At 42.3% G+C, this 1,153,433-nt stretch overlaps 4 protein-coding genes and 3 pseudogenes across 4 annotated transcripts; 3 read left to right on the top strand and 4 right to left on the bottom strand.

The window, feature by feature from the left end:
• Nucleotides 1-136,429: 136,429 nt before the first annotated feature.
• Nucleotides 136,430-136,547, top strand: LOC126482558 (5S ribosomal RNA; annotated as a pseudogene).
• A 77,825-nt stretch (nt 136,548-214,372) lies between these two features.
• Nucleotides 214,373-794,823, top strand: LOC126480783 (protein jagged-1b). The gene is made up of 19 exons (XM_050104094.1): nt 214,373-214,505; nt 339,225-339,518; nt 666,542-666,596; nt 684,896-685,150; nt 691,125-691,185; nt 737,197-737,330; nt 769,232-769,468; nt 781,389-781,502; nt 782,084-782,296; nt 782,579-782,706; nt 782,895-783,045; nt 783,847-783,993; nt 784,081-784,194; nt 784,319-784,546; nt 784,747-785,091; nt 785,553-785,752; nt 788,758-789,105; nt 790,517-790,679; nt 791,149-794,823. The coding sequence occupies exons 1-19, from the start codon at nt 214,419-214,421 to the stop codon at nt 791,847-791,849; spliced, it is 3,975 nt and encodes a 1,324-aa protein (XP_049960051.1). The 5' UTR covers nt 214,373-214,418; the 3' UTR covers nt 791,850-794,823.
• Nucleotides 280,875-280,992, bottom strand: LOC126482809 (5S ribosomal RNA; annotated as a pseudogene).
• Nucleotides 734,977-735,094, bottom strand: LOC126482922 (5S ribosomal RNA; annotated as a pseudogene).
• Nucleotides 794,824-862,073: 67,250 nt separating the features above from the next.
• On the bottom strand, nt 862,074-863,261 carry LOC126481367 (serine palmitoyltransferase small subunit A). Its single transcript, XM_050105076.1, has 2 exons — nt 863,047-863,261; nt 862,074-862,928 (listed from the first exon to the last, which is right to left on the bottom strand). Exons 1-2 carry the CDS (start codon nt 863,144-863,146, stop codon nt 862,777-862,779), a joined length of 252 nt encoding a protein of 83 aa, XP_049961033.1. The 5' UTR covers nt 863,147-863,261; the 3' UTR covers nt 862,074-862,776.
• A 218-nt stretch (nt 863,262-863,479) lies between these two features.
• On the top strand, nt 863,480-970,306 carry LOC126481366 (ADP-ribosylation factor-like protein 2). Its single transcript, XM_050105075.1, has 5 exons — nt 863,480-863,664; nt 870,714-870,824; nt 894,716-894,878; nt 940,691-940,771; nt 970,057-970,306. Exons 1-5 carry the CDS (start codon nt 863,600-863,602, stop codon nt 970,189-970,191), a joined length of 555 nt encoding a protein of 184 aa, XP_049961032.1. The 5' UTR covers nt 863,480-863,599; the 3' UTR covers nt 970,192-970,306.
• LOC126481988 (leucine-rich repeat-containing protein 74A-like) lies at nt 970,111-1,152,862 on the bottom strand. Its single transcript, XM_050105952.1, has 7 exons — nt 1,152,806-1,152,862; nt 1,141,116-1,141,291; nt 1,140,378-1,140,646; nt 1,083,475-1,083,625; nt 1,054,216-1,054,408; nt 1,053,961-1,054,124; nt 970,111-970,647 (listed from the first exon to the last, which is right to left on the bottom strand). The coding sequence occupies exons 1-7, from the start codon at nt 1,152,860-1,152,862 to the stop codon at nt 970,344-970,346; spliced, it is 1,314 nt and encodes a 437-aa protein (XP_049961909.1). The 3' UTR covers nt 970,111-970,343.
• Nucleotides 1,152,863-1,153,433: the final 571 nt, after the last annotated feature.

Genomic DNA, 1,153,433 nt, shown 5'->3' with positions numbered 1-1,153,433 from the left:
GAAAATATTTCAGACACACCGTCGCTGAGAATCGACACGAAAAGGCCTCAAGGCCCTAAGTAATTGGAATCAATACAACTACCACTTTCCCTGGCTGTTGATTCCTTCACATCTCAAGGCTGAGAATGACAGTTCACAGTTTGATGAACAACAGGAAGATGGTCATTTTGCTCTCGTGTACAGTTTGGAACCACTAGCGATCGTTCAAAACCATTCGAAGAAACCTGAACGCGATCTTAAAGTGGTCCGAAACAGCAAAGAGTACTTACGTTTTCTTCAACCCTCTTGTTTTTGCTTCCTCATGGGCCTTGATCACGTGGAAATGCAGTATCAGCATGTGTATGAAGAAAACGGCAAAGGGTACCTCTGAGAACTCTCATCTCGGCAACACCTTCGGTGCCACCCACGTAAATTTGTTCAGCACGTTCCAAATGTACCTGTCAGCAACTTCTGTACGAAGTCTGTCTGACGATTGCTCTAGCGCCTGAAGGTAGGCAAATGCCACTCACTGGGTTATCGAAGGCGTTGCCTAACCCTCGTACATTTCTAACGGCTCAACAAAGATGTGTATGACACTGACGGTGTAGCCAAAATGGGGGTTCTTAGAGGGACACTTTTCCGTTTTTTTTTCCACGCACTTCCACGTGATCATGTCACATGAGGGCGTAAAAGAGGAGGCTTTAAAAAACATACACTATATCATCAAAAGTATCCAGAAACCTGGCTGGAAACGACTGAAACGTTCGTGGCACCCTCCATCGGTAATGCTGGAGTTCAATATGGTGTTGGCCCACCCTTAGCCTCGACGACAGCTTCCACTCTCGCAGGCATACGTTCAATCAGGTGCTGGAATGTTTCTTGGGGAATGGCAGCCCATTCTTCACGGAGTGCTGCACTGAGGAGATATCGACGTCGTTCGGTGAGGCCTAGCACGAAGTCGGCGTGGCGATACATCCCCGAGGTGTTCTAGAGAATTCAGCTCAGTCCATTACAGGGATGTTATTGGCTATTGTCGTGTAACCGCTCCGCCATAGGCCGTGAATTGTGATAAGGTGTTCGATCGTGTTGAAAGACGCAGTCGCCGTCCTCGAATGGCTCTTCAACAGTGGGATCAAGAAGGTGCTTAAAAAATCAATTCAGGCCTGTGCTGTGATAGGGCCACGCAAAATGACAAGGGTTGCTAGCCCCCCTCCATGAAAAACACGACCACGCCATAACACCGCCGCCTCCGAATATCACTGTTGGCACTACACAGGCTGGCAGATGACGTTCACCCGGTATTCGTCATACCCACACCCTGCCACATTGTGATGCGTCTCCACACAACGTTTTTCCATTGTTCAGTGGTCTAATGTCCGCTGCTTACACAAAGCGAGGCGTCGTTTGGCACTTACTGGCGTGGATGTGTGGCTTATGAGCAGCCGCCTCGACCATGAAATCCAAGTTTTCTCACGGCCCATCTAACTTTCATAGTATTTGCAGTGGATCCTGATGCAGTTTGGAATTCCTGTGCGATGGTCTGGATAGATGTCTGCCTATTACACATTACGATCCTCTTCAACTGTCGGCGGTCTCTGTCAGTCAACAGATGAGGTCGGTCTGTATGCTCTTGTGCTGTACGTGTTCATCCACGCTTCCACTTCACTGTCACATAGCAAACAGTGGACCAAGGGATGTTTAGGAGTGTGGAAATCTCGCGTACAGACGTATGGCACAAGTGACACCCAATCACCTGACCACGTTCAAAGTCCATGAGTTCCGCTGAGTGTCCTATTCTGCTCTCTCACGATGTCTAATGACTACTGAGGTCGCTGATACGAAGTACCTGGCAGTAGATGGTATCACAAAGCACCTAATATGAAAAATGTGTGTTTTCGGTGGTGTCCAGACACTTTTGATCATATAGTGTAAGTACCCTTTGCTGTTCCAGATCGCGTTCAGATCATGTTCAGATTTCTTCGAATGGTTTTTAACGGTCCCAAGTGGTTCCAACCTGTACACGAGAGCAAAACTTGCAGTCCCGCCGCTTTTCAAAGGGACGCGATTACGTTCAATGGGTATTCAGCCCCACAGAGTCCCTAGTGAAGGGATGAAACGTTCGAGGTGTCATGAGTGTCAAAGATTCTCAATGACACCTTCTTGTTGCTCATCACACTGCGAACCGTCGTTCACAACCGCGAAGCTTTTAGGAGTCAACGCCCAGGGAAAGATGTGGTTTCATTGACTCCCTTTAAGTCACCCATAGAGGTCTCTAGGTGTCGAATCCGAGCGGCGCCACCCATAAGAAAACCGTGTTATTTCCATACTGGGTGTCGCGGTTCCCGCCTCTATCGCATTGACGACAAAAGAAGGAGTGAAATGTGGGTATGAGGGGCTTTGACGATCTTTTCACCGTGTGATAAGTCAACGGTGACGTTGGGCAGAATTGTGGTGACATCGTTAACCCACTTTACAGCCCAAAGGAGCTTCTGAGCTCTCAGTTTCTTTCCGCACCTGTCAACACTTTTAAGTTTTGCCAACCTCGCAGGTGACGTCACGGGGCGACACTCTTTTGTATCATTACAGAGGAAGAGTGTAGGTAACTTTCAGCCAGATTTCTAACTTAAGTGTTGCAATTGGTGGCAGTTACGGTGTTTCGAAAAAGTAATCAAAAATGGGTCAAATGGCTCTAAGCACTATGGGACTTACCATCTGAGGTCATCAGTCCCCTAGACTTAGAACTACTTAAACCTAACTAACCTAAGGACATCACACATATCCATGCCCGAGGCAGGATTCGAACCTGCGACCGTAGGAGCAGCGCGGTTCCGGACAAAAAGTAGTCCTTTGAGTCTGTCACCAGTGTATATTAATAATTTAACAGGATCGATTATTAACGTTGCTTGATAGATACATCTCTTCAACAATATTATTTCAGTAGTTGCATAAACTATCGCCCATCCGTTCTCGGTAGGGCGTAGATAGCCTCTATCTGATAGTTTCTTTTCACTTACAACATTACCTCTCACTTGATTCCATAACGCAAGTTATTTGTTGAACTGAATGACTCTCGTGTTAATAATACTTGCCTCAACAATGTCCGTGCTTCGCCACTCTCGCCTGCAACATCGGCACGTGTGCTAAACCCAGCTCTTTATAGCTTACTGCAAGCTTATCTCGTCCGAAGGAAACGTGGCTCGCGAGCAAGCGTTATGGCTAAACCACAGTGACAGAAGGCGCAGCACTTCGCGATAGCCCGTTCAGAGGTTAGAATCAATCTCCGTAGCGGCAGGTAATGCCTGCACGACCGCCATAACGCAGACCTGATTTACTCCGCGGCCTCCGTGCCGTTTGATACCCGAGACGCGGGCAACTACCGACGATAAATCTGGCTTTTACGGCGGGCACCGCGTGGGAGAGAATCGGCTGCCGTCTGGCTTGCCCCAGATCAAATACCGACCGCGAGTGATAACAGCGGGACCGTTCGAGATACGGAAATGCACTTGTAGTCGTTACTGCCACAGCCCTCAGTACAAGGAAAGCACGAGAGCAGGTGACCCCATAGCTGGTCACCCCCTGCAACTTGCTACTTGCGATTGTATCTGCCTCACCAAGATTGGATTTCTGATTTAAGTATCACCACGCTCTAACCTCAATCTATGCTAGGTCACTTTAATCACGATCTCACAAATTCCCAACAACTCACAGTGCGAGATTCGATCTTTACGTGGAGACTCAATTAGGGTTGATACGGAAATAATTCACTTCGGACAGGACAAGATTTACGCAGCTGCCAGTGGCTTCGACTACCTCCAGCGAAATATTAAGGAGAGATGCCGTTATGGAATTAGTGATCGGAGAGTGACAACAGTTTTCTTCCTTTACCTGTATAGTTGTAACATGCTTGAATCGCAGTGTGTGTGTGTTTGAAACACTTCCGGGCCAACTAACATAAGCAACATAGAGCTACGGGAGCAAAGATAGTGAAATGAGGTGTTCACTGTTAGTGGTCTGTGCGGCCACTGAGCAAGGTAGGGTGAGGCAGTTGAAAAAGGTACAATGGCGACTACAGTGAAAGAAATACGCATGTTGTATTTTCAGGTTAACCACGTAACAGAACAAACAGAAGATGGATGCATCCCGCAATAGCGAAACAAAACACACGAAAGCACGAGGTGATAGTGGTTCCTCACAACACAGAAAAGTAAATATATTTAGTGCGGTGAATGTTTTGTGTGCTAAAATCTAACATACACATATGGAAGAACAGGAAGAATGACGTACACAACACAAAACCGTGAGCTACGATACGAATTAACACTGGGTATAGTAGTAAGTAAAGCAAGCGATCTGTTCACGATCCTAGCAAACAAAATTAAAAGAGAGAAAAAATATATTGTTACGGTGACTACTCAAAAAGCTTCAGAATAAAGCGAAACGTGTTTGGTCTTAATAAGACTTTCATTGCAGTTGTATTTAACCTATACAACCTGTTTATCTGCAAGTGCGGAAAAAAGTGGCCGAAAAACAAAGAAGACAACATGTTAAGTGTATGTATACGAGATGTAGCAGCTAATATAGGGCACTTCATATATATTCAGAAAAAGTACACACATCAACGGGTAGTTTTAGCCAAATTGTCGCATGACGTGTGATGAATTTTCTGATGACCCAAATAATTTATGATGTTCATAAATGGTTCAAATGGCTCTAAGCACTATGGGACTTAACATCTGAGGTCATCAGTCCCCTAGAACTTAGAACTACTCAAACCTAACTAACCTAAGGACATTACACACAACCATGCCCGAGGCAAGATTCGAACCTGCGACCGTAGCGGTCGCGCGGTCCCAGACTGAAGCGCCTAGAACCGCTCGGCCACACCGGCCGGCCATTGTTCATAGCTGCCTAGTTTAACTCTAACTTTTTCTTTTCTTTGGAACCTCTAATATTTTTACCTGTGTCATTGGGTATAGTCTTCGAAGACATGTGAGGATCTTGTTCAGATAGTAATAAGCAATGTCACAAACCACTGTTCCGCCCACAGGAGATGTCGCAAAACGTCTCGGGATGTCAAATGTAACCCGACACGAAACTCAGGTGTGGTTCGTGGGCTTAGTTTTACCACTGTCTTACTAAATGCTCTAAATTTTGAATCTGAACGGTTTCTATTCTGAACACTGAAATTATCTGCCGATGTCTTTGGAAGTGGGTATGGATATAGCGGCAGGCTCGGATACCTATGGTTGATGGCCGAATGCAAGAGAATAGGACTGTTGGCGGAAAACTTTCGCTGCATAGGTCGAGTGAGGGGAGTTGGAGTTGAATCGGAGGTAGGTTAAAAGCTTAAACACCTGACTCGGTGCGTGACCACTTGTCGTTTATAAATTGAAGCACCAAAGAAACTCGTATACGCTTGCATATTCAAATACAGAGATACTTAAACAGGCAGAATAGGGCGCTGCCGTCGGCAACGCCTATACAGGGTGGGTCACCTAACGTTACCGCTGGATATATTTCGTAAACCACATCAAATACTGAGGAACCGATTCCACAGACCGAACGTGAGGAGAGGGGCTAGTGTAACTGTTTAATACAAACCATACAAAAATGCACGGAAGTATTTTTTTACACAAACCTACGTTTTTTTAAATGGAACCACGTTAGTTTTCTTAGCACATCTGAACATATAAACAAATACGTAATCAGTGCCGTTTGTTGCATTGTAAAACGTTAATTACATCCGGAGATACTGTAACCTAAAGTTGATGCTTGAAACATCCGACGTTCAGTTGCGTGTTGTAACAAACACGGGCCACCGTCGGCGAGCAGCATCTGCAGGGACATGTTTACGATGACGACCGTGTTTACGAGTGTGGCTGTAGTGCACTGTTGTGATTTGGTCTAGCTGTCGCAGTGTCTGCATGTAGCGCTTGCTGCTATTGTTATTCTGCATTCGCCTCCGCACGCAGACCAACTGTAGTACACCGTGTTACCAGACGTCTGTGATAGTGTAGTGTTGTAGGAACTGTGACCATGGTGTATCCGAACTCTGAAAAGGCGGAGATGATACTCATCTATGGCGAGTGTCGACGAAATGCAGCTGAAGCCTGCAGGGTGTATGCAGAACGGTACCCGGACAGAGAGCATCCAACGTGCCGCACATTGCAAAACATCTACCGCCAATTGTATGCAACAGGTATGGTCGTAGCACGCAAACGGGTCCGTAACAGGCCCGTCACAGGAGAAGCAGGTGCAGTTGGTGTGTTAGCTGCTGTTGCCATGAACCCACACATGAGTACACGGGACACTGCGAGAGCCGGTGGACTGATTCAAAGTAGTGTCATGCGCATACTGCATCGTCACCGCTTTCACCCGTTTCATGTGTAGCTAGATCAGCAATTACATGGTAATGACTTTAATCATCGAGTGCAATTCTGTCAATGGGCATTAACAGAGAATGCGTTGCAGTTCTAACTGTTTACCGATGAAGCGGGTTTCACAAACCACGGGGCAGTGAATCTACGGAACATGCATTACTGGTCCGTGGACAATCCTCGCTGGCTCAGACAGGTAGAGCGACAGAGACCGTGGACTGTAAATGTATGGTGCGGAATCATTGGCGACCACCTCATTGGTCCTCACTTCATTGCAGGGGCCCAAACAGCTGCAACATACATCGCGTTTCTACAGAATGATCTGTCAACGTTGCTCGAAAATGTCCCACTGGAAACGCGTCGACGTATGTGGTATCAGCATGATGGTGCACCTGCACATTCCGCAATTAACACTAGGCTGACCCTTGACAGGATGTTCGACGGGCGTTTCATAGGACGTGGAGGACGCATAAATTGGCCAACCCGTTCTCCTGATCTTACACCTCTGGACTTCTTTCTGTGGGGTACGTTAAAGGAGAATGTGTACCGTGATGTGCCTACAACCCCAGAGGATATGAAAGAACGTATTGTGGCAGCCTGCGGAGACATTACACCAGATGTACTGCGGCGTGTACGACATTCATTACGCCAGAGATTGCAATTGTGTGCAGCAAATGATGGCCACCACATTGAACATCTATTGGCCTGACATGTCGGGACACACTCTAGTCCACTCCGTAATTGAAAACGGAAACCACGTGTGTACGTGTACCTCACCCCTCATGGTAATGTACATGAGCGTCAGTGAAAAAGACCAATAAAAAGGTGTTAGCAGGTGGACGTAGTGTGCTGTTCCAGTCTCTTCTGTACCTAAGGTCCATCACCGTTCCCTTTGGATCCCTACGTAGTTCGGTGCTCTCCGATACACACGATCGAACAGCGGAGGAGTGGCACCCAAGCGTCAACTTTAGGTTACAATATCTCTGGATGTAATTAACATTTTACAATGCAACAAACGGTACTGATTGCGTATTTGTTCATATGTTCAGATGTGCTAACAAAACTAACGTGGTTCCATTTAAAAAAACGTAGGTTTGTGTTAAAAAACATACTTCCGTGCATTTTTTTATCGTTTGTATTAACCAATTACACTAACCCCTCTCCTCACGTTCGGTCTGTGGAATCGATTCGTCAGTATTTGATGTGGTTTACGAAATATATCCAGCTGTAATGTTAGGTGACTCACCCTGTATAAGACAACAAGTGTCTGACGCAGTTGATAGATCGTGTGCTGTTGCTACAATGGCAGGTTATCAAGATTTAAATCAGTTTATTATAGTCGGCACAGGAGTAATGGGACACAGCATCTCCCACGTACCGATGAAGTGCGGATTTTACCGTACGACCATATCACGAGTGTACTGTGAATATCAGGAATCCGGTAAAACATCAAATCTCAGACATCGCCGCCGCCGGAAAAACATCCTGCAAGAACGGGACAAAAGGCGACTGAAGAAAATCGTTCAGCGTAAGAGAAGTGCAACCGTTCCGCAGATTTCAATGCTGGGCCATCAACAAGAGTCTGCGTGCGAACCATTCAACGAAACATATTTGATATCGGCTTTAGAAGCCGACACAAAGCCTTAAGCCTCGCCTAGGCCCGTCAGCACCGACATAGGACTGTTGATGACTTGAAATATGTTGCCTGGTCGGGCGAGTCTCGTTTCAAATTGTATAGAGCGGATGAACGTGTACGGGTATGGAGACAACCTCATGAATCCTTGTACCCTACATGTCAGCAGGGGACTACTCAGGCTGATGGGGGCTTTGTAATGGTGTGGGGTGTGTGCACTTGGTGTGATATGGGACCCCTGATATGTCTAGATACGACTTAGAGACGTGACACGTACGTAAGCATCCTGTCTCATCATCTGCATCTATTCATCTCCGTTGTGCATTCCGATGGAGTTGGCAATTCCGGTAGAACAATGCGATGCCCCACGCGTCTATAATTGCTACAGAGTTGGTCCAGGAACAATCTTCTGAGTTTAAACACTGCCGCTGGCCACCAGACTCCTCTCACATAAACATTATTGAGCGTATCTGGGTTGCCTTGCCAAGTGCTGTTCAGAAGAGATCTCCAACCTCTCGTGCTCTTACGGGTTTATGGACAGCACTACAGGATTCATGGCGTCAGTTCCCTGCATTACTACTTCAGACTTTAGACGAGTATATGCCACGCTGTGTTGCGGCACTTCCACGTGCTCGCGGGGGCCCTACATGATATAGGCAGATGTACCAGTTTCTTCAACTCTTCGGTGTAGCTTCAGCTGAGCAGTGCCCATGGCGGCAGCCGCACTGGGAAGTGCACGTGTGTTGTGGCTACCAACTTTGAATTACTGTCCGTTGAGCGGATGCACTGTGGGTCCTTTCACAACTGCACTTTCTGGTGAACGACAGACCTGTGGATATAGTCTGTCTCTATTGATTCAGCATTCTGTTCACCAGGAGTCATTATTGTGAGTATTGAATACGGCAGGTGTAAAGCCCTTAATGGCGTTTCAATATGTATTAAACTGCTTCGCTGTTATAATATTTACGTAATTGTAGCGAGTGGTTATATTGTGAACAAATGTGTGTGCCTTATACTGTTTAGGACAGTTAGTTTCCAGCAGTTTTGTGTTGCTTCTTTCGTGTGTGTAATTCGTGTTGTAAGTTTCAGTCAGCCACGCCATTAAGCTCCTGAACCATAAAACCTTGACGGGCACATTTCGTACTTAGGTCACAGACTGTACCATTTGGTTAAGCAAGTGGTCTTGCAGGCTGCGAGCTTGCGGCTATTTGTCTATTGCGGCTGCAGCTATCCCAAAAGGTGAATGTTTTTGTACGATTTGCTATTGTTTAATCTTGTATGTTTAGGGAGTCCTTGGGTTGGTTTTAAGGTAAATTAGTAGCTGATCTTGCGTGACTAAACTGTGTGACCCTCAGGAGTTGTTTTCATGTGCGTACACTATTAGTACTAAACGTGTTGTCGACGGATTAGTTGCTCACACTCAGGCACATACTATTGTGCCCCTATCATTTCAAAGACTGTGAACTATAAATAATGCCTCAAACTTTCTTGATCTCCTGTTGGTGCGGTTATCTGCTGAAATCTCCTTCACCGTGTCGTTAGCACTAATCTATTACTTTTTGGCTGTAACAGATCCGTTTGTCACTTACGATATGTGGTCACTTACTTTTTTTTCTAACTTTCAACTTGCAGTAGATAACATTCTCAGAAATGAATTCGATTTCGAAAGTTATTGCCATAATGCTGTTAATCGAGAGAAATATGGAAAAAATAAAATGCTCTGGAATGCAGCATCCGCAGAACATTTATATGGCTGATTCCACATGCACATTCAATCTGTCTAAAATTACATGTAAATTGCGTGCTATCATTGCTAAAATGTTTGTCGCTGTTCTCTCAACAGTTGCTGTTCTGTTACATTGTCGTGTTCCATTCTTCAGCGGTTTCTTGAATATTTTTTAATAATATTTGCAAAGACAGATCTTGAGGGTTTGATATGGCCCACCGCACCGCCATAAACGAGAACCCTATACACTTTTAACTATTGTATACGTTTTGAAAGTCTAAATAGCTTCACAGACAGATGGCCTTCGAGTGCACTGATAAAAACACGAATCGCTCCTGTGTTATGTGATTATTTTCATTTGGTACAGGTTCAAAATGGTTCAAATGGCTCTGAGCACTATGGGACTTAACATCTATGGTCATCAGTCCCCTAGAACTTAGAACTACTTAAACCTAACTAACCTAAGGACATCACACAACACCCAGTCATCACGAGGCAGAGAATCATTTGGTACAGGAGAGCAGACGTTTGTGGGACCTTTTCTGATGGGGACCAGTGATCTGTGGTGTTTTTATTTCTTACTGTTTGATAAAGTTCCACATATGTTCTGTCGTGCACATCTTCTTCATAAGATCGTTCCAATTCCACAAAAAAGTGTACAGTAACGTTTAAAACATTTCAGCCGGTGTCGTGATTCGGCACCTATAACTGTTAAAAATCACTTGTGCAACTCAGAGAATTCGCCACTGTCCACGATAATTTAGTGAAAACCGCATCTTGATACATGTGGGTTCGCACGTTTTAGCGGCTTACCTTCCATATGAATTTACTAAAATTCCCCTCTCTCGTTACTTGTGTTAGGTACGTCATTTGTAAAGATTGATTCGATAGTTTTGACGTTAATCCTATTCATAGTAAGAGTCGTAGGTGCCTTTCAGTCAAGTGTAGATGCATTTATTGCACAATGGGCGGTGTGTTTTAATTTGACGTAAAAGAGCAAATGTATATCACAAATAATTAAAAGAAGTGGACTGCAACAACACAGGATGAGATGCATGGGACATAACACCCTCATGCACAACACGACCTTCCACGTCAAATCATATCTCGTGACAACTGCGCCACATCATGACTTATAATAATTCATTAAGACAAATTATGTACGTTAAGTATGAGTCACAGGTTGGCATAATGATAACACCAAGCTCTCTCATTAAATGAAGATAGAAATAATTAACAAATGGCTCTGTAGACCAGGTCGCCAACGCATACATGTACGGTGGCGCTCGATTCTGGCGTAAGCTGTTCCGAATCCTGCTGATGCACAAGATATTCACTGCCAGTATTTGTTCAGTGGTGACGTAAGATTCCCGACCACTAGTCTTTAGGGCAATGTTCTGGATTAAATTCACAGCTCTCCACCGTGAGGGAATGTGACACTATGGGTGGAGATGCATCCGTCGGATGGGAAAGGTAAGCTCGGCTACCATTGCTTGGTGCTATTCGAGAGTGGTAGGCTATGTGCCGGGCGGCACAGGGGTTTCACACCCTCCTTTTAGGCATCATCCTCATGAAACACAAACACAACCCTACACTATACACACATTCATTACACACACTGACACTTTACAAATAAGCATATGGCACAACTCTCCCATATCAGCAAGCAAAGGGTTCAATGTGCTCGGAGGAAGAACACCTGACGACCGGTGTGGCCGAGCGGTTCTAGGTGCTTCAGTCTGGAACCGCGCGACGGCTACGGTCGCAGGTTCGAATGCTGCCTCGGGCATGGATATGTGTGATGTCCTTAGGTTAGTTAGGTTTAAGTAGTTCTAAGTTCCAGGGGATTGATGACCTCTGCAGTTAAGTCCCATAGTGCTCAGAGCCATTTGAACCATTTTTGAAGAACACCTTTCCCACAGGCGGCTAAATTCAGCCTTTGGTATATCGCAGCCAACACTGCCATACGATATTTACATCTACATTAACAAATGCTCTTAGAGTCTCCTTCCACCTTCCATGTTGCCTTTAGTTTAGTCACACTAGACGTGTGAGCTACTGAATTACACGTAGTTGCAGACAAAATTCTCCTGGCGCCATAGCATGAATCTCTAGACCTTGCATTGGCTGTCGACGAAGCTACCGAGGATACGATGGACTGTCGTCACATTTGATCTCGGCTAACACGTAGCATGCTCCATCTCCAACGTCCTGGAAGTACTACACTTTTGACCGAGCAAGGTGGCGCAGTGGTTAGCACACTGGACTCGCATTCGGGAGGACGATGGCTCAATCCCGCGTCCGGCCATCCTGATTTAGGTTTTCCGTGATTTCCCTTAATTACTCCAGGCAAATTCCGGTATGGTTCCTTTGAAAGGGCAAGGCAGATTTCCTTCTCCATCCTTCCCTAATCCGATGAGACCGATGACCTCGCTGTCTGGCTTCCTACCCCAAACAAACCAACCAACTAGACTTTTCATCCGTAGCCGTGTTAATAGTAAACCGTGTAAACTTCAGTTTGAAAGAATTCAGTCGCTAGTACCATTGTTGGCAATGGTCGATGTCGATTATAATGGTTTGTAATGGCTGATAGATGGGTCACAGGGCACTAAATCTCTCGTAAATTCATGACGACAATAATCGTGGGGCAGCCACAGCCCCATGCTATGGGGAACTGAAGCAATCATCCAATCGTGTAAATTCATTCACAGTAGGTCACAGAGCAAAATATTCTCATGGGCGTTGGAACACCGTCGTTGGATACTCAAAGCATTTACTGAAGAGTACTTTGACACACGCCAGCGGTAGGGTGGAAATGTGTTGAAAACAATAGGCGACATGTTCCGCTTGCCAACATAGCACAGGTGGTAGAGGTATCCTGTTATGAGGGATGGTTATAGGGGAAGAAACAGGGCCACATGTGACCAAAAATTAATACAGATTCGGCTTAGTATTGGGGATTATTTTAAGGAAACTGATACAGTAAACAATTATCTGATATTTTTAAAGTTGTTGGTATGTAAAATACCTCTACATGACAAAAAAGGACACAGTAAATAGTACAAGGGAAAAAATTGTAAATTGTCCATAAACCTATGATGGAATAAAAACTACAATAACACAAGTGTTTGGTAATGTACATAGCTTCACATAGCTAAACAGGATTCATTAGCGTTCTATCGTGCTCCGTTATGGTTGACAGGAATTCCTTTACTGCCGGATGAAACAGACGCCCTGCCTCATTGTTATTCGCCTGTTACTGCTCCGGATCCATCGGCAAGCAGAGGGAACGCTGGCCGGAGCCCTGGCAGCCTCTCATCAAAAACAGGTGCACAGTCGGCCTGTGGCCAGTCCCGCGGTACAGGGGGGTAGTTAGTGGGACGGCGAGCCGCGCCTGCCTTGTTAGACGCCATAAGTACCTTATACGGAGCCATAGTGACCCGCAGATAAAGCAGCAGCAGCGCAGATCAATTCGACTGCGGAAGCTGCTGCCTTCATAGCGCGTAACTAGGCAGCTCTCGTTTACGTGATATCCGATGCACACGCTCGGCGTCGTGGAATTCACTATATCCAGACTTTAACTAATGGACAGTGAAATCGATCACGCGTTGCACATTCGTAAATCCGTACCTCACTGTGCGTGATTAAATGTACGATAGAAGGAAGTGCATTACTAATTACAAGAAGCGCGCCAATACATTATTAGATTTGTAGTTGTTACTTAAATATCTTTACTTCTTGATTCTCTAATATTTTATTGTTTTTTTAAGTCACAGGCTTTTGATTGGTTTGGCGCTAATTTCCATTCAGATTTAAGTTGTGCTAATTTCTTCGTCTATCTGCTACACTCGAATTTCTCCGTAACTTCATTGTCGTTCTGTAACATAATAACTAGCAGCTGGAAGTATGGGACAAAGAACTCCACATTTGCAGAACACTTAAGAGGGCACAATCACAAACCAGTCTCTAGAGAAGAAGACATGAAAATAATTAGAATCAACAATAAAAAACGGCTCATAACTCTGCATGAAAATTACCGGATAGCAAAAAACCAAAGCAGAATAGAAAACACTGTTGACTAATCAAGTACAAGTGACAAACAGCTCACTTTCAACATTTATAGATAAAATAATACAGTAACACTCCAACAGAGGATTACTATGATAATAACACCATCCAAACACTTTCCGTTCACTTTTCCATGAACCACTCGACAAACCATTTAAACCAAAACTCAAATCAGCTGAACACCAAAATTTTCATCCCTTGTCTGTCAACTATTACATTCACATTCAGCTTTCTATAACTCGCCCTGGCTAACCGCCCTCTCACTCCCTCTCTCTCTCTCTCTCTCTCTCTCTCTCTCTCTCTCTCTCTCTCTCTCTCTCACGGGTACACACACAAACATACAGACGCACACACACACACACACACACACACACACACACACACACACACACAAATACGAGACGTAAATAGAAGAGAAATGAACAGACGTTAGTTACAGCATATACTTCGTTAGCATGGCAACATGTATGTAAACTGACCAAACAGGAAGAGACATCAAGTGAACACTCAGAAGCTACGACTTTAAATCACAATTTTTGGTAAAATGCCTACAACAAGTGACAGAAAAATAATTGTGCTCCACAACAATTAGCCGAAGAACATGAAAATTGTGAAGAAAAAAGTTCGTAACGTGAAAATGTGCTTATGCTTCGTAAGTGAAGTTACAGTGCGACTTTCAGCACGTGGCCAGATGAGAGAAAAACCAGATGCCAACCAGAAACTCGAATAATTGTAAGTAATCACTTATTTACGTAAACACAAGACTGAACTGTTTCATAATATACAGATATCGCATATGAAAACAAAACATTGTCATTCTAGATTCCACTGAACATGCCTTAAAGAAAAGGGCAGAACGCGACTGGAAAAAATAAAATACACTGCAGCAAGAAAAAGGCGGATTTTATATACAAAACGAATATTTCTGTGCTTGCTGCGGATGGAGGCCACGCAAACAAACAAGTTGATGTATGTTGGTTATGTACGTTTTTAGAGTTGTGTCTCGAAGGGTGGTTCTAAGAGAAATCGGGAACTCTCTTGTAAATGTTTTTGTTCGCTTGAAAGCCTAAAGATTTCTTTTTGTAAGGCAAACGAGATGAAATCCAGATGGATATTAAACTGTATTACGATCAAAGAGTCTGCAATTTCTCTTACCACAATCTGTTGCTAATTGTCTCTTTATCAATAAATGATGATTTGAAAATTATGTCCAGTAAAACCACCGGCACCCTCTACTCCCCACGCTCCTGGCGTCTGAAATATATTTAAAGAATGGTGTCAATGGCCCCTTAAAAGCCACTGTAATTAGTGTTTGTTCACAGAAAATCAGTTTTGTTCAAGTATTATCTTTAAATCATGGCTCAACATTGCATTCGTATGAGGGAGGGGTCCTTGGGGTTAACTACATAGCTTTTTTCAGTCATAGAACCTATCAGATAATGTTATACATTTCTCATCAATCATTAAGTGCAAAATCGACAGTCCATTGCAGTGTTCAGTATACTGTCTGCACTATTCGCATGATAACGCCGTGTGTACTTGTCACTAAGGAACCTTCCTTCTAATGAAATGTTAATTCATGACTTTAAGACACTCACTTAACCAGAAGTGGTTGTCTGTAAATAAATACACATAGGACCATCTTTTGATGGTTCCGTGATCCAATTCTTTAGACGTACTACAATATAGTTAAGGATTTTATATTCACTTCTAAAATCCAAATGTTCCTTTTGCTTGATTACAATCAAATGTATTTGTTCACGCGGTCAGTGATAATTTCGCTGAATATTTTGCACGTTAACGGAAAGTTGTATATTATAATTGCGTAGGCACCGCGTCATATTGTATAAAACTACTGCTCGAGAAAACCAACGTTTCGGCCACGGTTGCAGTAGACCCAGACGAAAGACGCTGCAACCGTGGCCGAAACTTTGATTATCTCCAGCAGTAGTTTTATAAAATATGACGAGGTACCATACCCAGAAAACTTTTATGTCGATAGCAGTTCGGATCCTTCAACTGGCCTTTACAAAACTAACCATTTTCTTCAGCTGCAGTATCTCGCGAAGCGTAGTAATAAGCAAAATCGTTTATTTTGCATAGACTAGCTACAACATCCAAACCGCTGCCGATGTTTTAAAGATGTACTTGTTGAAGATTCGAATACGTATTACGTAAATTAAAGACGTGTTGAAGACCAAAACATTTACTGGCACCAATAAAAATACATAAATATAAAAGTGGATGGGTGCAAAATCTTTTCCACTTCTTTGGCTGGCTGGTACATCAACCGTTACGAATTATTTCAAAATGAAGACACTAATAATAATTATTTAATAATGCATTTCACTCTTTTGGGAAATAATCTGATTGTATAGTATAGTATATATGATTGTGTAGTATATCTGATTGTATAGTACAATTATTTAATAACGCATTTCACTCTTTTGGGAAATAATCTGATTGTATAGTATTCTGCGCTTCTACGTCTACAGATGATAGTGTGTTTATGATTAAGGCCCCAACTTGCACGTTTTGACATGTGCTTATTTGCAAAATACTGCGTAACCTGATGATGAGACACAAGGGTGAAACGCATTATTAAGTAATCACATTTTGCAACCACGACTTTGTTTTATGAAAAAGTTGATGGGTGCTGTATTTCTAAAATAATATAATCCACGGCCACGGAACACAATAGAAACGATAAATTATAGACGTTTTATCTGTTTCATCTATTTTTAATTTTGGAATGTCATCATTTTCATATCTGTCTCTCTGATTTATCTCGTCATTAATCATTCAGTGAGATACACAATTGGTCAAGTTAACTACTTACGACGTCTTCAAGAAAAAAGAGAAAAGTAAAGGAAAAAATTACGTTTCTTGTGGAAGAGAGATGGAAACAGAGTGAAACACTGGAAAAAAGAGGAATCTGTCTCTAAGGCAAACAAAGGGCCGTTATGTTGTAAGCAGCAGCTGCCGGTATGGATGTTATGCTCTCGTGACGAATCAATACAAAACAGATTCTTGGTAACCTGCGACAGAACTGCACCATTAATAATTTTTCCTTTGTTAGGAGCGGCTGTCACGTACATTTTGAACGAAATTTACGCTATTTGACTTACGTTTTAATCTTCACCTATTTCACACTGTCGCCGTTTCAGCTGTACAGCCTTTACCATCGCCAATGTGAAATACCACAAAATCTCCAACATGCCAGAATGACATGTCGTCGTCTAAATGTTACAACATGTATCTGGTCATATAAACCGGTCGACGCATTACACGATCTGTACTCATATCAGACGTTATTTGTAATCCGTATAGTAAGAACGTGAGGGCTTCTCATAAGCACATTTTCACACAGCATACCTCGTCATATTCATCTTGCGTTCCGTAAGATACAATTTTCTGTCACGATTAATGAAATCGATTATACAAATTTTTTTACTGAGCATTTCCACTACATTCGGAAGTCGAATGAAGTCATTACAACTTGTCGACACGTGTTATATTTTGTCAAATGTTTGTAACGCAGTTCGTTAATCACATGTACAAGATGCGATCAAAAAGTTTCGTTAATGGACGTAGCTACGTAAAGCGACTCCAACGCAGATATACGAGGGGGGACCCAAAAGTAACCGGAATCGTAATTCTGCACTACTTGTAGTAGTAGGTCGCTCCACCAGAGGGTTGTAGTGGGAGCTCTGCTGAGTCATTCTGGCACGCGGCGTCTCGCCCAACAGTGAGAAGTGTGGTTTCTTTGGCAGTTCGTTGAGTGTGCGTACAGCGCAGACGTGACACGAGGAAAGGGCTAGTTCTTACGAACAATGTGCGGCAGTAAAGTTTTGTTTCTTGCTCGGCAAGAACGCAGCAGAAACTGTTGCGATGATTCAGACAGCGTGTGTACCAATGGCTTTCTCGGTTTAAAAAGGGAGAAATGGTGGTTGAAGATCAGCCCCGTTCCGGTCGACCTTCAACTGCTCGAAGCGAAGACAACATCGACAAAATCTGTGATCTCATCAGTGAAGATCGACGCAGAACAATCGACCAACTAGAGAACTTGTCCGGGTTGTCCAGGAGCTCAATTCAGCGCATCTTGACCATCGATTTGGGGATGCGAAGAGTGGCAGCAAAATTCGTGCCGAAGCTTCTTACCGGAGATAAAAGGGATCGTCGCGTTCAAGCCTGCCTCGAAATGAAGGACGCATTCAAAGATGATCCACATTTTTTCAACAAATTCATTACAGGTGATGTGTCATGGTGCTATGGGTACGATCCAGAAAGTTAACAACAGTCATCAGAAGGAAGTCACCTGGCTCACCTCGACCAAAAAAAGCTCGACGAGTGAAATCGAATATAAAAACGATGTTGATCAGTTTTTTTTTTTTTTTTTGACATCAAAGGGATCGTACACTCTGAATTTGTCCCTGAAGACCAGACAGTAAACCAGCAATTCTACTTGGAGGTAATGAAACGGCTTCGCAAAAGCTTGTCGCGAAAACGTCCGGCTTTGTGGGATTCTGGCGTGTGGTTCCTGCATGACGACAACGCTCCCGCGCACACGGCTCTCAGCGTTCGCCAGTTTTTGGGCTCAACGAAGACGATTACCTCGACCCACGCCCCCTATTCGCCGGATTTAGCACCCTCGGACTTCTTCCTATTCCCGAGGATGAAAAGAGACTTGAGAGGGAAGCGTTTTGCGGATGTGGAAGACGTAAAACGCAATGTCATGAAATTGCTAGCAGGTATCAAAGAGGACGAATTTAAAAAGGTGCTTCGAACACTGCAATGAACGTTTGGACAATTGTATTAATGCTAATGAAGAGTACTTCGAAGGAGATTAAGGTTGTATTTGAAAACAATAAAGTATATGCTTTCTAGAAAGAAATTCCAGTTATTTTTGGGTCCCCCCTCGTATAAGTCGTGTCTTTCCGGAGTGTGTGCGGTAAATGGGGAAACGTGAACTATGGCGATGTTATTACCAAATGCGTCCAAACACGACGAATGTAATGTTATTCTTTCCTTGGCTGCCGAACGACAAACACCGGTAGACATCCACCGCAGAATAAGAATGTGTATGGGTCAGCATGTCTGTCGAAAAACACCGTTCCAGAAGCGTATGCCAAGTTTATAACAAAGCACGCCCCGGTACCACAAAGATCGAGACGCAGAAGTTACGCTAACTCAAGTGGGAGACACTCAAGCACACGCCCTACAGTCCTGATCTTTTCCCATGCGATTATCACGCCCTCGGTCCCGTAAATAAGGCCTTGAGAGGTCTTCTGGCGGACGAGGGTGTGCAGCGGGCAGGTAAGGACTTATTCGCGCAGCAGGACACGGTGTTTTATACGGGTAGTTTCGACCTGGTGTTTCGTAGGACTGATTGCCTCAATGCTCACGGCTATTCTGTCTGATTGGCATACCGATTTTGTACCGCACGACCTTCGTATGGAAACGATTTGATCGGTCCTGGTACGTTAATTCGTCACAACAACAAATCATGTTAACGTGCTATATTTTTCAATGCAATAAGCGTTGCATGAACACTTATAAATATGTTTAAGAGAAATGTTAATTCACTGATTTTATGTCGTACGTTATTTATGTTGTATCTGAAACAAAAATAGATTGAGCGAAAGTTGCAAACAGTGGAGCGTCTTAGGGCAACCTAAAGGTCGCTTTGCGACATCTTTCGGTAGCTGTACAAGTGGTAGCTATTAGTGCAAACGAAACAGTAATGATTCTGCCGTAAGGCGGCTATGGAAATACAGAAGTAGGATGGACTTGCAACTGAGCAGAAAAGCACATGTCGTGTTTAGCTGTTGCTGGTGTCAACAACATATGCTCCAGGACACAATGTTTGTGAGCCAACGTAGTGACCCTCCGTGTCGATTAAGTAATAATAGTGACTTAAAATCGATAGAAACTATTACTATCGACCGTGTGCAACGCCAACATACGAAAATCGTAATATTATGAAAATAACATCTTCAACTTTTTTCATCCTTTCGTCCTCAGTTGCGTGTGATATTACTGTACATTGGCAAAAAATCACATGGCAATTATAATAAGAACAGCGCCAAAAGTGGAACAAGTAGAACTACATTCACAGAATGTGTAAGCACAATTTTAAATTCCTACTACAACATAGAAAAGCCAATCACGAGAACTGTTTGTAACCTATATATACGTTGTCCCAAAATGTTAACAAAATAGTATAAACAAAAATATGTGCATATTACAGGCCACTGAGGTGCCTTACAAAGACGAAAGGTGTCTCGCGTATGGAACGAAAACTGTGTTTCATTCAGTTGTAATTAGTCATAAAGTAAAAATTATCAACATATCGTAATATTACGAAAATAACCTCTAAACAGAAAACAAGCATTGTAAATACGAGCAAATATTGTCGAGGATGTCTGTATCGGTATGGGATATGAGTGGATATTCACTCCCGGCCAGACATCTAGCTATAGCGAATGTCGCAGCAAGGCATCTAGGCAACCACTACGTAGCGCCTTAAGGGTCGGCAACCCATCCGTCGTCCTAGTTACACTGGTGTTATCACCGTTGCTCGACACACGTGTGGTGGTGTCTCGCTATAACGTTTAACGTCCCACTGCAGTTTTCTATTAACAAGCGATATCGTCACTTCACAATGCTGAGCAGATGCTTCGCCGAAATACCGCAGATTTTGGCAACACCTTCTACATCTAAATCTACATAGATACACCGAAAACCACTGTACGGTGGGTGGCGGAGGGTACCTTGTACCACTACTAGTCATTTCCTACCCTGTCCTAATCGCAAATAGAGCAAGCGAAAAAAAACGACTGCCTATATATATCTGTATGAGCCGAATTTCTCGAATCTTACCTTCGTGGTCCTTACGTGCACTGTATGTTGGCGGCAGTAGAATCGTTCGGCTGTCGGCTCCAAATGCTGGTTCTCTAAATTTTTTCAATGGCGTCTCTCGATAAGAACGTCGCCTTCCCTCCATGGACGCACATTTGGGTTCCCGAAGCATCTCCGTAACACTTCATCTACATCTACATCTTCATTTATACTCCGCGAGCCACCCGACGGTGTGTGGCAAAAAGCACTTTACGTGCCACTGTCATTACCTCCCTTTCCTGTTCCACTCGCGTATGGTTCGCGGAAAGAACGACTGCCGGAAAGCCTACTCCCGCGCTCGAATCTCTCCAATTTTACATTCGTGATCTCCTCGGGAGGTATAAGTAGGGGGAAGCAATACATTCGATACCTCATCCAGAAACGCACCCTCTCGAAACCTGGACAGCAAGCTACACCGCGATGCAGAGCGCCTCTCTTGCAGAGTCTGCCACTTGCGTTTGCTAAACGTCTCCGTAATGCTATCACGCTTACCAAATAACCCTGTGACGAAACGCGCAGCTCTTCTTTGGATCTCCTCTAACTCCTCTGTCAACCCAACCTGGTACGGATCCCACACTGATGAGCAATACTCAAGTATAGGCAGAACGAGTGTTTTGTTGATGGACTACATTTTCTAAGGACTCTCCCAGTGAATCTCAACCTGACACTCGCCTTACCAACAATTAATTTTATGTGATCATTCCACTTCAAATCTTTCCGTACGCATACCCCCAGATATTTTACAGAAGTAACTGCTACCAGTGTTTGTTCCACTATCATATAATCGTACAATAAAGGATCCTTCTTTCTATGTATTCGCAATACAGTACATTTGTCTATGTTAAGGGTCAGTTGCAACTCCCTGCACCAAGTGCCTATCCGCTGCAGATCTTCCTGCATTTCGCTGCAATTTTCTAATGCTGCAACTTCTCTGTATACTACAGCATCATCCGCGAAAAGCCGCATGGAGCTTTCGACACTATCTACTAGGTGTTTTTCGAACGTAAGGGTAACAAATCCAGCTCCCGCCTCTGAGTGGCTTCGATGTCTTCCATCGATCCGACCTGGTACGTATCTGAAACACTCCAACAGTACTCAAAAATAGGTCTCACCAGCGTCCTATATGCGGTCTCCTTTGCAGGCGAACCACTCTCTTCTAAAATGCACCATCACATGTAAAGCCCAGTAGTCTCATTAAGATAATTACACTTAAATTGCATTTACTACTTTCTATAAGCTTAATATCTAAAAATAAATGGTATTATGAGAAGCAGTTTCTGTACTGGTGTATCATCAAGGGCTGGTCATCCTTGGAGATCTGGGATACGCGAGTTCGAATAGCATGTGTACAGACATTCATTTTAGTTACGGTGTCAAGGTCTACATCACAGCATGTCAGTAAAATGAGGGCGGCGGAGGTTATTGTACTGTTGAAGACATTGTGTACATAATCTACGTGTGCCCGGTATCCATTGCTCAAACACTGCCAACATTCTCCCCCAAATCGTCACTGGCTATATTTGAGACCAGCGGAGCTTTCCGCAGTTGATAATTTTTCACTTTGTATCTCAAAATCTTAGTAGTAGAAATTTGTTTTAATAACCGCTTTAACAAATTCTTGTTACAGCGGCAAGTAACCTTTCTACTTTGCCTCTCATAAAGTTACAGTTCCTGTAGAATACTTTGAGTTCTTTGAACGCGGGAGGCAATACTGACCCTACGAATTCTCTTAGAGGAGACGTTAAGACTGGGCAAACTTATGTTTCTAGTATTTGTAGACTTAGAAAAAGCTTTTGTAAATGTTGAGTGGGCTACTCTCTTTGAAATTCTGAAGGTAACAGGGGTAAAATGCAAGGAACAAAAGGCTATGTACACCTTGTACAGAAACCAGACGGCAGTTATAAAGAGTCGACGGGTATGAAAGGGAAGCAGTGTTTGAGAGGGAAGTGAGACAGTGTTGCAGCCTATCCCCGATGTTGTTCAGTCTGTACGCTGAACATGCAATGAAGGAAACCAAAGAAAAATTTGGAGCAAGAATTAAAGTCCAGGAAGAGAAAACAAAAACTTTGAAGTTTTCCGATGACATTATAACTCTGTCAGAGACAGCAAAATGTAGACTGTCAACGACGTGAAATGCGTCTTTGAATAAGAGAAACTAGTTAACATCGAATATAGATTTAAGTGTTAGGAAGTATTTTCTGAGGGTATTTGTCCGGAGTGAAGCCATGTCTGGAACTAAAACAAGGACTGTAGACAGTTTAAACTAGAAGAGAATTGAAGCTTTTAAAATGGTGTGCTACAGAAGAATGAAGAAGATTAGATGGGTAGATGTTTGACTAAAAGAAGGGATTAGTTGATAGGACAAATTCTGAGATGTCATGGGACCACCAATTACATACTGGAGGTAAGTGTGTGTGGGGGGGGGGGGGGGGGGAGGGGAGATAAAAACCAAGATACGAATACTGTAAGGAGTTTCAGAATAATATAGGTTCCAATAGTTATTCGGAAATGAAGGGGCTTGCACAGGATAGAGAAGCATGGAGAGCTGCATCAAACCAGTCCTCGGACTGCAGACCACAACACCTTTGGCAGAGTGAAACTTCTCAAAGGATACACGCAGTTATCGTAAACAGTCTGATTAGCTGCTGCTTTGGTGTTGAGACGGCTGTACGAGTTGCTAGCCAGTACTTCCGTGAAATGGAGTGCTTACAGTCAACCAGCCCTCCCGATGGAGTTCAGTGAGTAAAAATAATTTTCAAGCTGCCACTTATCATAAGTGGACACAATGACTCTTCTTCACAAAGCCAATAATTGAACTCAGTATGAAATTTCGTTTTATTTTTATTTATTTTTTAAATTTGTATCGCTTGTCAAAGCGAACGCTTCATAGCGAGAGCCGGTGTAATGGTCCAAATGGCTCTGCGCACTATGGGACTTAACATCTGAGGTCATCAGTCTCCTAGAACTTAGAACTACTTAAACCTAACTAACCTAAGGACTTCACACACATCCATGCCCGATCCAGGATTCGAACCTGCGACCGTAGCGGTCACGCGGTTCCAGACTGTAGCGCCTAGAACCGTTCGGCCACTCCGGCCGGCTGAGCCGGTGTAAGCAGTGGACTGTGTGTTTTCCTTTAAAAGAACTTTTTATAGTGTCTTCCTCTTTTTGCGTGTTCCATTTGCTTCTTATGAGAGTAGGGCGGGATTATGTAGAACTTGGTTCTTTACAGACGAGTCGCAGCAAGCCGGCAGTAGTACAAAAGGGCCCCCAACTGGGAATACCTGGGAGAGGATTCCCACTTCGACCTTCACCTGATAACTTACAGGAAACTCAAGTTAACCTTGGTGGGAACCAGGGATTTGGAACGATTTACATTTTGTTTTTTGGACAAACAATAATTGTGTGTGGCAGAGATATTTGAGTCAGCATATCTACAGAGAGAAAGTAAATAATTCTATCGATACGTAAATCAACTGCATCGGTGAGATTCAGTAAGGGTGGAAAGCCAAACTAATTTCATACCATACTAACTTCACAAATTATGAGTTTGCGCACGAAATTCTGAAAGGAACCATTAAATAAAAGTATACATCTTCCGCTAATCACTTCCTACCACTTTCTTTGTAATGCTCCTTTTTGCTTACAAACAAAAGTTTTAGTATTGCTCTTGTACTGTTTAGACTAGTACATTGCATATTGAGAATGATCAAAAAGATCCATCATTTCCTCAAATTTATGAAACTAAAAGGACCACACATATTTTACTCTCGTGCTAACAGGGCGTGCGGCACATTCATCGTACTTGGCCGATTTATGAGGTGGAGAGATCGCGAAGTCTGAGCTGGATAATTAGTAGGGACACAGATTTCTTTACTTGGTAAATGGCTCAGATTACTTCTTTGTAGACCTTCAGCATCGTGTGCCCGTTTCGTTGCAATACTAAAGTAGCTGCTAAGCCGGTTAAAGTTGTAGCACATTCTGACCACTAGTTCCTTTGATGACAAAATCCCAGTAGGGATTTAAATATTCTTGGTTTCCACGAAATATTTATTTTATTCGTTTGCGTGAAGACGTTGTTAATTTGTTTTCTGTTTTTTTCGTAAAAAAGCTACTTTCCAACCAAGATGAAGTTTTTAGCTTAAAGAATAGTTATTTAGAAAGCCTGGAAGACGCTTCGGGGCCAGTTTCGCGGAGAAAATATCATTACAGGCTGCAAACTGCCAACTTGAGCCGACTGCTGCCCTTTTTACGACGGGCGTAAGGCAGTGCTGAAGGGGTGAAAGGAAGAGAAAATATTCAATAGAAAATAATATTTAAAAAAAGAAGCCAGTCTCATATGAAAGGTGTGGAGTTCGATGCCCGATCAGTCCTGGGGATTTTAGCCGACTGTTAATGTTTCTAGCCTTTCGGGCAAGGTTTCCCAACGTGAGAAAAACTGTGCTCTGGAGTCCACATAAAACTACGGGTAATTCCTACAACTGGCTGGATAACTCAGATCGAAGGTTGTAGGAAGACAGGGGCTTCATCATCATCACCACCTTCATCATCATCGTCAAAGGCAGCCAAAATTACTTTGCGTTGTTAACAGCCAATTGACAGAGTCTTCTCTTAGACAATACTATGTATACGTGGATCTGAAGATGACTGGCAACGGCTGAAATTAGTTATCAAGTTTCCTACACGCGATCTTGGCAAATAAAGAGTTTACAAAGAACAGCAATCATTGCAATTACGTCTGTCCTTTCTATAGACATTTTGAAATTCTAGTTTTGGTCAGTATGTATTTCTTTGAAATTCTTCTTCTGAAGTGGCTGTTACAGTCTGGTCGTTTGAATACATCAGTGTTCTTATATCGTGGTCCCCATCTAGTTTTATTCCCTGGTTGCTTTTGTTTCCTCAATCCGATGTTTTAATCGTGTCATATACTGGGTGGTTATAATTAAACTTTCCCTACTTAACATGTTATAACACGGAAACTAATTACCGATCGAGTACCAAACTTGGTAGCATTAATCTCCAAAGTATGGGATGCGTGATTTCCATCCGTCACAGCGCCACCGTCCAGTTCCAACCCTGACCAACAGGTGTCGTGATCAGTCATCGTGATTGTAATCTCACACACCTGAACAGTCGCCGTGCACTTGTTGACGTGCCAATATGAGCTTGGACAAAAGGAGCAGGGCATTATTGGCGGAGCTCTGTTATCAAAACAATAGTAATGCTGCAGCTGCACTTCGAATATATCGCAGGCTGAAAGGATTACGGAAGGGTCCTCTTCCTCCACCTGCTGCGTGGACTATGATGAAGTAGTTCGAATCAACAGAAGAAATTTACGTTGCTCCGGGAAGAGACCGACGACCAATCAATTGCAGGTTGTTGATGAAATCACTGTTGCTATGGCAGACAACGCTCCGCGCAATTCCCGATCGTCAGGCAGTGGGAGTGCTGTGTCACGACAGTTGGACATCCCGCGGTCCACTGTACAGAAGGTGCTTCGAACGATTCTCAAATGGTATCCGTACAAGATCCATATCGTACAACAGCTTGCACCACAAGACATACAACGACGTGTTGACTTCACTCTTTACTTTCTCGCAAGGACTGAAAATGACGAAGACTGGTCCTGGACCATCCTATGGACAGACGAAGTTCATTTTCTCTGACGGGTGAGATGAACACACACAATTGCCGAGTTTGGGGATCTTCACCTCAGTCACTGTGCATGACGTTCCTTTGTATGGTGAACGTGTCACCGTGTGATGTGGTTTCACGGTTACGTTCATCATTGGCCCATTCTTTTTTGAACAGGTTGGGGCTCAATGACCAAAGTTATGAAGTGTGAATGACCAGCTTTACTGCGATATGCTTCGCCAGCATGTCATACCCGCCCTACAGGAAAGAAACGCATTGAACTCAACAGTTTTCATGCAAGAAAGAGCCCCACCGCACATCGCTCGTGATGCTCACCTGCATCTCTGAAACACATTTGGAGACGATAGAATTATCAGCCGATTTTTTCCAAGTGCTTGGCCGGCACGACCACCTGATCTCAGCGATTTCTGGTTGTGGGGCTACCTGAAGGACACGGTTTACCACGGGAACTTCCACACATGTGTTTATCTGAAGCGCAACGTATCAAGAGAAGTAGCCAGCGTATCTACGGATATGTTTCGTTCTGCTGTGAATAATGCAAACCTGTAATTTCAGCCTCTCCTGGACACTGATGGGCGCCATATTGAGCTCCTTTTGTAGCAATAATGGTTCAGGTATGTAATGGTATGATGTACCGTAGCAGCAAATTAAAATTGTTTCAATTGAATTGATTCTGCATTATTTCTCTTCGCCATGTCCTTGACATTAATGCTGCCAAGTCTGGTACTCGTACAGTAATTAGTTTCCTTGCTAAACCGTATTAAATAGGGAAGCTTTAATTATAACCACCCGGTACATAAAAAAAGTGAAATATATAAATAAAAATGAAGGAAGCTTGCCACCTTGTTTAACTCCTTACTTAGTAATAACGCCGATCTTACTTATTTTGTTCTGTTTTCATTACAAATTTAGTTTAAATGTATAAACTTCTAATGACTCATATCAAGTGTCGTGAATTCCATTTTCTCGTAATAGTTACCACGTTTTTCTCCTATTTAATCTGTTAAACGCGTTGATATAGGTGATAAAAGCTATGTGTGACATATTATTAAATTCTCTTTTATTATCTGCCAATATCTTCAAAGTAAATGTATTACCTGTTGCTGTTCGCACAAATCTAAATCCACTCTGATCTTCAGTTAAAATTTTTTCTGGTGTTGGTCTTAAAATTTTTGCATATACTTTATAACCAGCTATTAAAACACTGATTTCCCTATGATTATTACAGTCTTCTCGATCATATTTCTGAACTATTAAGTACACAAGAGCAGACGACGATCTTTCCGGTATTGTCGCTTTCTCCCATCATAAACTCAGGAAATGTAAAAAATCTTAGTTTAAGGAGAATTCTGCCACATTTCAATAACTCGCTGTTAATGCAGTCTATATCAGCCTCCCTTTCTGTTGTTCACTATTTCTAAAACTTCTTCTAACTCTACTAATGTCAGTATATCTACCCCTCTCCACCTTCATACATTTCTACTTGTTCTATTAAGGAAGGCAAGTGCATACTCCAACGGCAATAGCACGACGCCTAGTAAAGCACTATGGTATTCAATCTTCAGGTTAAAGACAACATTATTTGACATAGTAATATCCCGGATGAGTGGGACCGAGCGAAAATCATACAAGTCGAATTCGCAAAAATCGACGACCAGTTTTGCACATAAATAGATAAAAATTATGTTCATTTGCGACCAGAGACTAAAGAAAACAATTCAATTTAATTAAAAAAAGTTTAATAAAATTTAAACAATACAATAAGTTATATTACAGTACAGTAATATGCATTGCTACAATGTAAACCGAAGTTATTGAGACGTAGAAGGTTTCATAAACTCTAACAACGTCGTCTGACGAGTCAATTTTTTCTCCTAACGCAAAATTTCCTCTTAGCACGATTATGAATTTTTATTCCCCGTTTTGCAGCAGGAAGTTTATTTCCTTGGAGTCTATTTTTTCTGCAATTTCTAGCCCTTTTTTCAATTGAACTGAGTCCTTCTGTAAAGTTTACAACTTCCATTTGATCTTCCCATCGAACTGGCTGTAAAGGAACAGGCTGTTGAATGTTTTGATCTTGCTCACGCATTTCTGTAAGCTCATCCGTTGTCACCTCCAGACTGAGTGAATCCAGGATTTATTGGAAGCCATCGTCATCACCCACCTTTTCGTTTACTGTACAGCAAGTTCGACTAAATTAATTAGATTTTCAGGAGCATCGCCCGGTAAATTGTCGATTAATAGCGTCACTTTAACTGGGATTAACGTTAGACTTCAGGTAGGAAGTGATTACCAAACCAGTACTCAGAAAGGGAAGCTGTCACGCGACCTGTAGCATTTGACTTACAACTAACGGCCAATACAGCTTTAGAAGTATATTTTTAAAGCTCTTGGATTTTCTGGGAGGTAATCTAAGAGAGGTTTCAGTTTAGAATCATCAGCTGCATTCGCGCCCACCATGACTGTCAATCGATCTTTCGCGGCTTTAAAACCTGGGAAGATTTTCTCTTAAGGGCTGATAAAAATTCCTTTAGGCATCTCCTCTCAGAACACATCTTTGTTATGTATGTTTTGGCTGGTATATCCACCTTCTTCTATCGTTGGCTTGAGTTTCTCTGTATAGAGTGACGCAGTATCTTCATCAGCGTTTGCCGCCTGTCCTCTTTCTGTGATGCTAAGCCAGTTACAGCGACATTTGAATCGGCTAAACTAACCGTTACTAGCTTTAAATTTTTCATCTTTGGCCTTCTCCCCAGTTTTTCCTTTCAATTTCTCAAAACGCAGTTTAGTTTGAAAGAAAACCGTGTTCAGATCAACATGACGACTTTTCACTCTTATTTGGTTATCACACCACAATTTTAACATTGTTTACATCTCAGCGCTAATACCATGATGTTTACAAATGATACTTGAATTCAAAGACTGAGCATTTTTTAGAGTTTCGAGAATGTTTTTACCTTCCATAATTGTTCTGGCTGTTGGTTCCGGAAGATAAAACTTGTTTGCCAATTCACAAATTTTTATTTTTGCTTCAATGTCATAGATAATAGATGTTAAATTTACATTCCAAAGATAATGATATTCCGTACTCATTTCATCGTCCGCTCCCGGTAGCTGAGATATATCAATTCATGCATCCTTGCTAAAGCTTATTATACTGCCCAGCTTTTTCCAATACCGAGAATGATAGCGAGGAGAACAATGTCCAAAATCACCAACTTTTTGTGGAGAGGTGAAGTGTTCAGAGTATCTGCTAAAGTAACCACTTTAGATCCTAAAAATGGTGGACTAGGATTAACTGATATAACGGAGAAAGCCTCTGCACTTTCATCAAAAGGCAAGTTAATTTAATAAGAGACTCACGAGAAAGCATAACCAGCCAACTTTTCGAGATCATGAAACCTCGAAGTCTGCTTCCCCCGATTGACGCGCAGAATATCAAAAGTCGCTTACAGCATGTGAGGATTTTCTATGTTGAGTTTAGTTATGTCAGTGTCGAACTTAGGAAGTCACGACGCTTAACATCGAGAGCCATAATGTGGAAACGAAAGAAAAGCGAAGGAAGGAACAAAATAGAACGACAGTTTCCAAACATTGAGTGGACTGAGATTTGGAAAAACATTAGTTCTGATGTGCTCACGTCTAACATAAAAACGGCATGGTACAAGACAATTAACAACGTAGTTAGCACCAATGAAAGACTGCACGCAATCGGACTCTGTGAAACAAATTTAAGTCAACAATGCCACCTAGTTGACACAATCATTCATAGATTACTTGCAGTGGTCACATGAATAGTTGGAAGTGGATCCGGGAGCAAATAGCTCTGATTACAAGAACATCCCCTGAGTATATATCGTTGTCATTGATACACAGGCCTGAAGCACGCTATTTCTCAGAAGCAAAAAATAACGCTGTGTACTGGTTGCTGGGAAATTTTGTTAATTACGTCCTTAACAAATTAGGATCCGATAGCATCATAGATTTCAAGGTACCCATGCTGTGTGAATTCCACAAAATTTGAAGGCATACGAATCACAAGAAAATGTTCAGTAATATGTTAAAAATTGTATTTGAAAGAATGGGCATTGGTTAATATAAAAAAGAAGACTGTGTTGACAGTGATGTTTTGTAGTTACCTTAAGGATATTATTTAAAATTTTACAGTATATTTTAGGTGTGTGCTTTCTCTACTTCAAAAAGTAGATTTCGAAATTTGTAAGCTAATGTACAGAACTTATGTGACAGTGAGATTGTGTGTCTAATAGTGTCAAAACACAAAACATTAAAGGTGCATTATTGACTTATATTAGAAATCTAGAAATAGACAGTTTTTATGGAAAGGTCCTTATCGATTGGTTCAAACCATAAGATTCTATCTGATAACGTAATATTCAATGGCTGTCACATTGCCCTGTTCATTTTTGCACTGTGATGTGTAAGTCAGTTTGGCAGTGAAAGACTTATTACATAGGTATGATCACTTCAGATACTTAACATTCAATTAATGTCCAGAAAGTGTAGTTGGAGGGCTAGTCAAATTTATTATATATCTCCCTTCCGCCATTCTCAAGTATTTCAGAAATTGTCTAATATAATTATTAAATTGTTTTATATTTAAAATTATCCCACCAACTTGCTGATGTCCACCATAAAGAGCTTTTTATGCTTCTGTAAAGATTGGAGCTCATGTAAAGTGCAGATTTTATTTCTTCATGTTAAAGTTTGAATGCCTTAAAAAAAACTTTTCTTAATGCTTAACTTAATTCTTTCTGGTAATTTAGTGAGTAACACAATCTTCTGTTGTCTTTCTTTAACATCAGCATAATTGAAACGATCAAACTGTTTTTCTTTAAATAACTTCATGTATAACATGTATCCATGGTTACTACATGAACTTAGTATGTATTTGGAATGTGTAACATTGTTTTTTTAATAAATGTTTTATTTAAAAAAAGTGGTTAGCGCGACAGAATATCAAGCCTAAGGGTCTGGGTTCGATTCCCGGCTGCGTTGGAGATTTTTTCGCTCAGGGACTGGGTGTTGTGTTGTCCTAATCACCATCATTTCATCCCCATCGACGCGCAAGTCGCCGAAGTGGCGTCAAATCGAAAGACTTGCACCCGGCGAGCGGTCTAACCGACAGAAGGCCCTAGTCACATGGCATTTAAATTTATTTATTTATTTCATCCAAATGAATCAGTTCTGCTACGTCTGGATGACATTGTTAGAATCTATCAATCAAGCCAACTCCGTGCATAAAACTAAGACGTACGAAACACGTCCGGACCTGCTGTAGCCGAACACTGTGTGGGCGGAGTGAAGGAATAGAAGCGTGCGGAGCTCAAATAGAAAAATCTTGTAACTCCGGATTTGCGTAAAACGGGGTAACGTAAGTCGGGGTATTACTGGTAATAAAGACAGAGGAACATTGAAAATGGCGCACCAACAGGGCACCATAGGCTGAAAATGAAGTTAGACATAATGATACTGACGAGAGATTCATTTGATCCCAAAACAAAGTTCTATAAATGAATATAATGAGTAAAGTAAACAAAAACAGTGCAACAACAATATCGCATTGGATCGCATTGTGCTGCAGAACATGTTGCATCAAGTTCCGGCATCGAGTTGATTAGACGTCTGATGATCTCCTGAGGCAGATTCGCCTACAAATCTATAACAGCCACCTCCAGATCATGTACAGAGTCACACAGCGGGATCTGGCGATTTAGCTGACCCACACACTTTCTATAGAGGTCAAGTCCGGGGAGCAGGCCGGGCATGAAAGAATTGGAACCTGATGTAGGAGCTGTGTGGGGACGAGTATTATCTCGCTGGAAAAATGCCCCTGGTACACAATGTAGGGAAGGTCCCACGGACTTGAAGAATGTCGTCAACATAATGGTGGTCCGTTAAGGTTCCACGTACCGCAAAAAAAAGAAGAGCATTACGCCGGCTTTGCGGGCAGTGTGGCGCGTGGCTGTGTGGGTGGAACTGTGCTATTCACCACGCTGTCTCCACACCTGTATGCGGTTATCATCCGCCTCGAAAACGAATCGGGATTCATCAATAAACATTACGTTTTACGAATCTGTAGCAGTTCGCGTCTTTCTGGCTTGGTACCACTGTAAACGGAGTCACCGATGTTAACGGAAGTTCAGAACAAGGAATTTTCGATTGCAAATTTGTATCCGGAAGGCGTCTGGAAATGATTTGTGGAATATCTAGCACCCATACATCTGATTTTGTCATGAAGCGAGTCAAGTCCTGACGGCTTGTTGCACCATCCTACGATCCTCTCTCCTCCTCTTCCTGATCGCTCCAGACCCGGTATGTCCCATGTGAGTGCCGTCTCGTGTCCACCGCTCCAATATCGACTGACGAGAGGCTCCCAACGATCGACATGACGAGCCACACGCGATGACGGCCACTGTGCGGTCTTCATGCCGATGATTCGGCTCCTCTCAAACTGACTTAACTGTGAAAATTTTCTTCTAGCATGTCTTTCTGGCATTCGGCGCCTACTAACGTCCCCCTCCAGTCGGGATGCGCCGTTAAAATAGGGCCCCCTGTCCGATTGCAGCGCCACTGCAGGATCAGTGGGCTTGAGCATTGGCAACACACTTGGATCATTTGCATACCGGATCTCACTGTACTCATTTTCAAAGTTTCGCGTTTGTACCTTTCTTCCCTATGGGTATGCTTTTCTCCCGAGTGACTGCTACGGTCGCTGGTTCGAATCATGCCTCGGGCGTGGATGTGTGTGATGTCTTTAGGTTAGTTAGGTTGAAGTAGTTCTAAGTTCTAGGGGACTGCCGACCTCAGATATTAAGTCCCATAGAGCTCAGAGCCATTTGAAACATTTTATGCTATTTTCAGTGTTTATGGTGAAAATTAATAAAACCAACAAACTGCAGGGATGGATTACTGACTGGAAAGGGAGGAAAAAAGGTACAATGAACGTGTATCCAGAAATGCAGCGTTCTCACGGTAGATAGCGCAGACAAATTTAAGTTCCTCTGACCACGCACAGTGTTTTTGTTGTGTGGTACAGGTCGTGTGATCGACGCAGCGTACTGAAAGCAGCAGTATGGTCTGGTTTCATACCAGGAATAAGTGGAGATGGCGTTTGTCTACTGCCTCGCAGACAGAAACTGTCGAGAGGGAGCACAGCTATGCCAAAACAAGTTTCCTCACAGACACCAACGACATCACTTAATATTTCGACACCTTTTTGGGCGTTTGTGTGGTCATGGGTCCTTTGAGATAGGCCAACGATGTATGATGTAGTTAGTGTTTCTGATAGTACTTAGGAGTATTTTGGCATAGCCGTGCTGTCCCTACACAATAGCATCTCGGTTTGTTCCCGACATGAATACCAGACCATTCTGCTGCTTATAGCACGCTGCGTCAATCACACAGCCTGCAATACACAAGGCACGCACGGCACGTGGTTAGAGGAACTTTCATTCGTCCTCGCCATCTACCGTGGCAACGACGCATTTCCGGGCACACATTCATAGGATCTTTTTTCCTCCATTTCCAGCCAGGAATTCATCCCTGCAGTTTGTCTGTTTAATTATTTGTCTGTTTTATCATGTCCGCCGGCAGGCTAAAGGTGGCAGGCTGAAGGTCAACATCCACATCGCGTCGCAACACCACCTACCGGTAAAATGTGCCTGCGGCTCTCGTTCTCGCTATAAACTGAAGGAAATGGATCAGTGTGACTCGATCAGAAGTGCAGGATGCCTTGCAGACGTATACGCGAACTGTACCGTCAAATCAATGATTTTGAAAAACAGCGCATTATTGGCGTGAGAGAATGTGTTGCATCCATCCGGGAAATTGGTGGGACGAAGTGTTTCGGCAGTGCAACGGATGTGTGCAGAATGGTTCACTGAAGGCAGTAGAACACGACGAGATGAGTCAGGTCACACCACCCAGACCACACTCGGAGACGATCGACACCTCATCCAAATAGCACTGCTGGACAAATCTGTGTCTTCTGGCTCTGGCACAACCATGGAACAGTGTAATACATGACATGTAAATATGAAATTACTATCTCTAGTCGTTCAAGCTGTTCTGTTTTTTTTCTGAATATATAGATAGAGAGAGAGAGAGAGAGAGAGAGAGAGAGGGTGGCGGTGGGGGGTGGGTTGGGGAACTCTACCGGAGAGATCTACAGTGTACTGGGGCGGCAGCTGCGATAGTAGACTCTGAGTTTTGGTTGTTTTTTTCTTGAGTGTGTCTACACTGGTTTCACCGACATTGCTCGTGCATACAGGGTGTTACAAAAAGGTACCGGCAAACTTTCAGGAAACATTCCTCACACACAAAGAAAGAAAATATGTTGTGTGGGCATGTGTCCGAAACGCTTACTTTCCACGTTAGAGCTCATTTTATTACTACTCTTCAAATCACATTAATCATGGAATGTAAACACACGGCAACAGAACGTACCAGCGTGACTTCAAACACTTTGTTACAGGAAATGTTCAAAATGTCCTCCGTTGGCGAGGATACATGCATCCACCCTCCGTCGCATGGAATCCCTAATGCGCTGATGCAGCCCTGGAGAATGGTGTATTGTATCACAGCCGTCCACAATACGAGCACGAAGAGTCTCTACATTTGGTACCGGCGTTGCGTAGACAAGAGCTTTCAAATGCCCCCATAAATGAAAGTCAAGAGGGTTGAGGTCAGGAGAGCGTGGAGGCCATGGAATTGGTCCGCCTCTACCAAGCCATCGGTCACCGAATCTGTTGTTGAGAAGCGTACGAACACTTCGACTGAAATATGCAGGAGCTCCATCGTCCATGAACCACATGTTGTGTCGTACTTGTAAAAGCACATGTTCTAGCAGCACAGGTAGAGTATCCCGTATGAAATCATGGCGGTGAATCGAGGAAGTACAGTACATACTGACGAAACTAAAATGAGCTCTAACATGGAAATTGAGCGTTTCCGGATACATGTCCACATAACATCTTTTCTTTATATGTGTGTGAGGAATGTTTCCTGAAAGTTTGACCGTACCTTTTTGTAACACCATATATATATATATATATATATATATATATATATATATATATATATATATATTGAAAGGGTACAGTACTGCCTGACATTGAAAATAGGTACAACATACTTCATTATTTTTGTCAGAACAACACATTTTTTTTTGTAAAATAACTCAATTTCAATTAATACAGCGATGCCGGATACCAGTGTGGGAAAGAATGACAATTTATTGATTTAATTGATCACATGTGCACTCCCACAAAGTAAATCCCTACACCCAGTTTGGTGAGATCTGTGAAATGAATGAATGTATGGTCGTCTGCTAACCGCAGATAGTGAATGTGAATATATCATCATCTTTGAGACGATCCTTTGGCCACCTTTGGTGGGACCAAAGAGATGAAATTTACCTGAGCTTTGAGCGCCTGAAATGTGGCTGACCAATACGGTAGCAAGTTGCTCCCCCACTTCGACAGAGGTGTGAGAGGACCTAGAGAACGGCCATGTTTCAGCACTCTGCCGCTGGATATTGTGCTGTTAAGACCTGTTTTAGTTGTGCTCCGTAATGACGAAAGAGTGGAGACATGGTATGCATGTGGAATACTTAAGAGTAGTTTGAAATAATAATTTCTCTATTTCAGGAACTTTTGTGGGGAGAATTAATTGTCAGGCAGGTAATATTAATGGGATTGTAGTAATCTTCGGAAGTGACCAACGGTCACAATGAAACCACGTGTAGCAATAAGTTGAAATACTTCCGTGTGCTTAAGTTAAGCTGAATTACTAGCGTGTGTACAAAAAGTTGAAATATTTAAGAAATAGCGTGTGTACCATAAGTTGAAATATTTAAGAAATGGCGTGTGCACGACTTGAAATTAGAGACGAGTACTTCCACGTGGTGAGTACTGTGTGAGTCTCAAACTGGGTATGAGACAAAAGATAAAGATAAGTACTCGTCCATGGTATCAGTTGAGGACTCGCGTGTGTGATGAATGCGTTCTTAATATTACTTTTGCGTGATATGATTCCGTGTGACGCTAGATTCAAACTCTGAGAGAGAAGCAAGGTGAGTCGGCCGTCTATCCAGCAACGCCACTTGGCTTGCACTGCACAGGAAGACGTGCATATATCTCCAGAGTTCATAGTAGGAAAGTGGAATTGTGAAGTGGGGCAGTGTCGTGTGAAACTGGGATAAATATTAATTGAAGTGGGAAAGCTGAAAGTGATAATGTTGTGACTATTCTCTGTGTAGTATTTCATGTTGTAGTGTGGTGTATGTCATGTAATTTGGGTATGTGTGGTTTGCATGGGAGAGTAGCGAGGTAGTTTCAAAAGATTAGTGGGTTATGCTTGTTCTTTCGGTACCACTCGGTCTGGAGGAAAGTTTAGTGATGATGATTGTGAGAGTCGAAGTTTGAGGTATAATAAAAGATCCACCATCCTATCCAGAAAGTGCACTGTAGCGTTAAAAATAATTACGAGACCATAATATAGAGATTCACCATTGTAAAGCCATGCCCACTGGGCAGAATTTCTCAAAATGGCTCTGAGCACTATGCGACTTAACTTCTGAGGTCATCAGTCGCCTAGAACTTAGAACTAATTAAACCTAACTAACCTAAGGACATCACACACATCCATGCCCGAGGCAGGATTCGAACCTGCGACCGTAGCGGTCACGCGGTTCCAGACTGAAGCGCCTTTAACCGCACGGCCACATCGGCCGGCCAGAATTTCTCATGTGTTATTGTTGTAGGTTGTAGAATTTGTGTGTTTAGGTTATAGAATTTATCGGAATAAATAAGATAGTGAAAAGAAAAAGATTGGTGGACTTTTCCTTCGAATTGTATGTTGTCATAATGTCCCGAATTTATAATGTGTGCGCCATTCATATTCAGTGCGGTGGCCACGTGTTGACAAAAGCCGTTAAATAAAAGACAAAAAGAAAATGTGGTATTGCCAGTGCGTAGTGTACAGTCAGAGTTCTGTAAATTACTGATAGTCAGATGCGTGTTTCCGTTGCGTATTAATCATATAGGAGGATAACTTGTAACTTAAGTGTGAGTACTGGAGTTCATGTTACTCGATAAGTAAGAATGAATCCACTCGCTTGGCAGACCACTCGAGATCTTGCAGGCCTGACTGCTTGATGCCACAGTATGAGCAAGGCATGTGGGTGCCTCTCAATATATACTACACGGTAAATTACGGCGTCATCTGCAAACAATCTAAGGGGCTGCTCAGATTATCACCTAGGTCATTTATGTAAATCAGGAACAGCAGAGGGCCTATGACACTACGCCAAATATCACTTCTGTTCTACTCGATGATTCACCGTGTTTCACTACGAACTGTGACCTCTCTGAGAGGAAATCACGAATCAAGTCACACAACTGAGACGATACTCCACATGCACGCGATTTGATTAATAGTCGCTTATGAGGAACGATATCAAGAGCCTTCTGGAAATCTAGGAATATGGAATCGATCTGAGATCCCTTGTCGACTGCACTCATTACTTCAGGGGAATAAAGCGCTATGTTGCACAAGAACGAAACTTTTTAATTCGTGTTGGTTATGTATCAATAAGCCATTTTCTTCAAGGTGATTCACAATGTTTAAGTACAGTATATGCTCCAAAATCCTACTGCAAATTGAGGTCAGTGATATGGGTCTGTAATTCAACGGGTTACTCCTATTTCCTTTCTTGAATATTGGTGTGACCTGTGCTACTTTGCAGTCCTTAGGAACAGATCTTTAGTCAAGTGAATATGAACGTCCTATCTCTAGTCGTTCAAGATGATCTGCTTTTTCTGAACACACACACAGACTCACACATATATATATATATATATATATATATATATATATATATATATGCTCTGCAGAAGGACTGTGCCCCGTTGGCAAGGGATCGTGGATGTCCTGGAGTGGACAAAGGGAACTGAAGCGAAGGGGCAAGTAACGTGGGAATTCACGATGTGGAGGGCAATATGCATAGTGGCTGTGGTGGGGGTGGGGGTGGGGGCGGGGCGCCGGCTTAGTATGCAGGGGGCGCGGCGGGCGGCATGTGACCCGAGATGCGGCTGATGCGTGTTCCCGGGAAACTGAGCGGCTCAGCGCGCGGACGTGGAGCCCATGCGCAACGACACGGCCTCGTTACCGCTGCAGCGCCGAGCCGCGCCGCGCCGCCAGGAAACTGGCTCACCGTCCGCTAGCTTCGCGTCTACTCAGCTAGCCCTGTCCAGCTCTCCGATTGCTAATTGGGATAAACTGATGAACGACCCCTCCACGATGGCAGCAGTAGCATCTACGGCAGTTGACTGGGTCGACGGCGAGTTTCTCCCAATCGAGTTACCCTCCGTACATCCCGACGGGAAGGCACGAGAAGATTCCAGTTCCTCCGCGCCTTTGGATATGGAATGACCGTCCTTTCGACGTTCACGAACTGGTGCTGATTAAATGCAGTGATGCCGCGTGTCTCGATCATCCAGAACTCGACTTTCGAGTCAACGGCCAGTACAAGTTTTGACGCCGTAGAGTAAGGAGCGCCCTCTCTCTGCAGTTATCTGTAATTAAATTGGACGTAAGCCTATAACGTTGCCCTGAAATGATGTGTAACGCGCAAGTAACGGTCTGTAGTTCGGCCAGGCTCTTCGAGAACTGTCACACCACGACCTCATTATTGATACTCCGTTAGCCACGGGTCATGCCCAACAACACCTTTTTTCTTTTTTTTTTGGGGGGGGGGGCGGGGGTGGAGGGGACCAAACAGCGAGGTCATCGCTCTCATCAGATTAGGGAAGGAAGTCGGCCGTGCCCTCTCAAATGAACCATACCAGCATTTGCGTGGAGCTATTTAAGGAAATCACGGAAAACCTGAATCAGGATGGCCGGACGCGGGACTGAACCGTCGTCCTCCCGAATGCGAGTCCAGTGTGCTAACCACTACGCCACCTCGCTCGGTCCCAACAACACTGATCGTTAACCATTTCTGAGATGGACATTTTGTTTCTGCTTGAATAAAACCAAACGTGGATGTACTCCATCTTGGAAGGAATGAAACTTCATTATCCCTTTGTATTTACAAAAAACTTAATAAAATCATTTGAAAGATTTCATTCACCATTGACTGCACATTTATTAGAGTATCCATTACTGCAATTTCAATCCTTTGGTCATTTTCAGGTGGTTATAGGAGACAGAAACACAGCATACTAAGCATTACCAAAATTTAAGTGAGCCGCTATGGTCCGTGACGCTGTAAAATGATCGTTACTGACATGTGCAAGCGTCACGAATTCAATTTCAGGTATTTGTAATCTATCCACCACATAACGATGCTGTATGTGACAAAGGCTACAACGGGCCACATGGGTTTACTTCATTTTTGTTGTTTCTCTTAATAGTGACTGCTGCTGTGTTTTCAGCAACTGGAACCACCTGAAAATGACCAACTGGTCGCAACTGCAATAGTAGATATTCTAATAAATGTACATTCAATGGCGAATACGAAATCATTTAAAAAATTTAACTGTATTTTGTAAAGGTAACCATATTCTGTCGTTTGATTGGAATAATGAGTATTATAATATATAGTCAACGTCGCGTATGAAGTCTTTCAAAAAGTTCCACTTGATTGTAAGCCCAGAACAAATGTAACTGTGTAACTTAGTAAAATGTACAGCAAAGAGCAACTGACAAAAACATTAGTTACAGTGCGATTTTCGTCGTCTTAAGGATCTAAATCAGTCATTATGTCTTCATACTTGGTTCAGTATGTTAACTAAATGTATCGCATGCGTTTCAGGTGTATTTTTTCATTCGAAAATTATTTTCCTTTTGACGCTGTTTACTTCTCCTTGTATATTCTTAGCACTTTGTTTCGTTTCACTGGTGACTATTTCCCTCCATTCCTCGTAAATACCTACAATTATACCTAGGGGAAATACAAACTTGAATTTCTCCTCTGGAAGTGGTCTTGACCAGTTATTTTTTTAGAGATCGAAATAAATCTTGACGTCTTATTATATCATTTGCGAATTAGACAACTTCGAAGTTTGATGTTGAATGAAATATAAGTATTGACCATGTTTGGTACTATGGATGACACTATAGGTCAACACATCTTGTCACCTCATTTTGTTTTGTTGCAGAGTGTGATCATTTCAGGTTAGTTTCCTTATGACATTTTTCTTCGCGTTCAGCACGTAGTCGACAACGGTTCGCTCTTTACGGTATGCGACAACAAATGTAAATCTATGTGGTTCCAGAGGCCTTTCCAAGTGTCAAACTTCTATGATGTATAAATGTAGACTGAAGCAACGAATGAAAATTTGTATCGGTGGCAGGATTCGAACCTGCTCACTAGTCAGATGCGTTGTTCAAGTGCACAGACTAGTCCGGCACGCTTCCCTTTTCTATCCAAATTCACTCACGCCCCAGTCTTCTTGACAATCCCCCTAAACTCGAATGGTGTTGCAGAGACTCTCCAACAGGCCTAGTGGTTAGCATAACTGCCTCGTGAGTAACTCCTCCAATGGATGTTCGTGGGATAAATAATAAATTAAGACACATCCGTGATTTTTTTATTGATGTAAGTTATTTTGAGGTTTATGTCTTTGCCAGTAGCATCTCTCTGTAAAAATGCTGTTATGTCGCTGGACGTTTGCAAATCTCGCTTCCTCTGTGGAGTCTTTATCTCCAGGGACAGACAGGAAGACTGTTTGGTCCAATGTCAGCCTAACTATTATTCCGATGGAAGTGGCGTCCTCAAGTCGTTCATAACCTTGTCCACACCAACATTCGACTTCTTCGCATTAGTCTTAGTGAGACAGACCGATGCAGTCTCTGACATGAAACCGATATACGATATCATCAGTTGCTCACCTGCGGACGCAGACATTGGAATTGGCTCCACCGGCAATTAAACTTTTTTACCAGGACGTCGGAAGAGACAATCTCCAGTGAGATTCTTCTGCGTCGTGATTCAGCCTTCTTTCTTAATACGTAGAACAACACAGTTATGTATATTGTCGCGCATCGTGTTCATTACGTGGTGGGAAGCGGGTATAGCCTGGATCCTTGTGCCTTTTACTGGTATATTATTATAAACCATTTGACATGGCAAAGAATGCCACGCCATCGTGAGCTTTTCGTAAATGTGCTGTATCTGCTGTTTAGTCGTCAAGGAGTTGGATGAAGTGTAGAATCCCTTTTATGTCTGAATGTTGTATTTCTGTTGCCTTGGTAAACTTGACAAAAAAGAAAAGTGTTGAGTTAACGTGATTTCCCTACATCGCTTCAGGCAAATGCCGGGATGGTTCCTTTGAAAGGGCACGGCCGATTTCCTTCCCCATCCTTCCCTCACCCGAGCTTGCGCTCCGTCTCTAATGACCTCGTTGTCGACGGGACGTTAAACACTAATCTCCTCCTCCTCCTGTTGAGTTAACTTGTCTTCTTGGTACTTCCGTCATTTTCCTTTTTACGTGTATTGTTAGACAACTTATTTCCTTTTTGTGATCCTATTCATCTTTTTTTTATTTAAGTGATAAAAATAAACAAAAATTGTTAGTCTACGACTGGAATTTCTTTTTATTTTATTTATTTATTTTGTTTTTTTAAGTTGTGGAAACCATGTAGTATTGAGTCCGATTTTGTCTTTCTTTTTGGAATAGAAGTTTGTCAGGTTTCAACAAATAAATAAATAAATAAAGATAAACTAGAAACAGACCAGTACCATGTGTGAGACCAGCACTGTGACAGGCGGCGGGTGGGAGGCATCGTGGCCAGGCCTCGAAATTCGACCCCTGCCCACGTTCTCTCCACCCAGCCTGAAGCTGACTAAGGTCCATTCTCCCCTGCCGCTGCAAGGCAATAGTCTTTGCCAATAGACAAAATACCCCCCCCCCCCCTCCAAAAAAAGTGAGCGGTAGACACAGGTTAGAATTCTAGCCTTGGTACAAATTTTGATTCGTTGCTTCAGTCTGCATTTACAAGGTTTCCTGTTTATTCTTTAATTCGTCTGGAATTTGCGAGTTATTGTTTTAAGCATCTCAACTTAAGACAAACCATATTTTTGTTGTTAATATATGACGTAAATTTATTGAAGCAATAATATGTGGAGATGAGGAGTAGAAGTGTAGCAATAACGCTGCGGGTATTCCTCAGATACACGGAGACTTTTACGAATAAGTGATTTATTTTTTAAATACGACGATAAGGTGAAACAATTATGAAGTAAAATTCTGATAGTCAATCAGAAAAAGTTTAAACTACTCAAAATAATAATGCGACAATACTGAGATACGTAGTCTCTGACACCTGAGGATAGACAGGAGTGTGGTAGCAAGACTTGTGCTGCCCTCTAGTTTTGCAAGAAAATAACTGGCTTTTTTTCCTTTTTGAATAAAATCATATTCGCCGTTGACTGTGGAAAATTATTTATTTCACTTCACTATTGTAATTTCGGCCTTCGGGCCATTAGATAGCGGCACTGCAGAAGATTTTGCTGCAACACATTTCAGACTTTTAAAATCCTCCGACATTTATACATACCATCGTCAAATCTCAGCCTTTTCAGTGTAGGCTTAGCTCTGGCGATGACATGTGTACATATCGCAGGATTTTAAAAGTTTGACATGTGCTGCAGCAAAATCTTTTGCAGTATCACTTGTAATGGCCCAAAGGCCGAAATTGCATTAATGAACTGAAATAAATAATTTTCTACAGTCAACGGCGAACATGACGTCTTTCAAAAGAATCTACTTGACGTGAACTTCTACCATGAGAAGCTCATCAAAATAAATTACGTTTACATCTGTCAGAACACGGGTATTAATAGAGTCTTGCTTTCGGGCATTTAGCCGACACACTGCTGAATTACTGTTCCATTTTTTCTGTACGAGGTCCTTACAACTGACTTAGTCATATTGTTCAGTTGATACTCGCTGTGCTGCTAAGGGTATCCTCTGCCTGGACTGCGAGGTTTTGTTGACGTAGTGCTGTTTATAGCCGAGGTCGATTCCTGATGTCCTTATAACTCCCACTTATCTTTTCAGAGCCCGGACATTTATTGCGTGAAACGCTCTTGCTCCTTGTTTTCTCAAGCTCTGATGAGTGAAATGGCCTGAAATATGTTAATTATTAAGATCTGGATTTCTAGTATCGCTGAAACTGAAAACTGTGACCCTCAAATACTTGGAAATTTGTGGTAAATTCTATGGGTCCTTAGGCTTACACAATATTTAATTTAACTTAAACTAACTTACACTAAGGACAACACACACACCAATGCGCAAGGGAGGACTCCAACCTCCGACGGGGGGAGCCGCGCGAAGAGCGGCAGGCCGCCTAGACCGCACGGCTACCACGCGCGGCCTCTCAATGACGTTGCCCCAGAAACTTGGTGTTTGTAGCAAGCCCTTTGTGAAAACTGATTTGCTTGACTACTTTAGTCGAGTGTTCAAATGGTTCAAATAGCTCTGAGCACTATGGGACTTAACATCTGAGGTCATCAGTCCCCTAGAACTTAGAACTACTTAAACCTAACTAACCTATGGACATCACACACATCCATGCCTGAGGCAGGATTCGAACCTGCGACCGTAGCGGTCGCGCGGTACCAGACTGAAGCGCCTAGAACCGCTCGGCCACAACGGCCGGCTTTAGTCGAGTGTGTCGCTGACGTTCCTTACACCTCTCTTCGAATGTTCCGACAGGCTGCCCCACAGAAGACATGGCAGAAGAATGCGCCACACTTCTACATTTCGGAATCACAGTGCAGATTCCGAAAAATGAATAACCAACAAATAAGCATCAAAAGACGTGCAGGTGCCAAGACATCGAAGGGAGTTCTCTATCATGCTCCTGAAACAACTGAGGCAGAATTCTGGCCTTGTGACGCGGACAGTTCGCTGCTGGGAGATGCCATCACCCTCGGGGAAGACATCAGGCATGAAGTAGCACAGGTCGTTCGCAGTAATGCTCATTTAGTCCACAGCTGCCATGGTGCTACCACAGGTTCTATGGAAACCAAGGTGAATGTCCCTCATAGCATTAAACTGCACCCACTTGCCTGCGTCCGTGGCGCTTTGCATGTTTCAAGCAGCCATTCTCTTGGAAGACGGTGCATCCGGGACACGACCGTCGACTTCGTCTAACAAGAGACGTTAGACGTTGATCCACAGTCCTTACTCGATGAACCCATATCCACTGCAACTGTGATTGACGATTCCGTTGGGTCAACATGGAAAACCATATAGAGTTCATCTGCTGCTGATCGTCATTTTCAACAGTGTGCGCCGAACGGTGTGCTTCAGAACCCTCGTGCCTCTACCAGAATTGTACCATGTCGTCAGATCTGCCTCAGATCGCCGCCTATCCTGCTTTACAGAACGAGCGAGCCTCTGACGTCCAAGTTCTGCGATGATGCTAGACATACAACACCTCGTCATCTCTTCGTGGCTTCGCCGTCTTTCAAGCACTTCCCATACATGCTCAGGACAGCACCAAGCGAACAGCCGACCAACTTCGGCGTTTCCGAGGCTCTGGGATACAACAATCTGCCCCTGTGTCAAAGGCGCTTGTGCCAATTGATTTTCCAATTGGTGACCCGTATCGCCGCTCGAATAATTCTCTGTACGTTTCTGCTCCTCTTATACGGACTGTTTCACAATTTCTGTTACAGGCTTCGAAGTTTCTAGAAGTTGCAAAGTTTTGATAAGGAGCCCTCTTCCATAAATGCACCGTTTGGGTCCGCCACTTCATTGTACGCACACAAACTGATTGTCGAATGTCCCTGTTGTAATTATGACATCATATGCCATTTTTCATCTGGTTACAACAACGGAAGCGAGAAACTCGTGTGTTCGCAGCTAGGAGTGTTGACTGTCGTGCTGCAGGGACACGCCGAAGTACGTCACGTAGAATCTCTTCTACGTGACGTGTGGTCGAAACATGGGCCATGCCATGATCTCCTGCAAAGCATATACGGGGAAACCCAGAAGTCTGTTAACATTTGAAAATTTAGTACTTACGAAGTAATGTAAGTGGAGAGATAAAAATTGTATCACATGAAATGACATGGAGTTTTAGCGAAACCAAGAAAAGTGAACAAAACGACCAAAAAAAGGCGCTTCATATGATACAAAAGCAGTAATCAGCATAGAAACTGATTTTTAACAAAGACGATATCCTTTATAGCAAATGCTCAACATGTCGGCCACCATTCACGAACAGTACCTGTAGTCAAAAGCGTTAAAATATGTGTGAATTACTGAGGAACCAAACTGCTAAGAACAGCCGGCCGGTGTTGCCCAGCGGTTCTAGGCGCTTCAGTCTGGAACCGCGCGACCACTACGGTCGCAGATTCGAACCTGCCTCGGGCATGGATGTGTGTGATGTCCTTAGGTTAGCTAGGTTTAAGTAGTTCTAAGTTCTAGGGGACTGATGACCTCAGATGTTAAGTCCCATACTGCTCAGAGCCATTTGAATTTTGCTAAGAAGAACACATACACTCATGCCCGAGAGAGGAATCAAACCTACGGCGGGAAGGGCCGCGCATACCTGTAGTCGATCGACAATGTTGTGAACAACACTGTACGTCATTATGGCGAAAAATTGAAGTGGGATGTTGTCTTTAAGCATCCCTAACGAGGTCGGTCGATCGCAGTACACCTGCGACTTCAAGTGTTGGGCGAGTTCATTCGTTTGTGAGGAAGGCGAGACCGCCTCACAACGTTGTCGAGCGACTACAGGAATGCGTGGCCCCTCCCGGCGAAGGTTCGATTCCTCCTTCGGGCATGAGTGTGTGTTGTTCTCAGCCCACTACCGCTTACCATCCGGCGCGTATCTAGTGATAGTACTGACATATACAGCATGGCATCGCAGTTTCCCAGCGCTGTAGGCTTAGGAAAGTTCTGCATAGCCAGGCACAAGAGATTATGTACAATGTAATTTAATTTATGTCGGAAGAGGCAAAAGAGAGGTTAAAAATTCCATTATAAAGTGTCCTAGGACCGATTCAGGCTGCTACTGGTGTTTCGCCTTGGACAGTAAGAGGAGTAGAGAGAAAGGGAGAAAAAGTAGCTGCCGGTAGCTACCACGGTTTCTCTACTGGAGAGAAAAAGCGGAATAAAGAGACAAAAATTTTACATTTTTTTTACGAACGAGCTGTGCAGAGACTGATACATGTTCAATGATACAAAAAAACAGCGTCTCATGATAAAGCCACTTCTTCCCTCAATAATGCGCCTTTTAAAGTAAGTATTTTTTCATCACGGTACCTAATCGACAAGTTACCCTTCAGGTATGTGGGTAGACTTCAGTTTAAAACGGTGCTTCCCTTCCAGAGCTCAGCATTTCCCCTAAAGTGAGTTAGGTGACCCGCAACACTGCCGCTCTCCCCACGCCTGTCCAGTCGACTGCACATCTGCTGGCCACGCTATATTGCGTGCATTCTAATTGCACCACTAATAATCTAATAATCACACAGGTTGACATCGAAGGATGTGGGAGGCTAAACATGACCACAAAACGATGCAATCAGGAGATCTTCTACACATGTGACAATACGGGATCAAGCGCCATTGTACATAGAAATCACACCTTCCAGCAGGAATTTATCAGTTAGGCTACGTATGATGCGACTCTGTAGCATATCAGTGTATCTCACATCCGTCACTCCGATACATAGAAACGCAACACCGTGCATTTTTGATGTGGTAAATCCAAGGCTGTTGGCAGAATGAGGGTGACATGTTATGCCGGAAGTCTTCGGCCAGCAATGCTAATTATTAATCAAAATTTAAGCGCTGGCGGGATTCGAACCCGAAAGACTCTACCCCCTTCTTTAAAAAAAAAAACTCATATTGTTCGTTAGTGTTCGTTCTATTTGTTCGGGGCAGTTGTACCATGACGCTTGTTCAAGTTCATTGATCCATTAACTAAGTTTTTTTTTTTTTTTTTTTTTTTTTTTTTTTTTTTTTTTTTTTTTTTTTTTTTTTTTTGTTACAGAGGGCAGCTAACCCTCTGACCGAACACGTTAAGCAACCGTGCCGGCACCCCTAGACCACGGAAAAGTATTTGTACCAAGTCACATCTGCAACTGTTAGAAAGTTGTAATAGGAATTTTGAAACACTGTATACTTTCCTTACCATGTCATGAGCCCACCACAAATCCACCAAGAGGTATTCAGTCTCGCGTTGAGCAGTGGTCACAGTATTCTGAATCATCAATGTCTTCAGAACGGAGACCAGTTTGATTCGACATTCCAAGGTACTGTAACCCGTGCAAGTCTCTTCATCTCTGAATAACTACCGCAATCTGTGTACTTCTTAATCCGCTTACTGTATTCATCTCTTGGTCTCCCTGTACTATTTCAGCCACCCCCCCCCCCCTCGCCCCTCCACCACCCATCACACTTCCCTTAAATACTAAATTGGATATTGCTTGAGTCTATGTATACTATCAACTGATCCCTTCTTTTACTCTATTTGTGCCACAAATTTCGGGTCTCCTTAATTCTGTTCATTACTTCCTATGTACACTCCTGGAAATGGAAAAAAGAACACATTGACACCGGTGTGTCAGACCCACCATACTTGCTCCAGACACTGCGAGAGGGCTGTACAAGCAATGATCACACGCACGGCACAGCGGACACACCAGGAACCGCGGTGTTGGCCGTCGAATGGCGCTAGCTGCGCAGCATTTGTGCACCGCCGCCGTCAGTGTCAGCCAGTTTGCCGTGGCATACGGAGCTCCATCGCAGTCTTTAACACTGGTAGCATGCCGCGACAGCGTGGACGTGAACCGTATGTGCAGTTGACGGACTTTGAGCGAGGGCGTATAGTGGGCATGCGGGAGGCCGGGTGGACGTACCGCCGAATTGCTCAACACGTGGGGCGCGAGGTCTCCACAGTACATCGATGTTGTCGCCAGTGGTCGGCGGAAAGTGCACGTGCCCGTCGACCTGGGACCGGACCGCAGCGATGCACGGATGCACGCCAAGACCGTAGGATCCTACGCAGTGCCGTAGGGGACCGCACCGCCACTTCCCAGCAAATTAGGGACACTGTTGCTCCTGGGGTATCGGCGAGGACCATTCGCAACCGTCTCCATGAAGCTGGGCTACGGTCCCGCACACCGTTAGGCCGTCTTCCGCTCACGCCCCAACATCGTGCAGCCCGCCTCCAGTGGTGTCGCGACAGGCATGAATGGAGGGACGAATGGAGACGTGTCGTCTTCAGCGATGAGAGTCGCTTCTGCCTTGGTGCCAATGATGGTCGTATGCTTGTTTGGCGCCGTGCAGGTGAGCGCCACAATCAGGACTGCATACGACCGAGGCACACAGGGCCAACACCCGGCATCATGGTGTGGGGAGCGATCTCCTACACTGGCCGTAGACCACTGGTGATCGTCGAGGGGACACTGAATAGTGCACGGTACATCCAAACCGTCATCGAACCCATCGTTCTACCATTCCTAGACCGGCAAGGGAACTTGCTGTTCCAACAGGACAATGCACGTCCGCATGTATCCCGTGCCACCCAACGTGCTCTAGAAGGTGTAAGTCAACTACCCTGGCCAGCAAGATCTCCGGATCTGTCCCCCATTGAGCATGTTTGGGACTGGATGAAGCGTCGTCTCACGCGGTCTGCACGTCCAGCACGAACGCTGGTCCAACTGAGGCGCCAGGTGGAAATGGCATGGCAAGCCGTTCCACAGGACTACATCCAGCATCTCTACGATCGTCTCCATGGGAGAATAGCAGCCTGCATTGCTGCGAAAGGTGGATATACACTGTACTAGTGCCGACATTGTGCATGCTCTGTTGCCTGTGTCTATGTGCCTGTGGTTCTGTCAGTGTGATCATGTGATGTATCTGACCCCAGGAATGTGTCAATAAAGTTTCCCCTTCCTGGGACAATGAATTCACGGTGTTCTTATTTCAATTTCCAGGAGTGTATGTTCGTTTTATCTTACTATGAGGTTCCCTTCGATTGGATTAGTCTTGCATTGTTTCTCCTTATCTTACTTGGACTATGGAAACTAGCATTGCTATAATATAATTACTATTTCTCCTAGTGAAAGATGAAATTTACTCTACATATATCACTTTAGACAGTGAAACATGGATCAGAACATGGTCTTATGCTTACAAAACCAATGTGCCGAGGTAGTGAAAGCCTGGATTGTAAAATGAAACTCCTTTATCGGAAGGAGATGCCGAGAATAATCGGAATCTGAGGGCGAACCCCGCTTTATACCAAGGCTTAATGATCATAAAACCACATTTTTTAGAAGTTGAAATGGTGCACATATCGTATCCTCCGCACAGAATCCGGACTCGTACCAAGATCGCTGCCTTTAAAAGATTGTGGTTACCTGTTGAACGTCTCTCATTCCGGTGAAATGTTAAAATATCCAAACAAGCATCACATCTTTAAAAAGACATGAAACGCATGATGAACAACAAAATTACACACTAGGGAAGGGAACGAAGTGGCCGTCTTGCGATGAAATTCTTTTATTGCATTTTACAGCCTCGAGCCACACAAAAGGCAGTTTTCGAATTATTGATAAGTCATCATCAGATATTCTGAAGCTGTTACACAGTAATAAAAACCGACACCTGCTCGTATAGTGCAACAGCCGTGGGTGGTTACACGGGCTAGCGTAAGTGTGGTATTTTATATGTTTTTTTTACTTAGCTTAGACAAATGCTGCATTGATCGCCAACTTCCACCTCAGGGAATACTATGCTTAAGCACATAATATACAATAACATGCAGAACAAAGTTTACACGATTCAGAGACGAGCGCAGCACAAGATTTTCCTTCCTTAGGTTACTTTACGACCGGGCTGTCAGGAAGGGCATAAGGAAAATAATAAAACACATTTCGCCAAATTCTCAAAAGGCATATTTCGTACTAGACGGGAGAACCACTGTGGAAAAGAAAGGCGTAACTCGTAACTGAAGAGTTACTATGTAATTGACCCAGAAAATTTGGTGATGACTTACTAAAAGATTAGAAAGCGGTCTTGACAGTGAGCTGTTTCTGTGACTCGAAGCTGAGAAATGAAAAAAAGAACAACTGAACAAATTTTTCGCCTAAGCCTCTGTGATTTCAGCTGTGCAGTCACACTGTACGAAGGACAGCGAGATGGAAACGAGACAGATGGTGAAACTATCTCTTTAATTATTTTTATTAAACACTGACCTATAGAATTTTCCTGACAAACACAACTCAAACTTAATCTTTTCATTTATTACCCACAATATACAAGCCAAACGCAATCTGGCTGCTACACATTGACAACATGACTTCCAATAATTAACACAAAAGAACGGCCCTAAAATTGCAAGAAATCCTAACAGTAACACAAATCCAAAAAAATATGAAATGAAAGGAATATGAAACTACCTCCAACTCTGTTAATTGCCCAAACTCGTTTCAGTTACGAATCCCAACAGTGCAAACCCCGTTCTTTTTCATACGTCACTTACCTCAAAGAAAATCTTCACAACACAAACTATAGCAACTACAGCAAGTAGCAACTGCAGCCAGCTAAATAAAAAGATTCTAACTATTATAGACTGTAACTACTAGGACGCATATGGTTAGCGAAAGAAAGATTTTATTGAAGAGCAAATAATTTATTTAGAAAATTGTACCTTATCTATGTGACGTCCAGTTCCCAAAAATTATATAGTTGTCAATAATTCCACCACCCAAACAATATCAACCAAACATTCATCGTCATACATCTCCTTGCATATTTTCTTATAAACACATCATTTCATCTCACTTCACAATGCGTGTCCTACCAACACAGAGTCTTCACTAAGAATATCATGTCCATACACTTCCCTACCCACTCGCCAACTGAAAGTCCGTCCAACCACAAAATCTCTTGGCGAGGGCGCAGAGCGCTGTCAGCGGTATTAACACAGTCTATATAGCGAGGCCAACACACAAACAGGCTACTTACAATGGGAAAAAGTACGTAGACTATTTATTCTTCCAAAAGCAATCCCCTAACAGATAACAGATTTATCCCACTTTGAGACAAGACGGTAAATGCCTTCACGGAAATATATCTACGGTTTCCTGCGGAACCATGATTGTACCCAGGCGTGCTCCTCTCGTCCGAAGCAAATCGACAGGCACGAACATCTTTCTTCAGGACTCCAAAAATGTGGAAATCACATGGGGAAGGGAATGGAAGGTAAGGAGGTTATCTAAGGGCTTCCCAGCGAAACTTTTGCAACGTAGTCGAAACAAAAGGCAGGCCAGCACTGAGAATGTCGTGATGACCTTTTTCTTTCAGAGCCCCTAATTGACCTCTGGAACTCGGCGCCACAATTATCGCACAGTGGCACGTGGAGACTTTGCAAAAATTGAAGCGCGCCATCAAGTTCAAACACCTAGGAATGTTGACGGACAGCATCATTCTATAGTAGGATATGTTGCCAAAGTCGTTTCGATTACGCTGCAGTAGTTTCGCTGCGAAGCTCTTACACATCCTCGGACAGTCCCGATGTTTCCCCATGCGATATCCATAGATTTGGAGCCCTAAAGAAAAACATTCACGGCCGTCGACTTTCTTCGGATGAAGATGTGCGCGCCCGGATACAATCATAGTTCCGTAAGCAACCGCAAACATTGTTCCATGAAGGCATTCACAGTCTTTTCTCACAGCTGTATTAACAGTTTTAGCTGCTACTATTGAAATAATAAACAGTTTACTTGCGGTTTGTTTTTCATTTCTGTCATTTTCATTTGAGAGTCCCTTAACAGTTTCAACTGAAGGCCTGTAAGTTACATATGTGTTACATATTCGAAACTTAGGAAGTGACATATGAAGACTGCACATATAAGCTGCGCATGTTGAAAAACGGTCTAACTTTCCTGCCACCAACACGCTTGTCCAGCAGAACTCGTAAGATGGGAATGTCGCTGAATTACCATGAGATTGCACGTGGTGGGAACAGACAAGAGATTTAAAGCTCGATCGCCGGGACTGGCGCAGTTACAGATGTCCGATCACAAGCAGACATAAGTGGTGCGCTCAAGAGCAGGGCGTGGCCGATGAACGTGCTTCGTCGCACAAAGTGGAAATATTAACTGCCGACCAGTGTAAGAAGTACCGTCTCTAGAGGCTCTTGCCACCATAGTTCCAGTGCGTACCTCTTTGTTGCACGCCAACAGCCTGTGTGTCTAGCGAGATTCACAGGAACGTTAAGAAACCATCGTTTACCAGATGAAGGAGGACTCATCGTCCCGACATTGACAAGTAAAAGAAGGTGTAAAAATTCCCTCCGACCAGATTCCGGAGAACGAACTGAATTAATGGACGCTCCTTGTGGAAGTCTGCAGAAATACGTTGTCTCACAAAAATAAAGTCACATTAACACACTGGTAGTAGCCGCTATTAGAATCTTATAGCTGCCTGATTCTTCTCAGCAGCAAGTAGTATCATTTATACAGCGAATCAGCGGTGTTGTGTGTGCGCGTGTGCGCATGTGTGTGTGTGTGTGTGTGTCTGTGTGTGTGTGTGTGTGTGTGTGTGTGTAGATGTGTCAGAGAGAGAGACACAGACAGACAGAGGGAGAGAGAGAGAGAGAGAGAGAGAGAGAGAGAGAGAGTTACTAAGCTCTCGCAAGAGCACTGAGCGGTATTTCAGGACACCCGAATGAAAAACTGCGTATAATCTTTATTCTGTTGTTATTTCCTCTCATCGAGCTAATACGTTCGGAAGTCAGATGAGAGAAATAGAGAACTTTCATCTATAACAGTATAATTTTGTGTAAACCACTGGATCTTCTTGTGGAGCTGCTTCAAACCAGTCTTCCTATTGAAGAACACAACATCAACAAAACCTTAGAGACTACTTCATAAACAATGTGACTGAGCGTGTTAGGAAACACAATTAACACACCCTGTCGAAGCATGAAGAAACGGAATCGACGAAAAATAGTAAACTGAAGCTGCTTTGATTAGTAATAAAAAAGGCCTTGGTCACGGGGTCGAATCACGCCACCGCTTAAATTTTGATTAATAATCAGCACTGGCGGACGAAGACTTCCGGCGTAAGAAGTCATCCTCATTCCGCCAATAGCCTTGTCAAAGAGGGCGGAGGATCGGAGATCAGGGCACTGTCTTGTCCTTAAGATGGACAACTGCCCCTAAAGGCGAAAGAATCAGCAATGATCAACGCCGTGAGGATCCAGAAAGCAATGGAAACCACTGCATTAAGAAAACACACCATGTATCTATAGGACATGTGGCCCGTAATTGAAAAAGTGTCATGATGATCTCTCCAGTGGCAACAGATTCCCGAATGGTCTTCGGATCTCCGGGAGGGGACTGTCAAGGGGGCGGTGACCATGAGAAAAAGACTGCATAACCAACGAAAGGATAACGTTCTGCGAGTCGAGGCGAGAAATACCAGAAGCTTGAAAGTGGTAGGAAAGCTAGAAAATGTCAAAAAGGAAATTCGAAGGCTCAGTCTAGATACAGTAGGGATCAGTGAAGTGAAATGGGAAGAAGACAAGGATTTCTGGTCAGATGAGTATAGGGTAATATCAATAGCAGCAGAAAATAGTTTAACGGGACTAGGGTTCGTTATGAACAGGAAAGAAGAGCAGAGAGTGTGTTACTGTGAACAGTTCAGTGACAGGGCTGTTCTTATCGGAATCGACAGCAAACCAAGTCCGATAACGATAGGTCAGGTATACATGTCGACGTCGCAAGCTGGAGATGAAGAGACAGAGAAAGTATATGAAAGATGAAAATGTAATAGTCATGTTGGACTGGAAAGCAGTTGTAGGCGAAGGAGTAGAAGAAAAAGAAGAGAGAATAATTGAGTTCTGTAGTAAATTTTAGCTAGTAATAACGAGTACTCTGTTCAAGAATCACAAGAGGAAGAGGTACACTTGGAAAAGGCCGGGTGATGCAGTAAGATTACTGTTAGAATACATCCAGGCCATGCAGAGATTCCGAAATCAAATACTGGATTGTAAGGCATACCCAGGAGCAAATATACATTCAGATCACAATGTAACAGTGACGAAGAGTAGGACAAAGTTTAAGAAATTACTCAGAAAGTTCAAAAATGGTTCAAATGGCTCTGAGCACTATGGGACTTAACATCTGAGGTCATCAGTTCCCTAGAACTTAGGACTACTTAAACCTAACTAACCTATGGACAGCACACACATCCATGCCCGAGGCAGGATTCGAACCTGCGATCGTAGCGGTCCCGCGGTTCCAGACTGAAGCGCCTAGAACTGCTCGGCCACTCCGGCTGGCTACTCAGAAAGAATCGGTACGCAAAGGAGTGGGACACTAAGAAATGACGAGATACGCTTGATGTTCTTTAGGGCTATAGGTACAGCAATAAGGAATAGCTCATTAGGCAGTACAGTTGTAGAGGAACGGACATCTCCAAAAAGGCAATCACGGAAGATGTAAAGAAAAACGTAGGTACAAAAGTAACTACGAAAAACCTTGGGTAACAGAAGAAACACTGAGTTGATGGATGAAAGAAAGAAGTACAAAAATATTAGGGGAAAATCAGGAATTCAGAAATACAAAACGATGAGGAACGAAATAAGTAGGGAGTGCAGGGAAACTAGCTGCATGAAAAATGTGAAGAAATAGAAAAAGAAATGATTGCTGGAAGGATTGACACATCAGATAGAAGCATATAGAAGATGAAACAGGAGCCGATTTTGAAGAGAAAAAGGATCCTGTATTAGAACCTGAATTTAAAAGAGGTATTAAAGCCTGAAGATCAGTTGAGGCAGAAGTGATAGATAACATTCCATCGGAATTTCTGAAATCATTGGGGGAAGTGGCAACAAAATGAGTATTCACGTTGGTGACTTTCGGAAAAAATGGCTTTCGGAGAAATAGCATCAGCACACCTCCGAAGATTGCAGTAGCCGACAAGTGGGAGAATTATCGCACAATCAGCTTAACAGCTCATGCATCCAAGTTGCTGACAACAATAACACACAGAGGAACGGAAAAGAGAACTGAGGATGTGTTAGTGATGATCAGTTTGCTTCCAAAAATCAAGACACGTTCATAGGACTTGACGACCTGCAACAAGCGTTTGATAGTGCATGATGTACGAAATCCTGAGAAAAATTCGGGTAAGCTATAGGGAATTCGGGTAATATACAATGTGTACAAGTGCTAAGAGACAAGGAGACCAAGAATGATGTGTTCAATCTGTACATCGCAGAAACAATGACAGACATAAAAGAAATGTTCGAGAGTGGACTAAGATTCATAGTGAATGGATGTCAACAATAAGATTCGCTGATGTTATTGCTATCCTCGGTGAAAGTGAAGAAGAAGTATAGGATCTTATATTGAAATGGTCTAATGAATATAGAATATGGGCTTAGGGTAAATCGAAAAAAGACGAAAGTAATGGGGATTAGCAGAAATGAGAACAATGAGAAACTTAACATCAGGATTAGTTATCACGAAGTAAGTGAATTTAAGTAATTCTCTACCCAGGCGGCAAAATAACACACAAGGGGCGGAGCAAGGACGACATAAAAAACGGACTGGCACTAGTAATCCTGGTCGACAGAACTCTATTCGTACCAAACATAGGCCTTAATTTGAGGAAGAAATGTATGATAATGTATGTTTGGAGCGCAGCATTGTACGGTAATGGACTGTGAGAAAACCGGAACTGAAAAGGATCGAAGCATTTAAGGTGTAGTGCTGTAGAGTAATGTTGAAAATTAGGTGGACTGATATCTTAAGGAATGAGGAGATTCTCTGGAGAATCACTGTGGAATGTATGGAAAAGACATACAATAAGAAGGAACACGATGGTAGGGTATCTTTTAAGACATCATGGATTAACATCCATGGTACTAGAGAGTAAAAACTGTAGAGGAAGACAGAGGTTAGAATACATTTTGCAAATAATTGAGGACGTAGTTTGCAAGTGCTACTCTGAGACGAAGAGGTTGACACAGGAGAGTAATTTGTGCCTGGCTGCAACAGACCAGTAAGAAGACTGATGACAAAAAGTAAAAAATAAAATATAATATACACTAAAGAGCCGAAGAAATTGATACACAGGCCTAATATCGTGTAGGGCCCCCGCAAGCACCGCAAGCACTCAGAAGTGCCGCAACTGGACGTGGCGTAGACTCGGATAATGTCTGATGTTATGCTGGAGGGAACACGCACCGTGAAACCTGCAGGGCTGTCCATAAATCCGTAAGAGTACTGGGGGTGGGTTGGGGGGGTGGGGGGGTGGAGATCTCTTCTGAACAGCACGGTGAAAGGCATCCCAGATAAGCTGAATAACGTTCATGTCTGGGGAGTTTGGTGGCCAGTGGTAGTATCTGAAATCAGAAGGGTCTTCCTGGAGCCACTCTGTAGAAATTAAGGATGTATGACGTGTCGCATTGTCCTGCTGGAATTGGCCAAGTCTGTCGGAATGCACAATGGACATGAATGGATGCAAGTGTTCAGAGAGGATGCTTATGTGCTTATGTACGCGTCACCTGTCAGAGTCTTATCTAAACGTGTCAGGGGTCCCATATCACTCCAATTGCACAGGCCCCACACCATTACAGAGCCTGCACCAGCTTCAACAATCCTCTGCTGACAGCAGGGTCCATGGATCCATGAGGTTTTCTCCACACCCGTACACGTCCATCCCGTCGATACAATTTCAAACAAGACTCGTCCGACCAGGCAACATGTTTCCAGTCATCAAAAGTCCAATGTCAGTGTTGACGTGCCCAGGCGAGGCGTTAAGCTTTGTGTCGTGCAGTCATCAAGGGTACACGAGTGGGCTTTCGACTCCGAAAGCCCATATCGATGATGTTTCGTTGTATTGTTCACACGCTGACACTTGTTGGTGACCCAGCGTTGAAATCTGCAACAATTTGCAGAAGTGTGACACTTCTGTCTCGGTGATCGATTCTCTTCAGTCATTGTTGGTCCCGCTCTTGCAGATTTTTTTCCCGCCGCAGCGACGTCGGAGATTTGATGTTTTACAGGATTCCTGATATTCACGGTACACTCGTGAAGTGGTCGTACGGGAAAATCCCCACTTCATCGCTACCTCGAAGATGCTGTGTCCCATCGCTCGTGCACCTACTAGAACATCACGTTCAGACTCACTTAAATCTGCCGTTGTTGCAGCAGTAACCGACCTAACAACTGGGTCAGACACTTGTCTTACACGGGGTATCCCATTTATCTTGACCGCCCTAAACAACCATTTTTCCAGATGAAAATTACTAAATGTTTCAAGCAAATGTTCTTTAACCGTCAGGTAGACATCAATTGGCATGATTGCCTTTGTTGCAGCTTTGTTTTTTACAAAGATATGAACAGCGATATGACTTTTTTAAATGGAACACTGTATTTTTTATTCTGTACTTGATTTCCTCTCCTAAAGACCTATTCAAAAATGTATCGCAGTGTACCATTCACTGAAACACAACGTTATTAATTACATAACACAACACAGACTTTGAGCCCGGGATCACAACTCGTCCACTTGCTGGAATTGTCAGAAAACAAATGAAAACCAACTAAAAACATAACACAAAATTGCCTTTGACTCTCCTGTACCATTGCCCAGGAGTAGAACACTCAAAGGTGCTCAAAGTGGTGACCCTGGACACCGATAGACTGCTGCACACGTTGAATGAAAGAATTATTCACTGCTTCCAGTGTTACCTGCTGAAGAGAATTACAAGCAAGCACGATACGTTCCTGCATGTCCTCTGGAGTTGTTGGAATATCGCGATAGACAACGACTTTAATGCATCCCCAAAGAAAAAAGTCCAGAGGATTTAAATCAGGAGATTAGCAGGCCAAGTAACTGTTCCTTCTCGACCAAATTATCTGGCAGGATACCTTCGGTTCAAAACACGGTGTGCACACAACGCATTATGTGCTGAACAACCATCGTGTTGATACCACATAAGCATTCTGGCTCTTAGCGGCACTTCATCCAGAAGAGGAAGTATAATTCGTCTGAGGAAGTTGGCTTATGCTGTGCCGTTTAGACTACCATTGATGAAATAAGGGCCAATAATTGTAGTAAAGCATCCCACACCGTACTTTACCTCCCCATTGGTAATGTAAATGTTTTATGAAATATTATTTTACATTTTTTAAAGTAGATTTTATTTATGTTCCACCTGTCTAAGCCATCGCGGGTTGTCGCTGGACCAATAATGCACGTTCCTTGTATTTACTTGTCCTTCGTTTGAGAAGGAACATTCATTGGTAAATAGAACATTGGAGAAAAAGTTCGGGTTGGCGAGGATTTGCTGCTGTGCCCACTGACAGAACTGTACAGAATTCTGGAAATCATTCCCATGCAATTCTTGATGTAGGTGTACATAGTAAGGATGGAACCGGTGACGTGTAAGAATACGACGTACACTGGTTTTAGGAATACTAATCTCGTTCAAATGGCTCTGAGCACTATGGGACTTAACATCTGAGGTCATCAGTCCCCTAGAACTTAGAACTACTTAAACCTAACTAACCTAAGGACATCACACACATCCATGCCCGAGGCAGGATTCGAACCTGCGACCATAGCGATCGCGCGGTTCCAGACTGAAGCGCCTAGAACCGCTCGGGCTAATATCGTGTTCAAGCTGTCGTGTGCTCTCATGTGGATTCATAGCAACGGAAGCGAGAACAGTAGCTTCGGCAGCTTCGTCTGTGCGAGTGCTACGACGATTGCGTTGTCGTGTGTTGAAACTTCCCGTTTCCTGAAGCGTCGCAACAAGACAAGAAAACATCCGTCGGGAAGGCGGGTTGTTGTCAGGATATCACTCTCTATACAGTTCCACTACCTGCGTAGCATTTCGCCTACCTCCAACAACAACAACAACAACAACAATAAAAGAAAAATTATGTCGATGCAGTTTTTAGGACGGATAGCCTTTACTGTATGCCTACTCTACACAACAGTATTTAAAAGGACTAAACTACTGTACTAAATGTACCCACACATAAAAAAACAGTATTGCAATTACTGTTCTGCTAACTTACATTCCCCATAGGTGAGTAGCATTTCTATTTCCTCTTCGTTAGTGTACATTCTAGTCACACAACTCTTGTCGGAATGATGGGTGTGCATTCTACTTATACGTTTACATTTCTCCTCTGTCAACGTCAACAGGTGGATGTGTTCCATTACCCTGAAAACCTGCACTAAGCGCTGGGAGCGTCGATGTCAGTGTTGTGTTATGTAATTAATAACGTTGTGTTTCAGTGTACGGTACAGTGTGATACTTTTTTGAATAAGTCTTTAGGAGAGGAAATGAATTACCGAATAAAAAATGCAGGGTGCCATTTAAAAAAGTCATACCGCAGTTCATACCTCTGTAAAAAAAAAAAAGCTACAATAAAGGCAATCGTGCTGTTTGATGTCCCTCTGACGGTTAAAGAACATTTGCTTGAAACATTTTGTAATTTGCATCTGGACAAACAGTTATTTAGTGTGGTCAAGATATAGTCGTTGCCGCCGGCAGCGCTATATTCTGCCTATTTACATATCTCTGTATTTCATTAGGAATCTACAACAGTTTCTTTGGCACTTTAGTGTAAAAAGCCAGGGATGTAGCGTGTGTAGGCTTTTCCAAAGTATCTGTTCAATGGTCGACGTAGCGAAACAAAATTATTTCTCGGTTCTGTTTTACAAATACTGTATTCTCAGTCCATTTATGAAGTGGAGTAAGTACCAAAAATACCCACGAAGCTTCAATTATCACACCTACACAATAAAGTTAACTAACAAATGTTTTGTTCGTTTGCAGTCACATGTTCACAGCCCTGATTAACTTTGAAATCCCTACTAGAGCCACCGTGCATTAGAGTAGATACTGACATGTATGAGAGGAACAGACCAGAAACTCGCAGTTTCTACTTATTTACTACAGAGTGTCGTCACCATATTGTGCCCTTAGAGACCCACGAACGGCGTCTTTTAGTTGAATGGTATTCATATTTATACTCAGTTCTTAGCCATAGAAATCTTTTCTGTATACCAAGCGCACGATATATGAACACAGTTTTTTAACTACAGCAAAGAGTGATAAAAATAATAAACAAAAATTATAGTAGAGATCATTGTAAAGATCTGTTCAAAACACTGCCGATTTTAATCACATTGTGTGAATACGTTTACCAATCAGTTACGCGCATCCAATATAACATTGTTAATTGCTGCACATACAGATCTATCCACAATCAAGAAAGAAGATCTGGGCTAAATTCACCTCTACTTTGAAAGAATAAAGATAAAATTCGAAACAACGTTTTCTACCAAGGAATAAAACAGCACAATAAATAACCGAAGCAGGTTACTAAAATGAAGTTATTTAAAAGGCAGTTAAAATTACCTGTTATGCAATACTTTTATACAATGAAACATTACTTAAGAAACACAGAGTAAGGGTTTGGTATAAAATAAAGTAACACAAGTTAATATTAGTAATAACAACAAGAATAACAATTATTATAAAACATCTACCGTTTGACATTTCACTGTCACAATATATTTATTGTTCTTTTTTCTGGAAATCCTTACTTCCTGTGCTTTGGGACGCATTATCATACCTTTGCTCTTTCTAAGCCGAATGTCGAACTCATTATATTGGGATATTGACTCAGTGTCTCAGGCTAGAAAGTGGGATACTGTGGTAGACAAAATGGAAATCATACGCCATCGTTGTGACCCTGATGTCAGCTGATAATGAGTGTAGTGTTAGAATATTAATAATGTGCGTATGGTGTGTGCAGCGACTGAAAGTACTCCCTTACTCACAGAATGAGCGTAGGGGAGGAGATGCAAGATCCATGAATTCAGCGTTGCCGTCTTACTAAGGGCCTTATGGAGGTGGTTTCACATGATTCAAATGGCTCTGAGCGCTATGGGACTTAACATGTGAGGTCATCAGTCCCGTAGACTTAGAACTACTTAAACCTAACTAACCTAAGAACAGCACACACATCCATGCCGGAGGCAGGATTCAACCTGCGACCATAGCAGCAGCGCTGTTCCGGACTGAAGCGCCTAGAACCGCTCGGCCACAACGGCCGGCCGGATGTGGTTCGCCGTTTCGTTCCTTATGAAGCGTCAAGTGTATACCTGTGTCAAGCGGACCGCTGTAATGAGTGTTTGTGTAGTGTAGCGTTGGGTTTGTGTAATTATGGATGAAGGGAAGGCAGAGGATGAAACCTGGTGCCGACACAAGGCCCGGTCCTCTCGCATAGCCCCAAGGGGGCAGCCGTGTTTAACGTCCGCATCCGACGGACGGACGGATCACCGTCAACATGCTACATGCCCTCACTTCACGCAATATTGCAGAGAGATTTGTAATTTAATCCAGGAGATTTGCGCAGACAGTTGATCAGGTACTTTACTCCACAGGATCTTTCGCCCTTGCCGGCCAATTACTGGAAGTTAAAATGTTCCGCCAATAGGTTTCGCACAGGATTAGTTCCAAGAAGACCACAACAAGAAGGGCATGGATTAGCGACCTCGGCTAAAGTGGCGGGTGAGCAATGATCAGTAGTCATAAAAGAATGAACAGAGCCTCTTGCATTATTAAATAACTTTACGGAAATGCAAGCCTTTTCGGCCAATTTCGCTGATGAAATTTTTCGGGTCATCAGTCGTGTCATCGAGTCGTGTTACTGCAACGTTACTACGACTTTCCTAATCATCTCCAGACAAAGAACACGAGTAGTTTCGGAAACACGACGCCACGTCTTGGTAGAAAAACGGAGAAGATTTCTTCAGTTAAATAACTTATTTGCAAAACAGTACTGTACAGAGGATGATGATGATTTTGGTTTGTGATGTATTCAACGGCGTGGTTATCAGCGTGCCTACAAATTCCCATCTTTTCACTGTTCAGCTTCGCCATTGTTGAATGATGATGCAATGACGAGGATTACACAAACCCGCAGTCCCCGGACGGTGAAAATCCCTGTACAGTAGAGATAAGCCGAATGGGATATCACTGTGTTAAACAAATTGGACTTGTACCCCAGAGGATGGAAGTTCCATTCTTCACCCTGCTATCCTGATTTAGTTTTCCCATGGTCTGCCTCAATTACTTCAAGAAAATTCCTGCTACGTTCCCATTATGAGGCCATAGCCATCTATGTGTCCTATCCTCGTGGAACTAGACGTTTTAGTATACAGGGTGAGTCACCTAACATTACCGCTGGATATATTTCGTAAACCACATCAAATACTGACGAATCGATTCCACAGACCGAACGTGAGGATAGGGGCTAGTGTACCTGGTTGATACAAACCATAAAAAATGCACGGAAGTATGTTTTTTAACACAAACCTACGTTTCTTTAAATGGAACCCCGTTAGTTTTGTTAACACATCTGAACATATAAACAAATACGTAATCAGTGCCGTTTGTTGCATTGTAAAATGTTAATTACATCCGGAGATATTGTAACCTAAAGTTGACGCTTGAGTACCACTCCTCTGCTGTTCGATCGTGTATATCGGAGAGCACCGAATTACGTAGGGATCCAAAGGGAGCGGTGATGGACCTTAGGTACAGAAGAGACTGGAACAGCACATTACGTCCACATGCTAACACCTTTTTATTGGTCTTTTTCACTGACGCACATGTACATTACCATGAGGGGTGAGGTACACGTACACACGTGGTTTCCGTTTTCAATTACGGAGTGGAATACAGTGTGTCCCGACATGTCAGGCCAATAGATGTTCAATGGGTGGCCATAATTTGCTGCACACAATTGCAATCTCTGGCGTAATGAATGTCGTACACGCCGCAGTACATCTGGTGTAATATCGCCGCAGGCTGCCACAATACGTTGTTTCATATCCTCTGGGGTTGTAGGCACATCACGGTACACATTCTCCTTTAACGTACCCCACAGAAAGAAGTACAGAGGTGTAAGATCAGGAGAACGGGCTGGCCAATTTATGCGTCCTCCACGTCCTATGAAACGCCCGTCGAACATCCTGTCAAGGGTCAGCCTAGTGTTAATTGCGGAATGTGCAGGTGCACCATCATGCTGATACCACATACGTCGACGCGTTTCAGGGGGACACACTCTATTCCACTTCGTAATTGAAAACGGAAACCACGTGTGCACTGCGACCAAACTACCTTACAAACAGTATAATTGCATTCATAATTACCATAATTATATATACATTTGCATGCTCTTCGTATCTAGAAAATTACTTATGCCTTCTCCCATATATTCTGTCTCGGGTAAATGCGGGTTTTTTCAGTTTGCTCCTATATAAATGAATAAAGTTATTTTTATAGTAGTAACATGACATTAGCCAGGCTGTCGTTGGAGAGGTGAGCAAACGAGGCAGCTACTCCAGCCGCCGATGCTGCAGACGGTGCACAGTGTCTGATGCTGCGGCGGCGGTGGCGGCGGCGGCGGCGGCGGCCTGGCCGCCCGGCCGCGGGTTATCACCTGATCTGGGCGCCTCCTGTCAGCATACCAAGCAGCGCGCGGCCCCTTCCAGGAATGCCGGCGGTCACCGCGTCCGCATTCGGCTCACATACGAAGCTTTTTGGAAGCGTTGTTGCCCCGACGGCCACAACTGCGCCGGTCGCTGCATGTTGCACCATAAATGCTTCCGGTGACCTTTTCGGTAACCTCTCTAACAGAAAATCTTCTTAAGAATCGGTATTTGATATGCACGCTCTTTAGCAGAACATTCAGAGTATTCCCGAGCCTTATTTGATCACAGAATATGATATACGATACAGGTTGTTGCAAAAAGGTACAGCCAAATTTTCAGGAAACATTCCTCACACACAAATAAATAAAAGATGTTATGTGGACATGTGTCCGGAAACGCCTCATTTCCATGTTAGAGCTCATTTTAGTTTCGTCAGTATGTACTGTACTTCCTCGATTCATCGCCAATTGGCCCAATTGAAGGAAGGTAATGTTGACTTCGGTGCTTGTGTTGACATGCGAATCATTGCTCTACAGTACTAACATCAAGCACATCAGTACGTAGCATCAACAGGTTAGTGTTCATCACGAACGTGGTTTTGCAGTCAGTGCAATGTTTACAAATGCAAGGTTGGCAGATGCCCATTTGACGTATGGATTAGCACGGGGCAATAGCCGTGGCGCGGTACGCTTGCATCGAGACAGATTTCCAGAACGAAGGTGTCCCGACAGGAAGACGTTCGGAGCAATTGCTCGGCGTCTTAGGGACCACGGAACATTCCAGCCTACGACTCGCGACTGGGGAAGACCTAGAACGACGAGGACACCTGCAATGGAAGAGGCAATTCTTCGTGCAGTTGACGATAACCCTAATGTCAGCGTCAGAGAAGTTGCTGCTGTACAAGGTAACGTTGACCACGTCACTGTATGGAGAGTGCTACGGGAGAACCAGTTGTTTCCGTACCATGTACAGTGTGTGCAGGCACTATCAGCAGCTGATTGGCCTCCACGGGTACACTTCTGCGAATGGTTCATCCAACAATGCGTCAATCCTCATTTCAGTTCTCTTTACGGATGAGGCTTCATTCCAACGTGATCAAATTGTAAATTTTCACAATCAACCTGTGTGGTCTGACGAGAATCCTCACGCAACTGTGCGATCACGTCATCAACACATATTTTCTGTGAACGTTTGGGCAGGCATTGTTGGTGACGTATTGATTGGGCCCCATGTTCTTCCACCTACGCTCAATGGAGCACCTTATCATGATTTCATACGGGATACTCTACCTGTGCTGCTAGAAGATGTGCCTTTACGACACACATGTGGTTCATGCACGATGGAGCTCCTGCACATTTCAGTCGAAGTGTTCGTACGCTTCTCAACAACAGATTCGGTGACCGATGGATTGGTAGGGGCGGACCAATTTCATGGCCTCCACGCCCTCCTGACCTCAACCCTCTTGACTTTCATTTATATGGGGGGCATTTGAAAGCTCTTGTCTACGCAACCCCGGTACCAAATGTGCTCGTATTGTGGACGGCTGTGATACAATACGCCATTCTCCAGGGCTGCATCAGCGCATCAGGGATTCCATGCGACGGAGGGTGGATGCATGTATCCTTGCTAACGGGGGACATTTTAAACATTTCCTGTAACAAAGTGTTTGAAGTCACGCTGGTACGTTCTGTTGCTGTGTGTTTCCATTCCACGATTAATGTGATTTGAAGAGAAGTAATAAAATGAGCTCTAACATGGAAAGTAAGCGTTTCCGGACACATGTCCACATAACATATTTTCTTTCTTTGTGTGTGAGGAATGTTTCCTGAATGTTTGGCGGTACCTTTTTGTAACACCCTGTATGTCTGAGCTAAATATACGCTGGTTTCTATAACTTACCAGGAAAGTACTTGGGCTCGAACTTATGTACCTCTGAACGTGCTGGTGGGCGTCGTTTTTCTGCAAAACTCTGCAGTCATGCTCTAGATATCACTGTAGATGTAATTGTAGACGCCGTACGCAATGCAGCAATCTTAAATATAAATGTAAATGCGGAATGTCAATAAAATGCTCCGAGCAATACGAATGACTGCAAAACGCACAGTGAAGAAATGCAAGTTGATCGCATGGCGCATTTGCACATTCTATAATATCAGTGTTGAACGCCACGTCAATGACACTTTTGAAGTTGTTCACTGGTTCATCAGTTTCGTAGCCAGCGTTCTGCCACGCGTAACGAAGCATTGGTAGTAATCATCGTACACGTTCTCCAGTGTGTTGTCATCAAATGCCGTGATGATACTTGCAACTTGAACCTTCTTCTTGGGAGACGGTTGGTATTCACTGTCACTGCTTCCATCGCCTCTTCCCGCACTTGCCGTAGCACTACCGTTTGCAATGAGTTGTTCGTCATTATCATCCCTATCATCATCATTATGCGTTAGTGTTACAACAGTATCTGTTTCTAACTTATGCTCATATTTCTGCACTATAATAGATACCAGAAAACACGCGAATGATTCGTCTTCTACACCAATACCATCTTCACAAAGAAGGGTTCTTCGGAACTTCATCTCAACCAATCGCAATACATTAGCAGGATTGATTACTAATCGCCGAGCCATCTGACGCTTCAATACACTAATAATGTCACAAAACGCAACTTCAGAGGCACACTGCACCGTCCCCACTGGTCCCGACTGGCGTACCGGCAGGTCAGTGTGCAATGCGGCATGGCATACGCAGAGGCCTCTAACGGACGACTGCAGAGTTTTGCAGATGCGGGAGTATCACTAGTGCAATAAGAGACCTTTACATTATTTCTCACACGATTTTGGTGTATTTGTGTTTGTTCGGGCCCAAGTACTTTCCTGGTTAGTGAAAATTTATAGAGAAATACAGCTACGAGATGCGGTCATCAACTTTTAATTATCAGCTCGTGAATAGCCTTGATCTTGCGATTACCGTTACACACACTCTATCACTGGGCCCCGGGTTCGATTTCCGGCCAGGTCAAAAATTTTCTCCACCCAGGGCTGCGAGTGTGTGCTGTCCTCATCATCATTTCGTCACCATTGACGCACGAGTCACCGAAGTGGCGTCAAATGAAAAGTTGCACCAGGTGGCCGATGAATCCAGATAGGGTCTCCCGTCCAAAAATGTCATACGCACATTTCATATCATTTCAATTAGAACCTCGGAAAAATTCAAACTGCCATCATGAAATTTGCCACTATTTCTGTGTGTTTTATATCATTGGCATCATTATGATGTGCATTGAAATTGCTCCTTCATAACTATCAGATACATTCCTCGTTTTTATAAGACGTTGTTACCAAAGATGTCGACAGTTATTGTCTGGTTTACTTCACATTTTTAAATGATACTCTACTGAACTTTCGGACTTAGGCTATGTATTTAATATATAACTACATATGTTATGTTAACCAGGGACCTACAGACGACGGAGAGGCTCCATCCCCGCCGCAGCCGCAGTGGTCCACAACCCCACGACGACTACCGCAGTCCATTTCACCCCTCCGCCGCCCCACACCGAACCCAGGGTTATTGTGCGGTTCGGGCACACATTTTTATAATACCGTATTTTTGGTTCCTTCCTCGAAGTCAATTTTTAGAGAAACCAAAAAAATGGTTCAAATGGCTCTGAGCACTATGGGACTCAACTGCTGAGGTCATTAGTCCCCTAGAACTTAGAACTAGTTAAACCTAACTAACCTAAGGACATCACAAACATCCATGCCCGAGGCAGGATTCGAACCTGCGACCGTAGCGGTCTTGCGGTTCCAGACTGCAGCGCCTTTAACCGCACGGCCTTAGAGAAAACAGAAAATTTGTGTATATGGCTAATCGGCTTATGATTAGAATAGTGCTATGGAATACGAATTTCCAATAACAATAAACAAGGTTCAAATACAGAGAGAGAGGAGGGAAGAAGAGATGGAGAGAGAAGGGGGGAGGGGGAAGGAATGGACATAGAGAGTGGGAAAGAGCAGATGGACAAAGAGATTTGGGAGGAGTAGATGGAGAGGGACAGGGGCGGGAGAAGATAGGGAGACGACAGAAGAGGTGATGGACAGAAAGGATGGGGAAGGGGAAGAGATGGACCGAGAGAGGCTGAGGAGGTTGTGGACAGACAGAGAGGGGAGAAGGAGATTAGGATGTACATTTAATTTGCATACATATTCAGCAGTTGCGAATAATTGCTGCGTTCGCTAGTTTTGTATTGATTTTAAGCGTGTCCAAGCTAACGTGACTTCTTTCATCTGTACGCGTATAAAATACTTTCTGCATAGAGCCTTATAAATTATTAGACGATTAGTCCTATTTGAATAAAAAATTTATAACGTTATGTCATCTGCTAGAACTTCTATCTGTGTAAATCCATATTTATATTTATGCAACTTGTCTATTTTACTCTAATATATTCACTACAATAGTTGTAGTGTTAATTGTTGTTTTTTGTTTTCACTTTATAACTATATCACCTATTATATACTCAGTATATAATAGTGTTACAAGCACGAGTTGGAAGGTATGCCTTTAACATAATGATTTTCACGTAACTTTCAAACTATTATCTTCTCATTTATGGCATATACAGACTTGTACTACGTTGCTTCCATGTCAATCTTTACGTCAGTTTTGACAGCTGATGTGCATACATTACAGTTGACATTCGTTTACGTTGTTAACAGCCAATTGAAAAAGTGTCCAGCTATCGAAGACATAGCTTTTTTTTAATATTCTAATACGTGCTGTTCAATAATTTTGTTAAAATATTTTGTAAACACCAATAATGGTGGATGCAATTTCTCTCTTTTAACCCCCTATTTCAACATATTTCAGATTATGAAGATGGCAAGAACCGGCCGAAAATGGTTGTCTACTTTACTACGTGCAACCTTGGCTAATAATAATTTACAGAAAAATCAGTATTCAATGAAATTTGGTGATGTTAGTCCTCTACATGCTCATGCCTCAATTCGACAAGTTTTTCCTAATAATTAATGACTTGGCGGACACCTTGGTTGTAGGAGACCGAATTTTGGCCGATTAACGGAAGTTGCGCCTTGCAAGTCAGTTCCTCGTCTTTCTGAAAATGAGTTTTTCACCGGCGGAAAGAGGAAGAAGTGGCTGGACGACATGAATAGGGAATACAGAGGGTGAGGCAAAATTTAATAGCCTAAAGAAATAGAAGGTGTGCGTGTGTACAGTACAGAAAGAGTTACGGCATTGTCGTGGAGTGTAAGCACTCGCTTGGACATCGTCCTGCAGTATTGATAACTTCTCAACTTCTCGTAGTTTCGTCTGGAGATTCCAGTAGCGAGCTAGTGTAATCGTTTTTCCAATATGAACATAATCTTTTAGCTCCACACATTGGCAAACGGTGTGGTTCTCCCCATTTCTTTATTACTGTTTGCTTTGATTCTTGTCTTTAAATTGCAGCGACGCATTCAGCACTCCTTCACATAAAAAAAGCAATGGAAAATCCAGGATGAAATGTAACAATATTGTGAAAATGAAAGTTGTTACTCACCGTATAGCGGAGAGTGTGTGTTTGTCGTCTAATTTTGACGAAGGCCTTTCTGGCTGAAAGCTATATTTGTGACAGTCTTTTTGTCGTGCCTATCTGTGACTCAGCATCTCCGCTATACGGTCAGTAGCAGCTTTCCTTCTCACAATATTGCTTCATATAAATAAAGTGGTTATCTAACTCACCTGCACTGACATGACAGATCTGCAATATCTCAGCTACTGACTCGCTCGGGCGCCATTTTTAATTCGAGATCCTCAAAATTGATCCATTACAAATTTTCAAATATTCCCCTTTCACCTCGATTGAGATTTGTCAATCATCGAACCCCAGCGTCTCCTCTTGCTATCCCCAGTTCTTCACAGAAATATGGTCCGTCACTTCATTCTTCGCCGTTCAAATCGTTTAACCACACTGGAAGCAATTGTACTACATAACTGCTCTGTCGAATGATGTTGCACTTTTGCCATACGTTTCCAGCAACTCAGCTAAAAACTACGACCTTGTTTCTCTTCAAATACAGGAAACGAATAATGGCGTGATACTCCAGGATATCAATTGACTGTACCATTTTGTTTTCGATCATGTACAAGAGTACTAGGAATACTACAGTTCTGTGACACTGCAAGAAAACAAAAAATTATTCACGGAACCTTATTTTTCCTAGGTAACAATTAAGAATTATGGTTACCTCTCTTAGTGGCGGACACTGCAACAGTTACTTTTATGAAAATGCCAATCCTTTGTAAATAAAGTTATCGTGAACCCGAAGGTGAATTTGAACACCATAATGGTTTACTAGTCACGGTTCTATTGAGATGATTTGTCTTAGCCTCCTCAGAATTTGGACCTGACATATCCAGATCGTTGCATGGGACTTCCAATTTAACGTGGATTCCAAACCACAGTGCAGCTTCGAATTTTTCACGTGAACAAATTATTGATAAAGGTGAAAGGAGTGATAAGTTACAGAAAAAATATTAGGGACGACTGTGGGCTGACTCCCAATCATTTCGATTTGTTGTCTGACATCACCCGCTAAGCCGCAACAGTAGTTCAAATGGTTCAAATGGCTCTGAGCACTATGCGACTTAACTTCTGAGGTTATCAGTCGCCTAGAACGTAGAACTAATTAAACCTACCTAACCTAAAGACATCACACACATCCATGCCCGAGGCAGGATTCGAACCTGCGACCGTAGCGGTCGCCCGGTTCCAGACTGTAGCGCCCAGAACCGCACGGCCACTCCGGTCGGCCGCAACAGTAGTCAAAATCCAAGATGGCAGAACTAAAACAGTTGTGGTAGTAGGAAACTTTTTAAAAAAATCAAAAAATCCTAGACGGTGGAACTGACTCGATTTTACTTTGTAGTCCTTCCACTCCCCCCCCCCCCCCCCCCCCTTTGTAACGAAACTGATCAAAGGGCCATTTGGCCATTTTCATTGACAAATACTCCGACACCGGTAGCTGAATGGTCAGCGAGACAAAATGTGAATCCTCAGGCCCCGGGTTCGATTTCCGACTGGGTCGGAGATTTTCTCCGCTCAGGGACTAGGTTTTGTGTTGTCATCATCATCACCATTTCATCCTCATCTACGCACAAGCCCCCGAAGTGGCGTCACATCGAAAGACTTGCACCCGGCGAACGGTCTACCCGACGGAAGGCCCTAGTCAAACGACATTTATTTATTGACAAATACACAGAAGTAACTGATGTACTCGATCATAATAATGACTATCCAATGCACTAATTTTTCTGAGGTGGCATAAACTGTGAAATATTATTTTATTATATTCAAATACAGAAATTTATCTTGAAACGAAAGATCTAACATAAATAGTGTTAACTTAATTATTTTTCCAATAACATAATTATCTTTCGTAGTCTTGATTTAATACAAAATTGTAATTGAAATTTTTGACGTTATTCTTGTTGCTATTGAAAGGTATGTGCTGAGATTCGATCAGGATAGAGCCAGCGAAAAATGTCTATAGTTCCCAACAGCAAGGTTGGGCGAGAAGTACATCTTCGAGTAGTAAGATCTTGGACAGCTAACAGAGCTACGTGCACGCGGTAAAAGTTTGAGTAGTGGTGAGGAGATGCGCAGAGACAGCAGACGTGTTTCGAGTCGGAGCTAGATGCCTGCAGGAGGCAGCCGGGTCGTGACAGCATCAAAGTAAGAATTGGCGCTACGCACATAATAAGCTATATATTGAGCGAAATTCGGCACATACCTGGGGAAACTAGAAAGAATAATTAATAAAATAGGTTTCCTTTGGTTAAATAATGTCTAAAAGCTAGATAGAAATCCCATTGTTGATGCAATAAGCGTTTTGTGAAACTTTCTCGTAAATCCATGCTACAGAAGTTTTTTTTAGTTTTTCGCATGTGCCTTAAAAGTTTGAACTATAAATATTTTTTAGATAAAATTAGAGTTTCATCTCACACCTTATCTCGTTCTCCGCATCCTGTGCTTGCATTGAACCAAAAGGTACATTAAAGTAAAGTTCCCATGAGTTAAGCTAATAATTTCATTTATCAGAGTAGAATAATCTATATGCCATTGCACAGTCGGCAAATTATTCAGATCAGGACAGAATTTTTATTAAGTAACAAACAGGGCCAAAATGAGTAAAGTTATCTAGAATGACAATTTTATGCCATTGCACTATGGCTGAGTTGAATATATGTTTTATTATCGGCTAAACGGGAAGGAGTGCCCGAGCTAAGTCCACAGACGCAGTCAGATGCAGGTTGGTGACTTTCATTTATTTTTATCACTAAACTTTCATGCAGTCAGATGTGTATTTTGAGTATTAATTTTCCAACAATATTTTCATGCAGTCAGATAAAGTTCAGTTCAGTTAAATACGCAGTCAGATGCAAGTTTTATTAAAGACTAAAGCAGTCACGTGCAGTTCAGTCTAGTTTAAATAGAGAAGTTTTATTAACAACACTTTCACTATAATGTAATTTACTCTAGGTAACAATCTGTAAATATTTGTAAAGCAAATTATTTGCAAGATGTGCCTTTCTGTGTCTTAAAAAAACGGCTCTGAGCACTATGCGACTTAACTTCTGAGGTCATCAGTCGCCTAGAACTTAGAACTAATTAAACCTAACTAACCTAAGGACATCACACACATCCATGCCCGAGGCAGAAGTCGAACCTGCGACTGTAGCGGTCGCTCGGCTCCAGACTGTAGCGCCCAGAACCGCACGGCCACTTCGGCCGGCTGTGTCTTAAAAAATCAATATGTAAACAATGACATCTCTATAGTGTGAAATTCGCGTTTGTGGTCGCCTAAGGTAAGTTTTTTCCTCTTGACCTATCATGTTTTGGCGCATGGTAAGGACTTACTCTTGTTTTGGTGCGTCGTAAAACTAGCAGTCTTGAATCTGTGCTGTACTATTTCAGTGTGTTGGATTGTATGTGTGATGTTGTACTGTGAAATTTTGTTCTCTCGAGGAATGGAACTATACCATGTCAAGATGTGAATTAAGTATTTTATGCTACCTGCAACTCATTTCAGAGCACATATTTGAAAACCAAATCCCAGCCTCCTGCAAGCAGATGATTTCCACTGGATACTGAACAGTGACAAAGAAATCCAAGACATCTAGTCAAGAAAACAAGTTAAGTAATTTAATAATTGCTAACTAATTCTTTTCACAAGCAATACCACAAGGAAAACTTTACCTGTTTCTTTCACTGGCAAACTACATTCTGGAAACAAATGCAACGAACTTAATTGTGAGGTTTGCACATCAAAACTTAAATTGCTTTAAGTGGAAATAAAATGAGAAGCAGGTTTGACCAATCAAAAATTTTAACTTTAAGTAGAAGTGAGAAGGAGGTTTGACCTACTCCAGCCAATCTCAGCGTACTATTAGCATGAGCCATCCAATCCCAGGAGTGTAGGATTGCATTTTCGCAGGTATTAAAATGAGGCAGCCAATTACAGTTCACCTGTGAAATTAAGCAAATTTCACTTCAATTGCGCGAAAAGTTCGAAGACACTAGTATTTCCGAAAAAATTGAGTTAGATTCACTTCAATTGGTGTCATGTTCAAAATTATTTTAGTAAAATGGCGCCATGTTCGAAGATGTTTGCCTCTGAAATGTGTGAATTGGCTCCATTACACACACACATACACACACACACACACACACACACACACACACACACACACACACACACACACACACTGCATAGAGCTCCACGTTTGTAAGTTCTGTGCTGACTCATCATTAAACTTCATCTCAAACAAGTCCACGTAATACTTCCAAGTCTACTGTATTATCATCTCTCTGCTTTTTTACACCTCGTAAATTTCCTATCTTCTCCTCTCCCTCTCCATCTCTGCGTCGCCAATAAATTTATATGTGTGTGCACGCAACATCGAAAGAATTACGTACAATACTTCCGCTTCTGCCTCATCGTCATCATCATCTCTGTGAGTTACAGATCACAGTACGAATTCGAAACGGCGCACCGAGTCGAATTTTATTCTTAAAGTTGTTTTTCAGCACAGCCTCCCATACAACGTCCTCACAAGCTTTTCGGCCCGTTTCTGGCCACCGTGTATACATGTGAAAGGAGCTATGGCTTCTATGTGTGACATACTACTCACATCAAAAAAGTTTTGCATCACCTCAGTTCCTAGAGTTCCGGAACCCGCACAGAAAATTCGAATAGAGATCAACGTAAACATCATTTCCGCCCTTTTTATTACTCATGAAAACCACACTCTGTTTGTTGTACCACCATACAGTGAGACCTTCAGAGGTGGTGGTCCAGATTGCTGTACACACCAGTACCTCTAATACCCACTAGCACGTCCACTTGCATTGATGCATGCCTGTATTCATCGTGGCATAATGTCCGCAAATTGCCCGCCTGCTTAGCTGTGTGGTCTAACGCACTACTTTCCGGGCGGGAAGGCGTGCCGTTCCCCAGCACGAATCCTTCCGGTGTGCCGCCCAGTCGGTGGATGGTTTTTAAGGCTGTTTTCCGTCTGCCTCGTTGAAAGCAGGCTGGTTCCCCTTATTCTGCCTCAGTTACACTTTGTCGGCGATTGCTGCGCAAACACTTTCTCCACGTACGCGTACACCGTAATTACTCTACCACGCAAACAATGGGGTCACACTCATCTGGTAAGAGACGTTCCCAGGGAGGGGGGGGGGGGGGGAAGGGGGGGTTCCACTGGGATGGCGGTGGGGTGAGTGGACTGCTGTAGCCCCAGTTCCATACAGTACAATACAATCTACAAGTTCGTCAAGGTATTGTTGGTCCAGATTGTCCCACTCCTCAACGGCGATTCGACGCGGATCCCTCGGAGTGGCTGGTGGGTCACGTCGTCCATAAACAATCATTTTTAATCTATTCCAGGCATGTCCGATACGGTTCTTGTCTGGAGAACATGCTGGTCACTCTAGTCGAGCATGTCGTTATTCTGAAGTGGAAAGGCCACATAAAATCAGTTGTAGACAAAGGAGATCCCAGGCTACGATTGACTGGAAGAATCCTAAGGAAAAGTAATTCATTCAAGAAAGGAGCGCTTACTAGCGACTGATTCTTGAGTACTTCACGTCGTCACAAGATATACAAGATGGGGGAACGAATTGTGGTCCATGAAGACGATTGACTCGACAATATGCTGCCGATATGGTTGCACTATCGGTCGGAGGATGGCATTCACGGATCGTACAGCCGTTACGGCGCCTTGTATGACCACCAGCGGCGTACGTCGGCCCCACATAATGTCACCCCAAAACATCAGGGAACCTTCACCTTGCTGCACTCGCTGGATAGCGTCTCTAAGGCGTTCAGCCTGACCCGGTTGCCTCCAAACACGTCTCCGACGATTGTCTGGTTGAAGTCATATGTGACACTCATCGATGAAGAGAATGTGATGCCAATCCTGAGCGATCCATTCGGCATGTTGTTGGGCCCATCTGTACTGCGCTACATGGTGTCGTGGTTGCCAAGGATGTTAGGAGTGTAGTTGCGCATCATGCAGCCTATTGCGCTCAGTTTGAGTCGTAACACGACGTCCAATGGCTGCACGAAAAGCATTATTCAACATGGCGGCGTTACTGTTAGGGTTCCTCCGATTCATAATCCATAGATAGAGGTCACCCACTGCAATAGTAGCACTTGGGCAGCCTGAGCGAGTCATGCCATCGACGGTTCCTTTCTCTCTGTATCTCCTCCGTGACCGAACAACATCGCTTTGGCTCACTCCGAGACACCTGGACACTTCCCTTGTTGAGAGCCATTACTGGCACAAAGAAACAATGCGGACGTGATGGAACCGCGGTATTGACCGTCTAGGCATGGTTGAACTACAGACAACACGAGCCGTGTACCTCCTTCCTGGTGTATTGACTGGAACTGATCGGCTGTCGGACCTCCTCCGTTTAATAGGTGCTGCTCATGCATGGTTGTTTACATCTTCAAATGGTTCAAATGGGTCTGAGCACTATGGGACTTAACATCTGAGGTCATCAGTCCCCTAGAACTCAGAACTACTTAAACCTAACGACATCACACACATCCATGCTCGAGGCAGGATTCGAACCTGCGACCGTAGTGGTCACGTGGTTCCAGACTGAAGCACCTAGAACCGCTCGGCCACACCGGCCGACTGTTTACATCTTCCTGTTTACATCTTCTGGCGGGTTTAGTGACATCTCTGAACAGTCAAAGGGACTGTGTCTGTGATACAATATCCAACGTTAACGTCTCTCTTCAGGAATTCTGGGAGCCGGGGTAATAAAAAACTTTTATTGATGTGTGTATACTAAAATAAAGCTTCCCTCATACGACACTTCTGGGAGAAAGGTGGCATTTTTGCAGTACTAAATGTGGAGTGAACCATGTAGGAATGTCGAAATTTATTTGGGTCAAGTACTAAATAATGTGGCAGACTGGTTCACGAATGCGATGCAGCAGGGTGATGCAGAACTTATCCGGTGAGCGAAATATAGGCTTGTTAAACGCCATCACAAAATAAGTGCAGTTAATAAATAGAACAGAAATTCTCTGTTTATAAATTGCAGTTATTTCGTGAAGGCGTTTAGCAAGTCAATATTTTGCCCACCAAATCAATTCTGCATTGATGAAGACTATGAAACTAGAACGCATGTTTGAATATGGTAGCACAGTGCAAGATTCTTACAAATTTTCAAGTAAGTTTTCATTACTCATTCACCAAATACTTGGTTCACACTCATTGTCATAAACCTTACTGAATTTCTCTCTCAGAACTAGTAATTTATTCTTAAGAAGTACGATAGTTCTCCGTAAAACCATTTAAGTAGTATTTGGAGATGAAGAGCGTTTAAATGTACACATTATAGTTTGTTTTACTGTTACGATTGGGCCAGGTTTACGAACCCGGTGTTTGTATATAATTGGTAATTCAAGAGTTATGTGACTTTGTGATATTTAGCACTATTATGGCTCAGATGTGGTGAACATAACTATCATCCAAGTTTTTGGTGTAGAGGGTATAAAGATAATTTTCAAATGTACATTGAAGAAATGATTTTTGTATGGCCGTACTGAGGGCAGCACGTATTTCATGCAACTGTTACCAACGTATTCCATGTAAAACTTTTGTATTCTTGAGACACCATAGTAATTGCAAAGTTGACGCAGATTCTATGTCTCTATTTGAAATTCATACCTTTCATAAATTTCTATAAATGGATACAAGTTTCGTGAGACGACAGATGTGAGCAACCATAATGCCTTGTGTAGAAGTAACTTAACTAAATGTTTTCTTGTCCAATTCAAACAATATTTCATTCAGCATTACTCCTGCTCGTAATGAAAATTCAGAGATGAGCAACTAGTTAGTTACTTTCAGATCACGAAAAGTAAGTTTGCCCTGAGATGTTCTAGAAAGCAGCTGCACCATATTCCCATTAACATACTTGAGATATTGTGGAATTACAATATCCCCACGACGAAATACAATCACTTTATTGTGAACGCACAGGTTTGGATCTGTTCTTTTCTAATCAGAGGAAAATTACTTGTAGTTAGAAAGATCCAGTTTGGATTTAGTAAAGGGCAAGTTAACCAGTGGACAATATTAAATTATTTTAAGTATCAAATGTGGTATCTGCTGTGCTATTTAAATATCTGTGTCTGAAGAAAGTGAACTGAGAGTAGTCAGATTGCATTATACTAATATATGTTTGCCTTACTAATTTTCAGAAGAGTACCGTTATGTGGATCTTAACAAGCATTGAGTATTAGTCGGTATACAGACACCATACAACGTCAAGTAACAATGGAAGCTCCTCTTCAATAGAAACTATTTCATTGTCATGTGAATTATTGCCTGTCGCTTTCGAAGCTAGCAAGCAAACTAATCACTCCACCGATTCATTTGGATTATTCTTTATCTCTCTCTGTGTTTCTCTCTCCTTCTTTCATGGTTACATGTTACAAACGACCTAAAAAGCTGCACTTCGCTTTACAACAAAAATTTCAACATTGTAAAATTAGTGTGTGTCCACCCTTTGCGTTTGTGATAGCTTCAGCTCTGCTGGAGAGACTGTCAACGAGGCATCTGAATGTCTGTGGAGGAATGGCAGCCCACTCTTCCTCAAGAACTGAAACTAGAATAGTTAGTTGAGGTCTGGAGAAAAGTCGACTTTCTAACTCATCTCAAAGATGTTCCATAGGGTTTCGGGTCAGGACACAAGGCAGGCCAATCCATTTAATTAATGGTAGTGCCCAAAAACGATTGCCTCACAGATGTTCTATGACAGAGTGGATTGTCATGCGTATACAGTCATCGTCTCCAAATTGCTCCTCCGCTGTATGCAGTGCACAATTCTGTAATAGCCTCGGCAAACACCGCCGTACAGTAACACCACCATCTCCATGCTTTACTTATGGTAGACAACGTTCACAACTTCAGATCACTTGTTTCCGGTAATCCATGGTCTAGTGACATCACTCTTCACACGACCTCGCCCATCGTTTAGCAATGACCGTAGAAATGTTTGCTTTATGAGGAACTGCTTTACCGCTTCATGACTGATCCACCAGACAATAATGAGTCCAGCCAACAATTTAGGATGTACATTGCCACTACCGGGAGTGGACCATAAAAAGCCGTCATTGTTCTTGTAAATAAGGACTTGTTCGGGACTGAATCGAAGATGTGGTATCCTAGCCGGCCTTGAGTATTAATTTCAAAGTTCTGTCCAGGATAGAACTATATTTCTTATATCTTGTTGAGAATTTTAGTTTAGCCACTGGTTTTCCCACCAGAAGAACAATCTAAAGTCCAAACCATTAGTAAGATAAGCAGTTAGCATTCCGGTTCAAGAGGTTTGTGTAGTGCAGCAGCAGTTGAAACAGTGCATTTGCGGCTTTTAGGTGCGAAAGCATATGTGCAATCATGGAAGGAAAAGTACGGTCCAGCAGAAGCAGTGATGGAAGGCACAAGAGGCGTGTAGCTGTGTTTCCATTCATCCATGTGTCCGTGGGCACATACCTCGCGTCACTCCTCGTCCAAGGTGTCAGTCCACGAGAGCTGGCATCGCATCGCGACATGGTGGTAGATAGCGGTTACACATCACGTTTGCAGCGCGACAGGGAGCAACGGGAGGCGCTAGCGTGTTTGATTACATGCATGTTGCACCATGTGATCAGACTGTATCGCTCCACTTACATGGGGCAGACAACGAGGGACCGCTTCACAATGCAGCTTGGTGCAGTAGCAGGCCACAGCTTCATGTGGCGAGCGGCATCTTCATGTGACCGGCAGTGTTTTCGCGTAGCAGGTAACAATTTCGTGTGGTGGATGGGATCTTCACATAGCGGACTTTGGCTTTGCTTCAAAGTAGTAGCAAATACCATCATCGCATCGCACCTGCCGCAGAACTGCCAAGCCAGCATAGAGTGGGTGAGATTAAAATAAGTCTAGGCAACAGACACATTGCACAGTTTTTCTTCTTCTGATCATCATGCATGGGTGATGGGACTAAGTAGCTATTGAGTAATTGTGGGTCAGAGGGTGTAGCAAATGATTAACAAAGTCGTAAAATGTGAAGGGCAGGAATACAAATGCAAAGCCAATAGGTGGTACAAAATCTACTACCAAGTTTTGAACACTTCGAATGAATTCAAGAAGGACATAAAAACAAAGTTTGGGAACATAGGATCAAAATTTCAGATTACAAAATTCTAATAAGGCAATAATGTTCAGGGGATAATTTTGGGAATATGGAATCAAACACTAGGGAAATTATGAGAAAATGAAATCTAACTTTGGTGAACTGAAATTGGGGAGCAGTAAAACAATAAATTTAGTGAGAAATTCAATTTATTGGCGTATAGTTTCAAATGAAATGAACATACAATTTAAGAAAATGTTAAAGTGGCAGAGGGAATCAATAACAAGGTCGATAATATAGAAAAAAGACTGTCAGCAAAGGTGAAAACAGTGCAAAGTAATCTTATGGGGACGAATTGAGGCACAAGATCAGAAAGGAAAGAAGTATGAATTGGAGAAAAACTCTAAATTAAAGTCTATGAGTATATATGTGACTGGAAGTACCACAGGCATAAGGAAATAATAATAATGATAGTAATGAAAAGTTAGAAGAGGAGGAAAACAACAAAATGAGGCAAATAAATGAACTTCAAGATACATCAAATAATGTAGCAATTGGACAAGCACGTTTACTAGTGTGATAGACCACGAGGCAAAAGCTGGTGCACTACACCGTTCAATGATGAAAATAAATACCATGCCATAGGTTTCTTGGCATCCCGCAATTTTATTGCTAGTGTGAGTGACGCCGTTAAGGTACAATTTGTACAGAGGCAGTTCGAAGAGGGAAATGAGGTATGGGTTCAAATGGTTCAAATGGCTCTGAGCACTATGGGACTTAACAGCTGTGGTCATCAGTCCCCTAGAACTTAGAACTACTTAAACCTAACTAACGTAAGGACATCACACACATCCATGCCCGAGGCAGGATTCGAACCTGCGACCGTAGCAGTCGCGCGGTTCCGGACTGCGCGCCTAGAACCGCGAGACCACCGCGGCCGGCTGAGGTATGGGCTAACAAGCACATTCAGCTACTCATTAATGATAAAAATTTTGAAGTTCTTTTTTTTAAAAAAAAGAGATACTGGGATAATCCAAGAAACACCGATTGCAAAATCATTTCTTAAATGGGCCAAGTCATAAAACTGTGAAAGGTATTATGAAACAACCACGTGTCAGTGAATTAAATAAATTGTTCAGTTAGATAGACTACTGGAGATGTTGACAGAAATTTCTGCCTTAAAGAGGGATTTCACACCCATTAAAGTGAGAACTTATGCACAGTCCTACTGAATAGTATGGGAAAGAGGGACAGGGATCTGTTAGAGACCAAAATTGGCAGAGCATAGAGCGAATAATGATTACAGATATCATGACACGTGTTATAATAATAATTGATAAAAAAGAATGGGTAACATACGGAGAGCCCGCCCAGTTAACCGTGAGATCTAACACACTGCTTTCCAGGAGGGAAGGCGCGCCGGTCCCAGGCACGATTAGTGTCGAGGTCCGGTGTGCCGGACGGTCTGTGGCTGGTGTTTAGGCGGTTTTCTTTCTCCCTCGGAGAATGTGGGCTGGTTCCCCTTATTCCGCCTCAGTTACACTATATCGGCCATTGCTGCGCAAATACTTTCTCCATGTACGTGTACACTGTAATTACTCTACCACATATACATTGTGGCTACACTCGTCTGGTGTTAGACGTTCTCGGGGAGGGGGAGGGGTCCACTTGGGGCGGAACCACACAATAAACCTAGGTTCGGTGTGGGGTGGCGGTGGGGTGAGTGGACTGCTCAAGCCTGTTGGTTCAAATGGCTCTGAGCACTAAGTGACTTAACTTCTGAGGTCATCAGTCGCCCAGAACGTAGAACTAATTAAACCTAACTAACCTAAGGACATCACACACATCCATGCCCGAGGCAGGATTCGAACCTGCGACCGTAGTGGTCGCTCCGTTCCAGACTGTAGCGCCTAGAACCGCACGGCCACTCCGGACGGCTGTTGTGGAGTTACGTACCACTAAGGCTACGGCACGGACGAAGCCTCTCCGCCGTTTCTAGGTCCCCAGTTCCATACAACATAATACGACATATGGAGAAATGACAGGAAAGGGCAAAGTAGGACAGCAAGGCGAGGAGAAGAATTATGGAGGTGGAAATCGGATACGCCATACAGATGCCATTAAATGAAATTAAAAGATGTGGGGAAGCAGAAAAACGTATAACAGATGGGATAAAGGCAACAAATATAATAAATCTTACAGAAACAATAAATTAAAAGAATGTGTTAAGGAATTGTTTAGCTCAAATAATATGGTTGAACTGGAGCGTAAAGGAAACACTGTCAGTCAGGCATCTATTACAATCAACCAGATGTCGCAAACAAACGCAGTGGTGTTGCCAGAAGTAGGAGAAGATGTTAGTATGAAACTGAGGGACAATGTAGTTAGTAGAAATGAAGTTGCGGGGATGCAAAGGTGAATAATACTGTAAAGAGTGGAAATAATATTGATGATGCTTGTTCCTACCATTTTTTTTGAAGATGGACGTCACATGGTTTTGGACATGAATCTCGCTAGCTACTGGATGGAGAAAGAGCAAGTAACAGTGTGTCTTCAGTGAACGTCCATAAGATCTTAAATCCTGTGGAATGGGAGAAACAAAAGAATGAGGATTAATTATTTATGTAAGAAAGATGAAGAAATGGCGTGTGGAAGTATTTATAAAGATGTGTGCTACGGATAGGAAAAGCAGGAGGAGACCGAAGCATATTTATAGAAGGAAACTGAGTTAATGGGAGCAGCTATTGTAGAAGTTCAGCCTATTATTTCCGTGAAAGTGGGGGAAGTGAAACGTAATCTACTTTTAGATTCTGGGTCTATTTTGTCAGCTACGAGCGAATGCTGAAATTTAATGTCGCCGAGTTTTTTACTCTGTTCTCAAAATCAGTTGGGATGTTACACATTATGCGTATCACTACGCTGACATAAGTTACAATCCTTTGCCGCTAGAGGGCTCCGAATCGTAGCGTTTAACATGGCGGTGTGTAGCGTAACCATGTCGGTGTCTGAGGAACAGCGTGCTGTAATCGATTTTCGAACTCGAAGAACACTGTCTCCTTCAGCTAGACAATACCAGACCACACACGAGCTCTACAACATCTGTGGCAGTTCGACGCCTTGAGGTCACTGTCGTTGATCAACCTCCATGCCGTCTCGAATTGGGCCCATCAGATTTTTACCTGTTTCCAAAACTTAAAAAAAACCACCGAAGACCACTTTGGTAGTGATGAAGCGATACAAGTAGAGGTGAGGTTGTGACTCCTTCAACGAAGTCAAACATTGTACAGTGACGGTACCAACAAATTGTTCCCTCGTTGGAAGAAAGGTGTTCGTCGCTAGGGCGCCTATGTTGAGATAATTACGTAGACATGAAGATTAAAGATGTAGTATGTTAATAACGGTTGTTTACTTTAAATTCTTTAAGAGTTTTCACATACAAAACTCGGACGCACTACTTTTACTATTGTATTTCACAATCTTTCTGGCAAAAAAGTTGGTTGAGCTTGTGTGAAAATAAAGGCAGCAAATAGGGCATGCAGCAAGCCAGTTAAGAAAGAAACATTGATAGAATTTAAGATTTAATACATGATTCTGTCTTGAAATTAGGCCAGACAGCTTCCTAATACATGGATGGGCAGAGAGTAATATCATTCTCATCCGTTGGTGTCGTCAACTACATAATGTATGTATGACACTACACATTTGTACCACTGCCAATGTTAGTTCGTTTTCCGTTTGTACTTTCTATACCTCTTCGTAGAAGTCTTTTACCTCCTCATCAGGATGTGTGTTCTTGGGTGCATAAACATGAATGATTCACGTGAGCCGGCCGAGGTGGCCGAGCGGTTCTGGGCGCTTGAGTCTGGAACCGCGCGACCGCTACGGTCGCAGGTTCGACTCCTGCCTCGGGCATGGATGTGTGTGATGTCCTTAGGTTAGTTAGGTTTAAGCAGTTCTAAGTTCTAGGGGACTGATGACTCCGCTGTTCAGTCCCATAGTGCTCAGAGCCATTTGAACTTTTTTTTTTTTTTTCACGTGAAATATCTTTCGTTTATTTTTAAAACGAGTCTTACTAGTTTCGCTCACACCTATGATATTGTTTCAACTTTCTTGTTTAGGATAAATGCATGAACTTTATCCCTGCTCTGTCGCCATGTAATAAAATTAAGACACTACATTTGGTTCTGTTTCAATCTACGCTTCTTTCTTTCCCTTGCTGATGTCTCATGACTCTGCTACATAAAATTCTATCCTATTTAACTGCTCACCTACCTCCACTGACCTATCATCGGAGCCTGGAGTTCTGTAATTTAATTTCACTAAATAATTAAGCAGAAAAAGATGAATTATTAAAGATGCTAATAACTCTGTCCATGGAAAGGCAAATGCCTGCATGCCTGCATTCCAGCATGGAGATAAATTCTGTCCTCACAGATTGACTCATAACACTAAGCTTGTTCGACTTATACACGTGTACAACATCACTGTAATGTATGGAACAGCTTAACTTATGAGGTCGTATTTACCAGGAACCACGACTTTCACGCGAAGAAAAGCTTTTAGATCTTTAGAAACTTAACATTTATATGTTTACCTGTCGGTCTTTATTCACTCACAGTTGCAACGGTGACAGTAATTTGTCTTTACGGAGGAGTGTATTTGTGGAGAAAAGTACACAATGATAACACTGATAAGCTCACACCTACGGCCTCCCAGAGATAAACGTGCTCATACGCCAGTGCCTCTACACGGTGCCTTGGATGTCGGAGCTAACACACCAGGTATAGTTTTAGTTCCTTTAAATAAACATTTTATTTATCTGCTATGTCAGTATCACATCACTATTATCTGTGACCTATTACTGAATTGATAAAATAGACAGCCACATAGTTGCCGGACGCTTATTTGTTTAAACTTGACCCAGGTTTCGATAGTACTATGAGAATCATCTTTGTTGTTTGCTTTTGTTCAACAGTCATGCCTACCTCACTTTCAGAGTTTAGACATTTCAATTATAGTTGTTGCATGTGACTTGAGGTGGTTAGCTCGTGATTCATATAACATGTTTAAATGTAACCAAAGTACTAGCATGTACTTCTGAAAAAAATATTCGTAGAAGTCTCGAAACCTAATCCAAGTTAAAATAAATAAACTTTTGGGAACTGGTTGGATGTTTATTTCATCAACTGAAGATATTCACTGTCGTTGTTAACATCCATGTTTAAGATTCTAAGTACGTGTATGATCAATTTTCCTCTTTCCGCCCAAAGTGAGTATTTGGCATAGTTCTGTTTTCTACAGTGCTGGCTCTTAAATTCGTTTTTATGGGACAGTTGATTTCTTACTTTGCCACCACCAAACAGAAACAAAATGTTTTAGATAAATACAACCGGTGTGATAATTAGAAATGCAAAATGTGATATCTTTACTGCGCCGTTTGCTGGCGTTTATCGCATCACTTGGATAAATATAATCATTGTGACATTATCATTCCAAACGACTAGCCATTTTCTCAGTCTGTGTGCTACTACTTTGGGACAGCGTGTATACATCTTGCCTCTGTTCTTCGAATGTTCGTTTCGTATGTTCAATTACTTTTTCCTTGAACTTTTTGAAGTTTGACTGAATAGAAAAACAAGCTACTTGGTCCGCGCTAATACTATGCGAGCCCTGTGGGAACGAAATTGCGTTATAGCACATCCTCTCGTCAGGATTTTATTTCAAGGAATAGTTTTAAGTACAGGGTGTATGAAAATTATTGATTCTATTATTTCACAAGACCATAACTTCTACACGAACATTGTTTATTTAATTTAAATTATTACCTTGGTACTGTTTATCGAATTAAGTGCTGAAGTATTTCATGGCTTGCTCCCTTTATATATACTTTTTTAACTTCTTTACCAGTGCACAACCAATGACAACATTTACTGTACGTTTGTGCCTCTGTATAGATGAGTAAAATCTCTACCAATGTTGTTTACAAATATTACCACAACGTTCGTCAGTTAGGTCTCTGTAAGTCCTTCTTTATACAGATGGTTGAAATACCTCGGCTTTTCAGTATAAAATGTCGAATCAGAACACCCTAAAGCCGTCTAAATTTCCAGTTGTTATTTTATTTGATCAACTAGTTACAGCGCTACATCAGGCAATCTTCAGTCCTCCTGATCGATGTGCAGTATAAATCCCACATCTTGTCCAACCAAAATAGGATCCAGCATTCAGTGACTGGTAACCGCAGATTTTTAACATAGTGATCCCTTCGATCATCATCACAATCATGTCTGTCTAACACTCTGCAAGTATTGCTCGAAGGGATCACTGTGTCGACAATCTATGGACACCAGTCATTGAAAGCTGACCCCTATTTTGACTGGACCAGGAGTGGGAAAAACGGTAGCAGCATGCTTATAAATATATTTGTTAATCTATGTCTTTGTTTATATCCGATATATACTATTCATGAATAAATTGGTTAAATATTTACTGTGCTTTAGAAAGCACAGAGACATTAGCTACTGGACTACCTTTGTTGCTATTCCTTCGATATAAGTTTATTTAACTTGTTTATGTACACTCCTGGAAATGGAAAAAAGAACACATTGACACCGCTGTGTCAGACCCACCATACTTGCTCCGGACACTGCGAGAGGACTGTACAAGCAATGATCACACGCACGGCACAGCGGACACACCAGGAACTGCGGTGTTGGCCGTCGAATGGCGCTAGCTGCGCAGCATTTGTGCACCGCCGCCGTCAGTGTCAGCCAGTTTGCCGTGGCATACGGAGCTCCATCGCAGTCTTTAACACTGGTAGCATGCCGCGACAGCGTGGACGTGAACCGTATGTGCAGTTGACGGACTTTGAGCGAGGGCGTATAGTGGGCATGCGGGAGGCCGGGTGGACGTACCGCCGAATTGCTCAACACGTGGGGCGTGAGGTCTCCACAGTACATCGATGTTGTCGCCAGTGGTCGGCGGAAGGTGCACGTGCCCGTCGACCTGGGACCGGACCGCAGCGACGCACGGATGCACGCCAAGACCGTAGGATCCTACGCAGTGCCGTAGGGGACCGCACCGCCACTTCCCAGCAAATTAGGGACACTGTTGCTCCTGGGGTATCGGCGAGGACCATTCGCAACCGTCTCCATGAAGCTGGGCTACGGTCCCGCACACCGTTAGGCCGTCTTCCGCTCACGCCCTAACATCGTGCAGCCCGCCTCCAGTGGTGTCGCGACAGGCGTGAATGGAGGGACGAATGGAGACGTGCCGTCTTCAGCGATGAGAGTCGCTTCTGCCTTGGTGCCAATGATGGTCGTATGCGTGTTTGGCGCCGTGCAGGTGAACGCCACAATCAGGACTGCATATGACCGAGGCACACAGGGCCAACACCCGGCATCATGGTGTGGGGAGCGATCTCCTACACTGGCCGTACACCACTGGTGATCGTCGAGGGGACACTGAATAGTGCACGGTACATCCAAACCGTCATCGAACCCATCGTTCTACCATTCCTAGACCGGCAAGGGAACTTGCTGTTCCAACAGGACAATGCACGTCCGCATGTATCCCGTGCCACCCAACGTGCTCTAGAAGGTGTAAGTCAACTACCCTGGCCAGCAAGATCTCCGGATCTGTCCCCCATTGAGCATGTTTGGGACTGGATGAAGCGTCGTCTCACGCGGTCTGCACGTCCAGCACGAACGCTGGTCCAACTGAGGCGCCAGGTGGAAATGGCATGGCAAGCCGTTCCACAGGACTACATCCAGCATCTCTACGATCGTCTCCATGGGAGAATAGCAGCCTGCATTGCTGCGAAAGGTGGATATACACTGTACTAGTGCCGACATTGTGCATGCTCTGTTGCCTGTGTCTATGTGCCTGTGGTTCTGTCAGTATGATCATGTGATATATCTGACCCCAGGAATGTGTCAATAAAGTTTCCCCTTCCTGGGACAATGAATTCACGGTGTTCTTATTTCAGTTTCCAGGAGTGTATTTAATAATGTGTGTTAGAGCATGTTTATGGTCCAGCCGTAGGAATTTTTAATAAATTGAAAGTTATTTAAATGTAAATCCAGTGTTTAATTATGATTGTGAGTGTGCGTTGGCTTGAAGACAGGGCGGGAGCGCTCTAGCCAATCACAGCGCTTATGTATGGGGAGACAGGATGGAAGGGAGAGAGGAGTACGGCACAGGACACGTGAGGTGATGGACGCGACGGCGCGATGGACGGACGGTCGCAGAAGAGACTAGTAGAGTGTGTAGCTTTGCGCGTCGTCGTGGAGGATAGAAATATTTCGGAGTGCCGACCTGTGCTCTTGTGTGACTTCTGAGGATTCTGCAGTGAAGACGTAGTATGCGATCAGAAGTGAATATCTCGCGAGCTATATTGTTGTTCATAACTAATTACGTGAAGTAGGAATCTATTGTTTCCCTGTTATTCAACTTATATTTTATTTAATTGCTGGGCCATCGACACCAATAAGTGTTTTGCAGAAATATACCGCATTCTCAAAAGTACTTCTACTATTATACTCATCATATAAAGTTGTTAAGATAGTTCCTGCAGATTTTATTTAATTGAAATCTTTCATTTATAAATTTCTACATTACATTCGCAATTGCCGAGTGATAGGAATCTTTGACCACTCGATTCATGTGTATGTTCATATTGTATACTGTAGACTCAGCAGTATTTGGCTTGTAATGTGGCAACTACGTATCCTAGCCCCTAGACAATGAAACCAGCCGAAACTTTTAATATTTCAACACTGAGTCTGAGGGTACGTAGCTGACGGCCACAACATCTCATTTCATCATTTTATATGAAAGCCCGCAATCTGCAGTTCATAACCAACAAATTGTGGTCAGAGTCGATATCTGCCCCTGGAAGTGTGTTAAAATTTAAAATCTGGTTCCTAAATCTCTTTCTAACCATTATATAATCAATCTGAGACCTTCTGTTGTCTCCAGGTATCTTCAAAGTACGCAATCTTCTTTCATGATTCTTAAACCAAGCCTTAGCTACGATTAAATTATACTCTGTGGATAATTCTACCAGGAGGCTTCCTCTTTCTTTCTTTTCCCCCAGTGGGTATTCACCTGCTACTTTTCCTTTTCTTCATTTTCCTACTATCGTATTCCATTCTCTCATAACTACTTCGGCTCCATTGTGTATCTGAATAATTTCTTCTATCTACCATAAATTCCCTCAATCTCGTCATCTGCTGAGCTAGTTGGCATATAAACTTGTACTACTGTGGTGGGTGTGTGCTTCGTGTCTACCTTGGCTGCAATAACGTGTTCTCTATATTGTTCATAGTAGCTTATCCCCTTTCCTAATTTTTTACTCATTATTAAACCTACTCCTGTATTACTTCTATTTACTGTGTGGAAAATTCTGCCAGGAGGCTTCCTCTTTCTTTCTTTTCCCCCAGTTGGTATTCACCTGCTACTTTTCATTTTCTTCATTTTCCTACTATCGAATTCCATTCTCCATTCGACTTCTAATCAAGCTGCGGGCCTATGGGGTATCGTCTCAGTTGAGCGACTGGATTCGTGATTTCCTGTCAGGAAGATCGCAATTCGTAGTAATAGACGGCAAATCATCGAGTAAAACTGAAGTGATATCAGGTGTTCCCCAGGGAAGCGTCCTGGGACCTCTGCTCATCCTGATCTATATAAATGACCTGGGTGACAATCTGAGCAGTTCTCTTAGGTTGTTCGCAGATGATGCTGTAATTCACCGTCTAGTAAGGTCATCCGAAGACCAGTATCAGTTGCAAAGCGATTTAGAAAAGATTGCTGTATGGTGTGGCAGGTGGTAGTTGACGGTAAGTAACGAAAAGTGTGAGGTGATCCACATGAATTCCAAAAGAAATCCGTTGGAATTCGGTTACTCGATAAATAGTACAATTCTCAAGGCTGTCAATTCAACTAAGTACCTGGGTGTTAAAATTACGAACAACTTCAGTTGGAAAGACCACATAAATAATATTGTGGGGAAGGCGAGCCAAAGGTTGCGTTTCATTGGCAGGACACTTAGAAGATGCAACAAGTTCACTAAAGAGACAGCTTACACTACACTCGTTCGTCCTCTGTTAGAATACTGCTGCGCGGTGTGGGATCCTTACCAGGTGGGATTGACGGAGGACATCGAAAGGGTGCAAAAAAGGGCAGCTCGTTTTGTATTATCACGTAATATAGGAGAGAGTGTGGCAGATATGATACGCGAATTGGGATGGAAGTCATTAAAGCAAAGACGTTTTTCGTCGCGGAGAGATCTATTTACGAATTTTCAGTCACCAACTTTCTCTTCTGAATGCGAAAATATTTTGTTGAGCCCAACCTACATAGGTAGGAATGATCATCAAAATAAAATAAGAGAAATTAGAGCTCGAACAGAAAGGTTTAGGTGTTCGGGAGTGGAATGGTAGGGAGATAGTATGATTGTGGTTCGATGAACCCTGTGCCAAGCACTTAAATGTAAATTGCAGAGTAATCATGTAGATGTAGATGTATTTGATTTTGTATTTATAATCCTGTATTCACCTGACCAGAAGTCCTGATCCTCCTGCCACCGAACTTCACTAATTCCCGCTATATCTAACATAAACCTATCCATTTCCCTTTTCAAATTTTCTAACCAACTTATCCGATTACGCGATCTGACATTCCACGCACCCATCCGTAGAACGCCAGTTTTGTTGCTCCTGATAACGACGTCCTCCTGCGCAGCCCCGCCTCGAGATCCGAATGGGGGACTATTTTACTTCCAGAATGTTCTACCCATGAGGATGTCATCATCATTTGCCGAAACAGCAGTGCTGCATGCGCTCGAGAAAAATTACGGCTGTAGTTTCCGCTTGCTTTCAGCCGTTCGCAGTACCAACAAAGCGAGGCCGTTTTGGTTGGTGTTACAAGACCAAATTAGTCAGTCATCCATACTGTTGCCCCTGAAACTACTGAAAAGGCTGCTGCCCCTCTTCAGGAACCAAAACAGATTATGTTGAATTTTTATTCCGCGTAGATGAGTGTTGGCATACGGGCCGAATAGCTTCTACCTGGAATGCTCCCTGTGTCAGCAAAAGTGAGCTGATGTGATAGGTTTCACGAACCTCGTTTGCTTCTCCCAGTACCCGGAGTATGCTGTTTCATGAGTAATAGCATGTTCTGTATGCTAAAGGTGAAAATTTGAACATTAAAACGAAAAGTGGATCAGAGCGCTGCAGGACTCGTATCTGTGGAGTAAGGGTTGTGATTTTTAACGTTGTCTCGTGAAGTGAACGGTGTGAGATGGCGCAGCGGTAAGACACTGGACTTCCAGAGTACGTTTTCTTCACCGTAGGTGACGCAATTACGTCCTATAGACAACTGGCACGCGCAACAGAGTCGTGGAACTCGTGGGCAGCAGCCTTGGGTGCGCCTAAAAGAATTCGTAACCAAGCACAAATGGAATATGTTCCGCTGCATTGGTTTTTGCTGTGGCCCGAAATCGGATGGCTACATTTAATCGGAAATCATCCTGAGACAAACGAGAATTATCGGTGGTTGTGGCGCGCAGCGTGCAATACACGTGGTATAGCAAACACATGACAGCACGTTTGCTTTACACCCTAAACTCTACAGCACGTTTCGAGAACCCTGTATATCAGTGACGTATAATGTGCCAAGAAAACTTGCCAACTTGGCGAGAAATAAGTCTGAACTCAATGTGGCTTGTGATAGCAAAATAGTGTAGAACAATCATCAGTTCCATTTATAAGACGCTGTGTGTAGAAAATAATGTACGCTTCGTATTTGCACGCTGTATCCTAAAATTACTAACAGCACCCGTAACTTAGCGACAGGGCGATGTAAATATAGTTGTAAGAGTATAGTTGTAGGACCTTGTCTACCATCAGCTAGGCGAGACGATAAACATTTATTCCAAAGGACTTATGATTGGTTGAGATACTTTCTAAATCTTCTGTAAATCTTCGTATTTAAAATACACGATAATGACCTTAACACGTTCACAGATTTATCTTTTCTTAAGTTCTTCTATTATCGACTAAGATATAAAGATGCCTGGTAGCGGTAAAAAGACGTATAGTGCGACATTCACATTATTTGCGTCTCTTACTTTGATTTCACTTCACAGGCGAATTTTTTTTTACCTTCATGTATAAAGAAATGTAGTACCTCCAATTTTCATTCAATAATGATCATAATTGGTCTATATTACTTAGAAGCATTAAATGCGCGGACTGAACGAACTACTACTTATCTACATAATACGCTGCAAGTCACCATATGTTACACGGCAGAAGATACCTTCTGTTACTGCTCGTCATTTCCTTTCCTGTTCCACTTGCAAAAGGACCGAGGGAAAAACAACTGAATATATGCTTCCATCCGAGTCCTGACTTCTATTTATCTTGTCTCGCTGTCCTCACACCGACTGAAAGTTGCTGTCAGCCGGACCGTTCTGCGGTCTGTCACAAACGCCGTTGCTGTGAACTTTATCAATAGTGTTAACTGATTCTTCTGTCACTTCTTAGTAGAGTAACGCACTAACAGATGAAAGTCATAATATTGTGTATGTTGCACAGAATTAATTTATTTAGTTAACTGATTTTCGGCTTACAACGCCATTATCGGACTTTAACTGACTAAAATGTCGAATCAAATTACCTTCAGCCGTCTAAATTTCCAGTTGCTATTTTATTTGAGTAAACAGTTTGAGTACTACATTACGCCATCATCTGTCCACCTGATTACACCATCAGAATCGTCGTGCAGATAATGTACATGTTTCTTTTTTGAGGTATCATGATTCATCTGGCTACTCTTAATTTCTGTATGAACTGTAAAATGTCTGACATGATGGTTTCACAAACTCCGCCATCTTTGGCACTCTCGGCATACAAGTCTCTTTCATCGAGACAGTGTCACCATGGAATTCCCAGCCACGCGGCCGCTGGATCCCTTTTGCTTCTGGTAGCATTAATTTCACGCTAGGTGAGGAGAGCCATACGTCAACGTGACGTAGGCGCGCGTCATCATGAGTTTCACGAGTTGTCCTATCGACTGTTGTGAGCATTGCATTCTGTATACATCGACTGTTGTGTGCGTCTTGAATCTGCACTGTTCATTGTTCTTAGTTGATGTACAACGTGAAGGCAAAGTTAAATGGAACTAGATGGTTTAATATTTCCAGCAACATTCGGAATTACTTCGAACTTCAGTGTCTCAGTTTAACGTTTCTGCCCACATGAATTATGTACAACTCATTGGCTTTTATAAAAATACGAAACACTTTAATTTCTCCCTATTTCACGTTTTTATCCACATGATTTACGCACGATTAATCAGACTAAAAATGCCTAGACACTTTCGTTATGGTTATGATTCCTTCAATCAGATATTCAGTATGTTCATGAAACACACAATAACACCACACATTCTTTGGATTTCAGCTTAATAATTAATTATTTCATGTTTCTATCCACAGGATTTAGACACGATTCATCGGATTTTTTTTTTAAAAAATGGGGTAGCATTCATTTCAGGCTAGAAAAATAACAAGACACTTTCGTTATGGTTATGATTCCTTCATTCAGATATTCAGTATGTTCATGAAACACATAATACCATCCCAAATTGTTGGGATTACAGCTTAATAATTAATTCAACTGGGATGAGAGTAACAGATAATTCCTGTCACTTTGTTTGTACACATGTATTTACATTTAGCTTTGACGTTATCGGTACAACCGCAAAGATCGATATACGCACTCATGTAGTCGATTTAGTTTATTTACGTCACGATGACGTAGTGTTACGTCATTATGACGTAGGGTTCTCCTCACCTAGCGTGAGATGAATGCTACCCTTTTGCTTCGGCCAACGTCCGGCACCACGTGGTCGGCCTCCCGAGCGGCCGGCGCCTGCCGAGCGGCGCGTGCGGCCACGCCAAATCCGAACTTAGAATATTTTCAGGCCGCCACATCTCGCCCGTTACCTCACAAGATTAAAACTAAAGGAACTGCAAAAAGGCAGGAATTTAAGGAGATGAGACCTGGATAAACTGAAAGAACCAGAGGTTGGAGAGGATTTCAGAGGGAGCATTAGGGAACAATTGACAAGAAAAGAGGAAAGGAATGCAGTAGAAAAAGAATGGGTAGCTTTGAGAGTTAATGTAGTGAGGGGCAACACAGGATCAAATAGGTAAATAGGTACAAAGACGAGGGCTAGTAGAAATTTTGGTAACACAAGAAATATCGAATTTAATCGATTATAGGAGAAAATATAAAAACGCAGTAAATGAAGCAGGAGAAAGAGAATACAAACGTCTCAAAAATGAGTTCGATAGGAGGTGCAAAATGGGTAAGCAGGAATGGCTAGAGGACAAATGTAAATATGTAGAAGCACATATCACTAGGGGTAAGGTAGATACTGCCCTATGAAAATTAGAGACCTTTGGAGAAAAGAGGACCACCTGCATGAATATCAAGTGCTCAGATGGAAAACCAGTCCTAAACGAAGAAGGGAAGCCGAAAGGTTGAAAAGTATGTAGAGGGTCTCTACAAGGGAGATTTACTTGAGGACAATATTATGGAAACGGAAGAGGACGGAGAGGAAGATGAGAAGGAGATATGATATTGCATGAAGAATTTGACAAACCACTGAAACACTTACGTCGAAATGCGGCCTCTGGAGTGGACAACATCCCGTTAGAGCTACTGATAGGAGAGCCAGCCATGACAAGACTCTTCCATGTGATGAGCAAGATGTATGAGACAGCCGAAGCACCTTCAGACTTCAAGAAGAATATAATAATCCCAGTTCCAAAGAAAGCAGCTGCTGAGAGGAGTGAAAATTACCGAACTATCAGTTTAATAAGCCACGGCTGCAAAATACTAACTGACCCTACGACTTCTCATAGAAGATAGGTTAAGGAATGGCAAACCTACATTTATAGCACTTGTATACTAAGAGAAAGTTTTTGATAATGTTGACTGGAATACTCTTTTTCAAATTCTAATGGTGGCAGGGGTTAAATAGAGGGAGCGAAGGGCTACTTACAATTTGCACAGAAACGATATGGCAGAGTCGAGGGGCACGAAAGGGAAGCAGTAGTTGAGAAGGGCATGAGACAGGGTTGTAGCCTATCCCCGATATTATTCAATCTGTATATTGTGCAACAATTAAAGGAATCAAAGGAAAAGTTTGGGACAGGAATTAAAGTTCAGGGAGAAGAAACAAAAACTTCGAGTTTTGCCGACGACATTGTAATTCTGTGAGAGACAGCAAAGGACCTGGAAGAGCAGTTGAACGGAATGGACAGTGTCTTGAGGATATAAGATGAACATCAACAAAAGCAAAACGAGGATAATGGAATGTAGTGGAACTGAATCAGTTGATGCTGAGGGTATTAAATTATGGAATGAGACACTTAAAGTAGTAAATGGATTTTGCTGTTCGGGGAGTAAAATAACTGATGATGGTCAAAGTAGAGAGGATATAAAATGTAGACTGTCAATGGCAAGGAAAGCTTTTCTGAGGAAGAGGAATTTGTTAAGATGGAGAATAGATTTAGCTGTCAGAAAGCCTTTTCGCAAAGTATTTGTATGGAGCGTAGCCATGTATGAAAGTGAAACATTGACAAGCAGTTTAGATAAGAAGAGAATAGAAGCTTTCGAAATGTGGCGCTACAGAAGATTAGATGGGTCGATCACGTAACTAATGAGTAGGTACTGAATAGAATTGGGGAGAAGAGAAATTTGTGGTACAACCTGACTAGAAGAAGGGATCGGTTGATAGGACATATTCTGCGGCGTCAAGGGATCACCAATTTAGTTCTGGAGGGTAGCGTGAGTGGTAAAAATTGTAGAGGGAGACCAAGAGATGAATACAGTAAGCAGATTCAGAAATACGTAGCTTGCAGTAGTTACTTGGAGATGAAAAGGCTTGCACAGGATATAGTAGCATGGAGAGCTGCATCAAAGCAGTCATTGTACTGAAGACAACAACAACAACATTAATGTACAGGGTGTTTCCAGATGACTGATCTGCTTTCATAAATCTTCACATTGTACACAAATAAGCTAGAGATTTTTAGCGAAATTTAGCTTATGCATAAGAATTAAAAGTTTGCCTTGGCGCCAGTCGTAAATTTCCGGTTCATGATGGTCTCCCTGGTATAGCTAGCTTGCTCTCTCCCTCGTTCGTTGCTCATTGTGTGTCGAATTGGTCTGATCATAACACGGCAACACATGGAATCTTGCGTTCTCCGTTTCAACAGACACAGTTCAGTTACAGTCGTGCGTTGTGATTTCCGTCTGGCGTGTTTTGCGGCGACGTTTAGTGTTTAACAATGAGGCTGCGTTCCATTTGAGTTAAAGGTAAACAGCCATAGCGTAATAATACGGGGACATCAACAGCCGCACTCAACAGTCACGCACGAGGGCGACTCTCCAAAGCTACATGTGCTTTGCTTATTTTCCCGAGAAAAGTATTTCAGCGTATTACTTCATGTGTAAAAGGACGTTACAGGAATCGCTACCTGGATTTTTTGGAGGCGTACCTCTTTGTAGAATTGTTAAATCTGCCGAAAATTTCATTTTTTTGACAGTATGGCGTACAGACTTACTGGAACCTGGATGAAAGACCATTTCGTAACAGTGAATAGCCTCGACGATGGATCGTCCGCAAGGGACTTCATGATCTCACACTGTGCCATCGACCCCGACCTCCTCGCGACGTGTGTTTGGTCGACGCTACGGGTAATTAATCTAGCACCATCTTTCTAAATTACTTCGCTATGTGCTTTCAATCCGACCTGGTGGGGATCCCAAACAGAAGGGCAGTACTCAACAATACGTCGCACGCTCGTTCTATACTCTACTGCTTCATAAATGAGCCACATTTCCCTGCAATTCTCCAAATAAACATAAGTCGACCGTTTGCCTTCCGTACAACCTACCTTACGTGCTCAGTCGATTTCGTGTTTCTATGCAACGCTAGACTTAGATATTTAATAGACGTGGTACTGTCAGGCAGCACACTAGCAGTAATGTACGCGAAAATTATTGGATTATTTTTCCTAATCATTCGCATTTCCTCACTTTTAGAGCAAGTTGCCATTCATCACACCACATCGTAATGCTGTCCAAGTCATCTCGCATGCTCCTACAGTCACTTAAAGATGGCACTGTCTCGTACACTACAACTTCGTCGCTAAAAACTCATATTACTGCTTACCATACCCATCAAATCGCTTGTGTGTGTACAGAACAAGAGCGGTCCTATTACACTTCCCTGGAACACACCTGACGATTCATATGTCCGATGAACTCTTACCGTCCTGGGTTCTATTACTTAACAAGTCTCCGAGTCAATCACATATCTGAGCACCTATTCTCTATGCTCAGACATCTTCGTAAACACATAAAATATCCAAGGGGACAAGCTATACATTAATTATCAACAGGCTACACGAAAACTCAGTAGACGACTTATTATCATTCCGACTCCGCAGACTGTTGTCGACTGTGGCTTTCTCCACCACTCGCCTCCATTCACCTTCATTATCTCTTTATCTCCCCGACCATACACGTTCACCAACATCTATTTTTCGTATACGAAGTATTTTTTCCTTTAATATAAGTCCTCTTATGAGGCTCTAATTGAGATTACTTACCTAAATTTTATAATGTAACATAATATTTGATACTAGGTGCAACCCTCAACCTGGAAGACGTATCCTTGTATAAGGATGCAGTAGCTCGTACCTCTCCTCCCTCATTTCACACTCTTCTCTGCTGTATCTGGCCACATGGTGTATTATATTCCGCAGCATGAGAGTGTGGCAAATGGGCTGAGCTGAGTTCTGTGCCTCTCGTAAGTTTCTCAGACATTTACTTCAACGTGTGTATCAGCCGCTCACATGGTCTCTGAGATCTTTTCCAGCTTTTAACCACATTTTCAGTATGGTACTTCTGAAATACCTGATTTATAGTGTACACTGAAGTGACAAAAGTCATGGGTTACCTCTTAATATCGTGTCGGACCTCCTTTTTCACGGCGTGATGAAGCAACTCCACGCGGCATGGGCTCAAATTGTTGTAAGTCCCCTATAGAAATATTGAGCCATGCTGCCTCTACAACTGTCCACAATTTCGAAACTGTTGCCGGTGCAGGATTTTGTGCACGAACTGACCGCTCGAGTCGGCCAGGTGTTCTTCTAACCAATCACAAACAACATCGTTGTTTGAGAACAACAAATCCACGAATGGCTTCAAATGGTCTCCAAGTAGCCGAAAACCATTTCCAGTCAATGATCGGTTCAGTTGGACCAGAGGACCAGTACATTCCATGTAAACATAGTTGTCTTATTGACAACTTGGGCCCATGACTTCGAACGGGTCTGCACCACACTCGAACCCTACCACAGCTCTTACCAACTTAAATCGGGACACATGTGACAAGGACACCGTTTTCCAGTAGTCTAGGGTCCTACCGATTATGATCACGAGCCCATGAGAGGCACTGCAGACCGTGTCGTGCTATTAGCAAAGGCACTCTGTCACCTGCTGCTATAGCCCAGTAACGCGAGATTTTGCCCCTGTGACCTAGCGGATGCGAAGGTCGTAGGTCCCACATTGGTTTCTGTAGTCATTTCACGCAGAGTTTCTACTCTATTAGCACTGACAACTCTACCCAAACTCTATCCAAACGCCACTGCTCTCCGTCACTTCGTTTTCTGTGGTAAGAGTAATGCCTGAAATTTGGTATTCTCGACACACACTTGACACTATGGATCGCGGAGTACTGAATACTCTAACGATTTCCGAAATGGAGTGACCCGTGCGTCTAGCTCCAACTATCATTTCGCGTTCAAAGTCTGCTAATTCCCGTTGTACGGCCATAATCACGCCAGAAAGCTTTTCATGTGTATCGCCTGAGTACAAACGACAGATCCACCAACGCACTTCCCTTCTATAGGTTGTGCAAGCGACACTGTCGCCATCTGCACATGTGCATATCTCTATCCCATGACATTCGACACCTCAGTGTATGTGAAACAGTGTCCCATCGTCTTAATCGAGGACACGGACCCGGTTAGAAGCAATTTGCAGTATTGTGATTCATAAATCCCTTGTGCAGTTTTGATAGGTTTGTTGCGACTGGTAAAGATTCATAAAGGAACACTATTATCACAGTGAATTTCTTTTCGTGTACCCTGCCTAAACAACATTACATCCCACAATGGACTGGTCTGTGAGCATTGTATCTTATTAATAGTGCAGAATTAACAATAACGTCTTACTTTGCTCTCGCTGATAGTGTGTTACAGTAGTCACTCCACCATCAAAAAGTAGTCCTCTTGTTTGAGTAAGGACACGTTCAGCATTCTCTGCTTCGTCATTACGGAATTCTTTTAAAGTAAAACAGTGTTTGTCTGTTATTTATTCCAATGTCTTTAATTTAATCTATATGCAGACCGCGTTCTTCTGCGGGTATTAAATTGAGCTGGAAATGGGTCATGTTGTATTTTGACCGTATTATAGTACGGAAGCCTGCAAATATATATGTCTCTGTTTCATATGAAGGATCTACCTTTGCCAATTTCAATTAAATTTTTCACTTTTCGCTTTATTCGTTCCTGTAGGTTTTAATTTCATACAATTTCCTTGATTATCCGTGGCTTTCTTCTTGGGTGCATGCTGAACCAAATCTGAAAAGTCTGAAATGAAACACGTAAGCAGAAAAGCTTATAACGCGGTTTAAATGTCTATGTATATAATAAGCAGTTGTATTATTGAAAGGGAGATTTAGTAGCAGCAAACAACAGTAGGTTAGGTAATATGCAATAAGCTGCAATTAAAATTTGTTTGTAGTTACGTTTGCGAAATATTTTTCTTCAGTAATATTTGTTTTACATATCCTGCAGAATCGTGTAGAGTTGATTTAAGAACAAAGTCAACAGTCGCCCAGCTGAGTGACTCAAAATGTAGTCACACTATCGTAATATCAACTGTTAACTTCCTAAGGTCCTTGTCTCCAAAGATTTCACAAAATAAATAAACTAAATAATTTACAAAAAACGATAGGTCTCATAATACCTATTGTGTACCAGTAAAAAGTTTATTAACTGCTTATTGTAGCCCTAAAATGGATTTCCAACTACGGAAGGAAAAACCACTTTCTTCTACCATGAGATGCGTCGTACAACAGTCAGTGTTTTGTCAGTGCATTCCATTGACCGTGGGAGAAATCAGCTACAGCACAACTCAAGAAGACATAATCTTGTCATCTGTTGCTACACTGCTTCGGTTCATGGCATCAAGTTTGTAGCAAAACACTGCAATATTACCTGTACTACAAAAGTACTTAACCTTACCCTTATATACTGTACAAAGGCAAAGAAATGCGCAGCTAGCCCAAGTCGATCATTATAGGCCTCATGTCAAAGTGTCTTGTTTCAAACATGTCGCATACTAGTCTCAAAAACAAGGTACTTCCCTTGTAATGGCACAATGTATTTTCCTGATTCGATATCACTACATTTGTACCGACCATCAGCAAAAGCTGCCTGTTTTCCACATATTGCGTGTCTGGAGATCTCTTTCCGTAATCTAAATGTCAAGCGGAGATTAGATAGGAGGGTCGATAGATAGTTTTTATCACAATGACGTCTGATCGACTGATCACCGAATGATAAATGCGGTCTTACCGTTAGATGACGGTAGCCGAACTAAAAGGAATGTGTGACTACAGTAGTACAAGTTTATATGCCAACTAGCTCTGCAGATGACGAAGAAATTGAAGAAATGTATGATGAAATAAAATAAATTATTCAGATTGTGAAGGGAGACGAAAATTTAATAGTCATGGGTGACTGGAATTCGAGTGTAGGAAAAGGGAGAGAAGGAAACATAGTAGGTGAATATGGATTGGGGCTAAGAAATGAAAGAGGAAGCCGCCTGGTAGAATTTTGCACAGAGCACAACATAATCAGAACTAACACTTGGTTTAAGAATCATGAAAGAAGGTTGTATACATGGAAGAAGCCTGGAGATACTAAAAGGTATCAGATAGATTATATAATGGTAAGACAGAGATTTAGGAACCAGGTTTTAAATTGTAAGACGTTTCCAGGGGCAGATGTGGACTCTGACCACAATGTATTGGTTATGACCTGTAGATTAAAACTGAAGAAACTGCAAAAAGGTGGGAATTTAAGGAGATGGAATCTGGATAAACTGAGAGAACCAGAGGTTGTACAGAGTTTCAGGGAGAACATACGTGAACAATTGACAGGAATGGGGGAAAGAAATACAGTAGAAGAAGAATGGGTAGCTTTGAGGGACGAAGTAGCGAAGGCAGCAGAGGATCAAGTAGGTAAAAAGACGAGGGCTAGTAGAAATCCTTGGGTAACAGAGGAAATTTTGAATTTAATTGATGAAAGGAGAAAATACAAAAATGCAGTAAATGAAGCAGGCAAAAAGGAATACAAACATCTCAAAAATGAGATCGACAGGAAGTGCAAAATGGCTAAGCAGGGATGGCTAGAGGACAAATGTAAGGATGTAGAGGCCTATCTCACTAGGGGTAAGATAGATACTGCCTACAGGAAAATTAAAGAGACCTTTGGAGATAAGAGAACGACTTGTAATGAATATCAAGAGCTCAGATGGAAACCCAGTTCTAAGCAATGAAGGGAAAGCAGAAAGGTGGAAGGAGTATATAGTGGGTCTATACAAGGGCGATATACTTGAGGACAATATTATGGAAATGGAAGAGGATGTAGATGAAGATGAAATGGGAGATATGACACTGCGTGAAGAGTTTGACAGAGCACTGAAAGACCTGAGTCGAAACAAGGCCCCCGGAGTAGACAACATTCCATTGGAACTACTGACGGCCTTGGGAGAGCCAGTCCTCACAAAACTCTACCATCTGGTGAGCAAGATGTATGAAACAGGCAAAATACCCTCAGACTTCAAAAATAATATAATAATTCCAATCCCAAAGAAAGCAGGTGTTGACAGATGTGAAAATTACCGAACTATCAGTTTTATAAGTCACAGCTGCAAAATACTAACACGAATTCTTTACAGACGAATGGAAAAACTAGTAGAAGCCAACCTCGGGGAAGATCAGTTTGGATTCCGTAGAAACACTGGAATACGTGAGGCAATACTGACCTTACGACTTATCTTAGAAGAAAGATTAAGGAAAGGCAAACCTACGTTTCTAGCATTTGTAGACTTAGAGAAAGCTTTTGACAATGTTGACTGGAATACTCTCTTTCAAATTCTAAAGGTGGCAGGGGTAAAATACAGGGAGCAAAAGGCTATTTACAATTTGTACAGAAACCAGATGGTAGTTATAAGAGTCGAGGGACATGAAAGGGAAGCAGTGGTTGGGAAGGGAGTAAGACAGGGTTGTAGCCTCTCCCCGATGTTGTTCAATCTGTATATTGAGCAAGCAGTAAAGGAAACAAAAGAAAAATTCGGTGTAGGTATTAAAATTCATGGAGAAGAAATAAAACTTTGAGGTTCGCCGATGACATTGTAATTCTGTCAGAGACAGCAAAGGACTTGGAAGAGCAGTTGAATGGAATGGACAGTGTCTTGAAAGGAGGATATAAGATGAACATCAACAAAAGCAAAACAAGGATAATGGAATGTAGTCTAATTAAGTCGGGTGATGCTGAGGTAATTAGATTAGGAAATGAGGCACTTAAAGTAGTAAAGGAGTTTTGATATCTGGGGAGCAAAATAACTGATGATGGTCGAAATAGAGAGGGTATAAAATGTAGGCTGGCAATGGCAAGGAAAGCGTTTCTGAAGAAGAGAAATTTGTTAACATCCAGTATTGATTTAAGTGTCAGGAAGTCATTTCTGAAAGTATTCGTATGGAGTGTAGCCATGTATGGAAGTGAAACGTGGACGATAAATAGTTTGGACAATAAGAGAATAGAAGCTTTCGAAATGTGGTGCTACAGAAGAATGCTGAAGATTAGATGGGTAGATCACATAACTAATGAGGAAGTATTGAATAGGATTGGGGAGAAGAGAAGTTTGTGGCACAACTTGACCAGAAGAAGGGATCGGTTGCTAGGACATGTTCTGAGGCATCAAGGGATCACCAATTTAGTATTGGAGGGCAGCGTGGAGGGTAAAAATCGTAGAGGGAGACCAAGAGATGAATACACTAAGCAGATTCAGAAGGATGTGTTGCAGTAGGTACTGGGAGATGAAGAAGCTTGCACAGGATAAAGTAGCATGGAGAGCTGCATCAAACCAGTCTCAGGACTGAAGACCACAACAACAACAACAACTACAACAACAATTTTTTAATTACTTTTTTAATTAAACTCGACTTGTTTCTTAATCAAGATATCCGCAGTGACTCAGATAAGTATTTTAGGCAGGTCATTTGCATCAGAGGCTGTCTTTTTGACAAATCACCACAGTTGTGCACAGTGTTCGAATTTGAGTACATCTCTACTTTTGTTAGCACTCACTGACATGAAAAGGTGTGATGTTCTCAGGTAACTAAACACTGTAAGCTCATTTTTCATTTTGAAATTCACCAATGAACATTTAGATTTATAAATGTAGCACTAAAAGCACAAGGAAATATTATATTGTTCACGACAGTATTCCAGCTGTAGCACAGAAAATTCCCAAGTATATATGTGTATACATTTTAATCATCAGTTTTCTTACTGGTTTGATGCTGCCCGCCAAGAATTCCTTCCCAGTGCCAACCTTTTCATCTCAGAGGAGCACTTGTAACCTACGTCCTCAATTATTTGCTGGATGTATTCCAGTCTCTGTGTTCTTCTACAGTTTTACACTCTACGTCTCCCTCCAGAACCATGGAAGTTGTTCCTTGATGACTTAAAAGATGTCTTATCATCGTGTCCTTTCTTCTCGTCAGTGTTTACCATACATTCCTTTCCTCATAAATTCTGCGGAGAACCTCCTCATTTCTTACCTTACCAGTCCACCTAATTTTCAACATTCTTCTGTAGCATCACTTCTCAAATACTTCGATTCTCTTCTATTCTGGTTTTCTCACAGTCCATGTTTCACCACCGTGCAATGTTGTTGTCCAAACGCACATTCTCACAAATTTCTTCCTCAAATTAAGGCCTATGTTTGATACTAGTAGACCTCCCTTGGCCAGGACGTAGATAATAAGAGATAATAAATGTAATTTTAAAAACCAGGTAAATTAATTTTTGTGTGACGAATTCTCTTCTCTTCCAAAGAGCTTGTTCCGAATTGATAACATATTCGAGCGTACGAGCGCGCGCGCGCTCATATGTGTGTGTGTGTGTGTGTGTGTGTGTGTGTGTGTGTGCTTGTGTGGTGTATAACACTAAAGTTAATTTAAATTTTAATAACAATTACTACATACTAATAGCCAAAGGTAGCAACACACTGCTAAAAACCTTTTTGAAATACAGATTATAACAGTAACGCGTTTGTAAAATTTATGCAGTGAAGTTTATCATTAAGTAGCATACATAAAAGAAAAAACACAAATCGTGAAATGTAACCAGTCAAATAAACGTACGCCAACTCTGTAGTACAACAAAGCTGAATTCTGTTAGTAGGGAATTACCTGATGTTGGTAGTAAGTATCAGGACTGGTAGGAAAATGTTGCACGTTGAGTATCTTTTTCTGCTTTAGTACCGATGTGGGTTTTAAGGTCAGTGATAGTATACAACAGACAATCCAGGCCCATTTCAGGCACTAGAAAACTTATGACCCAACAGAACACGGAATTTGCCTGTTGTGGAGCAAGTTTGGAGGGAACTTAGTTCATACCTGCGGTTTTTTTTAACATTCAGAATGAGGGCGTTACTCAGAAGTAAAGAAAGTTGCTTATAAACAATTCAGTTAGCGGGACTTAAAATTGGAGGGGTCAGTCGAACGAAAAGACATACCTATGAAAACTTTTGTATAAAGCAAGCGTCTTCAACGTGCTTCTACTATAACATAGTTTGCTCCCATGGATGATGTGACACACATTACCTTCTGCTGAAATGTTGCTCATAAGCGTAAGTGACAATGATTAGTCAGGTGAATCCCAGCAGGTACCAAGAGTGGCTGAGCAGTACCCCACACTCATGCCTCCAGATGTTGCCGTCGCAGGTGCGCAGTCTTAAAGGCAGAGGCTCCCCATGTCAACATAGTGACCACACACCTTCTGTTGTGTCTAGGCAAGACAGCCTAGACACAATGGGAGGAAGCCGAAAGGCACGCGCTTAAACTCACGCAGGCTGGCGTGAGGTCTGAAACAGGATACGTAATGAATGCTATAAAGAAAAGTACGTAGCTTCTGGAATACTTAACTTTAATCCATAATCGGTGTACATCGCTCTTGTACAGATATTATCTCCATTTCACTATACAATGGTAATGGCGCCTTGCTAGGTCGTAGCCAATGTAGCTGAAGGCTATGCTAACTATCGTCTCGGCAAATGAGAGCGTAATTGTCAGTGTGGCGTCGCTAGCAAAGTCGGCTGTACAACTGGGGCGAGTGCTAGTACGTCTCTCTAGACCTGCCGTGTGGTGGCGCTCGGTCTGCGATCACTGACAGTGGCGACACGCGGGTCCGACGTATACTACCGGACCGCGGCCGATTTAAAAGCTACCACCTAGCAAGTGTGGTGTCTGGCGGTGACACCACACCTTCTGATAATGAAATCGGCTAACGAACCTTAGTAAAAATCCGCCTGCCAATGTTCTGTTTGTCTCAAAGAAACTAAAAACTAACACGCAAGCAAGCAACCGCGAGTTTCTTAACAGAATGAACATGATTCTAAATGTTAGTTTTGGAAGAACGTTACCTGCTTAGGTTTATACACCACAGAGTAAGCTGTTAAAATAATTTTGTACGTGGTAATCACTTTCATGTTATCTGTGATCCAAAATGGATAAGTGTATGAGGAAATAATGCAACTATGGTAGACTTTAATTCCATATCTAAAGCTGATACATTTAATTCTTTAATTTTATTGATATCAAATCCTACTTTTAAGTGACTTTCTTCAATTAGTCTGACTATAGTTTGTAAGCAATACGTGCACTGTTTGTCAATTAGAAATGTAATTAAAGCAAAGTAGTTCTCCCAGCCGAATAACTTAATTAAGTTATCGCTACGTAGCCTTCATCCTAAGAGTATCATCGTAATTAAATGTAATTTTTGAGAGGAATATCAAAAAAATTAAATCCTCTAATAAACGTCTTCAGCAGTGAAGTGTGAAAAGGAACTCTGTGCATATTGGCACTAAATTGCACACAAAAGGTACTAAACCCAAATCACTATTTTCAGCTGAGGACAATGAAGATGCTCCTGGTCTTAATAAGAGATACTTAAAATAAAAATAGCACTGTAATAGAAATTACAGGTTAAATAGACATATCAAACAGAGAGACTTTGAAGATCCTTATGAAGTCTGGCGGCACTCGAGAAAAGTAATTAAGTTAAAATTATATAAAGGATCTGAATTCCGTGCGTAGTTGTTCATTAATATTTGCTTCTAATTTGTAAGTCGCCTGTGTTATGATTTGTTCGCTGCTATTCATCTTCCTATCATGTTTTAACCTCTTCATCCCTATAGACACTATTTGATCAAAAGTATCCTGACACCGATCAGTGGACATTAATAACGAGGACGTCGGTACTTTGCCTTTATGACGGCTTGGATTCAGCTGGGGACACATTCAATGAGCATGTCTTTGGGGGGCTCGCAGCTGATTCTTCCTCAAGACCGGAAACCAGAGAAGTTAGTGATGCCGGACGCGAAGTTGGAGCGAAGTTGACTTTCTGCCTCATCCCAGAGGTGTTCTATTGGATTCAGGTCTGGAATCCGAAAAGGTCAGTTCATTTTAGGAATGAATTATCTCATTGTCCACAAACCATTTTCTCACAGATGCTGTTTTCTGAGGGGCTGATACAAATCATCGTCTACCAACCTTTCTTCCATTGTATGCAGTACGCCATGCTGTAAATTTTCTTCAAATCCTTCCACATTTAGCACTTTCTTAATCACAGTAAGGGACCACGGCCAAACCACAAAAAATCTCAGTACTTTAACATCATTTCCTCCTTACTTAGCTGTTAGCCGATAGCACGTAACATTCTTCAGGCATTCGCGCAAGCTAAATCCTTCCTTTAGACTGCGATAGTACTTTGCGTGATTTATCACTGTAAATCACTCATTTCCCATCGTCCACTGTCCAGTGACGTCGCTCTTTACACCTCTTCTTGGATTGTTTAGCTCTGATGACAGAAACGTGTGGCTTATGAGCAGCTGGTCGATCATTGCACCTAATTCTTTTTAACTGCCTACGCGGAGCAGTAGTGCTACCTGGACTGTTGGCAGCACTTTCAGACTCGTGAGTGACTCCTTCCGCTAATTTCACGTGATTTTTTACAAGCACGCTGCTCAATACTCGACGGCAGCTGTACGTCAGTGCATGAAGTCTGCTTGCTCGTGGTTTAGCTGTAATTGTTTCTTCGAGTTTCACTTCACAGTCGCATAACCAACGGTCAACCTGAGCAGCTTTGAAATTGTTGAAATGACCCTGATGAATCCGTTACTCAGGTGACATCCAATGACTAGCCAAAGTTCGAAGTCACTGTGCTGTTACTGCTTCTCATCTAACAACACAATCCTGCCCGCCTCCTTCTATATCGGCGGGTCCGCCTTCCAGGACATCTAGTGGTCCATTCCGCTTTACATAGGCGTGTCCGGATGCTTTTAATCAGATAGTGTGCTTATTGCACCAAAATCTGAAATAGTCTTTTTTTATTTTAATCTTTGTGTGCCCAATTGATCCCTCTTACAGCTCCGTCCATTGCCTGCTAAATATTGCTATATGAGAGCAGATGTCCCAACCGCCTTCCCTAAAAGAAATTTTGCGTGATCATTCCTTTTCATATCGCTTGTTACTATTAGCCCTAAACACCCATGTGATATGCTGCCCATCACTCTTGTACTCGGATACCGTCATGTTGTTTATATCTGTGTAGGCCTTGTCTTCCATAACTAAATTGAACTTCTTTTCATCACACCGAATGGAAATTTTGTGGAAGTCATTCGACATTCACCGAGCGAGATGGCACAATGAGTGGCACAACACACTCGTATCCTTGAGAAAAGCGTTTGAAACATCTGTCGGGCCATCCAGATATAAGTTTCCAGGGACTTCGTTATAACGTTTAGATCAAATAGCAGGACTGTTCCTCTGAAAAGGGTATTATCGATGTCCTTTTCCATCCGAGCTCTAAAGGCCTCGTCTTTGACGGGACTTTAAACCGTAACCTTCCTATCCCTTTTCTTTCGGCGTTTTCTTACAATCAACCAACAACGATACTTCATTGTAGACAACTGCTTTGTCAGCAAACACTCCGACAAATATGTGTATTGAGCAAAGCAGCTGTCCCATTATGCTTCCTTGGAGCACATCCCTTGTTACTTTCGTTTCTGTTTAGTTATTAGTTAGATATTCATCCGGTAAATCACATATGTTCGAAGATACTCCTTATGGTGGCAAGTATGGAAAGCCTTTCGGAAACTAGGAAAACGGAATCTACCAGGCACATCTCCATCTCTTCCCTCTCTCTATCCATCACTTCCTCCCCCTCTCTCTTTCCATTTTCTCCTCCCCCTCTCTCCCAACCTCCTCTCCCCCTCTCCAGTCCACCATATCCTCCCCCTTTGCTCAATCTCTACTCCTCTCTCTCTCTCTGTCGATCTCCTCCTGGCCCCTCTCTCTGTCCATTTCCTCCTACTCCTACTCCTCTGTTCATCTGCTCTTCTCTCCCCTCCTCTCCCTCTCCCTCTCTCTCTCTCTCTCTCTCTCTCTCTCTCTCTCTCTCTCTCTCTCTCTCTCTCTCTGTCTCTGACGTTGTGTCTTGTTTATTTTTATTAGAAATTCAGATCCTGCTGCAGTATTCTAATCCTAAACCTATAAACCATAAAAACAACTTCCCTCTTCGCTAACAAAGTTTCTCTATTTTATATTCTACACGTATATAAATTCATGTATTAAAAACTATATAGTCATTATGTGTCTACACGTTTATCACAGATAACCTTTATTACAGACTGCATTTATTACAGATCACCTTCATATGTCATATGTATTAAAACATATGTATATTAAATAATTATGTACCTGAAACAAGCCCATATTAGAATTCAACAATGTTTCAAAATTTCAAAGCATTCAAGAACTTTCGGAGATTAACGATTTTGAGCAAACCAACGTTTCCCTATATGTCAGATGGTGTTCCAGTAGGTATATAAAACACTTGAGTATTGAAATGCAAAGTTGTATCAAAATTTCAAAGCCATCTGTCAAGAACTTTCGGAGGTAAACGATTTTGAACAAACATACATTTACATTTTTATTTATAAAGATTTTACGCAAACACTCTCACGACCATAACATCAGTTGGCACGAAGTGTGTTCAAATGTGTGTGAAATCTTATGGGAGTTAACTGCTAAGGTCATCAGTCCCTAAGCTTACACACTACTTAACCTAAATTATCCTAAGGACAAACACACACACCCATGTCCGAGGAAGGACTCGATCCTCCGCCAGGACCATACGCACAGTCCATGACTGCAGCGCCTAAGACCGCTCGGCTAATCCCGCGCGCCTGGCACGAAGTACTAATCTAAATCTTCAATTACTTGTGTGTGTCAAATCAGTTTGTTTAGCATATTTTTATGAATTTTTCTTTACTGATAGGTCGTCCTACAAATTTTTCATCCAACAATGTACGTCGCTGAAAGTTAGTCTTACCACAGCTACTATTTTCAATTATCGATTGCTGTAAATTTCCATGTTCTAATATAGGTCATTGTCTAATCAATTGCCTGCTATGAGTAGTCAAAGTTTACTGAATATAGATTCACTCTCAACATAATTGAAAACCTGCTGAAAGAAAGGCAGTTTGAAGTTTTCATTCAGTTTTTCACTTGGATGTATCTCGCACTTCTTCCTTCAAAAACCAACTACTATTCAAAGAAAGATTTTCTTCTGACTTACGTGAAGCTTAACAAAATTTTCCTTTTGATTGGCAGTGCTGCCTCCAGCAGTGGAAGTTCGAAAGACGTCTCTCTGCAGCGGGGAGAGAGTAGCCCGAAAGCTTCTCGGAAATAACCTCTGCCTGGGCTAATGGGCAGCAGTCAAGGTCGTCCAGCTCAGAAGGCGGAAGTAGCAGACACAGTAGAAGAAGTGAGGGTGGAAGACCAGGAAAATGCCAGTAAGCCTGTCTGAAAACGTGACACTTCACGGTTACAGCTGTGAAGTTAGCTGCTGCATAATTTTAACTACTGACACTGGAAATTTATTGTCTTGCTTCATACTTTTATTAAATGGAGTAGTTTTTTCTAGTGTTTGGTCCAGAACTTTATAGTAACTTGCTTTCAATAATATTAGAACCAAGTTTACATAGTTTTTCTGTAAATAGTTTGGGTTTTTCTATTACCTTCAGTAAATTAAGGAAAAATCATAGAAATAACAACATCCTGAAGCAGTTAATGTTGAGTGTGATACCAAATACTTCCGTTATTCAAAGGCGATTCACCACCATCAAGCTCAAAATAATAATGTTTTTGTTATGGTCTTCAGTTCAAAGATTGTTTTGATGCAGCTCTCCAAGCTTCTTTTCATTTCCGAATAACTACTGCAACCTACACCCATTTCGACTTTCTTATTGCAGTAAATACTCCATCTGCCTTCGCATTTTCACCACCCTCCCCCATATCTCTATGCTATCAAAATGACGATTCTTTAACGCCTCATAATGTGCCCTGTTAACTGATCTTTTGTTTTAGTAAAGTTTAGTAAAGTTGCGCAATAATTTCGCCCCCCTTCCCCTTCCAATTCCATTCAGTACCTTCGCATTACTCGATCCATCCATCTAATCTTCATCATTCTTCTGTAGCACTCTCCCATTATTGGGTCATTTGCTTATCGTCCACGTTTAGCTTTCATACATGGCTACACTCCAGAAAAATACCTTCACAAAAGACTTACTAACACATTTATGTTAGATGTCAATAAAGTCCTCTTTTGCAGGAAAACTATTTTTGCCATTGCTATTCTGAATTTTATATCCTCTCTACTTCGCCCATCATCTATTATTTTGCTTCCCAGATATCAGAACTCATCTACTTCTAGTGTCTAACTTCCTAGTCTAATTCCTTCAGTGTCTCCTTATAATTCCACTGCATTCCATTACCTGGTTTCACTTCTGTTGATGCTCACCTGATAACTTCTTTTTAAGACACTGTCCATTCCATTCAGCTGCTCTTCTATGTCCTTTGCTGCCTCTGACAGAATTACAGTGTCATCACCAAATCCAATCATTTTATTTCTTCTCACTGAACTGTAAATCCCTCTCAAAATTTCTTCTTGGTCACCTTTACTGCTCGCGCAATCTACGGACTGAATGATATGGGTGAAATGGGATGAAGCCCTGAGTCATTCTCTTCTTATACTGCTTCACTTTGTGAGATATACGAGGGCTATTTAGAAAGTAACGTCCGATCGATTACACAAGTGGAGTAAAAATCCGATGAAGCTTTGCATAGGTGTATTGGAGATTGTCACTAGTATACCCAGCAATCGCGTCACGTCGCTCTTTTCAGTTCTGAGTACACAATGAGCAGTTAAGGATGCATAGAAAATAGGTGTCTCACGACAAGTATGATTGCCTTTGAAAAATTTCCCCTGATTTCATGCAGCCCACACAACGTAACTGTCATGCATTTCCTCCTTCCATTATCGGTCGCACACTGCAGGAGCAATGAGGACTCTGCAGCAGCGTTTGATCACCTAGCATACAGCCCAGTCTTGACACCCTGTGATTTTCATCTCTGCTCACATGAACCGTTGGCTATGGAGACAATATTCTGGCGCAGACAACAAGCTGCAGATCATCATAGAGAACTGGTAGAAAACACAGGCCCTTCCGTGAAGAGGGCATTGAAAAGTTGGTATAATGCTACGACAATTGTTTCGTCGGAGCAGTGACTACGTAGAGAAGTAGCTGGAAGATGCAGCTAACTATTGCAAACAAAATATTTTTGACTTCCACTGTGCTTTCCGTTTAGTGAACTACCGGACCTTACCTTCCGAACAGCCTTCACATGTGCACCTCAAGAGTTCAATTTTTGTATCAATGCATCGAATGATGCACCTTTATGTGGTTTTTCTGAATTATGTACGTTGAGTGAATGTGGGTGTACATTGCTCTTTGTTTGTGGTCTCAACAGTGGTCCTGATTTGGTGAGGGCCAGCATGCAAAAAGCGTGTTGCATTAGTATACACGAGAAGAAGTAGCTGTGTGAAAGCGTGTCTAGCAGGCCGCACTGGTCTGTCATGTTTATTGAACAGTAGGGCTGTCTATATGGCAGTGGCACATGGTCATTTACGAAATTAATAGCTGTCACTATGGAGGTTTTCTGGAACCGGTAAAATAAACGTAGTTGCTGTTCCGTATTTGACGACCTTTTTGCTCACGTGAGACGGTCACAGACAGTTCCTTAACCCTGTAGCAGTAGAGCCTATCAATAGAGTCCATGAACTCGCTTCCTAAGCAGCCCGAAATTTTGAGCATGACCAAAATTATACCGAGTGACCGGACAATAGGGGAAGAGCTCACACCTTCCGTGTCCTTCACCGCTTATAACTGCAGTCTGATTTCTGTGTAAGTTGTAAACAACCTTTCGCTCCCTGTATTTTTTCCCCTCTGCCTTCATAATTTCAGAGAGTAGCCTATATACCTGTCAATTTTGTCTACAGATTTCTCTAAATCTACAAATGTTACAAATGTAGGTTTGTCTTTCTTTAAACTGTCTTCTACGATAAGTCGGTGGGCCAGAATTGCCTGAAGCGTTCCTACATTTCTTAGGAACGCAAACCGATCTTCCGCGGGGTTGGCTTCTACCAGTTTTTCCGTTCTGCTGTAAATAATTTGCATTAGTATTTTGCAAGCAATTGTGAGTCTGTTGTGGTATAGGTCACTTATTAATTACACGACTTACTAAGTAGATAACTTATTAAATTTATACTACGGTAGTATTCAAACCAGTCAGCGTTTGCCTTTTTTGAATTATTTCATTCTTCTTGAAGTCTGAGAGTATTTCGCATGCCTTATATATCTTGTACACCAAGCGGAATAGTTCTCTCATTGCTGGCTCTCCCGAGGTTCTCTATAATTCTGAGGGAGTGTCGTTTACTCCAGGGGCCTTGTTTCGACTGTGGTTAGTACTTGACAACCAAAGTTTGAGCATACGCTGAATTTTTTATGAGTTAGAGTGGCAAATTTGTCACTGAGCCGTGAGGACATTTGTGCCTGTCGACATATAATCATCTTGACTCTTGATGGGAGAGGTCACTGCTAGTACTTTCCATTTCATAATATTGTTGACCGTTTGGAACGCCATCGCAAATGTCATGTGACTGTTAGTCACAAGCATCCATAAACTGCTTACAACATATACAGTCATTTGACATTCATTACTGCACAAGAAACTGCTTAAGACTTTTTTAAGCATTGCGATCTTCAGCTATTTGCATCAATATTGTTCCTTCCTGATCTCTAATGTCACCTACCCACCTTCCATTACTTCATCATCTTGATATTATCTCTTTAATTCCAGCAAGGATCTTACTTGGTCCATATATCACCCAATCACTTGGTTGCAAGTCCCTGTCATTTCCATATAATTTTAATTCCGGTCATAATCCCAGAAACACTCCAATCGTCGTGCTGGAGTATGTAACCCAGGTGTAAAACTGGTCATCCTAATCAACAGTGATCTGTTTCGGAGTAGACAGTGGGTATGAAGAGTGTAGTTGCAAATTTGAACCAATTTTTGTAGTTATCCACGTTAAAATTTCCTTTCAGTATAGAACATAGCGTTCCGATAGCTATGAGCTAGTGCTTATATACAATATAACATAATGTAATGTAACAAACATTATGCGTCCATCAATTGCAAGCTCATACAGAGCACGTTATGCTAATACCTCATATTGGATAGTTTGTGTATTTAAGGCCCATAACTCATAATCTATTTTACACTCCTACACTACATATCTACAAATCTTTTCGTTGGAATAAACAGCTGTACTCAGCAGTCGGTTGTCATCGTATGCGTTTGTTGGATGACGCCATGACCCCTTGCAATAATTACGTAGTTCAGCGACGAGGAAAAACGCCACGTCAGTCAATATAGAGGGTTTTCGGAGCGTGATTGTCGATCAGAGCTTCCATCATGATTAACTTTATGGCTGACAATAAAGTCTGATAAGATCGCTGCACGAGCTGTATTGCTGTTCAGTATAATCGCACTCCATATTGCTGTTAAAACCCAACTGCGCCGGCCGCGGTGGTCTCGCGGTTCTAGGCGCGCAGTCCGGAACCGTGCGACTGCTACGGTCGCAGGTTCGCAGGTTCGAATCCTGCCTCGGGCATGGATGTGTGTGATGTCCTTAGGTTAGTTAGGTTTAAGTAGTTCTAAGTTCTAGGGGACTGATGACCACAGCTGTTAAGTCCCATAGTGCTATAAAAAAAAAAAAAAAAAAAAAAAAAAAAAAAAAAAAAAAAAAAAAAAAAAACCAACTGCATCTGACATATGTTTGCCTGAGAACGATGCTGAGGACAGCGGACGGAGCTAACCGTCCGAACTATAGCTCGGAGGAACTGCAAGTGTAGCAAAGTTGTTGACAATGGTTTTCGTATTGTTACCGTTTGTGTAATCATACATAATCTCCAATTTTTTTGCTATTTATACCCGCGGTTGAACGAAATTTGGCTGGTATGAACTGTGAACAGGGAACTGGCCACTACTACATCAGCCAACCTTACAAGGTGAAATTCAGGACATCACTGTGTTATTGATTCCTAACAATAATTTTTTGGTCGATATTTAACCGAAATGTTTGAAAGAAAATGAATTTTCAGATATTAATTTGCTCTGTTAAGCAAAATATAATGTAACTGAAAGCATGATACTAAATTTGTTGCCAAAAGCAACGTTGATTTTGATTTTCATATCACAGTGATAGTAAAACTTCAGATTGAGCTATGATTTGTCTTAGTTGTCTTTCGAAAAAGGTCAGCTGTCCTACTACAAACTAAAGAGAAAGAGAGAAATTAAAAGAGAAGGTGAGTGGGGTGTGGAGGGAGTCATTTCGAATGTGATACCTTTAGCCTCTATGAATTCAAGTCTCGGGGCTGCCACTAGAATTATTGTCTTCTACAGGGGTACTATTTTTCTGCGAAAATGAAAATTGTGTTTCCGGTTCTGAACTGCAGCAACAAAAGGGACAGAAAAGACATAAATACTACAGACCTGTCAACTTCCTCCCTGTACATCTATATCTACATTTATACTCCGCAAGCCACCCAACGGTGTGTAAGGTGGAAGATGTTCACTAAAAATAATTAGTAAAAAAAAGGTATTTTAATCAGACTAAGGATCAATCTGGCGTTAGAAGTGAATAAAACATTATCAAGTCGTTAATGAAATTATGGATCGGAAGTGTGTGTAGGTATATGTTCTGAGAAAGTTTTACGTGGACTTTCAACAAAGGCGGTACTGACAACAACAACAAAAAGATAGCTCTGAGCACTATGGGACTTAACATCGGAGGTCATCAGTCCCTAACTAACCTAAGGACATCACACACATCCATGCCCGAGGCAGGATTCGAACCTGCGAACATAGCGGTGGCGCGGTTCCAGACTGAAGTGCCTAGAACCGCTCGGCCACCGCGGCCGGCTACTGACAACCCTTGAGGAGCAAGGCGTTAATATAACCTATGTTACAACACTGAAGAACACGACATATACGTCCATAACATCAGTTCAGAATTGAAAGGAGAGCCAGGCAAGGATTCCATACCAATAAAACTGTTATTAGCAGCCCTAGCGTAAATTTTCAGAGCCCTAAACCTAGAAAATGGGGAATGAATATGTATTAATAAATATCTGAATCAACCGTGTTCTGCTGATATCGTTGTGCTGCTCACGTTCAGGACAGATATACATCAACAACGAATGGAAGATCTTAAAAGATAGTTTGTAAATCACTTTCCGCAAGACTAAAATAATTCACAAATAAATATGGCGAAAAGAAAAAAATAGAAATCATCAATGAAGTCCCAGACCCAGGGAATAGGCTTCTATGTTTAGGGCAGAGTAGGAAGGTAAACAAACAGATGTGTAAAAAAGGCCTGGATGCTTCTTAATACGAAAACCATCTAGATCTGATGTTGCTCAACAAAGCACTCTTAGTAACAGTTAGTGGAAGATACATGAAAAAGAAATGTTTTAGGGAACAGACTTGAGTGAATTACCTTCCAGTTTGTCTCCAACATGTACATCGCCAGATTACTGTTGTAAGAATAGGACATGAACGCGAAGTAATATTTGAGAAGGATGTGAGACGGGATTGTAACCTACCCACAGCATTATTACATCTGAACATCGAGCAAGCTGTGAAGTAAACTAAGGAGAGATGTGGATAGGTAATTAAAGTTCAGAGAGAAATCTTTGAGGTTTTCCGAATGGCGTGTAAGTCTGCTATAGGAGCCAAATGACTTGAAAGATCTGTTGAACGGAATGAAAACAAAAGTGAAACAATGAAAAGTAGTTTAACCAAAAGAAGCAATGCTTAGGGAAATATTTTACAAAATGATATACTAAAAGTAGTGGGTGAATTTTCGGTTTTACTTCGAAATTTTAAGACTAGGAATGTTATGGTTAGGCCTGACATCAACTAATCCTTTTTGGAAGCGTGTGTGTGGTGTGTGTGTGGGGGGGGGGGGGGGGGGGGTGTTTACTCACCATAACTTTCCGAATCGTAAAACTTTGAAGTAAGTAACTTTTGTACATTAAGATCTGTATGGGTGCAGATGACAAACTGTGAAACAAAATAAGTGCAATAAAAAACGAGGAAATCCACAGCATTAGGTAACAAGGTATATATACAAAAGTCTTTCTGTCATTTAAATTTATAAATACTGTCTTAAAGAAACATGTCTGGGAAATAGAAAAAAATATAAAAATGTGTATTTCTCTAGAGGGCCCCCTCCAAAAACAAATCCATATGCCAAATACTCTTGTTTCATTAGCAGCGTAGGATCACATTATTGAGAGTTAAACAAAGAAATTTTAGTTTTATTTATTCAATTATATGCCGCACAAAAACGGAATTGCAGGAAAGATATCAGCACAGCAATTGAATTGACCTTGGTACTGAACTTCAACATTAGTCAAATGACAATTTTACATATATTAAGTTACCAAAGTCCCAAAAAAATATATTGATGGATAGGCTAATGGAACAACAGTATCTTGCTGAAGATAATCATTTGTGTAAATGTGGGGAAATCTTTGTTTTGGTATGTTTATTCATTTAGTATATGATTGATAACTATTTGTTTATTTGTTCCACATTAACAGAAACACGATCATTTCCTAGCTAACATCAAGCTCTACCTGACGATGTGTCACATTCCCATATTGCGTGTCTGCAACATGAGATCCTGTTTTTATAATCAATTTCCCGCGTCAATATTAATAACTTTGTTAATAATAGTTTTATACACATGGTGATAATTTTAGTGAGCTCATCTCACAGTTGTGTATTCAGGGGAGTCCTTGTATTTTTCATAGTATGTCTGTAACCAGGTTAAGTGGTTTCAGTAAATATATCGGGTTTCAGTTTTTACGTACTCACGAAGAAAACTCCGCAAGTGTCGTAACCCGATTTCCCAGTAACATCGCTCAATGGGAGAGGAGCCAAAATAAGCGAAGATTTGTCTTGGCTTATCTGTAGATACTTCATACACTCCTGGAAATGGAAAAAAGAACACATTGACACCGGTGTGTCAGACCCACCACACTTGCTCCGGACACTGCGAGAGGGCTGTACAAGCAATGATCACACGCACGGCACAGCGGACACACCAGGAACCGCGGTGTTGGCCGTCGAATGGCGCTAGCTGCGCAGCATTTGTGCACCGCCGCCGTCAGTGTCAGCCAGTTTGCCGTGGCATACGGAGCTCCATCGCAGTCTTTAACACTGGTAGCATGCCGCGACAGCGTGGACGTGAACCGTATGTGCAGTTGACGGACTTTGAGCGAGGGCGTATAGTGGGCATGCGGGAGGCCGGGTGGACGTACCGCCGAATTGCTCAACACGTGGGGCGTGAGGTCTCCACAGTACATCGATGTTGTCGCCAGTGGTCGGCGGAAGGTGCACGTGCCCGTCGACCTGGGACCGGACCGCAGCGACGCACGGATGCACGCCAAGACCGTAGGATCCTACGCAGTGCCGTAGGGGACCGCACCGCCACTTCCCAGCAAATTAGGGACACTGTTGCTCCTGGGGTATCGGCGAGGACCATTCGCAACCGTCTCCATGAAGCTGGGCTACGGTCCCGCACACCGTTAGGCCGTCTTCCGCTCACGCCCCAACATCGAGCAGCCCGCCTCCAGTGGTGTCGCGACAGGCGTGAATGGATGGACGAATGGAGACGTGTCGTCTTCAGCGATGAGAGTCGCTTCTGCCTTGGTGCCAATGATGATCGTATGCGTGTTTGGCGCCGTGCAGGTGAGCGCCACAATCAGGACTGCATACGACCGAGACACACAGGGCCAACACCCGGCATCATGGTGTGGGGAGCGATCTCCTACACTGGCCGTACACCACTGGTGATCGTCGAGGGGACACTGAATAGTGCACGGTACATCCAAACCGTCATCGAACCCATCGTTCTACCATTCCTAGACCGGCAAGGGAACTTGCTGTTCCAACAGGACAATGCACGTCCGCATGTATCCCGTGCCACCCAATGTGCTCTAGAAGGTGTAAGTCAACTACCCTGGCCAGCAAGATCTCCGGATCTGTCCCCCATTGAGCATGTTTGGGACTGGATGAAGCGTCGTCTCACGCGGTCTGCACGTCCAGCACGAACGGTGGTCCAACTGAGGCGCCAGGTGGAAATGGCATGGCAAGCCGTTCCACAGGACTACATCCAGCATCTCTACGATCGTCTCCATGGGAGAATAGCAGCCTGCATTGCTGCGAAAGGTGGATATACACTGTACTAGTGCCGACATTGTGCATGCTCTGTTGCCTGTGTATGTGCCTGTGGTTCTGTCAGTGTGATCATGTGATGTATCTGACCCCAGGAATGTGTCAATAAAGTTTCCCCTTCCTGAGACAATGAATTCACGGTGTTCTTATTTCAATTTCCAGGAGTGTATTAACCGTAAATTGCAACTGGATTTCACAAGTAATTGTCAGACATTTTTTATATAATTCATGTTTGTATGGTATTTTAAGGGTTTACAACCTTTTCAAAGTCTAATGCTCTGTTATATTTCGTTTATATCTCAGTTCTTATATAAATTCTTATATTTTGCTCTTGTCTTTACTCTGTAGGATGATTTATTGCATTGTATGATACCGATCGTACAAACATTCGAAACATGGAAATTCCGAACACCATGGACATCGCGCGAAGGCATATTGGCCACAGTGACATTTCTTTGTAAGAATGTCACCTGCGAAAGAAAGGTCGTTAAAACTGCTGAATATTTCATGCATTGGCAATAATTTCACGGCGAACCATGCATAACGGATATTTTTCCGAAAAATCGTGTTTGCAATTTGCTTATAAATCAAAATACGCTACAGGAATTTCATTATAAACAATGTCAAATAATTTTCTCATTCTTTTACTTTTTTTCAGTCACCAGACAGACATTTAGTAGACGAATAAAGACAAAGTTATTTCAACAGATATTGGAAAACATTCGTGTAGTAATCTTCCACTGACATTGGTAGATAAATGAAAAACAAAAACAAAAGTAAAGACAGTAATCGGGTTTCGAATACGGGATGCAAACCTGTGAAACTGCGACGCTAGCCCCTGTGCCACTGCTTCAGTTAAACTTATCACGTGCTAAAAGACACACAAAGCACCTCAGAAATTTTGACCGTTATTTTCTTAGGAACGGTCGAGTATCTCCTCTTAAGCCAAGACACGTGTTCGCTTATTTTGAAGCCTCTTCCAGGGAGTGAAGTTTCCGGGATACTTGGTTATGGCACTTGTCGCGTTCTTCTCGTCCGTTCCTGGGTCATCTTGCCTTCCTTCATCAGGCACACGGTGGCACCTCTCCTTACCACTCAGAGATTTCCATATCGCTGAACCACGGTACTCTGCCGAGCGGCCTCCGCATCTGGTCGCAGCTCACTGCAACAGCAGGGTTAACTCGGCCCGGAGCAAAGTCGGACTTACCTGGCGCAGCCACATCACGGCAACTTCCCAGCCGTACACCACTCAACTAAATATTCTGCGTATACTGTACCCACCACATTTAACGGACTCGCCACTCGTAACGTCACACCTCGTAGGGTAAGTGAAACGTGGACGATAAACCATAAGACAAGAAGAGAACAGCCACTCTGAAATGCGGTGATAGACGAGACTGCTGAACATTAGGTGGATAGATCGGATAACTAACAAGGACGAACTCAATTTAATTGGTGATAAAAGAAATTTATGGCGCAGCTTAACTAAAAGAGGGACCGGTTGATAGAAAGTATCTTGAGAATCGAGGAGTAAAGAATGGAAGTGTGGGGGTAAAAACTGTATACTCGCGACCACGTCCAGAATCCGCATACTCTCAACGATGTGCGGGGGCGAGACAAATAATGCGACGTAATGGTCCACGGATTTGACTGGAATAATTTACTGGCAGAACAGGATTAATTCTCTTCTGTGTTACATTATCAAATCAAAATTAGGCGCCACTGTGATCCACCAGACAGGGTTCAGCTTCTCATTACTCCATTGTCAATAGTCAAACGCCCGTAACTGCGTGACTACTTTCAAGTAACATTCCGAGATCCGACAGTTGGACTGAGATATGTTCACTCCCAACACTTCTACACATTGCTTCAAAGTGGCAACTAGAAACTCTCGCAGATAATCACCACAACGACAAAGCAGGAATGCAGTTCAAAGACAGTAGGAAAAACGCTAGACAACTCTGTCATTTTTGTCCGACTCTATCTTCAGTTAACTAATGGCTCAATGCTCTGCTCTGAGGTCGTTCTTTTCACCGAAGATCCCTTCCGGGAAAAACAGGGAAATACCTACATAGAATTCCATCCCAGGCACCGGAACCTGCTTTCTTTACTGAAGAAGTAACCACGTTTATCATGAAGGATCACTAACTCCACACCTCCGAAATGATAACCACAGTAAAACACAAACCTCACCCCAGGGGAGCACACTGTTTCTCATCTCAGCTTCACAGAGGCTGCCAGCTATCTCCTCGTGAGCTCCACATAAATTCACGACATCATTTAACATTTACAGCTGATTAGAAATAGTAGCGAATGTATGCATTCTCATTGGCGCTTCTGTAAGGTGCATCTTCCAGAGAGGTCCAAAAAGAACTCATTCTGCAGTGCGTTAGAAACACCAGCCATCATGGCCAAATTACTCGTCCTTCAAATTCGCCTAGACGGCTCTGACCACCACACATTTAGAAGTATTAGGCAAAATCCTGCCCATCATCTTCAGGCCGAACAGAAACCCCCTTCCCCCTCCAGCTAGGAACTGACAGAGGTGAGTATAAAACGTAGCACACATGGGTGGTCAGGAAATGATACGTTACAACGTATTCCACAATAGCTCTTGCGTCATCTGCAAAGACTAACGGATATAGGTTGCAGCAGCTAAGTAGGGATAAATACACTTGCCCAGGATAGACTAGCATGTAGAGCTGAAGCGAACCACTCTTTGGACAGCTCTCATGACCTTCATGCTGCCACAGATTCAGTTTTCTAGAACCCCGAAGCTGCCTGCTCAACTGGGTGAGAGCCTATGCTGCAGCATGACAAGCCTCCATTCCTCTCCTTGTGTTCTTTGCTGTGTCCAGGTGCCTCAGATGCCGCTGTAGAGCGGTGTCAAAGTGCCTCAGATGCCACCATACAGCCCTGTCCACATGCCTCGGAAGCTGCCACAGGGCTGCATCTGGATACCTCGGATGCCACTAGAGAGCTGTGTCCAAGTGCCCCGGATGCGGCCGTAGAGCCTTGTCCAGGTGCCCCGGATGCGGCCGTAGAGCCTTGTCCAAGTGCCCCAGATGCCGCTGTAGAGCTGTGTCCAAGTGTCTCGGATGCCACCACACAGCCTTGTCCACGTGCCTCGGGAGCTGCCACAGGCCTGCGTCCGGATACCTCGGATGCCACCAGAGAGCCGTGTCCAGGTGCCCTGGATGCGGCCGTAGAGCCTTGTCCAAGTGCCCCGGATGCGGCCGTAGAGCCTTGTCCAAGTGCCCCAGATGCCGCTGTAGAGCTGTGTCCAAGTGTCTCGGATGCCACCACACAGCCTTGTCCACAAGCCTCGAGAGCTGCCACAGGCCTGCGTCCGGATACCTCGGATGCCACCAGAGAGCCGTGTCCAAGTGCCCCAGATGCCGCTGTAGAGCCTTGTCCAGGTGCCTCGGAAGCCACTGAAGAGCTGTGTCCTGATGCCCTCGCTGTGGCGCCGCAGGCAGCCGCGGGCGACCCGCAACGCGCGTTCCGCCGCCGCTGGGCCAAGGTGCAGCTGTACACACACGCGCTGTGCGGCATGGGCGTGGCGGGCGCGGCCGCGTCTATCAGCCTGCCCATGATCCTGCACTGCGTCAGCTCCCAGCTGCTCAAGCACTGGTGCCTCACCGTGAGCTTCTTCGACGAGGAAGACCGCGACCGCATCTGGCTCTGCGACTTCGCCAACTCCCTCAGCTTCAAGCTGGCCAGCGCAGGGGCCTGGCATCCGCGGAAAGGTACTTTGCACTCTACACAATACATAATCCGTCAGCACGTTCTTGCTTTTTTCTTTACTGTGTGGCGCAGGAATCGTTGGGAGTGGAAAGTAGCTCGGGGTTTAGTCGTCATAAATACTTTACAAAAAAACTTTTATTAGTAACATCTCTGTATACATAAACTGAAGCTCCCTGTTCACTTTCGGCAGGTTTGGGCTAATCTCAACCAGCACTGTAGGGGTTTTGACCCAGTTTGACTAATAGTCTGATTCGCGATAAATATTCGTAAATTTAATTCATAATTATTTCTTGGTAACTGGCTGAACTACAGCGAATTAAAGTCCCCCACTGTTGTGGAAACGATGGCTTTGTCATCTAGCGGTACGTTTGCCACAACTCCAGGCAACATGGAGGCTCCTAATCAAGCCTGGTAGACCATCAGTAAAGCGCGTGCCTGAAAACCGAAAGGTCATGGGATCGGATCCCACTTTGATCATAGGTTATTCACTGTAGAGCATTCACCTCTCAGTGATATTGACACTGCCAGAATACAAACGAGATTCAGGTTTCATGTTTTTTTTTAATTTATCTTTTTTAATAGTTTTCTTTATAAATAACTCGCTACCAGTCAAGATTTACTTTATCTTATTTCTCGCACGACGCGTTTCGGGGACTGATTCCCATTTTCAAGTACGTTTTTTGTGTTTTTCATGCCATTTCAAAAATGGCCCTAAGCACTATGGGACTTAACATCTGAGGTCATCAGCCCCTAGACTTAGAACTACTTAAACCTAACTAACCTCAGGACATCACACACATCCATGCCGGAGGCAGGATTCGAACCTGCGACCGTAGCAGCAGCGCGGTTCCGAACTGAAGTGCCTAGAACCGCTCGGCCACCGTGGCCAGCTTATGTCATTTCTATGTGATGTTGTCGATGTGTGAGAGCCTCCTTCATTTCTTTAACTTTAAGTTTCCTTGTGGTCCATTTGTTGCTGAGTTTCACACACACTAAACATCACACACAACTTGTTGTACACTTTTAAACATCGAAAACATGTTTAAAAGTGTACAACAAAACATTTTAGATGTAAAATATTTTCGATGTTTAAAAGTGTACAAGTTGTGTGTGATGTTTAGTGTGTGTGAGACTCAGCACAAATGGACCATAAGGAAACTTAAAGTCAACGAATGAAGCAGGCTCTCACACATCGACAACATCACATACAAATGGTATAACAACACAAAAAACGCACTTGAAAATGGGAATCATTTCCCGAAACGTGCCGTGCGAAAAATAAAATAAAGAAAATCGTGACTGTTAGGAGATGAGTTATTTACAAACAAACCTATTGTTTTCACAGTCGCAGGCTTTCAGAACCATTTACAATGGATCAAATCAGATTATCTTTTTTAACGTATCATATTCGCCAGAAAAGAAACGTGTTTCAGTTTCCATTTTAAGTAGGTCGGCTCTTTCTGGTTGGATAATTGGCTAAAGAGATTCACCGAACTAACATCCGATTGAAAGACACTGATCCACACGTAATTATTATTGTATTTAAATAAAACAGGTCAGATTCAGGGTCACTTAATTTAATAAGAAGTTATATATATAAATGTAGGGACGGATTTCTGACTGGAAATTGAGGAAAAAATATCCTATGCACACCTGTCCCGAAATGGACGATGTGGGTGCAACGACAAAATAATCGTCCTGGAACACAGTAAGGAACTGCATGGCGTCCATGTCACAACAAATGTTCGAAGCCCTCCATGGGCTGCAGGTGATAGGGATAGTAGCGGCTTTCATACAGGATATATATAATCGTTCCTTGGCTTTGTTGGGAGGCCATTTTCCTGGAGCTTGTACTAGTTTTCGTCTCAGTGTCCTGTAGAACCAGGTCCTCCAAATCTGATGTACGCACAGTCCGCCGTCTCCCTGCACGTTCATCTGTCTGAAAGGACCCATGATCACACAAACGGCCCAAAAAGGGCCTGAAATGTTGTGTGACGTGGTTGGTATCAGTGAGGGCTCACGTTTTCGTATAGCCGTGTTGCCTCTCGGTCATCTCCTTGGTCGTACACGAACGTCATCTCGGCTTCTTCCTGACATGAATACCGGAGCATTCTGCTGCTTACAGTACGCTGCGTCAATCACACAGCCTGCGACACACGAGGAACACACGGCACTAGGTAAGGAACTGCCAGTCGTCAGCTCCATCTACCGTGGCAACGATGCATTTCCGAACACGTGTTCATAGGATCTCCATTTCCAGTCAGGAATCCGCCACTGCAATTTATTTACTGTTCTTCGCCCTGTATTTGTAGCTTTATTGCTCAGACTATAAATGAACAAGTTTTGAAGTCATCCAACTTGTGAGCGCGCGACCGTCAATTGACCATGTGCAAAGCATGATTCGCTTAAATGAACACGACAATACGGAACGTTTGATCCTGTGCTTTGTTGATGGTCATACCGTAAGCCAACTTTACTGGAATTTGGAATCGCCGTAAACAGAACGGCAATCCAGTTAATATGCAAGGTATTAGTGATACAAATACTGTCAGCCCTTTTCTTCCCAGACATTATACTGGCTTCGATTACGTTATTATGCAGTTGTTTGATGCAACGTCTTGTAATATTATATATTTTTGGTGAATTCATATTTCGCAATTAAATTTCTGGGGAATCGGCCTTCAATCTGAGGCAGTGTAACAGCATTCCTGAAACACTGAACGAATTTAAAAATTCATTACGAAAATTTCATTAGTCATACTATCGATCGACATGTAAATTTTCTCTGCTCCCAGAGTTATCTCTTGGACGGTCTTGTTGATGTCATGAAAAAATTCGTTTGGCGTAGCTAGAATAATTCGCTCACATAACCATTCTTAATTGGTATAATTTTGTACGATATCCTGATATAGTTCGCTTATAAGTTAAAAGGTTTTCGGTAAATTCTTGTGGTCTTTCATCTTCTGAGATTCTATAACATTTGGATATATTAGATTTCGGCAACTGAAGAAATTTCGTAAGAATTTAGCCGTATACATCTTGAAGAATGTAAATCTAAATTTTTTTAGTGTTTTAGAGTTATCTCTGAGAGAAAATTTTAGAATATGTTAGAAAATTCTAAAACCATTTTGAAAAATTATTAAAGATTTCAGTTGTAAATTTTTAAAAATATTTACTACATAATTCTATGAATATCTGTTTTTAATTATTAATAATTATTGTAATTATGTTACTTTAGACGCTGTTCATAAATCAATAAACACCCACTGTGACCAATCTCCCTTAGTAAAAACAGGTTACAAAAGGCTCTCTACCATCACATCCATGAGTGAATGGCAGCGGATGATAATGAAGAAAAGTGCGTCTTTACCTGCACGCTCTTGTCTTACACATATTGGTCCTCTTTCTATACATGTTATAAATTATAGTTACCCATCTATTTTTTCTACCTATATATGTAGGATAATCCTAGGAACTACGGCAGGGTTTTTAGTAAGGTTTGCATTAATAGATGCACCGATTCATTTAAGCAGAAGGTTTATGTATGAACCTATTAATGTTGATTGCAAATTGGCTAAACTACACGATTACAGTCCCCCGCCTCATTTTTCCATCTGTATGTGAAGACCTACTGTAGGAATTTTGATGCATGGCTCGTACGGGCTGCAGTTGGGTAGTCTCTCACGCTTTTAGGCGCTGCCTTACGCTAGCAAGCGGCGTGTGCTTGCTTAAATCGTTTATTTTACAAGGAAGTGATGATATTCTGTTACATACCGTTGTTCTACGATTTTCAGTTACAACTCTATGAAGCGCCCTGTAAACAAAGTTACCTTTACACCGGACAAGCCTTCTAGCCGAAGATAGTACTTTCCGTGCGAAGCCGGGCAGGCCGCTAGTAATTAGGTAAACCAAAGTGAACAAGTAAAATTGAAATGTAAGGAAAACGATCGGTGCTCAGTCAACATATATGCATTAACTTCGTACCTAATACAACATGCCAACGGTGAAACTCCTGCCCTTCAAAATAAATTTAGCTTTACAATAACAAGGAGGGCACAAAGAAGTAGGCAAGCAAAGGCCTAATAGCTATACTTGCTGTAAGGGATGACAAGAATATTAAAATAGCAGCACCAACGTCCAAAAATAAACCAACTATAGCCGACACATCTAAGTCCCAAAACCAATATAAGTATAACTAATTAACAAGAGATAATGGCAAATATTTAATTAAAGCATGCGGAAGGAGGCTACACAAAGCTGGCCACAAAACAAATCAGACCAGTAATTCAAGAAGGCCAGCAGTTAGAAGTCCTGAAGTCAATCCTTTAAGCACAATAGACAATAAAACAAGGTACACCTATAAGGTTTAATTCACACAGAATCTTCGCATACTACAATGTATACCAGATAAAACCGGTAGGTGTTGCATGTGCCCTACTGTGATGGCAAGGTAATAACTAGCACAGATTAAGCTGGCACACAGGCGTCTGCACAACGAAAGTTTTCCGCCGATCACAACTGGCCCAAAGCTCTTTTTGTGCACATCCATCAGACAAGACAGCTGGTATCTGTTTGCATCTTGTCAGCACGACCTTCCCTAGGGCCAACACACCAGGCATCGTCTGCTCTCCAGCGAAAGGAATCCCTGTCTAGTGTTAGGTCAGGCCCAGACTCCGTCTGGCTGGTTCCACCTGCTGGTTACGCAAACTTGCAGCTCCGTCTTCTCCAGCTAACTCCGTCTCAGTTGTTAACTTGTTGTTGTCTTCCCTCGTCGGCTTCGTGTATAGTGACAACATCTGCACTACAGATCATCGCAGCTCCAGCGTGGCGGCTCTGACTATCGATGACCTCTCCCTGATCAATTGACAAGTCAAAGTTGAAACGCCCCTCTAGCAGGAGGGAATACAATGTGCCCTGATTCACTCGTTCATCCGACTGTCTAAAGGTGAGTTGGCACGCAGTAATAATGCAAAACCCCACACTTGGGAAGTCCCCCTAGCCCAGAAAACTAACTGTGGGTAGTCCACGCCTTCAAGATCTACGATATGAATTTAATGAGTACAGCTTAAGCGAATTACGCGGATTTTAATGGCACTAGCTGTATATTTCAAAGCAGGGATTTAAACTCATAATAATTAAATTGGAGAGAAGGTGTCTAACAGAAGCAATATTTCATTTAAACAAGTTAATTTATTCGCTAAAAACATCAGTCATAAGCATAAATCTTGAGAAACTGTAGAATAGTTGAGACGCCTTGCTAAACCCGTAGGACAGGACAGGTAGTTGGAATTGTGGAAAGGGGCCAATATGAGCGGCTGTCAGTTACGCTCGAACACATATAACTTTATTTATTTGACCAAACATTACAGTACAAATTCTTGAACTTACTTATCGGCTGAATACGCCACACTATCTTATGCTTTAAGGGCACAACCACTTTAATTTTTTTTAAAACGGCTAAAAGCCATTAACTCAAAATTCAGACGCCAAAGAGAATATTTAGAGGGCAGAAGGCCTCACGTTAAGTACGTTCTACAATTTGGCTGAATGCCCAAAATCTAACACTTGAAAAGCAACAACCTTAATTTAAAAACGGCTGAAGGCCCCATGACTTAAAACTCAAGATAAAATAAATTTAAACAACAAAGCCTTATCTTAAATTAGGCTGAAGGCCCCAAACAATCTAACACTTGACAAGCAAGGAACTTTAATTTTATACAGCTGAAGGCCCATGACTTAAAACACCACTAAAAACAATTCAACTTTAATTCAAAACCATCGGCTATGAGCCATACTAATACACACAACAGAAAATAAGAAAAGGCAGTGCATCTAACGGCGCTCATAAGCTTTGGGGGTCGACCAGCACTTGAAATACTAACGATCACTTAGGCAGTCGGTACAACCATTCTCGATCCGACGGTAACCCAACCAACAGACAGTCAACGGACCCACTGACAAGGTAACTTGCACTCCACTCGGCAAGCACACAACCAGGAGTTCAATGCAAAACGAAAAACGCATGGAAGCCCACAACCAAGCATACATTAAGCTGTCGAACTACACACCATACTGGAGAGCGACAACACGGTGAGGAAAGGACACTGCCTAAATTTACGCCAATGGCCAGGGCAGGTAACCGGAACGTTAACGGCCACAAGGCAGAAAATTCCGCTGGTGCACTTCAATTGCAAATAACCAAATACATTTAGACTCCACCGGATAGTGGCTAAACCTTCGCCAACTCGAACACTCACTTTGTTGCTTGCGGGAATGTCCCAATAGCCAACAACAAGAACCAATTGGCACAACGTGAAAAGTCTACACTTGCTGGTAAATTAAATCCAAACTCAACTTTTGTGTCCAGGGTTGGTGAGCCACGGACGTCGTAGCGATGAGAACAGCCCCACACACTCCGACACTGCGTAGAGACCGCCAGCGGGCCCAGCCAAACCACGCCCCATGGAGATTTCCTCGCTGCTTCACGCCAACCGACCGACTTCACACATCAGCATGGAGACAGCACTAAAATAACTGAACACTTGCAGGAAGGACTAGGCAATACTAACGACAGTGACTGTTCAATCACAAGGACGAATCACGAGTCGTACACGCAGGCAACCCATAAGCGATCGCCGGCCAACATACACGTCGTTCGACTAGACGACCGACCGACGACCAACCAAGATAGTCCGCACTCAAGTGATACGTATCGGCACCGTCGGGCGAGTCATGGCGGTCCGGGCCTCACTGCAGCTGCGCCCTGACAACTTCTGCCGCGTCCTAAGTCAAACACTGCCATGTCCGAACTGCACTGCTAGCGCCTCCCAACTCACTAGCAGATCCGAACTAACTCTGAACATACGACAATCGGGAAGTAATAGTAGTCAGCAAAGAAAATACGCCAGGGCTTATATCGATAAGGGCCGCTGCTGCCACTCACGGGCAGGCAAGGTCGCAACTCAGTGACACCAGTAATTGAAATTAACATAACGAGGTTGTAGTACAGTAAAAATAGGATGTCAAATGAGATATGGCACGAACACGAGCCATGCATGGCTCAATGGTTTACAAATACAAATTCCAGAAATTGTAGTTAGTGGTAGTAATTTATTAGCAATGTAGCTGCTGACACTGACGTCAATCAGAAAGTCAGTCGCAAAACTTGTTAATCCCTGTTGAAAAACAGTGACTCCATATCTGGTTACTAATTGGAAAGCTCACACATTCCACCCAACAAGGCTGCATCTTGGACAGGTACTCGCGCAGAATTCTGCAAGTTCTGTCCAAAAATGCCCTTGAAGCCTTTGCTGCTTCCTTCCACGCACCGTGGCGTATTCACAACCAGAGTCGACACTTCAGTTTTAAGAACGAGTACGCACTACCGAAAGCATTAGAAATTGAACAGTTTTTATATCGATTACCACGATATAATAGATTCACCTTTCCATCATGAGCAGCGTGATTTACGAAAAACTGGTGGACGACGCGACTTGTGAAAAGATTGTCAAAAGGACAACAGATCTTCAATTCAGGCAGTGGGATGGGCACATTGGCCCTGTGAAAGTGGAACATGCAGGTCTCGGCCAGAGGACAGTCCACGTGTTCGAGCTGCCTTTTGAGGTGCCAGCAGAGATGATGATGGCATCGTTGAGACCCTACAGCACTGTGAGCACGTACCCTTTGAACATCGGCGGATGCTGTGCCATCGTAATTTACGACGGCCAGCCAAAGACCTGTTCGGGATGCGGGCAAGTGGGACATCTCAGATCAAGCTGTATCCAACGTCGCATCACGCAACTGCCGACGGGGAAGGAGAAGACGTCGCCTATCTAACCATGCTCCCATCTGCATACTTTGGGGCCTTCCAAACTGCTCCATTTGATCATCGACCGTCGACAGAGGCGTCGTCTTCAGTCGACACCGAGCAGCCTCCAATGCAGCGGCAGGTTACTACAGAAGGTATTTCTGCACTGCCAGAGCAAGCCTCAGCATCAGCTTCGCAATTCGAGGAGGGAATGGCTCTGCAGAAGAGGTTGGCAGATTTGGTGGTGAGAACCGATGCTTTTGTCCCTGATGGCAACGACCCCCAGTCGTTGTTTGATACCGGCACTCACGTCCGCAAACAACGTGCTCCTAATCGACGGTAGAAACGTCGAGAGGCTCCGTCTGATACCTGCAGGACGAAGCCAACAGAAGAAGAAGATCTCGTCCCCAACAGGAAAATGGGATTGTTGGTTCCCCTGATAGGATTCGATCAGCAGCGGATTCGAATAAGACCTCTCACGGTGCCATGCTTCTGGATGAAGGGCAGCAGGTCGATTCAGTATCTGAACCTGTCACGGACGTCCTGCAACCTTTGGCAGCCCCATTAATTCTGAGGGATGACTGCAACCCAAGCCTGTCCGCGTTTCCGACGATGTCGAGGTCGTGATGTCTGCTACAACAGTTAAAGCGGTTGCAGATGCTTCGCGTCACGACAGTTAAATGCCACTTGACATAGGAGGGGACCCACTGTTGACAGTGGGGCCTTCTTCCGGTCTTCCATGTCCATCTCTCCCGACAGGTGCCTTCAAAACCGCCTTCCAACGCCAGGCCTACCGAATTGGCACCATCAGCCTCAATGCCACCAGTTCTGAGGTCAAGGTGCAGGTGTTTCGTGACTTCTCGCTTGCAGCAGATCTCGACGTCGCACTAGAAATCTTACTCTTGTCCCCGTTTCCTGCGTGTCTTCACTCTAGGGATAACTGGCATGCGTCGAAGTATCATCTGTGAGATTGTGTCATAGTCTCCAAACTAGAGAATAGCTTCTACACAGCTGTTAGGCGCAAAGGATCTTTCGGTTCAGTTACTACACATATGCAACACATAAGCCTACGTGTCGTGCTGTTTCCACGAAAATCAAACATAGTAAACAACAGCTTGTGGGAGATCAGAAGACATCTTGACGGATATCCAAGTTGGCCGAATGACATCGAAGTGTTATTTACTGGACAAAATATTGTGGCGAGCCTGTAGCAGATTAGAAAGAGAGAAGACTCAAATGGGTTTGAAAGAAGCCATTGTTCCGACGATGCTTTTGTCTAATGTAAATAATTTCACAATATTGATCGCCTACAAATGTGATTTCGCGCGACGCTACCGTAGCTCCGAGGCACGAGCGAAAGGATCGTTTCAAATTCAGCGCATAGGCACGAACTTATAGCAAGATTTCCCAACATAAAAGAAACAGCGTTATTGCGATATACAGGGTGAACTAGAACACCATTGAAAAACTTTCAGTAGTGGTAGTATGGCCCAAAAGAAGAAAAGATGTCTAGTAGAAAAGGGCTCTAAAATGCATATTTTAAGAGCTATGAGCAATTTTTCGTCTTCTTTACTGCCAGACACATCTATTTTCCTGAAAGTTCCTTGCGTTCCGTATTTTGAGAGGTGGTAGCATGGGCCAAACCTAGAAAAAAGGTCTAGTAAAATTGGCTCTAAAGTGCGTACCTTAACAGCTGTGAGCAGTTTTTCATCTTCGCTACAATGGAACACATCTGTTCTACTGAACATGTGTTCGTAGCTCTTAAGCTCTGCATATTATATACCATGTTTATGATGCATTTATTCTTTTCCGTGTTACGCTCTACACCAACTCTGATTGTCTGACGGTGGAATTCCGGTTCACTGACTGTACTCCTATCAGGAGCATCGATGGTTGCAGTTTTCCCTTCCCCCCTCCTTCCGTCGGCTATTAGATAGCTGCGAGTAACTTTGCAAGAACAACGACATTCACTTCCAACGAAGCTCACTACATTGTTTTAGTGCTCCGGATAAACCAGTCCACACTGACATTGTCGTATGTCAAACAACCACACCCACTTCGTACACTTCAGATGTGTCTAAGACCGAACATAAATCCTCTGTCTCGAATTACGTTTCAAGTTTTTAGTGCTGGAGTTTTGTGTTCTCGGGTTTGAAATAGATTCATCATATTTGTCTTCTAACCCTATTTTCACTTTTTGAGATTTTCCTCGATTATGTTTATTTCTTCCAGAATGAGATTTTCACTCTGCAGAGGAGTGTACGCTGATATGAAACTTCCTGGCAGATTAAAACTGTGTGCCGGACAGAGACTCGAACCCGAGACCTTTGGCTTTCGCGGGCAAGTGCTCTACCAACTGAGCTACCCAAGCACGACTCACGACCCGTCCTCACAGCTTTACTTCCGCCAGTACCTCGTCTCCTACCTTCCAGGAGTGCTAGTTCTGCAAGGTTCGCAGAAGAGCTTCTGTGAAGTTTGGAAGGTAGGAGACGAGGTACTGATGGAATTAAAGCTGTGAGGACGGGTCGTGAGTCGTGCTTGGGTAGCTCAGTTGGTAGAGCACTTTCCCGCGAAAGGCAAAGTTCCCGAGTTCGAGTCTCGGTCCGGCACACAGTTTTAATCTGCCAGGAAGCTTCATGTGTATTTCTTATTTAATTTAAAATGTCTGTTCAGACATGTGTATCTGTAGGAAAAGGCATTGCTGACGATCCACAACTGTAGTAAATATTATGCAAATATTCGTTGATGGCGAAATCTTTCACACCAGCTTTGACACACGAAAATTTGTGCCAGACCGGGACTCGAATACCGATTTTCCGCTAATCGCGAGCGGTGTAATGCGTCACAAATAGTTAGCACATCTATACGTAAAACAGCTAATGTCAAAGAATTCGCCCTCAGCGAATAGTTTCGCATGTGTATTCCATTGCTTCATCTGTCCCTAATGCTTTACAGGCGAACGCATTAACTACATGGCGCGTCCAGTCAGCAAGCAGGCGCTGCGGAAGGGTAAGATGATGGAGCGCAAGTTCTATCTGGGCACCATACAGATCTCGGAGTACGAGCTGCAGGCCATCTGCAGCACCATGAGGCACAACGGCAAGAAGTACCACCCGCTAGCCAGGAACTGCCAGGACTGCTCCAAGGACCTGTGCCGCCGCCTCGGCCTCTCGCCGGGTGTGGCCAACGACCACCTGCTGGTCTTCCTCTGTCCGCCACTGGCGCTCCTGATAGAGCTCCTCAGTTCCTCCTACAATGCGGCCAGTAAATTCGCAGCGTCCAAAAGCACAAATGCATTCCAACAAGAAGAAATGTAACAGTTCCTTACCTAGCGCAACGGGGTTCGTGATTCTTGCGTAAATAATATTATGTTAAAACCTCTATCACGTATTGTCACAATGTTCTGAGGATGAATACGTTTTCTATAGTAAACTCAGTTATTACTGAAGAGTATTTCTAACTTGAAGCTTAGCATTTGTTTAAAGTGGAACGTAAAACCCACAGGTCAGCTTCTCGCTTGTAGAGCTCTACCTGTTGAGCAATCTGGATTTGGCTGAAGGGGCCCTGCTAAGTTTCAGTTCTACATTCCGGAATTCCAAAGATTCTCATTAGTTGACCAAACCTAACGCTGATAATAATTAGTCAGTCTGTTAGTGACAAAGAGAGAGGGATCTAACACAACGTGCAAAAAACTTTTTTGTTGTGGACTCATAAATGTTTAATTTGTACTCTTTTTCTTAAAAAATATGAACTGTATCTTGTAATTTTGCTTCACTTCTTTGCCATTTATTTAAAATTCAGGAAAGGTTATGAAAAAATGATGTACGTTTGTAATCCATACTTCACATTTCATGAACAATTTGAGGCACACTAGTCTTTAAAAAGAAGGCTTTGAAGCTGCCTAAAAGTTATCGAGGTTTATAGTTCATTTGTACATCCACCTGTGACTTCCCTGCCTGGGTAGTTTACTGGTCGGATATTTATCACCTAGCTTCAAGTGAGGCCCTAAATACAATGTTTCTGTAAAATGTGTAAAGTTCCTCTTGGTGTGAACATCTTTGAATAGTAAGCTCGCTAAAACATTATTTAATAAAAATCAAATTCAAATACGAAGATTTAGGTGATTTATGCATAAAGACTGGAGATGTCTTATATACTTATAAAATCACTCTTTCTTTTAGCCAATTATTTGTAAATTTTAGATGGCTTTCATGTACACTAAAATTTTCAACCATCCATTTACAAGTAATTGCTAATTATCACCTTTATTTTTCGATGGTATTCTGATCCACACAGGTATTTGTATCCTCGACTGAAGACACAGATGTGTCTGCCATCACAGTCTGAAGTGCTGATGAAACGAGAGATTCAGAATTCCAAATGACAAACAGTTGAAATTTTTACCATTACGGGTATAATTTCCTTTCCATTGAAAGCAGTAACAGAGCAACAGTGGATCATGTCAGACTGTATTCCTACGTGAGATTTGGACTAATAAGATCACTCACTAGAAAAAAATAAGGATTTATGAACTGCAAGAATGAAGAGTTATCGGCGGTTAGTATGTCACTACTACAGCTTCGCCACTCTATCATCAAATAGTATAGATAACTGCTACATCTCTCGGAAATAAATTACGCCTGCATATTCTTCATATAGCAGATCCCGCTAATGACAGTCCAGAAACGTTCTATAAGATCCAAACATTTTGAAATAAAACATTCTTAAGTTAATGAGTATCAGGACTGCCAGAAGGATTTTAATGAAATAGTGACTTGTCAATATTTGTAAAACTATAATTTACAGTACGTTCAGATTACTGAATCATTGATTAAAATCTTAATTTAAAGAATAACCCATACTTGTAAAAACTATAGTTCTATTTTGTCAACATACAGTGCAGATATTTTTATACATGGTGCCTTAATCTGTACACATATCAGTGGATTGGCTGGTTTTCCTCTAAGTCGAGTCTTCCCACAAACACAACACACAATTTACTGCCTGAGGTTTTCTGTAAGTTGTAACTGCACCATTAAGTGGACTGCGCCTGTCAGTATAGACTATCCGTTTCGCATCCATGAATCCACATTCCAACACCGGAGTTCCTGCCCAGGGATAAATAAGCGTTAATGACTACCAGGTACTAACCAACCTAAAAACGTGCTACTCCTAATAGCTACAATTATCAGTTGCAAATGAAATAAACACTGATGTTATGCGGTTCAGTATAATGCCCTCATAAAAATATTTGCACTTACACCCCAAACATTCTATATTTATATTCTTAGTTCCTAAAGTACAGTTGAACGTATCAAGATATAATTATGTTAGACATTTTTTCGAAGGTCTTCCAGGAGTGTTTATTCAGGTAGACAACACGTTTTCTAGTTATCTGTGATATGTGTAAGAATGATTTTATGGAAGTACGATACCACTGATACGTAAATGATTTGGCAGTCGCCAGGGCTGTGGAGTGGAAGTGGCTATGAGTTATGCGGGCACACATACATATTTGCATATACAGGGTGAACATTAATAAAGACTACAAACTGCAGGGACTAATTCCTGACTGCAGATGGAGGAAAAAAGTCCTATGAAAATGTATCCAGAAATGCTTCGTTGCCACTGTAGATGGCGATGATGAATGAAAGCTCCTCTGACCGCATGCTGTGCGTTCCTTGTGTGTTGCAGGCTGTGTGACTGGCTCAGCGTACTGTAAGCAACAGAGTGTTCCGGTATTCATATTGGAAACCGGTCGACATGGTCTTCGTGTATGACTAAGCAGATGGAAACGGTCGAAAGGCAATACGACTGTACTTAAACATGTATCACGCAATATTTCAAGACCTTCTTAGGCATTTACGTAAAACTGGGTCCTTTCACACAGAAGATCGTGAAGGAGGCGGAGTGTACTTACACTAGATTTGGAGGTCCGTGTTTTATAAGATATTAAGACAAATCCTAGTACAAGCCCTAGGCAAGTGGCCCAGCATCATAGTGTAAGCCAAACTACGATTATGTGTATCCTGCATCACAAACGCTACTATCCGTATCACCTGACCGAGTTCAATGGCTATCAGTAGCGGATTTCCCTCTGCGGAAAGATTTTTGTCGATGGTTTTTGCACCACAGGCAACGGCCTTGCCGCAGTGGATACACCGGTTCCCGTGAGATCACCGAAGTTAAGCGCTGTCGGGCGTGGCTGGTACTTGGATGGGTGACCATCCAGGCCGCCATGCGCTGTTGCCATTTTTCGGGGTGCACTCAGCCTCGTGATGCCAATTGAGGAGCTACTCGACCGAATAGTAGCGGCTCTGGCCAAAGAAAACCATCATAACGACCGGGAGAGCGGTGTGCTGACCCCACGCCCCTCCTGTCCGCATCCTCAACTGAGGATGACACGCCGGTCAGATGGTCCCGATGGGCCACTTGTGGCCTGAAGACGGAGTGCTTTTTTTTTTGCACCACACCATCACAATTATGGGATTTCTATTATCACTTCTCTTTATTGACGAAGCTACCTTTAGCAGAACTCGCATCATCGATCTGATTCATCGTCATGTGTGAGCTGCAGGCAATCCTGTTTTCTGATGATACAAGCATCATTATTAATCCAATACAAGAAACTCCAATAGAAAATTATACAAATAATGTCTTGAGAAAAGTTATTAATTGGTTTTCTGGGAATAGGCTAGCTCTGAACTTTGAAAAAAACCCTTTATATCCAATTTTCTGCTACAAGGAGTACAATTCGTTCAAAAAATATAATATATCAACATTATTCAGTAGCCATTGTAGAGCATACTAAATTTTTGGGTGTACACCTAGATGAAAATCTTAGTTGAAAAATTCATATTTTGGATCTCCTAAAGTGACTAGGTTCAGCAAATTTTGCAACCAGAATAATTGCCAATTTTGGGGATATACAAATTAGTAAGCTAACATACTTTACATACTTTCACTCTCTGATATCATACAGAACAATATTTTGGGGTAACTCAACACTTAGGCAAAAAGTATTCACTGGTCAAAAAAAGCCGTTAAAATAATTTGTGGGGCTCATAGTTGCACATCTTGTAGGAATATGCTTAAAAGGTTAGGAATTCTTAAGACAGCCTTACAGTCCATTTATCCAGCAATTAAATTTGTTCTAGCCGGCCGAAGTGGCCGTGCGGTTAAAGGCGCTGCAGTCTGGAACCGCAAGACCGCTACGGTCGCAGGTTCGAATCCTGCCTCGGGCGTGGATGTTTGTGATGTCCTTAGGTTAGTTAGGTTTAACTAGTTCTAAGTTCTAGGGGACTAATGACCTCAGCAGTTGAGTCCCATAGTGCTCAGAGCCATTTGAACAATTTTTTTTTAATTTGTTCTCAACAACATGGACCAGTTTAAAAACAGCAGTGACATTGACTTACACTATCCTCTACTTAACCTATCTTTGGCACAGAAAGGGATAAAATATGCTGCTGTAAAACTTTTCGATAAATTACCAGATGAAATAAAATCTCTGACAGACAGCAGTAACAGATTCAAAAATAAATTGAAATTATATCTCCTTGATAACTCCTTCTGCACCGTAAATGAATGCTTGAATAGGAGAAAAAGACCCACATCGTCTCAAAAACAAAAACAACAGAGCAAAATATATCTATAAAACTGAATAAAAAAACTCCAAAAACACAATTCAATGATGACCAGAGCAAAGGGAATACACTTGTACTGATGAATGAGGCAGAGTACATTAACAAAACAGAAGAATTTGTAGAACAGAACAACATCATCAAGTTAATCAATGATCCTACCATGAGGTACCAAAGAAACATTTAAAAACTCTTAAAAACCCTCAGAGTCACCATCACAGAAACTCAAGCTGAATAGATGACACAAAAGAATCCCAAAGCGAAAGCACTCAGCCTCAACAGTTTATCAAAGATACATATAAATAACTGTCCAATCACGCCTGTAATCAATTTAAAAAAATGCAGCATCTTACCACCTAGATAGACACTTTTATGCATTAGTGCAGAAATTATACACTTTCACAGACAACAGAAACCTAAATAAATATAAGTGAACTGATAGAAAAGATAATTGATATAAACATACCATCAACAGCAACCCTGGTATCTTTTGACATCACATCCATGTACACAATTGTGCCAGTAGAAGAAACAATCAGTATTGCTAAAAACCAGCTGCGGTATCAAGGGGACATAACAAGCACACACATAGATGAAATAGAAGCCACCCTAAAGATCATAACAGAACAGAACTACTTCACTTTCAAGAAAGAGTTCTATCTGCAAAAGGATGGCCTACCAATGGGCTCACCCATCAGTGGTCTACTAGCAAACATGTTTCCAAGCCACATTGAAAACAAAATATTCAGTAAAATCATACATCCAGAACAGTACAAGATTATATACTGGCACCAATATGTAGATGACATCATTTGCTTGACTGATGAAACACATAACCGAAAAAAAAGTTACACAGTGACATAAATACAGTTCACCCAAAAAAATAAAATTCACCATTAAGACAGAAGAGGGAATGAAGCTTAATTTCTTAGACATTACCATACACAGAATCAACAACAAACATATTTTTGGAATTTTCAGGAAACCTACAGCCACAAGTACAGCCATTCACATCACCTCCAACCACCCACAAACTCTCAAGTTTCAGACACATGCTACACAGGCTCAACCAATGTACGAACTCAACTACACACAGGAACTAAATACAATACACCAAATATCCAGGGAGAATGGGTACAACACACAAATAATAAACAAACTGAACAACAAAATTAAAAAACAAATTAAAAGTGAACAAACCATCAACAATCACCAGCCACAACAGAGAACCAAGAACGCAAGTTCCAGACAAACACAGGATACCAGGAAAACCCTACAAAGAGTACGGTATGGCACACACTACATACAGTTACAAAAACGTACACACGGTGGGAAATATACCGACGAAACAAGGGCTGCAAATATCATTTCACACAAATAACACAGTACAGAAGAATCTAAGATCCAAGAACACCTCTGCAGAGAAATTCTCCAAATCTGTAATAGATCAGTTAACCTGCAGTTCATGCCAGTCGGTCCACATAGGCCAAACACACAGAGATTTCAAAACGAGGTACTCCGAACACCTCAGAGCCCTAAGAAGCGATAGTACACCCTCAACATTTGCAGACCATCTAATACAAGTAGACCACCACCCGAAAAACATGGAGACTGATCTTAAGATCCTCAGAGAAAGCAACAGTCTCTAACAAAAACTCACAATAGAGGAGAACTATCACATACAAAAAGTAATAATACAGGGAAAGAGAGTTCTGAATGAAAATACAACACTGTGCAACAAATTTTTTGGATCACTCAATGAACTACACATAGGTGACTCCTTACAAAAAACATAACAGAAAAAAAACAAAAAAACCTTCTGTTTTCTTGGTTCACTCCCCACCCATCTCTCTCTCTCTCTCTCCCTCTCTCTCTCTCTCACGAACACACACACACACACACACACACACACACACACACACATTCAAAATCAGCGCCATAACAAACACAAGACCAACGATGAACAAGTGAGCAACGACAATAACATGATACATCTCACTGAGTGTATTGTCAGAAGTGTCTCATCAGACCTCATTTCGCCACATTTTGTGCAAGTGTATATGAGGTGAAGTAGTGAGCGGAAATTGATGAAAAACTGTGTGAAAGCAATACACTAATAGTAGCTGATTGAGACACCAACCAGGGACACGAAACAGGACGGATAATGTAAGTACAGAAACATACATAACCTCTACCCTCGAAACAGCTCTCCACAGATACGCAATAATTTTCTTCATGGCTAGTTTGCAGATGACATGCTGTCAAAAAAAAAAAATATTCGAAAACGAGCACTAAAATCAATGTACAATAATACAGTTCAACTAGCGATGTTATTTTAAGGTGAGTGTCCAAACAAAAGGAAGCCAATTGCAAACATTGTATTTCTTAGGCCTGCAGTAGTTAAATTATTACAAATGTGATATTGTACTTCACAGAAATAAAAATTTAACCCACAGAAGATGACACATTGATGTCGAAACATGTCTGGGGAAATATAAAAATAAACTAATTGTCTGCATAAGGCTGATTTCCAAAACATCACAGTTTTTAAATCGCAAACACGGAAGAACGAAAAGAGGAGATTCAAACCCTAGTAAAATGAGTAACATTTCTTGTTAAGCACTGCTGGACCACACAATTAGATGCATCATCTGAACTTCAGTAAAGCAGACGAGTGTTCCACTTGGAGGCTCGGCTCCACAGCCCATGTACTCCGGCAAGAAGAGTATGCAGGCAGTGGCAACCAAATCGACGGGCACGATTTCTCCAGTATTGCTCTGTGTGATCGGCGAGTTTCACTCGAAGATTATTGGGAAGTGACGTCAAAATGACGTGACTACTGACGCACTTTACGGTAGTAAGGTGTGTCACGGGGGTGGGGAGCAAGGTTGGTTAAGGGGTGGAGGATGTGGGGAGTTGTTGTTGTTGTGGTCTTCAGTCCTGAGACTGGTTTGATGCAGCTCTCCATGCTACTCTATCCTGTGCAAGCTTCTTCATCTCCCAGTAACTACTGCAACCTACATCTTTCTGAATCTGCTTAGTGTATTCATCTCTTGGTCTCCCTCTACGATTTTTACCCTTCACGCTGCCCTCCAATACTAAATTGGTGACCCCTTGATGCCTCAGAACATGTCCTACCAACCGATCCCTTCTTCTTATCAAGTTGTGCCACAAACTTCTCTTCTCCCAATCCTATTCAATACCTCCTCATTAGTTACGTGCTCTACCCATCTAATCTTTAGCATTCTTCTGTATCACCATATTTCGAAAGCTTCTGTTCTCTTCTTGTCCAAACTATTTATCGTCCATGTTTCACTTCCATACATGGCTACACTCCATACAAATACTTTAAGAAACGACTTCCTGCCACTTAAATCTATACCCGATGTTAACAAATTTCAGAAACGCTTTCCTTCCCATTGCCAGTCTACATTTTATATCTTCTCTACTTCGATCATCATCAGTTATTTTGCTCCCCAAGTAGCAAAACTCCTTTACTACTTTAAGTGTCTCATTTCCTAATCTAATACCCTCAGCATCTCCCGACTTAATTCGACTACATTCCATTATCCTCGTTTTGCTTTTGTTGATGTTCATCTTATATCCTCCTTTCAAGACACTATCGATTCCGTTCAGCTGCTCTTCCAAGTCCTTTGCTGTCTCTGACATAATTACAATGTCATCGGCGAACCTCAAAGTTTTTATTTATTCTCCATGGATTTTAATACCTACTCCGAATTTTTCTTTTGTTTCCTTTACTGCTTGCTCAATATACAGATTGAACAACAACGGGGACAGGCTACAACCCTGTCTTACTCCCTTCCCAACCACTGCTTCCCTTTCGTGTCCCTCAACTCTTATAACTGTCATCTGGTTTCTGTACACATTGTAAATAGCCTTTCGCTCCCTGTATTTTACCCCTGCCACCTTTAGAATTTGAAAGAGAGTATTCCAGTCAACATTGTCAAAAGCTTTCTCTAAGTCTACAAATGCTAGAAACGTAGGTTTACCTTTCCTTAATCTCTCTTCTAAGATAAGTCGTAGGGTCAGTATTGCCTCACGTGTTCCAATATTTCTACAGAATCCAAACTGATCTTCCCCGAGGTCGGCTTCTACTAGTTTTTCCATTCGTCTGTAAAGAATTCGCGTTAGTATTTTGCAGCCGTGACTTATTAAACTGATAGTTCGGTAATTTTCGCATCTGTCAGCAACTGCTTTCTTTGGGATTGGAATTATTATATTCTTCTTGAAGTATGAGGGTATTTCGCTCTCCCAAAGCTATCAGTAGTTCTAAGCAAAGAAGGGATGTGGGAAGACATCACTCGAAATTGAGGGGTGTTAACAGGGTCTTCCCTGAAATGATAAAGGTATTGTGATCGTTTTTTATTCTGACATCAATTCACGAAGAAAAATACGTAATTAAGACATGGAGAAATCATAACGTCTCCTGTATTCGAATTATACTTTGTCTGTTGATTCATTAGTGGTACAATATCCATTCTTCCAGAATAAGACTTACTTCAATACCAGAGTAATGAAATGCAGTATTAGTACACGAACTCCAGAAACAGTGTATGTAAAGTCCAAAATCCGTGTAATTATGCCGACAGAGGAATAAACAAGGCATTTTGTTGCGAAGCATACATTTCAGGCTGATTAAAGAAAATAAGTCGTCATACAACTCTACCACGCTACATATATTTTTTAGTGAATATATGAAACTACTCTTATCAGCACGGCATTTGTAACATTAATTATCACGATGTCTCCAAAACTTGCGCAGTTAATGTGGGTGTGGTTCAGACGCCCTCTTTTGCAATTTGTTCGTCCATATTTTCTGCCATGTTCACGAAATCGAACGAACTGACTCCTAAGTGTGAGCAGTTCTATACATATATAACATCAAATATTGCAGAACAGATTCATCTTAAAGAAATGAGGACGTTTCAGCATCATTAACAAACAGTGTTTGAATATAGTGAAACACGAACCTACTCCTTTCGACTCCATAACGCTACTAAGCCTCTATCAGCTACATCATCGCGAAGTCTCACCTCTTCTGACTTACATCTTAGGGTCTGCTGAAGCCTTTTACCACTGATTTCCTACTAAAAGATATTTGACTACATCAGATCGTACCAAAAGTGACGAGTATTTGACAGCATGTATGCCTAAGAAGAAAAACAAGATGGTGTCTCCAAAGTTGTTCATTCGTCGTATTTCCTTCCCCATCGTTTCCTAATCCGATGGGATCGATGACCTCGCTGTTTGGTCCCCTCCCCCGAACCAACCGACCAATCAATCATTTGTCGATCCCTATCGACTTTCGTCGTCGCATCGACTTTAGTGAAACACACGTCATTTTGGCGTCACTTCTCAGTAAGCTTCGAGTGACAGAGGTCACAGCAGTCGCTTGCTCATCGATATCGGTGACGCTAGCTGCCACCGCCGCAGATGCTTTCAGCGTCCCGTCTTCCGCAACAAGAAAACTGTTAAATGCAGATTTAGCGCCGGCTCCTCAGCAAGGCGGGACCTCAACTACGCCGCACACTACTTTGTCGGTAGAAAAGTACAGAGCACAAATATTTCTGGCCTCCGGACAGAACACATACGGTGTGTATACAGTTACAGAACATTCTAGTACAATGATTCTTGACATTTGTGGATACTTCTAGAATGTACTCGAACCAAATATAGAAATTAAAATTTTACAGTTTAGGGTAGTTTTTAATTAACAACCTTCCATGCCACCGTCTAGTATCATAACCACTAGACCACGGTGACTGAGCTACTCGGCTTCTCCTGCGACAATATATAGATGATGATGATGGATGATGATAATGATATAATAATAATAACAATAATAATAAAAATAATGTTTTTGTATGGTGCAGTGGCCTGATGCAAAACTTCCTACTTGACGCCACTTCGTCGACTTGGGTGCCCATAACCTACCCCAGATATCCAACAGGGTAAAGCGAGCCTAAAGTTTAAGGTGGAATCAGAACCACGTGTTGTTTCTGGCGATTGCTCCCATAGTTTAGGAGTGAGGGCTAGCTTAAAGCGAAGACTGGAATATCTGTAGTAAAATGAAACACCTGCGGCCATCGTTTTGATGTTATTTTAATCTACTGGCCATTAAAATTGCTACACCACGAAGATGACGTGCTACAGACGCGAATTTTAACCGACAGGATGAAGATGCTGCGATATGCAAATGGTTAGCTTTTCAGAGCATTCAAACAAGGTTGGCGCCGGTGGCGACACCTACAACGTGCTGACATGAGGAAAGTTTCCAACCGATTTCTCATACACAAACAGCAGTTGACCGGTGTTGCCTGGTGAAACGTTGTCGTGGTGCCTCGAGTAAGGAGGAGAAATGCGTACCATCACGTTTCCGACTTTGATAAAGGTCGGATTGTAGCCTATCGCGATTGCGGTTTATCGTATCGCGACACTGCTGCTCGCGGTGGTCGAGATCCAATGACTGTTAGCAGAATATGGAATCGGTGGGTTCAGGAAGGTAATACGAACGCCGTGCTGGATCCCAACGGCCTCGTATCACTAGCAGTCGAGATGACAGGCACCTTATCCGCACGGCCGTAACGGATAGTGCAGCCACGTCTCGATCCCTGAGTCAACAACCATCTGCATGAGATGTTCGACGACGTTTGCAGCAGTATGGACTTTCAGCTCGGAGACCATGGCTGCGGTTTCCCTTGAAGCTGCATCACAGACAGCAGCGCCTGCGATGGTGTACTCAACGACGAACCTGGGCGCACGAATGGCAAAACGTCATTTTTTCGGATTAATCCAGGTTCTGTTTACAGAATGATGATAGTCGCTTTCGTGTCTGGCGACATCGCGGTGAACGCACATTGGAAGCGTGTATTCGTCATCGCCGTGCTGGCGTATCACCCGGCGTGATGGTATAGGGAGCCATGGGTTATACGTCTCGGTCACCTCTTGTTCGCATTGACGGCACTTTGAACAGTGAACGTTACTTTTCAGATGTGTTACGACCCGTGGCTCTACCCTTCATTCGATCCCTGCGAAACCTTACATTTCAGCAGGATAATGCATGACCGCATGTTGCAGGTCCTGTAGGGGCCTTTCTAGATACAGAAAATGTTCGACTGCTGCCTTGGCCAGCACATTCTCCAGATCTCTCACCAACTGAAAACGTCTGGTCAATGGTGGCCGAGCAAGTGGCTCGTCACAATATGCCAGTCACTACTCTGTGCTATCGTGTTGAAGCTGCATGGGCAGCTGCACCTGTACACGCCAACCAACCTCTGTTTGACTCAATACCCATTCGTATCAAGGCCGTTATTACGGCCAGAGGTGGTTGTTCTGGGTACTAATTTCTCAGGTTCTACGAACCCAAATTGCGTAAAAATGTAATCACATGTCAGTCCTTGTATAATATATTCGTCCGATGAATACCCGTTTATCATCTGCATTTCTTCTTGGTGTAGAAATTTTAATGGCCGGTAGTGTATTATTTTGCAACCGGTTTTGTTGACTTAATACATCTTCACCCCCTAACTGACGCTGAAGGGGTGAAGTTCAATAGTATGTGTGATCTCATCAGTGGCCTAAATCTTTGAATTGCCTTCTGTAGAAAACTGTAAAAGCGATGTTGTGTCTGCAGCCGCAACTACCAACTTACAGTCAAACGACGGCCGTAGGTGTTTCATTTTACTATGCAAATGAATGCCCGATGGTCCGCAGACCATCTACCACAAGGATGGACGTACAAAAAGCTGATGTATCCGTGGTCCAACATAAATTAAATCCAAGAACATCTTGCGGGCACGAGCTTTACCGTTAGACCCGTTCCTGCGATACGGGGGCCTTGACAGTCGTACGGTCTGAGAGAGAGAGACAGGGAACAAAGTGAACCCCGCTAACAAAAAAAAGTGGCACTTTAAGGAACTCGTTTTTAACGACTGAGGTATGGAACAGTAGAAAACGGCGAAGAATCTAGGAGCAACTTCTGATCAGCTTCTAAACTGAACAGAAAACAGTGTGCCTATATGCAGGACGAAACTCATTTATCTCAATGTCATATGAAACGTGTATAATATATATCCATAGAATGAGAAGCAGAAGCTGGTGAATCTTTCTGTCGACTCTAGACATTTAAAAAAAGTTTTAACACCATGCGTGTTTTACATCTGTAAATGGAACACCGATCTACTTTATTTACTGTACTCACTGTATCCTTTCGGAAAAGAATAACATTTCAGACACTTCCACCAGTGCTGGGAATTTCTCTTTACCTAAAAGTAAAGGAAACGCTTTTTTCAGCGTTCAGTTACGATTTTTCTCTTCTGTCTGCGGCATCATCCATATTGTTTCCTCTCTGCTGTAACGATATCCAGGCGTTACCCCACTTCCCTCATTTCCCTCACTTTCATTTCTGTTTGTAGCTTGCTATACATACCTCCCTGTTATAAATTACCTATGAGGGCATGCTCAAGAGTAAAGCCTCCTACTTGTCATGTGAAAACTCTTAAAGCTTTTTCAACAAAACAAACGTTATTAATCTTTAGACCTACATCTACTTCTACGTACATACTCCGCAATCCACCATACGGCGCGTGGCTGATGGTACCTCGTACCACAACTAGCATCTTCTCTCCCTGTTCCACTCCCAAACAGAGCGAAGGAAAAATAACTGCCTATATGCCTCTGTATGAGCCCTAATCTCTCTTATCTTATCTTTGTGGTCTTTTCGCGAAATATAAGTTGGTGACAGTAAAATTGTACTGGAGTCAGCCTCAAATGCTGGTTCTCTAAATTTCCTCAGTAGCGATTCACGAAAAGGACGCCTCCTTTCCTCTAGAGACTCCCACCTGCGTTCCTGAAGCATTTCCGTAACACTCGCGTGATGATCAAACATACCAGTAACAAATCTAGCAGCCCGCCTCTGAATTGCTTCTATGTCCTCCCTCAATCCGACCTGATAGGGATCCCAAACGCTCGAGCAGTACTCAAGAATAGGTCGAATTAGTGTTTTATAAGCGATCTCCTTTACAAATGAACAACATCTTCCCAAAATTCTACCAATGAACCGAAGATGACTATCCGCCTTCCCCACAACTGCCATTAAATGCTTGTCCCACTTCATATCGCTCTGCTATGTTACGCCCAAATATTTAATCGACGTGATTGTGTCAAGCGCTACACTACTAATGGAGTATTCAAACATTACGGGATTCTTTTTCCAATTCATCTGCATTAATTTACATTTACCTATATTTAGAGTTAGCTTCCATTCTTTTCACAAATCCTGTCCAAGTCATCTCGTATCCTCCTACAGTCACTCAACGACGACACCTTCCCGTACACCACAGCGTCATCAGCAAAGAGCTGGACATTGCTATCCAGCCTATCCAAAAGGTCATTTATGTAGATAGAAAACAACAGTGGACCTACCACACTTCCCTGGGGCACTCCAGATGATACCCTCACCTCCGACGAACACTCACCATCGAGAACAACGTACTGGGTTCTATTACTTAAGAAGTCTTCGAGCCACTCACATATTTGGGAACCAATCCCATATGCTCGTACCTTAGTTAGCAGTCTGCAGTGGGGCACCGAGCCAAACGCTTTCAGGAAGTCGAGGAACAAGGCATCCGTCCGATACCCTTCACCCATGGTTCGCAAGATATCATGGGAAAAAAGGGCGAGATGCGTTTCGCAGGAGCGATGCTTTCCGAAGCCGTGCAGGTGCGTGGACAGCAACTTCTCTGTCTCAAGCAAATTCATTATATTCGAACTGAGAATATGTTCGAGAATCCTGCAACAAACCGATGTTAAGGATATTGGTCTGTAATTTTGAGGATCCGTCCTTCTACCCTTCTTATATACGGGCGTCACCTGCGCTTTATTCCAGTCGCTCGGGACTTTACGTTGGGCAAGAGATTCGCGATAAATGCAAGCTAAGTAAGGAGTCAATGCAGTAGAGTACTCTCTGTAAAACCGAATTGGAATCCCACCAGGACCTGGCGATTTATTTATTTTCAACCCATTCAGCTGCTACACAACCCCAGGGGTGTCTATCACTACGTCCTCCATATGGCAATCTGTACGAGACTCAAACGGCGGTATGTTTGTACGATCCTCCAGCGTGAAAGATTTCTCAAATGCTAAATTTAAAATTTCAGCTTTCGTTTTGCTGTCTTCCGTTGCGAGACCAGACTGATCAGTGAGTGACTGGATGGAAGCCTTCGTCGCGCTTACCGATTTTACGTAAGACCAGAATTTCCTTGGGTTTTCAGCCGGCCGGAGTGGCCGAGCGGTTAAAGGCGCTACAGTCTGGAACCGCACGACCGCTACGGTCGCAGGTTCGAATCCTGCCTCGGGCATGGATGTGTGTGATGTCCTTAGGTTAGTTAGGTTTAAGTAGTTCTAAGTTCTAGGGGACTTATGACCACAGCAGTTGAGTCCCATAGTGCTCTTGATCACACGGATTCTCCACTTGAGAGGTGTCATTCCTTCACCATTTCGTACGAAATTTAAATAATTCAAACACAGTTTAATTGCAACACTATCTTTTTTTGGCACCTTATTACATACAATCATTTTTTTTTCTTTTTCATCAAGTAAACTGTAGACGAGGTAAAAGTCTGAGTAGTGCCATATAGTTTTACAAAGATACTTTCTGGTACATATGAACATAAAATCATGAAGTGCTTGAAAAAAAATTACTTTTTAGTCACTTTTAACATTTCTGTATCTCCCCATATTCTCTTGCATTTGTGTTGCAATAAAATATGAAAAATTTGTATATATTTATTTAAGAGCAAGTTTTCATTCTGGACATCATAGCAAAATTTTTCAAATTATTAGTTATAGGCTCTGTGGAGAATATAAGCTTTGGAATTCTAAGAATAAAATTCTCAGGCCCCGAAACAAACGCTGTAATTTTTCCCTTCAATTTTTTAGTCAAGGAAAATAAAAGTAAAAACTTACTTAGTTCCGTATATCAATTTCATTTACAATGGAAGCCATTTTACTGTCTGATGTAGCAGTGTATCTAGTTAACGAGTCTTTTAGTGCGAGGTTTCCCTTCTCATTTCAGCTCTATGTATTTAAAATGTTCCGCTTCACTGGCTGCTAGCCTATTTGGAGGCAGTGAGACGTCGCACTTAACTGAATAGCATGTAAGGAACTGCACACTGTGAATTTAGCTGCAATCTCGTTGCGTGTGACGGAGAACTTCCCGCGGAGCGGTGAATGAGGTGCTTGCTACGGCAGCCAGTTGCTAGAGATTTTGAGGATGGAGAACGTGACCGGACAGGAGCAGCACTATGTCACGCCTCGCTGCGTATTCCTCTTTGAGATACTGTCTTTGGAGGCGACATGTAAGGAGACCGCCTAAGCTGACCTTACCCACGGTGAACGCACGTAACGAGCAGTGAACGGCGGCTGACTTACTGCGCGTGCGCCACGACAAATGACGCGCGAAGGGCGTGTTCGGCTCACCCGAATAAATCTCCGCCGCCAGCGCCAGCCCAATTACAGAAATCGCAGTCGCCGGCAGTCGGCTGCCAGTCGCCGGCGATATTCCCTCCGTCCCGCCTCCATCTCTCCGCCTCTCCTTCGCTTATTTTCCCGCCGGCGAACGGCGAGCCTACCGGTCTATTGAGAATGCGACGCGCAGCTGTTTCTCACACTTCGAGGTGGAATCTGGGCGCTGTTGTTTCCGCGGATGAGCTAATGGGCGTTGTCTGGGCGGGCATCTGGGTTCGTGACCCGGGGGAGTGGGTCTCCGCGTCTACATGCTAATGTGGAGATGGCACCGCGCACGCACTGACTCAAACCCCCTCTGCTTTCCACCCACGCCGGTTCTGTTTCAGACCGGTCGTGCTGCGGCATCAAAGCGATCGCAACGGGCGTGATTCCCGTAGAAGCTGTACGCAGGTTATCTGGCGAACGTCAGTCACACACCTCTCCTAGCTAGTGCGCCGCAGTGTAGTGTCGCCATGACGCCAGAAAGAATAGAAGTCTATGTTTCTGTCGATTATCCGTTGCGAAATCTCACCCGACACGAGGAAAGCTGCAGTCAGTTTAAAGGTTGCTTTGATAGTATGATTACATACGGGAATCATATTTGCTTTTGCAAATACTGCTAATCTCTGGCTGCAGTATGCAGTGATGACGCGAATGGCTCGGCACGGGTCGGGATTCGAATCCGGATATTCCTCTTGACGCGAGCGGTCGCCTTGACCGGCTCGGCCACCCGAGCATTCTCCTCAGACCGACCCAAACTTCCTTACATCACCATTTTCGTCTAAATTCTGTACTCGAACAGATACGGCTAATCCCGTACAGGAAGGGATGCATGATTAGAGTGGAAGCCCAGTTATTAAGCGTTAAATACTGAATTGCAATGCCTGTGTTATTCTAATGGACTTTGCGATGTCCTTCAGACATTAGAACAACACAGATACTGCAATATAGTAACATCATTACAGGTAATAAACATTTTATAAATTTTTGTTTGTGGGATATGCACAACTGTCCTGCAACACGTTCGTGGTTAGCACACTGGACTCGCATTCGGGAGGGCGACGGTTTAATCCTGCGTCCGGCCATCCTGATTTAGGTTTTCGGTGATTTCCCTACATCGCTCCAGGCAAATGCCGGGATGGTTCCTTTGAAAGGGCACGGCCGACTTCCATCCCTGTCCTTCCCTAACCCGATGAGATCGAGGACCTCGCTGTCTAGTCTCCTCCCCGAAACAACACAACCACGTTCATGGTAAACAAATCCGTCACAGTTGTAAAATACTTCTATTGACCGAATTCTTACACGACAGAAGCAGCTATACACAACCAAGGTTTCGGGGTCTTGGCCCCATCTTCAGGAGTATCTAAAATCTAGCAGTCATGTCCATGCGAACTATTTGTTTGGACGCGGACAAGAGGTCCTAATACTGTTAGATTGTGATAGCGACTTCTATCGTGTAAGACTTCATCAATAAAAATGTTTTACAACTGTGGCGGATTTGTTGACGATGAACAGAAACATTTTTGTTAATAACACGCCGTCGTCAGTCACAGTTTCCGCCTCCGAAGAGTATTCAGCCCAGACGGCCGGCATGCGGAGGACCAGCCCTATGTTCCCGGCGCGGCCAGGAATTTTTCCTTGGTGCAAGACTGTAACGGGTCCACTTAGTCCTGTTGTGCCAAGTGAGGAAATACCGGAATGAGAAATAGCGACTCCCACAACTGCAAGGCCGACAACAGCCGGGGATAGCAGTGGGCTGAGCCCACACCGCTCCATACCGCATACAAATCACGCCATAGGCAGAGGTTGACACGCCGGTCGACCGGTCCCCATCTGTCCATCTGAGTACAGAACAGTAGCGGAACCTTTTTTTTTCAGTCACAATATTTTGTCATCCTCTTCTCTCAATCAGCTGTACGTCGCACTCCGCATCACGCCTCATCACGCCCTGTTCTATATCGCCCATCTTCCCTCCCCAAGCCCCGCCCTCCTCACACAGCCATCACTGTGACATCTGCTAAACACACTAATCTAACTCACTAATTTGTCTTCATAAAATAAAAATAACACGACAATAGTGCTGCATGAGGTACACTACTGGCCATTAAAATTGCTATACCAACAAGAAATGCAGATGATAAACGGGTATTCATTGGACATATATATTATACTAGAACTGACATGTGATTACATTTTCACGCAATTTGGGTGCATAGATCCTGAGAACTCAGTACCCAGAACAACCACCTCTGGCCGTAATAACGGCCTTGATACGCCTGGGCATTGAGACAAACAGAGATTGGATGGCATGTACAGGCACAGCTGCCCATGCAGCTTCAACACGATACCACAGTTCATCAAGAGTAGTGACTGGCGTATTGTGACGAGCCAGTTGCTCGGCAACCGTTGTCCAGACGTTTTCAGTTGGTGAAAGATCTGGAGAATGTGCTGGCCAAGGCTGCAGTCGAACATTTTCTGTATCCAGAAAGGCCCGTACAGGAAGTGCAACATGCGGTCGTGCATTATCATGCTGAAATGTAGGGTTTCGCAGGGATCGAATGAAGGGTAGAGCCACGGGTCGTAACACAAGTGAAATGTAACGTCCACTGTTCAAAGTGCCGCTAATGCGAACAAGAGGTGACCGAGACGTGTAACCAATGTCTCCCTATACCATCACGCCGGGTGATCCGCCAGTACGAAGATGACGAATACACGCTTCCAATACGCGTTCACCACAATGTCGCCAACCACGGATGCGACCATCATGATGCTGTAAACAGAACCTGGATTCATCCCAAAATGTGACGTTTTGCCATTCGCGCACCCGGGTTCGTCGTTCAGTAGGCCATCGCAGGCGCTCCTGTCTGTGATGCAGCGTCAAGGGTAACCGCACCAATGGTCTCCGAGTTGATAGTCCATGCTGCTGCAAACGTCGTCGAACTGTTCGTGCAGATGCTTGTTGTCTTGCAAACGTCCCCATCTTTTGACTCAGGGATCGAGACGTGTCTGCACGATTCGTTAAAGCCATGCGGATAAGATGCCTGTCATCTCGACTGCTAGTAATACGATGCCGTTGGAATCCAGCACGGCGTTCCGTATTACCCTCCTGAACCCACCGATTCCATATTCTGCTAACAGTCATTGGATCTTGATCAACGCGAGCAGTAATGTCGCGATACGATAAACCGCAATCGCGATAGGCTACCACTTTATCAAAGTCGGAAGCGTGATGGTACGCATTTCTCCTCCTTACACGAGGTATCACAACAACGTTTCACCAGGCAACGCCGGTTAACTACTGTTTGTGTATGAAAAATCGGTTGGAAACTTTCGTCATGTCAGCACATTGTAGGTGTCGCCAACGGCGCCAGCCTTGTGTGAGTGCTCTGAAAAGATAATCATTTGCATATCACAGCATCTTCATCCTGTCGGTTATATTTCGCGTCTGTAGCACGTCATCTTCGTGGTGTAGCAATTTTAATGGTCTGTAGTGTATTTAGATTCATGAACTAAATACGTATGAACAGAAGCCAGTAGCGAGAGGGCGAGAGGGTATTCAAAATCTCACACGACGCGCCACGTGTGTGCTGTAGCTTTTGTATGCCAGTTAGTGGTACATTCTCAACTGGTTGGATCACAAGTGTCTTGTGCGAAATGGTTCGTATCGACTTTCTCTACGCCATTACACCATGTTTTAAACAGTTGCAGTTGATACGACGTATGTAAGAATACGTCATCAAAGTACTACCCTGAATTACTTTGTGTTACCTCACGCCGGCTGGAGTAGCTGAGCGGTTCGAGGCGCTACAGTCTGGAACCGCGCGACCTCTACGGACGCAGGTTCGAATCCTGCCTCGGCCATGGATGTGTGTGATGCCCTTAGGTTAGTTGGGTTTAAGCAGTTCTAAGTTCTATGGGACTGATTATCTCAGAAGTTAGGTCCCATAGTGCTCAGAGCCATTTGAACCATTTTTTGTTACCTCACATGTTAAGGAAACTCTACTAATATGAACTCTGCTGCTTCACTACACCCTAGAATCGGAAACTGAAGTCTGTCATTTGAAAAATGTAGTACAGCCATTAGCATGTTTTATTATTTCCATATTTGCACTCATACTTCAGAGTGCGATTATGGAAATTTTTCATCGAAAGATATGTTGAACATTTTGTATCTTAATAAAAGTAAACATTATTTATACGTTTTTATGTCGTCTATCACATCCGACATTTTCTTTTTTCCACGTTAATTTGACACCTGTTTCGTCATGTACCGGTAGGTGATGAACTGAAGAAGATGTAACGCCTAAACTCCGTCAACACAGTTCTTGAGAAGGGATCTGTAGCTACGAAACGCGCAAGACTAAAACAATTAAATAAAATGCGGGTGATAAAAGCATTTATAAGCTCAAAGTTACAGTCATGAGCAATGAGCAGCCTAGACGAAATATCAGTTAACAACGATCATTTGTTGCGTTCAGACTGCCTCAGTGATAATTCCTGTACTGAAGTAAAGCAGGGAACTGTCATTAAAGTTAAGAATAATGAATAGGTTGTTTCACAGGCAGCTTCAACCTGACGTCGCTGGACAAACTTCGTTTTCAGAAAATATTGCTGTTGATACTTTCCTTAAGAAAAAGATTCAACTAACGTCTGGCGAATTTTTCCGCATAGACCTTAAGCATCTCCTTAGTAGAAAGTTCGTAGGGTATCATTGAAAATGAGGCATCATTCAAATTCACAACACATATCTTTGGTGATTTTAAGTGTTGTTGTTTAATGCGTATATGCATTATATGGCTCACTCAAAGCATTTGAATGGGCAGAAAGTGAGCTTGTGCACTGGGTAATATTGTCGACACCAAAATGTCTCGGAAACAATTTTTCTGTTAGATAATGCTCAGCAGCCGCCGGCCACGACAGAGCAGCAACAGGGAAGTAAGTAATTTTGTGACATTTTACGGCTTCCCAACCAGCAAAGAATTATGTAGATTCATCGGTGTGCTTTGGTAGTTTAATTTTCGAATTTATGTTTGTTAATTTGGTATTTAATAGACACTGTTCTCGATTTTTCATTTGTGTCGGAAAGTAACCGATTTCGCAACACTCTACAAGTTCATAACCAGGAGCGAATTATTTGATCTCACCTTGGTGCTTTGGTAGTTTAGGTGTTGAATCTCAGTATGTTAAACTGTTTTATTAGACACTGTTGTTGCATTTTCGTCGGTGTCTACAGTAGAATTTCGTAGCGCGTGTCGATAGGCGTTTGTTTGTCTATGCAGTGTTGTTTTCCACCGTGTTTGGTATGGATAGGGACTGTGACTGCTGTCTGCGGATGCGGCTAAGTGGGTGACAAGTCACACTCGGATCCAAGTTGTTTTGGTTTTAGTTACGTGGTCACTCTTGTTGGCCCACTGTTGGGATCCAAACGGACGTCCAGCACCAACCACGACTCCACCGATCGGTCCGCACCAGTGGCCAGTGAGGTTGACCACTCATCTGTGGTCGAGTGGGAAGTCGTCTCGGGGAGTGACAGGCTGCGAAAGTCCTCCCGGAGGATCGAACCTAAGGCCTTCTCGGTTAGTCTGACAAACAGATTCCAAATGCTTTCTGTGGCTGGCAGTAAATCTCAGCCAGGGGAAACCTCTCAGCCTGCAAGATCCAGAATAAATTCACTCTGATGAGCACTTATATTGAGTGAGTGTCTCTCTCTATATGTTTCCCACAACACCTTGTATTTGTCTTTATATGTATAAGTGACTGTGTGTGCTCTGTTGTGTTGAATACCCACACCGTTGGTTTGATACAAGGCGATGTGTGAAACTGCTTTCAAACGACACGCTTCCGTTGTTGTAGCGATCTGCTCCAGCTGCTGCAGACGCTGTATTGAAGCTGAAAGCGTTAATCAAAGTTGCGGAGAAATACTCGTCTGGGTTCTGTTGTACAGCAATCAGATTTTCTTTCAGTTCTTAGAAATGTCCAACATTGGTGGATTTAAATAATCCGTGAAATTACTCCTTTTCCGAAGAAAGCATCAAACTATTTAATTAGAACTGAACGCTCCCGTCGGAAATGTTCTCGAGCTGGTATTCATTAATAAGTCATAATTGAAGGGTACGTCAATTGTGGAATAAACACGTACCTTCTTGAAATGAACAATCTTTTATTGACTTTTGGGTCAATGAAATTCTTATCGTAACATGAATTATCCGTTCACTGGCTTATATACAAATATATAATACAATTTCCTTCAAAATCTCGCAGTGGTGTCGATTTCTACTTCAGAAGAACGAAAACTTCTAATGAATTACTTCTTACCCAGAACAAGAACTTCCTACAGTAAGAATAATTTCCTGAGCACTAACCGCCAAAGAGTAATAAAGAATATCTTTGTCTCTCTCTCTAGCACCGTCACGCCAAGTCACGCTGCTTTCTCTCGTATTGCACGATACACCATACCAGACAGTCACAGAGAGTGGAATATTTCGTAGCTGTGAACTCCAATGTTAGGAGCGTTATGGGGTCCCTTAGGAACAGGGGTGCCAAAGAGGGAAGCAAGAAAATGTTCACTCAGTGTGTATACCAGGTGGAGTCATTCGACACGTGGAACGTGTCCTTCCGGATGCCGTGAGCAGCACAGTGTGTAGCCATCTGCAGATGGTTGCTCATGTCGGTACCAATGGTATGCGTCGCTTTGCATCGGAAGAAACTCTCTGGTTTCGAGCGGTTATCAGAAGTGGTAAAGGCTGCCAGTCTTGCGTGCTAGGTGAAAGCAGAGCTCACCATTTGCATCATAGTCGACAGGATCACAGACCTCTGGTGCAGATCCGAGTAGAGAGTCGACGCAGAGGCTGAAGACGGTTCTTGATGTAGGTACAGATGAGAACTCAGTGAAACAGCGTATTGGCAGATGATCTTGCGTCACGTGCTCACGAGGGGAAACTCCGCGGCGTCCCTCTTTAGAAAACAGCCTGTCAGAACGGAGGTTTATTGCAGCTCAGCGCATTGTGTCAGGATGTTTCCAAACAAAGTGACGGATTCCTCCGTGACCGCTCACGCGGGACGTGGCTGTGTGTTCCCCGGGGTGTTCGAGCGGAGAGTACAATGTGCCAACGTGCGGCGCGACAGGTAGCGGGATCGAGCGCCCACACGCCGGTGGGAACGCGCCCTGCACCCCGCTGGGTTACCTCTCGCTGTTCGCGACTCAGCGAAGGTGTCCCCCACAACTACCGTTCGAGCTTCCCTCGTTCAGAAATCTGGAAGTACCCGTTTCAGCGACGCCAGTCGATTCGAAAACGGAAAGTTGATGACTAATATAATGATAATATACCCCGTGGGCAATAAGAAATTAAAAAATAAAAATACTCACGACGGGGAGAAAGAATTTTATCTTGTAAATGTATTTCAGTTCGACAATATAATTGATATTTAGGTTAGGATCGTCTGTGTGTAACTGAATAACGGTTATATTTGTACGTAAATAAGTTACATAAAACTGCAACCAGTCAATTTTTTTGAATAATTATGTTTTATTCCATGGGCATGTCTTCTAAAGTGACTGGTTGCAGTTTTATGTAATTTATTTACATTCAATTAACAGACACCGGTTCCGAAATATCCATCATGGATAAGCTTGATAACATCAATATTTGTTTTACCAGGTGCTTTTCGACCAGTTTTTAAGGTATTATCAGTGAACTGAAATACACAAACTTTTTCTGAATGGAAAGGGGCTGAATGGAAATTCTTAAAGAAGCATTTTAATTCTGTTAACAACAACTATAAAATTTATTGTGTTACCTTACTACTGTCACCGATTGCAAGCACGCAGCTATTGTTTTGCTTTAATGCCCAAACATGTTTCACCACAGCTGAGGCATCCGTAGTGTTTTTTCTTTTTTGTTTTTTTCTATTTATATTTTGTTTATATTGTGTGTGTCCTGTCGCTGCCAGACAAAATCAGCCACAGATCTAAATCAATACACTATGTTATTATTGCTGTGTATGGCTTTTCATGAACTGCGGTTGGTATTTATGTGTCTTCCAAAACGTGTTTCTGTACGTTTCAATGCATAATTTACGTTTGAGGCACCGAAGAGGCAGAGCAATAGCTTCACCAGAAGAGTGCACGTAGAGCAAGATCAACGTAGTAAGTAAAGAAGTAGCGAATATACTGAGCAAAAAGTTCCTGCGTGAATACTGCTTGTAACTTACATATACAACAACGGAATATGTAAGTTAAGAGAGCTTTATACAAATGAAAATATATAAGTATTCCAGGTCACTAATGATGCCTTAATGACTTGAGGCGAAACACTTCAGAAAAAAAGAAAATGCCTTTATCGAGTTGCACACGGGCGGCCCTAACCTATAAATCTGCAATATAATATTAATAACAATCGAGAATTGATAGAACAAAAACATTAAATAAACATTTTCTATTAACAAAAACAACCGAACTATCAATTTAATAAATCAAGGTTGCAAAATACTTATGCTAATCATTTACAGAAAAATGGTTAAACTGTCAGAAGACAATCTCGGGGACGTTCGGTTTGGGTGCAGGAGAAATGTAGCAACATGCAAGACAATAATAACCGGCTTATCTTACAAGACAGTTTACAGGAAGGCAAATATACTTTAATAGCATCTGTGAGCTTAGAGAAAGATTTGGACAATGCTGAGTGGCGTACAATCTTGAAATTCTGAAGGCAACATGGGTAAAAACATATGGATCTGAAGAGTATTAACAATGGGTACAGAAACCAGACGGCACTTGTAAGCTTTACCTAGGAAAATCGCCAAAGAACCGTACGTTTTAAGAAGTTATTTTATTTTTACAGTCAGCTTCGGCTTCTCAATAATGCCATCCTCAGGGCCCATTTGCACTCCATGCACAGCCAATCAGATATATCGACATTTACATACTGGAGCCATCAATATCTGCATATCGTGAATTCGTTTATGGAGTGTTTATTTCGAAGATTTGACAACAGTCTCTCAGTTGGAGATTTCCCTTTGTAAATATTTGAGTGGCCTCTATCCCGATTCCACAATCGACCAACAGAGTCAGTTATATGAGTCGAGGGGCAAGAAAGGAAAGCAGTGTCTGAGGAGGGAGTGAAATATGATTGTAGTTTATCCCCAATGTCATTGCTTGTACAATAACTAAACAGTAGCGCAAACCAAAGAAAAATTTAGAGAAGAAATTAAAGTTCGGAGAGAAGAAATGAAATTTGCGATGTTTGCAGATGACACTGTAATTCTGTCATAGACTTGAGCAGTTGAACGACAAGGAAAGTGTTTTGAAAGATGGATATAAGATGCATACCAAGAAAAGCAAAACAATGATATAGGAATGAAATCAAGTGATGTTGAGGGTAACAGCCTAAGAAATAACTGATTATACCTTAAGCAGAAAGAATATAAAATGTATACTGCCAACGATTGAAAAAAAATATTTGTGAAGAAGAGAAATTTCTTAATATCAAATATACATTTAACTATTATGTAGTCATTTCTCAAGAAAGCCTTGTACACAAGTAGAAACCTGGTCGATAAACGGTTCAGACAAGAAAGGCACAGGTTTTGAAATGTGATGCTATAAAAGAATGTTGAAGGTCAATTGGGTAGTTCGCGTAACTAACGACAATATACTGAAGAGAACTTGGGAGAAAGAAAATTGTGGCACCACTTGTCTAAAAGAACGAATCGGTTGATGGGACGTCAAGAAATCATAAATTTGGGATTGAAGAGAAGTGTGGCGGTAAGAACAGTAGCGGGAGACCAAGAAAAGAAGAGGCTCGCACAGGATACAGTAGCGTCGAGAGCTGCAGCAAAGCAGTCTTCGTACTAAAGACCATGACAACAACAGCTTAACCACAGAGCATTTCCTGGCCTGGGAGCTCAAGTTCATATTAGTGATGTATAAAGAATTTGAGATCGTAGGCTTTCGAGGCAGAAGTCCATTCTAATAAAATCTTTTTGGGTGTATGGCAGAGTCATGTGTGAGAAAACTAAGGACGTTTCGACTACTATTGCGAGCCATTTGCATTAGGATGACTACTTGTGACTTGAGATTACTGCTTTACATATATTACTAGAAAAAGTTGGGTGTCCTGGCATACTACCGGGTGGTTACAAGTAAAACTTTCCCTATTTAATACGTATAACACGGAAACTTATTACCGTACAAGAATCAAACTTGGTAGCAATAATGTCAAGGACATGGGGAAGAGAAATAAGCAGAATCGATTCAATTGAAACACTTTCAGTGTATCGCTACGGTACATCACGTCATTACATACCGATAGCATTATTGCTACAAAAGGGGCTTAATACGGTGACCATCAGTGTCCAGAAGACTCTGAAAGCGCAGGGTTGAATTCCGCAAAACACAACGAGGCATGTCCATAGGTAGGCAGGCCACGTCTCTTAATATGCTGCACTTCAGATCAGCAAATGTGTGAATGTTCCCCTGGTAAATTCTGCCCTTCAGCTAGGCTCACAACCAGAAATCAGAGGGAGTGAGATCAGGTGCTCGTGCTGCTCAAGTATTTGGAAACGACCGCCTGATAATTCGGTCCTTTCCAAATGTGTTTCGGAGCAGCAGGTGAATTTCACGAGCGATGTACGGTGGAGCCCCATCTTGATTGAAACTGTTGAGTTCAATGCGTCCCTCTCCTGTAGGGTGGGCACGACATGCTGGCGATGCATCCCAGTAACTCTGGCCAGTCACAGGTCACGTCTTTAGTCCTTGAGCGCCAAGGTGTTCAAAAAAGAATGGGCCAATGATGGACGTAGCCGTGAAGCCACACCATACGGTGACACGTTCACCGTACAGAGGAACTTCATGCACAGTGACTGGAGGTGAAGATCCCCCCACTCAGCAATTCAGTGCGTTCACCTCACCCGTCAGAGAAAAATGAGTTTCGTCTGTCCATAGGATGGTACAGGGCCACCCTCGTCAATTTCAATCCTTCCGAGAAAGTGGAGAGCGACGTCTACACGTCGTTGTGCGTCCTGTGGTGTTAGCTACTCTATGATATGGATCTTGTATGGATACCATTTGAGAATGGTTCGAAGCACCTACAGTACAGTGGACCACGGGATGTTCCACTGCCTGACGATCGAGAACTGACCGCAGCGTTGTTTCCCACAGCAACAGCCTGCGGTGCAACCGGTCGTCGGCCTCTTCCCGGAGCGACGCCCAGTTCTCCATTTGATTGAGACCTGGTTCGAGCCTCATTCACGTGTGTAGTTGAGTACACGTGTGCAGGATACACCGACATGATCCTTATGAATGGCGAAACTCACACTACTGGAAGATCTAGTCGTCACCATTTTCAAGATCATTCTCCACCCATTTAGCCTCAAATACGCAACGGCTTGGAGAAAGGGTAACGTCAGCGGGCGTGATTGAGGTGCTCCAAGGAGACGCAACACACCTGAATCGGAAGAGGCCACGCTGCATCACATTGAATAGTACCGACAACGAGTACACGAGCTATTTGCTTGGCTAAAAATGAGTGGAACTGTAAAACGAGTGATGTGCTGCATCACGTCTGACCAATAACTTGTAAAAATGGTCGCCTTCCAACATGTTTTCAAATGGTTTCAAATGGTTGTAGCACGCAAAAGGTACTTTTCAGGAGCTGGATTCCAGTTCCAAATATTATTCACCCAGTCCCCTTCACAAGTCCTAGAAGTTAGTAACGGAAATTTCCGAACACCATTTATAAGACACCTGTAAAATTATGAAAACAATCCCACCAGAATGTAAAACTGTGATATTGGAGTTTTGAACTCAGTTCGCCTGCTTGCACAAAATAATGGTAGATTAAGGATGGGCCTGCCTTTTCGTAAGTACCCAAGTTAATGTGTGTTTCAACACAAGAATCACTTAATAAAAGCAAGTTTCTGGTCCAGACTGTATACCAATTACGTTCCTTTCGGAGTATGCTTATGCATTAGCTCCATACTTAACAGTCATATACAACCGTTCGCTCGACGAAAGCTCCGTACCCAAATACTGGAAAGTTGCACAGGTCATACCAATGTTCAAGAAAGGTAGTAGGAGTAATCCACTAAATTACAGGCCCGTATCGTTAACGTCGATATGCAGCAGGATTTTAGAACATGTATTGTGTTCGAACACAATGAATTACTTCGAAGAAAACTGTCTATTGACACACAGTCAACATGTGTTTAGAAAACATCGTTCTTCTGGAACTCAAATAGCTCTTTATTCACTTGAAGTGCTGAGTGCTATTGACAAGGGATTTCAGATCGATTCCGTATTTCTGGATTTCTGGGAGGCTTCTGACACTGTACCACACAAGCGGCTCGTAGTGAAATTGCGTGCTTATGGAATATCGTCTCAGTTATGTGACTGGATCTGTGATTTCCTGTCAGAGAGGTCACAGTTCGTAGTAATTGACGGAAAGTCATCGAGTAAAACAGAAGTGACTTCTGGCGTTCCCCAAGGTAGTGTTATAGGCCCTTTGCTGTTCCTTATCAATATAAACGATTTGGGAGACAATCTGAACAGCCGTCTTCGGTTGTTTGCAGATGACGCTGTCATTTATCGACTAATAAAATCATCAGAAGATCAAAACAAACTGCAAACCGATTTAGAAGAAATATCGGAATGGTGCGAAAAGTGGCAGTTAACCTTAAATAACGAAAAGTGTGAGGTCACCCACGTGAGTGCTAAAACGAACGCGTTAAACTTCGGTTACACGATAACTCAGTCTAATCTAAAAGCCGTAAATTCAACGAAATACCTGGGTATTACAATTACGAACAATTTAAATTGGAAGGAACAGATAGAAATGATTGTGGGAAGGCTAACCAAAGACTGCGTTTTATTGGCAGGACACTTAGAAAATGTAACAGACCTACTAAGGAGACTGCCTACACTACGCTTGCCCGTCCTCTTTTAGAATACTGTTGAGGGTTTTGTGGGATCCTTACCAGATAGGAGTGACGGAGTACATCGAAAAAGTTCAAAGAAGGGCAGCATCGCGAAATATGGGAGAGAGTGTCACTGACATGATACAGGATTTGGGCTGGATATCATTAAAAGAAAGCCGTTTCTCGTTGCGACAGAATCTTCTCACGAAATTCCAATCTCCAAATTTCTCCTCCGAATGTGAAAATATTTTGTTGATACCGACGCACATACGGAGAAACGATCACCACGATAAAATAAGGTAAATCAGAGCTCGTACGGGAAGATATAGGTGTTCGTTCTTTCCGCGGGCTATACGAGATTGGAATAATAGATAATTGTGAAGGTGGTTCGATGAACCCTCTGCCAGGCACTTAAATGTGATTTGCAGAGTACCCATGTAGATGTAGATGTAGAAGAAGTATAGATCGTTGTCAAGTGTGGAAACACACAGAAACTACCTCCATTTCTCGAAGTGAACGCTGCGATAGAAAGCTTTGTTGAAAGCTTTGTTGAAACGCATGTGCCGCGGGGAGTAACCGTGCGGTTTGAGGCGTCATCTCACGGATTGCGCGGTCACCCCTGCCGGAGGGTCGAGTCCTCCCTCGGGCATGTGTGTTTGTGTTGTTGTTAGCATAAGTTATTTAGTTTAAGGGGAGTCGTATCGTCAAAAATGACAAAATTTGACATGTTTACTTTTATGCAAACTATGAAAATATGGATGTTTATCCTTAATTAGGAGTTGGTTTTATTGAAATATTCGATTATTTACTATTTTAAATAAATGTTTGAAAATAATCAAAAATTAACATTTCCGAGAATTTTGTTTCCCATCATTTCGCATATTGACATTTTTCCCTGGAACTATATAGTCTAGAAGGCTGTGGTTTCTTTTGTTTTGTAGAGAACTGTCCGTTTCATAAGTTGCCTACACTGCTGTTACTTCGCAGTTAACTCTTTGAACTGTACATTTGTTTGTGTTTGACAACAACAGTCATCCACTAGCCGAGTTTTATGGCGCTAATGACCATAGAAGTTTTGCGCCCTAAAACCACAAACACACAAACTAGCCGAGTTTTAGTTTCTGTGTTTCCTGTGATAGTTTTCGTCTTGACTAAACCAAAAGGAGTGTTTAAAAAATACGAAACAAAGGAAACAGATATTACAGAACAAATATAGCAGCAGTAAAAAGAGTGGTTAGCGCCGAAGGGAGTGATAATTTGGTTGTAAACAGTGACAGTCCTTCTACTATTCCGAGTGCTTCCAAGAAAAAACTGCTGGGTAATGATGCAAAATACAATGCAGCAATATCATTATTAATCTCCATATATTTATTTCAGCTTTGTGTGAAGCAGTGTGTTGTTGTATATGTGGAGGGGAAATTGAAATTTCCGAAAAGCTATGTCAACATCTGGTGTGCACTTTACAAATAATGTGTTTGAACTGTAAAAGCGAAAAGACTTTCAAGACTTCAGAAGTAAGTGTAAAGAATGGACTTTTGGACACTAATCTAAGATACTTTTATGGACTTAGATGCATAGGAAAAGGCCATTACGCTGGTAAGGTCCTTTGTGGCTTGCTGAACCTCCCTAGTCCCCCTACAAAATCTATCAAATAGACTCCATAGTAAGAAGTAGTGTCAAGGCGTATGCTATGGAGTCAATGACTACAGCAGCAGAGCAGACTGTAGCAGAAAATGGTAGTTCTGACATAGCAATATCATTTGACGGATCCTTGCAAAAAAGGGGTTTCCAGTCAAAGAATTCATGTGCATCTGTTATCAGCATCGACAATGTGAAAGTGTTGGATGTTGATATGTTTACCATATACTGTCAGGGTTGTAGGCAAGCAGGCAAGAGTACTGAAAAAGCAAACTAAGCATGAAATGAATTGTCAGAGAAACTATGAAGGAACTAGTAGAGGGATCGAGGTTGTTGCTGCAGTGAAAATGTTCCAACGTTCCCAGCATGAGTGTGCTGTTCGCTACATGAGTTTTCTTGGGGATGGAGACTCACGATCGTATAAGGCAGTAGCGGAGAGTAAACCCAATGGTGATTTGTCAATAACAAAACTAGAGTGCATTAATCATGTGCAAAAGAGGATGGGCACGAGACTACGTAGACTCAAACAGCAGTTGGGAAGTACCAAGTTATCTGATGGTTTAAGTATAAGACATCGACTGACTGATAAACAAACTGATGAGATCACACAATACGGTACGGCTATTAGAAGTAACAGAGATAATTTAGATGGTATGAAGAGAGCTGTTTGGGCAATTTATTTTCACAAGCTGTCTACAAATGCTGAACCAATAAAAAACCTGTGCTCCACTGAATGGTGTAAATACTTGAAGGCAAAAGAGGAGGGTAAAGTAGACACTTTCTCGCACAATATTACTATACCAAATGCTGTTATGCTTTCCGTGAAACCTGTGTTTCAGGATCTTGCCCAACCAGAGCTGTTGAAGAAATGTCTCAAGGGCAAAACACAAAATTCGAATGAAGCATTTAACAATGTTGTATGGTCAAGGACATCAAAAAATGTGTTTGTTGGAAGGTCAGTCTTTGAACTTGGTGTTTTGGATGCTGTTCTTACTTTTAACGATAGCTATTCTGGAAGACTACAGGTTCTGCAATATCTTGGCATTCGTAAAGGTTACAACACCATTAAAAGTGTGATGCATTTGGACCAACTGCGAATCATGAAGGCAGAGATTGCAACAAACAATATGTCAAAAGAAGCCAGATCCAAGAGAAGGAGGGCAGCACTGGGTGAGGAAGATGAAGGAGGAGATCAGGACTACCATCCAGGAGGATTCTAACATATTTTTTATGTATCATTTGGCTGTATATTAAAATTTTTTCTTTAAACGCAATTTTCTCAACATGACATCTTTCAGTATAGGTGTGGCCGAGCGGTTCTAGGCGCTACAGTCTGGAACCGCGCGACCGCTACGGTCGCAGGTTCGAATCCTGCCTCGGGCATGGATGTGTGTGATGTCCTTAGGTTAGTTAGGCTTAAGTAGTTCTAAGTTCTAGGGGACTGATGACCTCTGAAGTTAAGTCCCATAGTGCTCAGAGCCATTTGAACCTTTCAGTATAAAAGCCCCTTTTTCTCAGGAACTTCTGAATCTACATCAATGAATTATTTACCACATAACATAGATAGTACAATGATGTTGTAGCTCTAGTTTAGTAGTATTTGCTGTAATAGTTAAAATTCAAGAAATTAAAATTGTGAAAATTGACACCAAAAATCTATAGGTTTAGGGAAAAAATCATAACTTTTTTCCAGTTGCTATTTTAAAGTGATTGTAGAGCAATACAGTCACAAAACATGGGAGAACATGTGATAAAAACACCACATTTATATACTCAACAGTTCCTGAGAAAGCGGGGCATTTATACAGGCAATTTAACATTGACGAGATAGGGCGGTACGGCTCCCCTTAAGTAGTTTGTAAGTCTAGGGACCGATGACCTAAACAGTTTGGTCCCTTAGGAATTCACACACATTTGAACATTTGAAACGCACTTTGCGCGTTATGGAAACATGCAGAAACTAAAATAAGTGATGCAGAAAGGCACAATGTTTTATGTACACGCCACAACCGGCCAAAGCAAGTTCAGTGTATTCCCTGAGCTAGAAAAGGAATACAGGTCAAATTTAGATTTTGTGCTGCGTGAGGACAGGGCCGGGTATATCACCGTAAAGCGAATCTGGGTGCTTTTTGTCAAGTGACAGGAATGCGATACACTGGTGTGCCTGCTGCCGCTGGTTCAGACGGAACTGTTAGTTCCAGGAAGGATAGGAGAGTGGCCGTTGCAGAGACTGGGGGCTCCCTGTGGCGAAGCCCGCAGCCGCGCTGCGGTGGACGCCCACCTACCAGTGGGAACGGCTGTTGGCGGACTCGCCGGCTGACAAAGAGCCGGCAGGTACGGCGGCTCGCGGCTGCCTCCAGGGACGCAGCAGTCGCTACTCTGCCCGCCGCAGACCTGTCGCGGCCCGACGCTGTCCTTCGCGTCACGGCCTCGCCTGCCGTGAAATCAGAATTCTAAGGACGCAAACGGACGGCGAAACGAATTGCGGGGGACTTGACCCACCGCAAGTGACACACACAGACCAGCACCTGCTTGACAGAAGACTCAACCGGCAGAGTTAGGGAAGTCAATCGGACCAATCACGTCAGCTCGACACACTACTCTAGTTTGTTTTAATACAATAATTAGCAGCTGTTCATTTAATGCTAGTTAGAAGCTACCATTTAATCAATCATCCGTGGGCTTACTCACTGCTATCGTGACCTCGTTTCTCCATTTATTGCTTAAAAAGCTGAATCTTCGACTGGACCCCACCATCCACAGCGACAGCCTTTCTTAATATAATGTGAAGAGATAGGCCAGTAATCTTCTTCGCTTGATTCAACCATCTACTTGCAGCTCTTCCTCGCGGTTTTCTGCCATTGATTTTGCCTTGTTAGATTTCTTTTCTCCACTCAAAACATGCCAAAGGAACTGGAGGTATCTTAGACTGATACGGGAAAACAAGCTTCGTATGCTGCTAAGTATATTCTATAATGGGTTCTTCTTTCTGATCATGGTAACCGTAACACGTTCCGTCAACACCACATCTCGAAGGCGCCAATTCGGCTCTTTTCACTCACTAGCTTTAATGGTTCAAGGTCCGCCCCGATAGCTGAGTGGTCAGCGTGACGGTTTGCCGTCCTACGGGCCCGGGTTCGATTCCCGGCTGGGTCGGGGATTTTCTCCGCTCAGGGACTGGGTGTTGTGCTCTCTTGATCATCATTTCATCGCCATCCGGCGTGCAGGTCGCCAATTTTGACGTCGAATGTAATAAGATATGCACCAAGATGGCCGGATCTGCCCCGCAAGGGACCTCCCGGTCAATGACACCGAACGCTCATTTCCATTTCCACGGTTCAAGTCTGACAGCGATACAGGAACACAGAAGACACCAACGAACCCATCGAGCACATCTTGTTGTTCTGTATATTGCCCACTTCTGCCAGGTCTTAGTGAGTTTTACCATTGCGTCTCGGCCAAGGATGATTCGTTTCTTTATTTGTTCAAGACACGTCCCTGTCCTATTGATCAGAGATGCTAGATATACACTATCATTCACTGCCTCCGGATCATACAAGCTACCTGTAAGGTAAATTTGATCTAAACCTTAACGGTTAATAATCATCAGTCCAGCTTTTTTTATGTGTATCTCCAGATAGAAATTTAAGCTATGCGCGATTGCTGGAAAGTAACGCGTCCGAATTTTTTTATGTGAAAGCGTTTTTAATTAAAACAAACGTTACTAGCAGTCTACATCTTTGTCCTTCATGTCTATTAAGGGAGATTCACGAAGATATGCAAATATTTTAAAATGTTATTTTACAAGTAAAACTAAAGAAAAAAGTTCGTATAAACATAGGTCCGCAAATGTTTACTTACGGCGTTACGGCTAATAAAAGATTTTGCCGGAGATTTAGCAACTTCGCTAATATGAAGCCACCGCAAAACTATACGAGTTTAAAGTAAAAAAATGATTTCCATTTATTTTGTTGTTACCGATCTGGTGAATTTATAACATGTCCCAGACGTATATCTGTAGTAGTTTTCCAGAACATCCAGACAAACGAAGATTATTTTACAAGTAAACTCTTTTACCTTCCATTAAGAATGTAGAAACGTTTATGTCATTGTTGGTAACCGTTAGTGAGTTGTTTCAGTCATATGACTTGATCCGCCAGTCTTAGGATTATGTATTTTGTGGTGTTTCAAGATAAAGGAGTACCTCTGATGCGCTGAATTATCTTACATTTATTTTCAAAATCTTCAGAAGGTGAGGGGGCACATGCTACCCAGGATTTCTTCAGAAATCCACATCGCTAAGAGATTTATATGCTTGGCAATGACATTTGCAGCCAAAAGAGTTGCAGCACTGGCATGACAGTCCTGGGTAACACACTTAATCATAGATAACGACTGTCTATTCCTGGATATGCAAAGAACTGCTTTTGCTAAGGCTCACTTCTTTGACAGAGGGATTTGTGAGTTGTTTTATAGTGCCGTTTTACAGGCTATGTTCTAAATATCACTGTTCCAGAACACGTGACACACACTTCTTTGCCTTTATTAATCATGCCATATTTCTCAGACCACCTAGTTAGAAATTCTCTGTTATACGTATCTTGCATTATGTGTTTCTTTGCCAAATTATCCATGCTGAATAATACTGACAAGTTTAAGAATGTTACTAACTATGTGTAATCTGGTAGTACGTTGCTTGTTGGTAAAGCCTGGAAGTCGTCGTTGTTGCAGCACTTGCCAGCCTATGCTATTTAACAGTGGATGACGTTGTAATATTGTTAATGCATCTCAATACACCATAACTCACAATGAATGAGCATGAGCGAAGATCTGTCATCTTCAACTTCTATGACGCGTCGGTATCGATAGCCCGTTCTCGATCAACTTTGGTACTGTTACTTCAAATGCAGATTAGCAACTCAATTATTCGATTAGATAAGTCTACCTAAATTTCTCATCTAATGCCGCGTCCAAAGTATTTGGTCGTATGCCACTAATGGAATGACTACCATTGGTTTACCATCGCTGACCTAATGCATGTGTATGTCTATTTGTCTATATGTTGAAATTAATCTTCATTAGTAGCTGGTTTGAGCTCTGGAATAAAAACATGCGAGTGCTACCCAGTTGTCGCCACAATTAAAATCTTTAAATATTATATATTTCATTCATAATTTGGCCACTGCGCACAACTGAAACAACATCTCACTCAAACAACGCTAATTTGTTCTTGATTATATTTTTTAAATAAGAGTCATGTAGTGTTTGGAGACGTTATAGGAAGTAAGATCCCTAAATGGAAGTCTCAGTACATAAATGGAAGACATCGAAAGCAAGCCTGCAGGTAATCTCCCCATAACAACTCAATACAGGAATGTGGTACGAGATGCGCACTTTATATATCTGGGAGAGAGAATCGAACCAACAGGACTGAACACATACCCCATCAAGAAAGAATCTCCAAATTACAGAAAGCATATAAACTCGCTTGGAGTCGCTACAATAAAAAATCTATTTCCGTCAATGCAAAACCAAGCCATTCAACAGAGTTGTTCTACCAGGAGCACTCCACCCTGCAGAAACTACAGTGATTCATGGTCATATCAAAATCAGAGAGATTGAAAAGCAAGAAATAAAAATTCTGAGGAAAATATATGGACTAGTTTTGGTGAAGGAATTTGGATAAAGAGGTCAACAACAGAGATCTACAAAGAGAAGGCTGAAATTTTATGGACATATCAGCAGGATGAATAAGAATAGGTTCACAAGGCAAATCTTCGACATAACAAACACTAGCAAGAACAAGACAAAGTGGATCACTGAAACAGAAGAAGACATTCAGGAAGTGGGAATTGCATAACACAAAATAAACAATAGAGAACTGTTGTTTACTGCAGGGATCTTGTATCGACTTAGATCTTTCAGTGTGATGTCAAATTCTTATCGCGATTCATATCTCCCATCTCATCTTCAACTACATCCTCTTCCATTGCCGTAAGATTGCCTTCAAGTTCTTTTCCCCACTTTATAATCTTTCCACCTTGCAGCTTTCCCTTCTTTGCCTAGTACTGGTTTTCCCACTGTTCACACAGCTGCTTCTCCTTCCCCCAAAGATCTCGTTAATTTTGCTGTAGGAGGTATTTATCTCTCCCCTAGTAATAAAAGCTCCTATATACTTACCTTTGTCTCTAGCCATTCCTGTCAATAAATTTCTTAGACATTTGTGTTCGCCTTCACCTCCTCCATTTGCTGCATTTTTAGATTTTTCCCTTTCATCAATTAAATTCAGTATCTCCTGTGACATCCATGGATTTCTACTAGCCCTTGTCTTTTTACCTATTTGCTCCTCTGCTGCCTTCACTATGACTAAAAAGCAACCCATTCCTATTCTCGTACTCCTTTCGTGTGAAATAATATAGGATCGTGAATCGATACGTACGATTCATATTACAGTGTGTACACAGTAATGACTTGCCCTGTACGTGCAAAGTACCTACGCTGGCGTGAGAGCGCAACCTTTGCCTGAAGAGTCTGGAACAATGAAAATATTCTCCATTTATGGAAGCTATGCAAACTGATAGCTGCGACTAGTAACTGAATAAAAATGTAGCTGATTGTGAGTATGCTAGAGGAACCCACAGTAAAGAAGGCAAGTCAGATAGCAGTCACTGCACGTTCCACATGCTCCACAATCAGCTGCGCACCCAGACGTAGCGTATGAACATGTTGAGTGATATTACACGTGTCTGCCACATCACAAAATCTGAAGATTTGTTCCTGCACCTTTCTCCTCGTAACGCATTCCACAAATGGTGCAGACAATAATCTGTAGACAAGCGCTGCGTACACAGTGTAGCTGCCTGCAGGATGTGGCATTAACAGTCCCTGCACTCGTCGCGATGACGTCTGTGTGCGGCGAGCATCGCTCCTCTGGGACAGATTTACTAGCCAGGGGGTATGAATTCTGAGGCGCTTATCTGCCGTCTGCCTCCACAGGTACCGCTTCATAACCGCAGCCGAAAGTGACAAGACGCTTCGATCGACGAGCTGAGACCTTGTGTTAATTAAGCGATTAAATTCTCCAGAATATTTCCGCATTACGCAGCTTACAGAACTATCAGGCGGAATAAAGGGACGTCTTCCAGATAAAGGAAACTCTTTATGCCTTTGTTTTCAGTAAGATTATGGCCGAAATGCTATACGCTAGAACTTTGGAATAAAATATGAAAACGTACATTCATAAATTACACTACGGCCCATTAAAATTGTTACACCACGTAGATGACGTGCTACAGACGAGAAATTTAACCGATACGAAGAAGATGCTGTGATATGCAAATGATTAGTTTTTCAGAGGATTCACACAAGGTTGGCGCCGGTGGCGACACCTGCAACGTGCTGACATGAGGAAAGTTTCCAACCGATTTCTCATACACAAACAGCAGTTGACCGGCATTGCCTGGTGAAACTTTGTTGTGATGACTCGTGTAAGGAGGAGAAATGCGGACTACGACGACTTTGATAAAAGGTCGGATCGTAGCCTATCGCGATTGCGTTTTATCGTATCGCGACATTGCTGCTCACGTTGGTCGAGGTCCAATGAATGTTAGCAGAATATGGCTCTGAGCACTATGGGACTCAACTGCTGAGGTCATTAGTCGTTAGCAGAATATGGACTCGGTGGGTTCAGGAGGGTAATACGGAACGTCGTGCTGGATTCCAACGGCCTCGTATCTCTAGCAGTCGAGATGACAGGCATCTTATCCGCATGGCTGTAACGGATCGTGCAGCCACGTCTCGATCGCTGAGTCAAAAGATGGGGACGTTTGCAAGACAGCAACCATCTGCACGAACAGTTCGACGATGTTTGCAGCAGCATGGACTATCAGCTCGGAGACCATGGCTGCGGTTACCCTTGACGCTGCATCACAGACAGGAGCGCCTGCGATGGTGTACTCAACGACGAACCTGGGTGCACGAATGGCAAAACGTCATATTTTCGGATGAATCCAGATTTTGTTTACAGCATCATGATGGTCGCATCCGTTCTTGGCGACATCGCAGTGAACGCACATTGGAAGCGTGTATTCGTCATAGCTATACTGTTATATCACCCAGCGTGATGGTATGAGGTGTCATTGGTTACACGTCTCGGTCACCTCTTGTTCGCATTGACGGCACTTTGAACAGTGGACGTTACATTTCACATGTGTTACGACCCGTGGCTCTAGCCTTCATTCGATCCCTGTGAAACCCTACATTTCAGCAGGATAATGCACGACCGCATGTTGCAGGTCCTGTACGGGCCTTTCTGGATACAGAAAATGGTCGACTGCTGCCCAGGCCGGTACATTCTCCAGATCTCTCACCAACTGAAAACGTCTGGTCAATGGTGGCCGAGCAACTGGCTCGTCACAATACGCCAGTCAATACTCTTGTTGAACTGTGGTATCGTGTTGAAGCTGCGTGGGCAGCTGTACCTGTACACGCCATCCAAGCTCTGTTTGACTCATTGCCCAGGCGTATCAAGGCCGTTATTACGGCCAGAGGTGGTTGTTCTTGGTACTGATTTCTCAGGATCTATGCACCCAAATTGCGTGAAAATGAAATCACATGTCAGTTCTAGTATAATATATTTGTCCAATGAATAACCGATTACCATCTGCATTTCTTCTTGGTGTAGCAATTTTAATGGCCAGTAGTGTATAACCAGCTACCTCCGCCCTGCGGTTTTGGCCCGCTAAAACAGTTATTTCTAAAAAAAGTGCTGGATATTTATTTATTCCAATCTGCCATCCATCAAGTTCTTTTCCCCTCCATATGTCTCCTCCTTCCGACTCTCTTTGTCCATTTCCTCTATCCTCTTTCTGTCCATCTACTCCACCCCTACTCTCTGTCCATAACCGCTGCCCCTCTCATGGTCCATCTCTTCCTTCCCCCTTATCGCTGCTCCTTCCTCTCTCCGTCCAGCTCCTCGTCTTTTATTTGTCTGTCAACGTCCTCTTCCCTCATTCTATCTGTTTCTTCCCCTCCGTTTCCATCTACTCCTCCCTCCCAACAGTGTCCGTCTCCTCCTTCGCCCCAGTGTCTATCTCACCATTCGCCATCTCTTTCCACCTCCTCGTATCCTGCTCTCTCCACGTTATCATCCCCACACCGATTGGAGACTGGTCGTTCTTATCCCCACAGCGTTTCTTTCCAGAAAACACATATGTGTCCCAAATTTGGTTGGAAACGTTCCAGGGGTTTAGGATGAGCTTTTTACCTGTGACTTTACCCGCATTCTCACATGTCAGATATGTTTACATGTATTTAACATATCTGACACATATCTGTACACATGTTACACCTGCATCTCTAGAGAATTTCGCCCTGCAATTTCATATTCAAGCAGCTAATGTTTATGACGTCGTACCCCGTGCAGCAATTTCCATAGAATAATATAATTTTGCAGGTACACCCAGTGGTATATGTGGCTAATGTCTTTATAATGTACTGTGAATATAGTTTGTAGTAAAGAAGTACAAAATTAATACATCATGCATGATGCGGCAGTTTTTCACGCGTCTCAGTATTTGACATCATATCTCCTGAACCATGCATCGTACAACGATATTTTCATGGGTACATTCAGCGATTATGTGGTTACTGTCTGAAAAATGTGTCCCGAATACAGTGGATAGCAAAAGTAATAAATTTAAACGCCAAACATGTTACGGCATTCTTTCGCGCAGCTCAGTGTTTATGACGTAGTATCTCCCGAACTATGTGTGAAAGATGCGTTACGAACACAGTTAGTAGTAAAGAAGTGATAAATTGAAACATTATCCGTGATGCGATAGTTTTACGGCATGAATAGAAAAAATGTAATAAGCGATAACTTTTCTTCTTTCATAATTTGCTTGTGGTTGCCAGTGAGAAAAAGCTTCCAAGTGCTTGTTATTATGCGAAAAGTTTGCTGCAATTCACTAAGTGCTCTCATCCTCAGATACTGGATGAATAAAATATGGTTACTCTCGCGTCTTAGGCACACTTCTTTTTCAATTTCATCCAGATCCGTCCAGCTCTTTCAGTGTGAAGAAGTAACAAATATACATACATACACATACACATACACACACACGCGCCAACACACACACACATACACACACACACACACACACACACACACACACACACACACACACACAAACTTTCGGATTTAAAATACAATTATTCTTGGAAAATAACATAAAGGAAGTATATGACAATAGGGAGGTAACTAAATGTGACCACAAAGATTACTCGAAAGGAGAAAGCCGGAGGGTATCTATCGCAATGGCACAAAAAATTAGTCTTGAGACTGACATTACAGTATTGCATGTTATGGAACAACAGATAATTCATTATATTTGGGAAATCTTCATTTAGATAACAGATAACAGCATTCAAAGTACCCCCTTATTCTCCCCCATAACTTATGAAATTTGTCACTACAGCAATGCTGTAAGACAAATGAATAGAGCCTTGATGAGAAAGTGACGAATCTTAAAAAACATGAAACGTTGAAGACGTTGGTGAAAGCGCACAGATGGCACTACTCACAGTTCATAAATGTTATGGACGAGGATGGTGAAAAGACAATTATTGTAGAAAGGTCAAAAACACACCATCAACAAAGAAGTCGTAATAATAATAATAATAACATTTATTCATCCTTTGGTCATTTTGTACAACTATACAGACATGTCGTTTCTAAAGACGTGTATAATACATAGAATGTGGGTCTCATTGCACGGAAACCAAATTATGTATTAATTACGTACAAAAAGAGTCATGCCTCTTCAGATAACATCACTCACGTAATCATTGTTGCACAGGGTTCAGATAATGTTCCTCTAACTCTTCCAAGTGATGATGAGCCAGCAGTTGATTGAAAAAAGATACTGAAAATTAATCGTATCAAAATTGAAAAAAGTAACAGGGTGTGCATTGCACCCAAATAAACGGCCAATTGTTGTTGCTCAGCGTCAAATCATATAATGGCTTTGCGCGTCCTCAACTGCCTGACACAGTTTAAATAGAAAAGCAGCTGAAATAGAAGAAACATTCCTTGTATGAAAGATATACACAACCAAATCACACGAATGTGACACCTGTCAAGAGCCTCAATAACCATCTTTTGCACCGCTGACGTGTAGAAAGGGAGTGAGTGAGGTTCTGGAAGATACCATCGGGCTTGTGGAATATGAAGCCATTTCCAGTGCCATGGCCAAATGCTCTAGGTTTGTCTCAGTTTAGGAACCATGGTGCGAACAATCCGATCGAGGTGGCCCCACAGATTCTCTATTGGGCTTAAATCCGGAGCGGTTGGTTGCCATGGGAGTACGGTGAACTTATCTTGGTAGCACGTTGCATTATCCTGTTGGTAGACGCCATAATGCCGAGTGAAAAGCAAGATGCTTGTTGGGTTGGACATAGTCTCCAATCATAGATGTATACTTCTATTGATAGACTGTGCCTTCCCAAATGACGAGATTACCCAGGGATCTCCACGAAAACATTCCCCAAACCATGATGCGCTCCCCTCTGGTCTGGGCCCTTCGGCTCTTGTTGCAGGGCCATACACGCCAGCGGCCACCTATCCGAAGCACGGAAGGTGATTCATCTGAAAAGGTCCCCTGTCGCCGCTCAGAGGACGTCCAGTGCAGTAGAGACTAAGATTTAAAAACGGAATTATCAAATTGATTTTATCCATTAAATCAACCTTTACAAAATTCATTTCTTATAAAGATTACTATCCTCCCGTGTAACTCATTAATGAAATGGTAAAGGAGTAGTGAATCTTTAACTGAGTTCAAGCTAAGTGAGCAGATACTTTTGCTGAATTTCGTCCGGACAATCAATTTAACCGACCCGAATCATCTAGCGTTAAAAGGTTTTGCTTTTCACATTTAACCAAATATAACATTGATGATGATAATTTATGGCAATGTTTGCCGACAAGATAAAGAATGCAACCTTTAACACTAGATTGCGCACTCACGGCAGTTCTCCTTGACCGTTTTTTGGTACGACTTGGAAAGAGAGAAAAATTAATGAATGATCGCCGATGCGTCGGTTCTCGATTGTGTTCAGGAGACGTACAGATTGATTGCGCGAAAATAGTTTCTCAAATGACCTCTTAACCCGGATTGCTTTCACGCAATCAGACTCTTCAATGAAATTACCTAAGGGACCTATTTGAATAATAAAAAAAATTGGAAATGAATGCAAAACAGTGAAATTTTGTGAAAAAAAAAGTTGTCAGATCGGAAATTGAACACATTAATGGTCTCCCAAATACAATCGAGACACCGCGATAAAGAGCGAACCTGTAACAAAGTTCATTTAAACATAAACATTATTTGTCGTTAATTTAAAGAAAAGAATAGGCATAGATTTTCTGTACAGTGAAGGATCAATATATTCTCAAAGAACAAAGGTGTTAAACTATAAACATTAACAAATTTATAATGAATACAAAACTTACATTTTTATGTTTTTCTCATACATGGAGCAGTCCAACAATCGCTGCTTTTGTATGTGTGATATTTTGTAAAAATTAAATGTCCTGGCGTGCGCGTAAGTATTTTTTATCGTCACAAGGTTTACAAAAGCGTTTTTTTTTTCTTGGTGATAACGTGGTTTTTCACACTAAATGAAATATAACTTGTAGCGGTGCTACACAACACGTCTTAACAAGTCGGCGACCAAACATCAAAGGTAATGAAGTACATGTTAACATATCGGCGACCAGAACTACAACTAACTATTATGACTCTAGAATTTTCCTAAGAAATGATAAATTGTTCTTCCTTCTGTTTCGCAGCTTCTTGCTATCAAGCGCTGCGGCAATGGTTTTAAATATCTGCGCCCAGCGAGTCATAGTGTTTAAAAGTACCTTTTAAACGATGGCCGCGTGTCTTGGTATAGGCGCACGTTATAAACAGATTTCGTTTCTTTGCTCTCGCGTTGTCATGCTTAGTATCATTACAAACTATAGCTCGATGGCTGTCCTTTTCTCATATGCAAAATGTCTGAAATTCAATAATATCACAATCAGCAAAAGGAAAATCATGCCGAAAATTTGCTTTTCATAAATTCATTATAAATTACGAGTGAGAAAGCAATGCAGCGACAACATTACCTCAATACTGCACACTTCTAAAATCAATCTCTACAAAATCATTTTTCTAAAAATCAGCCCCTTCTGCGTTTGCATTTCTCTGTCCTGCTAGTTGTTCCCAGACCTCTCAGCAGCGTGATCAACACCAGACTCTATCCCTTAATACTATCGAATGCCACTTAGCCGCCTACAATAATCCTGGCAACTAAAGATCATATTGCTTGTACTCACAATCTAAGTGGCGCAACATATCGACTTTTAAAGACATCTGTCCGAAAAAATATCCAGTATACAAGTATAATCCAATAAAAAGAGAACCCTTCACTCTCATGAAATACGAAAAGTAAGCTAGAGGCATTACAGTTGATATGAGAATAAGATTTTCGTTTCTTTGATCACTCTTTACTCCAAATTTCACATTTACTCTCCTGATCTTCCTTTTTTTTTTTTTGTTATAAAAGTAGAGATCGCGACAAACAAGCGCATCTTTGTCTCAGCTCGACATATTTTTGGTACAAATTAATAATTGTACAATAACGCTAGAGCAGGGTGGAGCTGCGAGAAATTTGTGCGTGCTTGCACAAAACGCTTGTGCATGCGTGCCTGTCAGGCATGCAGTTACGTTGTTGCAGCCAGGACAGCAGCAGCGAGCGTCGGGTTCCGGTGTTGGCCGCCATGGAAGCCCGTCAGTCAGGTGCCGCTCGCTGTGCGGCAGATTTACGGCCGCCGGCGGGGCTCGGCAAGGCTGGTCGCGCATTCCCGCTTCCATTAGCTGTGCCCGCGGCCGAACAATGGGAACACTGAGGCTCGCGTGAGCGACCGCTCTTAGCCCGCTTTCCTGGCGCACGTCACTCACTGCCCATTTCCTCGCCTCGTTTCTCCCCTTCCCTCATCCTCATTTCACGAGGAGCGCTTTCTTCATTCTCCTCTGAGAGATTTCTTCCAAATGAGGAAATGTGCGTATTTATGAAGACTGTTACAATTATCATATGCAGGGGAAACGTTTGGAGAAATTAACCGATTCACTATCTAGTCATTTACAACTTTTTCTCCTTGCTTTCTATGGTGTACAGAAATTTCAAGTTCCTCCATTAAATGCATTATATGAGACTTACAGGGGGCGAAAGGCTATTTACAATTTGTACAGAAAGCAGATGGCAGTTATAAGAGTCGAGGGACATGAAAGGGAAGCAGTGGTTGGGAACGGAGTGAGACAAGGTTGTAGCCTCTCCCCGATGTTATTCAATCTGTATATTGAGCAAGCAGTAAAGGAAACAAAAGAAAAGTTCGGAGTAGGTACCATGGAGAAGAAATAAAAAGTTTGAGGTTCGCCTATGATATTGTAATTCTGTCAGAGACAGTAAAGGACTTGGAAGAGCAGTTGAACGGAATGGACAGTGTCTTGAAAGGAGGGTATAAGATGAACACCAACAAAAGCAAAACAATGATAATGGAATGTAATCGAATTAAGTCGGGTGATGCTGAGGGAATTAGATTAGGAAATGAGACACTTAAAGTAGTAAAGAAGTTTTGCTATTTGGGGAGCAAAATAACTGATGACGGTCGAAGTAGAGAGGATATAAAATGTAGACTGGCAATGGCAAGGAAAGTTTTTCTGAAGAAGAGAAATTTGTTAACATCGAGTATAGATTTAAGCGTCAGGAATTCGTTTCTGAAAGTATTTGTATGGAGTGTAGCCATGTATGGAAGTGAAACATGGACGATATATAGTTTGGACAAGAAGAGAATAGAAGCTTTCGAAATGTGGTGCTACAGAAGAATGCTGAAGATTAGATGGAGAGATCACATAACTAATGAGGAGGTACTGAATAGAATTGGGGAGAAGACGAGTTTTGGCACAACTTGACCAGAAGAAGGGATCAGTTGGTAGGACATGTTCTGAGTCATCAAGGGATCACCAATTTAGTACTGGAGGGCAGCGTGGAGGGTAAAAATCGTAGAGGGAGACCAAGAGATGAATAAACTAAGCAGATTCAGAAGGATGTAGGCTGCAGAAGGTACTGGGAGATGAAGAAGCTTGCACAGGATAGAGTAGCATGGAGAGTTGCATCAAACCAGTCTCAGGACTGAAGACCACAACAATAACAACAAATTGAGACTTTTGGAAGTGGTGGAGTATCTTAAGAGCTTCTTCTATGTTTTCGAATGGGTGTTCAATTTTTTTTATATGTGTGTAGCAGTTGATGTGTTCAGTGTATCTAATTTGAAAATTCCTACCAGTTTGTCCTACATAGTTGCTTGAGCAAGTTTTGCATGTTATATTGATGTATTACTGTGCCTGAGAATTTATCTTTTTTTGTTCAATGAGTGGACTGATTTCTGTTGCAGTTTGTCATTTGTGGGGAAAACTACTTTCACTTAATGTGGCCTAAGTAGGTTTGCTATTTTTTGAGGAACGTTGCCTACATGAGTTATGCTACATTTGACTGTATTATTGTTTCCTGCTAAAGAGCCAGGAATTTCTTTGTTTTCTGTTATTTGTCCCTACATACTGTCTCTCATTGAGCTGGGAAAGTCATTGGCGACTGCAATTTGATTAATGATGTCTAATTCTTTCTCCCTGTCCTCTTTGTTCATCGGGATTTTCTTTGCTGAAAGACGCAAGAGAGGCAGTGCAAAAAGAAGTCGTCGTTACTTTTCGATCCTCGTAATAATTTTTTTTTTCAATTTCCTGTTTCTCTGAATCACCCTGTACATTTCGAACCTGGTCACCTGTGGGAAGCATACAGTCTCCCAGTGTGTAGTGTTCATAACGTTTTGGATAAAATAAACAAAGCATTTGTTATATATTATTCTTACTGCTACGAGTCATTGTTTATTTGTATAAACAATACGTTTCGAAGGTTTAAACCTCTATCATGAGGTGGATTTAAATCTATTAGTATGGCATATGTGTGTTGTGTTACGATTTTGGGATAGCTTGCGGCATTGTCTAGTAGAGAAACGAAAACACTATGTATATCTAAAGGCGAAAATAAAACAAATAAAACAGAATACCTCCAGTAGTCACAGATATATATATATATATATACACATATAACGTAACGCAAAAGCACTGTAACAAGTCTGACCATGTACAAGCTCTCTGTGAAATCGTAGTGTCGTAATATTTTTCTAGCATGTTTTATAGACAAACAGTGGAAGTAATGATTAGCTTGCGTATGATATTCTGTGTAATGGAGGAGGCACAATATCTGTAAGTAGACAAATAAAAATACCGTTTCTAACAATAGCATTTAAAATCAGTGAAAGATTCATTTCGTACAATTTTCCGATTCAAAAAGACGCAAAGGAGCCATAAAATCACACAAGCATACATCACCAAACATATTCAAAGAAACAAATGCACAAATACACTTGAAAATTAGTGTAAATTCTCGAAAAGCGTTGTAATAAACGTCAAAAAATAAGTAACTAGTTCAGTTTTCGTTATTTAAATCATGAATGACTCAACTGCAAGCTTTCCTGAAACATCCAATATGACGAACAAAACTAAGATGATTTTTGCTTTATTATAATTCCAGTCTTGGATCACAAACGGAAAACAACAACGAAACAACTCTACAACATATCCACACCTGATTAAAACTGAAACTGTAATGCAGTGGCGACGTCTATCTGGCTTGGATAGAGTAACGTTTCTCGCCACTGCACGCCGATATAGCTCCCTCTTGATGTGCAGTAGGTACGCTTCAGTGGTGCTCTTGGCATACCTTAGTTTTATTTGTTTGACGAAGCGGAAATAGCTAATGATTTTGTCTGCACCATCAAATGGGAGAGCGTGATATGTGCAATGGAAAACGTTTTTACTCATGTATGGACTCACTCACCATCCAGAACATTATGACCACCGACCTACTATTGACATAAACCCGTCCAGTCGATAGCGGCTTCACCTCGCGAGGAATGATTCCTAGTCAGACACAAAAATGGTGCATGTAGTACCAGTAAGCGTGCTGTCCGTGTTTAGATTGAGAAGAGGCGCCGTCTAAGTTTGGGCGATGATAGATCGTGATGACTCGGAGGCTCGGCACAAACATTTAGGAAACTGCAGGACTTGTCGGGTTTTCGAGGAGTGCTGTGGTGAGTGTCTTCATTAAGTGGCGAAACTAAGGTGAAGTAAGGTCTAGACGTCGTGGGGTTGGGAGGCAATCCCTCATTATCGATGTCGGACGCCGTAGGCTGGGCAGACTGGTAAAACAGGACAAACGGCGAATTGTGGCGGAATTAAAATCAGACTTTAATGCTAGGCAGAGTACAAGTGTGAACACACAGTGCACCGAACACTCCGAACGCTGGGCCTCCGCAGCCGCCGACGATCCATACATGTGCCTTTATTAATACCACACTATCGGCACTTGCGACTGAAATGAGCACCTGGCCATCGGCACTGCACGTTGGCGCACTGGCAGACCGTTGCATGGTCTGATAAATTCCGATACCTGCTTCATTATGACGATGGGAGGTCACGAAACCGTCGTCTTAAAGAGGAACAGCTCGCTGACACCTGTACTTATTGACGGAGATAAGCTGGTGGCGGCTCCATTATGCCCTGGGGAACAATCACGTGGACATCCATTGGACCGGTGGAGCTCCTGCAAGGCACCATGACGACCAAGGATATCGTACACTGGTTGCAGGCCACGTACACCCGTTCGTGACGATCAGTTTTGCCGACGGCAGTGGCATTTTTCAACAAGATAATGCGGCGTGTCACAAGGCCAGGAGTGTGTTGGAGTGGTGCGACGAAAACAGTGGCGAATTCCAATTGCTGCCCCCCCCCCTCAGACAGCTCGTCAGATACCGCATCTGGGATGTGACTGAAAGGCGTCGGGGCTCCCCACCAGTGCACGAGTTTTATTCGGAGGACAAAACACAGTTCCGACCCGGTGTTTCTTCGAAATGTGGGCGATTTTCCCCGAGAGTGCGCCTGTATATGGAATAAACGCAGTGCCTACCTCCTCCCTCGTGATTTCATCCATCGGAACTGTGTTTTGTCCTCCGAATAAAACTCGTACAATGGTGGGGAGCGCCAAAGATGACCTCGGTTTGAGGAAGGCCGGAGTGTATCAGATTCCGTGTCAATGTGATAAGTCGTATATTGGTCAGACAAAGCGTACCGTCGAGGATCGATGCCGTGAACACCAGAGACACACTCGACTGATTTATCCGAGCAAGTCGGCGGTCGCTGAACATTGTTTGTCGGAAAATCACGCTATGGAGTATGAACGCACGAGGATTCTGGTACAGACGTCGAGATACTGGGACAGCGTTGTTAGAGAGGCCATCGAAATTCGCACCAATGACGACCTCATAAACCGTGACTGTGGCTAAAATCTTAGCAAGGCTTGGGGACCAGCGATTGGGTTAATCAAGAGTAAATCGAGCAAACGTATAGTTGTGACGACCACGGCGGACAGAGCCATCACACCGACGTCATCTCAGAAGCCGTCGCAATCTGTTCCACCGCGCGACCGTGGTGCGGGGCGCGGACGGCCGAGGGAGTGCGCCGCGGGCGGAGGGTATTTTAAATCGGCCGCCGCCGCGACCGAAACCAGTTCCCCTGAGCAGCCATAGCGTACGGATCTCCGTACCGGCACGTTCACAGGAGCTCAGTCCGTCAGTTCACCTGATGATGGCGACATGTATGATCGCCGAAATATTGTGCCCGTTGGACACTGTAGACCGGCAGTACACCCGTGGATATTTTGATTATCAAATACGCCGGCAGAAACTCAAGATTCACACTAGGTGACTTCTATGTGCAGATGTAGTGCCAGTTGCCTCCAACGATCTACCAAGGCCCCATTGCTTCCATGCCACGACGCGTCCGTGCAAAAGGTGGACATACCAGGTGTTAGATAGAGCGACATCATTTTCTGGCTGATCAATGCATATTATATAGTTGTTTTTTAGTTTACTTTCGTATACTTAGGAGTGTTCTGGGAGTTAGGCTACCTCTATGTGCTTGTGTGTTCTAAGTCTGAAGATGCTCATTAGCGTCCGAAATTAATAAATTGATGAGAGATAAGCATTGCGATCCAAGAATGACATAATAAACACACTGGAAACTTTTTCTTGGCTACGTCACAACTTTCAAACAGATAAACTTGTACCAAGTTTTTATTTTTAATCAATGATGTAATCTCCCTCGTTAACCTTTCGCCGTCTAGTGTGCAAAATTTTAATGCCGAATCGACAAAAATCAATTGCTTTTTGAACAAAATATTTGGGCACGCCATTTTGTACATCATTCACATTTTCAAATTTTTTGCCTCTTATGAAATTTTGTAGCAATAGGAGTAAATGGAAATCCGATGGCCTAATGCCGGGCGAGTATGGTGGGTGAGGCAATACCTCCCATCTAGTTCACTGATTTTTTTTCCGGCATTTGTCTTGCTCATTGCGGTCTTTACCTATCACAGTGTAGAATAACGCGTTTTCTGTTGACAATTGCTGGGCAGTGTTCAAGATTGATTTCGTCGATCCAATTGTTTGCAGTGAAGGTTTGTATTCACACTTTGTCCTGGTTTGAGCACTGCAAAATGAACGATACCGCGAATTTTTTTTTTTTTTGAGTAACCCTGTCTTGGCTGTAGCTGGCTACGATTCATTCATTCATTCGGAAAGGGACACTCCTTTAACGTTTTGGATTATGATAGAGGACCCATTTTACATTTCCAGTGAACAAGCGATCAAAAAACGTTTCTGTAATTAACCACTGAAGCAATATATTGCATGTGGTCGATCGATTAGCTTTGTCTGTCTTTACCAATCTGTTGCAAAAGTTCTTGAATAATCGACCAAGTTTGATTAAGAGTGTTTGCCAGATTCTCGATTGCCTGACACGGATTTCCTTCCACTTCCGCATTTAACGTGTCATTGCCTAATGTTGTTGGTCTTCCAAATTTACAAGAGTCGGAAAGATCAAAATTAACGCATTTGAACTTAGAAAACCACCTTTGGAATTTACGAAATTCTAAAGCACATGGATAAGTGACCGACAATCTCGAGTTGTCGGTCCGCTACTAACAAAGTGATGCAAGACCGTTGAATGAAATGCGCTTCAACGCTAGTATTAAGAGTAAAAAAACGATACTTCTTTAAATCGATCGGATTTCAAAAGCCCAAGTCCGGAAAAAACAAAGGATCTTTTACTGATCATGCAGTATGCATCTGAGGCCACAGCAATGGCTGCCGATCAATAGCATCACTGTATCAGTAATACCGACGTCATTTTCGCCACCGACAACGGCTCTGAAAAATGCATTAAAAACAAGGTAAGGACAGGAAATATTAGCAACATTACTCCTCGTTAAATCATGTTTAAATCGAAAATAATTAGTCTAATTTATACAACGGCATTACCTATCTCTATTCGTACAAACAGATTAGATGGCAAGAGACAAATGATACTAGGAGAAGTAAGTCGGCAGTGTCAAATGTTTTCAGAGAAAAAACTTAACGAAAAAAGTCAGATAATAACTTCTTAATATCCATAGTATCTGATAATTTCGGAGAAATTATTTTTCTCAGTTTTTAATGCTCTGTTTCGCGTGAGGATGATCCGCCCTGTTGAAGCCAGCCGTCGTCAGTTTGTTGAAATATTTGTAAGTTTCGAGCATGGGAACCGTATTAGTCACAAAGCCATTCTCGTCCTCCAAAAACTAAGGGTCTATTAAGACCTATGATGACGCAGAAGTTCACGTTAATTTTGTTACTGTACATTGGATATTGATGCAGCTGAGTCGGATTTCCTTGGGTCCAATAACGAAAACTTTAGTTATTATTTCCGGCTGGGGGGGGGGGGGGGGGGCGAGCGGTTCTAAGCGCTACAGTCTGGAACCGCGCGACCGCTACGGTCGCAGGTTCGAATCCTGCCTCGGGCATGGATGTGTGTGATGTCCTTAGGTTAGTTAGGTTTAAGTAGTTCTAAGTTCTAGGGGACTGATGACCTCAGGAGTATAGTCCATCAGTGCTCAGAGCCATTTCAACCATTTTAGTTATTATTAAATCCATTAATACAGGGAGCGAAAGGCTATTTACCATTTGTACAGAAACCAGATGGCAGTTACAAGAGTCGAGGGGTATGAAAGGGAAGCAGTGGTTGGGAAGGGAGTGAGACAAGGTTGTAGACTCTCCCCAATGTTATTCAATCTGTATATTGAGCAAGCAATAAAGGAAACAAAAGAAAAGTTCAGAGTAGGTACCATCATCATCATCATCTTGGACAGTTTCCAGCCACTGGCTGGGTCTGTCGGGAACACAAGCCTCTCCATCGTGTTCTGTCTTTCCACCATTCCCCCTCTTCCACCTTCGTCCAGTTCTCTCCTCTTCTCGTCACACATTCCTTCACTCCCTTCACCCATCTATCTCTTGGTCTTCCTCTGGGCCTCTTCCCCTCCAGTTGCAGATCAAACATCCTCTTTGGAATTATTCCCTCATCCATTCTCTTCATGTGTCCATACCACTGCAGTCTTGATTTTTCTATCCTGTCCTGTACTGGTTCCTCCTTTAGTCTTTCCCTCACATACACATTTCGCAATCTGTCTCGTCTTGTTACACCCAACCTGCTCCTCTGGAACTTCATTTCACTAGCCTGTATTCTACTTTTGTCGCTTTTGTGCATTACCCATGTCTCACTTCCGCATGCCAATATGGGGACAAAGTAGGTTCGGTATATAATTCCCTTGGATTTCTGTGGCACCTCCTTGCTCCAAATAAGCCCCCTAATGCATTTGTAGAACTGCCCTGCTTTTCTGCACCTTTCATTTATTTCCATTGCGTTTCCCCCCTTACTTTCAATCACGCTTCCCAGGTACTTGAAGTTCTCTACCACTTGTAGTTTTTCCCCTCCACAAGTTATATCAACATTTGGCCTATTCGTCTTCCTTGTTGTGACAATTATTTCACTTTTCATTGCAGAGAAATGCATTCCATATTGTGCTGCCGTTGCCTCCCATGCATCTAACTGCTCTTGCACCTCCTCCTCGCAATTTCCCCATAACATCAGGTCATCGGCAAAAAGCACTGCTTTCATTTTATGATCTCCAATTGTATCTGACACTTGCTGTAGGATTTCATCCATAACAATAATAAACAATAAAGGCGAAAGTGCACTTCCCTGTCGCAGCCCATTTTCCAGCTTGAACCATGCAGTACGTTCCCTCCCCACTTTCACACAACTCTCACTTCCCTCATACATTTTTCTGACTTTTCGTGTTGTCTCTTCATCTATCCCTTTTGCGTTCAGCACATCCCAGAGCTTGTCCCTACAGATACTGTCATACGCCTTCTCAATATCTAAAAAGGCCATGATTAAGTCCTTCCCGTACTCATAGTGCCTTTCCTGCAGTTGCCTTACCGCAAATATGAGGTCCGTTGTTGATCTTCCCGGTCTGAAACCGTACTGCTCCTCTTGCAGTCTACTTTCAATACTGCTTCTTATTCTCTTCTCCAGGATCTTTTCATAGATTTTTCCACAGTGGCATAGCAGGGTGATTCCTCTGTAGTTCTCACATCTCCTTTTATCCCCTTTCTTGAAGATCGGGACTATAATTCCTTTCTTCCAATCCTCAGGAATTCTGTTCTCCTTCCACACCACCCTCAGCGCTCTGTATAGCCACTGGGTTCCTACTTCTCCTGTTGCTCGTATCATATCCACTGTTACTTCGTCCCAACCTGGTGCCTTGCCCCCTTTCATCCTCTTTATGGCTTCTTCCACTTCATTCCAAGTTAGATCATCAATTTCCCCACTATTATCATCGTCTGCTGCCTTAGGCTCTCCATCACTGTTAGTTACCCGCTTGGCAGCATTCAACAGATCTTCAAAGTACTCCTTCCAAATCTTTTTGAGCTCATGCATTTCCTCCACAACTCTTCCATTATTATCCATGATCCTCAGGCACTCGCTTCTGTCGTTCCTCTTATTTCTTACCATGGTGTAAAGTACTTTTTTGTTCCCTTCACTGTCCTCTTCTAACATTCTTGTCCATTTTTCCATCCACTTCTTCTTCTCCGCCCTTACTATGGTCTGTGCCGCTATCTTGCTTTCCTTATATTTTACCCTAGCTTCCTCTGTTCGGGTCTGGAACCATTCTCTGAAGGCTTTGTTCTTTCGAAGTACTGCCTCTTTACATATGTTGTTCCACCATGGGGTTTCCTTACTTCTCCTCTTTGTGCTAGTTCTTCCGCACACAGTCTCAGCTGCCTCAAGTAGGGCCCTCTTAAAATCCCCACATTCTTCTTCCACTGTTCTCTGATCTTCCTTTGGCAGCTTCTTCCTGATCAGTGTCTGGTACTGGGTCCTCCGTTCATCCTCTTTCAGCATCCATGTCTTCAACCTTTTCTCCTGTATATCTGTTGCCCTCCTATCTTTTTTCTCTCTCAGGGTGGCCATGGAGAATAAATAAAAACTTTGAGGTTCGCCGATGACACAGAGACAGCATAGGACTTGGAAGAGCAGTTGAACGGAATGGACAGTGTCTTGAAAGGAGGGTATAAGATGAACATCAACAAAAACAAAATGAGGATCATGGAATGAAGTCGAGCTAACTCGGGTGATGCTGAGGGAATTAGATTAGGAAATGAGACACTTAAAGTAGTAAAGCAGTTTTGCTATTTGGGGAACAAAATAACTGATGATGGTCGAAGTAGAGAGGATATAAAATGTAGACTGGCAATGGCAAGGAAAGCGTTTCAGAAGAAGAAAAATTTGTTAACATCGAGTATAGATTTAAATGTCAGGAAGTCGTTTCTGAAAGTATTTGTATGGAGTGTAGCCATGTATGGAAGTGAATTGTTGACGATAAATAGTTTGGACAAGAAGAGAATAGAAGCTTTAGAAATGTGGTGCTACAGAAGAATGCTGAAGATTAGATGAGTAGATCAGGTAACTAATGAGGAGGTATTGAACAGAATTGGGGAGAAGAGGAGCTTGTGGCACAAATTGACCAGAAGAATGGATCGGTTGGTAGGACATGTTGTGAGGCATCAAGGGATCACCAATTTAGTATTGGAGGGCAGCGTGGAGGGTAAAAATCGTAGAGGGAGACCAAGAGATGAATAAACTAAGCAGATTCAGAAGGATGTAGGCTGCAGTAGGTACTTGGAGATGAAGAAGCTTGCACAGAATAGAGTAGCATGGAGAGCTGCATCAAACCAGTCTCAGGACTGAGGTCCACAACAACAACAAGAAGCTGGAAATGGACTTCCTCCGACATCCACAGGCTGTTAATAAACTCACTTTCATCGTTTAGCTTTTCAAGTATTCGTTCACGGAATTGTCGTCGCATTAGATGATCGTACAGTTTCAGTTCCCCGAAGATCTGCACAGCTTGCATGGAGGATACTGTAAGTATTGTACCAATGTTCAATAAACTTTTGAACTATGCAACTGTAAAAAGAATATATGACGACGGATTGCACGATCTGGGCTTTTTATGACAGCAATTTGAACATCTTCCTTATTGTTTGTTCTAAGCATGGCTTATACACGCCCAGTGGTTCCTTCTTCATTGCTGAGTTCTCCTCAAAATTGCGTATCCCTTTGTTAATTGCATGTGCTGTTGGTACTTTCCGTGCCGTCATAGACTTAAATTATGAAATTGTCATTCTTTTTACAGAAACCTTTGATGGCAAAAAAACACGTTGCACACCACTCCAAGTATATATGGTATGTTAACCGAACGGCAATATGGCGAGAGCTAGTTAGATACGTCACTCAACGTGAACAAATTTCAAAATTTTTCCCGTTTCTCTAAATCACCCTGAATATAAGCGGAACAAAGGCGTTTTGCGAAATCTGTTCAGCAATTAGACGGGCTGCAAACGCGAATAAGCTGTATCCCTCTTTCATTAACAAAACAGAGCATGAAAATATGAAAATTCCTGATTTGTAACATGGAAAAAAAGATTTTCCAGACCCATGTTCTGTAACCTCCCCACCGTAATTTTAAAAGAAAGAAAATGGACAATACTTAATAGAAATGGGAGCCAAGTGTAACCTCCCCACAAAAATTTTAAAAGAAATGACGATACTAATTAGAAATGCTGATGGACATTGCTCTATGCGTAACCTGCCCACCATGAAATGTACTGACAATGGCAACCAAAAATGTGAAATTCGCAATCTGACTCAAATATAACTCCTTCAAAAAATTAAAGTCCATTCAGTGATAAGAAAATTTAATTAAACCGAAATATCGGTCTTTGGCCCTGTGTAAAACAATCAGAATTAAAGTCTTACCTCAGAATAAATGGATGTCACATATCTGCTCTTGTTGTTGCGCACCGCTTGGAGGAACTGCATTGCAAATAATAATATTCTCCTTTTTTTTTGTAATTCTAGTGAAATTTTTCTTCAAAAGAAGTGGAATGAAATGGGAAGTGCAACGAAATCTTGAGTTCAATAAAAAATTAAATTTTTGAGAAAATGCTTTTGAAATAAAAAAATTATTATTGGGAGACTTGTTGGAGAATAATTACAATAAATAAAATTTTTCATTATCTAATGATTATATTAATTAACAGTATACCTTATTCCTCATCTTGACCAGTGTTGCCGACCGCCTACATCACACAACCGCACTGGGCTGCTACTACTGACCGACCGCTCTGCATGACGACTACAGACCGAGTACTGCTCTCAACTAGACAGAGCTACAGACTCGCAACGACTGAACTGACAGACTCGCAACGACTGACTGACTACTACTGGCCTACAGCTACTAACAGACTCGCAACGACTACTGACCGACTCGCAACGCTCGCGCGGTCAAGCGCAAACTCTCTGGTCACAGATGCTACAATGCCTCGCCATCGCTGCTATGTTACATACGTGTTTCATAACCCTCCACTGGGGGGGCAAAAATTTGGCAGCGATGGTGAGTCATTTGGACTTGCCAAGCGCGGCAAAATTTTTCTTTAATTAACAAAAATTCTACAACTTACAGAATATTTAAATGTTGTGCACACGCACTAAGTACAAAATATATCAGACAAAGACAAAATGTGAGTACAAAACATAGTGGCAAATCAGAAAAATGTATATACAAATTATTTGACAGATAATAAAGTGCACAGGCACTGAAAAAATTCTTTAGCATATGCAGAACAAATAAACAGACTGGCAAGAATAATTAGATGTAGTACATAAAGTAAATGTTGTGCACACGCACTAAGTACAAAATACACTCCTGGAAATTGAAATAAGAACACCGTGAATTCATTGTCCCAGGAAGGGGAAACTTTATTGACACATTCCTGGGGTCAGATACATCACATGATCACACTGACAGAACCACAGGCACATAGACACAGGCAACAGAGCATGCACAATGTCGGCACTAGTACAGGGTATATCCACCTTTCGCAGCAATGCAGGCTGCTATTCTCCCATGGAGACGATCGTAGAGATACTGGATGTAGTCCTGTGGAACGGCTTGCCATGCCATTTTCACCTGGCGCCTCAGTTGGACCAGCGTTCGTGCTGGACGTGCAGACCGCGTGAGACGACGCTTCATCCAGTCCCGAACATGCTCAATGGGGGACAGATCCGGAGATCTTGCTGGCCAGGGTAGTTGACTTACACCTTCTAGAGCACGTTGGGTGGCACGGGATACATGCGGACGTGCATTGTCCTGTTGGAACAGCAAGTTCCCTTGCCGGTCTAGGAATGGTAGAACGATGGGTTCGATGACGGTTTGGATGTACCGTGCACTATTCAGTGTCCCCTCGACGATCACCAGTGGTGTACGGCCAGTGTAGGAGATCGCTCCCCACACCATGATGGCGGGTGTTGGCCCTGTGTGCCTCGGTCGTATGCAGTCCTGATTGTGGCGCTCACCTGCACGGCGCCAAACACGCATACGACCATCATTGGCACCAAGGCAGAAGCGACTCTCATCGCTGAAGACGACACGTCTCCATTCGTCCCTCCATTCACGCCTGTCGCGACACCACTGGAGGCGGGCTGCACGATGTTGGGGCGTGAGCGGAAGACGGCCTAACGGTGTGCGGGACCGTAGCCCAGCTTCATGGAGACGGTTGCGAATGGTCCTCGCCGATACCCCAGGAGCAACAGTGTCCCTAATTTGCTGGGAAGTGGCGGTGCGGTCCCCTACGGCACTGCGTAGGATCCTACGGTCTTGGCGTGCATCCGTGCGTCGCTGCGGTCCGGTCCCAGGTCGACGGGCACGTGCATCTTCCGCCGACCACTGGCGACAACATCGATGTACTGTGGAGACCTCACGCCCCACGTGTTGAGCAATTCGGCGGTACGTCCACCCGGCCTCTCGCATGCCCACTATACGCCCTCGCTCAAAGTCCGTCAACTGCACATACGGTTCACGTCCACGCTGTCGTGGCATGCTACCAGTCTTAAAGACTGCGATGGAGCACCGTATGCCACGGCAAACTGGCTGACACTGACGGCGGCGGTGCACAAATGCTGCGCAGCTAGCGCCATTCGACGGCCAACACCGCGGTTCCTGGTGTGTCCGCTGTGCCGTGCGTGTGATCATTGCTTGTACAGCCCTCTCGCAGTGTCCGGAGCAAGTATGGTGGGTCTGACACACCGGTGTCAATGTGTTCTTTTTTCCATTTCCAGGAGTGTATATCAGACAAAGACAAAATGTGAGTACAAAACATAGTAGCAAATCAGAAAAGTATATACAAATTATTTGACAGATAACAAAGTGCACAGGCACTGAAAAAATTCTTTAGCATATGCAGAACAAATAAACAGACTGGCAAGAATAATTAGATGTAGTACATAAAGTAAATGTTGTGCACACGCACTAAGTACAAAATATATCAGACAAAGACAAAATGTGAGTACAAAACATAGTAGCAAATCAGAAAAGTATATACAAATTATTTGACAGATAACAAAGTGCACAGGCACTGAAAATTCTTTAGCATATTCAGAACAAATGAACAGACTGGCAAAAATACTATGTTGACAAGTGACATAAGTGATGTGGCAAGAATCAGGATAGGAAAGGGAAGGATTGCATCATGGTTGTAGCACTTTAGATTGCACACAGCTGCTCTGAAAGTCCATATCTTTCCACAGAAGTACAACACCAAGTGACACAACTTGAAGTTCTTTTCCCATCAGAATTTATCAGTGTAACCTCCCCACCGTAATTTTAAAAGAAAGAAAATGGACAATACTTAATAGAAATGGGAGCCAAGTGTAACCTCCCCACAAAAAACGCTCGCGCGGTCAAGCGCAAACTCTCTGGTCACAGATGCTACAATGCCTCGCCATCGCTGCTATGTTACATACGTGTTTCAGTTCGTATAACAATTTCTTCGTCTTCGTGTGAGGAATGTGTCCTGCAGTTCGTGCCGTTACACCATGTCTCTAAACGCTTTGTTTGCGTGTTACAACTCATTTTCTCTAACTCATTAATCGTAGGAAACACACACGAAGAGAACGCACCACCATACCATATGCAACTCTTTCTCATAGACGATGTTCAATACGACCTCCATGAACATTGGTAAATGCACCAACCGGCAGACGTAGTGACTATCGGATGCGCTGATGTATCTATGGAGCATTGCGTATGGGAGTTCGGGGTTGGTTTTGGGGGAAGAGACCAAACAGCGAGGTCATCGGTCTCATCAGATTAGGGAATGACGGGGAAGGAAGTCGGCCGTGCCCTTTCAAAGCAACCATCCCAGCATTTGCCTGAAGCGATTTAGGGAAATCACGGAAAACCTAAACCATGATGGCTAGACGCGGGATTGAGCCGTCGTCCTCCTGATTGCGAGTCCAGCGTGCTAACCGCTGCAGCCACTCGCTAGCTATTGCGTATGGTTTCGCTGTCTACCATAATACGGGCACACAGGCTCTGAACATCTTGTACTGGGGTTCCATACACAGAATGATTCAAATGCCATCACAAATAAATGTCTAGTGGGTTTATGACCAAGGTGCGCGGAGGCCAGGCAATTGGTCCATCTCTAACTGTCCATCTGTCACCAAATCTGTTATTTAGAAGCTGGCGGACATTTACACTAAAATGAGGAGGTGCTCCAACATGCATGAGGTACTTGTTTCGCTCACAGCTGAAGGCACATCTGCTAACAGATCAGGTAAAACATTTTCAACGAAATTATGATACCATCATCTGTTGAGCCTGGATAGAACAAAGTGAGGCCGTACCAGTTACCAACGATGCCGGCTCAAACACTGACAGAAAATCTTTCTTAATGACTTGCTTCAACAATTTCGTGAGGATTGACGTCTTCCTATACTTGCCTATAAAGCACAGCGGTACGTCGAAGATATAGTACGCCCCGTTTTGTTCCCCTTCGTGCAAACCATCCTGGACTTACATTTCAGCAAGACAACACCTGCCCGTAAACGCCGAGAGTTTCTACTGTTTGTCTCCGTGTTTACAAACCCTACCTTGGCCAGCAAGGTGCCGGCCGTAGTGGCCGAGCGGTTCTAGGCACTTCAGTCTGGAGCCGCGCGACCGCTACGGTTGCAGGTTCGAATCCTGCCTCGGGCATGGATGTGGGTGATGTCCTTAGGTTAGTTAGGTTTAAGTAGTTCTAAGTTCTAGGGGAGTGATGACCTCAGATGTTAAGTCCCATAGTACTCAGAGCCATTTGAACCATTTGAGCCAGCAAGGTCGCCGAATCTCTCCCCAATTGAGAACGTTTGGAGCATTATGGCAGGGCCCTCCAATCATCTCGGGATTCTGACGATCTAACGCATCAGTTGGATAGAATTAAGCGCGATATACCTCAGGGTAGATCACATAACTAATGAGGAAGTATTGAATAGGATTGGGGAGAAGAGAAGTTTGTGGCACAACTTGACTAGAAGAAGGGGTCTGTTGGTAGGACATGTTCTGAGGCATCAAGGGATCACCAATTTAGTATTGGAGGGCAGCGTGGAGGGTAAAAATCGTAGAGGGAGACCAATACATGAATACACTAAGCAGATTCAGAAGGATGTAGGTTGCTGTAGGTACTCGGAGATGAGGAAGCTTGCACAGGATAGAGTAGCATGGAGAGCTGCATCAAACCAGTCTGAAGACCACAACAACAACATACCTCAGGAGGAGATCCAATTATTCTTTCGATCAATGCCAAACCGAACATCTGCTTCCATAAGGGCCAGAGTTGTACCAACGCTTTATTGAGTTGCTTAGCTTGTGAAAACTCTTTCTTCTGAACAAATTATCCAATTTTTCTGAAATGGTAAATACCAAGGGTAAAATTTTATAAATATGAAACAATCAATTTGAATATTTATTTGTACGACACAGTTATTAGGTCTCCCTTCTACCTACAAACCATCTGTTCGGGAGAAAGAGTGAGGGTAGTGAAGGTAGACGATTTTAGTTTCATTTAGCATCCAAACTGCACCGGTGCTAATTTTGACCCAGAAGACGTTCTGCTAGAACCATATACAGTTTGCCCCTTTTTGTACAGTTTTAATTGTCCTTGGCACAAGGTGCTTTGTGTAGAAATTTTAAATATTTCGGGCTCAACACCTGTAATAGCTGTATAATATACTTGGAATATATCGTTAATTCTTCAGCTACAGAATTTTTTGGCAAGTGAAATTCAGTATAGTTTTAAAACTAATTTTACAACGTGTGGACGGTAAATCCATGCTTCGTGCGCCATCTTGTACCTTCAAACAGACGATCCTTAGATACGGAAATTTTCAAATTAACTCACTTATGTTAATATCTTAACAATTTTTCTTGGAAATTTATGTTAGTTTCCAATAGTTTCAATTTCAAAATGTATTTAACTTATAACTGGCTTTTGATAATATGTCTGCTTAATTTGATTTCAGTTACTGATCGTTAGTGTGTAGTAGGGTAATAATATAACAGGTAGACGACTATATGCACTACTGGCAAGATTTTCTAGATTGAAACGCTTTGAAATTCGAATAGGGCATTGGTTCCTTGGTACACGACCATGGTTTTTTTTTCTTAATTCGGGAAAACATTAATTTTTCGGAGTGTTTGTATAATTTTGGAAGACAGCTGTGGCACACAAAAAGTGAACATCGTAATTTAAAAATGGAACTGGAAAATATCTTAAACTTCCTGTACAGAGCTGGCTAGAGATGAAGGTCCTATGATCCATAGGTACAACACTCTCATTTATTCTGATATTTATGCAACTAATAAAACAAAACACATGATATGGTAATCTGTTCCGAGCACACGTTCTATACTGGGTGCAAAAGCTTGTAACCTCGCAACAGATTAATTCCGTAACCTCGCAATAAAAATGTGACTAACCTCCCAATAAAAGTATAACTCATATATAACCTTTCAAAACAAATCTCGTAATGTAACCTTTCAATAATTATCTAACTGTGAATCTAGACTGGTAAATCTGCACGTCAGCTGTGCTGCGTCATGGCCTGAAAAATCATTCTGAATAAACAAAATTCTTACCTCAGTGATGTCGCTGGATAACGCGTATATATCTGCTACTATAAGAAATTTTTTTGGCACAGCCCAGTGCAATGCTGGCCACTAGATTTTGTTATCTATGAAAAATCAACTGATTTTATTTATGATAATTGGCATGACTATGGATATGAGAAATTAGTAAAAAATTTAAATTCAGATCAATGACTGTCAAAAGTTATCTTTATAAGAAAGATTATTATTGAAAAATTACTGAAAAATATTTAATGTGACTTTCATGTAACAATAGTACAAAATCAGTTGTAGCAATTAACATATGCGCACGGCAATAAATAACAATTATTTTGATTTTACGTTATACTACATCGCTCAGGCACCGCCATCGTTCTCCGTGACCGACCTACCCAACCACCCGACTGCGAGCTACTACTACTACTGCTGCCGACACTGCTCTCTGGTTCCGATTCTATTGTTAACTTGCATATCGCAGGCAGCGCGTGAGCAGTCCATCGAAGTTACATCTGCCCGAGTGCGTTAGCAATAAATTCCTTAGTCATGGACCTCTTACAAGCTTGCTCCATATCTCTTTTCTGCTCCGAAAGGCAGTGAAAAATGTATATCCAAATGTGTCTGTGGATCACCTGATAAGTCATGTCTTACCATTATTATTCCTGTATGAAAATCGCAATCGAAGCAGAGCACACTTTTAGGTTCAAACACGTATAATGACATCCAGAATGTTACAAACAGCTTTCTGAATAAGGAATGTCGCCTCCCCATAGGCGTCCAACGCAGTTACGAAACATGAATAAAAATAATATTGTATACGTTCGTTTGACATTTTTACATTGATTTTTATAATTATACTGAAAATGTTTCCGTTATTTGTAAATATGTATGAAATGAAACGTAGTTGTGCCACCACAGTATAACATACGGTCGTGACGCAAACTGCTGCAAAAGTTGTTGTCGTTTGACAATTGGAGCAACAATGGCGCTCCAAGCGGTGAGAAAGCAGTCGCATACGTCGTAAGAATAATGTTTGGTTTTAACTATTTTTCTATTTAATTAAATACACAGTTATTGTATTTTTGTTCTCTAGGCCTTATTAAGTTACCAAGAAACGAGTTATCCTAAATTAACTGATTCAGTGACATAAACTACAACTTATTCGTGAAGAAATCTTTCGAAATATGTGCATAATTGCAGCTTACCCAATTAAAGCATGAGAATATAAACAAATATTTCATGCATGAGAAGCATAGATTTCTGTTGTTATATTTTCCTATTATATTAGGCACTGACCCAGACCGTAAAATTTTTTTATGGAGTCTAATGATTCGCCCATTCTCACACGTCACTCGACTTTCAAGCACCCGAATATTTTTGGAAATGTAATTACCTTTACTTCAAAAGTCAATGTGTTGATTCTTGTAGGTTGTGACTCTGGTGTAGAAAACATTGTGCAATTGTTTTATTCTACGTCGGGAAACAGTGTTACTGTTTTAGGCGTTTTATACGTCTTTGTGGTTTTTCCTTCCGCTTCAGGTGTGGTGGCCTATTTGGTACATTAAATAATGTAGGTTTTACATTCCATACCAGTTTCCTACGTTCCACATTCACTGATTTGGGGGAAAGTATAGCGAGCAAAACTTCCCGCTGCAGGTTAGATACATGAAATCCTTCTGCAAAATGACAGATATTCTGCTGTTCACTAGAAATAGAAAACGATATTCTTCAGTAAATATCTGTATGTCACAAGGAAATTGTAAATAAACTCTTCTGTAATGTACCGTTTCATATCTCCCAGGGACCTTACGAGACTACAGAAACACAAATGTGGAGTCATTTATTGGTTATTGTAGATTGTACATTTATGGTACTACATACCCTCCACAAATCAATATAAACCGTACTAATCGCACTCATCCGATGTCTTATTCATATGTGTTGCTTGGTGACCACTTGGCGCGCTGCTATTGCGGTGGGTAATAAAAACAAGACGGAGTGTTGCGACTGTTATCTCAGACTGTGGTGATACTAAGAAATATATTGACGTAGGGTATTACGTAGACTCTGTGACCAAATGAAGAGGGAGGCTCTTTGGTGCAGCTGGATATCTTTAAAAACAACTGCAAAGCGAACACAACGATGCTATTAAACGTTCTTTGGGACGACGTACAATACAACGAACAACCGAAGACTAGTTTGTAAGTAACAGTAAAACTTTAGCTAAAGGTACCGCATAGTGCTTTGCAGACTTGCATGACCACAGAAAAATGTGACTGTAGCGTCTGCAGAAACTGTGTAGGGTGAGAGACAAATTAGCGCTTGAATACCACGTCATTTAGTAGCGCAGCTTCGTGTACATTTAATTTTATGAAATTTACTGTGCTTAGTAGTCCGAAAGTAGTGGAAATATTCACGGATTGATGTATTGCGCCACAATAGTCGAATCATACTAAAGCAAGCACAACAATGAAACATAATTCTTTTCGACCACTTACAGCTTTAGATTTGACTACGCCTATGGATAATTCGGTTCCTCATTTAAGTTGTAGTTATCTTAAAATTGTGGAAATATGGTTCTGCTTTGAGCAAACAGAAATTCTTCTTGCTTGACACCCAAACGTTTCAGTGAAATTTCACCAGCGTCAGTGAGTTTTTTTTATTTTCTGCCAAATAACATGTAAAGAAATTTTGCGTTATAATGTATACAGTTTTGAGATTATGGTATTTACATTTATAAAATTACAAACATATATACCTTAGTACCAAATACTCATGTTTATGTTGCCATACAGTTGATACTTCGTTGCAGTACGTCATTTGCAATTAATCAGGACTTTTCATTGTTATGTTGTATTTGCCAAAATGTTGCTCCTAAACTGAAACTATATGTTCTTTCTCTATCTGCTTTACTAATGTTAGATTATGGTACTTTCATATTCCGCTGTCTACACTGATTTGTTGTTCTGTACTTTATCATTATATATATATATATATATATATATATATATATATATATGTGTGTGTGTGTGTGTGTGTGTGTGTGTGTGTGTGTGTGTGTGTGTGTGTGTCTGTGTGTGTCTGCATGTGTGTGTGTATTTCTAGCTAGATGATATGTAGATGCTCTTTTAATATTGAGTTGTTCGCTTCGTATTGTTTCATTAGGCATCTCCTTCTGTTATTCGATTTTCCAAAGTCTTATGTGTAATCTTTGTGTTTAGGTCATCCTTCTAACAGATTTAATTTTGTTTTGTGAACTGTATGTCATTGAGGTTGACTAACCGTTTATGGGATGTGTGGTTTGTTTGACTACCGTTTCAAACCTTAGCTGGTGTGTTTCCTTCAAAACGTGTGTGGAGTTCCTGTTGTTTTTCCCATTTTCTTTCCATTAGCGTTCTTGTACGGTGTGTGCCTACTCATGATGTCATTAAATATGTCAGATATTTCAAAATGGAATGTGAGCAGTCAGAGACAGTGTGTCTTTCTTGGAATGTGAATATTTAATTTCCGGCTTCAGCCAGCCAACTTCAGCTTTGTGCTCAGCGTGTTGGGTTGTAGTTGACATAATGTTTATACTAACAAACACATAATTAGGCATAAATTTACCATCTGAAAAAAAGGCGAATACTTTCCTGTTCAAAAGTCGCTGACAGAAAATTGGGAATCAGCTGCCTCAATCCTCATTCCGCCTTTCTCAGCAAAATTTTTGGCAAGCGCATATATTCGCGCTCTTTTAACAGAGAACATTATAAATCCTCTTACCCATTCTCTCTTTGCAGTTAAACCTCCGTACTCAGCATCTCATCCATACTGCCACACACTACATATGTCTCACTCCTGTTGGCTCCTTTTTCCGCTGTTGAATTGCAGTACATCCCCTTACCAGTGTCTCCTCTCTCAGTCTCCTTTTTTTTTCTTTATTTCCCACTGCTACCGTCTCCACCATACCTCGCCAACTCAAAACTTCTACGGTGTCCAACTTTTTCAACTACACCAACGTGGGTCACATATCGTTTTTGACTAGTAATCAAAATGTCCTCGGTCCCGGGTGCGAACCTCGCCACTAGTTAAATTTTCAATAAAAATCATATGCAGTGGTAGCCGAAGACTTTCGGCATAAGAAGTCACCTTCGTACTGGCAACGGCCTTGTCAAAGAGGGTGGAGGAGCGAACAGAGCTCAGGGCGCACTCAGCCCTTGCGGTAGAAACTGTTCTGAAAGGTGGAAGAATCAGCATTGATCAACGGCATAAGGAAGCAGAAGTCAATAGAAACCACTGCATCAAAGGCACATATTGTGTATCTACAGGACCTGAAGCCTGTCACTGAAAATAATGTCATGATGGTCTCTCCATTGGCGAATGATTCCGGAATAGTCCCCCAATCGGATACCTGGGAGGGGACTGTCAAGGGGGAGCTGACCATGAGAAAAAGATAGAATAACCAACGAAAGGATAACGTTCTCCGAGTCGGCGCGTGGAATGTCAAACGTTTGAACGCGGTAGGGGGACTATTCCGGAATCGTTCGCCAATGGAGAGATCATCATGACATTTTTTTCAGTCACGGGCCTCGGGTCCTGTAGATACATAATACAGTTTTCAGATTATAGTATTTACATTTATGAAATTATTAACAAAAAATATATACCTTAGTACCACATGCTAAAAAGCTTATGTGCCCATCTGATTTTTGCGGCACAGTTCATATTTTTTTCTAGTATGTCATCTGCAATTAATCAAGCTTTTCAATGTGATGTTACGTACATTTACCAAAATGTTGGAGCAAAAATGAAAAAAAAGTGGTTTTTCTCTCTTTGATTTGCCAGTGTTAGATTGGAGTATTATATTCTGCTAAGAACACTGATCTGCTGCTTTTTGTTTAACTATCATTAGTCAGGAGACAGTTACAAGTAACAGTGTTCGAAAACGTTGCGACAATATGTTGATTAAGAATTATGTGTACGTTCCTGTGTGTGTACCTACTTGCTGTTGATTCCTCTTTTACATACCCTGTCGGGACATGCATCGAATAACAATCAAATTAATATTTGTGACCCACTTAATTTTTTTCATATATGATCTTCCTACCTCACTAGATGAGTCATCAGATAATGTAGATACAAAAACGACGCAGATTCAGTTCATTTTTATGCAAATGTGCGGTACCACCTTTATACCACTTACTCAGTTAGAGGGACTGGTAAAGGAGAATCTATTCCATGGCCACCACTCTTGCCATGGCTACCACAACAGAGAACTGTTGACTGTTTTCTGTTAGGTACTAAGACGACTTGGTGTAAACTACTCCTGTAACATCAGATAAAGATCTTATCGTAACAAACGGTCATGTGACAGAAATATTAACTGTACATACCCATTTCACAACATGTGTTAATCTCCATATCGCTTGCTAGTTGGCTTCCTTCTCCGCTCACTAAATGAATTCCGAAGCAGTTTAATAATGTACGTTGTAACTGTCCCAGATTGGTGTTAGGAACAGCGAGGCTAAAGATGTGGACCGATTGAAATTTTGAAAACGCAGACTTCATATCGGAATCTGTCAACCACTCTATGTTGTGCGATTGGTTAAAATTATAGGATTACATCGAATGACTACAGACTTAGGTCGTACGATGATAAGAGAGAAAGATAGTGAAAATTAGTAACAAAGCTACGTCAATGGCGGATCGGTGCCACCTCGAAGTGTTGCGTCTCTCTCACAAAAACCGAGCGAGGTGGCGCAGTGGTAGCACACTGGACTCGCATTCGGGAGGACGACGGTTCAATCCCGTCTCCGGCCATCCTGATTTAGGTTTTCCGTGATTTCCCTAAATCACTTCAGGCAAATGCCGGGATGGTTCCTTTGAAAGGGCACGGCCGATTTCCTTCTCCATCCTTCCCTCACCCGAGCTTGCGCTCCGTCTCTAATGACCTCGTTGTCGACGGGACGTTAAACACTAATCTCCTCCTCCTCCTCTCACAAAAATGCTGAAAAATCGAACTTGTAGATCAATGATTATTAACATATGTGGATTAGCACCGTAGGAAAGTATTCGAACACAACTCGAATGAAAATTACTTTAACATGTAATAGATTATTCAGAGCTACAGACAACGATGCTTACAAGACAAGAATGGTAAAAGACAAAAGCGAACAAGCATCTCGTAGCTGCCATCGAAGAAAAAACTGATGACCGTGCACTCGTTTATTTGTACAGATAGTATCGATATTGCCATATGGACTCTTTTTTCCTCAATCGATATATCAATTATATCTTTCTTTGCAGCAGCATACACAAAAATTTACACACAAAAAAATAATTTGTATTAAAGGGGTCTTATATCTCGATATACATACTGCATTCAAGTTAGATGTCAAAAAATTGAACCCTGTTTGTGATACACTGCACCGCATTGCAATCTTGTTGAGTTTGTTTAACGAAATGTCAAACACTAACGTATATCCACACTTCTGACGACTAATAGGAGCAGCAATATTGAATGATGAGACATAGGATGTTTTGGTGTGCATATTTAATTTCAAATTTCCTATTTGTCCAAGATACATTGCCAGATTAAGAGTTCGTTAATTGAAATATATGGCTGCCTTGGCTAGGTTTACATCCTGAAGTAAGCCGCTCAGATCATAGTCGAAGTCCTTGTATGCGTCATAGAATATAGCTTTCTGATACCGTGAGCTGACGCATGTCGACTGTGGACAGTTCGTGTGTTTGCTGCGCCGGATGAATACGCGAGGCCTACTACAGCCTTATGAATTACTTTCCACATATTTACCATGTTGCGTGAGTAAACTATGCGGGACCTATAGCCTTAATTCAATTACTGAGATTCATTGTAGCAGGTGTTCGTGGAACACACAACAATGCTGAGGACGCGTGGCACTTTTTCCCTCAGAGTGCGGTGGAGATGACGTTGATAAATACCTTTACAGTCAATTGCTTGCTCTTTACGTATAATTATGGAAATGACGGGAAAAGAGAAGGTGTAACCCTGTGCTAACACATATAGCAGCTTCTTCTTTAGCATATTGCTCAGAGAAGGTTAACGTCCTACTCATTTGGAAGCACCATCCCCATTTAAAAAAAATCACTGGCTATCTCCCAGGTTTTCACCATCCCTAGAAAGTTAAAATTAAAAGGAAGATCAGCGTTGGTCGTAATATTGATGCTTTATTGATAGCACAATCGATTTGCTATCGGTGCTGTACACATTAAACTCAGACACTGGTATCAGGTTATCAATAACCAAAACTGAGAAGCGATCACAATAATATAATATTGTGAGTCGCCAATCACATCTAGAAAGGTTAGCTGTTGGTCCTTTTCTACTTCCACAGTAATTTTTTTGTTGGCGTGGAAGCTGTTCAGATATCTTAGGAAGTCATCAAGCTGTTCCTCATCATAGCTCCACACAATCAAGGTATCGTCGACTTATTTGTACCACGCCTTAGGTTTACAAGGTGACAAGTCCAGTGCCCGAGCTTCAAAATTTTCCATGAAGAAGTTGATCACCATTGGACTAAGTGGTCTACCCATAGCGACGCCTGTCAGCTGTTCGTAAAAGTTGCCATTCTACTTGAAATAGTTCGTAGTGAGAAACGCATGAAAGATGGTTCAAATGGCTCTGAGTACTATGGGACTTAACCGCTGAGGTCATTAGTCCCCTAGAACTTAGAAATACTTAAAACTAACTAACCTAAGGACATCACACACATCCATGCCCAAGGCAGGATTCGAACCTGCGACCGTAGCGGTCGCGCGGTTCCAGACTGAAGCGCCTAGACCCGCTCGGCCACCCCGGCCCGCATGAAAGAGCTTCGTGACGTCTTGTGGGAAAATGGAACCGATTTACTCCAGAGTGTCACTGAGTGGCACTTTGGTAAACAAAGAAACTGCATCGAAGCTGAGTGGGATGTCGTTTGGTCCAAGTTTTAGTTTCTTCTGCCTCTCAACGAAATCTCCTGAGTCCTTTATGTATATTTCAGTCTTTCTCACGTGCGGCTGGAGCAGAGAGGCCAAGTGTTTCGCCAGTTTATACGTCCGTGAGCCAGGAGTGCTAACTATCGGTCTTAATGGAACACTATTCTTATGGATATTTGGTACACCATACAGCCGAGGTGATAGTGCTTCTGCGTTCCGCGCGTTCCTTTGTACGTCGACCAAGAGAAGACGCACTGATTAACAGAATCGTATTCCGTGTGATCCGCTGTGTCGGATCTGCGCTTAGGTTTCAGTACGTCACCGGATCTAATATGTCCAAGATTTTCTGCTCATAACTGACGGTCAGAATCGGCCGTATATTGCGCAAACACAGCTTAAAGACTTTTTACAAACCGACAAAGAAGGTTAAAGAGTGTCTCAGACCGGCAAAAGAGAAAAGTGACCCACTTTCAATACCACACACCATGTACATGCGGAAAGTTTATGTTGGAATTACTTGAATCAGTCAACGCCAGGTTCACTGAACGTAAGCTTCATTGCAGGTTGAGACAGGTGGAGAAATCGGCAGTGGTGAAACACATGCTATGTGAGACGGACCACATAGCGAAATACGCCGACACGGAAGTTCTTGCCGTGTAGAATAGCTATTACATCCGCTTGTTCAGAGAAGCTATAGAAATACACAAACATGACAATAGTTTCAACACGAAAGAAGAACGGATTCTGGATTCCCGTGCTACAGCGAACGACCGTCGCAGGTAGCAGGGGAGAACCGCAGCGGAAATGACCAGGGAAAACCCCTTGGACGTTGGCGCGCCAGGTACATATATCTACGGCCCCGAGCTCGACTCGAGTACACACCAGCAATGAAGGGTGAAGCTTTGACCACAGCAGCCACTTGTGCTAACGTCAGAAGAATCATCAAACATGCGCCAGCCGAGGAACCCGATACAGAAGCCAACATGTAGTTTGTCAACAAGTGGCCACGAAAGCATTAACATTTTTTGTCTCAGGGATATTGGGAAGCTAACCATTATTCTGGAATACTTCTAAAGGAAGTAACTGTCAGTAAGTGTGTCTTTCATTTAGCATGGAGGAAAAGGATAGAAAGCTAGTAACAAGTAATTCGATTTTCGGGACTCAAATCCTAAACTGACTAAGCACACGTAAAGACACGTAAGCAACAAATTTTTATGAATGATGTGGGAAACAAGAGATTTTGTTCGATTACTCCTACTGTGACACATTTGCTGCTACACCTGATCTGAACCATTTCTATGTGAACTGGAGGCTCGCTCAAAAGTAAACAGAAGCGTGACTGGTGACGACCACTGAGAGTCACTCCAGATAGATGCGTGGGCTGGTCCATTTTTTCCAGCCGCAGCCTACACAATGACGACTGCTGCCATCAAATGCAACCGTGTCGCGCACAGTATTGTGAAAGCCATTAGTTTTCTTATAACAAAAAATGGTTCAAATGGCTCTGAGCACTATGGGGCTTAACTGCTGACGTCATCAGTCCCCTAGTACTTAGAACTACTTAAACCTAACTAACCTAAGGACATCACACACATCCATGCCCGAGGCAGGATTCGAACCTGCGACCGTAGCGGTCGCGCAGTTCCAGACTGTAGCGCCTAGAACCGCTCGGCCACTCCGGCCGGCTGTGTATGATAACAACCCACTGCCTTATAATGAAATGCTGCAGCATATCTGACTAAACATTCGCCTTCAGTACTCCATTTTTCTCAAAGCCATTATTTTGGGTGTGGATAGGTGACTTACAACACATGGAACAGAAACTTGGATCCTTGAAGAAAAAGATTGTAACGTGCGTAAAAGTCTAGTGAGACCTTGACCAAGCAGTGGATGTCAAATGGCTGAAGAAGATTATGATAATGATGAAGTACCCACAATTCGTACGTGGTGCATAATGGGCAATAAATGTAGAAATAAAACGCTTATCGTGTATTTATATTTGTCCCACAGTTGGTGCATCTAGTCCTGTAATTTTATTAATAACAAACAAATAATATGCAGCAGTTTAATTAGTTTGTTTAAAAGCATTTTGTTGCACTATTAGTTAACAGAAATTTACATAAAGTAAATTAGTTCAAGCTGAATCGCATAAAAAACCTATCACCACATAAATGAATTGCCCAAAGCCCGTTCCATAAAGTGCACTAAATAGTCGTTAACTTCTTGCGTTATAGGCACTAGGTGTCTGCTTGTTCCATAGTCTGGTGAACAAGAACTGTATCTCATCTTCGCCCATTACTGATGTAAATTTCGTACACCACCTGACGCAGTTGCGTCTCCCGAACCCACTTGCATATTGCCGATCAAACGAATTGCGGGGGCTACGAAAACATGATTTTCGGTAGCTCACATAATTATTGATCGAATTCAGAAATTTTAAATGCTGTCATAATCTACTCTTTAAGAACTACAACGGTACGTTAAAGGTTTCACACAGTAAGTCAAATGTTAAAGCTAGAAACATTGTATGTCTTAAGGCAGCTTAGTTCATGACGCGCAAATTACTCACATTATACTCATCCCGTATTTGAGAATGAAAGCACTTAGCGACTTCCGACTAACTTTAACATAATTTCAAACCTTTTACGTAATTGTTTCTTGTTGACATTTCCCACAGAATAATGGAAGGAAATAAGTTCATCTCTTACTACATCTTCGCTGGTTATGCAGTAGAACTTCAGCATCAGCCATGACGTTTTAATTTTTTACTTCTTTACTACTAACTGTATTTGCAACACTTTTGCAGACAGTACCCACATACACCACCGAATGTATTTGCAAAATTGTACCTTTATACGTCACATATTCCAGGAGATACGAAATCATAAGCATTGAAATACGTGAAAGACTGTATTTTCTTAAAACGAAATGCAAAATAGCCCGGTTATACTCATCCGTTGGTTGACAATGAGAGCACTTAGCGATTTTCAAGAGACTTTAAATATAATACGAAGTTGTTTTATATATGGAAGTTCGATTCATTAAAGAATCGGAGATGGGGTATTGTGGGCTAATGCTAAACGGGCTATGAAATGACAGCTGGAAGTTGGTGGTAGAAACATTTGGCTTCAGTGTAAAAAGCAGACTTAAATGAAACGCATAAACTGCTGTTAAAGAAGTTACTTTTGAAGAAACAATATGGAGAGGGAGTTAACAACCTTTTGCTTTTTATCTTGTCGATAATGTATTGACTAAGGTTGTGACTACGTCTGGCTGTTTAGTAATGAATAATAGGCATCTACAGTGAAAACAGGTTTTTACCTTATTTCTTTTTGTCATTAATGCGCAGTGCATTTCGATCCTTGTCCTCTTAAATTAATGTTCTGTTTAAAGATACCGTAATTTCCCATATAATTTTTTTTCATTTCTGTGCCTTTTCTATATTTTTCACATCACTTTAAAACAACCTACAGGCCTAAATATATTCAAATGTACGTTTGCAATTACAGATACTGAAAATATTGACAACTACATATCATTCACACGACACTTCAGTTATCAAATGTACATACATTATCTTTCATTAAACCGCTGACTCAAAGAGAACATGTCGTAGACGTACAAGAAGAGAAGTTATATCAACGATATTCTGACAGTGTAGACTCCATGGCCATGTCTTTCTGCACCTTGTTACTTAGAGGTCTTCTTTCGGTGACTATTCTTAGTCTTTCTCCAGCTGTCTTTGCACTGAAAGGGCATTGACCCACCGCAACTTCAAATAGGGAAATAGATTTTTCGAAAGAGTAGTAACATATAATGAGATCTGAATTCATTATTATGAATCTGAACCCGACCAGCGACAATAAATATCCCATTCTGGGACCTAATTCAAGAAAAAACCATAGTATGGAAACAGGACGATCAATTTATTACAAAATTTGTGAAGTACAGCCTTCTATAATTAATCATAAACATATATGTGTGCTTAACAATACACGAAAGACTTTGATGTACAGCCAATGAAGAGTCTTTGTCGGTGACGACGGTTAATTACATGATAACTGGAGCAGAAAGTTCTGAGACAGCAATTCACGCCTTGTAGCGTGAAATCATTAACTTACTGTAAGCGGACTTACGAGCTGTATGTGCCTGCTGAATGCACGAATGACTAAAGCTTAGAATTTAACATATCGTCAGCTTACTCTCAAGAAACTAGAGGTAACAGTGGTTGAGCAGGAACGAGGAATAAATTATCCGTATCGCCAGCTCTGCGTACTGCACTGTTAGCTCAAAAATGGTACAAATAGCTCTGAGCACTATGGGACTTAACATCTGAGGTCATCAGTCCCCTAGAATTTAGAACTACTTAAACTTAACTAACCTAATGACATCACACTCATCCATGTCCGAGGCAGGATTCGAACCTGCGACCGAAGCAGCAGCGCGGTTCCGGACTGAAGCACCTAGAACCGCTCGGCCACCGCGGCCGGCTCCACTATTAGCAATGTACATAAAAGCAGGTAACGTTCTCCAGGCATTCGCCATATCCAAAAGTTTGTATCGGTTTGCCACAGGGTATAGCGTGATTCATCACTCAAGATAAGTCTTTGGCAGTCATCTACTGTCCAGTGATGTCGCTCTTTACTACTCCTCAAGTGTCGTCTGACATTGAATACACAAATGGTTGACTTATGAGCAGCTGCTTGACCGTTGTATCCCATTCTTTATAACTCCCTACGCACAATCGCTGCTCTAGCTGGACTGTTGGTAGCAATTTGGTACTCACGAGAGATTCCCTCCGCTGATCGCAAGTGATTTTTTAAAAGGACCCTCCGCGGTGCTCGACTGTTCCCTTTTATCAGTACACAAGGTCTGCCTTGACCTTTGTTTAGCCATGGTCGTCCCCTCGCATGTACACTTCGCAGTCACTTCAGCAACAGTCGACCTAAGCAGCTGCAGACGGATTGAAATATGCCTGACATGTTTGTTACTTAGGTGACATCTAGTGACTTGTCCACGCTCGAAGTCAGCAAGTCCTAACGACCGAGATATTCTGCCATTATTGCTTCTCTGCTGATAACACAATACTCGCTGTCTCCTTTCATACTGGCCCTTGTTACGTTTAGTGATCAATTCCGCATTACACAGGTGTGTAACTATTGGTTTAAGTGCAATACTTCTGAACAGATAGTGTTTTTATTTTTGGTATAAAAGTAGCGGAGGTTTTAACTTTGTCTCAGAGATCACAACGACGTTGGCGACCCTATGATTTAGTAGCGTAGCAGAGTAAAGGGTAAGTCTGAGTTCACCAGTAAACGTTTCCGAGTAGATCAACGGGACAATTGTAGCGTAATTTGTCTCGCACGCTGCACACTGGTTAGAGTGTCTGGATTCTGGTAGCGGCCGCTAGTGGGACTTAGCTTGACGCCACGGAAGCTCCAGCCGCGCGGAGTGGCCGCGCGGTTTGAAGCGCAATGTCACGGATTGCGCGGCCCCTCCCGCCGGAGATTCGAGTCCTCCCTCGGACATTGGTGTGTTTGTTGTTCTTAGCACAAGTTAGTTTAAGTAGTGTGTAAGTCTAGGGACCGATGACCTCAGCAGTTTGGTCCCTTAGGAATTCATATGCATTTGAACATTTGAACGGAAGTTCCGACGACGAAACTAAACGAACGTTTCAACTCATCGTCCGCAAAAACTACTACAGAAAGTCTGATTTGACCTATTATAAATTGTTTGTGAAGACCTGCGACTTTGAAAACAGTCGGTTTGTTTGTAAGTGACTTTTCTGCTACCAGGCACGATTTTCTTTTATTTATCTACGTCTACATCTACGTGATTACTCTGCTATTCACAATAAAGTGCCTTGCAGAGGGTTCAATGAACCACCTTCATGCTGTCTCTCTACCGTTCCACTCTCGACCGGCACGCGGGAAAAACGAGCACTTAAATTTTTCTGTGCGAACCCTTATTTCTCTTATTTTATCGTGATAATCATTTCTCCCTATGTAGGTGGGTGCCAACAGAATGTTTTCGCAATCGGAGGAGAAAACTGGTGATTGAAATTTCACGAGAAGATCCCGTCGCAATGAAAAACGCCTTTGTTTTAGTGACTGCCATTCCAATTTACGTATCATGTCTGTGACACTATCTCCCCTATTCCGCGATAATACAAAACGAGCTGCCCTTCTTTGTACTTTTTCGATGTCATCCGTCAGTCCCTCCTGATGCGGATCCCACACCGCACAGCAATACTCCAAAATAGGGAGGACAGACGTAGTGTAAGCAGTCTCTTTGGTAGACGTGTTGCACCTTCTAAGTGTTCTGCCAATGAATCGCAGTCTTTGGTTTGCTCTACCCACAATGTTATCTATGTGATCGTTCAATTTAGGTTATTTGTAATTGTAATCCCTAAGTATTTAGTTGAATTTATAACCCTCAGATTTGTGTGACTTATCGTATAATCGAAATTTTGCGGATTTATTTTAGTACTCATGTGAATAACTTCACACTTTTCTTTATTCAGGGTCAATTGCCACTTTTCGCACCATACCGTTATCTTATCCAAAGCATTTTGCAAGTCGTTTTGATCATCTGATGACTTAACAAGACGGTAAATGACAGCATCATCTGCAAACAATCTAAGACGGCTACTCAGATTGTCTCCTACGTCGTTAATATAGATCAGGAACAGTAGAGGGCCTATAACACTTCCTTGTGGAACGCCGGATATTACTTCTGTTTTACTCGATGACTTTCCGTCTATTACTACGAACTGTGACCTTTCTGACAGGAAATCACGAATCCAGGCGATACTCCGTAGGCACGCAGTTTGGTTAGAAGACGGTTGTGAGGAGCGATGTTTAAGTACGAGTAGTTATCAATGTCTATTAGTGTATACTGTGGACAGAAGATTGTGTATGATGTTTAAAATGTAAAAAAATTTACACAAAGCGTTCCCCATTTTTCAAGTGCGTTTTTCCCTGTGTACTGCGCTATTTTTACGTAATGTATTTGATATGTGAGGTTCTGGTTTGTACTGTTTCCTTTACTGCAGTATATTTAAAAAAACGCAATTTTTAGTTGGTTATCAATCTTTACATGTAGTTAATGACGAAATGTGGATAACTATTCGTACTTAAACAAGCCAACAGTTACAAGGATGTTTTAAGATATAGTCGACAGAGATAACGCTACTGGTCTTCCACAGAGTACGCTTTTGTCCAGATGGTATTTCAATTAAACACAATTTTCTTACATTTATTTTGCAATGGTGCTTCTTCCTGTGTGTTACAGGTTTATTTAAGCACACTGTCAAATCATATAAAGAAATTCACTGATTCACTTCAAGTTTCTCGTTTAATACTTTATCTTCGTATTTCCTGCAATGTGATTATATCTCCAGTTCTCCTAACAAATCCATTTTATGACCTTTATTTAGTGGCAGTTCTTTGACATTTTCTTCTAATATATCCAAATGAATGCCCTGTACTACGTATGTACTATTGCTGATGCTGTGTATCTGTTGTGTATGTAGGCTTCAATGTTTTCTGTGTACCTGATGCTGAAAACTGGTCCTGTTTGTCCTAGGTAGAACATGGAGCATTACTGGTATATTAATTTGTATAGTCCAGAGTCTGAGTATGGGTCATGATTACACTTTATATTATGTATTAGTTTTTGTTGCAGTTTCTTTGATGTAGAAAACCCAATTTAAGTTTGTTTTTTGAAAATATTTCAGGCTTGTGTTACATATTGCCAATGTATGGCATGCTAGATATGAATTTGTTTTTGTCTTTTTCTTTTGTGGTGCAGTTTGCGTCTGGATCTTACTTCACTTTGTCTAGTACTGTGTCAACCAGGGAAAAAGTACAACAATTGGCAACTGCAATCTATTCCACTAGTTTTATTTCTTGTTGTTTGTTTTCTTGGTTCAAAGGTGTTTTAGTTCTACGTAGCACTGACCTGAATGCTGCCTGTTTTAATATTTTTTGTGTGGGATCTGAAATTTAAAAACCTCTCTCACACCGACCTGATTTAGCTTCACTGATCAGGATAGTAAAAAACATGCGTATATTAAGGGAATTTTCATTCACAAAGCAGGCTTATCACATTCACACAGTTCAATACTGTTCTATCCTGATCAAATTGAGCTTAACTTAAATTCCATAAGGCAGTGAAGCAATTTCGAAGTCTCGGTGCGACGAAAATTGTCAGTCGATCTCCTGAAAACATTTGTAATAATTATTAACTTTCGGTGATCACATGGGGAAGACCGGAGATCTGCTGGTAAGACCGTGTGAGCCCATTTATTGAAAGTAATAAACTGGATATCTTGAGCGTACATACCGGCAGGTTCGTCCAGCGTAAATCAGACGTTCCCCACAGATCCCGTGCAACACAGCGTAGTAAGCTGACACTGTCAATAACAATCAGTTAAATAATACGCGAACACACTTACTTTAGTTTATTTCATGTATTAAATTCCTTCTCATACAGAATCTCATCAAGATGGCGACTATCTCAACAATACATACACATACATCTTCGTTCTTTCGCGGCTAATCGGCAAGATCTGAATCATTCTTTTCATAAGAGAAAACATAGATAGCAGAGAAGCTATTCCATGGAGTAAGTGCACGCTCCAAGGAATAATAGGGCTTGAAACTACTTTGCGTTGATAATCATCGTATATTAAAGTTTAGAAAAGAAGAGATATTTCGAGATATGTACTGAGTTATATAATTTATAAAATTTCTGAAAATATCGCGGAGAGACCGGTGCAAGAGACATTACACTGTTTATAGATGTTTGGGTGACATGAGGTTCTAGCGACTGTGGCGTTAGTCACTGTATTTGTCCTGTAAATTTTGGGTTGCATGTGTTATTCTGTCTTGTAATATTTAGCACCAGGTAGCTGATACTTTTGTCTTATTTATGTTTCACTGTTAATGTAATTTTCGCATGTAGCTTATTGAAGCAATTTGTGATGTCTCTTATGGCTTTGGCATCTCCTTCCGCTAACATTAATGCGTCATCTACATATCTCCTATAAAATTCAGTTTCCTTTGTGCATAGTTCTTGTTCCCGGTGATTTATGTATATGTCTGCTATGGTGCCAGATATACATGATTTGATTGCTAGATCAATGGTTCAAATGGCTCTGAGCACTATGGGACTTAACATCTGTGGTCATCAGTCCCCTAGAACTTAGAACTACTTAAACCTAACTAACCTAAGGACATCACACACATCCATGCCCGAGGCAGGATTCGAACCTGCGACCGTAGCAGTCGCGCGGTTCCGGACTGAGCGCCTAGAACCGCTAGACCACCGCGGCCGGCGATTGCTAGATCATCTAGTTGCTTTATGTTACCATTAAAAGTAAAGCAATTTTAAGTTAGGGTTAGCTGAAGGAGTTCCATAAATTCAACAATCTCTGTGCATGCAAGTTTTTTATGTTTCATGAGGTTCTTTTGGATAACTGTTACAGCTTCTTGTATGGGTATGTTTGAGTAAAGGCTGGTAATATTAAGCGATAAAAACTGAGTATCTTGAGGGAGCTTTTTGGCTTTTACTTCTTCAGATAGTATCATGCTGTTTTTTTTTATAGAATATGATGTTTCATATGTACAATTTTTCATCGGGTGTTTTATTTAGTTTCTGTGGCAGTTTGTTTGTTGGGGAATTTATAGAGTTTACCACGGTGCATGCCAGACTACCGTTTTTGTGTATTTTTGACTGTGCTCTAAAGTGTGGTGATTGTGGATTCATACATGTAAGATATTTGTTTTCAGTTTCTGTCAATAGCATATGTATGTTCCAGTTGTTCTGTCCCTTTGAAATTGTTTTGTGGGTCCTTTTTAAAGTGTTGAATATTGTTAGCATCGAAGAATTCCTGTGTTTTGTCAATGTAGTCCTTTTCTTTCATCACAACTAATTTACTGCTTTTGTCTGGCTTTGAAACTACGGATTCTTTACTTTTCAGTTAATTATGTATTGATTTTAGGGTTTTCTTTGTGTATCATTTATTGTATATTTATATCTAAATTTATCTTCATTCATTTCTTTCTCAAGGAGATCGCTTACTTTGTGAGCTATTGCTGCTTTTTTTGCATTTGAATTTAATTTTGCAGCAGCTGCTGCATTTTTAGTTGCAACCTAGATTATATTAGTGTATGATAGTTGTATTTTAGTCCTTTTTGGAGCAGATTATTTTCTCTTTGGTCGAATTCTACATCTGTTCTTCCAAATTTGCCTACTACATACATATACATAAAAAGCGATAACCAACTAAAACTTTCGCTGTATTTTTTTTTTATTATTATTATTGCAATGAAGTCAATAGAACAAAGTAGAAACTCACAACTCAAAAGACATTACGTAAAAATGTCATAGAACACAGAGAAAAGCACACTTCGAAATGAGAATCATTTCCCCAAACGCGTCGCGTAAAATATAAACAAAAGAAAATTGTGACTGGTAGCAGAAAAGTTATTTATATACAAATCCACTAACTGAATGAGTTCCACGGAACAGCAACGATGCAGTTACTCCACAGTAGCGACCCCCATCGAGCACTGAACTCCCCAAACGGCAAGAGTTCCCCTAAGTTGCTGCTGTTTCCGATGGGTGAAGAGGTACGGAGAAGGCCCTCCGACGCCGCGGGCGAGCGACGCTGGAGGCTTGCACGTGTAGCCCGCGGCAGGCAGGCGGCGGCCGCCATTGGCTGGAGCCAGCGGCGCGCATGCGCAGTGGCGGCTTCCCCCTCCGGGGCGCCCGGGGCCACAGCTTCCAGGCCGGCGGCGCAGTCAGTGTCCAGTGGCAGGCGAGCCGTGGCGGTATGTAGCGCGCTGACGGATGCGGCGTCGCGATGTGTCGTGCATTGTGGTCGCGTTTGTGTAGGGGCCGCCTTCTGCATGGATATGTCGTGTTCCTCGGCCTCCTGCTGTTCCTACAGGTAAACCGACGCCCTGTGGATACCGACAGAAGACACTGCCTGCTACCACCATCACCTTTCTTTAATCGTATTTGTGTGTGTTGTTTATTTTGATGTTGAGTGCCAGTGAGAAAGCTTTGACGTCTGTACTCCTCTGTGTCGTTTGTGATATATCTGCGGATGGACCACGGATTTCTCAGCAACTCGGCTAGGACCACTGCAGAATGTGTCACCGTTATGCTTCTGGATATGACAACGGCATCTCTGAGCGTTTCGGACTCGGTCCGAACATCTAAATTTCTTTTTCTTTTGGTTGTGTCCGGGCGTTAAAGGCGTGTTACACAACTAGATACTTTCGTTATTTATCACGCAGCTGCTAATGTTGGCTAGTTTTTATGCATGACGCACAAGGGGGTCGTTCTGAGCGTCTATTTCAAAACAGAAGCTGGCTGGACCGGTGATGCTACAAACGCTCTTCATCAGATGAGTAGCTGCGCTTCTATACAATCACAGATCTTGTAACACTTGCATTTCTCTTCCACTATTTGCATAAAGATGCAATTTTGAATGTAGTACAATGAGGTAAAAAGTCGCCTGTCGCTGTCTGACGCACAATCCGATCCGAAAGGCAATCGTAATGTTTTCAGCTGCAGAGTCCTGCAGTGAAGTCGACCAGCGTTAGGATTATTTGCGTTACAACGCTTTGGGAAGAGTTCTTCAATTACAGAAATTATACTTTGTTTCATGTATAATTCCTCAAACAAATGTGAGTGAAACGTGCAGTTAAGCGAACGAATGAGGTGATTTGAGCTCAAGATATTTTTTCGTGATTTTCTTAAATAGCACAAGTCAAACGACGGGTTGGTTCCTTTGAAAGGGAATACGACGAATTTCGTTTCTCAATCCGCGCTTGTGCCCCCGTCTCTGATCACTTCATAGTCGACGAGACGTAAATGAACCGTGTGTGTGGCTACGGCCTCCCATCGAGTAGACCGGTGTCGTGGTGGAAGACTTTATAGTTGACGCCACTTTGGAGACTTGCGGGTCGATGAGGATGAGATGACGAGGACAACACACCACCCAGTCTCTGAGCAGAGAAAATCTCCAACCTGGTTGGGGTTCGAACTCAAGCCCCTCGCATGCCATTTTGCAGCGCTGATCACTCCGTTGTTGAGGCGGACTTCACGAAATATTAAACCGCAATATTCCTACTTTCTTCACGTCATAGTCCACAGCTGCATGGACAGTTGCCGGATGGCTACAAAAGCAATGAGACTGTTTACATCTTCATCTGTATTCTACAAGCCATGTTACGGCATGTACCATTGTTACATCCCCACTTTGCTGTTCCAGCTGGGTATGGTGGGTGGGAGGAGCGTTTGTAGGTAAGCCTCCGTGAGAGCTCGAATCTCTCGAATTTCGTTGTAGGGGGAAAAATATTTTGGCTGACTCTTCCTAAAAAAGTGCGCCTCTTTTGACAGCAAGCCATACCATGACGCACAGCACGTCTCTTGCAGCGTCTACAACTAGAGTCGGATGAGCATCTTCGTAACGCTTCCAAGCTTTCAAACTGAACCTGTAACGAAACGCGCAGCTCTTCTTTGGATCTTACTCTCCAGAACGCGTCCGAGCCGAAGCCTGAAGGTGGCAAGCGCGCCGAGCAGCGTGTGTGAGCTCGCGGTGGCGGCGGAGCGCCTGACAGCGAAGGTTGCCGCCGTGGGACCGGCGGGTCGCTGTCCTCAGCTACGCTGCGTCGCCGGAGCGCAGGTGCGCCGCGCCAGTAGGGGGACGGACAACTCCTCGAGCTGGGCGCGCCCGCCCGTGGACCGCCACTGTGGCGGCCGCTCTGACTCACCTCCCACGGTCTCGAGCGTGCTCGCAACAGCACTGGTTACCAACACAGATCCGCGCGGCGGACAGATATATTATACGCACCGTATCGGCAAGTTCCTTATTAGCGTCGAAGGGTACTAAAATTCTGTATACCACATTAAACCGTTCGGTACGCCAGAAATCTGGCGGTACGATTGTCTCAGACCTAAATTTTCGTCTGCTGAACTCGAAACTAGTAATTTACGTTCCACACTCAACGTTCAGGGTGAGAGCGTCACCACTTTGTTCAAAAAATGGTTCAAATGGCTCTGAGCACTATGGGACTCAACTGCTGTGGTCATCAGTCCCCTAGAACTTAGAACTAATTAAACCTAACTAACCTAAGGACATCACACACATCCATGCCCGAGGCAGGATTCGAACCTGCGACCGTAGCAGCAGCGCGGCTCCGGACTGGAGCGCCTAGAACCGCACGACCACCGCGACCACTTTGTAATACAGCTTATCGTGTCATTTTCTTGGGACATCCCACAAGTTATAAATTTCTGACGTAATTGTAGGAACGAATTTTGTGAAATTTTCTTGGAGCAGTTTTACAATACTGGGAAGTTAACTGTAGTCGTGTTACAAGTGTGTCGAGACGTCTTGCATGGGAACGTGTTTCACTGTCAAAGTTCCTTGACAAATCTTTCATGAACGCGACGACCACTCTCTTCCCATGCAGGTATGATAAAGTACTCTCATCACTCTATTAAAAAAAAAAATAAAAGTCTATCATAAAAGATCACTGACAAAAATCTTTTACAGTGTAACACAGGCCATGTTAAACGTTAATCACATATTACTTTTATTAACTACACGTTAACTCCCAATAATGTTAAATCGTGTTAACGTACCACACTTCCCAATGCAAATAAGCCGTTGTAATGCGTACATATAAATGTATTTAAGAGAAATGTTGACAACTTCGTTTACGTTCAAAAATGGTTCAGATGGCTCTGAGCACTATGGGACTTAACTGCTGAGGTCATCAGTCCCCTAAAACTTAGAACTACTTAAACCTAACTAACCTAAGGACATCACAAATATCCATGCCCGAGGCAGGATTCGAACCTGCGACCGTAGCGGTCGCGCGATTCCAGACTGTAGCGCCTAGTATCGCTCGGCCACTCCGGCCGCTCGTTTACGTTATACCGAACATTACGTGTGTCATATGTGATCGATAAGCAAGAGTCAGACTATGAAGCGAAGATTCCAATGGACGAAATTTTCCTGTAGCACATTTATGGCGGTTTGTAGGACCTATAAGATTGTGTAAGGCCAAGTCCACACATTGGCGACAAGATTGTTCGTCCAATGTGTCGATTGATGAAATTGCACTGGAGCCAACGTTGGCCCCAATGTTGGTGCTAACCGTTGCTTGTCGGTATTTCGCCCAGACATCAAAGGACGTCGGGGCAGTATCGATACACCGAATACACATTGCGCCAGAGTTGTTTGTTTTCTGTCTTTGTCGTTTAGAAACCGATATTACTTGTTTGTTCATTCGTTGTCGTCGTATTTACGTTGTAGCTGAGCTTTTCGAAATGGTTCTGGAACAGTGGGGTGATATTACTCATGTTCAAAACTGCGAATGCACCGGCCTCGATCTGCGCGTCAGACGTGTTTACGATGGCTCTATACAAATTCAACTGAATGTTGACTCCAATGTGTAGGCGCTGCCCCGTGAATATTGCACAATGTCGGCGCCAGCAACGACCCCCTTGTGTGGACGAAGGATAACTCTTATTACAAATGAAACACGAACGACTCGACGTAAGTTAGTAGCTAGTTGGATGAAAACAGGATACACTACTAGAGGATACATTACTAAAAGTTAGGGAAAACCACATATCGTCCTAGCAGATTTCAGCAACACAGCTGGAAAACAATAATAATAATGATAATGATTGTTCCGATAGTATGTAACGCAAATAGATGCAAATTTTAACACTAGACTCTACCTTTTAAACGTAAAGTAGTTATTATCGTGGATATCCTCGGATATCATTGGTGCAGGAATTACTGCGGATATCCGCGGATATCTTCATTCACAGACCTCTAGTTTCCACATTTCCTTGCAAATTCAGGGATGTAACACGGGAAAAACTGCCTCTGCGATACGAAAGTAAGGACTGAATATAATATTCGTACACTGTTCACCGGGTTCAAGTCTTAGAAACTTCCAGCGAGGATCTGAAAGAGACACTCGCACCTACGTTGCAAAGTATCCCAAAGGTAGTTGTTGTGGAATTAATTAATCCTTTGTGCCTATTACCAATAGGACCGTCTTCGCAGGGCACAATTATTTTGTGTTAATGCCGCAGAAGATGTTCCATAATTCCTCCTCTTTCTTTCAATTATATAACATAATTTTCAAAGAGTTGTGGCATTTTTTCCCTTTTGCAACTGTTTTAAACTGTGATTTTCTTTTATATTTTCTTTTATCTTACTGGAGAGACATTCGACACAGTTAACGTGATTCTCCAACACTCCACGTTTGAAGGTAAATTGTGCCATCGTTCATCGGTAAAGAGCACCCACTGACTGTGACATAACTGATGAAGAACATTGAGAACATGTGAGCACGAATGATTGGGAAAGCACACGTCTTGTCTGATCCACAACATCTGCGTAGAACGAAACAATGAAACCAAATTGAAGTATCAGTTGATTTTATAAATACAGTAACAATAATATCGGGTTTAATCCCTCAAGTACCTTTGGCCTACAGTTGGAGACTCTCTAGCCACTGAAAACTAACAAATTCTGCACCACAACATCATCTGCTAGAAGGACACCATTTCAGATGTTGTGCACCAAAAACACCTTAAAAACAGTTATTAAACCTTGAAATGCGCCGTACGATATTATTAAAATCATTTCGGCTAATTATGGGTTGTAATTTGTTTTTCTACTCATAAAACTTACGTTCGCAGCAGTCCACTTGACAATGCCCAAACGACCGAAAGTCAAATACTAGATTTTAAGAATAAACAGATTTAACATTCAAATACCAAAGGTATTCCAAAAAAAATTACGTGCCTGAAACCCAAGCACAAAAAATCTGAAGGACTTGTATTTTGCTAAGAGGGAGTTTACGGAGCATCTCCATATTACTGTTGGTCTGGCCAAATAAACAGAATTGCTCTTATTCTTCCATGCCGATGCAATATCAACTCAGAGCAATCAGTGTTGGCTGAGAATGGATTGCGTAAGCGTCTTGAACGAAAATTAAACAAGGATGGGGCAGCAAATTGCTCATGGCCTTTCTGTGATAGCATCCTGACGTAGTTTAAGAAAACCAGGCAAAACCTAACACAAGACAGCGCCACAAGATTTAGAACCCGCTTCTCCACAAATGGTGTCCTGAGTCTCAACCATTGCGCTACCTTCCACGACTAGTGACAGAATAGTAAGTTTCATCCTTCCCAAATAACTTACGTGTATTCAGAATCGTTCCAAAGATTGAGACGGTCTAATATTCACTGCTCACACGGTTAAAACTAATGTCTAGCGTATTCAAACTGTCACAAAAAATTACTTAGAAGACGCCAGCACTCACCGTAGCGATTTATCACAATTATTGGGACCTTCGTCTTCTAATTCATATTAGTTCATGTTTAATCATCTTTAAAGACTTTTGGTGGTTGTGGAATAAGTGTCAAAATACAAATTCGATGCTTCCGGTAACTATTCAAGCTTTACTCTAAAAGATTTTCTGCTAGGTAGGATAATTTTTGGCTTTGGTAATGTCTACATTGGTGAAAAATTTTCAAGTTGTTCCGTGCTGTAACACTCTTCTCTACATATATTTCTTCTTCCGTGAACGTCGTAGGAGGACATGGGCACAGAGGCGCATGGCCCCTAATATTGTGAGCTTCAAACCAACCTTATGGGCACGACAGCTTTGCATACATTTAAAGAGAGTGACCACTCGTCAACCAAAACGTTTTTTATATGTCTAAAATGTCCTACATAGCACAACATTAATCATAAGAGATCTCCTCCCTTTGTATGTGCACATTATCTGCGTCTTAGTCAACTGATACTGACCAAATCACATTGTTATATTGTGAATAGTAACAATATTCTCTCATTTAGGTGAGTTATAGCCTTCACTCCCACGTGTTTCCGAATAAGACCCTCCGTCTAGGAATACGAATTGACTTCTATCCGTCAAAAAAATAGATCTCGATTCAATCATATATGTGATCGAATAATCCGAGACTGTATACGTTACCGATCTACTCATTGTGTAACTGTATCATAAACAGTGTGAAATTATATGAACGAATCTTTCACGTGACTACGTGACTTCAAGAATAAAGGGAGGGAGTCGGACTTCACAGGATAGTTGTTTCCGAAAACCGTACTGACCTCAACACTGATCTCCTACCTCGTTATACCTCAAATACGCGTGACATGCAGCTTTAGAGAATATCAAACCAGCTGTGGCAATATGAACTCCTGTGCAAAAGGTGTTCACAGTTCTTCTCAGATTCTGTAGTATCTCAATAACACACGACGAAAGGCCTACAAACTACTTCCATAGCAATTTTGTATGAACGTATATTTATTTCTGTGCTTCAACCACTACCTGTTAACGCTGGCAACTTTAATAACGTTCATGGATGGTAAATCGGTAATTTAGTTTTCCAACACTGAAGTTTGTCAAATTTATGAATACAGAATTCAGAGCAAAGAGTAAAATTTGACCATTTTATCGTTACGTCTACTACCTGTTCAACAAGGATATTGAAACAAGGAACTTCCGATAAGAGACTTCATTTTTCATACAAAACTTGTGGCTTCGTCTGTTCTTTTCCCGGAGCTATGATCCTGTTAAAATTTTGCAATCATAAATATGTTTTGAAATAGTTTTTGAAATATTTTCCATGCCGAGAACGGGGTTATTAGAGCCTGTGACGTTAAGGTACCGTGAAAGATAATCTTTTTACGTGTTATATTACCCTTTAACCCACTATGAACAGATTTTCATAATTTGTTTGCACAGTAATCCAGTACCACCATGTACGTCAAGGTTCGCACATTGCCCTTCCACGGGTTGTTCATTATGTTACACGCTTCAATGACGACTGGAATAAGAAATTTACCATGTATCGGGATCGGGCAACAATGTTTCATAGATATAGCACAAAAATTTTGTCTTACAAGTACGTCGCGTAAGGGCCAGCACTTGTACTATCCAATGTGAATGTCAGCGAATAGTGTATAACATGCCTGCAACAGTCTGCGAACGTAAAACTATCACACAAAATAACATGTAGTTATTATAAGGTGCTGATCATTACAAAATACTATAGAAACCAATGTCGAGTATTACCATGATCTTATATTGACAGACAACATAAAAAATAAATTGTTACGTTTCATAACAATTATATTGCACAATTACCGAAGTAGATTTTTAAAAAAAAATAGGTTTCTTATTGCGATAACAAGTAGAATCCATCGAAATACATACTTAAACATAAATGTAACAGATTCACCCCTAAACATTTGACACTGTGCGTGACCGATTCTATTTGCAAACATTCTGTAGCCTTATTATCTAGTTTAAAACGCCTTGATGCATAATGTGACCAACAGTATATATATCGACATCTGTATTAGCATCATAAGACGCGATTTCCCATTACTCGTTCGGTATTCTTTTGAGTTTGGTGCAATGCTGTGTATCTGGGTCCAGCGCAATTATAAATTTGTTGTAATTCATTCTCACTAGCAGTTGGTTCCGCATACAGTAAAGTGTAGGAGAAAGTTTGAGATTTAGCGGACAACTTCTGAAAAAAATTTACACTCACCAATTACGATGTGTCTAGATAAATAACGTAAAATTCCTGGTCCTGAACAAGTACCGATCCGAAATGCGCTACTATAAAACATAAATTTCTCTTACGTTTAAGTCCGATAGAAGGCTGCTTTCGTAAATAGTGTAACAAGGCCTGTATTACACTGTAAAAGAAGTTATTCAAAGATATTTTACAAAGACTTTAGAATGTTCGATAGCGAACTGGTGTGCTTTTATTGTTTGTTGCAGTTACTGATTTCGAAGAGTTACTTAGTCTTCAGATGGCTGCAGTACATTTATGAGAGGCACACATTTTTGTGTGTCCTGGCGCGCATCGGTAGACTAACAACAGTTTTAAATGACGAAATATGGAAATGAAAGCAAAACTAATTTCTGTTTTCACCGTATGACCAAATTAAATTTTTTACTCGTATACATTAAAAACTCCGCTTCTTTTTTTCGCAAGGTTCTCTGTAAACAAAGAGCCAATCATTGTCACCTCACACAAATGTACTGCAGCCTCCTGAGGACTAACAAATTTTACTGAAACAGTAACTGCAGGAAGTAATAAAGAGATTGAAACATTTCTTCAATTTAGTGTTTAGTATTCGCACAACACCTTTTCTGCGAACCACTGCCTTAGAAACTAATGTTTTAGCCAATCCATTGCAGATTCAAGAGTAGAGTTAAGACTGTGTGACGCACGAATTCGAAACCTGGTGCTTTATTAGTCATTGGTCTACTTCCAACAGTAAAGCAAGGTATCCATCGCGACTTGGAATACTGCACCCGTTGAATGTGAATTGTATTTGAAGGCGTGTAATTGCTTCCACCTCCTCGCTGGTTAGGGAGCATTCTTTTGAGGAATTTCTCGTTAACCAGTCATTGTTTCATGTTCCAAGGTGGAGGTATTACTTTTGCATGCAGCAGCAAACAAAACGCTTTGGATGTTGCAACGGTTTCGTAGTTAGCGGTTTTTTTACGGAGGTCCATTCGTAGTACGGCCGAATGCTGGGTCTTTTAATGGCGCGGGGTGCAGGTGAGCGGTGGGTCGTTTTAATTATACGCGGAATGACGCATCCTGAAATATGACACTGGCGACGGTCGTGGAACAGGTTGGCCGTGCTCCTGAGTGAGGGAGGCGACCGTGGGAACAGCCGCCGGAAGCTTATTAACGTGGAAGGAACCCGTTTTCAGGAAACGTCCTCAGGAGCTGCACAGACTCCCCGTTCACTGCACTCATTAACAAAGAGACGGAAGAGCACTGTGATAAGTCGCGGGATCTGCACGCTAGAATATGAATGTGTGAGGTTCGCCGCGATAGCGAAACAATTACAGATGGGAATCTCTCAATTTAGATGTCACCCGAACAACTTTGGGAGAGTCGTTTCGTAATACAACTCCCGAGATACTGCCTTTTATATGCGTACTGTCACAAACGGGTTACTGTTGTGAAGTCAAGCCATAAAAGAAGTTAAGATGGCTCTAAGCACTACGGGACTTAACATCGGAGGTCATCAGTGCCCTAGATTTAGAACTACTTAAACCTAACTAACCTGAGGACAGCACACACATCCATGCCCGTGATAGGATTCGAACCTGCGACCGTAGCAGCAGCGTGGTTCCAGACTGAAGTGCCGAGAACCGCTCGGCCATAGCTGCCGGCCATAAAAGAAGTAACAACATAATATGCATCATCATTACATATGATAGAAATGTTTCTTTCACTGTGCTAAAACAAAGATGCTGATAAACGTTATATATACTTTGTCCCAGAAAATTACTCAAGTGTGTGGGACCCGCATCAAATAGGACTAGCAGAAGGGCAGAACGAATCGTAGGAGGTGTGTTTGACTTGCGGGAGAGTGTCACTGAAACTTTGAAAGAAATGAAGTGGCAGACTCTTCAAGATAGACGGAAACCATGCCGTGAAAGCCTACTGACAATGTTTCAAGAGCAGGCTCTAAATGATGACTCCATGAATATACTTACAGGCCCCTATATATCGCTCTCCTTGGGGTCGTGATCATAAGATAATATTAATTACAGCACCCACAGAGGCATTTAAACTATCATTATTCCCGCGCCCCATACGTGAATGGACGGGAAAGAACCCTAATAATTGGTATAGTGCGATGTAACATTTGCCATTTACCTCACAGTGATTCACAGAGCGTAGATGTGGACGCAGATACGAGCTAACTGAAATAAAGGAATGATTTGCGAAATAACTAAAAACGCCACAAAAAGGAAATTTTGTGTTAAATGCCTGCGGTAACATTTCTACCGACAGTTAATAATTATCTTTACCGTTCTACTGTGATCGTTAGGCGTAGCTATTTTCAAGCCTTCTCTCAATTCCTTTAGACGTAGTAATATTATAGCAGCTGCATGTTGCTATTTGTGAAAAGTCTTAGGGATATGCTCGCGAATATCATCATTTTTCGAGCTATTAAATCACTGTTGTTTGCTATACTTTTGCCAATTGTAATAAATAATTCATTTTCTTGGCTTTTCAAAAGTAATATATTAAGAACACTGTTTATATTTAATGCCTGGTCGCTGCTGATAACCTACAAATTTATTTATGGACTTTTTTTTTTTTTTTTTTTTTTTTTTTTTTTTTTTTTTTTTTTTTTTTTTTTTTTTTACCTGGGAAGAAGCCTCCAACAACCAGTCATCCTTAGAGATTCTGTTTATAGCTAACGTTGGAGTGTATATTGTATGTTATATGGGCTACAACATTTCGGTAAACTCATTTCTCAAAGTAATAAGTTCGTTGTGAATTTAACTTTCGCTAAGTGATTTAAGGAACGCCTTAGTGGCAAAGACTAATTGTTGGATGTTATATTTCTATCTCAATGGAACCTACGTCGTCCTACTGTCACCCGCAAACCTTCTGCGACGAACTGTAAAAGTTGACCTTTTAATCTTCCTTACTGTTGTGAGCTTCTTACCTAGTGTATACGTTGTGAAAGCTCTCGTATGTGTTCTTCCTTAAGCCAGAGTTGTTATAGTATCATAACTCTGGAAAATGTTAAGAAATCCAGAAAACATAGATGCAGTATCAGTCTATCATCAATGGAAGAATGCACAGTGTAAATTAACAATAATCGACCATTTTCAGGTAGATACATTAAATATACCGGCGCTTGTGTAGCAAAAACATGTAGAACGTGTGCTGTTGGGTGACAACATCTGTAGAAAGCATACTCGTTATCAATCATTTTACATCCGCTTTTTGACAGATTTTTCATGACGGCTCTATACAGGACGATGTCACTTCGACGCATCAAAGCTGTTTCATATATATATAATATAATATATAAATATTATATAATATAATCATATTTCTTGATGTCGCCTACTCATCTTACAGTAATTTATCGTACAATTCGTTGCTCAAGACTAGGACACATATTGTTTTAAGACAATTGTAGTTGAAGGTAAGAAAAGTGAAATGACCGCACGTGCATTCCTAGTTTTCCTGAAAGCTAATTACAGATTCTTGTTTGAGAATTAAAGGTGAAGTTTCGTGGAGAGCATCTATGTTTGTGCAATCTGCCTGAGTGGCACGGTTTGTTCTGTAAGGCTGTGCTACATTGGGAACTTACTTTGTAAATAACGCTGTTTTATCTTCACGTAGCGTATGAACAATAATGACGTGAATTTTAGACTGGCGCAAAGTTATAAGGAAAATGAACTGCGCACTATCTGCTCAGTCTCTTGCCCACAAAAGCCTGTCAAGTTCCTCGTTGTTGAAGTTAAGTGGCATGAAAGAATTCAATTGATGTACATCATCACTTGATATTTCTAAGGTATTCTTAATATCCAATTTGCCATTCACTGATGTTTTCGAAGCTTCATACACATTGTTAATTATTTCATTGACAAATGATACGCAATGACATAACTCCATTTTCTAATCAGAAATAATTATCAAATCTCCATCCATGATTCGCGAATAATCTTTCCCGTTACACCACTCTTTCCCATTTGAACACCAAGGGAATTCCAGCGTCAACCATTCTGGTCGAAATTCACTATCTGTAATGTCCGAGATCTTTTTATATACAGGGTGGTCCCGAATTCATGGTACAAACTTTAATGGTAGGTGCAGGACATTGTAACAAGGATATATTGTATAGGAATGTATAGTCCCAGGTGACGCGGTGAGGCGTAAACAGGGGAAATAACGGCCGAAAGGAAAACGAAAGATTTTATTGAAATCGTTGTTGACAAGTGTCATGTTTACAGTAAGTGTTCAAAATTGCGTCCACCATGAGCGATACATGCTTGACAGCGTCGGTGCAGCGATTGGCGTACACGTTCAAAGATGCCTGGTATTTCACGCACACCTGCAGCAGCTACAGATATGCGAGCAACGAGATCCTCATCTGAGTCAACTGGAGTCTCATAAACAAGACTCTTAAGATGTCCCCATAAAAAGTAATCGAGGCAAGAGAAATCAGGAGATCGGGGTGGCCAAGGGACCGGTCCACCACGCCCAATCCATCTAGCACCAAACGTGGCATTCAGGTAATTCCGTACAGCAGTGCTGAAGTGTGCTGGCGCTCCATCGTGCTGAAACCACATGCGGTTACGAATGGCGAGCGGAACATCTTGCAGCAGTTCTGGTAACACTTCTTGCAGAAAAATAAGATAGCTTTCGCCACAGAGTCGCGTGGGTAGTAAGTATGGCCCAATCAAAAAGTCGTTCACAATACCAGCCCACACATTAATACCGAAACGTTGTTGATACGCATGTGGACGCGTTGCATGTGGATTATCTGTTGCCCACACATGGGAATTGTGCGCATTAAAGACACCCTCGCGTGAAAATGTCGCTTCATCTGTAAATAGCACATGACCTACGAAATCCGGCTGCAACGCACATTGCTGCAACAACCACTGGCAGAAGTTCACGCGAAGAGGATAATCTGCCGGATTCAATGCTTGTACTTTTTGAAAATGGAAGGGGTGTAAGCGATTTTCATTTAACACTCTGCATACAGTCTGATGACTCACATGTACGTCACGCGCAACAGTTCTTGTGCTTGACTCGGGTCTATCAGCCACTATGTTCAAGATGCGTTCTTCCAGTCTTGGAGTGCGTACAGCTCTTAATCGACCAGCGTCATGTCTGTTGACGTCGAACGTACCTGTTTCACAAAGTTGACGATGTAACCGTTGAAAAATTCTATGATCCGGCATTCGTCGATTAGGATACTCCGCGCGATACATTCGTAACGCAGCTCTGGCGTTACCATTTGCACGGCCGTACATGTAATGCATGTCTGCTTTTTCTGCATACGTAAAGTCACCCATCGTCTACGGCAGCACAATTGTGAATGGCGCTTGTCCCTACTGCGATACATCATGTTCATCTACTGCCCTCTACCGGCAGTGACATCAACCGATCACTCCATTTCTCTTTCCCCTGTTTACGCCTCACCGCGTCACCTGCGACTATACATTCCTATACAATAAATCCTTGTTACAATGTCCTGTACCTACCATTAAAGTTTGTACCATGAATTCGGGACCACCCTGTATATAAAAATGTATTTAGAAACTAATCTTGAAGCGGTCAAAGCAGCTTGTTTATTTATTCTTGATAGCAATTTCCGGTATACTGGGTGTCAAGAATAAATAAAAATGCTTCTTGTATTGTTTCAAGATTAGTTTCTGATAGTCGCTATAGGTCCACAGGTGCTAAAACTAAATTCTGTATGATTCTGCCGCCCTTAAAAAGTAAAATTTTGAGTTCATGTATAGAACTGCAGTTAGAGCATATTCGTAATTTAAAATTCAACGTTTTTCGTAGCCCCGGGTTCATACATCTGAACCTGTGCGTTTGAAGACACATACCTGAACAACGTACACTTTCGAAATCACTATTGTCGATTACTGAATGCCGATGACTTCGATAACTCTCATCGTTTGCTTAGCTTTTATCGCAAACTTCGAAGCATTTTTCTTCATAATGTTTGTGTAAGCACTGATTAGAGGAAACGAAAGTTATTTAGTTTATCTTCCTGGTAATTGGCTATCTTCAGCATAAACTACAAACAGAGAAGCACTGAACACTGCATAATAGTTTTCAATACGTCCAAGGGCCTCTCGAGTGCACTGCGACAATTTTTTACGACTTTCATTTTCAGATTTACTACACCCACAAAATTTTTTAAAACCTGTAACACTGCTAACTAGGTCACCAGGAAGTAATGTTTTTTCCACTTGGTGTCCAGTAAATCACATTTATTGACTCGTTGCGAGATTAACAAATCACCAGAAACGTAAGAAGAAAGGTGGAATTCTTCATTTGCACGTTGTCACATTCCGGAGCAGTTAGCTCACACACGACACCGTACTGGGTAGATGTTGTGATGAGGAGTCATTCTCGAAACGCCTCAAAAAATATGAATTATTGAACACCAAGTGAAAAAAAAAAAATATTTTCTAGGACCTAGTCAGAAGTACTCTAAAAGTTTTTGTTGGACAATGGTCGCAATCCTCCTACGCGGAAAAAATTGCTACATTCGCTGTAGAAAATATCAAATAGTAATTCAGTACAGAGTATTTTTACAAAATTTTTCTGAGTTTATAAACACACTACTTCAACATTTATTTTCTGCATATGGAAGGTACATTCCAAAAATTAAAGATCGCCTAAATCACAGACCAACAAATTAAAGATCGCCTAAATCATAGAATAGGAAATTAAATCGCCTAAGTGACAGGACAGACATGGTTTAGTTCTTGTTTTTCTGCTGCTGCTTCTTTTTAGTTTCTACTGATCGCCCAGCCTGCCTAATTACTATCTCATACTTTTAATGGATTTTTTTATATATATTATTCCGTTGTAGCTCGTTGTGGCTTACATTTCGAGTTAGATCTTCGCATCAGCAAAAGTCGTTTCCTTCCGTGAAGTGCTGACGGCCAATTTGCACTCCCCCTATTATGTACTCGCTATGTGTAGCCAAGAGGCTCGTCGGGGGGGGGGGGGGGGGGGGCTGCAGCAGAAGAAGCCTCTTGGCACGGCTTCCAGCTAGCTAGGACGTCTTTCCTTCTTTATTCCTGTGTGGATCCAGGCCCGAAGTTACGCTGCCAAAGTGATCACCACTGTTCCCCGCTAGCGGCTTTGCAAAGCAACCTAGGCGTTTTCGGATGTAGTCTTAAGGAATGGACTTTCTGTGGTTCATGAAAAGATACATCTTATGTTTTAACGCCTCCTCAAGAGGCTTACACCTTGACTATTCTGATATGTCTCGCTCTACACCTAAACACATGTTTACTTTTCTGATAGTCCCCGTTTAATATTAACGTCACAATTGTTAGAAACATACAACTGAAACCAATATTCATAAAGCGGTGCATATCGCGCTTTCCCCTTATCCCCTATATCTTGTTTTCTTTCATATTACCAAACAGAGTTAGAGAACTGGCCGTTTCACACTTGCGCAGCGCTGTATTTTTAAAATTTGTGTGTTTTGAAATTTGCCTTATGCAGAACATTTTCTTTTTCTTCACCCAGACGTGTTTCGGCACCTATATGAAATCCTCTGTGGATAAAATTTGTTTCTGTATAATATAAAGTTTATGATCGTTTATCTATTTCAGGGGTAAAAATTATATAACATATGGTATTTTCTTTGGTTTGTTTCGATTGTTCACCTGAAAATTACATTGCTAGTGAAACTTAATTTTTACGGATCGGATTTCATGCCTTTTTTTCTCTTTTTTTTTTGTATTTCTGGTGGATACCTCTTTCTACTGCTGCTGACTAAATTGTTTTCACACAGATTTTCCAGAAAACGTGATTTGAACCGAAACGTCTCTCTCCGTATTCATTGAGAGGTATTATGTTGTTGTCGCTGCTCACTTTTTCATCGTTTGCGCTATGTTTAAGGTGGCGTTAATTTTAAATGTTTCGTGAGAACTGCTGTGGTGATTATATATTTGTGTGTGTTTGAACGCGTGAAAAATACACAAAAATCTTTGTGGAAACAGTGAATAGCAGTAGCAAGAGATACCCACAACAGGACATAAAATATAGCTGTAGTCACAATCATAACTACTATCCACGAAAAAGTAGACTCCAGACAAGGAAAAACTTTTCTTCATGACTACTTTGCAGATGACATGCTGTGAAAACAACAAAAAATTACGCAAAACATATCTAAAAATACGTTTTCACTAGCAATGCAATTTTCAAGTGAGTTATCGAAGCAAACTAAACAAAATACACACTCCATAATTTTAGGCTAATAGACAAACGATTATAAACGTTGTGTTTATTACACTTCACAGGAATAAATTTGACCCACAGAAAGTTACACGCAGTGTCAAAACTTGTCTGGGTGAATAAAAAAAGATAGCGTTTTGCATAAGGCATGTTTACAAAAAATTTAAATCGCAACATGGGAAAACATCAAGAGTAGCTTAGAACCTGAGCAAGATGACTCGGTCTCTTTCTTTATCCTTTACTGTAAAACAATTGTCCTTTCCCGGATGATCTGTTGGGGAGGTCGCGATGCAGAATTCCCAATGTATCATGAAAACAAAGGGGAAGAAATAAAATAAATGATATACTGGTCTAGATACACTGTAACATGATCGGGCGCTGCCACAGTACATTAATTTAATGTGCTCTTAGGGGACGTGCCATCAACGTCGAAACTTTCTTACAGACACGTCGACGTTCCGTACCGAACCGCTGACGGGTATTCTGAATGACCCCATCTGAAACACAGGGTGGAATGTTTCAACCTAACGTGACGTAAAATCGTCACCGGTACTGAATGTATTCGTACGTTACGGCAGGACGGCGAGCGGCCGCCCGTGTGAGGAAAGGCGTTGATCGCCGGCCGATGAGCCGGTGCGCCCTCGTAAACACAAAGTGTAGCGCGGAGCGGCGGCCGGCCTCGCGCCAGCGCCATTTAGAAGGCCAATTTGTTGCAATTACTAGCCTAATAGCTGCCACAATTGTCTCTGGCTTGGCAGCGCTAGCGCGGGCCGCGCTGCCGCCCGCCGCCGACCTCTCGTATCGGTTCCGCTCCTCCAGCACTTCTGCCGTTCTGGAACACATTTATATCACCGTACGGTTCCAGAGGAAAGCTCTCACTTACGGATTTCTGCTACAAAAATCTTCAGGCAGATGCGTAAGTCGTAATTTCCTGCTGTCTAGTAGTATCTGCGGGGTTGAAAGGTTCCCTTAGAAAACTTAATGAAACGACTGTGCTGATAAACCTCTTACATTATTTGATTTTCAAACAGCTGAGCAGAACTGAACGTACTCAGACATTTCGCTCTTTGCCTATTCTGATCAACGCTAAACTGACACACAATATTTTTAGCGCAACGCAATCTGACTTTCAATAATCCCTGCAAGTGAATGGCCCTGACTAACATTTACCTATACGTTTCACAAATCACTTACCTCACAAAAATCTTCGTTACTCGAACTACTGCAATACAGCGAGCGCCACTACTGCTAACTAAATAAAAGATTCAAACTACTGAAGGCACTAACTACTGATAGGCATAGTTAGCAAATGAAAGATTTTCATAGAGAACAAACAATGTATTTACCTTAATAGTGTTCAAAAGTCATAATATATATGTATCAGTTCATGATATCCAGTATCACAAATTTACTTTTTCTGATGGACACACATCCAGATCGTCCGCTCTCAAAATTCTGCTATCTCTCTCGCCACATCCACCACTGCTGGCGGCTCACTTCCAGCTGCACAATGCTACGCGCTGTTAACAGCCAACTGCCCAACGCTACAATAGCGACTATTGGCAACAATGCCGACCAGCCTCAGACTGCACACAGCACAGCCAGTGATTTTCATACAGAGCGCTACGTGGCGTTACCAACATAAAAACCTTAACAGCCTACTTACTGGGTCTATACTAGACAAATCGGTTGTCTGGTTCTGTTCATTTTAATCCATCTCTTTGAATTATGCCATTGGCACACGCTGCGAATAAGCTCTCGCTTTGAAGTTAACGTCCGGTGCGTTTAGCCCTGCAGTATTTAAGTAATCGAGTTCTTACCGATCAAGCAATAACATGGAAGAGAAGTTAGGAAGATCCAAGTCCCATCGACGCCTGAGTCATCACAGCTGGAGGCCCGGCTCGGACTGAGCAAAGAAAATGATTGCGTCATTTTCGAAGGAACCATCCGAGCACGTGTCTTAAGGGAGTTAGATAGTCCACGGAAAAACCAAGTCTGAATCCCCGGATGGAGGTCTGAACCGCCGTTCTCCCAAATACAAGTCCAGTGCGCCACATCTCTCGGGGCAACCGATAAGAAATGTGCGCATATGCTGCACTAGGATCAAAGCTTTTGGCCAAAATTTTTCTTCACTAGCAACATCCCAAGGAGTACAATGAACTATTAATACCAAGCAATCATGTGCTTTGTTTATTTTTCACACATTTCGAGTGGTCGCTGTCTCAACCGCGCACAAAAAAAAAAAGAAAAAAGAATATGGTTCAAATGGCTCTGAGCACTATGGGACTTAACTTCTGAGGTCATCAGTCCCCTAGAATTTAGAACTACTTAAACCTAACTAACCTAAGGACATCACACACATCCATGCCCGAGACAGGATTCGAACCTACGACTGTAGCGGTCGCGCGGTTCCAGACTGTAGCACCTAGAACCACTTCGGCCGGCTCAGCTGCGTATTTACATTATTTTGCAAAAGCAGGAATGTATTATTCGCCCCTCTTTCTAGTTCTAAAGACATTTTATAGTAATAAGGCGAGACATTTTTTTATATTTGGGACCTCCTTAGTTCGCTTCGGTTACCAACGCTTTTCGTATACCTTCCCCGTTATTATCGTTCAGCACCTTTTCTTTCCTCTGTTCTTTGTTATCGGTTGATGGTCTTCATCTTCTTATCCTCTGCAGCTTGAGATCTTCCCATTCACATCATCCTTTTCTGTTATCACACTTGTCGTCAACACCTTCGTGCCTTCTAGTTTTCCGTGTGCGCTCACAAAGAGGCGTCAGGGTTTGCTGTAGCTTATCCTGCGTATCTTTTCGAGCCACATCAGTCTTCTTTCTCTAATGGAGGGTCTTTATTTTCCCAAATTTTTAACCACCTTGTCATTGTCCCCTTTAGATGCAGAGTTTTCTTCCGTTTCTCTGAGGCCCCTTTTCGAGGTCTTACTCTTTTCGTCAGCTTCCGGTTTTATTATCGTCAGTATCTATTCTTGGTGCAAGTGACAGCAGTGTCGTTTATTGTAATCGTAGTTGATTTACAGCATCATGATTTTTTTTATTGTGCAACCCATTATATCATCTTCTTTTGTATTTACTTATTTATTCATCTTTGCAGGACTAGGGCTATATGGCGCTCTCTTATATGTAACCAGGCGTTCAAGTGATTACACTAATTGCCGGCCGAAGTGGCCGTGCGGTTAAAGGCGCTGCAGTCTGGAACCGCAAGACCGCTACGGTCGCAGGTTCGAATCCTGCCTCGGGCATGGATGTTTGTGATGTCCTTAGGTTAGTTAGGTTTAACTAGTTCTAAGTTACAGGGGACTAATGACCTCGGCAGTTGAGTCCCATAGTGCTCAGAGTCATTTGAATCATTTTTGATTACATTAATTATTGTGTATTTATTACAATAGTCCTTACATTAAGTCTGGAATTATCACTTAGACGTAGTAATTAGTCGCAGTAATGGAATTCTCTTTAATGAGACTCTATAATTATACTTCCTTCATTAATTAACAATTTTCTTGTGTCATACTTGTTGGAATTTATCAGCCTTGTTAAAAATCTCCTAGCGGTTCGTCTCTCTCTCTCTCTCTCTCTCTCTCTCTCTTAAACCCGTTATATCAACGGCATCGACCATCGACCCAAGTGAGCGACCTCTCGCAATGATTCAACCATACGAACATCGTTCACATCTCCACCCACTCATCCTGATTCAAATTTTTCCGTGGCTTTCCTAAATCAGATCGGTACAAAATTTGGCTAGTTTATTCGAAAAAGGCTAAGCACCAATTCCCCCCTTCTCTTCTTCAACTTAATTAGCGCTTCGTCTCAATGTCCACACAGTCTGGATCTTCCTTCCTTCAACGACCTCGTCACTCTGAAGACGCATTCAGTTGGTTAAAATTCCTATTAGGAGGATGCCTAGAGTCCTTCCTTGTGTATGCTGGTTTCTACTCGGAAGTACAAAATAGCCTTCTGCGGAGAAGACACGCGCAGAGGCGCACACCTCGGTAGGGTGCGCGGACGCCGCCGGAAGCACCACGAGGGAGAACTGCCGGTTTTGCTGCTGGTCTGCAGGACCTCATTCCTACACGTAGGGGAGCCTGCGCCTGCACCATTCACGGTGCGCGACCAGTTCCTTCCCTGCCAACTGGAGGCCGCGGAGGGCGACAGCCGACCGCTCAGTCACGCAACACGGTACGAGTAGGGCTCCGGGTGTAACAGCCCGTCACTGTCTTCAGCCCTTTGGGACAACTCTGCGTGAATCATGTCATCTTGCACGGACATTAAGAAGATTTGATCTACGGATAGTCGTTGTAATGCTAATAATACGCTAACATACTTATATTTCAGATAAGAATAATTGTCGAAGGACGTGCCATGGAAATGTTCCCAATACAGAATAATGCCAATTCTAAATACAGTTAATTAATTCACTATGTTTACGGTATGTTCGCGTTTTACACCGAGAAATGCTAATGGGAATTGTAAATCTTAGTTAGGAATGAAACTGGAAAGTAAATGAATGCTTTGCTGGTCCACGCACTAAAGTTCCTTTTTTTACCAAACTATCGGTAGTTGTTTTAGATATTTGACGCTAGTCTTTGCAAATACTAAAAAATGCCTATTTCTTTCAACACACGCATTTTGTTCCATTGATTTAAAAAGGGTTTGCCACTGATGATTCTAGTCTAATTTCGCGTTGATTTTCAGTTCTACGTATTTTCTTGATGTAAAACTCAACAACATATTCTATTACGTCGAGGAAATGTGTAGAACTGAAAATCAACGAGAAATTAGACTGGAATCATCAGTACCAAATCGTGGAAAGTTTTTTTGAAAGATTTCATGATGCCTTCAGCTGCCGTTCTTTTTATTTCAAGTACGATTGTACAATTTCTGCCTTACACCATTTTCAAGTATTGTATGGATTATTTTTTACGCTACGAATGTCGTTGCTCCTATGACTCCATGTCATGCTCATAAAATAAATCCGAGACGTTTTACGCTATTTTAGGAGCACGTTACTGCTCGAAAGTAACATGCTCCTAAAATAGCGTAAAGCATCTCGAATTTATTTTATGAGCATAACATGGAGTCACAGGAGCAACGACACACATGGCGTAAAAAATAATCCATACAATACTTGAAAACGGCCGAAATTAATCTATCAAAAAATTGATCGCAGCTGCACACCCTATCGCACTGAAAATCCTGGAAGGTTTGTAAGACGATGAAATTTGCAGAGGTAAGCGAAAAACTAGACAAAATGGTTACTGACGGTCTTTTAAATCAATGAAACGAAAAGCGTATGGTAAAATAAACACGCACCTTGATAACATGGTACCATATTGTTGTTGTGGTCTTCAGTCATGAGACTGATTTGATGCAGCTCTCCATGCTACTCTATCCTGTGCAAGCTTCTTCATCTCCCAGTACCTACTGCAACCTACATCCTTCTGAATCTGTTTAGTGTATTCATCTCTTGGTCTCCCTCTACGATTTTTACCCTCCACGCTGCCCTCCAATACTAAATTGGTGATCCGTTGGTGCCTCAGAACATGCCCTACCAACCGATGCCTTCTTCTAGTCAAGTTGTGCCAAAACTCCTCTTCTCCCCAATCCTATTCAATACCTGCTCATTAGTTATATGATCTACTCATCTAATCTTCAGCATTCTTCTGTAGCACCACATTTCGAAAGCTTCTATTCTCTTCTTGTACAAACTATTTATGGTCCGTGTTTCACTTCCATACATGGCTACGCTCCATACAAATACTTTCAGAAACGACTTCCTGACACTTTAAATCTATACTCGATGTTAACAAATTTCTCTTCTTCAGAAACGCTTTCCTTGCCATTGCCAGTCTACATTTTATATCCTCTCTACTTCGACCATCATCAGTTATTTTGCTCACCAAATAGCAGAACTCCTTTACTACTTCAAGGGTCTCATTTCCTAATCTAATTCGCTCAGCATCACCCGACTTAATTCGACTACATTCCATTATCCTCCTTTCGCTTTTGTTCATGTTGATCTTGTACCCTCCTTTCAAGGCACTGTCCATTCCGTTCAACTGCTCTTCCAAGTCCTATGCTGTCTCTAACAGAATTACAATGTCATCGGCGAACCTCAAAGTTATTTCTTCTCCATGGATTTTAATACCTACTCCGAACTTTTCTTTTGTTTCCTTTACTGCTTGCTCAATATACAGATTGAATAACATCGGGGAGAGGCTACAACCCTGTCTCACTCCCTTCCCAACCACTGCTTCCCTTTCATGTCCCTCGACTCTTATAACTGCCATCTGGTTTCTGTACAAATTGTAAATAGCCTTTCGCTCCCTGTATTTTACCCCTGCCACCTTCAGAATTTGAAAGAGAGTATTCCAGTCAACATTGTCAAAAGCTTTCTCTAAGTCTACAAATGCTAGAAACGTAGGTTTGCCTTTACTTAATCTCTCTTCTAAGATAAGTCGTAGGGTCAGTATTGCTTCACGTGTTCCAATATTTCTACGGAATCCAAACTGATCTTCCCCGAGGTTGGCTTCTACCAGTTTTTCCATTCGTCTGTAAAGAATTCGCGTTAGCATTTTGCATCCGTGACTTATTAAACTGATAGTTCGGTAATTTTCACATCTGTCAGCACCTGCTTTCTTTATGGTACCGTGATGCACATTAATATATCGGAGTTGGAAGCGCAGCTCAAAATTATTGACGAAATAACAGTGAAGAAGGGGCTAACGCGAGCCTATTGATTGTTCCCCCAACAGGCACGATATCCCGTTACAAAGTACAGCTGCCCGTCTAAAACGCAGAAGCTCGGCGATAGACGGCGAGCTCTGCTGTACAGGTGTACTTGTTGTGGCGTTTGCCAGGCTGGGACTGTACCCGGCTGGGCAGCCGCGCCGAGGCGCCCTGTCGCGCGCAACAAGTGGTCGTCCTCCGCGTCTTGTGTCTGCTGACGGACGCGATCGCCGACAGAGCCGCTTTTTCTGCGCAGCGTCCGAGCAGTCGCTGTGCGCTTAGCTTTCCCGCAGTCCTTAACGAATTCGCTCCGCTGCTCATTGCCACGGTCACTTTACTACTTTCAGTTTGCAAGCGTTTTCTTCAACCGGAAAACACATACTACTTACCAGCTTAATTGGTCACACGAACCAAACTCCATTGAATGCCGCGATCCTTAGTCTCGGACATCGCTGTCTGTCGCTGGTCATGTTCTCGTGGGCTCCCAGGATCCCCAGGTCTCGACTCCACCTGTCCACCTCTGTTTTGATCTAACGAGGGTTCTCGTATATTCCTGCTTCCCTTCTGGCACTGTCTTCACCAATCTTTCTTCTTTTACCTGTTCCAGCAATTCTGTTCTTCTGTTGTTTATTACAACTGACGCATCTGGCTCATTACATAGCGTGTAGAATTCTGTGTTTCTCCTTCTCCTAAAAATTCCGTTCTTTAACACAAGTCCAAAGATATTTCTTAACACCTAGTTTTCGAAGGTCACAATTTTTCTCTCCATCTTCTTGCTCAGTGTCCATGTTCATACATTAATACTGGTCGCTCAGTTGTCCTGTACGTGCAGACTTTTGTTGTACTTGCCATTAGTTTGCTGCTGAATACTTTACCCATTGAGAACAGACATCTCTCTGCAGATTTTGTCCGGTTTATTATCTGCTTCTCCATGTTGTTGTTCACATCGCCATACTTCCTAGGTATGTGAAGGACCTAATCTTCTTAAATTCTACATCTTCTATTGTCAGCGATCCCTCCGTTTCCTCTTCATTGTTCCATGTTACAATCATTCACTGTGTTTCATCTTCATTGATCATCAGCCCCTTTTTCTGCCTGCTCTATCAGTAGTTTTTCTTATTAGTTCATCTTTATCATTCGCCACAGCGACCTTACCATCGGCTACCACTCACGGATTCACTTCACCAGCTACATTAACACTTCTTTCTATCGATGGTACTCTTTTTTTAGGACCTTTTCCAATCCCAAATTAGATGCGGATGCGTTTGACACCTTTCTCTACTGTAATACACTCATACTCCCTGCCTCCAAACCTCACTTCGCATTTAGTATTCTCATTGCACATTCTGGTCAGCCTGATCAGTTTGGGAGGTATTCCTGATCCTTCCATTGTCAAAGTTATGTGTAATTTGTTTCTTGAGTTCACGCGATATTTTTTGGGATATACTGGTTGTTAGCCACAGAACAGACTATGCTTGAAACAGATGCGAACCGCTTCCTTCCAAGAAGGACGGGCTGTTAGTTTTCTGCCTCAGCTCATCATACTTTAACTAAAAATCTATATTTAAAAAGAAAATTTCCATGTATTTGTGGCATTAAAGAATTAATAGCTTTAACGAAAGTTAAAGCTACTATCCATATCAAATAACCCCCTCCTGCAGATTGCATTATTGTAGATATATAAAAACCGCGAGAATATCATTTAACTATAAAGTTAACGCACTTCAGTTCTTAGAGAGTTTTTATGTGCTGGCTATACTGGTTTAGATTTTTCAGTTATAATCAATAAAAATTTATTTTTGTGGGGATCCAAAACCTCAACGAGAATAAAACCATCTGGGCGCTACAGTCTGGAACCGCGCGACCGCTACGGTCGCAGGTTCGAATCCTGCCTCGGGCATGGATGTGTGTGATGTCCTTAGGTTAGTTAGGGTTAAGTAGTTCTAGGGGACTGATGACCTCAGAAGTTAAGTCCCATAGTGCTCAGAGCCAATAAAACCATGGTTCCAGGCCGGAGTAATTTTTTTTTTTTTTTAATCCACGTAGCTAGCCAGTTTCTACCGTGGATCATTTTCAGTCACATATCTTAAGCTTCCAGCTTCATTTCTCATTCAGATACATCTCCGGTAGTGTTAACAGTAGTAGTAGAAGTTCTATGCGTATGTGACAGAAAAATAATATAACAATATGCATGATTATCGATAATGCAAAACGTGCTGTCCTTCTTAGAACTATCTCGATAAGCTCCGTTAATCCTATCTTGTAAGGATCCCACATCGCGCAGCATTACTCCAAAAGAGGAAGGACAATCGTAGTGTAGGCAGTATCTTTATTACCTCATCTCCATCTTCTAAGGGTTCTGCTAATAAAACGCAATCTTTGGTTTGCCTTCCCAACAACATTTTCTGTGTTCTTTATAATTTAAGTTGTTCGTAATTGTGATTTCTAGGTATTTAGTTGAATTTAATGCCTTTAAATTTGATTGATTTATCGTATAATCGAAGTTTCGAGATTCCTTTTAGCACTCATATGGATGACACTTTACATTATTTATGGTCAATTGCCAATTTTCGCACCATACAAATGTCTTATTTAAATCGTTTTGTAATTGGTTTTGATTTTTAAAAATGTGTTTTTTCATATCTGTGGTGTGCGTACTGTAAGACCTTCGGTACACACACCATCAGATCATTTGACTTGTCGCTCTAAGCGAAGTAGGCGAGTGTCAGAAATATGTCTCGTGGTCTTATCGTGGCATGTTTATCTTCTGCCGTTAGGTCAGACAATAGAAATGCCACTTGCACGCTTAGAGTAGCAGATTGACGGCGACCAACTTTAAACAGAACTTGATTAATTTTCACACACATTTATTAAAATAATAAAAATCATAGATATTGCGTAACTTGATTCTGGATGCTGTTTACAATTGCCAATCTGAAGTTCCTTTAGTCTTGGTACGTTAATCTTATTCTCACATATCTCTGGTACTTAACAAAGTGCCTATTCATTTATCTTCATGGCTATGTACAGGAATATGATTATATTATAAGGCGCAGACTGAAACTTGACTACAGACTAATGCAGACAAATGCAGACTAATGCAGACTGACTAATCGGAGGCCTGTAGACTCGTTATAATACCTCGAGCGTTCAGGCGTCACTGCGCGAGTGTGATCCGCGAGGAGAAAATGTTCTTCGTTAGCAGCGATCTCATTGGCTGCATTACATATTAATACGCGGATCGGCGGAAGCAGAATTTGGTCCGTCTCTATGACAGCGCCATCTCGTAGTGCGGAGACGGACGAGCGCTGCGCCTGCGCTGTTGTGCTTAGCGGGGCGCGCTCTAGTGGGAAAATTGTGTACGCGCTGACTACGCGGAACTATGTACACAACAATATCTGTTTTACATAGTTGATTCAGGTTCCAGGTGATGGTCGTTGACAACCGGTAGCAAATTAATAAATTTCTCTAAAGCAGACAAGTGTCATGAAGTTACAGCGACTACTGAAGATGCTTTAAAATATAGCGAAACGCGTGTGGTCTAATTAATACCTGTGTTAGAGTCGCAAAAGACGGTGCATAACTTGTATAACTGCGACTGGGAAAAAGAGGCCTGAAAAATAAAATATAGTAAAAAACATTTAAAAAATCTGAAAAAATAAAAACATCTGACTCGCTCCACACGGAACAAAACAGGTTCCGTAAATGTAACTGCAAACTCGTTTAGCGTCCGAAACAAACAGTGCAGTAATGGGAGCGCTTAAGCAGCTTAACCGGCGACCGGGCAATTGGGAGCGTAAGCTGTATCCCGGCGGGCAGATAGGCGCCGTGCCGGCCAGAGCGGCACGCGCCCAGTAGGTCTCGTGATGGCCGCCGGCCTACAAGCGCGCAGCCGGCACGGCGGCTCGTTTCGCCGGATTACAGAAGGTAAACACCGCTATCGCCGCGCCTCAATTTGGCCCGAGTGTCCCAGCCGGCGCGCCCCGGGCGCCGACGCCCAACCGTGGCTCTTGCCGCCGCCGTAATTGACCGCCGGTGAGCGGTCGTTACCAAATAAAGCGCGCCGTTGCGCCCCTTCGAAAACACATCTCCATTCCAGGTGTTTTAATTACCAATTCCTCCACTCTGGCTGCCTTTATTGCGTGTTCCATTACTATTGTGGTGTCCACTTAAGAAGCTTGCTGGTGGGGCGATGCGCAGTGGCAAAGTGCAGTGTACCGAGTGACACTTCGGCCAATAGCGTCATTCTGCCGCGTCTGTAGCGTGGGCTTCGGGCTACGCTTAGAATATTTAGATTTTCATAGCGGTTCATGGATAGCGTCGGTCCGTAGCTACACTACTGGCCATTAAAATAGCTACACCAAGAAGAAATGCAGATGATAAACAGGTATTCATTGGACAAATATATTGTACTAGAACTGACATGTGATTACATTTTCTCGCAATTTGGGTGCATAGATCCTGGGAAATCAGTACCCAGAACAACCACCTCTGGCCGTAATAACGGCCTAGATACGCCTGGGCATTGATCAAACAGAGCTTGGATGGCGTGTACAGAAATCAGTACCCAGAACAACCACCTCTGGCCGCAATAACGGCCTAGATACGCCTGGGCATTGATCAAACAGAGCTTGGATGGCGTGTACATGGCTGCCCATGTAGCTTCAACACGATACCACAGTTAATCAAGAGTAGTGACTGGCGTATTGTGACGAGCCAGTTGCTCGCCCACCATTGACCACACCTTTTCAATTGGTGGGAGATCTGGAGAATGTGCTAGCCAGGGCAGGAGTCGAACATTTTCTGTATCCAGAAAGGCCCGTACAGGACCTGCAACATGCGGTCGTGCATTATCCTACTGAAATGTAGGGTTTCCCAGGGATCGGATGAAGGGTAGAGCCACGGGTCGTAACACACCTGAAATGTAGCGTCCACTGTCCAAAGTGCCGTCAATGCGAACAAAAAACGCCGGGTGATACACCAGTATGGCGGTGACGAATACAAGCTTCCAATGCGCGTGCACCGCGATGTCACCAAAAACGGATGCGACCGTCCTGATGCTGTAAACAGAACCTGGATTCATCCGAAAAAAATGACGTTTTGCCATTCGCGCACACAGGTTCGTCGTTGAGTACACCATCGCAGGCGCTCCTGTCTGTGATGCAGCGCCAAGGGTAACCGCAGCCATGGTCTCCGAGCTGATAGTCCATGCTGCTGCAAACGTCGTCGAACTGTTCGTGCAGATGGTTGTTGTCTTGCAAACGTGTTGACTCAGGGATCGAGACGTGGCTGCACGATCCGTTACGGCCGTGCGGATAAGATGCCTGTCATCTCGACTGCTAGTGATACGAGGCCGTTGGTATCCAGCACGGCGTTCCGTGTTACCCTCCTGAACCCACCGATTCCATATGCTGCTAACAGTTATTGGATCTCGACCAACGCGAGCAGCAATGTCGCGATACGATAAACCGCAATCGCGATAGGCTACAATCCGACCTTTATCAAAGTCGGGAATGTGATGGTACGCATTTCTCCTCCTTACATGAAGTATCACAACAACGTTTCATCAGGCAACGCCGGTCAACTGCTGTTTGTGTATGAGAAATCGGTTGGAAACTTTCCTCATGTCAGCACGTTGTAATTTTCGACACCGGCGCCAACCTTGCGTGAATGCTCTGGAAAGCTAATCATTTGCACATCACAGCATCTTCTTCCTGTCAGTTAAATTTCGCGTCTGTAGCACGTCATCTTCGTGGTGTAGCAGTTTTAATGTCCAGTAGTGTACTTAGTGTTAGCTGACACGGCAACAATTACTTTGAGAAAGGGATTGCGAAAGTTTCAAATTTAAATTTGTGTGAATTCCTAAGGGATCAAACTGCTGTGGTCATCGGTCCCTAGACTTACACACTACTTAAACCAACTTATGCTAAGAACAAAACACACACTCCCTTGCCCAAGGGAGGACTCGAACCGCCAGCGGGAGGGGCCGCGCATTCCGTGACATGGCGCCTGAGACCGAGCGTTCGATAGTTTCCAGAGCATGTAAATGTTATCTGGAGAGTTCTAAGAAGAAACAGTGGCTCAAAGTGGTGTTAATCCCAGCATTGCCCGTGACTAGGGTAGTCAAAGGCTGGGGGGAGTGGCGTGTTGCGGATGCCCAACCGCTTTGGGTCACCCGCCATTACGCGGGAACGTGGTAGACGTCGTTGAGGTTTCGCGTTGTTGAGAGTTTGCAGTCGAGTAGCACTAAAACATATATGAACAGTTTGCAGATTTTAAGAAAAATGTGAGGCTGGAAGTGTTTGCGTCGAATGGTAGAGCAACAGTGAGTGACTAATCGTTTTATTTGCGGAGGATGCGAGTAATTACACGTGAAGTCGGTGGACAAATCAGTATCGTTGTTCTTAGTCAGTAGCATCTGTTGGCAAGCTATAAATGGTACGAGCTGTTATCCTTCCAAGACAATGAACTTTAATACTGGTAAAGAAATAATACTCATTTTCGTTTTAGGCAACGCGGTCAGATTTCATACAAAGTGTGTTCTCTCTGTTAAATAAACCTTACCAACGACCTTTCGACGCAAAGAAAACTGTACAAAGTAGGAACTAGCAAAATATAGTGAGAGAGTTGCGCTGATGCTTACATCCTTGGAATCACTGTTCATATCTATAAGAAATATGCCTTTGTCGCAAAAATTGTGGGATAGTGTTCTATTAGTATACAGTTATCGTCAAATTGTATTACTTGCAATTAATAAACGCGATTGCATGAAGCTACATTTCTTACAGTGAGGTAACACCTTGATATGATTTTAACACTATAGCACCTTGACATGATTTTAACATTATAGAGAAATAACGTAGGCATATGACTAATGAACTATATTACAAACATTTAAAAATACGCAACATGTGAGAACTGTACCACGAGTTGATCTGACTTCACAATGTCGCGGAAATGTCTAGCAGAAAATTCCACAAATTATGTCTCAGTAATTACGACAAAATGCTATAATTTGTGGAAAGTATCGAGAATGTGGCAGGCTGTGTGTACTGTAATGGTGTCACGATCGCTCTCTACGTTCTTATTCCAAGGAATGTGAATTTTGAGGTCCGTCCGCACTGTGATGAGAAACGTATAACAATTTTCTTCTCAACAAAAGGCCTTAAACTTAAATAACGAACGAGCGTGCTTAGTGCCACTCTTTGACGCAGAGAGAAATGAGTTTTAAATTGATATGAATTGAAGTATGTCCACCTGTCTATTCCAGTAAAGCTTCACAAACGAAATCTCAGACCAGGAGCAAATCTCTAAAATCTCTATTGCAGCGTAGTATACAGACTGGATTTTTTTTTTTTTTATTTTGTTTTAATGGACTTGTAGTCCGGGGTGATATGTTACAATACAGCATCACCGGGTCTATTCCGGTCTAACTGTGTTGGTGAGGCAGTAGATTTCCACAGGGCAGTGACTCCGTCAGTGCAATTCACTTTGGAGGTGTGGACTGCTTAACGAAACTTAAATACCTGCGGGAAGGAATCAGACCTGCGGGTAAGGGACTTATGGACGTCTGCACGCACCTCTGTCCATTACGTTTGACGGTGAAAGTACTTTCGAAACACTTTTTCATTACATATGTCATTTCGCTGTAAGTAGCCTTCATAGTTCACGTATTTAGATCATAAAGGAACGACATCCAAACGTAGCGTTTACAGGTTGCATTCATGCATCCATTCCCTTTCATGCAGAGTATAACGACAGAGACACATTCTTCTACATCTGTATTCTGGGAATTACTGTGCACTGAGGGATGGTACTTTTTATTTTAGCATGACAGCATTTACGCCTATATACAAGTTACTATTTCCCTGTTTGTTTTAGCATCATTTCTAGAGAGTAGTTAAGTAGAGAGCTGAAGAGTAGTCGTTTCTGCCCTGAAATATGACTCCTGAAGCTTTCTAAACATGTACTTGCTGGATGTACGGCATCTTTTGTCCGAAAATCTGCCGGTTATGATTTTTCATGACCCTTCGCTCCGTCTTTCTTAGACTGTGCTCAATCTTCCCTGATAGTCTGACTTGATATGCTTGCCATCCACTTAAGTCGCCATCATTTACGAGCTGTACAAGTATTTTTATGCAGACTCCTTCACAAATAAACGTAATTTCCCAGTATCGTGCCAATAAAAAATAGCCTACTGTTTTTGGTACTTTATTTTATATTCTACATGTTGTTGTAGCTGTAAGTTCAAATGGTTCAAATGGCTCTGAGCACTATGGGACTCAACTGCTGTGGTCATCAGTCCCCTAGAACTTATAACTACTTAAACCTAACTAACCTAAGGACATCACACACACCCATGCCCGAGGCAGGATTCGAACCTGCGACCGTAGCAGCAACGCGGCTCCGGACTGGAGCGCCTAGAACCGGACGGCCACCACGGCCGGCGTAGCTGTAAGTCATTAATTCAGAGTTCAAAGAATAGCGCGCTACTGCATTTCGCGATGTGCACAACTCTGAATTTCTCCGCATTATGAGCTAGTTACAGTCTTTGCACCAGGTGGATATTTTGCCAAGAAATGGGCTCCGTGAGACACCTGTCTTCTTTTCAACTCGCGATTACATAAAAATATGTACCCTGAAACATTCTGCGGATAACGTGTCCTCTTCCATATGAAGTTTTCAGCCAGTAATTCATAATAACACACGGTGGTTGCACCGTTTTCAAAGAAATGGAACGAGATAAGAACAAGAGAGGTTGTGCAACTTAATAATAGTGGGCATAAGCAGACACTTGAGAATGAACACATTTCATACGGCACGATCGCAATGTACACATCTTTATTGCTCCAAGATGACCGATTTCAACAGTCTCGTGCTCCCATCGTTTAAGAGGAAAGCAAAGATAATAAAGCGGGGAGGGGGGCGGAGGTGGAGGGAGAATACAGTTCATACGAAGGATATACAAAATATACAATATTCCACGTATCTTTTGGAATTTATTATAAAAATATCATGTTACATTACAAGTCAAAGCACAAAAGGAATTTCTCAGATATACATGTCTTGATAGAAATACGGGCGATAAAATATACACGCTTGGTAAAATGCACACAAATGGAAAACGCAGTTCTCTAATTTGTGACTGTGGCAGAGTACTTTCAACTGAATATTATTACAATTTTTACATTACAGAATTTACTCACAGGTGCCTGTATTGTCTGCGTAAAAACAGAGATTAAAATTAATACTATCCAGAATGAAGCTATTACCATTCCCAAAGTCAACAATGAATAACATGAACAGCAACAGTCGTATTACACTTGACTGCGGCACGCCAGATATTACTTCGGTGTCTGTAGAGGACTGATTTGCAGTAATGTGCTACGTGCAGCCTCTTGAAACGTTTTAGCAAATATATACTTCTTTTTTGTCAGTTTACACAGCATAAACTAGTTGTCGCTTGGTGACACGAGTGTGAAATCAGAGAGTTACACCTTCAAATGGCGTTGGAGACGTCTGAAATACGCTGAGACTTGACACCGTCTGTGCGAAACTGTTCAAAAGCACTATCTGGTCCTCCGTCGAAGTCAGAACGCCGTGATCCTTTTTCACGTAAGCTTGAAAGACAAATTGAGATGCTGAGTCATATTTCCTATTTTTTACACTTTTTTGCTCTATGTGGAGTCAAGAGCGTATCTGCATCAAGTGAACGCTGTGTTGGAGTGCTTGACGAAAGCAGTATTGTCTCGTGATGACTGGGTGTTGTGTGATGTCCTTAGGTTAGTTAGGTTTAAGCAGTTCTAAGTTCTAGGGGACTGATGACCATAGCTGTTAAGTCCCATAGTGCTCAGAGCCATTTTGAACGAAAGCAGTATCATACGCCGTACTTCACGATAAAAGGCGGAGAGCTTTGGGATTTAAAGGAAAATATTGGCGCAATCCGGGGATAGGAAATAGAAGCCTTTGGTCCGCCATTTTCCGCACAAATAGTAGTAATGAAAATTACTTCCACAACCGGGATTGAAGTCATTTGCCTTCAAGAGTCGAATTTTTTTCGGGTGAATGTTGGTGTAGTCACCCCCCACGACCCCCCCCCTCCCCCCCCCACCTACCCCAATCCCTGCAATATCATGGACTTTTCCGTCTCAAGATCTTTCCCAAATGAATTATCTCCCAGTCTCTTAAGTTGCGACATCGATCCAGACAAGACGTTAAGTTTTAGACATTCCCTTCCTTCTGCGTATAACACAGCCGTGCGGTATTAATCTCTTTGATGGTCGTAGCTTAGGTCAATTTGGTGTAGCTTTTCTCACGTCCTCTGGGAAAAATTACTGCTTCACCACTTTGTGACGAACGTGTTTATTCGAAGGCACTGGTATCGAAGTGGAATGAGGACAGCAAACAACGGAGGGGAATGTGTGCTCTCACGCGGTTTAACCCGGTAAGCGCTGCGTGAGTTTCTTTTCCCGGTTCCCGCGGGACGTTAAGAAGATTAACCTCTCGGCGATGACCCTATTTCCTGAAAGACGGCTGAGTAATGGTGGCGGCAGCAGGCCGTGCTTATTGACATTCGCGTGGGCCGCGGCCCGACTGCTGACACGTGAGACGGGGGAAGGACGTGCTGCCGAGTTACGACACCAGCGGCCACCGTGGGCCGAAGAGCCACACTGCAGTACGCTTACTCGATCTCTTCAAGAAACTCTGTGCTGCAGTGCTGATTTAGCCTTTGGTGCTGCACATTCATGGGAAAGGCACTAGAGAATATACCGGATAACTGTAATATGCATACCATTGAGTAACATTGTATTGTGAACATGTCATTGTTGCTCGGATTCTTCGTGTTGATTTGGGTATCCTATGTAACCTTGTCATCTAAAATTCGCATTAACCAGTTAGAGATAGCAAAGCGAGGTGTCTGTCTGGTGATTCTTCGCAGAGAAGAAGGTATCTTGCTGTATATTTACTACGAGGACGTGCTGAAACGAAATGCCTCTGAATTTTTTATTTACCGACTCTCAAAGTGTTTTAAGAAAAATATTATTAATATTCTACATCTCTATTATTCATGAGCATACATTCGCAGTCCTTTCCTGCTACTGGGCGCCGACCTGTAGCGTGTAACATCTTCTTCTTTCTTCTTTCGCTTACGCCATAGTCCCGCAGCGATCGCAGGGTCGGCGCGGTTGCAATGGATTTGGCAGTGTTAGTGTTAGGGATGGCCGGATGCCCTTCCTGCCGCCACCCCGTACCCCTCAGGACGGAATCAGTGTACCCCAACTGTCTGCGCCTAGTGTAAATCGTGAAATAGTGCGGACGTGTTTCAAATGTCTGCGACGCGTGTAACTGAGGTGGAACATGGGGACCAGCCCGGTATTCACCTAGCGGGATGTGGAAAACCGGACCTGTAGCGTGTAACATGATGTGCTGTAATCGAGTTTCGAATTCGAATAGTTCGTCCATACACGGAGCACCTCTCCTTCAGCTTGCCAATGCTAGATCACACACAACGCTAGGCCATCCATAACAATCCGACGCCTTGGGTTCACTGTCCTCGGTCATCCTTCATACGACTTCGGCACATACGATTTTCATTTGCTACAAAATTTAAAGAACACCTTCGAGGACTTCACTCTGAAGCGGTGCAAACAGAGATGAGCTCGTGGTTCCGCCAACAAAGTTAAACATTCTACAGTGACGGTGTCAACAAACTGGTCTCTCTCTGGGAGAAATGCGTTCGACGCCAGTGTGACTATGTTGAGAAATACAAAAACAGGCACGAAGAATAAAGCTATAGATTATTAATAATGTTTGTGTTATTTAAAAAGCTTTAAGAATTTTCACCTTAAGAAATCGGAGGCATTACTTTTCAGCACGCCATTGCAGAGGTAAGACTTTAAGCTAACCAGAAAGTGAAGCAAATATCATTTAAAATGAAGTAATGTACTTTTTTAAAAGCCTGTAGACACTTTTTAAAGGAAACGAATTTTATTGTTCATTGTTGAACTTTTCCCATGGAAATCTGCACAACGAATGGGAGACCGAGTTCCACCTCCACCGTTTGTGAAAATGGGGGGGGGGGGGGGGCAGTGAGGGAGGTCGTACTGTGAAATCGAAACAGAAATTGCAGGTGGCAGTCTCGTCTTGGGAAAGTGTGAGTTTTAAAGGGGCCCGTCCTTGGGTGAATTGCAGAGTTCTTTTTCTTCCTTCTTTGGTGAATCTGTCTTATGACATTACATCTCCTTCATGTTCCCTTCGGAGCACTGTCCTTTGCCTGTCCGTATGTTTGTCCATTTGTAATGTCATACATTATTCCAATTCTCTACCTACCATTTCTGAACAATCCTTCCACTTTTACCTCTATAATTGTTTGTTGCAGACAATTCCTATGCACTAATTCACAGCCAAGATATTTCCCTCTTTCTAATATTTTCCAGTAACCTTCTTTCTAGCCGTATTCCTAGAAATCCAGTTAAATCGGTTTTTCCACGCCAGTTTACCGTGATTGTTAAAACAGCTCAAAATAACCGGTTTCTGAAATAACCGATTTTCGGTTTTCTATTCCTATTATTTCCTGTAATAAACGTAGAAGTCGAACAAAGACCGAAAAAATTTGACTCTCAATTTCCATAAAGATAGAATAAAAAATATCAAATTAAATAGACAAATAGAAAAACTTAGTCCGTCCAACGTTTGCTGCTTTTCTTGAAATCAGATAAGTGGTTGAATACTACAAAACATCACCAGTATTCTCCTACTGATTCTAATTGTTTGGAACTCTACTCAAAAATCACGTTGTAATCAAGGACCAAACCACTATAAAGACAATACGAATAATCAGTGCCAAAGGATGAAAATTGAGGTTGAAGAGCTCTGTCTTTCGTCTATAATGTATCCGTCTTCAAGGACTACAAGCAGAGAAAGGCACATTGTGTAGACACAGACAGCAGATCAGCTACTTCCTCCTATTTACATTGTATACAATGAGGATTGTTGCAAAAGTTTTTAATTTTTTGCTGTTACCGTAATTTCCTTGCTCTTTCATTAGTTCGTAGAAATGTCAGACAAATCCCTAATCTTGTAAAGCGATAGTGTAATGCATCGCTACGTCACTTCGTAAAAATATTTCCAAGCTAGGGTTTGTACCATTCTGCAACAAAGTAGATGTCTGCCGAAGACAACGAGAAACTACTATGACCGGGTGGGGGCAAGTCTTGCAAGCACGAAGCCACGACACATGCCAACAGGAATGTTGTCTCAGCAGTGCTGTACTAATGCTAAAAATGTTCAAATGTGTGTGAAATCTCATGGGACTTAACTGCTAAGGTCATCAGTACTTAACCTAAATTATCCTAAGGACAAACACACACACCCATGACCGAGGAAGAACTCGAACCTCCGCCGGGACCAGCCGCACAGTCCATGACTGCAGCGCCTAAGACCGATCGGCTAATCCCGCGCGGCAAGTACTAGTGCTTATCCCATGTTTGTTGCCCGTTTCTGTCAGTGTTGTTATTAAAATATCACTGATCGCTTTCTCCATTTTCTAAAATAACGCAATATTTCAAGAAAATGCAAATTTTACGAATAAAAATTACGCCTTTTTTAAGAAAAGATTTGTTTAAAAACAAAGAATTTTAGCATTGATGCTGTGCCTAACTGATATTTCGTTTTTTTACTCGGTTATTAGCAAAAATTAAAAAACACCTGTTATAACTGAGACCAAACAAATGCCAAAAATACCGGTTATTCACAACTAAAATACAGTTATCGATTTTAACCGGTCGGTTTTTCTCATCCCTAGACAGAGTTTGTGGTACAGTGCAGCGTCTTTTACTTCATTGCTCAAGCTGCGGAAATATTATGTATAAACTAAATTTATAGCCTGCCTTGTGTTATACAGTCCTCTGTCTTGGTAACCACATCATCGGTGGGACGTTAAACTCAGAGGATAAGTGATTAACCTCAGGTAGAGATAGACTGCTGAGTCCAGTACTCAACACGTCTTGAAGTTCCTTTTATTTTCGTCTCCCTGGATCGCCATTTAGGGGTGGAAGAGGCGTGCAAAGCAGTTGCAGAAGCCATCGGCTGCGCCCACGAGCGAGCAGCGTTAGCGCCTACTAGCGTCGGCGTCGTAGTCGGTGTCGGCGCCGGCGCCGTGGGCAGAGCGAGGCCCTCACCACTGTGTCAATAGCGGCGTGAGAACCGCCTGTTAACGCCCACGCTCGGCCGGCTCTTTAGACCGGCCACTTGCTAATGGCGGCCGGCACGTAGGCTTCGCAGCTGCAGGTGGCGTGGGTTGCACTCGCCGGCTGCTGTCGAGGCGCTCGCAATGTTTATCGGCTTCAGCGATGGATAGCCACCACTGTTTCTTGCTTGCGTCATGTGGTGTCTCCTAACACGTAATTTCAACACGTACATCACCCTAGACCATGGTGTTGGTTGGATGACTGGGCTAGCAACGCCAAGGGTAGATTAACACCGAAACCTTGAAACGAATTGTTCACTCAAAAAGTACTATTGTTCTATTCAGGCGCTCAGTACAATTTAAAAATATTTTTTAAAACTGTTCTTGAATCGCTTCTTCCACTTCTTCGAGACATGTTACTTCTGATTTACGTGCTTAGTAATCCACTAGCTTTTGGTATCGACGCATACACATATATCAAGCGCTCCTGTGAAGGTAAAGCAAAGCTCCTAGTTCTGGCCCAAATGAGTCAATCGGGACCGACCAACCGACCACCATGTCTTCCTCTGCCCGTCATTGGATGCTATAGAATGACTGAGTACGATGGGACTTAACATCTGAGGTCATCTGTCTCCTAGAACTTATAACTACTTAAACCTAACTAACCTGAGGACATCACAAACGTCCATGCCCGAGGCGCAGTATTCGAACCTGCGACCGTAGCAGTCACGCGGTTCCGGACTGAAGCACCTAGAACCGCTCGGCCACCGCGGCCGGCGATGCTATAGAAGGGACGTGGGGCCAGCACACCGCTCTCCCGGCCGTATCGGCTTTGTTGAACTTAAGAGCCGCTACTTGGGTAGCTTCCCAGTTGGCATCATGAGGTTGAGTGCATCTCATTTTCCAGTCCTCCCACCAAAGAAAAATCCGTGGCAAATAAAGGGAATCGAGCCCGGGTCCTCCACGTGGCAGTGAGATACGCTGACTCCTAAGCTAAGGAGGCCGACATCTCCGCCCACTCTTTACCACTAACATTGCCACATACGAAAATCAACATGCCTACCCTATGTAGATATGAGGTAAATGCCAGGGAAAAAATATGTATGTACAGAGACGTATGGCGCATTTTCTCTGCTGTTTCAGCAAATATTTGCTGCTTAGTTTTTCCACTGCGTAGCTCGAGCACAAGTAGTGTTCATGAAGTCTTTCATACGAAGCCCTGTGTCGATAGAAAGCGTCGATTTGTTTCCCGTTACAAACGAAAATTATTTTTAAAGCGGGATTTTGCGTGGCCATTCGATAGAACGGTCCCAGATTAGTCTAGTGGTATCTTTGTTTTATCGATATGCATTAACAGGGACAGTAAAACTTGAAAAGTAACCAGTCTTCGAACAGTGACACCACTGCCCTGACCCGCGCTGCCTGTTAACGCAAAGCACGCAGCGTTTCTGAATTTATTCTTCGTGTTTCAATGTCCCCGTTAATAAATATCGATTAAACAAATATCGCACTAGAATAATCTGACACCGCTCTATCGGATGGACGTGTAACAATACGATTTTAAATTCATTTTGATTGTAATGAGAAACAAACCGGCGCTTTCAATTTCCACCGGTCGTCGCATGAAAGACGTGACTAGCAGTAATTCTTTGGACTGACTGCCAGCTACATAACGTAAAGACGAAATAGCAAACATCTGCCGAAACACCACAGAAAATGCACCTGACAAGTCTTAGGAGAGATACCTGATGACGAAACCCAGCACTGTCTGGGTATTCATTTTGCCAGTTCTGCTAGGAACGATAAGAAATGGTTAACTGTGTTTATTGTGAAGTATAGAAAAAATTTCATGTCCTTGTATTCGGGAAAACACCTTTGAAATTAGGAATCAGTTGTTCAAAGAAATATGCACAATATACAAATATATATGCACAGTATCCAAATTAAGAAATATGACCTCGGACAGTTTCCATACGCTGGACGCAGCTGCTTCCCGTGTCTACAGCGCGATTTTGTAAACGTCTCTATGGAAACACCTTTTCATATTCTATAGGTGGCTATCGTTTTCGCCTAAAGCCGTTAGCGCTTCGCAGTTGAAAGCTGTCAAAAGAGCTGCCAGGTGGCAGGGATATCCTTAAGTTGACTCGACTGCAGGATTGCCTTAACAGTAAGAAATAAACGTATTAAAACTTCATGCATGATGCGGCATTTCTCAGGGTTTATTGCGCCATATCGAACTATGTGTCGTACGGCGATATATTTGGGAAGGTACAGTCAACAACATATGTGGGTACTGTCAGAGAAATACGTTGCGAATAGATGTAGTACCAAAGAAGTGATAAATTTTAACGTCATGCTAGGTGCGGAAATTTTTTCACCCATCTCATTGTTTATGATATCATATCACCGGAACTACAATAGGTAGGTCGTTCTTACAATCACAGCGAATCTTGCTTGATATTAAGGGATATGTGTGTCAGGTTTGATTGAAATCGGCCCAGCGGTTTATGTGCACACGCACACACACACACACACACACACACACACACACACACCAGATATATCTCCACTTAAGGCATCCGTATTTTCCCTACACCAGTTCATGTGAATGCCGGGATGTTCAGTTTGAAACGGGCGAGGCCCTAAGTTATTACCATTATTTTAAATTACGGAATGGTTCTTCTGAAAAGGACGTGGCCGATTTCCTTTCTGATCCTTCCCTAATCTTAGCTTGCACAGCGTCTGTTACGAGCTCATCGCGACGGGGCCTTATATTTTCGTACATGGGAGCAGCATAACGCACACGTTTTCCTTTGACTCACACTTGATTGCTTGCTTAGGACTTGAATCAACCGTTAACCGATAAAAATGTGCTAGAGACGAAGCACAAAAAACAACAATTTGAGGAGATATCTGCTACGCTGTTGCCCAAGGATGCAGCCCAACATTCTCCTAAATTGATTAGCGTGTCTGATATGTACTATTTACTTTCTAGTGAACATTGCCTCCAAGCCCATTTTCCTGTCTCGTTACTGCTTAAAGCGAGCTTGTGCTCCTAATGACCTCAACCTATTTCTTGGTCTGGAAGCTCCTAACTAAAATGAAACGGGTTCTGAGCTAGGATATTCGTATATTATTATCAGCATCGTGCATATGCAGAGATAGAAAATAATGAAAAAGGAGAAAAACCCTCACGCTGATGGCTCGTTTATGTTCAACACAAGTGTAAACATCAAAGCCAGAGAGAAAATGAGATTAACTGTATACATAGTCATAACAGGCAAGATGTACTTGCATGACACTCCTACACAGAAATCACTGACCCCATATAATTCAGCACCTTAATCCCTGTTGTCTGTTTCAGGAAACGAAAATAATATTAGTGTCACTGTTTTGAACGTAGACGTTACGGCTTCTCTAGAAATGTGTAACCCTTCCGTTTAGGAATCGTCTATGATGGGATTATCTTCCGTTGAAGAAAGTGAGAAACTGGGCCAGTTAAAAAGTTTATGGCGTTTTACTACCGACGTTAATGTGGAACGAGGAAAAGCGTTTCCTCATCGTAGTGAACCTTCAATTAAAGCAACGATACCGCTCATCTGCAAAAGGCCGGACGAATCGATTATACATAATGATCGTCATACGAAGAACAGAAGCACAAAATTATAGAGCAGTTACGCTACCCTATCTCAGCTGATCGCGTCGTAAACCGTTGTAGGCAGTACGGCGTGCTCGGTTGGGTGAAAGGGGGGGGGGGGGGTCGATGGTAGTGGGGGGGGGGGGGGGCGGCAGACAGGGGGACAGTTCAAACGCGAGCTCTGCGACCGGTAAGGCAGCTGCAGTCGGCCAGCGAGCGGTGTTGATATCGATCCCCTGCCGGCTGCCTGCACCTTGACTGATTTACACAGTGTGCTTGACGACCAACACGCACAGGCAATTTTACGTTGGTCCCCTGTCCAAAACTTCTGATTTCATGTCAATTAAATTTGTGATATATCATAAATAGTAGCTTTAGGTTTCTAAATTCAGATCTGAAAGTCGTCAATACCATATGATCCATATCTGTCTCATCATGCCAATATGGAGTTCGATTACTGAGCCCCACTGGCGATGGAACGCTGACATGGCATCCAAAGAACATATCCGACGAAAATGTCATGACCAAAGCAAACGTAGCAGCCGAAAATTCTGTTATTGTTTCTCTCATGCAGAGTATCATACTACACTACTATAGACCACATAAGATTCAGGTGAGTTTCCATAGGCACGCAGGCAGTATCTCATATTACTGCTCAATTCGAAAAATTGCAAATGTGTGAAGGACATACAGTTTAAAAGTTTTAATGGGGCGCTCAATGAGACTCTTAACATGTAACACTCGTCATCTATGATCGTTGGCGGGCACAGATCACATAGCGTACGCAAATTTTCATGAAAACAGAGGAAATTCAGAATGTTTCTCAAAATTTCCACAATTTTTTCTAGTTTCTTTGCTAGCTTTGATGCAGCAGCTGAAACAGGACTTACGCATGTGGCGGTCTTGACGCAATGATTAAAAGCATTTTCACCCCACGGGAAAATCATCCGTTTTGGCACTTTACGAGGTGTAACGCAAGATTTTTATTTTTGCTCTTTCTACGTCTATATTTTTTAGGTGGATGGCATGTCAACTCAAATATTCGGAAGTGTATCACGAAACAACACTCAGCTATTTACCTCTAATTTTTTCTGGCCTTTGAACACCTGATACATAAAGAGATGACTGGTTCGGCGAAGAAAAGCTTAAACACGGGCAAAGATTCACGAATGAACTGTCTTTCCACAGCGGATTGGGCACTGAAATGAATCTTCTTGATAATTTAAAACAAATTTCCCAAAAGAGTCTTAGTTCCGAAGTTCTAAGATTTTGCGGATTGTGCTCTTCCAGTTAAATCAGTGATGTTTCATGATCCGACGCAATTCTCCAGAACACATGCTGGGCCCTCTCACTTCTAAAGGCCCTTCGGGGCGTTTGTGGAGAAGGTAACAGCAAAATTAAGCTTTGATTTAGCCTTGGACGTGTTCTTACGTTTCGTTCCACGTCTGTAATGACTTTGTTCGCTGAATATTTCTGTATGACTATCGCGGTTACTAAGCACGTTAGTGACGATTCGCACACTTAGGTAAATCTCTTTTACTGTATACACCGATGTGACGTAATAAGACTCCCATGTTTGACGAACAGTACTCATTTCTGTGAGCAACCTCCTTCGTGGTAAAGTACGTCACCTTAGGATTCCTGCATTCACTCTCAACTCAGTCTCAACCTTCTCCCCAATTAAATTTATGTGGTAACGCTGTTTTAAATCACTCCGAATGAGTATCCCTCCCCCTCCAGATACTTCCAGTAACTGATTGGCTTTCAGGCACTCGATCAATATGATTTTCGCTTATTTTATGTATAAAGGGCGCTCCAAAAGTTGCCATTCGTAGGCCACGCTAATGCCTTGTCTACATGTCGGTGCTTATACAGTGTGTTTCCGTAAGACCGTGCAAAAATGTCACAGGACGTAGAGGATGCTCCACTGATCAGTTTGAGGTAGGAAACCTGCAGTAGGAGAAGCCAGCTTAATGGTATATGGAAGTAAACTTGTCTACCGCATTGTCTAGTATTACTGATGATGATGATGATGTTTGATTTGTGGGGTGATAACTGCGCGGTCATCAACGCTCGTACAAGGTCCCAGTTTCTACACAGTCCATTTTTTTCACAATCCATTCTAGTCACTGTCACGAATAATGATGATGATGAACTGAGGAGACAACACAAACACCCAGTCCCCGGGCACAAAAAAATACCCAACCCGGCCGGGAATCGAACCCAGGAGCCCGTGATCCAGAGGCACGAACGCTAGCCACTAACCACGAGTTGCGAACGTCTAGTATTACTGTTTTCCAGCACAACTAATGTGCGTACAAGTTTACACGTACTGCACTGTTTATTCACGTGAACATTATTTCCTGCAAGGAAACGATGAGATCGGCCCTGATTACTAGGGAGTCGTAACGCAGGTTTTGTTAACCATAGTTTTCCGTAAGGTGGCTCTGTTGAATCGTATTTACATCGTCCCAAGACAGAACGTGCTCCGAATCAACGACAGACCCATTCATTACTCAGTGCTATTCAGAGACATACAGTACAATTCGATGTAACAGTGACGGCACAGTTTCGCGGAACTCATTGACGTGCACCTTGTGTATGCGGAAGTACGTTTCAGTGCTCCCGCTGCTGGAAGTCTGTACAGGGAACAATTTTCTAACGATTATCATACGTCACGACGAATGTTCATTTCTCTCGATCGACGAATACGGGAGACCGGTTCATTGGAAAGAAGAAACGAGGGACCTGGCAACATGAGGACCACTCGCACACCCGATTTTAAAGAGGAGTGCTGGAACGTGTTGCAGCGGACCTCACTACAAATACTAGTGGTATTGCAGGTGAAATGGGCGCAGCACGTACTAGGGTGTGGCGAGTACTCTAAGAACAACAATTACACCCGTGTCAACCACAACGAGTCCATGCAATGCTTGCGACTGACTTTGTACTTATGGTCGCATTGTGTCGGTGGTTGCTCCAACACTGGATTACACAACCAGACTTCCTCCATATCGTGCTGTTTACTGACGAGGCCTGATTTAATCGTAATAGTATCTCAAACAGCAGGAACAGCTATGCGTGGTATGAGAAAAACCCTCACGCTATAGTAGAGTCACACCATCAAGTACGTTTTGCTGTGAATATCTGGCCTGGCGTTGTAGGCGGCAATCTCACTGGGCCACATCTTCTGCCTGGTCCCCTGAATGGCCACCTGTACTTAAGGTTCATGCAAAGAGTTCTACCTGAGTTGTTGGAGAACGTACCCTTGGCTGTTCGTGAGAGGATGTGGATACAACATGACGGTGCACCGCCTCATTTCATTGCGAGGGGAGTCCGATTCAAACGGGGTCAAATGGCTCTGAGCACTATGGGACTTAACTGCTGTGGTCATCAGTCCCCTAGAACTTAGAACTACTTAAACCTAACTAATCTAAGGACGTCACACACATCCATGCCCGAGGCAGGATTCGAACCTGCGACCGGAGCGGTCACGTGGTTCCAGACTGAAGCGCCTGGACCGCACGGCCACACCGGCCGGCTGGGAGATGAAGAAACTTGCACAGGATAGAGTAGGATGGAGAGCTGCATGAAACCATCCTCTGGTCTGAAGACCACAACAACAATAATGTAAATAAAAAATTACACAGTAATGTGATTTTATTCCTACCTCCTTAAGCTGGCTTCTCTGACCCCAGGTTTCCTACCTCAAATTGTCCAGTGGGACATACTCCATCTCCCGGTTAATTTTTGCACGCTGTTACGAAAACACCCTGTGTACACGACCGGAATCGCGCTGGGTTGCATACACGCTACAGCTACGCCTCCAAGCGGAAACTTTTTGATCACCCTTATATTAAATTTGTCTGTGCTCAAGGACTGCTGGCTCTTTTTGGGCCAAGCTTTGATTGTCTGCTAGCTCTGCATTTTGTAATGGGACACCAGATTTTAGACAGATGCTCAAGAAATGTACTGACGATATCTATTAGGTCTTTTGTACATGGTATAAACAACAAAAATCATGAGGCTCAGTGAGTTATATTAGTGGCCACCCTGTCCTCAATCAGACATATCATTAGGACAGGCATGTCAACCACGCAGTGTAATAATCCATTCACCGGCAGTAGCCATAAAAATGCGCACCATCCGAACAATGACAGATTCTGAGTGCTCCCCGGTCCGGCCCCGCGGCTCCGTCGCGGTGGCTGCACGTAGGTGAGGCATCGCTGCATATCGGCGGCAGCTAATGGCTCACACTTCCGCCGCTACACACGGCCTCCGTGGTTTTTACCTGCCGCCGGCCACCGCAGAGGTGCAGCCCGGGGCCGTGGGAGCGATCGCTCGGAACAGCGTAACCAGATGCTCGGCCTCTTACAAAGGCTCTCAACTGTAAACAACCAGCCCGACATCCTTGGCTGGACGCTCGCTCGTTGTCAGCCGGCCCGAACCTGCTGTCGCTGCGTCTGCGCCTGACGGTGCGACCACCTCGGCCACCGATCGCAGACGCCAGGAGCAGGCGTAGCGAGACAATTTTCAGAAAGTGCACTGATGGAGGAGCTTAAGATTTACTTGGCATAAAAGACCGAGATGTATACAAAATTATATCAAAATTGCTTAAGAGACCAGATCATTTGCACCGATAATCTCCTTCACAGTGAGTACCGTAGCTATAAAATTATCAAATGAATCTGACATTATTTCACTTTGCCTGCATTTATTTTAATTTATTCTGCGTGCCACAACTACTTTCGGCTTTTTAAGCCATTGCCAAATCTTTCACTGTAGAAACGCGTGCCACATAACCCCTAAGAAATGGTATCACAATTATATGAGTGTAGATGAATGGATAGATAGTTACCTAGTGCAAGTGTTGTACGTATAAAAATGGCAGCGTGTTCACATTATGTGCTTCCTTATGTTTTGGTTCAAATGGCTCTGAGTACTATGGAACTTAACATCTGAGGTCATCAGTCCCCTAGAAATTAGAACTACTTAAACCTAACTAACCTAAGGACATTACACACATCCATGCCCGAGGCAGGATTCGAACCTCCGACCGTAGCAGTCGCACGGTTCCGGACTGAAGCGCCTAGAACCGCTCGGCCACCGAGGCCGGCTCTTATGTTTTGGTTTAGAAGTTAACTGGTGCTGACGTCTTGCCATTACTCGTTGGACGTAGCGCGGCAAACGTGAAAAGATGTAACTTTGACCAAAGAATAAAAGTGAGGGCACTCTTTAACAGCTCTGAACCACAAATGGTTAAAGAAATGTACAAACAAAAGGTGAAAATGAAACAAAAATCAGCCACCAGTGAGATTCCTGTATAGAGAGAGGAAAACGGCAAAACAAAAGAATAATTTCGCATTTATCCCGTTCAAACAAAGCAGCCAAAACTACCGAAAATCATAACTGGATTTCAAACCAAAAAAAAAAAAAAAAATTGAAAGTAACATACTACCTACAGAACGGAACTATTAAATGGATACACAAAACTGGATGTGGCGACTGTGAGATGATGTACATTATGCAAACCAGAAAGAAAATTCGTATTAGATTGAAAGAACACCTGAAATCTAACGAAAATAAAGTCCATCGCAATGCATCTCATAAACAACAAACTCATGAATAACAGTTTGAAAAGCCGAAATTGGTTTAGGAACGCAGAAGTTTAAACAAATACAACCAAAAGTGAAAAAAATGCGGCAACCAAAAGTGAAAAAATACGGCATTCATTTCCTATAATTAGAGATAAGGAGTCAAATCAATGAAGCGAAACGCCCATGTTAGGTCTGCTTATACGTAACCTCATGCGTAAATTTCTAAATCTCTGCGTGCCAAACGCCAGTTAACACAGGTTTAGTAATGAGCTGCTGTCTAGGCGATCCTCCATTCGTTCGTTCTTTCGTAGTTACATGGATTTAATCAAGCGTTGGTCTGGGTCACCTACCAGTCTGAATCATTTTTCTGAGTGGTTTTCTTCGTCCGTTTAGGAAATCTGCAGTCTGGATCATTATTTCTCCTTCTGATATCCAACACGTAAGATGTTATCTTTTTCTCCCTTATTTCCCAATGCCCCTTCGAAGCGCATTCCTACTTTCATTGCAGGTTGCCACTTGATGGATATTAACACTGTGTATCCGATACAGATTTCTGTACACGTTTCTACTCGTATGTACTAACTCCTCATGTGTGCCTTAATATAAGGAAAGTAATTTTATGGCCAACTGTCCGAGAAACGAGGTAATTTTGTTCTGTGTTGTGTAATTTTGCTGTTTGTGTGCTGTGTTTCCGGGACAGTAGTACCAAAACAGCTCTATGTTCACATAAGCGGATGTGACACAAAGCCTATGTACGCAGGTTGGCGTTAATCTGCAACTCGGATTCGGTCAGGATTTTTCTCACCTGCCAGTCCAACAACGTAACGACGTTGCACGACACGCTAAGCCGTCAGCTACCAACATGTAAATACTTAAATTCACAGATCGGTGATTCAAATGCGATGCAAGTGACGATTTCAGGATGAAGAAATGTCCATCGAGTACTGTCCCTCAAAACTGGGTGCCGCAGCAAATGGAAAAAAGTATAAGAAAGCAGAAAAGGGTAGGAGCATGCTCTCCTACCAACGCTTTTCCGATCGTATATTAGAAAATAATCTTAAAAGTTTTATAATAATAAACTAAGTACAGAAAGTATTTGAGTCTCCCTTCCAGATGTTACAAGTTCCCACAATTTCTCGTGATATCAAATGCAGAAAGAGTATGTGTCTGACAAAATGAGAGGCATTTTGTAAAAATCAAGCAAATGAAGGCTATTTCTCATAGAGTAACGTGCCTGACGAAGTCCCTCCATCTTTAATGACTGACCGTGGTAAACGATGTGCTAATCTATACGCAGTAGGGTGTTGGTCCTCCTCGAGAATCATTATAAATGCATTTCTCCCCAGAAGATATACTAATATATTTCACAAGATGGAAGACAAATCTGTATGACGCCAGATGCCCTGCTGGGAAGTACCACTCACTAAAATGACCTGCTAAGTGATGAAAGTCGGCTTGAGGAAACCGAGAATGTATACGTATTCATGCTTCAAACGAAGCCGAGAATTAATTCTTACGGGCACAGCTGCCGCCGTCATATTTCGTTAGACGACTATTAATTTGATTAACCCTGGAAATTCTTCACTGCCGTCCGGTTGTGGCAACATTGTATATAATACGCTTTCATGGAAGGTTCCGCCTTTTGCTTCCTCTTTTGCATAATACTGTGAGTACCTTATTTCTACTTTCTTGCACAAAATACTTTTGTACTACATGATTTACAGTTTGTCTCCTCACAAAAACAGACCAGCAAATTCAAAAATCCTCATTTGACTGTTTGCCGTTTTAAGAACATCCACCGTTTCTACAAACTATTACTCAATTTGATGTGATACTTGAGCAGCCATACTTCATTTGTTCAATTTCACCATTTAAACTTGTACAGAAATCTCTAATAGATCTAGAAATAAAGGTTTCTAGTGAAACAAGGAAAGCATCGACAACTAAAGATCATCGTCACTAAAAAGCAATAATGTAATGACTGTATACCTCGCTCACTAAAATGATAATTGTTATTACTAATAAGCATACATCAGAAAACTAAGAGCGATGAAAATATATTCATTTTCGAAGGATTTTTTATTCTGTGCTCCCGTCAAAGGAATTCGATACAGGTCTCACAAGTATCATTTATTGCTTGAGTAACAGTCTCATCTCATTTCACCTACTATATTTAAAAGGAAACAAAAATGCTGGCATTAAGCCGTAGAGTCATTTGGAAAATTCATTGCGTTGCTTTGCATGCCACTATTAGAAATGCAATTTCTTTAACGTTCACCGATCAGTGACTAAAATAAACCCAATGGCTGTCGGACAACCTATAGTTTTATACGACATCCTAATGCCATGCAGCTTCGCTTTTAGTTCATTGAAAAAAAGATTTGCCAAAAGCAAGCACACAATAAGATCCAGAAATAATCCTAACAGTGAACAAGGATCGATCCCCAAACCAATATCTTAATACTCTGTCTCTTATCTAACTGAGCTCCCGTATCCCATACATCTGAACACATGATATTTGTTCTCAGTGACGGATGGCATTCACTCCATGTGACAGCTGGATCCTGTCGTCTCTAATACGCTTCTTTCACTGTGGAATGGGTGCGACTGTTCATGGATTCATGGCGATGGGAGTTATGGGCCAGACGGAACAATGCAGGAGCGCCTGTGAGAAAGGGCAGCGTGCTGGCTGAAGCGCAGACCGTTAGAGCGCGTTGCCGCATACTGATGCCCAGTGCCCCCTCGGGTTCCTCGCTCTACCGTACGTTGAAGTCTCCACTCACTGAGGAGTACGGCTGTCTGAAATTCTTATATTTCTTGCGATCGTCTTTCGCTAAGGCTTCGGGAGTCTATGAACACTGGTTCGATGAAATAAAGTAGTTCTCCACCAATAATAGGAGCTGACAGAGCCGTGTATCATTGAGCTTCACTATGATTACCGACCAATTTTTTTGTTGCTCTAACACTTACGACGATTATCTTATATATTTTTAGAATGAAAATAAAGTTCTTATATTTCCGAAAACTATCTTCGTATATTGTAGAAGTGCTCTTCCTCTACTTGCTTTAGACAAATCTTAAAATCAGTTATGGAGACTCCACGGTATACCCCTCCGGAAGATAATTCATGAAGGCTTCCAGGGAATTATTTGCCCCACAGTGAATGTGGCAATTACGTTTACCACGACAAGGTAGTCATAATACGTGGATACAACTGTCAGTGTGTTGGAATTATTATCAATCATTTCACTGGATTTGTGATGTATGATTCACTGAGATCGTTAGCTGTGTCGATAAAGAAATCATTTAATTTGATAAGTCACTCCTTTAAGAAATCATCACTGCTAAGCTAATTGTGAATCATTGCCTAAAATATGTGCGCCGATGTTACCGATGTTGCTACCATTTACCGGTTCCGTCTTTTATTTGACATGACGCGAATGTATTTGGTTTGTCCAAAGTATTTCTTGTGCAAAATTATGGTACACTTATGTAATGAAATATATGCTGTGCTTTATATTTAAAATTATTTTTATTTTTTTTTTCACATCCCTTTTACGCTTCGATATATTTCACATGGCGTAAATCGAAACAGTCTATGCGAAGAAAATTCACTCTATTTAGTGGATCTCCCTTTATACAATGCGCAGCGTTCAGTAGTGTGGATTCAGTGTGCAGTGTTTACTGCTGTAAAATGAGTTTTTTTGTCATTCGTATGCCATCTATATTGAGATAATTACACATGTAGCACTAAACATCAATTTAAGGTAGCGAATTCAATGTGGCCTTATTAAAGGAGTAGTCTTAAAACTCTCTCGAATCAGTTTTGGAAATTCAGTGAAAGACTGAACCAGGAAACAAACATTTAACGATGGTTCATTTTGATGTATTTGCTAACAAATTATTGGTGCTGCATGTTATTGTCGGATTGTGTGGTTTCGCTGTTTTTCAGATGCTGATAACCAGTGTTTATCGCAACTTTAAACCAAGTATACAACGTGAGACAAGCTGGGAGAGACTGTGGGCTTTATAGCGGCTTGAGCATTAACATCATCGCCCGCCGGCCACATTTTCCTTGAACGAACAACCTATTGTCCCACCGTCGGACAGCTCTTTTGAAGTCTGCGTCTGACAAATAAGATAATTTACGTACTTGTTCACAAACACTCGCTACGTATGTACCATGTCATTTCTCTCCCACGTATTGAATGCTTGTATTCCCATCTCTCTCAGGTGTAGACTTTACTGCTTAAGGACTTTTCTCGTAAGGTTATGCTGTGTATGAATCAATAATATTTTAAAGAGGAAGAGGAGGGGAAGGCTATAAAAATCACTGATCATTTGTACAACATCCAACAACCTTCCATGAAGCATTTCCTAACTGACCGTAGCTGACGAAGGGAGTTTTTCTCACACTGGTAACTACAAGAAGGTAATCTGAGAATAGTGTAGCTGCTCCTCGAGGAAGGCTGAGGAAAAAAAGAGAGGCTGGATTAAATTATTACACATCCTTATGAAATGTACAATTCAGCACTCCTCGAAACATGGTGCTAATACAGAAATGAGTCTTGTAGCGTGAGAAGACAGTTTCAAAATCAAATTTCTAAATACCAAGAATCAGGCTGACTAATGTTCGTATTAAACGCATTTACACTCCAACGTTTTTGCTGCCACAAGAGTTTGAAATGACGAGAAATAAGACGTGCAGAAAATAATATGCTTCAAAATTTCCCGGCAGTATTCTGCAGGTACGATTGAAGATATTTGCACACAGTCCGCTGTGTTTGCTCATCAGTTGTACAAAAACCTTGAGGAGAATAACCACTTTAAATGTTCACCAAAATGCTGGTCTAAAAGTTTCGACGCGCTAATTATGGGAAAAATTAAGTCTTCATCAGTCCTAACAATAAGAATAACCTCTCTGCAGTGGTAGCGAGTAATACGCGCTACTATTGCGTGACAAGTTCAGTAGAGGCAAGCAGTGAAATTAGCGACTGTGTGTTCTGAAAGAGAAAATAATTTAGAGGCTTTGAACATTTTTCATTCCCCTTTTTAAAATATAGAGAGGAAATTTTGTACTGCTAGTTAGTGGCTGAGATGGTACAGTAACGTATTTAGAAATGCAGACGTGGTTCAGTTTTTCCGTGTCTCCTTAATCAGTGAGGCACGTTCTGCGGCATTCTCATGAATGATGCTTGTCTCGTTGCTTCTTGCATCCTTGTCTGCCTAAAAACTATACTTGCTGCATAACTGATTCGGAAAAGGATTTCTTTTGAATGTGACATTGGAAAGACCACAAGTTGAAAAAGGATAGATTTGCAAGAAACATCCAGGAAAAAGTTGCTTATCTGAATTCGAAATCTTATCGCTAGCACCGCGCAGAAAATTAGTCAGAATTTATTTCATGAATGCCCATCATGTGAATTTGTAATTTCTTAATTATTGGCGTACAGAGGGAGGAGGCTCAGTGATTAAGGTGATGAATTCGTGTATAGGAGGAGAGGGATTAAAACCTCCTTCTGTAAACGGTTATGTTTTCTCTGATATCTGTAACTCTATTGATGTGAACCTTGGGATAATTCCTTTGAAATAAACACTACCTATTTCCCTTCGCATCACTGTCCAATTGATGCTCCGTCCATTATAACCCCGTCGTCGACGGCGTGGTTAGCCCCAACATTCATTCCTTTCCTTTATTTGTATAACATGAAGAGCTTTTTGCAAGTCTCGCCAAAGCTAAGCTCCATATCATTCACAGAAACGAAATGTTAACCATCTGGACGCTAATGCGGTAGCGAATTTCCAGGACAATATTGAGTGCCAAGATCTTAATTACAAAACCACAGATACGGTGAGAAATGGCAAACAATGTGAGACTGCCGCTAGGTGATTCGCATAGCGCCAACCGCACAACGGTCCTTCGTCCGGCGGATCGCCTTGATTGTGTGTAATTACGCGTATTTCCTGGCGCTGCCTCGGGCAGCAATTTGTATCTTGGAAACTGGTTCCCCGAGCGCACACTGTATCTGTCGTATGGTCTTAATTCTCCGTTTCCTCCGAGCAGATGTCTTCCCCATCTGTCGCGAGGGAAAGATTGCCTAAGTGCTGTACTCAAAGAGATTTGTTCCTAAGAGAAATATTTATGATAGAATTCCAAAACACAAAAATTCTATTTTCTTCTATCCTATCTTGATGTATTTAGCATAAATCGATTACTCCTGATTAACGTTGTAGCTGCTCATACTCTCTCATTTCGCCTTAACCGTGACTCATTGTACATACATGATAACAATCTCTGATAATTGCAGCATAATATAGGAAAGTAACGACTTAATTACGTAACGAGCTTTTCTTTTGTTGAAAGTGCAGTCGAACTTCAATAAATCAAGCAGAAGTAACATATTAGTTGCTAGTGCTTGAGATGTGACTGTCAATTAAATACTTTGCCATCTATGATATTGACGTTTAGTCAGTTGTATTTTATTTACCCTAAGGTAGCTACAGAGTCGACATATATTGTGCGTAATAAGTTAACAAACAGGCTACGTTACCAGACGGCTTGACTTGCGAAAATCTTTTTCAGAGCATCGTTCATATTGCCTCTACAAAATTTCAATATCGTAAAGGTAATTAGGATAACTGGCTTGTAAAACGGCGCTTTCAATTGTGCTGTTAATTAATAAGACGTCAAAGATCTCAACAGACATTTCTCTGGCTTAAAAAGCAACTCAAAGCCATGACATCAGAGACAGCGAAACTACTAAGACTCAGCAATGGTCATCACAGGTCTGTGTTGTATCTTTCGTGATGAAATCGTCCCAGAACTGGTATCTGTGAAAATTTACGAAAATCGTGAATGAAATGCTCAGTTTCGTAGCATTTATGCACTCCATTTTCGAATTATTTAGTTTTACTTCGTTTCATTTATAACTTTATATATTCATTGTTCATCTTGCTGATGTAGTTAATAGTACTGCAGTATTTTATTTTATAGTTTTTAGTACAGTCGGAATTGGTTGACCAGCCCCAACAGCCGCGCGCGCTAGCACGTCGCTTCCTGGGATTCAGGGAAAAAAAATGGCTCTGAGCACTATGGGACTTAACATCTATGGTCATCAGTCCCCTAGAACCTAGAACTACTTAAATCTAACTAACCTAAGGACAGCACACAACACCCAGCCATCACGAGGCAGAGAAAATCCCTGACCCTGCCGGGAATCGAACCCGGGAACCCGGGCGTGGGAAGCGAGAACGCTACCGCACGACCACGAGATGCGGGCGATTCAGGGAAAAGCACCGGTCGCGGATCGAATACGCCCGGCGAATTGACAACGAGCCTGAATGTGCCTTGTGGCTTTTAGGCGGAAAAAAATTGGAAATTTGTGGTAAGGTCTTACGGGACCAAACTGCAGAGGTCAGCGGTCCCTAAGCTTACGCACTACTTAATCTAACTTAAACTAACTTGCGCTAAGGACAACACAGACAACCATGCCCGAGGGAAAACTCGAACCTCCGACGGGGGAGTCGCACGGACCGTGACAAGGCGCCTCAGATCGCGCGGCGTTTTAGGCGGTTTAGCCCACCCAGCCAAGTGAATACGGAGCTGGTACGCACATCTGGCCTCAGTTACACGACTTGCAACACGTTCTCACACTTTCCCATGGGATAAAACTAGATGCAGACGGATGGGGTACACAAGTCATCAGACCACCTTCTGCCACTAACGTTACTAAATCTGGAATAACATGGCGACCGGGGCGGAAAAAGAAGGCTTCCGTCAGAATTGGTTCTCTGCGAATTCCGTGGCAGATGCAGACGGCTTTATTCTGGTGAATAGATTTCTACTGAGTACTATCATTAAAGCGCCGCTAAACTGAATCACAGTGTAAAAATCAAACAAAATAAAAATACACTCGGGCGATTCTTATAAAAATTTTCTTCTGCACACTACTAATCTCCCGTGACACAGAAACTGTGCCTCCGTGTTAACCCTCGCAATATTTAGAAATAAATATTTATTACTTTAAATTAATTAAAATCCATAAATGTTTTAAATTTTTCAGTTGAACTAAATCCACAAATTTGCGTCATAATAGTAGTAGTGGCTTTACCCAACGAGTATCAAATATATTTTCAGGTTTAGGACCTTGTTTACAGATCAGCATCTCTTTAAAATGTGTATTGTGGGTTAAATTCGACAAATTTGTATTTTATAAATAATTTTTTAAGGTGAGCATAAAGTATCCCCCCCATACAACTCCTCCCACTCCCCATTGGCAGTATACGTTACTGAAAGTGCGCTTATATAGCTAAGAGTGTGCTAAAAGATATTTTTAGGTTCTGAACCCTACTTACTAATCAGTATCTCTTTAAAAAGTGTGTTGTTAAAATAAGTCAACAACAATTAACGAATTTTGTTGTTCTTTTCGGGTGGGCATAAAGTGCAGCTCCCCTGCCCCCCCCCCCCCCCCCCCCCACCGGTAATGTGCGTCATTGCATGCGTCGTCACTGCTAGGGTTAAAACAGGGCAAAATCAAATGTGTGTGAAATCTTATGGGAATTAACTGCTAAGGTCATCAGTCCCTAAGCTTACACACTACTTAACCTAAATTATCCTAAGAACAAACACACCCACCCATGCCCGAGAGAGGACTCGAACCTCCGCCGGGACCAGCCGCACACGCTAAGGTCGCAGGTTCGAATCCTGCCTCGGGCATGGATGTGTGTGATGTCCTTAGGTTAGTTAGGTTTAAGTAGTTCTAAGTTCTAGGGGACTGATGACCACAGATGTTAAGTCCCATAGTGCTCAGAGCCATTTGAACCAGCCGCACAGTCCATGACTGCGGCGCCCTAGACCGATCGGCTAATCCCGCGTGGCTAAACAGGACAGTTTTCAGAAATTTAGAATAGGTAAGTGTGGCAAAACAAAACGTATTTTCCATTTTTATCAAAAAAGAGCAAATGTTTTTAACGAATCCGCAGTGTCATGTAATCAAAAATTGTTATTCTTAAACATAACGATAGACGGAAGCATGATGTGTTACTTCGTCATTTGTTATTACGCCCTGTAGGTAATGCACACGGTTGAAGTCTACCGTTTTTAACCAGACAACAGACTTTCAACGCGTGTCCCGACACCTGACCGGCTCAAGAGCCTGGTAACCCGAGTCAGTGGTGGCGGGCAGCGCGGGTCATACCGGCCGCTGCGGTTGTAAAGAGGAGCTGGCAGCTTCTCTGCCGGGGAGTTTGTGGTCAGAGCGTTTAACGTGCCTGCAGCTGCAGCCGCGACGGCCCGCCGAGCCGGATCTCCCTGCTCGCCGGGGGCCGCTGAACCTGGCTGGTCTCACCAAACTCAAAGGTCAGCTGCCCAGCCCACAGATCACTTTGCTTTCGTTAGGGAGTCCCGCCAACAAACTGCACTGTAGTGGGGAGGATTCTTTGTGTGATGAGGTCGCAACAGCATCTTGTCGCATAGCAATCCTGACCTCAAAAAGTGGGGTATCAGTCTATTCTATGATTTCAAAATTAGCGGAGCATGATCTCGTACAACAACGGGGAGTAATAACGCAGGGGTGTATGAAGTCAGAGATAAATCAAGCCCAATAGTAACGGTGCAAATGGTAACCTACAAGATTGTTAGCGTTGAATCTTGCTTATTATTCGGCAAAACATGAACTTCTTCAACAGCAGTCAACTTTCCAAAAATAAGCAGGATTTCCACGTAAATAATACAAAATTAACCCATCCCCTTTCGTGGAAAGTTTGTTTCAATTTGTTGTTAGATCAAATTACCCCCTTTCTCTTACATAGTGTTTGGCTACATGGCATCATACCCCAAGAAAACTTCGCCTAAAAGAAAATCAGCCCCATCACATGTACAGCACAATCTATAAGTAATTTTAAACACGAACAGTCATCTGATGTCGAACCCGTCGGTTCGAAACGGATAATGCCACTATTCGTTATTAATAAATAACGTTATTAACGGTGGAAATGCTGTTTCTACTTTATTGTGACGGGTAGGGTAGCCGATCGGTCTGAGGCGTCTTGTAACGGTCCACGCGGCTTTCCCCGTCGGAGGTTCGAGCCCTCCCTCGGGCATGGGTGTGTTTTTCGTCCTTAACGTAAGTTAGCTTGATTTAGTAGTGTGTAAGCTTAGGGACCGATGACAGCAGCAGTTTGGTCCCTAAGACCTTAACAAAAATAAAAAAAAATACTTTACTGTAAGAATTAGCTTGTAATAATAGATACGATGAAGAAATAAATATCGGGTGAACAGCCTGGAATGGTGTGCATAGGACACTGTCCTATGCACACTCATACCAAGCTGTTCACCCGAGATTTATTTCGTCATAAAATACGCCTGGAGGAATTGAAGAATCAATAGATACAATGCCTTGTTGAAGCCTATTTAGAAAAGTTTAGAGCCGGTTTTCAGAGTGAAACTTACGAATACTCCTGATATTCTTATAGATCATTTAGAACGCTGGCAGGTTAGCAACCTAAGACCGTCATCACGCACACACACACACACACACACACACACACACACACACACACACACACACACAAACACACACACTTCCGACCTGAAGCAACCATGTATAAAGATTAAAGTAGCTTTAATTACGTTTGTCATAAAAACTGATTCTTCGAAGCATCATTCGTGAACGAAACGGGAAAACTTTATTACACGTAACAACCAAATTTACACTTTGCAACGCATCTCTGAGTGAGTAGCTAAGTGCAGATGCAGATATAAAAGGTGCACCATCGTCGCTTATCTGGATTCTTGGCAAGCAAAGCAGTAGCTCCTTCTCAAACTTCGGGACTCTTTATCTCGGCCCCATCATTTGGTAGTCTCCTCTTAGTAAATCTACCTGCAGATCATTGAACCTGCAGACCTTCCGTTATGAAACTAAAATAGTTTGAATGTGAACTGTAGCCACCGAAGTTTTTAAAAGAGCAAGATTCACAGTTACAAATTTCTTATTGAGTTTCACAACTACACCATTGCCCAGTGCAGTGTTGAATTATCGTGTTCTTTATCGGCAGTATTCACTTGTCTATTCTGAGACACGTATTTCTAGCGGATTATTACGTGTAATCTACTCTAATACGGCACGCTGCGACTAGGTGAAAAGAACAGCTTTGTACTGCTTGTCAAATTAAATTGTTTCTCTCTTATAACACGCAAAATGGTTTCGGATACCAAATGTCGAAAACCTCAGATTATGCCCCACACAATAATGTTTTAAGCTATTTCTTCATTATCTTAGCATTAAGGTGAAAGTTATTATAACTACAAGATTTGCTAAAACTTTTCCCGCCCTGGCCATTACATGCAGCTGTTCGTCTAATACGATTCAGGTACTCGATTCTATACAACTAAAGAGAGGCCTTCCATTCACACCATTCCCTCAAATCAAACTTTGTAATAGGAAGGAAGAATGAAGAAAACTTACGTTTAGAGAAAATTTAGTTAAAAAAATGTTTTCTATATGTCCTTAAGGCAACGGATCAAGTCCAATCCGCGTTTAACTTATGTACTAGATGGTGAAAGTAGAAGATAATTTATGCCCAGAAAAAGATGTTGTATCCTACAAAGAAGAGTGATAAAAATGAATGATCTCTTTTATTCACAAACAATTCTAAATGTTGATCAAGCTTACCAATAACCTCACTCTAATCGGACACAGAATTAAGGTTATAAAAATAGTAACAATGTATTGCAGTAGTCTATACAAAATGGAAAGCTCACCGACTTCAGACTATCCAACCTAGTGATAGAACTGCGTGTGAACTCATGATCTGACAAATGTATCGCTGTTTTGTTCCTGCAATTGGCTAGAGTGATTCGGAATGTATAATATGTCCACACCCGGTTGTTTTTGAAGTCTGTAGAGTAAGCCTTTAAGATAAATGATACAATTTTTAAACGAAGACAGTTAATTACCTAGTCTCAGAGAGCCGTATAAATCACTGGAGTCTTATTAGCATAGCCCCGAAGAAACATTAGACGAGAATTAGTGCTGCACGCGTCACTCCTTGTAACTCCTTTAAAGTGCGCCCAGAAAAATCGCTCGCGCCGGACAAAAGATAATTACACGATCAGCAATCAGTTCGCTCACGTCCCGTTGGCCGAGAAACGTGCGGTATATTCGGTTGCTCGATGAGTCTTCTGGGCGAGCAACAAAGAGCGCGAGGCAGACAAAAACAAGGCGCTCCTGTCGGCGATGCGCTGTGCCCACCCTCTGTTGTGTTTGTCCAACAGAGAACGAAAAGCGCCAGCGCCGGAGATAATTCAAGTCATTATGTCCGCTGTGGCATTAGCGCAATTTTGCACGGACGTCTGGTCGCTACTTTCTATATAAGGGCGCTATTGCTTTTTCTCTGCCGTTTTTTCCCCCCGTACCGGGTCTGTCTGACGTAGATTGAACGAAACATGATAGATTAACTTTAATCTGAGTTTATTAATGCATAAGATAACTATGCCTCGCGCGGCATTGGCCGCTAATGGGTCTGTCAAACGGTGTTCACCACATTAGTAGTCTTTTTGTTTGAGCTCGTGATATGGAAAAATGTGCTTCATTATACCCTGCTCTCAAAATTCTAGCTGCGGCACTTAGTTGCTGTGCCTACAGTATTAGTCCGCCCGAAGCCACCTTCGAACATCGTAGCTTAGGCAATTAATTTGATCAACGCATTATATCAAATATATACCTAATTTGCCAGCAAATATTAAAGTGTTTAAACACAGTTTAAGCATTATAGCTTACTAAGGATTAGAATTTACTTCACGAGAATATTTCGTCTTGATTAAGAACTCTTTAATTCCGTAGAGTCCCTTCGTTAGGCATTTATACTGAAACAGCCGCGGTAGCGAAGACATTTCCACAATCTTGAGAAATCGTCATGACCTGTAAAACGAAAAAGGAGAATTAATAGCATTTTCGTGTAGTATTTATATTCTTCACCTATCTTGCAGTCTTACTTTCTACATTTTTTTAATTTTATTTGTTAGTGTTCAGCACTTCGTTGATAATAAAGGTACTATAGTTCTAAGGGCCAAATGTAGAGGACGAAACCGACAGTGCTTCATTGGGAAAAGAAACTCTTCATTGGTCAGGAAAACCGGAGTGAACAGAAATTGCGATGGCCTACCGGCAGTGCGAAATTGACTGCATAACCTTCCTTATTTCTTTCATCATTTCGCAGTAAAGTATGCAGGAGATTTGGCAGTAACTGAAAATATATATTTTTTCACACGTGCATCTAAACGCTCGTTCGAAATTCCAGCAATAATCTAAAGTGCACATCGTTTGTCAGATTCGCTAAAGCATTATCTGTCGTGGCTATTAGAGTGCTGCAACGCTCAATGTTTGACCGGTCACTGCTCGCCTGTTGACGGGGGGACCGAGCCGCTCGTGTCCGGCCCCACACGACTCGGCTCGGTCACGTACTCGCCCCATGTCTGTAGTCCGGATTCCGGACACGCGGATAACCGAGCATTACCGGTCACCGCTGACGTCTCACCTCGCCTCGCCCCGGCTCGCTGCACTGTACTGTACAAATCCAACGCCTCTCCCTCTCCCTCTCTCTCTCTCTCTCTCTCTCTCTCTCTCTCACACACACACACACACACACACACAGACACAATGTATTTATCTCTGTCTCCCTCTCTTTTAATACAAAAGTAACGTTTCCAAGAACGGGTACGAGACACAGCTAAATTCATAAAGCAATTGTGAAGTAAAATGATATTTCAATACAATCGTGGATAGAAGACGAGTCTCATTTCCAAACAGAAGACATATTTTTCGTTTCATTAATAGGAAACATTAAATAAGTGTTGTCCCTGTAATCTGGAAGACAACCATCTTCATAAAGAAAGCATAAAAAGAACATTAAACATTTACAGACGTAACTTGTCATACTTTTGACTTGTTTGCAACAGAAACAAAATTATAGTTATTGTTTATCAGCAGTAAATCACTTACGCGTTCCGCATTTAATTGGCTGCGGCGATTTGTTAGTAACATGCTGGCTTTACTAAAGCATCTTTCACTAGGTGCGCTTGTTGGTTCAAATGGCTCTGAGCACTATGGGACTTAACAGCTGGGGTCATCAGTCCCCTAGAACTTAGAACTAATTAAACCTAACTAACCTAAGGACATCACACACATCCATGCCCGAGGCAGGATTCGAACCTGCGACCGTAGCAGTCGCGCGGTGGTGCGCTTGTTGCTGGGGTAGTCTGCTCCCCCACTTTATGATGTCATCATCATCTCCGGGGTACATTAAAATGTAGAGATCTACTTCATCTGCTGCGGATGATCTGTTGTTCCTCCATTCCTTGAAACGAACTCTCTTTCTGGATGGTGATGACACAGTACTTGAAGGATCTATGATAATAGAGTGTGTAAGGATTCCAGCATAGTGTACAAGCTGTTCCAGCGTGTGTAGGCCTCTAGTTTCAACGATGATTTCAAAGACGAGCAGAGGCTACTTCTCTTAATGTACCTTATAATGCATTTTGCAATATTTATTGTTAATGCGATGTTCGGGGCATGATTTAGCAAGAAGTTATCTTCATCGAAACTATGGCTAAGTGTGTCTTTATACAATGAGCAGCACAAGGAATCCTTTCGTGATTTTCCAAAGCCTTTATTACATTGGCACCCTGGTCGGAGACAAAAACAAAACTGTGCAACATGTCCGGCGAAATGTCCCAATCACCCATCCTCTCTTCAATTTCTATCATAATATTTACTCCCGTCTTCTTAACTCCCGGCAATTTTGTTGTAAATAAAACATTGTTCACAACAGACCAATCTGTGTTAATGTAATGTGTTGTAAGCGTTAAATAGTGCACCAGATTTTGCGAACCAGTCCACATATCATCTGTCGCAGCACATATTTTATTAATAACTTCTGCAATAACAGAAGGTATTATGCCGTTTTGTATTGCATCAGCTCGTTCTTTGACATGTCTGCTTATAGTAGAGGGATGTGGCATGACATCTGCCACGTTAACTTCTCCACAATGCGCACCTAGATGTGCTAATTCTTGGCCTAGTTCTCTGAAACCTTCACCGGAAACAGCATTAAAAGGTCTCATATCTTTAGCACACATGGCGACACAGTTTGCTGTAATACTATTTTTTATTACTGCCGATATCCGTGAAGGACCTGTATCTTTGTGAGGTTTCTTGCAACTGTGTTTCTTTAAATGAGTGGTTCCCGACTGGAAACGCGATAATGTGGAGCAGTTTATGCACGATACGTACCCAGTAGGCGCACTGTTTTCGTCTACAACCAACAGAAATTTACTCCATACTAGGCTTTTTAGACCTTCCAGTTTCTTCAGTGTGTAAACATTGGTTTCAATCTTACATCTTACTGCACTGGCATGGTTACAGAGAGAGAGACACACCACACGGATAATGACACGTGTAATGTGTTTGACGTTACGTGCTACGTATTCGGTCACGGCATCTATGCTCGGTCATAGAACTAGTGCGGGCAGCCTATCAGTTAGGGTGTGCTAGACCCATTTCGTATTTTGTGTTCGCTTACTCGGTCATGCAAGACTCTAGTGGCTATATTGAAAACCAGATTATGTAACAATGGACTGCTCACAATAAAAACTAAATTACATGTATATAACGCTTATTTTATTAGCACCCTTCTCTATAGCTTCTCTATAGGTCGAGTGAACAGTTTTCATCTCCACTGTCTCCGGAGAATCGTTCAGATCCCTTGAAGAGACATAGTACAGAACACCGAAATCTTAACAGCTCGCAAGCACAATCAGCATCCGTGCACTTCTGAGCCACCGACGTCTAAAGGTGGGTAGAACATATCAGGCACATGTCTCTCGAATACCGAAAAATCTGCTGTTCGGAGGAGTTCAGGAGGGTGTGAGGCAAGTGGGAAGACTCCAATTTTGCTTCAAGGATGTTTGTGAGGGAGACTTGGCTAAGGCCAATATTAATCCAAGTCGTTGGGAAAGTTTTGCTGATGACCGTGTCAAGTGTCGAGTAACTGTGCAAAATGGTGTCAAGCTTGCAGAGGACGAACGCACACAAGAATAAATCAGGAACAGGATAAGACGGGATGGGACCGGCTTCTGTTCGAAGTCCCGCACGTTTCTCGCGTGCAAACTGCAGTAGCGACTGCTGCTCTCGAGTGGGTCTTTTCAGCACAGCAGACGTTGCAGTATGCATCCTTCAAGGATGGGCGGATGCTAAGGAACAATCATTTATAAGAGGTGTCTTGCATATAGTAAAGTAATGAACGGACGCTTTCCGTTTGCTTTACCGGTAACGGCTCTGTGATCAAATGAAAGATCTCGTGTGGGATAGCCGCTGAGACTTACTTCATGCGGTTCCCGCACCGTACCTTTCGTTCAGACTCGTTCCCTTTCCATTTTCCACAAGCATTCCATCATTTTAGTGGGTAGCTCTCTAGGCACTGCTTAGGAATGGGATTAGATGGTTGTTCTGATTAGCGCGGTATGTTGTCTCTGGTATTGCTGCACGCGGGCAGCACGCGTCGGCGGTGCGTGGTGCGTGACGCACACCCCTGGGCGCGCTAACCGTCGGCAAACACCGGTCGGCATTCCTCACGCACAGGCCGGACGAGCGGCCAACTCCAACCACAGCCGTTTCCAGTCCTTTGGGCAGCCACCACAGGTAGCTCTCTGAACATAGAGGACCCTACTCAAGCCGATTTCGCGAACCATTGCGTTAGAATGCGGCTTCTCTGCAGCGTGTTATCTGAGAACCGAGGCCACATGCTCTCGAGAGCCAACTGTTGCGAATATAAACCTCACGCGACGAGACAAAACGACCGATGAATTCCAGCTGCTGCTAAAACCAGTGCTTAAAGCAACTGTTGGTGCTCTGTTGAGCAATAATACTGTTAACCAAGAATTGTTGTTTTTATCGCTTTTCGTGTTACATCCGCCCGGATAGTCGCGTCCCCTAGGGCACTGTTTCCGGGGTTCTGGGAGGCCCACCGGCCCCGAATCGAGTCCGGCCGGCGGATTAACGACGAGAGCTGAAGTGCCGGCTAACGTGAACTTGGTTTTTAGGCGATTTCCAACATCTGACCAGGTGAATACGAGGGTCGTACCCACTTCCGCCTCAGTTACACGATTCGCAGACACAAATTCCGTCGCGGAAGGGGGAGGGTAAGGGGGAGCTCTACCACTAATATTGCCGAACCCAGTTAAACATGCCGACCCCGTCAAGATACGGGATAAAGGCCAGGAAAAAGATGACGACCCGCTTCTCATGCTACATTTATTGGCATTCAGCTTCGTTAACGTAACGGCGCTATGTTTCTATATTGTTTATCTCTCTTCAAATTGCAAATTTCTTCTTCCTGATTCATTTGCTTTCTCTGTCGATTCGTGCGGATATTTTATCGTTTCCTAGATGCCATCGAGACCATATCGTTCTTCGAAGGTTTTTAAAAATTTTGTCTTCACGATATTTTTCCGTAAAGGAACCTCAGAGAATGGTAAGTGTATTATTTAGGAAAGCAAGCACAGTACTCGTATTCGGTCACCTTAAAAAGTAAACATCTCAGCCCTCACGTGGAGGAATGGATTATTCTAACCAACAGAGAAAAATTGGCCAGTTGGGATTAGGATTTGCGTATAAGCTTATGTACAAAGACAGTTCATCGATTCCAGGAATTCAGAATCTCGGCGATTTTTGACTGTTATCGACATTGATACTGGTAAGATATCCTCCGAGCGAGAAGACGCTGTGGTTAGCCCACTGGACTCGCATTCGTGAGGACGACGGTTCAAAACCGCGTTCGGCCAACCAGATTCAGGTTTTCCGTGTTCCCAAAATTGCTTCAGGCAACTGCCTGGATGCTTCCTTTGAAAAGGCACGGCCAATTTCCTTCCTCCTCCTCGACACAATCGGAGCTCGTTTTCCGTCTCTGATAACCTTGATGTCGACGGGACATTTAAACAAATCTTCTTTTCCTTTTCCCATGAATTCCAAGACTTTCGAGACTGTTTTAATTCTAAGTTTGAAGCCGCACAACAAATGACAAAATCTTTTCTTTGCGTGACAGAATTAAAAATTAACGACTTCGGATTTTTCCTTTCACTTGTACTGTGGAATCTTTCGTCTTGCCAAATTTTATGATTTCAGACCAACAGGATACGCCCTATAGTTTATGATGAGTGAGTTTGCGAGTATCAAATACGTGGCACAAATCGCTGTATCTTTTGACTGTATTGACTTAGAAGATAACGATTATTATACGGCCAAGGGACCAATCACCTTCGTATGTGAGATAAATTTCAACGTACACGTCTAACCGTTCCTGAAAAAAACGTTTTTTTCTAGACAGGTGGACAGACAGACAGTCTGACAAAAGAGACATTTTTTCCTTGTGATATAATTACAGATTAACAGTTTCGGATTTTTTCATTTGGTTATACTGTGAAACCTTGCTTCTTGGCAAATTTGATGATTCTAGGTCAACGAACGTTGCCTGGAGGTTTTAATCAGTGAGTTCGAGAGTATCAGAATATAAATGACCGTATCTTTTGACTGCATTGACTTAGAAGCTAACATTTATTACACAGCTAAGTGACTATAGCCCATAGTATGTGACATAAACTTCAACTTTCCCGTTCCTGAGAGAAAGGGTTTTAACAGTTGAACAGACAACAAAGTGCTCCTGTAACGGTACTGTTTTTACCGACTGAGCTACGTAACCCTAAAAAGAGGTAAATTTCGTAGGCTAGATGAATTTTATGAGGAGGTTCGAGTCCTCCCACAGGCATGGGTGTGTGTGTTTGTCCTTAGGATAATTTAGGTTAAGTAGTGTGTAAGCTTAGGGACTGGCGACCTTAGCAGTTAAGTCCCATAAGATTTCACACACATTTGAACATTTTTTTTTTATTTTACGCGCAAGAAATGTTACGTGCAAGAAGTGTCAAGTCTGAAAATATCAGCGACTAGGGTGTATTTTATTGAACATCCTATAATACTCATGTGTGCTGTTGAGGACAAAAAAGCGAAAGACTAAGATCACTGGTGACGAAATGGATTTTTATGCAGGAGGAACCGTGTTCGCAGGAGGAACCGTGTTCGAATCGCTGTCCAGTCATCGGGATTTCCATAGCTTTCTTAGATCGAGCCTGGGGTACTGAAAATAGTTCACGCTAATATGATGATGGTCGTTTACTTCTGTAATCGCTACGAAGCTGGCCGCAGCCAGAAACTAATAATCAAATAAATAAATGACCTACAAAGCATTTCCTCTTAGCTAAAAATTGTCGATGTATCTCTAAACAGACAAGAATCAAATTAAGAAGAATGTCTCAACAAGTCAGTTTCATTCACCAGTATCATCATATCGCACATAAATATCTGACAACGTCTGAAGGGAAGAGAGGAGGGACTGTCGTCATTATCATGTAACACCTGAGCCCTGTTTAGTCAGTGTCGTTATTACACTGTACGTGATGTTGTGACAATGCTGCCGCCATTGCATAGATAGCAAGACGCTCCTAGGGACTCATCGGCCTCTGCTGTGCAGTACTCGTCCGTCTGTGAGAGCAGGGAGAGAGCAGAGCTACTCCAAGCCGGAGAATGTAATCTGAGTCGGGAGCCGTCGGCCAGCCGTTATGTTCCGCAGGCTTAGCACCCAGAGGACGGCAGCTGGCGTGGCCTGGCCTGGCGTCCCAGCAGGTGAGGCGCTGCGAGTGAAGCCAGCGGAGCGCAGATTAGCGGCAATCTCATATCATGCCACTTGCCAGCCGAGCAGGGCTACTGCTGCTGCAGCGACAACACAGCGGCAAGGTTGCCCTGTCTCCTGGTACGCGTATCTCAGAATCGGCGTGAATCACTGTTTATAAAAACTCACGGACTAAAAATCAACCGGGAAGGGTCTTTGGTGGCATCCTGGGTTCGGACTGAGGAGAAACGCGATTAGAACTAAAGTCAAAAAGCACTCCGTCTTCAGGCCACGAATGGCCCACCGGGACCATCCGACCGCCGTGTCATCCTCAGTGGACTATGCGGATAGGAGGGGCGTGGGGTCAGCACACCGCTCTCCCGGTCGTTATGATGGTATTCTTGACCTAAGCCGCTACTATTCGGTCGAGTAGCTTCTCAATTGGCATCACGAGGCTGAGTGCACCCCGAAAAATGGCAACAGCGCATGGCGGCCTGGATGGTCACCCATCCAAGTGCCGACCACGCCCGACAGCTCTAACTTCGATCACGAGGCTGAGTGCACCCCGAAAAATGGCAACAGCGCATGGCGGCCTGGATGGTCACCCATCCAAGTGCCGACCACGCCCGACAGCTCTTAACTTCGGTGATCTCACGGGAACCGGTGTATCCACTGTGGCAGGGCCGTTGCCTAGAACTAAAGTCAAGGGATAAAAATTTAGATTTTCATAGTTTGTTTATGTCATTCCACTGAAATGTGGAGATTGTTCCATCAAAGGCCGCTTCCTCACCCTTGTGCCTTTGTGCCGCTCGCCACTGCTAGGAAATTATCAACGGTCAAGAGAAACAAGCTTGCTTATCTGTTGACCTGAAACGAAACTGTTGGGTTGTGACTTTAGCAAAGTTGATGCTTTCGTCCAGGTTAAAAGTGAGTGGTCGCCTAGAAACTAAAACGAGCATTTCCAGTAAAAACTACTGATATATCGAAACAACATTCCAAATTCCCAAGAGCCGGAGTCATCGCTTTTGTAGCCACTGTCTTCCCAAAACTTTTATCGCTTCCAAAGATAACAAACCTACAAAAATTCTGCATTGCTACTGTGCCATTCTCCATCTAAATTTACGAACAACACATTCCCACTACGGACTCACTTTTTCTTCAAGCGTTTCGTTACCCTAAACCTCCAAAAGCTTCCGCAGTAACTCATACCATCAATTTCGCACCCCTGTGTCGTAAAATCCGTTCGCAATGAAATTTCGAAATCATAACGCACTCCCTGACAATTAATCCCCCGATGTCGGGCCATGGATTCGAACTGTTCTTCTGAAAGACGAAAAGTGTGCTCCTCTGTTATCTATATTGTACACATAATGCTGTCTTCTGCTCCATTCCAGTCAGATCTATATAAGATTTCGAAGTGGTACAAAGATTAGCAATTTGCTTTAGATGTTCAGAAATGTTAAAATTGTTCGTTTCACATAAAGGAAGAACATAGCATCTTATGAGTACAATATCAATGAGTCACAACTGAAATCAGTGATCTCAGGTAAATGCCCACATGTAACAATATGAAAAGATAATAAATAGAATGATAACATAGGCTAAGTTGTAGATAAAGTATGTAGCAGACTTAGGTTCGTTGATAGGATACTCGGAAAATCCAGTCACTCAACACAGATGACTGCTTGCAAAAAGTTTTTTTGGCTCATCCTAGAATATTTCTCAAGTCCGTGTAACCAAATAGGTCGGACATGGGACACTGAATGTATGAAAAGAAGACGGGCTGCACTAATCGTCATTAGTTCAAAAATGGTTCAAATGGCTCTGAGCACTATGGGACTTAACTGCTGAGGTCATTAGTCCCCTAGAACTTAGAACTAGTTAAACCTAACTAACCTAAGGACATCACAAACATCCATGCCCGAGGCAGGATTCGAACCTGCGACCGTAGCGGTCTTGCGGTTCCAGACTGCAGCGCCTTTAACCGCACGGCCACTTCGGCCGGCTCAATCGTCATTAGTCTGCTTGACTCACGGGAGAGCGTCACGGAAATCCTCATAGATCAGAAGTAGAGGGCACTTGAAACAGATATCAAATACTTCTCGAAAGCGTACTTACAAAATCAAGAACCGGTGTTAAATGAGAAATCTAGGAACACATTTTTCCAGTGTTCTACGGATCGCTCCCATGGGAACGGCGAAGATAAAGTTAGACAAAAAGTTTACTATTTCTGGTTACAAATTATTTTATTTCCATTGCGCGTTTTAGATGTTTAATCTTTCGTCATAATCAGCTGGATTGAAGTAAATAAATGCAACATGTACATGTTTACCAATTTTTGCTAACCTCTGGCACCTATCTAACAGCAGAGAATAAAAAACAGTGTTTACAAAGTATATATGATGATGTATCTAGTATAACACGACAAAAAAAGGGAGCCTCTGACCACTTACTTAGCTATTAATACTTTTACATTTCATTTTTTGTTCATCTTTGCAATCAAGGACCACCACAAAACAATGAGCCATGTACACAGGCAGTTCGGATGTCTAGAGTACGTTTTCCTATTTGGCACAATTTCGGCGACTTGTGCGTCGATGTTGATGATGTGATGAAATGATGAGAACGACGTAAACAGTCAGTTCCCGAGCGGAGAAAATTCCCGAGCCCGCCGGGAATCGAACCCAAGACCTTAGGATCCACGAGCAGCAGCAACGATAGCCAATACACCACAACTGGCGGACACCGGTATCAGTATAAACTATTTACAGCGTGCTCAGAGATATTTAAACAGTGACCCTCCCCGCGCTACATACGCGAATCAAACCTCTAATACTTGCCTCGGGCCATGCACGTCAGATTGGTCTGCACTGTATGGATGCGTGTGTAGATACTGCTGCAGGTGGTAAACTACTTGACAGGTATTTTCACGCCATCACAGTACTGTGAATCAGTTGCACAAGCAATATATTGAACGCATCCTTCAGACTCTAACACTCTGGAAGTCGACTCATAAACTGGAAGGCCTGTCGACAAAAGGGAGAGCACACCGCAAAACCGTTTCCCGTCCAGATTCAGCAAACTTGAGAATTCACCGAGGCAAGAAACGGAAATAGCGCGCGGATCTCTTATTGGGTCGCCAGCGGGCGGGTCTTATTGGCGCTAAAGAAGCCAAAGGAAACAAAAGCGGGGAATGCAGCGGCCGGCGGGAAGCGTCTTCTCGCGCCGGTCCTCAGAGGTGCGGCGTCGCGCCCGCAAAAGACGGCGGCGGCAGACGCGAACAATGGCCACCGGTGGACGGGCTGAGCGACGCGTGTTGTTTATAGCCGCCAGCAGGACATTTTATCCAGTTCATTAAACACGGGGCCGGTCGGGCGACGTGGCCGGCATGACGCCGCGCCGCCGACCCGGCCAGCCGACGGGTTCTGCGCGCAACGCGTCTCCGCGCTGTAATGGCGCACTTGCCGCGGGCGCGCAGGAAGTGGCCTCCCGTGCTGACCGCCACCGCTGCCGCAGCACACTGCTGCCGCCATCTGTGAACACGTAACAAGAGTCCTCAGGATAGCCGCTCCCCCTACATCCACCGCATGTCGAACGTTGGGTGATTTACGAACCCCAGTCAGTACTCAGTTAAAATAGTGAAAGGTAAAGTTATGGGTTTCTGACCCTAGATGGGTCAATCGGGTCCGTCAGACCGGCGTGTCATCATCTGCCAATGGCGCCATCGGATGCGGTATGCAGCGGTATGTGTTCAACACACCGCTTTTCCGATCGGTCTCCGGTTTCTTGATCTCGGAACCGCTACTGATAAGCGAGTACCTCCTGAGTTGGCCTAACGAGGATGAGTGGCCCCCGTACCAGTCTTTCCACTAACAAGGGAACCTCCCCATCGCACCCCCCTCAGATTTAGTTATAAGTTGGCACAGTGGATAGGCCTTGAAAAACTGAACACAGATCAATCGAGAAAACAGGAAGAAGTTGTGTGGAACTATGAAAAAATAAGCAAAATATACAAACTGAGTAGTCCATGCGCAAGATAGGCAACATCAAGGATAGTGTGAGCTCAGGAGCGCCGTTTTCCAGTGGTTATGCCGGCACGGTGGCTCAGCGTTTTCGGTCAGAGGGTTAGCTGCCTTCTGTAATAAAAAAAACTGAGTTAATTGATCAACAACGAACTTAAACGGGTGTCTTACGACGTCCGCCCCGAGCAGATGCAACGAACAAAAGCTAACAAAATGAGATTAAAAAAAAAGGAAAAAAGTGGTTAGCGTGAGCAGCTGCGGATCGAGGGGTCCTGGGTTCAAGCCTTATCTCGAGTGAGAAGTTTACTTTATTTTCGCAAAGTTATGATCTGTCCGTTCGTTCACTGACGTCTCTGTTCACTGTCATAAGTTTAGTGTCAGTGTTTTGCGACCGCACCGCAAAACCGTGCGATTAGTAGACGAAAGGACGTGCCTCTCCAATGGGAACCGAAAACATTTGATCGCAAGGTCATAGGTCAACCGATTCCTCCACAGGAAAACACGTCTGATATATTCTATACGACACTGGTGGCGGCATGTGCGTCACATGACAGGAATATGTTGTCGACCCACCTAACTTGTACACTTGGCGAATGGGTAAAAAGATTCTTCTACCTTGCCCGATTTATGTTTTCTTGTGGATGTGATAATCACTGCCAAAAAAGTTATGAAAAAATAAGAGTTTGTCACATAAACGGCAACAAATGAATTCGACAGTTTCACAGTCGCACAGTTTTCCCTGTGCTGTGTCAAAACATAGTTTTTTAACGTTTTAAAATTTTTCCGTGTGTAGACCGTCAAATCCTGCATATGTCCAAGCAAATCTGAACATGTCCTGGAATTTTGGAGAGAGCGAAGTTGATTATATAAAAAATTAAACTTCTCACACGAGGGAAGACTTGAACCAAGGGCCTCTCGCTCCGCAGCTGCTCACGCTAACCACGGGACCACGGCGCCCCTGAGCTCAAGCTATCCATGATGTTACCTATGTTGCGCATGGAATACTCAGTTTGTATATTTTTCTTATTTTTTTCATAGTTCCACGCAACTCCTTCCTGTTTTCTCGATTGATCTGTGTTCAGTTTTTCAAGGCCTATCCACTGTGCCAACTTATAACTAAATCTGAGGGAGGGTGCGATGGAGAGGTTCCCTTGTAAGGAATAATCCCTGCCAGTAACAGGAACCGAAGCTGGTTTCCCCACATGACAATCAGCCGCAATGACTACACAGCTACAGTGGCGGACACTCTTCAGTTACCAGAATGAATTTTTCACTTTGAAGCGGAGTGTGCGCTAATATGACACTTCGCGGCAGACTAAAATTGTGCCGGACCGAGACTCAAACTCGGGACATTTTACCTTTTGCGGGCCAGTGCTCTACCGACTGAACAAGGCACATGACTCGTCCTCACAGCTTTATCTCCACCAGTACCTCATCTATTAGCTTACAAACTTCAAGGCAGTTCTTCTGTTAAGCTTGCACGACTAACACTCCTGGAAGACAGGGTGTTCCAGAGACTTAGCTTAGCCACAGCCTCAGGTATGTTTCCCAAATGAATTTCACTATGCAGTGGAGACTGTGCTGATATGAAACTTAACTGTACGCCTGACTGTTTGGAAGGTAGGAATGAGGTACTGGCGAAAATGAAGCTTTCAGGACCTGTCGTGAATCGTGCTTGGGTAGCTCAGTCGGTGAAACATTGCCCGCGAAAGGTAAAGGTTCCTAGAACCAGTCAGTCCGGCATACAGTTTCATGGTCGTCAGTTATCTTTCTAATAACACTTCGAGTCCCTTATCTTCCTATCTTTTTGAAAAAAATCCTTTTGGGATTAGATCAGAATTCTGGCCCTGATGGGCCAATGGGGACCAACCGATCGTAGTATCATCCTCCGCCAGTGGCATCATGCGGATGTGGTGTGTAGGGGCACAGTTTCAGCACACAGCCCTCCCAGCCGTTGTCGGGTTTCTTTACCTTGGAGCCACTATTTCTCGTTCCACTAGCTCATAAACTGTCATCACCAGGCTGACAGCGCCCCATTCCAGTCTTCCCACCTAGAAGTCCCTGGAAGCAAACCTGGGTCCTCTGTGTAGCAGTCAGGGACGCTGACTACTGAGCTACGAGGGCTGACTATTTTTAGGGGTTAGGCCGAGTCATTATGAAACAAATTTAAATAGCCGACGTTTCGGCCATCTTTGCGGCGGAGCTCTTCAGGGTGACTAAACTGCTGCGTCCTGGAAATAGTCTTCCCTATACGAGAGACAGTCATAAACTTTTAATTACCACCTTCAAAAAAGTGAGCTGCGAGTGTGAAAGTTGACGATGATGCTAGTCATTTTTACCTGCTTAACTCATCAACGGGACACATTTTTCCTAATGATGAATGACTGGACGGAGACCTTCGCTGTAGAACACGTCCCTATCTGGAAAATCACATCGTAATCTTTCTGGAAATTCCTGCAATGCAGTGGTTTCTTCATCCGAGGAAAGATCGAAAAGCTGCACTGTGCTGTGCTAGGGTTCTAAAAGCTGACAGCCTAGAGAAGCAGTGAGTATGACTTCGTCCTATGTGCGGTGAGCTGGCACTTTATCATCGAGCAAAGACTTTCCCTTGCACAGCTTCCCACGACGCTTCAGCTTGACAGCTTCCCACAATCTCGGCAGGATATTCCGGTAGCATGCACCTGTGATAGCTTTACCCCCTACAAGCAAAGTTAGGAGCACACCACGGGAGTACGGAAAACCACCCTGCACGATGATGGTTCGCCGTTTTCGGAGGTGGTGAACACCAGAATCCTTCCACCAAACCTTCCTCTTTCCCAGCTTTCATATTTAGATACCCGTTTATTTCGCTTTCAATTACTCTTTATTACTTTAATCCTTAAGCGTTCTTTTTTTTCTTTTTAAATTCTGAAAGCATATTCTGTGCTGCGCAGGTTCTAAACATACTTCCTATACAGCCAGTGGTAAATAAGTTATAGGTGTTATTCACGCTATTCTTAACACGACCTCGTCCAACTGGTTTTCGTCTTCAGTGTCCCCAGTTTGATTTTTTGGGACACTCTATGTCTTCACTATATACTTGAACAATATTACGATTTACATATTTTCTGTGCATTATAGAACATTATACGAATTTAATCTATTACTTGTAATCTCTCTCCCTCAAGAACTTAACTAAAAAAGAAATCAACTGACATAAAATTGTAGAAAGTGATGCCAATTGTTCTAATAAAGTAAAGCGGGCGACAACTTTTGACGAATGGAGTATTAAGCTAATAGGATCTGAGCAATAAGAAGTGTCGCTACTTGCTTCTAAGAAATTGTGCCACATCTGTGATCTAAACACTAAAACGCAAAAATAAAGAAATTAAAAACATTTGATAATGCCCTAAACCTGCATAAAGCACGAATGGTCCACGTGGACTTTTTTATGTCGATACATAATCTGGATAATCCTACCGATCCGAAAAATTCTGAGGACATACCTGCAAAAAGAAGAAAGATCGACGCGACCATATTCTCTACGACCAAGTAGCAAACAATATCCACCAAGTTCGGGTAGTACAGAAATAAACGTAAGATGTAGAAACAACGCCCTTGAAAAAGTACCTCATTCTGCAGCACTGTGAACAAGGTCTTCTGATATAAAGGGACGATCCAAAAGTTCCCGTTCGAAGGCCGCACAGTCCAGAATCGGTATGTCAATCAGGCAAAATCGTCGTGAGCAGTGTAGGAAACATCCAGCCGTCACACCAGGTTGAAGATACCTGTTGGGCAAAACACCGTGTCCTGCTGCGTGTATAAGTCCGTTACTGTCTTTTGCACATCCCCGTCCGACAGAAATCGCCAACCCTTCAAGGCATTCTTAAGAGACCGAAGGCTTTATAATCGCACGGGGAGAGATCAAGACTATAGGGCGCTTGATCGAGTTGTAACTTCTACATTGCGACATTTGCGATACGGGGACATGCGTTATCATCAAACGGCAACACCCCTTGGTTCACGATTTCACAATGGTGGTTTGCGAAATACATGCTGCACCACGTAGGTTCTTCATTCTCTGATGAATATCAGTCAGTGTTTGCCCTTCAACAGCCAAGAAAAAATAACAGCACATTAATCCTGTTTGGACGCCTTTGGTAACAACGCCGCCATAGTTCAAGTTTGCGCATTTAACGCACGCGTGTGGGAAGATACGAATGCCACACCAACACTAATCCCTTGCCTACATGTCAGTGTTGATATCCCCACTTCGGAATCACGCTGCGTTGCATATACACTGCAGCAACGCCCTTAAATGGAATCTTCTTCATCGCCCATTACACATTATCTTCTGTACACTCCCGACGAAACACTGACTACTGCACAGTAAAACAGAGTTGGGGTCTGGGGAGCGGCGTTGTTTCCGTTTCGAATGGAAAAACCAGTTGAAATTTTGTATCATGCATCTTGCATGAGAATCTTTTTAGTCCTTCCACATCTTGTTTTGCTGCCTCTTCAAAGGATCCGGAGATCCGAATGAAGTGGAAAATACGAGTATCCAAGTATCATGAATATCCATTGGATTAAATGATTGTTCATCAGCAGTGGAGCAAGGGATGATACCTGGACAGATGACAAAGCCCAATATTCGTATTCACAAGCCCTTTATAGCGTCATCTTGTAACACCCGCCACTATTTACCATTGTCTTACCTGAATTATGTGCTTAAATTACAGTATTACTAGGGTAAAGTGGAAAATGAACACACAAGGTCGTCAACAGGCACCAGATAACTCCAACTGAACTTCTGATGTACGTCGCAGAATTCGTGCGTAATTGAGCGAGCTTTCTGGAGAGAGTCGTTCTGCTTTAATATTCTCCCACTCAAATTTTTCGCCCTCTCGTACTTCGCCTGCGAGCTGTGAAGTGAGGAAACGGCAGTGGCATGAATTATTCACAGCGAGGTCCCCAACCACGCCGACTCCTGCTGATGGCCATCTGCCCAGAGCAGCCTCTCTCTTTATTTGGGCCCCGAGAGAAGCGAACACGGCCTTCCCGGGATCGCATTATCTCCGCCGCACCCGATTTCCCGTTAAAACTCTCTCCTGTCTTTTGACTCCCACCCAGAGCAACATTACTCGGCTTTCTTATGAACAGTCTCCGTCACGTCCGTAAAATTTTCCGATAGTCGCTTACGGAAACTAACAGATTACTGAACATTTTCAAGTGCTTTTTCTGTTTAGTTCATTTGCTCAAAAGGGCTAATAAATAATTTTTATTAGCTCATAAGCCATGTTTCTTCAAAAATGGTCCAAATGGCTCTATGCACTGTGGGACATAACATCTGAGGTCATCAGTCCCCTAGACTTAGAATTACTTAAACCTAACTAATTACTTAAACCTAACTAACCCAAACACGTCCATGCCCGAAGTAGGATTCGAAACTGCGACCGTAGCAGCCGCGTGGTTCCGGACTGAAGCGCCTAGAACCGCTTGACCACAGCGGCCGGCTCATGTTTCTTGTTTATAGTTGAAAGTGCTTTTCGCTTTTCTGGCAAGCATTCATTCAGCCAATCATTTTGCACCTGATACGATACATGAGCACAAGTTTAGATTTCTTACTTTACATAAATTCTTTATTATCCACTTTGAGCAATACAAATTCACATCGTGAAAAATAATCAAATTAATTTAGCTACAAGATTGTGCCAAAATCTTGCCTTCACCGACCACATTACGCTAAAATTACAGTTACTTCTACTGCTGAACTACTATCAATAGTATTCACGCGGCCGGCCGCGGTGGTCTAGCGGTTCTAGGTGTGCAGTCCGGAACCGCGCGACTGCTACGGTCGCAGGTTCGAATCCTGCCTCGGGCATGGATCTGTGTGATGTCCTTAGGTTAGTTAGGTTTAAGTAGTTCTAAGTTCTAGGGGACTGATGACCACAGATGTTAAGTCCCATAGTGCTCAGAGCCATTTGAACCATTTTTATTCACGCGCTGAGGTCGCACCAAAGAGAGAGAGAAAAAAAGAAGTTGCTGTCGATCACCTCGACTTCAGAGACATGCCAGGACACGCATCTTGAAAGGACGCTGCAACCAAAGATCCGTACTGGAGGGTGGGGTGGGGGGTGGTCGAGCGGCAACCTCTTGCAACGTTTCAGTGTGTTGTACAACGTTTACCTTGCCTTTCACCTAATATCAGGACGTCGGTTGAAGTTCAGAAACTGTCGTCATAAAGAGATATTGCCCAGTTTACACTGACCAATTTAATGTCCATTGCGAAGCGGAAGTCAGGTGTGTCATTACAATTCCCTTCCACCAGCAAATGCAAAATTTTGGGCCATCTTTGTGTCATTTTCAACTTTAAGCCACCACTTTCCCGTTGCCGTGTAACAAGGAGCTTCATTTTAGACTATTTCTATCCCGACTTACAGAAAATAAATTTCTATGATCACACCATAAGACAAGTAATGCAATGTGCTTCATCTTTTTTAATTTATACTGGTATAAATTACGAATAATCTGTTATTTAAAAGCCAATACGAATTGTACACAGTGACAGATTCATAGCTTTTGTTCTTTTACAACTAACACTAATTGAAGAAAAAATCTCTACTTTTGTGCAACGAAGCAAAATTTGTACTCTAGGCGCCTTGTTCTTTTTGGAGAATTTGGAATCATTTTTATTTTGAAATATTGAATATTAGCAAGTACGTACTCTCGTAACCCGTATTTTAATTTTCCTTTTTTCTTGTAGCTTGCCGATCAGTATAAACAGCAGTACTGTAACTAATTAACACTTCATAGTCACTTTTCCTCCATAACGCACAGTCTTTACCTGACTTGTATGCTATATTGTAATACGAGTATGTAGCTAGTACACTTCATACGGTATAATGACAAGGATTTCAGTAAATAATGACAAGGATTTCTTCGTTTAACAAGTTAGGAACAAACTATATACACAAAATATGTTAATCATCACCATTCATAAATCGTAATCATGAGAAGTTTGTCATTCACTATTGGATTCAGGCGTCCTCCAAACTTCTCCACACTTCGCGTCCAAGTTTGTCTGCCCGTTTATTTATATCAAAGCAAATTCAGTTAGATCGTCCTCTAAATCTTTTCTTATTATGAGCAATGAAAAACAGAATCTCCTTTACCTCCCATCAAGTCTGGCTATAGACCCAATTCATCTCCTTTTCAGTTTCAAAACTAACAATATCACGCTCTCAACATCCGTGTTTTCTTCTTACCCATTTGTTTTGTGTCCCTGCACCTTTAAGTTACGCCCAACAAATAACTTATGTCGCAACTCGCTTGGTAATGCTCAATTTCTAAATTGTCTTCACATTTATAGTAAAAGGAAGGAAGGAAGATTGGGTTTAGCGTCCCGTCGACAACGAAGTCACTAGAGACGGAGCGCAAGTTTGGATTGTGTCAAGGATGGGGAAGGAAAGCAGCCATGCCCTTTCAAAGGAACCATCCCAGCATTTCCCTTTAGTGGATTAGGGGAACCACGGAAAACTTAAATGTGAATGGCGGGACGCTGGTTTGAACAGTCGTCTTCCCGAATGCGAGTCTCGCATTTAAAGTCCATGTTTCACGTCTGTAAATTAGTACTGGCATTATACACTGCTTGTAGACCGTTTAGAGGCAACATTCAATTTCCCGCACGAGCTCGAAACCATTTTTATCCTGCTGTTTATTTCTTTACGTATCTGTTATTTTTATTTCGTCATCTTCTTTAACTTTAACATTAATATTTACTATTGTGCTACTAGCATTCTGATAGTATATTCCTTTGGTGTTACTGTAAATGATCTTCAGGTCCACTGTCATAGTTTCTATGTTCAGTTCGTCCGTGCCTTTCTGAACTTCTGAAGCAATGCGATCATCAAATCGAACGTGCTCAAGCAAGATCCGTTTATGCATCCTTAGTCATCTGAAAACCTGGCTGCATAAAATGCTTTTGCTGAAACAGAGTCACCTTTTTGAAATTTTTTCTCAGTTAAATATTACAAATAAATTTACTTTTATAAATTGTCAACTGTAGTCTCAGTGTTAGCAACACCAGCTCTCACAGGACAACAGAATATAATCATCATTTCTCTATGAAACGTTCCGTAATCTTAACGGGCACTCGCTTCAGGACAGTTTGGGGTCTGGACAGTCTTATCGCCGTGGATTAACACCGTGGTAGAAGTCCCACGGTGGCTACGTTTCCTCTGGCGTGCATTGTAGAGAACGGGTTTAATTCGAAATGCCGACAAAGGCCGTTGGCCGTTAAAGGCCTGGTGCTTTTTGTGTCGTGCCGCCTCCCCCTCCCCTCCCCCCGCCTGCCCCATCAGCTTCATCCCCTAGCCGGCTTTTGTCGAATGTCGCCCTCAGCCTCGAGAGGTAGCGGAAGCCGCACTGCAACCCCTCCGGCTTCCGACTCTTCCCTCTGTATGTTAAACGTGAGCCACGGGAAGAACTGCAGCTTAGGTAGTCCTGTCACTACCAGTGAAGACCATGATCTCATACAGTATCTTCGTAATAACGAGAAGCGATTAGAGGAGTCTAAGCGCATTGGAATTGCACGTAACTCAGTGGGACAGCCGCATTCCTACAAGGTAATGCTGAGGAATGCGTAGCGACTTGCCGTGACGCAACCATGCACACGTTTTCCGTTCCCACGGAATACATAACTTCACCAGAAACTATCGCACACGCCGTCCTTCAACAGGCCGCATTCTTGACTTGCTAATCGCACTACTGGAGGAAACAAATCCCTTTCACTTTGGAAGAACAGCGTTCTCTCGTCAGTTTCTCTAAAGAAACTGTGAACTCCTAGCTAATCCTCAACTCCGCCGTATGAGAATCAGTTTTCCCCTCACCTGTTCCATTCAAGAATGATTTGTGGTCCGAGCATCTCTCCGTAAACCAAAATTTTCTTAATTTTACTAAAGTAATAATTACGTAAGATGTATGTCGGCAGAAGTAATATGGGTTTCCAAAGTTTGTTGAGAATTTGTGAATACTTTCGCTGTGACTAAACAACGAACCGCACAGCTGCTTCTTGAATCTTCTCTTGTTGATCTGACCTTACAAGTGACCCATAACGACAAACAATACAGGTGCTAACTCAATTGCGTAACTTATTTCTATTTCGTAGCCTTAGTTTCAGCATTAGCATATTCTTTTCTTTGAACGTTGACACAATCTTCTCAGTGCATTATTGCATGAGAAGACATTCTGAACAAGCTGTCGATGACACTTTAATACATGTACGAAATACTGCAAATACTTACCAAGCATGTGCATTAATAATTTATTAAGGCTTGAACGTGGCAACAACCATTGAATAAGACTGTAGGCTTTCGGTGGGAGAGTCCTTTTCAACAAAATATTTCTTGATGTGCGACAGCGTCATGATTTGATAAAACTGTTATCGTTTACGCTACTACTGCAGGCAACCTTCATCAGGGTGACAAGAACACCCTGATGGAGACTACCTGCAATACTTTTATCATCTCACGACACCGTCACACCCTCAGAGGAATTTTAATGACATACGGTACGTCCCTTAGTCAGCGGTATGTAAAACGCATCTATTTGTAACTATGATGAATGAGATCAGAGGAAAACAATCTTTGTGTTTTACTGTTGTGTTGTGTTGTCGATTTCCATTTATGGTTCATGTCCAGAAATGACATCCTCAATTCAACGAATTTCACAGCTCGGGCAAAGAAATTTTCTGTTCTTAATCTTCCAGGTCACGCAGCGCGTTTTTTTCATTTCCTTATAAAAACGTAACAAGGCTGAAGCTGTTCTTTTAACAGCCCCCCTCCTACATGAACTGTGAAACGCCGATGAGTTTGTTTGTTTTCTTTTTTTATGTATTCCGTATCTTGACTGTGGTATTATACACCAAAACAAGGAAAAATGTCCAATAAATATAGCCTGTAAAATGCATCCCTAAAGACTTACGTGCACTCTTTCATCTTCGCTACTGTGAAAAACATCTCTTCCACTGCAAGCTCTTTGCTGTTACGAACGGGCTACAAATGCAGTGAACAAATGAGGAAGTATATTATAACACATTAGTCTGTTATTGTGAAACAGCAAAGCTTCTAATGTAATTTGCTTGCTATTACGTACGAGCTGCACTTATGAGCCATCGTTAAAAGAAATTTCGGCATGCCGTCCATTCATAGTAAGACGTGCTTCTGGCGAGACGAATATCTCGTCTATAGTTTCTTCATTTGTTTACTGCAATCTGTAGGTCGTTTATAACAGCAAAGAACTTACAGCAGAAGATATGTGTTTCACAGTAGCCAAGATAAACAAAAGCTCATAGCTCGTAAGGTACGCACTTTATAACCCACGTTCACTGGATATATTTTTGCTTTGTTTTGGTTCATATTACTTTTTTAGCACCCTGCATATATCGCTCCTTTTATACTGAAGTGCTAAAGAAACTGGTATAGGCATGCGTATTCAAATACAGAAGTATGTAAACATGCAGAATACGGCACTGCGGTCGGCAACGCCTATAAAAGACAAGTGTCTGATGAATTAGATCGGTTACAACTGCTGCAAGATATAAGTGAGTTTGAACATGGTATTATAGTCCGCGTACGCGTGATGGGACACACCATCTCATAACCAGTGATGAAGTGGGGATTTTCCCCTGAGACCATTTCACGAATGTACCGTGAATATCAGGAAACCGGAAAAGGTCCTGCAAGGACGAGACCAACGAGGACTGAAGAGAATCGTTCAACGAGACAGAAGTCCAACACTTACGCAAATCGCTGCAGCTTTCATTGCTGGGTCATCGACAAGTGTCAGCGTGCGAACCGTTCAACAAAACATCATAGACATGAGATTTTGGAGGCGAAGGCTCACTCGTGTACCGTTGATGAAGGCGAAGGCTCACTCGTGTACCGTTGATGATTTCACGGCGCAAAGCTCTACGCCTCACCTGGGCCCGTCAACACCAACATTGGACTGTTGATGACTGGAAACACGTTGCCCGGTCGGAAGAGTCTTGTATCAAATTCTATCGAGCGGATGGACTTGTACGGGTATGGAGACTACCTCATGAATCCATGGACCCTGCATGTTAGCGGAGGACTGTTCAAGCTGGTGGAGGCTTTACTGGTGTGGGGAGTGTGCAGTAGATGTGGGACCCTGATACGTCTAGATACGACTCCGACTGGTGCACGTACATAAGCATCCTGTCTGATCACCTGTATCCATTCATGTTCATTGTGCATTCCGATGGACTTGGACAATTCCAGCAGGACAATGAGACACCCTAGACGTCCAGAATTGCTGCAGAGTGGCTCCAGGAACACTCTTGCGAGTTTAAACACTTCCGCTGGCCATCAGACTCCCCAGACAAGAACATTATTGAGCACATCTGGGATGCCTTGCGACGTGCTGTTCGGAAGAGATCTCCACCCCATCATACTCTTACGGATTTATGGACAGGCCTGCAGGTTTCATGGTGACAATTCCCTCCAGCAGTACTTTAGATATTAGTCGAGTGCATGCCAGGTAGTATTGCGGCACTTCTGCGAACACGCGGGGGCCCTAGATGATAGTTGGCAGTGGTACCAGTTTCTTTGGCTCTTCACCGTACATCTGAGAGGATAAAGAAGTTTCGAGTGTTAATGGTGTGGCGAAATATTGGCCCCATTGCGAACCTTAAGTTGTCAGGAAATTTCGTTTCGGAATACTGATATACATATCTTTGAAAGTAATACGACGGCATTGCAGAGCCTTAGGGAATGTAGATATTTCTGTCGATAAATTACAAAGATCGGTGTGCGATAAGAACTGGTAATAACGACTTGTTGTCAAAAATGCTTTGTGTGACTTCGCATTCGTACAGTAAACGGTGCCTGTAAACGACTTGACTCTGGCAAGTTTTCCATCTACATTATAGAACTGGTTATACGAAAAGTGAGACAGTGTCTGTCTTTACTTGGCTGCCTGTAAATTCGGGCGTAGGTGAAGGATGAAGGCACCTGCCCCCGCGCGACTGGATGCGTGACGCGGCCAGACAATGGCGCAGCGCAGTACTGTCCGCTGTGGGCTGAATGGACAGAGCGGGTCGGCTCTCGGCCGCGCGGGCCAGCCCAGACGGGCCGGGCTAGATTCCAGCACGCAGCCAGGTACACTCAGATACACATCTTTATAGCGTCCCGCCGGACCCGTAATTGACGGATAGGCCCCGAGCGGCGAGCGACGCGCACGCTTTTATGCTGCGTTTTATTAAGTCCCTGCCGCGGCCGCGGCTGCGTGCGCCGGCCGTCCGCCCACACTCCCAAGAATGAGCCATGGGACGCCCGGAGCAGTGGCGATTAATACGGACACTAGCTGCACGGGCTGACAGTGTGTCCGCCAGCTGTCGTGAGGTGTGTTACACGTTCCTTTCCTACGGTACGTCACTCGTGTTAAAGTCTCATGCGGTAAATATATACTGATGATAGCAAAGAAGATCTGAAATATGTTGAATTCAGGATATAAAGAAGAACAACACTGAAACTTCCTGGATTACAACTGTGTGCCGGACCGAGACTCGAACTCGGGACCTTTGCCTTTCGCGGGCAAGTGCTCTACCAACTGAGCTACCCAAGCACGACACACACCCCGTCCTCACAGCTTTACTTCTGCCAGTACCTCGTCTCCTACCTTACAGAAGCTCTCCTGCGAACCTTGCAGAACTAACACTCCTGAAAGAAAAGATATTGCGGAGACATGGCTTAGCCACAGCCTAGGGGATGTTTCCAGAATGAGATTTTCACTCTGCAGCGGAGTGTGCGCTGATATGAAACTTCCTGGCAGATTAAAACTGTGTGCCGAACCGAGACTCGAACTCGGGACCTTTCCCTTTCGCGGGCAAGTGCTCTACCAGACAAAGGTCCCGAGTTCGAGTCTCGGTTCGGCACACAGTTTTAATCTGCCAGGAAGTTTCATATCAGCGCACACTCCGCTGCAGAGTGAAAATCTCATTCCAAGAACAATACTTATTCCGAAACAGTCGCCTCGTGCTCCTACCGTTGTTTCCGTACGCACGTTTAAATGGCTCTGAGCACTATGGGACTTAACATCTGTGGTCATCAGTCCCCTAGAACTTAGAACTACTTAAACCTAACTAACCTAAGGAAATCACACACATCCATGCCCGAGGCAGGATTCGAACCTGCGACCGTAGCCGTCACGCGGTTCCAGATTGTAGCGCCTAGAACCGCACGGCCACACCGTCCGGCTACGCACGTTTACTCGAGAGCACACAAATCATAGAATGTCTCCCTCCCACAGTCATAGTCACACAGTCTACGCGTTCGGAATATGCACTCCCGATGAATAGTTGTCCACGGCATTTAGTTAGCATATGGATCCTGTCACATGTGAGCCAGTGAGTGAAAGTACTTACTTGGTTAATAGTAGGATCTGAAGATGACACAAATGTTGCACTGAAACTAGACGTCTGGGTAATGAGTACTTTGAAAATACGGCTGAGGTGTTTTATTTCCATTACTTAATGTAGTCCAGTCTCATATTATAAACGACTGAAAAGTTATTTATAAGGATGTCCTACCAAAGCAAGGAAGGATAAAGAGACATTTGCACAGTGCGAATGTAGACTTAGCATCGTAGCTGAAGTCATTGTCTGCTTGCATTTGTTCCATTTATCGACATAACTGCTCTCGCGAATGATGTATCATCGAGAAGGTTGCAGCGTGCCACTTCCAGTAAAACCGCCACTGACAAATGTAACTGCAGACATACGTCAATTTACGAAACTTTAAAAGATGACATGCTGACACTAAATTGTTTTTTATATCTAGCACTTAGCTGATTTTATGCCTTGGATTCGTTGTCTTCTGAGTATATTGCCTCTGGATTTTCCTGCACAAAGAAATCTGAAACTTCCGAGAATTACAGAAGTCCGATGAATCAATAACTACAAAATAATATATTTTTACACTTTTAACTTATTTATTGTTATACACGTCAAACAACTGTAACAATAATAACCTCCATCTGCTCCCTTGAGATACACACTACATCTAACTGCAAAACATGCATACTCTATACAACCGACTTCACACGACTCTTTACTACTTTTGTCGCCAAGCGCGTGTGGGGTGAGAGAGATTACATTTTTAGCCAAGGAATCTAACTGTTCACATCGCTGGCAAACATAGCACTTAGATTAACTGATACATATTCCTCACATAAATTTCAGAAAATTCAGTGGAAATAAAATTTCCATAGTTCGATGTTAAATAAATATTATTTTAATGACATGAAAATTAAGCAGCAATTCAAGAAATACGTATAAATCGTTTTGTATCAAGTTCTTGTATTGCAAATGAAAAATTCGAGACCCACCAGCATCAGAGAGCTCATAAAAAAGTACACTTAAATTTTTACAGCGTTTATAAGTCTGGCTTACTATCAAATATAGTTTCAGAAAACATCACTGTTGTGATGTTATGTGGCTCTGCTCTCGTGGCCCAGACTCAAATTTCTTTCGAGTCTCAGTGGGTGTACAGTTTCTTTTAACAATGTCAAGTATTATAATATACATTTTATGGGGCTCGGCGCTCAGTCCGGAGCTGCGCGACTGCTACGGTCGCAGGTTCGAATCCTGCCACGGGCATGGATGTGTGTAATGTCCTTAGGTTAGTTAGGTTTAAGTATTTCTAAGTTCTAGGGGGCTGATGACGACAGATGTTAAGTCCCATAGCGCTCAGAGCCATTTGAACCATTTTATGGGGCACTCAGAACTGTTGCTAAGATTTTTTATTATGAATAAATCCGCTACAGTTGCACTTGACATATACTTTTGGATAAAATCGTACGTACGGGCTGAAATCCCATCTACAGGCGCTTGGTTGCTGAACTTTTTACACGATTGAGACGACTTTCTCGTCCGCAATCAAGCGCCTCAACACGGGATTTACGTCCTGAAACCTGGGTTATGTGTACGATGTTAACCAAATAAAAGATCTCTGAAGTACAACTGTAGCGGATTTCCTCATCATGAAAAAAAAGAGTCAAACGTTGCAATTCGTTGTTCAACAAATCCCTCGTCGACGAATATCCTCTTCTTTGTTCAATTCAGCTGCTCATTATCACGATGTTGGATGGTCGTTGGTTGTTAACATGTCCCGCCTCCTTACCTTATTAAAAGAAGGCTTGCGGGGAGGGAGTACCGATAGTACAAACACACCCACACTGCCGAGAAATCAAGTCAGTAGCCATGCAGTATCCCCACCAGCAGCCGACCCACCTACCTAACCGCAAGAGTAGCATTCACACCGACACCGCAGCCAGAGTGGTCGGTAGAAGCGCCAGCCCGACGATGCACGTAAGAAACAGAGGCACGCACCTGTAAATACTCAGAAATCATTTACAGACAGCGGCAATTTCGTCCTCGCACTGACGTTTATAATTCCCTCTCACGGCCCGAGATGTTCGATTTACGGGCAGCGCGCGGCGCAGGGAACGGCCGAATAATCTTCATGAACAAGTGAAGCACTCAGGATGGATCCTGCCGTTCACGCCCTACCCCACTCCACCCCACCCCCACTCGGCTGCTGATGGACGCGCTCTGCCGCCAACCCGGCATCTGCGGCGGAATCGGCTCGGGCGATCGCTGGCGGTCCTGGCCGATAAGCATCGGCGCGGGCCTCGTCCGGGCCTCGAACCCCGCACCGCGTCCTCCCGGATGCGCCGCGGAGCGCTAAATCAGCAGCGCCCCTCACCCCCGACCGGCCATCACCGTCGGCTTTATTGCCCACGGCTGGTGCAGCGCCACGCCACCTGCCTCCGATGCTGCGCGCCGATAGCTGTGACGTCATTTACCGGAGACCCTTTTCCCCACCTCCTATCCTCCTGATCCTTTTTTTAAAAATCGGTTTTTCCTTTTTGTTCTCCTCCCCTTTCCTTTTTCTCGCGCTGCACTATCTCGCGACGATGACGCCGGCAACCGGCCACTAATTAATAATTTTCGCCGCACGTCGCGCGGGCCCGCGCGCCTCGTCTTCTGAAGAGGCCGCGGCGGCCGCCTCTGCCTCTGCTGCCCTATCGTATGCAGATTATTACGAGGTAGTTGTTGGCCAGGTGGGCGCACGACGCGCCGCGTTTCGCTTTTATCCCTCGTTAGAAGAGTTAGGCGGCGTGTCCGGGCATGCCTGCATTTTCCTGTCTCTTGGAGGACTCCGAACGCAATCGGTTGAGTAGTGATGACCTTTGGTTCTCTGCACGGGCGAGTACTGAATTATCATCCTAGCGTTGCTAAGCGCTGAAGTTTTGCCTGTGCCTCTTGCGTGTAAATGGTTGCCTTAAACTTGCCACTGTCCCGCGGAAATCTTCCGAGGTACTTCGAAGCGGCATTTGAGAATTCGATCTGCAGGGAGAAGAGCAACTATCACTCACAAGGAGCTGGCCCGTCGGCGAAGTCTCTCAGCCGTCCGTCTCGGTAGTTTGACAGTTTGCGCGACGGATTGCTAAATGAAGGAGCCCGTGTTCAATTCCCGGCCGAGTCGGAGATTTTCTCCACTCGGGGACTGGGTGTTGTGCTGTCCTTACATTTGTATCGTCGTATCGTCTTATTCTTTACTCTTGAGGTAGCTGAATGGGTACGGCTAGAAAGCTGGTAAATTAAAAAAAAAAAGAAACCTCTTAGCGAAATGACATGCTCACCAAACACTCCTCACTCTAAAATGCGCCGCTACTGACAGTCTGTCTCTTCAGACTGTGTCTGAACAGTGCTTCTCGATTCAGTTGGGTTACTATTCTATGCACTTATACTGACCGTATCGTTGCCTACAACTGACTTTGGATTTGAACTCGAGTGGAGGTGTTCTCAAGCAATATTTCTCTCATCTAAAGAAGACTCTTCGCGGTTTGGAGGCCCTCTTTTCGAGGGACATGCACATCTATCTCTGTTTAATGCAATATATCTGTTTGAGGCTGCGCCTTAACAGAACCCACGGTCTGATATGGATCAGTAGTTAGTCACTGCGGCTACCCATAGTCTAACCCCCTCCTGGTCATACAAAGCCATTGTGAATGAGAAAGACAGGAAGAGTACGATCTGACGTCCCATCGACGTTTAACTAGTACGGTGCCTCGGTCGGGGTGGGTATGCTGGATACTGTTGACGCCATCAGGCGTTCACAAAGTACGTTGAAAGTTATAAGGAAAGGATAGAGACCATTCAAAGTTCATTATAAATCGAATTACTGAGAGCGTGTACAAAGGATACTGGTGGGAAAGGAATCGTTCCGACTTTAGCTGTAACTGATTGAGGGAAACCACTGGACTGATAAAAGTTTCGTGGACGTAGAAATCGTGACGTAGTTCAGCTGGAAGTGGAGAGATGAACGAGTAGGGTGTAGCCTTTAGAAAAGGACAGTCGTGGTACTGACCTGAAACGATTTAGGGAAATCAGGATCTGGATGGTCGGAATCAGTCCCATTTCGTGCACCCACTCACTCATTCTCATCGCTGTTTTAGTATTAGCGAGGTACCTCCGAGAAGAGCCAATATATGCTCGAAAATATTATATGCAGTAGCCAAACAAAGCCTTTAAGTTTCTAACCCATAGAAGAGACCTATCAAGTTAAACGACATTTACGTATCAACTTGAGCGATACTTCCATATTATCTGTAGAAAACTATATCGCCGGCGATAATAAAACAACCAAAGATGGCTTCAGGTGTCGATTTGGTGTAATAAATATGAACTCCACCTAACTGCAAATGTACGCAAGATAATGAACTTTAATGGGAGTCACGTCACCGACAACAATAAAGCAACCAAACATGACTTCAGATGTCGATTTGGTGTAGTAAATAGGGAAGTTATCTAACTGCAAATGCATGCAAGCTAATGAACTTTAATGGCAGTCAGTCGTGGTTTTGTTTTTGTGAATAGAATTAGTTTTAACTGCCTGCATGTCTGAAGGCAATTAGGTCATCTGTAAATATGCTAACTTTCCCTACATTTCCACAGAAGTAAATTACAGTGAATATTTTCACAAAAGGTGCACTCATCAACAGTTGGGAGTTGCCGACCAGACGGTTGAGACTGGATGTAAGGTAGCACCCCGTAAAATACCAAATTTTTCTATTCCGTTCAAAACGTGGGTCAAGAAGAAGAAGAATAAGAGTTTTGGGGATTAGTCCAAAAAATGAAAATTTAAAAATAACAACTAAAAAGTGAATAGCTCAAACTTGTTGACGAATAAAGATCAATCCTGGTTATGATTGACGCGATAAAACCTAACAATGAACCGCTCTGGAGAAACCAGAGGAGAGGAAGTAGTGGTTCAAATGGCTCTGGGCACTAAGCGACTTAACTTCTGAGGTCATCAGTCGCCTAGAACTTAGAACTAATTAAACCTAACTAACCTAAGGACATCACACACATCCATGCCCGAGGCAGGATTCGAACCTGCGACCGTAGCGGTCGCTCGGTTCCAGACTGTAGCGCCCAGAACCGCACGGCCACTCCGGCCGGCAGAGAAAGTAGTGGTTAACACACCGAACTCGCATTTGAGAGGACTGGAACGCCAGTCCCTCTCCGGCCATCGGGTTAGGTTTTTGTGGTTTTCCAAATCTACTAAAGGAAAATGGCGGGATGGTTCCTATGAGAACGACAATTCCTTCCCCACAGTTCTCCAGCCCGAACTAGTGTTCTAGTGATTCGTCGACAAGAGAACGATAGAACTTTTTAAAAAATAATAACAATGGGAAAGTGATGAGTGCTACAAGTCCTCACCAAAAGGAAACTGGAGGGTATTCCAGACGCTAAAACAAAAATAATTCGATTATAGAAGGGTTAAGAGAAAGGAGGCAGCAACGTGAAATGAACAATAAAGTGAAATTGCGGAGATGTGGAGAAAAAAAAAGAAAACCTGTCCTTGGACCAGATATTAGTGCACATAATACAAATGCTCATCATATATTGCAATTGCACGTCGCATATTGTAAATTAATACTACTCGACCACATTTGAGCAGGAGTCCGCTCACGAAGTTGCTGCCCACCAGCAAACAATTACTTCACTGAAGCTTAGAGGAAAGTAGCCGACACTGGAGCACGTTAATTATCTGACTTGCTAACTAGCATTTCTGGCTGCTCGCTTCCTGGAGCCATTAACTGCATCGCTCTTTCTTTTTCCCTTGAGCCGTTACTGAGAAGCGAATCGTCGTGGCAGCTTTCAGCGCAGCGCCGTTCGCGTGGTTTTGATCTCGCCGTCTTACTGATTTCCAGCACACCAGGCACGCTCCGCCTTACGCAAGTCGGTTAATTCACTGGTCGGAAAGCTGACAGCACATGCAGAGTGCATGGCGATGATTCATCAAAAAGAAAAGCCGTAATTGCATTCCACTGTTCCGTGGTGATTGTCAGCGCTTCTTGTAAATCTTATACTCTCAGACTGCGATGAAGATCCTCAGCTCATACAAGTAGTACCCACAATTCGATTTATTTTGGCGTCAAAATACCTGCACTTGGGCAGATATAGAGGCACTGTGATCAACATGAATACAGCAATATACAAGCACTGCATTCACCTGCTTATTTTTGACGCTCGCTCACAGTGCAGTGATTATAGTCTTCTAAAGAAGGGCACTAGGCGCCGAAAGTGGCAAAGGAATAAACTCTGCCGGCCGGAGTGGCCGAGCGGTTCTAGACGCTACAGTCTGGAACCGCGTGACCGCTACGGTCGCAGGTTCGAATCCTGCCTCTGCAATGGATGTGTGTGATGTCGTTAGGTTAGTTAGTTTTAAGTAGTTCTAAGTTACAGGTGACTGATGACCTCAGAAGTTAAGTCCCATAGTGCTCAGAGCCATTTGAACCATTTTTTGAATAAACTCTCTTTTGTGCAACTGATTGCTGATTGTTGCAGCAAATTTCTGAAATAGATTGGCCTGCGTAGAGCTCCGAGCTGAACCCAATGGAAAACCTTTGGGACGAGTTAAAAAACAGACTTCGCCTCAGATCCGGGTGTCCAACATCATTGCCATCTCCGGTTTCGACTCTTGAAGAAGGGGCTGTCGTTCCGGCACAGATATTCAGACACCTCACTGAAAGCGTCACCAGCGGAGTTAAAGCTGGTTGGTTCAAATGGCTCTGAGCACTATGGGACTTAAACTTATGAGGTCATCAGTCCCCTAGAACTTAGAACTACTTAAACCTAACTAAAGACATCACACACATCCATGCCCGAGGCAGGATTCGAATCTGCGACCGTAGCGGTCGCGCGGTTCCAGACTGTAGCGCCTAGAAGCGCTCGGCCACATCGGCCGGAGTTAAAGCCGGCATAAAGGCGAAGGGTGAGTAAACTCCAGATCAATGGCCACTGTGTCCGGATACTTTTGATAGAGTACGAGGGGCATTCAGTACGTAATACAACACATTTTTTTCTGAAAGCAGGCTGGTTTTATTCAGGATTCCAATACGCCATATTATTCATCACTCTTTTGGCTACAAAACCCTATTCTCCAATGCGACGGCCCTGCACTACGTTTACTGAGAGGGCCTATATGACCGCATGATATCACTTTACTGATGGACATCAGAGCCAACGTCTTGCCGCATCAATAAACTTCCCACCATCAACATATTGCTTCCCGAGGAGTGTCTCCATCACTCAGCGAAACCAATGGAAGTGAGAAGGTGGGTAGGCGGAAAAGAACCCAGCGGGTGCACACATTTGAGTACCCGAACTGGTGGACGAGTGTGTCAGCACTATCAACAGAGACTTGTGCAGCGAGGTGTTTCACTGTAACCTATCGCTCACTTCGAATGAGTATCCACAAATAACAACATTGCAGGAGTAGGTGCTGTGTGCGGCCGGCCGGCACGCGGAGGACTGGAAAGGTTTGCGCCCAAAGACTCGCCGTGCTTTTGTTCGCTGTCAAGTCTCCGTAGACGTTCCGCAAGCGCCACAAATATCCCCGATGCTTTGGTTTTCCACAAAAGAAACTCAATGACAGCTCTCTGCTTGGAACGCACCTCCGTTAAGCCATCGGCACACGGACCGTGCATCCGAACGTTGAGCGTTGAGCATGCCGAGTTTCTGACGTCAAAGTGTGGAATAGCACGTTCGGGAGTCTTTCCAAACGTGCAGAGCAATATCTGGAATGTCTGATATTCTGAGCGTGCGTCTGAGCGTTGATCAATGAAATGGCACAACGCCATCTATGTCACACGCACGCCGTCTCCTTTCAGTACAGAGTTGTGAGGTGCCATATTGGCATTCATTTCAACCTATATGTATATATGCCGTTTCTGAGCACCAGCAAATTGAGAATCACTGGAAAACCCGTTGTTAGTTGTGTGAATCGTTCCAATAAAACAATGAGAAACATCATATTCGTGGCAAAAGAATTATTGTAACTCGCGTATTATGAGAATAGGCTATTTGAAGGCAGCGACACACTGAAGATCCACCCAAAACGCATTGTTCTTGGTACAATTTGTTATAATTAAATTTCAATTAATAACATAATTATCTACGATTAACGTTTTTAGCAAGGGGAACACAATATTATTAAGTACGAGGAGCCTGTTGTATTAGTGTAATGAGTAGCGTATATGTCCGCCGGCACGGTAGCTCGGCGTGATCGGTCAGAGAGCTGGTTGGCCTCTGCAATAAAAAAGTGAGTGAAAGGATCAACAACGAACTTCAACGAATGTTACGTGACGTCCGCAACGACCAAACACAACAAACAAAATGGAAAAAAAAGTCCAATACTGGGTATTTGTTGGGGCGGTGGTTCGCGTCTTAACACTTCCAAAATTTTTTTCCTAACATTCGCGTTTTTATTAGGTTCTGATACTTTCTTATTAGTTTAATATAAGTATATGCTACAATATTTGATGTTATGTAAACGTAAGTTCACCTTTTTTTGAGGGGTGAGTTGGTTCGATTGGTTTAATCTACAGGACAGCTTGCGCTACTTGTATAAAGATATTTTGCTCCTTTTTCTTTTACGCTTCGTAATTCACATGTTGTAAAGATTCTGCTACTGGGTAGGAACAGTGATCAAGTAAGACTGACCTTGGGGGTTTACTGAAATGTGGGAATGATGAAATAATGTTTATCTTATGCGGAGAAGTATTGCAAATTTGTACTGCACTGTTTGTAATGGAACTTTTATAAGCCTGTGTCCTTATTGATTGGACATGGTACTTTCCTTTTCGTGAACGATGGAGGAAATGTGCGTTTTAATAGAGATAACGTGGGAATTTTACGCGCGCCCGTTGAGCAAAGAGTGTGATTTACGAACTAGAAACATCCCTCAACTGCCGCTGGAGTGCGTTGCGATCGCGTATACCACGTTGGAGCCCACGTACCGTATGCACAAGTTGCATCGTTCCTGAGCTTTCAGCAGCACGTTGAACTTGGCACGCTCAACGTTAACGTTCGACAGCACGGTCCGTGTGCCGACGGCTTTACAGACTCCCCGTACATCGTTGCCACTAATCGGAACTTCATGAAACGATAGGGGGCGAAGCTGGAATATTGCAGCACGTACCACAACAAATTCCAAATTTTTTCAACAGAAAGTGGCCGAGAAAAAAATGCGTTGCATTACTTATTGAACAGCCGTCGTGTAAAGCGATGGCTTACTTGGGATTGTCGCGGATCTCGTTTGTCTGGGAACTATTTGCTGGCAGCCCAGCAGTCGCCGTTAGCGGGCAGTGAGGTGTCTCGCGGTTGTTTGGGAAAGCTGCGTCCTTGCCAGGTCGCGGGGCGCAGCCACTTGCCAGCAGGCGTCGGGCCCGCGGCCGGAGAGCGCCCGCTGCCCGCTCATCTGCATTCAATCCCTGCAGCGGCATTCCGGGCCGCGGGACGTGCCGCCAATTGGAACGTTCTGCTGTGCTCCGCTCTAGCGTTCCGGTCGGAATGCGAGACCGGCGTGTGCGCGATGATGTAATTGCCCACCAATAACCTCAGGTGTGCGCTCTCGTTCCCCCTCCTGACAGCTGCTTTTAATGGGGGCACGCGGCGGCTGGCGGACGGGGTCACTCTCGCTGAGAGCGCGTCGGTCGGCCTTTTTGTGGAAAAAGCTCCTGGCCACTAAGTGAAGGGGTGTAGCTGTCTGACACTTAGCAGAGTCATCCCGCATGAGTCTCGTGGCGCAGCGAGACGAAATGAAACAGCATTAACGTAGTGTCAGAGTACATGGAATTTCTTGTTATATATCTGTCGATGTATTCTTTGTCAAAAGCTAAATCTGTCTTCCCCACAGTTTAGTTCAAATGGTTCAAGTGGCTCTCAGCACTATGGGACTTAACTTCTGAGGTCATCAGTCCTCTAGACTTAGAACTACTTAAACCTAACTAACTTAAGGACATCACACACATCCATGCCCTAGGCAGGATTCGAACCTGGGACTGTACATTAGAGCTGCAGGTCACCATCTACTGAAAATATATTAGTTTTTTGAGTATTGTCTGGGTGTCTCCAGATCTTACCAGATTTATTCCTTTATTTATTTTTTATTGTAGCCAATTACCCAATACTCTAAATATGCCATATTTTACGTCTACAGTTATGTTTCTAAATTTACTGTAAGTAAAATAATAACAACGACGCTATGGTTGAAGTATTACCACAAGTAGTAATCGTGGTAAGAGCCAGAAAACTAATCTAGGAGCACCGAACCTCAAACCTTTCGCAGTCTGGGACGCTTAATCACGCTGCCATCGAACCCTGTAGCAGGTTTCAAATCACCATTCACCGATCCTGGTAAGATACAAATCATATACAAATCATAACACGAAAAGAAAATTTGTCCCACAAAGTCACAATACATTAGTTCCTCACCTGTTACACTTCACGGATTTCATCGTTCTGACGACAAAGATATTTCGATGTTCCAACTGCTCGCCACCTTCAGGTGGGATTGAAGGTGCACAGTCAAATACAAGCCTTTCCGCAATGGCCGGAAATTTTATATACTGTAGGCTTCCTCAGCCCCAAATCATCTTTAAAAGATCCAAGAAGGCCTCTAGTTTTGGCCGAAGGCAAAGGACACTTTTAATATATTATTTTCTAAGGATTCTTGAAATACTCCCGGCAAAGGCTAAGCAACTGATTTACAAGTGTTCATTGTTGGTTCACATGGTGGTCCAAATTGGAAAGCAAGCAATTTTATGATCAGTATATCCATTTTTCTGACAACAAGCTTAACGTAATCCAGTTCCAGTGTCAAATTATTAGAATCCCAAATAGCATAAGCTATCCTGACCAGTGTACGTAAAAGTCCGATGCGTTGATGTGGTGAATGACAAACCGGTCGGTATGCGTAGATTTACGGTGTATACTGTATCCCAAAGTCCTATTTTCTTTTTTTATGTATTGAAACGTCCAAAAATAATTTGCCATCTTTTTCAATTTCCATATGTGAAGATCATCATCCTTCACTAATCCGGGAAGAACTACGTACTTCCTCACTTACTCTGCAAACAATTCGGTTGACCGTCTCTAGTGGCCTTAATGCCGACGTGATCTGCTTTTCTTCCTCATCACCCGCCGCTTACGCAAGCTGTGAACGGAAATGCTAATGTGGGCTGTTTTCCTCATGGAGGCTTCAGTGGCGTGCAAATGCAGAGCCCCCAGCTATCGTTAGCTACGCATGCGTTGCGCAACCGTGCTCTATCTGACACTACTCAACAGCGCCATCCTTGACGCTGAATGAATAGTAGTGGGCGGGTGGTCCAATGACGAGGAACTGCGAAACAGGCATTGTGTGGCCCACTCGCCGAGGATAAACAGGCGTGCTGGATGTGTAAGCGGCCACAGCTGGGACCATGCGCTCCTCCGGGACGACCAATTACTGGACGCAGACCCACTTCCTGGAGGCCGTGCGCGGCTCGTTAAGCTGCTGCGCCTCCGCCAGAGCCCGCCTGCCTGAGCTGTGTCGGGCGCCGCTCTCACACGAACCGCTACGTCAGCCTTATCTCCAGCAGCTCGCGGGTCTGTTCCGCTGTTTAGTGTCCTAATTTACGTCGCTATTACTGTAGACAGGCACCCAAGTTCGCACAGGACACTGAAGGAGCAGACTGCAGCAGCTCACTTCCACAGGAGGCCAAGAAAGTATTTGCAAATGTTACCTAGTAGCAACTGTTAGAAAACTTCAGGTTACCGTCCCACCTGATTGTCACGTATCCAGTTTATAAGGATGTACGTACGTCTCAGGGATCAACACTAGGTGTGACCTTCGAAATTTGATATCACCATTTTCTTGAGGAGAATAGAGCAAATACCTAATAAATAACACCTCTGGTTTTCCAAGAGCGGCATGCTGGATATATGCAACTCCATGTTGCTGTCCAGTGTCGTCTAAGGTAGAACCTGAAGCAACCGTCCGTCGAGAGAGCACTTTAATACAGCTTGATTCCGCTACGGAGTTTCTAGCTGTTTATTTGTGGCCCCTTTATGAATTTTTGGTTTATCTAGGCATATTAGTCGACCGCAATATTATTGCACCTCGTACTGAGGGATTTCGGTTGGCTTAGCTTGAGATTACATCGTAATATTTAACGAGGACATGCTGAATCATTTGGTAGTGTATGCACAATTGTCATAAAACCATTCACAGTGCGATGTTCCCTTCTTAGGCACCACCACTGTAATACTCGGGTAGTACCACTGTACAGCTGCTACCATAAGCAGACGTCAGCAACAGCTAAGAGACTACTACTGTGGTGTCACCGCCAGACACCACACTTGATAGGTGGTAGCCTTTAAATCGGCCGCGGTCCGTTAGTATACGTCGGACCCGCGTGTCGCTACTATCAGTGATTGCAGACCGAGCGCCGCCACACGGCAGGTCTAGAGAGACTTCCTAACACTCGCCCCAGTTGTACAGCCGACTTTGCTAGCGATGGTTCACTGACAAATTACGCTCTCATTTGCCGAGACGATAGTTAGCATAGCCTTCAGCTACCTCATTTGCTACGACCTAGCAAAGCGCCATTACCAGTTACTATTGATGCTGTAAAACATGTACCGTCAAGAGCGATGTTCACCATTTACGGATTAAAGTTAAGTATTCCATCAGCTACGTCCTTTTTTGCTAAAGTCTAACTTCCTTGTCCTGTTCCAGACCTCACGCCAGCCTGCGTGAGCTAAAACGCGTGCCTTTCGGCTTCCTCTCATAGTGGGTTGGCTCTCTTGCCAATCCACAACAACTACAATACCTTAAGTTAGGATAGATTTTATTGTACTCCATGTAGATTTGTATTGTAATACACACAAGTAAATATGGCACCAAATGACGAACAGAAATCCGAAACGCTTAGTACTATTTCGCTGTAAACAATAAAAACATTGAATTAACAGTCCTTCGTACCGTGTTGCAGCAATAAACAAGTAGCTTCGTTTTCGTCACGGTCACGCACCAAAAACAAAAGAAAAAGGAGTCAATATGGTTCACAGTGCTAAGGAGGTTATTGCAGTATCTTGGATGGGTAGCTGGCCGTTGTGGCCGAGTGGTTCTAGACGCTTCACTCCGGAACCACGCAGCTGCTAAGGCCGCAGTTCGAATCCTGCCTCGGGCATAGATGTGTGTAATGTCCTTAGGTTAATTAGGTGTAAGTAGTTCTAACTCTAGGGGGCTGATGACTTCAGATGTTAAGTCCCATAGTGCTTAGAGCCATTTGAACCATTTGGATGGACATATCATACTGACTAGCACTACCTATTGAAGTAACTTGTGCCACAAGAACGACACGACTGTCAGGGCTCTCAAAAGTACAAAAATGGGATGGCATTGTCATTTCAAGTATTAAGAACGTAACGGTAGACGATGGAGCAAACATACAGCGCCTTTGTTAAAGGAACCGTTCCTACAGGCGCCTGGCGTGATTGAGAAAGACCACAGGGACATAATTCAGAATTGTCGGGGTTGAGTTAGAATTACACTCCCCTCGAATATGGATCGACTTTCTTCGCTGGGCATTATACGTCAAGATGAGTTGCCTCCATAGTTAATAAGGTGTTAAAAGAAATACAACAATCAACTAAAATTAATTTTCTTCAGAAGTTTGCTAAAAGCAGCAGCAAAACAGACATGCCTACGTTAAGACAGAACAAGTGTTTCAATCGAAAAGTAAGAAAGAAACTTCGCAGAATAAAACTGTTCTGTGAATGTCGGAGGTAAGGATTCAAAAGCCACTTCGTACAAAAAAAGCTGTGGATTTGCCGACATCTGGGTGTAGATAATAGGCCAGCGTTTCCCTTGATCAAAGTAAAATAGAAGAGTACAATGTTAATCTAAGAGACATCAAACATTAAAAGAGTTAGCACAGATTTTTTTGCTTATCTAGTCGTCGACTGCACCAAAATTGTGACTAGTGGACCTTATTCAAAGTTTCGGGTAACAAATTTGTACAATTTCTGCATTTTATCAATGAGTGGTGATACGGCAAGCCCATCGAGCTTAGTCATATGTCTACATCTATACCGGGTGTCTCTTCAAAGAGGCGCCAGGCGCATTTTCTCTGGTGTTTAGGTAGTTAATCAGAGTCTAGTTTTTGCAATGTGCAGCTGGAGACAGCGCAACGAAATACTGCTCATTAGGACTTTCACGCGACGCCCGCTGTCGACGGAAAGCGTCGGTTTGCTTCCCATTAATAGCGGAATGTTATCTCCCCGTCCGACAGAGTGATCCCACATTAGTCTAGTACGATATTCGTTTCATCGATATGTATTCAGAGAAACAGTAAAACACGAAGAATAACCTAGTACTCCACGAGCGACGGAGCAGTGTTGCTGCAAGGGAGCAGCAATCAGAGTAGGCCAGAGCAGTGCCGTCGCTGGTGGGGTACTGCTTACTCTTTGTCTTTTACTGTCCCTGACAATACTTATCGATAAAACGACTGTCTGACTAGACTGATTTGGAGCCGCTCTACCGAACAGGCACCTGAAATTCCGCTTCAGAAAGAAACCGACACTTTCCTTTCACAATGGGCATCGCATGAAAGTCGTGAAGAGCTTCATTTGCTAGGGCTGACTTTAGCTACACATTGCAAAAACGACAATGCAACTATCTGCCTCAACACCAGAGAAAATGCGCCTGGCGACTCTTAGGAGAGACACACAGTTATGTAATCTCCAAGCCACTGTTCAACGAAAAGCGGAGGTTACATCTTACGTGAATTGTTGGTTTTCTATCCTATTTCATTCACGTATTAAGCAGGAGCGAAATGCCTCTTTACGTGTCCTAATCTCTCAACATACTTTCGTGATCCCTACGCGAGGTAAGTAATCGATAGTGGCAGCATAGCGGTCTTCGAACAAAAGCGCGCGCGAGCGCCCGCGCATACACACACACGTTCTAAATTTACCCAGTAGGGTTTCGCTAAACTAGTTGTGTTGGTTCCAAGCATTCCCTTTTAAGCTCCCCAAGCACTTTTGTTACACTTTTGTATGGGCTACAACTACATGCGACTATCCTACCGGCGCGCCTCTGATTTGTGCCATTTTATACACCATTTCCTTCACAGATGGATTCCAGCAAATTTAAGTCTTCCACTAGCTTTTCCTAGTACTGATTAACACGGTCGTCGACTCTATTTCTCCACAAAGCCGGTTGAAGCCCCTCAAAGAGAGCAAAGTGGTGCATTGGTAGAGCCATTGGAGTCCCAATCGAGTGCGGTTAAAGCATTGGTCTGGGCATCCTAGTCTGCATTATCCAAGACGTTGCACGCGAACACTGTTATGGTAACGTTTGGTAACGCATTCGTCGAGTTCTTCCTGCACCATTCTCGAGTGAGCTAGTGCTCCATCTCTAATAACTTTCACATCGATCTGATGCGCAACGTTTCCTCAGGTCCCTCGAAATCGATCAGCTCCATCAAGACGACATGTGAAACTTCCTGGCAGATTAAAACAGTGTGCCGGACCGAGACTCGAACTCGGGACCTTTGCATTTCGCGGGCAAGTGGTCTACCACTTCTGGGGTATTCGGGAATCCAGCCGGATATTCGCGTCGTTCTCGCACGATATTTCAACAGCGTGCCTCGGTGTCTTCTTCAGGTGCTACCTGAGACTGGTCCTTGGGTCGATCGAGTGCAGTATTTATGCCTGGAAGGAGCTGGGCGTTCCCTAATCGGTCCGCGCCGAGTCGAGTGTTCCGTCTGTGGTCCGCGTCCGCCAGACTCGGCTTCAATGGACCCCTCCAGTCGCGGATGTTCCGACTGCCGTCCGCGCCCGTTTTGGCCTTCCTCAACGGTTGTGGTCGTCATCTGAGGTGTGTCAGACCCGATCTGCGATGCCGTATACTGTGTCTCATGGCTGTTACTATGATTTCAACTTCTATTTCGTGCTGGGCGCTCCATAATAGGTCTGCGACCGCCAGACGCGGCAACATTGGCCCTCTCTGGTCGCCGGTGTTCCTATCGCCGTCCGCGCCAGACCTGGCCGTCTTCTGAAGTCGAGTTTATGATCTGGGGTGTGTCAAATCTGGTCTCTAATGTCCGACACCTTGTCTCACGGCAGTTCTCTCTGTCTCCACTTGTAGAATCCCGGAGTGTCCTGCGTTGAGTTTCCACAAGCTCAAGCGCTGGATTCCAGGACCAGTCTGAGGTAGCATCTGAAGAAGACAGCGAGGAACGCTGCTGAAATATCGTGCGAGAACGACGCGAATATCCGGCTGGATTCCCGAATATCCAAGATGCCAACAGAACGCCGGGAAAGCATGAAGAATAAGACGACATGTGTTTCATTATAATTCTCGTCCGTAACGATAGTCTCAATCGGAATTGAGAGGAGAGTTCAGACGGTCATACAATCATCGAATGTGTGATATCGGAAGTAAACTGATTGGTCTCAATGGCACAATAGCCGTTGAAAACGCGATTGTCGTCCTGTCAATCGAAACGCCGCCTGTTGTTTCGCGGAGTACCTGCTCCGGACTGTACCGGGAGAGCAGAGTGCGACGGTAATTGAGCTGGGCGGACGTTTACGTGTGCTGTGTCTGGGCAGCGCAGAGTGCGTCCTAGGGACTTCCCGTCACGCGGCCTCGTTATGAGTGCGGGCTGCCAGTGGGCGGCACCCGGCCACGCAAGTCGCTGCCACCGCCGCCGCCGCTGTCACCGGCTCCGCAGTTACCTGCAGGCCGGCTCGTGCTTCGAATACCTGATACTTCAACGTCTCTGTCTCTGGCACCGCTCCGTCGGCGTCATTACTTTCCAACTCGTGATGGAGGCCGAGCAAAGAACACGAAAGCGAGTAAACTATACGCGTCAGTGTATTTCACTCAAGGGTAAAGCGCTCCTCATAAGAGCGGCGCACATTCCGTCGGTATCTGCGTTATTAGAGACAGTGCTTAGTCACACCGGGCACAATTTTCCAGGTAAAGCGCAATATAACACTAGGGAACTCTGCCAACGTTTCGACCGCTGTTCCACGAGTAGTCTTAAAGCTTGCGATCAGTATTTGGAACTGGGACAAAATAAACTGACGGAAAAAAAATCGCTACACAAAGAAGGACTTGTGCGACATAAACGAAAGTTGGTAGGGGTGTTTCTACATATGAAAGAAATTCGTGTTATTCAGTAATATCAGAAAACTGAGTCCGCCTTGATGCAAAACCTCTTGTTATTCGTTTATTTCTTTATTCTCCCAAATTAGTTTCGGCAACAAATACCACCATCATCAGTGGTTTTTTTTTTTTTTTTTTTTTTTTTTATCCACAGGATAAACAGAACACCTCTTAAATCAGAAAACTACAAAAAGAAAATTAATATATTTAAACAAATTGCTGTTGAAAACGACTACAAAACAGACATCATAAACAAACTCAACAAGAAGGTAAAACGGAAACATGCAGTACACACAGACAACACAGCAGACCACACCACTTCAGAAAAAAGACAGAGATGGTACATACTAACATACAATAATAAAATATCACATAGAATAGGAAACATCTTGAAAAAGCAACGGATTCCAGTAACATTCAGAACAAACAATACGGTTCAGAAAAGACTAAGACCAGTCAGAAAAACTTCAGACAAATTCAGCAATGCTGGAATATATCAACTCACTTGCAACTCCTGTCAGGCCCATTACATAGGACAAACAAGCAGAAATTTCCGAACGAGGTACACAGAACACATGAGAGCTCTAAAGAGTGACAGCACACATTCAACTTTTGCATAACATCTATTGAACAAAAACCATAACCCCATTAATATCGAAAACGATCTACACATTCTGAGAAACAACAACAGTCTATACCGACAACTAACAATAGAAGAAAATTACTACATACAAAAGGCTATAGTCGAAGGGAATAATGTAATAAACGAAAACACAACACTTTCTAACAACACACTCTTCACCGCTCTGAGAGAACTGACCAACGACACAGAACAGAAAGCACACACGCAATAGAACCACTTCCGCATCACACACAGAGACATAAATAATGAACAGAAGTCGTCGTAATTCGCGCTACAGTTTTTCATAGCCTTTCTCACCACATGCGATACATCTCTCGCGACACGCGCGAACAGCAAGATGGCGTGATGTTCTGGGTCATAAACAGAGTGCGAAAGTTTCGTTTTTCTGTGTATAAAAGCAGCCACATACAATCCAACGAACGTGAGTACACGAATAGCTAAGTAACAGCTCAGTACACACCAAATAACTGGTTTTCCACAACACTACCATAACCCCAAGTATATATTGCTGACATACGAATTTCACCTTATAAGTATTTTGTTTACTAACAGCCGCTCACATGTTTGCAGATGACATGATGTTCGCTAAGTAAAAAACGGCAACACAAAAAGCGCACAGAAAATATGTCGCAGACAGCGACAATAATTGCTTAAAACATGCTGTAACATACAATAAATAGGGTAGTATAAAGGTGTCCATAGAAAACTATATTTAAAAAAACGAATAGTAAAAGTGTAATAACGTGCTATTGTGTTTGTATAATCATGCTATTTTCTGCATGTTTTAGATTAAAAAATTAAAAAAAAACACTGATGATGGTGATATTTGTTGCCGAAACTAGTTTGGGAGAATAAAGAAGTAAGCGAATAACAAGGTGTTTTGCATCAAGGCGGACTCAGTTTTCGGATATTACTCTTTTTCTATGCAAACACGGACCAAATGGAAGAGTTCCCAGATAAAATCATTGTCCTGTATTATTCTCACGCTGCAATATCCTATTCATCCGCCGACACCAGGCAAGCGACTTTAAAGCAATATGTCTACCCTGTACGGGAATATACATAATGGATGTACGAGTACAGACTGTAGACACGTGGTTGACGACATGTTGAAATTTGGGTCTGACCGTGAGTCGTGCTCGGAGAGCGAAATGGTAAGGCGACCGCTCACGATAAGCAGGAAATCCGGGTTCGAGTCCCGGTCCGGCATAAAATTTCATTGTCGTCATTCCATTACACAGCTGACGGTTTTCCATATTCGCAACTGCGAATCCATTTCTTGTATGCTCTAAAGAGTGTTGACATATTGCCATGGCCTTCTCGTTCACTAGATCTGTCTCTGATCGAGCACATATGGGACACCATCGGACGGCACACAACCAGCATTAACCGTCCCTGTACTGACCGACCAAGTGCAACAGGCACGGAACTCCACAAACTGACAGAGAAACATTAGTACGGTTCAGAACCTTTGCTTTTGTGACTCTCTCATCAGAAAGTAAGATGATAACTGTCACAATTATCTTCTGTCTAGATAACAACCACAGCGAAATTGCCGCACGTGGTAGCCGCGCTGTCTAGGGCGCCTTGACACGGTCTGCGCGGCTGCTCCGTCGGAGGTTCGAGTCCTCCCTTGGGCATTGGGTTTGTGTGTTGTCCTTAGCGTAAGTTAGTTTAAGTTAAGTGGTGTGTAAGCTTAGGGACGGATGACCTCAGCAGTTTGGTCCCATAGGACTTACCACAAATTTCCAAATTTTCTAAAGCGAAATTATGAAACAATGTTCAGTAGAGGAAATGTCGAACTGTGTCAATAGTAACCAAAACAGAATATTCATTTACTTTCTGTCCCGGTTGCTGCCTGCACGCAGCTCCAATTGCCCAAATTGTTAAAAATAAGAACAAAAATTCCAGTATGCCTTAGCAGCTGACCACTTTTAATATGTTGCCGTATAAAGGAAAGTGTCTTACTCTAACTTATTTGTTAACGAGGACTCAAAAAAGATCGCATAATGCATGAATGGAGAGTTTCGGATTCAAGTTTCTAAGAGACTTGTATAACCCTTCAAACTTGTGCCACTCTTCGTAAATCATTGCCGACAAACGAATCCATTCACTTAACAGGTGTGCCGACGGAAACATTTGGGGCGGACAGCGAGGTGGCTTTATGGCTTTATTACTCCCGCTATCGGCCTGAAACGCTGTTTTCTTAATAGGCAATAGTCTTTCGAAACAGCAATAAAACGTAAAGTGTAACAGGAACTACTACGTAACAGCCGATGCCGTTGTCTGTCATTACCGAACGTACAGAAACAAAAATAAAATGTGAAAGAAATATAGTCTTCACTTCATACCAGAGATTAGCAGCTGGTAGACAACTCCACTGATGCAGTATCGTCCGCTTAATCACTACAAAGCAATCTGCAGTAATTAAGGACGCCGTCAGAATATATGACTACACCGACGTACAGACTCGGACATAGTCTCGAGCATCACCGAGTAAGGGGGAAAAGAAAAGCAGGATGGTAAGATCTTCAAGTAGAGGCACAATGTTAGTTTCTCAGTTCAATGAAGCAATCAGTTATGTCTCGAAGGTGATACGTATGTAAGTATCTACATTAAACTGCTGCCCGCATCTCGTGGTCGTGCGGTAGCGTTCTCGCTTCCCACGCCCGGGTTCCCGGGTTCGATTCCCGGCGGGGTCAGGGATTTTCTCTGCTTCGTGATGGCTGGGTGTTGTGTGCTGTCCTTAGGTTAGTTAGGTTTAAGTAGTTCTAAGTTCTAGGGGACTTATGACCACAGTAGTTGAGTCCCATAGTGCTCAGAGCCATTTGAACCATTAAACTGCTTTCCAACAAAATTGGTTCCTTTGGAGGATGTCATGTGACAGTACTCGAACAGTATTATCACAGAAGATGTGAAGTGACGTCTTCTTTCTCCTGCTTAGAGCAAGCTGTTTTACATGATTCGAGAATTGTAACTATCAGAGAAGCACTAAATGGCTGAGTTGTAATTGTTACAGATAGTGTTTTCCGCTAATTTTGCACACTGAGTGTCGTTCTCATATCGCTTTTTTGCAACAAATCTTTTATAAACGTGTTGGTCCGATAGTCAGCCCACCAGAATAGACATTGTGACTCTTAGTAACAAATGTACCTTCAATACGTGGCATATTATTGAACAAACGTTCAGAGATGTCCAGGAATCTTTACAGTGGAGCTCACTGCAGAGTATCTAGAAGCGGAGCGAAGATGCCTATATAACTTGAGTTAAATTTACCCTTTTCAGACTTTTCAGAATATATGCGTGTATGATTTTGCACGAAGATAGTTACCTACATTGCGATATTTTTTAAATTCTTGGACATAAGCAGTCATCAGCTATGATCATAGTGGCGTTACTTAGTCCGCTCTACTTCTATTCCTTACGATTCAGCAACTACACCTGAATAACGTAGAAATGTTTGCTGTATATCATCTTCATCATGAGCAGCTGCTGCCTACTGAAATTCATTGCTGTATAAAGGCTTTCTCATCACTTCAGTTTCTCGATATTTACATATACGTGTCTTTATTGCTCCTACTGGTATCATTACTTTACCGCTGCTAGTTTTGCTGGTAGAAATTCTCCACTTTGATTTTCTAAACATAAAATTTAAGGAATGGATGAGGTTATTTTATTAATGTATTCCACATCAAGTATTCTTTGAAACTCACCGTTTATTTGAGGAAAGGTAATAGAATATTTGAGATCGCCTCTTCTTACGTCTGCTCAGTTCCAGCGGTAACCTTGGAAAAGAGGCGCGTCCACATATTGTGTTACATTTTCCCAGATAAACGGTGAGTACATGGAGCGAACAAAATTACTTAAGTAACCTGGACAATGCCTTCAAAATAATGTTAAGAAAGTTATGACAAAGAATTTATGACAGCCACAGCAGAAATAGCAGGTATAAAATAATGGCACTAGATGTAGTGATTGTGACAGGAGAGCAGAAGTCGGAGACTTCGGATCCATCATGTAAAGTAAAATCTGATGTAATGATAATAGATACTGCATTGTTGATGTCATAGCCGAGCTTTCATTAGGCCATCAAATGGTTCAAATGGCTCTAAGCACTATGGGACTTTACATCTGAGGTCATCAGTCCACGAGACTCAGAACTACTTAAACCTAACTAACCTAAGGGCATTACACACATGCATGCCCGAGGCAGGATTCTAACCTTCGACCGTAGCAGCTGCGCGGTTCCGGAGTAAGTACCTAGAACCGCTCGGTCACAGCGGCCGGCTATTAGGCCATCAGTCGAGTCTTTTCTTACCCCTAGGAATCCAGCAAAGAACCTCTTTAGTCCATGCACCATACTATTCACTCGCATAGTCACATGAATCTTCCACCTCCATTTCATTTTCATTAGAGTAATATTTACATTTCCCATACCAATCTGTTCCAACGATTTGTTTGTTTTCCTTTCTGATCTGGTAATTACCAACAGGACGTTTCGAAGGTAACAGAAAGGTACTGTCGGAAAATGAGCTGTGAGGGCGGATCGAGAGCCGTCCTTGGACAACTCAGTCGGTAGAGCACTTGCTCGCGAAAGACGGAAGTCCCAGGTTCGCGTCCCAGTCCGAGATAATATTTTAATCAGCCAGGAAGTTTCAAATCAACGTACACTCCCCTAAAGAGCGAAAATTTTTTCAGGCTACCGACACGGATATCACCCTTACGTCTTGAACGGTTATCACCTAAAATCTAAGTTTCAATTGCAGAAGTCAAAACTGGTAAAACATAGCCCTAACCATCTTACACTTTTCTTTTCACACACACCGGATCCTTAGTATTGAAAACTCTCACGTATTTTACCGAAAGCTATGCATTTTTTTTTTCTTTTCGCCTTTTCTGAAACACGCTAAGGTGAGGTGCAGGCCTCCAGCCGTGCGCTACCGGCCGTACGTTAACCCCTTGAGACGCGAGGAAAACCCAGCAGCCGACGAGACGATCACGTTTCAGGCGCTGGCGCTCTCGTTTTTCCCGTTCGGAATTCTTCCCCCCCGCGCTCGTTAGAGGAGCAGCCGTGGAGAACGCTTGCTCTGCAGCCTGCGGCTGAGATCTTCCTCGCCACGTCACTGTCTCAGCCGCGCCCTGGGGCTTTGTGCTGCGCCCGAGGGTTCCGAGGAATACGGCCAACAAGATCGTGAGTGATTCCTCCTGTAAAGCGACCTCGATGGACGTGGAACTCTCCCCCCATTAGCCCGTGAACAGCCACTGAACAGCGTGCATTCGAACCAACTGGTCACGAAGTTACCAGAACACTTAGTTCGAGACTCTTGTTACACTCGCCGTAAGACACAATACTTCGGGTTCCAGCCACACGTAATTATCTCTGGCATTACAAATTCCGCTAAGGCCTATGGCATGATCTTCAATTTGTCGACTCGCACTGACCAGTAGGTAGCTAGCCTAACAAGGGGAGGCCGCCAATTGTGAAATTCAGATTCGATCCATACTGCGCATAATAAAAGCTCATGGCCAGAGGTGTAATGTGACAAAGCACCAAGATGCACTTCTCAGCCGTTGTCGAGAAAATCGACAGTTAAAAGAAACCGTTGCGGTGAAATACTCTCTACGATTAATAATTTTCTACAGCGTCGTGGCGCAGCGGTAAGCGCTCGGGTTCGTAATCCGAAGGTCGCCGCAGCGGATCTCGCGCCATGGAACAATTTTTTTTAAGTATTTGTTTTTTGTAATTCAAATGTATATATAAATACACACACACACACACACACACACACACACATATATATATATATATATATATATATATATATATATATATATAATTCCCGGCAAGCAGTTGCAACAATTATGCATAGAACAAGTTGTTGAAAGTCGTTTGTCGTGGAAAAACTGGCGACTTCGAACATCATTATGTTTTCCGCAAACAAAGTTGTATTTCACAAATGTTATTAATCGTCTTCATAATGTTTACCACGTATAGTTAACGGAAGACGCAGAAACGATATTCCGAAACGAATACGTATAGTGTAAGTCAAACGTTCGAATTAGAATAGAATTTTTAATCGAGTGAAACCGTGACATCAACTCCAGAGACGATTGTATAAAAATCCAATCCATCGTCCACCACCAAATGTCTTCTCCGATTTTTGCCGATCTTATACGATACGCGTGGTATCCATCAAACCTGACGAACGATAGAACAATTTTTCAGAATGTCAATCAGATGTGTTTTATAATTTAAAAAAACAATTGTTCTTGTAGAAACGCATCGTTTATCAGATGTGCTCGATGTCGTGCTGTTTTCTGCTTTCCATGTTACTATGATAACTATCACTCTGGTTGGTGCGATACTCCGGCTACTTCTGGTCACTAATTGTTAATTATGTGCGAGTGTATACCGAACTTTTCAATTAATTGTATCCACTTGAATATTATTTGTGATATTGTGTTTTATTTCAAGTATAATTTTTCCACGACAAACGACTTTCAGCAACTTGCAACTGATATATATATACATATTACAAAAAATAATAAAAAAAGTTGCATGGCGTGGGATTCGATCCGGCAACCTTCAGATTACGAACCCGAGCGCTTACCGCTGCGCCACGACGCTCTAGAAAGTTATCAATCGTAGATTGAATTTTACCACAACGGTTTCTTTTAACTGTCGATTTTCTCGACAACGGCTGAGAAGTGCATCTTGGTGCTTTACCACATTACACCTCTGGCCGTGAGTTTTTATTATGCGCAGTATGAATCGAATCTGAATGGCGGCCTCCCCTTGTAAGTGTGAATATTAGTCTTCCTCGCGCAACGCATAAATGCATATTTCATCCTCACTCGTTATTTTTGTTACACTACAGATGCCTACGCAACATGGGTACCATGAAGCGTGGCAATTTTATCCACAGTAATATGATCCCGCAGGTAAATCATTTATTGTTTTCAGTCAAGTAATTAGCTATCGTCCCCTATAGTGTGACTAGCTTTTAGTGTACACTCCAGCATGAAAGATTTTTTTGGTAGCACCAGTTGTTGCATGAATTTGTTTGTGCTCGTAAGTGGCTAGCATCAAATGGTTCAAATGGCTCTGAGCACTTTGGGACTTTACAGCTATGGTCATCATTCCCCTAGAACTTACAACCACTTAAACCTAACTAACCTAAAGACAACACACACATCCATGCCCGAGGCAGGATTCGAACCTGCGACCGTAGCGGTCGCGCGGTTCCAAACTGAAGCGCCTAGAACCGCTCGGCCACCTCCGGCCGGCTGGCTAGCATCCATGGATGTTTACAAAGCATACAAAATAACAGAACGAAATATATTGTTATTCCACGCTACAGTTTTATGGAAAGTACCGAGCTAGATGGTGCAGTGATTAGCACACTGCACTCGCATTCTTGTGGATGACCGTTCACATCCTCGACCGGCCATCCAGGTGATTTCCCTAAACCGCACCAGGCAATGCCCGGATGGTTCCTTTGAAAGGGCACGATCGATTTCCTTCCGCACCCTTGAACCATTCCCAGCTTGTGCTCTGTCTGTAACGACCTCGAAGTTGACGAGCCGTTAAAACCTTACTTTTGCTTCCTTCCTTCCTTGTTGAAAGCGGCTCATTGCCGCTAAGAATTAGTATTCACGGGCCGGCCGCAGTGACCGCGCGATTCTAGGCGCTTGAGTCCGGAACTGCGCGACTGCTACGGTCACAGGTTCGAATCCTGCATCGGGCATGGATGTGTGTGCTGTCCTTACTTCAGTTACGTTTAAGTAGTACTAAGTTCTAGGGGACTGATGACCTCAGATGTTAAGTCCCATAGTGCTCAGAGCCATTTGAACGATTTTTTGAGCATTCAAGGATGCCCACGTAGTGCGCTGTTGTTCTCAAGAATTGAAACGGCATGATATACAGTGGAAAGTAATTAATTTCATAGCAACTTTATTTCTCTCCGGCTTGGCACAATGACAGATACGAAGATGTGAGTATCGACTGCGTAAGTGGAACAGCGATTTTGGATTTCACAACCATTGTAACCTGAAACAATGAATTTCAATAAAACATGGTTCTCAAAACTATCTAGAGAGAATAGCTGGTGTTGCCCCCAGCCATTTAGACCTTTCTTCAGCAGTTTATCCTACTTTTACGTTGAGAGATGCAAGGCATTATCAGCACCACCATAAGCCACAAATTGGTCCTACAAGCTCTTACGCTGTCAGGTATTTCATATGTGTAAAGAATCGTATCTCCGTCGCTGTTGTTCGCCGTTAGTACAAATACAATTAGGATAGTAAAAAAAAAAAGTTTGGTCTATCCACAAACTGAGAACTAAACGATCATGAGCTTCATTTATCGACATTCAGTTAGGTTGACGACCATGTGGAGTTATCGCGGTGGCTCATTCTGCGCTAACGTCGATGACATATTGTCGCATCATAAAAGTTTAGTCATAATAGAAACGCTATTATGAGTACGAACCAAAAAATTTAATGCTAGTAAGATTGAAATGTATACGAAATTTTGGTGCCGAGTTTCAGAAAATCCTGAGTAATGTGGTACTAAGAACTTCAGGAGTAAAAATATCTTGCGTCAAGTATATATAAGCTTAGAAAACGAAAAATTAATGTTTAAACAAATTTATGGACATACTCTGCGCAAAAGCAGAAACTACAGCACGTAAATACTACGTGGAAAAGTATGACTACGTTAGGATGGCCATCGGGCATTTGAGGTCAAGGATTATTCTCTCTGTTAATATCAGGTTGAAGCATCTCGACGCTTTCTGTCTATTGATGGGAACCGAGCATTTTTGGTGAAAGCGCCTTTGAATTTGCGAAAGCCCACAACGAACTGTACTTAACGAGAGTGGAAAGGCGTCCGCATGATGGCACAGTCACGCTATGTGCTGTTGGAGCCACCGCCCTCTAATGAAGGCTTTGTGTGAACCGAGGAAAGGAAAATCCAAGGGCGCAGCCCCACGGACGGAGAAAAGCCCGCTAGTCCTCCAACTAGAACTTGTGTTCAGCAGCGGTAGGATTTTTGCACGCGAATGATTTTTTACAACTTTGCAGAACTGTCCTTTTCATCAATCTGTTGACTTTGTTCTACGGTATCGAGATGATAAAATATTAGCTCAACAATTTAAATATTCAATAATAATATGTACTGCAAGAGAACAACAGTGATGTTGTGTGGCTTCCTGTTCGCCTGGAAATGTAATTACCTTTGTTGACTACATAACAATACGTAACACAAAAGTGTAAAATTATTGATAAAAAATATTGTTACACTTTTTAGTCAACGGTAATATGTACGTCTGGTGTCATCAGACTAGGGAGACGATTTCAAATTTGACAGGTTTGCATCAACACTTTCAGCAAAGTACTGTGTGAAACATATTCAATTTTAAACAAATCGTGGAAACTAGAATTGTGGCGCTTAACAAGACGGTGATCGTGTAGATCTTGTATCTACGAAATATGCTAAGGAAATATAAATTGGCGATATTAGAAAGATAATGTATATTTCTGTTTATTATTGTTCAAACTTTATCTTAAACATTTAGAGTAATTCGATTATTCTCAAATGAGCAGCATTAGTTGCATGCTTCATATCTTTATATAGCTGTAAACTTGTTCTTGATACATATCCTGATGGCTTAATAACTGAAAAATTTTTGCCTGACAGATTTCGTCTTATACGTATTGTTAAGAACTATTGACCCATCCGTTAAATAGTAAGTGAGGACTTCTACCTCTTAAACCAAACTCAGTTTCCAGAAGATGATTAGCTTACTTTTCTGTAGCTCTTGTTGACTTTGGACATACCCGAGAATACTGTAAATCATCCGTCTCTCCGTTTCTTTTTGTTGTTTTTTTTTTAAAAGTAGCTTCTCCAAATAGGAATAAATAGAAAACATCGTCTAAGATAAAGGAGTGTAAGTTTTGTGGAAATCGTCGAAAAAAACATTTTGAATCATTGGAGGAAGGAAGGTTAGAATTCAACGTTCCGTCGATGTTAATGTCATTATAGTCATGATATCACCCATCCGCAGAGAGACGGATAAAACAGGCAATGAACAGCTTGCGGAACCTTTCTGACATTCGTGTGCAATGATTTGGAAAACCAATGGCCATATAACACAAAAAGTCTAACAGAGACTTGAATCCCGCTCCTCCCTAACACATGCAGGGATTTAAACATTGTTCGAGCAAAGTTGCCGGGTGGTCTCAAGACTCTGCTTCTGACTTCTGCCAAGGAAAGGCTGAGGGGGCATTAACTGAATGATTCGAGGATATTTTCATGTTTTCTCAACGAAGTGCTTTCTTAGACAACATAGCACGGTGCTTAGTTACTCCATGCGTTCCGAAAAAAAAGTTTCTATCGGGAATTCGTTCCAAATTCGAAACCAAATTTTTTTAAGCTTTCTGTGTCTGCCTTATTGAGGAACAAAAGCTCCCTGCAATTTTTTTTTTTTTTTTTTTTTTTTCAGCCGACGGTTTGCTGATTACTAGTGAAGTAGGGACATAGGCCGGTAGGGACGGTGTCGAGTTCGGGGTTCTTCTCATTTAACAGCGTGACTTAGAGTTTCAGGACGCCCCCGGACCTCGCTAAGGTTTCACAGCTGGACCACGAATCCCCCCCTCGTGATGTCGGACACGTGATTAGGCTGTCTGGGACGGCACAGGAATGCGCCGGCTCGCAGTCACACAGGGAACAAGGTGTTTCGGGAACGCCTTCCCGCTACCCGCCTCACTCCTTTGTCTCAGGCGCACTAAACTGCTATCCTGAGCCTGTCGCAGGTGGATACGACCGCGCTTACAACCGACCGTAATACGTAAATGCCCTTTCGCAGACAAAACCTTGCGTATCAAGAACAACTTCTCTTTAAACAAGCACATGCGCTGGAACTTCACATTTCGTCCCAGGCTAAGGCCATTGTGCAACAAGAGTGGCGCATTGTCAGAAGAGATTATATGTTTCAGGCTTCATGAAGCGACAATTCTGTTGCGGTTCGCGTAACAGGCGCATCGCAGTATGCTAGTGAAATGGCGTAGCAACTGGAAACGTACTCCAAAGTTGAAGCAGGCGTGGGACATCACGATTATTGTCAACAAAACATCTAAATTGCACACATATTCACCGTCAAATTTTGGAAGTATGTAACAAATGCAGTGGCGCGTCAAGTCGTTGCGAAATAGTGCCCAGAATTTGGTCAAGTGAGAGATTCTGATCGGTAAGGAAGGAAGATCTTGCACCATGTGATTTCCATCTTTTCGGCAAGCCACGCTGAAAGAACATCTAGGGGAAGAGATGTTCCAACGATGAGTTCACACAACGGTTCTCGAATGGCTTAGTAAACAAGGAGCGGATTTCTATCGTCGAGGAATTCGATGTTTTTTTTTTATGTTCCGACCGCTGTTTCCAGAGACCTGGTGACTGTTGAGAAACAGTGTCGTGTAATTGTGACATATTCAAATGTAGTACAGCATTCAAAAAAAGTTACATGATCTGTAATAATAATGTGTAACTTAAGTTTTGAAATCCCCTTACAACAAACGCTTGGTCAAGCGTGCCAAGTATTCTGTTCGCTTCTGAAGCATCTGTGTACTTCGATTCGCACATGTGACAGATGCGCAACCCTTCCGCAAATTGTTGCAGATTTCAGTGATGGGCCATCAACAAATGTCAGCGTGGGAACCATTCAACGAAACATCACTGATATGGGCTCTCGGAGCCGAAGGCTTCTCGTGTAACCTTGATAACTGCACGACACATAAGCATTACGCCTCGCCTGGGCCCGTCAACACCGACATTGGACTGTTGATGACTGGAAACATGTTGCCTGATCGGACGAGTCTCATTTCAAGTTCTATCGAGCGGATGGTCGTGAACGGGTATGGACCCTGCATGTCAGTAGGGGACTGTTGAAGCTGGCGGAGGCTCTGTAGCGGTGTGGGGCGTGTGCAATTGGTGCGGTATGGGAGCCCTGATGTGGGACACTTGTTACGTCTAGATACGACTCTGGCAGGTGATACGTACGTAAGTATCCTGTCCGATCCCCTATACCCATTCTTGTCCACTGTGGACTCCCATGGACTTGGGAAATTCCAGCAGTACAATGCGACACGCAACACGTCCAGAATTATTACAGAGTGGCTCCAGGAACATCCTTCTGAGTTTAAACACTTCCGCTGGCCACCAAACTTCCCAGACATGAACACTATTGAGCATATCTGGGGATGCCTTGCAACGTGCTGTTCACAGGAGATCACCGCACCCTCGTATTCTTATGGACTTGTGGACAGCCCTGCAGGATGCGTGGTGTCAATTCCCTCCAGTACTACTTCATACATTAGTCGAATCAATTCCCGCCCGCATCTCGTGGTCGTGCGGTAGCGTTCTCGCTTCCCACGCCCGGGTTCCCGGGTTCGATTCCCGGCGGGGTCAGGGATTTTCTCTGCCTCGTGATGGCTGGGTGTTGTGTGTGCTGTCCTTAGGTTAGTTAGGTTTAAGTAGTTCTAAGTTCTAGGGGACTTATGGCCACAGCAGTTGAGTCCCATAGCGCTCAGAGCCATTTGAACCATTTTTTGAACCAATTCCACGTTATGTTTCGGCACTTATGCGTGCTCGCGGGCGACTACACAATATTAGACAGGTGTACCAGTTTCTGTGGCTTTTCGGAGTAAGATGTTGCGGAGAGAATAACTTTTCAGCTGCCTAGTCCCCGAAAGCTATTCCCATTATGGTGGGCAACTAGTACTGTACCCATATTTTAGAAGCCCTGTACGTAACGCTCCGGTGCCGTACTGCATCCTCTTTCCTCTGATTTACAATCGCGCGCAGCTTTAATTCAATAGGCTGTGAGGCGGCTCAGCACGGTGCGGTCCCCAGCTGGTGGAGCCGCCAGCTGCGCACAGAGAACGCCCGCGGTCCCCGACCGCCCACAACGCCGGCCGTAATTAAAACTGCCCATCCTGGCATTACGGCACTTGCCAGCGCCCGCACTGCCTAAAGTGTCCCGCGCACAGATTACCTCCGGCGACTTTGCCCATTAATTAGTTCTCAATGTCCGGCCGGCGACTTTTTACTGGTCCTTTTACGTCTTCCACGGAGCGGTCGCCAATGAAATTTGAGAGCGCTTAATTTAGTTGACGGATCGTATAGAGCCGATGACCGGCCTGGTGGAACACCTGGCCAATTCTCGACGACGGTTTAACGACCCACGGGCAACGCTGGGGACTAGGTAGCTCTCCAGAAGATTATTCGTATCAGTACTGCTTATACAAATCCTCAGCAACATTTGACGTGGTTTCAATAACTGTATTGAAGAGCCTATATCCCTAACATGTCACTGGACACTCATTCATAGAGTCCTGCGTGTTTCTGAAATTACGCATAGATATATATGTAGCAGTGAAGCAGCTCGGTATATTGGCTGAACAAATGTGATTCATTCTTATTAGTGAGTTTTTAGACGGCTAATTAGCACCATACGGCAAATTCTTTGAGAGTTGCCACAAGCAAACGCAAACAAATAGTTTTGTTTGCTGTAAAATAACTTCTGCTGCAGCCATTCAAGATATTGCTTTATTTTCCGTACGATGCGAGTTATTGCAGTTAACTATAGTAGTGCTTCTTTAGATACTTATTTATTGTTTTTGTTCGGAACGTAGTTTCAAAAAGGTACTAGGTCGTTAGCTTCATCTCAACTTGACAACACGAAGCAAAAATATTGATTATGGTACTGTGTAACTAAGCGATAATTACCTTGATTGAAACTCAAAATCAGGACGACCAGTAGTTTTACAAATGCATCGCATTGCACAATATTTCGGCTGGCATCGATGTTTGGGATTTTAACTCCAGTTTTAGATGTGTAAGATTAATATGCAATCACTGCAACGTAATCGATACAGCTCTTCTAGAATTACCTACAACAAAATACACAGGACGTAATTCTATATCATAAAGTACGGTTATTACTGGTTTCCAGATGCTGCTTTAGTACGGAAGAGATTAACTAACATGAAATTTACAGGCGACAAACACACAGATTCGTATTGTTCTGCTATTGGACAAATTTGTTTGCAAAGAGACTTTTGTAAAGAGACTATGACAAAATAAACCATTTATCCAAATGAATGTAAATAAATAAAACAAGAGACTGACTGACTAGAGTTCCGTATCTAGACGTCTGCTACTTCAACATAACAAATACCGACACGCTGCACATTTACGATCTTGAAAAAATAATCCATCCGAAAGATTATTTTAAAATTTAAGTAGAATACGTCATATATTAGTACATGGTGAGACATGAGGAAATGTACATACTTCGAGGGGTGACAATATTAGTGATACTGAACAAAAAACGTCATATAAGCATATGTCTTGTTCTTAACAGCTTCCGAATAAACTAACGAAAACAATGGGGAACAGGACAAATTCAGGTGATGTTAAATAAAACATTGTGATCTAATGTTTCGTTTAACTGCGTACATTTCCTCACATAAGATGTTCAAAAAGTCCACCTTCAATTTCAATGCATTTTGCAGCTGTTGTAGACAGCTGCTGTGTTGCTGATCTGAGCTCATTATTGGGATCCTCTACTCAATCACACGAGTGTAAAAGACGAGCGCCTTACCATGTGCAAGTGAAGTGCTCAATGGAATTGTTGGTAAAAACAACACTACTTAGCCTAATGTTGCTTTGGTTGTATTTGCATGTGGGCAGTGGAGAAGGACGCCCGTGATTTTCAAACAGCAACACAAAAGCTCAGCGGTTTCTGAAAGAAGGGTGGTGTCACTTTCCCCTGGTAGTATTCACAGCGCGCGACTCGACTTCACACTTCGCGCCTTCTTAGTATGTTAAGTGTCGCCGTTGTCAATTTGTCCTCCTTCAAGACGTGCAAACAAACATTTTGATTTAAAAGGGGAGGTAATTGCCACCGTCCATCAAATAGGATAATGACCTTTTTTTTCTTTTCTGATGTAAGAGATGCAACATAGAGTTTCAGGCATCAGAAGAGGAGAGTATAATTAAAGAAATTGCTTAATGGTATAATGACCCTCGAGGAGAACGCTCTACGAATGTCAGACATATAAAAAACCAGAAACCTGGTTTCCTCGATGCAGTTGCTGCTATCTTTTTGACCCACCGCTCTCTAATTACAGCTTTCTTTCTGTTTCTCCGCGTCAGTTGGATTTTAAAGCACACGCGTTAATAATTTAGTTTTGCTCCCAGCGAGTTCGCTGTTGTACGTGTTTTCTGTGCCGCCAAAGACCTGACACACATGCCACTAAAGCTCATCGCTTTACGTTTAATTTTAGCTCTTTAGCAAAAATAAAAATTTGGTGGAGTTTTCCACATGAGTCTTGGTACATCTCGCTCTCTCATTACTGCCTGTACATCCTATTTCTTCCGCAAGAAAACTTCCCAAAAATTTATGGTGCATGAAAACAGCGCAAGATCACGCCGGTTTTGCTGTCTTTGGTTTCTACCATTACTTGGAAACGATAAACTGACGAACATTCTCTTCAGTTATGGATTAATGACCATATGTGTTCATTAGCTTACTCTAAAGCCCCAGGTTCAATCCTGACCAGCTGATGTTCGTACCAGTCTTCGCAGTGACGATTACTTCAATTTCACCCATACATAACAAGAAGTACGCAATAATTTACCCGTCGCCCCTATTCCATGTAATCCCATACGCATTCAGTGTCTCGGTACCGCAACTTTTTAATAGCTAGATTCAAATTTAATTGTCGCCGTTTCCGTCAACCTCTTCATAGGATGCACATTGTAGAGACCACCTTTCTGATATCATGGAGAACAAGAGGACACAGATCTTTGCTTCTTTCGGTGCCCCAGAATACAAGGGAGTACTGCAATCCTTTTACAAAGACTTGTAAATTTGGTCTTTTGTTGCCAACCTGCATGATGGCTTTGTTGACATGCGAAACAGAGATCCACTCTTGCGCAGGTATACGCATCTAATACCAGAATGCTACAAAAGAGTGCACAAAACGGTTCTACAACATTCGAATTTACACACACACACATATATATATATATATATATATATATATATATATATACGGGTGATCAAAAAGTCAGTATAAATTTGAAAACTGAATAAATCACGGAATAATGTAGATAGGTACATTGACACACATGCTTGTTTTTGGAATGACATGGGGTTTTATTAGACCCAAAAAATACAAAAGTTCACAAAATGTCCGACATACGGCGTTTCATCTGATCAGAATAGCAATAATTAGCATAACAAAGTAAGACAAAGCAAAGATGATGTTCTTTACAGGAAATGCTCAATAATTCCACCATCATTCCTCAACAATAGCTGTAGTCGAGGAATAATGTTGTGAACAGCACTGTAAAGCATGTTCGGAGTTATGGTGAGGCACTGGCGTCGTATGTTGTCTTTCAGCATCCCTAGAGATGTCGGTCGATCACGATACACTCACGACTTCAGGTAACCCCAAAGCCAATAATCGCATGGACTGAGGTCTGGGGACCTGGGAGGCCAAGCATGACTAAAGTGGCGGATGAGCACACGATCATCACCAAGCGACGCGCGCAAGAGATCTTCCACGCGTCTAGCAATTTTTTTTGGTTCTAAAAAAACCCCATGTCATTCCAAGTATGTGTGTCAATTTTTACCTCTCTATCTACCGTATTCCGTGGTTTATTAAGTTTTATATTTATACCGACTTTTTGATCACCCGGTATATATATATATATATATATATATATATATATATATATATATATATATATATATATCTCTGTGTGTGTGTGTGTGTGTGTGTGTGTGTGTATGTATGTGCGTGTGTGTGTGTGAAACAATATATATGGTGAAAGCTAAAGGCCAATAAATAATAATAATAACACTACACGTACATATCGTCGTGTTATAATCTTGAATCTAGTGTAATTGGATACAACCCTCAGTTCTCGGGAATAACTTTTGCTAAATATAAATATTTTATAGTGGCATTACTGCAAAAACACGATACGCCATAACCTCTACAAATAACCACGTTTTCATCATGTGCAAAGCTGAGAAAGACGTTTGATGGTAAGAAAGTAATCTTCCGTACACGCCGTTCTGCAAATGATACAGCGAACTATGAAGAAATCAATAATCCTGCTTCACTCTAAACATTTATAATTTCACGCCGTCATTAGTAAATAAATAATCTTATTAGGAGTACAGTAACATTTGATTTGCAGCAGTGAAGAACGTGTTTAGCAGCATGAAAGCGGCGGCAGTAAAGTTATATGTCGTCTTGACAGCCAGCAACTAGTTTATGGCAAACACAGAATTACTGTTCTTTAGAACATAACATCACGCAGAACAAAACGTATAAAGATTGTGTCATTAGTAATGGAGTAAGTTTTACGCTGTTAAACAATTCACTAATGCCATTTAGTACATCTGATGGCGCGATGCTACGAAAGTTCTGTGTTATATTTTATGCCGTATCCTAATGACAAAATTAGTAGTATGGGGATCTCTGGTAAGTTTTTTTCCGCGTTGTAAAGTAATGTAAATCAGTGGACCATATATTTTTAGGAATTTATGCACAGGGTGCTAAAAAAGTATTCCATTTTTTTTAAATATTTTTTTTAAAGGTGGTAGTGTGGACGAAAAGTAAGCCAAAAGCATATGCAGTAAAACAATAAACATGGGCTCTAAAATGCATGTCTTAAGGGCTATATGCACTTGTTCATCTTCACTACTGTGCAACATATCTCTTCTGCTGCAAACGCTTTACTGTTACGAAGTACCTACAGAATTCAGTAAACGAGTGAGAACACTATTATTCAGTTACTGTGAAACAGCAGAGATTCTAATCTAATCTGCTTGTTATTACATACGACCTGTACTTCCTAGACATCGCTAGAGGAGGTGCTCAATATAGTGCCCCTTCATAGTAAGGCCGTAAAAGACTGCGGATGGTACCCCGACCTCGGGATATTTTTCAGCATACAAGTCGCGGGCTCGGAGGTTGCTTCATTTGCCAGCCAGAACAGGTCACCTCTGTCATTTCCCCGTGTGGGTAATATTCTTGCGTTACATGGACAATTAAAAAGACAAAACTACAATGTCAAAGCATGTCAAAAACTTTATATAAATTGGTTTCATTAAAACTGATGTATGCACTGCTTTTACTTGGATCTGTGATTTTGTTTACAGTAACAACAAGAAAGATTAAGGAACGGCAAACCCACGTTTCTAGCATTTGTAGACTTAGAGAAAGCTTTTGACTATGTTGACTGGAATACTCTCTTTCAAATTCTAAAGGTGACAGGGGTAAAATACAGGGAGCGAAAGGCTATTTACAATTTGTACAGAAAGCAGATGGCACTTATAAGAGTCGAGGGGCATGAAAGGGAAGCAGTGGTTGGGAAGTGAGTGAGACAGGGTTGTAGCCTCTCCCCGATGTTATTCAATCTGTATATTGAGCAAGCAGTAAAGGAAACAAAAGAAAAATTCGGAGTAGGTATTAAAATCCATGGAGAAGAAATAAAAACTTTGAGGCTCACCGATGACATTGTAATTCTATCAGAGACAGCAAAGGACTTGGAAGATCAGTTGAACGGAATGGACAGTGTCTTGAAAGGAGGATATAAGATGAACATCAACAAAAGCAAAACGAGGATAATGGAATGTAGTCGAATTAAGTCGTGTGATTCTGAGGGAATTAGATTAGGAAATGAGGCACTTAAAGTAGTAAAGGAGTTTTGCTATTTGGGGAGCAAAATAACTGATGATGGTCGAAGTAGAGAAGATATAAAATGTAGACTGGCAATGGCAAGGAAAGCGTTTCTGAAGAAGAGAAATTTGTTAACGTCGAGCATAGATTTACGTGTCAGGAAGTCGTTTCTGAAAGTATTTGTATGGAGTGTAGCCATGTATGGAAGTGAAACATGGACGATAAATAGTTTGGACAAGAAGAGAATAGAAGCTTTCGAAATGTGGTGCTACAGAAGAATGCTGAAGATTAGATGGGTAGACCACATAACTAATGATGAAGTATTGAATAGAATTGGGGAGAAGAAGAGTATGTGGCAAAACTTAACAAAAAGAAGGGACCGGTTAGTAGGACATGTTCTAAGGCATCAAGGGATCACAAATATAGCATTGGAGGGCAGCGTGGAGGGTAAAAATCGTAGAGGGAGACCAAGAGATGAATACACTAAGCAGATTCAGAAGGATGTGGGTTGCAGTAAGTACTGGGAGATGAAGAAGCTTGCACAGGATAGGGTAGCATGGAGAGCTGCATCAAACCAGTCTCAGGACTGAAGACCACCACAACAATAACAACAATAATAGATGTTTACTGCATGCTGCATCCCTGGACAAGAACAAAGAACGGTGTTATTATTTATTATTGCACTCCGTGGAGTAGGTCGTTCGTAACAGCAAAGAGTCTGCAGTAGAAGAGATGTACTTCACAGTAGTGAAGTGAACAAGTGCTTATAGCTCTTGAGGTATTCATTTTAGAGCCCATGTTTAGTGGACTTTGTTTACTTGATTTGGTCCATACTAACAACCCTCAAAATATGGAATATTTTCGTGACAACTCTTATAAAGAGCTGGTAAATAAATTGACAGAACACATCTTGAACAAAGCTGGAATTATACAATTACTGCTGGTAAACCAGTGCCAACAATTCATTTGGAGTGGTATCGTCAGTGAAAGCCTGCAGAGCAATGTTGTCTGTAGAGCCATCGCATTGCCCATTCTTCTTTCTTTTGAAAGTAAGTGTTGGGCAGAGTGCCGCAGGGATGTCAGCGGCGAACGACGCAGCGGGAGCCGCATTCTCCGCGTGGCCAGTGATCGCTCGTTCTGACATCACATCCTGTTTGCCGCAAGCCGCTGTGCTCGGCCAGCGGGACGAAGCGGCGCGCGGTCACAGTGTGCTCAAACACGGCCGCGTTACCTTCTGTTCTGGCAGCAAGCGCGAAGGTACACCAGCGTCAGTGCAGCTGGAATTTTGCAGCTGTATTAATACTGCAGTGCGTGAAGGGTGTGCTGTATGTTTTCCTGTACAAGCATTAATAGATGTTTCCCGTCGTTGACTACCGCGCAGGCGCGTAAAGGCGAGAATACAGACGTCTCTACTGCCCTGCATTTAATGTTACGTCACGCTTATCGAATTCTCTGTGAATGCGTAGACCTTATTATTTTGTTACCGTCTCGGAGTCTCGCAAGAGACTATTGACGTTTTTAATCGGTGTGTATCAAGAGTAAGAGTCTTTCCAATTCTCACAAACATTATTACATGATCTAACGAAAAGCGTACTTAACTAGAGTGCTGCCGGCCGGGGTGGCCGAGCAGCTCTAGGCGGTACAGTCTGGCACCGCGCGACCGCTACGGTCGTAGGTTCCACTCCTGCCTCGGGCATGGATGTGTTTGATGTCCTTAGGTTAGTTAGGTTTAAGTAACTCTAAGTTCTAGGGGACTGATGACCTCAGCAGTTAAGTCCCATTGCGATCAGAGCCATTTGAACCATTTGAACTAGAGTGCTCTGGAGTACAACTAGTCTTTGTAAACCATCACTGTGCAAGCGAGAATCAATTCGAACTGTTCTTCTTGTAGATGAAAGTAGTATTCCCACATACGACTTACTCTCACCATCTTGGATAACTGGTTCAAGCCGGCCAGTGTGGCCGTGCGGTTCTAGGCGCTTCAGTCTGGAACCGCGTGACCGCTACGGTCGCAGGTTCGAATCCTGCCTGTATAATTCCATATTTTATTCCGTTCCAATTACTACCTGAAGTTAACACATCACATTTTATAAATGTGTCGTTGTTTCTTATACACCTTTGCTTGTTTCGTATATACTGCACGAAGACAGCTTCAATGAAATTCTGTCGAGGATTTGGTAAGGATGCTGCGAACAGACATGGACAATCAGTTTGTTACCGTATCAGCTCAAATTCGAGTACTATACAGAGCGTGTTTTTTTCTCCAAAAAGTATTCCATTATTGAGAGGTGTTAGTATGGATCAAAACAAGGTACAAAGTCTAGTAACCATGGGCTCTACAATGCATACCGTAGGAGCTATCAGCACTTGTTGATGTTCGCTCTTCTGAAAGGATCTACTGTGCTGCAAGCTGTTTGCCATTACGAAAGTCCTACAGAATGCTGTAAACAAATGTGGACAAAGTCCTCTGTTATTGCCCATGGATGCAGCAGGCAGTAAATATCTGCTAATTTTGTTACAGTAAACCGTATTCACAGTTCTGTGTTAGTGCAGTGCAGACATTAGTCGTAATGCGGCCAGTTTTTGTTTTGATAACTTTGTGAAATGCTTTTACACCGCACTTTTGTCTTTGCATCTACCGGCATAATAGAAGCCAACTACTCATTTTCTTTACAGTGTTTGTTAATAGCGAGGAGCTTGCAGTGGCGATGATGCTGATAGCTTTTAATGTATGTATACTGGACATTTCTTTCTGTTCTGATCTCTCAAAATACGGAATACTTTTTTTAATAACTTGTATAAGGCAAATACTGGACTATACTTCGTGGAAAGGCATCTCATGAGCTGTATTGGACAAATGAACTCAAATTTCATGAATGAATGAACACTGCCGCGAAGACAAGCAGAGTATGCATTCTCGAAGAACCCTCGCGACATCAGAGTCTCTAACACTTGTATTTCATTGCTAACGAGATGGAGAGATCAAAATAGGGGGACCTAAATCCGTGAGAGTACAAGGGGGTTGAGATATCTTCTAAACAGCGCGTTGCAAGACATCCCAGATATGCTCAATAATGTTCATATCTGTGGAGTTTGGTGGCCAGCGAAAGTGTTTAATCTCAGAAGAGTGTTCCTGGAACCATTCTGCAAAAATTCTGGACTTGTGGGATGTCGCATTGTCCTGCTGGAATTGCCCAAGTCCGTCAGAATGCACAATGGACATGAACGGTTGCAGGTGATCAGACAGGATACTTACGTACGTGTCATCTGCCTATCTAGACGTATCAGGGGTCCGTATCATTCCAACTCCATATGCCCCACACCATCATAGAGCCTCCACCAGCTTGAACAGTCCGCTGGTGACATGCAGGGTCCATGGATTCATGAGGTATTCTCCATACCCGTACACGACCATCCGCTCGGCACAATTTAATACAAGACTTGTCCGACCAGGCAACGTATTTCCAGTCATCAACAGTTCAATGTCAGTGTTGACGGGCCTAGGGGAGGCGTAAAGCTTTATATCGTGCAGTCAGCAAGAGTACACGATTGGGCCTTCGGCACCGAATGCACACGTCGATGATGTTCCGTTGAATGGTTCGCACATTGACTCTTTTTGATGGCCCTACATTGAAATCTGCAGCATTTTGCGGAAGGGTTGCACTTCTGTGACGTTGAACGATTTTCTTCAATAGTTGTTCGTCCTATTCTTGTAGGATCTTTTTTCGGCCGCATCGATATCGGAGATATGATGTTTTACAGGTTTCCTGATGATCAGGGTATGCTCGTGAAATGTTCGTACGGGAAAATCGCCACTTCATCGCTACGAGATGCTGTGTCCCATCTCTGCGCCGACTATAACACAACGTTCAAACTCACTTAAATCTTGATAACCTGCCATAGTAGAAGCAGTAACCGATGTAACAAGTGAGAACGCATCGCTACCTGGATTAGAATCTTTTGCCGATCGAGATGTCATCGCCCACAGGACATGGCACTGTGGAATCGACCCGAAGACGCAAAGTAGACCTCTTTTTGTTTATAGTAATATGCCTTTCACTCTGTATACCCGCTCATGTAGAAAAGTTTCTAATGATGAGAAGATACATGTATGGATGAAAGGACTTGGTGTACTTGCTGAGAATGTAACTGTAATTGTGTGATGTCCTTAGGATAGTTAGGTTTTAGGTTTCAGTAGTTCTAAGTTCTAGGGGACTGATTACCATAGATGTTAAGTCCCATAGTGCTCAGAGCCATTTGAACCATTTTTTTTTTTTTTTTTTGGTAACTGTAACTGGAGATATTACTTTGTATTATAATTATTAATAAAGTGTTATCCTTGACTCCTGTAACCGGGGACGTCAGCTGAGAACCGCTAGATGTACATCTGGTAATCGGGGGCTCAAGGATGCAACAATTTGAAAAAATTAACAAAGCATAGTGCCGTACTGCCCGCACTGTGGAATCGACCCGAAGGCGCAAAGTAGACACTTGTCTTATATAGGCGTTACCGACCGCAGTGCCGTATTCCGCCTGTTTACGTATCTCTGTACTTGAATACTCATCCCTATACCAGTTATTTTGGTTCTACGTTTACGTAGTTAATGTACGAGTGCAGTTTGTAGATACGTGGCTGACGACATGTGGAAGTTTGGGCCTGGCAGTGGTATGCGCCCGGATAGCTTAAAGGCAAGGCGTCCGTTCGCGACTAGCGCGAAATCCGGGTTTTAGCCCAGTTTCGCCACAAATTTTCACTGTCGTCATTCCATAATAGAGCTGATAGTTGTACATATTTGCAACTGTGAATACATTTCAACTGGTCTAACTCACGTGGTCGACTAGGGAAAGGAGTGTTATGCGGCGTCAAAGACGTTTTCAGGTCATCAGTGCGGGGAGAGCTAACGCCGATGCTTCTCGCGTGCGTGTGCAGGAGGCGCGCGGCTCCGGGTACTTCGAGCTGCAGGTGCTGGAGATGTCGAACCCGCGGTCGCGGCTGCTGGACGGCGGCTGCTGCGGCGGCGCAGGCGACGCGTCGCAGTGCCCGCGGCCGTGCAGCACGCTGTTCCGCGTCTGCCTCAAGGAGTACCAGAGCAGCGTCACCGCCACCGGCTCCTGCTCCTTCGGCAACGCCTCCTCCGCCGTGCTCGGCGGCAGCTCCTTCACGCTCGCCGACCCCGACTCTGGCGCCGACACCATCGTCCTGCCCTTCACCTTCCGCTGGACGGTGAGTACCGCTGCGCCACACACCTGCCGCAGTCCCCAGAGGGCCCCTCCACACGCTCGATGTTTATTACACAATTACGAATGTCGTGCAATAGTACTGACCGTCTGTAGGGTCGGTTCTCGCAGCATACTCAAAAAGACGTCATAGATTTCAAAACATTTATGTCCCTTCAATACATTGCGGAGTCAGTACTGACAAGGGAACCTCCCCATCGCACCCCCCTCGGAATTAGTTATTAAGTTGGCACAGTGGATAGACCTTGAAAAACTGAACACAGATCAATCGAGAAAACAGGAAGATGTTGTGTGGAACTATGAAAAAAATAAGCAAAATATACAAACTGAGTAGTCTACGCGCAAGATAGGCAACATCAAGGATTGCGTAAGCTCAGGAGCGCCGTGGTTCCGTGGCTAGCGTGAGCAGCTGCCGAGCGAGAGGTCCTTAGTTCAACCCTTCCCTCCAGTGAAAATTTTATTTTCGCAAAGTTATGATCTGTCCGTTCGTTCATTGACATCTCTGTTCACTGTAATAAGTTTAGTGTCTGTGTTTTGCGACCGCACAGCAAAATCGTGCGATTACTAGACGAAAGGACGTGCCTCTCCAATGGGAACCGAAAACATTTGATCGCAAGGTCATAGGTCAACCGATTCCTCCACAGGAAAACACGTCTGACATATTCTATACGACACTGGTGACGGCACGTGTGTCAAATGATAGGAATATGTTGTCGACCCACGTAACTTGCACACTTGGCGAATGGGTAAAAAGATTCTTCTACCTTGCCCGATTTAGGTTTTCTTGTGGTTGTGATTATCATAAATTGAATTAAATAAATTAAACTTTTTATTAGCCGAGCGGTCTAGGCGCTGCAGTCATGGACTGTGCGGCTGATCCTGGCGGAGGTTCGAGTCCTCCCTCGGGCATGGGTGTGTGTGTTTGTCCTTAGGATAATTTAGGTTAAGTAGTGTGTAAGCTTAGGGACTGATGACCTTAGCAGTTAAGTCCCATAAGATTTCACACACATTTTGAACAATTAAACTTTTCATTCGATGGAAGGCTTGAATCAAGGACCTCTCGTTCCGCAGCTGCTCACGCTAACCACGGGACCACGACGCTCCTTAGCTCACATTGCCCTTAATGTTGCTTATCTTGCGCATGGACTACTCAGTTTGTATATTTTGCTTATTTTTTTCATAGTTCCACACATCATCTTCCTGTTTTCTCGATTGATCTGTGATCAGTTTTTCAAGGCCTATCCGCTGTGCCAACTTATAAGTAAATCTGAGGGGGGTGCGATGGGGAAGTTCCCTTGTGAGAATATTACGATCCAGTTGTCAAAAATGTGCGATTTATTTAACGCCTTATGTTTCGGGACAACATTATCCTATTATCAAATTCTTTAAGTTAACGCGCTATTAAGAACCGTTAAAATTTTGCGAGCAGCAAACTTCCATGCTAGGACATATACGAGGGTCATTCAATACTTAGAGACAAATTGGTCTGGGGAAAAACTGATAGTAGGGCAAGTTTGGTACTTCTATGGCTTCAAGTTGGCATCACTGAGATGAGCCCTGATCAGCTGATGTATCAACATTGTTTTGTTTATAACCTCAAAAATACATTTCAAGATGGCGGGTCCACTTGAAACATCCACATTAGTTGAACAACGTTCTGTTATTCGTTTTTTACTTGCTGAAGGCGTGAAACCAGTGAATATATACTGTAGAATCTCTAACCCCCCCTCCCTTGCTCCAAGAAATGTGCCACTTATCCTAAACACGAATCCTTATTACACTGTGCGGAAATTTATGTTATGGTTCTGAACGTCACACTTTAAATATTTTCACACTTGTTTCATTAACACGAAATTTAAAGCCAAAAAAAAAAAAAAACTTACACAGACTGTTTTGTTCAGGTGAAATTTCGTCTGTGCACAAGCGTGCCCATGTCTCACTCAATTTTTAATCATCATGTCTAAAGTTATTTAGAGGACTACCCTGTATTTTTCGTTTCTTTTTATGTGCGATATACAGAATACACATAATATGCATCAAAATTCGCCTCGGAATATTGCCCATTACGTAAACATGTTTTCTAAATTTAACTTGCAGTTTTAGTTTTTAAGATGAAAAGTCCGTTAAACATAGGAAACTGCTTTTGAATAAGGCGCGAACGCCAATATTAGACTACACATTAGGCCAATCCGTTTCTACAAACTTTTTTTGGCATTCACATTCCTGAGCTACGTGAACTCACAACCTGATTATCACCTAAAGCAGGTAGTGGAATTAACAGTTCCCCCGTTTAGTCTCATAAGCCGCCCTCAGTCAATCAATCAATCAACAGTTCCCATTTCTAGTTCACCTGTCCAGATATACCAGCTAGCATATATACTTTCCAGTTCCTGTTATTTATTATTTGTGATCAATCACAGAGGAGTAGCTGTGGTGAGAACATTTTAACGTTGTTGGAGTGCGAAGGAATACAGGCTGTTAAATCGTAAAATGTTATTTAAAACTGGCAAATCACAACTAAACATACTGGTTACCGAAAAGTAGCATTACCAGAAGGAGGGATACAGGCTGTGAATTCGTATAATGTGATTTAAAACTGTGACAAATTGCAGTTAAAAATACCAGTTACCGAAAAGTCGCATTAACAACAGCAGGGATACAGGTTGTTAATTGGTTAAATATGATTTAAAACTGTGACAAATCACGGCTGAAAATATCAGTTAGTGAAAATTAGCGGTAAGAGAAGGAGGGATATGGGTTGGGAATTGGTAAAATGAGTTTTAATGCAGTGACAAACTACAAATAGAAATACCAGTTACCGAAAAGCAGCATTACCAGAAGAAGGGATCTCGATTGTGAATTCGTAAAATGTGATTCAAAATTGTGACAGATCACAATTAAAAATAACAGTTATCGAAAAGTTGCATTAACAGCATAAAGGTTGTTAAATGGTAAAATGCGATTTGAAACTGTGACAAATCACAACTAAAAATACGTCACCGAAAATCAGCGTTAACAGGAGGAGGAATACAAATTGAGAAGTAGTAAAATGTGATTTAATACTATGGTAATTAAAAATACCAGTTGTGAACTGGTAAAATGTGATTTAAAACGGTGACAAATCACAACCAAAATACCAAATATCAAAAAGTAACATTAAAAGAAATCACTGTTATCGGAGAGTCACAGTCTGGGGCATCCCTACCTCTATCGAGGTTCCCCACTATTTATAAGGCAGCGATTCGTCCCTCGAATTAAAGAAACGCAGGCGTGAAATCGTTGGGCATACGTGACCGCAGCGCGGTGGAGCAGCAGGTATCGCATGGCACAATGGCGAGCAGTGGCGCGGCAGTAAACGGGCGCGGAACAAAAGCGGCGCTAGCTGGCTGGTCCGCCGCCCCCCGCGGGGCGCCGAGGCTTCGTAGAAACAAGGAGGCGCCGACAATGGGCTCCCATTTTCCTCGGCCCCGGCTGCGGCCGACACGCTCCGCGGACGCGCAGGCGCTAACGCAGCCCCAATTTCCCGCGCGCTCGCGGACGCCTTGCGCGCCCCGGATGTATAATGGCTCCGCCGGGGCCGGTGTCCAGACTCGCCCAGGGATAATGACGTTAAATTGTGGCCGCTCCGTCGGGGGAATCGTCGGACCCTTCACACTTTGACGCCTCTCTGGGGGGCGGCATTCCCAGACACCTCGCTTCACGTCCCTAGTCGACTGTGAGATGTTCTTAAGTGCTAGAAAAACTGCAACTCTCATATTCTTATCACTACTCTGGTTCGTATGACGAAAGAAAAGCCCCGACAGTAGGCAGTACTGTTGTGGTTTTTTCAACAGAGAAGCTCAAAAGACTTCTCACGGTACCGAAGTTGCCTGTACACCTGTGGCAACACTGAGGCGTTACCACATAAACCACGGGTGGGCAACCGGCGGCCCTCGGGCCGGATTCGGCCCGCCGTTGGTTTCAAACCGACTCGCGGAGGAAATGCGTGGGAGAGTGTGAGGCGCTTGCATTTTAATCCGCTCGGGACACCTTTTCTGCTTGGCTGCCATGGATTTGAGCAGTTTCTGCCATTTCATGTAGTACAACATATGATTCGTACCTATCATCTGAAAAAGTAAGAAATGTCTCACGGACGTTAAGGGACCTCACACGTTCAATATTATCGTCAACACGTCAATCTAATGACCGTCTGCAGGCGAATATTGTCGTATTATCAATAAGAGAAATTCTGATCTAAGCAAAATATTCTCAGTATTGCCAATACATACTGAGCGTGTTATCGGTTTGACAATTCGCTGTTCTGTTGCTCGCATTTTTTCAGTTTGGATTCTGTGTAATAGAGCCGATATACGCTGAGTTCAAGCAATTTCGAATTTTAAACTTTTGAAATGAACGTGGAAATGATGGCTTAATATATTTAGGTTACAAAAACAACCCATACGTGTGCGATCAGTTATCAAAAGTATTTTTTGACATATATTTAAGAAAAGCTTGCTAACGGTGTTCGCGGACATTATCGCATTAAATTTAAAATACTGGAATGAACTGTTGGGGAAGAAAATCACAGAGTTACTCCTAACTGCTTGTTGACAGGAACTGCCTACCTATCTCACTGCCCTATTTTGTGTTTCTGTTCTTTCTCGTATTAACGTTAGTAAATTATTCTTGTCCATTGTGGATGCATTATAACATTGCAGCTGTTGAAACTGAAAGTAATGTATAATGAATTAGTTGCAATCAGTTGCTTGTACAGGCATTTATTTTCCCATACTGACATTTCAAGATGTCTGACGTCCCGTCTTCAGATGTTTACATTTATTTTCGTTTCGTGAGCGTTGGCGGCGTTGCAGAATTCCGAAACGGAAGTTTTTAAGACAGCTGTTCTAAATCTTCGTTTCGTTTCGTGAGCGTTGGCGGCGTTGCAGAATTCCGAAACGGAAGTTTTTAAGACAGCTGTTCTAAATCTTCGTACGCAAGATTAGATTAGATTAGATTAGTACTGTTGTACGTAGTGAAACGTTTATAAATATGGCGTGTATTGTGGATACATGCTCTATGCTGGACAGACGTCCAAAAACGAATTGCGTGTAAAACAGGACAAATAACCTGACCCAGCAATTTGAGTATTATTACTGAAATGGTTGAGTGCATTTCCGTCGAATAGTTAAACAGTAGCACAAAGTAGTACATATCACGTTTCACTGAAAAAGTAATTACAGGCTTCTGCTGAAGGAGTGAGGAATTTGTGAAAAAAAATGGTTCAAATGGTTCTGAGCACTATGGGACTTAACATCTGTGGTCATCAGTCCCCTAGAACTTAGAACTACTGAAACCTAACTAACCTAAGAACATCACACACATCCATGCCCGAGGCAGGATTCGAACCTGCGACCGTAGCAGTCGCGCGGTTCTGGACTGCGCGCCTAGAACCGCAAGACCACCGCGGCCGGCAGGAATTTGTGAAAACAATGCCTCGACTAAGACGTGTAGTGCAAACGAAGCTTTCTCCGGCAAGGCAACACCCTTTGTTCCACGGCTTTTCTTTCATGGTTCATGGCCGAACTTTCATTGTCGTTGCGGTAAGGAATGTTAATAGTGAAATCTTAATGTTACTTGTGCGAAGCTTGTTTGTCGGGAGAAACAAGGAAATGCGTGTGCGATTATTTTTCTTCTCTACAGTTTGTGATCTGTCTACGTTGCCAATATTAACAATTTCATCTTTCACTACTCCCTGCTAAGAACGCCGTACGCCCATTTCGTTTCTGTAAAAGCTTGACCATTTATAATAGAGCGTCTCGAATAATACCTGCGTGTCTGTATTTCACAACCTATACAAAATACATAAAAAATATTTCTGGTAAATGGATAATACACAAAGAAGCGAGTATGGTGCAGTTTGATTTTTGCTCGTACCAATTCCTTTTTCTCTTTGGCGAGATATTGTATGTATCCATAATCTTTTTAAGGATATGCAATAGGTCTGTAAACAGAGGTGTAATATTGTATTATGACGCTTCTCCTTGTACTGAGTGTACATTTCGCAAACAGACTGGCGTTGTTCTGTATACAGGATGTCCCAAAAAGAACACCGACGAACTTTAGGGACAAGTTCCTTAAAGAGAATTACACACTACTTAACCTAAATTATCCTAGGGACAAACACACACACCCATGCCCGAGAGAGGACTCGAACCTCCTCCGGGTTCAGCCGTACAGTCCTCGTTTACTAGACTTTTTTTTTCTTCTTGTTTTGGTATAAAGAACCTGCCCCTAAAGTTTTTCGTTTCTTTTTAAGATACCCCGTATATGTGAAGGTAAATGCTTTCAGAACAGCGCAGTTCTTCTCGTTATCATTAAGTACATCTCGCCGAATAAGACTGAAATTTTCCAGAACATCTTTTGCGTATTTTCGCTCCTCACATTAACACATCAATTTGAGAAAAATTCACCTTTGCCTGAGTAACGAAAATGACAGAAAGTTACAACTGTTTATCATACTGTAAAATACTCAAGATCCTCAGCGATATCACTTGTTTCGATATATTGAATTCTTCGTCATATCCTTTCATAACTGTAGTAATTCACGATTCCGTTCATTTCCTTTCTAGAGCACTGTTTCCATCCCTGATACACTGACGTTAATTTGCAAGTTACTCAATGAAGAAGTTACGACAGCTCGAAAAGAAAATGTTATGCTGATGCTAAATATATTGGTTTGAAAGGAAGCACCGTCAAGAACAAACGACATCTTACAACATTCATTAGACAAGTAAAGCTTAAGGATGAGAAGGATCGTAAACAAAGGTTTATAGCCGAGAAAATGGCATAGTGCTTTTGTTGTTACCGTAGCTGACTAGGAGACAATACTGCTCACTTAATAGCCGGCCGGGGTGGCCGAGCGGTTCTAGGTGCTACAGTCTGGAACCGCGCGACCGCTACGGTCGCAAGTTCGAGTCCTACTTCTGGCATCGGTGTGTGTGATGTCCTTAGGTCAGTTTGGTTTAAGTAGTTCTAAGTTCTAGGGGACTGATGACCTCAGAAGTTAAGTCCCATAGTGCTCAGAGCCATTTGAACCATTTTTTTTTTTTTTTTTGCTCACTTAATATGGAACATACTTAACTGAATATGGTAAAATTAAATCAGCCATAATTTGTTCCTGGCATCACTTGCAGCCAGACTGTGTTGCGGACGGGCAGATGGGACAAGGGGTCCCCAGGAGCCTAGCAGCTGAGGCTCCGTCGGCAGCGCTGTACAGTGGAGGCAGCTTCGCCAGGGGCGCCCGCTGACCTTCAGAAAATGTTACCGTGACGAGATTAATCGTCCGCTGCCCCGTCCACTCTGCGCCACGCCTCCAGATAACGTAATTTGGAGCGTAAGAGCGTCTTCATGTCGGAGCGCCCTATCACGGCCACCAATCAAAACGATACCAAACGCACCTCCACCGTCTCCAGCCCCCTCCCTCGTCTATCACGGCTGCTGGTCGCGTTGTTCTTACCACTCTAAAACACCTTCGGGTCGGGTGCAGCACAGATATTGAAATCTATTTTTCCACTAGTTTCTTGCCCTTAACTGGCGCCGTCTTCTTTGTTTCACCCTATCAGCTCGCAAGGGAAATGATTACCCTCTAAATTTTCCCATCCATTAGCAATTCAAATTTACATTTACTGCTGAGTCAGTCGCGTCTGCTGAGCAGAGGGACGGTCGTTTATAAACCAGCGCAGATACTCGCTTATCCTGATGACAAAGATACAGTCGCAAGAACTCGGAAAGCAATGCAGGAACAATTCATCGAACTTGAGCAGGCCAGTAGGAATATGGGATTGAAAATCAACCAACAAATGGTTCAAATGGCTCTGAGCACTATGGGACTTCACACCTGAGGTCATCAGTCCCCTAGAACTTAGAACTACTTAAACCTAACTAACCTAAGGACATCACACACATTCATGCCCGAGGCAGGATTCGAACCTGCGACCGTAGCGGTCGCGCGGTTCCATACTGAAGCGCCTAGAACCGCTAGGCCACACCGGCCGGCAAAATCAACCAACAGAAAGCAAAAAATGTTGCTGCTGGGACAGGAAGCAAGGAGTACATTACAACCTCAATAACAATGGACAGTTACAGTTTTGAGATGGTTGAGCTGTTTAAATAACTGGGGTCGACAGTCACCCAGACAAATAACACCTCTTACACTATCAACAGTTTAACAGCAGTAGCAGAAATGACAACACTACTCAGCTGGCTCGTATTGAACAGTGGTGTGACCTGTCCTCATGCATAACAACCATCACTCGGGAACTGCATCATATCCACTTGCCAACTGCATCACAGCCGATATCAGCCAAAAGTGGAAAATACTTAATTACAGCCGATGGCAGAAATGATGCTTATTTGGAGTTATTAGATTATGTATGCAGCCAGAATCTAATTTATTTATAATTAAGAATCATCATACGATTATGTTCCTAGAACTATCGTGACAGAATGTAATTAAAAAAAAAACTGGATGTTGAGACAAAACTTTCTCTGACGCTTCTCGGCGACTCCAGTCATCTTTTATTGTTGGCTATGCCCTAAACAAATGGAAGCACTCTGTTGCATAAGTGATGCAATGTGTATTGCCTACAATCCAGTCATCTGCTCGACGTAAAAAGGGATAGACAGAGCAAATGTAGGTTCCTGATTCGCGTCTAAAATATCTTTCTCCGCTTTGATGCGTTGATTCTCAAGGTTTTACTGTTGAAAATTACTGTCTCAGTATACTGGGATGCATGCGGCAGTTTTACTGCACGAACAGCGAAAACGTGATGAGCGATAAACTTCTTGTCACGTCATTTTGTGGGAGTTGTCAGCGAGATAAAGGTCATCAACATATCAGTGTTGTCTGATATGTGGTTCTGAGTAGACAAGACGAGTTGCTGGCGGAGCTACTTAGATCTGAAGATGATCCAGAGTGAAACTTCCTGGCAGATTAAAACTGTGTGCCGGGCCGAGACCCGAACTCGGGACCTTTGCCTTTCGCGGGCAAGTGCTCTACCATCTGAGCTACCCAAGCACGACTCACGCCCCGTCCTCACAGTTTCACTTCTGCCAGGTTCGCAGGAGAGCTTCTGTAAAATTTGGAAGGTAGGAGACGATGTACTGGAAGAAGTGAAGCTGTGAGGACGGGGCGTGAGTCGCGCTTGGGTAGCTCAGATGGTAGAGCACTTGCCCACGAAAGGCAAAGGTCCCGAGTTCGAGTCTCGGCCCGGCACACAGTTTCAATCCGCCAGGAAGTTTCATATCAGCGCACACTTCGCTACAGAGTGAAAATCTCATTCTGCATGATCTAGAGTGCTCGAAACATGTAGTCAAACTACAAATGTGCCGCTGAGACGGGAAAATCAATGAGAATTGTCGTAGTTCTTGTAATATGTAAGGATTGCGAAGCATACATATTGTGTAGTTTTGTCAAATCACATAAGAGGGTTGTCAACATATGCAACGTCCCCTTAGAAAAAATTAATGAATTACTATGCTGGTAAACCCCTTACGTTATTTGATTTTCAAACAGCTGAGCAAAACTGAACCTACTCAGACATTACTCTCTTTACTTATTCTGATCAACACTTAACTGACACACAATATTTTTAGCGCAACGCAATCTGACTTTCAAAAATCCCTACAAAAGAATGGCCCTAACATTAACCTATACCCTTCATGAATCACTTACCACACAAAAATCTTCGTTACTCGAACTACTGCAATACAGCGAACGCCAATACTGCCAGCTAAATAAAGGATTCTAACTACTGAAGTCACTAACTACTGATAGGCATAGTTAGCAAATGAAAGATTTTGATAAAGAATATTTTCTCTGCCTCGTGATAACTGGGTGTTGTGTGATGTCCTTAGGTTGGTTAGGTTTAAGTAGTTCTAAGTTCTAGGGGACCGATGACCATAGATGTTAAGTCCCATAGTGCTCAGAGCCATTTGAGCCATTTCGATAAAGAATAAACAATGTATTTACCTTAATTGTGTTCAAATGGCTCTGAGCACTATGGGACTCAACTGCTGAGGTCATTAGTCCCCTAGAAATTAGAACTAGTTAAACCTAACTAACCTAAGGACATCACAAACATCCATGCCCGAGGCAGGATTCGAACCTGCGACCGTAGCGGTCTTGCGGTTCCAGACTGCAGCGCCTTTAACCGCACGGCCACTTCGGCCGGCTTTAATAGTGTTCAAAAGTCACAATATATATATCAGTTCATGATATCCAGTCTTACAAATTTACTGTCTCTGATGGACACACGTCCAGATCATCCGCTGTCAAAACTCCGCCATCTCTCTCCCCACATCCACCACTGCTGGCGGCTCACCTCCAATTGCGCAACGCTACGCGCTGTTAACATCCAGCTGCCCAACACTACAATAGCGACTATTTCAACAATGCCCACCAGCCACAGACTGCACACAGCACAGCCAGTGATTTTCATACAGAGCGCTACGTGGCGGTACCAATAAAAAAACCTAAACAGCTTACTTACAGGGTTAATGCCTTTGAAAAGGCCCCGGCGAATTTCTTGCGACAACGTTGTCCAATTAAAGATAGGTCCCCCGTCTAATGTCCACTACGTCGGCGGGACGTAAAGCTGCAGCCTTCCTCCGTCGCTTTCGAGGTCCTTATCTGGAAGCGCTAGAAAAACTGTCGGCGAGGACGGCGGCGGGTGACGAGATAAGGAGCGGTGAGCGTGTACGGTCGCGTGTCGTGTGTCGCGCGGAGCGGCGGCCGGAGCAAGTGTCGCGTGTGGCGGAGGAGGGGGCGCAGCAGCGGGCGTTTCCGCCGGCGGCCGAGGTATGCCAGCTCGCGCGCCCGCCGCATCGCAATGAGCGACACGCGGCCACGCGCGTTCCCACGGCCGCCGCCGCCGCCGCCGCCGCCGCGCCCACCGCCGGCGCGGTTCCGCCTCTAGCCCGGCGGCGCGACCTAGCGCAGGCCGGCGGGTTCATTGTCACTCGCCTGCACACGCTGCTCCCGTAGGCACCCGAATCAAATCTGGGCTGGAAACAATCAAATCATACAGTCTCATTGTACTCATAAACGACTAGGACACTCAATCGCGGTGCTCGACTAAAGCTGTTTCACAGAGGAAGACTGTACTGTAGTTCCTTCTCTAGATTGTCGCACAGATGACAAAATGGTAGATATCGAAATAGACGACAGACGGATAGAGAAACAATTAAAATCGCTCAAAAGAGGAAAGGCCGCTGGACCTGATGGGATACCAGTTCGATTTTACACGGAGTACGCGAAGGAACTTCCCCCCTTCTTGCAGCGGTGTACCGTAGGTCTCTAGAAGACCGTAGCGTTCCAAAAGGTTGGAAAAGGGCACAGGTCATCCCCGTTTTCAAGAAGGGACGTCGAACAGATGTGCAGAACTATAGACCTATATCTCTAACGTCGATCAGTTGTAGAATTTTGGAACACGTGTTATGTTTGAGTATAATGACTTTTCTGGAGACTAGAAATCTACTCTGTAGGAATCAGCATGGGTTTCGAAAAAGACGGTCGTGTGAAACCCAGCTCGCGCTATTCGTTCACGACACTCAGAGGGCCATAGACACGGGTTCACAGGTAGATGCCGTGTTTCTTGACTTCCGCAAGGCGTTCGATACAGTTCCCCACAGTCGTTTAATGAACAAAGTAAGAGCATATGGACTATCAGACCAATTGTGTGATTGGATTGAAGAGTTCCTAGGTCACATAACGCAGCATGTAATTCTCAATGGAGAGAAGTCTTCCGAAGTAAGAGTGATTTCAGGTGTGCCGCAGCGGAGTGTCGTAGGACCGTTGCTATTCACAATATACACAAATAACCTTGTGGATGACATCGGAAGTTCACTGAGGCTTGTTTCGGATGATGCTGTGGTATATCGAGAGGTTGTAACAATGGAAAATTGTACTGAAATGCAGGAGGATCTGCAGCGAATTGACGCATGGCGCAGGGAATGGCAATTGAATCTCAATGTAGACAAGTGTAATGTGCTGCGAATACATAGAAAGATAGATCCCTTATCATTTAGCTACAAAATAGCAGGTCAGCAACTGGAAGCATTTAATTCCATGAATTATCTGGGAGTACGTATTAGGAGTGATTTAAAATGGAATGATCATATAAAGTTGATCGTTGGTAAAGCAGATGCCAGACTGAGATTCATTGGAAGAATCCTAAGGAAATGCAATCCGAAAACAAAGGAAGTAGGTTACAGTACGCTTGTTCGCCCACTGCTTGAATACTGCTCAGCAGTGTGGGATCCGTACCAGATAGGGTTGATAGAAGGGATAGAGAAGATCCAACGGAGAGCAGCGCGCTTCGTTACAGGATCATTTAGTAATCGCGAAAGCGTTACGGAGATGATAGATAAACTCCAGTGGAAGACTCTGCAGGACAGACGCTCAGTAGCTCGGTACGGGCTTTTGTTGAAGTTTCGAGAACATACCTTCACCGAAGAGTCAAGCAGTATATTGCTCCCTCCTACGTATATCTCGCGAAGAGACCATGAGGATAAAATCAGAGAGATTAGAGCCCACACAGAAACATACCGACAATTCTTCTTTCCATGAACAATACGGGACTGGAATAGAAGGGAGAACCGATAGAGGTACTCAAGGTACCCTCCGCCACACACCGTCAGGTGGCTGGCGGAGTATGGATGTAGATGCAGTAGATGTAGAAAGTAGTCGGTTTTAATACCTACGAGAGAAGCGCTATTTGGGGAAGAAGGATAGCGGAAGAAAGTTTGTACTGCACTCGACATACAAGTGTGAAACTAAGAACATAAACGGCAGTTGCACTCGGAAATGAATTGAAAAGAATGAAATATTGCAAATATTAGATGACAGAACTAATTTTATTTACATACGGATTACGCCGATTCAGTATATCACTAAATATATGCATATGCTCTATTTGAATGGATTTTAAAGGGGGTAGGACGTCAAACGGGCCGACTTGGAGCAGGAGAGGCGTCACAGACATTTTAATTTCCAGTGTCTATACTTTTACAAATAAATTCATAAAACTTTGCCAGCATCACCAGGAAGGATTCAGGATTCACACTCATTGCAGTGGAAGTTCGAAAACATAACAAATGGCTCTGAGCACTATGGGACTTAACATCTGAGGTCATCAGTCCCCTAGAACTTAGAACTACTTAAACCTAACTAACCTAAGGACATCACATACATCCATGCCCGAGGCAGGATTCGAACCTGCGACCGTAGCGGTCGCGTGGTTCCAGACTGTAGCGCCTAGAAACGCTCGGCCACCCCGGCCGGCGAAAACATAACAAAAAAAAATTTTTTACGTGTGAAATTTCATCATTTTTTCACTTACTAATGGCTGCATTTGCTGCTATAGGTACACTTTTCTTCATAAGTTAGAGAGATTCTTCGATGAATTTAGCACAGCATACATACCATACTTACAGGTGTATGAAACTCTAGAATTTATTAAAATAATGAAAAACGAATGATCTGTTGTATTTTAAACTTCATGTTTAGAAAAAAAAAAAAAAAAATTTTGTAGTTAATTACCTCAATTTTTACCACATTTTTTAATAGATTTGGAAAATTCTAGAGTTTCATACACCTTTAAGTATGGTTTGTATGCTGTGCAAAATTCATCGAACCATCTCTCTTACTTATGAAGAAAAGTGTACCTATAGCAACAAATGCTGCCATTAGTAAGTGAAAATAATGATGAAATTTCACATGTAAAAAAGAATTACTCAATTGTGTTTTCGAACTTCCATTGCTATGAGTGTGATTCCTGAATTCTTCTTGGTGATGCTGACAAAGTTTCATGAATTTATTTGTAAAAGTATAGACAGTGGAAATTAAAATGTCCTGTGGTGCCTCTCCTTCTACAAGTCTGCCCGTTTGACGTCCTACCCCCCTTAAATCCGTCTTTGCAATCACAAGAAAATGCGTTTTGTTTCACCAAACATGTTTTTTTCGTTTTGTTGAAACTAAACATCATCAGTGGTCTGCAATGAAAGATTTTACAATCAGGCTTATTTTCTAGACCGAAAAACAGTTCGTTACAAAACACGCTAATTTTACTTGCTGTATTCCATGTCCGATTTTCGGTCACAACAGGTAACTCCGTCCGCTTGCACGTTTTTAAGGTATGTCTTCGTTTGGCACAGTTGTTTCCCCCTAAACCTATACAGGTTTTCAGAACCATGCATTTCCTTATGTGAAACACAACACAATGTGGGAAGAATAAATGTTTATAAATATGCAATTCCTGTGAAGGGAAATGCCTATTTGCGCTCCCTTTTTTTAGAAACTAGATCACAAAATTATTTCGGGATGAAGGATAGCGGAAGAGAGTCTGTACTGCACTCGACATACAAGTGTGAAACTAAGAACATAAACAGCAGTTACATCTAGTTCAAAAATGTGTGTGAGATCTTATGGGACTTAACTGCTAAGGTTATCAGTCCCTAAGCTTACACACTACTTAACCTAAATTATTCAACGGACAAACACACACACCCATGCCCGAAGGAGGACTCGAACCTCCGCCGGAACCAGCCGCACAGTCCACGACTGCAGCGCCAAGACCGCTCGGCTAATCTCGCGCGGCAGTTACATCTAGAAGTGAAATGTTTGTTGTCGTGTTCCTGTCTCAGCATGTGTCTGTCTGGTCTCCGTACGTAATTACCAACTTAAAACTATTTTTTTATCTAAAAATGCTCTCTTTCTCTGTGATGTTATGTCGTTTAATATTGTTTCTATGTATTTTATTTAACGTATGAGAGAAATGAAGGCTTGCGATGGAGTTGAATATGGAAATATTTATGATCGAACTCACTATCAATAGCGCTACTTTGCACTCACTGTTCTCTCGTCGTCGCCTCACTCCCCCTGTTCCTTTCCCCCACCTAGTCACCATTTAGATCTTCAGTTCCATCAGTTCGTAACACTACTCGCAGAAACCAGGCAGACTCGTGCTCAGCCAGATAAATGCAAGCCAACAGTAGTGCTGCTACGTTGTGTTGTGTTACACGTAAAAAATGCTTATTTGTGCAAAACAATGCGGAATTACAACAGTGCCAAACTAAGAAATACCTAAAAAAAAGTACACGCTGATGGCGTCTCCTGATGTGAGCCAAAAACGAACACAAAATACAATAAGTAATATTGGTATCTTCTATAATGAACTGTTTTTCGATCTATAGAGCAAGGAAATTGTAAATACATTTCATCACAGACCACTGATTCTTTTTATTTCAGTAAAACGAAATGCGTTTGTGACAAAAATTCACATTTTTTCTGTGGTCGCGAAGACGGTTTAAAGTACCTTCGATAACTGCATAATAATTACGGGCAATATGGTTATACATACTGCAAGTCTTCCCTTTTTATATTTTTATTCCTGCCTTAATCCTGCTGTATCGCCTGCACTTGCATCGTTGACTGATTTTTACCAGTAAAAGAATTCATATTACATGACCTCTTTCACTTACTTCTTCTCAACTACTTCTGCCTAACCACTCACTGCAAGGTTAGTCTTTTGTAAAGTCGCTCATTTGCAGTCGCTTTTAACGCCCCTTCCTTTTACCAGCTCGTTGATAATAGGTGCAGGAATACTGAAACAAACGCTAAAAGCTCTCGGCGATGTACACTAATTACATGCGTAAAAGTTTTCTACAGTTGGCGTTCTCCGACGAACTGAGGTCAAATACCGGTTCCGCATTTGTAAAGCAGGCATTAACAATTGAGTCTTTAGGTGTAAATTCAGGTTGTACTACCGAGAAAGAGTGTAAATTCAAAAAATAAAACGTCTGTTTTTATAAAACATTAGTATAATCTTGTGGCTCTATTACATGTCTTAGCTTTATAAATAATTAGCTGACACATAGGCATTGCCCGTGATTTCATTTTGCCAATTTTGTAATAGAAATGAAAACAAGAAATCAACTGCGTCTGTAGTAAAAATCGAAAAAATTTCATTTCCATGTGTTCGTTGAAACACCTTAAAAATTATGAGACAGTCCTACAAAGAAATATGCATAATGTACAAAGGTGTAAGTACAGTTCAAACGTGTTTGTAATCGTCACTATGGCAACGCCTCTTCATAGCTCAATTGACGGCTATTGCTTCCGCCTACAGCCGTTTGCGCTTCACAGTGGAAAGGTGTCAAAAGTGCTGCCAGATGTCAGGCATTTCCTTAAGTTTACTCTACTGTAGGAATGTCTTCGCAGTCAAAAAATAAATGTGTAAAAACTTAATGAATGTTGCGGCATTTTCTCACGTATCGCAGTCTATATGACATGTTTCTTGAACTATGAGTTGTACAATGATATATTTATGTAGGTACATTCAGCGGCGTATGTGGATACTGTCCGCGAAGTACGTTCCGAATAGACCTAACAGCAATGAAGTAATAAATTTAAACATCATGCATGATGCGGAAGTTTTCCACGAATTTCATTGTTTATGACGTCATATATTCTGAACTATAGCAGGTGCATGGTTAATCGAATCTCTTCGATTCTGGTGTATTTTCTGGAGTTCTCGTCGCTGTCAGTTTGAACAACTTACTCATTTCGACATATGTGGGAATTCGTTAATAAGTCCTATTTTTTGAACAACTGTTTTTTGTATAAACCTTAACATATTTTAGGATCTTTGTGCCATCGTCGTTGGTTATTCCTTATTAAGTTGTTAATTTTTTCCGCTTTATTGGACTATCTGGGATATGCTGTGCATTAGTGTATGTTGGTAGCTTGTCATACTTTCGAAATATTCGTTTCACGTTTGAATTCTCGCCTATTTTGGAGAAATACACATTAACAAAATTCATGTTTTTGCGTAACTTCACTCGAAAGTAGGACACAGTGTTTTGTAAAGTGAGAAAGTGTTAATTCCGAATCAAGTTCGGGAAAAAAACTTGTGTTAGTTTTCACTTTTCAGCAACAGATGAGAATGCAAATGAGATGGGATATTTCTAAACTACGACAAGCTACCAGTGGCAGTAATGTAAAGAGGTTCGTACATTACCCAACAATGCAGACAAAAAAGAAAAGAATAAAGAAAATCCTATGACGATGGCACAAAGGTCCTGCAACATATTTCGGTTCACATAAAAAAACAGTTGGCATAACTGACGGACCGGAAATCCAGTAATTTTTTCTGCAAACTCGTTTACTGGAAGAGCTTCAAAACCAAATCCATACATTTTATAAAAACTGGTGTATGTATGTGAACGTGTGTATCTACGTTCCACATCTCCTCCTAAACTAAGTGACCGATTTCAACCGAAGTTGGTACATGTATCTCTTACTAGCTGGCAACAATCGCTGTCGGGGTAAGAACAGTTCAGGAGCTATGACGTCATAAACACTGAGATGTGTTAAAAATGCAGCATCAAGAGTATATTTATTCCTTACTGCTAAGATAACTCCTACAGTCGATTAAAATCCCCGAAGCCTGGCGGCGCTTTTGACAGCTTTCAACTGCGAGGTGCAAACGGCTGTAGGTGAAAACAATTGTCGTCGAAAGAGCTACGAAGAGACGTTTCACAGAGACATTTACAAAACCATATTGTACACAAGCGAAGCAGTTGCGCTGGGCATACGGAAAATGTCCAGGATATTACAGTATAAATGCAGTTCATTTTTTGTTTTCATTTCTAATAGAAAATTGGCAAAATTGAATGCCGGGTTTGTCAGCTAGTGGTGGATAATTTATTCGTAGGGTTCTGTAGAAATGGCTAAATAGGCTGGTGAATAACAAAGCAGATGGCTGCTATTTGCTGTCGGCCGGTGTGGCCGAGCGGTTCTAGGCGCTTCAGCCTGGAACCGCGCGAAGGCTACGGTCGCAAGTTCGACTCGTGCCAAGGGCATGGAAGTGTGTGATGTCCTTACGTTAGTTAGGTTTAAGTAGTTCTAAATTCTAGGGGACTGATGACCTCAGATGTTAAGTCTCATAGTGATCAGAGCCATTTGAACCATTTCTATTAGCTGATGGTGGCGTGACATCGAGTAGAATGAAATAACGGGTTCTGAAACCAGGAAACCAAAAGGAAGCCAGGAGGAAACGAGGAGATGGGAAGCGGCTTCCCCCCCCCCCTCCCCCCTGTGCCGTACGTGGGCTCTGTGCGCCGCGGCGCGCTGTCGCCGCGGAGCGGAGCGGCCATAAATCTTCTTATATGGGTCGGCCGGCGCTCGGCGTGGCGTTCCCACGTCGCGGCCGTGACGTCACTCATTTACGCTGCAACATCATCCCGCGTCAAGTGCAGGTCAGCCGGCAGCCGGCAGCGGGCGTAACAGGACACCCGCTGCGGCCGCGCGAGCGCTACAGCTGCGGCACGAGGGGGCCGCCCGTGGCCGTGCCCATGGCCTTCCACGTGCTACCACGCCTCCTGGGACACCTGTCCCTCCTCCGCCTGCACTTGGCGTCCATCTCTCCGAGCACCACGCGGTCCCTACTCCATCCAGCGGGCGCTTTAAATCCAGGGAATATACTCTCAGCGGTAAGAGCACTTCCCACTAAAGTTGAAGGAAACCGAAATAGGCTCCCCTGACTTCTCCAGCATCCATTTTCCGATACCTGTGCTGGCCATAGCCCAGGTACTCTTTCCTCGCGTACTTTCATCCGCAATTAACCTTGGCAAATACCTACGTAAGACAACAAGTGCCTGGCGCAGTTGTTAGATCGTTTACTGCCGCTACATTAGCAGGTTATCAAGATTTAAGTGAGTTTGAACGTGGTGTTAGTCGGCGCACGAGCGACGGGACACAGCATCTCCGATATAGCGGTGAAGTGGGAATTTTCTCTTAAGACTATTTCACGAGTGTACCGTGAATATCAGGAATCCGGTAAAACTTAAAATATCGGACATCGCTGCGGCCGGAAAAAGATCCTGCAAGATCGGGACCAACGACGACTGAAGGTAATCGCTCAACATGACAGAAGCGCAACCCTTCAGCTGGTATTGGGAGATTTCAGTGCTGGGCCATCTACAAGTGTCAGCGTGCGAACCGTTCAACGCAACATCTTCAATATGGGCTTTCGGAGCCGAAGGATCAGTCGTGCACCCTTGGTGACTGCGTCACACAAAGCTCTATGCCTCACCTGGGCCCGTCAACACCGACACTTGACTGTTGATGACTGGAAACATGTTGCCCGGTCGGACGAGTCTCATTTCAAATTGTATCGAGCGAATGGACGTGTACGGGAATGGAGACAATATGACTATATGACAAGCACTACCCTTCGAAGCAAAATAGAGCTTGTAGAGCTTGTAGAAAATAAACTAACGCTAAATCACAGTAAGACTCAGATTTTACAGTTTCTAACACGCAATTCAACAAAACCTGATGTTTTAGTTTCACAGAATGGCCATATGATTAGTGATAAGATTTCTAGGTGTTCACATAGATAGTAAACTGTCGTGGAAAGCCTACGTTCAGGATCTTGTTCAAAGACTTAATATTGCCATATTTACTATTCGGATGGTATCTGAAGTGAGTGATCGTTCGACACGAAAATTAATCTACTTTGCTTATATTCATTCGCTTATGTAGTATGGTATTATATTTTGTGGTAACTCTTCCCATTCTAAAGCCGGCCGGTGTGGCCGTGCGGTTCTAGGCGCTACAGTCTGGAGCCGAGTCACCGCTCCGGTCGCAGGTTCGAATCCTGCCTCGGGCATGGATGTGTGTGATGTCCTTAGGTTATTTAGGTTTAATTAGTTCTAAGTTCTAGGCGACTGATGACCTCAGAAGTTAAGTCGCATAGTGCTCAGAGCCATTTGAACCATTTTTGAGCCCATTCTAAAAGGATATTTTTGGCGGTTCGGGCAATAAGTGGTGTAAGTTCACGAACCACTTGTCTACCCCCGTTCACGAGTCTAGGTATTTTTGACACTGGCCTCTCAACATATATATATTCTTTACAGTCATTTCTTGTTAACAACATTAGCTGATTCCCAAGAATAAGCAGCTTTCACTCAGTTAATACTCGGCAGGAATCAGACCAGCATTTGGATCGTCGGACTTCCTTAGCTCTTGTGCAGAAAGGTGTCTAGTAGACTGCTGCATCGATCTTCAGTAAGCTACGACTGGAATTCAAAAATCTTTGCAGTAATCCAGGCGCTTTCAAATGGAAACTGAAGCGTTCCCTCATGTATTCTGTCCAGGAGTTCCCTGAAAAATTAAGCTGATTCTTGCTACATTATTCCTTGCGTTTGCTCAAACTTATGGCTTGACTTTTTTCGGGTTAATGGACATTTTATTTTTATCTGTTATTACTTTTATGTTGCAATTTCATATACTGACACGTCACATGTCCTTGAAGATTTGCTCCTCAATTTGATCCTACGGAACTTGACGTGTAAATAAATAAGATACAGTAGCGAATTTCTGCATCGGCGCAGACTTTCACCCACGGAGTCAATTTTACTGTAGGTATGACATCCGCCAGTGTCTTGAGCAGCGCGCTAGCTCGGTTGTTGCCTCGGACAGAAAGTAGAGAGTAGCTGCGAGATTGGCTGGCCCCGGTGCTCAGCTTTTACGGCCGTTGCCGTCTGCGCAGCGTGGGAGTGGGGCCGCGCAGCTCCCGTGTTGCGCGGTCCACCATACTGGCCCAGGCGCTCCCGTGGGGAATTTTCAGGAGCCTGTGGGAAACCAACCGCCCGTCTCCGCCGGCCGCGCCTCCCGAGAAGGAGTTCTGCCGAAGGCCGTGGCGGGACTGCGGCTGCTGAGCGCTGTCACGTGAGCGATCCGCCCAAGGTCTCGCCTCACATTATGTGCATCCGTAGGCTAACAATGACGTGTTTCCAGCAGCGCCTCTGCAGACACAGCCTTTTGTCTCCGTCTCCGGGAGATGAAATAGTGCCTGCGCACAGCTTTCGAGGCCTTTGTTCCAGCGGCAGCAGCCGCTACGAGGGCGCCGATGTTCTCGGCGCAGCTGGCGTGTCCGAGGACGTAATTTTATTCCAGAGACGAGATACCGCTGTGGCTAACGCAGCAGCACACCTTAAGTGAAGCAGTTAAATAAGGAATTTATCGGTCGAACTAAACCGAGTGGCCAGAAGAGACGGGGAAGTTCATCCCACCTGAAGGCGTGCCACGTATGACGCCCGAATGTTGCACTTAGATGAGGCGTATGCAGATACGATACCTGATTAGTCAGTTGCAGACCGGTACGTGGCGAACATGGCAGCACGCCGCGACTTAATTGTCTTGGAACTTGGGATGGTAACTGGTGCAAAGACACGTGGCATATAGGAGACTACACAAGAATTCCGGTATCTGAGATCAGCTATGTGAGTCATATCGTCGCCGATTTGAATATAAGATGTGAGAAACCCGTTTCTATCAGGGCTGTACAGAGAGAAATGTAGTGCATAGGCTTCAGCAGCAAACGACCGATTCGTGTTACCAGTGTCTTCCCAGATTCAATTAACTACGTGCAGATGCTGCGTGAGTTTAAAAAGCTTCAAGTAACATCTTAAGTTTGTGTTGTCTCTCGTGCACACTCACACGTGTTCTGCAATTTGTGGAATATAAAACGGTTCATACATTATTCTTTAAATGGGAAATCACATTGGTGAAAAAAGGTGAAACTACGGTTTTCCTACATCATTTAGTAGCAACGACGGTGCGGTTTATTAAACTGGCCTGCCTTTGACAAGCTCGGATAATGTTGTGACTGTAGCGCCCTCTATCTCGATGAGACCTTAAATTTTATAGCCATCCCCCCTCCTTTGTGAAGCACGGAGAGACTGAGTACTGTTCTAATGTTTTGAGATATCCTATAAAGAATATTTTAGATGGATCACTTTGGAATCTCCATGAGGCTGCTCGCGGATGTTGCTGTTGTACAGAGAAGTCGCAATGCAAGACGATTGTAGCAAAATGCAACAAGACGTGCAGCGATTCGGCGTTTCGTGCAGGAATTGGTACTTGGATCCTCATCATTAACAAATGCATTATATTGCGCATAAATGGTCTAAAAATGTTCAAATGTGTGTCAAATCTCATGGGACTTAACTGCTATGGTCATCAGTCCCTAAGCTTACACACTACTTAACCTAAATTATCCTAAGGACAAACACACACTCCCATGCCGAAGGGAGGACTCGAACCTCCGCCGGGACCAGCCGCACAGTCCATGACTGCAGCGCCTCAGACCGCTCAGCTAACCCCGCGCGGCCATAAATGGTCTAAAAGACCAGTTATTGTATATTACACCATTGTCGAACAATTACTGGAGGCAGATGTCAGAGTGAGATTCACCGGAGGAATCCTATGGAAGTGTAGTTCATCTACGAAATGTAGTTTACAAAACCCTCGCTCGACTCGTATGTGAATATTGTTCGTCAGATCTGGACCCGTACCAGATAGAATTGTAGACAAAATAGAGAATATCCAAAGAGAGCAGCATGTTACATCACACATTCATTTGTACAGCACAAAAGCTAGTCCATCTTCAGTCGTTACAGGGGAGAAGTTAAATGGTTCAAATGGCTCTGAGCACTATGGGACTCAACTGCTGTGGTCATAAGTCCCCTAGAACTCAGAACTACTTAAACCTAACTAACCTAAGGACAGCACACAACACCCAACCATCACGAGGCAGAGAAAATCCCTGACCCCGCCGGGAATCGAACCCGGGAACCCGGGCGTGGGAAGCTAGAACGCTACCACACGACCACGAGATGCGGGCAGGGGAGAAGTTATTCGATGTTGTAGTGGATTATCTATCCAATACAGTGGTTACAAATGACAAAAAGAATGACAGGAAGGCAAGTAACAAGCTTACAATCCAAGGTTCGCAGACACCAAGTCCCATAGAGACAAAGTTGTAGTTCATTTGGAGGAGTGGGAGGAGTCTCAGCCTTAATGTAAGAACCATTCCGGTGTTTAAAGAAGCTATATGGTCCAGAGGCCTTTTTAGGTCTCAGACATCTATGATGTATACATGCAGATCGCAGTATATATCTGAATTAGTTAAGGAAAACTACGGAAAAATTCAGTCGGGGAGGAAGGAAGCAATTTAATGGCCACTCCCACCGATTACAAGTTCAGTGACTGATTTCACATGCAGTAATTTTTAGAAGTAGCGTAAGAGTAATTTGAAGCAATTCGCGGAGATTAAATAAATTGAAAGATGAAATGAATGTACTTCGTCGAAGAAATTATATTCAGTGTAAAAGCTCCTGAGATACTCTTGATCATAAAGCGCGAGAGGTGCGGCAGGACCTCCGCGGGATGATGTACTCATCCGTTTTATGTGACTCGGTAATTTTATTCATTGCCTGAGCGTAGTGTGCACGGCACGTGGAACTGTGTTGAGCGCTTTCATCACGGCACTCAGTACAGGAGGCAGAGTTTCCAACCATGAACTGCTCCGTTTTATGGCGCTACGCTTTCAAATGGCCTGCCTAAGGAATGCTCCCACGAGACCGAAGCTTTTCGTGAAAGTCTGCCCACTTCTCACCAATGCAGAAGGAACAACGGCATCACGTCTCATACAGTAGGCGTAAGTCGTAGTAAGTGTGAGGTGCCGCTACATATTTTCCCCGCGACCACAACGCAGCTATCGTATATCAGAGGTCTCTTAGTTTATTTAGTTACTTTCGAGAAATAATTGCTTCTTGCTATTTTAGCCAGTATTCGTACTAGCTAGGTCAACATGGTGCTGCCTTCATTATGCCCTTTTAAGGTCAAATGTTTGAGCGGAAGGAAAGCAAGACTCCTTCGAAATTGCACAATGGATATTTGTCGGAATTTTCGTAGCCAAACAAGGAGTGGGGAAAGGGAGAAATGAGGTATTAAAATGACCAGCGTGAGATTTAATTGCTTGAAAGTACTCAGGGTAATTAAGAAAACCTTAATTAGTGATTTGAACGAAAATTACACAACGCATTTCTAACCGTATATTATAGCTGAACGAGGAGTGGGAAATGGAGAGATGGAGTGTCAAACTGACCACCGTGGGGTCTTAGTTTTTCAAAAAAAAGAAATCATTTGAAAGTAACCAGGGTCAATAAGAAAAACCAAATTGGTTATTTGAGAGAAAGTCGAAATATATCATGAACAGTTGCTGCTAGTTATGTAAATGAAGTGTCAGAAAGTTCATATCTTGAAAGCCTAGCTATTCTGCGCGTAAGAAATTACATCGGTGTGATATTTAACTGTTGTTGTTGTTGTGGTCTTCAGTTCGAAGACTGGATGGATGCAGCTCTCCACGTTACTCTATCTTGTGCGAGCCTGTTCATGTCTAAATAAGTACTGCAACCTATATCTTTCAGAATCTGCTTAATGCATTCAGCTCCCTCTACGATTTATACCACCCACACTTCCCTCCAATACTAAATTCGTGGTCACTTAATGTCTCAGAATGTGTTCTACCAACCGATCCCTTCGTTTGGTCAGGTTACACCACAAATTCCTTGTCTCCTCAATTCAATTCAATATTTCCTAATTAGTTACGTGATTGACCCATCTAATCTTCTGTTCTCTGTTAAATAAAAATAAAAAACACTGAAATAATCTTTTTTCAAAATACCGCTAAATATTTTGTGAAATGATATGTCTAAAAGTAAGAAACAAAACAGATCAGAGAAACATACTGCGAAATGATGTGCAGCAAATGTGGTGTCGATTGAGAATCTTAAAATTTTAAAGAGCACGAGAGGGTATTTGTCCGGTAGATGATGTATTATAATCATTTGCTTTTGAGTGAAGTCTCTTTGTCCGTCATAAACTAAATTTTCAAAAATGGTTCAAATGGCTCTAAGCACTATGGGACTTAACATCTGAGGTCATCAGTCCCCTAGACGTAGAGCTACGTAAACCTAACTAACCTAAGGACATCACACACATACATGCCCAACGCAAGATTCGAACCTGCGACCGTAGCAGCGTGGTACCGGACTGAAGCGCATAGAACAGCTCAGCCACCACGGCCGGCTAAATTTTCACATACTTAAAGTTGTTCCTCATGTAACATACTTTCCGTCGTAACGTACAATTACAATACTTCTTTTAAATTCAATTATCCTTTCTGGTGGCTGACGTAGTTTTGTTGACGCCGTAACAATGAAATCACAAGCCACCATTACCAAAAAAAAAAAAGCTGCCTCCACCGAAAGTGCGTGGTTACTGAAGGAGTAGTAGCAGACGGGAATGTTTGCTGCTTCGCTTTACCGAAGTTCCTACCTTAGATCTTGAATAGCAGATCATTCAGATGTATCTCGTGGTAAGACGCGTAGTTCTGCGTGCGAATGGCTACCACTGTGTTTGTGACGAGGCGTTTGGATTCCAAGCATGTGGTTTTTAGGCGGTTTTCCACATCCCGCTAGGTGAATACCGGACTGGTCCTCACGTTCCGCCTCATTTACACAGCTCGCAAACATCTGAACACATTCACACTATTTCAAGGATTCCATTAGACGCAGACAGTTGGGATACACTATTTCCGTCTAGGGGGGTAAGGGGTGGCGGCAGGAAGGGCATCCGGCCACCCCTTAAAATTAACATGCCAAATCCGACTAACCATGGCCGACCCTGCGTAACCGCGGGACAAGGCGAAAGCGATAGATAGATGGTGTTTGGATTCCAATCACATTTCCGTGCTGTTATGAGCATTCGAGGCCACGCACTTCCCCTGTGAGTCCATTACGGAATGTTGTCACTTATTGTTTAAGTTACTCCGTTAATAACGTCCGTTTCCACACAAAATGTATCATTGATTTTGTTCGATGCAAGGAGACATGGACATTTTTACTGGAAAAAATCAGAGTTAGTAGTGCTTTAACGCTCAGGTTCTATGACACTGTAAGGATATATAGGAGTTTAAACGGGGAAAGGTGGCATATCGTCTGCTTAGAACACGATACCTTCCTTGCTGCGACCGGGAAAATGCGATGACAGAACACGACCAAGGGAATTCTGGCCATCAGACTCCCGATCGCGATCTGATGTGAAGGACTGCTTAGCCGCAGATCCGCGGAAACGATTGAGCTCTCCGGAATCGGAAGAGAACACGTGTTGCTCAGCGGGAGGGCGGTTGTAAACGGGCTAGAGCGAGCGCCGTGGGTGTCTGCGGAGCCGCGACGAGTCCGCCATCTGCATACGTGAGTGACGTCCGAGCCCGCCCGCTTGACAGCCGACACGCCGCCTCCAGCGGCCGTCCCACGGGTCGTCGCCGAGGCCGCTCGCTACTGGAGCCGCCTGGAGAGCGCGCCCGCCCAACTCCTCTCCAGGTGGCATTGGGCCATCGCGCGCACGATGTCAGAATCGAGGCTACGAAACCATGCGAGGCTACGAAACCATGCGCACACACTGGCGTAACGCAAGCGTGAAGTCGTCCTCACACGAGACGAGTTAGGTGACTTTTACGTGGTCCTATACGAGTTGTGTGACGTCACTTCCTGTTATTTCACTTTGTGGGGACACTGCTGTGCGTGAAACACAAAATAAGTTCTGCGATATTTCGGCAACGTGCTTCGGAACGTCTAACGTCCCCTTAGAAAAATTTATGAATTACTGTGCTGGTAAACCTCTTACGTTATTTGATTTTCAAACAGCTGAGCAAAACTGAACGTACTCAGACATTTCTCTCTTCACTTATTCTGATCATCACTACACTGACACACAATATTTTTAGCGCAACCCAATCTGACTTTAAATAATCCCTACAAAAGAATGGCCGTGGCTAACAATAACCTATACCTTTCATGAATCACTTACATCACAAAAATCTTCGTTGCTCGAACTACTGCAATACAGCGAGCGCCAATACTGCGAGCTAAATAAAAGATTCTAACTACTGAAGGCACTAACTACTGATAGGCATAGTTAGCAAATGAAAGATTTTGATAGAGACCAAACAATGTATTTACCTTAATAGTGTTCAAAGTCTTACAAATTTCGTATTTCTGACGGACACACGTCCAGATCGTCGGCTCTCAAAACTCTTGCCACCTCTCTCCCCACATCCACCACTGCTGGCGGCTCACCTCCAACTGCGCAACGCTACGCGCTGTTAACATCCAACTGTCCAACACTACAATAGCAAATATTCCAACAATGCAAACCAGCCACAGACTGCACACAGCACAGTCAGTGAGTTTCATACAGGGCGCTACGTGGCGTTACCAACATAGAAACCTAAGCAGCCTACTTACAAACGTTGTACCGTTGTAATGAAATGTGAAACCTCATATTGGTGGTTGAAGAATTTTCAGATTTAATTATTTTCATATCACAACTTGCGTGTTACGAATGTATTCCCTTTTAAGGCAACAGCACATTGAAGATTCATCAAAAACTCCTTGTTCTTGGTAGAATTGTTAGAACGAAATTTCTGTGCCTGCCAACTCTCTAGAGTTAGACGGGAAACTCCCAATTTTCCACATTTTCTCCCGCCTCCCGATTAATGCATCCTATTTTTACTTGTTATTGTCTGACCTACGATACTTGTTTTGAAAAACCTCCATTTCAATTTTTTGCCAAAGGTCGGAATTCTTCTGCTCATTAGTCGGTTTTAATCGATATTCGTATCGAAGTTTATACAAAACAGGAAGTCGTGCGCGACCTACATACCGATAGTTATTTGTCCTCTTTCAGTATTTCCATTTGTGTTTTTATAGCCGTTATATAGTTTTCTGACACCATAGAGAAAGACTCAAATCGGTTGTCATTGGTTTATACAAAAATGAGCAGCGGCTTTTGGCCATTCGAATCTTCTGATTCTCCTGATTTTTGAGAGTGTGTCTCAAGATTTTTGGTTTTTGATAGCTGGCAGGTGTGAATGTCAGTTAATGACATGTCGGTGAATAAAGGCCTCAGGAGATCACAAGATGAAATACAAGGTGGTATGTTACGGGAGTTCCGAATAGTGTTGTGGGTAAGGCCGCCGAATTACGAAGTAGTGAGTAGCCACTAGCGGGTTCGTGTTATGTTCAAAAGTTTTTTATTCACCACCGCGTTTTCTAAAAGACTGAGGGACCTCCTTACTAATTTAGCAGAAATTTTTTCTGTAATATTCAATGTTAAGTAAATATATGAGTAATTGTGCTCTCTCGGGAGTGATTCCAGACAATTTTGTGAACTTTTATACTCAACTGACTTCACGTTGAGTTTTTACTTTTGCCCTATAACATGTATTTGTGTATAGTACAGACAGAACAACATCACTAGTATGTGGACAAGAGGAGTGTCAATTAGTCAGTTACGTGTTCCACGATCATTTGAACGATTCTTTCTTCTTAATGACGTGGAACGAGTCAGTTTATAGGAAACGTACACATGATTAATGTTAACATTAATGAACACAGTATTGTTTTTAGTCCTGTTCATGCAACTACCCTTAATTTTACTTATTTTTTTATTTTTTTAAGTAGAAATTCGTCAATGGTTCAAATGGCTCTGAGCACTATGGGACTCAACATCTGAAGTCATCAGTCCCCTAGAACTTAGAACTACTTAAACCTAACTAACCTAAGGACATCACACACATCCATGCCCGAGGCAGGATTCGAACCTGCGCCCGTAGTGGTCGCGCGGTTCCAGACTGAAGCGCCTAGAACCGCTCGGTCACACCGGTCGGCAAATTCGTCAATGAAGCAAAAGGAGTTGTCTAAGACAAATGATTTTAAATTAGATTTAAAACTCACTTCACCACATGTCAGACATTGTACGTTATTGGCTGAATGTCCAAACATTAGCCGGCCGGGGTGGCCGAGAGGTTCTAGGCGCTTCAGTCTGGAACTGCGCGACCGCTACGGTCGCAGGCTCAAATCCTGCCTGGGGCATGTATGTGTGTGTGATGTCCTTAGGTTAGCTGGGTTTAAGTAATTCTAAGTTGTAGGGGACTGATGACCTCAGAAGTTAAGTCCCATAGTGCTCAGAGCCATTTGAACCAAACATTTTTGTTGCTGCATATTGAACTCCTTTCTGAGCCACTGACAGCTTTGACAGTGGGTAATAAAGATAATGTTTCCCTTTAGTGTTTTAGTTATGCACATCACTGTTCTTCTCAGATTGTTTCAATAGAGCAAACCTAGGAATTTTACACGCGTGCATTTTCGTAAACAAATTGTATGGTTTGCGAGCCACAAATATCTGACAGCTGCGGCTGCAGAGCGCTGCAGTCACAAACAACGTTAACTAGCACGTTTCATGTGACGTAGGCGCTGTGTCCCGTCCATGTCAACGTCAGCTACCTCGTTCCGTGCGAGGGCATGTTTTCACGTAGTTTGTAAAAGTTTTTCCTTCCAGGTGTTCTGTCCGAGGACGAGGTACTATTCAGCAAACTCGCCACTGACTAAGCGTTCTTCTTCTATGTTCTGCACTGTTGTCAGTTTCTGTAGTAGAAAATCTTTTCGTCTTCTGTCAGTTTCTTGGCAGAATTGCGTTTGTTCTTAACGGAACGAAACCGTTACCTCTAGGAATCTGGTTCCGTTACTCGTGTAACTACAGACAGTATCGCTGCCTCCATTTCTCCCAGGCAACGTCCTATTACGTCGCAATTAACATGAATATTTCGCAGAGATAACCATCAAGATACGAGCACTAGATACGCTTGCATCAGGACTAATGAATGAAATGCGGACGTTCAGGAGCTTCCCCAAATTAATGATCTGCATGCGATGAAATGAGCACGGCTTGACTATAGCCCTACTACCACGATTCCGTACGTAATTACATTTACTTTCACTGGTTTCTTCCACATGCGTATTTTATTATACATAGATTTCGACACGACAGAGCGCATTATTTACTCATGATTTTATCAGTCTCCCATCCTCCAGGAACCTTCGAACGCTATTTACGCTACAGCACTCCCAAATTATGCATATTATCACGAAACAACAGTTGATATCCAGAGCTTTATTTCTATGAATCGCTATGAAGGATGCAGTAGAAAATATGCTGATAATATCGACTTTTTAAGTTTGAGTTTTCTTGAATGATAAGGTAATTTAACCCTTTCACTATCACTGAGGCTTATTATTAGTCCCACGATAGGTTATCAGAGCGCAAGAAGGAATTTACTGCCTGTTATTGCTGCGTATCAGTGTCCTACTGGTAAAGGGAAACCTGCTAATGGTTTCCATGATTCTTATTATTATAACTATTATAGCTTGCATCTCTCGATTGTTCTGTCTTCGAGTTTCAATGTTAACCCTGTGCTCCGTATTGTCGCATCGAATTAGTTCGCGTCTCCAGACAGGCAACCCAATGAGACCGGCCGGTGTGGCGAGCGGCTCTAAGCGCGTCAGTCTGGAACCGCGCGACCGCTACGGTCGCAGGTTCGAATCCTTCCTCGGGCATGGATGTATGTGATGTCCTTAGGTTAGTTAGGTTTAAGTAGTTCTAAGTTCTAGGCGACTGATGACCCCAGATGTTAAGTCTCACAGTGCTCAGGGCCATTTGAACCCAATGAACACATTTACAAAGCAGACTGCTGCGTCGTCTTCGCGGACAATTCGTGTCGATGAATTGCACGCACGTATTTAGTATGCTGCGTCACAATCGGTGCCCATATCGAGCACCTGTAATGTGAGTTACAAACTTGGAGAGAGGCACTGTTCGTGGATGTGTGCATGTTGTTTCATGTCTTTTAATTTTTCTCAATCATCTTCTGAAACCCGAAGGTATTTACGAATTGCCATGTATGTCTCAACCCTCCCCACCTTTAAAAAGGAATCGGCGGGAAATATATATATATATATATATATATATATATATATATATATATATATCGTATGGTTGCGTCTACCTACGACATTAATTGCTATCACAAAACATAATTATGTTTCACTCCGAAAATAATGATAGTGGAAGGGCTGAAAGGGAGACAGGGTAATGCGAAGCATCGGAAGCATCGAATACTCTGAATATGCTGCTGGGAGATATGATGAATAAAACAAAACTGGTAAAGGAAGTAAATAAGGACTCATCGGAAAAGTACGCGTAAAAACATATACTGCTGCCAAGCTCCAGTCTGCTGATCCCAGAACAACAAATTTTCTCCTGTTTATTTTCAGGGACTAGTATTCCTTATTCCTAACAACAATGTGGCCTTTTTCGTATTTGTATCTCTTCAAGAAATACTATTATACTGTATTTCATTTTTAATGATTAACAGTGAACATAGTAGCCACAGTTAATAAATGTTATGATTATAAAGTATGTCAGGCATTTTACTGTTGGGTTCAGGAATAGTTTGTCACCTTCAGGTGTTTACACACATACGTACAACAACTTTTCAGTTAGCAGCAGCCATTACATCTTTCCGAAAGAAGGTGGCTTCTCCGCTAGGAAGGTTCGTGACTTGCTATCGGTGAAATATCAGTTGCATACGTTGGCTGAAGAGAACGGCTTAGCCTGAGGCTAACAGTTGACAGTTGAGTGTTGAACTGGACTGAACATACATTTTTCGGTCCCCCCGTTTGTGACTGCAGTCTGGACCGGTGGTAAGACACACTTCGCAGTGCTTGAGATGTACCGCAAGGTTGAGTGGGGTGTTTGCAGTTCCACATTAAAGGCCCCGCCGCCACTACCGCCCGCACACCTGCGGCAGCGCCGGTGTTTGCACTGGCGAGCTCCCGTCGCTCCGAGATGTTAGCCCTAGTCGCTCCCGGTCTCACAATAGCCGCTGCGCGGTGTACAGCCTCTCCGGGCTTCGGTTCGCGTCGTACGTAAATAGGGAACCAGTGATGCGTGTCTAACGTCGGGCAGGTTCACTCTGGCGGTAAGAAGACATCCCGTCATGTTCGTCTCCCCCCTCCAAGTAAGTCGCTCCGGCTGTCTCTCGGGCGAACATCTCTACTACTACCAATTAGAGACGATCACTTATTTCCACAAATAAATGCAGCTTCCCGGTCGCAATCAATCCGAGGAACGATCTAACAGCTTCCAGAGGCAACAAGAATTTGACTTTCAGTTTCTCATATAGTTATAAAAAAGCTTAAAAATTTAAAATGCCCCCATAATCTACACATTAAAAGCAATAATGTAATTTTAAAGGTATGACACCATCAGTAAAGGTTAAGAAACTGTCTATTTGTCTTGAGGTAGCGTAACTGATGGCGCGAAAATTACCAGACTTCACCCATCCAGTATTTGAGAATAACACCACTTACCGACTTCCTACAAAACGGTGGAAAAAAATCTTTATCGATTACAACATTTTCTCTGTTCATGCAGAATTACTGCAGGATCAGCCATGAAGCCTCAATTTAGTACATCTTTATTACTAACTCTAATCGCAAAACATTTTGCAGGCAGTCTATGCAAATACCACTGAATGTACCTGGAAAACTATAGTATTGTACGACACATAGTTCGGGGCATATGACGTTTATTCGAGCGGGGGGAGGGGGGGGGGATTAGGGGAGGGAGTTACTGGCGTCCAACTAAAACAATACTTAGTGTACGAAGAAATTTAATTTCACCAAGCCGATCGTTTATTTCTTGTAATATCAGTAGAGCTCTTGACTTAACCATATGCTCACGTATTGGTCACGTCTACAAATCTTTCCAAAATACGACTGTTCCTTTCTGTGTACGTATTTTACTTTGCTGTTACGCCTATCTGTAGCAGTTATTCTAAATCCCTAAAACTGATTTTGGCTCTTGCTATTCTTCTTTGCCCTAGTGAAAAGTGGTATTTTTAGTACTCTATCATGCTCCAGCCTTACAATATTGTTTTTCTCTGTTTTGTAACATTTAATGTAAAGCCATTATTTCGATTTCGACCTACTCTTGTGTATCCTTCTGACTGTCTGCAAACTTCATTCATACGACTAAAAACTAATGTCGAGTGTGGCACTGTCGACTATTGATTATTGGTTCCTATCGCCTACACGTTATTGCCTTTGGTTCGGAGCAGCAGTTGGCTCGTTTAAGTGAAGAATTTTTCAATTTTGTCACAAACTTTTCACACTTCGAACTGTTTTGTAAAACCGAGACTGTAACGCGTAATTTACTTTGATAGCTACTTGCTAACGGTTTGAATAAGGCAAATTCCAACTTAAATGTATTGTCTAATAATAAGCAAGTAATGTGAGGTCCTATATCGTGAATCTGACAAACGTGCGATAAGACAGGTTCACGCTTCAGTATAGTAACACATTCTTGATGGATACCGAATGTACACGTGTTTTGCGAGCCATTCGTCACGGACGAATCTCGAGATAACGAATGTTGTCTACACGCTGTCCTTGGATGTCATCTCCTGTGATATATTTTAATTATTTCGTCTATATCCGTGTTTACAAATGGTTCAAATGGCTCTGAGCACTATGGGACTCAACTTCTGAGGTCATTAGTCCCCTGGAACTTAGAACTAGTTAAACCTAACTAACCTAAGGACATCACACACATCCATGCCCGAGGCAGGATTCGAACGTGCGGCCGTAGGGGGGTCTCGCGGTTACAGACTGTAGCGCCTTGAAGCGCACGGTCACTTCGACCGACCCGTGTTTACAAGAGTAGTAAATATATCAAACTTGATTGCCTTCATGCACCTTCTGTTTGTTTAGTATTTTGATTATATTTCGAAATTTCAGATAGTTACTGTTTTCGTCTCGAAGTTCCTTCTGCTATTAGATATGGTTCTACACAAAACAAAACAGAGGGAAACGAGCGAATCTGAAATACTTTCGCAGGTTTTTGACAATGATTATTCTGACTTTCCCAGTGAGAATGAAGATCCCGATTAGTGTTCGGATGAATGGTTTTATGGTTCTGATGACTATTCCAGTGACAGTGGCGCTATAAGACTGGTAAAGAAACGTAAGGTAGCAGTGTTTTCAAGTGATTCTGAAAATAACGATGAAGGTGATTCTGTTCTTGTGAATGATTCGTCTTGTCATAACTTTAACCCTTACCGTCTTGAATGTGTTAATCAGAGACATATAGACCTGACACTGATGTAATTTCGGCAGCCGGCCGGAGTGGCCGTGCGGTTCTAGACGCTGCTACAGTCTGGAACCGAGCGACCGCTACGGTCGCAGGTTCGAATCCTGCCTCGGGCATGGATGTGTGTGATGTCCTTAGGTTGGTTAGGTTTAATTAGTCCTAAGTTCTAGGCGACTCATGACCTCAGATGTTAAGTCGCATAGTGCTCAGAGCCATTTGAACCATTTTTTAATTTCGGAAAATTAGCTACACGAGTGAGAGAAATTAGCGTAAAATAAAAAGTATTGGATTTTAGCTTCCAGTGCGAGGTCTATATGGGATAATTTCTTTTTACACTCAAATTCGGGAAATCTCCCTTACAGTACGGAGAGGCCGGCAACCCTGGTCAGTCGGATGCAGTCTACGGCAGGCAAGCATTTCGCCGCCTCGTCGACCTGTGTATCGCGTTTGTCGTCCCCGGAGACGGATCCGAGTGTAGGGCGTTGGCGACGGCGGCGGCAGCAGCTGCGCGTTTTAAAGGCGGCGGCGGAGCCGGTTTTTTGGCAGTGAAGGGGTTAATGAAACGCTCCCAAAAATAACTCCGGGGCCAGGCGGGAGCTGGGCGCGCAGCCGTGAACAGGTCGGATCCTGCCTCAAGGCCGTGCTGCGCGCGGCGCGGCTGCAGCGAGCGGCCAGACTGCTGCGCAGCGGTTCCCAGCGGCCGGCGACGACGGCTGCGGCGGCGGCGGCGCCCTCATGAATAGTCATCAGCGGCGGGGAGCCGTCTGTTAGGCTGCCGGGCGTGCGCGCACGAACCCAGGACCCGCGCGCCGCGGCCCCCGTGCCAGATGCCATCTCCAGCGGCGTCTGGCCCGGCCGCCGCTGCTGCCTCTGCGTGCGTAGGCGCTGTCCCGAGTCTTGCACGCAAGCGACGCAGCCTCTGCGTAACGGGTCACGAAGCGCCAAGGCCACTGCCCTTGAAAATGTAAGCAATTAAATTTCGCTTTAATGCATTTAAATAATAATGACCGGTCTAATCACAATCTGTTTAAGCGAGACTCAGCAGTTGAATTCGATAATACACGTTCGCTCGGTGCCCGCCGATACAAAGGTAGCTGGTTCGAATCCTTATGACGTAATAATTTCTCATATCCTGTGTTTGATCAAACAGGCGTGAAAAACATTAGGTTACTGTGGTTTGTGTGTGTGTGTGTGTGAGAGAGAGAGAGGGAGAGAGAGAGAGAGAGAGATAGAGAGAGGGAGAGCGTTTGTGGAGTTTGTAACTTAAGGACATTCAACACCTGGATTATTAGCGCTCTTGCTAAAAATTAATACTGTGCGAATACGATTAATACTGTCAAAACCAAGCTGAAATGTTTCTGCCTCCAAACAAGGAAGGCGTGAAACTTCCTGGCAGATAAAACTGTGTGCCGGACCGAGACTCGGACTCGGGACCTTTGCCTTTCTCGGGAAAGTGCAGAACACAGTTTTAATCTGGTTCAAATGGCTCTGAGCACTATGCAACTTAACTTCTGAAGTCATCAGTCGCCTAGAACTTAGAACTAATTAAACCTAAGTAACCTAAGGACATCACACACATCCATGCCCGAGGCAGGATTCGAACCTGCGACCGTAGCGCTCGCTCGGCTCCAGACTGTAGCGCCTAGAACCGCACGGCCACTCCGGCCTACCTCCAGGTCCTTAGTAAATGTGATTCTACATCTACATACATACTCCGCAGTCCACCATACGGTGCGTGGCGGAGGGTACCTCGTACCACAACTAGCATCTTCCACTCCCAAACAGAATGATGGAAAAATGACTGCCTATATGCTTCTGTACGAGCCCTAATCTCTCTTATCTTATCTTTGTGGTCTTTACGCGAAATGTAAGTTGGCAGCAGTAACATTGTGCTGCAGTCAGCCTCAAATGCTGGTTCTCTAAATTTCCTCAGTAGCGGTTCACGAAAGGAACGCCTCCTTTCCTCTAGAGACTCCCACCCGAGTTCCTGAAGCATTTCCGTAACACTCGCGTGATGATCAAACCTACCAGTAACAAATCTAGCAGCCCGCCTCTGAATTGCTTCTATGTCCTCCCTCAATCCGACCTGATAGGGATCCCAAACGCTCGAGCAGTACTCAAGAATAGGTCGTATTAGTGTTTTATAAGCGGTCTCCTTTACAGATGAACCACATCTTCCCAAAATTCTATCAATGAACCGAAGACGACTATCCGCCATCCCCGCAACTGCCATTACATGCCTCCACCTTTTTGTAATCATTATTGCCTAAAAGTGGTTTGACGAACCCTCTACCAGGCACTTAATTGTGAAGTTTCGTTCTTCACTTCTGCGTGCTTCGCTTTTTGTGACAGGCGGTTTACGCGGAGGCGAGTTTCTTAGTTGCGTGGTGGAAGGTGGACGGCTGTGTTTTCAGTGCAGATTCGGAGCGTGGTGCGCGGCGACGACATGCGCGCCCCCTGCCAGCGGCGGCCGGTATCTGGCGCCGTATCGGGCGCTCCTTGCCATGCGGCCTGCGCGCCTCGCCGCCGCATCTGCAGTCCGCTCACGCGACGCGCCCGCCCGGGGATCCTCTCCTCTCGCCACAAAAGCAAAAAGCGCTGCGAGGCGAGGCGCGCACGCGAGCACCGGCAGCAGCCGTCTCCCCCTCTCTCCCTCTGCCTGCCCTCGCTCCTCCCACACAGCCGCCGTTTCTTTATCCCCCGTCTAACTAAATGTTCCGGCCCTTCTTTGGCTTATTGGATAACTGGCGCTGGTTGGCAGTTCGCTGACGTCCCGAGTTTGTTTTACGAGCACATGACGGATGACTCTCGAATATTACGATATTTATTCACGCTACGAAAAAACAACTTGTATCACTTCTAGGAAGTGATAATTGTAAGACTATTCTACTACTAAGTGCTCAGCCACGTCTGAGACCGGAGACCAATTCCGGCGCTTTGTCCAGAAAAACCTCTAGAACCCAATCCACTGTCAATTATGTTACCAGTCGCATATCACTATGATTGTAGAATTTTTAATTGGCTTTTGGCGTTAACCATTTAGCCAGAGAAGTGAGTAATGACAGACTTAGTGTACAACATCATCATCATCATTTAAGACTGATTATGCCTTTCAGCGTTTAGTCTGGAGCATAGTCCTCCTTATAAAATTCCTCCATGATCCCCTATTCAGTGCTAACATTGGTGCCTCTTCTGATGTAAGCCTATTACTTCAAAATCATTCGTAACCGAATCCAGGTACCTTCTCCTTGGTCTACCCCGACTCCTCCTATCCTTTACTGCTGAACCCATGAGTCTCTTGGGAAACCTTGCTTCTCCCATACGTGTAACATGACCCCACCATCTAAGCCTGTTCGCCCTGACTGCTACATCTATAGAGTTCATGATTTCCTCATTGTGGACATCCTCCTGCCATTGTTCCCATTTACTAGCACCTGCAATCATCCTGGCTACTTTCATATCCGTAACCTCAACCTTATTGATAAGGTAACCTGAATCCACCTAGCTTTCACTCCCATACAACAAAGTTGGTCGAAAGATTGAACGGTGCACAGATAACTTAGTCTTGGTACTGACTTCCTTCTTGCATAAGAGAGTAGATCGTAGCTGAGCGCTCACTGCATTATCTTTGCTACACCTCGCTTCCAGTTCTTTCACTATGTAGCCATCCTGTGAGAATATGCATCCTAAGTACTTGAAACCGTCCACCTGTTCAAACTTTGTTCCTCCTGTTTGGCACTCAATCCGTTTATATCTCTTTCCCACTGACATTACTTTCGTTTTGGAGATGCTAATCTTCATACCATAGTCCTTACATTTCTAATCTAGGTCTGAAATATTACTTTGCAAACTTTCAATCGAATCTGCCATCACAGCTAAGTCATCCGCATATGCGAGACTGCTTACTTTGTGTTCACATATCTTAATCTCACCCAGCCAGTCTATTGTTTGCAACATATGATCCGTAAATACTATGAACAACAGTGGAGACACGTTGCAGCCTTGTCTTACCCCTGAGACTACTCCGAACCATGAACTCAATTTACTGTCAACTCTAACTGCTGCCTGACTATCTATGTAAAGACCTTTAATTGCTTGCAAAAGTTTGCCTCCTGTTCCATAATCTCGAAGAACAGACAATAACTTCCTCCTAGGAACCCGGCCATATGCCTTTTCTAGATCTTTAAAGCATAGATATAATTCCCTGTTCCACTCGTAACACTTCTCCATTATTTGCCGTAAGCTAAAGATCTGGTCCTGACAACCTCTAAGAGGCCTAAACCCACACATACAACATAGGCAAATAAAATTACACTATTACCAGATGAACTTCATCATACTCTTTACACATTCAACACAGCCCATATATAATATATTCTCACGCTGGATCCTTTGCTGCTGCTACAAAACTGTATGTCTGGTTTTTACTGAAACAGAGCAATACTGACATAGTTCGCTGTGGACGGGTGCTGAAACATGTTATCACATGGCCGAGGTCTGCAACTCAGTTGGGTGTACTTCGCAGTACGGAGATGACTGAGGTTACGTCCTATAAAGACGTGAGGGATAACAGCCGTGACCTAGCCGAATGCGCGTTGTATTAATGGCATAACGTCTAGATAGCCGCATTAGTGAAAACCACGCTTTTTGCGGAATGCTCAGCTGTATTGCTGCACGATGTCTTCCTTTGCACTGTTGTGAGATCTATCACATCTGTGACCAGTCTTGAGAAAGACTTGTTTCTTTACACCGACACGAAATCTGTATGCTGAAGACAAGTGTAATAAGGTTGGCCATCACTTACACTTTCTTTCGGCAGCCTGATCAGCAACTGCTACGATAGTAATGAATTGTAAAAACGTTAGAAAGAGATGCTTTTAGAACGAGAAAGGTTGAACTATTTAGGCTGTTCTACACTTTCTGATATTGGTACGAGATTTTCTGCCACTTCACCTCTACATAGCGATCATGTCAACCAGTGTGGCTCCCAGGGAGACATTATCGTTATTTTGTATGAAGGTGAACCGCAGTTCTACCGACAAAATTCTCGAGGCTATTCAGCGATATTTTCTACTTTGGTGTAAGGGAACTTTGGTGTCCGGTAGCTCATTACAGAGAAACTGCATTTAGATTGATTTCTTATTTCCATTTATCTTTGTATCTATATTGCTATGATGATTTCAACGCAAAAGAGGAAAGGCCAACTGTACGTACATTTTTTTTCTTTTTTTCGTATTTGGGAACAAACTTTTTCCTTTCACTCGCGACAGTTGATTTTCTCAATAGGAATGCTAACTTCACTCTTCGCTCTGTACTGCTCTGTTCCGTCCCGAGTTTGTTTTTCCGGCAGTGTTAGTAGTAGAGACAGGGTTTTTAACGAATAGCTGGCCGATCTGCACCTTGTGCACTGAGTGGAGAAAGACGCAGCGACTGCAACCAAATCGCAGTATTTTTGCACCTTTCGGTCGTTGTTGCATTACTCTGTCTTTGGTGCTCTACGTTTTGGTTAGTGCACATTACAGTATCTTTAGATGTTGAGAAACTATTTGTACAGAAGCAAAGGTAATCGTGGTAATGGACCGAATAAATCGTAATTACTTTATGGCTCTGTAAGGAGCAACCGGAGACCACAGATCACCTGAACACTCTCAGAAAGTTTGTCTGTGAACAGCTGATTCGCTCTGTATATTCAAGTTTGGCCCCTACTATTTTAGCTTAGGCTTACGGAACAGTACTGACAAAACTAATGTCATAATAATAAAACATGTTTTAATTGATTCATCATAGTCACGGTGCTTATTATCTGCTAACATGACCAACGACCAGTCTACAAGTGCTATAGGAAAACGGTGGGGGCTATTAAAGAGCTGAGGGGCAAGGAGGGGTAGGGAGAGATGATAATGTGTGGCATTACCAGGAATGAATTTTTTTCCATTGTACTCTAGAACCCCAGTTCAGATTTAAAGAGTTGGTCACTGCCCTTTTCTGATGTCATAAAGACGGACTTATTCTACAACCTTAACGTACAAAAAATTTTGTGCTATAACAGATCGAGGTGCCACAGTGTTAATATAGTGTTCTCTTATTCGGCAGGGTCCTCCGAACATTACTTGACCGATGAAACTTATTTAGTTTCTCGACGATTTTCTTAAATCAGTTCACGTCCATGCCGAGATAGTTTCTTCAGCAAGGCAGAACTCTTTTCACTCCCTATTTCTTGACCTGTCGCAAATTATCGCGAGGTGTTGCTTTTTTACAGAGCGCCCCACAACGCGATTGCTATCACCAACATGCTAATAGTTATTGAGCTGTAGTAAACAGTAACGTGCCCCAATATTAACGTAATGTTCAAAATAGGAATTATGTAGTGATTGGCCCTTGAAAACTGTTTGGTTTTTTCTCATTGCTTTGTTCGAGATGAACACTTAACAAATATCTGTGAGACGCTTGCTATCTTTAGGGCCATCGTTAAAAAAACAAGAGGGCATACATACAGTCAAACAGCGAGCCACCACCAATTAGAAAACGTGATGTATTCATCCAATACGGCTTAATGGTCTGTTTCTCAGGAGACAAATTTCTAATGTGAGGCCAAGTTGGAAGGACTCCTCGCCCTATTTGTGGAAGGAACGACTGTATGTTAAATCTTATCTTCTTTCCTTTTATGCTGCTCCTGGCAAATGATCCGATTCAATATTACTCTCAATGTCGTTCGTAAGATGCGCTAGAAGCTTAAACAGAGGCACTGTGTCATTGAATTGTAACCACTGTAGTCTGCTGATACACCACCAAGATTATTCGCCCCAATTACTCAGTGCTATCAGCCGAACTGAGCTGTAGAATAATTCCAAGCGTATGCAAACAATATGTTAAGCAGAGCGTGGTCTGAAAACAAAGTCGCAGCTGGTTCTTACTCCCTGTACCTGCGTATACGAAACTAAACACCGGTGAAAAAACCGAGAGTTGACGGCATGCTCCGCGCGTACATTGCGGGCGCGGGTAAAATTTTATTCCCAGTTGGGAGATACGAGAACTGATGCGAGAGATATGTAACGTCGTAAAATTTCTTTCGCTCGACAGAGAGAGAGAGAGAGATCTCGACGTCCACCGAAATCTTAAAGCCGTATAATGCAAACTACAGTCCTCGGCTCTTAAAATGTAAATCTGGAGCTGGACTTGGGGATTGTTCTACGGAGATCCTGGAGAAAAACGGTCGTTCTCCGCAGCGGTGAATGGAGGTCGTATGTTAAGTGACAATGTCAGCGAGTGGCGAACATCTCGTGTTCCGATGGCTGAGGTGAGGTGAAACAGTACGAACAGCGTACTGAAGGCTAAGAATTACGTGTCTGAAGGAACTGTAACACATGTTTTGTTTCTGACGCCACTACTGTGTCTGTCGTAGGGTTTCTCTGAACACATAAACTGAAGAACTCCGCCCATCGGTCAGCGTTCGTTCAGTGCGTGTTTGTACGAGAGAAATAAAAGCGTTGTCTGTTTCATGCATCGAGTGTATACACTCTTACTGATTAATCTGTATTCCTCTCTCGGATTTTTTCCACTCTCTATCTCTCTCTCTCGTTGAGTTCGTACAGCGATGAAATGTTTTGTTGCTTTGTTACAATGTTGTTGCATTTTTTTCTACCTGCGACAAATTATTTAAAGCATATCATTCTGCAAGAACCACGTAGTTTTAGTGTCACGCCGGGCTAATATTCCATACTGTCAGTAATATGGACGTTCAGCTATCTTTTCGAATTGTTTTTGCATATAATTTCAGACGTCGTTTATTCTTTTAGGCATGTAAATTAATAATAGCAGTCTCTACAGATCCACCATTGAATCCTGCATTACAATGTTTCAAGTTTCTTCGACGTCTTTTGCCTGGAAATAAACTCACAAATCGTTGAATACTTTGAACATACGATATTTTAGAAATTGAATTTGTTCAAGTCATGGTCCGACACAGTTTCAGCATGACTTCAAATGATGACCGCCGTGTATCTCTGTAATTTGCAACAGATTTCAAGCAATATGAAGATTACCTATCACTTCGCCCATAATTGTTTGCATTCTCGACGGATGAAGTAACTAGCAGAAACGAAGAAGAAAGTATTCTTCGCCGAAAGAAGTCTACTATTATAGTACAGAGGCCCTCATTTGAAACGTAGATTTATTAGAACGTGGGTCTGGAGGACAGAACTGCAACGGAGTGAATCAGAAACAGCGGGAAAATCAGAAAATAAGGGAATTGCAGCGCGTGAGATACAGTGTTATAGAAGGATGTTGAAAGTTTAGTGGACTGATAAAACAAGAAATAAGGATATCCTCTGTTTACCAAGCGAGGCGGCGCTCTGATCAGCACACTGGACTCGAATTCGGTAGGTCAGTAGATTAAATCCCCTTCCGGCCAACCAGATTTACATTTTTAGTGATTTCCCTAAATGACAGGATTTTTTTTTTTTTTTTTTTTGATAAGGGTACCGCCGGTTTCCTTCCCCGTTCTTTCCTAATCGTCGACGGAACATTAAAACCTGATCTTCCTTTCCTTCCCATTTTTACATAATTCCAATCTCCTTTTTTTCTGTCATACGTTTCTGTGTGTGTTTTCTGTGAGTTATATACAGTTTCCTAACTTTTTTCGCGGTACGTAAATTTTCGGAAGCCGTAAGGCACATTCGTCTATCCGCAAACAGGGTCCTGAAGATGTGTCGACGAAAACTGTACCGAAACGCTTCTGGTAACCACAAATGGGTCTAAGCACTATGAGACTTAACATCTGAGGTCATCAGTCCCCTAGACTTAGAACTACTTAAACCTAAATAACCTAAAGACATCACACACATCCATGCCCGAGGCAGGTTTCGGACATGCGACCGTAGCAGCAGCGTTGTTTCGGGCTGAAGCGCCTAGAACCGCTCGGCCGCAGCCGCCGGCCTGGTAACCACACAAACAGTCTTTTATTTCAGTTGCAGAGACGATATTTTTGCGCTACCAAGATAGTAAGGGAAAGAAAGCGTACACAGAATGCACTTTTGACGGAAACAACTGGGACATTGTCTGTGTGAAAAGGCATGGTGTTGAGGTCTGGGACACCTTGTATGTCTGAGGTACGATATATTCATCGATCTTCAAAGATAATAACTGCGATTCAGTAGTGGTTATGCAAGAACTTTTGCAAAGAGCGGACGTTTGTCGTTATTTTGAATGGAGCTGCATTTAAGGGCGTATTCACTTTACAAAAACGCAGTTTTTATTTCCCAAAAAAATGTTCAAATGGCTCTGAGCACTATGGGACTTAACTTCTGAGGTCATCAGTCCCCTAGAACTTGTTAAACCTAACTAACCTAAGGACATCACACACATCCATGCCCGAGGCAGGATTCGAACCTGCGACCATAGCGGCCGCGCGGTTCCAGACTGAAGCGCCTAGAACCGGCTCGGCCATTCTGGCCGGCTTTTATTTCGCAGAATGTCTTGAACATGATATCATTGTCTACTTACAGAGATATAATAATGCGTGGATCTGCTATGTACACGGAACATTCACAGATGTTGGGATCCCGAAAGCCTTGCCAATCATTATCAACGAAATAAAAAAAAAAAAAAAAAAAAAAACAACTTTGCACTTGGACTATTTGTATTTTAATTCTTCAAATATTAGAACAGAAAAAATGTAGCATTCATCTACTGCCTCGAGCTATCAATTTCAACTACAATATCTGCTTTCTGGCGCATCACAAACACGATTTATCTCTATTACTCCGCAACTTCCCAGCAAGAGTTCACAAAGAAGAAGTACAAAGATAATATCTGCAGCAGTTTACATCGTTGTAAATGATATGAACTGATAACTACTTAGCAACAATTGGTAGATTTAAATTTACAAATTTTTGTATTACATCTTCCAAATTTATTCTAAACATAATAGGTGTTAATAGTTATTTAGGAAATAATGAATTTTAGTGTCTATAGTATTATAGGAACATGTAAATTTATAAAATGAAATTACCGATACCCGACGGTATCGAAGCATTCAGAATATGACTGAGGCTCGGTTACATCACACGAACCTACAATTAAAGCTGGGAGCCCCGCAGCGACAGGTAGCTGTCGGAAGGGGCAAGACGGATGGGAGCCGGTGGGATGCGCTCGTGGCTGTCAGCGCAGCGGGGTCCAGCGCCTCTCGGCGCACCGCCCCCGATAGTTTATGCATGAGGCCATAAAATTTAATGCGCAGATGAGTGCAGGGATACCGGCGGCGGCGGTCGCGGGGTCCGGGTTCGAGGGGCGCCTCCGCGGCCGCCTAACGGCCCGCGCGCTGGCTCCTCACGAAGGAGGCGCATCTTCGCCGTAAACCTGCGCGCCGGCCCACCGATTTATTAGCGTGCGGCACGAGTTTGGCCTGGAATCTCCGGCGAGGCGCGGCGCTCACACAACGGTACCCCGACGTGTCAGCTGGGGTCACCGAGGCAGCGCCGCGGGCCAGGGGTCGCTCCCACCTCCCCCACACTACACCCCCGCAGCTCGTGACCGGGGCAGCCGCGAGTCCTGTTATACCGGCGCTGCGCCGCCCACCACCCTCCCACACTTTTCCCAGTCTGTTCACGGGTACTCCACGCCAGTCCGGGCCCACCGCGAGTGGAGGATGGTGAATCCCAGAGATTAATTGCCTGCGATTATAAGACTGGTTCGTTGTGTACACAGTAGGGATGAACGGAACTGACGTGGATGTCGAAGATTGCCCAGTTAAGTCGACCGAATCGGATATTTTATTTAAGCCATTAGTATTTCGGAATGACAACAATGCTGTCAAAATTGTCAAATGGTTCAAATGGCTCTGAGCACTATGGGACTCAACTGCTGTGGTCATAAGTCCCCTAGAACTTAGAACTACTTAAACCTAACTAACCTAAGGACAGCACACAACACCCAGCCATCACGAGGCAGAGAAAATCCCTGACCCCGCCGGGAATCGAAACCGGGAACCCGGGCGTGGGAAGCGAGAACGCTACCGCACGACCACGAGATGCGGGCTCAAAATTGTCAGCCAGACTACTTAAATTATATATCTATTTTAATGTATTGACACATCAACTGAAGGCTATAGCAAATCATACATCTACATCCTACATGTATACTCCGCAAGGCACCCAACGGTGTGTGGCGGAGGGCCACTACATTACCTCCCTTTCCTGTTCCAGTCGCGTATGGTTCGCGGGAAGAACGACTGCCGGAAAGCCTCCGTGCGCGCTCGAATCTCTCTAATTTTAAATTCGTGATCTCCTCGGGAGGTATAAGTAGGGGGAAGCTATATATTCGATACCGCATCCAGAAACGCACCCTCTCGAAACCTGGACAGCAAGCTACACCGCGATGCAGAGCGCCTCTCTCGCAGAGTCGGCCACTGGAGTTTGCTAAACATCTCCGTAACGCTATCACGCTTACCAAATAACCCTGTGACGAAACGCGCCGCTCTTCTTTGAGTGGCACATTTCAAGTGTAAAATAATTGTACTTAAAATGAATAATTTTTTAATGGTGCTGCCGCCATTTGACTGTAATAATTTTTATCTTATTGCTATTCGATCCAGATTTCGGCCTTGTCCCATTTTCAAGCACAAAACTTCTTTATACATCAAAAGACATCAGGCTGGTATGAAATACAAGTCATTACCGAAGATGCGTGTGTGGTCATTAGGCCAGATCTGTCACTAGTAAAAGCAAGAACATCTCTAAAACGCCAAAATATGTTGCAAATGTCATTTCTGGACTCTGTAGCACAGATGTATATGAAACTGTTGACCAATAAACAGGTATACACCAGGCTACTGCATTTGTTCAGACACAGTAGCGTGGTGCATACTCCAAAGGTTTGGCTTCATCAGTTGCTTTTAACTGGAACCAAACTAACCTAATGCTGGGATATCTGTCATCGACCCTATTCACAGATAAGGCAAGCCTCACGAGGAAGTATTGTCAACCTACACAACACTCACAGGTGTGCTACGGTCGCAGGTTCGAATCCTGCCTCGGGCATGGATGTGTGTGATGTCCTTAGGTTAGTTAGGTTTGAGTAGTTCTAAGTCTAAGGACTGATGGCCACAGCAGTTGAGTCCCATAGTGCTCAGAGCCATTTAAACTCACAGGTGGGTTTACGGGGAGTCCCCACGGCATGGTGGCAACGAGCCATTAGCTCCGGTTCAGATTCAATGTGTGGGCGTGGATTGTTGGCGACCTCCTCCTGGGACAAGTCATCCTTTCACATCGCCTCACAGGCGAGGCGTATCTGCTCTTCCAGTGGGTGACAACGCCTTACTTGGTGGAATACATACCTTGGGCGGTACGAAGGGTAATTTGGCTGGTACGTAAAGGTACTCCAGTTGAATTCCACATACCCTGCGGATGCAATTCGACTTTATATACCCCGGTCGATGGAACGGACGAAGTGGTCCAGTCACATGGCTCATCCTGTCACCCGACATTAACCCTATAGGATATCTGTCTGTGAGATCACTAGACCGACGAAGTCATGCTTGCTGTGGCACTATTTAGTTGAAGCATAGCACATCTCAATGTGTGCATCAGTCGCTGCTCTATCCTGTTCGCACACACGCACTGGGAAGAAAAATGTTGACAATGCAGACTCCTGATGTAAGCATGAACACTTGTTGACAGGACTGGTATTACCTCCTGCTGGTTAGAGTGATCTGCGTTAATAAATTAACATCCTGGTTATTTCACTGATGTAAGAGCGTTGGCTTTCGCAGCGCGTCAATATGCATAAATTCCTTTTGGGTGTTAGGTCACTTAAATGCGCAGTACTAAAGCAACTTTTAAACGGACTTTTCCCTCGTCTTTGAAGAGCTCCTCTTCAGGGCGTCAGTTAGCTTCTCTAAAGAGAACAGCTGCAAAGATTGTCGAAACTTCGATTTTATAGTTGTTTTAGTATTTCATAACGACGCCGGCTAATATCCAGAAGAAATGTATTCGAAATTATATTTATTCCACCTTTTTAGAAATTTGTTAATTGTCATATTTTTCATTACTACAACATAATGGTAGTGAGGTCATTACATAAACATGTATTATTACTTCAGAAAGAATGCGCAGCGAATATGATGTTATGCAGGAGCGCTGGGCGCGGACAGCATCTTGGAATCAAAACCATTCGGATGACTGCAGAGCGACTCGGTTAGGAAAGACCATACTTCCTTCTCCACGAGACCTTGGTGCGATGGTCAACAGAAAGTTAAGAAGTTCCATGCAGCTTTAAGAAATTTCATACCGCTCTCGCTCAACCATCTTCTACATTTTATTCATAAGGTAAATGTTGCTGCGGTGTTAAGAGCTAGTACCGCACTTAATGTATCAGATACGATGAGGATCTTGTTCAATCCAAACGGCATGTGAGACTGGGATTTATGTATGACGAATATTTCGTCCATACGGAAAGTATTGTGGCTCTGAGCACTATGGGACTTAACATCTATGGTCATCAGTCCCCTGAAAGTATTGTGAGGGCAGCCACTGTTGACAAGTAAAAATAAAACTGTTTTCTGCGTCAGGCACTTGTTTATTTTGACAGTACGCGTTTCGATGGTTCACACCATCTTCTTCAGGTGGAGAATTGCTTTCTTCATGTTGTTCGGAGTGTTGATGAAGAGTAAAGACGTCTTTTCATGGTAGCAGCCCAAGGGCAGTGTTGGTTATGTTACATCTTTTGCCAATGATAAAAATTTTTATTTATAAAACGCACTTTTGAATTTAAAAAAACCTGAATTTCTGACAGTGAACTGTGCTGACAGAGGCGGTAGAGCCGTAAAAAGTCTGCATACCTGTCGTGTGTCCTCTCCACTGTACATTATGTTTACACAGTCACTTCAATGATGATGAACATGTGACAGATCGGCTTGCTTACATTGAACACAAGAATATTTTATGCATAAATACGATTTTCTTTTTAAATTTTTTAGAAAAATTGTTATACGTACAAACGTTTTTATTTTTTGTTTTCATAGTTTTCACTTTCGTAATTTTTTATAAAGATGAAAAATAAAAACATGTATGTAAGAATCATTTAATCTTTCATCTTTAAGTCCAATTTAATCAAGCATATCTGTAAAATGTACAACGTTTTTGAGGCGACACTGTAAACATAAGGCACAATGGAAAGGACATCCAACAGGCAGCAGTACGCAGACTTTTTACGACTCCGTCTCTGTAAGTACAATTCACTGTCTGAAATTCATGATTTTTAACCTCAGAAGTGCCTTTGTCAATAGAAATTGTTTATATTAGTAAAAGACGCAGCATAACCTACACTACCCTTGGTCTGCTACAACAAAAAGACGTATGTGCTCTTCACCAACAACTGCTATGTAAATAAACAATTCTCCAACTGAAGATGATGATGTGAACCATCGAAACGTTTAGTGGCAAAATAAGCAAGTGACTGACGCAGAAAATTGTTTTATGCGTATATTTCTGCTGGCCACTGCCTGTGCGATGACATTTTCAAAGCTTGAGTGCGTAATATTGCTAACCGTGACGACAGACTGGAGCACCTGCTGCACTGTAGTGACGCTGTATAGCGAACGTGGACTGCGTGTAGCTGTGGAGATGCGCTCGCAGATGACCTCGCGCGGCTTAAGCGCACTGCGGGCGCCTCGATGGCTGGGGAAAGCGCATCCACTTGGCGAGGACAATGGCGACCCGGCGGCCGCCGCGACACGGAAAACACAGAAATGTCAACGGGGAGGTGCGCGGCGCATCTGCCGACCCCGTGACCCAGTCGCTCCGCCGCTGGCTGGCTAACGGCGGAGAAAGCGGCTCCGCTGCCTCCCAACTGCCTGCACAGCCTTGGACCACCTGCGAGGGTGTCGTACAGCTGCGTCCCGCCTCGAAATCACTGCAACTAACTCTGGGCTGTTTCCAAATTAGTTTGATACTCATTGTAATGCAGTGCAGCAAGGGCGCACCCAGCTTAATCTCTTGATAATGCTAGACAACAGAACCTTATTTACAAATGTTACTTACGACATGCAGCTAGATTTAGTTACATCCATCTTGCCGATAATAGAAGCCCCTGTCACAATTGTTCCTAGTTGGTGAAATATTTATATATAGATCGTTTGTAATAGGAAAGACCTTGCATTGGAAGAGAGACGTTTCCCAGCAGAGAAGATAAACAGGTGCTTATAGCTCTTACGGTATTTATTTTAGAGCCTGTGTTTAATGACAATTTCTGTTTTGTGCCTACGCTACCACCTCTCAAGATATGGAATATTTTTAACCACATGTATTTTGTCGTGACTGTTCACCTGAAGATGCATTAATCGGAAGGTTGGGTTGTGCATGGTGGCCCGCCGGTGTTTTTCGGAAGGCTGAGAGCTTTATATATATATATTGAGAGGTGGTGGCGTAGACACAAAAAAAAGTTGTCATTAAACACAGGCTTTAAAAGAAATACCGTAATAGCTGTAAGAACCTGTTTATCTTCTCTACTGGGAGACGTCTCTCTTCCCATGCAAGGTCTTTCCAGTGACGAACGATCGACAGAGTGCAGTAAACAAATAAGAACATGTCATAGTCTTGGGTATTAATAACCGGTTCAGATGTATTTAGTCCTTTATTACTGGATCATTACCGGTTTCGTGACATCAAAAGCCACATCTTCAGGTGAACATATGATTGAAATATTAGACCGGAAAAGCTCGAAATCTTTTTACTCAACATTCGTTGTCCGTCAAAACAAAACACCGCTAAAAGACGGCGTGTCAAAGATCAAAAACTGCCAGATTCCAATATAGTGGATAGGTTTTGTTTCGACAAAATTGTTGGGTAAGAAGATGCCGAGATTTTCTATTCTAATATTTTAATCATATGTTGACCTGAAGATGTTGCTTTTAGTGCCACGAAACCGGTTGTGAGCCAGTAATAAAGGACTAAATACAGGTGAAGCGGTTATTAATAACCGATGTGTGTACTCATAGTTGTGGTTGCCCCATCTACAAGGTTGTCTGCAGACCATACTTTAGCTGTGAAACTGCAGGGCTTCTAATGTAATCTTTTTGGTAATACATACGATGTGCACTTGTAAGAGCCATCGCTAAACATCATGTCTGCCATATCCCGTGAGGAATATAAAAGGTTGTGGTGTCGTCCAGAGATCGCGATGCCACACCAAAATCAGTAAAGCACATTTATGCCACAGACGTTAGCGGTGTCTCGCTGCAATCCGCTACGACGTATGGATGCCCTCCAGAACACCACGCCTCCCACTTTAGAACTACGGCGCCCTCATACTGAAGTCAGTATTGAGATGAGCTTGGAAGCTTCAGCAGTCATATCATCGAGTAGGACAGTCTTAGACGAAGTATCAGCGGAACATGAATTTGAGGTGTTGTTGAACACGGTACTTCAAGAGAACAGTTTGTGATTGTACGCATCAAGCGATGCTTTCATAGTGAATGACATCTGTAAATATTCCACTCACTACTGTGACAAAGAAATGCCTCAAGTTAAGTAAATCTTTTTATTAAGTCATGTAATGAAGTGGACTAATATTTCATGCGTTAGAGTTGCTATGAATTATCTCCCAGAGGACTCAAAGGACGATTGTAGTTTCGTCTAGCCACACTCTGATAAGTGCAAAGATAAAACTACAACGTAAATGAATTTTACAAACTTATCAGATATATACCTGATTCCATTAGAATTAATGTGTGCGCTGCAATTGCCCAGATTTATGAATATGGTTTACAGTAAGAACACTCAATGCTGTATCCATGGAAAATAACAGACGAATGTGTTCTCATTTTTTTTACTGCTTTCGTAATAGCAAATAGCTTGCAATAGCAGAGATGTGTTTCGGAGTAGCGAAGACGAACAAGTGTTCGTAACTTTGGGGGTATTCATTTTAGACTCCATATTTTGTGTCATGTTTCGGTCCATACTGCCACCTCTCGAAATACTGAACTTTTTTTAAATATCCTACAGGGTTGTTATGGAAACAGATGTTCGACAACTACTTTTTTTTTACTGATTTACACTTAAGTTCTTTGCAGCTAGTTTCGGGGTCTTGGTCCCTTTCTCAACCACTCATTCTTGTTATCAGCCAAGCTCTCAAGCTGGAAATCTGGCATACATTCCCATTCGTATGGAATTTCAGTTTAACTGCGGACAGTGGTGACGCTAGGTTCCAGTCTGACGGATTGGCTGATAACAAGACTGAGTCCTTGAGAAACACGCCGAGACCCTGGAACTAACTACGAAGAAGTTAAAATATTCTCCTTCGAAAGTAATGGAAAAGATAATGAAAAGCTCAGTAAATAAATACACTTGTTTAGTTCTAAGCTGAAAATAGAATTTTTTTATGAAATAATCTATATAGTGCAACAGAGGCTTGTTAGTAAGACCGGTATTTTATCAGCACAACACGTTTGGGCAGCATGCTTCTATCATGAAGTGCATTTACGGTTACTTTACATTGCAATTAATATTAATCGAGGTTAGTTTCCTTTGCTGTGTGTGCCAGAGAGATTAGTTGTCGAAAAAGAATCTTGTTCAGGAAGATAAATACGTTCCAGTGTGTACATTATGCGATAAGCATGATTAGTCGCACTGTAATTATTTATCTTCCTGAAAAGGCGTCTTTTTCGACACATAATCTCCGTGGCACAGCAAATTAAACTAACTTCACTTCACATTAATTACAATGTCAAAATAATCGTAAATGCAACTGATAATGACAGCAAGCTATGGAAACGTGTCGTGCTAATAACATGTTAATAACAAGTTACTGTTGCAGTATACATTATTTCATAAAAATCTTACAGTATAGTCCCAGCCCTCAAATAACATCCGTATAACATGGATAAATTTAAGGAAATAGGAAGACTAACCAAAATCTTTTACAATATTTTGCAGAACTGAAAGGAAAGCCCACAGAAGATGACACATGGGGGTTTAAACATGTATGAGTAAACAATAAGAAAATGTAAAACATAGTGTTTTGTAGAAGGAAAGTTTTCAAAAAAGTATAGTATTTTAACTGAATCGTGAGCTCCGAAAGTAGACCTTATCGTGACGCAACAAATAAAATGCCGATGTTAGTGGTGAAACGATTAGAATGTTCATTCACAATATTCCATAATTTTTCTGTGTTCAGAGGTCGCCAGTTTATGTAGCACTGCTAATTGCAGTCGCAACAGCAAGCTTAACACGAAAAGTAGTAAGAATAGTATGAGGGGTATTCAGATCAAAATGGCTCTGAGCACTATGGGACTTAACTGCTGAGGTCATCAGTCCCCTAGAACTTAGAACTACTTAAACCTAACTAACCTGAGGACATCACACACATCCATGCCCGAGGCAGGATTCGAACCTGCGACCGTAGCGGTCGCGCGGTTCCAGACTGAAGTGCCTAGAAACGCTCGGCCACCCTGGTCGGCAGTATTAAGATCAGTAGCAAAACGTAAAGGACTGTGAAAATCAAAAATGTTGTATTTGCAACAGTTAGTTACACCTTCCAGCTACATCTCTAAACAGTCGCCGCTCCGACGAAGACATTTGTCGTAGTGTTGAAGCAATTATCCAATAAACTTGTGATAGAAGGCAGCTGGCTGTGTTTTCTACCAGTTCTCCACAATGGTCTACAGATCACGGACAGTGCCAAAATGTTGTTTCATTTGCAGCGGTTGATATGAGCAGAGACGAAACTCAGGGGATCCAGTTTCGAGCTGTATTGTAGGTGATCAAACACTTCCCATCGTAAATGCTGCACGAGCATCTTCATTGCTCCAACAGAGTGCGGCCGAGAATTGGCATGAAGAAGGAAATGCATGGCAGTTACGTTATGTGGGCTGCATGACATCAGGCGAATTCTCTCTCTTATCTGGGCATCTTTACGTGCTCACTGTGCGTTCAGAACTGAAAAGAGGGACGGGATGCGATCGACAGGCATACTAGAGACACTGCCCAACAAATCTGTGCCAAGCTTCATCGTGTTTTCGGTGTGGTTTTCATTTCGTGCTCGATCGAACTTTACTTTCCGAATAGCGCTCGTTTTACAACTACACGGACTATGATGATGGTGGGGTTTTGAGACAAATGCAGTAGTAGTCTGTCGGACAAGAGTGCCGCTGCTGTTAAGTTGGAGGCGGTGAAAATCTCGTGGCGAGCGCGCGTCCGTATGTACGAGGCGAAACAGCACCGGTTGGACCAGGCCATCTTTCTTGTCTCCCGGAACCCGTTATCCGGGCAGCATTTATGCGCGACAGAGCGTCGGAGGCCGGAGGATTTCCTCCTTTGTTGACGATCCGATGCCGTTTCCCACACACGTGCCTCGCCGGCTCTGCGCTGAGCGGTACTTTTCACCTGGCACCTGGCTGGCAGGCGACAGCGATACGCGCTCCGCGACAAAGGTCGCGCACTCTGAGCGCGCGCATTCGAGCTCTCTCAGTGATACCCTTTCCTTTTCTCTTGTTGCTAAATACGGCGAAAGATGTTTCACATTTTCAAAATAGTCTTAAGGAAGAAACTCTGCCTCGCTGTCCACCTACAAAGGAGGCAGCTTACAAAATCCTCGTTCGATCAATACCTGAATACTGATCGTCAGTCTGGATCTAGGATTCGATTCGATTGATGGAGTAAAGTAGGGAAGATCCAAGGAAGAGTAGCGCGTTCCGTTACCGTTCATTTAGTAAGCACGAAAGCGTCGGACAGATGCTAGGCCATCTCCAATGGCAGACGCTGCAAGACAGGCGTTAAACATCAATGTGTAGTTTACTGTTAAACGTTCGGGGAGCGTACGTTCCTGACATAGTCAGTCAATATATTGACTCCTCCTATGTACACCTCGTGGAAGGATCATGAAGCTAAGTTCAGAGAGAGTCGAGCTCACAAGGAGGATTACCAGCAATCGTTCTTCCTGGGAACCATTTGGGACTGGAACAGAGAAAGGGAGAAGAGACAGTGGTACCCACTGATGATTGACTTGAGGGAAGTTGCACTGAATTTGTGACACTATCTATGAATTAGAATTTTTTTCAGAAAACTGCAACTAGTTACACATTTGTTAAAGCAAATAATTTCACATGCGACTTGTTCCATTTCTACACGATTGCAGGCGTGTTTAACTCGTTACTTTTGTAAATATACAGGTACATATCTCCAATTAAAGATAAAAAAACTTGTTCCAATTGGCTGCGATTGGTGGGATCAAGTTATATTGCTTCCGTGGTCGTTACTGAAGACTATAAGATACCAATGTGATATATGAGGACAGACATTGAATTTAATTTATTACCAGGCAGGAAGGTAAAATATATTGAATTTTTACTGATTGTACACCCAACAGAACACCGTAAAAGTGATTACTATACGAGTATATCCCATCCCACATCGCCTCAAATGCAGTTAGAGAAACTGAAGTGAACATAAATTTTAGGTCTGTCACTTTGTACTGACAAGGCCGTCTGGTGTGGCCGTGCGGTTCTAGGCGCTTCAGTCTGGAACCGCGTGACCGCTACGGTCGCAGGTTCGAATCCTGCCTCGGGCATGGATGTGTGTGATGTCCTTAGGTTAGTTAGGTTTAATTAGTTCTAAGTTCTAGGCGACTGATGACCTCAGAAAGTAAGTCGCATAGTTCTCAGAGCCATTTGAACCATTTTTTTTGTACTTACAAACATGTTTTTAAATGTGACTACGTAGTAGAAGCTGTTCTTGATAAACGTCGCATACGAAATAAAAGATGCTGGTGAAAACTTTTTATTTGTCAAAATCAGTTCGTCAGACTACAGCTTAGATTATATGAGTTCAACTTCCCAATTCTTATAATCTGTCGTACAACAGCATTCGAATGTAAGAGAAACTTCGACCGACATTTGTTTATCATGGAAAAATATATTCGCTTTCTCTCGTAATACACCAAGAGCATTTACAAACGATGTGCTTCACCGTTTGAGAATCAGCATCGAAGCATCACTTGGGATAAAGGTTCCCATTTATGAATGAAATCCCCCAATCCTCCATGATATCTAGAATCCAGTACTACCATAATCCTTTAATAAAAAATATAACTGAATCGATGCTGTCAACTGGCTCCATTTCACGTACGAATTTCGTTTGGTATGAGCAAGTCGCTGGCAATTAACCAACCGCACGTCTGTGCTTCAACTTTGTTAGTATGTACCGGTATGACATTTTACGTCTTCTGGTGCTTGCACTTGTTATTTATTCTCAATACATTGCAGATTTGAACCACTATACGAACGTCAGCATAGTACACTCCTGGAAATGGAAAAAAGAACACATTGACACCGGTGTGTCAGACCCACCATACTTGCTCCGGACACTGCGAGAGGGCTGTACAAGCAATGATCACACGCACGGCACAGCGGACACACCAGGAACCGCGGTGTTGGCCGTCGAATGGCGCTAGCTGCGCAGCATTTGTGCACCGCCGCCGTCAGTGTCAGCCAGTTTGCCGTGGCATACGGAGCTCCATCGCAGTCTTTAACACTGGTAGCATGCCGCGACAGCGTGGACGTGAACCGTATGTGCAGTTGACGGACTTTGAGCGAGGGCGTATAGTGGGCATGCGGGAGGCCGGGTGGACGTACCGCCGAATTACTCAACACGTGGGGCGTGAGGTCTCCACAGTACATCGATGTTGTCGCCAGTGGTCGGCGGAAGGTGCACGTGCCCGTCGACCTGGGACCGGACCGCAGCGACGCACGGATGCACGCCAAGACCGTAGGATCCTACGCAGTGCCGTAGGGGACCGCACCGCCACTTCCCAGCAAATTAGGGACACTGTTGCTCCTGGGGTATCGGCGAGGACCATTCGAAACCGTCTCCATGAAGCTGGGCTACGGTCCCGCACACCGTTAGGCCGTCTTCCGCTCACGCCCCAACATCGTGCAGCCCGCCTCCAGTGGTGTCGTGAATGGAGGGACGAATGGAGACGTGTCGTCTTCAGCGATGAGAGTCGCTTCTGCCTTGGTGCCAATGATGGTCGTATGCGTGTTTGGCGCCGTGCAGGTGAGCGCCACAATCAGGACTGCATACGACCGAGGCACACAGGGCCAACACCCGGCATCATGGTGTGGGGAGCGATCTCCTACACTGGCCGTACACCACTGGTGATCGTCGAGGGGACACTGAATAGTGCACGGTACATCCAAACCGTCATCGAACCCATCGTTCTACCATTCCTAGACCGGCAAGGGAACTTGCTGTTCCAACAGGACAATGCACGTCCGCATGTATCCCGTGCCACCCAACGTGCTCTAGAAGGTGTAAGTCAACTACCCTGGCCAGCAAGATCTCCGGATCTGTCCCCCATTGAGCATGTTTGGGACTGGATGAAGCGTCGTCTCACGCGGTCTGCACGTCCAGCACGAACGCTGGTCCAACTGAGGCGCCAGGTGGAAATGGCATGGCAAGCCGTTTCACAGGACTACATCCAGCATCTCTACGATCGTGTCCATGGGAGAATAGCAGCCTGCATTGCTGCGAAAGGTGGATATACAGTGTACTAGTGCCGACATTGTGCATGCTCTGTTGCCTGTGTCTATGTGCCTGTGGTTCTGTCAGTGTGATCATGTGATGTATCTGACCCCAGGAATGTGTCAATAAAGTTTCCCCTTCCTGGGACAATGAATTCACGGTGTTCTTATTTCAATTTCCAGGAGTGTATTAGTCGTAGCAATCATAAAACGGTCTCTGCATGGCAGTTTCATTACGTTGTCGGAGCCCACAATTTTGACAATTTATTGGCAAACGAATTGTAGTACTGACCAAAATTTATTTGTGTGGTCTGTCTGGAGGAGGGTGCACGATGTGACATGCACTCCCGGAAGAAATACAGTGGCGTTCTTTACGATGTGAACTTTTTTTTCCTGCTGCTCCCAGAAGACATTTGAAGTGGCTTAGGTTACGCGCCTGTATCTGCTGTTTACGCTCCTATGTAAACCCTATGACGTAAATGTGAGCCACTTCAAGTTAAATCCTCGCTCTACACAAACGTAAACAACTGTGTCATGTACTGCTATGTTTTCATGTGCAGTGTTGCACTGGAACTGAACTTTAAAATAGGACGTGCAGAACGCTTATGCAGCATATGTAGAACACACTATACGAAAATACTCTCTCACGAAACAAGTGTAAAGCTGAAAGAAGAAATAGTTTCATGCGTTCTGTTCTTATTTAATCAGATTGCCTGCTTTTGTATCGATTACAAGATATGTGATTGAAAAATAGATTAGTCCTATCACTGATTTGAAGCTTAATATCAATTTTCGTTAGAAGTGTACTAAAATGCTACGGCACATCGTAACGTGTAAAGAGTGTAAGAGTGTAATATCATACTCGTGGCAGCGATTAGACCATTGGAAAGCAACTGAAGCTAAGAAATTATTACTTAAAAACTAGTGGATAAGCAAGGTAGTTCAGTAGCACTGAAAGCCTAGTTGCTCAATATATGAAAGAATCGTAAATTTAAAAGGCGAGGTAAGTTCTGTCCGTCATAGAGATGAATCAGAATGTTATTTTATCCCGTGAAGTTCTTTTGTCAAGCAATAGTTTTCCACTAATTTTCACCTCTGTCTCAATTCATCACAATGCGTGTTTTCTGTGCTTAAGCAAGAGTGATAAACTTGAAAAAAAATTTCTTAGGTTGTTCGTTTTTGTCAGACCAGTCTTGCGACAGATATCGACTGGACGCCTACAGTTTCCTATGTCCTGTGCTTCTTCCTTAATATGCTGGAAACTTCGTCCATTTTTTAAGTTATACATCATTCCGAACCTTAGTCTCCCGTAATTTTTCTTTTCTGTAACCTTACCTTCGAATCCCCGTCCGACCATCCAGATTTAGGTTTTCTGTCACTGCCCTAAACTGCTCCAGGCAAATGCCGGTATGGTTCCTTTGAAAAGGGCACAGCCGATTTCCTTTCCGATTCTTTTCTAATCCTTTCTTCTTATGTTAGATGACTATTGGTTGTGGAAAATATCAGCGCAGCATACGTCCCAGCCAAGATTTTCCCCTCATTTTATCATTTTCACTGGTTCTTTTTCCTTTCTCGTTTTTTAAAAAATATTTCGTCGTTACTCGTACTACCAGCCCACTTCATTTCAAGTATTTTTCTCCTCCATACCACATTTCAAAGTTACCAAAGTTTTAAATATATTTCTTTTAGTACATACTTGATTCATTGCCGTATATTACTACACTCCATACAAAATAATACGTGAATCTCTTTCTCATATCTGTCGGGATTCCTTTTGCAGACAATGAATTCCGTGTTTCCACAATCTTTATTTATTTATTTATTTTCTTAACTTTAATAAAGTCAAAGTATAGGACTGAGATGCAAGAACTTGAATTCGGTCTGTCAGGAACAAATTAATACTTACATGAGGATTCTTTTCATTAATTTACGTGATGGTGATTATGGTGATAATTTTTGTTCAGAGCGTTATTTTTAGTAGAATTTGAATTGCGGGTTTAGTCCTCGTCGTCAATTTTCTTGGGAGCTATGGACTGTATTAGAGATTTGAAAGACTGTCTGACAATGACACTACAGATAGCGGCTGCTTATTAAATAGTAAAATCTATAATAAAAATCAGGCATTGGAGCGTTGCACGTATAGTACAGGAATACTTTACCTGATATTCTGTGTCTCCTATCCTTCATTGTTTTCCGCGAGTCTCATTCCTCGCGTTCAGTCCTGTTGGGGACTTCCTAGACATGGTTTCTACACGATCGCAATATAGTTGGTTGACGACTGATCTCTTCTGTTTGTTTCCACCCTGCACATAAGTTTCCAATAAACTTCATCTGTAGATCTTTCCCTTGGAAAAAATAAATCGATAACTCGGCCATTGTATGTGTGGGATTTTGTCAATAGCGGCGTTACTTCCTACTGTCTTTTGGAGTCTGTCCCTACTGTTGGAGGCATATAGAAGGCACGTGTCGTTCACAGCCTTCCACGATTTCTGGACGCTGCAGTAACGTCCGCGGCCACACCCTCCAGACTTGCACGACTGCCGCGGAGGGCATCGGCGCGCCGTTATCGCGGCGACACGCCAACGCCAGATGCCCGGAGAGGATAACAGAGGCGGGCGTGGTTTTCCCAATCAGGCCCCGGCACGACGCGCGGAATTAGCGACGCGGTAAATTGGAAGCGACCAGTCTTAGCACAGCGCAGGGGATCGGCTCGCAGATAGCGCCGGGACAGAGTGGAACGCGACGCGCGGGCGCCAATCACGTCTCCGGTCCCACAGACGTCGCTGCGCGCCCTTGGCGATACCGGGTGTCCCAGAAGACCTGCCTCATTCCAGACAATTGTTTCCATCCGTTACGCAAAGAAATACAGTATGTTGCTAGAACCTGAAGTTATTTCAGCAACATTTCAAGTCTCGAGGATTCCCTCAAAGTCTATGGGGAAGTCCCGCAAACGGGAGGCAGCCTGAACAACCCACAAAAGGAGAAGCAGGAAATATTTCGCTACCTGCCTTCGGGACGGAACATTTTAGTCCCAACCTGCGGCTTGTCCCAAGCCTCAGCGGCCTTTAAGCCTCTTTTGCGCGAGCAACTTTCTTGTCTCAGTCGAATAGTCGTGGCGTCTACTGTCACCCCCCTCCCCCCTTTCCACATCACCACCACCACCCTCACCACCAATTCTCCCAAGCGCATTATTCCTGTACTAAGTCACAGCCGAAATTAGTCAACTCATACAAATACATGTCTAACAGTTGCTACGGATATAAAATGCAATGTAGGTAACAGACTTGGTTGATTGGTAGAACACAGGGAAAGTGCAGTCTACAAAGGAACTTGCTTGCGAAGCACTCGTACGATCCATCCTATATTATTGCTCAGGTGTACTGTACCCATGCCAAATAACACCATCAGGGAGTATTGAGCGTATACGGAGAAGGGCAGCACGAATGGTCACAGGTTCGTTTGACCCACGGGAGAGCACCGTGGAGGCACTGAAAAACCCGAACTGTCAGACACTTTAATATAGTCACTTCATCTTCTCCAGGAGCTTCGCTAACCGCGGTGACCGAGCAGTTCTAGGCGCTTCAGTCCGGAACCGCGAGACTGCTACGATCGCAGGTTCGAATCCTGCCTCGAGCATGGATGTGTGTGATGTTCTTAGGTTAGTTAGGTTTAAGTAGTTCTAAGTTCTAGGGTGCCTCAGCGATACAGATAGCCGTACCGTAGGTGCAACCACAACGGAGGGGTATCTGTTGAGAGGCCAGACAAACGTGTGGTTCCTGAAGAGGGGCAGCAGCCTTTTCAGTAGTTGCAAGGGCAACAGTCTGGATGATTGACTGATCTGGCCTTGTAACAATAACCAAAACGGCCATGCTGTGCTGGTACTGCGAACGGCTGAAAGCAAGGGGAAACTACAGCCGTAATTTTTCCCGAGGGCATGCAGCTTTACTGTATGATTACATGATGAAGCAGATTCAGAAGGATGTAGGTTGCAGTAGGTACTGGGAGGGCATTCCACATTGGTCTCCTGCCCTCCATTTTCATCTTGTGTATCTTCTTAGGCGTCCTCGTCTCCTCATCTTTAAACCCTGCTGTGCGGCTGATCCCGGCGGAGGTTCGACTCCTCCCCCCCTCGGGCATGGGTGTGTGTGTTTGTCCTTGGGATAATTTATGTTAAGTAGTGTCTAAGCTTAGGGACTCATGACCTTAGCAGTTGAGTCCCATAAGATTTCACACACATTTGACCATCTTTTCAAAACCCTGTACAATTCTACTCTTTCCTTTCTGTCTTCTGTTGCAGAATTCTTCATGTATCTCCCTAGCTCTTTTATTGAGCGACCCCTTCTCAAAGTCGTAGTAGACGGGCGATTGGCCTGTAGGGGCCAAATATAGTTGCGACCTGTGCCCCATGACCGCTACTTTACGCAGATATGTAGACGAAACACGACTACTATAACCGGCATCCGGCTGGGTCAGGGCTGTTACTCTTTCACAGTTTTACAGGATGAAAGTTGAGCCATCTCCGTACTGCGGAGAACATAAAAATGAGATTGCAGACCCTAGCCATGTGATAATAGGATGTTTGTTTTACGAACGATAACGGTGTAAGCTTCTTAGGGACTTGATCAGAGCAGGAATTCCCCAATCTACCTCTGTGACAGACCTGTTTCGGCGTCTGTCCACGGCGGACTATTCAGTATTAGCCAGGTTCTGCAAAAAGCAGGCGGACAGCTACAAATCAGACGCATAGGTAGCGGAAATCTCACCAAAGAGGTCGTTAGTTGGAATCCATCATGTGAACTATCAGTGGTCAGCGAAACAACTACCGGCGAGGCAGTTTTGATGCCGCCGATGTTGTCGTCAAGGGAATTCGTATGTTCAAGGTACTCAAACGCGATATATCCGGAGAACTGCTGTCTTCCCGAGAAATTATGTGTTCAAGTTACTCAGACGCAATACATACAGCTCCAGTGAACATTCATTCCTCTTTGTTACTGTAATATTCTCTTCCAATACTATTTCACAAAATGTATCATGACGTTTCAATTGTATCACTACACTATAGAAAAATTCCTATATTGTGTATGTGATATTTAATAACAGTGCCGTCAGCACTCATTTCCCTGGCTAAATGGCTAACACCAAAGACCAAGAGGTAAATAACTTCAAAAAATGACCGCTACGGTAATTGTGAGAATCGAAGAGAACCTTGAAAAGTGCCGGTGCTCTAGTGAAGCAGGCTAAGAGGTCAACAACGGATAAATAACATGCTTTAAAAATGTAATACCGTTTTATTGATAAATGTAACTCGACTGAAATCTGGTCATTCTTTGCCAGGCGCCCTGTTATAAAATGTCGATCGCCAGAGCAACTGTTTCTCCCTTATAGCGGCGTCCTGCTCAATTTGTGGCGGCTAATTAAGTTTGGCGCAGGGGGGCCGCAGCGGTGCGCGGCGCGCGGCCTGCCGACAGGCGGTTGGCGGCCGTGACGTCACGCGGCGACACGCTCGCTCTGTCACGTACCGGGATTTACTGGCGCAGTCTGCCGGCGATGCTCGCGGGGAACGGAGATGCTGCGGTTTAGCGAAACGGCGCCTGTTCAGCAGCAGCTGGGCGGTCCCGCTTCGCAAATGAGGGATTGCGTGTTGCGTGACGAAATCGGGATCTCGAATGACAGTAGAAACGTTAATGGCTTCCTCCCTGCTCCACATTCCATCGCATTAAGTTTAACTGGATGGCGATAACGATAAGAAGTATGAATGATTTTTGTCCCGGTGAAGCTTTCATTAATAAGAACAGTGTTCCACTCGAGGAGTGTTCTCAGGTAGCACATGATGAAGGTAACGAATTCCGTTATCGAAATGTCGTGCAAGAACGACGCTGATATCCGGCAGAATACCCGAAACCTCAAAGATGTCAAAAAGAATGTTGCTGTTTCGGTCATCGACCATAATATCAAATGGTTCAAATGGCTCTGAGCACTATGGGACTTAACATCTATGGTCATCAGTCCCCTAGAACTTAGAACTACTTAAACCTAACTAACCTAAGGACGTCACACAACACCCAGTCATCACGAGGCAGAGAAAATCCTGACCCCGCCGGGAATCGAATCCGGGAACCCGGGCGCGGGAATCGAGAACGCTACCGCAAGATCACGAGCTGCGGACGACCATAATATCGTTTTAACACACAATATGAATATGAATGCGGCCTATGATTTCTCCTCACTGAATACCTTTACCTGTCGAGAATCTACGTCTACATCTGAGGCTATTTCTGGTACGGAACCCTTTCCCTGTGCCATTCACAAATCATTTTTTCGTGGATGGATTACGTTTCCTTGAGATTCCTGCTTTTCCTGCACTTCGTGTTTTGTGGTAATTCCACTTTGTCACTCTGGATGGTTACTCCCACGTATTCTTCGGTGGTTATTGTTAACAGTGGTTTGTCGCCAGTAATATAACAGTACAGTAGTGGACTTCTTCCACTATTGTGTATAATATTATTCTTTAATTAACATCTGGGGTCAAATGTCAATCCCTGCATCGATACTCTACAGGTCTTCCTGCAATACAATCATTATATAACTTACTTCCGTTAAAGTTACCACCCCTGCCTACCAGTTTCGTACCTAGTACTTTTGATGGATCACAGGAAACGGTGATTCGTTGTATACAATTCTGAAATGAAAATTCTGAGTCTGCTGTAAGATCTTTACAGTAACACATATTCCCCAGATCCGATACATGGTTTTAATCTGCCAGGAACTTTCAAAACCGCACAGACTCCACTATCGAGTGAAATATTTATTGTAGGAACTCTTAGTGTGGCTAATGAGTAGACACATAGAAAAGCCTTACTTACGAATTATAAGTTTCGGAAATATTCAAAGTTCTGTTGATACCTAGATACACAAAATGGCCGCTTCGTCAGCCGAACAATGGTTGAAAAAAAAGCTACAGTAGACTCATTAAAGGAATCATAGCTTTAGTCCGTAGTTTGTGAAGAAACTCACTGACAGTCTAAATTTACCGGTCGTTATACCAGTTCTGGTCCAGTCGCCTTCGAATACAGTCCTTTCACTTATTATCGTGTCAGTAGTTTCGGAAAATTTAAATTCCATAGTTCACTATCATGCAACGCCCTACCATTGCGCGAACGTCCAGTGCCGATGGTCACGTCCAACTAGCAGTCATTGCTCGCCATGAGACGCTGATATCGCCTGGATGGGTTTATATCGATGGTAGGTCGTTGGTTATAATATTCTGGATGATCAGTGTATAACAAGTGTTTTATTCAGAATCGATTGTGACTTTTCATTTTTATTATAATAAATGTTTCACTAACATGTACAAAGCAAAATATAGACATTCTGGAGCAACTGAATAGCTGAATTTCTAACATTAACTTTGAAACTGCACCTGCGTAAGTTGTACTTGTATTCTGTTATACGGTACGGTAACGCAATTTGCAACTTTTCACTAGTGGTTGTAATTAGTAACTGACGTAGCCGGGTAACTGAAATGAAATTCCTGCGAAGAAAAAGTGCTAAAGAACAATGAAGCCATAATGTATCCATCCGACCGGTTGTCTGACATAACCAGTGGGTTAACACTTACGCACTTACGTATTCACCACATTCTTGATTCCACGGACGATGGCTAATATGCGCGTGTGCGGAATAAGGAATAGGCCGCACTTTATAGGTCTAAATCAGCCTCTTACTGCAACGTATTCTCAATTACTACTATGAAGCACCTCTGGATGTATACCTTCGACAGCATTAACGATCTACGCAGGGAAAACAAGTTGCCAATTCATATAAAAAAGGGGCAGCTCCCGTTATGCGCCTATGCAGATACCTGTCTTGAATGTGAAATCTCGCGGGGCCGTGGGAAGCTCAGCCCGTCGCAAGCTAGACCGGTCGGGGCCGTTATATTGCACGCCGCGCTGCCGCGGCGGGCCGCCTGGCAAATGCGATATCTTATCCGCTAATGCCGCCTTCATAGGGACCGGCGGCAATTTTCCTACCGCGCCTTGTTACCGTGGTAACGCCGACTCCGTCTAAACAGCTTATATACATGCGCCACTCCCGGAACCGCAGTTTTCGGCAGCCGTACAGCTTTGGACGTACATTTCGTGCGGTGACCACTACCTGTGGGCTTGAAAGTGGGAAAAATTTACGAAACTGGAAGTAGTGTGCCCGTAGATCGTACTCCGTATCTAGGAACAACTATGACTAACTTCTCCGCTTCTTGTTCTTCCACGGCTAGCAGTTTAATGTGTTAGTAATCACCGCGTTTCGATCGATTACTTATAACGTAATCTAGCCTCCGCCCATGCGATTAGCTGGCAATATTCAATAAAGATCATCCGTCCCATATTCTCTCTGCTGGAGCAAATAGTAGATGAATCAGAGGTCGTGGATTCACGTTCTAGCGGCGTCTCGACAGCATTTTGATGTGAGCGTTTGATATCTGCGTGCTATGAGCTGAGATAATACGATTCTGCGAAACGAAAGCTCAGTTACAATCTATGTCCAAAATGATGCCACTTTCATTGTGCTCAGCTACTACTACTAATATTTCTGACAAGCCAGTTGATTGAGAGACTAATAAAATCTAATCGTATTCGCGAAAAGTGGGGTTCAAATTTTCGTTCGCTCAACCCGATTAAGATTCCTTAAGTCACCCAGCTAAAAGCTGACATGGTTTTTCAAAACCCGGGAGGGTGAATACTTCCCCAAGTGATCCAATTTTTCGTGTCTAATGACATCAACGTCGACGAGTTGCTACACCTGATAATATTTTAAATTCTTCACTCTTTCTCGATATGTTCCATTTTTGCTTGTGATCTCCACGTATCACACAACTGGCCACTACTGCAACTGGTCCTCGACTGTCCTATTGTCGCTACACAGTCTGAAAATAAAACCCGAACTTAACAGACATCTGCATGAGTATCGATCGTAATTCTCTTTCCAGGGGCTGTCTCTTTCACGGAACAGACCGAGGTATGGAAAGTAGATGTTAGATGCTATAAACTTCTTTAAATCTACCGAATCAAGAAGGAAGAAAAAATACAAATATATTCTAATGAAACGTAGATCGTCACTCGTAAAAAAATTGTATAAGCAGTTCGTATTATTATACGCTGTAGAGCATTAATAACTTTTATCTGGCAAATCAGCTGAAGAAAACAATATGGTTTTGGAGGTGTACTCATACGAAACAAATTGAAATGGTCGGAGGAAGACCCCGAGTATCATTGGACTTAACGCTAATTTCATCTCTAAGAATGCTTTGTGTATCTTCCATCCATTCAATTTGCAGGTTGTTTTTAATAGTTTGTTGACTGCAAGGCATTCTAATGGTTCATATATCAGGAAATTGGAGAGCGAAATGATTGAGACAGTTTCGCGTAAAATTATAACTATGATTGGATAGATTAGTACGCGCGCGGTTGAACCAGCTGTGTGAATTTATATCTAACAAGATTGTCGGCCACTAAGTTCCCAGTTGCAAGTGAGCTAACGTATCTAAATCCAACATTTGAAAACATTGCTTGCTGTCATCAGACTCCAAATGATATTTCGTTCGAAAACGAAGGTAAGAATTTTAGCATCGCGGATTGGACTCAGAGGAGAGAAGCACAGGCTTGTAGAACGAAACGTCCAGCTGTTGGCTTGATACCTTTTAGGATAATTGTGGAGAACACAAATGTCAAACTTATCAAAATATTCCGAGCTCTTATGTATTGTCGAATAAATTTCTCAGTAACGATCTAGGGTGTGGATCGGATCTTCAGAGGAGCTACAAGCTCCCCTTGAAGATGTACTCCCCAGATGAGGACGAAACGCTGGGTTTACCAAAAGAAATTCATTCGGTTACGGTATTATAGCCCGGAATATTTTCATAAATGTGACAAACTGGATTGACCGAACGGGGATTTGAACCAGCAACCTAATCTCTCGGGGTCTCTCCAGAACTGTAGATACAGTTGTCATGTTACCATCCAAAAATATGAACTTGAACAGCTCATTTTGGTCCAGTGTCATCGACCGTAGCGACACTTATATAGCACCTGTTGTTCCAAAGCGAGGAGACGAGCGCGAATGCCCCGCTGGCAGCAGACACGTCGCCCCTCCCCCATCAGAGGGTTTCCCACGCGAGAGTGATGACGATGGCTGATACTGGGCCGGACTGCGGCGTCTGCGACAGCTGTCAGCTGCCCACCAATCTTCTGACCCTTCTGCAGGTGTCCTCCCAGTCTTCCCTACGTCCCACAAGCAGTACCGAGCCGTTCCGCCAATCAGGAGCTACCGGAGGCAATAAAAAATGTTGGGTGCGTCCGTTCTTCGTTACGTCCAACCCTTGTCTTCGTTTTTCTTGGTTGTCACTCTCAACTCTGGTCATCGACCTCGTAGTCCGTGACAAATATCTACCGGTAATTAGTCACTTTTTGCTTGTTACACATTGACCTGTCTGTGGGCTAATTGTCAGTTGAGGTATATTTCTGACGGGCAAATATGTGGAATGTAGCGGCCGTGACTTTGCTGGGCTGACGTGTCTTAATGAGATAATCTTAAACTGATTGCTTTTTTTTAAAATTTAATTCGAACGCTTTGTTCTGTCATTGTATTCTACCTTTTTGATGAGCTACATTTCAGTGTACAGTTGACTCCATTTAAAAAGTAAGGGCGAGCTTATAACCGAGAGATGGCATATTGGATATGATGGTGAATTCGTATATGAGAGTGTGCTGGTGTTCAGCTCTACACCTGGGGTTATCGGTAGATTCGCTAAACAATTTCAAATTAAAGTTGGGTTATTGATTTTAACCATCTTTCACTTATCAAGCTAGTGCACCATCTCCACTGCACCCTCTCTAACGTCCTGAGTGTCAAACGAACTTTTATTCCCTTAACGCAAGCCCCAAATCATGATGGAGTGGCCCGCAGAGTACTGGGGAAAGCGACAGTTTGCATCCACCGAGAAGCGCTTGTCGTCTATAAAAACAGTGCGTCAACTCCATCTCAGCTGCTTGTAATTCATGTAAATTTTAACGTCTCTGTTTGAGTCGTTCGTGTATATTATTTTGGAAGCGGAAGCGAGGAATCGCAATCGAATTTGAGTTGACGGATGTGGAAAATCGTCTAGAAACACTAGTCAAATTGCTGGCTTTTAAGCCCAGTCGTCATTTATTCGGTACGCAGACTAGCTCCAGGTATGGCTTATAATCTTTAGTCTCAAGTCAACACTGTTAGTGTTAGTACGAGCAGATCTCTGTTCATTCTCCCTAAAATACTATCACGTATATTTATGTACGTATATATGTATGTATGTATGTGTGTGTGTGTGTGTGTGTGTGTGTGTGTGTGTTTCTGTTGAGAAGAAGGGTACGAGTATAGAAAGAAAAATAAGGTCAAAACAGTTCTACGTGATGGAAGTTTTCCAACGGCAATCGAAGCTAATATACCCTTTGTGTCCAGCGTTCTTCGAACGATGGGCTTTTTTTTGTAATGTCTGTTTCCCCTTTCAGTCTCTCTCTCCCATCCTGCCCACAAGACAACCAAGCAGCTTTCATACTACTGCGTGACTGTGTCATAAGATTTCCACGTCATTGATGCAACATTATGATGACATTTTTTTTCTGTCTATGCAGTAGGGTACGGATTTTGCTTTCATATCTTACGGATGTCCCTTACGTAGCAAGGAGAATAATCTTTACTGTAAACGTGCCCATAACTTTCCCAAGTTTAGTAACGTGGTAGAAGAGCGATGTGAATTGTATTTTGCGGCTTGAACAGGACCTTGCTGAAAGTCACACCCCTTTTTTTATGTTCCTCTTTCTATTCATTGATACACTTTGGATACAAGTATGGAGCGAAGGGTAATAGGAAATTTATAGAATTGTAAACAGACAAGTCATTTATCAGGGCGGTTTGATAGGTCTGCTAAATTTCCATGAAAGAATTAAACATTTCTGTTGTGCATTCATGGCTGTTAAGCTTGATTATTCCAAGGATCGTATAAAAAGGTCAATAACGGACAGCGTACAGTTCATTGTCGACACCCATCTGAATTGGTTAGTGATCCGACAGCGACTGAAAATGGATAAAAGCGAGTTTCGTGCTGTTATTGAACATTTTCATTTGAATACTTGGCCAGGCACACAAATAAAAAATGCAAGCTGTTCAAGTGCACTCTTCACCAACATTGAACACCATTTACTCTTGGCTTAATGAATTTAAACGTGGTCGGACAAGCCCAAGCGCACTCCGACTGCCCAGTTGAGGCCACCACAAAGGAAACCACAGACAAAATCCAGGATATGGTAATGCAAGACCGCCGAATAAAAAATCATGACATTGTTGAGACTGTAGGCATCTCAACTGAGCACGTGCATAATATCCTGCAAGAAGAATTGGCTGTGAAAAAGCTGTGTGCGAGATGGGTGCCGCGATTGTTCACAATCGACCAAAAGCGCATCCGGCACAACATTTCAGCATAATGTCTGGCTACGTTTGATTGCAGCCCATAAGATCATTTGTGCCGATTTGTGACAGTTATATGAAACTTGAATCCATCGTTGTACACCAGAGTTACGGTAGTTAAAACAATGAACAAAGCCACCGAAGAAGGCAAAGAGCCGGCCGGAGTGGCCGTGCGGTTCTAGGCGCTACAGTCTGGAACCGAGCGACCGCTCCGGTCGCAGGTTCGAATCCTGCCTCGGGCATGGATGTGTGTGATGTCCTTAGGTTGGTTAGGCTTAATTAGTTCTAAGTTCTAGGTGACTTTTTCCTGCTCCCTAAGTTGAAGCTTCGGCTTGCTGGGAAGAAATTTTCATCAAGTGAGGAAATGATAGTTGCAGTCAACGAGTATTTTGCGGAGTTTGACAGAATCCATTCTTCCGATGGGATGAAAAACTGGATTATTGCTGGACCAAGAGTATACCCTCAAAAGACACTATGTCGAGAAGCAACGTGAACTGTTTACGAAACAAACATTTTTCTTGCTTTTTTTAGCAGACTTATAAAACAACCTTTGTATAGAATATTAAAGATAACATTATAAAGTCTAAGTACACACATTGAAACAAGTTTTGCATCACCTCGGTTCCGAGAGTTCCAGAACCTGTACAGAAAATTGGAATAGATATCAACATAAGCATCATTTCAGCCCTATTTATTGCTCATGAAAACCACATATTGCATGTTGTACCACCATACAGTGAGACCTTCAGAGGCATGTTCGATAGGGTTCATGTCTGGAGAACATGCTAGCCACTCTAATCGAGTGATGTCGTTATCCTGAATGAAGGCATTCATAAGGTGTACATGATGGGGGGCAAATTGTCGTCCATGAAGACGAATGCCTCGCCATTATGCTGCCGATATGGTAGCACTATCGGTCGAAGGATGGCATTCACGTATCGTACACCCGTTACGGCGACTCCCATGCCCACCAGCGTTCGTCGGCCCCACATAATTCCACCCCACAACAGCAGGTTGTGTCCAAACACGTCTCCGACGATTGTCTGGTTGAAGGCTTATGCGGCACTCATCGGCGAAGAGAACGTGATGCCAATCCTGAGCGGTCCATTCGGCAGTAGTAGCCCTTGGGCGGCCTGAGCGAGGCAAGCCATCGACAGTTCCTGTCTCCGTATCACCTCCATGTGCGAACAACATCGCTTTCGTTCACTCCTAGAGAGCCCTTCCTGCCACAAAGTAACAATGCGCACACTATCGAAAGGTGGTATTGACCGTCTAGGCATGATTGAACTACAGACAACACAAGCCGTGCACCTCCTTCCTGGTGGAATGACTGGAGTTGATCGGCTGTCGAACCCCATCCGTCTAATAGGCGCTGCTCATGCATGGTTGTTTACATCTTTTGGCTGACTTAGTGATATCTTTGAACATTCAAAGGGACTTTGTCTGTGATACAATATCAACGTATATCTTCAGGAGTTCTGGGAACCGGGATGATGCAAAACTTATTTTGATATATGTATTTTCCTGACATTCTTATAGATTTAGAATATTGTGACAAAAGCCAATCACTCCATACCATGGCATCACAACAAATATAAGCTAATCGTACGATCGGAGAGTCTCCTGTTTTCGCGCAGCACTCGATTATACTTCCCGCAGACTGCCGTCCATTAACGTTCGAATGATCCTGAAATATGCATCAACGCTGGGAGGTCGCAGATAGTCTCTGAATGCGCTCATTGTAACGACAGGTGGCGACAATGGTGAATAACGACAGAAGAATTTAAGGGCTATTGTCCGCAGTTTAGGAGGCTGTAGCGCCACTCATCGGGCGTCTGGCAGACAATGGACAATGTCTGCGGAGGACCGCCCCGCCTGAATTCAGGGACGCCGCGCGGGGCTGCCTCCGCACGCGGAGCCGGCATTAATATTTTGATAACGGGAACCCGAAAGGACGAGACGGCCGATGCCGCCTCCGGTATACAACTGCCCGTCACCTGCTGCCAGCTAAGCCGTCGTTTTATTGGCGCGTGCGCCAGACTGGCGGGGTGGTCCCGCCGTAAGTAGCGGGAGGTCCACAGATGAATAAACATTCGACGTAGGCGAAGAGTATCTCATTACCGGACCAAAAGTAAATGTACTTTGTCGTTTTGCGATTGTGTCGTCAACATAGAAATATGTGCACATTAAATAAAGGTACAACGCCGCAATATTTTATTACCTTTGAAAAGAAGGTGACAGGAGAAAGGGTAGTTATTTAACGGACAGCTAAGAAGCTAAGATGTCGACGTCTAAATTGCGTTTTTCTTCAATATAATAAAAACGCAGTGCATGTCTGCTGATGATGCAGCCAGCTCTTGGCGCTGGGGCACAGTTTCGGGAACGTTTTGCGGTCACGTAAGAGGGGCAAGGTAATGGGTTTCAATATTTTATCTTTCATATAAATTTAGTTCAATAGGACTAATGCAAATGATTCCATAGCATCCAGCAAAAATATATCTGTGGGACCTAAAACTGTCAAATTCCTTGGGATTCACGGCCTCTACAGCTGGAGCAAGGACGAGAGCTGCACCAGGTGGTTGCCGTATAGCGCACGCAGTTGCAGCGGCCTCTTGTCATCTCTCACAGTAGGCCACAACTGTCTCCGCGCTGGCGAAAGCGCCTGCGCTGCGAAATTGAATTCGCTGCCGTCGCTTCCTGCGCAGACGGGCAGACAGGTCCCGTTCCGACCAGTCGTGCGCCACAAATCGAGAACAACCTGTTTCTGGAAGCGTGGGCAGCCGAGACATACGGTCAGCACCCGCGCCCCGCGCGACGCGACGCCCCAAACAAAACGGCCGTGATGCGCATGCGTGGCTCCAAGGTCTAGAGGAATGTCGGGTCACGTCGGCGGCGGTGGTGGTGGAGGCCATCCCTAGCTTTGTCTGCTTCTCGCCCATCGTATAACCAGGGCGACATTATCGTCGCTACTCCTATTTAGCTTCGCAGTTTTCCCACACTCACCCCTCATGCGATAGCAGTAAGTGAGCTTTCAAGTAACTCTTAACTCAGTCAAACCAGTAAATATAAAGAGATCCTTGCGATTTTTTTTATTCGAACTCTCGTATGTATTTTTAGTCATCTAGCAATACCATTAGTGCTGTACGACATCAGTAAGCAAGGTTCAAAGTCTTTTCTTCCTGCACAGAACTAGATCCAAAGTATTTTTCTTCCTACACAGAACTACAAAAACGTTGCAAGAACTCTACAAGTGATTCAGGGAAAACACGTAAAAATGAAATCAGTGTGTTAGGACGAGAATTTGAGCCCTGCTTCTGCAAAAAAGAATGCCGTGTTATTTTATCCATCCCGGAGCTTGTGAAAGCGGTCGTTGAGGATTTTCGGTGAAGAACGCATCCAGTTACAAATGCTTTTAAAAAGCGTTTTTATAACGCCATAACCGGTTTCGGGCTCTCATGCCATTTTCAGGTGGCTAAGGTTTCCATTGACATGCATGTGTACGTCAGCAACATACCGTCCGCTTCTGAACTCTGCAAGAGTATTTGAGTATTTTGCTAGGCACCCGTGAAGATTTTTTCCAGAAAACAACTGTCTACGTTTTGCATTTCGGTGAAGTTGCGGAAGGCGAGCATGCGTCATTGTTTTCGTCTGGGAGTCAAGGTGTGCGGGACAAACTTTACATATACTTTTCTGTTCTTCAAAACATTCTGGCGAATGTCTTAAACACGGAGAGTTTGCTCCATCGTGATTTGCGTCACAACAACTTTGGCACACTACGGTCTCAAGATCACCGTTTAACACTGACCGCTCACAACTGACTGATCGAATGGGCATTGATTGTTTAAAGTTGTTACTTCAAACTGCCACCACGGCTACTGCGCTGACGTCGCTTATACGCAAGGAATAAAATCAGTCTATGAACTTTATGGACGGACGGTGCATTTTTGTTGAACATAAACGTGGAATACAGTTTCTAGTTCTACTGTGGTTATAATCACTTTCATCTGTCACCTGTCTTTGTTCGGTGTTACTTATTTTTAACAGTTATATGTTCTTAGTGGACAATCTCTCGTCTTTATCCTTTGTTTTTTGTTGACAGAGAAGGATAACAGCTTTGCACAATTAGTGCCTCTTTAAGGCAAGTCCTCTTACTGCACCGTGGAAAAAGTACCACAGTAGCTTCTTCTGTATGAAAAACTTCCTAGGGAGACCCAAGGCGAATATTCTTGTATGCCCGACATCTGTCTCCTAAGTATACGTACAGGAACAAGGACTGGTGATAGCACGAGATGATAGACACAAGTTTGTAGCAGTGGAATTTTACGCCTTCTAAAGAAATGGTTATTAACTCGAAACTAGTTATATGGTTTTCATGTAGCCCGTCACCAAGGGAAAAACAAAAGTCATTTGTTATGATTGTCATAATAATATTTAAAAATAATATGCAGTGCTGGGAATTACTGCCATCTCCGTGCAAACAAAAGAGAAAAAATTAAAAAAAATATTATGAAAAAGGTGAAACAAAGCTTTTTCCCCCTCTCTGCCTTAGACGCGCAGCTATGCTGGCTTTAGTCGTGGGGATGCACATTCCGCTTTTGAAATCGCGAAAGCAAGGGTCATCGCCGTACTCTTGGTAAGTTTAATCTGGACAAGATGTTCTGATTCTTCCTTAACATACATTGGATAAGGCGCCACACCATTTCTCGAACTGTGGCAGTAACAGAAATTAGGATGCTCCCAACCAGCCGCTTTACTTGAGAAATACTGGCAGCTGGCAAATACAGAGCTTCTCCTTTACACTTGTTGCACATGTTACCGAGGATACAACCTCGGTTGCGTGTTGGGCGTTCTCTAAGGGAGAGGTGGCGCGCTCGCGAAGTTCGGGACGCCCTCCCACAGGAAGGCTGGGAAGTTGGAAGCCATCCGAATGCAAATGACGCGCCTGCTCGCGGTGAAGATTTAATTACAGCGGCGTGTAAAGAGCAGTGCGGAACAGTGATTGTGCGTGTAGCGCTGCTTTTTACGTGACGGGCCAGCCCGCCGCAGATAAACAAATGTTCATGCGCCGACAGTGTCCTGCCAGAGCGCTCCCATTAGGGAAATACAAATTATATCCCCCGACAGTCGTAATTGGGGCCGTGGCCAGAGTACCGCTGCTAATTGACAGCATGTGAACACGTTCGCTAATTACGCGTGATCGATGCTCACCCCCGCGGAGAATCCTTGTCTCCGTATGCCGCGCGCCTGCCCGCACTACGCATCCACCCTCGCTTCATCAACAAGTATAATTCCCCAAAGGCCGATTAAATTAAACGCTGCCTATCGCTGCGGCTCCGAAAGCCATTGATAGGTCAGTCCTTCCAGTATCGCTGAACAGGTTGCTCATGTAAACTTGCGTCGGGTCGAAGATTTCGAGCAGCGGACATTCTCAGTAAGGTACGCAGACGTACTTTTAAAGTCCACTAGAAAATATTTTTATTTTCTCATTATGAAATCATACTTTCGTTCTTCGGACTGTTTCAGAATTTTAAACGCCATTTACAATTATTTGTCAACAGGTCCTTCACCCTGTAGTGGAGTGTGCGCAGATTTAAAACTTCCTGGCAGATTAAATCTGTGTGCCGGGCTGGGAATCGAACCTGGAACCTTTGCCTTTCGCGGGCAAGTGCTCTATCGACTAATCTAGCAAAACAAGGCTCACGATCTGCCCTTACACCTTTACTTCCGCCATCCTATCTTATAGAGGATCAGTAACATACATCTTTGATCTGGCGTTGAAAGTGCGACATACGGAATAGTACAGCTTGCAATGGTTAAGGGAGTATTACCTTACTGCAAATCATTTCGCTACTAATGTACATAATGAATGTGGAAGTTCCATTTGATTCTGTCCATGATATCAGTTACAATATTCATCGAGAGAGTTCCAGAATTGCCGGCCGAAGTGGCCGTGCGGTTAAAGGCGCTGCAGTCTGGAACCGCAAGACCGCTACGGTCGCAGGTTCGAATCCTGCCTCGGGCATGGATGTTTGTGATGTCCTTAGGTTAGTTAGGTTTAACTAGTTCTAAGTTCTAGGGGACTAATGACCTCAGCAGTTGAGTCCCATAGTGCTCAGAGCCATTTGAACCATTTTTGAAGTTCCAGAATTAGAATGATTCAACAGTTAAGCCACTAATAAATTACATCGTCTTACGGCTTCATATGGTTTTGCTCAAATTTTTGAGCAAAAGCTTTCGTCCTCTGCCCACTGTTCTTGAAAATATTTCGTGCTCCTTAAGATAGCGGGCCGCTGTGGCCGAGCTGTTTTAGGCGCTTCAGTCCTGAACCGCGCTGCTGCTATGGTCACAGGTTCGAATCCTGCCTTGGCCATGGGTGTGTGTGATGTCTTTAGCTTAGTTAGGATTAAGTAGTTCTAAGTCTACGGGATTGATGACCTCAGATGTTAAGTCCCATAGTGCTTAGAACCATTTTGAACCTTAAGATGGGCAACGTAACTTACGTCATCTGCCCCCAGATGTGAATTTTGTAAGCTGGGTTGCCTATCTTAAGGTGCACGAAATATTTTTCTGGGTCAATATCATTTCGCTCACGCTACAGTGGTGGTGTTCTCAGGCTCTGTCATGGAAACATTCTGGTGCTAGTAAACACTTCCCTCTGAAATTTTGTCTCATTGTCAACACACTGCAACTTTTATTTATTCAACATCCGAACTCTGCGACTTGCCAAAACCTGCCCTTACCACCAACACACAAACTCCACGACTAGCAGCAAACTTGTGTTTTTCTACTGACCACTCCGCGCAACACGACAGTATGCCATATTGAAGGTGTAGCAATGTTAAGTTATTGCATTGTCAACTACTATTTCATTTGTATTAAAAACCTTATAAAAGGGTTAAATTACTGTCTTAAACATCCTAAGTGACAGAATCAAAACGAGGATGTGCTTGATAAAAGAAATTATATAATAACGAATTCATTCGCAAATAATTTTATTCAGAAAATATTGTTAAGCTAGATATAGCAATTGAACGAAACACATTTCAGTAGGTGCAATCTGTCCATTTCACGATTTTATCGGTGCATAGTTTTTCCTCTGGATGAATATTAATTTTTGGTATGGAACTAGAGCCGAACTATTTAGCCGGATGTGAGAGTCTGTTGGTACTTTTCGTAGGTACTCACAAAAATGTGAGTGTTGGCGTGAATCGATAAACACAAAGCGTTAACACAAGAATGAAGTCTCTCATATGCACTTGTCGTTCTGAAAAGGCAGAGGACACTTCTGTCCGTATATAGCGTGCGGAAAAAAAATTTCGCCAAAAGTGTGGTGCAGAAAGACAGCGCCAAACAAAGGAATTTGGGTATAGGAACTAGGGGTTGCAGTTGCATATCTTCAGCCCTACAGGGACGTACTTTAAATCTGACATATGGACGTCTCTGTTCAGAATGGAATGTAATTCACAGAAAACGTATACGGAAAAAAATTGGGTTACCCAATCTTAGCGATGAGAACAAGAAAACTTTAAAGCATCACATACACGTGTATCGTATTCAGCTGACGTACCATACAGTACTTATTTAGAAATGAAAACAATCGTACGCAGCTCGTGGTCGTGCGGTAGCGTTCTCGCTACCCGCGCCCGGGTTACCGGTTTCGATTCCCGGCGGAGTCAGGGATTTTCTCTGCCTCGTGATGGCTGGGTGTTGTGTGACGTCCTTAGGTTAGTTAGGTTTAAGTAGTTCTAAGTTTTAGGGGTCTGATGACCATAGATGTTAAGTCCCATAGTGCTCAGAGCCATTTGAACCATTTTTTTGAAAACAATCATGTGTCTGTTTCATGTTTCAGAATGTCCTAAAACGTTCCAAAATAAATGAAAAATGAGTATGCTCTCGTACACAGACTTGCGACCACTTAATTAACGTAAGAACGTTTAAACAAATGTTCAAACTGATCACCGTCCTCACGTTGGCATGGCACCATAAATATTCGACTGCGATCTATAGTTCCTGTATTCAGATTCCTTCGTTTAACGACGTCTTTCTGTTTTACACTTTTGGTCAAATTGTTTTTCTGCGACCTGCACATGTACACGCTCTTCTACCTGAAGGGTAAGTTGCAAAATTGCTTCCTCGACCTTTTCTGAATTCCAGAGCTCGTGTCGGCCCGCGCTGATTACGCGGCTCGCACAATCACGTATTACAATTTCTCTCGTGGTGCCAAACGCAAGCACAGTGAATAGAACAATGCTCCAGTAAGGGCTGACGCGGAGCAGGTGCACAGCTCTGAAAGGTTCGAATCTAAGTGCCCTCATTCTGAAATAAAGGACGACGACGACACTGCCCCGAATACACGCGACTTCTTCTCTTACCTTATGAGCGAACAAGCTACAATAAACTTAGTTGCTCTAGAAACCAAGGGTGCACGTTGTATCTTCTCCGCTCTCAAGTGCAGTTGGGAGGCTAGTGAATTGCTGCCAATTTTTGCACGGCCTTGGCAGGCCATCATCACGAGCTCGTTACTGTGGGCGCGGTCGCTATCCATCTCGGCATTAACGACTGTCGGCTGTCTTGAGCAGCCCCCCCCCCCCCCCCGTCCCTCCCTTCTCTCCCTCTCTGTCGTTCTCGTTTCGTTCTCGCTCTCTTTCTCGTGTCCGGCAGTAGCAGCTAATATCCTCTCCTAGGGAGATTTACCGCCGCGTCCGCAGCGGCCGCGTGTTCCGGTGTGGCGAGCACGATAATAAAAGAGCGCGCGCCGCCGCTCCACCGCGCCGCCAGGTCGGTCTGCCTGCCGTGAAGAGCAGCAGTAGTCTTCCCCTCGGGGCGCCAATCGAACCTGTCGACTGCAACACGCGGCCGCTCCGAGTCCGCTGTCACTTTCCCCGCGCCCGCTGGAAGAAGACAGGTGGGCCTCCACTCACTGGTCAGGGCATCCGTGCCTCCTTCCTTACTCCTCCACCCCTCCCCCTCCCCCACCCAGACATTTGTAATAAATGGACGCTGCCTCGGCGACCCATCCAGTCCCGGTCGGTTCTTGCGTGCCACGGGAAACCGGCCGAGCTAGCTTCTGCCCCGTCTAACGAAGCTTGATCTGGCCGCCCAACAGAAGTCTGTCCAGGCCGCTCGCTACGTTTTCTACCTCTTGCTGGAAGAGCGTCGCCGCTGCGACTGGCCGAGGCACGCCTATCGCTTACCTCGGAATGAAGAGGCGGCCTGATGGCACACCATCAATCGCTTAGATTTGTTACGAGCCTGCAGCTGCGTGCTACACGGTTCGGAGAATACAACTAATTTATACTGAAGCCGGCGCAGTCGCACTTGTCGATCTGTTTCTCACAGTTATTTTTCTTCTTACTCCGTTGGTCTACTGTTTTGACTCCTCAGCGGACAGCAAAGAGCCAACCGGCGAACTGGTTCTGCGCTATTCTCCACTGCTTCGTTTCTCTTTCGCTGGTCGCACTACGTAAATTTCTCAGTTTTCGTATTTTCTTAGGATTGTGACACTTCTCGTTGTCTGTATGTTCGCCATGTCCATCTACTCAAATTAAAGACATTGTATGAGTTCAAATAGCTCTGAGCACTATGGGACTTAACTTCTGAGGTCATCAGTCACCTAGAACTTAGAACTACTTAAACCTAACTAACCTAAGGACATCGCACACATTCGTGCCCGAGGCAGGATTCGAACCTGCGACCGTAGCAGCAGCGCGGGCCCGTACTGAAGCGCCTACAACCGCTGGGCCACAGCGGCCGGCCTTGTCTGTGGAGTACTGCTGTGTGGTGTGGAATCCTTACCAGATAGGATTGAAAAAGTTCAAAGAAGGGCAACAAGTTTTGTATTATCATGAAATAGGGGAGAGAGAGTCACTGAAATGATTCAGGATTTGGGGGGAACATTGAAACAAAGGCATTATTCGTGGCGGTGAAATCTTATGAAATTCCAATCACCAACTTCCGAATGCAAAAATATTTTGGTAACACCAACGTACATAGGGAGAAACGATCACCACGATAAAATAAGGGAAATCAGAGCTCATACGGAAAGATGTAGGTGTTTGTTCTTTCCGCGGTCTATACGAGATTGGAACAATAGAGAATTGTGAAGATGGTTCGATGAACCCTCTGCCAGGTACTTCAGTCTGATTTGCAGAGTATCCATGTAGATATAGATGGAAATGCAGTACTGACAAGTTTCGCAGCAACCTATCTGTTAACCTATTAACAGTGACAGATGTATAATACGAAAACGGAACAGGAAGACCACAACGCTTTTCATTACAAGTACGTTTTAAGTCTTCTGAGTCGATTTCTCAGGGTCTAGAATACAGTTTGCGTCACAATAATAGGATGATGACCATTTGCAGCCACTCTTGATCTACCGCACTCCTTTCCCGAGGAGAGAAACAGCCGCCATTGATTATGTACCATTCTTTGCGCTTTGTTTCAAAATACCAAGATGGCTGAAGTTTTTTTGCCTGGCGTAAGATGTTCACCAGCTCTAAATAAAAGTAAACTCCGACAATGCCAGGTTTTGAATTTCTTTTACACCAAATCACAGCAATGTCACCAAGAAGGCTCTGTACAATTTCAGTACATTTGAAACCTTGGCAGAGCTAATAAACTCATCTATTTATGAATAGCTGTTTTTCTCTTTTATGACCTTCCTTTGAAAACATTTCGGGAATGGAAATATTTTACCTTCAGTGCAAAACTTCACGACGCGTTGACGTTGTAGCACAGTCGCAATTAGAATGAAAATTAGCACTTGTTACTACAGCGATTTATTCTGGCAAGAGGAAGCAGCAGATAAAATGTGAACGGACACTTTAGTTATATTATCATATGTCTGTAACACCGCTCGCGGTTATTCACAAAGCTACAATACAATAGGACACCGAAAACTTTAGATTTATTTGTACTGCTATACGTTGTTAACTGGGAGACAAGCCAACAGTTCTGTGATTCTCTTCAATGTGCTTATACAGCACATAGCGTGAATATACCAGCAAAGAGATGTTATATCAGTGAAACACCACACGTATATCGAGGAGAAACCTCTTGGTTTACTTCCTCTAAGGTGAATTCCGGGATTGTTCCTAAACGAAACATTCTTATTCTGTCATAAATCGTTAATTAAGGTAAGCTAGGACTTACTAGTGACATAAAAATATTCAATCTTATAAATCCAAAAAAGTCCAGAATGCTTCTTTTGGCTAACAAATACAAGTTTCGCACCTCCTAAATGAATATCACTACGAGATTTTTCCGAAGTACTGCCTGACTGTATACTTTAGGCCTATTCGGTTTGTAAATTGAATCGGTCATGGAAGAAAGCACTAGTTTGATATTGTCAACCAGGAATCATATTTACTCCTTTACGTTTACGAATCTGCAACTGTCATTATGCACTAAACATAGATGTCTGGGATTTTTATATCCGTGTGGAGAGCGCGAAGTAGCCGAATAAGGAGATGATGATTCACGCAGACAATCGCTCAGCACATCTCCTTAGCGACGCGTAGCACTATCGTACATCATAAGACGCCTCCTCGCGATACCTTAAGCCTTTTAATCGCCCCATCGCTGGCAGCTACCATCGTACGAAACCGGCGCTAAAAACAGCGCACGAGCAGTTTCTCGTGTACCGCGCACTGTCCGACGGTCCTCTTTTTGTTTCTCGTAATAGGCTGTTTTCATCACATTACTGCTTGAAACCCCAATTTAATAATGGCAATAAATTATAGTTATCTTCATTTCGCTGCATTCCTGGGCGCTGTTAATTAAAACGCTTGTTCGAAGCTAAGCAATTTTTCCTTCTTTTGTTCGATGCTCTGGACGCGAGCGTACATCTTGATTGAAAGATGAAACACCTCTCAGACCTTACAAGCCTTTTCTTTTTTGAAGTTTGTTCCTTCGTGATTCACTGAGAAAAGGAACTAATCTCGCTTTCGTGAGTGATATGATTAATGTAGTGGATCTCTGTCGCGTTATCTGAGACAGTAAACTTCCCTTAACAATACACACCGGTAGATCGATAGTGAGCTCGCTTCTGCTGATGCTTCCATTCTTTTCCTTCTGCTCTCCCTCCCCCTCTTTTTTTTCTCATCCCACCCACAAAAGTTTCCTCCTTTTTCCCAGTCGATGGTACGCTAATTAATGACTGAGACGCGCATTAACATTCTTGTTGTTTGTGTTTTAATCATGGGAAGCAGGGAATTAGAGGTCGGCGGAGCGCCAGCTTTTTACGGCAGTATCTGTACATCTGAGGAACCTGCCCATCTATCCCCCCTCCCCGCCACCCCTCTCATGCCTGTCGAAGCGTGACGAGTATTCCGGTACTCACGGCTGACGCACTACATTGTACGATGCTCGCGCTCCCGGCCAAGATCTGCTGAAGTAGCGGAAGGAGCTGGAGCAAATCAAGAGATTCTTTGTCTTGATTTGACTGTAGTTTTGTGGATTCTGTGGAGCCGTATAAGTGCAGCTCTATTCTATCGATTATTTCACATATTTGGATTGTTTCGAAATGTGCAAACCTCTTCGCATTCTACACTCGATTTTTTACTTATGTATATTAACTAATAAAGCAGTTAAGGTACGATATAATAGCTTCAGTAAGTAGGACGGAACAGGAAATAGAATGAAACAACTTTAGGTATACAGCACTGCCTTTCTTCGTTTATTATTCTACTCTCTTTTGAAAGAACAATCCTTCAGAGCGTCTGTGTCACTGATTACATTTTCAGATACCCTTCCTCAAGTTGATACCAGAAGTTGTACCTGGAAGTTACAGAGTATTTTGCTGAATGTGACGCAACGTACCATCACACAAATTGTGTCCGAAATTACTGCTGTGGGTTTCTTAGTCACTAAGATCAGTTGTCTTATCTCCTGTATGTAAGCTAGTGCCTTTGCAAGTAAGGAACATACTTGTATATTTGGGACAGTGATTGCGATTCATTTACTTTCGAAGCATCCTCAGTGGCTATCTTCTGGTAGTTTTTGTTGCATTTGACATACAGAGAAACGATTGTGGAGGTGGTATGAAAGCCTACTGTAATACGCCATCGACCCAAAAACACGTTCAGCAAGCCACAGATGCTGGAAATGATAGCAAAAAAAATCATTAGCGACGCTTAAACAATAAATGAAGTAAAACACATATCAGTAATATTTAAAAGTCTTATTTGATTGGAATAGAGGATCTTACATAAGAGAAATTCACAATTAAGTAATTACACTTTATAACAGACCTTTCGTTAAGGGTTGTCCCTAATCATATCTTACAAATTAGAAATAGTTTTGTTAATAATACGCTCTCCTCAGACACAGTATTTTTTTCTATCGCTTTTATTCCAAGGCATTTGACTTATGGCTGTACAAAGCATATTACATTATTTGAAGTACAAGTGCAGAAGCGGAAGTTTTTCATCGATGCAGAAAAGGGACATTTCGTTGTCAAATGGTGATACACTGAATGTAACAGCCAAAAACGTCAATGTAGTCTTTGAGATTGGGGATGCAGTTCCGCAGCGCATTGGATTAGATCGTGAGAAAAAAAATTGTGTTTGAAGACAGTGTACAAAAAAAAGTTCTACATATTGCACTTCTTAACGCAGGGTGGACGCTCAGCTGATTAAAAATTTGGACGGTAGTGATGTCACAGGTCCCTCTTGTTATTTCTTCTGATAATTTTCCTCCTCTGGTAGATGTCGGTACACGCTGAAGCTGCCAGAGTTTTCGGTTTTCGTAAAAGTGTTGTACATCAGGTTCTCAGACTTCAGTAAGGCGAAGTTAAGCCGGTAAGGCAATAGTGTTAAGCCACTGCGATGCTGTTCTCTCTGATTTGGAGACTGACTTATTTCAGTACCTCTTCGGACTCCACATCTAGCTGCTGACTGCCATGTTGCACTAATGTGCAAGTGAACGTATAACAAGGAATTTTCGCGTGTTTCGCAGCAGTACGAGTGTAGCAGTCTCGTTTCTCAGAGGGGAAAGCGTTTTTTTCTGGGCTGGCGGATCCATTGAGTAAAGCGGAGTGTTACGGTGGACGCGTTTGCAGATCAGTGGAGGGAAAGTGCGATAGGTATCCGGGCGTAACGGCTCCACCGCCAGCCACGGGCGCCAAGGATGGCTGGCTTACTCAACCGTCGCCTCTAGCGTTGCGCAAACTGCGGCAGACATTTGTTGTAGCGCCTCTACGAGCTCCTGTCTCGCCAAAAACAAATCAAACCCATTTCTCTATTTGTGGAACTGTGGATGAAAATTCTCACGCCGGCTCGCAGCCTGTTCAAGGGCTCACGTGCACGTTTCTGCTTGCTTGCTGTTTCAGCCAGTTGTGGAGATGCTCAGTTCTCACTACTCAGAGATTCCCTGTGGCTTTCAGGTGTGGCACTGCTGATAATGAATTGAGAAAGTAGTTTAGTGTTTGCTTTGCTGATTTGCAGCCATGCAGAGGGTGCAGTTCATTTTCTTCAACCTATTTCCTTTCAGCACTGGCTGCTGTCTTTCGGAGGATATGGTTTCAAGACAGTCGAATTTTTCCATAGGTGTTAATTTCAAGCATCCAGTAACTACACATGAGTAGCCATTAAGGACCAGTTATATTTGCTTTTCATGGGCGATTTATCGGATAAGCTCGGCAGCAATATCTGGTCGTTCGTTGATAGTGCTGTTGTCTACGTGAAAGTGTCGTCGTCGGTTTGTGGTAAGGAAATACAGATTTTTGACGGAATATACACTTAATTTAACGGATGATACATCTCTTTGAATGTGAGAAGAATATTAATTACGGGGTTAAAGTCCCATCGATGACGAAGTCATTAGATATACTGGCCACGTTCGGATTCAGGAAGGATGGGTAATGAAATCGGCTATGTGCTGCATTTGAAATGCGATTTCGGAAAACCTAGGAAAATTTGGATAGCTAGACTAGAATTTGAACCTTTGTCTTCTCGAATTCGCGTCCAGTGTCTTACCACCGCGCATCTAACCTCGGTTTAAAATGTGGGAAACTGCAAGACACTCCGGACAACACAGCGAAATAACGGGATATTTATAGTTTCAAGATTAGTTGTAAACTTCTGAGGCCGTTAATGTCGTTAAATAATTGGGGGAGGGAGGAGGTAAATATTAAGAAGCAATGAGAAATGAGACGAGCACGTAAAAATGTCCTCCGAAAAATAGCTGTGAAATTGGAAAACGGTATACCAGAATGTGTAAACATAAATGTGTTGGAGGTTCATGACACACATGATCTTATCCTCCCCCCCCCCCCCTCCCCAATACCGCCCCCCCCTCGACCCAAAGCCACCGTTGTATCCATGCCTGGCCCGGTAAAGGTCAGATAACAAGAAACAGTTATCATTAATCGGTCGAACGGGGGAACAATACATTTCCCTCCAATTTTCCCCATGAGAACCAAACTCTTCTAGAACTAGCTTTTTGTGTGAACTCCCCCTAAATTAGCGGCTAACTGTGTTTTTAGATATGTATCGTTGATAATGAGGTTCTAAGTATCATCTGCTACATACCAGCAGAGCAGCAAGTTACGTATTAACTTTCTGTGCGTCTTCTTCGTAATTTAATTCTTAAATTCGGTTCGTGTTTTTATGTTTAAGCTATGTGTAGCTATGAAGTGCGGACCTGCGCATTCTGCAACACAGTTGTCATTTCCTTGGAATGGCCAACTAAACAGCACTGTAAGGCGTCAGTCTCCACATGTCAGGAGGGTAGCAAGTTGCATGTTCAGCTGTCTCTGTGTGCTTTTACAGTGGTTCAAAATTCAAATGGCTCTGAGCACTATGGCACTGAGGTCATCAGTCCCCTTGAACTTAGAACTACTTAAGCCTAACTAACCTAAGGACATCACACACATCCATGCCCGAGGCAGGATTCGAACCTGCGACTGCAGCAGTCACGCGGTTTCGGACTGAAGCGCCCAGAACCGCTCGGCCACCGCGGCCGGCTTTACAGTGTACTTCTTAAGTTGGTAGTGCTGCGATGGATAGGACAAGTTGCATATTCAGCTTTCTCTGTGTGATTTTACAGTGTACTTATTAAGCTGGTAGTGCTGCGATGGATATGGTGTGTTCATACTCTGTACGAACGAAGGAGGAGCTCGCCGCACTTCGCGAACAGCTGAAAGACACTTTTGGGTACGGTCAGCCATCTTGAGGGTGCTGACTCAGGGTGCAGCGGTGAAACAAAGCGGCGGTTCCTGTGGCCGATAGCGGTGTCCACAAAGTGAATGGCTAGTCAGAAGAAAAGTTCAGACCGTGCAAAAGTCGTTGTAAGCGTACACAAACAGTCCTGGAAGCGATCCGAATCGAAAGAGTGAACAGAGGCAGGGCCAATCACTCTACTATTCAATAGTGCGTATTGAAGACATCAGTGCAATAGCGGGACTAAGGGACAAATGCGGTGTCACGGTATTTACAAGCACTCTCGCCTCAGTGGCCGGGCCAGCGTGAGGGGTCTGCAACTGCGGCAGCGCCCTCCGTAGGAGTGAGTTGCAGCCGTGGTAGAATGCCCACTGTCTCTTTGACTTTTCCTCCACAGTGATACTCGGGCTGAGCGGGGTATTCGAATCACTGTCGAAAACTAAAGTTTCGTGTGAGATTTCGATGTATGATACTCCTTGCGTATGACGATGAAGACGAGCAGGGTTCATGACCGCGCAGGACGCACCTACTCTCAGCGGAGGAGCACAGTAAAAGCGAAATAAAATGATTGTGTAGCACTGATGGCCCGGAGGCCCCAACCGGGGAAGTTCGGCCGCCGGGTTGCAAGTCTATTATCAGGTAACACCACATTGGGCGACTTGCTTGTGGCCGACCGCGCTGGCCGAGCGGCTCTAGGCGCTTCAGTCCGGAGCCGCGCTGCTGCTACGGTCGCAGGTTCGAATCCTGCCTCGGGCATGGATGTGTGTGATGTCCTTGGGTTAGTTAAGTTTAAGTAGTTCTAAGTTCTAGGGGACTGATGACCTCCGATGTTAAGTCCCATAGTGCTCAAAGCCATTTGATTTTGACTTGCTCGTCGGTGAAGATGAGAACTGTTGTGTTGGCAGAAGAGCCAACACCGTATTACTAGTAGAGGCCGAAATGCACGCGTTTTAGCTCACGCAGGCTGGCGTTAGGAGGGAAGAACTATACTGACGTCAGGTCTGGAACATGACAAGGAATTAGAATTCAGAAGGCGGACGTAATCAGTTTGATACTTAACTTTGATCCATTAATGATGAACGTCGCTCTTGCTGGTACATGATTCACAGTATTATATGTTCAGAATACATTCTCATACATAGTAACTGAATATGGTGCCTTGCTAGGTCGTAACAAATGACGTAGCTGAAGGCTATGCTAAACTGTCGTCTCTGCAAATTAGAGCGTATGTAGTCGGTGAACCATCGCTAGCAAAGTCGGCTGCACAACAGGGGCGAGTGCTAGGGAGTCTCTCTAGACTAGGCTTGCCGTGTGGCGGCGCTCGGTCTGCTATCACTGATAGTGGCGACACGCGGGTCCGTCGTATACTAACGGACCGCGGCCGGTTTAAAGGCTACCACCTAGCAAGTGTGGTGTCTGGCGGTGACACCACAAGAACAGCACAACATCCAGTCCACGAGCTGAGAAAATCTCGAACCCGGCCGGAATTCGAACCCTGGCCCGCTGTACGGTAGGCAAACACGTTACCACTCAGCTACGCTCGCGGACAGGAGCACAGTCAGATTGTACGACTGTAGAGGTGACACGGTAGTGGGCGACCGTCTTTACGGAAAGCACCAGGAGACGTGCAGAGCGACGGCTCGAAAAGTGCGGTGCAGGTCGCGGCGGAAAGGCGAGCTCGTAGAGACGTCCTGCAGGGAGCGGTGGTTTTTTGTCGGCTGGGCCGCGGACACAAGTAGGGCAGCGGGGACAATGAGGAAGGTGGCAGCGGCTCATAAAGCGGTAGGGACACGCCGACGCCGCTATAAGGAAGCCAGCCCGGCGAGCGCGCCGACGTGGGAGGCCGCGGTCCGACCGTGGGAAAACTGTGCGGCCGCGATCTGGATCGGGGCAAAGGTGGCGCCCGGCGCGGCCCGTTACGGGACACGCCCCGCCCGGCTGCAGCCGCGGCTGCACTCGCCGCACCTGCGTTAATGCACTCTCGCCTGGCTATCTGGCTGTCCTTCGCGCTGCTCCGCTGAGGAACTGCTGACGTCTCGAGGCAGACGCTGCCGCGCCGCTGATGCTGCGTGGCCCTGAGCCACTCTACCAGCGAACGGGCGGGACTAGCAGTCAGTGGCCGTGTTTTTCTTGTCTTCCGGAAGTCTTCGATACATTCCCTCGCGTTAGTCTAGTAAGCAAAATACGCGCACATGGAACATGCGAACACGTATGCGATTGGATTAGAGACTTCCTACTGTAAAGCTGTCACCATCCCAAAGATTGCTTTTAACACCACTGTGCCTTTATAGTCATCACACCGCTGTCATCAGAACTTTAAAGTAACTTTCCTACCCAGTTATAGAGGGATCTACAGCTGAACGTACGCTCGGAACCATGACATAGAATTGTTCCAAATTAACGAACAATGTAAGAATTGAATGAAGTGATAATGACAGATAGAAATCTTACCACTGACCCCGATCGAGCCGGCCACGGTGGTCGTGCGGCTCTAGGCGCTGCAGTCCGGAACCGCGCGACTGCTACGGTCGCAGGTTCGAATCCTGCCTCGGGCATGGATGTGTGTGATGTCCTTAGGTTAGTCAGGTTTAAGAAGTTCTAAGTTCTAGGGGACTTATGACCACAGATGTTAAGTCCTATAGTGCTCAGAGCCACTTGAACCCTGGTCTTCTACGAATGCGATGTTCTATCGTCTCGGTGGATGACGGTTTCGGACACGGATTTCAGTTTGCAGTTTATTTTTGTCCCGGAACCCTCTAAAATCTCCAATGTCTTTCGTTTCACAGGAGTAAAATAAACACTGTCGTCCACCATGGCAACGGAGCATCGCATTCATAGGGGACAAAGCCTATCTACGCAGCACCTAGCTCCGTCTTCTGCACTGACGATCACTGATTAACAAACAACATTGCGAAACTTCAGCCTACGGTCTGTCAACGGACGAAGTCACGTTTGCTGCCTAAGAGGCGGCCAAGTGCAAGCGCCGGCGCCTATATCTTCGACGCTCTGTTGCGTCATTGAATGTATCCTCGATTTGTTCACCAAGACATCCTCCACAACCCCTCGAAGTTTGTAGCAACATTTCTGGGACACCCGTCGTATTGTGTACAACAGTAGCATTTGTTGTACTACCTTGAGGTATTGTATTGCATCGTATTGTATTTTAACCGGGGACCTAGAAACGACGTAGAGGCTCCGTCCCCGCCGCAGCCGCAGCGGTCCACAACCCCACGACGACTACCACAGTCCACTTCACCCCTCCGCCGCCCCACACCGAACCCAGGGTTACTGTGCCCCTGGTGGACCCCCCAGGGAACGTCTCTCATCAGACGAGTGTAACCCCTATGTTTGCGTTGTAGAGTAATGGTGGTGTACGCGTACATGGAGAACTTGTTTGCGCATCAATCGCCGACATAGTATAACTGAGGCGGAACGCCAAAACATCGCCAACTACAACTGAAGTGGGAGCGTGATAATCGGCACTGGATGTTGGCGTAGTTGCGGAACGTTGCATGGTCTGATGAATCCCGATAAATTCTTAATCACGTCAGTCGGAGGGTGCAAATCCGTCGTCTTCCAGGGCGACAGCTCCGTGACATCTATACTACAGGATGGACACAAGCTGCCGGCGGCTCCATTATGCTCTGAGGAACTTTCGCGTGGACATCCATGGGCCCAGTAAAGATTGTGCAAGGCACGATGACGACCAATGAGTATCGTTCACTGGCCGCAGACCACGTGCACCTCTTCATGACGACCATGTTTCCCGACGGCAGTAGCATTATTCAGCAAGATAATACAGCATGTCACAAGGACAGGGGTTTGATGGAGTGGTTCGAGGAACACAGCGGAGAGTTCCAGTTGATGTGTTGTCCCCCGCACTCGCCAGATCTGTACCCGACTGAACACATCTTGGATGTGATTGAAAATGGCGTCGGAGCTCATCGCCCCCTCTCAGCGGAATTTTCGGGAATTAGGCGCCCTACCAAGGCCTCATTGCTTCTATGCCACGGCGCGTCCCCGCTGTCATCCGTGCCAAAGGTGAACGTACTGGCTATTAGGTAGGTGGACATAATGTTCTCGCTGATCAGTGTATTATGTTAATTGCTTTTCTATATGGATGAGTAAGGTAATGCACAGTTTAGGTATTATTTTGCATGTTATTTGGGCAGGTTAGCATTGTGTTGTAGCAAATTGGTTCACAATAACTAATAATCTTTTTTCCTGCATGATAGATTACTGTTATACTCACGATCAAAATTTCAGTAATAAATAGGTGCAGGTCCTACATTCTGTGGTAAATAGCTTATGTGAGAGGAAAACTATGATTAAAACGCTAATACGAGATGTTATCCGCGCTGTGAAGCGAGCGTGGCAGCGTTCCGTGGGGACTGACTATCTGGAAGCGCACCTGGAACTGGCGGGAGGTTCACGTGGGGGAGGGCACCGAAGAGCACGGATTGAGGGGCGAAAGCGGCCTATAATGAAGACGCAGTGCACAAGTGTTATAATCACACAGATTGGGACCGGGCCGGTCGAATGAGTGTTTTTAGGGGGCCGCGTACTTCCACACCGAAGTAAACCACATATAATCAAGGCCGGGCCCGGGAGGACGGCCCGGGGGGTAAATCACGGGGCTCTCTGGAATTAATGACGTCTGTAATGACTAGGCGGCCGCGGTGTCCCGCGCACCCGCGCAGCGAGACCAACAAAAGGCGGCGTGTCGTCCGCTGCGCGCTTCGCACGCACGGCTCCGACTGCTCGCCGGCGAGCTTACCGCTCCGTGAGGGGCGGGCTCAGCAGCGGTTACACCTGGAGGAACAGAATAAGCAAGCGCTGTGCGGGAATAATGGATAAAAGTACGTTATTATAAGTAAAACTAAATAAATACATCAGCTGTATGGATTATTAGTGGTCTCAAGTATTTCGGAGCGAATGCTCTAATGCCTACCGGTCATCTACATTTATGTTTTCCCCGATTTTCCTAAATCTCTTGCGGCAAATGCCAGGATGGTTCCTTTGAGAGCACCCAGTCGATGTCTTTCCCCTTTCTCCCCTCGACCGCAACTTGTGTTTCGTCTCTAGTCATTTCGTGGTCGACTGCATGTTAAGTTTTAATTTTCTTTCCCTCCTTCCATCGTCTACTCGGGAACAAGTCGTATGTTAGAGAATATTTATTGATAAACAAGAGCCAGTGAGTCGTCAAACAAAATTTTAATGCGCCTGAGTATTACAGATTACCACTTGGGTTTCCTGTGTAGCATGCCGTTCTTAACACCAATATAAACGAAAATAACACCAGAGGAAGAAAGGAAGGAAACTTGGAGTTATCGAGGACCTCACAGTCGGTGTTTTGTACATCACAACAAGGGAACAATGAAGTACAAGTACATATGAGGTTTATATATTATTAGTAAAGCAGTCACTTCTCTGTAATATTGTTTTATATGAGTCCATAAATTGGATATTTTCGAGTGGAAGATACTTCAGGTGGCGAGACGCAGTCGTTTACTGATAAGTAAGCGGAAAGGAGACGTAAATCTTACTGTAGCACCTAGCAACAGTGTCAGCGAACGCCTGCTGAATTTCCTTTACAACGTTCGTTCTTTGCTCTCACTTCGTAAGTGGCGATTTACAACACTGAAAGGAGGAGGGCAGATAAAGGGTCTCATTCCTCGTCGACATCCAGGTTCTTAGAGACGCAGACCTAAATCGGTCAGGGTAGAAAATCGATCGTGTCTTACTCACAAGAACTAACCTAGTAATCGCTATTGCTTGAATCTATTTAGGGTAATTGATAATTAGGTCCCATACTCCGAGGAGCGTAGGAAGCGATGCGGGAGACCCGCACCGCCAACTAGGCAAGGGCCGGCCGAAGTGGCCGTGCGGTTCTAGGCGCTGCAGTCCGCAACCGCGAGACCGCTACGGTCGCAGGTTCGAATCCTGCCTCGGGCATGGATGTGTGTGAAGTCCTTATGTTAGTTAGGTTTAACTAGTTCTAAGTTCTAGGGGACTAATGACCTCAGCAGTTGAGTCCCATAGTGCTCAGAGCCATTTGAACCATTTGAACTAGGCAAGGTCGTAACGGAGGTGGTTTAACATTGCCTTCCTCCGACCGTAATGGGGATGAATGATGATGATGAAGAGAACACAACAACACTAAGTCATCCCGAGGCAGGGAAAATCCCTGACCCCGCTGGGAATCGAACCCTCTTACTTACAGGAACTATAATTCTGGGTACCTGGTCTGGCAATCGAAACTCTTTCCTGATGGCGAGGCAAGGGATACCTTCTCATTCTGTGACAAGGTTGAATATTTCACGCCTTTACGAATCCAAACAATCTCCAACTGACGTGTTGAGCTACAGGTATATAAAGTTACATAAGTAACATTCCTGTTAATAAATCTACTATTGTGAAATAACGGCAGAAAATGAGGAACATATGTATATGTCGAATAGTTTTATTCGTTTATTTTTCAACCTCCGACCGGTCGCGAAATTTGGCACACACAACGAGCTACAGACTAGAGCAGGGAAATCACAGGCCGCTGCCTTATGTGGCGAGGATATTGGGAAGATTGTACCACGCTATAAACCAATGTCTACGTCGGCTATGGCTCTGAGCACTATAGGACTCAACTGCTGAGGTCATTAGTCCCCTAGAACTTAGAACTAGTTAAACCTAACTAACCTAAGGACATCACAAACATCCATGCCCGAGGCAGGATTCGAACCTGCGACCGTAGCGGTCTTGCGGTTCCAGACTGTAGCGCCTTTAACCGCACGGCCACTTCGGCCGGCGTCTACGTCGGAGCGGCGACTATGCAGAGAAGTACCTGGAAGGTGTAACTAAATGTTCCAAATAAAATGTTTCTGATTTTCACTGTGGTTTCCATTTCGTGGCCAATTTCATCTTACAAAAAACAAAAAAACAAAATTTAAAAAAGAATAGTCCTTGTACCTGTACAGCAGAGAGCTGGAAATACGCATTAGTCTCGGGATCTTTCAGTCGGCACAACAACATTGCCGAAATGCTCAACAAACTCCTATGGCAGACGCTACAGGAGAGATGTACATCAAGGAGAGGTTTACTATCGAAATTACGAGAGAATACGTTTCGGGAAGATTCAGGGACATATTACTTCCTCTCATATAGTCTCGCGAAATGACCACAGCTGTAACCGAGAGAAATTCGACCTAATATGAAGGTTTACCAACAATATTTCTTCTCACTCATCGTTCAGGAATGGAGAGGGAAAGGGGAAACGATAGCGGTACTAAAGCTGCCCTCTGCCACACACCGTACGGTGGCCTGCGGAATACAGATGTAGATCGTGCTCTGGTCCTCCGCATCGGTACCCACCGACAAAGTTACGGGAGTGTTCTGTTAACAATGTCATTTCATGGGAATGACGAGTAATTTGGCCTGGTTAAGTGTCAGATTCGAATTACAGAAGTTCAGTTTTTTACCCTTGACATACTCATACACTCTTTTCCTGTTGCTTAGTGCGTGCTCCATGTCTGTTAATAGTCGGTGAGCAAATAGGCTGCCTTCAGATATCCAGCGAGCTGTGGAAGTTTCTGCGTGGGTGTCAACTCGGTTGCTGGCCCTGGACATCGTCATCGTGTGTACGACCGCCATTCGACACCCCGGTGGGAGTGTCTCGCGTATCGCCGCCGCCAGATACTACGGCCGCCGGACATGTACTACGCACGTGCGCCGCCCGCCGCTCCGATAAGAACGCACAGCTATACGCGCCGCTCTCACGCTCTACTGTTTTTTTCGATGTAAACAGTCCCAGCCAGACACGATAAATCGTTCGCGCCTGCTCTTGTACAGTGCAGTGTATGCCCGGCACTGCACAAGTCCATCTGTCAGGAGAGCGGTGGCACCAGATGTGCAGGTACTAGTCTCACGAGCAGATCAAAAAATAAATAAAAAATAGCGTTGCAGCTCCTGGGAAATGAACGGGCAGTCAATTACACAGCGAGTTGCACTTTTTGTGTGTACCTTGTATGTATCGCCAATATTTCACAACCAACGCAAAATATTGGACCTGAGTTTATGCAAAAATGGTACACCGCAAATTTGCGAACATTTTCTTGTATGGCCGGAAGGAAGGAAGGAGGTTTGGGGTTTAGCATCCCATCGACAGTGTGGTCATTACAGAACAGAAGCTCAGGTTGGGGAAGAAAATTGATCTTGTACATCTCAAAGGGATCAGCCTGGTATTTGTCTCAAACCGTTTGGGGAACCCCACGGAAAATCTCAAATTCGATGACCGGAAGGTGATATGTACCTCGTTCCTCCCAAATGCCGTATGACTGTAATTGTAGCGTCTCTACCGAAATGTTGAAGTAACGAAAAATAGCTAATGGAATGCAGTACCTATGGCACTGAGAGTTGATAAAATCTACAGTAACCCATGACTGACGGCATAAGTCAGGAAAACGTGATCTCCGTTCTGTTAATCAGATCGAAATAGGTCTGTTATCCAGATGTCGTTTTTCGTTCATTATAACTACAATATTTGTTGATGTTCACAGGGAAACTATTTGTAAGTAGAGAAATGTCCTAAATATGAATGCTAAACCTATCAGATCTCTGCAGTTTATGCCTGGTTCACGTGACAATTGAATTGAACTTGCAATTTGTTGGTCTTTTTCTCTTAGACGTTCCAGTGTCATCACTAATAAGCTTTACATCGACGTACCCCTGTTACCTAAAATTTTCGAATTGCGTGACAGTGCGTCTTTGCATTAGCAAAACATTATCTGTTCATCGTCTCGACTGGTAAAAAAATATTACGAATGTTAATGATGCAAACGTATACTCGTGATCACCCATATTTGTGGTGCCAAGATACTTCTTTATTTGCTATAATGATTGTCCCAAACAGTATTCTCATATCCTGCAATATTCACTAGATATTAATCATTGAACTTTAGAAAGACAAGTTGAGCATTCTTTATTTTGTTCGTGGGATTTATTTTTGGGAGTAAGAAAGGATAGAACAAAATTTACTGTCGAGGTCGATGTAATTAGAGATGAGGGTTGGTCAAAAATGGCGAATGAAGGGGTCTTGCCGTTTTTAAGACCACAGGAATCCTAAAACTAGTTTCACAAGCTGCGACATCGTCGCGAAAAAACACAGTGACCCGTATATGTAATAAGTTTCTTTAATTTACGTCTATGGTCACAATCTTTTTTGTTTAACAGATTACCGGTTTCGGTCTTTAATAACCATCATCAGATCTGTTTCATAAAGACTCCTAATGTACTACAGCCATAGTGGCATCGTCAAATGTTAAATGCGGAATCAGCACCAGCACCGTCAAATACATATAAATCACATCACATGGACGAGTCATGTTGTCAGTAAAACTGATCACCTCGATCGATTGTATCAGGGCATTTGGTGTCTTAGAACTTTCTCATTTGGGTATATTTTAATCAAACTGATAGGACTAGCAGAACTATAAGAAACCGTAAGCTAATGCAGTAAAATCAGCTACAAAGCCAATCCCTTGTGCAATGGGCGTGCCTTGACCGACGACGTTATCGGTCAGCGACGCGGACATAATCCGAAATCTGGTGCGACATTCAATGAAGCTGTCGGTCATAGAGGGCGGGGGCAGTGTGCCGCACCTAGTGGATGCTGCCTGGCGCTGCACGGACGCAGATAGTGCAGCGTTGATGTAATTGAGGCTCGTCAGTCGTAAACAACATCCGTTATACGGGGAACGGCGTACCAGCAACCCGTGGAGCTGGGGGCGCAGCGTAAGCCGCCTGCCACAGCTTTATGGGCTGCAGCTGCCAGCTCACCTACATACGAGAGCTAGTGGCAGAAGTGCTCTACCGACTCGGCTATCCAAGCATGGCTCACGACCCACCGTCACAGCTTTACTTCCGCCCGAATCTCGTCTCCTACAATCCTAACTCCACAGAAGTCCTCCTGCAGTCCTTACTGGACTAGCGTTCCTGGAAGAATGAATACTGCGAAGAAATGGCCTAGGACTAGGGGATTGTTTCCAGAAAGAATCTTTCACTACTCAGTGGAGCGTGTGCTGATCACAAACTTTCTGGCGGATTAAAACTGTTTGTCGCGAAGCTATGAAGGTGGGCCGTGAGTCGTGCTTATCGGCGAAAGCATAGGCCGTAGGTTCGAATCGCGATTCGACTCATAATCTTCCAGGATTTTTGAGGTCGTTAAATGTTTTATTTCATTATTTTTTCATACAACTCTATTAATCCAAGTATGTTGCCCTACAACGATATTATTCTGAGTCCCAAGTCGTCGTCTTTTCACGTTGTATACAGATGTTATGCTAACAATTTCCAATCAACGGTGCATTGTTTCCTGTTTTAATTATAGTACGTTATTTTTGTGTCTTCTAAACTCATCCGAGGATGACGATTACTCACTGAAACTCGTTATCAAATGAGATAAAAGATTAATGTACTCAAAGGCTGCAATTTCTTGTTCTTGTTCTTCTTCTTCTTCTTCTTCTTCTTCTTCTGAGGACCACGTTAATTCGGCTTCGTTTTTTGTGCTGTTCACACTTGTCCAATATCCTTTAAGTCCCATTCTTTCCAACCTTCTTGTCTTTTTTGTCCATGATGATTTCGTCCTAAGTCTAAGTCTGTTCTGAAAAACGATGAGATCCAGATTTTATTATTTGAAGGCCACCGTGTTGTAAATCTCTTTTCCCTTTATATCTGTTCCTTCCAGGTAACTTTTTAGCTTTTGGATATAGCCAAGTTTGGTTCTCTTGCTCAAAAGAACCTGTAGGATCTGGTGTCGACCTCCCCTGGTTCATTCTAAGGATGCGTCCGTAGAACATGGCCCTTCTTCTACTGATGGTGTCCGAGATTCTATTGGGTACCCAGTTCCTAGTTCGCTAGTCTTTTGTATGACTGTCTCCTGTACTTGAAGGTCCTGATACGCTCCTGAGAATCCTTCGTTCAACAAGTCCTAGCTTCGTAAGTAATCCTGTTGTTACGACATTCAGACTTTCTGCTGCCCATATGGTTTCAGAGCCGATTGCTGTCTCGTAATGTCTCAGTTTTACGGTGATTTTGCGGTGATTCGTATTGTAGGTGTTCTTGGTGTAGATGCTAAATTTGTTTATACATGCTCCCATTGAATCTTTTTCGGTCAGACAAGTTTCTATTCATTCTCCTAGGTATTTAAAACACTCTGCCTTCTGAATTTTGGTGATTCTGTTGTCATCTATCTAGGAACTGTCTTGATGTTTGTCGTATGTCACACGTCAATTTTTTTAAAGTGAAAGCTCTAGTGGTTTTTAGAATCTGAGCTGCTTCTCCGTCGATGATACAGCCTCTGTGTAAGAAGCAAAGCCGAAGAAAAAATTATTCTTGCAAAAAAAATCGTTAGTGAGGCGTGGAGGGACGATGAAACGCAGCCGGCTGCCTCATTTTTTCCCCTCTTGGGATCTGTCCTGCACATTTTAAGACTCAAAACGCAGAAAATAGCAGGGCACACGCCAGCTGACGGCGTTGCGGAACAGATGTCCAGTTTCCGGCGTGACAACACCAACACTTCAAGCGTGATATGAAAAAGAATGCTGGGGTGCTTTTTTCTTTCATCCTAGGGGTGATCTGCGGGTCATCCTCCGTCCGGTGGGGGTTGTCGAGCGTAAAAAAAGCGTTTTCCGCGCTTCCGAGGCGTGCGTGGCACGTGGCGTCCCAGCTGGCAGCCCGGAAGTACGCCGCGAAAAAGTCCCGCGGTGGCAGCGCTTGTTTTAGCTGAGCGCGTTTTTTACCTGCCCGTCCCGAATCAGTGACAGCACCGTGCTGACGAGTGGCACACGGCCGAGTGCGCCAGAGTTATTGCTTTCGAAATAGATGCACCCAAAAGAAAGACCCCCCATTAAAAAAAAAAAAAAATGTGTCTGGCAGCATTTACATCTAGCACGTAACGTACTTATAGACACCACCATACAACAAATATTAGAAAACATGCTATTATAGATGAGGCATTCCTTACCGCTTGTAAATTAAACTTCATTACAATAAGTGATACTGCGGAAGTCTTATCACGCTCGTAACAGGGAAACAATAGATTCCTACTGCACGTAATTAATTATGAACGACAACATAGCTCGCGAGATATTTACTTCTAAGCGCATACTACGTCTTCACTGTAGAAACCTCGGAAATCTTACAAGTTCACAAGTCCGCACTTCAAAGTATTTCTATCTCTCGCGGCCACGTGCAAACCGTTCCTCAGTCCAAGTCTTTCCGCCGCGCCGTCAGTCCCACACTCTCCGTGTCCTGTGCCGTACTCTCATGCCGCACTGTCCACAACCTCCTCGTGTCCTCTCTGGAAACGATGCTCCTACCCAACCTCCATAAGTCTCTCTTAGTAACGAGCGCTGTGATTCGCCAGAGCGCTCCCTCCATGTCCCCAATCCAACGTACACTCACAAACATATTGAAACCCACACGAAATACTGGATTTACATTTAAATCAGTTGAAATTAAATAAATATTCCTACGGCTGGACCATAAACATGCTCTAACACACATTATTAAATACATAAACAAATTAAATAAACATATATCAAAGGAATAGCAACAAAAGGTAGGCCAGTAGTCTAATGTCTCTGTGGTTTCTAAAACACAGTAAATATTTAACCAATTTCTTCATGAATAGTATACATCGTATATAAACAAAGACATAGACGAATAAATATATTTATAAGCATGCTGCTACCGTTTTTTCGTGTCACTGTGGAGTACTTATGGACTGACGCGATCGATAGTAATTGGCCACTTTGACCTCAAGTTACATGCCTGCAATTTATACCAATTTAGGTTTACGTGAATAGCTTTCTAAAGACACATCATTCGACGAAATGGGATGAAGCGTTTAGATTTTGGAAATTCATTGCTGGGTGTTACTTGTTGCGATTTGAAATTGTAATTCCCTAAATCTTAACAGCATAGACAGTTTGCTGTCACTGACATCCTGCAGCCCGAAACATGATGCCTCAAACCGCGCGGCCACTCCGCGCAGCGAGCGTAAGAAGAACAACACATGTAGAAAAACAGCTACAATCTTTGCCACTGATGACGGCTTTCAAAAAATAGATGAAATGTATAAACACGAAAAAAAATCGTTTTATCATGTTGCTGTTTGATATATTCAAATTGAAGATATGCTGCGGATTAAAAAAAAATTCATTTATTAGTCAAAATGTCAAGTATACTTTCTTTATTGATAACTAGTGTCGGATAAATTAATTGGGCATCTTCAGATCACAAGAAGCTGTGATCTGAAAATGGATAATTACTTTAGCTGAAATCAGTTATCAATAAAAAATTATTCTTGTGGCGATATTGACTAATGAAAGTTTTTTCTGAATCCACAACTTTCGCTTTATTCTGTCTAAAGAGACGGACCTACCGTGAAGGTTATCAGCATAAGATCGGACATTGTCAGCGGGAAAAAGATGGCCTTTGCAGTTGATGCGGGCTACGATGAACGTCAAGTCCAAGCTTAACACAGGTGACAATTCTATGATAATAATTACAGATAACGTGAAAGTTTACGGTCATACCTCCTTGCCTAGGGACGCCAGATGAAAGTTGATGTCGTCAAGCCCTGAATCAAAATTGCGCAACGGATAACTGGGGAGAGGAGCTTGAGAGCGCTACCTAGAGAGCGTGTCCTTTCTGTACGATACTAGGCAAGGGGCTGGAGGGCTCACACGCTGATGTGTGGGTTCCTGCATTCTATAGCTTTTATTTTAAATGAATTCCTTTAACTTGACTTCTTTGTGATTTTTAAGGTATGTTAAAGATTGATGACAGTTGATTTCCTACTTATTTTAAACATTATCACTCGACTTTACAGCGATAGCAGCAATTGTTTCAGTTTACAGATATTACAATTTTACAACTTATAGCTCGGGTACATTATATACTAATCTGCACGCACACTTCTACGGGTAAGACGGAATTGCGTTGGCCAAATGTATACCACCAAAGTCTCTCAATATTTTACATAGGACATTCACTATGTGAGGAGGATAACGGGCAAACTGGGGACCAGGTACTTTAAAACAGGGGGTCAAATTTCCGGAATTAAACGAGCACATTCATTACCTTACACAATCCGAAGCTGGAAATAAAAGAATTAGTACAAATATTCAAATACCTCTCTTCCATGCGTGAACATTGAGACAGACGCACTGAGGGCACGTTTGCTCACTTACCCGTCTTCTGTAACACCCTAAGAATATGGCGGGCACCCAGAGGTCTTCCTGGGCCCCGGTGGAGGGGGTGGTCGAACCACTTTGCCGTGACCAACCTCTCCACCCCAAATCTTGTGACATGGAAAGTCTTTGACTTTTACCTGCCTGTGCTGTCTCTCTGATCCCCTAGCCAGGAGTAAGGTTGGCACTACTATACTACATAACTGCTTCCCAACAAAGATTTGGCCACGCTTTACGGAAAGGTGTGAGGAGGATTAGAAACGTTCATGTGCAGATTCACATTCAAGTACAAGAAATGCATAATACACGACACATATAAATACTTATTATGAAGCCTGACACATTTCTTTCCACCCGTCCACATGGGTTCTGCTGCACCCGCGGCTGGCCGCGTCGTGTAATAAAATTGGCTGCGGAGCCGCCTCTGTTTCTATTTCCCGGTGCGAGCGAGCAGCGAAACCTGCTGCTTATAGAGCGGAAACTACTGTACCGTTTCAAACGTCACTGAAGCACATCCAGTGTGGGTCCGGAAACGGGGGTTGAGAACCGTAGGTCAGCTAGTAAGCAGTCGCCCTTAGGGCTGTCTGCACTCCTTCCGTAATTCTCCTCCCGCCAGCCACAGTGCCACGCGACTCCCCCCCTCCCTCGCACCCACTACTCATCCTTTTTTTTGTGCATCCTGCCGCACTGTTTTAGAACTGTTCACTTTCATTAGTCGCGACGGCTTCCGTACCAGTATTTATTTGCTCGAACTAATAGCCGGCGGCGAAACGGAACGTCGGGTGGAAATAGGCGTCTCGCTAATGGCGCCACCCTAATTTGGTGCCGTATATGGCAATTACCCGCGCCTCGCAGCCTCGTGGCAGTGGCAATGCGCGCGCAATGAGGAGAAAATGATACACATGACACACAGCCCCCCGGGCCCGAATACCTGCTTGACTTGCAGCTTGCATCTCGTTTTGTTGTTAACGCCGGTACAAATCACCCAGGGAGTCTAAGCGCGTAAGCGGTGCTTACTTCAAGGAGGGGAAGCGGGACGTAATGTGTGTGTTTATTCAGTTCCAGGCAATGTGTCAGTTTCTTAGAAAAATACATTCAATATTTTCTATTTCAACATCACGTTTCCGTGTTTTGCACTAGATTCGCTATTTACAATAGTGTCTAGTCTAGTGCATATTTGCAGGTTGCACCAAACGAGACGCCGCAGTATTAAAGATTCTGAACATTACTGCGGTAGAATTAGAGTTCGGTTTTGCAGTAAATTTAATGTGACATAAAATCGTGCAAGGCTCTCAGGGCTCTTCGAAATGTTCGCTATAGTGCGCCCATTACAGCTTTAACATCAGCTAACTTTGTGGTGTGTGACTGTAATCCCTTCTTGGCCGGCGAAAAACTAACCTTAACTTCTGAAATGAGGCCAAAACAAGTTCACTTTGCTGCACGAAAAATTAAAAATATCGAGAATTATCGCCATTTGAAACAGGTATGACATGTATAGACGCCACTAATGAACCTTTGGTACGACCTTTGTCGTTTTTTAAATGGGTTTGAGAAAGAGTTTGCAAGGTATGGGCGGGAGATACAGAAAAATTGAAGCAATTTGTTGATGTAAGAGGTTTGCATCTATAGCTGAATCGTTAATAGCATCGACGAATAAAAGCCACTGTCCAGATCCAAGGTCCGGTACGTAGTTTTTACTTGTCACATGTGGTTTATTCATACAAGCGGGTTCGTTATCTCCTGCAGTTGTGCCGTAATCAGTTTATAGAGAACCAGGTAGCAATCCAGTCGCATTCGTGGTAATCGGATTACTTACTACGGCTGAATATTTCGTTCAAAAACCTGACTGTAAAGCTAAACCCGCAGTGCGCTAACTTGGGAAACAGGGAGCTCAGCTAGATCCGGATAGAATTCGCGCAATGGGTTAACGACCTCGTTCTGGCACACCGACCAGGATGAGTGCGGTTTTGCGGCGTTTTTCCACACTTGCTAGGGCAAATGGCGGGCTGTTCCCCAATCTTTACCTCACAAAATGCTATACACAATTAGTATGCGATTACACACAGAACAAAGCTTACACAACTGACACGCCTTTCGTCCCTTAGGTTAACTGACGATAGCAGCCGACCGGTGTGGCCGAGCGGTTCTAGGCGCTTTAGTCTGGAACCGCGTGACCGCTACGGTCGCAGGTTCGAATTCTGCTTCGGGCATGGATGTGTGTGATGTCCTTAGGATAGTTAGGTTTAAGTAGTTCTAAGTTCTAGGGGACTGATGACCTCAGATGTTAAGTCCCATAGTGCTCAGAGCCATTTTTTTGACGATAGCAAGTCGAGGAGCATCCAGCCACAAAGTTAGAATAAAATAAATTTGGCAAATTATGAAATCAGAAGAGCCATTACGACAGGACAAACACTAGAAAAGAGACTCACAAATCATAAAGTTTCAGAAAGTATTTTACGACTCCAAATTTTATTCAAAGGAAGCAATGATTTAGAGCTTATGCAATAGTTAATTACAGTGGCATATTACATGAAAAGTAAGTACAAAATTCGCTCTTTTACACTTTGTAATCACAATTTTACTGCTCAAATTATTATGGGAAAAGAAGTCCTAATTTATGCTATGCACTAGTTACCAGTTTTATAATTTTTGTGACTCCAAGAGCAGTTTACACTCCAAATGCGTAATTCCTCATTTGCTGCTTCAACCTCTGCTTCTACGTCACTGTTATCTGCACACAGAACATTATCTTCTTGAAGAAAATCTTACTTGTATGTTTGGAGCTTATAGGTGCTCAACGGCGAGGTTATCAAAGCCCGAAATCTTCCTTTTTCACTGTCAGTGTCTTTATCAGCTTCTTGAAGCAAGCAACCTCGAATGGTAGTGCCAAAATCAAACTCAGTACCACCCATATTGTGCTACTTTCAGTAGCTAAGACGAGATTAGCACTGAAGAGGACCAATGTGCTATAAGCCAACACTCTTCTAAGTATAACTATTTGATATTTCACATACGTTGCCACACTGTGACAAACTGAAAATGATAAAACAAATATGTCGACCATTAAAAAAAAGGCAGACCATTACTAAATATTTTCAATACTTTCGATAAGGGCACCACTGCCAACAAGTCGCTGGATTCAGGCAATGAATAATTGAGCCATTGTTAACAGCCGGCCACGGTAGCTAAGCAGTTCTAGGCGCTTCAGTCCGGAACCAAGCGGCTGCTACGGTCGCAGGTTCGAATCCTGCCCTGGGCATGGGTGTGTGTGATGTCCTTAGGTTTAAGTAGTTCTAAGTCTAGGGGACTGATGACCTCCGATGTTAAGTCCTATAGTGCCTAGAGCCATTTTTGAACCATTGTTAACAACTGTGTCGCTAGTGTGTCCAGACGGGTTGGAACTACGCAGAGATACCAACTGCAATCGTAATTTTTACGTGTGTTTACTAATCTATGGTTAAATGAAGCACTTTCTTTTAATTGCTTTTCGGGACGTACCAATATAGCCATTTCAACAGCGGAAAGTCAGTTATGACGACACGAACGTAAGGGCAACACCACACCAAGTCCCCGAGCGGAGAAAATCACCAACCCGTCCGGGAATCTAACCCTGGCCCCTTCGCTCAGCAACACGCCACGCCGCTACCGAGGCAGACTCAAATGGTTCAAATGGCTCTGAGCACTATGGGACTTAACATCTGAGGTCATCAGTCCCCTAGAACTTAGAACTACTTAAACCTAACTAACCTAAGGACATCACACACATCCATGCCCGAGGCAGGATTCGAACCTGCGACCGTTGCGGTCGCGCAGTTCCAGACTGTAGCGCCTAGAACCGCTCGGCCACTTCGGCCGCAGGCAGACTCATATCAAGCAGACTCATATCAAGCAGAAAATAGCCGTTTCCGTCCCGTGTAAATAAATGCTTGTCGTGTGTGAAACACACAGTTTTCCTCTGTGTGTCCACTTGTGCCCCTGCTACTCCTGGTCGGCACAACTGTTACGTGGAAACAGGCTGCTTAAACGCAGTGACGGTGCGTTAGCGCGGCAGTCGGTGAGCACGCTGGGCTTGCGTAAGCGGCGCAGCGCAAATCCAGACTCTAACTGGCGCCGGGCTTGCAACACGCTAAAAGCTCGTCACAGTCGCGCTTATTCCGTTTCCATTCCCACACCTGACCCCCGCGACCTCCGCGCTCAGCCGTTCGCGCCGTCTCAGCCTACCTCCTACCGTACGCCCGTCGAAACGCTGTTCGCCTCTGGCGGCAGCCTCTTTGGGAATCCTACGCGCGCCACTCCTTCTGAATACGCGGTGGCTTTTCGTTCTCGAGTATCGTGTTCGAACTGCAAACTCCCCGCGGTCGTTGAACCGCGCGCTACTCACGCCGGGGAATAAAATCGACGATCTGATGTTTGCTGTTGCCTGTATCTGAACGCTGTGTTGCCGGAATTTAGATGGCAGTGCAGCATGTCTCTCGTGATACCGAAAGCGAAACGAAAGAAGGATTTTATTTCAATTCTTAAACACTGTACCCTACTGTCTCTGCCTCGCTAGCCAACTATGTGTTACTTTCACCCGTCCAGGTCGCCTTTCCAGATTAGGAAGAGAAAGATGCCAGTCAGGGCACATACTTAGTTGACTTTGTAATTTCTGAATGACTCATGAAACCTGTGTAGTTGATGCTTCCTTTCGAGGCTTCAAGAGGGGCAGCATAAAGTTTTAATTATCACCTGACACAAAAACACTGTTACGTAATTACTTTTCATATGTTTGCAGGTATTCAACGAGTCCCAAATGGGTCAAATGGCTCTGACCACTATGGGACTTAACTACTGAGTTCATCAGTCCCCTAGAACTTAGAACTACTTAACCCTAACTAACCTAAAGACATCACACACATCCATGCCCGAGGCAGGATTCGAACATGCGACGATAGCGATCGCGCGGTTCCAGACTGTAGCGCCTAGAAACGCTCAGCGACTTCGGCCGGCACGGAGTCCCAGAAGTGATGTGACAGACATCGAGGGTTGAAAGGACTGCCATGATCGCCAGTGGAAATGACGGAACTAGCTGATGCATAGACAGGTCTCGTCTCCTGTGATTGTTGCCTTGATGAATGAGTGTTTCGAGGAGGGGTTTCCATCTGCATTATATTTGTCTCCAAAAACACTGGAGATTTTAGAGGATTCGAGGAGAAAAATAGACTGCGGATGGAAGCCCGTGTCCGAAACCGACATTCACCGAGGCAACAGAGCGTCGCATTCTTAGGAGACAAGGCATTTCTACGCAGCAATTCTCTGCATACTCTTCACTGGCCATCGTGGCAATCAGTGGCGATCACTGAATAATAAGCAACATTGCGAGACGTTCTGCATACGGCCTGCCAGCGTACAAAGTAATGTTTGCTGTCGAAGGGAGAGGTGGCCTAGTGGCAGGTGCAAGGGCCTATAACTTCGTCGCTCGTAACGCCGTTGGATGACGTTTCCACACGCGGATTCCTAAATCCACCGAAGTCCGTCCCAACATTTCTGCAGTCCGAGTACATATTGTACAATACCGTAGCACTTAGGTATCGGTGGTGTGTGTGTGTGTGTGTGTGTGTGTGTGTGTGTGCGCGCGTGTGTGTGTGTGTGCCATATCGATCTGGCTCCTTTAATGGCTACCTACCAACAGTGTTTGCTCCATCGTTTAGAATGCACGTCAAGAAGCCAAGCAACAAGGCATCAAATGCATTCAGAGAAGCCCTGCTATGATCGTAAAAGATCAGTAATCAGTACAGAAATGCTCGGAGAACTTTGGGCAGGCCTCTTCCGTATCCGAATGGTTAGCGTCCCTTCTGTCCGGAAGGACCTGGGTTCGATTCCTGGTACCGTCTCAGATTTTTTTTCCTGAGTAGGGAGGTCTGGTAGGGAGTCTCCTTATCCTCGTGAGACCAGATGAGGAGCTGCTTGAATAAAGAAGCAGCGGCATCATCACGAGTCATCTACTGGAGGGACTGTCGACATGCTTATTGTACTTTCCACGGTGATACTTCGCTACTCTTACTGACTTGTAAGCAGGAGACGAGCAGACGGAACTGGTGTAAGGCGTTCTTGGCAGAAAGAGGACGTAGTTCTCAGGAAACCCTGTCGCGGTGTAACGCTGCCAAGTGTCGGACTTCGCAGTCAAGTGCTGAAGTCGCGACCCTGGAAACAGTAAGGTGGCGGGATAGAATTCCGTTCACACACCGAGATTTTTCAGTCTGCCTTTACGCTAGCCGTCACCTTTCAATGATACAGATTTCCCTTTAAATTATAGGTCCCCTTTTTCAGGTAGGATCGCTGGGGTAGGTTAAGGACGCACAAATTCCCGATGTGGCGTCCAATTGAAGGTACTCGTTAACATGTGATTGAACATCCCCATGGGAAGTTCCCAGCCAGTCATGCCATTTAATGTTGCTACCAAGTGGAGCACTCATGTCATTGTGGTTCTTTTTGAACGCAGCAACATGGTTTTTAAAAGCATTCTAAAGCTGTTGAAGTGGTGTATACAGTGGGACAACGCTTGTTACAACTGGCGTTCAAATTTTTAGCAAAATTGTAGGACAAATGCCGGCCGCTAGTAGCCGTGCGGTTCTAGGCGCTTCAGTCTGGAACCGCGTGACCACTACGGTCGCAGGTTCGATTCCTGCCTCAGGCATGGATGTGTGTGATGTCCTTAGGTTAGTTAGGTATAAGTAGTTCTAAGTTCTAGGGGACTGATGACCTCAGATGTTAATCCCATAGTGCTCAGAGCCATTTGAACCATTTTGTAGGACAAATAAGCCACAACTAGGTGCATCATTGTATCAAGCCTTTCGACTTGTTTCTACATGGTTACGCACACACGTTTGCAATAGTTTTGTCAAGCATCTTCTGATATGATAAGAGGTTATACAGTTCCAGCTACAAAACTCATAGGTCACCTAGCATCTTCATCGTATAAAGCAGGTCCAAGAGAAATTACGTTTAGCCTTAGAAACATAGGTCAATATTCATGCTGCTTATGACGACAGAGCCTGGCATAAGATGTTCCACAATAGTTCATTCCGACCGTGTTGCCTTTCAATTGTGGCTCATGTCTCAGATGCTTTTGCGAAAAATTTCAACAATGGTAACAAGCACTGTATATGTATCACTGTGCTCAGTTTTTCGAGAGCTTTCGAATGCCGTTGAAAGCTACATTGTTCCATTAACGAAACATACTTGTTTCAGTATACTGACTGATGCGTTAGTTAGGTGGATTAAACATATAGAAAACTTGCTTGCCCGTCTGCGTGCTGTTTTATCCAGAAGACCTCGTTTCGATGTCTTGAACGGTCCACGAAATGAAATAGATGTATTATGTGACAATGCAAATAACATTTGTTGAATTGCTCTCAGCCAGAACGTGGGACCACATCATTATCAGAAGGGTTCGTGTTACAACGTCAACTCTATTATGTAATATTGAACTGCACTGTCTCTGCATCAGGAATGACTCACCCCCACATGTGCGCTTACTGATAGTGAATGGACGGGATGTTATCTCTCTCTCTCTCTACTGCGAATGAAGGCCGCTCGGATATATAATCGCCCTTTTCATCTAACATGCTATGTCTAATGCTTCTCCTCCTCCTCTGCACTGAAAAGTTCATTTGCTACATTGTTACTGAATACTCTTTTGTCCTCACATATTCACCGCCGGGTTTGAGCCAGCGAGACGCACACACATCGGAGCACCTGGATGATCGGCGAAGCAGAGAGACCCAATTAGCAGAAGACATCTCTCTCTTCCTCTCTCTCTTCTCTCTTGCTCGCTCGCCCCTCTCGCCGAGAGAGGGCGGCACGCCGGCAACAATTCGCGTGTCGAATCCCGGGTCGTGACGGATCGCCGAGTGTGCGTGCGCTTGCGCACATGTGCGTAGGCAGCTGCGAGCGGTCGCACGGCGCAGGAGAGACGCAGCTTTGTTTAAGGCGCGCCTGTGTCATTAGCGGCGATCCGTGATGATGCAATCAGCAGCGGTCCGCTGCCTTTAACGTCTGTAATTCCGCTTGACGCCGCGTCGTAGCGTCGCAGCGTCGATCGTGCCGCGGCAGAGGGGTTGGCCCGCCACGTACCAATTGATGACGTGGACACTGCGCCGCTGTAATTGGTCGGCGGTGTCCCCTCGCCTGGGTTGACCGCCTCAGGATTTGCATAATACGCTTCCATCGCCACAGCGCCAAGTTAAGCTGCGCCTCGTATAATAAAACGTTAACCCTTTGCGACCATGTGTTAATTATTGACGATCTGGTAGAGTGTTACAGTCATCTAGTTTCAAACGCTTAGGGACTGACATGAGGTACAGTTACTAGACCTCGCAACAAACCACAATTCTCACTACCTTTGATATAATTTAATTACTCTGTATGGCGTTGGAATTATCTGTAGGAACGAGAAAATGGTTTCAAATGATTTATTTATAAATAATGGAAGGAATTTACAGTTCTGGGCGCCAAAGCATATAACAAAGTACCAAACATGAAAAAGCTGAATAAAGAAAACCAAAAGGTGGCAAATAAATGCAAATGTGACAAGTTTATGAAACCCGTTACTTTAATTTTAATGAATGAACTAGAACGCCGCAAGAACGAACTAAGATATCATATTGGTGAGGACGACAAACAGATGTCTCTTGCGCATGAAGGTCGTCGTTCGTCGAACGAAAATGAAATTTTTCCATTGAACTCAAGGAGGTAAAGGCGGACGAAGCGAGGTTTCATAACCACAGGATTTCTAACACCGCCGTAAAATAAGAATTGAGGTTCTTTTTATTCACGACTTAGTTGTATAGTTATGATATTTACCATGTTCCGGGATCACACATTGTTTTACGTGCCTCTCTCGCTTCCTTTCTTTCCTGCTTGAACCTGTAAATTTCCTAATTCGAATACTAATAGCCTTGTAGTTTGGTAGCCCTTTGGTTTCTCCCTTGTAGTATGTGGCAGAGTTGGCGGCATCTGCGATTTGCTTCCTGCAAACAGAACTTACGCATATTTCCACATATCCTTCATGCTTCTGCTGATTGCGACGTCTTTTGTATCAGTGAAAGAAGGACTTGATTACATCTAAATTTTATATCACCATTACATCTTCCCATTGTGCTATAAAAAGGTAAAGAGGACAGGAAGATACAGGATACACTATGATTGTGCGACTAATAATCAGAAAGATTCTAAGAAGATTGCAAAAAGTTGAATGCAATAATTTCTTGGGAAATTTGTGGTAAGTTCCTATGGGTCGAAACTGTTGAGATCATCGGTCCCTAGGCTAACACACTACTTAATCTAACTTAAACTAACTTACGCTAAGGACAACATACACACACCCATGCCCGAGGGAGGACTCGAACCACAAAGCTACTAGTCTAGTTGCGATTTGTAGTGATTTTCGGTGCCATTGTGCACGCTTGTTGAACATCATTCCTTAAGTGTGTTTCCTTTCGTTTTCAACGTTTAGTCCAACATTCCCAGCAAATTTAAACGGAAGGAACGATATACTACCAATCATTCTCGGTTGTGAACTCTGGTGATTATTGAAGTAAGCACTGTACATACACCATAATTGAATTAAGCACTGTACATACACCATAATACTGCGAGATCTGAGCTAAACTTCTAAGCGTCCACGTCTGTATCCAGGCAGGGAAGCAAAGAAGACACAAAGCACAGAGCACAAAACAGGATAAACTGGTAGATCAACGTGTTAAAAGTAGTGCTGGCAATGAGAGGTGTGACGTTTGTATGACTATCCCAAGTCGGGGATAAAACTAGCCGTTGTTTGGTCGAGGGAAGCAATCCCACGCTCATTTCGAATCACGCTGAAGAATCACGTAATATGTCCTTTGAAGACTAGTGTACCGCACGCTAGTTCGTGTCATTCAGGGATCACCGAGCGAGGTGGCGCAGTGGTTAGGACACTGGACTCGCATTCGGGAGGACGACGGCTCAAACCCGCGTCCGGCCATCCTAATTTAGGTTTTCCGTGATTTTCGTAAATCGCTTCAGGCACATGCCGGGATGGTTCCTTTGAAAGGACACGGCCGATTTCCTTCCCCATCCTTCCCTAATCCGAGCTTGTGCTCCGTCTTTGATGATCTCGTTGTCGACGGGAAGTTAAACACTATCTCCTCCTCTTCCAATCAGGGCTCGTAATTATCTGCATCCCTGACAAATCCCCTTCTTACAACCCCTGATTGCTCTTCCCAGTCACAGAAGACTGAATTGTTACTCTCCAGAACTGTATCCTTGGGACTGGCCATAGAGAACTGGATCGGATAAGTCCGTTGCGCCACACGTGAGCAGTGCATCCTTGGCGAAAGCGTTATTGTTATTGGTAGCGGAGGTGAAAGTGATGCGCCGGCGGCCTAGAAAGATGGTCTCAGGATAGAGAGCTCACTGTGCAAGCTCGTGAGCTCGCCTTTCAATTGGTTGCAACAGACCGAATCAGCCGTGAGGTTAGCGGGTACGTAAGCTTAAACTACCGGTCGCTTCCAGCTCTGGGGAGGAGAATGAAGGACGAATAAGGGTCTAACGATGAGATCATCAGAGCCAAATCACACACTTGGATTGGGGAAAGGTAAGGGGCGAAATCGGACTTGTGTTTAGCGAAGGAACCATCCCCGCATTTGACTTAAGTGATTTAGGGAAACCAAGCAAATATGACTCGCCGGGCTGGAGTTTGAACCACAGCCATCTCGAATGCAAATCTGTCTCATCACTGCACCGCCTCGTTCGATTCTGGCAGAAGTTTTAGTCACTATAACCAGTGGCATAGACGGGAAATGTTGTTATTGTCAGTAGCCTTCGGAATGTTGATTAAAATTGTAGTGAATTCATATTCGTACATATTTTCATTGTATAAATTTCTAGCTAAGTATCAGGTTGACGTTTCGCAGCGTGTCCAATTTGCCTCCTTCAAGCAAAGTGGCAGAAATTCAGATTCGATCACTGCCGATGTTGTTAGCGTCTGTGAGGCGCCAGGGAACATAACGGGAGCCCGCCAAGAAGCTGTAACTCCCGCAGAGTACGGTACTCACATCTGTCATGGTATCTTTTGAAGAAGCAAAGGCCGCGAATACATTAATCATCGCGCCGACGTTGAAATCAGCCGAGACGAAACGTAAAACACGGGGAATATGGCCATGTTGGTCACGTTGCCTTTAGGAGGAAGACCTGCAGCGACAGCCAGAACGTTCATATATTCAATTCCCCTCCCCCATTCATTTCGTAGTACAGCACCGCTCGAATCTAAAAACCAAGGTTGCTTTGTTGCACAACAGTAGTTTGCACGAATTTCCGATCCTGTCACTTCATGAATAAATTTATAGACTGCTGTTGCTTACGACACATCGCGAGAAAGATTGGTCATCGTATTTCTAATTGGCGTAAATGATAGCGCTTGGACACTATTTTAGTTCTAAAACTAGCGTAACACGGCACAAATATGTGATTTCGTAAGTAAATAATCAATCAGTACCCCTGAAAGAAGAAACTGCCAAGCGAATAACGTGTAAGCATAAGCAAATGGCTCAAAGTGAGTACTCAGAGATTATCTTCGACGGAGTTTTAGACTCAGTAAAGTTTATTTGTACTGTTTTCTTTTATTTAAAATTCATCTTTGTAACTAGTAAATCTGTTTGTTTCTATCGCCATGCCCGTTTCGTTTTATTGATTGTAACTGGTCTGAAGCGAAACTCGTATTGTGTTCTGCTCTCTAGGTCTAAAAACAATTCGTTAGAAAATATATGGACATGCGAATTTTACTCGAAGCATTTTTCCATCATTCCGCAAACATCTATAAAGTGAAATCAAATTGTAAATATCATTCATTTCAGGCTACTGACGGTGTTTTAAATCAATAAAACGAAGTACGTATAGCAACATAAATACGCATTTTTAGCAGTTGCAAGGACGGATTCTAAATAACTAATAATTGTAATTGACACCACGGCCACACAGATTAAGATTTTCTATGCCTTGTGTATGATCATACCTGTGTATGCAAAACTTGTCATTAATACAGAAAAAAAAGATTTTTTTGTCGGTTATCGTTAGTTGTCGTTAGCCGGTTGTCGTTAGTTGAACATCTTCGCTGACTTACTTCACTACGGAATTAAATGGAGAGTCACGTAGCTGCTCTTGTTCTCACAGTGCTAAACATAACCCCAAAATACGTGGTCTATTCGAAAAGTAAGGTCCGATCGGTCGCGAAATGGAAACCATTGTGAAAATCAAAAAATGTTTTATTTGCAACATTTAGCTACACCTTCTAGGTACTTCTCTACATAGACATCGCTCCGCCTGAGGTATTATCTGTCATAACATTGTACCTACTTTCCAATACCCAAGTCCTAGAGGGTAGATGCCCATGCTTTCTGCAATTGGTTCAAATGGTTCAAATGGCTCTGAGCACTATGCGACTTAACGTATGAGGTCATCAGTCGCCTAGAACTTAGAACTAATTAAACCTATCTAACCTAAGCACATCACACACATCCATGCCCGAGGCAGGTTTCGAACCTGCGACCGTAGCGGTCGCTCGGTTCCAGACTGTAGCGCCTAGAACCACACGGCCACAGCGGCCGGCTTTTCTGCAATTCTTTACACTGATCTGCAGCTAGTTGTCTTCATAGCCAGTGATTCATGTGAGCAGAGATGAAAATCAGAGAGATCCAAGTCCCAGCTATATGGTGGGTGATCAATCACTTCCAATCGAAAACGCTGCAGGATCGTCCTCATTTCCCCTGCAGTGTGCGGCCGAGAATTGTCACGAAGAAGGAAATGCATGTCACTTACGTTGTGTAGGCTGCATCAAATCAGGCGAAATCTCTCACAGCGCTCATGCTGTGCAGGGGACATTATTTTCTAGGCACATTTACGTGCTTTCGGTGCCCTCAGAACTGAATAGAGCGACGTGAAGCGATCAACAGGCATACTACAGACACTGTCCAACAACGTTACGAAAAGCCTCATCGAATTTTCACCTTGGTTTCCATTTCGCCACCGATCGGACCTTACTTTCCGGATAGCGCCCGCCGTAGTTTGCACGAGAAGTAATCACAGGAAACGGGTTTGCGTGAAGTTAGCACAGACGTCGTACCACACGGTACGTTTTCTCTTGTCTGGCCGTAATTAGCGAATAAAATGCTATGGACTTTTTTCCTTTTTTAAGGCTTCAATCCTTTCCTTGCAGATCGCCGGATCGGTGACTTATTTTAGATCTTCTGATAACTTATCCAGGGATTAATCTCGACACCACTTTTGCCGACACGCTTCAGCGAGCTCGGCTCCTGCACCTCTGCCACACATTCCCAGGGTACTGCTGGCCGTTAGCCATCGCGCGACAGCCCACGCAAGTCACACGAGCGCTCAGCCTACAACGCATTGTCAGCACATCGCATATTTCCTGGTGGGCGTGCTCTTCCACGTTGGCGTGGGAATGCGCTGTACAGAAGCCGGATGCTCGCTTCGTGTGAACCGCGCTATACTTCCAGCTGCACGTCTCGGATGTGTAGTCGCGACCAAAGCCCCGACTATAGCCAACTATGACTACATATTATTAACTAAGTCATCTCGCTTTAGTTGCCGTTGCCAGTGAAGCTAAAATCTTCTATGTTGTTAAGTTTCGTTGTGTTCCTCCTCAATTATCACCTCACATGATCGACGTTTCGACCCTTCTGCTGTATTCTTCTCCAGGATCTTGAGATGTCCCCAGTTTTCTGTTCAGCTAACAATCTAGAAAATTTTACCGTCAACATGTTATTAGCTCCCACAGTTTTATAATATCCGATAACGCTAAACTACTGTATCGATGAGAGAGGACCCAAAGGTATTAATGTGGCATTGAGTAAAATAAGATTTACGCCTGAAGCAGCAACCAGCCGCGAGTATGTTTTACCAAAAAGTTTATTTGGATCAAACCATGACCGGTTTCGGATTTCTTATAAATCCATCTTCATATGGTTGTTAAACGTTTCGTCATTTTCTTACTGAGACCTCGTTTTGTATCCGTTATTGCTCTTTGCACTAGTATTACCAGAAAATTTTTTGTTCACTGTTTGTTAAAGATTGCGAGAGATTAGTTCTTATGACTTTTATCAAAGCATTTAAAATACGGTAAGTTCTTACCACATTTCACGCTTTAATAACTTTAAAACCGTTTCATAAATGCTTTGATAGAGCTCGTAAGAACTAAGTCTCTCGTGAACTTCGCCAAATAGTGAATAAAAAGCTGTCTATCCTAGTGCAGCAAATCCATAGCGGGCACAAAAGAGGCCCCAGCAAGGAAACAAATAAACCTGTAGCAATCCTGTACAGTTTATATTCCCACCACTTCCTTCCATTACCTTCTATTCGTCATGCACGGCGGCTGAGGCAGTGGCTGGTAGCAGATCTTTTTATAAAAAAAGTGAGGAGAGAAGTATGTGGCCACTAATAACGCGTGGATATTTGATATTTCCAGTGATGTATTTCTGTGGTGGTGGTTAGTGTTTAACGTCCCGTCGACAACGAGGTCATTAGAGACGGAGCGCAAGCTCGGGTTAGGGAAGGATTGGGAAGGAAATCGGCCGTGCCCTTTCAAAGGAACCATCCCGGCATTTGCCTGAAACGATTTAGGGAAATCACGGAAAACCTAAATCAGGATGGCCGGAGACGGGATTGAACCGTCGTCCTCCCGAATGCGAGTCCAGTGTGCTAACCACTGCGCCACTTCGCTCGGTAATGTATTTCTGTAACTTCTTCTTAGTTTTACTCGTCAGCCACTAGATATGCACTCCTGGAAGTGACCGCTTTCAAAGATTTCCATGTCGATCTTTGCTGGGCGGTATGGATAAAGTTCTTTTCCCGTATGTCGTTGAATGTCGTCTCTCCATCTCACCAGAGGGCGTCCGACAGTCCTCTTTGACTCCCTCGGACATGACTGCATCAGTACTGGCTATCCGCTCGGCAAAGTCATGGAACCCAGTCCTCCCTATCTTTTCGTTCTTGACCCTGTCTCTCAGACTCACTCCAAACATTGGTCTCTCTATTGCCCTTTGACAGATCCGGCGTCGATTTGCGCTACTTGTCGCAAGTGTCATTGTTAACTTGCGTGTGTCGTAAACCTTCCTCTTTAAATTTAAGGGATAATACGTAACCAAGTTCCCCGAATGCCATCCAGAGGAGGCCACAACACCTGGTGATCTCTGCTGTCTGGTTATGTTTTCCAAGTTGAATTTTATTTTCGATGGAGATCGTAATACTGACAGGGCACAGCAATTTGGTCTTTTGAAAGTTGGTCTTGAGCCTTGCAGCTTGGGAAAACGTCTTTGAATTCTCGAATCATTGCTGATACTTCGAGTCGCTGCTAGAAAGAACGATACCAACTATAAAGCGAAGATGGCTGGGGTGTTTTCCAACTGTGTTGTATATACCTTTCTGTTCCCAGGATAGACAGATGCTCCCGGAACCAAGATCATTAACTTAGGTGAGACTGTGTCTCCTTGTCTGACGCCTCTTCTCATGGGAACATTTCCAGTGACCCAGCCCTCCTTTACTTGCATATGTAGAGCGGCGTTCTCTTACATGTAGCGGTTTAAGACGGTAGAGCTGTAGTCAATGCGGGGTCAGTTCAATGCTGTCATTGCCATCCAGGTTTAGATCGTGTCGACCGCCTTCTGGAAGTCTGTGATGCCCGTGTCAAGTGGGATATTATACTCTGTACATTTATCAGTGTGGGCGCTACGTGGATAACATAGTGCAGCCCGATTCCTAAGAGTGTACCATCGGCAATTCAAAAACAATCAAAGGCGCTGATCGAATTTATTTGCCCAGAATCGCAGCGTCGAGCAGTGTGCGCTACGTGTAGAGAGTGTTTCTAAACACCTGTCGGCGCTAAAACGCGGCCCTCCAGTCGGCTGGAGCGTGTGTGAGTTGCAGGAGGGGCGCGCCTGAGGGCGTCTCGGCCGGCTGCGGCTGGGCTGCCGCGGCAGGTAGCCCAGTGTGTTGGGCCGCGAGTGTCCCGTGGCCTTGGGGCAGGTGGACTTGCATTCCCCAGCCTCACACACAGCCCGGCGCTCGACGCCGGAACCGCTGCACCGACCAGTCCAGCATCCTCCAAACCCAGCGGAGGCCGCTGCCCGCATGTCCCAACGCTTCCTGGCGGCCTTCCTCCAGCAGCCATTAACGAAACGGCAGCAAGAGAATGGGTCGCAATATGTTAATCGCCATCTTTGTCGCAGCTTCCGGCAGAGGATTTAGTCTCGGCTCTAATGAATAAAACTGCTACCATCGGTCTACAGTATCCCGCCTTTACTGCTGGTCCGTTTCACATACAATATCGGAATATCGGTTATCGTTTATTATTTATCAGTAAATCCCAAGATTCTCTGTGATGCACATGTCCACTGCAGTGGCCAGCTGTTAATGGTCGCTTCTTTGGCGTTTTAAATCGGTCCTGAAGCTCTAATTGCAAGCAAGGCACAGCACCATTAGAGCGTGCATGTACAGTCTCGGAACTGATTGAAAACACCAAAGAAGCAACATTAACAACTGTCCATTGCGGTGGACATTTTCACTACAGGATTAAACAATCCAACTTTATTGTATAAAACAGCTTCACACGTCTGGTTACTTTACAAATGATTTAACATTTTAAATATCTGGAAGCCGCTAGGTGCTAGGCGAATATAAACTGGATAATCTGCGCTCTATTATAAGCAGAAGCTATTTCTTCAAGCGTCTTAATTTTTATTACGTCACATCATGACCTGTGTGTCTTTTAATTTTTCAGGTAAATTCAGAGACATATAGGATACTGCCTGCAAAGTGTGTTCCGAATAGAATTAGTAGCAAAGAAGTAATAAATTAACACGTCATGCCTGACGTCTAAGTTTACGCACCGACTTTTAAATGTTTGTGACGTCATATTTCCTGACTAAGTGGCGCACAATGATATACTTTTGCCGGTAAATAAAGTACCGTATATGCTTACTGAACAGAATTAGTAGTAAGTAAGTAATTAAAACTTCATTCTGGTTGCTGAAGCTCTACTTCGTGGACAACGAAAATATAGTAAGCGATCAACTTTTCCCTTTCATTATTTCGTAGGAGGCGACAGCGATAAGTAGTTTCGTAAAGGTTCCAAATTATCTGTAAAGTTTGTTGCAAGTTGCTAAGTGCTGTCATTCTGAAATATTGGAAGAACGTAGTTTAGCTAATTTGCGCGCCTTGATCTATGTTGTCTTATAACATGTACACAGTTTCTAACTGTAATACTGAGTTAAACCTTTGACTAATGATTGTAGCTTAATGAGTAGATTATATCAGCTTCTTAAATCGAACTATAATGATTTGAAATACTGAAACTCGAATTATTTGTGCCCTCTAGAAGCCATTGGATAGCCACTCTACAACTAGGATCGTTCACCATGAACATGAACCATAAACGTGTTAGCCGTGTAGTTAGATCGATATTTCATTAGCACGACAATGTGTAATCATCGTGAGACATTGAAGCAACACTAATTTCGAAACGATTCTTCTTAATGAATCCGTCCCACGAATACCAATCTCGGTCTTAAAAAGTTCCTTTGTATTTGGTGATAGTTTAAACTGATGACTTCTAAGGTCTCGGTGTAGCGGAGATAGTGTGCTTTTAATGGTTAACCGAGTACGTCCTTAACAATGTTGCAGTTCGCCATGTAACTACAAAAACTTTTTTCGGGCATGGCCAATCATCAGTATATCAAAAACGAATTTATTACGAAGTATCTGGTACAATAGTATCTCTGCTAATACCGGCACTAAATGAGGCATTTTGGTGTTAGTAAGCACATTGCATTATACTTGTACCAAGTTTGCTTCTGATATGCGTCAATTAAGTTTTTTATAAAATATAGATTCTTGTTATTTATCGACCTTGTGCTTAGTTAATCATACAAAGGTCGCAGCTGCCGTGCACGATCTTATATCACAAGTTGAATATTTTTTTCTGTGTTCTACTACAGTGATAAACGCATACAGGCGAGTGCACGCCAGTGATCGTTGAATTCCAGAAAAATACATCACCTACAACAGTATGTAGCTCTGTACTGCAAAGCTATCGGAAATTATCGGATGAAACCTGTTCGATTGACCAGATTAGCTTTGACCTCACTATAGTATCCCGCAGCGAACAAAATCTCCACCCAAGCATCAACATCTGGGCTATGTTACCCTCAACAAGAAAGATAAGTTTATCACTCTTCTAATCTGTTTGAATTTTTGTATTGATAGTTCACGAAGTCAGTATGCCGCACTGTCGCCGGAAAATGATGAACACTTGCAGACAAGCGAGCCATAGCGAAACAGGTAAAGATAGGCGCTGGACTGTGTCAGCAAGCGCATAAATTACACGCCTCGACAGAGCCTAGCGCGTCTGTCTGTAATAAAAACACCGTGGACGCGACAACGTTTGTTGATTTTACATCGCGCAGTCCGCTTCACGACTGTCCTCGGAAGAATAGCTGCAAATTTATGTCCACTACTCTCGCGTTTACAGGATAAGCTTGTTCCCGCCGTTATTTCCACATAATAAGTGGTGTGTGGCATGCTCAGGCTGAAGAGTGGCGCCTGATCTAATGATTACGTCATGCGGGGTTGATCAGTATGCGCAGTACTGTGCCGTAATGTGATGTTGCTGGCAAGGAAGCGGCGTTCTTCGCCTCATGCAACTGAAGAGAGTTGGCGGTGATTAGAATAGCTGTTTCCAGAGTCTCCTTGGACACCATTCGAGTACTCTTTATAGTAGCATAACACTGTCTGAACAGCAATTCTAGGAAGAAGTTGAAGCAAACTAAGGTAGTAGAGTCACCTTGTCGGGATCGCTTAACGATGACCAAAATTCCTCACAGTATGCCTAGAAGTGCCTGGCAAACCCGGTCATCCGCATATATCAGTAGTGAGCTATTAAAGTGAATGGCGATATTATTAGCAAAATCTGAAGCTGCTTGCTTTGGAGAATCGTTAATCCGTTATTGAAACGTCCTATTTAAGTCACATTAGCATATTTAGCTGCTGGTTATCACTATTTATTGTCTCTCTTATTTGCAAATAGTGTTTCGAAAACGTTTTCAATAGTCCCGGCTCAGCAATTTCGTAATGCGGGCCGTATTTCTCGAGCTGAGAATGGAGTATTAATCCTCAGCGGCCATTAGGCATTGCCATCAAACCGGTGCCTAACACATCAAATTAGGACGCTAAGGACCGACAGGCACGTACCGCTGTAACAAAGTAGCCATAAAACATCCCTGCTGCGGTGAGTGATTAATGCTGCATTGCAGCACACGTAGATTTTTTTCTGTCTTTACTTCGCACGAGCGCTCACGGTAAGAAGAACGCACGACAGTGGATCAACGCTTTTACCGGCCATATTTTGTTGGATATCTTGCACGCGGGAACCGCAGTTTGCGGTTAATTCAGCCAGCGTCGGCAGAATACAGTGCTTATGTCTGCGTGTATGCATACAGCCGTCTGTCAGAGTAACATCCTATATTCAATGTGCGAGAGCTCAGGGTGGAATGTTTGAGGTTTCGGTCCATTGCACAGGTCAGACTGTTTTTCAGGTGGTGAGCTGAGAACGAGGACTAAGTGGGACGGGAACACCAGCTCCGGATTTTTAATTGCAACCAATGGTAACCTCTCGGAAACATTGGTCGGAACCGGATGATAAAAACTATATTTAATTACAAAAATCAGAATCATTACTGAGCGTGCGCAAGTATGTGTGTATGTGCTTGCGTAAGTGTGTGTGTGTGTATGTGTATGTGTGTGTGTGTGTGTGTGTGTGTGTGTGTGTGTAGGGGATGTTCAAGGTACAAATGAGTCATGGCAGCTCGAATTAAGGCTCTGAGCACTAAGGGACTTAACACCTGAGGTCATCAGTCCCCTAGGACTTAGAACTACCTAAACCTAACTAACCTAAGGACATCACACACATCCATGCCCGAAGCAGGATTCGAATCTGCGAACGTAGCAGTCTAGCGGTTCCGGACTGAAGCGCCTAGAACCGCTAGGCCACCATGGCCGGCTCGAATTAAGGTCCTCAGTTATAATCTAGTTATAATTCTGCGTTGTTCATCACATACCGAATACGTACCATAATAGGAAATTGCGTGCTAAGTGGATAAATTAAGTATAGAAAAAAAGAAACAAACACAGGGGACCTCTTGATATGAAGCCACTTTTGTGTTAGCATGGCTTAACGTCAAGAGGGTAGCTCTGTGAATCAAAAGATTGGCGATTAGATTTTCGTTCCGTCTTCATACATTTTCCTTGTGTTGCCTCATCGTGGAGGATCAAAACCTACTAACAGAAACATGGAGGTAAAATCCTATAAATCGAAACAGTAGCAACGTAAATAGTTGGGATTTAATGACCTGCATAATTTTTTGAAAAGTTCAAAAAAATGGTTCAAATGGCTCTAAGCACTATGGGACTTAACTTCTGAGGTCATCAGTTCCCTAGAACTTAGATCTACTTAAACCTAACTATCCTAAGGACATTACACACATCCATGCCCGAGGCAGGATTCGAACCTGCGACCCTAGCTGCAACGCGGTTCCGGACTGAAGCGCCTAGAACCGTCGGACAAAGCGGCCGGCTTAAAGCGAAATCAAACTCTAAATATCATTCATTCCAGGCAGTTCCCTTTTTAGGGCGTCATCAAATTTTGTTTGCTGTCATTCTGTAAAACAAGCATACATGGAGACCGCGCTAAACAGGGAGAGTAATTTCGATACACACATAACGGCAGGCACGGCGGTGCTTGAATTTTACTACGCGGCGTTTAAATGATGCCATATGTCCGCAGTTCTGCAAGTGTGGTCCTATCGCTGTACCGCCGTGCCTTCAGTTATGCGTGAATATCGAAGGCACACACCCTGTTTGGCGACATGTTGACGTATGATTATTTTACAGCAAAACAGCAAACAAAATCTGATGATGCCCCAAAAAGGCGAAACGCGTCAATAAACCATAATAACTGCAACCGATAGTGTTTTTCTCAAAAAGAATCTCTATACGGTTGTTGTACCAGCCAGCCCGCTGGTATGGGGAAAAGTTTTATTGGATGATGTATTAGTCATGCCCATAAAACAGCGTATTGTTTGCTTTGGTGCACTGAAGGCGGTGTATAACTGCTATCAGGCTGCCACGTGACACTCTACCGCTAACGTGCCACGGCAGTGAAGTGGTGTGTGTGTGTGTTAGCCGGTTGTACAGAATCAGCGCCGCAAGATCGGTAGACTTAGAGACGTGACGGAATAGCAGAAAGAAGCTATCGTGTTTTGACGTGCTGTGTGATGACACTGTGAATTAAATTGTCCTGTTTGTTGGGCGTGTGTCGTGGCTGTTCGTCGTGTCTCAGTCATGTTACAGCGCAGGATTAGCCGAGGGTCTAAGGCGCTGTAGTCAGGGACTGTGCGGCTGGTCCCGGTGGAGGTTCGAGTCCTCCCTCAGTCATGGGTGTGTGTGTTTGTCCTTAAGATAATTTACGTTAAGTAGTGTGTAAGCTTAGGGACTGATGACCTTAGCAGTTAAGTCCCATAAGATTTCACACACATTTGAACATGTGAGCGTAAGAATAGTGGTTGTATTAACATTCTAAATACACGGACCGGAGACGAATGTTATTCCTTGACAGGGACAATCGTTTTCACACCCGACAGAAATTGCTGCTCTCAGTGGAGTAACCACCTTTTGGAGCGCGGACCGCTGCGAGATGTACAGAGGAGTCAATGAGATTCTGAAAGAGACCGACAGGGATGTGGAGCCGTGGCGCGTCCAGTGCCATGGCCAGCCGAGCTAGCAGTGAACAGGCCAATGGAGGTTGTCCCACAACATTCTCGATTGGTTTCAATTTCGGTGAGTCTAGCGGCCAGGGGACTGCGACAAACCAATCCTGCTGCTCTCCGAACCACGTACGTGCAAACTGTGTGACACGTAGAATTGTCCTGCTGGTAGATGCCATCGTGCCGAGAAAAAACAAACTGCATATAGGGGTTTACATGGTGCCCTAGGATAGATGCATACTTTTGTTGATGCGCTGTCACTTTCGGAATGACGAGATCACCCACGGAATGGAACCAAAACGTTCCCCAGACCATAACGCATTCAAGGTGTTAGCTTTCAGACATTTCTCGCCGTACATGGCAACGATCAGTGGAGTATAAACCGTGAATCAACAGAAAGAAGTCACCTGTCACTACTCAGTGGACGTCCAGTTACCATATTGGCGCCCTTATTTCAGATTTTTTCGCCTATGAACAGCAGTCAGCATGGTGCACGAAACGGGCACCTGCTGCAGAGGGCAATACGCACCAACGTTCGCTGCTCAACAATTTCATGTCTGTTCGCCCGTGCACATCTCCACAGGTGCCGTTCACCCCTGTCATGCATGATGCGTGGTGATCCACAGTTGCCTCGGCGCCTGTTTTGGATAGCGCCATTTTGCCACGCACGGTATACTTTAACCACGGCGGCACTCCAACAGCTTACAAACTTAGCCGTATCGGAAGTGCTTCCAACCTTGACCCGAAGACCAATGATAATGATAATGTCCTTTTGGACGTCAGACGTCGTTTCCGATTGCGACAACGACGACATTCTGTTCCCCCCCCCCCCCCCCCCCCCCCTGGCTCTCACCACTTCCCCGACACGCTTTACATAACCTCCCCTGCCAGTGCCGCCACCTGTGTGTGGTTGACGTCCAATATAGGCGGAGATCACATTTATAGGCGTCCAACGTAGGCGTGTATAAGTGCATGTAGGAAAACGTTCTGGGGTGGGGGCGGGCGGGGGGGTGGGGGGATAACCAACGTGACCCACCAGCCTCCTGAGCCTCTTGGATCCGCACTCAAATCTTATCATTAATGAGTGCTTCAGCTAGTGATTGCATATCTGAAGAAACACTCTTCCTCGCAGAACCACATGCGATACTATGTCTCCTAGCAAGTACGTCGCGAGCCTGAGCCGCGCAGCACCTGGCACAGAAGGTCTTCTGCGCCCGACGCAGCTCGCCTCGGCACTGTCCAGACGATACAAATGTGCAGGGCGGTCCATTTCCCAGCCTGGCGGCCGCCTGTGCGCCCGCCGTCTCACGGTCTGTTACGCGGCCGTCCGCGCCCCTGTGACGATAAATACGGCGGCAACGCGAGCCCCGCCAACAAAGCGGCTCTGGCCAGCCCGGCCCAGCGGTGCGTGACGGCGCCGCTTTTTGTTTCCGAGTGCGTCAGGCGGCCGCAGCCGCGCCGCGCCGGGGACCGGCCTTTGTTTGAACATTACGAGCGCTTGTTGCGCTGCCCCGCGGGGGCAATGCGTCGCGCCCCCGAACCATTGTTGCGGTCTCGCCCACCTCTCGGCTCGCAGGCGGCCGGACCCCCGCCGGGGGAGCAACAGTGGCACCCTCTGCGCTACCCATCTGCGCCCGTTCCCTTCTCCCTCTCACGGAGCTTAAATCTGCGAGCGCGCAAGTGCCGTTCCGCGCAGCGGCGACAGGTGAGAGAGGTCTTCAGCCGTGCGAGGCTCGGAGGTCTCGTTACATTCACTGTTACGTACGACGAACCTCCTGCCGGAGACGCACAATGGAATTAGTTGCGGTCCCACGGTCTATGCACTCCGCTGGATGGCTCTTCCTGACAGTATCGCTGCCAACAAACGACATTTGTTTACCTAAAGTAACTGTTGGCTCATGTCTGCAAGGTAAAATAATACAATAATGTTCCTAATTGCAAAATCAGAAAAGCCGAAAAAAAAGCGATTACCTTCCGTTTCTTGAAGTTTTGCCGGCGGATCGAATATTCCATCATTTTTCGGGCGTGCATCCGGAACACTATTTCGTGTTCCGATATTTCGGCTGGCAACCTTTCACCCATTCTCAAGGCCAATGACCTGTCTAGAAATACTACGGACAGCGGTGGGATACCAACCCCAGTGTCGCCGCCATGCGGCCTGACAGCCAGCAGTGAGGGTTTGGGATGCCGTTTCTTTTCATAGCAGGACCCGTCTGGTTTGTCATCCTTGCACCCTTACAGCACAGCGGTAAGGCGTCGATATTCTACGCACCGCTTCGTTACAAGCTATGTTCGTCTTACAGTTGAGCGAGATAACGCACGCCCGCACTTCGCGGGAGCTTCTGCTAGGCTCCGTGCTTATCAATATGAGCAGGGTTCCCCAACAATTTCGACGATCTAATGCGCCAGTTGCACGGAATTTGACACGATCTCCCTCACGAAGACATCCAACAATTTTATTAGTCAAGGTGATGCCGAATAACTGCTTGCGTAAGGGCTAGAGGTGACCCAATGCGTTACTGAGTTGTTCAATTTGTGAAATTCTTTCTCTTGAATAAATCACCATTTTTTTCTGTAATTGTAGTAATTGGTACGTATATGTACATCACATTTCCGTCCCATTCGCATAATTCCTTCGTGGTTCTTTTTATTTATTTATTTATTTATTTTGTATTACTCACACACACATACAGAGTGTTTAAACTGCCCCTAACTATGGATTTTATGCTGCCTGCAACTCCTTCAAATAAGAAATGCAAGATTCTCATATTCTGTCGCTCGATACGTACAAACTATTAGTCCTACAGAGAAACTGAACGGGCCCTCTCTATAGGAAATTTGATGGAGCTACAGTTTCTAACTGGGATATGGTTTCGTTAGAGGCCGTAGTTTTAGAATTATTCAAGAAAAGCTTACTAAAGTGACGTTCAAACACGTTTCTCTTAAGTAATTCGAAAACCTTGGCCTCCAGCGAAAACGTATGCCAGTACAAAATTTAACTACGTTAAACTTCCTACAAAAAGATTCTGTTCATTTTTTCTGCAGCACTAATAGCCTACGTGCAGCGCACGAGACAGTATGAGGATTTCGCACCCGGTTTACGAAGGTGTTGCGGGCTGCATACAAACCCATGGATAGGCCCAGCTGAATCACCGTGTATATGCCGGCCGCGGTGGTCTCGGTTAAGGCGCTCAGTCCGGAACCGCGCGACTGCTACGGTCGCAGGTTCGAATCCTGCCTCGGGCATGGATGTGTGTGATGTCCTTAGGTTGGTTAGGTTTAAGTAGTTCTAAGTTCTAGGGGACTGATGACCACAGATGTTAAGTCCCATAGTGCTCAGAGCCATTTGAACCACCGTGTATATGTACAAACATTGGTGATTCAACTTCGTTTCGGTCCTTGTTCATTCTTTTTTCTTCCGGTTCATGCTACGACTGTGATAAGACAATATGTGGAACAATACAATGAACTGCCCATTTGTGGACTTAAGTTGGTGACTTACAGGAAAATGTATAGGACAATAATGGACATATGTATAAACGACAGTTGCTGCAACTAATATTGTGGACTTGTACTTGACGCCAAGGAATCTCCATTTAAATTGATGTAATGGTACAGACGGTTGCTTCATCGGAAGTCGTTAACGATACATAAATATTCATCACGGCACCTTCGTCAGGTTTGGTGATGCCATTCGTTAATCAGTATTACTGAGACACCAGGGCGTTGCGTAAGATTGTCACTGGAACTTGGCAATATTTCAATGTAGCACCTGAAGATGACGAACTCGAGCTCCGTCGACATATTGCGAAGTTTCAGGCACACAATCGGACGCAACCACGAGGAGCCTCAGCAATAATCAGCAACCTCGGAGCGAAAAGGAAGTTGCGCCAGGCCTCATCCTCAATCATAAAATTTAAATTCAGGTGGGTAGGATGTCGAGAGTACTAACGACGGAACCCTCTTGCGTATATGGAGAAACGAGGAATGACTGGATGTATTACGTGCGTCGATTCATGGAAACCACTGCATCCGAAATAAGGATAGTCGGGAGAGATTTGACACAATTCCTGTCGAATAAGAGCTAAAGTATAGACGATACCACCATCTCGTCCGATTTAAAGGTTATGCTAGATATGAGCTGTCCCGTTTCTGATGCGAAGAAACTTCATTGGCTATATCGATCTTAGTGGAATGTAGAATATTAATAAATATATTAATAAAATTAAAGTAATTGCATCTCGAACTAAGATCTTTGGTTTACCGCATTGTGTCTGATTGAGACTACGAGCTGATTATGTATACGAGATCCGTGTAATTGTCTTTTATGTTGATGAAATGTAATAGACTCCAACATCTCAAGTAATTTTCTCAATTTTTAAGTATATTATGAGGTGAATTAGACAGTTGTTGGTTTAAAATCAGACCAGTATCTCTCAATTTAATGAAATAACAAACTGGAAAATATCATGGAATATGAAAATATTCGTTCACTGTGACCAACGACGACGACAAATAAAGAATACGGGAATAGCATGAATGCACGATGCTTCTTCTGTGTGTTCATTAGAATAACGAATTTGAATATGACGACGACCTACTCCCTTCAAATCAGTGTTAAGAATCCAGATGAACCTTGTTACAGCGAATAATTGACTAACAGTTGTGACCGCCAACGTCTTCAGTCTCAATTATCCTACAAAATAGCGCAGTGGCCAAGCGTCCGAGAGGGGTAGAAATTGAAATAACATTTACCCACTCTTGTTTAGCAAACTGCGCGGTTTACCGGAAACACGTCAAGCAAAGGTTTCTTTCTTATCGTTACAGTTTTCTCTTCCAATTGAAGTAGTCTGATGAATATGGTGTTCCGTCCCCAATGGTCTTGAAGTCAACAGGGCATTGATATTCTCACCTCCAGTCAATAAGAAAGTGTAAGTGAAAAAAGAAGAGAACCATTGTATTTACGACCATTAATCAATTGTCTGCATCTACATTTATACCCCGCAAGCCACCTTACGTTGTGTGGCGGAGAGTCCTTCATTCTGGTACCACTGTCTTTTCCTACCTTTCCCTTTTTCATTCGCGAATGGCGCGTGGGAAGGATGGCTGTCGTTCAAGTTCCGTAACACATCTAATTTCTCTGAGTTTCTGATGTGATCATTTCGCGAGACCTGTCTGGAAGGAGGTAATATGTTACCCGACTTTTCTTGGGACGTGCATTCTAGAGATTTCAACAGGAGACTTTTCCGCGCTGAACAACGCCTCTCGTGTAGCGTCTGCTATTGGAGTTTGTTGAGCATCTCCGAAACCTCCTTGCACTGAGTAAACGACCCACTGACTATCTCTTCTGTTAATCCTATGACTGACGAATAAAACTCAAGAATCGGTCTAACGACTGTCCTACGAACCGTTTCTTTCGTGGATGAATTAACTTGTCCTTAAGATTCTCCCAATGAATCTCAGTTCAACTGCAGTTCCTGTTTCCAATTATATGTTGCCAATAATGTAATCGAACAGTGGAGAATCTCTTCGACTATTTATTGGCAGTATGTTACGTTTATTTACGTTCAAGGTCAACTTCCAGTCACTGCTCTAATCGTAGATGCTCTGCGGGTGTTCTTGCATTTCGCTACAGAGTCTGCCGTTGCAACTTTCCTACAGACGATAGTATCATCCACGAATAGTCTCAAAGAGCGTCCATCCACTACATCGCTGTCAACACCACAGAGACACCTTGATTGGCCTAAAAATACCGGATGATTGTAGTTAAAGTGTAGCGACTCAAGGAGGTTCACTGTGGGCTATAGTTATCTATGGCAGCGACATTTGGCAGACATGCTAATGCGTTAATGCGGAACCGATTTACGCAGGTAAAAAAGTAGTTTCAATTTTGGGCACCAGATGGAAGTCTGGTACTGTACAGCATCTCGTCAACGTCTTAGATCCCCATGTTGAACAAATTATGTAAGCGGTGGTTAATAATAAAATCGACCTTGTGCTTTTCTCGCTTATTTGGCCTTTTCTGTCCAAGTCCCGTTCCTAATCTATTACATATGGAAATATTCTTTACGTCTTTCTTGCATTCACAGCGCCACATTTGCACCTGGTGGCCAAAATTGGAACTAATTTTTTCCATTGTAAATCGGTTCCGCATTAACATCTACCAAGTTTCGCTGTCATACGACAATTATAGTCCAAACTGGACTTCTGTCAATTGTTGCGCTTTAGTTATAATCATCCCGTACTTCAGCATTTCGCCGTGTGATGCTCTTCACTGCTCAAGATTGACGGCAACAGCGGAGACGAAAGGAAGCAGGCAGGCAGACGGAGAGCCAGAGTCAGAGTGAGAGAGAGAGAGAGGGAGAGAGAGAGAGAGCACCGCTGTACGTTTCGCGCCTCAGAACAAAAGGGCATTGCTATGCAGAGGCATCAGCGCCCCCAGGGAGCGAGCATGCTAATGACGGCTCGCACCTTTGTGTGGACTGCCCGAACAGTTACTTACCAGGAATGCAACTGGCGGCCGCCGCACTTTCACGGGGCAGCCGCCAGGACTCCACCTTGGCACAACTCACTTTCCTCTGCACATTCCCGCTGGCTTACATCATTCACTCGCAGGTAAAACAGTCCTAATCCTACGTGGTAATTAGATCACCACAGTGATTAGGCATCGACTAAAATAAAATGGAAATCCCTCGTTTAGCTTTGACCTTGAACTGGGTCACCTGTCCCCTTACACGACGGGTCAGGGTTCCTGGATTTAAAGTCCAATCCTCAGCATTGTACACACTAGCACTTTTGCTGTAGTAGAGTACCGCCAGTGCTGAAAGCGATTTTGAGCTCTATAAAACAACGAACGAACAATGTGAAGAGATGTAAAGTTCTCGTTTAACTTACCGCTACCTCCAGCATCATCATCAATGCCCTGCCAGACTGACGACAACGATGGAGAGGCACTCAGACGTCGTAGCCAAATAATGTGAAAGATTACTTGGAGTGGCACGCGAGACAGTGACGGGCAGAGGCAAAGGAAGGAATGAAGGAAGGTTACGATTTAACGTGCTGCTAGAAGGAGTCATCAGCCACGAATCTTAGGCTCCGATAGGACAAAGATGAGGAAGGACTTCAGTCGCGTTGTTCCAAAGAAATCATCCCGACATTCATCTGATGAGCCAAAATATTGTTGGCCGGCCAGTGTGGCCGTGCGGTTCTAGGCGCTTCAGTCTGGAACCGCGTGACCACTACGGTCGCAGGTTAGAATTCTGCCTCGGGCATGGATGTTTGTGATGTTCTTAGGTTAGTTAGGTTTAAGTAGTTCTAAGTTCTAGGGGCTGATGACCACAGATGTTAAGTCCCATAGTGCTCAGAGCCATTTGAAAATATTGTGACAGACTGCCTATGAAAGTGTTAGTTTAATTTTGAAAACAATGCACCAGCGATTTGTGGCTTGGATTCGAGAAGTCATTCATAAGTTTCCGTAGCTGTGCGGCACTAGATGTCTACGTACAGGTCACGAAATTTCCGTAAGTTGCGGACCGGTGATTTGCTGGCGAGGAGCTGTATGTCTCTATGTTCAACATCTCCTCCTAAACCACTGGATCGATTTCAACCAAACTTGGTACATACATCCTTTACTACCTGAAAAGAACCACTGTGGGGTAAGGGGTAGAAGAAGTGTAGCTCACAGCGCGCAGATAGCCAAACTGTATTAATCCAGAATCTGAGAATGAGAGCACTTAGTAACTTTCAACAACTGTTATACACATGATTTCAAACCTTAATGATAATTTTACTCGCTCTCCCCCCCCCCCCCCCCCCCCCCGCCCCCCATCCACCGTTCACACAGTGACGAAAGGGAAAAGTTTATCGCTTACGACATTTACGCTGTTCACGCAGTAAAACTGCCGCATTAGGCATAACCTTTCGATTTATTACCTCTATACTAATGTAATAACTCCACTGGCAACACATTTTGCATACAATAGTCACACATACCACTGAATATAGCTGCACAAATAGATCAGTAATCGACACACAGTTCAGGAGATAAGACATCATAAACACTGAGATTTATGGGCTCAAATGGCTCTGAGCACTATGCGACTTAACTTCTGAGGTCATCAGTCGCCTAGAACTTACAACTAATTAAACCTAACTAACCTAAGCACATCACACACATCCATGCCCGAGGCAGGATTCGAACCTGCGACCGTAGCGGTCGCTCGGCTCCAGACTGTAGCGCCTAGAACCACATGGCCACTCCGGCCGGCTGAGATTTATGAAAAATTGCCACATCGTACATCACGTTTTAACTTATCATTTCTTCGCTGCTAACCCCAGTGGGAACACATTTCGCAGACAGTGTCCATGTATACCACTGGATTTACATGTAACATTATTTCGCTGTACAACACGTAGTTCACGAGATGTCACGTCATAAACATTGAGGTGTGTGAAAACGAAGCTGCATTGCGAAGTACGTTAGAGATACAGGTAAAATATGTGTACAAATATGTGTGGCAAATGCTAAATAAATGTATCATATGAGTGTGCGAGCAAAGCCGCTGGTAAAGGCCTCCTTCTGTACCAAGTTTGGCACATATATTACTTACTGTCTGGAAAGAAATACTCTGGGGGTAAGATCCAGCAATCTCCTGATGATAACGTAGAGGGAGAAGGGAGAGGGAGAGACAGAGAGTGATGAAGAGGGGGACAGAGTGGGAGGAAAAAGGGACAGCAAAGAGAAAGAGGAGGAGATTGAGAGAGAAACGGAAGCAGATGGACAGAGAAAGGGAAGAGGAGATAGAAACGAAAGGGGAGGAGATGGACAGAGAAAGGGAAGAGGAGATGGACAGTGAGTCTGAGGGGGAGAGTAAGGAGAAAGGAAAGAGATAGACGGAGAGAGAGGTGAGGAGGAGATAGAAGGGATGAGGAGGTAGTAGATGGGGCAAGAGAAGTTGGACAGAGGATGAAATCAGAGAGAAGGGAGTAGCATTTGGCAAGAGGGAGGGGCGGGAGGAGAAGAACAGAGTGTGTGGGGAGGAAGGAAGTGGACTAAGATAGGGAGGAGAAGGACAGAGAGGGGAGGAGGAGATGTACAGAGAGGTAGAGGAAAAGATGGATAGAGAGAAGGGGGAGGAGGACAGAATTGGAATAAATAATAGTCGGGCAATGTCGGTAGTCATATACTGGCCATATCGGTTTAGATTTTTGAATCAATAGTCCATAACGCTTCTTGGCTGAGGCTGTGTCACGAGTATGAAAAGAGTGCACCCTCCCACGAGTACCCTGCTATTTCACTCCTACCTCACTCTGACGGTGTCGTCGGGCACTCGTGCCACAGTTTCTATAGTGACGTAATGAAGCAAGCTAGCAGACTATAGCATTAGTGTACCTGCGGAAGCGGGCGGTCAGAGATGGGCGTGCATCGGTGGCACTGCCCGAGGGCTCAGCCAGCGCAGGTGCTGGCGTGATTTACGCGTGCGCAGACGACCCCGGCTAGGCCGCAGCTGCGGCGAGGAACCCTCAGTTCGCCCGCGGCTGTCCGCTTCGCCATTCCGCACCCATTACCCCGGCTTTATGGCCGGTCCCTACCTGCCGCCGAATCGCTTTGTAACTCTTTCATCATTCATGAGTTTATCATTTAGCTCCCTAAAGACGTCCTGCATAATGCATCGGAACCGCGCCTAATGTGCAACTCTAGTCTGCCGGAAAAAGAAAAGTAGGGGCAACCTCATCGGTTGCATCTCCTTAAACTGCCGATTTTGCAGTCCCCGGCTCCACTATTGCGGCGCCGTTCCCAACACGCACGCAATTTAAGCGACGTCTAATGTGAGACACTGTATAAATACGTCTGACGTGAGCCGGACAGAGGAGGTGAACAGCCCGCATTATTCCGAAATCGGGCAAATGCTTTTAGCGGGGCCGTCGCCTTTTAGGCCGTCATAAATTTCGCGTGAATCTAACGCGTCGTGTCCGCCTCGGCTCTTTGATGGTTAGAATTAAGTAATTGATTGGCTGCCGTCTTGTGTGCGCTGGGGTGCGCGACCGCATTATCGGAATAAATAACAACGTAGGTTCCACGGGTGTCTAAAACAGCGGAAAACCGACACTTCACTTATCAGTGCCCGCCATTGCTTTCGTGGTAAACTCAAGTTAGTGCTCCTACCGTAAATAGAACTGTGGGTTGCTCCGCTGGAAGCGCGAACTACCCTGGTGTTGTCAATTTGACGGTGAGATTCTTTGTCGACTCTTCTCGATATCGTCTGCTGTTTGTACTGCTCCAAACTCCTTTCTGTTTATGTTGCATTCGAAGAATAAACGAAAACTTCAATCTTGTTGACGGATATTTAACGATATATCTATCCCAAGCTACGTTTCTGCTACCACGCTTCCATTTCAGGCTGAACGTCCTTTTCCGTTTCGTATTTTATTGGTCGACGTATAGCTGTCACCGACTAACCACAATGAGATGAAACTTCTTAGTGTGTGAGTGGTTCTTTAGATTATGGGCATATTTATACACAAAATGTGCATTATACAGTTCTCGCTGCTGCAAGACCATAAGCAGTCTGACCTGGAACATTATGGTGCGGGTTCTTCATCGGCACTACCACCCCAAGGAAATTTCGTCAGTTGGGGAAACAAATAGGCGAAATTTAATGTAAAACGTGAACTAGCCGTCTGAAGATAAACCTGTCATTTCGAAACCGGTAACTGCGCTGTTTAAATACCCAAATAGCATTGTAAAAAGTGGCTGGTTGTTGTAATCTTCTATGTAAGAGTCAACCTATCATTACGTCTATTTGGCGATGTGTACGATATAATTGTATAGGGACTCGTGACTATATAATAGGTAATAAAATGTTTTTCTGTTCTATTTCACAATCCCTTTTTTTTGGCAATGTACAAAAATCGTTATTTTTTTACTACACAATGTGTTTTAGAGGGTATAAACATGTCTCTCACACTTCTTCGTATTCTACATCGATTCTATGCGACGTTCAATGAGCTACAATTCTCGGAATCCCAAACCCGTTGATGACGAGCACGATGCTACGGAGATCAACGCGCATCGCGTCAGTAGCGTTGCCTAACAAATGACATTATATTCGCTACCTTCTCCATGACATGCTTCCCATACTTTTGCAATAAAACTTGAAATTTTATGCACAATAATGTTACAGTATTTGAATGGTTGGCCGTGTACAAGTATTACCTGCATTGGTGTAATTAAGAACGCAGCACCATAACAGCAAAGCAAGGCTGTAAGAGGGATTCCAAAGATGTACTGGAACTAAGGGAACTTAATTCAGAATGCCGCGAAATTATTTGAAATAATTTTTCCGAAAACAGTCAAGAATTTTCGCACTGCTTCAGTAATAAAATTAAGCAGCACTGTGTCTTGTAGGGTACCTGGTGAAACTGAACGTACTGTAATTGTCACATCTCACTATCTTGAAGAGGGCCAATTTTCTTCACTAGAAAATTGTTGACTGTAAGGGAGTGTAATTGTGAACGCCTCAGACAGTTTCCTGACCTTTCGAAATGCGTCAGAAAGTTTTCATACAATGATGTGCCAGTATGTTTACCAATAAACATCGTCATTTATTTCATCGGTCTGTCTCCAGTTGCTCATTCGTGACAGGCCACGCTTTGGAGACTGAAGTCCAGAACGCTCCTCTCAGTCACTAAATTGTTTCCAAGAAGTGCGTTCTGCACTCCACTCTCGCGAGCAATTCCGCAGTAGCGATATAATCCTTACCAGGTCTATATTTCTCCTTTCTCTTCGTGCCCAACGTTTTAGTTAACACCAGTTTGGATGATGGATTTGCAAATGCACACGTGAGAAACTGTTTCCACACAATACTGTTCAGCTTGATTTTAATACGAAAGGAGTTACCTTGAGTCGGATATCTAACCTGATACAGCAATAAAAAAAAGGTAAATAAAAGCGCCACGAAATCGTGCTTGCAGCTAGTCTGAGGCAAAAACTGTGCACTGCAGGATTTCTGAGGCATCTGCTATTGACTCTAGCAGTGAATCACCGTCCCATGCGAATTTCACTGCTCGTGCCCTTGTTTACGGGGGTTGACGTGGGGTAACACCCTAAGCGGATCGGCGTTAACAGTCTGGCGCGGCCAGCTGTACATTTATTGCTCAATATCCGGAGAGATTCCTAATGGCGCTTGGCAGTTGAACCATTAGCAGACAAGTGAGTTTCGCCGTCCTGAATCGACAGCTGAGGGTCACAAAAGTTTAGTCACTTTCTTCTAGAATCGCGTGGACAGAAGAATTTACTCGTTTTTGATAGTAAGTAGTAATAGTAAAGGTAGCTCAATATGCCAGAATATCTGGTGAGAAGAAATTCCTCCATTTTAATGTCGTGGCAAAGATCCGAAGCAGAATGAGATAATCCATTAATTAATAAAAGTTTCGCTTGCTAGCGCTGAAGCGGGTCCGGGAGTATAGGATATTGTACAATAATGTGTATAGGAGTATGAAATAAATTTATTCTAAGCAATCTAGAAGACGGCTGGGAAACCCAAAGGGTACTACATCTTACCGGCTACCTTCGATAGGAGTTCTTTTCGTGTGCCTCTTTTCATCTAAAGAATTCTGCAGAAGACGAAGCAGTGTTGAAGTACCTCAAATTGGAAACCCCGAGATGTAATGAAAACTAAATTTTGCGTTCTTGTGTTAATTTTCTTCTTGGTCATTTACGTAAACCATTTTCAACATACAATAAGTTTTCAGACTGAGTCTATATAAGGCGCCTAGGACACTGCTATACAAAGTCTATGTCTATCTTTGAATTTCTCCTACTGTAAAGCAACTTCTTGTTTCCAGTTTTTTTGGCAGCATTTCGTATTTGAAATCACACACTTATTAACAAACAGAGAGTGGTCAAATTCGTAGTCATCTTTCCACAAAACTGCTTCATGTGAATCCGGGATACCTCCCGCATAATGTCATACCATCACTAATTCAACCGGTACTTTCGCGTCTCGTATTAGTTCCTTTAATCTAATGATGAATGACGATTTTAGAAAGGAAGAATAGGAATGGCCTATTATTTTCTTCACATGCGCAACTTTGTGTTCAAAATAACGCAGATGAACAATGGTACATCGTCAAGAAATCATCTTGACCTGCAGTGAACAAGTCGTGTGATATAAATAAGCAGAGTTCCAGATTCAGAGCTCTCGAAAGACATGTTACCGCTGCTACAGATGATGTCTTCACGCAGACAAAGCAAGCATTCTTTGCTGAAGAACGTCCTCCTTGAATTAATGGCGGCCCTCGTTAATTGACTCCCCTCGACAGCACACACTGACCTCAAAATTTGTTCATGCCCTTCGCGTTGGATTCACCGCCACAGCGCTCTTGATAGAAGTCCATTAACAGCCTTAAGGCGGTCATTAATTTTGCTGTCCGTGCGTAATTAAAATAAAATGTAAACATAGTCCACGGCTGTCTATACAGTTTACGGCTCGCCTTTGAATAATTGCGCTGTTGCGTGCGTCCAATCAAGGGGCTCCGGAGTGGGAGCACTCTAAAGGGTATTTAGTATTCGGCTAATGGAGGCGAAGCTCCTCTTCTCACGGAGCCCAGTCCACTGCATAAAGGCCCATTATTTGTACGCCGAAGTGCGCCTGCCACAGAGTCACGGATGTGCACTTATTTGCGCTACAACGAAAACTTTATTGTGCACGTGATACTAATGAAGTTTTCTGCGCGTCATTTGCGAGGAATACATATCCTCGAAACAATTAATCACTGTAGCATTTTTCGCATTTTCACGATTCAGTACTGGAATTAGCGATGTTGAACAAGGTCCTTGCCTTTGTGTGGCCCATGTAATGCAAAAACTTTCGCAGTTTCCTAAGGAACCATGACTGTTCCCAGACGTGCACCTCTTCGTCCGAAGCAAATAAACAGCCACGAATGTCGTAATTCGGGGCTCCAAAAATATGGAAATCGCATGGTAAGAGACCGGGAATGTGTGAAGGATGCGTCAGGGCTACCCAGCGAAATTTCTTCAGCGTGGTTGAAACAACCTTGGCAACATTTAGTTTTTGTTCGAAATAAAATTAATGCTTTTTCTTGGGACCTTTGACCACCTACTGGACCAGAGCCAAGCTATGGTCTGACGATTAGACAGATTTTGAGCGTTCCGTCTCGCATATTGTACAGCATATCACCCGTGGAAATTTCAGAGCGAGACATGATTCCCCACATTTGCTATATGATTTACACTGGCATTCTCCACAAGTCAGAGCTTAACGCCAAAGCTGTTCCCAGTCTGAAGGCTCGTTTCACCACCGCAGGACTTTAGCCGCTAGCGTCGTATGCCTTTCCCTTCCTCTCACGTAAGGTCTGACACCCATCGTGTCACAGAGACATCTGCAGAACCACGGCGAAACTTTGTGTTTTTCACTCACACAATTCGTTGCCAGTCCAAGGACATAAATCTTAGGACCAGCAGAGGCCTGAATCTCGGATCTGACTTGGAGTCTGGTGCTAAGGGTACAAGTGACACCTACAGGTTTAAGTGGAAGGTTTTACACAGTTGCCAATAATTTAATTATAAGCATAGAAAGTGATTCCACTGTTCCGGAACATTACACAAATACTCTCATCCACATTTGTTGATGTTTTGTGTAGTGTAACTAAATGGTTCAAATGGCTCTGAGCACTATGGGACTTAGCTTCTAAGGTCATCAGTCCCCTAGAACTTAGAACTACTTAAACCTAACTAACCTAAGGACATCACACACATCCATGCCCGAGGCCGGATTCGAACCTGCGACCGTAGCGGTCGCGCGGTTCCAGACTGAAGCGCCTAGAACCGCTCGGCCACTTCGGCCGGCGTAGTGTAACTGCAAATTGATATCCCCCCCCCCCCCATTTTTCTATCCTACCCTGAACTGGCACCCATGTGACATGACCTCAACATCAACGCGGCGCTCAACTGTACCCTTCCTTCTTTACTTACGAAACGAAACTACTGCTAAAAATGTGAATTATTCTCATTAAAACCGAACGAGGAGACTAAGTGGTTATGTCTCAGGATTTCAATTCTGGAGAGAAGGGTTTCAAGCTCTTGTCCGTTCATCCAGATTCAGATTTTGCGTAATATTTCCTTAAGCAAATGCCAGGATGGTTGCTCTTTCAGTAATTGGCCTTTTTCTTTGCTGTTTCGCTTCTGCACCAATAATCATAAATGTACCTTTCGGTTTCCGTCAGGGGTTATAAATATTCCCCTTCCCCCTTTTAATCCCTTTTCCATTCACAAATGGTGAAATGGAAGAATGATTGCCTGTCTGTTAAGGATCTCCATGTAGCTTCCGCGCCGAGTAAATTACCCCGTGACGAAACGCACAACTCTTCGTTGAATCTTCCCGATGTCTCCTAATATTATAACTTGGTAGGAATCCCAGGCTCAAAGAATGAGTCAAACAAATGTTTTGTAAGCCACTTTCGTGCAATTCTTACCGATGAATGTCAGCTTGCAATCTGCTTTTTTTTACAATTTCTTTTCTGTGGCTTTTAGACTTTACATGTTTTAGTTACGCGTTCCGGTGATTTGTTGGCAACTGGTGAGCAGCAGGGTACGTCTGCTTATGTTGAGAGTCAACTGGCAGCCCCTACGTCACACATAGATCCTCTGCAAGTTGTCCTGTGTTTCGACACAGTCTTTTGGAGTCGCAGTCTTCGTCCAGACAAAAACTTTGTCAACTAATAGCTTCACGTACAATAAGGGTCCTTGCGGTACTCCTGAAGTTACCTTCACATCCGTCGATTTTGTTCCATTAAGAATAACGTGTAGTATAATGTTTGTAATTTCATTTGGTTCAAAAATGGTTCAAATGGCTCTGAGCACTATGGGACTTAACATCTATGGTCATCAGCCCCTTAGAACTTAGAACTACTTTAACTAACCTAAGGACATCACACAACACCCAGTCATCACGAGGCAGAGAAAATCCCTGACCCCGCCGGGAATCGAACCCGGGAACCCGGGCGCGGAAAGCGAGATTTCATTTGGAAACTAGAACCATATTATGCTTAAATTTCAAATGAAACTCGTTAATAGTGCAATAATGACTGTTAGTTTCCTAGAATACTTACAGCCGGCCGGTGTGGCCGAGCGGTTCTAGGCGCTTCAGTCTGGAACCGCGTGACCGCTACGCTCGCAGGTTCGAATCCTGCCTCGGGCATGGATGTGTGTGATGTCCTTAGGTTAGTCAGGTTGAAGTAATTCTAAGTTCTGGGGGACTGATGACCTCGATGTTAAGTGCCATAGCGCTCAGAGCCATTTGAACCATTTTTAGAATACTTACAACAAATTTTCCTCAAATTCATGATTTTGGCACTTAGAGCTTTTCTTATTGCAAGTCGACCCTTATCGAAACAGGAATGACCTGTTTTGTTTTTTTTTTAATTTTTATTTTTAATTTTTGTTTTTCAGTCAGCAGGTATCCCTCGTTGTTTATGAAACGGAGCTGTACTCCGTTTCTAATGCCATAGATGTCCACTGAACTCTCACCGTCCTTCCTTCACCGTAACGCAGTTCCTCCCCTGCACATGAGAGCAATTTGCTGCGTGTCGATAAGTATGAAAGTGCTCATGCGAGATTGCAAGTACTCGCAGTTAAGTATGCCATGGCCTGCCTCACGCGAACGTTATATAGCATAGCAGCCGATGTTCCTCCGCTAGCAGCATCCTAGCGGAGACCTGCACATCGATATGGAAGCAATTTCAATACGAGAGCAGCATGTTAACTCTTCGCGAGAGTGTCCCGTGCAAATGAGTTCCTCGGTAAATGGCGCTCTCTGCGTGCGAGTGGCGTGCATTTCCAAGTACCGGTGGTTGGGGCCCGAGATATCGGCGCAGTAAAGCAGCGCGGTCCGCGTAATCGTACAGGCTTCGATATTGGAGGCTCTCGCCGACGAGTGCGTGAAAGCCAGTAGCTCAGCGGGCATTTGCATCGCGGTATGGAGAGGCGTCGGGCGTCTTCCGCGTGGGCCGCGACGCGAGCGTGTCGCCCGGCCGGCGCGCAGCCTACGGTGCGTGCGTCGCCTCGCGATGGTAATTGGCCTCCCGTTGATTTGTTGCCTTGTCCGCCCGGCTCAGCTGACACTCGCATTAGAAAACGCGCCGTTCCCACTCGCTACGGATTCAGACGGCGCTCGTCCCATATGTTCTGCTCGCCGGCATTATCCCGTTTTTCTCGGGCGCGCGCGACATTATACGGGAGGAAATTTCTGCTTCGGCAACGATTTATCGGAGCAAAGCATCGGCCGGCAACTAGCATTAATTTCCTACAGCCTCTCTGTTTCTGGATCGCGAAACAAGAGGCCGAGCGCTTGTTACGTATGATAATATTATTCGATCCCGCTCGTCTCCCGGCGGAGGCCGCTCCGGAATCATTGTGTCGAAATTCATTGCCGAATGTAGCCGAGCGCGTACGCTATAATTGAATAATTATTTCGCTTGCGTGTGTCCCACTCGCCGCTTATAAATAATTTATAGTCCGTGTGCCGTACGTGCGCCATCAGGAGAGACTGTGTAGCGTTGCAACTATTGGCGTGCCCTGTTGCATGTTCACCGTTACGTGCTGACCATTCACGTCTCCTCTAACTGGAGGTAATGTGAATCTATTCTGACAGTAACTCCCTCTCTTGCAAAATCAGTCTCTGGCAATACTCACATTAAAAATTCCAAGTTTTGCTTTGTTGTCACGCTTTTCACTTATTTTCTTCCATAAGATCACTTTAACGTTATCTTAGGTTCGTGGAACAAGGTAATCTGTTCTCGACTGAGGGGTCACTTCCCGAGTGTTGCTGTGGATATATGTTTTACAGTGCACGCTACTACTGGACGGTGATTGCAGCAAGCTGTGATCCTAGGAAAAACATATTTTATATCGAACAGATGTACGCACACCAGGCGCATCTGGGTATGCGGTTGGTAACCTTGAAATAGATCATGACAACGCAAAGAAACCGTAGGTCATTTTTGGAGTCAGAAGAAAATTTATTCCTAGTGTCAAGTTGTCGTACGACTGCGTTCCCGCGTTCCATCGCAACAGAAAGTTAAAACACAGGTTGTCTCAAACTTTTTTGGTCAAATTGAAATAGGTGATACTGAGTATATTGAGATACGGAACCAATGGTCGGAAATGCACATTTATTGGCCGGCCGGGGTGGCCGAGCGGTTCTAGGCGCTACAGTCTGGAACTGCGCGACCGCTACGGTCGCAGGTTCGAATCCTGTCTCGGGCATGAATGTGTGTGATGTCCTTAGGTTAGTTGGGTTTAAGTAGTTCTAAGTTCTAGGGGACTGATGACCACAGATGTTAAGTCCCATAGTGCTCAGAGCCATTTGACGGTCACATGAAGTTTCAGAAAAAAAGTCATAATTTTAACGAAGAATTGAGTCCCGTGTGCTTTTAATCTAATACTTAGTCAAATACGTTACTGAGATAACTCATTATTTCATAAGTTAGTGGATTTACAAAAAAAAAAAAAAAATTGGTTCAAATGGCTCTGAGCACTATGGGACTTAACATCTGTGGTCATCAGTCCCCTAGAACTTAGAACTACTTAAACCTAACTAACCTAAGGACATCACACACATCCATGCCCGAGGCAGGATTCGAACCAGCGACCGTAGCGGTCACGTGGTTCCAGACTGAAGCGCCTAGAACCGCACGGCCAGACCGGCCGGCAGTGGAGTTACACTAACGTGTATTCTGTACATAAAAGTTATACATCCAGTAGTATCTGCAGTCCATGACATGTATACTTGAATTAAGTTCATAAGAGGAATAACAGCTAGGGAGGGCAAGTGTCAAGCTTTTACATTCAAAGGACCGAGGTTTTTCAGTTACTTCAACTGCCGAGAGTAATATCCTTATAACTGGTTGAGTGAACAGCTTCTCAGGGCAGAGCATACGACTTCCGATCAGACCATATCTATCAATTCACAGTCGGTTAACGAGAGCGTTACTGAGACATGAGTTTTAGTCTCACAGGGTTGCACTCATTGCTCTCACGAGGACGTCAGAAGACGCGGCCCGCATATTGTGTACTTGTGCCTCCTTTAGCGTCAGGATGTATAAGAGTGAATGCGTCCCCTGCCAGGCGTCTTGTCGGACAATACGGGCAACGTCCACTGCACTCGTCGGAAGAGGGCGCCGACACGCAAGAGGTCGTGTTTACAAGTACGTAAAGGGGCTGTAGCCGCTGTCGTCGCAGTGTCGGCAGCTGCAGCAGACAGGCCTGCTCCCATTACCTTGGCGTGTCCTGTGGCAAGCACTGCTCCCTGTAACTAGTCCTATCTGTGCCGACTCGCAACAAGCCGATACTAACCTCAGGCTACGATCGAAGCTTCTCGCGACTACTTTCGTGTATTCTCGGTTTACTTGTCTCGTCAAATCTTGGTACAGTGTCGAGATTTCAACGAAACCCTCCATCGGCTTTCTCAGGAACAAATGACTGTCGTGGCTGATACGCGACTGATCTGTGTAAGTCACCATTACGTCATTCCTCAATAGATTGTGCCTACACTGTTGGCGTGAGCCATCCCGTAGGAATGTAGGCAATTCAGCGCATTTCTTCGTGCTTTCTCTGCGTCGACAACTCGCTTACACGCTACATTTAAGTTACAGTCGCCGTCTCAATTGACGTTCTCGTACATTTTAATTTACACTGCTTCATTAATAACAGAATCTTAGTCTATAGGAGAGATCTACAAGATTTTATTTACATCAAACATTATTCTGTGTTTGTTCACCAATTGCTGATTTTTCAATTTCTTCCATTTTAATTTGCGTTCAGTGCTCTGCACAAAGGTCGGTGTCGGTACGGGTAGACTGTCAGATGTAGTTACTTCCGCTCTCACAAGGAATCTTTTAAGTTCCATGAAACCCTGACACTGACGCTGTTTTTAATCGGGCGCAACATCTCTATCTTTTTGGATGGTCGCAAATAGGTCATACTTATTCTTCACAGAATCCTACTCATTTTGCTACATGTAGCAACGCAGAATGGATGAAATACAATAGGATGATTGTTCAGCCTTGCATGTTTTCGTTTCTTGGAGAGATCTCACTTTATATCTCGAGCCCATGGCTTTTCTTTCGCAATACTTACCTCCTATAATTAATCTCAGAATCCAGATAGTCAGTTTAGAGAACACTAATACATCATGCTCTATACTTACTTACCAGTGCAGTACTTACCAGTACAGCACTTCTTGTAAACAGACACAGAACGTACAGTGTAGTATTTTCACTCAGACTGAGCCTGTAAACATTCTGGTTCTATTAAAAGAAGTTTAACGAGCAGTCGACGACGAGGTAACCTGAGACGAGACAAATGTTTGTAAACAGAGTGACAGGTAAGGAAATCGTGGCTTTGCCTTTTAAATGGACCATTCTGGAGCTTGACTGGATTGAATGACAGAACTGGGATTTGAACACCACTTCTCCCAAATAATACGCCTATGTCGTAAGCGTAGGATCGTAAGAAAGATGTCATAGAAAATGTAAATATTTAAGCTGGAAAATTTTGAGAAATGCCACGTTATCTTATAAATATAAAGAATTCAGTTTCCCATTATCGTACATTCCTAAAAAAGAATTTCGGGACATCTCCCGCATCATTTGCCGTAATTGCCCGTGCTGCTCATGCTACCTGAAAACGAAGTCACAAGAATATTTCTGCGTTCCGCCATTTATTTTGTTCGAATGCCGCCGAATTTCCTATATTTTCCCTATAACTACTGAAAAATTCCCGTAAAACATCACTGTTCGCGAAAGTAGTAGTTTCGAGACACAGTGCAATTGCGATTACGTGGTAATCCATTTTTACAACAATTTCAATGAGCCTAATTGCAAAAACAGACACAATTTGAGCCTAGCTCCTAATATTGTGTAAAATACCATTGCGTCTTAGCTTAGTAACATGTAGCTGTTAACACACCACGCAGTTGTTAATCTGAGTGAATTATGTGGCAAGTGACAACAAAAGAGCCAATTCTATGCCGGGCGTCGCTTTCGCACTTATGAGAGATGCAGCGTTGCTAAACGACTGGGACCTCGTGCAACGCGTTATAAGAACAAGCATAGAGAGGAGCACAGAACACGAGTCTCTCATAAATCAAAAATCTTAATACAACGTAGTGAAACGACTTCAGTTCTGGCTTCTCAGAGAACAAGCGTGTCATTAATTAATGCCCGGAACAAATCAATTCTCGTGGACGCGCTAATAGCTGTTTGGCGGCATCTACGCTAAATCAAAGTGATGGCTGACAACGCCATTTTCTCGCTGATGCATCATGGTGATGTTAATGGCACGCGAAATTAACTTCTGCAGTCGGCACCCCGTTATTATATTAAGAGTGCGGGACAGAGATTGACATGAATCTGTTATATAACTTTAATCTCTGACAGGATGGTGGAGATTTTTAATGTTATCGTCTTCACATGGTTTCGTCTCAGAGTTGAACTTGAATGTCATTTGGATGTTCCGACCGCATTATGCCAGTCGGACGATAACGTTTTACGGTTAAAAACGACCAGTAACAATTTACTCTAGGATGACGGTATTCTGACGAACGTAGTATTCTGTTAGTCTTTCCCTGTTACTTAGTACTGCAAAGTGCCAAGATTCTATAATCTGTATTATGCATAGGAGCTGTAAATTTTCTGTTATATATTTGATAAGTTATAGAGATGTGTGTACTTTGATTCGAGGGTCAGATTTCGTCGTTAGCGGTTTATTTAGAGAAGAAAAATTATTTTCGCTCCAACACATGTGATGTTTTCAACCAATTGCAGTTTGAAGCCTTCTCGCTCCCAATATGCGTCGCTAGTGTTACAATACCACTCCGCTCCGCTACGTGAATGGCGGAAGTGCTCGATGGACGTACGATGATACACTTCACGAGATTTCGTTGGAAGTTCCTTGCAGAAATATTGAGCCATGCTGCCTCTATTACCGTCCATAATTATGGAAGTGTTGGCGGTGCAGGATTTTGTGCACGAACTGACCTCACGATTATGTCCCATAAATGTTCAATGGGATTCGTGTCGGGAGATCTGGGTGGCCAAATAAATCGCTCGAATTGTTCAGAATGTTCTTCAAACCAATCACGAACAACTATGGCCCGCTGACATGGCGCATTGCCATCGATAAAAATTTCGTCGCTGTTTGGGGACATGACGTCCGAGAATGGTTGAAAATTGTCTCTAAGTAGTAGAATCTCCAAAGAACCCACTCCATTCCATGCAAATTCGGGCCCACACCACTATGGCGCCACCAGCGTCTTGCAAAGTGCCTTGTTGACAACTTGGATCCATGGCATCATGGCGTCTCCACCGCACTCAAACCGTACCATCAGCTCTTACCAACTGAAATCGGTACTTATCTGACCAGGTCAGGGTATCCCAGTCGTCTTGGATCCAACCGATATGGTCACGTACGGTCGCAGGTTCGAATCCTGCCTCGGGCATGGATGTGTGTGATGTGCTTAGGTTACTTAGGTTTAAGTAGTTCTAAGTTCTAGGGGACTGGTGACCACAGATGTTAAGTCCCATAGTGCTCAGAGTCATTTGAATCCGCCAACGTTTTGTTTGGAAACGTACTTGTTTCATTCACTCTCGTATCTCTTCGTTGAGAATTCAGCAATGCCCTCTTTACTCATCGCCCTCAAATTTGTATTCAGCAGAGCTCGGTTCTTTCACGGGTATATATTTCTGCAGTGTTAGCAGTACGTTAACAGGGGTACCGTGCAGTATGGATAGCAGCACAACGACGCTAAGGTGAATGGTTCCCGCAGCAGCAGCAGCAATGCCACGATACTTTTGCATTTGTCTGAGCATTGTTTCATTTATTTTGTCTTGTACGTTTTGTTACTTGCATACTGTGGGTTTTTTCTTCTGCTGCGAGGATATTTTCGCAGAAACAAATAGAACTGTGATAACAAACTGAATACATAATAATTACATTATCAAAACGTAAACAGCTGATGCATGATACAGGCCCCTCAAACCAAAATTCTCAGACAATATCCCTCGAAAACTTGCGAAATGTTGTTGGTGGTATTGGTGTTCTCCCAGTATGTAATGGAGCGTGTGAAGGTATGCCAGGGTTACAAAGCCAGTGCGTAATATTTCAGTGCTACTACTGGGAAGTTAATGGTACTAATTGAGTAGTTACCGCTAACATAGTCAGAATTTCCATTAACGTCACCTGTTTTAAATTTTTCCACGTCCGAACTCGGCCTCGTTGAATACTGGCGCTTTTCTTGTTGCTCCCTCCTCCTACACTGACGTTCCCCTCTCTTTGAAGCACCCGACGTCGACAAGCGCTCGGCGTAACTGCCTGCCCTCCGCCTAAAACAAAAGGAGCGTCCTGACATGTTCGGCTCGCTGAGGGAGGTCGTGCAACAAAGCGCTTCAGCCACTTAGCTCCTAATTGTTCCTCCCACGTGTTGAGGCTATCGATCAATGGCGCTGTCACAATTTTTAAAAAAGTGATCATAAATGATTACGTTTCAGAAAGTTACGTTCCGTGCATATCGGAGTCTGTTGAGTCCTTTTGCGGCGCCCTCGGTCTGGGCTGCAACGTGGGGCCCTGACTATTCAGACGCCTGCGTTCTTGCTGCATCACGGGCAAGCCGTCTACCCGAGGCCTGAGAGCCAAAGCTGACGCTCCCGTCGACGACATACAAATTCCTCGCTGACGCACCAAAGTGTAGCGCTGCGTGCCGCAGGCGTGAATGTGTACCACAAATGCCCCCCTCCCCCCCTCCCAAATTTAAAAAGGTAAAAGTTTATATTAAGAATTGTGTTGGACAGTACTGTAGCCTGTTCCAACTGTTATTTACAATATGTGATCAAAAGTATCCGGACACCCCCAAAAACATAAGTTTTTCATTTTAGGTGCATTGTGCTGCCACCTACTGCCAGGTACCTCAGTAGTCATTGGACATCGTGAGAGAGCAGAATGGGGCGCTCTGCGGAACTCATGGACTTCGAACGTGGTCAGGTGATTGGGTGTCACTTGTGTTATGCGTCTGTATGTGAGATTTCCACACTCCTAAACATCCCTATGTCCACTGTTTCCGGTATGATAGGGGAGTGGAAACGTGAAGGGACACGTACAGCACATAAGCGTGCAGGCCGTCCTCGTCTGTTGACTGAATCAGACCGCCGACAGTTGAAGAGGGTCGTAATGTGTAATAGGCAGACATCTATCCAGATCATCAGACAGGAATTCCAAACTGCATCAGGATCCACTGCAAGTACTATGACAGTTAGGCGGGAGGTGAGAAAACTTGGATTTAATGGTCGAGTGGCTGCTCATAAGTCACACATCACGCCGGTAAATGCCGAACGACGCTTCGTTTGGTGTAAGGAAGGTAAACATTGGACGATTGAACAGTGGAAAAACGTTGTGAGTAGTGACCAATCACGGTACACAATGTGGCGATCCGATAGCAGGGTGTTGTTATGGCGAATGCCCGGTGAACGTCATCTGCCAGCGTGTATAGTGCCAACAGTAAAACTCGGAGGTGATGGTGTTATGGTGTGGTCGTGATTTTCATGGAGGGGGCTTGCACCCCTTGTTATTTTTCGTGGCACTATCACAGCTCAGGCTTGCACTGATGTTTTAAGCACCTTCTTGCTTCCCACTGTTGAGGAGCAATTCGAGGATGGCGATTGCACCTTTCAACACGACTGAGCACCTGTTCATAAAGCACGGCCTGTGGCGGAGTGGTTACACGACGATAACATCCCTGTAATAGACTGATCTGCACAGAGTCTTGACCTGAATCCTATAGAACACCTTTGTGATGTTTTGGAACGCCGACTTCGTGCCTGGCCTCACCGACCGACATCGATACCTCTCCTCAGTGCAGCACTCCGTGAAGAATGGGCTGCCATTCCCCAATAAACCTTCCAGCACCTGATTGAACGTATACCTGCGAGAGTGGGAAGATGTCATCAAGGCTAAGGGTGGGCCAACACCATATTGAATACCAGCATTACCGATGGAAGGCGCCACGAATTTGTAAGCAATTTTCAGCCAGGTGTCCGTATATTTTTGATCACATTGTGTATCTTGCACACCGAGGAAATGATGCATTAACTGAAAAGACATTGCCATAGTTCGTAGACAGCATAGCTTTATCCGTAGAAAGTAACATAGACTTGGAATAACTGTTGTATGTAATGTTCAGCAAACTTAGCAGATAGTCAACTTAGCACGGAAATTTTACCAAGCACGAAAATAATCAAGCTTTTTATTTTCACTTGTCAGTCTTCTGACTATTCTGATGCAATCTGCGACGACGTTTTCTCCTATGCCAATGTCTGTATCAAAGAAATACGCTTACACCCAACGCTATTATTTGTTCGATATTATGTTCCTTCGATCAGTTGTACAATTAATTGCAATGATTTGGAACCAGTCAGTTTACATTCACTTTCCTTTGCAAATACGTCTACATACCGGCCATTTGTAATTTTTTTTAAATGCAGTTGTAATTCCTACCCACCACCTTTCACACACTACAAAGAAACAAATTTGCTCCGTAAACTTTTTCAGTTTCTTTGCAAGTTTACCTTCTCTGCCTGTCATACATTTTTGTCACATAGGGTAAGTGATAAGAAATTTTGATGGCAGAATTGTACACCATTTTTATACTACAGATAACCTTAATGTGGATTTTGTGTAATTTTATGTGGTACTGTAATTATGTACATCATTGTTCCTTTTGAACTGCAGCATTTTACTTATAACTAACTTCAGGAGGGAATAAATATGCTGTGATGCAGTAGTCAAAAAGACTAAGTACTTAAACAGATGTCTACAAGAGATCGTGGTTGGGTACCACATATTACTTTTAAAACGCGTATTTGAGCAACGAGCATTTTCGTTTTTAAACACGAGTTATCCCAGAACATTATTCCAAATGACATTACTGAATGAAGATACCCAAAGTATTTCAATTTTCTGATCGATTTCTCCCCAAGAATTTTAGTGATTCGAAGTGCAGATGTTGCTGAACCAAATTATTTTAGGAGTTCCAAACTGTTTTTTCGCCAATTTAAATTCACATCAATATGAACAACGAAAATTTTTGTAATTTCCCCCTAGTTATTTTTTCCTTTATGTTACGCTTTACACTGGTTGCAGCCTCTGTCTTCCCCTACAGTTTATACCTTCGACGGGACCAACTAGTACCTTGCAGAATTATTCCCTGATAACATAACACCTTTCCTATCATCCTGTCACTTCTTGTACTAGTGTTTTCCACATATTCCTTTTCTCATCGATTCACTGGAGAGCCTCCTTAGTCCTTATCCTGTCCTTCCACTTCTGCTTTATAAAATAAAATAAGGTCTCGGCATCAAATTTGGAGAAGACACAACAGAAGACATTATAGAATGTGTCTGGAACCAGCAACACATCAGCAGATTACTGCCTGAAAAACATTGTTTTTCCTCTACAAAATACCTGTTTTTCTTCAAAAAAATACATCTCCTAATATCTGATATGCGTATGCTGAAACTGATATAGAAATTTATAAACTAATAAGTTTTTGAGCACAGCGTCTTATGGAAGTGATGCATAGACTGTGAGGAAACTGAATGAAAGGCTCTGGAGCTCTACGTGGACGGTCGAACACGATTTAAAAGAGATACTTGTACTATAAAGAATAAACTAGCCAAAATGTCTATGAAACTTCGTACCAGAAGAACGTTAAGGCATAGTAAGCTTTGTACTGAAGGAAAGAGAAGAAGGGAAGACTTTCAGTCGCGCACACAACGGGTACAATATGTAAAACAGATTATCGAGGGAATTCGTGGGATTGTCACAAGGTAGGAAGAGGCACTTTGACTATACCTGTACTGCTACTACTCGTTTAATAAGAATTGGTAGTAATGAAAATAAAGTAATTATAATTAAATCATTGTAGCCCTGAACAGATAATCGAAAAAGAAACGCACTTGCAAAATAGAACTCGCGAAACAATATGCGCATGCAACGACAAGTATGAAATAATAATTGTTATACAGATTATCATGCTTAAATATTATATAGATTATCTTCCTTCAATATTGTCGGGTGACAACTTGCCATAACAGCTTTAGACATGTTACTTGCTTTTTTTATTGTTACACCGTTTTGTTAGTAATTTAATTAAAGAGAAGTTTACACCAGAAACCTTTTGCGTCTTCCGTGGTTATTCTGCAAATTGCGTACATATTTTTGTACATATTTGTCTAAAAAAATTATGAAACATTTCTGTATGAAACTGCTTTGCAGTAGCGTTAATCGTATTTACTGGCCTCATCAAAAGCTGAATAACATCCTGTAAGTCTTCTAAGGGGAACAGCAAACAAGTACGCGCTAACTTACGATATCTTCCCACACTCCATCTGTAATTACATTGATCATTAAGTAGCGTGAAAACTTAGCCAGTTACTCCTGGCGGAGAAGCGTAGAAAGCAGTTTGCATGGATCCGTACTTTCACGCCGTAGCTGTCCCCCGATTAGGCGCAGAGCGTTCGCTGTTGGCGTGATCCCCAGGAACGTAAAATGTGGCGTCACGTAATGTCCGTTGCAGAACGACCCGGAGCCAGCGGTGTGCACTAAATCTTTAGAAGCACTCGTTCTTTGTCGAGTGCTCGCGCCTCTCCGGGCTGTCTGGAGGCTCTCTCAACGCATTAACCTTTATGGTATTATACACAATTAACCCTAATGGCTTGGGCACATAGCTGTTACTGTATTTGAGCGTAACCGAGCGCATTTAGATAAGAGGTTAATGCGCAGCCTTCCGGACGTTTCTACTCTTCAAATCATAATTAGCTGTTAACTCTGACACGTATATTCCAACCGTAGCCTCGGTGCATGGCCGGCTGTATGTTCAATATCATTAATTTCTTATTCCTCGGTATCTTTCGTGTTGGCAGACAGGGAAAACCTACACTTGGTAAGGCGGCCTTAGTCTGGTAATGCAGTAAGTGAAGCGCGCAAGTAAGCGTGACTGAAACGTCGCTTCCGCCAGTGAGGTAATGATGATCCAGTAACGACATTAGTTGTGAGCAATGCAGGTTGCAGGGAGACTGAAATCGAAGGACCGTAGGCGTTGTGTTCTGTGGTAAATATTGAAAGGGGAAAAAATATAAGAGAGTTAAACAACTACTATCGGGATATGCGTCGTCCCATTGCAAAATGTGATGATGAATCTCTGTCGATGGACAGCTCTTCAGTGACAATACAGATTCAGTGCTTTAACCTATCAAAATATTGATCTCTATCCTGACTACTACTTTTACGACTGGTGAAATGGTTGAAGCGAAGTGTCTACTAAGAATAAATGAGTCACAGAAATTGATTTCGTTGTCAGATCACAGACGACTACGTATTTCTAAGATAGACGTTCGCAAACTCGCGTAAAAGTTGCAGTATCAAACCTTTTTGTGATCATAAAAGAAAGCTTTGTCTACTGTACACTGTATTACGAAGAAGAAAAGTTATAAATTCCAGACTGCGTAAATTCTTAGAACAGAGTGAGACGATTGGATGACAGTTTCCATTGCCGAACCTCATCTAATGAGAGCAGACTAATGACAAAGTCAGCAAAATGTTGCAAAGACTGATTGGTTGTTCGGCTCGTCAGCATCTCTCTGATAATGTACTTCAACAAAATGAGTCATAACCTTCTGCAGATATTTGATTTCTGCTTAGTAATTGGAAAGTTTCTGGATCAGAAAGGAATAGCTCCTTTTCGTATCTCTATCATACTTTCGACATTGCTTTACTGGATTTTTTTTTGATTTTCAATCGTAAGATGATCCCTACAAAATGCAGCTGAGAAGGAATCGAGAAATCTCCGCCAGTTCATCCCCTTTGTATCAGTGTCAAAACAGTAAACTTTTTGTGGCTAAAGAAGCGATCTGTCATTTTATAAAATATTAAGTACTTGATGGTTTACCGAAAGCGAATGCTCCGAAGAGCAGGTTTAAAACTGTTTTCCTTTTTTCGTCAAAATTAAAGACGACTACCTATGGAAGAACAAGATCTAAATCTGATACTGAAAAAGATGACGAGAAATACTATTAACAAATAGAGACGAATTTTATTGAAACTATGGTTATACACAGTTTAAATGATAAACACCACAAGTCGCAAGAAATTCAATCATTTCCGCCGACCATAGGTACTGAATTATGCTTGCTGTGAATATGACAGCGTAACAAAATGACAAATAAATCATTTTTTCTTCGCCTGTGGATTATGCAGAAACCATCAGAGGTCACTTAGACACAGTCAACCATTAACGACGAATGTGACAGTACCCATTCATCAAAACTATCTATTAAAAGTAATAATGTTAATATATTTGTCAGACTGTTGTAACCTTGCCTGGTAACTTTCTGAAAGTCCCTGATTCACTGAGGGCGAGCTGTGTGGCATAATGGCGAAACAAAGAGAAAGAGAAAGAGAGAGAGAGACAGGGGAAAGAAGTGAGAGACTAGGCATGTGGCGAGCACCTGCTTTTTTTTCCTACCCTAAGAACCGGCTTGCGTGCCATTAATGTGGAAGCGTGAATCCGTACCACGGTGCAATTTAACATACAGTACGTACATGAATAAGGCCAGAGAGGAAAGCAACCAGAAGTGCCATGGAACATCCTACGAGCAATCGGGACTCGAACACCGTGCAGTAGTGTTTGAGCTAAATAGGCACAGTCTCCCTACCATTAGCCTACTGCAAATCGGTACCGCTTTCCCTGCGTCTACGACCACAGATTCCAGCGAGAGCCGGAGGGTGCGAGGACGACAGTTGGGCATCTCCCCCAAGGGGAAGCGCTATTGCCACCCTGCTCCGTCTATAAGCTCGTTAACTCGCCACCCGCCGCAGCCGCAAGCAGAAGGGTGGGTGTGAGCAAGCAACGAGTCACCACGGCTGTGCCGCGTCCCAACAAATAATAGAGAGCCTGCCTTCTAGTCGATACAGCACAAGGGGAAGCGACTGTTGCAGTCGGTGCAGCTGTTAGCAAGTGACCACGGGGTGCATATGGGGTTGCGTCATGCTCACAAATATTCTTATATAAAAACTGGAAGTCTCCATGATTTCAAACCTTAAGAATGGATTCATTTGCATTCATTCATTACTTATGCGAGAACCAGTCTCATCAAGACACAGCCTATAACCTGTGTCGTTTGTTCTATTAACGCCTAGGATCCCTCATTATATCTTTCCAGCTTAATAATACATCATCTCCATTACCGAATGAGGTAGCGAATTGATAAAACACTGGACTCGCATGCGGGACAGCGGCTGAACACCCCCATGTGCCCATCCATGTTTAGGATTTTCGTGTTTTCCCTAAATCGCTTACATACAAATGCCGGGGGGGGGAGGGGGGGGGGTCTTTTTTAAAAAGGACATAATCGAATTTCTCCTCTTCCTCTCCCAATTCGGAGTTTCTGTTTCGTCATATTTGGTCGTTCTCATTTTTCGAATATTTCACCAAAAACGACGTGGAATTTTCTTGTGCAGCCATTTTATGTTAAATGCTATTCTATGTTAAATGTTTCACTGAAGGTCAATTTTCCGCACTGAAGTATACTCTGCAACGCGGCTAGTTGTGTATGATTCACCATTCGAAGCCTGGCTGGCGCTATCTTGACAACATCTCTAGCAGTATTTCACTCACGAAAGTGCATTTTGTCTCAATTGAGAAAAGCTGAACACTGCGACTGTGGAGTAAATATAGGACGATACTGGAGAAACGGCAGCAATATGAGATTTATTGTCTCGAAAACATTTATTCTGCTAGAAGTTCGCTATCGAGTGGGTGTGAGACTCATGATGACATGATGGGATTTTCCTTGCTAAATTAATCACGTGCAAAATCGTCGTCAGGACATTAGCGCTGCTATAAACAAATTTAATTTGAAAGTATCAAAACATGCCCAAAATTGTTCTGTCAAGTTGTTGTTAGTCTTACGTAAGAGTTGTGCAAGCAAGAAACGTTGAGTAAGCCAGCAAATCTACCCACTTCACTCACAGTGTGCTTAAGGGCACGTCAAATCATAACTCCTTTCCGCTGATGTGTCACATATCCACGTTGACTCATGTCATTGCATTATAGGTGGCGTATTCGGAAAGCAGGGTACGATCGGTCGCGAAATGGAAACCACTGTGAAAATCTCTAGTACGCCCGTTGATCGCATCACTTCGCTCTTTTCATTTCTGTGCGCACAACGAGCACATAAAGATGCCCATGAAAACAGTGTCTCCCGCCAAGTACGAGGGCTTGGTGAGAATTTTTGCATGATGGTATGCAGCCCACATCGCATAACTGACATGCGTTTCCTTCTTCAAGACAATTCTCAGCCGCATTCTGCAGGGGCAGTGAAGATGATCCCGTGTTAATAAAATGTTGTGTTTGGTAATACTGAAACGCAATTAGTCTGAAAGAATAGTTAATTCTTGTCCCAAGATAGGTTATACTAAACACATCACACACAACAGCGTATTAGTGTCAGGATTATTGTCTGCACTTTGTCATTGAAACGTTAGATTTAATCACGTGAAACAAATGGATTCCCTTCCATTATACCAAAATCGTTAAACTTTTACACAGTTCTGTGTACAACATGTGCCTTTGAAAACCGTTAATTAACATTAGCCTCTAATACTACACATCATAGGCCCACGCTCGACGAGCAGCAGCTAACAACGACCTTCTTGCATGGAGTGCAAAATGCCTCCAGCTTAAACCCTGCAACAGTGTATCTATAATCACGTGTCAAAGAGGCTTACCTTTTTTTCCACTGATTTGGGTTGGAAGGAATAAGTAAATGAATGTATAGAAAGTAAAGATATATAAATAATGTTCCATGTGTGGATACAGTCTACTCACAAAGGTTACTGTTCCGCAACGCTCCAAAGCGACCATTGTTGTCTTTTCAGGAGGATGGATAACATTTTGTCCAGTTGAGTTGATTTAAACACACGCGTAGGGAGACGTAGAAAACTCCGTGGAGCTCGAGTTCGTTTCTAAGACTAGGCTGCGTTGCGTCGTAAACAGAGAGGAATAGCTTGAAGTAATTTTTGGAAGACGCCGCCAGCCCCCGTCCTTAGCGCCTGAGCACCTCTTCGCAGAGTGATGGGCGTTGCGCGTGGGCCAGGACCTCGGGTGACTGTTTTTTGACTGTTTTTCTGCGGGCGCTGACGGCGGCGTCAATGGTGCTCGTAAAGCACTCACAGCCCGCTCCCTCCGCTCCACGGCCACCCAAAAAGTGCAGACTCACGCTCGCCAGCCCTCCCATCGGACGTAGTATATCGCCCTGCTGCCTGCAGCGGGGGGTCCTATAGTAACGCGGATTTAGTGCACTGCCGGACTTTGCCATCCATTGTCGATTCTTTCCGGTTCGGACGGCGACCCTCTCCCTGAAATTTATGCCGGCTGTTTCCTTGTTAGCTGTCAGTGCTGCGGAAGAAGATACTTCGTCCACGTGAAGCAAACGCACGCCTTCTTCCCCCGCTCTTACGGACGTCGGTTGTATCTACGGCTCCATCGTCAAGTCAGTGTTCGGGGCTGTGAACCTGTGTTAACCTCATATACCGAGAGTTCTGGGAAACGCTGGTCCTTCATAAGGTTTCAGTGTCGTTCCCTTCTCTTCACTCATCACAATTTTTTTTTCGTGTGGATACGAATACGAAAATACTCAGTGGTTTCTATGATTTCAAAAACGAACAGGGAAGACACTTGAAACACGTAGATGTCTATTGTTGGTCATTCTTTTATTAATACCGAATCATAGAAACAGAATTAGTCCAGATAGTAAGTATATTGCTCATATCGCAACTAAAATGGTTGTAGTTCAGAATCTGTAACATTTAGCTTTTGTATATTTGCGTTAATAATTTGTTTTGGTTAGATATTAGAGAAGTAACTCCAGTTACTAAGTAGCCTACTATCTGGACTTGTTCCATCAATGAGTACTGCATATAAGAGTGTGGGCTTTCCTGATCGATTTCAATAATATTCTTCTAGGCATGTGACCGCCCATCATAGATGATATGATCAAAAGTATCCGGACCCTATTACTGGATATTAATGTGACAACTCGAACTCCGCTGGCGAAACTTTCAGTGAGGTATCTGAAGGTCTGCGGAGGAATGGTAATCCATTCTTTCTTAAGAGCCGAAACCAGACAAGACAGTGGATGCTGGGGTCTGGAGCGAAGCCGATGTCCTAGCTCGTCCTAAAGGTTTGAATTGGGTCAGGTCGAGACTATGGGCAGGTCAGCCAATTTCAGGAATGTTATTGTATTCAAACAGTTACCTTACAGATACTGCTTTCCGACAGTGTGCGCTATCATGCTGATACAAACAATGATTACCTCCGAACTATTCATCTACAATACGCAGTATACACTGCTGTAAAAGGTGTTCGTATCCTGCCGCACTGAGCGTTTTCTTAAGCGCAACAAAGGGAACCATCCTAACCACGAGAAACACCCTCATACCGTAACACCGTATTACCGTGCTTCGCAGTTGGCGCTATACATGGAATTGCCAAACCCAAACCTTTCCATCGGATTGTCTCAGGATACAGCGTTATCCATCAGTACAAATCACTGGAGTCCAGTCATCCACTGTCCAGTGGCATAGGTCTGTACGCCACGTCAAGCATCGCTTAGCATTGACTGCAGGAATGTGTGGCATACCCTCGTATGCGTCACGTCACTGTTCGACCATTGTAACCCATTGTTTTTAACTCGTTACGTGAAGTCTTTGTGTTAGGTGGACTGCTGGTAGCACTTCCGAGTTCACGAGTGATTCCTGCTGCTGATTTTATGCTCTACGCCCCTGTCGCTCAGTTTAGCTGTGGTTGTTCCTTCGCATTTCCGTTTCGCAGTCACATCACCAACAGGCAAGCTGAGCAGCTTTAGAATGGCTGTAATGTCTCTGATAGATTTGTTACTCAGGTAACATCCAATGACTAGTCCACGTTCGGAATTACTGGGCTCTCCTCACTCACTCATTCTGCTGTTATTGCTTCACTACTGACAACACAATACTCGCTACCACCCTTTGTAGTGCCGCGTCTGTCTCTCATGATACCTAGTGGCCAATTCCGCATTACATAGGAGTGTCCGGATCTTCTGGCCAAATTATGTGTTGAAACTACCAGCGACTACCAATGTTTAGACTGCTGTTGCAGGTAGACTTCACCCTGCTTAGGGACGGAGCGCAAGCTTAGAATGGGTAAGAGTGAACAAGTTAATCGTCTCCGTCCTTTCAAAGGAAACATCCCAGCATCTCACTGAAGCGTTTTAGGACTATTACGGGAAACATAACTCTGGATGGCCGGACGGGGCTTTGAACTGCTGCACTCCCGAATACACGTCGCGATTGTACCTCGCCACATCCGAGACCCAGGACTGTACTGAGATGTGCCCCCCGCCTCTCTCTCTCTCTCTCTCTCTCTCTCTCTCTCCCTCTCTCTCTCTCTCCCTCTCTCTCCCCTCATCCATGATCCATGCAGAACAGAGGCGAAACGTAATTCTTTGAGCAGTGTAGGTACTTTGTTAAACCACACGTAGATCGCCCGCAACACGGAATCGGCAATCGAATAGATTAGCAACACCAACTGCCTAGCAAACGAGAAGTCAGTTCGTCTACAGCGGAGAAGCTTCCGTCCCTAACGAGAGACGCAGTTCCCCCAGTGTTGGCTTCTCGTTTCGTATGCGCGCAGTCCGTCGCAGCATTCCTGTGCGGATCTGCCGCTCGCTGCTACAAGACGCCCGTCAGCCCCTCTTGATTGGATACGTGGCTCCGAATGCGCAACTGGAATGGCTACCAACGCCGCCTAAAGCAGGCTCCCCGGCGTACTCAGTACTCTTGCGCTATCTTCCTTTTAAAGAATATACGAGCAAGACAGTCGCTCGCATGCAGGCGTGAAATACCTAATTATGAAAACAAAAAAATTGTAAGTAGCGTTTGCTACTGTTACTAAAGCCATCAGTCGTGGTGGTGATAGATTTTCTGTTTCTTTAAGAGAAGAAAGGAAGCTAGAGTTTACCCTCCCACCACCATCAGCGTCATTAGAGAGCGAGCACTAGGTCAGACTGGGTAATGACGGGGAGTGAATCGGCTACGACATTGTTTTTCAAGGAAAAATTACTGCTTTCCCCACGATGTAATTTAGTTGAATCACTGCAGAATATAAGGGACATGGCTGGACTAGGATTTGAACCCCATTGTTGCTAAACACAAATCCACTGTCTTTACCAATGTGAATGGTCATCAGACAACATACATCTCCGGCCAGATGAGAAAAAAGTCCATACGGTTCCTGGTATAGAAGCATTCAACTATACTTCTGTTGATCTGCATCATAGACGATATTCTGAGTACGCAATGGAAGACAGTATTACAGTGCCTTGAATCCACTGAAAATCTGGTTCCCATTTCCGTTATTTCGTATTATTGCTGATTATTTGCATTACTTTCATTATCTATACCTTTATCTCCTTAATTCCGATTTTCATTTGCAGTATGTTTTTAAATGCATAGACCCGTGTCCTTGTTGCTGTTAACCTGCAGACCTATTGTGGTACAACAGCAGATAAGGTGTTTTTACAAGCAACAGGTGATAATTACAACCGCATTTATCTGTGCATTCAAACCGTCTTTTTTCCAGAATACACAGACTCTCCCACAATTGATACCGATGACAGAACGTGCTGTATATCGAAACAACAAACTACTGTGTTTTTACAAATCGGTATTAGTATAATTATCTAGGCAGTGTATTGTAATTTGTTAAGATGTTTCGGATGCTTACGTTTTTGTGTATCTGCTGTAGCCACCGTTTGCTTAAAGTTGTTTCGGAACTTATCGTTTCCTTAAACTCGTGTTACCGGCGTGACGCAGTCAAAGAACTGACATCTAACCACATCAGAGCGTTCTCGTCATTCCGCAGCAACACATAAGCCTTTCATTGCCTTAGCTGGTCCAGTTATGTTGGTTAAACTAATCGAAAAATTAAGTGTTTCTCGATAAGAAAATACGGTAAGCATTAAATTTTATTTTTTGGAAAAATGAATGAACGTACGAACAAATAGCCATATCTCTGTTAGTACCCATCAGGTAACGATCATGAAAATTCGTACGGACTCACGTCGCGTCGTAACGAGCTTAGCCTCGATCCATCCTTCATGGAATTTCAGGTCCAAGGCTGGAAGCTTCTGTAGTTACTTTCAGAACACTGGTTTGACACACTAGTGAGCAAAAGCGTACGTTGATGTTCACTGGGTTTGAAATTTATGGTACACAAAGAGGGGAATCCAAATTCGTACAAGTTCATCGAAGTTGCCAGATCGTTCATTCTGATGGTAGATGCTTTGATTTGTATAGTTTGACTAAACGAAATGTGTGATAAGGCAGCGGTGGATTCTGGGAACTAGCTGGACTCCAGTAAGCTTAATGGGTCTTTGTAAATTAGTCTTTTTTTTATTCTTTCGGAGGTCAGAAGCTTTTACTTTGTGGTCTATTCTTCATGTAGCCAAAGAATAGAAACAGTTCCATCTGCCTTCCTGTGTAGCACGACACTGTACAGTACAGTTCTCAACGCGATGTACTGACTTGATTTAGTCAGGCTATAGTGAAAAACGAAGAAATTTGTGTGTAAATTAGCCACCGCGGAAGCATAATTTCGTACAAACTCCGCACACTAGCAACATGCGGGACAATGGCGGCCAAACTGCACCCACTTCAAGGGAGTGTGTTCAAGGACACTCGCCGTCGTTCGTGAAACGTAGAGTGTAAGTGGATGTAGGCAGTGGCGTCCAGAAGAATAAGTCTTTAATGCAAATGGTGGCGGCGTCGCCGCGATGAATAAAAACCCATTCATTGCAGATGCGCCAGTAGGTGTCGACTAACTGCGCCCGCATGCAAAGTGGACGCACGCGTTTGCATTACCGCGGTTGTCCTCGGCAGCCGAAACGCTAACTCTATAGAGCACTATAAGGAAACTGCGCTGTTAGTATGTGGCTAGCTGGTAAGAAGAGTCAAGCAGCTTTGTGGTGATGGATGAAAGACAGAGACCACGTTAAGAAAGTATCGGTTGTTTTCAAACGGTATTCTTCTGTTCTGACTCCTTATGTCATGTGATATTGCTTGGCCCCACCATGAAACAGATGCTTTGTGAGTAAGCCAAGTAAATAACAAAAAATATATTCCACATTTCGTTCCACAGTGCCCTTCAAGAAATTTCTGTTTTACCTCGTGTTTGATGGCAGTTTTGACTGTCATAAAATTGTTCGATATTTACGAATGAGTTACCTCGACAGCTATACAATTTACTGGAAACAAATGAAAATTTGTTCTTAACCATCATGAAAATTCGTACGGACTCACGTCGCGTCGTAACGAGCTTAGCCTCCATCCATCCTTCATGGAATTTCAGGTCCAAGGCTGGAAGCTTCTGCAGTTACTTTCAGAACACTGGTTTGACACACTAGTGAGCAAAAGCGTACGTTGATGTGTGGGTGTGTGTGTGTGTGTGTGAGAGAGAGAGAGAGAGAGAGAGAGAGAGGGAGAGAGAGAATGTTAAAGGACAGCTCCCAGCAAAAAGAAACACTCGAACCCGGATTTCTCGCTCGTCGCAAGCGGTCGCCTTAACCATATCGGCTATCCAAGCACGTGTTCAGGATCTATACAAATCTTCATATTTCCCAGTGTCTTCTTCCCTTAGTGATTACACAATTACATTATTCCCGCTTAGGGGAAGACTTCTTTCTTTATTTTTCTCATCAGGTCTCCTTGGCTTCGGCATGAAATGTGATAGAGCGGTCTCTGTATTTGACAGTGTCTGTGCAGTGTTCCTTCCGACGTGCAAGTATGCACCGAAATTTACAGACACTGTCAAATACAGACGCTGCACTAATGAAGTTATGACTGTAGTACCTCCATTTTGTTGCATCCTAATAGGTACAAGACTGCAAAGCGAAATTAGCGTCAAATATCTACGGTTATATGGGCCAGAGTTCCACCTATTCAGCCGGAAGCCAAGCCATAGTTCCTTCTATTCAGCCAAAGGGCAAGGAACACTTTCAACTCAAAAACACAGATGCTTGTGTACAATCTTCTTTTCCTCCGAAGAGACAATGAAAGAGGCAAGCAACAATCAACATTCCCATCGCAAATATGGAGGCTCATTTATTGGGACACCAAATTACTCGTGAAATACTCTAAGACGGCCTGGAACGAAGATCGTACGTTTCTACAAGTGACTGAAGACCAGATATTCTTCCAGGAGGGTTCTATTCGTATCTTTGTAAGGAACAAAGTTACAAGAAATTAAATCATGTTGGTTAATGTCTCCATGGTGACTAAACAATATTTTCTCGATACATTTTTCAATTTTGCTTCTGGACAAAAAGTTGTTTGAGGTCGTCAAGGTAAATGAGACATCCTGTATATCTGTGTGTGTGTGTGAGAGAGAGAGAGAGAGAGAGAGAGAGAGAGAGAGAGAGAGAGGGAGAGAGAGAGAGAGAGAATGTTAAAGGACAGCTCCCAGCAAAAAGAAACACGTTCCATTAACCGCGACAGTTCGTATCTTCCTAACGAACAAGGCATTTCGAGAATGAATTCGTTCTGGAAACGATCTTCCAGTCTGTGGTTGAACTATGTCTCCGCACTATCCTTTCTTGCGCTAGTCCTGAATGAGGAGAACGTCTGCGGTTTTTGGGAGGTGAGAGATGAGCTGCTGGCGGAAGTTATGAGCACGAAATGGTTCAAATGGCTCAGAGCACTATGGGACTTAACTTCTGAGGTCATCAGTCCCCTTAGAACTTAGAACTACTTAAACCTAACTAACCTAAGGACATCACACACAGCCATGCCCGAGGCAGGATTCGAACCTGCGACCGTAGCGGTCGCGCGGTTCCAGACTGTAGCGCCTAGAACCGCTCGGCCACCCCGGCCGGCTGTGAGGGCGAGTTGTGAGCCTTGTTTGGATAGTTCGGTGGGCAGGCAAAAGTCCCAGGTTCGAGTCCCTGTCCGCCGGACAGTTTCAATCTGTCAGGAAGTGTCATAGTAGTTAATGCCCCCTGAACATTTGCGCGATATGTTTTATTTATTTGAAGTGGTCACGATAAATGGTAGAGGGCACAACCCTGTATATTTGTTTGTTTGTGTGTGGGGGTTGGGGGAGGGGTGGGTGGACGCCGGAACAGGTCTCCTTGAATTAAGGATTTTGTAAGTCCTAGCATAAAGACACGTTTCACGCGGCCAGTTAACCGTGGCTGTCGTAATCTCCTTCGGGGTAAAGTTTACACTCTTCGTGCTCCGGAGGCGTTGCCTCGGAACGGGCGGTACAGCGGTTGTCGGTGGCTGCCCTGTGCTTCCCAGCATCCACTCGAGAGTGAAGTGGCTGGAGGGTGGCGGCCTGGCATCTCAGAGCGGCGCGCGTGCCTCTCGAGCCGGCGTGGTCCTCGACTTCTGTCCAGCCACGGCCGCCTAATGGAACCAGTTTACTACCGAACAGCCCCGGGCTGCCTCAAATTGGACCACGTGATGCAGGGCTGCCCAAAGAACGGTCGGGACCCCCGTAGCTCGCTGCGCGACGCGATGTGCACGCAGCTAGTTAGCGCGTCAAGAGGAGCATTGCACTGGCGGAATTGGAGCCGCACTTGCCGCTGCTGCCGACGCCGGCACTGTCCGAGCCCATTAAGGGCGACCCTGTCCAGATGATAGATGACAGACGCCGCCTAAAAACAATGTTATCGCCATTACCTTTTTACGTCTAAGCTCGCCGGCGTATTGCGGAGCCATTTGCCCAGTGAGCTATGTTCATCATCTCCTTCAAAACAGGTTGCCGCCCGGTGTCCGCTGGACGATATACCGGAGAACAGGTGGGAACAACTCTACGAAATTGCTTGCGTTCTTTTATTTCTTGTTCTTAATTATACGCCCACTTTCTGACAATGTGCCGGTACGTAATTGTGGCGACACATGAAGGAACAATCAAAATGGCGCAAAGGAAAATAAAACCACAAGGACTAGCACTTTGTGTCCACAGTTTTTCGCGAAAAACCTTCACATATGCCCCTTCTAATTCGAGACTCATTGTCTGGTACCTGCGTCATAATTACGCAGGACAGGTTTCTGGTGTTTTTCCCAACGTCTTTAGCGGACGTGACAAGAAATTCATCCTATTATGTGGTCATACCATTGTAATACAGTCGGGAGTACGCAAATAAGCTTGAGCAGCAGGAAAAACGGGAATCCTTTTCTCATGAACTAACTGTCAACAACAAAGTCGGCGAGGATTAAATGTACAGAAGAGGAACACCCATGTTATGTGCTAAAGGAAGAAAAGAAGAAAGATTCCAGTTTAATATACTGTCGACAGTGGTGTTATTATGAACGGAGTTTTGGGCAGAGTTGTGGTGAGAATTGGCCTTGACCTTGCTGAGGCGGCCGTCTCGTCGTTTCCCTGACGTAGCAAAGGAAAAACACGAAAAAATTAATATAATAACCGAAGATTGATCCAAACTCTTCTTCGCTGAATACAAGTTCAATATTTTGCCGCTCTTGTTCGGTGAACCATGTGATGCGTAAATGATGCTGTAAACATTAAAATAGGAGAGTCCCTACAAACAAATTTGAGATAATATAAGGAACGTGGCATCTACGTAATTCATGGGAATATACGGACATAAAGATGTATCTCTGCATCGCGTCTTTGCTTCCTTTTACGTATTTCATTTATTTTTTAAAGAAATCATCAGTCTTAATATATGCATTTTAACTGTTGTATGCATGATTTGAGAAGATCTGTGAATGTAGATGCATGATCCGTGAAATTACTCATTATATTAGGCCTCTTTTACATCAGCGTCTTGACTCAATCGAATAATCGTATCAAGGGAACCTACTGCGGCGCCTCTGTTCTGGGTCTCAGCAATCAGTAGTGGTCGATTTTGCTTACAAATTAGCACCAGAACTGAATGTGTTGTGAGAACTGTCTGCTTTGTATTTTGACACACGAACGCTGAGCGTGAGGTAATGAGGGCCATCTTTTTACAAAAGGCAAAATGTAGTAAAAGAATTAAACAACTTTCAGAGACACTATATCATACAATGTAGGCTTTCAAAGCCTATCAGCCCGGAAGTTTTAAGTGAAGAGACAATAGAGTTTATTAATAACCAAAACTATATTCATACTGAATGTATTTAACAGAGGTTGTAAGCTAATTTCACCTCATTGACGAAGAATAGAAAGAGTATCGTCGAAACATTTCAAAACATCAGTATCTGTTTGTCAGGAAAAATTTGTACTCACGAAGACATCATAGAATTCCAATATATTTTAATTTCAATCTATTGGCGCATTTGTCAATGGTAATCGGATTTGTTCAGCCTTCGGACATCTTCAGATCTGTGAAAATAAATAAGAACGCATGGCGTTACTTCCTGGTAGACAAAAACTACGCGCCGGAACGAGCCTCGAACTCGGTGCTCTTGCCCGCGAAAGGCGAAGGTCCTGAGTTCGAGACTTGGGTCCGACAAAGTTTTAATCCGCCAGGAAGTTTCATAACAACGCACACACCACTGCAGAGAGATATTTCATTCCAAAAGACATGGTAATCTTGACATCACATAAGTAATCTGAAATAAGCATATGATAAATATAAAAGTGCATACGATACCCGCAGTAGTTGCATAGGAAACCCGTCTGTTCTGTACGCTGTACGTGGCCTCTATAGACACGGAACTATGACGGAGCGTGGGCAAGCATCTTAGGAGGTGTTGCGCTCTATATTTGATATATCAAGATGATAAAGTCAGTCTTAGAACAGATGCAACGGTATAATAAAATTATGATCACTGTCCTCTCGACATTATGCCAAGCTTTCACATCATACAATATTTAGAACGTAGTATGGTACCTTTTTAATTTAAAGTTTGTATCTAATTCTATTTCTAAGAACCAATTAACACTGAAAATAATTATTCTCTTTCATTAGGCCCGAATTTTTCATTGTTGGAATAATTTTCATTTAAAAAACGTGTGCCTATTTACGTTCTTATTTACATAAAGTGAAGACGTTTTCCTTGCCCAGTTGTTGTAAATCTACATACCTATTTGCTTTTGGCCGGTCGGTGTGGCCGAGCGGCTCTAGACGCTTCAGTCTGGAACCGTGCGACCGCTACGGTCGCAGGTTCGAATCCTGCCCCTGGCATGGATGTGTGTGATGTCCTTAGGTTAGTTAGGTTTAAGTAGTTCTAAGTTCTAGGGGACTGATGACTTCAGGACTTAAGCCCCATAGTGCTCAGAGTCATTTGAACCATTTGAACCTATTTGCTTTCAGATATCTTATCTCTCTTGTGGGAGAACACTACTAGGAGAAATATCAAGTTTTCGTGCAACATTTGCAACGAGCCAAGAAAACAAACCAAAGAATAAAATAAAAACATTTTGAGTATTGGGTAGCGTCGTTACGAAACATTGAAGCAAATAAAATACCGTCGTTTATATCGACTTTGGAGCGGTCCTCTTCGCGTTGACTAAAAGCTGGATTCTGGTGATCGTCTTCACTAGATCCAGCGGTACTCGCCCTGAAGAGGATTGCTGGAAAGTCGGTTGAAATCTAAGTATTTTGTTTTTAATGTTTCATAATGACGCGGACTCATAATCACAACGCTGATACTGGCCTCGGAAGTCTATGAACATACAATAAAATAAAAGTCAAAAGGAGACAAAAGCATATAATCTCATGTCCATTATAATTATCCGGGCTGTTATGCCGTGGTCGGTTGATGAATTCTGTGTCAGTTCCCAACGTTTCGTCCCCGTCTGCGGAGGACATCTTGAAGGGGGTCTGTAGCTCGATGGGAGGTCCAACACACCCACTGGCTCGCTGCTACAGACGGGAACGAAACGTTGGGAATTGACACAGAATTCATCAACCGACCACGGCATAACAGACCGGATAATTATAATGTAGTAGCGAGCCAGTGGGTGTGTTGGACCTTCCATCGAGCTACAGACCCACTTGAAGATGTCCTCCGCAGACGGGGACGAAACGTTGGGAATTGACACATAATTCATCAACCGACCACGGCATAACAGCCCGGATAATTATAATGTACATGACATTTCCGGCCGTGAAAGTCTACATTTTAGTAGCATATAATCTATTACTACGGGCGATCTAAGCGAGAACATTAATTTATAACTGTTAGCCAACTACGTCACACTCCCTTTTTTTATGCGCATGCGCGTTCTGCAGCATTCGGGGTTTCACTAACTGTTCCTTCGGTTCAGCTCACTGATTACCGACGCAAATAACACGCTCGCGATTCACACTCGGACAAATGACCCACATGTGCCACGAGTAGTTTATTTCGAGTAGAAAGTCGCTACTGGACAGGTCGGTTGAGAGTCTGAGCGAGTTCATCGATGGATCACTGCGCCAGATGACGAGGGGCAATGAGACAGTGACGGCGTCAGCACACCCGCGGATAGCGCCGGCCGGAGGCGCGCCCTCCGCGCTGCCACTCTCTGGCGGGCGGCGTGCCGTGTTTGCGAGAGGCGAGCGAGCGCGCTTAGTCAACTGTTGCGGCCCGTGGGCGTCATTGACGGGCCCGGCCCATTCACATGCATATGAGCCTCGGCAGCACACACCTCCCAGTCACGCCGCTGCTCGCCACCAACACCAGCAGCAGCACAGCACAGCGCAAGCACACCCACTGATGAAGCCACCGGTCCAATGTCCACAGCACGCCCACAACCGTAGCCCGAGGGAAAGCACCATCAAAGGCGAGCACCGCACGCACTTTTAGTTTTCAGTTGTACGCCACATAAAATACGACGATTCTCTCGTAATGAACCCTGCTGCGTATCGCCATCAGCAAGCTGCTACCAATTCCAAATTCGATAATAAAACAGCGATTCGAAGCCTTTCTGTAAAAAATCTCCTGCTATTTACTGGCTGTTTCTTGCTTGTAAAAACCTTCGTTAACTAAGATTTGTCGGTTATTTTGCTGCCTCACTTACACAGTTTATTTTTTCAAGATATGACTAGCTTCGACCCAAGGTGATCATCTTGAGAGCTGTGAAGTTGCGAATGGAATTAAGACATCAGAATACAAGCCTGATGGGTAATTCCATACGGGTACGATAGGTTGCTTATGCAGCTACGTTGATCTGAAGATCATCAAGTTGCGTAACATCTTGCGACGAATATGTCGGAGATAGTACAAATTTTAACGTTCACTAAATGTGTCTCTAGGTTACAACAGAATCGTAACAGAATTGTAATGTGATGCATATTCCTGACGTACTGTCAGTGGGACAGTGATCAGTACACTACTGAGAAGTTTATTTCAGTCTATAGTCGCATTTTATTTATTTTGCCTACTGGCTTCCGGTTTCGGCACACAGTATCATCATCAGGCCATCCCCCGGTTCAGATGGTTCAAATGGCTCTGAGCACTCTGGGTTTTAACTTAAACCTAACGAACCTAAGGGCATCACACACATCCATGCCCGAGGCAGGATTCGAACCTGCGACCGGAGCGGTCGTGCGGTTCCAGACTGTAGCGCCTAGAACCGCTCGGCCTCAGCGGCCCGCCATCCCCTGGCACACAGTCCTCATGCTCACTTCCCAAATAGGTGTGCCAAATACTAATGTGCTTCATATCGCTCAGCGTCCTTATGAAACGTAAATAATGATAAACGTGGTTCCTTTAGTAGGAATACAATGGGCGTTCTGGACAAATATGTACACTGGCTATTCCTCAGACTGCAGCAGGTGGAGGCAAGAGCAGGTTGGTGGTAGCCAGATGAAGTCGTTATTCTCCGCCTCTCTCATAAGCCGTTTCTTGGAAATAGTACAATCAAACAGCTTCGAAGCCAACACACATATATTAAGATCTCACAGCCCATTATTTTACCGACCAATCACATTTTTCTACACTTTCTTAAGACACGGTACTTTCTTGAAAATAGGACAGCCACAGAGCTTCTAAGCTAACGGACACCTGTGTAGATCTGGCTCAACAGCCATTATTTTGCTAGTAATTAAAACGTAGCAGCTTATCGTTATGTACCTCAGCATTTGCAGCAACATAAGCTTTCTCAGCAGAACACACACACACACACACACACACACACACACACACACACACACACACAGATATACACTCCTGGAAATGGAAAAAAGAACACATTGACACCGGTGTGTCACACCCACCATACTTGCTCCGGACACTGCGAAAGGCCTGTACAAGCAATGATCACACGCACGGCACAGCGGACACACCAGGAACCGCGGTGTTGGCCGTCGAATGGCGCTAGCTGCGCAGCATTTGTGCACCGCCGCCGTCAGTGTCAGCCAGTTTGCCGTGGCATACGGAGCTCCATCGCAGTCTTTAACACTGGTAGCATGCCGCGACAGCGTGGACGTGAACCGTATGTGCAGTTGACGGACTTTGAGCGAGGGCGTATAGTGGGCATGCGGGAGGCCGGGTGGACGTACCGCCGAATTGCTCAACACGTGGGGCGTAAGGTCTCCACAGTACATCGATGTTGTCGCCAGTGGTCGGCGGAAGGTGCACGTGCCCGTCGACCTGGGACCGGACCGCAGCGACGCACGGATGCACGCCAAGACCGTAGGATCCTACGCAGTGCCGTAGGGGACCGCACCGCCACTTCCCAGCAAATTAGGGACACTGTTGCTCCTGGGGTATCGGCGAGGACCATTCGCAACCGTCTCCATGAAGCTGGGCTACGGTCCCGTACACCGTTAGGCCGTCTTCCGCTCACGCCCCAACATCGTGCAGCCCGCCTCCAGTGGTGTCGCGACAGGCGTGAATGGAGGGACGAATGGAGACGTGTCGTCTTCAGCGATGAGAGTCGCTTCTGCCTTGGTGCCAATGATGGTCGTATGCGTGTTTGGCGCCGTGCAGGTGAGCGCCACAATCAGGACTGCATACGACCGAGGCACACAGGGCCAACACCCGGCATCATGGTGTGGCGAGCGATCTCCTACACTGGCCGTACACCACTGGTGATCGTCGAGGGGACACTGAATAGTGCACGGTACATCCAAACCGTCATCGAACCCATCGTTCTACCATTCCTAGACCGGCAAGGGAACTTGCTGTTCCAACAGGACAATGCACGTCCGCATGTATCCCGTGCCACCCAACGTGCTCTAGAAGGTGTAAGTCAACTACCCTGGCCAGCAAGATCTCCGGATCTGTCCCCCATTGAGCATGTTTGGGACTGGATGAAGCGTCGTCTCACGCGGTCTGCACGTCCAGCACGAACGCCGGTCCAACTGAGGCGCCAGGTGGAAATGGCATGGCAAGCCGTTCCACAGGACTACATCCAGCATCTCTACGATCGTCTCCATGGGAGAATAGCAGCCTGCATTGCTGCGAAAGGTGGATATACACTGTACTAGTGCCGACATTGTGCAAGCTCTGTTGCCTGTTTCTATGTGCCTGTGGTTCTGTCAGTGTGATCATGTGATGTATCTGACCCCAGGAATGTGTCAATAAAGTTTCCCCTTCCTGGGACAATGAATTCACGGTGTTCTTATTTCAATTTCCAGGAGTGTATATATAACTGCGTCACGTTGCTGTAAGTGCTACAAGATGGGGGGCTGTGGGGTACATATTGATTCGCTGTTTCGTTTTAATAGCTGGTAAAATATCGGCTATGATTGGAAGATCTAAATACGTCTGTGTTGGTTTAGAAGCTCTCTGATTGGCCTAATTACGAGAAAACGGAGTAGCTTAAAAAGGAGTTGAAAAACGTGATAGCTCAGTAGAATACTGAGCTGTGATGGTGCAAGCGCTCTCTGTTTGGTCAAATTCCAAGAGAGAGCTATGGCTTAGAAGAGGAGAGGGGTATGATGAAGTCATCCTGCCGCCGCCGGCGCTGCCATGTCCTCGCCTCCACCCGCCACAGTCCGAGGAGCAGCCGGTGTGCATATGTGGCCCAGAATGCCCATTACTTTCCTACCGTCTTTCCTTTGTTGGTGCAATTTATTGTTCTGCATACGCTCCCCTTTTGTAAAAGGCAAGTGTTGCGACTGTGTGTGTTAGATTGTCTCTCCCACTCTCCGCTTCCGCAAAGTGACGGAGCAAGGGTTGCGCTAGGATGCAACGGGACAGCGAGGCGGCCCGTAGGCTCATTTGCGGACGGTGGTCGCGTGTGGGGCGCGTGGTGGCGCGTCTCCGTGTGAAGCAGGCAGGGGGCGGGACCTCCGGCCGGCTTCGAAATTAGCTCTTTAGGCGCGCGGCGGTCCTGTTTATAAATGACGGCGATCTACATAAATTTGGGCGCCGCAGCCGCCGTCATTGTGCGCGCCCTGATTTACGACCTCACGTGCGGCCCTGTCACTGCGGCGTCTTTCAGTTCCTGGAAAACGACTCGGCCGCCATTATTTCCGGAAAATGCAAATTTGCGGCACTGAACGGCCCGAGGGTAGATGTGTAAACGTCCAGCAACCGACTGTTGTTCCAGTTCTCGAAATTGACCGCGCGGGGCGGCGCCGGCGCCGGCGCCGGCGCCGCGCTACGGCGCTGTACTGGCGTTGTTCAAATTTTAATTTACTACCGACTCGAAGTGTATAGCTGGACTTTCGATTTTTCGTCCTTTGGTCGCTTTCTTCGAAAGAGCAAATTACTTTAGGAAAGATAAGGCCACGACCGACTCCCTCATACTTCGGCGACCCCCTAGTGCCTCGTCGCTTTCAATGTCGATGGTACATTTTAACTTACTTTCCTTCGAAGGTTAAGCAATAATTACACTACTGTCCATTAAAATTGCTACACCACGAAGGTGGTGTGCTACAGACGCGAAATTTAACCGACCGGAAGAAGATCCCGAGATATGCAAATTTCCAGAGCATTCACACCTACAACGTGCTGACATGAGGAAAGTTTCCAACCGATTTCTCATACACAAGCAGCAGTTGACCGGCGTTGCCTGGTGAAACGTTGTTGTGTCGCCTCGTGTAAGGAGGAGAACTGCGTACCATCACGTTTCCGACTTTGATAAAGGTCAGATTGTAGCCTATCGCGACATTGCTGCTCGCGTCGGTCGAGATCCAATGACTATTAGCACAATATGGATTCGGTGGGTTCAGGAGGGTAATACGGAACGCCGTGCTGGATCCCAACGGCCTCGTATCACTAGCAGTCGAGATACAGGCATCTTGTCCACGTGGCTGTAACGGATCGTGCAGTCACGTCTCGATCCCTGAGTCAACAGAAGGGTACGTTTGCAAGACAACAACCATCTGCACGAACAGTTCGACGACGTATGGAGCAGCATGGATTATCAGCTCGGAGACCATGGCTGCGGTTACCCTTGACACTGCATCACAGACGCAGTGACGACACTTTGAACAGTGGACGTTACATTTCAGATGTGTTACGAGCCGTGGCTCTACCCTTCATTCGATTCCTGCGAAACCCTACATTTAAGCAGGATAATGCACGACCGCATGTTGCAGGTCCTGTACGGGCCTTTCTGGATACAGAAAATATTCGACTGCTGCCCTGGCCAGCACATTCTCCAGATCTCTCACCAACTGAAAACGTCTGGCCATTGGTGTCCGAGCAACTGTCTCGTCACAATACGCCAGTCACTACTCTTGATGAACCGTGGTATCGTGTTGAAGCTGTATGGGCAGCTGTACCTATACACGCCATCCAAGGTCTGTTTGACTCAATGCCCAGTCGTATCAAGGCCTTTATAACGGCCAGAGGTGGTTGTTCTGGGTACTGATTTGTCAGGATCTATGCACCCAAATTGCGTGAAAATGTAATCGCATGTCAGTTCTAATATAATATATTTGTGCAATGAATACCCGATTATCACCTGCATATCTTCTTGGTGTAGCAATTTTAATGGCCAGTAGTGTAGCTATAACTTGTGTTTGTGGTCACAGTATTTTGTTTCTCACGTGTTTAGTACTTTGGACAGAATCTGAAACCAGTGTATTGTAACTGTAATAAGAAGTTAGTGAAACAGTGCTGAACGCCACTTCATAGTAACGTAGACTGTTAGCAGAATGAATACATGGTTTTGACTCCTAACATTGTTTACATTTAAATTTTACATTTTGCATTATAGATTTTTACATTTTTATATTTAGATAACATGTTTCGATCACTCAGAACCATCTTCAGTTCTAAGTAGCTGTGTCAGTAAATCTGATATGTGGTTTTGAGTAGACAAGACGGATTACTGACGCAACTGAAGAAGAGCCCTCGTCATCGAAACATGTAATTTAATAAAAATGTGCAATTGACACGGAACAATAAATGAGAATTATCTTAAATATCAATGCAGTTGCTGTTTCTCACAAGACGAATATGTCGTCTGTAGTGAGGATGTCAAATTTTCATTCAGCTAGCTGTATAGATAGATCATAAAGCGTTAAGCTCACTCTCGGCATCACCGTAAAGGTGTTGGGAAACGCACTGAGGTTAGTCAGTAGCTGACCAATAGCAACGTACGGAAGTGTGGAGCCCTGTCTTTAAACGCTGGCAGTCACACAGCTGGTTCACTTCATAATTACCGACGACGTGCCGTAAGTGATGCGTGTCACCCTGGAGTCACGCACGCGGCACACGCGACCGCACGCTCCTCGTGTGACGCCGCTGTCACCTGGAGGCAGGTGTGTGCCGGGTTGACGCGTGGCGGCAGCGTGCTGGCACCCAGCCGTGCGCGTGGGCGGCGCCTGCTTTAAATGTCGTTTCCATGTTTACAAATAACGCCCATCTACATACACTTATCCTGTACCTACTAATTCTGGACATCGGCAGCGTCTGTGTATCTGATGCCGTCACCATGTTTCAGTGCAAGTGAATTGTCTGGCGCAAAAAACATCTCAAGTCTCGCTGTCATTTCAAACAATCATAATTTGGAAACTATATGAGATACAGCATCGCGGTTTGTTGTAAAACGTTTAGCAGCTCTCAAAGTTTTTTTCTGTTATGCCAGAAGCTCGTACAATATCATGGAGATAATCAAGTTCTGCCCATATATTGATCAGCATTGCGGCATCAACCGTTCCCATAGCTTCAGTTCACGAAGGGTAGCACTATCACGACTGGTGCTGTGGCTATGCGATCCTTGACGTGACTCCACAAAAATAAGTCTAATGGCTTGAGATCGGTAGAGTGCGAGGGCCATGCAGTGGGGCAACCACGACACATCCACGTCTCAGGAAGTGTGTCATTCAGCAAATCCCACACGTTCAAATAATCAGCTGGAAAACGATGGACCGCTGCAGCTCTTCGCTTTAAAGTTCTTTAACCACCTCATTATGCTTGTTTTTGCTAGTGGCGCTTTCCCATTCTGGAGTCGATAATTCCATAATACCGTTGTCACAGATTTGAATTCTGCGTACCAGATGACACACTGCGACTTCTGCTGATATTTCGTCATTTTGATGCAGTCCAAGCCAAAGCTGCGACACAGCACAAAGGAAAAATACTTTGAGAGCTAATAACCGCTTTACAACAAACCACGACTCTCTGTCTGTAACAGTTTCCAATTTATGAGGTATTGAAAGGATAGCTGGACTCTGTGGACACCCTGTATTTTATTCTCAACAGGGTCCGGAGAGAGGAAAGAAATTTTTTGGGTGACGATCATTTGGTGGCACTAACTTGGGTTGCAATATCGTTTTTCTTTCTTTTTTGTTCAGTGCCGCACAGTTTTGGCTGTAATCATTCACAAATGTAACAGGAAAATATTCCAGAATGAGACTCGAACTCGGGACCTTTGCCTTTCGCGGGCAAGTGCTCTACCGGCACACAGTTTTAATCTGCCAGGAAGTTTCATATCAGCGCACACTCCGCTGCAGAGTGAAAATCTCATTCTGGAAACATCCGCCAGGCTGTGGCTAAGCCATGTCTCCGCAACATCCTTTCTTTTAGGAGTGTTAGTTCTGCAGGGTTCGCAGGAGAGCTTCTGTAAAGTTTGGAAGGTAGGAGACGAGGTACTGGCAGAAGTGAAGCTGTGAGGACGGGGCGTGAGTCCTGCATGGGTAGCTCAGCCGGTAGAGCACTTTCCAGCGGAAGGCAAAGGTCCCGAGTTCGAGTCTCCGTCCGGTACACAGTTTTAATCTGCCAAGAAGTTTCAGGAAAATATTATCACACTGCAGGCTCAGAATTTCCGACCGTTTTGTACTGATATGTCATATTACTGCGTCGTCATCGATTTCAACCCCACCCATCTATTCATATCATTTCCCTATATTTAATACAACCCAACGTAGTAAATCAGAATCCAAAGCACCAGTTCAATTGCCTTTAGAATTCTGTATATTTCACAGTCATATATAAAACATAATGAATGATGCTGTAAAGATGTTAAACATTTACAAACAACTGATAATGCACTAAGGGAAGAATGTATTTTACCAGTCACACGCACTGAAGGTAGCGTTCTCATCTCTGGATGGATGGCTTTTGTGTTTTACATACACAGTTGATCGTAGCCAGCGCCCCCCCCCCCCCTTATGAGTCCTCTACCTCCTTGTTTTCCCCTCATCTGTCTAGGTCCTTCCCCCACCCCCACCCCCCATCTGCCCTTGGCTAGGGTGTGTCATCTTTGTGCCGACATTTTCGTGCACTATTTACAGTGAGTGTTCAGTGTTGTGTGTGTTTTCGGAAGTATTGCGAACGGACATCATACTGTCGCTGGGTGCGATTTTTATATTTCTTGCGAACAGAAACCAGACTGTCGCCATGCTTTTTCTTTTTTTTTATGGCTGTCTACAATGTTACTTGTCTGATTCCTGTGTATTTTATTAGCATTGCCAACCCTTTGCTTTATGTTTTAACTTTCCCCAATTTTTCCGCCGTTTTACAATTTAAGTCACCGTTTTATCGCCTTTTTATTGTTTCTTATCTTCTTCTTACGTTTTAAAAAGTCTGTATGCTGCAGAGCAGCGTAATAAGCTGCTGCCAGCCCGCCCCCTTCGGGGGGAATCGAAATTCAATAAAGGAAAAAAAAGTAGCCAGCGGTGTGGTGGGATTTTTTGCGTACATAATACAAACACAGCGTTCGTTGTTTGCTGCGTCAATGCAAAATACATCTCTGTCGTGCCACTTTCAGATTATTGTAGATGATGTTGACTAAAGAACCCGCTCACTCGCTCACTTAGACGTTGTTGTGGACTTTTTCATGTATTTATTGCACACTGTGGGTTCATATCCGAGTTTGTAGTACACTTTAGTCCAGTTTGACGTTTGTGGCATGTCGTCTTTATGGTGTTGCGATTTTAGTGCGCTAATAGTGCATGTACACGGCAGTGTGTGGCTGTTGTTAGTAAAAGCAAACGGTTGCCAACTACAAGGGCGTCCACGGATTAAGTGACGGGACAAGTCAGCTGCAGGGAGCTGATCTGTTCGTGGCCGAGCACGCAGCGGACCAAGCCGGGATGTCCGCAGCTGACGCCGGCGCCAGGAATGCCACCTAACGCACCTCTCGTCACCAGCCGCCGCACAGGTTGTGCGACGAACGACCGCCACAGGAGAGGGCGGGGGAAAAACAGGAATGGGAGAGACGCCGGGGGAGCACCGTGGAGCGGCGCCTGCAGCCGTTTGTCAGGCGGGCCGAGGGGCTGGCGCGATAACGCTGCCGGAATCTGAGGAATGGCCTCTTAATTGGAAGGCCCTCCCCCAACAAACGACTCGGGAACACACCAGCGGCCGGTCACACGGTGTCACAGCGCTGCCGGGGACCCTCACCGAACGTATAAACTGTTTACCGTTCCGGAACAAAGGAGCCATTCAGCTGATTTACACTTTACTTTCTCCCCACACTGCTACAAACTACGCAACGGTCGTTCGGTCTGGCAGGAAGCTGAATGGGGACTAGTGTTGCTACCAGACGTCTATAATAATGCACCCGTGTTGAGATCTCTCAACGGTTTTGTCCAACGAATATGTAATCCTTGAGGATTCATAAAGGGAATGCGGAGCTCCTGATACAATAGCTCCCTACTTAGCAATCATATACAACCACTCGCTCACCGATAGATCTGTACCTACAGATTGGAAAATTGCGCAGGTCGCACCATTGTTTAAGAAGGGTAGTAGGAGTAATCCATCGAACTACAGACCTATATCATTGACGTCGGTTTGCAGTAGGGTTTTGGAGCATATTCTATGTTGAAACATTATGAATCACCTCGAAGGGAACGATCTATTGATACGTAATCAGCATGGTTTCAGAAAACATCGTTCTTGTGCAACGCAGCTAGCTCTTTATTCGCACGAAGTAATGGCCGCTATCGACAGGGGATCTCAAGTTGATTCCGTATTTCTAGATTTCCGGAAAGCTTTTGATACCGTTCCTCACAAGCGACTTCTAATCAAGCTGCGGGGATTCGTGATTTCCTGTCAGGAAGGTCGCAGTTCGTAGTAATAGAAGGCAAATCATCGAGTAAAACTGAAGTGATATCAGGTGTTCCCCAGGGAAGCGTCCTGGGACCTCTGCTGTTCCTGATCTATATAAATGACCTGGGTGACAATCTGAGCAGTTCTCTTAGATTGTTCGCAGATGATGCTGTAATTTACCGTCTAGTAAGGTCATCCGAAGACCAGTATCAGTTGCAAAGCGATTTAGAAAAGATTGCTGTATGGTGTGGCAGGTGGCAGTTGACGCTAAATAACGAAACGTGTTAGGTGATCCACATCAGTTTCAAACATGAGTTCCAAAAGAAATCCGTTGGATCTCGATTACTCGATAAATGTACAATTCTCAAGGCTATCAATTCAACTAAGTACCTGGGTGTTAAAATTACGAACAACTTCAGTTGGAAAGACCACATAGATAATATTGTGGGGAAGGTGAGCCAAAGGTTGCGTTTCATTGGCAGGACACTTAGAAGATGCAACAAGTCCACTACAGAGACAGCTTACACTACACTCGTTCGTCCTCTGTTAGAATATTGCTGCGCGGTGTGGGATCCTTAGCAGGTGGGATTGACGGAGGACATCGAAAGGGTGCAAGAAAGGGCAGCTCGTTTTGTATTATCACGTAATAGGGGAGAGAGTGTGGCAGATATGATACGCGAGTTGGGATGGAAGTCATTAAAGCAAAGACGTTTTTCGTCACGGCGAGATCTATTTACGAAATTTCAGTCACCAACTTTCTCTTCCGAATGCGAAAATATTTTGTTGAGCCCAACCTACATAGGTAGGAATGATCATCAAAATAAAATAAGAGAAATCAGAGCTCGAACAGAAAGGTTTAGGTGTTCGTTTTTCCCGCGCGCTGTTCGGGAGTGGAATGGTAGAGAGATAGTATGATTGTGGTTCGATGAACCCTCTGCCAAGCACTTAAATGTGAATTGCAGAATAATCATGTAGATGTAGATACCCTAGATATATCGTGCCTTCAACTAGGCCAACAAGACGGTGACAATGGATGCGGCCTGTAACATCATTGCTGACCTTCTTGGTGACACACACTTAACAGTTACAACGAGAAGAGGTAAGTATGCTATCGTCCAAAGATCGCGGTGCCGTAACAAAATAGGCACCGCGCACCGATACCACAGAAGATTACGATGTCTCGCTGCATTCCCCAAAGACGAATGTGTGGCGCTGGTGAAGCTATACCCTCTCTCCCAAGACCGCAGCGCCACCGCACGAAGACCGATATACAGCCGTGCAGACGAATCGCTCAGGCCAGTTCGAGACCTCTGATCAAGCAGCCGGCCAGGGTGGCCGAGCGGTTCTAGGCGCTACAATCTGGAACCGCGCGACCGCTACGGTCGCAGGTTCGAATGCTGTCTCGGGCATGGATGTGTGTGATGTCCTTAGGTTAGTTATGTTTAAGTAGTTCTAAGTTCTAGAGGACTGATGACCTTAGAAGTTAAGTCCCATAGTGCTCAGAGCCATTTGAACCATTTGATGAAGCAGAAAACACGCCTAGTTACCAAACATGTGTTGCATATGTCTTGAAACGAACTATATTTCAGAACTTTGTGATCTTTGTACTTCAAGAAAAGAATTAATAAAAATGTAAACAAAGTGATGCCTCAATAGTGAAAAAACAACAGCTTTGTGGCAGTGGTAACACCGTTCCCGGCAGATCACCGAAGTTAAGCGCTGTCGGTCTGGGCTAGCACTTCGATGGGTGACCATCCGGTCTGCCGAGCGCTGTTGGCAAGTGGGGTCCACTCAGCCCTTGTGAGGATAAAAGAGGAGCTACTTGATTGAGAAATAGCGGCTCCGGTCTCGTAAACTGACTTACGGCCGGGAGAGCGGTGTGCTGACCACATGCCCCTCCATATCAGCATCCAGTGATTCTGAGGATGACACGGCGGCCGGTCGGTACCGTTGGGCCGTCCAGGGCCTGTTCGGACGGAGTTTAGTTATGCCTTTCTCACTGTATGGTCTATTCTGCCCACACTCCGTTCCTAATCCATTACATATGGAAACATTTCTATACGTCTTTCTTCCGTTCACAGCGCCCGATTTGCACCTGGTGACCAAAAGTGGAATTAATTTTGTTCTGCATTAACATATTAGAATATATACCAAGTTTCGCTGCCATAGGATGATTACAGCCCACGCTGAACCTTTGTAATTAGGTTCAGTTTTATTATAATCACCTGGCACCTACACTTAGAAAATGAGCCTATTTGTAGCATGGAAAGTATCCGGACGGACAGTGCGATGCCTTTCAGCACGGCGACCAATATTGCGGTTTCCACTGACGTGATGACAGAGCCAGGCGCTCCGACTGCAGCATTGGAGTGCCATTACGTCATCTTTTCATATTATTTCCGGTTTTCCGTACAGCATCACCATCGAGGTATCCGTGTGTGTAGGCACTGAGGGAATCAACGTTGTCATATTTCATTCGTCGTCATAGAGGGACCTGGATGTGACTGTGTGGGGTGCAGATGGGTACACACAGAATTACCTCTGCTTCGCATAGCCGGTGGTTTGTACAGCAGAAGCTATTTGTGACACTTTAAGACCGTTGGCTGTTAATAGATGTTCTGCTGAACGATCTAGCACATTACGCGAGTATCGTTGTAATTCTGTAAGCGCAACTATGGTACTAGCACAAATACTGATTTCTTGGCAAGTCGCCTCTCTTTGTCCGTAAGCGCGCCGACCGCGCCAGAAGCGGTAGGTGGCGGGGGGTGCGTGTCTGGCTGCGCAGCTGGGGAACCCGTGATTAGCACCGACCTAATGACAGCGCACTCTGCCTACCAAATGAAACGGCGCCTCATTAATAGCGGAACACATCTCTGTGCCCGCCGTGATGCAAACGATGTTTTTACTGTGTAACTCGACTCAGGAGAACACGGCAGGCGTAAGACAGAATCTGAGTAGTTCCCGGTAATTTTAAATTACCTCGAGCCGCTTTAGGGACAGTAAATAAGAATTACGTAAATGTGTTGGCTCAGTGGCAGTTTTTTCAGTGTTATTAGTTCCCACACCACTTGCTCATTTTACGTCTTTGGTTTCCCCGACAGGTGCAGCTGGGGCCACCGCCTTCGCTAATACCCAGAAATCTCCCTTTTCCGTTTCTGTTTGTGGCGTATTTTAAATTCAAATCAGAGTGTTTCGCGGCGGGGTTCCTTTACGTTTTATTTCCGAATGTGTTGCGTGCTTCCTTTCAAAATGTAGGTTGTCTTCCCTTTTAGACCTTGTGGAGAAGTTTCTCAAACACGGAACCTTCGTCAAGAAATTTTCCCAGCAGACCGTGGTGTAGAAGAGCATGCGTATAGATCTACGGAACAGACGTTATGTATCTTGCTTATATGATCACGTATTCGTCACTGCTGTTACTGTTTGTTTTAATGTGCCATACTGTCTGCAAGAGGACGTTCATGGACGTGTCTCATACATTCTTAGATCACATGCTGACGTGTCTTATACATTCTTAGCTCGGATGCTGATAAGTGAACCTGGAGACGTATTGAATAATTTTCAGTTATTAGCTCCTTTGGTCTGAAAATTTGGCTTGAAAATGAGTGTAACGAATAAAACATGCGGTCTGTCATTAAGAAATTATGTAGATATCCTATTCTTACTGTCTCAGTGTAATAGTAAACATATATTTCCATACCCGTAAAAACAAGTAACCTTGTTTTGTGTCAAAGTTATTCCGTAGCGTTTTTCAAAAAGTAGCTTTCTCTGCGTGATTCTATCATAGTTGCAGAGAAAAGTCTCTGGGAGCTATATAAGAAACCTGCTTGTTCCTTAACAAGACGGCCTAACATAAAGAAACATGCAATTACACTACCAGTTAACAGTCCTTAGGCAATAGTTCTCCTTACGTGGCTCAATGCTGAAGGACAATACAGATGAGCGTCTTCCTTCTGGGCACACTAACTTTATTTCCGCCAGCCAGTTTTTAGAAGATTCATACAGTGAGCTGCGTAACATTTACACAATATTATGCAAAAGTCTTTATGGACCTTCAGCTTCCTCAGCTCGCGAAGTCGCCACACGACATATACGTCTACACTCCGGAATCCATCTTATGGTGTGTGGCCAAAGGCACTTTGTGTGCCACTGTGACTTCGCCTTTTCGTGTTCCATTTCGCGAATGGTACGCTGGAAGAATGACTATTGGCTAATCCTCCGAGTGAACTCGAATCTCTCTAATTTTACCTCTCTCTCTCGAGATACGCGTCGGAGGAAGCAATACTCTGGTTGACATTTCTAGGAATGTGTGCTCTTGGAATTCTAACAGTAAACCATACCACGATGCGCGACGCCTCTCATGTAGCGCTCGACTGCCATTTGCCAGACGCTTTCGCGCGTAGTAAACGAACGCGTGACAAAAAGCGCAGCTCTGCTACACGTATGTTGCCCGTGGCGTCACTTCAGCAGTACACACTCACACATTGCAGCTCTCTCTTCACCACCACCTCCAAATCCTAGGAATGACCTCAATCTGAAAAGGCACACAAATTTAATACACATTTATTAATCGAGAAAAGATTAATTTCTCATATGTGCTAAACGTATCATTTTCCCACGCCGATTTCACCCTTTTGCGAAGAAAAATAATTAATCTAGAATCACATATCCAACAACTGAATTTGTATTACTCTTTTTATTATTATTATTATTGTTAACCGGCCCGGTTAGCCGTGCGGTCTAACGCTTTCCGGGTGGGAGGGCATGCCGGTCCCCGGCACAAATTCGCCCTACGGATTAGTGTCGAGGTCCGGTGTGCCGGCCAGTATGTGGATGTTTTTAAGGCGGTTTTTCCATCTGCCTTGGCGAATGCGTGCAGGTTCTCCTTATTCCGCCTCAGTTACACTATGTCGGCGATTGCTGCGCAAACACTGTCTCCACGTACGCGTACACCATAATTACTCTACCACGCAAACATTTGGAGCTACACTCGTCTGGTGTGAGACGTTCCCGCGGGGGTCCACTGGGGGCCGAACCGCACAATAACCCTGGGTTCGGTGTGGGGCGGCGGTGGCGTGAGTGGACTGCTGTAGCCTGTTGTGGGGTTGTGAACCACTGAAGGCTACGGCGGGGCGAAACCTCTCCGTCATTTCTAGGTCCCCAGTCCCATACAATACAATATTATTATTATTATTAATTTGAGCCTTAACTCACACGAATTGTTTCGCCATGTACCAGTTTGTTACTTGTGGAACACGTCTGCAGTCGGATGTCATCTACCCTGCTTTTAGCGCACGTCAAGGTTATCAATACTCGTCGTTATGTAAAATTTTCACTAGTTTTCGCTTTGAGATGGCTTTCTCTCACATTCAGTTTTGTATTGTGAATGTTTTTAGTTCTATATTTACAATTTGACAATTACGAACTTTATACAATTACGTAATAGACTATAGCCTTTAATTCCCATTATTGTGAGTGCCTCTGCAGTGTCTAGAAGTTAATTTGATTTGTCTCAAGATTTGCGACATAATGGCAGCAAACATTCACAGCGATCCTGGAAGGTACTTTTATATATACATTCCAGTTACGGTTGGTAGTTTTTTTTTTTTTTTTTTTTTTTTTTTTTTTTTTTTTTTTTTGTACCAGGTTATTAATTTCGGCCGTGTTAACGGCGATGCCGCAGTGGTATCCCGCTTCCCGTTAGATACCCGAAGTTAAGCGCTGTCAGGTTTCGCTAGAACTTAGATAGGTGACCGTCCGCGTCTTCGGAGAGCAATTAGCAAGAGAGATGCCCGTGTGGCGCCAGTTGGGGAGCTACTTGACGGAGAAGTAGCGTTTCCGGTCATTAACACTGAAAAATACCGGGAGAACGTTATGAGACAACATGACCCTCCACGTCCTCATACACTGATGCCTATCGGCTGAGGATGACACGGTGGTCCGTCGGTATCATTGGGTCTTTCGAGGCCTGTTCAGACTGAGAGAGAGAATGGTATTAATTTCGGTCAGTAATGACCATCCGCAGACCTGACTGGACACAATTTTCTGTCACACCGAGTCAACATATGTAAAAATGGTACAGTCACGTAATAAGCCATACAAACTTCGTCCTACTTATTAAAATGTAAGCATCTTATAGTCAATTCTAGCCCAGATGTTGGCACTATGAAGCGCCTTTTTCGAACTGTCGTTTTGTAATTTAGTTTCCTAGTATTATCCAATTTCAGCAGATCATTTGATGTAGGTAATAAAGTCAAAACCGGTAGCATCACTCGCGTAAGTTGAGCATAAAATATATGATAAAAAAACTGGCATATTGTCGTTAGGTATGCTTAGTCTGTGCCGCATCAGTCTCTCCCGGACTTGTGTATTGAACCCAGGGCCTTGGCAGGAGGCTGCACTACATCCCGATCCAGCCGATCTCTTTCCCACCTACCGGATCCGCAACACGTGCGAGCGGTCCGCCCCGATAAGGAACTTATCCGGCCACTGCATTCTTCGGATCTAGCGCAAAGCCGAGGCGATCACATCCCGCGGAGCCAATACGGCTCACGTAATATCTCAATACTCGATCGGGATAAGGGTGGACGGCGGAAGGGAATAGGAGTGAGACAAAAAAGAAAGAGAAAAAGGGCAAGTGCGCGGAGGGGCAGGTACCGGCGTGCATCAGCGACAATACGAGCGCGACCGATGGGGATGCCACGCTCCATTCTGCGCTGTCCGTGCGCGTTAGCGGGCACGCCCTGCCCGCCGCAAGAAGTGCCTGTAATGGCCGGCCTAGCGGCGCGCGAAATTGGAAGAGCCGCTTCTTATTTTTCGTTTCCAATTTCCTCCCGTGTTGGCTCCCACGTGGAGGGCCAGTCGCGGTGAGGGCGTGAGACCAGCGCGCCTCCCTCTAGACCACCGTGTTACGCCTTCTTCAGCCGGCTGCCTGCCGTCAGGAACGCCCCTCGCATCTCCCAGCGCGACTTGCCAGCTGTTCGTTTCTTCTTACAACGGAATCTGCCCATCGCACCCCCCTCAGATTTAGTTATAAGTTGGCACAGTGGATAGGCCTTGAAAAACTGAACACAGATCAATCGAGAAAACAGGAAGAAGTTGTGTGGAACTATGAAAAAAATAAGCAAAATATACAAACTGAGTAGTCCATGCGCAAGATAGGCAACATCAAGGATCATGTGAGCTCAGGAGCACCGTGGTCCCGTGATTAGCGGGAGCAGCTGCGGACCGAGAGGTCCTTGGTTCAAGTCTACCCTCGAGTGAAAAGTTTACTTTTTTTTGCTTTCGCAAACTTATGATCTCTCCGTTCGTTCATTCACATCTCTGCTCACTGTAATAAGTTTAGTGTCTGTGTTTTGCGACCGCACCGCAAAACCGTGCGATTGGTAGACGAAAGGACGTGCCTCTTCAATGGGAACTGAAAACATTTGATCGCAAGGTCATAGGTCAACCGATTCCTCCACAGGAAAACACGTCTGATATATACTATACGACACTGGCGACGGCATGTGCGTCACATGACAGGCATATGTTGTCCACCCACCTAACTTGTACACTTGGCGAATGGGTAATAAGATTCTTCTACCTTGCCCGATTTAGATTTTCTTGTGGATGTGATAACCACTCCCAAAAAAGTGATGAAAACATAAAAGTTTGTCAGATAATAATTGTCTGAAAACAAAAAATTAAACTTTTCACTCGAGGGTAGATTAGAACCAAGGACCTCTCGTTCCGCAACTGCTCACGCTAACCACGCTCCTGAGCTCACACAATCCTTTATGTTGTCTGTCTTGCCATGGACTACTCAGTTTGTATATTTTGCTTATTTTTTCATAGTTCCACACAACTTCTTCCTGTTTTCTCGACTGATCTGTGTTCAGTTTTTCAAGGCCTATCTACTGTGCCAACTTATAACTAAATCTGAGGAGGGTGCGATGGGGAGGTTCCCTTGTTAGGTTCCTAAAATTACACCTTCTCCGCTTTCCTATAAACCCCTCCACCCGGACGTTCTTGTGGCAGCGACGAGCAATGGCGAGCACATACTAATCAGAACAGCATACGTTTCTAAAGGGTAGTTCAAAAAGACCGCCGATTTTGAAACGGCTGGTATATTTTTGTTCGTCGAATGGTGACATTATTTTGATTCGTTTCTGTTTGCAGCAACATTCCGATTGTTGACTCAGTTGAATTTCTCGCATTCAGTGTCTAACCACGGAACAGTTCACTTGTGCACAATGTGTGCTACTCATGCAGACGTTATGTCAGAATGAAAAAAGTTAAGAAGCAGCTGTGAGGTGACTTCGCGCGATTCTAGGGCGTAATGAGGCACCGAATGAATCAACATTTCGCAGACTTATGAAAAAGTTCTGTGAGATGGGTTCAACAGTAAATCTAAAGTCATTGGCGTCGCCGTTCTGGCAGAAGTAAACAGAACATTGAGGTGATTCGTAACAGTGTGGCTGTTAGCGCAATGAAATCAATTCCTCACCGTTCCCAACAATGGGGCTTAAACTGCTCTTCAGCACGGAGAGTTCTCCGGTATGATGTCCATTACCAACATTATAAAAGTGACGGATCACGAGAAGAGACAGTAGTTTGTTGGCTGGGTTCTGACAGAAGACAGAAGGGCGACAACTTCGCAAACAAAATCATCTACAGTGATGAAGCACAATCCACTTAAATGGTTTTGTGAATAAGTAGAGCCGGCCACAGTGGCCGAGCGGTTCTAGGCGCTTCAGTCCGGAACCGCGCGACTGCTATGGTCGCAGGCTCGAATCCTGCCTCGGGTATGGATGTGTGTGATGTCCTTAGGTTAGTTAGGTTTAAGTAGTTCTAAGTTCTAGGGGACTGACGACCTCAGATGTTAAGTCCCGCCGCGCGGGATTAGCCGAGCGGTCTCAGGCGCTGCAGTCATGGACTGTGCGGCTGGTCCCAGCGGAGGTTCGAGTCCTCCCTCGGGCATGTGTGTGTGTGTGTGTGTTTGTCCTTAGGATAATTTAGGTTAAGTAGTGTGTAAGCTTAGGGACTGATGACCTTAGCAGTTAAGTCACATAAGATTTCACACACATCTGAACATTTTTTGTTAAGTCTCATAGTGCTCAGAGTCATTTGAATAAGCAGAGCTACGATATCTGGGGGTCAAAAAATCCTTGCATGATCCGAGAAAGGAAAAGGCATCCACAACGAGTAACAGTGTGATGCCGCTTTTGGTCCGGCGGCGTCATGGGCCCTAATTTTTTTGAAGATGAGACTGAACAAGCTGTGAGAGTCAGTGGAGGTCGATACCATACGACGATAATGCAGTTTTTGTTGCATCATTTGGATGTAATGGACATTGAAGAGATGTGGTTTCAGCAGGATGGTGCCACCTACTATACTTCCAGCGAGACATTTCAGTTGCCCCATGGGCGGTTCCCCGGATCGCTTCATTTCGCGCAGTGCTGATCATCAGTGGTCACCAAGTTCATTTGATTTAACTCCTTTTTTCACCGGCCGGAGTGGCCGTGCGGTTCTAGGCGCTACAGTCTGGAACCGGGCTACCGCTACGGTCGCAGGTTCGAATCGGGCATGGATGTGTGTGATGTCCTTAGGTCAGTTAGGTTTAAGTAGTTCTGAGTTCTAGGGGACTGATGACCTCAGGAGTTAAGTCCCATAGTGCTCAGAGCCATTTGAACCTTTTAACTCCTTTTTTCTTTGGAGTTAAGCCAGTGGTGTATGCCAAGAAACCCCCGAAACATCCATGACTTGAACGAAAGAATTCGACGAGTTGTCAGCGAAATGGATGTGGAAACTTGTCGTACAGTCATAGTGTATTTCATGGACAGATTTCTTACATGCCAGCGCTGTAGAGTAGGTCATACGCCTCACATTTTTGACACAGGAAATAGGAAAGTTAGATTAACACGTTTGTGTATTTTGTTTGTGTTTTTCGTAAAAATAAACTTCTTACTTCGATATATCAAAATTATACGCCCTTACATGGTGAAAATGCTGTTTTCTTGAATTCGATGCATAGTTTTGAATTCGAGGATAACTAATAAAATTTACTATTCTGTTGTTGGTGTTGCGGTCTTCACTTCGAAGATTGGTTTGACTCAGCTCTCCGCCCTAGCCTATCCTCTGTACAAACTTCATTTGTTGATAGCTTTTAGGGACGAAGAGTAGTAACTTGAAGTCTTTCAGGGAGAGTCGTCATTCATAGGGAGTGTTTGAAATGAAAGATTGAATTTTAAAACATTTTCACTCCATTCAGTATACAGAGGACAGCGGGCATGTCCTAGGGTTGTAGACTGATCACTAAACAGTCATGAGGGTTATCGCAGGTGTTGTTTAGTAGCGGAACGAAGTCCGGGAACCATCATCCTGTGCGTCGGCTTTATTGACAACACTGGATCACAGACCTTTCCAAACAATGCACAGATATACTGTTGCCGCAGGTATCTGCGTCAAGGACCAACATAGCACTGACAACGGACTGCGCAAAAGTGTTCTGTAACTAGTGGTCTGTAATTATGTATCGGGTGGTTATAATTGAAGTGCAGTTACTCACAGATGTATAGAAATGTTCCCTTGTGCAGTGGATTAGGAAAGGGACGTGAGCAGGAAAGGTGAAGCAAGTGAGAAAGGCATAATGTTGATGTTATTATGAACTGTCGCTTAGACATTTTGGTCGATATGAGCATTGGAGACGTCAACGGGACATTGTACGCTGCTAGATTTGCTCCTGGTGGCCAAAACCTGAACTATTTTTTTTCAGCGTGAATCGGTTCCGCATTAACGCATGAAAATATCTACCAAGTTTCGCTGCCGGACGATAATTATAGCCCACACCGGATATCTGTTAGAAGCTGCGCTTTAATTATGACCACCCGACACGTTCTGTGTACAACGTGTGTGTGTATGTGTGTGTGTGTGTGTGTCTGTGTGTGTGTGTGCGATAAACAAATATTCTAACATTAAATTTCCATCAATACATGTATACTTTATATAAGTATGAACTGACTGTACAGTGTAAATTAAAGTCAATAAACTCAATTTAAAAAAAAAATCAGGAGAGAAAGGAGAGGAAAGACACCATGCTTCGCTGAGATCCAGTGACAGGGAGAGTGTTTCCTTTTCAAAACTCCTCATTTGTCGTCGCTCGGACGTAATGCGGGTAACGTTGTCTGTCAGCGTCCTTTTTTCTTCTCTTACCAGAACAAGCAACTTAATGCTCAGGTGATGTACCTGGCGCGTAGGCTAGAAGAGTTGGTACGTAGATACTAAAAGTGAAAACTTAAATAGGGAAATTTTTCAAATTAACTCATGACTCTTAAGGTATGCATTTTTAGAGCCCATGTTTACCACAGAAACTTCACTTCTTTTGAAACGTAATACCTCTTCCCAAAATGTAAAAAGCAAAGAACTCGCAGTAGTAGATATGTCTTTCAGAGTATGAAGGTGAAGAAGTGTTCATAACTCTTTTACAGCACATGATTGCCAGACATTTTTGGTTCGAACGATCATTCCTGTCACATCCTTATAACTGACCACTCCTCCCGGGGCAACTTGTATAGAGAGTGAGATCGGTCGTATCACGCTTCCCTAGGGTACTCCTGAAGATACCTTTGTCTCGCCCTTCAGGAGACTGTAGTGGGTTCTATTACTTAAAATGACTTGGAGTCGTTCACATATCTGGGAACTATTCCATACGCTCGGACCTTCATTGTCTGCAGAGGGGCATCCTTCCGCAGTGACCTTGACCGTCCACGGGCTGTTATCCTAATATTCTCCTTTTTCTGTTGAAGAGTCACATCTGCCTTAAAATTCCCGTTCTCACGTGTAACGATCGCAGCAACATCAATAATGAAGTCCAGTAGCCACAACGGGCGTTCCCGCCACCTGTGTGGCACCCCGCCTCGGAGCCCCACATTCTGCGTCTTTTACTCCTAATACCCCCGCGGACGAGAATTAAGCGTTCCCCTACGGCGGGCGCGCGCCCTCGCACGGCGCGCAGTACATTAAGCTGTATAATACGCCTGTCGAGGAAGCAGCGCGCGCCCTTTTCTCGTGTAACAGGCGAGATACATCATAAACGGCGATAAGTCAACGCTTACAAATGTAAATTAGTCGCATATATCGCGGCTATAAGTGGCCCCCGTGCTGCGTATATCACTTGATAGAATGTTCCTAAGCGCTCGGCTATAAAGTTCTCTCTCTCTCTCTCACACACACACACGCGCAGGCACGGAATATTCGTCGCTTCTCTCGGTTGGCTCCGCCCCAGCCCGGCGCGCACAACCTCAAGCCCGCCCCGGAATACTACTTATTACCGCCACACGTCAGGCGATAAAGCACGTTAATTACTCGCCTTGTAATGCCCGGACACGGGGCTGAGTCTTCGGGGGAACTCATTGTCGCCGCTATTTATCCGGCGCGACGCTCCGCCGGCCGGCTGTGGGGACACCTGTGTCTACAGCACTTTTTGTGGGCCCGCCTCCGCTCTCCCCCGCTGGTGGCATGCGCGCCTCACCAGTTCTTGCGCTCGTTCTTCCGTCTAATTAATTTACTGCGTTACCGCCGTTTCGGTTACTCGTCCATCTACGTGCGTGTACTGTTCATCGTAGTACAAATGCACGGCACTCGTCCACGTTGCCAGACAAGTTCGTGTTTACTGTTGCAGGCCGGATCACGCCTCCCTGACGCTAAGTACCAGCATGTCAGCTGCGCTATGCGTGACATACTGGTGGTGACTGTGATTGAGGAAGGCCCGTACCTACTTATGCAAGGCTGGTTTCGAAGCGTCGGAGGAAATCGGTTGGAAATTATTAGCGAGCTATTCTCAGTAGTATTATTTATTTATTTATTTATTTCCACAGCTAGTTCTGTAGAACCAAATTGAGGAGCCAGTCCCCAAGGTCATGCAATGAGTCAGTACATGATTATATCAGAAAAGTTAATGACAAATAAAATAAAATTTACACGAACGCTATGCAGACGACAAGCTGCTGTGCAGATATTAACATAATCTACAACATAACACAGGAATTTGCTTAATTTTTTTCCACGAATTCCCCAACGAAATGGAAGCAGTGAACCAATGGGATTTTTTCTCTTTTTTACTTACATGTGTGCTGGGATTACTGCAACTTTTTTTAAATTCTTGATGAGCTTTCTGAAAATAGGCAGAGCAGAATAGTGTACGCCTTTCTGTACAAGTGTCAAGGAGGCACGATTGGATTTCTGGCTACTATTAACTGACTGAAAGCTGCTAATTCTTGGGAATAAGCTCGTTTGTTAACATCAAACGATAGTGGCGGGATAGCGCGCTGAAGAACATTCCATCAATATTTACGTCATTTGCAGACTAAAAATTAGGGCTATTTGTAGCAGTGCGTTTTTAGGTTGGTTAGTACATCGAAGTATATATGGCAAAGCAAGCCAATAAAACTTATTTTCCCCTGGGCAGAAGGCCAGGTGTTGAAGTGTGGCGCGTGGACTCAAAACGGTTAGTCTATACTGAAAGGTGTAGTCTACTTACTGGTGCAGTTACGATTGTGCAGAAAACATCGGGTCTTAACGTTAAAGACGTGTTTGTTGGAAGACTGTTTGATGCAGAGAAAAACCAGCCAGTACACTGATATGTGTACATATTAAGGTACCACATACACATCTACCTTATACGTACCTGTAACTCCGTGTATACAGAGAGGCCAGTGTCAGAATTCCCAGACTCATGAACAGCAGACGACAAGAGATTCGTGAACTTACGCTATATATTGCTCGAAATACCCGTCTCTGAGCCCCAAATACCATTTATGAATGGGAAGAGTTGTGACTCGTGGAAGATATGAAACGCTGGACAGCTACTGCCTTTTGTTGACTGGCTCTGAGCACTGTGGGTCTTAACAGCTGTGGTCATCAGTCCCCTAGAACTTAGAACTACTTAAACCTAACTAACCTAAGGACATCACACACATCCATGCCCGAGGCAGGATTCGAACCTGCGACCCTAGCAGTCGCGCGGTTCCGGACTGCGCGCCTAGAACCGCGAGACCACCGCGGCCGGCCTGCCTTTTGTGTTTGGGCACTGACAACGTTAACCACCCAACAGTATCGTGTGCAGTAGCATCGTAGTATCTGCCATTGAATGTGGTGTTTAATTTCGTTGTATTGTTATGTTAGGTTGAGCGTTAAATAAATTACTACTCCATCATGGGCGTTATCCCCGACTCCTCCATAAACAAGGAAGCTCCCTATCTGCATCGAGTGCAGATGCTCAGTACGTAAGTGTGCACCAACAACTGCTTCATTGACAGCTATGAAGCAATATGTGTTTGTCTATTGCATGACTCATTGTAATGTATGCCCATGTAATCTTACTGCATACATATACTCGTATTTACGGAAAATACACTCAGTAATTCTGACATTTTCAGCTTATTCATTACATTTACATGAACTTCCTGTTTAACTGTAGCAAATACGCTACGAAATACATTGTCTTCGATCGGCACTATTATGGAATTGCTTGGAAGACGTTTAGATTCTCCGTCAGTTAATGACGTGATTAATGCAGGCATTTTCACCACTTTCCATAGGGAAAATGTTATTTCATTGTTCTTAACAAGCTCTTGATGAGCTTCTTTGCTTAATTTTGGTACGCACTCATAAAGCGGAGTCATAGCATTGCACAGGAAGTCGTTAGAATGGTATGTACAATAAAGAAGAGTAGCTGACGTCGAAGACTTAAATCATCACGAAGCCTCTGATAAGCAATTAAAATTCATTAATTTTTAAGTTTATAATACAATCTACCTTCAAAATATCATTCTTAATTCAATGCGAAAAATAATATCTCTGACATTGTGTCGCCTTTCCTGTTGCAACATCTCACACCGCAGCCTTAGAGCCAAAATATCTGTGGAGTGAGCACAGGTAGTACAATGCTATCTATATTGCTAAACGGCTGAAACGGTCCTTCTATCACTTGCTGGTTGCCTATCTAACGGCTTCCAGGGGCAAAGAAATAGTTTTCAGTATTTCGTAAAATTATTGACCGAACTGAAAAATGTAAATGTCGCGATAATCTACTCTTTAACAGGTATAACCTTTCGTTAAAGGTGTGACAGAGTAAGTCACGCATTAAAGTCAGAAAGAGTATATTTTTCGAGGCAGTGCAACTCAAGGCGCGCAGCTTACCAGAGTATTTTCACCAGTACTTCAGAATGGCGTTTGAATGTGCTTTTCACGTGTGAATCCCATTCTTTAAGGAATAGGGGGTGCGCATGCACCGGAACTATAAAATTAAACGTATTTGCATTGTTTTTAAACATTTATTTGTTAGAAACAGTAATTGTGATGCTATAAATGCAAATCCAATACGTGAATGCAGTTAGATAAGTACCACACAGTCACGTGGCGTTGGAGGCAACTTTTGATGACAAAAATCATGTTCCACGCATCTGGAAGCTCAGTTCATAGATATTCGTACTCTATAACCTGAACAACCGAACAGTCATAGTAAAGCAATCTGAAGAATTTTCGAATTTGTACAGTAATGGAGGGCAGATTCTCGGCAGAGCTTTGGCAGTGGCAAATATGTGAATGGAGAGCTTGAGTTAACAGCCTTCCACACATATATCTTGCAGATACCGCTCTTGGTGAAGAGATTCTCTCGTGTTCCGTGTCGTCTCAGGATAAATGCCTCATGCCATGCATCGGAAGCCATTCAGCAGACATCGTACTGTTCCACCGAACAAGACGATTGCCGTGCGACCTGCGATTACAATCAGTGCACTGAATAGAACAATTTCCCCATCGCCATGTTCGAGATAGGAAGATAACACCGGAATTAAGCCGCGGTTTGTCGGCCAGCGGCATAAAGACACGACACGCTTCCCAGCCGTGGGGCCTGGTCACCTTAGCCTTCGCTCTTTATTGCACTACTTCCTCGTTCACTGCACCATCTCCATTAAACTGCAGCGCTGCACGTCTTTTGTTAACTACGAGACATTTCTGTCGACATGTAAGGCATAAATTGGAAGTGGTACGAAAAGAGTAACGTTCAAGAGGACCGTAAACATTCGAAGTCTGTTACTAACCGAGGTCACAATGGAGGCACGTTATCTGGGAAGTGCTGTCTCTTGATTTCCAGATAGGCGAAGGTAAATTGGCGAATTTAATGAAGCAGCACTGCTGCTTGGGAATTTAAACACACAGCTGCTGAAGCTAATTAGTGCCCTGTGGAAGGCTGGCAAGACGGCAAGCAGTGCTGCATTCTTTTTTTTTTTTTCCTCGAATGCCAATGATGAAGGTAATTGTCGTCTAAAACCTCAACAAAGGTAAGAAATGGCGAAGGAAAGAAATGATACTTAAATTATACACTTTTGCGCAATTTTGTTGCAAGTATCTGAAAAAGAATCATACTTTCTACATCCATCATATTAGCAAAATAATAATTCATTGCCTAAATGCCAATACTCTCGTAATTGTTAGGAGGCTAATTAAAACTTCATTTCTGGCAGTATGCGAAATGTTTCGCTCGGTTTCCATTAAGTATTTCCGGTGAATCTTGGAACTTTCTTCCCTCACTAGTCTCCAGTTATGCTACCGCTACTTAACTAACTAAATTATTTTACACACACACATGCTCAGAACTGTGTATGTTATGCACCGTTAGGAAACAAAAGTTAACCTATTACTTAATCACATGTAGATGGATTCAAATCCCACTAGCACTTATGCCTTAAAAATATATTTCTGTAGTTATGAAACGCTACAATAGATTCACTAAGTAATACTATGTTTCTGAGTGTTGCCTAGTATCGGCTGGCTCTCTTACTTTAAAACAATCATTATAAGCGTCGTTTTTCTTTCAAAAACATAATGTTTAGCACAGCCATGATCCGGACTTAATACTACAATCAGCGTTCTTTTTCTTACGAGAAAAAGTTTACTAGAGTTTTTCAATTTGTGTGATATGATAGGACGTAATACATCAGAACGGAATAACTGTACACCAACTACCATTTACTTACAACCCACAGAAATAATTTTGGGTGTGCTTAGTCATTTTCCCGGTTAATTCCAGAAAACGCAGCTACGTGTTAAACCGTTCATCATCTGTCTTCACTCGACTGTACTGGGCGGTGGAAGCTCTATTGTAACTTAGTTTATTCATGTCTGTGTCCCATAAAATCGCCACCTAGCGCAGAGTCACCGACGTAGCACTCAGAGTTAACAGCACTGCTTAGCCAAGATTAAGCAAAGAAAATAAAGCCAAACTTCTCAAAGGTGCCATACGGGCATTTATCCAAGCCGGTGTAAGGGAACTAACAGCAGCCAATATCAGGCTGGTCGGACTGGGATTTGTGAGCAGTTCCTCTAGGGTCCACCTGCGGCGTCATGTCCACCGTGCCACTATGGATTGAGCACAACGTATTCCATTGAGAATATCATGAGCTTCTTATTAAAGCGAAATACGGTGACACAAGAAGTCAGTTTGTTGTGTGGTCATTACATGCTTGAGTGAGGGTAAGTGGTGACAACAGTGGAGCTTTCCTGCCTATAGATCAGCATTTTATTACAAGTTCTTCACTTCATGTAATGGGCAAATAGCCTGTTACAGTGCTCCATCTACAATATGATCTTCTTACATTTCTTTTTCCAGTGCATTTGCAATTGGGCGCCTTTATCATGCGTGTTTCTCCACCTGTACGGTCCACATGTTCCTTCCATTTTCTCCTATTTTTCGTTAGGTTATATATTCCTCAATGTTTCCATATATCCTCACTCTTTCCTTATATCCACACTCTTTTACGATCTCTTCATTCTTCTTAGGAACTTCATTTCTTGGGCTCGTATTCTGCTTTCTTGGTGTGTTGTTGCCCATGCTTCACTTCCATAAGTAAGTACGAAAGAAAATCACCAAACAGCAGCACGTCTTGAGAAGTTATTTTATTTTGACAACCACTTTCGGCATTTCCGTATGCTATCTTCAGACTGCATAAGCACTACATGTACAGACGTTCAGATGTATCGATATTGGCATACTGGAGCCATCAGTATCTGGATACCGTAAATTGGTTATTCGAGTGTTTCCTTCGAAGATTTCACTTTTTCAGTACATATAGGGCCTGAGAATGGCAACTGAAATGCCGAAATTGGTTGTAAAAGTAAAATAAAATAACTTCACAAAACATACGGCTGTTTGGCGATTTTCCTTGTTACATATTTGACCAGCCGCTGTCCGCGTCCACAACGGATCAACAGAGATTACATAAGTAAGTGTTGGGTCTGGTATCGTTTTATAAAACTTCTGCTCCGTTTCTTTCCTGAGTTTATTCTGCAAACTTCTTGCGATAGTTCCACTCATGTAAATATATTTAACTTTTGGTCCACGTCATGGCTATATTCGTAAATGATGTCTCATCTTAGATATTTAAAATGTTTAACTTGATCCAAGAATTTATAATTCAAGACTATTTTAGATCTTACTGGTTGTGTGCCCTTTGGTTTTCTACAGACAATGTTAGGCTGTAATCTGAGGCTACCTGCTGCATCTTATAGACCCCCATCTGAAGGCTGCCTTCATTCTCTGTAATTAGAATGAAATCCTTTCTTGTTCAACTTTTTCCGTTTTCTGATCGCTTCATCTATGTGTTTAGAGGTATAAGTGCAGAAATCTTTATTGGTGATAGGCGTAGTACTGAACAACATTACGTCAGTATTTACTTCATTTTCAGACGTAATGTTTAACAGCTGTTGGGACTCGTATGTTTATAGGTTCATTAGTACGTCTGTCAAAAGCAAGCCATTAACGCTTATTTTTCCCTGGGGCGCAGGTCGAGTGTTGACACGTGGACGTTAAACGGTAATTCTATACTGATAGGTTTGGTCGACTTACTGGTGTGGTTACGACTGTGCAAAAAACGTCAGGTACTGAATTATGAGACGTGTCTGTGGGAAGACTATTGGACGCAGAAAAAAAGCAACTAACACAGCTGAAGTGGGTATATATTAAGGTACCAATGAACACAATATCTGCATTTATAACTCCTAATACCACGTATACTGTAGAGTGTTGGAGAAATACAGAACCCTCTTCGTATTTCTTTGTTTGTGTTCATTGGCTTTGTGTGATTATATTTCTCATGACTATAACAATTTCCGTGTTTGTGTACAGACTTTTAATGGCAGTTATAAGTTGAGCTGGATAACCGTATTCATCTGTTATATTTCGTAGCATTTCTTTGTTCAAATTACCAAATACCTTTTCAAAATCTGTAAAAACAAGATGGGTTTGCCCTACTGAATTCTCGTGTCTTTTGTATTTGAAGTTACGGTAGACTACTTTCGTTGGTAGGATATAAAAATCATTACTTGTATCTATTTCGACATCCACGAATCTCGATCTCCCATCTCGACTGTCGGCAAAGTTCACAACGAAATTCCCAGCGATACGAAGAATACCAACGGAAGCTTTGTGTAAGAACAGATCCCGTTCGTCCATCAGTTGTGGAGTTCTGTGAGGAGCACTGCATTGAATAGGCAGCGGTTTTTAGGACCAGTCGCACGGATAGAGTTCTCTTCAAGCGGAGAGGCAGTCAATCAGAGGGCAGATACCGGCGCAAAACGTGACGCCCGTCGACGGGCCGATCACCCCTGGCCTGATGAGCTGGCGGAAACGAACGCAGCCGGAGCGCTTTTCTGCAGCATCGCCCACAGCGCCCGTTAACGAAGCAGCCACGCCGCAGCCGCTGCTATCGGCGGCCCATCTGTGGCCCGTAATGACTGGTGCGGGCCTCCTGCCGCCACGCCGTAATGTATGCGAGTTGCCGCCAGGAATGCGAGCCCTCGCCGCCCGCGATAATCGATGGGTCGACCGCGCGCACTTGCGACGCTCATCTGTCAGCACTGTCAGGCGCAACCGCTGGTGCCGCCTCGGCTGAGTTTCGAAGGACCTTCAGCGCACTGTGCACAGCAGTGATAAGGGTGAATTAAGCAACATATTAACTGTATGGTTATTATTAGAGATGAGCAGCTCCAAATCTACGACTGGGGCACCACCAGCCATGGTCCCGTCGTCACAGGTAAGCAGATCACATCCCTGATCTGGGCCATTGCATAGTTGGTCCTTGGCTGTTCCCGCCGAGGCGAATTCGGGTTCAAGATGCGTGATGTAGAAATATAAATGTGATTACCGCCACCTCCATGTTTTGTAGGACACGCTATTTGACTGTGAACCTAGAGGTGAATAAGACACAGGACGAACCGCATATTAGCTGAGTGTCGTCGCATTAAAAAAAAATTTAGAAGAAATACTCCTGAAAATTTCGAACTATAAGCAACGTGCAAGGATTCAAAATTTTAGTCTGTTTTTTGCAGTTTGTCTCTTAAGGTCGATTCTTTCTGTACCGTGATAAATCTAAAGCATTTCTTGGTTCCGTTTTAACTACGGTGGAGATTGACACCAACGTTGACTAAACGCTGTACACTGATCCGCATTAAGTGCTGTTAGGTACTGCTTCGCGCGATTCCCGAAGGGCCCCTTTTCTCGCGGTCTGTTTAGGAATACTCGGGGAGCAACGGTACGGAGTGTCCGTCACAGTGGTATCAAGAGTAGCCTTACACATGTCGCGTCATGAGGCCCTGCCGCCGGCTGACAAATGGTCGCTCACCAGTCTCAGTACACCGGCTGAGACTCGGACTGATCTTGTGTTGAGATCTATAACTCACTTTGCCACCCCAAGTGCCATCTAGTGACACCTTGCAAATTGGGCAGATCACCTTGTCCAGTAAAACCTGCTCGCTGCCGGCAGTATTTTGAATTTGGGCGTGCGGTACTGGAGATTCCAGGTCCTTTGTGCATGCAGGTACTGCCGAGCTGCTGTTGAGAGCGGATTGCTCCGGGCAGCCTTGGGACACCGTTGCAAACGGAAGCGTCTCGGCCAGCAAAGCACTGCAGCGGGCAGACGTGTGTAATTTGTAAAGTACATCGAAGTGGGTCCTTGTATAATAAGGAATAAAGTGTTTTTACATAACAAGTTCTATTCTGTCTAATCATTGTGAAGTGGAAATATGGGAAGGGCAGTGAGTCCTCTCGCATTATGCATCCATTCAAAACTTGAAAGTACCAATCCAGGACGAGAGGCCTACAAATAAAATGCGTACACCATGTTACCATTCTAATTTCCTTGGGGTGTACAGCATCGATATTTTTAAGATGTGCGGGCCGTGCTGATCTGTAAATCGTGCATACTCAATCAAAGCGATATCACATAAAAGACCTGTAGAACTGGAGCAGTCATGTTCGATCTGCTCCCACTAACCTGTGGCTGAGACACTTTCACAGGATCAGTGACCTCGTATATACTTCAAGCTTCCATCTACATGCACAAAATTACTGTACAGTTCACACTTAAATCCTCGGTCAAAGGTTCATAGAAACATTTTCGGACTATTCATCGACCGTTTCGCTTTCGTATGGTACGTGGAGAAAAATGAAAGTCTAAGTCTGCTCTTACGATCTCCGATTCTTCTTATTTTATTACGCTGTTCATTTCTTTTTGTAGTTTGCAGTCAAGAAAATATTTTGCCATTAATTGGAGAAAGTTAGCCACTGAAATTTCATGAAAAGATGTCGCCACATCGAAAAACGACTTTTTTGAATGATTGCCACTCCAACGTGCGTATCACATCCGTGACAATCTCCGCCCTAATTCGCTATAATACAAAACGAGCTGCCCTTGTTTGAACTGTATGAGTGCCCCCGTCGATAGAATAGCACGGAGCAATACTCCAGACGAGGACAGTCAAGCGCAGTGTAGGTGTTTTCTTTAGTTGATTTGTTGTATCTTGTAATTTTCCGCCAATAAAATGCAATCTTTGACTCTCCTTCCCATAACACTTTTTATGTGATATCTAAGTTTTGTTCGTAATTCTAACCGGTAGGTATTTAGATTAATCGACAATCTTTTAAATTTCTGCGACGTATCACAGGACCGAAAGCTGACGGATATTTTTAGCTACCATGCAGAGGAGCTCGTAATTTTTATTGTTGAGGATCAATTGCCACCTTTCGCGCCAGATATCTTATCTAAACCATTTTGCAGTTCGTTTTGATTTTATGATGACTTTAGGAGACGGTAAAGGACAGTAACATTTGCAGGCAATCTGGGGGCTTGTCAGATTGTCTCCTAAATAGTTTGTATACATTAACAACAGCAGAGGGCCTATAGCATCTACCTTACTCCGCATGCCACCTGACGGTGTGTGGCACAAGGTACTCCCCTGTTCCAATCGCGAATGGTGCGTTGGAAGTATGATTATCGATAAACCTCTGTATGAGATCTAATTTCTCGAATTTTCTCGTCGTGCTCATTTCGTTAGATGTATGTGAGAAGACGTAATATGTTGCCCGAGTCTTCCAGGAAAGCGGTCTCTCGAAAACTCAGTAGTAAACCTCTCCGCGATCCACAACACCTCTCTTGTAACATCTGCCACTGCGGTTTGCGGAACATCTCTGTAACGCTCTCGCACCCACTAAACGATTCCTTGGGAAACCTCAGATATCACTTCTCCGCAGGCGTAGTTGTCTTCCTCGTGGTACATAATTACAGAGTATGTGACATACCCTGATGAAGGCCAGTTACAACAGTGCCTGAAACGCTGGTTCATCTTCTTACAATACAACGCGGTCAACAACTCAGAGCTTTATATATATATATCCTGCCCGAGTCTTCCAGGAAAGCGGTCTCTCGAAAACTCAGTAGTAAACCTCTCCGTGATCCACAACACCTCTCTTGTAACATCTGCCACTGCGGTTTGCGGAACATCTCTGTAACGCTCTCGCACCCACTAAACGATTCCTTGGGAAACCTCAGATATCACTTCTCCGCAGGCGTAGTTGTCTTCCTCGTGGTACATAATTACAGAGTATGTGACATACCCTGATGAAGGCCAGTTACAACAGTGCCTGAAACGCTGGTTCATCTTCTTACAATACAACGCGGTCAACAACTCAGAGCTTTATATATATATATATATATCCTGCAGCCTGCGGATAGAAAGCCTCGCAGCGTTGCCTGCGAGCTGCAGCGTAGCGTGATTCTCCCCTCTTGTGATGCTGGAGGCGTGTGGCCACCGGTGATGCGCGGGATGCTGACCGCCTCATGCCCTTTGTGGCCTGCCTGTCTCCGCTCGCAGTGCCGCCTTCGTCTTCGGCTCCAGTTTGTCACGTCTGTGGTATCTGCTTCCCGGAAAGTTCTTTGCGCTGGGTTTCTCTCTCCAGGAACGCACCTACAGGTTCAAGTGCTTTCTTTGTTTACAAAGCCACAAGCTACTGATTCATATGCCACTCGCTTTCAGTATACCGGTAACTTACTCGGCGGTGTGGTCACACGACCTCGCGCAGCTACTAGACTTTGCTCCTAGCCACTGCCGTCAACTTTTAGAACTGCTTCTGTTTCGCTTCGTTTACCCTGTCTGCCCTTCTACAAAAAGCAGTGCAGTCATCACGAAGTACTGAGTAGTCGATCGATTTGTTTTTATTGTTAAAATACACAGGGTGTTCCAGAAATGTTACGACAAACTTGAAGGGCTTGTAGAAGATGTCTTGAGAAACAAATCGAGGAAGGGAGACTGTGCGCGGAACCGTCATCCGACGAAGCTACAGAGCGTCAAAGTTACAGATGCCAGCGCCTGCCATAAGGCCACCCCTTCGAGAGCGATCATAACTTTGTACGCTAACGGACCTCAAGCGGAACGTCTCGCAATGCTGTTTGTTATTCAGTGATCGTAACTGCTTGCCACGGTTGCCAGTGGACAAGATGGAGTTAGCTGCTGCGTAGACAGGCCTTGCTTCCCGTGAAAGAGACGCTCTGCTGCCTCGGTGGATGACGGTTTCGGATACGGCTGTCCATCTCCAATTTATTCTTCTCCCGCATACCGAAATGTCGGAGATTTTGGAGAGTTCCAGGAGAAAAATAAACTATGTATGCGAACCCATGTACGAAATTTCCATCCGTCGAGGCAATACAGCGTCGAATTCATAGGAGACAAGATATTTCTGTGCAGCAGCTAGGTCCATCTTCTCCACTGGTGATCGTGGCAATCAGTCGCGATCACTGAATAACAAACAACATTGCGAGACTTTCCACCTTCCGTCCGTCAGCGTACAAAGCCACCCTCACTGCCGTATGGGTAGCCTAATGGAGACGCCGGCACCTGTAAGTTGGACGCGCTGTAGCGTCGTTGGATGACGTTTCCGGTCACGGGTTCCCATCGTCGGTTTGTTCCTCAGGATATCCTCTACAACCCCTCGAAGTTTGTCGCAACATTTCTGGGGCATATATGAAGATAGTATATGTTCCCGAAAGAACAGATACCACTGATGACCGTGCAGCTTCTCTAGAATAAATGATAATTAGTTGAAACCCTCAGCTGCCGATAGGTGTTGTTCATATACCTCGATGGGGATGGGCAAATATCTATTAGGAACATTACGTACGTAGATTGTGGGCAGTTGGAACTGTGGGTCTCACGGGAAGCGTGCAAGGGACAAGTCCCTGCAGTCGCGCTCTTCATCTGTGTCCTCGGTAGCTCAGATGGATAGTGCGTCTGCCATGTTAGCAGGAGATCCCGGGTTCGAGTCCCGGTCGGGGCACACATTTTAACCTACCCCAAATCGAGGTATATCAACAACACCTATCGGTAGCTGGGGATTTCAACTAATTATCATTTATTTCTGGGGCACCCTGAATACCATAGTACATTGTGGAATATCATCAAATTACTTTGGCTAGTACCGAACCACAAGGCTGTTAGCCACACTGCATTTATTTACTATACTTCAACATACGTGAACAATTTCTGGAAAGTTGTCTATAGAATTCACTTACTTTTTACAGTTCTCCCTTCAGATTTCAAGCTAGTCTGCGTCTGATTACCTCAATAAATCTGGCTCGTTCTTAAGAAGTCAATGGAAATTTCTTAAGGCCAACAGCTGAAGGTCAGATAAGAAGTTAAAGCTAATATTTTCTGAGTGGTTAGGCTTCTTCGTATTCCTATCGAAATTCCTTGATCAAAACTCGACATATCGATCCTTTTCAATCAATTTTCAGTCATATTTACTGAAGTAAATTTTTTCCTCAACACCACTGGTGTCCACGATTCTCTCTCCTGGAACCTTCCATAAGAATCTTCTTGGGTCCCCAACCCAAGAAGATTCTTAAGGAAGGTTCCAGGAGAGAGGTCGAGACTTCGGGTTTTCAGGAAAAAGCTTGACGAGGAATACGAAGCGGCCTAATCACCCAGAAAGTTTTACCTTCAGTGAGAGCGGGCACGAGAACCTGTGTACTTGTGTAAAGAAGTTGCCTTAAGCGTTTGCTTGACGGCGTACACCAGCCTGCTCACCATCCGGTCACAACGAATTTAATTATGTGACTGCGTGATGTAGAAGGAATTTCTGAAATGTGGAACTCCAGCCCACATAACACCTGCAGAATTTGATTTCTGTAATCTTCTGTTTTTTATGTACAGACATTTATCTTCGTATCTGATATAGGTTTTCCTTGTGAAGTCTACACTTAACACGTTGTTGCAATATTAAGAGGAATCAGGCTTGCTAATTATAGTAGTACCATTATTAAATAAATTTTAAATCCGTCTTTACAACTACTAAAAATATTTGCCTATTTTAACACGCCATATGGCTTCGTTTTATTTATTTTAAAGTCAGTGGCAGCATTCTTCTATTTGCCTAGCCAGGAGGAGGAACATCAACGCTAATGTTCCAACACTATGTCGTGTTTTACATAAAAAAAGCGTTTATTGGTGCAAACCAATGTAAAATTGGGTCAAAACCAACAGAGCAGAAGGCACAAATATCTGAAAAACGTGCAAGTAGATTACGCTTCCAGTTGTAAGCGAAAACCAGACAAAAATACTGCCACTGAGGATTATTAAATGAATAAAACGAAACGTGTTTGGTAGAATAAATATGCACATTTTTTAGCAACTGCAAAGATGAATTTCAAATATGTTTGATAATTTAAAAATAACTGCGGACACAAATGAAGGAGGTACTACTGTGAAGCCATGTGTTTGCATTAACAAGAGAGAAATGCGAAGCGTGATCTGTAGAGGTACAATTTTTATAGCGCGTAGAACAACGTAAACTACTTGCTGAAACAGCATCAACGGTAACGAGGAGCGGTAGTGGCGAAATCAGGTCGCTTGGAAAGCTAAAAAAGAGTGAAGGCGCGGGATCGTGAGCAGAATGACAGACAACCTATCTGTCACTTGACATTAAGGCCTCCCTTATGATGACTGACACGTTCCTTCAGAAGCGAAAGCCTGCCTTTCCAGCATTCTGTACACTCACTTCTATTGCTCAGATATCACGTCCACTGCGGACTGAGGCCTATGACGCTTTGCGACGGGTAATCATATTTTCGTCTATTCGCAACGTCTCCCCCGCGCCTCCTGCGAGGAGCGCAGAAGCGTGGGCGTGTTTGGACGCTCCGACGGCGAGCCTCGTCACTCGCACAACGGATGGCAACACTGACCAAGACAAATTGATTAAGCGCAAATGGCTGCACACGATCAGATCCAGCGTGGCAGAAAGCAGACAGCTTATCTGATTCACGAAGACGTTACCGCTCGCCGCTAGTCTGACTGTCACGGCCCCCGAGATACCGTCCCGTCCCGGCCGCGTTCTCGCACGCGCGGAAGAGTGTGATCATCTCGTCCGGGAACTGGGTATCGCACTCGTCGAATCTTCGTTAGAAGTTACGCCACAATGACCTTCAGCGTGTGATGACCTTCCACACATCGGAGTCTTACAGCGAATGCCCTCTTTCACTCAAGGTAAAGGTATTTCTCACGTAAATCTCCTCAGCCCGAAAGTAACCTGAAAAAAACCTATCGATTCTCCATATCGAATCTCTGTACCGCTGGTTCTCTGGTGAGTCGTACGACCTGCACCATTGGAAAGGACAAAGCAATTTGTTTCCATACAATACTTTCCTGCTTCCTTACTCCGTTTCGGCGATATTAAAAAAAATGGCTCTGAGCACTATGGGACTTAACATCTGACGTCATCAGTCCCCTAGAACTTAGAACTACTTAAACCTAACTAACCTAAGGACATCACACACATCCATGCCCGAGGCAGGATTCGAACCTGCGACCGTAGCGGTCGCGCAGTTCCAGACTGTAGCGCCTAGAACCGTTCGGCTTCGGCGATGTGTCTATTACGATTCAGAGTATTTTAAGTACTGTATTCATTAACCTCAGGGAATTTGAATCACTGTAGCCATAAAAATTGGAGTGTTGAATATTTTAAAGAGACGCTTGCCATCTCATCTTTAGATGACAGCGTACTTTCCTCGTTATTGAGGAAACGTTATTGCCTGTCTGTATCTACACATCAAATCAGAAACCTATAAAACATTGCATTCCACGTACTTACGTCCTTATCATAAACGGAAATCTATTACGCTGATGCTGTTTATGGGTACGCTTATTATTTTTTAAACTATTTTCAGTCGTTTAACGTGAAATTTAGAGAACTATGATGTCTGTAGAGGTTGTGAAAGCAGACTTCATGAAATCATCGTTCACAGCACTGTTCGCTGCGTACGGTATACGAACACTTTTCAGACGACGATTATTTGCGCCTTGTTATAATGCAGCATCTGTGAGGCAATAATTTTTGGACAATATCATTCCTAAAACGCACTAGCCCACCCAGCGTCCATTTAAACCCAAAGGGACACCTCTGGGACGAGTTAGAACGTCGACTGCCGGCCGATGTGGCCGAGCGGTTCTAGGCGCTTCAGTCTGGAACCGCGCGACCGCTACGGTCGCAGGTTCGAGTCCTGCCTCGGGCATGGATGTGTGTTCTAGGGAACTGATGATCTCAGATGTTAAGTCCTATAGTGCTCAGAGCCATTTGAACCATTTGAAGAACATCGACTTCACTCCAGACCCCAGTGCCCAACATACTTCCTTCTCTGATTCCGTCTGTTGAGGAAGAATGGGCAGCCATTCCTCCACAGATCTTCAGAAACATCACTAACAGTGTTCCCAGCAAATTTCAAGCTGTCATAAAGGTTAAGGATGGATACACCTTACATTAGCGTCCATTAATAGATGTCTGGACACATTTGATCAGATAGTGTACCTGTAAGCTACGTGTGCCCTCTCGCTTCTTCTGGTAGTTGAGCCTTTTCAGCTGTCGTATGCGTAGAATCGTTCTTAAAACTTTTCTACTGGATGCGCATTAGGGCTGTTCCTCGAGATTTTGTCGGTGGTGGTGCTGGGTCGTCGGACACGATGGCCGGTGTCCCCCTCGTGGTGAGTGGCGTGCGGCGCGGAGCGGCCGGGCAGGCGCCTCGCTTCCGGCCGCGGTCAGGCCACCGGCGCGCGGGATTGCTCTTGATGACTTGATGATGCCCCGCCATTCAAGTGGCGCAACCTCAAGGCCCTGCTCCGTCCGTCGACCGCGGAAGTCCCCCTCGTCCGTCAGCTGATGCCGCGTCGTCACCAGGGCCGGGACGGCGTGTGGCGCGCCTCACACAGGCCACGCGCCCATCGGCCATCAGACCGATACAGCTGTATTGATACACAATTATTACATCATGACCTGTGTCATTCAAAATAACGTCATCCTTACACTCCCAACAGTATCCGTAACTAATCTCCACAAAGCTGTACCAATATCATGACTTAAGAAGTCTATACACGATAGGGTAAATTTAACTGCGGACGAGAATGATTCGCTGTAGTGAGCAAACAGATTCTGCAGATGGAATCTTCTCGGGATATCAGCCGAGTGGCATCATCGTAGCAACGTTTCGGCGAGTTTACTACTCGTCATCTTCAGCCGAAGTAGAGGTAGGAAACTCGGTGAAACGTTGCTACAAGATTGCGCTGCCACTAGGTTGCCATCTCGAGAAGAATTCGTCAATGGAATTCGAGGAGAAGGTATACACTTCCACAAATAGATTTTGATTCGATTATAGCCATCAGTTATACAGTGTGATTCCATGATGATGATACAAATATTAGGGGAGCACGGAAAAGCGTACATGTATTAACCTGAGTCGAAAGTTATAAGAGAAAATCGTTCAGATATCTCTGACACTTGAATACAGAATACACTTGCCGGTACTGTTGTTACGAAGATTGTAGGGTAGCCAACATTCAGAGGTGATAGTATGGACCAAAACAAGAAAAAAAGTCTAATAAACATGGGCTCTAAAATAAATATGAGCATTTATTCATCTTCAATACTGCGAAAATCTCTTCTACTGAACAAGTTGTCCCACCTCTAAAAGTATGCATTTTGGACTCGATATTTACTGGAACGTTTTTTTTTTCTTTTAGCCCTCCAAAACTATGGAAACGAAAGAGCTCGCAGTAGAGAGATGTTTCACAGAATCGAAGATGGACAAGTGCTCATAGATCTTAAGGTATGCACATCAGCGCCTAAGTTTGCAATTTCTCCTGTTTTGATCCATACTCCCATCTCTGAAGGTTGCGTAATCTACAGTCTTAGAAACAACAATACCAGTACATGTATTCCACTGTTAGAGGCATCAGAACGATTTTCGCTTACAACTTTCGACTCGGTCGTTTCTGGAACAGGGCTCATTAGCTCAAACTGATACATTTACCCTCCCCCATCACCCCTGAAAGTTTATAACATCATCAGTGAACCACCCTGTATCGTGTCTCGAGCATAGTTTGAATGTTTCTCGTATAATTACTAAAAGACATGCAGCATCCAGCGACTTTTTATTTAATATTAGTAAGATGCCACCACAGCTGTATTGATACGCAATTATTACATCACGACCTGTGTCATTCAAAATAACGTCATCCTTACACTCCCAACAGTATCCGTAACTAATCTCCACAAAGCTGTACCAATATCATGACTTAAGAAGTCTTGTTATCTTAAGTAATGTTGAAGGAATATTCTGGAACATGACTGTCTTATAAACACTACGTCGACCACCTGGCATAAGTACTGGCCGAAGGCAACTTCGTATATTGTGTTTCCTAGACTAGTTCCGAGCTTCTGTCGGGTGGTCGACGGAGGGTTTATGAGATCGTCTTTTTCCAAAATTTGTCTTTAACGTTAGTTAAAGTAGTAAGACATTTTAAATCACGATACTCACTCAAATTTGTGGCTATTTGTCATGAAGTCTGTTGGTACTGTCAGCTGACGATCTTCTTTAGAACGATACCGGTCGGGTCATATTGAATGTGTATCAATACAGCTGTAGTAGTTTCTTATTAATATTAACTAGACTCAGCGCTTGAGAATAATATGGTCTAGATTTCTTGTTATATGACATTTTTATGTCTTTACATTTTTGGTGTTTTAATCCCTCTTAAATTGGCGTAATACATTTACATCTTCATCAATGCTAGGTTTTTTCGACTCCATTTTAGGGCTACAACAGTCTTTTATTATCTTTACGGATATCCCGATGCACGGTAGCATTAGTTCGTCGCATGTAACAGGAACGTCAGACAATCGAGGCTCTTTGCAGCGGCTACACGTTCTGTTCAAGCCATAGGCATCTGGAACACGAGCATGATCGTTCACACTGATGGTTAGTCGCTGGAGAGCTTTGCGCACCGTTAGTAGTGGCAATGGAGTCGAGGCGGTCGCAGATAAAGGCTAGGGGTCCCTCGTCTTTGTGGGCAGCCAGGAGAAGATCAATTGGAAAACGCAGTAGATTACGTCTTAACATCCCGTTGGTAATTGTTGGAGAACGAGTGAGAGCTCGGACTGGACAAGTGTGGAAAAATGATACTGACTTAGAGAGAGAGAGAGAGAGAGAGTAACGACCTCAGTTGGTTTAATAAATGATGATCCATATGGCGAATTGATCTCCTCTCCTCCCGAGTCCATTCTTTCAACGATTGAGCCATTTCAATACGTGCGAGTTCAGTTGAGGAGCTGCGGATCAGAAAGACTTCTTCGACGCATTTAGAAGTGAGAAACTGTAGAGAGAGTGTAATAGCCACAAGAAGCATCTTCCACAAGCACTGTACAGCGACTTTGGCCTGTTCTGATGGACATAGAGAGCAGACGTTCTTGTCTGAGTACACTTTTCGGGAATGCCAATGTTTGCTTTGCCATCTAATCAGTGTTCTACGTTTCTTCCTCAACGATGCAAATGGTTCAAATGGCTCTGAGCACTATGGGACTCAACTGCTGAGGTCATTAGTCCCCTAGAACTTAGAACTAGTTAAACCTAACTAACCTAAGGACATCACAAACATCCATGCCCGAGGCAGGATTCGAACTTGCGACCGTAGCGGCCTTGCGGTTCCAGACTGCAGCGCCTTTAACCGCACGGCCACTTCGGCCGGCTCAACGATGCATTACGCTACTAAAAGTGATAAACAATCTGCACGGTGCTTACACAATTAACAGATACAAGTTAACGGGAAAATAAGGAATATTATAATAACTATTGTAGCCCGTCCAACAACAGTGCGTTCACAGAAAATAGTATGTGTGAGGTGGTGCAACTCCCTGTTGCTATATTCAGTTCCTATACAGTTGTATGAAACTCATGTTGCGTATACACATCGACAGCTACTAGATGAAGAACTTTTATTTTATAAACAGTTTCGATCCTCGAGACCACCTTCAGGCCCAAAAACACAACCACACTATGCACACCGGAACTGGTTGTGAAACAAAAGCTATCGACATAACAGGTGGCGATGTGTGTATAATTATGAGTTTCACACAGTACTTGTCAGCTATGGAGTACAGCTTTGCAAAGTTATCTCGCATGATTGTTCGAGATACTGAGTAAAACAATTACAAAAATTCGGACTGGTTGTGAGCAATTTATTGCAATGTAGAGGACTAAAGTAGCTGGATTTCTTACTTTGATGGGCTACAGTTTTTGCTTGTATATTAGAAGCAATTCTGAATCACGAAGTGATGAGTTGTTACTTGTAATCTGTAGCCCCTTAATGCTGTTTGCATCAGTCTGTTTCTTTCGATGTGGCTGTTTCGTACACGGAATGTGACCTTTACCTGCCGTGTTGCTTTCCTCTGTGGAAGCAGGATGTACTACACAAAATAATAATTTCTACAGTCAACCATTTCTACAAGGCCATTGGCCTAAGAATGGTGCCGGTAGTGAGTTCACGCTTAAAAATATTCCCGAAACTGGTTAACGAACTCGCCGCAGCGTGGACTAGTCGCAGGAAGGGGGCGGCGTGGTGGGTGCGCCGGATCGCTATTCGAGGCAGGCGTCGTCCGTACGGCCGGTAGGCGGCGGGCGAGATGCGCGATGCGTGGCCTCCGCGGTGAATCGCAAACTCGCATCCCGTTGGAATGCCGTATGCTGCACGCTGCCGGGCAGGACCTTCTCTTCGCGTCCCGCTCACACTGGCTCCTCACTGTGACGTCAGCCGGCAGCCGCATTTGCAGGGCGGCTCGAAAACGCGACTGGAAAATTAGGGTGGCTGAAGCACGCTGAATAATTGTACTCACTCGATTCCATCTCTTCGACCTTAACAACATTCCCGTTTCCAGAAAATGATGCAACTAAGCTGCGTTGCACACGCCTTGAATCTGCTACTTCCCATTTGTGTCACCAACAACAATGCCCTTCATCAGTAATGTTGTAATGGTTTCCAGAAATAACTTCAACCAGTCGCCTTCCGCGTGATAAAATTATTATTTTTCCATCACCAGTTTCAAGAACTATCTCATGATGAATCGCTACCTCTTAGCGATCGTTCATATCACTGCGGGGGTTCGTTGTGTGCCTGTGGCAATATGCCATAATAACTAAGCACTGTTCCGAGATACTGTAAAATTATATGGTCCAAGGGATTACTTTTGGTGCACAAATCACATTGGGAAACATTGTTTATTCATCATACAATGTAAGCTTTCGCGGCTGGTACTGACATCACTTAAAACTTCTGGGCTAATACGCCGTGGTCGATATATAAAACTTTCTCCTAACGTTTCCTGTCCGACTGCGGGAGTCATCTTCAGAGGCAAAATGGCGAATTGCAATCAGAACTCGAGGGATCGTCGAATATATATGGGCAGTGTAAAGGGCACCACAGTCCATCACGCGACGTCGGCTCTGGCAGTGCCAACATTCTCGACCGAAAGTAATCTCTCATCAATCTTACGTTGCAATCCAGAATGAGATTTTCACTCTGCAGCGGAGTGTGCGCTGATATGAAACTTCCTGGCAGACTAAAACTGTGTGCCGGACCGAGACTCGAACTCGGGACCTTTGCCTTTCGTGGGCAAGTGCTTTTTTTTAAAAAATCTCATTTTGCTCTATATTGGTCGTTGAATCTGTTCGTGGCGGACGTCCGATGACAACCGTTCAGGTTCTTTGTTGATCCGTTCACTCAGTTTTTTTTTATTACAGAGGGCAGCTAACCTTCTAGCCGAGCACGCTGAGCTACCGTGCCGGCATCGACTGAGCTACTCAAGCACGACTCACGCGCCGTCGCCACAGCTTTACTTCCGTCAGTACCTCGTCTCCCACCTTCCACCTTACGTTGCAATGTTGACATCAAATTTAACACATTAATCTTTTCTGTTAAAATTATTACGGTGTTTATAAATCTCAATAGCTGCTGTATATATACGTGCATGATAATGCGATGTTTTCGATATAGCACTCATCTCAGTTAACTTCATGGACTGATGGATTTGATGGACTGTGGTGCCCTCCGAGTTCTGGTTGCAGTTCGCCATTTTACATCTGAAGATATCCCCCGCAGTTAGGAAGGAAGCGTTAGGAGAAGGTTTTCTATGCCAACCACGGCCTATTATCCCGGAAATTTTAAGTGAAAAAATTGTTTATGTTCGTCACTTACTTTAGTTACACAATGCTGCACACACTTCGCCTCTGCGTTCGGAAAAAAAAGAAAGTGTAGCTATAAAGATTATGCATTGGGACCATTTTCATTTTCAGAGGCGCACACTGATCTTGAATATACAGGGTGTTTCGGAAGATATTAGCAATTTCGTTTTTAGACTGTGTAGATGGAGCCAGCCCAAATAAATACTGTGTATCAGGCGTTTCGTACAACGACCAATGACAACGGAAAGCGTCGGTTTGTTTCCCGTGGAATTTCAGCTGCCTTTCGATAGAGCGGACTGATATTGCTCTATTGCGATATTTGTTTTATCGATATGTAATAACGGGAACAGTAAAATATGAGGAATAATCAGTACTCCAGCAGCGACTGAGTATCGCTGATGTCAGAAGGTAGCAGTCAGCTCGTGTCAGGCCGACACGCGAGTGGCTGCTGGAGTGCTGGTTATTCTTCATGTGTTACTGTCCCTGTTAATACACACTGATAAAGCTAATACTACGCTAGACTAATTTGGGACCGCTCTATCGAACGCGCAGTTGAAATTGCGCTTTAAAAGTCGTTTTGTTTCCAACGGGAAACAAATCGACACTTTCCATTGCCTCTGGATTAAAATTACATTCCTTATTACCATGTTGACACACGATGTTTACAGAGTTTGTGAAACTAGTGTTCAGAAGTTTAGGTACGCAAAATTAATTTAATTTTCTTATTGTATATTAATTATAAATTAGGTATCAGAGTTTAGCGTGTTGATGGCTACACTCAACAATGAAAATGACAAGTTACGTGAGCGTTTGGAAGCGTGGTGCTGGTAGACTGTGTGTGTGTGTGTGTGTGTGTGTGTGTGTGTGTGTGTGTGAGCGTCAGATTGGGGTGTTCAGTATATTTATCAGTAACAAACATGATATAGCATACTAAACTAAGCCACTGAGCAATTTAGCTACAGCAGACTTCGCAATCGCCATCGTGGTGTTCAGACCAATCATTCCAGTTGACGACTGCCTCTCGCGCGAAGATTGGCGAAAATTAGGAATTAACATCTGGACTTGTGTGCGCTGTCAAAAGACTGCACCGCAGTTAGAAAAAATAATGGAATGTTCGGCCAAGGTAGACTGCACATAATTGAATGACGACGTATTGATTATTACATGCGGCGTGAAACCAGTAAAATGTGCGAACAAACCTTCATTTATTTGAGCTCATTCCATCTGTAATTCGAAATATCATTTTACACTAGTTTGGAGTGCTACGATATCTAAAGGCAAAGTAATCCAAAGAGGACCGGTCGCAGAGATGGGGGTGACACTACGGTGCTCTGACTAATGAATAGCGTTACCAGGTCCGCGGTAGCGCTGGCAGCCCCACTCCGGCATCCGAGGCGTTTGCCAGCTTTCGGGCAGGGCTGCGCGAATTCTTCCCACGGCCCAGCTGCACCGCCACATCCGCATTGCAGCGCCGTCCCTGCCCGCACGTGCCAGCAGAGCACCGCGAGCCTTGCCATCGGCCTTGGCCTCCTACCACCGCCCGTCTTGTGTCTCCGTGTCTCTTAGTTAAGTGATGACCCACACAGTCTGTTGCTTCACTCTCTCATAGACCATGATAAGGTAAATATCCACGTATGTCTCTTAAATAAGTCGCGACAAGTTTCGTCGGCTAATATTGAGTGGTTTCTAACACATTTCAGCTGGACGATGGTCATGCTGCTCACAAGTAAAGCAACATAATTGTAGTCCTGCTATACTGAATTACATACACTACTGGCCATTAAAATTGCTACACCAAGAAGAAATGCAGATGATAAACGGGTATTCATTGGACAAATATATTATACTAGAACTGACATGTGATTACATTTTCACGCAATTTGGGTGCATAGATCCTGAGAAATCAGTGCCCAGAACAACCACCTCTGGCCGTAATAACGGCCTTCATACGCCTGGGCATTGAATCAAACAGAGCTTGGTGGCGTGTACAGGTACAGCTGCCCATGCAGCGTCAACATGATACCACAGTTCATCAAGAGTAGTGACTGGCGTATTATGACGAGCCAGTTGCTCGGCCATCATTGAACAGACGTTTTCAATTGGTGAGAGATCTGGAGAATGTGCTGGCCAGGGCAGCAGTCGAACATTTCTTGTATCCAGAAAGGCCCGTACAGGACCTGCAACATGCGGTCGTGCATTATCCTGCTGAAATGTAGGGTTTCGCAGGTATCGAATGAAGGGTAGAGCCACAGGTCGTAACACATCTGAAATGTAACGTCCACTGTTCAAAGTGCCGTCAATGCGAACAAGAGGTGACCAAGACGTGTAACGAATGGCACCCCATACCATCACGCCGGGTGATACGGCAGTATGGTGATCACGAATACACGCTTCCAATGTGCGTTCACGGCGATGTCGCCAAACACGGGCGCGACCATCAGGATCCTGTAAACAGAACCTGGATTCATCCGAAAAAATGAGGTTTTGCCATTCGCGAACCCCTGTTCGCCGTTGAGTACACCAGCGCATTCGCTCCTGTCTGTGATGCAGCATCAAGGGTAACCGCAGCCATGGTCTCCGAGCTGATCGTCGATGCTGCTGCAAACGTCGTCGAACTGTTCGTGCAGATGGTTGCTACCTTGCAGACGTCCCCATCTGTTGACTCAGGGATCGAGGCGTGGCTGCACGTTCCGTTACAGCCATGCGTATAAGATGCCTGTCATCTCGACTGCTAGTGATACGAGGCCGTTGGGATCCAGCACAGCGTTCCGTATTACCCTCTTGAACCCACCGATTCCATATTCTGCTAACAGTCATTGGATCTCGACCAAGGCGAGCAGCAATGTCACGATACGATAAACCGCAATCGCCATAGGCTCGAATCCGATCTTTATCAAGGTCGGAGACGTGATGGCACGCATTTCTCCTCCTTACACGAGGTATCACAACAACGTTTCGCTGGCAACGCCGGTCAACTGCTGTTTGTGTATGAAAAATCGGTTGGAAACTTTCCTCACGTCAGCATGTTGTAGGTGTCGCCACCGGCGCTAACCTTGTGTGAATGCTCTGAAAAGCTAATCATTTGCATATCACAGCATCTTCTTCCTGTCGGTTAAATTTCGCGCCTGTAGCACGTCATCTTCATGGTGTAGCAATTTTAATAGCCAGTAGTGTATATACTAGATGATCAAAAGTATTCGGACACTTATTAGTGAGCGTTAATAATGGGGTGAGCCCATCCTTCTCCTTTGTTGGCGTGAACCATGCTTGGGATACGTTTAGTGAGGTGCCTGAATGTCAATGAAGAAATGGCTACCAATTCTTCTTGTCTAGAGTCGCGACCAGAACCCAATGGAACGCCCTTCGGACGAATTAGAATGTCGACTTCGTCCGGGCTCCAGCAACCAACATCGCTACTCAAGTTTCGGCTCTTGAGGAAGAATGGGCACAAGAGTAGTGATGTTGGAAGCTGGGATCTGGAGCGAAGCCACAGTTCTAATTCATCCCTATGCGTTCCGTTGCTTTCAGGTCGGAACTCTGGACGGGGCTGTCCATTCAGGAATGTTACTGTCGGCAAACCATTGCCTCACTGATCCTACTTTCAGACAGTTCCTCTACTGCACGCAGTACACTATGCTATAAAATCTGTTCATATCCTTCCACATTTAGCGTTTTCTTAAGTGCAGTAAGAGGAACACACATTAGCCACGAAAACACTCCCTTACCGTAACACTACCTCATCACTACACATGATGGTAAAAACATTCTCCTGGCATTCGCAAACCCAAATCGTTTGATGTGTTTGCCACAGAGTATAGCGTGCTACACAACTACAGATCATTCGTCTCCAGAAATCCACTGCCCACTTTTTACACCAGTTCAAGTGTTGTTTAGCATTGACTACTGAAATGTAGGGCTTAAGAAGAACTGATCGATATTGTACCCCATTTTCTTTAACTTCCCACACACAGTCGTTGTACCAGCTGGACTGCTGGGAGCAGTTTGGGACTCATACGTTGATTTCATGCGACCTTTTTACAACCACCGAGACAATACTCGACGGTTCCTGTCTATCAGTACACGAAAAAAAGCACTCCGTCGTCAGGCCACAAGTGGCCCAACGGGACATCCGACAGCCGTGTCTTCCTCAGCTGAGGATGCAGATAGGAGGGGCGGGTGGTCAGCAGAAACGTTACTCACTCACATATCGTCTATCATACTGTCAATTTGTGCTCCAGCGACGAACACATTATTACCGATACCCCTACAAATTTAGTCCTTAGTAATAAAACACAATAGAATTAACCATCTTAAAACTGCGTTGCACAGTTTTCACAAAAGATGTCATGTTGTAAACGACAACCACAAGCTGCTATTGAGGTTTATTTTTATAGTTCTTTAACTAGGTCCAACCTTCTTATCTTGCTGAATTTTTAAAATTTTCTTAGAGAATACCATATTTCTACAATTCTAAAAAAAATAATCCATAATTATTTATCACTGTGCGCATAGTTACCATTGGGGCGTGACATATCATCGTCAAGTTTGGAATTTATCGTATCAGATCTCGATCATTCAATGATAAAGCTTTTCTCTTTTTTATATGAAATGTTCAATAACAGGTAATAAGAGGAACCATAAACTCGCAATATGTTAATAGTTATATTCTCCGTTCTCTTTTTCACTTGTAACATATTCTGGGCGGTGATACACAATGTGTCACTGAAGCATTTGAAATTCATTCCAAGTTGCTTCCTTTGTTGCTCGGCACTAAAAATAAAACGTTATTGTAATGACGCAAAACGCACCGAATGCCGTGCTCGGAAGCCCATTTATCGTACGTCTTTTTTTCCGCAGCTGTCGCTCCCTGACAAGTGTGTCAACTACATGACAGCTGACATACAGCCGGCTGACTTGCGCCATAAGGCCAGACGAATACAGAAGCAGTCGGACGCCGGATTTGAAAGTTTAATCGTTTTATCAATTACATCGGAAAACAGACGTTTTTGCTTTTCCCCAGACCGTGCCCCACCCAAGGGAGAAAAACGAAAATCGTATGGGAGCTATAAGGAGAGTTGAGCGTTTATAGGGGCAGCCCCTCTCTAACATCCGTCGGATCGTGCAGGGCAGTGGAACAAAGGTGCACGCCGTCGTGGAAGACCAAAGACGGTTCCTCTCTGTCCAGAATCTGAAACCCACCTCTGTAATGAATGCGAGATAGAGATATCGCCGTAGAGTCAGTGGGGCCTCTTATTTTTCAGCTGTAGATATTCCCTAATCTTTGAAACACTCATTACAGCCGTCGCAGTCGTGCCTTCCGATTACGAGAGGTCCTCGGCCAGAATAACAAGCAGTCAGCAGGTATGTCCGCTGTTCAACGGTTCGAAACGGCAGAGAAGTCCTGCTCACAAATTGCCTTAATACTAGTTGACACAGGTAGTGCTTGCAACATATGTTCCTTTTCGACTGATATCACCGTTTTACAAACATTACATTACAATGTGAGTATTTTACTATCAGGTAAAATTTTTGCATACAGCGTAAATGACGTTTGTTATGTGATATGTGTTACTGACTTCATTTTCGTTGTACAATCACAAGAACTTTATTGGCTATTATTTCAGCACAACTTCTACTATACAGGGTGTTTCAAAGTGACAAATGGGTGATAAACCACGTCATGGCTGACACTTTTCGGCCACGCTAGGCAAACTTGAGTGTTCGCCGGCCCTGGTACGACAAAATTTCACTGAAACTGCAGGGTCTACTGACTAGGTGTGCATCATACCAACTACCTAAGCAGACTAACAGAGTGATTTCAAACAAGAAAACATTAAGAAACAGTCTTGAGGTTGAAGCTCTTCTATCCGCGTTTGCTTCCAAATATATTTGTTTATGGAGAGGGCCCGCCTTGACCAAAAGACAATTTTTATCTTTTCTTTCATATCCCCGACCTGCTTCGCTGAAGTTTCATCATCATCAGTAGGCTTTTATTAGCTTCCTTGTTACGACATGCTGTGGTTTTCCTGGATTTTTGTGATTTTTATTGCAGTTGTTTTCTTCCACAGTTGGTCATTTTTTCTGGTTTCCCCATTATCTTCTCTGTGAAGATCCACGCTAACTAGCTTTCACTGTCACTGTCACCAGGCCACAATTGTTTGCGATTGGTTTCAAGAACATTCTGGACAATTCGAGCGACTTATTTGGCCATCCAGACGTGAATCTCTTCGAACAATTATGGGACATAATCGAGAGGTCAGTTCGTGCACAAAATCCTGCATTGGCAACACTTTCTCAGTTATGGACGCCTATAGATGCAGCATGGCTCAATATTTATGCAGGAGAATTCCAACGACTTGTTGAGTCCATGCCACGTCGAGCTGCTGGTCCGACGCGACGTTATGAGGTATCCCATGACTTTTTTCACCTCATTGCATGTCAGAATTACATGTGGACGGATGTTTCTGTCTATCCATTTTTAGATTTTCTACGAAATACGGGGTTTAATACGTATAAGTGAACAAATTTCTATTGGTGGCTGAGAACGGTGTACTGATCCACATCACATCAGTATTTACGACATTTGCAGAATAGTAATTAGAGCCATTACAAGTCGTATGTTTGTAACTTGGTTAGTAGTTAGTGGCCACAGAAAGCCAGTAATACTTATTTTTCCCAGGGCAGCAGGTCAGGCGTTGAAGTGCGAACGTGTGGACGCAAAGTGGTTAGCCTGTACTGTACTGTGCTGTACCTAGTGGTACAGTACGACTCTGCAGAAAGCATAAGGTCGCAAAGTTTGTGACGTGTTCGTGGGAAGACTGTTCGATGAAGATGATTATACATATTAAGGTACTACATATAAAAATATCAGCACTTACACCCGTTATTATTTCGAGGGCTGAACTAGAGTGGGGTTCAGAGTCGAAGCACAACTGATACCTTCGTTTGTAATACCTAACGTTGATAACGGGATCATCCGTCGAATTAGTTGGTAGAACACTGCATACACTAACTAGACTGAACACTAAAAAATAAATCTTCGAAAACTTAAGATTTTTTTAAATTTGTGTCTGTAAGCTTGGTTGCTGGATGCGCGGTTGACGTTTACATACACATTGAAGAGCCAAAGAAACAGGTACACCTGCCTAATATCATGTAGGGCCCCGCAAGCTCGCTGAAGTGCCCCAAAAGGACATGCCATGGACTCGACTAACGTCTGAAGTGGTGTTGGAGGGAAGTGACACAATGAATCCTGCAGGGCTGTCCATAAACCCATAAGAGTACGAAAGGGTGAAGATCTCTTCTGAACAGCACGTTGCAAGGTACCCCAGATACGCTCAATAATGTTCATATCCAGGGAGTTTGGTGACCAGGAGGAATTGTTTAAAATCAGAAGAGTGTTTCTGGAGCCACTGTGTAGCTCTTCTGGACGTGTTGGGTGTCGCAATGTTCCGCTGAAATTGCCGAAGTCCGTCGGAATGCACAATGGACATGAATGGATGCAGGTGATCAGAAAGGATGCTTAGGTACGTGTCATCTGTCAGAGTCGTATACAGACGCACCAGAGGTGCCATATCACTCCAACTGCACACGCCCCACACCATTACAGAGACTTCACCAGCTCGAACAGTCCCCAGTTGACATGCAGGGACCATGGATTCATGAGGTTGTCTCCATACCTGTACACTCGTAGACTCGTCCGACGCCGGCCGCGGTGGCCAAGCGGTTCTAGGCGCTTCAGTCAGGAACCGCGCGGCCGCTACGGTCCCAGGTTCGAATCCTACCTCGGGCATAGATGTGTGAGATGTCCTTAGGTTAGTTAGGTTTAAGTAGTTCTCAGTTCTAGGGGACTGATGACCTCAGATGTTCCATAGTGCTCAGAGCCATTTAAATTTGAACTCGTCCGACCAGGTAACATGTTTCCAGCCACCAACAGTCTAATGTCGGTGTTGACGGGCCGAGGCGAGGTGTAAAGCTTTTCCTCGTGCAGTCATCTAGGGTACACGAGTGGGCCTTCAGCTCCGAAAGCCCATTTCAGTTATATTCGTTGAAAGGTTCGCTCGATGGCACTTCTTGATGGCTCTACATTGAAATCTGCAGCAATTTTCGGAAGGGTTGCACTTCGGCCACGTTGAACGATTCTCTTCAGCCGTCGTTGGTCCCGTTCTTGCAGAATATTTTTCCGGCCGCAGCGATGTCGGAGATATGATGTTTTACCGGATTCCTCATATTCACAGTACACTCGTGCGGTGACCGTACGGGAAAATCCCCACTTCGTCTCTACCTCGGAGATGTTCTGTCCCATCGCTCGTGCGGAGACTATAACACCTCGTTCAGACTCACTTAATTCTTGTTAAATTGACATTGTATCAGCAGTAACCTCTCTAACAACTGCGCCAGACACTTGTTGTGTCATATAAGCTTTGCCGACCGTAGCGCCTTATTCTACGTGTTTACATCTCTGTATTTGAATACGCATGCATATACCATTTTCTTTGGTGCTTCAGCGTAGGTTCACGAAACACACTGCATTAATCTTGTAAAAAAATCTGGAGACGCGTATAGATTCCGCCGTCGGCGTGAAGAGGAGTCGTGCAAGCAGCGACCGCCTCTTCTCTCTCTCTCGTTAACACTGGACTTAATCAATTAATTGTAAGCGACAGCAGCCGCCCGCCCGGTGGCAGAGACCGATGGGGACCCACCGGTGGCTCTTCCCCAGTGCTCGGTTCGGGCAATGCTTTGTTACGCTCTTGCGCCGCCGCGCTCAAAGCGAGTGTCAATCACAGCTAATAATTTATTTGGATGCTTACCATGATGAACGACCTGTCTTTACTAATCTCCAGTCTAATCTTTATATAACATCGACCCGATAAAAACCGCAGATAAAGACGGACGCCGCTGCGCCACCACTGCAGCAACAGTGGGAGTGTGTGGCGGCGGTCGGTCGCCGCGCGAGAAATTAAAGCGAAAAATAAATAAATAAAAGGAGTCGATCGGAGGGGTGAGGGAGGGGGGAGGGAGAGGGTGGCCCCAGGGAGTCGAGGAAGAAAGGGAGGAAAGAGGAGAAGAAAGAAAAAGAACGTTTCAATTTGCGTGAGTGCGGCGCGGCCGTGGAGGCTGGCTGGTCGGCCGGCGGCGGCCGCGGTCCATCTTCCCAGGAAGCAGCGCCGGAGGCGGCACAAAAACGCGGCCCTAACCGGCGTTTAGCTTCTTGCCTCGCATCGTTAATATCCGTAACAATGGGCTCGAATTACGGCGGCCGCGGAGGGCCTGCCGTCCAGGTGCGGCGCGGCGGGGCTCGGCGCGACCCGAGACTTGCGACCAGACGGATCTATTAACAGCGCCGGCGCGACGCCGACAAACTCTCCGGTTACCGCGCCTCTCTGCTCTGTCCTTCTCTTTCTACAGTTTATACGCTCACCTACGAAACTAACTTTTCCATAATGCCTGTCAATGTGTCCTATCAATAGATCCCTTCTTTTAGTCAAACAGCCACGCGGGATTAGCCTAAGGCGCTGCAGTTATGGACTGTGCGGCTGGTCCCGGCGGAGGTTGGCCGACCGTTTGACCGAGCGGTTCTAGGCGCTACAGTCTGGAACGGCGCGACTGCTATGGTCGCAGGTTCGAATCCCGCCTCGGGCATGGATGTGTGTGATGTCCTTAGGTTAGTTAGGTTTAAGTAGTTCTAAGTTCTTGGGGACTAATGACCACTGCAGCTAAGTCCCATAGTGCTCAGAGCCATTTGAACCGGCGGAGGTTAGAGTCCTCCCTCGGGCATGGGTGTATGTGTTTGACCTTAGGATAATTTACGTTAAGTAGTGTGTAAGCTTAGGGACTGATGACCTTAGCAGTTAAGCCCCAGATTGCACACATATTTGAACATTTTTTTTTAGTCAAACACAACCAGGTGACTAAGTGGTTAGCGCATTCGGGAGGACGTCAGACCAGACCCGCAACCGACCATCCAGATTTAAGTTTTCTGTGCTCTCCCTAAACCGCTTCAGGCAAATGCTGGGCTGGTTACTGTGAAAGGGTTCAGCCGATTTCCTTCCCTATCCTTAAAAATGTCTTAGCCTCGATATCCATCTCCAAAAAACGCGCTGTCGACTGGAACTCTAACCTACATTCCATTCTTCTCTCTTATAATCAAGTTGAGTAATAAATTTCTCTAGAATGAAATTTTCACTCTACAGCGGAATGTGCGCTATATGAAACTTCCTGGCAGATTAAAACTGTGTGTCGGACCGAGACTCGAACTCGGGACCTTTTGCCTTTCGCGGGCAAGTGCTCTGCCAACTGAGATACCCAAGCACGACTCACGCCCCGATCTCACAGCTTTAATTCCGCCGGTACCTCGTCTCCTACCTTCCAAACGTCACAGAAGCTCTCCTGCAAACCTTGCAGAACCAGCACTCCTGGAAGAAAGGATATTGCGGAGACATGGCTTAGCCACAGACTGGGGGATGTTTCTAGAATGAAATTTTCACTCTACAGCGGAGTGTGCGCTGATGTGAAACTTCCTGGCAGATTAAAACTGTGTGCCGGACAGAGACTCGAACTCGGGACCTTTGCCTTTCGCGGGCAACTGCTCTACCACTTGCCCGCGAAAGGGAAAGGTCCTGAGTTCGAGTCTCTGTCCGGCACACAGTTTTAATCTGCCAGGAAGTTTCAATAAATTTCTCTTATCTCTCCAATTCGATTCTGCATTCCGTCATTACTTATCCGATCTACCCACCTAAGTTTCAGCGTTCTCCGGTAGCATGACGTTTCAAATATTCTGTTCTCTTCTTTTGCGAACTGTTTCATTTCTGTACAAGCCTAAGTACAGACAAATACCTTCCGAAAATTCTTCCTGAAACATTTATTTTCTTTCTTAGTAAAGATTGTATCTCAGAAGTTCTTCCCTCGCTATTGCTAGTTTTAAAATGGTTCAAATGGCTCTGAGCACTATGGGACTTAACTTCTCAGGTCATAAGTCCCCTAAAACTTAGAACTACTTAAACCTAACTAACTTAAGGACATCACACACATCTATACTCGAGGCAGGATTCGAACCTGTGACACTAGCGGTCGCGCGGTTCCAGACCTTAGCGCCTAGAACCACTCGGTCACTTCGGCCGGCGAAGGAAGTGGTGATAAAAAAAACGCGCAAATAGTTATCTGCAACTTTTAAAGAAACCGGACTAAAAGTGGACGACGCGAAGGTCATGAATGTAAACAGTAGATCAGAAACGTTGCACCCTGTCACTGAGCTTACTCTGTCTGTACGACGAACTAGCAACAATGGAAACAAAGGAGAAATTTGTAAAGTTCAGGAAGAATAAACAAAAATTTTTAGGTTTGTCGGCGACATTGTAATTCTGCCAGAGACAGCAAAGGACTTGGAAGATCATTTGAACGGAATGGATATCATCTTTAAAAGGATTGTCAGGTAAAAATCAACAAAACTAAAACAGGGACAATGGAACGTAGTGGAATTACATCAGGTGATGTAGAAGGAATTAGTTAAGAAAATGAGATATTAAAAGAAGTAGACGAAGTTTCTTATTACGGCCGCAAAGTAAGCTACGATAGCTCAAGTAGACAGAATATAACTTCAAAACTTACAATAGCAATAAAAATATATCTGAGAAATATGAATTTATTAATATAAAATGTAAATGGTAGGAAGACTTTTCTTAAGTTATTTGTCTGGAGCAAACATTTCACACGAGAACACAAATCTTTGAAACGTCGTGCTACCTAAGAATGCTGATGATTAGATGAGCAGATCGGGTAACTAAAGAGGGAGTACCGAATCGAATGAAAGAGTAGAGAAATATGTTGCACAACTTGAATAAAAGAAAGAATCTGTTAACAAGTGATGTTCTGATGCATGGGTGGCCAGTTGGGTAATGAGGGGAAGCGTGGAGGGTAGAAATTGAAGAAATAGAACAATACTTGACCAAAGTAATCTCAAACAGCAGAACACATCTACTATTTTTTGTATCTAATTTCCTAATCTAATTCGCCCAGCAAGGCCTGATTTAAATCACCTGCATTTCCCTGCTCACAGAGGCCGTAATGTAATTCATCTACAAACAGCATCAGAACCTTAGAATTCTCTCTCATACCTTGACTGAAAAACCATCAGATAAGACAACAAATTCTCTGTCACCTTTGAAATTGTTGGCTTTATTCGTTTTGTAAGTAAAAAACGACTTTTCCTTGCTGCGATGTATTTTGTTTGTTCCAGATGTGTTTTGGCTTTTACTTTTTAAGATATCGTCAGTGGAATATAGACTGTTGGACTCACCAAAGCTTTAAGCCACTCTCTGATATCTTTTACACGTACATTCTTCAGCTTCCTATAATTCGTCCTGACTAAACACACACACACACACACACACACACACACACAGAGAGAGAGAGAGAGAGAGAGAGAGAGAGAGAGAGAGAGAGAGAGAGAGAGAGAGAAACAGAAACAGAAACAGAAATGAACGGGCGTTCATTTTCTGCATATATTTCGGTAAGTTGGCAACATATACATGAACGAACCAAACAGGAAGAGACAGTAAGTGAAGACACGGTAGTTAAGACTTTCAATCACACTTTTCTGTGAAATATGTACAGGTAATGACAGAAGAATAATAGTGTGCCACAGCAGTTAGTGCAAAGAACACGTAAATTGCGAAGAAAAAAGTTCGTAAGATTAAAATGTGCTTTTGTGACGTAAGTTAAGTTAAAATGCGACGTCCAGCAGGTGTCCAAATGAGAGGATTCCAACCAAAAACTCAAATAACTGTAAGTAAATCACTTACTTTCGTAAAAAAATAAGACTTCAACTGCTTTGTAATCCACAAACACCTCGTATCAAAACCAAACTGTATCATTCTAGATTCCACTATAGATGCCTTAATGCAAAAGGAAAAACGCGCCTTGAACAAATAAAACACACTGCAGCAAAAAAAAGGGAGTTTCTAAAATCTACAAAACGAGTATTTCTGAGCATAATGGTCACGCAAACAAACATGTTTCCGATTTATTTTTGTCCCGTGTCTCTTTGGTCTTACGCTAAACCTGCGGCGCGAATCTTGACGGTTTTTTAGATGACGTGCAGTGATACTGTTCAATTAGTGACCGATGAGGTGTGAGGTTCCAAAGGACTTCGGCCCACGGAGTGAATGCCGAATGAGCCGATGTTTCATAAGAAACGCTAGATTACGGCGTGTCCTGGTGAGACAAGCTGCGAGAAGACGGAGTAGCTGCGGTGGCGCCGGAGCCGCGACAAGTCGCAGCCCGCGGGAACACGGGGGCGACGCGCGCCCCGGCCGCTATCTGCGTAATGAGATCGGCCGCACTTGATCGATCATGGCACTGACGTTCCAATGGTCGCCGCGGCCCCTTTATCTCTGGGAGACTGACTTATCTCCATTTTCGCGCGAGCTGCGGTGAATGGTTACCACCCGGGCAACTGCTCGCCTCGAAGTCAAGATAGCGCCCGGCAAGTCTTCTACATTTCAATCGTTTCCCCCTCAGGAGCAGGCCGTATTCCAAGCGCTCTGTGCAGTGGTCTTTCACGGGCAGCATTCGTGGGCGCCTTTGCCGTTTGTAACCATACTAATAAACGACTAACCCCATTCGTGGTACCCAATCCTAGTGACAGATTGCCTCTCTAACTTCTTCCAGAGCAACAAAAAATTTAATTTTCAATCTTTCGTGCGATTATTGACCGAATCATTAAGATATGTCATCTCACTTTAAAGGTTTAACACAGTAAAACAAGTATTACGGGAAGAATTGAGGCAGCGTAACTTCTCGCGAGCAAATTACCCAGCATTTATTCATCAAATATTTCAGAATGATAGCACCTGCTGACTTTATACATAATTTCAAGCCTTTGCGAAACTTTTTCTCTCTGACACCCCCACAAAGTGATGAAAGGAATAACCTTATCGCTTATTCCATTTTCGCTGTTCATGCAACAAAATTGCCGCATCAGGCATGACGTTTTAATTTACTACTAAATGGAGGATGCGCCTATTAAAAGGTAACCATAAAAAATAAGAGAGAAAATTTGCACAGTATTAAGATGGAGCATATCATGCACAAGGCTAGACAGAAAAAAGAAAATACGCTAAGTAGCGGAATGAGCCCAGAAACAAATTTCGTGTTTTCATTGAAACATAACTTGCCGTAAATCAAGAAAATTACACAGTAGCTGTAACTTTCTGATGCTGGATGCACAATTAGTTCCCTAAGATGTTGAGTCATATAAAAACCCTAAGATGTTGATTCAAGTAAAAGTAATGGTTGTGCCGTTGCTTCGTACAGTTTTAGTTTTGTTGCCGACTGAGCTCTTCACTTACGAAAAATGGTATGAGGGCTTCGATAGTCTTCGTGGTATTCCGTTGCTGTTACGGAAGGTGTTGGTCAGTCCTTTGTCCAGTATTATCACTATTTATTTTTACAGTGTTGAACAAGGGCATTCATTGGTCGCCTATGTCTAGGTGAGACCACAGTACCTCCTCCTTTTCTAAGAGAGCATTGCTGCTATCTTGATTGGGATCAGGGTGCTTTTATTAACTTTCACCCATTGTTCTGCGATATCACGTTGTCCCTGCATCTGAGATTTTTTTCCGTCGATTTGCACAAAAATTCTTGTATGTTGCTGGAAGTTTCCAATCGTCTTGACATACAACTTTGGTGTAGGGCTTCAATTACGAATTTCCACTATAGGGCTGTCTCGCTATTCTCTATTGTATGCTTTTTCAATGTAGAGGTCATTTTGCGAGGGAGAAGGAAACCACTTTCCAACTAGTTAGTTGAACATGCTGTAGCGTTTCCCTTCTTTAAATGAGAAGTTCCTACCCTTACGCAGTGCTGCGTCGGACACACTAACTGCGCAAGTTGTAGTGTGCGGAAGGTTGCATGTGATGGGCACGTTGAATGAACCGCAAGGAAAACTACTAGCAAACTGCACTTGATTCTTCTCTAGACAATTAGGTGGAGGCTTACTTACATCATCTCTCATAAAATTAAATTTCCATTGATTTCCTCTCAGCAGGCTGCCCCTCCTGACATGCGATTCAAATACAGTGAAACTGTCTTTCAGGGATACTACTATAGTGCTATTGTCCAAACTCGTTTATCACAGTAAAGATTACAAAATTTGATTAAAATCCTTTGAGCACCATAATATTCACTGTTGAACTTGTAACTCACATCTTATTAAACGAAGTAACAACTCACAGTGCACCCATCTGGCCAGCATGAAGGCTGATCTTAGACTCCGTATTGCGTTATCGTATACCTTTTCCACCAGCCCACGCAGAGCGCGCTTACGTGATTAGTAGACGAGTCCGCCAGTCATTCGTAGCCTGTGTTATTCTGAATTACAAAGCCAAGTGCCTCTGGAGGTGCGTAATGGAAGTACCAGTACAGGTTGTAGAGGCATGGTTGATGACATATAGAAGATTGGGTCTGGCCGTGAGTCGTGCACGGATAGCCAAATGGTAAGGCTTCGAGTCCCGGTCCGGCACAAATCTTCATTCTGTCATTCCATTCTATACCTGATGGTAGTCATTATTCGCTATTGCGAATACATTTAATGCATAGAAGGTACATGCCTTGGGCTCCTAACCTGATGCGGGAGTCCCTGCTATCTTTCCTTACTCAAGGAACCTCAACTTACTCTCACGCCTTTCCCACTCTCCCTGTCCATATAGGATGATCATCTGCCACCTGTGGAGTGGGTAACCTGTATGTGCTACCGACTCGCATAGATACACCAGCGTTTGCAGTTCGAAGCGATATAACAACTCGTGGCCCGCACCACAATCCCCAAGGAGATCTGCCAATGGATTACGTCTCACTCTTTCTCCTGAGGTCATAGAAGAGGCCAGGAGCAGATCACAGAGACGGCGAGTGCACCCCCCTCTGTTGAGCCGTGTACCGGCCACCTGTTGCACGAGCGGCGCAGCGAGGTACCTGCTGGTGCGTGTCTGTAGCGGGGGCGGGGCGCGGGGGCAGCGCGCGTCGCCGCAGGGGCCAGCACTGACAAATGGTGGGCCGCCCCCGCGCCGGCCATCCTAATGGCCAGTGATATTATTACGATGCTCCCGTCCGGCGCTGTTAGCAGAGCGCTCCGTGATGCCCCGCGGCCGGCCGGTAGCGGCCCAGATGGATGGAGTGGCCGCCCTGACAGGCGCGCGTCACGCGCCATTCGCGCTTCTACGCGCCGGGAAGAAAGACTGCGAGCCGCGCCGGACCCGTCACGCGCAGCGTGCGAGAAGTAACATTTGACGCAGTCCGATGCGTGGCAGGGAGGACGCTGTGTTTCGGGAAGTGACGCAGTATAAACACTTGACACGATGTTGCTGAAAAGCGAACACTGAGAGAGCAAGACAAGAACAAAGGTGGAGGCTTTTGAGAGGTGGACGTGGAGAAGGATGGAAAGAATAAGTTGGATGGATACAGTGAAAAATGAATAGATCCTGAGAAGTGTCGGAGAACAAAGGCCGTTTCTGGATTAATAAAAAGGATACGAAACTGGATTGGACATATATTAAAAAAGGATAAGGGGCTTATGGAAACAGTGTTAGAGAGGTACGTGGAATGGGAGGCGAGAGAGGATGAGATCTCATATTTTGGATGCTTTGATGGATGGCGGGACGAGACATAGAGCAGCATCAAGAAAAAAGTAATGCATCGCAGGAAATGGAGACCCAAAGGACCCGCTAATACAGCAGGAAACTGATGGTGCTGATACTGTGAAGATTGTGTTCCACAACTTGTAAACACTGAAAAAAAATTTTGTTCCACGGCCGGGAGCTGCGAATAAATACTTCTTTATTGGAACTATCATAGGTATCTTAACGCATTCAAAACAGCATAAAACCATCACAAGTCACTGTTGTAAAGTAGTAAAATATGTTACACTGTCAATAAGAAAGCCGGCCGGAGTGGCTGAGCGGTTCTAGGCGCTACAGTCTGGAACCGCGTGACCGCTACGATCGCAGGTTTGAATCCTGCCTCGGGCATGGATGTGTGTGATGTCCTTAGGTTACGTTAGGTTTAAGTAGTTCTAAATTCTAGGGGACTGATGACCTCAGCAGTTAAGTCCCATAGTGCTCAGACCCTTTTCAACCATTTGAATCAATAAGAAAATGTACCAAAGAGTACGTATTTTACTACTTGAATTGCGATGGATTTCGGCTACCTGACTCTTCAAGTTTGACTTCGCCATGTAAACGTGTTAAGATACCTGATGACGGTCTGAGGATTGAAACAGACATTAATAAAGAAATACACTGGTGTGTAAAACTTAAAGGACGAAAGCAACTTTCGCATGATGTTCCATTTCCAGGTGACAGAGATCGGTGAAACTTAGACCATACATAGAGAGAACTGCTACAGTATAGTCCAGGAGGTAATGAGACGCATATATTCAAAGACAATAACTACACTGAAGGAACCGCGATTTGTGATGGTCCCTTGAACATTAGTGAATGCAGGACGTTGTAGTAAGCAGAGCATGTGATCACACGGCTCTGAGCACTATGGGACTTAACTTCTGAGGTCATCAGTCCCCTAGAACTTAGAACTACTTAAACCTAGCTAACCTAAGGACATCACACACATCCATGCCCGAGGCAGGATTTGAATCTGCGACCGTAGCGGTCACGCGGTTCCAGACTGAAGCGCCTAGAGCCGCACGGCCACATCGGCCGGCGGACACAAGGTTGGTAGGGAGTTCTTGTCGTAGGGCGTTCCATTCTTCCGCCAGCGCGGTTGTGAACTGCTGGATGGTCGCTGCATGTGGGCGTGGTGCCATACGTCTCCCCAAGGGATCCCACTCGTGCTCGATGGAATATAAGTCGCTGGAACGGACCGGCCAGTCCATTCACCGAATAGCCCCTCGTTTCAAGAGCTCCCTCACATAGGCTGTTCGATGCAGTCGGATGTTGCCATCCATAAAAATGAACCCACGGCCGAAAGCACTTTTGAAAGAGTATGTTGACCAGTGAGTGTACCATGTTCAAAGATTTGGAGGTTAGTACACGCAGGAACATTATGCCGGCCCACACCGTAATATCTAGACCACCAAAACGATGATGTTCGACAGTGTTCCTCGGTGAGTTACGTGTTCCCACCTCTCGCCATATGAGGCAGAGTCCAACACCCACACACTTTCACTACCAAACCAAACTGACACGAGATACGGTCCAAAATTTTTGTACAGTCGCCGTAGATGAAACTGTTTTTTCTTGTTGACATTGCTACAATCCCAATGGTACGTATGCCAAAATTCACCTTGTGATACACATATCCACTGCAGTGGTTCAAATGGCTCTGAACACTATGGGACTTAACTTCTCAGGTCATCAGTCCCCTAGAACTTAGAACTACTTAAACCTAACTAACCTAAGGACATCACACACATCCATGCCTGAGGCAGGATTCGAACCTGCGACCGTAGCGGTCTCGCGATTCCAGACTGTAGCGCCTACAACCGCTCGGCCACCGCGGCCGGCTCCACTGCAGTGGAGAACGGTTAATTAACCTTGTGGTGTTCGTGTCCTCTGCAGTGCAAAGCTGTTGAAGTCGCTTCTTTGGCTTTTTTAATCAGACGTGAGGCTGCAAATGTACACAGTCCACTCCAGCGGACGCTCCCTACTGGTACTGGGCCCTGCGACCATTTGCAGTCTCAGGACTGATTGAAAACGCCAAGGGAGCGACCATTAACAGCTGTCCACCTCAGTGGACACGTGCACCACAGGGTTAACAAAAATATTTTCTAAATTTCTTGGGATTAAGGAAGTCATAATATTTAATTAGGCCTACCGCTAATACTGTTATGGTGCCATAAATTTTTGTAGCGCATTGATCCCATGTTTGACTCCAGGTGTCCACATGCTTCAGGGCACACCCAGTGTTTTTAAAAGGACGCCTAGGAAGGGGAAGGTGTACCTTTTCCGGTCGCCCGGTATCGACGCATCTTGTGCCCACAGAGCGAACTGGTATCTGCCCATCAAACTGGAGGGACGGCCGCCTTCTATTAAAGGAGACTGGACGGGGCCCGCAGCACCGGCATAAACGTCTTGTAATGTGAGGCCGATGCTCTTAAAAATAAATCTCTTCAGTTAGTTTTCTCCCCGAAAACACTCGAGATAAGGCGTTTCGCAGGGGGAGGGGGAGGGGGGAGGGAGCCCCGTCGCCGGCGAGATACACTTTTATGCACGCCGCGCTCCTGGAATGGAGCAATTTGTATTCGGATCAGGGGCCGGCGTCCGTAAACTGAAACACAGGTGGTTAGTGTCGCGCGCTGCGCGTATTTCATAACAGGTTGTCGCCGCGGCTTATCGTCGCGTCCATCGCCGGGACGCTGCCATCCGGCTTAGCGCAGCTTAAGCTTTCCTCGCTCGTTCCCCACTCGTCCGCGGTTACTTCTTTTCCTCTGCTACGTTGGACCGTCTCTAACAGCCCCCGCTCCCGAAGTCATTACATGCCCGAAACATGACTTTGAGCTTCCCATCCTTAAACATTCCTGATGTTCTCCTCACTCTGATTAGCAGATACCAGAAGCATCGACGTCTTGGTCGTGTCGTTGCAGTGTATCTTCCACGTCAGATACCTTCCGATAAAATGTTTCCAGTCTCTCTCTGCCTCGCCTCCCCCCCCCCTCCCACCACCACTTATCCCTTTTAGCTTTAATACTGTGCATATGTTTTCATTTGATTATTACATCATTACATGGTGGGTTTCTTACAACACGCATTTTTAATGATAACTGTAGGAACTTAAGTGTACCGTCAACACTAATACGGCCTAGTGCAAAGTCTGGGGTATATTAGCCAGTATTGTACCAAAGTAATAAGATCATTCACAGAGAAAAAAGCCATAGGCCGTAAAATAAAAATCGCTGAAGGGATCGTAATGCCATTGCCTGCAAAAGAACGCACTGTGAGAGCGCTGAGGCCTCAGACTCTCCGCTAGAGCAACATTGGCGCACACCCATATGACGACACAGCGAGTTCGTGCACGCTGCAATCAGAGAAATGGAGGCTTCAAAAGAAGACCAGAGGGGTTTAGTGCGTTTCCTTGCAGAAGAATCAGTGCAGCAGGGAACGGAAAATCTTCAAGGAATGGCTCAAGTATACGGAGAGCACTGAATGTGTGTTGCAGTTCCGACGCTCAATCCGACCTCTGTGACAGTGGCTGTCATAGCAACTCGCTGTTCTTCAATACGGAGGGCATCCACCCGCGATATAATGGTATCGCTAATGCGGCGTGGCATTCCAGATCGTGCGTCATCGGCCACTGACATCCGTCCTTCCTTGAATTGCTTGTGTCACGCTTTGTCCCTTGCAACGGAAATGCAGTGCTCTTCGTACACTGGTGCCATTCCTCGTCGAATTTCTGTTCCCGAACTCCTTCCGCTGTCAGGAATCCTCCATTTCTCTGTTCTAAGGATGCCACATGCTCGCTTTGTCGTGACGTGGGTGTGCGTCCTTGTGCCTATAGCGGCAACGTTATGGCCTCATCGCTCTCTTAGAGACCACAGCTTTCTCCGTAGACAATAGCATTACGATACCTTCAGCGATATTCATTTTACAGTCTCCGTCTAGTTTCTTTTTGTATGACCCTAGTACCTTACTAATTTCTGAGTAGTAAAACGCTACCTTTTCAAAACATATCTTTTTTAATTATTATTATCCAAGCATTTCTCGACGTCTGTATGTCATCTCCAGCGGATTTCGTTTTATTTCTGTAAAATATCACACAAAACTTGTCGCTGATTTTATATTTTATAAAGATGGAATTGTACAGGTCGGGCCTGCATTTATGTATTTTGTGGTTTGGCAGCGCGTCAAAATAGTCGGAAAGGATGTTTCTTTGTTCAAAGAGTAATTATCTGTGAGTACTTTTCCCGTCAGTACAGAGGTGTGAAAGGAAGATGGTTGCTGCGTGTCGCGTACTGCCCAGAGAGGGATGCGGAATACTTTGCGGTGTCGCCAGTGTTCTGTCTGTGTTCATTCCACGTCACCATCTCCAGCCGTTACATATGCCCACCATAGTAACTGATACGGAGGAGTAAATGCTACACGGGGCCAATGTTTCTGCTTCTGACTCTCCATGCAAACATTTATATGCTCGGAGAACTGTCGATGTCGGTTCTTGGCCGTAATACTTATCATGTTTCTACGCGCATCTCGAAGCGAACACCGCAGACGGATGCTGTAGAATGACACTTTTTGCTGGAGTGTCACACGCTACACTGCCCTTTGCCAATGCACATCGCCCCTCCACCCACCTTCTTATGTTCACGTCACTCTATAACAGCAGTGGAAGTTCAGTGGTTCAAATGGCACTGAGCACTATGGGACTAAACTTCTGAGGTCATCAGTCCCCTAGAACTTAGAACTACTTAAACCTAACTAACCGAAGGCCATCACACACATCCATGCCCAAGGCAGGGTCCGAACCTGCGACCGTAGCGGTCGCGCGGTTCCAGACTGTAGCACCTAGAACCGCTCGGCCACTCTGGCCGGCGGAAGTTCTGTGTTCACGTGTTCCGTCACAGTGTGGGTGTAATTGAATACAATTGTTTTTCGTGTCTTTTTCATTTCACTTTTTCCTACGGTATGTTATAGTGGCTGCTCACTGTTTCTCTCTATGTTGGCGTTAATATTTTAGAACCCAAATTTAATTTTCAGACAAGGAGAGCCAGCAACGGGAGACTCCAACGCCCCCAAGTCACTAGTTGTGCACTTGAGAAAGTGCGGATAATGCAGAAACTATGAGGCTACGTGTTGTGACCTATTACAGCTAGAGAAACACTAATAGCAGATTAGAAATAATGACGACAGAAAAACTACCCTGAGGCACCGTATTTAAAATAAAAAAAGCCAGTATCGTGCATTACATTATGGATGTGAGAGTTTGGGTGTGGGTTAGAAACAATGGCAAAACAGAATGAGTGTACTATCCGCCACGCTCTCGCCAGAAGTACCACGGATCAACGAAAGCAAACAGCTAACACTGAGTAAAATAGTATCATGTGTTCTTTCTTAAGACACAACCTGCGTTCTAAAAAGAGCAGATCTTTAAATGAAAAATTGGTTCAAAAAATCAGATACAATTCTGAGAGCTAATTTTTTTACTTCTTAAAACATCGGCGTGAGTTTTTACAACATGATTCAATACGGTGAAAGGAAAATTTTGATACCTTCTCGTGTTCACAGCGACTTGTGCGCCGGAAAGGACGTATTTTTGAACATGGGCGCGGTGTAAGCAGATTGTGGGAAGAGGCGACGACAAAGCTTACGTCGCGACGCAGATTAATACCCGAGACGAAACTCGACACCTTCGGGTGGCAAGTCGACTCGGAGGGATTTCCAGCCTCTTCTCGAACGTTGCTAAGGCCTTCACGTGTGTGGCTCCGACGCCCTGGGGATAAGAAGCCCAGGCACGCTGCTAAGGCACACGAGGGACACAATGTATTTAAAATACAGGGGTACTAAAAATGATATATCCGATTCAATATATCCTGAAGTCTCACATGTACGATTATGATAGGTGCATGAATAGAGCCGTAGACACATATAGTTTGCCTTGTGCCCACCAGCTGGTTGTTTGGTTGGTTAGTTTGCGGGGATTGAAGGAAACAGACTATAAAGGCCATCGGCCCCGTGCGCACCAGTAGGCATTACGATCGCGGTGCCTTGACAGAACAGCGACAAAGCAAGAATAGGATTAGAGCGTGGTCCTCACTTCTATAAAAGATTTGTCGAATAATTTCAGCAGTGTAATATGGCTCAGTGCAACACAACCATTTCAGGACTTGACCAGTAGCAACACAATAACGCTTGGAGAGTTTTCACACAGGTCGGCGTTGCGTAGCAGTGTTCGTGAGGTGCACAACGCAATCATGCGCGCTGCCTCCCGAGTAGACAACGCCGGTTGTCGGAAGTACAGACGCCTCGCTGGCAGCTTTACTGTACGCCGACGCGTCTCTAGGCAGGTCATCATTTCTCGGCGCAGTGGCTGCTTTCTACCGTTACTCGTTTGTGGCGACGTGCTACGAAAGGCAATAGCCGAGCAGGGGGATTGTTCTCGGCGGCTTGTGATCAGCGGTAACTGGCTGCGCTCGCTGGCTGAACACAAATGATCAGGCCGTTCACAGGGTAGTCTGGTCCGCACGCCGCAACGTCCTACTATGGAGACTCGCTATTGCTTCGCGCTGCATGTGGCAAAGTAACGGATACTGCAATTCGTAGACAATCTTCTTAATGAGGTACTCTCAGCGTGTATTCATGCACTTTAGACTGACGATTTATAACGAATTTGGTCACTCTCGACGACACTTGGTTAGCAATAACAAGGTATAAAATATACTCAGATAACAGGTTCTACATAAAGATAATTTATTCTGAGTATAGGTTACGTTGGGAAGTACGCAGAGATCTCAGACAACACAAGGAGTTTAAGCATTCTACAATTACTCAGACGATTTCCGTGATTCTAAATGATAAACTCGCAATCATCTATTGGAGGACGACGTTGTGAATTTTTATCACTGGTTAAAAATTTCAACCATACGCTGTTAGAAAGACGAGAGATGACAGAATGATTCTCAACTCTGGAGGAGAGTGTGTGCTGATTTTAAACTTCTTGGCACGTTAAAACCGTTTGCCGGACCGGGACTCGAAAGGAGGAGACATGCAAAAGTAAGGACCATCCGTCATGCGTCGTGTTGTGACTTGCGGAATATGGGTGCAGATGTAGACGGTGGAATGCTAGTCGTGTCTTGATGGGCTCTGTAGAATATTGGCTTCGAGTCCCTATCCAGCACATAGTTTGAATCTGTTACGAAGTCTCAAAAGGAGAGACGACAGCGTCCAGTCATGGGACCAGAGTGTTCTTCAATGTCCTCCATTAAATTCCAAACCACCGAGTAATGTATATATATATATATATATATATATATATATATATATTTGTTTTGCTTTTGCTGCCACATGTCACTGTTGACAGATGCTAAGTGGGAGGCTAAGAACTTCAATTTGTATCCGGGAGAGTGAAGTCCATATTGACATTCTTCGTCAAAATTCACCATTTCGTTCAACAATTTCTTACCTTTCTGCCTTCCACATCTTCCTCATTCTACAACAACCTCAATATCGACGACGCATTGCAGTGTAATCGCCATGCCTTCTCATTCTTCTTCTTACTTCTGATACTTGCAATAGAGATCCCCCTACGTCATTTTAATGTCAAAGTTAAATCGTGCACTTGCTTAACACTTCTTCGGAGCACCGAATGATGTTGCTATCTTCTGTATTTCAATCTACCAACATAAATGGAATTACACCACAGCTATATACGTACCACATCATCTACATTTCATGGAAAGGGAGCAGGACTCATTCTCAGATAGAAATTACAAAAGATTGCTTTCCGCCAGCGTTCATTAATGATGTGGACACCAACTTTTAGTAACCAGTCTCCGCGGCAGTGTAAATAAATTTCATCACTCTTCAACAGTGTACCTTTATGAAACATTATATGTAAATATGTGCGTAATGAACTACCCAGTTCCTGAAAATCTTGCCATTTGACTTTCAGAAGGATGATCGAATAAGAAAACTCACGGAAGCCAAAAGCGTCGCTGACACTTCTCCATTACTGCAGAGTCATGTTTCATATTCACACGCGTATAATTGGAATTGTAGACTTTGGCGTGATAGAACTGCCAGCGTTTCGGTTACTGTTGCAGACAACCATCATTAGGGCGCTTACTTGTAATGTGTTGTTGAATCTGTCTCGCCAGTTGTCACATACCAGGGACGGACTGGCATCCAGTGCCCCCTACCTCTGTATATCATTTGACGTAATAACGAAGACGCATACTCATATTAAAAAGAAAACCAGATGCTGCTTTATTTATGGGTGCATTAATCAGTCGCCACAACTCATATCGCTGTGCTTGTCTTTGTGTCTAACAGTTTTCTTTGTCTGTCATGTTCCACTAAATGGTCTTAAAATGCTCCAAGCGACCGTCTTTCCACGCGCTGTCCACCACTCGTCCGCTGTGCTGGGACGTGTCTCCGTGTCCCATCAATTTGTGCACCCCCTGGCTCCATCGAAGCGGCGCTGTCAATATTTGTACGACCTGAGGAATTCGGATATCAGCGCGACCGTGGACACGAACTACGGAGGAATGCTTCTGTAAACGTGTCCCACCTTCCGCTGACTTCTTTATCAATACCGCGACGTACCGAATGCCGGCGACAACTTTGTTCGGTGCACAGTAGTGGAGAGGATTTGTGATGTTACACCTCGCGTGCCCTCCGTTTCTGCTAACAAATGACACCAAACGAAGAAGATACCATACCGTGTGGCTTTGAAAACATCTGGCTCGATCCTACTTGAAAGTGTTAATCAAGCAGCCCTTTTGAAAATTGATTAATCGAGGCTAATCATGGGGAAGCAGGTGAGTAAGAAGTGAAGTATCACAATCATGACAATGGAGAGAGTTCAAATTCGACTCTTACTTGCGATATATTCTGCATTCAGGAGTTACAAGGCAACAAAAAACAAATATTAATCTCTGAAATCGAGAGGAAAGAGTGCACTATTGTCAAGTTCACAACTTATCAAACATCAGTTAAAATAAAAGTTCCAAAACATGTAATCAATGAAGCCCAAATAAGGTTGGGACGAGCGAGGCAGAGAAATTTCATCACAGCAACAGTGGAGCATAATGACGCGTTACTCAGCCTGTGGGTCGTAGCATCTCCCCGCGATCTGCCGGGGGGCGGGCGGTTGTCCATGAGGTCCTCTTGTGATAGACACGGACGTTATGTGCCGACTGCTCCAGGACACCGACAATAGTGGGCCTGAGTTATCCTGCGGGGTCCCATTTTAAAACTCTCCCAGCGAGGAAACATTAGTCTGTCAGCGTAGGTACTATTTCCTATTCGCACCCCAAACGGGCATACCTACAAAAATGTTTGTCTTACTAGCGAGTTCTAAGGGGACTCTTCAGATCTGTTAAGAGACATCCATTGTCCTGCCTTCTGTTTAACACAACCTTCGAAATGATTATAAGAGATGCGGGCATTATTGCAAGGGGGTTATCCAGTACAAGTCAGTTCAGGTTCTGGCATATGTAGAACATGTTGATATAATTGCAAGAACGCCAAGAGCAATGAAAGAAGCCTTTACAAGTCTTGAAAGACCTGCTAGGAAGATAAACCTATAGAGAAATGAAGAGAAAATTAAGTGCATTCGTGTAAATAAGAAATGTTATTCAAATGAACCACCATTCGTAGCAACTGGTTCATGAAGTTAAACTTCGCGTGTAGTTTCACTTGCCTTGGATCACAACTAAACTGTAAGAACAGTGTCAGCTCTGAAACACAAAAACGAATATTGTCCACCAACAAGTGCTACTGTGGCCAGGGAAACTAACGTTATGATGCATGAAGTTTTAATAGCTCCAGTGCTAACATGTGGTGTTGAAACATGGACACAAAATCCGACAAAAACAACTGGGCATATTTGAAAGGAAGATCTTGAGACTAATTCTTGGTCCAGTGGTAGAAAATGGTATCTGGAGGAGGAGATTCAGTTGTGAATTATATATTCTGTTTAATGAACCATACATTTTCAGCTAAATTAAAGTAAAAGGCTGGAATGGGCAGAACATGTACTGAGAGCAAAGGACAGAATCATTAAGAAGACATTCAGCGCAGTGCGAGGAGGAGCCAAGAGAGCTGGAAGACCAAAGCTAAGGTGGGAAGAAAGTGTCAGAGACAAGATAAGGAAAGCTGGAATTGAGAACTGGAGGAGATCGGTACTAAACAGTGAAAAATGGAATAATCTTCTACAGAAGGCCGGCCGCTGTGATCGAGCGGTTCTAGGCGCTTACGTCCAGAACCGCGCTGCTGCTATGGTGGCAGGTTCGAATCCTGCCTCAGGCATGGGTGTGTGTGATTTCCTTACGTTAGTTAGGCTGAAGTAATTCTAAGTCTAGGGGACTGATGACCTCAGATGTTAAGTCCCATAGTGCTTAGAGCATTTGAACCATTTCTACAGATGGGTAAGGGTCACAATGGGCTGTTACGCCCATCATGACGATGGTTAATGTGACCTTAGCGTCCTTCTTCGAACCAAGGAGCTTTGCGACCACCAATGATTATAGTCTGAAAAAAATTGCCTTAAGATTTTGCTGGTCCAAAATTGCTCACGTACAGAGCGAATAATGTTGAGTAATTTCTGCTCTTCAAGAAATTTTTCCACCCATACAGTGACAGACTTTGGATCCCCGTCTACATACTTCCATCTAGTCAGTTATTATGAGCCGCTATTCTTCGTTTTCTTGGAAGCCAGTGCTGTTCAACCTCCTTTCCCTCTCCCCAAACCCAACCCGTATTCACAACATTTATTTGCAGTCTTCATTGTTATTTCGTGCTGTTACTTCGCGTTGAAAACACCTTCTACCACGAAGAGTCTGTGCAGATTCGAAATTCGATACGTCCTTATTCACTGTTCCCCGTGTGTGGTGCTCACATTTCTCGACGATGATGCTTAGTTTCGTCATCAAGTACCCTGATACTATTTCCCGGAGCAAAACGTATTCTTTAACGTCACACCGCCTTAATCAATCTCTTGACGCAGAAAGCAATTATGCCGCGTATTAACTGACAAAACTCTAGACGGCCGGACGCGCACGCGAGGATAGTCCTGCGCCGTAATTCGACGCCGACAGCCCCGCGAGACCTACCGACAATCAATCCACGGCCATGTCGTCCTCAGCCGAACTGACCCACGGGCTGTCCGTGTCCGGCGATGATGCCCGCTGATGAACGGAAACCGCGATTAGTGCTGCTGCCGGCCGTGATTGATGGACGATACACGGGGTAATTGGACACCTGCGTGAAGAAAGAGGAATATTTCCCGTCGAACCGCCGACGGGCGTTATTAATGACCGTACTGAGTCGGGGTGAAGCCAGTAAATAGCCGCGGGCAGTGCAAGGAGATCACCACCGACCGTAATTGAATGTGGAAGCTTTAGGAACGGGGATTGATCCTCTAATCGTCTTTCCATCTTGACCAAATTCAAAAATCGTGTCACAGCGATGTGGTAAGAGTATCCTAAAGGCTAAGCTATTCAGTTTTATAGTCAGAATTTCAGTGTTCAGCACTGGAAACGCTAATAGGAACAATCTTAATTTACACGACCTCATTGGTGCACAGTTGAGAATAAATTAATACCAGAATGAGATTTTCACTCTGCAGCGGAGTGTGCGATGATATGAAACTTCCTGGCAGATTAAAACTGTGTGCCGGACCGAGACTCGAGCTCGGGACCTTTGCCTTTCGCGGGCAAGTGACCTTAGCGTCCTTCTTCAAACCAAGGAGCTTGGCGACCACCAATGATTATAATCGGAAAGACTATAGAGCACTTGCCCGTGAAAGGCAAAGGTCCCGAGTTCGTGTCTCGGTCCGGCACACAGTTTTAATCCGCCAGGAAGTTTAATAAATTAATAGTTCAAAGGATGTTATGAGCCGCACTTAAAATACTGTCTTCAACCCTTTAGTTCTGTAAATGCCTTACATTTTTACATACTCAACTATTTGACTGCTGTATTCTATATACGTACTTCCTCTGCTACAATTCGCATAACTGTAGCTTCTAAAATGACGATCTTTAGAGTTTAGACCTTGTCACAAGATAGGTCCGACAGAAATGCCTCTTCTTCATCCACTGGTGCTCCAAAATTCCACTCTTGCTTCGGTTTTCTGTAGGACACCATCATTTATAAAAGTCCTTGTCTTTGCTTTTCTCAAAATCGTCCTATAGTATATCCTCTCCGATGCTTGGAGTAGTACTTGCTCAGCGTCTCCGGAAGTCCATTTGTCGTTCACAAATAAAAATACTTTGGGGCTTTTTTAGTTCTGTTGTTGTGTTCTTTGAAGTGTGTGTCAACCGTGTCTTTCAAAATATTCTGAATCAGGCTCAGCAACCGGTCAATATTGCCTCTATCATTATCAGTTGTCGTTAGCTTAGAAAAAAACTCTAAGAAAAATTTTCTCTATCGTTACGCACGATGCAATTGCTTACGTTCTGTATTCTTTACATTGTTTCTACTTTACTATCACCTGTTAATGCTCTTTTGTGCAGAACAGATGCAACCTGGCAAGATTTCCGTCTGTTGTTTTAATTTTAGACACCAGTGTATTATATTTCATGCTTTCTGAACAAAACTTGAAAATTTAAAAAAAAATTTAGACAAGGAGATCAAATGATTTGTGTTTGTCTAAAAGAAAGAAATAAAATAGATTAGAGAAATATTTCACGCGCCTTTTAAAGTTGCCGACTGAGAATTTAAAGTTCACGATTTATCTTAGAATCATAGAATTTTAAAAAGTACTAGAGGATATTTCTCTGGTGCATCTCAGATTCTGTTCGAGCATCATGAACGGCATGTCAAAAGATATCAGACTTCACATTTTATGCACTCACCTACAAGTTTCGAGTTACTTAATTTTGTGTTGTAATACGTCCCAACAGTAATTTCCATTACTTCCATCACGAATTTTGTTGACTTATGGTTTTCTTCAACGAGCCCCTTATCATCGCCACATTGCAGCGTGTCTATAGTATCGCCTTTTGTCTTAATGCTGATAGTTTTATTTTACTGAATCCACGTCTCTGAACGTACAGCTGTCTGAATCAGGAGGAAACAAAAAACTTCAAATGAACAGATGCTGTTTTCTTTACCATATCCGACATACAACTGCCTGAAAATCATGGCCGTCAGTCCTTCTTCACCAGCAATCAATGCCAATGCAACAAAAGCGACATTAGTCTGCGTAGTATTGACTTAACTGACCATTTCAACGGGCTGTATTATTGATGGCCGACTCATCGGTCTAGTTGTTTGAGATAACCGTCTTAATAGAGTACGGTGTCTTGATTTGCTTCAAAATGTGTTACCAGAATAGTTGGACAATATTTCTTTGGAATCACGACGTCGTTTGTACATTCAGCAAGACGGAGATCCTGCACATTCCATTTGGCCAGTGACACAGAACCTCACTGGAACGTATCCTGCAAGTTGTATCGGTCGGTTTAAGAACGAATGTTACAAGCGCAAACAGATAGCAAAGGAGGAACAGCTCGCTCGAATTCTACATTCTTGTGCTCAGGTAAAGGACCGTGTGAATAATCTCAGATCAGCATTACAGCGGCTGTCTACAAGAGCTGCAAAATGCACTGCAATTGACGGTGAACTTTTTGAACTTCTTTCGTCAGCAAATGTACACAATTAAACGGAACATTAGATCACAATGTTTCATTTACTATCATCTGCATTTGTCGTGTTCCCCACTATTTTCATTGGTTTGCTTGCAAACTGGTAAGAACAGGACATATGTTCATGTGACTTTTCTTGTTTGGAATCACTAATACTATCACCCCTCAAAGGATGTATCTTTCCTCCCGACTGAAGGCGCCCATAACCGGGGGCAAGATGAGGTGGGAGGCACGGCAAAATAAGTAGAGCGTGAAAAATGGAGAGAAAAATGCGTGGAATAACCACAAGTGAAAGGACAACAAACGAAGACTAAAAAGAGAATGGAAGTGGTATCAGAATAGAACGTTTGCGACGTCCAAACAGTAATGAGCTGGCTATGTAGCTAGATTGGAAGAAGAGTGATGGACAAAGAACGCCCTAAGAAAGAGAAAATAAAACAATCGATGACCACTTCACAATTGTCTTGCCTGCGTTGGATGGACTTCATAACAGTTTACTAATTTCGACTCTGTACCATTCATCAAGAAAACCAGCATGTTGTTACAAAACCTCAGTCAGTGAGTGATCTAGCGTCCATCTTGGGCACTTGATTTCAAGTGGCCAAGATGAGCGCTGTATGAATGTCTGGTGTGTTGCTTTCGTATGTAGATACTGGTTCTCATGCTGATTCATACTATTCGCAACTAATACACTGTTACAAAGTCCATCCAGTGAGATCAGGACAGTTGTGAATAAAGTATTTTTCAAAGTAGATCATCGCTCCAATTTGACAGTGTCAAATTTCATCGGTCTCAAGAGGTCTTCTTTCCAAATTGGATTTAGCAAGGTAAATTAGAGTTTAGCGCCCCTTTGGCCTTGATGTAATTAGAGTAGCTCACTTCGACGAGGTTGTGGAAGGAGATCGGCCTTTCCCTGCTCCATTCGCAATGACACAGAAGCAAGCTGGTGCACTTGCTGGAGCAATAACACCCGCGGGTATGAGGATTCACGCCAGACCCTTCCAGCCAGCACCCGGACACCAGAGTGGCTGATCCAATGCGAGTGGCCCGGGTTAGCCTGCTGCTCGGTGGGTTGTCCGACGCGGATGACACGACGCGGAGACCCTCCCGAGGTCGGTCGCCCCGCTGGACGCGCTACAGATGGCGCGCGCGGCGCTACAAGATGTACTCGGCGGGCTCACCGCCCAGGCTGCCGTGTCTCGTAATAGCGGCCATCCGTCTGGGGGCCACCTCTTATCGCCAGATCCGGATGGACTCCCGCCCCCCCTGCGAGCCGGCGCGTTACGAAAGGGAAAGCGCCCGCCGCGTAATCACCATTTGTCTCCCTTTTTGTGCAGCCAGCCGTCTCAGATATAATAGACGGGCCACTGCTACAGAATTAGTCAAGACTCTCGTCCAATTTGGAAACCTTTCTTCCTCGCTCTTTCGAAACAGTCGTTTTTTCGGACTGTCTGGACAATGGCGTCAGCGCAACAGTTCTCTTACTCCTCATAGTGATTTACGGAACCGTGCGCCTCGGTGATAAATTGCCAGATTTCGGATCCAAAGGTCACTGGTTCGTTTATCCGTCAGTCATGGGATACATATCTGTCAGTTATCACCTCTTTCCCGTCTCTCAATGTTTGTTAATGTGACTCTACGTTGAATTGCCGGTACTCTTGTAACTGGCTTCGTAATTCAGTACAAGGTAACAGCATACCTAGTTCACAGAGTGGTGCTCGCTAACACAGAAGGAAGTCGGTTTTACGCTGTTCTGTGGCGCTCGAAAGTGAGGGCATTCGAATTCTAGTGATGGATAAAATTTACACTGCCGGTATTTGGCCGGCAAGGGGACCGGAGATAGTGGTGGTGTAGAGTTCCTGACCACCAGTCTTGGCGCCAGTGTCCTGAATTAATTCTAAATTGCTCTGCACTGTCTCACGAAGTGAGGATATGTGACACTGCTGTGGAAAGGGACGTTAAGTTCGATGGCACCCTTTCCTCGTCATCACCATACAGCACAAACATAACGCTACACTATTCATTCATCCGTTACACCCACTTACACTCCATAAATACAAATGCGACACAACTCTCACACATCCGTAAGGGAAGGGACCAACGTGCGCGGAGGAATAACACCCAATAGGCGGCTGAACCGACTCCGTAGGATATTTCAGCCCAACATTGCCAAAAGGCATTTACATTTTTTTTACGTAATTCCACTTTCAGTTCATGCGCAGCTCCCCACGTGGGTATATGGCAATACATTTCGAATTCCAGCCGTGTTTAACTCGACCAACCCGCGTAGGTGGTTTCTAAACCTGGGAGGTAAGAGAGAATATATCGGCTGACGGTCTGGTCGCCTAGTAACACAATACATGAACGGTTAAAACACGAAGTAAAGTTCGCATATGTGATTCGTGAAAGATGGCTCAGATGACTTTCCCTCTCCTGTAAGTGATAGTTATGAAACGCGATAACGCGAATATATAATAATGTCGTGTGACGAGGGCCTCCCATCGGGTACACCGATCGCCTGGTGCAAGTCTTTCGATTTGACGCCACTTCGACGACTTGCGTGTCGATGGGGATGAAATGATGATGATTAGTACAACACAACACCCAGTCCCTGAGCGGGGAAAATCTCCGACCCAGCCGGGAATCGAACCCGGGCCCTTATGATTGACAGTCTGGTACGTTGACCACTTTTTTATAATAATCTGTATTGAACAAACTAAAATTACATATATATTCACTATGCAAAAGTTCTTTAAGGTACTATTTAAACATATACAAATGACTTAGTTAAACAAAAAAATATCAAAAAAACATTAAATACTACAAAATATAACATATTCTGTCTTCTTTCTTTTTTTATTTGTTTTTTGGTCGATGCATGAGAACGTGGATAAGGGTGTTGCATCATGTGACAGGTAGGCATGGCACACCCCAACTTTGAGGGGGGTCAGGGAAGACGCTGCGGAGACAACCGGCAAAAGTTTGTCGGTAAGATGGTTTTCGGGTGAGGGTGCTATGCGCGGTCACAACTTTGTACCAGAAGTCAAGGACTGTATGCGGACCACTCTGAAAGAGGTATTCTAAAGCCTGTCCTCGAAACCAGATTAGGGTATGGTGCTTAGCAAGAGGGTAGTGAAGCGTCTGGGGCAACAACAGGAAATCCGGGGTTACCGTCGTTGGCGGGGCATGGAGGTAAAAGCCCACGATTCGTTGGATGAGGAGCCACACGTTTTGTTTCAGGGGGCACGTAAGACGGTGCTCGTCGGTGTCTTCGAGCTGACAGTCAGGGCAGAGTGGGGAGGTGGCCAGTCCTATGCGATGAAGTCGACTATTAGTCGGGAATTTGCCATATACTAAAACGTACCAGAGTGCAGACACAGACGACGGTAAAAAGGGTGCATGCACACACCCCCAAACCGTTCGCCAGTTAAACCACTCAGCTAGCGAGGGTGGAGAATTGAAACAACACGAATTCCTGGATCAAAAAGTATTATCTGCTAATGCAGTAAATAAAAGGAAAACCATCCGTTGGCCGACTGAGCTGTTTGGGTCTCGGTTCTAAAGAAGGTACGGGCATAACACTCACGATAGAACCGTTCCTTGTGGTGCTTTTGTCTTTTCTGGGCGGGTTGACACTTTACGGCGACCATTAAAGTAGAAGAAATCAGTATTCGCAAATCAGTTGTGTCTTTTTTGCACACAGTTTTTTGTAACCCCTCGTCGCCAGCTTCGTAAAGGCGTCGTCGCTACTGCTGTGGAGGCCGAGTTTGTGAGTTCATGAAACGGCTTCTAGTGCAGTGCTTCGCTAAGACAATTTCTTGCTGCTACTGGTACTCAGCTATGCCACAGAGTCAGGTAACAGGATAGGAGAACAACACTCCAACAAATTAGTAACAAAGTCACACAAATGAGTTAAAAGGTTTACTTATCTTTGTGCCTTGTTGAATGATTAAGTGTGCAACACTGATTGTAATATAACACAAAAAAGAACTTCAATGGGTATGTGCAAATAATCGTAGTTAGACTTCACAATACATAGCAAATGCAATTACAACAACTGTCTGTTCAATTCTAAGAGTTCAATAAACGACGGTTCGTTGTTGTCTGGTCATTGGCGGATTGTGCTCTGCCAGCAATTGGCCGAGGCGAAGTCGATATTTTCATCTTCAGCGCCGCTCGTGGCGCTAGTGGAACACCGGCAAGTGACGAGTTTCTATGGCAATGGCACCAGCTCGCATCTTTGCGCCCGTATTTTGTCCGGACGACACAGCACCGTTAACGATAATTTAGGAGGAAACACGCCAAATTTTTACTGAAGGGGAAAATACTTATAAGAGGTAGGGTGCTAGTTAGGGAAAGTAGCTAAGTAAGGTATCTCGTGACCTGTCGTTGAGTCTTTCCCGGCGGATTCAATCGGGAAGAACAAACGAAACCAAAGATGCACTTACTGCATTTTTAGGCGTCCAGTTTAAACGCTACGGTAATACTACGTTGGTCGTGAAGCACATTTAGAAAATTTTCAAAGTGTGACTGCGTTCAAAAATGTTTATTACTGAGTTTGGGGAATCAGTGTTACACGTTAAGTGTTCAACCATACTACACCATCAGCACATTCTTCACATAATTGCGGATATTATTGACGAATGTAGTATAGAGAGGAGAAAATTTTTTTAGAACATGTCTCTCACAACCAAGCGTTTGTCATCCCCCTTGATGAATTCCTTTCTGTTCTTCGAAACGGAACAACTGTATCTCGCGGAAAGTGGTTCAGAGAACTGCTTACATAACTCCACATCCGTTGGAGGGGTAGGCGCCCTGCCCGTATTCGAAAGAGGGTTGCAGTAATTATTTTGCTTCTCCAAATGCATCAACAATAAGAAAGGGGGATGTGCTAAAAGTGAACGCGGGGTGCCTTCGGCTTTCGGGTGCAGTGCCCTGCCATGTTTGGTTGTAAGACCCGTTGTTGGATTTAAACTTCGCACTTACTGCTCTCTTCAGTTTTCCAGCGAAGTTTAAGGGGTACTGAGCTCCATTTGTCTCTCCGATTGTTTCCACCCCACGTACAGTAGTGCAACGCAAACTCTTCATTCCTCATATGATCTAATCTGTTTATGAACGTAAACACGTCATGGTTGCGTTCCTATAACGGAGAATGTCGTTCTTTAAACTTTTATGGAGATTCACTCTAATGTGACCTCTTGGTGGATAAAGACAAATGATTCTTTGTTACAGTTGTTCCCCCAACAGTGGTATTTATCCATTAGACAATCAATATCCGTAGATATTTATAGGAAGTGAAAGGTAGTGGGGGACTTAAATCTCGAAAACGGTGGCGAGGATACCCGTACCAGGAACGTACAGTAGCAGAAACCATCCAGTTCGAATATTCGACGGACAGTTTATTTCCATCATCATAATCAGCATCTTGTTCTTTTTCTTCTTTCTATCACACAGGTCTCCCACCTCTATATCCATGCACACTTTATGAAAGGTACACTAGCTTTCTAAAAGTTAATGAACCCTCCCAATCATATTGATTGTATCTCACATCCTTGATATAATTAGCCTAACCAAAAGTTGATGTTGGATAAAAATATAGCTGTCTTCCTCAACTACTTCCATCGTCAGTGAGTGTCCCGCCTCCCTGACTAATTTCCATCAGTGCTTCATTTAGACGATTTGCAATAATAAAATGTCAGGGATGTCTTATTACAGCTGCTATTTGTACTCTTAAATAGCTAGTTTCTGACCGTGAAGCAGACTTCCAACCCAACCAAGGAAACCATCCAGAGGGTAAAGATATTTGAACATCTGCTTGTTGTGAAGCTTTACTGGTGGTAAATTAAGACAGTTACCCACACAGGAACAAACAGTTCTGTGTATAGATGTGTGTATTCACTTTATTTTTAGAGTGAACGAATACTTTAACATTTCGCTTCGAATTACGATCTAATAACTTGCAGGGCTAGTCAGTTATGCCATTCTAACACGTTATGGAAATCCTGTTGGTAAGGACGGACTAATCCATAACCTGCACGTACAGCAGGCTTAACTGCAGTACCGAGTGAGGTGGCGCAGTGGTCAGCACACTGGACTCGCATTCGGGAGGACGACGGTTCAATCCCGCGTCCGGCCATCCTGATTTAGGTTTTCCGTGATTTCCCTAAATCGCTCCAGGCAAATGTCGGGATGGTTTCTCTGAAAGGGCACGGCCGAATTCCTTCCCCGTCCTTCGCTGATCCTACGAGACCGAAGACCTCGCAGTTTAGTCTCTTCCCACAAGCAACCCAATCCTAACTCCAGTAAAATTCGATTTATGTGGGCATGTAAGAAAAGTATAAAATAGCGAGATGCTGTTTCTCTGTTGATCTCAGATACGGAGAGCCTCAGATCAGGTTAACGGGTAAAGACCCCAATTACATCTGCAGAGGAGATGAAGACAATTGGTACGGTGCAGTTAACAGACGAGGCAATGTATCTTTCTGAGAGTTAGTGCAAAAAGGAACCACTGTCACGAGTGGAAGGGCTAAGGGAGTGAACCTCCAACAGAGAATCCGCGGAAGCGTTAGGCTTAGCAAGCCAGTTGAAGGGGTGAAGAGCTTTCAACCGTAAAGTGAGCATCGGAAGGTTCATGAACCATCTACTCGGATTGCTGAAAGGACTGTCCGATGACAAAGTTGGTGATGTAAGCAGTTGCGAATGACGATAATGGGAGACTAGGAAAGCATAGTGGACTCTTGCGAAGCAAGCCCAGGAGTTTTGTAAGGGTACAGCAGTCGATTATGGCTCACCGTGTCCAAGGGTGTCTCGGAGCTGGTGGTTGCGGCCTGCGGGCAGAGAGGAGGCGGCGAGAGGTAGGGTTCGCTAATTGCAGCGACGGCCAGGTACACGTGTATCCGCTTGTAAGTGGCGCCGCAGGCGCGCCTGCCCTATGCAAATGCGATAAGCTGCCTCTGCGCAGCCGCCATCGCTCACACGCAGAGTGAACCGTCCACGGCAACAGGTGCGCTGGTCAGCCAGCCACAGAGCTACCTGCTAGCCTTCGGCAGCCTCCTAAACGAAAACACGCCGCTGCCAGCGAGCGGAACATCGCGCGAGTAGCGCGGTTCATACTGCCGAGAATTTACATCTATATCAACATACAGACTCTGCAAACAATTCTGAATCGTTTGACTGCGGGTCTTCATTAGTGCACCACATTTCACCTTTTCTTCTCCTTTCAACAGCGTATTGTGTATGAGAATATGACTGCTTAAATGCCTCTGTGTACGTTGTAATTATTGGAATCTTGTCTACGTAGTCTAACAATACCACCACTTGCAAAGTAGGTTAGAAATCAGATTAATAATGTTGCTCACACAGCATATGTTCGCTTTATTGGGCAACAACAAAGTTATTGACTGTGGATGGTATCGTCAGAATGGAAATAATGAAGTCACTGTAAAAAATTCATTAATTTTGGCACCTATCTTGAATGGATTCCCACGTAGATTTCGTCGGAGTTGTTATGGCTCATCTTGTTGATTCCAGGGTGATTCCACTTTGACTGTTAGAAGGTCCAGATCTGTATTTTAGCAATATTTGAAGACCTAACAAATGCATTTTTCAGGAAATTCTCAATGATCAAACAATCCCAGATCAGAACAATGGTATGATAGAAATAATTTTTGACTTGGTGTTCGCGATCCGCCGGCCGGAGTGGTCGAGAGGTTCTAGGCGCTACAGTCTGGAACCGCGCGACCGCTACGGTTGCAGGTTCGAATCCTGCCTCGGGCATGGATGTATGTGATGTCCTTAGGTTAGTTAGGTTTAAGTAATTCTAAGTTCTAGGGGACTGATGACCTCAGAAGTTAAGTCCCACAGTGCTCAGAGCCATTTGAACCATTTTTTTTGTTCACGATCCACATTTTTATTAAACTTCTTGTAAATTTACATATACTTCTTCTTAATTGTCACATCATTAAGAAAACAGTTTTGTAGCAATCTTCATATATTTAATTTCCACTTTAACCAAAGACATGACTTGACTGTTCTTTTACAAAGCGAAATAACAACTTAACTTCTGCAAAGTGAAACAAAGACTGCTCTGTGCGCATTCGCGCCAAAACGGATACAAGTAAGTCAAAGATCATGACAGTCTCACAGAAATGAACACACACAAGAACCATATCACTATAATATATCGATACATCGGAGTACCTATACATTAATAAAACCAAATGTGAATATTGTCACAAAAATATGTCTGTTACTTCGCAGAAAAGTAGTACGATATTACTGGTATCGAGAACTGGGGTTGGAGTGCCGTAATGGTCACGTAAATAAAGAACCATTACAGTAGCCTCTACGGGATCTATTTAAATACGTTCACGGGGTTGTTGGGACTTCCTTAACGAGTCTATCAATTCAGCTTTTTCGCCTTTCGTTCTGACCTTATTGTACACATTCAGTATCCTCTGTTAATCCTATTTGGTGTAGGTCCCACACACTTGAAGAATAATCGAAGGCCGGCCGCTGTGATCGAGTGATTCTAGGCGCTTCAGTCCGGAACCGCGCTGCTGCTACGGTCGCAGGTTCGAATCCTGCCTCGGGCATGGATGTGTGTGATGTCCTTAGGTTAGTTAGGTTCAAGTAGTTCTAAGTCTAGGGTACTGATGATCTCAGATGTCCCACAGTGCTTACAGCCATCTGAATCGTTTTTTAAATAATCGAAGATGGCACGCACGAGTGTTTTGTGAGCAGCCTTCTTTATAGAATCACTGTTAGCCCCTATTCACCTCCCATTAGAGATACTGCAACACTTTTGTACAGGGTGTAACGGCTATAAGTGCAGATATTTCTTTTGGTGACTGAGAACCGTGTACTGAACAACATTACACCACTGTTTCCAGACTCATAATTACAGTTATTACAAATCGTATGCTTTTAAGTTTTTATAACTCCAAGAGCAAGCTATGATGCTTGTTTTCCTCTGGGCAGCAGCTCAGGTGTTGAAGTGTGGAAGCGAAATGATCAGTCTATACTAACAGGCGAAGTCCTCCTAGTAGAGCATTTATGGCCGTGCAGAAAACAACAGGACGTGAAGTTTGTGACGTTTTTATGGGAAGACTTCGACAGAGAAAAAACAACCAACCCAGTGATGTATGTACGTACCATGTATAAAAATATCTGCACTTACGCGTTATACCCCGTACTGTGATAGTTATTCGCAGGACTGCTCTCTGTCTTCTTCAAATGTTCAAATGTGTGTGAATTCCTAAGGACCAAACTGCTGAGGTCATCGGTCCCTAGACTTACACACTACTTAAACTATCTTATGCTAAGAACAACACACATACACCCAAGTCCGGGAGGGAACTCGAACCTCCGGCGGGAGGGGCGTGCAATCCGTGACATGGCGCCTCAAGCCGCGCGGCTACTCCGCGCGGCAGTCTTCTTCTGTTTCGGTTAGTTATTTTCGAAAAGCGATGAAATCTGTGGGTCCGGACAGAGTTTACGATGGATCATCTGGAAAATAACTTCCAAGTGGTGTGAAAAAAAAAATGAAACTGGTGTGATTTCTAAGGTTTTCGGTTGTGATTTAGAGAAGATATACTACCGAAGGTGCAGATGAATTGACGATTCTGTTTTTTTTGCGCGATGTATTGACTTCTTAACTAGTCGTCTTCGTTTCCTACAGTGGGTTTCCTAACTTCCTGAACTTCATCCGCAACTATTGCCGTGGTTCGCGAAGGAAGTCGAGCTACATCTACATCACACTCTGCAAGCCACCGAGTGGTGTGTGACGGAGGATCTGATACCATTAACTGATCCCCCCTCACTCCGTTCCACTCGCGAAAGGCGCGTGGGAACAATAATTGTCGTAAAGCCTCTTTATTGGCTTTAATTTCTATGCTAGGTTATACTGTGATTTGAATAGCAGTATGTTGTCGGAAATAACTGACTCTTTGGGTCTAGCTCATTCACGAGAACTCCCAGCACTTGTTTCGCCCGTACGAGTTGCCGTACCAACTGTGATAAGCACTGTGTGTAAATCTTGCCTTGTGCGCACTTCACAGCTTGGCGCCCCAAGCCGCAGCTTGTATCGCTTCAGTCTTAAATCGGAATGAGGACGCGTGGTGTCGAGCCAAGTTCTGAAGGCAGAAAGTTAGAGAATTCTCTTTCGACCAACAGTCCGACACACAGTTTCAGCATTTACTTCACAATGGTTCAAATGGCTCTGAGCACTATGGGACTTAGCTTCAGAGGTCATCAGTCCACTAGAACTTAGAACTACTTAAACCTAACTCGCCTAAGGACATCACACACATCCATGCCCAAGGCAGGATTCGAACCTGCGACCGTAGCGGCCGCGCACTTTCAGACTGTAGCGCCTAGAACCGCTCGGCCATCCCGGCCGGTGCATTTACTTCGGAGCGCAATCCAATAGTCAGTGATATGTTGGTTTTGTACGAACCGTGGTGGAGACAAAGACATCTCCTGTAGCATCCTATCTCGTAGAACCGTTGTGCTGTTGGAACAAGCAGAAACACATCAGTTTCGAAAGGAAGTCATCAGCCCGTGCCCGTGGCATATTCGAATAGTTCAAATGGGAGAGCACAAACTGTGCAATCGTATAATCAATTTTTATTACCCTGTCCGATATTCGACATCTACAAATATAGTCTACATGCCACTGTACAGTGCGCAGGGGAACCGGTGCTTCGTGATGATTGTACCAAACTTGTCCTGTTCCATTCGCGCACTGGGCTACGAAAAAATGACTGTCTTTATACTTCGCTGTGCGCCCTCATCTCTTGTGGGCTTTTCTCAAGATACGCGACTGATGTAGTCTTCCTCGACAACTAGTACTCTAAATTTAGCCAACTGGGTTTGGAAGAAACAACGTCGCTTTTCTTCCACCTTTAAGTTTCTTGAACATCACAGTTAAATTTTCAGTCTCTGTGGAAATTCAGTAGAAGACGCTGTGTCATACTGTAACATTTCCAACTATTTCCTGAGAATGCTAGTAGTCTTAGTAGTTTTTTGTTGTAGCTTCTTCGTATACTGCTAGTTGCTATATTTATGCGCATTTTACTTTACAGGCAACACAAGAGTGATAAAGTAGCAGCTATAAAGAAACTTAAAATGATATATAGTGACATTTTCCTTTGCTTGATGGGCGCACTGGGTGGTGACGTAACATACCAGTCATTCAAGACGATGGGGCACGTGCCGAACACCAGTGCAAAAGTCTTCCTTTTGCAACGTTGCCTTCTTCTGTTTCGACCACAAGCAAACAAAGTTACACGCCACATCCTGAATGTGGCCATCGAAGTGGAATACAGATGCCGTTCTAGAGTTACGGCTATGTCAGCACAGCAGACAAACGCTGGAACACATGATTTGGATGTCGCACAACGGCTGTATAAGACTTAACATTCTTAGGGTACGCATTAAAGCACTGAAAATCATTTATGCGTTGCAGTTCTGTTTTATGTTGTTTTCAAATGGTAAACAAACGAGTGCAAAGGCGGCATTGACTCGCAGGCGAAGTCGGTGTTTTATTATTTTATGAATAAAACATCCTACATCACGTTTTTACTTAACGCTTTTGACCGTTTGGTTATTGCAGAAATATTTTATTGATACTGCTAGTAAATCGTTTGGTGATGATAAAAAATATCCAGAAGTAGAAAGAGAGATGGGGATAATCAGGAAGTAGTGTAAATTCAGTAAAACGGCTGATGTAATAGAGTAAAAATAAGGGCAGTATCGGAATCAGTAAGTAGATGTAAACAATGGATGCTGCGTGGGTTGAGGGACAGCACGTTTCACTAAGACGATAACATTACATTCAGTATGTGATGTCATTCTCATCAGCTTGTTACATGCACAGCGGTGCACAATTTATTATTGTTAAGTACTGTAAAAATAATGTGAGGGCAAACTATGTCTAGCGTCTTTAGCAATAGCCAACGTAGCAACTGTATTCAAAAAGCTTCGGCCGCATTACCATTTCTGGTTGGGTATCCTTTCCGTCCTCAAGTAACCGGCCAATTTCTTTCGCCGTTTAAAATTTTATTTCTGGTAGTTGTCTACATACGCGAAGAATGCGAGACTGCGCGAGGGTTCGGTCTCTGTATTAAATCTAACTGTTGTTAATAACGCTCTGTGAGGTTGAAACTAACATTAGGTTTAGTGACTCCAGACTTGGTGAAGGAGAAGATTCGTAGACGACATAACCTTTCGATGGAAAATAAGGAAGACTCCTTGAATGGAATGGACAGCTTACTTTGCACAGCATGTGGGTAGAAATAAACAAATCCCAGACGGAGACGATGTTGAGTAGCACCGTGAAGAACAAAACGTGCTCAGCGTCAGCGTTACAAATGACACAGTAGTATAAAAAGTGACAGAATTTAATTATATAAGAAGAAAGATCGCAAAAGATGATTTTAAAAAAGGAAGATTTCACAAGTAGAGTGACATAGGCGAAGAAAACTTTCTTCAGTAAATGAGTCCTACTGCTATCAAATATTGATATGGAGCTGCAAAAAAATGTATTGAAAAAGTGTACATTTGAAACACAAAATCGTATACAAGCGAAACAACGCCCCAGGGAAATAAGGTGAAGAAGAACCTGAAAGAAGTTTTACTATTGCAGAAAGAAACTAAGTAGGCAGATAGCGTACGAAATGAAAATGGACTAACAAAACTAGAAGAGGAAAAAATCTATCCGATACTAAAGGATGGAACAAGTTTGTGGGATACCTGCTACACCGTACAATAATTGTCAATTCACCGCTGGAAGGAACAGCAGACGGGAAAAACTGTAGAGGCGTATGGAGAATAGGGTAAACAAAACTAATTATATAGTACGTTAGGCGTGGTAGTGAAGTAGGGATGAAAAGATTAGCAGATGGTACAAAGATATGGTGTTCTTAGCTGGAAGATTCCGTAAGGTGATCCAATTCGCTATCAGGAAGATTGTCTTTCCTCATACACATTGACACCTTCGCTTTGTTGGGCGCTAATGACCATAGAAGTTTTGCGCCCTAAAACCACAAAAAAAAAAAAAAAAAAAAAAAAAAAAAAAAAAAAAAACCTTCGCTTTGTGAAGTGTTAGAGGAGAAACAGGCATTTTTGTTGTTGTTGTGGTTTTCATTACGAAGATTTGTTTGATACAGCTCTCCACGCTACTCTATCCTGACTCAGCCTCTTAGTTTCCGAGTAGCTATTGCAACAGACATCCCCCTGAATCAGCTTACTGCGTTCACCCCTTGGTCTCCCAATACCATTTTTAGACTCCACACCTTATTGCATTACCAAACTCACGATTTCTTGATTCCTATCAAATTGTGACATAGACGTCTTTTTTTCCCATTTCTATTCAGTACGTCCTCATCAGCTACTTGGCCTACCTATCCAATCTTCAGCATTCTTCTGCAGCATCACAAGCCAAAGGCATCTATTCTCTTCTTGCCTGAACTTTTTGTTGTCTACGTTTCACTTCCCCAGAAGGCTACACTCCAAACAAATATCTTCAGAAAAGACTTCCTAACGCTTAAATTTATGTCAGGTGTTAAAAAATTCCCCTTTTCCAAAGATGCTTTTTGTGCTTCGGTCAGACTACATTTATATCCTCTCAATTTCTGGCAGGGTTACGTCAGTTTAACTGTATTTTTCGTTATGTTGGGAATTGGCTCATGAGAGCCCGTTATTGCAGTATATCTGCATGGTATCTCTTCTTCCTTCTTGTGGTTTGTCTTCATCATCTTTTTATTTGACTGTATTTCCACTGTTACTCACTTCACTCTACTCAACACGTCTGTGGTGAAAACCAAATACTGGCAGAATTTGGTTCGTGATTACTTTTGTTGTGCCGTCCTCTGCAATCTTTTTATCGCAGGTAACACAAATACTTCTAATGGCGAATAAGCGTTCCAAAACTGGATTTGATTATACGGTGCGCCGAGCTATAAACTGGACAATTTACACCACGCGGCGTTATACGGACCGTAAAATGGCCGTCTTAAAACGATAATGACAACTCGGAGGCACAAACGTAGATTTTTGCAATTTTCTTTTACACCTAAGTTCATTAGGCGTCTTGCATCGGCAGCCTTTAATTCTCTTTTCTGCGAACAAGTAATGTGCTTATTAGCAAAACGTTTGGTTTCCTTTTTCCTCGCGCTTCTGAATTATGACCTTAGCTGAGATAATATTCGTTGCGCCTCATAAAGGTAAAGCTGAATTTGGATATAAACCGGACGCCGACGCTCAGTGCTGGCAAAACATTACGCAAATCCTCCTCTGTTCACCTTTACTGGCGCATAAAACTCGCCTCAATCTGAGATCAGATCACAATTCATTTCGTTAGACACGTGCTTCTGGTGAAGTCATCTCTTCGGATTAGCAAAATTCTTTTGTAAAACTTTTTCAGAGCTTCTTCGTCGACATTCGCAACTTCCGGTGTCGAGCGAAATATATGTCCATGTTAATCGTTAATTAGTTGGAAACACAAATTCGATCTCATTACGAAATTATTAAGGAACTCTTTTTATGTGAACATTCACATTTTATATGCGTATGTGGAATATTTACACTTGCGGTCACTTCCAGGAATCTTATCTCTTACTTTTCACTCCTTTCCCCTCTGGAAATGTTTGTTTGTAACTTGGAAGAGAACACAAAATTGTTTGTTCAGAACATATTTCATTCTTACAGAAACTTAGCAATCAACATTTTGCAGGAGATTGACAGAATCTGTACTCACTCCTAAAGATTGCAGATCCCTATGAACGGATTGTCAGCTGTGGTTAGTGATTGCATGACATAGTGCAAAGTTGCATGACATAGTGCAAAGTTGTCCTCATTGTACTTACGAAAGTATCACAGGAGGCATAATAGTTTACGTTTTTCTATGTTTGCCGTAATTAGGTTTGCGTGGGCGTTTCGTATAGATCTGCAGGGCATTCACGGCCTCCCTCTACCGGGTGACTATTCGAGTTGAAACGTCCCCTTTGAACAATTATACAAGACTGTGCTTAAACTGACACACAATATTTTGTTAGCGCAACGCAATCTGACTTTCAATAATCCCTACAAAAGAATGGGCCCTGACTAACAGTAAACTATACCTTTCACAAATCACTTACCTCACAAAAATCTTCGCTACTCAAGTTACTGCAATACAGCGAGCGCCACTACTGCCAGCTAAATAAAAGATTCAAACTATGGAAGGCACTAACTACTGATAGGGATAGTTAGCAAATGAAAGATATTAATAGAGAACAAACAATGTATTTACCTTGATATCATCATATATAAATATAGCAGTTCATGACAAATTTCAAAACTCCGCCATCTCTCTCCCCACATCCACCACTGCTGGCGGCTCACCTCCAACTGCGCAACGCTACGCGCTGTTCACAGCCAGCTGCCTAACACTACAATGGCGAGTATTACAACAATGCAAAGCAGCCACAGACTGCACACAGCACAGCCAGTGATTTTCATACAGAGGTGGCGTTACCAATAAAAAAACCTAAACAGCCTACTTACAGAGTTTATTATTTATAAAATTGTCATGGAAGATAAACTTGTCACAGTCCCTACTAACCTTCATTTTACTAGTCCGACGCACGTCGCTGGTCCATTGCAATAAACTCAAATATTAATCAACAATAGATGATGCAATAATTTTGTGATGAGCTGCAGTTTTTCAGTACTCTTCAAGTTAGATGTCTGTTCCTGATTGCCTTCTGTCTGTAGTTTCGTTACAGTTCCATTTCATATTCGTATTCGTTGCTGCTCCTGACGTATATTCGTAGAGTTCTAACGTATATTCGTAGAGTATAAATCATTTGTCAAGTTTCAATCTTCTAGTCGAATATTTGTTGTATGTCCTACGTTAACGTTGTTGTATCGAGGTGCTGTGTTATAGAGCCCCGAGAAAAGAAAACTTTTAATCATCTTTTATAACGTGGTAAATGAATTTCCTGTCTTTTCAAAATTTATTTACCTCGTCAACGGAGACTATTATAATAATAATGATATAAAATTTTCTTTCACGGTATCTTCACTCAAGATTAATTTCGGGTCTTCGAATCAGCCTAAGCTAGTTGTCACGTTATAGACATCAGCAAGCAACTATAACTGAATTTCACCTTCAGTAGACTTTACCACTAAATAAAAATTTTTCCCGATGGGGAAGTTTCCGGCAAAGTAATTGGCGAAATTTATAGTTCTTCCACGTGTGGCATAAAAATTTTCGTCACGTGTCTCCAGATATAAATCGCATCCTGATCTCGTGTTTATTCGGTGCGTTTCAGTAAATATATTCTCGTTATGTTGCAGGAACGACAGCGTTCCCCAAATGAAGTTTCGACAAACAGGTTTCACTGCAATATATATTCATGTATGCAATTTAAAACTAGTCCTTAACACCGAACTGGAGAATTTTGATGGGAAATGCCCCGTTGCCTGAGATCCTGTTGGTAAATATGCAAAAGGATAACGCATTGCCGAGCCGCAGCTGGACACGGGTTTTCTGCCACGTATGCCACAATGAAGTTACTAATTTCCATAATGTGCCCTGCGCAGCAGTTACTCATAATAGCGGCGAATGGAACAGCGTAAAGTATGGGAATTCCACGAGCACTATCTGCGGAGCTTGTGTTAAGCATTAGCGTAATAGTGAAGAGCCATTCCGCACTGCCATTACTTTTGCCGGATTTCTGAACAGAGGTGCAAATTGAGAAACTTGTCCCAAATCTAGGAAAAATAAATTAGCCATTCGCTTTTCGCAAGCCAGGCTTATTATATTATACACTTCAAAACTAGATTATAGGGTCGTAATTCAGTAATACACTACAGTTTGCACATACAGTATAATGGACCATAACTTCGTCCCCAGTCCGTAAATTGAAGTATAATGTGAGATAAAAAGTAATTTTACGAAGCGGATACCCTTCAATCAGGACGAAATACGTCATTACGTCATTTCTTTTTCCTTTTGTTAAAAAGAGTCGTGGAAGCTACTCATACAGAATTTTCTGTGGGGGCATGTCTTGAGTAAAACACACTCGATGACTTAAATTCTTGGATTCAGATTCAGTAACTGTGGAGCCACATTAATTTAGGTTTCGCTTCATCTTCGGGGTGAGCAATGGCTCAGTTATACCAACATCACGCACTAAATCTATTATGCTATCCTGGCGGAATAAACCAGATATGCGTTTCAAGTAATACAGACAGAACTCGGGAAATAGTCATGTCGTTCGTAGGAATACAAATCCAGTGCGTTAACCACTTCGCCATTTCTCTTATTCGCATCGTATACGTAACAGCGTCGAGACGTCACATCTCAAGATATGGTTATATGTACTTCAGCACTCCCAAATGTCCCATCTAGACTGGAACGTACTGATCAAAATGGCTCACTCATGAAATCGTATGTTTTTATTCATTACCATTAGAAATCACGTTGCATTGTTTTATCAAAGAAAGTTAAAGACAGATACTGCCGTATTGTCACATTAGTATCACTAATAATACGTAAGTGCTAAATTTGTGGCTAGCACTCTGAAATATGGTGAACTATCTTAGCCCCGTTTAGATTCTTCTATGCATTTTAGTCCACAGCTATGCTCATACCTTTTTTCTGATTTCCTGACCTCCCTTTAGGTTGTCGTCTCGCTCTACAGGGGTTGGACAAAATACAGAAACACCGCGAGGAATGGACGCTTGAACATAAGTATAGACGCTAGTCAGCCCAGTTCGCAGGTTGCGCTGTTCTATGACCACGAACGGCATCTGTGCAATGCCTTCAATGAGATGCAAGGGTCAGTTATGCTCACGTGTTCTGTGTAGCTGTGAGTGCATCATGTCGGAACTAAGTGTATTAGAATGTGGATGCTTCTGTAAACAAGTTAGCCGAAATATTTGGTGTTTCATCAGGCACCGTATCGAAGATTTATACCACGTACAAGGAAAGCGGAAGAACGTCATCCAATAAGTCACAACGCCGACGAACGAGCCGGCCGCGGTGGCCGTGCGGTTCTAGGCGCTCCAGTCCGAAGCCGCGCTGCTGCTACGGTCGCAGGTTCGAATCCTGCCTCGGGCATGGGTATGTGTGATGTCCTTAGGTTAGTTAGGTTTAAGTAGTTCTAAGCTCTAGGGGACTAATGACCACAGCAGTTGAGTCCCATAGTGCTCAGAGCCATTTGAACCGACGAACGTGTGTGTTGAGTGATCGCGACAGATGGTCGTTGAAGATGCTTGTGAAGTAAAATAAGAGGAGGATATCTGAAAAGTCACCGCAGAAATGAACGTCGCACTTGGAACCCTGTCAGCGACAAAATAACATGCAGGGGGCTCCACAAGCCGGGAACGCCAGAGCGGGATGGGATTCCAAAGCCACACTCGCCACTGATGCAAGTGCCGTAACAGGAAAACACGGTCCCGAGGCCATAAAACCTGGGCTGCGGAGCAATGGAAAAAAGTCATGTGGTCACATGAATCTTGTTGCACACTGTATCCAGCTTCTGGCCGAATTTACGTCCCAAGAGTGAAACTTCGCGGGGGTTCGATGATTTGGACGGGCAAATTGTGGTATTCCATGAGCGCCATGAATAATCTGCAAGTCGCATTATTAACGTTTTAAATGATCAGGTCCATGCCATGGTACAATTTTTCTAGCCCAGCGGTCACGCTGTATTCTAAGACAACAAGACTCCTGTAACACAGCTCACACCGTCCAGGACAGGTGTTATGATGTAAGTAGGCTGTTTAGGTTTTTACGTTGGTAACACCACGTAGCGCTCTGTATGAAATCACTGACTGTGCTGTGTGCAGTCTGTGGCTGGTTGGCACTGTTGGAATATTCGCTATTGTAGTGTTGGGCAGTTGGATGTGAACAGCGCATACCGTTGTGCAGTTGGAGGTGAGCCGCCAGCATTGGTGGATATGGGGAGAGAGATGGCAGAATTTTGAGAGCGGACGATCTGAACGTGTGTCCGCCAGAAAAAGGAAAAAAATGTGTCAGTTCGTTCAGCTTTGCTCAGCTGTTTGAAAATCAAATAACGTAGAGGTTTACCAGCACTGTCATTTATAAATTTTTCCAAGGGGATGTTCCAGTGAGCACGAGGATGAAATTTCGCATTTCCGCTATCCACCACGGTCACCAGATCTCAATATTATTCAGCCTTTGTTGTATACTTTTGAGAGAAGGTTGTGTGACAGCTACCCATCTTTATCACCATTACTTGTACTTGCCGCTGTTTTGCAAGGAACAATCGTATAAGATTCACTTGAAAACCATACAGAATTTCTATTTATTCATTCCGAAAGGACTGGAAGCTGTTTTCAATGCTAGCGGTTTTCCTACACCGTATTACGCATGGTAATGCGTCATGTTTCTGGTGTTTCCACATTTTTGTGCACCCTGTTTATATGCTACCAGTGCTGTTTTCTGGGGGAACGCTGAGGGATGTGCACCCCTAAACTTTTTCGTGGACAAAATAATTTTTTTACGATGTTGAGGACTTGGAAGAGTGCCAAAGATTTATTTCACGGACGTAAATTTTTTATTTCATTTTTACGTGTTGGTAATAGCAATACGAACGATACCAGTGTAGTTTTTGGTGGGAAAAGCGATGTCATTGACTGTTTCAAGCGTTTCGAAGCTGCGGCAACCGTTCTCGACAACTGAACCGCTGGCAGCCAGTTCGACAAGCAAGTAGTGCCCTCGCCCGCTAATAGTGGGCGATCGTAGTGCTAAACGGATATACGCACGCTCAAACGCCGAGCTGCCGATAGATGTCTCCCGCTGCCATGATGATGTTGATGACGTCATGGCTAAAAGCAGACGGGTGGTACCCATGCTGCAGTTATAAGTAATATTCGCTGCATTATATCCGATGTCGGAGTACCCTCGAACTTTTTTTTTTTAGAAAAAAAGCGCTGTATGCTACATATCCTTCGGCATATACTGTGTCTCCCCTGAAACTGAAAAAAATTTGTATGGCCTTCTGCGGCATAAAATTCCTGTTCATATCATAGATACTCTTCAGTAGGAATTTTTGGCATGTTGTGTCACCTGCGGTTATAATATCTTCAAATGACAGTTTCAGGGGAGTCTTAAAAAAAACTTTTATCACGCAGGATTGTTAGCACTGATTTCGCAGTTGATACCCATTGGAGTCCAAATCTTTGCTGGGAGGGGGGGCTGCGTTGAGCCGAGATTCACTTATCTTGCGGCACGCTGGCCAGTTCTAGGAGCCCCGACCCGCCGTCGCGTGCCGCCTGCGGATAAGGTCGCTTCCTGAGCGGTGATAGAAGCGCGTGGCGTGGCGCTGCGCTTCCCGATAACACCGGAAGCAATTACTGGGCCAGCTGTCCGCCACTGCGTCGCCAGCCGACGCAACGCAGCGGTGCTGCATCGATGCAGGAATCAGTCCCTGGGCGGCAACTTCAGTTGTTGAGTATTCTCCCACCGTAAAACAGCTCCACCAGTGATTGTCACCATTGAAGCTTTATGAATTTAGGTTGCGTCTCAGAAGTAAAACAGGCACTTAAAAAAAAATGGTTCAAATGGCTCTGAGCACTGTGGGACTTAACTTCTAAGGTCATCAGTCCCCTAGAACTTAGAACTACTTAAACCTAACTAACCTAAGGACATCACGCACACCCATGCCCGAGGCAGGATTCGAACCTGTGATCGTAGCGGTCTGCGCTGTTCCAGACTGCAGCGTCTAGAACCGCTCGGTTACGACGGCCGGCTACAGGCAATTGTTAACACTTATCTTCACAGTGGCTAGCACACTGGACTCGCATTCGGGAGGACAACGGTCCAATCCCACGTCCGGCCATCCTGATTTAGGTTTTCCGTGATTTCCCTATATCGCTCCAGGCAAATGACGGGATGGTTCCTTTGAAAGGGCACGGCCGACTTCCTTCCGCGTCCTTCCCTAATCCGACGAGACCGATGACCCCTTCCCCATAAACAACGCAACCCAACTTATCTTAAACTGTCCTTATATCATATTTACACTGAACTAGTGGTATTAACGGTCGTTCTATTATCTGTACTCGCATCGAGGGAGGTGACATGGTGGTTAAGATATGAACTCATACTCAGTAGAAATCAAATGTATCATTGCAGTATAGTAACCATTGTGCCATCTCTCTCGGTAGGGGGGTAAAAGCAGCTATCAGTGACGAAACTGGGCTCACATTCTCGAACCGAGTGGGGGAGGGGCACAGGAGGGGGCACTATTTACTGGTACCACATTCAAGAGGATAGAGTTCATGTCACCGTTCGGCCGTTACAGATTTTCCGTGTTTTTCAATAAATCATGTCTGTAGAACACCGGGGTCTGAGTATTTCCTTTCCCATCCGTACCTTGACATAGTCCCCTATGTCTGATAACATTGGTGTCGACAGGGATTCAACACACTCGTATCTTGTCTCTGTCATCCGTATCCTGGACATGCACACTCAGACCTTTTCGTGTTTTCCGTACACCACTGATACCGGTTTTTAAAGCGTTTCTTTCTAATAATCATGTATGACTACTTCCCACCTTCTTGTTGAGCTCACTCTTTTGTCCCTACTTAACTGTCGATGGGATTCTGAACCACGGCAATTCGTATCGCTATCCCTATCCAATACAGTTTTATACGTCCCGAAACTTCAATTAGATTTAGTGTTACAGTTGTTAATTACCCGCACCTCCTTTACGCTATTAGCATAAATGTTTGTTTGCCAAGATGTTCCAGTTTTTGGCTACATTGTGACATTTAAATACACTGTTGCATTAGTTCCAGTAGCTGCTTTCTGATAGTCAATGGACACTGCTAGAACACACATCAATGTCGGCAATGTACGATTACTGAATATGTTTTAAAAAGAGTAAGCCTAAGATTTAATGTTCCACTGACATCATTAGAAGTAGATTACAAGCTCGCGTTAGGGAAGGAAATCGCCCGTGTCCTTCTCAATGGAAAGAATCCGGACATATGCCTCATGAGATTTAGGGAAACGACGGATAACCTAAATCTGAATAACCGCAACCGTACTAGGATTTGATTCTCGGTCGTCCAATATCTGAGCCTATTCTACTGATAACTGGTTGGTTCTGATCCTAGGCTTTTTTGAGACTCGTCAGTCTTCTGACTGGTTTGATGCAGCCCCCGACGAATTCCTCTCCTGTGCTAACCTCTTGAACTTTGTTGCATAAATTTCAGTCTTCGTCTTTCCCTGTAGTTCTGACCTCTACAGTTCCCTCAAGTACCATGAAAGTTATTCCTCGATGTCTCAACACATGGCCTATGATCCTGTCTCTTCTTCATGTCAATGTTTTCCACTTGCTCCTCTTCTCACTGACTCTGCGAAAAACTTCATTTCTTATCTGTCCATCTAATTTGCAACATTTTTTCTGTAGCACCTCACTTTTCTCTCCCTTTTCTATTTTCTCACAGTCCATTATTCACTTCCATACATTGGTGTGGTACAAAGGTACATTCGCAGGAATTTGTTCCTCAAATACAAGATGTTGCACCTTCGATATGCTTTCATTCTCAGTTTTACCATAAACGATACCATGAACAACCAGTAAAGTAACCCCAACTGCTGTTGTTGTACACTGGAATTCGTGAACGAATACACCCAGCAGTTTTTTATGGTTTTTTTTCTAAGACTTACTTTCTCCACTAAATCAGCGAAGTAGTATGTGGCAATTTCATTAACATAACCATGGAATTTTTCAGATTGTAAACAATACGAGTCTCTTTCTGATCCTAAACTTATGTTCTATTAACTTTCTCGTATGCAGTCCTCATCTTCCTATCATTTCGGCGTAGAACCGCAATTATATAAATCAGATAAACTGCATTAAGCAAGGCAGACGATCGAAGTTATCTTTTCATTGCATTATCTCGTGGTAGCACGCAGCCGAGCGAAGGATTTTAATTTATTCGCCTAATAGCCTTATTAGTGTTCAACGTTTATGCGTCCGCGTTCTTCTGAAAGACTTAGGCTGATTCTTCGCCTGCTGCGGAGAAGCGGCTAAGACAAAACGGGCGCAAAAATAAAACCAAAGAAGTGAAAGTATTCCGGATTTGGAGCGCCCTGTTGCCCCAAAGTGGCCGGGCATTAAATGCCGGCGAACGAGAACTGATATATTTGATTGTGGCCATAAAGCGGATTACGACTGCGCATAAGAAGTGCGTCGCCTGATGGAAGACGCAGCCGGTTCTCGGAGTCTGTCTGCTGCGTGTGGTCGCCTCACAATCTACTGCAGAATGGGGGCATTGTGTGTAGCGGAGCTGTCATCTTTTTTCCACACCTATCATCTACGTTTTTCCACACCTATTGTGTATATCCCAAGTAATCTTAAGAATACAAAGAAGAGGCTAAGGAAAGGATGTTAGCTGAAACTATGGAAGAGGCTCAGCTTCCAAGACTTCCCATTTAAATTCCTCGGACACTTATGTCACACCTAGGTATCGTACCAGCCTTCTACGATCAGAACAGCACGTCTCTGAATTCATTCGATATCCGTCATCATGCCTACTTTACAAGGACTCCAAACAATGGAACAATATTCTATAATCGCTCCCATTAGCACATTGTGTTTTATTTCCTCGAACAAATTTAAGTCTTCCGTTGGCCTTTCCTAATATTGACTTCACGTGATCGTCCTGTTTGGTATCGATTCTTAGTATTAATCCCAATTAGACTACTTGTATGATGTGACATGCTAAATTTTGTAATTAGATACTGTCTGGTTTTTTCTCTTTGCTACGGCCATTATCCTGCATCTATCCACATTTGAACAGAGCTGCCGTTCATTACACTAAGTGGAAATTTTGTCCAAATCTCGCTGCATTTCCATACGATCGTCCTGCGACAATCCTTTCCTGTACGCAGCAGCGATGTTAACGAACCATCTTATAGATCTTCTTATCCTGTGAAGACACGCGTCGTCTTCTGCATTTCCATTCTGTAAAACACCATCTTCTGGGTGATGTTTGCCTCCCACCAGGCGTATGGAAGTAGCGGTAGTAGCTGAGCAGATCTGTTGGAGGGTTCAGATTGTGCTGGAGTCACAGAGACGTCAACACGTATCTAAACATTGGAATCAGTTCATTACATCTACATCCATACTCTGCAAACTATTATTAACTGCCTGGCAGAGGGTACTTACCGGTATCAGTGAGTACGGCTCCTTTCGGTCCTATACACATACGGAAAGCTGGAACAATGATTGCAGCCGGCCAGAGTGGCTGAGCGGTTCTAGGCGCTACAGTCTGGAACCGCGCGACCGCTACGGTCGCAGGTCCTTGGGCATGGATGTGTGTGATGTCCTTAGGTTAGTTAGGTTTAAGTAGTTCTAAGTTCTAGGGGACTGATGACTTCAGAAGTTAAGTCCCACAGTGCTCAGAGCCATTTTGAATGATTGCATGCTGGTTATCACTGTTAGCATTCAACCGCGATTCTTCTATTTTAACAACGCGTTTCAAGAGACAATGATGATGAGAGCATTGTCTCTTGAAACGCGTTGTTAAAATATTAGAATCGCGGTTGAATGCTAACAGTGATAACCAGTATAACGACAACTGCTACCTCGACTCCATAATGGATTATATTAAATTGCATGCTGTTATTAGTTTTACCTTCCTCTAAGAGATCCCTGCGGCAGCCATACGTGGTTGTTGAATTATGTTCCAATATTCGTCACTTAAAGCTGGACAAATCGTGCAAGATGTTCGAAATTCTGAGAGAAACAGGGGTAAGCTGTAGGGGAAGACGTGTAATATACATATTGTATACAAGAAAAAACTAAAGTAAACTCCGTCCGAACAAACCGCAGAAGGCCCAATGGTACCGACCGGCCGCCGTGACATCCTCAGCCACAGGTGTCACTTGATGCAGATGTGGAGGGGCATGTGGTCAGCACACCGCTCTCCCGGTCGTAGTTCAGTTTACGAGGCCAGAGCCGCTGCTCTTCAATCAAGTAGCTCCTCAGTTTTCCTCACAAGGGCTGATCGCACCCCGCTTGCCAACAGCGCTCGGCAGAACGGATGGTCACCGATCCAAGTGCTTGCCCAGCCCGACAGCGCTTAACTTCGGTGATCTGACGGGAACCGGTGTTACCACTGCGGCAAGGCCGTTGGAACAAGAAACAAGAGGGAACTATAATACTGGAAGACAGGGATGTAACCTTTCGCTCCTACTGCTCCATCTATGCATGGAAGAAGCAATGACGGAAATAAAAAGAAAAAAAAATAGTTCAAGAGTGCGATTACAGTTCAAGGTGAAAGGTCACGAATGATAAGATTCGCTGATGACATTGCTATCCTCGGTGAAAGAGTATAAGAATTACAGGAAATGTTGAATGGAATGAAGAGTCTAATGAGAGCTGAGAGTAAACCGGAAAAGACGAAAGTAATGAAAAGTAGGAGAAATGAGAATAGTATGAAACTTAACGTCACAAGTGGGGATCACAATGTAGATGATGTTAATGAGCTGTGCTACCTAGGCAGTAAAATAACTCACGACGGGTGGAGCAAGGAAGACATAAAAAGCAGAAAGGGCATTTCTGTCAAGAGAACTAGTGTCGAACATATGTCTTACTTTGAGGAAGAAATTTATGAGAATTTACGCTTGGAGCACATCATTGTATGGTAATAAAACATGAACCATTGGAAAATTGGAACAGAAGAGAATCTAAGTGTTTGAGATGTCGTGATACAGAAGAATGTTGAAAATTTGGTGGACTATAAGATACTAAACGAGGTGGTTCTCCGGAGAACCGGCAAGGAAAGAAATATATGGAGAACACTGATAACAAGGATGATAGGACATCTTATCCACCAGACTGCATTGAACCATGGCTTTCAAGAAGTGTATGTTGGGTTCATATGATCTGCATTGTGTTTAGGAGTGAACGTTGAGTCGGTCAGGGTAAAACAGAAAACACTCTATCCAAGATAAAAAGCTACGACAGTTTCGGCCAGCGTATGCGTCGAAACACTGTAAGCAGGAGATCTGGTTTCGAATATCAGTGTGGCACAAATTTTCAGTTATAGCTGTAGACGATTTGCTACACCACTTTCGAGAGTTGGTGGACTTTATGAAGAACGAAATTTTAACGCCCGCGGCTTTTCTCCTTTTAGTGAGTCGTCGCTCTTTACTTTTTAGTGCGGTAGGCGTGCACCGTAAAGGTTACCCAATCGATGGCATCTTCCCAGTGTATCCGCCCGAGGGCACGGAACTGTGTCGTGCCTAAAGAAGACAGATTGTCGTGCGGCGGAGCGAGGTGGGGGTCGGCCTGGCATAGAGCGACCATCAGCTAATGGAATGGCGTGGCCTGCGCCAATATCCTGAGAGCCGGCCGTGGCTGTAGAGGGCCGGCGGCGGTGGCGTGCGCTGCCCGCCGGGGCGCCACGCCCGCTGCCTACCGACTGTACCGGCGGAGGCGGCAGGCAGACCGCCTGCAGGTAGACAGCGCCAGAAAAAAAACACGCGCCTCCCGGCTTTGTTTTGCTGCCCTGCCGGCTATAACAAGCCATGTCCGAAAGTGGTTTTTAAAACTTATAATTATTTATTCCTCGGCCATATCGAGCGTCCCGCGCGGCTCTTCTCACGGTGAGCTTGCCGTGTGTGCCGCACGAAAGTCTCTCCCTCGCTGTGGCGGCGAGCGCGCCAGTTTTTACACGCGTGGCGAACGACTCCTCGCGCCGCCGCACGGCAGGCACTGCCGCCGCCGCCGACGCCGCACGCTGCGATCCGACTGGGTTGTCCGCGCCGACCTGCTGTAATTCTTGTCCCGGCCGCAATTAAGGCAACTCTGCCGCTCCCAGTCTCCAATTAAGGGGAACCTAGCCCCGTGCGCTAAGATATGTTTATAAGTGCGGCTTCTGCGCGCCCGTGTGTGTCAGTGTTTCAGGGAGAATCGAGAGAAGCACAGAAAAGACGGCGATGTCCTCATTTTACCAGCAAAGTGGAGGGCATAAAAAGGGCAGATTAAACCGTATCACACATCCCGCTTAGGAATTCCTTTTGTTCTACATCTACATTTATACTCCGCAAGCCACCCAACGGTGTGTGGTGGAGGGCACTTTACGTGCCACTGTCATTACCTCCCTTTCCTGTTCCAGTCGCGTATGGTTCGCGGGAAGAACGACTGCCGGAAAGCCTCCGTGCGCGCTCGAATCTCTCTAATTTTACATTCCTGATCTCCTCGGGAGGTATAAGTAGGGGGAAGCAATATATTCGATACCTCATCCAGAAACGCACCCTCTCGAAACCTGGACAGCAATCTACACCGCGATGCAGAGCGCCTCTGTTGCAGAGTCCGCCACTTGAGTTTGCTAAACATCTCCGTAACGCTATCACGCTCACCAAATAACCCTGTGACGAAACGCGCCGCTCTTCTTTGGATCTTCTCTATCTCCTCTGTCAACCAGCCCTGGTACGGATCTCACACTGATGAGAAATACTCAAGTACAGGTCGAACGAGTGTTTTGTAAGCCATCTCCTTTGTTGATGGACTACATTTTCTAAGGACTCTCCCAATGAATCTCAACCTGGCACCCGCCTTACCAACAACTAATTTTATATGATCTTTCCACTTCAAATCATTCCGTACGCATACTCCCAGATATTTTACAGAAGTAACTGCTACAAGTGTTTGTTCCACTATCATATAATCATATAATAAAGGATCCTTCTTTCTATGTATTCGCAATACATTACATTTCATATTACATTCGGTATAAGGCAGGAGAAATGACATACAAGCCCATTCATATTAAAGTATAACACATTTCAGATAGCTGTCACATATGGTGAAGGTGGGATAAAGTCGCCACTCTAAGGGAAATTGAGTTTCCACCAGACCCTGCTTATTGATAGATGCTTGGCACTTCAATATTTCCAGTCTACAAGGGGTATTCAAAAAGTAATGCAACACATTTTTCCTGAAAGCAGGACGATTGCATCCAGGTTTCCAATACACCATATTATTCCCCACTGTTTTGGCTACAAAACTCTATTTTTCAACACAATCTCCGGTCAATGCGACGGCCTTACGCCACGTTACTGATAGGTGCCGTATGCCAGCGTGCTACTACCCTCCCGGTCGACGTTGGAGCCAACGAGTTTGTCAGCCCTAGCCACAGGGACCTCCAGTTCAGCAGCGACGTGTTTGTGATACACTGATCTCGAATGAGAGTGTCCGCACGTTCCAGCAGTGCAGGAGTCACAGCTGCGTGCGGCCGGCCGGCACGCGGGAGACCTGACAGGTTTGCGCGACTTTGTTGCGATGGTGACAGACGCCTCGCCAAACGACTCACCGAGCTTTTGTTCACTGCCGCTTCTCCGTGAACATTCTGCAGGCACGTACGAGTATCTGTGAAGCTCTGGTTGTCCGCCAAAAGAAATTCCATGACAGCACTCTGCTAGGAACGTACCTCTCTTACCGACGCCGTTTCGAAGGATACGTATGGCGTCACCACTTGTCGGAACTTAGGGGTTGAAGTGGGAACATTCCACGATGTTTTTTTCCGACCGAAATTAGCCGAGGGAAACAAATGTGTTGTATTAATGATTGAATGCCCCTTGTACGTATTTTAAGGCATCACATCCAATATTTTTAAAGAACAGATTACAAACTATAGAATGTAGGCTATACGAAGTTTTATGAACACTTTGGCAGTGGCCGTTTTTCCCTACCCATGGCGGTATTGTGGCCAGCGCCAACGCAATACGATCCCATGTTTGTTTTTCTGATCTCAGGACGTATTTTCTAACCACCTTGATGCCCTAGTATTGAAACAATGCCAAGCTGCTGAAGCAGACCTTTTTCTGTCGGATTTTTTGCATTAGGCCAAATATAACAGAACAGACACAGTTTTAAATAAAATAAATAAATTAATTCAAAATCGTCACAACGGTATAGAATGACAGATGGCAGCTTTGCGTTTAAAAGGGTTTAGAAGTAAATCTGTAGTATTGTGTGTGGCGTACGGAAGTAGCTGCTCGTATTGAGGAACACTTTTCGCGGCGAGTATTGCTGCCAGTTTTCCCAATGGAACGGTGTATCGGCGTTAGTGGTTCAGAGATGGACCTATCATGGCAAAAGAAACAACGCCAAACTCCATACGTAGCCCAAAAGACGTTGTTTGAACATTAACATCGCGATCGGGATAGAAAATTTTTGTGTTAACTAACAGTACTCCGATTGTCTACATCCCACTGACGATGTCACCATTTGAGATATCTTTCATTTATTGCACGTAGGTAAATGGCTCTATATATTCTATGGACTATGAGTCATTCTCTGGTTTTTACAACTGTTGACTTGATTGTTAGTTATACATGTGGTATGATAGCTTTGTCAGTGTCGATAAGGGTATCTACGGTTATAGAAATTTTACCGGCCACGGTACTTCTTATAACAAATTTGCGCATTTCTTCCATTTTCGTTGCTGTATTCAGAACCTTTTGCACGCTAGCATAGCGTTAGAGGGCGCTTCGATAGGCGGCGTTGTGTAAGAAGCGCCCGATGCAACGCTGACTATTGACTCTTAACACAGCGTGTCTCCATCGACTTAAGGCAAGACGGAATCGAGATGATTATCTGAAAAATGGTGTGCATCCATCTACACAATGCACTAAAATATTAGTTACAAAAGAAACGAAATCATATACATGGAATGTTGCAAATAATACTTTCCAGCGTTACATAAGCTGAACAAGGATCTATGTGCGCGAAATCGTTTGGAATATTCACGCTGCCTGTTTAGAGAAGTTACCGATGAGTAGTGAGCAGATATTGATAGGCATGACTTCCGGTGCTGCATGTTATTTGAGTATTAGTTGTTCGCTGATCCACTGACAAACTCATTTTCGTCCGCAAAATGGCTCGGAACGCTATGTGACTTAACTTCTGGGGTCATCAGTCCCTTAGAACTTAGAACTACTTAAACCTAACCAACCCAAGGACATCACACACATCCATGCCCGAGGCAGAATTCGAACTTGCGACCGTAGCGGTCACGCGGTTCCAGACTGAAGAGCCTAGAACCGCTCGGCCACACCGGCCGGCTTCTCACCCGCAGCACGATCGTCTAGTTATCCTTGTTGCACCAGGCTAATCGTAGGTTTCTGAAGCACCACCCTCTATAATTATTACTCATCCCCCGCCAATAGGGTTGGCATGCAAATACCCAAAGTGGCACACTCTGATTGGGGCTGCTGCTAGGGCTTGGGAAATATAGAAGTATATCATCACAGGAGATTTCGACGTAGATTTGAAGGGCTAACAACGTACCAAAATTTTAGGTAAATACTAAATGAATTTTAATTACCATTTCTTGAATATATCAAGTTGTCGAGAGGGGCCCAGAAAGACAGGATAAAGAGCAAAGGTGCTCCCGCCAACGGCGACCTATAATTAACTTCTGTGGCCCTGGCTAACCTTTTGACTGGACAAACAGTACTGTTGTCGGCAATGTGAAAAACTTTTCCGCCACAAATTCTAATACCTGTTATCTTACGTTCTCTAAACCTTTAATTACTTGGCCTCCAGTAGCATAAATGTCGACGGGCCCTTAAATATTTATGTATGGAATGCGACATTTTTTAAAAAAATATGTATATTAGCAGTTTTTCCTTGGATGATTCGTCAATTACCATCATAACAACCTAAATTACTTGCGTGTAATCTTTATTTATTTTTTATTTCACTTGCCGTGGTCTCGTGAGCCTTGTGGGACCACTAGATTCCTGTATTGCGTGAAGCAAGTAAGACTTCGATCGGAATTAATTAAAGTTCTATCTCTTTTTATTTCTTTGTCGTCGGTTCATTCTCAGTCAAATCTGCTTTCTGCTGGTGATGATATTTATAGACCACTTATCGCTAGAACATACAGATGCGCCAATCTACTTTAACAAAAATCTTCGTGGGTTCAAAACAAAAACTAAGTGACAAATTTTTAAGCATATAATATTACTATAGAGATGAAGGTAGTTCCGCTGTTGTCTTTGCTTAATATCACAGTATAAACGATTATTAATGTAAAGACATTCGATGCCTGAGGACGACACGGTGGCCTTCAGATCTACTGGAATTTTTGAGTATTTGAAAAATAACAACTTGTGCCGCCGTTTTCTTTCACATTATAAATGTATGAGTGATTCTGGGATTGAATGGAGGAAATATCCTACTATCACCAATAGGACAATGAAATAAAGGTACAAAATAATCTTAATTTTCAGCTCAGTTGTTACTTACCTTCTCTATAAAATAAAAAGGTGCTGTAAATGAGATACGCCTGGAATAACTATAGAAGAAAATAAAAGACCATCACGGCTGTCATTACATTACCAGCAAAATGCCAGCCGCGAGCTTAAGCAGTAAAATAGTGGTGTAAGTACTACAAATTCCTGTTAATCGAGTGACACAGTTGACGATGTTTTAACATACAGGGTGGTAGAGCTATAAGTGCAGATATTTCTGTTGATGATTGATGACAGTATACATAACTATTTACTTCTTTTGCAAACTAATAATATAGCAATTACGAGTGGTATGTTTTTAGGTTGGTTAGTACCTATAAGTACAAATGGCACAACCAAGGCATTAATGATCATTTTCCCTGGGCAGCAAGTCAGGTATTGACGCGTGGCCGCAAAACGGATTGTCTTTACTGACAGCTGCAGTCTACTTCGCGGCGCATTACGACCGTGCAGAAAACATCAGCTAATAAATTATGTGATGTGTTTGAAGCAGAGTCGTGCGTCATTGGGAGGATGAGGGGCTGGAAGACAAGAAGCTATTGGCACTGAAGTCAACTGATCCTCCTTTCATTTACTGAGAGCATTCCATGCTCCGAATTGAACACTGTTCTCAAACATGTAGACTCCTCACCCGGTGAGAGCATCCGTCTGTGTGCAATTCTTACGACGCACATGCCTCTCTATACCACATTTTCAAAGAGAGTACTCTTTTTGTACACATGTGCGTGGCCTATGATTAGGACTAGTATTTCTCATCTGTTTAAGATGTGACGGCAGCGTTAAACGTCTCTCAAGCTTTTACTCTGTTCCCAGTGAACTTCATGTGTTGCCTAACACCATTTGGAGCAATTGCCTTTCTCAAGCATTGTCTGTTTCCTAGTGTGTTTTCGTGATTTGAGTAATTTATTTTAATTACAGTCGGATGTTAATCAAAGAGGGGAGTCATGTCCGCCATCTTTCTCTGAGTCGTGCAAATTTTTTTTCTGTGCGTTACCTTATTTTCACTTGTTGCACGTATTTTTCGAGGTGGAGATATAGGACCAGCCCATCATTTGTCTAAACGAATGTGGAAAACCGCCCAAAATCCATACTCAGTTCATCTGGTGCACCAGACCAACGGCCATTATTCCTCCTCCCTCCCGGTATGGCTCACCTACCTGTCACGCTAGCTAGCTACAAATAGGATGTGATTTTTTAAGTATACGACTGTTTTGTTAATATTGTGTTTCTTGATTCACTTACTGTATCATCTGTTTGCTTTTGACCATAAAATATAAGTTTGCGAACGCTAATGACCGCGCTGTAGTACGTCCTTCTGTCAAACAGTAAAAGACGAAACGTGTCTGGTTAGGGTAAAAGAAGAATAAATTAGCAGTTTTCTGCAGACAGTATTTCTTAAGAACACCGTTGCCAGGCGTAAAGGAAGACGGATGCACAACCGAAAATATGACTAGTGCCTTTTCAAAGGTACTCACAAAAATTGCCGGCCCTGACATTCGTCACAGGTGAAGTCCGGCAGTCAGCGGCCACCGTCGATGAAGGAGCAAGCCGCTTCTTCGACCGGCGCTGCCGCAAAACAACGGCGGAGCGGAAATTACAGCCGGCCGCTACAAGATCCCATCTCTTGCCGGCGCGCCGATTGCACTTACTTTGTGGCTTGCGGTGGCCGACGGCGTCTGTGACGTGTCGGCATTCGGCGCCAACCGTAACAGAGCGAGCCACCTCGGGACCGGCCGAATTGTCAATAGGGGGTCCGCAGTCTATCGAGACGTGCAGCTACCCGCCATGGCTCTGGCTACACGTTTATTTCCAGCTGTCCGCCTCTCTAACACCTTTGTGCTCCCCTGTCTCTTGGACCTGTGGTTGTTTGTTTTGTGCTACTCCCACAGACCAGATTATTAGCTGCACCAGAGTAGCTCAACGGCAAAAGAATTTCACCGGTCTGCGGCTTGGCTCTGAGAGTTGTGATACGAGGAGTGGAGATGAAGGGTACTTTTAGGGTGTTCACATAGAGATCGACTCCCTCCTCAAATCTGAGTGGCAGATGTCTTGTCTTCATAGATCTGGGGTTCCGATATAGGTCTTTTCACATTCACCGTATCAACATGTTCTGTTTGTTCGTGTATCAGGAATTACACCCAACAACTGTCTATGGAAATGGTCCAAGAGGCGAAGTACTTAGACACTTCATTTCTAATTGGGACGGTCGTTGTTCAAACCTCCACCAGATCATCTAGATTTAGATTTTCTGTGATTATCCTAAATCGCTCAAGAGAAATGCCACAATGGTATGGTTTCTTTCTCTGTCCCTCCCCAGTCCCAATTTGTGCTCCTCTAATGGCATAACTGTGCACGAAAAGTTTAACTCCACTCTTCCTTTTTTTTTTTTTTCTGTAAGGACACATGCGGAACTTGACTGAAATAAGTGCTCAGTAAATTCTTGAGCACTCACATGACCACAACGTTGGCAAAGTCAGTGTTGCAGCACATCATTTGTGGTGTTGCAGTACCAATTATTGTTCGATTTTAGTCATACGTCAGCACCCCACAATGGCGAACATTCCTTGTGTCTAATCGGGCTGTGGTGTACTACAGAACGAACGAATATTGTAAATGTGAACTGCATATTTTTTAAAATGTAACATGACATGTAGAGTTGGAAATTCCAGAAGAACCTCCCTGCTTTGTACGAGACATCAAGCCACGCTACTTTAGTACACTGTGTATAAAGCAAATACCCATCCTCGAAGGCCGGCCGGAGTGGCCGAGCGGTTCTAGGCGCTACAGTCTGGAACCGCGCGACCGCTACGGTCGCAGGTTCGAATCCCGCCTCGGGCATGGGTGTGTGTGATGTCCTTAGGTTAGTTAGGTTTAAGTAGTTCTAAGTTCTAGGGGACTGATGACCGCAGAAGTTAAGTCCCATACTGCTCAGAGCCATTTGAACCATCTTCGAAGGGGTAGCACTAAATGTCTACGGCCGGACGACTTATCGACACGGAATCGTAATAAATTATATACGAAACCTTCCTCATGTATCAGTCTGTCTATTAGTGAAAACCATATCAAAATCCTTTCAGTAGTTCTTGAAAGTAGCCTTCGCATACTGGCAGACAGGGTGCGGGACTCTAAATTTGTAATACGTATACCTCAGATGGTTTTTGTTTATTCGATTCGTTGAATTATATATAGACAAAACGAGGCGTAAGCACATTTTCTGCCTTAACATTCCGCTGGCAGGATCGGTATGATACTGCAAGTTTCTGTATCTGACTTCTCTGTCCCGCTACGTGAAGCGCCCGTATTGAAGAAAGCGTATACCGTGCGTTTCCAGGCGGTTATGCTGCATCTAAAAAGAAATAAAACGTCATTCACACTACAACAGCGTAACATAGAGCGTACAGTTTGTTACCAAATCTTTTCTCTGCAAATACTATTCGTAGCAGTACCTGTTATCTGAGACAGACAATTTCTTGAAAAGGAAGTTATTCCAACAGGTGGCCTTTTCGAAAGGGTCTCGTAAGAAGAGGCGCTCCACGTCCACTGCGTTTGCAGCTTCCGGATATGCTTCAGGAACGCCGCGCCTTCGACTTTCTGCGCTGTACATCACTCGCTGAACTCTTCCCGCCGCCGTGGCGGGGTTAAAAATAGAGAGAGCGTCGGTCCCTTTTGAGTTACGAGACAGCTCGCGCTCATGTGTGGCGTGACAGAGCCGCCGCGAGAGTGAATGGAGAGCCCGAAGCTGGTTTTTTCCCGCAGCTGCAGGCGGCCGGCCTGCTCCCTCGCCTTACCTGCACACCTGCCAACTGTCTCTCGGCCCGCCGTTCGAAATAAACAACCCCCGCGCGCGCGGGGGCGGTGGCGTGTGTTTTAGGGGCGGCGCTGACACCTTTAAGGAATGGCAGCGCCTTCCGGGGTGGGCGTCAGGAGAGCGTGCTCGCCGTCACTCATCACCTCCGCGGGGGTATATTTGGTCTCCCACCCCTCGGCGTCTGTGGCCACGTCGGGGGTGTCGTATGGCGATCCGCGACATCTTCTAGAAGTAAAACTCGCACTAAATTTTATTTTGCACGGTAGTCAACTTTATGTATTTTGTCAGATGCAGCACCCCATGTACAGTGGGTTCATCAATAACAACCTATCTTATCCTGTCGGACCTGTTGGTCTAGCGCTGAAACGAAGACGAACTCCGTGTAGTGGATTTGTGGACACGCAGTTCATTACTCGTTTGCTGACGGCGAGAAAAATGCCCGTGATTTTTTTGCACTTTCTTAGTGAACGACTTCGTGCAGTTGTGGGCAATCCCATATACAGACAATTTTTCTCTAATTTTCTTTGTAATGTCTTTCTTAACCCACCCAGGAGCGGTGGTGTCCTGCAATGAGAAGTTGATCCACGCATTTCCCACTCTCAGCATCGGTTATTCTCTGATCATCAGAATTTTTTTCTCCGAAAATCTACGCGTCGATAGCCCCAACGAGTGATTACCACTCCGTCATTCTCGACGCGTCGATGTCCAGCTACTCTTGGTGATGGAAAAAAAACCTTGTCTCATTGATGTGCTTTTTACCTTTATTCCATGTTCCCAACTCTTTCCTTGGTTCCTGAGGAGGGGAGCGGGACATGGTGGCCAGGCCTCGGGTTGCGACCCCTGCCCACTTTGCCCTTACGCGTCCACTTAGGCGCCAGGAAGGTTCCTTTGAAAAGAAAAATGGCGTAGTGGTCATCGCAAGCAGGATACCTGGTTTCGAATCCAAGTCTGTTAAAATAAAAAGTAAATGGTTCAAATGGCTCTGAGCAATATGGGACTTAACTTCTGAGGTCATCAGTCCCCTAGAACTTAGAACTACTTAAACCTAACTAACCCGATGATAACGCACATATCCATGCCCAAGGCAGGATTCGAACCTGCGACCGTAGCGGTCGTGCAGTTCCAGACTGTAGCAACTAGAACCGCTCGGCCACTCCGGCCGGCAAAATAAAAAATAAAAAAAGTGGTAAAGTGCGCGCCTAGAAACAGAAAGATCGCGAGATCGAATCTCAATCAGACTACGGAATATTTCAGTTTGCCTTTAACCTAGCCTCCTTCTCTCAATTCCATGAAAATTTGACAATACTGAATGTTAATCTGTAAGTCCCCTGTCTCCAGTGTGATTACTGCGGTAGGTAAGGGACGTGCTGATCGCCTGAGTAATGTACAGTTAAAAGACTTGCACCAGGCTGTTGAGCAATACAGAAATATTAATATTGTTGGTGTTGTTATTTTAACCTTACGCTGAGAAGGTGATCTTTGTTAACAATGTTCAATGAAATGAAACGAAGTGATCGATGGGGATTAAATATGCATCTACCTCTATAAACTCTCGTGTTTCGATAGAGACGAAACAATATCTCAGTTTGGTCATCGGTGAAAGAAGAAGCCGGTAGGGACCATGATGAAGAACCTAACATGGTATTCATCACTGCATTGCTATTGGGAACAACGGTAACAAGAAGGAAACTGAAACTGGAGACTGATTCAGGGGAATCTGTTCGCAATTTCAGATTTCTTACAGTGTCTCGTCTTTTCGCGATAACAACCACAGTAGAGTAAGGGGGTGGACCTTTCAGCAGTTAACACCGACTTCTTCTTCCATCATTGGCTAAATTGGAATATCATCTCGTCTGAATCAACGTCCTGACGAGCCATTAGTAAGTTTTCCAGCGAATGAAAGTTTGGTATAGTGACTGTAGTCGCACACATCAAATTAAAATGTTCAAATGTTTGTGAATTCTCATGGGACTTAACTGCTACGGTCATCAGTCCCTGAGCTTACACACTACTTAACCTAAATTATCCTAAGGACAAATACACACACCCATGCCCGAGGGAGGACTCGAACCTTCTCCGGGACCAGCCGCACAGTCCACGACTGCAGCGCCCAAGACCGCTCGGGTAATCCCGCGCGGCTCGCACACATCGCGTGTTACAACTAACAGCTGTACACATTCCACATTGTGTAAATTTAATGAGATATTTAATAACATGGTAAATATAATTTACTTTAAACAGGGTTAGTCAGAAATTTGCCTAAATGAGAGTGAAAAATAGTTTAAGCCCAGAGATCTTACGTTATAATTACATCTCGTCTCCTGCTACAAGGAACTCGAAGAGACTGATATTCTCTCATGCTGAGAGCAGTCAAGCTGCTTCGGAGCACGTTTCCAAGGGAATAATCCGTCCCGAGTTTGCTATGTTCTCCGTAGAGCATCTATATGTTGTGATGTGACTCGCTTCTTGCTGAATGTGTTTCCGTACATCAAGAACAGTGGAATCAATTATCGTGCCTAATACCCTCAACTGCATCTCTACGGAAATGGCACTAATCAAGATGAAAACTTACTATGTTTGACTACACCCGAACAAAACAGCTTATACGTTGGTACTGAGAGTGACAAATTAACTAGTTTGAAAGTAACTTCCAAAACGGGTAGTGTCGTGGTTTTTTTTTTTTTTTCATCAGTCTGCTGACTGGTTTGATGCGGCCCGCTACGAATTCCTTTCCTGTGCTAACCTCTTCATCTCAGAGTAGCACTTGCAACCTACGTCCTCAATTATTTGCTTGACGTACTCCAATCTCTGTCTTCCTCTACAGTTTTTACCCTCTACAGCTCCCTCTAGTACCATGGAAGTCATTCCCTCATGTCTTAGCAGATGTCCTATCATCCTGTCCCTTCTCCTTATCAGTGTTTTCCACATACTCCTTTCCTCTCCGATTCTGCGTAGAACCTCCTCATTCCTTACCTTATCAGTCCACATCTCAAATGCTTCGATTCTCTTCTGTTCCGGTTTTCCCACAGTCCATGTTTCACTACCATACAATGCTGTACTCCAGACGTACACCCTCAGAAATTTCTTCCTCAAATTATGGCCGGTATTTGATATTAGTAGACTTCTCTTGGCCATAAATGCCTTTTTTGCCATAGCGAGTCTGCTTTTGATGTCCTCCTTGCTCTGTCCGTCATTGGTTATTTTACTGCCTAGGTAGCAGAATTCGTTTAAACTTCATTGACTTCGTGACCATCAATCTTGATGTTAAGTTTCTCGCTGCTCTCATTTCTACTACTTCTCATTACCTTCGTCTTTCTCCGATTTACTCTCAAACCATACTGTCCACTCACTAGTCTGTTCATTCCGTTCAGCAGATCATTTAATTCTTCTTCACTTTTACTCAGGATAGCAATGTCATCAGCGAATCGTATCATTGATATCCTTTCACCTTGTATTTTAATTCCACTCCTGAACCTTTCTTTTATTTCCATCATTGCTTCCTCGATGTACAGATTGAAGAGTAGGGGCGAAAGGCTACAGCCTTGTCTTACACCCTTCTTAATACGAGCACTTCGTTCTTGTTCGTCCACTCTTATTATTCCCTCTTGGTTGTTGTACATATTGTATATGACCCGTCTCTCCCTATAGCTTACCTCTACTTTTTTCAGAATCTCGAACAGCTTGCACCATTTAATATTGTCGAACGCTTTTTCCAGGTCGACAAATCCTATGAACGTGTCTTGATTTTTCTTTTGCCTTGCTTCCATTATTAGCCGTAAAGTCAGAATTGCCTCTCTCGTCCCTTTACTTTTCCTAAAGCCAAACTGAGCGTCACCTAGCGCATTCTCAATTTTCTTTTCCATTCTTCTGTATATTATTCTTGTAAGCAGCTTCGATGCATGAGCTGTTAAGCTGATTGTGCGATAATTCTCGCACTTGTCAGCTCTTGGCGTCTTCGGCATTGTGTGGATGATGCTTTTCCGAAAGTCAGATGGTATATCGCCAGACTCATATATTCTACACACCAACGTGAATAGTCGTTTTGTTGCCACTTCCCCCAACGATTTTAGAAATTCTGATGGAATGTTATCTATCCCTTCTGCCTTATTTGACCGTAAGTCCCCCAAAGCTCTTTTAAATTCCGATTCTAATACTGGATCCCCTATCTCTTCTAAATCGACTCCTATTTCTTCTTCTATCACATCAGACAAATCTTCACCCTCATAGAGGCTTTCAATGTATTCTTTCCACCTATCTGCTTTCTCCTCTGCATTTGACAGTGGAATTCCCTTTGCACTCTTAATGTTACCACCGTTGCTTTTAATGTCACCAAAAGTTGTTTTGACTTTCCTGTATGCTGAGTCTGTCCTTCCGACAATCATATCTTTTTCGATGTCTTCACATTTTTCCTGCAGCCATTTCGTCTTAGCTTTCCTGCACTTCCTATTTATTTCATTCCTCAGCGACTTGTATTTCTGTATTCCTGATTTTCCTGGAACATGTTTGTACTTCCTCCTTTCATCAATCAACTGAAATATTTCTTCTGTTACCCATGGTTTCTTCGCAGCTACCTTCTTTGTACCTATGTTTTCCTTCCCAACTTCTGTGATGCCCCTTTTTAGAGATGTCCATTCCTCTTCAACTGAGCCGGCCGAAGTGGCCGTGCGGTTAAAGGCGCTGCAGTCTGGAACCGCAAGACCGCTACGGTCGCAGGTTCGAATCCTGCCTCGGGCATGGATGTTTGTGATGTCCTTAGGTTAGTTAGGTTTAACTAGTTCTAAGTTCTAGGGGACTAATGACCTCAGCAGTTGAGTCCCATAGTGCTCAGAGCCATTTGAACCATTTTTTTTCCTCTTCAACTGTACTGCCTACTGCCCTATTCCTTATTGCTGTATCTATAGCGTTAGAGAACTTCAAACGTATCTCGTCATTCCTTAGTACTTCCGTATCCCACTTCTTTGCGTATTGATTCTTCCTGACTAATGTCTTGAACTTCAGCCTACTCTTCATCACTACTATATTGTGATCTGAGTCTATATCTGCTCCTGGGTACGCCTTACAATCCAGTATCTGATTTCGGAATCTCTGTCTGACCATGATGTAATCTAATTGAAATCTTCCCGTATCTCCCGGCCTTTTCCAAGTATACCTCCTCCTCTTGTGATTCTTGAACAGGGTATTCGCTATTACTAGCTGAAACTTGTTACAGAACTCAATTAGTCTTTCTCCTCTTTCATTCCTTGTCCCAAGCCCATATTCTCCTGTAACCTTTTCTTCTACTCCTTCCCCTACAACTGCATTCCAGTCGCCCATGACTATTAGATTTTCGTCCCCCTTTACATACTGCATTACCCTTTCAGTATCCTCATACACTTTCTCTATCTGTTCATCTTCAGCTTGCGACGTCGGCATGTATACCTGAACTAGCGTTGTCGGTGTTGGTCTGCTGTCGATTCTGATTAGAACAACCCGGTCACTGAACTGTTCACAGTAACACACCCTCTGCCCTACCCTCCTATTCATAACGAATCCTACACCTGTTATGCCATTTTCTGCTGCTGTTGATGTTACCCGATACTCATCTGACCAGAAATCCTTGTCTTCCTTCCACTTCACTTCACTGACCCCTACTATATCTAGATTGAGCCTTTGCATTTCCCTTTTCAGATTTTCTAGTTTCCCTACCACGTTCAAGCTTCTGACATTCCACGCCCCGACTCGTAGAACGTTATCCTTTCGTTGATTATTCAATCTTTTTCTCATGGTAAACTCCCCCTTGGCAGTCCCCTCCCGGAGATCCGAATGGGGGACTATTCCGGAATCTTTTGTCAATGGAGAGATCATCATGACACTTCTTCAATTACAGGCCACATGTCCTGTGGATACACGTTACGTGTCTTTAATGCAGTGGTTTCCATTGCCTTCTGCATCGTGTTACATACAGCTATAGGAGAAGAATACCTTCGCCAGGAAGACCTGCTGACTTACGTTCTTGGCTCAAAATAATAATAATAATAATAATAATAATAATAATAATAATAATAATGGCTCTGAGCACTATAGGACTTAACATCTGAGGTCATCAGTCCCCTAGAACGTAGAACTACTTAAACCTAACTAACCTAAGGACATCACACACATCCAGGCCCGAGGCAGGATTCGAACCTGCAACCGTAGCGGTCGCGCGGTTCCAGACTGAAGCGCCTAGAATCGCTCGGTCACAGCGGCCGGCGTTCTTGACTGATATCTTGTTTCGTAAGTGACAAGATAGATCGTATTGTTGAGAACTTTAAAACTAACGTAGCCAGCATGTGCCATACTGTCCTGACGCTACACGTCTGATCGAGGACTGTCCCATGGCGTGTTTGACAGAAGCCTGGAACGATACGTGCGTCAGGGGCAGCTAAGTGGCCGTTTGTGCCAGCGACTCCTCCCTCCGCTCCGCTTAGGACAGCCGGGCAGCTGATTTCCAGGACCGCGTGAGATGCAGTTACGGGCGGGCCGGACCAGCCGGCCGGCAGGAAGCGGCTATTTAGCAAACAGAGGAGGTCAGACGACCCCCGTGACGTCACCAGCGCCCGTGAGAGAGCCGCTGCGCGCTGCCCGCTGGCCGCTGGGTGTTGTCACCGGCGGGCGGATGCGCCGCCGCGCCCGTGCCAGGCCGCTGGCTCCAGCAGCTGGAATAGGGCGGCCCCCAACCTTCTCAGTCGCTAGCGCTACTACTGGTACGAAAGGAATAAAGCGTCACGTCCCCTGTGCCACACTACCGAATAATTTTTTACAGTAGATATTATCTACAAAGTGGCTCGTTTTAACCGTACCTTACTTAATGGGACATTGTCAAACCGTACTCAGAATTGCGAGAGGGATCTCTGGCGCCAGAAAATTCTCGTCCCGAAAGTACGATTTCTACTGTTCTCACCTCCAGAGGTGGCTTAGTTGTTAATACACCATACTACTATCCGAGAATAGACGGTCGCAGGTTCGAATCCTGCCACGGGCATGGATGTGTGTGATGTCCTTAGGTTAGTTAGTTTTAAGTAGTTCTAAGTTCTAGGGGACTGATGACATCAGGTGTTAAGTCCCACAGTGCTCAGAGCCATTTGAACCATTTGATATTCACGTCTAAGTGTACGGCTTTTACGGAAACAAGGCCGGTATGAGAGCACCACTAAGCTGTGTTTACACCGCAATAGCCGATACTGGCCATCTTGCTTTTCAAAAAACAAAAACTGGCTCTGAGCACTGAGGTCATCAGTCCCCTAGAACTTAAAACTACTTAAACCGAACTAACGTAAGGACATCACACACAACCCATTCCCAAGGCAGGATTCGAACCTGCAACCGTAGCGGTCACGCGGTTCCAGACTGAAGCGCCTAGAACTGCTCAGCCACACCGGCCGGCTCTTGCTTTTCAGTTTTTAGCTCATTTCTCACTTAATATTTCTGCGAAACGCTGTAGCGAGAGCGCTAAAAAGCATTCAGTGTCTTGGATGATTCAAGAGTTAAGAGTACTACCCATGCAACATAGTTAGGCACCCTTCCTCGTATTGGAATTAGTAAAAAATCTTGTTGCGATATCTTGAAAAGCTCACGAAATAAAAGCGGTGCTGTTTTTAGGTGATTCGGCCACTGTAAGACTAACGCAGTGCCAACCTAAAAGGTAGAATGTTTATCCCAACAAGAAGAGAGTGATTTTTACTGTCGCAAGTAGCCAGCGCTCCTCGGCGTAAGCGGCTGTACCGCGCACGTAGACATCCATTCGACTCCTAACGCCGGCGGTTCTGTAAACACGGCGCAGCCCTGGCCGCAGCTCCATAAGAGGGGCCTGTCCGCAGTGGATTCTGCGCCTGCCGCCCTCATCCATCAGCGGCGAGGGCCGGCCCGCCACCCCATTAATCAGATCCCGCGGTTACCTGTCCACCGAGCCCTAGTAACGAGACGCGTGTGTCGGCGAGCACAATTAGCTGCTAATTATTAGATTACTCTGCGGCCATTGTCCCGTGCACCTAATTACTCGCGCAACAAAGCGCTGCTGGAGCGGGGTGGCCACCAATTAGCCATTCTCGAGGCGCTCGAGTTCGCCCAGAACCGGGCTGCACGCGCGCCGATGAGAGCTGCGCTGAAATACGAGCGCTCCGGCAGCGACTGCGGCCGGCCGGAGGCGGACAAAGGCGCCAGCGACGCTTCCAGCGTTAGCAACGGCGGAGGCTCACGCCCGTCCAACGCTCTCCCCGCCTCCCATATCCGTCGCGAGCTATAACGGCCCCTCTACTGCTCTCAGCTGCTAAGTACATTCAGCGTTCGATTCTAATTGCATCTTACGCTAAAAATAACGGGTATGTCGCAATTTTTTAAGATACCTTTTACGTTGTTGATCTGCCAATCCTACGTTAAGATCGTCTGAATGAAACCGAATACATGCAATATTTGTCTTGACAGATGCGTTTCTCCTCAATCTATTAATTCATCATCAGTCCCCTGAAGTACAAGATATTTCCATTTGTACGCAGCACTTCCAGTTTATGTATTCCATAGTGCAACTGTAAGCTACAGGACGGCCATTGTTGCCGAGCGGTTCCAGGCGCTTCAGTCAGCAACCGCGCGACCGCTAGGTCGCAGGTTCGAATCCTGCCTCGGGCATAGATGTGTGTGATGTCCTTAGGTTAGTTAGGTTTAAGTAGTTCTAAGTTCTAGGGGACTGCTGACCTCAGATGTTAAGTCCCATAGTGCTCAGAGTCTTTTTTTTGTGTGTGTATAAGCTACAAACAGTTCTCACCTAGGCACTTTCTGATAGATATATATTTTTTTACTGTGTGTGTTTTGATAATGTTCTACGTGTACTCTTGCTGGATTGTTTTCAGCTCAGTATACAAGCCACTCACACACTCTTTCACCACGTTAACTTGTTTATTTTACGTAGCTTTGCCAAACGTGGAGTACATTTTGCGATGTTTATTGCCAAAGGCTTGTTTGTGTGGCCATACACATCGTAAAATATACCCCACAGTTGGCAATACTGCATAGTCTCTCTCTCTCTCTCTCACTGTGTGTGTGTGTGTGTGTGTGTGTGTGTGTGTGTGTATGTGTGTAGTTCGTGTCATGAGCTGAAAATTGTGTTGGGTGCTACAGGCAGAACAGTAGCTTCATCTGCAGCACAGGAAGAACAAATGTAGAACAATACCAACACACAGAGTAACAAAATACACATAGAGCAGAAGGTACTTAGGTCAGGGCTGTTTGTTCAAATGGCTCTGTGCACTATGGAACTTAACATCCGAGGTCATCAGTCCCCTAGAACTTAGAATTACTTAAACCTTACTAACCTAAGGACATCACACACATCCATGGCCGAGGCAGGATTCTAACCTGCGGCCGTAGCGGTCGCGCGGTTCCAGACTAAAGCGCCTAGAACCGCTTGGCCACACCGGCCGGCATGCTGTTTGTAGCTTACATGTATAACAGCAGTAAGTTGAAAGATTTGCATACAATTGAAAATGAAAATGAATTTTAGGCAACTGATGATGCCATAATAAAATAGCCCTGAACATGTCCGGTAAAATAAATATTGCCTTTATTTATTTGCATACAGTCGGCCGTAAGCTAAATATCATTAACGCAATATCTTTAAGATGATTATGAGAACGGGAACCATAGCACATTATACTTATCTCTTGTATCATTGATTTCCACGAAAGTTCTTCGTAGGTATTCCATTATTGTCCTTGACTCATCTCTGTTTCTGTGTACTGTAACGTGGAACTGATCCTTCTGGTTGTTTTATGAATTAACTTTTTCCGTTTCCATCAAATACATTAATTAATGCGTTTGGACACAGCGCTAAACATGACTGACCGAGGCAAATTCCAGTTCATAGCTTTCCAGTTGAACTCGTACTAAAATTTAACGTAATTGCCCACCAAAGATAACTCACTCATAAAACACAAGGATTTTACATCGAGGGCTTCGAAAACTTAATTTTTAGAAATAACTGATCCACATCGGGGTGCGAATAAAAGATAAAAACTATGGTTTCGAGCCAAATGATGATGCAATACTACAGATAAATACATACTATGTTTGAAAGTAACATAGGAATGAAAATAGTAGGTCTATACGTTACGTGCAATATGGCGCATGTACAGTTTTAATGTCCAACAGATGACGCTCAGAGTATGTCAGGAAAAAGAAAACAGCGGTAACTATCGCGTTTACCTAGCAATACAGAGTGTTGTAGGGGGCTTACGTATTGATTTGGTATGTTCTATGGGACCAAAATACTCAGGTCATCGGTTCCTAGGCTCACACACTACTTGATCTAACCGAAACTAACTTACGCTAAGGATAACACACACACACCCATGCCTATCGGAGGACTCGAACCTCCGATGGGGGCAGCCGCGTGAACCGTGGCAAGGCGCCCTAGGCTGCACGACTACCCCGCGTGGCCCTCTTATTTGAGAGCAATATATCTTTGCCTCACGCTTGTCGCAGTAGGTACTATGGATAGTCGAGCGCCCGATGCACCCGAGAGTAGTTTTGTGCTGAGACTCCGAGTAAGTAAGTTGGTTGGCTGCTACGCAAGCATAGCGGATTTCGGCAGGACGGCCGATCGCGGTTACGATTGTTTAACGGCTGTGTGTGTCACCCAACGCCGTGAGCCTGACTTCCAGCAAATACGTAAATGGCATTAAATGAGTGATTTGTTGATGTGTTTAAGTGTTCATTTTTGCACCGTGATTACGCGACAACCGCGCAGGACACCCACGATTCGGATTGCAGTGAGGATTGTGCATTCAGTACCACATGAAGAATATTGGCGTGTGACGACTTTAATAGGCAGCCTGTGATGAGTTAACCGTTATTACTTTGTCAGACGGAGGGAGTAGCTGCCTCATTCGTGCTGTTTACACAATAGATAAAGAACATTAACAACAAGGTACGTACCGATTATTGCTACCTGATATCCTAATTAGCTTTGTTGGATTTGATAGGAAACAACCCCGTCCAAATATTAACGGATCAGCCTTTATGAGTTGCACATGGTCAAACTATTCTAAACTGTTAGACTATAATACACTAGTCAATAACGGTGGGTTTTGAAAAGGGAGTGTTTCAGTGTTCAGTACAGGAATTCCTCGCGGTAGTTGAGGACGTTTTCCTGTAATGCGATATTTATTCGTATACTCCGCTTTATCGTGTTTTGTTAGCTCTTTATGTGACAAAAGATTTTCTCCGGCATAACAGTGAAATGCATGTCAGTATATGCTCTTTGGGATTAGGAATGAATGAACCTGCTGAATGTATTACGTATTTTTAAGTCTATCGTAAGGAACAGGGTGGTAAATATTCATACCAATGTATCAAGAAAAAAGCTATTATACATGGTAATTTACTTAGTTTACAACTAATGTACTTACTTAACAGAGTCACGTAAAGGGTTAATTCTTTAATTCTTTGTTTGCATATTTTCTGGCTCATATGGCTCTCAGCACCATAGTGCATAGTTCTGAGGTCATCAGACCCCTAGAACTTACAACTACTTAAACCTAACTGACCTAAGGACATCAAACACATCCATGCCCGAGGCAGGATTCGGACTTACGACCATAGCGATCGAGCGGTTCCAAACTGCAGCGCCTAGAACCGCTCGGTCACCCCGGCCGGCTTACACGATCTGTCTGTAAGCTGTACACTTTCTTGTTTTATGACCAAGAACCTTTGGCTCGCAAGGTCCCAGAGGACTACATAAATAAATAAATAAAAGGAACATCACAAATTATATGAAATATCTGATGGCTAGTCTGAGATTGGAATAGCGAGTTGACATACGCCTCAGAGTGAAAAAGAGAAAGAAGAACAAGATGAATAATACGGAGAAGATGAATTAATAGTCCTCCGCCTAGTACGGTACAGCAGTCTGAGCAAGAGATTTAGACTGGAAGTTCCTCAAAGTGTTTCATTCAACATACCAGTGCATCTCTGGGTAATGGTACTTCTTGAGAGTAACGTAAACATATGCAAGCTGGGTAACACGGCCCGAATGATGTACTTCAGAATGTCTGCGTTTAGCGTCGGGAATGAAGACGCTCCGCAGGTCTGTCTTATCGCGAGGACGTAATAAACAGGCGGCAAAGTGGACAGCACAAATCGCGCAGAAGAAATAGTAGCCGGCGGGAGTCGGTAGTGAGGAGTCGCGTGGGCGGGCAGCGCAGCGCAGTGCGCATGCGTGGCTCGGCTCGGCTCTGCGCGGCGTGGCGTGGGCGGCCCATTCACCTGTCTGGCCGTGCGCGGCCCGCGATAGCATCGCCACGTGCGCTGACCGCGCCAAGGCCGACCACGGAAACCGCCGCCGCTCGAATTTGCATCGGCTCGCCTGCCCTGGCCATCAGCATCCTGTTCTGCTGATACCAGAGCCCTGGACTCGCCTCGCCTCGGTTTCCGGTGCTAAACCTCCGCCGTCTTCTTGCCACCTGGACACTTTACACTGCGGTGAGGATCAGCAGTGTTACAGAACATCCAGCAGGACATCTAGATGGTAATAATCCCGTTTTCTGCCTGTCGAGTCTCCACAGCGTCGTGCATCCCTTGCTCCTACATTTGTCCCGCCGTCTTCGTTGTTTAGCGGAGCGATACCGGATACTTCAGGAAGATTACACAGTCCTCCACCCTCCATCGAATTTAATCTAAAAACTCCTCCCGAACAGGCCATGAAGGTCCATAGGTACCGACCGGCCGCCGTGTCATCCTCACCCACAGACGTCACTGGATGCGGGCATGGAGGGGCATGTAATCATAATTAAATCGACACCCTAGCTGCAAACAGGTGTTGATATACACCATTTTGGACATGTTGAAAATGTGTGCCCTACCGGGACTCGAACCCGGGATCTCCTGCTTACATAGCAGACGCTCTATCCATCTGGCATGTTGAAAAACATTTTCAACATGTCCAAAATGACGTATTTCAACGCCTGTTTGCAGCTAGCGTGCCGATTTAATTATCATTTCATTCTAGAGAAGCTGCACGGTCATCAATGGTATCTGTTCTTTCGGGAACAGATACTACCTTCATATATGGAGGGACATGTGGTCAGCACACCGCTCTCCCAGCCGTATGTTTGCGAGACCGGAGTCGCTACTTCTCGATCAAGTAGCTCCTCAGTTTGCCTCACAAGGGCTGAGTGCACCCCGCTTGTCAGCAGCGTTCGGCAGACCAGATGGTCGCCCATCCAAGTGCTAACCTAGCCCGACAGCGCTTAAGTGCGGCAATCTGACTGGAACTGGTGTTACTATTGCGGCAGAGCCGTTGGCTCCACCGAATTTAGCCAACTGGAAAAAGATAAGAAGACGTTGTGGTTCCGCTGAGGCTGCCTGTTATTTAAATTTATTCGTCACTATTGGCGATTATAAGGGAGCACGTTACAGCTGATCGCATATACACGGCACGGTCAGTATTCAGGGATATGAAAGGAGTGATAATTCGAAGCAAAAAAATCTAGTAAACACCAGCTCTAAAGGGCGTACTTTTAGAGCTAAGAGCACTTGTTCAGTAAAAGAGCTATGTTTCAGTAGATATGGAAAGCGTAGAGCTTGCAGCAGAAGAGGTCCGTTTCGTTGTGAAAACGAAGACGTGGCCATAGCTCTTACTCCAGGTCTCGTACAAAGCCGTCAACCCTCTCCCCACCCACTGTAGTACGGCACACGGAATTCTCATACAACCATGTGAAAGTGGTAGAAGAGTCCTACTTTGTATTGTGAGCTCGACCATCACACTGGCTTGACTGTCGGTTATGTCATCAAAGCGTTAATCTTCCATGTCAGTTTCTGCACATTGTCGTTTTGTGGTAAGTTCAAAATGGCTCTGAGCACTATGGGACTTAACATCTATGGTCATCAGTTCCCTAGAACTTAGAACTACTTAAACCTAGCTAACCTAAGGACAGCACACAACACCCTATTTGTGGTAAGTTCTTGTTGATAACACCAAGTCTCCACACCCGTGATGATTTTTTAGTCAGGCCGTGCGGGACAAACTTTGCACACACTTATGCCTTCTTCAAATCATTCTGGAGAATTGAACACTTGATTCTGAGATGTTGCTCCATACTCACTTGCGTCACAACACTGCTGACACCCGACAACCACAAGTACACTGATTAGGACTGCCTGCGCAGAACAGTCTATTCGAATGATTATGACTGTTTACAGTTGTTAGTTCAACCTACCGCCAAAGTTACTGCGCTGATGTCTCTTATACATAAGGAATAAATTCAGTCTCGGAATCTTTTGCGCGGAAGATTTAAATCGTAATAGTAGATGCTACATGCAGTCATAAATAAAGAAGAAATACTGAATCATGCTCAAATGCATCATCGAACCAGTCAACTCTAGAACGCATTGCGAAACCATAAGACACTAGAACGCATTGCGAAACCATAAGACTTTTTCTACTCCTATTACAAAATCGAATGTACAATACACGTAAGCTCACTGGGCTAAATATTAGTCGGATTATTGAAAAAAGCACACGTGTCGCTTTCTAGCGCTGTTGATGGTGTAGAATTGTTGGATATGTACCAATCGCTTCTATAGAATCCACGCAGTAATACGAGTAAACGTGTAGTCACGACAGAATGGCCGAAGGAAGGAAGGAAAACTAGGATTTAACATTGTCACTAGAGACGGAGGACAAGCTCGGACTGTCTCAAGGAAGGAAATCGGCCGTGGCCTTTCAAGGCAACCATCGCTGCGTTTGCCTGGAGTGATTTAGGGAAATCACGGAAACGAAAATCTGAATGGCAGGACGCAGATTTGAACCTTCATCCTCTCGAATGCGAGTCCAGTGTGCTAAACGCTGCGCCACCTCGCTCGGCGTAGCCGACAGGTACTACCGAGTTTGTACGTGCCAGTGACTCCATTCTTCAGACTGTGTGTTTCTGTTATGTTTTGGGAGCGTTTTTCGTACCATGACTTGGACCTAATCGTTGACGTTACCGTGAACGTGTAATGCGATCTCTTTTTCAATATTCTCAGTGACAAAATATTATCCTTGCATGTAGATCTTCATGATACGTATACAACGGACACTCTCGTGCCGCGCGGGATTAGCCGAGCGGTCTTAGGTGCTGCGGTCATGTACTGTTCGGCTGGTCCCGGCAGAGGTTCGAGTCCTCCCTCGGGCATGGGTGTGTGTATTTGTCCTTAGGATAATTTAGGTTAAGGAGTGCGTAAGCTTAGGGACTGATGACCTTAGCAGTTATCTCCCATAGGATTTCACACACATTTGATTTTTGACACTCTCGTCTTTCAAGACGACAACAGCCACGTTCAGGGTGCTGCAGACGTTCCTGATTTGACGAACACTCAGGCATCCTACAGTACCTCACTGGCCCACTAAACCATCCAATCTTAATGTCAAAATAAATATTTAGGACTGTTTGGAACAGTGAGTGCAAACAAGTGATCAACATCCCCACGATATTGTAGCTCTAGGGGTAATGCAGATACATAGGGGTAATGCAGGTACATAGAAGAACGGGAAAAAAGTGGTCAGCAAGGCTGAGTGCCACGCGGGAAATCCGGGTTCGATTCCCAGTACTGCCAGGGATTTTTCCTTGGTGGTTGGACTGGTACGGGATGCACTCAGCCTCATGAAGCCAACCGAGGAGTTATTCGCCCACTCAGCAGCGGTTCGAAGGTCTAGAATCCCGACGCCGACCAGAAAAGTAGTCTGCTGTTCATATGCCCTCAATACCCCATCCGATGATGTCATCGGTAGAGAATGACATGGCGTGGAATTTTACTTTCACTTGTACGTGACAGACTTACTTTATTGTGTACTTTTTTTTTAAAAAAAAAAAAAGAAAGAAGCAAAGCTAGGTACGTTCTTGTAACATGGTTGGAGTGATGGAATGGTGAGGCACGAACATTGTAGGAAGAGAGCTCACTTAGAAGAGTGACTGCGACAGCAAGTAGCAGGGTGTGGCGGGTCGAGGAACCAGGAAACGGCATTCAGAACACGGTCGCTAGCAGCGGCGCGTCGCCAGCAGGTGGAAACGCAGCAGAGGACGCACCCCAGCCGGGCACTTTCCCAGGCGGTAGCATCGCTGCCAACGGTAATGGCGCGCCGCACCAGCCATTAGCCTGCGCCCAGAGGTGTTACAAATTAGCGGAGCGACCGCGCACCAGCTTTCTCGCGGCTCACCCCGCCGTCTGCCACTCACTCCGACATTTCCAGAATTTTCTCTAGCGGCACACGCTGCAACCGCTCGTATCCGATTTCGAACGCTTTCGCTGGTACTGGTCATTCTGTCCGTGTCCGGCGAAAGGGGTCACTCGAATCGACGGTCGCTCGTTTCCCAGCTTTCGTGAGACGCGGAAGACGAGAGTACAAGTGTGCTCTCTACAGAAGTGGAGTTCATGAACAGTGTCCACCGTTCCTGTCATTATTGAGATTTACCGCGCAAAACCAAGACTTATGTGCCGTTGTAGTCTACATCTGTTCTGTGAGATTGCAGGCTTGTAAAAAACAGCTCTCGACTACCTCAGAGATGAAAGTGGCACTACGTTTCGCCATCAGACCTAGATCGTCCCTGATCAGGATGGACATGCATGACGTAATGGTTTCAGGTGAGGCTCAAAACCTTCCTTGCGCTGGCCGTTGATAATCTACAACGCCCTCCAGGTAACTCCGGCGGTAGGTATGCAAAATTCTCTCTCCAATCGCATTAAGGTCTAGGACAGACGAAACATCAGGATTGTACAGCACCCCGACCACAAAGTACCTGAGAACACCGAAGTAATGTGCCACATGCACACTTACACTCGGGGAGACTTTTTTCCGGGTTTACTTGTCTGTAACAGTGACTGTCTCCACGGCTACTAATTCACCACATGTTACACCCTCATCCTCACCTCTCCATGTGACGGTGTAGTTGGATTTGGTATTTCATTCAATATCTTGATCAGTAACTTTATCTCACCACTATTCTCTGACAGGTGCGACTTCTCTCAGGTTTGAAACCACCTGTCATTGACAAGGTTTGACATTCGTCTCCGGTCCATGTTACTTGACTGCTAATGGTACAACATTCCTTGTAGCCCTTGATTAATCAACGTTAATACACGAACAAATCGGATAACTTTGTTCATGTTGTGGTTATTGGGATGCCCAACAAGGTGTGTGTTTCATGGAAACCCCTCTTTTCATGGCTGCACTCTCATACGATAGGTCTTTTTGTCATTCGTAGGGACCGAAAAATGTAGCATCAATTTTTCGAAATTGCATATATTTTCTTTGTTTGTCAATGATTAGACACGCAAATTTAAAAGGTTGTGACGCTACGTAAATGAAGACAAAGACATTATTACTTCTTTGAAACTAGCTGTTAAAAAATTGCTGCTTAAGAACTATTTGACCAGCATGTTTGCTTTTGCATAAACTTCAACACCTTTTTCTTCCGAAATGGCCTTTGTTTTCTTCGTTTGGCTGTATTTAAGCTTTCAAAAATGATTGTTCTGTTGATAAGCAGCAGCATTTTCCACCCATTTAAGCGAATGCGCTCCGATATAAGTGTTTCTGGACATTATTTGTCTTTTCCCGCCCAATTTGAAGATTAAATAATTTGCTGACTACTAATTTCTACATTTAATGGGTATTCATAGCTCTGTGACCCATGCTACACAACGCTACCGATAGAAGTGACACGGATTTAGCATAGAAGTGGAACCGGACGTATGGCAACTCCATTTTAACGTTAGGGGCAGAATATGTTTTCCAATCGTCATAGCGATGAAGGCAGGCACTATACGCCATAGTCGTAGATGGCCGCAAGCATAAACAGAGTAGAATTTTGAGCGCCACAGGGGAAGAAGAGCTGCAAGGAAACAAACCCCGCCTCCATTGCGCTGGGCAGCAGCCTACAGCAGAACTGACACATTGTCTACATCTACATCTACATCTACATTGATACTCCGCAAGCCACCCAACGGTGTGTGGCGGAGGGCACTTTACGTGCCACTGTCATTACCTCCCTTTCCTGTTCCAGTCGCGTATGGTTCGCGGGAAGAACGACTGTCTGAAAGCCTCCGTGCGCGCTCTAATCTCTCTAATTTTACATTCGTGATCTCCTCGGGAGGTATAAGTAGGGGGAAGCAATATATTCGATACCTCATCCAGAAACGCACCCTCTCGAAACCTGGCGAGCAAGCTACACCGCGATGCAGAGCGCCTCTCTTGCAGGGTCTGCCACTTGAGTTTATTAAACATCTCCGTAACGCTATCATGGTTACCAAATAGCCCTGTGACGAAACGCGCCGCTCTTCTTTGGATCTTCTCTATCTCCTCCGTCAAACCGATCTGGTACGGATCACAGGGATCGCCGATCACTTCTCGTTTAGTAAGGGTCGTAATCGAAACCCTTGATGGACCAGGTTTAGGCGTTTCACTTATTTCAAAATAAGAAAAGAAAACAATGGGCAACGCACAACACAAAGCATTCAGGGACTGCCACTGCTCAATAGCTTGTTGAAGATACCAGAATATTGTTAACGACGGTAGTTCAGGCCCGACCTCTAGCAGTATTCGATGCAACTACAGTTCAGAACATCCATCACCTAATTTGCCACATTAACTGTTCCCTTTACACTACTTTTTAAGCTTTAGCTAACAAAAAGACGGCCGGCCGCGGTGGTCTCGCGGTTAAGGCGCTCAGTCCGGAACCGCGGGACTGCTACGGTCGCAGGTTCGAATCCTGCCTCGGGCATGGATGTGTGTGATGTCCTTAGGTTAGTTAGGTTTAAGTAGTTCTAAGTTCTAGGAGACTGATGACCACAGATGTTAAGTCCCATAGTGCTCAGAGCCAACAAAAAGACGTAACGTTTCTTTCCTACAAAACGCTGGGTCCCATGGCTGAGTACTACGTTGCATCTTAAACAAACTACTCAACCGTCCACAACTGGCCTGGCGCCAGATCATTTAGCGCATTGATACGTCGTTGCGTTCCTACACTTTATTTTGCAGGTAGGTTCTTGCGCACATTATCTATCCAAGCCGGGCTTCGCCAGGTGATGTGCAATGCCAGTAACCGCTTACATTTTCGACACTGTATGCAAAAAATAAAGCTGTTTCGAACTATCTCTGATAAATAGATCATCTGGATACAATTCGCTACGAAAACCCGTCTGTTAAGCAATTTTACGTTCTCGCATTTTCACGCAGAATTCACATTTATTTCGCATTTATTGTAAAATGCGATTTTTTCAGGTCCCTAGTCATTCTTGTTGCTGTGCTGATTCCGACTTATATTATGGTGCAGGGTCCCATGACGGCCTCGTACGAGTCCTGCACCACGTACCGCACCAGTATGCTGTTTTAAGGGGTGACTAATCTCTTGTCCGGCGAGCTTACCGAGCGCGCAGTTTCCCCGCCTGCAGACGCGGACACCTCGCCGAGCCGGGGGGCTGTGCGTGGAGTAGTAGGAGTCTGAGTACGTGCCGGCGGCCCACGAGGCGGCGGGCGACGGACTGCCTAATGAGGTGCGTGTAGGCGGCGTGACCGGCAGTACACCATCTCGTGACAGGTGCTCGCTCGCTGTTCGCCCCAGCGGGACCGCACGAAGTCCTCGTATGCGCCGGCTGCGACCGCAGTCGCGCAGGAATGCCCGCAGTATTCCTAGGAAACTAGGGGCTTCTGACTCGCACTGCAGCACGACTGCAGACAAACTCTCACACGCTCCCTCTGAGTGATATATCTCGTACACGGCCAGTCCCTGCGTTTCCGCTGAAACCAACTGCTGCCCGATAATGGCCGACAGCAGGGAGCGGAGGACAAGCCAGACACCAGCGTAAAACTGTGAGCCGAACCGGGATTCCAACCGCGAACTTGTCTCTCGCGGACAGTGCTTTTTCGACGTAGATTCTCAGTCCCTGTTCGAATATTTAACCAGCCATTTACCCCTTTGAATGTATTAAGACCCACCCGTAGACATTTTTGTTAGCTGGAAGTCTGTTTGGAGAGATCAGCCTCTTAGTGATATTACGTAAGATCACTTCCTTAACAAAGAAAGTAATATTCATCTGCCAGGAATGATAGTGTGAGATGCCCAGTCGATATGTATAAAATAATGGGTTTTAGGTTATTGGTGCGTGTTGGTAAAGTTTTCATTCGATTGTAGCTAATTCACTTTTTTCAAAAGTGATTCGACTACAGCTATGCTAAAACGAAAACACTTTTCTGGAGATCATGGGGGTATCAATAAGGCCTTAACATGAATAGATATTTTATGGGAAGAAAATTGGAATGACTGATGAGTAAAAAACAGTCAACAATTAATTGAAAGTTATTTCGTGTTGTTTTTGTCCATCAGTCACTTGACCTACGAAAATCACCGAGTTCCCAAGTACTGTGTGGCTGATCCCGGCGAAGGTTCGAGTCCTCCCTCGGGCATGGGTGTGTGTGTTTGTCCTTAGGATAATTTAGGTTAAGTAGTGTGTAAGCTTAGGGACTGATGACCTTAGCAGTTAAGTCCCACAAGATTTCACACAAATTTGAACATTTTGAATTTGAAGTTCCCATGTATCGTCTGAACAAATTATTAATTTACTGTGTGCACAACGTGAAATGCTGAAACGTTCTTCCCTAAGACAGGAAACTGTATTCAGTGTGCTAGTAGTTGGGTGGAAAAAATTCGCTTAAGTGTAACGAAGTACTTCTTAATTTTACGAACTGATTTTTTCTACAGACACGAAAATTCCGATGTAAAGCTCTCGGGCTTCAAAGTGGATGGCAGTGTTAAAATACTGCGACGTTTCCAAGTGCTTCACACTCATCATTATCTGGCAAAATCAGAAACCCCAGAGCCTTTCATCAGTAGTATACCCCGGCAAAGTCTAAATTCACACATGACAGTTCGGATAAAACTATCATTATACACATGAAATAACGAGACAAAACACGACAGATAATGTTGGCAGGCAAGTGGAATGGTAGGTGGTAATACATTTAAAACCACTCATTAGTCAAGAAAAACCTCCTTAAAAACTGGTCTGTAGGCTTACACTAAACGATAATTACATCGCTTACCGCCAATGAAGACTGTAGTGTGAACTCCACAAATCTGACACAAATCTGAATTCCCATTGTAATTACTAAATTTCATCTGTCAGTTCTCCCTTTATTCACGGGAAAGAGACAAGGCAGAGTACCAATTAAGCCAGCAACACTTTAAACTTAAGTATAACTCTTATTTATATCAAGATACCTGTTTCACTTCTGATCGCTGCAAAATGGTGAAACCTATGACGTATTTCATAGTATTTGAGGCAACAAAAGAATAAAAGTAATAGAGCAGAACTATTTTGCAAAAGAGGAACTGGCGTACTTCCAGTGCTATGTAGTGGCCTCGTATTCTAAATACCGGCTCATGTCTGTCACTAGATTTCTTAATAATGTGTTGCATGTTTGTCGTGTTATTTGTTGAGCTCATTAGTGAGCACAATCCTTTCCGCTATAAAGTTTGATTCAGACGTTGTTCACAGAATTATACCGGTTTCAAATTTTTAGCCATTGTCAATAGCCCAGAAATATTGATTTTGGTTGTACTGACGGAAATGAACTTTATTCCTATTAATTTGTCAGCTATAATTCAACAGTCACCTGGTGTTTGTTTTCGTGTCTATATTCACCTTGAAGGTACATTTAGAAATCACGGTATTGTCGTAGCAATCTGTGGTCGCAGCACACACCCTGCACACAAAACAGGATACCTGTTATTTTGAACGGCATCTGACGCACACTTGAGAGGAAATTACACTTATCGCCTCCCGTTATGTCGCGACTTTGTGCCTGGGGCGGGACGGAGGTTTCCTGTGACCTTCGCCACCCACACAGGACGAACAATAGCGCCGGCGTCTCGAGTGCTGTTAGCTCAGAGCAACAGCTTTCGCGGTCATCCGCTGTAACTGGTTTGCCTCGACATTGTGTGGTCGCGATCTGCATACCGCTCTCTTCAGCCTCCAGTACGCTTCTCACGTCTGTTAAATACCTCTCACTGCGGAAGAAGCAGTAGAAACTACTTGAAAACAGCAGTTAAATTTAATACGATTACGTGAGAGGACACAAGAAACTTTTAGAGAAACATCGACATCGGTTACACAAACTGCAAGCTGTTTTGACCCTACGTCTGGGTATGTAGGCACCACAAATACGCAGAAACCGTTGCAGACAGCGTAACCACAGTCGTTACTAATCATCTTCGGAATTAAGAATTCGCTTCGCCTGTGTTGAATCTCGTTATTATCAGATCACAATCGGTTTTGGGGCACTGAAAAGCACTTCCTCAGGTGACATGTAACTAATTCATAGCAACTAAGTAGCCCGAACATGACACTCAACATTCGTGTCCAGACCAAACCACTTAGCCCTCTATTACGGAGGATGTGGTTGTAAGTGCTACGAAACCGGTTTTGATACGATAATAACAAGATTAAATATAGCTGAAGCCGCTTTCTAATCTTCAATTCAACTATGATTGCAGAAGAACAACAGGTAATCCACTTAAAAGGAAGATGGATAAGAGAGCAAGTTTTCCTGTGTGTGTGTGTGTGTGTGTGGAGGCGCTGAAACAATGTTTTCCGGAAAGAAAAAACTTTGTAATCTCTGTGGCGTGTCGTACATACTCATCGACAGACGAAAATCGATAATGTTAATTTGGTTGCCGAAGTAACTTGTGGACTGAACACTTAGCCTGAAAACTTATTTAGTAAACAGGAAAATTACTTGATATCTCAGCGTGACTGAAAGGGGTTAAGTTTTCGGGATTTAGTCGATTTGAAATACTGGCGCCGAGCGTACCTACATCACATGTAGCTCCCGGTGAAGACGACTAGGTTAATCGAAACATGAAATCATCAGTTGAGATGAACAACGAAATACATTTCACCTACAAACATTATTATTCATTCACTGGAGAGGTTCGTTATTTTATAGGGACTGTTAGAAGACAGTTCTATTTCATTATATGTACAGGTTGTTTCAAAGTGTTTGCGTCAAACGTCTAGAGGCAATAGATCATTTCAGGAGGAACAACTTTATTAAAGAGAAAAATGTTTGCTGACACTTCCTGGAGACGCTAGATGTCCTTTTGTATTCTTTTGTATTGGGCATGGTGACCCTGAGAGGCGGAAGAGTGTAGGCACTCTGCAGCATGCGTATGCCTTGTGTGTTGCCTATAATCTAGTCACCTGCTCCCAGCAAAGTTGAAGCATTTGATTCGCTTCTAAAATATCTTTCACCGCTTAGACTCATTCTTAAGGTTCTCTTGTTGGAAATCACTCTGTCAATTTACTGGAGTAGGTAATGCAGCACACGCGGTTAGTAGCCCATACTAGTTTGGTAACATCCCGTCGCCCCAGGGGCGGAATATACTAAAGGACGGCTAGCGTCGCTGGGGAATGTTGGCGAACATTTTGTCTCTTACAAAAGACATTCCCCATGAGACTATCACTCCTAGGTGTTGAAGCACCCTTTATATAACCTGGTAGACAACACTGGAAGCCCCACGGGGCTGTCGTGTATGTGGACGTAGCAAAGGAAAAAGTGCAGGAAGACTAGCAGATCGACTTCAGCGCAACATCTGGTAATTGTTTCCTCGCAGTAAGTGAGGTAGCGCAGTGGTTGGCACACTGGACTCACATTCGGGAGAGCGACGGTTTAAATCTACCTCACACCATCCTGATTTAGGTTTACCGTGATTTCCCCAAATCAGGCAAATGCCGGGATGATTCCATTGAAAGGGAATAACAGAAAAATGTTTTATATAAGTTCGAAGAACTATTAAAACGATGTTTGATATTTTTTGTTTTGCATTTTTGTTGAGGAAATTGCATTTTCTAACGCTATTTGAAAAATGCGCATTGTTTTCATTATTTTTACTACATCGTCCCTCTGTTTCACGTTACAAATCAACAGGTTTCGAATAAAACCAGAATTTAACACTGACAAGCTCAATTTTGCTATAAATACTTTCTATTTTTAAGTAATATACAGGAGGAGAATTATGTAGAACAAAAAAGGTTCGTAGGTCACACGGCTTTTTATACATCCTCACTCGGTTTCTAGACGGTTCTCCGCTTCCGATTTTTTGAGGAATCTTGTGAAGCGCCGATCGCGTGCGTAAAGTAAGGTAACGATCGACAGGTTGCTACACACCTAACGCACAGGTGACACTGGTAGGATCTTAGCTGACCAGAGCTATTACGAAAACTACCGTATGCTACGCTGACTTACTCACTTACACAACAGTCTACGGTAGCCTACGGTAGTTTTATAACCCTAGTTACACGTCATCTACAACCACCGAGTTGGTGTCCATCTGGGCGATGTTATTGCAGTGTGTAGCCGGGGCGAACTGTTCTCCACTGCTAGATGAAGGTGAACTGGAACAAGCTTTAACATCACTCACAGCAGTTCTGAGCAAGCTACATTGTTCTGGTCAGACATAACGTGGCCTCACTTCAGAAGTGGTGTGATCCCTCGGCCGCGGCAGAACGCCCTCTTGACCCCCCCCCCCCCCCCCCCCCCAACCGCGCCGAGTGTTCCTCGACAAAGACATCGAGTTGTTCCACCCCGTGCCGGTCAGTAAAACGTTACGAGGCGCGGCGCGGTGGGCTGGCAGCCGGCTAAACCGACCCGTGTAGTGGCCGGGTCGGTGGCTGGTGCGGGCGGCTCGTCCCCCCGCCGCTGGATGCGGCCCGACAGCGGCGTCGGTGGTCCGCGCCCGGCCGGCCGACGCCGGCGCTGCCCATGTCGATGGCATCGGGCCGCGTCTCTATTAGGCAGCTCCATCCATCATGCGCGCCGGCCCGCTTTGTCCTCCGGAGACAATCGGTATTTGTGACGGTCGGCAAGTGGCAGGTCCGCACTCCGCCGCTCCCTGCTTCTCCGCCTTCGTTTTGTGCCCTCGGCGGACCTCGTAGGACCTGACTGTCAGATAAAAATCCCACCAGCGATACCACGAGTTTTCCCGCATCTGCGCCCGAGCGTCGCTCGAACACCTGAAAAATTTACATGCTTGTGACACGTGGCAACAAAAAAGAATCGGGCCTGAGATCTAGTCTCTGACAGCGAAGTGTCGCGCTTCCGCCGTGACGTCTGGAAACACGACTTTTACACGGAGTCCGACGGCGTGAGGCAACAGGATACGTGTGAAATACGTTAAGAAAGCAAAACGAAGGCGAACAGTTGCGTGACCATGTTGACAAAGATAAACTGCTAGAGAACTTCAAAAATTAAGTTGCACATTACATGCACAGATGGTGGTAATATCGCGTACGCGAGGTATAAAAGGTCAGTGCATTGGCAGAGCTGTCGTATGTACTCTGGTGCGTTCGTGTAAAACGGTTTACGACGTAATTCGACCGCGGAATGGTAGTTGGAGCTAGAGGCATCGGACAAACCATTTCGGAAACCGTTAGTGAATTCAGTATTCCGAGAATCACAGTGTCAAGACTGCGCCGAGAACATCCTATTTCACGCACTACCTCTCACCGAGGGCCGGCCGGGGTGGCCGAGCGGTTCTAGGCGCTACAGTCAGGAAACGCGCGACCGCTACACAGAATGGCAGCTATTGTAAGTTACGAGGCGATACAGCCGCGCCGAGAAGAGGTCAGCGATGCAAACGAGGTCTGGCAGTTGCAAGTCCCGACTGGCCGACCGACAGACGCAAAGAGTAGCGTATCGGTCCTGTTCGCCAACAAACTCGCGTCGTTAGGGATTTTGCTCCTGTACAAGCGCTACCCGTGCCTCCTTTCTCTCTGTGCGCTTGTGCACGTCACAAATTAGACGTGCTAATTGGCAGAGCCGACATCACGACGGCGGCGCATGTGCACGGCAGGAAGAAGAGTGCGCCCTTCTCCGGCGTGTCGCAGCGGAAAAGCGGCCACGCCGGCGCTCTCAATTACGGGTGCAGGGGTTGTGTTCGCCGGCGGTCGGTCACGATGGCGCGAGGCGCTTCCAGCCATATCTTGGGCCTGACTGGCAGCGCGGGTTGACAAAACACGGACCAGGCCGCGCTGTGACGACCGGCTACAAGCCCCAGGCCCTCTAGCGCAGTGCTTCCCGACCAGTCTTAGACCATTACCCCTGAGCGCAATCAGACATTAGCTTGTACCGCCGCTCTCCACTCCCCCTGCCATCTCTACACCCCCCCCCCCCCCGCGGTCACCCACATTATCACCAACTTTAGCACCTAACTAAACTGTAGAATGAAAGCATTTTATTTTTAAAATGATGAAATATGAATGTAATTTAGTTTGTGTGTGGGGGGCGAGAGGTTAGAATGAATGAAGAAGGAATTCGTGATGCACCACAAGTGCTACACACTACTCCTCTCAGATACGAAAGCAAAGTATCAAAAAATGTTCAAATGGCTCTAAGCAACATGGGACTTAACATCTGACGTCGTCAGTCCCCTAGACTTAGAACTATTTAAACCGAACTAAGCTAAGAACATCACATACATTCATGCCCGAGTCAGGATTCGAACCTGCGACCGTAGCAGCAGCGCGGTTCCGGACTGAAGACAAGTATCCACATTGAGCGTAGACACTTGTTACAAAACATACATACCTCCCCTGCATTACTCCTCTCTGTTGCGGCACTTGCTTGACCTACTCGCTGCAACCCCATTTAAAATCACCCAAGTTAAAATGTGTGCACTATACTTACTGTTGGTAAATATTTTTACTGCGGCGCTCCTTACTTCTGAACTGGCAGCAATTGTAAGACTTCAGATTGTTAATGCTTTGTGTCTGACCACGGCCGCTAATAATAGTAATAATAATAATAATAATAATAATAATAATAGTGTGTACATCACTATAGTAGCCCTTATATACGGCTGGTCGTGCTGTCTATTAATTCGTTTACCGTTTTCGAAGCGAGTAATGAAGCAATTTCTGGACTACTGCATGCACTATATACAACTTGGAGAAGACATTCTCTTGAGATATTTACCATTTGTTACGTATGTGTGTCACTTTTATCATCATCGATGTACTGGACAAAGCACAACATATGTGTATGTAGAGGGTGGACTATGTGAGGAACCTCCACCGCATTACTGCCACTAACTGACAGAAAGTAATTTTTGATAACTTATATACAGTTTTAGAGTCTTATAAAATTGTGATAATAGTAACGATCTTTTGAAAGTAATCTAGTTTCGTGATTGAACATAATCGAATTATTTAATTTTTACCTTTCAGAAAATTTCATTTTACTCCCCAGGGGGTAATTACCTCCAGGTTGGGAACCACGTCTATCACTACCCTCTCGGCAGGTGGTCTCCCACACACTACTTCTTTCCGCGAGACTAACCGGTGGAGTGGGAGAGAACCTGAATTCGCACGTGACGCTCTGTTGCAGTAGGCTTGCAGAGAGTACCGCCTCGCTACATTTACGGAAATCACTGAAGTGCGACTCATTATTATAATAGCTGCTACTTCCACCTACACCTCATCTTCTACTTATGTAGAGCCATAATACTGTTTCAAAGTAGTTTCTTAAATTAATAAGCGGCAAGTGACTTATAATCTCTAATAAACTGCCTAATCAAATTAAATCAGGCGATGCTGAGGCACTTAGATAAAGAAATTAGTCACTAAAAGTGCGTTACTTGGAAAGTAAAATCACAGGCGGTGGTCTAAGAAGACGAGATATAAAATGTATACTAGAAGTAGCAAGAAAGGCATTTCTCAAAAATATAAATTTGCTAATATCGAATTTAAACTTAAATTTTAGGAAGTTTTTTTCTGAAGGTATTTGTCTGAAGTTTAGGTTAGTGCAGAACTAAAACGTGGTCGACAGATAGTTTAGACAAGAAGCGAGCAGACGGACTAAAATGTGATACTGTAGAAGAATTCTGAAGATAAGATTGTTGCATAGTATAACTAACGACGAGACAAGAAAGTCATGGTACAACTTGACTAAAAGAAGGGATTGGTTAATAGGACACGTCCTTGTGCTATCAAGGAATCGTCAAGTTGGTAATAGGGAGAGGGGGGAGGATGTGGGAGGGGGGAGAGTAAAAATTGTACAGGGAGAGCAAAGCTTGTGTATATCAAGGATGATCGAATAGATGTAGTTTCCAGTAGTTATGCAGAGTTGAAAAGGTTTGCGCAGGATAGATTAGTGTGGAGAGCTGCATCAAACCAACTTTGGGACTGAAGACCACAAAAACACAGTGATTTTTTTTGAATTGTTTATGCAAATGCTGGAATGATTCCTTTGACCGATTTAATTCCCTATGCGTAATGAATCTGAGCCTGTGCGGCATCTTCAATGACACAATCACACTTTTTGTCTCCTGGCAATACACAACCTGATTAAAATATCCAGACACTATTTTTGGTATCACGTATTGATACCATCCCATGGGCATCATAAAACTGGCAACAGAATTGCAAGTTTCCCTCAGACGGTGATAGCTGGCGTGCATGATCCGGTGGACAGAATGGTGCACGCTCACTGAGACATGCCTCCAGCACCTCCGTATCACGAGCGCCCTTTGCATCCACAAAACCTACTCGCACTTGGAGCCCTTCCCAACGTGACGCTACGCAGACGTCGCCTAGTAGCGGCTCCATCGTTTGTGCTCTAGTGTAGAGCCTCGTCCCTGCGGAGAATGGCAGCTGGACTCTATTTCTTGCTGCCTTATTTGTACTGAGAGTTTGTACGCTCGGAGAAATACAAGTTAAAATGGTTCAAATGGTTCTAAGCAGTATGGGACTTAACATCTGAGGTCATCAGTCCCCTAGACTTAGAACTACTTAAATCTAACTAACCTAAGGACATCACACACATCCATGCCCGAGGCAGGATTCCAACCTGCGACCGTACCAGCAGCGCGGTTTCGGACTGAAGTGCTTTGAACCGCTCTGCCACAGCGGCCGGCAAGTATATCTTCTGTTTACTTGTTCGCTAATAGTCTCTGTTCCTGTCCAGCTTTCCTACATTGACAGTTGCTACCACACACATTAGCCCACTTTCCCTTGTTGGTACGAATTTGTACGAGTACACAAGACTGCTCGTGGATATGTCCACACTTCGCCTTCATGACGCCTTGAAATCTGCTGGGGACACATTCAGTGAGGTGAATGAATCTCTGCAGAGCAATGGCAACCCAGTGGGGTAGTCAGTTTCAGGAATGTTACTCTCCGCAAACCAATGCCATAGACATACAGGGTGCATATTCATGCTGATACAGTCATCATCTCCTAAATGTTCCTCTAGAGCAGGCAGTACACAGTGCTTTAAAATGTTTTCATACCTTTCCACATGTAACGTTCCTTAAGCAGAATAAGGGGACCACACCCAAATCTGAGAAAGCAAACCCCCTCCAGACCGTAACACCACCTCCTTCATATTTTATTGCTGGCAATACACTTTGGAGGAGGCCACGTTCTTCAAGCATTCGTGGAAGATGAACCCTTCCATCGGATTGCTACAGGGCACAGCGTGATTCATCAGTCCAAATCACTCGTTTCCATCCACTACCGAGAGACGTCGCTCTTTACACCACCTCAACCGCCGCTTAGCACTGACTGCAGATAGCCGGCCGCTGGTGGCCGAGCGGTTCTATGCGCTTCAGTGTGGAAGCGGTCGCAGGTTCGAATCCTGCCTCGGGCATGGATGTGTGTGATGTCCTTAGGTTAGTTAGGTTTAAGTAGTTCTAAGTTCTAGGGGATTGATGACCTCCGCTGTTAAGTCCCATAGTGCTGAGAGCCATTTGAACCATTTCTTCTGACGACAGAGACTTCCCGACTCCATTTATACTGGCTGGTCCACCTCTCGTGGCATCTAGTGGTCAGTTCTGCATTATATGGGGTGTCCGAAAACTTTTGATCGGATAGTGTATGTTGCCCTCTGAGAGCGAAATCTGTGGTCAGCGTAATTATGTCAAGACTGCTCTCGGCCCATTCCTCTTGTACGAGCCCCGCGCTGCCAATGCGGCCAGCGAGAGAAGGCGCCTTCCCGTACGGGAGGTCACGGCTGGCGGCACGCTGTGACGGTGGCACCGGGGGGACATTTTACGGCCGCGCGGGCCGCACGACCGGTGCGCGGCGCGCTTCTCCCCGGCTGCGGCTGCGTCCCACGACCCGGCCAGCCCATCTTTGTTTATGGCCGGTGCTGCTCCTCCGCTGCACCGGGGACTCGTCATCGTCGGCACGGCTCTCGCCGCAACCGCAGCGCAGACGTGACGCAAAAATGCCGGCGCGCCCCCCGTATATATATAAGGAATTATTTGTGTCCCCGCACACGGCCGGCTGCCTCCTCAGCGGATCGAGCGACACGACGGCGATAAAATCTGAACTGGCATGCGGCTGGCGCACGACGTATGAGCCGGGCCGCACACGTCGCCGCCTGCGACAGAGGCCGCAGCAGCCCGCCGGTCCGGCGGCGCAACTGCCCTCCGCGTGACCACTGCAGCGACTCGTACTGGCGTAAAGAGGGATAAACGTCCCACACAACTAAAAAACGTTCCTGCCGTCAAAACGTCTTTAAAATTTACTGCAGTGCACTTTCTTACACCTGTAGCACGCTGTATTCGTACACGACATCTTGCACACAACAGAGGCAGGTGAGCAGGTAGATTCCATCTTCCTAGATTCCCGAAAGCGTGTATAAAAACATAGCGGCATAGCCGGCACGGTAGCTCAGCGCGTTCGGTCCTCTGTAACAAGAGACTTAGTAATTGATCAACGATGAACCTGAATTGGTGAAATGATAATTAAATGGACACCCTAGCTGCAAACAGGCGCTGATATATTTCATTGAGGACATGTCGAAAATGTGTGTCCCGACCGGGACTCGAACCCGGGATATCCTGCTTACATGGCAGACGCTCTATCCATCTGAGCCACCGAGGGCACAGAGGATAGTGCGCCTGCAGGGACTTATCCCTTGCACGCTCCCCGTGAGATCCACATTCCCAACATGTCCACCCCACTACATTCGTGGTGCGCCTAATATATGTTGGCCCATCATACTTATTACTCGTGGCAAATTAATCTACCAAGTCCCGTAAGAGTATAGGCATAGCGTGTGCGTTCGCACAAGAAGGTCAATGACAGGGAAGCCATTTTGTAACTATATATAAAGGTAGTATCTGTTCCCGAAAGAACAGTTACACCGTTGATGCCCATGCAGCTTTCGCTAGAATGAAACGATAATTAAATCGACACCATGGCTGCAAACAGGCGTTGATGTATTACATTGAGGACATTTTGAAAGTCCCATAATATTTCACACAGTACTAAAATGATGTGTCTATAGTGAGAATGTGAGTAAGTAATACTGACTATTGAATTAGTACTGGCACTACTTGTACTACTACTACTACTACTACTGCTGCTGCTGCTAGCGTTAATAGTGATAATACTACTACTGCCAATAACAATAATAATAATAATAACAGTAATATCAATAATAATCACAATAACAACAATATCGTTAATGGCAGATAAAAGGTTTTTCTGATGTATAGTCTGTCGTTTTAAGGTATATCGTACTTAATTCCCAATTTTATTATTGTGATACGTTTTCGATTTGGCAATAAAGATGCGGAAGTATAATTACAAACAAAACTGTTTGCATATTTTGAAATCGGGTATAGCGGACGAATGCATGCGCCGCTAGGAGTGGGAGGAGAATCTACATAAAGCTTACGTCACCCATGGCTTCCTAGCTATTATGATAAACGCTTCTTATGTAATTTATATGTACCATGCGCTGATCCACATTTTATTTTATACTTTTCTTAAAGTAAGCTTCATCAAGATGAAGAGAAACGTTTTTAAATTTCGTGTTTGTTGTTTGGTTTTTATACTTTCCACTGAAGTTACTGAAGTTCCAGTCATATACTTCTGTGACTGCATCTAATAGAAGATAAAATGTGATCACCTTCGATTCTATCAACTTTAGCTTCACATTTCCTATCCTTTTCACCAGTACACCACGTAAGAGCCCTCAGCTTTCCTGCCTGCACGGAAAGTTGCGTCGCTCGCACGGTAGAACTAGTGGACCATTTCCCCCGACCATTTCTGGGCGCAAACTTCACTGGGAGCATTTTATAGGATACCTTTTCGAAAGGCATTCGACACAGTGCCGCATTGAGGACTGCTCAGTATTTTGCAAATAGCATCTCATAAAATAATCTTCAATACCGTCCCGACTTCGAACATTACACAACTACACACACACACACACACACACACACACACACACACACACACACACACACACACACACCGAACAATGTGAAACAGTGGTTAGGGACACAAACCTCACACTCGGATGAAGCAGATGTTCAAATCACCGCCCAGATTTAAATTGTCCGTGTTTTCCCAAACTAATACGGAAGGGGTGCTTCGTTACAAAGCCTCGTTATCGAAGGGACGTTAAATCCTAAATCTTACACACACACACACACACACACACACACACACACACACACACCACCCCGTCTTTCGACTGCAATTTCAATTTAACACTTTTTTCAGAACTATTCCCTCCCCCCCCCCTCCCCCACTGCCCTCCCCCTTCCTTCTGATGAAACACATTGGAGTCGTTCCCGTTCTTGACTAATAACTATTCCATCCATAATGGACTGCATTGTGAAGGCAGTCACTGATAATAGCTGGAATGGAACTATTTTTTGCGTCAGTTACCAATTTATTTTTCCTACTACGCTTTTCAGTGGCTAGTACCATCGCCATCACGTGGAAAATCAGTGCGGTTGGTACAGCATACAAACTTCCTTAGACAGTAATAAAGCTAATTATCGCTTAGCGATGGTCCCTAAAACCATACACAAAAGTATTTTGCATTTTCAGGGGTATTAGTATAAAGAAGATGCTGCATATTTCTGGTGGTTGCATGTGCTCGTTACTGTACATCTTTTACACGGTCTTTCACTCTCTGCAATGATGACTCCTACATTTTATCAGTGAAAATGAATGGCAAAGTTAGATAATCTCTCCAAGGCCTCTGATGGGTACGCGGATTGAGCCGTTACAGACGTTTTAGTACACGCAGTAAGGGTACCTACTTCATACTTTAAGAATATTTGATGTGGTGGACGATAAGTCAACGAATTCATAGGATTCATCGTTATAACGGGATAACATAAAATCAAATTCACACAGTGTTGCTATAAACCGTTAAATATGGGCAACAAGGTTTCACAGACTTAAGCCAATGTATGCAGTTCCCTTTCACTTGTTCTAGGTTCGACGTGATACGTGAACAGGTACTGGTTGTATTAATATGGAGTAGCAAAGGTAAGTCTCGAAACTCAAGTGCCGGCCGAAGTGACCGTGCGGTTAAAGGCGCTGCAGTCTGGAACCGCAAGACCGCTACGGTCGCAGGTTCGAATCCTGCCTCGGGCATGGCTGTTTGTGATGTCCTTAGGTTAGTTAGGTTTAACTAGTTCTAAGTTCTAGGGGACTAATGACCTCAGCAGTTGAGTCCCTTAGTGCTCAGAGCCATTTGAACCATTTTTTGAAACTCAAGTAAACAGATTCGATTTTTTTTTCAATCACATGAATGAATTTCTGTGTGCGTAAGGTTTACTATAACGCACGAAAAGTCTTCCCAGCGTATCAGTCTTCAACAGGCTCCGAAACTTTTAAGTAACGAGGAGGTTAAAATAAAACGTGACCCGTCTTAGAACGAGCTTGGTAGCGGCCTGTCTCCGTTAACTGTTCGTGAGTTACAGCTGTTTTCGAATGCAAAAATTTCCCTTGCCTTTCAACGCCAGACGGTCGGTGGGACACTGATCGATAGGTGAACTGGCTTACCTATAATTATACACTGGTTGACTTGACGCAGCCTGTGTGTGCTGCAAGTCAGGTTGGTTACCTGCGTGTTTCTCTCTGGTAGTAATGGACGTGTACTTTTTCATTGGAGTCGAAGTATTTCTTACCTTTGGACTCTTAATGAATCTCGCAGAAAAGGAAAGAATAATATAAGGTAGTTGTTCTTGAGGACGATTTTTCACGAAGTACTTTTCGTGTGAGTCTTTATTAATGAATTAGACGGAAAATCCAACTGGAAGAATTTGCTGTCTTTGTTCAGAAAAGGCAAACTCTCTTTTTCTGCATTGATCTGGTCGCGTTGTCATGACAGCGAATAGCCCTGTTGGTAGAAAGTAAAGTAATGACGGACTATCATTGCTCCAGACTTCTAAGCTGAAAGATTACGCTGTCATTCAGACCGTTCTTGTGGCGAAGAGAAAAGCTAGCGCTTACACCTAGATCTGACGAAATTGTTTTAAATGAAATATCTCAACTGAGTAGTAGATTCGTGACCAACAAGCCTTTGCCGGCCAGTGTGGCCAAGCGGTTAAAGGCGCTACAGTCTGGAACCGCGTGACCGCTACGGTCGCAGGTTCGAATCCTGCCTTGGGCATGGATGTGTGTGATGTCCTTAGGTTGGTTAGGTTTAAGTAGTTCTAAGTTCTAGGGGACTGATGACCTTAGAAGTTAAGTCCCATAGTGCTCAGAGCCAGCCACCAACAAGCCTTTGTTATTTTACTACGTGCCTCATTATACCATTTCTTGCTGGGTTTTCCTTCGGTTACGTATCTTTCAATTTTCGCCGGGCTGTCCTAATGGGTACGTTCGTCGTACGTCCCACATTGATCTCTGCGGTTATTTCACCGAGTGTTGCTTGTCTGTTAGCACTGACAAATACGCAAACGCCGCTGGTCTCGGCCGTTAAGTGAAGGTTCAAATTGTTCAAATGACTCTGAGCACTATGAGACTTAACTTCTGAGGTCATCAGTCCCCTAGAACTTAGAACTACTTAAACCTAACTAATTTAAGGACATCACACACATCCATGCCCGAGGCAGGATTCGAACCTGCGACTGTAGCGGTCGCGCGGTTCCAGACTGCAGCGCGTAGAACCGTTCGGCCACTCCGGCCGGCTGTTAAGTGAAGGCCGTCGGCCACTGCATTGTCTGTGATGAGAGGTATTGCTTGAAACTTGGTATTTCGGCAAACTATTGACGTTGAGGATACTGGAATACTGAATTCCCTACCTAACGATTTCCGAAATAGAATGTTCCGTGCATCTAGCTCCAACTACCATACCGCGCTCAAAGTCTGATAGTTTCCGTCGTGCGGCAATAATCACGCCTAATCATTTTCCCGTGAATCGCCGGAGTGCAAATGACAGTTCCGCCAACGCACTGCCCTTCTATTCCTTGTGTACGCGATACTATCGCCATCTGTATATGCGCGTAACGTTATCCCATGACTTTTTGCACGATTTTTCCAAGATGACAATTAAAACTTATCATTGGTTCCTGATGCCAATTACCTGTCATAAGATAACGGTACTGTAAAGTTTGTTGATTATTAAGTTTAAGGATTTGGGACTCTTATTTATTTAGAGAGATAACGCTTGGTCACTAGTATAGAAGCGGAGAATAATTGCAACGTTGCAGTACGATGAACTGGCGAAGACGACGATCGCTCCTATGTGAGGTGGGCATGCGACGCAAACGGCGCCGGCGCCGGCGCCTGCCCAAGAGGCGGAATGCAGCCGTCGGAATGCCGTATACGGGCGCCACGGCGCCGCCGCTGACTGACGGCGTGGTGCGCGCGTGGCCGCCTTGTACTCGTAGCCGACACTTCCTGCTGCGCAGCGACTTGTATGGGCAACGGCCCTCTCCCCCGGTACTCGTACGACGCCGCAGATGTCACGCGGCCGCGCGTTACTGGCTGGACGCTATCTGCATAACTCCCTTACTGCCAAAGCCCGTATTCGGTGTGGGGTCAGAGAGGCTCCTCATCAGCATTTACTACACAGCTCCGTCTAAAATATCGCTGCCAATTTTAGACATATTTCATAACGGCCGCGTCGTAAGGTTCTCCTTAGACGGCATCTTTATATCACCGAAACTTATTCTCCGCCCTTTCCTCATCTTATGAGCTTGTTTTCATTGTTCAGTTAGCAAAGTCTGTTCATTCTCACCTCCTGAATATTGTTTTCTAATGTGTGCTACAATGTCACCTTTTTCTGACCCTCTTGGCAGGACGGCGTGGCCGAGCGGTTCTATGCGCTTCAGTCTGGAACCGCGCGACCGCTACGGTCGCAGGTTCGAATCCTGCCTCGGGCATGGATGTTTGTGATGTCCTTATGTTAGTTGGGTTTAAGTAGTTCTAAGTTCTAGGGGACTGATGACCTCAGATGTTAAGTCCCATAGTGCTCAGAGCCATTTGAACCTTTTTTTTTTTTACTCTCTTAATTCCTCTGAATTCTATCCTGTGTAGTTTACTTAATAGAATTGCGTACGAGGTGTGTTCGAAAAGCATCGGGCATTTTGTTTTTTTGGAAATAATTTTATTTATTCGTCTATATCACTGTGGTCATCTGCAAAGTATGGTGTCATGTATCGATATCACCCCACTGGTGTCGTACGGTTGGTAGCGTAATTGCAAGTTTCAGTTAGACTCCTACAAGCCCGCCCGGTTGGCCGTGAGGTCTAACGCACGGCTTTCCGGACGGGAAGGAGCGCCTGGTCTCCCGCACGAATCCACCCGGCGGATTTGTGTCGAGGACCGGTGAACCGGCCAGTCTGTGGATGGTTTTTTGTCGGTTTTCCATCTGCCTCGGCGAATGCGAGCTGGTTCCCCTTATTCCGCCTCAGTTACACGATGTCGGCGATTGCTGCGTACACCACCATTACTCTACCACGCAAACATGGGGGTTACTTTCGCCTGGTGTGAGACGTTCCCTGGGGGTCCACTGGGGGCCGAACCGCACAATAACCCTGGGTTCGGTCTGGGGCGGAGGAGGAGTGAAGTGGACTGCGGTAGTCGTCGTGGGGTTGTAGAACACTGCGGCTGCGGCGGGGACGGATCCAGTCCGTTGTTTCTAGGTCCCCGGTTAAGATACAAAACAATGCAATAGACTCCTATAGCGGTCGCGCCAGGTGAGGCGGACGCAGTGGTGTGCGCCCAATAAGACACACCTCCAGTGGCTCCGTACCACGATCGCCACCGCCGCTACGATACAGGACGGCCGGCAGCAGTTTCAAATGGCTCTAAGCATTATGGAACTTAACATCTGAGGTCATCAGTCCCCTAGAACTTAGAACTACTTAAATCTAACTAACCTAAGGACATCACACACATCCATGCCCGAGGCAGGATTCGAGCCTGCGACCGTTGCAGCAGCGCCGTTCCGGACTGAAGTGCCTAGAACCTCTCGTCCACAGCGGCCGCCCCGGCAGCAGGAGATGAACCCACTTGCACTCCGTGCCAAATCACCACGTAACGTTACACCATCTAGTCATGACTCTAACACCATAGTCTTTGCTTTGTACGGGGAGATTCCTCCTTATTAACACTGATAAGCTGGACTCTGTTTCTTGCTGCATCATCCGTAATGAGTCTTCGTTCGCTTCGAAAAATACAATTTAAGTAAATTTGCTTCTGTCCAGCTTTTCTACGACGACAGCTGCTGCAGCGCTCTGTAGCCCAACTCTCCTCACTGTGGCGTCGTACAAAACATAAAACAGCCCCCATTATATATTACAGCTATGCCAGCACTTCTGCCAACCCCCGAAACACTTTTGGAACTCGATCTTTGGATTGGTTCTTAGTTATTTCAGCGATGGGCTTTTAATACCATCTATGGTTGTAAAACTACCACACTTTAAGGTCCTTTTTATTTTTGGAGGCACAAAATACCCACACAGTGCCGTATCTGGCGAATATGGACGCTGGACATCATTACAGTGTTGTTTTTCATCAAAAATTGACTAAAAAGCAATGAAGTGTTGGCAGAAGCACTAACGTGGTGCAAAAACTATGAACTGTTTCGCCAGAAATCCGAGCTTTTTTTTTCGGATTGTTTCCCGCAACGACGTATGAAGTTGTAGGCAGAATTCCTTACTGATCGTTTGCCCTTTTGGCAAGTAGTTATGATGCACTATGCTATTAAAATCTACCGCACTTGTCGAACTTTTACCCATCTTAACGATTTCGTCTCCTTGTAATGACACGTTTCAGTAGTTCATTGTTGACTTCATTTAGCGACTTCCATTTGCCACTGTTATTGCTCGCTATTCAACGCCTTTGGCACAAATGTTACTGTCGCACGTTTCATACCCAGAACATCCGGAAGGATTTAATAGCATGAACCAGTTGATACACCAACACCATCAGCAATTTCACTGGTTTATAATCATTTTTCTCAGTTTTTCCACGATTTCATTGGTTGTTGATGTACTAGGGCGTCCAGAACGCGTTGTCTTCAGCGTCTTCAAGGTCATTTTGGAAACGTTTATACCACTCGAAAATTCTTGTTTTATTCATAGCAGTCTCACCAAAAGCAATACTCAACATTTCCAAAATTTTGTTACATTTTATTCCTTTCCTGTAGCAAAATATAATGCAAATTCTCTCATCCATTCTTAAAACAAATAAATAATTCCACTCGTAGCGTAACGCATTTAATCTTCTCGACAACTGACAACAGAGAAAACATCCATTATGACTACCAGTATACAGGAATCTTTCAGATATGTTTACTAACACAACAACGAAAAACCGCACGAATCGGACTAATACAACCCGCGACATCACAAAATTCGCGATACTTTTTGAACACACTTCGAATGTTCTATAGGATAGAACGCAGATTAGAATTTAACAAAACTCAGAATGCAGAAGGTGAGATGCCGTGTTCTTTTTAAGGAAACCACCCTGGCATTTGCCATGAACCATGTAGGAAAATCAGGAAGAACCTAACAGGATTTGCAGACAGGGGTTTGAATCCTGTTCCTATCGAAAGCAAATCCAGTGTCGTAACCATTTAACCACCATGCCCGAAGTGCCCCTCGTATATTTCGGACGAAATGAGCAACCGTTCGAAATTCGCCTAAGTAGTACAGGTAACTGCTCAGAAAAACTATACAAGTTTGCCACAATGTGAGAGCAGCCGTCCCTGATCCGTTGCACGGATTCATTTAATTACTCTGCCTAGCGAGCTACCGTCCAATACGCGCGTCAGCCCGAGCAAGTGCACCTTCACGTCGAGGACACCAGTGAGTGATTCAGTAATTCCGCTCCTACCTGCCAAGGTTAAGGAAAGGAATCCTGTATGATATGTGCGTAAAAATGTGCCAAGTCATTTCCCGTAACGACTAAAATTGCCATGAATGCGTTCATGCGTGCTACTTGCCGGATAGCGGTTTCTGTACGAAGCACTTAACGAACAAGAACAGAACATCAGCGTTCATGTGGATGAACAATAGTGTCATCGCAGCTACCGTTTCTTCGAATCAAAGCTGTTGCTCGAATTGTGTGGAGAGATGCGTTCTCTGGATCAAGATTGTCCGATTTTTCGATCTGTTTCGTCTCATTATTCTTTTTTTCCCCACTAATCACTGTAGATGGATATTGGTGTACTAGCTGCAATAACGAGGTGGTGAACGAAATGGTGAATGATCTAATGACTACACATTGTGGATTGACAGTAAACTGAAGAACGGCTTAAGTGACGAGGAGTAACTGAAATGAGATTAGAGATAAATTTAAAGTCAAATTTGGAGACCAGGAACTACCAGAAGAGAAGGAATTTTGCTACCTTGGAAACACGATAACAGTGACGGACCAAGCAAGAACGACTTAGAAAACAGATTAGCACAGGCAAAGAGGAGATTTCCCTGCCAAAAGAAGTCTAGTAGCGACAAACATCGGCCTTATTTTGAGGAACAAATTTCTGAGAATGTTCATTTGTAGTAGCCCATTGTATGGAAGTGAATAATGGGTTGCGCGAAAATCCGGAAAAGAAGACAACTGAAGCGTTGGTGACGCAGCTCTATATGGTAAAATTTGCAGCGGAAGACTGAGATTGGAACACATAGGGGAGATGGTTATAATTAGTGGATACTGTATCCAGGAAAACATGATGTTTTTTGATCGGGACTTAAGGTGAATGATTGGTTTTAGAATCACTCGAAGGAAGGCGCACTAGACATGGCGATAAACAGTTCCCACAATTTTTGAAGTTTTGGGGTTGTTACTAGACATGAGATTGTGCTTAATGCAGCACTTGTTAATATTTCGAGTTTTACATATTTAAATGCATCAAATATATTTTCTTAAGTCTTCAGTTACAGAATTTTACGGCAAGTAAAACTGCATATAATTTGAAAACTACATACGAATATAACGCGTGTACCGTAAACCCATACGTCGTTGGTCGTGAACCATCTTGGACGTTGGAACAGATGAAAGCTTTTTTACCATGCAACACTGGATATCTGATAATTACCTGTGTTTCGCCAATGTCTTAACAGTTTTACCTGTCTTGAAAATGGAAATTTGTATTAGTTTCAAATAGCTTCCATTTCAAAATTTGTTTGACTTTTAACCGGTGTTTGATAATACTCCTGCATATTTGATTTCATTTGCTGGTTATCGTGTGTAGTGGAGTAATACAGTAACAGATAGAAGACCAAATTTTGTCGATTGCAACGCTTTCAAATTTCAGTACAGTATTTGTTCCTAGGTACACGACCATGTTGTACCTTGGAACACTGTTTTACAATTGGATACACGTTAATTTTCCGCGATAATTTCTGTAATTTCAGAAAAATATTATTATAATGCAGTATTCCGCCTAATAGCGGGTCCGTGTCATGGCACAAAGAATTTCCGATTCTAGTGTCTTCAATTTTTTCCTTCAGTCTGCTGTATCTCCTTCCGTCTTTCATGTTATCCAGGCGTTGAATTCTTCTCCTTCCTCATCCTGTAGTTTCATCTACGTCGTGTGAGTCCCTCGTGTGTGTGTGCCCGATCCAGTTGGTCGACCTCTGAAGAATCATATTCAAAAAATGTTCCAATGTGTGTGAATTCCTAAGGGACCTAACTGCTGAGGTCATCGGTCCCTAGACTTCCACACTACTTAAACTAACTTAACGCTAAGGACAACACTCACACCCATGCCCGAGGGAGGACTCGAACCTCCGGCGAGAGGGGCCACGCAATTCGTGACATGGCGCCTCGAACCGCACGGACATTCAGCGCGGCAAGGATCGTATTCTGAATAGTTCTCTTCTCTCCAGCTCTTCTCCAGACATTGTTGTTTGTCACCCGATCTGTCCACTTGATCTTCTCTATTTTTCTCCAGCACCACATTTCAGAACTTTCTAGGTACTTTTTCTTTATTTTTCTCGTCGTCCGCGTCTCTGCTCCGTACAGTGCAGTGCTCCAGGTGTAGTAATTCACCGGTTTCTTCCAGAATTCCAAGCTCACATAAAAAGTGAGTGCCACCATTTAAAAATGGAATAAGAAAATACGTTAAATTTTTGGTCTGAAAAGTGTTCCAAGGTAAAACAGTCCCCCGTACAACCATAACTGAGAAAGGGCTTCTCTGAAATGTAGAAGTTGGCACAGGAGAAAAAGTTATGGCGAACCACATCAAGCCAGTCAGACATCCCACCTCCCCCCTCCAAACGTCCTCTCCCACAAAGTTGCCAATAAGAGCACCTTCAGTGCATGAGGGATTCTCGTTGAGAAGGGTAGCGAAAAGGATATGCAGGGATTAAGCCACCTCGGCTGCCGACGAGGAGCTGCACGGTGTCCGCGCTGTCACAATGCATTCGCGCCACGTCTCGCTGCGGGATTGAGGAGCGCGGCGGACAAGACGCGATGCGGCCGATGATGTCTGGAGAGTTCGGCGCCGTCCGGCGTGTATCAGTTGGCCCGGGCGCGCGCGTGCGCCGCTAGGCCAGCTGCCGAGATGTCACGGCGCGATGCGCAAATTCCTGAAGCGCCGCCAGCCTGCCGCGGTCGTGTCGTGTCGGCCTTAACCGCGCCACCCCCTCCCCCTCACCCTGCCGTCGCGACGCTATCGTCGCTGCTGTCGGGGGCGTCCTGTCTTTTAACGCCCGCATCCCTCCGTGGTCAGCGACGCCGGTTGCTGACGCGGAGGTCTCTGGTGATGGTCCCAGAAGCGTCGTCAGGAGGGGAAAGGGGTAGGGGTGGGTGGAGGGGGGAGGCAAGAGGGGCAATTGGCCTCCTCCTAGAGTCTGTGATAGACTTCTTATTAGTGACAGACTTCTCTTCGACGAGGGGTGTCGATAAAATGAGTTGCTATCGGTCGCGAAATGAAAACCCTATGAAGCTTGCATAGAAGTGTTGGGCAGTGTCTCCAGCACGCCCATCGGTCGCGCCACGTTGCAGTATGCAGTTCTGAACGCACAGTGAGCACATAAAGATGCCTAGAATATCTACATCTCCATCTACATACATACTCCGCAATCCATCATACGGTGCGTGGCGGAGGGTACCTCGTACCACAACTAGCATCTTCTCTCCCTGTTCCACTCCCAAACAGAACGAGGGAAAAATGACTGCCTATATGCCTCTGTACGAGCCCTAATCTCTCTTATCTTATCTTTGTGGTCTTTCCGCGAAATGTAAGTTGGCGGCAGTAAAATTGTACCGCAGTCAGCCTCAAATGCTGGTTCTCTGAATTTCCTCAGTAGCGATTCACGAAAAGAACGCCTCCTTTCCTCTAGAGACTCCCACCCGAGTTCCTGAAGCATTTCCGCAACACTCGCGTGATGATCAAACCTACCAGTAACAAATCTAGCAGCCCGCCTCTGAATTGCTCCTATGTCCCCCCTCAATCTGACCTGATAGGGATCCCAAACGTTCGAACAGTACTCAAGAATAGGTCGTATTAGTGTTTTATAAGCGATCTCCTTTACAGATAACCACATCTTCCCAAAATTCTACCAGTGTACCGAAGACGACGATCCGCCTTCCCCATTACATGCTTGTCCCACTTCATATCGCTCTGCAATATATGGTCTCCCGTCAAGTACGGATGCCCGCCGAGACATTTCGCCTGATTTCACGCAACCCTATATAAAGTAACTGCATTTCCTTCTACAGGACAATTTCACCCGCACAGTGCAGGGGCAATGAAGACGTTCCTGCAGAGTTTTCGATGGGAAGTGTTTGATCAGCCACCATACAGCCCAGACGTGGCTTCCTCTGATTTTCGTCTTTGCTCACATGAACCGCTGGCTACGAAGACGCTATTTTGGCGCAGTCAGCGAGCTGGGGGTCACCTTAGAGAATTGGCGGAAACAACAGGCGGCTGTATTCTGTGGCGAGGATATTGGAAAGTTGGTATGTACACTACGACAAACGCCTAAGTCGAAGTGGTGACTGTCTAGAGAAGTAGCTGGAAGGGTAGCTAACTGCTGCAAATAAAACATTTCTGATTTTCACTATGGTTTCCATTTCGCGAGAGACCGGAACTTACTTATTGGACAACCATCGTATTTCTAGTAAAGGGTCTCTCATTCTACTCTACAGTATGTTACGCACTGCCTCATGCAAGGGGAAACGCTGTGGATTAAGGAATTGTTTGGTTGTGATGTTGTTCAAGAGAAATTTTACCGTTTTCTTGTCGCAGCGGCGGCGGCACCCATCCCCAGTTCATATATGAACAGCGCCTTCACCTGCTTCACATCTTTATCTCAGCATTGTATTTGCGTTTCATCCAAGACTTCGTTCAGTTTTACACCATAGAGTGATTGTAGTACAGTATGAACGTGGTCATGCTCTCTTGTAGGTCTATTCACATATACTTCATCTGTGGAGGAGGCTGATAAGATTTAGTTCTATCCACTATTTTCAGGTTGTTTTCGAAAGCTTCTTCACACTATATTCATACTAGTAAAATAATAAAACGTACTTTGGATATGCTAATTAAATATACTTATCTTTATGGTACGACTTTATTCTACGTCAAAAAATATTGACTTCAAACTAACAAACGTTTAAGATACTGGTTTAATGCAGCTCTCCATGCTACTCGATCCTGTGCAAGCTTATTCATCTCCCAGTACCTATTGCAGCCTACATCCTTCTGAATCTGCTGAGTGCATTCTTATCTTGGTCTCCCTCTACGATTTTTACCCTCCACGCTGCCCTCCAATGCTAAATTTGTGATCCTTTGACGCCTCAGAACATGTCCTACCAACCGGTCCCTTCTTCTTGTCAAGTTGTGCCACAAACTCCTCCTCTCCCCAATTCTATTCAATACCTCCTCATTAGTCATGTGAGCTACCCATCCAATCTTCAGCATTCTTCTGTAGCACCACATTTCGAAAGCTCCTATTCTCTTCTTGTCCAAACTATTTATCGTCGATGTTTCACTTCCATACATGGCTACACTCCATACAAATACTTTCAGAAACGACTTCCTGACACTTAAATCTATACTCGATCTTAACAAATTTCTCTTCTTCAGAAACGTTTTCCTTGCCATTGCCAGTCTACATTTTATATTTTCTCTACTTCGACCATCATCAGTTATTTTGCTCCCCAAATAGCAAAACTCCTTTACTAATTTAAGCGTCTCATTTCCTAATGTAATTCCCTCAGCATCACCCGACTTAATTCGACTAAATTCCACTATCCTCGTTTTGCTTTTGTTGATGTTCATTTTATATCCTCCTTTCAAGACACTGTCCATTCCGTTCAACTGTTCTTCCAAGTCCTTTGCTGTCTCTGACAGAATTACAATGTCATCGGTGAACCTCGAAGTTTATATTTCTTCTCCATGGATTTTAATACCTACTCCGAATGCTTGTTGACGTGAACACTTCTTATGATAAACCAGTGCCATGGTGTGAGAATTATTAAAAAGTTGTCGATCTTCTTCTTTTAAACATTACAGCGATGAACTTCTTACCGTCTGAACCCTGGGCGTAAAGTAGCAGAAAAGTAAGAAGGGCGTGCATCACGTGGAGATCAAGCTGGTGGAGAAACACGGGTGGTTCTCAGCGGTAGACGCGCAGTAAATATTCTTGAAGGAGTATGAGCGATCCGGCGATTTGATTTCGCAATTAGGAGGCCATTAATTGGGACGAGTAGCGCAGCAGAGTCGCGTGATTAATGAGAGCGGCGGCCGTGTCCGCTATTAGGCGGCAGCTGCGACGCTAGGCCGGATTCCGCCGACGGCGGTGGCACTGCTCGCTCGCGAGGGGCAGCCGAGATGCGCCGATAGCGGCGCCCTGGACCACACACGAGCTGGCCTGGCCTAGCCACCACCGGCAGTGCGAACCCGCGCATGACTTGCACCTAGAATCGCCTGTCCGCACCGCTCCTGCAGTCCCCACTCCCCACTGCTCTCTTCCTGCTGCACACGGCGCTCTTTTGGTTCACGGTAATGTGCTTGCACTTCGTCTCAACGTTCATATTCTGGAAGGATTCTGTCTTGGCGTCTATGAGACGCTGATAAAGTCGACTTGCACGTGATTTTTCTTCTTACATCACTGGGGAACATTAGTGCACCGTAGAGAGATCGTTAGAGATGTAACTCCACTTGCCCAATGGACTGAAAGGCATTTAGGCTTGATTTATTGTGATCAAAGCTGTCTAAATCGCCTAATATATATCCTTATTTACACTACTGGCCATTAAAATTGCTACACCGAGAAGAAATGCAGATGGTAAATGGCTATTCATTTGACAAATATATTATACTACACTACTGGCCATTAAAATTGCTTTACCAAGAAGAAATGCAGATGATAAACGGGAATTCATTGGACAAATATATTATACTTGAACTGACATGTGATTTCCACGCAATTTGGGTGCATAGATCCTGAGAAATCAGTATCCAGAACAACCACCTCTGGCCGTAATAACGGCCTTGATACGCTTGGGAATTCAGTCAAACAGAGCTTGGATGCCGTGTACATGTACAGCTGCCCGTGCAGCTTCAACACGATAACACAGTTCGTCAAGAGTAGTGACGGGCATATTGTGACGAGCCAGTTGCTCGGCCACCATTGACCAGACGTTTTCAATTGGTGAGAGATCTGGAGAATGTTCTGGCCAGGGCAGCACTCGAACATTTTCTGTATCCAGAAAGGCCCGTACAGGACCTGCAACATGCGGTCGTGTATTATCCTGCTGAAATGTAGGATTTCGCAGGGATCCAATCAAGGGTAAAGCCACGGGTCGTAACACATCTGAAATGAAACGTCCACTGTCCAAAGTGCTGTCAATGCGAACAAGAGGTGACCGAGACGCGTAACCAATGGCGCCCCATACCATCACGCCGGGTGGTACGCCAGTATGGAGATGACAAATACACTCTTTCAATGTGCGTTCACCACGAAGTCGCCAAACACGGATGCGACCATCATGATGCTGTAAACAGAACCAGGATTCATCCGAAAAAATGGCGTTTTGCCATTCGTACAGCCAGGTTCGTGGTTGAGTACACCATCGCAGGCGCTCCTGTCTCTGATCCAGCGTCAAGGGTAACCGCAGTCATGGTCTCCGAGCTGATAGTTCATGCTGCTGCAAACGTCGTCGAACTGTTCGTGCAGATGGTTGTTGTCTTGCAAACGTCCTCATCTGTTGACTCAGGGTTCGAGACGTGGCTGCACGATCCGTTACAGCCATGCGGATAAGATGCCTGTCATCCCGACTGCTAGTGATACGAGGCAGTTGGGATCCAGCACGGCGTTCCGTATTACCCTCCTGAACTCACCGATTCCATGTTCTGCTAACAGTCATTGGATCTCGACCAACGCGAGCAGCAATGTCGTGATACTATAAACCGCAATCGCGATAGGCTACAATCCGACCTTTATCAAAGTCGGAAACGTTATGGTACGCATTCCTCCTTACACGAGGCATCACAAAAACGTTTTACCAGGCAACGCCGGTCAACTGCTATTCGTGTATGAGAAATCGGTTGGAAACTTTCCTCATGTCAACACGATGCAGGTTCGCCACCGGTGCCAACCTTGTGTGAATGCTCTGAAAAGCTAATCATTTGCATACCACAGCATCTTCTTCCTGTCGGTTAAATTCCGCGTCTGTAGCACGTTATCTTCGTGGTGTAGCAATTTTAATGGCCAGTAGTGTACATTGTCTCTCGTAGTACGACAATGAAAATTCAGAATCTCATCGTCCGTTGTATAGTTTCCCCATGCAAGCGCTGGTGTTCCGTCCTCTGATCGCTTCAGGCACAGAAATCGCACTGTAATACGCACACGTAACGTGGACATCCCTGATGTCTCACTCAGAGATGAAGGTAACGAAATACGTTCGTTGATACACGTAGGGGTAAATGATTTGCTGCCTGGAATAGTATGAGAGAAATTTTGCAAGGGGGATCAATATTCTAAAATTTCACTTTTCGTATGACTCATTCACATAACCTGAGAACGTTTGTTGCCCCAAGAACCAAATTAGACAGTAATTTCATAAAACGTAATGTATCTTAAGCTATTAATATATATCTGTTCGACGTTTTTAAATAGAATATTTTAACACTAAAATGGTAACCATAATTCATAAGTATAGGCTAAATATATGTACATTAGTAACCTGAATATGAAAGCCACCATTCTAGATTAACGATATGAAATTTTTACACAAAAAGAGAAACTGTAAAAGATGTATATATTGTCTTCATAATTTTGACGCTAAATGTTTGGAACTCCTTGTATGTTCGTAAGTTTCATCGGTATTCCTGTTCTCAAAATTATTCGTCAGCCATTAGAAAAGTACATCATCTTTTTAAAGACAGAATCGTAATTGTATTGTGGAATCTAGAATTAACAGTAGCAATATGTGTCAGAGCTGCTACCATCTCTTTCGCGTATTTCTCCTCCCCAATAATCAAAACAATGTTAAATTTCTTTGAGGAATGTTCTCTGTAGTTTGCATATTGCATGAGCCTACCTTCAGCCTTTAATATTAATTAATTAATTTATTTATACTTCTCACAAAAGTAATATTTTGATATCTTGAAGAAGAAAACTGAACTGTAGGCATGTCGGCAACAACAAACACATAATAACAAAATTAATTTTCTGATTAAATAATTATGTAGTTACGTAATTATGTGACTTATCGGCGAACGGCTTTTTCATGGGTAAGAAGGCGCCGCTTGTGCTGAGCATGGTCCCGTTAAATAACTAAAAGTTATCTCTACTGAGCAGCTTGCGTCGATATATACAAATACGACAAAGAAATAAAAGACATATCTTCAATATCTGATAGGTGCAAAGCATCGCTTGTTCAAGAACCTATACTAAACCTCTCTAGTATCGTGCGATACATAATAGTGACAATATAGAATGAAACCGCAGTCTAAAACCTTATCTGTACAAAGCAGGTACAATACATTTATATAAAATCTTAAAATATCTTCTTCACTGCTGTCATGTTTCCATATCACATATCAACACAGATCTCTCACAGTTGTACGAAATACATCAATAGGTGTAACTTTTGGAAATAGGGCTTCTGCTGCCAGACGTGATAACAGCGTTTATACAATCATGTTCTTTTTAAAGAGTATACTGCCTATCGATTCTAAAACGACCTGTGTCGCAGAATCCAATGTATGGTGTTTTACAGAGATTTGTGTATTAAACACTCATCAAAAGTCGTGTAATATCTGATGAAGTGAAATGAACGTATGGCATTATTGGCTGGGAGGCCCCAATCTGGGAAGTTCGGCCGCCAAGTGCAAGTCTTATTTCAGTCGACGCCACATTGGGCGACTTGCGCGCCAGTGATGAGAATGAAATGGTGATGGGGACAACACAATAACCAGTCCCCGAGCGGAGAAAATCTGCAACCCGGCCGGGAATCGAACACAAGTCCGGTTGCACGGAAGGCGAGCACGGAACCCCCCCCCCCCCCCAGCTAAGTAGGCGGGCGGACTATCTGATAAAAACGAAGCACGGTATTGCAGTGCCTGTGTTATCTGATTACCATGCAAAGTTCCAGACACTGCGGCGACTACAGCCGTTATGAAATGAATTCGCAATTGCGAATAAGGACAACCATCAGCTGTAGAATGGAACGACGACATGGAAGTTTGGGTGTGGTCGTGAGTCGTGGACGGATAGCCAAACGATAAGGCAATAAGCGGAAAATCTGGATTCGAATCCCAGTCCGGCACAAATTTTCATTGTCGTCATTCCTGTCTACAAATAAATGGTTCAAATGGCTCTGAGCACTATGGGACTCAACTGCTGAGGTCATTAGTCCCCTAGAACTTAGAACTAGTTAAGCCTAACTAACCTAAGGACATCACAAACATTCATGCCCGAGGCAGGATTCGAACCTGCGACCGTAGCGGTCTTGCGGTTCCAGGCTGCAGCGCCTTTAACCGCACGGTCACTTCGGCCGGCTCCTGTCTACAGCTGATGGTTGTCCTTATTCGCAATTGTGAATTTATTTCATGTTAAAACCGCGTATTTGAAAATAAGTGGAAGTAAACATCTAGTCGTTGCAATAATATTTGCTCATACTGGCTGAATACTACAAACTTCAGGAAAAGTTGCTACAGCTAAACAGTCACTTAAGTGGTATGCTCATAATGCTGCACCAACACATTATTTAATTAGCACTGTCGCAGTGACGTCGCAAGCAGATAACAACTCCAGAGCAACTGCCGATAACTCGATGTGGTCGCCGCGATCGGTCCACCATCTGACTGGAGATCAGCCGTTGATAGTGGGACGGAGCGAGCGCAAATGTGGCCGTCGCTGCTGGAAACCGTTTAAGCGGCGCTCAGCTGTGACGGCGTGGGGCTGCGATTTATGCGACTCATTATAATTGTTCGGCGGAGGCACACACGCAGCAAGGCCAGCCGGTGCCGGCCGCCACTGCCAGGTGCTCTCTTGCAACTGCCAGATTTTTAACAGCCTACCCGCTGAACACGCGGGCGACGGTCTTTTTATCCGTAATTAATTTTGCCTTTTTTTCCACAGCCACATACCACGGGTTCCCCTCTCCCCGTCCCTCTCCACCCAATCCTCTTACGCCCAGCATCCTTCCCTCTCACTCCCTTGCGCTCCATTCTGTGGAGATGTCCTCAGACGTTACTCCTATAATTCAATTGGCGCGACAGGCAAACAAGTCCCGTATTTCCACGACCAATTTCCCGAGTCGTACACCAAGGAGAACGGGCTTCGAGCGCAAAGTTTTATGTCGCTTCGCCCAACATTTCTTCCTCTCTCTGTGTCTGTGTTTCTTTCCTACTGTCCTTCGACTTCTCGTAAGAAATATCGCGCGTGAAAGGCAATTTGTTTAGAGGAAATTTTGTTCTTTTTTCTTTTTTACTCCGCCCTTATTGAGAGACGCAGGTGTTCCATAATTGTGCGATCACGTGCCCGGCGACCAGTCTTATGATACATACAGTACTTCCGGTCTTACACGGAATAGTTGCACAGTGTCCCACTACTGTGAAGAAGAACAGTGTACGTAGACAGCACATTCCCAACTCGAGCAATGTAGCCGTTATACAGAAAATTTCCTATTTTCGGGGTGCAGATTGCCCATTCACAGTTCGTCGACGTTTGAAAGAAAGAACAATCAAACGTTAAGTATTCTGTTACAGTCAGAAGGAATCTTTTCGTTTATAACACAGTATTACGCTTGAGAGTCATTTCTTTACCCTCAGAAGAGGATGCCGATTGCAGTCCGCACAGTGATAATCGGGACCTTACTGCCTGTACAAATTATTCTGTGTATTCCTGGGTAGAGGAAGAGAGAGAAGAAGAAGTGATCGAGGAACTCGTCGAGCTACTGAATCTGCTGATATGTTATAGGATTATGTAGGAGAAAATACATTTGACTATACTGATGTTTTGACTCTCCACAGAAAAAGAGACCAGGCGTCAAGGAAAAAGTGAATAAAAAAGAGTAACATGAAAAAATGTACTATTGTTTCTCGAAAGCGAACTGATATCAAGTACATCGAAATACAGTGTGTTTTAAGCGTAATTCCGTAAACAAAATGCTAGTTTCTGGAGAATAACGCAGTGAGTTTGCAAATGAGACGTGTTTCATGTGTAGAAAATAGCAGCTTCCGCTAAAAACAAGAGCATTTTAAAATACTGGTGTATTTCGATTACCCTTACAGTCTCAGGCCAGTATTAAACCGGAAAATCGAGAGTTTGCTGCTTATCCAATTTAATGTCCGCTGCAAAGTACTATACAAACTGAGGAATACTGGGGGTGGACAAAACTATCGAACACCAGAAACATTACACACACCGAGCGAGGTGGCGCAGTGGTTAGCACACTGGACTCGTATTCGGAAGGACGACGGTTCAATTCCGCGTCCGGCCATCCTGATTTAGGTTTTCCGTGATTTCCCTAAATCGCTCCAGGCAAATTCCGGGGTGGTTCCTTTGAAAGGGCACGGCCGACTTCCTTCCCCATCCTTCCCTAATCCGATGAGACCGATGACCTCGCTGCCTGGTCTCCTTCCCCAAAAACAACCCCAACCCAACAACAAACATTACACATTATCATGCCTGTGACGGTGCAGGAAACACTTTGACATCCAAGACAGATTCCAGTCGTCACCGAATGGGTAAATGCAGAACCTGCATATTTTTAAAGGGGATCTTAGACCATTCTTCCTCCAAAATAGTGGCAAGTTCAGATAACGAAGCTGGAGATGCATAGCGAATACGCATCTTTCTCTCCGAAATAGACCATGAAGGATCAATAATATTGAGATCTGGTGACTGTGGTGTCCAAGTAAGATCCGACAATTCATCCTCGTACTCATAAAACCAGTCCTGGACAATGCGAGCTTTGTGAAGAGGGCCACTGTCGGCTTGGAACACAGCATCGCCATTGGGGAACAACTACTGAATCATGGGACGGACCTGATCTATTCATTGGCAGTAATGCGATATTACGGGTTAACCATTGAGTCCATGGCATACCACGATATGGCTGCTCAAATCGTCTCCGAATCCCCGCCGTGTTTCACTCATGGGACGTAAACGCGGACAGTAGTTGGAAACAGTGTGAAACAAGACTCATTAGATCAATTAACTTCCTTCCATTGCCCCATAGTCCAGCTTTTATGGTTTCGATATTCTGTTTTCATGTTACGGGCATTTGCATCACTGCCGAGTGGTTCTTGAATTACAGCTCGCTTTGCATGTCCCTGCATATGCGTTGTTATGATGCTGACAGAGCTCTCGACATTCAGTTTCGCAGTGACTTTTTCAGCTGAAGTCCTCTTATTTTTCATCACATCCTTCACGCTCAGTTAACATACACTTTCGTCCTCGTTGTGAGTTATAGGATGTTTTTTCGCTTTCCCTGTATGAGGTATAAATCTTTGATACGCTACCTCTTGAGGCACCAAAGACTTCAGCTACTTTGGTTAAGGAAGTACACGCATTACGAGCACCAACAAGTTGACGACGTTCAAATGCACTGAGCTCCGACATGATGCACTCAAAACTACACAGTACACTGTTCTGACCGGGACTGACACTTGCAACGTATTGCGGCCGTTGCAAAGGTGTCGTTCGTGGTCAAATACAACAGTGCAACCCTCAGGCTTGGCCAGCATCTCCGTTTGTATTCAAGCATGCGTTTCTCGTGATATCTCCGTATTTTTCTCCACTGTCTGTACGACTACAGACACGAGAACGGCAGAAGGATAGGACTACCACGAAGAAGATGGTACGACCAGCTACAAATTGCTTAGATTCGGAACAGGCGGGTTGTTTTCGCAGCTGTATGAGGGCGAGCATTTACAACCGCATTGTGATTCACTTATCATTTACACGTTTTGCATGTTCCTTGAAGCGCTCTCCTGTACGTTGCAGTAGATAAAAAGAATTTGTGTATTTTTATTCTATTTACATAAAAAATGTTTGTTCCAAAGACCGTTGCAGAGTTGGGCCGCAAGCTGAGCGGCGTTCTGCCGAAAGGAAACACCTCGCAGACAATGGCGCGGTGCTGAAGCGAGTCGCAAGAGCTCTCTTCCAGCTTTTATTTACCAAAGCTGTTAGCGCTGATCACTAGACCCGCTCGCTCTTTCTCTTTTTCTCTGTGTGCCCATGCGAGGCTCTCTTAATCCCCTGGCTTGGCTTGTGTTGGCTCACACAGTGTTTTCTTCTTCTCTTTGCAGAAGTCCTTCACGCTCATCCTGCAAGCCGTCGACTTGGACAACTCCACACAGCCCGGTAAGTTTTATTACGGCTTATGCTCCCCTCTGACTTACTGTGCGATAAAATATAAAGGTGCACAATTACGAAACACGGATGTGAGCCCAACATCGTGCGGGGAGTCATGTGTCTACAGTTCGTGCCCCGAGCACACACATTGCTCCGTACGATATTGGGCGACGTTTGCTTGCTTTTACACTGCCTGCGTGTGCGTGTGAGTGAGTGAGTGTGGTGAATTATACATTCCGTGCTCGACTTGAGCTCGTACGATCTGAATTTTACGCTGTGAACGGCTCGTAAATCAGCCATCGGAGCAGCACAACGAGGTACGAGTAATTCGCCACGCTTCTCATGCAGTCGCAGCGTGTGGATAACGAGATATGCTCACACTCGCACCTGAAACATTGTAGCCGCAATAATTCGGGATATAGTTTGAAACGGAGGGTGACCCTTGATAAGGCAACTGTGCAGTATAAATTACTATTTGTGTGAGTACTCCCGTCAATGGCGCAAACGTGGCGTAGTAACGCAGCGGACACGTTGTTTGTGTTCCTTTTTCTTCTCTCGTAGAACTGATAAATCTAATTACAAATGCCAATGAAATATGAGCTAAATTTTTGTACTAAATCTTACTGAATCGGCACAAATGGTTGTAAGGTCACTGTCCGAAAATCGATATTTACATACGAGGAGGGTGACAGTGTCGGTGAATTGTGAGAATAAGTGAAACTGCATTTCTGCCACATACATGGGTTTGTTTGCCCTGTGTCTAGTGCCGCTAGCAGTAGCAGTCGGTTGGTAGAGTCATTGGAGACCTGTCGCACTAAATGGCTGTACGAGTCAATCGCGAGACTTTAATTTTGAAATATTTCGGCCGAGGATAACAAGAAAATTTTCTGAAATAGAGTAGTCGATAGCCTGAAATTATCCAAGGTTTAATTAAACTGCTGATCAGATGGTGCATTTAAAGGCAGTGGCATATGGTATTCTGTGAAGTTTAATTACCGTGGAGACCCGTCGAGTAAGGTAGTTAAATTCAGTTCAGTTTTAGAGAAACAACAGATCCACGAGACGGCGAACAACTAAAATGTAGCACCTGGAATGTTCTATGGCGAACGGCAAGACCATTTCCCGCTACATGAGCCACAGGACCCATCAAGCAGAGAAATTCGTATTTCGGATTGACTGATAACCAGCGCGTATCCGCGTTAGTGTGGAATGCTAACTCTTAAAAAAGTCTTCATTTTCTTCTGTGTCCACCGTTTTTTTAATAAAGTTATAACCTTGCAGATAAGTTTTGTCCAAGTCACTGCCGTCTGTTTCACTGTATACTTATTTGTGGTTTTTCTGTGTGCGGGATCTTAATGCCTTCCGTTCGTTCGCCATAAGCGTACCACTTATCATATTTTCTTAAATGATGTCTTTTGACGGCTTTATATTTAGTTCCGTAATTTTTGTGCTCCGTTTTCTGTCTACTGAGAACTACACTTCATTTGCTCACTGTCATATAGTAGATCGCGCATCAGCGTTGCTTTCTAATGCTCTAGTTGAGATTCTTTCCTTCTTTTGTTTGTGACAGTGTTTCCATATGTGCGAAACTTATTATCACTACTCGACTTTTGTGATAGCAAATATCGTATTGGTAATTTAATACTGTTGTATCTTTCTTCTGGAAGATGATTCTGATAGATTATTATACTCGGTGTTATTCATTTTTCTCGACATGCAATTACGTTCATTTTGTTAGGTTATGCCCAATCATACTCCTCCCAGACTTGTGATAATTAGTAGAATGCTACCTGCAGATCGTGTTCGTCATCTTGTATCAAGGCGAGATCCTCAGTGAACAGCAAACAAATGAGGAAAACGGTGTTTGTAACGTTCAAGTCCCCAGGAACTACGTTCTTCCATAGGTGGACTACATAGCCAGTTTATATATCGAATAACTTTGAGGAGACTATAAAGTCTAGTAAGTCTCTTCTTAGTATACTACAGTAGATACGAAATGGGATAGAAATTCTTGTCTGTCAATTTTAGATATGCTGTACAGTGAATTGGGTAAGGACGCCTGAAAACATTTCCAGAAATGAGTGTTTTTTTCTGTTAGGCTTAAAAGCGTCTTCATGTCTGAGTTCTGTTACCGAGTCCCTTCGCACTGGTTTTCACGCTACGGTAATTACTCAGGTGCGTACAGTGCAAATAATGCGCATCGCGTGACGTCCGTAACTCTCGAGAGAACGAACATAAAGTGCCCGTGCACTTTAAGCTGCGGTAATTTGCCCGGCCTTCGTACTATGAGAGCGTTTCATTTACGGAGGAATTCTGCCTCGCTTATTTCATTTCTTCTGTTGTCTCTGGGGTCTTTTTCGAGTTCCCGCAAAGCAATTAAGGGATCGGGTAAGTGACAGCGCACACTTTTCCTACGAAGAAACACTGGCCACCTTAACCAGCAGCGAAGAGTAGGTGGTCAAAATACACTGTTGTCGCGTCCAGCATCTGTTGCGCTGTACATGCACGGGAGGGGGGGGGGGGGGGGGACAGCAGTGGAGGGTGGGAGGGGGGGTGGAGAAAGAACGTAAAGAACTACTCTGAGCGCTGGAAGAGATAATCGCAGGATACTTTGCATATTTGTGCTACAAAGCAGCCATCGGGAGTTGAACGCCTATGTTACGAAAGTTTTGCAACTATTTATTTGCCCATTATTAACATACAGTCGTTCCGTATGCATGTCAGTAGTCTCAGAATTACTACCAGGCTTCATTACTGAACACCAGATGCAAACTAAGATAGTACTGTACGTTCAGCAAGTCAGCCGCAGACTACAGTTTTCTGCTTCGTTAGAACAAACGATGCACTGAAATTTTCGCTTCTTCTTGACAATTTAACGTAGTGTGCTGGAGCGAGAGCCTAAACTGAGGTTTAGAAAACCCGGTACTGTATTTCAACGAAGTAGTAGTGGTTGGACGGCAGCTCAGTGTCTGAAAAAGACGTGCGCACCTGAGTGCTTAAATAGGCACGTAGCTGAATAGGGTGAACATCAAATGTTCATTTCAGCTTATAATAAGCAAAACGATTCCGCTGGACTATGCAAGTGTATCTCGTTACATGTCGTGACACAGGACGCCCAGCAAAATTCTCTGGAGATGTATCGAAGGTTAATTTGCAGAGCTGTTCGAATAGGTGGCTAACGCCCATTCGGAACGCCATGGTCACGGCAGTGGATCGCCGCATAGCAGGAATGCACGGCTTGACGAGCTCTACGAATAGGACGGCAAGTAGACGCGAGGCAAAAAGCGGGGGAACTGCGTCTCACTCCGCAGCATGCCGATACGCGTGCAGGGCTTAGAAAGGTGCGCAGATAGTTTGCTTCCTGTGGCAAGAAGGCTTTGAAAATACCGAACAGCTTTCAGCTCTGAAGGGAGCACGAAGCAAAGTATTTCTCCTGCATTCCGTTTATCTCCCACTCCATTTTTCGTTGGAGTAACGCTACATTGTCTCACTAGTATGTCATTTGACAAGAAAAGACCTCTGGACACGCTGACAGGGATTGAATTCCTCAGAAAGGCCGAACGCTGTGGTGAAGGCGGCCGGACCGTTGAGAAACGTCCTCGTACCGACGAGACATGCAGCGAGCATTTTCGAAGGCTTGACTACTACAGTAATCCACGTTAAACTGTAGGTCACCTTTCGCCGATTGGATGATTGGGACGCGCAAATCGCTGAAGTGCCACCAATTAAAATACTTGCGCCTGGGCATTAAGCTCGGTACAATTATTATTGCGTCCATAAAATTCCAGTTTTTCACTCAGTTTGTAAATACAACATTATATCGTAGGTCTTACTGAAACAGCTGCTGTTGCTGTATTGGATCGTGTTGGTTTAAATAATAAATTACCGCGCTGGTTACATGATTTCATAGGTAGCATGATGCTGTGGGAGTTCACATCAATATTCTACGTGATTCTCTCTCTGTCTCTCTCTCTCTCTCTCTCTCTCTCTCTCTCTCTGTGCGCGTGTGTGTGTGTGTGTGTGTGTGTGTGTGTGTGTGTGTGTGTGTGTGTGTGTGCGTGCGTGTACATGTGTGTGTGTACACTACTCGCCATTAAAATTGCTACACCTCGAAGACGACGTGTTACAGACGCGAAATTTAACCGATAGGAAGAAGATGCTGTAGTATGCAAATGATTAGCTTTTCAGAGCATTCACACAAGGTTGGCGCCGGTGGTGACACCTACAACGTGCTGACATGAGGAAAGTTTCCAACCGATTTCTCATACACAAACAGGAGTTGGCCGACGTTGCCTGGTGAAACGTTGTTATGATGCCTCGTGTAAGGAGGAGAAATGCGTTCCATCACTTTGGTAAAGGTCGGATTGTAGCCTATCGTGATTGTGGTTTATCGTATCGCGACATTGCTGCTCGCGTTGGTAGAGACCCAATGACTGTTAGCAGAATATGGAATCGGTGGGTTCAGGAGGGTAATACAGAAAGCCGTGCTGGATCCCAACAGCCTCGTATCACTAGCAGCCAAGATGACAGGCATCTTATCCGCATGGCTGTAACGGATCGTGCAGCCACGTCTCCATCCCTGAGTCACCAGATGGGGACGTTTGGTAGACAACAACCATCTGCACGAACAGTTCGACGACGTTTGCAGCAGCATGAACTATCAGCTCGGAGACCATGGCTGCGGTTACCCTTGACGCTGCATCGCAGGAGCGCCTGCGACGGTGTACTCAACGACGAACCTGGGTGCAAGAATGGCGAAACGTCATTTTTTCGGATGAATCCAGGTTCTGTTTACAGCATCATGATGGTCGCATCCGTGTTTAACGACATCGCGGTGAACGCACATTGGAAGCATGTATTCGTCGTCGCCATACTGGCGTATCACCCGGCGTTATGGATGGGGTGCCATCGGTTACACGTCTCGGTCACCTGTTGTTCGCACTGACGGCACTTTCAACAGTGGACGTTACATTTCAGATGTGTTACTACCCATGGCTTTACCCTTCATTCGATCCCTGCGATACCCTTCATTTCAGCAAGATAATGCATGACCGCATGTTGCAGGTCCTGTACGGGCCTTTCTGGATACAGAAAATGTTCGACTGCTGCCTGGCCAGAACAATCTCCAGATCTGTCACCAATTGAAAATGTATGGTCATTTGTGGCCGAGAAACTGGCTCGTCGCAATACGCCAGTCACTACTCTTCATGAACAGTAGTATCGTGTTGACGCTGCATGGGCAGCAGTACATGTACACGCCATCCAAGCTCTTACTCAATGCCCAGGCGTATCAAGGCCGTTATTACAGCCAGAGGTGGTTGTTCTGGGTACTGATTTCTCAGGATCTATGCACCCAAATTGCGTGAAGATGTAATCAGATGTCAGTTCTAGTATAACATATTTTTCCAATGAATAGGCGTTTATCATCTGCATTTCTTCTTGGTGTAGCAATTTTAATGGCCAGTAGTGTAGTTCTGTGTCTGGACAAAGAGAAAATACTAATCTTAAAGTTTTAAATGCTGACTTTAGATAATAATAATTTTTTCTAGACCTTCTCACACGTATTGGGTCCCTTTCGCCGCTGCCAATTCTCTGGGCGGCTGAGTTATTCATGCATGCCCCCCCCCCCCTCCCCCCTTAATTCAACCACCTCCTAACGGTTTCAATCTACCAGTATCTTCTTTCCACATCCCACATTACAAACTTCACTTACCTCGCTGCTCTAGTATACACCGCTAGTCAAAAGTATGCCGACTGTTAGTGATGTCATCCTGCAGCGGAAACGCGACAGAACAATAACAGCTAAATCAAGACCAGGCAGACGCTGCGTACTATCGGATGTGGACCGTCGAGCATCGCGGTGGATGGTTGGAAAAAATCTCTTGAATTAGCGGAAGGAATTACTCGCGAGTTCCAAGGTGTTACCAGCCGTCCACCCGACTATGCATACGGAGTTACAAGGAATGGGGTACAATGATCGAGCGTCTCCTTATAGGTCACGCATTTCTATAGTCAGTGGTAACCGACGCTTGATGTGTAAAAAGCGAGACATTGTATGACTGGACAGCAGACTACTGTAAACGACTTATTTGGAGGGGTGAATCACGCCGTACCCTATGGCAATCCGATGGAAGCCTGTGGGTTTGGCGAATGCCTGGAGAACGTTGCCTGTCATCATGTGTCGGGGCAACAATGAATTACGGAGGAGTTGGCACTTTGTTACATTTGAAGGGATATGAACACATTTTACACCGTTTTTTACTGGGATAGGATGACTGCGTTGACATGACAATGTACCCTGTCTTAAAGCAGCATATGCGAGGCCATGGGTTTTGGAGAACAGCATTCCTGAAATGGACTGACCTGTTCAGAGTCGTGACTTGAATACCATGGAACACCTCTGGGACGATTTAGGACGTCGATTTTGCTCCAGACAGCAGTGCCCAACATCAGTATCTTCTCTAGTATCGTCTCTTGAAGAACTGGTTGCCGTTCCTACGCACACACAACTCGTTGAGTGCCACTAGCATAGTTCAAGCTGTCATAAACACCACTGGTGGACACACCCCATTATAATGTCCATTAAAAGGTGCAGGAAAGGATATCTCAGAGAAAGTCACGTCCTAGAAGATGATTCAAGAATGAATCTGTCGCTCTGCAGTGAAGTCTGCTTCCGAGCTCGATTCCCGATCTGGGACCGAGCGAGGTGGCGCAGTGGTTAGCACACTGGACTCGCATTCGGGAGGACGACGGTTCAATCCCGCGTCCGGCCATCCTGATTGAGGTTTTCCGTGATTTCCTTAAATCGCTCCAGGCAAATTCCGGGATGGTTCCTTTGAAAGGGGACGGCCGACTTCCTTCACCGTCCTTCCCTAATCCGATGAGACCGATGACCTCGCAGTTTGGTATCTTCCCCCAAACAACCCAACCAATCCCGATCTGGGACAAAGATTTATTATCCGAAACTAGAGAATGTAGTGATGTTGGACACTGGGGTCTGGAGCAAAATTGAAATTCTAACTCGAAGGTGTGTTTTCTCAATTCCGGGCATCGCTGATGTATGTGAACAGTTTTTACAGCTAGTTTTCGTTTTGCCTCGTGGATACGAAGAAACGTTAGAGCAAACAACGCGTACTCACGCCTTTGTTCGTCCGCAAGGTCTCGCTCCGAGCGCCAATTGCGAAGCTCCAACTGTGGCCCCTCCTTCTCTCCTCGCCTCTGGCTTCCTTTTTTCCGGCCGAGCTTGTGCGATCTCATGTCCGGCCGCCTCCCAGTCGCGCCGTCCGATTGGGATGGCCGGGCGTGGGATGTTTGGCAAATGTGCGGACGGCTGCCCCTACTCTCTTCCAGCACTCCCCCCCCCCCCTCCCCCACACCCCCACCCAGTGCGTGCGGCCTATTAGCATATAATGGCCCACCGCCGCCACGCGACATCTCCCGCGGCGGCCGCGAATCTGCGCTGTAGTTTGCCACACTGCCCCCTCCTGTCCCGCTGTTATTCTCTGGCTGAACGGCTGTCTGTACTCGAGTGAACCATTGGTTCAAAACCTCCTGCGACCATTACCCCAGAAAGAGGTACAATGTCATCCATTACCCTAAACAAAGTGAAGGACCTAATTAAACATCAACCTGTAAAAAAAATTTTGCCACTCCTATCTTCAAAGTAACAAATTATGATTAATACTTAGTTAATGTTCAAGCAATTGAAACTCGTTTTTTATGTCCCTCGCTGAACAAAAAATGAATGACTAATGATGGTGTTTGGTTCTGCTTATTTTTAACATTCCTTTTTTGTGTGTGGTATGAGGTCCACCCACATAGGAAGTCATAAAACAGCTTCCTTCAGCTCTTGAATTTTGTTTTCATTGTTACCGTAGTTTTAAAAAATTGGTTCAAATGGCTCTGAGCGCTATGGGACTTAACATCTGAGGTCATCAGTCCCCCAGAACTTAAAACTACTTAAACCTAACTAACTCAAGGACACCACACACATCCATGCCCGAGGCAGGACTCGAACCTGCGACCGCAGCGATCGCGCGGTTCCAGACTAAAGCGCCTAGAAACGCCCGACCACCGCGGCCGGCTAAAAACTGTTCACATACATCAGCGATGCCCGGAATTGAGGAAACACACCTTCGAGTTAGAACGTCAATTTTGCTCCAGACCACTACTTTCTCTAGTTTCGGATAATAAATCTGTGTCCCAGATCGGGAATCGAGCTCAGAAGCAGACTTCACTGCAGAGCGACAGCTTCAATGACCTTCTAGGACGTGACTTTCTCTGCGATATCCTTTCCTACACCTTTTAGTGGACATTGTAATGGGGTGTGTCCACCACTGGTGTTTATGACAGCTAGAACTCTGCTAGGGGCACTCAACGAGTTGTGTGTGTGTAGGAACGGCAACCAGTTCTTCAGGAGGTGATACTAGAGAAGATACTGATGTTGGGCGCTAGTGTTTTTTTTGGTTTTTTTTTTTATTGGCTTTCAGGCCCATTCAACCATCTCACTAGTATAAGGTCGTTATGACGATACGAATGTAAGGACAACACAACAACCAGTCCTCAAGCGGAGAAACTTCCCGACCCGGCTCCAATCGAACCCAGACCCCTTTGTTTAGCAATATGTGACTGTGCAGGTACCGAGGAGGACTGCTACCATAGTTGAAAATCTACTTTGACACGTGCAAATCCTGCTGATTTAATCGGCACTCTTAGGAGTTATATCAGTAATAATAGCTAATAACGAGAGACCGTTCGCTAGAACAAGGCCAGTTGTGTTGCATAAAAATCGGTTTTTAATCTACTGCCTTCGAAAGATCCAAGAAATTGCACTTCGATTCAAATTTCACTACCTCAAAATGTTCCTTTATCCCTTGAAACATGTCTAGAACCCAGGCGAATTCCCAAAATCTGAAAAAAGTATTTACTATTAGAGTTTATTACTAATAGCTAGCAACTACTACGAGTGGACGGACAGCCAAAGCAAGCAAAAGTAAAGCTGACGTTGAGTGCTGTTGGTGAACTAAATAAATTTTCAAAATGAATCTTTCAATGTATATGAAACTCAAGACTAACAAACGGTTCGTCTTAACAAATTTCACTCGTGACAGTGAGACGTGATCCGAGGGTGACTCATCGGCTAATAGGGAGATGTGTGTTGCAAATTACTCAAGATGACAAGCAAATAAATGGGTTAGAGGACAGATTAGACCCGGAGACAACAATGGTAGTTTATATGAATGCGTGGTATCTGTTCTTTCGGACATGTCCGAAAGAACAGGTACCACGCGAAATCCGCAGCTGTAATACTTAATACGCAAATTGAAATTGGAGGGGGAAGAAACGATAGGAAAGAGAAGGAACTAATTATATCAGCTGCATCGGGATTTTATGCAGATTCAGCGGCGACGGGTGAAAATAGCTGCCGAACCGGAACTCGAATCATGTTGGAGGCGGAAAATAATTGATATTGCAGTTCGTATTTGAAAAAAGATCATATTCCTAAACGATGTGCTGATAAAACATTTCCTTATTTGCTAACGGTTTCGATCATACGATCACCTTCAAGTACCATAAAATTATACTCTTTTTGTTGGTTAGGAATACTCGGAATACCTCTTGCAGAGCCAAATGCCTGAATGTGGAACGTCCTCTATGGTTTCTAGTGGAACTTAAAATCCCTTCACGTGTGATTCCACACTGGTGATCCATTTGTGCTTGGAGGATTTCCCTCTACATGTCGTGTTTATGATTCTGTTCATGAATCTGCAGGGCTTCATGCGTGTCAAATGTCAAGAGGTCATAGCCTCTCCCTCGTAGATGTGATTATGTCTTTTGGGAGATGGTACAGCTCACTGTTGTGTCTGATCCCGTAGGTTCCATCCTCTCTTGTCATTGGCCGTAGTATTCTTCCTAGGATTTTCAGTTGCTTCAACTCTAGTTTCTCGAATGGTCCTTTCCGGTCCATCAAGAGGCATTTAGAGGCCTTACTACAGAGGCTGTAGTGTTCGAGTTGAAGATTCTTGGAAAGCTGGTTGGAGAAATAAATGCTGTCGCACGAGTGGTAGACCTTCTTCAAATATATATTGAATATACTGATTATGACAGTACACGAAGACTGATTAACTGTTTAGTACATTTAACTATTGACTGCATAATGTATTTTACTGTTGCCGCAGGATGGATTTTATTTGATTTGAAGCCATAGTAAGAACCTTGCCACATAGGCTGTTGTAAATAATTTTGACACCTGAAGATGATTGAAGATTATATGATCATCGGAACAAGTGCTGTAGCAAATATTTATTTCATTAACAGCTGTTGGCAATTCTGGACTATGAATTTCTTCAAATTATAGAATGACTGCTTCAGAATGCTTCGATGAAGAACTGAGTCCGCAGAGTCTCATCCCCTGCATCACCTCATTCCGTGGCCAGAAGACGTGTTGACACAAGTGGGGCAGCATGTGGATCAGGAGCAACAGGTTGCCCTAGTCTGTGTTAGGGGGTGTGGGCGGACGATGGGGCGGGGGGGGGGGGGGGGGGGGAGCTGGGAGTCAGCCGGCGGTGGGCAATAAATCGGAACTGGGAAGAGGCGGAGAGGCGCGCCGTGGAGCGGCAGCCGGCGCCACATGCTGCGACCGGGGATCGAAGCCCGCTCCCCGCGTGGCGCTGCCGCCAGGCGTTTCCCACGGCCGGCTCCGCCAGGAATGTCGCTCCCATTGTGCGCGCCGGGCTGGCAGACACCTGCTCGGCCGCCTGCGCCAGGGCCGGACAGATAAATCCACGACACGACACCCGGCGCTGGCCTTCATCAAGATAATTCAATTCCCCTTATTTATGTCTCTAAATCGCCGAGAGGGCGCTCCGTTCCGCCCACCGCGTACGCTTCGCTCTGTACCGAGGACGAGACGCGTTGAATTCACCAAGCTGAGATGAGCCTTCATGTCTCTACGTTGATCTCGTAGACAGCCGCATCGCAAAATGGGCATAGAAATTGTATCACCTAAGCGCGTGGTCTTCATCTGTGGAGACAGAATTTGATAATGTCTGTAGAAGCAAACCATCTACAGGCTTGTCTCAGAGTGCAGAGCCAGTTATCTACAACGGTTTTTTTTTCTCCAGGCCCCATCAGTCGTGAAATTAATACCACAGTGAAAATCCTCTGAAGCTTTGCATAGATGTGTTGTGAAGTGTCTCTAGTATGCCCATCGATCGCGTCACGTCATACTTTCCAGTTTGGAGCACACAGTGTGCACGTAAAGCCGCCTAGAACAATAGAATCTCCCGCCAAGTTTGAAGTGTGCGCTGTTATTCGATTTCTTCATGCTGAGGAGTTGCGTCTGATTTCATAACGTAACTGTCACGCGTGACAGCAAAGTACGACAAAGGTGCTGGAAAATTAAGCAGGACGTACAGGTGTTCATGACGCAGGCCGCCGGGGAAAGAAGCGATGGGAAAAACCGTCTACGACGGGCAATTCAGAGCAAACGAAGAGGAATATTGTTCTCAGGCACTTTCCTTCTTCATGACAATTCTCGGCCACACACCGCAGCTGCAACGAAGACACACCTGCTGCGTTTTCAATGGGGAATGTTTTATCATCCACCATATAGCCTGCCTTCGCTCACATGAAACGACGGCTGTTAGCAAAGCAGTTTGGCATAGACAACGAGCTGCAAACCTTTATAGAGTTCAATGCTGGAAAGTTGGTTCAATGCTGTGACAAGTGTATAAGCTGGAGCGGCGATTATGTTGAGAAGTATCTGGAAGGTGTAGCTACATGTTGCAAATCTCCATTTCAAGAAATGGAAAAAAGTTGCCCTCGTATAAAAAGTGAAGCTCGTAGAAATTTTCCAGTTGATTAAAATGCTCCTATGTACCATCACAGTCGTTTGATACTTACACCCATTGTCACACGACGTGGAGTGCTTGCGGCAAGCTATTGGAACGTCACAATAGGTATGCATTATTTTATACAGACATGCCGTATGTTCCATATTTCTTAACTATACTAAATAACTCTTTCACCAGAAGCATTTTTTTTAAAGTATCAGACAAATGTTGATTATCTGCCAGCATCTAGCATGATTGGCTTTCCTGTTACTTCATTTGTTACAAAAATATGAAGTACGCCTTTGTTAGATTGCACCTAACACGTTTGATTTGGGAATCATTTTCAAGCTAAAGCTCCGTCTCTAATAAACTGTCTCGCCCTCGACTACCACCTCACGATTCAGCACTAATGAGTCAGAAGCGAAATGAAGATACTGTACAGGCCGAGCTTCCGGACAACCGTTTTCTCAGCCCAGACAGAGAGACCTGTAACTTGAAATGGAACCCAAATTTGAATGGAAACACTTTTTAAAAAATCATGAATAAATTTACGAGGGTCACTACTCTTAACGAAGAAAAAAGGAGTGCTCATTAAGTAAATGCAGAGTTACTAAATATTGGACAACTGTTTCCTGTTTTAGTTGTACGGTTCTGTATCAAGTCACTTTCAAGTACGCGTCCGTTGATATACATACCTGGGCTGACGAACGATTATTTCCCTATTCTAAGACAGAGAAAGATGGAGAAGTTACATGTCACCCCCACCAGTTTCTCTCATTATAAAGAACTGATTGAGGTTAATGTGCAGGTCCGACTGCTCACGCGAGAACGTTTAGGCAGTACGAACGGAAGGTCCAGAGCCAAAAAAAGAAAACGTAGCCATAAAAACCAAGTCGTTAATGCAACGTGAGTTGCTCACCGGACCGGTCGCCCTCCAGCGCATTAATAATTAGTGTCGCGTATTACTTATCGTCTATTATGGCGACCTAAGTGCAATTGATAAATTGGTGGCTTCGGTAAGTGGCTCACATTTGACAGACCCTCCCATCAGAATTAAATTACGGCAAATAGTGTATATCGCATTTACAAGAACGCCTGAGCAAATGGCCTTCTCTAGTAGACGTCACGAAGTTGCCATTTTTCAATGGCGCCGCTTCTGCCCGGTGATCAAGTGCCGCTAGACTAGTCGGGAGCGACTTGCGGAAAGAGAAGAATGTGCCGACGAAATTAATGGAGGTGCTCGCACGGCTCGTATCTCGCTGCCGGTGACAAACATCCGCGCAGAACTCGTCGTCTGAAATGTAGTTGTTGGCAAACGAGAAGAAAGGCAGCTCGAATGACCCTTGTAAGGTATAAGCATCCCGTTTAAATAAAACCTTGCGGAACAGGTTATAATTTTCTTCACATATGGTCGTAGCTCTTTTGCGCAAGAATTGTCTCCAGACGGGTTTTCCTAACAAACGGGGAGCTGCGCGATTTGCGAACGATAAGTTTTGGATTAAGCACGAGAAGGATTAAGCACGAGAAGCGTTTAACATATTCAGGAAAAAGGATCTTCCAGTGAATCTCTCATGCAAATCATAACACATGTAGCCTCGAGTACAACATAAAGGGAAGCAACAAGTCGCTTACCTCACTTCCTGCTCCTCCGCGCGTAATGTATAACTTCATTACCCTTCTTGCCGCATCTTCCCGAAAGTTCAATATTCTGTTGAGATTTTTCAACAGACGAATCTCCTGGTGAAATTACGCACTATCGAGGGACAATTTACCGTTTCCTTCTTATGTACCACTTAAGTACTCTTCCATATTTTTGCTTGGAAATAAATAATGTTCTTCACTTTTTTTTATCACGCCTGGCCAAAGTGCATGGCATATTGGTCAGTTCACTCGCATTCAATCTCGAATATGATTTCGCAATATTTATTTGTTATCGTTTCATGGGTAAGGTGTTTTCGATTATTGAGTGGTATATTCTCGGACAACAGATCTATCAAGAGTGTGCTTTCTGGCGGTTTCCTACTCTTTACTAGGCACGGACGCGAGCTCTCGCAACTCATCCTCAGGAAAACAACACACAAACAGCTCTAAACTGAAAACATCGAGACCCAAGTTTACACGATTCACATATAAGTGAACACGGTTTTGTCCCCATGAGCTAACTTACATTGGCAGCGAGAGCAAGTATGTGTACTCACAGATCATATATTGGACAGTCACTGAAGAAAGATACTGCATACTGCAACTGAAATAAGGGATAGATTAACCAAGAATCTGCGTTTTGAGTTAGTGTATCTCTTGAGACGTATTATTTTGAGGCAATATAAGAGGATACGCTAATTTACACGAAGTACCTAAGCAAATTTGCGCAATTTTGTAATTAATTTACCTATTTGTCCCAGTAGTTGAACTGCCTGTAGAAGAACTGACAAGCCTCATACTTTGTATGGGAAAAATATGTTTAATAATATCAACCAGGAAACAGTATGAAGATTTATTACCCCTCAGCAGATAACTCCCTATTGCAACGTCTGAAATGAGCATCTATAGAAACTTCAGACAACATCCACCACCCAAGACAAGTATCTAATGAACAAGCATCCGAATTTTTTGGAATATTAACCCACATTTCATTCCCTAAAGTTTCAGCTGTGCATCAGAGATGCTTTTTAACAGGGACGCATCCTACGCTGCAGAGATCGAACAATTTCGAACAAGACTCTGCAATAGCAAATATATTGATGACTGTCAGTAATCACTGCACATAGTCACGAACAGTAAACCTACACTGAAACGTTAAGCTCTGGTACAGAGATTTGAGTTTTCAAACATAAAAGTACAAGTAAAGGGACAGAGGCTTCAGAAAAGCACCTAATCAGTGTAGCCACACTCTTTTTAAGGAAATTTCACACTAAGTCCTTTAGAAATGGATACGATACCTAGGAATCATAATTTTACAATGAATTAAATATGCCAGATCAAAATACAATCGCAGATAGTAAGTAAAATGTTTAACATACATGAGCCTATGTTCGAAAATGTTCTACTTTTGATCTCATAGCAGGCAAGGTCAGTGACTTTCTTTCTTCAGCTCTGAAGACGTGCTCCCTATTAGCGATAACTGTACGTGAACCCCTGCTCAAAAACGTTAATATCAACATTACGCTACTGACTCATCATTCGAGACCTCCACCCAAGTGCACATTTCGTTCAACGAACCCCTTCCTTATAGGCAACCCCGAAGCGATTTTTCACATAGCAAATATTGCGACCAGTGATTGGTTCACCTCATTGGTCCAGCAGTGTACATATTAAAATATTTGTTACAGGCGTTGTAGAGAGATGTGACTTTTTCTGTATGACACATTAAATATTCGCTTGAAGTATGGTTTCTTATCTTCTCATTACTAAGTGCTTTCCCTGACAGCGTAATTGTAAAAGCAGGTATGTTTTCTCGATAGTCTTCTCCGCAAAGACCGCTACGAACCCATTTCCCTCCTCGTGTTATTTACACTAGTTACACTACTTTTTACAGTGCTAAGTATTTGCGTAACAAATTAGGCGAATCTTGCTCGATATGTCTCAGTTAAATGCCTGCTTCAATGTTATTATACTTGCTAATTACCTGTTCTCACCCTGGCTACACGCACGAGATCCGAACTCCTCGTAACTTGGTGGGTTTTACTACGGCTGCCACCAGAGACGAGTGGAGGGTGACATTAACAACAGCAAATTGCTCAACAAAGTGTATTTCCATACATAAAAAACTGCCTAAAATATGAATGTGATGAAATTATTTCTTTGCATCGCGGTAATGAGTTGAAGTCACACGTTAATATTCCTTTATGTATTCCCATTTGATTCTTATGTCAACATAAAATGAACTTAGACAATTTTACTGGGGCCTAAATCGATAAAACAGAACCTGGAACACGTAAGACTGGTTGCTTATAGATAATTTGAGCAGTTTCTGAAAAAATACTTTATTACAGATTAACACGCTAAAAAATTTCAGAAATACTGCGTGAAAGAGATTCTATAATATTATGGACAAGTGATATCTTCTGGAGGAATGAATTTATAAGTCCCCTGGTGTACGTTATTGACATGGTAGAACTAGCTGTTGATAACTTTAGTGTTCTTTAAAAAAGCAGACATTTTTGCTTTTTAAATCTGTATTTACTGGTACACGATGTAGTTTATGATTTAGTCAGTAGGTCTACAAGCAAATGGTACTGAATTACTGAAAATAAACTGTTATTTTGAAGTGTTAGAAAAATTCAAGTTGTACTGGCAGGTAATACAGAACTTTTTGCATTTATTGAGACATAAATGGAAAATTATAGTAGACAAAATCTGATAAATGATGGAAGGAAACTTACGAACTGATGTATATCATTATTTTGCACAGTACTGAACCACGAGGCCGTTCCACAATCTATATGTTTCAAGCACACCCAATGAGAAAATAATGTAGAATTCAATCTTACATTACCACTTTTGTTCCACCTACAATGTTCAAAAGCTCTGTAATTTCCTCTGAACTGCGTATGTCTAATATTCAATACTGAATCTTTCGACCTCACACTTAGGTAACACAGGATAAAGCAATAACCTATGACAGTGTTTGATTGTGTGGCCAAGTTTGCAGTGTTGTCAGTTTCTCCTCCCCACCCTTACAGTACTGTCATGTTTCTGACAGGGAAAATTCAAAATAATCCACTTTTACTAAGCTGAAAAGGCGAGAACGAATCCAAGATCGAAGACATAATCCACTATCTACAATTGTTCCACCATCTTGAATTTTTTTTCTCTCAGGTAATCTATAATCTGTAAACTGAAGAGCAATAACCATTTGTGGTGGGTGGGAATGGCATTTCCAGGAAGAATGCTACAATTGGCGTTGAGTCTGACTAGGAATCAATTTCCCTTCTAACAATGCAGTGCAGCGCGCTGTAATTTACGTAGATTATGTTCGTGTGCGTTCCTTGCGTTAGTTTGATTAGTTACTAATTTTTGTACTCACTGTAGTGGAAAATTAACACTCTCCAAACGTTACAGTACGTGTGTCATCGCTATTTCAAAAGTCCGTGTTGTGGAAGGGTCTTTATAGCTTTGTGACATCGGCTGTACGTGTTCCACGCGTCGTCACTGCGTAGACAGAATAGGGATTCGCCCCCTGGCTCTTCAGTTTGCAACCAGACTGCAGCAACATTGCACGGCGAACGAAAAATCTGGCATCAGTTCATAGTGAGCCAGAAACTCTGATACACAACTGATGAGGACTCAACTGAAATACATCTATCCACGCATCACATTCTAGGCATCTGAGCTATTAGAGCATGCAGCCGAGGGGGGCCGGGGGCAAATTATTAGCATGTGTGTAGCCTGTGTATGAACATTACTCTTTTTCCTCTAAATGTCTATGCTTGGTACACAGGGTGTAACGCATATAAAAGCAGATGTTTTTATATCTGGTACCTCAATATATACCCATTTCAATGCGGTAGTTGTTTTTTCTCTGCATTTAACAGTCTTCCTCCAAACATGTCACATAATTTATTACCCGACGCCACACATAGCTTTTTATTACGGCGGGAGGATCCTCCGTTTTGTGATGCTTGTGGTGTGCAAATCTCTGTCCGACACATTTTAACAGACTTCATTTTATACCGTGATGAAAGGGCAGAAGCACGATTTGATGGGGATCTGCCTTGTGTTTTAGCTAACGATGAGACGTGTGTGTTTTCAAGTTTTGTGATGTGTATGGACTCTGGCCTAAACTTTTAGGCTGGAGGTTTTAGTGTATTGCAGAGTGGCTGACTCCTCCCTTTTTTCCTTGCGGTGAGCCAGCCACTTCCATCTGCTACATTGTTTTAGCTCCCTCTACCACTTTCTTCCTGTGTTTTCCGTATTTTACTGCTGACGACATGCTTTGTCCCTCGCTTTGGTGTGAGTAGGCACATATTTTTTCAAAGCTCGTTACCTGTGTCTTATGTTCTGATTTATCTTACTGTTCTGGGTATTTTCTTGACACCCGTCTCACTATGTTACTGAGCGGGCGCTGAAGACCTTGCTGTCGTGCGCCCAAAAAACCCTCTACTACTACTACTACTACTACTTTTCTGCACGATCATAACTGCACCGCTAAGTAGACTACGCCTGTCGGTGTAGACTAACCGTTTTGGGTTCGTGTGTCCAAAGCTCAACAGCTGACCTGCAGCCCAGGGTAAAATAAGCGTTAATGGCTTGCTTTTGCCATATGTTCTTGGAGGTACTACCCAGCCTAAAAATATACGACTTCTAAGAGCTGCAATTATTAGTCTGAATATGACATAAATACTGATGTAATGTTGTTCAGTACACTGTCCTCCGTCTCCAATAGAAACAGCTGCACTTACACGCGTTACAATCTGCATAATGACTGTGCTGAACCACTGAAGTACGTACTGAGCCGGGCTGGTGTGTCGGCAGGTCGCACCAGGGTGATCGAGGAGGCGACGTTCTCCGGCATCATCGTGCCCAGCAGCGCGTGGCACACGCTCAACTACGACGGCAACAACTCGCGCATCACGTACCGCGTGCGCGTCCAGTGCGACTCGCACTATTTCAACCTGACGTGCACCAAGTTCTGCCGGCCGCGAGACGACAAGTTCGGCCACTACCGATGCGACGTCAACGGCGACAAGCAGTGCATCGACGGCTGGCAAGGTCCAAACTGCGAGTCCGGTAAGTGCCAAGGAGGGCGCCCACAAGCTCTCTGCACACTTCACTTCCATCCATTTAGTCGGTCATCATCATCTTCAACCATTTGACTTCTACTGCTGGGTGAAAAGTCTTCTCTATCTTGTTCCTACTTAATTTTTATTTGATCTAATTAATGCACTACTGTGCTTCGAAAGGATTATGCCTTGAGCAAATACAATTTTGTGAACGAAGAAACACACGACATTGGTGTATATCCTACAATATTTATTACTTTACAAACCAGTTTTCAGCTGTTTCGCAATCGTCAGGTGCGAACATCAATATATGTAGTTGCAAAATTTTTGTGGGAACAAAGATTTAAACTAGTGTATCTACTATGAAAGTATGATAAGGGAACTTTTCGTGACGCACACTTGAAGCCGACGTCGGCCATGTTAGTTGCCCCAAACATCAGCTTCTGGTGGAAGTGTTTTGATAAAAATGATTTAAGGGGGGTAGGAAGTCAAATGGGCCGACTTGCAGCAGGAGAGGCACCACAGGACATTTTAATTTCCACTGTCTATACTTTTACAAATAAATTTATAAAACTTTGTCAACATGACCAGCAAGGATTCAGGATTCACACTCACAGCAGTGGACGTTCACAAACATGACAAAATAATTTTGTTTTACATGTGAAATTTCATCATTTTTTCAGTTACTGTTGCCTGAATTTTATGCTGTAAGAACACTTTTCTTCATAAGTAGGAGAGACTCTTCAATGAATTTTTCACAGCATTCAAACCATACTTACAGGTGTATGAAACTGTAGAATTTATTTAATTTATTAAAAAATGAATAAGCTTTTACATTTTAAACTCCATGTTTAGAAAAAAACTCAAATTTTATAGTTAATTATCTCAATTTTTACCACAGTTTTTAATAGATTTGGAAAATTCTAGAGTTTCATACACCTGTAACTATGGTTCGTATGATGTGCAAAATTCATCGAAAAATCTCTCCTAGTTGTGAAGAAAAGTGTACCTATAGGAACAAATGCAGCCAATAATAAGTGAAAAACTGACGAAATTTCAGATATAAGAAAAAAATTTTTTCTTACGTTTTTGAGCTTCCACTGCAATGGGTGTGAATCCCGAATCCTTCCTGGTCATTCTGAGAAAGTTTTATAAATTTATAAATTTATAAATTTATTTTTAAAAGTAGACAGTGGAAATTAAAATGCCTCTCCTGCTCCAAGTCAGCCCGTTTGACGTCCTACCTCGCTTAAGAGAATTTCGGTTGCCCTGTTTACTTTTACTGTAGTGGTCTTAATCCCGTCATTTGACTTTATATTTCCTATCGATCCAACTCGAAAAGCTCTCTTGAGGAGCACTGTGAGAACGAAAGATTGAAAACCGACTAAATATGGCAAAATACGTTCCCAGCATTTTCGAGAAGAGCACATAGACCGAACGTCAGTTCGGTCAGTCCGTATTAATCAAAATACTAGATTATGAAAGAAGCGTTTTCAGATCACATACTTCCCTTCATGGTTACTCTAAACGTATAACAAAAAAAAAGTTACACCACCATCGAAGCAAAATTTGTCGTATTACTGGCTAAAACATGAATTTAAGAACAGAAAAACGTCTGAAAATGTCTTCCCTACACTGTGTTATTCACCAAAACACTGAAACATTTTTTAATCATATTTAAAACAGCTGCTGTGTACACATGATAGAGATTAAGAACAAGAAGCGATCGTAAACAGTGGTCTACCAAAGTTTTGGTAAATCTAATAAGGTGGCGCCGGCTTCAAAGCAACGTACAACGTAACCGTGTGACGCCATCTCCCAACATTATATCTCCATAGTGTCCAAAGAGTTTCTTAGTTTTTTCCAAAGATGACAATTTTTAATGTTTGACTTAGGACTAAAACGAGAGGATCTCTTTCAGTAAAATACTGAAAAAACTCTTAAATCAAACATTAACAAAAATATTGAAATAATCCCTTTAGTTTTTGTCCTAAATCAAACATCAACAACTGCCGCTCTTGGAAACCAACTGAAATACTCTGTAGATACACCTGTTTTCAATCTTTGATCCCACAAAAATTTTGCAGTCACATATTTATCTTCGTACCTGACGATGGCTAAACATCCGGAGACCAGTTTATAAACTGATAAATATTACAGAATATTATACTAGTGTTGTGCTTTATTTCATTCATAATGTCTAAAATATTCTACCAGGAACCAACGGAACAATGAATTAATGCAAATGAAATTTTCTTCTTTTTAACCTGCACATGTTTCATAGAAACTTCACCACCATTATTTACTTTGCAGTAGAATAACAAATGAAATATTGCATGATAATAGAAATAGTTTTGAGATTGTGGTAACTATATTAAAATAGATATAGCAAAACGTGTACCTTAAATAGAACATACTGTTCATGTAGCAGTGCGTCATCTGCAAGTACAGCCAATTCTTTACTGAAAGTTGTCATCTATAACTAACAATGAATTCACAATCGTACATTTCTTAAGTGAAACAACATAATTAGGCTTAAAATGAAACTATGGTCTATTATACGCTTACCAATTTATTTTTGAATTTCTACTGTCAACACTGCGTTGTTAAATGTGTTTATCGTTGGTTTTTGGATTATTGTAACTGTTTTCAAAAAATATTTGTTTTTGTTAGTTATGAGAATGTGTTAGTCGTACTGGATTTTCTACGTTCGTGAGTGTGGGTATGTACATAGTTTGTTTTTACTCTCTCTGCACCACAGAAGTTCGCATATTTGTTTCAGTTGTCCCTGGGTGTATACTAACGCCAGTCCCATATTACTGTCCACTGATAAAGTTAATAAAATTACGCGATTTGTATGTGCCTAACTAGTCGCGATGACGAACCTTATCAAAGGAAAGTGTAACTTGAGGAAGTGGAGTGGATCTGAAATGCACATGATCTGTCTGCTCTACCTCAGCGAGATCGATAAAGGAAATTGAAACTTAATTCAGTTTCGTATAAGAACAAAGACATGGTCTGCTTTCTGTAACGCTGAAAGTCAATAGCAATTTTTAAAGGAACTTAATCAGTTCCGGTAACCACGGTCCTGCAAAGGAGACGGTTCTTTCCTCTTAACGGTAATGAATTTCGCACTTCTTTAGTAAGTTACTGCTAAAACGAGAATCAATATTCATACAATTTGAGGAGTTTCTGCAGTGTCTCATATACAAAACACTCTTAAATTCAGACATACTTGACTCAAAAGTACAGTTTTTTTAGATAGAAAACCACTCTTAAGATTTATTCTTGTATATAGACGGCATATTTGAAATTCAGTTGCCCTCAGCCTGCCTCTAAAAGGTGACAGTAATCGATTCCTTGTAAACTAGGACGCTATAATTGGCGACGCTGTATTTTGAATGGCCATGAATGGTGTACATTGCAGCAATAAAGGCATTAAAGAGGCTAGAATATAAATACCGGCAGATTGGTGCTATAGCTCCACATTGCTGTATACAACAGTTTAACAAGCTCTTGTGTTCAACCAAGCGGAACCGTGTCCCTCGTTATTCAGTATATCTAGTCAAGCTCTGCCATCCCCACGGGTAGAAACGGCCTCCTTAATTCTTAACTACTGCGAAGAACATTTTTAATGACATGATTCTTCAGCAGAAGACTGTTCTTTAGAAGACTTATCTATGTGCCTCAGCCATTGATACTCCGCGCAGAGTCATACGTACATCAATGGTTAAAACTTCATTTTTTACCGGTCTGTATAAAAGAAGTACAGCGTGCGCACCATGTATTTCTTATTAAAGCTATTATCAATGCTGATGGCAGTAACGCAACGAAGGTCTTTGGTACACTTGCTCCTGGTGTTACCGATAGTAAAATGTAATTTCATCTATTAAATGAACAGCGCTAGCTACCTTCAATAGCTATAGAATATATTTTGTGATTGTGAAACACTCATCTTCATAAAAAGTCCCACAAGGACGATGTTCTACGTCGTCTACCTCGATAAACGCGAAAACGTCGAAACATATTACGAAAAACAAATAGCTCTCTTTATGACAGTTTTTCATAAAAGCTTTTATTGGAAGAAACAATCTTTGTATGATCCAATAAGCATTACTTAAAGAGAATTAACTTTGTATGGAGTTCTTTGAAGCAGTGTGATACCATCAGGATTAGGAAAATTTTATTACAGGAAAAACTATCCGGATGTCAATACGCAACAGTGCCTACTAACATCACTGTAACAGACCCCATACATACGAATAAATGGAGCAAGGCATTTCAGTGCGAGAAGATGTGCATGTAGAGAACCTTAATCACTTTACTATCCTGCAAAGTCCCTCACTACTCTAGACAACCTCTCACACTTGGATAGTAGAATTTCCATACATTCATGTAACAATGGAGCTACTTGATTAACACTACGTGGAAAGCTGAAGTTGGAATTATTGCCGGCCGAAGTGGCCGTGCGGTTAAAGGCGGTGCAGTCTGGAACCGCAAGACCGCTACGGTCGCAGGTTCGAATCCTGCCTCGGGCTTGGATGTTTGTGATGTCCTTAGGTTAGTTAGGTTTAACTAGTTCTAAGTTCTAGGGGACTAATGACCTCAGCAGTTGAGTCCCATACTGCTCAGAGCCATTTGAACCATTTTTGGAATTATTGCTCAGAGATATGACAGGTGGACTAAAGCTATATGTTGCACTCTGTTGATGGTACACGCTATTCTAAAAAGAAAAATTGTGTTGTTACATTTCAGCTCAAATTAACAAAATTGTTCTATGTAATTTTATGCTGTCATGTTGAGATTATTCGAACGAATTGTTTCATTTAGTCAGCAAGTTAGATGCAAAGTTCGATCAGATACTAATAAAAATTTCGCAATTTTCATTAACGCAATAAAATCGAATTTTTCTGCAGTTGTAGCAACACATGTTAGCCACCTCGCAGGCAGTGCCAAAATCTCATCAGTGTAATGCTCTGGTTGGCAACGTAGCCTGCTTCTTAAAAAGCCAGTTCATCTTGATAGGTGATCTCCGGTTAAGTAGACGAATAGTCACATTGCGAGAACTGTTGGCTATTAGAAAATTATTTAGAGCTACGCAATGCTGTACTTCGAAATTCATTTGTGCAATTGCAAGAATGTGCACTACAAATAGGAGTCTGACCGCATTGGTGCTATGCGTGAAGTTCGAAGTAAGACTATCGCAGAAGTCACGAACTTGTTTCTGCCAAACACTTTCGTCATCAAATGAACCAGAGTCCTTTTTTTGTCAAAGGCTGTCGGTCTTACGGCTGCAGTGGACGTGCTACCTTTTGGATACACATACTGTCATCCTCTCGAGGTCGTTTTATTACACATGCGGCCTGTACGAAGTTTCTGTTGGCTCAGTTACCTAAGAGCTCTGAAAACATCAGCACATTGCAAACAGCGACATCATTGTGGATCTGACAAGCAAAAGACTGCGTAAAAAACTGAGTGACGCTTGTCAACGTCACCGGTTTATTTTACATATGAGTCTGGGAGAAGTACCAGGAAAGGACGCTTACTGGTTACCAGCTTAACTGCATCGAAATCGGAAAAAGGTCTAAGATAGGACGAGTCGTCTTGCTTCATAAATTAGTCCAGCATACGCTTTGACCTAAAGCACAGCAAAAAAATATGTCAGAATGAATCTGTACCCAGATCCTCCCTAATACAAGTACGATATCTAAACTATTGAGTCATTTTGCTTGGTGTGAATATGGAGGAATGTACATAAGTCGAGAAAATGGTTCTTTGAATTTGATCGACCTCATGAATGCTTATTGGTTTGCAATTAAATAGACCTTTTAGTATGTGTTATGGACCTCAAACATTATTAATTCTAATAGTTCTACATCTTGGCCTAATAATGCTTAATAGCATGTTTTGTTTTTTAAGCAATTATTAAACGCTTGATTCTTGGCTGCCATTTCTTACTATTTCAACATTTCATCTTTCAGCGGTCTGCAAGGCTGGTTGTCATCCCATCCATGGCAAATGCGATCATCCTGGAGGTTGCGAGTAAGTACATGATTTATACAATATTGCAACTCTTAAACAACCTTATCGAGTTATGTGGCACCAGATAATGCAGATATATTCACCACAGATTTTGGAACTTTATCTCCGGAATTTCAGTGCGATGGCGTTTTATACAACTGGAATTCCTGCGCCATTCTTGCTATAACACCCCCTTTGTACAGCGGACACACATTATTACTTTTTTCGATATTCCACTTCGTTTGTTTCATGTTGCCCTCTTTAAAAAGTAAATGAGCGTTGCAGTTTCATAACCGCTTTTATCTGTAAAAGATGGCTACAGACAGCGAAAGAACTAACGAGGCTAGAGGACCTGCAATAAATGGTGTAGTTCTAAGTTAAAGAATGAGGCACTCCCCCCCCCCCCCCCCCCCCTTCTCGCTTGAGCGTGCCACTGGCTTTTGCCTTCCCAACAAAAGAGAACCGTTTTCTCCGAGCAAGCTGGCAGTTTACATTCCACGGCCATAAAAATAAATCTTTTCCTCCGCCCGAAATACGGTACAGAATTTTAAACCGGCAGTAAAATAAAACCCATTTGCCCTCGAACACACTGAGGGGCTTCAATATTTTGGATACTACTAACATTTGGTTACAGGAAGCCATTAAGTGAACAAAAGGCAGTTATTAAATTATGAGTTGTTTTAACCGCTTCGTTTGGAAGCGATTGCTTAATTACTTGAACGACATTTATGGCGTTCCTCAGACCCACGAAGTTGACTCCATTCTGTTACATGGTATTGTCTGCATAATGTGAAAGACGACCTAAATTATCCTAAATTTCGGATGCTTGCTACTTGTAAATATCTCGTTTACGCGTCACTCTTCAGAGCATGGTTGAAGTGGGTTGGACATCGCTAAATGCACAAACGAATGTAAAAGAGAGGTTTGAAATTAATAGTAGGCTTAGAAAGACTTAGTTAAGAAAATAAGACGTGCAAATCGCTGCCAAGTTATTCGCCCACGACTCAGATTTAAGCCGACGGGGTGATGCTTGCAACGGCGTGCACAGATTTGCCATTGCGAGATTTTCGTCACATATTCGATATTCTTTCGCTGCTCGTACCAATTGGCAACGTATAGACTAGGGTACATCAATGATTTACACTCGGGAGTAATCGTTACGCACTTTTAATTAGTAGTTCCTGAAGTCTCTTCTGAAGCACGTTACAACCAGTACTCCAGACCAGAACCGATTACCTTCATGGTTACTGAAACGATCAGCGTTGAGGGTTGTAGGATTCCAAAATCACCTATCTTGTAGTCCGCTCTTCTATTCCACACATGAACGGCAAAAGATTGTCGGGACACCACGAAGTAAAGTTTTCTGAAACAGAAATTTTTTCTACAACGTCAAATTACTATCCACGACTATGTAGAGAAGCCATTGAAATTTATAAGCATCAGGATAATTTTAATAGGAAAGAGAAGGCAATGAAACTTAGCGATAGCCGGCCAGAGTGGCCGAGCGGGTCTAGGCGCTACAGTCTGGAACCGCGCGACCACTACAGTCGCAGGTTCGAATCCTGTCTCGGGCATGGATGTGTGTGATGTCCTTATGTTCGTTAGGTTTAAGTAGTTCTAAGTTCTAGGGGACTGATTACCTCAGAAGTTAAGTCCCATGTTCTCAGAGCCATTTGAACCATTTGAACTTATCAATATATGGACAGTAGGTCTGCAGAATCGCTAGACAGTTTTGTCTTTGACAAGACGACAATCGATAGTTAAGTTTTATCTTTGACAAGGATTATCTCTGCTCATCAGGTGCTACTTCGACCACACCCCCTTTCATACAGTATATATGTCGCTCTCGGACGTCGGACCGGTCAGTCGGCAACTCAGCGGAGGAGCGCCTCTGAGGATGTCTAGCGCAGTCCTGAACGAAACGTCAGGAACAGAAAGGTTTACCAGCAGCTATGTCATCCGGTCGTGAGAGCCTTCATTCTATGATCAGTGACGCAATGGCTGTGGACAATAACATTGCTGAAATGGACCATCCTGCTCAGAGTCCTGACTTGTGGGATGAACTAGAACGTCAGTTCTCTCCAAACCCTAGCGTCGAATATCACTACCTTCTTTGGGTTCGGCTCTTGAGGAATCATGGGCTGCCATTCTTCCACATGTCTCCGCAGCAGAGTTCAACCCTTCATAAAGGCAAAACGGGTATTTACCGCATGTTAACGTCCACTTGTGGTGTCCGGATAGTTATGATCAGATAGCGTTTATTGACAATGAGCGCCAATTGTACACTGCCGCCTCCACTACTCCACTGACTAAATGGCGAAGCTGTAGAGCTCTGATGTGCTTATTCCATCTCTGTAATGGACAGGCTCTCCATTACAGAGATTCGAATAACCGCAGCAGCACTCTAGAGCCGCAGCATAAGAGAGATTTAGCATCCTCGGCGAGTGGGAAGCGAGAGGAACGCACCTCACGAACGGTTGTGAGTCCATTACTACTGGCGCTCTCACGTACAGATATTTTCTCGCATATTGGAGGCGCACTGCCGCACTAGATCAGATTTCTGGCCTAAGAGCGCCGTTCTGCCTCAATGGCAAGTCCAATATCTCAAAGAAAAGCTTGTAAGTGTCCGGGGAGAGCAAACGAATGGCACGACACTCGAAGCTCGCCGCGTATTTACAGCGACGCGACCGCCAAGTGTGGGAGCGCGGCGCGGCGTGGCACACGCAGAAACCCGCGACGCGCCGTGTTACGCCGGCGGCTATCGCGCCCTCATCGCCCGCGGACGCACCGTGTCTTCCGCTGCGAGTGCCGAGAGCCGACGCGGCCGTTAATAACGGCAGACCACTGCACCCACTGTGCGTGGTCGGCGGAGAGGATTAACAGGTGCGTAGCGAGACTGCCGCAGCCACAGAAAAGGCCCACAGCGCTCGTAGTCACCGTGAATGGCGTATTCGATTCACACTGGGCGTCAACGAACCTGAACAGAGGGCCACGTCACCGTCAGATAGTGGTGTGTTCGCTCGAGACAGAATGTCAACACCACGTAATTTCGCATAGCCCAGCAGCAAGCCGCGTATGTGAGGTTATAAGATACCATCCACGTCAACCTTCATTTACGTTTGGAAGGTGTCTTTTTATACGATGTCTGTATCTTCACATTACAGTGTTCCTGAGACATGCATGCATGCATCCGGATTGACGTCAGCTGTTTGTGACAAAAATTTGTGCTGGACCGGAATTCGTATTCGAACCCACATTTTTCTCAACTAACCTGTTTACTTTCAAACACTTACCCTTTTTTCTTCGCGAAACTAGATCTCATGGTGGTCAATTTGACACCCTTATTGTTCATTTCCACTCTTAGTTTGGCTGTGGAAATTCGGACAAATGTTCGTTGTATTTTTTATAGTGAGTCTTTTTTTGGCTCTGCTCAAACAGTTCACGAAAAAAACACATAAAGGCATCCTACAATATTTGGAAGACAATAGATAGAGCCTTTCCAGCTTATCCATTGTGCTGTATTGCTAAGTACTAAATAAAGGCGGAACAACTGCATTTTGCTCACTAAATTCCTTATTGGTTTACAAGATAAAATATCAAAATACCCAAACTTAAGAAGGGAATACATACAGCCTTTCTAGATTATCCATTCTGTTTTACCGCTAGTAGTCAATAAAGATAAAAATAACCGCATTTTTCTCATTAAAATCTTTCTTGGTTAAAATACTAAGATAATCGAACTATCGATTGCGTTGCAGTGGCCTTCCTCTGGATATGGAGTGTGTGCCCTGTGGAAAACTGCTGCAACACAGCCGAAACGTCGGTTATTTTAGTGTTTAAGCGTTTTGAAGTATTTTATAAGAAGACGTGGCAGTGCACTGGGAGGAATTTTAATGAGACTGACATTGCCCGAAGAGGTCTACTTGTCTAGAATTGTATCTTTATCCATCCATAGTGCTATTAACTGATAAAAAAGGTCTACCACATAATTTTTTCATGAATTTGTATTTCTATTTATGTACAATGCTGGCTTATTTTTCGTCCACGTAGTTTAAAACCTAAGTCTTTTTCACTTACAGATATCGTGGAAAAACACTCATGTGAAAAATATCCAACTCTTCACTGAACCTTCACAATATGTTACGTAAACGAAGCAAACAATAAAACAAACACTGATATAACACAAAAGTTCGAAATCCACTCCACAACATAAGTGAACGCTGCGAGAGTTTGAAAAAGTTTTTCACAGATCGTTGCCCGTCACAAGAGTTTTTGACTTGCTATTTAATGAAGCGACGTGTCTCGAAGTACCGAGGTCGTCTTCTGGCTACAGTTGCAATCCACAGACACTTAACTAAACTGCACACAGATTTTTTAAAGTTCTTCTGTACAATCTCGGCTTGTGCTGTTGTTATCTTGCGCAGAAAGAGTATTAAAACCTAATATGAGGGAAAATTCACTTAGTTAGTCGATCCGTGTTTAAAATGAAGACTTTAAAATAATCACTCACTTCGTTCATGTCTGCTTGTGCTGTATTGTGTTGCCTCCATTGTATGGCTTGTTGGGTCTTACTAACCACTATTCATAAACTTGCAAGAGAGAAAAAATGCACGACATCTTAATCAACTATGACGTGCACTAGCGACAAGATGATGGTTAAACCAACGCACATTTCGATTTAACCGTCGGTATGTCGATCCTGATTCACTTCCGATCTTAGCAGACGACAGCATAGTCCTCCCACCAGCGTCAACCTCAAAATTGCTTTCCGAAAAACCCCTACGTTCCGTTGACGGCTTGTGCGAATGCCACAATTTGGACTACAGCGTGGAATATTATTAAGTTCCGTTCCGTTTCATCAAACTTGACTCGACCTTTAAGAGATAGTCAACAAGTTGGCCGACCGCTTAGCCGTTTGCTTTACGCATCAGACGTGGGAATAGCTTACCGCTAACGAGACAAGCCACTGCAAAAACTGCCCCCCATACTTGCCGTGACGACACTCGTTAATAACATTTCACCCGATTCAGAGCGGGCAATTAGGAACATTTGCATTCCCCCCATCGCGCGTAATGCGTGTCATCAACGCCACCGTTGTCCTCCGTGACGCCTCATATGTGCCACATTAAAAAGCCCATTATTACCCAGAGGTATCTCACTACAATCTGAAATTGATTTACCACCGTATTAACGAGTGAGCTTATCTGGCGACGGCTACCGTCTGGCACCCCTTCCCGCGCCAGAGATGACGCTGGCGGAATATTAACCGAGTTTCGCTCGAGGCGGTAATTACAAACGGCGAGTCTGCTCTGCCGCACCGCGAGCCATCCGCCACCGCGCCGCGCTCTTGGTCAGAGAGCTGCTGAAATAAAACGGCAATTAAACCTCAGCGTTGATTAATGAAGTCGTTTCAAAGAAGAAAAACTTTGTTTTCCTTTTCGTAGACGGGCGGCCGGCCCCGAGACGCGGACGTAAACGATGAATATCTTTTCACGGGCGCTACCATCGCGCTTTTCTTATTTTTCCGCCTTTGTTTCAGTTTATATGCATGGCTCCGCGTAATGGTTTTAATTGTTCCTCGCGGCGATCTATAGATGCTATCGACGCTGTAAGGAAAACGAGATCTTAAGTAGAATGCGAGAAGATACTGTCGCCAGCATCCTAGATTGCGTAATATTTTTTCTGGTGATTCATCCACGACAAAGATTGTCTTCTCGTGATTCTAAAAATCTGTCCATCTTAAAAATGTCCAGTTTCCGAAACATTTCCAGTGTGACCTATTTTCACGGAAATTCGTAGGAAAAAATGTGGTTATAAATCATGTTCGATTATGAGTTTATCACTGAAGCTATGTCGTCATTATGCATGGAGAATATGCAGCTTATTACAAGTATATTTGTCGAAAGTAAAATCATATACTAATATAAAGTACGTTGTGCAAAAGGGCATGTTCACACATATAACAGGTTCTTTAAAAACTCTTGGCTTGTTCTGCTGCGGCAAAAACTTGGAAACTTTCGTCCATATGTAGTTGCGAATCGCAGACTGAGTTTTGTCTACATTTCCCCGTTATCGCTGGTTAAGTAATAAGTTAGGAAAAAAATACACACACACACACACAATCCCCGAATACTACGACTTTTGGAAATAAAGAATTTTAATTCCGGTATTTTTGTCAATATACTGTCAAGATGCAGTATTGATATTGAGATCACTGTCATTTGAAATCTAGCATTAAATTTCACTTGAAACTTTTTCTTTTGAACCTAATCGTATGCCAAGTTGGCAGTCTTGGAGATTCGCATCATTCCAGTCTCGATGTAACTACTCCGTGTAGATTCTATTATTTGTCGTTAACGTTAACTCACTAAACTAGTTCATTATATAAAGAAAAATGGGAATCGTATCTAAACTAATTCTTGTTTTAGGTACTTCCAGATGTAGTAGATGAGACTTGCATCTTTATCTACCGCTTTTTCATAAGTAACTATCTAGCAAATATGTAGAGAGGAAGGTATATTAAAATGAAGTAACGACGTGTACTTTCAGTCTCGGGCATTTCTGGTCGGGGTACAATAACAGAAAAAAAAATCATCTTACTTCAGAGTTTCTTGACAAATAAACAAACAGTACGTGTATGATTTAAACAAACACTAAGATATCGTTATGGCTAGCAGCGAATGAGAACTGTAGACAGAAGCATGTCTAGCACTTTTACTACCAGCCATGTAAATCTTACCGTATTTTAAAATGTCAGCCATTTTTTATGGTTTCTCAATACTTATTAAGAAGACTAGACAGCAATGAAGACCTATCGACCAGTCAATATACGTCGCGTACCATCTTTTGATGGGATTGGCAGTCAAAGTGTTAAGTAGTATATCATTTCAAGGTATTTGTTTTACATTAGAACACTGTCAACATTTTTTCTGATGCTGGAGTCAAACTTAATACACTCTGGAGGGGAATTTTAATGCGAGGTGGTTGTACGAAGTTACTGGGCCTACGTGAAGTAACAACCATACTTAGAAATTGGCAAACATTCTACAAGCATTTTTAAATGGGAAATGATCCCGAAGTCCATGATTTCAGCTAGATTCTTCTCGTAACCATTTCTAGCAGTGTGGATGTTTAAATGAGGTAGAGCCTGGACTGGGAGAGATTGCCACGAAGCACTGTATAGCCCAACTGTCAACGGTGATGGAGCACCCACAGTGGTGGAAACAAAGTTGTGTAGGAGAGACGACCGTGCGCGTACAGTACTCGCACTGCCTCTGTCTCCGGCGGGGTTATTGGCAGGCTGTCTCTGCATTAGGATGCAGGCTCGGTGCCGCGCCGTCGGCCCAGGAATGCGGGAGTCGTTTCCCATGTCAGGCGCGCAGAGACGCACGAAAACCTTGCGATGTCTCACGCGCCAGGGTTAAGGTCGCCCGCCGCCATCTTCCTTGCCGGGTGGATGCGCGCGCAGCAGCCCAAGTCGCCTTCTGCTCATCAGCTGATCGCGCTCCGCCATCTTGCAACCGTATTTACGCTACTTGGTTATGCAGACCGTGTCGGAAAATATGGTCACGACCAGAATAAGCACCTGGGGCGCCGCTAGCTTTGTACTTCGCGATTAAATCGGAATTTTGTATATGTATATTTCTACTTCATATTCAGTGGAAGCAGACACCAGATTCAGGATGAGCGCCTTTGCCAACTACATGTTTTGAAATTCTAAAACGTGTTTTGAAGACAAATTTTAGAAAACATGGTTTAAAGCTGTCATAATGCGTCAAGAGAATATTATCTGTTACAGTCACAAGTACAATATTTTTATGGCAATTACTGGTTCCAGTATATTTTACAAACCCTCTTTGGAACCACTACTCCACAGCAGTAGATCCAATTAATAAACATGTTATGTGGTACGCTATATCAAAGTTGTACTCTGTAGGAACACACTGGAGTTTGTTTCCGTTATTCACCTAGGAATAATGAACTGTGATGTACTATATTTTGTTAATGTACCTGCAACTACTGTCACAGTAATAATAATAGCTCTTGATTAACAGCTAGTGGCTGCCTCAGTGTTGAACCTCAAAAAATAATCCTCCATCTTGAACAACTCTGTTTCAACAGGGCGTGCAACCTTTCATTTGCTGGATAAGATGTTTTACAGGTTTTTTTTCACATCAGCTCTCAGAGTTAGTTTTGAACCATATTATCCTCATGGGGAAACCTACAGGCGAAAATAGCTTTACTACATAAAAATTATAGCATTCATTGTGCTTTAAACGTTCCAAAATCAAAGGTATATTTACGTTTGTGATATTCATCGTTAATTTCCCTCCTAGCACATTAATATGTTTCAAAGAAAGAAGACTCACACAGTGTCAGCACAGATATATCTCTCAGTTTAAGGAGACATGGACTTCACTGACGTTTCTATCTACTATCAAGGCTTAGATAAGTATATACTCATATTGTTTATGAATGCCATCAATTAATGCACCAGAGCACCTTCGATACGCCCGCATACTTCATCGCCGTAGCTTCATTTAAGTAAAGCCACTCTTGTTTCTGTCGCCAAAGTAGATTTACATCCTGCTCAATAGCGACAGAATAGACCGATAAATTTCCTTCCTGTCAGCAACATGATACATTGTTCTTTTGTCACGATATGGATCTCAGCTCCATTGGCTGGTGTGTCGAATACAGTCCTAGCTTCAGTCTCAGGCTGTATTATTAATTATTACTCTTTCAATAAATATAGTGCTTGCAGCTGTGTTGCAGTTTACTCTATACGAAATGCACGCAAAATGCCTTTGCCATGATCGCGAAGGTAGCCGATTGTCCTGTCAACATATACATACATGCCTGAACGAGGTGACCCTATATTCCAGCACCTGTAAAAATTCTCAAAAGCCCTTAGTTGTGGCGTATGATTACATATACTTCTTGTCTACACAGGGACATATCATTAATAAGCTTTCAGTGCAGCATCTCTAATATTTAGGTGTCTCATGCATACATAATACCATCCCACAGTTATGGAGATATATATTTTGCGAGTGTTCAGAAATATGATTGTGGCACTTGTTCGTAATGATGAAACTACGAGAGCTTAGAAATCGATTGTAATAAATGAACATCATCAAATACAGCTGTTTGGGATTGATTTCAAAATAAAGAGATCCAATAGTTATCCTACGCAACAATTTTAGGGGTTATTAGTTTCTACATGTCTGGATGATGCTGTAGAACTTTATTGAGTTCACACGACCGCTTTCGGCCTTACTTTAGGCCATTATCAAATATATCTGAAACTGCCAAATGTTAATACATAATGTGATCTGCATATAGGTTTTTTGTTTTTTATACTAGGAGATGGGACACAATGCTTACACTCATATATAATCTATAAGTAAACATAATATACGTCTTACAGCGCTGTAGAGAAGCAAGGTGAGCGTAACTTTCTACCTCCTTTACGGATATTTCTGTAGATACAGAAAAATCTGCTGACCTAAAAAAGCCAAGAAAAAGATGCTTAACAAGCAATGCATATCGAGCAGCACCAATTTCTTGGATATCTGTCGTCCAGTTATTGACAATTTCGTTTATCCATTATTCGTAACTCGGCTGCAGTAGCTAATTTCTTGTAAACATATTTTTGTAAGCATTCGACGATGCATCCAGGCAATGTGACAGCCCTCAGTTGTTCCCGGCAGTTCTAATTTTACTCGTTAGAGGTCGTACCTTTACGCACGATTTCGACATCTCGTCCATTGCAACTATCTTACACATTTAAATCATTACTTTCAGCTTTTGTTTCTAAAAACATGCAGTTGTAAACACGTCAAAATACAACCTTCTAAGGTAAAGCATGTTAACAGTTTTTCGCATCGTACGTTTTTATAATTGCAACACACCCATTTTCTAATGATGTATTTGGGGGAAAAAATTTTAAAATATCTTTGACATTGCTGTTTTATCGTTAACTGTTAGCATTGTAGCTGAGAATATGCAATACAATTTTGAAACGCATCAGATAGCTCTTTGTAAGCTGAACCAAGATGACAGTTTGCAAGTAACGGATTGTACAGTTTCTGTAATAACGATACGCCAGTTTTCTCATTACGTCATCGGGAACGATTTTTTTTTTTTTTTAAATCCGCTGGACTTCTCTTGTTTTTATCATATGACGTTGTTCCTCTAGAGCATAACGTAAGTTCCGTATCATTTCTGCTCTTGTACTGTACATACAGGGTGATTCAGCTGGCACTACCCATTGGTTTTATGCACTCCGCAATGTCTTCAAATACCATGCAGAAGATTTTCATATTCTATCGCTCGTTACGTGCAAACTAAAAGTCCTACAGAAAAAAATGAATAGAATGTTTTCGTAGAAAATTTAATGAAATTATGTACTGGGCTAAGTTTTCGCTGGAGACCACGGTTTTTGAGTTATTCAAGAGAAATGCGTTATTCTCGAATAATTCGAAAACTACGATCTCTAACATAATCGTATCCCAGTAAAAATTTAACTACATTAAATTTCCCACGAAAAGGTCCAATTCAGTTTTCCTATAGGGCTAATAGCGTGCACATAGCGAGCTAGAGAATATGAAAATCTCGCACTTGGTTTTTGAAGACGTTGCAGATTACATTGCATCTATCTGTGGCGGAGCTAAATCATAGTGTATAAGAGCATTGTCTCTCATCTCCTATTATAAAAAACAATAAAATATCTATATGCCAATCATACTATTATTATTCACGTATAGGCCCAATAGGACCACGCGAGGTGTAATGTCACTTTTAATGGTTGGCATTCCTTTGCATCCAAATTGGTTTCATCCTTTCAGAATGAAGTCTCTTCCTTTAATCAGACCATAGCGTTTCAGTCCGTTTTCTAATTTGCCCTGACCAACTTTCCCATCACATATATTTTGTCTGAATGTTTTTCTATCTGTAACTTCTGCCTGGGTTATACCGGCTACTTTATGATAGTCCTTAATCGCAGCGATCCACTTAATTGGCTCAGTTTTGACCTTACTTCCGTTTTCGCAGAGTTCTACTGTTTGTTTTGTCAACCTAGTGGGTACCATTCTTTTAATGTCTCCATAAAATTTAAATCTTCATTTTCAAAAAAATGGCTCTGAGCACTATGGGACTTTACATCTGAGGTCATCTGCCCCCTAGAACTTAGCACTACTTAAACCTAACTAACCTATGAACATCACTCACATCCATACCCGAGGCAGGATTCGAATCTGCGATCGTAGCAGTCGCGCGGTTCCGGACTGAAGCGCCTAGAACCGCTCGGCCACCACGGCCGGCTCTCTTCGTTTTCTCATATCACCATGTTCGTCTGTGTATTCTTCTAATTTCTTATTATATAAGTTGCTACATCAATAATTTTGGGGCCCAGCATATTGAAATTTGGCAATTTCAGATACTCTTGATAATAGCCTAATACAAAGGCCGAAACTGCTCGTGTGAACTGCCCATTATACTCATTACTCGCGGCGCGTTGTCGATTCCCGTAAGAGTTCGGGCACTGTTTGTGCATTCGCACAGAAGGAGAAGATGGTCAGGTGGCCGGTAAACCTTAACTATATATGTACTAAGATGGTATCTGTCCTTTTGAGTAATGAGTATAATGGGCAGGGGCACTACAAATTTAGTGCGGGACAATACGTTGAGAATGTAGGTTTCGCGGGTGGCGTGCCAGAGATAAATCCCTGCAGTCGCGCTATCCTCTGTGTCCTCGGTGGCTCAGATGGACAGAGCGTCTGCCATGTAAGCAGGAGATGTCCGAAAGGACAGATACTGTTGTGACTTGGCAAGACAGCCAAGCCACTAGGAGATAGCCGAAAGGCACGCGTTTAAGCTCACGCGGGCTGGCGTGAGGTTCGGAACAGTTAAGGGAATTTATAGTAGCAATGAACGTAAGTAACTACTGGAATACTTAACTTTAATTCATAATTGGTGAACATCGGTCTGACGGTACATGCATCACAAGATAAATGGCTAATGATAATGGCGCCTTGCTAGGTCGTAGCAAATGACGTAGCTGAAGGCTATGCTAACTATCGTTCTCGGCAAATGAGAGCGTTATTTGTCAGTGAACCATCGCTAGCAAAGTCGGCTGTACAACTGGGGCGAGTGCTAGGAAGTCTCTCTAGACCTGCCGTGTGGCGGCGCACGGTCTGCAATCACCGACAGTGGCGACACGCGGGTCCGACGTATACTAACGGACCGCGGCCGATTTAAAGGCTACCACCTAGCAAGTGTGGTGTCTGGCGGTGACACCACAGATACCATCATAGTACATATTTAGGAGCTTTTCTGCAACGGATGTTGTAAAACACCGGCAACTGGGGGGAGCGTAGGTGGCTCCGACCGCAGCTCATGTAGGAGAATTAGGGAAAGTCTGGCCTATTATCTTTAGGCGAACAAAAGCCTCCTGCAGTCGGGAACTGGCTGAGTCTACCACAGTATCGAACAATGCTAGTACACATGGGCGTCAAAGAAATGGTAAGTTACAGAGAACGTCTTTCGTTTTTCGAGGTGTAAAGAGACAAGAAGAGGAGGATACTTTCAGAAGACGTTGCCAACCGTCATGTCTCTATATCTACATCTACATTTATACTCCGCAAGCCACCCAACAGTGTGTGGCGGAGGGCACTTTACGTGCCACTGTCATTACCTCCCTTTTCTATTCCAACCGCGTATGGTTCGCGGGAAGAACGACTGCTGGAAAGCCTCCGTGCGCGCTCGAATCTCTCTAATTTTACATTCGTGATCTCCTCGGGAGGTATAAGTAGGGGGAAGCAATATATTCGATACCTCATCCAGAAACGCACCCTCTCGAAACGTGGACAGCAAGCTACACCGCAATGCAGAGCGCCTCTCTTGCAGAGTCTGCCACTTGAGTTTGCTAAACATCTCCGTAACGCTATCACGCTTACCAAATAACCCTGTGACGAAACGCGCCGTTCTTCTTTGGATCTTCTCTATCTCCTCCGTTAACCCGATCTGGTACGGATCCCACACTGATGAGCAATACTCAAGTATAGGTCGAACGAGTGTTTTGTAAACTACCTCCTTTGTTGATGGACTACATTTTCTAAGGACTCTCCCAATGAATCTCAACCTGGTACCCGCCTTGCCAACAATTAATTTTATATGATCATTCCACTTCAAATCGTTCCGCACGCATACTCCCAGATATTTCAGGAAGCAACTGCTACCAGTGTTTGTTCCGCTATCATATAATCATATAATAAAGGATCCTTCTTTCTGTGTATTCGCAATGCATTACATTTGTCTATGTTGAGGGTCAGTTGCCACTCACTGCACCAAGTGCCTATCCGCTGCAGATCTTCCTGCATTTCGCTACAATTTTCTAATGCTGCAACTTCTCTGTATACTACAGCATCATCCGCGAAAAGCCGCATGGAACTTCCGACACTATCTACTAGGTCATTTATATACATTGTGAAAAGCAATGGTCCCATAACACTCCCCTATGGCACGCCAGAGGTTACTTTAACGTCTTTCCATTGAGAATAACATGCTATGTTGTGTTTGCTAAAAACTCTTCAATCCAGCCACACAACTGGTCTGATATTCCGTAGGCTCTTACTTTATCAGGCGACATTGCGGAACTGTATCGAACGCCTTCCGGGAGTCAAGGAAAGTACCAACTACCTGGGAGCCTGTATCTAATATTTCCTGGGTCTCATGAACAAATAAAGCGAGCTGGGTCTCACACGATAGCTGTTTCCGGAATCCATGTTGATTCCTACAGAGTGGTTTCTGGGTTTCCAGAAACGACACGATACGCGAACAAAAAACATGTTCTAAAATTCTACAACAGATCGACGTCAGAGATATAGATCTATAGTTTTGCACATCTGCTCGACGACCATTCTTGAAGACTCTAAGAGCAACCTCAGGGGGGAAGAGAGCGGAGAGTGGCGGTGCGGTATATTATTATGCAGCGTGACAGCGGGAGACGGACGGGCGCCGCAGACGGCCCGAGGTTCTCAGGCCGATGGCGGCGGCGATGGCCGGCCCAGATAGCCGGCGAACAATGAGCTGTCAGCCGCCCCGCCCAGCGCCTCGAGGCACGCAACCTGCGACGCCGCCCGCAGGTGTCCGAGACGTGTAGGCGGACCGTCACCGGCGGCTGTCAACACCGCGTTAACACCAGAAACACACGCCTACTCCCACGCCCTACTTACTCTACTAACAAGTGGACCTTACGAACTAGCACTCATCGATTTCCTTCATACTTCCTGGACAGTTTCGTATGCAGTACGGCCCAATTCCTAACAATAAAAGAAGACGTCGTACAAATAGTCTTTGGCGATTAGAAGACGTCCGAGCGCTTTTAAATAGTTTATTAATGTACTCCTCGGCAGTTTAGTGAAGAAAAAAGTGCTTATCGTAATACTTTTCGTTAAGTCACTCGATCGAATCTCACTGATAGCAACTTTACAGCTTTTATTTTAGTTCTACAGGGTGAAAAGTAATTAAATCGCCAAACTCTGGAAGGTTGTAAGGGACATCTAAACAAATATTTTTCCCTAATGTCATTTTTTCCTATGTGGATTATTTAAACCGGTGGAGGCTGTATTACGCTCTTCAGTTGTTAGAGGCCGTATTACGATCTTCAGTTGTTAGAGGGCGTATTACCCTCTTCAGTTGTAGGCAACTGCTGTCCACCAGTGTAGTAGTGCATTGTCTCTGTTTACTAATGGAGAGATACACCTGGAGTGTGTACATTGATATGGTTGGTGCGTACTACGTAGCGCACCACAACGGACGAGCTGCACAGCGCGTTTATCAACTACCCGCTCCCTACAAGACAACGCATGTGGTTCCAACATGACGGGGCGCCGGCACTTTTCAGTCGTCGTGTCCGTCGATTCCTGGACCGACGGTTCCCAGAAACGTGGATTGTCAGAGGTGGTCCTGTACCAAGGCCTGCTCGATCCCCAGATATGTCGCCTCTGGACTTTTTTGTGTGGGGAGAGATGCGCAACCTTGTTTACGCAACTCCTGTTGCATCAGAAGAGGATTTGGTTGTCCGGATAGTAGCAGCAGCAGAAACAATGCAGGATACTCCTGGGGTTTTTGCCCGTGTCAGACAGAACATGATCCGACGGTGTAACCTTTGTTTACGTGTCAGTGGAGGAATTTTTGAAAATCCACTGTAATTGAAATTGGGTTGTGTTAATGTGTTGTCTCTTGGTCATAAAAAATGGATAAGTGTTTGTTGGTTTAGTTAATTTGCCGCCAGAGAAATCTTCCTCTCCCGGTTTAAATACTCCTCATACGAAAAAATGACATTAGGGGAAAATATTTGTTTAGATGTCCCCTACAACCTCCCAGAGTTTTTCGGTTTAAATACTTTTCACCCTGTATACAGGGCGAGTCAAAAGTCCTTGGACACCTTCACAAGTCGGAAGATTAAAGGGAAAATTGAAATGTGTTTGATGGGAACATAGGTTTAATGTGGGGCTGCAACTTTTGGAGGGAATGTCATTCACGGCCACCATCTCGAAATCCGCCATTTTGGATTCAATTCATTTTTTTTTTACTGGGAAGGAGGGTGTATGACACATCAAATAACACTCGTTTGAGCTCTGGAATTTAGTGGTGTAATCTGTTTTTGTCTATCTTGTACAGTTTAGAGGTTATTAATGTTCAAAGTTGGGAAATTACCTTCATACCGACCGCTACAACACATGTTATACGTGTTGTCCATCCAGTGCAATGCACAACTGTAGTCGCCACAACCACATTAATAACTTAGCCTGTGTTAGACGGCACACTCGTCGCTACATTGGCCGAACTCTTCAAGGGGACAGTTTGCATCGTTTTCTTCCCGTTCTGTGACTATTGAATTACTGTGTGTTCCAGGCAGCATGACAGAAGTGATGAACGGTATTTTTTTGGGCTGACTCTGGCTACATACTGCAAAAATGGAATTGCAGATATCTGCCGAGACAAAAGAGAAAATGCACCTGACAACTGTTAGTAGGACACTGTGTGTGTGTGTGTGTGTGTGTGTGTGTGTGTGTGAGTGAGTGTGTGTGTGTGTGTGTGTGTGTGTGTGTGTGTGTGTGTGTGTGTGTGCGTGCGTGCGTGCGTACGTGCATGCGCGCACGCCATTCAACCTTTTCCTCTTTGATGCTACTGTCTCAGCCACTGAACTCCAGGGTCGTTTTTTATTTATTGACCTCTGCTGCAGTGATACGTAATTCTGGAGCCTGTAACAGGAAAACGACCATAAAAAATTGCGTCTGAGGAGCCGCGCTGGGACAAGGTCCTGGCCTCTTCCCACAGAGGCGGCAGTGGAGTGAAAGCGGCGAGAAAACCGACTAAGTTGGGTCTAGTGTTAAGAATAGGCGATGCTTATTTACGTCGCGTCATGGCCTTCGCGGCGCAGTCGAGAAGAAATGAGGCGTGCGTGCCGTTCTGGCCACTGTGGTTGCCTGGAGGTGGGGGTGCCGTCGCCCACAATAGCGGGCTGCCCCGCCAGTCCAGTTCGGCGCGTCCCACGCTTCCGTGGCACGTACGCGGGCGCATCACGTAGCGCCGCCGGCCGGCCTCCGCGCTCCGCGGCGACGCAAGTGCCAGAGGCCGCGCGTGCGCGCCTACCGATAGCCCACCCGCAACGCACACTGCTCCGGCGGCATCCAATTGTGCTGCTGTCACGTCAGACCGCTACGGTACGGAAGGCTTTCCGCGCTCCTCTGGCTCTCGTTAAAAATGTCAGGCAGCGGGTCTCTTAGGGGATGTTCTCAGTAACCGAAATCATTTTCATAAGAATAATTACGTTACTCCTAATAATCATATACACTTTGTGATCAAAAGTATACGGACACTGGGCTGAAAATGACTTAAAAGTTCTCGGCGCCCTCCATCGGTAATGCTGGAATTCAGTATGGTGTTGGCCCACCCTTAGCCTTGATTTCAGCTTCCACTGTCGCAGGCATACGTTTAATCAGGTTCTGGAAGGTTTCTTGGAGAATGGCAGCCCATTCTTCACGGAGTGCTGCACTGAGGATAGGTATTGACGTCGGTCGGTGATCCGGCCGGAGTGGCCGAGCGGTTCTGGACGGTACAGTCTGGAACCGCGCGACCGCTACGGTCGCAGGTTCGAATCCTGCCTCGGGCAAGGATGTGTGTGATGTCCTTAGGTTAGTTAGTTTTTGTTAGAAATACACATTAGATTTGTGATCGTAAGGGTCACATTCGGTTATTTACAATTTACGTTATAGTGCATAAGGGAACCACATGCGGGAAACTCCAACGCCAAGTCACGCAATTCCATTTGCATTTACTTGTCCGAGTGATTCACGTGTGGTACTCAACGGTTCGTGTATTATTCCATGCAGCAAAAGCAATTTCACTGTTGTCCGATCTTGACGCGCGCCATTACATTCAACAACAACGCAGTTCTCGTTTTGTTGCCTGTATACGGCACGACTAATACGGAGCTACACGGAAGAGAAACCAGGGAGTATCAGCCTTACCGGCACAGTGACACGCGCAACACTGAGTGAAGGAATGAAACGACGACGGCTTTTGATAGAACATCTTTATGCCAAAATGGTTCAGCCTTAAGGAAGTTACATTATTTATGTATAAGTTGCTTCCCAAGGTCGGAAGAGATAGATAAAAGGGGCGGAATCTGATATGTTCTTTAGTAATAGTTTACCATCAAAGGGAAACTTACCTGTATCGTAGTGGACGTGTGATTTATAGAAGCATAAAAATTTCTTAACTTGTGAAACAATGGTTCTCAAACAAGTCTCTAATCGCAAATCTAACTGTAGAGCTGTAATGAGTGCTTGGTGATACTGTTGATGGATGAAAGCATATATATATAAAAGCACAAATGGTTCAGATGGCTCTGAGAACTATGGGACTTAACATCTGTGGTCATCAGTCCCCTAGAACTTAGAACTACTTAAACCTAACTAACCTAAGGACATCACACACACCCATGCCCGAAGCAGGATTCGAACCTGCGACCGTAGCGGTCACGCGGTTCCAGACTGAAGCGCCTATAAAAGTACACGATAATAAGATAATTACAACACGCCAATCAGAAGGTCATATTTTAAAGCTTCATATACGTACAGTGTTTTCGATTTAACTCATATAATGAAAACGCGTGACGCGTGGGTGTAGTTTCTGTTGCCATCGAAACAAAAGAAGTCAGTAGCGGCACAATAGTAAAGCTCTGCAAGCAGATGCTAATGACACTCCAGTGAAAAATTAAACGAAGCAACGACTTCCTCGTAATTCTTTCCAAGGCCGCTCCTAACTCTTCTAGTTCGGCTCAAACGGATACGCCACCAGCTAGAGTCCCATGAACGGCCTATAGCGTATGCGGCGAACGGAGCCTCTCAGTACTATACCGGTTCCAGCGCAACGCCAGCCACAGAGCTAGCATCGTTCGTGAAACACTGCAAGCCTTTATCTCTCTGGCGCAGATATGACATTAAAGTCAGTGCAATTTTGGTTTTATTATGTTGTTGTGTTACAATAATTGTACACCACTTTTCTGCGTGAGGATTGTCAGAACTCCCAACGTCGACTCCTTTGCGAGGTCATGCATCCCAATAAATGCCATCATCCTTTGTCATACACATACTTCAACAGAGGTTTGTGTACTGACGTCGAAATGCAGTATCTATATTGTTCAGTCGATGCACCGCTGTTACCTTCGAAGGTTTCACTTTGAGTTAGTTGATAGCTCTGCGAACAGACGCCACTGATAAAACAGCTTAAAGGTTGTTTTTTCCCTCATTTGACAGCCTAATTTGTCATTTTCAGTCTCTTACACATTGCACCGACCCGTCTAGCTCCAAGGAACCAAAGCTGCCCGACACAAACCCTTGCATCCACGAGCACCGCTGACAGTGTCTGCCGTGTAGATTTCTTTTACTCTCCTTACTTTTTTGTTGAAGCAACTTTCTACTTATTTAAAATAAAACATTAGTTGCGTGAAATGGAAATAAAATTAATTATTCAGTAATTTAGAAGGAAAAGATACACGAGATAGGATAAATGACAGGTGTTAGAACCTCACCATAATATCCGAGGGTGAATACCTCGTTATTTGTCATCGATCAAATGGTTCAAATGGCTCTGAGCACTATGGGGCTCAACTGCTGTGGTCATCAGTCCCCTAGAACTTAGAACTACTTAAACCTAACTAACCTAAGGACATCACACACACCCATGCCCGAGGCAGGATTCGAACCTGCGACCGTAGCAGCAGCGCGGCTCCGGACTGGAGCGCCTAGAACCGCACGGCCACCGCAGCCGGCTGTCATCGATCGTTGACCCCACTAGCTTCATTATATGTTAGTTGTAGGATGTTTGGCTTAAGCTAGATCTAACTTGTTGGATATAATATATCGAGAACTAAAATTATGCACACAGGTTTATAATGCCTTAGGTGACAATACACCGGTACCGGTGTCTGGAGTTCATAGTCCGCTGGTATTTGTCTTCTTCTTTTTCTTCTTCTTCCATGCTATGAATTGACTCGTTTTGTTGCATGTCGATTTGCCTCTGTATGGCCTAAAGTGTAGGTATTTTTGGTAAGATGTTTTATGGATTTCATGTGCTAATTTGTTTGCATGCATCCACCAATCATAATTCCTAATGGCTTCGTACGTTTAAGATTCAATGATTATGTTGTGTATCTGTGGTGTGTCTCTGATGTTCCCGTAATTCCCGCAAAAGAGGACTGTGTGTTCTGTGGGACACGTAATTCGCTGTATCAACGACTTGGTGTCTGACTGAAACTTATGTGGTTTAAGTCCGTATCCAGTTAAGAGGTGCACCACGCTGCTGTTAGGATCACCATGTTCCACTCTTAACCGCTCCGAAATGTCGTAGAAAAAGGTATAGGCCCTTCGTCCCTTATCGCTGACGTCCCATTCACTTTTCCAGGTCTCCATTCGCCAGAGTGTAAGGTGATACTTGTTAATAGGTACATTGAACACCAGTCTGGAGCGTTAAATGTAACAGTTTCTTCGGACATCTTTCCGACTCTGCTTCTAGATCGTCTAGTTCCGCCAGAACTTGTGCGCCACCTGCGAAAGTCCAAAGAACGGATCGCAACGTTTGCTGTGACGGGAGTCCGCCTTTCCGATAAGGGACCCCGCGCAACGCCGGTCGCTATCCTTGCCCCTTATCCCTTGCGCTGGTATCTCCAACAACGCCGAACACGGTGTGAGACCACGGGACGGATGACTGTCCCGTGCGCCGGGAACTGTTTGTCCACGAGGGCGTCGCACTGCTGTGCGCTGCCGCAGCGGTGGATGCTCGCACGCCCTTCGGAGATCGGCGAAGCCGCGTACCGGGCGCGCGACCCCGACACGGCGCGCGCGGTAAATCATGTCCGCAGAACGAACGAGGCTGGCTGGGGCGGAGCGCACAATAGTTGTTAGCAGCGCGCAAATAACAGCCGCAGATGAAGCTATCGCCGGCGCACAATTGTTTGCGGTGGCCGGCCCGCGCTACGTGACCGCGCCGTCCAGATTAATAGCAGCAGCCCCTACCTGCTCACGCAACGCACCCGACCTCTGATTGCGTCGCTCTCCGTCTCTCCCTCCACCTCGCGCACACACACGAGCTCACTCCCCGACGGAGGCCTTCCGTCAAATGATAGAAATCAAACATTCGGTACATGACTTTGTGCCTCTCGCCATGTACGAAACGAGATCGTAAGGTGCCTTTAGTTGCCGCTTCTGGAAAGAGTACCATCAGAGCGTCTTTTTCTTTTTTTTCTTTCTTTTTTTAAGGTACAAGGGCTATTCGAAAAGTAAGGTCCGACGGGGTGCTAAATGGAAACCACAGTGAAAATCCGATGAAGCTTTGCACAAATGTGTTGGGCAGTGCCTCTAGTATGCTCTTTTCAGTTCTGAGCTCACCATGAGCGCGTAAAGATGCTTAGAACAATAGTGTCTCCCTCCGATTTTGACGGCCTGGTGTGAGATTGCGCCTGATGTCATGCAGCCCACATAGCATAACTGTCATTCGTTTCCTTCTGCATGATAATTCTCGGCCGCACTCTAAAGGGGCAATGAAGATGCTCCTGCAGCGTTTTCGCTGGGAAGTGTTTGATCACCCACAATAGAGCCCGTTATTGACTCTCCCTCAGTTTCATCTCTGCTCACATGAACCGCTAGCTATGAAGACAACATTTTGGCACAGACAACAAGCTGTAAACCAGCGTAGACAATGTTATTGGAAAGTTGGTACAACACTACGTCAAATTACCAAATCGTAGCGGCGATTATGTAGAGACGCAGCTGGAAGGTGTGGCTAACTGTTGCAAATAAAACGTTTTTGATTTTCACCGTGTTTTCCGGTTCGTGACCGATCGGACCTTACTTTCGGAATAGGCCTTGTATTTGTTAAAGTAGCGCTCCGCGGAAAGCAAGGACCTATATTCGCTTTCGGAATTGGCTGAGACGTCATAACACTGGAAATATCTTCCGTACGCACTTCCAATTGTTGGTATACCCCAGTGAGAGTACAAACCACTCTTTTATTTACCTTCTTGGTCGTTTTGCGAGATGTAGTAGCAGAAAGCAATGTGTTGGTTGATAAACTTCTCTCGGGCTTCCAGCAGCGTCCAGTGATTTAAAATCCATGAGCTTGCGATCGAGTCCTCATCCACCATTGTCAAACGTGATTGCTGCTCCCGTCCCTATATAGCCAAGTTGCCTTCCGTGTTGTAGCTGGTGCTTACGGTGGCACTATGTATTATAATGTGTTCGTTGCGCATCTGCCGCGAAACCATTCTTTAATATGATTTATTGGTTGACTCATCTAGGAACAATGGAATGGTTCATTTTCAAACTGGAGCACACTATGTGATTGGAAACACTATTTTATTCACAAATGTGTTGATTCTATTTCGTAAATTTAGAAAAGTTACCCGGTTTCCATTCTAAAGACTGCTGGAAAAAAAAAACAATGATAGAGAACCGAGCAATATGAAATGCAAGTTTGAGAACGAAGAGTAAAATGGGCATTGCTATTGTCAACAACAAATAATGAAAGTGAATGGATCCCGGGTTCGATTCTCGGCGGAGTCAGGGATTTTCTCTGCCTCGTGATGACTGGGTGTTGTGTGATGTCCTTAGGTTAGTTAGGTTTAAGTAGTTCCAAGCTCTACGGGACTGATGACCATAGATGTTAAGTCCCATAGTGCACAGAGCCAAAAAAAGTGAATGGAACAAGCTGGTTTGCAAACAAACAACCTAGCGTACACGATCGACGATCTGAATAGCCGTGCAGATGTTTTCAATTATGCAAAAATAAACTAGATTAAGAAAACGAACAAAATACAGGTACTATGCAAAGATCTGTCAGCACGCCTCGTTTATGCTAAAATACTCAGAAAATATCTCTGAAAAATCTCCGAAATTTTTTGTTCACCCTACGTATTCTGGAAAAAGTTATTATGCCGGATTCAGTTACAAGAATTTTCTCCCTTAATCTCTATCGTATTTGTAGAGCGACAGTGCTTGTCCGTCCAGTGCCAAACGGCAGGATTTACAGCCTTCTAAAATCTTTACAATGCGCCACACTAATGTGACAGTTTTCTCTGAAGATTGGCTAGACTTCTCATTAGCGAACTACGCTGTAACTCCACTGTCCGCGAGTACTTTGTTCTCCGCCATCACTGGAGCCGTCGTCGTGTTGCTTTTCCGTTTTTGTTTCTAGCTACCCTTACCATTGGCAGATTCGGAGTCACGGCCGAGGCGTCCAAAGGTAATCAATTCTCAACGGTGCTCCTTCTGCAGCGCGACTGCGTGACAGACCCGCGTTTGCGCCGATCTGTCTTCGGCGAATTCCTTTCAAGTCGCATTTTCTTTTGTGGAGTGAGAAGTGGCGTACCAAGGCGATGTAGCGGGAACAAACGGCACGACAGTCGAGAACTTCACTCCAACGAATACGAATTCCACGTAACAGAAAATTTACTACACTAATAACGAAATACAGAAGGGACACTTTGAGTAGCATAGTGGTTCGCTATACAGATTTAAGTACTAAGTCATTCTTATTTGTGCAATGCCCAATTTTGAGCTTTTTCTGTTATTTTAGTTTTGGAGTGTGTTTTATGAATGTATAGTACGTATTAACAATTTGACATTTCAGACTCTTGCTCTTGACTGTGTGTATCAACATGAGTGTGAACAGAAGGAAGATACACAAATTTTTTTGCCAATGAATGAGATTAGCCATTTTTCCGTAACAGTTTGTAAAACGATGACTTTTAATATTTTATTAAAGTCATTATACTTTTTGAGCCCCTTAAAAGATAACCACTATCATCACGAACGCCGTAAACCGTTACTCCATCAATATGGCCGCCATATTGTGTCAAATACACCAGAACATCACAAAATGCAGAGACAATCTTCAATTCCTTATACGCGTCGTTCGCAACAGGACGAAATCTAGAAGAATGAAATCTATAAATCACCGTTTTACGCGAAGAGTATAGAAAAGTGTAGACAATAAATATCCCAATCAAGTCAGCTGTAGTACCCGTATTACACCCGTCGACCGCTGATGTTCGACCTACAGTGCACAACTTGAGTCCACCTACAAAGTTCTAGAACCAAGCTTGGAAGGATTCACATGCAGCAGAGTTTGTTCATCGTGACTGTAAAGCCCTCAGCAAGCTATGCGCTGTAATACAACAGGATGTCCTAGTATGCATTTTTTCGGTTACAGCTATATACTGATTTTGTTAGCGCGTTATTTACGCACGAAGACTCTCATTTCGCCTATTGTACCATTTTCAAGTACTCGTTTTAGCTGTCTCAACATAGCGCCCTACAGTGCATTGCCGAGATATTTGTTCTGTTGAAAATTGTCAGAACTTTATATATGGTGCTTACATTTTACTTGCAACAGCGTTCATTTGAAAGCAAAACTTACTGCATTGACGCATTCATTGTAAACATTTATGCGTCAATGGAGTAAGTTTTTCTATCAAAGGAAGATAGGTACGATTATAGAGTGAGCACCATACATCAGGTTCTGTCAAACTTCAGCAGCACAAAAACTGAGAAGTAATCTCAAAAAAACAACTCTAGGATGCTATATTGTGACACCTAAAACGTTCACATGAAAACAGCGTAAAAGCCGGAGCGAGATGCATCACATATAGATAACGAGCTAATAAAATCTGTGTGCAACAGAAACCAGAAAAATACATATTATGCACTCGCTGATTTCCCATCAGAAAAGAAATAGGATGTCCGTCAAGGAGGTATTAATATATCTAAGACATTCACTCACATGGCACTCCTGATCCATGGCTTCGCTGGTTATCTAGTTGTTACGTAATTGTTTCAGGTAAATTCGGAACTTTTTTATTTTGAATGTGAATATGTACTCCATTATCTTCAGCACCTTAACATTCAATCCTAATAACCCACTACACGTAAAGCATCAGATGTGCTATTCCTTTTTCACAGTCTGTGTGTTGCTTCAGTTTGATTAAACTGCACTTTGTCGCAGTTATTTTCGTTAGACTTCTTTCCAACACTTTAAAAAAAAGTATGTTTACTTTATGGCAGATTTCGGGTTCGTGTCGAGCTCCGGCATACACTTTTAATCTGCCGTGAATTTTCATAGTAGCACGCATTCCGCTGCAGAGTGAAAATTCATTCCGAAAACACATTTACTCCCAATTTCTTCGTCTCTGTTTCTCCCGCTGTTCGTATATCGCTTCCAGATTATGCTGTACTTCTCAGGTACAGTTCTAGAAATTTCTGTTCTGTACGTGTTAAAACTTAAATTCCACTAAATTTCTTTTCTATTACAAAGCTTTCTTTCTCTGCGTCAATATGCTTCTGATATTTCCTCCTACTTCAGTTGTATTGTATAATTTTGCTTCCTCTATAGCAGAACTCTTCACTTCTTTATTGAGCCTTTAGCGACATCAGTGTGTAGCAAACCGTATTCCGTACGTGTCATCACTTTATTTTTGCTTTTTTTAAACCATAATCCGGATTATGTGCTGTTTAGGAAGCCTACTCCATTTAATTTTTGAAAAATCATGATTTGGATGAAGGACTTGTGTATCTGCTTAATGTATAAATTAGGTACTTACCGTATTTTATAATTTTGATATGGTTGAGGATAACGCAGATCTGGATAAAATGACCACGATTGGATACATGTCCTGTAAATAATAATGTTTTTTAGACCTGACGACTTCTGTTGTTTGGCATAAACTGGTAGCTTTAATAAAGTAACCTACAGTCATGGTGCCAATTACCGATTTTTCGAAAAATATTAAAAATCCGTATGTCATCCTCTCGTTAAAATATATCTACATCTACAAGTCATATTATGGTGTATTGATAGTATGGTGGAGCGTACTTTCTGTGGCACGTCATTTTCCTGCAACAATCGCGATCAGTGTGGGCGATTGTTGGTAAACCTCCCCTCCGTGTGTCCTCGAATCTCTCTAATTTCATGGTCTGTTCGTGGAATATATTTTACGGGTAAGCACTATATCGGATGAGTTTTCTAGGAAAGTATCGGCAGTAAACTAGACCTTGATACATAGTTAGCCACTCTTATAAGATCTGAGATGGATAAGCATATCCGTCACTCTTTCACGCTTACTAAACTCTATATTCCTATACGTAAAGATGAACAAAATTTATTGGAAATCTTGTAAATAATTACTCTTCACCTCGAACGTAAGCAGTAATGCACAAATTACGGCATTTACGTTGGAATGCTTTCGTATGAGGCTACTGTCGTTAAATGAAATTATCGATACCCACCGCTATTAGGGACCTCATAACGTGCATCAGACTTGATTATGTCACACTCCTTCGTCGATGTACTACACTTCTTAATGTTTTGCTCGGCCGTCCGTACTTTAGTTAAAAGCGTTATGCGTTCTACTAACTGAACATTAACATATTTTCCCTAGAAAGGTTCGGTTCGCGCAACTGATAAGGTCTCCACTTACGCGTGTGCATATGAGTGTGTATATGTGTGTGTGTGTGTGTGTGTGTGTGTGTGTGTGTGTGTGTGTCGTGATACAAGGGGGCACGTGTCTCGCTGCACTTGCTGCGGCGTGAGACAGTCGTAGTGAGGCGATGGCCTTCCGCGCACGGGAGCTCGGTTTTGCCAGAGCACAAAAACGGTGCCTATCCTGTGCTCGCTATTGGCCGTGACTACTGTGCGAACGTGCCCGCTGGCAGGCGCGGTGCGACCAATGGATGCCTCGCCGCCTTCGCCGTGGAGAATCACATCAGCCGCCAGGTCCGCTCCGCCGTGCGCGCGCTGTCCGCTTCGCTGCCCTACTCTACTCCCTCCAATTTCCCCAACACCCCAAACCCCGCCCCGCCGACCATCGACCATCTATCCCCCCTCCCCCCTTCCCCCCCCCCCCCCCCGTCCGGCAATCCTTCGAGCCACGACCCTCTGTCCCTGCCTGAAAGAGTTGGCCGACAGAATCAACGTAATTAAAAGTTTTGAGTCACCGAACACTCATTGTCGTCAACGAGCTACCTCCGTCTTTTGTCCTTGTTCACGGCGCCGTTTTCAGGAACTTTGGCTCGGTTCGGATTCGGCCCTTTTTATCCGACGTCATTCGTTCTGGGACGTTCACTTTCGTTGTCATCCGAACGGATGTTCACTTGTTTCCGTTCCCGTAACTAGCTTCAAGTGACCTCGTTTGGATTGGCCCAGTTAGCGTGGGACCAGTAAACCCCTGATTCTCTAAAGAATCAAATTCGCGTCGTAATACAACTTCAAACATCTCATAAGTTTATAACTGAGTTAACGCGTTAAGTATGTGACATTATGCATGTGCACGAGAAATAATTCAGACAAGATTTGAAAATATATTTAAAGTTTGTTGTAAGTCGGTAAGTGCTTTCATAAGGAAACACTAAATGAATATAGCATCGGTAGTTTATGCTACTTTTCAAGCAAAAGCTAGTTTCTCGTGCGTATCAATGTTTCTGATGTAATATCTCCTGAACAATGTGTCGTTCAATGATGTAATTTTGCAGGAACATTCAGTGAACTGTGTGGATACTGCCGGCAAACTGTGTTGAGAACAGGGTCGCTAGTAAAGAAGTATCAAATCAAAACGTCGTGCCTGATTCAGAAATTTTACTCCGTGAACAGCGAAAGTGTAGTAAGTGATTAACTTTTTTTTCCTTTCATCACTTTGTGGGGAGTGTCAGCTACATGAAGTTTCGTAAAGGCTTGAAATTACGTATAACATTTGTTGGAAATCGCTAAGTGCTCTCATTCTCAAATACTGGATGAATAAAATTCCGCCATTTGCGCGCCGTTAGTTACTCTGATTCAAGACAAACACAAAGTGTGTAAATGTACTAGTTGTCATATGGCGTTAAACTTTTAAAATAAGATTGGACGTCTTAATGAGTGAATTATGACAGCATTTTAAATTTTTAAATTCGGGAAATAATCATGCGAAATATTGATAATCTTATTTTTGGTGCCTCTGGAATCCGTTTAATAGGCACCCTACAACTGCTTCTGGGTTCTGGGAACTGGAATAGCCGCTTAGTGATTCAGATGTCAGCAGCAGTGCTGTAAAGCACGAAAGATTTGATAGGTACACGATACCAGACAAACACAACACATTGCCTCGCTGTAGTAAGAAACAACTAACTTCCCAAATTGTAAGTTTCAGAAAAAAGTACACATTTGCTACAAAGGCCAGTTTCCACTAGCGTATCCTGAATCTGGCTGGCAGAGGGAGGCGGGGAGGGCTATCAAGTCATATTAATTTCGCGGTAAATGACGAAATAGTTTTGAGATTTCACGACAAATCCCTCTAGGTGCATTTTCCACTAGTCAGTGTCCATTCTAATTTGATCTTTTTCTCTGAAGAGGGATAGAGCATGGTGGGGGGGGGGGGGGGGGACGCTTGTTCATGTTGTAAAGTGTAACGGAATGTAATTTAGTTTCTATAAAACCTAAATTGTCATCAGTTACCTCTATACAGGGTGAATTAGCTGCCCCTGCCGATGGGTTTTATGCAACCCACAACGCCTTCAAAAACCCCACACAAGACTTTTATGCTCTCACACTTGCTACACACAAACTGTTAGTCCTACAGAAAAAACGAACAAGAACTTTTTGTAAGAAATTTATTGTAATTAAGTTTTGCACTAGGACACGTTTTAGCTAGAACCTGTAGTTTTCGAATTATTCAAGACAAATGTACAAAAGTGACCTTCAAATGCGTTTTTCTTGAATAAATAAAAAACTGTGCTTTACCAGCACAAAATTTAACTACATTAAATGTCCTACAAGAAGCTCCTTTTCATTTTATCTGTATAACTAACAGTTTGCACATAGCGAGTGAGAGAATACGAACTCTCACGCATCATTTTTGAAGACGTTGTGGGTTGCATAAAAGCCAGTGGTATGGGCACCTGAATCACGCTATTTATTGATTACAGTTATCGAAATTCTCATGTTATATTTGTATAACCCTCACTAAGCTGGGTTTGCAGGTATGGTTCTCTTCGATGAAACATCAGTTCTTATATTTCAGTACTGTTTTTCTAAGAATTTCACAGATGAAATGTTCTGGACTTATCACCCCAGTAACAACATCGTCCTGAAGCAGCGTTTCGGCAAGTTACTTTTCATTACATTCGTTTCGAAACATTGCCTCAAGATAATACTGTCACTAGGCCTATAGACTGACAGTGTTTTGTCAATATTACTCTCGTCGGTAATTATTTTATCGTTTACAGAATGGCGGGCAAAATGATAGCTGGTTAATGCTAAGTCCGGCAATTATGAACGATCGTCTGCACATCCTGAACAAGATGCATTTCTTCCGATTCCGCAGTATGAGGGCATTGGGCATGGACTGTATACACCATTGCTTTCGGGTGCAACTTCCTGCATAACAAGGGCTAGTAAGGGATCTTTATGGCGTTTTAATATCCGTGCTTTATGCTACGGTTGGGTAACAGATCTGAAAAGATCTTCTTCTTTAGGCTCTATACTAGTTAATTTCATCTGTGCACATCTGCTGCAGTTTTCATTTGTGACTATTTTAGCCCATAGCATTTTTTTTTTTATTTCGACTGTGTTCTTTGGATGTGAAAATTATAACGTCGCACCTTTTGGGTTCCACATTAAACAGTACGCGTGTTAATAAACCGCTATACGAGCTGATTCTCAGGTCAGAAGTGAGCAACGGCTGACAACCTACACTTGACGATAAGTACGGCACACTGTGATCCTCTAACTAGCTAGCAGTTTTTTGTTTGTTTTAAATTAAAACGTAGATTATTAGTTTCCGTACGCTCCGCAACCGAGTACAGAATTAATCTATACGCACTCCAATTGCTAAAACGTTTTTTATTTAAGTCAGTGACCGATTTCTGCATTTATGTTGAAGCTATTTTCTGATGAAAGCTGAAAATTGTGCTATGGTGAATTTCTCATCTCGTCCTCAGATCGTTTAGAAGGTTCATAGACACGTGTCAGGAAAATGGGCAATCGTCTGAATACCTCACTTAAGTTTTAGGGGTATTTTCAAGATGCTGCACGATATTGGCTGTGTTCATACTAATGTTCTGGAGGGGAAATATTCTTATATTTCGCCTCCAGAACATCAGTATGAACACAGTCAATATCGTGCAGCCTCTTGAAAATACCCATAAAACTTCGAACGTTTCTAGATTCCTAAATGAAACTGATAGAAATCTTTTTTAAATTAGTTTGCACAAAGTTGTTTTAAATACGCCAGCTACATGATACGTGATGTGCATTTAAAAAAAATTGTAACTCGTTGCTGTAACTAAGAATTCTGGACCATCACTTAGACTGGACTGAACACACAACTTAAGTCTGTAGCAACGTGTGAGCATCACTTCATTCATTACAACAATATAAAAAGGTATTTTCTCTCAAGTTTAAAAAAGAACAAGAATGAAGGAAGATTAGTGTTTAACGTCGCGATAACATCCAGGCCATTAGAGACTGTCGAGCTTAAAAAGAAATTCGTAGAATCACTAATACGTCCCATACATGATTATGATGCTTATATTCTTAAAGAACTTTTTTTATGAGAGCTCACACCAGCTGGAACTTGCTTTGAATGCTTGCGTGCACTACATTTGTGAAGTTCGCTATGTCGACCGTATGACTCCTGCTTACCCGCCGTGGTTGCCTGCCGATAAGCGTAGAGAGTACCTTACCCTGTTTGTTGCTTTATCGTCCTCTCAATCATTGCACTCCCTTCAACTATTACACCACCATCTGTCTGAACAGCGGCGTAGAAACAGGCGTTCTCACCAAAGTGGAAATCTCTCTTATATCACTGCGTAACGCACACACCTTCTCAAAATGACTTTCTGTACCAGGGCGGTAACTGTGGAATGATCTTACCCAAAATATCTGAGAAAGTAAATTCCTTTCAAACTTCAAAAGGCAGCCAATGGACCACATTCTGTCACGACAGTTATATCTGCCAAATATTTGACTGCAGCTCACTCTTGTCAACACCTCGTCCCCGACTACTTTTGTCTGCCCCTTAACACAGAGTCCCCTACTGACATTCTGTTCATTCTTTATAGCTATTTTCGCAGTTATTTCCACTCTTCTCCTCTTCCATTGTCACTGTTCTCGACGATAATACTAAAATGGCTTCAAATGTGCTAAACTGATTAATATTGTTATTCTTAGTGCCTTTTATTATTATTGACGCCAATTGATGTTATTACTCACTGTCATTATTTGTTTTAGTAATTATGACTTTTCTCATAATAATTTTTCAGATAAACGTAATTAAATCACAGTTATGCGTAGAGCTTGAGAATTTTTTTGTAATATTTTTCGCTAAATGTTGTTCCTCGTCCAGTATACGAGAGGATCTAATGTGGTCATGCTAAATAAACAATTAGTGTTATTATTTATCTACGTAGATAAATAATGTTCATTACTCCGCGGAAAGAGTAACGTTTCTTAGGTGTACCCATCCAAACAAAAATTCCTTTCACTTATTGTTATTTGTCAGTTACAGAGAATAACGCCTCGTGTCAGACACTGTAGAGCGGCAGCCCTCTCCTTCCACCAAAAACCACCTCTAAACGAAAGTAAACTTCTTTGGTCAGAGTTCACTTCAGTGTACCAGATAATTATTGTGAGGCCGTTGTTTCCACACAGACTGGAGTAAACTACCGGCAAAATGTTAGGGGGTCCGCCTCCTGTGTGTTTTGCGGGATCGCTCGTTACAAAACCGAGACTCAGTTTGGTGCACGTGTTGACATTTAGACGGCGCCCGTCGTTATGATCCCCGCCGCCGTCAACCGCAGGCTGCCGGTTCAATTACCCGCCTCTAAATTACCCAGCGACAAGCAGCGCTCTCGCGTCGTGCGCGCCAGTGCCGTGGGAAGCAACGAACCCAGGCTCCGGGCATGCGGGCACTTTCTCCTCCCGCCGCTTACTCGCATCATCGTCCTACCGTGAACCCGGCACCCTGATATTGCCCTCGGGAAGACAGGACATAACGAGACGCTGTCTGACTAAGCCTCTAGCCAGAGAAGCTGTTTTATCCAACAGCCTATTAACTAGACATGCGAGACTTAGTCGTCAGTGATGGTAATAAGTGGGCGTTGAGTGAAGTTCATACTTTCGTCTAAATATCTATCGACGATCTCTTTCCATTGTCGAATTTCAGCCAGACGGCTTACCAACCCATGTTTGCTACTCAAACACGCACTTAAAGGGTGGAATTTACCAAAGCATTTCCTTGTGCCATCTGTCAGCCATTCCCGCATCTCCCTTTCATTTTCGTTACAGCCGTAATTACGTCATAACAAAGGTAAAGATGCAGTCAGCCCGAAGGCTTCTCTGAACAGAACAGTGCTTAACTAAGCACGAACCTTTTGGAGTTGGCACACTTTTGCTATTCTCTGAACTTTGAACTGACATAGCCAGCCAGTTAAAGGGGGAGTTACAGTTGAACTTGGATTCCAAACCACTGTGCAACTTGGCATTTTTTCACAATAAAAAGTCGTCGTAGACCTGACAAAGGCGATAAGTAAACGAAATAGTTTTTACGATCGACTCCGGGTCGAACCACAGACCTTTCTAGTTGTAGTATGGCACTTACCTCCAAGCCACCGAATCACACAAATTAAAGCTTAGCACAGCATTATAATTTGCATATAAATTATCTGCCAATATTGGGTGGTAAGGCAGAGTTCACAAGTCCATAAGTATGACATACTACAGCCGAACAACAACCAGAGCATCTTATCGTGGGGCATATCACAGAATCTGTAAACATGTACGCATAAGTACTGTAGCACTGATCATAGTAATTATGCTTACCTGATCACTAATGTAACAATAATGTGTGTGAAATCCTATGGGACTTAACTGCTAAGGTCATCAGTCTCTAAGCTTACACACTACTTAACCTAAATTATCCTAAGGACAAACACACACATCCATGCCCGAGGGAGGACTCGAACCTCCGCCGGGACCAGCTACCTGTTCACTGATTGTGTGATATGTCATAAAATTAAATGACCTCGTTGTTGTTTGGATGTCGACCGAAATATTCGTAGAACTATCCACTCGAAAACGGCTACACAGGGTGTCAAAAACGGTTTGAAAGGCAGCAGAAAAAAAGTCCAGTAAACACAGACTCTAAAATGCATACCTCAAGAACTATGAGCACCTGTTCATCTTCACTACTGTGAAATCCGTCTACTGCAAGAACTTCGCTGTTACAAACGAGCATGGATGTGTGTGATGTCCTTAGGTTCAAGTAGTTCTAAGTCTAGGGGACTGATAACCTCAGATGTTAAGTCCCATTGTGCTTAGAGCCATTCGAACCATTGGAGACAAAAAGCAGGAAAAAATCTTCTGGACCTTCGCACTATATGGGCCTTAGCCCGACCATGCTGACTTCGTCGTCGCGCGAGATTTTCAATATTCTTGCGCAAACTAGTGCTAGAGTAAAAATGAACAGGACCTTTTTTGTAAGTTATTTAACGCGGCCTAATTTTGTGCTGTGACACATTTTCCCTGGAAGGTGCGACTTTCCAGTTATTCAGGAAAAAGATACAAAAGTGACTTTAAATGTGCTATGTCTCGGAAACCATTGAGAAGAAAGTATAAGTCCATTTGAAGTTTTTTGTTCAGAATCACTAGTACTATCATCTTTCCTCCTGAATCACCCCGTATGGCTGCAATCAGATATTGGTAGTCCTAAATACTGTTTCATGCAAATGTAAATCTCCGCCGGAAGCACCTTCTTTCAATAAATTTCAAAATATTGTGGAACCGGATCTCAAAAAAACAACGAATTTACATCTTAATTTTTCATCTACCTACGGATGGCAGCGTATCCAGTCGCCGACGTGTCGAGCTAAACCGTGAACAAGAATTCGCTCTATTTACGTCGACAGAAGAGCCTATATTTATAAGGCTCGTTTGTGCACCTGTCGGCTGTTTGATTTGTACCTCGCTGGCCGCAGCTGGTGCCGGTGGAGCGGTCATCCGCGGAACCCAGAATTCTCGTGCGTGCCGGCGCTGCCAGCTGAGGGTCGGTGCGAGCGAGGCCAGTGGCCCGAGGCACTGCCCCAGGCTTCCCACGAGCAACAGGCGCACACTGCCAACACCCAGCGCTCATTTCCCGAGGTTTCAACCTCTTGCCCGCGCAGAGAACGGCACTTCCCCAACACGACGATGGGCGGCTGCTGTTGGCTTCACAGCCCGCTTCGAGTGCAGACAGCGAACATGTCTACTACTGTTACTCAGATCCCCTCAACAACGTGATGAATTGCGGCATTTATGACTCGCCACAGCACTTACCATTTAATCCATTATGCCTCATATGAATATTTTATCACAATACCAAAACCAACACACTTGTTCGCTCGACCATTCGTCGTATTCAGCGTGGATACTATATTGATAAACGACAAAATTATGACCACTGCCCACTACGAGGTTTAATGCCGTCTGGCACCGTTGCAGGCATGTGATGCAGTTTTATAACGGAGCAGGGAGGAACAGGGACTCACTCTAGCGACGATACGGACCACAAATGATCAAATCTACTGATTTAAGCAACTTTAACAAAGGGCGGTTTGTTTTGGCCTGGTGCTTGGGAACGAGCGAAGCTGGTCGGCTGCTCGCCTGCTACCATCGTGAGCGTCTGTGGAAAGTGGTTGAAGAACGCTGAAACCACAAGTAGGCGACAAAGTGCTGGACGTCCTCATCGCAGAGCGTGAAGGCTGGGGGTTTTTCAGCTCTGTAAAGGATCATAGATAGTGATCGGTGGCAGATCTGACGACAGAGTATTACTGCAGCCATAATTGTGTTAGAGTACACCGTCCACTGCCCATTACTGAACATGGAGTTCCGTAGTAGACCATCTGTAAATGTTCCCACATTGACCCAACGACAGTTACAACTGCAGTAGCCGCGGCCTCTCGAGATTTGACTGTGGTACGATGGACATTTGATGTCGGGTCGGATGAATCATGTTACTTTTACACCTGGTCGACGGTTTTCAAAATGGTTCAAATGGCTCTGAGCACTATGGGACTTAACTTCTAAGGTCATCAGTCCCCTAGAACTTAGAACTAATTAAACCAAACTAACCTAAGGACATCACACACATCCATGCCCGAGGCAGGATTCGAACCTGCGACCGTAGCGGTCGCGCAGTTCCAGACTGTAGCGCCTAGAACCGCTCGGCCACCCCGGCCGGCGTCGACGGTTTAACCAGACGTTCAGTCATCCACACGAACAGCTTCTCGAAACATGTACCAGGCTGACACAGGCTGGAGAGGGCACTATTATACTTCGGGAGATATTCGGCTGGGCTTCCATGGTACCTATGGTAGAAATCGAAGGCATCAGGGCATTTACCAGCAGGACAACCGTCTGTATCACAAGGCCACAATAGTGCCACATTGTTTGCTAAGTTCTAGGTGTTTCAGTCCGGTACCGCTCTGCTGCTACTGTCGCAGGTTCGAATCTTTTTAAGTCTAGGGGACTGATGACCTCAGATGTTGAGTCCCATAATGGCCAAGCCATTTGAACCATTTTTGTTTGCTAAGTACAATGGTGAACTTAACAATGATATCTTGATCACCCAATCCGCCTGATCTAAATCCTATGAGATCCATCAGGCACGTTGTCGGTGACATCTAGTGACATATATACCCGGAAACTTACCAAGGGCTTGACGAATCCATGCCACACAGGATCGTTGCCGTTTTGTACTCTAAATGTGGACCAACACGCTATTAAGGAGGTGGTCGTAATTACGTGGCTGATCAGTGTTTGTCCTCTTTAGTGCAGGCACAACAATAATCTCTCCTACAAGGTTTAACCAAAAAGATGCTACGTATGGCCATTTTGCTTGTAGCCGTATGCACCATCTTTTTGGTTTTACTTTACTAGTAAGCACGCAGTAGTCTTGTATCAAAATGGCTCCGAGCACTATGGGACTTAACGTCTGTGGTCATCAGTCCCCTAGAACTTAGAACTACTTAAACCTAACTAACCTAAGGACATCACACACATCCATGCCCGAGGCAGGATTCCAATCTGCGACCGTAGTAGTCGCGCGGTTCCGGACTGAGCGCCTAGAACCACTAGACCACCGCGGCCGGCAGTCCTGTATCACTAATCTTTTTAACTTTAGATGTACTATTTCGGCAGGATCCTTCCTTACTAGTAAAATACGAAAGATAACCAGTTTAGCATTTTTTTCTGCTTCAGGTGTTTGTGCTTTGTATTTATAGGTAAAAAGAAGGTAATATTTGTGGCGCTCAACCCGTGAGCGAGCTTCTGCCCTGACTACAGAGAGTGCAGCCTTTCGTTCGCGCGGCATTACGAGGGGGAGGGTGGCGATTCGATAACCCCAGCCGCCTTTTACCCCAGAGAAACATCCACGGTACTCATTTATCAGCAAGTTGAGTGGATTGAGCAGTCCTGGACGAAATGGATCGAGGAAAATTGCCCGCTGCTGCCCTGAACCTGGAGTCTAACGCTCTACCCGCTGGAATACCACGGCCTCTGCACTGGTACAAAGACTGTACTATTTTCCTTTCCACAAATTTTAGGCTACGGAGGCAGGCCTGAAGAAACGGTAGGGGAACAGAAAGGGAGATGCGAGAGCAGCGCTTCCCCGCGCAGCGCCGCGCCGCGCCGCGGCGGGAACAAGATGGAGGTGTCGATACCTGTCCGGGCGAGCAGTGTGGGCGATGAACACGTCGGCGCGAGCGCACGCCGCGCTCCGCACGTGACATCATTGTCTGCGCGCGAGCCACGCGGCGCCGTCACGCCGGCACGCCACGCGCACTCCACACCACTCCACAACACCACAGACCGGCCCACACCAGCCCGCTGCTGGAATCGCAGACGTGACACTGCCAACACACAGGGCTGTCGCTTTCTGTATTTCTCATGAAGAAGCCGTCGAAATATGGCGCGCCTCATAGTGAATGGGAGCAACAGTGGAACACATTTCACAATTTGCGTTTTCCTGTGTACATCGAATCCAGAATCATGAGATGTATGGTCGTGAGTCGTATCTGGCTAGCTCAGACGACAAGAGCATTACCTATGAAAGGCGAGGCTCCAGATTCGAGTTCCGTTCCGCCATATAGCTCCAAAATGTCAGAAAGTTCCACAGCAGCGTACATTCCAGTGCTGAGTTTATGTTTCATTCTAGTTTACTCTTTGGCGTGGGATGTGGTGCCACAAGCAACTGTGCAACTCAGGTGCTGACATAATCCGGAGGGGTTGAGAAGATGGAGGAGGCAATAACACTTCCCATTCATTGCTACGCTGAAAAGTCTTCCCACCTCCGTGATGAATTCTGGACAACCATATCTTCATTAAACCCACCCTCGTAGCGAGGTCGCTAACGCACGCCAGGGTGATGGCGCTCGGCTAGGAGGTCAGCTGGTTCGAATCCCGGCTGTGGAAAGGTTTCACTGCCAGTATTTAGATGGCGAGGAGAGGAGACGTGGTGGAGAAGAGTTCCTGATCACCAGTCTCTTGGCCAATGTCTTGGGTTAAATTCCAGACCTCTTCGCAGTTTTTAATTAACTGAGGGCATGTGACACTGTTGGTGGTGGTAAGTTCGTGGGACGGGGACTGCAAGTTACAAGTTCGGCAGCCCCCTTACTGCTGTGCGATAGGAGCAGGCTACGTGCTTCAGCCTCTCCCTTCATCCATAACAACATAAACCCAACACAACACTGTATGAGCACTCATCACAGACTTCGACTCGACATACGTATTACGCACTTGACGCATCGGAGGAAGACAACGGAAAACCACTTCCACTAGGACCTTGCCTGTAATGGTAGTGCCACTTTCCTGCTCCACTATGCTCATTCCCTGAGTGTGGGTTACTTTGATCTGAAAACTTCATTACTATGCATTAAACTAGAATCGTCATACGCTGGAAACTTTAGGTAATCAGGCTGTTAAAAGCCAACGGACGAATGATTGGCAAAAGTGGTGTTCAAGCCGGCCAGTGTGGCCGAGCGGCTCTAGACGCTTCAGTCTGGAACCGCGCGACCACTACGGTCGCAGGTTCGAATCCTGCCTCGGGCGTGGATGTGTGTGATGTCCTTAGGTTAGTTAGGTTTAAGTAGTTCTAAGTTTTAGGGGACTGATGATCTCAGATGTTGAGTCCCATAGTTCTCAGAGCCATTTGAACAATTTTTTTGGTGTTCAAATTGAGTCCTAGGGCCAGATAAATGGACAACGTCATAGGGAACAGCCCAAGACTTTTAAAATATGAGCTAACGAGTCCCTTGAAGACTCTCATGCTGATGATTTTATCTTTGTCTTTCTTCAGAGAAAGTTGCGCAAATCCAGAAGCGTCGCCTGACGACGCTGCAGAAGGTCGACTTTACAGAGACTAATGCTTACCCATACACCGCTCTGGGGCGGAAAACGAGTTCGAGCGCTGATGAACCACGTAATGTGTTGATGTAAAAAGCGGCTACACCCTTAGCGCCATTTAACATCATAAATTCTTTCGGGTCTGTTGCAAGAAGTTTCGCTGGCAATCAATAAACGCAACATAATCACCACTCACGGATTAGGCCTTTGGCCTTTTCCCACTTACCGACTTTTGCCCACAAGGCATTACGAGGAAGCGATATGTGGGATATGTGATCAGCGTGCCGCCAATTCCGCCAGACATTTTTGCCAGAAGATGAACGCTGATGGTTCCGCTGCTTCTTTCTTCAAGCAGCTCCTCATACGGCCTCACGAGGCTGATGGACCCCATTCCGTACGTCCTTACTATAGAAGAAAAATCTGAAGAGGTGCCGGGAACCGCACCCGTGTCCTTCCACACCGACGGCAGCGACTGCGGAGGCAGTCCGTCAGCATACAGAATCACCTTTGCTACACAAAGTGTGGCCTAATGGTAGGTGTAGGCCTCTATAATTTCCACTCCGTAGCGTTAATGGATGAAATTTTCGGAAATCTACAACCCCTTGAAGTTTGTTGGTATCATTTTGCTACACACTATTCAAAAGACTTGAGATCATACTTTGTACCGAATAGCGTCCAAGACCGGCACTCTTGGTGTTTTTGTGCAACTCGCCAGCTAAGCTCACCACGACAGCGTCTAACATGGATGCTCCCACAACTGCAGGATAGGTTGAAGTGGAATTACAGTTTGTCATTCATCATTACAAAGACGGTGTTTACGTGCAGGCAGGTGCGTTTACGGTTTCTGAAGAACAGAAGCAGGTGCAATGGCCTGGTTGTCGTCAGCCCAGACCGACGCAGAATCTTCGGCTCAAAACTTGTTGCAGTTGCAGCGATTCAGCTACAAATCGCCACTGCGGTCAGTGGAGTGTGATTCGTTACGGCTATAGGGACTAGATTTTTAATCTATCAGCTCAAAGTTGCTTACGAACCTCTTCTATCTACTGGTTCCACCAACCAATTCATCTTTGTTGAAGACGAGCGGTCTAAGGCGCTGCAGTCATGGACTGTGCGGCTGGTCCCGGCGGAGGTTCGACTCCTCCCTCGGGCATGGGTGTGTGTGTTTGTCCTTAGGATAATTTAGGTTAAGTAGTGTGTAAGCTTAGGGACTGAGGATCTTAGCAGTTAAGTCCCATAGGATTTCACACATTTTTTACGTTGCTCGACATCGTAGCGAACAGAGACTTGGTGGCTCCTAAGAACGCGCCCAGGACGTCACAGCATCACAGGGAAGTTAGATAGCACGCACCGGAAATCGGGTATGATGATATTAGCTGGTCCAACCCGTGCACCTACGTCACCGGGGAGCACGCCTCACCTCCGCGCGGTGCCTGTTGGGGTGCTGGGGACGAACCAGAGGGGCGCATAGTTTACACTATGACGGCCGGTAGGTGGGTTTACGAGGCCGTTAAGTCACGGCGCCGTCGATGGTATCGGGGGTCCGGCGAGCGCGCACCGCCCGCGGTTATCGCTACCGGCTCTGCTTCCATTACACGGTCCAGCGCTCGCCGCCCAGAGTCAACAGACCGCGACACGCCAGGTGAGACACCGGCTTTTGTTCGGCCCTTTCGGAGCCCCGGCCCTCGAATTGTCGCGTTCCCTCTTCTCTGAACATTTAGCTATTTATGAACGAAAAAAGAAAAGAAAAAGAAAGTGACTACGGAAAAAACTGGGGAAGAAGGGCACACAAATCAGGTATTGTACTAATGTAGATGAACACCAGCGTAATTAATCAGTTTGATTGTGTGTGTGCGATACGTTTAGAACTTCCGTTCATCATCAGACTGTAATGTTTATTTTAAAAATAGACAAAAAACAAGAGCAAGAACCTTATCTTCTGGGAAGCAAGGTTAGATAATTTTGACTGGCCACTACTGGTCAGGAGAAAGAAACTTTTTGAACAAAGGATATCTCCAACTGGCGATCAGCTACCATTCCACGTCGCAGTTTTATCTGTTGTCGTTCAGCAAAATGTGTCAGATTCAGTATGTATGTGTGTGTGTGTGTGTGTGTGTGTGTGTGTGTGTGTGTGTGTGTGAAATCTTATGGGACTTAACTGCCAAGGTCATCAGTCCCTAAGCTTACACACTACTTAACCTAAACTACCCTAAGGACAAACACACACACCCATGCACGAGGAAGGACTCGAACCTCCGCTAAGACCAGCCGTACAGTCCACGACTGTAGCGCCTAAGACCGCTCGGCTAATCCCGCGCGGCATTCAGTATGTGACCAACTTCTTGAATCTCTGAATTTGAGATTATTCTACGTCCACGTCTGGTAACTGTGTTACCAGTTGGAGCTTCCGTCTCATAAACTCCAATTATTGAAGTCTCGTTTTAAATTTCTAGTCCTTTTTCAATTCTGGTCGGTATTTTGCAGCTTGGACGTTTTCAGTCACGAGATTCTGAGTGATTCTAAAAGTCAAGATCTAAAAAACGATCGACATTTTTTTCGATACAGAAGTATACAGTCTTCTAACTCAGCTGCTATCAAATAGTGAAACTGCTTTCAAATACTAAGATGTTTCCGCGACTATTGCTTCCGGAAAACAGCGCTGTAAGCAACTGAGAAGACGCTTCGGAAACCAAGTGACTGATCTGATATCTCGCAACGTTTTGATTTTCCAAGCATGTAAATTTCGATAAGTATCAGCTTAATAGAAATATTCGCTTACAAGTAAAACGTCTTCTTCACGCTATAATCGGGGAAGAAGAACGTTTGAGATGTTCTATTAGAGGGGGATGCTGAAAATTAGGTAGACTTATTAGATCATAAAAAAAGAGATGCTTGTATAAGCGGCGAGCAAAAGGATATGCGGAAAGCACTAAACGAAAGAAGGGACAGGGTGATAGGATATTTATTGACAAATTGGCGAATAACTTGCTGGGTACTAGACGGATCCGCAAAGGGCAAAAATGATGGGGGAAGATCGATTAGAGTCTGTTCAACGAATAATGGTGTTGGGTGTATGTAAGAAAAAGATTAGAATACATGCAGCTGTGGTAGGTATAGCTGATAGATAAAGAGATTGGCAGAGGAAATGTAACCATGAGGGGTTGATCAGTCACAAAACTGATAATAATAAATAAATAAACAAAATTTTATGATTATTAATGTCAGGCGCGTAAAACATCAGAACTTTAACTCCGTTAAATCTAATATTAATACGTCAAAAGCCTTTGTAGATGCAGAAGGTGTTAAAATTGCCTTTCACGTATAGGAAATATTAATACTGCAGCACGGAAATGGTGTTTTAGATTACAAGTGAATATTTATTTCCACATTCATTGTCACGAAGTTAAAAATATATTCTAATGAGTGATAGTAGCCGGCCACAGTGGACGAGCGGTTCTAGGCGCTACAGTCTGGAACCGCGCGACCGCTACGGTCGCAGGTTCGACTCCTGCCTTGGGCATGGATGTGTGTGCTGTCCTTAGGTTAGTTAGGTATAAGTACGAGTAGTTCTAAGTTCTAGGGGCCTGATGACCTTAGCAGTTAAGTCCCATAGTGCTCAGAGCCATTTTAGTGATAGTATAGCACGTGTAGTCCTTCACTTCGTTTTCTGTTGCACAACAGTACGGACGAAAACGTATAATTATAAAGCCTGTAATCTACTGCACGGTAAAGCTTGAGCATTCGTGTCTCGTTTCGGATTGTGTTGACAGTAAGAATTCTGCAGTCGCGAAATTTCCGTTCTCTGTTGATCCATTGTAGATACGGGACAGCGGTTGGTCAAATATGTACCAAGGAAAATCGCTAAACAGTCGTACGTTTTGAGAAATGATTTTATTTAGACAACCAGTTTGGGCATCTCAGTAACGCCATCTTCAGACCCCATATGCACTTCATGTATACTGAGTTGTTGCCAAGTCTTCAGAGGAAACACTCGAAAACGAATTCACGGTATCCAGGTACTGACGGGTCCAGTATACAAGTATCGATAAATCTGATTGTCTATAAATGAAGTGCATGTGGGGCCCCATTGTTGAGATGCCGAAAGTGGTTGTCTAAATAAAATGACTTCTCAAAACGTATGGCTGTTTGGCGGTTTTCCTTGGTGAAGGCTTTGTATCTGTCTCAAAATATGGATTAGCACTATTCATTCTACGTGCTCAAGATGCCAGATCGTGAAATGTAAGTTTCTTTTGTTGTATCAACGCCGTGTTTAGCTCTCAGATAATATCTTAATGATCCTTTCAAACCCCACTTCGTATTACGCCACTTAATATAACGGGTGTCACTACCGTCAAGAGGAACCTGATCATGTTTCGCCGGCCGGAGTGACCGTGCGGTTCTAGGCGCTACAGTCTGGAACCGAGCGACCACTGCGGTCGCAGGTTCGAATCCTGCCTCGGGCATGGATGTGTGTGATGTCCTTAGGTTAGTTAGGTTTAATTAATCCTAGGCGACTGATGACCTCAGAAGTTAAGTCACATAATGCTCAGAGCCATTTAAACCATTTGATCATGTTTGGGTGGTACATATAGAATCCCCTTACTGTAAGTACGAGTGCAAAAGGTCAGTAAATACAGAAGGATTCTGGCTATGCCTCCCTAAATTGTGTACTACGTGTTGCAATACATATTATCGCGTGCTGACGTAAAACACAGAGTTTTTGAGATGAAATGTTCGTATTATTTATGCCACAGCGAATTATGGCATGGATGGGGGTTGCTTGATACTGCTTCGCTTGCTTTTTGTCTCTTTCAGAAACCTTCTCTGGGCTTATCAGATCATTAAAAGGCGCGGCTATCTCAGTGGTTTGGCGCTTTCCGCTCACCATCTCGACCGTAAAGCGCATTCCTCCTCCATGGACGCCCTTGGGTGTTTCGTGTGTTTTCTCGCGCAGTCGCCGGTTTGGAGGTAGCTCGATGTCGCGCATGCGCTGGACTGCAGCTCTAGTGAGACGTCTGCGGAGGCGGCGCTGCAGCGGGCAGCGCAGCAGAAGCGCGCAGCTGTCCCCGCGGAGCCAGCTGCAGCACGCAGGCCACGTTAAGCCACTCCGGCCGCCGCAGGTCACACTCGCGTCGACGCCCACCCGTCCCTCCTCACTGGCACAGCTTCATCACTGCGCGAGCCAACCGGCCATCGCACGGCGAGGAGCAAGTGTTCTGTCCAGAACGTGGGGGCGCTCATTATGTGCGTTGGTGTAATGACAGAACAAGAACGAATTGCTCGGATTGAAAAGAGTGTAAAACAAGGATTCAGCCTTTCTGCTCTACTGCTCAATCTGTACTTCGAAAAAGTAATGATGGAAATTAAAGAAATATGCCGAAGTGGCATTAAACTTCATGTTGAAATTATACCACTGATAAGAAGAATTACAGAACCTGCTCAATGGGATGGCAGTCTAATGGGCACAGAATATGGGCTGATAGACAGTGTGTTTTAAGATGTCGGGTTGAGCCTAAGTATCTCTTGACGAAGACAGCACAGTCAGTTGTCGAAATACTGTGCAGGATGATGACTCTACAACCTGGCTTGGCAACGAAACGACAACGTTTGCTGTACTTACACTAAAAACTAAACTCCTCCCGCACAGGCCATGAAGGCCCAAAGGTACCGCCTGGCTGCCGTGTCATCCTCAGCCCACAGGCGTCCCTGGATGCAGATATGGAGGGACATGTGTTCAGCACACCGCTCTCCCAGCCGGATGTCAGTTTTCGAGACCGGAGCCGCAACTTCTCAATCAAGTAGTTCCTCAGTTCGCCTCACAAGGGTCGAGTGCACCCCTCTTGCCAACAGCGCTCGGCAGACCGGATGGTCGCCCATCCAAGTGCTAGCCCTGCACGACAGCGCTTAACTTCGGTGATCTGACGGGAACCGGTGTTACCACTGCGGCAAGGCCGTTGGCGTACTTACACTACCTCATCATAATTAAGCCTATACCCCTGTTTAGTGCAGAATTGACTACTAGATGTCATTAGAGGCGAAACCCTTCCCCCCACACGCACACATTACAAAATGAGGCGGGGAGTATTGTGTTGGGAGTAGCGAAGCAGTAACAGTAGGATATGTCGGTCAGAAGAGCTCATTGACTAATAAAGTAGAGTAGTCATTAGATGTCATCTGATTAACAAGTCCATTAGGCACATATCAGCTTTTGTAAAGCTGCCCAAGTAGACTGTTGGTGATGTGGCTGTGAAAGGGAAACCTGAAGGTAAACAAAGCAGACCTCATGTAATGACAGGCAGGAACCGTCGACTTTCGTCGGCGGGTAGTTCCAAAAAATAAGAGGGAAGAATCACCGGTGATTTGCAAAACTTCACCCAACTTACAGTGACTGTGCATAGGGAGTTAAAAATGATGTGTTACAATGGCCGAGCAGCTCTTCATATGTCACACATTTTTATAGCCAATGCTAAGCGACACATGAGCAGGTGTAAAGAACAACGCCACAGGACAGTGGATTTGGAAAATGAATCACGCGTTAGAAAATGAATGTGCCAATGCGATGTGAAAGTTCGGGTTTGCTATTGCCTCGAGAACGTTACCTGCCATCAGGTGTAGCACCAACGGTGAAGTGCAGTGATGCCGTTACGGCACGGAAGTGTTTTTCGTGGTTAGGGGAAGTTTCCTTATGCTGCTTAAGAGTGATGTAGGATATCAACACATTGTGTACTACGTACAGTAGAGTAACAGTTTGGTGTGCATGATTACTTATATCAGAATGACAGTGCATCCTGTGATACAGCAGTATTTGTTACGCAATGGTTAGTCGAAAATAACTTTTTTGATGTTGCTGAGCAACAGTCATACAAATAATTTTTAAATGAACCACTGCCATTTGACGGTATTGTTCAAATGGTTCAAATGGCTCTGAGCACTATGGGACTTAACTACTGTGGTCATCAGTCCCCTAGAACTTAGAACTGCTTAAACCTAACTAACCTAAGGACATTATACACATCCATGCCCGAGGCGGGATTCGAACCTGCGACCGTAGCAGTCGCGCGGTTCCGGACTGCGCGCCTAGAACCGCTAGACCACCGCGGCCGGCGACGGTATTGTCCTTTATTTAATTTCTACCCAGTTTTCGGTTTTTTATGGCATTTTCAAGTCATTGAGTTTACGTCATTAACATAATTGCAGGACGTCAAGCTCAAAATTGCCCATAAATTAAGAAAAATATTCGCTCCCGATGAAATGATGATATTACATCTGGGATTTCGTGGGGAGCGAATATTTTTCTTCATTTATGGCTAATTTTGAGCTTGATGTCCTGCAATATATGTTAATGACATAAACTCAATCACTTGAAAATGTCATAAAAGGCCGAAACCTGGGTCGTAATTAAATAAACAACAATACAGTCAAATGGCGGCGTGTTCATTTGAAAATCACTTTCTCGAAATGCATCGGCCTGCCCAGTTTTCTGACCTGAACCCAATGGACCACCTCAGGGATGAGTTACAACGTCAACCTCGCTCCAGACACCAGGGTTGATCATCACAACCTTCTCTAGTTTTGGTTCTTGATAGAGAATGCGTTGCCTTTCTTCCACAGTCATTGAGGTACCCCATTGTAAGGTCCCCGTATTATAGTCCACTAATAGATGTCCGGATACTTTTGATGAGTTAGCGCGCCGCGCGGGATTAGCCGAGCGGTCTCAGGCGCTGCAGTCATGGACTGTGCGGCTGGTCCCGGTGGAGGTTCGAGTCCTCCCTCGGGCTTCGGCGTGTGTGTTTGTCCTTAGGATAATTTAGGTTAAGTAGTGTGTAAGCTTAAGGACTGATGACCTTAGCACTTAAGTCCCATAAGATTTCACACACATTTGAACATTTTGATGAGTTAGCGTACTTTATTCGGTAAATGTACTCATTTACGTTGCAGTGGCTAGGCAAAACGCGTGATCTGTATCGCCGACACGTGCAGAGATCAAAAGCACGAGAAATGTGAGCAACTAAGAGGGACAGAAGGTTTCTGGAGCTAACGAGAGTTGTGTTCTGTTCGCAGGTGCCGTCCCGGCTGGCAGGGCGAGTACTGCGACCAGTGCATGCCGTACCCTGGCTGCAAGCACGGTTACTGCAACGGCTCCTCCTGGCAGTGCATCTGCGACACCAACTGGGGAGGCATCCTCTGCGACCAAGGTCAGTAACCTCTTGCTGCTCGTCTACTTCCGCCCGCTGTCTGCCCTCGTCCAGTTGTTTGCTGCTACCTTTGTAGGGCAGGTGAACTGGAAATGTTGTTTCAGCATCCAGTACGGGGAATGGTTTCATTCAGGTCTCCGTTATAGCCTGTCCTGTGAAAATTACTCCATCTATGCGTAACTACTGCAACCTACACCCACATAAACTTGCTTATTATAGTCAAACCTTTGTCTCCCCCTACAAAAAAATCACCTCCCATCCTGACACACACACACACACACACACACACACACAAACACATTTTTAGTCACATTTTTGCAATAACGCCCTTTTCTCGCCGATTGGGTTCCGTATCTCTTCACTAGTTACTCGATATATCCACCTAATCTTCTTGTAACACCGCATTTCTAAGGCCTCTGTTCTCTATGTGTCTATAGTGTTTATCGTCTATGTTTAGCTTCCATGCAGGGATATCACCACAAACGTCTTCTTAACACTTCAGTTTACATTCATCTAGCGATCCGCCCCAACTTCGCGTGGTTAGTATGTATTTATGGCCAGACCACCTTTCTGGCGTACCAATAATATATTGTATACAAAAAGATTCCTCGTGAATGTTTATATGTGGAAACCCTATTAAAAAATCTAAGGTACTTCAGATTATTCTTCACATACAGACAGAAAAAAATCGGAGGGGGGGGGGGGGGTCCAGTTTATAAATATATAGCTAGATGTTGAAATATTCCTCTTTTTCAGAAAAGTTTGTCTTGCTATTACGAGTCTGCATTTTGTATCCTCTTTACTTCTCCCCTCGTCAGTAATTTTGCTGCCCAAGTAGGGAACCTTCCACTTTTAGTGTCTCATTTCCTAACTAATTGTTCCAGCATCACCTGACTCAGTTCCACGTTCCTCCATTACACTTGTTTATTTCTTTTATTGATGTACATCTTATAATTTTGTTTCAAGTCACTTTCCTTCTTTGATAACTAACTTACAAGCGGTTTGTCGTTTTTTACTTCTTCTACTTTTTTTTACTTCTTCTTCATGCATGCATTCCTTTCCGAATATATATATATATATCGAAAGAAAATCCACTGGCTTTTATGAGAAATTGTTAATTGGAGCCAGGGGATCACTCCATATTACCGAGGATAATGGGTATATCCTCAGTAATATGGAGTGATTCCCTGGCTCCACTTAACAATTTCTCATAAAAGCCAGTGGATTTTATTTCGATATTGCTAAGTTTTTGTCCAAAAGCGGCAAAAACCGAAACACTTAACGTGGTATAAAATGACACTAAAAGCCTCTGAGTTCCTAAATCGCACCGTATTCTTTTTCAAAATTTTGGATTACTCGATGTTTCCAACGATTTGCTGGGAACTTCTTCAGGATTATCTACAATCTACATCAAATCACTGCGAGACAAAGCGGGCACTGGATACACTTGAACACTTTGAAATACCTTGACAATAATTTTATTATTCCAATATGTCTTACGCGTTTCGACTAAAGTCATTATCAAAGGCAAATACTTAATGTCATTATTGTGAGTCAGTAGAAACTTGTCAGAATGGGTACATGGTATTTAGTCAACATTCCTTCACAACAGGCAACTGCAAAACTTTGCCTTTACCTTTGATAATGACGTAAGTCGGAACGCGTAAGGCATACTGCAATTATAAAATTATGGTCAAGAAGTGTTCAAACTCTTCACGACTGTGAATTATGGAGAAGATCGCAGCAGATTGGTCGAAACGTCGACTGCTAAAGAAATATGAAAACGAAAATGACGTCCTATGACAACTCATCAGCGACAGTGACCACGAAACCCTGCGTACTTAAGTTAAACATGGAATAACACAACAAAAACTCCTTACGCGATCCAGAGCGAATCATTCGTAAAAATAATGAAATGAAACCCTGCTTGTAAATACAGGGTGACCAAAAGTCAGCATAAATTTGAAAACTGAATAAATCACGGAATAATGTAGACAGAGAGGTACAAATTGACGCACATGCTTGGAATGACACGGGGCTTTATTAGAACCAAAAAAATACAAAAGTTCAAAAAATGTCTGACAGATGGCGCTTCATTTGATTAGAATAGCAATAATTAGCATAACAAAGTAAGACAAAGCAAAGATAATGTTCTTTACAGGCACAAAACCAGAATCACGCATTTCCTCGAAGAAAAAAGGCCCGATAGCGGTAGATGTGGTAAATCCAACCCATACCGTGACTTTCTCGTCGTGCAATGGAGTTTACACGACAGTTCTAGGATTTTCGGTAGCCCAAATTCTGCAATTGTGGGCGTTGACAGACCCTCGGAGCGTGAAATGAGCTTCGTCGGTCCACAACACGTTACTCAACCAATCGTCATCTTCCGCCATCTTTTGAAACGCCCACACCGCAAATGCCCTCCGCTTCACTAAATCGCCAGGTAACAGTTCACGATGCCGATGGATTTTGTACGGATAGCATCGGAGGGTACGCCTAAGTGCCAACCAAACAGTAGTGTATGGAATGCCGGTGCTACGTGCGACTGCACGAGCGCTGACTTCTCCGTGCATAGACGAACCCGCTACAGTCTCCATTTCTTCCTGAACTGTCTCAGCAGCATTACGCTTTGTGCTCTACGCTTTGTGCTCGGTCGGCCACTACGGGGTCTATCGTCTAAACAACCCGTGGCTTCGAACTTCGAAATCATTCTCGCCACAGCTGCATTTGTCAACGGACCTTTACCCGTTCGAATCCCCTTCCTATGGCGATAGGATCGTAACGCTGAACTAGCACATTCCCCATTCTCATAATACAGCTTCACTAGAAGCGCCTTTTCAGGTAACGTCAACATGCTGCGACTGCTGGCGCATCTGATTCTATCTTCATTACAGCTCCTTTTATACACGATTGTCATGCGCAATCACTGACGTTTTGCTGTCCAACGCCATCTGTCGGACATTTTGTGAACTTTTTTTTTTTTTTGTTCTAATAAAACCCCATGTCATTCCAAGCATGTGTGTCAATTTTTACCTCTCTATCTACATTATTCCGTGGTCTATTAAGTTTTCAAATTTATACTGACTTTTTGATCACCCGGTATATTCACTGTGTACAACATGTGTTGACAGTGCAGCTGGTACCCAGTTACGACGATAACCATATTTAGACTACCTGTTTTCTAGCCACACAATCTCGTATACTTGGCAGAATCATAACACTCAGTGTTGGCTGGGCGTTGACGTTCGAATGGCGGAATCTGGAAGTTAAATATAGCCGGTGAGCATGTGCAGAGGACTTAAAATAGCGAAACCACACACTGGCCTCGCCAGAGAAGACTTCATTCAGAGAACAACCGCCGCTCCGTCTCGGATCGAGTGTGAGCTGAGACGTTTGGTGTCGTCTGGGCCCTGCAGCTGGAGTCTCCGGCCTGTCGCTCCGTTCGGTTGGTCTCCGGTTGGAGAGCGCGATGTGATTAGCGGCGAACAGACGCGCCCCGGAAGTGGAGTGAGCGCCAGACGGCGGAGAGGGCGCGCGCCACCCTGCCATCCCGCCAGATGCGGCCGCGGAGTCGGGCCCGGCCCGGCCCATAAAACACTCGCAGCTGCGGGAGACGGGCGGCGCGTGCCGCTCCCTCGCGGGGCCACGGACTCTCGGCCGCTTTTTAGGCCGTGCGCCATGCGCCGCTATCACTGCCGCCACCCTTATCGAGAGGCGGAGTGCTGCCGCTCACACTGCCACCTGGTGCCATTATCCACAAGCATTAGTCGGCGCTTCCCACAGCTCTCTGCTGAGCCACTTCCCTGCTAGCAGACCACATGGTCTTTTATTTTTGTTCTTTTTTTTTCATTTGGCTCTTAGATACACCCATGTCATTTGGCGACGACTATTTTCAGACACAGGGTGTCCCAGTAGGAATGATCAACATTCAGGTATACGACTGTAACGATTATTTGAAGCAGAAAACTTACATTGACGTAAGCCGTATTCCGAATGGTTACGGACGTAAAAGACATTTCATTAATGTTTCTGTCGTATCCCTGAATGTTGACTTGTCCTCCTGTACATGTAGGTTGTTTCACAATTCATGTTATACACGACTGGCCATTAAAACTGCTACACCACGAAGAAATGCAGATGATAAACGGGTATTCATTGCACAAATATATTATACTAGAACTGACATGTGATTAAATTTTCGCTCAGTTTGGGTGCGTAGATCCTGAGAAATCAGTACCCAGAAAAACCACCTCTGGCCGTAATAACGGCCTTGATACGCCTGGGCATTGAGTCAAACAGAGCTTGGATGGCGTGTACAGGTACAGCTGCCCATGCAGCTTCCACACGATACCACAGTTCATCAAGAGTAGTACCTGGCGTATTGTGACGAGCCAGTTCCTCGGCCACCATTGACCAGACGTTTTCAATTGATGAGAGATCTGGAGAATGTGCTGACCAGGGCAGCAGTCGAACATTTTCTGAATCCAGAAACGCCCGTACAGGACCTGCAACATGCGGTCGTGCATTATCCTGCTGAAATGTAGGATCGAATGAAGGATAGAGCCACGGGCCGTGACACACCTGATACGTAACGTCCACTGTTCAAAGTGCCGTCAATGCGAACAAGAGGTGACCGAGATGTGTAACCAATGCCATCCCATACCATCACGCCGGGTGTGATACGCCAGTATGGCGATGACGAATACACGCTTCCAATGTGCGTTCACCGCGATGTCACCAAACACGGATGCGACCATCATGATGCTGTAAACAGAACCTGGATTCATCCGAAGAAATGACGTTTTGCCATTCGTGCACCCAGGTTCGTCGTTGAGTACACCACCGCAGTCGCTCCTGTATGTGATGCAGCGTCAAGGGTAACCGCAGCCATGGTCTCCAAGCTGATAGTCCATGCTGCTGCAAACTTCGTCGAACTGTTCGTACAGATGGTTGTTGTCTTGCAAACGTCCCCATCTGTTGACTCAGGGATCGAGACTTGGCTGCACGATCCATTACAGCCATCCGGATAAGATGCCTGTTATCTCGACTATTAGTGATACGAGGCTGTTGGGATCCAGCACGGCCTTCCGTATTACCCTCCTGAACCCACCGATTTCACATTCTGCTAACAGTCATTGGATCTCGATCAACGCGAGCAGCAATGCCGCGTAACGATAAACTGCAATCGCGATAGGCTACAATCCGACCTTTATCAAAGTCGGATACGTGATGGTACGCATTTCTCCTCCTTACACGAGGCATCACAACAACGTTTCACCAGGTAACGCCGGTCGACTGCTGTTTGTGTATGAGAAATCAGTTGGAAACTTTCCTCATGTCAGCACGTTGTAGGTGTCGCCACCGCCGGCAACCTTGTGTGAATGCTCTGAAAAGCTAATCACTTGCATATCACAGCATCTTCTTCCTGTCGGTTAAATTTCGCGTCTGTAGCACGTCATCTTGGTGGTGCAGCAATTTTAATGGCCAGTTGTGTATTTTATTTAAATACGAGGGCTATCCACAAAGTACATTACGTTTTGAAATTAAAAATAAATAAAGTATTGGAAATTTTTTTATTATATACAGACGAAAGCCACACTTAAATACTACTTTTCTACTTAGTTGCCATTTAAATTAAGGCACTTATCGTAGCGATGGACGAGCTTGGAAATTCCTTCGTCGTAAAATTCGGCCACCTGCGCCTTCAACCACGTGGTTACCTCTTCTTTTGGGACAGAAAAGGTGCGATTTTTGTGGATTTCCTAGAAAGAGGCACTACAATAAACTCTCAAAGGTATTGCCAAACTCTGCACAACCTCAGAAGAGCAATACAAAACAAGCGCAGGGGAAAGTTGGGCTCAAAGATCTTGCTGATTCACGACAACGCCCGGGCCCACACGGCAAATGCCACTCGTGAAGTTCTCGAATCTTTTAAGTGGGAGTTGTCTCCTCATCCGCCGTTCCGACCTGGCACCGAGCGACTTCCACTTATTCCCAGCAATGAAGAAGTGGTTGGCTATGCAGCGTTTTGATGACGACGACGCACAGCTTCAAGAAGAGGTAACCACGTGGTTGAAGGCGCAGGCGGCCGAATTTTACGACGAAGGAATTTCAAAGCTCGTCCATCGCTACGATAAGTGCCTTAATTTAAATGGCAACTAAGTAGAAAAGTAGTATTTAAGTGTGGCTTTCATCTGTATATAATTAAAAAAAATTCCAATACTTTATTTATTTTTAATTCCAAAACGTAATGTACTTTGTGGGTAGCCCTCGTACATTTGCTGTTGCCGGAAGTTGATATTTATGGAAATATAGTATTTAAAGTGATTTTGAGTTCAACCGACATAGGAAAATTATTCGATCATTTCACATAATTGGAAACAAGCTTGTCTCGTTCTTTAACATTAGTGTTATTATGATCATTGTATAGTTTTGATTTTTCCGGCAGCAGCCACTCGTATTTTTGTATCTGCACAACTTTACAACGCTGTACCCTTCTAGCGAATCGTTGATCGATGGCAATATAAACTTACCCCGCTGACAGAAACAAAAACGAACGAGACGTGTGCCGTCTTTCAGAACATTATAGTGACAGTCCCGCACATTATTCTCCTGTATAATTATCTGAAGCTATCACATCTGCTGCTCAAGAATTAAAGGGGAGTTTTCTGTGTTTTTACTGCTGTTATTGACGGTAAAGCTTACGTACAGTAAAGTCGACCGTATAACGAAAAATTTCCGTCCGCCGTCTTAATAGCGCGATAAATTTTTTGGCCACGAAATTCCCGGCAAGCGTGCACGATTGATGTTGTTTCGGTAAGTGCAACGCTTCTCTTAACGGAAGAATGATACGCTAATTACCTCGTTTATAAAATCCCTGGCCGCGCCGGTACGGGTTCTGTGTCCAGGCGGCTGCGCAGCGGCAATTTACATACTTGTGTGTGGCGACTGGCTACAGGCAGGTCTCTCCAGCGTTCCCGTGGCGCTGTCTCGCAATTAGACGAGTCAGCTCAGGAGCACGACATTCAGCTCTGGCAACTGGGACAGGGTACAATTCCAGCAAATTATCGGTAACGTGCTCACTTGAAAAGAATTGAAATGAACACCGTCGGTGTGAAATATTGACTAACTGTGTCCCGCGGCGACACAGATACCACATTACCCCCTGATAACTTGCTTCTCGTTTACCTGTTAATTAGTTAATTAAAAGTAAGAGTCACCTGTTGGTCGCTGTCGTGATAAAATAGCGCAGTCCTCTGTGGAGTTCATGTTTAATCATGTAACTGTGTAGCTCCATCCTGAAAATACACTGAATGAAACTGGATGAGCATATTAAATAAGGCACTAAGTTGTCTTCGCACCACAGAGATAAGAAGTAACGCTGTCTTGAGTCCTGTCGAATTGCGGGAAAGTAGCAATGAAATTCTTACAGTGGTCACTACATCATTGGCTAACAAAGACATGCTAACAAGAAATGTTAGAAGTATGAATGTTTAAAATTTAAAAGAAATCGTGTCTCAGCAGTAGCGGTCAGAGGATACGAGTACTTCTCTTGACGCAAGACTGCTTGCTGTAGTCACGCAATTATCAGCGTCAGAAGATTGATGTTCGATTACTGTTTGCTACGTCAATATTTTATTAAGCTTTTTACCTGCCTATAACAGTCAATTTGTGGTTACGAACAAGGTTTCGCTGAAATTTTTGTATGTTACTACAGTTTCATACATAATGATGAGTGCGTGGATATTCTAATTTCATTAAATGCGCCAATGTAATGGTTCCTACATCATGGGGCAAGTTACGATAGATTTTAAAAAAAGTGTTGGTTTATAGATAAGTGGAGAAATTAGAAAAATTTTGGTGCAGCACATGCTGAAGTAGTATCTTCTATTCCTGCAACAGCATGGACATTACAAAATATAAAATTACAGTCTAATTATCCTAGTAGTGGACCTATGGCAGTAATACGACACAGTTACTCGCTATGTTCATGCCAGTTTTCCACTTCACGTACAGTGGCATCCAACTTTTGCACCTTCCCAAATTGCAGTAACACATCTGATGCAACACCAGACACTAGATACTTGTCTGCATCTACATATCGACCGGTTGGAAGGAGAAAGTTCCAATCGACAAAGTCGAAGAAAATGAGCTGTTAGTGTAACAAGGCTCAATTTGACTTTTGCTGCAAGTGGAACGCACTCGTGCTGCGGTCTGTCGAGAAATAGCCGAGTTAGAAGATCTCAGAAGTTCCAACTGATATAATTTTGTTTGATTAGTTGGGATGACAAGGTTCTATTTGAAAGATGGAACTATTTTTTTATTACCGAATTATCTTTCTTGTAAGTAATGATAAATGAAGTTGAATAATTGTGTAATTATTAGATTTCATTAATCAAATCTTATCATCCTGTAAACAAATAGGATTAACACGGGGAAATTGTCTGTCAAGCTTTTCGTTCAGTTTTGGCAGAAAAACAAACATGGAAAAGGAAATGTGGTCTTACGAACTGACTGAAGAATCAAGTGTAGAGGTAAGCGACACGTGAAAACGCGTAAGAACTACAAAGAACATTTACAAAAACAATGCAATAAAAGTGCAACATAACTGTGTTAACCTTTCCCCTACCTCATTCTTTGTAAAACTGCTGCTGCAAACAACCCCTGAAAGCCACAACAAATTGTCATCTTCTCATGCTAATCTGTAATCGATTCCTCGTAGCTGATCAGATTTTAAGACTCCAACATTCGCTACCATGTAACGTCAAAGGCAACGCTATTACTTTGTAAAATTCAATTAATGTCTCTTTCCTCACATTATGTTTCAATGTACGTTATATAGTTCCATAGAATTGCCTGGATCTGGCCAATATTAACTCCATGTCATCTGTATTGGGACAATTACAACTGTACGTTATGTATTTAAACTCTGTTACCGTTTCAATTATTTGTTCGTCTGTCACTTTTATATTTACCTGCCAGTTTTCTCATTCCGTATTTAGTGGCAATTAGGCTAAATTTACATAACGCAATTCCTCCCTTTACTTCAGATTCTACTGTTATCAGCTAATTATCAGGAAATAGCATCATCATGAAGTTAAAATGATCACTTCTTAATGTATCTTTTAATATAATCAATCATTTATGAGTGATATAGACAATAGGGACATTGAAAATGGTTGGAGGCAGTGCAATATGGGCAGAGGCTCTCCCATTCGTTGCAATATTTTATAATTTTAGTACAATGACTGAATTGCCGTAACCAGGTCTGCTGGAACTCCTATGTCCTTTAGCGATTCTCTTAGCTATACTTTGTCAAAGATCTTTTTATAATCGATAGAAACATAATAAGTTGGCTGTCTAAATTCTCTTCTTTTCTCAGCTGCTGGTGCCGAAATGAAAAGACAACCAGAACAAAACCCTGCTATACCCCTAACATATGTGCTTTCGCTTTTGGCGTTAATCTCTTCTTTATAATTTTAGTTAGATGATAGCTATAATTTATTCCACTCCATTCTGGCCGTCTGGTACAGCGAACGTTTTGAATTATTTCAAATTGAAAGACAGCCTAAGTTGCATTTACTTTCCATAACGTGTTTCGCCATTTTGGGGCATCATCAGATTGTGCACCCATCATTGAGTCATAAAGAATGAGTAGTGCATCTTAAGCACACCAACAGATACCGCCGTAGTGGCCTACAAAAACATAAACGTGTTATCAGCTGTGCACGGCGCAATAGGTACATTTACCGCCCACACAAACATGACTGTAGTCACGCTGTGTTTCTCTGACGGTGTCTGCCGGTGTGCGTAAGGTCCACCTCTCATTCTTTATAACTCTATGACGGATAGGTTTTACATCCGGTTAGTATTTCACAACCTGATGATGCCCCAAAAGGACGAAACGCGTTATTAACATCAAACAACGTCCAACCCAGACTGTTTTTTTTTCAGTTTGAAATTAGATTTCTGTAGTTATCTAACTATTCAGGAAAATTCCTAGATCGGACGGCTGGACTTAAATACGCACACCACGCACAGTTCATACACCGCCTTTGGCTGGCTACCAGCAACTTTTGCCGATCACCTCCATGACAAAAAAAGAACAGGAACAATCATTCATTGACTTTATAGATAAAAGTTTTAACTCTCGCTCGCGGATGGAAGAGAGATGCAGAGTTGCTGAGAATTAATCCCCGTCTGCCAGTAAAAGTTACCTATCAAATCATTCAGTTGTTTCACGTGCACACCGCTCTGTGTGTCCAGATACTGTTCTCAACCGCAATTGGGATTTGGTGCGACGCCACGGCAGCTTCGACGTCAGACGAAAGCAGCGTTTCAAAGTAATGTGAGTTCCACCCCTCCCCACCCATTTTGGAAGGGTTTTGTCTTTTACAGCCCATCCGTCCAATCGCCTATGTAACAAACCAAGTGTTCTCTTCAGGGAAAAAAACTACTGGCCATTAAAATTGCTTCACCAAGAAGAAATGTAGATAATAAACGGGTATTCATTGGACAAATATATTATACTAGAACTGACATGTGATTACATTTTCACGCAATTTGGGTGCATAGATCCTGAGAAATCAGTACCCAGAACAACCACCTCTGGCCGTAATAACGGCCTTGATACGCCTGGGCATTGAGTCAAACAGAGCAGGCACAGGTACAGAGCTGTACAGGTACAGCTGCCCATGCAGCTTCAACACAATGCCACAGTTTATGAAGAGTAGTGACTGGCGTATTGTGACGATCCGGTTGCTCGGCCACGATTGACCAGACGTTTTCAACTGGTGAGAGATCTGGAGAATGTGCTGGCCCGGGCAGCAGTCGAACATTTTCTGTATCCAGAAAGACCCGTACAGGACCTGCAACATGCGTTCGTGCATTATCCTGCTGAAATGTAGGGTTTCGCAGGGCTCGAATGAAGGGTACAGCCACAGGTCTAACACATCTGAAATGTAACGTCCACTGTTCAAAGTGCCGTCAATGCGAACAAGAGGTGACCGAGATGTGTAACCGATGGCACCCCATCCATCACGCCGGGTGATACGCCAGTATGGCGACGACGAATACATGCTTCCAATGTGCGTTCACCGCGATGTCGTTAAACACGGATGCGACCATCAGGATGCTGTAAACAGAACCTGGATTCATCCGAAAAAATGACGTTTTGCCAATCGTGCACCCAGGTTCGTCGTTGAGTACACCATCGCAGGCGCTCCTGTCTGTGATGCAGCGTCAAGGGTAACCGCAGCCATGGTCTCCGAGCTGATAGTCCACGCTGCTGCAAACGTCGTCGAACTGTTCGTGCAGACGGTTGTTGTCTTGCAAACGTCCCCATCTGTTGACTCAAGGGTCGAGACGTGGCTGCACGATCCGTTACAGACATGCGGATAAGATGCCTGTCATCTCGACTGCTAGTGATACGAGGCCGTTGGGATCCAGCACGGCGTTCCGTATTACCCTCCTGAACCCACCGATTCCATATTCTGCTAACAGTCTTTGGATCTCGACCAACGCGATCAGCAATGTCGCGATACGATAAACCGCAATCGCGATAGGCTACAATCCGACCTTTATCAAAGTCGGATACGTGATGGTACGCATTTCTCCTCCTTACACGAGGCATCACAACAACGTTTCACCAGGCAACGCCGGTCAACTGCTGTCTGTGTATGAGAAATCGGTTGGAAACTTTCCTCAGGTCAGCACGTTGTAGGTGTCGCCACCGGTGCCAACCTTGTGTGAATGCTCTGAAAAGCTTCTCATTTGCATATCACAGCATCTTCTTCCTGTCGGTTAAATTTCGCGCCTGTAGCACGTCATCTTCGTGGTGCAGCAATATTAATGGCCAGTAGTGTAAATGAAACTTGCCCGCCGCGGAAGGCTCGTGCCTGTGTCTTTGCTGAACCCCTGTCAATGTTTGTGATGCAGTCTGCGACACACGTAAGTCCAGCCGTGCTGCCGTGGGCAGCCCCTGGTTCGAGAGCAGTGGACAGCCACGGCCAGCTAAGGCTCCCTAGCCACGGATGGACTGCCAGTGATCGATGTCCTCGCGCCAGCGACACGGCGCGCTTCGTTTCACGACTCATTTGCATCCTCTTGACACCTCTGCCCCGCCAGTGACGCGCCATTAATTCCCAAGTAATATGCAGCCAGCGTGCGAGCCGACGACCTAATGGAGCGGTATTTAGTTGCGTGTCCAACAATGTATTTAACACTCAGATCGGGCCGCAGATCGCATCGCAAGAGTGACAGGGTTGACCGTGTTATTAGGGGACCATTAGGCGGAGGATGCTGCGTTTTTCGAAGGACCGAGTTGCGTAACGTTTGTGGCGTTAACGTCCTCAATTTATCTCCGTCTTAATTGGACGCTATTTGCCGGACAACTAAGATTTTTTGTCACACATAGGAAGCTCATTATTAGCAACGAAACTGTAGCGAACGGTTTAGCTGATTATTTAACAGATTAACACTCTTGATAACTGAAAGTTTTGACTTTAAATACAAATAGTTATATTCGAGGAATAATTATAGTTCAGAGATACTATAGCATTTGCCTCTTCTCCATTAAGAGCATACACATTTCTAAATAACTACTAAATTAGTTGACGCATGGGTTTTGATTCCAGTCATTCCCACGGTTATTAACGTTGAGTTACAATTCTCGTAAATAAAATCTTTCCTGTTGTTTATCCGTGGTATTTCTAAGCGGCGGTACATTTCTAGACAGTTTCTACAGCTATCGCAACACTATAACGTCTTCGATGTCCTACTAAACGAATGGAAAAAGAAGAAAAGGATCATACCAAATTAATATAATCGCTCGAGCAAATTTTTGTTTCATATTCATCAGTTGTTATCCATAGGTGCCATAATTAGTTATTGCACTGTTTCTTTTTCTATTTAACTGTACATTTTTCGTATTGATAATGTTGTATGGCATTATTGGCCGGGAGACGCCTTCTGGGGATATTCAGCCGTCTAGTGTAAGTCTTTACCCTGTAATTTGAGTGAGGATGATAACTGAATGATGATAAGGGCAACACAACCTCAATCCCTGAGCGGATAAATGCTCCGACCCGGACGGGAATCGAACCCTGGCCCCAACATGGCATTCAGCAGCAGTGACCTTTCATCTAGGGAGGAGGACATTTGTCGTATTATGAATGTATCTGTTGTAATATGTGTAGATCTATTAGGATTTAACGGCTATAACGTCTCACTTCCTCTACTGTTGCCCATCAGTGCTGCTTCCTGAACCGAATTGCCTACTTCTCCGATGACGTGCTTGTATCTTTTTCCTGCGTCTAGCTGTACACAAACAGCAATTACGTATGTTTCTTTTGAAAAAGCTTCTGCATAATACAGCTTCCGTACGCTGAATATTCTTTTTGCCTGATCTTATTTTTAGATGTTTCTGTTAATGAGATATTGAGAGATGATTAATGCTAAGATGTAGTCTGCTCTCTGACATTCAGCGGACTCCATATCACCACCAGATCACCACCTTCAGTTTTTTTTTATGTAACTTCCCCATACTCGTATATTGCAGCAGTAAATTACATATCACACTAAGTGGCAATGATATTTTTAGCCATCAGTTCATCTAACGGATTAACGGCTAAACTTCTTTAGTTTTTCGCGGTTAACATTGAGTGTAAATGTCCATTACACCAAAAGTAGGACTCATATCCGTCTTTAGTTTCAATGGAACATACACAGCACAATCCTTTTGAAAAGCCCTGTGAACAGCACTGTTCTGCAAATCAAATTGATACGTAAATCAGAGCTATATCTACGCCAGACGGAGAACTTTCATCATTGCCATTTTTGCCCTTGCTAATTTCCCTCTTTAATTTCAGTCAATTATGACAAACAAATGATCGTCAGATTATCGATTTCTGCCCATAATGACCATCTTCAAGTCTGTCAGGAGAAAGGAAACTAAAGACAACTTCTGGACAATCTACTAATTATAGAATAATGAAAAGACACTAATTTCGTATACAGTGTGTTTTTATTCATGCTTCGTATGAAAAAAATTATCCCGCTAACTGTACTAAAACGGGCCACCCCCTAACCCCCCCCCCCCCTCCCCCATGGGTCAACATTTCGTTTTCAAATGGGAACACTTTTTTTTATTGGAGATTGTGATTCTACCCCAAAAAATACCTAAGGTTTAATACAACTTTTTTTCATTCACAGCAGATAGCGCTGTAATCAATAGAATTGATTTTTTTTGGTTTTTGCAAATGAGAACAGACTCATTTGAGTCTATATTATATTTTCAATAAGAAATAAACTTTTTGTCATACTCAATAGAGATTATCTAAAAAATTTCATTCGTTCAGCAGATTGAATTTCACAGTGAAAGTTTACATTCAGACATTTAAAAGTCTGGCAAATAAGCTACTTGCAACATAACATAGTTTTCCGTTCCCTTCGGGGTTGATTTCAGTCAGCCGCATGCCGTAAGGATGCTTGATTTCTGTCAGTCCCTTGAATCTCGTCACTTGGGTAACAGTACTATCTACCACGAATGGAAAAATTGTTTCAGATTATCCCCTAAAAAGAGGAAAATAAAACATTAACCCCCAATGGAGAATGGGGAGGGGAGGAGAATTAGGAAGTGGTCTGTTTCAGCACAGACATATGTCCCTATGAACACGTTAACTTTTCATCGGGAACATTTTTTTCACACGAGTATTTTTCGAGGTATTTTGTTGTTCCAAGTGTACAGAAAACCTAAGCTTTGAATTTGATGAAACGTACCCGATTTAAACATAAAAAGCCTTTATTGACCCAATATGGTGGACGCAAAACCATTACTCTATACTGACAGGCGATGTCCGCTTAGTAGTGCGGTACGACCATGCAGAAAATAATAGTTTGTAAGGTTTGTGTCGTATTTGTGGGAAGACTGTTAGAAGCAGAAAAAAAATCAACGCACTAATGTGCGTACATATTGAGGTATCTGATATAAAAATATCTGCACTTATGCCCCTTACACCCTGTATATTATTAATTGTCAACGGCGACCGTTTTGTTGTGAGCTGCAAATGAGAAAACGGCGGCAGGTGTACGCGAATAAAGCCGTCTGGAGGGTGTCAGTAGCGACGAAAAATTTGGGTGTACGCCCACATCGCCGCATAGAACGACACCGACAGGGTGGCATGATGGATGGCCGGCTAGGCCCTCGCGACGCCTCCATCCATCAGCCAGCAGACACTAAGGATGACCGCCATTACTGCCGCCGCCTCTTCCCGCTCGCAGGGGTGGCCACCCTCGCACGGGCATCTTGCGCGTGTCGCCTGCTATACTGCGCGCGACCTTTCTCTCCACAGGGCAGAAGCAGCTCAAAGCAAATGATTCAAAGACACAGTCTGTTTAGTTTACCTTGTTACTCGAACTAACACTCCGTCCACATCTTCGTCGTCAGAGCCAGACCCTCCACTGCCTCAGCTAAGCTCACGAAAAGGAATTGTCGGGAGTGATGTAGGGAAACTATGAAAATGATAAAATGCCATTAGCTCGCCTAGATGTATCGAACCAGTCGAATAGCGAAATACTGAAACGGGGAAACGGCCAGTCGACGACGAGGTCTTTAGAGACCTTGTGGTCATCGCTGCTGCATCTGAATTGACACGAAACAAATACACATCGTCTGACAGCTGGGATAATGAGTTTTAATATTGCTTGTTTCTGAGCACGTGCCAACGCAGCAGTCGTTGGAATGAGTCTACAGATGTGGCCGGTCGTGAACAGTCGATCGGAGGAAGTAGCTGAATATTGTACTGAATACTACAGCCATGAGTAGATAGCACTCGACATTAATTCGCAAGTAGGGGATGTGACAATGTTTCTGAATACATTACGTCTTCACATCTCTAGTCATATGAGGGTACATCGAAGGCTGTCGAACGTGATCGTTTCAGTGGCACAGTTGTTGTGGGGGAGTCATAATATTGCATACGCGTACTGACCTAATTTTTGTACACGTTACATTCACCCGTCAACGTTGTTGTAACACCATACTCCTTTGTTGTATGCAGCTTTTCAGGGGTTTACTTCCACTCTTGACTTCATTTTTATGGATGACAATACACGACCGCAACGATCTGCGCAGATGGAATAGCTCTTAGAACGAGACGATATGTGGCCCGTTGCCCGACTTAAAACCCATCGCACATGTATGAGATGTGTTGGGCGGACGTATTGCATCCCGTCCGCCTGGACCAACTACCATACATCAGTTGTCAACCACGATAGTGGAGGACCGGAAAGTGCTGCCATAGGAATTCCTTACCGACCTTGTGGCCAGCATGGCTGTATGTTGCAGAAGATGGATTGACGTCCGTGGTGCTCACAGACTATAGTAAGAACCGTGTCCCAACATTTGTAATGTTCAGCGGACCATCATGAATCTCGATAACTTTAGTGTAAGTACTGTCTTTGAAAAGAGTGACATTTCTGTTCGCCTCGTTCAGTATTTTTTTCAGTTACCTTTGGTACTGTACAGTGGCAGTTCTTTCTATGTATGGGCCAAGCTTCATCGAGCAATGTGACTCCAAACTGACACATCATAAGAAAGTTACATCAGTCTGTAAGTTTTGCACGCCACTCTATTTTGCGTGCGGAAAATCGTAACACGGTCCCTGACTTCAGCCGTCGCACGGACGCCAAAATGGAAAATATTGAAATAAACGATATCGGAATTGAAAAACAACTGCTATCACTTAGTAGCGGAAAAGCATCCGGACCAGACGAGATACCCTTAAGATTCTACAGTGATTATGCTAAAGAACTTGCCCCCTTTCTATCAGCAATTTATCGTAGATCGCTGGAAGAACGTAAAGTACCTAGCGACTGGAAGAAAGCGCAGGTCGTTCCCATTTTCAAGAAGGGTCATAAATCAGATGCGAATAATTATAGGCCTATTTCGCTTACGTCAATCTGTTGTAGAATAATGGAACATGTTTTGTGTTCTCGTATTATGACGTTCTTAGATAATACAAATCTCCTTCATCATAACCAACATGGATTCCGCAAACAGAGATCATGTGAAACTCAGCTCGCCCTATTTGCCCAAGAAATTCACAGTGCCGTAGACACTGGCGAGCAGATTGATGCCGTATTCCTGGACTTCAGGAAGGCATTTGATACTGTTCCGCACTTACGTTTAGTGAAAAAAATACGAGCTTACGGAATATCGGACCAGGTTTGTGATTGGATTCAGGATTTCCTAGAAGAAAGAACACAACATGTCATTCTTAACGGTTCAAAATCTGCAGATGTAGAGGTAATTTCGGGAGTACCGCAGGGAAGCGTGATAGGACCTTTATTGTTTACAATATACATAAATGACTTAGTTGACAACATCGGTAGCTCCGTGAGGCTATTTGCAGATGACACGGTTGTCTACAAGAAAGTAGCAACATCAGAAGACTCGTACGTACTCCAGGAGGACCTGCAGAGGATTAATGCATGGTGCGACAGCTGGCAGCTTTCCCTAAACGTAGATAAATGTAATATAATGCGCATACATAGGGGCAGAAATCCATTCCAGTACGATTATGCCATAGGTGGTAAATCATTGGAAGCGGTACAGACCGTAAAATACTTAGGAGTTACTATCCGGAGCGATCTGAAGTGGAATGATCACATAAAACAAATAGTGGGAAAAGCAGGCGCCAGGTTGAGATTCATAGGAAGAATTCTAAGAAAATGTGACTCATCGACGAAAGAAGTAGCTTACAAACCGCTTGTTCGTCCGATTCTTGAGTATTGCTCATCAGTATGGGACCCTTACCAGGTTGGATTAATAGAAGAGATAGACATGATCCAGCGAAAAGCAGCGCGATTCGTCATGGGGACATTTAGTCAGCGCGAGAGCGTTACGGAGATGCTGAACAAGCTCCAGTGGCGGACACTTCAAGAAAGGCGTTACGCAATACGGAGAGGTTTATTATCGAAATTACGAGAGAGCACATTCCGGGAAGAGATGGGCAACATATTACTACCGCCCACATATATCTCGCGTAATGATCACAACGAAAAGATCCGAGAAATTAGAGCAAATACGGAGACTTACAAGCAGTCGTTCTTCCCACGCACAATTCGTGAATGGAACAGGGAAGGGGGGATCAAATAGTGGTACAATAAGTACCCTCCGCCACACACCGTAAGGTGGCTCGCGGAGTATAGATGTAGATGTAGATGTAGATGTAATAATATAAGAAACGAATCAGTAACTACAGGGCTAAAGTTTAGGCCGAGGCACATGCAAAAAGGAAAGCACAGCTGAAATAGCGTCGTCAGTCAATTACCAATACGAAATCAACAAAAAAATTTGGGACACCTATCCCTTACTGTGTATCACAGTTCAGCAGATATGACGTCATAAACAATGAGATGCGCGAAAAACTGCTTCTTCGTGTACAACATTTAAATTTATTACTTCTTTTTTATTAACCCTAAGCGCAACACATTTTGAAAATAGTATCCGCATATACCGCTGAATGTACCTACAAAATTATATCATTGTGTGACACATAGATCAGGAGATATGAAGTCATAAACACTGAGATGCATGTAAATTGCTGGATAATGCATGAAGTTTTAATACATTAATTCTTTACTACTAAGGCAGTCCTACAGGAAGTCCTTGACACCTGGCATCGCTTTTGACAGCTTTCAACTGGGAAGCGCCAACAGCTGTAGGTGAAAACAATATGCGTCTATAAAGCTACGAACAGGTGTTCTCATACAGCTGTTTACAAAATCACGTTGTAGACATGTAGGCATGCGTCCAGCATACAGAAACTGTGCGGGACCATCTCACACCGAGTCACCTGCAGGAGTACGTACAAGGTTTCGTTTCTAAATAGAAAATTGCAAAATGAGTACCCAGGCTATGCCAGGTTCCTCAGCTAGTAATAAAATTGAGCAAAAATAGTAAACATTCAACCAGCACTGCTTGCGTATGGGCATCAGTTCGAAAATGTGTGGACCACGGCTAGTTATATAATATAATTAGTTTTTACGTTCTGGGCGATTGCTTTTTGTCTAAATACGAGGCTTATTCCGAAAGTAAGGTCCGGTGGTCGCGAAATGGAAACCAACCTAAAAATCAAAAGTGTTTTATTTGCAATAGTTAGCCACACTTTCAAGCAACGTTTCTACATAGTCTCCGCTCCGTCTGAGACATCTGTCGCAGCGTCGTGACAACTTTCCAATACCCTCGTCTTAGAAGGTAGCCGCCTGCACTTTTCGCCGATTCTCTGCGCTGATCTGCAGTTCGTTGTCTGCGCCAAAACGTTGACTTCATAGCCAGCGGTTCTTGTCAGCAGAGAGGAGAATCAGAGGGAGAAAAGTTTGGGCTGCACAGAGGGCGCTCAAACATTTACCATTGAAAACTGTCATGGAGAAGGAAATGCATGTCAGTTATGTTATGTGAGCTGCATCATATCAGGCGAAAACTCTCACGGGCACTCATACTTGGCGGGAGGCACTGTCTTCTAGGCAACTTTACGGGCTCACAGTGCGCTCAGAACTGAAATGACAGACGTGACGCGATCAACGGGCACTGTCCAACACACCTATGCAAAGTTTTATCGGATTTTCAATTTGGTCTCCATTTCGCGACCGATCAGACCTTACTTTCTGAATACGCCTCGTATTGGACTCGTGGTGTCGTCTATCACTTGAGCAATATACTTTCCTTTCCGTATCCCAGTAGCTTATATCCGAATGGCTGTGACGAGTTTCCGGAGCCACAGAGCGAGATAGCGCAATGGTTAACACACTGGACCCGCATTCGGGAGGGCGACGGTTCAAATCCGCGTCCTGTCATCCTGATTCAGGTTTTCCTTGATTTCCCTAAGTCGCTTAATGCAAATGCTGGGATGCTTCCTTCGAAAGGGCACAGCTCCTTTCCTTCCCCATCCTTCCGTAATCCGAGCTTGTGCTCCGTCTCTAATGACCTCGTTGTGGACGGGACGTTAAACATTAATATCCTTCTCCTCCTCCTCTAATTTCGGAGCCATCTGAAAGTGATAAATAACAAAAAGCAATAAAAGAGTGACAGAAGGCTGACAAAAACGCGCGGGGCCGACGATGACGTCTCCCGCGACATGAGGCAGTATCGGCCAACAATAAGAACGGCTGTTGTCGGATCACCGCGTGCTCGGCTGGCGAGCTGTTCGTGGCGGAGGGAAAGCGGATAATGGCCAGCCCGGGGCAATGTTGCGGTAGCCGCCGCAGGATTACAACGCCACAAAGCGCCGCAGGGCCCTATGCGCTCACTTTTTTGGCGCGCCGGTCGCATCGCGCGCTTCGAGTGGCCCATCTGTTGCTCCCACGGGGCGATACCGCACAGCCCCCTGGCGCTTAAAAAACTCGCCGCACAATAGGCGCTCTGATTGTCGCGGCCTCTTCGCACAGCGGCGACGCACCATTTCACCGCAATCGTATTACGTCTCTATTAACTCCTGACTAACGTCCCGGAAGGCAGTCTGCACGGCGTGGAGCGATACTGTTGCCGACATCTGGGGAGCTCCATGTCGTCCAGCTCGCATAGCCACTTCAGTAAAGCACTGGGTATGTGCTCGTGTGCGGCGCTATATCCCTGCCATTAAATTTTAGTCTGCAAGCTACCATACGGTGTGTAGTGGTGAGTACACTCACGGCCCTGCCTACCTCTCCCAATCGCTGATGATGCCCCGACAAGGCGGCGATGTAGGTTTACCTTCGTGAAAGTCCAAGCTCCTGTAAGTGCACTGTCGTGTTCATTACGGCATATTACTAAGGGACCATCCTGGAAGCCAGTACGAATTGCAGGTTGTCTATCTAACGATTTTCATTGTCAATAAAAATTTTATTTTCATTATTTCGCGTAATTATTGTTGGAATTAAAAAAATCAAGTTGCTATTATAATCTACTCCTTAAGAGGTGTACCCTTGAGTTAAAAGTCACACAATGAGAAAAGTATTACTGTTAGAAACTGAATGTTCGTCTAGCCGTAGTGTAACTGACGGCGCGCAAATGCCCCAACTTTATTCATCCAGTATTTGAGAATGAGGACACTTAGCGACTTCCATCAAACTTTACACATAATTTCAAACCTTTACGAAACTTTTTCTAGCTGACACTTTTCACAAAATGACGAAAGGAGAAAAGTTTATGGCTTACTACATTTTCGCTGCTATATGCAGTAAAAACTTCAGCGATATGGTCTTTTGATTTTTTACGCCTTTGACACTGTTTGCGAGCAGTATCCACATGTGCCACTGAGTATACTTGCAGTTCAGGTGCGCCCACACACAGAGGTCCAGTGTGGGCTGTAATCATTGCATAGCAGCGAAACTCGGTAGATATTCTAAGGAGTTAATATGGAACTGATTTACGCTGGAAGAAAATTAGTTACAATTTTGGCCACAGTGTGCAAATCTGGCGCTGTGAATGCAAAAAAGACGTATAAAAATGTTTCTACATGTAATTAATTAGGAACGGGCCATGAGCGGAAAGGACCAAACAAATGAGAAAGACTTATAGCTGATTTTATTGTTAACCGTCGCTTACACAGTTTGTTCAGTATGGGCACCGGAGACGCCGACGAGATGCTGCATCCGTCAAACGACGTGATCAACAGATGCTCGCAGCAGTTCCGGTGGAACCTGAGAAACTGTTCCTGTATACTGTCCTTCAGGTCAGGTAGAGACCGAGCGTGTCCCTCGTAAAGACGTTCTTTTACGGTATCCCCAGAGCCAAAAATCACATGGATTCAGGTCAGGTGATCCTGCAGGCCATGTATCTGGAAAACTTTTGGAGATAACACGTTCATGAAAGCTTGCATTAAGCAGACATTTCACTGGGTGAGTGACATGAGGTGTTGCATTTCTCGGTGTTTTTTTTCTGTCTCTTCCTTTACTATAACTTATCCCTTTAATGCCAGCTTTGTAGGTCGCTTACCAGTGGCGTAATAACGGAACCGCGACGTTTACGGTTACCTATGTCGCCTTGTGGTCATCTCCAGTACTCGGTGCGTAATAGCACACACATTTCGCACCTTTCATGGTTTTGCGACTAGTTCGTCCTTAGAGTGCGCCCCGCTGTCTGTAAGTTGTTTCTTGTTTGTGATTATACAGTCCAGAGAACATCCAGTTTCTTTATGCTAAGTGTTACGTGTCTTTAAAATTGCGTTTTGTGTGTCGCAAGGTATCACTATGAATCAGATTTTGTACTAAATAAGGTAATCATGTGTAGTTTCTGTCTCTAACGACCGACAAGGAAGTGTCGAATCACCTTCTCTTCTTAGCAGCAGAATTACGATTTCAGCATATTTCCGGCCTGAAGTGCTACATCACCTACAGTATGAACTGCACCTTTTTCTGAAAATACTTGTGCTTATGTTAATTTTCACGTACTCGATTGTATTTTACGGATAAGTTGCCAAGAAGCCGTTCTTCATTACCTTGAGGCAAATTTGAACTTGGAGACCAATCTTGTTTCCTGTGGACAATATACCGCCATCAACGTAGAAAAATATTGATGATAACGGGTGGTGCCCCTTCTGGATGCTATCGTGGGCACTTCCTTACGCTGGTAACGGTATGTTGGGTAGAGAAAGTATTTATCTGCCTGTGAAATTTACAAATCTGGAGTTTAGTGATGGTATTGGTCATGCTCCATATCAAGTAATACTACTCCGTTCTCAGTATCAGGGAGTAATATTTCCGTCTGTGAAAGTGCAAAAGTAAAAAGATACGCAAATAAACCCAAAGCCACTTTGTCAAATGTACTCTAGGTAATTGTAGACGTGATAAAATACCTGCAACTCTGCGTCTCATCACTAAATTCCATTCGATTGCAATGGATTTGCCACAGTTAACATGAACGTTGTTTCTTCCATCTGCTTTCTCGGAGCGCGACGCGTTCTTATTTTTTTATTTTGACATTGAAGTGACCAGTTGACATATTTTCCTCCTTGCGTACTAACACTAATAGCAGTCTATTAGGACACGACAATTTTCTCCTCCGTTCCGGTCTCTGCCCGCTACAGTCGCAGATAAATGGAAAGATGACGGGTGGAACACAGCCACTCCGTTTGCTGTGATCCTCCCTAATTTGCTGCTGTAATTTCTTTCTCCATTATTTGATAGTCAATACAGAATTAACGCCCCCTTTGCCTAGCGATACCAGGGCAGAAAATTACCGTGCAGGAGGCAGTAAGGGAGGTATTCTGCGTCGTCTCGGCGAGACAAGTATGATCCTCCAGTTAAAGTTTGACAGCTCCGCCATCGAAGGTTGCCAGCAAGCCAAGAACTGAAACACGCGAAGCCCGGCGTAATTACGCTCTCAGATTAGACCTGATCATTTCTATGTGCGCGTCTGTGGGGAAGTGTCAATATTTTCGGATAACATCTGGGGACCACTTCGAGCTGTTGACCAAGAAGCGTGACGTGCAATGAACGTTGCTTCAAGTTAGAAGCAAGCTGCCTTAATAATTGGTTACGATCTGAAGCGACTAGTCTCCATTGCGGGGGAAAACTGGCAATTAAAGTGTCACCTGCGGAGCTTCAGAGATCGGACTGTTGTGATGGTCGACTACATTAAGCACACTACTGCTCTGGTGGCTCGGACTACCTGACGCTGATGCATGAGCGACGAGAATACTGACTTATTCACAAAGCAACACGCGAACTGTCTTCATTATTTCAATCAACGCTGGTCATGCCAGAGATTTACCAAAAATCCACTTTCCATTGAAACGTTGTCGCTTCAGGAAGCAGTGGCAATAACGACAAGTCCCTTATCAACAGACAGACTTATTTTTACAGACATCAGATAAAAAATGTATATTTAATCCCTAGACTTCAGTACTATACTCGAAAAAGTCATAGCATATCTGGTAAGCAGCCAATCCATTACAATTTTATCATCATGAGTCGTTTGACATTCAGTGCTGCCTTAACGTCTCCTGAAGACTTTTTCCGTATATGCATCTGTGCTGCACTTGGATTATTTCTGACAACCTCTATCCACCTTCCATTTCAACGTCGTCACGGCCTTGCGTCATCTTTTAGCACGCAGCAAAGAACTTCGAGGGTTCACTTATCATCCATTAATTGGATTACAGCTCCCGCCCACCAGAATTTCATTTTCATGACATTCGTAATTGTGTCTTCCATTCTAGACTATTTCCTGAATCATTTATTTGTTTGCCTGACTCTTCTAATAATGCCCAATATACTTTTTTCACTTTGTTTGAGTAGCCCTCTGAGCAATATAATCGTCTGCGTCGGGATGCAGTACAGTCTTGCTATATGGCGGTTTTCATTTCTTTTCGACTCCACAAAGAATACGAAGCTCTAATGGCTGATCATTTTCATCTGTTTGTTCGTTTAAAGAAGGTCCTTCGACCCTGGTACATCTAGACAGACTCTGCACGGGCCTATAGCTCTTGAATTCTACATCTACATCTACATCTACATTTATACTCCGCAAGCCACCCAACGGTGTGTGGCGGAGGGCACTTTCCGCGCCACTGTCATTACCTTCATTTCCTGTTCCAGTTGCGTATGGTTCGCGGGAAGAACGACTGCTGGAAAGTCTACGTGCGCGCTCGAATCTCTCTTAATTTTACATTCGTGATCTCCTCGGGAGGCATAAGTAGGAGGAAGCAATGTATTCGATACCTCAACCAGAAACGCACCCTCTCGCAACCTGGACAGCAAGCTACACCGCGATGCAGAGCGCCTCTCTTGCAGAGTCTGCCACTTGAGTTTGTTAAACATCTCCGTAACGCTATCACGTTCACCAAATAACCCTGTGACGAAACGCGCCGCTCTTCGTCGGATCTTCTCTATCTCCTCTGTCAACCTCACCTGGTACGGATCCCACACTGATGAGCAATACTCAAGTATAGGTCGAACGAGTGTTTTGTAAGCCACCTCCTTTGTTGATGGACTACATTTTCTAAGGACTCTCCCAATGAATCTCAACCTGGCATTGTATAAGAATCATTCACTGTACGACGATTACTCTGTCCACATGAAGGTACATGGCGGCAGCGTTTTAGACGACATCCGGCATGTCGAGAGGTTTCTGCGTGTCTTGCGTCACTCCGATAAATTTTCGTGAATTGTGTTTAGTGTTGTTCGGGGTCGCCGCCCAACCTCACGATTTCTGGACGTGGTTTCATCATGGTGTCGCCACCTGTTGAAGAAACTCACCACAGCACTCCTCGAACACCCGACACGTCGTGCAGTTTCCGTGCTCGTGCCGAGCGTCAGGGCCATACAAGTAGTCCTCGGTCAAACTCAGAACTCAGATAGATCGCACGCCTTCCTCACTCTAGACACGGACAGCACGCTCACTGATCTTACATGAACCGTGCGTGTTTCTCACTGACAATCATTCCTCACCAGGTGACGCTGCTATCGCCTGGGGGGGGGGGGGGGGGCGGAGCGGGTAGAGTCATAATGCTGTGGCTAATCAGTGTAGTTCTTCCAGAGTCAATGAGTCGCGTAGAGAGCCTAGCAACTCTGTAGCCAGCCCTCCATCAGGAACAGGTTCCTGATAAACTGACGCTACGAGCAGGATGAAATTACCATACATAAGAGTTGAAACCGGCACTTGTCCAGTACCAAATACATTACATATATGAAGGCCACTTGCAACAGTGGCCGAAACAATACTTTTACAGGCAATATGACGTACCTGGATATGTTCTATTACAGGTATGTTAGGAATTTATCCTGGACCATCGCCAGCTATAACTTGTACCACCGAGAACGGGAACCAGCGGCCTACGAGAGTGCCCATGCGAGCTTGTGGGAGACCTTTAGCTGAGCGCCACTAGAGGGCAGCGACCAGGTGAGCGGCAAATTTTTCGGCGTGGCGATCGTCCGAACGGTAGCTGGCGGGCGTCAGGCGCCCGTGCGGTAAACCGCAGCGGCGCAGGGCACCCGCTGCTCCTGACCGCCGCGCCCAGACCGCTCTGGCCTTTCTGCCAAGGGCGCCACTCACTCGCCTCTGGTCTGCGCTTCTTTCCCACAGTCGCCAGCCGCTACGTGCCCGACTTACACCTCTACGTGGTGCAGCGCTGCCCTGCAGACACCACTGCACCGAACAGAGTTAAATTCATCTTTAGCTGGGATGGACACATATATTACCTTAGCACAAGTATGCAGATACCCCGACGTAATGAGGAATCCACCACTATATTGCACAAGATGCGGATTGGCCAGCAAAAAAGAAAAGCCCAGTGACTTCGAACGTGGATTGGTAATTGGATGTCACCTGAGAAATAAATCCATCAGGGACATACCAACCTTCTAAAGATTCCCAAGTAAACTGTCGGTGACGTGATAGTGAAACTGAAACGCAAAGCAACAGCGCCAACTAAACCAAGATCAGGCAGACATCATGTACTGACGGACGGGGACCGTCGAGCTTTACGATGGCTGGTTCTAAAAACTCTCATGTAATCAGCGAAAAGAATCACTCGTGAGTACGGAAGTGCTACCATCAGTTCAATTAGCATAATGACTGTGGGCGGGGAGTTAAATAGAATGGGAAGCAGTGGTCGATCAGCTCTACAGTGGTCGATCATCTCCTCAATAGTCACACATTTCTGTAGTTAAAGTTAGACGGCGCTTGAGGTGGTTTGAACAACGACGCCATTTGACAGTGAACGACTGGAAACGAGTGATTTAGAGTGACGTACCATACTATACCCCGCGGCAATCCAGCTGAAGGGTTTAGGTTCGGCGAATGCCTAGAGAACACGACCTGCCATCATGTGTAGTGCCAACAGTGAAGCACGGAGGAGGTGGTTTTAGGACAGGGTTTTTTTCGTGGTAAGTGTGGGACTACGGACGATATCGCTAGCTCACATGTTGCCCTGAATGTCATCCCGGAGTGCGCGATTAGCATGCTATTTGCGAAGATTCCGGCAGGGGACGAAAAGATGCGTGACGGAGGATTCTCACTGCAAACACAGTGACTGACACGGTCTCACAAATTTTCACCTGGGTTGAGGTACTGCGAATCGGAGACGAATTGAAGTAGAGCGTTTCCATCCATTTGCGGATATTTCTAGCTATATGTCTACAAGGTGCAGTCACATTACAGAGTGAATCTTCTCGGATGTTAGGCTGGGTCATGTTACACTAAAATTTCTTCTATACTATGACGTGTCGGCCCCTCTGATCTTCTGGTGTTCATGGTTAGTTTAACACCATAAACGCGAAAGAGTATCCAATCAGAGGGACCGAAACGTCGATCATGTAGAAGAAGTAACAACTCTACAGACAGAAACACTATCTATTTAACCACACTGCTTGCCTTGAAGACCGTGCATGTGAAAGATGTAACCTGTAATTGTAAAACTTTGTGGTTCTTTTGAATATAAAAATGTTGTATCCTACAAGTAAATTTCTATCTTTTTTTCACGTGGAAAATAGAGTCTTTTGAAATGGGATTACTCTTCTCTAAACACGCCGTACATAGCCAATCTATCTGATCTGAAGATCTGAACTAAATAAGCTATCACTCCAGCTCGTGGTAGCGTCACAAAACACTTGTTCGTTGGCAGAGATGCATTCGCCATCAGCTAAGAGTGGCATAAATCTCATACATTTCTGATTATACTTTCCCGGCAATTCAGTTTTCTTGGCCGAGCAGCAAAGCACAAAACACCGATTTATAGAGACACTGAGAGATGTTCAGACGCCAGAAAAATTCTTTGCTAGCTGACCATCAAATGGAAGACCTTTGTCATAAATACCAATGCTTCTCGCAAGAATGCCACCACGCAACTACGGAGACAAATGGTGTGGGACATCACGGACGGCGTTCGTAGTATGTGCATTTGCTCAGTATGAAGGTGCGCAAACGTTTTGCTGTCAGCAGAAGGATAAAGAAGTTCGCTGCGAGCTACGCGGCTTCACATTTTTTTTTTTTTTCCGAGCACACAAGCCGGAGGCGGGTATTAGAGAGCGATACGTCTTCAACGCTCCGAGCAGACGACAGCTGCGTGCAAGAACAAGCACTCTCGTATAATTCTAACTGGTTTAATAACAGTGTTTGCATTTATTGCTGTTAAATCTCGGGCCGTATTGGCTCTTAAACGGCGGCTGAACAATGTCGGCACTTGTTGTTCCGACCGCAGCGCAGCCGACCGTTTTGCAGCGCAATAAACGCTTTGCTAATACGATGTGAGGGGCCCCATTTACGACCCGGCAGCCCGTCTTGCTCCCGTATTAACAGCGCAACCAGTCCCTCCCTCTCTCACGGCACCCCTCCCTTACGTGCTAATCTCCGCGTCGGCGGAGTTGGCTAAGCGCTACCGGCTCGCAGAGCGATCCGGCCGCCGATGGCCGCCTCGCGTGATTAAGCCTTCCGGTAGCCGGAGCACGAGTTTCGCTAACGCAGAAACGACGTGTTCTGCACATCGTAATCGAACTCTCTGCAGATCGCGGGAGCACCGAGATGCACTCAGCTGGCGTAATTCAGGTTCGCCCCTCCTCCTCCTCCTCCTCCTAGTCCCTAGTGGAACTCCTTTTTTCCCACTTTTCTTGACCCGACCCCGCGCGGCGAGAATCCACGAGGGCGAGCCGGCCAGCACCGCGATCGACAGACCGAGCAATCGAATTATGCCAGGATGATATTCGTTGCACGAAATTGCTTCCAATTGCACGTGATGGCGGTTGTGTATACCGCAAAACCCCTTGTCTGCCCTCGCCCGGCGATGAATACGGCTTCTGTTTTTGCCGCTCGACGGATGGCCATTTTCGATTGGGAATAGCTAGGGACGCCATCGCAACAGCAACAACAGCGGGAGGGCGCCGCTGTGATTAGCCAGCCGCGAGCGCGTGCGATCTTAGCATTCTCTCTTGGGCTGCGTGTCCCGTGACCAGCGTGCCGCAGTCGCCGCCCAAATTTGGCCACGTTCGCGAGTGCGGCACGAGTAATTTGGGACCATAGTGGCCTGTAGCAGCAGCAACCTCTCTCTCTCTCTCTCTCTCTCTCTCTCTCTCCCTCGCGTGATGCTCGGGTCCGCCACAAATCCACAGCTAATTCGAGCCACGAACGCGCGCACGATTATTAACTGGAGGATCATTATTTCGAGAGAAAACTTCCCTGCCCCTTTACCCTTGCTCCGGGTAACCCCGCTGTGCCGGTAAGGTTGGGCCGGGGAGGTGGGGAGCAGCGGCGCGCGTCCGGCTCCTTCTGGGCGAGCCCTGGCGGCGACGGAAACAAAACAAAATCGGTGTTGGAGCCAGTGCGAGGTCGGCGGCGCTCGCCGTTCCCGAGGCGGACCCAGCGCGCGCCGGAGAGCAAGCTGCGGCTTCCGCACTCTGCTCCCACGTTCTTCACTCCGTTTTTAAGCCCCGTGCTTAACATTTTCCAGACATTACCATTCTTACGAGAGTGGATCAAAAAGTAATGCCTTCCGTATCGTAGGCTACAAAATTTAATAATGAACACATAACAGGGAATTAGTACAGATCGTACCCTAAACTGTCCTCTACACAGAGCCACCATTCCACATGCAATGCAGTTGTACACATGTACGCCAGCGTTGTATCCTGGCATCAAACCCAGCTTGGAAAAATTCCAGATTTTGCTTCTTGACCCATTTTTTTCGCAAAATGATTTTAAAGCTGTTGACTGTAAACTCCATCGCGTCTGTCTCCTCGAATTACGTCACCAGCGCATCCTCGATTGGTATCTGTAACAGGTGTCGTAGGCCGACAGCTGCAGTTTTATCTACAATGTCTGCTTCTTCATTACCAAACTCTTTCACTAAACGCCGCACATCACGGATGTCCATTACAGCTTCACCATACATTACCTTGATGTATGAGATCAAACTAGCTTTAAAATCATGGATCAAAAAGCAAAACTCTGATTTTTTTTCGAATTGGTTTTCGAGCCTGGGTTCAACGACGGTGCAAATGTTTACAAATGTTTGGTGACTATGTTCATTGGCAGTGTTGTGTAGAGAACATTTCAGGCCATGATATGCACCAAATCCTCTATTATATGTTCATTATTACTTTTTGGTTCACCCTCATAGTACTAACTCCATGAACTGAGCTGTTGCTTTGAATCCCAGTTTCCTGAATAGGCCTTGTAGTCTTAGGATCAGTTTTCGGCAACTAGAATATTAATTCTTCAAGTTACTTACTCAGTCAGAGGAATTTTCTAGAAAGAGAATACGTAGCCATTCAGGGTGAAAAAAACTACGCACTCCTATTACCGATATATTTACGCATCATAGGAACTTCAGCAGTTGTGCTCATTCCTTGCCTCGAAACGGGGCAATAATATTTTATTATCGTGCTTACACCGTCGCTATTTTGCATTATAAGAGAGGTATATTTTTCTCTAACTAAAGAGTAAAATTTAGTCTTCACCTTCGAATGATAACGTCGAAGGAGAACCATCAACAAACTTCAGAATTCGGCGCAGTTATGATGCAAATTTCAAATTCGCAGTTATTCATCTACATGTAATACAGATGCTTCCAAAACATATGTTTCAAGAAGTGCTGCTTCTCCAGTAAATGAATGGTAGCCAGGATAATGTACTTTGCGAGAAGACAGACGAAAATAATGTATATTTACAGCAGTACTGCGCAAAAAAACAATCTTGCTTATCTCCTGCACTTCGCGAGCTGTATACATACTTATTCTAAATGTTATTTAATATAACAACTCCTGAAGTGTAGTAGATGAAATTGTTATTTTCCACAGGACTGCTGCAGCATCCACATTGCAGTCGATGTTTTTAACGGCGTGCTAATTGAAAAAAAAATGGTTCACATGGCTCTGAGAACTATGGGACTTAACTGCTGAGGTCATCAGTCCCCTAGAACTTAGAATTACTTAAACCATCTAACCTAAGGACATCACACACATCCATGCCCGAGGCAGGATTCGAACCTGCGACCGTAGCAGTCTCGCGGTTCCAGACTGTAGCGTCTAGAACCCCGGCCGGCTGCTAATTGAAGATTTAAATACGTATTACACCAACTTAAGATGGGCGGAAGCTCGAAGCGCAACTTGGTATATATAAAAATACGCAAAAATTAGCTGGTTGCTGTATTTCTTAAAGTAATGTAATCCACAGTAACGAAGCTTAACAACCAGTAAAATAGATAAATTAATATTGGTGTCGACATTTTTCCTATTGTTGTACATAAAGAGTGATCATGCTTTTGAGAGTGGTAAAACTGATGATTCTAAAAAAAAAAAAAAACTTCGAATGAATGTCCTTATCTTAACAGTGCCCGAAATACAGCTGTCTGTAAATCACGGTCGTGGAGTCCTTTCTTGGTCACCGAAGTCGCCCGATCTTACTGCATTAAATTACCCGTACTGTTGAAAGAATGGCGTAAGAGCGAAGTCTGCAAGCGCGGAATGGACGCGGAGGAAGAACTTCTCGCTCGTATTTTACATGCTTGTGCTCAAATAAAGGATCGTGAGAAACAGCTCAGATCAGCAACATAGCAGCTATCTTCGAGAGCTACAAAATGCGATGCAGTTGACGGTGAACTTTTTGAACACCTTTTGGGAGAAAATGTACATAATTAAACAAAACATAAGATCACAATATTTCATTTACTATCACCTGCATTTGCCCCTTATCCCACTGTTTTCATTAGTTTCCTCGGAAACTGTTAAGAACAGGACATATGTCCATGTGACTTTTTTGCTCAGAATCACTAATATTACCACCCCTCAAAACATGTACCTCTCCTCTCCTGTGTGTTCGTTGTCCCGTCGACAGCGGACCTTTGGCTCCGACCAGTCAATGACGCCATCTACGACATGGAAACTGAGATGATCTCACCACTGAAATGCTGCCGCTTCTCCCGTTTCAGACCTGAACACTTGCGGGACGCTGGATCCATGCCAGAACGGAGGCACCTGCGAGAACACGGCGCCGGACCAGTACCGCTGCACTTGCCCCGAGGGCTTCTCCGGCCTCAACTGTGAAGTCGTGGACAACCCGTGCGCCACCGAGCCCTGCGCCAACGGCGGAACGTGCCAGGAGAGTGCCAGTGGTCAAGTCAACTGCACGTGCGCGCCCGGCTGGACGGGACCCACCTGCCTCGTCAGTGAGTACCAGCTTCCTACTTAGCTTCTTCCTACAACAATACCAACGAGTCAAATGGTTCAAATGGCTCTGAGCACTATGGGACTTAACATCTGAGGTGATCAGTCCCCTAAATGTGGGCAAAGCAGATGGGTGTAAGGCCTCCCGTCTGCAGCGGCACGACGGTGCGAGCTATCGCTACCGGCATGTCTTTGCGACCTGCGACCTGCGATGCAGCATGTATCAGGCATTAAGCTAATAAGAATAGATTTCTAGGTAAGTGTAAATATTTAAGGAGTGTGAAGGAAATTCGAGAAAAGGTCACATAGAAAATGTAGCTCCTGCTGAACTGGCACTGCAATCAGGCAGTGCGGTAGCTCGCGACTCCCATCATTGTCATGAGAAGTCACACCAGGCACCAATTAACTATGGAACGGATAACATTCATGCCTCCTAAGAACTTTCCTGGTACGCGCTGCTTAAGCCGTTTTGCGTTATATGACAATGTCGATATTCAGTTAGCTAACGTTGTCCTCTGAATTTTAATCGTAGCATGCAGCGGCTCTTAAACTAATTAGTCTGTACGCGAAACAAGTCGTCCAGCCATACATACATGGTGCTACCCGTGCGAAGCAAGAGAGGACCGTTAGTTTCTACTAAAGCAAGCAGTCACCAATCTGAAGAGCTTTACTATAGTTCAATTCTTTTATCTTGGCGGTACGTGCATGCCCGTCCAGATACGGGAGATTGCTGCGTTGCCAGTTGCACGGGCCAAGCAAACTTACGTTTATGGGGCAGCGCGCAGTTTATGAAGTAAAGCCACCACGGCCGCATTAACCCTTTCGCTGCTACACAGACGTGCTCCCCGCATTTTGTCATCGCTGCACTGCTCGCCTGAGCAGACACACTTATCATTCGGTTTCACAAAGACTATTTGGCCCAAAAATTTGATTTTTACACATCTTCTTGGCTGATACCTTCCCCCACCCCCCCATAAATGACTTAATTTTGCTTCGATGGTCAACGAATTTATTGTGCAGCATTTTTATGTAGTAAACCATTGCACGAAATTTTGAAGAGTTTGCAGAGGTAAAAGTCCACAGCGTATACTTTCCGTATGGTCGATTTTAGTTGCCACTAGAAATTTCAAAAAATTACATTCAAACGAATAAAATTCATGAAGTAAGCCACTTCGATATTGTTTTTAAATAAAGAAAATATTAAGCACTGAACAAGGTTTGAAACCAGAACCTTCCGCTTAGCAGCCAAACACTTTAACCATTACGCTAACTTCGCTCGTCATCCAACAGACTTCCCGGAGGATTTTAAAATATGACACAAAATACAGACAAACACCGTTGGTATGACTATGAATTACTCACGTTTCGTCGAATTACAATAGGAAATAAACAATTACCGCTGTTCTTTAGTGCGAAAAAGCGGTTAGTGAGAATGATACAAACACCCTTCATTGCTATCGCCAAGCTTATTGCTTGTTTGGCGTAATTAATTAATAGAATATGAAGCAATTGGTATAAAGAATGCTTTTTCCAAACTTTCTATAAAAGCAATTCTGCTATGAAGACATTGCTTTTGTTCAATTACTTTATTTACGACTGAACGTTTCTAAAATTGAAGACACTCGTCCGTGCTCTGCACTGCAATCGAGCTCTGGCATCGTCGTTCTCTGTCCATTGGCTGACTGAGTTTTGTGACGTCAGATGCGCAGAACGAACCTAAACTCGGCCGCCGTCGTAAATGACGCGCACTTTAGATGTGGTCCTGTTGGAATATGTCATTGCCTACCTGTCAGTTTTGAAATGACTTACCCAGCCATTTGTAGGGGGACTTAACAGTTTAACATGGATTCCGAACCACGGTGCAACTCGGCATTTTCACATCTACAAACATTCCCAGAAGGAAAGGAAGTGATAAATGACTGATAAAAATCCTATGATTGACCAGGGATCCAACCTGAGACCATTGGGTGAGTAGTCTGGACTGTACCGCTGAGCCACCGAGCCACAACTATGAAACGAATAATTCGTTCCAGAGATTGCCTGAGAGGCGGTCTGTTTTCTGGAAAAAGCGGTGATCTTCAAGCAGAGAGAGTCCGCCGGGGCTGGGGCCTATCTGCCGCAGATCTGCCCACTCGGTCCCGCCCCGGCCGACCCCAGTGGCCGGCTGAAGGCCTCCTGTCCTCCCCTCGCAGCTTCTGCTACAACAATGAAGTGGGGGGCGGGGGAGGGGCTACCAGCCCCTCGACGGTAATGAAGCCGAGCGGATAAGCGCTGCCCCAGGGCCTATCGAGATCCCCAGAGGAAGGCGCGGGTGAGGAACGGCCGGAGGAAAACAAAGGGGCGAGCAGAATTACGAAGAACCCAGCCGCGCCGGTGTAGACGAAGAGAGAATGAAAGAGAGGCCAGGTAATTGCTAGTTGCGCTGATTTACTGTTCTGGAACTACCTCCGCCGGTGGAGGAGCCGCTCGTGAGAGTTGGACCGCAAGATGATGGGGAATTACTGTGCTTCGCCTCGCCTCGCGTCGGCATTCCTGCGCAGGCGCAGCGCACCGCACCGCTCTGGCCGCCGAACCAGCGTGCGCGACCTGCCGCATACGACTTACCCCACGGCTCAATTCTGACACTCCACGGGGGTATCTTGCGCCGAATGCACGCGTCCGCCTCGACCTACTGGATATTTTTCCCCTCAACTTTTGTGGGCCGCGGGGCGCAGTTTAATACTGGCTTCCCTCTCCATCGTCATCATTTTCTTCTTCGCCTCCTCTCCGAATTTCTGCATTCTTTCACTGACGCTCTTTCTCCTTTCTTCTGACAGGGTATCCTTGCACTTCCTACATCATGTTTCCTGCAATTCGTTGATGTTATCGACCTTCGTTCGAACAACTACTTTATTTTTAAGTTATTCCTTTACATGGTCAAGTTGAAGGTACGCGATCTGTAATTGTTTGTATTTACTGAATTCAGAAAAAAAGTATTTTATCCGTTTTGATCGCAATATACTATTTTTATTGATTACTAGTTTCTGCTAAAGTTTTTAGCCGTCTTCATATCACAGGATAAAAAAATATAATCACCAACCGGTTGGACACATCGTCTTAAATTTTGTGCCGGCTTCATAGTTCGGTCTTCTTATACCACTCGATGAAGCATTAATGTAAAATCGTCCATGACCAAGAGATCATTGCATCCACTGTGTAATAACATTATATCAGATAATCTCCACAAGGGCAGGGTGAGACCACAATTAACACTTAGTCACCAGAAAACACGTAATACAGTACTTGCACAGTGAGTACGTCATACAACTGAGTGAAAATTACGTATTGCTTTCTGGTAATATACTTTTAATTGTGATCTCACTCTACCTATGTGGAGGATGTCTGATATAATGTTTTTACGCAGTGGATGTCACAATCTTCCAGTTACGGGTGATTTCATATGAACGTTTCATCGAGATGTATAATAAGATTGAGCTATGCATCTTGCACAAAATTTATGATGAAATGTTCCACCAGTTTGTGACTGTACGAAGAAAACATGTTTTTCTTATCTTGTGATCTAAGATACCTAACAGTTTCAGCCAAAACTGGTAATCAATAAATATAATAAATTGCGATCTTGACCAATAAAGAATTTTTTCTGCCTCCAGGAACTGTAAATTTTATTTTAAATTTTCTTTCGAACGATCTTACCTTCACCAATACCATCTTTTTTTTATTTCCGCAGCTCATTCTGTCTCAGCTTTAAACACGTCCATATAGTGGAAATCCACTCTCTTTCATTTATTCTTGTAATGTTTCCTTAGACTTTTCGGTCTTGTCTTGAGTATCTGCTTGTCTGTGAGGATCTTCCCTGTATCCGTGAAACAACTTTTCTTTTTTCTGGCCTTAAAATCTTTTCTGAGGGTTTTCTTTCTTGCTTGTTCAACGTCAGGCGTTTTGAGTGATGCAGACTTCTCTCGTCTTCGCACTGAGCAATAGTAATTCCAGTCTCTATAACCTCGCATATGATTGGTAAAATTCGGATAGTACGGTATACAGATGAACAGCAAGGTTCGCAGCTCGTGGTCTAGTGCCTAACGTTGCTGCCTCTGGAACACGGGGTTCCGTGTTCGATTCCCGGCCGGGTTGGGGATTTTCTCTGCCCGGAGGCTGGGTGTTTGTGTTGTCCTCATCATTTGATCATCATCGTCATTCGTGACAGTGGCTAGATTGGACTGTGAAAAAAATTGGATTGTGTGAAAACTGGGACTTCGCAAGGGCGCTGATGACCACGCAGTTGAGCTCCCCATAAACCAAATGTCATCATCATTATCATCACCATCACCATGAACAACAAGAAATTTAGTGAGCTTTAGATACGGGAGGACGCGTAAACTTTCGTCGCTGTTAGTGGAGCTCGAATCTGTTGAATTATCCAAAAGAATGTGTGAAACATCCCGACTAAACTCAATGAAAAACTTACTTGTCGGTCAATGGAAGATATGTAAAAATTGTCGAACTGTAAATCTACGAGCGAGGTGCATAAGAAGACGCATAAGACATACAAAGGACAGCCGCTCTGGCCACAGAGGGCCAATCGGGTTCGACCGAACGCCGTGTCATTCTCAGGCGAAGGCGTCATTTGAACGCGGTAAGGCGAGGGCGTGGAGAGGGAGGGGCCGGGGGGGGGGGGGGGGGTGCGGTCAGCACATCGCTCTCACGGCGGTTGTCGGGTTAGTAGACCTTGGAGCCGCCACTTCTCATTCAAGTGAATGGGTTCCGTTCCATTCCTCTCACAAAGGGAAAATCTCTCGCAGTACCGGGAATGGAACCCGTGTCCCTCACATGGCAACCATGCCAGGCTGACCACTCAGTTTCGAAGGCGGCCATATAACAAAAACTGAGTTGGAATCAGATAACAATCACTTAACGCCATAGTGTTCAACAAATTTTATGTATTTATAGCTAAATAAAGTCCCACAGATCATTATGTAACAGCCAAAAAACATTTCATCAGAGTAAGCAAACCTGTGTTTTGTAAAAGGACCACTCAGAATTAAAAATTCTCTGAAAAATTGCCGAAAACCATGTCAAACTGATTGGCATGTTGACATCCTCTTTCTTCAGGGAAATAAAACTTTCGTTATTTTTATTTCTTTTGCCAATTTATTACTGGGTTTTGAAGACTACAGCAATATTATAATCCCAAAAATTCGTGCTGATGTTTCCTGCCTCTATTGGGCTGGAAAAACGCAAAAAAAAATTAAAAAAATAAAGGATTTTGCATGAATTACGCCATGTATATAAAGTGCCCTCATGTTTCTGCCACTTGTGGGGGGGGGGGGGGGAGCCTTCGTCGGAGATTTCCTTTCTAATGATACTGCCATAGTACTAGATATGCTTATTTCTTATCTTCTATTTCGCCACTTGATATTATTCGTCTGTTTTGTAGTGGCAGAAAAATTAGAAAAAAAATATCGCGCGAATTGTCACAAGCGCAAAATACTAACTTTATATAAAAAAGGTTGCGATTAAAACTGTCTTCACTGTTGCGCTCTTTGAGCAGGTAACTCACGTTTGAAGGCAATATTCAGAGGCGTTTTCTGTAGGCGGAAGCCAGACGGCGAAGCCGCCGCCGAAACCGGAATGGTGCAGACATAAACAAGAGTAGCGACAGCATGCACAATGGCAGCTGTTAATTATCGCCAGCAGACAACGACGGTAACTGCGACGTAACTTTTCTCCGCCGTCTGAAAACCTCAGCGCAGAATTCCTCAGTGGGGAGGAAGTAAAGTCGCTTTCTTCGAGGCCTGCCTGCATGCGAGCCACAGTGGAAGGCGGTAACCGGGCATGCCACTGCCACGGAATCCAATTAATTTAACCCTCTCGCTTGTCCGGAGGAAATAACAGGCTTGGCGGTTCGGGGCCTGGTGGGCGTGCGGAGGAGGGATAGTGGGTCCGTTGCTGCGGGCCCCGGGGCCGGGGGTCGGGGGAATCACCGCCTGCAGCGCTGCCACCGCTCCGCACGCTCACATCTTGCCGATCCAAGTCGGCAGCACTGCGCCTCTCCAGTCTCCGCAGACGTCCCCTGTCAGTAGTGGCGCGAGAACCCCAAAATTTTCACGGAAAAAAGGGAAACTCACTTTGTTCCTTGGAAATATAGGAGAGTATGATAGAAAATTTCTCAGTCTGGGGCAAATTTTGCGTTGATATCCATGAATAATACAGCATAAACAGGAGCCATCAGAAACAGAACAACGCATGGAGCAGAAAGGTTCGGCATAAAGCGCCAAGAGTTCTTGATCGGCGCGTGGAATTGTCAAAGGTTTGAACCACAGGAGAGAACAACGGGAACCCTGAAAAAATCTGAACTGGCTGACGCTAGAGGATAGGCGTAAGGCCGGTATTACACTATCAAATTTCTTTGTCAAAGATTTGATCAAAGATGTGATCAAATATTCCGTCAAATATATTTGACAAAGACCTTTGACGTAGCGCTAGAAGGGGCATTACACTGTCATCATATTTTTCGTCAAAGTTCAAGATGGCTGACAACAACAACTTGTTATTAACCGCAGCAGTTGCATGTACCACAATTGCACTGTGTGCACATGCGGAAGAGAAGCGGGGGAAAAAAAGGAAACATACCTGGGTGAAGCCGTGGGTTTTACGGCGACATGATAAAAGCATTCAACAGAACTTGTTACGTGAGCTTATAGTGGCGGAGGTCAAGTCGTACACCAATTACTTAAGAATGGATGAGCATACATTTCTGTATGTGCTCAATGAAGCGTATCCTCATATCACAAAGCACAATATTCACTTAAGAACTGCTACATCTGCAGAAGACAGGCTCACTATAACACTCCGATTCCTTGCTACAGGAGAGGGTTAGGTTAGGTCAGGTCTCCAATCTTCGTAATCTATTTTTGTATTCGGCGTGCCTCACGTTGTAAAGCGCCTCATCAGCTTCATACATCTCTATTAATTTTGTAGTTGTCGGCACACACCAATTGTATTTACCGGCAATGTTTATAAAAACACTACAGACGACAGAATGCAGCGATGCTAGCGCTCCATGTGGTAACATGTCACATTGCAGTGAACAGAAGACAAGCGACTTCTTTGATCCACAGCGAGGCCCTAGATTTGATCAAATATTGGACGACATTTGACAAAGTTACCTATTACACCATCAAATATCTTTGATAAAGATATTGGACAAAGATATTTGACAAAGAAATTTGATAGTGTATTACCGGCCTTACCAACACGCCAAAAAGTCTACGTACAAAGTTTCTAGAACAGGCATTAAGTGTATCGCTCACTTGGGAATGCGTTGACAACATAAGACTAAATCCGTGAGGCCGGGTCGTGAGTCGTACTTGGATAGTTCAGTCGGGTGCTTTGGAAGACGTATCATGTTTTAACTTTGAAACTGAGCTTTTCTTTTTTGGTTTGTCGAGGAGCCTTGGTTGCTTATTTCACTGAAGATGAGTATTTTACGGTACGCCGAAACAAAATGTAGGCTGTAGCGTGAGAAGCTACCATGGAAGGCACTTTTAGAGAGAGAAAGAAGGGCTACAAGGCGAGATTGTAACCCCCTCCTCTCCTCTCTCCAAAAAAAACAAAGTCGTTAGTACTTGCCAACGAAATTCAGAGGTCCCACGCTCGAGTGCCGGCCCAGCAAACAATTTTATTTGCCAGGAAGTTTCATATCAGCGCACATTCCGCTGCAGAGAGAAAATTCATTATGAATCAAAATCAGGCTAACTACAGCGCGCTAAGAGGCATTCTTTCCACGAGCCCGGTATACAAATGGAACGGGAACAAACCCTATGAGGTGCAATGGGAAGTATCCTCTGCCATGCGCTTCACAGCGGATGATGATAATAATGCCCCTGATGCAAGGCTTTCAATTGGAGGCCACTTTAGTGTCCCAAACCTATCTCCGTTATCCTACCGACCAAAGGGGCCCCACTGCTTAATGTACGTTCCCAACTATGAGTCTTTCCTGTAGACTCTTCACTCACTACGTTTACTTATGATACATGTTCCAGAAAACGAAAACCGAACTGCGGAAAAAACCGTTTTACGCTATCGTGTTTACATGTTTAGGTCTGATGCGGATTTGCTAGCCCAGTTAAATATAGCTCCTGGAAAACGGCTGCCACACTTTATGACTCATTCAGCACAATCGCTATTTCCTTTCAATTAGACAAGGTGTAAACAGCTTCAGTCTAATATTTCTAATTATCCCTCACTATATAAAAAGCCACTCCGTCCACATTAGCCAAAAAATTTTTAATAATAAGACGAAACCTGACAACACAAGCACGTTTCAAAACCGGTTGTGTTTACATGTGGAAGAAAATCGACTGCGGAATTGGAAGACTGGCAACCAGAAGCAGATTTCCAGAGTCGATTTTGAAGTGTTTACATGACCACTCAGAAGTGGTATTGGGAAATCGGTTTACGAAATCCGGTTTTGGTAGTCCCATGTAAACCTTGTGACAGAGGCAAGGTTACAGGCGAACTGAATTATTTCGTGTTCAGACCGGGATTCGATCACTTGACAATTCAGTTTCAAGGAACGAGCTTTAATATTACAGTCTAGTGACTAGCCTACCAGACCCGATTTCCCAGTGGATGTACTGTAGGTGTAGAACGAAATTTTGTTTGTATTATGGAGGTATATGTTGCACGAACGGTCATATCAACTTCATCTGTGCAGCAACTTTGTTTTTACATCATTTTATAGTAGTCGTACTGCATTCGTTTCATTTAAACAAATAAACTGAAGTCATTATTTATTTATTTACCTATGATTCGTCGCCATCGAAAAGTTATATGAGGTCGGTGAAGTTCTAAAGAGAGTCTTTCACTTTATTTTACATTTATAAGAATTGGGTGGCAGAATTCTACGTGATGACTGCTTTTGAACGCTAGTTTGTTAGTATGGGCGAAGCGTGGAACGAAACCATCAAAGGAGTACCTGGAAGTCAGCGGTTCTAATTAAAAGCAAGACAGTTCCATTTGCCATAAACGCTGGCCAGTGTTTAGCAGGATTTGAAATGTATACTTCTTGTTGAAAAGGGTTAAATAATGAGTGACGAATACACTACTGCTCAAGTATTCCGGGCCAATAATAAAAATATAAAAAAAGTACAAGAACAGGGAGTGGATCACAGAAAAAATACGTATTACACCAAGACTACGAAAGTTGCTTTGGGAATGAGTAACGTGCGACATCAGTATTCTTAAAGCTCTGTTGCCCACATTAAAGACTAACGGTGTAAATTTCTGCGACATTTCACAATTTATATCTATATAAATTTCAAATCCAAACTAAATTAAAGCTAATGTATCAGTGCAGTATGTGTTATGTTTAAAGTGTGACTACTGTTTTGACCAAGCTGTCTACATTGAAATAATGTGAATCGGTTAAAGTTAGTCGTAATGCAATCTCTTAACAGAGCTATCATATATAAATATAATTGCTTACAAACATGTAGGAACTGGCATTTCATCGGATATGTTAATCTTATGAACGATCCGAAACAGCTACAAACTGTCTCACTACGCCGGCTGCTGTGGCCGTGCGGTTCTAGGCGCTGTAGTTCGGAACCGCGGGACTGCTACGGTCGCAGGTTCGAATCCCGCCTCGGGCATGGATGTGTGTGATGTCCTTAGGTTAGTTAGGTTTAAGTAGTTCTAAGTTCTAGGGGACTGATGACCTAAGATGTTAAGTCCCATAGTGCTCAGGGCCATTTTTTTGTCTCACTACATCGAACTAACTACACTGGAATGTTGACTATTTTTTCCACCGATAAGTAATAGCATTGTTCAGTTGAATAGCCTGTGTAACTTGCGAAACTCTTGACTTCGTGTTTTCAAAATATCATGTACTGAAGCTGTAGGTAGGCCTGCTCCCTAATTTTAACAGTGCCCCTCCGTGTCGGCAGAAAGGTGCTGGGCTTTACAGTATTGTCTTCCAGAGCTGCCTCCCAATAAGCAGGTAGACGAGAGATTAGAAGTACAGTATATAAAAGATGCGACAATGGACGACTGCAAAATGAACAAGGGAAATGCATGTTTCCAGTTTCGCTGCGTTGATGATGAACCGATGGGTCATTATGAGGGAGAAGAAAACCAGTAGGCCTACAGTGAAAATCGCTGACAAAATTATGCGATTTCTTTTGTGTTACCAAAACAATACATTAACCGAATACCGTGTATTTAATCGTATTTACAATAACACACTTAAAAAGTATGCCGGCCGGAGTGGCCGTGCGGTTCTGGGCGCTACGGTCGCAGGTTCGAATCCTGCCTCGGGCATGGATATGTGCGATGTCCTTAGGTTAGTTAGGTTTAATTAGTTTTAAGTTCTAGGCGACTGATGACCTCAGAAGTTAAGCCGCATAGTGCTCAGAGCCATTTTTCTTAAAAAGTATATTGTCAATATAATTACGTGACTTTTGGAAAGTGTTACTGCCGATAGACTACCATGAACTCAAAGCTGCTGTCGGTTCCCCATACCTTTCGGTAGTTTCTTCGCGTATAAATAAGCTACGTCTTTGCTCTGTGTTCGCGACGTTTTCCATATACGCCAGAACGGTATTAAATTTGGAGTTCTTCGCCTAAGAAATCAATTGGTTATGAGAGCCACCAATTTCAGTGAATACTATGACCCCTTCGTGGATATATAATGCAACAACCACCAAGTCTATAGAGACAGTGTTGGTACTACTACGCCGTCGAGGCATCTGTAAAAGCTTCTACTTCCATACTGAAACTAAGCAGTTCTCAAAACTCACGCAATCGAAAATGTTTGTTGCTTGCGCCTTTCAGTGCCGTCTGCATGATTTGAGAGACAATATAGTTTGATTTAAATATCAGCATTATTGCATATAAATTTTTCTTGATCACTGGAAAAGCCAACTGAAACACTTCTTTGTCATTATTTCACATATGATAATTTAAAACGAAAAGAAAAAGCGTTTCTTTACAGTGGTGTTGTATTCTTATTGTACCCATAACCTGAGTTTATCTACCTAACGAAACGGCTTTCCTATTCTTTTTTCCCCTCTCTTCTTTTCCTCGACCCTTTACCTACTTACCAAATCTTCACAGCTTCCTTCCATGTCGGTAGAAAGATGAAGGGCTCAAACTGGATTGGCTTTCGGAGCTGCCTTTGCTTCCCAATAAGTAGGAAGACCCGACGTTACAAGTACATAAAAGTTTCGACAATGGACGACTGCAAAATGAACGAAGGAAATTCGTGTCTCCAATTTCAGTGCGTCGATAACGGACGATGAGTAATGTATGTCTTATGAGGGGGAAAAAGACCAGTACAGCGAAAATCGTTCGGAAAATTGTGATTTTTTTTTCTGGTACCAAAAACAAATTTTTGTGCAAGTCATCCGCGAAAGTGATGGACAGCATATGCGGTAAATATAATTTATTAATTTTCTTTTTATGAAATTAGGTGTGTAACGAAAGGCGCAGCATAATTTAGTATACTGTGTCATGACCAGTTTTATACGAAACCCATGTTTCATGTTTCACTCTCCCAAAGATGAATAATAACGAATTAAGAGATCATTTGGAAGAATCAATCTGTCAATTCCTTAAAATAATAGGCCCAGCCATTTAAAAGCATACTATGCAGTTTTGTGTGCTCTTTCTTTGGACTATTATAGGCCACTGACTTACTCTCACAAGGAGCATAAACACAGAAATGGTTAAGTAACATGTTTACTTACTGATACCTCGTTTCCGGACTTGTGTTTTTATAAATCGTACCAAGAACTATGTGATTTTATTGTTCTACTCTGTACCTCGGAGGTAATAACTCAGAACTATCAATTTTTTGTCACGTGTATAAGAAAGGAAAGGTGTCAAACAAAGATATATCTAGTTTATTTCATTTTCTTGCAGATATAGATGAATGTGCCTCAGCACCATGCCAGAATAGTGGAACATGTGTTGACCAGGTGAATAGTTTCATGTGCCTGTGTCCACCTGGATGGGAAGGAGATGCATGTCAGTTTGGTGAGTTGACATATATATTTGTATGTAATTATAAAGTACAATAGTTATGTTTAAAAAGTTGTATGTAAATAAAATCCTATGGTATTGCAGTTTATTGCTGTACTAAGCTACCACCACTCCGTTTATAATTTTTGTAGAGTTTCAATAGTACATAAGTCAGACCTACCAAATGTAATACATTATTATTAATAAAGCAATTTTTAATCGGAAACTCCTTAGAACTAGATAATGCACGTTTTTTTGCCAAGATAGTATAAGAAAAATTTTGGAAAGGTATTTTTCACACACATGACTAGGTTAAAATTTTTGAGTTATTAGTAGATAGTCTACTCTTATGTTTATTTATCGTTCACTCTTTCTGTAATGTAAGTAAGTATTTAAAATATATGTTGACAAATCACAGGAATCATTCTTCCAATGCTATAAGCTCTTAAGTTCCTGACTATGCCTTTATATAAAAGGTGTCCGTAAGTATCGAGTGACAAGTTGTGGACTTAAAATTTATCAGTTAATTACATGATCCTTAAAAAGTGAAGAATCAAAAGGTTGAGTGTACTGAATGATACCTATATGGTTCACAGATGCAGACGAATGCCAACAGGACCCTGATCCATGCAAGAATGCTGTATCATGTCACAATGTTGTTGGAAGTTATCGTTGCAAATGCAGGAAAGGATGGGAAGGACAAAACTGTGACTTAAACATTAATGACTGTGTCGGCCAGTGTCAACATGGAGCAACTTGTATAGATCTTGTCAATGACTACCACTGTGCCTGCCAGCCAGGCTTTACAGGTAAATCATTCACAACATTAAGTTAGCATGATTTAATAACGGAAAATAAGAAAGAAGCAGTGTAAGGGGTCAAGATTCATTAATAAGAATTTGTTTCCTTGTTACAACAGTCTATCTCTTCAACACAGAATCTGCATTTTGACGAGCAATTAAGATGCCAAAAACATTTGAATTTCTATTTATAACCTTTATTCTTTTGTGTTAATTATTTACTCTTTTTTTTCCTCTAGCAAGTAAATATATTGAGAGGATGTATTTTCTATTGTAATTATTATTTCACAGGACGTGATTGCCACACAAACATCAATGAATGTGAGAGTAATCCTTGTAAAAATGGTGGAGAATGCTCAGACCAGGTGAATGGGTATCGCTGCATTTGCCCTGTTGGCTACACTGGAGATCAGTGTGAGGTAGGTGCAGTAGCAACCGTGAAGTTACTAAATGGTCTTGTGCTCCTTATTACAATTCATTTGACAGATTATCTTTCTGTAACTTGATGGAACAAAACCGACATTATTCAATGTGCCTCATGTAAACTACTTTTGTGTAGCAAATCTTATGCTTCTGGAGAGAATACAAATAAAATTGTAATTTTCAGATTCAACCAGCTCACTGCACGCCAAACCCTTGCCAAAATTCTGCCCCGTGTTTCAATACTCAAGCGGATTACTATTGCCATTGTCCTGAGAACTGGGAAGGAAAAAACTGCAGTACACCTAGAATACAGTGTAACAATCCTCCTTGCAACAGTAAGTACCACATTTTAACACCTCTCATACCATTTATTAGTAATTTTTTGCTATTAGTAACTTTTACTTAACTATGTTTTGTTATACACTTAAAAAAAAAAAATTCCTAAGAAATAGCAGCCTCCGACACCAGCTATATCAAATGCATAATTTGCTCTCTGTGTAACATGTCACACTTCGTAATTTAGTACTGGAACTGCATTAACTGTCCTGTTGATTAAGTGATTTCTACAATATAAAGGTCTTTATAATTATCAGCACAACCCTTAAAATAAACATTATCTTTGCTGTTTATCCCAGTGTACAAGATAATTTGAAACAGGTGTTCCACATCTATTGCCCATGCATGTACTACAGCTCTGGTGTTATTGAAGAGGCAGCAGGGAGTCTGGTGGCTCCCTGCTGTGAAGAGAAATGAGCTAAAGCCAGTAACAAATATACCAAAAAGAATGTTGCCCGAGGTTCTGAAAGAGCCACTCTGAACGCTTTAAAAGTTTGAGCCCCTGTTAGAATCTCATTACCTATAATTGCCCATGTTCGCACCATTAAAAGTTGTATTATATTTTGCATTGTGTAAGTGGTTAAAAATTATCTGTACTGGTATACTAGTTTTCTCAATACAATTTTTACTTTTATACCTCAACTACACTATATGGTCATCAGTTTCTGGGCATTCATTGATACATATTTAGTACATGAAATTGGTTGTGGCACATTAGACTAACTAGCCACCATTCTTCTTTGCTTAGAACATCATACAATAAAACTACATGTTCAACAATAAAAATTTGTATGTTACAGCTGTCGACAGCTGCATGGTGCAAACTGGAAATGCATCTTCTACCAGCCCAGGAATTTGTGGTGACCATGGAGTATGTGTCAGTCTTCCAGAAGGTGGTTTCAAATGCAATTGTGATCCTGGATTCACAGGAAAATACTGCCACGAGAGTGAGTTTATATGTATGTTATATGTCAGTATACCACATTTCATTTATCGTGTGCATTTTTATTCCTCGTTATCTCCATTTTTAACAGATATAAATGACTGCAAAGTTAATCCATGTCAGAATGGTGGCACTTGTGTGGATAAAGTCAACTCCTTTCAGTGTATTTGTAAAGAAGGATGGGAAGGAGACATTTGTGAAAGAAGTAAGTTGTATTTTAATTAGAAACCTGTAGAAAGTTCTTGCACAGAAGCACTAGGTTGTAGACTAACTGGTGTTCAGCATCACAAGCACATATATTTTATGATTGCCACTATTTACCATTCCAGATAAGAATGAATGTAGTCCCAGTCCTTGTCATAACAACGGAAGTTGTTTAGATCGAATGGCAGACTTTGAATGCATCTGCAGGGATGGGTGGAAGGGCAAAACCTGCAACCTAAAGGACAGTCATTGTGATCATACAACATGTCGTAATGGTGGAACTTGTCAGGATCTTGGTGATACTTATATATGTCACTGCACCTCAGACTGGGAAGGGACAACATGTCACATTGGTGAGTAAATATTACTTCATGCATGTTAAGTCAGTGTCACAGCTGGCATAAACAATTCCACTGATATAACAAAGACTTCAAAAATGGTAATTGTAGAGTTGAGCATTATTTTACAAATGAATTGTACTTGGTTTTCAATTAATTTTTTACATAATTAAATTTTAGTATTTTTCTAAATTTTGTTTTTTGGTGATTTACAGCAAAGTCAAGTGCATGCAAATCAAATCCTTGCCAGAATGGTGCCACCTGTGTGAATGCCGGAGATGCATACAAATGCATCTGCAAGGATGGCTTTGAGGGAAAACATTGTCAACATGACATCAATGACTGTCATCCGCCCCCTTGTTACAATGGTGGCAAATGTGTTGATGGAGTAAACTGGTTCCTTTGTGAATGTGCAGAGGGGTTCACTGGACCTGATTGTAGAATTAATGTTAACGACTGTGCTTCAAACCCATGCAGTTTTGGAAGCACGTGTGTGGACGGAATTGGTGAATTTCGGTGCATCTGTCCACCAGAACGTACTGGACTGCGCTGTGAACATGGTAAGTAAACTTATTAACAGATACTGTCATTTCTAGATATAATTCTTTATTTTTATTTACTTACTTGTGGGAATTATTTTTGTTTGTAAATAAATTACACAGCCTTGCGTAAAGCAAAAGGTATACATGTGAGACATGGTCTTTTTATAGCTGTGCTGCCAAGATTGATTCAGATATTTAGTGTAAGTGCTAGTTCAAGCTCTCCCCAAAATTACCCAACACATGTTAATATCTGAAAGCCTCTATTTCTTATCATTGCAAAGACCAAGCACCATGAGGAACTATATTTTCAGACCATCATCTCAGAATCCCTCTGCACCAAGGAACTTCCCTCCTCGTTTGTCCCAGGAATCTGATGTTCAGACATTGTTCAGTTATATCCCAAATACAACTATTTCATGTAGTATAAGCTTCTAGACTATTGTAGATGCTGTCTGTAACAACATGTGTACTTTCTTTAGTGGCTGATCATCTCTCTGCACTTGGAGAGTGTCAATGGGAAGGACGAAAGTACACCAGGAATACGACATGGCTTGATGAATGCAATACATGCATTTGCTCCAGTAGTGGACCAGTTTGTACACAAATTTGGTGTGGATTAGGAAACTGCCTTGGGCAGCCCAACTTAACACACGGAGCTGTTATTTGTCAGTCAAATCAGGTATGTGGCTCACTTAAAAAAACTTATTATTTATGAAATTTGTCTGTATACTGTTGCTGAGAAGAACTAACTTAGATGTACAAATCATGGGCTGTGCCTCATTCTCTTGTATTAATAACCATGTTACATTATTTTGCTGTTCTTCATGCCTCAGCCAACCACACGCAAGCATAATAGTTGTCTATAGAACATAAAGGTTATTATCACTTCATGTATTTTTGTTACTCTGCGGTTCAGTTCATCATAGTACTTTCCAAATGTTCATTGCTGTTTATTTTATCTGTACTCCAACAACTATCTGTACGTAACAAGTACCATGGTTCTCTGATAGTAACTTCTTGTACTCATTATAATGGTACAACACATTCAAGTTACTTTGTTCATGACCTTTGAGTGTCATCATACTCTGTACTTTCTTGTTCAGTGTTATGGCTAAATTCAACTGGATTGCCATTCACAGTTACCTGTATGGTTCCTCCAAGTCTGCTGTAGTTACAACACATTGATTCATATTACTTTACTACAACATGATACTGAATATGAGTTATGTTCCATAAGTCTGTATTTATTTAACTACTCTACTATTGCTGTAACTCACAATTCTTATTAGCTCTCAATTTGTGTCATCCTCAAAACATGGCTCATGACTGACCTTTAACACATTATATATTAATAGAAATTACAGAAGGAAAATAAGTGATGTATTGTCTTAATTGTTTGGATCGTTTGTGCTGTATCATAAGTAATCCAATATCCATCCTTGTAGTTCGAGTATTCGAAGTTTCCTTTGTGACAGTCCTCTTGTAGGTATTAAGCGTTTACTTTTCCAGCAGCACAGAATATTTTATTTTTCATTTTTTCCTTCACAATCATGATACAATTTTGTACCACAAACTAATGTTATGACCACCATCATTTGAAAATTGCTTACAATAATGAATTCTAGGCTGAAAATAATAAATAAAACTCAGGACAGCCAACCACTATGCTGCAGATGATTGAAGGATAACACAGTGGTACAGTTTTTATTTATACACCATTATTAGCAAAAGGATAGATTGCTACTCACCATAAAGATGACACATTGAGTTTCAGACAGGTACAACAAAAAGACTCTTACCTCAAGCATACACGACTGCCATTTCTGGCATCTTGGACTGGAATTATTTATTTATTTTTTTAGTCGTTCATCCAGGGCTGATCTTATGATGCCATTTGATTTTTCATCATAAAAGAATGAAAATAATTTGCTCCAAAAATATTCATAGACACAGTGTACAGGGTGTACATAAAGTCCGGGAACACTTCCAATTATTTATTGCACAAGAACCAAACATTGTACAGGTATCATATATACGTCATTTTGAAGAGAAACCCTGAAAGTGTTTTCTTCATTTATACTGCCACAGCGTAGTTTGGTAATTTGCCGATAGTCATCACTAGTCACAAACATGGCGAGTTTGACCATGCTACAGAAGAGGACAGCTGTTTCATGAAATGGCCTCCCCGATCACCATATCTCACTTTGTGTGACTTTTTTTCTGTGGGGACACATTAAAGATCTGGTGTATGTACCGCCTCTACCATGTGATGAAGCAGAGTTCGGGGAGAGAATATGGGAAGTGACTGCCACTGTCGATGATGTCATGCTGGGTCGGGTATGGCAAGAATTCGATTACCATGCTGACATCTGCTGGGTCACTCATGGTTCGAATATCAAATGTTTGTAAAGAAAACTTTCAGAGTTTCTTTTCAAAATGCAATATGTATGACATCTGCACAGTGTTTTGTCTTTGTGTAAAAAATAATTGAAAGTGTTCCCTTTACTTACACCCTGTATATAAGTATGCTTTATGAAAATATGCCCCTGCATTAACTCCATGCCCATAAACATTCCGGTATTCCCCATGCACATCTCCACGTTTTCCCCCTGGTCCAACTCAAAAACTGAGTCAGCACCCCCATGATGCATGAGATATTGAACTCAGGAGAATGACAAGACATTATTTTCATGTACTAAAGATTTTTATCAAAACGGGACATATTTGTCACAGGGAATGATCTGTGATCCTGTCTGTACAAAATACAATTATTTTTCTGACTGTCAGTTGCTGTTTTTTATTTCAAAATGACTGGTTTTGGCAAAGTCACCCATGTAAGACCTGTTAAACAACAAAATAAATTACAATTGGATTCAATCCTGTGTTTACGAAGCTTAAATACTATAAAATGCTTTGTAAGCTTTGTAAACATAGGATTAGAGCCCAGTAGTTATTTATTTTGTTGTTTAACAAGTCTGGAGATGGGAAATATCACCTGAAACTGGTCATTCTGAAATAAGAAACACTGATAAATGGGAAGAAAGAGACTATAGATTTCATGATATGATTTTCTTGCAAAAGCATTACAGTTCTGTAATGTGGCAAGATGTTCTAGTTATCCCATTTCATTATTAGGTACTACTCTGTGTAATCTTTGACTGTGTAATATGCATTCTTTATGAATAATGTTTTAATTGGCTTCATTGGGGGATGTATTTTCACAGTTTTTCATCTCCTTGGGCAATTTATTATACAATTTTATTCCCTGATAGAAAATGCTCTTTTAAGTCTTTTGTTTACTTCTCCATGGTAACTGTGATTCCAAACTGTCTTTTGTCCCAGGATTACGTATAGAACTATTAGTATAATATTTAGTAATGTTTTCTATGATATACACAACAGATTTGTAGATGTACTCATTGTAAAGATACCCAATTTTTTACACAATTCTTTAAATGATTGTGTATACCATATGAGAGGAGGCATGTAACTAAACTGCTATATGTATGCAGTGTGTTCATGATATCATTAACTTACACTATAAGCATTTTAAAGTAGAAATGAAATATTGTAACCAGTCTATATGTCAATCAAAATGAGACACCTGTTTTCTAAAATTTTTTTCATACTGTAAAACCATCCTTACTTAACAAAAATAATAACATTAGATTAATATTTTCGTAGGTTTGTGTTCCTACACCACGAGAGGCATGTTTAACTCCTCCATGTGCCCCATGGGGTGAATGCCGCAATTTGGAAAGCGGAAAACGTGTTGGTCCACCATCGCTGCCAGCACCACCAGGATGCTGGCCCAATCAAGCAGTACTAAGTAACACATGTGCCCGGCTGACTCTGCTATTGGATCGATCACAGCTGCCTCAGGGGGTTACAGTGGAAGGGCTGTGTTGTGATTTACGACGACTACTGGCTGCTGGTCATGCTGCTACAATTACAGCTGCACATTCCACACCACAACTTGTTCTACTTTGTGACCTCAAACAGGGATACAATGACACAATTGAGGTCACTTTGGTGAGTCTATTGCTCAATTTTGAAAAAGAATTGTCACACCTGTAATATTGGAAACTTTTCATTTATGATTCAGTTTTTACTGGAAATTAATCTATAAATGTTTAATACATAATTTTGACAAATTATAGCTAGCAGCAAGCTGTTATGTGCAACAATAATTGTCTTTCATGAAAACTGATGAGAAGAAATTATGAAATTGGCATGTAGTTAAAGTTATTTTTAAAAATTTTCTCTACTAAATTCCTGTTCAAGCAGCCTGAAACTGCATTTTTCTTCTTTTCCTTGTGTCATTCTGTGCTTTAAGTTTGTATTATAATTGTAACTGTGTAGTATTGAATAGTAAGTGCTTCCTCACAAGCATTATTTTGTGTGAAGCAGCACTACTGCACCAGCTACATTAATTTTTTCCTTTATTCAACTGTCTTTAGCGCTAGCCTCATTTGCCTTAAACAGATGATTCACAACATCTGTCCTGGATCTAATTCCATTAAAAATAGATCTTTATGCATGCTGTAAGTGGAATCACCTTCCTTATAAATGCATTACTATATTCTTGAATCAGGACAGACTATTACTGTGAGTAAACGTTTATGATGTCAATACGTGTCATATACCATCTCCTCACTAAGACCCTAAATACACAATTATTTCACCCTCTTTATAATGTGCCTAATTTTCTTTTTTTTCTTTTGATCATAACTTTTTATCCCCCCCCTCTAGAGGCACATCCATCTTCTTATAGAGATACTTCATTTGATTATTATAAGAACTCTCCTCTGATTCTCACCAACAAAACAAAAAGTAAAAAAAGTCTCTAATGTATGAACTGCATATAAAAAAAGGTTTGAGTGAGTGTTAATAACGTTTAGAGTCAAATGAAATGTGCAGAGAGTTCAACTTTTGTCATAAAATACATAGTTTGAACAGGTGATATCGGATTAAAAATATATCGGTTGTACAGGATTATCTCATTTAGACATCTCTTCCCAGCCTTAGGGTACACTGAGCTTCATTTACTTGTCTGTTACATTTCAATTGGAATTAGAGCCTGTTCGAGTTATGTATATTCTTACATTTTTATTCACATGTCCACTAATGTTTGTATACGGATACTGAAATTCAATTTCCAGGACAGCCAGTTTGGAAGATAAATATTTTCAGTTATGAATATTTCACCAAGCAATGGTAGAAGAATCCGTCAACTTGTAGTTTCATAGTGTGACATAATACCATTGCTCAGTCAATATACAATGTCTCATATCCTATTAAGGCAACTATCTAAGCCTATAACAAATATTTTGTGTGTATCATAGCCTTTCATTTTGTTGTTCTATTTGCTTTTTGTTTTATTTTGTTGTTAATAGGTACCTACAACACTAACCAAATTGTTTTTCTCTCTTCTTTTCTTTAGTCATCACCTTCACCTTACTCAGGCATTGAAGAGAATCGAGCAGTAACTGAAGGAATAAGAGTCTTGGGTGAGCTAATAAGCCGCAAACAGACCAACCTCTCAGCTCTGACATCAATAGTTGAGGTGAAGGTTGAAACAGCATTAGTGAGTGAAGAAAAACCTGGTATGTATTCTCAAAGTTACAGTATATGTTTCTGTATTTTTCTTTTTTTTTCCGAACAACTTCAATCTTTCAGAATGCCATTACACAATGTCTCACCTCTGAGGAAGTAATTTTGTTCAGCTTAGTAATTGCTCAATTGAGAGTAGCAGGTGTTATTCTAATTTAAAAATTCTTTCTTTGAAAACACAGCTGCACTCTCCTGTTTTGATTTTCATCAGCTACACATCTTCCAGCATTCAGACCGTTACACATAAAAACACTGAAAGTATATGAATAATTTCACTAAAACTGGTATCAGGCAATTTGTGTGAAAGTTGTACCCATTTATTTCCAATTTATTTTCAGTAAAGCGAAACTTTATATATGTAATTTAACTTTTAATGTCATTTAATATAACAAAGAAAAGCATTTGTGTATTATGTCGTTTACATGAAAATGTAACATTAATATATCTTCCATTTTCCAACAGGTAATGGATACATGATTGCTCTAATCTGTGTTATTTTCGCCATCCTGTGTTTTGCGGGAGTTGCTGGTTTTTTTTATTGGCACCACTTACTGCGTCGCCGCCAGTCAGGAGCAGGGAACAATGGTGGTGTTATGGGCAATGGATCCTCATGTCACCACCTTCATCATCACAGCCATCATGATGATGAAAAATCTAACAATCTCCAAAATGAGGAAAATTTAAGAAGATATGCAAATCCGCTTAAGGATGAGGGGAAGGCAGCAGGAACTGTGAGCAGTACTGGTGATGGAAACACACTGGATCTACCCCCACGCATCAGTGTTGTACGTCCACTTTCTGCAGCAACACTAGTGTCATCTGATGGTCCATCAGAGGCACTTGAAATGGTTTCTGATACCGATGCTACAGAAATGGCTTCACCTGGTAAAGCTGGAAGCTCTTCAGCAGCCTCAGCTGGCCAAAGTGAACAATTACAGCGAACACCAAGATCTGCTTCAACACATCGCAATAGCCAGATCTTATTATACAAAGCCCAGAACCCAGATGTACGGAAAAACACTGCAGCAACTTTTGATGATGTAGGCACACACAAAGACTTTGCCAAAAGGATTATAAACCTCAAGACACAGCCACCAGTCCAGAGGACGTTGCATTCTTCACAGATTGACAGGAGTGGTGATGTGTTAACAGTGATTGTGTAGGATCAGTGTTCTGTCGCAGAAGGATTGGTGTCGTAGAATGTACATGTGGGTTTAAAGCTTAACAAAAACACGGTGATAAAAATAAAACTGAATCCAATAAATTGACAGCTTATTTTGTGCATTGGGAATAAGTGCAATGCTGACTTGTTTGTAACAGACTTATACATTCTCCTGTATATCATAATATTGTTAATGAGGAACAATTGGTGAGTGGAGATGCAAAAAGAAAGGCAATATTTTACTGTTTTGCATCTGAACTGATAATTGCTGATTGTTCAGAAGGTGTAAATATGGAACTGAACAGGGGAAAAAAAAGTTGACTGTCATGTGTATAGAATAGTAATATGTTAAAGACTGTGTCATGAGAAACAGTATTAAAATTAAGAACAGTCTGATGTAGGTGACATAGTTTTCAAGGCCTTTCAGACGTGGATGAAAATTTTGCACAAGAGGAATTATAAGGTTAGAATGGAGGAGGTGGATCAAAGATAGAGATTTAACAATTTGTTCAAAAGAAACATGTGCTATGAATTAGTTTTTTGCTGTAGTTTGATACTCAGTTGGACATTGTAGATACATTGCTGACTGCCCAAACAAATTTTATTGTTTTTTTTAAATTTTTGTTTTCTTTAACTAAGTTAACTGTGCTTCTGTGTTGTTCATGTTTAAGCTTCACTATCAAATTTCCTGGCAACAAAAAAGCGTTGATGTTGAGTAGCTATTCAAATTTCTTTATGTTAAAAGTACCATGGAATAAAAATAATGTAGAATAGTTTGCACTGTTTTAACTTTCTTCAGATGTATGGTAAATATACTTCTTGCACACCATGACTATGCTTCTAATGTTTTTGTCAAAAGTTAAGTTTCTTTAAAAAATCATCTTTAGCATAAATAGAAATAGTATTCCCATTCGAAAATAAGCTATACAACAGATGTATCAGTTTGAATTGTCCTGCAACAGCATTTACCTGCACACTGTTAAATAACTTACAATACTACCACAAATTTTTGTAACTTGTAAAATGATTGAATTTATGCACATGGCATCAGTACACCAGAAAGTGCCTCACAATTCTTGCACAAACATTACACATATAAGTTTAACAGAAAATCTCATATTAATAAATACAGAACTTTTGTGCAGTCTGTGTTCCTTTATAGATAAGGCCTGTAGTGTACTTCTTGAAAACATCCGTATTAAGTTAACTCATTGTAGTCTGGAAATGTTATAGTACTCACTTGAAATATTTCATTGTAAAAAAACAGTGTAGCTAACACTGACAATACTGTGTCTTCATACTACTGAAACCAAATTTGTTTTGTATTTGTCATAAGACATTTGAGTTTATATTATATCAGGAAAACAATAAAACTGTAATGTATAAGGATTTGATCAGCACTTAAAAATGGAATAATTGTACTATATTTTGAATTTCATTAATGTCAAATTCCACATGTTCTGTCAAGTTTTTATTTTAATAATGAAACAATAACTCATTTTAATTTATGGCTCTGCTACTTCAACTATGATTTTCTCTCCTTTTATCATTTGCTGTTAACAATATTTGAAATTTAATTTTTTATAACAACTTACCTGGTTCTTTAATCATCCTCCTTTTAAAAAAACTCACATTGAATTCTGTGATCATTATTAAAATGTTTTTCTGTGAAAATGTTAGCATAATATTTTCCAGCCTGTAGATATAGATGTACATAACATACATTTATTGAAACTGATGTTTATAATGTATATGAAGTAATTACTATTTATACACTGCTAAATAATTCATATGGAATTGTTTACAGATATACAAAAGCAGGCATGATTTATGCAGTACTGTCGTGAGGCACAGGAACATGCATGTTTCATGCCTGCCTGGATGACTCTGTGACATGAGTGTACTTAGTGAACAGTTTAAATGTTTAAAAATAGAAGGTTGTGATTTGTATATTGTAAATTTCTTAGAAATATATTGCAGTAATGTACCTGTATATTTTAGTATAGAACATTTATTCAGTCACATAAGCTTTCAAACCTGTTCCATTCCACAGTGATGGAAAAAGTGCCTAAGCACTGTGCCTTTTGTATTATGGCTTTCATTTATTTTTAAAATTTATAAATAAGAATATTTGTACATTACTACACATGTCATTTCATACAGCAGTACTGCCTTTTGAGCACTGCTCCAGAATAGTTGTTCCACATAAGTACAGAAAGAAAATGAAGGGAAAAGGCAGATTTATAACTTAAATATATTTACACTATATTTTTAAGATTGCCTGTATTATTCGCATGTTTCTGTGTATATGAAAATGAGCAAGAGTGTGAGCATGTTTGTAGTACAATATGTGTAATGCATATTTATACATTAACACATATTTTGATAATATCTCTACAGCCTGTAAATACATTAATCTGTTGATTGACTGAAGAACAGATTCCACTGAGAAAAACAAAAGCATGTGTGAATGACTGACCAAAGCTTGCCATTGTTGTTTACTAGAGCAGATGAGAGGATGTAATGACACACTAAATTATTGAATAACATAGATATACTTTAGACATGATACACAATAAGTAGGGACATTCTAAACCTTAGAAAGGTCATCTGGTAATACAGAAAGACAAGGACAATGTAAGGTTAATATTTTGAGCCACTCTATTATCCTTTCAACAGTTTTCTTCTGTAAGTTTAAAATGAAGCACAGTCATGATTTTATTGCTCTTAATAAAGGCTTTCAGGGAGACTGGATATCATTCATAAATATGTCATAAATTATAACTGAGCATGATTGTCAAGTTTGTGCTGTATATTTAATAGACCTGTTAAATTTTAGTTGCTACAAAGATGTGTCCAAAAAACTCTAAATGAATACTGCTCATTAATATGTGTAACACCTGAGTGTTGTAGATGATCTGCTTTTGAATGTCAGATGAATAAAGATGTTGAACATATGCTGTTATTGCAAATAACTAATTGTACCTAATATTCATTCATTGATTCATTTATCCATCATATTCCACAGAGCCTATACAGAAGGAGACATTCAAGGATTTGGAACAAGTCAAGATGTACATTAACAAAACACATGCAGATCATAGAAACTTGATACGTACACTGTACAAACAAAAAACTATTACTATATTGCTTAACACTATTCATGCTAAATTTAACCAAGTGAATTACAAAGAGAGCCGATTCTTTCCCAATTATATTAACAACAATACAATAATTGGCAATATATACTGTTTTCTCCTGAACAGACAAGACACCCATGAAAATTCATAATCTACTTCAAAATCAAGAATCAACAAGCTCTTAAGCAGAAACTAATTCACATGTTAATTTTCATAATATACAGATGAGTAAATAAACAAAATACTGTAAAATGATAAAATACCTATCAAATCAGGAGTACACCTTGCTGCAAATATTAACATAAGGATAATATGATTTCATAATGCCACATAGTACTTTCACTTGATCAGTTTAGTTTCCAGAGAATATTTGTCTTACTGGATACATTTTTTAGGAATACCGTTCCATGACAATGCAGAAGTAAGAGTGAAATTCTGACATACAATTTTCCTTAGGCTGCCAATGTGTACATAAAACTGTCATCAAGTTGTTTGATCACATTTGGGGGCATTATGGTGGTGGACTGTTCCACCGAATGTGTAAGATCTTTAGTGGAATGTCATAAGAGGGCCTGTGAGTGCATATGATTTATCAACAGACATCATTCAGCTGTGGCAGATGATGCCAATCATGCAAGATGTTCTATATAAAGATTTCCCATTGACATCATCACCATATGACCAAGCAAAAGCATTACAATGTTTAAGGTATTGGACTCACTTTAGAAAGGAGTAGGGTGTAAATTCCAACCCAGGTATAGCGTTTTAGTGCTAACCTAGCATCATTTCCCAATGGTCGTGTTGGAAAGATACACCCACATTCCTTCTTTTTGTACAACTGATCATGTCTACAATGATCTCATCATAAATGAGACATTAAACACTAGAGAGAAGGTTCCTAATAATATGCCTTTGCACGAATTTTTGTTGTCCAACACAGTATTGTTAAGAGATCTGTTACACTGTTCTGTTGCATTTATGAACTGTTGTGGTAAAATAAGTAAACTGAGAATTCAGCAAATAATTCAGGTAAGATTATTACCACTACAGTGGACAACTATAAAAACTGTTTTAAATTAATCAGGAATGGAAATCAGCATGAAGACCAAAATGCCATTTTCATGTGAAATGCTCCACTACAACCTGCAGTGAAGAATTATGCTGGTCATTTTCAGAAAAGCAGTGTTTACAATTATTCTCCTCTAGTATTAGCAAAAAGAATTGAAATTCTTTTAACTTGGAACCTATTTGATAGTTGCGTAGAAAGGGTGACACTACTGGCAAGTGCACTTTCCAATCTGCCACAGTTTAAATCATATCCTGGTTATATTTTTTGTCCATGAAAGACATTTTCAAATACATCACTTTAGTGTGAACTTTCTGATGAAGAAATGTTATGTTTCCTACAGAATTCCATGACTGAACTGGAAATCAACCACTGATGAAGGCGAGGATTTTGTATCAGAGACAAGTGAAGATGAAACTGAAGACATTGTGAAGGAGGAGGGATTGGTGGAGGAGGATTCAGCTGTTGATCTACCAGCAAGTCAATAAAGCACCTCACCCATCACAGCAGGCCCAGCTGAAGGCCTCTACAAAGATCATCACTAGCGGATGAACCTAGTGGGATAAAGCCAATTTTTCATCTTCTGGATGGTTGAACGTGAACACTTTAAAGGAGAGATGATGTCCCATTACTTACACTTGCCAATGTGTAGACAATTTTGTCATCAGTGCTTTCTGTCTTATTTTTCACTAAGCAATGCTAACTCTCATGAACAAATATACTAAATTAAATGCTTGAAAGGTATTAAAAATAATGAGTAAATGGAACAACTGATAGCTGTCATAATGCTCAGAGTGTCATTTGTACAAAAGGTATGACTGCAGATAACCTCTGGTCATCTTCTTGTGGGCCTACTTTCATTAAGGACATTATGCCAAGGAACAGATTTCAGGAGCTCCTCAGATTTTTTTGTTTCAATGAAAAATTGACCTGAGCCGAATACCTGCCAGGCAACAAATTTGCTCTTGTGTCTGAAATATCAGGAAATTTCATGGAAAGCAGCATTCATTCTTACACACTGGAGAAAATATAACCACAGGCAAGCAACTATCACTGTACAAAACAGGATACAGGTTCACTAAATTAATGTCCAAGAAACCTGAGAAATACGATCTCAGATAGTTACAAAGTCTGTATGTAATGCTTTCCAGTACCTCAGAAAAGAGGTGATGCATATAGAGAAGCAACCATTTGGAGAGTACATTGTTCTGCATCTCATGGAGCCACTTCTAAATCGCAGAAGAAACATAATGACAGAAAACTTCTTCATATCTCTTCAACTTGCTATGAAGATGTCCCATCAGTGAACAAGATCCAACACAAAATCTCTGATAAGGTAAAGAGGACAATGTCGAAATACACTCCATCACCATTCTGCACCAGACTGGCAACCCAGATTGCACCACAATTGTGTACCAAAGAAGGAAGAATATAAATGTTATTCTTTTGAGTATGTTGTTCCTTACATAATAAAGATCTGTACAAGTAAACAGGGTTATTCCATAAACTTCTTTAAATCCTTATAGGGGTATAAGCCTTTGACAATCATGTTGTCTGGTTGTGCCAGCCTGTAGCCACCCCCACAGGTAATTTCTATGAACTTTTGGTGCTGTTCTTCTAAATTCTCTGGCCTGGTACATACCGGCATGATTATCTCATTAATATTTTTCACATTCAGAACCAGCCTCAGACTACTGTCTGCCTTTGCTATTGCCAGTAGCAGACTGCTATACACAGAATAGGAAGGCTCTATTACATCCCATTTGATCATCTTCCTAATTTCCTTTGTTACCATTTCCTTCTTCGTCCAAGGAATGGAATTTTAGTGTGATGGTATATTTCATGTGGGTACACCTCTGTGTTTTATACATACCTCTTTATAGTTCATAGTTTTTCAGAAAATACTTTTGTGTACATACTAAGTAAATGCATTGACTATGTCTGTCACTGTTTATCTAGACACTCTGACTCAACTATCTTTTTCCAAATTGGCTCTTTTGTGGCAATTACCTTATTGTTTTGACTGAGATGTGAAGTACAACACCCCTTAGTAGGTAGATTACTGCTTAGAAATAATATTTGAGGTCCAGTATACTAAATACAGATACTCTGGCTGTACTAGCCATGTATCTCCTCTGTGGCACTTAATTCCAGCATGATTCTTTTTCCTACAGTGTCTACAGTACTGGTTCCAGACGAAGGGTCGATTGTTGCGTTCCTCTCTCTGGTGAAATTCCACCCCAGGATTCAGGCCACTGGTGAATTTTTTATCAGCAAGAACATGCAGTTAAAGGCTCCATTTATCATTAAAAGGTCAACCTGCACCTATGTTTTTACCACCTGCGACATGGCACTAATAACCCTTACTACTCTAAATCCTTCAACTGAAAATGATGGTATCTTGTATACCCAACATAATTCTTTATGTAAATCATAACTTAAAGCTTGTCATTGTTCCTGTGTCCAAGATCACAGTCTACAGTACATTACCTATTTTTGCATGCACTGCAGCTTGCACTATACATTTACCTGTTTTATTACAAGTTTTCAGCTCAGAGCATAGTTCACTGTGCATATCCTTGCCAATGTTGTGGTGCAATATGTTTACAGAGGTTATAGAGTTGCCTTCATTTTTCTCCTTGACCACTACCAGAAGGCATGAGAAGGTTAAAGGCATGCTCATATTGAGTTGGCTTCATCCACTGTCTCTACTATCCTAATTCGTTGGTCGTGATGCTGCTGCAACATATGACTTGTTTCTTTCCTGCACATTTTGGTGCTCAGAATTACTTCTGAATTAAATGTTTCTGTCAGGTGGTCCCCAGTTTTGATTTGGGTGATTCGCCTGTTGGTTAGCCCAGTTGCCGGCATCAAATTGACTAGTTTTAAGCTGTTGGAAGTTGGGATTGTTGTGTCTCAAGATACCTCCATGTCCCTTCCTATTGTTTCCTTGCTGATTATTGATGTACCTGTTCCCATTTGAGTTCATGTATGCCACATTCTGTTGTGGTTGCTTATAACCACAGTTATTACGGTCACTGTTGTTATGGTAATCATTCCTTTTTCTGTTTCCATTACCATTCTGCAGAGGTAACCTTTCTTCTATCTTCATGGATCAAACCTAGTGAATCCACAATGGCAATAAATCTTTCCAAGTCATCTTCAGGGACGTTAACTAACTGCTCTCTGATGGGAATAGGTAATTTTGCTTTTAATATTTTTAACACCTCTCTTATTGTCATGAGTTTCTACCAGTAATGAGTTTTACTAATATAACTCTCTCTGTATTTTCTCATGCTACTTAACTTCAGGTTGTACAGGTAGGATTGTACATCTCTTGTTTTTAGATGTTCTTGGATACAAGTACTCCAGTATTTTGCTAAGAAAATTTTCTTAAATCCTTCGAGTGTTTTATAGCTGTCCCGTGTCTCTATTTCCCATAGTGTGGCTTCACCTATATGTGAAGTTGCAAACTGTATGTTGCTCCATCCAAACCTAGGGCAGAACGTGCCTAACATCTCTTGCTGTTATATAAACAACACACATACAGAACAATACCTACCTCACAATAATAAAATGTACCATGGGGTATCAAAGTGCTTTCCTGATCTATCAGCACAGAAAAAAGGAAACACACACTAGTGCCCTTACCTTAGTTGCATTTAGCGATACGTCCTGGTTGTATGTTATGAATCCTTGTCCATGTATACAATTCTTTGTCGATATAATTTCCTCTCAATGCAAATATGTTTTTGGGACTTTAATTATCCACTCAAGCACAACTGATGAACATGTGGAAAGAAACATCCATCAACTAATTACAAATACAATGAAAATACAGTACAATAAAATAATGATTTCTATTAAACTTTGTATTTTGCACAGATCTGAGCCGCACATTAGGGTGCCACTTATATTGTCTCTCTCTCTCTCTCCCTTCTTTGGTAATACATTGTTTTGATTTTAATGTAAGTTGTGGTTGGGGTTGTCGAGAAAAAGGTAAAGACTATTTAACACACTGTTGTCATTGCATATATTCTGCATGCTCATAAATGCAGCTTACATACATGCCGACAATAATCAAGGTTGCTACACAGGCACAAATGTTAGTAAAATTGCATACAGTTTTGCTTGTAATGGTTTAATTACATTATTTAAATTTGTGGATAGCTCAAAGATAATTAGAAGTAGCTTGACAGAAATAAATTTAATTACAAACTCAAAGATATCGTGAAGTACGCTTAACTGCAGTTAAATCTATCCATGGAATAATGTAAAAATTCTGATAAAATGAACTTCACAAATATTAATGCTTGAAAACTATTATCAATATTCAAAGTATTTACAATGTTAGCTTGATGGTGAAGCCTGATATTTAATTAACCACTATGTAACAGCCACCTGTTCGTCATTACGACGAAAGAAAGCTAGATGGGCAATCTTCTACACAACTCATTTTAAATAATTATTTTTCACTTAAATATTTCCATGGGGAGGGACAGGTACTGAATAAGATCAGCAGAAACTGACTTTTTACCACATATTATAAAAGAAAACAGTGCACCAGAACAGTTAAGTGACTTAATTCATCAACAGCAGAGACAAAAGTAGTATTCCATCTTTGAACCAAGTCTTTTCTTTAACCTTACTGAGATAAGATGTCCATGGTTACAAAGAATTGTATAGTTACCCTCTGATATTAAACTAGACATTTTATTAACATTTTAACAAAAAAAAGGTCATATTGATGAGTTCTAGGTTTTATAGTTATTTTATGTCTTAGCTACGGTTTTGACTGACAGAAATACACTCAGTTATGTGCTTTCTTTAGGGTTCACATTTACTTGTCTGGTATAGGTTTAGTCTAATTTTATAGGGCTTTCAAAGAGACATCACAATAAGATCGAACATGAAATCCCAGATAAGGTAAAGAGGGCAATGCTGAAATACACTCCATCACCACCCTGTACCAGACTGGCAACACAGATTGCACCACAGTTGCATACCAAGGGAAGAACAATGAAAATGTTATTCTTCTGAGTACATTGCTTGCTGAAACAGCAATATGCAAACAAGGAAAGAAGAAACGTGAAACCATAACATTCTACAGTGCCACAATATGGGGTGGACATGATTGATCAAATGGCTCATAAATATATTAACAAAATTTGCATGAAGGAGATGGCCAATGCACAACTTCTACATCATCTTGGACATGGTATCAATAAATCCTTACATCTCTACAAAATAGTAATGAACAGGAAAATGGAAAGGAAGAAGTTGATACTTCAGCTGGAGAATGAACTCAAGCATATGAAAGAGCAGGTAGGTGAATAGACAAAATCTAGAAAGCGGAAGAAGTTCCAAATTGGCCCATGAAAAAGCAAAAAGATCAGTGACAACTGCTTGAAGTGCCTCAAAGCCATGTGCAGAAAATTTGCATGTAAAATAGAATTTAACAGATACCAGTGACTTGAGTAAAGAGCACAACAAAGCCTTGTGTAGGACGCATGTGAGTATAATATGGACCATATATACCAAATGTGTTTAGAAGGTTCTAGAAATAGTTAATATATGAAAGTCTGCAGTTTAGGAAACTCGTTAACATGAGCAGTGATAAATCAGTACGATATTTTTTGCTGTATTAACTATCATGTTAAAGAATTATTTTTATAACTGTAAAAAGGTTGGGATCAGAATACACTAAAATGACATACTTGTTCAAATCAAACGTGAAAAATTTTCTGCTATGTTAGGAATGTCAGATACTCCACTGTTCTAGTGTTAACAATGGTAGGTTCAGATCCACTTGAAAATGGCCTCAATGTGAGGGATGGGACTGGTCAAGGACTTAAATAAAGAATATATCAGTAACTGTGACAGCGTTTCATTAAAATTTTCAGGCTCATTCCACACTTTGCTATGCATAATCAAAGTTGATGCCTTGTTTGAAATTTCCATTATCTTCCATCTTCAAATTCTGTACACTGTTTGAAGTTGAGCAACCACCCTCTCCTTCCCTTGAAATCACTGTAACCTATTCCATGCACAATTTGATAAGATAACATAGTACATAACTATCATGCAGATCTGTAAATTTACCCAAACAGCCTTGAAATGTGCAGACAGCACTTTTTGTAACAAGTGTGCCTCGTCCTACCTTGAATAGCCATAGTTTTTCTTATGCGCTATGGATGATAATTATGTTTAGTACCCACTCCCTAGAAATGATTGTACTTTGGGGGGCAGCATTTGTGGCTCCCTGTCCAGCAAGGGTGACGATTTACATGGCTCCACATCTGTTTTAGTATCATTTTCACTTGTCACCATTGTACTCCTCATGTACATTGTTTGCATAGTCAAGCATAAATGACACCACACAGTCCACTGACTCACATTGCAGAAACGTAATGTTTCATCTGCCACTTCTTTCTCACTCTGCAAAATTCCTTGTATTCCTTTCTGATGAAATTTCAACTTTGGCAACTGTTATTGTAGATGTAATGCGATGTTAACTTTGTTTATTGCTGCCATTGCACTGCTTTGTATCAACACCACTAGCACTGTAGCACTGTTGTGAGTTACTTGCCGCGATGGATTAGCCGAGCGGTCTAAGGCGCTGCAGTCATGGACTGTGCGGCTGGTCCCGGCAGAGGTTCGAATCCTCCCTCGGGCATGGGTGTGTGTGTTTGTCCTTAGGATAATTTAGGTTAAGTAGTGTGTAAGCTTAGGGACTGATGACCTTAGCTGTTGAGTCCCATATGATTTCACACACATTTGAACATTTTGAGTTACTTGTCAACTAAGCAGTTCAACTACACTCTGTAGCCTCATCCTGTGTTCACCATTGGATACCTCCAGTCACATGCCCTGTTGCCATTAGCAGCCAACATTGTGGTTGCATGGCAGACAATATGTGGGGCATCAAATGCCGTAAACTTTATCAGCCTTTTGTGATCTCACACTCAAGGGATTCCTTGTATGTAAAGAGTGAGCTAATCAACACAGCACTAACAGTCCTATAATAGTGAGGAAAGGAGTACCTTGTATACAGTGTGCAAAATAGTTTCCTGGCTGTGGTGTATGCTTATATAAAGCAGCCAAGGAACCAAAGGATGTGTCCATCTAAGTCACACCTCCTGGCAGCTTCTGCTGCCACACAGCCCAGTGTCCATGATATGCCCTATACGGAGGTGACTAATTGATTTCATCTGCATCACTGCCCACTGGAGAGATATCCTCATCACTATTTGCTGGAGACATGGTACCTTAACTTTATGCATTCGAAGTGATGATACTAATAGGCTCACAAAAACCCTACACTCTCCTTACAGAGAAAATAATTAAGGATGATATGAAAAATTCCATACAGTTAATTGAAGTAATACACGTACACTTGAAAGCCATGTGCCTGAGAAGTATGTTGTCATACATGAGAGTTTGCTGTGACAGACCAATACTAGGAACTTCCGATAGAGCTTGCCACAGGCAAGTCCTATTTAAACCTTGCCACGTTATGCTCCTGCTTAGTTATCATGTTATTACAGCTTGCATACATTAACCTGATCTTCTTGTGTTAAGTGTATGTTATGGTGATTAGCGTACATAAATCTGTACTAACATTATTGGTTGTGTTGTGTGTCCAAGTTACAACATTCATCATACACATTTCATTTAAATAACTGTATGCCCTATTATAAGCAATACATACACTCAGCTGATTCCAGTTAGATATAATTTTTTTCAGAAACAGTTCAGTCTAAATGAGTTTTCACAAGTTCTGTGAATTTGATTGTTTACTTTTGAAAATTATTTTCAATGTCTTTGGAGTAATTTATATCAATTTATATGTGCCCATCCTGACTTTGTTTTTTGTAGAAGTTGGTAAATATTGGAGCTATTCATGTGTACTGTTCAATTGTATGTACACTCCCAGCTTACTCAAAAAGTGGCAATAAAATTGTAAACTATTATGAAAAATGTTTAACTCTGGACTATTCAAATGGTTCCTGGCTTTTCTTGCAAAGCTGTTTTTTGAAATAATCTCTTGAGCATTGTTAGTTTTTCAGTTTTTTTGCTTTTTCCATGCTATACTAAACCACCTGACTGGGGTTTAGTTTCTTGTTCTTATTTTAACTAAGTGGGAAAAGTTAGGTGACTGGTCTCCCACCTTCAAATTACTGGCAAGCAGAATTGATAGTTGTCCACATTTACAGGTACTGACTTGTACATAATGTCTCATTATTGATTATAAATTATTGCAACTCATATCAAAGAGTAAAATGCGTTACAATATATAAAGATTACATCACCATAAAGAACAACATAGTAAATCATCACAATACGCTAGATGGCAAAGCATGATCTACATTGTAAAAGGGAATTTGCGATGTTTTATATGAGAGAAAGAGCACAAAGGTGTATCTGAAAGAATTGAACATCAAAGCAAGCTTGAAAACCTTAAGAAGTGCACTGACATGAGATAGACAATTGTACTGGAAACCCTATTTTCCATGAACTTAAAATTAATTAAAGGAATACAAAATAAAATTGGAAAAATCACACTAAGTGACCAAGATTACCACTCAACTGAATTTAAATGAATAGCTATCAGGCTGTGGGAGTATTTTGGTTGTCTGCCTGTTTCTCTTATGGATCAAATTAGTTTCACGCTAAGGTGTATCAACTAAAGGTTGTTAGAAGAGCTTAGTTAATAATGTAAAGCAAATAACTTCTTATAATTTTTTGCAATTTTCAAGTAATGTACAGCAGACTGGAGAGAAGTAACACATGTAAATAAAACTAGTGTCACTTTGTAAAACATAAAATCTAGTATAATCAAACTACTACACTGAATGTATTCTCCAAACATTTGAAAACACTCATGATTTTATGTCAGTAATCTGTTATTTTCCATGTTTTAAAAACACTGCACAGTCATTAAAAACTGGCAGCACTTAATTTTCTTGCCAAAAATATGTGAGACTGTGGGGCCTCTGACAACATGGGGCCCATAGTATGTGCTGTATGTGCCATATGTATAAACAGCCTCTGATAGAAGTAATCTGACAGTTTGTGTGTTTCCTGATAAACTGTTGTGGCAAAACATTCAAAAAGCTGTTCAACGTATTTGTTAACTGAAGGGACTGGAACTCTTTTATGAGGACTTCATCCTTCTTATTTCTGATGCTTCTGATGTTTGATGGAACACACTAAACACATTTTCTTTATTATCTTGGGCTCTGTCCAAGTTGCAGTATTCTGTTGTGTTAGTGGCTGTTTTAACTGTAAATATTTATTCTGCAGCTCTATCTTTTGGATAGGTCTACCCTAAAAAAGTTCTAGAGAGCATACTGTAAATCACTGTGATATGACAGGGACTGGTTTGATCAGACTGGATGCTTCTGGCAATGAGCTGTTCAAGAAGCCTCCTGCCAGAAGCATTCAGATGCAAATCACAGTGTGCATGACAAGACCAAGAGAGGGGTAATGCCTCAGTCACACCCTTGTATAAATGTCCTTCTCCCATGAGTGATTTTCCAAGCTCTGCATTAATACATTCCACAGACTGCTACAACATTGTAGTTGAAGTTTATCACACCATTTAAAGGAGGACACGACCTTCACACTAGTGTGAGAATCATTCTCAGTAATGTGCCTCATGCCATTCCCAATTGTGTAATTAAGTTTATGATCCAAACTGTTACCTGTAACCCAGTGTAACTGCATGATTGTCTTTCCCAAGATCCTTACTGATACTTACTGAAAGAGCCTAAATCACAGGTCATATTGCTTGAGCCCTCCACTTGGCTAAAAAATACTACCTTTCCATTAGGAATGTGGAATGCACTCAACAACTGTGATATGACTTTCAAGCGATGGAGGGCAGCAATCAGTCATCCTTCCTTTTCAGGCTTTATTAAAGCAAATCTAGATTTCGGATAGTAACTAGCCTTTATCAATCCTAAAAAATACAAGAAGTACAATAATATAAGAAAATTACAACTAATGACATAACCTAATTGCTTGTACAATAGATTACATATCTGTATTTAAGAGATTTAATACATGCCCTAGTACGTCGACTCCTGTTGTTCAGGTTCCTGTCACAGTTCATTCAAGACTACTGCACAATGAAGGTAGGCTTTGTGGAGAACACATCGGTTGGGTGTATGGCGCACTCTGTATGAACTATGTGAGACGTATCATTCATAGCAAAGCAGTTATGGTCTCTAATAAAGCCTAAAATTTGCATAGGAACAACACAAAATTAAATACAAGTAAATTATTGACATTGCTCTTTGACTTACTGTGACATTCAACAGTTAACATTAGAAGATGTAAAAAATGTCAGATTCACTCCTTGTGAGTCAATTGTTTCATTATTCTTCAAAAGCACATAGGTAATGGTGGCCAAATGGGAAGGAGGCCAGAAATTTGGTTTGGGAAACATGTCGTATTGGAAAGAAAAGATGCCTTGGAGAAATCAAATATGGGTGCTCATTTACTTACAGCAAAACATAAGTAACTGATTTTGACATCTAATATGAGGTTACTGCATAAATGTAAGAAGGGCAGTTTCCTCAACCTCCTAAAAGAGGAAGAGATCATTTGACATCAAAGAAATATATGAAAGCATATGTTTCTCAAAAGAACACGAGGAAGTTTCTACATTAAACAGAGAATTTCACAACTACGAAACAAGGAATAGGAATGTTTTCCACAGAGAAATTCATAAAACAGCTATGTATGTGTACTATACCAACCCAAAATCCTCTACAGTGCTCTCCCCAAAGAACTAAAAATAATACCAAAACTGCACATATTTAAAAGAGAATTAAAAAACATGTTATTGAGCAATAGTTTTTACAGTACTGAAGAGTTTATGAATCATTAACAATAAAGGCGCAGTTAATATTTCCCTGACATAATAAATATATGTAATTGCTCACATTTAAATACTTGCTGTTTCTATGAAAGTGTGAAACAATGTTAATGCAAGAATGGAAATAATCTTTGTTGTGAGAATCACTAGCTTTTTTTTTTCTGTACGTTGTTACCCTACTTGTATATTTTTATGTTAATGTTCTTATAGTTCTATTAAAATTGTAATGTCTAAGTGACAAGTAAATTCAATTATAAATTTTCATGTAGATGTATTTTAAATTGTAATGTTTATTGACAAGTCCTATGTCATTTTGATGATGTACCACAAGGACGCTAATAAATTGAATTGAATTGAATGTTGGTTGCAACCTGATTAATGATAAGGTCATTATGAAAAATGCACAATTTTGGTAATTATTTGAGAACTGCTTGCTAGAAAGCAGTGAAAGATATGACCCAGGGGTTAAAAAATAGGTCCTGCCTTCTTGCCAACATGTAGGAGCCATTAACATAATACTGTATGAGTATGACAGCTATAATACTGAACCCACAGAATTTTTTTCGATGTTACATTGGTTTAAATGTATGTACATGGTAAATAACAGCAATTTAGTACATTGCTTTTATTGTATTTATAATTAAAAACCTGTTTGAAGTGGCAAAGTGATCAGCACTCTCTACATCCATTAAGGAATGGCAAACCACACCAACTACCTGTCTTATTGATATTTTGTGCCATCTATTAACTGTTCAGTAAGTAAGAGGAACAACATACCTTGTCATGATGATTAAATAAAGTCAAAAATAGCACAAAAGAAAAAAAAATATTTAAATCAAGTCAATTCTAATAGTTGCAGGATACGTCATGTGCCCTATTGTTTTTTAAATATTTTAGAATTTTTATGAATTTTTAAATAATAACAAAACAATTTTTTTAAATATTTTAGATTTTTTTTTTTTTTTTTTTTTTTTTGTGATTCTGATGTTACCTACGCATTTTTAAGTAATAACAAAACAACTGGCCCACAAGTAGTGAATCTGGCATGTTAATTGTTGAATGTCACAGTAAGTCAGACAGCAATGTCAATATTTTGCTCAGAAACCTCAAAGTAAAGAAGCTGGACAGATTTACGGACAACGACATGGCACTGTTAAAGGCAAACAAAAACAAAACATGATGTGTTTATTGGAACCTGGAACATACAATCACTCTACAGGGTGGGGGCCCTGAGATCACTGCTAGATCAGCTCAATAAAACCAAGGCAGGCATAATTGCCCTGCAGGAAATGTGATGGACTGGATACAGAACGCTTGATATGGGAAGCTGGATAATTTTCTACCATGGTCCAAAGAGCCACCATGAATTTGGTACAGGGTTCATGGTAGGACAAAAATTTAAGCACCTAGAGAGTGGATTCACTGGAATAACATCTAGAGTCTCATATATGGGATTGAAGACCCGAGTCTCAAACTACTCATTGATCAATGAACATGCACCCACAGAAGTTTCAGATGACCAGGATAAAGACACCTTCTTTGAGAACCTCGAGAGAACTTATGACAGATGCCCTGTGTATGACACTAAAATAATTATTGAAGACTTCAGTGCACAGATTGGTAAAGAAGACTATTACCTCCCAGCAATAGGAAAGTACAGCCTCCACGAAAACACAAATGACAATGGCCACAAAGTCATTCAGTTTGCACTATCACATAACATGGCTGTAGGCAGCATTATGTTCCCACACAAAAGGGTTCATAAAGCAACATGGTGTAGCCATGACAAGTGTACCTAAACTTACTAGATGTACGTACTTACAGAGGAGTCAATGTAGATTCAGACCACTACCTTGTAATTGCAAAACTAAGAGCTCGAATATCCAATGCAGGTAAAGTCAAAGGAACACATCAAAGTAAGTATATGGTATTGAAGCTACAAAATGAAGACATGTCTCAAACATACTCTGAGAAGGTTGCTGAGAATCTTGCTTTATACACCCCTAGTGTAAGTGACAATTTGAATCAGGAATGGAACACTTGCAGGGATGCAGTCATTAAGGCATCAGAAGTAGTGCTAGGGAAAGAAAGAAAACAACCAACGAATTTCTGGTTTTATGGAGAATGTATGAGAATAAGTCAGGAGAAAAATCTGGCATACAGGAAATTGCTTGAGAAATGATATACTCATCTAGCAGTAAGAAATTATCAAGATAAAAGGAAAGAAGAGAAGAAACTGGATTGGAGAAAGAAAAGGGAATGTAAAGAAAGCAGATTGAAGAACTGGTGACAATTCTAAAAACAAATGAAGTTAGAAAATTTCATCAGAAAATTAATAGTGAAAGAAGAGCATTTAATCTGCACACCAACCTGCGTAAAAGTGAAAATGGGACACTACTAACCAATGATCAAGAGGTATTGGAGCATTGGGTAGAGCATTTCAGTGAATTGTTGGGTACTTCAGAGTCCCCTATCGAAGATATCCCAGTCCCTCCAAAAGATGATGCCATAGTACCTCCGCCTCCCCACGGAGAAATGAACAAAGCAATTGCCCAATTGAAGAACAATAAAGCACCAGGGACTGACATTATAACATCTGAACTATTGAAAGCTGGAGAAGTTGGGCTAAATCGTAGGACCTACAAGAATGTGTGTCTCATCTGGGAACAGGAAGAGCTGCCAGAAGAATGGAATGTAGGGATAGTGTGTCTGGTGCATAAGAAAGGAGATTTATTTGAATGCACCAACTACAGAGGCATAACACTCTTAAATATTATATATAAAGTGCTATCAAATATCCTGTTTAGTAGACTTTCACCTACAGCAGAAGACATTATTGTAAACTATCAATATGGGTTCAGATCAGGAAAGTCAACTATAAACCGTATATTTGCTCTCCAACAAATAGTAGAAAAGACCAATGAATTCAATGTTGGAGTGTGCCATCTTTTCATTGATTTTAAATTTGCATATGACACAACAAACTGGACCAAACTTTATGAGGAAATGTGAGAATTCTGAGTGCCTGGAAAATTGGTGCATTTAACAGAGGTCACCCTAAAGTATCCCCATTGCACCGTGCGAATGCAGTACAGGCTGTCACCTCAGTTTCCCATTCGAACTGGGCTAAGGCAAGGAGATGGGCTTTCCTGCCTACTTTTCAACCTGGCACTTGAAAAAGTGGTACGCGAATTGGGTATGCAGACAAGAGGTACTATCTACTATAAGTCTGTATAATTGCTGGGATATGCAGGTGACTTGGATTCAATGAGTAGAACACTTAGAGGTCTACAAAATGCATTTTCAACTCTAAAACTGAGTGCAGAGAAGATGGGCCTGAGAATTAATGATGGAAAGATTAAGTTGGCACTAACCAACCCTTACAGACCACAATAATCCTTGATGGAATGACATTTGAGCAAGTGGAATGTTTCACCTATCTGGGCTCAAAGATAGAAGCAAATGGCACCACCTTTACTGGAATTATGGCTCATGTAAGTGCTTCTAACTGATGCTACTTTGGAATGTTGTGATATTTTAAATCCAAGCTTCTGTCATGAGAGACTAAGTGCCAACTTTACAAAACATTGATATGCCCAGTACTTATTTATGGCTCAGAAACATGGACAGTTGCAAAGTAGAGTGAAAACAAACTGAGGTCACAAGAAGCATGTATATTGAGGAGGGTTTTGACCTGTATATGAAAATGGGACCTGGAGAAGGCAAAGGAATGACGACATTTATGACTACTATAAGGAAGATGATGTGGTCTAGTTAATAAAGCTGTGTAGACTGAGATGGGCTGGACAAGTAATGCGACTCGATGAGACAGATCCCACAAGGAAAGCCTGCTGCAGTGAACCTGGAGGAAGAAGAGCAAGAGGATGACCTAGGTTGACATGGAGCGATGAGGCTGGAGTTGGTTGGTGTAACAGGAGATCCGCGGTGAAGTCCAGAGAGCAATGGCAGAAAATTATTGAGGAGGCCAACTCCCACCATGGGATGCAGTGTCAATGGAAGAAAAAGAAGAAGAAGAAGAGGAAGAAGAAGAATAAGAAGAAGAGGAAGAAGAAGGAGTGAATAGTAATGAAATTTTAAATTTCAGTCTGAATGTATATCGCAAAAATAGGCAGATATCAGTAATGTAGGTCTGTTTATTTACATATATAATACCATAATATCTATTTAAGTTAGAGGGAAACATCTTCAATCTCTCAGTAACAAACAGGCCTTGAGCTTTTGATTTCAGTTAACATAGAGCAGGAAATCTGTGATTATAAGGCCATTATGATACCACTGCCTATGGGTACTTATTCAGTTCTGTAAACAATGAACAAAACTTGAGTGTTTTGTGATTGGATTGAAAAGCATCTAGCAAATTGAACACAGCATGTCATTCTTCACACAGAGTTTTCAGGCATAAAAGCAGCTTCATCCTACCCATGGGGAGTGTTGTTGGACTATTATTGTCCACAATACTGTATGTGTAAATGGCCTAGTTGATAATGTCGGTAGCTCCATAAAAGTGTTTGCAGATGATGATTTTGCTATAGAAAAATTGCAAAGCTAGAAAATTGTCATGAAATGCAAGAACCATTGCACTTGTTGCAAGGAGTGGCAGTTGGCCCTCAACATGAAAAAATGTAATGTATATAAAATAAGAAAGAAGCAATCTTTCATTCACATCAGATCAACAACAGAAAACAGCTTTCACACATTAGCCTTTTTTCTAACAAAGGTACATACATTCACACACAACCATGCAGACACCCAAATGTACACTCCAGGAGTCACAGAAAGACTAATTATTGATCCCCAATAACTGAAAGCAGTTGCATGACCTGATGGAGGTGAGGAGGAAGTAGGAAAGAACTTAAGGAAGGGGTTGTAGGAAGGAGGCAGATCTTTGGACAAGTGACTCTGTGGCTGGATAATAATACAAAAAGAGTACAGAGGGGAGAGCAAAAAGAGATATAGGGAGAGGGACGGGGGTGAGAAGGGAGAGGGGTTGAAAAGGGGCCTAGGAGGGAAGAGAGAGAGAGAGAGAGAGAGAGAGAGAGAGAGAGAGAGAGAGAGAGAGAGAGAGAGAGAATGCCTGCATGGGGGGTGGGAGGGTATGAAGAGTGGTGGAAATGGCAGTGCATAATCTGAATGGAGAAGGAATGGTGTGGACAGAAGAGAGTAGGAAAAGATAAGGGGAGGAAGTGGAAACAGGTAGTGGAGGTTTAGGCCAGGGGAACTGCAAGAGTGCAGGATATGCTAGAGGGATAATATACACTTATTTCACATGTGGCCATGCCTTTAATTGGGTAGGAAATAGTTGTGATTAGACTGCATTTGGAGGCAGTATGTCTTCAACCTGGGCAAACCACAAGGGAATGATCCATGGGGTGCATGAGTTGGAATAGGATTGGAATAGGGATGGATAAGAACTTTTTGTAGGTTGGGTGGGGTGGCAGAAAACTACTTTGGGGAACGTGGGCAGCATTTTGGGTCAAATATCTCATCTCGGGGGTGGAAAAAGGTAGCTGAAGCAATGGCAGATAATGTGGTTGAGCTTTGCAAGGCAGGGTAATACTGGGTGATGAGAGAAGTGCTGGTCAGTGAATAGCTGAAAGGTTTGTTGGTGTCAGAGGAGCAGATGGTGTGGGAAATAAGTATATGAATAAGTTGGATAGAGTATTGTCTGTCAGTAAAGCCTCTGGAAAGGTTATCATCATATTTCAGTAGTTACTGCTTTCCAATGGAGATGCAGCATCCACAAATGCTGAAGCTGTATGGAAGAGATTTCTTGATCTGTCAAATTGGAGGCATTGTTGGTGGTTAGTGCACTCAGTATAGACATACTTATTTTTTGAGGATTTTGAGAGGTGGAGATCGACATTTAAGAAGTTGGCTATAAGTTGAGAAGAACCAGGTGAAGCAGATTTGGAAATAGGTGTAAATGTTATGGAGAAAAGAGCAAAGGTTGTCGATGCCATGAATCCAAATCATGGAAATGTCATCAATGAATCTGAACCACACACAAGGCTTTAGCTGTTGATTGGATAGGAAGGATTCCCTCAGATACCCCATACATAAATTGGCACAAGATAGTGCCATGCAAGTACCCATGGCAATACCATAAATTTGTTTGTAGATTTGGCCTACAAAAGTGAAATAACTGCGAGTCAGGATTTGGTTGTCTTAGAGTATTAAGAAAGAGATGGTTAGTTTGTTATCAGGAGTATGTTTGGGAAGGCAGTGATCCATTGCAACAAGGCCATGGGCATGTGGGAGACCATGGGCATGGGGGAGACCATGGGCATGGGGGATGTTGGTGTACGAGGATGTCACATCCACAGTTACCAACAACGAGACAGGAACTGTGCAGATGTGATGGAGGAATGGCAGTGAACTTCCTACATAGAATCCACTGAACTTCCTTCACAGCTCTCTATGCATTAAAAATTTTGTCCATAAGTTTTCAGTTGCTCCTTTTGCCCAAAAAGCATCCAACTATTAAGCCCCATTCATTCTACCTTTGCCAATTCTGAATACTGTTGTTTGCACTTGCAGAACTCCAGTCACATGCCATCTTTCTAAAATCTTGTCTGGCACATGGTATCCTGCCCAATGGGTTTGCCATTAAAACTGACATCTCAGACTGTCACCCGTCCTACCACAATTCCATCAGTCCCTCATCCTTATCAATCTCATTCTTCATAATCATATAATCCAAGCTCAAATCATACCTGACAGCCTCTATTCCTTTCATAAAATCTTTTACTCAATGACCCCAACTTCCTGAGTACCATTATTGCAGTAGAAACTCATGCCCTTCAACAGTTGGAACAGCATTCTCAGCATCACCTAAAAAGCTACCCAGCCACTCGTGTCTTATGGCTGGATGACCACTCTGAGGAGATGTTTTGCTTGTGGGGCACTGAACTGTGCAGTCATCAGCACCTGCTAACCACTTTGATTCAATCCCAGTCAACCTCTCTACTCCTCGACCACATTTTGCTGGCTTACTTTGCCTTCCACATCCCCAAAACTTTGTCCACCCTCCATGAAACACACATCTGCTGAACACCCATCCTGTAACATTGTTGTCAATCTTTCTGCGAAAACTCTGACCCCTCCAGAAGCATTAGTACTTTCTAAAGGGCTCACCTTTAGCCCCAAACCTAATTTTAACCATTCTGGATTTGTAAAGGACCTTTTTTCCTTTACTTTTTCTTTACAGTGAAAAATTTCTTTGCCACATGTCCCACTGATAACAGCTAACCAAAACCCTATATGGAACCTTGTTTAAAGCAGTCCCAACCTCCCTCCAACTGTTATCCTCCTCCCCTTCAATCCACTCAAACCATGCAGGAATTCCTCACTTCCAACCTAGCCTCACCTTCCTTCCCTAAATCCCTCACTGCTAAGTCCATTATCACTCTTATGGAGCACACTGCTATCTGTAACTCAAAAATCAATCCAGATCTTATAACCTTTCCAAAGACATAGGCTCCATCACAGTGATCATGAATTATAGTGACTGTGTGGTTGTAGGTCTCTGCCATCTTCTGTCAACTCTGTACTCATAAATCCATCCTAAAAGTCCAACATGACCTCAAGCAGCTACTCAAGGCTTAGGACATCGTGAAATGTGACACATGAATCCATCTCCCTCCTCACACCAGCAACTCCCTCCACTCCTAGACTGTGTTCATCAATAGAATAAAGCTGGTGTGAACATTATACCATGTATTCTTCTGTGTTTGCTTGAATCTCATTGGATTTCATTTCATGTGGAGTGGAAGCCAAGCCGTGTCCAGTACAATCGAGTACAATCATAAGGATATGTTCTATGCTCTATTACACACACACAGACTGAGCTATAATGTGGGCAACAGCTTTACCAGAGCATTCAACTTGGACAACACTGGCCAGCCAGCTGGTCCAACTAATCTGCAATGAAGTGAGCAGTTGCAGTTCTGACATAAAAAGAGATGAGCAGAGAAACAATATAGCTTTGAATGTCATTTAATTTTTAAAGAGAATGAAATAATATTCGGCAAAACTCCAGCACTACCACACACTTCTTACATGGCCAGCTAGGAAAGCATAGAATGCTCTCATTCTCACCTAACATAGTATTCTAATTACAAACAAGAGTGATGAAAATTCAATTCAAACAATGGAAAATCCAGGATGGAATGTAACAATATTGTGAAATGGAAAGTTGCTACTCACTATATACCGGAGATGCTGAGTCACATATAGGCACACCAAAAAGACTGTCACAGATAACAGCTTTCGGCCAGTAAGGCATTCATCATAATTAGATGGCAAACAAACACATATACAAAAAAATGGCTCTGAGCACTATGGGACTCAACTGCTGAGGTCATTAGTCCCCTAGAACTTAGAACTAGTTAAACCCAACTAACCTAAGGACATCACAAACATCCATGCCCGAGGCAGGATTCGAACCTGCGACCGTAGCGGTCTTGCGGTTCCAGACTGCAGCGCCTTTAACCGCACGGCCACTTCGGCCGGCCAAACAAACACATATACACACTCATGCAAACGCAACTCACACACCCATGACTCATGAGTCGTTAGTGTGAGTTGTGTTTGCGTGAGTGTATACATGTGTGTGTTTGCTGCTTAATTCTGATGAAGGCCTTACTGGTTGAAAGCTATTATTTGTGAAGGTCTTTTTGTTGTGATTATCTGCAATTCAGCATCTTCACTATATGGTAAGCAGCAACTTTTCTTTTCAGTGATGAAAATACCTAACTTAAACACAGGGTAATTTTTCTGAGCATTCCATGTGTGATGCAAAACCATACTGCAGGAATTTCTCCATATTTTTGAATACTAAAGCCACTGAAGGTATTAATTACAATCAGTTGTCTGGCAATCTCTTAGCCCCTTCCTTATCTGAATCCAAGAAATACATTCCAGAGCTGGAACTGTCATTTGCTACGTTGATAACATGTCCATCAACAACAGAATCTACGAAACCACCCAGGAGCCACATCTGCTTGTGTCTGTATATGTGTGGATGGATATGTGTGTGTGTGAGAGTGTATACCTGTCCTTTTTTCCCCCTAAGGTAAGTCTTTCCACTCCCGGGATTGGAATGACTCCTTACCCTCTCCCTTAAAACCCACGTCCTTTCGTCTTTCCCTCTCCTTCCCTCTTTCCTGATGAGGCAGCAGTTTGTTGGGAAAGCTTGAATTTTGTGTGTATGTTTGTGTTTGTTTGTGTGTCTATCGACGTGCCAGCGCTTTCGTTTGGTGTGTGTGTGTGTGTGTGTGTGTGTGTATATATATAAAAACAAAGATGATGTGACTTACCAAATGAAAGTGCTGGCAGGTCGACAGACACACAAACGAACACGAACTTACACACAAAATTCAAGCTTTCACAACAAACTGTTGCCTCATCAGGAAAGAGGGAAGGAGAGGGAAAGACGAAAGGAAGTGGGTTTTAAGGGAGAGGGTAAGGAGTCATTCGAATCCCGGGAGCGGAAAGACTTACCTTAGGGGGAAAAAAGGACAGGTATACACCCGCACACACGCACATATCCATCCACACATACAGACACAAGCAGACATATTTAAAGTCTTTAAATATTTAAAGTCTTTAAATATTTAAACTCTTTAAATATGTCTGCTTGTGTCTGTATGTGTGGATGGATATGTGCGTGTGTGCGAGTGTATACCTGTCCTTTTTTCCCCCTAAGGTAAGTCTTTCCGCTCCCGGGATTGGAATGACTCCTCACCCTCTCCCTTAAAACCCACTTCCTTTCGTCTTTCCCTCTCCTTCCCTCTTTCCTGATGAGGCAACAGTTTGTTGCGAAAGCTTGAATTTTGTGTGTATGTTTGTGTTTGTTTGTGTGTCTATCGACTTGCCAGTGCTTTCGTTCGGTAAGTCACCTCATCTTTGTTTCTATATATAATTTTTCCCACGTGGAATGTTTCCTTCTATTTTATATATATATATATATATATTTTTTTGTGAGGCTACAGTGAAGATCCCTAGCTCTTTAAATAAGTGCCTGCAGGATGATGTTGGATGAGCTCCAGTGATTATTCTGATTACATGCTTTTGTGCAATGAACACTCTTTTACTCAATGATGAGTTACCCCAGAATATGATGCCATACGAAAGCAGAGAATGAAAATAGGCGTGGTTAGCTAATTTACTGAGACGTATATCGCCAAAATTTGCAATGACCCTAATTGCATAAGTAGCTGAACTCAAACGTTTCAGCAGATCTTCAGTGTGTTTTTTCCAGTTCAACCCCTCATCAATGCATACACCTAGAAATTTTGAATACTCTACCTTAGCTACCGATTTCTGATCGAAGTCTATATTTATTAATGGTGTCATTCCATTTACTGTGTGGAACTGTATATACTGTGTTTTGTCAAAGTTTGATGAGAGCTCATTTGCAGAGAACCACTCAATGATTTTCTGAAAAACATCGTTTACAATTTCATCAGTTAATTCTTGTCTTTTGGGTGTGATAGCTATACTTGTATCATCGGCAAAAAGTACTAGCTTTGCATCTTCATGAAAATAGACTGGCAAGTCATTAATATATATTAAGAACAGCAGAGGACCCAAGACTGAACCTTGCGGCATCGCATTCTTGATTGTCCCCAGTTTGAGAAATCACCAGTTTTTTGCATATTATGTGAACTGCTTATTTCAATTTTCTGCACTCTTCCAGTTAGGTATGATTTAAACCGTTTGAGAGCTGTCCTATTCATACCACAACACTTGAGCTTATCTAGAAGTATCCCACGATTTACACAATCAAAAGCCTTTGAGAGATCACAAAAAAATCCCAACGGGTGACTTACAGTTACTCAGAGCATTTAATATTTCATTAGTGAAAGTATATATATATAGCATTTTCCATTGAAAAAACCTTTCTGGAAACCAAACTGACATTTTGTTAAAACTTTATTTTTACAAAGCTGTGAAGCTACTGTACAGTACATTACTTTTTCAAGAATTTTGGATAAGGCAGTCAGAAGAGAGATTGGGCGGTAGTTGTTGACTTCAGATGTATCCCCTTTTTTATGCAGTGGTTTAACAATGGCATAATTCAGTCTATCTGGGAAAATACCCTGCTTCAGAGAGCTATTACATATGTGGCTAAGAATCCTACTAATTCCTTGGGAACAAGCTTTTGTTATCCTGCTGGAAATGCCATCTATTCCATGTGAGCTTTTATTCTTGAAAGAGTTTATTATCTTCCTAATTTCAGAAGGAGAGGTGGGTAGAATTTCAATTGTATCAAATTGTGTGGGTAAGGCCTCTTCCATTTAACTGCCTTGCTTCTTCTAATGAACATTTAGATCCTATTTTCTCTACAACATTTAAAAAATGATTATTCAAAATGTTTTCGACTTCCAGCTTGTTGTTTGTCAAGTTTCCATTCACTCTGATGGCAATGCCATCATCCTGTACTCTTGGTTGCCCTGTCTCCCTTGTAAATAACATTCCAAATTGTTTTGATTTTGTTATCAGAGGTATTAATCTCAGGCATGATGCATATGCTTCTGGACTTTTTTAATAACCTTTCTTAATGTAGCACAGTCTTTTTTTAAAATATTTGGCTGTTTTTGGGTCATTACTCTTTCTTGTTGTTAGATACAGTTCCCTTTTGTGGTTACAAGATATTTTTATTCCTTCCGTAAGCCAAGATTTTTTGCATGGTTTCTTATAATTAGATTTAACTACTTTCTTGGGGAAACAGTTTTCAAATTCTCTTACAAGTGTATCATGAAATAAGTTATATTTTAAATTAGCATCGGGTTCCTTGTACACCTCATCCCAGTCTAACTGCTGAAGATTTTCCCTGAAACTTCTAATTGTTGAGTCATTAATTGAATGCACAACTTTGGAGGGTAGTTTTGAGTTACTGAATGGAGCTATGTCATATACTGTAACTAGCTGAGCACCATGATCAGAAAGGCCATTCTCAACAGGACAAGAATTTATCTTTTTAAACTTATCTTGGTCTATAAAAGTGTTATCTATCAATGTGCTACTGTCCTTTACTACCTGAGTAGGAAGATCAGTGGCAGATGTCATATTGAAAGAACCAAGCAAGATTTCCAGGACCTTCTTCCTATTACACTCTTTCAGTGAATCAACATTGAAGTCCCCACAAATAATAATTTGCTTTCCCCTATCTGACAGATAGCACAACAAGGCAACCGAACTTTCCAGGTATAAATGAAAGTTTCCTGAAGGGGACCTATATACTGTTACTATTATAAAAGAGCCCTCCTTCAGTTTAAGTTGACAGGCACATGCTTCTATATGTTGCTCTAGACAAAACTTTTTTGTATCTAAGCTTTTTACACAGTGATAAATTTTGACATATATGGCAACTACTCCTCTCACCTTATTCCATCTACTCATATGTGCAGCTAGTTTATAACCACTGATATTTACCTTTTTCATATCAGACACAATGTGATGCTCAGACAGGGATAGTATATCTATTACATTATAAGATTCAATGTCATCTAAACAACCCAGGAGCTCATCTACTTTATTCTTCAATCCCGGAATATTTTGGTGAAAAATGGTAACATTATTTTTTACTTTACTGTTGTGAGAATCTTGTGAGTTTTGGACCTCTTTAGCACCTGCCTGCCTGAACTTCTCAATGGACACTGATATTAGTCTAAAAAAGAGGTACATCCATGAGTACTAGTGTCCCCCCTTATGGATTTCGCTAACAATCCTGGCAGTTTACCCTTCCCTTTCCTATTGAGGTGTAGGCCATGCCTTGTGAAATCCCCCCTATCAATAGCATCGAGAGGAACCAATGCAATGTCTGACAGAGTGGCTGCCCTACGCAACTGATCAAACTCCTTGTTTACCCTCCTGACAGAGCATTTCAACTGCTGCATGAAAGCAGGCACTAGCCCAACATTGGTATGGGACATTGCAGAGGCTGTTTTCACCAGGTCACACTCAATACCGTAGCCCTGCCCCCTATCAATACTGTTTCCCACTCCACTCACTATCATCACATGATCCTGCTTTGAGAAACCCTTGCACAAGGAACCTATATCCACTACTATCTGGCTAAGACATGCACTTGGCTTGAAAAAGTTTGTGACCTGGTACCTGTCACCTAATTTTTCCTGCAAAATCTGGCCCACACCTCTTCCATGGCTGCTATTTAGTAACAGAACTTTCCTCTTACTTTCTACTATTTTTGAAACAATTGGTTTCCTAGTGAGATTCTGTAGCATCTTAATTAAATCTACTTCTACCGGAGCCTCTTCCTTACTTAACTGTGGTAGCAAGGCAAATCTATTGGTTGTGCCAAATGGGAAACTGTCAGACACTGTTCTCTTTCAGTGCCCCTTGTTCCCAGGTACCACTTCCCACCATTGTTTACCCTCCTCCCCACTTAACCTCTTCAGCTCCTCCCTCACTCTGTCCAAATCAGCATGAAGGGCTCTAATTTTCTCCTCCTGTTCAGCCATAATCCTATCTCTTGAGCAAACTCTGCAAAAGAATTGAAGGGTCTCGTTTGCTTCCCCAATTCCCACACCGCTACAATTTCCCTAATGAAACCACCTGTCACAACAGCTGCACAAAACCCCTGAACTAACTTTCCTACTGCAGCTCACACTCTTAGTATCCATGGTAGTTTGGAAATCAGTTAAGGTAGAAGGAGTATATAGAGGGTCAGTACATGGGAGATGTACTTGCTGGTAATATTATGGAAAGGGAAGAGATTGTAGAGGAAGATGAGAAAGGAGATATGACACTGTGTGAAAAATTTGACAAAGCACTGAAAGATTTAAGCTGAAACAAGGACCTGGGAGCACACAACATCCCATTAGAGCTACTGATAGCCTTGGGGGCGTCAGCCACGACAAAACTCTTCCATCTGGTGAGCATGATGTATGAGACAGGCGAAATACCTGCAGACTTCACGAAGAATATAATAATCCCATTTCCAAAGAATCCCAGTTCCAAAGAAAGCAGACAAACTATCAATTTAATAAGTCATGCCTGCAAAATACTAACACAAATCTTTTACAGAAGAATGGAGAAACTAGTAGATCCCGACCTCAGAGAGGATCAGTATGGATTCTGGAGAAATGTAGGAACATGTGAGGCAATACCGATGCTACAACTTCTCATAGGAGATATGTTAAGGAAAGACAAACCTATATTTATAGCATTTGCAGCCTTAGAGACAGTTTGTGCAATGTTGACTGGAAAACTCTCTTTCAAATTCTAAAGGTGGCAAGGGTAAAATACGGGGGTGAAAGGCTATTTAAAATTTCTACAGAAACCAGATGGCAGTTATAAGAGTGGAGGGGCATGAAAGGAAACAGTGGTGAGAAGGGAGTGAGACAAGGTTGTAGCCTATTTCTGTTGTTATTTAGTCTGCATATCGAGAAGCAGTAAAAGAAACAAAAGAAAAAATTGGAGTAGAAATTAAAGTCCAGGGAGCAGAAATAAAAGCTTTGAGATTTGCTGATAACATTTTAATTCTAAATGGCTCTGAGCACTATGGGACTTAACATCTGAGGTCATCAGTCCTCTAGAACTTGGAACTACTTAAACCTAACTAACCTAAGGACATCACACACACCCATGCCCGAAGCAGGATTCGAACCTGCGAGCATAGGGGGTCGTGTGGTTCCAGATTGAAGCGCCTAGAACCACTCGGCCACTGCGGCCGGCCATTGTAATTCTGTCCGAGAAAGCAAAGAACATGGAAGAGCAGGTGAATGGAATGGACAGTATCTTGAAGGAGGATACAAGATGAACATCAATGAAAGCAAAACAAGGATAATGGAATGTAGTCGAATTAAATCAGGTGACGCTGAGGGAATTAGATTAGGAAATGAGGAACATAAAGTAGTAAAAGAGTTTTGCTATTTGGGAAGCAAAATAACTGAGGATGGTCGAAGTAGGGAGGATATAAAATGTAGACTGGCAAGGACAAGAAAAGCATTTCTGAAGAAGAGAAATTTGTTAACATTAAGTATAGATTTAAGTGTCAGGAAGTCCTTTCTAAAAGTATTTGTATGGAAGTGAAACATGGAGGATAAACAGTTTGGGCAAGAAGAGAATAGAAGCTTTTGAGATGTGATGCCATGGAAGGATGTTGAAGATTAGATGGGTAGATCATGTAACTAATGAGGAGGCACTAAATAGAATTGGAGAGAAGAGAAACTTGTGGTACAACCTGACTAAAAGAAGGGATTGGTTGGTAGGACACATTCTGAGGCATCAAGTGATCACTACTTTAGTACTGGAGGGAAGTGTGGGGGGTAAAAATCATAGAGAGAGACCAAGACATGAATACAGTAAGCAGATTCAGAGGGATGTAGGTTGCAGTAGTTTGGAGGTGAATAGGCTGCATCAAACCAGGCTTCAGACTGAAGACCATAACAACAACAACAAAAACAACAAGAACATAACACATATCACTCTGGTTTGTATGAGACTGCATCTGTGGTATAAAACAATGGACATAGTCCAAATAAAGAGTATTTGGTTTTCAATTTTGTCCTAAAAATTAAATTGTTATACTTACTTAATTTAAGTAACCTTTACTAAAAATCTTTCATAAAATACTGATAATTAAGAATTTATATTTGAAATGAAAATAGGAATTTTACTAGCAAAATGCAATTAGAAGCAAAAGGACGTGTATTTTTCATAAAAAATGATGATAAATTTTACAATTATGAGATGCAGGTATTTCAGATTCAATGAGAAAAAAAAAAGAATGACCAAGGTGAGACATGAATCAGCAATCCATTAACTGCACCAGATTATCAATTTACTATGTTACTAATTCCGCTATACATCCTGTGTGTATCTGTGTTTCAACTGTATTAAATACAATCTCTTGGAAGACTTCAAAACCATTTTTTCTCTAAATTTATGAAAAACGTTAGGAACAACATACTTGTCAGCACTTTTTAACCATGTTCCACACACGTTTCACTACGGAGCAGGAAGCAGCCTCAGCTACTTGCATACTGCGTATTAACAGCACGACAATCAGAGCACAATAGTACATAGACCATGACTGTACAGAATTTTTGGAATAAAAACTACATAACTAAAGTGTGATTAAGAAAATATTGATGGCTGTTAATATAATAGAATAGCTTAAAGTTTCATTTAACATAACTTAGTAATAAGATATCTAATACACAAGTAGGATCTACTCCCAAGAGAGTAACAATACCAATGTACATGTGTTATGGCTTCTGACCAATCATCGTTTTTGAGTTTGTTTACATCAGTTTATTCTTATGATGAAAGGAGCATACCTTTTTCCTTCTCTCCAAACTTCACAACCCCAACTGCATAGGTCTCCCTACTGCTTGTCACATTGTGATTGGGTTCAAAGCTCCAAAAGAGTGAACATCTGCCTTTGTTGATCAATGCCTCCAAACTACTGCCTGTAACCTCTCATACTACAGTCAAGACACTGCTCCCTTCCTTCACTACCTCTTCAGAGTTCTTGTCCCATTATCACCAGACTCTTTGTTGGTCACTGTGGATGTGATGTCATTGTACTTGCGGCCGTGGTACATGACCTTTCCCAACATATTTCCTAATCCCCCTAACCAACCACATCCTGATCCACAATTATTTCAGTTTTGATGACCAAATCCACAAACAGAACTGTGGTACTGCTATGGGTACTCACATGGCACCATCCTATGCCAACTGCCTTATGGGCCATCTGAGGGAATCCTACCTATCCAGTTAACATCTAAAACTTCTTGCCTGGTTCAGATTCATTGAAGACATTTTCATGATCAGTGCTCATGGCAAGGGCAATCTCTGGTCTTGCCTCCAGAACCTGTAAATTTAATCCCACCCAAACAGGCATTGGAAGGACGAATGGTACTGACTGAGCTCCATCTCATCCTCAGGTGACAGGCATCACAGGATGCGGATATGGAGGGGCATATGGTCAGTACACTGTTCTCCCAGCCATTTTCAGTTTTTGTGACTGAAGCCACTACTCCTGTCACATAGCTCCTCAATTGAACTACAAGGGCAGAGAACACCCTGTTTGCAGATCCAGATCGCCACTCATCCAACTGCTAGCCAAGCCCGACAGCACTTAACTTCGGTGATCTGGTGGAAACCTGTTACTACTGAGGCAAGGCTGTTGGCCCATAACCTCTACACCTATTCCCAAATCTACTTCGCTTGGCTCATTCTCATCTTATTGAGCAAACTTCCTATAAGGCCCCATACATATGTCTTCCATATCAAGTGCACAAATCACCAACAGTACTTCCACTACGACAGCTGTCACCTGTTTCACATCAAAAAGTCTCTTCCTTACAGCTTCAGCATCTGTGGATGCTGCAACTGTAGTGGAAAGCAGGAGCCGTGAAAATAAACTGATAATAAATGTCATGTGACTAGGGCCTCCCATCAGGTAGACCATTCGCCGGGTGCAAGTCTTTCAATTTGACACTACTTCGGTGACTTGTGCATTAATGGGGATGAAATGATGATGATTAGGACAACACAACACCCAGTCTGTCATTGAAGAAAATCTCCGACCCAGCCGGGAATCGAACCCGGACCCTTAGGATTGACATTCTGTCACGCTGACCACTCAGCTTCCGGGGGCAGATAATAAACTTATAACCTTATCAGAGCCTCTACTGACAGACATTATTCTGTTCAGCTCATCCATAAACAAATCTTCTGTGTCATCTGCTACTCTGACACTCATAGACATGTCAACGAGTCACTGACCAGCACTCCTCTTATCACCCAGTATCACCATAGCCTTGAAAAGTTCAACCACATCCTCCACCAAGGCTTCCACTGCCTCACATCATGCACTCAGATGAGTGATATCCTACCCAAAATCCTACCAACATCTCCCAAAATAGTATTTTCCCGCCTACCCAACCTACAGAATAACTGTCCCTATTACAATGCTACTTCCAATCCTGCGCCCTAAGGATCATTCCCTTGTGGTTGGGCCAGGTGCAAGACTTGCCCCTTGCACCCACCCGACACCTCCTGCTGCAGTCCAATCACAGGCACTTTCTGTCCAATTGTACACAGGGCCTTGTGTGAAAGCATCCATGTTATATGTCAGCTATGCTGCAACTACTGTACAATATTCTATGTGGGAATGACCAGTCATCAAATAAATGTTCTCACTGCCTCACTTTATCTTTTCCTCCTTTTTTTCAGTGTACAACACTCCTTCACCATCCAGATTGTGCACTGTGTTCTCCCACCACTCTTCCACTCCCCCTGTTTCAGGCACTTTCAATAGCTCTGTCTCTCTCTCTCTCTTCTCCCCTCCCTCTTCCCCCCTCCCTCTACCTGCTTTTAAATCCCTCCTCCACCCCTCTCTCTCCTTCCCTCCTCACACTCTTCCTACATCTCATTTTGCTCTACCTTGTGAACTCTTTTTGTCTTATGGTGTGATCACAGAGTCAATCTGTCCAGAGTTCTGCCACATGCTAGTGTGCATTTGGGTGTCTGTGTAGCTGTGTGCAGGAATGTGTGTGGATTTGGTATAAAAAGAGCTAGTGCTTGAAAGCAGTGTTAATGCTCTTTTCTGTTACGTTTTTCTATGCTCCATGCATCAATCCACTATAACTCAGTGGTTGCCTTTCCCTTATTTCATGTAATGCTTCAGTCAGAAATTTCCATCATTGAAATATATTGTACATAAACTTGTGGAAACATACATATATGTTTGATTTCATGATTGCTGAACCGTCACATTGATTGAATATCTGAAAGCATGCATGCAGAGCAATTTAAAGTGTAACTATTACAGAGAGCAAATCATAGAAAAGGCAGATACCAGACTGAGATTAACTGGAAGAATCATCATGAAGTACACTGCCCCCCCCCCCTTTCACCTCAATTCCCACAAAAAAATAAAAATAAAAAACAGGAATCAATACTTGAGTACTATTCTTCAGTCTGGCACCTTTACAAGGTGTCAGGGATCCTTACAAAGGGGGATTGAGGAGAAGAGATTCAAAGATCAGTGGCATGTTTTGTCAGGGCTATGTTTAGTAAACATGGTGGACTGCAAATGCAGCTTTAGATACAGAAGTAGATGTAAACGTAATGTATACAGTGTGGAGAAAATAAGATAGGGCACCCCAGATGCATGCAAAATGAATAAATATATTGATAAACTGTTTTCATTAAGTTTTAATGGATAATCTGGTTAATTTTGTTAAGGATACAAGTAACTTTCAACATTTACAGCCATAAAATTGTGACACCTAAATTTCGCTTTTTAATGAGTCTAAATATTTTTCTGCAGCACTGGAAAGAGGTTGTGAAAATGACTTCAATAACTCTGCTGTTGCACCAATCATGTGAAGCAACTGAAACACATATTTTATGTTTTTGTATGGTCCAGACTTAAAGACCTAAAAATTTAGGAAAATTCAGAATCGAGGAAAACATTGAAACCCCCATAGTACAAGCAAAAACACGTGTAATTGGCATATATGAATACAAATCATAATCCTCTTCAACAGATTGTATAAATTCTGTATAACTTAAGGAAATGAAATATACAATACAGTGTTTATACAGTAATTTGTGGCAATGAATGCCATCAGTTCGTAAAAAATCACAGAGGTGTAAAAGTAAGTAAAAACTCGTCTAAAAATTTAAATTGGTATCTGGATGCTAGGTAATCAAGCTGTTTTCTGACATGCTATGACCACAAATTATATGTCAAAATACACGTACTTGAGAGATCTTTCCTTTGTGCTCACCAAGAAAAAAGCAAAAATTGGTGAACATGGTAAATTAAACCAAAAATTGAGAAGTACTGTAAAAGGTGCAGAATCTAACATTTGGGTGTGTGTGTTTTTCGTCCATAGCCAATGGCAGTGCAGCATACTCTGGTGATACAAGCACAGTGACCCCTTGTGTATTGCTTGTAAACTTTTCCTTGTTCATTGTACTGGTTGGTTGAATGGAGTGTTTTGCAATATTGCCAATGCACACCATTAGCACTTTGAACTCATCATTCACTGTAGCGTAAACACAGCAGGTTTTGTGAAAGCATGCATATACGTATAAGTTTTCCTTCACATGTGGTAGCCTATTATTCAGACCTTTAAGTCTTGTTCGGAGCTAGCTGCCTGTAATAACTCCCTTCTCTGAATGGATATTGAAAACTGAGTAGGCTTTAGTACTTAGCATGTTGATGTTGTATTGTTGCATGTGTTACATGACCTAAACTATGATAATGCTGACTTATTGTACTTTACTATGTATAAATACTGTCCCTCTAAATATTTGTGTGTGTCTCACTGTCAGGAAGTCCAAAATAAAATACAAAATTGGTTACGTTTATTCACACTTGATGTAAGTAGCCTCAGTTGTGGTGTAAGAGTGGTCACAGTGCTGAGAAGGTGTACCTACTGGGAAGCCTTCCAGCATTACTAGTTTACATGTGTCATACTGCGTGGAAAGGGTAAAAACCAGAATTCTCTAATTATTGTGTACGTTCAGGCAATTGAGAAGATACCTCAACATGTGAGAGTACTACCAAGCCAGGATCTTGCCATTAGGGAGAAAGAGAATGGTAGACTCACTGGGAGATGTGAATGGATCACTGTATTGTGCATTACCTGCATTTGATGAGATTAATATATCTATTACGAACAAATTTAATTTTGATACTGGTTTTAGGTAGATTAAATAGTAAGATTTCATTAATTATTTTTACTAGCTTATTTACTGCAGGTATAAGTGACATAGTATTTTATATCACAAGTAAAACACAGGTTACAGATGAAAGTAATGTGAATTTCCTTGAAGACAGATTGTTTAAAAATTATATGAAATGTCTATGGCATTCCTGAGTATCACTTCAATATAGCAGTGGCCTATTTCCTTCAAGTCTATAAACATTTGTAGAGAATAGCTCTAATTTACAAAGAATCTTCTGTGTAGCCAGTCTGTACAAAAATTGGTGGATGGTATTGTTATACCATTGTGTGTACTGCTTCTGATCTTTTTGTTAAGAAAAAACTTTCATTTTGGTACTGGTGGAATATTTAATCTTATAAGTGCACATGGAAAGTTTGATACATTGTTAGAGTAGGAGAGATTGTGAAACAAAATTGGTACTTACTCAGTGAATTAAAAAAAAATAAATAAAAAAAAAAAAAAAAAATCATCATGTTGTTGTTGTTGTGGTCTTCAGTCCTGAGACTGGTATGATACAGCACTCCATGCTACTCTATTCTGTGCAAGCTTCTTCATCTCCCAATACGTACTGCAGCCTACGTACTTCTGAATCTGTTTAGTGTATTCATCTCTTGGTCTCCCTCTATGATTTTTACCCTCCACGCTGCCCTCCAATACTAAATTGGTGATCCCTTGATGCTTCAGAACAAGTCCTACCAACCGATCCCTTCTTCTTGTCAAGTTGTGCCACAAACTCCTCTTCTCCCCAATCCTATTCAATACTTCCTCATTAGTTACATGATCTACCCATCTAATCTTCAGCCATCTTCTGTAGCACCACATTTCAAAAGCTTCTATTCTCTCCTTGTCCAAACTGTTTATCGTCCATGTTTCACTTCCATACATGGCTACACTCCATACAAATACTTTCAGAAATGACTTCCTGAAATTTAAATCTATACTCGATGTTAACAAATTTCTCTTCTTCAGAAACGCTTTCCTTGCCATTGCCAGTCTACATTTTATATCCTCTCTACTTCAACCATCATCAGTTACTTTGCTCCCCAAATAGCAAAACTCCTTTACTACTTTAAGTGCCTCATTTCCTAATCTAATTCCCTCAGCATCGCCCGAATTAATTCGACTACATTCCATTTTTCTCGTTTTGCTTTTGTTGATGTTCATCTTATATCCTCCCTTCAAGACACTGTCCATTCCGTTCAACTGCTCTTCCAAGTCCTTTGCTGTCTCTGACAGAATTACAATGTCATTTGCGAACCTCAAAGTTTTTATTTCTTCTCCATGGATTTTAATACCTACTCCGAATTTTTCTTTTGTTTCCTTTACTGCTTGCTCAATATACAGATTGAATAACATCGGGGAGAGGCTACAACCCTGTCTCACTCCTTTCCCAACCGCTGCTTCCCTTTCATGCCCCTCGACTCTTATAATTGCCTTCTGGTTTCTGTACAAATCGTAAATAGCCTTTCGCTCCCTGTATTTTACCCCTGCCACCTACAGAATTTGAAAGAGATTATTCCAGTCAACATTGTCAAAAGCTTTCTCCAAGCCTACAAATGCTAGAAATGTAGGTTTGCCTTTTCTTAATCTAGCTTCTAAGATAAGTCGTAGGGTCAGTATTGCCTCACGTGTTCCCATATTTATACGGAATCCAAACTGATCTTCCCCGAGGTCGGCTTCTACCAGTCTTTCCATTTGTCTGTAAAGAATTCGCGTTAGTATTTTGCATCCGTGACTTATTAAACTGACAGTTCGGTAATTTTCACATCTGTCAATGCCTGCTTTCTTTGGGATTGGAATTATTTATTCTTCTTGAAGCCTGAGGGTATTTCGCCTGTCTCATACATTTTGCTCGGCAGATGGTAGAGTTTTGTCATGACTGGCTCTCCCAAGGCTGTTAGTAGTTCTAATGGAATGTTGTCTACTCCCGGGGCCTTGTTTCGACTCAGGTCTTTCAGTGCTCTGTCAAACTCTTCACACTGTATCATATCTCCCATTTCATCTTCATCTACATCCTCTTCCATTTCCATAATATTGTCCTCAAGAACATTGCCCTTGTATAGTCCCTCTATATACTCCTTCCACCTTTCTGCTTTCCCTTCTTTGCTTAGAACTGGGTTTCCATCTGAGCTCTTGATATTCATACAAGTGGTTCTCTTCTCTCCAAAGGTCTCTTTAATTTTCCTGTAGGCAGTATCTATCTTACCCCTAGTGAGACAAGCCTCCACATCCTTACATTTGTCCTCTAGCCATCCCTGCTTAGCCATTTTGCACTTCCTGTCGATCTCATTTTTGAGACGTTTGTATTCCTTTTTGCCTGCTTCATTTACTGCATTTTTATATTTTCTCCTTTCATCAATTAAATTCAGTATTTCTTCTGTCACCCAAGGATTTTACTAGCCCTCGTCTTTTTACCTACTTGATCCTCTGCTGCCTTCACCACTTCATCCCTCAAAGCTATCCATTCTTCTTCTACTGTATTTCTTTCCCCCATTCTTGTCAATTGTTCCTTTATGCTCTTCATGAAACTCTCTACAACCTCTGGTTCCTTCAGTTTATCCAGGTCCCATCTCCTCAAATTCCCACCTTTTTGCAGTTTCTTCAGTTTATGTGGTAGAAATAGATAGTTATTTATTTGAGCTTTTTTTCTAATTTGTTAGTGAGGGACAATGAAAATGCAAATGAGAAACGTGAATATGTACATTTTTACAGAGTCATTTCCTTTCAATGCCATATTTTGAGAATGATTCCATTCCATTTAAAATTACACACACATCTTTGCCTAAAACAATTCTAATCTAAAATTCACTTTCCAGAATAATTCCATGATTAAGTCAGGAAATAATTTCTTAGTTCACTACAAAGGTGAGCATTCTTTGCTGCAAAACGTTACTGCCCTTGCCTTGAGAATTAGTATGAAAAAAATAAATAAATGGAAATTGGAAAAATATATGCTCTTTAAACATTCTCTTTTGATCATTCATTTTCTTCCACCACTACAAAATTTAAATGACATTTGTGTGTTTTGGGAAAGCAAATATTCTTTATGCCATCATAATATGAAACAAGCTACTGTACAATATATAGTCCTGAAAAAGGGAACTGAAATTTTTATCCTGTGATCTGTAGACTCTGTATGTAACTGAGATTAAAAAGAACCATGTTAACATACACATTATTATTTTTTGAAGTTTCTGTTTGTCTACTCCAAAATCAGGTATTCTCATTTTTTATATTTGTCTTGGTCACTTATTCCTCTTTCTTTGTAGTATGGTTGTGTTCAAGGAGTCCTTATCCTCTTTTTAATTCCTACGTAGAGTAGTCGATATTTTTAGCTATGTTACATATAAAGTCTGATGCACTTATATTATTTAATGTTATTACTACTGATAAAGTAATGCATCTGTACTAATTTTAGAAACACTATACATTTTTACTGGAATATTGTCAGTGAATTTAATGTTTCTGTTGAAATAACACACACACATTTTCCAGGAAGAACGATTGTTTAATGTTAATAAAGCTGTATGCTGGTATCTGATTTTTGTGAGTATATTTCTGAAGTATGCAGAGAGACCAACTTTTCACATACATCTGACTAATAAAATACTCAATAAGTGTCTGGTAAAGCAGTTAAGTACAGCAAATAGTGAAAGTTGGAGTGAAGTACCTTTAGTACTGGGAATATGATATAAAAGTAGCTGAATGTTTAAAGCTTGCTATTCTTTTTCTCTGTTAATGGGGAAGAAAAGAAAATTGAATCCTACATCCTCCTTCCTTGAAACTCCTATGTATTATGAGTAGTTGATGTTTTTAGCTAAGTTATTTGTAAGTGTCTGCTGCACTTCCATTGTCTGATATTGCTACAACAGACATTTTAACACCAATTGTTTTCTATGTGAGCTACAACATGATTATCTGTGTTTTCTTTTCTGTTTACCGACAGGCAGTGCCTGAAACACTGCTCTTCATTTGTGGTGCGAACTGAAGTATTCCCACGTCTGTTTACTTCAGGAGATAGTGAGTACAAGATCTTAGCATTTCTTGGAAGATGTGTTTGAAGAAATCAGTTAGAAGCAGCCTTGTCACATTTCAAAGTTGATTCTCCTGCCTTATTGCTCAGGGGATGGGGCAGGCACTGTTCCTTTAATACTACAGATTTGTTTCAAAAAACAGTGTTAGATACTAGATTTTCTTTTGAAACTGAAGTTTGCTTCTTGTATAATTTTGCTGTATGCCATGCTTTAACAGTTAGCAATTATCTGAATGTAATTCTTTACTAAGAATATATAGTTCTTTACTGAATCTAATTCTTTACTAAAACTAAAACTCCTTATCTATCTTTACATTAATTTTGTATTTCTGGACAGCTTCATGTTGAAATTTTGTTAGTTTCAATTTCTGTGCTCTATTTACCAGTTCAGCACCTTGCCATAAACTGACTTCATACATTAGACTGATGGAAGTAGCTGGTTGGCTGTTACTGATACTGTTTCAATAATTTATACCAATGAAAATTAAATAAGTGAAGCCTGTTGTGATTACAATGTTTCTCTGTCCCAGCAATCCATTACATATTTAACAATCTGTCTGCCATCATAACATATGAAGCACCATTGAGGACTGCCACAAAAACGAACAAGCCATCGCACAACTGTTCACTGAATATGCCCTGTTAATTGTGATGCCGCACATGGAAAAGTGAGTAGCCTATGTTGGTGGCAGTTGGTAGAGGCATAATATGTTCCAGATTCTGTTGACAGGCTCTGAGCGTAACTACTGTAAATAAAATTAATGAATGATAATGAAGGGAGTGTCAGGTATAATTAAATAAATTAAACCTATGTGGAAGCCACAGTCAATCCATTTGCTATACACCGATCACATCAGCCATACTCTGGAACAAGCTGCCAAGTAAGCTTTCTGTTTATCACTCTGTATGCTAGAAACCATGCCATACAACAATTGGCTGCTAGAGGAAAACAAACATCTGAGATTTCACTGGTTTGGAGGTGTTGCAATCCAGCAGTTTTAACCATATTTCACAGATTTTTGTTTATTTCAGCATGTAGGCTGCAAATTTTTGCTATTTTTGGAGTGAACATAAAATGAAAGAAACCTCAAAATTGCATGTTCTAGGGTATAATTTGTGGCAGAAGTGTGTTGGGAAATGGCTCAATCATCTCATATGTCACTTATGTACCCTACAGTATTACTAGTGACAAAATCCAACTTTTTCCTAATAGGTCTATTAAACTGCATACACATTGAACTTGAATCACGTTTTCAAAACATGTTTGCGGTTATTTGATGTAGACAACATTCGGAAACATGTTTTGAAACATGGGGACATCTATCCATAGCAGTGCCAGTACAGATCAAAGGAAATAATGTTTCACCCCAGAACAGCACGTCACTGCTGCACGGCACTAATGTACATTTATATGTCGCATTGTGTTATGTGTTGCATAGAGTTGTGTTTTTTGTTTTCCCTTAGTGTAATGTGTTTTTCTGAAATTAAAAAAAAAAAAAAAAAAAAAGTCAGCAGGCGAGGGAAGACACCGTCGAGCTGTTGTTGTTGTTGTTGTTGTTGTTGTTGTACCAGGCTCAGGGCTGGTTGTGGAATATGTGAAGCAAGCTGTGCAAGACCAGCAATGACAAAACAAGATGCTCTGCACAGAACAGCTGTTGCATTTGGTATAATAATGACAACAAAGACCGAATAGAAAAGAAAATAAGGTCATTTATCGTAGTTTGCTTTGAAATGCGAAATAAATATTCAAGTCTGTGGAATGAAATTCATGTTCCCTAAAAAAGGTGATACCAAATTCGTCAGAAATTCAAAATAGTTACATTATATCTGAGTGAAATTACGGGAACTTGAGCTGTCTTACATATTCAGTTCCCATATGTAGCAAGTTTTTCCCATTGGTTTTTCTGTGATATATTTTTGCTCACCAATGATGATGATTGTACACAAACCAGCAAATCGATTTCACATAACAACTAATTTGAGTTATCAACCATTACCAAATACTACAGAAACTCTCCTTCATCAAAATAATATCATGGTTTTAAAACCTCTTCCTCTAAAACTTTGTAACACTGAGAGATGGCTGTATGACCAAAATCTAAGACTGTGGTATGACCTTCAGGCCACAAACCATGGGAAAGAAATAAAAAAAAAAGAGAGAAAAAAAAACATGACACCTTTCATTTTGTTTGTGTAAAGCTTCGAGTATTAACAATGCATCAGCACATAATACAGTTTCCTCATCTTTATACATGACATGACAGACAATATGAAAACAATACAACAAATAGCATTACAGGCCATGCAAATACACTAAGAAATGTTCACTGCCAGTATGTACAGAAACAGAGACAAGGAACAAAGTTGGAAACAGATGCGAAACACTGCAGGGAACAATGTTTCCAATCGAAACATGTTTCCATTGACAGTGTGGACATGGCTTTATACGAATTTTGAAATTTCATGTTTGATTATGGATTTGCAATTTGGTTATGTCAGTTGATGTTATGAGTGTTGATAAAATTGCTACCTATGAGGAGAAGAATGATATTCTCACACCACTTTATAATCCAGTAATTTAGGAATTATGAATGTTTTGTAGACTGTAGACTTATAACATAATGGCTAAACAAACTGTGTTAGTGTGGTGTGGCAGCTGCACTGGCTGTTAGGTAACATAACAAGTTGCGCCAGCCAGTAAAAGCTCACTAACTGGATTCTGGTCAAGAATATCCTTCAAGACATAGTGTTTGACGAATGATAGTGGTACTGATGCCGAATACATTGGATATACATGCAAAAAGATGAGACTGAGTTGTAAGTGGCACAAGAAAAGGTGGGAGCTGGGCCCCTTTGTCACATGGGCACATATGGTTCAACAAGCTGCTACAAGATTTGAAAACTTATGAACCAAAGCTATTCCAAAGGGAGTTAAAAGCCTTCTTAGTAAATAAATGTTTATATTCACTCAGTGAATTCTAATCTACTTGCCCTCTCTTGTGACATGTAATATAATTATAATATTAAGACAAATTTATGTACCACTGCTGTCTGTAAGTGCTATCTACAGTAATCTACTCAACCTATGTTTGACATTTGGAAAAGACGTCAGCTTGATGGCCTACATGCAAAAAATGTAAATAAATAAATAAACATATTGGCTCGGTACAAAACACTCTGCATTGACTGTCATCTTTTTCCATTGGTGCTGTAAGCTAGCAGTTGTTGTATCATAATTGCACAGTGACACTAAACATTGCAAGTTGTTTTAGAAAATCTGATCGTGGATTACGTCAGCATTTCTTATCTCACATCTCCTCTCTCAGCAACAGCTTTCAATATTCTGCCACCATCATCAGTGGGAACCGTCTGTCTTTGGTGCCACTTATAACTCGTTCAAGCACATCAAATGTCAATAGGAAGAAAACGGGATGCTGTCAAGTGAGATGTCCAGTAAGAATGTAGAATCGAGGTAAACTTACTAGGAAGAAACATAAAATCAGGTAATTTTTAGCATTGATCTTATAGGTTTTTCACAGGGGTTACGAATTTATGGTGTGGAATCACAAAAAACATAAAACTGTAGAATGTGAAATTGAAGTTTTGCTGTACGCAGATGGGCAATGGTACTGATTCCAGAATAACCTTCTGAATGAGGGCCTGATAGTCGACCACAGGATGGTATTCTTTGATTGGGTACTAAGAAAATCAGCAATGCGTAGGAGGACACTGAAGACCAGATTACACCATCAATCAGAAGGTGGTTAATAATTTACCTCAGTTACCTCATCTTGGGTGGTGACAAGCCGTAGGGAGGCTGTTGAACTGAAACATTATCCGTGAGCAAAATTTTGTACTTTATCTTATTGGTCACCCCAACCTATTGGTCAGTACCTCCAGATATCAACCTAAGACCTCCAACAGAGTCCCCCTCCCCTTGCTCTGTGACTAAATGAGAAGTAGCAAAGGCTGATTGCTCCATCTCTGCAGTATACATCCCATAATGACACTCATGTTCACACGAAAGATATTTCTCACCCGGCCTAAATTTGAACGTGTTGACCTTATCTACATAATGCAGTACACATCAATTTCATTTGATAGAATTGCACCCCAGGAGCATCTCTGTGCTCAACCCGTCTATTAAGGTAAACTCCATAGGCCAAGACAGTCCCTGAATGCTAAGATGCAACCAAACCTCTCCACAAAAGGTAATGGCTTTCCATTTATCATTCAATATGATATATGTGACTCTGTGCAACAGGCAGCTTACAGGCATGAGAAAATTTACTGTATCATCTTGAATCCACTGATGACAGGTTACTTCCTGAGTCCAATAACATGCAAACTGGTTCATGGTTCATAGTATTGTGCATGAGAATAGATCAACCCGTGAAAGAGCCCTGCACTGCAGCTTTTTAATAACCCTGCAGGCTCCTAAACCAGCCTGCAGCTGTATGGCATATCTTTTCTCATATTTCTCCCATAGTGCCAAGAAAACCCACATCAAGTGCAATGCCTGGTGGCACTGGAAACATGTCCCCACATCATCTGACATGATTAAGAAGGTTATACTGAGCAGTCACCTTTTCCACCCTTAGGTTAGAAATAAATGACACCTGAGCATGCTACTTGTCATTGAAAAAACTGAATCCACAACCAGTCCCCTGGGAACATCTCTTCTCACGTGTTATTTATGGCTTCTGAATCTGAAACATTAAAGACCAAAACCATATGGTGATTTGGATATCCTCGATACACCACACTAAGATTTCTTTAAGACCCTGAACCTGGTAAAAATATCAACTCACAAGATCATTGTAAAATCGGCTAGACAATTTTCCTTCTAGCAGTCTCCTTCAGAACACATTTAATGATTCACTATCTTCAAGGGCTTCTGACACTATTCTATTTAATTTACCATGAGTCAGGGAGTAAATAACCTCAAGTATCATTGAGTCAGTGACTCGCAAAGTGGCTGCTTTGTGCTCCATGCTCACTGTAAACCACATCAAATCTATCACTTCTTCATTATTATTGTTAATGGATAGGTTCACAATTCCCTATACCACAGGTCAAAGCGGGATAGGCAACTTGTTAAATAACCCCCAACTGTCTAGCTGACCCTGCCTTACAGGCTTGGATGTTTGCTGCTGATTGACCTGCCCAGGAACAGAACCCTCTTCCTGTTATACATTTACTACTAGTTCAACAATCTACTTTTGAATTGTAAACAGATATCGTTATGACATAATTCCTCAATTTCTGACTTCTGTTTAGGATCAGGGTTCATTAAATTGAAGTCTTTGACATGATTCCCTAAGTGATTAAGCTGCATTCAGATTCTAAATATCTGAGTGTAGGTAGGAACACAGCCCTGTAGTAACTCAATGTTAGTTTACACACCCATGAGGTGGCTGCTGCAAATAGAGAGAGCATTACTTACTGTGTGCGCAGTGTCAGTTGTAACACCAAGGCTGCAGTCCAGTACTCATCACAATTGTTGATTCAGCTTGACCATGCTACCCTCAGTTCCCCCACCCGTTACAGCTAACTTGTATTGCAATTGGACTTTGGAAGATAGGATGTTCCCAAGACTCCTCTTTGATCCATGACTATCCAAGTAATTCTCTGAAATAAAAAAATTAAGTACACAGCAAAATTATCCCTCCCTACCACTCCTCATGATCAGAACACTGCCGTTCAAATATAACCATGCTCTGTTATCACTGAAGTGATAGGGAACTTGTTGGGCAATGGTACTGTTCTGGGTAAACTAATTTGTACTTCCATAATCAATAATTTATTATCTCTTTAGCAAAACAATCTCTTAACAACAAAGGGTAGCAATTAGGTAAGCAAAAACTGAATCCAAAAACAATTAAGTACAATTTTCAAAATTTTAAAGTATAGAACAGTTATAAAAGTATGCAACATAAACTAATACAACTCAGTGAGACAACATTAGCAATTTGCAATCAGGAACTTCAGGTCAAGTGATAATAGGAACAACAACAACAACAGCCATAAAAATAATAATCTTGAACAACTAAATTAGCGGCCTAGTGCAATCAAGTTGTTACACAGCAGTTCAATAGAATACAAGAAGACCCACCAAAAATATGTCTATATTACAATCCAAATACACTGTTGCCAGTAGACACACTACATTTTTTAATGCGATTAAGTTAAATCTGTTTTATATAGTAAGTGAGACCTCTTAAAATGTCTCAAACAACACTGAACATAGATACAGCTGAGGCCCACTATGAATGTGAAAGTAATTTTAAATTTTAAAACAGTCTGCCATCAGGAAACGCCATAATGTACAAACAGCTATGTCTCGATGTCATCACCAAAGATTTTCACAAATAGTTTTAGCAAAAGAATTTGACATTGATGGCTGTGAATAACTAAGCTTAATACCAGACATTCAGATTATTCATAAAGTTACAAAATTAACTGTCAGTGCTGCTAGATATTATAGCAAAGGATTATTTGCAAGGATGGCACATTAGTGGCCAGCAATACAGGTGCTAAATACATCAGCTTAGGGCCACTGTGGCAGAAGTGTGAGACAAATAAACTTGCAACTTGATAGTAGCACAAGAGGTGAGCACACTCAAACACAGTATAACTACAAACAACTTATACTAAAGTGCATGCATGAAATTAACTGCCCAGCTGTTCTATAAAGGGTTCTGTACCTCAATCTGTAAAAGCTACAGGGTACTTGCCACTGATCTATAATCATGAAATTTAGCAAGAAGCAAGGTTTCACACTATAACCAAAGGAAAATATACGAAAATTGTTAATTTGTACTTATATCACATGAAAAAAATTTTTGTCCATTGTTATCAGACTGCCTGTTATTGTTGGGGTACTAGGGGATGAACTCAGTTCTGTTAGATATCACATAATATCTGCTTTGTTATCCCTGGAATAAAGTGACTTTCAATCTTGGGGTTTGTTGCTCTGTAACTGGGTAATTCTTGGACTTTTACATCTTCAAGGTGTGCTGCTGTGAATTCATCATAAGTAGTCTGTCTGGAGATGGCATTCATGCATGACCAGGCTTGCCACAAGTTTCCATTTTTCCCTGACAAATTTAGAGACCTCAATGGTAAGTTAAGATGTAAGTTGACAATCTGTCTTTGGAGCTACCGTACAAGAAACAATAGTGCAAAGGAGGAAATAACTAAAAAAAACTTGCAAGCAGATGGCGTTCCCTGATGTGAGCAAAAATCTTAAGTACTAACATTAAAATCTTTTCTAATGAACTCTTTTTAGATGGAGAAAACAACCCAAATGGTCTGTGTATTCTTTTAAGACCACTTATGCTATTTTCTTTTACTAAAACGAAACACATTTGGTGACAAAAATACACATTTCCTTGGAGTTGCATGACAGATTTACAATATCTTCACTGATTTCAGAAATAACCACAGAAAAAAGTAGACCTCTTGAAAGAAGTGTATAAGGCGGGGAAGAATTGCATAAACCAACATTGTAGGTGACCATCAATAAAATGTTGGTTCTACTACACTCATTATCGTCAGTTATTACCCATGGTGTTATATCCATTATTTTACACTTATTTTGTGATTTTTCTTTTGAGAAATATATGAGTATATAGTGTACAAACTGCCAGCAACTGACACAATTTTCTTCTTCTAATCATCCATACTTTCTAACATATAAACTACTTTTTAAGTGCCAAAATGTACTAGAATAAATAAAATGTCTATAAAACACCACACTGTATAACATACATGCGGTGAGACAGTCACAATTCCTGAAATCCATTGCCCATGGCCTCTGGTCCGCTGAGGAGCAGTGCAGTCTGGATCCATAGAAAAACCATGAAAATCCACTTATGATGAAAATTACACCACACTCAAATAGACCCAGCCTGCGGGCAAATCGGTGAGACTAGATGTGATGGGTAAGGCCTGCACATTACTGCAAACTGAATGGCTTCAGATTGGCAGGCCCAATCCATTAAAGATATCATCAGAAACAGCCTGCAGTTTTGGACCATAGTGAAAATCCACTCGTGTAGCCAGCTATTCATGAGCCACAGACATTATGTTGATAAAATGAGAACATGGTGATCAAAAGATAACTTGTTCAAATACTCTGAGAGTTAATAATAATGAGGATAGGTAGCAACTCACAGTGAAGATGATTGCTGAGCCACAGACAGTCATGTAGAAAAGACAATCACACTCTCACAACTAAATATTCAGCCATAGCTTTTGTCAGAAAATGAGAGTACACACACAGTCACTCGGACACAACCCACGCACACGACTGCCATCTCTGGCCACTGAATCTACAGTCTCTGAGAATCAGATCCAAACAAACCACTCATGCCTCCCTGCTTTAAATCAGGCTAGTGGCAAGAAGTGGTGGCAGGACTGACTGCAAGCTGAAGGTAGTGGTAGGAAGGGGAGGAGCAGTAGTAATGAGGGAGTAGGTAAGCGGCACACGTACTCAGCTGCACCCAGTCAACGACGATGCAGGTCACCTCAGAAAACAAACCATTTCATATAGTGAGACAAGAATGAGATTTTATTTTTTTTAAATTTCCCTGATATGTTTGAAATTCCCTGATTTCCAGAACCCATGGCAACCCTGATGACAAATAATTGGTGACAATGTTGCCTGTGCCTGTAAGGTGAGGTACATCCATTGAAAATTGAGCAATGTAATTGAGGTGTTGGTAACATTTTTGGGATAAGTCTTTTGACAGGTTAAGGATGAAGTTAACTGCTAGTGGCCTGCGGTTTGTGTAGCTAATTAATGATCAGCCTTCAACATCACTTTCAAAGGGATGGATTGCCTCGTATACTGTAAGTTCATGATCATAACATGATCATTTGTGTTCTGAGGTAAGAACCTGAGGAGTTGTTGTATGCCTGCCACCTCTTGTTGAAGGACAGCGCCAGTTGCAAAGCCACTCACGTCTGCAGTTATTGACAACTGTGCATGCAGGATTGGGTGTGCCAGAGTTGTCGCCTGAGTAGGCCAGTCTTTTAGTTTTTTGAAGGCTGTCAGCATATCAGTAGTCTACTGAATCTTCTGCTTGTTGTTAGTGGTTTTGCCTTCTAGTGTTTCCATCAGTGGGACCTGTAAGGTGGCTGCTTGCAGCAGGTGGCACCAGTAAAGATTTATGATCCCTAGGAAATAGTGTAATTCATGGCGGTCTTGGGGAGGAGGTAGTTGATGGGAATGAGTTATGTTAATTGTGGTGCTGGGCAGATGCCAGCAGCAGAAACCATGTGACCCAGAAAAGTAATTTTGGTTTGTTGTAGTTGACTTTTTTGTCCTTGATAATGAACTGTCCACGATAAGGATACCAAGAACTTGTTGCAAATGAGCTTTGTGGGTGTTGTTATCTTGCAATGAAACGAGAACCTCATCCAAGTATGCATAACATAATGGCAGCTAAAAAGAGGATGCTATCTAAGAATCATTGCCACATCTGTGCTGCAGTTTTGAGGATGTATAAGATACAGAAATTTTCAAACAGGCCAAAGTTTCATAATTTCTATCTTCCAATGTTACCTGTGTGCATCAGTATTTGGTGATAGCCCTGTTTACAGTCCAACATGCTAAAGACAGATGTGCCTGTGGGTAAAGCCCCATATGTCGGGTATCAAGTAACTGTTGGTGATAGGAGGCACATTAAGGATTCTGTAGTCACCAAGTAAGTACAGGGCACCAAGTTTTTTCAGTGCTAGCTTGATGGATGAAACCCATGGGCTTTCTGAGGGTTAAACTATTCCAGTTTTTAAAAGTTCATCAACTGCTTCCTTTGTCACTCGAAGTTTATCAAGTGGTAGCTGACATGATCTGTGCTGAATCAAGAGGCCATGTTGTGGTAAGGTTTCAGTGCACTGTACCATTTATGACTGCACGTTGGGAGAAAGTCACATTTGGATGGGATGTTAGAGGCTGCAGATGTGAAGTGGGTAGAGGAAGGGTGGGGTGTGCTTGTATGCGAAGCATGTTACTATCTCATTGGTATGGAAAGGTAGCGTAGATGGTGGCAATTGCTGTAATGTGGGTGGAGGTGTGGTGAGACTATGTGGTATCTACATCGTGGAGTCATTGGCGGTGGCTGGTGCTTGCTACAGGTTGTGCAGATGAAGTCGTGGTGTGGTGAGCTCATCAGAAATTGCTTGTATCACCTGTTGAAACATTTTGCTGTCCATTTGGAGGCAGAGAGGTTCTAAGTGTTCTTCAATGTAATGAAACTGGTTTTTTTAATTTGTTCAAGTGTAGCAACATAGCTGAGAAGGTGATGACAATGTTCATCTGTATCAGTAATATGTCACTTGTTACAGAAAGGTGTGTAGATGTTGCATTGCTTTTGAGGGAGGCCTTGGGTGATGATGCCAAAGGCTATGCAGCCAGTGTCACGTGGACGAACATGCCTTTGTCTAAGTATGGAGTAGCCTCTAATAACAGAAGAAATGAGCTCCAAGAATGGGTTCAGTGACTTCTACTATTTGAAAGTTCCATAGAAAAGTACTTCAAAGCTTAGGTTCAATGTGCACCCTTCAGCTGGTATTCCTAATAGGTGGTGCATATTGTAAATCCTCAACACTTGCAACAAGGCAATTTGTATGGGTATTGTAGCACAATGTGCCTGTTGCAAGCCGTGTGCATTATTTTTGACAGTTACAAGGTGGGCGACAGTTGCAGATGGCATTGCTGAATTGTGTATTATACCACCATCAGTGCGAGGTTGTAGCTTGATGAGCATGGTTGCCTGTTGTTTGTTGTGTTGTCCTGGCTGGATGGAGGTCATTGTTCCAGGCAGGGGTTGTGACATCATGGTTGGCAGTCATCAGGCGTGATTGGCTTGGTTTGGCAGGTGCAGGAAGCTGTGCACAGTGAGACTGGTGATGCTGGCTGCACGCAATGGCATTGTTATTGACTAAAATTGGGGCATTATCAGTGTTGCACAATATCGAAAATTATGAACACCAATTTAAGTTTACGATTGGCTCACTCTCTCATTGATGGTCATGGTGACTTGAACTTGGGGTGGGAGTTTTGCTACCCAAAATGTTCAGTCAGATATTAATCACAGTTTGATTGAAATTATAGTCAAGGACATAGTTGAGATGGCATTTTGTTCATTAAATGTTCAATATATATTATATGTCGTAATGGTTTTTCTGGCATCCTAGAGAGACATTGCAGTAGGGATGATCTATTTATTTTCTGCCAGTGGCAACAAGATGATCATGGTAATGTTCTCCCAGGTTGGTTAGGAGCATGATGAACATAGCTGCCTCACTCATGTTGTTAGGGGTGGTAGCGATGCTGTCCACTATGATGAACCTTATGAAGGGTTGGTCCAAGTGAAATGGTGGAAGCTTTCGCTGGTTGCTAAATCACAAAGAGTTGAAATTTGTTCCATCTGTTGCCATGGAAGCATGTGGTGCAGTTGAATGTCCCATTGGTGTATATGGTGTGGTTGGTAACGTGAGCAAACTGTGTGAACGCATGGGCAGCTGTGATGACACCAGTTTGAAATATGGTTCATGTGGCAACATAGAACTGTCAATCATGGTTGGTGGTTGTGCGTAGAAGAGATCATGTGGTAAATCTTTCATTTGCACCTCAAGCAAAGGGGTGGCAGCTCCAAAGTCACACATAAGTCCACTGTAGGACACCATTGTTTGGCATTAATATGGTTTTTTGATGCTCTGCAGTTATGAGTGTCATTGTCACTTTTCACTAGGACATTTAATTGAAATGTTGATTATGGAGCACTGTATGACACAGTGTTGCACTCATGGGCAGACACTGTGAATCACGATGCAGAACGGCTGCACGTTGCCTCCTTTGTTGTTGCACAATATCCAGTTGAGGACATATTTGCACAATTTGCAGTAACTGTGGGTCACCAATGTGGTCCTGTGTGTTATGAGATGCTGTGATGGAATAATGGCACTTTGTTTTTCACTATATTTATGCAATAGCAAGAAGTGTCCACATTTAAAGGAGGCATAAACTGAACTATCTCCTCATGCAGCAGGGTCAAAGATTGTACACTGTGAATAGAAATCTCTCATCAGCGACATTAATTTGCATTTATATCCCACATCTGACTCCACCAACAGCTTCATGGGATTTGATTCCAAAATTAGTAAAGATCTCTGAATGGTATCTAATTTTTATTCTTTTTCCCCTTTGCTTATTTCTCACATCTTGTTCATTTTCTAAGTAGTATACATGTGGAAGGTTCACAAATATTCCAAATGTCATTTAAACTGTTTCCCATTTAGACTCAGTATTCAGAGTAATATTTCTTATGCTCTGATCCTAATGCTGAACTTACTTCTACTGGGAAGTCAGTTAATTAAAAAATATACCTAATGGAAATTCTACCTCAGTATGTAATAAGAAAAATCTTGTGAGCTAATATGTATTTCTGAGTGTAATGCCACCACTAGTTACAAAGGCTGGCAGTTCAAATTTGAAGCAACATATTTCAAAGTCTGTGAAACTAATTAATTTATGAGGTAATTAGTATTCTTTCTCAGAAGTAGCTATGATTTCTATTACAATTTTACCTCTATGCTTATTACATTCCAACTGCCACCATCATACTTTTGTTAACTTAAAGTTTATGCACAATATGGTGTACTTCAGTAATTAACTAAGTTACTACTTAAGATTTTTACATATTGCACCAAAGCCAGGAATCAAACCTGGGTCTCCTACTCATTAGGTAGATGTGCTAACAACTATGCCACCCTGTCACAATGGTTTTGCACAACTGCACAGACTACACTAGCATGGCTCCCTCCTGTAGACTGCATATATACATCATAGATGTTTGAGACTTGAAAAGGTCTCTGGAACAATATAGTTTCATTTGATTTCTAAAACGAATGTGTAGTTACCAAAATAATATTTTGTTCACAGGTCTGTCTTTTAAATTGTCAGCTTCACTCTAGGTCTGCAGTATTCACCCAGTCCTGGTCGAGCTAATACACTTGTAAAATGTATGTCGAGTCTGCTTCCAGTGTTCGCTCACACAATGGGTACGAGCAATGTGTTCATGGGAATATGTGTGTTGGCATATGAGAAAACTCTATAATGTCTGTAACTCAAGTTAATGAATATTTACACTAAATTGTGTTGTAGTTGGTAGGAAAAAGATTGCCAAGAGAAGTGACTTCTGTCAAGGGCTTATTCTGAAGCACTACGTTCATAATGTAAGTGATGGGATCATTTTGAGTTTACAGTAGAACTTATATCTGTGAAATTAAACATATCTACGCTTAATTTTCATTCATCTTCTGTTTAGTAAATCAATATAGTGAGTTAAGTCTTCTTATTGCTACCCTTTTGTCTCAAGACCAGCAGCCAGAAAGGTTTTGCATATTTATGTATGATTTTCAGTCAGATATTGACAAGATCTCAAAATGAAGCAAATATTGGCAACTTGTTTTAAACGTTCAAAAATGTAAAATTGTGCACTTTACAAAATGACAAAAGGAGAATCTTATGACTATAATATCAGTGAGTCACTGTTGCAATTGGCCAACTCATACAAATACCCGAGTATAATGGTTTGAAGGGATATAAAATGGAATGATCACATAGTTTCAGTCATGTGTAAAGCAGGTGTTAGATGTTGGTTTATTGGTAGAATACTGGGGAAATGCAATTAGTCTACAAAAGAGATTTCTTACAAATCACTTGTGTGACCAGTTGTAGAATATTGTTCAAGTGTGAGGGATCCATGCCAAATAGGACTAAAACGGGATATTGAACATATACAAAGAAGGGCAGCATGACTGGTCATAGGTTTGTTTGTTCTGTGGGAGAATGTCACAGAGATAGTGAAGGAACCAAACTGGCAGACTCTTGAAGATAGACATAAACTATCCTGGGAAAGTCTCCTAAAAAGCTTCCGAAGGATTGCTCTAGGAATATACTGCAACCTATAAATTTGCCCACATAGGGATTGTGAGGATAAGATTAGAATAATTACAGCACTCTCAGAGGCATTAAAACACTCAGTCCCATATGTGAATGGAATGGGAAGAAAAGCTAATAATTGGTACAATGGGATGTATCATTACCATGCAATTCCTGGTGCTTTGCAGAGTATAAATGTACGTCTAAATGTAGATTTGTTCTCTGTAAATTAGTTTCAATAATAAGCATAAAAACTTAAATATATATTAATTTATTGTCAAAGTAATCCATTTCTTCTTGTAATACCGAAAGTTTGTGTTTATATGTTCCAGGTAATTAAACTACTGGAAGAGGATGGTTTGGTGACAAAATTATCACACACCATCAGTGTGCTATTGAATGTTGAACCTGCAGTCTAATTTTTCTTTCACACAGTCTGATTATCATTGCTTGTGTTAAGTAAATCATTTATTACATTGCCATTTAATATAATAATAGTTGTACATCACCAGATGTTTCCACTCTACAATGACAACATCTGAGTCTAACTTTTAGAAGAATTTGAAAAATTCAGGTAAACAAGCCTTTAGTGGACATAGAAGGATTTCACTGTGAACATTGATGTAAAATTATACCTATTTGTGACCTTCTTATGCTTGTGCTATTGTCAGTGTGATGTTTCCCACCTTTTGAACAATAAACATTCAAAATTTCACTTTTATTTATTCATTCCTCATTTTGTGGGACACATCATAATTGTGACAATGTGGAAGGACATTTTTTAACTTGTTACATACAGAGTCCATAAACTTTACAGTCTCTCTCACAGTTTTAAGTTTTCTTGTATTTGCTTCATGTTTCACAAAAACTATTGAATACTAAAGAAAATTAGCTGCCAGCAAATGAAGAACCACAACATATAACAAATAATTTGAAAAAAAAAAATCATTATAATACCAGAAATGTTTATATAAAGGAACTAAAATTTGGACCATTATCTACATTGCATCATAATACAGAAGGTAAGGGCAACATTGTTCATTTCCTTTTCATGCGCTTAGCGTAGATTTGTGGAATACTTGTGGACATTCATGGCCACATTTTTTAAGGTATTTTAGATTTTTTGGTAATTAGTTTTAACAACAGTAAAGATCTAATACCTACAAGATAGTTGACTTTGTGTTGTCAATGCAAAAAATGGTGCACTGCTTCTTCATTCTTTCATCTCAGTAATGTCGTCTTTCTACATTGTTCATGCTCAACAATATTGTAATTTTCATATTAAAATTAAACTGAAATATGTGATTTTATACATTTGATTTCAGTCATCTTACATGTTACAGTGAAAATAGAAAAGTTTCAGAAATGGAAATTGAAACAAGAGTTGAAACAGAACCCACTGCTGGTGACAGCGAATTCACTATGTAGCAAATAAGCTTGTTGAAACCTCACCCTTGATTGATCTCGTCAAAGTGAGGAAATCAGTCCAAATCCCTGTCCCCCACAATATCCAACTAGAAAAATATTTAGTAGATTAGCAGGTATGATAAAGGAAATGTCCACCAAAAATGATGAATTTCTAAATGAAATGTCCTCTCAACCAACAACATTAACAAACACTATATCAAATTTAACATTGTAACAAAATGCTATGTCAACTGATGTGGCTGATATGTCAGTTTGGGTTAAAAAATAAAATAAAATAAAACAATGCAAGGAGCAGTACACATGGCTGTGGTGCGGAGAGCTGGACCAGGAAAACATGCAAGGGCAGCAGTATTCATAGTTGAATACAATGGTTTTATTTTGGGCCAGATTACCTTTGAGAAATAACAACTTATTCTTAAAGGAAAATAATTTTACTACCCCCCCCCCCCCTGAAAAAATTAATTAATCAAACAGTTGAAAATATTTATCTCAACATAATTAAAATTCATGCTACAGGCATTGAAATATCAAATATGGTTAATAAACAATGGTATAAGAAATGAATACAACTACAACCAAGTAGTCTCCTTCACCCAGAATTGTGATAGTAATAATGACAAGAAATTTCCACTCAAATCTATCAGATCTTAAAAGATTAATTTTTAATCCCAAAGCAATTAAATTTCGACTGCAAATATTTTATGCCCAAACTGGCAATAATATTAATAATAAGGAAACATTACTCAAAACAATGAAATGTTAGATAGTTAAATTTACATCTCCAAGGCAATTAAATTTGCCGTAAGTTCCTTTCACCCAAATTGGCAATAATAATAACAATAATAATAATAATAAGGTAAGAAAATTTTACTAAAACAATCAATCTTGAATAGTTTAAAATTTTGTCCACAAGCCTAATTTTGACAGTAGATAACCCTCAACCAAATTAGTGATAATTTATTTATTTATGTACATGAATTGGCCAACAAAGTACCATGTTACAAATTCTATTTCATGTTCACTTTTTTCTTTCTCTTCTCTTGGGCTGCTCTTCTGCCTGCTGCCATTTTTGCCAGATGTTCAGCTGTTAGTTTCCTGTTGGCCTTTGGTTTTGGAATTCAGTTATTGCCAAGTTCACCAAGGTCTTACTTTATTCCTTGCAACCAAAAGTTGGGTGTTTTCCTCTGTTGAATCATATTGAAGATTTTCTTCATTAATCTGCCATCATCCATTCTCATCAGATGAGCAAACATCATCACCCTTCTCTTTCTCATTTCTGTTGTGACTGGTTTAATAAATTGGTAGATATTCTCATTGCTCATCTTTACCCTTTTTTACTAATTTTTTGTGTCCACCAAGAATTTCCTCAGAATTACTTTTCATTCTTCTCAAGCTCATCTATTAGTCCTTTGTTCTTGAGGGAGAGTGTTTCTGCTGCATATTGAACTTCTGTTCTTGTCACTGTATTGTAGTGCAATAACTTTGCATTTTGAGACAGGCATTTTTTGTTGTACAGCTTCTGTGTTAAAATGTGTGCCCTCCTAAGTTTAGCTACTTGAAGTTTGACAGCTTCTTTTCCTGTGCCAGTATCCGTTATTGTTTCTCCCAAATATTTAAAGTGTTTGACCCTTTCAATACATCCAATAATTGTGTGCAATTCTTTGATTTCCTTATATTTGTTAAACATGGATACAGTTTTTTCTTGTGATAGCTGTATACCAAATTTAGCTGCATGCTTTGCTGAGATTTCTATTTGTTTAATTGCATCTGCTATATTTGTGGATAGGGGAACAATATCATCTGCAAAAGCTAGTGCATGTATCCTAAGGCCTTTAACTGATCCTCCAAAAGAAATTCCCTAGTTACTTTTTGTTATGAGCTTTCCTCCAATGTCTCCCTCACAATCTTTTCCAAAGTGATGTTGAATAGAATTGGGGAGGGTCTATCCCCCTGTCTCAAACCTATTTGGATTTTAAAAGGTTCAAAATTTCAAGTCAAAATTTGACTTTGGACTTGGTATCTGTCGGTGTTTGCTTTAGTATCTCTCTAGTTTTTCTGTCAATTCCAAATTCCTACAAAGTTCTACTGACGCTGCCTCTGTCTATGGAGTCATAAGCTTTTCTAAAATCAATAAACATCATAACTTGTGGTTGGCCAGTATGTGTTCCAATTATGTTTTTAAGGTTAATAATTTGCTCTGAACAGCTCCACCCGTTTCTAAATCCACCTTGGTATTCTCCTATCAGTGCATCGAGAACTGGTTCAATCCTGTTTAGTACTATCTTGGAAAGGGCCTTGTATGGAATGGACAGAAGGGAAACCCCCTGCAATTGTTCACATCTGATCTGTCACCCCTTTCGTGAAGTCGATGGGATCTTCTCGGTTCTCCAAATTTCCTTAATAATTGTACTGAGGTGTAGTGCTACTTTTTCCTCACCTAGTTTCAAAAGCTTAGCTGCAATTCCATCTTCACCAGAAGATCTGTTGTTCTTGAGGGATTCTATAGCTTGCCGGACTTCATTTAGAGTTGGTGGATGTGATTCTGCAGGGATTTCTTCTGGAGTTTTGAATTCCAATTTCTATGGAGGCACTTTACAATTCATCTACATCTACATACATACTCCCCAATCCACCATATGGCACATGGCGGAGGGTACCTCGTACCACAACTAGCAACTTCTCTACCTGTTCCACTCCTAAACAGAACAAGGGAAAAATGACTGCCTATATGCCTCTGTACCAGCCCTAATCTCTCTTATCTTATCTTTGTGGTCTTTCCGTGAAACATAAGTTGGCAGCAATAAAATTGTACTGCAGTCAGCTTCAAATGCTGGTTCTCTAAATTTCCTCAGTAGCGATTCACGAAAAGAACACCTCCTTTCCTCCAGAGACTCCCACCCGAGTTCCTGAAGCATTTCCGTAACACTCGCATGATGATCAAACCTACCAGTAACAAATCTAGTAACCCACCGCTGAATTGCTTCAATGTCCTCCCTCAATCCGACCTGATAGGGATCCCAAACGCTCGAGCAGTACTCAAGAATAGGTCGTATTAGTGTTTTATAAGCAGTCTCCTTTACAGATGAACCACATCTTCCCAAAAATCAACCAATGAACCGAAGACGACTATCCACCTTCCCCACAACTGCCATTACATGCTTGTCCCACTTCATATCACTCTGCAATGTTACGCCCTAATATTTAATTGACGTGACTGTGTCAAGCGCTACCCAACTAATGGAGTATTCAAATATTACAGGATTCTTTTTCCTATTCATCTGCATTAATTTACATTTATCTATATTTAGAGTTAGCTGCCATTCTTTACACCAATCACAAATCCTGTCCAAGTTATCTTGTATCCTCCTACACTCACTCAACGATGACAACTTCTCGTACACCACAGCATCACCAGCAAACAGCCGCACATTGCTATCCACCCTATTCAAAAGATCATTTATGTAGATAGAAAACAACAGCGGACCTACCACACTTCCCTGGGGCACTCCAGATGATACCTCACCTCCGATGAACACTCACCATCGAGGACAACGTACTGGGTTCTATTACTTAAGAAGTCTTCAAGCCACTCACATATTTGGGAACCAATCCCATATGCTCGTACGTTAGTTAGGAGTCTGTGTTTCGCAGGAGCGATGCTTTCTAAAGCCTTGCTGATGCATGGACAGCAACTTCTGTCTCAAGGAAATTCATTATATTCGAACAGAGAATATGTTCAAGAATCCTGCAACAAACCGATGTTAAGGATATTGGTCAGTAATTTTGAGGATCCGTCCTTCTACCCTTCTTATATACAGGCGTCACCTGCGCTTTTTTCCAGTCGCTCAGGACTTTATGTTGGGCAAGAGATTCGCGATAAATACAAGCTGAGTAAGGGGCCAATGCAGTAGAGTACTCTCTGTAAAACCAAATTGGAATCCCATCAGGACCTGGCGATTTATTTATTTTCAACCCATTCAGCTGCTTCAGAAACCCAGGGATGTCTATCACTATGTCCTCCACACGGGAATCTGTACGAGACTCAAACGGCGGTATGTCTGTATGATCCTCCTGCATAAAAGATTTCTCAAATGCTAAATTTAAAATTTCAGCTTTTGTTTTGCTGTCTTCCATTGCCAGGCCAGACTGATCAGTGAGTGACTGGATGGAAGCCTTCGACACGCTTACTGATTTTACGTAAGACCAGAATTTACTTGGGTTTTCAGCAAGATCTTTTGCAAAGGTATGACAGTGGTAGTGGCTGAATGCTTCGCACATCGCTCTTTTTACAGCAGCATGAATCTCTACTAACTTTGGCTGTCCTCATTCTCCCGATCATTCTTGCACCGCGAGTGCAACTGTCTTTGCTTCCTGAGAATTCTTCGAATGTTTTCGGATAATGTGTTCAAAAGTAATTCACACAACGGCTTGTCTGTACTACCTGTAATAAATCCATAGACATCCCAGTCTATACTAGGTAGGTTGAAGTCGCCTCCGACTAATATAGCACGATCCGGGTACTTCTACGATACAGAATGTAGACTCACTTTGAATGATTCTAGAACTGTCACGGTGGAACCTGGTGGCCGTTAATAACACCAAACAATTAACTTTACTTCCCCTAGCCCTGTTAAATGTGTCCAGATAACTTCACAATCTCACTCTACTTCGACCTCAGTAGACACAATATTTTTGTTAACTGTCTAATCTGTCTTTCCGATACACGTTCCAACCCTCACTAAATATTTCAGAACTTCCTGTCTCAGGGTTCAGCCAGGTCTCAGTCCCGAGAAGAATTTGCGTGCCACACGCTTCCTGGAGGGCAGTAAATTCAGGAACTTTATTCCGAGCACTCTGAAAATTTACTGCTAATATCTTGATAGTTGAAGTGTCTTTACACTGAGCGTGTCCTGATTTCCCTGCCTGCACGTTGACTGGTGAGTGTTCATCAGGACACCTCACACTACTGCCTAGGCCATCACTTTTGAGTGGCACCGTGGATCCTTGGTTACACAGCGCACATTACTGAAGTACAACTGATGACAGCAAGACATGGTACTACGATAAACTTACCACATGTCAGTTTGAAGTAGATGTATCAGATACGTTTGAGCGTTTACCATGTGATCATAAACAAACATTTGAAGTTTACCATGTGATCATAAAATTGATCATTTAATTCCAGCGTGAGTCAAATTCATTCATATCACTTTATCATACAACTTCCTGCAGTTCCATCAATGATCAAATTTTGAATACATACAAATAATCTGGATTCATCCAAAATTAAGAAACATTTTTAGTCATGTTTATGTGCCTACTGATGATTCAACACTCCATCTGCACAGTGAGTTGTTACCATTATTCCTAATCCACCAAAGAGTTTCTATTACCTCAAATGTATATTAACTCTCACAGAGTACATTGACTTAAAAATTAAACAAAATACCTTCATTTCTGAAAATGTATAAATAAGATTTCTGATTTTTTTTTTTTTATTTTTTTTTTTTTACCACTATTAAAAATGTGAATGAGCTGTAGCTTATGTTTGTAAGTAATATGTGGGTAATTCGTAAGAATGTATAGGCACAATGGACAATGCTTTACTCAGTCACAGTTAGCAAATGAAAGTGCGGGCAACACGTTGATATGTGAAAACAATTACTTAAAATATAATTTCAACTTGCTTCATTGTTTTCATCCCTTAATAATGCCCTGAATGTGTTTATTCTTTGAGTCTTTCTTGTATTCCATGAGTTTTACTTTTTTTTTATGCAAGACTCTACTACAAGGGGCAATCAAAGTTTCCATTTGACGGCCATACAGCCCACAATTGGTATGCCAATCAGGCACAAGTGTTGTGAGCACTGAGACAATCATCCCAATGACGCCAAGGCTGAAGATACCTGTTTGGTAAAACACCGTGTCCTGCGGCACGAAGAAGTCTTAAGGCCTGCTGCACATCCTCATCTGACTGGAATCAAACCTTTTTTTAAGATACCAAAGGCATAATAATCAAATGGGGACAAATCAAGACTATAGGTGGGCAGGGGGGTGCTTGAGTGTGTCCCACTTCAGTCGGCGTAACTTCTGCATTATGACATTGTGATACAGGTATGTGCGCTGTCATAAAGCAGTAGCATCCTTTGTCGCATCATTCCACAACCATGTTTTTAGACAAAGATGATGTGCCATACACAACCTTCATTTTCCTATGGATGTTTACCGGTATTTCTCCTTCAGCAGCCAAGAATTTATAATAGAATATTGGTCCTGTTTGAATGCATTTAGTAATAACACCGACGTAGTTCACATTTCCATGTTTACGACATGCATGTTGGAAAGACACAAATGCCACACTAATCCTTTACCACCTAAATGTCATAGACCAATATCGGAGTTGTGCAATGTTGCATATACGCTGCAGCAATGCCCTCAAATGGAAACTTTTCGACTGCCCCTTATATTTCATAATACTTGGGACAGTAGAGTTTTAAGTCTTAGTGAACACCACCTGTCATTACTTGTTCATGCCGTACACTATCTTCTTTGTAAATTGAGAGTATTCTAGGATGTGGCACTAAAAAAACAGTCATACAACCTACTAGAAAAAATAATTAAAACCTAGTCCCTTTCAGCAGTTCTGTCTGCATTATGACATTGTGATACAGGTATGTGCGCTGTCATAAAGCAGTAGCATCCTTTGTCGAATCATTCCACAATCATGTTTTTAGACAAAGATGATGTGCCATACACAACCTTCATTTTCCTATGGATGTTTACCGGTATTTCTCCTTCAGCAGCCAAGAATTTATAATAGAATATTGGTCCTGTTTGAATGCATTTAGTAATAACACCGACGTAGTTCACATTTCCATGTTTACGACATGCATGTTGGAAAGTCACAAATGCCACACTAATCCTTTACCACCTAAATGCCAGTTCCTATAGACCAATATCGGAGTTGTGCAATGTTGCATATACGCTGCAGCAATGCCCTCAAATGGAAACTTTTCGACTGCCCCTTATATTTCATAATACTTGGGACAGTAGAGTTTTAAGTCTTAGTGAACACCACCTGTCATTACTCGTTCATGCAGTACACTATCTTCTTTGTAAAATGAGAGTATTCTAGGATGTGGCACTAAAAAAACACAGTCATACAACCTACTGGAAAAAATAATTAAAACCTAGTCCCTTTCAGCAGTTCTGTCTGCTGAAGAACTTCCCCTAAAAATTCTACAGAATGACTAGATCAAGTAATTTTACACTAATGTTAAATGATTTTTATGCTGATGTACAGTACACAACTTCTATTTTCCTTACAAGCTACTAGTGTTGCCAGTTTTGGAAATGTCTTCTCAAAAATTAGTTAACAATGTACAGAACAGACAAAATTTTCCCTTACATTGCTTCCTGCACATACTTCATACCACTGAAGAAGTATGCATTTTAGGATTAGAGAAGATTCTTTTGTAGGCTTCCACTTTTATCGTATTTTCCTACACTACCCTTAGCTCCATAATTATCTAAGAGGTCAAGATTTCTTTACACAGTATGAAACCACACTCCAAGAAAATTTTGGAGATTTTTCAGGTATATTTTCTGAGTATTTTGGAATATGGGACTTGTGATCTCAAGTGGCTCATTACAGCATAAAAGTAAGTAATCACCACCCACAGGTTAGTCCTTAGGCCTATAGCAAATGACCAATTGTGGCTCACAAGGCAGTAAGAGGAGCGATTTTTGATCGTGAGATGTGATCAGCATGTTATCAATCCCTCCAGCTGTTATTACCAGAAGATGAACCCAATGATGCCATTGCTGCTTTATTCAAGCACAATGACTGAGTGCGCACTGTACCAGAATTCCCTACCCTGGAACTGCATCCACCACTGTAGTATTAGTTTGCACACATTATGATCCCTGCCCACCAAGACATTTGATGCTGCCTGGTGGCGTTGCAGGCACATGATACAGTTAAAGTACATAAGCACAGCAGACATGGACGGAGGATCACCCCAGTGAAGATAGGGTTGCAAGTGGGGAAATCCATTGAGATAAGCGACTTTGACAAAGGGCAAATTATTATTACACATAGCCTGTGAATAAGTATCTCGAATATGGAAAAGCTGGTTGAATGTTCACGTGCTACTTTTGCGGGCATCTATGCAAAAAGGTAGGAGGACAGTTGACTACTGATCAATGAAAATATGTTGGCTCTTAGGGTGAATCACATTTTTTTTCAGTTTGTCAAAGGTCATCTCCATAAATGCCATCACTGAGGTGAATGGCGATTCAAAAAGTGCAGCGTGCCATGGATGCAGCCTGTTGGGAGCAGCATTATGCTATGGGAGACACTCTCCCGTGCTTGCATGCGACCTGCAGTAGCAATCAAAGAGACACTGACAGCTGCGAACCACCTGCATCCCTTCATGCTTGATGTCTTCTCTGACGGCGATGTTATCTTTCAATGTATAACTGTCAGAGTCATGGAACCAGAACCACGCTACAGAAGTTTGAGGAGCATTGTAGTGAACTCACAATGTCTCGGTGACCAAATTCACTTGATGTAAATCCTACGGAACCCATCTGGGCCACTATCGGACTTCATAACAGCATATGCAAATCAGTGGCCTGTTATTTACGTGAATTACATGATCTGTGCATAGACATCTAATGCCACAAACAAACCAACAAACTGTCGGATCCCTGATAAGTAGAAACAGTAATGTATTTCGATCCAAAGATGGACAAACACACAATTAAGCAGGTGGTCATAATGTTTTGGCTCATCGGTGTGTATCAACTAGTTGCACAGATGAAGAGACAAAGGATGTATAATGAGATAAAAGAAATTATTCAGTTAAGAGATACAGAAATTTAATGGTGACAGTTCACTTGTATATGACAGGACAAATTGTGGAACATGGACTGGGGGGAAAGGAATGCATGAGGAAGCCACCCACTAGAAATTTTGCCAGAATGTAATTTAATCACCCCTAAAGCTTGGTTGAAGAATTAAGAAAGAAGGTTGTATATGTGGATGAGACCTGGAGATACTATAAGATTTCTGACTGATTATAAGAGGCGTGTTTTTCTAAGTATCATTCTGAAATAAAACAAATAGATTTTTCTTGGCAACTTTATTTTTATATGACAGTCTGTACTTCAATCTACTTTTCTACATAATTCACATCAATTTTAAGGCAATTATAATTGTACATCCAGATTTGAATACCATCCTCATAGAAATCTGCCATGTGAACATAACTTTCAATAATTTAAAAGTTCTGTAACAATTGCATAAAGCACACTTCTTGACACTTGACAAAACATATCACATAACGTCGAAATGATAAAGCACCTGTTCTCTCACTTGTTAAACAACTTAGTGTACCACATTGTAAGAATGACTGAATGTCACCTACTTCATTCCTAATCACACATATTTGTTTGGCCATCTTTAAAAGCTCTTGCCCATTTCTGTACCATCCTATCACTTGTAAGTATCAAGAAGTGTCTGATTTGATCCGTTATAAAAGGATCTGAAAGCCTGCAACTGTGAAAACAATAACCCATCTGCTACCAGTCACTATTTTCTTTATTTTATATTTATATATAGCTTTCATTGCCTGGTTTGGCACTGATAATCTGATAACAATAACTCATCTGCTCATCAGAAACATTTATAATGGATCAAATCAGATTATAAGTGCCAAGCCAGGCAATGAAAGCTATATATACATATAAAATAAAGAAAATCATGACTAGTAGCAGATGAGTTATTGTTTTCACAGTCGCAGGTTTTCAGAACCATTTATAATGGATCAAATCAGATTATTAGTGTTAAGCAAGCCAATGAAAGCTATATATAAATATAAAGAAAATCGTGACTGGTACCAGATGAGTTATTATCAAGAAGTGTGCTTCATGTAATTGTTACAGAACATTTAAACCATCAAAAATTGTGTACAATATGAAAAGTGCCTTAATATTGGTGGGATTAAATCTAGATTAAAGTATAGGCTTTCAAGTATAAACACAATTGCTGCAGAAACTGTACACATTAAAAAACAACTTCAACAATGGTAAGACAAAGATTTCAAAATCAAGTGTTAAACTGCAAGACATTTCCAGGGGCAGATGGGCACTCTGACAATAATTTAATTTTTTCCCCCACAAAAAGGTAGGAAGTACTGGATATTGGACTTGCATAAATTAAAGGCATTAGAGGTTACTGAGTGTTTCAGAGACAACAATAGACTGAAATTAGGCAATGGAATACAACAGAAGAATGGCCAACTTTGAGTGATGAAATAGGGAAGGCAGGAGAGGATTTCATACATAAAAAGACAAGGCGTAGTAAAAGTCCATGGCCAACTCAGCAGACATACAATGGAGTAAATGAAGGAGACGAAAGTGAAGAGAGACATCTAAAAAATACGACAGATAGAAAGTGGAAAAAGGTTATTAAGCAGGTCTTGTTAGAGGACAAATGCATCACTGTAGAAGCATGGACAACTAGGCAAAAATCAGAGATCACTGTAGAAAAGAGAAATAACAAGATGATTATCATGAGTTCAGATGACAAGCCAGTATCAAGCAAAGTCTCGAAAGCTGAAAGTTATATATGAAGTGTAAAGGTGACAACCTTTAGGACAGTATTATAGAAAGAAAAGTGGTATTAGGTGAAGATGAGACAGGAAACAACATACTGCAAGAAGAAGCTCACAGAACGCCAACATACCTAAGCAGAAACAAAGTCAATGGAGTAGATGACATCCCCTCACAATTATTGAGATCACTGGCATGACCAAACACGTCAAAATTATTCTATCTGGTGTGCAAGGTATGAAACACACGAAATACCCTCAGACTTTAGGAAGAATGTAGTAACTCCAGTTCCACAAAAGGCAGATGCTGATGAGTGAATACTACCAAATAAGAGTTTAATAGAAAATGGTTGCAAAACATTGAAACCAAGTATTTACAAAACAATGAAAACTCTGGTAGAGGTCAACCTTACGAAGATTAATTTTGGTTCTGGAGAAATGTGTGTACTTGCCAGCAATACTGACCCTACCACTTATCCTAAAGATAGGCTGAAGAAAGACAAACCTACGTTTCTAGTATTTGTATATTTAGAGGAAGCTTTTGACAATGTGGACTGAAGGTTTTGGGGCTAAAATAAAGGGAATGAAAGATTATTTAGAACTTTTACGGAAACCAGACTCAGTTATAAGAGTTGAGTGGTGTGAAACAGAAGCAGTGGTCGAGAAGAGCATTAGACAGAGGTGTAGCCTACTCCCGCTGTTATTTAACCTTTACATTGAGCAAGCAGTAAAGGAAACCAAAGAAAAATTTGGAGAACGGATTAGAGCTGAAGGAGGAAAAAAATAAAAACCTTGAGGTTTGCTGATGACACTGTAATTCTCAGAGACAGCAAAGGACTTTGAAGAGCAGTTGAGCAGAATGGACAGTGTCTTGAAAGGCGATTATAAGATGGACATCACTAACAGTAAATTAAGTGTAATGGAATGTAGCTGAATTAAATCAAGTGAGGCTGTGGGAATTAGATTATGAAATGACACACTAAAAGTAGTTGATTTGTTTTGCTGTTTGGGGCAGAAACTGATGCTAGCTCAGAAAGGGGAGATATAAAAAGCATACTGGCAATAACAAAAATGCACCTCTGAAAAAGAAAAAGACTAAACTATGAATTTAAATTTAAGTGTTTGCAGATTTTTTTCGGAAATTAATTGTTTGGAGTGTAGGCTTGTGTGGAAGTGAAATATGGACAAAAGACAATTCAGTCAAGAAGGATGTTGAAGAGTAAATGGGTAGATCAAATAACAAATGAATGGTACTGAATCAAATTGGGCAAAAAGAAATTTATGTCATAAGGTGAGCAAATGAAAGGATCAGTTTATATGATACATCCTGAGGCATCAAGATCTGTCAACCTGGTAATGAAAGAAACTTCGAACCAGTATTCAGATAAGACCACTGAAAAGCACAGAAAGACGACGACAGTTGGGGACAGACTACAAAGACAACTTGACAGAATGGCAAGTCTGTAGAGTGAACCAATTCGAGAGCCTAGATGCAGCAATATCAGGAACCAAGCAATACTGAATACAATGAAAAATATGAAAGTGCAGTAGAAACATGACTGAGATACGAGCTCCTGCGCTGCTAACTTTATGGCAGGCTACGGGCACTTAGTGCCGAGGTGGCTACAGCAGTGCTAGCAAATATTAGGAGTGCAACATAGCTGCTGACATCTAGGTCCATGCATTCTGGTGGGCTTTTGAGCTGGTCAGCCTGGGATACCAGCAGCAGCAGCACCACCACAATTCAATTTTCTCCAAGTTGAATTTTTGGTTAGCCTCATAACAGCATTTAACATTGTGCAATGCCAAAAGTGCTCAAAATGTTTAGACACTTGTCACAATTTCAACCATAACACATGTCAAGATGATGTTATAAGATAATGTTAGTTGCTGGAGCTAAAGCTGTCGAGGAGGAGGAGGAGATTAGTCCTATCGAAAACTAGGTAATTAAGAGGAGGAGGAGAAGCTTGGATCGGGGAAGGAAATTGGCCATGCCCTTTCAGAGGAACCATCCTGGCATTTGCCTAAAGCAATTTAGAGAAATCACAGAAAACCTAAATCAGGATGGCCCGATATGGGTTCGAACCATACTCCTGAATGCGAGTCCTATGTGCTAACCACTGCACCACCTCGCTTGGTGACTGTCCAGGGTTAAGTCAATTTGTTGAAAAATATGTCCGCATTGCCACTAGGTGAGTGGTGCACAGAAATAAATTGCTTTTTGTTGATGTACGATTTGTTAGTTCAATGACTGACATTTCAAAATTTCTATCTACACTGTGATCAGGTCTTGTCTGGCTTTAAGAGATATCCCATTTTTGATGCAAACATACAATCCCCCATTCTTTATGATAGTTCTAGTGATATTACACGCTCAATTTCAGTGTATTTACACCAGTGACCTGTACTAGATACTACTGGTGTTCGATGTCTGTAAACCAACTTCACTGCCTGTACTTTATTTTAGGCTGCAAATATTGAAATAGGATTGATAACTCTGTGGACATTTCTGCTTTGTATGTTCAATTATTTGTCTTCTTTCCTATTACTGGAGCATGTGTGTTCTCCGGTGTAGTTTGCTCCTCTACACGGGTTGAGATACTTTTCAGGCAGGGGACCCTGTTGTCATGATCTATCACATAAAAAGCCCACTTTTCCTACCAATGCCAACAGGAACTTTACTATGCATGGCCCACCTACACTCTTACAATTCGGTTCACCAATCTATACTATTGAGACCTAGTGTAACCTCATCTCACATCCTCAACTGTCAACAATGCACTCTGCATCTCGGATGCAGTCATCAGCACCATTTACAGCTTGATAGGTGCTCATTCATGGCACAAATTAAGGGGCTATTTTCTTTGGGTCTCGACCTGTCAGTGCACGATCTCTCTCCAGGTATTCCCTGTCCTACCCACTATTACTACCCAATTATCTTCAGTGAAATTCTTGTATGAAAATACTCTTTCACCTGATTGTGCCCTGCAGTTGGCTTGGAAAAAGCTGGTGATCTAATAATCTAACTACTTATTTACTCTCTGGCAAGACAACTACCAAGTAGCAGTACTTTCTTTTTCCTATCATCCACATCATGGGCAAAGTCTGCTGCACATTTCTACCTATATTTCTGCTGGAGGCTCATCCCAACTATGACAGCAGCAATCTGTTTCTGGAACTTGCAACAAAACTGTCAGACTGTGCTCTCCTCCTACTAGCTGCTAGTTCCAAACCACTTCCCTTCATTCTCTGTAGGTAGTACTTGGCTTCTTCCTACTGCGACTAAAGTTCACAGATCTTCCTTTCCTGATCCTCTATAACCATTGCATATCTTGTAGTGCCAAGAAACAGCCTCTGTAGCTTTTTCGGTGGCCTCCTCGGAACAATCATCCCAGTGAAACAATTTACTACAATCCTCACAATGAATCCTACTACTCACTTTCTCACTTTGCCATCATAGCTTCCACAGTCTGCAGACATCTTATATTACTAGCACACATATTCAGTACATAAAGTATATGTAAAAACACGCGAGATCTAGTACAAAGTTTGTTACATGCATGAGTTCAGTATACTACCTGTACATAAACAAATGTCTGACCTAGGTTGTGTCTACTGAAATTTTAGCATACAGATAATGGATGCTACAAGGTAGCTCACTAGCTTCTCTCTCCTGTACTCCAACTCTAGTCTCACACCTCATGCCTCGTCTTCAATATAATGCACTCAAACATAAATGGTGCACTCGTCACCTAGCCAAGCTACTTTAAGATAGTCAAAGTCTTAAGGGTCTTTTCTTAACAAAAATCAATTGCAGTAACAATCTCAGCCTTTTATGTGATATGACATTCAGTAACATTGCTTAAATATGTAAAGGAAAGAGAGCAGCCTTTATATAACTGGAATATTTTAAGTTAAAAAATTAGCAAAAATAAAATAACAGAATTAATGCAAAATATTTTCCAAGTTTAAAAAGTAAACCCTGCCTTTTCTGCAACTTTTAAAATCTAAAAATTAACTGCAAGTGATGTGTTATTGTAAATTTTGAGGCATGATGGAAAATCATAAAAGCAACCACACAAAAGGTACTACACTGAACACTACACAGTCCTGATAAGTCTACTACTAACAGCAACATAAAAGAAACTCCAGTAAACTTTTCAACAAAGCACATCTCCAATTCAACAACATAAAGCAGGTATGTATAATTTTCCCCTCTTTTTCATGAACCACAACCAAACAAAAATATCAAATATAAACTTTTTAATTTTATGATGAACAAAGTATATAACTTACAAAAATATCACAACTAATGTACAGGTAAATCTGAGAAAGAACTTTCGGATAAAATAAAGCAATCATTCATCAAACTCTTTATTGTAAGTTGATACAGTAGAAACTTTAGCTTTGGAAACAAATGCGGCTTCAAAAATATAAGATTGTAATTAGTAAATGAATTATTGTACAACTACGTTTGAGAATTATTCTCCCATATTTTCAAATTACTAATCAAAATAACTGTATGGAATATAAACATAGATCCAGTCTTCACTGAGTTTTCTCATTACTGAGGAGAAGCTTGGCACAATTTTGCTTAAGTGTTATTACCGTCATTACAATCTTACTTAAAACTTAAGAAATCACCAGTATGTAACAAAACTTTTTACAAATAAAGAGTTTAAATCACTGTGTTACGTATTTTCCTTCTTTTCAGAAAAAAAGGAAACATTAAGTACGGCTCAACATATTAACACACATCAATTACTTATCAGCCTTATGTACAAAATAATCAGCACCTGTCAAGTTCTAGTAATCTAATAAACTACAGCATTCTTCTCTCTCATCAATTATTATACATTTCCAACATTTGGGTGCACGACATTATAATACAGTTGCGACTGGTACTGGGTTTAAAAAACAATAGATACATGCTTTATAAAAAATACAAGACTTTAATTATTTACAAATGTTAAGGTGCATCACAAGGAATATGAACAGTACATGACATCAATGGATATCTGTTTCTCAGTCTATTCAATACTGTTAATAGAAATGTTCCAATTATCTATCCCTATTACTTGTGTAGTGATAGTCAACTCCTAAGCTACTGCTGTCAAAAATCCTGAAATGTGCCAGCAGCGACATTGTGTAATGTGGTAGATAAACATACGACGAATAGCAAATAAGTGCTACAATGAGAACAATCATCCCATCTTTATAAACTGTTAAGGAAATATCAAACACAAATTTAGGTATTAAATTTAATTTCAACAAGCTTCGAGCATCCAAGTACTTATCTACTATTATTGTACCCAACACTAAAAAGGATACTCAGTAACTTCTTTTCCCATGGCTCGAAAACGTACATACACGTAACGAGTTCATACTGTAGGTACCAGTATGACAACAGTTTCCAGATTTTCTCAAGCATTTTTCATATGAATATCACACTGTAACATCCAAAAAGTTGTAATTTTCTGTAGGAGCGAAAAGCCCGTAACCCTTTCTCGAACAATCCAACTAAACTAAATTTCAGTCCTTTGTTTGCGGGTGCTGCCAACATGCGAATTCCGATCAGTGCTTACACGCATGAATAAACTGCAAAATACAACCCTCACGTTTAGTGTGCAACATCTGTGATATTTAATAGAATAAATCATGGTTCTTACAAGAGGGATCTCATTCCAAATGACACGATAACACGCTCATTATCTGCTGTTAACATACATATCGAATACTTGAGAGATACCAACTTCTTACACTATTGACACTTGACGGACACATGGACAGTTGAATGACGTGTTTATGTATGTTGAACACAATAGTTTGAAAAGTAGTATTGGATTTTACTTAATCATCCGGGAAATTGTGATTGACAGCCGTAATGGGTCTTCTCACCGTGTTGAAGAAAATGAAGATGAAAGAAAAGGAAATAAGAATACTAATGTTGTATCCTTTATTTACCTCGTGAATTTTTCATCAGAAAGCCCTCTACCTATTTTCTGATTATTGCAGAGTACTTAGTGTAGTTTTAACGTCAGTGTATGCAGATGATAGGCTTTGAGAATAAGAACCCATACATCTTTCCGTTTGAGCTTGCATATTGTACACCAATGAACTGACTGAAACGCGACAGGTCCAAAAGAGAGTGGTATGGTATAAATTACGTACTCGGCACCAACGACGCTGTCATTCTGAAACTGTAGGAGTTTCTGTTGTATTAATATATTTCTGTAAGTCATATTGGGTGATAATTACTTCAATTTTGTCAACACACATACAGCTCATGATATTGTACTTTAACCGTGCCTGTATCAATTTCCAGGAAATCACTTAACAGGTAGAGAAAGAAGGAAGTTTCATTTTATCGTTCATCACCATTTTTTTGTTTTCTGTTTTCTCGTGCCAGAAATTGAGAGACCGAAACCATAGTGACAATTGGCACTGAGATAAGGGATTAGAAAAATGGTTATGAAATTTCCGTGTTAGAAATTGGCAGGAAAAGGTGCTGGTGTGCAGGCCAAGATCAGTAGGCCAAATATTGTGTACTCTATGAAATTTCATACCATTGTTTTGTCTCATGGGTTAATGATGATCAGTTCATGGACCTGAGGGTAAGCTCATGCGTTATGTGGTTATCTTTTGAAAAAAGTATGCCATGGTCTGGCACAATTATTCATTCCCCACTCATTCAAAACACACAAAAAGTAAGATTTATAGACATTCGCTGATCATGCTCTCAATGTGGTTACACAATTGGTATGATACCCATATGTCAAAGGAAGGGAAAGGGAAATCACCTTTACAAACCTAACTCAAAACAACAAAGCTTATTGCATGTGAGAATGAATTGGTTTGTGGAAAACTGCACTTGGATGAAACATGAGAAGGACAATTCCTAATGTGCCTCAGGGGTATCTGTAAATAATCTAACCTGGTATTCTAATCCTTTGAAAAGCTGTAATCTTTGCTGCTGTGTGCAGGGTATTGTAAGGGCTATTCTTCAGAGTCTTCATCTTTAAAAAATATTTTACAGTATATAGGGAGAAGGAGAAGCTCAAACAATATCGATAACACCAAAAACTCACACATAACTCCAAAACCTGGTATTAGAAATTTCACTTGATCTACATAGGCCAAATGAATTCCATGGGCCAACAAAAACCTGCAAAAAAAAAAAGGTACCTGAAATTTCACTTGGCCTACGTAGTTCAAATGAAATTCACAATGGCAACAAACCACAACTACTGGAGAAATGACTATTATTAAAACCAAACCAGCCAAAATAACTAGTCTGTAAACCACTAAATATGAACTCAAGCTACCAACCCAAACTGCAAAATCATGAGAAACAACTCTAGTATCTGACAAATAAAGCCAGGCTGGTCCTTAACCAACAACTAGTAAATTTCGTTGTATGATTCATACCCAGTACCAAACAAAAACCACAAAAATTAAGTTTCAAACCATTAACAATATTCTTAACTAACAATCCCAAAACCAAAAACAAATCACTAGCCAATAACATGTGACATTAAAATAACTCACTGACAAATCAATAAAAACAAATCCCTTTATACTTATCATGTGACACTAAGGCCAGTGCTACACTTACATAATTCACAAACAATATAGGAACCCAAACATCCCATACTAGTGTGTGCCACCTCTTACTCCAACATGCCATTTGCAAGCATAATCTGCAAGATGCTGCACCACAGTGATTTCATACAAGACAACACTGTTACACCTCAGATCAAATCCAAATGCTGGTTCTGTAGTTTTCAGTTGACCTGTGCCAGATGAATCTGGGGAGTCATTCCATGTCAAATCAACACACCTATTTTACCTCACCCTCTTAGATTTTGCTGAAAGTTGGTATACTTATAGTGGGCACTGAGACTAAGAAAAATACCAAATTTCAATTTTTTTTATCTCAAACCATTCCTGAAATATGGCTATGTAAACTTTTCAAAAACCAGTCAAAAATGTGTGAATCGACTTTTTTTAAATTGTCCTAGGAGCTGCCCTAATTGAGCTAGAGAACTGGGAAAGGTGTCATTTTGCATGCTCTTTCCAGGGATATACAACAAAACATAGCTTCTACTTAATAACCTTTTACAAAATACTAATTAATATTTTGATTTAATTATAATTTTTTTACAAAAAGTACATAATTGAAAATTTTCAAAATATTTCCATAACTACTTCATACTATTGTAAATCACATGCCAAAATATAAATCTGGAATTATGATGGGTTCATTGTTAAAAAAAATTATTCCGGACTCTTGTTTTTCACTAACGGCCCTAGTTTGAACAAATTGACCTTTAACAAACAGGAATTTCTTTAAAATATACTGAAAGGTAAGTAAAAAAAGTTGGCTATTAGAAATATCAAAACATTGCCTTATTAAACCAAAACTAATCAGCATATTTTATAATTATATCTAAAAAGAAAGATGATGAAACTTACCAAACAAAAGCGCTGGCAGGTCGATAGACACACAAACAAACACAAACATACACACAAAATTCTAGCTTTCGCAACCAATGGTTGCCTCGTCAGGAAAGAGGGAAGGAGAAGGAAAGACAAAAGGATATGGGTTTTAAGGGAGAGGGTAAGGAGTCATTCCAATCCCGGGAGCGGAAAGACTTACCTTAGGGGGAAAAAAGGACAGGTATACACTCGCGCACACACACACACATATCCATCCACACATACACAGACACAAGCAGACATTTGTAAAGGCAAAGAGTTTGGGCCAAACTCTTTGCCTTTACAAATGTCTGCTTGTGTCTGTGTATGTGTGGATGGATATGTGTGTGTGTGCGCGAGTGTATACCTGTCCTTTTTTCCCCCTAAGGTAAGTCTTTCCGCTCCCGGGATTGGAATGACTCCTTACCCTCTCCCTTAAAACCCATATCCTTTTGTCTTTCCTTCTCCTTCCCTCTTTCCTGACGAGGCAACCATTGGTTGCGAAAGCTAGAATTTTGTGTGTATGTTTGTGTTTGTTTGTGTGTCTATCGACCTGCCAGCGCTTTTGTTTGGTAAGTTTCATCATCTTTCTTTTTAGATATATTTTTCCCACGTGGAATGTTTCCCTCTATTATATTCATATTTTATAATTAAGTTGATTGCCTATTTTAATTTCATACAACTTCACTAACAGTATATTAACCGATATAACAAAAACAAGAAATTGAGCATTTAACTATAAACTGAAATAAAGTATGAATAAGTACAAGTATTTACATAATAGTTCTGGTCCATGATGTTTGAAATGGAACTATTAAACAAATTAAATACGTAATGCTTGTTTTTGAGTAACAGTTATCCGTACATAGCTAAATTTTTACACAATAGGTACTAACAATAATTTTGAAACAACTTTCTATAAAATATACATTAACAGTAACCTGAGACAAAAATTAAGTTTCAAGTTGAAAGCAGTTTCCCAATAAATTGTCTTGGAACTTCACATATTACATTTTAATAAAGCTGACTGGGTTTGGTTTACATCACTTTCATTAAGAATGTATGTTCTCTCTGTCAGCGTAAATGGATTCACTTTTGTGAGACCGTCCACAACTGACACCCACAGGACATCTGCATGTGCAGGATAAGAGAATGGCTTAGTTGGTCCACATGGATGAAGAAAAGTTATTTTCACTTCATCAAGTTCTTCGTTTTTTTCTAAAATGTACCCAAGCCACCAGTTTCTGCCATATACAGTGGTGACATAGCCTGATACATCTTGTAACTTCAGTTTGTCTGGTGATGTAGTTACTTCCCTCTCCCAACTCTGCATATCACCTGAGAAATATTTGACTATTAATTTTGATGAAAGCGTGAAATTGCTGTGTTCCTTTGATTGTCAATGCCTCTTCAAGTCGGCTTTTTAAGAATATTTCTGAAGCAGCATAGTCTTCTTGACTGGATATGCAAAATCAACATTTGTGATATTGCCTACTGCCGACTCAAATAGATCTCGTGAGGTTTGGATCTAATTTTGGTATGGCCTTTGCAAACTTGCACGAGCTGCCAGTCTCTTTACTGAACCCTCTACTCCATCACAAGGCCCTTTCCCATGTGCTGTGGCTGAGAAGTGCCACTCAGCTTTTATGTTGAAGTCTTCCTCATGAAGGCAAAGGTTCAGGAAGTTTTTCTTATTTTTATACTGAGCGGCAGAACTGTCAGAATAATAGTATATCTTTTTTGGAATATTTTGAAATTTATTTGTTAGATATGAAATTAGCTTCTTTTGAAAGGTGTAAACCGCAGTTGTATTGTGCTCCAGGCAATCAGAAACAATGACAAAGCTCATATGCTCAATTTTGTCTTCCTGTTTGTAATATATAACAAAAGGATGAATGGTAATCTGTTGTCTTGTCCAGTGGAAACTCTGAGCTTCATCCTGTAGAACTATACTATAATTTTCTGAAAAATCACATATTACAACAAATTCAGATTCCATAAGGTTTTCTCTTGTGGAGTTAAGGGATGTTTGTTGTTGCTTGGCAATGAAGTCATGCCGAATCAAAGTCGACGTCGTACTACAAAAAAACCTAATGATTCTTACAAGTTTACCTGAAAAGTGGAGTGTCAGGAAAATAATGAGGGAATTTAATGCTCCTAATTACATTGTTCTGCAGTCCAAAAAAATTTTGAAAGAGAAAGGATTCATGGAAGGTCCAAACCCAAACCCAGGGAAGTTTTCTGAACAATTTCCAGATTACATCGGTCAACTGACATCCACTGTCGGAACTGAACTTGTTCGTTTAAGTTTTCATGAAAAGAGTCTTTTAAAATTTTACATATGACAGTTTCTCCTGGGCAGTATTCACAGTTTTCCATGTTGCAATCAACTGATGATGGGTTGCAAAGCATTTTTGCAATGTACTGCTTATAATTGTTTAAGCTGCTGTTTGTTACTGTATTTAGTTTGGCATTTTCTATCATTGATTTTATGTTTTGGTGAGTTGTGCACACGCAGACAGTGTGTGTGCTACTCTGGCCAGCTAATAACCAATGTTTTGATCTCAACTCAGCAAATTTAGAGAAATCTATTTTTATGTTAGGAAACTTGTCTTTAAAATGCTTGTAAGCTTCTTTAAGGTTACACAAAATAAGTCTCTTTGATACTTTTGTTTTATTTCCACTTGTTTCTGTAATTGTCACACAATCTTTAATACCTGGCATTGCCCTGCTTCTTTAAGGTTACACAAAATAAGTCTTTTTGATATTTTTGTTTTATTTCCACTTGTTTCTGTAATTGTCACACAATCTTTAATACCTGGCATTGCCCTGCTAACTTCATCATTTTCATAAAATGAATGTACAGTTTTGACAGTTTCTGTTGGTAAGCACTTCCCTGGTTTTGGGTTTGGACCTTCCATGAATCCTTTCTCTTTCAAAATTTTTTTGGACTGCCAAACAATGTAATTAGGAGCATTAAATTCCCTCATTATTTTCCTGACACTCCACTTTTCAGGTAAACTTGTAAGAATCATTAGTTTTTTTGCTCTGCTTATAGAATTTTTAAAGTTTCTTTTAAGATTTTCAAGAACGGATTCATCAGTATCAGTATCTGATGAAGAAGTTTCAGGAGCAACAAAAAGTTTATGTGTCATTGATGAGATTTTCTTCACTTTTGATTTGGCATAATGCCTAGATGTTAGTTTTCTCTTGTCAATTCGGTACTCACCTAGTTCTTCAAGTGTAGTGTTAAATGTTTTAACGGCTACTGAAGTTGGAGTGTAGTCACGGTCCTGGTCTCGGAAGATTATCTCTGATCTAGAAGATTCTTCTTCAACACTTTCATCACTGATGGGCTCTGGTGTATTTTTCAATTTGGTTACATCTTTCCTACATTTATCACAAATCTTGGCACCACTTGGTATTTGAGGAAATAATTTGGGCATCCATGTTGTGACATTTCTCAGTTTTTTTCTGTCTCTAATAAAATGATTTGACTTCTTCAATGGATTACAACACTGCACTCTTACAGCACTGAACTTTTTACTTGGTTCCATATTTATACAAAAACCACTTATAAACTGTCCTTCAATGTACAGATTTACTTGAAAATGAACTATTAAATATAATAGATACAGACTGGTCAACACAGAGGTAACAATTGATTTGCACTAAAACCACAGTGCACAATAATGCTGTAGGCACACAAAGCCTTAGAAGGTAACAATGCAGACTGCATCATCTCAACAATGGCTCCAGTGTCTGAATTATTGTACAGACATCAAGCCCTATGTATACGGTCCTCTACTGACGTCCTACCTTAAAGGTCAGTTTGGTCAAACTAGGGCTGTTAGTGAAAAACAAGAGTCCGGAATAATTTTTTTTAACAATGATCCCATCATCATCCCACATTTATATTTTGCCATGTGACTTACAATAGTATGAAGTAGTTATGGAAATATTTTGAAAATTTTCAATTATGTACTTTTTGTAAAAAAATTAAATGAAAATATTAATTACCATTTTGAAAAAACTTATTAAATAGAAGCTATGTTTTGTTGTCTATCACTGGAAAGAGCATGAAAAATGCCGCAAAATGACACCTTTCACAGTTCTCTAGCTCAATTAGGGCAGCTCCTAGGGCTAAAAAAAGTCTGTTCACACATTTTGGCCAGGTTTTGAAAAATTTACATGACCATGTTTCAGGAATGGTTTGAGGTAAAAAATTGAAATTTGGTATTTTTCTTAATTTAGTCTTTCAGCAAAATCTAAGAGGGTGAGGTAAAATTTTTATTTAAAGTGTGTTGATTTGACATGGAATGACTCCGGGGAGAAAAAATATATATTAATAGCTGACACAGCCTTTAATGGAAAATTATTATGTGTATAACAATTTTTTAACAGTGATATGTTGTTATATACACACATCATGTACTTTGTAATCAGAGACCTGTTCGTATGAAATTCTTTGTGTCAGAAGTATATTTATTTATGGAAAATGACCTTAGCCATTTCTTCAGGGGATTAGACAATGCAGGCAAAACAACCATTCTTAAAAGATTTAATGGTGAGGAGATAGATACCATATCACCAACACTTGGATTCAACATTAAGACACTGGAACATCGAGGGTAAGTCTGAGATTTGGCATCATTTGTATTCATTTAAGTTTGCAACCAGGTTATAAACCATACAATGATCAGCTTGTAGAGGACCTTTCCTGTACTCAAATTTTGAAATACTGGTTATAGTTCCCTTACATACTCTGATATCCAAAAATGTTAGATTCCATTCATATTGCTTATTAACTTTCTTCTTGGCAGCATGACACAAAGTCAAAGCAAACCACGTTAATGCAGTGGTTAACTCTATATGCAACTGAAGTAAAATATTCAAGAATATTCAGCCAGCTATAGGCTTAGGTGTACTTTCACTAAGAACCACATGAGGATGGCCATTTTAGTGGACCAAAGACATTTTTGTATGTGTTTCAAACCACATCTTACCCATGTCCCTTCCCCTCATGCTACCATACTCTCTTTTGAGCTTTTTAGGTTAAGTTCTCAACACAATGACAGATTTTCATAATTCTGTGTACTTTTCCCTGGTACGTAGTCATTAAAACTGTCACTTCTAGCACGTAACATCCAATATGTTGGACAATGCAAGGACCAACTGACCTCCTACCATATATGTGTATCAGTTCAATAATTTGCACACATTTTGCTAGTTGGTTCCATATTTATGTATCTATAATATTTAGATAATTAATTCTAAAGAAAATATCAGTGATACAAAGTGTGATGTTGAATCTGTTAATTGAATAATAAATTTCAAAAACAATTAAAAACATATATAGTTATATAGCTACATGCTGGCCTTTTACAGTTATTTCTGTTCAAGAATTCTTTTATTGTATAGAAGTAGTTTTTATGGAGGAATAACTTTAACCTCAGTTTGAAAACACTTCTGCTTTCTGTTAATATTTAGTTCCATTGGAATATTATGAAATAAATTTAGAACTACAGGGTGTGGTAGATAAGTAATGAGACTGGCCGCCGCGCGGCGCCCCAGTCGCTCGCAGGGCGGTCTCCACCTGTACGTCATGTGGTGGGGGATCTGAGCTAACAATAGAACCGGTTCGCAGTCGCGTCTGAGCTCTGGTGCAGTGAGGGTCGAGCTTCGTGTATTACGTTGTTTGTGTGCCCGTGACACTTGTGAAAACGCTGAAGATGGATCGCTCGATAGAACAGCGGTATGCAATCAAATTTTGCTTTCGCTTGGGCAAAACTGCTTCAGAAACTTTTGCTATGATTACGGAGGCCTACAAAGAAGACTCCCTATCAAGAGCTCAAGTGTTCCGGTGGTTTAATGAATTTAAAAACGGGAGGGAATCCGTTGAAGACATGGAACGATCTGGATGCCCTTCAACGAGTCGTGTGGATGAAACGGTGGCCAAAGTGAAAGAACTCCTGGACTCTGACCGTCGTTTAAGTCTCAAAATGATCGCCGATGAGGTCTCCGTGAATAAATTTACGGTTCGCCAAATTGTTACGCAAGATTTGATGATGAGGAAAGTTTGCGCAAAATTGGTTCCCCGAGTGCTCACCGCCGAACAAAAGCAACAACGAGTGGACGTTTGCCATGAGATGTTGAATGATTTGGAAAATAATCCACACTTTTTAGACAACGTAGTAACAGGCGACGAATCGTGGACATTCCAGTACGACCCGGAGACGAAAGCCCAGAGCTCGGAGTGGCACACACCGGCATCCCCGCGGCCGAAGAAAGCAAGAATGTCAAAGTCCCGCATCAAGACAATGCTGATTGTGTTTTTCGACAAGCGGGGGTTAATTCACAAAGAGTTTGTCCCTCAGGGGAAGACTGTCAATGCCGAATTCTACAAAGAAGTCCTTCAGCAATTGCACAGAGCCGTCAAACGGAAGCGACAGGACCTTGCTCAACGCTGGCGTCTCCACCACGACAACGCTCCGGCGCACACAGCGTTCCTCGTGACCTCCGACTTGACCCGAATTGGAGTTGAAGTTTTGCCACAGCCACCATACAGCCCTGACTTGAGTCCTCCTGATTTCTTCCTATTTCCGAAGGTCAAAAGATGCCTGAAGGGTCATCGTTTCGACGATATTCCGAACATCCAACGTGCTGTCACGAAGGCACTAACTGGGATAACTCAAACGGACTACAGTGGGGCCTATGAAGCTTGGAAAACGCGCTGGCAACGTTGTGTCGATGCCCAAGGCGAGTACTTTGAAGAATATTAACATTTTGTACAAATTGGATCAATAAATTTGTTTTTCTAGACTGAGTCTCATTACTTATCTACCACACCCTGTATATATTTCATTTCTGTCTGTGCCAAAGATAGATTCTCTGGAGGAAAGTGTGAATCATTTTTCTTTTAGTATCATATTTGTGAATATTTCTTGTAAACTGCACGAATTGTTGACGGCAAATTTGTCGGTGAATAAATGTACTGTAAGATGAGGCTGTAGTTAATATTCCCAGGTGCTTAAACAGATTCTGCCTACAAGATGTATTTGTGTGAACACAGTTTGTTTTCACCTAGATGCTGACTTCCTAAAGTCTGAGGGTATTTCTTCTGTCTCGTATATCTTTGCACACCAGGTGGACTAGTTTTGTTGTGGCTGGCTCTCCCAAGGATTTCAGCAATTCTGAAGGACAGTCTTCCACACCAGGGGTCTTGTTTTGACTTGGGTCTTTCAGTATTCTGTCAAGTTCTTATCGCAGTATCATACCTCTCATCTCCATTTACTTCCTCTGCCCTTTCTAAATATTACCGTCAAGTTCATTTTCCTTGGATGGCCCTTCTGTACATTCCTCTCACTGATCCAGCTTTGCTTGTGTGCTCAGAACTCACTTGTCATCTGAGCTCTTGATATTCATAGAGTTCCTCTTTGATTTTCATAGTCATTTCCACAAGTCATGCATTGTTGTACAACCTTGCATTTATTCTCTAGTCATTTTACATTTTCTGTTACATTAATTTTTTTAGAATTCTTTTTTCCATTTGCTTGCTTCTTTCATGATTTTTAAACCAAGTGTTAGTGATTATTAAAGTGTGCTCTGGACAGAATTCTACCAGGCGGCTTCCTCTTTCATTTCTTTCCCTCCAGTTCATATTCACCTACCATTTCTTCCTTTTCCTACTATTGAATTCCAACCTCCATCACAATTAAATTTTCGTCTCCCTTAAGTAACTGAATAATTCCTTTATCTCACCACATATTTCTTCTATCCTTTCATTATCTGCAGAGCTAATTGGTATACAAACTTATACTACAGTGATGGTGTGTGCTTCATGTCTACCTTGGCTGCTTTAATGCTTTCACTATGCTCTTCAAAGTAACTTAACGGCATACCTACTTTCTTATTCATTATTAAACGTATTCCTTCATTACACCTGTTTGATTGTGTATTTATAACCCTATGTTCACTTGATCCAAAGTTCTGTTCTTGCAGCCACCAAAATTCACTAATGCCTGCTATATCTTACTTCAACCTAGCCACTTCTCTTTTTAAATTTTCTAACCTATGTGTCTGATTAAGGTATCTAACATTTCACACTCTGATTTATAGAATGCCAGTTCTGTTTATCTTGATGACGACATGCCCCTAAGTAGGATCTGAGTGGGGGACTATTTTATCTCCAGAATATTTTACCCAAGAGGATGTCATTATCATTTAATGATACAGAAGAGCTCCAAGCCATCAGGAAGAATTACAGTGTAGTTTCCCCTTGCTTTCAGGTGTTCACAGTGCCAGCACAGCAAGGCTGTTTTGGTTATGTTACAAGAACAGATCAATCGGTCATGCAGACTGTTGCCCCTGCAACTACTGAAAAGGCTGCTGACCCTCTTGAGAAACCATTTGTTTGTCTGACCTCTCAACGGATCCCTGGGATGTGGTTGCCCTTATGGTACGGGTATCTGTATCACTGAGGCATTCTAGCCACCCCACCAACGGCAAAGTCCATAGTTCATGAGGGAGGACTGGAAATGTTATGCAGTTTAAAATGTGATTTCAAAATCTCTGTCTCTTAATTACATAACCTATTTGAAATCTTCCAATGTGTTCAGCTTTGTTTCACATATGTAACATCCTGTCATGATTTTCTTCAACAACACAGATTTTATCAAGCACAAATCACAGAAAGTAATAGAGTTTGACTCTTCCAAAAATACACAAAATTAAACACTTCTGGAGGTGGAACCTCTTGGTCAATACAGTAATCTAGAAGTTTGTTGAACAACTTGCATATTAGTGCAGGAGAACACTGTTTGTGAATTTGTCTGTGAAACATTCGTATATGAATCATTCTCTTGGTGCATCCACTTGCTGTTGGTTCGTTCACTGAAAACTGTCAATTTAACTGAGAGTCATATTTGGCACACATGCAAGTCCATGCTTGAGCCAGAAAAGATAGGCCACAGCAAAGTCCAAATTACAGACAAAGAGTTAACCATGTAGCACATGGTTGTTGTCCATAGGTTTATTGCGAAACATGCTATACATATGGCTGGTTGTGACAAGAGAGACCTTTGCGGTTCACAGCAGACCTTAGATCTGCCACAGGTATTTCATCAAATGACTTGGTGCCAGCAGATATATACTTTCATGCCATCCCGAGGGACCGTGCTGCATAATTATATTAAATGATCCATTGATTTGTCTGGCAGGATTACTGGACACCTCTCCTCATTAGTTGGTCCATAAGGCCGGAACTTTACTGGCTGATGCAGGGGAGAATGAGGTGGGCAAAATGTGACCTGACACAAAAGCTGGAGTGTGGTTTTGGATGCTGCCAGTGCTATAGGAGCAGTGATTGGGTCTGGTGCTGGAGAGGCAATAGGCTATACTGGTTCAGAATTGTGGCTTTCTGCTGATTTCAGAGAAGGCTGTGGGCCAGACATCATACCCGATACATACTGGGGGTCTGCTCTGTATTGTCCTTGTCTCAGTCCATAGGGATTATGGATGGTGGCTGAAGAACTGGGGATTCCAGGCACTCACTACCTGTGGTGTTGTCGTGAAACCGGATCATACATACACCATTGCTGGTCCTTGAGGTGGGTAAGGTTGCTGCCACTAGGGTGACAGATCTGGAGACACTTTGGGTCAGATGGTGCAAATGGAGCTGATGCCTCAAGGTATGACCATCAGGATGTGCTAGCATCCTTGCTAAATGCTGATGGACCCACATATCCAGCCGGGTGTATGTCAAACTTGCATGCCCAGATGGGGATGCCAACCTTAAAAGATGTGGCTTCTTCTTCTTCTTCTTGTACCAGTGGAGGCTGCAATGGATCTAATAAAGAAGAATGAGGGCACCCATGCAATTCCTCAAAGTTTTGATAGAGGCTCGGATTCAACTGATAAGAGGATATAAAAGAAAGCAATGCAGAATTGATAGACGTGGAGGTCAGTGATTTTTACATTTGTGCTTGTAACTATTGTGCTTGATTCCATACTGAGTGCAAAATCATTGAAAACCAGCATAGGAAAACTGTGGTCTACTATTGGTGATGACCTTGTCAGGCTCCTCCAACAGATAAACTAATTTCCAGGGCCTTATGGTCTGTTGCATTTTGATGATGTATGAGAGATGAGAATATACATCCATTAAAATCAATCAAATGGCCCAATCAAATGGGCGGGTAAAATTCACATGCATTCAATCCTATGGCATGGTTGGCATAGGCCATGACTGATAGACTTGGAACTGTGCTGGTTGCTGTGTTGGGCAAGCGTGCCGGTCAATGCCGTGCTTAGTATTCTCGTCAACCTTGTGGCCAATACATGTATTGCTGGGCCAGATTTTTCCTTCTGGAAATTCCCTAGTGGGACGGATGCAGGAGTCACAATATAGGGGAGAGCAGAACAGCTGCAACTACGACTCAACACTGGCAATCATCTTGATTGAATAATAAAACAATAGAAACTCCTGGTTGGAATATCAACAATATTAGGAAAAGGATAGATTGCTATTCATCGTAAATATGATCCATTGGGTTGCAGACAGGCACAACGAAAAGACTGTTACACTTTATTGGTTTTGGTCAAAGCCTTCTTCACCAAAGAAAGCATGCACGCATTCACATAAGCAAGCGCACCTCACGCACACATGAGCACTACCCCCAGCAGTTCTGACTGGAAAGCATCTTTACAGTGAGTAGCAGTCTGTTCTTTTTCTAATATTGTTGATTCAATAATAGATGACCATTGGAAAGATAATGGCCACTATGTTACGAAAGGAAACAACAAAGTTCTGCTGAACCTCTCGCAAGAAGCAGTTGCAGCCAACTGGTTTGTGCAAACTGGCAAAACTTGCCTCAAGAGTGAATCATTACATGTGGCTGCTCTGACATATCTGGAATGATGATAAACTCTTCCACCAACCATGCCAATCGTGAATCAGTGTGAAAGCAAACAGTCTCTTGTTTATCAAATTTGTCATTGGAACCCATAGGGAACTGTGACAGTGTGACTTCAGTCACATGCTGGATAAATGTATGACAATGAATGGAATAGTGGTAATCCCAGTGTTTTAAATTTTCTTTGTTTTGTATACTTGCTGTAGTGTCCATTCTTGTCACACAACTGAATATTAGCGTCCAAGTAGTGCTTGTTCTTGAAAAAACTTGTTCTTTAGCTGAAGTCCCGATAATTGTGACATAACTCGAAATTTTGCGTGACATAAACACAAAAAATTCTGTTCAAGTTTTGTTGATAGCGCAAAATTCGTTTAAAAAAAACTGCTAGTAGTTTCATCAGTGTCTATTGACGCAATAAAAGTGTTATTAACGTTTATAAATTGCATTTAACTAACACATTTCGTATTGTTTACTAGTTAGATAGATGCGATCTAAAAAAAAACAAAAACAAACACCGCACATAAGCTCTTTGTGTCATTTTTTGTGACATACAGCCAACCTCGCATCCTTGATAAATTTAAAACATTCTTTAATACTTAGTTATTCTTTCGAAACCGACCATGAGTGAGAAATGTGGGAGCTGTTATATGGTAGTATGTAGAGGGATTTGTTGCCAACCTTGTAGGAAATATTTTCACTGGGCTGGATGCAGTGGGGAGAATGTTGGGAGAACACCTCTCCTGGAACTGCAGAGTATGCAGTAGGAACATTTTGATTGGGGAACAGGAAAGGAAAATCTGTGCCCTTCAGGCGTAGTTGGAAGAAGCAAGGAAGGAACTCATAAGGATCAAGGGAGATAGGAGGGAGGTGGGTGATTGGGAATGGGCAGCTAGTAGGAGGATAGGAAGAAAGAGAACACAATCTGACAGTTTTATCATCAACACCAAAAACAAGTATCTACCACTGCCAGAGTTAAGTGGAGAAGAGCCTCAGGTCCAATGAGGAACAGGAAATGTGCAGCACACCTCAACTGATGCCAAGAAGCCCAGGAATGTACAAAGTGTTAGGAACAAGAAAGAGCTATTGCTAGGTAGTAGCCATGGGCGAGGTGTAGGCCCTCAGTTACAGGAAAGTTTAGGGGCAGCATACCAGGCCACCAGTATCTTAAAGCCAAATGCAGGGCTAAGTCATGTGATAGAGGACCGTCTTTATGTAAGAACTTTACAAAAGAGGACCATGTAGTGATAGTGGGTGGGGCTGGAAACAGTTTGGACAGGGGTGGGGCATATGACCTGGACAAGATAGCTTTTCTGACTCATGGCACCAAGGTACATTTTGTTGAGCTGTTCCGACGTCATGATCGACCACACCTTGATGGAGCTGTGAGGCGAATCAGTGTGGGGATAGGGATGGCTCTGAGGACAGCCAACTTTGCTCATGTTTCTCTGGTGTCCTTCGGGACTATCAACAGATGGGGCTTCACTAGGCATGGCCTACACCTAAACAGAACTGGGAAGGGAAGATTGGTACAGCTGATTCATGAAAGTATAGGGGATGGATCTCGGGCCACACAAGGTCAAATACTTGTTGTCATAGGTAGGAAAAGTAGGTCTTTTTTAGGATAAATCCAGACAACACATTCCCCTGCCTAAAGAGTATCTCCAGCACTTTAAAAAATATTGAAACAATCACTCACAAGACAGATTTTAACATCTCAAATATTACATATACCAGATGTCACAAAGAAAAACAAACCATTGGAAAGAGTAACATGGGTCATTTTACAGACTTAACAATCCTCCATCAAAACATGCAGTCAATAAAAAATAAAATAGAACTATTAGAAGTTGAGCTCCAATCTTTGAACTGCTCAGTAGTTTGTATTACTGAACACTGGCGTAGAGACACAGAAATTCAACATGTAGTATTGCCATTGTATGAAAAAGCAAACTCTTACTGCAGAACTACTTCAAGGGGTGAAGGATCATGCATTTATATCAGAAAAGGAACACAGTTCAAATCAAGACCTCAGTACTGTAAATGAAGACAAGCACTTTGAAATATCAGCTATTGAATTAACAGGGCTTGATATCACCAAGAAATTAACCATTTTGTGTGTGTATAGATCTCCCAGTGGTAGTGTGGACACTTTTTTCAATTAGTTGACAGAAGTTCTAGATAAAGTCTCAAGTACAAAGGTCAACGTAATTCTGTGTGGCGACATTAACATCAGCAATAACATCATAAATGAATCCAGCAGCACCTTCATAAACATCCTTCAAGGTTTTGCTATGTCCCTATTGGTCAATAGTGTAAAAAGGGTTACTACAATGACTTCATCAGTAATTGACCATATGGCCACAAATATGCACAGGGAAAAATGTGATGTAGCTGTAAAAGATCTCGAGCTATCGCACCATCTCTGTCAAATAACAACAGTAAAGTCAGGCATTGAATCATTCCCTAAATTGCAAGTCTACAAACGACATCTATCAGAAATCAAAATAAAAGATTTTTCAAAAGAACTAGAAAAACAAAGCTGGGATGAAGTGTATAAGGAAACCAATATGAATATGAAATTCTCTAAGTTCTCCACATTGTTTAAATTGAACTTTGAAAAGGCATTTCCAAAAGTATGCATGTCTGTATCAACATCTCACAAGAACAGATGGATAACAGCAGGTATTAAGAAGTCCTCCCAAACACTTAAACACGTCAGTTCCGTGGAAAAGATTCGCAATGATCCAGAACTCTTAAATTTCTATCATAGATACAAAAAGATCTATAGGAAGGTGCTAATTGCTGCAAAAAAGTAATTTAATTACAAAATAATATATAATGCAGAGAATAAAAGCAAAGCAGTCTGGGATGTTATAAAAAAGAAAATGGAGCGAGGCAAACAAACGCAGAATAATATACTGCTAAGGGAGGGGGATAAAGTAATAAATGACCCACAGCACTTAGCGAACTATGTAAACGAGCATTTTTCAAGTATTGCAGAGAAGTTACAGCAGAAATTCCCCCAAAGAAATATAACACTTGTAAATAATGTTGCACTAAATACAATGATGTTACTTCCAACAACAGAGAATGAAGTCAGTAAAACAATTCAAAAACTAAAAAATAAAAAGTCTGTAGGCTTAGACGCAGTACCAGTGTGTGTACTGAAACAGTGCATAGGGATTATACAAAGCCTCTTCACAAATATAATAAATGAATGCTTCACATCAGTGACATTTCCAGAGCAGTTAAAACAGGCAAGAATTGTACCTTTGCTTAAGAAAGGTAATGCAGAAGACATAGAAAATTAGCGGCCCGTTTCCCTGCTGTCAGCATTCTCAAAAATAATAGAAGCAATTACCTGAATAAATACAATCTTTTAAGCGAATCGCAGTTTGGTTTCCAAAGTGGCAAAAATACGGAGTCAGCCATAGTAGAATTCACAAAAGTTGTACTTGATGCTCTTGATAAAGATGAGTGTGTCACAGGCATATTTTTGGATCTTTCTAAAATGTTTGATACAGTTGACCACAAATTAAGTAAATTAGAAGCATTAGGAATAAGAGGGGTACCTAATGACTGGTTTTGATCATACCTAACAATAGGGTACAAAGAGTAGAGATAACACATACTTCAAATAGATCTAAACATTTAGTAAAACACTTATTAGAACCAAAATAAAAAATACATTAATATAGGAGGTTCCGCGAGGTAGCGTATTAGGACCAATACTGTTCCTGATATACATCAGTGACTAACCCTGTAGTGTTACTCATGGTGAAAAAATCCTCTTTGCTGATGACAGCAATATTATAGTCACTGAGAAAACAAGAGAACTCCTTGCCGAGAAAGCAAATGAAATTCTCAAGGAAGTTTATGATTGGTCTATAACTAATAAAGTGACATTGAACATGAAGAAAACTAATGCCATGGATTTCAGTTTGAAGAGGAAAAATGACAATGTTAAATTAAATTTAGATGGCACCTCTATAGACTGTGTAACAAATGCAAAATTTCTAGGAATGAATATTGATTCTCAGTTGAAGTGGTGTTAACACACAAAGATACTTGCAAACAGAATGTCATCAGCATGTTATGCCTTTAGAATCCTATCATCAGTGTGTAACATGCAGTGTCTTTTAGTTTCATATTATTCATATGCACACTCAGTTCTTAGCCACGCCATTCTTTTTTGGGGAACAAATGCACAAAATATGAACGCAGTTTTCAAACTCCAGAAAGGATCCATAAGAATAATAACCAAAAATACAAGTCGAGCTCATTGTAAAGATCTGTTCAGAGCACTATAAATTTTAACTGCTCCATGTAAATACATTTACCAGTCAGTTGTACACATCAAAAATAACATTGGTAATTACTTCACAGACAACTCTGTCCATGACCATGCAACGAGATAGACTCAACTTACGTTTACCAAGAAAAAATAAACATAAAACTGAAAACAGCATTTTCTACCAAGGAATAAAACTGTACAATAAATTACCAAAAAGAGATTAAAAATTGCAAAAATACACTTATTTGAAAAGGCAGCTAAAAAGTACCTGTTATGTAATACATTTTATTCATTGAAGGATTACTTAGCTAAAACAGTAGGGGTTTGATAAAAAATGTTAAACAAATAAATAATAATAATGATGATTATAAAATATCCAACATTCCACATAGCATCTTCACTTTATTCTTGGATGTGAGGTCCACCAGTTATGCAAAACACCACTTTTCTCAGTACCCAAACATGTTTTGCACCACTGTGCCATCATCAGTGGGTTTTCGGTTTTATTTATTCTGCAATGTGAACTTTTTGTTAAATGATTATAAAATTATGTTCATTTTTAGTTCAAATAACAGATTGTTTCTTTTTGTAAATACCTTTACATTTGGTGTGCATGAATTTTCTGGATCACTTGAGTGTTAATTACTACACGTAGCTTGTCATGTGCAACCAAACGATGTTGGTGAGAAGGCATTTTGCTGGTAGTTAACCTATCTTCTAGAATGTAATTTAGTTTTTCGCGATGTCTTCGCGCCTATATTCATTTTTACTTGCGTATTCGTATAGCAAACACTTCCATTCTCCGCATCATGCTGAGGTGTTGTGATGCACACATAACTATAAGAAGTATTTTCCACAAATAACATAGTAAAACACTTTTCACTTCACCAGAACACAGTGTGATTGTGGTTTGTTATGTGTCCCAGCCCAGTCAGTGTTCATTTGTTCACCAGAGAGTTTGGTGCCAAATTTTATCTTTGTGTGTGTGTGTGTGTGTGTGTGTGTGTGTGTGTGTGTGTGTGTGGATTTTATCTGTTTGTGCTGTTTTTATTTGTAAAGTTCTTTTAATGTGTTAAATAGTGTGCCCTTGCAGAGTGTAGTGTATTCGTTTAAGATCAGTTTTCCTTCTGCTATTGCCTTCTGTATATGGAAGTTTTCCTCAATGGTCTGTTTGCTGTATAGGTTGTGGCTGGGTTTTGGTATTCTTAAGTCTGTTTCTATTGTGGTTGGGTGCTGTCTGTTGGCTACATGGTGGTCAGCAATTCAAAATTTTTAGGTGTGTCCATTGATGAGAGATTAAATTGGAAGAAACACATTGATGATCTGCTGAAACGTTTGAGTTCAGCTACTTATGAAATAAGGGTCATTGCAAATTTTGGTGATAAACATCTTAGTAAATTAGCTTACTACGCCTATTTTCACTCATTGCTTGCATATGGCATCATATTTTGGGGTAATTCACCACTGAGGAATAAAGTATTTATTGCACAAAAGCATGTAATCAGAATAATAGCTGGAGTCCACCCAAGATCATCCTGCAGACATTTATTTAAGGATCTAGGGATATTCACAGTAGCTTCTCAGTATATATACTCTCTTATGAAATTTGTTATTATCAACCAAAACCAATTCAAAAGTAATAGCAATGTGCATAACTGCAATACTAGGAGAAAGGATGATCTTCACTATTCAAGATTAAATCTAACTTTGGCACAGAAAGGGGTGAATTATACTGCCACTAAAGTCTTTGGCCACTTACCAAATAGTATCAAAAGTCTGACAGATAACCAACAAGTATTTAAGACGAAATTAAAAGAATTTCTGAATGACAACTCCTTCTACTCCATAGAGGAATTTTTAGATATAAATTAAGAAAAAAAGAAAAAAAAAAAAACAAACAAAAAATATAAAAAATTAAAAAAGAAACAAAAAATAAGTAAAAAAGTTGTTATATTAACTTAATTATGTTGTTAAATTAACTTAATTAAGTCATGTATTGGAAAATTTGACTCGTTCCACATCATTACGAAATATCGTATTCATGATCCATGGAACTAGTATTAATCTAATCTAATCTCTAACCTAATCTGTGCTATGGGAGCTGTTGCTTTTTAAAGCTCTGAGATGTTCTGAATATCTTTTGCATGTTTGCCCTATGTACACTGACTGGGAAGTATTGCAAGTGAGTTCATATATTCCTGATCTGTTAAATTTATCCACGGGTGTTTCTTGTGTTCTGATCTTTTTCTGTGTTTTGTTCTCCGTCCTGTATCCTATTTGGAGTCCCTGTTTCTTTAATATGTTGCATATTCTGTGAACAATCTTGTTGTTGTAGGTGAGTGTGTGCCATTTGTTTTGTGTGTGTGTGTGTGTGTGTGTGTGTGTGTGTGTGTGTGTGTGTGTGTTTGTGTTTGTTGTTGTTGTTGTTGTTGTTGTTGTTGCTCTGTTGTGCCTTGTATGTGGTCATTGTTTGAGTTTTATGTTATTCTGTGCTGGGTGAGGATTTGTGTGTGTATGGTGTGTTCATTTTCGTACTGTTTGCATATTTTTTGATTTAACTTGTCTACCATATGGTTAGTATAACCATTTTCTACTGCTGTTTGTTTTATTGTGTTTAGTTCTTGTGTGTAGTTCTGTTTGTTCATGGGTGTTCTGTTTAATCTGTGGAGCATGAATCTGAAGTTTGCATGCGTATGTGTCAATGGGTGGTTTGATGGGTTGTGAATGGTGCTGCTTGTGATTGTCGGTTTCCTGAATATTGTGAAGTTGTGTGTGTGTGTGTGTGTGTTTTTTTTTTTTTTTTTATGGTGAGGTCTAGAAAATGTAGTGTGTTGTTAGTTTCTGTTTCTAATGTGAAGTTAATTTTTGGGTGTAAGTTGTTTATGTCATTGTGTAGCTGTTTTATGTGTGTATGTGGTTCATCAATCAGGCATATTATGTCATCGACATAACGGTTCCAGTATAAAACTTTTTAGTTCTTTGGTTTTATTATGTGTCTGAAGATCATGTTCTCCAGGTTGTTCATGAATATGTTAGCTAGGAGGCCACTGATTGGTGATCCCATTGGCAGTCCTTCATGTTGAGAATAAAATTCTTTGTTGAATACAAAATAATTTTGTGATGTTATGGTCTTCAGTATGGTTGTTATTTCATTGATGTGCATGTCTGGTATGTTTCCTTGTTGTTTTAATCTTTGTGTGATGATGTTCCTTGTTTCATTTATTGGAATGCAAGTGTACATTGATCTGATGTCGAATGATACAAGGGTTGCTGTGTACAGTATGTGTATGTTCTTGATGCTGTCTATTAACTCCTTTGAGTTTTCCAGATTTCTGTTGTTATGAAACATGTACAGTTTTTTCAGTAGTGTGTGTGTTTGTTGGGCCAGGTGGTGGGATGGAGCATTTCGGAAGTTAATGACAGGTCTTTATGGGATATTACCCTTGTGAACCTTCAGTAGGGCATTTAGGGTGGGTGCTTTTGGATTTTTCTGTGTCACCCTCTTTACCTGGCCTTTTGGGAATGTATTATTGATGTTTTTCAGTGTGTGTTGAATGTTATTGTGATATCTTGCTGTTGGATCACTGATAAGTTTTCTCTGTGTATTATTTTTCATCCATAATTACAATAATATTCCCTTTGTCTGCTCTTGTTACTTGCTCTGATTATCTGTGTTATTTCTGCAGCTACTAATTCTCTTGTCGAGTTTGCATTAAAGTTTGATGTGCTCAGTCTTTCTTGTTCCTGTATAATGTGTTCTGATTACGTTATGAGGTTTTCTATTGTTTTGTGTGATATGTTTGTGTTAATGTTGTGTTCTGGCCCTTTTTCTAGTAGGCTCTTTTCTTTTTTGGTAAGATTTATGTCAGTTAGGTTAAAGATTCTGCCATGGAACTTGTATTGTTGGTTGAGATTATTTTTAGTGGGTGTGTTTGTGCTGTTGATTATTCTGTTAAGTTTTCTGTTGTGTTTCTCTTGTTTTTCTTGCATTACTTTCTGAATATATGAACTTTCTCTCTCTGTTATTTCCTCCAAGTGAGCTGGTATTGTAAATTTGTTCGCCAAATCTAAATGAGTTTGGTAAAGTTCAGTGTTAAGCGACTGCTTTTTAGCTTATAATTCCCTAATATCTTGCTTCAGCCACAAAATCTCCACTCACATGCAACACTTGCCAGTCGGTGTACATAGGACAAACATGCAGAAACTTCAAAACAAGATATTCAGAACATCTCAGAGCTTTAAAAAGCAACAGCTCCCATAGCACATTTGCTGACCACCTTGTAGCCAACAATCACTACACAACCACAATAGAAACAGACTTAAGAATACTAAAACCCAGCCACAGCCTATACAGCAAACTGACCATTGAGGAAAACTTCCATATACATAAGGCAATAGCAGAAAGAAAACAGGTCTTAAACGAATACACTACACTCTGTAAGGGCACACTATTTAACACATTAAAGGATCTTTACAAATAAAAACAGCAAAAAATAGATACACTAAAATCTGCAAAGACACACCATTTACACCCAAAGGAATACCATATAAAAGACAACATACACAGCTAAGAAGCGCACAGAAAACACACACACACACACACACACACACACACACACACACACACACACACACACACAAAGATAAAATGCAAACAAAATTCAAATTTGACGCCGAACTCTCTGATGAACACTGACTGGGCTGGGACACAGTAAAAACCACAATCACACTGTGTTCTGGTGAAGTGAAAAGTGTTTTACTATGTTATTTGTGGAAAATACTTCTTATAGTTATGTGTGCATCACAACACCTCAGCATGATGCGGAGAATGGAAGTGCTTGCTATACGAATACGCAAGTAAAAACGAATATAGGCGCGAAGACATCGTGAAAAACTAAATTACATTCTAGAAGATAGGTTAACTACCAGCAAAAAACCTTCTCACCAACATCGTTTGGTTGCACATGACAAGCTACGTGTAGTAATTAATACTCAAGTGATCCAGAAAATTCATGCACACCAAATGTAAAGGTATTTACAAAAAGATGCAATCTGTTGTTTGAACTAAAAATGAACATAATTTTATAATCATTTAACAAAAACGTTCACATTGCAGAATAAATAAAACCGAAAACCCACTGATGATGGCACAGTGGTGACAAAACATGTTTGGGTACTGAGAAAAGTGGTGTTTTGCATAACTGGCATAGCTCACATCCAACAATTTTAACTGCAAACACAGCCAATACAAGGAGCTGCAAATTAAAATGATGGATCTTCACTTTATGTTTTGTTCCTTCTTTTTTTTCCTTTCTAGAAATACTTACTCCGAAGCTATGGTGGCACAATACTAACACTTCTTCCTCTTTCTGAGCTCAACATGTCACTCATTATGGAGGGATGCTGACTCAGTTTTTCAGGATAGCAAATGGGAAGTTGTGGTACAGAAAATCACCCAGAGATCACCATTTTGTGTGTGTGTGTGTCTGTGTGTGTGTGTGTGTGAATAAAGCTACTACTACTAACTTCTGAGGTATCCTTTCAGGCAACATTGACATAGGCATAAATGCAAACAATAATAGCTTATGATCTGTGACTGCATGAAATTGATTGCCATACAGGAAAATCCAGAACTTCTGGATACCAAGGAAAATTGCCAATATCTCTGTCTCTTTATGGAAATAATTTTCTTGTGCTGTGGTGTACATGCTAGGCCATCTGAACTATTCAGGTACTTACGCAGTAGAATGGACTTTACATTGCATGGTGACATGTCCATGGCCAGTGTGACAGATCAATGAGGTTGATATAGTCAGGCAAGGAGCAGTTTGAAGACCTTGCTTCAACTTAAGAAGTTCTTGGTGACTGTCCACAGACCATTGAAAAGGGACCCATTTTCTCTGCAATTGATTCAACAGTCAGCCTGCCGTTGCAATTTGGGGTATAAATTGGGGTATAATGTCTGGATTTATGTATGTACTGTGCAAGCCACCTTATGGTGCATGGCGGATGGCACCTTGTGCCACTGCAGGCCATTTCTTCCCCTTTCCTACTCTCAAATGGTGGAAAGGAAAAACAACAGTCTATATGTGTTCATTGTTGTTGTTGTGGTGGTCTTCAGTCCTGAGACTGGTTTGATGCAGCTCTCCATGCTACTCAATCCTGTGCAAGCTTCTTCATCTCCCAATACCTACTGCAACCTACATTGTTCTGAATCTGCTTAGTGTATTGATCTCTTGGTCTCCCTCTACGATTTTTACCCTCCAAGCTGCCCTCCAATGCTAAATTTGTGATCCCTTGATGCCTCAAAACATGTCCTACCAACCGATCCCTTCTTCTAGTCAAGTTGTGCCACAAACTTCTCTTCTCCCCAATCCTATTCAATACCTCCTCATTAGTTACGTGATCTACCCACCTTATCTTCAGCATTCTTCTGTAGCACCACATTTCGAAAGCTTCTATTCTCTTCTTGTCCAAACTGGTTATCGTCCATGTTTCACTTCCATACATGGCTACACTCCATACAAATACTTTCAGAAACGACTTCCTGACACTTAAATCTATACTCGATGTTAACAAATTTCTCTTCTTCAGAAACGATTTCCTTGCCATTGCCAGTCTACATTTTATATCCTCTCTACTTCGACCATCATCAGTTATTTTACTCCCTAAATAGCAAAACTCCTTTACTACTTTAAGTGCCTCATTTCCTAATCTAATACCCTCAGCATCACCCGATTTAATTTGACTACATTCCATTATCCTCGTTTTGCTTTTGTTGATGTTCATCTTATATCCTCCTTTCAAGACACTGTCCATTCCGTTCAACTGCTCTTCCAAGTCCTTTGCTGTCTCTGACGGAATTACAGTGTCATCGGCGAACCTCAAAGTTTTTAGTTCTTCTCCATGAATTTTAATACCTACTCCGAATTTTTCTTTTGTTTCCTTTACTGCTTGCTCAATATACAGATTGAATAACATCGGGGAGAGGCTACAACCCTGTCTCACTCCTTTCCCAACCACTGCTTCCCTTTCATGCCCCTCGACTCTTATAACTGCCATCTGGTTTCTGTACAAATTGTAAATAGCCTTTCGCTACCTGTATTTTACCCCTTCCACCTTCAGAATTTGAAAGAGAGTATTCCAGTTAACGTTGTCAAAAGCTTTCTCTAAGTCTACAAATGCTAGAAACGTAGGTTTGCCTTTTCTTAATCTTTCTTCTAAGATAAGTTGTAAGGTCAGTATTGCCTCACGTGTTCCAACATTTCTACGGAATCCAAACTGATCTTCCCCGAGGTCGGCTTCTGCCAGTTTTTCCATTCGTCTGTAAAGAACTCGCGTTAGTATTTTGCAGCTGTGACTTATTAAACTGATAGTTCGGTAATTTTCACATCTGTCAACACCTACTTTCTTTGGGATTGGAATTATTATATTCTTCTTGAAGTCTGAGGGTATTTCGCCTGTCTCATACATCTTGCTCACCAGATGGTAGAGTTTTGTCATGACTGGCTCTCCCAAGGCCATCAGTAATTCTAATGGAATGTTGTCAACTCCCGGGGCCTTGTTTCGACTCAGGTCTTTCAGTGCTCTGTCAAACTCTTCACGCAGTATCTTATCTCCCATTTCATCTTCATATACATCCTCTTCCATTTCCATAATATTGTCCTCAAGTACATCGCCCTTCTATAGACGCTCTATATACTCCTTCCACCTTTCTGCCTTCCCTTCTTTGCTTAGAACTGGGTTGCCATCTGAGCTCTTGATATTCATACAAGTGGTTCTCTTCTCTCCAAAGGTCTCTTTAATTTTCCTGTAGGCAGTATCTATCTTACCCCTAGTGAGACAAGCCTCTACATCCTTACATGTGTCCTCTAGCCATCCCTGCTTAGCCATTTTGCACTTCCTGTCGATCTCATTTTTGAGACGTTTGTATTCCTTTTTGCCTGCTTCATTTACTGCATTTTTATATTTTCTCCTTTCATCAATTAAATTCAATATATCTTCTGTTACCCAAGGATTTCTATTAGCCCTCGTCTTTTTACCTACTTGATCCTCTGCTGCCTTCACTACTTCATCCCTCAGAGCTACCCATTCTTCTTCTACTGTATTTCTTTCCCCCATTCCTGTCAATTGTTCCTTATGCTCTCCCTGAAACTCTCTACAACCTCTGGTTCTTTCAGTTTATCCAGGTCCCATCTCCTTAAATTCACGCCTTTTTGCAGTTTCTTCAGTTTCAATCTGCAGTTCATAACCAATAGATTGTGGTCAGAATCCACATCTGCCCCTGGAAATGTCTTACAATTTAAAACCTGGTTCCTAAATCTCTGTCTTACCATTATATAATCTATCTGATACCTTTTAGTATCTCCAGGATTCTTCCAGGTATACAACCTTCTTTCATGATTCTTGAACCAAGTGTTGGCTATGATGAAGTTATGCTCTGTGCAAAATTCTACAAGGCGGCTTCCTCTTTCATTTCTTCCCCCCCAATCCATATTCACCTACTATGTTTCCTTTTCTCCCTTTTCCTACTGACGAATTCCAGTCACCCATGACTATTAAATTTTCGTCTCCCTTCACTACCTGAATAATTTCTTTTATCTCGTCATACATTTCATCAATTTCTTCATCATCTGCAGAGCTAGTTGGCATATAAACTTGTACTACTGTAGTAGGCATGGGCTTTGTGTCTATCTTGGCCACAATAATGCGTTCACTATGCTGTTTGTAGTAGCTAACCCACACTCCTATTTTTTTATTCATTATTAAACCTACTCCTGCATTACCCCTATTTGAGTTTGTATTTATAACCCTGTATTCACCTGACCAAAAGTCTTGTTCCTCCTGCCACCAAACTTCGCTAATTCTCACTATGTCTAACTTTAACCTATCCATTTCCCTTTTTAAATTTTCTAGCCTACCTGCCCAATTAAGTGATCTGACATTCCACGCTCCGATCCGTAGAATGCCAGTTTTCTTTCTCCTGATAACGACGTTCTCTTGAGTAGTCCCCGCCCGGAGATCCGAATGGGGGACTATTTTACCTCCGGAATATTTTACCCAAGAGGACGCCATCATCATTTAATCATACAGTAAAGCTGCATGTCCTCGGGAAAAATTACGGCTGTAGTTTCCCCTTGCTTTCAGCCGTTCGAAGTACCAGCACAGCAAGGCCATTTTGGTTAATGTTACAAGGCCAGATCAGTCAATCATCCAGACTATTGCCCCTGCAACTACTGAAAAGGCTGCTGCCCCTCTTCAGGAACCACATGTTTGTCTGGCCTCTCAACAGATACCCCTCCGTTGTGGTTGCGCCTACGGTACGGCCATCTGTATCGCTGAGGCACGCAAGCCTCCCCACCAACGGCAAGGTCCATGGTTCATGGGAGGAGGGTGTGTTCATAGAAGGTGTGTTCATAGAAGCCCTAATTTCTCTTTCTTGTGTTCATGGTTATTATGCGAGATGTACATTGGTGGAAGTAGAATCATTTTGTTGTTAGTCCCTAATGCCAGTTCTCTAAACTTTCTCAATATTGTTTCTTGAAAAGAATGTCATTTTCCCTGCAGTGTCTTCCATCTGAGCTCATGGAGGATTTCTGTAATACTCAGTTATTGATCAAATCTTCTGGTAACAAATCTAGAAGCACACCTCTGAATTGCTTCTATATCTTCCTTTAATCTGACTTAGTGGGGATCCCAAACACTTCAACAGTACTCAGAGTATTCTGTGCACTCAAAGTGTTCTGTATGTGGTTTCCTTAATAGATTAGCTACACTTTCCTAGAATTCACCCAATAAATCCAAGTAAACCTTTTACATTCCCTATTACTGACCTTATGTGCTTGTTCCATTTCATGTCACTTTACAGTGTTATGCCTTGATATACAAAGGATCCCCAATAAATAAATTTTCCAAGTTTCATGAAAAACATTACATACAATTTATCACATTGAAATAATTTTATTGACACTGTACAATTTCTCTTTTACTTTTCTGTATAGTTGCCATGTTTTTCCAATCATTTTTGATAATGTGAAACAGGTTTTTCCAAAACAGTGTTGTAGCATCCTGGGTTGTAACCAGCTCTTCTCTGTTTTAATTCAGTATTGATGTTGAAGTAATGACGAATGTAAGAGAAACCCAGAGAGGTGGTACCACAGCAATTGGCATCCTGTGGCATGCATGGCAAGGACTGCTTGTACCCCCCCCCCTCCCCTTCTTCTCTTTCTAGTAGTGACGTAACAGTTACCATGGCAAGTGTGTGTTTACAGGTGGCCTGACATGTGTCTAACCTCCTCGCCAAATGCATCAAGCCTCTGTCTGCTTTAGATTAGGGTTAAGCGTACATATATTGACATGTTGGTGGTTTAGAAGAAATAACACAAGCTAATGTCTTTTACACTTGCTGACAAAAGTGCATAAAGGTTTATTATAAAAAAGAATTACTACTACTACTACTGCAAACAGAAAAGTGTGGAGGCCCTGGCCACCCTTACTGCCTCTGATTGGCTGCCATTGCTTGATAGACATAATCTTTTGTCAGTTGCAATGAAACTCCCTCCTCCTATGAAACGCCTTCCTCCTATTACATGTAACCTTTCTTTTTGATGTACATTCTGTGCTGCATTTTGGACCTTTTTACTTCAAGTTTCATTCAAGTCTCAGTTATGAGTATAATTTGAAAGCAACAACTTTCCTGGAAGCCAGTAAATTCAGGAACTTTGTTATTAATGCTTTGACACTTTACTGTTGTAATGTTTGCATTTGAAATGCAACCTTGCCCATAAATATCTTCAGTCCTTTATGTTCTTTGGTATAGGAGTATTAGCAAATGACTGGCACATTTCTTGACAGTTTAATGCTATCATGACTAATGATATATGCTATATACATAATGGAAAGCTGAGAGAAGGGGAATTTTGACATATTGCACTTTAACCTGGCTTGCAAATGGATGGAAAATACTCATTGGAGGCTTCACATAGTATGTTCCTCACGAGTTGATCCTGTGCCCAATACTTCATCCAGATAATTAATGCTGTGTGGAATATTGGTAATAGTTTGCTCTAAAAATTTCCAAAAGCTTCTGGTACATAATAAATACCAAACAGTAACCATTATTTTGATAGAGGCTGCAAGGAGTATTTAATAGTAGAATGGATTTGGAATCCTCATCCAGGGGAAGTTGAAAATAAGCTTCTGAAAGGATGATCTTAGAGAAATACCACCCCTGCCAATTTTGGAAATAATTAATTAGGATGTAGAAGGGGGTATGAGTCCACAATCGACTAAGTATGTTTGAAGTCTTCACAATGACATAGTACAATGAATGAAGCTGACATATCCCTGCTATAAGGAATCGGGGACAGCACTTTTAACTTTCCTAAGAGATCCAGTTCTAGTTGGGTGAGCTTTCAAAAATTTTGAAACTGCTGACTGTTTTGATGTAAAATGGATGGGGGAAAAAAAAGGCCAGAAGCCATTCCCAGGCCTAAGGAAAATTGGAAAGCATGTTAGAGAAACAAAGAATTCTCTTCTGGACATGGAACAGTATTCTGAATTGCTTGGCATTGTTGGATAGAAAACCCAAAGGCTACATGTGCGTCATGACCAAAAATATTTTCCACTGCTACTACAAAAAAAAGGATAGGTCCTGTTTACGTGCTTATATATTAATTCCAGAGTTACCTGGCCTAGTAAGAGGATTTTATAATGAGCAACTTAGCTGCTACTGATTTTAAGGGTGGAGACCCAGTGGGAGATGTAGTGGCTAATTAGTAATCAAGACTGACGCCCCTGCACTAAAAAAGAAATAGAGTGGGAATGCCATAAACTGTTGCTTACAGTGTAAGGCAGCGTCGTGCTACCCTTGACTCCACAATACAATTTATTTGCATTGGTGCACTCGACTGCTGATGGCACAAATATCTGCTTTAAGACCCTGGCGAAAATGCTTGTGGCAGAACATCATTATAATGTGGTAATGTGGCCAACTATGCCTAGAATAAATAGAAAAATGATCAAGAAAACTAGTCAGTCTGTGAAAATGTCACAGTGGCCAGGTGGAATAAATGTTATGACTCTTGGTTTGATTCACGTGCAGTCAAGTAGGAGTTGCTCCGCTATTGCCAAGACGGCACAACATTTTTGCATTTCATCAACAGATGGACTAGGTTGTTCACATTTGGCTGTCGATGTGACAGTCCTGATATCTCACAGTCCGTGGAAATATAAGCATGAGATGCTTGTGAAATCTTGAAAGCTCTAGCAATATGCAGAACTATAGCTATAGATGATTCTGAGTACTGTAACATGTGAGCACATACTTAACTGTCCAATGAAAATTTAATCACCAAGTCATATATTAATGATTCTGCATATGGTAGTTCACAAGAACATGTCAACCAGCATTTTCTACTCAGTATGATCCATGATGTGTAACTGCCTTACGATGTTGAAGGAACTATAAGATTAGCCACCTCATTCAGTTTTATATCAAAATGTTTCCTTATGTATAAGGGATGTTCAAAAAGAAATGAGCCGGAGGCATAATTACAGAAACCAGTACCTATACGTTAGAAGTATTAACCCTGGCTGTTGAGACACTTGTCCGTCTGTGACAAAAAACTGTGAATGGCTATTACGGGTATTGATAATTTTTACTTATGGACCGTCTGACAGCAACTGAATAAAACACAATTTTAGTGCCATACGCGTTTCGCCTTTATTTTCTGCAAGGCATCATCAGTGGCAGGTTGCGTGGACAATTTCTTACATATTACGCTCCTGTTGCATTTTTGGTGTAGTTCTTCTTCTCAGGAATGCCAATTTGCAGTATTTTTTCCCCACATTCCACAGAGCTATGAACTGAACGCTTGTTTCAATGCAATGTTTTGGTTTCTGTTTCTGACTGCCAGATCTTTGTGTTTATTTATGTACTCATAAATCAATTTTACCAAATGATGCATCATCTCTCTTCAGAAACTATGGTTTCAGTGTCAGTGTTAAGAATGGTTATTTTAAAAATACTACCAAATAAATTAGTTGTCACCTTTGTAACTGAAAGTAGCCCAAACCCAGCTGTGGAGTCCCTAAATCGTCTAAAGGGACTGCCAGCATAGTTTCTTTGAAAGGGTGTGGCTGATTTCTTTCACCTTCCTTCCCCTTTCCAAGTTTGTGTTCCAACCCTAGTGAAGGATGTTAAACCCTTATCTTCCTTTCATCCCGATCCCAGCAGCATTGCAAGACTTCTGCTCTACTATTTGCAGTAGGCTTTCCCATCCATGATATTGTTTTTTATCTTTGTTTATAACAGGTACAAGCTGAATGTGTGGGATGTAGGTGGCCAAAAATCCCTGCGTTCTTATTGGAGGAACTATTTTGAAACAACTGATGGCCTAATTTGGGTTGTTGATAGTGCTGACAAGCGGAGACTGGAGGATTGCTGTAAAGAATTGCACACACTTTTAGAAGAAGAAGTAAGTCAAAACTAAAACAAACAGCAAAAATATTGACTTTTAGTATTCTGTACCTCAGAATAAGAAATTCATTTATGTAACTTGTGCAAGGGCACTGAATAAGTGATTCATAATGTATGTCACAGTATCTTTCATCTCCAATTTAGTTAGCTAATTACATGCAGTATCACTTTAATGTTTCTAAAACATGCTGCAAATTTTCCTGATGATCAGAAAGACATATAATCTGCAGTATCTGCACCAGTCTTAAAAATATTATTACTCTGGTTAAAATTACATTGCACATTATCAAAGGGGACTTAATGCAGTGAAAACCCTATTTTTCATTTTCATGTGGTCCATACATAGAAACCACAAAATTGAGGAAAATGCAGAATCGTGGAAAAATTTAAAACACCCAAAATACGAGTAAAACATGTGTAATTGTCGTATATGATTAAAAATTCCAATCTTCACCAATATATTGTATAAAATCTGTATAAGTAGAGCAAATTAAATGTAAAATACAAAGTTTATACAATAGTTTGAGGTAATGAATTTCAGTTCTTAAAATATCACTGACGTGTAAGAACAAGTAAAACTCGTCAAAAAATTGAAATTGGTGTCTGGGTAAAGTTAATCAAGCTATTTTGCGACATACCACAACCACAAATTCTACCTCAGAACACATGTTTTTGAGTCATATTTCCTTTGTGTTCACCAGAAAATAGCAAAAATTTATGAACTTAGTGAATTAAACTGAAAACTATGAAGTTAGGTGAAAGGTGTTGTAATCTATCATATGGGGATGTGTGTGTTCCTTCCGTAGTCAGTGGCAGTGGGTTGAGTAGACTTCAAGCCGTGTACACACTAAACTTGAAACATGTTTCTGGCTACTTGATGTGGACACCATTTGGAAACCTCTTTCAAAACACGGAAACATCTATACATAACAATGTCTGTGCAAAGGAAACAATGTTTCATGGCAGCTACCACATCACCTCTGCACTGCGCAAGTGTAAGTTTATATGTCACATTGTGTTGTCTGTTGTACATAGTTGTTATATATTTTGTTTTCTCATGTTGTGTTAAGTTTTTCTGGGAGGAGCGGGAGGAGGATTGCAGTGGGCAAGATTGTAGGCTGTCGATTTGTTATCGTTGTACCAGACTGAAGGGTGCTTGTGAATATATGAAGCAAGCAGTACAAGAACAGCACTCAGACAAGACATTGCAGAAACTGCTGCTGCATTTGGTAGAACGCCGAGAAAGACTGTGGAGAAGATAAGGTCATTTGTCATAGCTTGTTTCAAAATGTGAAATACTCAAGGCTCTGGAATGAAACTCCTCTCGACAAAAAATGAAAAAAATGAAGATAAACGGCATATCTGGTTGTTATTGCTTTCCTGAAATTTCTTTCTTTTTTTTAAGAAACAGTGATACCATATTTGGTAGAAATTCTGAGTGAAATTACGGAAACTAGAGCTGTTTTCCATATTCAGTTTCTATATGTAGCAAGTTTTTCACATCAGTTGTTCTGTAGTATGCTTTTGGTGACCAAAGAAGACTGCATGCAAACCAACAAATTGATTTCATACAACTAATCCGATTTTATCAACCATTATGAACTACTATACAAACTCTCCATCAAAATAATATCATAGTTTTTAAACCAATTATGAAATTCCTTGATAAACACAACATTATTCTGTAAAACTACAAAACAATGGCTTTAAGGTCACAAGTCACGATATATAAATAAAAAAAGAGTGAATGACGATGATGTCTTTCATTTGGTTTGTATGAAACTTCAAGTATTAATAATGCAGTAGCACATATTACAGTTTCCTCGTCTCTAGACATGACATGGCAGACAATACGAAAATAATACAACAAATAGCATTGCAAACTATGCGAATACGCTGAGAAATGTTTGCTGCCAGTGTGGACAGAAAGAGAGAGACAAGAAACAAAGTCATAAACAGATGCGAAATACTGTAGGAAAAATGTTTCCAGTGTCAGTGATGTGGCTTCACAGAACTTTTTGCAGTGGTCATTCCACCAGTGGGCTTTTGACTATCAACTTCTGTGAACCATGTGGATGACCCCTGTGTGAAGTGCATATTTTGATTATTCATTTCCTTCATAGTGTATGCCATTTCAAAACAGTGATACATTGAAAGTACCATATCACAAATACGTCACACTATCATCAAATGTCAATTAATAAAGCATTAACAGTGTAAGGCTTAAAGAGATTTCATGATAACTAATGCACAATACACAATTCAGATGAGTAAGCTGCAGTGTAATGGATAATGTCATGTTTAGCTGAGTTAGAGGTTACAACTTGATGCATGCCAATTTATTTATTTATTTATTTATTTTTAGCATTGTTATCATGTTCATTATGATCATAATACAATATGCTCTGTAATAATTGATGTTGTTGAACATTTGTCTGGTTGGAGAACGAAGAATGAAATAAATATTTTGCTGTTTATTTCTGAATGTGTGGTCATACCCGGGTGTGTAGTTAGGCAGAAACCTAAGAGGACAGCTTACATTTATGTGAGTGAAACAGGCAGCAATAAAAGTCATATTCTTCCTTGTCACAAATACTTTGCTGTTTATTTCAGAATATGTGGCGATTTACTAGTACGTAGTGAGCAAGAACATAAGACAACAGCTTAAATTGCGGCAAGTGAAATGATGAGCAATAAAATTCATACTCTTCCCTGTTACAAATAGTTCACACATTCACCTGCAATGGTGGCCTAGAACTGGGAATCTCCTCTCCGTCTGTGTCTGGTCACTTCTTAGTGAACTCGATGCTTCCCCTCTACCACCTTTCCTATGGGTCCACTTATGTACACCCCGATGCTTCATATCTCGGTCACTGCTTTGGATGGACCTGTCACAAGGCCCAAAAGGCTCCATTCCACCTGAAGCCCTGCACCAGCAATTTCTCTCTCTTGTCAGTTAGTTTGAGGGCTGAGAAGTACTCTACACAGATGGATCAATGGTTGACGGTCTTGTTGGCTTTGCTAATGCTCAAGCTGGCAATACTGAACAGCACTCCTAACCAGATGGCTGCAGTGTTTTCACTGCAGAGTTGATAGCCATCTATCACTCTCTTGAGCATATCCGCTCCTACGCTGATGAGTCTTTCATCATCTGTTGTGACTCCTTAAGCAGCCTACAAGCTCTTGACCAGTGCTTCCCTCAGCATCCTTTGGTAATGACCATCCAGGAGTCTCTTTATGCCCTCGGGAACAGTGGATGTTCAGTGACCTTCGTTTGGACCCCAGGACATGTTGGGATACCAGGCAATGAACTTGCTGATAGCCTGGGCAAACAGGCTATTGGTAAGCCAACTCTGGAGATCGGTCTGCCAGAGACTGATCTCCTGTCGGTCTTCTGCCACAAAGTTTTTGTGATCTGGGATACTGAATGGTGCACCCTCAGTACCCCAAACAAACTCCATGTTATCAAGGAGACAACAAATTTGTGGCAGTCATCCATGTGAGCCACTTGTGGGGATTCTGTTGTCATTTGCCGGCTCTGCATCATCCGTACTTGGCTAACACGTGGTCACCTTCTCTGTCGTGAGCACCTACCTCAGTGTCACTGTGGCTCTCGTATGACTGTCATCCACCTCTTGTTGGACTGTCCAATTTTACCCGCTCTGGCGGTTGGACTGCCCAATTTTAGCCGCTCTGCGTCAGACTTTTAACCTTCCCAGCACCCTACCTACAATGTTGGGTGACAATACCTCCATGGCCGATTTAGTTTTACATTTTATTTGTGAGGTTTTTTTTTTTATCATACTGTCTGAGGTTGTGCACCTGGCCTTCTCTCCTAGCCCTCCACCATCCCTCCCTTCTACCTCTTTGTCATTATTTCTTTGATTTTGTTTGCTTTGGTGTTCATCTTTTCCTTATGTGTGTTCTTCTCGCCTTGTCTTTCAGGCTAGTGATTTTAGTATGTTGCTGAGTGGCTAGCTCTTCCTTTTCTATCCTTGTGATCAGCCTGCCAAGGCCATCTGCTGTGTGAATTTATTACCTTCCTCCATCTGTTTCCCCATTTGGTTTGCTTTTCCTTTGACTGTCCATTTCCCATTTTGGTTCGCTTCTTTTGTTTTCTCTTTTGGTGTGGTTCCTCATTAGTTTTACGCCCTTTTACTTCCCCCCAATCATTTGTTTTTTAATTGTTTTCCCTTGAGACTTGTTTTCTCGAGGAAAATGGGCTGATGACCCTGTAGTTTGTTCCCTTTATACCTCAAACCAGCCAACCAACCAACACACCCACCCTTCCTACGTTTATTGTCCAGGGGGGGGGGGGGGGGGGGGGACAGACCTAGATTGCTCTGTGTATCATTAAAAATGGAGAAACCAAAAAAGAGATTACAAACTATGACTCATATGGCAATGCTAAAGCACCAAAGAATGCATTACAGCAATGTATGCAGTGACATTCCGTACGATGGAAGGAAGGAGCCAATTAACGTATCTGGTGCAACACCATGCAAACATCGAAGACAGGTGTCAAGCCATGTGCTGCAAGAACACGCCAGTGGCAAATCAAGTAATTGCCTCCTGTAGATAACTAAGCCAACAGGTACCCATGATGGACAGTCCACTCTGCCCTGAAAAAGGTGGACAAAATGCGTATTTTTCAGTGTGTCCTGATATGTGAAGACTACTGTCACCAGTGAACTAAGAAAAGTTAGATTGCAATTCAAAAACATAGGAAAAAAGCCCAAAACAGTCTGATCATCTTAAATTCGTCATTTAAAATGAATCAGAGGCACTGCCCAAAGATAAATACATTAAAATCAGCCTTGAGTGACCCGAAAAGTTTGTGTACCCTTCTGCTGTCATAAACTTTACAACTTGGTGAAGAGAAAAGAGGAAAGCAAAGAAAAACATTACTGATGAAATTGATGTCTTTCTCAGTGGAACCTAAATGGCTTCAAGTCACATGGGAGGCCCTGTGCTAGTGTTTTCAGGAAACCTGTTCCAATACTAAAGAGCTATACCATCCACTGCAAGGATTACTACATTGGATACAGGGATTATGGACTACAAGCAGTTGATTATGATCCAAACAGGATAACGGTACACTCACACTTAACCTCAGCAAGTGAAGAATCTGGTGCTGTCTCAGAAACTTGGTGTCCCCGATAATGGCGATCACATACACTGAAGCAGTGCTACACAGAGCTCCTCTGTTGTAGGGCTTTCAACCTGCCCTCCATTCCTCATGGGTTATTCTCAAAGGAAGCTATCAAGAAACGTAATTGAATAAATACAGGTAAATTTCCCTCCAAGGTTGTGTGGTGTAATAATGGAAGTTCATTTAACACTGAAGAAAGGGTGTCTGTATGTGTGGATGGATATGTGCGTGTGTGCGAGTGTATACCTGTCCTTTTTTCCCCCTAAGGTAAGTCTTTCCGCTCCCGGGATTGGAATGACTCCTTACCCTCTCCTTTAAAACCCACTTCCTTTCGTCTTCCCCTCTCCTTCCCTCTTTCCTGATGAGGCAACAGTTTGTTGCGAAAGCTTGAATTTTGTGTGTATGTTTGTGTTTGTTTGTGTGTCTGTCGACCTGCCAGCACTTTCATTTGGTAAGTCACATCATCTTTGTTTTTAGATATATATATATATATATATATATATATATATATATATATATATATATATATATATATATATATATATTTGTTGTGGTCTTCAGTCCTGAGACTGGTTTGATGCAGCTCTCCATGCTACTGTATCCTGTGCAAGCTTTTTCATCTCCCAGTACCTACTGCAACCTACATCCTTCTGAATCTGCTTAGTGTATTCATCTCTTGGTCTCCCTCTATGATTTTTACCCTCCACGCTGCCCTCCAATACTAAATTGGTGATCCCTTGATGCCTCAGAACATGTCCTACCAACCGATCCCTTCTTCTGGTCAAGTTGTGCCACAAACTTCTCTTCTCCCCAATCCTGTTCAATACTTCCTCATTAGTTATGTGATCTACCCATCTAATCTTCAGCATTCTTCTGTAGCACCACATTTTGAAAGCTTCTATTCTCTTCTTGTCCAAACTATTTATCGTCCATGTTTCACTTCCATACATGGCTACACTCCATACGAATACTTTCAGAAATGACTTCCTGACACTTAAATCAATACTGGATGTTAACAAATTTCTCTTCTTCAGAAACGCTTTCCTTGCCACTGCCAGCCTACATTTTATATCCTCTCTACTTCGACCATCATCAGTTATTTTGCTCCCCAAATAGCAAAACTCCTTTACTACTTTAAGTGCCTCATTTCCTAATCTAATTCCCTCAGCATCACCCGACTTAATTTGACTACATTCCATTATCCTTGTTTTGCTTTTGTTGATGTTCATCTTATATCCTCCTTTCAAGACACTGTCCATTCCGTTCAACTGCTCTTCCAAGTCCTTTGCTGTCTCTGACAGAATTACAGTGTCATCGGCGAACCTCAAAGTTTTTAGTTCTTCTCCATGAATTTTAATACCTACTCCGAATTTTTCTTTTGTTTCCTTTACTGCTTGCTCAATATACAGATTGAATAACATCGGGGAGAGGCTACAACCCTGTCTCACTCCTTTCCCAATCACTGCTTCCCTTTCATGTCCCTCGACTCTTATAACTGCCATCTGGTTTCTGTACAAATTGTAAATAGCCTATCGCTCCCTGTATTTTACCCCTGCCACCTTTAGAATTTGAAAGAGAGTATTCCAGTCAACATTGTCAAAAGCTTTCTCTATGTCTACAAATGCTAGAAACGTAGGTTTGCCTTTCCTTAATCTTTCTTCTAAGATAAGTCGTAAGGTCAGTATTGCCTCACGTGTTCCAGTGTTTCTACGGAATCCAAACTGATCTTCCCCGAGGTTGGCTTCTACTAGTTTTTCCATTCGTCTGTAAAGAATTCGTCGTAGTATTTTGCAGCTGTGACTTATTAAACTGATAGTTCGGTAATTTTCACATCTGTCAACACCTGCTTTCTTTGGGATTGGAATTATTATATTCTTCTTGAAGTCTGAGGGTATTTCGCCTGTTTCATACATCTTGCTCACCAGATGGTAGAGTTTTGTCAGGACTGGCTCTCCCAAGGCCGTCAGTAGTTCCAATGGAATGTTGTCTACTCCGGGGGCCTTGTTTCGACTCAGGTCTTTCAGTGCTCTGTCAATCTCTTCATGCAGTGTCATATCTCCCATTTCATCTTCATCTACATCCTCTTCCATTTCCATAATATTGTCCTCAAGTACATCGCCCTTCTATAGACGCTCTATATACTCCTTCCACCTTTCTGCTTTCCTTTCTTTGCTTAGAACTGGGTTTCCATCTGAGCTCTTGATATTCATGCAAGTCGTTCTCTTATCTCCAAAGGTCTCTTTAATTTTCCTGTAGACAGTATCGATCTTACCCCTAGTGAGATAGGCCTCTACATCCTTACATTTGTCCTCTAGCCATCCCTGCTTAGCCATTTTGCACTTCCTGTTGAATTCATTTTTGAGACGTTTGTATTCCTTTTTGCCTGCTTCATTTACTGCATTTTTATATTTTCTCCTTTCATTAATTAAATTCAATATTTCTTCTGTTACCCAAGGATTTCTACTAGCCCTCGTCTTTTTACCTACTTGATCCTCTGCTGCCCTCAAAGCTACCCATTCTTCTTCTACTGTATTTCTTTCCCCCATTCCTGTCAATCATTCCCTTATGCTCTCCCTGAAACTCTGTACAACCTCTGGTTCTTTCAGTTTATCCAGGTCCCATCTCCTTAAATTCCCACCTTTTTGCAGTTTCTTCAGTTTTAATCTGCAGGTCATAACCAATAGATTGTGGTCAGAGTCCACATCTGCCCCTGGAAATGTCTTACAATTTAAAACCTGGTTCCTAAATCTCTGTCTTACCATTATATAATCTATCTGATACCTTTATGTATCTCCAGGCTTCTTCCATGTATACAACCTTCTTTCATGATTCTTAAACCAAGTGTTAGTTATGATTATGTTGTGCTCTGTGCAAAATTCTACCAAGCGGCTTCCTCTTCCTTTTCTTCCCCCCAATCCATATTCACCTACTATGTTTCCTTCTCTCCCTTTTCCTACTGACGAATTCCAGTCACCCATGACTATTAAATTTTCGTCTCCCTTCACAATCTGAATAATTTCTTTTATTTCACCATACATTTCTTCAATTTCTTCGTCATCTGCAGAGCCAGTTGGCATATAAACTTGTACTACTGTAGTAGGTGTGGGCTTCGTATCTATCTTGGCCACAATAATGCGTTCACTATGCTGTTTGTAGTAGCTTACCCGCATTCCTATTTTCCTATTCATTATTAAACCTACTCCTGCATTACCCCTATTCGAGTTTGTGTTTATAACCCTGTAGTCACCTGACCACAAGTCTTGTTCCTCCTGCCACCGAACTTCACTAATTCCACTATATCTAACTTCAACCTATCCATTTCCCTTTTTAAATTTTCTAACCTACCTGCCCGATTAAGGGATCTGACATTCCACGCTCCGATCCGTAGAACGCCAGTTCTCTTTCTCCTGATAACGACATCCTCTTGAGTAGTCCCCGCCCGGAGATCCGAATGGGGGACTATTTTACCTCCGGAATATTTTACCCAAGAGGACGCCATCATCATTTAATCATACAGTAAAGCTGCATGTCCTCGGGAAAAATTGTGGCTGTAGTTTCCCCTTGCTTTCAGCCGTTCGCAGTAACAGCACAGCAAGGCCGTTTTGGATATTGTTACAAGGCCAGATCAGTCAATCATCCAGACTGTTGCCCTTGCAACTACTGAAAAGGCTGCTGCCCCTCTTCAGGAACCGCACGTTTGTCTGACCTCTCAACAGATACCCCTCCGTTGTGGTTGCACCTATGGTACGGCTATCTGTATCGCTGAGGCACGCAAGCCTCCCCACCAACGGCAAGGCTGAAAGCAAGGGGAAACTACAGCCGCAATTTTTATATATATATATATATATACAGGGTGTTTCAAAAATGACCGGTATATTTGAAACGGCAATAAAAACTAACCGAGCAGCGATAGAAATACACCGTTTGTTGCAATATGCTTGGGACAACAGTACATTTTCAGGCGGACAAACTTTCAAAATAACAGTAGTTACAATTTTCAACAACAGATGGCGCTGCAAGTGATGTGAAAGATATAGAAGACAATGCAGTCTGTGGGTGCGCCATTCTGTACGCCGTCTTTCTGCTGTAAGCGTGTGCTGTTCACAACGTGCAAGTGTGCTGTGGACAACATGGTTTATTCCTTAGAACAGAGGATTTTTCTGGTGTTGGAATTCCACCGCATAGAACACAGTGTTGTTGCAACAAGACGAAGTTTTCAACGGAGGTTTAATGTAACCAAAGGACCGAAAAGCGATACAATAAAGGATCTGTTTGAAAAATTTCAACGGATTGGGAACGTGACAGATGAACGTGCTGGAAAGTTAGGGCGACCGCGTACGGCAACCACAGAGGGCAACGCGCAGCTAGTGCAGCAGGTGATCCAACAGCGGCCTCGGGTTTCCGTTCGCTGTGTTGCAGCTGCGGTCCAAATGACGCCAACGTCCACGTCTCGTCTCATGCGCCAGGGTTTACACCTGTATCCATACAAAATTCAAACGCGGCAACCCCTCAGCGCCGCTACCATTGCTGCACGAGAGACATTCGCTAACGATATAGTGCACAGGATTGATGACGGCGAAATGCATTTGGGCAGCATTTGGTTTACTGACGAAGCTTATTTTTACCTGGACGGCTTCGTCAATAAACAGAACTGGCGCATATGGGGAACCGAAAAGCCCCATGTTGCAGTCCCATCGTCCCTGCATCCTCAAAAAGTACTGGTCTGGGCCGCCATTTCTTCCAAAGGAATCATTGGCCCATTTTTCAGATCCGAAACGATTACTGCATCTCGCTATCTGGACATTCTTCATGAATTTGTGGCAGTACAAACTGCCTTAGACAACACTGCGAACACCTCGTGGTTTATGCAAGATGGTGCCCGGCCACATCGCACGGCCGACGTCTTTAATTTCCTGAATGAATATTTCGATGATCGTGTGATTGCTTTGGGCTATCCGAAACATACAGGAGGCGGCGTGGATTGGCCTCCCTATTCGCCAGACATGAACCCCTGTGACTTCTTTCTGTGGGGACACGTGAAAGACCAGGTGTACCGCCAGAATCCAGAAACAATTGAACAGCTGAAGCAGTAAATCTCATCTGCATGTGAAGCCATTCCGCCAGACACGTTGTCAAAGGTTTCGGGTAATTTCATTCAGAGACTACGCCATATTATTGCTACACATGGTGGATATGTGGAAAATATCGTACTATAGAGTTTCCCAGACCACAGCGCCATCTGTTGTTGACAATTGTAACTACTGTAATTTCGAAAGTTTGTCTGCCTGAAAATGTACTGTTGTCCCAAGCATATTGCAACAAACGGTGTATTTCTATCGCTGCTCGTTTAGTTTGTAGTGCCGTTTCAAATATACCGGTCATTTTTGAAACACCCTGTGTGTGTATATATATATATATAAAACAAAGATGATGTGACTTACCAAATGAAAGTGCTGGCAGGTCGACAGTCACACAAACAAACACAAACATACACACAAAATTCAAGCTTTCACAACAAACTGTTGCCTCATCAGGAAAGAGGGAAGGAGAGGGAAAGACGAAAGGATGTGGGTTTTAAGGGAGAGGGTAAGGAGTCATTCCAATCCCGGGAGCGGAAAGACTTACCTTAGGGGGAAAAAAAGGACGGGTATACACTCACACACACACACATATCCATCCACACATATACAGACACAAGCAGACATATTTAAAGACAAAGAGTTTGGGCAGAGATGTCAGTCGAGGCAGAAGTGCAGAGACAAAGATGTTGTTGAATGACAGGTGAGGTATGAGTGGCAGCAACTTGAAATTAGCGGAGATTGAGGCCTGGTGGATAACGGGAAGAGAGGATATATTGAAGAGCAAGTTCCCATCTCCGGAGTTCGGATAGGTTGGTGTTAGTGTCGCATGAATGGACACAGGCAGACAGTGTTTGTTGGTAATGAGGATCACCCTGTGGCTAAACATGCTTTGGTGCACGGCCAGCACATCTTGGCACAGTGTTACACCGTCCGGGTTATCTGGATACTTCCCACTAACACCAACCTATCCGAACTCCGGAGATGGGAACTTGCTCTTCAATATATCCTCTCTTCCCGTTATCCACCAGGCCTCAATCTCCGCTAATTTCAAGTTGCCGCCACTCATACCTCACCTGTCATTCAACAACATCTTTGGCTCTGCACTTGTGCCTCGACTGACATCTCTGCCCAAACTCTTTGTCTTTAAATATGTTTGCTTGTGTCTGTATATGTGTGGATGGATATGTGTGTGTGTGCGAGTGTATACCCGTCCTTTTTTCCCCCTAAGGTAAGTCTTTCCGCTCCCGGGATTGGAATGACTCCTTACCCTCTCCCTTAAAACCCACATCCTTTCGTCTTTCCCTCTCCTTCCCTCTTTCCTGATGAGGCAACAGTTTGTTGCGAAAGCTTGAATTTTGTGTGTATGTTTGTGTTTTTTTGTGTGTCTGTCGACCTGCCAGCACTTTCATTTGGTAAGTCACATCATCTTTGTTTTTAGATACATATTTCCTACGTGGAATGTTTCCCTCTATTACAACTATATATATATATATATATATATATATATATATATATATATATAAAATAAAGGGAAACATTCCACGTAGGAAAAATATATTTAAAAACAACGATGATGTGACTTACCAAATGAAAGTGCTGGCAGGTCAACAGACACACAGACAAACACATACAAACACACAAAATTCAAGCTTTTGCAACAAACTGTTGCCTCATCAGGAAAGAGGGAAGGAGAGGGAAGGACGAAAGGATGTGGGTTTTATGGGAGAGGGTAAGGAGTCATTCCAATCCCAGGAGCGGAAAGACTTACCTTAGGGAGAAAAAAGGACGGGTATACACTCGCGCGCACACACACACACACACACACACACACACACACACACACACACACACACACGCACGCATATCCATCCCCACATATACCCGTCCTTTTTTCTCCCTAAGGTAAGTCTTTCCGCTCCTGGGATTGGAATGACTCCTTACCCTCGATTCACCGCCAGTTGGCCCAATTGAAGGAAGGTAATGTTGACTTCGGTGCTTGTGTTGACATTCTACTCATTGCTCTACAGTACTAGCATCAAGCATATCAGTACGTAGCATCAACAAGTTAGTATTCGTCACGAATGTGGTTTTGCAGTTGTTTACAATGTTTACAAACGCGGAGTTGGCAGATGCCCATTTGATGTATGGATTAGCAATGGACAATAGCCGTGGCGCGCTATGTTTGTATTGAGACAGATTTCCAGAATGAACGTGTCCCGACAGGGACGTTTGAAGCAATTGATTGGCGTCTTAGGGAGCACGGAACATTCCAGCCTATGACCCGCGACTGAAGAAGACCTAGAACAAGGAGGACACCTGCAATGGACAAGGCAATCCTTCGTGCAGTTGACGATAACCCTAATGTCAGCGTCACAGAAGTTGTTGCTGTACAAGGTAACGTGGATCACGTCACTGTATGGAGAGTGCTATGGGAGAACCAGTTGTTTCCGTACCATGTACAGCGTGTGCAGGCACTATCAGCAGCTGATTGGCCTCCACGGGTACACTTCTGCGAATGGTTCATCCAACAATGTGTTAATCCTCATTTCAGTGCAAATGTGTTCTTTATGGATGAGGCTTCATTCCAACATTATCAAATTGTAAATTTTCACAATCAACATGTGTGGACTGATGAGAATCCGCACCCAATTGTGCAATCACGTCATCAACACAGATTTTCTGTGAACGTTTGGGCAGGCATTGTTGGTGATGTCTGGATTAGGTCCCATGTTCTTCCACGTACGCTCAGTGGAGCACGTTATCATGATTTCATACAGGATACTCTACCTGTGCTGCTAGAACATGTGCCTTTACAAGTAAGACACAACATGTGGTTCATGCACGATGGAGCTCCTGCACATTTCAGGCGAAGTGTTCGTACGCTTCTCAGCAACAGATTCGGTGACTGATGGATTGGTAGAGGCGGACCAATTCCATGGCCTCCATGCTCTCCTGACCTCAACCCTCTTGACTTTCATTTAGGGGGGCATTTGACAGCTCTTGTCTACGCAACCCCGGTACCAAATGTAGAGACTCTTCATGCTTGTATTGTGGACGGCCGTGATACAATACGCCATTCTCCAGGGCTGCATCAGCACATCAGGGATTCCATGCGACGGAGGGTGATTGCATGTATCCTCGCTAGCAGAGGACATTTTGAACATTTCCTGTAACAAAGTGTTTTAAGTCACGCTGGTACGCTCTGTTGCTGTGTGTTTCCATTCCATGATTAATGTGATTTGAAGAGAAGTAATAAGATGAGCTCTAACATGGAAAGTAAGTGTTTCTGGACACATGTCCACATAACATATTTTCTTTCTTTGTGTGTGAGGAATGTTTCCTGAAAGTTTGGCCATACGTTTTTGTAACACCCTGTACATAAAAATAGAGGGAAACATTCCACGTGAGAAAAATATATTAAATACAGAGATTCTGTAACTTACCAAACGAAAGCGTTGGTACGTTGATAGAGACAATAACAAACACAAACACAAATTTCAGCCTTTTATATATATCCAGGAGTGCACTTGCACCTAGGCCCCTACATGCTGTCAGTGCACCACAGAGGGGCATAGTTGTGTATATATATATGACAACTCAGTGCTACTGCTTTTAAGTTGTTAATTGACTTGTCTAACTTCTCTGCTTTTTTCTGTTCTGATTGTTTTCAGTGTGCTTTAGTCAGGTTCTTTTATAACTGTTATTGTGCTTGACAAGATTACTTCACCTAATATTTTAGAAGTATCCAGTTGTCAGAAGACTTGATTAACTTGTTATGTGCTATTTTCTTTTCTTTCAGACATTTATTGTTTGTTTTTAGTGCTGTTTTAATCATGTCCTACGAGTTTTTTGTCTTTTCATAAACTGACTGTATTCACTTAAAATACTTTTTGTTTTCGCAGAAACTTAAGAAAAGTAACAGTCCAATACATGCACGTGATTGAGATTGTTCATTATACCTTCAAAATCTATTAGCTTTTCCTCCCACACTTTACAGCATTTCTCACAACACTTTCTACACATCAAACCCAGTTCTCTTAAGATCTTACTTAGGATTTTAATCTGGTTGATTATTTGAAGTTAATATTTGCTTTATGCACTGGTCTTCTTGAAAGTCTTTCTAAATTTTGGCAAATAACTGAAGACTATTATGCATGAGAATAGTTACATGTCTAACTGTGTTTGAAAAATAGACATAAAAAAGTTTTTTAATCGTAATATTGCTGTTCACCTTCCTCAGTGGATAAGACTGCATGTATTTTTAAAACAGTTACATGAAAGTTACGATGTGAGTCAAAATGAATTTTGATCTAGGCTGAAGCCCATACGATGGCAACAAATTTACTGTGCTACTTTTCTAACTATACTGTACACCTATCTGCATAAATAACACTAGTTTTTAACAGTTATCTGAAGACTTTGTGTCTTTCAGACTCTTCTTGACATTTTATAAATGTACATTAATTTACATTTTGTAAGTGTAGATTAACTTACATTTTGTGGGTAATGTCAGATCATTAAAACTATGCATCTATTTAGAATGTAGAATATGAACTTTTAAAATTTGAGCATAAAGGCTAAGGCTTCTTTGTCGATCATGTTATATTTGTATATTCCCTTGTGCTGAGTAATCCACTCTTCTTCAGTGACACACTCACTACTGAATGTGCCCAGCTAGAACTCGAAATAAATCTTGGGTGAACAGCCTGGTATGAGTGTACATAGGACACAATATTTCGGCAATTGACCACGTTGCCATCATCAGCGCACCTGATGATGGCAACGTGGTCGATTGCCGAAATATTGTGTCCTATGCACACTCATACCAGGCTGTTCACCCGAGATTTATTTCATCATAAAATACGCCTGGAGAAATTGAAGAATCACAAGCTAGAACTTGTCCAACAAATTAGGACATGGAAAATAGTTGCCATGGACAACTTAGATTTACTCAGTGGAATTACTGCTTTTTGGTATCTTTGTAACATTCGTTATGCGTCTTTCTTTTATAGCTTCCATACCACTGAATCTGTGATACTGGGGGGTGAATCATCGTTGGAAATCACATAAAACAAGGAAAAATTGTAGTTGCCTTTTGCATATTGGAGCTTGGAAGTTTTGTAACTGCTGTTAATTTTGCTGGAACTGATTTGTTTGACCTCTGCTTAAGACAGTATTACTACTCAGGGCACATATTGGTTGGAAACACCGATAATGGCTGTTAATCAGTTGAAATCGATTTGCAAAAGTGAATAAATAAAACATGATTTTGCGACTGGTTGCTGTATATTTGGTAATTTTATGGTTTACGGTCGCTGCACGACTTGGGAACCACATGGAGCCCACCATTCATAACTTACACTTTTGTCTGTCCATAGCCATTCATTTCTGAATATTTGCCTCCTTTGATATTGTCCAGCATTTTATATCTTCTTTTTCCTCTTCCCCCTTTTCCCTCCACCAATCCTTCTGTTACTTCCTTCACTAAACAGTACCTCCTCAAACAATGTCCAATCCAGTTCCGTTTTCTCTTTCTGATGACTTTCAGCATGTTTCTTTCTTTTCCAACTGAAACCACCACTGGAATTACTTCCCTAGACGTTCATGGGATGGACCCCTTTGTACAATATTCCAGAGGTAAAACTTCCCCTCAGTCGGATCTCTGGGAGGGGAATACAACAAGGAAAGAAGGGTGGCAATATAAAAATTATAAATCAGATCAATTTGAAAAACTTGAAGAGCTATTAATGAAATTTAAATAAATAAACTCACAAGCTGAGACCTGATTAGTATGTGTTGGGAATTGGAATCAGCTCAAGAGAACTGCAAGTATACCACACTAGCGAACCCGGCACTGCTTCGCAATTGCTAAATATATATATATATATATGTGGGAACTGGATATATGTCCTAGACTCATCCTCCCTCTCCCTGCCCCCCCCCCCCTTTGTCCATCTCTTCCTCCTCCTCACCCCTCTCTCTCTGCCAATCACCTCCTTGCCCCTCACCCTCCATCTCCTACGCTCCCTCTCTCTCTGTTCACCTCCTCCTTTCCCCTCTCTATATTCATTTTTTTATTTCCTCCCCCCCCCCCTTCCCCCCCCCCCCCCAACCACCCACCCCTTTTTCTCTGTCAATCTTCTCTTCCTCCCTCTCTCTGACCTGACACTTGTTTATTGTTATTGCAAACGAAACCTTGATTGGTAACTGAAGTCACTTAAAATGAATGGCTAAACTGGTTGGTATAATAGGTGTATAGGGTATGAGAGAGACTGTCTGCCGAGGGATCTGTAAGGGTAGGAGTCTCAATGTATTTTGCATAATTTTAATCTGCAAATGTGTAGAATTACAAAGTTTCAGATGATTTAGATTTCACAGTAAGTACTGTAACCATAAGCTGATAAAATGTAAATACAACTTTCCTGATTTCTGTTAAAACCAAATGTGAGGTAGAAAACAACATAGTATATTGTTGTGGAGAGAGAGAATATGTAACAGAGAAACAATGTGTCTAATGCCCTACTACTGTAGTTGAAAGTGACTGGCCAAAAGTTTTATTTGTGACAGTCTTTTTGTTGTGCTAATCTGCGACTCAGCATCTCTGCTATATGGTGAATGGCAACTTTCCTTTTCATAATGTTGTTACTTTCTTTCCTGGGTTTTCTATTTATCATACACATTAAAAAATATATAGCCTATGTTCATATAAATGTTTCCTATATTATTGTGCAAAAATTTAAAGTAAACAGTAAATTGGTCACATACTTTGAGTGTATGTAAGTGGAAACATTGTTCCCAAAAATCTCAAAAAGTTCTTGACAAATTTACTTCAGATGTTTACTCTAATAATCATTTAGGCAGACAAGGGCTACCTATTTTTAGAGGTTTATAGAAACAATATTTCCCCGTTTTATTATATATACACATTAAAAAATATGTATAGCCTCTTTCCACCCAATTGTGTGATATAGGCAAAGTACTGGGCGGTGAAATAGTGAAGAAAGTAACAATGTTTGTTCACTATCTTCTCCCAGCTAACAAGGTGTGGCAAAAAAAAAAAAAAAAAAAAATTAGCAGTATTGAATCTTGTTTTGGAAGTATTTAGAACACAGGAGGTACTATTAATCTGAGAAAATACAAGTTTAAAAAGACGCAAGATAACATGTTGATGACAGTGAGTATGTACCTGTGGCTGTTTAATAATGGGAAGTGTCCAACAAAGTTAATATGTAATGGGAAAAACGGTGATCGATTGGAGGAAAAGGAGTGAAGGGAGCATGGATGTAGCAATCTACTTTGGCAGGCTGGCAAGGGAAGGTCTGTGCCTAGGTGGTGCAGTCCAGTTATGCACTGGGCCATATGAAGTGTTCGTGCACAAGGGCTATCAATTGCCCAAGCACTGGGGCTAGACAGGCTGTGGAGGGGCTCAAAAGCTGACTGGGGAAGTCAGGAAGGAGGTAGGGGTGTACGCATTCTGTAGGGTCTTCTAGGCAGTTGCAACTTACATGGAAGTTGTCCGAATGTATGATGCCGCACCAGGAACTGTATACGGTCGAAGGTTGAGGCCGGTTTGGGGTTTCTGCGCAGCTTTGTAGTTCAGGATCAGCTGTCTGGGTGGTTGCCAAGATGGCATAGCCGAGGGAGGCCTTAATAGCGTAGGTGCAACTAAGACAGTCAACGACGATGTTGTTGATACCTACCCATCATATGTCTGTGGTAAACTGTGTGACGTATTCCTGCTGGTGGAACAGCGAAGGGGAAATTTAGCCACTATCTTTTTGGCAAAAACCTTTGGTGAGGGGGCAGTGATCAGTGAAAACTGTAAAGGGACGACCTTCAACAGAGGGATGAAAATATTATATTGCTTCATACATGGCAAGGCGCTCACAGTCTTATGCAGCCCAATGCTCCTGAGGCTCGGACAGCTTCCAGAGAAAAATTCAATGGCTGGCAATAACTTTTGACACTTTGCTGAAGGACAATGCCTATGGAGGATTGGCTGGTGTCTGTAATAAATGAGGGAGGGGGAAAGGGTGGGGGGCCAGGTGGGTGGGTATGACCTGCTAGAAGGGCAGCATTGGAGAAGCCTTGTTTTGTTAATGTGACTCTGTCTGTCGTTTGCACTGTCCAGGGTAGGGGTCTGTTGCCTTTTGTGAGGTTACACTGGGGATCGAAAGTGAGCAGTGTTTGAATTCCACCTGAATTTCTGAGGTGATGTTGGTGAAAGCTTGTCATTCCGAGGAATCTTTGGAATTACTTTAAATGTTATGGGGTGTGGGAATTTAGCAGAGGCATGAATCTTCTTGCATATTTGGTGGGAGCTAGTAGGAGAAATTCTGTGTCACTTCCAGAACACCAAAAACACAATTTTCCAGGTTAATTCTCATTACCACCTTGGAGGCAAGAAAAAACCTCCTGGAGACAACGGCAATGCTCCCCCAGGTTGCGCAAGTAGATGAGGACTTCATGGTTCAGATTATTATCAGCAATTTGTGTGTTTCTTAAAGTTAGATTTGGTTTAACTGCACTAGTTGTGGAATCAGTAATTGCCAAATTTAAAACTGTGCATCAGTGTGTCAGTTTTCACTTCCTACACGACACCATCTTTTGTTTTTTTTTATTGTTTAGCATGGAGTGTAGATGCTCATGTCTGTTTGATTACTATAATCTGCTTATTGTTTTCTCTCCTTTCACTGAATAAAAATGTTGTCTGTGATGTATATCCAGTATTCGCGCATTGCGTATGTCCTGGATTGTTCCATTTTGTCCATTCTCTTGCCACATTTAGGCAGATCAGAGTAGTTCTTTTGAACCACTGTGCAGTTCCTACACTGGTGACTCCACCCGAACTGCACAGGCTGACTACTGATGTCATCTCTTACCCCTCCCAGCTACCGCCACACCTATTCACTGTGCATGTAGCATAATTCTACGCTCCTCACACACAGCACCCTATGTACCAAACCAGGAATGATTCTGACCCCTCCCTTCAAGCATGGTCCCAGATGAAGTGCAGAACCTCATGGCTCCTGTCCGCAGCTCGTGGTCTCGCGGTCACGTTCTTGCTTCCCAAGCTTGGGGTCCCGAGTTCAATTCCCGACGTGGCCAGGGATTTTCACCTGCCTCGAGATGACTGGGTGCTTGTGTAGCTATGATTCATCTGCTCCCATTCAGCTCTCTTGACTACCGCCTATGGCTTCCCCAAGCAGAAGCAATATTGCAGGTTCTTCAATAACTAGCAGTGCCACACAGTTCAACCTGACGATTGCACAGCTTGAGGCTTTGGTTGCTGCAGAATAGCACATCACCACCACTCTGTCCAAGTACGTCAAATTCAGTGCTGTCAAAGACAGGCTGATAGGATGGCTAGCCTCAACAGAGATCCAGGGCACACACACACTTTTTTCATCAGAAGAATGCAACAATATGCAGCCCTTGCAGCTCCTTCAACGCCTTCACACTCTGGCTGAACCCACAATAATTCCAAATATTCATTACTTGTGAATTGGCTTGGGCATCTACCTGCTGTAAGCCATATGACACTGGCTGCAGATAACTACATAAATGTCAATGCAGCTGTCACCATTGCTACTATTGTGTTCGAATCACTGTTACACCTACACCGTAGTTGCTGCAACACAGTTTTGCAACCCTCATTAGCAAAGCTATCCCCACTTGCTATCCACATCGGTTTCCCCACCCCCATGCCCCATCATGGCCTTGCAGACATGATGCAACTCGTGAACCACACAATTGCAGAAATGAGCAAACTTACCACTGCTCTGGTACACACGCTCCTTGTCACCTGTGCACCTTTTCTAACACATCACAGTGACACCTATGATCGGGACATGCCCACCTAAGTGGATGCGCACATCCCACCCTCCCCCAGACTGCAACTGCCAAAGTGCCTGCCTTGCAGGTGTTTACTGCCCCCAAGCAACTATTAGTGAACCAAGCAAACTGGAAACAAGCAGCTTGTGCTAGCATCAAGAGTGCTTCAGCAATAATGTTGCTAACTGCCATGCACCATGTGTATGGGACCCAAATGCTGACAGCAACCAGCAACAGGTGCATCCAGCTGCTCTGCAATGTTATAGTGACTGTTCATGTGTGATTGTGGTAACCCACTCTCGCTGGCACCCTACCTCATTGACACTGATTCAGACCTCTCCGTCTATCCCTGCTGTTTATTACCCACTGCTGGCCACCGTCCACTTTCCCCCCTACTCTTCACTGCAGCTAATGGTTCAGCAAACACAACCTGCTACCTGCACAACTGATTCATTGACCTGCACCTCAGTAGAGATTTCGTATGAACTTTTACTGTGGCCAAAGTTATGGGTCCGACCCTTGGTACCTGATTTTATTTCCCGCTATGGGCTCCTCCTCTATCTGGCAAACCACTGTATTGTCAATGCCACGTCCCACCATTCCACCCCTTGTCAATCCTGCTCCACGACCCTTTGCTCCATCACACGTGTCCCATTCCACTCCTTTTGCCGACCTCCTCACTGAATTACCCCTCGTCCACACCTTCCCAGTGCCCCCCCCCCCCCTCTCCCACCCCCTGAGATGTAGCCATGACACACTGCACTATGTGGCAACAACTCTGCAACTCTTCCAATTTTCTGCCACCCCTGCCCAAGTCACCTCCTATTGCCCAAACAACAAGCTACACAGGCCAAAATTGAGGCAGCAACTGTCACCGGGATGTTACGTCCATCAAAGAGACCGAAGTTCTCCACCTTGCACCTCATTCTCAAAAAAGGATGGGAGTTAGTGCCCATGCGGTAAACTTTCATGCCCTCAATGCCTGGACACCTCCCGACCGTTATCAGTTTCCACTATTGTGCAGCTACAATGACAACCTATCAAGTACTACTGTGTTCAGCAAGTTAGACTACTCTAAAACATCCAAGCAAATTCCTTCGCCGTAGAGAACATGGAAAAGACAGTGATACTCAGTCTTTCAGTCTATTCAAAAAAGTTGTTATGTCTTTTGGACTCTGCAACATGACCAAGACCTAGCAGTGTTTCCATGATAATGTAGTGCGAGGTACCTCGGGTTGGATAAATGTTAAGACATCAGGAAAAACTTCCATGGTACTAGAGGGATCAGTAAAGATTAAGAATTGTAGCAGTAGAGAGTGCCTGGAATAAATCCTCAAGTAATTTAAGATGTAGGGCGGAAGTACTGTTGTGGGATGAAGAGGTTGGCACAAGAGAGGAATTCGTGGTGAGCCATGTCCAATCAGGCAGAAGATTTAAGAGTAAAAAAAAGTATAAGAGATTATAAGAGTGAGACCTAGCCACATCCCTGGATAAGACCGTGTTGCGGCAACTGACCTGATGCTGTTTGAGTGCACACAACAGTTGCCAGACTACTTGACACCATGCGATTTTTCTTGTGAGGTCATATCGAGGATAGTGTTCATGTTCCACCTCTACTACAGAACCTCGACAAGGCTTTGTTGTGGGTAAGCAGTTGGTAGACTTCAGTTTATTTGTGGAATACTGGGGAGGTACAATCAGTCTGCAAAGGAGGTTGCTTGCAAATCACTTCTAGAATATTTCCTAAGTGTGTGGGACCCTTACCAAACAGGACTAATGGGATATTGGACATCTACAGAGGAGGTCAGCGTGAATGGTCACATATTTTTTATCTGTGGGAGAGAGTAACAGAGGTACTGAAGGAATTGAACTGGAAGACTCTTGAAGATACAGAAGGAACTGAACTGGTAGACTCTTGAAGATTGGCATAAACTATCCCAAGAAAGTCTATTAAGGAAGTTTCAAGAACTGACTTTAAATGATGGCTCTGGGAATTTACAAAAAACCCCAATGTCTTGCTCACATAGGGATTGTGAGGATAAGATTAGAATACTTAATGCACGCACAGAGGCGTTCAAACAGTCATTCTTCCCACACTCCATACATGAATGGAAAGGGAAGAAACCCTAATAACTGGGACAGTGGGACATATCCTATGCTATGCATCTCACAGTGGTTTCCAGAGTATATATGTAGATGTAGACAATTTGTGACACTACATCACAGCACCTTCTTACAGTCACTCTTGATATACTGGGTTGGGTATGGCCAGAATTTGGACTACCAATTAGGTGGGTGCCGTGACATGAAGCGAGCACACGTAGGACATTTATAAACATTATAAAAATAAAACTTTAAGTAGTTTGAATTTCACATACCGCATCATTTGTTATGTTGTTCTTGGTCATGTGCCTGTATCCATCCACAACTTTATAATTACCTTGTATGTAAGCAGAACAGATGAGCAAAATGCGTACCATGAATCAAGAAATAGAATGATACAGATGGCCAGTTGAAATATTGTCCAGAGGAATAAACAATAACTGGCCGCAATCTCAATCATCGTCTAATACTGAGTATGACAGGCAAACTGAAAGACCTGCTTTTAACTATTCTCTTCCTCCTCCAAAGATTAAGTAATGTAATTTACAAATTTGACATCTATGTAAATAATTATGGAAAATTCTCTCTAGTGCAAACTCAGCAACTCATTGCTTAAATCAAAATTTTCTGGCTAAGTCATTAAATATTTTTCTTCCTGTAATTCATTTTTTTTCCTTTACCTCTCATGAAATTGTGGATTGTTTTTCCACTTTTTACCAGTTTTTACTAACTTCTTATAGAAACCCCCTCCAAAGGTGCAGGTCTTTTTAGGTGATGCCATATAGGCAACTTGTGTCGATGATGATGATGATGATGATGATGATGATGACAACAGAACACTCAGTTCATGAGCAGGGGAAATCCCCAACTCCACCTGGGAATCAAACTAGGGCTCCTACAGTTGGCATTCCGCCACACTGACCCTGCAGCTATTGAGGCAGACCTTTTAAAATACGATAAGTGTGAATTGTTAATAGATTAATGGTAAAACCACTGAACGTCTAATATTTAAGGGGACCCGGAACCTAAAAATGATGAAATTTTGGGTTTTCAGTTTACTGTGAAATAAAATACTACAGATCTTCCTCTTTAAAATGACATATTAATCTTACCTGTAGCTCAACTCCAATTATTGAAAATATTATTTTCAATAATATGCTGTAGAGGGCATGTCGCGACATTGAATTTCCATGGATACATGTTCATTGAAAACATCGTTTTTCAAAACTTCCGGTCTTTCTAAAGACTTTATATTATGTTGGCAACACGATTTGATAGGCAATTGTTTTGTCTGCGTATTGTAGTCTTTGGATACTGTTGTTTACATTGAGCATTTGGTGGTTATTGCACGATTTGTGTTGTATTTCTATTGCATAACTGGAACTTATCAAATATGCCTCAATTTAGTAACAGAGTTCACAAGAGAAAGAAGCCTCCTGCGAGGTACACTAGTGGAACTGTGACAATTTCTCCGACCTTGGGGAAAGATTCTGAAAATAGTGAGGTTATTCATGAAGTGAAATCTACTCCTGTCTCTAGCACAAGCAAGAAGTTGCATGGATCAACTGAAAAATACTGCTGTTTATTGGAGAAGTGTAGTGAGGATAATGTAAATGAAAGAATTAACATTTCGTTGCTCTCAAAGGTGATTGAGAGTTCAGTACTGTGTAAGGAATGTTGCAAATTGAGTATGACAGTAAATGTCAATCGACGCAGAAATCTGTCTCCATTGTACTAGTTGTCATTACAGTGTTTCATTTTGGAACTCAGAATATGTCGAAATAGGCCAAGATAGTGAGAAAAGCAAATTCTATGGTGTAAATATTAGATGTGTTTATGCTCTAAGGTCAGTCGGTAAGGGATACTCTGCTGGTCAAATGTTTTGTGGTGTAATGAATCTACCACCACCACCAACGAAATTCTCAAAATATAACTCGGTTGTTGGATCCTGTGTTGAAGATATTGCCTAAGAATCCATGAAAGAAGCAGTGGAGGAGGCTGTGGCGGTGAATGAAGAAATTCCAGATGTTCAGAATCCTCGGGACTTGACTGTCGCACTAGATGGTACATGGCAGAAGCATGGGCACACTTCACATAATGGGGTAATAACGGCAACAAGTGCTGATACTACAGAAGTTATAGCTGTTGTAATTAAATCCAAGCACTGTAGGTGTCCTAAAAGAGTGAAGGATGAGCACGCAGAAAACTGTCGAAGGAATTACAGTGTGTCTAGTGGGGCCATGGAAGTTTCCGGTGTGAAAGACATTTTCAGTCGCTCTCTTCTGTGGTACCAGGTCAGATACCTACAGTTCGAAGTCTTTTGCTGCTGTATCTGAGCTGAACCCGTATGGAAATGATGTTACCATTACCAAACAGGAGTGCATAGGTCACGTTCAGAAATTTGTGGGAACAAGGCTGCGTCGACTGAAGACCACAATGAAAGGCCAGTACTCAGTGATGGAAAACCTTTGGGTGGAGCTAAAAGATTGACAGATGAGGTAATCAACAGATTGCAGAGAGACTATGGACTGGCAATAAGACAAAATACTCACATTGTTGATGCAATGGAAAAGGCTGTAATGGCACTTTACTACCACACCTTATCGACTGACGAGGAACCACTATGTGGACTATGCCCACAGGGATCCAATTCCTGGTGCAAGCACAACAAGTGTCAGGGATCTGAACGTGTATACAAGCATCATCACAGTCTACCAGAAACTGTCATGAAGGCTATAAAACCAATTTTAAGAGATCTTTCTGCAACTGAACTTTTGAAGAAATGCCTCCATGGACATACACAAAGACAAAATGAGAATGTGAATAATGTAATTTGGACCAGAATCCCAATAAATGTCTTTGTGGAAATTCATACTCTTCATTTTGGAGTATATGATGCCATTGCTATGTACAACAAAGGTAACATTATAAAGTGCAATGTGCTGCAGAAGTTGGATGTGATGCCCGGAAAGTACATGGTGAGTGCAATGATGTCGATAGACAATGAGAGGAAACGGGATGCTGAAAGGAAAGAAAAGGAGTGTGAGAGGCAAGCCAGACAAAGAATGAAAGGTGTGAAAAGAAGGCTAGTTGGGGAGATGTCTAGTGACAGTGAAAACCCCTCTTAAGGTGCTGGACTCCACTAAAATGTTAGTGAAACTTTGAAACTCGTTTTCCACAAGTTCACTTTTTTGCCATATGAGGAACATTTTCTGCTAAACTATTAGAGATAAAGACTTAAAATTTTCAAGGAATGTAAACAGTGCCAATATACACCTTGTATCATAGCCTTGATGTGATACACAATTGATAACAGATTTTATTTCAAAGATACTATGCCAAAAAATGTCTCAATTATTTTCAGTAACAAAATAATTAATATCTTCCCAAAAAACACCAATAAATTGAAATCCATATGGTACGTGGTATTAACTATATGTAATATTATACCGTAAAAGTTTCATCATTCTGGTGTTAATAGTTCATAAGAAAATGTTCCTTACATTTAACATTGGAGGTATAGGACGTTCTGGGTCCCCTTAAGAAAGTCTGTTAAAAATGGTTACTTTTCCTAACTTGTTAATCAACCAACTTTTTTTCTAACCTGTTACTCAACCATAAACAAGATAATTAAAAAAAGCTTCCTTTCTTTTATAAAAAAATAATAATATTTTGACTTTCTACAGTATTATTTTAATTTGTTGACCAGATTTCAGACAAGATACAGTAATGGTGAACAACATTTAGTTGCAAACACACAGTAAATGTCATCTATGACAGTGTAGTGGTAACGTTAGCAAAGAATATCACCCTACAGAAGAGAAGGTGTACTTGGGGTAAAATAATACACAACAATTTAAATTAGCAGCCATTCCTTAATTTGATTACTTACCATACCGTAACATGTTCCAGCATATTAGGCATTATGTTAGTATTTTATCAAATTTGTTCCATTAACTAACATTGGCCAAAATACAATCAGAGCACTTTGAGACTACCCACATGTGAGTTACCAGAATTAATTTAAATAACACTCATGATGTGTACAATTTCAAAGCCCCCCTTATTTATTTATTCATTTATTTATTTGTCCAGGGTTCATCCCACAGTGATAAAGGATTTGTCACCATAACCAAGGAAAATAAATAGATCAGTATACACACACATAGAGTATATAAATGTTTTTGCAAGGATAGAACAGGTGGTGCGAAAACATTCTGTTAGCACCCACCTACATAGGGAGAAAAGATCATCACGATAAAATAAGAGAAATCAGGGCTCACACAGAAAAATTTTAAGTGCTTGTTTTTCCCACACACCATTAGAGAATGGAACAGTAGAAAGACAGCTTGAAGGTTGTTCATTGAACCCTCTGCCAGGCACTTAATTGTGAATAGCGGAGTAATCACATAGATGTAGATGTAGATGTGGTGGATCATGACCTTGCTGAAGAAGCCATCCCAACATTTATCTGAAATGATTTAGGAAAATCACAGAGAGTTAAATCAGGATGATGGGACAGAGCAAACTCCATCCTCCAGAATATGAAATAAGCATCTCAACTTCTGCAGTGCCTCATTTGGTTGATCCATATTGTACCAGGTTCTTTTAATTATATGCAGTTTGCACAAGGCAGTGTATAATAAAAAAACATAGTGTTGCACTCCGTCACTGTATACACAATGGACATCAACAAAGACCTACTTTTCCTTTTATAAAACTATAGATCACACAAATAATAGTTGCCAAAACTTCTTGACCAGCCTGCTTAATGTCCCATTTACATTCATTAGTCTGACTTACATAAGCTTGTTGAGGAGCAGATTAGCAAAGCATGTCAGTTTGCAAACTTGTTCATCATAGAGATGTTCTTCTCCTCACCTTCGTTACTGTAAACTCTCTATAAAAAACACATGTAATAGTTTCCAAAGAAATTAATTAACATAAATTGAGAAAAGTATAAATGTACTAGTTTTCCTCCTGTGAGCCATAGATCTTGCTGAGGCAGGGTAGCATGTGTACATCAGCGATACAGATAGCCATACTGTAGGTGCAACCACAACTGAGGGGCCAGACTAGCCTGCTGTTCCTGAAGAGGGGCAGCAGTGTTTCAGTAGTTGCAAGGGTTAATGAATGACTCATCTAGCCTTGAAACATTAGCCATCATGGCTTTGCTGTGCTGATAGTGCAAATGGCTGAAAGTAAGGGGAAACTACAACTATAATTTGCTGAGAGCTTGCAGCTCTACTATATTGCTTTAATAATAATAGCGTACTCTTGGGGGAAAATATTCCAGAGGTAATAGTTCCCCATTTGCATTTCCAGGCAGGAGGATATCATCATCAGGGAAAACAAACAAGACATTCTGTGGGTCACAGCATACAGTAGTAGATCCCTTAATTAGGTGGGTAGTTTAGAGAATATAAAATGGGAAGTGAACAGGCTAATGTTAGGTATAGTGGGAATTGGTGAAGAGTGCAGTGGCAGGAAGAACAGTTCTTCTGGTCATGTCAGTACAGTACTATCGACACCAAATAGAGGGGCAATGCAGGAATAGGCCTAATAATGAATAAGAAAATAGAAATTTGGTTTAGCTACTACTGAACAGCGTAGTGAATGCATAACCGACAACTAGCACTGCAGATTATGAAAAGATTGAAAGAAAGCATGAAGAAATAAGGGACATTATTCAGATAGTTAAGAGAGAAGAATATTTGATCAGGATGGGTGACTGGAATTTGGTAGTTGAAAAAGGAAAAGTAGGAAAAATAATAGGAGAACATGGACTGGAGGAAAGAAATGAAGGAGGAAGCTGCCTGGTAGCATTTTACACATAACATAATTTAGTCATTGCTAGGATGAGGTTTAAGGAGCATGAAAGAAAGTTGGAAAAGACCTGGGGACAATGGTTGATTTTAGATTGATTGTATAATGGTAAGAGAGAGATTTAAAAACCAGTTAAACGTCAGGGCGTTTCCAGTGGCAGATATGTACTATGTCCATAATCTATTGATTGTGAACTGCAGATTAAAACTGAATAACTTGTAAAAAGGTAGAAAATTAAGGAGATGGGACCCTGGTAAACTGAAGGAACCAGTCATTGTTGAGATTTTATAGGATTTGGAAATATTGGACTGAACTGGGGGAAAGGATTGCAATAGAAGTCAAATGTGTATCTTTGAGAGATGAAATAGAGAAGACAATAGAAGATCTCCTAGGTAAGAAGACAATGCCTACTGGAAATCCTTGCATAACACAATCAATATTGAATTAATAGAGGGAAACATTCCACGTGGGAAAAATATATCTAAAAACAAAGATGATGTGACTTACCAAACGAAAGCGCTGGCACGTCGCTAGACACACAAACAAACACAAACATACACACAAAATTCAAGCTTTCGCAACAAACTGTTGCCTCATCTTTCCTGATGAGGCAACAGTTTGTTGCAAACGCTTGAATTTTGTGTGTATGTTTGTGTTTGTTTGTGTGTCTATCGACGTGCCAGCGCTTTTGTTTGGTAAGTCACATCATCTTTGTTTTTAGATACAATCAATATTGAGTTAAACAATGGAAAGTCTTGGGTAGAATAACATCAACTTGTAAAAGGTAGATTGCTACTCACTGCATATAGCAGGTGTGGGCGTCCTTTGGTGTCATATGAGCCTGATTCACAACTTACTTAAGCTTGCAGGCCACATCATCATGTGATATGACAGCAGTGCTCCTAATGCATAAATTTAAACTAATGTGTCTGTGACATTATGTTTATGGGGTAATGCATCGATATGGATGGCAAGCTTCTGTGAGAAACCACACCATCAGATTTTTCTTCAAAACGTCCATTTTTGAGAGTACATTGATTTTGTGTTCACCCTATTTCCAGATTTTTATATTTATTTATGTGTCATGAACACTGTACCATTATTTATGACATTTTACAATAACTGTCTTAAAAACTGCTGTTGCAGATTCTGCAACACCACTGTAAAGAAACAATGTTCACTGCATGTAAATAAATGCAAACATCTGAAGATGGCTTGCCAGTCATCTTCAAAAGTAATCAAGGAAAAATAAATGCCTATAAAAGCAATTGATTGCTGCTAATTCATTATAAATTACATTCAGTTTCAACAGTTGCAGTGTCCTGATATGTGCACAATGGGTAAGAATTATTTACTAATATTAATAGGAGAAAGAACAGAAAAACAAAATATGGCAGTGAGATAGGCAATCCCAGTCAGTAAACAATTATGAATGGGCTAACTTTGCAAATTTCTTCTATGGGCTAGATTGAAACCAATCGCAGACCTGATCTGACAGTTGCCCACCTGTGCCATAGGGGATGCACTGAGTCGCAGACAGGTATGATGAAAAGGGCTGCTAAAATGTGAAGCTTTTGGACAAAGTCCTTCTTCCAAAATAGGAAACACACACACACACACACACACACACACACACACACACACACACACACACACACACACATACACATACACATTCACACAAACATACCTCACACACAATGACCACTGTCTGGGCACTGGAGTCCAACTGCCTGCGTTTGATGTGAGCATCTGTCTGCTAGGGTGAGTGGTAGAGGATAAGGAAGAGGTGTGGGGGTGGGGAGGTGGAGGTATAGTAGTGTAGGGGTGGTGGAAGATGCTGTGCTGTCTGTGGAAGTGTGCAGGAATGTGGTGGGGATAGGCTAGGGCTGTTAGATGCAGTGTTGGGGGGCTATGCGAGGGGGAGGGGGGGACAGAGAGGGGAAAGCAGAGAACTAGAGAAGGGGAAAAGTCTAATGGGAGTGTTATTGGGATAGAGGGCATGTGTAGTGCTGGAATGGGAGCAGAGAAGGGGATAAATAGGTGGAGGACCAGGGCTAGTGGTTGAGGTTGCAGGGGGGGGGGGGGGGGTCATGGGAATGAAGGATATGTTGTAGGGAGAGTTCCCACCTGTACAGTTCAGAAAGCTTGTGTTGGTCCATCCGTGCCATGGTACTGCTGGTGGAGGGCTGGAAGCATGACTGAAAGAGGATAAACAAGGCTTCACAATGAGGCAGAATTAGTGGAACATCCACAGAAAGTGGGGAGTGAGGTAGGTGACCTAGGTGCGCAAAGAGTGGATGAACTCAAATGTGTGTGCAGAGGCGGAGGAGGTCAGCCTACTTGGAGGCAGAGTTTATTATAGTGACGAGTCACCAGTCTGTCATCTATATGCAGTGTGAAGACACACTGCCCTTACTGGCTGTGGATCACTGCTGGAATCCAGTATCCTCAGCAATTGAATGTGTGGGCCCAGACTGGATTCCCCATCACACAGCATGTTGTCAGAGGGGGCCTTGGAAGGCTTGGTGTGGGGGGGGGGGGGGTAGTAGATTCATCATCATGAGTGGCTGGCTGCTGCCCAGTAGCTCCTCCAGGCTCTTGTTGCTGGTTGGTGTTGACCCACAGGAACTCGGAAAGCATGTGATGGTCTCATCCATAGGGACATTGCCAATATGCTTTTTCATTTGCATCTTAAAAGTATGGATGAGGTGTTCCACCTCCTGTTCGACTTAAGGTGGAATGGGCCTGTCAGTTACTAGCGTGCAGGACAGAACTTTGATGGAGAAGATCCAAGTGAGAGCCTGCACTGTTGTCTCTGTTGCAGTGCAGTGGCAGTTGATGACATACTGGAATTGGGAGTAGGTGTCGATGACCACCAACCAAAATGCATCCAAGAAAGGGCTGGTGAAGATGACATGGACATGCTTCCACGGTTGTTATGGCTCAGTTGTAAGGAATAACATTGCCGGGGAGAGGCTTAATAAGCTGTACATTTAGAGCAAGCAATGATTAAATGTTCCAATTTCATGATCAATTCCAGGCCGATAGATTGGCGGCAAGCCAGCAGCTTCATGCACGAAACGGCCAATGATCCTGATGCAGAAGGGGAAGAAAGTTATACCATAGAGCTGCTCGGGTAACCATCAGTGGCGCAGCATTTTCTGGGAACAACAAAGAACACCTTTAGTGAGGCTGAGTCTGTGTCTCAACAAAAAATCAATGCTGATGGTATACGATGCACGAGCTGCAAGCCGCTCGGGCCACCCTTGCTGAACATATTGTCACACTTGATGAAGAACCGTGTTGGCAGTAATGGCATGAGCGATGAAAGAACTGGTAATAGGAAATACATCAGTTGTTTGATGAACTTCCTCATCAACGTAAAAGCAAGTACAACAACTTGATCAAAACCATGGTCAGGTCTCATCATCAAATGCAAAAGTACTGATCCATAATGCAGAAATGTCTCTAATTACCTACTAAGGAACAGGATCCGCCATTGAAGTCTGTGGGCTGTATTGCCCTTCAAATGGGCTGCAGTGCTGAAAGTAAACACTAATGGTTTGTGATCAGTTACCAAATCAAACTAAACACTGTGCAGAAACACCTGCAACTTCCTGATAGCATAAATAATAGCGAGGGCCTCTTTCTTTATTTTCAAATAATTCTTCTGCAAATCATTAAGGTCTTCAATGCAAAACCGATCAGCTGTTCCGAACTACCAGCATGACATTGAGACAAAATGGCTCCCTTGAATATTGTGATGTGTCTGTTGCATTCTCAAGCTGGAGCCCCAGCTAATAGGTGGCTAAGCATGGGGCAGAACACGAACCATCTTTCAATGTCTTGAATGTTGTTTGCAGGCAGGTGTTCACTCATATGCTGCACCTTTCTTGACCATTGATTTAGAGGATAGGAAACCAAAGCTTCATGAGGCAGGAACTTGTGGTAATACACGACTTTGCCTATGAACGCTTAGAGTTCCTTCACATCTAATGGGATGGGAGTGTCATAATAGCTGTTATGTGGCTGTCTGTCAGCTGAGTCCCCTGATGAGACATAACATGTCCCAAATATTCAATAGATGGTTGGAAGAAACGTGACTTTTCCAAATTGCACTGAAGACTTGCATTGTGCAAGATCTGAAACAAAAGAGAAAGATTTTGAAGATGGTCCTGGGATTGGTAATGACTATGTCATTGAGGCAATTGATACAACAAGGAATGCATTGAATTAACTGTTCCGAGCAACGCTGTAAAATGGCAGGTGTACTTGCAACTCCAAAAACCAAGTGGTTGTACATGTAGAGGCTACACAACAAAAAGCTGATGTGCCACCACATAAGTGGCAGCTGTAAATATGCTTCCAACTGATCAAGTTTTGAAAATATTTTCCACCTGCCATCTTCATCATAGGTTTGCCCAAATGGGAAATGAGGTAAACATTGAACATCGACTGTGAATTAACTGTCACCTCAAAGTCACTAGAAAAATGGGCTTTGCCCATAAACTTCTTGATAACGACCTATGGTGTAGCCTACTGACTGGATCAGAGGGGTTACATGAGGCCTAAAGCTATCAGTCTGTCCAATTCTTCTTCACTAGAGAGCAAAGTGCAAGCGGTACAATTCTGGCCTGGGAAAAACTGGGTTGTACCGTAGATTTGAGAGTAATGTGCACTATGTAATCAGTTCCTTGCCAAGTCCAGGTGAAAAAGGGGCTGAATATTCTTCGCCTAAATGGTCCAGCTCATGATAGACTACAAGTCTGACACTAAATGAATGGAATCTGAGACCATAAATCCAAAAGCCCGCAAAAGGATCCAAATCAGATAAACTTTCTGTAAATGCACTATCCACTATCAGAAATGTTACTGGCCTAACCACCACTTTGTATGTTGTTTCTGCAATAAACTTGCCATGAGGAGGAATCTGCTGTCAGTTGTAACTGATAAGATGGCATGAATTAGCTGAGAGCGGAGGGAAACAGAGGCATAGGTAAGTATTAGAATTCAGTAGTGAGATCACTGAGTCTGTATCCACCTGAAAACATAAGAGAGTTCCATCAGCATGCATATCAGTGAACAGTTTGTTAGAAACAGCTAAAATATCTTCACACACATGACTAACGACATTAATCTCCATAGGTTGAGATGTGAATGGCACAGTGGAAGCAGACCAAGCATTGCACACAATTGCAATGTGACCTTTCTTATGACATGGACAGCACAACACTCAATGCTGCAGACAAGGTAGCCAGTTGTGTAGAGCAAAACAGACTGGGCAGGGAGCAGGGGCTTGCAGAAAGTTTACCACCATGGCTGTGGAATGCTGCAGCTGAAGATACTGCACTGACACAACCTCCACTTCTGAGGGCATGCTAGGCACATACACATGTTGCTGCCTGAGTCCACCCAAGAATCTAATTGGTGGCCAGTGGCATAAGAAACTTCAGAAGCTTACAATGCCCATCACCAAACTTCCTTATTGGAGGTGATCAGTAAGGTTTTAGTAAAGGTAGAGGCACCAGAGAGGCAATTCTGACATTGTCGTTATTAATGGAAACAAGACTGAAGGAAAAATGAAGATACATTCATAGGATTTGATGACCTGGAAAAAGTGTTCAACAATGTAAAATGGCGCAAGATGTTCAAAATTCCGATAAAAATAGGGAAAGACCAAGAACGAAGAGCTCATATTTAAAAGTGGGTAAGACAGGGATCTAATCTTTCCCCCAAACTGTTCAATATAAGCAAAGATGCGAAGACAGAAATGAAAGAGTAGGATTAAAATTCAATGTCAAAGGATATCAGTTATAAGATTGGCCGGTAACATTGCTATCCTCAGCGAAAGTGAAGAAGACTTACAGGTTATTTTGAATGGAATGAACAGTCTGATGGATAAGGAATATGGATTGAGAGTAAACTGAAAAAAGACAAAAGTAATGAGAAGTGGCAGAAATGAGAGTACCTGGAAATTTAACTTCAGAATTGGTGATCACAAAGTAGAAGAAGTTACGGAATTATGCTACATAGGCAGCAAAATAACCCATGACACATGGAACAAAGAGGACATAAAAAGCAGACTAGCAGAGGCAGAAAGGGCGATCTTGGTCAAGAGAAGTCTACAAGTATCAAACATGGGCTTAATTTGATGAAAAATTTCTGGAAATGTACATGGACTGTGGGAGAACTGGAGAAGAAGAGACTTGGAGCATTTGAGATGTCGCACTGCAGAAGAATGTTAAAAATTAAGGTGGGCTGGTAAGGTAAGGAATGAAGAGGTTCTCTGCAAAATTAATGAGGAAAGGAATACATGGAAAACACTGACAAGAAGATGGAACAGGATGATAGGACATCTGTTAACACATCAGGGAATAACATCCATGGTCTTAGAGGGAGCTGTAGAGGGTAAAAACTGTAGAGGAAGGCAAAGATTGGAAAAAAAGAAAAAACCTGGAGGGAAGTGTACGAGAGAGGCCACTACTACTACTAGAGTTTATGAAAATTACCCTCATTTTATAATTGTGACTTTATGGTAGCTACAAATGTTATCACGCAATATGCCACTTTTGATTTATGTTCCAAAATGGAAAATGGCATGGCTTCCCTCGTATGCATAATCATAAACAGATTGTATTACACAAACATGATAATACATATAGAGTTCTTAAACGTAAATTGGAAAGAAAAGTATTAAAAAAATAAAATCATCAGTTTTGGGCCCTTACTCCATTATTTTCTTGTTTTGTAGTTACTTTAAGTTTCTGTGCTTTTCATGGCTATCATGCTCTTTACACTTAGAAATGAACTATGTCACAATCTTAGTCATGTACTATTTTTTTCTTTTTTTAAATCTCACATCATAATAAATTATTGAGATACATTAAATTACTTCACTGGAAACAGGGAGAATATCTTTTACATCAGTTGTACTTGTCTTATTAGAGGCTAAAAGATTTGGAAGATTTTCTGAGTGAGTTGTACAGTTTCACAGATATCTTTTTTAGTGTAACAATAACTTATATTGTCTACCCAATTTAGAAATTCATTTTCTGTTTGAGGAGAAAGTTATAAACTTTCTGGAGTAAAGACCACTTGGACCGCATAACAGTTGATCTATAGCTGTGGGCTTGCAGTTCCATTCACATCTTGTGACAGTGAGATGAAAAGGGCCAAACTACTCATACATAGATGCCAGACTTTTCCCATGACTGCATTCTTTCACCCTCTGCACAATGCTCACAATTGTGATAACCTGTGCTGAGTTGGGCAGAACTTATCTTAGAATGTTCAGTGGAACCTGCTCTATTCTCATCCTCTTTCCCATTTCAGTAAGCAAAACCACACACAGAACCAACAAGAGACAGTTCTGATTTTCTGTTGATTGTTTCTATAGCCAAATGCTGTCTCCGTTCTGTACTTCCACAGTCTGATGATCTGTCTAAATCTACTGACAGGAATAATGGCATCAGTCCATGCATCATATGCTGTGGACCCCCCCCCCCCCCCTGCAGATATTCCTGATTTTTATCTTCTATTATTGTTGGTACTTTCTAACTAATTTATCACTAGCACTCCCTCTAACTTATCCTGCAGCCTCTTGCTGAGCACTGCCCCATTCATATTCGGACTTAAGAAATTCTTTCAATACCTCATTTATCAATAGTCTTTTATGTATCCCTTTCATTTATATTCACATAAATAATGCTTCAACTTTGATCATTTGCATTACACTACTACTATTGGGAGCCAAAGTTAATAACATCTGGAATCTATACCTTTATTTGCCCAAATAAGGCTGCTCCACTCCTTCCTATATATTTGGGGCTTCTTTTGATTTTTTAATGATTACTAGCTCTAAAATCGTTACTCACACTGCACTAAATAACAGTCAAGAGGTTGCCCAAATATCTCTTCTTATGCTCCTTAATGTATCACAACCAATAGCGAAAACTGACCTGGCTGAAAGTGTATGATAACAGAAACAAAAATTGCCAGTGACCCTGGATTTGCGAGATAACAACGGGTGTGTGCTTATGAGATGCTACTGACTTCAGTATGAAATATTTTCCTAGTTAGTCCAAAATATTTTAAATGTTAACTTTTTGATGAAGTCCCCATTCACTTTGACTGCAGGATAGGAGACTGTGGCAGATGCGTGCTGGAGTACCAGGATGTTTTGCTGCTGATGTAAGACGATGGTCTGTCCCACCAAAATGGTTTCAGTTGGATAGGTTTAACAAGACCTGTACCGTAGACTCCAAGAGCAACTGACCTCAATCCTCATGATTTTTTTGCTTGGGGTCATTTCAGAAGTGAAGTGTGCAACACTCCTGTTGATATGATTGAAGAATTGGAGTGCTGAATTCTTTGATCTTGTTGAGATTTATGAAATGAACTGGCTTTATATGAAAGAATTCTTAACACATTGCAGAGATGAGTACAGTATTGCATAAAAAAGTCAGGATGACACATGAAATACCGTATTTATCAGATATAAGTGTACAGTCAATTGAAACCCGAAACAGTTTTCTTTTGTAAAAAAAGAAAAAAAAGGTAGACTATGGGTGAATTTTGAATCGAATTAGTAGTTCTTGCTGCTGTAGTTGTTAGTGTTGTTGTTGTCATATGCAGTCCAAATACTCATTTGCTGTAGCTTTTCACACAAGTCTTACTTGTGTAGACCTCTTCATCTCTGCATATACTACAACCTATATCCATCTGAGCCTACCTTGCACTCTCTCTCCTCAATTTTTACCCCCACACTTCCCTCCATTACTGAACTGGTGATTCTTTGAAGCCTCATGATACTCTGTGTCAACAGAACCCTTCATTTTTAATGAAGTTGTGCCATAAAGTTGATTTTATCCCAGTTGGATTCATGCCTCCTCATTAGTCATTCAGTCTATCTAATCTTCAGCATTCTTTTGTTGCATCACATTTCAAAGACTTCTATTCTCTCCTTGTCTGAAGTGTGTAATTTCCATGGTTCACTTCCATACAAGGGTACTCTCCAGGCAAATACCTTCAGATAAGACTTCACAACACTTAAATTTATATTCTCTATTAATACATTTCTTCTTTTCGGAAATGCTTTTCGTCCTGTTGCCAGTCTGCCATTATATCCTCTCTACTGCCCACCCAGTGATATAAGTGGATCCCACCATGACTGCTTGGCTGATAGGCAAGCCTAGTAGCAAGAATAAAAAAATAAAAAATAAAAAATATAAAACTAATGTAGCTGTGTAACATCTGTTTCCGAAACAAATTCTCATATAAACTCTTTTCAAGACACTATCTACTCCATTTAACTTGACCTGATTGCCTCTGACAGATAATATAACTGGCAAACCTCAAAGTTTTTATTTCTTCTCCCTGAACATTAAATCCTTTTAAAAATTTTTGCTTAGTTTCCTTTACTTGTTGCTCAGTATGCAGATTGGGTAATGTTGGGGATAGGCTACAAACCAGTCCCGCATTCTTCTCAACTACTGCTCCTCTTTCAGGTTCATTGACTCTTACTACTACAATTTGGTTTCTGTACAAGTTGTAAATAACCTTTTATCCTTGCCACCATGAGAATTTCAAAGAGTGCTTTCCAGTCAACAAAAGCTTCCTCTAAATTCACATATGCTGTAAATGTAGGCTTGCCGTTCTTCAACCTATATTCTCAGATAAATGGTAGGGTCAGTATTGCCTCCTGTGTTCCTACATTTCTCTGTAACCCAAACTGATTTTCCCTGAGGCTGGCCTCTACTAATTTTTCCAGTCATGTTGGTATTTTGCAGCCTTAAAGTTATTAGGCTGATAGTTTGATAATTTTGGAATGTCAGCACGTGCTTTTTTTGGAAATAGATTTATTACGTTGTTCTGGAAGTCTGAGGTATTTTGCTTGTCTCATATATCTAGCGCACCATATGAAATAGTTTGGTCATATCTGGCTCTCCCAAGAATCTGAGTAAATCTGTGTAAATGTCATCTACTGCAGGGATCTTGTTCCAACTTTGTTTCTGTCAGATTTCTATCTCCATTTATTTTCTCTTCAGTTCTGTGGTATTGTCCTTAAGTTCATTTTCCACACATTGCCCTTCTATGTATTCCTTCCATTGTTCCAGCTTTGTTTCTGTGCTTTGTACTCACTTGCCATCTGAGTCTTTGAGAGTCATGCAGCTGCTTTATTTTTCTCCAAATATTTCTGTAATTTTATGAAACAGTTTTGCATTCTGCAAGTACGCATTGACATCAGCTGCTTGCTACACATGAAAATTTGTGCTGGACCAGGGCTCATATTTGGGTTCCCTGCCTAGTGTGAGAGGTCACCTTAACTACTTTAGCTATCCAAGCACACCTCTGGGACCGATCCAAACTTGCATATGTCACATAGTCACAGTCCTTACACTCACACAGTTCATGATTCCCATACAGGGAGACAAATATTATATCATCCCTATAGCTCGTCAAGGCATGGATGCATCATTGATGGTTATAATGTGTGTTTATACAGTGTCTGTATCTTCACAATACAAAATCCATCATGTATGATCTAATATTTGTTTCCCTGTACACGAATTACAAATTGTGTGAGCATAAGCTTTGTGACTACGTGACGTATGGAAGTTTGGATCAGTCGTGGTGGGGTGGTTGGATAGTCAATGTGGTTAAGGTGACCACTCGTGGGAAGCAGGAAATCAGGGTTCGAGTCTTGGTTTGGCACAGATTTTCATGTGTCACAAACAGCTGACATCAGTGCATAGTTGCAGAATGTGAAACTATTTTGTAATATTTACCACATCTGTAATTGTCAGTGATTATATTGTGAGACAGATGTTGCAAACACACAGGCATTGTAACCATCAGTGCTCCCTCTAATTTTTGTACAGATGGGATAGTCATGCATACTCCTACAGCCTAGTATTTACCCTCCTGCTTAGCCATTTTGCACTTTCTGTCAGTCTTATTTTTTTAAACTGCTGTATTCCCTTCTGCTTGCTTCATTTGTATATTTCCTCTTGTCATCAGTTAAATTTAATACCTCACGTGTTATTCTGTGATTCCTTTGGGCCTTGTCTTTTGCTTAGTTGGTATCCTGCCTTCACGATTTCATCTCTCAGAACTACCCATTTGTCTTCCATTGTACTGGTTTTCCATGTTTCAATCAATTATTGTCTAATGCTCCTTTGAAATGATCAGTAACCTCTGGGTCTTTCAATTTACTCAGGTCTCATTGTCTTGTATCTTAATGTGCAGTTCATAAACAATAAATAGGGCTAGGAAAATTTTTCATAAACAATAACCTGAGAAATAACACGAAATTGGCAATTTTTATTGACATAAAATGTAATCAGTGGTTTTTATAAAATGACTCACAATTTGGCATCATCCTCATTCCCATTAAAAATGTCATAAATCTTACGACACCAATTTACTAACCAAACTAATTGAATCTTGAGTTTTTTCTTAACGCTGAGGTTTGTGTAAAATCATAAAATGACTTCATTTCCCGCATAAACAGCTGATGCTCTAGATGTGACATCAAATGAAAATATCTTACTTCCAAGAAACTAGATTCCAGCGACAATTTATTCCTCAATATCACATTTTCTGAAACTCTTGCACAACAAATCAGACAAAAAAGACACATTCTGGATATATCTTTAAATGATGCCTGAATTAAACTTCCTGTTTTCGTAGTATGCAAATATAAAAAAGAACATCACCAAATGTGGAATTTGAGTTTTGCAAGCATGTAATTAACATGGCAACTGATTGGTTTATTTTTAACAACTAAACACATAACTGGATATGTGACATCAATAAATATAGTGTAATTAAACAATATAAACTCAAGGTTGTAATATCAACAATATACGTTATCCTTACAACACATTCTTTGCTCCCAAAATTATCCCATCCCCAGACCCTCCACCCAACACTTTTCACCCCCCCCCCCCCCCCCCTGTCCTCTCACCTCCTCCCTATACACACTGCCTTGTCCTCACTGTGTGCCACCATGTACCAAGGCACCCATCTTTCCCCTTCCCTGTTCCTCTCCTTTTCCACTCTCAATTTCCCTCCTTCCCTCCCCACCTCCTTACCCCACAGCCTCTCAACACGGTGCCCAGTGAGAGTCTTGTCAATCCTCCGTATAGTACCTGCTTGCTCTGCCAGACAGTGCTGTTTTCTTCCCTGCCTGTACCCTGCTATTCCTTTCCCTTACCCTTCCCCTTCCCCTTCCACTTCCCTGTTCCCTCCAGATTGCTGCTTTTCTTCACTTGAAAGTTGCAGTCTGGTCCGAGCTGCTGGAGAGGGCGGATTTTGTGTGTGTGTGTGTGTGTGTGTGTGTGTGTGTGTGTGTGTGTCCTTCTCTGAAGAAGGCCAAATGTGTAACAGCCTTTTGTTGTGCCTGTCTGCAACTCATTTTTCATTTTTACAGTGAGTAGCAATCTATCCTTTCCTTATACACTACTGGCCATTAAAATTGCTACACTAGGAAGATGACGTGCTACAGACGCGAAATTTAACCAACAGGAAGAAGATGCTGTGATATGCAAATGATTAGCTTTTCAGAGCATTCACACGAGGTTGGCGCCGGTGGCGACACCTACAACATGCTGACATGAGGAAAGTTTCCAGCCAATTTCTCATACACAAACAGCAGTTGACTGGCGATGCCTGGTGAAATGTTGTTGTGATGCACCATGTAAGGAGGAGAAATGCGTGCCATCACGTTTCCAACTTTGATACAGGTCAGATTATGGCCTATTGCGATTGCAGTTTATCATATCGCGACATTGCTGTTCGCGTTGGTCGAGATCGAATGACTGTTAGCAGAATATGGAATCGGTGGGTTGAGGAGGGTAATACGGAACACCGTGCTGGATCCCAACTGCCTCCTATCACTAGCAGTCAAGATGACAGGCATCTTATCCGCATGGCTGTAACAGATCATGCAGCCATGTCTCGATCCCTGAGTCAACAGATGGGGATGCTTTCAAGACAGCAATCATCTCCATGAACAGTTTGACAACGTTTGCGGCAGCATGGACTATCAGCTCAGAGACCATGGCTGCGGTTACCCTTGACGCTGCATCACAGATAGGAGCAGCTGTGATGGTGTACTCAATGATGAACCTGGGTGCACGAATGGCAAAACATCATTTTTTCAGATGAATCCAGGTTCTGTTAACAGCATCATGATGGTCGCGTCCGTGTTTGACAACATCGCGGTGAACGCACATTGGAAGCGTGTATTGGTCATCGCCATACTGGCTTATCATCCAGCGTAATGGTATGAGGTGCCATTGGTTACACGTCTCGGTCACCTCTTGTTTGCATTGATGACACTTTGAACAGTGGACATTACATTTCAGATGTGTTACGTCCCATGGCTCTACCCTCCATTCGATCCCTGCGAAACCCTTCATTTCAGCAGGATAATGCACGACCGCATGTTGCATGTCCTGTACGGGCCTTTCTGGATACATAAAATGGTCGACTGCTGCCCTGGCCAGCACATACTCCAGATCTCTCACCAACTGAAAACGTCTGGTCAGTGGTGGCCGAGCAACTGGCTCGTCACAATACGCCAGTCACTACTCTTGACGAACTGTGGTATCGTGTTGAAGCTGCATGGGCAGGTGTATCTGTACACGCCAACCAAGCTCTGTTTGACTCAATGCCTAGGCATATCAAGGCCGTTATTACGGTCAGAGGTGGTTGTTCTGGGTACTGATTTCTCAGGATCTATGCACCCAAACTGCGTGAAAATGTAATCACAGGTCAGTTCTAGTATAATATATTTGTCCAATGAATACCCATTTATCATCTGCATTTCTTCTTGGTGTAGCAATTTTAATGGCCAGTAGTGTATTATTAAAATAATGTAATTGGTAGATATGTTTACATAGTCAACATAACATTGACAAACTTTGAATAAGTAAAAAATAAAGAATCTACAGAACTTGAAAAGTAAACCAAAATAGGCAGAAAAGGTAAGTTGGCAAAAAAAAAAGTCCTGTCCCTAACAATAAATCGTGATCAGAGTCCAAATCTTCCTCTGGAAATGATGTACAGTTTTAAAATGTGGTTCTGAAGTCCATCTTATCAATTTGTAATCTGTTTGAAACTATCCTGTGTCTCCCAGTCATCTACAAGAACACAACCTTTCTTTCATGATTCTCAGACCATATCTAGCAATGATCAAATTATGACCTGTGTGAAATTCTCCCATATCACTTCCCCTTTCATTATTATTTCACAGTCCTTGATCTACATCTATTTTTTTTTTCTCTCTCTTTTTGTTCTCCTACGGCATTCCAGTCCCCAATCACAATTAAACTTTTGTTCCCCATAACTAAGAGAATAATTTCTTGTATATCATCAACTTGTCTTTCATTCTCTTCATCATCTGTGGAGCTACTAAGCTTATAAACTTGTACTTATGTGAAGGGCATGGCTTCGTATCTATCTTGGTTATGGTAGTTCGTTCACTAAGCTGTTCATAGCAACTTATGCACATTCATTTTTTCTTATTCATTCTACCTACTCTTGCACTTCCCATCATTACCTGTATTAATCTTATTTGCTTCTGGGTTGATAACTCTGTACTCACTTGACTAGAAGTCCTGTTTTTTGTTTTGCCCCTGCACCCCACCATTTCGTATAATACCTAGCTTCGAACTATCCAGTTCTCTTTTCAAATTTTCTAACCTACCCATTCTGTTAAGTGATCCAGCATTCAGTGCCCCATCCCATGGAACTTCAGTTTGTATCTCTTAATGATCCGAATTGGGGGCTATTTTACCTCTGGAATATTTTACCAAATAGGATGTCTCCTGAAAATATAATGGCTGTAGTGTTTTCCTCTTTCTTTTAGCCATTTGAAGTACCAACACAGCAAGGCCAAATTGGCTAATGTTAAAATCTGCATCAGTCTATTATACAGACTGTTGTCCCCACAACTACTGAAAAGGCTGCTGCCCTTCTTCAGGAACCATGAGTCTGGCCTCTCTACAGATGCCCCTCCATTGAGATTGCAACTATTAGACAGCTATATGTATTGTTGAGGCACATTGGCAACGTCCATGATTCTTAGAGGGAGTGGGGGATGGAGGAGGGAGAGGGAAGGCAGAGGAGAGGGGCTGTTCAGTTAGATGGTAAACTTAATAAAAAAAATTGCACTTCAGATATATTTGCACTAACTAAGGCAGTATTTCATACTGAAGTCAATTATGGCTGATGATCACACATTTGTAAATATCCTGCAAATGGCTTGTTTGCAAACCCATGTTTAATGAAACAATTTTGCTTCTGTTACCACATATTTTCCCCCTTTTGAGTTTTCCCTTTTAAAAACAACACACTGTGCATACTTTCCATGGTACATTTCCCATTAAATAAAAGGTGGTTATCTCAGATGGCTTACACTTAGATCACAGTAACCGAGTGATTGAAAATTGATCATGGAAGGGAGTGATATTGTTGGATTGCTGTTGCATGTATATGCAGAATGACTGTCGCAGCAACAGCTGTCAGAGTCCTTTCTCTATCCACCCACTGCCCATTAATCTGCATTAATTAGTTTGTTGTGTAGGACTTACTAAAGTCTCATAACTTTTAATGACAGTTACATTACTGGCCACTTCAGTTAACTCTTGACAGTAAATAAACTGCCTTTACAGTTTGTGTGAATATTGTATTTCATAAATGATTTTCATTTTCTCAACGTAAACAAAGTATTTAAGTTTAAAAATGACATTTAAACTATATAATACTATTGTAGGCGAATAATTTTCAATTATTTCCAAGTAGTGGATGTTGTCTCTCCTTGAACATATGTATATTAAACCTAATATTTCGTACAAAATTTTACTGTCAGTATGCTAAAATAGTTGTTCTGAATGGAAATCATTGTGGGAAATGTCATTTTACTGTCTTATGGTATGTCCATGTGAAGAATGATGCTGGACATTCTGTACTGTTGATGCAGTGATGGATACTGTCACTCCTCATTAATGGAAAAAGAGTGGCAGTCTGAAATTCTGAGCTGATTGATCAGTAGCAGAAGAAAGGTTTGTACAGTTGCGAACTGCAGTTTGCAGTACTAATATTAGACCTAGATCAGAAGACTAAATTACTTTCAAGCCTTCTAAACACGTGAAAAGCTATCCAAGAAATGCTGCAAATCAGATAGCTTCAGTATTAAACATTTCCAACAGTCAGTGCTTTGGAGACAGTGTACAAAAATGTACAGATTATCCGACAGTTTCAGAGGTTGTATAAAGCAGAAGACATAAGGTGGAATGTGAGGCTGCAAAGGAAAGAGTTAAGAAGGCCAAGAAAGTCTCATTGTAAAGTAATATCATAGGAGGAAAATAGTAGAATTGTTAGACGACTCTTTGGGTGTTGATTAAGAGGTAACAAGTAGTTTTAGCCAAATACAAAGGTCAGTGATGTCACCTGTGTCTGTTTGAGGAAGGATGTTTTTAAGGAGGATCATGTCATAATATCGGGAAGTGCTGGTAATAGTAGCCTTAATTATGAACTTGAGAATTACATCAGGCACATTGCTGGGGCAGGCTCTCACATTAGTGCGAAGATTGTGTTACTTTTTGAGCAGTCTGATCAGCTCTGGATGAACCATTTTGTTCAATGTCTCAATGACCTGGAGAATCACTTAGGAGAGAGTCTGTTCACATGTGAAACTCATTTCATGGCTAATTAGTAGAAGCATCTGATCTAACAAAATTATTGTCCATCTTATCTCAGTGGTTTCCATTGTGTTCCCTAGAGCTTATTAGGATAAATTTTTCCTGAAGACAGAATTGCAGATAAGTATCATCTCCATTTGAAACATCTACCAGCAAAATACAATACTGCAACTTGGACAAAGGTGTATATCTTGAAGCGCACTCATTTAGTACATTCTGTCAAAATACCAGAACCCTGATAAGCACACAAAATGAACTTTTAAAATCAATAATTTAGGAGGAAATGTAAAAATTCACTGAATAGTAGAGGTGTTGAATCATCAACCGGTGTGTAAACAAAATGCAAATCTTTGCTAAATTTAGGACAAATCTTTTTCCAAGTTAAAGTATGCTTACATAAATGTATGTGTGTGTGTGTGTGTGGGGGGGGGAGTGCGTGCAGACACGCACACATGTACGGCCCACCTCCCCATATGTGCACGCGCGCGCTCACACACACACTCACACTCACTCACACACACCTGTACAGCTACATTGTGCCGGCATGTAGATGAAGTGCTATGATACAGTGTGTGATCCATCATAATGCCAACCTCTCACTGTTGCTAGGAGCAAATTATGCTGGCTTGGAAAGCAATGAGTTAAAGTAAACCACAAATAAGCTGTGGTTGGTGCAGTCAACCACTTGGCCATGGTGAATCTTTTGCCTTTCATGTCAGCGGAAAAAAGTTTTGCTTAGCTGGATAAAAGTGGAATATCGTCTACCTCACACAGTCTTCCTCTCGGGGTAGAAAGCTTGTTATATGCAAAACATGTGGAAAACTACCTTCGACGCAGAATATTTCAGCTAGATGCATATTAAAAGTAATATTTTTAGTATTTAATTCTCTTTTTACAGTATTTGCAAATTTTAATCTATTGCATGGGTTTTCATAACGATGCTGTCCTCAATCAAAATCATATATTTTGGTGGTACAGTCATCCTGTATTTTGGTGGTACAATGATCCTGTAATTCATTGTTTATTTTGGAGACCTAAATATTTTGCATTTTTGTTGTTGTATATCAGTTATATCATTATAGTTTGTCTTTTATGTGTGCAGAGACTGGCAGGAGCAACACTGTTAGTTTTTGCTAACAAACAAGATCTGTCCGGGGCACTGTCTGCGGAAGAAATAAGAAATGTAAGTTGAAGAAAGTTTATTAAGCAGTGTGCTTGCATTTTGGAAATGTAGTGCTCATAATGAAACAAACCAGTCTCTTAGTTATGTACATGTGCAGACTGAAGCAACAAATTAAAATTTGTAGCAAGGTCATGATTTAAACCCGGGTCTCCTGCTCACTAGGCGCAAACCACTACACCACACTGGCACAGTATCTCTGTACAACTGCACAAACTACACTAGCATGCCTCCCTCCTCAATCCAGTCTGCATATATGTCTGAGACTTTGGAAGGGTATATGGAGCTATGTAGTTTCATTGATCAGTCTCATAATGTTGCTGCTGTACATAGTAGCATTAGTATACAACTGTTTGAAAGTTTCAGAGAACATATTTGCTAAAATCACTTTGTTTTATTGTAACAGAGACAATTAAATTTGTCCCTCCAATCTGCTTTCTTCTTTGTTATCAAAAGAAAAATGTGTTATCAGTCTATGCATAGAAAAAGAAAGACTTTGTAACTTTATTTCATTTTTAAAAACTGTGAGCATTGGTTGGATGTTTTATATTACATGTTGTGAATCACAAGGAATTTGCATATCAGAGTTTGCCAAGCTGATCTTCAATTTAAAAATATTTGTTTGTCATTAATAATATGTTACATATGACACCAAATTCAATGTCATCCTAAATTTCATTAATTAGCCACATATCAGTAGACGGATCACAGGCACTTGGTGGTGCTCGTGGTCTAAAAGAAACAGTGTGTTATTGAGATTGATTGGGTATTTTCAGTAATCTTTTTAGGAGATGTATTAAACATCTTGAGAAATGGAAGTGACAGCATAAATCATGTAACTGGCTAAAAATAAGAAAGAAAAAGTAGAGTGAAGTGAAATAAGCCCCTTGAAAATATTCAGAGGTCTTATAAATTCTGAATTTACTATATGTTTCTCAAAATGTGGGCAGTAGAACACACATTTACAGTCTTTCTTGATTCTGTGGCAGCATGAACAGCCATGTGAATTAGCTGAAGGAGAAACAGGTAGCTGCGAACATTTAAGGAAAGTGAAAGTAAAAGGAAAAGTAACCAATTGAAAACATATTTAATACAAAAAGATTAGTGAAGTTGGAAGGAAGAGGTCACCTTTTGTCAGGGGATATGTGACAAAGGGAAAAGGATGTGGTGGCCACATTTTCTTCAACATACTAAATTGTTATTCAATGTAGTAGCTGTGGAAAGTTTGTCCACTCATTGAATGTTTCTCCTATTGGATATCGAAAGTGCTAAGATATTGCCTGAACTGGATTTTACTTCTTCATGGCATCAAGAAGTACCTTAAGGGGCTCCGGAACGCCCTATACTTGCAATGTTAAAATAACGCTTATAAATTACATCTTTTCTCACAAAGTATTTGAGGTAGGAAGTTGAACTTTTTACAGATTATTTATTGGAATATGGGCTACAACTTAACACAGGGATTTTACAAAATTTTAGTTTAGTTATTAAAGATGATTTTTTTTCAATTGTAATGAAAATTCACAACATTTTTTTGCAATTTTTTATTTATATATTCAAAAATATACAGTTTTTTTGAAAAAGGCTGTGTTAAATTATGCAGAAGGTACTGCGTAACATTTACTGAAAGTTTGAAACAAATATGTTTGGAAGATCCTTAGAAAACGTAATTAGTATGAGAAAATAAAAGTTTTGGGAATCGAGCGACAAAGATTGGATTAACTTTTTAGTGCATTCCAGGTCCATAGGATGGTTTATCTTCATCCTCTGCAAACTCCTCCTCCAGCTTCCTTTTGTTCCTCCTCCTGATTACTCTTGCTTGTATTTCTAGACTCTTTACAGCCCTGTCTGCAGCCCGAAGATGTTCCTTGTCTAAAGCAAGCATCGCTCGTTGTTGTGTTCGTAGATTTTGCTACCATTTTCTTCAGTTGCAGTTACTGCAACACTGTTCCAAAAGGTGGTCATGTATGAACACTTATCACATTTCAGTTGTATTTCACTAGCAAGTCCTACGTGCTTTATTATGGAGAGTTCCAGACCAACTTCACTACAATGAATACATCTTACGCAGTTTGAAAAAATTCCTTTGAGAACTGACATATGAAATATTTCATTCACATCCGATTCGCCCATAAAACGTTCATAGTTTTCACTCATTGAACCAAGCTTCTTTTGTGAAGTATTTTCTTTCCCACTTTGACTGCTATGGGCAGGTGTACTTGAGAGGTTAGGTTCACTCACTTGGTTATCGTCTTTATTGTTTACAGTAATAACACATACCTTTGGCTTTCCAACATTTCTCCTTTTCTTAAAAGCCTTCAGAGGATTTCTAATAACTTTACTTTTACTCATTATTATACTTCAACAAAACAGAGACTCAAGAAACAGAATTAATTACGAATATTTTCGAGATAACGACAGAGTAAATAAACATGAAACAATCGACAATCACACCAGCAATATATATTGAACCATCACAGGTTAGCCACAATACATACTTTATCTCACATCACTAAAATGTACCTGATGAACACGGACGTTAATAATAACACCATTTGACAGCAGTTTAACAGCGCCACAGTGGGTCACCCCCATATAGAACACATTTCAACAAAAATTTAAAAATAGTTGTAGTCTTCGGAATTGAATAAATTATATATCTATTAAAAATCGCAAAAAAGTAAAAATTGAACTTTTCATGATTTTGAGCCTTTCCGGAGCCCCTTAACCACACAAAGAGTAATTTCTAAACATATCAGCAAATGGCTGTTCTCGCTTCAGAAAGTTGCCATCACACCTCTTTTTTGTGTGTTTACCAGGCTCTGTCATCTGCCAAGAACTTCATGGTATGTTTAAGTGCCATTTGAAATCAGTCATTGACTGAAGTAAATGTAGTCAAGGAATTTATTGTGGTCATCTTGTAGTGTAAAAAGCCAAAAGTGAATATTAACAACAGTATGAGCAAAAATAATTGCTCACTATATACACTACTCAAAAATAATTATGTGCAACCGGAATATCTGTGAATGTGTGTAGGCTCTGATTGTAAGCGATCAAGGGATGAACAAATAAGCCTTATGAAACTGAAAAATAACTTTACTGTGACATAAAGATAACAAAAATAGCAGCAGCTTATTCAAATGTGCACATCTTTGAAATCAATACCTGCTGCATAGGTGACAGTCAATGGTGTTATTCCACCCTGTGCATTGTAACAGGCTTGAATTCCCATCAGTTTTTGTCCACAAAGTCACTGCGATGTTGCTATTCACGCCTGTCCCACTCATCCGTGGCAAATCTTCCAAGGTCATCTGTTGTGTGAAGAAGGGTCTGCGCCAATGCCCTGGAAGTTTCAATTGGTGCTAAGTATGCTCAATCACTTTCAGGTACTGAAGGCCATTCCATTTGACTGATTCCCATCTCCTAGAAAAAAGTTATCCACAAGGTGGGGGCAGGATGCTTCTGCATTAATATCTTGAAACACAAACCCATCACTAAATTGTTGACGATGGTTCAATCCCGTCTCCAGCCATCGTGATTTAGGTTTTCCGTGATTTCCCTAAATCGTTTCAGGAAAATGCCAGGATGATTCCTTTGAAAGGGCATGGCCGATTTCCTTCCCAATCCTTCCCTAACCCGAGCTTGCGCTCCGTCTCTAATGACCTTGTTGTCGACGGGACGTTAAACACTAACCATCACCACCACCACCACCACCACCACCAAACTGTTGACTGTAGAGCTTGACAGCAGTTAGGAGGATCCTGCCCTGATGCTACAAAGCTGACAAGAGTTGTCTAAAATCTGTAAATGACACCAGGTATGCAGAACTCATGGTATCATATGCTTGTGGTGTGCATAGATATGTGGCAACATGCACACTTTTTTATGACAGTCATCAGGTGTTAAACTTTGCCCTTGTTGGTGAAGGGATCCAGGTTCCATTGCTGGTATTCCTTGCCCACCTTCCTCAAACAACCCAGTTCTGAGGGGCTTATTCTGTCCTTAGTAATGGATGCCTAAAGCTCAGACGGATTGTGTTAGGTCGACGCAGCCATCCCAGTTGCCTCCAGAAAGCCATCGTGCAATTCTGTTGCATTCTCTTGTGGTATATAAGAGCCATAAATTGCAGGTTGTGGTCATTTGCTGGTGATCTTGAGGAAAATCTTGTGTGTTTTGTGTTTCATAATCATAGTGGGATACTCAAATAACATCACTGTAGTGTATATCAGTATCGCAGGCAATTTCCTGTTCTGATAACACCTCCTACCCACACTGTGTAAGCTTGGGAGGGACATTCAAGGCCTGTTTAAGACTAAACATTGTTCTGTTCATGATTTGAGACAATTGTTTTTCTATTAAATTGCGCAGAGAATGAAAGGTTGCTTTTGCCTCAGTTACCTGGTGGCTGTGTGTGTTGATTTCCTATTGTCAAAAATATTCCGATTATGTTTCTGTGAAAAACAACTGCATAATCATGAAGGTGATGCTGCTTTAACTCTTTCAAAATGATTGAGACACTTCAGGAGGCTTTGAGTTATTAGCTGCCTATATGTTACCTGTTATATTGATGTCAATTTTTCTGTGCTATTATTTGGTAACAGTTCAAGCACTGTACTGCTCAGTGGCACATGTATAAGATGCTGCGTGCCACACAGAACTGGAGTGTCTTTGTTTTTATTGTGAACACACATAATGAGGTTCAAATCAAATGGCTCTGAGCACTATGGGACTTAACTGCTGAGGTCATCAGTCCCCTAGAACTTAGAACTACTTAAACCTAACTAACCTAAGGACATCACACACATCCATGCCCGAGGCAGGATTCGAACCTGCGACTGTAGCGATCGCGCGGTTCCAGACTGTAGCGCCTAGAACCGCTCGGCCACCCCAGCCAGCACATAAGGAGGAGTACAAGTTTTAAAACTGAACCCTGAATGAGAAATATGCTATAAGATGAAGACTAAATGTGTAAAAGCCTTATGCATCTCAAACTTTGGGTCATTTATGGGGTTTGGTGTGTGTTATGTGGACATTAAGCCACTTTTAACAATTATCAATTGTCATGCTGCGCTCTTTAGCTTCAGTATATTTCAAACCCACATTGACTGTCCTATCCAGCTAGTGCTGTGTCTCTGATGACCTGTCTTAACCCAGAAAAAGATGGACTCATGTTCATCAATTTTTGAGAGCCAAAATTTCTCCAGTTTAACCAGTGCAAAATCTTGTCAAAAATGAAAGTTTTCAGAATATTGTTTCTTGTTTACGTAGGACAAAGTGACATTATTCTTTTCAGAAGTCTTCTTGCATTTTTCTAATGGTGCATCATGTGTGGTTTGTTTTCCAGGTCCCATTTTAGCCTAAAATATGTGTGTAGTGACACTGAAACTGTTATAAAAGTACAATCAAAACTGTATTCCAAAAATTTCGCATACCCAAACCACCCCAGCTTTCATAACTTAACAGTCACACAAGATAATTACTTACCAGAGGGAGTGTGAATAGCTGTAAGTGGGAAACATTGTAATTCCTTGCCTATAAAGAAGCATGCCGTATTGACTCGTACTCATTGTGGTATGAAGTTTTCTAACATTTTCCCAGCACAGTTGATGGAATGTAATACTTTTGAGTGTCTGGCAGAATAAATTATTTCTTTATTATGCAAAATAATTTGTTTCACTTATGGCTAAGAGTGAGATGGTTTCTTTGAAAATGAAATGGTTTTGTTCTCTACTATTGGAGTTAGTGATCCATCAGTGTTAACCTGTTGAATTTTAATCTTCCTATCTTAAGTAGTTGGAATTGTCAGATGCTGTGAATGCTGCTGGTAGGTATTCTCAGTGGCTGACATAGACTTGACTCTGATGACTTCATGGCAAAATGTTGCTAATATTACCAGAAGCTCAACATCCAGCAAATGCTACATCTTATAATGAACTGTCTGACTGAGCAGCAGAATGGCCACTGTTTGACAAATGTACACCAAAGGGCGTAGACTGAAACCAGGAGTTTAATGCTGTATGTGTAGCAACGTGTTACTAACAATACCTCACAGTTTTGTAGAGCTGTCCAGAACGTCAGGGGCTCCATTTTAGGGAAGTATGTGGGATTGTTCAGGCCAGTGATGACTGCCTAGCATTGATCTGTGGTTTTAAGTAGTCACCTTCCACTGATTCTGTGTTGCTCTTGAGTTCCAAGAATGTTCTTGGTGTTGAAGTCACTTCCAATAAAGATATCACCTGAGATGGCTAGCAGTGCATTGACATTAGCAGGGCCCATATGTGTAAGTTTAGGCTGCTGATAGACTGCTGTGCAGTTAATGCAGCTTCTTGGGGTGTGTACTACAACTCCGTTGTCTTCTGTGGTGTTTAGCAAGGAAGCTCGGTGGGGTGGTGGTGTAGTGGTATTTTAATGTACATGGGTGTGTTTCCTTTGCGAGTTGGCCATTATTTTCAGTGGCCCTCATATTTGGTAACGCCAACTCTGACTTCTGGCTTCAGGAAGGTCTCACACTAGGCATTGTCGATGTGGTCCTTGGGTGGATGGAGTCCGGTATTTATGCCTGTATGGTGCTAGGCACTCTGTTTTCAGTCTGAAAGGCATCAGGCGCTCCGTACACAGTCTGCAGTCTCCAGTGGCAGCTCTAGTTGTCCTCTCTTGCTGTTAGTGCTCTGAGCACCGTTTGCACCTGTTGTAGCTGTCCTCTGGTGTTGTGCTCATCTTATAATGCTCCATTTTCATTCTGCACTATGTCATACACTCCACCTGTGGTTTGCGTCTGCCAAGGGCGACTCTAGTTGCCCTCTCATGCCACTGGTGCTTTGACCGCGCTTTCTACCTGGCTTGGCCATCGTCTGGTGTTGTGCCTGTCATCTGATGTTCTGTTTCATGTCTGCACTGTGCCAGGCATTCCATACACCGACTGCTGCCATCTTGGCCATCCTCTGGTTTTCTTGGGCATTGTGTGTGAAATCCTTGCCTGTTGGAGCAGGCATCCAGTATGGTACTTGTCATCAGGCACTTCAGGTGTTCCATTTCCTCCATGAGAGCACTGTCAAGAACTCAGTCACTTGTTGAATTACAACAATAGCAGATGTAGGACTGAACACCTTACTATTTCCAAGGAGGTAGCATGGACTGAAAACGAAGCATCAGACCTTAAGGAATCCATTTCCTTGATGCTCTCTGATGATGAAAGAATGGTTGAACAGGTTTTGCTGTTTCTTTTGAGAGTGGGTTCTGTTCCCATCTTCAACACTTTGACTGTAAGATATCAGGGTGGGAGCTACCCCTGTCACATGCTGAGCCCTGGAGGACACTCGCCTGCACCCAACCACTCACCCACCCACCCACCTACTGACCTGATTATTTCTCTCACCTTATTTTACTATCATTAGTCCTACTGATGTTCATTACACTTATACACTTTTCACTTGTAGTATTATGGATCACCTCCACCAGGCTAGAAGGAATTATTTATTGCATTACTCTCTTACTCCTGCATTGAGTCAGTAAGTGATCAGAGGGTCCAAATGTATTGGAGGTGCCACTCACTGCAAATGGGGGCAGGTAGAGGGGTGGGCGGCTCATCTGCTCTCTGGCTTGCAGACTGGTCTGAACCACAAATTTTCACATCTCATTCATGTATTTCCCATATCTGGTCCAATATTTCTTTTACTGCCTCAGTTTTAACACTTACATTTACTGCCACAATGTGATCAAATTTCTATCTGACCCTTTTGCAGCCTTTTGGGTTATGAGGGCACAGGCTTGACAAACTATTAAGGTGAGCAGAAGGGATGTTTTGACAAGTATTCCAGGACAAAGTCAATCAGTCCACTATCTTAAGACAAATATATGAGAAGCCAACAGAAAAAAAATCTAAAAGAAGCAGTCAGGAACCTGTAGAAGCTATAATGAATGAGAGGTGTCTCAAAACAACAGCATTTTTTTCAAGGCTGCGCTCACTGTGTGCTTGGATCTGGCACTGCATCAGCAGTGTGAGCCTGTTCAGGGGGTAGTTTGTACTTCAGATTCAACATTTTTTTGTAAGTCCTACAACTGCGCCTTTTCGGTTTGGGAACTGAATGCAGCACTGTCTGAGACTTCTGATCCTGGGCCCTATCATAACTGAATCAAGTAAGCTATGCTCCAGCATCTTGACAGCAAACCAAAGGAAATTGTTCTACAATTTTTATTAAAATGTGACCAACAGAACAATTTCAAACCAGTGAGACTGTTTTGATTTCCCTTCACAAACCGCAGAGAACACAGTAGCTACAGTTGCATTGCCTTAATAAGTACTGTCAAAAAGTTTTGGAACAAATGGTCAGTTGTTGCCTGATCTGGAGACATTATACTAGATAGCTCTCAGTGTAGGTTCAGGATGTAGTATTCTACCATAGAACCCTGAACGTTGTAGAGCAGCCTATAAAGCAGGCTTTTTCTGCAACATTACTTTACTTTACTTTTCCGTGTCCAGATCAAATTTTATTTTTCCAGTAGTCGGCACATGAGCAGATGTGCCTCGTCTTGTACCTCTCCGCATCCGCAAAGAACGTCGTCATCGTTAATCAGCAGTCCCCACTTGCACAGATTAGTTTTGCATCTGGGTACACCAGCCCTCAGCCTATTTTGTGTTCTTCACACTGTATAAGGAAGTTTGTTTCCAGGTGACATTTGCTCTTTTGGTATTATCTGCAGTGCGGTTTGTTCATTCTCCCATTTACGGACTCTTATTATCTTCCTGTGAACTGTCGAGGATCTTGGTCATTGCAATAAAGCTATTTCTAGACTTAAGCCTGCGGGCCTGAGTGATGTGCCCATTCAGTGGGTGTCGAGAACCTGTTTCTTTCTTTGTTCTCTCAGCGTCTGCTGCCACCTGCCTTCTGATCTTGGATGGGGCAATTCCAGAAAGTAGGTACAAATTATGCGTTGGTGTGGGTCTGAGACAGCCTGTAACAATTCGCATTGTCTCATTTACACTTACATCAACCTGTTTAGCATGTGCAGATGCTTCCCATACAGGCGCTGCATAGTCTGCTGCAGAAACACACAGAGCAAGTGCTGATGTTCTCAGTACTGATGGTTCAGCTCCCCATTCATAGTTTGTCAGCCTGCGGATGATGTTATTCCTGGAGCAGACTTTAGCCTTGGTGTTTTGGCAATGCTGCTTGAAGGAAAGCTTTCTGTCAAGTACAACCCCAAGGTATTTAGATATTGGACAGTGCTTTAGCTTCTTACCTTGCCATGTAACGTCGAGCTCAACTCCAGCATCTCTATTGCGCAGATGGAAAGCACATACTTGGGTTTTGTCAGGGTTTGGCTTGAGGTGAGTGGCGTTGTAGTATTGAGCCAGTTCTTCAAGTGCTCAGAGAGATTTCCAGATGTTGCATCAAAATTGGACCCCTGGACCACCACAGCTGTGTCATCAGCATATACGAACAGTCTTGCATCTTGAGGTATAGGTTGGTCATTAGTGTACACATTATAAAGGATGGGAGAAAGTACACTTCCTTGTGGTAAGCCATTCTTCTGCAGTCGCCATCTACTGTTCTTACCATTTAGGGAGACATAAAATCTTCAATTCTGCAGAAGACTGCCAATAACCATCGTCAACCTACAGTCCCCTGTGAGGTGATATAATTTGCGCAATAGCTTTCTGTGGTTTACCGTGTCATATGCAGCAGTAAGATCTATGAAAGCTGCTCCAGTAATTAATTTTTTTTCAAACCCATCTTCTATATGTTGCGTCAAATTAAGTATTTGCCCACAACAAGATCTTCCTGGTCTGAAACTGGCTTGTTCCTTTATGAGCTTTCCATCTATAATTTCTGCCACCCGGTTGAGAATCATCTGCTCCAGTATCTTATAGTGATGGCATAGAAGTGACACTGGTCTGTAACTTTTGGGGTCCTTTATCTCCTTGCCAGGTTTTAGTAAAGCCACCACTCTCGCCTGCCACCATAGTTTTGGAATATTCAGCTCTTTAATACAGGTGTTCATCATTTGTAGTAACCAGTTTCGAGCTTTGGGCCCAAACTGTTTTATCTGCTCCGTTCTAAGGTCATCGGTTCCAGCGGCCTTATTCAATTTCATACTCTGAATGGCGTCTTCCAGTTCGGTTGCTGTGAATGAAGCATTGAGGAGTCAGTAATCTTTTTGTTCTAGGGGTATAACTCTTTCCCTTTCTCTTTTCCCTTTGGTTTTCCCATTCTTCAGAAGTTGGCTAGCAATCTGATTTGCTGTTATCCCGTTGTTCTTCTGCTGGTGGTCAGTTGGGTCCCCACTTAAGTTTTTCAGTAATTTTCATGCACGTCTGCTGTTTTGTTTCATGTCAAGATTCTTGACTAGTTTGCACCACTGTGATCTCTTATCCTCAGCTATAGCATGCATTAGTTCCTCCCCAGCCTCCATTGTATCTTCGCTGAAGTGGTCCTGAGTGAACAGCTTTTGGTTCCTGTCAAGTAAGACCTTGCTGCTGCCGGTCATACCCTGGATGTACTGGGTACAGCAACCCCTTGGGATGTTTTTCCTTGAGATCCCTTTCACAAGATCGATAAATCTACCATACTCATCTGGTTGAGGAGGGATTTCTCTATCTCTTTGTCCAATTGCTCTTTAAATTTCTGCCAGTCTGCCTTTTTGAAATTAAACCGTCTTTGGAAAGTCACCTCCCCTGGTTTAACCATCGCATTCACAACACAAATGACGGTTCTGTGTTGTGTACTTAGGATAGGTTCTTCAACACGCTTCATGCACTCTGCTGCCAACTTCCTACTCACAAAGATGTTGTCAGGATTATATCCCCTTCTCCATCTTCTGCTGTTGAACGATGCTGGCTGTTTTGGATCTCATGAATGAGTTGTAGGTCATTAGTGTCAGCCCAGGATTCAAGCTGTACACCATTCTCATCAGTCTCATTATATCCCCATGCTTCACCATGGCAGTTGAAATCGCCCATGACAAAATTAATATGGTCATATGTAAAATTGTTTGGTTCATGGAAAACAAAGTCCACATCTGGTGGTTTGTACATAGACGTCACAGAGAACTTCTGGGCAAGAATGGTAAGTACTTCAATGTTGTTTACTTCTGTTATTGCAGCTGATGTTACGTTGAGCCCGGGTCTGATGAAAATCGCGCTCCCATACTTGTCGTGAGGTCTTTCAATGGCCAAATCCATTCCTGCTATTTTAGGTCTGTGGCTGGTGGCTCCCCGGTGTGTTTCCTGCACCAACAATACATCGCATTTATGCTTATACCACATGTCTGCTAATAAAACACACTTATGACTAGAGAATTCCTCAATATTTATCGACATCATCACAAGGGGTGGTCTTGATAAAAGCCGTTGCATCTTGATGTTAATTTGGTTGTGGACTTTAACTTGATCTGGTGTTAGAAGGATTAGCCGGTGAAATCTTTCACCATTTCCAGGGTATGCCTGATTGTGCCTATCTTCAATCTTTAGGCTCACAATCTTCTAGGAGGCTCCTTCTTTGTACCCCTATGCAACATTTATTCACATATATTTGTATATATACAAATGTAAGGGGTACAACACTCACATAGCTCAATCAGTGGAGTTTCTGGGGCCAACTTCCAATATTAATACAGTCCTCCCTATGCCAACAGTTAGTTGTGGCAGCCAGGGAGGCATGTGATGATCAAGTGTTTTAATTTTCTATGCTATCACATTGCTGTTGAGGTGTTGAGTCATATATTGATTGGTAGAAAAGTAACTGGAAGTGTAGGACAAATAAAGTCAACAACTCAGACTGGGTTACCTCCTTCTAGCCACAAAGACAAGATGATATACTTTTCATTATTATTGTAGCTCCAGGAAGAGGATCCTCAAATATGTGGTTCTTGCAACATGCAGATCATGGTACATTATTTAGACAAGAGGTTCAAGGCTAATTTACCTGCAGATCTTCCCTGTAATTTAGTCGACAGTAAGACAAATTTTAAGATTCTGTGAAATGTCAAACTTGTTCCGTAAAATACAAGGAAGGATTTTTAATATATTATCAGTGTGGCTGTTGGTGACAGGTCTTCCAAAACTCCAACCCCTAATTCGTGTCATGGGAGATAGGGAACAGCATGAAGTAGGGGATTGCCTGTATGGGCAAAGTACAGTGGTGACTGCATGTGCCCTGAGACTGCTACAGTAACTGTGAAGATCTGAAAGAGACTCTCAAAAGTGAAGCTGCAATAGGCTCTGCAAGTTAGTAGTGGATAATCACTATGCTTTCAAGAATGGAATGAGCCTCAGAAATTATTGATATAATAGATGACAACCCCACTGTGAACATGGATTACAATTTGGAACAGTGAATGTTTTTTGGACATTGACTGGGAAGGTGGAGTAGATGGTTACATAATGAAAAAAATGGAAGTTGGATTTGTTGTTTGTGGCAGAAACATATGGAAATGGGAAGGGAGGAGACAACAGAGAAAAGCTATCAGTTATATTGGGGCAGGAATGATGATGTAAGGAGAAATGAAGTGAGAGTAGTAGTGAGAAATGGGTTGAAATAACTGGAGAGAATAATGATAAGATAATGAAGACAGAAGTATCAATGGAGACAGAGACCATGGATATATTATGTGTGTATGCCCCACAGGTAGGCTACACTTCTGCAGAGAAAACAGAATTTGAAGAGGGAATGCAGATGAGTTGAAAGAAAATGATAGTAATGGGAGATTTAAACACTCATGTTGGAAGAGAGAAACAAGGGCATGAAAGTGTGCTTGTACCAGAGATTCGAGGTAGTCAAAATGAGGAAGATGAAAGACTGTTGGATTTCTGCCAAAGGAATGGTTTGTTGGTTGGGAACTCCTAATTGAAGGAAAAGGAGAGCAACAAGATTACCTGGTGCAGTAATGACTAGACTAGAAAGTTGGTAGTTGACTCTGTACTCTACAAAATGAAACGAATAGGAACATCACAGATATCAAGGTAAAACCATCAGAGGCTTGGACAGTGACCATCAACTACGAAAAATAACTCCGAGATGGACAGAAAACAAGGATAGGCGTGTAAGGGCATGGAGGCTGAAAGAAGAAGAGAGCAGCATAGAGTACCTCATAATAGTGAAGGAAAATCTCACAGTGGATGAAACTAAAATGGCGGAAGAGGAATAGTGTGGATTGAGGAAGACATTAGTAAGTGCAGCAGAGAAGTAATATGTGAAGGAACAAGCAACAAAAAGATATTGAAGGAAACTCCATGGTCAAATGAAGAAACAAAAGTTACGGTGCTGAAGAAGAATAGAGTCCTTTATGATATGGTTCCAGGATAGGACAATAGAGACAAGAGAAGAGTGCCAGAAGAGAAAGAAAGAGGTACAAAGAGTGATGGCAGAGGAGGGAAGATGGATGGAAGAGCGGACTAGAGTGATGGAGGAGGAGAGTGAAGTTTCAAAAAGGTGCTATATGGGATGGTTAAAAGTAAGAGGTGAAATGATATGACGGACTACCGTATTTACTCGAATCTAAGCCGCACTTTTTTTCCGGTTTTTGTAATCCAAAAAACCACCTGCGGCTTAGAATCGAGTGCAAAGTAAGCGGACGTTCTGAAAAATGTTGGTAGGTGCCGCCACAACTAACTTCTGCCGTCGAATATATGTAGCGCTACACAGGTATGCTTTGCTGGCACAAAGATAAATACTGGCGCCAAAACCTCTGCGTCAGTAAATAAATTTAAAAAAAAGGTGTAAGACGAGCTTTTTACTCCGCCCCGAGTTTCGACCACTGTATTTTCATACATTATCCAACAAAGTAAATACAAATTCAGTGTTGTTCATCTTCGAATGTAGCAGCATTTCAATGTACTACGAAAATCCGAGTGGCAAGACTATTTGGGATGTTTGTCAATATGGCCAACTCTACGTTCTGAATTTTTTCCTACCTGTGAGAAGGAACTTTTATGAATTGCGAATCACATGCAGTATTCTCTTCAACATAAGAATAATACGAATATAAACATTTTGCCATGTATTCTTTCGTGTTTGCTGTCATCTCATTTAAATCCCGTCTGCCTAATAACCTACGAAACTAGTGTGAGACAGCAGCAAATGCGGAAGAATATACATATCATGTCATGTTTATATTCGTATTATTCTTATGCCTAGTAGTGATACAATCAGAAATGAAGCACGGCAATTGACTAGATTTTAAAATCTAAGATGACTCTAATTTCTGTGCAGAATGTAATGTACAAAAGAGGCGTCTGCAAAGATTTTTTAACGGAGAAATATTTTAGCTTAACTCTCGTTCAGAGCATCTATCATACGCAGTCTATTATTTGATTCTTGTTGATCATTATCAAAGAAAGCAGCAGTGTAAGTAACAACAAATAGCATTTTCTTGCCATTGTTTCGTAAATGAGACAATTCCTCTCTTTTTTTTTATTGTAAGCGGCGGTAGTGCGCACCAAAGCAAGCCATGCCGCGAACAGCGACAGGCCGTAAACACGCACTATCAGAATGCGACAAACAATGCATGACACAGTACAGTAATGCATTTTCAGCTTAGAGTGACGTAAACACCTATAACAAAGAAAACTGCGCTTATCAGATCAAAGAAAAATAAGCAATCAATTCAAACGAGACGAAGCACGTGGAAAAGGAAGGGTACCCGTATAAATACGGACGGAGCGCCTGACGCATAGCAATGGCTACCTGGTAAAGCTCGAACCAAACTGCTGTAGCTGTATCATCATTCATACGACCTAAATTGTGTCTCATATTACAATGGACCAACTTTGTTTTGATTTGGAGATGCGGCCTATAACGTTTCTCTCCCCTTGAATTTCGAATCTCAAATTTCACGTGCGGCTTAGATTTGGGCAAATTTTTTTTTCCTTGATTCCAAGTCTCATTTTTCAGGTGCGGCTTAGATTCGATTGCGGCTTCATTTCTGACTGTATCACTATTCAGTATAAGAATAATATGAATATAAACAAGACATGATATGTATATTCTTCCGCGTTTGCTGTTGCCTCACTCTAGTTTCGTAGTTTATCAGGCAGACAGGATTTAAATGAGATACCAGCAAACATGAAACAATACATGGCAAAATGTTTATATTCGTATTATTCTTATGGTGACGAGAATACTGCATGTGATTCACAGTTTATAAAAGTTCCTATTAGAAGCCATCTCTTCTCACAGATGTTGTTGTTGTTATTGTTGTGGTCTTCAGTCCTGAGACTGGTTTGATGCAGCTCTCCATGCTACTCTATCCTGTGCAAGCTTCATCATCTCCCAGTACGTACTGCAGCCTACATCCTTCTGAATCTGTTTAGTGTATTCATCTCTTGGTCTCCCTCTACGATTTTTACCCTCCACGCTGCCCTCCAATACTAAATTGTTGATCCCTTGATGCTTCAGAACATGTCCTACCAACCGATCCCTTCTTCTTGTCAAGTTGTGCCACAAACTCCTCTTCTCCCCAGTCCTATTCAATACTTCCTCATTAGTTATGTGATCTACCCATCTAATCTTCAGCATTCTTCTTTAGCACCACATTTCAAAGGCCTCTATTCTCTTCTTGTCCAAACTATTTATCGTCCATGTTTCACTTCCATACATGGCTACACTCCATACAAATACTTTCAGAAAAGACTCCTTGACATTTAAATTTCTCTTCTTCAGAAACGCTTTCCTTGCCATTGCCAGTTTACATTTTATATCCTCTCTACTTCGACCATCATCAGTTACTTTGCTCCCCAAATAGCAAAACTCCTTTACTACGTTAAGTGTCTCATTTCCTAATCTAATTCCCTCAGCATCGCCCGACTTAATTCGACTACATTCCATTAACCTCGTTTTGCTTTTGTTGATGTTCATCTTAATCCTCCCTTCAAGACACTGTCCATTCCGTTCAACTGCTCTTCCAAGTCCTTTGCTGTCTCTGACAGAATTACAATGTCATCGGCGAAACTCAAAGTTTTTATTTCTTCTCCATGGATTTTAATACCTACTCCGAATTTTTCTTTTGTTTCCTTTACTGCTTTCTCAATATACAGATTGAATAACATCGGGGAGAGGCTACAACATTGTCTCACTCCCTTCCCAACCACTGCTTCCCTTTCATGTCCCTCGACTCTTATAATTGCCATCTGGTTTCTGTACAAATTGTAAATAGCCTTTCGCTCCCTGTATTTTACCCCTGCCACCTTCAGAATTTGAAAGAGATTATTCCAGTCAACATTGTCAAAAGCTTTCTCCAAGTCTACAAATGCTAGAAACGTAGGTTTGCCTTTTCTTAATGTAGCTTCTAAGATAAGTCGTAGGATCAGTATTGCCTCACGTGTTCCCATATTTCTACGGAATCCAAACTGATCTTCCCCGAGGTCAGCTTCTACCAGTTTTTCCATTCGTCTGTACAGAATTCGCGTTAGTATTTTGCAGCCGTGACTTATTAAACTGACAGTTCGGTAATTTTCACATCTGTCAACGCCTGCTTTCTTTGGGATTGGAATTATTATATTCTTCTTGAAGTCTGAGGGTATTTCGCCCGTCTCATACATCGTGCTCACCAGATGGTAGAGTTTTGTCAGGGCTGGCTCTCCCAAGGCTGTCAGTAGTTCTAATGGAATGTTGTCTACTTTCGGGGCCTTGTTTCGACTTAGGTCTTTCAGTGCTCTATCAAATTCTTCACGCAGTATCATATCTCCCATTTCATCTTCATCTACATCCTCTTCCATTTCCATAATATTGTCCTCAAGAACATCGCCCTTGTATAGTCCCTCTATATACTCCTTCCACATTCCTGCTTTCCCTTCTTTGCTTAGAACTGGGTTTCCATCTGAGCCCTTGATATTCATACAAGTGGTTCTCTTTTCTCCAAAGGTCTCTTTAATTTTCCTGTAGGCAGTATCTATCTTACCCCTAGTGAGGTAAGCCTCTACATCCTTACATTTGCCCTCTAGCCATGCCTGCTTAGCCATTTTGCACTTCCTGTCGATCTCATTTTTGAGACGTTTGTATTCCTTTTTGCCTGCTTCATGTACTGCATTTTTATATTTTCTCCTTTCATCAATTAAATTCAGTATTTCTTCTGTCACCCAAGGATTTCTACTAGCCCTCATCTTTTTACCTACTTGATCCTCTGCTGCCTTCACCACTTCATCCCTCAAAGCTATCCATTCTTCTCCTACTCTATTTCTTTCTCCCATTCTTGTGAATTCTTCCTTTATGCTCTTCCTGAAACTCCCTACAACCTCTGGTTCTTTCAGTTTATCCAGGTCCCATCTCCTCAAATTCCCACCTTTTTGCTGTTTCTTCAGTTTTAATCTACAGTTCGTAACCAATAGATTGTGGTCAGAGTCCACATCTGCCCCTGGAAATGTCTTACAATTTAAAACTTGGTTCCTAAATCTCTGTCTTACCATTATATAATCTATCTGATATCTTCTAGTATCTCCAGGGTTCTTCCACATATAAACCTACTTTCATGATTCTTGGACCAAGTGTTAGCTATGATTAAGTTATGCTCTGCGCAAAATTCTACCAGGTGGCTTCCTCTTTCATTTCTTAGCCCCAATCCATATTCACCTACTATGTTTCCTTCTCTCCCTTTTCCTACTCTCGAATTCCAGTCACCCGTGACTATTAAATTTTTGTCTCCCTACACTACCTGAATAATTTCTTTTATCTCATCATACATTTCATCAATTTCTTCATCATCTGCAGAGCTAGTTGGCATATAAACTTGTACTACTGTCATAGGCGTAAGCTTCGTGTCTATCTTGGCCACAATAATGCGTTTACTATGTTGTTTGTCGTAGCTTACCCGAACTCCTATTTTTTTATTCATTATTAAACCTACTCCTGCATTACCCCTATTTGAGTTTGTATTTATAACCCTGTATTCACCTGACCAGAAGTCTTGTTCCTCCTGCCACCGAACTTCACTAATTCCCACTATATCTAACTTTAACCTATCCATTTCCCTTTTTAAATTTTCTAATCAACCTGCCCGATTAAGGGATCTGACATTCCACGCTCCGTTCCGTAGAACGCCAGTTTTCTTTCTCCTGATAACGACGTCCTCCTGAGTAGTCCCCGCCCGGAGATCCAAATGGGGGACTATTTTACCTCCGGAATATTTTACCCAAGAGGACGCCATCATCATTTATCCATAAAGTAAAGCTGCATGCCCTCGGGAAAAATTACGCTCATAGTTTCCCCTTGCTTTCAGCTGTTTGCAGTACCAGCACAGCAAGGCCGTTTTGGATATTGTTACAAGGCCAGATCAGTCAATCATCCAGACTGCTGCCCCTGCAAGTACTGAAAAGGCTGCTGCCCTTCTTCAGGAACCATACGTTTGTCTGGCCTCTCAACAGATACCCCTCCGTTGTGTTTGCACCTACGGTACGGCTATCTGTGTCGCTGAGGCACGCAAGCCTCCCCACCAACGGCAAGGTCTATGGTTCATGGGTGGGTTTCTCACAGATAGGAAAAAAATTCAGAACGTAGAGTTGGCTATATTGACAAACATCGCAAACAGTCTTCCCAGTCGGATTTTCGTAGTACATTGAAATGCTGCTACATTCAAAGATGAACAATACGGAATTTGTATTTACTTCGTTGGATAATGTATGAAAATATGAAAATGCAGTGGTCGAAACTCGGGGGGTGTGGGGGGAGGGGTGGGGGGGGGGGTGGGGGTGGTGGCAGAAAGAAGCTCTTCTTCCACCTTTTTTTTTTTTTTTTTTTTTTTTTTAATTTATTTCCCGACGCAAAGGTTTTGGCGCCAGTATTTATCTTTGTGCCTACAAAGCATGCCTGTGTAGCGCTACATATATTTGACGGCAGAAGTAAGTTGTGGCGGCACCCACCAACATTTTTCAGAACTTCCGCGTGCTTTGCACTCGATTCTAAGCTGCAGGCGGTGTTTTGGATTACAAAAACCGGAAAAAAGTGCGGCTTAGATTCGAGTAAATACGGTAGTGTGTTTCAACATTGTGAATTACCTAGAAGAAAATGATCTATTAACGTAGTCACCAGGGATTCAGAAAATAACATTCTTGTGAAACAGAACTAGCTATTTATTCACACAAAGTATTAAGTGCTATTGACAAGTATCAATTGATTCCATATTTCTAGATACCCGGACATGTCCCTTTTTGACATCGTTCTTCTAAAGTGACTTCTAATCAAACTGCATGTATGTGTATTATCAACTTAGTTGTGTGATCGGATTCATATTTTTCTGTCAGAAAGGATGCAGTTCATAATAGCTGACAAAGCCTTGGAGTAAAACAGAAGTGATATATCTGGCATTCCCCAAGAAAGTGTCATAGATCTCTACTGTTCCTAATGTATATAAAGGATGTAGGAGACAATCTGGGCATCTGTCTTAGATTGTTTGCAGATGGTGCTGTCATTTACCATCTAGCAACCTTATCAGAAATTTGAAAAGAATTGAAAAATGATTCAGACATGATACCTATATGGTGCAAAAAGTGACAATTGGCTGAAAATAGTAAGAAGTGTAAGGTCATCCACATGAGTACTAAAAAGGAATCTTGTAAATTGGGTTACTTGATAAATCACACAACTCTAAAGACTGTCAGTTCACCTAAATATCTTAGGATTAAAATTACGATCAACTTAAACTGGAATGATTACACAGAAAATGTGGGCAGGGGGTGGAGTGGGTAAGCAGATGAAAGGCTGTGTTTTATTGGCAAGACACCTAGAAGATGCAACAAAGCTTCTAAACAAACTGCCTATACAACGCTTGCCCCCCCCCCCCCCCCCCCCCCCCCCTCTTTCTAGAGAATTGCTGCACATAATGGGAACCTTACCATATAGAATTATCTGAGGATACTGAAAAAGTTTGAAGAAGGGCAAGTTGTTTCGTGTTATGTCGCAATAGGGAGTGTTATGAATATGATATATGAGTTGGGGTGGCAGACATTAAAATGAAGGCATTTTTCACTGTGGTGAAATCTTTTCACAATGTTTCAGTCACCAACTTTCTCCTACAAATGTGAAAATGTTTTGTTGATGCCCATGTCCATAGGGAGAAATTATCATCATAACAAAACGAGAATTCAGCACTCGCATAGAAACATTATTTGTTTGAGCGGCAGAAAATAGTCTGATGGTAGTTTGATGAACTCTCTGCCAAGCATGTGAACATCATTTACAGGGTGGTCATGTAGATATAGATGACAGTTATGGACTTTTCAGTCACATTCATCTCTAGACATTTTATCAGGATAATTGACATGGAAATCACCACTTCAGTTGTAAGGTTTTTATTTTTAAATTCTTGACCCGTTTCGGGCTAACAAATGCCCCTCATCAGGTGCAATTACTGAAAACAAACAAGAGAAGTGTGCTAAAAACTAATCTTTACATACTCTTGTATGCATAAAATAAAATGAATGAGGACTGTCACTTATAAAATTCCAACAGTGGTCAGGTTAGATACGGTGAAAAGTGAGAAATTAATACATCACAACACCATGGCAACAACTAATAATAAAAGGGAGAAACCAAGTTGGTGAAGAGGTATGGTATAAGAACTAAAACACTTACACTGTGACCCTGAGTGCCATGAGACTAGGTAGGGCAGAGGCAACCATCGCAAGTGAGTGCAGAACATGGAGTGGTGCACAAGAAGGAGGAAGGTAAGTTGGTAAACTTTGATGTGACAGTACTAGGGCCATCTGCTAGAATGACTGGAAGTGAATGGCATGGACCGACTAGCCCAGCTGTTCACATTCAAATTGATAATTTTAACTGTATAATAGGAAATAAAGTATTATAAAGCGATGTAAACAATGCAAAAGATGTGTGGAAAAGTATAAGACATGTGGAAAAGTATGATGAATTTTAAAATTTTAATGAACACATTAAAATGAAAGAAAATGAATAGGTGATAAAAACCCCTAAATAAAAAGCTAGTAGCTTAAAGAGACCTGTGCAGAATAAAATCTGATTGAACAATAAATTTTTTGCCATAAGTCATAGGGACATGCTGTTTAGTGCCTATATATTTAGCAGGGTTCCAGTAGTATGCCATAATGAGAAGTTAATAAAACCTTTAATAGTGTGCAAAATTCTGTTGGAAGTGGAAATCTTAAAGGTGTGCAGAGTAAAAAATAACTATAAAGTTCTTACTGTAAGTGGTAAACATATGCCATTTAGTGGGTAAATGTTCAGTAAAACTTCAGTAATGTGTCACAGTTGGGAATTAATGTAACAGTTAGAAGCAACCCATAATTATCAGATGTTAGCCTGAACTAGTTGTGAATTTAAAAATGAAAGCCTTACAACTGAAGCTGTGATTTCTGTGCCTATTATGATGCTTATTTTATTAAAGGTGTTGATAACAGCATCAGAGTGGCCCAATGTTACAAGCACACACACGCATTTCTGGTATCCATATTAGAAAAAGAAAGGAGAATAAATCTCAAGCTTTTGAGAGCAATACCCCTATAAGTTAACTTTTGTGTTGTTGATTGAACCAGATGCTTACAAAGCAGTAGCAGTACGTCAGAACACTTCAACTGCTTCCTTGAAACCAACATATTATTGTAAAAGAGTTACAAAATGCATCGCATGAAAATTTTACTTAAAAACTGTTTAAAAAAAGTTTTCACATCGCTCATGATTTGCATAGTTTAAAGTATCAAAATCTTTCTCCTCAGTACTCTTCTGATCACAGAAAATAACTACATACAGCCGCCTGCGTAATAGAGATGATAATAAACTTCAGTGCAGTTCAGTGGAGCATGGTGCCTCCAATTGTAAATGGGACAATGTGGCTTGTGTACATGTGTCTGTGAACATGACTCGAAGAGTTATTTCAAGCTTAGACTGTGCGTACATTATCACTTTATGGCAAGCAGAGTTGCCAGCACAAGAAGTTGCCCACTGAATTGCCATACACCACAACAGTGTCATTGCAATTATCAAGTGCTATCATAAAACACAGAATACAGGAGATCTGCCACATAGTGATCATCTATGTTCAGCTACACCAGCTTATGAGTGCTACCTACAAATTATGACACACAGGCATCTCAAGAAGAGTGTAACAGAATTGCATGCTGCCTTTTGATATTTGCTGGACTTGCATTGCAGAGGACGAGAGTTCAAATCCGTATCTCTAAATCACTCCAGGCAAATTCTGGGATGGTTCAATTGAAATGGTACAGCCAATTTCCTTCCCTATGCTTGAAACAATCAGAGCTTGTGCTCCACCTCTATAATGACCTCAATGTTGATGGGACATTAAACCCTAATATTCCTTCCTATTTCTGTATTTGCTCTATATGATAGATTCAGAGGACATTTCAGTGATACTATAATTAAATAAGCTTGTACAATTCAAGAATTACTCTGTTATAAGGGTCAGCAACTCAATTTATTTATAATTTATAATAATTTTGTATAGCATCTTCACCTGAAGCTATTTAGTATTTTTTTCACGCACTTCCATACATAATATACAAGTGGATGTTTGTGTGAATGTTCATCATATTCTCTTTAACCACTGGCTCAATTTGAACCAAACTTGTTGCAAATGTCACTGTCTGAGACAAACCACTGTGGGCATAAGAACCACCCACCTCTCAAAGGGGAAGGTGTTTGGGGTGTAAAAGAATCGTAATTCACAATGTACAAATAGACAAACTATATTCATGTGGCCTGAGCTCCCAGTTGGTGCACATCGACTGCGCAGAAAGATACGTATGTAGCTTGTTTTCTGTGTTTACTTCGTAGATTCTTACTTAAATTGTGTGTGAGTTTCATATAGGAGGTGTAATTTCGAGTTTTAGTTACTGTAATCGTAAATTCAGGCAGATTGTAGCGCAGTCGTTAGGCATTTGTACAGGTTAGTTCATACATTCTTTGCATGTTTCCCTTGCGTTATCTAGTCACGGACTCGTGTTTCAGTAACTGTTGTTCAACATCGATTAGAATGGACAGGGACTGTGATTGCTGTGGTTCGGATGAGGGCTGAGTTGGCATCCCTTCGCTCACAGCTGCAGGCGGCGCTGACTTCGGTCGTGCAGCTTGAGGCTGTTGCCAGTGGGCATCACTGTGGGGAGCCGGACTTGGGTATCACGGGGATGTCAACCTCGTTCCGTCTGTCCCCAGATCGGTCTGCCACTGTGGTTGCCCCGGTTGCTGCCCGCAGTGGGGCTGAGCCCTCGCCTGTGGTTGATTGGGAGGTCGTTCCAAGGCGTGGCAGCCAGCGAAAGACATCCCTGGAGGCTGATCAGAAAGCCTCCCCGGTGCGTCTGACAAACAGGTTTCAGGTACTGTCTCTGGCTGAGCCAGATGCAGCTGCCTGCCCTGTTTCAGAGGATGATTCTCAGCCTTCAAGGTCCGGGCAATTGCAGAGGGTGGGCTTATTGGTAGTTGGGAGCTCCAGTGTTAGGCGCGTAATGGGGCCCCTTCGGGATATGCCATGAAGAGCACAGGGTGCAGCCAGCTGCAGGTGGTGGCACATGTCGGCACTAATGACGTGTGTGGATCTGAGGAAATTCTCTCTGGATTCCAGCGGCTATCTGATTTGGTGAAGGCTGCCGGTCTAGCTTACGAGATGAAGGCAGAGCTCACCATCTGCAGCATCGTTGACAGAACCGACTGCGGACCTTTGGTGCAGAGCCGGGTGGAGGGTCTGAATAAGAGGCTCAGACGGTTTTGCGACCGTGTTGGCTGCAGCTTCCTTGACTTGCGCCATAGGGTGGTGGGGTTTCGGGTTCCGCAAAATAGGTCAGGAGTTCACTACACTCAGCTGGCGGCTACACAGGTAGCGGAGGCTGTGTGGCGTGGACTGGGCAGTTTTTTAGGTTAGAAGGCCTTGGAAAAGTACGGAGTGGGCTGCAATCTCAAAGGGTGCATGGCAAATACAGGACGTGCTTGGATCAAGGAACAGTCGGAATTGTAGTTGTAAATTGTTGTAGTTGTCCTGGGAAAGTCCCTGAGCTTCAAGTGCTAATAGAAAGCACAGAAGCTGAAATCGTTATAGGTACAGAAAGCTGGCTAAAGCCTAAAATAAGTTCTGCAGAAATTTTTACGAAGTCTCAGATGGTGTTCAGGAAAGATAGATTAGGCAGAATTGGTGGTGGAGTGTTTGTGTCTGTCAGTAGTGGTTTATCTTGTAGTGAAGTCGAAGTAGATACTCCGTGCGAATTGGTATGGGTGGAGGTTATACTTAACAGCTGAACTAAGTTAATAATTGGCTCCTTCTACCGACCCCAAGACTCCAATGATATAGTTGCTGAACAGTTCAGAGAAAATTTGAGTCTCGTAACAAATAAATACCCCACTCATACGGTTATAGTTGGCGGGGACTTCAGCCTTCCCTCGATATGTTGGCAAAAATACTTGTTCAAAACTGGTGGTAGGCAGAAAACATCTTCCAAGATTGTCCTAAATGCTTTCTCTGAAAATTATTTCGAGCAGTTAGTCCACGAACCCACGCGAATTGTAAATGGTTGCGAAAACACACTTGACCTCTTAGCCTCTTAGCCAATCCAGAGCTAATAGAGAGCATCATGACTGATACAGGGATTAGTGATCACAAGGTCGTTGTAGCTAGGCTCAATACCGTTTCTTCCAAATCCACCAGAAACAAACGCAAAATAATTTTATTTAAAAAAGCGGATAAAGTGTCACTAGAAGCCTTCCTAAGAGACAATCTCCATTCCTTCCGAACTGACTATGCAAATGTAGACGAGATGTGGCTCAAATTCAAAGATATAGTAGCAACAGCAATTGAGAGATTCGTACCTCATAAATTGGTAAGAGATGGAACTGATCCCCCATGGTGCACAAAACAGGTCCGAACGCTGTTGCAGAGGCAACGGAAAAAGCATGCGAAGTTCAGAAGAACGCGAAATCCCGAAGATTGGCTAAAATTTACAGACGCGCGAAATTTGGCACAGACTTCAATGTGAGATGCATTTAATAGGTTCCACAACGAAACAGTGTCTCGAAATTTGGTAGAAAATCCGAAGAAATTCTGGTCGTATGTAAAGTACACTAGCGGCAAGACGCAGTCAATACCTTCGCTGTGCAGTGCCGATGGTACTATTACCGATAACTGTGCCGCTAAAGCGGAGTTATTGAACGCAGTTTTCCAAAATTCCTTCACCAGAGAAGACGAATGGAATATTCCAGAATTTGAAACGCAAACAGCTGCTAGCATTAGTTTCTTAGAAGTAGATACCTTAGGGGTTGCGAAGCAACTCAAATCGCTTGATACAGGCAAGTCTTCTGGTCCAGATTGTATACTGAATAGGTTCCTTTCAGATTACGCTGATACAATAGCTCCGTACTTAGCAATCATATACAACTGCTCGCTCACCGATAGATCTGTACCTACAGATTGGAAAATTGCACAGGTCGCACCAGTGTTTAAGAAGGATAGTAGGAGTAATCCATCGAACTACAGACCTATATCATTGACGTCGGTTTGCAGTAGGGTTTTGGAGCATATATTGTATTCAAACATTATGAATCACCTCGAAGGGAACGATCTATTGATACGTAATCAGCATGGTTTCAGAAAACATCGTTCTTGTGCAACACAGCTAGCTCTTTATTCGCACGAAGTAATGGCCACTATTGACAGGGGATCTCAAGTTGATTCCGTATTTCTAGATTTCCGGAAAGCTTTTGACATCATTCCTCACAAGCGACTTCTAATCAAGCTGCGGGCCTATGGGGTATCGTCTCAGTTGTGCGACTGGATTTGTGAATTCCTGTCGGGAAGGTCACAGTTCGTAGTAATAGATGGCAAATCATCGAGTAAAATTGAAGTGATATCAGGTGTTCCCCAGGGAACCGTCCTGGGACCTCTGCTGTTCCTGATCTATATAAATGATCTGGGTGACAATCTGAGAAGTTCTCTTAGGTTGTTCGCAGATGATGCTGTAATTTACCATCTAGTAAGGTCATCCGAAGACCAGTATCAGTTGCAAAGCAATTTAGAAAAGATTGCTGAATGGTGTGGCAGGTGGCAGTTGATGCTAAATAACGAAAAGTGTGAGGTGATCCACTTGAGTTCCAAAAGAAATCCGTTGGAATTCAATTACTCGATGAATAGTACAATTCTCAAGGCTGTCAATTCAACTAAGTAGCTGGGTGTTAAAATTACAAACAAATTCAGTTGGAAAGACCACATAGATAATATTGTGGGGAAGGCGAGCCAAAGGTTGCATTTCATTGGCAGGACACTTAGAAGATGCAACAAGTCCACTAAAGAGACAGCTTACACTACACTCGTTCGTCCTCTGTTATAATATTGCTGCACGGTGTGGGATCCTTACCAGGTGGGATTGACGGAGGACATCGAAAGGGTGCAAAAAAGGGCAGCTCGTTTTGTATTATCACGTAATAGGGGAGAGAGTGTGGCAGATATGATACGTGAGTTGGGATGGAAGTCATTAAAGCAAAGACTTTTTTGCCGTGGCTAGATCTATTTACGAAATTTCAGTCACCAACTTTCTCTTCCGAATGCGAAAATATTTTGTTGAGCCCAACCTACATAGGTAGGAATTATCATCAAAATAAAATAAGAGAAATCAGAGCTCGAATAGACAGGTTTAGGTGTTTGTTTTTCCTGCGCGCTGTTCGGGAGTGGAATGGTAGAGAGATAGTATGATTGTGGTTTGATGAACCCTCTGCCAAGCACTTAAATGTGAATTGCAGAGTAATCATGTAGATGTAGATGTAGATGTAGAGATACTTAGGAATGAGAGCACATAGTGACTTGCAACAAACTTAACACACAATTTCAAACCTTTATGAGACTTCTTCTCACTGACAGTCCCCACAAAAGATGAAAGGAGAAAGAGTTCATCACTTACTACTTTTTACTTTTCGTGCAGTGAAACTGCCACATCAGGCATGACCTTATACTTTATTTTTTCTCTACCATAAACTCTATTTGGAACATATTTCGTGGACAGTATCTACTTGCACTGCTGGATGTATCTGCAAAATTGTATAATTTTGTGATACATACCTCAGGAGATATGACATCATAAACATTGAGCTGCCTAAAAACAAAACTGCAGGGCAAAATTCACTAGATATACAGATGAAATATGCATATAAATATGTGTGAAATATGTTAAAGATTTGTGAAGTGCATTTGTGGGCAAAGCCATTGGTGATGCTCCTAAACCTGTAGATTGATTTCATCAAACTTAATACACATATTACTTACTATCTGGAAAGAAATACTGTGCGGCTACGAATCAGCAACCTCCAGTTGGGGTCCGGATGATTATTTGGTGAGAGAATAGGCGAGGAATAGATGGACAGACAGAGAGGAAGGAGGAGAAGATGGACACAGATATGGGAGAGGAGGAGACAGAGATACGGAGAGGGGCAAATGGACAGAGAAAATATAGAGAAGGAGATGGGCAAGGGGGAGGAGGAGATGGACAGAGAGGGAGAGGAGGGGGAGATGGAAGGGGCGAGGAGGAGACAGAGAGTGAAAAAGGAGTTGGACAGAGAAGAAACCTTGGAGGAGATGGACAGAGAGAGGGGGCAAGAAGAGATTTAAGCAGGGGGGGGGGGGGGGGAGCAAGAAGGTGGACAGAGGGAGGAGGAACGAAGGAAATGGAAAAGAAGGGAGGAAGGAGATGGATATAGAGAGAGGAGGTGGAGATGGACAGAGAGGGGTGTGGGGGGGGGGGGGGGGGGTAAGGAGGTGATGGATTAGTAGAATTGGAATAAATATTTCCTCAAGCAATGCCGGATACTCAGCAAGTTGTAAAAACATTACGCACTTAATTTTAGTGTTGTTAGTCTCCCAGGAATTTCATTCATTTAAATACTGCCAGATAACAGACAGCACTGGAGTTTTATGTGAAACACAGCTGATGATTTAATATTGTCGTGGACTGTGCTGATTATCAATGTATATTTTATTTCTTGGAATAAACATTTAGACGTACCTAACTAGCACAATTCATTTAATTGATAGCCTGTTCCTTTTAGATAAACTGTGTTGAAAGTTCTATTTTCACATGTTCTGTTACAACATTAATCTCATCTTTCAAGTGCAATTCAGCCGCAGACTTGTGTATAATCTCTTTCTTTTTGTCATTTCACATAACAAATGCTACACACAGGTTTAATTCAACCAATTCTTCAACAAAAATGAGACAGGTTTGCCATATTCCTTTTATTGCATGCTATCCTGAACTAGAATTAATTAATCAAACACTTCATCCAGGTTACCATGATATGATGAAGATGAGATAAAGATGACCAACATTTCTTCCCACTTTTTCCAAACCATTTCCTGCTAGACTTTTGCTATAAACCTATTACATCCCATGACATCCTTAATCATCCTTCCTTGCCCTCATGCTCTTTTAGTATATGTAACATGCAATATATGGACTACGAGAAAAATACGAACTACAGTGATTATTGTCCTAGAAGTACATTTATGTTGGTTTTTATGTCATGACAGGAAAAAAAAGTAGTGTGTTCCCCAAACTCCTTTGTACTCCACCTCACCCCAGTGAAGATGGTGAGGATGATTTTCTTCTTAAATGTTACTGGAGATGAATGAAGTGCATTTGTATCAAGGCCGATCACCAAGTCCCTATTGTTTCACACAGACATGGATCAACATAAGAGTTTTCAAGTTACAATGAAAATTGTAAATTAAGATGAACATTCTTCTTGTACTGAACATCTCATTCAATTAACCCCACTGTTCTTAAATTCTTCATGATACCCCTCTCAGTGCTGCATTCATAAATAGAACTGGCTACATTTTTACAGAAAAGCATTATGTCCTGCACACCCAAACCCCCATTATCCACCTGCGTCCCACATCTATGCATCATGAGGTAGGTGCAACCACATGCTTATGCTCCTATAGTCTGCAAGAAGTGCCAAGTGATGTTGGGCTTATAGTACCTTCAGATATACTTATTCATTACAATTTTAGAAAATGCTTTTGTGCTAAGACTTTTGTTTACACATCTCTATTGTATGGGTATTATTTATCCTTTGTTTTCAAGAACAATCAGTGGATTAATGTGTCAAGCTACTATTGCTTTTGTTGTAATAGTATCAAAATTTATTTTAAATTTGGACATTTTCCATGTAAAAATCATCTAATATATTTCTTATAATAGTCAGCAGTACATTTAGTTATTACTCGTTAGTTTTGTTGTAAGTAATGACATAAGAAACATATTTACCTTGCTTCAAAATATTTTGTCGAGTAAAATATACTGAGTGTATGTTTGACATGTGTTTATTTCGAAACAGGTGTTGGAGCTGGACTCCATAAAAACTCATCACTGGCAGATTGTATGGTGCAGTGCTATAACAGGACAAAACTTACTTCAAGGAATAGATTGGCTTATCGATGACATTGCTGCTAGGATATTCACGTTAGACTGATGTACTGTGAAATTTAATTAAAATATTTAACTATTTCACAATAATTTAATATCTGTGACTCTTTTATGCTCCTTAACTACAGTTTCAGTTATAATAAACGTGCTTGTAATAAATAGCAGTTCTTTTTTTCCCCCTGTCATTTCTTTTCAGGATTACTCCATATCTGAAGACACAGCTGTCGAAGTTTCTGTCGCTGTTGATTCAGTTTCAGATTGTTGGCCTTTTTTCTTTTTTCCTTTCTTTTTCTTCTTCTTTTTCTCTGGAAGTTTTGTGTCTGGGTATAGCATCATATAATATTGTTTTATGGCTAAAGGATCTACTTTCTTCTTTCCTATTTGAAAGTTCTTCATAATTTGACCGACAAGGTTTTCGGACAACTTTATCTTAAATTCTTCAACTAGCTGTCTGAATTTCTTTTTAGTTATAGGCTTTTCATCCACCTTCAATAGGAAATGACTGAAAAAAGAAAAATAAGCGTCTGCATATTTTGTAAACACAGAGATTAAAAATCATTATGACAACACAGCATAGAAAGTTATGGTTGAAAACGAGTGATTTTTTTTAAAGATAAAAACCAACTTGTGTACACTTAAGTCTTTCATATAAGAAACAACATCTCCAAATATTGTATTAAGCAAATAATCCAGATAAATTCACACTATTTTAGCAATACTGGAAACGATTACTCTATGTGTACTGTTACAGTACAAAAATGTTTATGACTGTAAAGGTATAAACAATGTCAGATAGGCTGATCAGCACTGTAATATTTCTTCAGGGAACTTGTAAGACTTTTGAGGTAGATTCTAGGCAATGACTCCATGGCTTTAGATATGCTTCAAAGAGTTTTGTTCCTTTATTACCCCTTTCACAGTAATAAGATGGTTATCATAATTGGACGAAATAAGGAGAAAAGGAAGATTTATAGAAGAGAAAGTTCCTTTTCTTCTTTTATCTGTAGAAATGAATCATCAAATTTACAGTCTTTCTTACTATTCAGAAGGTGAATGTTTGGTTCTTTTAAGTGAGATAACTGGGTCAACTAAACTGATAAAATTGTGTTGAGCTGTCTTGTGAGCTAGCCTGTATGAGAAGTGAAAATCTTGATTGTATTGCTGGAATATTTCTTCTTTTCTTTAAGAGTGCTTCTGGAAGCTCATTCATTAATGACTTTAAGCTTAAACTTGGTAAATCAATCGTTCACAAGCTACGGGCCAGTCCGTACCACAGCCTTATATATGGTGGTCATAAACAATCTGAAAAGCTTGTAAAGGTGTTGCAGAGTAGGTTGTACTGAGAAATAACTGTTAAAAACATTTTGATATGTTAAGCCATTTCAGAGTTAATTGTAATTTGTAATGGCGCAGTCACCAACAGCAGGGATTGCAGCCCAGGAAATAAAACCAGGCTGCAGTTACTGTCCAATGCCCTACCAGCTTAGCAGTATCAGCAGACATGACTTCCACAGCCTGCACTTCCATCTGAGGGTCATCATGTGGATTCCCATCACATGATCCACTGATCTATCGATTACGCCACACCAGGCGATCGACACCACTCCAGATGTTTCAAGGTGGCCTCGATAAAGAGAACCTTCCGCAAATGTCAGCATGTGGAAATGGGGTTGAAGCCACCAGGACCAGCTCTTCAGCGAGTCATCACAGCTGAGCCATCCGAAGACGCACAGCCTGTGTTGGCTGTTGCCGCATCAATGACACTGCCTCCGCCTGGCGCCAACCAGTGAATGCTACCTTGTCCAAGCTGAGCACAGGGGCATCATCTCACTGCTGTGCTGCTGCTCTGCAGCCATCAGCCACCATCTGCCAGCCTGTTGTGGTAATTAGGCCACCTTTGTCCACAGGAAACACCTGCATCAGCACATCCATAACAGGGTGCTTGTGCAAAGGATCACCTCCCATCACCTGTAATATGTGCTGAACCATGTCTGACCTGTTCATCAATAGAGTGTTCTATCAATTGATTGGTGCCTTCTTCACCTGCTCAATTGCCAACATCCAGCAGAGAACCACTCGCCCACTCCTCTTGTCCAATAAATCTTATTATGGTGTTGGTGTCAGGATACTTGCTGGAGCTGGAAATGGTCGTCAGTGGAGCCCTGAAGAGAGAGAGTTGCATTATCAGTGGCTTTCAGTGCAGGTTTTCAAGTAAGTGCTGGAAACAAGTATTTTATTTTGGCCTCTCTTGTTGTGTTGTCCTTTATTTTTTATTTTGTGTCTGTTATACTCTTGTGATGGTAGTCCTGAGAGAAGTGGCTGTCCCGGAGAAAGCAACAACCCAGAAGACAATTCAGCATCCACTAAATGAGGTAGATAACGTTAGAGCTGATAATGAATTTTTGTGTAGAGCAGTGAACCATTTATAGGGTGAAAGAGGCTTGTCTACACCTATCCTTGATGGTAGTATGGCCTCATTGGTGGCACTGTTTTCCAATAAATCTGGGGAAGGTATGTCTGTATTCATGTATGGTTTGCATATAGCCACAAAATTAGGAAACTGGAGTTATGAACAGTTGTTAAATGTAGCTTGTTGGTAGGAGATGCCTGGACATACGTGGTGTACAGTGATAAATTGCAGGAGGCTCAGTCCTTTCTCAACTTTAAGGGAGGGTTAGTGGGTCATTACAAGAAGAAGAATACCTCACGGTATTATCAACAACATCTTAATGGTGTAGTGCAGAAGCAGGGAGAATCAATAGAAGGTTTTGTGAACCACAGCAGGCAAATCAATGTCAATAAGTATGAATTGACAAATGATGATTGACAGTTAAGCCATTTTGCAGGAGATGGAACAATAGACACTTGAGGCATTTTTGTGGAGGCCCGCTGACCAAAATGTCATGTAAAATGTGTGTTAAGTTTCCAAGAAACATGAACAAGGCAGTGGCAACTGCAGTAGCTCTGACTGAAATTGTTTCTGTTACTAGACCAAGGGAAAAGATAAATGTGGTACTCCAGCTACTTTCAATGTTCTTTTCAAATGTCAGAGGTGTAAGCAAATGGGGCACTCTCTTCAAAATGTCCACAGGCACATAGATGATGGAATCAGCATAATGCTTGTGCCCCTGCATTAAATGGTACAGGAACGGTGTAACCACTATGCAATGTTCCCAGTTCAGAAAGGTCCACAGGCACATAGATGGTGGAATCAGTGTAACACTCGCGCCCTTGCATTAAACATTACAGGGGGCAGAGTGACCACTGTGCAACATTCCAGTAAACTTGACTACAGGATACCCTGGTGCAAAATCAGTGGCAGACATTTCTCTATTCAGCTATATAAAGGACAGAACATGTAAGCTATTGTTAGATACGTGATCACATGTATCTGTCATTAGCCAGTGTATATTGGCTATAGTGAATGTAAGCTGTTGTTAGATACGTGATCACATGTATCTGTCATTAGTCACTGTATATTGGCTATACTGAATTTGAACCCACCACACTGTAGGTAAGTAATGTAGATGGTGAAAGGGTAAAAGCTTGAATTTTCTCAGTTCCACATCATTGGGTTTCCAAGTGTGAGGGTGAGAGTTCCGAATATATGAAGCAGTTCCTAAGTGTCATGCTGGTCTGGACTCCCTGAGTAATAATCACGCTAAAGTTGATCTGCAGCAGTGCACATTAGAAGTGGATGAGACATTGTTCTGTCTCAGCTTTATGGTTGTAAGAGCTGAACTGTGCCAAGGAACACCCGAGATGTCGCTTAAGCTGGTTAAACTGCATACACAGTCTTTTAGACTCGATTTGCAGAATACAGTACCGAAAGATACAGAAAGGCTGGTCTGGATGAATGTAGGTGGTGATCTGCTGGTTCATAGTGTGTGTGTGTGTGTGTGTGTGTGTGTGTGTGTGTATGTGTGTAAGAGCTCTCACCAGAAGTAAGGTTCTGGATAAGGTGTGATGTTTTGACAAAGTGTGCCATATTTGCGAGAGCTAGGTGATAGCAAAGTAGTACCTGTCAACATACATAATTTTGATTCAGAGGAGGTGATGCTATTGAAAGGAACCCTTAGAGCTCACTTTGAGGTTTTAGAAGATGAATTAGAAGGGAATTTCACTGTGGAATATCAAAATCCTGGACAGTCTCTTAATTTAACTGTACTGAGGAGAAAAGTGTTGCATCTGGAAGGATGTAAGAGAATAGATATGGAGAAGCTATTAGATGAATACACAGGATTGTTTAATCTGCCTGGTGACCACTACCAACTGCACTTCTGGTACAATACAGAATTCCCACTGGGAACAAGCTGTCAGTATACAAGAAACCATACCATGTCCGCACTGTTTGCAACCAGTAACAGAGGAGTTCAAATGCCAACAGGTTTGGGATAGAATCGTAGAAGAAGGTACTAGTTCCTGTCCAGTCCCAGTAGTATTTGCACCCAAGAAGTCCTTAAAAAAAAAGCTTATAGGTTCTGCTGCAATTACAGATTTGTAAATCAAGAAATGGTCATCAATGTTTACCTCATGCCCAATATGACAAAGACGTTAGACATTCTGGGGCAATGCCATTACTTCATCACCTTAGATTTACATAGTGGTTATCGCCAGTTAGAAGTAGCACCAGACAGCATTTTTGGTCTCATTTGGACACTTCCAGTATTGTCAGATGCCTTTCATCTGAAAAATGTGCCAGAGAACTTCCAATGCTTATTAGTCGGAGTTCTATGAGGCCTGAAACCAAAGCAATGCCTGGTACTTCTAGTTGACATAATAGTATGCTTCAAGAACATCCAGGAGCACATGGTGCATCTGCGTGAAGTATTTGAATGATTGTGTGCAGCACGGCTGACCCTCAACTTAGAAAAGTGTCCCTTTGTAGTGCAGAGGTATGTATCAACCCTCGGCTTGTCCAAGCAGTAAAAGATTTTCCAGCACGTAGCATGGTAAAGCATATTGTGGGATTGTGATTTCTATAGAAAATACACTCCAAAATTTGCAGAGGTAGCAAGACCCCTTATACATTTGTTAAAAAAATTTGTGAAATGAAAATGGACTCCAGGTTGTCAAGAAGCATTTCAATGGTTAAAGGAATTACTAACTACAAGTCCTGTTCTCATTTTTCCGGACTATAGAAAACCATAGCCTATGCTTCCAGGCAACTGAAAAAGAAACTATTCAGCGACAGGAAAGGAAATGCTGGTGCTAATTTTTGGTATCACATATTTTTTTTGTTACCTGTATGGGAGGCTTTTTAAGGTCATAACAAATGCACTGAAATGGCTTCTAGAATTAAAGAATCGAACCAGTAGGCTAATCCACTGGACCTTAAGGCTTAGCAAAATTCGCATTTGAGGTAGTACATCATCCAGGGAAGCTTCGTGGTAATAATAAGCTGCAAAGTACACACTGTATAATGCATCAGAATAAACACAGAAGAGTGGTGTTGAGCTCAGGTAGCAAGCCCATGATTTCACCTTTGCTGGGCACAGCAGATGGTGAGCCACGGAGTGCCTCGTTGCAGAAAATTACTGGTGGCCACAGAGGAAACAATACATTGGGTGCTATATAAAGAACTGCATCTCTTGCACTCAAAGAGCTGAGCTAAGTCATCAGCAAATACCATTGCAAAGTCTGCCTGAGGCAGGAAAATCTTTCCAATTAACAGACCTCAATGTATTTGGCTCTTTGGCACAAACACGAGCAGGAAACTGATTTGTACTAACCATAATAGATCATTTTTCAAGTTACTTGACCATGATTGCCATACCAAACCAACAAGCAGTGGCTCATACTTTTGTTAACTATTAACTATTGAAATTCAGCACACGAGAAGCAATAACAACAGTCCAAGACATGAACTTTATGTCTGAGTTATTTAAGCAGCTGTCGACTGTTGCACATTAAAAAGTTACAGACTAGTGCCCTTTGCCCGCACCAAACAGCAGAATGAAGAGCATAGAACACTGAGCAAAATGCAAAGTTATTATGTGAACTGCGGCCATGATAATTGGGACACCCTATTGCAATATGTTGGGAGTGCATACAAATTAAAAAGATCCCTGAAAATGTGGGTCTTTCACTCTATGAGATTGTTTTTGACATTAAAATGCTCTCACCTTATGAATTGTGTCAACCTACTCCAGGGGAGGATATATCTGCTGTTCGGGACTTTACTGAAAGGCTAAAAGGCATATGGCATCAGGTGAAAAAGATGAACACAAGGCTCTAAAAAGACAGGAAAACACACACACTAAAAAGTGAAATTCCCAAAGTGTCTTGTTGGGTAGTGGGTTATGTTGTCTAATCCTCACATTTTGAAAGGGAAAAGAAAGAAGTTCTTTCCACAGTACCAAAGACCCATCAGGTAAAATATAACTCCGCACCCAAACCACAGTTGTCCATACCAGCAGATATGTTGAGTGACTCTGGTAGGGAAATTTATGACTATGTCAAATTACAACTGGTTAACAGCACCTCTAGGTCACTTTTCGTTTCATATTCCTTCTAGAAATTTATATTAAAATCACAACAAAATAATAATCTCTTCTGTTTTCTCTGACAGATGGCTCAGTAATCCACAAAAAATTTTCATGAAATTTTCCCAATTACTCAGTGGGGACCTGTAGGGAAACAATCACAAGTACCACATTGTGCAATATTAACTCAAAAGCATAAGCTTCTATATCCTGATGCATACAGAATTTAGTTATTTCTACGTATTTGTATTTATATTTCTTTAAAAAAAATGTAAATTCGTCATGGATATGCAGCTAATTTATAACCACTTCCATTAAGATTTTTTATCAGTGCAGTTAATTGATCAGACAGACAAATGACATCAGCTTCTTTCCAAATACTAAGATATTGCAAACAAATTAACAGCTGTGATCTCCCTTGTTTTCTTGGTGTGATTGATTAATGATGTGCTTCTGGGTATTCTGTCATGTTTACATAATAACTCAACGGAACATCCAGAAGCACATCATTCAATTAACAATTCAACCACAGATATTTGGCTTTATGTGCAGTGGGAACCCCCTTGTGTTTTATGCTAATAGATCTGCTAACTCGTCCTTACCCCTCCTATTCATGTGTAAGCCATGAGAAATATGTCCCCACCTTCCTACAGCAACTATTGGAACAGAACCAATATGAGATTTCATATCTGTCTGAAGGCTCCATTAGAGTTAATTCAGGGCTGGTCATGCCACCACAGAATCTCCTGTTTTGTCCAGGTCATCCCTCATACTGTAATTTTTGTTTTTAGCCAAGCTGTTTCTAGCTCCTACAACTATTAACAGCTGATCTTCTTTGTTGAAGTTCTTGTACATTTCTCTGAAGTTCCCTATTTCCTGTCTAAGACTAGCACATGGTGTCACTCAACTTGTGACCTGAGACTCTGCACCTAATTTTTCCTATATCTGCTGACATACAACTCTCCCATGATGGCTATGTTGTAAGCAGAACCGTTTTTTTTCCTGTTCTCTTTTCCATCCAACTCATTTGTAAGTTTCCTAGCATTGTTTTGCTGCACCCAAAATTTCTCTACATCTGTATAAGGCTCTACTTTTTCTAATTATGGAAAAATCTGTTTATAACTGAATTTTGAATGTGTTAACAAAATTTTACCCTGCATGCAATTTGTCACTTTTTTGCAGTACCCCTTTTCTTTTCCTCCGTTCAAATGTCTCAATTCAGCCTTCGGGTTTTCTAACTCTGAGCAAACGGCACAAATCTTTGCCATGGAAGAGCCTCATTGGGCACACCATTTTCATTATCACTGTAGTTGTCTCAGTAGAACCATAACCTATGATTCTTATAAAATGCTCTCTGTGTAATCTGCAGCGACATCCACACAGGCATGATTGATTTTTTTAAAGCTTTAACACCGGATACAGTGGATGTAAAATGGTAAGTAATGAAACAGAAATGAATGCCTTTTCATAAAATTCTCATGTGTAAAATTATGTGTTCAGCAGCAAGATGATGTATCAGACAGGCAGAATACCCTCAGACTTTAAGAAGAGTATAATAATTCCAATCCCAAAAAAAGCGGGTGTTGACAGGTGTGAAAATTATCAATCTATCAGTTTAATAAATCATGGCTACAAAATACTGACACGAATTCTTTACAGACAAGTGGGAAACTGGTAGAAGCTGACTTTGGGGAAGATATAGAAATGTTGAAACACGAGGGGCAATACTGATCCTACGACGTATCTTAGAAGATAGGTTAAGGAAAGGTAAACCTACTTATCTAGCATTTGTAGACTTAGAGGCAGCTTTTGACAATGTTGACTGGAATACTCTCTTTCAAGTTCTGAAGGTGGCAGGGGTAAAATACAGGGAGCAAAAGGCTATTTACAATTTGTACAGAAACCAGATAGCAGTTATAAGAGTCGAGGGCATCAAAGAAAAGCAGTGGTTAGGAAGGGAGTGTGACAGGGTTGTAGCTTATGCCCAATGTTATTCAAGGTGTGTATTGAACAAGCAATAAAGCAAACAAAAGAAAAATTTTGAGTAGGAATTAAAGTCCAGGGATAAGAAGTAAAAACTTTTGAGGTTTGTCGATGACATTGTAATTCTGTCAGAGACATTTGCTGATACTTGGAGGAGCAGTTGAATGGAATGAACAGTGACTTGAAAGGAGGATGTAAGATAACATCAAAAAAAGCAAAACAAGGCTAATGGAATGTGGTCCAATTAAATCAGATGATGCTGAGGGAATCAGATTAGGAAATGAGAGATGAGTTTTGCTATTTGGACAGCAAAATAACTGATGATTGTCAAAGTAGGGAGGATATAAGATGTAGACTGGCAATGGCAAGAAAAGCATTTCTGAAGAAATTTGTTAACATCGAGTATATATTTAAGTGTCTGGAAGTCTTTTCTGAAAGTATTTGAATGCAGTGTATGGATGTGAAACCTGGACAATAAATATTTTAGACAAGAAGAGAACAGAAGCTTTCAAAATATGGTGCTACAGAAGAATGCTGAAGATTAGATTGGTAGATCACGTAACTAATGAGGAGGTACTAAATAGAATTGTGGAGAAGGGGAATTTGTGGCACAACTTTTCTAGAAGAAGGGATCGGTTGGTAGGACATGTTCTGAGGCATCAAGGGACCACCAATTTATTATTGGAGGGCAGCGTAGAGGGTAAAACTCGTAGAGGGACACCAAGAGATGAATACACTAAGCAGATTCAGAAGGATGTAGGGTGCAGTAGTTACTTAAATGAAGAAGCTTGCACAGGATAGAGTAGCCTGGTGAACTGCATCAAACCAGTCTCTGGACTGAAGACCACAACAACAACACCACCTGCAAGAAGAAAAGTACACCTTGTTACATAATTTTACTTTATTTAACATTGTACTAACACACACACACTAGTGTAACTATAATTGTATTATATTTATAACAATAAGTAGCATTTAAAAGTACCTTCTAATCTCTTATTTATATAATTATTTGTGACAGCAAAATTCACAGCAGTCTAGTGTTGTTGATATTATGAATATACTTCAAGCCCCTATGTATCTGTCACACAGGGACTGCATGGACAAGATTAGAATAATTACAGCACGCACAGAGGCATTCAGCCAGTCATACTTCCCGTGTTCCATATGCAAATTGAATGGGAAGAAACCCTAGTAACTGGACGTAACCTCCGCCATGGACTTCATGGTGCTTTGCAGAGTATGGCTGTAGATGTAGATGTAGATGTTGATGTTGCCAAACAGGCAACTCACAAAATTTTGAAAATCACCACCGAATGAGAAACAAGAAGACTAGAACAAAAGGAACTCACCTGAAGCCTGTAGATTGTATTGCACTGGTTTTATTTCGTGAATCTGGTGAAGATAAGTCAAGGATTTTGAAGTCTGTCTCATGGAAACTACAAACATGTAAAATTGACTGCCAACTGTAATATTACCTCCATTTTGACATAAATTTATGAAGTGTTGGGGAGGGGGGCTCTGTTGGTAACTGTAATACTCTTAAGCTACAAATTCCCCCTACACAGTGCTGAATGTAGCGACTTTATGGACCTCAACCAAGTCTCTTTGGGTTTGGAAGTAGGTAAACAGAGGGTTCAAAAGCTGAGGGGCTGGTCTGTGCCACCAATTGTCTATTGCCACCAATGCTGGGTATGTATCAGTAGCTACTTACGAGCATGATAATAGAATGTGTGTCTCACATAGAATGAGGATATTGTCTTAATTGTCAGAATAATGAATGTTACAGTAATGTACCTAACAAGAAACCTCAACATCAATCTACACTGAAGTGGATGACTGCTAAGGAATGGCAATGAATAGCAAAGAACTCAAACCCGTGTGCTGCATCTTATTTAGTTTTCTTTGATACTTGCAGCTCTTCTTGAGTCAGCATCTATTTCTGTAGTAGATCATGGCAACACAACCGATTTTCAGTAACAAAGAAAAGATACTCTCAGTGAAATTGTTTTACAATCTGGAAATAATAACAGCCTGTCAACAAAGTCTTTAGAAGCTGACTGCAAGGTTCAACTCAGAAATGATGTATTAGTAGTAAACTGGACATTTCATTCCTCGGATAATGTGTTTATGAGTGTGAAAAGGAAAGACACGATTACTGGTTTGTCAACATCTGTTATTCAGAAAGGTCTGCAGTGTTGCTGGATTTCTGATAATAGGAAGATGGCTTATAAATTGGACACTTTTACCAGAAACCTCTGCATCTTGTCAACCTACTTTTGTGCAAAATCAGAAAGCACATGAAGATTACCTGCTTATAATTGGACTTTGAACCCAATATTTCTGTGGATGTTGTTTGTTTCATTTATTTGGTAAGTTTCACATTGCAAAAACTTGAAGATTAATGCACTGTGATATTATATGAAAATTTGTAACAAAGAAAGTAAATGATGGAGTAAAAGGAATGGTCAGTTTTTATGAACACGTTTAATTTCTACGTCTACAGGGGTTAGTCATAAAGTTCTAATTACCGCCTCGAAATAAAAAAGTTCTGGAATTAATCTTTTGTTTGTTTGCAGGCAGATGCCTGCAATTCTGTATCACAGTACCTAAGCACATCACTAGAGTAGCTAAAACAAAATGGTGCAACCAAACTCCACATTATCAGTGGGCAGCACCTAAAGCAGTGTTCTTAGGTACTGTGGTATGGAACTGCAGGCCTGTATCTGCAACCGAACAAAAAAATAATTATGTAACTTTAATTTTTTGAGGTAATAATAAAAATTAAAACTTTGTGATTACATCTTATGTAAGGGTCGATCAAAAAGAAGTGAGCCAGAGGCATAATTACAGAAACCAGTACCTGTATGTTAGAAGCATTAACCCTGGCTGTTGAGACACTTGTCCCAATGTGACACAAGGTGGTGAACGGCTGTCTCATAAAATTCCTGGGGCCGCAATGTTAACCAGTTCTGCACATATAGGTGGACATCATCATCAGAGGTGAATCATTTGACCCTCAGAGTCTTTTTAAAGGGACCAAAAATGGCGTGATTGCTGGGAGATAGGTCCAGACTGTATGGAGGGTGGCCGAGAACCTCCCATTTGAATTTCTGCAGGAGTGCCATGACAGTGTTGGCCATATGAGGCTTTGCATTGTTGTGGAGCAGAATGACCCCACAGGTGAGATTGCCTGATCATTTTGATTTGATCACTTGGCGAAGGGTGGTCAAGGTTTGTGAATAATGCTGGGCATTCTTGATTGTGCTGCAGGAAGTGAATCAGAAGGGGGCCATCTTGGTCAAAGAAGGAGGCCAGTGTAACCTTTCCTGCACTCACGTGGAGGACCTTGGCTTTTTTTGGTGATGGTGACCCTGGATGCTTCCACTAGAGACTTTCTCGTTTTGATTCTAGTTTGAAATGATGACACCATGACTCATCTGCAGCCACCACTTGTGCCAGGAATGTATTCCCTTCCTGAGCAAAGTGCTGCAGATGAGCAAGACAGTGGGCCATTTGACATGCTTCCTGGTGTGGTTGAAAACTGTGGAGTACCCATTGGGCACACACTTTGTGCAGGTGCAGTCGTTCCTTCATGATTGTGTGAACACTTCCAATGCTCAATCCGACCACAGCGGCTATGGCTTTCACTGTCACTTGGCGGTCCTGGATAATGGGTGCATCCACCAGTTGGACAATGTCATCAGTAATGCAGTGTGGTACTCCAGACCGTGCATCATCGGCTAATGACACCTGTCCTTCCCTGAAGTGCTCTGTGCCATGCCTTGACCCTTGCAAGGGACATGCAATGTCCGTCGTACACTTGTGACATTCATCGATGAATATCCATTCCTCCTACTCCTTATGCTGTCAGAAAACAATCAACACCTCTTTGCTTATCTTTTGACGCCTCCATGTCACTGTTTGCAATGCGACTGGCAGCATTGGACGATAGGAGCATGCTGCTGCTAGCTCTGTATAGTCACGTGATGTTTACTCATGCCCTCTAGAGATGGGCTGTGAACTTTCACGCTCTGGTTGGAACCACACCTCATTAAACATGCCACAATATTACCCTCCTGTCACCGGTTTGTGCATTCCAGACTCCAGCTCATTTCATTTTCAACTCCCCTTATACATAAGCCCACCAGACAAAAAGTAGTCTCCCCAAGATATGTCACACTAATACTGTGCAGTACCCTCTCTAGTATTGATAATGGCTACAGTTTGGTGAGGAAGAGTGTCCATATGTTTCTTTCGGATTGCCATATCCAACTGAAGATTTTTTACTGTACAAGCCTGGCAGTAGCAGCTGATGGTAATGTATCAGAAGGGATAAAATAGGGATGGCGACTGCATTTTGGGACTGGAGACATTATGGCATAGTGCTTCAGAAAAGGTGAGATAGCAGAGTGGATGGCATCAAGCTGTAGACAGTCTGTAAAGCTTGTAAGGATGTTGCAGGATACACTTTTCTGTTAAAATGATTGTCAAGGAAAAAATTCAATCCATTGTGCTGTTTCTGAGTTAATTGGCATTTAAATTAGTGAATCAGGACACAGCACACACAAATTCAAGTGGCCTACCTGATGCAGTTAGTATCAGTTGTTCTTGTAGTACAGATGATAGTACACAAGTCCTCTCAGCCTTTGGCTCATGTTCTATCCTTACTGCTGTCTCATGTCCAATTTGTGCATCACTCTCTTGCTCCGTGTTATGAATTCAAACAAAGAATACATTTCGCTACACTGTCTCTGGCAGGCTGCATGAATTTCCACGCACATTGCTTTCATTATCGCTAACTTCAATGTCAATTAACTTGGAAATGCCACAACATGTCAAATTTTTTTCTTAACAATTCTTTCTATCCTATAGGCTGTTGCTGATTACCCTTTATATCTGATGGACATACATATTTTGAGCTTATGACATAATACCGCCAGAGAAGCTGTAATCAGGGTGTGTATGAGCCGGGACAACCGAGAGATCCGGGAAAAACCAGGGATTTTTTTCATCCGGGAGAAAACTGGGGAAAACCCAGGAATTTTTTAGAATTCATAGAATTTTTTGTTTTGTTTTAGGTTTCAGTTAATTTTTTGTAATTTTGACTGGTAAGAAACAATACTGTAACAAAGGATATTAAAGTAGAGCAATATTGCAGCAATAAAATGTGAACGAGAGGGGGAAAAACCTTAAGTTGCAAAGGAAATGTGCCTTATACATCAACACAACACAGTACTTATACAAGCGTGTGCCAACAGCAAAAAGTGTCAAAGCCTTTAGGAAGACTGTGCAATGCTTCATAACAACAAATTGCCTCCGATGAGCGTGATGTCACATCTGTTTAAATTAGGTTCGTTTGAGCAGTTGCGAGCGGGCTCATGTGCATGCACAGTTGAGTCACACATGTTTAGTACCTTCACCCGTTTCTGGCAACAGAAGTGTGGCTGTTAGCTGTATAAGCAGTAGCAGCAAGCAGCAAGATGCTACCCAGAAAATTTTACTGGCGTGGCTGCCATATTCAGTGGGGGCAAACCAGGATATCTGCCCCAGGCAACAAGAATTCATACTATTGAGGAAAAAGCCTTTTTTCACGAAGCGCCTAGTATCCAGTGCCCGTTGGTCTATCGATTATTCATATGATTTTGAAACACAGCCCTGTTGGTTTTTGAACATTTATGAACATATTCTAAGTTTATTTCTGAATGTATCATAAGTTGATTTTTGAATGCGTGCATAGCATACGTCATGTCTCTGCCAGGGGAATCCCCGTCGCATCTAGAAATAAACTTTCCTGCAGACAGAAGTGGATGGGGCTATTAGAGCTGAGCGGAATAAAGCCGAACAGGTGAATGTCAATCGCAGTTTGTTTATGTGACTGACTGGGTTTGCGAACGATCAGTGTTGTTATAATTACAAGCAAAATCCATAGATTCAGACTACCAGAGTGGAAATAAACTACTAACAGGAATAACAGGTAAGAAAGATTACGTATTATCTTCTCGGTGTATCCAAAAAAATGAAATTTTGATAGAAAATTTTTGGCCAGACCACTACAATAGTAATGGCCAATTGTACAGACTCCGGTAGCAGCCACCTAAGTTCTATTCTGGGAATAGTGCGGAAAACGCATTGTACAAACATGTAATAACGCCTAACCGGAGAATAAATGCGGAATAACTAAGTAGTTGGTTGTGGCAGGGTTAGTGAAATTAACCGGAGAATAAGTTTTGACACTGGCAGGAATAGTTACAGAATTAGTGATGACAAAATTGTTTCTTAGAATGAGGAAGGAGAAGAAATGGGGACATCGTACAAATTATGGAAGAATATGATGATTCCAAATTTATACAAAAAATTCATACTACTACTTTTTGATCTCATGCTTGAGAAGGTGGAGCGTATGAATGAAATGTGAAACTATTTCCGAAAACAAAGCTTTTTGCTTGTAGTAGGCCTAATAGACATTTGATATTGGTACTTCGTGAATTATATTCTGTCGTGTTAAAAAAACTGACCGTTTGCGCTAAAACAGTCTGTTTATATGGTGTGTGTTACAATTGCTGCAATATTAGACAGGCCTATTTTGTTTTATCTAGCAGACAGTGACAAAATTCACGTAATCAGATCGAGAAACCACGTGATGTCACAACTGTTTAAATTAGGTTCGTTTGAGCAGTTGCGAGCGGGCTCATGTGCATGCACAGTTGAGTCACACATGTTTAGTACCTTCACCCGTTTCTGGCAACAGAAGTGTGGCTGTTAGCTGTATAAGCAGTAGCAGCAAGCAGCAAGATGCTACCCAGAAAATTTTACTGGCGTGGCTGCCATATTCAGTGGGGGCAAACCAGGATATCTGCCCCAGGCAACAAGAATTCATACTATTGAGGAAAAAGCCTTTTTTCACGAAGCGCCTAGTATCCAGTGCCCGTTGGTCTATCGATTATTCATATGATTTTGAAACACAGCCCTGTTGGTTTTTGAACATTTATGAACATATTCTAAGTTTATTTCTGAATGTATCATAAGTTGATTTTTGAATGCGTGCATAGCATACGTCATGTCTCTGCCAGGGGAATCCCCGTCGCATCTAGAAATAAACTTTCCTGCAGACAGAAGTGGATGGGGCTATTAGAGCTGAGCGGAATAAAGCCGAACAGGTGAATGTCAATCGCAGTTTGTTTATGTGACTGACTGGGTTTGCGAACGATCAGTGTTGTTATAATTACAAGCAAAATCCATAGATTCAGACTACCAGAGTGGAAATAAACTACTAACAGGAATAACAGGTAAGAAAGATTACGTATTATCTTCTCGGTGTATCCAAAAAAATGAAATTTTGATAGAAAATTTTTGGCCAGACCACTACAATAGTAATGGCCAATTGTACAGACTCCGGTAGCAGCCACCTAAGTTCTATTCTGGGAATAGTGCGGAAAACGCATTGTACAAACATGTAATAACGCCTAACCGGAGAATAAATGCGGAATAACTAAGTAGTTGGTTGTGGCAGGGTTAGTGAAATTAACCGGAGAATAAGTTTTGACACTGGCAGGAATAGTTACAGAATTAGTGATGACAAAATTGTTTCTTAGAATGAGGAAGGAGAAGAAATGGGGACATCGTACAAATTATGGAAGAATATGATGATTCCAAATTTATACAAAAAATTCATACTACTACTTTTCGATCTCATGCTTGAGAAGGTGGAGTGTATGAATGAAATGTGAAACTATTTCCGAAAACAAAGCTTTTTGCTTGTAGTAGGCCTAATAGACATTTGATATTGGTACTTCGTGAATTATATTCTGTCGTGTTAAAAAAACTGACCGTTTGCGCTAAAACAGTCTGTTTATATGGTGTGTGTTACAATTGCTGCAATATTAGACAGGCCTATTTTGTTTTATCTAGCAGACAGTGACAAAATTCACGTAATCAGATCGAGAAACCACACTAGTCTTGGGTACTGTTTGTATTAACAGCTTTTTCAGTATTAGACGACATTTTGTTTTTTTATGTGGCAAAACATTTAATGAAGTTTGATGAGGTAATAGATCCTTTCGCAGAAAGAAAAGGACACATGTAAAGCTGTAGCAAGGTTAGAGAGAAAAAAATGCTAGGACTTAAGAATTGAAGAAATGTGTACTGTTTTGTTTGTCACTTGTCTTTATTGGTTTGGGGTGTATCCTATGTTTGATTTTATGTTACACAAAAAAAAATCAAGTTATTAGCTAATAGGTAATAAAGCGTGCAAATTTTCTGAAGAGTTGTTCTCCAGGATACAAATAATCCCATCCAATATTAGGCTAATTGCGAGGGTTTTTTTTTTTTTTAATAAAAAAAGAAAAAAAAGAAGAAGGGCTGGATGTCAAACTGGCAGACTGGGAGTAGGAGAGACATCACAGGACATTTTAATTTCCACTGTCCTGAATACAATTTGATGGCATCCATTACAAAATATTATACGTTTGAATTCCACAGAGTGAAGAACAGTGACGTGCGATAGAAGAATGCTGTGTGAAGAGGCGTGGCACTGCACTTTGGCACATTTAAGACCAAATAACATGTCTTACATTTCCTCGAACACATGTTTTATACATCAGACTCACAGAAAGATGTGCGCTACAAAATGAACATATTTTTGAAAAGTCGATTTTTTTCTTTTTTTTTTTTTTTTTTTTTTTTTTCCAAATTTTTGACATCCTACCGCAAACTCATGAAGGAGGAAGGAGGGGTGGGGAACCACTATCTAGTATTGACGTGGTTTGGAAATATCATAGATCCAGAGCTGATGCACAGAGCTGTCTGAGTTGTTGTGGGGAGTGGATAGTCTCCACATGACCCATGTTTACGATTAGTGATTTTGCTGTTTCCTCTTCGTTTATTGCTCTCACGTCAAATGAAAACAAAACAGATTTCTGTGGCCGGGAGCTATCAAGTGAATTAAAATTTATTCACATAATTATGGAAGGCTAAAATATGGTATTAGTTTCAGATTTTATTTCCACCTTTCTAACAGTCAAGCATTAATCGCCTTGCTGAACAATGAAGTTATTTTTGTCAGTTTGCTAAAGAAATTTGGCTTTTATTAATCTTTCCGCTGAGTCAGTCAATTTATTTGAAACGAAGTGTTTAATTCCACACTGTTGGCTAGTTTCAACTGTTCGCTGAATTTCAAAAGTGCATCTTTTCATCAAGAACCAAACATGAGATAATGCAGCACTGGTTCTCGAAGAAAATTTACATCCGAATCTGGACATACGAATGTGCACTGTAAGCCGAATTATGCATTTTAGTATGGTTCACAAAATTCCGATGCTCTTGGAGTATCCTCTGATGTCTCGTTTCTTTTATGATATAATGTAAGATCTTTTAATGTTTTACACGCACGAGCATACGGGCTTCCTGCGCCATCATAGCGATGCCTGTTACCTGGCGCTCAATGGCAACTGCTGAAATGAACCTATTTCTAACAGGTCGCAGGAAAACATTGCAAATGGTTGTTTGAAAAGCGTTACTTTCAAAGTAAATTTCCTTTTATGCAAGCTGAACTATGTGCGAGAATGTACAATGAATTTCTTAAATCACAGAGCGTTTGCCTCTCATTTAAAAATCAACTCTTTGAGGACGACCATTTAGAAAAATTTCGAGCCCAGAAGATCAGACATTTATGTCGTGAAAAATTTTTCTGTCACATTTGTGTGATGCAGCTTAAAGTGTAACATTCACAAAAAAGATCAATATTATATGTGAAAGCTTAGCTTCTCATGCAGCTTATTAATCTTCAAGACCAATATTATATGTGAAAGCTTTTCTTTTCTTGTAGCAACACTATTTATATTAACTTAAACCATTAACTTTTCCAATTGGTGTATAAGCCCTACTTAACAGTGATGTTGCTATTGGCTGACTACGTCACATGTCCTATACCTTGAAAATCTGCTGTCATAGGTGGGCGAGATCGCGTGACATGAGCTATGACTGGCTTACAAAAGCGCATCGCAATTTCGATTTCAATGCTTCGGAAAGTAACAAGCGATGTTTGGTGGAATTCAAATTTATACTTTCATATTATGAAAATATGCAGCGTACATGTTGCTGCACATCAAAGATCTTTCCAAAATGTGTTTTTTCTATATTCTATTATTACTGAATTTGGTTTTGTAAAGGGCCGGGAAATTCTACGCCAGTCTATAAAACCATAACCATTCAAAGGATTGATAAGTTTTTCTGTTCTGAGGAAAAGTATACTGTCACTTAACACGGAAAAAGTATATTTTCACCTGGGAGAAAATGTATTTTTGACCGGGAAATCCGGAAAAAAATCCAAGAATTTTTTTATCTTGTCCACCCTGTGTAATACTAGTGTGAGAAATTATCTTGAGGAGAGAACAATATTCTATAGTCATTTGATGTGCTGTTTTATGACAAAGGCAATCTGTGCCTCCATTTATGCCTTTTCTTTGCAAATGATAGTGCAACAGTTAATTGAGTAGCAGAGGATACTCTTCATTGTAACACATGACTGTTCAGTTGCCTCTTAGCATGCTGTAATTAATCTATTTGTTCTTTTTATTTTTATTTATTTATTTTTTTATTTTTTTGTGGTTCCTACAAAACTGTTCGTTACAAACTTGTAGTATATTCCTAGATTCCTTACATAACACATTTCTTAAAACTTTGCAAGTAGCCTTTTGTGCTGTAGTTGGTACCTATCTTCAACCTTCATTTGCTTACCCATGCTCATGAGAACAACGAATTTCTTGTTGCCATGCCATATACTTTATGGTGGTTTCCAGAAAATATATGTAGATACTAAGTTTGCTATGGGCACATTCAGTTCTGGCAGGTTAATTTATCTCCTATCTAGTAGGACACCTGTGTGTGGTTGAGTCATGTCATAACAACTCCCAAGAAATTGCGGAAAACAGATTTGTTGCCATCTTAAGGTTCTCACCAGTAACTGCTGCTGTGCTCCTGTCAGAGGCCTATATATGGTGGCCATTACCCCCGGCCATCATACTACTCCTACTGCTACCTGTGTGGCCTCTGCAGTGCATGGAGGCTGTGTGGGGGAGCAGCACCACCGTCACCACCATCCACCACCATGGCCGCCTGGGTAGCAGCAGGAGCAAAATTATCAGGGGAGTAATGGCCAGCATACATAGGGTGCCAACAGGACTGGAGAAGCAGACACCAGAGACCACCTAAAGATGGCAACAAGTCTGTCTGCTGAAATATCCTGGAGTAATTACAATGTGACCTGGCCAGACATCTGAGAATTATAGAAGTTGTACATAAGCTGGGGAAACACCAGTCTGCTTATCTCCTATCCTTGAAGACTGATTAATTTGAAATAAAATATTTAATCATTTAGAAATTGAAATTGATTCTGAAATCATTCACAAATTCCAGTAAAAAATTAGTAGCTAAAATTTTAATTCCTGTAAAGAAAGTTGTGGCTGGAATACGGCTGCACTCAGTGCAATGCACATCGAATTGCAGAGCTCAACGACCTTTATGTGAGGTTTGTGAAATTAATAAATGACTGTCTGTAGGCTTGCTCGCAGTTTTATCAAGCTTTTAGTTTCTCCATACCGCAATAAATTTCAGAAATCTTGAAAGAATTGTCTAGAAATAATAAAGAGGCATATAGATGCTAGTTAATCCTCATGGTGTGCTTGGACAAACATTTATTAACCAATCTTCCATCATGAAATTCAACAACTTGTTGTATAATGAGCAGTGGAATTGGTAATACTAATTCCAATTACACCCCTGACTCCTGCACAGTTCCAGAACCATAGCAATGAGATCACATGCTTCTTTGTGATAAAGAATAGAAACAATAAAATGTAGCACAGAGATCAAGCTCATGGAATGCAGTAGACTGCTACTGTACAAAAAATGTTAACTCTGGTAGTAAATTGGTGTGTTGCCAGTACATAGATTTGATTTGAATATGTAAGTGAAACATAATAAAAAGGACTCGCATTCGGGAGGACGACGGTTCAATCCCGCGTCCGGCCATCCTGATTTAGGTTTACTGTGATTTCCCTAAATCACTCCAGACAAATGCCGGGATGGTTCCTCTGAAAGGGCACGGCCGACTTCCTACCCCATCCTTCCCTAATCCGATGATACCGATGACCACGCTGTCTGGTCTCCTTCCCCAAACAACCAACCAACCATAATAAAAAGGTACAACATAAGGTCATAATTTGGTAAGGTTTAATCAGCACCCTTCATAAGACCTCCTTTATCAGATAGCATCTCTCCAGTGTATAAGTCTTCCAAGTACCTTACTTGGTGACATTTGATGTCTTTATTAAAATGGAAGTGCGAAACAAACTATGAAAACTACGTATTTGTCTTGTAATACAAGCTTTTACAGTTTATATTTTCAAATTTTTAATTCTGTTGTAATTATCTCTACCATGAAGTAATTTTCTGCTATGGGGCACTGCACCTGAGGATGTGGTATCATTTGTAAAGATTCACCATATTATACACAAATAATATATTGATTATAAATTATACAAAGATATATAAAAATGAGTGATTCCAACATTGAACTGCTTTTATAACCAGAGCAACCGGAATGCTTATTTGTATCTGCCCAATATTATGATGAGGCAAGAACAATATTTTTGTGTGGACCTAAAATACAGATTTGGATCACATATGAAAATGCTGTTCTTCTGTTATGACATTGTCAAAATGTTCTGCAAGATCCCTGCTTTGAACTGGAGTGGCATCAAGAGCTCAGATAGTCAATAAATTGCACGATATGCTTTATTTAGTTCCAAGCTCCCTGTCTAGTTTGACTCCTCCATATTTCCTGTAAAACCTATTCCCATGTATTCAAAATTCTTAGGCTTTTATAAATCTTCAATGTTACCCAGTTTATTAGGTTGTACTGTGGGTTAGCACATGTTATTCTGTTATCAATTACACATAATAACAATTGTTTCTTTAGATAAGTGCCATTGTTTCTTCTGTGGTGGAGAATATGTGCATTCCAGAATGAGATTTTCACTCTGCAGCGAAGTGTGCGCTGATATGCGAGGAGAGCTTCTGTAAAGTTTGGAAGGTAGGAGACGAGATACTGGCAGAAGTAAGGCTGTGAGCACTGGGCGTGAGTCGTACTTCGATAGCTCAGATGGCAGAGCACTTGCCCGCGAAAGGCAAAGGTCCCGAGTTCGAGTCTCGGTCGGGCACACAGTTTTAATCTGCCAGGAAGTTTCAATATGTGCATTGGTTTCTGTCCACTTTTGCTTTGATTATCAGGGCACAAGCCTGTAAAGAAATTCAAATAGTTGTGCTTCCTATTTATATTTTTTTTTCTTAATCAAAAGACAACGATAGTGCTGTACTTGTGTAGAACTTTGCTAATATTGTCAGAAACTGTCTTCAGTAATGGCATGAAAAAGATCTTTTTAACTGGTTCTCTCTTGCAAATAACACTTCTATTTTCAGTATGCAAGAGTGTGTTTCTTTCGGTGTTAAACAACACATTTCCTTTGAGGGTAGTTTTGCTAATTTAGTTCTTCCTCCAAATACTGCCTTCAGAATCTTAACCCAGTCAGCTAATGACTTGATTAATTCTCTTGTCTATCTTTCTGTGGGAAGGTTTTCTAGACATTTTTGAATTCTTTCCACCAGTACATCATAGTGCCTGCACATCCTCAAAGTAAAGTCAGATCATTTTGTTGATCTGGTTGTTAGAATTAGTACTATTTTGTAACTACAGTTGTTCCTTCCTCCATTGAGGCTATGAGGCTATAAGTTCAATAGCACTCAAATTCAAGAACTTGTCAAACTTGGCATTAAATAAATCAAGCAGTCCTCTTTGTTGGCTGCCTAAGTTCTGATGTCATTTAGAGTATTCAGCTGATGCAATATAGTGAGCAATAGTTCACAGGTATCTGCAGAAATATTTCCAAGGTGAGCAAGATCCTAAAATTGTAGTTTTGATATAGCTGAGTTGGTGAGTTTGAGAATGCACTGTGCCTCAAGAAATAAATTTGAGAGTAAATAGGTAAAACTTAATGTTCCACATACATTTAATAGTTTTCCACCCAACAAGGCAGTGGACTTTTATCTGGGAGGATGGCTGTTCAAATACCCATCTGACCACCCAGTATAGGCTTTCATTGATTCTCTTAAATAGCTTATGGTGAATGATGAGATGATTTTCCCCAATCTGAACTTGTGCTCTATTATAACTAAATTAAAACCTAATATTTCCCCCTTCATTAAGCTAGCATATATTCATAAAATAGGGTTTTATGCATCTATCAGTAATGTTTGTTTGACACTGATAGTTAAAAATCTGAAAAAAAAACAGAAATCAGTTTGATGGAAAAAAATCCTGGTCAGTATTAAAAAATAAATAAATAAATAAATAAAATAAAATAAAAAATAAATCTAGTAAAAAATGACTGACTAATACTTCTCAAAATGGAGAAAATAAACTTTAAAAATGATTATTCATCATACATTCAATTTGCAACACTTTTCTAGAATGAGTTTTCACTCTGCAATGGAGTGTGTGCCAAACCAAGACTCATACGTTGTTTGCTTTTTGTGTGCAAGTGCTCTGCTCAATGAGCTATTCAAGTGCAACTCATGACCTGCCCTTGCAGCTTTGCCTCTGCCCGTAGTTTGTCTCCTACCTTCAAATCTGACTAATACTCTTCTGAACAGAAAAAAAGAAAAACTTTCCAAGACATGAAAATGGTGGTTTTCCAATCTCTTTAAAAATTCCAGCAAGGCTCAGTGACTGTAAAGCACTTGAGAGTACATATTTGAGCCAAGAGCTCACAGTCAGAATGTAGGAAACTTTTGGAGCAATCATTTGGAAAAATTATAGAACAGGACATTCCTGTTTGTAAATGAGATGAGGTATTTCCAGTTCAGAAAGCTGAAATGGTTCCTACAATATACCATTAGGATTGAGCAAGATGCTTAACAAAATGGTACAGATATAGAGCTAGGAAATCACAGCCACCTCATGCAGCTCAGAAATCACTCACAGGCATGTCTCAACAGGAATTCAGTGACTGAAGAGGGATTCTCACTGATAACCATTACAAACATTTCATGCACACACCACAGATGCAAATCTAATTCATTTTATCTCCCAGACTTCGATGAGAGTTCTGAATATTAAAAATGTGCAGAACATTTGTGTACTAGGCTAGTAACAAATTAATTCATGTGACTGTAACTAATTTTTAATATACATAGTGTTTGATGTCATTTTGATCAGCATTTGAGAGTAATACATTGTGTCATCCTTTTAATCAATATTGACCAATAGGGTATTTGACTGTTTTCTGGAAATTGTCTTAAATGATTAAATATGTCATTTTATGCTCCTAACATGCTTTTTTCCTTCTTGAATTTCAGTATTCTTTTATAAAAATGGAAATGAAATTCATATAATTTGAAATCCCACTGAAACACTCCTCCCAAGTCATGTGATGGCTGTGACGTCACTGACTAGCTTGCTGCTCCTACTGTCATAAAGCTAATTCACAGTGATGTCTTGTTTTGGAATTTATGTTTTGGAAAATGGGTTACAAATGGTGTGTAGTACCAGACTACACAAATTGATCTACAAAAACTCCAGAGAATGAGAATATGTGTAAAATATGGTTGCAGCAAATTGCCACAATGTCAACACACAAGTTCACTAGCTTACTAACAAATGTGTTGCACCATGAGGTTAACATCAATTTACCTCCGAGATATGTTCTCCCACTGAACAACAAAGGATAGTGGCATTCAATGAAATTAAACTCCTAGTGAATATTGTCATTTTATCCAACTATATCTCAATTATTTGGTAGCCCAGTGTCATCGAATTTTGTAAGATGATGTACGTAGATTGCTGGTTGGAATCTAACCTGAAAGAACATTTTAAATTATTTGGAAAACATCTTGACAATCCTCTCATATGAAAACCAAATCACAATTACAAAACTTCAATACACTGAACAAAATATTTTTGTTTTTTTCCTTGTTGTTTACATGTGCTTACATTTGCAATCGCTGTTCATACATGCCACATTCAAAAAAATATTGTATAGTTAATGTGACCACACACTTTTTATTTCATTAGATGCTTTTATCTTCATACTGTTCAGCTAAGATTTTTATTGTTTAAACTTCTGCAGTTTAATTATCTCACATAAAGATGAAGTAAGTCTGCTTCTGACGCTGATGTAAGTTTATACTCACAACCTTCATCATTCTACACCTCATTGTACTGGGGCATATTGTGATACCATCACTACTAGCAAGTGCTTTCCAAAAAAGTGAATTGTTTGTTTGTAAAGTAAATGCATTTATCCTCTGTTGTCCATTTCTTAGACTAAGATTAATGTGAAGCTACTGTGTCGTAATTTGTGCAGGTGCAAATGATGTTGCCAGAGATAAAGGTAGTGAACTCATCACTGTTCTTGAAAGTGTGCTACCCAAATTAGGCAACACAAATGTAGCTGTTGTGAATCAACCACACAGATACAACCTACCTAATTTGGTCATGTGTTAATAAATTAATAGAAAGAGTAAACAGATAGATGCTGTATGCAAAAAGTTTCTGTATGTGAACTTAATAAATGTAAGCACGTTAGACAGGTCCATGCACACCAGCCATGGCCTTCATTTGAATCGCAGAGGGAAAGAATTTTTGGTTGAAGAAATCTAGCAAATTTAAGTCACAACAGGCATAATATAAAAGCAGTCCAAAGTACTTTGGACAAATGGGTCATAAAGAAAGATGCAATGTCGTACAAAAATGGTGAAAGACATTTTTTAGGGAAGTAGACTGTATCACAAAAAAATGTGGTGCAGAATTAAATTGCAAATACACACTGAAGATTGTACACTAGAATGTACTGTCATTAACAAACAAAGTTGATGAAATAAATATATTCCTCAATAGTGAATGGAAAGATGTTTCAGTGTTATGTTTTTGTGAGCATTGGCTACAAAATGATTATTTTCAGTACTTAAAAATAATGCATGTGTAGAATTGAATCAAAACATGGGGGAACTTGTATACAGGTAAGAGAAAATGTAGATTATAAGAGTATAGCATCTGTTTGCAAATTTGGTTGTGAAATCTCAGCTGTTGAGTTAATGTCTGAAAAACTATTATTTTATGTGTGTATAGATCTCCTGTTAGCAACATAAGCGTTTTTTTTTTTTTTTTTTTTTTTTTTTTTTTTTTTTTTTTTTTTTTTTTTTTTTTTAAATGGACTTTGCTTTAGGCACACTTAAGGCAACTGGGACAACAGTGGTACTATGTGGTGATTTTAATATTGACTCTCTGAGCCATAGCCCTCACATGGAAACGTTTTTAAATATTATAAAAGCCTACAATCTTTGTCTGACTGTTAGCTCCCCAACACATGTAACAAAAACTAGTGTCACTCTCCTTCATCAGGTATGTGTAAACATGGACAAGTGTACATCAGAAAACTGATACTGGCTATAGTGACCACCTTTCGCAATTACTGACCATACCTGTAAATCACATTTAGACCAGTATAGAAAATGTCACCCATGAAAGAATTTATAGTAGGAAAAATATTGAATACTTCCAGTACCTAATCAGCCAATAATCTTGGAGAGAAGTATATGATACCTCTAGTACCAACGAAAAGATGGAAAATTTTTTGAACATTTTCAAGTATAACTTTGACATAGCCTTTCCACAAAGGAAAGTGATTTCCAAAAGCACAGATAGATTCAAAAACTAGATTACATGAGGCATTAGAGTATCTTGTAAAAGGAAGCAGGAACTTTTTCTGCAGTCAAAAACTCTCAGCTATCCAGAATTTATTAATTATTTAAAAAAATACAAGTTAATTTTGAAATGGGTCATAAAAGAGGCAAAAATTAAGGAAAATGACAAATATACACTCCTGGAAATTGAAATAAGAACACCGTGAATTCATTGTCCCAGGAAGAGGAAACTTTATTGACACATTCCTGGGGTCAGATACATCACATGATCACACTGACAGAACCACAGGCACATAGACACAGGCAACAGAGCATGCACAATGTCAGCACTAGTACAGTGTATATCCACCTTTCGCAGCAATGCAGGCTGCTATTCTCCCATGGAGACGATCGTAGAGATGCTGGATGTAGTCCTGTGGAACAGCTTGCCATGCCATTTCCACCTGGCGCCTCAGTAGGACCAGCGTTCGTGCTGGACGTGCAGACCGCGTGAGACGACGCTTCATCCAGTCCCAAACATGCTCAATGGGGGACAGATCCGGAGATCTTGCTGGCCAGGGTAGTTGACTTACACCTTCTAGAGCACGTTGGGAGGCACGGGATACATGCGGACGTGCATTGTCCTGTTGGAACAGCAAGTTCCCTTGCCGGTCTAGGAATGGTAGAACGATGGGTTCGATGACGGTTTGGATGTACCGTGCACTATTCAGTGTCCCCTCGACGATCACCAGTGGTGTACGGCCAGTGTAGGAGATCGCTCCCCACACCATGATGCCGGGTGTTGGCCCTGTGTGCCTCGGTCGTATGCAGTCCTGATTGTGGCGCTCACCTGCACGGCGCCAAACACGCATACGACCATCATTGGCACCAAGGCAGAAGCGACTCTCATCGCTGAAGACGACACGTCTCCATTCGTCCCTCCATTCACGCCTGTCGCGACACCACTGGAGGCGGGCTGCACGATGTTGGGGCGTGAGCGGAAGACGGCCTAACGGTGTGTGGGACCATAGCCCAGCTTCATGGAGACGGTTGCGAATGGTCCTCGCCGATACCCCAGGAGCAACAGTGTCCCTAATTTGCTGGGAAGTGGCGGTGCGGTCCCCTACGGCACTGCGTAGGATGTTACGGTCTTGGCGTGCATCCGTGCGTCGCTGCGGTCCGGTCCCAGGTCGACGGGCACGTGCACCTTCTGCCGACCACTGGCGACAACATCGATGTACTGTGGAGACCTCACGCCCCACGTGTTGAGCAATTCGGCGGTACGTCCACCCGGCCTCTCGCATGCCCACTATACGCCCTCGCTCAAAGTCCGTCAACTGCACATACGGTTCACGTCCACGCTGTCACGGCATGCTACCAGTGTTAAAGACTGAGATGGAGCTCCGTATGCCACGGCAAACTGGCTGACACTGACGGCGGCGGTGCACAAATGCTGCGCAGCTAGCGCCATTCGACGGCCAACACCGCGGTTCCTGGTGTGTCCGCTGTGCCGTGCGTGTGATCATTGCTTGTACAGCCCTCTCGCAGTGTCCGGAGCAAGTATGGTGGGTCTGACACACCGGTGTCAATGTGTTCTTTTTTCCATTTCCAGGAGTGTATTATGAAGTCATCCAATAAAACTAAGTACATGTGGAAAGCTGTGCAGGATCTTATGGGGAAGAAGACAACTCACAAAAATATTGTGATATCACATGATGGCGAGAATGACACTGACCCTAGGGCAGTTGCAAACAGATTTAATTCTTATTATGCAACTGTTGCTGGAAAATTAGTGAAGGAAAAATTTGGAAATCCACCTAATACAACATGTAAAGAACTTTCATCTATAGAAATAAATAATATATCAAATGTTCCTCAGTCCAGTAAGCCAAACAGAGCTCCTAAATACCATTAATTCACTGAAGAGTAAGTATTCAACTGGTATTGATGATATTCCAGATTATATTATAAAAATAACAGCAAGACAAATACTTTCACCTTTATTGGACATATGCAATTCATCCTTATCATGTGGTGTCTTCCCTCAGCAACTGAAAATGGCAAAAGTAATACCCCTATATAAAAAAGGTGATCATCAATGTATGGGTAACTATAGGCCTGTTTCTCTATTGTCAGGGTTTTCGAAAATTATTGAAAAAGTGTTCCTTTCAAAACTAATTACATTCTTCGACAAGAATAATATTATTTCTGGATGTCAACATGGCGTCAGACCACAGTAATCAATTGAAACAGCCACTTTCAATCTGATAAACCATGTCTTAAATGCAGTGGACAACCACAGAAATATCTCAGGTTTATTCTTGGACCCTAACAAAAGCTTTTGATGTGATTGATCATTCTATACTCCTGAGGAAGCTTGAATGGTATGGTGTAAGAGGTGTGCCAAATCAGTGGATTGAATCAGATTTGGAATATCACTCTCAGGTAACTGAAATTAAGTACACGGAAGGAAATGAACTCCAGGTACATCTTTCAGAACCATGAGGACTAAGCCAAGGTGTTCCACAGGGGTGCATTTTAGGCCCCTTTCTTTTTTTGGTCTACATTAACGATTTCCCATTACACGTTAGGGATGCTGTACCAGTACTTTTTGCAGATGACACCAGTCTATTGATTGAAGGGAATAAAGAAGAAAATCTTACTGCATCTGCAAAAGATATTACAAAAAGAGTGTCTGAATGGTTTACCAGAAACAGGCTAATAGTTAATCCCCAAAAAACGGTACTCATGAATTTCCACACTGATCAAAATAAAAATCCGGCACAACCTGTTTAGATTAGATTAGATTAGATTAATACTAGTTCCATGGATCATGAATACGATATTTCGTAATTATGTGGAACGAGTCGAATTTTCCAATACATGACATAATTAGGTTAATTTAACAACATATTTAAGTTAATATAACAACTTTATTTTTTGTGTTTTTTGTTTTTCTTTATTTTTTTTAATTTTAATTTTTTTTATTTTTTTTAATATTTTTGTTTTTTTTTTCTTTTTTTTCTTAATTTATATCTAAAAATTCCTCTATGGAGTAGAAGGAGTTGTCATTCAGAAATTCTTTTAATTTCTTCTTAAATACTTGTTGGTTATCTGTCAGACTTTTGATACTATTTGGTAAGTGACCAAAGACTTTAGTGCCAGTATAATTCACCCCTTTCTGTGCCAAAGTTAGATTTAATCTTGAATAGTGAAGATCGTCCTTTCTCCTAGTATTGTTGTTATGCACACTGCTATTACTTTTGAATTGGGTTTGGTTGTTAATAACAAATTTCATAAGAGAGTATATATACTGAGAAGCTACTGTGAATATCCCTAGATCCTTAAATAAATGTCTGCAGGATGATCTTGGGTGGACTCCAGCTATTATTCTGATTACACGCTTTTGTGCAATAAATACTGTATTCCTCAGTGATGAATTACCCCAAAATATGATGCCATATGAAAGCAATGAGTGAAAATAGGCGTAGTAAGCTAATTTACTAAGATTTTTATCACCAAAATTTGCAATGACCCTTATTGCATAAGTAGCTGAACTCAAACGTTTCAGCAGATCATCAATGTGTTTCTTCCAATTTAATCTCTCATCAATGGACATACCTAAAAATTTGGAATATTCTACCTTAGCTATATGCTTCTGATTAAGGTCTATATTTATTAATGGCGTCATACCATTCACTGTACGGAACTGTATGTACTGTGTCTTATCAAAATTCAGTGAGAGTCCGTTTATAAGGAACCACTTAGTAATTTTCTGAAGGACAGTATTGACAATTTCATCAGTTAATTCTTGTTTCTCAGGTGTGATTACTATACTTGTATCATCAGCAAAGAGAACTAACTTTGCCTCTTCATGAATATAGAATGGCAAATCATAAGAACAACAAAGGACCCAAGACTGACCCTTGTGGAACCCCATTCTTGATAGTTCCCCAGTTTGAGGAATGTGCTGATCTTTGCATGTTACGAGAACTACTTATTTCAACTTTCTGCACTCTTCCAGTTAGGTACGAATTAAACCATTTGTGCACTGTCCCACTCATGCCACAATACTTGAGCTTGTCTAGCAGAATTTCATGATTTACACAATCAAAAGCCTTTGAGAGATCACAAAAAATCCCAATGGGTGGTGTTCGGTTATTCAGATCATTCAAAATTTGACTAGTGAAAGCATATATGGCATTTTCTGTTGAAAAACCTTTCTGGAAACCAAACTGACATTTTGTTAGTACTTCATTTTTACAGATATGTGAAGCTACTCTTGAATACATTACTTTCTCAAAAATTTTGGATAAAGCTGTTAGAAGGGAAATTGGACGGTAATTGTTGACATCAGATCTATCCCCCTTTTTATGCAAAGGTATAACAATAGCATATTTCAGTCTATCAGGGAAAATGCCCTGTTCCAGAGAGCTATTACACATGTGGCTGAGAATCTTACTTATCTGTTGAGAACAAGCTTTTAGTATTTTGCTGGAAATGCCATCAATTCCATGTGAGTTTTTGCTTTTAAGCAAGTTTATTATTTTCCTAATTTCAGAGGGAGAAGTGGGTGAGATTTCAATTGTATCAAATTGCATAGGTATGGCCTCTTCCATTAACAGCCTAGCATCTTCTAATGAACACCTGGATCCTACTATATCCACAACATTTAGAAAATGATTATTAAAAATATTTTCAACTTCTGACTTTTTGTTCGTAAAGTTTTCATTCAATTTGATGGTAATACTGTCTTCCTCTGCTCTTGGTTGACCTGTTTCTCTTTTAATAATATTCCAAATTGTTTTAATTTTATTATCAGAGTTGCTGATTTCAGACATGATACACATACTCCTGGATTTTTTAATAACTTTTCTTAATATAACACAATAGTTTTTATAATTTTTGATAGTTTCTGGGTCACTACTCTTTCTTGCTGTCAGATACATTTCCCTTTTCCGGTTACAAGATATTTTTATACCCTTAGTAAGCCATGGTTTGTTACAAGGTTTCTTACGAGTATATTTAACTATTTTCTTGGGGAAGCAGTTTTCAAATCCATTTACAAAAATGTCATGAAATAAATTATATTTTAAATTGGCATCAGGTTCACGGTACACCTCATCCCAGTCAAACTGCTGTAGGCTTTCCCTGGAATTTGCAATTGTTAAATCGTTGACTGAACGTACTACTTTGGAGGACTGTTTAGTATTGCTGAATGGAGCTATGTCATATATTGTAACTAGCTGCGCACCATGATCAGAAAGACCATTCTCAACAGGCTGAGCATTTATCTGGTTAAACTTATCTTGGTCTATAAAGAAGTTATCTATCAGTGAGCTGCTATCCTTTACCACCCGAGTAGGAAAATCAATAACGGGTGTCAAATTGAAAGAACCGAGTAATACTTCAAGGTCATTTTTCCTGTTAGCCTCTTTCAGAGAATCTACATTGAAGTCCCCACAAATAATAATTTGCTTCCCCCTGTCTGACAGATAGCACAACAAGGAGTCCAAATTTTTCAGAAATAGATGAAATTTCCTGATGGGGACCTATATACAGTTACAATTATAAATGTGCCTTTATTTAATTTAAGCTCACAGGCACATGCTTCTATATGTTTCTCTACACAAAACTTTTTTTGTTTCTATACTTTTTGCACAATGATAACTTTTGACATATATGGCAACTCCTCCTTTCTCCATATTTTCTCTCATTACATGTGCAGAGAGCTTATAACCACTTACATTTACCTTATCCATATCAGTAACAATGTGATGCTCAGACAGGCATAGTATATCTATTTCATTCTCAGCTTCTAAATCTTCTAAACAAACCAGAAGCTCATCTACTTTATTCTTTAAACTCCCAATATTTAGATGAAATATACTTACATTATTTTTAATTATACTTTTATGTATAGATAACCAAAACATTAGTGATGTCAATGAAACTAAATTTCTTGGGATTCATATCCAGGAGAATCTTAAATGGAGCACTCATATCACATCCCTAAATTCAAAACTAGCAAAAATGAGCTATGTAGTAAGAATTCTCTGAAACAATACTAGTGTAGAAACAGTTAGGGCTGTATACGTTGCTTGTGTACATTCAATACCGAAGTATGGTATCATTTTCTGGGGAAATATACACCAGGCCATAACAGTTTTCAGGAAACAAAAGGCTATTATAAGAATAATGAAACAACTGAGCAGCAGAAAACCATGCAAACCTTTCTCTAAAGATCTTACCCCTTCCCTGCATTTATATACTGGAAGTAGTCATGCATGTCAAAAAAAGCATACTAAGAAAAGAAAACCTTTTTTCTCAAAACAAAAGTGTCCATGATTACAGTACCAGGTCAGACAGTGACATACATGTTAATAATTGTAACACAACATTATGCCAAAAAGGTGTATATCATGTTGGAACAAAACTTTACAAGAGATTACCAAGACATATAAAATCTCTTCCTGAACTAGAAAGCTTTAAAAAGTCTGTGACAGCCTACCTTCTCAAAAACTGCTACTATTCAATCTCACAGTATCTTATGAAAGAAAAAATATAATTTGTATCTTTAATTGTAGAAATAAGTTATAAATATATGGTATTTCAGAAATTTGTAATTATTAACTGTATAGATCCAATTTGTCATAAAAATTTAAATCATGTATGTTTGACGTTTGAAAAACCAATAGCTAAAAAAGGGTTTCTGTCCAATATCCTGTGTACAATATATGTACTGAAAAAGAGATTTATATGGACAAATAAATATAAATAAATAAATATTATATATAAAAACAAAGATGAGGTGACTTACCGAACGGAAGCGCTGGCAGGTCGATAGACACACAAACAAACAAACACAAACATACACACAAAATTCAAGCTTTCGCAACAAACTGTTGCATCATCAGGAAAGAGGGAAGGAGAGGGGAAGACGAAAGGAAGTGGATTTTAAGGGAGAGGGTAAGGAGTCATTCCAATCCCGGGAGCGGAAAGACTTACCTTAGGGGGAAAAAAGGTCAGGTATACACTCGCACACACGCACGTCTGCTTGTGTCTGTATGTGTGGATGGATATGTGCGTGTGTGTGAGTGTATACCTGTCCTTTTTTTCCCCTAAGGTAAGTCTTTCCGCTCCCGGGATTGGAATGACTCCTTACCCTCTCCCTTAAAACCCACTTCCTTTCGTCTTCCCCTCTCCTTCCCTCTTTCCTGATGAGGCAACAGTTTGTTGCGAAAGCTTGAATTTTGTGTGTATGTTTGTGTTTGTTTGTTTGTGTGTCTATCGACCTGCCAGCGCTTTCGTTCGGTAAGTCACCTCATCTTTGTTTTTATATATAATTTTTCCCACGTGGAATGTTTCCTTCTATTATATAAATAAACATATAATATATCCAAAAATTGAAACAACTGCTACAATCAGTTCTTGCTAATGCTCTTTTCGTATTTCATACAAAACTTTTAAAAATATATATGACCCTTCCAGGATCTGACATGTGACCTCTTTATCTGCAGTCAGATGCATCTGTTGCACTACTAAACTTCTCCTGTGTGCAGGATCTCTTGTGAGTGTCTTTGACAGAGGAAATCAGCACTAAATTTTGCACTGAATGATTTCATTGGGCCTTGGGTCGTTGTTTAATTATAGTATACAGACCCATTTGGAAAAGTTCTACAGTTTCTTAGCTTTGAGCGAGTTTAATGATGTTGTAGGGAGCAGGGAAAAGAATGTTTGTCATTGCACGTATCCCCTCTTTAAATGGGTGGAACATAAAAACATCAATTTTTGTAAGGCTTCCACAATCAGCATTCACAAAATACCTTTCTATTCTAACTTGAAAGTTGTAACTGAGTTTTGCATTACTAAACAGCTAAACTGTATGCATAAAAAGTACATAGAAACCTTGTAACTTCAGCTAACACTCCTATAATACATGTATAGCTTCATGTTACTCCTAGTCTGTGGCATCACCAGAGCATCAGCCAATAAGATAGCGTTTTTGATCACATGACCAGATCTTAATATGATTTTCAAACTTTAATAATATGAAAATAACAGATATTTTGTGACAATATTGACTGTAAATGATATTTAAATGTTATAATCAATCAGAATAACAGCAATCTGAACCATATTTTTTACATAGGAAAATAGCCTATTGGCTCAAAGTGTGAAAAACAACAACAACAACAACAACAACAATAATAATAATAATAATAATAATGCATGTCACTATGACGCAGTGGCATGGTATGGAGATGATGGCAGCAGCTAATGAGAAAAAACTGTAAGAAATGATGGAAGCAAGGCAACTAGTAGCTGGGCTTGGTTGTAAAGACGTGAGAGTAACTTGTGGTTTAGACTCCGAGGAGTGAGGAAGGGACTTAGTGTTTAGTGCCAGAAGGATGAGGAGTTCTGTCTGCTGGATGTGAATAGTAAAGTTTGTGATTGATTTCTGGATGGGATGGCAAGTGGACATATAGTTGAGTTTTTGAGACTCTGATTATTTTTCAAACGTATAACAACTTAGAATACTTCATGAGTGACACTCGTAAATTAGAACTGAAAAAAATGAGGACTTGTTTTGTATACTTGAGAGAGTCAGGTTGTAGTTTGGCTATTTGTACGACTGTTTTTTTTTTTTTTTTAGGCAAATGACAGCATAGTGGAAGTCCATCATGACTTAGAATTTTTCAGCGAGTGTGGATGTGGAGTGACTGTAAAGTTTTACAGGGAAGGTTCCAGACGTTACTGCACCTATACACTGAGGTGACAATAGTCATGGGATAGTGATATGCACATAGACAGATGGTGGTACTACTGTATATACAAGGTATAAAAGGACAGTGTATTGGCAAAGCTGTCATTTGAACTCGGGTGATTCATGTGAAAAGGTTTATAATGGAATTAAGGCCACAGGCAGAGAATTAACAGACTTTGTGTTCGGAATGGTAATTGGATCATGGGACATTCCATTTCAGAAATCATTAGGGAATTCAGTATCCTGCAATCCACAGTGTGCCAAGAATACCAAATTTCATGCATTAACCTTCACCATGGACAATGCAGTGGTGGATGGCCTCCACTTTAACAACTGAGAGCAGTGGCATTTGCATAGAGCTGTCAGTGCTAACTAAAATGCCACCCTTAATGTGTGAGAGGAAAGCATTTTAATTACCACTGATGATGAGTGTGAATAAAATATACAGTTTTTAGTTATATCTATAACTGAATAGTGGTAATAGTGAATTCTCAATCATAACATAAGAGCAACTTAATAGTTTGGCCCTCCACCATTCACAAGTACAAAGAAGAGTGAAAACTAGAAAATTTCAAGCACAGTTAATAAAAGTTCACATAATAACTTAGCTGCTCCATATGATGAGATACACAACTTCGATATCCTCGGGGGTTGTTGCTTCAGAAAGTCTAGAGTCCGCCATTGCTATTGCACTAGTTTTTAAATAAAACACAGTGTATATCACTTTTCTTAATAATATTCTTCTTGGGTGTGCAGCCAGATCATAACATCATCTTGACACAATATTTCCGCGGTCCAACTGGCCGCCATCTTCAGGTGAGAGTGCTGGTACGTGATCTTGCTGGAACTGACTTCTCAGCGCAAGCGGCAGCCCCTATATAGGCTGCAGAAGGCCCACAATGCGTGCCCGAAAAGGTGCCATAACTGCCCTCTAGCGCAAGTAAACATACCATGCTGCCAGTGGTGGAAACAGGTGAAATCAAGACATCGCTATCAAAAATTAAAAATTTTATTCCGACGATCGAAACACAGACCGTTGTTTTTTAATGTCTGATAACACTGGGTTCCAAGTCTTACTTAAAAGATAACCCTTGTCTCTATTAATAAGATTATCAGATAAACGAATCTCTATGAATTCTTTTAAAACACAGTCCCAATAGTGATATGCAGGAGCAACCATTTGTCTCTTGTCATACAGCATTCTATGTCCCTCGGTGGGACAGTGCTCTGCCACTGCTGATTTCTCAGGTTGAAGCAACCGTGTGTGCTGCTGGTGCTCAACACATCGGTCCTGAATGGTCCGGATTGTCTGACCAATATAAACTTTCCCACAGTGGCAAGGGATCTTGTACACACCGGGCTTCCTCAAACCCAAGTCATCCTTAACAGAGCCAAGAAGTGCTAAAATCCTGGCTGGCAGACAAAAAATACTTTTGATATGATATCTTTTTAGAATTCTTCCTATCTTCAAGCAAATGCTCCCAGCAAAAGGCAGAAAAGCCACTGGTCTGCAGGTATCTACTGGTGGTTCAGGCGAAGGTCCAAACTTGAAAGCACAATGGATCGTTTATCTGTATAGCCATTCTGCTTGAACAGAACCTTGAGATGGTCCAATTCTTGTGTCAAGCTTTCTCCATCTGAAATGGCATAAGCTCTTCTCGCCAATGTCCACAGGAACCCCGTACACTGGAACGATGGATGACAGCTAGAAGCATTAGGTAATGGTCCGTGTGCGTAGGCTTTCGATAAACAGTGTGTCCCAGTGTCCCATCATCCTTTCTGTACACCAGAACATCCAGAAATGGAAGCTTTCCATTACTTTCCACCGCCATGGTAAACTTGATGCTAGGATGCAGGGAATTAAAATCATCTAGGAGACGGTCAAGAGCTTCTCTCCCATGAGGCCACACCATAAATGTATCGTTGATGTACCTCCAGAAACAGGTTGGTTTTAAAGACGTCATCTTCAGTGCCATGTCCTCAAAATCTTCCATAAAAAGATTGGTGACTATTGGGGACAATGGGCTCCCCATAGCCACTTCATCAGTCTGTTCAAAATATTTGTCATTGAATAAAAAGTATGTGGACGTCAGCACATGGCGACAATGCCTGGTTGTTTCCTCATGCAGTTTCTCAGCAATTAATTGCAATTGCCTCCTAGATCATTTTAATTCCCTGCATCCTAGCATCAAGTTTACCATGGAGGTGGAAAGTGATGGAAAGCTTCCCTTTCTGGATGTTCTGGTGTACAGAATGGATGATGGGACACAGTGTTTATAGAAAGCCTATGCACACGGACCTTTACCTCTTGCTTCTAGCTGTCATCCATCGTTCCAGCATACGGGGGTCCTGCAGACGTTGGCGAGAAGAGCTTATGCCACTTCAGATGGAGAAAGCTTGACACAAGAATTGGACCATCTCAAGGTTTGTGTTCAAGAAGAATGGCTATGCAGATAAACAGATCCAGCGTGCTTTCCAGTTTTGACCTTCGCCTGAACCACCAGAAGATACCTGCAAATCAGTAGCTTTTCTGCCTTTTGCTGGGAGCATTTCCTCGAAGATAGGAAGAATTCTAAAAAGATATCATATCAAAAGTATTTTTTGTCCACCAGCCAAGATTAGAGTGCTTCTTGGTCTGTTAAGGATGACTCCCTTGCCACTGTGGGAAAGCTTATATTGGTCAGACAATCCGGACCATTCAGGACCAATGTGTTGAGCACCAGCGGCACACACAGTTGCTTCAACCTGAGAAATCGGCAGTGGCAGAGCACTGTCCCACTGAGGGACATAGAATGCTGTATGACAAGACACAAATGGTTACCCCTGCATCTCGCTATTGGGTCTGTGTTTTAAAAGAATCCATAGAGATTCGTTTATCTGATAATCTTATTAATAGAGACAAGGGTTGTCTTTTAAGTAAGACTTGGAAGCCGGTGTTATCAGACATTAAAAAACAACGGTCTGTGTTTCGATCTTCGGAATAAAATTTTTAATTTTTGATAGTGATATCTCGATTTCGCCTGTTTCCACCACTGGCAACGTGGTATGTTTACTTGCGCTAGAGGGCAGTTATGACACCTTTTCGCGCACACATTGTGGGCCTTCTGCGGCCTATATAGGGGCCACCGCTTGCACTGAGAAGTCAGCTCCAGCGAGGTCATGTACCAGCACTCTCACAGGAAGATGGCAGCCAGTTGGAGCGCAGAAATATTGTGTCAAGATGATGTTATGATCCAGCTGCACACCGGAGAAGAATATTATCAATTATTACGCCAAAAAAGCGTTCATAATCACATCACTTTTCTTGTTTGGATTATGACTACATAGTATATACATTGATGATAGGTACATTTTATCATCTGAAAGCCTCCAAAAGAGTCTCACACAGACAGCTTCTGAAAGGCAATAAGGCAGACTCACTGTCTCTCACTTACTGCTCTCATACTACTACTACTACATCCTTACTGGGCACTGCCTCTCCTGTGTGGTTCATGTGCCACTTCCTTTTATCTAAAACAAAACAACTGAATACATTGCAAATGTAAAATTTACAAAACAACAATTAAGTCATTAGATGATTCCAGTTACTTACACCAAAAATGGGCATGCGTATTGCCCTACATGATCTGATATGCAGTTTATACAAGTGTACTTAATTTCATATACAATTTCAATGAGTTCTACAGTACAATAATTTAAATTACATTTTAGTCATTTATGACCAAATTACTTTGAGTAAGATATTGTTATTGGTGCCTAAGACAGCTCTCAAGTGGAGCTACTATTTAAAATAAGCATAATGAATAAATATTGTAGCTTTTCGTGAAACAGGGGAGAAGTAAATTTCGAAGAATTTGTGGTGCAACATGTCTTAACCCTTTAACTGTTCTGGATGTGTTAATGTGCGTACCTTTGTACCTGTCCCTGTATGCTCTGAATGTGTTTATGCACACCACCACTCCTTCTACCTGGTACTCTGAACGTGTCTACGCGTAGACAAATCCAGAGCAGTTAGAGGGTTAACCGTTCATATCACGAAATGTCAAAGTTGGATTATTAATGAATGGCTCACTCCCCGTAGTTGCTAATATAAACCATGTAAGATACTGATGTGAAATTTAATCTGAAATAGTAAACTCATTTGTATTAATTTTTTAAAGGGCAGATTACTACTGGAACTGGTTATAGACAATAGCATTATAAGTACATAAAGTTAAAAATTCGAGCTAAAATGATCTCCTCAGAGAATGTTGACATGGGAATGGAATTCAGATTGGAATGGGAAGATAGTCCCATTTCATAACAAACAAGGAACACTAAATGAAACAACCACAGAAATCAATGTGGGACATACAACGAACGTATCCGCTGGGACAGTGTGGCGAAATTTGGTGTTAATGGGCTATGGTAGCAGATGACCAATGCAAATGCCTCTGTTAATAGCAGAACATGGCCTTTCCTGGGCTTGTGATCATATTGGTTGGATCCTAGATGACTGGAAAACCAGGCCTGGTCAGATGAGTCCCAATTTAAGTTGGTAAGAGCTGAAAATAGGGTCAGTGTGTGGTGCAGACCCCACAAAACCATGGACCCAAGTTGTCAACATGGCTCTGTGCAAGCTGGTGGTGGCTCCATAATGCTGTGGGCTGTTTTTATGTGGAATGGACTATGTCCCCTGGTCCCACTGAACTGATCATTGACTAGAAATCGTTTTGTTTGGCTACCTAGAGACTGTTTGAAGCCATTCATGGACTTCATGTTCCAGAACAATAATGGAATTTTTATGGATGGCAATGCGCAGTATCATCGGGCCACAAATTTTGGCGATTGGTTTGAAGAACATTCTGGATAGTTCAACTCAAGTGAATGATTTGGCCATCCAGACTGTCCAACATGAATCCCACTGAACTTCTATGGAACATAATTGAGAGGTCAGTTCATTCACAAAATCCTGCACTGGCAACACTTTCACAATTATGGATGGCTAAAGAGGCAGCATGGCCCAATATTTCTGCACACGGCTTCCAATGACTCCTATGGAGACCATGCAATGCCAAGTTGCTGCACCACATTGCACAAAAGCAGGTCCAACAAAACATTAGGAGGTATCCCATAACTTTTGTTGTCTCACACTGGCCAACAATAAAAATATTTTGGGCTCAGAAATAGATTCCTCCAAGCTAAGTTTGAAAGCTGAATTACTGCACAATGGCAACTGTCTTTGTTCTGTTCCTTTTGATCATGTAGTTCACATGAAGGAGACTTATGCAACATGAAAGCCCTCATCGACTCATTCAAATGTGCCGAACACAGATTAAAATATGTGTTGATCTAAAAGTCATTGCTGTTCTTATAGAAATGCAACTAGGATACACTAAGTACTGCTGGTTTTTATGTATGTGGGACAATAGAGATAGAAAATCACATTATATTGAAGCACAATGGCCTGAAAAAAAGCTAGTGAGAAACATATTGTTGCTAAGCCTCTTGTGGCCCCAAAAGATGTTGTTCTTTCACCCCTACATTTAAAGCTGGAGTTTAATGAAAAATTTTTCGTTGGTTCATTGACCAAGAAAGACATGGCTTGAAGTACTTATGAGGCAAATTTCCTACATGAAGTAATGCTAACATTAAGAGAGGTATTTTTGTTGGGCTTCAAATATGTCAACTTGTAAAGGATCCTATGTTTGATTGAGTTATGGAGGGGAAAAAAAGGAAGCTTGGGAAGCCTTCAAGAGATTATTCATAGATTTTTAAGCAACAAAAGAGATGATAACTATTCTCAGCTGTTGGCAGCACTCCTGCAAAAATTCCATCAGCTCAAATGCAACATGTCCATTAAGGTACATTTTTTCCACTACCATGTAGACTTTTTCCCTCCTTGTTGTGGAGCTGTCAGTTATGAATTTAGTGTAATGGAACACAGATATCAGGACCACTGGAATGAAGCAGTACTTGCAGATTACTGCTGGTCTCTGTGTAGGGAAGCTACAGAATTCGGTCACAGGAGGGAAGCCAAAAGACAACAAGCTCATGAAGTCACCACATGGTGCTCTTCAGACCCAACCATCTGCTGTGGGTTCTTCCATCAACTTAGAACTCTTGGAATGTAATTCTCATTCAAAAATTCAACTCCACTTTAAATGTACTTGACATATTTAATTAAAATGTATCATTTTCTCTTAATCTGGCAAAATAGAATATTTCCACCTATTGTGAATCACAGAAACTAGAACCAATAAAATTTTTTCTTTGTGATATTCATTCTTTTTTTTATCCAAAATTAGCAATATATGACTCATAAAGTGAAGAAAATACACAAAAATATTTTTTTGTTGGTGAGTGGTAAACAGAAGACCATGATGGGATCACTGATTTTTACTCATCACGATGATGATGGCAGAGACAACCATAGAAACTTGAAGTGTTTTACTTGAAGTGATGTGGCTTGTGAACCAACATTAACAGTTTGAATAATTAATAAGGTGTGTTGATAAACGATAACAGTTTGACCATTAATCATATATTGCCTGAGGCTTTTTTTTAAAAAAAAAGCTTTCAGCTAGCATTTACTGAAATATCTAATGGCACTAGTACAATACTGTATTAGTAAATAAACACTTGAAATTCAAAGCTATTCCTTGTTACACCTTGCTTACTTATTGTAAACAACTCCAGCTATATTCTGTTATTTGAATCACAGTTAACAAGTCCACAAAGAAAGTATAAACTTGTAATCTTTTTAAATATGAACTGTTTTGCAGTGGTGTTGAATTGGTCACCACACTACATCTGATGAGCCAGTATCAAGTAAATCTGATCATACATTTAAGTTCCCCTCCCAAGATTAAAACTGAGTTGTAGCTTGTACAGGAAGTTTGGAAGTTGCAGAGTGAAAATTCAATTTGGAAACAATCCTCCAGGCTGTGGCTAAGCCGTAACTCCAAAATGTTCTTTCTTCCAGGAATGCTAGTCCCACAAGACATGCAGAAAAACTTCTGTGGAGTTTGGAATGTAGGAGATCAGATACTTGCAGAGGTAAAGCTGTGAGGGGTGGGTTATGAGTCCTGCTTGGACAGCTCAGCTGGCAGGGCATTTGCTCATGAAGGGCAACCATCTTAGGTTTTTATAACACTTTTATTTATTTATGAAACGTCATATCTGATCATTTTAATGGATTCAGAGTATTAATTTCATACCTTTAGTTAACAGGCATAACAAAAGTTGTACAAAATGTTTTGTGAAAGCAACATTTTTTGGTTATTCCATGAAAGTGTAATAAAGTGCCAGCACTTGAGGAGATGAATGTGGGAATCCTTTGAAAATAGTCTTAAATTTGTCAATAGAACTGACTCTGAATAGCCTAAGACTGTCTACCTTAACATTCCTTTGGAATTTTCTCGAATGGGCCACAAATGGGCTGCCAGGCATGAAAATGCAATAGTAGGCACTGTAGTATTGCTTCTTCAGCATCCTGCACTCTGCAAGCTTCCTTTTGACAGTCCAGCATCCTCCAAATACAATGCCTGGGACAATGCTTTTCAGATGGATGTCACAACAAGCGGGGCTTTTCTTACATCAGCACTGCCCAGAAGAATGTATCTGGACCTCCAGCCCAGCCAAAGATAACTGTCACTGGGACTTAAGTTGGATCTGTCTCTCATCAGCTGATGTTGGACCTGTCATATCCTGACATCAGAATGGGCTCCGGACTTGACCACCACTTGAGCCTTAAGTACTTCAACTTTGGCCCTGACATCGACTCCAGGCACCAGCATTGATGCAGCTTCAGCACCATCTGGCTGCCTCTCCTTCCAAATGGGCTAAGAGACACAGTCATGGGCCAACTAGTGCCAGCTAGCTTGATGCTCTTGGGCATTGGCTGTGTAGAATGATCTGCTAATAAAACTGTTTATCATCTGAGAGCATTCTCTGACTTCACCTTAGCCATGGACCCAGCATTGCCCATTTCCTGAGGTCATCCATACATGACATCTTGATGGCCTGGTGGCCATCTTGATATCCTCGGGTGGAGTCAGGAACTTGGGCTGCTTCATTTTCGTGTCAGAAGTGCTGCCTGAAAGCAGCAAGTGACGTTGCAGAGCATTAATCTACTATGATACTTCAGCATGGTTAGTGCAATGTACTTTCCACATTAACTAATCAGAAAGAACTCTAAACAGCCAGGTAAAAATCATCAGATCACTTGAGGGATTGAAGTACTTTGTGAAAGGAAAAGGGAAGAGTATCTTTTGGCAAGAATGAGTAGGAATCCTGCAATAGTTACACACTACAAAAAATACTCAAAATTACTAGGAACAATTATTAAAAAAATCGAAGATCATTCACATAAGGTCAAAATCAGTACTTCCATCAATAGACTTAAAGCAATATGGAATGTAGTGAAGCAAGAGACAGGAAAACCAGCCACAGAACAACACAACAGCACTATAGAACTTAATGGGAAGGCTATGAATGATGAGTCACTGGCAGAAAATACATTTAATAATCATTTCTTAAATATAGTAGAAAGCTAAGGGGCAAACAGTTCAAGAGCAAAACCACAGCACTATGTTGAAAATGTAACTGTCATAAAATTCTATCATATGAATGTATCATCAACTTCTTCCAAAATTAAAAAAAATTATACATTCTATCAAAAATAAAAGCTCATCTGGTTTTGATGGTGTTTCCAACAGAATACTAAAAATTTGATCCCATATGCAATAAACCCAGTCTTGCATCACTAACTCAAGGCATTTTTCCAAGGAGACTGAAATATGCTGCTGTTAAACCCCTCTGTAAGAAAGGTGATTAGGTAGATGTTAATAAATACCTGCCTGTTTCACTGCTGACATCATTCTCCAAAATTTTTGAGAAGGTGATGTATCCTAGAATAGTATCTTAGCTTAGCAGCAATAGTATCCTTAGCAAATCACCTTAGAGTTTCAGAAGGGTTGCTCTATCCATAATGCCATTTACATGTTCATTAACCAGATTTTACAAGCATTAAATAATAAAATAGTGCAATTTGGTATTTTCAGCAACCTCTCTAAGGCATCTGTGTGTGTGAATCACAGATAAATGAACATAGATAAATGAACATTATATGGGACTGGTGGTAAAGCCAACCAATGGATAATGTCATATATAACCAAAAGAATGCAGGCAGTTGTATTTATTAATTCAAGCAATATAGTCCAATGACATAATTCTGACTGGGGAGAAATCACATATGGGGTTCCCCAAGGTTAAATCTTAGGTCCACCACTGTTCCTCATATATGTAAATGATCTTCCGACTCGTATACAACAAGCAGAAGTAGTTCTTTTTCCTGAGGACACTAGTATTGTAATCAATCGAATCATATATACAGAAAAAGAAGATCGGTCTCACCCTCAATTTTGAAAAAGACCCAACTTATTCATTTCTGCGCATATAGAGGTACTATACCAATGATAGGTGTCACAATGGTGAGGAAATCCTAAATGTGGCGGAAACTTCAAAATTCTTAGTGGTCCATATTGATGAGAATTTAAATTGGAAAAACACATTTTGGAACTTCTAAAACAACTTAGTTCAGTCACATTTGCACTTAGAATCATTGACAATCTTGGCAAAAGGCAAATCAGTAAGTTGACATATTTTGCATATTTCCATTCAATAATGTCAATTGGGCTAATGGGTAACTTATCTTTAAGAAAAGAAGTCTTCATTGCACAAAAATGTTCTGTGAGAATAATATATGCTGCTCACTCATGATCATATGTAGACACCTTTTTAAGGTGTTGGGCATTTTGACTACTGTTTCACAGTATATTTATTCCCTTATGAAATTTGTTGTAAATAATCCACTACAATTCAAGAGGATGATGTATTAATTACAATACCAGAAGGAAAAACGACATTCATTACTCCACATTAAGGTTGTTATTAGCACAGAAAGGGGTGCAAAATGCTGCAACAAAAATTTTTGTTCATGTACCCAGTAATGTAAAATATCTGACAGACAAAGTAATATTTGATAACAAACTGAGAGAGTTTCTCCTTGATATCTTTGTGGACAGTATTAAGACATCAACAGGTATGAGCTAAAATAGAGGCTGACATTATAGAGTCATTCTGCAAGAGGTAGAACAGAGGATGTTAGATGAGCTTCCACCATGATTGTCTTCTGAGTTATCAAGCAAAGTACAGGCAGAATTCCCAAAGAACTTGGGTGAAGCCATAGGCACTCCAGTGGCATTGGAAGAATTAGATGCTGTGACTGGAGTCCAGAACAGGGCACTGGGAACAAGACTGCAGACGGAAAACTAATAACAGGCATGATAGAGGGACATGGAGTGAGAACCATAAATTAAATGGCTGTTGGGCTCAGGGTTGTCAAGTGACACTCCGAGTAAGTAGAAACTCAACTAATGCATGCAGTGGTGGTTTATTAGATGGAAAAGACCATAATTTTTTGCTAGACATGGGTTTTCAGTTTGTAACCTTATGAGCTGTATGACTACTGCACAAAATATTCAAAAATGGCTGATTAAGTTGAACATCTTGTAGGTGGTAGGTTTCAATGAAGACATGTAAGCAAGTGCTGGGGAGTAGTCTGAGCAGCTGCAGCAAATTGTGAGAGAAGGTGGGGGTTGCTGTCCAGTGGGCTGCTGGGCAGATGCAACTAGGAATTTCTGTGACAGGTATGTAAATTGTACTGCTGCTTGCCTGTGAATGCCAAGCAATATGCCCAGGGTCTGACTGCACTAAAACTAAAATCTTTGACTATTTACTAAAACATGAAAACCACTTCCAGACATGCTACAGAAAATCTGATGACAGTGTCGGAATTGCAATAAAGAGATGAGCTCAATAAAATTATTATCATATTTATACAAATATTAGCAAAGTTATCAATAAAATTGGTTATAAAACAGTGACAAAAGGTATAGACTATATGTACAACACATGATTGGATAGGTCTTCAAGTCATCTATAGAAATGATCGTATTTATCTTATTGAACAAATACACTAATTGTCATAAATAATTTATTTAATATTGATTAAACTAGTGCCAAAACAAAGAGTTCTCACAGATACACTATAGATTAGCATCAGCATGAATGTTTTGCCATTTTATTCAAATTTGTTTATGTTTGTTTAGTAAGAATCACAATAAGTTAATGCTTGTGAGGTGATTATTTGAGCAGCATAGTATGGCAGTGGCAAGCTGAATAATGAGTTGAATTAGACTAGCTCTTGCCCTTCCATCTTATGATGCAGAAAAATGTAAAATAAAGTTGATTCTTCTGTGCTGTTTAACAAAATAATATCTGTCAGCTGACTGTCTCAATATATATATATTATATATGTTGGAAATAACTAAATATTGTAAGACATGTACTAATTAGAATGGTTGTCTAGCTCCAACATGCTCAATTGAGTGTAGCGGTTAGTCGTTTCATAGTTTTAAGTATTGGTTTGGAGATGGAATTATTTCAGTGTACACCTATTTATGAATTAGGTATTTTTCAGTGCAACAGTTTGGGACTGACTTAATATTTGAATAGTGATTTCTACTATAGCTATTGTGACTCAACTTTGCCATGGTGGATTGGTTATTGAATATAGCCTTGAATGAACTTAGTGAACTATAAGAATTTAATTCAGTTTGAATAGTTTGGGTGCACTGAAAATGTCTTTGGCTTACACTTGATATTTCCTGTGAAAATTCTGCTTGCTCTGTTAGGTCACTTAATTGAGCTCTTGTTATTTCACTGTGTTTCAGTGTTAGCCTGTGTAAGGCATCCATTTGAACTGGTTTGAAGAAACGGACAGTTAACTTTAATCCCATGTGTAGGCTACAGCAGTATCCTGAGAGATCATTCCTTTACTGTATCCAGTATTTTTAATTTATTCATCAAATGTTTTATAAAATTTTCACTGATGGTCTGTTAAATATTCCATGTGAGTAACTATTGCTTCCATAAGGGTGTGAAGCAGCAGTGTATGACCAAAATTTTAATTTTCCGATGAGCCACATACAACTTAAGGTTGTGCGCACACCCTATGGTAGTAGAGTAGTAACAAGTTGATTCTGTCTAGTGATTAATTCCACAAGAGATGTCAGTTAACAAAACCCCCAGTGTGAAGTTGCAATTGGGTTGGCTCATCCAGGATCTGAATGTAGTTGCAATTCACTGTTAAGACTTGTTTTGGAATTGGGTTCCATATCAATATTCTGAGGCCTTAATGATAGATGATTATTGTGGTGGTTCTGAACTTTAGACACTGTGAGAGTAGCAGCAGCATCAGCAGCAGTAGTAGTAGCTATGGAGTTGTTGTGTATTGGTGCACATTTGGTGTAACAGTGGGTACCAGCATACATGAAACCATAGTACGTGCTTGGTGACTGTGCTGCCATGTCTTTGTGTCACAACCTCTGCATTGCAAGTTTTGTGCCACCATGCACTCATGCCAGAGTCTTCACAGTGCTGCTTCCTGCATTTGTCCCACAACCTGTCCATGCTGCTGTTACTGCAGAGCCTTCTTGTTCATGCCACCACCTGACAATGCCACAGTTTTACGGGACTGCCACATCCGTGCAGCTGCTTGTCCATGTTGCAGTTGTTGGAGGGCCAGCGTGTTCACGCTGCTGCCTACCCATGTCGCAGTTTCTGCTGGGTCACCGCATCCGTGCAGCTGCCTGTCCACACTGCAACCGTTGCAGGGGCAACATATTAATACCACTGCCTGGCCACCCCGCAGCCATCACAGGACTGCCCTGACTGCATCGACATCTGTCTGAGACACAGCATCTTGGCACTGTTGTGTCTGTCCACACCACTGTGTGACAACAATGTAACTGTCACAGGACTGCTGTATCAATACCAACATCATTCCAAGGCACAATTTCTCAGTGCCATCGTACCTGTGCATGCTGCCTTATAGCCATACCACAGCCATTGCAGAACCACATGTCTTTGCCAGTGTTTGTTCATGCTGCAGCATCTCTGCCTCATTGTCTCCATGCTGCAGTGTCTCCGTGCCACCAGTTCCATACCACATGGTCTCTGTGCTACCAAGTCTCCATGCTACAGCATCTTAGTACTGCTGCCTCCATGTCAAATTATCTCCCTGGCAGTGCCTAGCTGCTGCATTGTCTCTGTAGTGCTATCTCCTGCCACAGTGTCTCATTGCACAGATGGTGAGCCCAGACATCAACTTCACAATGCATCACACCATAGTAGCGAGCAAAAGAATTTTGAGGCAAGTACAACATCAGTTGCATTTTTATGTTTGTGTTTTCAACCACCAGCCATGATTGACAAAATCAAAAAATCACTGAGTGATTGTGGATAAGATTGTGTATGTGGTTGACAGAAGGTCTGTTAACAGTACTTTTTAATGCCCTGAGTCAGGATTATCTGGGAAAATGCAATCTAATTTTGGAAATATGGATTCATAATTAGGGAGTATGAAATCTGAATCTATGGTGAGAGAAATGGACTTGAAGAATGGCAGCAGCATTAGAGAGTTACAATCAGAGCTTGGGAGTGTAATAACTTCAAGTTGAACAAATATATTTCAAGGAAGACACAATACATGAAAGTCACAGATCAAGTAAACAGAGTGAGATGTGTGTGCATTTTAACCACATGTAGAGGACACGCGTAACTGCCCGGCGGCACTTTGAAAGATCGGCAAGTCACAACACTTTTCCCCCCTTTGAATTTTTTGCCCAGGTCTTGATGGAGGTGGTCTGTAGATTGCTAATGTCCATGGGTGTTGTTTGACTGGCCATAAAGTCTCAAGGAGGAGGCTTCCCGTATGGACGGAAGTGTCCCCGATGATAACGGATCGAGATGACAGGAGACGTAGGGGTCGAATCTGCTGGGGCCCCATGCGACAATCTGCCTGTTGCGGCAAGTCCGGTTATTATAACAGGAGACATGGGTGATGTGTCCGGGTCCTTAGGAGAAGGAGGTGAGTAGAGTTGCTCCGACAGATGATGGTCATCTGGTTCCAGCATAGGCATGTCTCCTGGTGGTGTCAGTTCTTGTGCTGGCACTGATATGATGGAGAGAGGACTGCGTTGTGAGTAATGAGAGATTCCAGTATCCCGAGCATCAGGTAGAGCCGAAGGTGGTGTAGCAGCATCCAGAACAGGCGTTGCTGGCACACGAGGCTGAAGCTGGTCCGAATGATGCACTGGAACACCCGTGTCTGTCTGGATTTCATACAGGCATTGGGGACTCCATTTTGGCCGCGTGCCATATCCCCGTACCCATAAAAGATCGTCAGCGGTGAACCGACCAAGCGAAGGCACCCGTGGACAGGAGGTGGAAGGCCGCAGAAGATGAAGTAGCTTGCAGGTCTGTCAGCCATGTAAGAGCTCAGCCGGGTTGTGGTCACCCATGGGGGTGAAACGGTAAGAAGCCAGAAATTGGAGAAGTGCATCATCAGCAGAAGAAGTCAGGAGTTTCCTCATCTGAGCCTTAAATGTGCAGACCAGTCGTTCAGCCTTACCGTTTGACTGTGGATGGAATGGAGGGGCCGTGACATGCATGACGCTGTGACGGGCACAAAAATCCACAAAATCAGAAGAGGCAAATTGCGGACTATTATCAGTAACAAAGTGGAGGGAAGGCCTTCGAAAGAGAAAATGCGAGCTAGAGCATTGGTGGTTGCCGCGGTGGTAGGCGACGTGCAACAGACAATGAAAGGAAAATTAGAGTAGGCATCAATAATGAGAAGCCAATAAGTACCTAAAAAAGCATGAATATGCTCCCAGGGCTTCTCAGGCGAAGGCCACAGTGACAAAGATGACTTCGGGGCGGCGGCCTGTGTCGCACAAGGGCCGCAGGCAGCGACCATGAATGCGATTTCAGAGTCGATGCCGGGCCAGTACACATGACAGCATGCCAGAGAATTTGTGCAAGAGACACCCCAGTGCCCTTGGTGAAGGAGGCGCAAGACCGAAGCATGCAAAGACGCAGGTATCACAACACGCGGCGAAGCTTTTTCGGTGGAAAGGAGGATAACACCATCCCTAGCCATGAGGCGGTAACACAAAGCGTAGTAGTTCTGCAACGGATCAGAAGTCTTAGCGGATGGACGATCTGGCCAACCCTTCTGAATACAGCATAAAACCCGGGAGAGGGTAGGGTCAGAATCCGTAGCAGCCGGTCCCCGGTGATGGGGAACCCATCCACAATCCGCTGCTTGGCAACATCCAGGTGGAAACACGAAAGTTCGTCCCTATCGAATGCCAGATCAGGACCCATTGGAAGGCAAGACAGTGCATCATGATTCACATGTTGAGCTGTTGGCTGGAAATGAATCTCATAATTGAAATGTGACAAGTAAAGAGCTGAACACTGGAGGTGGTGTGCAGCCTTGTCGGGAAGTGGTTTGTGATCCGTAACAAGATGAAGTTTGGATCCATAGAGAAAAACACCAAACTTATGAAGAGCATAAATAATGGCCAAAGCTTCTTTTTCAATTTGAGAATACTTTCGTTGGGCATCTGTGAGCGTTTTGGAGGCGTAAGCAATGGGTTGTTCAGAACCGTCAGAAAAACGATGTGCAAGGACTGCACCGACCCCATATTGAGAGGCGTCCATGGCAAGAACAAGATGTTGACCAGGTCAATAAGAAGCCAGGCATGGGGCCTGTTTCAGCATAGTCTTCAATTTCTGGAAAGCCGCATCACATGACGCGTACCAGTGAAAAGGCACATTTTTACGCAACAGATGATGCAACGGCTGACCCACTGAAGCAGCAGATGGCAAAAACTTGTGATAGTATGCTATTTTCCCCAAGAAGGCCTGCAGTTCCTTAACAGATGTCGGGCGAGGAAGGGCATCGATCACAGTGGCAGTTTGCTGAAGCAGTCAAATACCATCCCGAGAGAGGTGAAACCCCAAATACGTGATAGATGCCTGAAAAAAGTTTGATTTCTGAAGATTACACTTAAGACTGACAGTCTGTAAGACATGAAAAAGTGTGTGGAGATTTTGAAGATGTTTGTCAGTTGTGGAGCCAGTGACAACAATGTCGTCTTGGTAATTTATACACCCAGGGATAGTGATCAATAATTGTTACAAGAATCGCTGAAAGAGAGCTGGGGCGCTGACAACCCCGAATGGCAATCATTGGTATTGATAGAGGCCGAAAGGCATGTTAAGGACCAGAAACTGCCAGGAAGCAACGTCGAGAGGAAGTTGATGATAAGTTTCTGACAGGTCAAGTTTAGAAAAATACTGGCCTCCAGCAAGTTTAGTGAACAATTCTTCAGGTTGAGGCATAGGGTAAGTGTCGATAAGGCATTGAGCATTTACAGTGGCTTTGAAATCGCCACAGAGATGAATATCACCATTTGGCTTAGCAACAACAACGACAGGAGAGGACCACTCACTGGAAGTGACAAGAAGCAAGACCCCTGAAGCAGTGAGACGATCCAGCTCCCATTTGACTTGATCACAAAAGGCCACAGGAATGGGTTGAGCCCGAAAAAACTTAGGCCAAGCAGTGGATTTGAGCGTGATATGTGCTTCAAAGTCGTTTGCACGGCCTAACCCAGGAGAAGAAAGGGACAAAAATGTCGTCGACAAGGAATCCAATTGAGCATAAGGAATAGCATCAGAGATGATATTGACAGTCATCTATGGAAACCCAAAAACGCGAAAGGCATTGAAACCAAGAAGATTCTCCACGTTACTATGATCGACCACAAATATGGGAACAGTGTGAATGACAGATTTGTAATATACCTCAGCATCAAATTGTCCCAAGAGAGAAATCTTCTGTTTATTGTAAGTCTGTAATTGCCTAGTGACAGGTGACAGGATTGGAGAATCCAACTGAAGATAGGTCTGAGAATTGATGATAGTGGCAGCAGAACCAGTATCCACCTGCATGCTAACATTTCAACCAAGTGTTTGGACAGTGAGGAATAACTTCCCTGAAAGGGAAGAAGTACAATTGACAGCCAACACAGAAGCAGAATCAGCGTCATGTTCATGAACTTCATGTATGCGGTCGGATTTGCAAACGGATGACACATGACCCATTTTTTTGCGGGAACACGCCACATGCTTCATCAACATTGCACAGAGGTTGTATTTCCCCGACGTCACCCCATGCCTCTATTTGCGCTCCAGCGGTGCGAGAAATTTCAAAAGACTGAGCGATGGGTAGGACTTCATCTAGAGTCGGATTTGCCAACTGAAGGGCACGTTGCCTAACTTCTTTGTTGGGCGCCGACCTGATAATAGCATCCTGTACCATGGAATCGGTGTAGGATTCTTTGTGAACTTCAGTAAAAAATTGACACTTTCTACTGAGGCCGTGAAGTTCAGCAGCCTAAGCTCAATAGGATTGATTTGGCTGTTTTTGACAACGATAAAAGGCAACACGAGAGGTTACTACATACGTTTGCTTTTGAAAATAGATGGACAGAAGTGAACACATTTCACCAAAGGACAAAGACGCAGGATCTTTCAAAGGAGCCAATTGTGACAACAGCCAATACATTTGAGGTGAAATCCATTAAAGAAACAGAGACTTACATGTTTGTTCGTCCGCGACATGAAATGCCAAGAAGTGCTGTCGAAGACGTTTTTCGTAATCAGACCAGTCTTCTGCCATCTTGTCGTAAGGAGGAAAAGTAGGTAGAGACGACGACGAGAGATGCCCCGCATTTTATGCCATGACGAAATCACGAATCGCATTTGTGAGAAGCGTTTGCTGTTATATGAGACCTTGCAATAGTTGCACTAAAGTAGCCATGGAAACATGTCGGTCAACGATGGAAAAGAAAAATCACTACCTCGTCACCAATTGTAATAACTTCAAGCTGAACAAACATATTTCAAGGAAGATGCAATACATGAAAGTCACAGATCAAGTAAACAGACAGAGTAAGACGTGTGTACAGTTTAACAGTCAAATCATAACTGAGTCCAAGTCTAGCGGCCGCTGGCTGGCTGGCCACTTAGGTGGCGCTGCTGCTGCATGGCTGGCAGACAGCGCCGCATGTAGAGGACACGCGTAACTGCACGGTGGCACTTTGAAAGATCGGCGAGTCACAACAGGGAGAAAAAAATTGGTAAAGTAAATGTAAAGTTTGAACAGTTAGAAGCCAGATTTACAGAGAATGAGAGTAAACTTGAGACTACTGTTAGACTGGGAGAGAAGCAGAGGGACTGTAGGATAGGAAAGGTGTTGGTAGTTTTGTGGGATAGGGAAAGTGTTAGTAGTTAAAGAGGAAGATGTGCAAATTGATCCTGAGAGGCAGATCTAGGTGCAAGAACAAAAATGTAAAATGTATTAAAGGCAGACAGATGTAGAATTCAGGTCAATCATGTCAGAGATTTCTGAATGCCATGATGAGATTAGAAGGGGAAATGAACATTTTGAAAGAAACTGTTAATAATGTAGCAGCTGGACAGCATAAAGGATAAGTTTGCAACTGGCATAAGTGAGTTTGCTAAAATCAAATTTTTAGAAAGGCTGTGAGAAGGGGTGTCTCAAACGTGGACTAATCAAAATGTCGACCAGTTTGCAGGTTACATACATTGGGAACAATGTTCTAGAAAAAGTATTGGGGACAGGCAAAGTAATTTGAATGGGCTATGTTACAGAAGTGGGAAGGAAATCATGAAGGAGTTCTGTGCTAGAGAGCTGGATAAATTAATTCATCTGCATCGGCCAGTGGGTGTGCTAACAGAAATTTCAGCTTCGACTAGAAGGTTGCCAGAATCCTTGCAATGGGAACTCATAAACAGTCCTGATTTTGCAGAAGAATTTCTCAAGTTTATTGAAAGTATGGATAGGCTATATGTTATTGACCAAGGTGTGTTAGACAGAGAGAGAACAGTAGGAATCAGGGCAAGGAATATTAATTATAATAAAAACAATTTTAAAGAGCACAGTGATCATAAATGGAGGAATGAGAGGACTGATATGTTCAGTGATGATTTGGGCAGCCGTATTATGGTATTCCATGATTACTCTGCAAGACTGCATTACTACCAAGGATCATGTGACCATTTTGGCTGATCAGATCCATCCCATGGTTCAACGTTTATTTCCCAATGGTAATTCTGTCTTCCAACAAGACAGAGCCACTGTTGGCACTACTTGCATCATCCAGGACTGGTTTTGTGAGTACGAGGATGAAATGCTGCATCTGCCCTGGCCACCACAGTCACTTCATCTCAATATTATTGAGCCTTTGGGTCTGTTTTGGAGATAATGGTGTGTGATCACTAATCCACCTCTATCAACATGGCATGAACTTGCCATTATTTTTCAGGAAGAATTGTGTAAGATTCCCTTGAAAACCATACAGGACATGTATTTGTCCATGCCGATATGACTGGAAGTTGTTTTGAAAGCCAGCAGGTTTCCTACACCACATTAGCCAGGGCATTGTGTTTTGTTTTGATGTTTCCATATTTTGCCCAATCCCTGTATGTGGGAGCAATATATTGGGACTGTATTTAATGAATTATTTAAAGGAAATACAGAAACTGATTGTGGGGAAAGATGTAAAAGTATATCTATAATGGAGGACGAGAGTAGAGAGTAAATTGCCATTGATACATTGAGGGGAATAGAATTAAATAGGATAACTGATGTAAGTGTAAGGAGCTGGTGGAACTACCATTAACTTGTGTAAAAATTAAAACAGCAGAGTATATTTCAAAAACAAATCAAGAAAGAATTTTATTGAATTTCAAAATCAGTGATTATCATTTTAAGGTAAGTTTTTGTAATTCCATGTCTGGCAATGAAAATTACATTTGGGACAGATTTTTCATATAAATATGATTGCAACACGAACAATATAAGGAAAAATATAGATTGCTACTCACCGTAGAGATGGCAGGCACAATGAAAAGGCTGTTACACGTTTAGTTTTCAGCCAAAGCCTTCTTCAGAAAAGGAAACACATACACTTTCATTCACACAAGCAAGCACACATCACACACAGATGATTACCATGTCTGGCAGCCTGAACCAAAATGCAGTTGTCATAGTGAATGGAAACAGCAATTGAAGGGGGTGAGGAAGGAGAAGGGACAGCAGGCTATGGGTGGGTGCAGGGACTACAAGGAGGCATGATAAGACTGCCACTAGGTGCAATGTTGGGAGGCTGTTGAGCAGGGAGGGTGGGAGGGAAGGGGGAAGATGAGTGAATGCATTGGCAGTGGACAGCACACAAATAGGGTGAAGAGACATGTATGTGAAGGAGGTGATAGGACAGAGGGAACAGAAACTGTTGGATGGCGGGTATGGGGACCAAAGGTTGAGGCTAGGATGATTTCGGATTGGAGAATCTCTTGTAAGGATAACTCCCAGCTGTGCAGTTCAGAAAAGCTGATGGTGGAGGGGAGGATCCAGATGGCACAGGCTACTAAGCAGCCATTGAAATCAAGCATGTTATGTTCAGTTGCATGTTGTGCCACATGGTCATCTACCTTGCTCCCTGGCAGAAGGCCAGTTATCTCACTCCTTCACCTATAAACTCTGCCAGACTGATCACATCCCAGAGATCCATCATAACTTCCAGTCCCCACTTAAAGCCTTAGACCTTTGCCAGAGCCTCTCCATTGAATATACGAGGCGCGTTTTTTAAGTAAGTACCATTTTGAAATTAAAAAAGGATGTGCTAAGATATCTCAATAATTTTATTTTTACTTGAAAGCCTGTACCTTAATCTACTTTTCTACATAATTTCTGTCAATGCTGAGGCACTTGTCACAACATTGTACCAGTTTTTGAATACCCTCCTCATATAAGTTTGCTGCCTGACTTGTTAACCTCTGCATCACCACTGTTTTGACTTTGTCATCATCTTGAAGACGCTGACTGCCCAGGTGTTTCTTCAAGTGCAGGAACAGATGGTAGTTACTGGGTGCAAGATTGGGGCTGTATGGAGGCTGATCTGGAGTTTCCCATCGAAAAGATGTGACAAGATCTTTGGTCTGATTTGCCACATGCGGATGGGCATTGTTTTGGAGCAAAACGATGCCCTTGCTCAACTTTACACGTCTTTTGTTCTGAATTGAACGGCGCAGATTGTGCAATGTCTTACAGTAAGCTACTGCATTGATTGTCTCATTATGAGGCAGAAATTACACAAGCAATACTCCTTTTCTGTCCCAAAACACTGTGCACATGATTTTCCAGGCAGAAATTGTTTGCTTAAACTTAACTTTTTTGGGTGAATCTGAATACCGCCATTCCATGGAGTGTTGCTTTGATTCTGTTGTGATGCAGGCCACCCATGTGTCATCACCTGTAACAATTTGGCTTAATAAATCATCACCGTCGTTGTGGTACCGCTCAAGGAAAGTCAATGCACTGTCTAAACATTTGGTTTTGTGCACATCCATCAACATTTTTGGTACCAAATGTGCACACAATTTTCGGTAATTCAAGTGCTCGGTCACAGTGCCATACAAAACACTACAAGAAACATTAGGAAAGTCACCCTGCAAGGAGATAATCGTAAAGCATCTGTTTTCTCTCACCTTATTGACCACTTCCTGCACCAAACTTTCGTTAACGACTGAAGGACGCCCACTCCATTGTTCATCATGCACATTTGTGCAGCCATCTTTAAATGCTCTCACTCACTTTGTTACCATTCCATCACTCATAATGTTTTCTCCATAAACTGCACAGATCCCATGATGAATATCTATTGCTTGTAGGCCTTTAGCACTATGAAATCGTATAACAGCCCATACTTCACAGTCGGCGGGACTCACGATTATTGGAGGCATCTTAAACACTCAGTACACAATGTAAACAAGGAAGAATCAGACTGTAATGGAGTCAGTGCGTAGAGTGTGTGTGTGTGTGTGTGTGTGTGTGTGTGTGTGTGTGTGTGTGTGTGTTGGGGCTTATGGGCGCTCAACGTCTAGGTCATCAGCGCACTGACACACATTGAAGGAGATGAATGTGGATAGACCTAATAAAACTGAAACACACACGCAAAGAAAGCAGGAAAAGAAGGAAAATGCGACATAAGAAAGTAGAACGTAAGGAAAGGGAAAATGTAGCAACAAGAATGCCACAGTAAATTGTCATTGGCTTGCCACTTACATAAAATATGGGTGAGCTTGTCACACAGTGAGTAAATTAAAATCTCTAGTACCTTCCGCCGTGGAAGTCGAACACACGCCAGAACAAATGGACATGGTCAGCCCATAGAGGGCTCCGCGTCTGTGGAGGCTGTTCCACGCAGCGGCTCTCGCGCAGCGAGGGCGCCACTGCTACGCCATGTGCAGACAGCTGCCAATAGCCACTCCCTCCGGTTTCATATATAGGGACCCGCTCTGCCCTAGTCCAGTCAGTCTGGTACTCGCTCTGGATTTCATTTCTATCTCGGCAGTACCGTGTTCTGGTCGTTGCTCGTTGTTGACATTTGCCTGGCCCTGGTTCTGAGTGGATTTACTGTTGGTGTTTGGTGTTGTGGTTTCCACAAGCCTCCGTTGTTTATCTCTTCCTTGTTGTGTCGGTCATAGCCGGTCGTGGTAGGTTGTTGTCAGTTGTCGTTGGTCTGTCGCCTGACTCGTCCTGTGTTTACCCGGTGGTGCGTGCTCCACCGCTGGTGGCTTCCCCGCCTGGCGGCTCCGATCTGCAGCCCAAGGTGTTCCCGCGGTTGGTTTTGGTTACTACAAAATCCTCTCCCTAAAATCTTTGTAAAAACATTTGACATGGCACAGAACTTTAAAACTTTAACCACATTCATCGAGTGTTGCCTAAAAGAGATGGCAGGTCCGTTGGCAAGTCAGCTGTGGCCCACTGGTCAGAAAATAAAAATGCAATCCAATAAAACATAGTGCACAGTGACCTGGACGCCACAAGCACCACACATAGGAGGGTCCTCCCGCCGGAGCAGGAAGCCATGTGTAGACAACAGATATAGGTACCCAGTGCGCATGCGCAGAATGGCGACTGTAGCGCTACGGCTGTGGTGTGGCAAAACAGTACTTACTCAAAAAACATGCCTTGTATTTCCCTCCTCACCCCTATGTCACCCTGTACACCCATCTTCTACAGGCTCCCCAAAATCCACAAACTCAACAATCCTGGATGCCCCACTGTAGCTGTTTATTGTTCCCCCACTGAAAAGATTTTGACTCTCATTGACCAATACCCATAATCTAGCCTCTCATGTCAAATATACTAACCATTTCCTTCACCGACTCTCCACAATCTCCACCCCTTTACTTCCTGGTTCTCTACTGGCCACTGTTACACCTCCTTGCCATACACCAACATCTCTCACCCCCATAGTCTTGCCATTATTGAACACTACCTCACCCAATGTTCTTCAGACTCCAAACCCACTACCACATCCTCACATACACCTTTCTAACTTTATCCTTACTCACAACTACTTCTCCTTTTGAAAGGAAGGTATACAAATAAATCTGTGGTATAGTCATGGGCATCCATGCCGTGCCCTCCTATGCAAACCTGTTTATGGGCCATCTAGAGGAGACCTCCTCCTAGACTCCCAAAACATCAAACCCCTAGTCTGTTTCAGGTTCAGTGATGATATCTTCATGGACTTAGGGGCAAGGCATCTTCATTCCTTCACAACCTCAACACTTCCTCTCCCTCTGCTTCACCTGGTCCTCCTCAAACCTCTGTGCCCCCTTCCTGGATGTTGCCCTCCTCCTCTCTGATGGCTATACCACACCTCTGTCCACATTAAACCCACCAAAGACCAACAGAACACGCATTTTGACAGCTGTCATCCCTTCTGCAAAGAAAGAAAAAGGCCTCTCACATGCAGTCTGGCCACCTGGGAGTGGTGTATCTGCAGTGACAAGAACTTCCTTGTCCAGTATGCTGAGGGTCTCACCAAGGCCTTCATAGACAGGCACTATCCCCCAGCCCTATTACCCATTTCATTATGAGTGACCTCTGACTTTGAGCTCATATACTGGTCACATCGCATGATGAACAAGTGATATGTGTGTTATACCTTGCTGGAATTCTGGAAATGTCTGCTTTTATTTGGTGTATGAATATTACATTTATGCAGTATACAGTTGAAAAGGGGGCAATATACATAATAATATTTAAGAGACAGGGTGCTTTTGTTTGATCATTTTTTGGAAAGCATCAAATTTGAACAGTCATAGAAGTCAGACCACAATTAGGAGAAAAACTTCTTTTGCGCAGTTTAAAGATACAACCATGCTCAACTTACAGACAAACTTTTTTTGCTTTCCAATTAGTTGTTTTGTCCTAATAATGATGGGTGTAGATTGCTGCATTTGCCTAATGGTGATTCATATCAACAAGGTGAAAAGTGTAAATGCAAGCTCTGTTGTTGCCTTTCACATCCATTATGTTTTTATACACATAAATCTACATAGAGTGCTAATATCACATCTTCAATTTATTTTGTTTTTCATTTCTATGCACCCTGTGCTCATGTGTGCTACGTTGCCAGACCTACGAATAGTATTTCCACTTCATTGTTCATTGTTGCAGTGTTTACATCTTGGCTTCCTGTCAGACAGGAAATAATTGTGCTCCTATTCATTGTTGTGTATTCATGTGTGACAATGCTCGTAATATAATTAGTTGCCTTATACTTGTGTGAAACTGCACATCATTTATGGAGTTCTGGGAAGTCTATGGTGATTGTGCACATGTTTACTTTGAGGTCGAAAAAGAACAGGGCCCAAGCAGTTCTGTGTCATAGCAAGTAAAGAGAACTTCTGAGTGTCTTGGTATCAGTGAAAGTACAGTGAGTGAATTTCAAGAGAATACACAGAAACTATATGTCTTATATTGCAAAAAATAATTCTGACAGATGACAGAAGTTTGTACTGAATGATTTTACACAGGGAGTCATAAGAAGAAAAATTCATGACTTCTATGTGGAAAAGCAGTTTCCAACAATGGTAGCCACGTTGGGAAAATTGAAGACTGAAGTGGAAGATTTTCCTGATATGAGTGAAGCAACCCTTTGGCATACTATTTGAATAATGGGCTTCAGATACAAGAAGTTCAACAATTATCCTGTGATGGTGGAAAATAACCAAGTAGCAGGAAAAAGAGATGAGCTCTTTCAGGAAATGAGACACTTGTGCAACACTGGGTGATGTATTTATTAGACTGATGAGAGTTGGTTTGGTGTAAATCATTCCAGAAAGTCTGGTTGGTAGGAAAAAAAATGCCTTTTGCATCAGAAAATGTACACGAGTATCACAGAGGAAGTGCTCAAGAGTAGAATGATTGGAAAGGAAGAATTCAAACACCATCCATTTCTGGAAAAAGGATTACAATGTGCCACATTGTGAATGAAGATGGTTTAAAGCAAAATGTTGGTTTATGTCTTATTGGGTGAAAATTGTTTTAGATCAGGCTGCATATGACATGATGATAAATCCAATATCATGAAATCCATCTATGAACTGGAGAAAGGGTTCTGTTATTGAACAGATGGAAAGCAATAATGTAGAGCTTCCATCTAATGCTACATCATATGAGGAATTTACTAAAGCTGGCCAAACTGGAGCATGTGTGACTGTGCTTCAGGGTGCAGGAATACCTTTTGGAAAGTATATTGTGACCAGTGGACAAGGACATTAAACTTTTGTGGTTTCCTGTAGTGCACTGCGAATTGAACACCACTGAATTTATTTGGGCATTTGCCAAGAACAAGGTAGCAAAGGAACAAGAATTTTAAAGTAAATGACACTTTACAGTTGTGTTGTTCTGCTCTAGAAAGTATTCCCCGAAGTGTCTGGAGGAATTCCGTGAGTTGTGCACACAAACTTGAAAGCAGTTATGCACAAAGAGCCCATTGTCTTGATATACTAATAGAACCATTGCTGATCCAAGTAGACAACTGCAATAGCAGCAACAAGACCTCAGCCAGCAGTGAAAGCAATTAAGGTAAGTTTTATTTCAGTCATCATTCTTTACTCTAAAATTTATTTGAGGTAATTGACTTTTGCATTTATTGTTGAGATGTGTTATACAGGTGTTCATTTGCTTTGAGCTGCTTGCGCATAAAGCATTTATTTGTGATTTTACATATTATCTCTCTGAAGTCACAACAAAAACTGAATGTGGAAATGCTGTACTGGAATGTGACTACGAAGTTGCCATTCTTCACTGATCTCCACCACAGCCTAGCATATATTGCAGCTACTAGCACAATTGCTTTGCAAGCTCCTAACTAAGAAACATGATGAGTATTCATTAGTAAAGACATATGATGCAACCAACAAAATTTCAAGCTTAACACCAGTGCCTTCACTGTCGCAATAGCTACAACAGTAAGCTCAATTACAGAATCTTGTGTTTATCATTACAGTGATGAAACAAGTACTCAGAAAATAACAAATATCTGCCTGTAAATAGAACAAGGTTGTATCTTTAAACTGTTCAAAGGAAATTTTTCTCTTAATTACAGTCTGATTTTTTACATATCCTTAAAGTTGTCACTCACAGAAAAATGCAAGAAAAAGCCCAGTTTCTCTTAAATATTACCATGTATGTTGCCCTCATTTCAACTAAGATGTAATATTCATATACTAAATAAAAGTAGACATTTCAACAATTCTGGCAGGGTTGTTGTTGTTGTTGTGGTCTTCAGTCCTGAGACTGGTTTGATGCAGCTCTCCATGCTACTCTATCCTGTGCAAGCTTTTTCATCTCCCAGTACCTACTGCAACCTACATCCTTCTGAATCTGCTTAGTGTATTCATCTCTTGGTCTCCCTCTACGATTTTTACCCTCCACACTGCCCTCCAATACTAAATTGGTGATCCCTTGATGCCTCAGAACATGTCATACTAACCGATCCCTTCTTCTGGTCAAGTTGTGCCACAAACTTCTCTTCTCCCCAATCCTATTCAATACTTCCTCATTAGTTATGTGATCTACCCATCTAATCTTCAGCATTCTTCTGTAGCACCACATTTCGAAAGCTTCTATTCTCTTCTTGTCCAAACTATTTATCGTCCATGTTTCACTTCCATACATGGCTACACTCCATACAAATACTTTCAGAAATGACTTCCTGACACTTAAATCTATACTTGATGTTAACAAATTTCTCTTCTTCAGAAACGCTTTCCTTGCCATTGCCAGTCTACATTTTATATCCTCTCTACTTCGACCATCATCAGTTATTTTGCTCCTCAAATAGCAAAACTTCTTTACTACTTTAAGTGTCTCATTTCCTAATCTAATTCCCTCAGCATCACCCGACTTAATTGGACTACATTCCATTATCCTTGTTTTGCTATTGTTGATGTTCATCTTATATCCTCCTTTCAAGACACCGTCCATTCCATTCAACTGCTCTTCCAAGTCCTTTGCTGTCTCTGGCAGAATTACAATGTCATCAGCGAACCTCAAAGTTTTTATTTCTTCTCCATGAATTTTAATACCTACTCCGAATTTTTCTTTTGTTTCCTTTACTGCTTGCTCAATATACAGATTGAACAACATTGGGGAGAGGCTACAACCCTGTCTTACTCCCTTCCCAACCACTGCCTCCCTTTCATGTCCCTCGACTCTTACAACTGCCATCTGGTTTCTGTACAAATTGTAAATAGCCTTTTGCTCCCTGTATTTTACCCCTGCCACCTTTAGAATTTGAAAGAGAGTATTCCAGGCAACATTGTCAAAAGCTTTCTCTAAGTCTACAAGTGCTAGAAACGTAGGTTTGCTTTCCTTAATCTTTCTTCTAAGATAAGTCGTAAGGTCAGTATTGCCTCACGTGTTCCAGTGTTTCTACGGAATCCAAACTGATCTTCCCCGAGGTTGGCTTCTACTAGTTTTTCCATTCATCTGTAAAGAATTCGTGTTAGTATTTTGCAGCTGTGACTTATTAAACTGATAGTTCGGTAATTTTCACATCTGTCAACACCTGCTTTCTTTGGGATTGGAATTATTATATTCTTCTTGACGTCTGAGGGTATTTTGCCTGTTTCATACATCTTGCTCACCAGATGGTAGAGTTTTGTCGGGACTGGCTCTCCCAAGGCCATCAATAGTTCCAATGGAATGTTGTCTACTCCGGGGGCCTTGTTTCGACTCAGGTCTTTCAGTGCTCTGTCAAACTCTTCACGTAGTAGCATATCTCCCATTTCATCTTCATCTACATCCTCTACCATTTCCATAATATTGTCCTCAAGTACATCGCTCTCGTATTGACCCTCCATATACTCCTTCCACCTTTCTGCTTTCCCTTCTTGGTTAGAACTGGGTTTCCATCTGAGCTCTTGATATTCATACAAGTCGTTCTCTTATCTCCAAAGGTCTCTTTAATTTTCCTGTAGGCAGTATCTATCTTACCCCTAGTGAGATAGGCCTCTACATCCTTACATTTGTCCTCTAGCCATCCCTGCTTAGCCGTTTTGCACTTCCTGTCGATCTCATTTTTGAGACGTTTGTATTCCTTTTTGCCTGCTTCATTTACTGCATTTTTATATTTTCTCCTTTCATCAGTTAAATTCAATATTTCTTCTGTTACCCAAGGATTTCTACTAGCCCTCGTCTTTTTACCTACTTGATCCTCTGCTGCCTTCGCTACTTCATCCCTCAAAGCTACCCATTCTTCTTCTACTGTATTTCTTTCCCCCATTTCTGTCAATTGTTCCCTTATGCTCTCCCTGAAACTCTCTACAACCTCTGGTTCTTTCAGTTTATCCAGGTCCCATCTCCTTAAATTCTGGCGGGGTATAACATATCAATGTTTGTAATGCAATGTGATCAGAATATGAGCTCAGATTCAGGGGTCAGTCATTATGAAGTGGATAATAGTCTATAAACAGATCTGTGCCATTTTCTACACACCCACAATTGTCCCACCATTCTCAAGAACCAGCTAAAAAGAAGTTCCCGTTTCATTATTCAATACCACCTTGGACATGATCAACTGGAACATATCCTTCATCAGGTCTTTGATTACCTTTTGTCCTGACCTTAAATGAGGGACATCGTACCCAAAATCCATCCCACTCCTCCTTAAGTGGTGTTACGTCATTCACCCAACATCCACATCATCCTAATCCACCCCTATCCCTGTGGAATACCAGGTGCAGGACCTGCCCTATACACCCAGCCAGCAATTCCTTTTCCAATCCTGTTACAGGCTTATCCTACCCTATCAGTGTGGTTGGGCCACATGTGAAAGCAACAATGTCATATACCAGCTATGCTTCAATCTTTGCAGAGCCTTTTATACTGGTATCAGTACAATCAGCTGTCCATCAGGATAAACAGCTACCACCAAGTTGTGGCCAAGAAGAAACTAGACCACTCTGTGGCACAACATTCAGATAAACACAATATGACTGATTTCAAAGGCTACTTCACAAACTAGGCCACTTGGATCCTTCCCTCCACCACCATCTTTTCTGAATGGCACAGATAGGAGTTATCCTTGTATCCTTGTGACACATTCTTTGCTCCCAAAATTATCCCGGCCTCAACTTAAAGTAATCTATTGATCCCACACCTTGCATCCAAAAGTGTCCAGCCCCTCTGTCCTAACATCTCTCCACTCACACCCCTTCACCCTCGTTCTGTGTCACCCTCTGCTAACACATTCGCCTGTCTTTCCCCGTCTCTGCTCCATGCTCCTCTCCTTCCCTCCCCACCCCTTGCTTCCCCCCCCCCCCCCCCCCCCACTGCCTCGCTACCCAACAGTCTTCCAATTGCTACACCTGGTGGCAGTTTTGTCTTGCCTCCTTCTATTCCCTGCACACTCCACCATAGAGCACTCTCCTTTCCCCCCACCCGCACCTCACTATCCTTTGCCTTTGCCCACCCCTCTCCAGATTGCTGCTGCCAATGCAACAGTTGCCCGTGTCCACTGTCTGGCCACCACTCATTGGCCTGACCTTCTCTTCTGCCCCCCACGACTCACCATTCACTAGCCACTCATCTCATGCCAACTTTTCGCTCTCTCTCATATCATTGATCCATCTCACCACTACGTCATGACACTCAACCCACCCTCATGCCACCCCCACTCTCCCCCCCCCCCCCCCCCAACATTGGCCTAATCCAGAAAGGCCTTTCCTCTTTCACATCTCCACCTGCCACTCTCTGACTTCTTTCTCTTTCCCCCTCCTTCTCCCCCCCCCCCCCCCCCCCCACTCTATCGCCTCAAGATTGTCTGCCACTGCCATCACCGCCACTGCCATGAAGATGAGGCCAGGATAATGGCCTTTAGCTTTCAATTCACTCCTACTGTCTCTCCTCCTCTCCTTTACTCTGTCATTTAGTTGTAATCTACCTGCTAGCCAATGGGCCGTTCTCTTTCCTCAAACTCCTGCTGTCCCTTCTACTGTCCTGTCAGCTTTCATTTTTAAATACCATGCTGGCCAGTCAATCGGGCCGTTCGTTTTCCTGCTTCTTCTGATATCCCTCTGACTATTCTATAATCTTCTTTTTTTTAACCATGCAAGAAGTAGAAGCGCCCCTAGGGTGCTAAGACTTCGCCCCCAGCAGAGGGTTCAACCCTCCGTCACGTGCGTCTGTGTCTGCAACAGTTGCACTCCAATATGAGCTGCCAGAGGTGTGTGTGTGTGTGTGTGTGTGTGTGTGTGTGTGTGTGTGTGGGCGGTCGCGCGCGCACGGGTGTGTGTGTGTGTGTGTGTGTGTGTGTGTGTTTACTTTTCTGAAGAAGACTCTGGCTTTCTATTTTTTCCTTATATTGCTGATATTCCAATCTGGATTATCCATTATATGACTGCAACATTGTATTGATGGGGAGAATTGTAACATTTGATGCTGGAAGGTACTGAAAAATATTGTATTCAAGTGAGGATTGAAAAGGGATTAAACATTGTCTCTGCTGCTATCAGAAAATAAGGAAACTGGAAACTCTACAGATGGATAGATAAATAAACAAATAAATAAAAATAGAGACCTGTACAACAAAACTGTGAGTATACACTGAAAAATCATGAGCATGATTATGCTGTAATATCTAAAGTGTTTGTATGTATAAATTTTGTTTTAAGTAGCTATAAGAATTTTGGATGGTTCTTTTGTGTGTCTGTGTGGGTTTGCCTATGAGCAATAGGCATATAGAATTCTCATATGAATCATGTTTATTAAGGAATGAGCTGAGATTTAATTAGTATATTCACTGTTACAGCCATAAATAAGAGTGAATTGGGGACATGAATATGTTTTTTAAATTGAAATGGAACTTTGAAGAGTATGGAAGAATGTAAAAGTATGCAAATATTTGCACTGATGTGTATGTATTGTATTTCTTATCTGAACAAGCCTCAATTGAGAGCATGTGGTGGTACAGTTTTGCTAACGATCATAGGATTTGAAGTTGTGGCTCAGCAACCCACTGGACAGCAAACCTTATCTCCTCTCATATCTTGCTGCAGTTACAGGGAGTACTCCCCAGCAACTAGTCACCTAGATGACACTCAACAAATCCTATCATTTTTTAATACCTTGTACAGAGAACATACTGCTCATAACATTACACACCCCGAGTTCACATCATATTAGCCTGCTAACAGTGACACAAAGTCACACTAATCAACCACTTGTATGTTTGTCAGTTTGATTATCTTTATACTATATACCTCTTTACTTCTGTATGCATCCTCTTTGGTTTGAAGCTGGCACAGTACTTACAGTAGAATATCTTTGGCTTCCCTCTGACAACCATGCCTCCATCCTTGCTACCCTCCCTGTTTTCCTTTCCCTGTTGCTTCATAACCTGGGTTGTGAGTAACTGAATCTACTTTCCCTTCTTCCCTTTCTTTCCCCTCTCTCTTCCCTGATGAAGGAACATTTGTTCCGAAAGCCAGGAACGTAAATTTTCGGTTCTTTTTTTTGTGTATCTATCGACTGTACTGAGCTGAGGTAAGTACTGGCCAGCCCCTCTGTCTGTTTGTTAGTATTTGTTTCGTATCTTTATATGAGATTTTCCATTAATCATTTAGATCAGCTCTATGAAGAGTGTGTTTCATGACTATGGAATGGCAGAAAGCACAAGCTCAGGGTAATTTCAGCTATGCTCTGGGAGGTGGTATTGAAATAGGAACATAATCAAGTTTTAGCATACCGAAGGGGCTATAAACAACAGAACAATATGTGACAGAGCAATTTTGGTACTGAATATGGTGACAGTTATCAGACAGTATGTAAAAAAACTATATTCTGACTTGGGTCACTAACATATTCTGTTACAGGGATTACCAGAAACCACCAAACTATTTGGGATGAATGGATTGGACATTTTGGTTTCTTTTGGGCAAACATCAAAGGGAAATTGTTGTGCATTAACAACAATAGATCACCATTCATGCTATGTGGAGATGGTCAAATGAACACTCCAATACAGTGACACAAGCAATGGTCAATAGTTGGTTGTTAAAATTCAGAACCCCAGAGATGTTTATTATGGACCAAGGTACTAACATATTGTTAGAACTAATTAAACAGCTGTGTCATTTATCGCATATTTTCAAGTGAAGAACAATAGCATTATGCCCAGAAGCAAATGGCAGAATGTAATGGGTACACAGGACAATAGCAGAGTGTCACTATGTCAACAGTCACCACAATGACAGGGACACACTACTGCAGCATATAATTCAGAGTTCCATGAGACTGCAGGCTTATCGCCATGGCCAGAAGATGTCTTCACCACTCAAGAGATTGAAACCCAGAAGAGGGAAGGATTGCGAATTAGTGTAAGAGCCTGCAAAAAGTTACAATACATTAGGACCTGGCAAAGAGAAAATAAGGCAATGGAGTACCAGGTTGCCTTAATACCTTGTCAGACAATGGGAGATGCTGACAAGTCCATGTACCCCATTCAGGAACACCAAAAAGTTCTACACACTTTATCAGGTTTTGTACCAAGTAGTAGAAATGATCTTACTGGTAAATTTCAGTTTATAGCTACCTACTTGGTTGGACGTATTTGACCCTAGCAGGGTGCACAAGAAGCTTTGCCTTCATTATCAGCATTGGTCTCAAAAGAGGGGAGAGGTGGTAAGGAAGGTTGATGATTCTGCTCACACTACAGCTTTGAACTTAACATATCCTCTGCTGTACCTGCCAGCCAGTCCTTTCGGAGTCTCGTCAGCAAAGAACCAAAACTTCCTGAGTGAAAGCCTTGACACCAGTGTAATAAAATATCTTAAAAAGCTAATAGCACAGAATGGGCACATCACTGCAGGACATTTTTTTTTTACCACTCTCTATAGAACCCTGGAGACCATTGTCAGATCACGCTCATGGGAATCTCATTGTCATGAACTTTCTTAGTCACCATTTGCATTGCCTATGTCCAGTATTAGCAAAGAAATAATTGCCCTCCTGAGCTCACATTCCATCATCTGCCAACCTAGTGGGTCAACCACCATGTGAGTAGTAAATGTGGTTAGCAGTAATTGTAAATAAGAAGCATAAAGAAACAAACTTTACATAACAAGTGTGGGAAAGTAGAAATGTAAACACAACAAATCATGTAATGGATGTCCAAATTATTCACAAGGGAGGATGAATAAACGTGACTTCGGCTCCCGTGGGCCACAAATGATGGGCCACAAGTTACAAAAATATACTGGCAAGCCCTGCAGTATATTTGCCTGTGTCCTGCACTCTGAAAGCTGCCTCAGGACAGGCCAGCCTGCACCGCATACAACACCTGAGGCAGTGCTTTTGAGGTGTGTGTGACAACAAGCAGGGCTTTTGTCAGAACAACACTGCCCGGACAAGATCCACCCACCTGGATCTTCAGCCCAGCCAAACATCATTCACACTGGAGATGTGTCTCTTGTCTGGGTCTACTGACATGACCACCACAAGCATTACGCTGCATTTCAACTTCAGCCCTGAATATGGATCCATCCTCAACACCAATGTAGACTCAGCACCAGCCGGCTGCCCCATGCTTCTGCACCAGCTACCAGATGCAGCCACAGTCAAACTAGTGCTATTAGCTTGATGCTCTTGGGCATTTAACAGGATACACTCTGGTGGAGCCATTCAGTGCACACCAGTGCCTAGTATCCATCTTCTCAGAGATACTGGGTTTGCTTGGGTCGCTGTAGGGATGGCTTGCTACCTCTCAGTCTGCTGACAACAGACTTGCTGTTGGGTGCTCTCAACAAGATGACTGTGCTGATACTTATTACTCTGCTAGGCCACACCAGCTGGCTGCCACCAGCGCTGTTGACATCCAATTCCACCATCTCAGCAAGTCTCCTCTATGGGCGCCGGCCAACTCTTTTGTATTGAATGAGATGTCAATAAAGCTGTTTGTCATCTGAGAGCAATGTCTGGCTCCACCAATAAGTAACATCTTGATGGCCAGACTGCCATATTGCCATCATTGGATGACTTCATAGCTATCAGCAACTCAGGTTGCCACAACATGTTATTGTGCAGGTGTACAACTGTGCTGCACAGATTGTAAGTCGATGACTGAATGATGCACTATGTTGCACCATATACAGTTTAAGAAGATATCTGCACATCATTTTGACCATGAAATTTCTCAATTTTTCATCCTTCCTAGTGCTTAAAATGTTATTCCTTCTTGTTGTCTAATGCATTTGGGTCATAGGTGAAGTATATGTGAACACACCTATGGTGTAGTGTGGCTTTGTTATTTGTAGTCTTCTACAATAGCTCTGCTGTGTAAAAATGAATGTAGCATGAGTAGTCCTTGACACTTTATTTTTGTCCATGGCCATATGGTAAAATAGTGTTATTATTAACTTGTGTAGGTGGGGAGGGCCAGTGATTGTGGAAATTAGAGATGAATGTCAGGCATATATTTTGCCACTACATTTACTTTATGTTTGAACTACAGCTCAATGTTGGCTTTATGAGGAAGTGACCAAAAATATTAGAGGACTATTTCAGCAATGGTTACATCTGGCATGAGTGCAAAACATTGCTGAGATTGCTGCTGCACCAAGAAAACAGTGTAATTTACTGTCTCTAGCCTGACGACCAAACAAACTAAAGCCACAGTCTTACATATTGCACTTGGAAGTGCTCAATCTGCAGTACAGACAGTCATTTGTAGGAGTGTAAATGTGTAATGAATGAAAAGTCTGTTTCACATATTCCTTGTGGGTGCCGATGCAATGGACAGATGAGAATTAACATGTTGGATGTTATTGCTACACAAAATACTGCTTCTGTTTTAATCACTCACCTCTGTAACATGCCAAATAGTCAAAGAATATTAACAGATATTCTCTGTATCTCCTGACGACATCTGCTGTAGTTTTAGATTAAATATTAGATGCTAATTTGTGTCTACAGTCACAGCCTAAGACCCAAACAGCAACAGTCAGATTTGTTTGAATCCCTTAAAAGGTTGTAAGAAGAGCTGCATATTGTCTTAAAATGGTATGACATGCATATTCTAAAAGTGTTGTGAGGAAATCATGCTATGGAGTATGAACGCACAAGGATTCTGGTACAGACATCGAGATACTGGGACAGCGTTGTTAGAGAGGCCATCGAAATTCGCACCAATGACGACCAATAAACCGTGACTGTGGCTATAATCTTAGCAAGGCTTGAGAACCAGCGATTGGGTTAATCAAGAGTAAATCGAGCAAACGTATAGTTGTGACGACCACGGTGGACAGAGCCATCACCCCGATGTCATCTCAGACGCCGTTGCAATCTGCTCCACCACGCGACCATGGTGCGGGGCGTGGATGGCGGAGGGAGTGCGCCGCAGGTGGAGGGTATTTAAATCGGCTGCTGCCGCGACTGAGCCCAGTTCCCTCTGAGCAGCCATAGCATATGGATCTCAGTGCTGGCACATTCACAGGAGCTCAGTCCGTCAGTTCACCTGATGATGGCGACATGTATGATCGCGAAAATATTGTGCCCATTGGACACTGTAGATTGGCAGTACACCTGTGGATATTTTGATTATGGAACAGAAATGTTTGTTATTTGCGGTGGAACAAAAAAATGCACCTGCCTGAAATCGGCCTTTTTCACGCACCAGTTTTTTTCTTTCGGAGGACAAGTTATTGTACCGGTGCTTGGGAGGAAACACACAAAATTCTGATGAAAGTTGGAACGCGTGTGTTTGGAAGTTAGCCCCCAAGCATTTGCATTCTGGTGTGACGACTGTGGCGATTGCGCCTTCCTTGACAGTGAGCAGCTTCAACAAAGGGAATTCAGCATTCCTGAAGACCATGACAATGATGGACATCACCCAGTGACTCCATTTGACACAGTTGGCCAAGCATTTGGACGACCACCGGATTCAAGCGGCCGAGAACCGCTTGTCACCGGCTGTACGAGCAGCTCTGGAGCAGCGCAGGATGGCCCAGATCAAGCAGAATGCCCTCTATGAGGAAGGGGAAGGACTAGGTTATGGACCTGGTCTAGCAGATTGAACGTACATTGCATAATATCGCATTTATATGTAGTCGCGTAATGGGGCCCCTTAGGGAAATGGCAGCAAGAGAGGGGAAGAAAACCAATGTGCACTCCGTGTGCATACCGGGGGGAGTCATTCCAGATGTGGAAAGGGTCCTTCCGGATGCCATGAAGGGTACAGGGTGCACCCATCTGCAGGTGGTCGCTCATGTCAGCACCAATGATGTGTGTCGCTATGGATCGGAGGAAATCCTCTCTGGCTTCCAGCGGCTATCTGATTTGGTGAAGACTGCCAGTCTCGCTAGCGGGATGAAAGCAGAGCTCACCATCTGCAGCATCATCGACAGGACTGACTGCGGACCTTTGGTACAGAGCCGCGTGGAGGGTCTGAATCAGAGGCTGAGACGGTTCTGCGACCATGTGGGCTGCAAGATTCCTCGACTTGCGCCATAGGGTGGTGGGGTTTCGGGTTCCGCTGGATAGGTCAGGAGTCCACTACACGCAACAAGTGGCTACACGGGTAGCAGGGGTTGTGTGGCGTGGGCTGGGCGGTTTTTTAGGTTAGATGGCCTTGGGCAAGTACAGAAAGGGCAACAGCTTCAACGGGTGCGTGGCAAAGTCAGGACATGCGGGGACCAAGCAGCAATCAGTATTGTAATTGTCAACTGTCGAAGCTGCGTTGGTAAAGTACCAGAACTTCAAGCGCTGATAGAAAGCACCGAAGCTGAAATCGTTATAGGTACAGAAAGCTGGCTTAAGCCAGAGATAAATTCTGCCGAAATTTTTACAAAGGTACAGACGGTGTTTAGAAAGGATAGATTGCATGCAACCGGTGGTGGAGTGTTCGTCGCTGTTAGTAGTAGTTTATCCTGTAGTGAAGTAGAAGTGGATAGTTCCTGTGAATTATTATGGGTGGAGGTTACACTCAACAACCGAACTAGGTTAATAATTGGCTCCTTTTACCGACCTCCCGACTCAGCAGCATTAGTGGCAGAACAACTGAGAGAAAATTTGGAATACATTTCACATAAATTTTCTCAGCATGTTATAGTCTTAGGTGGAGATTTCAATTTACCAGATATAGACTGGGACACTCAGATGTTTAGGACGGGTGGTAGGGACAGAGCATCGAGTGACATTATACTGAATGCACTATCCGAAAATTACCTCGAGCAATTAAACAGAGAACCGACTCGTGGAGATAACATCTTGGACCTACTGATAACAAACAGACCCGAACTTTTCGACTCTGTATGTACAGAACAGGGAATCAGTGATCATAAGGCCGTTGCAGCATCCCTGAATATGGAAGTTAATAGGAATATAAAAAAAAGGGAGGAAGGTTTATCTGTTTAGCAAGAGTAATAGAAGGCAGATTTCAGACTACCTAACAAATCAAAACGAAAATTTTTGTTCCGACACTGACAATGTTGAGTGTTTATGGAAAAAGTTCAAGGAAATCGTAAAATGCGTTTTAGACAGGTACGTGCCGAGTAAAACTGTGAGGGACGGGAAAAACCCACCGTGGTACAACAACAAAGTTAGGAAACTACTGCGAAAGCAAAGAGAGCTCCACTCCAAGTTTAAACACAGCCAAAACCTCTCAGACAAACAGAAGCTAAAAGATGTCAAAGTTAGCGTAAGGAGGGCTATGCTTGAAGCGTTCAGTGAATTCGAAAGTAAAATTCTATGTACCGACTTGACAGAAAATCCTAGGAAGTTCTGGTCTTACGTTAAATCAGTAAGTGGCTCGAAACAGCATATCCAGACACTACGGGATGATGATGGCATTGAAACAGAGGATGACACGCGTAAAGCTGAAATACTAAACACCTTTTTCCAAAGCTGTTTCACAGAGGAAGACCGCACTGCAGTTCCTTCTCTAAATCCTCGCACAAACGAAAAAATGGCTGACATCGAAATAAGTGTCCAAGGAATAGAAAAGCAACTGGAATCACTCAATAGAGGAAAGTCCACTGGACCTGACGGGATACCAATTCGATTCTACACAGAGTACGCGAAAGAACTTGCCCCCCTTCTAACAGCCATGTACCGCAAGTCTCTAGAGGAACGGAGGGTTCCAAATGATTGGAAAAGAGCACAGATAGTCCCAGTCTTCAAGAAGGGTCGTCGAGCAGATGCGCAAAACTATAGGCCTATATCTCTTACGTCGATCTCTTGTAGAATTTTAGAACATGTTTTTTGCTCGCGTATCATGTCGTTTTTGGAAACCCAGAATCTACTATGTAAGAATCAACATGGATTCCGGAAACAGCGATCGTGTGAGACCCAACTCGCTTTATTTGTTCATGAGACCCAGAAAATATTAGATACAGGCTCCCAGGTAGATGCTATTTTTCTTGACTTCTGGAAGGCGTTCGATACAGTTCCGCACTGCTGCCTGATAAACAAAGTAAGAGCCTACAGAATATCAGACCAGCTGTGTGGCTGGATTGAAGAGTTTTTACCAAACAGAACACAGCATGTTGTTATCAATGGAGAGACGTCTACAGACGTAAAGTAACCTCTGGCGTGCCACAGGGGAGTGTTATGGGACCATTGCTTTTCACAATGTATATAAATGACCTAGTAGATAGTGTCGGAAGTTCCATGCGGCTTTTTGTGGATGATGCTGTAGGATACAGAGAAGTTGCAGCATTAGAAAATTGTAGTGAAATGCAGGAAGATCTGCAGCGGATAGGCACTTGGTGCAGGGAGTGGCAACTGACCCTTAACATAGACAAATGTAGTGTATTGCGAATACATAGAAAGAAGGATCCTTTATTGTATGATTATATGATAGCGGAGCAAACACTGGTAGCAGTTACTTCTGTAAAATATCTGGGAGTATGCGTGCGGAATGATTTGAAGTGGAATGATCATATAAAATTAATTGTTGGTAAGGCGGGTACCAGGTTGAGATTCATTGGGAGAGTGCTTAGAAAATGTAGTCCATCAACAAAGGAGGTGGCTTACAAAACACTCGTTCGACCTATACTTGAGTATTGCTCATCAGTGTGGGATCCATACCAGATCGGTCTGACGGAGGAGATAGAGAAGATCCAAAGAAGAGCGGCGCGTTTCGTCACAGGGTTATTTGGTAACCGTGATAGCGTTACGGAGATGTTTAATAAACTCAAGTGGCAGACTCTGCAAGAGAGGCGCTCTGCATCGCGGTGTAGCTTGCTCGCCAGGTTTCGAGAGGGTGCGTTTCTGGATGAGGTATCGAATATATTGCTTCCCCCTACTTATACCTCCCGAGGAGATCACGAATGTAAAATTAGAGAGATTAGAGCACGCACGGAGGCTTTCAGACAGTCGTTCTTCCCGCGAACCATACGCGACTGGAACAGGAAAGGGAGGTAATGACAGTGGAACGTAAAGTGCCCTCCGCCACACACCGTTGGGTGGCTTGCGGAGTACAATTGTAGATGTAGATGTAGATGTAGTCAAAACTTCAAACACGTTTTCTCGAAATGGCGTTTTTTTTATTGGGCGGTGCGGTAACTTTAAATCTACTGAACCGATTGGCATGATTCTTCATTTCTGACGAAGCTAACTAAATTGTCTAGGAGTTGTACCACTTTTATTCTGATCCATCAACTATAAATATTTTTAATTGGCCGACTAAGTCAAAAAATCGATGAAAAAAACCTATTTCTTTTCAAATGGTCGCCATTTTGTTTCCTATGGTCCAAGTGAGGTACACCTCCTAAAGAATCTTATATACTTCGCTAATGTCAACTCAATTTTGATTTCACATGATCCGGCTGACCTGTGACATACCACGCGTGGAGGTCTACATCAAAATTTTGTTTTATTCCAATGGCACTTCTGCCTTTGCTCTTCGACAAATATGGCAAAAAAAAATTCCAGTTTGTAGAGGAAATATCAATAAACATTTTGACCAAATTTGATATTGATATATATAACATATCCCAAGAAAAAAATTCTCAAAGAACATGCTTTTTTCAGGCCAAAGATAGTAAACCTCCCCTTAAGGGTTCTGATGTAGAGAAAGCTATTTACACTTACAGTGAAATGGAGTGAATGTATGGTTTCATTGGCTGGGAGGCCCCACCCGGGGAAGTTCGGCCATCAAGTGCAAGTCTTATTTCAGTCAACACCACATTGGACGACTTGCATGCCGATGATGAGGATGGAATGATGATAAGGACAGCACAACACCCAGTCCCCAAGCAGAGAAAAATCTCCAATCCGGCTGGGAATCGAACCCAGGCCCACTTGTATGTGAGGCAAGCACGTTACCACCAAGCTAAGCAGGCGGACACTTACAGTGAGGATGTGCTTGATTCATTAGATTATAAATTAGAGGCTACTGGCATTTTCTGTGACCTGTTAAAAGCCTTTGACTGTGTGAACCACAGCATTCTTTTAAGTAAATTAAGAATATTATGGTGTCCCTGGCAATACTGTGAAATGGTCTGAGTCTTATCTATCAAACAGGAAACAAAGGGTCTTGTTGCAAAATACCTGTGCAGGAAGCAGTCAGCCTTCATCTGATTAGGAATTAATTACATGTGGTGTTCCTCAAGATTCCATTGCTTTTTATTGTGTATATTGCCAAATGCTAAGTTTGTTTTGTTTGAAGATGATACAAACATTGCAATAAGTAGCAAGTCAAGTACAGATTTAGAATTTGATGCTAATCAAATTTTCACTGACATTAAATAGTGGTTTAAAGCTAATTCACTGTCATTAAATTTTGTGAAGACCCACTATATGCAGTTCAGAACCTCTAAGAGGTTTCCTTCCAGCATGTGTATAACATATGAAGACATGCAGTGGTTGACAGTGTTAAATTTGTGGGATTACAACTCGATAATAAATAAAGTCGGTATTTGCAATGAGAATGATGTCAGATGTAGGAGATATAAATATAAAAAACTTGCATACTTTGCTTACTTTCATTCTATTATGTCATATGGGATCATATTCGGGGGTAACTCATCAAACTGAGCAAAAGCTTTTAGGGTGCAAAAGTGTGTGATAAGAATCATTTGTGGTGTAAATTCAAGATGACCAAGTAGAAATCTGTTCAAAGAACTTTGTATTCTAACCACTGCTTCTCAGTATATTTATACCTTAACAAAATTTGTCGCAAGTAATACATCTCTATTTCCAGCCAATAGCTCAATACATATTATCAATACTAGGAATATGAACACTCTACATGAAGACCTAAAATCACTCACTTTGGTCCAAAAAGGGGTCCAATGGTCAGGAAGCCACATTTTCAATAAATTGCTAGCAACCATTAAAAACTTGATTTCAAATAAAGCACAGTTTAAACAGAGTTTGAAAGACTTTTTGATAGGCAACTCCTTCTATTCTATAGATGAGTATCTTAACAGAGACTGTTAAGCCACCTTAAGTAAAAATGTCTATCAGATTTCAGCTTTGACAGCACTTGGTCACAAAAATCAAAATTTGGTATTTTGTTTGTGATAAATTTATTAATAGTGCATAACAGTGTTTCATTCTGACAGCATGTTAAGTCAGTAAATATTAACTGTTCCACTTCATGGCACTGTAATCACCTATTTTAACAATCTCCTGACAAATGATCAGGGTAGTAAGTATTATATTCAAATGTTTTATGTTTTTATGTTATATTTTCTGACATGCTCCACACCCATGAGAATCATCTCATTTTTTAGGTCTATGGAGTGAAAACTGGATCTAATCTAATTTAATCTAATCTTTTGATATACCATTTAAAAATCAGCACAAATGTATCTCTTCTCCAAAAAAGTCCCAAACTGCTATCAGTGATGCATTATTAAAAATGTCCTACGGTCTTGTTTATAGACATATTTCATGTTGTACACAGTTATGAAGCAGTGCAGCAAATAAACAAATATATAGATTACTGAATTAGAGAAGAAGATCACTGGATGCATTGTAAACCTATTACCAAAGCAGTCATGTGAAATAATAGCAAATTCTAGACATACCTGGAATATTTCTCAATAAGACACATATATTTAAAGAAAACTGCTCACACTGGTGAATATATATATATATATATATATATATATGTATAAAAAAACAAAGATGAGGTGACTTACCGAACAAAAGCGCTGGCAGGTCGATAGATACACAAACAAACACAAACATACACACAAAATTCAAGCTTTCGCAACAAACTGTTGCCTCATCAGGAAAGAGGGAAGGAGAGGGAAAGACGAAAGGATGTGGGTTTTAAGGGAGAGGGTAAGGAGTCATTCCAATCCCGCGAGCGGAAAGACTTACCTTAGGGGGAAAAAAGGACGGGTATACACTCGCACACACACACATATCCATCCACACATATACAGACACAAGCAGACATATTTGTCTTTAAATATGTGTGGATGGATATGTGTGTGTGTGCGAGTGTATACCCGTCCTTTTTTCCCCCTAAGGTAAGTCTTTCCGCTCGCGGGATTGGAATGACTCTTTACCCTCTCCCTTAAAACCCACATCCTTTCGTCTTTCCCTCTCCTTCCCTCTTTCCTGATGAGGCAACAGTTTGTTGCGAAAGCTTGAATTTTGTGTGTATGTTTGTGTTTGTTTGTGTGTCTGTCGACCTGCCAGCACTTTCATTTGGTAAGTCACATCATCTTTGTTTTTAGATATATTTTTCCTACGTGGAATGTTTCCCTATACAATTACAGTGCTAACTGGAAAGATAACTACCATATGCACATAAAAGACCAAAATTAAGATACAAAAATCCTGAAACAGCTGGACACATATTTTATTAAAAATAAAAAACTTCCTTACAACATAAAAAAATATAAAAACATTGCCTAAATTCAAATCCAAATGGAGATGTCACCAAATTTTGGCTGACAATGTAAAGGAGTTTTTACAAGCCAGTACACAACTTATCCACAATATGAAATAAATTTTGCATTTATATCCTTTTCAGTTTATCTACTATCAAATAATATGACTGTAAATGTAATATATTCATGAGCACAACTGTATCTTGTGAATTTTGACTTAAAGTTGAAACTTCTGCAAAATAAGAAAATTGCTTTTAGTATGACATAAACTTTAAATCCTTACATAATTATGTCAAAAGTGCCTGACATGATACATTACTCATATTTTCAGATGTTTTGTAACTCTTGTATTTATATTTTGATATATCCAGTATCATTACGAAAGTGACCAGCAGATTAAAAATGAATAAATGTTGATGAGTAGGCTATGTATTACTTTCTGGAACAGGGAAGTAAACACGTCACTCTTTTGTGCCAAGTGAGAAACTAATTTCTAACAACTGTCTGACATTAACTAATTCTTGTAAAGAAAATCAATTAAAGTTTATGTGCTTTAAGATTTCCCTTACACAATAAACATTACTGATGTTTCTAGATGCTGTGTGTTGTGAAACCTTTGCAGATGCTCCACAAAAATATTTCAGAATTTTAGTGACACCATGCAGTACAATACTTGATGGCCGCAAAAGAATTTCAGTTCACATTGTAAATAGCTTTTCTATTTAGCAGACAATTTATGGCATAGGGCTGATGACATAATACTTTGGCAGCAGCATAATAGACCTTTCTACAAGACAAAAATACTTTTAAAGAAGAGTGGAGAATATTTCTTTCTGTTCTAATATTATGCCTCTTCTTCTTACAACCAGTAAACGTTATTTAAAAAGAAAATCAAGACTGAACAGTGGTTGAGAAGTCTGAACATGTTCTGTAGATTCAAAATGAAACTGCAGCACAGTTACATTTCATTGGTTCAGCTGAAAGGATAAATGATAATTTGGTCTTTTATCTTATTCTCAGTGATATGTGAACGATAAAATCCTCATGGCAAAGAACAAGTCATTGACTTGGTTAGGTAAAAAAAAAAAGATGAAACTAAACTATCATCAACCCAGAAGTTGATCTTCCTCAAATTTTTTTTCAGTTTTGTAAGCAAACACACAATAATATTTAACATTGCAGTGTATTTACTTGTTACATTTTATGCTTAAGTGTTCTCTGCATTATACCAAATACATCATGTGAAATAAATTCTTAGGTAAAGATATAGCTGTCACCATTTGTAAGGCATGTTTTTACAGTAGAGGGGACTGACCAGTGATCTAACAGGAGACCTTCGAATCTGTGGCATCTTTACCACTGAGCCACTAAGCTACACATTATTACACCTCGACACCCATGACAGTAAATAAAGAGTTGCTAAGGGTAGCAGAACAGATTAAATTCAGGACTGGTAGAAATGTGGCACATGAATCAAACTAATTTACATCAATGATTTGCTGAAGCTACAAAATTTCCATGAAAATTTTGTAAAGCTTCATGATAACACTGGTCATGAGTTCAGTACCATTATACAAAAGATGATCATAACTGTACATTATTTTCAGAAATCTACCAAAACCTTTAATATGAAATTTATAGAGGTTAAAATAGATGGTAATTACAATGGTATGCTGAAGGAATTACGTTTAAGAGGTTCCATCATAATACTTTCTACAATATTGATAAGCCCCAAGAATTGGTCACCACATTATTAATAGTCAAACAAACAGAGTCTCACAATTTAGATATATCCCTCTTGTATCAGTCTAGTGAACAGTAATTGAAGAAATGGTAACAGATAAACGTTTTCCTAAAGCAAATAAGATTTCAGAGTGGACTCTGAAGTTATAAATCAGTATGCTCTTCAAAATACACAGGACATTTACTCCCATTGGTAGTAAATACATCTGTGGAAACTGACAGAAGCTACGTTCCCATAAATTATAATGTAGCATGCAAACATCAAAACTGAATTTTACAACTATAATACAGTTTTTTGTATTAATTATTATTAACATGAGAAATTGTACCTACCATTAAATAGTAAGATATACTTACGATACATTCCTACAATTGTTGTAATACTGATAGATATAACATGGAACTGGTCTTTATAACATTTATGGTTTTATGCAGATAAAAATGACATGTAAAAGTAGAAGCTGTAGCAATATACAGGGTGTCCCAAAAATACTGATAAGCTTTAAGGACAGGTTCCTTGCACCAAAACAAGAAAAAAATGTCTAGGGGCTCTAAAACGCACACCTTAAGAGCTATGAGCACTTGTTCAGTAGAGGAAGATGAACAAGTGTTCATAGTTGTTGAAATATGCATTTTAGACCCTATCTTTCCTGGACTTTTTTTCTTGGTTTGATCCCTACAGTCTCCTCCCAGAATTTGGAAAGCTAAGTCCCTACAGTAGAAGAGATCTGTTTCATAGTATTGAAGATGAACAAGTGATTATAGCTCTTAAGGTATCCATTTTAGAGCCCATGTTTAACAGACATTTCTTTTTGTTTTCGTGTAAGAAACCTGTCCCTGAAGTATGTTGGTGTTCTTTTAGGACATCCTGAATAAAATACGGGATATAATTTTCTGCAATGAACTTGCTGACAGCAGCATCCTAAATTCAATACGTTTTTTTTCTTTTTTCTTTCATCCTTTCTTCTTAAGCTTTAAAACTTCATTCATTGTTCCATACAGATGCCGATTATGTGTCAATTTCTACCACTGATAGTATGACAATTGTTCCTTCCTGCATGTAATACGTTGCTAAACATGGCCTTTGTGAATGAAGTTACATTAGCATAATGACACTCAGAAATGAAAGTATTGATCTTATTTGTAAAACAGCTCCTTAAAAATTTTGTCCTCAGAATAACTACATTTTAATGTGGAAGTGGAGTAAGGTGTTAAATATAAAGTCCAGAAAAATGTAGGCTGCCTTTCATAGTCAATGTTGATGGAACAAAATGACACACTGTTACAATTCTTCCATCATGGGCGGTTTCTTGTAACTTGTCCTGTGTAGCTGGCCGCTGTTGATAAACTTCATGTGTAAGGTCTGGAGACATTGATGGATACTCAACAGATCCTCTTCAATCTATCCATCATCAAGATAGATTTTCATCCAAGTAAGCTCTGACATCTCTGTGGCAGTTACATGGAGCGCCATCTCATTGTAGATAAAATCTTTCATTTTCAAACACCTCTTGGATGGCACATAAAGTCGATGTTTGCAGCAGATGAACATACACCTCACCAGTTATGATATCTTCAAAGAAGAATGGGCCAGTCAATCTGTGCATTGACAAACCACATGACACATTAACACCCAGTGATTAACATGTTTTGAGCATGAATGTGAGAATTTTCAGGAGCCCAGTACATGCAGTTGTGGCAGTTTGCAGTACCGTTCAGTTTAAATTGTGCCTCATCAGACCATATAACCCTCTCTGCAAACCATTCATCCTCATGAAGTATGCCTTTGAAGCACTCACAGTACTCCACCTTTGATCTGGATTGTCCTCATTCATAGCATGCAGCGATCTTGGAAAGTACACTTTCCACTTTGCAGCCTTCAGAGAGATGGTATGCTTGATCAGTTTACCCTGCTTTCATGTGCACCCTGCTTCATAGATTTTTGAGGTGGCCTAGTAAAATGTTGCAACACAGCAGCATTGGAAGCTTACTTATTATTGTTTCTGGTCAGTCAGAGCTTTCCTTATGCATATCCTGAACAGTACTACTGGCTTTATCCCAAACACAAAAAATTGTTGTGCATGTTGGTGGCTGAGTTTCATACATGTTACACTATTGCTGTTGTACCTCCATCATGTTTCTGTACTCCCAGTACCACTTCAATATGGCCTTCCATTGCTCAAACGACAATCTTACTTTATTCATCACTGCACTGTCATCTCTTGAAAAATGTATGTCAAGATCTTTTGAGAAAACAATGGACTGCTACCACTCTAAATTGCAGCCCTATGTCATTTTGTTCCAAAGATATTTACTATCAAAGAGTGTCTACATTTTGCTGGATGCCTCTGGATATGGGTGGTCACCATCACTAACTGAATCTATGAATGGATGACCAGTAACCAGCTGCTGGACATGCTGTGTGTCATGACTTGGGAGACCTTAGTCCCTGCAGTATCACACTGGTCGTTTGAATACCACCAGGTAACACTAGTTTTTCTGAACTCTGAATATAGGAATTTTCTGTCCAACATATCCACCCACCCTATCACCTATTGTATTCAAGCTCAGTTAGCACGCTCAACCTCTCCTCCCGTATTCTGCGTTGTGCTTGTTTATCATAAATCAGTATAGCCAATGCCTTGTTGATATAGCCATCCTTCTCTGCCCTCACTATCTGTACCATTTGGTTGTAGTTACTGCAGTTAATTCCACTGATAGCACTTTGTAATATGGGATTCTGGGTGTGTACCTTGATTTTTTCCAGGAATCTTCCACATCAAAGGAATTTTTGAAGCTGTTGTGTCTAATTAAGTATAGTTAATTTATTTTTTCTTTCTGTTAACATATTAATCAATGTTCTTTTCTCTTCAATTGATTTTACTATTTGTTCACAAGATTTTCTTTCAGTCCAGCATGTTTTTTTGGCTCCTCTCCATATCCATGTAACCACTGCTTCTAATTCTTTTCTTTTCTTATTTCCTCAGAATCCACTCTTGGCAACCATAACATAAAGTGCTCCAAATAAATGACTTAATAAATTTTTTTTAAGTTTGTATAATAATATACCATTTCTGTAATTATTAATTCTATTATTGTGCTTGTTAGGATTTTATTATTTACTCATTTGTTTTAGTTTTGCCATTCCTCTCTTTTCCTTTTTCTTTCTTGACCCTAATTGCATTAATCTTTTCATTTTTCATTTTATCTTCACCTTCTAAAATATTTTACTTCTCATTCTACCATGTATGGTCTAAGACAGGCACGTAAGTTGCTTAATGACCTTTTTCCTCATGTATTTTAGTCTTCGCATTTCCTCAGCCTCAGAACACTTGAGTCCTCATTAATCTAGGATCTGTATGATTTGTACCACTCCTCCCCTCCCCCTTCCCCTCCCTCTCAAGTCCCTTCCATCCTTCTCAACCAATTCCCTTTTCCTTATTAAGAAAGGAAAGAACTAGTTCCAAGAGCTAGAAGTAGTGTTCACATTGTGCTTCAAAATACAATTTTACAGCATCACTAATTAATCTATTTTGAAGGTGAGTTTTATATTCTTTGTGTTCAAAACAGATCCTATTATTCAGAATGAAATTTTCATTCTGCAGCCAAGTGTATGCTGATATGATACTTCATGGCAGATTAAAAGTGTGTGTAGGACTGAGATTCAAATTTGGGCAAGGTTTGCAGGAGAGTTTCTGTGAAGTTTGGAAGCTAGAAGACAAGGTATTGGTGGAAGTATGGCTGTGACAATGGGTTGTGAGTTGTGCTTGGATAGCACAGTTTGTAGAGCACTTGCCTACGAAAGGCAAAGGTCCTGAGTTTGAGTCTCAGTCCAGGACACAGTTTTAATCTGCTAGAAAGTTTCAGATCCTATTATTGATTAGTGTAAGTTACATACCCAAAGTGCTTTCGTTGTTTCTTCTTTTTTACACTCATTCCTTCATATGTCGCTCTTGCTAATAGCAGTTTCTTCACGTCAGGGCCTTCCAGTACATAGTTACTATACACACCACCTACCACTACAGAAGTGTCTTCCTTACGTTCCAGTATTGCTGTCTGCTCCTTTTAAAATGAGTGCAATATTTTTTTAAAAGTTAGCACTGTAGGTCCTTTCTACTATTCTGATTACAAACAACAACTGTCATATAAATACCTTCAAAAATTCTTTGTCTACCAATACATTGTCTAAATCAAGTACTCTAATTGATGAAAGCTGCAGTTGTAGCACAGTAAGAAGTGTCATACAGTCTTCTTGTGAAAGTGGATTGAATCCTATTTTCAAGACTTCAAGGCTTCTGTTTTTCTGCAGTCCACCTTTAATCATATTTATAGATGCTCCTGTTAATCTGTAGGAAAGGAAAAAGGAACACAATGAGAATATGTGTGTGAATATTTCTCTCTTCACAGCAACAAACAGAAATAACATCTGTTATGAATGATTACATAATAGTACAAATGTGCTTAGTATGCTTCCGCCAATTTCTGTGACAAGCTAATAATATGCTACCAATAGTGTATGTGTCATTTCTAGTACTAGCATTGTCATCTCTCTCTCTCTCTCTCTCTCTCTCTCTCTCTCTCTCTTCTCTCTCTCTCTCTCTCTCTCTCTCTCTCTCTCTCTCTCTCTCTCTCTCTCTCTCTCTCTCACACACACACACTCACAGTTGCTATCTATATATCACACAACAAGAAAAGTCATTAAGGGCATGTGGTAGGGTCGGTGCATAAAAACTCCTATAAGTAACTTAAGACCAACCATAGTAAAGTGCAAGCTGGCACCTGTTTGGAGGGGTTTGGAGTGTGTTCTATTAGTGGTTTTGAGTTATTAAATTTTCTTTCTTTCATGTTTGAAATTGTCCTCTGTTGACCAGACCATTTCCACAACTTGTGCAGTGGAACAGGCCTTTGTTGTGAGCCAAATGTAGTTTATACCAGTTAGGGACTGATGGTGAGGCATGTTTTGAAAGTGTTGCCTGTAGGCAACCAATGGAAATCAGCCTTCAGCATTACAACAGGCAACCTTTATTCATGCTTCTAGTACTTCAGACTTTGATCTGCTGGAATTTACCCATGATGGCCTCTGTGAGCAGTTGGGACATGTTCGCCTTCCTGTATACTGAAATTCGTTGTTCTTTTTACCTATTTAATTCTCCTGTTATCATTTGAAGCTGCCCTTACTGGATGACCACTCCCTCCTCCTTCCTTGCTCCTGTACAAAACTGGTGTCTGTGCAATGAGATCACCCACCCTATATCCATAAATATCTATATTGTCATAGTTGGATATCATTGTACATGTGTTGTCGTTGGCTGAGGACACAGCAGGTCCATGAGTTACTGGCTTCTGTCTCTCTCCAGGTGGGAATGCACTAGCTGACACTGCATATTCTGCCACAATGTTGAGCAAAGTCTTACTGCTTTGCCACAGCCCACAAGCCCATGCTAACATGTACTGAACCTTTGCTGCTGCACAACATGCCTGCCTGGTACACATGAAGTGGCCCCCCTGTGACCTCATGAACCACCCCCACAGCCTTTCTGGCATCCCCTGCACTGCCTGCAGCTCACCATGGCTTCATCATCATGCCATACCATGCCATGCTGTGTGCCACGTAGTCGCATGGCCCATTTCCCCCAGCAGTGTATCTCCGCTGCCAGGGCAGTACCCTCTTACCACAATTTGCAGCGATGTGGCCATCTGCTGCCTATCTGTGATTGCATCTAGCCACTGCATGCCCACCTGTGGCTGCCACATGTTTGTGGCACCCAGAGGCCTGCATGTGCCATTGTTACCACTGTCCTCTATGTGCCACCCCACTGCCTCAACTCACTGCACCCAAAGTAAGTGTTGCCAGGCTAAGCACACCAGCTGCCAACTGATCAGTGGGAAACAATGAGATAGTTGTAGCCAATGGCAGAGCAAACCATTTTCTTTGCAGATACTTTGTACTAGTGTGGAATAGATTTTTTGTTGTGTTTTGTAATAGTGTACTAGCAATGTAGGCTTCAATCCATAAAAAAATGCCATTTACAAGTCACAGTTAGAGAGCAGAGCAGAGGAAAACAGTAATGAGGACCCTTTTAAGGCTTTGTAGGAACAGATGAACCAACATTCCCATAATAATTTTGATTTAGAGGAGAGCTTAAAGTAGATGCATGCACAGCTGTCTGTGTTAAAGATTCAAGTTTTCAGGCTACTCCTGAGGGGCCTAGGGAAACTGACACCAGCATTGCCAGCCCACAGTTTAACATAGAGAGCAGCTTCCCAGCAGTTACTTTTATCCTTTCCTTTTTGTGGAAACCCAAAGAGAATGTGTCCACTTTCTTACAAAATGTTCACAATGTTTGTTGTATTTGTTTATGGTCACATGGCTTTCTGCTGGATGTGTTGCATTTCAACCTATCGAGTGATGCATGCAATTATGTGAAGTCAGTAAACACATTGAGAAATACACAAAGTTTTGAAGTATTGACCACAGGGTTAGCAGGATGATATTTGGCTACTATTAGGACAAATTTTCTACACTTAGGCAGAGGCAGGCAGAAGATTTTGAAGCATTTACTGACAAGATTTGCACAAACTTCTCTTGTGCATACACCCTGAGGCAAGATGTGACATGGAGAATAATGTACTGCTGGAAGAGCCTGATGTGTGAGCTGTCAGTGTGTTTGTCAGAGGCATAAGTCTGCAAATCAGAGGTGAGGTCATCAGCTTTGTTTTTGCATGAGGCAGTTCAACTCATGCTATTGGCCAAGGAGGCTGGGCAGTTTGTTTTTACCCCCCATGCAATAATGACTTTTGCCATGTCACAAATGAAACAAATAGTGAGCGATGCAAACACTGATAATAAATTCAACTGGGAGGAGCACACAACAGAACTGCTGAAGTGACTTAACAAATCTTTATTCGCAATGCGAATTGTGTCAGACATAGGGGATATAAAAATGAAAAAGCTGGCATACTGTGCTTACTTTCATTCCTTATTGTCATATGGGATTATTTTTTGGGGTAATTCATCAAGCCAAGCTAAAGTTTTCTGGGCACAAAAATGTGCAGTAAGAGTTACATATGGTGTGAGCTCAAGAACATCCTGCAGAAGCCTGTTTGGGGAACTAGGGATACTAACTACTGCTTCCCAATATATTTATTCCTTAATGAAATTTGTCATTAAAAATATATCACTTTTTCAAACCAACAGCTCAATTCATGGAATCAATAATAGAAATCAGAATAATCTTCACAAGGATTTAAAGTCACTTAGTCTTGCACAAAAATGTGTCAATTATTCAGGAACACACATTTTCAATAACTTGCCAGCAGCCATTAAAAGCTTAACAACCAATGAAATTCAGTTTAAGAGAAGCCTAAGGGATTTATTGGTGGCCAACTCCTACTCCATTGATGAATTTCTCAGTAGAACCAACTGATTTTTATATATATATATATATATATATATATATATATATATATATATATATAAAAACAAAGATGATGTGACTTACCATACGAAAGCGCTGGCAGGTTGATAGAAACACAAACAGACACATACATACACACAAAATTCAAGCTTTCGCAACAAACTGTTGCCTCGTCAGGAAGGAGGGAAGGAGAGGGAAAGACGAAAGGACGTGGGTTTTAGGGGAGAGGGTAAGGAGTCATTCCAATCCCGGGAGCGGAAAGACTTACCTTAGGGGGAAAAAAGGACGGGTATACACTCACACACACACACACACATCCATCCACACAATTTACCTTAGGGGGAAAAAAGGACGGGTATACACTCGCACACACACACACACACATCCATCCACACATATACAGACACAAGCAGACATATTTAAATATGGTCTTTAAATATGTCTGCTTGTGTCTGTATATGTGTGGATTCCACGCGGGAAAAATATATTTAAAAAACAAAGATGATGTGACAAAAGCGCTGGCAGGTTGATAGAAACACAAACAGACACATACATACACACAAAATTCAAGCTTTTGCAACAAACTGTTGCCTCATCAGGAAAGAGGGAAGGAGAGGGAAAGACGAAAGGAAGTGGGTTTTAAGGGAGAGGGTAAGGAGTCATTCCAATCCCGGGAGCAGAAAGACTTACCTTAGGGGGTGTATACCCGGGTGTATACCCATCCTTTTTTCCCCCTAGGGTGGGTCTTTCCGCTCCCGGGATTGGGGTGGCTCCTTGCCCTCTCCCTTGGAACCCGCTTCCTTTTGTCTTTCCCTCTCCTTCCCTCTTTCCTGACGGGGCGGCCGTTTGTTGCAAGGGCTGGTGTTTTGTGTGTATGTTTGTGTTTGTTTGTGTGTCTGTCGACCTGCCAGCGCTTTCGTTCGGTGGGTCACATCATCTTTGTTTTTAGATATATATTTCGTACGTGGAATGTTTCCCTCTATTATAACCATATATATATATATATATATATATATATATATATATATATATATATATATATATATATATATATATATATATATATAACTTCTGCACAATTTCAGTGCAATAATGTGTTCATTGTAAATGTGTGTGTGTGTGTGTGTGTGTGTGTGTGTGTGTGTGTGTGTGTGTGTGTGTAAGTACAATCTAACTTCTGCACCATTACAGTGCAGTAATGTGTTCATTGTAAATAAGTATTATAGTAGTTGTATTACACGTTTATTACCTTATAAATAAATAAAAAAACTTTTTTATTTTAAATTCAGTGCATTAGAATTTGTAAAATGACTCTTTCATATAGTGTTCATTAAAAAATGACGATCATTTCACTTGGGGCCTGTGGAATGGTACATTAGCTTATTTGTTTTAGTTGTAAATATTTGTCATGTATTGTTGTTTTTCTGACATGTTCTACATCCTGGAGGACCTCCTCACTACGGATCAATTGGAAGGAAAGTAAATCTAACCTAATCTGCCAACAAATGTCGAGCTCTGTACTGCCTCCGTTGTGGGGAAATTGGTCAACCAGTTGTTGACAGTCCCCAGTCATGGAGTAGAGCATATCACAGCTAAAATGAATTCCAAAATCATGGAGGCAATGGAAGAACTAATTGGGGAAATGGCAGAGGACCTGAGCACTCGTCTTTCCATACTTCAAATAAGATTAGTAAACGCCATTAAATTTAGGGATTAGAGAAAAGTGCCAAATGTGATGGTGGTTGACAAAATTCAAGGTGACAGCTCAGAATTTTGATAGAAATGATTGCACAAATCAGCATCTGTTTCTACCCCCTGTCAATAAGTGGTCATTAAAGCCCCCTAACTATCGTATTAGTGGTCTGGGAAAGGCATTGATAGGGCCTGTGGGAACTTCACATATTGCACTGATGTTTGATGGAATAAAGTGAGAGTTCATGGTGGAAGCATTGTGGAAAAAGAGGATAGGATTTGATGTTATCCTGGCTAGTGATTTTCTGTACCATTTTCAAAGTGGCACCGACTGTAGTTCGGTATCCAATTTGGCTGTTATAACACTGAACAGACCTTGGGAACCCAAGAGAAGGGGCCTATTCCCTGAGATTTCAATGAACTGCATATCTGCTGTTAGTTGCCAATTCAGCTGAAAGCATACATGACAGCACTGGAAAGTTTTCTGGGTCAGCCAAAATTCAAGAGCCTGTCAGAACTATCTTTCTGGCTGACCCACTCACCCAGAATGAACTTATAGAGTGACTCCAAATTCACATGAAATGGTGCCTGAGACTATGACTGGAGAACGCATCCCTGTTTGTATAGATAATTTTTGGATGAGGGATATTGAAAATTCATGTGGAACTATACTTGGCAGCATACAGAAAATAGCTGATGATGAACAACCTCAGACAGGAGGAAAGCATTTTCAAAAAAATAGGAAGCAGCTGTCATTATCTATGAGGGAAGATTGCACAATCATGCCATATCTTAGAAATTGTTTGCAGGAATAACTGTCACATTTATCAGAATCAGATCAAAGCCTTTTACATCCAGTACTGGGAGGAGTTTGCATTCCTATTTGAGGAGAGGCAGTATTTGCTGGCCAAACTTCACATAGTATGTAATTCTGACTAGGAACGCTAGACTAATACCACAAAAATCCTATCATTTTCCTATTACATTCCTTATCATTTGCATCAAGTGGTGGGAGATCGTATTTAGCAACAATGCAACAATTAGATGCTGGAATCATCAGCCATTCTACAGCCCCTGTGCCTCACCTATAGTAATTGTACCCAAAAAGTCTGTTACTGATGAGAAAACCTATTGCCCATACATTGATATACAAGTAGTGAACAAGGTCACAACACCTTATACATGTCATCTGCCTCACATACATAGAACTTTAATCAGGCTGGGAAATTGCAGGTAATTTTGATATGAAATCATCAAATTCTTATTGCACCTCAAGACAGGCCAAAGTAGGAATTGTAGGTCATTCATGGTTGTACAAATTTCATATGATGCCAGAATGAGATTTTCACTCTGCAGCGCAGTGTGCGCTGATATGAAACTTCCTGGCAGATTAAAACTGAGTGCCGGACCGGGACTCAAACTCAGGACCTTTGCCTTTCGCGGGCAAGTGCTCTACCAACTGAGCTACCCAAGCACAACTCACGCCCCGTCCTCACAGCTTTACTTCTGCCAGTACCTTGTCTCCTAACTTCCAAACTTTACAGAAGCTCTCCTGGTAGAGCACTTGCCCGCGAAAGGCAAAGGTCCCGAGTTCAAGTCTCGCTCCTGCACACGGTTTTAATATGCCACGAAATTTCTTATGATGCTCTTTTATTAGAGGAATGCATTGACAACATTTAAACAGTCTCACATTTGTGATTAAGGGGACTGAAACCAACCATGTGTCTGATTATATGACTTCTAGCAGCTACATGTTTGTCTAAGTACTATCAGGGATTCAACACTGGTGAGTTGCTGCAATACTATATTTACAGGATTTTGATACCACAGTTTCTAGTTCTTCCACTTATCTGTCCTATCTTTCAGGTATAAATTAGTATGTTCCTCAGCAATGAACCATAATTATCTAAGTTTATTGATGCATCTTTCAACATCTATTGCATTTGATGCTGCCAGAGTATGTGCTTCGTAGAACATTGGGAGATCATATTGGTTTAACGACTCATTGAATCCATCCAAGTGAGTACTTTTCTATCTCCCTCAAAGTAGGCACTATCAGTTTTTGCACCCTAATTCATATGTATGTTGTTGTAGACTAACCTGAAGCTGTGATTCACTGTTGCGAAATTGGTTGTACCTTGATCTCATGTACAATTTTAAGAAGATTTTAAAACAAAGTTTTTTAAAAGATCTAATAACTCAGCTGTGGTTGCCCACATAAAAAACTTAGCTACCAAGAGTGCTTCAGTACTGCGTAATCACACACTGTCATATTAATATCCAAGCATGCCACTAATGCATGTATTGGAATATACTACTGGTGGAAAGGCTGCCAGCATAAAATTGAGAATTCTGTTCATGCATGCAAAGTTTGCAACAGAGAAGACTGAAAACCCCATTACAAACCTTGCCCGAAGCTTCTATGCCTTTTGAGTGTGGTCTTAAACATTAGGGGGCCCTTTCAATAGATGCAACAAGATAGACAGATAATGACTGGGACTGAGTAGACTTAATGAGACACAGAGCACACACCCTACAAGATGACCAATGAGTTCTCTATTTGAGTTAGATGAGTTGCCTTTGGTATCGATGAGGGCAAAATAAAAGGCTGGGGCTTGTGACTTAAAATTATTTGGTGACAGCGACAGCAGAGTAACCACAAAGCTACTGGTGGGTATGTACTAAGGGAGCTGTGTTACCACAGTGTCAGCTGGGTGCATAGGTCTTGTTATGAAACACAGTGATCAAAAAGGGGAAAAAAATTCCCCACACTACAAAGGGGCATACCAAGTTACACATCTGATGTCCTCAATCAACGCTGAAATACAGTCAGTGGACTACTCCGTAACTGTCCATTACAATAGGTTGAAGCCTCATCATGGACAAGCAGCATCACCTCCACCAGTGTTTCCAGTGGACCCATTGTGAGTCACACCCAATACTCTGAAGGGTGTTCAGAAATAGAGAAATCTCCCACCTCCTGCACTACACAGGTATGCCTTTATGTTCCAAGCATTCCTATGACCTGCGATCATGAGACTGAATACACCTCTCTCTAAATGTTTTGTTTGGTGTCAAATTGAAAGCAGGCCCTCATGTGCATTGGACATCCTTCTGGAACAAAATACACCTGTCAAGTCGATAGTTATGTGCTGGTAGTGGGCAGATTGGTCCTAGGCTATGTCACAAACCATGGCAGCTGCCATGTCAAGAGATAAGCAGTGCTACGCCTGCTGCTCAAATTGATCATGCTACCAGCTACAAGAAGGAGGATTACCATCTCCTCATGCATTTTCCCCATTTTATCAAGGTGTTATACATATATTAGGGAAAGGATTGATTCCTACTCCAGCCTGGAGTTTCCATTGTTTGATTTTGTTCAAAATATATGAATTATATCACTCTGCCCTAGGCCAATATATCACCTGGTATTCACATCATGTTTTATCAATATTTTTCTCCTCTCTGTTATGTGTGAGCTCTATTTCAGTATGCAGTTTATTCATATTCACTTATTCAATGTAGCTACACGCTGTGTTCTTTCACCAGTTTTCATTCTTCTTTCATTTTCAATATTCCCTCATGTTCATTTTCAAGAGATTGGACTGAAATGCATTCCTGATCTTAAGATTGTAGTTCCCAGAATATAATCGCATGCTATGTAACTTTTATTAGAGACATAACTGCCCCCCCCCCCCCCCCCCCCCCACATGAACCATGGACCTCGCCATTTGGCTGTTTGGTAGAGAGGATTGTGTGCATCAGCGATACAGATAGCCTTACTGCAGGTGCACCCACCATTTGGATCTCCCCTTTTGGATCTCTGGGCAGGGACTACTTAGAAGGATGTCATTGTCAGGAGAAACAAAAGTGACGTTCTGCAAATTGGAGTGTGGAATGTCAGATCCCTTAATTGGGCAGGTAAGTTAGAAAATTTAAAAATTGAAATGGATAGGTTAAAGTTGGATATAGTGGGCATTAGTGAAGTTTGGAGGCACGAGGAACTAGACTTCTGGTCAGGTGAATACAGGGTTATAAATGCAAAATTAAATAGGGATAATGCACTAGTAGGTTTAATAATGAATAAAACAATAGGAATGTTATTATGAACAGCATAGTGAACACATTATTGTAGCCAAGATACACCTGAAGTCCACACCTACCACAGTAGTACATGTTTATATGCTGACTAGCTCTGCAGATGATGAAGAGATTTTAAGAAATGTACAATGAGATAAAAGAAATTATTCAAATAGTTAAGGGAGACAAAAATGTAATAGTCATGGGGGGCTGGAATTCAACAGTAGCAAAAGGGAGAGAAGGAAAAGTAGTAGGTGAATATGGACTGGGGGTAAGGAATGAAAGAGGAAGCCGCCTGGTAGAATTTTGCACAGAGCGTTACTTAATCTTTGCTAACACTTGATTTAAGAATCATGAAAGAAGGTTGTATACATGGAAGAGACCTGGATACACCAGAAGGTTTCAGATTGATTATATAATAGTAAGGCAGAGATTTAGGAATCAGATTTTAAATTGTAAGGCATTTTTAGGGGAAAGTGTGGACTCTGACCCCAATTTACTGGTTATGAGCTGTAGACTAAAACTGAAGAAATTGCAAAAAGGTAGGAATTTAAGGAGATGGGACCTTGATAAACTGACAGAACCAGAGGTTGTAGAGAGTTTCAGGGAAAGCATTAGGGAATGATTGACAAGAATGGGGGAAAGAAATACAGTAGAAGAAGAATGGGTAGCTTTGAGAGATGAAATAGTGAATGCAGCAGAGGATCAATTAGGTAAAAAGATGAGGGCTAATAGAAATCCTTGGGTAACAGAAAAGATACTGAATTTAATTGATGAAAGGAGAAAATATAAAAACACATTCAATGAAGGAGGTGAAAATAAATACAAATATCTCAAAAAGGAAATTGACAGGTAGTGCAAAACACTAAGCGTGAATGGCTAGAGGACAAAAATAAGGATATAGAAGCATATATCACCAGGGATAAGATAGATGCCACCTTTAGAAGAATTAAAGAGACCTTTGGAGAAAGGGGAACCACTTGTATGAAAATCAAGAGCTCAGATGGTAAACCAGTCCTAAGGAAGGAAGGGAAAGCTGAAAGGTGGAAGGAGTATATACAGGGCCTATACAAGGGAGATGTACTTGAGGGCAATGTTATGGAAATGGAAGAGGATATAGATGAAGATGAGATGGGATGTATGACACTGTGTGAAGAATTTGACAGAGCACTGAAAGACATAAGTAGAAACAAGGCCTTGGGAGTTGATGACATTCTGTTAGAACTACTGATAGCCTTGGGAGAGCCAGCCATGACCAAACTCTTCCATCTGGTGGGCAAGATGTATGAAACAGGCAAAATACCCTCATACTTCAAGAAGAATATAATAATTACAATTCCAAAGAAAGCAGGTGCTGACAGGTGAGAAAATCACTGAACTATCAGTCGGTAATGCAAAATACTAACACAAATTCTTTACAGATGAATGGAAAAACTGGTAGAAGCCAACTTCAGGGAAGATCAGTTTGGATTCTGTAGAAATATAGGAACATGTGAGGCAATACTGACACTACGACTTATCTTGGAAGCTAGGTTAAGGAAAGGCAAACCTACATTTATAGCATTTGTAGACTTAGAGAAAGCTTTTGACAATCCTCACTGGAATATTGTCTTTTAAATTCTAAAGGTAGCAGGGGTAAAATACAGGGAACGAAAGGCTATTTATAATTTGTACGGAAACCAGAAACCAGAAGGCAGTTATAAGAGTCAAGGGGTACAAAAGGGAAACAATGGTTGAGAAGGGAATGAGACAGGGTTGTAGTCTGTCCCCAGTGTTATTAAATCTGTACATTGAACAAGCAGTAAAGGGAACCAAAGAAAAATTTGGAGTAGGAATGAAAATCCATAGAGCAGAAATAGAAACTTACCGATGATGTAATTCTATCAGAGACAGCAAAGGACTTGGGAGAACAGTTGAATTAAGAAATGAGGCACTTAAAGTAGTAGATGAGTTTTGCTATTTGGGCAGCAGAATAACAGAAAATGGTCAAAGTAGAGAGGGCTGTGGCCTTTTGCGGGACTGTGAACCACTGAAGTTTACGGTGGGACGAAGCCTCTCCATGGTTTCTAGATCCCCATGTGATGAAGGAAGCTAGGATAATTTTAATGCCCTTCTGGTTTTGGCATCTGCCTCCTTAAATTTGTTTTGTTACTTTTAACTAATTATCATTAACATATGTGAATATAATCTGCATTTCCATAAAAGAGAAAGATTGGCCCTCAGTTTTAAAGAAAATAACACCAGATCTAATTTTGTGCTTAGTTTTATGTATGTAATTCATTTTATAATTTATTTTGACTATTCCTTGTTGGTATCTTTTGTTATAAGGGGAAATCAGTAATTGCTTTGTAACTTAAATTCTATTGTTGATGTATAAACAAAAAATAAATTCTGTTATAATTGTAAACATTTGGAACATGAAGTACTTGTAATCTTAAAGTATCTATTTGGCACTGTTCAAACATGTTACCAAAACCAACCCTTAATTAATTCCAAAGTAATTAACAGTTTTGTCAAAAGGATTTTTATACGTCTATATTTGTTAATTTCTTGATTTAAATAAATGATTTGGCCTAACTCTTGCAGTAGAAGACACTGTTAAAAAGAACCAATCTTTCGATTTATTCAGTTAATTTAATGAAGTAAATTTTAATTGTACTTTCTGTAAATTAAACTTTGAACAATTTGTAGTTTCAGTACCGATTATTGTGATGATATATAAGGGCCCAAGTTTTGGCCATGAGACGGTCAGTCAATGGCCAAGTTTCAGATGAGTAACCTGTGCTGGTTAGAACAACAACAATGCTTTAACTTAACTGTGAAATAAGTGTTAAACAATTAGGTCGTGTGTAAAAACCAATGACAATGACTGAACCATAAGTACCTGATTATTCCTCAAGAACTGTGAACTTTGTGGTTAGGTTTTACTGCTTGTAGATGTACAACAAGGAACTATTGTAGCAGTATGTGTAGTTTTATCTACTAACTATTAAAGAGGCTTATGGGAAGTTTAAAAAATAGTGCACTGGCCATATAACTGTATATTATTGGGGGGTCTTGTGAACAGTGAAATTAAAGTACTGTGACAGACAACTGTGTACCTGTCAGCTACATAATTTACAGTAGTCAGTGTGAGAATCCACAAACCCAATTTTTCAGCCAGTGTAGCAACACAGTACATCGACACCGAGGACAATCAACAAATGAAGAAATGAATAAAAGCAGGTGGGACCACCACACCCAGTTTAAATACACAATACACAATAATAATTAGTTGACTTGTCTTGGCTTCCTGAATGCCATGTGAATGAGTATTACTTGACATTCAGTCGTTCCATGACATATTCTAGTTCACTGTTCAGGCAAGAGGCAATGGAAAGAGCAATCATACAAGGAGATGTTGATGGCTGAAGATGTGTAGGACATGCACCTCTGTGGCAGTTATACCAGATTAAGAGTCTGACTGGGATGGGTTTGTTGTGAGCAAGTCACCATGGAAGAAGGTCTTCAAGCAGGTTACTATGTGATGCCGCTACACCCTTGCATAGCACTGACCAAAGAGAGTGAGTTAAGGTATTACAACAAAGATTGTATAAAAGATATTTAAGCTACATTCATATCATATACAGATGCTTTTGTAACAACTCTAATTTACATTTATTGCTAACTAAATTAAATGAAGCACATCATCCCTGTTCTGCTCCTACAAAATGATATTATTAATGACTGAAGACCTCATGCCTGATACTACTGTTGGAGTTTTGAATTAAATTAGTTTTGTGCTCTGTGTGTGATGTAAAATGAACACAATATTCATATTTATTATTAAAGTACTCTGTGAGTGAATTATATGGGCCAAATGTGTTGCAGATTTCGATGTTCAGTACTCAGTTTGTCTTACAGGATGGTTGTGAAGCTATGTTGAAGAAATAGTAACCTGCTGATTTCCACATATTGTTATTTTATCTTCTCAAATGAAGTGACATTTTACCTGATAAATTAACTATAAGATTCAACTATGTATTTGTTTGTTGGTGTATACTCTGTTAACAGTGCTCAAGATCATGCCACAGAGATTGCAAATGATACCAGTTTTGTATAGGGCTTCAGTTATGCATAATCATATACTCTTACTGGTTTCCAGTGTGTGTTGTGAGTTATTAGCAGAGACATGTGGAAAAGTCTGCCTAGGCTCATATTATTCTCAGTGTGCTCATGTATAAATACAGGTGCTCTGCATGTAAGAGACTGTGATTGTGTAAAGCTGTGATATAGTTTCTAGTGCTCACCTGATAGAATGTAAGATGTGCTCTTGGTACAATTAATGGAACTAGTGTTGAAGTATAATGTCTCATGCAACCTCTATCTTTTAATCAATGTTCTATACTCGTGTATGTTTTATGTGAAGTGTTTTCCATGAACCTTGTGAGAAAGGTTAACCCAAGCTTTATGATCCACTTATTAATTTTGTTTGGAGCCGGTGAAGATTGAGATGTCTAGGATAGTAGACCAAAACAATGGTATTTAACAAGTTAGCCAGTGGTAATAATCTTTGCCAAAAAATGGTAGATGTAATGTACATGTACAAATAAACAAATGGTTACAGTTTCAGAAGAAGTGGATGATTTATTCAAGAGAAAGAGCTTCACAAACTAAGCAAGTCAATAATGTGTTGGTCCACCTCTGGCCCATATGGAAATAGTTATTCAGCTTGTCATTGATTGATAGAGTTGTTGGATGCCAAATTCTGTTCAATTGGTGCATTAGATTATCAAAATCCAGAGTTGGTTGGAGGGCCCTGCCCACAATGCTTCAAGTGTTCTCAGCTGGGGAGAGATCTGGCAACCTTTCTGGCCAAGGTAAGGTTTGATAGCCATGGAGACAAGCAGTAGAAACTCTCACTAAATGGGAACAAGCATTGTCTTGCTGAAATGTAGGTACAGGATGGTTTGCGGTGAAGAGCAACAGAAGGGCATGGAGAATATCATTGACTTACCACTGTGCTATAGGGGTGTCATGGATAACAACCAAAGAGTTCGTGCTAAGTAAAGAAATGGTATCAGAGACCATCACTCCTTGTTGTCAGGCCGTATGATGGGCAACAGTTGATTTGGTATACCACCACTGTTTGGGGTGTCTCCAGACAAATCTTTTGTGTGGAATTTCATTGACTGGAGGAGAACTGCCTGCAGTGATCAGTTCCACTTCAAATTGAGCTCTGACATCTAGCAAATATGTGTTTGGAGATTCCTTGGAAAACCACATAGCCTGACAACCAGAAGTGATGGTCTAGGGAGCTATTTCTTTTTTGGCTGTCATCAATGGCATTCTTATAGCAAAACAGTACGTTGTCAATATTTGAAACCCTGGATTGTTTCCCTTCATGGCAAGTCATTTTGGGCTTACATTTCAGCAATAAAATGCCTATCCACACACAGCGAGAGTTGCTACTGCTTCTTCATGATTGCCAAAATATAACTTGGCCAGCAAGCTCACAAATCTCTCCATAATTGAGAACATTTGGAGCATTATGGGCAAAGCCCTCCAACCAGCTCATGATTTTAGGAATGAGATTTTCACTGTGCAGTGGAGTGTGCACTGATATGAGACTTCCTGGTAAAATAAAACTGTGTGCCGGACCGAGACTCGAACTTGGGACCTTTGCCTTTCGCGGGCAAGTGCTCTACCATCTGAGCTACCCAAGCACAACTCATGCCCCATCCTCACAGCTTTACTTCTGCCAGTACCTTGTCTCCTACCTTCCAAACTTTACAGAAACTCTCCTGCAAACCCTGCAAGACTAGCACTCCTGAAAGAAAGGATATTGCGGAAACATGGCTTAGGCATAGCCTGCGGGATGTTTCCAGAATGAGATTTTCACTCTGCAGCAGAGTGCACTGATATGAAACTTCCTGGCAGATTAAAACTGTGTGCCGGACCGAGACTCGAACTCAGATGGTAGAGCACTTGCCCGCGAAATGCAAAGGTCCTGAGTTTGAGTCTCGGTCCGGCACACAGTTTTAATCTGCCAGGAAGTTTCATATCAGTGCACACTGCACTGCAGAGCGAAAATCTCATTCTGGAAACATCAAACAGGCTGTGGCTAGGCCATGTCTCAGCAATATCCTTTCTTTCAAGAGTGCTAGTCTTGCAGGGTTTGCAGGAGAGCTTCTGTAAAGTTTGGAAGGTGGGAGACGAGGTACCGGCAGAAGTAAAGCTGTGAGGATGGGGCGTGAGTTGTGCTTGGGTAGCTCAGATGGTAGAGCACTTGCCCACAAAAGGCAAAGGTCCTGAGTTCGAGTCTCGGTCCAGCACACAGTTTTAATCTTCCAGGAAGTTTCATATCAGTGCACACTCCGCTGCAGAATGAATATTTCATTCTGGAAACATCCAGCAGGATGTCTCTGCAATATCCTTTCTTTCAGGAGTGCAAGTCTTGCAGGTTTCGCAGGAGAGCTTCTGTAAAGTTTGGAAGGTAAGAGAAGAGGTACTGGTGGAAGTAAAGCTGTGAGGACGGGGTGTGAGTTGTGCATGGGTAGTTCAGATGGTAGAGCACTTGCCCATAAAACGCAAAGGTCCAGAGCTTGAGTCTCTGTCCAGCACACAGTTTAATCTGTCAGGAAGTTTCATATCAACACACACTCTGCTGCAGAGTGAAAATCTCATTCTGGAAACATCCAACAGGCTGTGGCTAAGCCATGTCTCTGCAGTATTCTTTCTTTCAGGAATGATAGTCATGCAGGTTTTGCAGGAGAGCTTCTGTAAAGTTTAGAAGGTAGGAGACAAGTTACCGGTGGAAGTAATGCTGTGAGGACAGGGTGTAAGTTGTGCTTGGGTAACTCAGATGGTAGAGCACTTCCCCACAAAAGGCAAAGGTCCCGAATTCGAGTCTCTGTCCGGCACACAGTTTTAATCTGTCAGGAAGTTTCAGCTCATGATTTTGATGATTTGACATGCCAGCTGGACCGAATTTTCCATGGCATCCTCAGGAGGATATCCAACAACTCTATCAGTCAACATCAAGCTGAATAACTGCTTGCACAAGGGCCAGAGGCAGACCAACATGTTCTGACTTTATCAATTTGTAAAGCTCTTTCTCTTAAATAAATCATTTTGTACAACACATCTCCCAGTTTCCATTCCATTTGGATAATTCATTCATGGTATGTCCTTTTTTGTCTTAGAGTGTATAAACATTTTTATTTCAGTAGTTTGGGCAGCAGCACAAATAGGTGTGAACTGAACAAATGTATGAGGGGCATTCAATAAGCAATGCAACACATTTTTTCTGAAATCAGGTTTTTTTTCTTAGGATTCCAATAAACCATATCATTTCCCGCTCTTTTGGCTACAAAACCCACTTTTTCAATGTAATCTCCATTCAATGTGATGGCCTTGTACCACTTTACTCAGAGGGTGTAAATGCCCATGTGGTACCACTCTACTTCTCAAAATCAAAAGCCAACATCTTTCTGTATCAATAAGCCCCCCAACATCCAAGTACTGTTCCCTAAATAGTGCATCCTTCGCTAGGGTAAACAGATGGAAGTCAAAAGGTTCAAGATGAGGGCTGTAGGGTATATGAGGAAGAAAAGTCCAATGAAGTTTTGTGAACTTCTCTGGGTGCACTGACTTGTGTGAGGCCTTGTATTGTCATGCAGAACGTGATGACACAGTCAAAGACTGGGACACTTACAAGAAATGGCTTTGTCAACAATCCCATGCCTTTGGTGTCACCGATGCAAACATGTGTAAGGCTTTGTTTCTTTCATGGATTTGACATCAGTATCAGTTGTTGTCCTAGGTAGCACAACTCCAAGCACCAGCGTCACTTTTGCTCAACAAAATGTGTAAGCTGTTGTCCAGTTATCATTGTAAGCACACGCATGTCACTGCAGCATGTGTGAGTTCTATCATTGTCATAAGCAGTCCCACCAGTCCTACTGGGCTTTGGTGGCAGAACTCCAGTGCCTCATTCCCAAGTGTTATATTGTTACTGATGCTCATCAGTATACCTCCCGTGCTGATTCTATGGTCCTTGACACCATCAATCAGTTGGATCTGGACAAGGAGGTGTGTCAATGTGCACTACAGTGCAAGAATTGATCTTTGGCTGAAGGGTTGAATATTTCTCAGTCTTTCGAGGTATCTCATGCTGCTGGTGGTCAGATTGGTGTTTAGTGTGCTGTCGCCATGCTTGCTTCTGTTCCTAGTCCCTGAGCGTCAGTTAGATTTCAGAGGGAGGATGATGTGGGAGCCATACAAACACTGCCACTGTGCTGTGCAAGACAGCAATGTGCCAAAAAAAAACAACAGCTCAACCAACAGCACCAGCAGCTCTCAGCACTTCCATCTTGACCATACTGTTTCAAGCAACATGGCAGAGCCACAGGCCCAAGCACTGGGCGACTTGCAACAACTATAGGAAAAAAGGGCATATAAAATTTAAATGTCATTCCCAGCCCTCTCCTGGAGATATAGATGTGGATGTTAATTGTGGGTCTCCAATGCTTTTGAATAACAAAAAATGGTTTATTGAAGTGCAAATGATGGACAAAGAGCTCAGACTACAAGAGGACATGGGTGCAGCTGTGACATTGCTGAACTCACAGACCTATGTGTACTTGGATCTCTGTCATTGTGTCCAGTTACTCGACATTTGGTGAATTACAAAAAGCAGCATATTACAATTTTGCAGTAATATATGGCCCTCCACTGTGTACCTCTGTGTTTTGTTTGCTTAACTTTTATGGTAGTGGAAGATGCTGGTGCTGACAATTCATTCAGTCTGGATGCTTTCAATGCTTTTGGTTTTTCCATTGCAGACATGCTGCAGTTTGTTTCTGACCAGGTCCCTTACTAGTTGTCAGATGAGTTAAGTTGTGCCACTAATTTTACGGCCAACATTACTTTGAATACTAGGACACAAGTGCTCTGTTTCCTTGTGTGCCCTATTCCTGTGGTTTTGTGTTATCTAGTTAAATCAGAAATGGACAGGCTGACATCTTTGAGGGTCATATGGCCTCTTACATAAAGTAAGTGGTCTTCCCCTCATAACTGTTAAAAAATGAAATGGTCCGCATAGCCTCTGCAGTGATTTGAAAGTTTCCGTTAATACTCAGTCTGTCATTGACACCTACAATTTCCCTTATCAGGATGAATTGTTGGCCATACTTACTAGGAGCAAGGTTTTTTTTTTTTTTTTAAATTGATTGAAAAAACTAAACTAAACTCCTCCCGAAAAGGTCATGAAGGCCCAATGGAACCAACTGGCCGCTGCGTCATCCTCAGCCCACAGGTGTCACTGGATGCGGATATGGAGGGGTATGGGGTCAACACGCCACTCTCCCAGCCATATGTCAGTTTTCAAGACCAGAAAATTGATTTAGATGAAGCCTATTTACAGGTTCCATTGGATGAGGATTCAAAAAGTCTCCTTGTGCTTAGCACTAGAACCACAGCTGGGGCACTCGTGACCCACTTCTTAATTCTTTCATTTGTCACTATTTTGTGGTATTGCCTAGGGTGCTGAATTTCTGTGGCTTTTTATTAAATAAAGTAATTAGTAATTATACCTAGTTTTAAATGTTACTGGGAAATCTTAAAAGAGAAATGTGGAGATTCACCTAGAACTGTGGAATGGGTTGGCTGCTACAACTACTGTATTTTTTGTGTAGCTTCATCTTATAGTTAGATTGTGTTTGGTGACAGTTTCCGAGAGATATTGCGTTATCTCAGATTTGACGTTAGATTCACAAGATCATAATGACTGAAAGAAGACAAATTTACTTTGGTATTAGAAATATGGTATGAGTTCATTCCGAACACAAAATGTAGCTACATACTGGGTCTATATATAACGATTGATGAACAGCTTTTTCCTTCAAAGTGCCATGCTGCAGGTTCACACAGTTCATGGCCTCAAAACCAGGCAAATTAGGCAAAAAGACTGGATGGCAGTAGATAAAAACTCCAAATATATTGTGAATGATTTCCCTTATCTAGGAAAGGATGAGCATCTTGGTGATTTTGTTATAAAAAATTGATGTAATGTTACTTCAATAAAGGAAGAAATGTCAAATGTGACAACTTTTTCACATCCTCAGCTCTCTCTGAAACCTTGAAAGCAAATGCTACAAGTCTAGTTGGCGCCATAAATTGATCTCACAGGGAAGTTCCAGTCTGTATCAAGAAGGCAAAAGATGTGTTATACAACATACTATTGTTGAAGAAGAATGAGACCACACAGATAGTTTACCAGGGAAAGAGCAACAAGAAAGTTCTGATTTTCAGTACTATTCATTCTTATGTTAAAATTAAAGATGGTATGAAAAGATGCCATATTCAAGTACATTCTATAACAACTCTAAATAAGGAGTGAACATGGTCAACCAAATGGCTTGCAAATACTCTGTCAAAGCCCCATCGACATGTTGGCCTGGATTTGGCTGGGATAAATGCCTGGGTATTGTACAATGCTCTAAATGTCAAAAAGTTGAAATGCAGAGACTTCATGCTGCAGCTGGGGTAGGAACTTACTGAGAAGTATACAGCTATCAGGAAGACTATTACCTCCATTACTCCCAAACATATTCCCGAGAGACAAGAAAAGTGAACATGTTGCCTTGTAAAGTCTAACTGTGAAGAGAACAAATCATTTGGAAAGTGTTGTATGTGCGAGAAAACTCTCTGCAACAAATGTACATCAAAAGACTGATTTTTGTGCTCTTTGTGTGATGGTAGCCAATAAAGGCACCCAGAAAATGTCTGTAAGTATTTTAAAATAACAAATAATAATTTGTGAAAAGCTACTTTATTCTTGTTGATTTCATAGTAAAATTTCCAGCACCTCAAAGGACAGTTTAATTAGTAGTAAGAATAACTCGCTGACACAAGATAAGAAAAGGGAAAGATACACAGGTCATTAGTGACCCAGCTGCGGTTCTAGGTAAAACCCAAATATCAACAGTTCTAGCATTAACATGCCCTTCGGGTTGGATCAATATCAACACCTCTTGTTCAGTGTGGCTAGTGTCTGTAGGATTTTGTGCATTTCCTGGAACAACTGATAATGTCTGTTCTGGAATGCATTAACTATCTTGATAATATCATCATGATGGGTGCATCCACAAAAGAGAATTATGCAGCTTGCACTATTTGTTCATGGTCTTACATACTGGAGAGTTGAAGAGCAACTTGGTCAAGTTTCTCAGCCATCCATTGTGTACTTAGGTTTTGAGCTTTCTCAGTATGGTGTTAAGCATTTATGTCATCATGTTGCCAATGTCACAGCTCTGCCTCACCTTTCCAGTGGCAGAGAACTTTAGATGTTTTCAGGGACAATTGCCTACTAGCACAAATTATTTCCATGTGCAGCCCATGCTGGCCCATCCTCTCCCTGAATTGCTCCACAGGACATTCTATTTTGGTGCTGGCCTGTGAGTGTGTGTTCTTGCTTATGAAATTTAAATTACATTCTTGAAAATGTAAATTACATTTGCTCCTTGTTTGGCTACCTTCCATCCTGGCCACCATCTGGTCTTGGATACAGACACCTCTCAGTATGGCCTCGTGGCCACTCTTGCACACTGCTATGAGGTGGTTCCTAACATCTGATAGCTTATGTATCAAAAATGCTCAAATCTGCTCAGCACCACTACTCTTCTCAGTAAATTCCATGTATTCTTGTTTGGGTCTAATTTCCACCTCATTACTGACCACAAACTCTTGGTTTCATAGTTTAATCCTTCTGCTTCCTTGCCTGACAAAGTAACACATCACTTTCAGTGTTGGGCCTTGTTTCTGTCTCGCAACAATTATAAAATACGTTATCGGCCTACTGTACAGCATCCCAAAGCCGGTGTGCTGTCCCTGCTTCCATAGGGGCCGGATCCTACTTTTGTTTTCACTTGATGTTGAGACACAACATACAGTGGAATGGTTTCCTATTAAGGGTTCCCAGATTGCAGCTGCTGTTGCTGCCGATCCAGCTTTGTGACCAGTTGTTCTCCCCGTTCAACATAGTTAGCTTGACAGGAGTCTAGGAGGACTTCCGACCCTTTACATAACTATTTTTTCCTCTGTCACCACCTTTTGGTGTTTGATTGCATTGTTCTCTTAGCTGTGAATGGGCTGTTGCACAGAGTTGTGACCCTGGCTGCCCTACAGTGGGATGTACTTCAGCTCCTAAATTCTGACTTGTTGTCAATTGTTGATGTTTTCTCAAAATTTCTGTACGTCATCCACTGTCCCTCCACATTAGCTGTGGTTTTGGTTCAGGTCCTCTCAAAAAACTTTTCTGTTGAAAAATGGCCTTATACACTTGTCATGGATAATGGTCCACAGTTTGTGAGTCAGGCCTTCCACGATTTCTGCCCCCTGTCAAGTCATTCACTACATTACTGCTCCTCTATAGCACACTCAGTGTAATGGTGAGGGAGAACAGCTCATCTGCATGTTCAAGGTTCAAATGAAGAAGTACATTGTGAACTCTTCCAAGCACAATGCCTTGAAGAGTTCCTGTAGGTTTACACAGGTGGGGGATTAGAGTCTGCCTGAGATGCTCCATGGTCACCAGCCACATACCCTTCTGTGTCTGCTCATGCCATTCCACTAACATCCATCATCATGGCTCTTTTTTCAGTTTGCTCCTGGCTCTGCAGTTTGGACTCGGTGGTTCAGCTGCAGACCAAAATGGTTTCTGGCCATGACCCATAGCTGCTATGGCTACTGCCTCTGAATGGTGCACATCAGTGGGGGGGGGGGGGGGGGGGGGCTGGTGGTGTGTGCCACTGTGATCAGCTACATCCTCACACCATGTTGATGGCCATGGGTCCACTACAACTGCCACCTTCGCCTCCTCCCCCAGTACCTGCACAGGCCTTGTAAGACATCCCTGCTGTGGGGGCAGGGACTGTGCTCCTTGTGGATATCACTACCTGCTGCCTCTTCTCTGGGGTCTGGCACCAGTGTCGTGCTGGTGGCCCATCCTGATGATGCTTTGCTGTCACCTGTACTTTTGACTGTGCTGTTGGGTCTCTTGTCACTGGTGTCTTGGGTCTTGGAGGGGGGGGGGGGGGAATGCACTGTGTATGCCCACAGCTGCAGCACTTACCACTTCTGCGCCTACTCACTACTCACTAGTTCCAGTGTAATCCCCTCCTGCCAATACTGTCATCAGCTGTGAACCTGCCGCAGAGCCCATGTATGTGTCATCAAGTGCCCAACTCCCCTTTCCCCAAGGAAGAGGGGCGCTATAGCCCTGTAAGTCATATTTGGATATGCAGTGTGGCACCATGCTGCTTGCAGGTTACACTCAAATTGTCAACCAATGCCACCTACAGTGCTCAGCCACCAGAGGCCGCCCACAACTTGTGCCCACTGTGCCATCTACTGGAGCTTATATAAGGACAGCGACGCAGGTTCCCATCCTCAGATTGTGTTCTACTGCTTATTGTATCATTTGTGTGTTTGTTCTTAACCTGATAAAAACTTTATTTTCTTTGTGGCAGCACTATTGTTTGTGTCTAGCATTATGAAAATTACAATTTCAAAAAAATTGGATGATTAATTCAAGAGAAAGAGCTTCACAAAGCGATCTAGTCAATAATGCATTGGCGTGTAGTAATTTCTTGGAAATATCTTGCTTGATAAATACTTTATTTATGATGTGTTTCATGTAATCATCATCAGATAACTGTGGCAAAATTTTCACACAAGACAAGTTAGAAAAGCTTATCTGTAAATATTACAAGACCAATGTTACATTAGAAGCAAAAGTACGTACTGAATACAAGTACTTATAACACACTTAGGAAAGCTCATACAAGTGGGCAATATAAGAAAAAGGTACAATCTCATGTGCAATTGCTGTTAGGCACATTTCCCAAAGATGATATTTTGAGATGTCACCATTATTGAAATATAGACCAGCATCTAGCACACCTATTTTCAAAGTATGTAGTTCTACTAGAACAGCTTTTGGTATCCATTCCCATATATAATTGTTGAAATATTCATTGGGATTTTGAGTCCTAACAAGTAAACATTTCTCTAAGATCCCTACATATAGGTTTTATAGCTTCCATTATAGCAAATGGCAAAGAATGTTTATGGTTGTAGTAACTGCTCTGCAATAGCCAGACGATGAATCACTGCCAAGTGGGCAGAGTGCATGACATGAGTTGTCACCTTGTGACAAAGCAGGCTGCTATATTTATACTTCCCCTCTCGTTTTGCCATCTGCCTCCTTAAATTAGTTTTTCCACTTTTAACTAATTACATTAACATACTTGAGTGTAAGCTCCATTTTCATGAAAGAGGAAGGTTGGCCCTCAGTTTTAAAGAATATAACACAAAACCAAATTTTGTGCTGAGTTTTATGATGTAAATGATTTTATAATTTGTTTTGATTATTCCTAGTTAATAATTTCATTATAGGGTGAAATCAGTAATTGTTTTGTAACTTAAAGTCTATTGTTGATGTATAAACAAATATAAATTCTGTACTAATTATAAACATTTGGAGGAGCAACTAATAGTATTCATAAGGGAACTATTTGGCTCTAATGGAAAACATGTTAGCAAAGCCATCCCTTAATTAATTCCAAAGTAATTAACAGTTTTCTCAAAAGTATTGTTTGCGTAACAATATTTGTTAATTTCATGATTTAAACAAATAATTCAGCTTAACCCTTATGGTAGAAGAAACTGTTAAAAAGAACCAATATTTCAGTTAGTTTAATGTGTTAAGTTTTAATTGCTGTTTCTGTAAATTAGACTTTGAACAATATGTAGTTTTAGCACCTATTATTGTGAGGATATATGAGGGTCCTGAGACAGTCAGTCCATGGCCAAGTTTCAGACGAGGAACCTGTATTGGTTAGATCAATAACAATGCATCTGTGAAATAAGTGTAATACAATTAGGCTGTGTGTTATAACAATGACAGTATGTGTCCCATATGTACCTTGTTATTCCTCAAGAACTGTGTGGTTAGGTTTTGTACTGCTCGTAGATGATCAACAGGAAACTATTGTAGTAGTATGTGGTTCTTCACCTGCAACCTATTAATGAGGCTCATCGAAGATTAAACAATAGTGCGCTGGTCATATAACTAGGTATTATTGAGGGGTTGTGAATAGTGAAAGTAAATTACTGTGAAACACACATGTGCACCTGTCGGCTACATCATTTAAGTAGTCAGTGTAGTACCCCCGCACCCCATTTTTCAGCCAGTGTAGCAACGCAGTATGTTGTCACTGAGGACTCAAAAAACAAAGAAATAAAGCAGGGAACATTGTTATGAGCAGACTCAAGGACTATATTATTTCAACTTGGTGCCAGATCTCATTGGTCTCCAAGATTTAAACAAATCAGGACATAGCATTTATAACATGCAAAATATCATAAATATCCTTTACCACAGCACATCTGTTTTTTACAATAAATGTCATATTCCTAATGAAAAAATAAAACATAGAATATGTTGTGAGTAAAATCTGCATGGGACATATACAAATGTACACCACACTAGGTACAATGTCCAAACACTCCACTGAGAGAGAGAGAGAGAGAGAGAGAGAGAGAGAGAGAGAGAGAGAGAGAGAGCAATGTAAAGGCCATCATTTTAAAAGAAGACACTGCAATTTTTTTTTACTATTCTCCAAACAAAGCAAGTAAACTTAAACCTATTGAGACCAGAGGTGGGTCATGTCAAAAAAGAAAACCTTATCGCAAAAAATAAATTTTCCAACTGCATAAGGGTGGACTGGGATAGACAGAGATATGATGTTTTTTCTTATAAACTTGACCCGTTTGTGGTTTGAAAAGGTTTCAGCTCACTAAATCATTTTAAATTTTATTTCAAACTAAAAGAAGTGAATATTTCTCTTCCGTTACATGTGGGTTATGTGCAAAATGTTTCCTTTTCAAGTAATAGGTATTTGAATAATGTTATGTAGTTGCATATTATACTTTTCATTCCCCCTTCTTCTTCCTGTTTCTGCCCCCCCTCCCCCCCCCCCCCCCCCCTCTCCCCTCCTGGAAAAAGGAAAATGCTCTAATGACACTGTTACACTTGTAAACATCTTAATGAGGTTCCAGTTTAATGATCAACTTTAAAAGAGAATAATTTACTGAGAATGTCATTTTTGTTATAAGTTAATTTTAAATACAGGGTGTATCAAAAAGAATCATCCAATTTGGCATGTCTATATTTCTAAAGCTAATAAACATATACAATGAATTTTGTTTTTTGATGAACAGAAAACTCAAAAAGTTTTTTTTTTTATTTCATAACTTTCCATAGGTGTTCAATATGCCCCCCTTGAGATGCATGGCCTATGTCAATGTGGTATTCAAACTGTTCCCACAATGCAGGGAGCATTTCTTGAGTTACAACTTCCACAGCTGCTGTTATGTGATGTCTCAGTTCATTCATTGTTGTTGGTAATGGAGGCATGTAAACAGAGTCTTTTACAAAATGGCTCTGAGCACTATGGGACTAAACATCTGTGGTCATCAGTCCCCTAGAACTTAGAACTACTTAAACCTAACTAACCTAAGGACATCACATACATCCATGCCCGAGGCAGGATTCGAACCTGCGACCGTAGTGGTCACGCGGCTCCAGACTGACGCACCTAGAACCGCACGGCCACACCGGCCGGCAGTCTTTTACAAATACCCACAAGAAATAATCACATATAGTCAGATCCAGAGACCTTCAAGGCCAGCAATGTAAGGCTTAATCATTTGATGCAGTGCAACTGATCCATCACCCAGTAATCCTTTGATTTAAAAATTCCCAGACTTACAGATGCCAGTGAGGTGGTGCCCCATCCTGTTGTAAATGAAGTTGTTTGAATCAGTCTCCAACTGAGGAAAAAGAAAGTTCTCAAGCATATCAACATATGTGCTTCTTGTAACCGTGGTCTTGGCAAAGAAAAATAGACCATACACCTTTTTTCATGAAACTGCACAAAACACATTAAATTTTGGAGAGTCCCTCCAATGTTGTACTACTTCATGTGGTTGTGGTTCTCACATTATGATGGTTTACCTTTTCATTTAAAAGGAATGTTGCCTCGTCACTAAACATTAAACATGGAAGAAAACTGTCACCTTCCATCTTGTCAAGAATGAAATTACAGAACTCCATATGTTGTTGTTCATTACCTTCACAAAGAGCTTGCAGTAGCTGAACTTTGTATGGTTTAATGTGTAAATGTTGATGCAACACATGCCAGATGGACATTATGAGCATGTTGAGCTGTCAAGCTGCATAGTGAATGAATTTCTGCAGACTCCTTGTGAAACTATGGCAGATGCATTCAACATCTGTATCAGACACTCAGGCATGGCCCAGCAATTTGCCCTTAACTGTTTCTTGGAATTGCTCATGCCATCATCTAATGCTCTGTTCTGTAGGAGGACCTACACCATATCTTGTACAAATGTCACTCTGAACAGTTATTATTGACCCACACTGTGCAAAACATAGAACTCAAAATGCCTTCTGTTGTCCCAATAGCAGTTTTACTACAACTGAAGTGGGTGCACATTGCTACTACCTAGTGGGAACCATGAAAAACTCGAGAGTTTGCTCTTTCCAACAGTACACAGTTCACGCACATATCTCAAATAACATAACAGTTACGATTTTTTAAAATCTGGTGATTCTTTTTGATACACCCTGTATAATTATGTTTATTACATAAAATTGAGTGAAAATGTACCACTGGAGTGACATTTTCCTTCCTCCTTTGTTCTCCTCATCCCTTCATGCTACCCTTCCCTCGATTTCCTCAGTTCCCCCACCCACCATCCCCTGTCTATTTTCCTATTCTTATCCCCCCCTGCCCTCCCCCACACCCCTCCACCAACCAATTCAACAACTACCTCATCGGCCCCTGCCCACTACCCTGCCATTAGTGATAAGGTTTTGTTTCGTGACATAATCCATCAGTGGTCTCAATAGGTACAAGTTAGCTAGCTTTGTTTGGAAAATAGTAGTAAAAAATTATAATGTCTTCCTTTATAATGATGGCCTTTCATTGTTCTCTCTCTCAATGGAGCATTTGGACAGTGTCTCTTCTTTGTATGTGTTTCGTGATGGGTTTTACTCATGATATATTCTACATTTTATGTTTTTATGACAATATGATGCTTATTGTAAAATACAGATGTACTGTGGTAAAGGTTATTTATGATGTTTTGTATGTTATAAACACTATGTCATGGTATGTTTCAATCTTTGAGATCAATGGCATCTGGCATCAGTTGAAATAACACAATCCTTGAGTTCGCTGCCTTCAGACTGGCATGTGAAGTCTCAACATAACATCTTTTGCAAATGTACCTTACGGCTATTGCACATGAGATTGTACATTCTTATTGTATTGCTCATTTGTGTGAGCTTTTGTAGCATATTGTAAATACTTGTACTTAACATGTACTCCTGTTTCTGATGTTACATTGATCTTGTAATACAAGCTTTACTGATTCGTTTTTGTAAATTTTTGCCACAGTTACCTGGTGATGAGTACCCAAAATGTGATGTAAATAAAGTATTTAGCAATTAAGATGTTTCCAATGAATTATGTCATGCCAACTGTGGATGGTCACATGCCATACAAATGGATGACTTTATCAGTCAAATGAAGGGGAAGGGATTACGTGTTGGTCCACATCTAGCACTTACAGTATGTGTGTGTTCCCTGGTCATTGGGGCTCAGTTTTAAGTGGGACTGATCACTGAAGACAATTCTACTCCAGTCAATGAGATTACAGGCTACCAGCATGTCTGCAGATGATCTGGACAGTAATGGAATACCTAGCTGACTGTCATCCACTATAAAGCCTGACAACCAGAGTGATGGTCTGGGGTGCCATTTCTTTACATACCAGCACTTCTTTGGTTGCCATCCACAGCACCCTTACAGCACAGAGGACAATGTCAATGATATTCTACACCCTGTTTTGTTGCCCTTCATGGCAAGCCATCCTCGGCTTACATTTCAGAAAGATAATGCCTGTCCACACTCAGCAAAAGTTTCTACTGCTTGTGTTCATGTTTGCCAAACCCTACCTTGGCCGGCAAGGTCACTGGAACTCTCCTCAACTGAGAACATTTGGAGCATTATGGGCAAGGCCCTGGTAGTTTCATAGTGTTAAACTGGATTTACCAGGTAATTAGAAAAAATACATTTTGCTGTATGCTTATGAACTGTAAATAAGAATATAAAGAGAAATATGGTGAATATATGTCAAATCTGTAAAAATGAATGCCGGATTTTGATTTATAATGTTGTTTATGAATAATTTAAACTGAAAATATTGATGGTAGAAAGAGTATTGTTGTGTTACAGGAAGAAGTATATGTGTATGTATCAATCACTGTAACAAGGCCAATGCACATACTCTTGAGGATAATAGATATTATATCTCTTAGGTGATCCAAACTTTGTTACAGGATAAGAATAAGATGTATGAAAGGAGCATGAATAAAAGTGGCTAATCATTTTAGATTTGGACTCCTAAGTATTTATGGAAATCAAAGAATGAAAAGAAAGAATGAGAAAATAAAAATTATAGCTCTTGTTATTAATACTGCAATTGTGTTTTATCCAGCTATGGGCTGCATTATTTCAACAGTTTTTAACTTTGAGCTTTAACTTTTGTCCAGGAGCTTACATTTTTATGACGTTCTTTCCATTTTATTTTCTTCTATAATTTTCACTGGAAATCCTTGCTCATCAGGTTTCTTCTTTAAGGTCAACTGGTATGTTTCATGATATCATTGTGTAATGTCCCTAACTCTTGCAGTCTTTTTCCACTTCTGTAAATTATGCAACTTTGGTTTATTGTTATTATTATTATTATTATTATTCCCTACTCTTGTGTTTGCTCACATCTTTCTTTTTTACTCATCTTTCTCCTTCTTTTACCTTCAGCAACTTAAAATTGCTTTTGGTCTATCTTTTATGAAGGAATCACTTAAATATTTCAGACATTTAAAATCGTTCTTGCCTAATTTTTTGTTGTGTCAGACAGGTAACTGCTTCCTTAAATATTACTTATATACTGCCATTTTGGATGTAAGAAAGGGTTATGGTTGATAAAGGACTCATTTCAGACCTGATATTTATTGCACATTATATCTTAGACTTTTTCGTTTGAATCTGTCATAAAAGTTACAGATATCAGTTGTAGAAACTAACCTGTTGTTGCTGACATCAAGAAATCGCAATGTTCTGTTCTTTGAGAGAAATTGTTTCAGAGGTTTCCCTGCATCTTTTCCTAATCCATTCCAAGACAGGTTCAATTCTGTTATAGTGCTTTCAGTTAGTCCTTTGAAAAGAGCTGTGAACCCTAAAATGAGAAAAGAACATCATTGTTACTGAGAAAGAATTTAGGCACATGAAGTGTCACTTGGAAATAACTGACAAAAAAATTAAAAACATTACAGCCCCCCCCCCCCCCCCCAAAAGGTTTACTCATGTCTCATTGAAGAACTATATGGAAAGTAATCAATTGGGGCTAAAGTTGGGCTAAAATGGATGAATGAATGAATGAATATGAATGAATGAATGAATGAATGAGTAAGCTGATTCCAGAAGTCTCTGGATATGGGATTATTCAGATGTATCTACTGTTTCCTGTCAAAACATCAGAAGCCTCATAAAAATGATGAAAAATCACATATCCATGCAGGAAAAGGAAAGTTTAGATGGAATTTCAGCACATCTGTTGTATCTATCAGAACATCACATGAAAATCACTGAAAATGAACAGATTCATCTTGATGCATACAAGTTAAAATCAGGTGACTGCAGACATGTAAGAAATGGGGGGCAGTAGCTATACACGCAGAAAACTGGTAAGACTCAGGCCATTTAGGTTAACAAATGTTGAGTTGAACAGCTATCTGAATGCTCTGCTATGATAGTGGACCAGGAAAAACATCAGATTGTAGCACTGACAGTTTACTGGCCACCAGCAGGAAGCATCTTAAGCTTTATATAGCAGCTAGAAACAGATTTAATACTGTTATGTAGACTTAACTGGAGAATTATTACATGTGTAGAGATTAATGTTGATTTTTTATGAAGCTACTTACAGCTGTTAATGTTGCACTATATAATTCCCTGCAAGGATTGAATGACATAATGTAACAATTATTTGTAATTTGTTTGTAGATTCATTCATTCATTCATTCTTTATTGATCGACTGAGTCATTTTGTGTACAGAGAGTACTACATGATATGGGACAAGTCATTATACTTGTTAAACATTTAAAAAATACATAACACTAAATTAAATACACCTAGACTTACACAATTGTATGATAGTCATAGGTTACAGGATGTAGTACTAGTATATTCACAAGTTGTTCAATATGAAGGTCAACAAGGCCTAATTAAAATTAAAATTTGTGGATACATCTAAAATCAAATTAAGTACAGATAAACATTATGTAATTTATACAATAGTTGATATTGACTAGATAAATACAATAAGTACATACATGTAGATCAATTTTCAACAGTTGGTTAGGCCTTATTGAAATTTACATTTTGAAGATAAATTATAGTAGAGAAACTTGAGTGTGCAAATATATTACAAAGAACAATTACATTCAAAATATTCATGTAAATTATCAAAACAGTATTTTCATAATATTGATTTAAGCCTTATTTTAAAATGTGCTGGACTGCTGCTGTTTTTATGTTTAATGATAGATGATTATAAAGTTTAATACCCATGCATTTTACACCATCAGTATATAATTTGGTGGAATGGGAAAATTGTGTCAACAAGTATTCCCCTCTATTGTCATGCTGGTGACAGTCCAGATTCTGCTTCAGACTGCCAATGTTTACCTTGGTAAAACTTAGTATCTCCAATATGTACTGGCTTGGAAGTGAAAGAATACCTAGTTTTTGAGATAGTTGTTTACAAGAGCCTCTTTGCTTTTTAAATAAGATTATCCTGACAGCTTTCTTTTGGAGCTTAAATATTTTATTGGGCTCAGAACTTTGGCCCCAGAATATGAGGCCATATGTTAGAATTGAGTGAAAAAGAGCATGGTAAACTGATGTTAAGATATTTATACTCATGACTTCCTTGACTGACAGAAGCATAAACAAATTTTGCTTAGCTTAGTAGCTAAGCTGCCAGTGTGCCTTTTCCAGCTTAGAGTGTCAGAGACAGATATTCCAAGGAATTTAGTTACATTTTCCAGTTCAATACTATTTCCACCTATTTGCATAGTTGGGACAGTGGGATTTCTATTCTGGACTGCATGAAATGTTACGCCTACACCTTTTTTCATTAAGAAGTAGCCTATTAGCTGTAAGCCATAAATCCAGTAGAGCAGTACATTGGTTGTCTGCAACTTCAGTACGATCATCTGAGTCAGAGGTCAGAATATTGGTGTCATCAGCAAAAAGAAAGGTATTGAAACTCGGTAGGTGCAGAGGAAGATCATTAACGAACAGGAGAAATAGGATTGGGCCTAAAACTGATCCTTGAGGGACACCATGCATATCAGAACATGAAAATGTGGATTTTGCTGAAGGGGTGACCTCACATAATTGCACTTTTCTGTTTAGTGGGTAGCTTGCAAACCAATCATAGGCAGTGCCCCGTATACCGTAGTAAATGAACAGGAGAAACAGGATTGGGCCTAAAACTGATCCTTGTAGTGATTTGTCTGTAAAACCAGTAGTCATGATGGTCAAATGTTAACAATAAAATGTACTGGCCATTTAGGTACAGTTCATCAAAGAAAAATATCATATGATAGAATCTTAAACAATAATTTGGTTAAAGTTTTTAGAGAGAAGTTGCAGGAAGACTAGACTGTATAGAGAGGAAATTTAACTCTGTCTTTAAAATATTTCTGCAGCAAGCTGAGTCTTGTTTTCCCCTAAAATAAGTCAAGGATAAAACCAAATTAAAGTGAAATAAGAGATAGATAACTCCTGGGGTTTCAGTATCTAGTGCTAGGAAAAGATAATCCTGCTTAATCCAGCGAACAAGCTGTAGTCTGGATCTGATACTCTATTTCTGAACATTATTAAACAAGAAACTAATTTACCAGAAAGTAGGTCTGGCAAAAATGGTGATGCTTTCAAATCACTGGCCACCAAGTTCAACGTGTCGTTGGATCTTTTTCATGATATGCTTCAATGAAATTTTCTCACTTTACAAGCCATATCATTTCAAAATGATGCAGCTTGTAACTGAGAAAATTTTATTGCCCCAAATGCAATGATTAATGTCTCACAGTGGCAGCAAAAACTGATACCAGTAATGAACAACCAAATACAGATGCATTCTATTTATTTGCGCAGATGCTGAATGCACCATCAAGAGGTATTACATTTCAAAAATAGAACCCATAATGAGATTACAAAATTCATCAGGTCACTAAAAAATAATAATTTTGCCAGCAATTATGGTGTTTCTAGTAGTGATAAAATTTTGTGCTGACATGAGAGGATTATTCTTAAGCTGTCTTTGTAATTAATTAATAACTCAGGGCATATTTCACAGTATACTTAAAAACGCTTTAGCACACCCATCTATAGATCTGTATCACTTCTTCCAGTTGTAAATTATTAACTTTATCTGCTTTGTTGTGCTTTGTAGCTGACATCTCTTCTCTTGATTGTTCTAACTGGCTGTAAACTATTGGATATGGAAGTGTAGCTCTAGCTATACAGTTTGTAATATTGGGTGTTTGTCACTTTTTAAACCACTTTTGAAATATTAATAGGTAACAGCCAGCTCAGGTTTCGCAGTTCTCTTTTGAATGCAGTTAAAGGAACATTACACACTGCACTTGGTTATGGTTCTCTCTGTTCAGTTCAACTGCAGTAGATCTACCATGAATGAGATTATTAGCAATTATTTTGGTGGCAAAAGGACAATCAGCATAACAGCTGCAAGACTAATCAGAATAATTTCACCAGGATAGCACAATGTTTTTCAGGCTGAGCAAAATGTATGCCAGTTAAATGAGACTACTCAGTGAAAGTATGTTCACACTGGTTAACAATGTCTGTTGCTGTACCAGACTGTTATTGTAGCAGTACACCAAAGAAAACAGTGTGTGTAGTTATGTGAGGTCACCCCTTCAGGAAAATCCACAGTTTCATGTTCTGATAAGCAAACCGTGAAACATGGTGTCCCGCATGGATCAGTAATGCAAATTCACAATGTGAAGTAATTACAAGATATTGCCATTGAGTTAACAAACAACATACAATGGACATGAGATACAGCTTAAAAGCAGCACATTTTATAAGCTGTAATGGCTGCAATGAAGTTTCCCATACTGACCAACCTAGTTGTTCCACCTAATTTTTCTTGTCGCAGAATGCAGACTCTAGAGCTCAAATGATCTTATAAAGATTAGTGTAAGAATAAACTCTTATTTTGTAAACTACATAATACTTTGAAAATTGCCTAGGCCAAATTTGGCTGTTTTGAAAGGATTGCAAGCTTTCACTAAAATTTAGCATACAAAAATGTTACTGGGTAGAAATGTAGAAAAATATATGGATACTACCACACTTCCATGATGTGAATCCTCTTGTTCACAAGTATAAGCATGATATCCAAAATCATAGTAAATTACATGTACTTATCAATTAATGAGTTAATTAATCAGTGGAGTCCACAATATTGTACAGGAAAACTAAGGTAACAAAAGTAAGTAGGTCAGGATCAAACACTGATTAGAGCAAAATCTGCAATGAAAATTGGTGGAAGTTCCAAACTTCAAATTTAATTATTTCAGAAGATAATTAGATTCATGTACTGTAATTTAAAATATATTACTAGAAAGTCAGAATGCTTAGGTTCCAAATGGTGAGCACTGGATTCGACCAGTTAGCTCAAAGGTTTTTCCTGCTTTTGAACGTGGTGTTACCTTCAATTAGCTATAACTTTTAATTGTCATAATCTACAGCCAAATGAATGGTATCAGTGGAAACAATGCAGTGAGGAGAATAAACTGAACAGTGAATTCAAATTGGACTTTGCCTGATTGCAGGTTTTCATATAGCTATCACATGTGGCGTAAATAGGGTTCAGAATGAAGTTATGTATTCTGCTGGGAAGATATTTAAACTTGGGTAAAAACTGATAATTACTGGGAACTGATGACATAACAGATGGGGAGTACCCACCTGTTCCATGTCGCAGTCTTCTCAAGTGTCTGAGAAAAGTGCGCTATGACAGAATGCTGATTCATTTAACAGAGCAAAACTTGTTCTCTTCCTTTAAGTTTGGTTTTTGTAATGTAATCTCCATAGAGAAAACAACACAAGAAGTCAAAAATGTAGTATCAGCAGAACTAAAAAAAACATTATTCTTTTCATATGCTGTGGGACCTTGTTAAAGCTTTGATTTTGTAAATCACAAAATTCTACTTGACAAAGTATAGTGATATGGTATTAATGATATCCATCTTGCTTGTGTGGAGTCTTACCTTCATAACAGAAAGCAGAGAGTCTCATTAACAGAATGTGTTACAGGCATGAAACTAATTTCAGCATGGGGCAGCATAACATATGGAGTATCACAAGGATCAGTAACAGGCTGACTGTTTTATCTAACGTTTACATAATTGATTTTATAATGATAAGGCAGTTCAAAACCTGAAACATTTTCTGGTGACACAATCAAACCAATCAATGATCAAAACTCAACCTTAATGGACACAACCCATTTGTAAGTGGAAAAGGCCTACAAGTCATTCACAGCTGACAATTTAAGTCTTAATCTCAAACGACTCATGTTACTATGGTGTGGAAAGTTCTGGTAGGAAGTAAATAATTTGGGAGTAAAGGAAACAACTCACCAAATAATAGACATGCCAAGTCATTAACAGCCGTAAAAATGATACTGAAAACACTACAAGCACACACCTGTATGGCTACATTGTATAGGCTGAATACACTCTCTTTTATTTTATGAGATAAACATTTGAGGCAATGCACCGATAGTAAATAAAAAATTTATTTACAAGAAGCAAGTAGTAAGAATAATGTGCAAAATAGATAACTTTATGTTTTGCAGAAGCCTTTTTACAGATATTTCAATTCTTATACTCACTTCACTATGCATTTACTCCATAGTGTGTTTTGTTGTCAATAATAAAAATAATTTTCAGCTGAAATGTGATGCACTCCATCAGAATACAAGACACAAAAATAAGTTCCATAAAGGCTTTGCCTCCTTGTTCAGAAGTTTAGAATCATATTCTGGTGGGAAGATATTTAAGCTCCCATCTGACATATCAGAACAAAATTTGGAATCCTCACCAATTCAAAATAAAATTACAAACATACCTCATTAGTATCTCTTTCTGTAGATCTTAATATATAGATTTAGTGATTGAAAATTATTGTTGGCTCTTTGACAGAAAGTGCAAAATGGCTAAATAAAAATACCTGGAGGACAAATGCTGGGCTGTAGAAGCATGCATATCTAGAGGAAACATATATGCCAACTATAGGAAAGCTAGAGAGACCTTTGGAGAAAAGAGAAACAGTTGTATGTGTATCAAGAGCTCAGACTGCAAGCCAGTCCCAAGCCAAGAAAGAAAAAGTGAAAGGTGGAAGGAATATATTGTGGATCTATGTAAGAGAAAAAACTGAGGACATTGTCATAGAAAGATAAGAGAAAGTAGGTGAAGAAGGGCACTGAAAGACCTAATTGGGAACCAGGGCCTGGAGTAGATGACATTCATCCAGAAAGTTGATATCTGTGGGTGATGCAAAAATGACAGAATTCCACCTAGTGTATGATATACAGGGTGGTCCATTGATCGTGACCAGGCCAAATATCTTACAAAATAAGGATCAAATGAAAAAACTACAAAGAAGAAAACTTGTCTAGCTTGAAAGGGGAAACCAGATGGCATTATGGTTGGCTGCTAGATGGCATGCCATAGGTCAAATGGATATCAACTGCATTTTGTTAAATAGGAATCCCAATTTTTCATTACATATTTGTGTAGTACATAAAGAAATATGAATGTTTTAGTTGGACCACTTTTTTCGCTTTGTGATAGATGGTGCTGTAATAGTCACAAACATATGGCTCACAATTTTAGATGAACAATTGGTAACAGGTAGGTTTTTAAAATTAAAATACAGAACGTAGGTACATTTGAACATTTTATTTTGGTTGTTCCAATGTGATACATGTACCTTTGTGAACTTATCATTTCTGAGAACGCATACTGTTACAGCGTGATTATCTGCAAATACCACATTAATGCAATAAATGCTCAAAATGAGGTACGTGTAACAACATCCCTCTCAACAGCAAGTAGTTCGCCTTCTGTAATGTTCGCACATGCGTTGACAATGCACTGACACATATTGTCAGGCGTTGTCGGTGCATCACAATAGCAAATATCCTTCAACTTTCCACACAGAAAGAAATCCGGGGACGTCAGATCGAGTGAACGTGTGGTCTATGGTATGGTGCTTCGACGACCAATCCACCTGTCATGAAATCTGTCATGCAGTGAAACATCTTGTAGTAACATCGGTAGAACATTACATAGGAATTTAGCATACATTGCACCATTTAGATTGCCATTGATAAAATGGGGTCCAATTATCCTTCCTCCCATAATGCCACACCATACATTAACCTGCCAAGGTTGCTGATGTTCCACTTGTCACAGCCATTGTGGATTTTCCGTTGCCCAATAGTGCATATTATGCTGGTTTACATTACTGCTGTTGGTGAATGATGCTTCATCGCTAAATAGAACGTGTGCAGAAAATCTGTCACCACCTGTAATTTCTCTTGTGCTTTGCATAGAAAAATGGTATGGGTGCAATCGATTTTGATATATCATTCTCAACACCAATTCTCATGCAATTTGTCTGCTACTGATGTGCAGATAAGCCATGACAGCAACTAAAACACCTACTTGGGCATCATCATTTGTTGCAGGTTGTGGTTGACATTTCACATGTGGCTAAACACTTCCTGTTTCCTTAAATAATGAAACTCTCCAGCAAATGGTCAGGACACTTGGATGATGTCGTCCAGGATACCGAGCAGCATACATAGCACACACCCATTGGGCATTTTGATCACAATAGCCATTATTACAACACGATATCAACCTTTTCCGCAATTGTTAAATGGTCCATTTTAATACGGGTAATGTGTCATGAAACAAATACCGTCTGCACTGGCACAATGTTACGTGATACCATGTACTTATACATTTGTGACTATTACAGCGCCATCCATCACAAAACGAAAAAAGTGATCCAACTAAAACACTCATAAAGACATACTACATGAATATGTAATATAAAATGAGGGTTCCCATTTTTAAAAATGCAGTTGATATCCGTTTGACCTATGGCAGCACCATCTAGTGGGCCAACCATAGCGCCCTCTGGTTTCCCCCTTCAAGGTAGACAAGTTTTGTTCTTTGTAGTTTTTTTGTTTGATGCTTATTTTGTGAGGTATTTGGTCTGGTCACTATCAATGTACCACCCTGTATATGGGACAGGTGTAGTACCCTCAGACTTCAGGAAGAATGTAATAATTACATTTCCAAAGAAGGCAGGTGTGAATACTATTGAACCATCAGTTCAACAAATAATGGTTGCAAGATAGTGACACAAGTTATTTACAGAAAAATGGGAAAACTCACTGAAGCTGACCCAGGGGAAGAACAGTTTGTGTTCTGATGAAATGTAGGAATGCACAATGCGGTACTAACCTTATCCTGAAAGATAGTTTGAAGAAAGGCAAAACTATGCTTTTAGCATTTCTAGATTTAGAGATAGCATTTTACAATGTTGCCTGAACTACGATCTTTGAAATTTTGAAGATAACATGGATAAACTACAGGAAGTGAAAGATTAATTACAACTTACACAGAAATTAGGCCACTGTTGTAATAGTCAAAACACATGAAAGTGAGACTGTAGTTCAACAGAGAGTGAGACAGTGTTGTAGCCTATCTCCAATGATGTTCAATCTGTATGATATGTTTGTATTGACAGTTCTGGATAAGTTAGTGGCAGTGGTTTGACTTAGAGCTTGCTTGGCAAATTGTGAGAGGATGCGGCTTCTGCACGTACAAATTTGAAGACCATGCGCATCTGCAGTACAAGAGAAGGGGATGTAGGCAGTATGTTTGGGCACAGAGGAAGTCTGCTAGCAGCAGTAGCACTTGGAGAAGCCTGTGTGATTGGTGGCCACATACAAAGTTGTTGGTTTTCTTGTGGCATTTCCATTGCCAGTTTTCAGTGTTTCCATATAGGGTTCCACCACAAAAGTACTCTACTAGGGTGTACCTATTGCAGTACCATTGTGACAGTTATTATCATCATGCAATGAAAGTTAATCTACATCTACATCTTCATCCATACTCCACAAGCCACCTGACGGTGTGTGGCGGAGGGTACTTTGAGTACCTCTATCAGTTCTCCCTTCTGTTCCAGTCTCGTATTGTTCGTGAAAAGGAAGATTGTCGGTGTCGGTATGCCTCTGTGTGGGCTCTAATCTCTCTGATTTTATCCTCATGGTCTCTTCGCGAGATATACATAGGAGGAGGCAATATATTGCTTGACTCCTGGTGACGGTATGGTCTCGAAACTTCAACAAAAGCCCATATCGAGCTACTGAGCATCTCTCCTGCAGAATCTTTCACTGGAGTTTATCTATCATCTCCGTAATGCTTTCGCGATTACTAAATGATCCTGTAACAAAGCGCGCTGCTCTCCGTTGGATCCTCTCCACCTCCTCGATCAACACTACCTGGCACGAGTCCCACACTGGTGAGCAATATTCAAGCAGTGGGCGAACAAGTGTACTGTAACCTACTTCCTTTGTTTTCAGATTGCATTTCCTTAGGATTCTTCCAATAAATCTCAGTCTGGCATCTGCTTTACTGATGATCAACTTTATATGATCATTCCATTTTAAATCACTCCTAATGCCTACTCCCAGATAATTCACGGAATTAACCCTTCCTGCGTGTAGTGCACGCCTGACCTATTCAGGGGGACCCTACATTTCTCCACCTGATGGCGGAGGTCGAGAAATTTGCACCCCATATCTCCGCCAATTGTCTGAGCCTCTGGTTTAAGCCTTCCACTCAGCTCCAAACCAGAGGACCGTGATCAGGTCTGGGAACGATACTACAAATTGTTAGGTCAGATTCCACCCCACGAGTGAGGCTTTCTGCCTTCACCAACTCTGCCAGCCGCCTGTATGAACTGAGGATGACCTCTGAACCCAGACAGCAGGAGTCATTGGTGCTGACATGTGCAACAGTTTGCAATCGGGTGCACCCAGTGCTCTCAATTGCTGCCAGCAGGGCCTCCTCCACAATTCGGATGAGACCCCCCCCCCCCCCCCCCCTGACCTTTCTGCTATTTACCTAAGGGGCTCCATCACCCACCTAACGTTGGATCTCCCAATCACTAATAAACCCCTCCCCCCATGTGCCTGCTCGGACCTTACTGAAGGAGCGACCACATGTCCACTCACAGGCAGAGCCGGCAATGCCACACGGCCAGCCTCGACATTGACCCTCTGCCTCATGCGCTGCGAATGACACTGAACCCGCCACTCCCCTTGGGGAGAGGGTGGCCCAACTGCACCTGGTACCTGCGAAGATGTCTTGACAGCAGGGACCATGGGTGAAGCATGTAACACCTGGGGTGTACCATGCGACGCACCAGACTCCCCACTGCCGCTTGGCCATCTCTCCTGCATCCATACACAGCAGTCACACATCCTCCTCATCCTAAGAAATCAATTTACTGTAGAGAATTAATCAACTTTTAACTAGACTGCTAATTCTAGTGAATTAGCAGTCTAGTTAAAAGTGGCTGATAGCTGACCACTACCTGTCTCTGGACTGTATTCAAAACAAACACTAGCACTACTGGCACCACAGCTGACTAAAGGGGCTCTCTCTGACTATATTCAAAACAAACACAAAATCTATGGAACACTATTGCTCGTACTCGAAAATTGAAGCTTCCTAAAAGCAAAAACACACAGAAGAAGTGACAAGTAAGAAAAATACAGTTAATACTTAAATTAATGTAGCTCACTGCACAGCAGATGTGAAACAGACAGCAGTTACGATGACACTGACATTGCTGGCAGTATGGCTGACTAAAGGGACTCTCTCTGACTGTATCCAAAACAAACACAAAATCTATGGAACACAGCTCTCTGAGACTGCAGATGTGTGTGCAAGTTGTGCTTGCCTGTGTGTGTGTGTGTGTGTGTGTGTGTGTGTGTGTGTGTGTGTGTCTACTGCTGACAACGGCCTTCTCTGCTATATGGTGAGTAGCAACTTTCCTTCTCTCGTATTGTTACATTCCATCCTGGATTTTCCATTGTTTAATTCTGTTTTGTAATAGATTTGTGCTTTAGAATTTGATACATATATGCCATGTGACTAAATAGGTAGATCCTTTTACAATTTTGAAATGGGACAATGCCATTAAATATCTAGTAACAAATTTCTTTTTTTAAAATGCTATTCAATATTATTATTATTATTATTGCTGTGTACTCTGCAGAAAATAATTACATTTGTCATGAACTATTTTGGGTAAAGTCTTGGATGTTGTGGTAAATTTAGCGTACTGTAAATATTAGGAATAACATCTTAAAGTTTCATAAGTACAAACACAGAATTCTTATGTCAGTACATTATGGACTATGGTGCATACCTCATTTTGCAGGCATTTGTTGGATGCTGTATTAGGGCAGTCCAACTTGACTTGCTTGTGTGAAAAATTTCTTCTAATCTGCTAATTGCTAAATAAATGTTACTTTGGGATATCTTTAGTATGTCTGTGTATATTACATTACCAGTTCATTTTTTCACTGCATTCAGCTCTGTTTACTAATATAACATATATGTGAACAGTTTTTAATCCATTCTGATGTGAACCCTACATTCTTATTTTTTGAAAATAGAAAGGAAAAACATATGCCACATGATGTAAGGGAGGCACTGAACAGCACCTTAGTACACAAAACAATGTTTCAGGATTCGATGTGAAAGCTAGACAGGAAGTTACCTATCCTTTGGAGTATGTGGTGAGAAATCTAGGGAGGAAACTGAAAGATGTGGGTGGATCCATTCACACACTCCTGTATGGATGCACCCTTGTTGGTCCAGTTGACTTACAAGAGATCATAGGTGCTGGGCAGCGTACTCAAGCAACTGTCAACTACATCAGTCTTGTGACTGAAATTTGTAAATTGTTAGCCAAGAAATTATCCTGTATGAAAAATTCTTGGATCTATTTGTTTAGAAAAGTAGTCACTGCTATGGACAGTGTTATTCCACATAAATGTATGTTTTTTCAAGTGGGGGGATTAACTTCCCAATACATTATGTAACTTTAAATAATGCTGTGAAAGGTGATGTTATATGCCTAATGATTTGTTATGTTCATCACAGAAATGTGAAAACTTAACAAGTTCAAGAGTACATTCTGTGAACCATGCTGTAAATAATTATTGGAATCTGATAAAATTAGACACTGTTAGTTAGTAGTCATACATTTCAATGAATTTTCTTATCTCAAGATTCAGATGTCTTTATTCTATCAATTGTACATGAATCTTCTAGTATTCTATGTACATAGGTTAATTTGTATGAACAATTAGCAAACAGTGTGGAAGACATTTATGATTGTGATCATAAATCAAGTATAGACTGTATAACAATAAGCATACTTTTCTGATTTCACACACTGATTTTGGTCCTCACACTACTTGATTATGTCATCATTCAGAGCTATTTATGACTCTGATTACCTGTATTTATTATGAGTACTGCATTATTGTATGTCATTGGAACTTGAGTTGTGTGCAGACTCATGCTTAACTCTCTTTTGGGTACCCTTGGCCATTGTGTGTGTGTGTGTGTGTGTGTGTGTGTGTGTGTGTGTGTGTGTGTGCACACGTGCATGCGTGCATACTCAAGGAGATTGTGCAATCCTTACATACTCTGGTTTATGAGGCTGATTGGTTTTGTGCTATACTCATACTTGTGACCGAATATATACTTCTGGTCTGTACCCTCATTGTGAGTTTTTCAAGTCGGCTCACTTGTAGTACATTTAGGCTCTGAATGTTTTTTCTTCTCTTTTGATGATTTTGAAGGTGTGACTTTATAAATGTAAACTTGCAATTTCTAATTTTAGTAATTTACATTGCCTCTGCCCTTATTTCTAGTGTTGTAATGTTGTAGTTTTGACTTTGTATCATTTGCCATGAAACAGAATGTTCCACAGATATGAAAATCTGAATGACATATCCTCATGTATGTACAGATTATGAGTAGAACAGAATAGAATAGAATATTTTTATTAGCCTTTCAGTATTTTTCATACAATTGGATTTGTCAAAGTTTACAGAGGGTTTTAGTTTTAGTACGATATTCAAATAGTTACAGAAAGGGGAGAAAAGGAACTAAAGACCTTTTCTTTAGCATTATGTAAAACAATTTTTATACAATAATTAAATACACACATAAAAATAGAATGACAGTAAACAACTAGCTTATATAATATCAAAACATTTTCTTTATAACTTAGGTAAAAGAAAAAAAATATTTTGATGATTAGTTTCTAAGAATTCTTCAGTTGTATAGAATTCGTTGTTTTTTAGCCAGGTTTGCAATGTTTTCTTATATTTATTTAGTGCTACTGTACGAGCTGAGCATGGTAACTCATTGAAAAATTTTATGCTTAAGTACTTATAGTTATTATGGACTACAGCAAGTCTTGTGGAAGGCAAGTCCAGCAGGTGACTGTTTCTTGTACTGTGTGCATGCACATCACTTCTCATGTTCAATTTTTTCAGATTTTCTCTGGCATAAATTAAACAGTTATATATATACATGCTTGGCACTGTCATTACGCCAAGAGATTTAAAATAATTTCTGCAGGACTGTCTGGGTACTAACCCTTCCATGCACCTGATTGCTTTCTTCTAACATCTGAAAATACATTCAGCCCCCGGTTACCCCAAACCAATATTCCATATTGCAGTTGGGAATGAAAAAAAAGGCGTAGTATGAGTGGAGTAGCAATTGCTTGCTCACACTGTTTCTTCTTAATTCATACAATAAGAAAAGTACTCATGCTAGTTTACTACATAGGTAATTGGTGTGTCCTTCCCATGAGAGCTTTTGGTCTATGGTTAGTCCAAGTAATTTCACTGCTTTGTTTTCATTTTTAGTTACTTTGAGATTAAATATTATTTCTTCTGTTTTTGTTTGATTTATGCACAGCTGGTTAGCCTGACACCAGTAATTAGCCATTTGCATCATTTCTCTATTTTTGTCCAGTACACTCTGTAAGTTCTCTCCTGTACTTGTTAATGTCATATCGTCAGCATATAGTATGTTCTTACATGGTATGTAATTTGAGAAGTCATTAACATAGACAATGAACAGAAAAGGTCCAAGAACAGAGCCTTGGGGTATTCCTCTTTCTATAGGGAGTGTTTCTGACCTCTGCTTATTTGCATATACAAGTTGTAACCTATTGCTTAGATAAGATTTGAATAGACAGAGTGTATCATCTTAAATGCCACAGTATTTTAACTTTTCGATGAGTATGTCATGTGACACCAAGTCAAATGCTTTACTTAGGTGAATAAGAGTTCCAGACATTGATACCCTTTTTTCATACCATTCATAAACATTGCTCACCAAAGCTTCTGCTGCTTTTACAGTTGATAGGTGTGACCTGAAGCCAAACTGTTGTTCATTTAAAATTTTGTTGGTTTCAAAATACCTGTATATCTGCTGATGCACACAATTTTCTACTAACTTTGATATGATTGGTACTATTGAAATGGGTCTGTAGCTATTAGGGAAGTTTCTTTCACCTTTTTTATACACAGGCAATGTAACTGTGAGCTTAAGATAGTCGGGGAATATTCCTTCATCAAGTACTCTGTTTGATAGTGAGAGAAGTGGCATTTTAATTTCTTTTGCTATACATTTTATGATGAGATTACTGAGTCCATAATAGTCTTCTGTTTTGGAATTACTTAATTTGTTTATTGACTTATGAATATCATTTAATGTGATTCGGGTCCAAGTGATCTTCTCACTTCTTGTCTGTTTTGCACAAGTGAGCAATGCCTTTGCATCAGAGGCAGAATTTATGGGTGGGGTGGTGACGCTATTTACAAAATATTCATTGAGAATATTGCAATCAATAGGGATACTCCTTTCTTTATTGATATTATTAATTTCCCTTTTAATGACAGTCCAGGCAGCTTTACATTTATTTTTAGAATTTAAAATATATTGATCATTTGCACAGCACTTAGCATTTTTTATTTCTAACCTGTAAAGGTTTCTCATTTTAGTGTAATTTTCCTTGTCCCTATCACTGTTATGAGATTTGTCTTTCATAATTATCAGTAGTATTCTCAGGTTGTTATGTTGTGGGGCGTACAACTTGTTAGTATTTTGCTGCTTATGAGTAACATTACTCTGGTACTTTTTGGTTACCAAGGGGCATGTCATTTCTACTATATGCTTGATCTCTGTCAGGAAAATGGAAAAACATTTATTAATTGTTTTCTTGTTATCCATTACATGAGTCCAATCCATTTCTTTTAACTGGTTTATCATTTTGTTTACATTGGATTCACCTAGAATTCTATATGTCACTTCTCTCTCTGTAGAACTGAAGGCTGACTTTTCTATTTGAAGCCATAGCCCTGCGTGATCTGATATTCCTAATTCTATTACATCACATTGTATGGAGTCTCTTTCTACATTGCTAATTATGTTATCAAGGCATGTGTTCAATCTAGTGGGTTTTTCATTGAGACAGTAATAGTTTAATGACTTCAGAGTGTTAATCATATGAATTACATTTTTTCTCTTTGCCCTTATATCTAAGTTAATATCACCTACAATTACAATTCTATGCTGTTTATATTTTGACAACAGCAATATTAAAGTATTAATTTTTTCTATAAATACTATCTCATCAGAGCCTGGGATTCGATAGATTGAGACAATTACAGTTTTCTGTTCATGCATTACCACACCAGCTACTTCTATTGTAGCTTCAAGGCATATTCTACTAAGGTCTATAACTGAGTAATGCAATTCAAGGTTACTTTTGACATATATTGAGACCCCCCCCCCCCCAATGTGTAATACTTTTTCTGCAGTAGCTTGTAACTAACGAATATCCAAGAGGAACACACAAGTCTATTTCAGTGTCTTTCATCCAGTGTTCATTGTTACATAGAACACTGCAGTTGATTTTATTGAACCAGTATTGTAATTCATTGATTTTACACCTAAGAGATTGTGCATTTATATGAAGGAGGAGGAAACTGTCACTGCTACATAATGGTATTCTACTTTCACAGAACCTTCTGTATTCATTTATTTTCGCTACATGATCTAGGGTTGCACAATTATCTGAATGAATTAGATTGTTGCAGATTCCACTTAATGTGGTTTCTAACTTTCCTTTGTCTGTAATGTCGTTTTTTCCTAAAAATAAGGAGGTGTATAGTCATGTTCTGTGGGACTGTCTTTTAAGACAAGGCTGCTGTGTGCTCGTATTTCATTTACAACTTTGTTTATCTCATGACACAAAAATGTTTTACCATGATAATTTAGATGCTCACCATGTTCAGTGTGCAAATTTCTTTCAAGTCTGCTAATATCCACTAGATTGCATTTAGCATAAATGGAACATAGTTGTTTGATTTTAATATTTGTTTTACGAATCTTTTTGTTAACACATGAATTATCGATCAAGTCATGTCTATGAGGTATCGTCACAACAATAGTGTTTTCCATCTTAATTACATCTAAAAAAATTTCAACCCTGTTATACACATTTTGGCTTGTTACAATCGATAAGTACTAGCTCTGAATGTACAGTTAAAATTAGTTTTTTTTAGAAACATTTGAAATCATGAATTATTTGGCACACTTAAAATTATATTATTAATTATGAAATCTAGCAGTATTTATTATGTTTATTTCTGGATTTATTTATGAAATAATAATTGAAACTAATAGAAATTCATTTGTCAAGAAAAACTGCAGACCATTTGGAATATGGTTATTACCACAGAGTGGGCGAGTGGTAAGCTTGCCTCTGTTGTGATCTGACATGTTTTTGTATTTTGGGTGAACAATGTAACTTTGGCTTTGTCAATGTGAAAGACTGTAGGACACACTAAAATGTGACAAAATATATTAGTGTAACAACAAAAATTCTCCAACGACAATCCTCGTATTTATTTAGATCAATTCAACCACGAGGGCCTAAAATGTGAGAATTTGAGCTTCAAGAATCAGACCACTAGACAAGAAGAACTGGAGCAAACTCTACACGAAAAGCTATGTAAACTAGAAAGTTTATCGTAAACTTTTCTCCTCTCAAAGTTTTCATAGAAGACTATGCTTATTGTGGACAATAACTGGAATTAGGAAAGAGGGGGCAGATTACATCATTGAGGATGAGGCCTTGATGACCATTGTTGGTTTCTGGATGCAGTTTTGGTATAAATTATGAGTTATAATTCGACCTGTCTATATTAAATGTTCATTCTGATTATTGGTGCCTGTAAATTATTTTGTTAGTAGTGACTTCTGATCCAATTCCTTCAATCACTGGGGCTTAAGAAAAAAAAATTATGTTAAGCTGATGCTTTGATAAATGGCACTTTTAAATATTGGTCTGGGTGTTAACACTCTCAAATCTTTTCATTGATGCCTTATACCTTTTTACATTTACAGTACTTGATGTATTGTAGACAGTTTAATGACTATTTACAAGTGATTAACCAAATAATTAAATATGTCCAGGTTAGCATAGTGTGGCTTATGTAATCTGTTTGTGTTAAATAAATTTGTGAAAATTTTCTGCTGAGAGCGAGCTCACTTGCTTACAACTCCCAGATCATTGCATCCTTAAACTATTTCAATGGTAGCAGATTATTTAACAGGCAGCACTATCACATGTTGGTAATGAGTAAGTGTTGTGAGTCAGTAACTGGTGTTTTACATAGTATGTGACCATGTGAACAAGAAGCATGTTGGGGTGGACTCGTTTAAGAAAAAACTGTCTACATTATGAATTAAAGATCTGTCACAAATCATGGAGGGCACATCATCACAGAATTAGTTGTCTGTTAAACAATGCCACAGGTAGAGGGTTGCGAGTTAAGTGGTGCCTTTCAGCTTGTAGGTGGATGCTTTCTGATGTGCCAAAAAATGTTATGCTGCTACTTGGCTCCTCTTCATTCACACACAGATTTTCTGTTTAGTGTCAGTAACTGGTGTTTTGCTTGTTATTACAGAGTATGTGGCCATGCGAACAAGAAGCATGTTGGGGTGAACTTGTTTAAGAAAAAACTGTCTACATTATGAATTAAAGATCTGTGATAAATAATGGAGGGCACACCATCACTGAATTATAGCAATGTTTCAGGCTGCATTAAGTTGCCTGATAAACAACACCACAGGTATGGGGTTGGGAGTTAAGTGCTGCCTTTCTGCTTGTAGGCAGCTGCTTTCTGATGTGCCAGAAAATGTTATGCTGCTACTTGGCTTCTCTTCATCTCACACACAGATTTTCTGTTTAGAAGCACTCTTTGATCTTGTTGCTAATAGGGTTTGTGATGTACGTCTTATTAATGTGGATCACCAGTTTTTGCAAGATGTTCAGGCATTACAAGAAGAAGTTCTGTTATTGCAACAATGAATTTTGTTTCTCAGTTGGCAGGCAGAAGATGAAGTTGTTAACAATGATTGTGAACAAAATATAAATATGAGCAAGGAGCCAAATAAGAACATAACTGTGTCATAAATATTTAGTAAACTACCAACTCCACTGTGTTTCTTGAAGTTTTCCTAACATTGAATATTCCATCAGTTATTGGGTATGCATCCAGAATTCTTTAAATAATTGTTCTGACATTCCAGCTGTTAACTTTTCAGTCATTCTTAAGGTGAGTCACTTGGAAGCTTTTAATTCACTTTACACACTGTGGAGTAAATGTGTTTACATCAAAGACAACACTGTTGGTAACAAGAGTGTCAGTCATAGATAAAACTTTGTGTGTCCAAACAAACAAATGCAGATCAGTGAATCCATAGAGTTTACAAATTATATTGTTGATATTATAGATGGCATATGTTGGAATGCCAGACAGTCAAGACCTAGAACAACATTTTCTTTGAGAGCACAGGCATGAAATGAGAGGTTTCCATTATTTGTCAAACTGGAGATCATCATCTTGGTTGAGCAGGTTATCTGATAATCATACTTCCACAACTTCCATGACTACCAAATCCCAGCTGGATGAGACTGTGGCCAGAATCTTAAGTTTTCCAGTGGTCTATAGAATGGCCAGTGGAAATACAATGTTCAGCCACTGCAGATTTATCAGGCTGTAGAAGGTGGGTGTATCTCTGGTGTACAATGCAGTATTTTTGTGCTGTGCATATTGTTTGTTCTGTATACCTTTTACCACTTCTCACATGGAGTTTCATGTATATCAATGTTTCATAAAAGCAGATCATCCTTCACAGATTCTAGAAGAGTTGCCATCTTTTCTGGTGGAAGGAAGATCACACCCTCATTATGTTTCTTTGTTATTCTTGCAATTTTTGAAGAGATATTTACCACATGTTACAGAAAGGTTACAGACTTTACATCTATTTCTTCTTCCTCTTGTGTTAGTTTCTCTGGTGTATGCACTTGCAGAGCTCTCTTAATTTTTTGTACAACTTTTGTGAGGGCACGGCATATCATAAGATTGACAAGGACCCCACTGCATATATTCAAAGATAAACTACTTCCTTCTGAACTCCAACTCTCTATCCTAGAAAGTTATCAACAGATTGAAGCAACACAGCTCTGTGCCACCAAAACTGTATGGACATTCCAACATTCACAAAGTAATACAGAAAGTTGTTCATAAGAAGATTGAAGTCATAAATCATCCTTGAGCAGATACTAAACGCATTGATGTTTCGACCAATAGTGAGTAACATAGATGCACCTACTTATTGGTTGCCCAAATATTTAGCCTCAGGGATGTAGATTTGAGGTCCCACCCCCACTTTCCCCCCTGCTTGCCCCCCCCCCTCCCCCGCCCACACCCAAACCATGCAGAGATTCTCTTTCTCGCTGTACAGTGATTCTCTTTCTCACTGACTCTCTCTCTCTCTTTACTGTTGCTCATATTGAAATAGGGCAGTTATTATATGTAATGAATATGAGATTAATTTTTGTTTGATGAACACTTAGAATAGCTATTATATTGCAAAGTTTGGCAACACCAATAAGTAGCATGATGTCTATAAGTTGTTGATACTAAGTTGAGCTTTAGCTCAGTACTTGTTACAGGTACACATTGGTAGACTTTCCATCGACTGTCATATGTTTACAATTGCAGTGTGTTTGAACATGAAAAACTCTATGATGTTTTTTTCACATAACCTTGTTACTTCTGTGTGTAATTTACACAACAGCTGCTGATTATCAGTGCACATGTATTCCTGAAGAGACATCACTGTGTAGCAAACAGATAACATTTCCCCTTTTATGGCCCTCATCAGTGTGACATGCAACACTTTTCTTTATCTTGGCCAATTTCAATTAAAGAAATGCTGCATTTTTTGTGAGACATCATGGAATATTCCTGCTTCAGCCCCTAAAATTTCATGAAAATTCTGATAGGTGGCGACACTATATGTAGGACTCAAAATGGCATCTGTAACAGAGATGTGTTTTGTAATTGATTTTCTTTTGGCAAATAACCAGAGCATCACTGATACAAATAAGCACTTGCAGAATGTCAACGGAGTCCTGGCAGTGAAAAAGTATGGTGAGATATTGGGCGAGGCATCTGTCATCACCCCAACAAGGTAGTGCAAACCTGTCCAATCTCCCAAGTGCAGGCTGGCTGTACACAGCTGTGACTCCTGCAATGATGGAATGTGTGGACACTTTCATCTGAGATGATCAATGGATCACAACAAACATCTTGCTACACAGTTGGGAAACTATGTTGGTAGTGCTGACACACTCATCCACCAGTGTGGTACTCAAAGGTTTGTGCTTGGTGGATTTCTTGCCACCAAATGGAGGACTGTACAGAGCAATGAAAGATTGTCTGTGCAGAACTGCTTGTACATTACAAGGCTGATCATGAAAATTTTTTGTTGAGCATTGTCATAGACCATACAACATGTGTTCAACACTTCAAACAGGAAACAAAACAGCACTCCATGGAGTGGCACCACATCATCTCTCCTCAAAAGAAAAAGTCCAGTTTTGGACCTTCTGACTTCCAGCTGTTTGGCCCAATGAAGGATACACTCTGCAGGAAGAAGTACATGGTTGATACAAAATTACTGACGCAGCAAGATGCTGATTCTGATGTTGACCAGTAGAGTGGTCCATGTGGGCATACAGGCATTTCCATTAAGGTTGTGTAAGCCCATCACACTGAACAGAGTTTTTGCTGAAAAGTAGGGTTTTGTAGCCAAAAGAGGAGAAATAACATGATGTATTGTGGGCCGCAGATAAAACCAAACTGCTTTCTTCAGAAACAAAAGGTGTTGCCCTATTTTTAATAAGACATCACAGACAGTTCTACATGGACTTGAGCCTGAGAGTGGCTCTTAAGCCGAAATCATGATTTGGTAAAACAAATGAACAATTTACATTCAAATGACAGAAATTTATTTCAAAAAATTCTACATGACTGTGGTCCTTAACAAAGGAAAGATCATTAAAATGTATTGCATTACTTATTGCATGACCCTCATATCAACTTCTATCCATGTCTATCAAGTGAAAGTATGGCGTCTGAGACAACTAAGACTTGAAGTAAAAGAAACATGGCTTAAACAATATAGTGGTTACCAAACACTTGAACGGTTTTAAAACTTTGGACTTTAGAGTGCTTGAAAGTTTTATTCATAGTGCATAATAACAGTATACCAAAAAACATAGGTAGGATCTACTTTCAATAGCTTAACAGCAACCAATGGCTATGTCCTAGGGTCTACGACATATCGCTTAGCATGTGTTTGTTTGTATGATGGTTAAATGACAGACAGAGTCTGTACAAGCTTTGAAATGTTTAATCATGCTGATAGCAAGAAGGGATATAATGATGTGACAGCAGTACAAAATTGTGTACCACAACATTGACTCCTATCCACCACTAAACATCTTTTAATGCATACCTTGTCCCAAAATAATGTCTATAGCATCATCATTAATGAAATTACCCTCCAACCCTATCACATCATCTGAACCTCCACCTGCATCTTTCACCACACAAATAACCCTTTTCCCATGGCCAGGGGACGTGTTGCATTTGCCACCACAAGAACGTCCCTGGTCAGCCACAACCCTTGTACAATGCTCCCACTGAACATCTTATGCTTAACCACTTTTTCCAGAGTCTAACCATTACCCTTGCCACCATCTACATCTGACCTAATCAGTCCATCCCCTTTGACTTCTTCACCCATACAGATCATACCTTTTTGACCTATTTTACTGCTGCTGAACTCAGCATCCATAGTAGCTCCCCTGAGAACTCCAATGGTGGTGTCAGTCTACCAACTCCGTAATACTCTTCCCATCCCACACCACACTCATCCTGAAAGGAACACCACCCAAGATATTGTCCTAGCATCTTCTTATCTCTTTGGATGCCTCACTGCACTTCTAATTAATTCTTCTTCTTCTTCTTCTTCTTCTTTTCCTTCAGCGTTAGTTCTACGTGCCTGCAGGGTCCCCTACATGGGTCCGTTGTCTCCATTTTGCTCAATAACAGGCTGAATCTGGGTGGATGTTCATGCATTTAAGGTCTTTATGAATTGTATGAGCCCAACATTGCTTAGGTCATCTTCTGCTGTTACCTTCAAGTGTGTAACTAGCCCTGGCAATAGAGTCATCACCGGTCTGTAAAACAAGCCCAAACCATTGAAGACGAGTCTCATGCATCATGTCTTGGACTGGTGTGACACCAAACTGTTTCCTAATGCTGTCATTGGAAACGTGATCTAACTTAGTGAGGCCTGCTGTCCACCTTAACATCTGTGTTTATATTACACTTAGTTAGCATTCTGTCTCAACTGTAGTTGGCCAGCACTTACAACCATACAAAAAAATGAGTTCTGGTGTTGACCTCTTCAGTGAGTCAGCTGTCAAGCAGTGATCATGGAACCAAGGTACTTAAACTTACTCACACGAGTCAGATCTTCACCATTAATCGTGATGGTTCCCATTTCATGTCTGTCTGATGTCATGTACTCATTTTTCTTCAAATTAAGGTGCAAACCATGTTGTGCCAACCGGTCACTCCATTTTTGAGTTTGGCTCTGCAGATCAAGCTTTTTTTTCTGCTGCCAGTATCACATCGTCAGCATAAAGTAGGGTCCATGGTAATGGCCAGTGCAGGTCAGCTGTCATGGTGTTTATTACAAGAAGAATAGGAGTGATGATAAAGCAGAACCTTGATGGATGCCAAATGTGATGGGGAAGTCCTTGGGTAGTCCTGAGGTTGTATGGACATAATACACTTCTAATTAACTATGTACACTTTATTGCTTCCTTCCTCTCTAATCACCCATCCTTTGCTGCTGTTAACAACACCAGTTCCCTTACCTTCCAGCCCACTGCAGAAGTGCCCAAGGATCCATCCTCTCTCCTTTCCTTCATCTACACTGCTGATATGTCCAAACCACCTCCACCAGTCTACATCCTTCAGTATGCTGATGACACTGGTGTCCTTGTCCTCTACCATATTCTCCAGAAATCCCAATGATCTCCCCAAATTCAGTTTACATCCTGGTGTAAACAATTGTTCCTTAAGATCAACTCCTCCAAAACCCAGGCTATAATTATAAAAGAAACTACCCACACTTTCTGTCTCCACAACTTTTACCTTACCATTTATGAATGTTCTATCCAGTTAACTAGCACACGGAAATACCTTGTACTAACCCTTGACTGGCAACTAACGTGGAAACCTCACCTAGTACCCATCCAACACAAAGCCTACAGTGGACTAAAACAACTAAAAGCCGGACTTGGGGAATACAGCCCTCTGCTATTCTCCACATCTACAAAACCCTGATCTAACCTATCCTCTGCTATGTGAATATTGTTTGAATATCTGCTCCACTGAAGTTCTATGAGTCCCTCCAAATCCTTGAATGCCAGGCTCTCCATCTTGCTTTCCGCATCCATTTACCTTCCCCAAACATGGATCCCCCTCACACACATCAAACACCTGCACATCTCCTACACTATTCAAAGACTAGGTTCCAATAAAGCCACTGTCTGCCCTCTGATCATCAATCCCAGTATGCTGCCCCAACTTTACAAACATATCCCACCACCCCTACATGTAAATTCACTCCATGTCCTATCCCAATGAAACATATCCAATCCCAATGGAACTTCAAACAACTCTCTGTCCCAGACAATGAGGTATGGCTCAATACTTACCCCTCCTACCAACTTTAACTCTCCCCACCTATCCCACTCCACATCAGGGTACCTCACTCCTTTTCCTACTCCATGAATTCTCAGCCTTTTATTCCTGTTACCACTACCCTCCCCACACACCAAACTCATCCTCACCCTCTGTATTTCCCGCTGTCTGTATTTCCACTATCCACCCCAAACCTTCCTTACTTTCATCTGTGTAGCTTTTCTAACAGACCCCTGCCTTTTATATCCACAACTCTCAATCCTATGAGACATATTCTCACCTCCAGAAATACTTCTCATCCATTGCATGTCCTCCAGATTTCATGTGAATATGTAGTGCTTCAGTATTTTTTCTAAGAAGAATTTCACTATTAAGTAATGCCAAGAAGAGAGTTGCAGTGCATAGCATGATTGAGATTGTGTTGACTGTCCAGTTCAACTGAAGTGATATTTCATAGTTATTTTCTTTGTTTGTAATTTGAAAGAGTGAAGTGTTATTAAATCAGCAGAAATGATGGGAGTGCCTGATGGACTAAATATGCATAGAGCTCTAATAGCCATTGACCAAAGGAGACTCTTCGAAGTAGAAAAATCAGTGTTGGAAGCCAGGAAAGAAGAAATAATAAGAAGTGAGAAAAAGAGAAGGGACAAAGAGCAACACAGGAAACTAGATGAATATGGATCTGGGATGCATCAGTGCCTTGCAAGTTTAATAGAATAAGCAAGTTTTCACTTTAACTTGAATTTCCTGAAAGTCAAATTATTTCATGTTCTTGTACATTTAACTAAAAACTATTAAAGACAGAGAGCTGAAATTTTGTATACTGTCTTAAAACATGTTTAACTAAAAAGCAGACAACTCTTGTGACTTGACTTTGAAAATGAAATGCTTTTTTGAAGAAAAACTCAGAATTCTTTTCCAAAATTTTTGACAATTATACTTAAAATTTTTAGTACCATAATTTATGACAGCATCATCTTTATAATACCCTGCTTTAAAGATAACAGTGCAAAGAACTTATGGGAAAAAAATAGACCATCTACTTTGTTTGTATTTTGAGTAATGTGTACCTACAATGTATATAAATAATCAGCATGGTTTATTTCACTTGCAACAAAAAAATAGAGTTAAAAAAGTGTGAGAGCTAAAGCAGTGGTTCATACATAAAAAATTACCCCAAAAAATGTCTTAAAAGATGGTAAGCATTATATGGGCTTATGAATCTTTTTCTTTGAGTTACACTGTGCAGAAAACTGACAATTTTTTCAAGCTTTCCCTTGGTATTCATGGACCAGTCCCTTATACATAAGACTTGATCAGTGCAGTTCTGTCCTGATTGGAATCCAGCTTGCTCAATAGAAAGGTTCTGGAAGAGAACTGGATTAATCTGATTTTATAGAATTCTTGCAAGGAACTTATAAGCAGTGCTCAACAGTGTGATTGAGTGATATTTCTTAGGCTGGTCTGATGCCTTGTTGAGTCTCAGTATTGCTGTTTTTGATTGCTTCATTTTTTGTGGGACTGAATTACATGTCATAATGTCAGACAAGACATCTGCCAGCCATCTTTTTGCATAACTCGCACCACCCAGAAGAAATTCTGGGTGCATTTCATCACTTTCCAGTGCCTTTCCAGGTTTTAGAGTTTTAAGAGTAGCAGAAATTTCAGGTATAATGAAGTTCTTGAGAAGTCAGTTCATTCATTATTGTTCTTTTTGAGCAATGTAAGTTTGCATCTGATGTGTCATGTATGAGTTTTATTCCTTAATGCTCTTGATGTGGACAGTAAATGTGATGCAATCCCACTAACTGATATATGAATGTTGCTCTGTACTTTAACTTTGTTTCCATTCAATTTCCTTAGTAATGACCATGCATTCCAACTTCATGTTTGATGACAGTATGTCAAGGTATAGGAGTTTGTTTCTTCTGCGTGCTGTACGAGATTGGAATAATAGAGAATTATTGTGAAGGTGGTTTGATGAACTCCCTGCCAGGCACTTAAATGTGATTTGCAGAGTATACACATAGATGTAGATGTATAACATCTGAGTGACTCAACAGTCTCTGTCCACGTAATGTGTTTGGCTGATTTGTGGCTATGAAGTAGGTTATCCACTATTTACAGACCCCTGGTTTTTAGAAATTCATCATATTGTCTCTCAGTAGTTGCATTCCAACTTGGAATATATTGCTTCTGATAGCTGCTACGGATTGCCTTCTTTGATGTATTTATCATAGCTCCAACAACCCTGCATAATTTTTTGCTTTTGGCGGAATTGAATGAAATCATTTTTCCAGATTTTTAGCAAATACATCCCACTTCATATTTCTGAAGTTCCGTCTTGGTCATGGAAAGGATCAAATGAGTGGGATATCTGTCCCCATCTCAATCTGTCCCTATCTTAGCACCACACAGAGGACACATATGACTTATGGTATGTCATGGATGCAAACAGTCACTGTCCCTGCAGGAAACAGCAATATAAATTCCTTATGAATGAAACTAACAGCAAGTGTAGAGCAGCCAAGATAAAATGGCTGCAGGAACGATGTGAAGAAATCATAAAACAAATTATCATCAGAGGACTGACACAGCACCTTGGGTGAAATTAAAAATAAGTGTGGTAACATTAAGAGAATGGGAGGTCCATTGTCAGATGCAGGAGAGAGAGTGTATAGGTGGAAAGAGTACACTGAAGGCCTCTATGAGGGGGCAGACATCTCTGACAATGCGAAAAAAGAAGAAGAAGAAACTGAAGCCAATATGGATTACATAGGGGATCCAGTATTAAGAGTCTTTATATAAAAGAGCTCTGGAAAGCTTGAGATCGAACATAAGGCAGAGTGGTAGAATGATGTATAGGATTTATGATACTGATGACATACTATCAGACTTTTGGGAAAACATCATCCACACAATTCTAAAGATAGCAAGGGGAGATAAGTGCAAAAACTATTGCACAATCAGCATAACAGCTCATGCATCCAAGTTCTGACAAGAATAATTACATAAAAATGGAAAAGAAAATTTATAATCTCTTGGTGTGGTTTTAGGAAAGTTAAAGGCACCAGAGAGGCAGTTCTGACATTGTGCTTGATAATGAAAGCAAAGTTGAAGAAAAATAGACACATGCTCATAAGATTCATCATCTAAAAAATGCATTCAACAATGTAAAATAGCACAACATGTTCAAAATTCTAAGAAAACTATGAGTAAGCTACGGAGAAAGATGGATGATATGCAACATGTACAAGAACCAAGAGGGATTAGTAAAATTGGAAACAAAAAGAAGTGTTTAGCTTAAAAAGGGCATAAGTCAGGGATGCCATCTTTCATCCCTACTGTCCAATGTATACTTCAAATAAAGCAGTGTTGGAAAGAAAAGAAAGAGTCAAATGTGGGATTAAAATTCAGAGTGAAAGGGTAGCAATAAGATTCACTGGTGAAATTGCTATCATCAGTGAATGCAAAGAGAGAATTACATGACCTGCAGAATGGAATGAAGAGTCAAGTGAGTATAGAATATGGACTGAGAGCAAACCAAAAAAAGACAAAGGTTATGAGAAGTAGTAGAAATGGGAATGATGAGAAACTTAATGTAAAAAAAATCGGTGATCATGAAGTTCACAAAATTAAAGAATTGTGCCACTTTGGAAGCAAAGTAACTCAAGAAGAATGAAGCAAGTATGACATAAAAAACAGATTAGTACAGGCAAAGAGGGAACTCCTGGCCAAGAGAAGTCTACTGATATCAACCATAGGCCATAAACTGAGGAAGGAAATTCTGAGGATCTATGTTTGGAGCACAGAAGTGTATGGTAGTGAATCATATACAGTGGGAAAACCAGAACAGAAGAGAACTGAAGGGTTTGAGATATAGTGCTACAGAAGAATGTTGAAAATTAGGTAGACAAATAAAATAAAGAATGAGGTGGTACTCCACAGAATTGGCAAAAAAAGGAAGATATAGAAAACACTGACAAGAAGAAGGGACAGGATGACAAAACAAGTTTTACCTCCACTGTACTAGAAGGAGCTGTAGAGGGTAAAATATTGCAGGAGAAGACAGAGATTTGAATACATGTAACAAATAATTTAGGATGCAGGGTGCAAGTGCTACTCTGAGATGAAGAAGTTAGTGCAGGAGAGGAATTTATGGTGGTCCGCATCAAATTCTCACAAGACTGATGAATAAAAAAAACCTTTTTTCAGCCATGCTCATCTCTATGTGTAGTCCCTGCAAAAGAGGTTGAGAAAGTAGGCAATTACTACTCTTGCAACATGCCTGTCATGCAGGGCAGCCTACACTTCAGGTGCTTGAGAACCGTTCATTGTCTCTGACATATAGGCTGCATGCAAAGCAAGTTGATGAAGCAGGTTGATACCACTGCAACACCACACACCTGTCATGCAGGGTAGCCTACACATTGGGGGCTGAGGAATTTCTTCTTGCTCCTGATGTGTAGGATGCCCTGCAAAGCAGGTTGATAAGGCAGGCCAATACTATCCCTACAAAACTTGCCCGCTGTACAGGCAGGGGTGGAAAAAACACGTTTTTGTCCTTAGTTTTGCTCGTATTTGACTAGGATGCTGTAAACCCCATAGTGCTGATACGCATGAAATTTGCTGTTTATGTGCCAAAGTTGTTCAAAATCAATCCAGGGATTTGGAAAGAGGTCCTGGACACACAAATTCACTAGCAGGAGAAAACACTTTGTACAGATGTCATCAATATTTCATACAGTGCTTCTTATATGTTGCCCTAAAACACTTAAACACTTATCCTCAGGCTGTATTATGATCTGCCCATTTACCCTAATGTGTGCTGATTTTTGTAAAGTGCTTTCTTTCCAGATCATCTATGCTGTGAAAGAAAGCATTTGAAGTGGACTGCTGCATAACATACAGTTTATGGACACTAAATATTCTTGATTAATGGTGAAATTTATGTCAAAATCAATATGCATCACATTTTTTCTACTACAATGCTTTTGTTTCCATTTGCTTGTATTAGAATGTTCAGTAGATCCAACTTGTATTCAAATACTAAATGTTTAAACAGTTTATGACAGTTCAGCTGCTAATTAATATCTTGGGATACTTAACTGAATGAAGATCTTGTACTTGAACAGAACTGACACACCCTCAGGCCCCATCCCCACAGAAGAAAAAATTATCTATGCTTCTGTTTAACCTCATTATTGAGGTCTTTTGTAGGTAAACATCTTATCCATAACTCAGTCAATTTTATTAGTGTGTTAAAAACTTCAAAACTTCACAGTACTGATTCATTTCTCAGCTTTGATGTCTTTCATTTGTTTGCCAAAGTAGATATTGCTGACTCTGTATCACTGATTAGCAACAAGTTTGAAGAAAATGTATTTAACCATGCTCTAACCTCCACTTACATTTTATCTTCCAACAAATTTTTTGAACACATTGAAGGTGTTGCCATGGGCAGTCCTCATTCACACATGGCAGCTAAATCATTTATGGAGAATTTTGAAGAAAAAGCATTCAGTTCTGCCATTTTAAAACCAACTGTGTTTTGGACATATGTTGATGAATACTCATAGTTTGGCCCTAGCAGAAGAACAAATGGATTGAGTCTCTTGGACAACTAAATTCCATTCATGAAAATACCAAATTTGCAATGGAATGGGAAATGAATGGCTGCCTCTAGTTTCTGGATATATTATTTTTATATAAGGAAGATGGGTTTTAGGACATAGCATTTACTGTAAGATCTGTCAAACCAATTTATATTTTCATTTGTCTAGGTGCCATCATCCTTTGCAAACTCTTAGTTCAAAGGGCTCATGTATTGTGCAACACTGGTATCCTACAAGGTGAACACATACACATGAAAGAAATATTCCATAAGAAAGTATATACAAAACATCAAATTGAGAGAGTTCTGCAAGCTCATGTACCCAAACAACCAAAAAGAGAAAGAAATGTAAAGTCTGTGGCCTTTCTCCAATGTATGGGAAATATCTTTTCAAAAATTGCAAGAGTAATGAAGAAGCATAACAGTGATGTTGAATTGCATCCTCATACATCAAAAATTAATGTAAATGAGATTTCAGTGAGTCTCTATAAAAGAAGTCTTCCAGAATCTTCTCAAACATCTTGGAAGCCAAGGCATGAATACAAATTTTACAAAATTGAATGTAATGTATCCTCATATGTCAACAATTTTATTTCTCTGCTTTTACCACATATGTCAACTTACTTGACTTAAGAGTTCTTGTTGTCATTCACTGATTTTAGATTCCTACACCAATAACTTGTATGCCAAAAGTTTCCCATGATTTCACCATTGTTATCATTGGCAAGTTTTGTGGCTCTTTTTATGTTTGTTTTATCCTGCTGTTATTTTCATTGTTAATAGTGTGTGCTGTGCAATTTGGGTCTAGTAGACATAGAAAAAACACTGTATAATAAAGGTAAGTTATATGCATTATTGTTTAACCAAGAGTTTTCAGTAATGTATGAAGTAATTTAAAATCTAAAGTAGGGTTATGATGTGCAGTATGAAAACATGCTGCATAAATCTGTGGTGCCAATGAGGTTGACACCAGTATCGATCTGAGCATCATATTTGAACCAAGCAAAACATTATCTTTGTGTAGTTCCGCCAGCCAGTTCCTAGTAAGAATTACTGGTGTAAAGAGGTGTAAATGAAATCCTGATGATAAGGTGTTGTTTGGTGTATCTCGCCCGAGCATCCACCTCACTGGTGACCCCGAGTTGTAACGTCTTCCGTTTTCGCAGTTTTACTGTGTTTGCGGCCTCCACGTTGGTTATTTTTGCATGTATTACATCAACACAACATTCAATCAATGGCTTCAGCCCAACGCCTAATGCCGGATTTTGTGATCGACATGCATCAGGTTGCGGGCGATGTACACCCACCAGGACTGCAACACAATGCCTCTCACTCATTGATTACACTGATTCCACTGCACGTTTTCGTGCCTGCAACAATAAGTGAGGTTAGAAGTGTGCATGACTCCAGCTATCAGAAGCCTTTGTTCCCGCCACATGTGCCCTTCCTCATTGACGGTGCAGTTACCTCTTACGGAACTCCGTGCAGTGCGGGATCAATGCCGATTTCTGCAAATGCTTCGTTGGATAAGCTACTACCACCAGGACAATGGTTTGCCACGCAGCAATCTGAGCAGTACCACGCAGATTTGTGCCACGTGGCCGGAACTGCTTTGTTCACAGGTCAACCTGCTCAGCATCCGACCACGCCCGGGCCTGCCTTGGTCCAGCACCAGCACATGCCTTCCTGCTTCAATACCTCGGCCTGCAACAGGAACAATGGCTTGTTATCTGTGTCTGACCTCCATCTCCATCCTACTGCTACACCTCAGTGTTTTGTGCCACGACAGTCACCTTATCCGCACACCGTTTTGAGTGAAATGACTATGAACAGTGAACATTCACACACTCTGCCCAACGTTCGACATCATTTTCCTCACTGTGCTTCTGGACAGCCCGCACCTCTGCAGCATCCCTGGAACACAGGTGACTCCGACTCTGATCACATGTCAAGTTTTCCGGGGATGGGCACGCATTTTCAAACTTTGAACTTTTTCTCACCTGTCGCCCCCACGCCAGCTCTGGTCGAGCTTCTGCTCCCATTCTCAGCACATCTCGGTGCCTCATCCACATCGGTCTTCCACGACACATCAATCCGAACACACCCACAATGTGTCAAACTTCCGCAACCGCAATTGACACATTATGGTGTCTCATCTGCGTCGGCCATCTGCGTCGCGATGGACTGCGCTCAACCACAATGCGTCACCTTCACGCTGCCACTTGACCAGCCGTCATCGCCACATACCCTGGAGACACACTCTCTTGGAATACTGCAGCAACAACAGCTCATTTCTGGCAGTGTCCTGATGAATTCAACTCACCCTGTTCTTCCGAACGTTTTACAACGCTTACTGACGCTGCCGCCGTTCAATCCTGACAAGGCAACAACCTGGTTCAAAATTGTGGATAAAGTGTTTGACCATTTCAAACTCGACGAATCAACCAGTTTTCTGTGCCTTATCACCCACCTGCACAACCATAAGGACTCAGCTACCCGGTACACTCTAGCCAAGAAGACAGTTCTACGTCGGCTTGCGTGCTCATCTGAGATACCAATACGGCAAGTGCTCCACGTCGAGCAACTAAGCAATGACAAACCTTCACAACTTTGGAGATGGCTACGGGCCCTGGTCAGCAACGATCTACTCTCTGACACAGATCTCCTCGCCATCTGGACAGATAAACTACCTCCCCACATCCACTTTGCTCTGGCTCAGAGGTCACCCAAACCTGTCTAGCAACGAATGACAATTACTGGCAAACTACATGATGCATCACTGCTCTATTTCGCCAGCCACTGCCTACCTGGCAAGTCTCAGGTTCATGCTCCTCGTTCTGCAGCTGGACGCGCACTGTACCGACTGTTCCGCTCACTCCAGGACGCAGTATGCAAACAGCTGGGACGTCATTGGCTTCGCCCTTGGTCACGCCACCTCATGCAACCATACCGGCTGCGGCCACTGAACCTCAGCCACTGCCTCTGGCTGCTGTGTTAGAGGGTGTGGTCCTGTGGAACTGTCAGTACACGTTATGGTAGACTTGATAGCACTGTTGCAAGGGGTAGTGAGAGGTAAGCACACGGAGGCTTGATTGCTGGGACTACAAGCAGATTCGGCACACTTACTGACCTTGCTTTGTCCTTGCTGCAGTGTCTGTAATTCCTTTGCTGCATCGGATAGCTGGTGCTGAGTTTCATGGAGCCGGAGGGAGAGCTCAAAGTTTTCCTTGCATAGGCAAGCGATGTTTTAAAGCTCGACAAGGCACTTGTGCGTTGTTTCTTGTAACATCGTCGACAGAGCCGAGCATGTATGGATGAGATGAGCCCAGACCGATGAGTCACATGGGGGTTTGCTCGACGGAGCACAGGAGAAGTGAGTTTTGGATGGGTGATGAAACACGGTGTTTTGCACTAGGTCCAGTGAAAGTTTGTGGTGTCGCAAGAAGTCAATGCCTAGATAACATCGGCGCCTGTGTCCACTAGGAAAAAGTATCATGACGATATGTCTTTAATATAAAGTCGTCCGTAACTATCCAATTGATGCCGGACAGAGTGGAGCACTGGGAGGTGCCTGTCAGGTTGTGCGCAGGAGGTGGCACACTGACCTATGTGTGATTTGCATTTGGGAAGCAGAAGGGTGGTCTGCAGTTCCGTGCCACCTCACCAAACCATGTGTGGAAGTAACAGTATGGGTAGTGCGGCTGCATTCCCTGCGGGAAGTTCATTGCCAGAGGCAGTGGCTGAGGTTCAGTGGCCGCAGCCGGTATGGTTGCATGAGGTGGCGTGACCAAGGGCGAAGCCAATGACGTCCCAGCTGTTTGCATACTGCGTCCTGGAGTGAGCGGAACAGTCGGTACAGTGCGCGTCCAGCTGCAGAACGAGGAGCATGAACCTGAGACTTGCCAGGTAGGCAGTGGCTGGCGAAATAGAGCAGTGATGCATCATGTAGTTTGCCAGTAATTGTCATTCGTTGCTAGACAGGTTTGGGTGACCTCTGAGCCAGAGCAAAGTGGATGTGGGGAGGTAGTTTATCTGTCCAGATGGCGAGGAGATCTGTGTCAGAGAGTAGATCGTTGCTGACCAGGGCCCGTAGCCATCTCCAAAGTTGTGAAGGTTTGTCATTGCTTAGTTGCTCGACGTGGAGCACTTGCCGTATTGCTATCTTAGATGAGCACGCAAGCCGACGTAGAACTGTCTTTTTGGCTAGAGTGTACCAGGTAGCTGAGTCCGGAGCATCAATCAGGTCAGCAATCAAGTCCTTCTGGTTGTGCAGGTGGGTGATAAGACAGAGAAAACTGGTTGATTCATCGAGTTTGAAATGGTCAAACACTTTATCCACAATTTTGAACCAGGTTGTTGCCTTGTCAGGATTGAATGGCGGCAGCGTCAGTAAGCGATGTAAAACGTTCGGAGGAACAGGGTGAGTTGAATTCATCAGGAGACTGCCAGAAATGAGCTGTTGTTGCTGCAGTATTCCAGGAGAGTGTGTCTCCAGGGTATGTGGTGATGACGGCTGGTCAAGTGGCAGCGTGAAGGTGACGCATTGTGGTTGAGCGCAGTCCATCGCGACGCAGATGGCCGACGCAGATGAGACACCATAATGTGTCAATTGCGGTTGCGGAAGTTTGACACATTGTGGGTGTGTTCGGATTGATGTGTCGTGGAAGACCGATGTGGATGAGGCACCGAGATGTGCTGAGAATGGGAGCAGAAGCTCGACCAGAGCTGGCGTGGGGGCGACAGGTGAGAAAAAGTTCAAAGTTTGAAAATGCGTGCCCATCCCCGGAAAACTTGACATGTGATCAGAGTCGGAGTCACCTGTGTTCCAGGGATGCTGCAGAGGTGTGAGCTGTCCAGAAGCACAGTGAGGAAAATGATGTCGAACGTTGGGCAGAGTGTGTGAATGTTCACTGTTCATAGTCATTTCACTCAAAACGGTGTGCGGATAAGGTGACTGTCGTGGCACAAAACACTGAGGTGTAGCAATAGGATGGAGATGGAGGTCAGACACAGATAACAAGCCATTGTTCCTGTTGCAGGCCCAGGTATTGAAGCAGGAAGGCATGTGCTGGTGCTGGACCGAGGCAGGCCCGGGTGTGGTCGGATGCTGAGCAGGTTGACCCATGAACAAAGCAGTTCCGGCCACGTGGCACAAATCTGCATGGTACTGCTCAGATTGCTGTGTGGCAAACCATTGTCCTGCTGGTAGTAGCTTATCCAATGAAGCATTTGCAGAAATCGGCATTGATCCCGCACTGCACGGAGTTCCGTAAGAGGTAACTGCACCGTCAATGAGGAAGGGCACATGTGGCGGGAACAAAGGCTTCTGATAGCTGGAGTCATGCACACTTCTAACCTCACTTATTGTTGCAGGCACGAAAACGTGCAGTGAAATCAGTGTAATCAACGAGTGAGAGGCATCATGTTGCAGTCCTGGTGGGTGTACATCACCCGCAACCTGATGCATGTCGATCACAAAATCCGGCATTAGGCGTTGGGCCGAAGCCATTGATTGAATGTTGTGTTGATGTAATACATGCAAAAATAACCAACGTGGAGGCCGCAAACACAGTAAAACTGCGAAAACGGAAGACGTTACAACTCGGGGTCACCAGTGAGGTGGATGCTCGGGCGAGATACACCAAACAACGCCTTATAATCAGGATTTCATTTACACCTCTTTACACCTGTAATTCTTACAAGGAACTGGCTGGCAGAACTACACAAAGATAATGTTTTGCTTGGTTCAAATATGATGCTCAGATCGATACTGGTGTCAACCTCATTGGCACCACAGATTTATGCAGCATGTTTTCATACTGCACATCATAACCCTACTTTAGATTTTAAATTACTTCATACATTACTGAAAACTCTTGGTTAAACAATAATGCATATAACTTACCTTTATTATACAGTGTTTTTTCTATGTCTACTAGACCCAAATTACACAGCACACACTATTAACAATGAAAATAACAGCAGGATAAAACAAACATAAAAAGAGCCACAAAACTTGCCAATGATAACAATGGTGAAATCATGGGAAACTTTTGGCATACAAGTTATTGGTGTAGGAATCTAAAATCAGTGAATGACAACAAGAACTCTTAAGTCAAGTAAGTTGACATATGTGGTAAAAGCAGAGAAATAAAATTGTTGACATATGAGGATACATTACATTCAATTTTGTAAAATTTGTATTCATGCCTTGGCTTCCAAGATGTTTGAGAAGATTCTGGAAGACTTCTTTTATAGAGACTCACTGAAATCTCATTTACATTAATTTTTGATGTATGAGGATGCAATTCAACATCACTGTTATGCTTCTTCATTACTCTTGCAATTTTTGAAAAGATATTTCCCATACATTGGAGAAAGGCCACAGACTTTACATTTCTTTCTCTTTTTGGTTGTTTGGGTACATGAGCTTGCAGAACTCTCTCAATTTGATGTTTTGTATATACTTTCTTATGGAATATTTCTTTCATGTGTATGTGTTCACCTTGTAGGATACCAGTGTTGCACAATACATGAGCCCTTTGAACTAAGAGTTTGCAAAGGATGATGGCACCTAGACAAATGAAAATATAAATTGGTTTGACAGATCTTACAGTAAATGCTATGTCCTAAAACCCATCTTCCTTATATAAAAATAATATATCCAGAAACTAGAGGCAGCCATTCATTTCCCATTCCATTGCAAATTTGGTATTTTCATGAATGGAATTTAGTTGTCCAAGAGACTCAATCCATTTGTTCTTCTGCTAGGGCCAAACTATGAGTATTCATCAACATATGTCCAAAACACAGTTGGTTTTAAAATGGCAGAACTGAATGCTTTTTCTTCAAAATTCTCCATAAATGATTTAGCTGCCATGTGTGAATGAGGACTGCCCATGGCAACACCTTCAATGTGTTCAAAAAATTTGTTGGAAGATAAAATGTAAGTGGAGGTTAGAGCATGGTTAAATACATTTTCTTCAAACTTGTTGCTAATCAGTGATACAGAGTCAGCAATATCTACTTTGGCAAACAAATGAAAGACATCAAAGCTGAGAAATGAATCAGTACTGTGAAGTTTTGAAGTTTTTAACACACTAATAAAATTGACTGAGTTATGGATAAGATGTTTACCTACAAAAGACCTCAATAATGAGGTTAAACAGAAGCATAGATAATTTTTTCTTCTGTGGGGATGGGGCCTGAGGGTGTGTCAGTTCTGTTCAAGTACAAGATCTTCATTCAGTTAAGTATCCCAAGATATTAATTAGCAGCTGAACTGTCATAAACTGTTTAAACATTTAGTATTTGAATACAAGTTGGATCTACTGAACATTCTAATACAAGCAAATGGAAACAAAAGCATTGTAGTAGAAAAAATGTGATGCATATTGATTTTGACATAAATTTCACCATTAATCAAGAATATTTAGTGTCCATAAACTGTATGTTATGCAGCAGTCCACTTCAAATGCTTTCTTTCACAGCATAGATGATCTGGAAAGAAAGCACTTTACAAAAATCAGCACACATTAGGGTAAATGGGCAGATCATAATACAGCCTGAGGATAAGTGTTTAAGTGTTTTAGGGCAACATATAAGAAGCACTGTATGAAATATTGATGACATCTGTACAAAGTGTTTTCTCCTGCTAGTGAATTTGTGTGTCCAGGACCTCTTTCCAAATCCCTGGATTGATTTTGAACAACTTTGGCACATAAACAGCAAATTTCATGCGTATCAGCACTATGGGGTTTACAGCATCCTAGTCAAATACGAGCAAAACTAAGGACAAAAACGTGTTTTTTCCACCCCTGCCTGTACAGCGGGCAAGTTTTGTAGGGATAGTATTGGCCTGCCTTATCAACCTGCTTTGCAGGGCATCCTACACATCAGGAGCAAGAAGAAATTCCTCAGCCCCCAATGTGTAGGCTACCCTGCATGACAGGTGTGTGGTGTTGCAGTGGTATCAACCTGCTTCATCAACTTGCTTTGCATGCAGCCTATATGTCAGGGACAATGAACGGTTCTCAAGCACCTGAAGTGTAGGCTGCCCTGCATGACAGGCATGTTGCGAGAGTAGTAATTGCCTACTTTCTCAACCTCTTTTGCAGGGACTACACATAGAGATGAGCATGGCTGAAAAAAGGTTTTTTTTATTCATCAGTCTTGTGAGAATTTGATGCGGACCACCATAAATTCCTCTCCTGCACTAACTTCTTCATCTCAGAGTAGCACTTGCACCCTGCATCCTAAATTATTTGTTACATGTATTCAAATCTCTGTCTTCTCCTGCAATATTTTACCCTCTACAGCTCCTTCTAGTACAGTGGAGGTAAAACTTGTTTTGTCATCCTGTCCCTTCTTCTTGTCAGTGTTTTCCATATCTTCCTTTTTTTGCCAATTCTGTGGAGTACCACCTCATTCTTTATTTTATTTGTCTACCTAATTTTCAACATTCTTCTGTAGCACTATATCTCAAACCCTTCAGTTCTCTTCTGTTCTGGTTTTCCCACTGTATATGATTCACTACCATACACTTCTGTGCTCCAAACATAGATCCTCAGAATTTCCTTCCTCAGTTTATGGCCTATGGTTGATATCAGTAGACTTCTCTTGGCCAGGAGTTCCCTCTTTGCCTGTACTAATCTGTTTTTTATGTCATACTTGCTTCATTCTTCTTGAGTTACTTTGCTTCCAAAGTGGCACAATTCTTTAATTTTGTGAACTTCATGATCACCGATTTTTTTTACATTAAGTTTCTCATCATTCCCATTTCTACTACTTCTCATAACCTTTGTCTTTTTTTGGTTTGCTCTCAGTCCATATTCTATACTCACTTGACTCTTCATTCCATTCTGCAGGTCATGTAAGTCTCTCTTTGCATTCACTGATGATAGCAATTTCACCAGTGAATCTTATTGCTACCCTTTCACTCTGAATTTTAATCCCACATTTGACTCTTTCTTTTCTTTCCAACACTGCTTTATTTGAAGTATACATTGGACAGTAGGGATGAAAGATGGCATCCCTGACTTATGCCCTTTTTAAGCTAAACACTTCTTTTTGTTTCCAATTTTACTAATCCCTCTTGGTTCTTGTACATGTTGCATATCATCCATCTTTCTCCATAGCTTACTCATAGTTTTCTTAGAATTTTGAACATGTTGTGCTATTTTACATTGTTGAATGCATTTTTTAGATGATGAATCTTATGAGCATGTGTCTATTTTTCTTCAACTTTGCTTTCATTATCAAGCACAATGTCAGAACTGCCTCTCTGGTGCCTTTAACTTTCCTAAAACCACACCAAGAGATTATAAATTTTCTTTTCCATTTTTATGTAATTATTCTTGTCAGAACTTGGATGCATGAGCTGTTATGCTGATTGTGCAATAGTTTTTGCACTTATCTCCCCTTGCTATCTTTAGAATTGTGTGGATGATGTTTTCCCAAAAGTCTGATAGTATGTCATCAGTATCATAAATCCTATACATCATTCTACCACTCTGCCTTATGTTCGATCTCAAGCTTTCCAGAGCTCTTTTATATAAAGACTCTTAATACTGGATCCCCTATGTAATCCATATTGGCTTCAGTTTCTTCTTCTTCTTTTTTCGCATTGTCAGAGATGTCTGCCCCCTCATAGAGGCCTTCAGTGTACTCTTTCCACCTATACACTCTCTCTCCTGCATCTGACAATGGACCTCCCATTCTCTTAATGTTACCACACTTATTTTTAATTTCACCCAAGGTGCTGTGTCAGTCCTCTGATGATAATTTGTTTTATGATTTCTTCACATCGTTCCTGCAGCCATTTTATCTTGGCTGCTCTACACTTGCTGTTAGTTTCATTCATAAGGAATTTATATTGCTGTTTCCTGCAGGGACAGTGACTGTTTGCATCCATGACATACCATAAGTCATATGTGTCCTCTGTGTGGTGCTAAGATAGGGACAGATTGAGATGGGGACAGATATCCCACTCATTTGATCCTTTCCATGACCAAGACGGAACTTCAGAAATATGAAGTGGGATGTATTTGCTAAAAATCTGGAAAAATGATTTCATTCAATTCCGCCAAAAGCAAAAAATTATGCAGGGTTGTTGGAGCTATGATAAATACATCAAAGAAGGCAATCCGTAGCAGCTATCAGAAGCAATATATTCCAAGTTGGAATGCAACTACTGAGAGACAATATGATGAATTTCTAAAAACCAGGGGTCTGTAAATAGTGGATAACCTACTTCATAGCCACAAATCAGCCAAACACATTACGTGGACAGAGACTGTTGAGTCACTCAGATGTTATACATCTACATCTATGTGTATACTCTGCAAATCACATTTAAGTGCCTGGCAGGGAGTTCATCAAACCACCTTCACAATAATTCTCTATTATTCCAATCTCGTACAGCACGCAGAAGAAACAAACTCCTATACCTTGACATACTGTCATCAAACATGAAGTTGGAATGCATGGTCATTACTAAGGAAATTGAATGGAAACAAAGTTAAAGTACAGAGCAACATTCATATATCAGTTAGTGGGATTGCATCACATTTACTGTCCACATCAAGAGCATTAAGGAATAAAACTCATACATGACACATCAGATGCAAACTTACATTGCTCAAAAAGAACAATAATGAATGAACTGACTTCTCAAGAACTTCATTATACCTGAAATTTCTGCTACTCTTAAAACTCTAAAACCTGGAAAGGCACTGGAAAGTGATGAAATGCACCCAGAATTTCTTCTGGGTGGTGCGAGTTATGCAAAAAGATGGCTGGCAGATGTCTTGTCTGACATTATGACATGTAATTCAGTCCCACAAAAAATGAAGCAATCAAAAACAGCAATACTGAGACTCAACAAGGCATCAGACCAGCCTAAGAAATATCACCCAATCACACTGTTGAGCACTACTTATAAGTTCCTTGCAAGAATTCTATAAAATCAGATTAATCCAGTTCTCTTCCAGAACCTTTCTATTGAGCAAGCTGGATGCCAATCAGGACAGAACTGCACTGATCAAGTCTTATCTATAAGGGACTGGTCCATGAATACCAAGGGAAAGCTTGAAAAAATTGTCAGTTTTCTGCACAGTGTAACTCAAAGAAAAAGATTCATAAGCCCATATAATGCTTACCATCTTTTAAGACATTTTTTGGGGTCATTTTTTATGTATGAACCACTGCTTTAGCTCTCACACTCTTTTTAACTCTCTCTGTATCTCCTCCATGTCCAAACAACATCACTTTGCTTCACTTGTTGCAAGAGAAATAAACCATGCTGATTATTTATATACATTGTAGGTACACATTACTCAAAATACAATGTCCCTGCCATTAGAAATGAATGGTTCTGATGAGTCTGAAGTGAAAGCAGCTTCAGAGGAAGATGTTATCCAACAAATGGACTTTGGGCATTCATCTTCATATGCTAGCAATAGAGGAAACATTCTTCTTTCCAATTCGTCTGTCACTATCCAGGATCTTAATTCTACAAATATTTCATATGGTGTGATTTTAGATCCACCTGTGATTCACATTTGTGAGCCAACCAATAATAATTTAGCAGTACCTAAAGTTGAAATAAAACCCCCACCAGTGAGGAGCTACTCCTCTGTAACATTAGTGGTTATAGTACACACATTAACAAAAGTTTTGCATCACCTCAGTTCTGAGAGTTCCAGAACATGTACAGAAAATTGGAATAGAAATCAACATAAACATCATTTCCACCCTTTGTGGTGGCCCAGATTGCTGTACACACCAGTACCTCTAACACCCAGTAGCACATCCTCTTGCATTGATGCTAGCCTATATTCATCGTGGCATACTATCCACAAGTTGGTTCAAGGCACTGTTGGTCCAGATTGTCCCACTTCTCAATGGTGATATGGCATAGATCCCTCAGAGTGGTTGGTGGATCAAGTTGTACATAAACAGCCGTTTTCAATCTATCCCAGCCATGTTCGATAGGGTTCATGTCTGGAGAACATGCTGGCCATTGTAGTTGAATGATGTCACTATCTTGAAGGAAGTCATTCACAAGATGTGCACAATGGGGGCACAATGTCTCACCAATTTGTTGCTGAGATGGTTGTGTTATCGGTCGGAGGATGGTATTCATGTATCGTACAGCCATTACGGTGCCTTCCATGACCACCAGAAATGTATGTCAGTCCCACATAACGCCACCCCAAAACAGCAGGGAATCTCCGCCTTGCTGCACTCACTGGACATTGTGTCCAAGGTGTTCAGCCTGACCGGGTTGCCTCCAAACATGTCTCCGACAATTTCTGGTTGAAGGCATATGCGACACTCATCGGTGAAGAGAACATGATGCCAATCCTGAGCAGCCCATTTGGCATGTTGTTGAGCCCATCTGTACCACACTACATGGTATTGTGGTTGCAAGGATGGACCTCGTAATGGAAGTTGGGATTGAAGTTGTGCATTATGCAGCCTATTGCACACCATTTGAGTTGTAACACAATGTCCTGTGGCTGCACAAAAAGCTTTATTCAACATGGTCAGCCATAACTGTAGGTAGTGGTCATCCAGTGCAATTGTAGCCCTTGGGCAGCCTTAATGAGGCACGTCATTGATAGTTTCTGTCTCTCTCTGTATCTCCTCCATGTCCAAACAACATCACTTTGCTTCACTCCGAGGCACATGGATGATGTCACTTGTTGAGAGCCCATCCTGGCACAAAGTAACAATGCGGTCACAATTGAACTGTGGTATTGACTGTCTAGGCATTGTTGAATTACAGACAACATGAGCGTATACCTCTTTCCTGGTGGAATGACTGGAACTGATTGACTGTCAGACCCCCTCTGTCTAACAGCCGCTGCTCATGCATGGTTGTTTACATCTTTGGGTGGGTTTAGTGACATCTCTGAACAGTCAAAGATACTGTGTCTTTGATAAAATATCCACAGTCAACGTCTATCTTCAGGAGTTCTGGGAAACGGGGTGACGCAAAACTTTTTTTTATGTGCGTAGTTCCACCAGTGAGGCCACTGGCAATTCAAGATCCTTTAGGCCAAGCTTAGACATAGAAGAAATTGTGGTAACAGCTTCACAAGTAGCTTGTACTACTGTATGTCAGTTCATAAAAGGCTCTCCTAAGAGACCCTGTAGAAGCATTTATGATCCCTTATCTGTTTCTGATCCAAATGACACAAATAATTCTGACAGTGAAGCTCTTCATGAACAAATATTAGTTCTAACTTTGAAGAAGAGGAGGAGATAGTCTCAACTGCTTCTGTAAGTGAAACAGTTGGTCTGCCTGATAAGCCATCAGTTACAAATGAAAGGAAATGGAGGAATGTAAATGACATAAGGCAAAGAGACTTAATTTAGAAGGAAAAGAATACACATGTTTACAAAGGAAAATGTATGGAGGAAAACTAGTTAAGGGTACTAAACAGAAAGAAAGATGAAACCATTCTGTTTGCAATTCTGTATATTGTCATACGACAGGCAAAAAACATTGCATGCAAATATCAGAAGCTTGAAATTTATTTTCCAATTTTTTTCCATCCAATATCATTAATGAAATCTATTGCAGTGATAATTTTACATTTGTTTGGTACTGAGATAACAATAATATTTTTTCACTCTCCTGTAAAACTGAGTTTTTTGACACATCAGCTTGCTGTTCAACACCATCGATAAAGTGGGTGTGATCTTCCTTTCACCAGCCAAGACAGCAGCTTTTCTGGGATCTGTAAAGACTGATCTGCTTTTATGGAAGACAGGTATACATGAAATACCATGTGAGTGGTAAATGGTATGCATTGTCCAAGAACAATGCATTGAACATTTGTGATCACCTGCCTCCTACAGTCTAATAAATCTGCTGAAGCTGAACATTGTATTTCCACAGGCCATTCCATGAATTAAGGAGAAGTTAAGATAATGGACACAGCCTCATCCTACTGGGATTCAGATGTCAAGAAAGCTGTGAAAATACAGGGCTATTACAAATGATTGAAGCGATTTCATAAATTCACTGTAGCTCCATTCATTGACATATGGTCACGACACACTACAGATACGTAGAAAAACTCATAAAGTTTTGTTCGGCTGAAGCCGCACTTCAGGTTTCTGCCGCCAGAGCGCTTGAGAGCGCAGTGAGACAAAATGGCGACAGGAGCCGAGAAAGCGTATTTCGTGCTTGAAATGCACTCACATCAGTCAGTCATAACAGTGCAACGACACTTCAGCACGAAGTTAAACAAAGATCCACCAACTGCTAACTCCATTCGGCGATGGTATGTGCAGTTTAAAGCTTCTGGATGCCTCTGTAAGGGGAAATCAATGTGTCGGCCTGCAGTGAGCGAAGAAACGATTGAATGCGTGCGGGCAAGTTTCACACGTAGCCCGCGGAAGTCGACGAATAAAGCAAGCAAGGAGCTAAACGTACCATAGCCGATGGTTTGGAAAATCTTACGGAAAAGGCTAAAGCAGAAGCCTTACCATTTACAATTGCTACAAGCCCTGACACTTGATGACAAAGTCAACCGCTTTGAATTTTTGGTGCGGTTGCAACAGCTCATGGAAGAGGATGCGTTCAGTGCGAAACTTGTTTTCAGTGATGAAGCAACATGTTTTCTTAATGGTGAAGTGATCAGACACAATGTGCGAATCTGGGCAGTACAGAATCCTCACGCATTCGTGCAGCAAATTCGCAATTCAGCAAAAGTTAACATGTTTTGTGCAATCTCATGGTTTAAAGTTTACGGCCCCTTTTTCTTAGGACACGTGTATCTGGACATGCTGGAAAATTGGCTCATGCCACAACTGGAGACCAACAGCGCCGACTTCATCTTTCAACAGGATGGTGCTCCACCGCACTTCCATCATGATGTTCGGCATTTCTTAAACAGGAGATTGGAAAACTGATGGATCGGTCGTGGTGGAGATCATGATCAGCAATTCATGTCATGGCCTCCACGCTCTCCCGACTTAACCCCATGCTATTTCTTTCTGTGGGGTTATGTGAAAGATTCAGTGTTTAAACCTCCTCTACCAAGAAACATGCCAGAACTGCGAGCTCGCATCAATGATGCTTTCGAACTCATTGATGGGGACATGCTGCGCTGAGTGTGTGAGGAATTTGATTATTGGCTTGATGTCTGCCGAATCACTAAAGGGGCACATATCGAACATTTGTGCATGCCTAAAAAAACTTTTTGAGTTTTTGTATGTGTGTGCAAAGCATTGTGAAAATATCTAAAATAATAAAGTTATTGTAGAGCTGTGAAATCGCTTCAATCATTTGTAATAACCCCGTACAATTAGCAGACAATGTGCACAGCAGAGATGAGGGCTTCCAGTTCAACAAATCATTTCACATTTGTGCTTTCAAAGGAAATACTGTTCTAAGACTTCACTGCCTGGTATTCCAACATATGTTATCTATAATAGTTTACAACATATTTCATAAGACTATGGATTCACTGAAGCTGTGCTTGCTTTTTTTATTCTCGGATGCATAAAGTTTAATCTATGAATGAGCAACAGTGTTAACTTTGACACATGCACATTTACTCCACAAGGTGTAAAGTGATTTAAAATTTGGAAGCAACTCAAGTTGAGAATGCTGAAAGGTTGTCAGCTGAAATAACAGAACAAGAATTTAAAGTATCCTGGATCCACGCCCAAAAATCATGGAATACCTAATTCAGTGATTACAATCATTCAGAATATCATGAGATTATCAAATGAAAATATGAACCAAGTTTTGAAATCACTGTGGTTAACAGGCTGATGTGTTGTAAATTCTGCATGGCATCAATGTTTCAAGTTATTTATCCACTAGCAGACAGTTGACTGAATGGGCCAGTCACTGAAATTTTGAAGGGAAGTTGCTTGCTAGGTGGGATCTGGAAGAAAGTTCTCTTGGAAAATGTAGGGACTTGCACACAAAAAGAATTCTACTGATCAACATTTTTATAGGGTGTAGGCCATGAATGAGTCTTCGATTGTGTACATATGGCAGTGACGTCACTCTGCTTAGACATTTTTTAAAATGAGGCTGTCCTTAATGTCCCAGCAGCGATGCGACCAGAAGATTGTTGGAGGGAGCTGTTTACTGATAAGCTGCACAGCTTTTCTGGCTTCAACAGAATGGTTGTTGACATTGAGAATATTTGATTCACTGATGGAAAGTGGGATATTGGAGGGATGGGGTGGGGGGCAGAGCTTTGAGGAGAGGTTCAGCATTTCAAATGTGTCTGGCAACCCGAATAGGATATGGAATTTTCTTTAGGATGCATATGTTTTCTGCAGCAAGGTGGGCCATTTTGTTAAGGACTGTGAGGAACTGCAGGACAGGTGACCAAGAAGTTGACACAACTGAACAATGGCAGAGAGCATTAGTCACATTTTACCACTGAAAAGCTGTCACAGGATGTACACCATTGTTAAACTGCATCTCCTCTTTCCTTGTGCTTCCATCACTTGGGAACCAGTTTCTGCTTAGGTCAATTCTGGTAGTAATGTTTCATTTAGTGATTACTGCTTGTGTTGTATGAATCACCAGAGGGGGAAATTTTGTAATTTGCAGCCTGTATGTGGGAATTGCTATTCTGTTTCAGATGATTTATTAAATATTGTAGGCCAGATTCATATTAAATTAAGAATTAAAGATTTCATGTAGACTTTAAAATTTATTGTTGCTGAAGGGCTCACTACCAAGGTATTGTTGGGCTCTGATTTTTTGCATGCTACTTTTATTTTTAAGTTCCAGGCAGAAATTAAATACTGATTGTGTAGTCACACCAGGATTGCTCATGTACATAATCGCTTCACATTACTTGTAGACACCTGTATTTATAGTGTGTATTACCAGATGCATCTCACTGAACATTCAAAGCCTTCAACAGTGTTTTCCACTAACTACAACCTTTTTGAATTTAACAGAATCATTTCACCTCTTCATAGGGGCAGCAGTTTTGTCTCACCTTTTAGATTCTGTGTTGTGAGACCTAAACATTTAGTGTGTCTACAATTACTTAGATGACATGGTCATTTATAATGCAACTTTTGGTGATCATTTGGAGCTCTCAGGCAAATTCTGTGGTGTCTAGGGGAGGTGAGTGTGATTGTTAAGCCATCAAAAGTAAATCTGAGCCATAGTGAAATCTAGTTTTTGGGTTGTATAGTATCAACCAGGGGAATTCGTATAGATCAGCCCTGTACCCAAGCTATTTGCAAAGTTTGCATCATGCGGAGACAAGAAGGGTGTTGCCAGATTTATAGGCATGGTGAAATCTTTAAGAAAATTTATCACCAATTTTGCTGACCTTGGGGAAGATTAGTTTGGATTCTGTAGAAATGTTGGAACACATGAGGTAATACTGACCTTATGACTTATCTTAGAAAAAAGATTAAGGAAAGGCAAACATACATTTGTAGCATTTGTAGGCTTAGAGAAAGCTTTTGACAATGTTGACTGGAATACTCTCTTTCAAATTCTGAAGGTGGCAGGGGTAAAATACAGGGAGCGAAAGGCTATTTACAATTTTTACAGTAACCAGATGGCAGTTATAAGAGTCGAGGGGCATGAAAGGGAAGCAGCGGTTGAGAAGGGAGTGAGACAGGGTTGTAGCCTATCCCCAATGTTATTCAATCTGTATATTGAGCAAGCAGTAAAGGAAACAAAAGAAAAATTTGGAGTAGGAATTAAAATCCATGGAGAAGAAATAAAAACTTTGAGGTTCACTGATGACGTTGTAATTCTGTCAGAGACAGCAAAGGACCTGGAAGAGCAGCTGAACAGTGTCTTGAAAGGAGGGTATAAGACGAACATCAGCAAAAGCAAAATAAAGATAATGGAATGTAGTCGCATTAAATCAAGTGGTGCTGAGGGAATTAGATTAGGAAATGAGACACTTAAAGTAATAAAGGAGTTTTGCCATTATAGAGCAAAATAACTGATGATGGTTGAACTAGAGAGGATATAAAATGTGGACTGGCAATGGCAAGGAAAGCGTTTCTGAAGATGAGAAATTTGTTAACATTGAGTATAGATTTAAGTGTCAGGAAGTCATTTCTGAAAGTATTTTATGGAGTGTAGCCATGTATAGAAGTGAAAAGTGGATGATAAATAGTTTAGAGAAGAAGAGAATAGAAGCTTTCAAAATGTGGTGCTACAGAAGAATGCTGAAGATTAGATGGGTAGATCACATAACTGATGAGGAGGTACTGAATGGCATTGGAGAGAAGAAAAATTTGTGGCCCAACTTGACTAGAAGAAAGGATCAGTTTGTAGGGCATATTTTGAGGCATCAAGGGATCACACATTTAGTATTAGAGGGCAGCATGCAGGGTGAAAATCATAGGGAGAGACCAAGAGATGAATACACTAAGCAGATTCAGAAGGATGTAGGGTGCAGTAGTTACTTAAATGAAGAAGCTTGCACAGGATTCAGAAGGATGTAGGGTGCAGTAGGTACTGGGAGATGAAGAAGGTTGCACAGGATAGAGTAGCATGGAGAGCTGCATCAAACCAGTCTCAGGACTGAAGACCACAACAACAACATCACCAATTTTGTTTAACTTAACTTGTGTGCATAATCAACTGTATTGTAAAAATGAAAATTTTCGATTGGTAGATTCTCAACAGGCAGCCTTTGACACCTTGAAACACACATTGAACAGTGCTCCAGTCCTGGGAATTCCTGATTTTAATTTGCCATTTATTGTGCAGGCAGATGCATCCAGTTCTGGTGTTGCTGTAGTTTTTTTTACCTGAACATGATGGAAAGTGGAGGCCTTTGGCCTGTGCTTCAAGAGCCTCAGCAGCTGCTGAAAAAAATTATTCTGTTTATGAGCTGGAAGCTATCACTATCCTCTTGCCCTGAAAAGTGTAAGTTCTACTTGGAGCACAATAAGTTTAGATTATAAACTGATAACCAGTTGATGAGTTGGGTTCTTGCTACACTCCATAAGACTTCAAGTTTGAAGTAGTACATTTCCAGGGCACAAAACCAAGTCACAATACATTTAGTTGCATGTTTCAGAGCAATGTGCCAGAATCTGCTGAAGAACCAAAGACACTGGATTTTGTGGGATACGAGGGCTAAATGGGAGGCAGCAAAAAATAGCAATTTTCTTGGACATCACATAAAGGGTCATAGGTACAGCAAAGGGAGATGCACAGCTTCAGTAGAGATGGGAGATTCTGACTGTGTGAAGAATTTCTGGGGGCTATAGGGGATCACAGGGGAAATGTGAAGAATTTCTGGGGGCCACAGAGGATCACAGGGAAAATGTTGCCCCAATTTCTGAGGGGCATGTAAGTTCACAAAAAGTTTGTCTCCTGTGAGCTTCTTGCTCCAAGACCTTAAAACATGTAAGAAAATCAGAACACTTTTGATTCATTTGAAATTAGGTTGTGCCAAAGAAGAAGCCAGTCAAAAACGAATTAAAGAAGCTGGTCTGCTCACCCCAGTTTCTTACATAAGGGAGAGGTGGTGGGGGAGATTGGTATGTTCAGATTGATAATTTTGGGCAAGGTAGTAGTGGTGATTTGACTTGGAGCCTCCTTATAATGTTGTAAGAAGATGTGATTTTTGCATGGGCACCTTTGATGACCATGCACAAGTGCGGAACAAGTGAAAGGGGTGTAGCCAGTACATTGTACACAGAGAGAGTCTGCTAGCAGCTATGAGCATGTGGAGGTTACCCCAAAATGTGGCAAATACTAATTTGGGAAGGTGACAGATTTTACTGTTAGAAGATGGCTGTGTGTTTGATGAACACATATACAGTTTTTGGCTCCTTTGTGGCATTTTCATTGCTGGTTTTGTGCATTTCCATGCAGAATTCTCCACGAAAGTACTTCACTGAGGTGCACCTGCTGCAGGACCATTGAGACATTTATTATTGTCATATAATGGAAGTTAATGGTGAACTTCCATCTATTGTACTACTTAGTTGGGCCAAAGGCGAGTGAACATAGTACTGGTGTGCACCAATCTTGAGAGTGCTCTTGGAAACTTGGCTGCCCAGTCATTTATGTGTACTTTTATTTAAATTCCAAAGGGTCTGCCAGCAGTGACTTGTGTGTTTTTTGGTGATTTAAATTTATCTGTAACTATTGCACCACCTGGGAAGTATCTTGCTGTAAACAGCTATTGTGTTAAGCTGCCTGAGCTGACACTCAGTGTAAATGTGTGTGTTTTAGCCAAAGGGGCCAGGTAGTTATGATGGTAATATTGTTGCTTTAAATCTACTGGGAGACCCTGTTGTGATCTGTGCTGAATGTAAATATGCTTATACCTGCCTATGAAAAATATTTTTGGGCTGAGGCATTGATATCTGCTGTCACTTTCTGGCTGTCAGTTTTGGTATAAATTACAAGCTGCAATTCAGCATAAGTTACTGAATTCTGTCTGTATGAATTGTTTATTCTGATTATTGGCATCTATAAACTGGTTTGTTTACAACAACTTCTGATACAATTATTCTTGCTGTTAAATAATTCTGATGTTAAATTGCATGCTTTAATCAATGTAGCCTAAGGAAAAAAAATGTTAAATTGATGCTTTCATTAGAGGCACCTTTAAATATTTGTTTTGGTGCTACACTATCAGATCTTTTCACTGGTTCTTTATACCCTTTTATATTTATAGTATTTGATACACTGTGGACAGCTTAATAATCATGTACAAGTGCTTAACTGAATAGTGAACTGTGCTCAGGTTAGAATAGTGTACTGTATGTATACTGTTTATTTTAAATAAATTTGTGAAATTTTTCTGCTGAGAGTGGGCTCCCTTAGTTGTCACTCCTGTACCCTTAAACCATTTTACTGTGCACTGAGTAAACTGAGAGGAAAATCAAAGAAAAATCTGGAAATGGAATTAAAGTTCAGGAAGAAGAAATAAAAAGTTTAAGGTGTGCCAATGATAACGTAATTCTGTTAGGGATGAAATGTCAAAGGACTATGAAGAGCCATTGAATGAAATGGCTAGTGTTTTGAAAATAGATTATAAGGTGAACATCAACAAAAGTAAAACAAGGTCAATGGAATGTAGATGAATTAAATCAAGTAATACTGAGGAAATTAAATTGGGAAATGAGATACTGGCAGTAATCGATGAATTTTTTATTTGGGCAGCAAAATAACTGATGATGGCCAATGTAGAGAGGATCTAAAATGAAGACTGCCAATAGCAAGAAAATTATTTTTGAGAAGGAGGTATCTGTTAATGCCTAATATAAATTTGTTATGAAGTCTTTCTGAAGGTGTTTGCCTGGTATGTAGCCTTGGACAGAAGTGAAATGTGGACAGTAAGCAGTTAAACAAGAAGGTAATGGAAGCTTTTGAAATGTAGTGCTATAGAATAGTAGATGAGCAGACCGAGTCACAAATTAAGAAGCACTGAACCAAACTGGGGAGAACAGAAAACTATGGCACAACATGACAAAAAGAAGGTATCTGTTGATAGGCTACATCTTTAGGGATCAATCAGTCATCAGTCTGGTATGAAGGGAAGTAAGGGAGGTGAAAATTGTAGATAGAGGCCAAGGCTTGAATACAGTAATAAGGTTCAAGTGGATGTAGGTTACAGTAGTTATGCAGAGATGAAGAGACTTGCACGCAGTGGATTAGCATGGAGAGCTGCATCAGATCAGTATTTAAACTGAAGATCTTAACAAATAATAGGACTCAGTATTGTTGATGTAAAATATTTTATTTGGAAAATACCATTGTAACACAGTAAACATTAAACTACTAAATGCAGATAAAAAGCAGCTGCACAGTTAAATTGAAGAGGCAGCCACTTTCTTCAAAGCACTAGCTTTCCTACTACTTTATTCAATTAAATTTAAACAGCATGAGTGTGTATACCATTAAGCTTTATGATGACAGTTTGTTGTTAATATAACATACAAATTAAGTTTCTATGATGTCTTTGTATTATATTAACATACACCTTGACTCACTGCACATTTCTGAACAGTCCTTTTTGATCAATGAATGAATGATTGATTCCCAACACTCCAGAGTAAATGGTGTAGCTGAAAATTACATTAGAATGACCATGGAGCAGGCAAGTTGTTTCCTGTTTAATGCTAAACTACTTATGAAATTTTGGAGAGAAGCAATCTCCATAACAGCTCATCTTATTAACACCAATGGATATTCCTAGATGAAATAATATGTAAAATGAAGGAAAGGCAACCACTAATCTATAGCTGACTGATTTGTGGAACATAGAAACACACAACAGAAAACAGTATTACTCTAGCTTTTGAGCTTTCACTCATTCTCTAGTAGAAGTACATGCATTCACGTGCACAATCACACAGAACTGGAAGTATGCACCTGTGACCACAGCAAGACTGACTGTTGATTACTGATAACAGATGGAGATGGAAGGGGTTAGGGAAGATAAGGACACATGAGGTGAGGAGAGAGTAGCAGAATAATGTGGGGCAGTCTTTCAACAGATGACTCAGCAAATGCACAACAAAATGATGGTAGAGCAGAGAAAGGGAGAGGAAAGAGAGAAAGGGAGAGGGCTGGCAAAGGAGGGAGAAAGGGAGGGAAGGAGGGTTTATAGTATGTTTGAGTGTGTGTATGTATGTGTGTGTGTGTGTGTGTGTGTGTGTGTGTGTGTGTGTGTGTGAGAGAGAGAGAGAGAGAGAGAGAGAGAGGGAGAGATAGAGAGAGAGAGAGACAGACAGAGAGAGAGAGAGGCAGAGGGTGGGGATGCCCACATGGGTGGTGGTGGTGGTGGTGGTGGGAAGAGGGGTGGGAGATGTTTGGCAAATGAATGGTCAAGTTTGTGATTTGCCCAAGTTTGGCAGTGGCCATTCATGGGAGTAGACAGTCGGTTACGTGTCATGCCCACATAGAGTGCTGCATAGTAATTGCAGGGTAGCTAAAATATAACTTGTCTGCTTTCACATCTAGCCCTGCCTTTTGCAGGGTATGGAAGTGCTTGTGACTAGAATATGGTAGGAAGTGGGTATGGGTATATGGGACAGGTCTTCTATCTAGGTTGACCACAAGGGAATGAACCATGAGCTGCAGGATGAGGAGCAAAATTGGAATATGGATGGAAAAGGATGTTCTGGGGGATGGGTGGGTGGTGGAACACAACTTTGGGTGATGTAGACAGGATTTTGGTAGGATATCCCTCATCTCAGGGGATGAGAGGTAGTTGAAGCCCTGGTCAAGGCCAGAGTGACATTGGGTGATCAGGGGAGTGGAGGTTGGTGGCTGGTTAACAGGCTTACTGGTGTCAGAGAAGAAGATGGCATGGGAGATCTGTTTATGGATGAATCACATGGGATACAGTCTGTCAGTAAAGGCTCTGAGAAGGTTAGTGATGTATTTTGAAATTTTTGCTTTTCACTGCAGATGTGGCATCCAAGGGTGTTGAGATTGTAAGGAAGAGACTGTTTGATAAGGAATAGATGACAGCTGTTAAACTGGAGGTACTGTTGATGACCTGAGCTGTTGATATGAACAGACATATGTAGTCATTCTGTCACTGAACATGCTGTGCACCACAACACACAAATGATGTCAACAGCTGATTCACTGTGTGAGACATTTGGAGACTCCCTTCCAGCTCTAGTTTCTCTGAGCTACAAAGGTGGGAATTGTCTCTTCAGCATGTCCAGTGCTCTCACAATCCCATTGGGCTAAACCTGCACTAACGTGTTTCCCACTGCCTCACCTTATGTTTTCCCTTCTCTCTTCTGTCCACACCATGCCTTCCCCATCCTGATCATATACTGCCTTCTCCCATCGCTCTCCCCCTCCCCTCTCATGAGGCCATTCTCTCTCTCTCTCTCTCTCTCTCTCTGTCTCTCTCTCTCTCTCTCTCTCTCTCTCTCTCTCTCTCTCTCCCTCCCTCCCTCTCTCTCTCTCTCTCTCTCTCTCTCTCTCTCTCTCTCTCCTCCCCCCTCCCCCTACTTACCCTCTCTCCCTCCTTACCCACTCTCCCACCTTACCATCTCTCCTACCCTCTTGCCTTCCCCTCCCTCCCCCTTTTCCACCCCTCTTATTGCCTCTCATCCTTCCCTTTTTCCCTTTCTCCCTTCTTATCTCCAACTTCCTCCACTTTCCTTCCCTTCATCCCCCCTTTCTCATTTGTACCTCTTACATGCTCTAACCTCTGAAATCCTTTCATCTTGTGGTGCAGCCACTGTGTCATCCTGTCAAAAACCTGCCTCGCACTATCCTGCCCAGGCAACTGCTATCAGTAATCAACATACTGTCTTGCAGTGGCCATGAGTGTGTTGTATAATGTTTGGGTGTCTCTGTCGTTGTATGTGTGAATGTGTTTACCTCTACTAGGGAAAAGGCAAGAGCTTGAAAGCTAGTGTAAATGTTTTCTCAACATTCAGTCTTGCAGCAGCCATGGGTATATTGTGTACATTTGAGTGTCTGTGTAGTTTTATGTGAATATGTGTTTACTTCTGCTAGGAAAAATGCAACAGCTTGAAAGCTAGTGTAAATATTTTCTGTTGCTTGTTTCTATGTGCCACACATCAGTCAGCTAGAAGTGAGAGGTTGCCTTTCCTTTGTTTTATGTATTATCTTATTAACAGATTGCCAACAAAAGCTTGAATAACATGAGACCAGAAGAAGCTTTCTCATGGCAGAGACCTTTGTCAGCTGATATTCTTTGGTAGTAAGGCTACTTTTTAAATGTATTTCACAACAAATTAAATATTTTGGAGGAAGTAACACACCAAATGTTTCATTGTATTTAAAGCTAACATGTTATTATCATTACTGTTCACAATGAATAAACAGTAATCTCTCTGAATTGACTGTGATCCTGTGTCATTTCATTAGTTTTTGCAATGAATAACTTTTTCCTACCTTAACTGTCATGTAACATTCTAGCAATCTCTCTCTCTCTCTCTCTCTCTTTCTCTCTCTCTCTTTCACTCTTGACTTACACAGTTCTACTCCTTTAAAGCAGAAATATTCTTCACTTTATCCTGAGAATCCTCTAATTGCTGGATATTTCAGATTAATTTTATTTTTATATAAATAAATTCTAGAACGTGGTTGCACATGTCAGATTGAAGAAACATACTGTACTGTCATTAGATTTAGTTATTATTGAAATGGACTTATTTTTCTTGGTAGTGTATATACTGGGCATGTCCAATAAGTAGTTGGACTGAAATAAGTCTGATTTTAAGTTTCAAGCATGATTTTTATATTCAGTGTAAATGCCAGTCCTCATTCCAATTTATTTCACTAATCCAGTGGGACATGCAAATGATCTAGTGGAAGAAGAATTCCAACTTTAAAGTCCAGTCACACTTTGCTAATTGTGGCAGAGTCTCTGTCAAAGCACAACATGGCAAAGCCGCCTCACTCACCCTGCAGTCTGAATTTTGCTTGAAACATTACTGACCTGGTTTTTGCCTCACAAGTCTCATAGAATTTCTTCTTTGATCATCCTCATGGGATTATTGGATGTAGTGAGCAGTTGTTGAATAAATACACACAACACTGTAGAAGTTACTCTTCACTTCCTTCACATTCATTAACACCAAATTCAGTTTCTGTGATCTGCTTTCTAGTATGTATGAATATCAATATCATGGCAGATTGGTAAGCTACACTAACTAGGAGAAGATTCACAAAGTTCATAAGTGCCAATGACTCACATGACATGCTTTCATAATCACCATCAAACAATGGACTGATGTCTGCCCCCGGTAGCTGAGTGGTCAGCGCGACAGAATGTCAATCCTAAGAGCCAGGTTCGATTCCGGGCTGGGACAGAGATTTTCTCCACTCAGGGACTGGGTGTTGTGTTGTCCTAATCATCATCATTTCATCCCCATCGATGTGCAAGTCACCGAAGTAGTGTCAAATCGAAAGACTTGCACCCGGCGAACAGGCTACCTGACTGGAGGCCCTCGTCACACGACATTATTATTAGTAAGGGACTGACGAGACATAGAATTTTGAGTGTTTACAGCTGGGCCCTGACTGACATAGATATTCACATTTTGACTACCAGACACCAAACTGCCAGCTGCTTTGTGCACAATGCCTGTTTAGAGATGTACATATTTCAGAAATTACAAAACGGTAAAATATGTTTTAGATGTTAATATAAAAGATAGGGAAAAGAAAGATACAAAGATTATTAAATATGCAAAGTTAATTTGTTTAATCAATAGCTGTATAATTAGAAAATGGCAAAAATAGTAGCTCCTTTTATGAGAGAGGGAAGTTTTAACATGCACAAGGATTCTTAAAGTTATTGAGAATTTTCTAGAAAATAGTATTTTCTAGTTAGTATAGCTTACCAATCCATCATGATACTGATCCTCATACATACTAGAAAGCAGATCATTGAAACTGAATTTATTGTTAATAAATGTGAAGGAAGTGAAGAGTAACTTCTACAGTGTTGTATATATTTATTCAATAACTGGTCACTACATCCAGTAGCCCTATGATGATGATCAAAGAAGATCTCTGATTTGAAAAATCTAGGCAGTTGCAAACTTCCACAAAGAGAATGAAGACTGAGAAAAATGTTAGCTGCAGTATATTGATGAAAGGGGTTCATGTCATATTTTGAAGAATATTAACTTACTGTACATCTGCATATACATTCAAATCATTTCTATTCATGTATTCAGTTTCAATATTTATTAAAGGACTGCATATCATTGCAATGGATGCTGTGTTTAAGCCTATATATAATTTCCATCCTAATGCTTCTATCATTATTATCTGTTTTCAAGAGTATGATTCATATTTTTAATGAAGACATATCCAGTATGTTCTTTCTTCCTTTCTATCTTTCATTAAAACATTTCATACATTTGTGTTTCATTAACATTTACAAATATGTCATAAAAATGAAACATTGTGTGAATATATAAAAACTTGAATTTTACAATACCGTCCTTTGGATAGAGCTGATTCCAAGAGAGGTTAAGATTCTTTATAGTTGCATTTTCTGTCATAGTAAGTTCAAGGCTCATGCCAGCTCCATTTCCTAATTTATTGTGGCTAAGATTGAGTTTCTCAATACTGCTGTTTCCACCAAGACCTGGCGCTAGCTCTTCCATGCCATCATCACACAGTTCATTCCAACTTAAATCTAAGTCTTTCACACACTTTGTTGTTTTTATGCCTTCACACAATCTCTGAGCTCCCTCTCGACCAATTCTGGAAGTGAGCATTTATGTTTGTGCTGCATCAATAATTTACATAAATGATTGTTTTAACTAAATATTAAAAGGATCTATACTTATTTTTAATAAAAAGTCAGTTTTTATAATAAGTAGAGAACACAGTATAAGAACAAGTAGTCGAACAACTACAGATGCATGTAAAAACAAGAATTATCTGATAAAAATCATACTTCACTGGGTTTCTGATTTCTTTTATTCCTTTTCCTTTCCTCTTATTTCCCTCTCTTTACCTCTCACAAAACATTAATGAAATGCCTGGCCATCCTTATTCATGTTTACTATGATATTTCCAAGACATTTTGTCACATTGAGTTTAGTGTTTCCATTTATTTATAATGGTTTTAAATTGTACATTTGTTATAAAAAATAATAATATGAGATATGACTTTAATGTTTGCTCAGCACTATCAAAGTGTTCAGATTAAATACTATGGATCACTCACCTACAACCACGCAAACTAAGCCTTGTAATGGTCTCATTGACTTTAAGCATCTCACCCAAGTGAAAAGCAGCATCTCTAGTAAGCCAGTTATCTTCAAGATCAACTTCTGTTACAGTCTTATTGTGCATCAATGATTCAGCAATAGCTCTCACAGAAATTGGATTTAGTCCATAATACTGTCAAAACAGACAAATTAAAAATCATTTTTCAATACATTAAGCACATGGGTATTTAATAGGTGATGCAGCACATTTTTCACAACCAAAGATTATTTTAAGTTACTGTAAGTTAAATGTATCTATTGTCAATTATCTGAGACCATGACATATGGAGGTATACACCAAACATTAAAAACTGCTTCATTCACAATTACTTCATTATTTTCTTATCAATAAAAACATTTATTGTATGGTGGTCTCATTTTCAAATGCTCGGATTTTACAGCTACATTTCAGTCTAAAACTTATACAAAATACAAAAACTCTTATTCGGTATGAAAAGTAAATAAATCTATGGCTGAAATGGAATCTGTATGCTAAACACTCACAACACAGTGTCAGCTTCAATGTACTGCTGCATACTGTGCCCTGCAAGGACACAACACAGTCCGCTCTAGGCAAACACAGAGTTACAGCATGAATTCCTTGAGAGAAACAATGTAGCTGTGTGCCCTGTATAGCTGTGTGCTCTGAAGAAAAATACAAATTTATAATCTGAGCTACTATGTTCCAGTAATTGTTTTTATGCCATTCCATTACTCAGTACCCATAGTATACAGTGAGGTGTTCTCTTTACCCATTCCACTATTTATAAACAGTAAATTTCCTGCAATGGGACTGAAGATGAAGACCAGAATACAATTAATAAATTATATGGCCTTTAACATGCATGTTCCCAATTTGGAAATAAAATAAATATTATTCAAAGGAAATTAATATTAAAACTATCAGAGATAGAATAGGCGCATCTAGTATTGACTTGCTAGTTACTCAAAGGGGATAAATAGCACAAGTCTGGCAGACACAAAATGAACGAACAGAACTGAAATTTCTATCTCTTAGAATTTTGTAAGTGGTCCTTGTTCAAGACAACCAGATAGGTGAGAAACACAAAGAACTATAGCAAAACAGTAAAATAAAGAAGGAAAAGTTGCTTAAAACCACGGAACTGGAGGAAACAAGCCACAATAAAGCAACCAAAATTAACATTAGACTAATTTTATTTATGAAGAATGATGTGCTACATATTAATACCAGCTTTAATCCAAGAGCTTAGATCAAAAGAACTCACTGGTACAGACAGAAAGAACAGATAAAGAAAGACAAGAAATGAAGACAGAGTAGGTAAGGAGATGTTCTAGTAATAACAATAAAAATAATAACATAATGGGATTTTCAGGAAGGAAAAATGGACATATAATGGGAACAGGTAATTTGATACCAGTAGACAAATGGTGAGCTCTGCAATGACTTACTTCAACATTGAATAATCACTCAGCCTTACCTAAAAGAATATGGAAAGCTAGCGGAATTACCATGTCTTTAAGAGTACCTATGCACCACTCACTACTCATCAACAGGTGAGTGTTGTCTCTCTTCTTTTTTCATATTATAACATATTATACCTCATTTATCATGTTAAATTTAGATTTCTGTTTAACAGGAGTGCATATTGTCTGCATTTATCATAAGTTAACACATTTAGTGACTATAACCTTAAAAAAGTTTCAGGAAATTTGTAACTTTCTGTTCAGGTTATGCTGTTGACTTAATAGAAATTGCATTTTGCATGCTGCTTGTTTTGTTCTTAAAGGAAATTTATTATACTTTTAGCATGATAAATTCAGAAATTGAAAGAGACATGGCAGGCTTATTTTAAGGTTATTTGTTTTCTGTTCTCCAAAACATTGCATCAGCCACAATGCAAACCCACTGACAGTATTGTCCTCAAACACAGGATGAGTTGGTTGATGTTTGCAAATCACCCTGACTACTGACAAACAATTGGATGCTTTTACAGTCTAACAGAGTACCTAGAAATCAAACAACAAAAATAAATATGCATTATGAATATTCCACTTCGTATTTTGTCTCCTATGTTTATTGTATGCATGATTCTTTGCTAAATTACTTAGATACCTAGTCTCTAGGAATGCAATACAGACTCTCTTTTATGTTGTAAAGACTTGATCATGTCCAGTATCCTTGTATATATTCTATACATGTAGGCTTAGAAGGACTAAATAAATGTAGAGCTTTTGTAAATGGTTGTTTTGGAAGAACTCCTAAAAGTCATGTGCCGGAAATGCCAAAGGTACCTCAAATACTGTCCTCTTCTGTGTATCCTGCCTTCTCTACAGGAAGTATGGCATATATCCACTGCTTTAGTTGGATGCGAATGGTATTCCCAGAAATGTTAATCCAAAACCAAGTTTATATAAATTTTATTGGAATGAACAATCAGGAAATTCATTAAGTGCAAGGAAATATCTGTTTTTCCACAACTACAGTTTACAGCTACACTAGAGTTACATAAGTGAGACAAGCGTTAACTCCATTTTTGTTGGAGGGCCTGTAGATGGCTGTAATCATTGATAGAACTAGCAGTTAGTGATACAAAACAGGAGGTACAATGTGTTAACCACTTTGAAACATTAAAAAAAAATATGTTTCTGATACAGTGTCTCACCCAAAATACAGAGAGAACTAATGGAATATTCAGCTACATTAGACAAGATAATGAAAACAATTGGAAAAATATTCACTATAAGATGAGTTTCATCTAGCTTATGGGCTGTTAAAGCTGAATGGGATAGTTGCTCACTGTTAGCAACTCATTTTAGTTTTGTACAGGTTGATAAAGCAAGAGATCAAAGACATGGGCAAAGTATGTAGGATTATTCTGGCTTTTTACATCGTTTTAATTTGTAATGAACCTGGATATCATCTGGGTTGCACTAACAGAATTAAGTGAACTTTCTCTACACCTAAAGGCCCAACACTAACAATTCCATCTAAAGAAAAATATGAGTGTTAGGGTCCATGAGCAGTTTAACAGGAGATTGTACAAAAAGTGTTATCACAAGCCACCAGTCAACAAAAATTTCAAGTCATTACTAAAAAAAGAAAACACCCAAAAATTTCAGAAGTAAACCCTGTCACAATTCTTCAGATAGCTTACAACATATCTCAACAATAGGTTGATTCAAAAAAATAATCAGATTTATCCATGATGTTAAAGTGTTATTTAAAAGGAATTCACCAACAGATATACACATTAGATATAGCAAAGAAAACATTACAAACCCTTGTGAGCTGTTTCACTTTACACAAAAAGTTACCTAAATGTCTTTTGAGAATACATTTATGCAGGCAAAGCCCTCAGAAAGTTGAGTCCCTTTCTTCAAGCTATACCCATTTCAGCTTCTGAATGTGAAAGAACTTTTAGCATAGTGAATATTGCCATGAGTTACAGAATAAATTATTTGCTTATTGCATGAGCTAGTGCTCTTATATGTCTGAGCCATCCAGACCCATCTCTACATGAGTTTTAGCCTGAGCCATATGTGGAATCTTGGCTGCAGACAGGAAGGAGATTATCAGATGAAACAGCTTGCAGGAAGCAAGTAGCTAAAGCAGAGATTCCTGAATATCATACCCTATGGAAAATATTATGATGAAGGTGAGTTCCCATAAATATTTTATTCCAACTTAAGTACTGAATATATCACTACTGATCTACTTGATTGTGGTGCTATACCAGTCCCTCTAACTAATGAATTCAGGGGTTGCCTTCCACTGGAACCAAAACTGACCCAGTGAGACTCACTTCACCTGTTTTCTGTGTCAAGAGGAAGCAAATGATAAAGAGGAAGGGGTCTATTAATCATTGGCTGTTCAAATGTACAGTGGACATGGTACTCCCTAGGAAAATGACAGTGAGGAATGAGAAGGAACACAGATTTGCTCAATGTTTATGCTTAGGATCCTCATTTAACTTGATGAAGAGGCTGCCCTGGCAGCCATTGACAGAACAGAGAACAACCAAATGCAAAGTGTGGTGCACAGTGGAACAAATGGTGTCTGTTGTGTGGGCTCTACAGTCATCTTTAGATCATTCCAGTAACTAATGGAGAAGGTTGAGAAGGCTAACCTCATTCACAAAGTTGAAATGAAGCTCACAATTCACAGCATTATCCTCAGAATGGATCATGATCTCCTGGTTCTGAGTTGAGTGAAAGGTTCTGTGACAAGCTGAGCTGTAATTTCCTGGACTTGCACCATAGGAGTGTCCCCCTAAATGGGTCACATGTGCATTGAATATCAGGGGCTGCTCAGCTGCTCTATGTGGGGTGCACACCAGTCTTTTTTTTTAAAGTTAGATTTGGTGACTCTTCATGCTGCCAGATAATGATAGTTTCAGGGCTCCTAGAAGTGTCAGTATAAGACACAAAGAAATACCCCCTAAAGGATAGAGTACTCATATCCTAGTGATCAACTGCTAAAGCATTTGCAACAAAGAGCAAGCATTTGAAGTGCATCTGAAAAGCTGTGCAGTTTACAAACCAAGTACCAAAGGCTGGTTAAAACTCAAAACTGATAGCAGCATGGTATCTGGGAAAAACTTCAGCCTGTATCATAAGGACAGGCCTGTGGAAAGTGGAGGTATTGTATTTATTGCTGTAGACAAGAAATTCAAATCCACCAAGATACAAATTGAAACTGCATGCCAATTACCTGGGCAAGATTCAGTGTCAAGGATGGACATAAACTTATAATCAGATCCTTCTCTTGACTGCCACACTCATCTCCAGATGTAACCTAAAACTTTAGAGGAAAACCAAGTACACTAGTGTGTAAGTTCCCCAATAACTGTCATCATTGAAGGAGACTTTAATCATCCAAGAACCAAGTGGGAAAATTACAGTTTTGTAAGTGGTGGGCATGAAAAGAAGTCCATCCAAACATTACAAATGAGTTCTCTGACAACTACCTAGAACAGATAGTATGAAAACCCACTCATGATTGAAGTATACTGAATCTAATAGCAACAAATAGAGCTGCTATTTTTGAGAATTCCCACTAGGAACTGGTATCAGTGACCATGCGGAAGTTGTGACAAAAATGATTTCAAAATACTAAGGGCAATTAAAAAGTTTAATTTTCAGCATTCTAGAATAATGTGCAGTAGTGTCATATCTCAATAAGAATCTGGAAAGATTTAGCTCTGGCTGGGAGCATGCAGTGAACTGAGGCTCAGGTTTAGAAAAACGGTTGACCATGCACTGGATACATGTGTATCTAGAAGAACAGTTCATGATGGGAGGAGCCTCTGTGGTGTACATTCAATGTAAATAAACTTCTAAAGAAGCAAAGGCTACTGCATAATATGTGTAAAACAAAGCACAGAGTTATAGATTATGTGATACTGAATGAAATGCATTTTTGCTGTCAAGAGGGCAATTTGTGATGCCTTCAAATACTACCATAGCAAAAGTATTATTGCAGGATTTCTCTCAAAACCCAAAGAAATTCTAGTCATGTGGAAAGGCTGTTAGTGGTACCAAAGTTAGTATCCAGACACTTGTAGATTAGACAGGAACTGAAATTGAGAGTACGAAAGCAAAAGCTGAAATACTGTAGTTGGTTTTCAAATGTTCCTTTACAAATGAAAACTCAGTGGTACTGCTCCAATTTAATTCTTGATGTATATGTAATAGTGCCAGTGATGTTGCAAAACAAATGAAATTGCAGAAACTGAACAAATCTGCAGGACCAAATGAAATTCCTGTCACACGCTACAGAAAATTTGTGGTCTACGTAGCCCCTCTTTTGACCATAATGTGCCATAGATCCCTTGAACAAAAATCCATCATTATGTAGGTCAAACTTATCTGCAACACGTTTAGTGGAAGTTATCCACAAACTACCATCCAGTATCCTTGACATCCATTTGTTGTAGAATCTTAGAACATAATCTGAGCACAAACCTTATGAGACACCTCAATGAGAATGACTTCTTCCATGCCAACCAGTATAGATTGTGAAAACATTTATCATGTGAAACTCAACAAGCCATGGATCAAGGCAGCCTTGTAGATGCTGTATTTCTCAATTTCTGAAAAGCATTTGACTCAGTTCAACACATAAACTTATTACCAAAAGTGTGGTATTGTGTGCTATCAATACCATGGTGTGCCAGTCCATGTCTAGAGGTTGTCAGTAACACATGTCAATGCACTGCCTATCTGTGGTGACTCCAAGAACACCCTCCTCAGTCTGTGTGGCCCATCCCACCATGAAGTTAATGAAAGGACACTGCAGTGGTATCTAGCTTGTCTGTTAGTGCAGTCCTGCCTGTGTAGTCAAAGTACCAGTATTCAGCCTCTGTTTTTATTGTGGATATCATGGCCCAGCTCAGTGAATCACTTTGGATTCTGCTCTGGACTTGCATTATTCAAGTAAAAGAAATTTCTTAAACATTATGTGCACATCTCATTGTTTTATTCTTTGTCTTAGAACCCATCAATGGAATGCCCAAACATCTGGTGATGAGGGAAAACTACATTTCATTGTTAATTGGTTCTACAACTCACAATACAACCACTGGTGATGATAGTAATCGTTTGTCTTTCTTGCAGAACTGTGGTTCTTCTCCAAGCTCACCTGCTACTTTGCTTCAGTGTTTCTGAGTGTTTTTCAGATTATTGGCCCTGCAACTGAAAGTGTTTTTCTTGTGCTGTTCTTTTTAGTGACACTAATCTGTACTTTTTTTAGTGGTTGCACAATGTTTCTTGTCATTTTTGTGTTTTATCATGGCCATTCCTTCCACAAGAAATGTCAGTAACTCAGATTATTCAGTTACAGGTTAAGTAGATGCAGCAACTCATGAAGAAGAAGATGATGATGATGATGCTTCTTGTGCAAGTAACCTCAACAGCAATGCCCCAGCACCTGCAGCACTGTCTCAGAAAGCAATGCCTTTTTCTGTACCACCATTCTAAGCATTTGATTCTATACAAGAGGAATGGTGTGAGTGCTGTGCACAGCTCATCTCACACTTCACACCACATCACATTGAAAGTAGGGACAGGAACCTTATTTTCTCACAGCAGTTGGAGTCTCTGTTTTCTGTTTAGCCTGCAAACTGTTTCCAACAACCCACCCTGAAATTGTTGCTTATGACGAACTAAGGTTCTCCTGCAGACAAATACTGTGATGAACAGATTAATGTGGCACCAGCATGTTACAATTTCTTTTGCGTGTATAGGCAACCCACTCAGACACATGAGCAACAGGCAGCTGATTTGCAAGGAATTATATGCCATTACAATTTTAAGTGTGAGTGTGGATATTGTTATAGTGCTACCATCATTAGAAATGCCAATATTCAAAATGTTCCATTCTTTGCAATCTTTGATTCTGAATTATCCTTATCCCACCTCACATGTTTTGAAATTAGTGGAGCATCAAGACCCATACAATAGAGCAGCAGTAGACTTGACTCCATGCCAAATTTTGCAGTTCAGAGCTGTGATAAACAGATAGTGTCTGTTATTCACATGCTGCAAAATGCAATGTCTCATCCAGGGCAATTATTTAGAGAAAACCAGTGTGCTAGGCAGGTAGATACTGGTGTCAGATACTTCCCTCAGTGTTTCATAGCATATAAGTGACAGGTGTGTCCCTGTCATGGTACTAAGTCTTATCATTGTGGTAAGCATTGTCACATTCTCTCTGTCAGTCCACATAAGTGCAAGTCCAACCACTGCTCTGCACATTCTCCAAGTTCTCGGTCAATGAATGCCAGTGCAATTTTTCCCATGTCCAGTACTGATTCTTGTATTGATAAGAGCAAGTTAAGTGCAACAGTGAAGAAGTCACACACTTCTTCCATTCAGCATCAGGCCAATAAGTTGTTTGTCACTCTGCAGACTGTCAAACACAAAATATGCATGGAGCTAGCTACTAGTGTGTCTGGAACTTTGTTATGAACTGTTAGAAAAGCCCAAGCTATGTAAGTCATAGGCAACTCTTTCTTGTCAGGGTGGACATGATATTCCTGCATTGATCATTTGCAGCTTACTTGGCACTTTCTGTAACATTACCAAGACAGTTTTTCTCACGGTTTCATGCTCACATGAAAGTGAAAAAATTTTTGGTATGGAACTCCTCTTTGCATTCAGACAAGGTAGGTGAACTCAGTGATGAATTTAATGACTTTTTCATGATGGTCTAGGAAAAGCTAATAATTTTAAAGCTCACATTACCATGAAAGACAGTGCAAAACCACAGTTTTCCTGAGCATGGTCAAACACTAATGCTATCACAGATCTAGTGGCACAGTAACTCTTATCTTGGGAGGACTTTTGTGTGATTTCCCCTGTAGCAGCCAGTCAGTGGCCATCCCATTAAGTGATTGTAAGGAAACTGATTGCAATCAGTTGTGTGTGCTGAATATACACAGCCCTTCACAGCTGCGAGGCAGTGCGCAGTTATGTAATCACTGTGAACACAGAGGTGGCTCACACAGAGTATCCCAGAGTGCCCCTGAGAGCTGCAACACCAAGAAGAATCACTTCTTGGGTTATGGCAAGATCAATGTGCATTACTTTTTTCTTTTGGGAATAGCAGAATTTTTTTTAATTTCTATAATAATGGGTTGCACCACCAACAAGTTTAATATTTTTACATACAAGATAATCTTTGATCCTTTTTGCTCATTAATCTTATGATGATTCCACATCCTTAATTCCAAAGGCATTGTAGATGTAAAGTAGAATTTACCCATATTTCTGTTATATACCTCTCCATTCTGAAAGGTACAATAGGGAATTAATCCCTACTATTAAAAGTCTCAAGTCCTGGAACTGTTTTAACTTTTTCAGTATTATAACAGACTACTGCAATAGTTAACCAACCATTACCACACTGAGCAGCATCAACTCTGGTACAAGTGAAATTTAGTACACACCCACAAAATACAGAGGAATCCTGCAATATAGCTTGAGCTCCAACACCACTAGCTGTCATAATCTCCATATTGTCGATAGCCTTGTAAACAGTCCTACAGGAACTTTTCTAAATCTCCTGTAATGGGGCATCTTGACTACCATGCATACATCAAGAACCAGGGTCTCAAGGAGGCAACATTTTTGCCTATATAAGTAATAATTTTGTTGAGAAGGCGTCAGTCTTCATGGAGCCACTCATGCAGCAGCGCTGGACCTCTCACACAGAAGATGCCCCATAACAAGAGATTTAGAAGATGTTCCTGTATGACTTCACAAGTCTAACAACGATTTGGAGATTATGACAGCTTGTGGTGTTGGAGCTCAAGTTATATTGCAGGGTCCCTCTGTATTTTGTGGTTGTGTACTGAATTTCTTCTGTATTTTGTGGGTGTGTATTGAATTTCACTTTTACCTAAGTTGATGCTGCTCAGTGTGGTAATGGTTGGTTAACAATTGCAGTAGTATGGTATAGTGGTGAAATAGTTAAAACAGTCCCAGGACTGAAGACTTTTAGTAGTAGGGATGTATAATGTGTGCCTACTTTACATCTACAATGCCTTTGGTATTAAGGACTAGGAATCATAAGATTAATGAGCAAGAAGCAGCATGTATATGGATCAAAGATGATCTTGTATGTAAAGATATTAAACTTGTTGATGATGTAGGCCATTATTATAAAAATTAAATTAAATTCCCCTATACCCAAAAGAAAAAAATAATACACATTAACCTTGCCAAAATCTGAGAAGCTATTCTTCTTGGTGTTGTAGCTCTCAGGGGCACTCAGGGATGCTCTCTGCTCTCAGGGGCACTCAGGGATGCTCTCTGGGTGAGCCACCTCTGTGTTCACAGGAATTACATAACCACACACCACCTCACAGCCACACCCAAAATTGTGTTTGTGCAGCCGTTTGCGCAACAGCATTGGACCGCTCACATAGAAGATGCCCCGTTACAGGAGATTTAGAAGACATTCCCATATGACCAAAAGAAGTTTAATATTTTTACATACAAGATCACCTTTGATTCATACACATGCTCCTTCTTGCTATTAATCCTATGATGATTCCTCATCCTTAATATCAATGGCACTGTAGATGTAAAGTAGGATTTACCCATATCTCTGTTTTACACCTTTCCAATCTGAAAGGTACAATAGGCAGTCACATCCCTACTATTAAAAGTCTCAAGTCCTGGAATTGTTTTAACTTTTACACCATTATACCAGACTACTGCAACACTTAACCAACCATTACCACACTGAGCAGCATCAACTTTGGTAAAAGTGAAATTCAGTGCACACCCATAAAATACAGAGGGGCCTTGCAATATAACTTGAGCTCCAACACCACTAACTGTTGTAATCTCCAAATTGCCGATAGCCTTGTAAACAGTCATAGGGAAACATCTAAATCTCCTGTAATGGCGCATCTTCTGTGTGAGCAGTCCAATGCTATTGCACAAGTGCCTGCACAAAGACTGTTGCCTTCTTAACAAAATTCATTACTTATATAGGCAATAATGTTGCATTGGTGTTGTAGCTCTCAGGGGCATTCTGGGATGCTCTCTGTGTGAGCCACCTCTGTGTTTGCAGTGATTATGTAACTGCACACTGCCTTGCAGGGTTTTAGTTAGCCACACCCCCATGTGGTTATTTAAGTTTTTGTGATTGCCCTTTGACTGCATGTCCACACCTGAAATTTATCAGTGCTACTTTTTACAGCTGATTGCTACAGTTCCTTCTTGTTTGAACTGTTTGGGTGATGTAGTCATTTCAGGTCATCCTCCTGAAGGACATCTTGGCAATCTCAGGAAATTGTTTCAAGTGCTGTCAGATTCTGGGTTAAAGTGTAATAAAGCCAAATGTTCCTTCTTACAGACTGAGTATGAATATTTGAGTCACATTATAACAGTCAGTGTATCTACTCTTTGCACTAACACTTAACAGGTCTGGGGGACCTCCCAGCTCCTAGGAATGTCAGTGAACTACAAACTGCAATGGCTGAAGTAAGTTATGTTTGGTCTGTTACAAGTGCTGTGCAGATTTCAGCACCATTGCATCATATTTGATGAAATGATGGTTTGTCTGAACAGTCCAGTGAGTTTTAAGTCAAATTTCAAAAACTGAAAGATGCTTTACTTAGTGGTTGTTGCTTTCTACATTTTTATCCCACTACACTGGTCGTGCTTGTGGTTGATGCATCCTCTTATGGGTTTGTCACTGTTATCTTGCACAGAGAATGTCTTCACATCTAAACTTCTCAACAAAGTGCAAAACAGTTATTCACACACTGAGATGAAAGCTCTTTCTATTGTATAAGAGGTGACCAAATTCCACCAAAACTAGTATGTCAAAAATTCTACTTTGTGTACAGACCATATGCCTCTCACCTCATAGTTCAGCCCTTCTAAGCTAGTCCCTCTTCATAAGACACTAACATTGCAGTGTTGCTTTCTGCTTCTTTCTAATTGTGTACAGGCTGACAGCCCTACACTGGAATGTGGACACTTTTTCTCACCTCACAGTTGACACTGATACAGTGTCAGTGCCTCAGAAAATTCCTATTTTTACAGTAATGTCCATTACAGTGAAACAATTGATGGTTTTCTCCTTGACCATTGACTTAGTACTGAGGTAATGGCTGTGAACCACAAACTCATGATTCTGTAGAATTACCTCTGCACTGATTGCCAACATTAAGTTAAGCAAATCAGTAATCCAGTCACACACCATAATTTTGTGCTTTGGAATAGCTTATCCATTGAGTAGAGTGTCATCCTTTACATACAGACAATGAGTGGTCCCTTGTGGTTGTGCCACATTTGCTTTAGAAGGAAATTCTTGGCCCTCTTCATCATCAAGGCGACTGGGGCATTGTATGCACTGAGCAGCTATCACTACACCATTGTGCGTAGGTCATTATGGACTCTCAAACAGAACATTTTATTTCACAATGTGTGTAAAACCAAGCTGCTCTGCCTCAAAGATTTTTTGATTGGCCCTTGGCAGTGTCTGCATATTGACGTTGTGGGTCTCTACTGGAATTCACATTGGCTTATTGTGGTAGACAACTTTAACAAGTTTCCATTTGTACTGCCCATGCCCTCCACCACAACAGCTAGCAGAATCAAGTCTCTGAGAACAGTTCTTTGCATTGAAGCTCTACTGGAACTGTATGGCAGGATTTCAGCACACCTGTGGCATCAAGCATGTGATGACTGCACTTTTCCACCCTCATTCTAAAGGTAAAGTAGAACACTTCATTAGAACTTTCAAGTAACAGATGAACAAGTTATGCCCACCC

Source organism: Schistocerca serialis, chromosome 5 (genome assembly GCF_023864345.2).
Source record: "Schistocerca serialis cubense isolate TAMUIC-IGC-003099 chromosome 5, iqSchSeri2.2, whole genome shotgun sequence".
NCBI lineage: Eukaryota > Metazoa > Arthropoda > Insecta > Orthoptera > Acrididae > Schistocerca > Schistocerca serialis.
This window is presented reverse-complemented; position numbering and strand designations above follow the sequence as displayed.

What these genes read in the sequence shown, in the direction of transcription:
- LOC126480783 (XM_050104094.1), top strand. Translation starts at nt 214,419, where the DNA reads ATGTGTCGTGCATTGTGGTCGCGTTTGTGTAGGGGCCGCCTTCTGCAT. An exon ending in TAACAATCCTCCTTGCAACA is followed by an intron (nt 783,046 to 783,846) that starts GTAAGTACCACA and finishes TGTATGTTACAG; the next exon opens with CTGTCGACAGCTGCATGGTG. An exon ending in AGGAAAATACTGCCACGAGA is followed by an intron (nt 783,994 to 784,080) that starts GTGAGTTTATAT and finishes CATTTTTAACAG; the next exon opens with ATATAAATGACTGCAAAGTT.
- LOC126481367 (XM_050105076.1), bottom strand. Translation starts at nt 863,146, where the DNA reads ATGCTTGAGAAAATCTGGAAACTGTTGTCATACTGGTACCTACAGTAT. An exon ending in ATGGGAAAAGAAGTTACTGA is followed by an intron (nt 862,929 to 863,046) that starts GTATCCTTTTTA and finishes CAGTTTATAAAG; the next exon opens with ATGGGATGATTGTTCTCATT.
- LOC126481366 (XM_050105075.1), top strand. Translation starts at nt 863,600, where the DNA reads ATGGGTCTTCTCACCGTGTTGAAGAAAATGAAGATGAAAGAAAAGGAA. An exon ending in ACACACTTTTAGAAGAAGAA is followed by an intron (nt 894,879 to 940,690) that starts GTAAGTCAAAAC and finishes TTATGTGTGCAG; the next exon opens with AGACTGGCAGGAGCAACACT. An exon ending in CTGCGGAAGAAATAAGAAAT is followed by an intron (nt 940,772 to 970,056) that starts GTAAGTTGAAGA and finishes ATTTCGAAACAG; the next exon opens with GTGTTGGAGCTGGACTCCAT.
- LOC126481988 (XM_050105952.1), bottom strand. Translation starts at nt 1,152,862, where the DNA reads ATGGTGTGTGACTGGATTACTGATTTGCTTAACTTAATGTTGGCAATC. An exon ending in TAGACAAAGAATTTTTGAAG is followed by an intron (nt 1,054,125 to 1,054,215) that starts GTATTTATATGA and finishes TCATTTTAAAAG; the next exon opens with GAGCAGACAGCAATACTGGA. An exon ending in AAACAACGAAAGCACTTTGG is followed by an intron (nt 970,648 to 1,053,960) that starts GTATGTAACTTA and finishes TTCTTTTTTCAG; the next exon opens with TCATTTCCTATTGAAGGTGG.